The sequence below is a fragment of the Neocloeon triangulifer genome, unplaced genomic scaffold (assembly GCF_031216515.1).
Source record: "Neocloeon triangulifer isolate White Clay Creek 2 clone unplaced genomic scaffold, ASM3121651v1 ptg000014l, whole genome shotgun sequence".
NCBI classification, from domain to species: Eukaryota; Metazoa; Arthropoda; class Insecta; order Ephemeroptera; family Baetidae; genus Neocloeon; species Neocloeon triangulifer.
The window spans coordinates 3,241,589-4,314,230 of NW_026775556.1; the positions used below are offsets into that span (position 1 = coordinate 3,241,589).

At 37.9% G+C, this 1,072,642-nt stretch overlaps 106 protein-coding genes and 2 long non-coding RNA genes across 184 annotated transcripts; 63 read left to right on the forward strand and 45 right to left on the reverse strand.

Annotated features, from left to right (window-relative positions):
* Nucleotides 1–2,408: 2,408 nt before the first annotated feature.
* Nucleotides 2,409–4,980, forward strand: LOC132201686 (tubulin--tyrosine ligase-like protein 12). Its single transcript, XM_059628045.1, has 9 exons — nt 2,409–2,557; nt 2,716–3,016; nt 3,080–3,521; nt 3,570–3,860; nt 3,916–4,303; nt 4,359–4,500; nt 4,554–4,637; nt 4,689–4,898; nt 4,962–4,980. Exons 2-8 carry the CDS (start codon nt 2,720–2,722, stop codon nt 4,881–4,883), a joined length of 1,839 nt encoding a protein of 612 aa, XP_059484028.1. The 5' UTR covers nt 2,409–2,557; nt 2,716–2,719; the 3' UTR covers nt 4,884–4,898; nt 4,962–4,980.
* LOC132201687 (glycerol kinase-like) lies at nt 4,939–10,901 on the reverse strand. Of its 2 annotated transcripts, XM_059628046.1 has the most exons (13): nt 10,753–10,901; nt 10,618–10,689; nt 8,512–8,593; nt 7,921–8,179; nt 7,466–7,683; nt 7,305–7,414; nt 7,139–7,241; nt 6,977–7,087; nt 6,663–6,919; nt 6,118–6,323; nt 5,922–6,065; nt 5,786–5,869; nt 4,939–5,301 (listed from the first exon to the last, which is right to left on the reverse strand). In XM_059628046.1, exons 3-13 carry the CDS (start codon nt 8,587–8,589, stop codon nt 5,201–5,203), a joined length of 1,671 nt encoding a protein of 556 aa, XP_059484029.1. In that variant the 5' UTR covers nt 8,590–8,593; nt 10,618–10,689; nt 10,753–10,901; the 3' UTR covers nt 4,939–5,200. The 2 variants fall into 2 exon arrangements, with proteins under 2 accessions (XP_059484029.1, XP_059484030.1); XM_059628047.1 differs by lacking the exons at nt 10,618–10,689; nt 10,753–10,901 and adding an exon at nt 9,621–9,639.
* A 3-nt stretch (nt 10,902–10,904) lies between these two features.
* On the forward strand, nt 10,905–12,923 carry LOC132201689 (uncharacterized). Its single transcript, XM_059628050.1, has 5 exons — nt 10,905–11,064; nt 11,128–11,446; nt 11,507–11,649; nt 11,712–11,893; nt 11,948–12,923. Exons 2-5 carry the CDS (start codon nt 11,152–11,154, stop codon nt 12,366–12,368), a joined length of 1,041 nt encoding a protein of 346 aa, XP_059484033.1. The 5' UTR covers nt 10,905–11,064; nt 11,128–11,151; the 3' UTR covers nt 12,369–12,923.
* Nucleotides 12,924–12,941: 18 nt separating this feature from the next.
* LOC132201684 (transient receptor potential protein-like) lies at nt 12,942–19,244 on the forward strand. Its single transcript, XM_059628044.1, has 19 exons — nt 12,942–13,051; nt 13,272–13,416; nt 13,472–13,613; nt 13,664–13,759; nt 13,815–13,957; nt 14,014–14,215; nt 14,274–14,441; nt 14,498–14,732; nt 14,786–14,947; nt 15,002–15,147; nt 15,202–15,308; nt 15,366–15,499; nt 15,552–15,678; nt 15,733–15,928; nt 15,978–16,142; nt 16,206–16,425; nt 16,478–16,863; nt 17,231–17,362; nt 18,119–19,244. Exons 1-19 carry the CDS (start codon nt 13,045–13,047, stop codon nt 18,494–18,496), a joined length of 3,291 nt encoding a protein of 1,096 aa, XP_059484027.1. The 5' UTR covers nt 12,942–13,044; the 3' UTR covers nt 18,497–19,244.
* Nucleotides 19,245–19,631: 387 nt separating this feature from the next.
* On the forward strand, nt 19,632–26,762 carry LOC132199349 (transient receptor potential protein-like). The gene is made up of 17 exons (XM_059623993.1): nt 19,632–19,906; nt 19,954–20,095; nt 20,158–20,253; nt 20,307–20,449; nt 21,123–21,324; nt 21,946–22,122; nt 22,173–22,407; nt 22,465–22,629; nt 22,689–22,834; nt 23,272–23,378; nt 23,429–23,562; nt 23,615–23,735; nt 23,797–23,992; nt 24,048–24,203; nt 24,267–24,486; nt 24,703–25,208; nt 25,661–26,762. The coding sequence occupies exons 1-17, from the start codon at nt 19,773–19,775 to the stop codon at nt 26,075–26,077; spliced, it is 3,297 nt and encodes a 1,098-aa protein (XP_059479976.1). The 5' UTR covers nt 19,632–19,772; the 3' UTR covers nt 26,078–26,762.
* A 263-nt stretch (nt 26,763–27,025) lies between these two features.
* LOC132199725 (cadherin EGF LAG seven-pass G-type receptor 2-like) lies at nt 27,026–37,111 on the forward strand. The gene is made up of 10 exons (XM_059624662.1): nt 27,026–27,140; nt 28,465–28,595; nt 29,832–30,045; nt 30,827–30,997; nt 31,388–31,640; nt 32,374–32,586; nt 33,028–33,138; nt 33,706–33,915; nt 34,238–34,488; nt 34,977–37,111. Exons 2-10 carry the CDS (start codon nt 28,487–28,489, stop codon nt 35,128–35,130), a joined length of 1,686 nt encoding a protein of 561 aa, XP_059480645.1. The 5' UTR covers nt 27,026–27,140; nt 28,465–28,486; the 3' UTR covers nt 35,131–37,111.
* Nucleotides 37,112–37,300: 189 nt separating this feature from the next.
* LOC132200363 (farnesol dehydrogenase-like) lies at nt 37,301–39,157 on the forward strand. 2 transcript variants are annotated; one of them, XM_059625774.1, is made up of 5 exons: nt 37,301–37,551; nt 38,064–38,241; nt 38,295–38,433; nt 38,492–38,621; nt 38,675–39,157. In XM_059625774.1, the coding sequence occupies exons 1-5, from the start codon at nt 37,420–37,422 to the stop codon at nt 38,870–38,872; spliced, it is 777 nt and encodes a 258-aa protein (XP_059481757.1). In that variant the 5' UTR covers nt 37,301–37,419; the 3' UTR covers nt 38,873–39,157. The 2 variants fall into 2 exon arrangements, with proteins under 2 accessions (XP_059481757.1, XP_059481758.1); XM_059625775.1 differs by having other exon boundaries at nt 38,064–38,238.
* An 8,693-nt stretch (nt 39,158–47,850) lies between these two features.
* On the forward strand, nt 47,851–115,229 carry LOC132200435 (uncharacterized). Of its 2 annotated transcripts, none has more exons than XM_059625897.1 (16): nt 47,851–47,996; nt 93,310–93,504; nt 94,053–94,189; nt 95,125–95,282; nt 96,175–96,310; nt 96,432–96,740; nt 104,475–104,630; nt 105,302–105,568; nt 106,423–106,520; nt 107,077–107,313; nt 107,366–107,512; nt 107,938–108,252; nt 108,614–108,785; nt 109,194–109,451; nt 109,644–110,012; nt 112,198–115,229. In XM_059625897.1, the coding sequence occupies exons 1-16, from the start codon at nt 47,972–47,974 to the stop codon at nt 112,585–112,587; spliced, it is 3,369 nt and encodes a 1,122-aa protein (XP_059481880.1). In that variant the 5' UTR covers nt 47,851–47,971; the 3' UTR covers nt 112,588–115,229. The 2 variants fall into 2 exon arrangements, with proteins under 2 accessions (XP_059481880.1, XP_059481881.1); XM_059625898.1 differs by lacking the exon at nt 47,851–47,996 and adding an exon at nt 54,052–54,256.
* A 28-nt stretch (nt 115,230–115,257) lies between these two features.
* Nucleotides 115,258–119,354, reverse strand: LOC132200436 (brachyurin-like). The gene is made up of 7 exons (XM_059625899.1): nt 119,269–119,354; nt 118,286–118,358; nt 118,058–118,205; nt 117,119–117,294; nt 116,973–117,065; nt 115,897–116,036; nt 115,258–115,844 (listed from the first exon to the last, which is right to left on the reverse strand). Exons 1-7 carry the CDS (start codon nt 119,314–119,316, stop codon nt 115,683–115,685), a joined length of 840 nt encoding a protein of 279 aa, XP_059481882.1. The 5' UTR covers nt 119,317–119,354; the 3' UTR covers nt 115,258–115,682.
* Nucleotides 119,355–124,060: 4,706 nt separating this feature from the next.
* LOC132200437 (allatostatins-like) lies at nt 124,061–143,001 on the reverse strand. The gene is made up of 3 exons (XM_059625901.1): nt 142,878–143,001; nt 125,392–125,831; nt 124,061–124,874 (listed from the first exon to the last, which is right to left on the reverse strand). Exons 2-3 carry the CDS (start codon nt 125,827–125,829, stop codon nt 124,524–124,526), a joined length of 789 nt encoding a protein of 262 aa, XP_059481884.1. The 5' UTR covers nt 125,830–125,831; nt 142,878–143,001; the 3' UTR covers nt 124,061–124,523.
* A 9,781-nt stretch (nt 143,002–152,782) lies between these two features.
* On the forward strand, nt 152,783–155,194 carry LOC132200838 (keratin, type I cytoskeletal 9-like). Its single transcript, XM_059626581.1, has 4 exons — nt 152,783–153,357; nt 153,424–153,450; nt 154,125–154,232; nt 154,291–155,194. Exons 1-4 carry the CDS (start codon nt 152,784–152,786, stop codon nt 154,998–155,000), a joined length of 1,419 nt encoding a protein of 472 aa, XP_059482564.1. The 5' UTR covers nt 152,783; the 3' UTR covers nt 155,001–155,194.
* A 6,962-nt stretch (nt 155,195–162,156) lies between these two features.
* Nucleotides 162,157–172,854, forward strand: LOC132200627 (uncharacterized). Of its 2 annotated transcripts, none has more exons than XM_059626245.1 (8): nt 162,157–162,427; nt 168,179–168,366; nt 168,534–168,664; nt 170,456–170,753; nt 171,054–171,421; nt 171,545–171,713; nt 172,153–172,307; nt 172,364–172,854. In XM_059626245.1, exons 3-8 carry the CDS (start codon nt 168,542–168,544, stop codon nt 172,481–172,483), a joined length of 1,233 nt encoding a protein of 410 aa, XP_059482228.1. In that variant the 5' UTR covers nt 162,157–162,427; nt 168,179–168,366; nt 168,534–168,541; the 3' UTR covers nt 172,484–172,854. The 2 variants fall into 2 exon arrangements, with proteins under 2 accessions (XP_059482228.1, XP_059482227.1); XM_059626244.1 differs by having other exon boundaries at nt 162,158–162,427; nt 168,179–168,319.
* A 224-nt stretch (nt 172,855–173,078) lies between these two features.
* LOC132200706 (eukaryotic translation initiation factor 3 subunit M) lies at nt 173,079–174,948 on the reverse strand. Its single transcript, XM_059626375.1, has 6 exons — nt 174,791–174,948; nt 174,383–174,660; nt 174,112–174,330; nt 173,780–174,045; nt 173,394–173,537; nt 173,079–173,340 (listed from the first exon to the last, which is right to left on the reverse strand). Exons 1-6 carry the CDS (start codon nt 174,833–174,835, stop codon nt 173,147–173,149), a joined length of 1,146 nt encoding a protein of 381 aa, XP_059482358.1. The 5' UTR covers nt 174,836–174,948; the 3' UTR covers nt 173,079–173,146.
* Nucleotides 174,931–176,059, forward strand: LOC132200707 (succinate dehydrogenase assembly factor 2, mitochondrial-like). Its single transcript, XM_059626376.1, has 4 exons — nt 174,931–175,043; nt 175,453–175,589; nt 175,649–175,812; nt 175,866–176,059. Exons 1-4 carry the CDS (start codon nt 174,987–174,989, stop codon nt 175,973–175,975), a joined length of 468 nt encoding a protein of 155 aa, XP_059482359.1. The 5' UTR covers nt 174,931–174,986; the 3' UTR covers nt 175,976–176,059.
* LOC132200705 (guanine nucleotide-binding protein-like 3 homolog) lies at nt 176,048–178,477 on the reverse strand. Its single transcript, XM_059626374.1, has 10 exons — nt 178,316–178,477; nt 178,151–178,258; nt 177,670–178,095; nt 177,353–177,613; nt 177,214–177,301; nt 176,982–177,162; nt 176,778–176,923; nt 176,665–176,724; nt 176,356–176,611; nt 176,048–176,301 (listed from the first exon to the last, which is right to left on the reverse strand). Exons 1-10 carry the CDS (start codon nt 178,332–178,334, stop codon nt 176,110–176,112), a joined length of 1,737 nt encoding a protein of 578 aa, XP_059482357.1. The 5' UTR covers nt 178,335–178,477; the 3' UTR covers nt 176,048–176,109.
* Nucleotides 178,478–179,193: 716 nt separating this feature from the next.
* LOC132200738 (poly(A) polymerase type 3) lies at nt 179,194–183,959 on the forward strand. Its single transcript, XM_059626413.1, has 14 exons — nt 179,194–179,354; nt 179,638–179,741; nt 179,811–179,984; nt 180,043–180,136; nt 180,192–180,356; nt 180,408–180,512; nt 180,564–180,714; nt 180,799–181,216; nt 181,273–181,443; nt 181,501–181,665; nt 181,720–181,780; nt 182,032–182,175; nt 182,429–182,596; nt 182,704–183,959. Exons 3-14 carry the CDS (start codon nt 179,812–179,814, stop codon nt 182,749–182,751), a joined length of 1,863 nt encoding a protein of 620 aa, XP_059482396.1. The 5' UTR covers nt 179,194–179,354; nt 179,638–179,741; nt 179,811; the 3' UTR covers nt 182,752–183,959.
* A 169-nt stretch (nt 183,960–184,128) lies between these two features.
* Nucleotides 184,129–186,020, forward strand: LOC132200509 (C-type lectin domain family 4 member G-like). 2 transcript variants are annotated; one of them, XM_059626014.1, is made up of 10 exons: nt 184,129–184,243; nt 184,298–184,359; nt 184,428–184,601; nt 184,654–184,780; nt 184,837–184,977; nt 185,043–185,111; nt 185,170–185,206; nt 185,311–185,372; nt 185,426–185,537; nt 185,600–186,020. In XM_059626014.1, exons 1-10 carry the CDS (start codon nt 184,154–184,156, stop codon nt 185,824–185,826), a joined length of 1,101 nt encoding a protein of 366 aa, XP_059481997.1. In that variant the 5' UTR covers nt 184,129–184,153; the 3' UTR covers nt 185,827–186,020. The 2 variants fall into 2 exon arrangements, with proteins under 2 accessions (XP_059481997.1, XP_059481998.1); XM_059626015.1 differs by having other exon boundaries at nt 184,849–184,977.
* Nucleotides 186,021–186,210: 190 nt separating this feature from the next.
* On the forward strand, nt 186,211–187,560 carry LOC132200020 (cytoplasmic 60S subunit biogenesis factor ZNF622). Its single transcript, XM_059625178.1, has 3 exons — nt 186,211–187,141; nt 187,198–187,308; nt 187,366–187,560. The coding sequence occupies exons 1-3, from the start codon at nt 186,300–186,302 to the stop codon at nt 187,475–187,477; spliced, it is 1,065 nt and encodes a 354-aa protein (XP_059481161.1). The 5' UTR covers nt 186,211–186,299; the 3' UTR covers nt 187,478–187,560.
* Nucleotides 187,561–188,010: 450 nt separating this feature from the next.
* On the forward strand, nt 188,011–189,940 carry LOC132201222 (uncharacterized). Its single transcript, XM_059627210.1, has 5 exons — nt 188,011–188,102; nt 188,183–188,780; nt 188,832–189,021; nt 189,076–189,369; nt 189,422–189,940. Exons 2-5 carry the CDS (start codon nt 188,192–188,194, stop codon nt 189,729–189,731), a joined length of 1,383 nt encoding a protein of 460 aa, XP_059483193.1. The 5' UTR covers nt 188,011–188,102; nt 188,183–188,191; the 3' UTR covers nt 189,732–189,940.
* Nucleotides 189,941–189,960: 20 nt separating this feature from the next.
* On the forward strand, nt 189,961–191,549 carry LOC132201228 (box C/D snoRNA protein 1). Its single transcript, XM_059627222.1, has 7 exons — nt 189,961–190,094; nt 190,181–190,362; nt 190,474–190,568; nt 190,630–190,800; nt 190,868–191,025; nt 191,084–191,208; nt 191,265–191,549. The coding sequence occupies exons 1-7, from the start codon at nt 190,084–190,086 to the stop codon at nt 191,492–191,494; spliced, it is 972 nt and encodes a 323-aa protein (XP_059483205.1). The 5' UTR covers nt 189,961–190,083; the 3' UTR covers nt 191,495–191,549.
* On the reverse strand, nt 191,504–192,282 carry LOC132201231 (prefoldin subunit 4). The gene is made up of 2 exons (XM_059627225.1): nt 192,123–192,282; nt 191,504–192,052 (listed from the first exon to the last, which is right to left on the reverse strand). Exon 2 carries the CDS (start codon nt 192,041–192,043, stop codon nt 191,630–191,632), a length of 414 nt encoding a protein of 137 aa, XP_059483208.1. The 5' UTR covers nt 192,044–192,052; nt 192,123–192,282; the 3' UTR covers nt 191,504–191,629.
* A 205-nt stretch (nt 192,283–192,487) lies between these two features.
* On the forward strand, nt 192,488–193,880 carry LOC132201229 (vesicle-trafficking protein SEC22b-B). Its single transcript, XM_059627223.1, has 5 exons — nt 192,488–192,669; nt 192,808–192,917; nt 192,971–193,131; nt 193,185–193,331; nt 193,391–193,880. The coding sequence occupies exons 1-5, from the start codon at nt 192,595–192,597 to the stop codon at nt 193,537–193,539; spliced, it is 642 nt and encodes a 213-aa protein (XP_059483206.1). The 5' UTR covers nt 192,488–192,594; the 3' UTR covers nt 193,540–193,880.
* On the reverse strand, nt 193,841–194,921 carry LOC132201230 (uncharacterized). Its single transcript, XM_059627224.1, has 4 exons — nt 194,602–194,921; nt 194,339–194,538; nt 194,138–194,283; nt 193,841–194,067 (listed from the first exon to the last, which is right to left on the reverse strand). Exons 1-4 carry the CDS (start codon nt 194,729–194,731, stop codon nt 194,019–194,021), a joined length of 525 nt encoding a protein of 174 aa, XP_059483207.1. The 5' UTR covers nt 194,732–194,921; the 3' UTR covers nt 193,841–194,018.
* A 622-nt stretch (nt 194,922–195,543) lies between these two features.
* LOC132201226 (peroxisomal sarcosine oxidase-like) lies at nt 195,544–197,310 on the forward strand. Its single transcript, XM_059627218.1, has 8 exons — nt 195,544–195,684; nt 195,739–195,961; nt 196,022–196,256; nt 196,308–196,491; nt 196,564–196,709; nt 196,764–196,916; nt 196,976–197,051; nt 197,107–197,310. The coding sequence occupies exons 1-8, from the start codon at nt 195,651–195,653 to the stop codon at nt 197,223–197,225; spliced, it is 1,170 nt and encodes a 389-aa protein (XP_059483201.1). The 5' UTR covers nt 195,544–195,650; the 3' UTR covers nt 197,226–197,310.
* Nucleotides 197,311–197,390: 80 nt separating this feature from the next.
* LOC132201225 (peroxisomal sarcosine oxidase-like) lies at nt 197,391–199,557 on the forward strand. The gene is made up of 7 exons (XM_059627217.1): nt 197,391–197,548; nt 198,086–198,308; nt 198,364–198,785; nt 198,843–198,988; nt 199,050–199,202; nt 199,262–199,337; nt 199,394–199,557. Exons 1-7 carry the CDS (start codon nt 197,515–197,517, stop codon nt 199,522–199,524), a joined length of 1,185 nt encoding a protein of 394 aa, XP_059483200.1. The 5' UTR covers nt 197,391–197,514; the 3' UTR covers nt 199,525–199,557.
* A 35-nt stretch (nt 199,558–199,592) lies between these two features.
* On the forward strand, nt 199,593–201,762 carry LOC132201227 (peroxisomal sarcosine oxidase-like). Of its 2 annotated transcripts, XM_059627219.1 has the most exons (9): nt 199,593–199,665; nt 199,717–199,793; nt 199,861–200,086; nt 200,150–200,387; nt 200,432–200,615; nt 200,674–200,819; nt 200,875–201,027; nt 201,093–201,168; nt 201,236–201,762. In XM_059627219.1, the coding sequence occupies exons 2-9, from the start codon at nt 199,757–199,759 to the stop codon at nt 201,343–201,345; spliced, it is 1,170 nt and encodes a 389-aa protein (XP_059483202.1). In that variant the 5' UTR covers nt 199,593–199,665; nt 199,717–199,756; the 3' UTR covers nt 201,346–201,762. The 2 variants fall into 2 exon arrangements, with proteins under 2 accessions (XP_059483202.1, XP_059483204.1); XM_059627221.1 differs by having other exon boundaries at nt 199,663–199,793.
* Nucleotides 201,763–201,818: 56 nt separating this feature from the next.
* Nucleotides 201,819–203,098, forward strand: LOC132201232 (uncharacterized). The gene is made up of 3 exons (XR_009442249.1): nt 201,819–201,967; nt 202,031–202,278; nt 202,339–203,098. It is a non-coding gene; the product is annotated as an uncharacterized LOC132201232 (long non-coding RNA).
* On the reverse strand, nt 202,335–214,115 carry LOC132201223 (dynamin). Of its 6 annotated transcripts, none has more exons than XM_059627215.1 (16): nt 213,855–214,114; nt 212,958–213,031; nt 212,749–212,898; nt 212,497–212,687; nt 211,971–212,176; nt 211,709–211,918; nt 211,448–211,647; nt 211,248–211,393; nt 211,028–211,185; nt 210,839–210,871; nt 209,919–210,210; nt 209,744–209,863; nt 207,272–207,478; nt 206,969–207,216; nt 206,453–206,650; nt 202,335–203,425 (listed from the first exon to the last, which is right to left on the reverse strand). In XM_059627215.1, exons 1-16 carry the CDS (start codon nt 214,016–214,018, stop codon nt 203,386–203,388), a joined length of 2,637 nt encoding a protein of 878 aa, XP_059483198.1. In that variant the 5' UTR covers nt 214,019–214,114; the 3' UTR covers nt 202,335–203,385. The 6 variants fall into 6 exon arrangements, with proteins under 6 accessions (XP_059483198.1, XP_059483196.1, XP_059483194.1 ...); XM_059627213.1 differs by lacking the exon at nt 202,335–203,425 and adding an exon at nt 204,977–205,825 and having other exon boundaries at nt 206,453–206,620; nt 213,855–214,115; XM_059627211.1 differs by lacking the exon at nt 202,335–203,425 and adding an exon at nt 204,977–205,825 and having other exon boundaries at nt 213,855–214,115.
* Nucleotides 214,116–215,091: 976 nt separating this feature from the next.
* On the reverse strand, nt 215,092–222,282 carry LOC132200562 (F-box/LRR-repeat protein 6). 2 transcript variants are annotated; one of them, XM_059626108.1, is made up of 12 exons: nt 222,116–222,282; nt 220,848–221,193; nt 219,949–220,092; nt 219,372–219,669; nt 218,927–219,161; nt 218,697–218,864; nt 218,477–218,645; nt 218,255–218,419; nt 218,050–218,196; nt 217,784–217,994; nt 217,565–217,724; nt 215,092–217,509 (listed from the first exon to the last, which is right to left on the reverse strand). In XM_059626108.1, the coding sequence occupies exons 2-12, from the start codon at nt 221,076–221,078 to the stop codon at nt 217,263–217,265; spliced, it is 2,175 nt and encodes a 724-aa protein (XP_059482091.1). In that variant the 5' UTR covers nt 221,079–221,193; nt 222,116–222,282; the 3' UTR covers nt 215,092–217,262. The 2 variants fall into 2 exon arrangements, with proteins under 2 accessions (XP_059482091.1, XP_059482090.1); XM_059626107.1 differs by having other exon boundaries at nt 219,372–219,672; nt 222,116–222,281.
* A 714-nt stretch (nt 222,283–222,996) lies between these two features.
* Nucleotides 222,997–225,933, reverse strand: LOC132199960 (carboxypeptidase B-like). Its single transcript, XM_059625088.1, has 6 exons — nt 225,639–225,933; nt 225,391–225,585; nt 225,131–225,331; nt 224,207–224,571; nt 223,970–224,156; nt 222,997–223,914 (listed from the first exon to the last, which is right to left on the reverse strand). Exons 1-6 carry the CDS (start codon nt 225,916–225,918, stop codon nt 223,715–223,717), a joined length of 1,428 nt encoding a protein of 475 aa, XP_059481071.1. The 5' UTR covers nt 225,919–225,933; the 3' UTR covers nt 222,997–223,714.
* A 228-nt stretch (nt 225,934–226,161) lies between these two features.
* LOC132201392 (carboxypeptidase B-like) lies at nt 226,162–228,314 on the reverse strand. The gene is made up of 6 exons (XM_059627544.1): nt 227,979–228,314; nt 227,733–227,924; nt 227,489–227,677; nt 227,076–227,437; nt 226,433–226,619; nt 226,162–226,365 (listed from the first exon to the last, which is right to left on the reverse strand). Exons 1-6 carry the CDS (start codon nt 228,283–228,285, stop codon nt 226,193–226,195), a joined length of 1,410 nt encoding a protein of 469 aa, XP_059483527.1. The 5' UTR covers nt 228,286–228,314; the 3' UTR covers nt 226,162–226,192.
* Nucleotides 228,315–233,867: 5,553 nt separating this feature from the next.
* On the forward strand, nt 233,868–256,430 carry LOC132200624 (myogenic-determination protein). The gene is made up of 4 exons (XM_059626240.1): nt 233,868–234,323; nt 235,495–235,689; nt 237,405–237,492; nt 255,877–256,430. Exons 1-4 carry the CDS (start codon nt 234,012–234,014, stop codon nt 256,035–256,037), a joined length of 756 nt encoding a protein of 251 aa, XP_059482223.1. The 5' UTR covers nt 233,868–234,011; the 3' UTR covers nt 256,038–256,430.
* A 3,171-nt stretch (nt 256,431–259,601) lies between these two features.
* LOC132200053 (protein SLC31A2-like) lies at nt 259,602–261,403 on the reverse strand. Its single transcript, XM_059625232.1, has 3 exons — nt 261,216–261,403; nt 260,974–261,142; nt 259,602–260,366 (listed from the first exon to the last, which is right to left on the reverse strand). Exons 1-3 carry the CDS (start codon nt 261,289–261,291, stop codon nt 260,030–260,032), a joined length of 582 nt encoding a protein of 193 aa, XP_059481215.1. The 5' UTR covers nt 261,292–261,403; the 3' UTR covers nt 259,602–260,029.
* Nucleotides 261,404–261,985: 582 nt separating this feature from the next.
* Nucleotides 261,986–268,876, reverse strand: LOC132200371 (glutaminase-like). The gene is made up of 8 exons (XM_059625794.1): nt 268,824–268,876; nt 264,577–264,644; nt 264,243–264,452; nt 264,057–264,169; nt 263,599–263,723; nt 263,156–263,311; nt 262,612–262,917; nt 261,986–262,195 (listed from the first exon to the last, which is right to left on the reverse strand). Exons 1-8 carry the CDS (start codon nt 268,824–268,826, stop codon nt 262,136–262,138), a joined length of 1,041 nt encoding a protein of 346 aa, XP_059481777.1. The 5' UTR covers nt 268,827–268,876; the 3' UTR covers nt 261,986–262,135.
* Nucleotides 268,877–275,429: 6,553 nt separating this feature from the next.
* On the forward strand, nt 275,430–302,979 carry LOC132200553 (b(0,+)-type amino acid transporter 1). Of its 3 annotated transcripts, none has more exons than XM_059626091.1 (12): nt 275,430–275,878; nt 288,837–289,028; nt 289,568–289,669; nt 293,660–293,902; nt 295,161–295,286; nt 298,019–298,178; nt 298,233–298,356; nt 298,950–299,053; nt 299,109–299,205; nt 299,694–299,843; nt 300,570–300,738; nt 301,481–302,979. In XM_059626091.1, the coding sequence occupies exons 1-12, from the start codon at nt 275,857–275,859 to the stop codon at nt 301,555–301,557; spliced, it is 1,566 nt and encodes a 521-aa protein (XP_059482074.1). In that variant the 5' UTR covers nt 275,430–275,856; the 3' UTR covers nt 301,558–302,979. The 3 variants fall into 3 exon arrangements, with proteins under 3 accessions (XP_059482074.1, XP_059482075.1, XP_059482073.1); XM_059626090.1 differs by lacking the exon at nt 275,430–275,878 and adding an exon at nt 287,468–287,693; XM_059626092.1 differs by lacking the exons at nt 275,430–275,878; nt 301,481–302,979 and adding an exon at nt 287,467–287,693 and having other exon boundaries at nt 300,141–300,713.
* A 1,484-nt stretch (nt 302,980–304,463) lies between these two features.
* On the forward strand, nt 304,464–324,545 carry LOC132200892 (uncharacterized). Its single transcript, XM_059626665.1, has 4 exons — nt 304,464–304,759; nt 321,600–321,762; nt 322,349–322,406; nt 323,258–324,545. Exons 1-4 carry the CDS (start codon nt 304,693–304,695, stop codon nt 323,627–323,629), a joined length of 660 nt encoding a protein of 219 aa, XP_059482648.1. The 5' UTR covers nt 304,464–304,692; the 3' UTR covers nt 323,630–324,545.
* LOC132200891 (mediator of RNA polymerase II transcription subunit 18) lies at nt 323,738–325,440 on the reverse strand. The gene is made up of 5 exons (XM_059626664.1): nt 325,326–325,440; nt 324,983–325,189; nt 324,818–324,919; nt 324,597–324,757; nt 323,738–324,543 (listed from the first exon to the last, which is right to left on the reverse strand). The coding sequence occupies exons 2-5, from the start codon at nt 325,185–325,187 to the stop codon at nt 324,349–324,351; spliced, it is 663 nt and encodes a 220-aa protein (XP_059482647.1). The 5' UTR covers nt 325,188–325,189; nt 325,326–325,440; the 3' UTR covers nt 323,738–324,348.
* Nucleotides 325,441–325,453: 13 nt separating this feature from the next.
* LOC132200890 (sodium/bile acid cotransporter 7-like) lies at nt 325,454–327,209 on the forward strand. The gene is made up of 7 exons (XM_059626663.1): nt 325,454–325,791; nt 325,854–326,073; nt 326,138–326,288; nt 326,340–326,589; nt 326,643–326,768; nt 326,828–326,978; nt 327,046–327,209. Exons 1-7 carry the CDS (start codon nt 325,659–325,661, stop codon nt 327,065–327,067), a joined length of 1,053 nt encoding a protein of 350 aa, XP_059482646.1. The 5' UTR covers nt 325,454–325,658; the 3' UTR covers nt 327,068–327,209.
* Nucleotides 327,210–327,424: 215 nt separating this feature from the next.
* LOC132201038 (NADH dehydrogenase [ubiquinone] 1 alpha subcomplex assembly factor 3) lies at nt 327,425–328,645 on the forward strand. Its single transcript, XM_059626902.1, has 4 exons — nt 327,425–327,692; nt 327,749–327,884; nt 327,943–328,087; nt 328,145–328,645. The coding sequence occupies exons 1-4, from the start codon at nt 327,643–327,645 to the stop codon at nt 328,537–328,539; spliced, it is 726 nt and encodes a 241-aa protein (XP_059482885.1). The 5' UTR covers nt 327,425–327,642; the 3' UTR covers nt 328,540–328,645.
* Nucleotides 328,623–332,053, reverse strand: LOC132201036 (dnaJ homolog subfamily C member 10-like). Its single transcript, XM_059626901.1, has 11 exons — nt 331,900–332,053; nt 331,656–331,838; nt 331,379–331,589; nt 331,107–331,318; nt 330,859–331,053; nt 330,414–330,802; nt 329,855–330,285; nt 329,661–329,797; nt 329,467–329,606; nt 329,212–329,413; nt 328,623–329,156 (listed from the first exon to the last, which is right to left on the reverse strand). The coding sequence occupies exons 2-11, from the start codon at nt 331,815–331,817 to the stop codon at nt 328,935–328,937; spliced, it is 2,301 nt and encodes a 766-aa protein (XP_059482884.1). The 5' UTR covers nt 331,818–331,838; nt 331,900–332,053; the 3' UTR covers nt 328,623–328,934.
* Nucleotides 332,054–332,392: 339 nt separating this feature from the next.
* LOC132200246 (glyoxylate reductase/hydroxypyruvate reductase-like) lies at nt 332,393–334,956 on the reverse strand. Of its 2 annotated transcripts, none has more exons than XM_059625571.1 (8): nt 334,826–334,956; nt 333,863–333,955; nt 333,655–333,788; nt 333,401–333,590; nt 333,183–333,349; nt 332,953–333,117; nt 332,770–332,895; nt 332,393–332,698 (listed from the first exon to the last, which is right to left on the reverse strand). In XM_059625571.1, exons 2-8 carry the CDS (start codon nt 333,940–333,942, stop codon nt 332,583–332,585), a joined length of 978 nt encoding a protein of 325 aa, XP_059481554.1. In that variant the 5' UTR covers nt 333,943–333,955; nt 334,826–334,956; the 3' UTR covers nt 332,393–332,582. The 2 variants fall into 2 exon arrangements, with proteins under 2 accessions (XP_059481554.1, XP_059481555.1); XM_059625572.1 differs by lacking the exon at nt 334,826–334,956 and adding an exon at nt 334,017–334,823.
* On the forward strand, nt 334,487–340,359 carry LOC132200244 (rab GTPase-activating protein 1-like). Of its 2 annotated transcripts, none has more exons than XM_059625569.1 (10): nt 334,487–334,938; nt 336,036–336,117; nt 336,301–336,468; nt 336,777–336,970; nt 337,027–337,212; nt 337,622–338,276; nt 338,420–339,156; nt 339,204–339,635; nt 339,691–339,858; nt 339,911–340,359. In XM_059625569.1, the coding sequence occupies exons 1-10, from the start codon at nt 334,756–334,758 to the stop codon at nt 340,076–340,078; spliced, it is 2,973 nt and encodes a 990-aa protein (XP_059481552.1). In that variant the 5' UTR covers nt 334,487–334,755; the 3' UTR covers nt 340,079–340,359. The 2 variants fall into 2 exon arrangements, with proteins under 2 accessions (XP_059481552.1, XP_059481553.1); XM_059625570.1 differs by having other exon boundaries at nt 336,072–336,117.
* A 10-nt stretch (nt 340,360–340,369) lies between these two features.
* Nucleotides 340,370–346,551, reverse strand: LOC132200247 (uncharacterized). 2 transcript variants are annotated; one of them, XM_059625573.1, is made up of 7 exons: nt 346,464–346,527; nt 344,990–345,223; nt 344,803–344,926; nt 343,057–343,259; nt 342,665–343,004; nt 341,475–341,870; nt 340,370–341,416 (listed from the first exon to the last, which is right to left on the reverse strand). In XM_059625573.1, exons 6-7 carry the CDS (start codon nt 341,581–341,583, stop codon nt 340,857–340,859), a joined length of 669 nt encoding a protein of 222 aa, XP_059481556.1. In that variant the 5' UTR covers nt 341,584–341,870; nt 342,665–343,004; nt 343,057–343,259; nt 344,803–344,926; nt 344,990–345,223; nt 346,464–346,527; the 3' UTR covers nt 340,370–340,856. The 2 variants fall into 2 exon arrangements, with proteins under 2 accessions (XP_059481556.1, XP_059481558.1); XM_059625575.1 differs by lacking the exons at nt 344,803–344,926; nt 344,990–345,223 and having other exon boundaries at nt 346,464–346,551.
* A 299-nt stretch (nt 346,552–346,850) lies between these two features.
* Nucleotides 346,851–348,728, reverse strand: LOC132200092 (poly [ADP-ribose] polymerase-like). Its single transcript, XM_059625289.1, has 4 exons — nt 348,395–348,728; nt 348,054–348,213; nt 347,520–347,680; nt 346,851–347,460 (listed from the first exon to the last, which is right to left on the reverse strand). The coding sequence occupies exons 1-4, from the start codon at nt 348,503–348,505 to the stop codon at nt 347,242–347,244; spliced, it is 651 nt and encodes a 216-aa protein (XP_059481272.1). The 5' UTR covers nt 348,506–348,728; the 3' UTR covers nt 346,851–347,241.
* A 127-nt stretch (nt 348,729–348,855) lies between these two features.
* Nucleotides 348,856–357,017, forward strand: LOC132200090 (protein-tyrosine sulfotransferase). Of its 2 annotated transcripts, none has more exons than XM_059625288.1 (7): nt 348,856–349,098; nt 354,856–355,010; nt 355,079–355,209; nt 355,271–355,379; nt 355,441–355,635; nt 355,696–355,949; nt 356,005–357,017. In XM_059625288.1, exons 2-7 carry the CDS (start codon nt 354,885–354,887, stop codon nt 356,291–356,293), a joined length of 1,104 nt encoding a protein of 367 aa, XP_059481271.1. In that variant the 5' UTR covers nt 348,856–349,098; nt 354,856–354,884; the 3' UTR covers nt 356,294–357,017. The 2 variants fall into 2 exon arrangements, with proteins under 2 accessions (XP_059481271.1, XP_059481270.1); XM_059625287.1 differs by lacking the exon at nt 348,856–349,098 and adding an exon at nt 354,719–354,798.
* A 54-nt stretch (nt 357,018–357,071) lies between these two features.
* LOC132200089 (uncharacterized) lies at nt 357,072–360,543 on the reverse strand. Its single transcript, XM_059625286.1, has 9 exons — nt 360,320–360,543; nt 359,940–360,177; nt 359,647–359,877; nt 359,492–359,586; nt 359,364–359,433; nt 359,142–359,297; nt 357,868–359,082; nt 357,589–357,815; nt 357,072–357,534 (listed from the first exon to the last, which is right to left on the reverse strand). Exons 1-9 carry the CDS (start codon nt 360,331–360,333, stop codon nt 357,366–357,368), a joined length of 2,415 nt encoding a protein of 804 aa, XP_059481269.1. The 5' UTR covers nt 360,334–360,543; the 3' UTR covers nt 357,072–357,365.
* A 242-nt stretch (nt 360,544–360,785) lies between these two features.
* LOC132199709 (serine/threonine-protein kinase NLK) lies at nt 360,786–386,645 on the forward strand. The gene is made up of 10 exons (XM_059624645.1): nt 360,786–361,487; nt 373,514–373,643; nt 377,336–377,391; nt 381,028–381,134; nt 382,187–382,272; nt 382,334–382,543; nt 382,742–382,930; nt 383,332–383,533; nt 383,589–383,682; nt 384,180–386,645. Exons 1-10 carry the CDS (start codon nt 361,183–361,185, stop codon nt 384,232–384,234), a joined length of 1,434 nt encoding a protein of 477 aa, XP_059480628.1. The 5' UTR covers nt 360,786–361,182; the 3' UTR covers nt 384,235–386,645.
* A 211-nt stretch (nt 386,646–386,856) lies between these two features.
* LOC132199708 (uncharacterized) lies at nt 386,857–408,434 on the reverse strand. Its single transcript, XM_059624644.1, has 14 exons — nt 405,583–408,434; nt 401,677–401,871; nt 401,479–401,619; nt 400,362–401,236; nt 400,104–400,309; nt 399,831–399,962; nt 398,779–399,774; nt 397,355–398,614; nt 395,161–396,777; nt 394,363–395,094; nt 391,563–394,202; nt 391,005–391,196; nt 390,313–390,954; nt 386,857–389,652 (listed from the first exon to the last, which is right to left on the reverse strand). Exons 1-14 carry the CDS (start codon nt 408,315–408,317, stop codon nt 387,169–387,171), a joined length of 14,847 nt encoding a protein of 4,948 aa, XP_059480627.1. The 5' UTR covers nt 408,318–408,434; the 3' UTR covers nt 386,857–387,168.
* Nucleotides 408,435–414,872: 6,438 nt separating this feature from the next.
* Nucleotides 414,873–463,564, forward strand: LOC132200007 (NAD(+) hydrolase sarm1). Of its 7 annotated transcripts, none has more exons than XM_059625163.1 (13): nt 414,873–414,932; nt 448,528–448,731; nt 450,767–451,453; nt 456,288–456,389; nt 456,733–456,906; nt 457,612–458,145; nt 459,254–459,766; nt 459,904–460,166; nt 460,335–460,487; nt 460,548–460,727; nt 460,824–461,013; nt 461,438–461,844; nt 462,313–463,564. In XM_059625163.1, the coding sequence occupies exons 1-12, from the start codon at nt 414,888–414,890 to the stop codon at nt 461,807–461,809; spliced, it is 3,417 nt and encodes a 1,138-aa protein (XP_059481146.1). In that variant the 5' UTR covers nt 414,873–414,887; the 3' UTR covers nt 461,810–461,844; nt 462,313–463,564. The 7 variants fall into 7 exon arrangements, with proteins under 7 accessions (XP_059481146.1, XP_059481143.1, XP_059481140.1 ...); XM_059625160.1 differs by lacking the exon at nt 414,873–414,932 and adding an exon at nt 415,937–416,083; XM_059625157.1 differs by lacking the exon at nt 414,873–414,932 and adding an exon at nt 418,960–419,266.
* A 2,154-nt stretch (nt 463,565–465,718) lies between these two features.
* Nucleotides 465,719–474,921, forward strand: LOC132201081 (uncharacterized). 3 transcript variants are annotated; one of them, XM_059626978.1, is made up of 5 exons: nt 465,719–466,035; nt 468,966–469,051; nt 470,907–471,046; nt 472,567–473,037; nt 473,753–474,921. In XM_059626978.1, the coding sequence occupies exons 2-5, from the start codon at nt 468,988–468,990 to the stop codon at nt 474,887–474,889; spliced, it is 1,812 nt and encodes a 603-aa protein (XP_059482961.1). In that variant the 5' UTR covers nt 465,719–466,035; nt 468,966–468,987; the 3' UTR covers nt 474,890–474,921. The 3 variants fall into 3 exon arrangements, with proteins under 3 accessions (XP_059482961.1, XP_059482962.1, XP_059482963.1); XM_059626979.1 differs by having other exon boundaries at nt 465,729–466,035; nt 472,579–473,037; XM_059626980.1 differs by lacking the exons at nt 465,719–466,035; nt 468,966–469,051 and adding an exon at nt 470,129–470,797 and having other exon boundaries at nt 472,579–473,037.
* LOC132201082 (THO complex subunit 6 homolog) lies at nt 473,630–476,361 on the reverse strand. Its single transcript, XM_059626981.1, has 5 exons — nt 476,088–476,361; nt 475,787–476,011; nt 475,562–475,729; nt 475,340–475,502; nt 473,630–475,286 (listed from the first exon to the last, which is right to left on the reverse strand). Exons 1-5 carry the CDS (start codon nt 476,189–476,191, stop codon nt 474,954–474,956), a joined length of 993 nt encoding a protein of 330 aa, XP_059482964.1. The 5' UTR covers nt 476,192–476,361; the 3' UTR covers nt 473,630–474,953.
* Nucleotides 476,362–476,527: 166 nt separating this feature from the next.
* Nucleotides 476,528–479,738, forward strand: LOC132200530 (uncharacterized). Its single transcript, XM_059626049.1, has 7 exons — nt 476,528–476,700; nt 477,057–477,258; nt 477,362–477,498; nt 477,562–477,766; nt 477,833–478,008; nt 478,063–478,446; nt 478,689–479,738. Exons 2-7 carry the CDS (start codon nt 477,076–477,078, stop codon nt 479,179–479,181), a joined length of 1,578 nt encoding a protein of 525 aa, XP_059482032.1. The 5' UTR covers nt 476,528–476,700; nt 477,057–477,075; the 3' UTR covers nt 479,182–479,738.
* A 910-nt stretch (nt 479,739–480,648) lies between these two features.
* Nucleotides 480,649–494,375, forward strand: LOC132200606 (helicase domino). 4 transcript variants are annotated; one of them, XM_059626207.1, is made up of 33 exons: nt 480,649–480,894; nt 481,483–481,585; nt 481,651–481,898; nt 482,042–482,180; nt 482,236–482,395; nt 482,448–482,773; nt 482,904–483,464; nt 483,803–483,934; nt 483,988–484,132; nt 484,181–484,305; nt 484,358–485,253; nt 485,688–486,241; nt 486,518–486,957; nt 487,038–487,354; nt 487,472–487,674; nt 487,865–488,034; nt 488,092–488,403; nt 488,454–488,606; nt 488,848–489,075; nt 489,156–489,371; nt 490,318–490,347; nt 490,407–490,648; nt 490,903–491,268; nt 491,329–491,428; nt 491,488–491,757; nt 492,162–492,636; nt 492,756–492,923; nt 492,984–493,108; nt 493,164–493,370; nt 493,424–493,528; nt 493,628–493,843; nt 493,894–494,046; nt 494,099–494,375. In XM_059626207.1, exons 2-33 carry the CDS (start codon nt 481,499–481,501, stop codon nt 494,312–494,314), a joined length of 8,085 nt encoding a protein of 2,694 aa, XP_059482190.1. In that variant the 5' UTR covers nt 480,649–480,894; nt 481,483–481,498; the 3' UTR covers nt 494,315–494,375. The 4 variants fall into 4 exon arrangements, with proteins under 4 accessions (XP_059482190.1, XP_059482189.1, XP_059482188.1 ...); XM_059626206.1 differs by having other exon boundaries at nt 484,184–484,305; nt 493,158–493,370; XM_059626205.1 differs by having other exon boundaries at nt 480,650–480,894; nt 493,158–493,370.
* Nucleotides 494,376–494,390: 15 nt separating this feature from the next.
* Nucleotides 494,391–499,088, reverse strand: LOC132200608 (zinc finger protein 660-like). 3 transcript variants are annotated; one of them, XM_059626209.1, is made up of 7 exons: nt 498,818–499,088; nt 497,435–497,596; nt 497,033–497,329; nt 496,559–496,776; nt 496,171–496,507; nt 495,515–495,931; nt 494,391–495,455 (listed from the first exon to the last, which is right to left on the reverse strand). In XM_059626209.1, exons 1-7 carry the CDS (start codon nt 498,956–498,958, stop codon nt 495,189–495,191), a joined length of 1,839 nt encoding a protein of 612 aa, XP_059482192.1. In that variant the 5' UTR covers nt 498,959–499,088; the 3' UTR covers nt 494,391–495,188. The 3 variants fall into 3 exon arrangements, with proteins under 3 accessions (XP_059482192.1, XP_059482193.1, XP_059482194.1); XM_059626210.1 differs by having other exon boundaries at nt 497,033–497,326; nt 498,818–499,087; XM_059626211.1 differs by lacking the exon at nt 498,818–499,088 and adding an exon at nt 497,996–498,728.
* A 297-nt stretch (nt 499,089–499,385) lies between these two features.
* Nucleotides 499,386–505,189, reverse strand: LOC132200609 (serine/arginine repetitive matrix protein 3-like). 4 transcript variants are annotated; one of them, XM_059626215.1, is made up of 11 exons: nt 504,773–505,189; nt 504,219–504,296; nt 503,831–503,951; nt 503,617–503,727; nt 502,241–502,396; nt 502,132–502,185; nt 501,998–502,073; nt 501,173–501,240; nt 500,477–501,112; nt 500,172–500,351; nt 499,386–499,926 (listed from the first exon to the last, which is right to left on the reverse strand). In XM_059626215.1, exons 2-11 carry the CDS (start codon nt 504,220–504,222, stop codon nt 499,779–499,781), a joined length of 1,554 nt encoding a protein of 517 aa, XP_059482198.1. In that variant the 5' UTR covers nt 504,223–504,296; nt 504,773–505,189; the 3' UTR covers nt 499,386–499,778. The 4 variants fall into 4 exon arrangements, with proteins under 4 accessions (XP_059482198.1, XP_059482195.1, XP_059482196.1 ...); XM_059626216.1 differs by lacking the exons at nt 503,831–503,951; nt 504,219–504,296; nt 504,773–505,189 and adding exons at nt 500,042–500,086; nt 502,654–503,176 and having other exon boundaries at nt 499,785–499,926; XM_059626212.1 differs by lacking the exons at nt 503,831–503,951; nt 504,219–504,296; nt 504,773–505,189 and adding an exon at nt 502,654–503,176.
* Nucleotides 504,966–508,402, forward strand: LOC132200611 (PRL-1 phosphatase). 2 transcript variants are annotated; one of them, XM_059626219.1, is made up of 6 exons: nt 504,966–505,193; nt 505,601–505,938; nt 505,996–506,238; nt 506,292–506,423; nt 506,653–506,819; nt 507,078–508,402. In XM_059626219.1, exons 3-6 carry the CDS (start codon nt 506,116–506,118, stop codon nt 507,187–507,189), a joined length of 534 nt encoding a protein of 177 aa, XP_059482202.1. In that variant the 5' UTR covers nt 504,966–505,193; nt 505,601–505,938; nt 505,996–506,115; the 3' UTR covers nt 507,190–508,402. The 2 variants fall into 2 exon arrangements, with proteins under 2 accessions (XP_059482202.1, XP_059482203.1); XM_059626220.1 differs by lacking the exon at nt 504,966–505,193 and adding an exon at nt 505,364–505,523.
* LOC132200610 (protein FAM210A-like) lies at nt 508,291–510,742 on the reverse strand. 2 transcript variants are annotated; one of them, XM_059626218.1, is made up of 5 exons: nt 510,685–510,742; nt 510,487–510,627; nt 509,869–510,204; nt 508,828–508,981; nt 508,291–508,758 (listed from the first exon to the last, which is right to left on the reverse strand). In XM_059626218.1, the coding sequence occupies exons 2-5, from the start codon at nt 510,608–510,610 to the stop codon at nt 508,566–508,568; spliced, it is 807 nt and encodes a 268-aa protein (XP_059482201.1). In that variant the 5' UTR covers nt 510,611–510,627; nt 510,685–510,742; the 3' UTR covers nt 508,291–508,565. The 2 variants fall into 2 exon arrangements, with proteins under 2 accessions (XP_059482201.1, XP_059482200.1); XM_059626217.1 differs by having other exon boundaries at nt 508,828–508,984.
* Nucleotides 510,743–510,824: 82 nt separating this feature from the next.
* LOC132200061 (vacuolar protein sorting-associated protein 26C) lies at nt 510,825–512,653 on the reverse strand. Its single transcript, XM_059625247.1, has 7 exons — nt 512,509–512,653; nt 512,302–512,445; nt 511,654–511,884; nt 511,438–511,596; nt 511,292–511,388; nt 511,112–511,237; nt 510,825–511,051 (listed from the first exon to the last, which is right to left on the reverse strand). The coding sequence occupies exons 1-7, from the start codon at nt 512,563–512,565 to the stop codon at nt 510,969–510,971; spliced, it is 897 nt and encodes a 298-aa protein (XP_059481230.1). The 5' UTR covers nt 512,566–512,653; the 3' UTR covers nt 510,825–510,968.
* Nucleotides 512,654–513,360: 707 nt separating this feature from the next.
* LOC132200058 (beta-parvin) lies at nt 513,361–517,675 on the forward strand. Its single transcript, XM_059625241.1, has 11 exons — nt 513,361–513,552; nt 513,601–513,779; nt 514,335–514,595; nt 514,714–514,839; nt 515,618–515,707; nt 515,772–515,945; nt 516,335–516,432; nt 516,489–516,794; nt 517,002–517,172; nt 517,228–517,300; nt 517,355–517,675. Exons 1-11 carry the CDS (start codon nt 513,398–513,400, stop codon nt 517,429–517,431), a joined length of 1,710 nt encoding a protein of 569 aa, XP_059481224.1. The 5' UTR covers nt 513,361–513,397; the 3' UTR covers nt 517,432–517,675.
* Nucleotides 517,676–517,820: 145 nt separating this feature from the next.
* Nucleotides 517,821–521,128, forward strand: LOC132200060 (beta-1,4-glucuronyltransferase 1-like). 2 transcript variants are annotated; one of them, XM_059625246.1, is made up of 7 exons: nt 517,841–517,880; nt 517,934–518,100; nt 518,304–518,513; nt 518,591–518,767; nt 518,825–519,118; nt 519,762–520,133; nt 520,351–521,128. In XM_059625246.1, the coding sequence occupies exons 2-7, from the start codon at nt 517,990–517,992 to the stop codon at nt 520,657–520,659; spliced, it is 1,473 nt and encodes a 490-aa protein (XP_059481229.1). In that variant the 5' UTR covers nt 517,841–517,880; nt 517,934–517,989; the 3' UTR covers nt 520,660–521,128. The 2 variants fall into 2 exon arrangements, with proteins under 2 accessions (XP_059481228.1, XP_059481229.1); XM_059625245.1 differs by having other exon boundaries at nt 517,821–518,100.
* A 133-nt stretch (nt 521,129–521,261) lies between these two features.
* Nucleotides 521,262–524,709, forward strand: LOC132200059 (beta-1,4-glucuronyltransferase 1-like). 2 transcript variants are annotated; one of them, XM_059625242.1, is made up of 6 exons: nt 521,262–521,525; nt 521,916–522,107; nt 522,175–522,351; nt 522,744–523,184; nt 523,650–523,850; nt 524,296–524,709. In XM_059625242.1, the coding sequence occupies exons 1-6, from the start codon at nt 521,409–521,411 to the stop codon at nt 524,656–524,658; spliced, it is 1,491 nt and encodes a 496-aa protein (XP_059481225.1). In that variant the 5' UTR covers nt 521,262–521,408; the 3' UTR covers nt 524,659–524,709. The 2 variants fall into 2 exon arrangements, with proteins under 2 accessions (XP_059481225.1, XP_059481227.1); XM_059625244.1 differs by having other exon boundaries at nt 521,919–522,107.
* LOC132200062 (gamma-secretase subunit pen-2) lies at nt 524,696–525,674 on the reverse strand. Its single transcript, XM_059625248.1, has 3 exons — nt 525,493–525,674; nt 525,336–525,440; nt 524,696–525,274 (listed from the first exon to the last, which is right to left on the reverse strand). Exons 1-3 carry the CDS (start codon nt 525,551–525,553, stop codon nt 525,135–525,137), a joined length of 306 nt encoding a protein of 101 aa, XP_059481231.1. The 5' UTR covers nt 525,554–525,674; the 3' UTR covers nt 524,696–525,134.
* Nucleotides 525,675–526,981: 1,307 nt separating this feature from the next.
* LOC132200878 (uncharacterized) lies at nt 526,982–528,884 on the forward strand. The gene is made up of 3 exons (XM_059626642.1): nt 526,982–527,146; nt 527,466–528,026; nt 528,498–528,884. Exons 1-3 carry the CDS (start codon nt 527,006–527,008, stop codon nt 528,807–528,809), a joined length of 1,014 nt encoding a protein of 337 aa, XP_059482625.1. The 5' UTR covers nt 526,982–527,005; the 3' UTR covers nt 528,810–528,884.
* Nucleotides 528,885–529,025: 141 nt separating this feature from the next.
* LOC132200920 (beta-1,4-glucuronyltransferase 1-like) lies at nt 529,026–531,777 on the forward strand. The gene is made up of 5 exons (XM_059626707.1): nt 529,026–529,162; nt 529,499–529,747; nt 529,796–530,143; nt 530,717–531,190; nt 531,427–531,777. Exons 1-5 carry the CDS (start codon nt 529,070–529,072, stop codon nt 531,775–531,777), a joined length of 1,515 nt encoding a protein of 504 aa, XP_059482690.1. The 5' UTR covers nt 529,026–529,069.
* Nucleotides 531,778–532,519: 742 nt separating this feature from the next.
* LOC132201905 (nuclear cap-binding protein subunit 3-like) lies at nt 532,520–535,368 on the forward strand. The gene is made up of 7 exons (XM_059628458.1): nt 532,520–532,758; nt 532,818–532,999; nt 533,054–533,405; nt 533,716–533,899; nt 533,953–534,105; nt 534,326–534,856; nt 535,026–535,368. The coding sequence occupies exons 1-7, from the start codon at nt 532,534–532,536 to the stop codon at nt 535,289–535,291; spliced, it is 1,893 nt and encodes a 630-aa protein (XP_059484441.1). The 5' UTR covers nt 532,520–532,533; the 3' UTR covers nt 535,292–535,368.
* Nucleotides 535,358–537,029, reverse strand: LOC132201906 (glyoxalase domain-containing protein 4). Of its 2 annotated transcripts, none has more exons than XM_059628460.1 (8): nt 536,875–537,029; nt 536,556–536,657; nt 536,451–536,500; nt 536,296–536,402; nt 536,080–536,244; nt 535,871–536,026; nt 535,643–535,818; nt 535,358–535,519 (listed from the first exon to the last, which is right to left on the reverse strand). In XM_059628460.1, exons 2-8 carry the CDS (start codon nt 536,646–536,648, stop codon nt 535,403–535,405), a joined length of 864 nt encoding a protein of 287 aa, XP_059484443.1. In that variant the 5' UTR covers nt 536,649–536,657; nt 536,875–537,029; the 3' UTR covers nt 535,358–535,402. The 2 variants fall into 2 exon arrangements, with proteins under 2 accessions (XP_059484443.1, XP_059484444.1); XM_059628461.1 differs by lacking the exon at nt 536,875–537,029 and adding an exon at nt 536,722–536,847.
* A 154-nt stretch (nt 537,030–537,183) lies between these two features.
* On the forward strand, nt 537,184–538,854 carry LOC132201907 (zinc finger protein 706-like). Of its 2 annotated transcripts, none has more exons than XM_059628462.1 (3): nt 537,184–537,331; nt 537,966–538,120; nt 538,478–538,854. In XM_059628462.1, exons 2-3 carry the CDS (start codon nt 537,977–537,979, stop codon nt 538,565–538,567), a joined length of 234 nt encoding a protein of 77 aa, XP_059484445.1. In that variant the 5' UTR covers nt 537,184–537,331; nt 537,966–537,976; the 3' UTR covers nt 538,568–538,854. The 2 variants fall into 2 exon arrangements, with proteins under 2 accessions (XP_059484445.1, XP_059484446.1); XM_059628463.1 differs by lacking the exon at nt 537,184–537,331 and adding an exon at nt 537,810–537,878.
* A 341-nt stretch (nt 538,855–539,195) lies between these two features.
* Nucleotides 539,196–542,870, forward strand: LOC132201904 (sphingomyelin phosphodiesterase 4). Its single transcript, XM_059628457.1, has 11 exons — nt 539,196–539,356; nt 539,470–539,760; nt 539,814–539,919; nt 540,148–540,367; nt 540,420–540,612; nt 540,820–540,935; nt 540,990–541,142; nt 541,198–541,363; nt 541,500–541,943; nt 542,100–542,327; nt 542,480–542,870. The coding sequence occupies exons 1-11, from the start codon at nt 539,336–539,338 to the stop codon at nt 542,783–542,785; spliced, it is 2,244 nt and encodes a 747-aa protein (XP_059484440.1). The 5' UTR covers nt 539,196–539,335; the 3' UTR covers nt 542,786–542,870.
* Nucleotides 542,849–574,782, reverse strand: LOC132201903 (mucin-2). Of its 5 annotated transcripts, XM_059628452.1 has the most exons (21): nt 574,593–574,782; nt 551,509–551,683; nt 550,824–551,001; nt 550,635–550,766; nt 550,130–550,197; nt 549,380–549,502; nt 547,456–548,946; nt 547,095–547,204; nt 546,794–547,008; nt 546,651–546,736; nt 546,330–546,425; nt 545,989–546,156; nt 545,834–545,881; nt 545,272–545,322; nt 545,132–545,218; nt 544,685–545,017; nt 544,289–544,418; nt 544,076–544,238; nt 543,875–544,019; nt 543,576–543,774; nt 542,849–543,514 (listed from the first exon to the last, which is right to left on the reverse strand). In XM_059628452.1, the coding sequence occupies exons 1-21, from the start codon at nt 574,636–574,638 to the stop codon at nt 543,353–543,355; spliced, it is 4,206 nt and encodes a 1,401-aa protein (XP_059484435.1). In that variant the 5' UTR covers nt 574,639–574,782; the 3' UTR covers nt 542,849–543,352. The 5 variants fall into 5 exon arrangements, with proteins under 5 accessions (XP_059484435.1, XP_059484437.1, XP_059484436.1 ...); XM_059628454.1 differs by lacking the exon at nt 549,380–549,502; XM_059628453.1 differs by lacking the exon at nt 545,834–545,881.
* An 8,225-nt stretch (nt 574,783–583,007) lies between these two features.
* On the forward strand, nt 583,008–584,898 carry LOC132200190 (mitochondrial E3 ubiquitin protein ligase 1-like). Its single transcript, XM_059625453.1, has 6 exons — nt 583,008–583,226; nt 583,304–583,487; nt 583,545–583,738; nt 583,797–584,065; nt 584,358–584,551; nt 584,612–584,898. Exons 2-6 carry the CDS (start codon nt 583,371–583,373, stop codon nt 584,846–584,848), a joined length of 1,011 nt encoding a protein of 336 aa, XP_059481436.1. The 5' UTR covers nt 583,008–583,226; nt 583,304–583,370; the 3' UTR covers nt 584,849–584,898.
* A 679-nt stretch (nt 584,899–585,577) lies between these two features.
* On the forward strand, nt 585,578–591,009 carry LOC132199790 (zinc finger FYVE domain-containing protein 1-like). Of its 4 annotated transcripts, XM_059624780.1 has the most exons (9): nt 585,578–585,994; nt 586,270–586,587; nt 586,867–587,316; nt 587,371–587,531; nt 587,916–588,341; nt 588,498–588,854; nt 588,914–589,137; nt 589,213–589,472; nt 590,034–591,009. In XM_059624780.1, exons 2-8 carry the CDS (start codon nt 586,297–586,299, stop codon nt 589,437–589,439), a joined length of 2,136 nt encoding a protein of 711 aa, XP_059480763.1. In that variant the 5' UTR covers nt 585,578–585,994; nt 586,270–586,296; the 3' UTR covers nt 589,440–589,472; nt 590,034–591,009. The 4 variants fall into 4 exon arrangements, with proteins under 4 accessions (XP_059480763.1, XP_059480765.1, XP_059480762.1 ...); XM_059624782.1 differs by lacking the exon at nt 590,034–591,009 and having other exon boundaries at nt 585,578–586,024; nt 589,213–589,522; XM_059624779.1 differs by lacking the exon at nt 590,034–591,009 and having other exon boundaries at nt 589,213–589,522.
* Nucleotides 589,464–596,238, reverse strand: LOC132199788 (nuclear factor related to kappa-B-binding protein). 5 transcript variants are annotated; one of them, XM_059624774.1, is made up of 17 exons: nt 596,092–596,238; nt 595,543–595,822; nt 595,053–595,488; nt 594,759–594,961; nt 594,538–594,708; nt 594,020–594,480; nt 593,733–593,965; nt 593,049–593,320; nt 592,822–592,996; nt 592,468–592,749; nt 591,840–592,272; nt 591,477–591,645; nt 591,247–591,427; nt 590,619–590,882; nt 590,319–590,569; nt 590,028–590,265; nt 589,464–589,811 (listed from the first exon to the last, which is right to left on the reverse strand). In XM_059624774.1, exons 2-17 carry the CDS (start codon nt 595,819–595,821, stop codon nt 589,693–589,695), a joined length of 4,167 nt encoding a protein of 1,388 aa, XP_059480757.1. In that variant the 5' UTR covers nt 595,822; nt 596,092–596,238; the 3' UTR covers nt 589,464–589,692. The 5 variants fall into 5 exon arrangements, with proteins under 5 accessions (XP_059480757.1, XP_059480758.1, XP_059480759.1 ...); XM_059624775.1 differs by having other exon boundaries at nt 593,739–593,965; nt 594,759–594,964; XM_059624776.1 differs by having other exon boundaries at nt 592,519–592,749; nt 594,759–594,964.
* A 241-nt stretch (nt 596,239–596,479) lies between these two features.
* Nucleotides 596,480–597,777, forward strand: LOC132199796 (eukaryotic translation initiation factor 3 subunit F). Its single transcript, XM_059624793.1, has 6 exons — nt 596,480–596,642; nt 596,762–596,832; nt 596,893–597,110; nt 597,165–597,256; nt 597,320–597,573; nt 597,631–597,777. Exons 1-6 carry the CDS (start codon nt 596,534–596,536, stop codon nt 597,715–597,717), a joined length of 831 nt encoding a protein of 276 aa, XP_059480776.1. The 5' UTR covers nt 596,480–596,533; the 3' UTR covers nt 597,718–597,777.
* LOC132199791 (serine/threonine-protein kinase 26) lies at nt 597,762–602,707 on the reverse strand. Of its 3 annotated transcripts, XM_059624786.1 has the most exons (10): nt 602,483–602,707; nt 601,918–602,421; nt 600,069–600,293; nt 599,850–600,015; nt 599,063–599,406; nt 598,861–599,006; nt 598,731–598,804; nt 598,554–598,675; nt 598,309–598,497; nt 597,762–598,252 (listed from the first exon to the last, which is right to left on the reverse strand). In XM_059624786.1, the coding sequence occupies exons 2-10, from the start codon at nt 601,930–601,932 to the stop codon at nt 598,085–598,087; spliced, it is 1,449 nt and encodes a 482-aa protein (XP_059480769.1). In that variant the 5' UTR covers nt 601,933–602,421; nt 602,483–602,707; the 3' UTR covers nt 597,762–598,084. The 3 variants fall into 3 exon arrangements, with proteins under 3 accessions (XP_059480769.1, XP_059480768.1, XP_059480767.1); XM_059624785.1 differs by lacking the exons at nt 601,918–602,421; nt 602,483–602,707 and adding an exon at nt 600,630–600,790 and having other exon boundaries at nt 598,309–598,485; XM_059624784.1 differs by lacking the exons at nt 601,918–602,421; nt 602,483–602,707 and adding an exon at nt 600,630–600,789.
* On the forward strand, nt 602,519–604,411 carry LOC132199797 (uncharacterized). 3 transcript variants are annotated; one of them, XM_059624796.1, is made up of 3 exons: nt 602,519–602,638; nt 603,219–603,396; nt 603,452–604,411. In XM_059624796.1, the coding sequence occupies exon 3, from the start codon at nt 603,454–603,456 to the stop codon at nt 604,105–604,107; it is 654 nt and encodes a 217-aa protein (XP_059480779.1). In that variant the 5' UTR covers nt 602,519–602,638; nt 603,219–603,396; nt 603,452–603,453; the 3' UTR covers nt 604,108–604,411. The 3 variants fall into 3 exon arrangements, with proteins under 3 accessions (XP_059480779.1, XP_059480778.1, XP_059480780.1); XM_059624795.1 differs by lacking the exon at nt 602,519–602,638 and adding an exon at nt 603,033–603,138; XM_059624797.1 differs by lacking the exon at nt 602,519–602,638 and adding an exon at nt 603,136–603,156.
* A 227-nt stretch (nt 604,412–604,638) lies between these two features.
* LOC132199792 (protein phosphatase 1L) lies at nt 604,639–607,614 on the reverse strand. 2 transcript variants are annotated; one of them, XM_059624787.1, is made up of 6 exons: nt 607,473–607,614; nt 606,754–607,393; nt 606,566–606,701; nt 605,967–606,263; nt 605,783–605,913; nt 604,639–605,491 (listed from the first exon to the last, which is right to left on the reverse strand). In XM_059624787.1, the coding sequence occupies exons 2-6, from the start codon at nt 607,210–607,212 to the stop codon at nt 605,123–605,125; spliced, it is 1,392 nt and encodes a 463-aa protein (XP_059480770.1). In that variant the 5' UTR covers nt 607,213–607,393; nt 607,473–607,614; the 3' UTR covers nt 604,639–605,122. The 2 variants fall into 2 exon arrangements, with proteins under 2 accessions (XP_059480770.1, XP_059480771.1); XM_059624788.1 differs by having other exon boundaries at nt 607,480–607,566.
* LOC132199795 (ubiquitin-like-conjugating enzyme ATG3) lies at nt 607,187–610,107 on the forward strand. The gene is given in 7 exon segments (XM_059624792.1): nt 607,187–607,319; nt 608,266–608,339; nt 608,393–608,581; nt 608,642–608,813; nt 608,816–609,072; nt 609,141–609,268; nt 609,631–610,107. Coding segments are annotated over 6 exon segments (969 nt in total). The 5' UTR covers nt 607,187–607,319; nt 608,266–608,267; the 3' UTR covers nt 609,782–610,107.
* A 229-nt stretch (nt 610,108–610,336) lies between these two features.
* On the forward strand, nt 610,337–614,873 carry LOC132199793 (chondroadherin-like protein). 3 transcript variants are annotated; one of them, XM_059624789.1, is made up of 7 exons: nt 610,337–610,498; nt 612,753–612,920; nt 613,177–613,314; nt 613,370–613,528; nt 613,583–613,970; nt 614,083–614,311; nt 614,363–614,873. In XM_059624789.1, the coding sequence occupies exons 2-7, from the start codon at nt 612,780–612,782 to the stop codon at nt 614,394–614,396; spliced, it is 1,089 nt and encodes a 362-aa protein (XP_059480772.1). In that variant the 5' UTR covers nt 610,337–610,498; nt 612,753–612,779; the 3' UTR covers nt 614,397–614,873. The 3 variants fall into 3 exon arrangements, with proteins under 3 accessions (XP_059480772.1, XP_059480774.1, XP_059480773.1); XM_059624791.1 differs by having other exon boundaries at nt 614,397–614,873; XM_059624790.1 differs by having other exon boundaries at nt 612,756–612,920.
* A 140-nt stretch (nt 614,874–615,013) lies between these two features.
* On the reverse strand, nt 615,014–620,736 carry LOC132199789 (chromatin-remodeling ATPase INO80). The gene is made up of 23 exons (XM_059624778.1): nt 620,481–620,736; nt 620,345–620,427; nt 620,067–620,284; nt 619,887–620,012; nt 619,667–619,825; nt 619,519–619,617; nt 619,133–619,464; nt 618,707–618,905; nt 618,567–618,654; nt 618,398–618,513; nt 618,168–618,343; nt 617,913–618,115; nt 617,723–617,863; nt 617,367–617,666; nt 617,219–617,312; nt 616,957–617,170; nt 616,749–616,904; nt 616,483–616,684; nt 616,135–616,430; nt 615,926–616,084; nt 615,695–615,868; nt 615,516–615,642; nt 615,014–615,426 (listed from the first exon to the last, which is right to left on the reverse strand). The coding sequence occupies exons 1-23, from the start codon at nt 620,546–620,548 to the stop codon at nt 615,062–615,064; spliced, it is 4,095 nt and encodes a 1,364-aa protein (XP_059480761.1). The 5' UTR covers nt 620,549–620,736; the 3' UTR covers nt 615,014–615,061.
* A 128-nt stretch (nt 620,737–620,864) lies between these two features.
* On the forward strand, nt 620,865–622,306 carry LOC132202007 (N-glycosylase/DNA lyase). 2 transcript variants are annotated; one of them, XM_059628614.1, is made up of 5 exons: nt 620,865–621,045; nt 621,139–621,471; nt 621,530–621,812; nt 621,864–622,067; nt 622,119–622,306. In XM_059628614.1, exons 1-5 carry the CDS (start codon nt 620,972–620,974, stop codon nt 622,242–622,244), a joined length of 1,020 nt encoding a protein of 339 aa, XP_059484597.1. In that variant the 5' UTR covers nt 620,865–620,971; the 3' UTR covers nt 622,245–622,306. The 2 variants fall into 2 exon arrangements, with proteins under 2 accessions (XP_059484597.1, XP_059484598.1); XM_059628615.1 differs by having other exon boundaries at nt 620,867–621,045; nt 621,864–622,058.
* On the reverse strand, nt 622,235–628,796 carry LOC132202006 (probable ATP-dependent RNA helicase DDX28). Its single transcript, XM_059628613.1, has 11 exons — nt 628,514–628,796; nt 624,781–624,912; nt 624,574–624,720; nt 624,407–624,517; nt 624,154–624,348; nt 623,365–623,622; nt 623,189–623,302; nt 622,980–623,137; nt 622,746–622,929; nt 622,483–622,635; nt 622,235–622,426 (listed from the first exon to the last, which is right to left on the reverse strand). The coding sequence occupies exons 1-11, from the start codon at nt 628,592–628,594 to the stop codon at nt 622,298–622,300; spliced, it is 1,662 nt and encodes a 553-aa protein (XP_059484596.1). The 5' UTR covers nt 628,595–628,796; the 3' UTR covers nt 622,235–622,297.
* A 79-nt stretch (nt 628,797–628,875) lies between these two features.
* On the forward strand, nt 628,876–632,762 carry LOC132202005 (nuclear pore complex protein Nup107). The gene is made up of 8 exons (XM_059628612.1): nt 628,876–629,040; nt 629,098–629,453; nt 629,550–629,944; nt 630,204–630,522; nt 630,583–630,920; nt 631,176–631,495; nt 631,548–631,828; nt 632,142–632,762. Exons 2-8 carry the CDS (start codon nt 629,106–629,108, stop codon nt 632,664–632,666), a joined length of 2,526 nt encoding a protein of 841 aa, XP_059484595.1. The 5' UTR covers nt 628,876–629,040; nt 629,098–629,105; the 3' UTR covers nt 632,667–632,762.
* Nucleotides 632,763–632,899: 137 nt separating this feature from the next.
* On the forward strand, nt 632,900–634,322 carry LOC132202009 (ubiquitin-like protein 5). Its single transcript, XM_059628619.1, has 3 exons — nt 632,900–633,022; nt 633,202–633,381; nt 633,442–634,322. Exons 2-3 carry the CDS (start codon nt 633,204–633,206, stop codon nt 633,483–633,485), a joined length of 222 nt encoding a protein of 73 aa, XP_059484602.1. The 5' UTR covers nt 632,900–633,022; nt 633,202–633,203; the 3' UTR covers nt 633,486–634,322.
* LOC132202008 (uridine-cytidine kinase-like) lies at nt 633,549–637,625 on the reverse strand. 2 transcript variants are annotated; one of them, XM_059628617.1, is made up of 6 exons: nt 637,157–637,625; nt 636,944–637,103; nt 636,016–636,258; nt 635,872–635,969; nt 635,759–635,807; nt 633,549–634,074 (listed from the first exon to the last, which is right to left on the reverse strand). In XM_059628617.1, exons 1-6 carry the CDS (start codon nt 637,289–637,291, stop codon nt 633,905–633,907), a joined length of 855 nt encoding a protein of 284 aa, XP_059484600.1. In that variant the 5' UTR covers nt 637,292–637,625; the 3' UTR covers nt 633,549–633,904. The 2 variants fall into 2 exon arrangements, with proteins under 2 accessions (XP_059484600.1, XP_059484599.1); XM_059628616.1 differs by lacking the exon at nt 633,549–634,074 and adding an exon at nt 635,258–635,457 and having other exon boundaries at nt 637,157–637,619.
* Nucleotides 637,626–645,890: 8,265 nt separating this feature from the next.
* Nucleotides 645,891–648,125, forward strand: LOC132199429 (uncharacterized). The gene is made up of 3 exons (XM_059624127.1): nt 645,891–646,080; nt 646,990–647,109; nt 647,455–648,125. The coding sequence occupies exons 1-3, from the start codon at nt 646,001–646,003 to the stop codon at nt 647,627–647,629; spliced, it is 375 nt and encodes a 124-aa protein (XP_059480110.1). The 5' UTR covers nt 645,891–646,000; the 3' UTR covers nt 647,630–648,125.
* An 866-nt stretch (nt 648,126–648,991) lies between these two features.
* LOC132199426 (protein son of sevenless) lies at nt 648,992–656,598 on the forward strand. Its single transcript, XM_059624121.1, has 23 exons — nt 648,992–649,398; nt 649,457–649,570; nt 649,638–649,787; nt 649,848–649,931; nt 650,151–650,465; nt 650,524–650,664; nt 650,752–650,961; nt 651,017–651,132; nt 651,190–651,326; nt 651,380–651,574; nt 651,627–651,744; nt 651,796–652,060; nt 652,112–652,240; nt 652,393–652,575; nt 652,746–652,853; nt 653,068–653,406; nt 653,459–653,576; nt 653,627–653,796; nt 653,858–653,974; nt 654,029–654,254; nt 654,472–654,704; nt 654,875–655,166; nt 655,357–656,598. The coding sequence occupies exons 1-23, from the start codon at nt 649,291–649,293 to the stop codon at nt 655,617–655,619; spliced, it is 4,131 nt and encodes a 1,376-aa protein (XP_059480104.1). The 5' UTR covers nt 648,992–649,290; the 3' UTR covers nt 655,620–656,598.
* LOC132199428 (probable cytochrome P450 301a1, mitochondrial) lies at nt 655,884–659,417 on the reverse strand. Of its 3 annotated transcripts, none has more exons than XM_059624124.1 (10): nt 659,177–659,417; nt 658,401–658,647; nt 658,225–658,341; nt 658,099–658,175; nt 657,844–658,045; nt 657,628–657,787; nt 657,405–657,574; nt 657,086–657,164; nt 656,828–657,034; nt 655,884–656,744 (listed from the first exon to the last, which is right to left on the reverse strand). In XM_059624124.1, exons 1-10 carry the CDS (start codon nt 659,346–659,348, stop codon nt 656,637–656,639), a joined length of 1,539 nt encoding a protein of 512 aa, XP_059480107.1. In that variant the 5' UTR covers nt 659,349–659,417; the 3' UTR covers nt 655,884–656,636. The 3 variants fall into 3 exon arrangements, with proteins under 3 accessions (XP_059480107.1, XP_059480109.1, XP_059480108.1); XM_059624126.1 differs by lacking the exon at nt 659,177–659,417 and adding an exon at nt 658,801–658,872; XM_059624125.1 differs by lacking the exon at nt 659,177–659,417 and adding an exon at nt 658,711–658,806.
* A 301-nt stretch (nt 659,418–659,718) lies between these two features.
* LOC132199427 (probable cytochrome P450 301a1, mitochondrial) lies at nt 659,719–662,595 on the reverse strand. Its single transcript, XM_059624123.1, has 10 exons — nt 662,315–662,595; nt 661,627–661,873; nt 661,452–661,568; nt 661,322–661,398; nt 661,057–661,258; nt 660,843–661,002; nt 660,613–660,782; nt 660,349–660,427; nt 660,091–660,297; nt 659,719–660,037 (listed from the first exon to the last, which is right to left on the reverse strand). Exons 1-10 carry the CDS (start codon nt 662,484–662,486, stop codon nt 659,930–659,932), a joined length of 1,539 nt encoding a protein of 512 aa, XP_059480106.1. The 5' UTR covers nt 662,487–662,595; the 3' UTR covers nt 659,719–659,929.
* Nucleotides 662,596–662,893: 298 nt separating this feature from the next.
* On the reverse strand, nt 662,894–665,933 carry LOC132199283 (probable cytochrome P450 301a1, mitochondrial). Its single transcript, XM_059623884.1, has 9 exons — nt 665,718–665,933; nt 665,026–665,272; nt 664,859–664,975; nt 664,728–664,804; nt 664,467–664,671; nt 664,108–664,273; nt 663,806–664,054; nt 663,311–663,517; nt 662,894–663,248 (listed from the first exon to the last, which is right to left on the reverse strand). The coding sequence occupies exons 1-9, from the start codon at nt 665,860–665,862 to the stop codon at nt 663,135–663,137; spliced, it is 1,527 nt and encodes a 508-aa protein (XP_059479867.1). The 5' UTR covers nt 665,863–665,933; the 3' UTR covers nt 662,894–663,134.
* A 323-nt stretch (nt 665,934–666,256) lies between these two features.
* On the reverse strand, nt 666,257–670,068 carry LOC132199285 (probable cytochrome P450 301a1, mitochondrial). The gene is made up of 9 exons (XM_059623885.1): nt 669,416–670,068; nt 668,827–669,073; nt 668,657–668,773; nt 668,525–668,601; nt 668,268–668,469; nt 668,047–668,212; nt 667,747–667,995; nt 667,252–667,458; nt 666,257–667,180 (listed from the first exon to the last, which is right to left on the reverse strand). Exons 1-9 carry the CDS (start codon nt 669,558–669,560, stop codon nt 667,067–667,069), a joined length of 1,524 nt encoding a protein of 507 aa, XP_059479868.1. The 5' UTR covers nt 669,561–670,068; the 3' UTR covers nt 666,257–667,066.
* On the forward strand, nt 669,631–672,391 carry LOC132199282 (probable cytochrome P450 301a1, mitochondrial). The gene is made up of 10 exons (XM_059623883.1): nt 669,631–669,909; nt 670,327–670,573; nt 670,631–670,747; nt 670,798–670,874; nt 671,046–671,253; nt 671,309–671,465; nt 671,520–671,689; nt 671,804–671,882; nt 671,932–672,138; nt 672,194–672,391. The coding sequence occupies exons 1-10, from the start codon at nt 669,720–669,722 to the stop codon at nt 672,299–672,301; spliced, it is 1,560 nt and encodes a 519-aa protein (XP_059479866.1). The 5' UTR covers nt 669,631–669,719; the 3' UTR covers nt 672,302–672,391.
* On the reverse strand, nt 672,376–683,970 carry LOC132199281 (sodium- and chloride-dependent GABA transporter 2-like). 4 transcript variants are annotated; one of them, XM_059623879.1, is made up of 13 exons: nt 683,954–683,970; nt 683,757–683,898; nt 679,715–680,131; nt 678,296–678,430; nt 677,664–677,792; nt 677,510–677,606; nt 677,319–677,451; nt 676,496–676,734; nt 676,129–676,345; nt 675,921–676,073; nt 675,660–675,863; nt 675,439–675,606; nt 672,376–675,060 (listed from the first exon to the last, which is right to left on the reverse strand). In XM_059623879.1, the coding sequence occupies exons 3-13, from the start codon at nt 680,121–680,123 to the stop codon at nt 674,905–674,907; spliced, it is 2,040 nt and encodes a 679-aa protein (XP_059479862.1). In that variant the 5' UTR covers nt 680,124–680,131; nt 683,757–683,898; nt 683,954–683,970; the 3' UTR covers nt 672,376–674,904. The 4 variants fall into 4 exon arrangements, with proteins under 4 accessions (XP_059479862.1, XP_059479863.1, XP_059479864.1 ...); XM_059623880.1 differs by lacking the exon at nt 683,954–683,970 and having other exon boundaries at nt 683,757–683,914; XM_059623881.1 differs by lacking the exons at nt 683,757–683,898; nt 683,954–683,970 and adding an exon at nt 681,867–682,055.
* A 2,178-nt stretch (nt 683,971–686,148) lies between these two features.
* On the forward strand, nt 686,149–689,562 carry LOC132200712 (chromosome-associated kinesin KIF4). The gene is made up of 10 exons (XM_059626383.1): nt 686,149–686,393; nt 686,446–686,640; nt 686,701–686,854; nt 686,905–687,070; nt 687,126–687,337; nt 687,497–687,752; nt 687,852–688,013; nt 688,300–688,482; nt 688,537–689,241; nt 689,297–689,562. Exons 1-10 carry the CDS (start codon nt 686,277–686,279, stop codon nt 689,400–689,402), a joined length of 2,256 nt encoding a protein of 751 aa, XP_059482366.1. The 5' UTR covers nt 686,149–686,276; the 3' UTR covers nt 689,403–689,562.
* Nucleotides 689,536–693,790, reverse strand: LOC132200713 (urocanate hydratase-like). Its single transcript, XM_059626384.1, has 7 exons — nt 693,563–693,790; nt 692,799–692,929; nt 691,586–692,189; nt 690,918–691,166; nt 690,651–690,862; nt 690,308–690,599; nt 689,536–690,014 (listed from the first exon to the last, which is right to left on the reverse strand). The coding sequence occupies exons 1-7, from the start codon at nt 693,686–693,688 to the stop codon at nt 689,595–689,597; spliced, it is 2,034 nt and encodes a 677-aa protein (XP_059482367.1). The 5' UTR covers nt 693,689–693,790; the 3' UTR covers nt 689,536–689,594.
* A 417-nt stretch (nt 693,791–694,207) lies between these two features.
* Nucleotides 694,208–696,240, forward strand: LOC132201220 (mediator of RNA polymerase II transcription subunit 19). The gene is made up of 4 exons (XM_059627208.1): nt 694,208–694,547; nt 694,729–694,885; nt 694,945–695,044; nt 695,827–696,240. The coding sequence occupies exons 1-4, from the start codon at nt 694,367–694,369 to the stop codon at nt 696,103–696,105; spliced, it is 717 nt and encodes a 238-aa protein (XP_059483191.1). The 5' UTR covers nt 694,208–694,366; the 3' UTR covers nt 696,106–696,240.
* A 482-nt stretch (nt 696,241–696,722) lies between these two features.
* Nucleotides 696,723–698,404, forward strand: LOC132201554 (deoxynucleotidyltransferase terminal-interacting protein 1). The gene is made up of 8 exons (XM_059627786.1): nt 696,723–696,884; nt 696,943–697,128; nt 697,181–697,363; nt 697,435–697,598; nt 697,643–697,837; nt 697,889–698,057; nt 698,112–698,223; nt 698,277–698,404. The coding sequence occupies exons 1-8, from the start codon at nt 696,723–696,725 to the stop codon at nt 698,402–698,404; spliced, it is 1,299 nt and encodes a 432-aa protein (XP_059483769.1).
* Nucleotides 698,405–698,415: 11 nt separating this feature from the next.
* Nucleotides 698,416–701,830, reverse strand: LOC132201219 (X-ray repair cross-complementing protein 5-like). The gene is made up of 15 exons (XM_059627206.1): nt 701,645–701,830; nt 701,459–701,575; nt 701,131–701,399; nt 700,947–701,078; nt 700,779–700,896; nt 700,590–700,730; nt 700,372–700,540; nt 700,030–700,169; nt 699,838–699,975; nt 699,565–699,704; nt 699,241–699,510; nt 699,037–699,191; nt 698,782–698,982; nt 698,603–698,727; nt 698,416–698,546 (listed from the first exon to the last, which is right to left on the reverse strand). The coding sequence occupies exons 1-15, from the start codon at nt 701,657–701,659 to the stop codon at nt 698,532–698,534; spliced, it is 2,145 nt and encodes a 714-aa protein (XP_059483189.1). The 5' UTR covers nt 701,660–701,830; the 3' UTR covers nt 698,416–698,531.
* Nucleotides 701,831–703,822: 1,992 nt separating this feature from the next.
* LOC132201308 (RNA-binding protein Musashi homolog Rbp6) lies at nt 703,823–909,176 on the forward strand. 11 transcript variants are annotated; one of them, XM_059627367.1, is made up of 15 exons: nt 703,823–704,334; nt 711,518–711,558; nt 818,785–818,866; nt 834,651–834,735; nt 852,107–852,148; nt 862,259–862,363; nt 880,506–880,554; nt 890,163–890,245; nt 890,929–891,013; nt 894,547–894,577; nt 894,688–894,779; nt 899,453–899,518; nt 900,903–901,102; nt 901,766–901,853; nt 901,931–909,176. In XM_059627367.1, the coding sequence occupies exons 1-14, from the start codon at nt 704,270–704,272 to the stop codon at nt 901,820–901,822; spliced, it is 1,083 nt and encodes a 360-aa protein (XP_059483350.1). In that variant the 5' UTR covers nt 703,823–704,269; the 3' UTR covers nt 901,823–901,853; nt 901,931–909,176. The 11 variants fall into 11 exon arrangements, with proteins under 11 accessions (XP_059483350.1, XP_059483360.1, XP_059483353.1 ...); XM_059627370.1 differs by having other exon boundaries at nt 703,824–704,334; nt 901,781–901,853; XM_059627376.1 differs by having other exon boundaries at nt 703,824–704,334; nt 900,903–901,072; nt 901,781–901,853.
* Nucleotides 765,862–769,864, forward strand: LOC132201310 (uncharacterized). The gene is made up of 3 exons (XR_009442259.1): nt 765,862–766,122; nt 767,904–767,995; nt 768,873–769,864. It is a non-coding gene; the product is annotated as an uncharacterized LOC132201310 (long non-coding RNA).
* A 7,630-nt stretch (nt 909,177–916,806) lies between the features above and the next one.
* LOC132200526 (uncharacterized) lies at nt 916,807–930,441 on the reverse strand. Its single transcript, XM_059626041.1, has 10 exons — nt 930,261–930,441; nt 924,440–924,718; nt 921,884–922,173; nt 920,738–921,133; nt 920,134–920,325; nt 919,593–919,829; nt 919,059–919,298; nt 918,654–918,758; nt 918,363–918,590; nt 916,807–917,943 (listed from the first exon to the last, which is right to left on the reverse strand). The coding sequence occupies exons 2-10, from the start codon at nt 924,705–924,707 to the stop codon at nt 917,773–917,775; spliced, it is 2,127 nt and encodes a 708-aa protein (XP_059482024.1). The 5' UTR covers nt 924,708–924,718; nt 930,261–930,441; the 3' UTR covers nt 916,807–917,772.
* Nucleotides 930,442–932,091: 1,650 nt separating this feature from the next.
* Nucleotides 932,092–934,473, reverse strand: LOC132200527 (nudC domain-containing protein 2-like). Of its 2 annotated transcripts, none has more exons than XM_059626042.1 (4): nt 934,189–934,473; nt 933,431–933,642; nt 933,166–933,369; nt 932,092–932,699 (listed from the first exon to the last, which is right to left on the reverse strand). In XM_059626042.1, exons 1-4 carry the CDS (start codon nt 934,247–934,249, stop codon nt 932,616–932,618), a joined length of 561 nt encoding a protein of 186 aa, XP_059482025.1. In that variant the 5' UTR covers nt 934,250–934,473; the 3' UTR covers nt 932,092–932,615. The 2 variants fall into 2 exon arrangements, with proteins under 2 accessions (XP_059482025.1, XP_059482026.1); XM_059626043.1 differs by lacking the exon at nt 934,189–934,473 and adding an exon at nt 933,777–933,928 and having other exon boundaries at nt 932,104–932,699.
* LOC132200525 (nicastrin) lies at nt 934,291–938,347 on the forward strand. Its single transcript, XM_059626040.1, has 13 exons — nt 934,291–934,371; nt 934,569–934,670; nt 934,739–934,862; nt 934,920–935,181; nt 935,237–935,378; nt 935,670–935,976; nt 936,035–936,191; nt 936,356–936,525; nt 936,579–936,762; nt 936,817–937,041; nt 937,303–937,411; nt 937,467–937,662; nt 937,717–938,347. The coding sequence occupies exons 1-13, from the start codon at nt 934,314–934,316 to the stop codon at nt 937,733–937,735; spliced, it is 2,055 nt and encodes a 684-aa protein (XP_059482023.1). The 5' UTR covers nt 934,291–934,313; the 3' UTR covers nt 937,736–938,347.
* An 11,781-nt stretch (nt 938,348–950,128) lies between these two features.
* On the forward strand, nt 950,129–964,079 carry LOC132199539 (aquaporin AQPAn.G). Its single transcript, XM_059624338.1, has 5 exons — nt 950,129–950,436; nt 960,241–960,384; nt 961,382–961,591; nt 962,440–962,520; nt 963,135–964,079. The coding sequence occupies exons 1-5, from the start codon at nt 950,215–950,217 to the stop codon at nt 963,240–963,242; spliced, it is 765 nt and encodes a 254-aa protein (XP_059480321.1). The 5' UTR covers nt 950,129–950,214; the 3' UTR covers nt 963,243–964,079.
* A 4,399-nt stretch (nt 964,080–968,478) lies between these two features.
* Nucleotides 968,479–977,033, forward strand: LOC132201555 (uncharacterized). The gene is made up of 25 exons (XM_059627787.1): nt 968,479–968,588; nt 968,822–968,895; nt 968,951–969,081; nt 969,140–969,287; nt 969,847–970,068; nt 970,122–970,382; nt 970,440–970,645; nt 970,898–971,053; nt 971,109–971,239; nt 971,301–971,440; nt 971,509–971,799; nt 972,035–972,135; nt 972,184–972,355; nt 972,569–972,802; nt 973,050–973,280; nt 973,332–973,561; nt 973,694–973,721; nt 973,773–973,800; nt 973,883–974,025; nt 974,574–974,768; nt 974,851–975,060; nt 975,402–975,655; nt 975,820–975,934; nt 975,990–976,161; nt 976,946–977,033. The coding sequence occupies exons 2-25, from the start codon at nt 968,823–968,825 to the stop codon at nt 977,031–977,033; spliced, it is 3,960 nt and encodes a 1,319-aa protein (XP_059483770.1). The 5' UTR covers nt 968,479–968,588; nt 968,822.
* A 1,071-nt stretch (nt 977,034–978,104) lies between these two features.
* Nucleotides 978,105–982,332, forward strand: LOC132201556 (dentin sialophosphoprotein-like). Its single transcript, XM_059627788.1, has 9 exons — nt 978,105–978,167; nt 978,288–978,456; nt 978,522–978,784; nt 978,840–979,025; nt 979,086–979,301; nt 979,365–979,538; nt 979,603–979,740; nt 980,424–980,500; nt 982,149–982,332. The coding sequence occupies exons 5-9, from the start codon at nt 979,173–979,175 to the stop codon at nt 982,330–982,332; spliced, it is 702 nt and encodes a 233-aa protein (XP_059483771.1). The 5' UTR covers nt 978,105–978,167; nt 978,288–978,456; nt 978,522–978,784; nt 978,840–979,025; nt 979,086–979,172.
* A 1,256-nt stretch (nt 982,333–983,588) lies between these two features.
* On the reverse strand, nt 983,589–987,856 carry LOC132201557 (NFX1-type zinc finger-containing protein 1-like). The gene is made up of 10 exons (XM_059627789.1): nt 987,623–987,856; nt 986,937–987,008; nt 985,893–986,471; nt 985,236–985,836; nt 985,101–985,181; nt 984,741–985,009; nt 984,534–984,680; nt 984,178–984,479; nt 983,836–984,091; nt 983,589–983,783 (listed from the first exon to the last, which is right to left on the reverse strand). Exons 1-10 carry the CDS (start codon nt 987,647–987,649, stop codon nt 983,589–983,591), a joined length of 2,529 nt encoding a protein of 842 aa, XP_059483772.1. The 5' UTR covers nt 987,650–987,856.
* A 9,865-nt stretch (nt 987,857–997,721) lies between these two features.
* On the forward strand, nt 997,722–1,030,475 carry LOC132201206 (uncharacterized). Its single transcript, XM_059627189.1, has 6 exons — nt 997,722–997,859; nt 1,011,726–1,011,940; nt 1,021,570–1,021,705; nt 1,022,045–1,022,178; nt 1,028,862–1,029,123; nt 1,029,491–1,030,475. The coding sequence occupies exons 1-6, from the start codon at nt 997,820–997,822 to the stop codon at nt 1,029,592–1,029,594; spliced, it is 891 nt and encodes a 296-aa protein (XP_059483172.1). The 5' UTR covers nt 997,722–997,819; the 3' UTR covers nt 1,029,595–1,030,475.
* Nucleotides 1,030,476–1,032,385: 1,910 nt separating this feature from the next.
* LOC132200535 (uncharacterized) lies at nt 1,032,386–1,062,847 on the reverse strand. Its single transcript, XM_059626057.1, has 6 exons — nt 1,062,712–1,062,847; nt 1,042,338–1,042,552; nt 1,040,388–1,040,523; nt 1,039,975–1,040,108; nt 1,034,488–1,034,749; nt 1,032,386–1,033,484 (listed from the first exon to the last, which is right to left on the reverse strand). Exons 1-6 carry the CDS (start codon nt 1,062,749–1,062,751, stop codon nt 1,033,384–1,033,386), a joined length of 888 nt encoding a protein of 295 aa, XP_059482040.1. The 5' UTR covers nt 1,062,752–1,062,847; the 3' UTR covers nt 1,032,386–1,033,383.
* Nucleotides 1,062,848–1,072,642: the final 9,795 nt, after the last annotated feature.

The window sequence follows — 1,072,642 nt, forward strand, 5'->3', positions numbered from 1 at the left end:
GTCAAACTTTTAAGAACTCTAGTTTAATAATTTGTACCCTGGCAAATGCAGAACCAAATTTAAATACAATTACATTTTTTAATTTGAGAATTTAATTTTCCAACTATCAATATCAGCTGCCTTTAATGCAGTTGACATTTTGTTTGAATATGCAGGCTATTTATATTATGAGCTTGAATAGGCCTCACGGCGATAATACTAATTACCTTCTATGTACATTGAACCGCGCTAATTAACTGTTTGCCCCTGCGGCGCAGCGTTACGCGATGCTTTCGCGCGCGCAATGAGTTTTCCAGAGCAGAGCAATGAGGCTTGACACAATCTACCATAACAGAAAGTTTTGTAATGAAAGGGTGTTTTAATTAATAAATTGATTGAAAAGTTTTACATGGAATAAGTTTTATCCAAAACTTTCACTTTTCCTCTGTAAAATCTTGCCGAAATGGAAAGACGAATCCTGTGAAGTTTCAAAACTTTGGCTAACATTTTAACAACTCTGAACTCGTAATTTGAAAGTAAGTCGAGAAATAATTTATACAAAGCAGGACAGAATAAAAATGAATGAAATAAATCTTGAGAAAGTCCAGCAATTTTTGTAATCATGTAACGATTGAATAGATAAAAAAATTAAGATAATCTGTTTTCAAACATGTAAAAATTGCTTCCAAATTCTTTTTTGAGTTCTTTTCTGTCACAAAATCAATTAAAAATTTTACAGGAAGGAGTAATGAGTTTAGATAAAAAAAAATCCACACAGGAAACTGTAAAGTTTTAAGGTTTAAAAAATCGTTATTTTTACTCAGCAACGTTTACAGTGCAAAAATCACAAGTGTAAATATGAGAGAATTAAATTTGTACCCTGTATTAAGATTTCCGCAATTTCTGCACATTCTTAAAGTTTACACCGACAATGAGGGACAGGATTTCCTCTACGAAAATAATGAAGAAGAAATAAAATTCAGCGATCCAAAAGTATAACAATTCATTGCTTTAGTGATGTTGAAAAATTATATTAAGTTTGATCAATGAAATTTTTCTGACGGTGTGTTTGATGCAAGTTTTAGCCCTTTCGAATAAACCTGTCTGTAAACCTAAAAAAATTGTTTAACTTAATCTTTAGTAATAATTTAGTAATCCATACAGATTGTGAGAAATGGAAATGATTTTGAATTTAATTATCATTTACGCACATTTACGTAAATCCTAAATCAACCTTTTTATACCTTTTATAATTCAATTTTGGAAATATTTTGCTTATTGCTTGATTAAAAAAAAACATTTTCCAGTTTGCATGGTAAAATAATTGTGTGATTTATGATTTTAAGCGTGAGAATTTTTAGTCAATGTGCGAATACTGCGAATGCAGGGATGTTGATAAATAAATTTATACTAAAAATGCATTTACAGCAGCAAATCAAGTGAACCACTGCCGTGCAAATATTTCCCTAATGCGCGGAGCTTTAATGCGATTCTAATTAAAATGAGTGCACACGCATCCTGCGGGAGCGCAAATCCAATTACGAATGTGTCGGTCCCAGTGGAAAAAAAACTGAAGAAGGTCAATTTAATTTTTGCGCTTCTACCCCAGCAACTCAATTATTGGCGAAAAATAGGTCACAAGTCACAAAACAAATTAGACATGCGGGATAAAATAATTGGCTCGCGTTGAATACAAATACCTCATGTTTTTCCGCTACATTAATTTATCAGCCAGATGACCTCTCTCTCTAAATTTGTTGCGATTTTATAGCTGAGGAAGTTTCACAATAAAACATATTGTTTGTCTATTGTTTGTTAATATCAGTGAGGACGCAGGACACAGCAAAAATTTTTAATGAGAGAGTTTTATAGTGGGTTTTAAATAAAAACGAATTCCTCTTTGAATTTTTTTTCAAATGAATAAAAATTTATTTTAACAGTATTTTAATCAAATCAAAACCGCGCAAGAGCCTTGATAATAAAAAATATTGAAAAAAAATCGATTATGTATTTTTATTTTCTTGTTTATTTGTCTTGGATTTTCTGCTCAAAATTTCTGAAAATTTCTACAAAGTGAAGTATCATTCATCATGATATTCGAAACTTAAAAAATTGTGAATGTGTTATGTGGAGGATAGGAAAAAAAATAATCAGTTCTTACCATCTGTTGCAGTGGTTGTCCCAGAGCATTGCTGTCCTACAGGAAAGCTGTTTGTTTGACACTTATTTCTTGAATAATTCAGTGATTATAGTCCGAGTTCAGTTGCGTTATTAAACGAAAACGAGATATTTTAAAGTACAAAATTGTGAAGTGAAGCCTGAAAATTGGACGGATCAAACTCCTTGGGATCAAACTTGAGGACTTCTAAAATGGAAAAACAAGTTCATAGAAAACACTGCCCCCTACTTCAACTTTGAGTATTGTTTGAGTACATTACATACCGGGTACGCCCACCTGTCACCGAAACACACCGAAATCAACAAAACAAAACAACACGTGCACACGTTTTTTCGTTCGAAACTGAATTTTTTCTTATTATTTTCCGTAATTTCTCTAGCTAGACTACTCTTAAGTACGGTAAAAGAAAATTGCCTTTTTATTTACTTTTTAGATATGCTTTGATATATTTTAAATATATATATGCATTATATTTTTGCAAAGACATTTAATTCATCGCCATAAAAACTTTACTTTTTAACAAACATTTTATTGGCGAATTTTCGTAATTATTCCAGAAGAATGCACGTCGTCACCCCGGAAATGGAGCAATTCCTCGCCCTTCACAAGTACCAGCTTGAGTCGTCCTGCATTCCCAAAATCTTCTGGGAACCTTTGGAACGCAAACTCCGAGAGCAGACTTTTGATGCCGGCCAGGCGTTTTCGTTGATGAAATTCGACTACGAGGATCGTGGCAGGGGCCCACGAGAGCCTGTTTGGGCCGTCGTGGTCACTGCCGAGGAGGGAGTCTCTGAAAGCGACCCGCAGAATATTTTCCTTGTCGACCACGCCTGGACATTCAGGATCAATACTGCCAAAGTAAATTTAATTTAAATGAAAGAATAACAAAATTAAATATATTTCTACTTCTGAAATTACCAGGAGCAGCTCAAAGCTTGTCCTCCGTTGGTGGAGCGCTTGGCAAACATGATGGACGTTTCTGATGAAGACCCTGACGCTCTGGCCGAGCTGGTTTTGGAGGAAATGTGGCGCTACGCCCAGAGTTATTCGGTGAACGCCTCTGAAGCAGAAGACCGAACTCCGATTTGGTACATTATGGACGAGGTTGGCTCTGGAATCCAACACTCGGACCAGCCAAACGTCCGGGTCGTTCCGTTTGTCCACTTGCCAGACCGGATCACATACTCTCTGCTGTTTCCTTTGGAAGATCTGGAGACTGGAACTGTCATAGGAAGGGACTTTGCCGAAGGTCCAGCAACTGATCCGGAAGTCCGCAAAGCTCTTTTGCTGCCCTGGTCCACCGAGACTTCATTTTTGGATGAACCTTTTGAACAGTCTGAACCTTCACCTTCATTCTTTCAAGGCTAGTTTAAATTTTTTTTTTCAAATTATTTATTTGATTATTATGAAGATGGTCGAGTGGCTGAAGCACTTTCGGACCCAAACATCGAGGTTGATGTGGACAAAATTGCAAGACCAATTCGTGTCTTCTCAGAGTACAGTGAGGTCAACAAAGCTCTGAAACACCCTGATTTCACCTTCGTCGCAACCCCTGAGGAGGCAGATATTTTATGGCTTACATATCACTATAAAGATTTCCAGGGTCTTGGTCCGAATCGCTTCGTCAACCAATTCCCTTACGAAAGTGTCCTGACCGTCAAAGACCTTTTGTGTGTGATTTGCAGAAGAAAGGCAGAGCGAGGTACAATCAATTCAATTTATTTGTAATCTTTTGTAAAATAAAGAATCAAATTTAGGTAGAGAATGTGACTCGCAGACCTTGGAAACTCAGCCAGCTTGGCTGCCCACGACCTACAACCTGAAAACGGAACTACCTCTTTTTGTCAGCTACTTCGAACACCGAGAGGACAGGGGTCTCGACAACCACTGGATCTGCAAGCCATGGAACTTGGCGCGTGGCCTTGACACTCACATATCAAAAAACCTTAACTTCATTCTTCGATTGCCACAGACTGGGCCGAAGATTGCTCAAAAGTATGTTGAGGATCCTGTTCTGTTCACACGAAGTGGAATCGGACAGGTCAAATTTGACATCCGATACGTCATCTTGCTCAAGTCTGTTGAGCCACTGACTGCCTACGTCTACAAGGAGTTCTTTGTTCGATTTGCCAATTTGCCATTCCAGTGAGTTGAAAATTATTTTAAATTAACAGAAATTTAATAATTTATTATTTGTTAGCCTGGCAGATCTTGAGCAGTATGAGAGACACTACACTGTGATGAACTATGAAAATCCTTCCCAGTTGTGCCATATGAAGTGCGCCGAATTCGTAATCGAGTTTGAGCAACAGTACGAAACCTTGAAGTGGGTGGACGTGGAGGTACATTAGATCATAAATAATTGAACTGCCCTTTTAATGTAATTTATTTCTAGGCTGATATTTTGGTTGCCCTGAGAGGTGCCTTGGAGGCTGCAGCTAGCAAACCTCCTCCGCAAGGAATTCCAAACAGCCCTCAGGTATTATAAATTTTCTAAATGTACCTCAGTTTTCTTGATTTTCTTCTTCAGAGTCGGGCTCTCTACGCTGCTGATTTGATGTTGAGTTGGAGTGGCAAGGAGCGGAAAATGCAGCCCAAGCTTTTGGAGATCAACTGGATGCCGGACTGCAAGCGTGCCTGTCAATACTATCCCAGTTTTTATGACGACGTTTTCAGCACTTTGTTCTTAGGTGAAACAAGAGGCAAAAATGTGATCCCTCTGTAATGCAAATTAAATGAGGTGCTTTTTAAAGAAAAAGAAAAAAAAACAGATTTTTATTTTTATAATTTTTTATTTCATTAGAGTCAAGCCACAACTTTTGTGGAGGAACAAGAATTAAAACATGTTTAAAATGCAATCACATAATAAAAGGGCTCGTTTAAAAGAATCGCAGTATAGTTGGACACCTACATGGCAAATCACTTTGGTAACTTCAACCATTTTTTAAGTACTGGCTTATTCATTTTGACTTTTTGTTTTTAAACTGAGCCTATAAAATTCAGACAACTGCTGGGCTGGAAGCGTCAACGAATCCACTAAAACTAACTTGGCTTTGAGAGATACTTTGCTATGACTAATGATAAAAAACTCGCAAAAACAAATAATGATCCAGGAACAGATGCAAGAAGTCTGTAGCGCTCATCTGCAATATGAAAACACCACATAAGGTTGAGAGAAATGAAAAACAGGCAGGCATAGGTTTATTATTGTGTTCATTCTCAAGAAAGTGACTAAACTACTTTCAAATAAATAATAATATATGGCACCAAAGTACAAAAACAAAATGTTTGATGAGCAAAACAATATGTCTTTAGCAAAAAGTTAGTAAAATCAATAACAAATAAAGAAAGATATAACAACAATATGACTTCCGTGAAAAAACGGTTTTGTAAGTACAGGACAAAATTTTGAATTTTTCTTTTTAAAGTACGCATTTCATGCATTCTGAGAAAAAATTCAACTACCTACAACAATGGCGAAGTACAATTGATTAGAACCATTACCAGAGAAAAATGACAGAATCGATTTTTCTTTATTTTGTACTATTTCGATCCTAGTATGCTTTTACATAAATTGTGCGGCCAACAAAATTCTCTGCATGCTGCATTAAAGCTTATTCTCCGTACCTGGCATAGTCTTGGGCTGTTCCTGGTGCCAGCCGAGGCTCCGCTCAATGGCCATTTTCCATTTGGCATAGCGAATGTCACGCTCTAAATTATTAAAAATTCATATTGATGACAATTAATTGAAAAAAAAACTCACCATCCTCAGTAATTGACGGATGGAAGGTGTCACTAATCACAGACTCAGGACACTCCCTCTCCAGGTCCCAAACTCCGATTCCCTCGGCTGCTCCGGCAGCCATGGCTGCACCAAGTGCTGTCGTCTCAGCCATCGATGGACGAACTAATAAAAATAGTTTAATCCTTTTCAAGGACCTAAATTTGACAACACCTACCAACATTGATTCCAACAAGATCTGCCTGGAGCTGCATGAGCAGGTTGTTGGTGGTCATTCCTCCGTCGACTTGGAGTTTTGTCAGCGGAAACCCACTATCTTTGTTCATGGCTTCGAGAATGTCACGGGTCTGGAAGCAAATGGCCTCCAGAGCTGCTCTAACAATGTGACCTTTACGGGTGTAGTGTGTAAGGCCGCACAAGGCTCTACAAAATATTTTAAATAAATACATCGAGAGATTTGAAAGATTAGAAATTGCAATTAATTTAAAATCACCATGCAAATATTTTTATTTTTTTATTTTGAGAAAAAAAGTTTGGTTCTCTTTCTTTATTATTTTGTTTATTAAACAAGGTCCGCTCATCAGCAACAATGAAAAAAGGTTTGATTGTTGTTTGAGCTCTCTGATTGGGTACAAGTAAAGTTGTACCCAATCAGAGAGCTCGACAACAATCGAAATTTTCTGACAAGCGGACCTTGTTATTAAAGAAGAAAGTTTAGTATTTGAATGTAAACCAATAAAAAAAAAAAAAAAACTCAAATACCCTCTTGCATCCTTCCTCCAATAAGGGGCAAAAAGTCCAGAGAAGGCTGGCACGAAATACACATCGGCGGTGTCCTTGACCTCGGACGCCAGTTTCTCAGTTTCAGAGACGTCTGGCAGTATCCCCATGTTGTCCCTGAGCCAAGCTGTACTGGCGCCGGCAACAGCCACTGATCCCTCCAAGGCGTAAATAGCCGGGGCTTTGGGGCCCAACTTGTAGCCGACGGTAGTCAACAAGCCGTGCTGCGACTGCACAATCTGAAGACAAACAGCGGCTGCCTTCATGGGGATCAAACAAGATCAAGACAGACTTACGGTGGTGCCGGTGTTGTAGAGCAAAAAGCAGCCTGTCCCGTAGGTGTTCTTGGCCTGGCCCTGCTTGAAACACAACTGACCCACCAAAGCCGCTTGCTGGTCACCAAGGCACTGTTTGGGAGGAAATTAAAAAAAATCAAATTATTTTAATTTTGAATTTACCCCTGAAATTGGCAGACCCTTCAGAGGGCCGTCTCTTAGAAAGCCGTATATTTCAGAGGAGCTACGGATTTGAGGCAGGATTTCCATGGGAATGTTGAAAAACCTAATTTGAAGAGTAAAATTAAATTTTTTATTTGAAAATCCTTCGAATGGCGTTTAAACATACTTGCAAATGCTAGCATCCCACTGAAGAGTTTGAATGTTCATGAGCATGGTTCTCGAAGCATTGGTCACGTCGGTGATATGAAGTCCACCATCCTTGCCTCCAGTAAGGTTCTTCAAATATAAATTTAGATTCAATCGTTTTTGATTTAAAAAAATAATTACCCAAATAAGCCAACTGTCAACGTTGCCAAAGAGACAGCGTTTTTCGTCGACAGCCTTCCGAACAGAGGTCACATTGTCCAACAACCAACGGAGTTTCAAGGCGCTAAAGTAAGTACTGATAGGCAGTCCACAAAGTGGTTTGAGGTAGTCAGCACTGTGGCCAGGCGCTTTGGCGATCATCTGGTCAACAGTTATGGTAGTGCGAGCATCATTCCAAACTGGAAACATGTTTTTTTTTGTCAATTTGGTAATTTAAAGAGATTTGAAACTATAGTCTTGCAACAAAGTAATATAAAGTTAAACGTCAAATTCATAATACCAAATTTAATTGTATTGTAAAAAAACTTTTTTTAAAGTTTTTAAAGAAATGTGTAATACATATTTTGTGTTGCAGCAACTCATTTTCATACGGAGAAAAGTTGCAAAACAGATGTTTATAAAAATAAATGACCTACCGATGGTGTTGTAAAGCGGCTCTCCGGTGGTGGAATCCCACACAACAGTGGTCTCGCGCTGGTTTGTCACGCCGGTGGCCACGATGTCGGAAATGTTGATCTCCAGTTTGTTCAGGTTGTCGACGGTTTTAGCAATACACTCTTTCACGGCCGAGAGCAGCTCTTTGGGGTCTTGCTCCACCCAACCTTCACGGGGCAGTTTTGGCTTCAGCGGGATTTGGTGGAAGGTGATCAGTTCGCTTGTGCGTGCGGCGAAAACCTGAATATGTGTTGGTCAATTTTTTTTGTTATTTGAGAGAAAGATTAATGAATATTCAGAGCTTATAAACAAATTAAGCCTGTGGAGCAGAAAATTTGAAATAAAAAACTTAATTATGACAAAACTCTAATATTTTCTTTTGAATGAGAAAAACATACTAATTTGTATATATAATTTTGTTTTTATAGCAAAATTGAGCAAAATTTTAAGCAAAAAATCATATATAATTAAAAAAAAATATTTCATTTCTATTAGAAAAATTTGAAAGTTAATTTACAATATTGAAACAGAAATTTGAAATTATTGAAAAAAGTGACATTAATTTATCTTACCATAAAGCGTGTGCTGCTGGTGCCTTGGTCGATGGCGCCGACCAGGGGTCCAAACCGTCCTTTGACCTCGTTCGCCATGTTCCTGCAACACCCCAGGCGATGAATCAGAGAGTGACAAAGTCGACAATTGTGATTGAAGATGGTGCAAGAGCGAGTGCACTTGGCGCTATTGCACTAATTGAATCTATTTTCTGCTCTCGCGCTGTATGAACTTTGCGACTGCACCGCACCGATCCGTTCCACCTCCTTTTATACACGAAGGCAGAACGAGCCCCTGCGTGCAAATTAATTTGCTCAGCTTGCCTCTCAGTCGATCACGACGCGCTGCTTTGGTGTTAATTCAGCTGCTGTTATCGTTTTAATTGCGACTGGTGGCAGCCAATCAACGGCAAACAAGATGACAAGCCTGCTCAACGCCACAGCAGTGGAAAATTTTTTACAAAAAATTATTTATGGCATTGATAATCCGCAACAATACACATTGCAAAACGAAATTAATTAACCAGCAATGAGATCAATAAAATATTAATGCGCATTATAAAAATAATATAATGTTAAATAATAATAAAAAATAAAAAAACTTGAGATGAAGAGTAATAAGCAGGAAATTTTAAATTTTGATGAAAAAGGGAAGTTTTATGCAAAATGTTATGAAATGAACCAAACACTTTTTGTTCAATTTTAAATTAGTTTCCTGAAATAATGTAAATATTTTACATTGTTTTACACGTTTTACATACATCATTTAAAATTAAATATGGTCTTCCTCTCAGAGAATAGAATACAATTACAAAAATAATTAACTCATTATCTCCAATTTAAAAAAGCCAAGCTATTGAAAATAATGATGAATAACGATTCAATAAATTTTGACATTAATTAAATAAATATATTTATGATGCAGCGCAAATTTGATAATTTTCTTTAAAAAAAAAATTAGGATATATATTTAGAAAAAATTAACAAGTATTTAAAAACTTTATTTTTAACTAATTAAATTTTAGCTAAACGTTTCTTTTTACAAATTTTTTAGGCTAGTTAATTTTTTCTTACCAAGTTAAGATTACATGGTTAAATAGTTTGGGTTTAGGACAAATTGGAAAACTTACTCCACAATCAGACTTGCACGTGACCTATATATAATATACCGCTTGAAATTCAATGGAAAACTAACTGACCAGCGATAATGAGGCGGCTTTGTTTAGCCTTTTCTGTCTGCCAGCATACGGATGCAGATAAGAGAGATGACAAAATCTCTATCTTTGAGTGGAGCATTATTTGAATGCCAAAGTACGAGCGGTCGAAACAACAACAAGTGGCCAACAAATAGAGAAAACGTCTTGAATCTTCCAATTCAAAACAATATTGAATTTTTGGACGCAAATACACGTGCAAAACCTTCAAGTTATCTCGTTTTTTTAATTTGTATGCTGCGCCGGCTTTTTACTTAAGTTGAGCCACTGATAGATTGGGAGAGATAAAGGGTTGGCTTTTTCATATTTATTTATCGCAGATTATTCAATTTTCATATGCTTGGGTTTCTTCTGATAAAACAAAGTTGACGAGTTAAAAAATTGTTAAGTATTTTTCCAATCATAAATAAATAAGAGTATTTTTAAAAGGCTTATAACTATGCATTATAACGTTTTCAAAAAAATTGGACGAAAATTTACTGGACGTCTACTTTTATTTATAATATAGGCATACGTTTTAGAGAAAGTCGATTAAAAAATATAATTAATTACCCCTACACGCTGCCAATTATCCGCTCACAGGGAGAAAAAAAATACTAGAACAATAAGTCCTAAATGGTCCTAAATTATAACGACGAGGACATGATTATGTAAAGATGGAAATGGAATGGTATTGATAATCTTCCAGATTTTTCATGAAATTCTTTTTATACATATAATATATAAAACAAACGATAAATTTAAAATATGGCTAACAAAAGGAGGAAAGTTTCATTTGAATACATAATACATTATTTTTATCTCAAAAAACGGTCGAAATTGTGATTATGTCATTTATAAATTTTAAAAGAAACCTAATTCTACGACAAAATTGTATGATGAATCCATTTTAAAATCTCAAAATTAAACTCACGTTGTTATGTAAACAGAGAGGTAAAGAAAATCAGTCCAAGCAGGTCATCTCAAGAGATCGATTTGCTCGCAGCTGTGAATTATAGACGAAATTATTCTCAAAAAGCTCTGAAATATGAAAATTAATTCAACAAACCTGCAAAGAAGTCCTCTGTCAAAACAATACTGCTGTGAAGAGAAATCCGCAATCTCTCGGCAATCAATTAGCTGCCGGCGAAAGATTGCGAAAATCGAGACCGAGAGATGATTTCTCCGCAAAGTGCCGCAAACCACAACACGAGCCACGCCCCCTTTTTCACTAGTCTCGGCAACAAGAGTCTCGGCGCCGGCGCTGCCCTCTCAAGGTTGATAAACAAAGAGGTCAAAGAAAAGGGAAAAGGGAAACGCACGAGGGTGACGAGGGCGGCATGTCTTTTTGCACCGGTAAACAAACGTACTATTTATCCAGGTAAGACAACATCATTTAATAGGTATCAAATTAATTGCAATGATGTACTGTGGTTTTTGGCAGTTAAATTAACCTTCGTTGGTCGAGATGGCAGAGGCCGTGGAAATGCTGAAAGGCGAGATGAGGAGAGCCCATCAGGAGAGACGAGCAGACAGGAAAAACAGGGAAATGATGTCCCGTCGAGGGGTCAAGCTCGACAACGACTCTGACTTTGTCCGGCTCGAAGAAGTCAAGCCTTTGGCCGAGGCAGTTAAGAGAAAGGGGCACATGGACGTTGAAGTTTTGGTCAAACTCCAGAAGGCTCTTCTTCAGGGCAACGAATTTGTCTCGGCCTTTCTGTCTGTGAGCGGTGCTTTTGCCGGCATCGTAAGAGACTTCTCAGGTTGTTAAATTTAAATTTAAAAAACAAATAAATTTTAACTCGTATGTATTTAAATTTAAGGTGTGCGGCCAAATTATGCTCTTCGTGCTGCTTTTTGTCTTTGCAACCTGTCTGTCAACACAAAGTCTCTCAGTTGGAGACAAACTAAAGCCGTAGCCCCCTATCTCATGGTGCATCTTGACGGAATGAATTCACAAATGCTGGTATAAAAATATCTCAAAATATAAAACTATTAAAAAAAATATTATTAACATGTAATTTTTAGGATGCATGTGCGTGGGCGGTTGGCAATCTCTCTCTTGTTGATGAGCAAAGCTGGGAAATTCTGCATGAATTGGGTGCTTTGCAAAAATTAGTCAAACTGCTGAACAATACCAATGAGGCTGTGGTTACTTCCGCAGTCTACTCTTTAACCCACATCACCGAAGCAAGAATTGCAAAATTAAAGTAAAATATTTTAATATTGTTAAATTTGACCAAAGATTATAATTTCAATTTTAGCCAACAGGAATTAAAGGATATTTCCAGTGCGATTTCTCCTCAAACTTTGGCCGCCTGCGATTTGTCAAGACTCATATTCCAGCTTTCGACGACAGGGGTTTGCGATTTGGAACTCTCGTCCCCTGCTGTGGTCAATGCAGCCATCCTGAAGCTGCAGAATCATCTTCAGAGCAGCGACCTTCATGTTGTAGACGTGCTCAGTGAGGTAACTTTTCTCATCCGTTACTTGGCCAATGTGTCTTCGACTTGTCCGTCGAGTGCGCACTCAGTTTTAACTGCTTTGGTCGGAGCGAATATTAATCTGCTCAACTCCAGTTTTCCACATTTGCAAAGTGACTTTAGCTGGCTAATAGCCAATCTGCTCAAACACCCGTGCGAAGAGACCAGAGAAGAGGCCTCAAAATGCTTATTAAAAAATTAAGAATTTTTCAAAATGGTCAATTTTTTTATTCTTTGCAATATCATAAATAATGCGTCTTTATTCAATTTGTGATCGATTGAATGGCAACCAGGATTTGCCGGTGGTTTAAGTGATTCCGCAAAAGTATGCCAGTAATTGAATTACGCTCATCTAGGCTGCATATGCCACCTCATTATAAAGTGAGCGTGCAGCCAGATAGGTTGAGAATAAGTTCAAGCCGCCTTATGCTGCTTTATATGGAATCGCCAAAGAAACCAAAATACACCTCTTTGTCTACAAATAAAATCTAACAAATATTATATGAAATCCAGATGTTTTGTTGAATAGGGCGTTTTGATTTTTGTTGGCACTCTTCTTAAAACATAAGAAATTACAATTTCGTTCATTGGCAGGATTCTTATGACATAATTATGATATTATCAAATTCTGAAGTGTCAAAATATTGTCAATTATTATTAATCCTATTTTGTAATTGGTAAATTTGATTACTTTTTGTAATTAGAAGTCATTTAAATTTGAAATACGTGGAATATGCTTTGTATGCCAAATTTCATATTTTTAATGCATGGAAAGTGCATATTCAGGAGAAGCCTTAGGGTGGTGCATAGAAGCAGAGGTGGGTGACACACAGACTGCACTTACGGCTCAGTCCTCGACGACCAACGGGGCTGTCAACATGGCTAGTAAGTTAAAATTTTAATTTCTTGATTTTTAAAATTTATTAAACGTGATTTAGTTTTAATTGGTCCAAACAAATTATTAAAATACTGACAAATGGTTTCGGCTGAGGAGTGTAGTTTATTAATAATTTTTGTCGTGAGATTTTTTAAAATTTTAGAATTTAGGAGCTGCTTTTTTTGTTGCGATTTCAAATTGAAATATATCAAATCATCTTTTGTGCAGGCACCAGTAGTACGGAGCATCTGGTCAAGCAGCAGCGTCCATCAGTATGGACACTCAACCAAACCGTGGTGGATGTTCCACTCTCCGCTGTGGAGAAAAAATTTTTGCTCCTGGTTGAGCGAGGCGATGTAGCCTCCGCCAAGAGGTACCAAACTGAAATAAAATCGCGTAAAAATGTAATAAAAAATCCATTTCTCCAGGCATATCGAAGAACATACTGGCAAGCCAGATTTCAGCATCGATTGCGTTGACCCCATGGGCAGGTCTGCTCTGTTTTCTGCGGTTGACAACGAAAATTTGGACATGATTCAACTTCTACTCGAGAGTGGGATAAAGATGAAAGTTAGATTTAAAACTTTTCTTTGAAAAAAAATTAATCCTTTTTCTTTAAGGATGCTCTTCTCGAAGCTATCCGTGAACAGTATGTGGAGGGTGTTGAGGCGCTTCTGGAGTGGGAGGAGAGTATCCACAAGCAGGGAGAACTCTATGTAGGAATAAAATTTTTGCAGTAGGAAAAATTGTTTCTCATTGATTTTTATGCAGAGTTGGGAGGCTGTAGATAGGTCTCAAGCCAAATTCACTCCAGATATCACACCACTCATGTTGGCTGCCCACATGGACAACTTTGAAATTATCAGAATGCTGCTTGACCGAGGAGCAACCGTCCCAAGTCCCCACGATATAAAGTAATAAAATTGTATGATAAAATTAATTTCACTCTATATTTTATTTAAATTTTTAGGTGTAGCTGTGAGGAATGTGTGCTTTCGGTTGAAAGCGACTCACTGCGCCATTCCTTGGCTCGAATCAACGCCTACAAAGCACTTTCCAGCCCGTCTCTTATTGTCTTGTCATCGAAAGATCCTCTGCTGACTGCCTTCGAACTGTCACATGAACTCTCAAAATTGAGGAAGCTTGAGAGCGAATTCAGCGAAGAATACAAAGCAAGTCATTTTGTGAATTTGTTTATTAACAATGTACCTAATTATTAAATTATCCCAGGAAATGAGAGTGAAAGTGAACGAATTTACCGGTTGCCTGTTGGATTTCACCAGGGAGCAAAAGGAACTTGAGGTTGTTCTCAACCACTGTCCAGAAACAGGATGGGACCCACGAAATAAGTACTCTTTAGAACGTTTGAAACTCGCTGTCAAGTACAAGCAGAAAGCTGTGAGCTTATATATATCTTTTGCATGTTTTACTTTATTAATGTTAATTTTTTTCAGTTTGTTGGACATCCCCATGTCCAACAGCTGTTGGGTGCAATCTGGTATGACGGACTACCTGGTTTCAAGCGACTGGGCCAACTGCAGCAATTATTTACTGTTTTGAAGATGTTCATTTTGTTCCCGTACTATTGCACGGTGTACATGCTGGCGCCAAACTCAAAGGCAGGACAATTTGTGACCAAACCTTTCGTCAAGTTTGTGTGTCACAAAGCGTCTTACCTTTACTTTCTGAGTATAAAATGAAATACCAAATATTTATTCATCTTTTAACTAAAATTGTTACAGTGATGTTATGTGCTGCTTCTCAAAGGATTGAATACATTGTACTGAAAGTCTTGGGAATGTTCATTGATCCGTACTTCCAAGAGGTCCTTGATGATTGGAATCGTCGAGAGCGTGGAGCTTGGCCAGGTTTGTTCGAGTCTGCGTGCGTTGTGTTTATTTTTGGTAAGACTTGAGTGTAGCTCACTTATCTGTGTAATCATCTAAAATTATTGGCAGGCAACATCTTTGCTGAATTAAGGCAGCTTTGGGAGGATGGACTTTTTGTATATATGGAAGATATGTGGAACATTGCCGACTTGGCCAGCAATACGTTTTATGTTACTTGGATTGCAGTCAGAGCTGATGCCATATTCTGTCGTCTAGTAAGTTGTCTTGTTTAATAATGAGAAAATGAAAAAAATTGTGCTGAATTGTAGCGAGAGCAATGGAATGGATGGGATCCCTACTACCCCCGCGAAAAATGGGACCCTTTTGATCCCGACTTACTTGCTGAAGGCATGTTTGCTGCTGGCATGATTTTCAGGCAAATTTTACATTTTTTTCCTTTAAAAATAAGAAAATGTTGTATTTAAATTTTCAGCGTACTGAAGCTGGTCCACATCTTCAGCATTAACCCACATCTTGGTCCCCTTCAAATTTCTCTCGGTCGAATGATTATTGATATTATCAAATTCTTCTTTATCTACACTTTGGTGCTCTTTGCTTTTGGATGCGGTAAATAATTAAAATAAATCCTGCTTTTCATCTAAAATCGCATGAGTTATAGGTATGAACCAGCTGTTGTGGTATTATTCCGAGTTGGAAATGCACCGGTGTTACAACACAGACGATCCTTTCCATGCAAACTTCCACGACGAAGAAAAAGCTTGCTCCGTTTGGCGACGCTTCTACAAGTACAATTTCACAATACAATTTAATTAAATATCACAGCTTTCTCCATATTTCAGTCTGTTTGAAACGTCACAGTCCATGTTCTGGGCTAGTTTTGGATTGGTTGACCTGATTTCCTTCGACTTGACTGGCATCAAGTCATTCACAAGATTTTGGGCTTTGCTTATGTTTGGATCATACTCAGTGATCAACGTTATTGTGCTGCTCAACATGCTGATTGCCATGATGTCAAACTCTTTCCAACTGATATCTGTAATGTCAAAAAATCCTGATTTCAACCAGCTAAAATAAAAATTTGTAGGAACGGTCTGATCTTGAGTGGAAGTTTGCCCGCAGCAAGCTGTGGATCAGCTACTTTGATATTGAGCAGGACATTCTCCCCCCACCATTCAATATGTGCCCCAGCCCTGGATTATTTAGGGACATCTTTGGTGTTGGCAAGCCACGAACAACCGCATCGTTTAAGGTAAGATGATTTTATTATATAGTTCACACAATATATCTAATTAATCTAATTTATTTATTTCAGTTCAAGACCATTGAAAAAACTCAAGAAAGGCACGACACTGTCATGAAACTTTTGGTCAAGCGCTACATCAGTACCGAACAACAGAGACGAGAGGAGGAGATCGGCATTTCCCAGGATGATGTGGTTGAAGTCAGACAGGACATTTCCTCGCTGCGCTACGAACTTGTTGACATTTTCCGCAACAATGGATACAAGACTCCTCAGATTGATCAGAGTGACAGTAAGATTTAAAAAAAATAAATTAGACAAAATATTGATTATTTTTGTTTTAGTCGGCAGTAAGAAGGCCAAGCAAATTGAGCGTCGCTTGATGAAGGACTTTACTATTGGATGTGTTGAGGGAGCTTTAGACGAAGCTGCCAAGAGTGCAAAGGGTGCAAAGGACATTTTCTCCAAGCTGGCTAAGGCAATTGGTAAGAAGGGCAGCAAAACGAGTTTGGGCAGCAAGACCCAACTGGGCAGCAGGGCTGATGCGTTTGGCCGTAAGAAGAAGCCAACCGATGCAACCGGAAGCTCTGCTGCACTTAGTGAATCAAGGCAGAGCTTGCGGCGCTTGCACTTGGACCCTGAAGAGCTGAAAAAGCAGTTCCCCAAACTTGAGGCTGAAACCAAAACCACCCAGCTGGCCTTTGCCAAGTTCAGCAGAGGAAAAATCAGGGTAAATAATTGTTATTTTAAAATGGGAACTGTTACCGGCGTGAGTGGCATAGTGGTTTGAGTGTTAGGCTACCAATACGAAGGTACAGAGTTCAATGCTTTGACGTTGTTAACGCGTCAAAAAGTGCTCTGTATCGTCACTCATGTTCGGGAGGTGTCCCAAGGCGCCGAACTTGCCTGCTCGTGGTTTGTGCCGTTTCCTTGATTTGTTGGAATTCCTGCACCAAATGGAGGCATTTCATAAAGTCCAGCGGCACCTGGCTAATTCGGTAGACTTCCCAGCCGATAAGCACCGAATGGAGCTTGGCAGGATCATAGTCTGTCCAAATGAATCACAAAAAAAAAATGCTCATTTGTTTGCCCAACAGGCCCGGGATAAGCTGGCTGTTGTGGACGAGACTGCCAAAGAAACTGCTCCAAAGCCTCCTGCTCGGGCTCCACCTAAGCCGAGTGCAGCCCCTGTTGCCTCTGGAGCGTTAGGAATAAAGGAGAGAGTTGCTGTAAGTTTTCTTTTTTTTACATTATTTGTTTAAAATTTTAAAATTAATTTGATTGAGGAGTTCCAAAATTTGAAATAATTGAAATAAAAAGGATAGGTCAAAGTAAATAATGAAAAGATTCACTTAAGGTTGTTTGGAGGCTAATTTTTCTCTTGGCTAGTACAAGAGAGGTGCGCTTTTGTTCCAAATAAAACAATATTTGCTTCAATGTCTTTAGGAAAAGGCGCAAATTTGCATAACTGCCAGTAAATTGAATTTAAAGGCAATATACTTTGAGAAAAAAATTACAAACCACCCACCCCACTACATTCTGGTTAGGTCAACTGTCTGGGACAGTTTTAGTCAATGACAGCCAATGAAGTGCCGTGGAGGGGATGGTAGGCGGTGTCAGTGATTATAAAAGCCCACTGAGTTTCTTCCAAGCAGACATTTGGTCTTAAGCTCACTCGGGAGTTAAACCCAAAGTACTTCAGTTAACTAAAGAGATTGTCAAGCCCAGACTTTACTTATTTGGATTTTGGATTCGGGGAAAACTCAAATGGGCTAAAGCCTTTAATTTAATCTTATACTTTAAGTGAAATTTTGGCTCCAGTCCGGGCTTGGACGTCATCGGACAAAAACACGGGCTGATTGTAAATTTATTTTTACAATTTTTTGATGTTGTTGGTTGTTCTATCTGGTTAAACTAGTATTACTAGCTCCTTTTGTCATTTGTTTTAATTCTGTATCCTTGATACAAAATATTTTTTATTGCAGCGGCAAATTTCTCTCGAAAATAAGAAAGAGGAAGAAGAAAAGTCCAAAATGGAGCCGACCATGGTGAAGCCGTCTGAAATGAAAGGCAAGGACTCCTTGACGTCCCCACCGCCTGCTGCTCCAACACCGGCAGCTCCACCAGCACCTCCAAAAGAAGCACCTGCCCCAGCAAAGGAACCTGAAAAACCAGAAGCTCCTAAAGCGCCAGAGAAACCTGCCGAGAAGCCTGCGGCAACCACCCAGCCTCCGGCGGCCAAGCCTAAACCTGCCGCAGCTGCCCCTGCACCAAAACCTTCCACTGCCTCCCATCTGCACACTCCAGTGCCCACTGGTGGAAAGTCTGTCATTTCTGGAAGACATCTCGACGGATGGCTGTAAAAATGCAAACAAAAATAATTGTGATTTGTTCACCCACAAAATCAGCTCAATGGGGCGTTTACTAACTTGTTTGTGGCCCAGTTTTACTCCGTTTTTATACGAGTTTTAATAACGCGCGCCTCATTTTTTCAGGCAAATGCCAATGTGAAGCCATGTTCAGCCGTGTTGCTTGATATTTATTAAATTTTGGCGTGCCTATTGCAGTTGTTGACACGATCGAATACTACGGCGAGTGCTCTTAACCTTTAAACCGATTTTAAATATGTTATCAATTTTACGTGCGCCTTGGTTTTACCGCTTTTAGTTATTGTACTGTTTATTAAATTGTTTTCACTATTCAGTTTTATACAAAATTCTGTTGAACTTATGTTTAAATTGAATGATACAAATTAAAAAGAGATAAAAGCACCTTTGAAAATTAATAAAGTATGAAGAATAAAAAGGTTTGTTCCCTGTTTAAGCTGATTCCCCACCAATAACAAGAACAGACAGTGTTATGAAAGTATAAGCTAATATTCATGCTTATACAATTCCCACGAAGTAATGTGGAAAATCTTGGACTGGCAAACATGCTATTATTGCTATTCAACGTGATTTTTACAATGCTTAAATAAAAAATAAAAATTTAGCTATGTTGTTGTCGACGTTGAAGCAATGTATTATGTCCAAAGTTCAATCAAAAAGAGAATTGTCAAAAATTGTCATATCTTCTAAAATCTCAAATAAAAAAGACTTATTTACTAACCTTCACAAGAAATCTGTAAAATAAAATTGATAATTCTTTTTCAAAATTCAATCAACTCTTTTGTATTAAAATTCTCCATGAAATATTTTAAAGAGATGGCAGAATAAACCAAATTTAAGAACAAAAATAATAATTAGAATAAAATGTAATTCAAAGTTTTATAAAAAAAAAAATGACTATATTTTTAATATTTTCTGCTCCGTTTTTATTTTTTGCAGAGCTCGATTAACCTAATAAGCAGGACCCACAACAAACAAAAATCCTCCTTTGATGGCTGCCTCTCTTGTCCCACACGTAATGCGTGTGGGGCTTCTTTATCTGCCATATACTAATTGGATTCACGTTCGGCGCAGAGTGCGTGATGAATCTGTCTTTCGGGTCTCACTCAACAGTTACTGTCACTCGGCGTTTGCAGCCGCAGTTGCAAGCATCTCTTTATTGTGTCGGATCAGCGTCAAAATATTAGTACCAGGATTACAAAAAATCGCGCTGAGTGAATTCCATGCTTGAAAGTGTCCACAGGTGAACGAAATGGGCTCGAAACGGCAATTCGCGATCATGCAGGACGAGGCGTCCTTGCAGGCGCCCTCCGAGTACACGCTCACCACCTTGGAGAAGAAGTTCCTTTTGTTTGCCGAAAGAGGTGACTGCGCTTCGGTGAAAAGGTAAAAAAACAGGGAAAAGGGACGAAATTTACAAAATCATTTTTCAGAATAATCAACGAAAATCGGGATAAACCAGACTTTGATCTGAACTGCGTCGACCCTTTAAATCGGTCCGCCCTGATTGCTGCGATCGAAAACGAAAATATTGAGTTAGCTAGAATTCTGCTCGACAATGGAATCAGAGTCAAGGTATTTTGATCATAGTGGATCATGATAATAAATTTCCTAAAACATGTAACTTTGTTGCAAAGGATGCTTTGCTGCACGCAATTAAAGAGGAATATGTTGAGGGTGTGGAGGTTTTGCTAGAGTGGGAGGAAAAAACCCACAAAGCAGGAGAGCCTTACGTAAGTTTGCAGAAAAATTTCCATATTTAGAAATTATTAGAAATAAATTTTAGAGCTGGGAAGCTGTGGACCGTGCTCAGTCGACCTTCACCCCAGACATCACTCCCCTCATCTTGGCAGCTCACATGAATAATTACGAAATCATCAAAATTCTGCTGGACAGAGGCGCTTCCTTGCCAAGCCCGCACGACGTCAGGTGAGTGGCTGAGCACGAGAAAGTGCCCAATAACTCGTTTAGAAAAATAGCATTACTTCGGCTCCAATAAATGGGATTAGCGAGCAAACATTGCGGTCTTCGATTCCTCGCGCATTTCAATGGGAGCGCCTGCAAGTAGTGGAAGTAGGCAATTTGCGCGTCATGAATGACGAGCAGGTTGCATTATTTCACAGCTATCGACGTGCCCTATTAATTAGTTTATATATTTTATTTAAAAAATAATCATTTGATTTTGAAAAATTAAAATTTGAATATTGAAAAAATTCATAAACACGTAGAGTTTAATTAATTAAAAGATTAGTGCGAAAAATTTCATATTTATCTTGCAGGCCACAATCATGAACAGTGAATGAGTTTGCAAAAAATTAGTACACAAATTAATTTCAAAAATAATAAATTGCTATTTTTGCCGATTGCCTGTTAATTAATAAATAAAATGTTTTTTTTTTATTCCATTTTAAAATTGCATCTAATTGTAATTATTTACTCAAAATTTCTGAAGAATGCTATTTGAAACTCCTTTTTTTGTAGAAATTAATAACAAAAAGATTTTTTCAATTGAAATCGTTATAAGCAACCCTCAATCGTGAATTCTGCTTTCACTATTATTCTATTCAACTTATTAATTTAATTTAACTGATTAAATTTTTAGGTGTGGATGTGACGACTGCGTCCTTTCGAGCGAGCAGGACTCGCTGCGACACTCGCAGGCGCGCATCAACGCGTACAAGGCCCTGTCCAGTCCGTCCCTGATTGCGCTCTCCTCGCGTGACCCTTTGCTCACGGCCTTCGAACTGTCGCGTGAACTTGCGAGGCTTCGCAAGATGGAAAACGAATTCCGCGAGGAGTACGAGGTAAGTCGATCGGTCGATCACGTGTCAACTACCCAAAAATCGATGCCATGTGACAATTATGTAAACGTGACCGCGTAACAGTTGGCGGCGCGACGGACAACGCCCGAATACTTTTGCGGTATCTTCTTTCCAATTAGCGACTTTTGGGCACATCAAATCACTGGTTGGATTTACCCTTTAACACTATTAGCTATTGTATATATAAATTACATAATCAAAATTGGATCTCAACAGCTTACAATGAATTAGGTCAAATTAGTAACATTTAAATTAAATAAGTATTAGATAATAAATGAATTTTCATTTTATTCAATTTCAATGTTATATAATTTAGTAATTTTAATTTAATACCTGCAACTGAGATGTTTGATAAGAAATTCGTTTTTTAAAACAAATTTTTTTGAGGAAAATATAAATTTTGTGCATTTAAATGAAATTTTCGCATAGAAATTTAACAGCTGATATTTAAAAATAAAAGGGAAAATCCCCTGATGTCACCTAATTTTCCAAATGGTCGAATAAACTTGGACCCTGCTAGGGTTTTGAAACGTCCTCATTATTATTACAGTACAGTAAAAATAAAACTGTCTGAATTATATTACTAATTTTTTATTATTGAAGAACCTGCGAAAGCAATGCCAAACATTTGCCACCTCTTTGATGGACCACGCACGCACATCTTATGAGCTGGACGTGATGCTGAACTTTGACCCGGACGAAATCGACAATATTTGGGAGCCTGGCAAGCGAGGAACGCTCGAACGCCTTAAGCTCGGCATTAAATACAAGCAGAAAAATGTAATAAAATAAATAAATTTCGATTTCCGCATTTAATATTTTCTTGACAGTTTGTAGCCCATCCGAACGTGCAGCAGCTCTTGGCCGCCATGTGGTATGACGGGTTGCCCGGCTTCAGGCGCAAGGGACCTTTGACTCGCATTTTGGAAGTGTTCAAACTCGCGTGCATGTTCCCCTTCAATAGCCTCATCTACATGGTGGCTCCCAATTCCCGAAAGGGCCAGTTCATGACCAAACCGTTTGTCAAGTTCATCACTCACTCCGCCTCTTACTTCTTGTTCTTAAGTATAGGCCCCTGTAAATTATCCAAAAGTATACTGGAGGAAAATGTTAAAATTTCAGTGCTTCTCGGCGCCGCTTCGCAACGAGTCGAGGTTTTGGTCATCGAATGGCTTGCATATGCTTTTGATAATGATTGGTTGAGGGAGATTTTGGTTGACTGGGCTCGAAGGGAACGTGGCTCCATTCCGGGCGTCGTTGAATTTGGCTGCATCTTTTACGTAGCGAGTCAGTTTTTACGAATTTTTTATATAATGTTTTCTTTAAATTAAATTTCAATCCCTCAGGTTTGGTGGCGTGGGAAATACGATCGCTGTGGGCTGACGGTCTGATGGAGTACATCGGCGACTTGTGGAACATAGTTGACCTTGTGTGCAACATGTTCTATGTGACGTGGATTACACTTCGGTCAATTTCTTATTATATATCATGGGTACGTTAAATTATACATAAAGCTTGAAAAATTCAATTAACATTTAAATTAATTGAATTGATTGTTTATAGGTTAATTTTTATTTCTTTTGTAAATATATCTTTATAATTAAAATATTTTATTTATTCAATAATACTAATTAAATTATTGGGTTGAAAATTTACTGAAAAAATATATTAAAATTTTATTTAAATTAAATTTAATTTAATTTTTTGCAAGACATACATAATATGTATATTCTTGAATGTATTTGTATCACGTATTAAAATTTTTAATAAAAAAAATTAACAAATAAGTAAAATAAATATAATATTAATATAAAAATTAATTTAAAAAAAAAAAATATTTAAAAATTTTAATTGTTTTATTTATAACAATAAAATTAAAAGTTTATTATCATGTTAATATTTTAAATTAAATTCACTCTTGTTTTCTAGCGGGAATATTGGCAAGGTTTAGACCCGTACTATCCGCGAGAAGAATGGGATCCGTTCGACCCATATTTACTAGCGGAAGGAATGTTCTCAGCCGGAATGATCTTCAGGTAAAATAAATTAACCGCCACTTTATTCATTTCTCACGCAAGCTGATCAGTTTCTTGAAGCTGGTGCACATATTCAGCATCAACCCTCATTTGGGACCACTGCAAATCTCATTGGGCCGCATGATCATTGACATCATCAAATTTTTCTTCATTTACACCTTGGTCCTGTTTGCTTTTGGCTGCGGTAAATCTCGCACTAACTGCATTAACATAGCCAAAAATTCTCAAAATTAAAGGCATGAACCAGCTGCTATGGTACTACGCTGATTTGGAGCAGGAGAAATGCTACTTGCCAAATGGAGAGGCCGATTTTGAAAATCAAGACAAAGCTTGCACCATCTGGAGAAGATTTTCAAAGTAATTGAAGAAGAAAATTTATAAACAAATCAAAATAATAAAAAATAAAAATCCATTACAGCATGTTTGAAACATCGCAGTCACTCTTCTGGGCCAGTTTTGGTTTGGTCGATTTAGTTTCTTTTGAGTTGACGGGAATCAAATCCTTCACACGCTTCTGGGCTCTGCTAATGTTCGGATCGTATTCCGTCATCAACGTCATTGTGCTGCTCAACATGCTCATTGCCATGATGTCAAACTCATACCAGATCATTTCAGTTTGTCCAAAATTGTATAAATTTTATTATTTTTAAATGGGAAATAAAATTTTAGGAACGATCCGACATTGAGTGGAAATTTGCCAGGAGCAAACTGTGGATCAGTTACTTTGAAGACGGCGACATTCTGCCTCCACCCTTCAATCTGTTCCCGTCGGTCGGAATGATGAGCGACGCTTTTGCAAAGAAAAAGAAACATACGTCAATTCGGGTATTATACAGATCAATCAATTGGAATAGAATTTAAAATTTATATAAAAAAATTATATTTAAGGCTAATAAAGAAAAAGCAGAGCACAGACATTCGACGGTGATGAAACTCCTAGTTAGGCGATACGTGACGGCAGAACAGCGAAAGAGGGATGAATTTGGAATCACCGAAGATGACGTCATGGAGATCCGACAGGATATTTCCACCCTGAGATTCGAGCTGGTTGATATTCTGAGGAGCAACGGCATGAAAACACCTTTACTTGACCCGAACGAAAACTCATGTAACTTTATTATTTTTAATTTGTCAATTTCTCATGATTATCAAAATGAGCTGAGATATTTGTTTTTCTATTTACAATTTTTTCTTCCTTTCAATTCTCAACTTGAATTTTTTTTAAAATCAATAGGAATAAAAAAAAATATAAATTTTAAATTAAATTTGTTAAAATAATTACAATAAAACTTTATTATTTCAATTTTCACTTTTTATATTACAGTGGCCGGCAAGAAGGGCAAGCAGATGGAACGACGCCTGCTGAAGGACTTCCAGATCGGTTACGTGGAGGGGGTGGTGAACGAGGCCATCATGAACGAAAAGGGCCCGAAGGACGTGTTCTCACGGATCGCACGGGCCATCGGCGGGAAGAGGCCGATGGGTGCGTCCAAGAAGAAGGACTGGAACGCGGCGGCGCAGCGCAAGAACAGCCGCAAGGACCCCATCGGCAGCACTTCTGAGCTGGTGGTGCGCAGGTCGCGCCAGAGCATCCGCAGGCACATCCTTGAGAACAAGGCCAACGTGGACACCAACAGATTGGTCGAGTACAACCCCCGACTGGTGGACGTTTCGCCCGCCGCCCGAGTCGCCTACGCCAAGTTCAAGCTGCAGAAGATCAAGAAAGAGTACGACACCAACGACAAGGAGGCCGATGACGTCTTCACCGCCAACGGAGTCAAGAGTCCGCCGATTGAGCACAGACCTACTAAGATGGTTGGTTTGGTAAAGGTCAGTAATCTATAATCAATAAGAAATTTAAAAACTATAAAATAGTATGATTGAATTTCAAATGAAAATAATAAATCTATTTTGGAAATTCAAGGCATAAAAATATTGTGTGCTAATTTTTAATATTTTTATTACTAGATTAAAAAATTGATGAATTTTTTGTTTGATTATTAATTGATGATGTTCTCAAAGTTGCTTCATATTTATAATGAAATAATTAATTTTATTATTTAATATGCTTTAAATTGAACAGACATTACTAATAATAATTTAAAATAATAAAAATCAAAAATTTTTATGTCAAAAGTTAATAATTAAAAAAAATTTACTGCTTGTGTTCAAAAATCTTTTATTTCATTACTTTTATTGAATTAAATAAAATTAAATAATAACTTCAATAAGTCATCTAATTTTTACCACCGTTTTTCTAATTTAAGTGTCTTTTTTTTCAGAACTCCGTTTCTTCAATGTCCTCAATCACGTCAGACCCTACGTTGAAGGCAAAAAAACCGGAGACGGTTTTGCAAATGGAACCTGACCCTCCCAAGTCGAATGGCCAATCTGCCGTTCAAAGGAAAGATACCAAGAAAGAAGCCCCTGAGCCGCCAAAGGTGCACAGACCGTCCACCAAGGGCACTCCACCGCCGGCGCCCCAGAAATCAAAGGCACCAACTCCAGCCAGCATTCCAACCCCCTCTAATGCCGCGGGACCCTCATCCGGCAGATCCTCAACAGCCGGCTCGGTACCTGCGAAGAATAGGGGCGTTTCGCCCATTCCTGAGGAGCGAGGAGTCTCACCCACCATCAGGACGCCGCAAGCCGGCGGAAAATCCTCAGTTAGTGGCAAGATCGTGGACGGGTGGATTTAGTGAGATTTTGAAATCATTTATGGGATGCAGGGAATTTATACAATTACATTATTCAACAAGAAAACTTTGGGTATCTTCAATATTTGAATTTTAATTCTGATAATTCAGCAAGTTTGAAAATTAATTATATCTTGATGAAAAAAATAGGTTGGTTTTGACGGTTGATCAAAGTTTAAAATTTTCTCAATAATTCAAATGTTTTTATAATGCACGTTTTTTCTTTGATCAAATATGCGATGAGGAATGAATAAGAATTTCAATGTTTCCTTTCAAATTTTTCAAAAATATTGAACAAATTAAAGAAAATATAAAAGTGTTGGAATGGAAAAGCTGCGTTTTCAAAAATATTATTATGAAGTACTTTTGAAATGATAGCTGGAAATTATGCGTTTTTTGCACTTGTTTAATTTTAGTCATTAATTGGTGAAAAATTTAATTTTCATCTAAACTCTAAAGGAAACAATATAGTTTTTGTTAAAAAATTGAGAAAAAGTAATAAAAAATATCCTTCCATTGTAACGAATATCATACAATCTCAAAACGTAGAGATGTGATAAAAAGAATAAATTAAATACAAGTTCGGGCGCTAGAAATAATTCATGTAGAGTAAAAATCTCGCAATAAAAATCGCTTTAAAAACTGTTTTACCATCAAAATAAAGAAAATAAAAATATATCGAAAATTGTTTTTTGTAAAAAATAAAAAAACTTAAAATCCACACATTCAGATCCTGGCAATAAACACGCATACCCTTTTTGTGACGCGGGTTGCATGACTCGCAGGCGCCAGCAGCTTTGCGGGTCTCTCTGTGGCAGCCACGCGGCGGCGGCGGCCCGACATAATAAATGTATTAGATGCGAAATGAATTCGCCGTGTCTGCTCTTGCGGCAAAAGTGGCGAAAAAGGGGTGTTGGGCGCGTGCGTGGCGGGTGGCGCGGGGGTCGAGGGCGCCGGCGTCGTGGAGGCTGCATCTCGGCGAGTGGCCGGGCCAGCATCTGCAGCGGCCACCATGAAGCACCCCTGGACCGACTCGCTCTAACCAGCCGCCGATTTTTCCTCCCAGGTGAGTCTCACGCACCCCCGCTCGCATTTTCCACCCCGAACGGACCCCAAACCGACGCAGGGGTTCAAAAGGGCCTCGCGGGGCCTCGTCGGCTCGCACCCGCCGCCTTCAGTATTGACGTTTCTGGGCCGCGAATGGCGCCAGCCTCTGCATGTAGGCGCCATCAACCAACTTGAAGAATGATTAACACTCGCTGCAGTATTTTCTCAATTGACCCTTGACCTGCAGACACTCGAGTCTCAAGTGCCGCGAACAATCGTAACGCCTGAGGTGGCCACTTTTTCATTTCTTTCCGGCCGCAATTTTTGGGACGGTGGCAAATAAGCTATGATGGTGGATGTGACACTTTCTGGAAACTTCATCTCTTTTATTTTTAGCAGGGTCAAAACTTTCAATTTAATTTTGTTCACACTCACTTCCCGCACAAACCCGGAATTTAATGAAATAAATACAAGGAAATATAATAAAAAAAGTATTAATTGCCATTTTTTTTTTTTATAAATTCAGGATTATGTTTGTGATCAGTTTTAATCTCAAATAGATTTTCCTTGATGAGATTTGATTGTTGTCTGTGGTTTTTGCAGAATAAAATTTTGTGGCCAGCCTGTTTTGGTTTAGGGCTGCGGCCATAATTATCTTAATAGTAAACTGTACATTGATAGGCAAACAGCCTATTTAATGAAATAGAAACAACCTTTTATTTAAGTAGGCAATTTTTCTCAATTTTAACTACTACGACAGTTTTTTCCAGAAGAAAATGAGCGTTTGAAATGTATTATCTTATGTTTTTGGGTTGTAGTTAAAATTTGAAATAACATTTAAAACTGTCCATAGGCTTTAATTTAAATTAACCACAAGTCAAACCTAAAACTAGAATTTATTTTTAGCATTAATTTAAATATTTCATGATAAAAATAATATGTACAATTTTGTATAAAGCCACATGAAATATTTTTAAAAATCTTTAACTTTGTACAGATGTTGATATAAATTTCTCCAACATGATAGGTAGCAATTTAATAATTTTTTTATTAACTTGTGGATTTTCTTAATTGATGACAAGCATACCATAATTAATTTATTTATATATGTACGCAATTAATACACGATTTATTCATCAAATTTTCGAAAGATCTGCGAAAACGAGAAAACACACTGAACTTTTCCACTTTTTTGTGACATGAGTTATTGCCTGCTGCACACTTGATTTCGTTTCTTTCCGTTTTTTATTTTATATAGCCTGAGTGGTAGAGAAAGAGAGAGGACGAGTTAAAAAGGTGTATATTGTGTGGCAAAAGGTCATTAACGACTCGTTCCACTCCAGGTGTTGTGACAGCTCGAGTGACATGGCCCGCACCTGGAAAATTTATGTTTGGACCATCCTGGCATTTATTATTACCTGGCTGGCCTCTCAGTCAATGGCAGCTCTGGCTACTCACGATAACTCTATACCAGGTAGAAATAAAAGGCCGTCCGCAAAAAGCAGCGCAGAACTGGCACTTTTTTATTAAATGGCTTTTGTGTATTGTTCTCGCCTGACGATGAGCGCCGTTTCGTGTGCGCGAATGCCTGCATGATTTCGTGTTTCCTTTTCTTCTATGGCATGTTTTAATTTGACTGTTGCTGAATTTTTTTACACTTTTTTCACAGACGTTGGCGTTGGCGAAAATGGAAATAAGAAATTTCAACTTCTTTTTCATTGATTTTTATAGATATCTTAGCAAATTCAGTTTTCAATTAAAATTATCAATGCAGCGAGAAAATTTATGCTTTAGCTTTATTTTTTTCTCTCTCAGGCATGTTGAGTGCTACATTTTAGAATGCTGGAATTTTATTAAATATATATATTTTTATCTAGTCATTGTATGATGATGGTTGTTAAAAGATATAATTATTTGTATGAAAAATATTTTATTTTAGCTTTTTTTATTATTAATGAATTAATGATACTGCTTATAAATCCACATTTTAAATTTAAATTTATTTTTTGTTTATTACTTGAAATAAATAAATTTAAAGTTAATATATAGAAATTAAGATATTTATTTAATCAATTTGACTACTTTAAAAATTTAACAAAGGTGGCTTCAAAGTGGCCTTACAAGTGGACAAAATTAAAAGTAGTAAAAATAGACAATTGTTTACAAGCAAAAACAAGTTTTATCTTTGAATGAAAATTTTCAATTATTCTTTTCAAATTTTCTATCCTCTAATATTGTTGATTCACCTGATTGAAATTACAATATATAAAATACCTTAATATATAACCTACTTAAAGACTGGACGATCTCGAAAAACTTTAAAGGTGATATTTTTCTTTCACATTAGCCTTATCTTTGCCACAATTTAGACAGACTAATCAATTTAATCATTAAGAAAGATTGTAAGCTTTACTTTATGAAATTACAGAATGAACATTCCTCCGACAAGTTATTGTTAAAAAAGCATGATATGATGATGTAATAGAAATTTTGTATTTGAAACATTAAAATTTTTCCCTCATTTATGCCAGAAAAAAATCAAGCACATCGTATTAATTATTTTTATTCATTCTTAATTATTAATAAATTTTTTGTATCATTTTCAGCAGGGCGTTGCTGTTTATTTAAATTTTTCTATTAAGTCCTCTAACTAGATTTTGAGTATTTTTGGAGCAGACATTTAAGCAATTCTCCTTGTGAACGTTTTCAGTAGTGAAAGGGGTGAAAAACGCGACCAACACCTCTCACCCCAAGGTCCGTCAGCCTTCCACCAAAATCCGAGCGAATCCGATCGCCCGCGGTGGCGTTTTCCCCGTTGGCTCAGCGGTCAAGTCTTCGTCAAGAGCCGCGCAGGAGAACGAGTACTACTCCTACGAATACTCGGACGAGCCGCTCGCCAACGACAACAACAATAGCGGAAAGAGGTTGGCCTAAATTTTAACTAGATATGGAAGCAAAAGTTTTTTATTTAAGGACGACAATTTGGTGCAATCAAATTGACTAGAGGCAAAAATAAGTTGATTATAATTTTTTAGTTTTACGAAGAATATTTCACATTAAAGATTAAATCATTATTGTTATCAAACTGTGATTACGATTTCCAGCGAAATTTGAAATGATCTTTACCATATCTCAATCTGGATTGACAAATTTTCATTCAAACAAAAATGAAAGAGATGTTGAGAGTTTAGGATCAGAGATCTTTTAAGGAAAAAGTCGTTTAGTTAAAAAGATTTGTAAGATTTTAATATTTGAATTATCTGATATCAAATAAAAATTAATTCATGTACTTTAAAATTTTCCTTCTTTAGAACTTATTAAATAAAAAAGCTAAAATTTGATACCAGATGCAAAAAAGGCGTTATTTTGTTAGAATTGTACTATCCTCGCTTATAAAAACTGCCAATTTAGTGAGTCTTTATTAAAATTGCCCAATTTTTTCAGAGCCTCCGAAATTTAACAAACATTTTTGCCAATTTATTTCTATTGCATTCGGATGTTGGGCGACGGCACTAGTTGTTCTCATTAGGGGAAATGCAGGGGCGCGAAAGAAGAAAATCGATTCTCTCATCTGCATGCAAACATGAAAACAGTGCCAGGGTTGATTATTATTAAAAAGCAGAAAGCTGCTTTAGTAGGCCACCGGCTTTTAAGCAGATTAATGTGCGGCATCGATTTAAAACCGATTCTGAACGTCATTTGCAGCGAGGCTGCGATTTGGCTGCAGGGGGTGGTGCCTGACCCTGAGGCTTTAAAGGCCAGCGAAGACCTCGAAGGCCAGGTGTTGAGCGACGAGCCGGAGGAAGAAGTGGAGTTACCGGACAACAGTCTCGCCGACGGCGATCTCCACGACCATGATATGATGGACAGCGTCATGTAAGATTCGAAAAAATTATATTATATTAAAATATATTTTAAAAACAAAAGTTTTGTTTAAAAAAAGTCATTGGTATATAATACAAACAAATTTTCTCCTCCAGAAACATTATTCCAACCTTTAAATATGTCTGCAAAGGATTGTCATTTTAAAATCAATTTTGTTTGTTAATTTTGTTTAAATGTAACTAATACTTGGATTCTGAATCGTGAACATTAGTTTATTTAAATGTAGTTTCTTAATTGGCGGGGGGAAAACCTTTTCAAATTAAAATTTGAGCAAATTTTAGAAAAATCTAACTGTTTAATTAAATAATATATTTCTTTATTTATCAAATGAAAAGGTTGACGAAAAACTGTTTTAACTCTTTTTCACCCATAACTTTTCAGGTTCATTTACTATAGTCCGAATGAGCAAGAAAACGGCGGAACTACCAGTCAGGTATTTCTGGCCGGAATGATCGTGGCGCTGCTCGCTCAGGGTCTGACGGCTTTTGGCGCCCTGAGGAAGGTCGCCAGGTCAAGGTGCAGGTCAACACCATCGGCGGGAATCCCCTCTGGCTCCGTGCATGCAGCCATCGTCCTTCTGCATACCGAATTGGCACTCGCCACCGCGTCCCTCGTTTTCATCTTTGCAGTCCATGTGAGTAGAATTTGATTTTCAAAAAAATAATTTATAAGCAGAATAGCAATCGAAATTAACTTTTTCTTTACTCGTAATATTTTAAATTGATCAATATTTTTGTATTTTTAATTCTTAAGTCTTAAGTAATATAAATTTGTATGTATATTTACACTAATTACCATTATTTTATCTTTTTGGTTATGAATTCCATATTTTCTCTCTCCAAAAAATATTTTAACATTAAAAGAAATACATCAACCACTCTGGTGGATAGCTGAAAGATTGATTTGATAGATCCGTTTTAAAGGAAAAGTAAACTATGACAATATTTAATTTAATTTAACAAAAAAAAATTTAGAAAAATATAAATTTTAAGTATGTATAGTTAAATTTATATGTAAAATAAACATAATATGTGTACAATGCTAGAATTAAATTTAATTAACTAAATAAAAGATAAAATAGATTAAACGTATTAAATATTTAAAAATTAGCTGCCTATGTACATAAATTAAATTTTAATTAATCTTATAATTATAAAAAACTAAATAAGAACTTAAATTCCGCTCACACATTATTCAGTTTATCTTTTCTTTCTATTCATTCTTAGTAATAACGGCTAGACACGGTAGAGCTGTCCCCTTTGCCCTTTTCTCTCCGAGCCGTCCTCTTTAAAGCAAAGACACAAAAGCCGAGTGCGCGCCACAGGCTGATCAAATATCACCCTCAATCGATTTAATTATCCTTCCAGGCCACAATGGACAGCGCGCGCTGCCAGGCCATTTCCCTGTTGCTGCACTACTTGCACCTGAGTGCAGCGTGCTGGTTGACGGCCAACAGCGTCAGGGTGTACCTGTGGCTGGCGAGGGAAACCGCCCTGGCACATGACCGATCCTCGTCTAGGGCGCCGGGACTCCAGAGTTTGGCCGTCATCGCCTGGGCTCTGCCTCTGCTGCTCGTTTTGGTACAACTTTTTTCTCCTAAAAGATTTCACAAAACGAGTCAAAGTCACTCAGAAATAGCCAAAAATTGATCATTGTTTGAAAATTTCCAGATCTAACTGATAAAAAAATCAGTTTATTTACTGCATAACTTTTACTGATATAGAAGATATCTTTAAAAATTTTACCCCCCTTTTTAAATTAATTTTAGTATTAAAATAAGAATTTATAAAAAAAGTTGTTATTGCAATGAAAATAATCAGGCTAATTAATGAGCAGTCTGTTTTTCTTTAAAGAAATTAAAGTTAACTATTAGACCTGAAATAAGAAGTCCCACATTTTTTTAAATGCAATCATTTTTATAGTTATAAAAAGAAAATGGAGTATGAGCCGTGCAGTAATCTAGTCGGGAGGAAAATACTGTATCTGATAATGCAATTAATACATTTACATTTCTTTTTCAGCTGAGCTATTTGATTCATCCCAAAGGCTACGAGTTCGGAAGATACTGCTGGCTTTCAATTCAAAAGGGAATGCTCGTTTCTTATCTAGTTCCTGTCGCCTTCCTCATCACGGTATTTGAGATATATTATATTTATTTATTGGCACTTCACTTTCCTGAAAAAAAGTTTAAAAGCACATTATTTATTGCAATTGATATCATTATCAAATTTTCCTTTAAATGAGTTTAAGGAACATGATTTACTCCAATTGATCTCACATTCCAATAATCTCAGTCATCTCAGATCTCAGATGTTACAATGATATGTGTTGTATTAGTGTGTCTACAAATTAATTATAAAATTAAAAACTATAATATTTTATAAACCCTTTCTTCTCTTGCTCTCTTTTATCCAACTTAAAATTTTTTATGAACAAAAGTGATAAATAATAATAAACTAAATATTATAAAATACATTTTTAAATTAAATCATGAAGTAACTATGGAAAAATTATAAAAAAATGGTAAAAAAATAGTAATTTAATATATTTATTTAAATAAAAAAAATCTTTAGTTTTTCTCTAAAAGTTCACTAACTTTTTTATGCTAGTAAAAAAACTTGAATTTTTGCTTTTAAAATTTTTTTTCAACGTTAATTTATAATAACAAAATGAGAAATTATTTATAATTTTCCTCTCAGGCGACGACTGCCCTGGCAGTTCTGGGCGTTCGAAAGGCACCTCACAAGCTGCACTGTTCTGCTTCTGAGGACGCAGCCCGATTGAGCCTCCGCCTGAGCGCCTGGACGATGCCCCTATTCGCAGTGTCTTGGTTCTTCAGCGTTTTGGCCCTTGAGCAGTCGCAGTCCCTTGCGGCATCTCTTCTTTTTGCCATCACAGTTGCCATCTTTGTACGTACTAATATTCAACATTAATCTTTTTGTTAAAATTTAAAAGAATTTCAATTAAGTCAATTCAGAAATTAAGAATAATGTAAATTGCTCGTCATTTTTGAAAAAAAAAAGAAAAAAAACGTACTTTAATCAGAGACAGGACAATAATTTTATCTTTTAAAGTGAATGCCTTTATTTTGTCTTAAATTAAAAATGTACATCTGCCAAATTGTGTGTTAAAATAATTATCTTAAGAGATTTTATTGCAATTTGAGAATTTAAGTTGAAATTTAATTTCTACCTTTTTCCCCTTTTTTTAATTAATTTTTTCTTTTTGCAGAACTGGTTCGTCTTTGCCTGCTCTTCCACCTTATTTCCCGACTGTCCTTCTGCCTTGGTGAGGAACTTCCATCCCCTGGCATTGCCTGCCGGTCCTCACGGCCCTGGCAACCTTCTCACTTCGCCGCCGTCACCCCTGCAGCATGACGCACAACCCCTGCTGCCCGCCTCCGGCCCTGGAATGAGCAGTCGCGGGTGGAACAACGGTTGGACGCCCAGGACCCACCCTGAACTACCGTCGCCAGCTGACAGGTTTAAATTAATTCTAAAATTCAAATTGCCCATGTGGAATACAAAACACACAGACAAATTTAATTTAATTCTAAACTTCCCGCTGAATTTTTTTTGTGCATTGCACATTTTTTTCATGGTGATTTGAATTTAAAGTCGGCTTTTCCTCGATGTGTTTTGTGAGTTTATGTATTGTTAGATAAAAAACAGTATTTTTTTCTTGCGTATTATAAAAAAACGTGACGTTTCCGCAATCCAGAGCGAATCAAAATCATTCTTAAAACTGAAATCGTTTCTTAACTTTGTGGAGTAGACGGTTGTTAATTACTCTGTAAATCACCATCTAAAAATCCAATTTTTAGAAGTTCCTTTTGTTATAAATGTTATAATTAAAATATTGAGTTATAAAAAGAGTAAAAAAAAACTGCCAGGTGGAAAATAATGTTTAAAAATATGAAAGACAATTAAAATATTCTCCAGAATTTAATGTACTTTTTTTTCAAATTCAGAATTGTGTGGGCTGAAGAAGATTCCTCGGGCTCTGCCGCGGCCGCTGCCACCTCCACCCTGGCGTGCAACCCTGATGACGATTTGATGGAACCAGAGGAGACGAGTGAGCTGCTGGAACTCCGCCTCGAGAACATAAGCACCATCAGCAATTAAGACTTCTAAGAAAGTTGAACAGATCTGGATTTTTATAAAATTTAAAATTTATTTCTGGGCTCAGATCGCAGTTGCTAGAAAATTACTTTTCAACGGGTACGGATGATTTTTGGAGGAAGAAATAATTTAGAGGCCAAATTTAAAAATATAAATAGTAAAAAGTCTTTAAATATTTGAGCGCACGACATAGTTTCTGCCTAGACAGCATGTGAGCGAGATTTCAATTTTTCGAAAGGTTGCCAATTTTAGGCTTTGCATATTTATCTCATTATTTATCCTGTGAAATATATTCACAGACTTGGTTAAATATAGCATGAATTGTGCATACTTATATTTAACTCATCAAGTAGGCCTATATTAGGCATCGTAGGCTACGCGTATTTTTAAATTATTATAAAAAAAACGTGCTTTCCAATAATTCGGATTCCTCCATCATCACCAAGCTTTGTTACATTTGCCCTAAAATAGAAGACATTTGCACGCGAATTTCGCTTTGTATTTGAAAGTATAAATTAGTTTTTAACGATGTGATTTGTAAAACTATAAATAGATGGATAATTCATCGATTTGCTATTTGAAGCCGAGAGCGTATTGCAAACACACGTGAATATATTAATATAATTAAATTGATGGCCTACATTTGAAACAATCTATCGACGGAAATGTATTGTTTTAGAATAGAGGTCGAAATTTGGAAGGTGAATTGTGAATCGAAAAATCCCTGCCATATATAAATTATAAAATGTTAGCAAACAAAAATTATATTAGTCGTGGCAATCAGGACTGTTTTTGAGCGAGACCCAATTTGAAACCTTTGTAATCGATATAGGTGCTTAATGAAAATTACAATTAATTAAAACGGGAGTTGATTAAGTCTTTCAAGATTAACGAGCACTCCAGAAATGCGGCTGCTCTTTTTACTTATAGAAAAGCCGCAGCAGTTTTTTTTTTTGCTAAATTTTAATTTTTGGCCAGAAGAGTGACATAATTAGAATTTTTGCCTTTCTCCCGAGACGAAAACAGCCGTTTTGTGATCTCATACTATATATGATAGCTCACTCGCACACTTTGTAGATGTATAAAACTCTATAAACTCCTCTCTCGTATGGTGCTCAAATAAAGAATTGATTCTTCCCGAATATTCCTCAAGTAAAAATGTGTCAACAATTCCTGGACATTGTAATGGATTTACCATGTAAGACAAACTTGAGACACGATTCTCACTTTGTATTTAAAAGACATGCAAATTATGTAACGATACATAAAGAAAAATCACCAAAAGTTTCCAATCTAAAAGTAGGTTGATCGTCGCTCATCGTGTTACTTTACTTTCTCAAGTACTTCCGTTTCTATAGAAAAAAATTAATAATGTATAAATTTAGAGCTCTACCAAAAAATCTAATTTAATTCATGATTTATGAAACATTTTGTCAAAGTTTAAGAAAAAAAACTACTCAAAATATTAATTGAAAATTAAAAATTGTAAAACCATCATTTTCATGTTCGTCTTCCATATTATCAACTAACCATAGCGTAAGTCACCTTTCAAAATTCATGTGAATATATATTTGAACATGTAAGATCAAAAACTTGCAACAAAAATTTTGGCTGCAAAATTGAATAAGTCTAAATTTGATGAAAAATATCGACATTTTGTCGTTTGAAATAGTTTTCTTGCTGGATTGTTCTTAAAATTTAATAATTAATTTGTAACAATGAGCAGCTAGTTGTGCTGCCTCCAAGTGTATAAAGAACTGGAATCGTGACCCCACGTAATGTGTATAAAAATTTAAGTAAATGAAATCGATTATTACTTAACAAAGAAATACATTAATCACCGCTACATGCACGAATACAATTTACAACTTGTGAGCAAATGTATTGTAAAAAAAATACTGTATTTGGAATGTAAAGAAATTATAGCTATAATAAAAATCTACCTTTGGATTATGTATAAATTTCAAACGATCAATAAAATGCTTCAAATCATCACCGCCTTTAATTAAAAAATAAACAAGTTTAGTACTTTAATCTTTAAAGCGCATCTAATAAAAATTAAAGACTGAGATATCATTGACCCTGGGCTGGCCCTAAAAAACTCCTGCCGAGATAAGATAATAAATGAAACTCTCCCCTCTCCGACGGAAATTAAATTAGCTCCAGGCTTAGAAAGACTGCACTTAAGTCGATCCTCTTATAAGTGTGACGCTTTCTCTGACTGACTGTGAGTGGAACCTCGTTAAAGAGAAGACAGTTTGCGCTGCGATTCGGCTGCTAGCGGAGCCAACAATGGAGCGTTGGGCGGGCAGAGTGGCCGTCGTGACAGGGGCCAGTGCGGGAATCGGTGCTGGAATTGCGAAAGCGTTGGTGCTCAACGGCATGAAGGTGGTTGGAATGGCCAGAAGAGCAGACAAAGTTGAGGTATACCAGTTTTTTTTTTAAATTTATTTATTGACTTTTTTTAATTTTAAAAGTTCAAGTAATTTAATGTCAAAATAAATAAAATAAATAATTTTTATTTTAAGTAATATATTTTTCTTTTGCTAACTCAAATATTTCATTTTTTTATAATCTGTTATTTAAATAATAATAAAAACATCATTTTTTAGTTTTTCACCCTTAAATTATTTAATTGACTGAATAACATTAGTCCTAGATATAAAATTCTCCCTGGAAATTATTTTCGTAGCATTGTGTTTATTATAAATTTTAATTTTAAAAACATCATCTACTAATTCAATAAACAAGTTTTAAGATGTTTAAAACAAATATATAACTATTAAAAAATAAAATACGTAATTGAATCATAAGCAATAAACCTTTATAAAAAAATGTAGTCTACTCGTCCACAGATGATTTGTTATATTATCTTAAAAACAACATTTTGTGCACAAAGTTACAAATGTTTATTCTTACATCACGAAAATAAATAGGATTTAGTAAAAGAGTTACTGGCAGCAAATGCTCCTGGCGAGCTGCACGCGGTCAGGGTTGACCTTTCGAACCACGAAGAACTGCAGGCGGCCGTGCAATGGACCAAAGAAAAGCTCGGCGGCATCGATGTGCTTGTAAATAACGCTGCCGTTCTTCACTCGACCTCTTTAGCCGGTGGTAAGAATAGAAAATTGTAAAATTTAGTTGACCCCATCTTTTTTTTTTTGAAGAGGGGCAAGAAGACCCTTGGCCAAAGTGGCGGGCGATGGCCGACCTGAATTTAATTGCATTGCAGGTCCTCACAAAAGAGGCAGTGAAAGATATGAGGAGTAGAGGTGTTGACGATGGACACATTGTTCACATCGGAAGGTAAAATTACTTCTTGCTTGGGAATTTGAACATAAATTTGGACTTTTTTTAATTTCAGTATTGTTGGGACGAGAATCGTAGACATGCCAGGTGGTTATGCCTTTGCAGGAATCAAACATGCCATCGGGGTGATGACCGAAGGTTTGAGGCGGGAACTGAGAGACCTGGGAACCAAAATCAGGGTCACGGTATTTTATCGTTAACAAAAAAATGAATATTACTTTTACTTTCATTTTCCCAGAATATTAGCCCAGGGTTTGTAAAGACGGATTGGTGGATGGCAAACGGATTGTCTGAGATTGAAAAGGAAAAAATGTACTCTGAAAATCCCAGTTTGGAGGTGGAGGACATTGCCAATGCTGTGATCTACGCACTCGCGTGTCCGCCACATGTGCAGATCCACCAACTCACCATCCAACCTGTGGGAGAATTTTTTTAAACTGCTCAGAAGCTATTTAGCACAGAAATAGATTAATAATTGATCAAATAACAGATGAATAATTTGAACCCAATAAAACAATATTTTTGCAAGTATTTCTAAATTTAATAACTAATTGTAAGAAATAAAGAATGCTGAAATAATTTACTTAATAATACTTACGTAATAATTTAATTATTTCAAGATTAATGGTAGACTTCTTATTGATTTCCCATAACATTCGGGGAACCATAACTATAGTAATGTACCAGAATTACATATTAATAAATTAAATATAGTGCTAAACCTGTTAATTTATATTTAGAGTCTTTGTTTGCCTTATATTTTTGTTAATATGATTTTGCTAGAATGCAAAATTTTTTAATCAAGATTTCGTAATAAGTTTTGAAGCGCAAAACGTGTTTAGAAAAAAATCGCGGCTCTAGGGAGATGAGAAATAGCGTCGGTCGACAAAAATTTTTCGGCCCATTCATTCTGATGTAGCTTTACGGGAACACCAAACAATAAATAAAACCGGAGAAACGCGCACGCCAAAAAAGCAGCACACAAAATGTATGCATCACGGGTTTGTGTAGAAAAGAAAGTGCTCCCCTTATTTATCCTCAAATAGATGCTGAACACCTCAATATTTTAATCTACATTTAAACTTGTTTTAGAATTGACACATCACACATAATACAAGTACGTAAGAATCTATTAATAATAAAATATTATAAATATGGATCGTGCAAATCTGTATCTCATGTCTCATGTCATTCTAAAACATTATATAATATTTTTATTTTTACGAACAACAAAAATGTATTCAAGTAGGATTTTTTTTAGTAAATAACTGAAGCTCAATAACTGAAAAAGAATATTTATTTTTTACAAAATCACGTGTCGTGGTTTTAACAACTTTCGCTGTTCTAAGAAATTTAACAGAAACAAACGTAACCGTAATTAAGATTTAATAAAAAGCAGTTTTTTTAATTTTTATATTTTTACTTTCACTTTGTGAATCTCCCTGTTCTAAAAAGATTGAAATAATATAGTTTCTAAAATAAAATTGAAAATAAATATAAAATATGTAATATAATAAATATGATATAATATTAAACAAATAAAAACATTGGAACTCGCATACATACTCTGTACATAAAATATTTCATGAGAATAACCCATGTATGTTAAAAGGCACAGTCAGAAATTTTTCATTCATTATATTATTGTCTAGACCTGCCAAAACATTTTTTCCCATTTCTCGTGTTATTGCTTGAACGGGGCCAACGAAGGAATAATGAGAGCACTCTACACTTTTGATACAAAAGACGATGTTTTTGTGTCATATGAATTGGTGTGAAAAATTAATGGATTCAAAAGGTTGGCAGACGGGTGTGACTAGAGACCTGTTCATATTTAGCCAGTTTTATTTAAAATGTGATGATCTGGTTTAGATCGATAGATCGTGTTTTTGAATGATTTTGTCCAACTAAAAACCACTATAGGAAATTAAAAATTCTAAATTATTGGTGGAAGGGTTGATAATTATGAAAATACGTGTGACATCACACGTTTCATGTTTTTTTCTCGTCATAATAGTGGATTTTAATTTTCCGAGAGGATGGAAAAGAATGCAATTCAAATGTGTTTTTCATTCTGAACCAAAGTAAGGTGAGGGGAAAATTATCTGCCTCAAAATGTGATACTTTTTTTTAGGAAATGAAAAGCAGTTTTTCTTTCAGATTAGAAGCATTAACTAAAATTGCGGCCACTAGACGAATATGCGTTTGAAATCCAGCAGATTCATTGCAAGAAGTGTAGCCCGGCCACGGAAGCTCTCCTTGTTGGAAAGGAAAAGGCAACAGCAGCAGCAGCGCAGCAGTCTGGCGACAAATCCCTTTGTGAAATCCGAGGAGGCCGTAACAGGAGGCGAGAGTTTGCGGCAGCTGAATGGGGCCGCTTTTTGGCACTGCCGCGTTTTGGCCGTGCCGAGTGCCAAGCAACGTGTGAAAAAGGAAGTCGCCCTGCTACTGCCGGCCGCATTATGCAAATCATTTTATTATTGTTTCATGAGTTACGCACGCAGCCTTGGTAATTACCAGCAACTCCGGCTTCAATTCTGGGCACGACATTCGCCCATAAATTTGTCCTCTATTCTCCCCGGAGAATGAACAATTTTTCTCTCTCTGAGAATCGATTGATTTCGTTTCTGGTCCCTCGAGACCTTTCATCCTATTTTACCTTTTTTCTTTTATTGTAGCCAGAGACAAAGGAAGTTCGACGCCGAACCTTTTATTCTAATCTAAATATAATGGAGTGTTGGGAATTTCGTTCCGATCACAGAGAATAAATCACTTGAAAGCAAAGACCCGTCCGTGTTTCCGTTTTTTTTATCTGCGGAAAAAGGCCGTAAACGCATATCGAGCGATGGAAAAAGTGCCACTTGCATTGCACCCTCAATCAAGGCTAGTCGTAATGTTTGATGTGCTTGACGGTGAACATTAACGATCGGAAGGGGACAGATTTTATGCAACCGTTTGGCCAGGCAAGACTAACTGGTTGCATACTCGGCAATATCAGGCGCTATTATGTGAATGGGTTAAACTGGCGGTGGGAATAAAGCACGCATCCATAGTTTTAAATTTCATTAAAAGCTTTGAAATCGACATGAAATTTGTTAATTTTTTTAATGGATGGTCACCACTTTTAAAAAACCAACATTGGTCTAATAAATTATGTTTAACTTTTATGTTAAATGAATTTAATATTTAATGCATATTTTCCTGGATCGAAAACAGCCAAGCTAAGAAAACATCTTTGATGGAATACATATTCAACTGAAGCTAATATATTACCATGCAAGAAAATTTTTTGGTCATGTTTTTTGTAGGGCTGATTTCGCAAACCGGTGGCCAAGGTCGGAAATTCTTTGATTTTTAGCGTGTCCTAATCTTCTTAAAACTTAGACTCCCCCCCCCCCCCTCCTAATCTAGCCCCGCAAAAAAATCAGCAAAATCCGGTTATTTCCGGCAAAAAACCCAATTGCAGGATACGTACAAATTAAAAAAAAAAAATACTTATGTGTAAATTCTGTTCATAATTATTGATAACAAAATTATTTGTGCCACTTTTGTACTGCGTATTAATTTTTTTGAAATAAAAATTTAATTTACAGAAATTCAAAAATCTAAGTAAAGTAACATAATGTGATCAACAAACTGTACAACTAATATATTAATAATTTTAATTTGAAATTTGTATTCATTCCATTTACAAAGGGGTCAGACAATATTCAAGAATAGGAATAAATAAATTGCAATACAGCATTAATCAATCTCCTGAAACCATAATTAAACATGTGCATCTGTTACAATAATTATTATACCAACTAGAAGTCCAGGGCATAACAAAAGAATGTATTTTTTTTCAACTATACAAAATGCTCTTGGCAGCTAACGGTTTTAATCTGTTAATTTAATGAGCACCTATAACATCAGCCCAGTGGAAAATAAAAATTGCATGCTGCAAGCAATATCATATTGTTTAAAGGACAGCAGAAAGAACAGTGCAAGGGATTTTATGTTGCTCCAACCTTAGGGCACATCTCAAAGGAAACTATCTTGATTATTCAGTCGCTCCTTCTTCCTCATGGCTGTTTGTAGCTAAAGAGCCCTAAAAATAAAAAGGACTCCATATTAACATGAGGTCAAATCAGATATCAGAACCATATAACCATCCATATGGAGACCAATAATCTTAGTTTATTAGAAGAAAAATTGGCATCAGCAGCCATCATTGCTAAGAAAACTTTACTCTACTTAATCAATAAGCTAGTTTTAATAAAACACATGAAACTAAGGTATTTTAAATGATTTAGATAACAAACCTGATTTTCATCAGAATCATAAGTGAAAGATCCATCAATGCCGGCCGACTCCACTTGCTCGCCATCCGCAGAACTGAAACTTCCTATTTCAGCAACAAACTTTGGTTTGCTGCGTTGAGGGTGAGAGTAGACTTCAACATTGCCGTCGTTTCCCTCAGACACCTGAAACAAATATAAAACATCAGGTAAATTCAATACTAAAAGGTTATTTTAAATGATTTGATTACAAACCTGTATTTCATCAGGATCATGAGAGGAAGATCCATCAGTGTTGGACGGCTCCACTTGCTCGCCATCCGCAGAAATGAAACTTCCTTTTCCAGCAACAAACTTTGGATTGCTGCGTTGAAGGTGAGAGGAGGCGACCTCAACAATGCCGTCGTTTCCCTCAGACACCTGAAACTAATATAAAACACCAGTTAAATTCAATGCCTGATGCGACTGACTCGCCTGACGCGACTGACTCGCCTGACGCGACTGACTCGCCTGACGCGACTGACTCGCCTGACGCGACTGACGCGCCTGACGCGACTGACGCGCCTGACGCGACTGACGCGCCTGACGCGACTGACGCGCCTGACGCGACTGACGCGCCTGACGCGACTGACGCGCCTGACGCGACTGACGCGCCTGACGCGACTGACGCGCCTGACGCGACTGACGCGCCTGACGCGACTGACGCGCCTGACGCGACTGACGCGCCTGACGCGACTGACGCGCCTGACGCGACTGACGCGCCTGACGCGACTGACGCGCCTGACGCGACTGACTCGACTGACGCGACTGACTCGCCTGACGCGACTGACTCGCCTGACGCGACTGACTCGCCTGACGCGACTGACTCGCCTGACGCGACTGACTCGCCTGACGCGACTGACTCGCCTGACGCGACTGACTCGCCTGACGCGACTGACTCGCCTGACGCGACTGACTCGCCTGACGCGACTGACTCGCCTGACTCGCCTGACGCGACTGACTCGCCTGACGCGACTGACTCGCCTGACGCGACTGACTCGCCTGACGCCGGACTGTGGTCCACCTGATCATCACGTTGAGTTGCAATTTCTGTGCCACTGTAGTCAGTGAGCGGCTGTCCATTCTTTTCATCATAAATGTTGATGCTAAAACTCAATTTTAATAAAAAACTTTCAATTTAGCGATAAATCATAACTTACATCAAAATGACATAATTGCCATTGTGGTTTCTTATGCAATTCAACACATGCGTTGGCAGGTACGAGGCACGATAATGCTTCTTACAATTTGGGCATCTATGCCTAGGCCGCCAAAATAACATTTTCGGCTGAAACGCACGTCTGGCAGTTTCTTGATGTGTTGTGTTTTAAGCATTCCTCTTTTGCCCTTCTTTTGGTTGTTCTTAAAATGTGGATGACTTCGACGGGCTGCGAAGACTGGCTGCTTGCAAACGCAGTCAAAGGGCAGGATGGAAAATTCGCCTGTTTTCGTAGATGATGCGACCCTACATCTCAGGCGGCCGCGACAGGTCAGTGGTCAAAAAATGCCCTTCACTCAGGACCACCTCAGGTGCGATCTTGAACACCGCACTGGCAATGGGTTTGCCTGTCCAGCGGTCATAGGTCATCTAAAACTAGACAAGGTCTCCGATTTTCAGGTGCTCGATGTTGTTGGCCATCGGCATGGCAACAGCAGTCAAGTCCTACACAAACGCCGTGGGTTTTTTTTTTATCAGTCTTCAACCTGTAATGAACACAGGCAAATTAAATTTTCACAATTTTTAATTCTCGGGCGCGTGAAACGCGACAGTTTCTGCCAATAACTGTTTTTCACTCACTTTTATGGCTTTGCATTTGCACACACGCTATTGTGCAGTGCATCGCACACTGGGCCTCCAGTGGCAAACCTGGCCAATTTAAGCCTGCGCGGCGATGTTGCGGCCACGGACGAGTCTCACCGGCTCGTTGGACACCCATATGAGAGTTTGACGGCGGCCGACGGCCGCACGGTCTGGCCGCAATGGGTAAAACACGGACGATAAGACGCACGATCGCACAACTCGAAACGAAGTTAACTAACACAAAACAAAAGACAATCTGTAAGGTTAGCCAAAGGATTGAAAGGATTTTGCATCTTGCGTTAGCCAGTCATGGGATACAAAAAAAGGCGGAGCCTCCCTATCCCCACAGTGTTAAGCTGGCACAATGTAATCAAATGGGAGCTGGTACTTAAGCCCCGCCCTTATTCAAGACTATCTCTATGCCTGAATTTGAAAGTCGGCGCACGTCGAGGCGCATAATAAATTATGCATTATTTTTCTTCATATAAATAAATATATATACATTTTTCAATTTTGCTTCTAATTTGAAGAATCAACTTCAAAATGTGTTTGACTATTACAATTATACAATAACGCGTACAGCTTTGATTAATTTAAATTTTAATTTCATGAAAATCCCTGATCTAAATTTTTAATTATAATAAACATATGCAATTGGAATAAAAATTATTTTAGTTGAATTGGAAATTGGATTATCTGTTTGCAAAAGCAACTTAAAAAATTTACCATCACTTAGAACAACATCATAATTTATTTTAATTTTCTTCATCCAACACTGATCCTATATAAGGAAGGACGATTATTAAATTTGTGAACAAATTATTTCATTGATGAAAAAGACATTGGAATCTTTTTTTTTTATTACATTACCTTCAAATTTCCAAATAAAATTTCCCACAGTGAGAACCCATTAATTTTGGAAAGATTTAATGACTTTGTAACAATCAAAAAATTTTATTTCTGGGTTAATTAAGACGAGAAAAAAATCTTTTTTTAAATTATAATATTACAACAATTCTAGTATAACAATTGAAATTAGTTTTTAGTTATTATGAGTTGACGATTTCAAAATCCAACTTAAAAAATATTGTTGACGGAATGCTGATAAATTTTTTTTTTCCAAAATGATCACTTACGTATTTGACAAAAATAAAGCCTCTTGTTATTAGGGAATAATAAAACTCGCCAGAATAACAGCTAAACACATTTTGTAATCGATTTTTTAGATATTAAATAAAAAATATTTAAAATTAAAATTTACACGCAAAATCAAATTTGATGGCTGGCAAGAAAGATTTTGTTAGGTGTCCTCGTCGCCAATTTGCTGTAGCTCGTACGGCCTTACGGCCTTTGTAAAAGGACCTCAAATGTTCGAGGGCGGCCAGCGACCGCTCTCCGGAAGGGAGAACGAGAGAGAGACGTGCGTTCAGTTCAAAGGGTAGAAAAGTTCTAATTTTATTTGGTTGGCAGTTGTACCAACTGTATTATATTTACATATGTATGTATTAAGTTACCAACATCACAACAGTTATCTTGATGTAACTTATTTATTCCAAAAATGAAGAATATTTTAATCGAAGTAGAGTTTTAGCATAAACGTGTATGTACAATGAAGCCACAGGCTTGCCGCTCAACCGACTACGATGGGACCCCAGTTATACTCACACCCCAAGTGAATGAGACCACTGGCAACAAGTTTTAAATATTACAAATAAATATTTTAAAAATAATTTAATTACGGACATACATTTAACAAAAATTTTATTTTATTTTAACAATTTTTTAATTTAGTTAGTTTTAGTTTTACTAGTTAATTAATACTTCCAATAATTTTCATTTCCAACAAATATAAATCGGCTAATTTTCCGACTTGATAGATAATTTTAATTAATTAAATATTTTTTTCTTCAATTCAAATTTTACATTTTATGATACAAAACATAAAATCATCCCATTTTTTTTATTTTTGTGTGGTTCCAATAAAAAATAATCAAAAGTAAAATAAAATCAAGATTTTGTAGTAGAAGTTCACGATCGAGGGTTGATTCATGGTGGATTGAATCCACCATTGATTTTATGGTGGATTCAATCCACCATAAAATCAAGATATATACTTAAATTTATTTGTTCCTAAGATTAATAACACAACTAAATTTTGGATGAAGTTGTATGAAAGTAATGAAACATAAATTTTTTTCAATTAATTATATAGTGAGCATCAAAAGATTTGTCATGGCATTGCCAAGCCTTACTTCCCACTCATCGCTTGAAAATTAATTAAGAAAAGGCGAAACGTGAAAGGGTCTAATGTGGGGGCTGGTGTGCAGCCGAGAGTCAAAACACCGTTTGCCAAGAGAGAAAATTGAAATGTCCTTGGTTAGTGCAGCCATTGTTTCGTCGGGTGCGCTGCAAACCCGCTGCTGGTTCTTCGCCGGTCGTCGTTTGAACGAATTCCCTGCACGAGTGTGTTGGGTTAATTACCCTTGACTATTGAGAAGCAGGTCACACGGCTAATGAAACATTCAACTGCCAGCGGCTGCTTGCGCAAATCTAATTCGCGTTTGCATCTGGCGCTCTCTCTTAAAAAGGCTCGATATTTTCCTTAAATAAATCGAGTATGAATTAAAAGTGCTGCAAAGAGGTCAATGAATTAAATCTCAACAAAAGCCATGCAGGCTTATGTTTATTTTCGAGCACTTCATCAACGTAGAATGCTAAATTCTGGAGAGGTGGAAAAAGTATTTTCGTTTTATATTTTAATTTAATTCAGCACACTTCGAAATTCATCATTAAATTTCCAAACGCATGGCGATCTTAAAAAATTTCAAAAAATATTTGATCCATAAAAAAAATCCAAATTTTGACTTTGAGTCCTGTGAAGCCAAATTAAGAAAATTCTAACAAAATGGACTAACTATCTAAAAAAGATGATAATAATTTAATTGGCTTCATTTTGCTATGAAGATTTTTATTTAAAAAATTTTCCACGCTATGAAATAATTATTTGAAAAAATTTCGGCACAATGCTTTATTTTATTTTTGATTTAAAATAAATATTATTCCACTTCATCAACTATATTATTGCTGCATTTATGAATATTGTTTTTGAACGCGTTGTAATGATATTTTTAATCGGCTCCATGTCATTTTTATTTTTCTGTCTGCCACTCGCGACGCATACGTCTCTCATCCCCGTCTTGACTTGTTAGCTCGGTCTTTTAATTTCGAGCAGCAGCAGCCACCGTCAGGCGCCAGCAGGATGGAGAGAGAGTGTGTGTCAGTGGTCAGGTCACTGGTCAGTGTGCTGTGTGCATGTGCAACGATAGCAAAAAGTTGCGTCTCGCCCGTGCGTATCTCGCAGAATTTGAGCCTATGGAGGACTTGAAGGACCTTGCCGACCTGCCGAGGACCCCAAATGGACCAGGGACTATCACTCCAAGGTAGGGAAAACCGCGATTCTAATTTTAATAAACGCGCGCCGGGCTCTTTTCGCATCGGCCCGCCGGCACATGTGGCCCCTGTCGCGCATCCGAGACTGGTTCAGAATTGAGAAGGGCAACATAGCGTAAGCGCTGAGAAATTCCAACGCCGATTTCTCAATTATTGCCGATTGAGCCGATATGTGCGCCGAATTTTCGGTCACCCAGTAAAATGTGACTTTTGGACTGCTTTTAATCAAATGCGTTAAAACAATAATAAATATGATTTTAGGATCCTTTAAAGTGATTCTTAGATAAAAAAAAATCAAGTATTTTTTTCAAAGTTATTGTTTTATAACGACTTTTTGTACTATTTATAGAGTACATTTTAGCCTAAACGTAATATTTTTTTTATTGAAAATGAAGAATTTTCACTATTTGTACTTCCAATCATGATTCGACTAATAATTTCTATTTAGAAAGAATCATTAATAATTACTACAAGTAGGAAATTTATCAGTTGATAAATTTTTCATATCATCAATGTAGGTTCTGCAATTTGTTTTTTGTATACAAGTTGTCGTTTAAATGATTCTTAAATTGATTTTAAATTAACTAATAATTATACAATATTGTCAACACGTTTTTCTCAATTTTCCAATCGGAGAGAAATTACAATCAAGAAAAGAAACGCAATTAGGAAAGTTTCACATATTTTTCAATATTAAATTCTTATATATATTATGCTCTTTATTTTATTATTATTTCTGAAAGGCCGCCCAGTTGGATAAATGGAGAAAACTGCGGACTTTCGGTCTGGGCGGCATGAAGAGGAGTGCATGGAATTGATTGGGCATTGTGAAAAGAGGCAATCTCGAGCAATTTCTGTGCGACCCTTTGCTCAACTAATTGAGTTATTTGTCTGATCAAAGAATGCTTTTTATCAATAGCAAATCTCTTTCGTCGCTGAATTCGTCCGAATTCACAAGTAAGAGGACTCTTTTTTTACAGAAAATGGATGCTCTTCGGCAAATGTAATGCGATTATCATTGTCCCTTTGCAGTGGGCGCAATTCGTGCGTCATTGTGTTCGTTTGCCGCTTTTGGACGCATAATCAGTAGGCAGAGCGTGCATGCGTAAGCAAAAGGCACACATTCGACCGTTTAATTAACTCGGTCCTGTCCTGCCGAGTGGAAGCAGCTCAAAACCAAAACACACACACAGCGGTGCATCCAGTGATGAAAACAACGCACGTTTTTATCATTGACAGGTATTACACGTGTGGTTGCCATAACTAGTTCTGAAGGAATTTGTTTTCATTTCAAATTTAGGATCCATTTTAAATTTAGGTACAAAGATCTCCAAGTAAAGAAATATTATTATATTTATTATTTCCCCAAATTTTATGTCACCAGCCATAAGAAAAGTGGTGGAAATATTTAATTTTTGATAAAATAAATGTATCGCGGGATCCATAGGTCTACAGAAATCATTATGCATTATAAAGTTATATAATAGAAATAGATATACGAGATACACAAAAAATACAAAACTGCGTTTTTTTTTATAAATTTTTTAGCTACATTTTTTTGCATTAAACTATAACATGGGCTTATTTTCTATGTTAAAATTACATTATAAATGTATTATGGTTGCTGCATGGATTATCGTACAGCTCCAGCTATTGTACAAATCGTAAGAAAGCCGCATTTATATCGCTAAGCTATTGAAATTTTTTGAAAAAATATTGACATAAAATGCACCCCACATCTATTTTGAGTCGATAAAAATTGGTTTATAAACGATTTTCTCCTCTAATCAGGAGTGAAGAGGAAAAAACAAAGTCGCAAGTCGCAACCTGTCAACGGCTTCCTGTTGTTATGAAACGGGCATTGAGACCCCTGCTGAAATTAGGCCACTGCATTCAAATACGCTAATATTCTGAACTTTTCTACCAATGGCATAATAGATTGATGCTTCTTGATTAAATTTATCAAAATATTTATTGGAAATTAATCAACTGTAGAGAGATAAATGCATTTTTCCTGGCTGTACAATATTCGGGTCACTTTAACGCAGGGCTCCAAAGATTGTACAACAAGGACGCTGGTTATGTATTTCTCGCTTTAAATGAGTTTTATGTGGTTTTATGCTAAAAAAAAATTGATGATGGACCGGGGTATATAAAAAAAATAAAAATTTTACGTCTGGCGAGACTAAAAACCCGGGTTTAAATTGAAACTAACCTGCTGCTTTCGCTGGGAACTGAACTCGGCCGATGCATGTCACCGGGATGGACCAAATTTACTCTTGTTTTCGCCCAAAAAACCCGCACTTCGCCCGAATTTTGAACAGAAAAGCGACTCTCGACATAACTAGAGACATTGTAAACAAATACTGACTCCGCCCACCTAATTTCCCTCTGATTCGCTGCACAAAAGGGCGCGATTGCATAGTGTACCATAGTACACTGTTTTGCTGCTGGCGGCGCTTCCCAATTCTTAAATTTTTGCAGCAACACTTGCGTTAAGAGTCCCGGGAAAAAAATTATTCGTGGTTTTTTATTAATAGCACAAAAGGAAATTTTATTCTGAATGTAATGATATATTTTAGAACTAAAATGTGTTACTAATTTTATATAATAATTAAGGATTTGCAAATGTTTATTATTTTTAATTAAAAATATTTTTTACAAGCATGGTCAAATGAGATAATTTATAGGCAATCAAATAAACTTTCTTTGCGCAATTGTCATTTTGTTTGTAAAAATTTTTTTTGACACTTAAAATAAAGCTAAAAAATTAAAATTCATATTTTGAAGAAAAAAATTTTTAGGAATTTTTTTAGCATAGCCAATCGATTCAGCGTGCAAAATTTAGTAAAGTATCAAATTTTGGTTGAAAAAGTCACAGTGGTTCAAAAGAAATTAATTAATTGCATATTTTAACGATTCTCGGAAAATAGTATTTTTGTTCGGACAACATAACTTTTTAACTGCTTGGATTTTTTTTCTCAAAACTTCACTACTGCATTAAAATAGTACGCTAGAACGATTGGCTATGCTGAAAAAATTCTAAAATTTTTTTTCTGGTAAAAATTTGATAATTCAATTTTTTAGCCTTTATTACAATGGCAAGAAAAAGTTTTAGGGCAAATTTTACAATTACAAAAAAAGCTCATTTTAGTTTCTTTAACTTATCTCATTTGACTATGTTTCTAAAAAAACTTCTTGATATAGAAAAATAAACATTTGCAAACCCTTAATTATATTATGCTGCAAGCCAAAATTTCAAATTTTTAAAAATATCAAGGAAATGACAAATAAATTTCCTTTCTGGGTATAAAAATTAAAATTATATTTGCTAAAATAATAATGTTTCCCAGACGCTTAAACTTTGGAAAGGATATATTTCTCGTTGCTCTGGAGTGTACAATAATTGGCCCTCCCCTGTACAATAGCCGGCACTGCTGTACAATAATGTGAGCATTTCAATGTTTGACGTTTAAACGCAAGTTCCCGCCACCTGGTGGTCTATGAACAAAATATCAACCGATCAGCTGTTTCTCTAACATGTTTTAAGTCAGAAAATGTAACCATTTCAAAAATATTCCAATATTTGGTGAGCCAGGGTCAGTTTATAGGTGAGCGAAACCTTAACTGTACGATAGCCTACGCAGTAACCATATTAACGCAGCTCTTGCAAAAAAAAATATATTAATGATGCATCTTTAATACTGTCCCTGTACTGCACGATGGCATAAATATAATTTGCTTAACAATGTACCAGACGGAATTTTTTCATTAATATTTTGCATGAATTTCCAACTTGTTTCTTTCGGACAAAAGCTGGCTCGTCGGTTGAAATTTCTCGGCGTGAGATTTGCATTCAGCCAGCTGTCTCTGTGAACGCGTTTCCGAATATCCGAATGCATAACTAGAATTAAAGGGGAAGAAATTTGCAATTCATACGCGCGAGCAGGATGTAAATCAATTATTTGCCTCGTTCCTCGCCGTGTGAAATAAATGACGTGGAAAATCGACGACGCCTTCTTTTTTACCATTTTACGTAGAGCAGGTCGGGATCGATAAGTTGAACCAAAAGTTTAACAAAGCTTTGGAAGCGGTACTTGCAAATTAGTGAATGGATCGGATCCCTCAAGTGGAACTCCATTCTTGCAGAAATTGCCGTTAAAATTGGAAAAGGCTTGGAGAAATTCAATACTGGGCCAATAATGCGTATAAAAATGGATCTAATTCAAATTTTCAAATCTTTGTCAGATTGACTACTTTATTTCATTGAATTACGACGTGTTGATAAAAAAAACAGTGACCTCAAATATTTAATAATAAATAATTAAAACAAAAATAATTATATGTATCAAAAATGAAGGAAATTAAAAATCCAGTGTAAAATTTTTAATTTGCAGTTTCACTGTGTTTGAAATTTACAATAATTTTATAACATAAATATTAATAATATAAAGTTCTCATTATGAACGTCCGGTAGGTAATTTATATTCATAAAAAGTAAAGTAGATTTAAAATATGTTTAATTTTTAATTAATTGAGGATTTACAATCCGAGAAATCAGAGATCTATTGCTAACCATTTTCACACTTCAGCAATAAGATTGAATTAGTTTGTATGTATTATATTTATTTTTTCAACACTTCATTATCAAATAAATATTACTTATATTACATGTGTAAAGTAAAAAGCTAAAAAAAAGTATAAAATACTAAATTAACATTTAAACCTAAATTAAAAAATAATATTATGACAATTGCAGTTTATATTTATAATTTAAAATTAAACATAAAAATGTTAAAAAATATTTTGGAATATTTACATGCTAAGTTAGAACTAGTCAATTTTATCAGCAATTTAGCATTTGAAAATTAGGTAAATATAGATTGTGTTAATCAAATTTTATGTTTTTTTTTAAATTAAATAATTAGTAATTGTAAACAATTGTAAATAAAATAAATAAAAAACAATTTTCTATGTAAAAACTCAAGTTGTAATAATATTCTTGAAAAAATTAGATTGTAATACAATCAGTGTATGTAATTATGTGAATTAAATGTCAGATGGAAAAATCCATTAAATAAAAAAAATGCATAAATTTAGAAACCTCGGTTGAATAATATTTGATTATGCTAAAAGTGTGTTTAATCGCGGCACAATTTCTGGCTGTCGGCGCTGTTTAAATCTCATTACGCTAAAAAGCTTTTTATTCGTCCGGCAGGCGCTGTCTGTGTGTGCCCGTGTTTTTTCCTATTGCGCGCGTCTCGTAATTCCATTCGCATCGGAATTATTCCAGGCTGTGCTAATTCTATTCGGCGAGCGCGCGCATAAAAAAGCCATTGAATTTTAAATTTCCGCCTATCGGCAAATAATAATTCAATAAAAAGCAGCTGGCACGGCCATCTGCTTGGGCACACAGAGACGGCTGGGAAATTTTTCATTTCCTGCAAGTGCGCCTAAGAAAAATACAATTGAATAAAGAAATGGGACTTACAATTAGAGGGAATGATAACTTTTAGAAAATTAAAATTCCAAAATTTTAGGTGGCTGACAATCGATTCAATTAGTTCTTTGGAAAACTATTTTTCATTACAATTAACAAATTAATCTACTTTTAAAGTTACTTGAGTGCAGACATGGCTTCCACTTAAGGAACTTTTGTTAATTTTTTTCGAAAATTTTTTCAATTTTTCAAACTTTTATTTGTTGTGGAAAGATTCATAAGATCTTTCATTAATATATATATTTTCAAGTTTTTGAGAGTTTTCATTTCCTTTAACAGAAAGAGAAAGTGAGACCGCAAAAGTCGAGTCTGCGACGGGCAGATAAATTGTGAGCAAAAAATCCGGTTCATTCAGTGGACAATAATAAAACAGAGCGAGAGAGAGCGAAATTCGCTGCACCTTTTGGGTTCCGTGGTGCTATATCTGATGTTGGTCTCTGGGTTGTGCGCCTTTGCAGTGGGCGAGACATGCGCCGTGCCGCTGTATCGACCGGCGGAAGGAGCCCATTGGGTCCGCCGGGTACTCGTAGCGAGTGATCATCAGAGTCAGCCAGTGTTCCCTGCAGCTGCTGGTGCTCCACTCTTGTGCCCCTCTCTCGTCCACCCCTCTGATACAGTCTCTGTCCCGAAAACCAACTGGACCGACAAGTGAGAACGAAAGTGTGAGCGACCATGTCCATCGTGGTGCCGCATCAGCTGTGAGGCTCACGTGAAAAACCAGCCCCCCAGAAACGACCACCCCGATGCGGAGTGAGTATTTCTTTTTTATTTTCTGCTTTTACACACACACACACACACCGCCACCATTAATTTCAGCTGTTCGATGATTGATGAGTTCTGAGATTATTATTATTTTTATACAAAAATAGGAAAATGGAGATTTGTGAATTGATTTTTTGTTTCCCATTTTTATTCTTTTCCTTGGAAGCCGGAGAAGAAGGGGTGATATTTTTAAGTGGTGTTGAACGGGCCTTGGATTATCTCGCAGGGGTCGGTGGTGCTGAGCTCGGCACTTTTCCGCGCGGCACCCTGCCGGTGTCATCTTTCCGCCGCCGCCTGTCAAACATGTGATCACTGATGAATGGCTGCGGTGCGGTTATTTTCCGCCAAAGACCTTTCTTTTTCGTTCTGCTGACGGCTAATAAATGGGTTCTGACTTTTCACGTGTCCGCCTATTTTATTTCTCGGTCCGAAAATCGAAAATGAATGGTCCGTATATCTGCTTCTTTTTTATTTCTCATTTTTTTCCTGCTTTTGTGGGGGTTGGTTGATTTTTTTATTTGCCTAATGAGGTGAAAGGGAAATAAGAACTCTACATTTAGGTTCAAATGTATGTGGAAGAGGTGCCAAGACAGGCTCTCCCTTTTGTAATTTGGCGAGACGATTGCAAAAAGTTTGGCAATAAAGTGGGAATTTTAGTTGTTTACTAAAGACCAAACTTTTTGGGCTCGTGCAATCAGGAATTTCCTCGCGAGGGCTATTCGCGAAAGGGTGCAAAAGTTTTTGCCCAAGTTTGCTTTGGGAAATTCAGCACCCTTCGTCAGCATTTTGCAATGTATGAAAGTCAGCCAAATGCTGAGCCTGAAAATGCTTCCTTAATCTAAATTAAATTATACCCAGCTCCCCAGCTGTCTTAGTTAAGTTGGTTTTAATTGAATTATAAATACTGAAATTCTTCTTTGACTCTCTTAAGACAAAATAAAAAAAAAAGTTTCATTGAATTAATATAAATCCAAGGAGTATTGTCTTTATTCAATATTAATGAATAAGGACTAATGCAATTTTAAAAACTGATGGTGCTGCATGCTGGGTTCAGAAAAATAAAAATAAAAAATTAATATTGATTTACATGATGATAATATAAAAATCATTTTGATTAATTCGGACAGCAAACATTATACTTAACCAAATATTGGAATGTTTCATTTCAGTAATTATTCATAAAATCTAAAACAGAAACTTCGCGTCCTTTATGATAGTGAATAATAATTAAAACATATTGCAACTCGAGTTGAGGGTGACAAGCGTGAGATTGCGGCGTGTCACTCGTACCGCATGAGTCGCGAATTATAATTTGAATTACTCTCCCCACCCCTGGCAGGCTGTCTCATTATTAATCAAAGAATTCGCAGGCGTTTTGTGCCGAGGCAGTGAGGCGTCGTGCAATCAAAAGCAAGGAACAGCAAAAACGTGCAGCGCAAAATCACAGAGAGACACAATGTAATTAATCCTGCAACACAGAAAGCTTCGGATATCTCTTGCGCCGTCGACACCCGCTCATTAGTTATTTGGGGAATTTCAGTTTTTCTCGCACGCTCCGGCCGACAGGGATGCGATGACAAACGACCACGGAACTTTTTAATTACGGCGCCTTTTAATTGTCGGCCTGCAAGTGGTTCCCACGGGCGGGTTTAGCCTGAGATGGATACATTTTTTCAGTACATTTTTTACACGCCCTTTTTTGGCGAGTTGGACGAGAAAGCGGGTTTTTGGGCGGCGCCGCCGCGTCATCTCTCTGTAAAATGTAATTTATGAAAAGCGGCTTTCATTCATTTTTTTACTGATGCACTACTCTCGGCGAAATCGTATAAAGTCTCGCGACAGCCGCTTCCCGACAAAAACGCGATAAATACGTCTCTGCTCAGTTTTTGGCTCTTGTGACAAATAGTTTTGCCACTTTTTGCTTGACGAGTTCATAGCTGGCTCCAGCACACATTCTTGTTAGTTGTCCGGGGGTTTTAAGACCTCGCGCGCGACGTTATGGACTGCGAGAGAGAGAGAAAGCAAGAGAAATTGTGGAAACTAACGGTTTGTGTGCAGAAAAGACTCAAAAGCAGTGTTTGTAGCACTTTCATAAATTATATTATGTTACACACAACATAAGACATTATTTGAGTTCATACAAATGCGGTAGGAGTAGTAGATGTTTGCTTACAAACTAAGGAGCAAAAAATATTAATAAAAGTTAATGTAAAAATAAAAAATAAATTTAATAATTTACTGCCTAGTTTGCAATTTTTTTTTTATAAATAAGCAATTTTTTTAAATCAATTTTTCAAGTTTTATTTTTATCGTTTTAAACCTATTAAATTTTGAACAAAAACATCATCATAACGTTTGCCTCAGCAGGCGGCAGTTGTTGGTAAAATTGGAAAAAAAATAAAACTGCAATAAGAAACGACGAAATTCAGCTTAAACATGCCAAAGTTAGCAATATTTATAATGGAAATGGAATAATTGTTTTGATAAAATTAAAATGAATATTCCGTAGAAATGAAATTTAAAAAATTATCAAAAATAATTATATACTTCCATGTTTTTTTTTTTTTTTTTTTTTTTAAATCTCTACAACATAATATTCATTACTAATTGGAATTCTGGGGACTTACAATTAGTGCAACTTTATTATCATTATATCAATTTTATTTTCTTAAATACCATGACAAAAATAGGATAAATCGTTAAAACTTTTGACAAAGGTGAAATACATCCATGGCTGACGCTTCAATAAAAATAACAAAATTTCTCAAAATAATCCTATTATAAGCTTATTTATGAAACCTTTCATGCATTTAAAATAACGTTATCCCCCCACACGTAAACATTTTCCAATTCCAACCACCAAAATATTAACAAACTAAAAATCAATAAAAATGTGAATTCCCCTTCCTTTTTGCGGTCTGATAATAAAAAAAGTCAATTCTGATCTTCACCCCAACAATCACGTCTCTTTGCCATGGTTTGTTTGCGTCTGCCCGTTGAAAACGAGACCCGCTGCTTTCTCCATTTTACGCTCTTTTTACTCTCGTCTCGTTGGGCCTGAGCAAATTAGGCTGTGCAAACCCGATGGGCCAGCACAAAAGGTCGCGTCCACCGTTTTATGTGCGCTGCTTTTGTGCGCGCCTTTTTTTAATTAAAATTTACTGCCTCTTGTTTGAAATCCGCCAAAAATGGTGTGTGTTGCTTCACCAGCCGCCACAACGCACACGACAAAATTTATTATTCGAATATGAAATGAAATTCCTCATCCTCTCTGATAAAAATCATGATCAACTCGGATTACTGAATACAAAACAAAAAACTTTTGAACCGGCACAAAGCCAAAAGCTTGGCTGTGTTGTTCATTACAAAAGGGGTTATTGAAGGGTGATGCGCTGTAATTCATATTTTGAATTTGTTTCAACTTTTGATCGTTTATTTTTTGAAAAAAATATCCAAAATTTTATAAAAAATATTTTATAAAATTACAATTACACAATAAAATAAAAGACTCAAGTAAAGGACGCCATCACAATGAAAAAAAGTGTATTTATCCTTGTTCAAAATGATATTATATTAATTGTAGGAAACTAATATTATATTTTAATAGACACAAAGTTGCAATGGACCGAATGCAAATTGAGATTTCGAGAAATCATGTTATTTTAAATTGAAAATTTTTAAATTAAGACATTAAGAGCAAAGAACATATCCATTTAAAAGCGCTAAAAACTTCAGAATAGCAAAGATTGCAGAAGAATTATTAGTTAATGGAATCAACCAAAATAAATTAATTTTAACTACCAAATAAATTTCTTTAAAGAAACAGTATTTTTTTTTTATCAATAACTTTATACTGTTCATTATTTTTGATGAGAGAAAAAAATCACTTCTCCCTTCAACAGTTCAAGAGCGGCCAAAGAAATTAGTCGCCTCTTGAAGGGAAAACTTTGTACGTGTAGTGCTTCATGAAAAAAAAATCTTTCTCGCAGCCTGGCTCCCCTTTAACATTTGAACACACACGCGGTGTTTGATTCCAGTAAACATTTTAATAGGATGTTGTTTAACCTGCCAGTTTTTTGTAGTGATTCAGGCCACGACTGCTGCTTTTTTAACACCCGAGACTCTGTTATCGTACAAGAAACTGCTGGCAAAAAAGAAAATAATTTCCTAGGGTGGCGCTCTCTGATATCGATGGGCGGGCGAACATTGCTTTTTGGCAAAACGCGTGCTGATCGATACGGCTCCTGACACATAATGGGCTGCACACACACACACTTCTCGGTATCACACACAAGCAGTCGCCCTTGTTGCCTGTCACCCGCACCCTGCCTTAATTATAAATCGAAAATCGTGTGCTGCTGGTTGCCAGTTGAGAATTGTGCAGGGGCTGCTGTGTTTGAGTTTATTGTTTGCCTTTTGGCTCCGGCCGTTAATGAGCACCGACTCGCAATACCCTCTAATCAAGAGAATGTTTTATTTCTGGAAGCAGGGTGAAGAAGTTTAATTAATTGTCAATTTAATGAGAAAATAGCACATTGAAATTGAAAGTTTACTATCACTTTTGATGATTTTAAGTTTGAAAAATAACATTTAAAAAAAGATGATGGTAAAAAGTAAAACAAAATCACAGATATTAATTCTTATAGTTGTTTGGGTAGATTCTGAAGGTTTGAATAGTAAATTGGAAGATCCATGCAAAATTGTCTTGAAAATTGAAGCACTTGATAAATCCATTCTTTAATTTTTAATTGGGTCCTTAATTCTTTCATTGATCTAATAACAAGGAAAATCCTTTAATCGAGCTATACCATACTCTGTTAACTTTAATATCAGGTTTTGACCTTGTGTAGGATTTAAAAAACTTTTTTTATTAATTTTTTAATTGCCCATATAATAACTATAATTAGTATTACAAATTTAATGTAATACTATTTTCGCAGAAAAATTTTACCGTTGATATGTGCTTGAGAACTTTATAATCACCCTTAAGCTGATGCTACAAATTATTTTTAAATTTAATGCTTTTTCTTATATTACATCGAAATATTTTATTTCCATTCTGTATAAATCCAGTCATAGAACATTTGATAGACAATTGGCTCCCCAAAATATATTTTAATACTTTATCATTCCATTTCTTCAAACAGCTAAATTAATTCATAAATTATTTCGTTTTTTAAATTTGATTAACAGGATTAAAATTATGATGCATTTAATTAATCAGAAATTAAATTAAAACTAGTAAATATAATATTTACATATATAATAAATAATTTTTAAAATGTTTATTAAAAAATTAAAAATTAAAATATGCAATTTAAAATTTGTAACTTACAATTAGATTTTAATTAACTTTCATAATACAAATACATCTTATGCCCTGAAATAAAAAAAAAGCAAATTAAGTTTTAGTTGAAGGTTTATATTTGGAAATCAATAGTGAAAAAAATCAATGCAAAGTAAAAAAAAACCTTTAAATAAAAAAGATTTAAGTTATTTATTTTTTATTAGTCATCACAAAAGTTTGAATCAATTTCATTATTTATTTCTCAAGGACTTTATCTTGAGATCTAATCCTTACGAAGAAATACAGTTGAGAGATGAGGTGTTGCTACGGCTGTGACAGTTTTTCAGGGCGCCACTCATTAATCAATAAGTTACGTCGTCCTTTCAGCTCGTTACCGGTGAACGGTTGGTCGACCGTCGAACCTCAAAGTCGGCACCACTTGACCTTTCCGTGTGTGCCCCGTCGTCCACTTGGGCATGAGCCGCTTTGATCCGTGTTTTCGACCCTGATTTACACATGATAGCTTTCAAAGTGCCCAGCCGTGCGTGTCATGCAACAAGGTAAGAACTCAAAGATAAATAAATGAGGAGAAAAAAAAACTGCTGGCGTGATAGTCTCACCACTGGGGGACAAATTATCTAATGACTAAACTTTAGTTTTGCTATTCACCACAGTGCACCACTGTTGGCCAAACTCAAATTTTGCTAAATTAAATAAAAATTGAGAAACAAGAAATTTGAAATAAAACTTTTTTATCTTTTACAGAATGAAGTGATTTAATTTAAATGAGTTTTCAATTTTCAATGGAATGATTTTAATGGGACAAAATTATATTTATTTTTGTAAGAAAAATTTTGCACCACAGAAATAAAAATTAAATTAAGTAATTTTGTAGAGCAAAAATAAATCAATTTGAGTACAAAAGCAGAAAATGAAATAAAAGCATTAAAGCAAAATGATAATAATAGTTGCCACTTTGAGATTCGCCGCTTGGAATGATTCAATTAAACCCGTCTTTTGCGCACTAATTAAAGCGGCTGTTTGGAAGTTATGTGACAATTCAATTAGTTGCTGGCAATCAACAAATTCGTGTTTGTTAATTCAGGCGCTCAGCTCGCCCGGGCACAAGACTAATAGATGCGCCCTAAACACATGCTCTGAGACGCAAGTCAGCATTTCCGCGCCAGACATAGACACAGAGACGGTGAGGCACTTTCCGAGTAGTTATACCCGTTCGGGCGCAAAGTTTTGCGGCTGCAATTCACTCACTATCAGTCAGACCCAATGGCTTTCAGCCTTTTGACGAATTGTGGTTTGTCTGCCTGCATGCTAATCACATTGGCTTGGGGATTATTTGTGGCGAACGTTGAAATCCAAAGCCCATTGAAAATTTTTCAACGTTTCATAGAGGATGAAATTTAATTTAAGAGATGGTTGAAATTACAACCATTTTAAAGAATATATCTTAATCTTTCCCACTAAAATGGACTAAATATTAGATTTTTAATTTTATTCCTTAAGGTTGCAGTTTGTACTCTAAATATTTATTTTGATGAACAAAATTGGTGCAAAAACTCTTAGATCAATATAAAATTATGGTTTATGGTCAAACAGCAAGAAGGAAAAAATATCGATAATTTAAAATACCTAAATATGAAATAAAACTTGAAACATCTGAGATTCACTGAGATTAAAAAAATTTAAATTTTTATTTATTTATTAAACCTTTCTGGTTTTAAGTTTTGTTAACTATAACACTTTAAAGGTATTATTTTTATATAATATGTATGGAATCATTTTTTTCCTTTTCGATTATATTTGCATTGATGTTTTTTTTTTTTTTTTTTACAAATAATGCACCATTCTTTATTTATGCGCAGATCCAGCGGCTGTTTTTATGGAAAACAAACAAGAGTGACGTTGAAGCGCGAGCTGGAGATTGAATTAAAAAGCAATCACGCGCGCTCTGCCAGTTATACTTCCCGCTCGGCGCGCGCGATACATCGGCTCGCAATAATTAGACAGCTTTCGAGGCGTCCCTGTTTGGCGCCCATCCGAGCCTAATCCATCTCCCACGGCGCAAAAGGCGCAGAGCTGTCAGATGATGCGCGATCAAATCTTTCCGGCCCGCGCGCGTTCATTAATTCAGAGACACGAACACTTTTTATCCGGCAGCCTATCATTCAGATTACATAGGAGAGATAAAATGCGCCACTATGTATGTTGCTAACGGAGCTCTGTTGCTCTTTTTACCAAAAAGCTCATCAAGTTTGGTAGTTGCGTGTCTGATTGCAGTTTTACCACGAAATGGAGAGCTCAAGGGGATGGAAAAGAGTAAATGATAGAAATTGTCTTACGTGTCTAAATGAAAATAAATTATTTGAAAATTTTAGATTTCCAGACAACAGTTAAAATGTTATTTCAGAAGAAAATCGTAAAATATTTCTGTTAAAATAACGAATGTGTGTGGGTGTGGGTTTTTTTTTAATTTGACAGGATTTTAAAACTGACAACTTTTAGTTAAAACTTGGAGCATTTAAAGCAAACAAACGATTTTAGATTTAAAAACTGGAAAATTGATTATTCATTTCACCATTTGATTAATATGCAAGTTTATTAAGCCAATTACATATTTCGATTTAACTTCAACTAGTGTTGTTTGTGATAGATATTTTCACAAATGAATCCTTGTTTCAAATTTATTATTTTTATTTGGACTGAAATTTAAGAGAAAAAAAATCACATTTTATTTTTACAAATTGGAATACAAAAATTAAGATCCTTGATTTCGGTTTTTATTGGGCGCCTTTGCACTTAATCTGATCTGAGACGCTGCTCACCGATTAAGGTCAGGCTGACGGAATTCCTGGAGGGATAAACGGTAGCACCAGCCTTACAAGTTGCTGTCAGGAGCCAATCCTTCTCGATCTCCCCTTCGGCTGGGTTGCATGACAAAGTGGCCGCTTTTCAACGCCGGCTAGTACATAACCTGCCACTCGGCTGAGGTTCGCATTAATTCTGCCTGACGTGCACCTGATTGTGCGAAATTATTTGATCAGCCAGCGAGGGAATATGAGTGGGAAATTGCAGATGGCCTCACACGTGGGATCGAACAGAATGGATGACGGATGGTGAATTTTCAAATAAGCAGCAAATTGGGAGTGAATTCTGATTGACACTTAATTAATGCGAGTCTGCCTCTTGCTTTCATAATAATTAAATTTACTAACTCCATTAAAAAATCCTGCATGAAATTTAATTTTGATAGAATAAATTTTATTATTCTATTTTAAAATAAAGTTGACAAAATTTGTTGTATTTATATTTATCACAGTTAAAATATTTTTGATGTAATTATCACTTAACCCCCTTATTATTAGGAGGGTTAGATATTTAGCAAAATATTGATCAGCAAAATGAATGAGGTCAAATCTCTCTTTACTTTTATTCATATTTGATCAAAACAAAATTGGTAACTAAAGATTTCAACGTAGCTAATTTTGCTAAATTTTATTCTCGTTTATCTCTACTATTATAAATAATAATCGACTACAAATATGATGCTTAACTAATTAAACCTCTCATGGAGGCTGCCTCTCTTGATTGCTTTTCTTCTCTCATATGTGCAACCTAATCTGCCGCCGAGAGATGATAGATTGGTGTGGGTATAAATTAATTATCACGATTATCACAATATTGTTGATAGTCATAATAGAAAAGCCATCCATTCAGTTTGCCAATTAGCTCGCTAATTAATGCATCGGCGCAGCAAAAATCGATACAAAACAGGGCGCAGCTGCTGCAGAGTTTGCCGGAAAAATAATCTAAAAGAAAAAAGAAATCGACCCGGATCGATTTGGCGCTGGAAAAGCGTTGGAGCACGACCGCACCGTGTGGCTGATTAATGAAAAACACGGCCTGCAAACAAACAGTGTTTGTTGTTGGTTCTGCACTACTATATAATCCACGAGTGCTCGTTAATATCGAATTCACACAATAGCAAACTCTTTGATCTACGCAGCACTCGGCGCAATTTTTAAACCCGCCGCTGATTATAATTTATTCAAAATGCACCGAGCTCGGCAGGGCGAATTATGTACAACACGACGACGAGAGAGCTCTCTCATCTCATCACCAGTCAGCCCGGCCACGCGACCTTTGCCATTTGTTCGTTTTCATCATATCTCTCAGAATCGTAGTATGAGGCAACACATTTCACAAAAAGAGGTTTCAAAATGTAATACCAAGTAATTTTATGCTTTGCCAAATTATTTCTTGTTTAATTATACAGTGCTTATGATCTGACTTTTAAATTAATGTGAATTAAAATGAAAAAAAAAATATAGGAAGCATCTTTCTTGTCTTTAAAATGAAAATTTGAGACAAAGCGGTCATTCAGTAGTATTTTTTTTCTCAATAAAATTATGGTAATCAATCCATAATAATATCTTTTTAACTCTCAATTTTAGATATTAATAAACAATTAGTTGCAAGGGAGTACATCGGAATAAAATGAGACAAAAGTTTCAGATCGGTCAAAGGAAATACCCATTTTCTTCTACATATATTTGCATTATTTTTGACAGTTGTCCAGACAGGCCAACAGTTGTTAGTCGATCTATGCATTCTATTTTGAGCGCCGTTGAAACCGACCCTCTGTAAACGCACCACGTGTGTTATGTATGCCATTTCGGTTCGGTGGAGGATGTTTCGCTCATTACAGCTAACACGGGGTCAGACGGTGTAGGCTGCATGTTCCGTCAGCCGGCGCTGCGATGAATTATTATCATCGTGTGTGTGTGTGTTGTGCCCGATTCGATCAATAATGCGCGGCAAGACGACGGAATTTTTATTTGCATGCAATGTTCCCAGCCGGCACTCTGTTGTTTTCGATGCCGGCCGAAGATTGATCCGTGCAGCCCCAGAGCGGAGAGCAAGGGGTCCTAGTTGAGCCTTTGTTGTTGCAAGTGGGGCGTCTCCCGGCGGCCAATCTTATAGATTTAGGGATTAGTATGCACGGTCGACAGTCTGGCAAAGTTAAAATGACAAAAGAAAAAAAAAATAACAATCTGTTCAAAGCTTAACCGTAAAAGCTATTAACTGTTGGATAGTGAGACGTGGAACGAAAGTAAAGTTAAATCTTTCAAAAATCCATCTATGCTGAAAGTAGTTAATTTTTCATATGTTTAAATTTGCAGCTATAATTAAAATTTAGAAATACTCCAAAGACTTATCCATCTCACAATCAGGGAAATGGTGACTGAAAAATAAATTTACATGCTCTCATATTTCTTTTCAGTTTTGCTGACAAATTATAATTTGCTCAAAACTTTCAATCTTCCTTCATTTTGCTGTTTGAAAATGCAAATTCCAAAGTTTTTTTTCATCATTACCTGGTCCAAGTCGTCCAAGAGAGAAAAATGCAGCCTATTTCATTTTTGCAGTCAAACTTTCCTTTTTGGCAGCAAAGCAAGAAATATGGAGACAGAAATGCTCGGCGTTTTGCAAACTTTTTCACCCAAAGAGTTGCTGCCGTTCCAAATTGCTGACGCCCCCGTGGAGAAGGGGGTGGAAAGTTTTTGCTATTGAGAAACACCGGAAACTTTGGTCGAACGACCCTAGTCAGTCTACGCAAATTCCTACGCGCAGTCCATCAAATGCGCAATTTATGAGACGGCGAAACTTTCCCACAAGTTGAAGTTGCTTAACATGAGACTTGATTAAATTGACTTGGAATGAGACATTGTTCGGCCATAACAGAGGAAGGATGGCGAGCGAATCTGCCTGGCAGTAAAGCCCATTACTTTATCGGTGCATCTTTGCAGACCCAAAAGCGGTCTCTCAGCATCCATTTCATATTTTACGAGCGGCGTAATCGGTAAGCAGCACCCACAGAGCCCGGCGTAAAATAGTAATCAGGCCTCGCTCGCACCCGGGCTATTTAGCGCCGGGCAAACTTTCTCTTTCCCTCTCTCGGCTCAATAGACCGTGAAATCAAAGACGACGTCATTACATTTAGATTTGCGTGCAGCTATATGCATACATAATATATAATTTCGTCTCGGCGTGTGTCTTTATGCAGAAGCACACACCTACCTAGTAATTGAGTCGGCTAAAAGCTTTTCAGAGATGAAGAGCCAAAGTGGTGCTCGCTCGGCTTGCCGAGCAAAAGGATTCAAATTTAATATTGGGGCTAACAGGCGGCGTAAATCGCGTGCTCACTTCAAGTGGAAGGAGAGCAAATGCGTGAGCAAGAATGTCTTCTTTGCTAACTTATTAAAATCCTCAAAAGCCACCTTTGAGAATGGAAAAGGAAATAATTCAATAAAAAATGATTTTTCACTATAATTGGAGAGATTTTTTATTATTAGTCAAAAAACGGACTTTAATAATTCAACTTACAAAATGGCTGATTTTTTTTTATTAACAGTGTTATTCCATATAATACAAAGTTTTATATAAATAAATCGCGGTTAGTTTTTTCAAGACCACTTCCGAATCCTCAATTTACATTAATATTGTTACTTTGCCAATAATAATTAATAAAATAATATGCAAGTTACTTAAGTCATTGTTGAAGTAAACTTAGTAAGTATAAAATAAAATGCGTATTTTATAAATATTATTAATTGACAAAAAGATAAATTATTTGCTTATTATTTTTTATTTTGAATATTTTATTATTTTTAGTATTTTAAAATAAATAAGAGTCACAAACGTTTTACAGAGTCAGCATTACACTTAATTTACAATAAAGATATAAAATAGTTTGAAATTAATAAAGTAGTGATTCTTGTAACTAATCTTGAGAGAATGGTAACATAAGTCTATGATTGCTGCTATTTCTTTTTCATCAAATTAATGATTTTTAATTACATGATATTTAATATGTGAAGTCGCCAAAATTTAAATATGGTACTTGTGGATTGGATTATAACTATAAGATTGATAAATTCATTACTTCAAAAAATTTTACAAAGACGCACACGTGTCTTTGCTAAAACATCAAAAAATTATACGCAATATTTACTGATTTCTATAGAAACCTTTGACTTTACCCCTATAAGTTTCTATTCCAATGGCACGGACTGACAATGATCATAAATTGTGATACCCTAGATAATACAGGCGTTGACCGCTCAGCCCATCCCAATCCATTCAAAGGGTTAACTGCGCCCTTTGTTTTGATGCAAATGAGTCTCCTCGAATGCACATCACAAGTTATAGGTACGGACGTGAGGAGATTTTGGCCGTCTCTGGATTTGAAAGGGATGATATTGCGCCCAACGAGAGAGCAGCTGTGCCAGCAGCTTTTGGGATCGAGTTTTGCACCGAGAGAGAGCTCGGAAAAATGTAGGTCACGAATAGGGAAGGGAAGGCCGGAGCGAGAAAGATTAGATTATGTTTGCCTGGAACAATGGCATCATCCAGATGCGGCTGCAGCTCGCCAGTTGAAAAATGGAAAATAATGCGGCGGAAAGAAAGGACGTGCTGCTGTTTCATGTCTTAATTCAAAAGGGGTATGTCAAAGGCCATTGAATGAGGGGAAAAAAACGCAAAAGAGACTAGGCAGTTTTGAATTTCTAACAAGGAAAAATCTAATTTTCGTTGGGTATTCAGCAAATATTTGTGGTTTTCTAAAAAACTAAAATAATTCTGCTTTACTGTTTAAAAAGTTGGAATTTGATGAAAGGTTTTGAGAAAACCTATTAAAACAGAGCTGGAAAGTACAATAATACAGTCCCCGTGGCCTAGAGTAACTTAGCTGCGTTTCAAGTTGTTTTGAAAAAGGGAATTGCAGTGTTTAATGGTTTATCCATGCAGCAATTCAATTATGGAACTAATTGGTTAAAATATTTGAAAAAAAAAATCTAATTTTTGGCTAATAAAAAAGTTGTAAATTATGTTGACTTTATTTATCCACCATTTTGATTTTGGATTACTGCATTTATTTTTATAACTAAACATTTGAAAAATTATAAAATTTATGTTTATTGCCATTTTAGCCTAAATGCTAAAACTTCCCAATAATTATTCTATGGGTAAATGAGAGTAAGGACATCTACTTGGTTACATGTCTGCGCCACGGACTCCCGCGGTGGAGAGTGATGGAGGCGGTTTATTTGCGCGTATTTATGAACTAAAAAATCATAACGACCTGAGCAAGCGGAAGGCTTGCTTTACCTAAAAGACGTGAGCGCTATTACCTCGCAATTGTGTAAATGTTTATCAAGATCAATGTTTTTTCAACTGTTTCAAAGTAATTATCATACTAAATTTTAATTAAATATTAAGTACAATTTTCCGTACATTTCCTATTTTAAGGAAAGTATGATTCAAATAAAATTATCTGAATGAGCACTTAATCAAAATAGGCTTGAAATTAATTTAAGAAAGTGGATGTTTTAACTTAAACAATAATGTAAAAAGTTAAATTTAGCAAGTAAAATAAAAACAATTTTTCAAATGTTTTTCTTCCCTATTCATTTAATTACAATTGCTTATGATCTGATAAAAAATGTAAAACAGGGAAATACCGGATATTACGGAAACCTGAGCAGCAATTGTAGCTTTCCTTTGAAGCGCAAAACTAGAATCGAAATTTCCAAGAAACGGCTTAAGTTGTAATATCATAATAAGCATCACGCCAAGCTCCTATAATTCGTCAGTTACACGAACGTATTATGGCCTCGAGCACACACAAACAAACACTTCTCACTCGCGTCGAGATGAAATTATTTCATTAGCTGTACGTATATATTCACGTCACATTTGGCGTCGGCTGGAGAGAATATAATCCACTCTGCAAAAAGCGCAAGAGATGGAAAATGGGAGAGAGAGAAAAGGGATTCTGTTGCTTCCCAGAGGCACCAACTCGGCGTCTTGTTCCATTTCGCGCGCAAATCGCCTTACATTACGCGGCTGCGAACATTATTTGTCTTGGTGTGCAATCCCCTGAGAAATAAAACTGTTTTCATCCGAGGCCATTATTATTAAACAGCACAGAGAGTCGCATGTGCAGCTTCTTTGCTATCTCTCTCGCATTCAACAGTGTGTTTCGCTTTCCGGACGAGAGGGAGAAAGAATGGAAATGAAATCATAAGGCTCCATATTTAATGTCCTTATCTTCCACTCGCAGCCAAACATACACAGGAAAACGAAGAGAGCCAGGGGGAAGGCAAAAAATGTGTCCTGTGCTATCTGCCCGTCGAGGCTCACACTGCTCCAGGAGTCGTCATATGTGTGGGGAAGCAAAACTCGCTTTCCATCAGAAGAAATTTTTTATTTTTTGGTTCATGCGTAGTTTATTTCCGCTATTTTATTCAAACCTGTAAAATATCCAAGAATTTAAAAAAGCCTAAACTATACACCCTAAAAATATGATCAAATAATTGAAAAAAAAATCTCTGAATAACAAATTCCGAATAAAAAGAGTAAAAACTGGAGATTTGATTCTTATTTTCATAATACAAGATATAGGAAAAGAATTTCTTTATCAAGATTACTTTTAAATCGAATAACAAGCACTACTTGAAATTAGAATTTAACTCAATTTGATTTTTCTTTTTGATTTGATGAATACACAACATGATGATTTATCAAAACTCTGTATATTTTAATGTAAAATCTAACAGATTAGATACTTTTTTGGCTGAATTCTATGAGGAATTGCATATTTGACAATAACATGTCTATACAGTAATTTTTTTGGTCATTGAATGATAAATAACTACTCTGCCTTTTTGTATATCATATCATTTTGCAACTAAAGACAATTTTCCGGCATTTTACTACTACCAGCAACACCATATCAAAAAATAAATCACAAAAAAGCAGTCTTTATTACAAAGATCAAGATTTTCTTTTATTATATTTTTATTCTTGCAAAAAAAAAAAAACGGAAGTTTCTAAACCCTTCATGTGTGTTTGTCCCTGGGGAGAACCCTGGCACACAAACAAAATATGATCAGAATGCGTTATTTCCTGTCACACAACTTTCGAGCAGTCAGACCCACTTGCTTGTTTTCCTTTATTTCCCTCCTTAGACGCCGAGACGACCAGGGAGACAAATGGGCTCATTTTTTGTGTCCGCGAAAACTAACTCACACGGGAAAGAGAGATCGAAATAAGACGAAACAATCGAGGGAGAAAAAACAAGGCCAAACAGAGTGCTTGAGAGTGATCTGCGGCAAATCTAGAGAGAGGGGCTCACGTTTTGTTTATTCCCTCTCGGATCAGCCCCACAAACATTTTGGAACATAAAATAGAGTGCAGTATAAATAATAATTCAACGGGATTTAAATTTTATTCTACAATCTTATTAAAAGAAATATACAAAAATTCACCACTCTATTTAATATTATTTAATTTTGTTGCAAAAACGGTTGGTAAGTAGCAAAATATTTTAACAGAAATAATTTAAATTATAAAATTTTACAATAGAAATTGATTTTTTACAATTTGATTTTAATTTCACGTAGAAAGCTCAACTTTGGGACGTTTTTAATTAATAAAATGAAATATTAAATTTCAATAAAATGAAAAAAATGCTATAGCAAAACCACTTTTCGTCTGACGTGTAAATCTTTGAAGACTTTAAGGTTGCGTGACCGGCGCGAGAAAGTAACAAAAGCAAGAGGAGAAGAAGTGAACTCTGGATTTCCCAGGGCTCCTCCTGAGCTTTTACGAGTCCCTGCCGACTCAATTTCGCAATTTTGCTTTTTCCAACTTTTCCTCCAGATCCCAAAAATCTATCAAAATGAGGCGGGCCGGGTGCCTGCTCTGGTGGTGAATTTTAAGCAGGGCGTGCGCATTAAATATGTATTTCGCATAATGGAGAGCTGATTTCCTTGCCAATAAAAGCTGCCGCGCCGAATTTTTGATGGCCCCTGTGCTAAAACGGTGCTCGGCGGTCTAATATTCTATTTATGCGCGCCGCGGCCGGGTGCTGCGCGCCGGTTTTATCTTGCGCGATTTTTTAGGGCTCTACTTTGACAGGATGACAGGCGCTTCTGGTGCGTGCAGGGCCAAAATTGAAAAGGGCCACAGAAAAAACTGTTTGCGGTAGGCTCGAATAAAAATTTTGCAGGCCCATATTTTCAATACCATTGAGGTTGTCTTGATCATTATTTCTAATTATTTATTTTGGAGAGTTGAAAGGGATCGAAATTAGAACGAAAGCAGAAAATTAGTATGTTGTCAACCATTTAAAACGTTTTGCTTGAAATTTGTAAATTTTTACCAATTTTACCAATTTCCTAGAAACATTTGAATGATTTTAACCGGATTTTGATTATTCATTTTTCTGGAAATGATTCAAACGATTATTTTACAAGATACCGCAAGGTACTATTGAAATTATTTTCTTGGAAACCGTTTTTCCCAAAACAATTTTTAAAGATCTCCAGTTCATAAAATGTTAAATTATAATGTTTTTCTTTCTGAAGATTTAAGACAAGATGACACTTCTTTTTGTTTTGTTTAACTTAAATAAATAACCATGAAACAATACTTTGGAGTTTAAATGCAAAAATCAAGGTTAAAACTTTGAATTTCATGTTGATGTTAATTACTTTGCTAAATTAATTTTTTTTACATTTTGATTCTGGAATATAAATAAAATATTTTCCTGTACAAAAGAGTTGAATATTCAATCATTTGTCGCGATTTGTCGGATGCAAAATGAATTATAATTCATTATTTTTTTAATGCATGGAAATTCAACGATCAGAGATAACTTTGAAATAATTTAAAAATGAAATGAATGCAGTTTTATAATATAGCTTTGAAGTTTTGGGCGCAGGAACCTTAACATGAGATGGAAAGTATAATTATGAATTCTCTTTTGATTCGGCAAGCCAAATGTATGCGGGCAGTGCAGAAATTACATCGGGCCGTCGTTTTTAATAAAGAGCTGATGGAGAACAAAAGCAGCAGCGCGAGTGAAAAGATTCGCACATTGCTGGGTTTTGGCCAGCGGTGTGTTCATCTGTCGTTTTTCCACGATCGCGCAGCGCACCGACTGAATATATTCGCTCTTGCAAAAGAAGTGCTACTTTTTTTCATCTCCGTCTTTCACAAACCTCTCCATTTTGAAAAGCAACGGACCATTTCTTTTTTCACGAGGGAAAAAAACGGGGTGCGAAGGAAGGCAGAAAAGTGCAACGCGTTGAGGTTTTGGCCTTTCCATGTAAAGAATTCACAACTTTTGCCGGCCAACTTTTCCCTGCAAATTGGGACCTATAAAAATTCGCTCTGACACTTGACGAGTTTCTTGCGTGCCACCGGCGATAAAAATTTATGCACCAGGGGCGTGTGAAATTATTTATGGATTATATTTTTCGCCTGCTGGATTTATGCCCTTCCTTTATACATTTGTTGCTCGCTCATAATAAACGTGCAGCAATTTATTTCCGTCTTTGCCGCGATGAATGGGGGATATTTTGACGACTGCGAACGTGTTCTTTATGCCTCGTCAAGGATTCGCTTGTGTCTCTCTCTGCTCATTCAGAGCAAAAATATGAGAGAAATTCATTTCGCCACGGCTCAAAGAAAGTCACGCAGTGGCACATTTTTAATTTGCGTCGCTCTGCAATCACCCCAACGTTTCCGCAAACAGCTTAAAACGCAATTAAGATATCAGAGACGGGCACTTTCCCCTTACAATGAGAAACGTTTGCAGGTGTTAGTTTTTGGCAACTTGAACCACTAGGCACATTTGAAGAGGCTGGATTATGGAATAATATCATAAAAAAATTAAACAATTTTTGGTAATTCATAATTTATGTACATTAATTTTTGTTTAAAATTATGATCTTCCAAACTAATAAAGCATGGTAATGTAAAAAAATTAATCGAAAAATAAATGCAGCAATATATTAATGTTTATATAAACAATAATTGTGTTATAAAAAATATAAATATTTAACAAATTATTTCTTATTTCACACGTTTTATGTTATTTTATATTTTTATAATTGTATTTTTGTTAATATCTTTCAGTTTTTAAATTTTCCTATAACCGAGAAGATTATTTAATAAAATTGTGTATTCTATATTTTACTCTAAACGCTGTTTTATTAAATATATATAGTTGTGACAATTCTCCTTGAAGGATTGACTAAAGTGAAAATTTTATATGCATTTAACTTTGATGAAATATTGAAATTTGTTAAATCGGTTAAATCCTTTTATTATTAATAATAGCCCTAAAGTTTGATTCTTATTTGTAGAATTTGACTGAACCGAGTCCAAATTTTTTAAATGTGTTTGGATTTGAAGCCAGCAAAGAGCTCAATTCAAGATTGACATCTGAAGTTTTGCAGCAAAACATTGTATGTAATAACTTTTTGAGCTTGAATACGCAAAGTAAAGACTTACTCATCTCCGAAGCTGTACAATTATTTTGCCTATTCGTAAAACGCCCTTTCCTTGGAAGATAATCTGTAGGTCTCTGAAAAGGAACTAAAACCCGAGAGTTAATTCCTAGGCCATCGTCGTGAATGGTGCCCGCGACATAAAAAAGTGCTCAAGGCATTTCGGAGCAGCACAAGTTCATAATCCCTGCATACGCAGCGCGTGCAAATTTCCAAGGAGCAAGAGAGAGAAACGCGTCACAAAGTAACGCCGAGAGAACGAATGGCGAGAATTTCTCATATCTCCGGACTCCAGAGAAACGCGCGAGCTGAGCGCAAAATCGGTTTTTCAGATTTTGAGCTGGGGCTTCGCTCCAGCAGCCATCTTCCTCTGTGTGGCTCACCAGAGAAAAGTTTTTCTTCTTTCGCCTGCGAGAGAAGAGCACAGTAAATATATTTATCTTCGAACTTATTGGGCGAGTCTTGCTTGGAGAGGCGCGCCGAGTGAATTATAAATTAATACCAACTTTTTAACCCGAGGGATCAGGTGCGTCGATGGCAGATAAGATGAACAGTTCGAATTTGCATTCGCCTAGCGCAAAGTTTGTCCAAGCCCAACTTTGGACTCTACCGATTTTAATTAAGTGCGCGTCGTGAACAATGTAATGTTACTTTTGAGGTCCCTTCACTTTTAAGAGCGGTTCCACTTACAGGACATTCATCAGTCGAGTGCATGGATTAAGCTTACATTTTTGTTTTTAAGGTTAATCAAAAAGAATAGACAAACATCTCAAATTGAAATAATTTTTCTCTTTGTTATCTTGATTAAAGGAAAATAAATTAAACACAAACAGAGATAAAAGTTTGCGCGGAACAGTAGAATCTTAATTCAAATCACAATTTATTCAAATTAAGTATTTGGGTGCATGCAGTATGCGATCGAGATGAAAATTCAATATTGAATTTATTAAAGAGAACACCATATCATATATAAATTAGGAGATCATTTCTTGACGAGCTGCTTCACACAAACTTAGAGAATTACGAGTGAAAATTCAATATAGGAGCAATTTATTTAGGATATTATAATGAAATTTTACGCAATAGCACTACTTGTGAATATTGCAAACCTTCCCGATTTAATTTTTTTTAGTCTGAATTTGAAGATTCAGTTTACTAGAGTATAATTTGGAAATTTTGTTTTACAAATTTATGGTTTAACAACTGGCTTTTTAATAAAAATGTGCTAAAATAATATAATAAAAATTGTTTTATGTCATAATATTTTATATTTCATATCATTTATGTATTTTTCCTTTTTAGCTAAAAATTTAAATGAATTGTTTCATATTTGTACTAAATTTTAGGCCTTAAATCATATATTGTGCCTCTATTTTAAATAAAATGTATTAAATAATTCAATTGTTAAATACAATAATTTAATTATTAAATATGTACACGACTGTTCTTTACCCAGTGGGGAAGCAGTAAATCCCGCGTTTTATATGATCTGCAATAATTTTTTGTTGCTGTTTAATCTTAATATATATAATAATGAATTTCACTCATGGATTTTGAGGAAGATTTATAAATGCACACTACTCTATCATATTTTCAAAATCTGACTTAGAAATATCATCTGCACTATCTGCAAAGTGTATAAAATTAAAATATTCGTTTGTTTAATTGATAATATTTTCATATTTGGTTTATTTTTTGATACCCCTGTAAATAATTCTTATCCCGAAAGTAATCGGCCAGTGTTTAAAAAAAGGTTAAACTGAAGGCAACCAGAGAGTGTAATTTACTGTCAGTCGCAAAAGCATTTGTCATTGTGTGCGAGGAATAATTATTCCGCGCCCAATAAGTCACTCAAACGGGAACCATGCATCTCTCTCTCTCACCGCGAACGCAGGTAGCACATATCAAGGGTTGGTCTCTGTGCATCCCTTGGGTGTTATCATTTCATGTTGTGTGGAGAGAGCGAGCGAGCAGAGTCATTCACCCACCCACACACTTAAGGACACACGTAATTGCTCATTCAGTCTTGCAGGATCCGTGCTCTGAATGCCGCAGATCGATAATTGCTCACCTCGTTTCGCAAATAATAATAATAATGAGAAACACTCGGCGGCACAAAACACATGCCCTATTCACAAACAAGCAGCCGTAAAATCCAGGCCGACAGGGAATTGGCTTCCGTTCAGCTTTTTGCAATAAATGGAGTGAGACTGATGCACTTGCCGGATCAACATTATTCTTTTAAAGTAGGACACCGCCCGTGTTGTTGCCTGGATTTTAATCAAATCGTCGTTGCAGTTGTTGCTTGTGAAATATTCTCTCGTGTTTCGCAGTGATTTAAACTTCATAATGCGGATGTTTAATTTTTTTTTTCATACTCCACCTTCCTTTTGTTAATTAAAGCTGCTTTTTCAAACGGAAGTAAGTCAATATTAGACTTTTCTCTTGCCGGGAAATTCTCCAGAGCAAACGAACAAAGGGTTTATTCCACGCAAACACACGGCTCATTTTGCACAGCTGCTGCTATTTCTGCAGGCGGCGAACAGAAAAGAAAAGCAGCTCTATCCAAGTTGCTTCCAAATTAAAAGGAGAGTGAAAAAAGCATTGCTTGACGTTATTTGTAAAGAGCTTAATCAAATTACAAATTTATGTTTTAATACAATTTAACTATCAAATTTTAATATAGGCGGAAAATCGGAATTTTTAATAAAAACAATTAACTACCTGAACTGGGTATTTCCCTTGATTTATCCAAATACGTTAAAGTGGAAAAATATAATTTATCCAAATATATTATTCAGGAAATATCTCTGACTGTGACGATAATTCCATTAATATGTATTATTGGTATTATTGATCTTATTAATCATATTATATATCTATAAAATAATTTTATAAGTGTAAACTTGGCAGCTTTGGTACACCAATTTGTATTTTATATTGGATTTTCGAAAATCCATAGGATCATTTTGTGATGTGTATAATTACAATCTTGAAACAGCTAAATACAAATTAATAGCAAACAATTTTTATTTTTTTTTAGCCCGGTTTTTAAATACTGCGAAATCGCAGCGTTTGCAGTTTGCACATTACTACCATATTGCACCACGTCCAGCATGGTGGCAAAACGGGCCGGTCGTGTCAGCAGCTAGGCGCGCACTTTGCCGTCGTTTAACTGCCCATAATGCGCACGGCAATTACATTAATTCCCGCGCGTCGGCGCGGCCGCGTGCAATATTAATCGGGCGGCAGATGTGCGCGGTAATTCGCCGGCCCTTCCGTCACCATCAAAATATTAAAACTGCTTTGCAGAGCGTGCCTGCCTCGGTTGCCTACGCTGAAATATGTATACATATGTTTTAGGCTCAAGTTCCTATTCGTGTGCGGGCTGAAAGCCTAGCTGGGATTTATGCCAAGGACTGACCCAGCCACTCGAGGGCATTACGGCAAAATTTTGCATCCCCCGCGGCACCCCTTGCAAAAATTGCCTCAAAATCGTTCCTTGTTCCGCGGATTAAAGGCCCATCCACTCTGACAGATTTCAGCAGTCGGTGTATGGCTTAAAAATTAGGAACCATCTTTCATTTGAAAAGAGGGAAATAGAGTTTCGCAGGGGATTTCGAGAGGATTGCGGTTGTCCCCGGACTTTGAGAAGTCGTTTGTTCTGCCGCTCTTGGGCTCGTTAATGCGCTCTCAGCAAAGGCAGCCCGCTTGGAAAGGACATTAAAATGAACTGCTGTTTACAACATGGAAAGAGATGAAAAAACTCTATTTTAAGTCTTTGTGACGCGCTTTCTGTTGAAAGCCAATTTTAGGTCTTAATTCTAAAATACAATCACGTTTTAAATCTTATATTGTAATAATTATAAAACGAGATTAATGGAAACTTTTTAATTTATTATTTTGGTGTGATATTAAATTATAATCATCATTTTGTTCTTTTGTTGTATCCAATTCAAAAGATTTACTTATATAATTAACCCCTAGAAATAATTTAATTTATCAACGAAGTTTAATTAAAATGTATAAATAGACGCGTTTATCAAAATTTTCGCAAGAGTAACTTATAGTAAAGTGAAGGGAAAATTTTAACAAGACAAAAAGGAAAACATCCCTCTCATCTGTTTTTCAATAAATTGGAGCTCCTCCCCGCATAAATTATTTAAAGGACGAAAATGCATCTCCAGGGGCCTGTCAACTTCGATATCAGAAATCCAATTTTCCCATCTCTGTTGCTTTTTTTCTTTGTCTTTTTTGACACGCGAATGGTTGCGCGCTGCCCTACATCCCTCAGCTTTCACTTTCACCCCATAACCGGTCGGAAAAGTTTGGCCGGGGCAGCAGCGAAACTGTTGCAGTTGACGCGCGGGTTGTAAAAAGCGAGCTAGGGCTTCAACAGCTGCATCGCGTTAATTATTAAAAAGGCCGTGGTCTGTGAGGCTCTTTTTCGCCCCGGCGCCTCCGAAGTCATTAAACACCCCGGCCAAGGGACAAAACATGCTTTTATGTGTGCTATAGTATGATGCCATCGTATAGCCGGGGGGTTATGAAGACATATCGAGGCGCACGTATTCAGTTGATAGGGCCAATATATTATGTGAGCAGAGACGTGTATGTGTGATGGATAATATTGCTGCGGCGGCACCGTCAGCGTCAATAATGGGAAACCCTCATTTGTCCGAAAGCTACGAATTCCCAGAGACATAGTTTCATAGCAGTCATTTAAGGTTTTGAGGAGTGTTTTTAAGTCTAGGGAATTGCGTAAATTAATTTAGTATAAAAACTGCAGTTATTGTAAGATGCAGTTAGATGCATTAGAATTTATTATTGAAGAGTGTTGTAAAGGGAAAACTAAAAAAAGTTTTCGGCAATATGATGAAGATAATTTTTGTAATAACTCAGTTGGTTGTTTAAATAACTCTAATTGCAACAAAAATTATTGTAATGATATTTTATGTCTGTCTCAGAACATAGATTTGATTGGGAAAATTACATTTAAAAATTATGAACTTAGATATAAACTTTTGTAATAACTTGATTCATAACAAGTGCATACATACAATTCAAGATGATTCAAGAAAAATGTGCAAATTTTTATGCAAATCCATTTCATGATTAAAATGAAATTTTGGTCATTTAAATTAGTTTTACTTTCTACTGAAGAAATAAAATTTACGTTGATCACTTTATAAAAACTCGTTTTCTGATCAATTACGGCGACCCAAAAATAATTTGCAGCGTCACATCCTTTGATATCTTGGTCACGCCGACGACGCCGCTCCCGGATCGTCATTAAATATTCATCAGTCAGGCTGCGGTTATTCAAGTTGTCCACTCGCAGCTAGACGAGTTGCACATTTTATTTTTACACTTTCTCGCGCTCTTCAAATTGCTTTTACGATATTGTTTATGAGCCATGAAATTGCACCGCGGTTTTTTGCCTCTTACAAGTAAAAGTGGCCGGTTTTTATTGTTATTTTTGCGCAAAATAATGATGACCGCAAGAAGCAGTCTAGCCGCCGTAAAAAGTAAGGGGGCTTGTTTTATGTTACGAGCAAACTACTTTTCACGCTAAATAGTCGGCCGGTTTAAGTGTGAGATAGGACGAGTTTTTGCTCAAGAGGTTTAAAACGGGGAGCTCAAGTGAGAGCAATTGCTGGCTGATTTTAAAGTTTGAACAAAAAAATTACAATAAATATCCTTTGAAGATCAACTTAAAACATGCGTGTAATTATGCTTATAGATTTCAATCTGTCTCTGGAATTTTAAGTTTTATAGAAGTTGAAAATAAAATTAACTTTATATTTTCCGCTATTGCCAACATTGAGACCTATAATTGCGGATATTCACATGCTAAATTAACTTATGGGAATTGCTGGTTAACATAGCATGTGGATTTCCTCCAGTATTTCCAAATAAAACCAGAATTTGAATGTATTTGAAGAGACAATTTCTATGGTTTTATCAAAAATAATAAATTTATTATTCCATTTATGGAAATAAAAAATTAAAAAGATATTTAAAATTTTGAGGATGGTCTATGAATGCATTTCTTTATTTTCAACTCACTTCATATTTTAAAAAAGTCTACGCAAATCATCCTGTTAATTTTAAATTTTTCAAATGATAGAAATTTTTCATACAAATTTCACATTTAAACTCCCTTCAAACTTATGAATTAATAATTGTCAGCCAACAGCATTGTAAATTGCGTTCTTTGAAATATGACAATGCCAGTGAATTCTGAACAAAAGGTCCAAATTGCCAATTGGCACCGAAATTGCTCGCGCGCATTCTCTTTTGCCCATTAACATTCAATTCGGTGCCCATTTGTGTTCGGCACGCACATTTATCCATCAGAATGAATATTTTCGCTGATATGTCACGCCACAGACGTTCGCTGCTTTTTAGCTGACGACGGATGCAAACGGTGTCTGTCACATAATCAAACACACAAGACCATCGCTTCCAAACTGCTGCCGTGCCGCCATTATCATTCCGTCTCGTTATATTATCTCTCTTGGTCCGTTCAACAAGTTGGCACCTGTCACAGAATTTACCTTTCACGGAGCCTGTCCAATTCGGACTGCATGCGAAAATGTAAATAAATTGAGCGAGTTTTTTCCCCAATGCGGTCGATCGGGGCAAATATTTTGACACGATTCCATTTGTTTCAACAAGCGAGCAAACAATCAATTTTGATCGTGGCCAGCGTGGTGAGGGTGGTGAAAAAATAATATGATCGTTGATCAATTTTATCGTCACGCCGCAAACTTTGGTCACTAAAATAAATCTACTTTTCAAATCAGAGTTAACTTGCGCTGTTTCTAAAATTTATATTTCACAGACAAGAAATATTATAATCAAAAAATTAAATCATAAAACGTCATCAAATAAGAAATAAATTAGGTATGTCATTCTAAGATCGCTTTACACTTCAAAGGATTTTTCATCAGGAATATAAATAATCATTTTGATTTCTTTATTCTTTAAACAAATTTTGTCAATATCTTGTACATAATCAAAATAACAAACTGTTAAATTTAATCTATATTTTTTTTCCCAATAATTCATAAAAAATTTTATTTTTATTTCAAACTTATTAAAAAATTTTAACTTTTGAAAAATATTTAAAACAAATACTCAAATTTGTTTGTAAAATACATGTATCAATAAATTTATGTTTTATTTTTGAATAATTAGATAAAATAATAATTTGCAGCAATTTTAATTGACAAGGGCGTTTAAAGTTTCATTTGTTTGAAATATCTTAATTATCTTCTTGTTAATACATTTCCTATTTCCATTATAATTTCAATGAAACATTGAATTGAAATCTGCAAGAGTATAAAAAAGAACATTAATTATCTATGAATAACACAACCAACATGCATATAATCATATTATCTCTTGTCGTTATGCTCTAATTTACTCTTTTGTATAAAACCATCCCACTGTAACTATCACTGTGAGGAGCTTTGAGCATTCCTGAAATTCCAAAACTGCACAACCCTCTCTCATTGTAAAGTTTGCTAAAAGACGCGACAGCTCCTCTTTGAAACGTGAGATCCGAGTGAGTTTATTTGAAAATGGGCTAATTATGCAGCCGGCATTGTACCGGGGTGGTACACACGGCAAACTTTGGCGAAACCAGCGCCTGAGAGTGAGCCTTGCTCATTCATGGTGCGCAGAGAAGAGCTTCGCAGACAGACCCGCCCGGGGCTGCCGAGGCGCAAATGAGCCAAATCTGAGTAAAAAGGTCGCGTTCGCTTACTCTCCATTCTCCTCACAAGATGGAACGTTTTGTGAATCCAGCACTACAAATAACCTAATGAACAAACTGCCGGGCACTGAACTTTTCTAATTGACATAAAAATTAAAGCAAAAAGTAATTTAATTTTAAAATTGTTTACTTTGTTCAGAAAGTGTTTTTGCATTTTAAAACAGGAACATTTAAAAAAATTATTATTTTTGACTGCAGAAAACAAAAGCTATATTGATTATTAAAAATTTAAATTAATTTAGTACATATACATTTTAAAATAAGTACATATTTAGTTATATAAGTATTAATATATTTAATTATAATATTTGATTAAATTACTAAGTAAAATTAATATTTTTATTAAATTAAACCTTTTACTAATTTAATTTAGTATTTTTATTTATTATTATAATTGCATTATTAACTATAAAAATAAATATTTCAATTTTAACGTGTGTCATGCATGCATTAAGGATTAATGTAGTTGACAGAAATTATTAATCAGGTTCTTGACCCTCTTGAGGCCATGGCCAGTGAGGTTGTAGATGTAGATAGATTTGGATATTTGTTAAATATTTATTCTTCTGATTCCCTAATATCAAATGAAATTGGAAAAATGAACAAAAATGTTGGTATGAGGCAGACACGATATAATTTCAATATTTTCATATTTTAACATAATTACAAAATGCAGTATCTTAAGATAGAGCAGAATTTTATTGGAAAGTTATAACAAAAATATTTGCCGGTCGATGATGAGGGCGAATCGGCCGCAGCGGTGGCGCGTTAACCTCCTTTCCTCGCTCTCTCTCGGCTTTTAATTACGCTCCGCCACCAGAGCCGCAGCTGCGAAATTGCATTAAATTTAAATCCATTCCGGTTCGTTAATTGCAGCGGCGTGTGCGTCGGCGCGCTGGCGATACTGAGAGTAACGGCCGGACGGACCTGCCGAGGGGCGATTCGACCCTCTGCTGATAAACCGCTGCAATTTTCTAATTACTCCGTTGTGCCCCGCGTGCGACACAAGGGCTCTTTTGAGGCGCATGACCGAGTTTTTCCCTTGCTGCCAGTGATAAACCCTTTTGCGAATTAGCGCTTTTTTACAAAGTCAAACAAACAACCCTTTGCTTGTGTTGTACAGTGAGGGGAAAAATGCGAGTACGGCACAGGAGCATTACTGCTCTTTGCTAATGAAGCTGCGTTTTAAATTCAAAGAATTTTAAAATTTTACCTTAATGATAAATAAGAATTTATATGAACTTTATATACTTGAATCTAATTTATATTTTAAATTTTAATATTCCGACAATGAAACACAATCGTTCACAAACATTTTTTTTTTATAACTTTCATTCTAAAATTAAAATTAATTTTCCTATTGAGGAGCTCATTTCAATTAAAAGACCTTCACGTTCTTATTTTTTTCTATATTATTAATCCTTTGTTTATTTTTAATGTCTATTTCAATATTAATTTACTCTTTTTCAATTACTGAACTAGATTTCGGTCATAAATATAAATCTTTTTTAAATTTTAAAAATTTGCACATTAAAAATTATTTAAATTTATTTAAATGAAAGCGGGTATTAAAAAAATTGAATTACTTTCGGAAAGCTTCAATTGCCATTTCATAATTTGAATAGAGTTCTGCTTTTATTTGGACGGAATAAATTTTAAGCTTGGGCGAATCAATTTTTATGTTTTTGTGGGAGTTTTCAACTTTTTTAATCTCTTTCGAAGTTCCATTTGAATGTGTATCTTCAAAGCTCGGGGCCATCCGAAAAGTTTACACGTTTCTGTTGAATATGCGCGCAGAATTGAGCCATTTCACTGGAAACTCATTTAAAAATGTTTGCTGTTGTGAAAACATTCTGTAAATTTCCATCTCTCTGCCTCTCGACCAAAGCAAACAAATCTTGGGTGCTTTCGGCGAGAAAACAGAGCGAAGGGAGAAAGCCGCCTCGCCAAAAAGCTCTTTATCATCGCATGCAGGCGGGATTTAAAATATTTAACGAGAGTAGAGCATGTGAGCTTGGCTGCAATTAAGGTTAATGAGGTCACGAGCTATAGGTTTGCACAAACTTTGCAGGTTTTGGAAACATAAGCTGGGAAGTTTTTGACTTGTACAAGATATGTTTTCCAAATAATTTTTGAACAAATTCAAATAAAATCATACCAAAGTTGCGGTGCTCAAAATTATTAATTATCTTTCTTTTCAACAACCTGGGGTTTTTTAGGGTAAAAAAATATCAACCAATTTTGATGAGCTGTACTTTTCCCCCTAAATTAGTGTTTATGAAAAATAAACGCGCCCTTTTTTATTTTGAATATCCTCAAAAGATGCAAACAAACAATTTTCATGCATATCGCAAACTTATAAAATAAATTTAACCAGCAAACCATCGCTACTTTTTTAAGAAAATACTAATTTCTCAGTAAACAGTTCCCTTTTTGTTCTAGTTTTAAGTATTGCCAAAATTTTTGAGTTTGTTTAAAGATTGTCTGTATTTCTCCTTAGCCTTGAAGATAATCTTTTTGTTTACAAACCTGGCGTTGGAGATTGAGTGCGAAATTTTTGCTGGCGCCCGAGTTTGATTCGCCTCTTGTTTCTGCACGATTTTTTTGCACGCACAAAGTGATTTAAGCGCAGGAAAAGAATGTACTTTGTACATTTCACATTCACCACGAGCCCTATCTGGAGCAATAAAGTGCCAAGTTTGTTTGCGTGGAGGTTTTTCCGCTTGCTCGACTTTGCGCAGCCTTGGAAGCGATTTTGTTCGCGGTGTTTTATGCACGGGTGCTAGATAGCAGTTGGGCAAACACCGCTTTATTTTTATTTTGCGGCCAATAAAAGCAACTTGGAGGTGCCGTAAATCGAAAGTGAGTTGGTCAAAACTTGTAGTGCGGAAACGAGTACGTAGTTACCGCAAGGACTTGGAAATTGTGGGGCGAATCTGGACCGAATTGACTTGCAATAAGAACTCGATCCTCGTTACGAATAATGCTTACAAGATTTTACTGCTGAAAATTTGTAAAAAATACCCTAATTTTAAACTCTTCAGGAAGGAGTTATGTTTTAAATGAATTTCTTGATAAATGTATTAATAATTATCAATTAATGACAAAATGGAAACTGTTAAATAACCACGAACTAAGTTTTCATATTTAATATTTATGTTTATTTTAAAAATATGAAATATTTCATTCTGATACGTCAAAATTACAATTAATTAATAAAAAACCCATTAAACATCCAAATCGGGCGTTCTTCGAAGATTCGCTAACTTTTCCTGCCAAAATGAATATCAATCTCATTTTTGTCTGAAAAATCTATAGATACAGCATTTAAGTATTTTATTTAAGGAATTAATTTTAATAGTTTAGTGAAGTGTATATTTATCCACAGTTTAATTGTAATTCCAGAAATGATTAAAATTGTTATGAGATCTTTTGGTCACGCGACATCTCAGAGCGTCTTTAGAACTTTGAGAGCCAAGCGGGAAAGTTTCAAGGAGTCGACAAGAAAGAGATAAGCTCTGACTGAGCCCCATTAAAACTTTTCCATTCGCAATCTGCCGATTTCAATTACACTACACTCGGGCACTAACCGAAATTACGAGTCGTTTATAAAATATGACGGTCGTTTTCCGAGCCGGCGGCGGGCGTCGCGCTTTATTGCGCATCAAGCCGCGTGTGCAGGGACGCATGAAAAGCAGCCGCAATTCAAACTAACGATACGCACCATTACTCATTTGGCCGAAAACGCATCCCCTGCTCTAGCCGTGAATAATGCTTTATTTGGCGCGGCGAACAAAAAGCAGGCCGAGCCGTCAGCACCCGACACGCGACTTTGTTTGCGGCTGATTTTTGCAAAAATGGGATGCCTGCTTTTGATCGAGAGTGGGCGATCAGCGAATCGTTATGGGCCGTTACAGCACAATGGCGGGTCGCTTTTTAACGCGTATTACCGTGGAAAGGGTTGATTTTGTTGCTATGGCCCCATTACCCGCAAAATGAGGTAATTTAGGCAACGAAATTTTCCCTAATGGAATTTTTTGCGGAATTGATTAATGTTATTTAAATTTTAATTTGAACAACCGTTAAAAAAAATAGTATGCTGCTAAAATTTGTTCCACAGAGCCAGATTTTGTTAGATACGCCTTGCATAATTGTGCTAGTCTCCTCTGTCGGAATTTGAGATTCCAAGGGGTCTGGAAAAGATATTGCCAGTAATTCAGCAGCATCATTTTTCCTACTGGGTGAGCGAGTGCGGGCTCACGGAATGTACTGTAATCGTGCAGCGTTTTGAACAGAATTGTTTGCAACCCCAAAACAATTTGCCGAGCAGCCGCTTGTCGTTTTCCTTTACTAGCCCCAGCGCTCTAGAAAATAGGCAACCGGCGTGCCTCACGTGCCGGGCAAATTCCTCCGCGGTACATCTTACAGGCGCTGCCACTTGGCTTTGCCGCGGCTGCAAACAAGAGAAAAGAAAAATGAACACCGATACCAACACACTCCTAGCATGTGTAATGAATTAAAGGCGATACACAAGATACAAGTTTGCCCTAAATTGTTTGAAAGTAACGGAAAGAACGACCTAAATTACTTTTAATTCTAGTTGGAAAGAGCTTTAAAAAAAAATGCTCGAAAAATTGCAATTGAATAGTTATAAAAGACAAAATCGTATCACAAAATTGTGAATTTAGGGGCAAAAATAAAATTTTAACAATCATTAAAATTACAGAAAAAAATAATACTTATTAATTAAAAAAGAGTTGTTTAAAAAAACTCATTTCAACTTTAGGTAATTAAAATATCCTTACTTTACAACATTTTGTCGCACACCACTTTGCAAATTGCTTTGCAAAATTCTCTAAGTTAAGCTGAAATTGTACTCAAATGAGTTTCAAATAAAAGAATATGTACTTTTAAACATATTCCTTTAAATATCGTTTTGCATTTACAGGCATTATTTTATTCTTCATTTTAAATTTCTGTTAAGAGTTTTTAAAACTTAATATAATCTCTGTATTTTTTGTTTAAAGTAAAAATATTGACAGATCTCTTTTGATTCATATCGAGATGCAGAATTTCCAAAATTTGCATAAATTAATTAAATTGAAACATAAATTATGATTTCTGCGTTTTCCATTTGAGAAAATTGTTAATATTATGAAAAAGATTGAATGTTTAAGAAAAAAGAATGTAGTTGAATTTAATCAAAGATTCCGTTGAATTCAAATTTTCATCTTTGAAAAAGTCGCCAATTTTTCCCCATTTGCTGTCCGCAGCAAATCATTCAGCTTAATGAGAGAGTGCGTTAATGGTTTATCTTGTTCTGCAAGATGAAAAACACAGAGATGGGGATCGACAGAACACGCGCTCGCTCGCTCGCGCACCCACCACTCTGCTTTGTCCTTCGGGAAAGGGTTTCTCTCATCATCTGTACGTTTCGCAGTCGTTGTCGCTGAATAATGTGCCCGCCTCCATGAAAGGGCAATTTAGCTGCACCAGATAAGTCGCTCGGGCACATTTCATTTGAAACTCGGTGCTGCTGAACACACGAGTGAGCGCCTCTAAATGCAAAGCAAAATCGATGCAGGTGGGGGCCTTTTGTTTTTGCTCCGTCCGTCCGTTTTCGCCTCGGCACAAAAGTAGAGAGAGTGTTCCAGGTGTTCCTTCCGACTGACACAGAACGAACCGCAGGCACGCACCGAAGCCGCAATTATTGTGCCGCTCTGCCCGCAACCCGGTCCGGAATGAGCTCGAAATAAACGGGCCGCAGAAACGTAAAGGCAAAAAGAAAAACGCCTCGGCTTTCAGCCCTTTTGAATGTAAAGAGAGCAGGATTTATTTTGCTCTTGAGAGTCACTTCAAAAAGGAATAAGAAAAACTTCCATGCAGCTCTTTCCTTTTTGTCGCAAAAACGTCTCAAAGTCCAAGACGTGTTTTTTAAGAGTTGTACTTGGACATCCAACCACTAGAAAGTCAGAAGCATTTAAATGATGAAAATGAATCTACTTTACCTCTATTAACAAATATTAAAAAATTTCCACTTACTCGCTTCAACTAGGAGTGAATTAATTTCAAAATGAATAACTCTGGAGGTAGAAGAAAAAAAATATGATAGATGATAAAAAAAAAAAACAATTTTTCTTATTTCTAGTTTGCAAATATTCTATTTTTTTTTTCAACAGGAAAAACCATTCCAACCAAAACATCTTTTTATTTGACTTATTCGAATTTTACACAAGTTTAGATTACCAAAAGCAGAAATTTAATTGGGGGTTAACGAAATCTTTAAATGTTGAACCTAAAATTTGTTTGTGAAAAATAGCATGCTTGCAATAATTACAACAACACTAATTTTCACCATATTTTTAATACAAGCCAGCATTTTTGTTTTATCCTTTTATATTACATAAAAAAGTTTTATTTTATCATTTTTATAATCCCGAAAGTTATGGAAAAGTAAAAGTCAGTTTCACAAGTCAGTGCGACATAAAATAAAATGTCAAGAGCGTCACTGGTTGGTTTGACCTACTTTTTCGCATTCAACTCACTGCATGCTGACATTTAATGGGGACAAAAATTATGCGCCGCGAGCCACCCCGCCAATGTGTGCTCTCTCGCTTAGCGCCTCATTTACTTGTGCAGCTCGGCACAAATTCGACTCACGGCTGCGAAACCAGGGTGGAAATTTAATTGCGTCAAGCTGCCGAGATATACGCAATCGCTGGCCCCTAATGGAATCGCCTCCAATTATTGATAATTGACTTACAATCCTCGTTAGCGTCGCCGTCGGCGCAAAACTACCTCCAAAGTTTTCCTCTCCACCTCTTGCAGTACAGAAATTTCAATAAAAAAGCAGTTTGCCCCGATTATTTATGGCCATCATTATGCAGCAGGAAAACTTTCGCCCTTTCGCGTTATTAAAAATCTAAAAAGATTCGTATATTCATTGCAAAGAGTGGAGCCGTTCTATCTTGGATGTAATTTATGGCCGAGCCGGAAGAGTTGGCAAACAAATAAAACTCCTGCAGCACACCGGAGCTTGATTTCGAAAGCTGCTTTTATTGACCGGGACTTCTAATACGGACCAAAATTTCGACCGGAAATAAACTAGATCGTGTGCCAATGCATTGTTTCGCCATAAATCTGCTCCTTCAGTGCAGTAAATAAAGACGGGCGTGGGCGGACGCGTGACTCCATTAGGTCTTCCTTTGTATAGGTTTGCACTTTGGATTTGGGCCCGCTCGCCCCGATCGATCGGCACCGAAGTACCGGAGGGAAAGATGCATCTTGCCGCCCGGGACTTGCCAAGGTTCGCTCGGCCGTGCAGAAATAATGCTGCAGGAATGAGAGATAGTGCTTGAAAACGAGTGCATTGTTGGCACCACGTTTCCCTTAAGGATTTTCCTCTCATTGTCAGGTGGAAGTTGATTTGTGTATAGCGAATCATCCGATTGGAATATTTTACAAATTTTATATTGGAAATTAAATATATCATTTATCTAATTTGTTTATTTTGTTTATTTATAATTTCATAATTTATATTGTTGCTCACTATTTTTTATTGATCATAAATCAATTCACAGAAGTTTGATTGAATGCAGAATTTACAAATTAGTCCGGGCTTTAAAAAAAATGGCATCTTGCGATGAAAATAATCATCGTAATTTTAATTCAACTATTCAATTAACCACTTTTCCAGTGAGAATTTATTTGAAAATTCATGAGCATTGAGAAAATGAATTATTAAATAATTATGGTTCAAGAATTAATGAGTAGTGAGTACAACAACACTATCTCATTTGTGTTAATCATTTTATATTTTCCTTGTGCCATCCGAAAACGAGCTGCTTCAAAAAACATCACTCCTCGCAAAATTAAACCGTTTCCATGCCAAGAGTGTCGCGCGCGCGCCTGCCTCCCTCTCGAGACTAAAGGGGTGTTTTACGAGACGACTACGTACGCACACACACACATATATGTATAAGAAGTCTAGTGCGCCACCCCCGCGAGCAGTCGAGAGTGGCGGCGCTTGAATTTCTTCATCTCGAGCAGTACATGTCTGGCGAGGAATTTATAAGAGGGAGCCGAAGAAGCAAACAGCGATCCGAAAGTGAACAGCAACAAAAGCAAGAACAAGAAGAGTTGTCTGCAAAGTTTTTGCAACCCCCCTCTCTTTTATTTCTTCGACAATAATTCCGAGTCGGCGTATTTGCATGGCGAGGAGCAGCAGCTGCCGAAGAGGGGCCTCTCGCTCGTTGGCACAATCCGTCGGCTGCTGGCGCATTCCTCCGCACAATTAAGCCGCTCTCTGGAAAAAGTCTCTTGAGAAATGAAAACTGAATTTGGCGCCGCCCGAGCGTGCAGCGAGAGGGCGAAAAAGAGTCTGTAGTTCGCGCCGCGCTTAAAAATTTATTTATTGCCTCGTAGCGAAGAAGCGAATATGGCCCTAGCTGATATTGAAAGCAGCCGGAATAGAATCCTTAGGATTTTTATCGCCCTCTGTATTACATCGTCGACTATTTTTTAGAAAAGAGCCAGTGGATGGCATGTTTATATAGTAAGTAATTTTTTATACAATATATAAAACACAAAAATAATTTTAGATTTTTTATTTCTAATTAAAGTATAAAATAAAAATTTTATAATATTTTGTTAAATTTTTGTATAAAATTTATTTTGTTAAATTTTTGCAAACATATATTTTTAACTTTTAATAATTAATCTTAAATAAAATTTTTGTACTAATTTACAATGTAATAATTTTATAATACGTATTACGTTCAAAACTTTGCGTCATCATCAAGGTGCAACCACCTCTCTAAATTGAGCTGTTATTAGGCGATATCTGAGAGAATTTGAACGTTGTAAATTAATAAAATGTTGAAATTTATAGGCAAATTACGAATTCAAAAGAAATTAGTAACAAAAACAAAGTAAAGAAATAGGATGAAAAATAGACCTCAAAATTTTAAACAATGAAGAGAAATAGATCAACACCAATAAATTACATGATTTTTAAAATTTTCATCTGAAAATCGCAATCGTCACGCTTCGTTGGTCAACTCTTCCCGAAAAGCAATTACATAAAGCAACATTTCGCGTTGTGACAGATTGAGTCAGTGGAGAGAGAGAAAACTAATATCAGTCGGAGCGACGAGTGTGGCTGAAAGAAATTTAATCTCTCTGGAGAGGCAATATTTTATATGATGCCGTCCGTGCCATCGTTTTATCGAACCCATAAGGGCCGACAATTTCGCGATATGGCCGACTTTCTTTAGTTCTTTTTTACCATCTCTGGCCGGAATGACGTCACCAGCTGGAGAATCGCAAACACATCTTGTGCATATTGCAAGGGGTGACCTCGCATGAATAAGAGGTTGCGAGTTTTGCATATGATGAACAAGTTCTTCTTGACACATTCTGCGAGTAAAAAGATTTATTTTTCTCTCTCGGATAATCTCCGTGCTGCTCGCCAAATTTGTTCATTTCCCCTAGAAAAGGAAACGGCCATTCGGCGAGAGGCGATCAATTTATAGATTCCATTTGCTATTAGCGTAAATTACGAGATTGCCGCGGCGATAAGATCAAGGGAGCTGATTGCTGGGCCCAAGGAGGCGAGGGAAATTGGAGGGTTGCGCTACTTTTGATGGCAAAATCGATGAGTTCGTCAAAGTGGAAAATTTAAATTGCCTATAGGCGAAGAGCACTACTATTTCCGCATAGGAAAAAACCTATTTATCATCATAAATAAACCTAAAAACTATTTCCCGACCCGTGATGTTCTGCATCAAAAAAAGAATGAAAGTTTTACCCCTTAGTTTAAGAAGCTGTAATCAAGATGAAACTAATAATTGAATTAATATTGAGCTTTGCATGCGGTAGTGTGGTCATACTTTCTTTTTGTGAAAGATTGTTTTATCAATAAATTTCCAGGCGTTGAATGTGAATACAAACGCGTTCTGATACACATATAAAAAGAAAATTGTTTCATACCTGATAAAATTTAAATTCTTTTCTCTTGTAGAAAAAGTGGACACTTGAAGAGAATTTTGTTTCAATATTTTTTTTATTATTATTACTAAAAACCATACTTCAAGAGCAAACAATCCTATGTTTTTCTTCTTTTTAATATTCACTGTAAGTTTCCATTCATCCCTATAAAAGTATTTAATTTATTTACGTTTTCTACATTCCACAAAAATCAAGTTCAAAAGTGAACCTTCAATTAAAGGAAGGGATCAATTATCTGAAAGGAATAAATCTCTTCTCTAGCACTTTACTAGCAAAATAACACGGTAAAAAGCATGAATGGCATGAAAGGTGAAATTAATTATTGATAATATTTTAAAATTTATTTTACAGATTTATATCAGAAACGTGCCCTTAATATTGAGGATAAAATGCTTCAATGGCGAACAGAAAAATAATTTGCGCAGCATCTTAGAATGCAGTTATTTTACAATTTGAAAGTTTTATTATTTATTACAATTTAACATGAGCGCCAAGAATGGACCGGAAATCATTATTTGCAACAAAACTGATCCACTCAGAATTGTGTCTTGCTAGTTTTTTTTTTTTTAAATTTTCTGAAAACATTTAAATTTAGAAAAGAATCGCAAGTTTATATTCACGTCATGCAAATTAATTCTAGAGTATAAATTTTCATATAATATTTATTTGAAATTCGCAGGTGTGACAGGTATTAAAACATACTTTTTCTGAGGCCATAAAAGGTGCTCTCTCTATTCGAAAACCATCCATATGATGTAAGAAGGCAATAAAAACGGCCAACTCGTTCTCGCCCGGGGCATCACCGAGCGACCCTCCTTGCAATCGAATCTGCGAACGGTCATTAAACGTAGGGTGGCAAAAAGAGGACGCGTGGGCGGTGGTGGCACGTCTGCCTTTAACATGGCACGCCGCGAATGGGCACCCGTTGTGCGTGCGAATCAATATTTCACAGCGGCGAAAAGGAAAAAAACCGCACATACCGAGCAAGCACGCAAGCTCGAGTGAGTGACACACAGACAGGATTCGCACAATGTAATCGATCCGCGCCACTTTCGCCTCTTTAAAATGCCAATAGTTGCCGAGGCGCTCCCTCCCCAGCCGAGAAATGCAAAATGAAGACGCGTGGATGGAAAGAGAGAGCAGAATGAAAAATTGATTTCCGCAAATTGGCGCCATTATCGGGCCAGCCATCGCTTTGATTCTTTTCCGATAGAGACGGAAAGTGGATGTTTATCTGCGTCACTTGTTTTTCTTGAATCAATTTATTATTCCGCGAGTTGATTTGCGTTTCCCGTTGCCAGAATTGATTTAGAGACCCAGTGAACGGCATTCTCGATCAGGAAAATCACTGCTTCTCCATTTCCACACCAAGAAAGATCGTAATGTAGAAAAAGTAGACTTTTCTCTCAATAGCTTTTCACAAGTTTTGCTTTTTTTTAAGAATGCAGCGATTTTTCGGAGTCGAGAACAGTCAACAAGCTTAAAGCTTTGGATTTTTTTATGTTTTTTAATTTTGTATTTTCAATCTCAGTCATTTAGTTATAGTTGAGAATTAGTTTATATTATAAAAATTTAATAAAACTGATAACATTTTAATTAATTAATAAAAATAAACAAACATTCATTGATATATAAAAAGAGTAAGTTAAAAAAATATTTATCAATTGGTTGTAAAATTATATATATAAAAAAAAATAAATAAAAAAAATAAAAAATAAAATGAAATGACATGAAATAAAATGAAATAAAATAAATTAGGATAATAAATAAAATAATATGAAAAAAATATAAAAAAAAAATAAATAATATATTATAAAATTTATTTTATGTTTTCTAATTATTTCAGCACAAACATTAAAAAAAATTGCATGGCAATTTTAACGCAGAAACGCTTCACGCTAGGGGTCCATTGAGCTTTAACAAGTCAATTCTTTGCTCTGCGGACAAGAGACAATGCGTCGTTTTGTAAACAAAAGTGAAACTCGCTCGTTTGCTCGCTCTGCTCTTTCTCTTGAGCACGCCTCTGCTATATATTGAGAGCAATAATGTACGCGCGCATCATCCCCCGCGGAAACGCTCGCGCGCGCATTGTCGAACAAACAATCACAGTCGATCATTAGGTGTGCGACGGAATTTGCATGTATCGATTATTGATTGCTCCTCGCAACAGAACACGCCATTGAAAGAGCCGCCTAATTTGCATGTACGTCAATCTGCAATTCATGAGATTCGCGTCTGACTGCACTTTCCGCGCGACCAACTATTGAGCTATTTTATTCTAATGGGAACAAGGACTTATGGCTTTGACAGTGACGTGGTCTTCGTGTACAAATATTTTTGGGTCCGTAGAAAAATAGGAAAGAATTTTCTTAAAAATTTACAAGAGAAAAAATATAAAGAAATTTTTTCCACATAGAATGATGAATGATCCACAATATTTCATCATTCAGGCAATATTTTTTCCTGTTTTTTTTTTGTGTTACACTTTTCAACGCCACAGCATCAGGTGTTTGTCGTCAAACGAAATTAATATCCTGAATCGTGACCTGCTCATCAAGCTAACGCTTCCGTGTCCGTTTTGTTTCAGCGCTCCTGCACGCGACGGTGATTCTGGCGGCCGCCACCCACCTGGTGGCCCCCGCGGGCGTCCCATCTGGGCCTTGCCGCCAGTCGGAGCTCACGTGCGGCGCCGCGGCGCGCCACCGCTGCGTCACCGTCACAAAGTTCTGTGACGGCGTCGATGACTGCGGTGACGGCACCGACGAACCTCGCTCCTGCACACGTAAGTCAATAGTCAATCAGTGAATTTTGTAATTCTTTCGTTTTCTTGCACACTTATCATTTATATTAGTTTATTATTTAAATTTAAATATTTATTAAACTCTACATATAATTTTATTATGATTTTGAACAAGGTTAAAAAATTTAATTGTATCTAACACTGCATAAAATTAAAATGATATTTTTATCTTTATAAAATTTCATTTCATTGTATTTTAAAAATCTAAAAAATGTGTTTTAAATTGGAACTCTAAAAACCTCAAAAATTATAATTGCTTGTAAAAAAATTTAATTAATAGCATTTAATAACTTTAAAAAAAAAACGGGTTTAAAGTAGAACAAATTGTAATGGTCTAAAATGACCAAAAGACAAATATGGTTGTTTGAACGCCTGCCAAAATTTTAATACGCAGCCTGCCGGTGCGTACTGCGAAGCCGGTTGCATATATGTCGCATCTCCGCAGGCTTTTTTTATATTGGATCTGAAATGCAAAGTTTGAGGAGGGAGACGTAGACATATTGAAAGGTTTTTCTTCCGTCTGCTTTCAGCGTGCAACCGGACCTACACGGGCGACTTGGGCAAGACTTATCAACTTTCGGTTCATAGGCCCAGAGAGGATAGACTTCCTTTTATATGTGATCTCAATTTTAAGGCGCCTGGCGGCGAGTACGGAGACATAGTTCAGGTATTTTTCCTATATTTTATTAATTTCACGCTATGATGACGTTCACGTACAATCAGAAAAATACTGTTGCATAAATTAATTAAAAATAAAAATATGAATATATAAACTTACGAGAATGATTAAGTTTTAAAATTATCAATAAATCAAAACTTATTTTATTGAAAGAAAACTTCAGTTTCTTTTTTCAAATAATTTTCATTGTTTATTATTCACAAATTAAGTCGTACATAAAATAGAAAATAATGTAAAGAAACGGCAGCTCCATTGGCAAACAAGTCGCTAAAACGCGAAACCTCAAGAGAGGTCCACGCCCGAGTTGGGCCGCAATTAATCAATATTTTGGGCAATCATTGAGAAAGATAATAACTGTTTTTCATGTACACAAAGTATTTGTAATCATTATTAAGGCCTCCTTATTGACATCTACAACTTCTGTTTGCGGAAAATCGGCCCGAAATTTTTGGACCCAGATTTTTTTATAGATTCCTGCCCACCAGTGGAGTTGATTGCTCAAAGAAAAATGGGGGGTCGCGTGGATTAATCTTGAAATATGATTTTTTGAAATTTAACATGGCGTTTTATGGAGATTTTTGTTAATGGCGATTAAAAAAAATCTGCCCAAAATTTTTTGCTCAAAATTGCACAAAATGATAATTGAATGACCCTAAACAGATAAGCAGAAAAAAATTGGGAGTTCATGGGGCAAAAATTTTGCATTGGGCATATGGGAGATCAAAAAAACCTCTTTGGTACTCTTAGCATTGCAATAAGGAGTCCTTAATTATCATTAACTGAATTATTTTAAGAGCGTGTTTCACCAAATTATAGAGGTTCATTTACGACCTGTCCTGCTCTTGCTCCTCTTTTACGGACAATAATCTTTGAATGAAAACTCCATTACCCAGTCGGTCAGTTTAATTTCCGTCTGTTTGTAGCTCACCTTTGACAGCTTCACCCTAGGCCGTTTCACGTCGTGGACGCAGGCGGGATGTCCGGACGGCGATCTTCAGATCTCCGAGTCACCGCTGGAGAGGCCGCTCGTTGGCGGTCGGTGGTGCGGAACCGCCTGGGGTCCTCCTTCGATTTACTACAGGTGAGTCCAATCTTCACTGCGACAAAGCAACGCCTGCAGACGGTAATAAAAAGGATAAAAAGAGTGACAAAGAGCAGTGCTCTTAATCTCGCAGTGGTGGTAAAATAAGGGGTGGTCATGAGGAGATTTATCGTTAAATATTATAATTTTTTGGAAATTTAATAAATAAAGCACTGTTAAAAAAAATTTAATATGAAATTGAGTTTGGAAATTCTATGGCTCATTTAATTGTGCGGTTAATATGACAATAACAAGAATTTGATCTTCAAAATTGAATTAATTGTTTTATTGAATTTAAATATATTTCATTAAATGAAAAAGTTAAACAAATATTTATTATTTAATGCGAATTAGAGATGTTTTGCAAAATTATAATTTTTGTGTCTTTAGAATACGCATGACTTGATCTGATTAATCTGATTAATCACCTAGCGATAGAAAAATAATTAATAATTATTATTTTCCCATAATAGTGAGAAGTGAGAGTACTAATTGTAAGAGTCTTTCATAGATGTTGCAATAATGTATATAATTGATAACATATTATTTTTGTCCTTCCAATTCTAACATAATGAAACTTACTATCAACGAAATATTTATTGTCCAGGAAAGGTCTTCTTTTGATTTACGCTTTTAAACATACGTGTAAGAAAACAGTAAGAAAATTTTCAAATTTTCAAATAACTTTTTATGAAATGAGTTTAATTCATTTTAGCTTTGAAAAAAGTAAAATGCGAATTATTAAATGAAAAACTTAAAAATAAAAAGAATTCGTTATTAAAATTTAAGAAATGTAAATTCCTTTTTTAAATTGAATTAAAATTAAATAATGTTTAATAAATTTTGCAAACAAGTTTGTTAATTTAAATGTCTTTTTTCACTTTGTCCGCAGCGAAACAGGCAGCGTGACTTTGCACCTGCGTCTTCTGCGAGTGCCATCGGCCGGCAACAACATTCCCTTAGGGAGCTCCGGTGCGGGCATGTCCTCGTCGATGGGCTACAACTTCGACTTTAGCGTCGGATTCAAGGTGAGCTTTCTTTTATTTTTCCGCACGCGAAACTCTCGAACTTTCTTTCTTTTGATTTCCTCGGCAAAAAGAGTAGTTTTGTGCGGTGGCGAACTTTTGACTTTTGACTTTGTCCAATTAGGTGCTATCGCGTGACTCGGCGGTGGTGCGCTTCGGGGGTGCCGCCCCCGCGTCGCCTGGGCGCCCCTTTCAGAACGTGACCACGGCGCCGCCGTTGTTCACCAAAGGCGAACGCAAGCGGAAGAAGGAAAAGGATAGGGAGGTGCACAAGGAACAACTGACCTACAACCTCGGGGACCTCATTCCCGGCACCTACTGCTCGCGCATCTACAGCGACTGCGACAAGAAGCTGTGCAGATTACAATCACCCAATTTCCCTGGGCTCTACCCGCGAAACGTCACTTGCTACTACGCTGTGAGGCAACAAAAGGTAAAAATATATCAAATTGTTAACTCTTCCCTTGTAATGTAGGATGTTAAAAGACTCAAAATTTGTGCTCAAAAAACTTTATCATATAAAAATAGAAATATTTCTGTAGAAATGGAACATACCAAAATAAGATGATTGAAAATGTCAAAATATTCAAATCTACGTCTTTAAGGGAGTAATTTGTTTCTGCCCAGGACTAATTTTCTTTCAAACGCCCATGAAAATTAAATGATTTGTGTGTTCAACATAATATTATTTTTCCGTTACATTGCGCGCAATTTAACAACTTTTTTAATCCCGAGTGATCGCAAAAATAAGAGGATTGAATAATTCAAAATATTCAAAATCTACGTCTTTAAGGGACTAATATATTTATGAGAGGACTAATTTTCTTTCAAACGCCCATGAAAATTAAATGATTGGTGTGTTCAACATATTATTATTTTTCCGTTACATTGCGCACAAATTAACAACTTTTTAATCCTGAGTGATCGCAAAAATAAGAGGATTGAATAATTCAAAATTTTCAAAATCTACGTCTTTAAGGGACTAATAAATTTCTGCCAGGACTAATTTTCTTTCAAACACCCATGAAAATTAAATGATTTGTGTGTTCTACATAATATTATTTTTCCGTTACATTGCGCACAAATTAACAACTTTTTAATCCTGAGTGATCGCAAAAATAAGAGGATTGAATAATTCAAAATTTTCAAAATCTACGTCTTTAAGGGACTAATAAATTTCTGCCAGGACTAATTTTCTTTCAAACACCCATGAAAATTAAATGATTTGTGTGTTCTACATAATATTATTTTTCCGTTACATTGCGCACAAATTAACAACTTTTTAATCCTGAGTGATCGCAAAAATAAGAGGATTGAATAATTCAAAATTTTCAAAATCTACGTCTTTAAGGGACTAATAAATTTCTGCCAGGACTAATTTTCTTTCAAACGCCCATGAAAATTAAATGATTGGTGTGTTCAACATATTATTATTTTTCCGTTACATTGCGCACAAATTAACAACTTTTTAATCCTGAGTGATCGCAAAAATAAGAGGATTGAATAATTCAAAATTTTCAAAATCTACGTCTTTAAGGGACTAATAAATTTCTGCCAGGACTAATTTTCTTTCAAACACCCATGAAAATTAAATGATTTGTGTGTTCTACATAATATTATTTTTCCGTTACATTGCGCACAATTTAACAACATTTTAATCCCGAGTGATCGCAAAAATAAGAGGATTGAATAATTCAAAATTTTCAAAATCTACGTCTTTAAGGGACTATTAAATTTCTGCCGAGGACTAATTTTCTTTCAAACACCCATGAAAATTAAATGATTTGTGTGTTCAACATAATATTATTTTTCCGTTACATTGCGCACAATTTAACAACTTTTTAATCCCGAGTGATCGCAAAGATAAGAGGATTGAATAATTCAAAATTTTCAAAATCTACGTCTTTAAGGGACTATTAAATTTCTGCCGAGGACTAATTTTCTTTCAAACACCCATGAAAATTAAATGATTTGTGTGTTCAACATAATATTATTTTTCCGTTACATTGCGCACAATTTAACAACTTTTTAATCCCGAGTGATCGCAAAGATAAGAGGATTGAATAATTCAAAATTTTCAAAATCTACGTCTTTAAGGGACTATTAAATTTCTGCCAAGGACTAATTTTCTTTCAAACGCCCATGAAAATTAAATGATTTGTGTGTTCTACATAATATTATTTTTCCGTTACATTGCGCACAAATTAACAACTTTTTAATCCTGAGTGATCGCAAAAATAAGAGGATTGAATAATTCAAAATTTTCAAAATCTACGTCTTTAAGGGACTATTAAATTTCTGCCAAGGACTAATTTTCTTTCAAACGCCCATGAAAATTAAATGATTTGTGTGTTCTACATAATATTATTTTTCCGTTACATTGCGCACAAATTAACAACTTTTTAATCCTGAGTGATCGCAAAAATAAGAGGATTGAATAATTCAAAATTTTCAAAATCTACGTCTTTAAGGGACTAATAAATTTCTGCCAGGACTAATTTTCTTTCAAACGCCCATGAAAATTAAATGATTGGTGTGTTCAACATATTATTATTTTTCCGTTACATTGCGCACAAATTAACAACTTTTTAATCCTGAGTGATCGCAAAAATAAGAGGATTGAATAATTCAAAATTTTCAAAATCTACGTCTTTAAGGGACTAATAAATTTCTGCCAGGACTAATTTTCTTTCAAACACCCATGAAAATTAAATGATTTGTGTGTTCTACATAATATTATTTTTCCGTTACATTGCGCACAATTTAACAACTTTTTAATCCCGAGTGATCGCAAAAATAAGAGGATTGAATAATTCAAAATTTTCAAAATCTACGTCTTTAAGGGACTATTAAATTTCTGCCGAGGACTAATTTTCTTTCAAACACCCATGAAAATTAAATGATTTGTGTGTTCAACATAATATTATTTTTCCGTTACATTGCGCACAATTTAACAACTTTTTAATCCCGAGTGATCGCAAAGATAAGAGGATTGAATAATTCAAAATTTTCAAAATCTACGTCTTTAAGGGACTATTAAATTTCTGCCGAGGACTAATTTTCTTTCAAACACCCATGAAAATTAAATGATTTGTGTGTTCAACATAATATTATTTTTCCGTTACATTGCGCACAATTTAACAACTTTTTAATCCCGAGTGATCGCAAAGATAAGAGGATTGAATAATTCAAAATTTTCAAAATCTACGTCTTTAAGGGACTATTAAATTTCTGCCAAGGACTAATTTTCTTTCAAACGCCCATGAAAATTAAATGATCTGTGTGTTCAACATGATATTATTTTTCCGTTACATTGCGCACAATTTAACAACTTTTTAATCCCGAGTGATCGCAAAAATAAGAGGATTGAATAATTCAAAATTTTCAAAATCTACGCCTTATGGGTCATAGTCAGTTGTATTTCGTTGCACTTGTACTTTGTATTCACTTGTACTTAAGGCGGGGACGACCATATTTGAGGATGAGTTTTGTGCAGAAGGAAGGGCTTAATTCTTGATTCTGAGCGACTTGGGGAGCTAATGAATATGCAAAAATTGTTGCACTTCTACTTGGTTGCAGTTGTATTTTGGGTATAGCAAAACGTTGCAGTTGTACTTTAAACAAATTAAAGGTGTATTTTTTCTATGGTTGTAGTTGTACACAGGTTGCAGTTGTACTTTTATAATTTTAAGGTGTTGCATTTGTATTTTTGCTATGGTTGCACTTGTACAGGGGTTTTAAAAGGTTGCAGTTGTATTTCAGGGCATTGAAAATGTCCTATTTGACGTCCCACTTGTACTGCCGTCCCATTTGTACGGCATGGCAATGTTGCAACGCAGGGGAGCAAGGATAATATGTAGGAAAGGTGCGCATAGGTGCTTGAGAGTTGCCGCCAAAGGGGAATATGAATTTAGCTGATGCAAAAAGGGGATCACTTTGCATTCATATTATTGAATTTCATTTTTCTGATGGGAATTTGAAATTTACAAAAAAAAAAATAGAGTAATTTTCAATTTAAAATTAGTATCATAATTTGTTTACTGTCAATTTGTGAAAACAGTTTGTTTTTACTTTTAATTAAATTGTTAGTTATCAGCAGTTATCAGTATGTAAGAAATTGTCTTCAAAGGAGCGTCTATTTCACTAGAAAATAAAATATATATACTTTTCGAATATTTTGTCAAAAACAGGAAGAATGGAAATAGGTCTGTAGTTTTCAAACTTGTCGTGGGCAGAGTCTTTGTAAATTGCGCAATGCAGATTAGATGCACAAGTGCACTACCTCCACTCAGAACATCACGGACGGAGATTTTATCAACTCCGGGGCCTTGTGTGAGAAGTTTGTTGAAGTTTATTAAGAATTAAATTAGTATGGTCTGCACTGGCCGAGCGCAGGGCGAGCGCAGGGCGAGCGCAGGGCGGAGTCCCGCAATAGGGCCGAAAAGAACAAGGCCGAAAACGGCTGAGCGGAACAAGGCCGAAAAGGAATAGGGCCGAAAAGGAACAAGGCCGAAAGCTGAAAAATAACCGATAATCGTGAGCGCGTTCAGCTCAGCAAACATTTAAACTGAAGATCCTTTGAGCGCCGATACCAAAATCCTTCATGCGGCCGTTTCGCATTGGAAAATTGACGAAAATTTAAAATTTTTTGTAGAATACTTCAGCAAAATATTCTTCATTTTAGACGAGACACATATCAGAAAATCACAGAAAATTTTATCTTTTTATTTTATTTAAAATTTAACTAAAAATACCCACATCGCAATTTTGACACATTACGTAAATTTTCACGAGGAATTGAATGACGATGTCAAATTTGACTTTTAGCTTGAGGCACATCTTCAAATTTGAGTTTGAATTTGAAATAAATGAACTACGATTTTAAAATTAATTTATTTTTGTAGATATTGATGAGAAAAATCCAACCATATCCAGATTGTCCCTGTGCGATCACGGAGCCGAGATAATTAAGTTTTTTTATTTTTTCAAAATGTCCCGTAAAACCCGCAATTTTGAAAATTTTTTGATAAAAATTTATGGAGTTTGCTTTCAAGTCATGAGGATTAAGCCACGAAAATTTCAGGAAGCCAGCATCAAATTTGGGGGTACCCAATGTGGTTGGCAAAAGAATTGCTCAAATCTAAAATATTCCTTCCAGCCACACATGAATTATTGGAGATATATCTCACAGGTTGACTTATAAGTACGATGATAAAGAAAATTGTGTGTCCTGGTGTTTTCTGAAACGTCCCGTTTCTTGTAGGGATGACGAGTTGACATAGCACGGTAATAGATGCTTTCCTAAAGAAACCGGTTCTTCCTTTTAAGTTTGCACCGGTATTTCGGCCTTGTTCCTTTTCGGCCCTATTCCTTTTCGGCCTTGTTCCGCTCAGCCGTTTTCGGCCTTGTTCTTTTCGGCCCTATTCCGGCACTCCCGCAGGGCGAGCGCAGGGCGAGCGCAGGGCGAGCGCAGGGCGAGCGCAGGGCGAGCGCAGGGCGAGCGCAGGGCGAGCGCAGGGCGAGCGCAGGGCGAGCGCAGGGCGAGCGCAGGGCGAGCGCAGGGCGAGCGCAGGGCGAGCGCAGGGCGAGCGCAGGGCGAGCGCAGGGCGAGCGCAGGGCGAGCGCAGGGCGAGCGCAGGGCGAGCGCAGGGCGAGCGCAGGGCGAGCGCAGGGCGAGCGCAGGCCTTGTGTGAGAAGTTTGCTGAAGTTTATTAAGAATTAAATTAGTATGGTCTGCACTGGCCGAGCGCAGGCCGAGCGCAGGCCGAGCGCAGGCCGAGCGCAGGCGAGATTTTTCGTGGTATAGGAAAAAATGTAGCCCATCAAATTCGCAGGCCTGCGCTCGGCCTGCGCTCGGCCTGCGCTCGGTCAGTGCAGACCATACTAATTTAATTCTTAATAAACTTCAACAAACTTCTCACACAAGGCCCCGGAGTTGATAAAAAATCTCCGTCCGTGATGTTCTGAGTGGAGGTAGTGCACTTGTGCATCTAATCTGCATCGCCCAATTTACAAAGACTCTGCCCACGACAAGTTTGAAAACTACAGACCTATTTCCATTCTTCCTGTTTTTCACAAAATATTCAAAAAGTATATATATTTTATTTTCTAGTGAAATAGACGCTCTTTTGAAGACAATTTCTTACATACTGATAACTGCTGATAACTAACAATTTAATTAAAAGTAAAAACAAACTGTTTTCACAAATTGACAGTAAACAAATTATGATACTAATTTTAAATTGAAAATTACTCTATTTTTTTTTTGTAAATTTCAAATTCCCATCAGAAAAATGAAATTCAATAATATGAATGCAAAGTGATTCCTTTTTTGCATCAGCTAAATTCATATTCTCCTTTGGCGGCAACTCTCAAGCACCTATGCGCACCTTTCCTACATATTATCCTTGCTCCCCTGCGTTGCAACATTGCCATGCCGTACAAATGGGACGGCAGTACAAGTGGGACGTCAAATAGGACATTTTCAATGCCCTGAAATACAACTGCAACCTTTTAAAACCCCTGTACAAGTGCAACCATAGCAAAAATACAAATGCAACACCTTAAAATTATAAAAGTACAACTGCAACCTGTGTACAACTGCAACCATAGAAAAAATACACCTTTAATTTGTTTAAAGTACAACTGCAACGTTTTGCTATACCCAAAATACAACTGCAACCAAGTAGAAGTGCAACAATTTTTGCATATTCATTAGCTCCCCAAGTCGCTCAGAATCAAGAATTAAGCCCTTCCTTCTGCACAAAACTCATCCTCAAATATGGTCGTCCCCGCCTTAAGTACAAGTGAATACAAAGTACAAGTGCAACGAAATACAAGTGAGACTCTCCCTTCGCCTTTAAGGGACTATTAAATTTCTGCCGAGGACTAATTTTCTTTCTAACGCCCATGAAAATTAAATGATCTGTGTGTTCAACATAATTGGGGATAATCAATTGACTTAGCTCTCCTAGGATAAAAAATTAAGAATTCAAAAATTTACTTAAGTTAAGCTCATCACAAAACCGCACTGAAAAATTACTTTGCAATTTATCCCTAATCTTATTTTCATGTTTTTTCAGACTTTTTAGAGTGATATGATTTTTTAGCATTAATTGACTTCAAATAAAGATATTTCTTGCATCAGATCTCAACTTTGACATTGACATTTTGCGTCAGAATTTTATTATCAGGATGTGCTTTTGCTGCCGAATTGCACAGACTTGAATACTAAACACGAGCGAGCGTGATTTGTAGCGATGCTAGTCACGCTCCTTTTTAACAAGAGGCAATCAGTCTGCTGAACTACGCGCGAACAGACAAGATGCTGTTTATTAACTGTTAGGCACAGGAGCAGCGTGTGTTCGCCAAAGTTAATTTATTTTTCGCGGACTCAGCATTTGTTCGGAGCGAAAGCAACCGGACTTTCGTCTCATTCAGCATTGGCCGGGTTTTCGTTGGAAAACTACTCTTTCACCAAAAGAGCTTTTAATAGCTTTCATTGCTGATTAAAAGCCAAGAGAACTAACAAGGTTCTTGATCAAATTTGAGTAAAACTTTGCACTTACAATTTAAATTCATTTATGTTCCACCGATATTCTATTTGAGATTATCAGCAAAATTAAACTAATATTTTGTGTGTTTTCATAAATGTAGGTGATTTATTATACTAAAAATGAACTTCATTGAATTTTCAGGCAGATGGCAAAATTATGCATGCATTCATCCAAAATTTTATTACGATTCAACAAATCTAATGTTTAGTTTGAAAACATTAAGAGTAACAGATAAAAACAAGTTCTTTTTGGCAAATTATGGTGGGGAACTGTTAGCCTAGTTCCATAAATTTAGCTGGGTTTTTTTGTTTCAATTGAAAATAAGGATTTTTGTTTCCAACAAAATTTATATATTATATTTTTGTTCAAAAATAAATATTTGTAAATTACAATTTTAAGCGAGTTTTTGCTCAAAATTGTTTGTTCTGGTTGATTTTAAAATAGATTGAAGGCTTTAAATAAATATTTTGCATATTTGTAGATTTCAGACATCAACTTAAACTTGCCAACTGCATTTTTCATTAAGATTTTTTAATTTTAAAATAATTATATTAGATATAATATTATATATTTAATCAATTGAAATTCAATTTTTACTTTTTTCATTAAAGGACCTTGCCGGGACACACGCCCTTATCTCCATCTCGCAGCCGTCGGGACAACTGGTGGCCATCAGGAGCCAGAGTTCCCTGCCCGGCAGCTCGAGACCGGCCGACACGATGCCCATCACTGCCGAAGCTGGTCGCACCGCTTCGCATAGCCTCAAGGTACGCGCACCCTAAAAAAAGAACTGCCACCGCCAATCCTCATTTTCATGCGCAGCAGCTTCCATTTGCATGCAGATTTTCTCTCACAGGGCCTAAGGCGATCTGAGTTGAATGCGAAAATCGAGAAGCACTTATTCAGCTAGAAGCCTTTTTTTCTTTTCTCCCAAAATTCGGGCAGTTTTTTTTAATTATTATATTTATTCTCATCTTCTTTTACTAACTTGGAAGTCGACCATTTTTCATGATAAATATTATATTTAAAAAAGTCTTTGAAAACTTCTAAATATAGTGCACAAAATTGAAAATAAATGAAATGTTGCTTCAAAAGATTTTGCTATGATATCTTCTGTTATATTTCATGTTTGTAATAAGTTGAACCTTATAAAAAATTAAAAATTAAGTTTTTTTTACTAGAATAAAAATTCAAATTTGAACTAGGCAGTGAATAGAGAATTTCACAATTTTATTGAAAATGGTATTAAAGCTAGATTAAAAATCTTTTGTGGTCCTTTTCAAACAATTCTCGCTTTTTATGTTAATTTAAACAGTAGGTGACTTTAAAATCAACTTTTATTGTCAAACCTTACAATAAAAATTAACCAGTTCCTTGATTTGGAAAATTTAAATGAATCTGTTGAAGACTTTGGATTTGATATTGTTTATTTTCACAGACGTGGAACGAGTGTGATGAAGTGCAGGACTACGTTACAATCTACGATGGTTACACCACCAGAGACCCGATTCTGATGCGTTTCTGCGGCGGCGGACAAGCCGTGCCTCCGGCTGTCTCGTCCGGGCCTGAACTACTCGTTGAGTTCACCAGTTCGCCTTATGGAACGTTTTTGGCTCCTCAAGGTGCGGGTGACCAAATGGCGACCAACTCATTTCCATCAGGTGGCGTCACCAGTGCCCTTCATGGATTTCAATTAGATGTGGAGGTATGTAATTTTATTCCATAATTAGATTACAGAAAACTATTCTTTTACTTGTTTTTAAATTAAAGAATTTGTAAATTTTTTATTATTTCTATAATATTATTTTGTAACTAAAATGTTATTTCTAAGTTTTTACAATATTGGGAATAAAATATAAATTATTTACATTTATAATTTAAATTCATTAAAATGCGTAGTGAGTATTTTTCAAGTTCAATGTGTCTACTTTAAATCAAACATTTTAATAGTATTTTCAATCTTTGTATGTAAAATAAACTTGGCTTTCCCGATTGATGAGTATTGAAAATTTATAAAATTATAACTATTGTGTCTTCTTGCCTAATGTTTGTTTAATAAATACATATTTCTCTTTATTAAGGATCACTTAGTTCAATTATTCAAATTTCGTCTGTTAATGTCTGTGTTTAAAAAAAATGAGTAATTAAGTTACATGGTTGTGCTCAACAGCGCTCAATAATTTTGCGTTTCTGTGCTCCGGCTCCTGGGCAAAAATGCGTACGCGCTTAAATTTTTTAAATGACGCGCCCACGATTTGCGCTCAAGTATTTTATTGTTTGGTAAAAAAAGTGTGACTTATTAAATGATTTTTTTCCATTTAAATATCAATCTACATGATCTGCAAGGTTGAACTGAAATAACCCAGTTTTGAAGTTTTTGGCATAAAAACAGTTTTTTTTTTTTAATTCAAATTTGTCCAAAATTGCTAATTTTTAACTTCCTTTTGAGCGCAAAATTAGCGCTGCGCTCAGCGACCAATGCGCCCATGCTCTGCTCATGTAACTTTAATTATTGTTTGATGAGTTTTTTTTATTGCTGAAAAATAAAAATGATTTAAGGTGAAATTCGTGCCTCTTCACACCCCAACCTATGCGCGCAATAAGAGGTGTGAATTCTGGATACGTCAGTCAACGGAGCTTCTGCCAAATGGAAGAAGGTAAATTAAAGAACCCCTGCCTAAGTGCCTATTCTTGCACAAAACCAACCAAATAAATCTCCATACCAATCCAATATGTCATTAAATATTTTTTTCCAAATACAAAATGTTAATTCCTTTAAATAATAAAAATACAGAATTCAACACATAAGCTATTGAACACAAACTAGAATCCTGAAATACATGTAATAATAAGCGCTTTTTACTGCTTTATACTTTCATTAATAATTAATAATACAATTTAAACTTTTATAACATTGATAAATTATTATTATCCCTTATTTAAATGTTTAGAAAGCCTAATTCAAACTGATTTCTATTATATAATCGAATTTACAAAAAAATAATGTACAATTTTCCTAAAAAGTATAACTTTTTTTTTTTTTTTTTTTACTTAAATTTTCACCTTATTAATTTTGAGCTCCATAAATAAGTTTGAAAAATCACTCTAGACATTTTATTGAACCTAACATTGATTCAAGACAGCCGTGTATCTCCTAACTGACTTTTAAATTTTTAAATGAAGTATATTTAAATCGTCTTTAATTTGGTTTAGTGACACGGGTGGTCGGCTGGAGAACCCAAAGCACTCATTAGCGCCGAACACGACTTGCCTGTACCACATTTCCGCCGCCGAGGTGAGCAGCAAAGTGTGGATTTCGATGCTCAAGTACCACGTAGACTCTTCTTTGGACCCTAAATATCAAGTCGAGAATTGCAGCGCGGAGCTGCGCATTTGGGACGGCGACGTGGCCGTGCCCATAAAACAGCACTGCGACAGTGGACCCTTTTGGTAAAAGAAAGGCAGAAGCACGTGTGGAATTAATTACGTTAAAACTTCGCAGCGAACGCACGCGCTACCCCGGCTCGCTCACCGCCACCGCCAACCCCGGGTCCGGTTTTGGCAAAAACGTGTCCCTCCTCGCCCACTACTGCAAAGACCTTGACGACAAAAGTTGCGAGCACCTGCTTCTAGCAAACGGCACAAGGAGGTAATTTTTTTTTTAATTTCAATATTTTACAAATATTTTAGTATTTAATTAGTTAAGAGTATTGAAAATTTAATCAGCCTTCAGTATGAAAAGAGTTAAATTATACTTATTTCTTCTGAACCAATCACAATTTGTTGTTTTGATGATTAAAAGAAATTGCGATTGATCAAAATGTATTAAAAATAGATTAATTTAAAGCCAAAGTTATTGATTGCATTATTGTAGACTAATAATTAACAATGATGATTTTTCAGAAGGTTGTTAGGGGAACATTAATCGTAATCAGCAGAGGGAAATTAAATAATTTTAAACGAGTAAAGTTGAAATTTATATTTTATTAAATCCACCAAAACAGATCAACCAAAGAAATTATTTTTTAATTTTTTTTACTTTTCTCTGATATATGGAACGAAATAACATTTCAGTCCGAGGCCATGCAGAGTTTCTTCAAGTGAAAGTTTTGTTTCGTCGGGCGCGAGTGTGACAATCGAATTGAGGCTGCAGGAATCGACGACCCTGCGACCTGTCAGGTTCGTCGCCCTGTACGAGTTCGTGGACCCACGACTGGACGGCGAGCCTTTTGGGACAGGTCCCTGCGACCGCCGCTTCGTCAGCAGACACAAAACGGGTCCTGTGCTGCCCTCGAACGTGCTCGTGCCTTTTCGAGATATGCGGGAAAACTCGTTCCGCTCCTCCAAAGACATTTTCCTCTTTGGCCGCGGAGGAGCCAGGCATCTCAAGTAAGTATAATTGGGGAATCCAATTTTAAACCAAAAAACTACTGGCTTGACAAAATTTGAAGATTTGGACCTTTGTTTGCAAAACTGAAGTGTTTTAGAAATAAATATATTACATATTTTTCTTTTGACGATGGGATTAACTTCCAAAATTTCCAGAACAAAAACTATTATATCTGATTTTCTTAAAATTTCCAATCCATAAACGTACACTTTTTGCAGTATTAATCTTTAAAATTAAATTAATCTTTTAAGATCTGAAAAAACCGTTTTTTGTTGGAAAAACGGCAGTGCTAGATGAGGCCGGTATTATGTGACGACCAGCGAATTAGGGCTGGATTTGAGTAATGAGGAAATTGTGCAGGTGCCGCTTCCGGTTTGAGGCAGAACTGGGCGAGCGCGTGAAATTGACCATCACGCGTTTGGCCACTGGACCAGGAAGGTGTCAAACAGTGCTGGATCCAGTTGTTGGCAGGCACAGATGCATTGGCAACAGAACGGCCACGGTCATGATACATGAAGTGCCTTGGAATCAGGTATTAACTTTTGCAAAGTTTTTTTTAATTATTAAATATTAAATTACTTTGTGAAGAATAAACAATTATAATTAACCAAGAAAGATAGTATTGTTGAATTTCTGATTTTAATACGACATGAAATTTATTAAAGGATTTTTTTAGTACAAATAAAAATAATCTTGGTGTATTCCCTTTAACATATGAGTGAATTAAAATTAAATTTCAATCAGACGCTGTCCTGTTGTGTAGAAATCCAATTTAAAAATATCAATTTTTCCCATCTTTTTGCTCTTGTTTTCCATTTTTCAATCATTTTACATTGATCATTGAATGATTTAATAGTCTATACTTTTGATTTTAAATTTGAAAGGAAGCAATATTACAACGATTTTTCTACAGTTTACTTATTTTTAATTCATTTCAAAGCATCAAGAGGATGCGGTTTTGGTGCCAAGAGAGTGCGCCTGTTCCTCCGAGGTGGCCCCTCTGATCTACGTGTCCACTTCGCACTCGGTAGAAATTGTGCTGGAGGCGAACGACATGGGGCCGCACTTGGACTACGATGACGTCATGGTCGAGGGCAGATACGAGTTCATCGCCACCCCTGCGTGCACAAGGAGCAGGAAAGTGACCGGCCCCAGTGGCGACATCACATTCAGGTCACCCAGCATTACAAATGATGAGGTGAATACAATAATTATTAATACTTCATCTATACATAAATCGTTTTTATCAACTTCAATTTGAACAAAATAAGGCAATTCGTGAATTATTTAATTGAGTCCCTAACAATTTTCTTTAATTTACCAACTTTCAAAGCAGATTTTATACAAAAATCAATAAAAATTTCGACTGAATTTTTTTGTGATTTGCCAGATTTACTGTGAAAACTACCCGTGGATGGTGGAGCCGGCCAACGGCAAGTACCTGTACGTGAAAGTGCGAGGTCACTTGATGCCCGACCCACTGCCCACACCTGACGCCAACGACACAAACAACCTGATCTTCCCTCGTCTGCCAGCGCACAACTGCCTCACCAAGAACAGACTGGTCATTTACTCGAGTGGTAAATTACGAGCCCTCGTTTGTCCGATGTCCTTCGACCGAGACTCGATGGTCCAAGTTTTCTCCGAAGGCTGGGAAATGCACGAAAACATCTCCGTGGGGCTCGACGAGACGAAAAGGCGACTGCTCGTCGAATTTGTGGCCAGGGAGCCTGGCTCATATTCTGTCTCTTGGTTGGAGGTGAGATCATTAAAATCTAAATTATACATATCAATTATACACTGTTAAAACAATAAAACTGCACAAAAAATGATATAAAAACATCTTAATGGACAGGTAATTAGGAACAGCTAGCGGTGTAATTTTTTATGTTTGAAAAGAAATAAATTGAAACAAAATAAAGTTAAATTTATTTATAATATTAAAAAAAATGTTAATTTGTTTGAAGAAACTGACACGCGAGGAGATGGTCATGGGAATAAAGAGATCAGGCTTTTCTTGGTCCCAAAAATTGTCTTTATTCAGAAAAATTTTCTTACCAGTTTTGATCATGGTCTGCGAGCCTATTTCATGAGCAAGAAAAGTACCAAAATTAGCAGAATTAAAAAAAAAACTTATAAGTGAACATATTAATTAAAATCTTAAAACTAACAAATTTAAGTACCAACCTATTTTAAAGTAAACTATTTTTATTTTAAAATGTTTTGCAAATTTAGTTATTTTTAATAAATTTGTTCATATTTCAAAATTTTATTTTAGCATTCCTGTTTTTTCTCTGCAATGAACCTTGCACGAACATTTTATTAATTCTGTTCTAATTAATTATAATGATATATAAATTTGTACTGCATATTTTAATCTGAATGAATATAGTAATTTACTTCGCAAATTAATATCTGTTGGATTTTATTCTTTTAGATTGAATGCATAATTATTAAATATTTTAAATTATAAAAATTATTAAAAGTTTTCACTTTAAAAAAAGTCATGACCAAAAAAAAACTAAAATCATTGTTTTTACCTGATTAGACTTTCAAGATAAGGAAGAAAAATATTTTTGCATAAGATTTACAATTAAAACTAATGGAAATGAAGAGTCGGGCTTTTCCTCGTTGTAAAATTGTTTTTTATTCAAAAAACAAATGGCTCTTTTGAATAGAAAACAATTTTACAACGAGGAAAAGCCCGACTCTTCATTTCCATGATCATCTCCTCGAGTGTCAATTTTTTCAAACAAATTAAAATTCAAAAAGGGGTTTTTCAGTTTTTGTGCCTAAATTTGGGTTAACCCTATTTTGAGGTCATATGTCGTGAGGGTCAATAACCTTAAGTGACCAAACCTAGATGACCAAAATGTTTTTCGATAGAAAAAGTAATTTGGATCACTTTTTTCGCATGTAAAACGTTTGTCCTATCTCTCTCATTATCAGATTCTACTTGATAATTAATTTCTATATCTGAATAGCAATTGTCACGTTTTTTAATATTTTTTAGGCTTGGCCTAGAGGTTGAAATCATTTAAAATAAATTTTTTTAATTTGAAATAAAATATTTTCAATTTATTTCGCCACTTTTAAATGTGAAAGAAACCTAAATAGACACACATGCTTTGCCCCCAAAAATTGATTGATTTTTTCCAAGCTTATTTGTTTAACTATAAATCTATTATCTTATTCTTCAAAAAAATCAATCAGTGTTTTAAATTGCGCGGAACTTGATTAAACATAAAAAGAATGTCCTGAATTCTATTACAAACAGTAAATAAAAAAATCACAAAAACTTGTTTATGTATTAAACATACATGGGCAGAGCGCACTTTGCGCTCTGCGATCTGCGCTCATGAGCGCGAGCGCAGAGCGCGATCGCACGATTTTCAAAATCGTGAGCGCGAGCGCATTGGTCGCTGAGCGCAGCGCTCAATTGCGCTCATTTTGCGCTCAAACTAAAAGTAAAAATTCCCGAATTTGATCAAAAATTGTAATGAAAAACAGTGTTTTTACACCAAAAACTTCAAAACTGATCCCAATTTTGGTGATTTAACTTCAACTTTAACATTTCCAATTGCCGATGCATTTTTTTTTATATTAAAAAATTATCTAAAAAGTCGCACTTTTTCTTCGGATAAAAATATTTTTGAGCGCAACGTGTGAGCGCAAGACTTTTAAAAAATTTGAGCGCGAGCGCAGAGCGCGAGCGCAACATTTTCAAAATCTTGAGCGCGAGCGCAGAGCGCGAGCGCACTGTTGCCAGTGATCGCGAGCGCGAGCGCAAAATTGTTGAGCGCACCCATGTATGGTATTAAATACTGATTTTTTTTAAACCTATTAGTTCCTATGTTAATTTATTTATTGCAAAATATTAATTACAAATATCACAGTTGATCTTTGGGTTTTCGTCTGTGATTCTAAAATTTTGGACATTTCAGGTTTCGCCAATTCGGAAACGGCAGGGACCAGCGATCCTGCCTCCGGCGGGCTTCGTGATGGGCAACACGGGTGGCGAGGACCCGTTCAGCCCGAATCACTGCTCGCACCGCTGCCCCGAACTGCAGGCGTGCATCAACTCGAGCCTCTTCTGCGACGGGGTGGTGCACTGCCCTTCGGGCTTCGACGAGGCCAGCGAGTCGTGCGCGCCCTATTTCCTGCGACTGCCGCAGCTGCTCTACCTACTAGTAGTGGTGGCGGCCCTGACCTCGCTGTGCGTCGCCCTCGGCGTCAGCACCTACAAGGCGTGCTACCGCCGACGCAAAAAACAGGCCAGGCTGCGCCTCCTGCTGCCCTCGGGCAGCTCCGGCAAGGACCTCTCCTTCAGCTGACAAACGGACACCGCCAACTCGTCCCTGTGCTACGTCGACCGCGTCACGACGGTCTAGGACGATTGGCGGTGTTGCTTCAAAATTACATAATATGTAAATTATTGTAAAATTTAATAATCCTCTTTTTATCTATTCGAAGTTATGTTTTTTTTGGGGGGACACAACGAATGCGACTGGACTGGTGAGCAAAAGTCACAAAAAGTTGAAATAGATCAAGATCTTTTCCATTTGAGAGAAAAACGAACATAAATTTTCTTATTCAATTTTGCTGTTAAAATTGATCTCTTAAAGTCTTAGAACTTCTTTATAGAAAATGAAAAGTTATTCATCTCATGACATAAATCAGATTAATATGAATAACTAAATTTAGCATTTTATATTTCAATGATTGAAATTCAATAAATTATCTTTTCTGCTTTAACTAATTTGACAATAAAGCACGCTAGAAAAACATTTTTCTGGAATTAAAAATAGCTTGAAAACTTTGCATCAGAGTGATACAATTTTCCTTCATCAGAAATGACTTTTTTCACCAGTCTACAAATAACTCACTTTCTGGCCTGTGGACTGCGGGGTTGAGCGAAACAGAGACTTTCCTGGAGGTTGGCACAAATAAAAGGTACTGCGCTTTCCCAGGGTTATATGTGCCAAATTTTGGCAAGAAAAAATAAAATACCATGACATTAGGAGAGATTTTGCTGAGCAGCATTTTAACAATTCATAAAATAGAGACTCACACAATATTCCAAACGTAAACAGTTTGGCGATGCAAAAAGGCTATTTTTCGTCACTGAGAAGAGAAGAGTAGAGATAATAGAATCACCGTGAAAGTAATTGCAAAATCCCGTGAAATTTTTATCTCTTGTATTAGGTCTCAAATTTCCAATCAAACGTTTAAAATCACGTCTTTTTCATGTGGAACACTTTGATTTTGAAGAAACTTGGTATGCAACTTGCACTACCTTCCTGTGTTGCGGAACAGCTTTAAACACAAATTTATCCCAAATTTGAGAATATTTGTTCATCAAGTTTCATCAAAACTTCAGTTTACCACGTCAAAATCACTAAATTTATAATTTCTATGTTTTCATGTTCCTTAAAATTCCAGGAGTGAAACTGTTCTAAGTTTTATTTGCACAAAAATAGAAAAATCATTCCCCTGCTGTTGCAAGTCTCTGGTATGACTCAAAAGTAACTAGTGCTCAGAATCGAACTAAAAAAGAGGTGATTAAATAACAGTTTTTAACGATTGTCGCCTTCCAGCCGAATAGAGCTGACAATGCAGAGTTGAAAGCAAAACATTCAGCCTCACCAAACACTAGAATTCGTTTTGGACCACATATCCCTTTTACAAAATAAGGCAGACTATAGGAGATTTAAGGTGAGTGGCGCAGGTTACAAAATACATAGTGATTTTTTATGCAAAAGGGTATAATAAATAAGAAGATATACACACTATCTATATTATGTATTAAATTAAAAAACAGCTGAATTGTGAAAAGTGTATGAAAATTGAGAAATTTGAAAGAGAAAATAATAACGAAAAAGGAGAAGTGCCAAATATGTACGTGTAGTTCACTCAAGGGCAGGTTCCACTTTAAAAATTCGTTACAAGAACAAAAATATATAATACGAGAAAAAAATGTGCGTTGTCTGTACTTGTGAAGTTAATGATGTTAGTCAGAGAGCTTCCAGATTGTTTAGCCGAAAAGAAATGTGCGTATCTTGTTCTTTTTTTAACATTATTCCACACAAGGAGATATACGTGTCTGCTTTTTTCACAGTTAATGATGAAAATATTCACTTTTTTTAACTTGTAATGAAATTCTCGTTCAAATGGCCAAGCGCACAATTTTAAATATTTATGATTTCACTCTTGTGTCCACGACGCTCACGCTGTTCAATCAGCCTAGTGGTGAAATGGGATAAAAGAAGCGGGATCTCGATGCATGATGACAATCTTGATCACAAAATATTGAAAACTGCGTTCATCTTCTCATCTGGTCAAAATCTATATGAAAAATGTTGTGTGTAATCTCTGTGTAAATGTCACCGAGGGATTGTTTCGTTGTTTGTTGGGAAGAAAATTACTGGAATTGTCTAATGTACGCAACCCGCTGAACACTAAAATGAATTTTATTCCTATCTTGTGAATCTCACTCCTCGGAAATTATCATGCTAATTTGGACAAAACTTATTTCAGTGTTAAACGGGGATAGCCAATTGATCTAAAAGAGATAGGAACGGTGCATTTTGAATGTTTTATCACATATTATTATGGGGACGATCTCGTATGTGCTTGTTATTCAGAATATTGAATCGTTGCATTATATATTGGTTGTTATTATTAAACAGATAAACTATATAATACTAATAGGGCGAAACGATCGATCTCTTTTTAGAAATCTAGGCGTATTTCTGCGACATTTTAAACGTGAGTGGAGAAAATGAAATGATTATGTATTTCAGCGAAAGCGCGCGTATATTCCAGTTTTATGTAAAACACGTAGAGTGCGATAATTAAGGCAGTTAAGTAATTTTTAAGAAAATTATCCACCTCTGTCAATAGTGGGCTATTCTTAAATACAGATCCTGTCAAAATTGTTATCCATCACGGTGACAATAAAACTCAATTTTTTAATAAAAACCATAAAGTTCGTTTCAATTTTTATATTTAATTAAATATAAGTATTATGAAATGAATCAATTTGAGATATTTTAATGTAATTATTGCTTCTGACTAACAATAAGACAGTAAATCACATTTTTTTAAATAATATATTCTCTCCTAGTTTAAAAAAATTGACAAAATGTTTTCTATGATTAAATTATTTTATAAATTATGATAATTGATTTTAATTATTCCTAATGAAACATTTTCATATGAGATGGTGTACTACAAGGCAATCTCTGCCTATAACGAGATACATCATCCAGATCAATTAATGTTTTTAACTTGAACATAGCTTTACTGATCCAATCAAATTAGCAAAAAGTATCTATTTTACTAAATAAAACCAATTATACTTAATTTAAAAAAAAGCCATTTTACAATATACTGGAGCCTTATTAATTGCAAAAATTATGTAATACTTTTACACAAATTGAGAAATGAAAGTATTTCTGTAGCTGGTGACCCGTGTGAAAACGGCCGGGGCGCCAACTGAGCATCCTCTGCCGCTGCCGAAAGAAGTGATGCCGATGAGGATGTACCTGCCGAGCGCATCCTGAGTCACCAGGGGGCCGCCGCTGTCACCCTAATTTCATTTGAAATTAATCACTTGTCAACAGCCACACTGAACTAATTACATTGCAAGTGCTGATGCCTCCGGTGGTGGCAACGCAGATTTTGTTGTTGTTTATTGCTGGACCGAAAACTCTGGCGCAGGCAGCGTTCGAGATGACCGTGAAATCGGCGTAGTTCAGGGTTGGACTGATGCTGCTGGATGCTATTGAATAGAAATAAGTTATTTATTAGGTAAAAATGAAAACAATCGAATTTACAGAATTTTCAGTCCTTTAAGATGGAACTCTTTATAATAAACAATAATCAATTTCCTTCACTATCTTACTATTTTTTTCTCTTTTCGAAGCAAAAATTTTATGAGCATTATTTAATTCAGTATTAATAAACTAGGTGCCGAAACGGAAAAAATTTTTTATTAAAAAGTTATGATATATGCCACCTTTAGGACTAATATACATATATAAAAGTTAAATTGTTTCCAGCGTTTTTGCAAATAATTGAATACTTAATTGATGATAATTATCTTTAAAAGATTATTTAAAAACCACAAAAAAATTTATTTTATTAAATAATTTTTTTTAGTTATTTGCTTTAAAACTACGACAATATTTTAATTAAAAAATATATATTGTTAAATAATAATGAGAAGCATAAAACTCATAAACTTGTTTGTTCTTACATTTTAAAACAATATTTAAATTAAAAGATGGATTTGTTCATGTATTAAAAACAAAATGTAACATTTTATAATTGAACAAAGGCATAAAGGCATGAATTTAAGAAAACAGAAAAAAATTCTTCTATTTTTCTTATATTTGGTAAGTTTAGCAACTTAAAATAAGTAAAATACAAAAAATTTAATTTTTAAACATAGAAAATGACTACATATATGTACATTAATTTATTGTTTATTGTGTATTGTATGTTTATTAAAATTAAACGTTTTTAAACGGATCAATTAAGCAAAATATTAATAATTACAAATATATTATATAACTTTGCTAAATTTTTGTCTTTCAAAATTAAAATTTTGGAATTGCTTTTATTTCATACGTTAATTTTGATACTGTTGTATTTAATAAAAGGCAATCTGCAAAGAAATTCAAAATAAAAGTGAACATAAAAGTAAATAACTCACCGTCAGAGATTTTGCCCCAACCGCTGCCCTTAGCCTTTGCGTTCTCGTAAGTGTTGGTCAAATCGGCAGGCAAGCGGACCGCAGACACATAGGCTGCAATATATTGAATCAAACAGGCATTCGGGCGCACAAACGAAATTGCTTACAATTGTAAGTAGCTGGCGCTGGAAGGCGAATGACGGCGATGTCGAAATCAATGTTGCGATTCAGGCTGCTGTAGCTCGGGTGGTTTGTGATCGCGCTCGAAAGGAACACCTGCCGCAAGTTGTCATCAAATTGCGAAACGTCCAGCGCTCCCAGGTACACGGTCACTCTGCTTGCCCTTTTGTAATAAAAAAATAACAATTGTTTAAAAATATATTTAAAAAAGTGAATAGGAAATTAAAATAAATCCTATATAAAAAACTAAATATGCTTGTTTTGGAAATGACTTGTTTTCGTGGTCAATTTTTCTTTCCTGTCTCTCGTTTGGAGAGTTGTTTGTCTCGAGTGTGACACTAACACAGATCCCGAAATGACAGTAGCAGGAGAAGAAATTTGATCCTCCGAATGCGTCAGCGCGTCACGTACAGATCGCCAGAGAAAAGTGGACATTCTTCTGTCTCAATCGTGTTTCACGCAGATCTGACTTTCTGACCAATTTCATTGAAATATTGTGAGATAATAATTTATGTTAAGGTTTAGTCTCTAACCAAAATAGAGTCAATTGAACAAATAATCTAACCCATACAAATTACTAATGCGCTGAAAGAAAAAAAAAACGATTAACGGATTTTTAACTTTTAAAGTTTCCTGAGTGGAAGCTGTCATTGGTGATTGTTTCATGGCTGACGCTCAAGGAACTTCTAAATTTAATTATTATTTTTACTTGCATCTCCATAAACAATTTTCTTATGTTAGTCATCTTAAGATCTCAACAATGGAGTTTTGATTTTTTTTCTGAACATTTCCGACTCCTTTACAAGAAGATAAAAGTTGTTATCGGGCAGTAAAACATAGGCCGATGCAAATTTTCGTTTTGGATATTTCGGAACAATTTAACTGATGCATTCTCAACATTTAGTATATATTAAAAATTTGCTTACGCAACGGTGCAATGGGCTGCAGTCAAAATGATGTTGGGCGCAATGAGGGAGCCGCCGCAGAAAGAGCGGCCGTCGATGAAAAGCGCCGCCTGCCAAGGAAACTGACCCCTGCTCGCCGCCTTACCGCCCACAATGCGAGGCGATATACCTGATGTGAACAAACTTTTTACCTCGCTTTCAATTTAATTTACGTGGTTTAAAGTTGTAATGAGAGAGTGAGTTAGTTACCTGTGATTGGCACAATCGGCTCGACCTGCACGTTGGCCGGCTTAAAGTTGGACCATTCAATTACTTCGCAGCTCTGCAGTATTGAATATCATTTACAACAACATAATTAATGGGAATGTCATTTTTTTCCTGATCTTTTGAATCTAATTATATGGTAATGCTACTCTATGATTCATGCTATAATGTATCGTCCTATGAAAAATTTCATTCACTTCCTTGGTGTTTTATCTCATTAATATGCGAAATTTCATGAACATTATATAAATCACTAATCCCTTTTTGGGTCGAAGCTGGAATAACTTTTTAAGTTTAAAATACATATAATATATGGTACCAACTTCATGAATAATATTAAATTGTTCACAGCGTTTTTACAAATAAATGAAAACGTGCATGAGGATAATTTTCCTTTTAAATGATTCTCTAAAAGCCGCATAATTTTATTTATTTAATCCATAAATTATTAAAAATTGCTTAAAAATATTTAAATATTTTAATTAAGAATTAAATGTTATCTTAATATGAAACATAAAACTTTTAAACTTATTCGCTTATAAAATTTTAACAATATTTAAATTAAAGGATTAAATTCTTCTTTTAATTTTGGAATATTGTACTGCATTTTAATTTGTTTATAACTTGCTTAAATTTTTCCCAATGGCTTACCAGTGTTGAAGAAAAAATATTACAGAAAATGCGATAAAAAAGTAATCCAAAGTGACTAATTTTAATTGCTTTTATCACTATAGGACGCAATTGAATTTCAAGTGTTCAAAAACATAATTAAAACTATAATTAGTAATTAAAAAATATATGAAATCATATGAAATGAGAAGCTGAGAATCGAGTTCTGATTGCGAATAAAGTTGCTCTGATTGCGTGGGTGCGCATTTCCGGCAATGGCGTTTTGCAATAGTTGAAGGGCCGCAATCAGTGCACACCTCTTGTTCGACTTGAAAAGCGAGCATTGACTTTGTACTCACGGCAGCCGCTGCAAGGGCCAGCAGGACAAGGAGAGAAGCGTTCTGCATCCTTTCGCTTTGCAGGAACAATTTTACGTTTGCTCGTCTCAAATCCACATTTATACCGTCGGTCGGCTCGGCTTATCTTAATTGCACTTGGTCTTTATATGATGATAAAAAAAAATAAGAAGTTTACAATTTAAGGATCACGCATTATTTGCGGAAACTCGTGCTTTCTCGACGTCGACGCAGCGCACCGGTGACGTACCTGACTGGCTGCGAGAGGTCGTAAAAGTTGAAAAGATAATGTACGCCTTGACACACACACACTTGATTTGCGCACTTTTAAATTCTGGAAAACTCAATTGGTTTACAACTTTATTGTGTGTGACAAAGTAAATTGTCATTTCTCAGAACGGAAAATAATGGAATCAAATTAGACATTCATATTTATTGCCGATTCCGCAATTAATGAAGGAGAATTTATAATTAAATTAATTTTTTCAACATTAATTTTTTTCTGATAAAAATCAAACTTTCCTGGCTATGGGAACAGTGGTCTTGCATTATTATTGGTCACTTGTCGTATGCAGCAGGTAATTATTTTCGTTTGGTGAGTTTTTGAGTCATTTATTGTTTCATAAAAAACAAAGTACAAAATTATGTATAATTTTTAAAGCTTATATGAATAATTTGAAATGCAAAGTTAAATTCGACAAATAAATCAATTATAGAAAAATTCATTTTTTTCTCTTAAAAATAAATTAAATACTCAATCTTGACCTCCGAGTGATGACCCTGTTGTGAAATTGTGATCTTGTATGATTTGTGAACGGTACCGATATTCAGCATTAATTTTTATTATTTTTTAACCTCCCTGATATCACCTGAGATCTAAATTAACCCTTTCCGTCACAGTGACCTTTGTTTTATAAAATAAATATTTTATATATTTTAAATATAAATATGTTAAAGTATATTTTTACAAAAAAATTTGTTTCTTTTAATATTTATTATTAATAATTAAAATGATATTTTTATTTTTTTATATTATTTTAAATTTATTTTTAGGTATTATTTTTAAAGCAGGCAGTGATGTTTGATGTAACAAATTTATACTAATTTAAATTTGCTATTTTTATAATACTTGTTTGAACGTGCATCTTGACACGTAGTCCTCAGCGTTCTAAATTTACCGACCCGCCCAGCGTACGTTCAACAAACTTCTTTGTTATAAATTTGACCTGCTATCGTCGATCACTGGTGTCGCGACTCGCTACAGTAATTATTTCCTTCCAGTTGAAAACAAATCCTCCGATTGTTTGGCATTTCCACCCAGCAAATTGCGCGAAACCTGAGATCACAGGCAGATTGATTGCACGTGGAAATTTCGCCTTCCAACGGTTGCGACATTTTGACTGGTCTCGTTAATTGCGAAGGGGCCCGTCGGTCCAGCTCCTTGTTTTTCAGCCCTGCCGATGGGCGCGAGCAATTAGCTCCTCGCCTCTTCCATAGGCTCGCGCTGCGTAAACAAGCCTAATTAACAGCCGGCAACAATAACACAGACAAATTGCTTTCTCAAATTAAGTGGACGACAAATTCCTTGGCCTTGGTGAAATTTACACCGGCCAGCAACACTCTGATCACAACATAACAAGTTGCATATTTTGTGAAAAAAAACCAGTTTATTCCAGATTAGTCTGTAATGCAATTTCATTAAATTAAATAATAATAATTCTGTAAAATCTGTTTTTAGCAAATGTCAAAAGTGGGGTAACAACTTCCATTGTCTATTATTTGCACGGAAATAACTGAAAATGCTTAATTTATTTTTAAAGTTGGGTTTTGTCACCCATAGGAGGCATCAAATTTAAGTTTGAAATTTTCAAATCTCACAAACAAAACATTATTTTTTTCTTCTAAAATTTGAACTTATATACGTTAAGGTGACGCACAAAAGGGAAATAAGATTATCAAGGAGCCAAAGTGCTGCTGTCATTCTAGTTTATTGTGCGACCGATGCATCACCACACATTGTCAACCTAAAACACTGAAACGCTCTCTCGGCAATGCCAAATTTCCCCAAAATGGGTCGACAGCCAGACTGACCTTTTCAACTTGCCAAAGAGCATCTCTCTTTATTCAAGAACTCTGAAATCCGAGGGCGTGAAGGAAAATATTTTTTTACTGCGTTTTTTTGTTCATCCTGGAATTTTAATTAGTGTACGGCACGATGAGAAAAGCTGCTTTTGTGTTTCGATTTGAAAAGCTGGCATTTCTTTCAAGCATGGACTTCTTTCAGCCCCTATAAATTAAATTACCAAGCGTTTTGTTCCTCCACATCCATCCAGGCATAAACGGTTTATGAGCAGGCGAACAGGAAGCTGATGTTTCTGTAATCAAGTTTCGCAGGTTATGAACCTCTCTATCTCTAAGCGGGTAGTTTTCAAAGTTTTGCAGTGCGTGCCGCCAACCGCAAAATGCCGCAGTGTTGGTGAAGTCACCCCTGTTTTAGGGTTGTACGTGGGCGATCGTCAGTTCTCCAAGCTTCATCCATTGTGACCATTGTTACCTCTATTAAAATTATCACCATTCATAAGCATCATGTATGGCAGTAAATTTGTTTGAGCTTAAAATCATACAGGAAAAAGAATTATACTTTTTATTATTTTGTAAAACGTAAATTTGTATAAATATTTATTTAAAAAATATGTACAGAGACACTTATTTTTTTAAATAATAAAAAAAAAATCAATAAATTTAAAAAATAATTAAATTAAAATATATTATTTATATTATTATATTATTATTAAATATAAAATTTTATTTTTATTTCTTTTAATAAAATTAAAACACAAAATTAAAACGTGAAATAATAATATTTATGTTTAAATTTATTGTACGAATACCTACTTCTTATATAAGCTTAGCAAGATGATGATTTCACGGGATTGAAAAAAATATATTTACTTACTATATGGTTACACTTACAATTAGATATTTTTATGTAATGCCTTGAAACATTTTTTTTTTAAACGTAACGAAGTAATCTACCAAAATTGAGATATATGTTGTGTTTGAAAAAAACAAAAAAAAAATATATAAGCTAGAACTTCCCCTAAATGCGTTCTAGCTGTTAGGTATTAGCATAAATTGTAAGTAAAATTAAGGAAGACCAGAGTGAATTACAATAATTTAATTAGAATTTATTTGAGCCAAGAAACCTATTAAAAAAAAAAAAAACACTGTTGAAACCCTTCAAGAATATGTAATTGATCTTCAATTTTTGTTTTAAATGATAACTCTCCGGAGAAACTTTCGAAAGCTTTATTTACTATTTTCCAATAAAGTAATTAAAAAAAATTGAAATCTTTTTAAGCATATTCCTCAGTATTTAAATATGACATTATTAAAAAATTGGTAAATTTTAATCTTTTTTATACAAACTCGTTCCTTCTTCCACTGATCCTCCATATAATGAAATCCTACCCCATATACAAGCAATCTGGTCAGCATAAAAACTATTAAAGCAAGTCTTAGCTCAACTAAAGCCTTTTGACGCACGGCCAAGTTAAGCAGACGGAATTTTCTCTCGTTAATAAATATCAGAAGCCCGCACACGAATATTAATCTTGGGCTTAAATTGCGGCCCAAGTCTGGAACGAAAAGAAAAATTCATCAAGCCACAAAGTAGCGCCATCAATCTAAAAAGACGCAATTTATCGCAATTAAGCGGCAGTGTGTACTGCGGCCAGTGTCTAATCATTACTAATTAGACTTGATTATGTGCAGCAGGTGAAACGTAAGTGGGATTATATTTGTAGGTGTGTGTGCGCGTGTAATTCCATTTGGCCGGCGAGCATGGAAGCCGCTTGTAGCGCTAATAGCTCGGCCCATTTCATCAATCATGCGCCATTGACAGCACACAATCTCTCACCACCCACTCCTTGACGTCCACATAGACACACGTGTATTTGTAAAGACGGGAAGTCTTCTTTTCCGACTCGACGCTCCCAAGAAGACGAAGAGGAAACTCTTGAAAATTGAGCATGCAGCCTGTCGAGCACCTGAGTCGAGCCGGTTGCCTAACAGGTTGTCGCATATGCACCTCATATATCGACCGCCAATTATCGCCATTCATAATTAACGACTCGTAATGGCTCGTTTATTAATTATGCGTGGGGGGGGGAGGGCGGTAAATCAAAGCGCAGGAATTATTGCGGTCGTTGCAATTTATTCATTTGAGCTTTTTGCTGTCATTTGCACTCGACGTGTGTGTATCGATGGCTTTTTTACACAAGTTAATATTTATTCAAATATTTGGTTACAGTGGTCAGCACGTTTTGTTTACTTCGAACGGTGGTTACACTGATTATAACTTACTCACGAATGTGGACTTTTTGCTCTTTGTATCCAAATTTTGTTTGTGCTTTATAAACGCTGCTCAATTCAATAATTTTTATTGGAAATTCATCTGGATAAATATTAAATCTAACAAATAAGTTCATTGCCAATCGGTATCAACAAGTGTCAGTCAGATTTATTTATTATGTTATAATAAAATCTGAATTTTATTCCTCCATTTTGTAATATTTACAATTCTGAAAAATAATTTTTTTCTTCTATCGAAGGTTGAATTATAAAATTATTCTTCCTTCTATTATTATTTTTCAACAAAAAGCGTTATGAAATGATTTGGAAAATCAAGAAACAATAAAATAAATTTAACAATAAGAGTAATTTTATATTATAGAATAATAAAGCACCTGAAAACGAAAGAAGGGTTGTGAAATGATTGAATAATATGCTGGGGTCAGAAACAATGTTGGTTTATTTGATAAAAATAAGTGGCCACAACGCTGATGGTACAGAAATAATATAAAGAACACGTGCGTTCAGGTAGACTAAAACTCCATTTAATAATTTTAATCAACTCTCTCAATCGTCAGTTTAATATATGGATAGGATTTTTTTTAAAAGCCAACAGACTTTCAGCCGATCAATAAGTAACGCTTGCTCTCTTTCTCTCTGGTGATGATTCAATAATTCAAAGATAATCTTTTTATTAACATTTACTTAGGTCATAATTAAATATTCACGTCTTTCGTCACATCGATTTCTCTTCACCTGCTCTCTGCTGCTGACGATAAGGTTTTTGCTAGAGTTTTCTCAGTGTTAAATGACAGACATTGAGAGGAGAGAGAAAGGAGAAGAACAACAAGAGAGCGCAGGAAAGTGTCTATGAATTGAATGTGTTTGAAAATGTGCGTTTTCTTCTAGTTGGGCTTGGCCAACATTCTTGTTTTCTGCTGCTGCTGCTGGAAGGCCTGCAGCTCCTCCGTCGAGATTTCCCGCTTTCCCAGTCCGAATGAGTATTGCCTGTTCGTCCTTTTGCCCAAACCGAAGCTGTACTGCCGCCCACCGCCGCCCGTCAACCGCTTGCCCAGGCCGAAACTGTATTTGCTCGGCGCTCTTTTGCCCAATCCGAAGCTGTACGGGTTTTTGCCGAAACGTTTGCCCAAACCAAAGGTGTAAGGACCGGCGGCACGTTTGTCCTCGTTCAGCTCGTCACTGTCCTCGTCTTCGTAGGACGCGTCGAATTCCTCCTCTGTCTCGTCGTCGTCAAACTGAAACAGTTCAATCAGAGGACATGGAAGATTTTATGATTTTTGTCACGATTTTCAATGATATTGTTAAGTAAATATGCTTAGAGGGAGTGAAATTGATCGAAGGTTAAAATGATAATCAGAAAATTGAAAAATAGCGAGAGAATAACTTATAAACGCGAAAGTAAAAATAATTTTAAGGATTCAATTTTATGTTGAATATAAATGGCGAATCTGCTGTTATTTTAACTCAGTATTATTTTCATAAATTGAAAAAGTAGTTAATTCTCAAGCATTTCATTAACTCAGTATTTTAGCTTGAGGCTCAATGAGTGCATAAAATTATGGATCCAAAATTACATTAACTAAATTGAACTGAATAAACTTTCTTTCTAACTAAATAATTTTAACTATGCATAGACATCAAGGGGAAAAAGCATTGAATTAAAATTAGAATGAATTTTTTGCTAAAAAAAAATCCCAATAAAAAGAGAAAAATGGATTAAATTAATAAACAGTATGTTCAAAGAAAACTCACCGTGTTGTCAGACGGAGCAAAGTCCATGGACCTTTTGCCGAGGCCGAACGAGTAGAGGTTGTTTGGCCTCTTGCCGAGGCCGAACGAGTACTGGCGGCCGCCGCCGCGCTCGCGTTTGCCGAGGCCAAAGGCGTAGTACTTGTTGTTGGGCGGCGGCGAGCGTTTGCCCAGTCCGAAGTTGTACACGGGCAGTCTCTTGTACTCGGACACGTAGTAGGCGCGCTTATTGACCGCGGGAATCGCGTTGTTGCTCAGGTACTGCCAGTCGAGGTCGTCCTCCTCGCCGGCCGCCGACGCCGCAGCATCGTGCTGGTGCTCGGGGGCGGCCGCCGACGACACCTCGGTGCCTTCGGGGGCGGCCGAAGCGCGGCAGCAGTGCAAGGCGAGCGCGACCAGCAGCAATCGGCGGCAACAAACTCCACCATTTTCGCTGCCCATTCCTGCAAACATCATTTTTGGAGAAGTTAATTTTAACTCTTGATCAAAACGGTGATTGACGCTGATTATCAGTACATTAACAATAATGCAGTGACGAGTGAGAGAGAATAAAATCTAAAGGCTATAGAGAAAACAACTCTTTCACTCTAATTAATTTTGTTGCGTGAATAAAACAGTCTTTACTATCTTGACTTTCAAATTAAAAATAAGATTATTTTAAATTTTAATAGAAAAATGAAAAACTATGTATCTACTTTTAAGAAATGTTTTCAATTAAGTAAAATTTAATATAAAAAAAGGGGGAAATATTATTTATAAATAATATATAATTAATATAATAATATAATGTATAATTATAATAGTAATTTATAAAATATAACTTTTAAATAAAAAAAATTAATCTATTCTTTTCATAAGTTGTGGAACTATTTTGTTGTAGTTGCTCCCTTGCTGTCTTATTTTTAAAATTGAAATAACTAACCAAACGAGTCAGAAGAATTTATAATTCATATTTGAAGAAGTGAAATATAAGTAATGATAGAATGTGAACATTAGTTCCACTTTTATGTTTAAGTTAATAAGAGCGGATAATATAAAACCATAAATAACAAACTGAAAAACTTTAATTTCAATATTTGATTAAAATACTAAGCTGGCGGAGTTAGTTCAACTAGCCCTTTCAGATTTTACAGGTTTTTAAAACAGTTCTGCTATGATAGAGTCATCAATTTTTTTACTCTGTGTAAAAAAGCGATTGATTATTTTTGTACGTAACAAATAGCTCCTGTCCAATTCATTTCTCTTGTCTGAACCGACCGACATATTGTCTGCACGGATTGAACTTTTAATCTGTCAAATGAACGCCAGCGTACAGATCGTCGCCAGGGCTGGAAAGCGAGGCAAAAAAAAGGCGGATCGCAGAGATCGGAGCAGAAAAGCTCTCTGGCTGTTTCGCGTGCCGCTCGCGCCGGCAAAATTGTTATCTTGAGCAAATATTAGCGGCTTGGAAATCAACAAACAGAGCAGACATTCACACGCCTTATATTGTATACCTGCATTTCAAATAGCGCCGCACTTATTTATTTGTTTGTTCGCCCCGTTTGCTCTTCTCTGCGCTCACGGTGTAATTGTGTGTGAAATCCCGGTGTTGGTCTTTGCAAATTTGCCAGCAAGTCCCGAGACGCGCGTAGATCAGGTTTAATGCATGGTTCAGCCTCAACACGAAAAAGGTTGGGAAATTTTCTTTGCAAAATTCTCCAGGGATATGACTAGCTATAGCAACTTTTGTTTAAATTTTTGTAAAGGTGGATTTAGTAGGTTCTGGAATGACTTTTGCGAAATTAAATTTTTGATTATTTATGGGATTATACTGATGAAGACAGTTTTCAATCCTTTTATATACTTTTAATTTCAATTAAAATGGAAAGATTTAAGATATTTAAAATTACTAAACAACTTCATTGGTAATTTCCACAACTCTGTCTGAGATTTTCAACTACTTTAAGTGATTTTAAAAATTTATGTATTTTTATTTTTTGGCTAATTTTTTTAATATAATTCCATCTGCAACAACAAATTCCAATAAATATTTAGCTATAAATTTCCTTTGTAATAAATTTACTGTTAGCTAAAGTTTTGCTACAAATTAATTCGAAAAATTAAAATTTATTATTTTCATTTTCTTTTATTTCTGAGGATTTGATCAACGAGTCAAAGGCGTGAATGTGTATGGAAATTATGTGAAATCCACTTAAGCCGAGCGTGTTTGTTTTTATTCGTCAAAAGCTTGAAGCCGTTTTACGCGAGCAAAATCACACAATGCTGCAAAGCGCAGAGCACTCAATGTTGAGAGTTTAGATTTGCGGTCTCGGCTGTAAATTTAATTACGCGAACGCGAGTGCACTCGTGCGCTGCGAGAGCACGTGTGAAAAGACTGAAAAGGCGCGCGAGAGCAGCAGCGCTTGCCAATGAGTATTTCCCCATGGGTCAATTGTCAAGTAAAAAAAAACCTGCGTTTTTAATCTCCGTAATGTGTCTCGGCTGCCTCTTTATCATTGCACGGCCTTACTGAAAACTTTGAAAAGATGCAAAAGTTAATTTTCACTCATTAGAATTTATTTTCCGCTTTCAAGGGGCAAAACGAATCAAGCAGCAAAATATCAAATGAACAAAATATTTATTTATAAATTTGTTTAGCACTTCTGAATTTGTAGCATGACTTTGTTAATAGAAATTTTTTTCGCAAGATTTATATAAAAATTAAAACTATTTTTCATTTGGTAAGAATACATTTGAAAATATGTAATTTGATATCTTTCAAAGTTGGAAAAAATGACAAGTGCGTTTTAAAAATTCATTTCCCTTTAGTGGAAAACCACGTGCCATGAAATAGAATTTGACGACAAGCCCAGAGGCAATTGCAGTTCTGTGAGCCGACGTGCTGCGAGTAAATGTGCTTCAGCTGCAAATAACATCGCAAATTCGGAAGTTTCGCGTGCACACCGTGACACATCAGCGGTTTGAATACAAAGTAAGTGAAAGAGCTGTCTGTCTGCGCGCTATCTGATTTTGAAAAGGATAACAGCAGCAACGCAGCTTTCAACGTCAGCGCAAACTGTTAATTAATTAGAGAAGAAAATTCTGCTTGTTTTCCTTCAGTCAGGATTTTTCAATGCAGCAGTGTAAGCCAATTATAATTCTAATAAAATTAAAAAATATTAATGTTTTAAATGCTATTGATGAACTTATTCTTGGTAGCCAAATTTAATTTAGACTTCTCTAGAAAATGCAATTAAAAATTTATTTTTTCACAATTTGTATACAATAGTTTGATGTGGTTGTAAATTTTGAAATATTTTAAAATAAACAGAATACAAGGAAGTGGAAAAAGGAAAAAGAAATGTTTTACAGAATACTCTAATTTCTAAATTATGTGAATGAGACTATAACTTTGAATGGAAAGTTTTTAACATTTTATAATCAAGCATTTATTTTTAATAATCCTACTCATAACGCAATTATAGAGCTTTCGCCATACCTATATGCTAAAAATCCAACACTTGATAAATTTGTAGATTATATGGATATATTTGTAATTTAAAAAATTTATTGAAAAACTAATGCCTTTCTTTGCAGCCAATGCTACTTACGTAAAAATAATTGTTTAATTCTAAAAAGCTATAAAAATGATACAAATAAACATTATAAAATATAATATTGTAATAAGTAATAACCATAAAGTAATATTTATTTAAATAATTTTAAATTTAATGTAAACACTGTGATTTTTTTACTTTGTACAACTTTTACTAAATTTAGAAAAGTTTGCAAAGCAATTTGTAATGTGGTGCGTGACAAAATATAATCAAAGTCTTTCACTTCACTTAATTTTCTAATGGTCTAAAAATTGAAATATTTGGATTTCAATAATAATTATTTTGAAAATATTTTCCTTGAATCTTTAGTGCCACACTTTCACAATCCTTATCAATTTGAGGTTAATGATTTTAATTTTTACAATAAGATAAATTGCATATATAACAAAAGAAAATCAGTTACCAAGATTAATGAGACCTAAGGATATTCCATGAAAATGACATTTAAAAATTTAATTCGCTATCAAGGACATTAAATTTTTTATCATTTTTTTTTTCATAATTAGCTTGCGGCCCATCTTGGCGCGGACCTCTCTTGGGGCTTCGTGTTTTAGCGACTTGTTTGCCAGAGGTGCTGCCATTTCTTCACATTATTTTCTTCATTTCATGTATGACTAATTTGTGAAGAATAAACGATAATAATACCAAAATAAGTGGAATGTGGCAAAATGATCTTGCTGTGTAAATTTTTTTTAGGTTGAGATTCTCAATCAACACTTTCCTCGTTTGTCAGTTGTCACATATTAAATAAAAATAGACTTTAGATTCGGCAACAGGTGAAACTTTTGAGGTTTTTGGTGTTGAAAAAGAGCACCGTCGCTGCCAGCAATTAGTCGCCTGACGTGAAACAGACAAAAGGTCCAGGCGATTCCTTCTTTCACTCGCTGCGAATTCTTTGTCTCTCCGAGACTGACACAGGATTCGTCATCACCCGATCCGTCGAGTGGCACTTTTGCTGACGATTCGAATCACGACCGACGCGGCCAATTAGCATGCGGAATAATTAATGAGAGGATCAACTTGCACTGCAAAGGGAAATCGGAACTTGCAAAAGGACGACGCAGCAGGTGTTTGAATTTGTCCGGCAGAACGCGGGTTAATTATTCTCAACCTACACAAACTCCAAATTAGTGGCTTTGGGACATGCTCTGCCGATTTTTTGCATTAATCCCTCAACGTTTGACTCTTTCCGGTGCCATTTATGCCAAATTTAAAAGGCAAAGTATTGAAACAAAAATATAACCAGCAATGAACCTCTGAACATTTCATTTTTTAATCCAGCCATTTGCAAATAAAAGAGAGACAAATTCTTAAAATCGTTTTTAATTAGGAATAACGTGAAATTCCGAGCATGCAAAAACACGACGGTCAAAAATTTGATATCAGAATCCTGCAATAGTTCTCTAAAAAACAATAAATAAATGGAAATTTTAAACCAAAAACCCAAAGGGAAGTAAAAGTTGAGGTCTTGTGATTAGATTAATGCACCGCAGCGTCGCCAGGCATCGTCTGCAGTAATTTATTTGATCAAATATCCACCTGAATTTCTTCGCCCTTTGAAAATCGTAGTGAATTTTCAGCGAGGAATCAATAAAGCTGATTAATCACACCATACTGAAAATACACCATCTTTTTCAAATTAAATAAAGTTAAAATTGACTTTTACAAATTAAAAGGTATTTTTTTTTTATATATATATATAAAAATATTAACTCGTTAACTTGCACTTGAGCGGAAATACTTCAACTCTGATTATTTTCAAAAGCCGAAATTCCCTCGTTCTGCATTTTGAGTAATTAAAGTGGCGCACCAGCATAGTCTCGGGACGACCATTGGCGCGTATCTTCCAGAAAATACGGCTCGACGCGTCGTATTATGTGTGTAAGCGGCTCTATTTCGACGTGACTCGCCATCAGAGAACGACATCAACTTTTCTAATTACGCGCGCACGGTGTCGTGTACCCGACTCTTTTATTTTATCTCTCTTTGGCAGGCCTGTGAGGCTGTGAGACGGCAATCAAGCACTTCTCACCTAGGGATCAAACCTCGGTGGATTTCCTTCCACTAAATCGTGGAGAACATCTTTTAATTGCGATCTACTTGGAAATTCTTGCTTCTAGACGGAAAAGCTAATAATAGAGAGGAAATAAAATGAGTGGCTGAGGAAAAAATTGAAATGTCAAAAATTTCAATAAAATATAATAATAATTATGAGGCATTTGTGAAGAACGCTTTAAAAAAAATATACATAATAATAAAAATCCATGTTCTGAAATTCCATGTAGCTTCACAGATATATTTTTTTAAACTTGCTGAAATATTTCTCATGTGTAAAACAAGTATAACGAGAGTGCTTCTGAGAAACAGAAAAAAAGCTTGTCGGCTTTTAATTTGCTCTGCTTTGACCAGCAGACTGACACGCAAAAAGCACATAATACTTTTTTATCTCTCACAATTGTGTCCATCCATCAGCGTGTGTCATTGTGGTCAGTGTCGCCGGCCGAAGAGAATCGCGTTTTCATGCCATTTTCCTCGTAGCGAATTAAGCAGCCTCCGGTCCACCAATTTACATCCCAACAGGTGGCACGGAGAGCAGGAAAATGCCGCGGGAAAGCAAAAGTGTGTCACTCAGCGTGTATTTGAGGAAATTAATGAATGAGCAGCCATGCGCACTTTTATTTGCATTTGTCATCATCGAACTGAACGCTTCATCAATCGACCCGCGAGCCAAACAAAACAACGAATTGATTTGCATCAGTTTTCATGCTGGTAATTTATATCATGTTTTCCAGCAAATCAGCAATTAATATTTTGAGCAGAAAAAAAATTACAGTGTATTTTTATTTAAATCAATTTAAAAAAAAATACTTTATAAATTTATTGTCTAATTAAAAAGTTAAAAATTTAATATTGTGCTCAAATTCAAAAGAACTGCCTATAAATTTGGATTCAAGATGAAAAATTTCATAGTTCTAGGATAAATTAAAATAAAGCTTTTTCTATAAGAGTAAAGTAAAAATAAAACGTTTAAATTTTTTACGTCAACTTGTTTGTATTTTAGTCAATGCTATTTATAAAAATTAATGTAGATAAATATCATAATGTACTTCAACCAAAATCTTATTCACTTTAGTGAAAAACAATTTTCAATGAAATAACTGTGAGTTTCAGTGTGATCGGATAAATGGTAAAAATCTGCCTGGAAACGACTCTCAAACTTTAAATCGCAAGTCAGTCAACTCTCAGGAATGACGTTCGCCGGTTACGTTTTTGAAAAGCACACGCGTTGCTCTCTGACGTACTTCGTCTTTTTTTCCAAACTGCACATAATTGTACTCGAGTGAAGACTGACGAGTGCGCGGAGTGGCGGATCGGCAGACAAATTTACACATTGTGCGCAAAAACAAGCAAACGGAAATCGTGCGTAGGTGGGTGCTGAAATTCTCTCCCTCCGTGATTTAATGCAAAACAGGCGCAAACAAACCCGACTTTTTTACGAAAAGAAACGCCTGCGTTTGCCGAGCTAATAAAAGAGCAAGCAAACACACACCCCGCTTGTTGGTTTTGCAATTGTGCTGCGGTCGCCGCTTTTTTTATTTGCGCAAAGCATCTCTTGCGGATAATTTGCACAGATGAAATATACAGAGGGTCAGCTCAAATTTGCATACGAATAGCTACCGTGGGCTTTTTATTTCTCTAGCGTGAATTCATTGTTTAAGCCGATTAGCGGACATGGTTTTCATTTTAAATAGCATAAATTCAAGTATACAAAATCTTAGCAATTTGGTATCACAAATCACCTTGCATCAGCTTTTGTGTGTGGACTATTTAAAACTATTTCATACGATTTTAAAATTATTTTGTGTTAATATTTTTTTTAATAATTTATAGATTTTCCATGACATATAAAGATAAAAACAATAATATTAATTACCTAACATAATATCCTGTTATGTGCATCAATTGCTTTTATGATAAATAATCGATAAACATGATTCTCAACTAATATAAGATTTTTGTAAATAAAGTATTCAATTTGCATTCATTTTGATCTGAGGATTTGATTTTAGGTGGATGTTCCAATTCTAAATTTAACAGATTTATTTCAATTTCAAAAATATCGCGGGTTAAATTTATGTTAAATAAATTTATTAACCCTAAAATTCTTTCCATTCTTTCATTCTCATTGTCTGTTTAGAAAAAAAAAATGACTAAAATAATTGATGGATTATTTTTTCTGTACGTCTAATACATACGTCTTTAATTTTTTTGTTCCGGTAAATCAGGAAAATGTAGTTAAAAAGATAGTATGACTTGACTTTATGGTGCCACGGTGTTCAAGCGGAAACTGATTGCGTACAAATTGATTTCAAGGGGCGAGATGCGCTCTATCGTCTAGATTAATCGATCTCGGAGCAATTCTTCCGCTTCATTGGACTCTCTCAAGGAAAGAGAAGGACGTTTATTCAAAGTTAAGTAACGCCTCTTTTCAAAGAAATAATCACGAACTGAATTCCAAGAATTATTTGCTTCTCCCAATATGGAATTGAAATTTTTGCAGAAAAATATAATTACTTTTTCCTTTGTTTGTTTTTACAGACGTCATAGTGCACAGAGATCGTGACCTTTTCATTAAACCGATCGTGCGTTGCGGCAAAATAACTTCGTTGCTCTCCTTAAAAAATTCATCTCTGCCACGGCAGCTTTTGTCTTTTTGCTGATTGTACGACACGACACAGAACGTCTTCTCTGCTTTTTCGTCGGTCTTGATAAGGAAAAGAGCCACAAACATGACGGCGGCGGATTCCGCCGCCTCTGCTTTTTACGGCCAAGAAGCCTCATTATGGCTGCTCGCCAGATTAACTAACGCGCGTCCTGTGTTTATTCCTTTGCCCGGCGCGTACGTTGTCTTGATGATTTCAAATTGCGGGGAAAATTACTTTGGTGCGCTCACGACAAAGGTGGAGCAGAGAGAGAATGTTGTGAATTAAAGACTGCAGAGATTCAGGTTTTTTTTAAATAAATATTTTTAGCTATACATGTGCTCATTGGAGGATTTGAAAGAGCTAGCGTGTGGTTTGAAATTATATTTTATTAATGCTATGAATTAAAACTCGTCACGTTTTTCATTAAAAAGACATTTACGACTAAACATTAATTTTTATCTACAGTCATTTCCATGGACGGGAATTTTAAAGTTTTTAATTATTAACAACCAAATTGAAAAAAACCAACTCTTTTTTTGACAAATTTGGACAACTAAACAAAAATAGCAATGAGTGAGCCAATAAATTTAAAATTAAATCCATTTTAATAAATTTAAATTATAAGAATAAATTAATTATCTACGAGCTATTGAACATTGACCGTTCATCTGGGTTTATGCAATGAATAAAATTGTATAAATTGGTATAAATGGATTCCATTCATGCACTTGTAAAAGATTTTATCACTCTTTAGTAATTCAATTTACTTAATAAAATGAAAATTTATATATGAAAATCTTTCCACTTCAGCTTTAACTGATAAGTAATTCCAGCAGCACTCATAAGTAAGCGTGTTCACTTGATGAATGAGTTTTAACGAACCCTTCTCTACTAGACGAAGTTGCGCACAGATGAAATAAAAGGCAGCTGCGAAGATATCTGATTGAACGGCGCCAAGGATGTACCGGAATATGAAAATCAGAGACCAAGACGAGTTTATCGCGAGAATCGTGAACGGAAAAGAAACCACACTCAATGCGGTTTTAATTAAACTCACTTCCATCTAAAGTGGAACTTTTCTGTACCCATTCTTTGGCGAGGAAAACACTTAAAGAGGTAAGACTTTTGCTTTTTATTGCGGTCCAAATAAAGTGGACGAGAGTATTTTATATATTATTGTCCAAGTTTTATCGTCGGCGTGTGTGCAATTAATGTCTGGCGTTAATGTCAAAGGTAGAGAGAGGCTCACTGCACTTTATGGAGCTCGAGGACAACAGAGACTTCCAACCCGCACGTCCATTATTAAATATTTCATTCATTTTCATAATTCATTTCATTACTGCAGATAAAGGGCTTGTCAAATGGAAATTTCTGCGTCTGTGAGGGTGAAGGGGAAGTTATTTGCTTTAACTTTTAAAGGTGAATAATGCACGAAAGGTTATTTGATATTTAAATAAATCATTTTAAAATTTCTATTACCAGCAGTTTAATTTTTAAATGCAAGATTAATTTTCACCATTTATTTTAGAGCCTACGTAATTTGCCGTAATTTAATTAATAATTATATTTGAGATGCATAAGTATACGAAATATCTTTTGCTAACTACACCCTACACCCAAAGAAATATAGGCCTGAAGCCGCAGCCGCACTAACTTAGAGCGGTGAATGCCCTACAATAGAGCAGCCACCGCTATAACAAATCTCCCATAATGTTACACTAGAGCTGTCACGCAGCTCTTAGCTTTTTTGGAAGTATTCCTGTTAAATTTTTAAATTCTGCAAAGATAAATTTCAAGGGCAGTGCGAGTTGAATACCAACTCATCCAAAAAAACATGTACTTCTATCTCGCTGTCGCCACTTCCAATGCTGCTTATAGTCACTTAATAAAATGTTTTTGGTGTTGTGCAGTGCTTGGCCAAAAAACAAAGGGAGCTTGATGCACCTAATTAACTTAAATCCAAATTAAACGGGTCCGTAAATAATTTTGTCTTTGTATTGTACGCGACCTTAATTCGGTGCGAAGAGAGATCCAAGTTATTAAAAAGCGTTTCCTCTCCAGCTTTGCACGTTTTTCCGAGAGTGCATTCGCGTGCGTCATGTTATTGCACGGATAATCCGCACCACTCCGCGGATTTCTCGATTTAATTAGCCTTTCCGCCGCCCACGCTGATGTGCGGCCATGGACAATAATAATGAGTTCCACCACCGGTGAGAAAATAGACGTCATTATCCAGCAAACCTTTGCCATTATTTTGTGATATTAAACTGCAAAATGTTTGCCATCTAAATTTAAAAAGTAAAATTTTATTTAATAAAAAAAAATTAAAAAAAAAATTTAAATAATATTTTATAACAATTGTTTCATTTTATTTTTTTATGTATTTAATTATTTGTTATATTTATTTATATAATATTTATTTACTTTTGGATGATTTGAATTTAGAATTGGCCTGTCCTCAACGAGTTTCATGAGCTGTTTATTAATTGCTCAAGAAAAAACAATATCCTTTTCAACATGTTTCAACTGCGGGCTGCAATCACAATGAATCAATCCTACCAAAAAAATTATTTATCAATTTATATCTATTTAATTACTTCAATACAATAGTAGTAGTGAAAATTTTATGATTAGTTGTAAAAAATTGACTAACAAAACAAATATTTTGTATTCAGAGTTTTTATTCTTTCTAAATATCATGTTTAAAAATGCAATTTAATTCAAATTTGTGTAAGTGTAAAAAGTCGCTAATATTTTGTTTGTAATATGATGGAAATTAAATTGAAGACTAATTCAAAATCCAATTATGCAAGTCAGTGATAAGAAATGTGAAAAAATGAAATGTTGTATAATTTTGCAAAGCACCAAAGTGACCAAAGCCTTCACTGTTCATTGTCGGCTTCCATACTTCCTGAATAAGACACCGTCATCTTTATTATTGCCGTGCAAAATTAGCAGGCGCCATGTCGTGCGACCGAGATTATGAAAAATTGAAGCTTGGCACTGACAGAATTTGCGGATGCTCTGTTGTTCGTTCCCTCCATTCTTCGCGGGAGATCAAATTTAATTTAGCGCGGCCCACGGCAGGCACAGGTTCTTGATGAAGAAAAACGACTCAAATATTTATAGCCCTTTTTGCGAAAATTCCATTCTTAATTATCTTTCCAAAATTTTCGTCAACCCATAGTGTCGAAAAATTGTATGTGAGAGAAGTGAAATGTCAAAAAGCTAAAAGCTAAAAAATTAACCACTCTCATCCTTCCTCCGACGTTTTCTCATTTTTTTTCTGGCGGCGTCACTTCCTTATTTATGTCTGGTTCATTAGCCTCGCGAGCGTGGGCGATTTGCGTCTTCTTAAAAGATTTATACATCTCACGGATCCGAATTAAGGTGCCGCGGGGGCGAAACTTCAGAAGCAAAAACTTTTCCGTCGTGAAACGAAAACCAAGCGTTTTCCTTTATGCTTTCGTGTTGCAAATTAGATCTGCGTTGAAGATCAAAGTGGTATTGATTTCGCCTACCGCTATAAAAAGCAATTTACAAAAATGAATTGTGGGAAAATATTGCAATACTTTTTTAAGGTAGGAAAATGCAAATGTGTTCAGCACAAAAATGCGCTTTCTAAAAATATTCGTTAAAAAAGATGAAATCTTTGAAGTTGGAGTTGTTTTAATTATGAATACTTTATGGAAAACTAAGCGCTTTGAAATATCAAAAGAACAAATAAATTATGCTAGAGTTATTAGCATCAAAAGTTCATTTTATTAAAAAAGTAATTTTTATTTTTATATTGCTTGAATAAAGTAGCAATTATTATTTTTTTCCAAATTTGTCATTGTAGAGATGTAAAACAACCACATTTTTTTATTGCAGTCCAGTTGTAGTCCTGGCTTTCTCGTCAGGTAATGGGAATTCAGAGTTTATTATATCAAAATTCATCATTTGACTCAAATCAAGTTAATTTTGTAAGTAATTACTTTTGTAAATAAATGCACCGGCCAGGTTATCTAACAGTTGAAATTCACGGATAATTTCAGTCATTTAATTATTGCATCATATTCAAATAAATTCGCTCTCACTCTTATACAGGGAATTTTTTTCCCTTTTTTCTTAATATGAAAATAAATTACTTGTATATATTAAAAATCAATAATTGCTAATTGCATTCATTTTGTGGGAATTTTTAACATATAATCCTTTTAACTAATTAAAACAATGGGAACCAAAAAAATTATAATAAAAATTTTCAAGAATTGTTTTTCAATAGTATTGTAAAATTGTTGTCAAATACAAAATGCATAATTTCCCTTTAAGAGCTTTCAGAGGGGTTGCAGCAAATTCAGATGATTCCTTTATGTTTTCTGTTTTCTCTTTTATAATAATTGTTACGTAACTTTTTATAATTTGATATGGTTTTAAGTTTTCATCAATTTCACTTGTCTTATGAATTATGAATTTATTGGAGGCTTTTCCTGAATTGATTGTGCCCGATCGAGTGTGAAAGAGCTCTCGGCCAAAGTGGCGCTTGAAGAGCAAATAATTAATTTGATGGACAAATATTGACGGCGACCTTTTTCAGCACAAACAAGAAGTAGTGCGTCCGGCACTCTCTTTCCTCCTTCAGCTCGCTTCTTGATTGCCGCTTATGATAATAGATTTGTCGCGCGCGACCATTTTTCTCTTTTTACTTTTTTTCAGTCTTCTCTACGCTTGCAAGACTATTTTACGATAAAAGCTGCAGAGGGAGATAAAATTTTCATTACCCGTTTCCGAGCCATTGTCCAGTTAAGCACACATGACTGCATGTGGGACAACACACTTTGAGCAAGCGCCCTTTATTCCAAGCTGCCTAATACCTTAAGGCCGCTTTTATGAATGCACCAGGAAAACACGCGGCGGCTTAAGAGCAACTTGATACATTTGGAAAACGAAATAATGAGAAGCAAAACTCTTTTGGCTTCTTTTTTTCAATGCAGAGAGCAGCTTTTAAATGCTCGATTGGCCAACGAGTTGCTCCGGATCTGTTGGGTTTTATAATGTCTGCGTTGGCTTTTTAATACGCAACTGAATTTATGATAGAGATTATGGGAGCTGTATGAATCCAAAACAAAAACAAGTTGGCAAAAAATTAAAAGTTTTCATCAGTTTTCATAGAAATTTGCCATTCAGAAGATTAAAATTAAATCGTTGAGTCCGCTTTTGCACCATTCAAATTTTGAAATGGCTATTTGTAGATAGAAAAGTATTAATACTAATTGTATATTGAATTGAACCGAAACAAAAACCTAAAAATAAATTTATAAAATTTGAATACTGAAAAAAAAACTTTAACCCTTTCATTGCTCAAAATAATTTCTCTAACTCATATAAATTGCAATGCAAAAAGTAATATAAAAAAAAAAATCAAAATCAAATCGCATATGTTTCTCACAAAAAATATTGGTAATCAGCCTGTTGTTTTGGAGGCAGCAGCCCAACAATTTATTTTTTAATATTACTGCTTTAATTCAGTACAAAATTTACAAAATATAAATATGTGGAAAAAAGAATTGTATACAAGCAGAGGAATCTGGTAAAATTCCTGACATCAAAAATGAGGTGACCTCGGTGAGCGGAAGAGTTGTTTTTTAATAAAAACAAAATGATATATTTTTTCATCCTAATTGCAAATTCCTCGGTTTAGGAGGGTCAGCAAAGGGAGGGGAATGCTTTTAAACGTGGATTTGAGGTGTCTCATAATCATAACTGAATACTTTCCATAACATAATCTAAAAAACAACTCGACCATGAAATTTTTGAAGTTTCTATTAAAGCTGCTACAAAACTAGATAAGGTACCATCTAATTCTTCGCCATTCCCAGTTTATTATTTAATGAAAACTTTTCAGGACCAGCCACCCCTTTTCTTCTTTTTTTAATTAAAAACTGTAAAAATAAATTATTGATATATTGAAACTATGAATGTATAATAATTATAAAGCAAATCTTTCTTTGATTTATTATTGAATTGATATCCATGTTAATAAATATTAATATCATTTCTGAAAGAAAATGAAAAGTAGGAAGTTGATATATGAACGCATCCCATCTGATGCATCACACCCTCAATTCTCAGCGGCGTTGCCGAGTTAATAAAGATACGACGCACACATAAAAGGGTGTCGCACGCAAGCAGGGTCATTTTTTATTTAATCTTAGCGCCAGCCAATATTCTTGCTCGACCCAACACCTAATAATTCCTACCGACGCGCCCCACACTCGATAACCTACATTTCTGGTAATTACTTTCTCTGTGGGGGAATCCTGCAGCTTCATTAGGCGTTGGGGAAAATAGATAAACGCAGCTGACAACTGACCGCTGACGACTGCACACCACTCTTGTTATTCACCAGTGTGCATGCAGTACACAGAGAGAAAAACGCATAGGGTTGGAGAGCAGCTAGGTTGCCTCCTCCGAGGGCAATAGCAATATTATGGCGTGTCAAACGCTTGTTCTCGCTGCGGCCCCGCAGAGAAATCTTGTTTGTCAACTCAGCTTGCTTGCTTGCTGGCTAGTGTGTTTGTAAATGATGTTGCTCAATCAACTTTTGTGTCGGAATTGAGTGCCATCCACCCCGTTACTGCAGTCTACCACCACTGCATTTCCTTCTCGTTTTACTGTCCTCAGACAAAGTGAAGCACGTGTGACAATATAATTGCGGCCAGTGATTTGCATCATGGAGTCAAGGATCTAATTATTCTGTGGCATTTTCTTAAAAAAAAAAATGATATAATAATTGAAATTATGATTTCATATAATTTGTTTTTTAAGACAATAAATTGATATAAGAATAAAAGATTAATAATTAGTTTGATATCGCAGATGAAAGAATTACCTCTCAACCGTGAGGCACCCATTTGCAAAATTTTCAACTGTGTAACTTATTGATTACATCAAAAGAATAAATTTCTATTTTTTTTTCATTTCAATATTTAAATTTTTTCTAAATATGGATGCAATGAAATTTCAAATGCGTAATTTTTTCCCCTATACTTAAATTCTGCCGAACTTTTATAATTATTTCCAGACACCTCATTTTATTACATTTTTTACTTACATTTTATGGCTTGTTAAGTTGGAAATAATAAAGCAATTGAATTGCATATTTATGTCAAAAAATCGATTGTAATATTAACTTAAGTTTCACGTCTTTCTTTTATTTCCTGTGATATAGTCAATGGACTTATTTGCTAGAAAAGAGTAAAATTACTTATCATCGAATTTCACGGGGCAACTTTCTTGTTAATTTTTAATCTAAAATCTAAAATTTTACTTCAAATGATAATATTCAACGTAAACAACGTCGCTTATATATGCAAACTTTTAACTGCACTTCTTGATACTGTTTTCAACTCAAGTGGTCGTCTTAAGGCAAAGAGTTTGCTCACAGCACTATATAGTGAGACACACTTAGAATTAATTAAAGTATCAGACAATGCTCCGAGTTTGAATTTTGTCCCAGGTGCGAGGGTATTAACCGTCAGACATTGAAAGTGCCTATCCTCTAAGCGTCGAAGAGGAATTTGTTTCAGATCCGTCAACATACGCAAGAAAAAGGTTGAGACTTGCATAAAAAACGAAATTAAACAATCAGTCAGTTGAACGGTGACTTTTCCATCTCTTTTTCTAATGTTGGTGTGCGATCGAGCAGCTTAATTTTGGCTCATCAATCATCAGTGTGAATTATGCGGCACGATAAGGTCTTTTAATAATAACCAGCCCCGCTCGAGATAACGTACGTTCGCCAACATTATAAATGAGTGTCGGCGGAGGCGACCGAGTTTTAATAGTTCTTTGCTTACAAAGGAGCTGAAGACGTACCAAATTTTAATCATCCTCCAACGCACACAACAATGGGGTGTCTTTCGAGACTGATGCATAAGTCGATCGCCGCAGTTTTGCTCATTAGACGCTTTGCGACGAGTTAATTGGCCGTAGCGCGACGCAGTGGGCGAAATGAGCCAACCCTTTGAATCGAAAAGTTTGCCCTTTTTAATACTATGCAAGTCCTACTCTAAAAACTTATTTTCGTAATACACTTTGTTAGATTTGTCAGGACCTGCATGAAAATTTTACAAAGGTTAATTCTTTTTTTTAAAGCGAAACCTCTTCAGTTCAAAAATATTGATTCTGACTGACTGAACTTGTGCTCTGCGTTTTGTAATCTACAGCGATATAAAAATTATTTCGGTATATTATACAAGAAGATTTCTGATCAAATTTTACTTTAAATTTAAAGGAAAGAAAAAAGTTATTAAACATTGAAGTTTTTGAAACTAGAACTTGTTACATAATTATCAAATCATTTTAATTCAAATTTAAAATGTATCAATTTTTTCATCTTTTTTTCCTTGCAACAAATACTTTGAAGCTTATAATTCAATTGTAAGTACAAGAAGTAATTTCAGGTGAGTAAAAATTTTAGTTAAAATTGTGTTTTATTAATGTATCACCGGGCATTCTCTGACCAAAATTTTACTACAAAGCATACTAAATGCTTAAACAGAATTCACCGTATCAATTATTATTCATAGAAAGGTAATCCGCTTTTTAAAGAAAATTTCCGAGACAAAGAGCTCAGCAACATGCGTTTGAAAGTTTGCTGAAAGGAAAACTCGGCGCAAAACGCTTTTAAACTCTCCTCGCGGAACTTCAATATTTGATTTTTCTCTCTTGAATTAATATCCTCTGGATGTACAGAAAATATTTCAAACGAAAAGGAATTTTTGCAACTGGAATAAATTGGACTGACAATGAAAACGTAAATTGGCTTTTAACCCTATAAAATTAATATTTAAAGCTTCATTTTGTAACAGAATAATTGAAGTTTATTAAAAAAAAAGTGAGAGGGGAAATGTTTATTTTGTTATGACCAAAATCAAATTTTATGTGAATTTATAAATGTGAAAATTTTACTCAAACCAGTCTTGCAATACAATCTTTATACATAACATATGGGCAGTAAAATAATTATTCTTTCTCTCATATTTTTGAATCTGCGCACGTAAATTGCCACAAGTTGTAATTTGCTTAAAATACTGTTTAAACCACATTTAAATATTTTAATTCTTTAAAGAAAGAAAACTGAAAATTCTCTCAAATTGATCACTGCAAATAATATTAGAGACAATTAAAGGCAAGTACTCACTCTTTGGCAAAGGATGTGGTCCAGTCAGCAAGTGGCGAAGGAAGTCGGTGCAGCTCCACCTGTTGTGGCGAAGACTGTTGCTGCTTGTGGCATAAACCAAAGTGTTATCGCCTCGCAGGGTGAGTCGTCCCTTTATAAACACGTGCGTTGCGACTGCATGCAGTGTGGGCGGGCGGCCAATCCTCAACCCTTGGCGGCACGCAAGCGCTGCACACCCCCGCCTCCGAGGGGCCAGGCGTGCCCTCGCGCGCATACACACATTACGCAATTAATTAACTCGCATTTATTCACCCCCAAAATTAATTTGAAGAAATATGTGCGCATGATAAGTTGTTCGCCCTGCGGTAATAATTTCCTTTCATCTCACAAGAAAACGAAAGAGTCCCTTGAAATTTGGATTAAATTGGTGGGGGGCGGGGAATTAATGTGATATTTTTTCTAATAATCGTAAATACTCACCTCATAATTTTCTGATTGATATGGTTAAATATTATTAATATTAATATTATTTTCTTAAATTTACATCACTTTATTTAACTTGATCAATATTATCATAAAATTATACTATTTTTGAGTATTTTAAATCTAATTATAGAATATAGATTATTTTATTTTATTTTAAAATTTTAATATTTTGGTGTAATATGTTGCAGGAAGAATTTGTTTTTGTTCAAAAACTTCTTTAATTAACCATGATAAAGAAAATTTAGATAATTTTTAGAATATATATAAAAAGTTTCAATAATTAACTTTTGTTGTACCCTTTTAATTTGCAGGTCATTGTTGTTTCGCGCGTTGCATAATTCATAGCATTAAGTTTAGGGCTTTCAGCATAAAGTCCTCTTTATTCTAATCTATTATACCGAATAGGTTAATTCATGTAAACTTGATTGGTTTCCTTTCTAGAAGTGTCAAGAAGATGGAAGAGGAGCAAAGTGGGTTACCTTTCGGCGAGGGACTCGAAATTGAATTGCCCCGTTTGAACAGCTATTAGCAAACCAAACACAGCTCTTATGCGCTCATCAAAAATACAGCACCTTTGGGTGACGAAAAGACGACCTTTACAGGAGTGCGTGCGTTTTGCTAATAAAAGCAGGACCAAGCGCGTCATCCTTTCCTTATTTCTGCCTTTTATCTTTTAATGGAATCGCGAAAGAGCGAGCAGGAAAACAGCGCTTTTTATCCCTATGTAGGAGAGAGAGACGTCGATATGCCACCAAATAAATCAAATCAATATTTTTTGAGAGAAAGATCTCTCGCTTGTACATGGCCATGTGTCGGCAAAGAGAGCAGACGCCTCATTACCATACTCAGCATGTGAGGCAACAGATAAGTTGCTTTCAGTGTCGGTCGGGCCCTCGCTTTTCTCTCTCATCGTGCGCAAAATGATCACATAGTTTTGCCTTTCGTTATATGCAGCTCTCTCGGAAACATGAAACTTTTCGTTTTCCATCTTTTGTGCAAATTTTCGCCGAGATCAAAGTGCACCTCTTATTATACGCAACGTGGCGCGAAAAGTCTAAAATAAATAGATGAGGCGTGACAGCCCTTCTCCGCTCACAAAGGGTTACTTTTTAACTTTCTATTCTCAAAAGTTGCTCGCGGCCCCTGACAATGAGAGGAATTTTCTCTCTCACCGGCTTTTTAATTTTGAACGAAGGAGAAAACTGAAACTGCAGGCAAACGACTTCTTGAAAGGCTAGCCAATCACGTAGCCCTTTTCAAATTTATTTTTAGATGGAAATTTGCCAAAAGAATCGTAAGGAAGAAGGGACCGATTTAAGAATGCTATGTCTATGAGAGAGAAAGTTAGACGGGGAGTAAATTAATTTTAGTATTGTAACTCACCAATTTTTTCCCTTCTCTGTTGACAGAGAACCATTGGAATGCGCGAGTAGATAAATAAAAAAATATTATAAATACGATTGATATATAAAAATTTCAATTCAAGTCAGTAAATCAAATAATATTTTGCAAGTGATATTAAGGATAATTTGAGCATTTTATCTATACACACTTTAAGTGATTTATTTTATTTATCATAGCGAATCTGGGCGATCGGCTCTGCAAAATGATTATTGCCGCAGAGATGAGGAACGGTCGTTTATTTGAATTTATTGGCGAATTCGGGCCACTTTTATGGCCACGTATGTATGTATTTTCATTCGTCTCGTATTTGCCGACTGTAAATATCGTCACGACGTAAAAACGCAATAAAACGTGTCAGGCCGCGGCACGTTATTTATTACCCTTGGGCGCGAGAGAAGCCCTCCGGAGAGCGTTTGAATGAAAAAGTGCAGAGCGCCAAATAATTTGCAATTAGCACAACAAAGAGAGAAAGAGGCAGTAAAAAGTGTGTGCAGTTCCGATTTATTGCTTTTTTAATTGTAGAACATGGTGATGCGATTTGCGAAGCGTGACGCGCGTTTTGCAACGACCGCAACTACAATTGGCGAACCGCTAATTAGCTCGCGAGACGTATAAATAAGTGCACATTAATTATTCGAAGCGGCGGTGGGCGACGTCTATTGTTCCCGACGTGCGTTTTCCTTGCTTGAAGGAAATAATAATTAACGATTCTGCTATACCGCTGTCACGCGGCTTCTTGTCATCACAATCACTCGGTTCATTCTGTGGTTTCGCAAATTCCAATTCGCTGGAATGAGGATTTTTTTAAATTAAGCTCTTTTTTAAATAAATAACCGAGGTACAAAAATTATTACTTTCATTTTTTATACGTCATAAAATGAGCGCCTTGAATTTTTATTTCAGCTGGGAAAGAATAATTTATTCACGAGATAATTTTGGGAAGTGCGTTCGTCTGCCTGCGAAATTGATGATTGCTGTTTGGGCGCGGAACAGTTCGTCGGCTACGCGGACAGATGGCCAGTCCGTCGCTCCGCTTTTTGACACAAATGGCCACTAGCCATTTGCGCCGTTGGTACAAATGGCCACTCGACAGCTTTTCCAATTTTACAGGAGAAGCAAAAAACTGATTATCTGCGAGAATGTTCAGATTTCAGAATCCACTTTTTAACTCAAGGTTAAGGATGATATTGCAATTAAATTAGTGAAAAAATTATTCCAAAAAACGAAAAATCACCGCTGATATGAATATAAAGGCGAAATCGGAGCCGCTGCTGCGGAGCGGCTGGTTGACACAACAGTGGCGCCCCGTCAGTCGAGGTGTCGCGAAGAATGCTCGTTGTGATAGACGTTTGCGCGAATGCAATATTTTTTTAGAACGCGTTAATTTAAATTATTTAAAATTTCAGCGTTGATTCATAATTAGATAATTAATTTTTTGATTTGCTAGTTTAAAATAAATTCCGTCTGGGAGAGGAGTTATTATTGTTTCCGCGAGAATTTTGTTCCATCAATTTTAAAAATAGAGAAAAGCTTAAAACAATATAAACCTTTATAGAAAAATGTTGCCAATTAAATTTCCTACAATTTCTTCCATTGGCTTAAAGGCGTCAGAAATTTTTTCACTTATGTACGGAAGGCTAAAAGTCAAAATATTATTTTTATTCATAGAATAAAATTTTTAGAATTTTTTTGAGATAGCCAATCGATTGGAAATTTAATTTTAAATCTAGCTTCCAAATTACACCAAAAAATGTTGAGCCGTTTTTAAGTTGCACTTTGCTTTCTCGTGAGCGCTCTGACGGCACCCTCGTCTTCAAAAGCAGTTTGAAGGGTGATCACATTATTATATTCTTATTTTAAAACGGCTCAATATTTTTTGATGAAATTTAATAACGGAGGTGAAAATTTAATTTCCAATCGATTGGCCATCTCGAAAAAATTTTAAAAAAATCTTATGCTATAAAAAAATATTATTTTGACTTTGAGCCTTCCGTATGTAAGTGAAAAAATTTTTGACGTTACTAAGCCAATGAAAAAAATTGTAGAAAATTTAATTGGCAACATTTTTCTGTTTAGGTTATTATTTTTTATAACTTTTCTCTATTTTTAAAATGGACGGAAAAAAATTCTCGCGGAAACATTAATACCTCCGCTCCTAGACGGAATTAATTTTAATCTAGCATTATCAAAAATACATGATTAAATTGAACTTCATCGCTGAAATTTTGAATATTTTAAATTCACGCGTTCTAAAAAAAAAAGATTGCATTCGCGGAAACGTCTATCACAACGAGAGCATCCTTCGCAACACTTCGTTTGATTGAGTCCGTCCATTTGAATTAGTAATTAACTAATAATGAGATTTTACTTCTAGAAAATTGTAAAATATTTTAATATTTATTATACATTTTTTCAAGATTTTTTTTATTTTTATCATTTTTTCCAATTTTAACATTAAACGCATTAAAAGTATTTATTCATATTATCCGGCGATATGGGAAACCACATGAGGGGGCGTGGCTTTCATGGCACTTCTTGCTTGCGGGCTCAACAGAAGAGCCATCTACGGGTAAAGTTGGTACTTTTAGCGTGTGGGCTGGTGCATTTTGACTTTTTGAACATATTCGCGCAGAAAAAAAAATTTTCTCCGGAAATGCGAATTGGCCATTTGTACCAACGGCGCAAATGGCTAGTGGCCATTTGTGTCAAAAAGCGGAGCGACGGACTGGCCATCTGTCCGCGTAGCCGACGAGTTGTTGCATTATGAAAAATTGGCATTTGCAGAAGGGATGCAAGCAAGGCTATTTTTTATGATGTTGTTGCTGTTAAATGGATTGAATGTGCGTCCCTTGCGTTGTGCTCATGTTAATTGGCTGAATCAAATGGTGGAAATATGGTAATCACAGAAGTGCCGATGAAATTATTTAAATTATTTGATAAATACACAAGCTAACATTCTCTAATAAATTTATTATAAATTTTGGGATTTTCCCACAGTTGAATTGAATCAATTTGATAATTTTAACTCTATTTTAACCTATGCATTATACATCCACAATGTTCAAACTAAACTCAAAAAATTTAAGTGATGTGTTTGGGCAGAGAATGCAAAAATGAAGGGAAACAAAATTGAATAAACTTTGTTGATGAACCAAATTTCTTACTGTCTTCCTATACATAATTCTATGTGATGCTCGTTATAGGTTAAATAATAATGATTTTTATTTTCAAAAGCTCTCGAGCAAACGTGCTCTAATGAGCACCAGTCTTCAGGCTTGCCTGGAGTATTTATTTATTTAATTTTTATTTACTTACTTATTTTATTTATTTCTTTATTAATTTTTATTTATTTATTCATTTATTTTCTTAATTATTTTTAATTCTTACATATTAACTAAATTTGCATTTTTAAATCAAATGAAAAATGATTTGAAAAAAAAAGACTCATCATATCTGATGAACAAATATGCAGTTTCTAACAGAATAGATGCTTTTAATTAAAATTCAATTCCAATTTTATTTCAAATGACTTAATTGCTTTAATTGCAATTAATTTTCAAAACATATTGATGAATAGAGAGTGGTCTACCGTGTGTGCGTGTTTTTTGTTTTTTTTTCCAACTAAAAAGAGATAAATCCATTATTTTATAATAAACAAAACTTTTAATAAACATTTAATATTTTTACATTGTCGCAGCATTCAAGATTCTTATCCCTCCTGTTTTAATATCAGAATCTAGCGGACCAATCTCGCAATCGACAGGTAAAACAAAAACCAACAGTTGTTATGAAATGGTATAAAAAAATATAATGATATGATTAAAAATCCTGTTTTTAATTTGTAACAAAATCCAAGGTACTTTGTTATCATCATCACTTTATTTGGAAAATGTACATGTTTCTTGAGATTTTATTGTTCTGTTGCAAATGATAAAAGGAAAATCAATATGATACCAAAGATAAGTATCAATTTTCCTTGTAACCAAAATATTACCCTTTCCTGGAATATAAAACCTTGTGCGCCATCAACAAACAATAAAAACTACCTTCAACACATCTCTGATTGTGAGCAACACTCATAGATACCGAGATATATACCGTTGAGAAAAACAATTTATAATATCCTGTAAAAATATTATCATTTCACAGTTCTTGGTTAGTTGAATTAAAAATAAAGAATAAAATATTTTTAACAATTGACGTCGGATATATTCTGAATGATGAATGACTTTGTTTGAAAAAAACCTTTTTTTTTAAATTATATGAATTATATTCTAAAGTTATAAATTGGTAAGAAAATTGATGATGCTGGGTTGGAGCAAGAATTCTTAAAAACCTTTTTATTTATGATCATGAAGACCAAAATCAAATGTCATAATAAAGTAAAATAAATTTAACATACACAGAGAGTTCAACAACCTCACCTTTCTCCATCACATATATATATATAATTTTTAGTGTGAGTAGCATTTTTATTTTTATGCATTGAAATAAATCTCAAAATCATCAAGCTGCGCGCCTTCAACAAACAATCGGGCAAAGAGCATAATTTCCCAGAGGTGTAGTTCTCTGCAGCTTTTGCCGCGTAGCTTTGGCCTCGCGTGTGCCCTGTTTGAGGCATGAAAGGGCACTGTGGTTGAACCCGGTCGGGTGACGGACCCAAATTTTCACGTATTAAGAAATGACGTGCGTGTCTGTCTACCAATTTTCGCGACTGCGGGGCGCAAATTGGCACTTCATCATTGTCCTAAATGGGCGTTAACTAGTTAATTTGGCCGCAGGGACAAAGGTCTATGAACGCGGAATGAAAAAGAATCATTAATTATTGCTGTTCCCATATCTCATGTCGTACAATTTCTATTTTGTAAGTCATAATTATTTTAAATGAGAACTGCAAATCCGAAAATTAAAAAATCAAACATAAATGAGTCTTAGCGTGACAATATTGTGTGCTAATTAAATTTTAAGTATCTTATTGCATCCATAAATAAATTTTTCACAAATATTAAAAAATAAAATATTTAATTGTACATGTATGTATAATGCACATTCTTAAAATAATTCAAACCTTAACATTTTTATTTAAATTTAATTTAATATAAACATATTTAGTTTTATTAATGATTTAATTATAAAAACCCTAATAAAATTTTGGCTAACTTTAACAATTATTTATATTGACATAAATTTAAAGTATTTATAAAAATTAATTAAAAAAACCTAAATTTTTTCTCTTTTCTCTCCCTCTTTTGCAAGTCAGATTTTTTAAATATTTTGTATCAAGACGTGATATTTATGTCTTTCTTAATGTAAACACCTTCGAAAAAGCGTCATTGTTAAAACCACTTTTGATATTCTTTTGACGCGGCAATCGATGAGAATTATAGATATCAATCAAGCTTCCAGACTGACAACAAAAGCGGAACTGATTGTGAGAGATGAATTGACCCACACCGACAAAACAACAGGAAAAATTATTTTCTCATGTCATTTTTTGTGTCTTAAGGCTGTTCCGTGAATTGGATTTGCGAGGAAAGTGAGGCGAATCATCGCAAGTTATTGGCCACCTGCGTCTCACTCTCTCGCTCATTCATACGCACGGAGCGGAAACAGCTGGATGAATCCCCGCGTTGTGCGAGACTAACCAAGCAGATTATTTAAATAAATTATTACCCAAAATTATTCGCTTCCGTTTGCATAATGTCAACACGCATTTCCTTATTTTATTCAAAACATTGCTTAATCCATAGACTTGCAAATTCCAACTATTGATCAACTTTTTCACTGCACTTATTTGGCGTCGATTGAGAAATTTGTAATCAGAAGAAAGATAAGTAATGTTTTACAATCAAATGAATCGGCTTCTGCCAAAACTATTTTGGCAAAATTATATAGATCAATATAGATTTTAATAAATAAGATTAATTTGAGGTGGTGATTCAGAAGGCTAAAAAATGTCCGAAACTAAATTTATCTTTAAAAAAATTACTTTTTACTCATTTTTGTAACGCATTCTAAATGAAGAGAGTAGCAAAATATCGGCATTTTAAAGTCACCAGGACTGTGTCTAATTTAGCTGCAACTAAATATTTGATACTAAATTCTTATTGATTTGATGGAAGAGATAGAGTTTTCAACTAAATTCAGCTTACGGAAATTTTTGAAAAATATAACTATAACATAAAAACTGGATAGTACAAGTTGCGCAATTAATTATTCAAAGAAAATTCCTGATATCATCCCGCAAAAACTTTGAGCGGGCTTTCCTCTTAAGACCTGTTGCTCTCCCAGATGCATTCCTACTTTCCTAGATAACTGTTCACCCTAAGCAGCTTTTCTCTTTCCTTCGTGATAATAATTTCCATTGCCGAAGACTTTTGTATTCATTTAAAAAGAGGAAAAATCGCTATTTTTCACAGCGAGTTTTTTATAATTGTGGCCGATTAGTTAAACTTGAATTTTTGACGGTGAACCGCGCGCGGTACTGAACTTCACTTTTTCTTTTTCGTGCGATTGTCTGGCGGCGCACAATGCGACGGTGGACAAAAAGTGCACAGATTTGCGCCGCACAGCTCATCCTTTCACGCAACGCCGCGCAACAAAGGTTTGGTTTGTTTTTCGCCGAGAGCAGATTAAGCGACCGATTTAGCCGACTTTTTTTCCTGGAAGACGCGGAAATAGCCGCTAATTAATTAAGTTGCCGTGTAAAAACCAATAAACACAAAAGAGATGTTCTTGTGAGATAGAACAAATAATACAAATGAGTTCTGTGAACTCGTTAGCAAGTTCATCGTGTTTTAATTATCGCGTTCAAATACGTCAGAGGATGGAGTGAAGTTAAATTTAAGTTGTAAACGAAATCAGTTCGAGTAAATCAATTATTTCCAAGAAGAATGTGCGTCCCCGTCTTACATTGCGCATAGAGTGGATTATTTATAAAAAGAAATGCAGAGGCTTACATGAGATTTGTACACAATATGATTTTTACCGTTTCCACCATTATAAAAAAACTTTCTTTCTTTGTATATTCAAAGAGAGTGTAGAATTTCACATTGATACCATACTATGCATATTTATAATCGATAAATCAAAGCAAAGGATGAATTGAAAGAAACCACGCAATGCGATGGAAGAATCGCAGCTCGCTCATTAAAAAAGGGACAAGTGTATCAGGGTTTCGGATTGTGTTGTAAGTTATAACGAGAGATTATGGGTCGCCATCACTTATACACAAACGTGATTTTTCTGAATGAATTATTATGTTTGTTTTATAATACATTATTTGCATTTAAATTATTGTTTCACTATATTTTGCTCAATGCTCTAGTCAAGATTAGATTTCATTTTGTTATATTTTAATTAAATTTTAAAAATTTATACATTGTTTATCAAATTTATTTAATTATAAAATTATTTTATAAAACTTTTTTAATTAACAACAAAATAAAAACACAAATTGATTATTTTATTTAAACTTCAATGATGTGTATAAAAATTAATACATAGCTATCAAATATATTATATAAAATTTAGATCGAACATTTTTGAGAGCAAGACTAAATTCTTCTTTTGGTACCATTTGATGTTTTGATTGACGATTTTTATATTTTGAAGTAAAGTACGGCTATTTATTAATTTAATTCAGTGCAAATATTGATTAATTTGTTGTTTGAAAATTTAATATTTTTTTTAATAAATATGCCATGACTTTAATATTTTCGAAGCAACATTGGATTCCCAAGACATTGATTAAAACACACGGGCCACAAGTGGAACTTCCGAGAGCAGAGGCTCTCTCGCGTACACATAAGTATTTCTGCCGATTTGAAATGACAAGTGATGACACAGATGAACGCCGCTGCCGTTCGATCGAGATGCTTTTGATAGAAAGCGTGCAGCTAAACGCGGTGCCAGGCACGGCGTCCGGCCATCCGAGCAAGTGTCCTCCCGCCTCCCGTCGGCGGACAATGCCCCGTATAAAAGACGGCAGCGTCCGTCCGAGCCGTCAAACGCGTCTTTTTCACCATGTGCTCCGGAATGCGGCGGCCACAGCTGCTGTTGGCGCTGCTTGGCCTCGTCGGCCTCTTCTTCGTGCGTCCCGCTCATTCCATGTGCAAAGTCAAAGTGTCCCCCTCGAACCCGGTGCAGTCGCGAGTTTACACGCCCGTATACCTGCCGTCGGCCACGACCCAGGACACTCCGGGGGTCAACGAACCACCGGCAGCTCTGATTTATCCCGCCCAGTTAAACGTCAGCGACTTGGAGGTCAAGTTGCCCGTCCGAAAGAGGACCAGAGGTGTCCCGCGTCTGGAGCCGGCGGTGCCGAAACCTGCCCCCGTTTACGTCCCCCCGGTTTACGTTCCTCCACCCCCTCCTGTGCACAGTGGCCCCGTTTACGTCCCAGCCCCTGCAAGCGTGGCCGCTTCGGAGAGGGTCAAATCATGGAGGAAAATTCCGAGCAGACAAGTGGTCCCGGTCTCATACTCGACAGACTTGAGCACCGCTTCGGACGACACGGGTTTCAGGGTCGATCTGAAAACGGCGACCTCGTCCGGAATTCCAGCTTCTCAACTCGATTTAACGCACTCGGCTAGTGAAGGACACGATGGAGGTAATTGATCAGTTTTAAAAATATTTGAACAATGAAAGTAAGAATTATTATTATATTAATTCACAGGTGACGAAGGTGGTCACGAAGGTGGAGGTAATTATGTGCAGCGTTTTTAAATATCGTTTGTTCAATATTGTTACATACACGCATCTTAAAATAATGTTTAAAGAGAAAAAAATAATATATTGAGAATAGTCAAAACGGTCCTTTCGTGAAAAGAAGTCATCTTTTTACATCATGGTTTGCCGTATCAGATTTAAAACGTGAGAAAGAAACAATGACCGAGATTTTTCTACTAACTTTATGACAGTAATAATATTAATAATAATCTCAATAATCTTATTCTTAATTAATGTCACTTCTATGACTTACAAGTAGAAAAAAAATGCAAATTTACAGTCTAAAATTCACATGGGTTTAAAAAAAAACACGAACGATTGAATAAAAAATCCTTTTGATTAATATTTATAGTATCTAAAAATTTAACCTTCAATATTAAATCTACTACAAATGATAATTATAACACTTCATCTCTGTAATTAACGTTGTAAAAGAGTACTGTTTTAATGCAATTTAGAGCTGCACAAAACGAATGATGAACTTTTTTAAAGGAATTCGATTTATTCATTAATATATCCTTTTTTTACGAAATGATTAATTAATTTTTATAATTATTTCTTCTGATTATTTTCTAATTTTTTCACCCCATTTCATTATTATCTTATTTTTAACTTTCATTTGTTAAACTCTTGAATTGATTTACACAGGAGATGATGGTGGTCATGGAGGTGGTGGAGGCGACGGTGGCCACGGAGGTGGTGGAGGTGACGGAGGCCACGGAGGCGGTGGAGGTGGTGGAGGCCACGGAGGAGGCGGTAAATTTACAAAAGTTGATAAAATTGTTTAAAAACTCATGAAAGTTTTTTTCTAAAGGTGATGGTGGAGGTGGTGACGGAGGCAAAAAAGAGTTCAAGAAAGGAGGCGGCAAAAAAGGATTTTCATCTCACCACAGCACCGCCGGCAAGAAGGGTCATAAAGGTCACAAAAGTCAGCACTCTTCCGAAAAGGGAGAGAAAGGGAAACACAACAAGGAGGGCAGTTCGGGTGAGCATGGGGAGCATGGCGGCCACAAGAAGGGTCACCACGAAGAGGGAGGTCACGAATCGTCCTACGGTGGAGGGTCCAAAGGTCAAAAGGGCTCCGAATTTGCCGAGGACGGCAAACACAGCAAGGGTCACTCGACCAAGGGTGAGCACAACGTGTATAAGTTGGATGAATACGAGAAGAAACACGAATTCTTCGACGAGAACTACGACGGAGGTCACCACGACAAACACGGGCACCACCACGAACACCACAGCGACAAGAAGGGGGGCCACGAAAAGGGTGGTTTCCACAAGGGAGGCCATCACGACGACAAGTACGGCAAGAAGGGCCACTACGGAAAAGGCCATCACGACGAGCACCACAAAGGTCACAGCCACAAACACGGCGACGAATCGCACCACGACCACCACGAACATTACGGCAAGAAGGGAGGCGAGGAGGGCAAGGAAGAGCACGCACACGCATCCAGCAAGGGTGGAGGAGGCGGTGGAGGACACGGAAAAGAAGGGGGTGGTGGAGGAGGAGGTCACCACTGATTACCATTCAAAGGTTTATACAGAATATCTGGGGATTAGATTTGACTTGGTGAAGTCTTTGTTAAGTTTTGAAAGTGATTTTAAATTATTATTCTTGATGATGTTACTGCTTCATGTTAACTTTTGTACATACTCAAGCAACACTGTCACTTGCGGAAAGAAATAAATACGACAGTCTAAGACTGATGATGTGAAATTAATCGTGAAAGTTTCGATTCATATTAATTCCCTGCTAGCCTTTTTCAATATAGAAATCAACTCATAGTTTTATTGAATTAGAAAAAAGTGAAATTAAATATATCAATTAAAATGATAAAAAAATTAATATGAAATATTTTAGTGTTAATATTAAATAAAAAGGTCATTTAGTACTACAGGTACTACACCCAAAAAATTTATTACAACCAATTAGATGGTAAATAAAGAAAAAATTGTAAGAAATTTAAAAACTACTTTCTATAAGAACAGATTATTCTGTCTCCATTGACCCTCCATCTATTTCATAAGCCTTGATGAATACTGAATGCAAGTTCATTCTGCACGCAAGACGGAACTCAATTTTGAAAATTAATCCCCCAATCTCTCCTCGCAATTAAAATCCTCCCACGCCGGCAAATGAATTCCATCCAATCTGCAGCGATCGTAATGAAAAACGCCTAGGAATTTAATTAGATGGAGCATTTGCTCACATGTGCACTGGCTAGAGAAGCACATGGCCTCCTTATCTCGCAACAGTTATCTTCTCTCCGCGAAAGCAGGCAATGAAGGATCATTTAATTTCTGTTTGCATTTCCCCGCTCACGTACACGTACCGTTTAAAAGGCAATTCCGAGCTACAGTCGCGGAATTTAAAGAGCGGCAAGATTTCCCGGCGCGAATTTGCATACGAATGCAAAAACACGCGCGTGCACAAGCAGCAGGACAAAACTTCGGTTCTGCTCTGTCAGTCAGGCGCGAAAAGGACACAGCGAACCGCAAAACACCCACATCTATTGCAGCCGCATTAATTATGCACGACTTTTCACTTCCCGTTTGAAATTTCCGCGAACTGATGTGCATCGTGCTTAACAATAAAAATTAAATTTGAGAAGGAATAAAAAATAATATTTAATTACTTTTATTGTTTCATTTGTCTTTTATCCTCTTTGAACTTCCTTGACAACCAGCAGGGTTCATTCAGTTCATCTTACCAGTGAATTAAAAAAATCTTAAAAATCCGTTCTGAATTTCCCAGGGTGGACATATTTTTAATATTTTATTATGCAACCTGCAAAACGAGAACTCAATTTTATTTTATTTTACTATAAATTTGAATCAAAACGGTTGGAAAAAACAGCATCTGGAGAGTTTTTCATTTATGAAATATATAAATAATTTAAAATAAATAAACTTTTAACATTCAATACTATTCAGTTTTTTTTTTTTTTTTTTTTTTTTTTTTTTCATATTTGTGCTATTTTTATAATAAAACCGGTACATTTCTCTTCTTTTAATTATAAATCTCTTTGTGTTAAAAAAAACTCAGGAGGCAAAATTTAATTTAAAATCTGCATTCCTGTAGAATTTGAAAACAAACGATTTGGCAGAAAATGATAAGGCAATACACAAACAAAAGCTGGCCTTTGTTACAAATTTTCCACTAAACGCTTCCGCTGTTTTTATCTATGAGAGCACATACACATTTTCAGGTGGTTGTTGGTGCTGCCGTGCGTCATTGCGTCCATCCCGTGTAAGCACAATCTCGCCTTATTTTTATTAAAAGCTGGAAAAAATCTCGACCATGCATGCACAATTTCGCATACACAAAAGACGGACAAGGGCCCTTGGGAGAACCGAGCGCCTGTGTGCAGATTATAAAATTTTTAATAAAGCCCGTGCACTACTCACGTGCAGACGGCGTTCTGGCTGAATTATAGCCTGAGGAGGCCTTTTAATATTTCACCCGGCCACATCGTATACCTGTTGAGCTGCCATTTCACATTCATCTGTCCACCCGTTCGCAAATAGAATAATAAGGCTGGATCGTCATTAGCGATTTTTCCAGTGGTCTCTCACCTGGAAAAAAACGCTTTGGTTCTGAATGGGTGAGCCGCGTTGCGTAACTCGGATGAGCTCAGAGAAAATTTGATTTTCTCACCGCCCACCAGGTAAAATATAAAAATCACTGAAGACGAACGCCGACTGGGAATCTAATTCATTCATGACGTCACCCCCTGCATGTTGGAAGCAATAAAGAATGTCCCGTTGACTCTTTTTTTTATTATTTGATCAGGGTCTTTTGTAAATGCACAACAGCATTTATTTCAGGATTATGATCTGCCGTCTTTTCAATAAAAATAGAAAGAACATTGATTTGTTTGTTTGTGAGCATAATATAAAAAATTCTGGAAATTAAAGCAGAGCTTTTAAGTTTTTCAAGAGAGAAATACTCCGTGCGTGATAAGTTAACAAAATGTACCAAGCAATTCTCAACGCGCTGTGTGGTTTAAAAATATGCGACTGTTTTTTTTCCTCACGTGCAATAATTTCATTCCCGAAAAAAACGATAAATTAGTAAGTGTCAGAAAGGCTGTGGCAAACTTTCAACATGTGATCAAACACGAAATTTTTTTTAATTTATTGTAGAACAGATAAATAACGTAAAGCAAGTATTCTAATGATTATTGTAAATAATTTTTAAATTAAATTTGACTTTATTCTAAAATTTTACATTCCACGTGAACTTGATTTCTTTGCTCAATTTAAATTCACACAACATGCAATTAATTTTCTACTTTTCGCGATCATTAAAAATCTTGTGCATATTTGTTAAATCGGTTGAGATATTTAATGCAACTGAAATCTAATTAAATTTATCATTTCAATATTTATTTAGATTATTACAATTATAAAATTCTTATTATTCCTTAAATTTCTATTCTTAAACTCTGCTAGAATTTGACCTCTTGATTAAAACAAAGTATGATTCGTTTGTTATTAATTAGGCCGTACGCTGGTTAATTTCGGAAAACGCGATCGCCCGGCCATACATCAACTGACTGATGGTCCCTGAGAGACGCACGCATTTTCACACAGAGCACGCGAGCCGCTGTTCGAAATAACAAACTCTAATAAGGTAATTGCTCTCGCGTATAAAATAATTACACGGCTATGCCTCTCTTGTGGCGTCGCCATTTATCATCGTTGGCTCGTCGGGGGTGGACTTCTGCAAAGTTTCAACCGGCCCGCGGTGCACAATTAAACTTGCCCACGCGTTCGCTGCTCGTAAACCGGCCGGCATTCCACAGAGAAGCAGGGGAAAAATCTACGCGGCCGTAAATTTGCACGCAGCAAAAAGGCGCCGACGTTTTCCGCAGTTGCCATTTTCCCAGCCAATAAAACAGATAACCCGCCAGACGCGACTGGCGGCGAAATTTTCATTTGCAGATTGTGAGAAATATGGCGTGAAATCGAATTTCGCAGATGGAAGGGCGCTTGTTGGAATTCAATCAGCCCGATATTCCTCCCTTCCTGCTACCACATTTGCATCTCAACATGGTTTTACCCCTTTTTCTCCAAATGTGCAATTCGTATGCGGGCGTTTTTCGTTTTTTTTCTGACAAGCAGAATGGAATTCGGCCAAAGTGGCTTTTCGCCAACGTAATGATGATTGTGACCTCGTTTCCCCGCCGGATTTTTGCACAGCGCCTGAGAACGTGGTGCCGACGTTAATTGTCTGCAATGCCACAATTGCGGATTATGCAACGCGCTGCGCACGGCTGTGGAGCGGGTTGCGAGACTGTGTTTAGATGGCTTTGGCCAATTTTCAAACTGTTTGCGTCGAGAGCAGGAAAGCCTATAAAACCAAGACGGAAGACGGTAACAGTTTTTAATTTTTTGGCTTATGTACATCTGACTTGATACTTTAAAATCAACACTGAACTGAATTAGCTGTGTTAATTGTTTTTTAAGAAATAAGTGGCTTATATAGCAGCTATTATTTTTAAGCATATTATCATATTAAATTAAAATTAGCAAAATCTAATCGAATTTTCATATGATTCTTTTACAAAAATAGGGAATTGAATGTCAACACATTTAAAATTTTGCGGTGCTATTTCACGATTCAGGGTTGATTCATGGTGATTAGAGTTTAAAGTCGACTTTTCCTCGATGGGCTTAGAGTATTATATTGTTTTTGAAAAACAATATACTTGAGTCTTCTCTCGACCTCCACCGAGAAAGCTCATGAATTATGGCTGCACCCCGCAGCCGAAAAATGTAGAGCAGAATTTTTTTGTTTTTCTTAAACATTAAACAACCACAAAAGCCGACTATATACTTAAAATCATAAACGTTAGGAGTGGAGAATTTTGTTTTTGATTCGCTACCGGTTTCAGTATATTATTGGACCAATTATACAAAAATTGCCAATAATTGTAAGTCTACGATGAAAAATAGGAATTATTTTGGCCTGTGTCGAACAAAATGTTTTATTGTGTGGATTCTTGACACAAAACGCTGGACTTCATGCTTCTGATTAAATAAAATTAAAAGCCATTATTGCTCTTTTTAAGCAACGAGTTCTCACTGTTATTAAAGAAATCATTGCAAAACATTAGTTTTAATGAAACTAAAGCAATCAATTCTGTCATCAGAGAAAATTATAAAATTATAAATTATGATTCAAAACACGTATTAAATTTTTGTCCCCAAATAATGTTAACTACAACAAAAGCCTCATTTAAATATTTTGCAAAAATAATTTGGTAATATAAAAACTTTTTCAAATCTTTATTAATATACACAGATTTGCTGTTAACTGCACATATTTATATACATACTTGAAATCTTTGCCCTTTCTGCCATCTCCGTGCCTTCAGCCCCCTGTTGTTACCTAGCCAACGCGTTGAACGCGCCTAACCGCTTTAATGCCCTCACTAAATTAAATTCCTAAAACTAATAACACGCATTTAGCGAGGCAACCCTCACTGCACTCTCCATCTCTTTGAGCACACCACATCCACAATGCATGTAATGCGCCCAAGGCTTCTCCTCTAAGGACCCCATAACAATTTATCATTCAAATTACAGATGCGAATACAGCCATCGCGAACGTAGCAGAATTCAACCGATAATATTATTTTCCAAACGAGAAGAGGCGGAAACAAAAGAATGAACAGAGAGATCCAGTTTCTGATTTCTCTCTGGTAAATTAATATACAATCGTCAATGATTATTTTCGGCCGGAGTTTGCGATTCCGCTGGCGCGTGTCGAAGGTATCGGTTTCCTTCTTCGCAACTTGCTCTTTAATCGAATTTTTTCACCTTGGTAGATAAAAGACCTATTGGGTTACATACGCCTTTGCGCGCCTTTTCCCCACCACTTGGATTTGGCTCCTGTTGGGCTGAGGAATTTTAATCTGGCATGCTTTACGGAAAATTCTCTCTAATCCACTTTTGTTTGTACTTGGAAAGCACACCGACCGCGCTACTTTGACCCAAAGCCATACTGCAATGAGGATTAAACACTGGCACAATAACTTGCCGGCGCACCCACCTTCAAACGTGGGTTCGCCGCGACCTTCTCACAGTCGTAAAACGTTCCTGACTCACCCTGTGTCGTTTTTATTGAGATGATATATTATCATATATATTGTAACGTTGATTACCATCGTCACCTGGAAACTTGCTCACGGATTTTGATCAAACAACATAAGAAATGTCATGACTGCTTAATAAAATGTTTAAGAATAAAAACATTATCCTAATTTATTTAATTAAATGTCATGTCTGATTAAAATTGTTTTATTTTTTATTTATTATTATAATTACATTTTTTTTTAATTTTAATAATTTTTCAAAATATAATTTTTGCTGTTACTATTTCATTTTAAACAAATTAATGTTTATTCACTGTGCTATGTTTTAATTTTTAATGAACCGAAATATTTTTACTTACAATTCCCAATAATATTTTGCGATTATCAGCTTATAAAATTTTCGTGACACCCTAGCGGATCACATTCCTACGTTTATATATTTTTTTTTGCTCAAATCCTTAAAAGCGATTGCTGAGGATCGCATTTTGCACACCGTCCTCTCCAATCTCACAAATACTGTATGATCTGCGCCCGTAATAAAGTGTCAGAGTACAGCTTGCGGCACTGCTCTCTCAATAAGTGATGACTCGAGAGATTATGCTGCTCCACTTGCACTCTATCCAGCTCTGATCGATCACTTCTCGACCTTGCTATTAGTATCGTGCACTGCAGCATTTTAGCCGCAGTTTTATCCTTCTGCTGCTTTTTGAATGTTTTGCCAAATGATTCAATTTTACTTTTCATTGAAATATCTTAACAATGCAGTTAGCTTAAAAAGAAAAATACTTCTTGGAAATTTTTAGTAGGAATGTAAATAAATTATTTCTAAAATGGAAAAAGATGGGAAGTGCGTTTAATTTTTTTTACCAAAACCAATGTGATTAGGAACTTTTTGATACGTAGTTTTTAAGAAAATTTTTAATATATTATAAATATTTCTTTTAGACAGGTTTTCCAACAAAAATTTGTCGAATATCTGAATGCAGGAGCCAATACGAAGTCAATTAGTTAAATTATTTTGTCTGCTGAAGTTGTATTAATTCATTTAAAATAAGCGATCTCATAGTTTAAATAGGTTTCCAGTCTTTGACTGTAAATTTTTAAATTAAGATGATAAATGAGAAACTGTTTTTGGTGAATTATTTTATGATATTATGAGTTTCTTTGTTTAAAGTTGAGGTCGAGTTTATATTTTAAAACAGGTGAAAAAGGAACAGCCTCTGAAAATCTATTATGAAATTATTTATTTAAATAATCAACAGTAAAAAAAACAGATTGCTTTTTAAGTAATTAAATAAGAAAATGATCTTGGAAATTTTAATTTTTAATCTTTTCTTTGCTTCCAAAACGAACAAATGCATCACTTTTCATTATGTAATTCTAGAATAGTCCTGCGTCCAAGTCTAAAATAAAGCATTTCTTTTGTCGGCTTGTCTGAAAGGGACACAGATTATATAAATTTATTTTCTTCTGTGTGACCTTTTGCTCTGGGTGGTGCGATAAGACAGACTAGATAAGAGAGCACCGTCTGCGTGCGTCAGTGCGGCCAGTAATGTCTGCGTGTCCGAGCGCAAGATAAAAGCCGGCCGGCCCCCGGAAAGAGCGATGCTGCGTCGAGGAGTCGCGGTGAGAATTCGGAACAAAAAGAGTAACGAGTTTGTGACGCTGCACACGGCGCCATGCTAATCAAGGTCGGGTAGGCACTGCGCCAATATTATTGCCGCGCGCGTTTTCTTTTAGCTCAGCCGCGAGAGATGTCACGACCAAAGCGACCCTCTTGAACAGAAAAGACTGCTTGCTCAATTATTAGCGAGCGGGACGTCGGCACGTCGGGAGTCACCAGAGGTACGTTTCACAAATTTTCTTTTTGTCCCAGTGCCGTGGGACTTTTTGGAATTTCGTTCTCCTCGTGTCGGATTATTTAATTTGCTCAGACGACACGCAGTCGCCTTGCGGGAGATAAGCGTCGATAATTCGGTATGGGGTGCACCCACTCCGGCAGCTGCTATTTATGAATTTCGTCAAGTTTCGGTGAAGCGCGACGAGCAAATAATTGAATTTCGATAAATTAATGATGCGAAAAGGCGGCTGATAAAGTTTAATCACCAAAGACGTAGCACCTCCTCCACCATAAAATCGATTTTGCTGATCAATTTTCTACGTTATATTTTGATAAATGAGTTTGTTAAATAATTGTCATTTTAACACAAGAGCAATAACTTTGTTTATAGATAGTGGTATACATATTTAACTGCATTAATAAAAATGCAAAATCATAATATAGCTTCAAATTTTATTATTATAATTTGCATCTGCAGCTTCATTTTGCTAGCTTAAATGTAAAAATTTTAAGATAAATTTATCTTTATAAAATAGAATCAAAATTAAATGCAATATAAATATTTAAATAAAATAAAATTCAAAATTTATTTTACCATTATAATTTACATAATTTTTAAAACATACGTATATTTTATTTAATATTTAGTTTATTTTTAGTATATTTTATGCAAACATAAAAGTGTGCTAAATCATTGAAAAATGGTAAGACACAAAATTAACTAAACTGCGATAGTAACTATCATTAAATATAAGCAGGTATTTGATCATCTTGAACATCATCTATTATTAGGTTTTGGTTTTCTAACATGAAATTCCTCAAGTGCAATGTACAATATATTAAAGTGCTCCGTCAGAGTAATCTACCGTGGAGAGAGAGAGAGAGAGAGAGAGAGAGAGAGAGAGAGAGAGAGAGAGAGAGAGAGAGAGAGAGAGAGAGAGAGAGAGAGAGAGAGAGACTATTATAATGAAAAATAAATATATTTTCAATATTTCAACTTTACAAATAATTAAATATTTACTCATTAAATAAATACTGTACTTTTTTACTTAAATCCAAACAAATCTGTCCTTTAATAAGATCTGTAAGAGTCAGAAACTGATTTGATCAGCAGGATATCTTTTTCTTCTTTTTTTATGTGAAGTCAGTTATCGTTAACCATAAGTCGACCTCAACCTTTGCAAACCTTGAGGAAACAAATTTATCTCTTAAAAATATTTATTGAAAACAACGGCTTTATCAATGTGCGATGCTATTGCATAGGCCAGAGCAAGGGTAATAATTAAATTAAACCGTGAAAGACAATAAAATACAAACTAGAAATGCATGTGCCAAGCTCGTTCATATATTAATATATTGAAATTTGATTTGTAGATAAAAAAAAGTATGTTGATTCCTTTATTAGCAGATTGTTAAAAATTTTAACGGTGAGAAAGAAAAAATCTTTTGTTATTTTTAAATCTTTTAAATCTGATGATGCCTAAAAGTATATTTGATATAAAAAGTTAATTTTAAAAACCTTCTTAAAAAGTTTTAAAAGCATGCATCGACTACAACATGCATTTGAACCTGCAGTGGTGGAATGTTTGTGCAAATATTAACTGTAGACAGTGTAGACGCTGTTAATTGGAGCATAAATATCAAAATTCCTCATAAATTACAATCTTGAAGTGCAAAATAATTACAGCGCAAGTTTGCGAAATCTCCGGCGCCACCTCAAACACAAGCAATAATAATAAGTTGATGAGTATTTATCTTTTGGCGTGCCTCCCACCGCAGTTGACAGGTGCACACGCTACTTATTCATTTTTGTTTTTTCTACTTCCACCTTCATTCGTCCTGCGGTCACGTGTGTCTTGTTTTGCTCAGAAGGAGAAGCAAATTGAAAGCAAAACATGTTTGACTCGCGACGCCACTCGGACGTCCATTTACACTGTAATTGCCTCACGTGCATTACACGAGTGCAAATATACGTATACGTACCCCTTCTCTTAACACGCACAATGGCACCAGACACTCTTTTAATGTGCCACATTATTGTAAACACTGCACCAAAGAGAGATGCACTACTACTAATGCCTGCCCGTGTGTCGAGGATGGCAAAAATAACCAGCTTACTCTGGATACTGTACGAAGTTATTGTCGGAGTGCCGGCAATAACAATAAATAATGTATGACGTAGCAGCCAAGGCGAGCACTTTTGCTGTGGCAAAACAGACTCTGGCAATATCTCGCAATTACTTATTTCATTCTGTTTATTATTTTTTTTTAAACTGCAAATCATTCCTGAACTAAATAGTTTATGATTTTCTGTAGAGTTCCAAGATATAAACGCAAGTTAAATTGCACAGAAAATTTATAGATATAATTATACCTCAAGTGCAAATTATAAAAATATTATCTTTCAGTTTAGTGTCCAGTGTGGTGTAAAAATGGTAAATGACTGTTTAGATGGTCGCATGTGCTTATTATGTAGCCCATTGCCAAAGTTGATTATACAATATTGCTAGTCTGCTGGAACTTAAATGCTATACTTAATTTGTTTCAGGTTTATTTGCACTTTTTTTTACATAATCTATATTTTGCATCAATGTGAGTTAAAGCTTAAAAAATAAAAATTAGAAATTTGTAATTTGTAATAAAATTATGAGAACTTTTCTGACTAACTGAAAGTAATGAATTCCAAATATTAGAATTTCAGTTCTTTTGCTGGCAAAATTTACACCCTTTTAAGGGAAATACTGAAAGGTATAAATCGCATTATATTATGTTGATTTCAAAACAAACTTATCAATTTAGAAGGAAACGTTAATTTAAAAATGATTTAAATCTTTCACTAAATTTTAACAAAAATATCATGATGATGGAATTTATTAAATCAAAATTCTATTTTTGTGTCAATTTTATTCATTTATTTATTTGCTTGTAATTTGTTCAATTTGTTTAAAATATAAAATTAAATAAACTATTCTTAACAAATTCTTATCTAGAAAGTCCATAAAACAAGGCGGAAGTCTTTGTGAGAGGTTAAGGTCAAGTTCTATACTCTTGTCCGTTATGCCAAGGGCGCTGGTTAAACTTTGAAAGCATGAATGTTTTCATCGTTTTTATTCTTTTGGTGAGAATTACTTTCAAACTGGATTCTCGCATATTATTCTCTCATTTAAAAGAATAGCAAACTTAAGTCATTTATTTCAAAAGGTGCACGGCCATGCTGAGAACTCAACTAAAAAGCCAACTTTTGCAGGCGGTGCCGCGAGACGCGCACGGCCAGAGTTATCTGCTAAATTAATTAAAATTCCAGGGGGTGAAACCGCACGCTGGACCAACTCTGTGCGTGCGGTGAAAATTTCTTTCGCAATTGAAGCGCCGTTGCGCGCAAGTTTCTCCTTTGAGAAATAATGAGAATAAATTTAATTGGCGTTTTTGCTCCTTTTTGTGAGCTGCTTTTTCGGAACTTGGGCAAACAGCTGGCGGGCCGAGCAATTTAACGGTGCCCACTGGCGCTCACTGTCCCGGTTGCATTGTTCTGTGTTGCGGGTGGGTTAACCGTAGAGCCGACGCACGGACCCCTACAAAGACTGAATTTCGCCAAAGCAAACAGCCGAAGATGTTTATTGTATAAGTCGAATGTAATTAAAAGCGGATTATGTGCGAATGTTGAGAGACAAGATCCATCACAGCCTATATAGTGAGAATTTCGTACCTCTCTCAAGCGCCTTTCCACGCTTTAAAGAGGCACTCACACTCACGTACATTCAAGCTATGGGTTTGAACGTGGATTAGGAAAATGTTGATTTTCAAATGACATATTTTTGCTCTTAATAAAACAAATTCAATTGGCTATGCTGTGCTGGTTTTACAATGAAATATTTTCGTTTCGCGCAGCTTTGCGTGTGTTTAATTTAAATTTATTGCAGTTCCAAATAATATTTGATATCAGAGCAAATGTAACAAGAGAATTAATCCACACCAACCAAATAAAATGATGTAACTACTTACTTTTGGTTCCTTTTAAATTTTATTTGCTTTTGTTTAATTTTGTTAAATTATGCTTTCTTTAAATAAATTACCGCTTTTAGTAAGACCTAAAATAATGTACAAAATTCCAGCTGCCTAAGATATCCAAAAAAGGGCGAACATTAGCACACACTAAAATTTCCCCACATGCTATACGCCTTGCAGAGTGATTGAAACTGTGCCGCAGCACTGTCCTTCACTGCGAGTGGCAGGTCATTCCACGGTTTGACAATATTGAAACTTTGTTCTCACTGAAACAAAAAGTTTTTTGCTATTTCATTACCAAACTTGCCAAACTAAAGAACGAATTAAAAACTTTAGGAACTTCAGTGAACGAATTTCTCTCATTATATTATTTGCTTTATGGAGAGTGCACGAAAAAAAATTATTTATTATTACAATTAAGCACTAATTGCCCCTATTAGAGGTGATCAAAATTAATGAACGAAAGGATTACAGACCTGTACAGACCCTTTCAGCTGAAAATAGTTGGCCATCCTAAAATAGACCGTGTGTCTTTTGCCATGAATAACAAAAGATGTAATATATAACAAAGTAGGCTGTCTGCAAATTTAAATGTAACTCTCCATTATAGATGCCCCTCTGCCTCTTCTCATTGCTACCTCGCATTATACACGTGTGTGGGCAAACAGAAGTGCGTGGAGGATGAATGATCGGTCGCATGCAGGTGCCCATAAATAGGAGGGCTCGGCGCTCGGCAATCATTGTGCTCGTTTTTCATCCCTTGACGCGCCCACGCACACGCTCGCTGCACAATGACCAAAGACGCACTTTGCGAAACGCAATTCACTTAAACGCCCGCATCCTTATGTTTGCGGAACGAAAACGTGCGAAATAACAATGATAAGGATTATCTCCAGGCTCTTGTTTATCTCTTTCCAATTTATTGTAAATTACTTCCAGAAAACTCCTCCTTTCAAAGTACAAAAAAATGATTTGCAATTCGAAATTTGCTCATAAATGTAATAAAAATATAGTTATATAAAAAAAGTTCTTATAGGATATTATTATTTTTATATAAACAAATTAATTAGAATTAAATATTGTTAAATTTTAATTTGCATTAAATTCAGCTCATTTTACAAGAAATACCCAATTATAAGTTAAAATGGAATTTCTTTGATGAAATTCACTGATACTAAAACTGTTCTTAGAATGGGATGAAAATTTAAATAAAACAATCACTAATGCGAAAAACTAAAAGATTCATAATGAATAATAATTTTTTATTGTGCTTTTGACTTTTCTTATTTTAAATTTTCATGAAATCCGTAATAAAATTAATCAAATAATGCAAATAGTGTTTAAAATTAAAACAAATAAATTTTTTTATAATTTGGTTCAGTAAAATTTTTGAAAACTTTATTTAGTGTTATGAAAATTAACCAAGGGTTTTTAAATTCTTGCAGATATTACGGATCTTTTCGATTCAGCATCATAAAAAAATTCCTATTTCCGGAAATTTCAGCTATTATCACAAAATAAAATAATAATAATAAATTTTTTCCGCGATTTTTTTCAATGAATCGACCTTGTATACCTGCTTTAGTTTGTAACTCCAGAACATGATACATAATTGACATAATTCACTGACGGTAGAGCTAACTATCGTGTCAGCCGCATTACATATTTATTTAGCTTGCGTGACTCTTGTGCCGATTTTCAAATTCGCCGTCCTTGGCCTTTGGTGAGCTTGTAGTTGGCATTGTTCGCAGGGAGATGGCACGTCAGTCCGCCCGCGGTGTTGCACGATAAAATAACACAGCGGCAGCCAATCAGCGTGCGGGACGAGCGAAAAAAAAATACCCACGGTGCACCAGAAGGGGAATCGTCGGCGCCTTCATACATTAATTAAGGTAAATATTCGCCCGATTGCGAGTTCCGGAGGCGCCTAATCATCCAGGTAAGCGGTCGACGCCGATTCGGCGCCAGTTCGCGTTGACTGTGAGGCGCCGCCGGGCGCCACTGTCGGCCTCGGCAGGAGTCAGGGTCGCAGACTCGAGACAGCCCGAATTCCGACGGGCTCTTGACATTGACCACTTCCTACTGATATTGGACTTGTCTCGACAGGTGCGATCATGCTGCTCACGTGCAAGTGTCTCAACGTGTCCATCGCCATCGAGGGCGCCGAAATTGGCGCCGCCGACTTGGCGCTGCTCGGCATCACCGACGTCGAGAGGCAGGACCCCTTTTTCAAATGCGTGAGTTCATTGTTTAATTTTATTGATATTAATTTGCCCTTTGCTTGCACTCAGAATGAAGGCACGGTCGTCACTACATATTTATTTTGATATTCGTCAAAAGGGATTGATTTGCAAATCAGGGAATTTAGTCCGCACTGCCCTGCGGAACTGATTTATCGATTTTATTCCCACTGCGAAATTTCTTATTTTTTTTATTAATTGAGTTAATTTGTTACTACGACTGCAATTTTTTGCGTCTCGGCACAAACAAAGAAAAGGGAAGCCGCAGAAATCAAGCTTTCTGTTGTTTTTGCCGAGGATTTTCATCGTCATAACACCACTTTGTATAATTGATATATTCATACCTTGGTGTTAGTGATTCATCGTTTTAATCAACTGGCACAAAATGCACTCCGTATCACTTGCAAATTTAACAACATTTTGCAATGATTGATTGTCAAGTCCAAACTTCAGAAGCTAATTTTAAAAGTTGCAATTTTTTGGATAGTCCTAATTTGGGACTTTTTGGTCTTTGAATCAATATTATACTTCAATTCATTTAGTCCCTCGTAAACAATCAAATTAACTTGAATTCGATTTTGCCAACCTCGTGTAATCTTAAAAAAAAATTTTAGAATCATAGATAAAAAAATTTATGAAACCACATACAAAAATTATATAAATTCACACAAAATGAAATAGAAATTTTACTTTGCCAAAAAAATGCTATAAGTGATAAGATCTCTTTTTTTACTTCAATTGATTTTTACATTAATAGCATTTTTCTCTGTGGTTTTTTTATGTGGTAATTACTCTGTTATGAATCATATTGACATAAAAATTGTTTACATGTGTGCTGGTGCAGTAAGAGAAAAGTGCTACAAATCAATTACGGATTATTAACATTAATTTTTTTTAGTTTCTTATGTCATAATTTTTCAGAAAATTAAAATAGAAACAAAAAAAATCCATAACTCTTTCTGCAAAATAGAAAGTGCCTAACAATTGCATAAATGTTATTTGACGTTCAAAGAAAGTCTTATTTTAAATGCGTCTATTACTGCAACCATCAAGGAAATTTATTTGTCCCCTCAAGAAGCTGCCAGACGGTAAATTTAATGCCAAGGTTTAAAACCCGAAAGAAAGCGGTCGCGGAAAACAGGTTTTGCTGTTCAAGTTCGTCCACCTTAAATTTTTTGCAGAAAGTATTATAATTCTCCATTCAAAATGTTACATTAAAAAATAATTGTCAAAAATTGATTCAAACGACATTTTTATGCATGCAAATGAGTGTGTGATAATTTTTGTTGGGTTGGTTGAAAGGTCGTCTGCCAGTCTGTCGGACGGCTTCAATAATAATATAATACTAGTCAAGCACTCGAGCCATGGGTGTGCGTGAGAGTACACAAGTAGGCTTTTAGCACCTGGCTGCGAAAACACCATGCGTGTCCTCCGATAAAGAAGACGGTCTGCCCTCGATCCTTAATCACACCCAAACAATGTTTTGTTGTTTTTCGTATGAAACCCTTCCGTTCCTCTTTTCCATTATAAGTAATCAGTTTTTCAAGAATTTATCAGATTAAAAAATCAATGACTCACAAGAAAGACAAATATTTGTTATTCCCAAGGATTATTAATTAATTCTCGTTTGTTCTTTTGAGCAAATAATGAATATTCCCAAGGGCGTTACTTATCTACTAATATTTGCATTAGATTTTGGTGTCGAATGTTTTCCGTATTTCAATCAATTGCAAAACCAGAGTTTTTTCTTCTTCTTTTGATCGGTGTATTTTTTATTATTGATTTCAGTCCATTGGAACAGTGGAGTTGGGTGAGATCAACAAGGAACAGGCTACCCTGGTGTATATCAGACACACCGGCGAGTGGTTGGTGCATCAGTGCCTGAACTGCGAGACACACACGCACGCCATCCACAAGGAGAGGCGCGGCAACTGTGTCATTGTAAACGCAGAACTGCTTTCAGACCCGCAGCAAATCGACTCGCTTAGGAACAACGATGCCTTTTCTCCAGTCTTTAGAATAGTCGTCAACAGAGACGGAGACCTTGTCTCTCCAGAGCCTTCGACCACCATACCCAAAGTTACAGGTTTGACTTGGATTAAATAAAAATTTTAATCTTCCTTTAAAGATAAAAAAATTTAAAGAAGTATTATCGTTGGGTGGCAAGAATTAAATATTTGAAAACACAAAATAGAAACTAAAAATTCAGGTTTTACAATTTTATAATTAATAGATTAAGTCATACAAACAGCTTTAAAATTACTCTAGCTTGCAAATTTCACTTTTTAAGTTACCTTTGATTACATCCATCTTACTTTTAAACCTTGGAAGAAAAACTTCTTCTAAAAGTTAGAATTTTTCAATACTAAAATTTTTTCTCTTATAGCCCTCCACCCTATTGGCCCTCTTCAAGCTGGCCTAATGGCTCTGCAACAGAAGCTTAATGAGGCGATGAGGCAGCAGACTGCCCTCGTCGAAGAGAAAATCCGTCTCTTCTCAGAGCAGCAGTATGCAGAGCTCGAAATCTTCCGCAAAACGGCCCACGAGGATCAGCTGGTGCTGGCCAAGATTCTCAAAGCTTGTCCTGCACTGCAGAAGGAAGAGGAGGCGTTGGCGGCCACCAAGCCACCCCAGAAGCCACAAAAGGCGGCCGGATCGGTCAAGCTGGAAAACTCGATGCTCTCCTCTTTCAAACCTGCAGCTCTCTCAAAAGGAAATCTCCAGAACAAACCTAGGAAATCTATTCCGTCTATGGTGATTTAACATTTTAGTAACAGTTCTTAGTTGAATTAAATCTTTTAAAATAATATATTTTCATACTGAGAAATTGAAGACGATTTTTATATCATTATAAATAATATTTGTTTGTTGAATAAGGTGCCTGCTGGAATGGGTGATGCCAAGTTTGGCGTTCTTCCTGGAATGCGCAGCTCGCGAGTTGGAGTGCAAAATTCTTTGGACACCGAAGGCCTTTTTGACTTGGAAGGAATGGACGAGCCGTCGCAAGAGCCTCTGCATTCGGAGGATGAGACTGATGACACTGATGGTAAGTTTGCTATTTGCTTTCAAAAATATACATTTCTGTAAATTGTGTCGTCCCATTGCTCACTCATTTTAAAATGCTGCTTTTGTATTTTACAGTCGTACGATTGTTAAGAGGTATCTTACTAGGTAGTTGGCATTTTATCATGGTGCACATTTACTATCTCCAGCACAGCTTCGTTGCCTTGCTTTTTACATAAACTTAAACATATGCAATTCTCTGTGCTGTTCAATGTTTGTAGTTGACTCTAACTATGATTCTGTCATTACAGTAAATGTGTACACAAACAACATAACTGCTGTTGCTTAGGGTATTCTTATAGCTGTACTTTGCTTCAATCTGCGGCTTCTTAATATAATTACCAAGAATTCTGTTACTTTGCACACAACTCAAAACTTTTTTAGTTTGCTTGACATGAAGTCTCATATCTAATTTGTTTCAGAATCTGGAAGCCATGACGAAGGCATACACATCCCGAGGCAACGTATTCACACCGTGGCCGCCGGCAACTTGGCCCGGTCGTTGCCGGTCACCGTTCCGATCTATCAGCAGCACATTGCTGGCCAAAATAACTATGATGATGAAGAGAATCCCAGAGTGAGTTTTTATTTTTTAATTTATTTTTCAATTTAATTATAATTTTGGTTTTAAAGGACTTGCCTCAAGACCCGCAGGACATTGCGGCCTCGATCAAAGCTCTGGCCAAGAGTGTGCATGGGGAGCACAACGTGTTCGGCGACCTCCCCAGACCTCGCTTCAGTACCCAACTGTGATTATAATCTCCCTACTGCATAGTATTAGCTCAGACAGATAGTCACCTTGTGTAATTCACAAAAAATGCCGCTTCAACGTGCTATTGTAATTTTTGCTGCTCCAATAAGATACACACATAATCATTTCTTATGTCTGGTTTTCCAACTTGCGGGGTGTGATATGCTCAAACAAGTAATATTACATTTTAGACAGCAGCTGAGTTATTTTGCCATTAATCGTGGAAATCTGCATTTTCTTTAGAGGAGTACAGAAACTATTTTTTGTTATTTTCTGCATAATTTGCAGTTGTTGTTTTTGGGTGTTTGCACAAAGTGTCTCCAAAATTTTTAACATCAAACCAGAGTTACTAATTAGATAAGCAATTTTTCAAGTTAAAAATAAGTTTTCCAACTTGTTTCAAAGTTCCTCAGCCATCAATTTGTAGGCCCCCAATTTGATATTCTCTTATGACGCCCCAGTATAATTTTCATACTGTAATTGGCATGAAATAAAGTGGTATCATTTTTTTTAAATAAAAAATTATATTTCAATTTAAAAGAAAATGCCCTATACTTTAAGAATCATTGGTAGGTGCCTTAGATTAAAAACATAACATTTCCAAGAACTTACAACATAACCAGGCTTTATTAAATCAAGAATCTTAAATACATATTGGAAATCGCTTACTGCTCAGCCTGAGCAACTACCACTTGCTTCATGTTGTCCTGGATCATGTGGAGGTTCGACTTCCATGAAAGCAGTAAATCATTCAGCTGTTGCCACTGCTGTCTTCCAAACGTCCTGTGCATTGTGCTGGACACGTAAACTTTCTTGGCCGACTGGTCCATACGAGCTCGCACCAACTTTGTTTTCAGTACTGAAAAAAAAATACATTAACTAGATTGCCGGAGAAAAATGATACCGAAATACCTTCAATTACAAATGATTCAACTTGTCCATCCTCCAGCTGCAGCTCCTGCTGGATTTTGCTGAAGCTCATTTCGCTGCTGCTCTCAGCCAACTGCATGAAGGTCAGTAGCCGCATTTTCTTCATGTTTTGCTCATGATTCAGCCCTAAAATAAAAATAATTATATAAATTTATCTCAAAGAATATAATATATAAAAAGACAAAAAATAAATTTAAAATGTCGCAATTCTTATGGCCACGTATCTAAAACATAAATACGAGCCAGTACGAACCGCTTTTAATTTTCCAAGATTTACATTTCCTAGCCCAAAATAATAAAGCGAGGAATTGTCAAGATCCTGGTATTACTTTTTAAAGAGTGAAAAAATATTTTCTTTTTCTGTGCACCTTGTGACTGGACAAATTCTTTGTGGTCTTGATAGAACTTCAGATAGCTAGGTAGTTTTTCTGACACAAATATTGAGAGCAAATCATGAATCAGTTGTCCTTCGAGAAATCTCACAGGCTTCAGAGCAAGAAGCGGATCCAAAAGGAAGGTGCTTGGATCGGCCAATGCAGCCAAGATGCACCTCTGAGCATCTTCTCTGGCTTGAGATGCGTTTTCAGATGTGTAAGTGCCCAAAAGCTCCACCATTACTTTTGCAGCTTGTTCACTACAATCGAAATTCAAGAAATTTAACATATAATATTAAAATTTTGATTATATAAGTACTCTATACCTCTGGTTGCACTTAAGAAGAACATCGTGCAGGAGTCGAAGGAGCTTCTGCATTTGATCGTTATTGGGAACACAAGTTCCAAATTGAGTTTTCAGCTGATCAACATTGTGGAATACAGATTTTATATGCTCTGGCTGTTTGGCAGCTTGGATCACATGACAGTAGACGTGATAGCGCATAGGACTACTCTCTTCCAGAGATTGGAACAATAGCCACAGCCTATTAATTATTAAAGTAGTTTTCATGTGCAAAATTGAAATTGAAATTATACGCTCTCAATGTGATGGCGCTCAACTTTCCAGTAGTTGCAGCTTTAGTCAGTTTTTCGCAAAATGCCAAGATGAGATTTTCAGACCGGTCATTGGGAAGCTGAATTAGAATAGAAACGATGCTGTTCAGTGTTTTTTCCACATCCGACTCGGAAGTGTCTTTAAAACACGAGTCGCAAACGCCAATGATCTTATGCAAATCGTCTTCGATGCCCTTCGGAGATTTTTCTTCAGATATTTCCGCACCCAGAGTCTTCATGTAAGAACGAAGCTCTTGCGCCTAAAATTGAAAAAGGAAAAATTGAATAAATCTTTCAAAAATTTGGACGAGACGTGTAAACATAAGGCCAGGTAGTTTTTGCAGGAGTCCTTGCTTTCCTCATCTAAGGGGGGAAGTTGTGGAAATTTACCTGCTCCTCGAGAGATATGTCAATAAAGACTACAGGGACGCTCATTTTGACTGACTTGTGTGCTGAAAAAGGTTAATTTTTAGTAATTTTTGAAAAATGCCGAGGATGCCGAGTGACACGCCATGCGGTGAGGTCGAAAACAGACGACGATCTAAAAGGGGCGTCACCGAAGATTGAAAAAAATAAATATTGAAAAATGGCGCTCAATGGCAGGATTTTGCTAACAGCAGCGAGGAATTTCGCTAAATTGCAGGTAATATTTGGAAATTAGAGGCGTAAACGACTTGTTCCAAGTAAAGAAAATTTTAAGTTTCAAACTTGCACATTTATCTTTCAATCCGAAACTGCATTCTCTATAGGAACATCAAAAAACCTTTGCCTTACGTAACACTTCTTTTTGTATGTAATTTATAAAAATAAAAAATGCATAATTATAATGATTGTGTTACATATTAAATAAAGTTTATAACAACAAAATATATATTTAATTTTTAACAGAAGCTAAAAATTATACATATTTAAAACAAGGCCTTATGTGTGTATCAACATCGAATACATAACTTTTTAATTTTTATTAGTTTAAAATTTTCTATTATTCTTTAATCCTAGACAAGAACACATTGTGTACATGAAAAAGAAATTGTAATTTTGACTCTTTACAGTATCGAGCTCCCATTAGAACTATTGTTTCAACGACTCCCAGACTCACTGATATGAAGGAACCAGACGACATCAGAGAACCCTTCATTCCTCCTTATCAAGAAAAAATTGACGAACCTATCAAGATGAAGAAAGCACGGTATATTAAATTCCGCTTTTATAAATATTGAAAATTTTGAATTATTTCAAACCCAACAGACTCCTATACCAGTCCAGGAAAAGGGGCATGTCTGAGAACGGCCTTCTTCTGAGCACATTCGCAGCAAAATACTTGGAACAGATGGACGAAAAAACTTTGCAGGATTACGATCGTCTAATTAACTTACCATCAAACGATTGGGATATTTTCTACTGGGCCTCTGGTAATATAACTTTAATGCAAAATATTTGCAGCATGCAAATAATTTTTTTCTAGGTGTGAAGCCAACACCTGCCGAGTTTGACAATGAAATCATGAACAGGTTGAAGGAGCATGTCAGCAACAAGGACCGAGAGGCAAGGCTTCACCAGCCTGCTTTATATTAAAAATTAGCTGCGCATTTAAAATCTAATAATGTTGTAAATAGATCGTAGATATAACCTATTAAAATAACTGTGTTATAAAATTAATATATTTGATAAATTTTTATTGATAGGAGGTTTCTCACATTTAAATAAGTTCACTCCATCTTGTTGGACAATCGCGCTTGTCTCTTCTTATCCTTTTTGGCCTTCTTAAACTGCATCTTCTTCAGTTTCCCGACCTTCAGGTTTCCCTCCAATTCCATTGTAGGGTCAGCCTTTTCGCCCTTTGCACCGGCCTTGCCCTTCCTCCTTTTTTTAGTCGCCACGACTCTCACTCTCTTAGCAATCTATATAATTTTTGAATTAGTGTTATTATGAATCTAAATTGTGTTTTTCTTTACAAGTTCCTTTGGCTCATCATTTTCCTCCATGTCCTCAAAATCTTCATCCTCCTCTTCATCAACTTCGGCCATTTGCACCTCCGTTTCCGTAGCGATCTTCGATAGGTCGGGAAAAACTGCAGTGACAGGACCATCCGACGTAACAGGCATGGCACTGTCAGGAGCAAGTTTGCCCAAATTGTTCATGGTTGTTTTCTCAACACTGGCAATCTGATTGATGTCAAACTCTTCGGCCAGTTCTTTCACAATTGCAGAGCTGAAATTCTCATTTCAATAAAAAAAAAAATTTAATTCATTTTTGTTACGAACCTTATGTGTACGTCTTCATCGGTTTCTTCGGGAGGAAGGACGTAGTATTTGATTTTACCCCTAAATATCAAACTTTGGTATTTTTCAAATTTAAAGAATAATTAATTATTTACGTATTCCAATCATGGATGAGTGTCCTGGCAGCTGCCCGTGCGTCGGGAACGCCTCCCTTTTTGTACCGACCCATTGCCTTAGCCATCAGGGCTAAGAAATGGTCCGCAGAAGTGAAGTCGTCGTCAATGTTGTAAATAGATTTCAGCTAAAATATGTTTGACATAAATATTTGAACTTTAACGATTTTGATTAACAAGTTGTACTTGGTCCTTGTTAGCCCTCTGCAGAATTGCTTCGGCAGGTTTGAAGAAGTCCTGCAGATTATCCAGACGAAGAGCATTTTTTAAGGCAATCGAAGCATCAGACATGTCTCCGGTTGCAAAGACAATTCCAGGACTGTCCAACAGCTTGACCCTTGAGTCCAGCTGAACTTGTTGCATGGTCCTTAATAATTTAATTTAATTCACATTCATATCATCTAAAAATAAAACCTACTTCGTAATTCCTGGAAGAGCTCCAACGTTGCAAGCCTTTGCCCTTTTGAGGCTGTTGATTATGCTGCTTTTTCCCACATTAGGCAAACCTAGTGAATAATGGTCTAAATATGCAAATTTTGGAAATCGTAAAAACTGACCAACGATGCCTACAGTAATGGCTGTCTTGATGTCTTTATTCCTGCAGTAATTAGCAAGAAGGCTCATCAAGAGTTCAGCACCAACACAGGGCGAACCTTCCATTTCGGCTTGCGTTAGTGTGGACACCATTTTCCTCTTCCTTCCTCCACCAGTGCTCAGTTTCTGACCTTGCTGCTGAGTACTTGCCTTAAAAGGTACAGTTGGGAAGCTGCGTCGAAGATATTTCAACCACTGGTTCAGAATTTCTCTCGGAACCAAATCTTAAATTTATCATCATATAAATTAATTCTTATTTCATTCTGAATATAAAAATTACCAGCTTTGTTTAAGACAATGACCAATTTCTTGCCGGCGCCTTCGACAACTTCTTTCTCCACAGTTGGGCATCGGGTGCCCAAAGGATCTCGAGCATCAAGAACTTCCAAAATGACATCTGCGTTGTTCAAAACTTTCTTGAACTCTTTGTAGAAAGCTTTGACCGACGTGTCTGTAAAGATTCCGGGGAAGTCTGTGTGCTCGTTGGTTTCCGTTTCGTGTTTGCTGTTTCTTTGTTCAGCGCTGTTCACCAAACCCTCGAGTCCACCCTTGGCCAAAATTTCCTTTTGCTTACTTCTCTCTTCCCTCATTTGCTCTCTTTTAGCTTCCTTTTCCTTTTCTTGGAGCGCCTTCAGCGCCTCAACCTCAGCGATAATTTTTTCCTTGAATGGGCAAATATTGGGAATCTGCACTGGTTTTCTGTTGACTACAATTGAAAAATTAATCTTCCATTAATGAAAATTGCAGACTTTAATAAAAACCTTTATTGTCCCTCTTTTTGGCTTCCTTTTTCAATTTCTTGTTGTGTTCTTTGACCCTTTTCTCAATCTTGTACCTTTTGCTAGCTTGGATCCGTTTGCTTGCTTTCTCTGAAATAAAAAAAGGAAACATGAATATAGTTCGTTCTTGCAGTATTAGAGGCTTACTTAAACACAATTTCGCCATTTCAACGGAAAATGAAATCCAACAAGAGCCAGAAATTAAATAGAACTCTCAAAATCGTCGAATGAACCGGAATAAAAACAAATTGCTTCCTCCACAACCACGTGGTGAATTGTGCTGGTGCTGGTGGTACGATAACGATTGCGCAGCCCCCACAGCGCAGCGTTAACAGCAACTAAAAGTCCTGGCCTTGGCATGCAAGAAAACTTTTCAAAGCCATGCGATTGAGGACTCTTCTATTTTTTTATCGTGGAGTCGTCAAGAGTCGTGGACCGCGAAAAGGTTGCCAACGTAAATATTTTTGATCTTATTTTCTTAAATGTATAGGAATAAAAAGAAGTTCCCGATTTTTATTTATTATAAATCTTAATTGATTTAATAAATCAATTATATTTTTTTCTCTTGTAACGTTCATTACTTTTTAGAAAGTGGTTAATGTTAATTTAAAATTGATTGCATCAAGTTGGCAATGGTGTGCTTTGGTGCGGGCTGGGTTGGGCACGGGCGGGCACGGGCAACAACACGGGCGAAACCTCTTTGGGTGAAACTTGTTGGGTGAAACCGGTGAAACCAACAAAAAGCGAGAAAACCTGTGGTGACGTTTATTAACGGAGTTAAGAAAATAATTAAAAACAGGAAATTTTAAAACAGCGGAAAATAATTATTTAATTTAAATATTTCATTAAATTTTATTGCTTATATTAAATCAATTTGATTGCAATAATTTCCAAAGAGAAGAATATTTAGGTTAGTACAACATTTGCGAGCTATCTCCTTTATCAACAACACTCCAAGTAATGCCCCGCTGGCCCTTGGCTGGCCCCGCCCCTGCAACAATTCACAAAATGTGATTTTTGCTTCCAAAAATGAACGCATGAAGAAGTCTTGTCTTGAAGCGCCATGTTTAGCGTTTAGCTTTTTGGCAGTTGTTTTCCTTCAGTCGGTGTTACGAAATTCTATAAAAATTTTAAGCAACTTTTGGCAATAATTTCCGTAACTGCGGTCCCCCGTTCACCAAACATGGTAAGCAACCTAGATTCACTCAGCGGTAATGCAGATTTCATGCAAATTCCTTCGGAAACTGCGCTGAAAATCCGGATTGAAGTTTGGCGGTTCAAGGCTTCTTGAAAGTTTGTTTGGGAAAACACGCCATCAAAACAAAGCGAAATTTTGCATACGCAGCTAGATTATATTTTTTCTGGACTATTCTTGTTCATCATGTTGTTGTACTCAAAACTTCAATGTTGCTAACGCCGCCCTTTATTTTTATTAAAAAGTAGACGTTATTTACGAATCAAATTTTCAGGAGCCGACCATGTCAATAACGGTATGTAACGATGAGAAAGTGACTCGCTAAACCCGGCAGCCAATAACATGTTCATGAAGTGCAACGGCCACAAAGATTGCCAGGTACATCCATTGTTTGAAGGAGTGCTTGCAGAAATTTTTGATTGATAAAGTCCTTGCCACTCCTGGCAGAATGTCGACAAGCAACTCCCAGAGCCAGTCTGCCTCCCAGCAGAAGACTCTTGGCATGACCTCTGCCATCAGCCAAGCCCTTCCCAAGGCCATCGACCTCCAGAGAACCAAGGAACTGGAGGAAGCCCTCAAGCCCTATGATGTGTTTGAGACGGAGGCGGAACTCGACCATCGGTTTGTGACTGCCAATAACCACCTGGTAGATTCTTATGATTTCACGATTTGCTTTCAGAATGCAAATATTGAGCAAGCTCAATAATCTGGTCAAAGAATGGATAAAGCATGTATCGATACAGAAGAACATGCCCCCAAATGTTGCAGAACAAGTGAGGATTTTATTTCAAAATTGAAAACCTTGAGACTGAAATTGTATTCAAACAGGTTGGTGGGAAAATTTACACATTTGGTTCTTATCGGCTCGGGGTGCACCAGAAGGGTGCTGATATTGACGCCCTTTGCGTGGCTCCTCGTCATGTAGAGCGATCAGATTACTTTTCATCATTCTTTGAACTACTCAAGGCCCAGCCCGAAGTTTCCGATCTCAGAGTAAAAAATCACTCCAACTCGTATTATATCCTTCAAATTAAAACATTTTAGGCGGTTGAGGATGCCTTCGTACCTGTGATCAAGATGGAATTTGATGGAGTTGAAATAGACATGCTGTTTGCTCGGCTGGCTCTCAGGGAAATCCCCGACGACATGGTATGTGAAGTTAATGTTTCAAGTTTGAGTAATTTAATTGGTTCTTTCCAGGATTTGCACGCCGACACTTTGCTGCGGAATTTGGATCAAAAATGCGTGAGAAGCCTTAACGGCTGTCGAGTCACAGATGAAATCCTTAGACTGGTCCCTGACAAAGATTCCTTCAGGTTGACCCTTCGCGCTATAAAACTGTGGGCAAAAAGTGAGACAATAATAGTGTTATATATTTAAATCTTTTTATCAAATAAATGAACATTCTTTTTAACTTCTTGATTTCTTTTTCCAGGACATGGTATTTACAGCAACGCTTTAGGATTTCTAGGTGGTGTTTCGTGGGCCATGTTGGTGGCTCGAACTTGCCAACTCTATCCCAACGCAGCACCGGCCACTCTCGTCAGCAAATTTTTCCTTGTATTCTCACAATGGAAGTGGCCGCAGCCCGTTCTCCTCAAGCAACCCGACTCTGTCAACCTTGGGTTCCCTGTTTGGGATCCTAGAGTCAATGTGGCTGACCGCTTCCACCAAATGCCCATCATCACTCCTGCGTACCCACAACAAAATTCGACATTCAACGTGTCTCTCTCCACGAGGACCATCATGCAAGAAGAGTTCAAAAAGGGTTTGCAAATCACCGACGACATAATGCAGGGAAAGTCCACCTGGGATGCGCTCTTTGAGCCTCCAAAATTCTTCCTCAAATACAAGTAAGAAATCCTGCAGCGTGACGCCATGGAAATTTATGCGGAATTTTAAATTTTAGGCACTTCATTGTTCTGCTTGCCTCTGCGAATAGTGCAGAGGATTTGCTAGAATACACCGGCTTGATTGAGTCAAAAATTAGGCATTTGATAGGCAATCTGGAGCGAAACAAATTCATCACCATTGCTCACATCAACCCAAAAAGCTACTCACCACCCGAAGATACAGTTCCGTAAGTTGCTGAGCAAAAATAATCATGTTTGAAATATACTTATTGCAGTTTTCATAGGGAAAAATTCTGCAACATGTGGTTCATTGGCTTAGAGTTTGCGAAGACCGAAAACCTAAACATAGACTTGACTGTTGATATTAAAGCATTCACTGACATGGTTGATAGGCAAGCTCAGAAAATGGGAAAGGATGGTGTAAAGATAGATGCTAAATACGTAAAGAGGTAAAGTCTAAATTTAAATCCTTATGCATATGTGCTTAAGATGTTTTTACATAGGAAACAACTCAACCAGTATTTGCCTGTCTCAGTGACTGGCGCTTTGAAGCGAGAACGAAAGGTATACGAAGATAGTCTTATCGAAAGATAGTCAAGAATATTACTAGTCTCTTGTTAAGGCCAATAGTATTTCATTAACGTCCCTGTTGACTGATATAATGTTAAATATTCTCAATGAAATACATGAAATTCTATTTTTCGTCTCCTCCTGTGTGCTGATTTTTTTTACCTTTGTTTATTTCATTTTGTGGCCTAAATGAATTAAAAATTGCGTCAGGGGAACCTTTCTCAAATTTGGCTCTCTTTGTTCAGTCAAGCACGAGTTTGGTGAATTCTCACCTCAATGGCAGCACCGACAATGCCAATGCTGCATCGAGTCCGAGCCCAGCGAAACGAAGAAAGTCCGAGGGCAGCATCGACGGTCCGATCACAAACAATCGTACTGGAAACGGAAATGTGAGTTGCATGGGCTGCAGCGCATTAATAAATCATGGTTTGGTGAAAGGTCAAATTAAGAAGGTTGGTGGATGGTTCATTCCCGCTAATTTTATCTCGGTGCAATAGTGAGATGCTTTGCATGTACATAAAAATATAGAGAAATTATAGCAAGAGTTGTTTCAAGCGGTTTAAGCCTTTCCCAGGTAACTTCCTTTTTTAACCTGAACCTTTTGCTTGGTTGCACAAAACTGACCCTTTGTCACACCCTCAGGGCAACGGCGAACTAATGGTTTTACGCGGAGGCGACGACTCCAATTCCATCTTAGACGACTCGTCCAACTTGTCCCTGGTACAGGAGTCGCAGGATTTGAATGGACGTCCCCTGGACTCGAGCATGGAAGCAGCCGCCTTGGCAAGCGTTACTGGCCATGCAGAGCAGGTGTGATGCTGTCGATGGGACGGAATGTTTAAAAAAAATCATTAAGCTCTGACTCCCCGCGGCAAACAGTAACTTGCTCTGAAATTTTCACTAACATATGTTCGCAGCAGGCCAGTGAGCAGCCGGCGGCTAAGGAGGCGAGTGTCTGTTCGTAGTTGGTAAGTTTGGATTTCAGGAGGGTAAAAGACACCTCTGGACCCTCACTTACTAATAATCACAACATTCAAGTGACATCTTGTGTAAATATCACTTAGTTTCGGTGTTCAATGATTTTAATCAATTGCGCCTGGGGATTTTCATCTAGATTTTTTTATCGGAGGAAAGTTGACGTAGGCTGAAGTATTTGCGGCATAGATAGTGCGGCTGATAAATTAAATATTATTTCAATTTTTTTAACAAATGGAAGAATTGTCTTTTGTTTTACTGATAAGGTCAAACTTATACCATTATGATCAACATAGCCTGCGTCTCTGTCATATTTTTTTATGAGACCTGGCACCTTTTAATATGCAAACTCGGCCAAAACGCAATCAAGCTGTTTATTTTTCCACTGCGACTGTTTCTTGTAATTTTTCCAATCGGGTTTTAATTACGTACTGTAGTTTTTTTCTTTTGCAGCGTTGGCCGATGTACTTCTTGTAATTTAGTCGCAATCGGAAATGAATCGACAGACAATTATAAATAATGAAATGTCTGTCTTTGGAACTAGCATTTTCCAATTTTGATTTGGTGACCTATTATAACGTTTGAATTTTTTATCATTAATGTGCAATTTGCCCTGTCAAATAGAAAAGAATAAATTTTTGACCATCATAACAGGTCAGAAGAATGGAAAGTAAATTGTTCGCATTAATTCCTCACTGGACAGGTTCAAGAAAAATAAATCAATGTGCAGACAAAGCATTCATTCGAAATGCCGCGACGGGAATTTAAATAGGGGTGTAAAAGTAATACTTACAATTAATTATCAACCGATCGCAATTATTGCACATAAACACTTGAATAGTTGAAGATTCCGTGACAAAAATTAGCTGACTTTTCGTCGTTTCATTTTTTTTATAAGTGTGGTTGGAGTTGTAGAGATTTGGCCACTCATTTGTAACCATTTTTAAACGACGCATTTTATTACGATAAATGAAGAAAATATGGAAATGTAATAAAAAAAAAATGAAATAAAAAATATATGAGAAATGTGTGCATGTGTCTTGAAGCCACTTAAACTAATCACTGCAAGATGTGCAAATCGACACACGAATATTCATTACTCTAGAAATTGTACGATGTATCATTGGTTGGTTAACTATAGTGTCCTCTATGTAACCATTTTAATTCAATAAAGGTACCAAATTCCACAAACACCAAATCTGCATCTTTCTTCCAATAAAAAAACTCCTTTGAATTATTAAAAAAAAAAGTTGTCAAAAGGCTAGCAAAACTTCTTTAGCCACTCATGACAGTCCCAAGGCAAACAGCATGCCTTCATTATTTATGACTATTGGTTAACATTTTTTTTTATATGAGTATATCTCGTATCCACGCAAAGCATCAGTCGCTAAGATGATGAAGACTGGAATGGTCGAGCTGGGTGAAATTTTGCTTATAGCTGTTATCAAGTTCTGCTTTGTTGGTGCTGACGTCGGGCCATTGGTAAAATCTAATTTTTCAACAGTCGAATGTATAAAGTTGTACATATAATTGCAGGAATATCATCCTGATTTTGATACTGATGTCTGCCAAATCACGGAGCACTTGTTAAGTGCGAGGTTAATATACTGAAACTATTATGTATTTTTTTTATTAATTTTTCAATTTTTTTTATTTCTATGAAAAGGTTAAATGAGCTGGCGCACATTAGTAGAAGGTTTGCAGGCGCCGTCGTTGAATTGCAAACGAGTGAAAAGCTCTCGGCGCTGCTGGAAGATTTTCGGAAAAGTTTGCCGTCGGATATAAAATGCGAACAGCAGCGCCCTGCACCAAACAATGCTGGCTGGTCTTCAGCCCATAAGTAATTAAGATTTTATAGCAGAAACAAAATGCATCAAATTAAATATAATAAGACCAAATATTGCTGGAGTTCCTGAAAAGTGGTCAGCAATGACAGAAACCTGGACAACTCAGAGAGCACCCAATAAAGAGCAGGGTTCGTGGTCAGCACCTGCTGAGATGGGATCTGGAAATTGCGAGGTTTTCTTATTTTTTTACGTCCATGTTTCAAATTGATTTTTTACATTTTTTATAAGAACATGATGCAGTTGATGTTAACTAGAGGAAACGAAATTTTGGAACATGTGCGTTTGCTCAAATCTAACAGCGAGCTGATTCGCTCTGAATTGGAGAATATAAAGTCTAATATAACGGCTGATTTATATACAGAAATAGAGGTAAAAAAAATTGAAGCAAAAATTTTAGCATTTACATAAACTATTTTCAAATAAAATATTTTTAGCTTTCCAGAGGAAAGCAAGACCAGCGACATGCAGCTTTATTGGATAAAATAGAATATCTTACAAAAAAGGTAAAATTTGATAAAAAAAATTTGTCTTGATTTCAATACTCTTAATTTTTCTATAAAGGTGGACCAATTTAAATCCGGTACACAAATATCTCAAGGTAACATATTTAGGAAAGTTTTTAGAGAGAAAAACCGAAACAATTATTTCCAAATAAAAACTTTGAAATTATAATATAATTTAAAAAAAAAACTTTCCAATTAGGGCCTACACAAAATTTAACAAAGACGCTTGAAAATGGCAAATCGTATCTCTTCACTGAAAAGGTATAAAAACTCAAATGATTTATTTTTTCATCTTAACAAATTATATTTCGCAGAAATTTACCTGGGACGAAGCTAATAAATATTGTGGCTGTCAAGGATTGAAACTGGCAATTTTGAACACTATGGATGACATACAAATTGTGTCTGAAGCGGCGCCTCACGCAGGTCAGTGTGCCGCCAGCGTTACAATGATTTATTATATTCAATGCAAATTTTAATTAATCAAGATTGGTACCACACTTCCGGCACTGATATGAATCGCAAGGCAGGTGAATTTTTCTGGCACGACGGAGTAAAAATCAAATGGCATCTCTTCACGAGCGGCGACCCAAATGACTTTAAGGACGGACAGGAAACATGTGTCTTTGTTCGCAGCTCTGTTCTTTGGGACTACGCCTGTTCCTACAGCACTTACGCTGTTTGTGAAAAGCAACAAGAATGTGAAAATAATTAAGAAACAAAACAACGACAGCCAATAAACAGATAATCTTAAAATAATTAATATGATCAGATAATTTTATGAAAATATAAGAAAGAAAAAATTTGTATCACGCACAGTTTTTATATTATATTTTTACATCATTAATTTAAAATTGTTTGGTGGTGCATTTTGAATACATAGAATATTTAGAATAAAATTCGACCTTAAATATTTGGATGATTCTTTTATTATTATGTACTATCGCTATTGTAAATAATAGTATAAAATACAAAAAATAGCAGATTCATAAAATTTCCGCCAATCTTAGGCAAAAAAATCACCTCGTCCCGCTGCTCCAATGAACGCTCTCGTGACGTCACAACGTGTGGCTTCAAAATGTGGGCGTGTCTTTTGCTTGCCATGCTTGCAGCAGTTGCAGCCAATCTTGCAGCTCTTGTTGCTTGCAGCAGCGGAAATATAAAATTAAAAAAATCACATCATCAAGCATGGCGGCCGCCTTTACGTGTATTTCTTGCCGAGTGACCTTTCAAGACTCAGAAATCCAGCGTCTGCACTACAAAACCGACTGGCATCGGTACAATCTGAAGAGGAAGATCGCCGAGCTGCCACCCGTGACGGCCGAAGACTTCCAGCGGCGCGTCCTGCAGCACAGGGAGACCGCCGAGAGCAAACAAGAGGATGTGTCACTCTATTGCGAACCGTGTAGAAAGACCTTCGGCAGCCAGAACGCCTTCGACAACCACCTTCAGAGCAAGAAGCACAAGGAGGCCGAGTACCAATACGTCGCCACTCAGTCCGAAGAGTCTTTGGCGCCCCTGAAGCAATCGGCCAAGGAGGAAGTTGAGGACGTCGAAGAGGTGGACTCGGACGAATGGGAAGACCTGGAGATTGAAGTCAAAGACTGTCTCTTCTGCGAACACCACAGCTCGACCATTTACAAGAACCTGAAGCACATGTCCGAAGCACATTCCTTCTTTGTTCCCGACTTTGAGTTTGTCTCCGACCTTCGGGGTCTGATGGAGTACCTGGGGTCAAAGGTCAAGGAAGGCTTCATGTGTCTGTGGTGCAGTAACAACAACAAGGCCTTCTGGTCCTTGGAGGCCACGCAGCAGCACATGCGGGACAAGGGTCACTGTAAGGTCAAGCACGAGGGAGAGGCCCTAGCCGAGTTCATCGACTTTTACGACTACACAACCAGCTACCCTGACAGACCGGAGGGCGAAGAAGACATGGAGGTGGATTTACCTGAGTTGGATGGCGCTGACTTCCAGTTGACGTTGCCCTCAGGAGCCACTATTGGACATAGATCACTTTTCAAATATTACAGGTTCCTATTGTGCTATGTAGAATTGAATTTAATGAAATCAATTAATTTTCGTGCAGGCAAAGTTTAAATCCCCATGGACCCTTGGCGCTTGTGAAACCAGCGAAGAAGTATTTGGCCAACTACAGAGCCATAGGTTACATGGAATCGTCTAGAGAAGCGATTGCGAAGTATCTTAATTAATGAAATTTAATGCATTTGTTCTAATTTCATTCTATTAATTTTAGGAAAACCAAGGATATTCAGTTCATGAGGAGAGCGCAGGCCAAGCTCAATATGAAAATTGGAGTTAAAGCAAATAAGCTACAGCATCACTTTAGAGCTCAAGTTAATTTCTAAGCCTTCGACGGTGAAATTTTTGCTGTTATTACATTATTTTTAATGAAAGTCAAATAAACTTTGTGACTGAAGGATAATTTTTATATTTTGAATATAATTATTTTGCGTTTTGTTAAGGCAGATATTACATATGCTCACCAACAAGATGTCCATGCAAATCACTGTTCTAGAAATATTCTGTAGACAATTTTATGTAGGTATTTTTATTTGGGCGAACGTTTAACAAATGACGCCTGAATAAATTAATTATCTCTTCATTAAAATTTGGGTAGTTAATACAATAAGTTTCTTTTTAATAGTACATAGATAATTGCTTAATATATTTGAATATTTGGTGAGTTTCATGAGTACATATATAATTATGCTTTCCTTTGCTCAACATATATGTCGACCAACACAGTAATAAGTTGTTTGCTTGGAGCTTGTTTTAGTAACATAATTAATTCTTTTATTTGCGTACGATTCAGGATGCCGAACACTCGAACGGAGAAATTCTCGCGCGCAACGCAAGCGCTAATTTTGTCATGTTGGCTACCCACAAAAAATTTCCACGCCCACTCACTCACACCACCGTTAAAAATAATAACAGAAAACAGATTGAAGATTTTAAAATATCAAAACAAACGTATGTAGAGTCAAGCTTTTTGAATATTCTGTGGAATTTTCAATCAAATTTGTTTATTGTTTCATCATCTGCCTGTTCAGATCTTTGTCATGTCGTCACAACATCGGCCTAGGCAGGCTGAAAATAGCAAAATCTCTTTTCCTATCGCAGTGAAGAATTCAGATGGACGCTATATGCCAAGTGTCGAGGGTCTTGTGTCATTCAACAAGGCCAACGGGAATGACGAAAAAATAGACATGACCCTGCACCTGTTGCTGAAGAACAAGAAGGAGCAACAACGCAGCCGGAGTTTGCCTCGGCAAGCTCCTCCCAGCAAACGGTTAGACAACGACTTGCGTGAGGCGCCCATAAAACTGTCAAGTGACAGAAGGCACAAAAAGGATGTGTCAAGAGAGCAGCCACAAATTTCTCGCAGGACGTGGAGCAAGATCTTGAGCGAAAGTGAGCACCCTGCCTCGTACATCCAAGTGCTGCCTGAGAGAGACAACCATCATCAAAGCCACCGCCAAAATTTAGGACATTTGAACACGGAGAGTGAAAGAAAAAGACACGGGTATGGGGAATCGAACGGTGACAAAACTTCGGAGACCGATGAAGTTACCTCTCTCACAGTGTTGAATCCAGTTCGGACTTTGCAGTTCTTACTCGGGGAACTTCACTCAATAGTAAAACCCAAAGGTTGATAATAAAAAAATCAGAATGTGAGAAAAATTAATTGAAAAATTGTAGGAGAGCGAGAACAAGCTGTTTTTAGGATGATTGAGGATGTCGTAAGTCGTCTGCCAAATGATTCCTCGCCTTTTTATGAAAAGCGCCAGCCTGAATTCTTCCCTAACGAGCAAGCTCTGAAACATCCAAAAGACCAGATAAGCAGGACTGCCTATGAGATATTGAGGAAGGAGCGAGACGGTTTGCACAGGTAATATTCACTAATACTGTCACTATCTCATTGTATTCAATTACAAAAATTTAGCAAACTTGACGAGAAATGCAAAACTCATTTGGCACTGGAGAGGAAACTAGCCACTGCTGAAGCCAAAATTGTCAGACTGAAATCCGAGAGGCAGGAACTGCAAGAAAATTACTCAAAGATGATCGAGGAACAAAAAGCGCTGATTGCCAACTTGCCTACTTTGAATAAACAAAACAGCTTGAGCAAAAATCTTGAAAACCATCTGGAAAATGAACTCAAGAAGGCGCACATCTACATTGCTGGCTTGGAAAAGACAAACAGAAAATTGCAAGACAAATATAAGGCCAAATTTAGGTAGATAAATTTTACCAAATACAATTTTTTATAATAATTACAAAAAATTTAGGATCATACAAGACATATTGAACAACGGTCTTGATTTCCAAGCCAAGGATAATCCTCGTTTGACTGACGTCATTGGTGTTTCTCCCCTGGAAGCTGAATCCCTCGATTACCCTGAGGAAGAAGTAAAAGTGCCAACCAGAGGCATCCAATCGTTTGTCTCAAACGAGATTCAAGCAGATGTTTTGTCGACATCCTCAGTGGGGCTCGATGCCCAAAAGTACATTGACAAGGTCATGATGAACAGTGGGTTGCTAAGATCAGACCAAGAGCATTTATTCCAGTCATTCCACTCAATTGCCGACAGAGAATGAACTCTTAACCAATAAATTAAAATTGTGTTTGTGTACAATAAAATTCGGAAAACTTCTATAATTTATAAATTCGTAGAAAATTAAATTTAAAAAATCTTAATAGCAATCACATTACATATGAATGTTTCCAGTTGTTCAATTTGTAGATGAACATTAATTTACATTTAAGAATAAAATTTTCGTGTGGTTAATCAAATTTTTAATCTCTACATTTTTGTTTTGTTGGCTACACTACCTAAGCTGCCGCGGAGGAGCAAGAGCATCACACGTGTGTTTATTTTATGGAATTATTGAAATTAAACTACTTTTCAAAGAATAAAACGTAGCAGTGAGATATCAGATCAATGTGGAAATGGACAGCAGGTAATTGACTTGCATCATCTGCTTGTTATTTGTTATACGTCATAAATATTTCTTACACTCACTAATGTTGATGTTCATTTCTGCAGGCTCGGTGTTTGTGAAATTTGCAACTCTCTGCCAGCAAAATACACTTGTCCTGGGTGCGAAATCAACTCCTGCTCTGTAGCTTGTGTCAAAGAACACAAAAATTCGTATGGGTGTGATGGATTGAGGAGCAAAACTGCGTACAAACCTCTTTCGAAGATGAATGACATGGATCTCAAGAGTGGTGAGATAAAGTTTAATGTTTAATTTGATGATTTTTGACATTTTTACTTTCCAAATTGCGTATTAGGAATCTTTAATAATTATGCGAATTGTTACTATTTTCATAATGCAGATTATGGACTCTTAGAAGAAATTGCCAGTTCTGCAGACGCCTATAGCAGAGATCCAGCCAAACGAAAAGGAAACAGACCGGGGGATATCCCTAAGGTTTTATTAAAACTTTTTTATAGTCCTTACAATAGTTAATCGGATTATTTTTGTTATGTAGCTCTTGCATTACCTGAGAGAAGCTGCCCATAAAAGGGACATGAAACTTTGGTTCATGCCTTCGCACTTCACTAGAAGGAAAATCAACCGGAGTTATCATAACTTTAAAATAAGGCAAATTGAATGGACAGTCCAGTTTATCTTCCATATTAGCAAAGGAGAAAACAAAGTGGTAATTTCTCACTGCAAGAAAACCTTTTGTAAAATTTTCGAAATAAACAGCTTTGTGTGTTTTTCAGGCGATAGCAAATAAAATAGCTGAATCTACAATGTTGAAAGACTGCGCTCAAAATATTTTAGGTCAGGAAAAAGGAGACTGGGTTGATGGCTTTGGTGCAAAACTGGATTTTTGCGACATGTTGTTGCAAGCAGAAAATATCAAAGATGCTAAAAGCAGGTATTGTTATTGAATTTCTTTCAGAACAATTAATTAAGTTTTTATTTGAATATTTCAGATTTTTTAAAATGGATCCAGAGAAAACATTGCAAGAAAATCTGAGGGGACACACCTTGGTTGAATTTCCCATTTTTACGGCAGTGCCGCAAGAATTTACTAAAAGTTTTAAGCTGGTCACTTTAGGTTTGGTCTTTTTCTTTTCATCAGGATATATAACTGATTTGATCTTAATTTCTTAGAAGAGGCAAATAAAGAAATTATTGGTATGATAGAGGACCAAAAGAAACAGGCTGAGAAAATTACAGATGAGATGGATGTTCTGCCCGCGGCTGACGGACTAGTTGAGGAGAGAGCTGAATCAGAAAGGAAAAGAGCCAGACTGGATATCCCCGAGTACAAAGATATTTGCAGAATTGAAGAAGAAAGTGACGAAGAAATGGACATAGGTGGAAATTTTTTTAATTTGTAAAGCAGTAAATAAATGGTGAATTAAATTTAATTGAACAAATTACATACTTAGTATAGTTTGATAAACATTGAAATTAGAACATTTTTTAAGAGAATTAAGTTGAAACAAAATTTTTAAATTAGAAAAATTGATGAATTAGTCGTCATCGGCCTCCAAATTAATATTGTCACCAAACTTGGCGTACAACTGGGTGCGCAAATCACTCATTAGTTCTTTTGTGCTTTCCATGCCAGCTTTGATTTTCTCGATGTCGTTCTCCAACTTTTCCTTGGCCTCAGCAAGCATGTCCTTTGTGCTCTCCGGACTTTGCAGCAGGAAAATATCACCCATGGAGTAAGCAATCTCCTCAACTTCACCGAGGAGCTCAACCTCGTCTACCGCCTCGACTGCCTCCTCCAGATTCTTCTTATCGTTTTTCGTGGACGAAAGTTCTTCCTTCAGTTCATCGAGGCGTGCATTGAGCCGTGCGAATTTGTTGATTTTCTGCTGCTCCTCGAAAGTGATGTGCACCTCGCTGTCCGCGCGGACAGTCGACTTTGACGACGCCATTATCTACTTCTGAAATATAAATAACAATAAAACATAAAGCAACTCGTAAAAAAGTGGAAATTTATTGGAATTTTCGTACCTGACACGAAACACGTCAAGAACAAGACACACACGTGAAAATTTGTTTTGAATACGGTTTTCAGTCGTCCAGTCTTTCTTGCTTTCTGCCACGCCCACTTCGTCCACATTTTAGCGAATCGGCGATCCTTCAAGAGCCGCCTTGTTCATCATCGGGCCACATCATACTTTGTACGCCAACAGTATAAAGTTATCAAACAGAATAATTATAAACTATTGGTAGCATTCTCCATGTACATATTTTCTATAAAATAAAATTTTTTTATTAAATAAAAAATAAATATTGTAAATAAATTCACAGTAAATTTTGTTCAAAATTTTTTTTAATATTTCTAAAAAATTTTGTTTTGTTGGCATTATTTGCAGCTGTTTTTCGTTTCACGCAAAAATAAAACCGACTGCTCAAAAGTGGTGTCCAGGTCGTAGTTGTGTCACATTTTAATTTAATTTTGCACTGACCAAACGACCCAAAAATGATTCTTCTCACTATGATAGCGAGAGTAAGTGACGGGCTTCCTCTAGCGGCCACAATGCAGGACGACGAGCAGGTAATGTCACATTTCTGCACCGTTCAATGCGACGTTTAATTCGTATGTCGCAGTAAAAAGTCTATTTTGACGTTGTCCACATCACCAATTTATCCATAGTTGCATCATTAATTCTGATAAATATATACATTTTTTCAGTCTGGAAGAAATATTCTGGAATACCAGAACCAGGCGAAGCTGCTTTTTAGAAAGCTGAACCACCAGAGCCCTCCCAGATGCACCATTGAGACTGGACCGTACTTGTTCCAGTAAGATCATCTTAAAATTAATTAAACCATTTTACAATAATTTTTGTCCTCAGTTATCTTATAGAACACGATGTTTGCGTTTTGGTGCTGTGCGACAAAAATTTCTCCAAGAGACTGGCCTACTCATATCTCGAGGACCTGTCTCAGGAGTTCAACTCTCAATATGGACGGAGAGTGAGTTCCGTCACTCGACCATACACCTTCATTGAATTTGGTAAATTTTCAGTTAAACTTTGCAAGAATACCCTTCATCTTAATTTCTTTTAGACACATATATCCAGAAGGCAAAGAAGTCTTTCATGGACTCGAGATCGAGAAGAAATTTGACCGCTTTAAACACAGAGCTTCAGGATGTGCAGAGGATCATGGTGCAGAACATTGACGACGTTCTGCAAAGAGGAACCATGCTCTCAGGTATAGGAATTTATAAAATAGCTATTAGAGTGAAATGTCAAATAAATTAATTATTTCAGAACTCGATTCGAAAGCGCAAAATCTGTCCATGATGTCCCAGCAGTATAAAAAAGATGCGGCCTATTTGAATTCAAAATCGTTTTATGTCAAGGTGGCTGCGGGTGCCATCGTGGTTTTCATATTCATCCTGTACTTTTGGATTCTGTGATTCTGCATGCTTGACAGTTATAGGGTTTTGTACATGGGCTGGACATACAATTATTCTTCTTTTCCGAAGGCCCGGATTGATTACACAATGCATTATAAATGTTTTACAAAGGTGTTCGTTCATCTTCCCAGAGAGGCCAAAGCACGGCTGCTTTATTAATTATTTATTTCAAGTGCAGCCCTTGGTTTCAGCCAAAAAAATTTAAATTCTGCACCTATTATTGTTACTCAACATCCTCTATAATTATTTAAAGTGTGCTCATTCCTTGTCCTTGGTAAATTGTGTTAAAATAAAGATATGATTATATTGTTTGTAAATAAACCAACTTTTATATTTCTAAACAGTACTTTCTATATCTTCTGCACCTTTGAATGATGCAAGTCATCAGATTTTCACTCGGTTAAAAACAGTCGTCATTTTCCACATATCACATTTCAATGGACAGCATTTTAAAAAAAAAGTCGGAAGCCTGATTCGCACTAGTTGACACACGACAAGCACATAGTTCTGTCTTCAATTCCTTGAGAACTGTGTATTTAAAAAAAATGTACATATCTTAATAAATCGATATTTTTTACAAGCAAGACTTTTAACTTACATGGTGAGACAACATTGGGGGCAAAATGATTGCTGGCATCTCTGACAATTTTGAAGACAAATCGGACACGACAGCTGCACTTCACAAAAGCAGCACTTTTGATTTTCGAAAATTGTTGTTTCCATTGGTTCAATTTTGTCGATTTGCTGATCAAAAATGAAATTATTTATGATGCTTTTCATTTAAAATTTGCTATGTTACCATATTTTCTTGTGAGATCGGAACAAGCAGCTTTCCTTGAAAATTTATTTGCATTTGTCTGTATCTTTTGGGGGCCTCATTCTTGTTCAGACTTTGCTGTTGAGGTGGCAGTGAGTGAGGACACTGAAAATAATTGCTGCGTCCACTCATTTCAGGATTTTTCCTATTGGCACCTTGGAACAGTTTTTCCACAGTTTTGTCTAAAATATTATTAAATACACATTAAATAATAATTTTGAAAAAAAAATCATCAGTGATCTAACTTTGTATAGCTTTCACTTGGATCCTGTCTCCAGTCGATCTTGAGTTCATGATTTTTTCAGTGATGAAAATTTTTGTTTGCGGGCTAAAATCGTCGAAAGGGCAAACTCTTTTCAGGGCTACGGAATTCATGGCACTTGTTTGACGAGAAGAAATTGCCACTGTGCCACAACAATCCAATAAATTGAAATACTACGGGAAAAGTTATTAAATCGTAAAAGATGCCCTAATTAAAAATAATAGAAAAGCAAAAACAATCAATAGACACAGACAAACAACAGACTGGACCAGACGTCAAGGGCGGCGGGCGGCGCGGGAAAGTGCAGGAGAAGGGATGAAAAACATCCTCATTGATTGGTTGGATGGAGGGCCTATGAGTTGCTAACCTAAAAGCGCGAAAAACATTTTGCTGCAACTTTGCGCGAAAACAGAAAAATAATGTAATATTAAAATAGAATGCGGTTTGTGCCATTTATTAAATCAATCTAATTCAATGTTTAATTTTTTTCCTTAAACTCCTGAACATGAAAATATACGACGGACTATTTTACATACAAAAAGAATTAATTCATTAATAACATTATAACATAATATAAAACCTTCCTTTGATAAAGTGAGTTTGGTGTGGAACCTGAAGAATTACACTAGGTTATTTACATAGATTCAGATTTAATTAAACATTAATGTTCAAAAAATATTAAGTTTTGTGTTTGATCAATTAATATATTTATCATATTTATTTTGCGTTATTTTGTAAAAAAAAATTAATTATTTATGAAATACTGGCTAGTATTATATGAATTAGAGTTATAGCCATTCAGAGGCCGACAGAGGTCACACCAAAATGCTAATAAACTTGTTTCTTGTCTCTTATTTAATTTTTGTCCTTGACAATTTTTGGAGACGTCACGTGGTGTCGAGATATAAAGTTACGTCATGAAAAGGCTTCACTTTGTTTTCAGCAGCCTGTGATCAGTTGCCAGGCCCCCTTCAAATAAGAAAAAAGGTTTTTTGGTTGACACCGCCAAACTCTTTTGAAATCCAATTTAAAATGGAAAAATTTGACTACATTGTGGTTGGAGCAGGTAAATTAAAATTTATCAGAGTTACACTTCAAACTCTGGCACATTTTGAAACAGGGATCGAGGGTTCGTGGACGGCATATCAACTTATAAGGGACTTGCAAAAGCCTTCGGTATTGCTTCTGGAGAGGTTCCCTCTTCCTCACTCTCGGGGTAGCTCGCACGGGCAGACCAGGATCATCAGGCACGCGTATCCTGAAAGTTTTCACACGGCGCTGATGCCGCGGGCGTTCAGGGAGTGGAGACAACTTGAGAAAGACGCACAAACTGATTTACTTATGCACGAAAATAAATATTTGATATGAAAGTTTGCAAAAATACAGAAGATATTTAATTTTAGATCCAAACCACTTTTGTGCGTGGCCGACGAGAGTGGTTATCAGGGCTTGGACAACACTATTGCTAGACTGAAGGAGGAGCAGGCGAAATCAAACAACACAATTTCATACAGCGAATTGACGCCCAAAGAGTTGACAAAAGAATTTCCGCAGGCTTCATTTTCTAAAACACACCGAGGTTGCATCGAGTACAGCGCTGGAATTTTACTTGCTGATAAGTGCTTAGCCACCGTTCAAGTACGTGTATACATGAATTAAAACAATTAAATTAATTATTTTTAATGTTAGACTCAATTTAAAAAACTGGGCGGAGTTATAAAAGACGGATTTGTGGTGACGTCGATTATTCCCGGTGAACAAGTGCAGGTCAAAGGTCACCATCAGGGCGTGGAAAAGACGGAGATGGGCGGAAAGGTTGCAATTTGCCCAGGACCTTGGGCCAAGAAAATGATTGAGCCTCTTTTGGGAAAAAGTTGGTTATTTTTAAATTTTGAGCATAATTATTATACCAATTGTGTTGTGTTATTAATATTTTAATATATAGAGCTACCCATAAAAACCCTGCGAGTGCCTGTATTTTACTGGAAGGTTAAAAAAGGTGGTCCAGGTGCGATTCCTGCTTCGTTCATTGACCACGGTGCAGGAGAGTTTTGGGGAATACCTGAGGTTGAATACAAAGATATGATAAAGGTAGAGGAAATTTGAAAATTTGGGAAAAATAAAACATTTTAAGAATTTTTAAAGCTTTGCAGCCACAGTACTTCAGACGAGGCTGACCCTGATGACAGGGACAAAAGTTTCGCACATCCAAATCATGACGACCTCACTAATTACGTGAGGAAATTCTTTCCAGGGTTGGAAGATACTCCGTCTATCATTGAAACTTGCATGTACTCGGTAAAATTTAAGTTCCAAATTATTTTTGACAATTTCATTATTACCAATTTTAAATTTAGGTAACGCCTGATAACGTGAGCATTATAGACACCATTCCTGGAGAGCCAAACATTGCCTACGCTTGCGGGTTCTCAGGTTTTTATTATTCAAATTTGTTAAAAAAAAATTATGCATTGCTCTTTATAAATAGGAACTGGATTCAAGAAAGCTCCCTGCGTCGGGCTTATGCTCAAAGGGCTACTCAATCCTGAGGGTCCAAACGACGACTTAATTCCAATGGAGCCTTTTTCATTTCAGAGGTTTGAATAAAGACCCACCTTTACTCTTTGATCAAGCACGTACTTGCATTTATATAAACTAATCTGCCGAATAAAAGATGATAAGAAACTGAACACACACAAAGAAGATGATAATTTATTTTTGACCAAAGCACGGAAAGGTACTTTACTTTTGTTGATAAGAATATAACGATAAAAAAGGAGAACAAGACTAAGAGATTCTACTTAAATATGCGCGTCATTATTTGGGTGCCCACTCATCAGACGAGTTTCACGTCAAATATATAAAAAATTATAAACAGTATTCTCGGTATTTTCCAATGGATCGCTTCGACTATGTAGTAGTTGGCGCAGGTAATTTTTTTACTATTGTTTGGTTTTGTGCTAGGCTAGATTAATAAAATGCTTAATTAAAAAAATTTATTAAGTCGAATTTAAGTATTTAAAAGACAAGAAGATTGAAAAAAATTCATCTTTTAAAAAATAAAAGTGATATTTTTTCAATTGATACCCTTTTTATACTTATGGAAACTTTAAAAATTTAATTTTCACATTATTATACTCCAACGCTGTGTACTTTTGCTTTCAAATTAAGTGAATGAGTTTTAGTAAGTTGTTTACTTGGGCTGGCTGCCAATTCTCTCTTCAATGTAATTTTTTCCCCCAAAATAATATTTGACCTGTTGTAAGAGAATAAACGAATTGAATTTAAGTGATTCAAAGTGGATCGGATAATTAATTTATCTTCTATTTTTCTCAGGCCGCGTCTGATTCACTTCAAATTTCTTCATTTTCAAATTTACTAGAAATGTTACATTTTATATATCATTTTAATATTTTTAACTATTGATTTTTTTATCCTATAATTATGAAAATCTTAATTTATGTTAGGAATTGAGGGCTCGTGGACAGCATACCAATTAATAAGGGCGAAAAGTAAACCTTCAGTTTTGCTGCTTGATCAATTCACTTTGCCTCACAACCGCGGCAGCTCGCACGGGCAGTCGCGAATCATCAGACACGCGTACGCCGAAAGTTTCCACGCGGCTATGATGCCACCCTCTTACGAAGAATGGTTCCAACTTGAAAAAGACTCCGGAGAGCATCTTTTTGTGTAAAATTAAAAAAAAAAAAAATATGTTGCATTCAAATAAAAATTATCTTAATAGGCAGAAGCCATTGCTCTGCGTGGCTGATGAAACGGGATTTGACGTTTTAGGAAAAACAATCGCGTCTCTAAAATTGGAGCAGAAGAAACCGGGGAGCAAAATTTCCTTCAAGGAACTCACCCCTGAAGAATTAGCGAGGGAATTCCCGCAAGCGATCTTCCCCAAAGATCGGCGCGCCTTTGTTGAATACAGCGCTGGGATTTTGTTCGCCGACAAGTGTTTGCTGGCCGTTCAGAGCCAATTCAAAAAGCTCGGCGGCGTTTTGCGGGACGGATTTGCAGTGACAAAAATCGAGCCAGGAAGAATCGTGAAAATCAATGGAAGCTTCAGAGGCAAAGAAGTGACGGTGGCCGCGGATAAAGTGGCGCTTTGCCCTGGGCCGTGGGCCAAGAAAATGATCGAGCCGCTTTTGCGCAACCAAAGTATAAAAGGTTGAAATTTTAAAAGTTTAATAATACTGAAGGGGTTGTGGATTTCAGGCCTCCCTGTTAAAGCTTTCCGCGTTCCGGTGTTTTATTGGAAAATAAAGGAAAACGGCTGCGGCGCGATTGACGTCATTTACAAGGACCGCGGAGTCGGAGACTTTTGGAGCATCCCCGAAATCGAATACAAAAATATGGTGAAAGTAAAGATTTCATTAATTTTGAAATTGAAAAGTTCGTCATGATAAATTTTTGTCCAAACAGTACAGCAGCAATGTCATTTTGTTCGAAATCGACCCAGACGAGCGTGATTTGCGAGCGGATCAATCTGTGCCACCAGAACTCGCCGAACATCTCAGAAATCACTTCCCAGGAATTGAAGAGACGCCCTCCATCACCGAGACGTGCATTTATACGGCAAGAATAATTTTCTGATACAAGAAAATAATTTTTTTTAAAAAAAAATACAAATTCAGATGACACCTGACGAGATCAGCATCATTGACGTGATTCCTGGCAGTGATAATATTGCTTATGCATGCGGATTTTCAGGCAAGAATAAAAACTTTACCACTAATTAAAACAAAAATAATAATCATATTTTGCAGGAAGTGGATTTAAAAAAGCGCCGAGTGTGGGATTGATGCTTCAGCAACTTTTGAATCCTGCTGATAAAAAAATATTTGACATGGCACCGTTTTCCTTGTCTCGGTTTTCAATAAACAAGAATAAACTTTAACCATTCACCTTCAGTTTACAAATAAATAAACGAGTTTTATTAAGATAACAGTTGCTAAAATGGCTAATCAATTTTACAGCGGTTCAACTTGTCTCGCAGAGAGTATAATATAATGGGAATCATTTTTTATCTGTTAAGATGGTACGGCCCCCGTCTGCTCGTTGACCTTGTTAAAAATGGTTTGGCTCACAGATGCTGCGCATCTTATTCTCTTTTGTCATTTTTGGGCAGGATGGCGGAGCATTACGACTACATCGTCATTGGAGCAGGTCGGTTTTTATATCAAATTATCATCTTTTTTTTTTTTAAAGAAAAAATAATTTTTCATCGAGTTAGGAATTGAGGGTTCTTGGACAGCGTATCAATTAATAAAGGGATGGGAAAAGGCACCGTCGGTTTTGCTTCTGGAGCGCTTCCCACTTCCCCACAGCCGCGGCAGTTCCCACGGGCAAACAAGAATAATTCGAAATGCTTATCCCGAGAGTTACCACACTGCGATTATGCCGACGGCGTTCGCAGAGTGGCAGAAATTGGAAAATGAGTCAGGCGCAATACTTTTGGTGTAAGAGTTTTTAAATTTCAAAAAACTTGACTATTAATTAATATATTTAATTTAATTAAATAGTTCCAAACCATTGTTGCTCATCGCAGACGAAAAAGGCTACCAAAAGATGGACACAATAATTGACTGTGTAAACAAAGAAAAGGAAAAACAGCCTGGAGTAAAAATTGATTTAAAAGAGCTTTCCAACGATGAGCTCAAAAGACAGTTTCCCCAAGCGAATATTATGGATTGGCACCGAGGATGCGTTGAATACACAGCAGGAATATTGCGAGCTGACAAATGTCTGGCCACAGTTCAAGTAATTTAAATTAAAAAAAGGCAAAAATTTCAATTTCGTTGTAGAGCAAATTCAAGAAATTGGGAGGCGTAATTAGGGACGGATTTGAAGTGACATCAGTGGTGCCTGGAGAGACGGTTACTGTTAAAGGTCAATTAAACTACCAGGAGGCACAAGTGTCAACTTCTAAATTGGCTATTTGTGCCGGGCCTTGGGCCTCAAAATTGATTGACCCCCTTTTGTTGAAAAGTAAATAACAATAATTTAAACTGAACTCTAAGGAGATAAAATTATTTTTTTTTTGAAGAACTACCCCTGCAGACGTTGCGCATTTTGGTATTTTACTGGAAAATCAAAGAAAACGGCCCAGGGGCCATCCCAACTAGTTTCATCGATTGCGGCGAAGCAGATTTCTGGGGCATTCCCGAGCTAGAGTACCCAGGCTTGTATAAAGTATGTTTTGGTCTTTTAATAAGAAAGAGTGACTTTTTAATGCGTTTTAATCTAGTTATGCAATCCTTCGTACAGCGATTTTGTAGATCCTGATGACCGAGATAAAAATATTGGCCATCCAGACTATGCTTCCATGTCAAATTACATAGAAGATAATTTTCCTGGCTTGGAGAGCAAGCCATCAATTGTTGAAACTTGCATGTACACAGTATGTTTTGGAAAAAAAAAATGTTGATACTTTTTAATTATATATGTAAAACAAAATTGAAACAGGTAACACCAGATTTGACATGCATATTGGACACAATTCCAGGCCACGGAAATATTGCATTTGGATGTGGATTTTCGGGTAAAAATTATTCTTAACATTTTTTTTGCGATGCTACTTTTAATTTTTTTTTTTTTTTTTTTATCAGGAATTGGATTCAAAAAAGCGCCTGCTGTTGGAATTATGTTGAAGCAGCTATTAAATCCAGGCGATAAAAAAATATTGGATCCGTCTGCTTTTGCACTCGGAAGGTTTTAATTATAGCGACACATTAATATAATTATAAAATAAAAAGTAATAAAATATTAAAAATCTTAATTAAAATTGATAAAAAAAAAATGAAACGTTCCATTATGTGAGGAGATGAGAGATCCTATAAATTTAATATTATGCTACTTTTGGTTGAAGTAATAAGGCGCATCTGTGTACCCCCCCCCCCCCCCCCCGCGGCCGGGGGTGGCAATTCAACTGAGACCATGAAAGCAAAACACCTGGCAACGGTAGTGTTATTGGTCACGCGGGTGGCGGCAATCGATTAAAATCAGCATTCCACGTTACTAAAAGCGAGCGTAAAAATGACGACGGTCAACTTTTTTGTTAGAGGCGAAATCGCGACTGTTGAAAATTTCAACGCAGACTCACTTTTCTTGAGTTACTGCATATTGCTCCCTAATGGCAAGTTACATGAAATTTTGATTTTTACTGAAAATATGCTAATATAAATGTTCAGGTTGGACTAGCAGCGAAGAAAATAAACTATGTGGTACAACACACTTTGCCAAGCAAACTAGGAAATTGTGTGGATGGGAAGGAAAACAAATCTTGGTCGCCCATTTCAACCAGTATATTGAATTTAAAATTTCAGCTCCTTTAAATCAAAGTATTTTAATTATTATATAGGTTATATAGTTATCCAAAAATTTCACATGAAATTTCTTTCTAGTTTATGAAATTCCAAAACTAGTGGTGGAAGTTTCTTCCTTGGACTGGTGGCAGCGTTTTTGTACTGAGGGTTACGGAGCCACTGCCGTTCCCACAAACCCTGGTCACCACACCCTGACCATCCCCACCTGGCGCCCTATTCCATCCCCAATGCACAGCCATGCAGCCAGGGTGGTCGAGATGCGACGCTTTTTTATAGGCGGAACGCCTCAACTCAAAGACATGGGCTGTTCGTTAGCCGATACACAAGTATTATATTTTTACAAAAAAAAACTTGATAAACAGAAAAATTTAACAATACAAATTTAGGGGAAGGATGTGATGAGTCGCTTTGGTTTTTGCACCATCAGCTCGGGGACGGTAAACGCAACATTGGACGTTGGTTTGCAAAGACCAGTGGACAGCCGAGTGTTGGCCAAAGCCACTTTGCTGAACAAAAAGTTTGAAGCTGGCAACAGCGAGCAATTGGTTTCTTCAGTTGATCAAGTGATAGCCGCTTACTTGAGAGTGAAGAGCAAAATGGCAAGTGTGCGCGATTCAATGGGGACTGTTTTTAATAATGATGCACAATCCGACTAATTTTTAATTTTGGACCGTTTTGTACAGTATTTAATTAAGACTTCTGCTTCTCCTTTACACAGCTAATTGTAAATATATACCAATATACAATAATCAACAACAGGATGAATGAAATTTAAAAGCATGAATATGCTTGAAATTGAAATGACAACAATTAAAAAGGGATGTGTTCACAAATAAATGCATTTCTAAATGTAGTTTTTCAAATGTTTGCGATAAGTTATGGGTTTTCTTTGGTAAATTTCCGCCCACTTTCACAATATTTATCAATCAAGCACCATGGAGCATGGAGAGGAAAATTATTTACACAAGAATTTAGGGAATGAGCGTGCTTTTTCATAATAGAATGAAAATGAAGTATATTTACACTTGTGTACATAAAGCGAGTCACGCAAATGAGAAAAAGTAAGTACGGCTGGCGTACTCAAGAAGCAATAAACTGGATCACAAAATTTCACATTTCTTTGAAGTCAATTTAGAAAACTTACCAAAGTAACAAAAATCAACAAGAATAATTATTTCAACTGCCGTAATTGTTAAATTTACTGGTGTTGTCTTGCAGCTATTGCTTTTTTTTCAAAATCACATTGCGATAGTTATAAGCTTCTGAAAAATATATACTTATATTCTTTTATCGGCGGCGCAATAAATTAGTCGCTGATTGAATTTCAAGTTCCCTGAGTTCCATTTAACTAGGGATGGATTAAGCGATTTCCCATAATAACGTTTTTAACCTCCGCATAGTTAATTCACTCCTTAAAAAAATTACTTTCTCTTCTACGGCCGTGGTCTTGGTGGAATGTGCGGCACAGGTCGTCTGTAATAAGAATATGAATTTAAGTCGCCGCTTTTTTCAAATCGTTCAAGGATTAAATACGATGTTTCAAATATTACTCACCGGTTTGTTTTCAATTTAAATCCTCCTCCTCAAGCATGCAAGTTTTTAGAGACAAAGCCAGAAGCAAAGTGAGAGGGATAAAAAGCAACATTGCACAGAGGGTGGTTTTGTCGATAAAGAGTAAAAAAAGAGTCAAACACAAAAGACTTGCGTCTTGGCAGACAATTTTATGTTAACAACTGCAATTATACATTTGTCGTATTAGTTTTCATGATTTTGCTGTACATAATGGATAATGAATACTTTAAAAATTCCAAAAAGTCTCGTGAACTTGACATTCAACACAAAGAGGAGCCCAACAGCAAGCACTTTTTGAAATTTTGGCATACCATTATTATAAAGATAATTTTCATTTCTCCAATGAAGGATCTATACTCTCAATTAACGATACTGCAATGCTCAAGTACATAGTGTGTTGCACACAATATATATATTCGGACTTCTCAATTTGAGCAGAAATAAGCAACTAAGATCTCCTTTAAAAATCAAACATCGTCCGCACCCTGAATTTAAGTAAAAAGTAACGCTGTTAACTTAGGGTGAATAATGTATAATGTCATTGAATACCTGACTTCTTTTTGATAATCAAAATCACCATTATATCCGTCAATATCTTGATTACATTTTACTCGTTTCAGTATTTTTTTCATTTATCGCAATACATACGTCTTTTTGGCTAAATATATAGTTGATCTGTTTCTATATTACAGTATTTATACACACTTATGCACATTAATTTGAATGTGATTTAAATTCAGTATCCTATATATAAGTAAACTTCTCTAAGCAATTACTCAACAAACAAACTCTTTTTTGTTCAACTTCTTGGAATGTAGATTTCTGATACACGGGGGGCTCAAAAATCAAACTAGAGCGCCAAAAATCCAAACTGCGCTCACTTACTTCGAATTGTACCATGTGAGAACTCGAAACGATCAAATTACCCCTATTCAACAGTTTCGTCGGAATACTTTTTCAATTCTCACTTAATGAGTGATATCCCAGGGTTCAAAACAACATATATCAACAATGGAGACTCGAAAACTACACATGTTCCGGAAATAATTGACTTGCTTCAACATTTTACTTTGGTGCATGTCCCCCTTTAGCAAAGCAACAAACAGCTTCATTTTTTTCCTCAGTATTCACACATGCATTATGCAGCAAATCATCTGAAATAATTCAGTATAAGGCGGTACACGGATCAAGTTCTACACTTCAATTTATAATGAATTATCTCACTATTTGCGTTTCACCTGCGTAAGTATTACTGCTTGTGAATGTCTACATAACTAGGCCAGTATTATTTTGGAATGCTTTTGTTTCGTAGTTGTTTGCTTGCAGAGTAGTTTCTTTTTTATTCAACGCTAGGGCAGTTTCTACAGCTCTTCCGAAATCGCACATTCATACACTGATATTGCCACAATATGCGGGGGATTCAAAATCTGAGTTTCACGGTTCTTATTATAATTCTTTTTTTTTTTTATCTGTGTGCAACATCAAAAGAGAGTGTTAAAACGTCACATTTAGGCGTGTTACACTGCGTTGCTACAGCTGCTTCAATCATTTTTTTAACGTCTCAGATCTCTGCGTTTTCTTGGACTGCTCATCAAGTGTGTTACTTAAAAATACAATCTTCCTTAATTGTGATTTATTTGTTTAGCAATGCAACGTCCAAATCCGTCAAATTTCTCCTAGTGACTACAATTTTGAGCACTACACATATTTCCTTAGTTAGTTGTTATTATATTTAAATATTTCATGTTTACTGGTATTTGTTTAGTATTCATTCATGGGTTTTGGTTCTTTTATCGTAACATTTTTTGCTTTTTTACATTTATCATTAATAACAATATCTTTCGATCAACAACATTTATAGAGAAAAATCTTGCTTTGAGTGGCCTTTTCCAAATCAAAAAATATTTCTCCTCGTTTGTTATATTGATAGGGCATGGAAGAAAATACAAAATGATATCAGTAGCCTCAAAAAGCGCCAACTTAAAAACACCGTACCGCCCGAATTCATCAATCAACAATGATATTCGAAACAAGTAGCAAAAAATAATATTGCTCAGAAACCGGAAACGACCAAGGCTTGACAGGCCTCCGAGTGAAGCTGCACGGCAATTTGTCTGCTCTTAAGGTAATGGAAGTGTTTATTTTCGCCCAAAGAAGGCCCCTTTGAGTTCATTCATGGCAGCTTGGGTGGCGGCCTGGGCAGCGGCCTGAGTGGCCGCCTGCTGGGCTCTCTGTCCAGCGGCCTGGATTGACTGTGACAGGCCTCCAAAGGCGCCCCCAGCCTGCTGCTGTTGTCCGCGCCTAAGAACCAAGCACCACTTTAGTAACCTTTCAAGCTCACTCACAGAAAGGATGAAAATTGGGCTTTGCTCAGAATAAAAAATAATACAGCAAGTCGCAATTGGCGCAACTGGGCAAGTAGCTTTGGGACAATGCTAAGAGTGAGCCTGAAAAGGGCACTGAGGTGCTCGGTTCCGAGGCGAAATCAGCCTGAACGATTTATGTATTTTAACAGCTAGCACACTTAATTGCAGGTATCAAGAATGACAAACAATCGAGAAATAGCAGTAGTAGCAGAAGTAGAAGTGGTTAGCTTCAAAGTTATTAAGGTTGTGGGGACGACTTGCTTAGTTGCGTCGACTGCAACAATCAGAGACAAATGCAAGGGTTCAAAATTTGTCGAGAGTGAAAACAAAACCAAATTAGAGAATCACGCGTGGCTTTGAGCAGGGCAAAATGTATATTCATGGTGTGCGGATTAGAAAAAAGCCCACTTAATTAGCTTTGTAAAATTTTCAGTGGGCGAAAAGCAAAATTGAATTCGATAGCCACTTTGACTTTGAAAGCCAAGGAAAGGTTAGTCACACTCCCAAAAAAAGCATGCCTGCCCATCACCAAGAAGTAAAATAATGCTAGACGGTCACTTACGATGGGATGAGTGGTGGTGGCAGGGCACCACCTGGTCTTCCTGAAGGTACGGGCGGCATTCCACCACCAGGACGATTAGGAATTGCCGGAGCGGGTCTGCCACCAGAGGGAGGTATGGTCGGAGGAGCTCTGCCAGCGGCTGCGGCTGGTGCTGGTGGAGGCTGCGACCTGTTCATCGCAGGAGAAGGAGGCGAGTATCTGCAAAGTGAAAACCTTTCAGTGTCTTATGGAAACTTTCTGAGGGATAATTTAGATTAGATCTTGACTATGAGCGCGCATTCCATCAATGATAACAATACATACTAATAGAAGTCTTAATTCCATTACTCAATACTTTTCCTATGGTTATTTTTAAAAATATTCAAATCAAACTATTTAGGGTACAATTTTAAGAGGATTTCTGGGGAAAATACAATAATTAAGCCTCTCTATTAAACTGACATAATAATTGCCTGTGGAAAAATCTTAATGTGAATGCATGCAAATGTGAATTATGCTCTCAAAGCAAACACCGACCTGGATGAGTCAAAACCAGCGCTGACTGCACTGCCGCCGATTCCACCCAAGCTGCCGCCCATACTTCCCATGCTTCCGCCACCACCTCCACTACGCCAGTCGTTCTTGACTGGAGGCGGAACGGGTGTCGAGACGGTGGCCATTGACACATCACCAATGATGTGCAAGCTTTCTTTACAAGCGTGATACATTCGCAGCATCTCCTCACGCTTCTGCGCCTCCTCAGGACTCTCCTCCATCATAGAGGCCTGCACAAAAAGATGTTAATTGAAGTTGCTAATTTTTTTCAGGAATTTATCTTACTTGGTCCCCAGTGGCGTAGAGGTGTGCCAGGAGCTCCCCATTGATGAAGTCCTTACAGTTATTGATGATTAGCAGCATAATAGTCTTGGGTACGAGATCTCGGCAAGTCTTGTTAACAATTCCCATATATGACTCGACCAGATTGCGGATCGTCTCAACCTGACGCTCAAGCTGGGGGTCCATTGAAGCTTGGGGTTCTGTGTTGGTCTGTAGCGAATGATGAAAAGCGATCAGAGGATTGATCAACAAGTTTGGCATATTTGCAAGGTACACTATTGGGAAGTTTAAAAGCCAATTAGCCAAAACAGAGGAGCAGTGTGTACCCTGCCAACTAGGGGCTCATGATCTACAATGCACCTGAAGCGGTTCGTTTGGCAATCTAGTTTGCTCACTATCAAACAAGGTGCAGTGTAAATCACTTGGAAAACATGGAGAATTTTAAAAACAGTCCAAATTAACAATTTCAAAAATTTCTAGCTTCACAGCTAAGAGAAACAATTAGATTTCTATCACTAACAAATTTGTTCTAGGACTTTTTCTGTGTGATTTGGAAAATCATGTTATGTTCTTCTTTGGTTTGGAATCGAACGGTTCATTTTGTATTAAATTTAATTTTTTTAAATTAGCAACACATACAAAACAAGTGCTATTCTGTATAGGGTCGTGTATACATTAACATTATTCTAAATCAAGAGTCTGCCGAGCAATACTCTCACTTTTTATGAGTGTTCTATCGCTGGTGCACTCTTGAAAACTATTTAAACAAAAATGCTAGTCAGCATCAATTGGTAAAGAGTTCGAGCAAGTTTGATAAATCAATTGAATGTAAAAATAATCTGCAAGCATTTTGTTTTCTGTGAAAACATGCATGACAAAGGGCCTAGTATAAACAAAGAAACCATGCGTTCTACAGGGTTAGTTAGAGTCGGACCAACAAACAGCGCTGCCTCAAGGGCCTAACATCAGTGAACTACCACTGTCTGTTGGGCCAAACTTTAACGCTTGTGTTTACGGGTGGCTTAAAAACCAACCTCATGACCCTGAGTTCCATTCGGGAGCATTTGGTACAGAAAGGAGGTGGCAGGATCGAGTAGTAGGCAAATAAGAAAGAGAAAAACAATGTATCAATCAAACTGCTCATTTCGATGTCAATTTGAAAAAAACATTGGTCAAATGGTATACACTCTTCACGAGAATAAACAAAAAACTTTTGGTTCTTTGAAAAACTTTTTAGTGCTGAGACTGCCAAGTGGTGCCGATAAAATAAGCCAAAAAACGGATTCATTTCTATAGAAATTATGTTTGCGGAGTTGAATGATTTGAAAATTACGAAAATTAAACGAGAAAATTTAATTTGCATAAAATTTGTACGTTGAAAGTGTGTGTATACTATTTGAAGATAAACATGAAAAAAAAAAATAATATCAATCTTTACTCTTTACATCAAATTTAAGCTGTGATGTAAATCAAGTCGGTTTACAATTCAAAGAAGTGCTCAATTTTCACTTGGTTGAAGAAACGGAGTACTTCGGAAAGGAAATTAAATATCAAAAGTCAAAAGGTTAAGAAAAATTAACCAAAGCCACTGTTAAGAGATTAACTTTTTAAGTCCTGAGGAAGAAGGGTTTGAAGGGTTATTGCTTTTGAACAAGAGACAAAAGAAAACCATGATCATGTTAAACATTCAAAACATTATGGATGGCTTCAAATGGTGGCGACTTATTTGGCCACTTTGAGGGACAGAACAGAATTCTTCAACTAGTGAAAGGTTTGAAAGTCAACCAAAAATAAAAACTGAGGTCATGTTTGATAATCAGTTTCCAAAATCAAACACTCGAGGAACAAAAAGAAAAGTAGCGTAGCATAATAGAAGGAGCAAGATATAGGCAACCTCGGCAAAACTGTTGTGAAACGAATCAGTAATAATATATAAAGAACGGGACCAAGAAAGAGTGAGGAAAATCAAGCAAATAGAAAAAAGTAAAGTTAGTTCAAAAGCGGCCTTGGTCCAAAGTCTGACCTGACCCAACTGAAAGATAGTAATTGGAAAACGGCTCAACTAAATAAAGTTGTAGAACGGACTGCTAAACGCCAAGTGCTAACTACATTAATTTGAATTTAGCTCTATGTATCCTTCTCCAACTAGCAAGCTTCTAACAAAGACTCCTTGCAGTTTTGCCGAGCGGTTCAGTCCAAAGGAAAACAGAAAATGATTGTTGAGAAGTCATATATGGATGAAGAAAATAATATAAAAGGTAGCACCGGTACACTTGAAGATGGAGAACACACTTGAGTCTGCTTACCCTTGCCTATAACACAGGACACACAGGATTGCCAAATATTAAAAAAGATTTATTTGATAAGTTTGAGTGGCCACCACCTCAAAAAGCTTAAAAAATATATTTTTCATTGTGGTCGTCAGATATATCCAGGGAAGTTGATCAATTTTACTATTCTCATTTTAAATCTTACCTCCTCGCCGTTTGCGGCATCTGCAGCTTTCTCCGGGTACACGCCAGCACGCAGGAATGACGCCTTCCAGGAGTCAACATCGTCAGAGCTCTCGCAGCTCAACTCCAGAGTTTTGTTATCCTAAACGAGTTTTTGAATGAAAAGTTTGGTCAAAGTGTGAAAATCTTAAATGTACCTTGTAAACGTTGCGACCGTCTGGCTGGAACAGAGCGAATGTGTGACGCTTGGACATGAATCCCTGCTCTATGTCCCGCAGTTTGAGGCCATCAAGGGGCAGCATGTACTTCTTGTCGCGTTCCTCTTCGTCCTTATACCAGCTGAGACTCTCAGATGTAAGCACAAACCAATAGTCCCGAGAGCCGCCTCGCATGATGCCCAAATTGTGGATGCTCATCCAGCCCTTGCGAATGCCCTGGTTGACCACCTTGCGTCCGGCAGCTGCTTTGTTCTCTGTGCTCTGCTGGGCGCTAGGAGGGGCAGAGGCAAGACTAGAGCAACAGTGAAACTCGGTTGCCGCCCTAGTTGACCCCCAGTATTATTTGGAGCTTTGAAGCCCCTGCTTGGTGAGGGCCAGTGGATCAAAAGCAAAGCTGCAAGTCTGGCCATACCCAAAATACTGGGAGCAAAACTAAGGGCTGCCAAAAATGCGCTAACTTAAATTGAAAATAAATATTGCCGAATATAAACTACATGCAAATTTGCAAAATTTGCACTTTTGTAATGCCAAATGTGGCCAGTGTCCCAAATTGTAGCCAGATTGAGAAAAAGCGTGAAAGCGTATTTGTTTCTTTTTTTGAGAGAAAAATATGCGTACAAGACAAAGAGGAAGAGATTGATTTTGTAATTACAATGGTCAGCAAACAAAAGTTGACTTCCCCTCCCCTCCCCTAGCCAGGTGCGGATTAATACTAAAGGGGATGTATCAAAAAGCGTTCTTTCAAATCCACTCAAGGGATGGCACAAAATTTGTTAGCTTGGTACCGTGTGGCTTAATAGTATTATTGGTCCTTTGTGGGGGGTGTGAGTGGAAACAAACAACACGTAGAAACACAATACGGCACCCAGTGAATGTCTAGGCGGAAATTGTGTCATTACATTTGTTCAAACAATTCAAATGGCTCAAGGGACCTGGAGAAACAAAAGAGAATTAGCTTGATCCCTCAGCTCAGATGAGAGATGACTGGTGATTGAGGTAAATGCAAGAATGATTTGCCAAAAAATTTAAATCGATTAGCCGCCAATAGTAGAACCCAAAGCTCCAAGAACGCAGGACACATCACTTACTTGGCGAATCCTATGAAATCCTCGTGGTTGGTGTTCATGTATGCCAATTCAGATTCCACAATCAATATGATTTGCTCCTTGCAAAGTTGCTCCCTGTTTCGGATGTGAGTAGCAATAATGCGTTCAGTTTCCTCTCGAAGACGCGGATAGCGATTCATCTGTTGTAATGTTAAACAATAAATAAATAACTGGTCATCCCAGTAAATGGCCGTCAGCATACTTTGTCTGCACACATTCGTACGACATTGCACAACTCGGTGACAACCAGATCGACACATTTCAGGCAGGGTTCCTTTAATCGGGCAATTTGTTTCTTGACTATTGCTTCAAAAGCCATGTCAGGTGTGAAGAGACCAACTCTGATACCTGTCGAAGCATAAAATTAGAGGACTAGATACAATATAACAGATCCAGACAAACCATGAATATTTCTGATGGCAAAAGCAATCTCGCGCCTTAACTCTTTCTCATCAATTTCCATTTTGACAATTTCAAAAGGGAACCTTTCGTGGAAGAGGCGGTTGATTTTGGCACCACCGCTCAACTCCATGGTGTTGACAAGTGCCGAGCCCGAGCCCTCTATGGTTCTTTCAAAATCGGACTGCAGCTGCTGGATCATTCTAGAGAAAAAAAAAATTTAATAAAATAATACCAAATGAATAATGAACATTTTCCACGTACTGTAACATGGCCTTGGTTTTGATCGATGGATCGTTTGGCTGGAAATGCTTGTACTGCTCAACATCCTTTTCAAGAGCCAGTAGTTGCTTCTGCAGTTTATCTCTCAAGCCAGGGAGTGTGTCACGGATGTGATTGGTGAGCTGTTGGTTCAGTATTCTCTGCAAAAAGGGAGTGCCCATTCGGTCGGCCATGTGGCGATAAGATGGGTGACTGTAGGATTGGACAGTTAGATAAAAATCAAAAAATGTAAGTATAAATCCACCTTAGGAAAAATTTGCGCTCAGCTGCAAGGGCGGCTTGAATGTCTTTCCGGCCGTCGATGTCTTTCTGAGATCGGTTGATGACACCGATGTAGCCACGCCGCAGAGGTAAAAGTTTGTTTTCCAATATGTCTCGCGCATCTGTACCTTCGTCCATCAAGTCCAGCTTGGTGATGACACCAATGGTTCTCAGACCTCCAGGGTCAACCTGAATTGCATTATAATCTTAAAAATTGAGCTTCTAAAATGTTTTTCTCACTGAACTTTACTCTATTTCCTCTCTTCACGTAACTATGATTTTCTTTAATTAAAAAATTAAGCAAAATGCACTTGATTTTGAGCCATTAGAGAGGCGTTTATGATTTTAAAAAGTAACCAAAATAATAATAAAATAATAACAATAAAATCTTAATTTAAAACACAGATATTATTTCAATTACTGCTACTTTGCGAGGGAACAATTTCAAGATCAGAATGGAATACACAAATGCACACTTCGCATTAATTTTCATCTCAATTTTTAATTACCTCTTTTGCTAATTTTAAGGCATCACTGTTTGCCAAGTCAGTGTTGGCAGGTGTAACAGCCAGGATGAGGGCATTGTCCTTGCGGATAAAGGTGAAGATCATGGCCTTGATTTGAGCCTCAATGTCTGCCGGTTGGTCTCCAATTGGCACTTTGGTAAGACCAGGCAAATCAATCAGTGTGAGGTTCAAGACTGTAAAAAATTAGTTGAACTTCAGTTTATTATGCAGATCAAGCAAGAGCTGTGTGCAAACCATTTGGAGAATATACACGCAAGTTGATCGGCACGTTGGAAATGCCTTTGTTCGATCCAGTAACTCGGTCTGTTTCAGCCTCTATTTCTTTACGGATGTCATCAAAGCTGGCATATTTTTGTCCTTTTTGATGTAAAAATTCTCCATATTCTACAATCATACATAAAAGTTCTATTCTCTGGAAAATAATTTATAACTGAATAACTGACCAACATTAGCTTGTATCAACTGCAGAATTAAGGGCCGTCTGGTGACGATTCCTGAACCTCGCGGTAAGAAGTCTCTGTAAAAAAAATATCGTTTGTGATTTCTAACCACTGAGTCAAAATTTAGCAAAGTGTGAAGTAGCACACTTATTCATTAGATTGCCCAACCGCAAACAAAAGAAATTGCACTCTTTTAACCTAACACGTTTTCTTAACTTGTACGGCTTGGACAAGAGAATAATAAAAGAGACGACGTTGAAAACTTGTTTTGAAATTTGCACTGGTGTTTTTCCAATTGCGAAAATCTCTTGTGCTACTGTCATAAACTTCCACTATCAAGTTCTGTCGGATTCGAGGATTATATTGTTATGACTCACACCCGTACGTTGTTGCAAAAAAGAAAGAAAGAACGGTTAGAAGATGAGTCAGTGGTCAATTAGCGCCGCAAAAGGTCCATATAAATTTCAGAATTTTAATGCAAAAAATTGTAAATTTATCAGTTTTTTTTTCAAAGCACAAAACATTTGTCTGTTTAGTGGGTTTTGTTATCTATTTAAATGTCAGCAGGAAGTCATTGTCTGTTATGGGATGTCTGTGGAACACAAATGACGGGGACTCTGGAGGAAGTCGAAGGCCTTCTCGTTATCACACTGATAGCGCCGAGCCCAGCTGGGCCTCGCGACACCCTTTGACGCCGACTTGACAGGAAACAAAGGCGAAAATCCGCCATAATTACCCCCTTCGTGGGCCAACGGAGTCGCACGTCAAGTGGTGCGCGACCCTTGGATCAACCCCCGGCGGTCACCGATCTGCCCCCACCCAAAAATCAGTCTAAGCGGACGGTTGGGAATTGCAAATCAGCGAAATTCGTAGGACGAACAGTAGAAAAGGGTGGTTTACCTGCCGACGAAATTTTCGAGAACCGAACTCTTGCCAGCACTTTGACCTCCGACCACGGCGATTTGGGGCAGATCCAGCTGCATATGCACCCCGAGCTGGGTGAAGGCATCTTGCAGCTTGTTGACGATGGGGATGAGCTGTTCCATCCCCTGGTTGCCCGACATTTTGGCCGAATTTGCAGTCCAAAATCCTCTTTTTCAAAACGACAACTCCTACCACTCCGCCTTCTTGACTGACTTGTCTTCCTATCGATGTTCCGAGCGGCCCACTTCGAAAAATTCTTTGCCCGAGTGAATCTGCGCAGGGTCCATGGCGCATATGCGCAAAAACGTAAGTTTGCTACTGCGCAGGTTTGCCAATCGCGCGGCTTGTTTTCGAGCAGTGCAAAAGCGGCGCGAAAGGTTCAACGCGAAAAGGCGATATCGATTTTATGGCCAAATTCGACCCACGCAGCCTTTTTGTGTTACATTTTCCCGCACCCTGGCCAACTCCGGGCAGTTAGATTTTGAACATTTGTTTTGGGAAACGCTCGGCCCTAATGTTTAAAACCAAGCTGCTAATTCATGAATGGATAGTGGGTTGCAAAATGCCAAAGGTGCACTCGGGAAAGTCAGGAGTGCGCAAACGCTATGAGCGCAAATGCATGGATCGAACAGATTTTCTTTCTTGGAATGCCCTAATTTTCGCCAAGGCTCTCCAGATGAACCCCTGTTCTCATTACGAACCCATTCAAAAATTGCTCTCTTGTTTAAAAATCTGAGCTTCTGCCTTCTGTTTAGAGGAAAAGTGTCTGAGCCAGAGTAGCCGCAGACTTCTATTTTTTTTTTATTCGCTATAGAAAATAATATACGCGAGGTCGGAAGAGGAGCGTTGAATAGCCCACGGACTTAGGGTTTTGGATCAATACACACACGGAGAGCGGACGATTGATAAAATGTTTTCTATACACCCCCGCGTGAATTTAGGTCAATGGAGGAGAGATGCAGCAAAAGAAAGGCTATGCTATAGAGGCTATAGAGCAGCTAGAATGGCCGCGACGGAAAAGTATAGTATGGTCCCTGATTAGAGGGAAATTTGATTTGTGGGCTGATTTAATTATTTTTTGAGAGGAGAGCGCTTGAAAGCAAAACAGTATTTAAAAGATCCACTTGAACTTTGAACAATACCTAAACAATTTTATCAGGGTTGTTTTAATTAACTTAACAGCTGGGTATATCGGAATAAAATAAAATTACACTTCTTGCGATATATAGCTTTATATTTTCAATATATTAATAAGATCTTTATTATCTATCTTGATAAAATACAAATTTTGCCTTTTCAATGTTTTTCCATCCGATTTTCCAAGTGTTAGTTTCACTGTTTAAAGAACAAAAAAGCAGGCAGGGATTTTCCTGTTCTGGTTAAAATTCATGTGTTTTTTTAAGGAAGGCCGGAAAACAACGATCTTGCGACTGCCTCTCTGGTCATCGGAATTTGCAAAAGTTTTGCAAAAGAATCTCATTTTCGCGAGTCTTGAGGGCAAAACCAGACCTATTAGATAGATCAGTCTGAGGAAAAAGGCCGAGTATTGCTTCTGGGAGAAAATGATTGGTGCGGCAGCAGAAGCACAAAAAACGTCAACGTGCAAGTGATTTTTTTCTCTTTACGTTTTTTTTATCAAGCGGAACGAACATCGGCGCGAAGGGTTAACAAACACTGCAGCTTGCGGTCAAACGGGGAAACCGAAAACACGTCATGATTGTTGCGAATATCGTACATTTACAGAATTATACTTTTTATCATTCAAGGCCTTCCTTAATAAAAGGCGCGCAAGATCAATTAGCTAAAGGCGCGCCTTGTATCCGCTGGTTTTTGTTGTTTGTATTTACACAAGAACTATTCAAAAATTCCCAAGTAACCAAGCACAAAAATATAAAATTAATAGGCAACTACATAACTTCCTTTTAGGCCTATGAGAAACCTTAGGAGACTACAAAACGAATTCGAGCTACCAAGTAACTTGTACTGTCCTGTAAGAAATTTCCGTACAAAGTATAATTATTACGGTCATGATGACATAAATTATTTTGTGCATGTTGAAAAATAAATAACAGTAAAATCAGTCGCGAGTGTTTTGTTTGGATCAGCTAAGATTTCTCTTGATGCTACTTTCAGTGGCAAAGTAAAAAGTTTCATAGGTGTTCGAAAGATTTTTGGTTATAAGGTGATGGTCGAAGCCGATAAATTATTTTCAGTGCTGACTTTGAAATCTTGAACACAATCAATGCTAATCATCTGCTTCCTGAAATAGTTCCATTTCACAAGGTAAGCAGCACTTACGTTCTTAGAGAATTAACCCGATAAAATAAAAAGAAATAAAAAAGACCAGAGGAAAATTCGTTTGAATTCACTAAAAATTCAGGCGTGAGAAAGAATGCAACTGCCGAGTTGATGACAGTCGGTATCAAAGAGGTATCTTAATTGCTGTTGGAAAATGATAAAGAAATTATCTAAAAACAATCAACACTCAATTCTGAGTAACAGCAGCAGACACTTGGTTACTTGGTCAGTGTATAATCATAATTTCAGTATAACAGCATAGAAAACAAATAATTATAATAGCATTGTAATGATCACCCTCACATAACAACATCAACAGGTTCTTTTTCATCTTTAAATATTATCCTCGTTAATTTTTATAGTTATCATTTACGGTTTTAGTGTTACGCCTAGCACAAAACACAAGGTATCTCAAAGGAGGAGCTTATTCTCGAGTGTAAGACTTTCAACCTCCCCAGATGACTCTTTTCTTTAATAATGGAAAAGCTGGCTTTGCTCTTATCAATAAATCCCTTGGTTCTGAGAGTTAATTGCGCTTTCCATCCGCGATAAACTTCAGATTATAATCTAGACATTTTACATGTAATACTTTTGAGCTTACAAAATTATCAACAAAAATGCATTTTCCGCGTTTAAAAATTCCCCCATATCAGCTATGAGTATTAGACAAAACTCTTTGCTCTCTCGAAGCATAGCATTATGGCATTTTTGTACAAATTCCACTCATTCACATGATTGACTTCATAAATATTTTCTCAACATCTTTCACAACACTAGGGAGTAGCACTCGAGTTTGAATGCAGTTACGGATCAAAAACAAAAAGCAGTAGAAAATAGGCAACAAAATTCACGGATCACTCGGAACAGTGTCTCTTGAACAAGCAACGCGATATCAAAGTTTGTTTCGTCATCAGAGAAGAGCACATCTGAATCTAGGAACTGCTGGAGGCTGAAGAGAGAAGTTGGAATTTTGATTCGTTTAGCCGCGATTCCTCAAATCACATTAACTACCGTAGAATCGAAAAGGAGACAAGTTATTGCTTTATAAAACAAAGCAAGGTTCAATCTTCAAGACACCTCACTTTACTATCGGGCTTCGTCTTGCGGGGAGGAGGCGTTTTGATTTGGAGAATCATCTCCAGTAAGTTCATCAAACTTGCCTGCTGCAACGTTCTGTCTGAGAAGGTCCAAATCTCTGCCTTCATAGTTTCTCTTTATGCCTCGGGGCAGCCCTCTACATGACGACAAGTTCAACGAGGACAGTTGGGGACACCTTAGGAGGACTTCTTTGACAGGGCCAAAACTAACTGATGAGCCGAGGAGGTTTAAGCTCCTAAAATTAAATTTAATGAATTATGTTTTATTTAAGATTTTTAATAATAAATTACCTCAACGGGGATTCTTCGCCTTTTTCAGCAAGAGCAGAAACCGCCTGGTCCACTGCTTCTGTGGCGGTGCTCCAAGCAAGATCCAGTACGATTAAGCTATGACTCCACTTTCTTGCAAGTAGCTCCAGTCCACTTCCAGGCGGCCGAGTTACTTCACAGCCTTTAAAAAATTTAAATTAGTTACAAATACAATCTACACAAAACATTTCCCATCCATACCAGAGAGGTAAAGATGCTCAAGGTCCCAGGCAGGGACTCGGACAAGACTTGAATCGGATATTCTAGTGCACCCTCTAACATCCAGCAGCCGTAGCTGTGTCGATGTCTTTAGAATTCTCTCGATGGAGTTGTCACTAACTTGGGGACTTCCACCTCGTTTGTCGACGGCAAGACTCAGCTCCTCTAAGGCAGGAAATCCAGGCGATTGAGCCTAGTTTTGAAAAATATAGAATTAAAAAAATTTAACTGTTGATTAAATTTATCACCTGTTCTTGTAGTGAAGACGGGGCAAGCGAAACATTACTATTGGCAATTCTAAAGACGCGAAGTTTGGAGCAGCCTTCTTGAAGCAGTTCTAGTGGAATTTGGGCCGAAGTTATGGCTGCGGTTCTCAAGTTCGACAAATCCAAAACCTTTGGAGAAAAATGAAATGAAATTTTCAATAATAATATAGGTCCTAAGTGAAATTACCTGAAGCTCGGGGCAGTTTTCAGAGACAGAGTTCAGAATTTGAGTGAGACCTGCCATCGTATTGTTGGCTAGTGACAGTTGGGTGAGGCGCAAACCCATTTGATGGGTAAACGAGCAGAGAGCTGCTGGTGACACAGCTGCCTTGGAGTTGGGATTCACTTCCATCTAATATTGTAATAATTAATCAATCTGAAGTCTAAAATCACTTTTACAAGAACTCACATTTATGCTAGTCAAGTCTATTCTTGATAACTTTGGGCATCTCTGCGCAAGCAATTCCAAGTGGTCGGATTTCAGACCACCCCATCCTGCCAAGCCTAGCCCTTCTAGTTTATCACCGCAGCAACCGACCACAAACTGTAGCATTGCAGTCATATTGGATACTTTCCACCTGTGCCGAAAAAGTTGTTAAGTGATTCCAGATGTAGTTTAAAATGCAAACCAGTTGATATTCAAGTCTGTTGCGCCGGACAGTCTATTTTCACAGAGCCACCGAAGGACGTGGTCGTTTTTGTGAACGGCTTTGATACGTGGTATGCTCAAGTCGACCACGTTCCACAGCGACGGAGTTATGGCTACATTTCGCCACAGCCGGCACACTTGTGACGCCCTAACATAGGTAATTAGCATTAATTAATGGTCCATGATCAAACAAGTGATTGAACCCCTCACCTCACTAAAAACGGCAGCGTTCCCTCGTCCTGAGTGGCCATCTCGAATATTCTGAGCAAGACGACGTCGGGCATTTTGCAGCCCCAGTCTGACTGGGCCTCTCCTTGCTCGGTTGTCTCATCTACATTGAAACTCTGGCTAGGTTTGGGTCCCTCTCTCCTTCCCCAGGCCTGCGACCTGTCTTCTTCAGCCTCAATCATGAATGACTCGTCATCACTGTCAGAGTCTTTGCGCTCTAAAATTTATGAAAAAAAATCAATTAAACTAAGGAATTAACAAGACCACGGTTTGGATTTATATTCTAAAAAATATAATAAACATGCAGTGACCATGACTAGAATTTATTGAAGGGAAATCATTTGAAAGGATTCTGTTTAACTTTTTGTACTTTTATACATGCTTTAGTCAGAATTGTCAAGTTAATTTATTGAAAATGTCAACTTACTTGTTTTGTATTTTTTCTTTTTCCGCTTTGTCAGTTCTCTCGGCATCTTCACAGGCTTCTGAAGAGGCACAGAGTTGAACTTCTTGATCTTCAGCTTGATGCCGTTGTCGCCCGGTGCAATTTGGCTGCAGTAATGCACGTTGGCCATCCTAGCTGCCTTCATGCCAGGCTTGGGACCTCGCTTTTTAGGAGGACCGCGACTGACGGACTCTGCACCGGGCTCTCGTGTCCGTTTTCGTCCTCGACCGCGACCTCTCGGCGCGTCGATCTCGGTGGTCATCATTTGATGCGGGTGCATCTGCTAAGAATTAAAAACAAACGCAAAATTTTAATTTTTTTTTCTAGTAAAAATTAAAAGAAGTTATTATTAGTTAATACAAAAGGCTTCTAAAAAAATATCTGAAACATGTAATAAAAACTGTAGTGAAAAATAAATTGAAATTTTATGTCATGATTACGTCTGTGTTCAAAATTATTAATTCTACTCAACTTTTCAATTTCTTTCCAAAAGTACTTATTCCCAAATAATGTAATTCTTTTTGTAAATGACATTGAAAGTTTTCAGAGTTTTACTTACGTGATTAACATGTGTATAATTAGAAGCTGCATCTTCGGCGGAGGGAGCGTTAGGAGTGTTGGGTGCAACGGCTGGACTGGCGTTGGGTGGAATAAGTGGACTAGTGGTTGGTAACGCCTGGTCCTCAGGTTTCCCTGGACTCACCTATCGCAAACACACAAATTTTGTTCTTCAATAAAAATGAATCTTGGCAGAGGTTTTTTTCATTTTCTCTGAGGGAGGATACACTTATACCACAAATAAGGGGAGTGAAAACAACAACTTTAATTTTTAAGAGGTTTTTACGTGGTTTTACTGACACTGTGCAAGAAAAACTTGGCTTTCAAGAATGGAATACTAATCAAAATTTAAAAAATTAAACCCTGAAACTGCTTTACACTTTACAACACAAACAAAGACACTACTCTAAACTAATTAGAACAGAAAAAAACACGCACACTAACAATTATCTGAGAATTAAAAACTTTAAATTTGTTTAAAACTTTGAAAAACCGTGGTATAAAAATAATTTCTTGGTTAAACCGGGTTAAACTAACTTTATCATTGAATTAAAAGAAATATAAAAAAAAATTGCAGTAACTTAGAATAGAAACTTGATCTTATTTTTAAAGGATTTGTGCAATCAAGCCCAGTGTTACAATTCCGGCTATATTTTAGCAAATGCTGCATGATTAAAAGGTCAAAGTTCAACACTTTCTTCAGCATTGAAATAATCTGTTTTAGTTTGAATGATATCGAGGTAAAGTTAAGTTGGTTAAAGTAGGTTATTTTTAGGAATAATTTTAGGAAATTTATTTTCAATTTGATAATTTTCCTAAAGAAATTTCTGCAACAAGAAAATATTTCTAGAGAAAACTCACTCCTTGTAAATAATGCACAAGTTTTCATGCAATAATTACCCAGTCTCTAGAGAGCGGTTCGTCCAGCATGACTTTGAGCTCGTCGGGGATGTCGTTGATGTCGGAGACTCCGTTGTTCTGCATGCTGAGGGCGTTGTTGACCGTTTCGTTGAGGAGGAACTCTCGCAGGGCCGACTCAGTCGGGTCCGAGAGACTGCACGAGGCGGGATTGTACATGTCCATGTTGGGCGGGCCGCCCAAGTTAAAGCACGAGTTCATCGAAGGGTCCATCTTCACGCACGGGACACTAGGCTCATGTGCGGCAAAAACTCAACTGACACGCAAGAACAGTTCCAAAAACAGGACCAAAGTGTGACAAACTCAGACGAACAAGGCCATCAGCTGCCTGGAAAAAGAGGGAATTCAGACGGTAAGAAATTTGTATAATTTTGTTATTGCAATTTTGCAAATTTTACGGTGAAAGGACAATTGACGAAAAAGATAAAAATTCTACAAATTTCACTGATTTGTAATGTTGACAGCATAATTGAAAATGACAATTATTTCAGTAAATAAATTATCTCAAAAAATTCAAAACTCATTACAGGCCAAATATTTTATTAATGTTTTCTGAAACTAGCTGAGAATATAATATTTTGAAATGCAAATGAGTAAAAATAGATTCTTTTGAGTTTTCAATTTTTTAATTAATAAATACAATCGGTGCAAGAAAAGAGGCGACGGAAATCAATAGCTTGCGTCTTTGTCTTTGAAATCAGCTAGTAATGAAAAAAAAAAGTGAAACACAATTTCGGCTATAACAGGGGTGGGGGTCGTGGTCACCGAACTGCAGGTCGTCGTGGGTGGGCACCTGTTCGACCTACCGAGGTCTAGTGCGTCACCAAAGCTCACAGAGAGACGGCCAGATGCCAAAATCGATTGGTTCATTCAAAGGCCCAAAAAGAAAGAGGGCCAGGGTCCCTTTGGAGGAGCGGAAGGACCCTCAGGGGTGACCCCATTCGCAAGGGCCGCGGCACAAGCGATCCTCAAGGAACGCCCCCTTTTACCTCTCTGTGTGATTGTTTATGTTAGGGGGGTTTGACAGGTGTGGATTGCGACCCTTGGGGGCCTCCCCGGCGCTCTGCAACTCTGCAGCTCGGGGGCGGGCAGACGGCCCCCGGGGGCGGCGAATGGGTGGCAGCGGAGCGTGGCTGGGCACGTTAAGTGGCGAAAATTGGCTGAAATTGAGGCGGCTGTCGCAGTGATTTATTGTGTTTGGAGGACGGGCCGAGAGAGGAGGCGGCCAAACGGGCGGCCGCGGCGCTTACCAGGCGGCCGATCGTGGGGGCGCGTGCGGCCCGACTTCAGCAGCGGGCGACGCAAGTGCGACGCGACGACGGGCAACTCGCTCCGTGGCCTACAAAGAACACAAATATTGCCGTCATCTTGCTTGACTACCGATCCATCTGACCTTCTCTTGACCAACCGGAAGTCGTCTTCCAAGATTTCTGCACGCAGTTCGCGAAGCGCCCACTAGAGGGTTGCCATGACCCACATTCCGAATCGATACCAAAACTCGCTGTACGTGCGTCGCGCCCCACGGAGCCACCTTGCGAACAATGTGCGAAGCGCACGCAACGCACGCTGCATAACCGGCAGGCGCTTTCACTACGACCTTATCTCTGACTACGACTGACGAACCTGTGGAGCGTAGTTTGATTCGGCCGGCAGCCAGCATCATTCGATCGCAGACAATGAGATTAGGCAAATAGGCAAGCAATTAATTAAGTAATTTAAAAAGTTCAGCATCAAGTTGGCCTAGGATAATAATTGCTCGTTGCATAAACGAGAATTTATTTGCACGAGTTATTTAAAATGAAAAAAACGTTTTTTTTTTTTTTTTTTTTTTAATTATATTGACATGACGAGACACGACAATATAAAAAAAATTGTATTAATTTGAGATTAACTGATCAATTGGCGTGTGATTTAATATATTGAAAAATGAGAAAATAACAAATCTGTATAGGAATGTCGTTAAAAAATATAACATTAAGAAGTGAATTCAAAGAGTTAATGCGGACGAAAAAAAACTAGTTAAGATTACAAGCAGTTGTGTGTAAAAATAAATACATTTATCTTTTATTAACATCTGACGCCGACAAATAATACGTGATTTACGTGAATATAAGTGGGTCAAATATTTTTAATCATAAATTAAATTGCAAATTTACACAAATCATTTTTAATATTTTTATTTTTAAACTGGATATAAAATATGGGTTTTATTTTTTAAAGCTCTGTAATTTCAATAAGTAAGATTTAATTTTTTTTTAGGTTTCTATAGTGGGAAAAAAATTAATTTTAAGCAATTCTTGAAAATTGGAAATTGGTAGCAAAGTCATTTTTTTTAATGTGTATAAAATAAATTACGTATTTGATGCCTCTGCCAGAGTGTTTTTTCAAATTTCATAGTTGCACATTAAATTTTACAATGCAATAATTTATTGTTTATTAAAACAATAATAATTATTTGTCGAGATGAAAATGTGAATTAGCTTAAAGTTTTTGCTAATTCACATTCCAATCTCAATTTTCCTCCAAATTGGTAAGCACATTAGACAGAGAATTAAGTAACAGAGAAAAATATTGAAACAACTAACTGATAAATTGAGATTAATGATTAAATAATCATTTAATATCTTTTTTTATATATTTTTTATATATTCACTTATAACATATTTTGTCCATTGAAAATTGTTTATTGACTCGATGAGTTGACATACGTGTAAATTAATGTACAACTAAAAATTTAAATATACAAAAATAAATAATTTGTAATAATTGTAACAGATTTTTCAATAATTAAGTATTTTATGAAATAATATAAATTGTGAATAACCATATAAAATAATTTAATTGACAAGTTAGTCAAAACTTTCCATATTTACGACACTCATAAGAGCGATTTCCTCTGCCATAGCCTTAACCATTTCCATTGCACCTGTTGCAGTTGGTTTAATCAAGCGCGGCGGCAATAAAAATCCGTGAACACCCTTGTCAGGCAGCTCGACCATGTACGAGTATTTAATTTCAGCGACTGCTTTTGCCCAGTCCAAAGACGAACCTGCAATTCAAAATTTTTCTTTTTTCTTTTAAATATATTTTAATTGATTAATTACCCGATAGTGGATAAAGAGTCCTGGCGGCACTTCCAACCGTGTAAAACGTTCGAGTTGAATTCCGAATCGCCACCTGTGCCTTTTTGGCAACTCTTTTCAAATCTTCCACGTCTGTCGGCAAAGCACTAATCGAAAATCCGTATGGGTACAAAATGAACTGACTGTAGCTGTGAAAAGAGAGGTAACCCTATTTCTGAATTATAAAACGTCAAATTAAAAAGAAGAAATATATTTCACCTTAAAATAGCCTTTGGGATAACTCAGGATGTAATCCCTGATGGCTCTGCTCTCGGGCTCGGAAAAAGCCGAAGGGCCTCGATAAAGGGACGAGCATCTTTTGCTGGACGAGCCGATTTGTCCCCATTGGAATCCAAAATTCCGATTCAAATCAACTCCGGTGCACCTTCCTGGCGAGGAGCGACTCTTGCGCCACATTCGGTCTCGACGACTTGTTTGCGTGTACTCGTAGCCGTCCACATTGATTAATGGTGCAATGTGGAAATCAATTTTGTCGGCGAATGAATATTTAGACCTGTTTTCCACCAATTCTTTTGTAATGAACGTAACTGTTGCTGGAGAAATCCATTCCCTGGCGTGGATCCCTTTAAAAAAATTACATATATAGGAATTTAATATAAAACGTTGTTATATTAATTTTTACATCAATTGTTGTTTAGTAGAAATATTAATATTTATTATGATGTTTCATTTTTTTATTTTTGATAATTATAGCAATCACTATTTCTGAATTTCTTCAAGATGCCTGGACTTCTAGACGTAAACGTTTTCCAACAATCAATTGAAAATTATATCTATCAAAGAATTTATAAAAAATACTTTGTAATTTAATTATATGTTACTCAGATTAAATTTATTTAGTTATAGTGTAGCTAAAATTTAAAAAAATTAACTCTAATTAAATATATATATATATATATATATATATATATATATATATATATATATATATATAATCATGATTTACATTAAAAAATTTAATTAATTCTAATGGTTAAATAACAAACAAAATAACTGTTATACTTACATACAACATATTTTATAGCAATTTTATATTTAACTAAATGTTTTTTGTCAGGTTTTAAAATTCAATGTTGGCAAAAGATTTAAGCAAAAAATGAGTAAATAAAAAGATTATTTTACCTCCATCAATAAATATCGCTGGCTTACTAATTAATAGACCAGGACCAGATGTTGAAATTTTAAGCAATTTAATGTCTTTTCCTTGAGCAGTTTTTCCAATTGTGTGGACAGAACATATTTCAGGGTATGTAGCCGCGTAAAAGTCTAAAAAGTCGTGTATCACCATGTACCTGTGATATCCAGTCCAATTAAGCTCGTATGCTATATTTTTTAAATTTTAGAACGTTATTTTAAATACAAGCATTGATTTAAAATCTTACACGCTCTTCCTGTGCCCACGTGCTGCGGGTCGGGTATTTCAGAATCAACAACCAATTTCAACACGTTTGGAATTTTGATGACCGGCTGAATCCCAACTTTGAAAAGTCGGTCCAAAACGTGCTCCTGATTTTCACGGAGAACCATAAATTCGGCCCGATCTCTTTTCCCCGCCTTATAGAGCCACAAATCCACCACTGGAAATTTTTAATATAATTTTGAATGATGAATATTAATTCAAGTCACTCACGATTTTCGTCCTCTAACTGTACAATTAGGGCCTTGTGCTCAGCTTTTCTCAACATCACCTTATAAACCTGAGCTCCATTCAAATCACTTGAATTTTCGGCTCCCGAAATTTCTTCAGTTTTAAAACCAAACTCTTTTCCTGTCACTGCAACCTCCTCTTCATAAGGCAACGTTACTTGTGCAAACGTTGCACAAAATGCTCCAGCCACCAAAACCAACGGCCAAAAACTTACGCTGGAGATCATTTTGCGCTTGGTTCCGTTTGTATAAATCACGGCCATGGAAATAGCACGAGAAAAAACGGTTCCATCCTTTTATGCTCTTGCGTGCCCTTCCAGTTACATTCCCGCTTAATGGTAAAATTATAACCGAAAATGACCTCAGAAAACTGGTTGGTGGCGCCGTGCTTTACGATAATGAAGAGTCTAGCAAGTACTTTTTTTATTCTCATTAACTAGAGTTTTTTTTATTATAAAATCAAAATGGGGAATTTTTATTTCTAATAAAAGTTTCATTGTTAAATTTTTTTTTTTTTTAAATTGAATAAATTTTTATTTAGACTCCTCGAACTTCATCAGCTACAACTTTGACGATTTCAAACGCATCCGCTGCGGTTGATTTGATAAACTTCTCCGGCAACACAAATCCATATTTCCCTTTGTCTGATAGTTCAACCACATAAGAGTATTTTATTTTCGCATCACCCTTTGCCCAGTCATCAGAAGCGCCTAAATGCACCAAAAAATAAATATCAAAATTTTTAAACGAAAACTAGATTAATTAATTATTAATTACCTGATGAACTGTAAAGAACTTGAGCAGCGTTTCCAACAGTGTATTTGGTTCCACTCAGTTTCCTGACGGCACTGGCAGCCGCTTTTCCAACCCTGTCCAAGTCATCAACGTCATCGGGAAGTTCGTTTGAGGCATATCCATAAGGGTATAAAATTAATTGCCCGTAACTGTGGAAGGAGAGATAGGCCTGAAAAGAATTTTCATATTTTAAATTTCATTTAAGAAAATACGTTTTCAATACAAAGTAGAACTCTGCTTTTTTATGTCATATTTTATCAGATTTTACAAATTTTATGAGGCGTTTTTTTATTTGAAATCAGTTTTGGTTGACGATTAAGCATAAGGAGCCAATTCATTAAGATTATAATTTTACAAAAAAATTCAATAGAACCACTTTTAAAAAAATAATATTTAGTTCAAATTATGATTGAAAATACAGATGAAAATGATAAATTCAAAAGTTACTCATTTCCACTAGAGTGTTTGCCTAAATATTGAACTTATGGATGAGTATTTGGGCAGAATATGCCCGGTGATTCATTAATAAACAATATTTGAAACTAAATTGCCAGCAGAAAAAATACCACATTCTTAATCAAATTATTGTAAATAACAAGCTTTCAGAAAATTTAATTTAACAAACCTGAAAATTAACTTGAGATTCCAAAATAAAATCTCTAAGCGCTTTTGTTTCTGGCTCGGAAAATGCACTGGAGCCGCGATAAATATTTGAGCAGCGGAAGAAACTGGAGCCGGACGTTCCCCATTTGTAGCCAAAATTCCTATTCAAATCGACACCGTTGCAAAAGCCGAACAGGTCGGCGCGATTTTTGCGCCACAGTCGGTCGCGGGTGTGCGAATACTCGTAGCCGTCGACGTTGATCAGCGGCACAATGTAGAAATCGACTTTGTCAACGAATGATGAGTACTTTTCTCTATTCTCCACCAATTCCTTAATTATGTATGTAACCGAAGCTGGCGAAATCCACTCTCTTGCGTGTATTCCTAAAATTATTTTTTCTTATTATTAAATTAATTTTTATTGTTGTCCAGCACCTCCATCAATAAACACGGCTGGGTTGCTTTCTGCGCCGGAAGAAATCTTTATCAATTTAATGTCTCTTTCCTCTCTGGTCTTTCCAATAGTTTTAACTGTGCATATGTCCGGATATGCAGTTGCGTAATAATCAAGGAAGGCGTGAATAACTCCAAATTGATGGTACTCATCCCAGTTTAAACTGTAACCTTTTTATAAATAATAATTATTAAAATTGATTTTTTTTATAATAAATTACTTTACCTGATCTGAGAGCAATATTATTTAGATTTACTCTGTCATTTGTTTTAATCAATTTTTGCAAATCGGGAATCATAATTTTTGGCTGAATTTTTGCTTCTTGTAATAACGACTGCACCTTTTCCAAATTTTGAGGCAGAATTAGAAACTCCGCACGACTAGCATTGCCTTTTGTGTGCAGCCAGACATCAATAACTATCAGAATAAATATTTATTATTTTTAGTTTTTCTCTAATTAATTCTACTCACGTTCTTCTTCCACTAATTGTTTAAAAAGTCTGTTCTGCGACGCGTTTTTCAGTTTCACTCTGAAGACTTTTGCACCTCGAAAGTCCACAGTCTGGTTTTGGGGTGATGAACTTCCTTCATCGATTTCCTGAATTTCCTCAAAAAACTCATCACTAGTCGTGGTTGTGTCTGTACTTTCAGTGGTTTCAAAAATTTCCTCGGCACTCGCAAAAAATGCCAGCAGCAAAAAAATCAAAGCCATTTCTCGGGCTAAACGCATGGCACCTGTTGATTCGCGGACCGACCTTTTTTCACCGACTCCGTTCATTCAAATGAGTCAAGTGGAAGAGCGCCAGCCTCCAGTGGTTACTGTTATTCGCTCTGCGATGGGATTCTGTGAAAAAGGCTTGGCTGCTTCTCTTACTATAAGAAATATTGTTATAACAGTTTCCGCGTGGTGACAAAATGACCAGGGGCAAACAGGTTTGCACAGTCAATTATGTCGCTGTCACTTAACAATATAAATTATAAATCATACAAGAAACTGATATGATTTAGAGGCGCTTTTTAATGTCATGAACTCTAAACAAGAAAATAGTTTATAGATTCTATAGACCGACTATTTTCTTGTTTTAGATAAAATTTTACAAGTGTATATTACCAAACAGATTTTAAATATTAATTAATTATTATTTATTCTGCTCAAGTCATACAAAAATAAAAATTGAAATTGGAAGAATGAGCAGAAAGGGTATAACAACTAGCAGAAGTATAGACGTGCATGCAAGTTTCATCCAGTGGAGATGTATTGATGATAAATAAAGTTTTAGATGTCATCATCTTACCTTGATAAACTACTATTTCCAATCTTGATTTTATTGTATTTTTTTTCTATAAAACATATAAAATTATTTCTGAATTTATTTAATAACTCATTGAAACAAGAATATAATTTAAGTTTGGAAATAAGATGACAGAACGTTACTCTATAAACAATGAGAGCGACCATACGTAACGTTTGTTGATTTATGTCAGGATGATCGCTAAAAATCACCCATTGATAAAATTTTAGTTTAATTATTTGTGTCTTTTAATAGGGAAATCGGCCACGCCATAGCCACGCCATGGCCACGCCATGGCCATGTCGCGCGAGTCGAGCGAGATAGCCATGCCATAGCCATGTCGCGACCGCCGCGAATGCCGCGACTCGCTCAACTCGCGCGACATGGCCATGGCATGGCTACAACAACAACAAGCGGCGCGAAAACTGCACACTTATATAGGCATGAATGAGATTTTTTCGGTCCAAGGGAAAAATGGCAAATTAATCAAAATCAAATTTTTAAATTGAAATTATTTCGTCTCTGAATTAAGAGAATTTAAAGCAAAAGTGAGGCAGCATCTCATTTCAACAGAACACAAAAAAAAGTCAAAACATTGCCTCCAATGCTCCGATCTCCTATTGCCTAAGGCCTAAGAAGATGATTAATTATTTTTTATGATTTAACGATTTTTATTTCAAAGCACAAAGAGTGATATTTTCCATTATAAAAATATTATTTAATTTTGTTCACATTGTGACCATGAAAAGATTATTTATTCCTACACAGCAAGTGTAAAGCCTTGCTGGTCTCGCATCACGAACTTTGACAACACAAAAGTGACAAATTTAATTACACATATTATTCCCCGTTGTTCTTTAGAAATAATAATAGAAAGCCTACCTAACAATGAAAGTGCGATAAAACAACGTTTTAATATTTTATGCATACTGAACATGTAAATTAAATAAATATTGAGTTATTTTTTTAAATTACAATTCTATTTAATGTTAAATGCATATTTTTAATGGTTAAATGTGTGTAATAATCCTTCTTAAAATTTTTAATAATTATGTTAAATTTCAGTAGAATATTATTATTCATTATTTAGTAATTATTTTCCTGTAAATTCCTATTTGACGATCATATGATTGTCAAAATAAGTAAGGCAATTTCAATCATTAAACTTTTTTGCAGCTGCCTAAAAAATATTAACGGGTGTGTGCAAAGGCGACAGTGGTGGCGAATCTTATATTCACAATTTTCGGGCACTTCAGGCCTAACTTTTACTGCAATTAGCATGGTTCGGGTCAAGAGATTTGAAATAAACGAAGAAGAAAATGTCACTTGCAATCCAAAATATTACCTGCTTTTCACCAATTCAATAAATTATATTATGCAATGATGCAATGGCTCATAGATATGCCAAAAGAGTCAAGAAACGAATAAACGTCAAAATCCATGGTTTGGTTAAATAAATCGATAATTTTCCAGATATTTTTATACTACTTACAATTAATAGTAAAGTCATTGCAAACTAATGCATGTACTTTTTGTTTATAAATATGTATGAGTGTCCAAATAATAATGACATTATATTTAATTCAAAAATAATATATCTTTTTTTTGTCATTTCATTTATGTCAATTTTTGAATGACACACGGTACTACTCTTTTAAATGGGACATTGGGATCCAATATAATTCGCGGCGTTCGGGCGAGTCGCGCCATAGCCATGCCATGGCCACGCCATAGCCATGCCATGGCCACGCCATAGCCATGCCATGGCCACGCCATAGCCATGCCATGGCCACGGGAAATGAATTAGAAAAAGGTTTATTTATAATACCTTTTCCTTTTAATTTTTGTCAAATGCTCACTGAGGATATTACATATTTCCAAAAGTTTGAGAGAATTCCATTTTTGCATGGGTGTCAACTTTAAGAAGTTGCGTGTGTTAGAATTTCAAAGCTCCTCCTTTGAATCCTTTGAGGATTAAAAAGTGTCGCTCCATTGGTCTCCAAAACGAGCATGCGTTCCCTCCCTCGGTGTATCATCTTTCAACAAACTTTGATTTTTACCACAAATTAGCAAATAAGTTGCGACTTTTGATGAATGAAACCAAAAGAAGCAGATGAAAGCAAAAAGTGGAGGCAGGATTTGCGCTTTTGCACGGTGTGCGCTTTAACCCTGCAAGAAATGAAACCAGTTGACCGAGTTTTTAACAAGTTTTTTTTTCTTTGTAAAAATTGAAGCCATCCAATTTTTATATGATAAATTTACATATGAAAAAGATTTTTGATAGTTTTAAATCATTATTCTTTAAATTACACTTGTAACGAAAACACGTTTTTATCACGAGAAAAACTGGTATTTTTGATACGAGTTATGTAAAATCTGTTCTCGTTAAAGAAATACCAGTTTTAAACAAGTTATAAACTGGTAAATTTTTAACAACACTTAAAAATATTTTTACAAATCAGAAAAAAAATTTATTGTTAAAAAAAAAATTATTGACGTTAAAAAATAAAAAATGAAAAATTGTGAAATACTTTTTCAGTAAAATTTTTATTAAATAACATTTCAATTTAAAAAAAAAATTATTGATGTGATAAAAATCTACTTAAAATTAATATTGAGGGAAAAATGTTTTAAAATTAATCTAAAAAAATTAATTTATAATTTCCTTATTCAACGGAGCAGAGCTTTGTAGGTGAGGTCGAGATGTGACAAACAGGTGGCAAGCTCATTTTAATTAAAAACTAGTTCAACATTATTTGCAAGTCAGCTCTCAGATTAAGAAATATTTTTTTACATATATATATTATAAAAAATTTTCTTATAATATAATTGCAATATTATTTAAGCTTCTGAAAAAAATAATATGGTGCGTGATTTATTTTTCGAACAATTGGACGATAATTTTAGGGAATAATTTAACTAAAAATTAGGTATAAATTAAATTTATAAGTAAGCGTTTTCATCAAATGCTCAATTTTACTCAAAATTCTTTAAAGTAAATTTCTTTATACCAAATATTTTAATTTTTTAATTAGACGATTATTGTTAAGTGGTAAAATTAATTTTTTAAATAAGTGTTTTCATCAAATAAGCAAATTTTTCTCAAAAATTCTTCATAGTTAAATTTCTTTCACTTTTTATAAATATTATTTTTCTTTTTAATTTTGACAATTAGTTTTGGAAATATATTTAAAAATTAATTTTGTAACAATTTAAGTAGGAAAAGTGTCAGAATAGAGAAATGTGTCGTGTGTTTTGAGCGTACCCTTCTCGTTGAAGGTCGTTCGAGAGATATCGAGACACTATAGTTATTTTTCGCTTTATTTTTCACGTAAACGCTCAAAACACTATTCTAACCAAAATAATTTTAAAAAAATTTAATTAGTATAAATATTTTTCACAGAAGTTGTCAAATTTGGAATAAATTTTTTGATGTAAAAATTGTAATTAAAAAATAATTTATGAGAAAAAAATTTATTATTTGCTGATAACACTCTCGTTATGTATTAATTATATTAATTTTAGTAAAAATAGTTTCACAGCGTTATGATTTGTAGCTGCCGACTTTAAATTCAATTCACCCATGTGATCGTGAAATTCTACTACAAATTAAAATAAAAATAATAATTGTACAAAAAAAATAATTAGTAAATTGCATAATAATGCCAATGTATTTGGAAATTTAATCAAAGAGCAAAGAGTGGAGCGTTTCACAAGCGCACGCACCGCGAGATAATTTTTTTTTCAAATTAGAGAACTTTTCCTTAAATAGAAGTTGATTAAGTGGATTAAATCTCTTCTATATATTATTAATTTAGGGCAGGGTATGTGAATTTAGAAAGAATTATGAGCCCCAAAATTTTAATAATCTGTTAAATTAATTTGTAATAATAATTATTTTTTATCAATTGATATATTTCTTTCCATTTTTTAATAACTCATTACTTTTTTTAATTAAATATAAAATTAAATGTATATTTTCTTTTCTCTTAATTTTTTTTTAATATAATTCATTTTATTGAAAAAAGCTGAATTAATAATTTTTTTTTTATAAAATTTATTAGACTAATATTCTTTTAATATATTTTTAGGATCCGGAATTTTTTTTATAATTTGCAATATTATTATTGTGTTAGGAAAAGTAGCTGATAATTTTTTTGGTAAAAATATTCTCCATAATATAATTTTTATTACAAATCTTAAATAAATCCTTAAACGACTAAACGTTCTTATGTATATGCATCTCGAATCATTTTGCGAACCGAAAAAATTTTGGTAATATCTATACGCAACAATTTCAAGGCCTTTGATGTTACATCTCATGGTCTAATGGTTAAAGCTTTGTCACAGATGCAGAAGTATCCAGATTCGATTTTACCCTCAGGCAGACTTTTCACTTGATATACAATGTCTACGTCATTCATGATCAAGTTACAAAGACCGCGACAAATTGAAAATTATTTTTCTTTTGCGTTTTTTAAACATTTTTTGGCTTCTTTTTTTATTGAAAAGCCAACTTGTTAAAAACAGGTAGTTAGGCGAGCCAGTCGCGTCAGTCGCGTCAGTCGCGTCAGTCGCGTCAGTCGCGTCAGTCGCGTCAGGCGCGTCAGTCGCGTCAGGCGAGTCAGTCGCGTCAGGCGCGTCAGTCGCGTCAGGCGAGTCAGTCGCGTCAGGCGCGTCAGTCGCGTCAGGCGCGTCAGTCGCGTCAGGCGAGTCAGTCGCGTCAGGCGAGTCAGTCGCGTCAGGCGAGTCAGTCGCGTCAGGCGAGTCAGTCGCGTCAGGCGAGTCAGTCGCGTCAGGCGAGTCAGTCGCGTCAGGCGAGTCAGTCGCGTCAGGCGAGTCAGTCGCGTCAGGCGAGTCAGTCGCGTCAGGCGAGTCAGTCGCGTCAGGCGAGTCAGTCGCGTCAGGCGAGTCAGTCGCGTCAGGCGAGTCAGTCGCGTCAGGCGAGTCAGTCGCGTCAGGCGAGTCAGTCGCGTCAGGCGAGTCAGTCGCGTCAGGCGAGTCAGTCGCGTCAGGCGAGGGAATTATAAGTCAGAAGATGAGAGACTTTTGACTGTGCACTAGGAAAGAGAGACGCGGCGGTTGCGTCAGCAGGGGTGGGATCAGTGGGATGCTGCGAAGAGGAGCAGCGACGGTGGCGGTCGAGGGGTTTCTTTCACTCAGTTTTGTTGTCACCGTCTCGCGCGACGAGTGGTGAGCAGCGAGTGACAAGATGATGGTGTTGGAGAACGCGTCTGGGGCGAGCTGCAGGTACGAGCACTCGGTGATGGCCGGCTACCCTGGCGCCTACCCTGGCCTCCACCAGGAGCCGTCGTGCGACTCGAGTTCAAGTGTCAGCGAAATGCAGGACGACCTCGACTACGAGAGCGAGGCCGACCACGTCCTCGCGCCCGACAGCATGCAGCACACGCACGATGACTCGCCCAGGTGCCTCACCTGGGCCTGCAAAGCGTGCAAAAAGAAAACCATTGCAAAGGACAGACGTCGCGCCGCCACCCTCAGGGAACGTCGGCGGCTCAGAAAAGTAAGCAACTTTTTTACATAAAATTAATAATTTAATTACATTGTGAAAGAAGAATGATATGTGTGTCTAATACAGTATATAATTATAGGGGAAAAAAATGTATTTTTCTTAATGAAAGGGTGCAATAATTTAAAATCAAAGTAAAATTAAATTGGAAAATTGATAGTCATCCATCAATTACATAAACATATTTCTAGAAAATGGCAATGTAGTGAGAATAATAAAAACATATCAAGTTTTGTAAGTTCTAGTTTTTAATATTTTTTTATGAAACAATTGTATTGTTTTAAAGCAAGAAATTATAGCTGTTTTTTGTGTGTGAAATTCTACTGCGTCTTTCAAAATGTGAGATATGAGCAATAATATGCTAATATCATTTTTAATGTCACCAAACATTTCTGTCAATATTTACTCCGTTCATTACATTTAATTTTTCATATGAAAAACGTATAATATTTTTTACAAAATAAAATGAATAACGAATATAAAATCAATGCAATATCAAGTTAAATGCGCACTAAAATAACATTTGAAATCGGATATTTCTTTTTACAAATCTAACAATTGCACAGCTCCTAAGAAAATGGACCAGAATATTTTATTTCTTTCATTTTCATAGCAAACATATTTTAAAATTATTTTTGGCCCAATTTTCCCTAAAGGTGCGGGGATGTTGGATATTAATCGATAAATAATTTTTCTTTTATCTTTGGGCACTAAAAATTAACTTATATTATTCTGATCTTATTGCTAGTTGACAAATTTATTTAATATTCCATAACGAAATTAAAAGATCTTTTGTATTTTTCATTAACTTTTCATTACTTCAAAAGCATTTTGTTATTAAATTTTTACCATTAAGTCCAGTTTGCTAATATCACAATTTTACTTTTTTTGCAAATTAATTTTAAAATTTTCAAAAATTAAAAAAAAAAAATAATAATTAAATGCTTACGCTCGAGGTGGATTTCATGAAAATTTGAAAACGGGCGAATTTTTTCATTGCCTAGTTTCAATTTTTCATTTTTAAGTGCATTTGATTATTTTTATTGTATATTATGCTGAAAAGAAATAATCAAATTAAATTTGCAAAATTTAAATGCAAAGCGCACCACAAAATTTATTCAATAGCGTCATGCATCATGAACATTATTATTATTTTTTGCTTCAGGTAAACGAAGCATTTGAAATCCTAAAGAGACGGACAAGCAGCAATCCGAACCAGAGACTACCAAAGGTGGAAATTCTGCGGAACGCGATAGACTACATTGAGTCGCTGGAAGAGGTGTTGTCCGGCAGAGACGAAGACTCACCAAACACAATGCAGCTCAATCAGGGAACACCCTGCGCCAGGGACTACCTCCATGTGAGTTTAATTTTAAAATCTTCATCTTTCTCGCGGTAATTAGGCCAAAGGTAGAGTTTGGGTGTGAAATCGATTGAAAAATGCTGTTCGTCGGCGGTCTCCGCGTGCTTCCTTTGTGCGGTAATGAAAAAATTGGCCTCAGTCCAATTAGAGTTGAACACATTCCTCGGCCCGCTCGCACCACAATCGATTAAATTTAAAAAATGCTGGTCGCCGGCTTTAAAAAGAATTTCCAAGCGCGATCCATCAAATCGAAACAAAAACAGCACGAGGACATTTGTTAAAATTAGTCGCGATAGCTTTTTCTCTCCTCTCTGTTCATCTGTTTTATTTACACACAGGATAAATGTTTATGAACGTCTGTCACCACGTGTTGGGCCATCGAAGCCTCATAACGATGCAAATTATCACATTCTGAAGATGTAAACCTTTTTGCTCGGCGCGGCTTGCGTGTTTTACTGCTGCTGGCGAAATTAATTTTTTATATCTTGCTCTATCCTCGTGGATATTAACTAGTAGTGGTCGCAGTTTTTTTTTCAAAGTGCCAAAGTCTAGTTCACGCTTTGAGTGAATTCCAGGGCGTATTATTTTCCAATGCTAATGTTTTGTGACTCATTAGCCTCTCCACTCATTGTAATTGGATCTCTGCTCGAACACACATACAACCGACGAAAGGGTTGCTCCCCATAATTTTCTCGGCCATGTGTGCTCCATCTGAATATTGTCAAGCTACTTTTCTTTCTGCGACTGTGAATATATAAATTCTGGTTCATTTGTAAATAGCGTTTTTGGATCTAACGACAGTCAAGAAGATTTAGTCTTTAATTATAGCAGAATAAACATTAAAATTCTGACGTGCATATTATATTGAAAAACATTGGGAGAGATTCAATAGACTTAGCTCTCCCGGGATAAAAGATATCCTGGGATAAATCCAAAGGGATAACATTTAAATCACTTTCCCAGGTTAAATATTTTTTATCCCGCCTTCAATTTTTTGTCCCCAAATCATTGGGGATAAATTTTCTTAGCCCCCTCAACGGGACAAACATTTGACCCGCGCTAAAATCAAATCAGCTGGTTATTAATAGATCGTCAACATGCTCGCGAAGTTTTTAAATTTTGGCTAATTGCAACGAACGAAAAACTTTTTCAAATCAGAATTTTGTGAGGATCATGGAGATGAGGGCAAAAATGAAATCCAAAGCTAAACAAAATCTGTATCCAACAAATTGCTTATTTGTTTTGCTCAGAAACATTTAAACATGTCTTCTTCAAAGCGAAAATAGTCACGCAGCCCGCACGCAGCACGAATGAATGAACCAAAGTGTGCTGGAGTGCTGCCGTCTCCCATTATATTCCATTTTTCTGTCTGGCGTCTGTTGCAGCAGTCAAAATATGTATTTCATCTTTGGCCGCACATTTGGTGCGTCGGCACTTTCTTTCTTCCCCCCACACCTCATTTTGACACATTTATTTGGCCCTAGTGTTAATTTTTATTAATGTTTCCTTCCAAATCGGGATGCGGGGAATTTTTTTACACGCTTGATCTGATTTTGGTTGAGGAAGATGACACTTGAAATGTAGAAGAAAAAACTCTGAGGCATCCGTTGCTTTTTTGTTTCATCAAGATGTGTTAAAAAAAATCATGATTATCTTGTCGAGCCACTTTAAGAAGAAAAACTAATTGAGTGGATATGATTTCTTTTTTACAGAGCAATGTAATCAACGACCAGACCTACCTATCTGAACGACTTCAAGGCTTCCACTCCAATCTGAGTCATCGATACCCTCCTATAAAAGGTACAGTTTTATTAATTTTATTTTTCATAATTCCTTATTTAATAAATCTCATTTTGGAAAGTTATATCATAAAAGTTTTTTTCAACAAAATTACTTGTATTCACCAAGAATAACAGTAAATAATATTAATAAAAATTTTGTAGACTCAAACCACCCAATTTTATTGTTTATATCTGTAAGCTAATATTATTGAAATTAAAAAATGAGGAAAATTATACCGATTTCCATTTTTTTATTTTATTTTATTAGTTCTTGGGATACTTTATTATGTTGTATAATACAATATGTTGAAAGAAATTTCCATCAACTGAGGTGATTGACGGAATCTAGAAACTTTTTTATTTCTTTTTAATAGAATTCTAATGCCCTCAAATACTCGGAATCTTTTCCCATGACTCCCTTGAGCCCCGTGGTAAAATCCGATCCGAAAATTAGTTTTTTCCACCACACATGTTTTATTAGTAATTCCAGCGGGGCAGAGTGCCCGATCTAATTACTCGCGCTGGTGTCAGAATGTGAAATGATGAGCAAGGACATTAACCATCAAGCTGCATGCTTTTAAATGTACACGCACTGAGGGTAAAAAACAAACGGCGTTTCATTAAAACCAACGCTGGCTCTTCTCCTTCGCTTTTTTTCACACATTTCGGCGACGAGGAAGATGCGGGACACATGTTGCACTCGACGATTCCGCCGCCTCCTCTTGGCTACAGCCCTTAATCGACCCACCTACACCCTCATTACTCTCGGCCTTTCATCTTCTGAAAGTTGACTTATTACGCGGGGAAATACGCCGATGACAATTCCTCCTTGTCGCACTCGAGCCGCAAATGTGAAAAAGACGGGGTTCGGCCTTCATAATGAGCATTTTGAGCAATCCAACAAGCTCGCCCTTAACTTACTTTTAACTTTTGTATTTTTAATTTTTAATTTAAGGGAAAGGAAATTTTAAATCAATTTTGAGGAATTGCTGTAAAACGATAAACGTTTTATAAAAAGGCTAAAAAATATTTGAGCTGTATCAGTGATTTTAATTAAATTGATTTAAATTTTGTTTAAGGAATTTTCCGCAACCAAATTTTAGCTTAATTTTTTCTCACGCTTATTCAGAAGACATTTTTTTGTATTTTCTAACTACAACAAGTAAGAGTAAAATTGATAATTCACAAAGCGATATTAAATATTATGGCCAAAAATATTTAAGTATGTAAAACCAATTAAATTGAGATTTCCAGCTTACATTACATGAGCCCTAAATAAAATGTATATTTTTAAATTTTTTATGCTTAATGCTCTAACATTAAGCTGGCCAAGACTTAATATCAAATTTTTAGAGGGCTGTGTGAGGTCGCGATCATTTCTATCTAAATGGCGCTTGTAAAATAAACACTATTTTTGATGTTCCAAAATTAATGACTTGAATTTATATTCGCGCTATGAGCGCGACCAACATCAATGAAAAAATCAAGAAACAACCCGTCCGTCGCCGCGTCTCTTTTGGCTTTTGCTACTCGCAAACAAACCCCGAAATCCTCTTACACTCTTCAATTCGCGTGCCAAAATCGACGCCATCAAATAAATTTAAAAATAATAGCCTCTCAATTCCAACACTCGGCAGCAGATTGGCGCAGCGTGGCTATTTTTGAAAAATATTTAGCGACTCGTCCTCACCGCACGATGTCGTTTTGAAATATTTTATATGTCACCGCACGGTCGCTATTTTCAGATAAATGCTCGGTCGGTTTAACTCGCCATTGGCCGCGATCCACGCTAAGGATACACCCGAAATTCACAACCTCCATATTACACAAATCAAATCCACCGTGCGTGAAGATTTAGCGCTTTTTACAACCCACTGCGGCGTACAAGCCGCGTCTCGCGCCGACAGAGGTGGGTGAATGGTGTAACATGGTGTTGTTATTGGACCGACATCCTCCTCCTAACATTGTAATAACGTCCGAGTTTGTTGATTTATATTGTTGGCCCTAAATCACTCACATTCGCCAACGCAGATTTCATTTTCCAAGGTCGAAAAGTAAAATGTTATTTTTGCAAGTATCTGAAAGTCAAACACCTTGAGTTTAGCATTCAGACTAATAATAACAATTATTATATAAAACTAAAAAAGACCCGCACTCTTTTAAACTATTTGATTTGCAATAAGCGTTCATTACAGTTTGCAGTGAAAATGTTTGCCAAAAATTGAACGCTTACACAATCTGCTCTATTAGGAGGAATCAGTAAATTATTTTTTCCAAGATAAAATTTTGCAAACGTTTCTGCGCAGGCTTAGTTTGCATTATTAATTTAAATTTGTGAATCTAATTTTAACCTTTTAAGTTGAAAGTTGTACTCAATTGAGTGTTCAATAAAGATGTTGGTTTGGTTAATTAAAATTTCTTGGTAGATCTATAATATGATGTAAGAATTTTTTTTTTGTAAACTCAATGTTATACCTAGTGCTGACCTAGTGGCTTGTAAATTTGCTCTAAGTGTGGCTTATAATAATTTTAGTTATTTGCGGAATGTGTATTATTATATTTATGATGCGTTTTTCCTTTAAAATTATATACTGGTGTAATGGACTGAATATGTGCTAATTTGTAGACGTTACATAATTCTTGAGCCTGATTTAAAAATTTTTAAGCGTAAATTAATTTTTCTTTAAAAAATTTGGTTTGATGCTAATTTTTTCAGATGAAAGAAGACAAACATTAATATTGCTAGATAAATGTGGCCAGGTTAGCTGCTAATTATTTTTAGTGTTAAATAAAACTGAAATAAAGTATTTTTTATCAATTTTTTACTTCTTGATAAAACGTTTTTAATGATACACTGTGATGTGATTGTCATTTTCCATGATTTTTAATTAAATCCTAGTATCGTTTCCAATTTTTAATTCTTTTCCAGCGAATATAAAGAAAATGAAATAGATTGTATGTATAGTATAGCGGTATATTATGATGGCGTCATGATATACACCATTGTATAGTACAATTTGCAGTACAACGACAATAAATTTAGAAATATTTTTGTTAAACATTTAAAAGCAACAATTTAAATAAGTAAAATATTTTACATTCAATGCTTTTTTATTAAATTATAAATTTTGCATATTTATTTGTTAATTTTACTACAAAGCTCGTTTAAAAGCAAAGTTGATATGCATAATTATATTTAGTTGTGATCAGTCGTGATAAAAGCTTAAAATTTGCTTTGTCTTAAATCATCTGGAACAAAATGACTGGCAAAGAAAGAATTATTATTTTATTAAACATAGAATGCCAAATGTCGCAGTGAATTCCCTTTGATAAGCGGCAGGCCTATTTGCGGCATCAAAGCTAATGGGAAATAATTGTACGGAGGTGTTTCTTTCTGCGGCTCGTCGCGCTCTCGGCCGCTAAAAATAATATCCGACTCCGCTCTTCGCGTCTCGGGCCGGGTATTAATTTCCATCACGTATAATGCGCGCGCCCCGCGTGTGTTTTATATTTACGCGTTTGTTAGAGAGAGAGGAGGAGATTGTCACGTAAAACAGATTGGCCCGCTAAAAGGCGGCGCAGGATGGCCAAAAGAGCAACACATTCTCGCAGGGAGGAAGCAGAGCACTTAGGAGAAGAAGTGGTCGCAACCCAAGCGGTTAATTTGCGTCTCGGGTTTCCTCAACGTCACTCTTCTGTCATCCGCCGACATCTCAACTGCCGACACAATTTTCCCTCGCACACACACCGAGAGCAGCCTAAAAATAGGCAAAACACTAATGCACGTGGCTTTCATTTGATTTCGGATTCGATTGCGAAAAACCAGGCTGAAATTTCGGGTGATTCACATTAACGCAACATTTAGTTTTAGTGCCATCGGAAGTGCTCGCCATTCCTGAAACCTAGGGTCATTCATATTCCAAGCTGCTTTTATTTCAAATTAATTAATTCTTTAGTAATTCGTTAATTTAAACAATTGTTTGGGACTTTTCCACAAAATTAAATTTACGCAGAGGATGAATATTTTTCAAATGAAGAAATAAAATATTTAGAAAAATGAATCCAAGAAGTTTAATTGGCTGTTGAATTGAATATTATTTTTGTTTATATTTCAGAAAAATATCTTATACAAAAATCGCAAACAACAATTAAACTTAAAAGTTAATCAATTCTATTAAAGAATTAAAGTGTATCACAGTTGTTAGCATTTCTAAACTAGAGGTTTTATAAACACAAATTTATATAAATGACTCATTTGTGACATTATGCAGTGGGGAATAAATCTCTGTCTGGACTGCAACAAAACGAAGAAACCTCTAAAGCTCTCTGCATTCCACGTGCACCCACGAGCCTCGTTTGTGTCAATCACCCCGTTGTAGCATTTTGATTTAAACCCATCAGGGTCATAAAACACGTTTCAATTTAAATATCTGGCCATTTGCCCAGCCATAAGGGAGATGTGTACCATTTACCCTCGCACCACTAGCTCCGTCGTGGAAGTATTTCTGTGTGTCAAAAAGGGCCCGCGCTAATTAGTCACGCCATTATGCCGCGCGAGTCGCCATTAATTAATCCAGAGCATCTCTTTCACTTCAGATATGTAATCGCACGCGGCGAGTGAGTTTTGGTGACTTCTATTTTAATTAACGGACGTATCTCGCGCACTCGGCTCACGTTAATTAATTCATTCTGATGTTGCCTTCGTAAGTCGACTTCGATTCAAGGTGCTCCTGAATGGCAGTCAAGATTAATTAACAAAACTATTTTCGGCGCGAATAAGGATTAAAAAAAGAGTTGCTTGAGAAAGAAAAAATAATAATAATGTGCAAGAAAAAGGAATCGTATTATTTTTTTAAATTTTAAATGGAATTTAAATAGATAATATTTCTATTTTTTAATGGTCATGAATTCTTTCCAGGAATATTTCAATATATTGAAACATATTGAAAGATGATTTACCATTGGTTATTTTTATTTAAGATTTTACCTCTCTACCTGCTCTTTACCATAAAAGTCGCTATAATTTTAAATTTATAACATATTAATAAAAAAAATAAAGTTTTTCAACTAATTTTTTTCAATTTTACACAAAATTTGCCTCCAGCTAGTGTGTTTCTCTTCTGCTCTTCAGTTTTTATTTTAAATAATGTCGCTATTTATTTTTTTCCTCGTTTTATCCAATTTTTAAAATATTTTATATTAAAAAGTATTTTACTTTAAAGCGTATCCAGTAGTTCTGATAACTTTTAATGACTTGAAATAATAATTTCTGTTACATAATTTTAAATTTATTAATGAAAATAAACAATTAAAGTCCAGGACTTTAAACTTAATTAACATTTATAGCACCATTGGTGTACATTCGCTGTTCATGTGGGTTGAACAAAATTTTATTGTAAACAAATAATATATTTTAAATGAAAAATGAATAATAAAACAAATTTTTTCATGAATAATCCCATTTTAAACTCAATAATATGCACTTTGGAAGAAGCACTGTGTTTACAATGTTTAAAAATACCAAAAATATATTTCTGCTTCTCGTTTCACGTTAGAATGGAATAATGGAGCATTTAAATCACATAGTTAAGTTTGAAAATAGTAGTTGCTAATGGGCTGAGCTACACGCAGCAATTACTTAAATTTTCCCCATTACTCGGCTCACAGTTGCGAAAGGCAGCATGTCTGGAGCATTATTTGGCATGGAAGTTGGTGTCACCTGACCAAGATGTTCCAAGCAACGGGCTGCCTGTTTTATTTTATTGAGCGTGTTCAGTCACGCGGGGCAAAAGTTGACATAAATAACTGACAATTTCGGGCTGCAGCTCAATAAACCGCACAGATCAAGCCAGGAAAATATGTAATTATTCCAAGAGTGTGCCTGTTTTAAGGGTGACATCAAATTTTAGGGGCGCTTTGATGTTGGCACGACGCGAGAAGAGAGGCTTCCGGCGGCCTTTTAGTGTGTAATTCTGTTTTATACCGCGCACCATTGCGGCATATAAAAATAAGTAGTCCGTGTTGACATCTCATTTCAACAAAAAGCGAGTTGTTTTACTTTTTGATGCATAATCATTTTTCTCTGGAAAAAAAATTATCAAGCAAATCTATAAGTAAAAAACAATAATTTTTATATTTTATAATTAAATAAGCATTTATTTTTTAATAATTATATTAAATATTTTATTTACTCATTTACAATAAAAATATTTTTTAATTTAATTTTTTTAATAAAAATAAAAACTTCAAATTTAAACAGTACAATTTTTAAAACACCTAATTAATTTTTGCTTTGTTAGAACTCTCACTTTTAATTAATTAAAAGCTTTGATTGGTACCTATAATTTTATAGTAAATGTTTATTAACAAATTTACTTCTCCTACATTTAGGCACAGTAATTAGAAAAAAGTTATTGTTAAAGTATTAATATGAAAAGAAAATAATATAACAATAATAATAAATAAAATAAAAAGCCTTAAAGCAAACATAAATAATCAAATTACAAAAAATGAACAATGTTTGTGAGATGTGAAATTGCTCACCATGTTAATAAAGATATTGATTTGAATGGGTTGAAACGTTGATACACTCGTCATTGATGAAGTATCCATCAGTTTTCTACTTCCGGTCGTGTGCAGTGCAGTTGGCAAAACAAGTAAATCCTCCCTACTCAACCCATCTGTCGACGTGTCTGCCCAAAATGTGCATGAGACGTTGACAGCACTTAACTTAATGCAATGGAAATTAAAAGGACATAAATTGTGCATTTTCTACTGGGGGGAATTAGTGTGAAAGAAAAGGTGCGGCAGAAAAGGGAGAGACGAGTTTATACTTAAGGCTTTCACCCTTATAAAGTGACAAGCTTTGAAAGTTGAAGTTTGAAAGGGGCATAAAATTTTAAAGTGTCTGCAGATGGAGACACAAGAAATACAACAATTTTAAAGCTCACAATCAAAATCAATAAACGCAACTCCGAAATAGGTTTTTTTTAAAATTATATGCCTAGTTTTTAATGCATGTCTTATTCAGACTTCTTTTAGTGAAAATCTCTTTAAAATATTATATAGGTCATCATAAAACAGTTAATTCTGTTTTGCGTAATCAGTTTTACAAGAGGCATATTAAAAAAATCTAAACTATAAACCAACGATTTTAATTAATTAAATAAATAAATTAATTCATAAATATTTTTAAAGGGCTTTCTAGTTAATTCTAAATTTAATTTTAATTGAATAGAACAAATTCTCGCTCTGAACCAGGTTTATTTTTTCATTACAAGAAGTGCAAATGAATGTGTTACATTTTAAACCGTCGGACTAAACGACGCGTGAATTTGCGCAATTACGCAGCAAGCCCCATTAAAAATTGGCGTTGCTGCCGCGAGACCGCGAATAAGTTACTCTCTCGCGGTGAACAGCCTTCCTCCTAATTATAATACCGGCAAACAAAATCAGGAATGAATGAGTCTCTGTTTCTATTTTTGTCCAATTACTCTCCGATGCCAGATCGGCGGGGGGATGAAATTTGTTGTCGCCCCTCTCCACGCGAATTGAAACATCCTGCCACTGAATTTTGGCACCCGCGTCCCAACAAAAGTTGTTTCTTTTCAAAAGTATGCGCACCGATTTATGACGTTCTAAATTACGGACTGAATTTATTCGAGCATTTGGCTCGGACTTTGAAAGTTCGAAATCAAAGCCGCCTGCATCTCTCTATGCTAATTGCTGGCGAACGCGTCTCTCGATTATTTTGTAAATAAGATCCGCCTTCAAAGAGAGTCTGTTTCTTTTCTGCCACTTGATTTCATCACCCAGTCACAGCAGAACATATTATTATTTTGTTTTTAAAAGTTTCCTCTCAAAGTGTTTTTCTGTTTTAAAGTGTCGCAGTTTCATGAGTGCGGCTTAATTTTCTCGCTCCCACTGCTGTAACTTACTTAGTTAACACACTGGTCTCTTCATTCGAAAACAAGCGCAGGGGTATAATTATAGATCCAATTCGAAAGTGGAGGAAATTTACGGTTTTCTTTTACGGCTCAACTTTCGGTGCTTTTACACGCTTCCGTTCAAACTAAATCCAATTATACGGCTCTTAGGACGCTGCTTTTGTTTTGATTGAGTCGTTCAAATTATAAAAAAGAGACGCAAAATCAACAAAAAGTTCAGAAAGTAAAGAGCAGTCAAAGGGAAATTAGAGCTTTTATGAGCAGCTTTGAATACTTCAGGAATCAGTAAAGCGGTATCTCTTTGGTCAATTGGTCAAGAAAACAAATTTAAATTTAGGTCACAAATCTATATCGCGAACTCCAAAAGAGATTTATTTATTGTATTCAAAAATTTAAGTTTTTTTTTTAAGGTCAGGCCAAGACAAATTCTTGTCGGCCTGTGCCCTTTATTATTATTACTTATTAATAGTTTTATTTAAAATTAATGCATGTTTCAAATATTTTTAAAGTTATTTAAAAAAAAATTGGTTCAAAAGTTATTTTGGCCTCTTAGAGACTAACAGCAGTGGTAGAATCTTGTGAGAATTTTTTTCAGAGGCGGTAATCGCACCAGCAAAATAACTAGGTGGGATTACATAATATCATTAAGGGAATGAGATAGATGGTCGTGGAGAAAAAATAACAGCGATTTGTAAACATCGTGCGGCTTCCTGCCCGCGTCTCTGCGCCATTTACTAAAAGGACCCCCGCGCGAGTGGGAATTAAAACATAAAAACTGACGGATTCATGGCGGTGAAAAATTGAAATATTTCTTGCATGGGTCAAATGGACTGTTTCCAAGATGAGAGCTAAGCTTCTCTTTGCCGTTCAAAATTATTTCAGTGTGTTTGCCTCTGCCAGACATCTCAAGCAAATACGAAAACACCGAAAATTGTTGATTAAGTAAATAATTTAGTCAATTTTGGTCCCCGTCGTGCAAAAATTTGTAATAAAAGAACACTTTCCAAAATGAATCTCTTCACTTTAAAATGAACTAAAACTATTTTGAATAATTGTACATTTCCAAGAACGCATAGTAGCGCCAATTTTCGAAAGATATCAATCTCAAAGTCCAATTAAACGCTACCAGAAGTTGCAACTATCTTAATTGCAGACATTGCACTAACAAAATAACTGCGCTGGTATGCAAACAGAGAGAGACACGCGCGGGAATGAATTAAATTCGGCTTAATTAGCGGCGGGAGAATAAAGTCGTCGGCGATCAAAAGGACGCGAGATTAGGCCTAGCTTCTAATAACTCTCGGGGGATTTACAGGCCGCCTTTTATTTTACTACCCAGAGGCGCGCGTCTTCGGCCTGCCGGTCGGCATTTGGAAAACAGCCACGCTCGCTCTCTCGCAGGAGAAAAAATTAACCGGCGGCGCCATCCATCAGATATTCAAAAAATGGCCCCAAAGTTTAAAATACATTTTTGAATAGCACCGAGTTCTGATCAAAGATTAAACAAGCTCATAATATGCGACTCACATTCCCACTAGGGCCACAGAAGGGGATTTTTTTTTCCAAACTTTTTCCCCATTTTATGAATGTATCAATGTGTAGATTTGCTGATAAAAATCCTTGATGAAAACTTTCTAGAAATATTTAAATTATATTCAATCAAACAATATTAATTGACATAAAATATAATTATAAACAAATGTGAATTAATTTAGGAATTAAGAGTTTCAACAAACTTTGCACTAAGAAAGAGTTTAACTTGTAACGGAATAATATAGTTTTTCAGTCAATTTATAAAACTACTATTTTTTACACTTAAAATTTTTTGTGACTAGCAGAAACAATGGTGTTGCCGGTACATGTAAAAAATATGCCCAAAATAACTGGCCATACTGCAAATACGTATTTGGAGAGGTTTTGTTCTATTTTCCTGCACAAAAAAACGAGTATTCTAATGAGGTTGATTCAATTTGCTCTGACGTAAAGTAATTTAAAAATATTATTTTTTAAATATTTATTTAAAGCTGTTTTTGGTATGTATTAAGATTTTTTAAATTTTATATTGTCACGAGGCCCTCTGTGTAGTCGTGAGTGACACCGTGCTAGTAGTAGAGGACCTCGTAACAGGGTGTAAAGGGTAGAAATAGTAGTACGTGAGTTCTGGATAACACTATGGATGGATTTATTGTGTAGCGCCGGACGGTACAATGGTTAAGGTCGGAATTGCTCGTGTGGGTGACTCGCAGGTGACTGTCCATGTGGGTTCACTGGATGACGGCCATGGTGACGGCGTCTCGTCGGACACTCTCGTCCAACTGCTCAGTGAGGTGCAACTCTACTGGTGCATGGCTGCTCTAGTGCATGGCCCGTGTACGACTCTCTGTACGGTCGGTGTACGACTGCCTGTACGGTCGACGTACGACTGCCCTGGCTGCAAGGCCCGTGTCCGCCAGTACGCTGTACTGCTGACAGTGCGCTAATACCTGACTCAAGCTCATCCGCTATGTCACACCGTGACATGTCCGGGGGTATAAAAGAAAAAAAAACTGAGAAAAAAAAATTACTGAACGCTGTCTCTGAGAAAAAAAAAACCTGAACGTCCTGTGGTAGAGGCAAAACACCACTGAAAAAAAAAACTAAAGGCGGAAACCCTGTGTAAAGAAAAAAAAACCAACTGTTCAATGCAACCTAACAAAAGCAGTTAACGTGAAAACTCAAAGTCAAAAAAGAAAATTCTGCCACAAAAAGAAAAACAAAAACGAAGGTATAGTTAATCGTGTTCTAAAGCAAAAGAAAGGGGGAGGAAAAAAAACATAAAAAAAAGTAATGAGTGGAAAATGATTGAGATGAGGCAGTACCACCCCACCGCGCGGCTCCCTCTAGCTAAGGCCAACCATCGGCAAGTGATGTAGGTGATGCGGAGGTGGAGGTGGCGGTGTTGGAGGTGGTGGCGGTGATAGTAGTGGCGTTATGGCGATATGGTGCGGTGGCGAATGTGGAGATTTGCGAATCGTAGCCTACCTGACGGCCAGCCAAAACCGTCGGGTGCTTTGCGGAAAAGAAAATACTGCAAATCATGTGTGATGTGTGGAGGTAGGATGAGAAAAAAAACAAAAAAGAAAATACACGTTGCAATTATGAGGGAAAAACTAATGTGGCAAGGATGCGCTTAACAGTGTAGGTATGCTAGTCAGGGTTCAGTATAGCAAAAAAAACTAATCCATTATTACTCTGTCGAAATCTAAACGTCGCGCGTGTGTTCAGGATCGATGCAATCATTCACTAATGAAGTAATTAGCTAGCGTTCTCTCAAAAGCTACTAACTCTACTGTCGGGGAATATTCCAATCAAACTACACTGTCTCGAAATCAAAACTGAAAGAATTGGTAAACTGTGGTAAAAAAAAAAAACAAAGCTAAGAAACAATCGCGATCAAAATGCCTCTCTGTCTGTATTACGTATTACGTTAAAAAATGAGCATGTGACAAGGTAAAAAGACACTCTGCAGGGTACAGGTGTAGCATCCGATGTCCCTCGGTGCCATCATAGTGCATCCGGTAGAAAATCCAGCGTCATCTTCTGTCCTGAAAACATTAAAACAATTAAGTCTCTAGCGAACTCATAATAGACGGTAAAAGTGCTGAGTGGGCGTAAAAGCAAATTGCTGAATAAACAATAAAAAATGAGAGTCAATTAGAACTCGGCTGAAGTGATAAAAAAAACTAAAAAAAAAAATTCAAGATTCTCAAAAACAGATCAAAATATTAAAAGACTGAGAACCGTCAGATCTCAAATTGCTCATGAAAAAATTATTGTTGCTCAAGCTGATCATTAATAATTACGTTACGTCATTAAATAAGGAACAACAATCCTCTGTGTAAAAAAAAACTGTAGCTGTTCTTATATATTGATTTGAGCTGAAAAAGAAAAAATTAGTTATCGGCAATCAGGATATTGACAACTGATGTGCATATAAGTGTGCTGAGTGCTGAGTGTGCGTATTTCTATTTCACTTAAAATTACAGGTCGTAGTGTTGCTTAGTACTAAAGGCTAAAAATTGTTGCTGACAATTAAAACTGATCACCTTCTCATTTCTCAAGGTGTGGTTTGTCGGCTAAATAAAAATTCCTCATCCGACGATCTTTGAATACTGTTTCTTTGTGTGCAATATTTAAGAAAGCACTGTTGCAAGATTAATGTTTCTTCTTCATTTCGTTTCATTAATGTGACTCTTAAGGAGCGCAAAATCGGGGATATTTTATTCATTTAACTCATGAGTTTATTTTAATTATTTCGTTTCATTTATTCTGTTTATTTGTCATTAATTTTCTTCGATAGATAAAAGTTGCAACTCGATTAATAAGCATTTTTTTTTTGTGTGTTTCTTTCATTTATTTCTTGTTCGATCATTTCTTTCCTTTTATTTATTTGTTATTTTAATCTCGTATCCCCTCTGACCAAGCTTTATTATTTCATTCTTCTATTACCCTATAAAGGAGGGTGTAATAAGGGTGCGGAGACTTTCTATAAGGCAGAGCGTGTTTGCGCGCGAAGCTCATCCCTGTAGAATTACTCTGATTTTACTGCGCGATTTTGTGTAAAAAGTTACGTGAAAATTTTGCAGTTCCCTTGAGGTTGAGGATCCTCTGTTTGTCCGTCGGTCAGTCGGATTTCTTAAATATTGCAATTTTGTCTCTAACAGTAGAACTTCTAAGAGCAGAATGATAGAGAGTTGTGAAGACAGTAGTTAAAGCGTCGATTAGCATTTACTTAATTCTCATTTTTCAATATTTGATGCGGCTAAGTTTTTTCAAAATCTTTTGGCAATTATTATTTAATTATTTTTTCTGGTTTCTTAGTTATGATGATGCGGTTAATCTTAAAACTTTCTAGTACATGAGAGAGCCAGTTGCTTTTTAGAGTTTATTTCTCGTTTCATTATTCGTTTTACTTGGGGATTATTATTTCATTAATTCGCTTTATTATTTCTCCTAAATCCTGACCAAATCTGCTTGTTGGCCAGTCGGGTCGCTGATGTACTATTTTTTCGTCGTCAAAGGTGTCGCATGCGGAGCATTATTGCTGATGTCGTATACTTACTCTTGTGCCTTTATTTAGTTTCGTTTGCTTTTATTATTATTGTCATTGATTATTTCATTTTCATTTGTATTATATCATTTTCATTTTTCTTGTTATTCATTATTAATGCTCGATGATTTGATTCTCTGTCGTCGTTGTTAATTGATTTGATTAGGTTCTATTTATTAATTGCTTTAGTAGATTACTTTATTCCTCAAAATTGTAGCCGTTGCGTTGCTGGTGATTATTGAGTTTCGTGATTTTATTATAATTTTTTGCTGTTGTTTCGTTGTGTTTTAATAGTTGCGTCTTCAAAAAAACTGTTGGTGGTTGTTAATTAGTCAGCTGTTATTTCATTTTTCAATTTTTTTTGCTTAAGTGACTTTCTGTTTCCGTGTTGTTACTTTTGCAAGAGGTTATTGATACTACTTTTTTTGTCAAGTTTGCTTATCATGAGTCCACAAAATCAATGGTTTACTTGTGTTGAAATTATTTCTGCTTATTGTCTGTTTCAAAATACTGATTTTTTATCCTTCTTGGTCAGCGGTTAGTGCTGTGTTGATAAATAAAAATTCCAACGGATCTGTTGACCCGTGCCAGCTAAGAACTAGCTGACGTTCGCGGGGCACTATTTAGTGCAAAATTGCTATTCTCATTGCTATAATGAAATAAAGAACGAGTTAAGCATCTCGCGATGGGAAAATTTAAATTTATGCCTCAAGATTTTACCTTCAATCAGTTATTTTGCTATTTGCTCTTGAATGAAAAAATAATTGTTGCGGTTATTAAAAAAAATTGCGGGTCTGTGAGTGCTGAAGATTGCAAGTTTGGAGCAAATATATGATTTTAACTTTTTATTGGTTTTCACTCTTTTTTAATTCCAACAAAGGAACATTCATTTTATTTCACATGATTCAGCATTATTTTTAATTAATTTATTATTTGTTTCATGTAAAAGTTTTTAATTATTTTTAATTTTTACATTATTATTTTTTTGATTTTATTAATTTAAATGTCACTTATAATTTTCAGTTTTTCTGATTTTTATTTTTACATTTTTTGCATTTATTTTAATTTTTTATTTGTGATTTTATAATTTTTATTTATTTTTTATATAGGAGAGTCACCAGTTGTTATAGAGAGTCAGTTTGTAGTTGTTGATGCAATTAAAAAAAAATTGTTGCAGTCGGGATTATTGGATTATTTAGTCTCATTCTGATAAAATAAATTAAGGAGTCGTTTGCTTAATTATTTTCCTGTTTTATCTTTATAAAATTATTCGTGGTAGTGATTTTCAAAAATTTAATTTATTTTAGGTTATTTGATTTTTGTTGATTTTGCGATTTAGTGACAAAGGTGTCCAGTTGGAGCGCAGTCGCTATTATTGCTGCGTTAAGACATTTTTGCTCGCGCCTGCCGTGAGGTCGTTGTCGTTGCTTGCGTTGCAAAAATTTTACTTCCTGACGCGTTGGAGGTTTTGTGTTGCTCAAATGATTATGTTATTTTGATTATTAATTAATTAATATATGCTTTTTAGACCAAAATTAAATTATTTAGAGCGTTTCATGATTTTTAAATTAATGCACATAAATAAATTTAAATTTAGAAGATTTTGGTTGCGCATTGTAAATTTAAATTTCTGTACCTCCTTTTTTCGGAATCAAATTTGCATGAAATTAAATGGTTCAAAATTATTTTTAAATTAATTTATGATACTCTGATTTTACCTGAATTTTGTTGTGGATGAACGCCATTAGGGTTGGGGGTTGTTTTTCGTCTCTGGAAGTCTGTCTCAATGTCGCCTGGGTGGGTTGGGACTTCTGGGCTGTTTTCGTCTTCTTGATTTTCGAATGTTCATTGATTTTCGCCAAATTTTAAACTGTGTTGCACTTAAAAAAATTACTGTCCGCGTGTCTTCATTTCGGCTTCTTCTTCTTTGACATGAGGTCATCTCGCCGCCGTTGGCATCTCGCTGTCGAGGAGATCTCGCCGTCGAGGAGATCTCGCCGGTGTGCCTCCACGTTGTCACGAGGCCCTCTGTGTAGTCGTGAGTGACACCGTGCTAGTAGTAGAGGACCTCGCAACAGGGTGTAAAGGGTAGAAATAGTAGTACGTGAGTTCTGGATAACACTATGGATGGATTTATTGTGTAGCGCCGGACGGTACAATGGTTAAGGTCGGAATTGCTCGTGTGGGTGACTCGCAGGTGACTGTCCATGTGGGTTCACTGGATGACGGCCATGGTGACGGCGTCTCGTCGGACACTCTCGTCCAACTGCTCAGTGAGGTGCAACTCTACTGGTGCATGGCTGCTCTAGTGCATGGCCCGTGTACGACTCTCTGTACGGTCGGTGTACGACTGCCTGTACGGTCGACGTACGACTGCCCTGGCTGCAAGGCCCGTGTCCGCCAGTACGCTGTACTGCTGACAGTGCGCTAATACCTGACTCAAGCTCATCCGCTATGTCACACCGTGACAATATCCTTACTTATGTATGATATAAATATTTATTTCAGTCAATTTTCCGTAAACTAAATTCAAATGCATGTTATTTTTTTTAGATTGCAACATGTATTAGGTATTTTATAATTCTAATGAAAAAAAATAAAAATAGTTGTGTGAATTGAATTGTTCTGCTATTTAACATTTAACTTGCACAAAAGACTTATCTGTTTGACTAATGATATTGCAGTTAATATTTTTAATATGTATGAAATATAAAATTAAAAATGCAATAACTAACTTGATAAAGAAAAATGGAATGTTCAGCAAGCTTTCCGTTCTCCGGCCCCTAACTAAGTAAGATGTTAAAAATCAGTGATTACGGATCTAATTCCTTGATCATGGTGTCAAATATTGCACTTTTTTATATTTGAATAGGGATGAATGACGAGAAAGTGCTTTTTCTATTTTGAACAACGCATCAATAACGATTAAGCCATAAATGCTTTTTGTCCCGGCGCGATTAGTAAAAGACGCAATTAAAATTCCTCGTCGGCGTTGTGTTGGACGAGCCATTAAAAAAGTGATTTTATTATTTGGTGTTGGGGCGCGGCTCGCTAATTTATTAGAGTGGCCTTCATGATTCGAATTGAATCATTCCCTTGGGAGTGAGCGAGAGAAGTGACGCCGTGTGTCTTGCTCATTGTCACTATTTGAGAAACAAAAGCTTTATTTCGAGCAAAACAAAAATAGGGGTACTTTTATTTTCTCTCCGCTCCCAGCCTCTATAATAGTTTTATCACCTTCATTTGTTCAACTCAAGCTACGAGAGGAAAAAATTTCGAAAAGATTTTAAAACATTTATTTGTCTTGCTCGGAAGCAATGCATCTCTCCTGCCCGAGTGAAAAAGCTTTTTGATTCATCCATTGTCTTCGGAATCAATGACAAATTCATCACAAACGGAATTAGCCGAAAGGAGTTGAATCGGAGCCAAAATGCTGAAACATTTTTTGCCGATTGCTGTGAATAATCACCGTTTTCCGCACTTCCAATAAAGTCAACACCTCTATTTATTTGGCCGAGCGTTTTGAAACCGAAATGTAAATGGCTCGTGTAACAGTTTTGACAGGAAATAATGTGTCGCGTGAAAAAAGTGAGCGCGCAGTGGAAGGTGAAAAATTGCCGCGCTAATATGCTGGTTAATATGGCCTGTCAAAGTGCTGTGGACTTCACTCACCGCCGGATGCATTATCTTTCCTACAGACTTTGAAAATGATCCCTTCTCCAAATAGTTATAAATTATAAAAGATCACTGGAGGGTTTTTTTTAAAGCTCTTATTCGATTTTTTCTCTATCAATTTAACACTGGATTTTGACGATTTCATCTTCAAAATATTGAAACTTTGGGAGGAGGGGGTCTAAAAGAAGCTAAAAAATTTGTTAAATAAAAAAATCATCGGACTGTGAGACAACCACAACAATATATATTTTCTGAATTTATTTTATTTAGCCATTTTCTACATATATTTTGTGAATTTTTTTAGTTTTTTACAAAAATTTGCGGATGCCACAAAAGTATTTTATTAACATAAAGAAATGTTTAAAAAAAAAAAATGTTTCAACCACTCTTAGGAAACAATCGAAAATATCAATTTATTTTAAATAAAATACTACTTTTATTAAATTTATAATATAATATTATATGAATCTAAATTTTTAATGATCTCTAATCTCTATGACCTTCTGAGCTATATGAACTCGGATTTGAAAAGCTATTCAAATGCAAGTGATTTTATTAAATTTTTAATATAAAATAAAAATATTAACAAAGTTAGACGAATGGGTTTCCCTTCAATAATAAATTTAATTCAATTTAGACTGTATACTTAAAAATGGCAAAGAAAAATGTGCCCTTTCGCTCTGTTGAACAAAAAATGGTCTGCAGGAAGATGAAAGAAATTCGTGTTTAATGTCAAAGGGTTGAGCAGGAGATATTTTCTGTGTGTCTTTGTGCAGCTTGGATGCTCTCTAGCTTGGTGTGTGGGCGCTTAATATAAGGGACGTGGATTAAGTGACGCGTCACTCAGCCACCCAGCAGGGTAAATTTAGAGTCACTCCAAATTATATACACATTCCTTTTTTTCTCGCGTATATATACGAAATAGATGATCTCACCTCTAGAAAGAAAGTACAAGGCAGAGGTGTATAAACCTCGCGTGTAAAATGAGTTACGGGACTTGGAAATAGCCGCGACTCTGCTTTGAATTATACTCGCGTTTATTTGAATATACATCTAGATTTTGCCGAGATAAATACAGCTTGGAAATTGTTCACGTGCGTGCGTGTTAATTAGTGCAGGCTCAAGATTTGTGTTACGCGCTGTGTGTGGCACTAAAAAAAAAATTATAAAATTAAAATAAACGTAACCATTTTTTTTGAATACACGAAGATTCACACTTTTACTAAAACATATTTTTAAAATTTTATAACATTTACTTATTTAATCATAATTGTTGCGCATTATTTTATTATTTCTATTTTATTTAGTCGGTTTATTTACCGATTTTTTATATATAAATAAATTGATTTTGTCGAGTGGTATGGTCATTGTGCACTTGTGAAGGGTAATCTCATGAAATTGGATTGAAGAAATAACATTTTTGAGATTTTTTGGTGATGTAATTCGTGAAACAAAACAAATAATTCAAATATAATATTTTATAAAAATAGTTTATTAAAATTGACGGTAAACTGTTTTTATCATGGATTCTTCAAAATATTTATCAAAAAATTTAATTTTTACTTTCAATTTTTAAGATGGATAATATACTTCCTGATGAAATTTTCCCTAACCAATGTCAAATAAATGAATCAATGTGAAAATGTTTTAATTAATATGCTAATGAATGATTGCTTGTCTTTTTCTGTTGCAGGGCCGAATGAGTTGTGCTCGACCGGAAGCGACAGCAGTGGCACCTCCAGTCTCGACTGCCTCAGTCTCATTGTTGAGCGAATCAGTCCAAGACCTTCCGAGACGACCCTGACAAGCAGAACGGAGGTCGACAATCAACCTGACTACATGATGCAGCACTGACTTATTGGAGATTCAGTGCCTCGAACGAAAACTTTGCCAAAGATCAAAACCAAAAATTATATTCAGCGAGTGCATTTGTTGTACCAGACAGACACATGTGCTCTTGGAAATTAATATTAAGTAAGTGGCCTTATTAGAAATAGTGTTTTTATTTTAATTTATCCAAACTATTAAGCGCACGTGAGAATATGAGATTTACATTGTATAATTTTTAAATATAAATATAATAATTAGAACTGGAATTTTGTTCTGATCATAAATCAGTAAGTGAAATTAAAACTTCACAATTAAATAAAAATCATATTGAGTATAGCATTTTGAGAGGCTTGTAAAAATTTATTATGAAATAAGTGCCTTATTTTTACTGTACTAGATAAAATCTATGCATAAAATAATGCAATTTACAAAACATTTTTGAATTCTGAAGTATTTTCAAGGTATATGAATAAAACAAATTATTTTGAGTTGCAATCTGAAGCAGCCAACGTTTTATTTTTTAACCCTACCAAGAGTGAACAAAACACCTTCTGTTTTCCTAATCATAAATCGGGCGCTAAATGGCGCGAGAGCAGTGAAGTAAAAAAAGGAAGGAACAGAAATTTCTGATTATTTATCTTGTGCACATTTGACTCGGATTCAGTCGCAGGATCCATTTCTATCGTTTCCAGATGCGACAAAGCCGAGTCCCTTCTGTACCGTCGCAATATTTTTTAATCTCCGCCATCTACTTTGCTCTCAGCTGCAGACGCAAATCCCCCAAAGACACCCATGAGAAAAGCAGCCGAGAAGGAATTCGAGACTTTTGTTTTGTTGTGATATTCTCTAGTTTAACAAAAATCAACAGGCCTGAAGTGAAGAACTCGAGTCTCGTCCGTTTCCCTCGCATTTAAATCTTCGACGGCCGCGCTCAGAAATAACAGTGACTTATTGCCTGTCTCCTCATTTCCAACTCAAATTCTTTTCTTTGTCTCAAAGTGTGAGCGTTATTATTTCTTTGTTGTTTTCAAAGAATATTAATTGAATTGCTTCGCTTATGAGATTATGTAGAGTAAAGAGGAAAATGAAATTATAAAACACACTAGAGAGTTGAGGGAAATTTTAAACTTTGGTAATTTTATTGCACACACACACAAAATTATTGATCAAATTGGTTAAACTTAAAAAGAAACGCATTAAAATAGTAAATGTTTGATTGCAAAATAATGAAGTTTATTAATTTACCACAAGGCAATCTGCCCAAATCGAGATTAGTATTTTTTCTTTTAAAATATTTTAATTTATTATAATCTTCCTGGTGATTGTATGATCGTTATGTTATACAAATCAGTCTTTGTCTTAACTTTAATATTAGGTTGGAAAGTATCAAATTCGATATTTTTAAATTTATTAGGATTTCTTTTAAATTTCCTATAAGCTATTTGTATTTCATACAAGGAAAACTTGTGTTTACGCATAACAATCTATATGGGAAAATTAAAAGAATACATAGTTTCTTAACCTCAAATAATATAATATTAATATTCACTAATATTAATACTTAAATCTAATTTATATCTAGGAATTAATAAAACAGTTTATTAGAAATAACACATTAAACATTCATAATTTTTGCTCATCTCAATAATGCACAATAATTATTATCATTGAATTTAACTCGTGAACATTATCCAGAGAAAATAAAGTGAGCCTTTCATATTATAATTTGGCGCAAAACACCCTCTTTTTCTTTTTTTCTCCCCTCGTAGTTTTTAAGCTTTTGAGATTTTCCCACACGAAAGGTGACACACTCGGAAAGTGACAATCCAAATATGCCACAACTCTCGAGGGTTAAGTGGTGTGTTTAGGCTCTTCCTCGGGGGTGGGCCCCTCAGGGAGCGTGCGCCACATTTTCACTTGGAAATGTGTCCAGCACGACCGGAAACAAATAAATTACCAATTCATGTCAACAGTTCATATTTATTTTTAGTTGCATAGTGAGTGGAAAATTTGTAACAAGCACCCCCCCCCCCTTTTTTTAAATTTTCTGCCCACATGCAAATGAAAAATATTATACAAAATAGAAGAAATTTTTTTCAGGAAATTAAGCAATTGAAAAAATTGTTAAAAAAATAAATTAAATAAAAATTTATCAAACCCTCTAATTGTAAGTTAATTAAGGGAGACGTTCAAAAAGCATTGTATGAAAATAGAAATTATTATTTTTGCTTATTTGTCCATTGTTACAATACATTGTTTACATACAATTGTTGAAATCGAGTAATAAAATAATTTGTTCGTAAACTTTTATGAAACTGTCATGGATGCTTATTTTTTTCTTTTTTTGCATTAAATAAGATTAAATTGATTTTCCCCCAAAATTTTTAACTTCCAATCAAAGAGAAGTGAAGGATTTTTAGCGTCTTAGTTTAATTTTGGATGAGCGTCTTGTCTCAGCGATGTTTACAGTTTTTCCTAATTCTGATTTACGACTGCATAATGCGAGTTAATCTCATTTTGGTGAGTTAATCTCCAATACGTGATGCATCCCTGCTCTCGGCGTGGCATATGAGTAATTTGTGGCCGCGCGGCTCTAAATCCTCTTCACTTTTGCGTCTCGTCGCCAAGCTCCGCAGTCTGTGTACTTGCTTTGGGATATACGTGTGTTTTTAACTTCTTTTGCCACGTCTGTATTATTAACTTTATGATCTCGTTTGAGGTTGAGCAGCAGGAGAAATAGGCTCCTCACATTTACACTCGCCAACATCATGTGCATAATTCTTTTTGTGGTTCTCATAATTTTCAGCAGTTGGAAATATATTTACACATTCAATCTGGTATGTACACAAAATTTAGTTATTTGATATATATAATTATAACTTTTCTCGGTTAAATTAATGATATTAGGAGATTATAAGCCACTCAAAGGTTAGAAGAAAAGGAGTTAACAAATATTATAATATAATGAAATCATATAAACTATTTTTTCGATGTGTATGTATTAATACATAATTATAATGCCCATGGCATTATAATTGAATTATTTTTTTAAGTAGAGAATGCAAAAACAAATTTTTAGAAATATTCTTAAAAAATAAAAATTAGTAAATTATTTAAATTATCAATAAAAAACAAATTATAAATAATAAGTGGCATGTAGGAAAATCCATAAGAAATAAAATATTATTATTTATTAAAAAAATATTTTTACTTGCTTTAGATGCCTTCTATAATTCTTTGATTGCGTGAGTACATACAGCTAAAGACATAATGAACTGAAACCTTATACAGCGCCTTCTTTTCTCAAATTCTAAGATGCTGCAGTCTCTAAAAGAATCAAATTAGGGTTTTCACAGTAAAATTGAGCGCCAGAGATTTTAAATATCTCATCCACTTAAAGGAATTTTTTACAAATCAATAAAGTTGAATTATAAAACATTTGAATCTTTCTAAAAATTATTTAAGATTATAATGACAGTTGAATATTCTTTTAACCGGTCCTCAACAAATCAACATAACAATTATTTTACAGTAGCATTATAACAAAGCTAGAACCTAACAATTTTTTTTTCAAATAATATGAAAACATTTAAATTTCAACCATCAAATTCTTTATTTATCTCGTTTCGCACAGCTGTACACATTCTTACAAAACTAAGCACATTTTATATAATTATCTCTTTCTCTTATCATATTGTTTACAAAGGCAGTCTTCTCCTCTTAATCAGCAGGTCAAAACCCTCTTTGGCCTCCACATTTGCATATTTTTGATCGATATTTGTTTTCTTTAAAATTTTAAAACTCTTTTATCCCTAAAACGATGTAAGACCACTCTGGAAAATTGTCTAATTTCTAAAATTTCGTTTGATTTGGCAGGATATTTTGTGCTTCTGTCTGCAGGTCTAAAATTTAAATTTTCCCTATAAAATACTTTTTTTGTTAAATTGTCACAATTTCAGCATCACTTTTTCCCTAAATTGGCGAGTGGTCTTTCTTTTTTGTCTGGAATGTTTAGTTCAAGCGACGTCCTCTGTTCTGTGGACGATGGCCGTCGTGTCCAGAGTGTCCGCACCGGACACCGACGCCTCGCTAAAGGTGCGCTCGGGGTCAATCGAGTCCGTTGGACTTTGAACAGCGGACGTGTCTGCAGACTTGATGATGGGGAAGATTAATTTGGGCCGAGAATCAGGGGTTTGGGAGAAAATCGCGTATCCGGCAGAGGAGCCAAAGATGACGGACAGGAAGAGCCAAACGTTGAAGGACATGACGGCCAGCATCTGCAGATAGGCGGCCACCGAGTACAAAAGGTAGACGGCTGTGTCTGAAGAGTGGCTCATGCAGGATTGGCCATTCCTAAAATATAATAATCAGTTTAATTCACTACATATTTTTATGCTGTTTGATGGCAGATTTTATTGTAAGTAATAAAATAACTATTATTAAACACATGAAAATTGCAAGAACAAAATTACTCTTCAATCAATTACATAGTTAGGAGAATATTTGTTTAGCCAAAATTAAAAACATTTTTATGAAATTAAAACTGCTATATGTTTTTGTTTATGTAAGTAAAATATTAATTATATTATTTAAATATAAAAAAATTAAACATAAATTTAAAAAATTTGTAAAAGTTTTATAATAATATTATAATTAATAGTAAAAATCTTATATTGTTATATAAGTTACCGTTTTAACAATTTTATTTTATATTTTTAAAAAGAGTAACTAAAAATTGAGAATTGAAATTTATCATTGTAATTAATGACTTTAATAGTGCAATAAATTAGCAAATGATATCGAACTTTATTCAACAACAACAAAATCTGCTCTCCAACACGTTGGATAATATTAAAAAATAGTTCATTACCTTTTATAATTTAATATATAAATTAATTATATAAGATATTATTGATTTTTGTATTGGAATAGCATTAAATATTTTAAAATAAAAAGCTACCTTTCTCTCCTGTTTCTTATCCTGACCAAAGGTGTCTCCTCAATGTCACTCCATTCCTGCGGTGGCACCACAAATTGCTCCTTTCGGCGCGCCCTGGCCAAAAGGAACACCTTGACCGCCTCAGTGAGAAACGCCAAAGAACCCGCGGCGACGCACGTGAAGACGAACCCTGCATAATTCCAAAACAAAACAACGCACGAAATGAGGTCAGATATCTGCATAATGGTCGGACGACGACTCACCGGTGAGGGTGGTCACCTTGAAGCCGGGAAAGAGAAACAGCCCGAGCTGGTAGCCTGCCCAGAAGGTGCTCTCCATCGCTATCAACCCTGGACAATTTCAATTATTATGTTTCCATGCCAGAGCTTAGGCGTCAGCTGACTTTGACTGATAAAAGTTGAGGACGAGCAGGGTCGGCCGGCGCGCTCTTTAGTGCTCGGCTGCCGAGAACGGGGGCCGGACATCTCGTAGACGAGCACCGAACTAGCGCTCGGAACGGCGCCAGGCCCCGGTGCTCAAATTTGCCCTCTGAATAACAAGTTCAGAACTAATAAAATATCTTTCTTAAAACTCACTTATTACAATAACATAAAAAAATTCTCATTGACAAAAATGCAGGTTGATAAAATGATTTAAAAAATATAATACAGAGTCAAAAGCAGGTCAAAAGTAAAGCAATTTTTGTTTATAATTTCCATAAAATTTGTACTTTATATTTTGATATATTTACAAAACTGTATGAATTAATATTTTTTTTTATTTTGCAGACGTTATAAGTCAATTTGCTTTTAAAGTCATGCCAGCATGTCGGATAGGCAGCTGTGTAAAACGTGTCAAATCAATATTGAAATTAAAATTAAGATGTGTGTTTCTTTCATTTATATTGGATCAAATATAATACATAAATATAACAATTGAATAATTGTAAAAATTTGTGACATTGAATCACGCTGAACGTATTATCAGTCCATACAAAAATTTTTGAAAATTAGCAAAAATAATAACAAACAAATATTAAAATAGTAAAAAATAATAATAATTGAGCTTTATTATAAAAGAAAAAGCAAAAAACAATTTTATTTGTATTGCATCGCATTTTACCACCTCCTCACTGCATAGTGGTTTCTCATTAAATTTTAGTTTTTCATCTTTTTTTTTTCAATCAAAATTCAAAATTATCTTCTGTCCAATGCTGGATTGCTGGAAAGGCACAACTCAGCTCCTGGAATCAGATAAAACGGAAAAATATATATGGGAGTTCTATTTTAAATCGTTTCATAGATAGAAAATTTTGAAATTGTCATAAGGGTAAGAATTAAAATTTTTCCTAAAGTTATGGGAATTGAAAATAAAAATGGATTTGTCAACTTTCTTTTTAAATTTTACAGCTTAAAAAAATATTGGTAGAGGGATAGAACTTCACGCTTGCCCATATAAGTTTGATGATAGTGACCTGTGACGTCATTTGTAAAAAAAAATCAGGTTTATAATAATTTTATCATCTACATGCATGACGACCCGTACGATGTATTTCTTAAATTATTTTTGCCCAAGAAAGGAAAACACGTGCGTTCCATCTGTTGTGGTAATTGAATAGAATTAATTTTCATGTAAAAGAAAGGCCTGTGTTTTTCGTACTTTGAGAAACTGGAGGGCTCGCGCCGAATTGCCGTAAGCGTTGAGGCGCGGCGAGAAGAGACCGACGGCCAGCTTCTTGTGGGAAACAGCGACGAGCCCTCCGGAGACGCCGCTTTTCGCGATCAGGCCGGTCGAGGCGAACAAATCGCCCGTCTCTTCATAGAGGCCCGCCTGCATCATTTGCGCCAAACAGGCCTGCGCCACGCGAGCCTCCAGAATTCGCACGCCCGACCTGCCGGTGCCGTTTTTCGCCAGCATCAAACCGAGGTGCGCTAATTGCCGCGTGTTCACCAACAATGAACAGCACTGAAAATTAAAAGAAAAATTAAAAATTTCAAAATAAAGTTATTCCCTTTTTTTAAATGTGGTAAAATTTACTATATTTGTAAATAATATAAAGTTATTGTTTAATTATTGGAAAGTTTCTTTCGCCCTGATTTTTTAAAACCACCAGCCTGTATGAAAGTTTTGTATTTGCAGGAAAAATACCGTTAAAACTTAATAGCTGTTCACAAAAATTATATAAATAAAAAATAATGCTTACACTTGTATAGAATTGAAGAATGTCTTCGCAGTCAGTTTGCAGTGGAATGGCGCCGCTTTCTTGGAGTTTTGAGATAATGGTTCTGTTTTTCCCTGCCGTTGCGATTTCAGACAGGTACGTTTCATAGTCACATTTAATAGGACCACCACAGATACGCTAAAAAAATTAATTTATTCAAGTTTTTACTTATTAAATTATAATTTCTGAGAGGATTTCATGTTATTCAGATGCATCAAATCTAGAAGCCAAAAATAATGATGATTTTTTTGTATATAATCTGCAATGAAATAAATTCTCGTTCCATTTTGATTTATTTTGAGTCAAAATTAAACATTTTGAAAAAACAAATGTGTCTGTAGGATATATTTGTATGATGTATTTGGGCAGAGATTACCTTTTGATACAACAATAAACTTCATTTGCCACTATAGGAGAAAACCAACCTTGACAAAAGCCTGGAATTCAAGAAACACTTGGTACCAAGATGTGAGATCAGGGTGGACACGGTTAAGAATCAAAAAACTCGCGGTCAAGGCTCCACTATTTAAACAAGCGTTTGGAGCACAGCCTGTAATAAATTACCAATTAATAAAATGAGTATTGGTTTTTGCACATAACTAATTAATTTTACTTAAAATTGTCCTTAAATCAATAGAAAAAGTGTAAAAAGTTTATAAATTCTGGAATAAAAATATAAAACACATGCTAAAAATTAAAATCGTGGAAATAAAAAAAATATAAAAGGTAGTTAATATTTATTTTTATTAAATAAAAAATAAATATTCCTTTTAAAACATAATAAAAACGCATAAAAGAGCCGTAAATTACACCAATCATTTTAATACATTGAAATGTGTTTAGATTCTTCCTTGTTAATGAAATTTAATATTGATTTTCAAACCTTCTACAATTGCATCTGAGTTGTAGGGAACTGCAAAGCCACGGCACTTGATGTGATCAAAAACCTCCTCCATGCCGAGGTGATTGGCTGCATAAGCATACAGCAGAACTTTGCTTTTTTTTTAGACAGAAAAAAATAATATTAAATTTTAAAACTCGTCATGCGAAAATTACAATAATTGCTTACACAATTGACTGAATGGTGAAGCGCGTGTCGGTAGCAGGTCCAAAGTTCACGACCTGGTTAGTCTCGACCAACATGACGGTGGCGGCCCATAACGACGGGTCCTGCTTTTGCAACTCGGGAATCGACGAGTTCAGTATTCCAGTATCATTCTGCTCGCAGAGTTGAAAGATTTTGCGTAGCTGATTTTTCAGGGCGGCCCAGCCGAAGTTACTAAAAAAGAAATGGAAAATAAAATACGCTTTTCTTTATTGATTTTACAGAATTTTTATTAACTTTAAAAGTAAAATAAATTATATAAGAATTTATTGTAAAATTTAAGGTGAAAAAATCATACTTTGCGGTGATAATCGGCTTAAGGACCAGAGCATCACATTCATCATTTTTTTCACAGTCCAAATTTTGCTGAAAATCATAATCAATTCCAAAATATTAATAATATATTTTACCAGTATTTTGCATTATACTTTATTTGTTTAATTTGTTTTAAGGTAATTTGCTAGTTGATACTCAACGCGCTCAACACAGACAATTGAAATTTTTTTTTTTTTTATTAACTCTTCATATTCATCAGAACTTATCATTCCATTATTTAATAATTAATTATCCCATCCCACTCAGAAAAAAAATTTATTATCAAAAATTAAAACTTCCCTGAGTTAGTCCGCAAAGTTTTATGAATTGCGAAGCATAAAATAAAATATGATGGAAGGGGTAGTTGACCTAGGTGAAACCTTGCCACGTGTAAGAGGAAAATTTATAATTAAATGAAACTTTGGTATATAATTCAATTAAATTTACTTCCTATTAACCTATGCTCAACTCTGGATCAACCCATATAAATTCATCAATAAGTTATAGTTCAAAATTTAGAATTGTGTGTAACGAAATAAGATCGAATTATTAGATTTCTGTGCTTTTTTCCCTTTGCCAATTTTTTTCATTTTATCTTAATTTTCCTTTATATCTGACGTTGCATGAAATTTTGGTTCTAGATTTTTTTCAACCCAAAATCATTGAAATTCGAACAGAGAAAACTTTAATTTTTAGCAGCCAGTCCGAAAATAGCCCAACGAAGGCAGCACGCCGAGTCAGCAGAAAGGGAATAATTAACTGTGCCGGGGTGCGAGGGTGGATTTGGGTTGCGTTGTTTCGGCAAGTTGGGCGCGCGTCGGGATCAAGGTTAAAAGGTCACGCAAGTTTTGCACGGCGTCACGTGACCCGAGGCCAATGAGAGTGGTTGGCGCGGGTCACGTGGAGGGTGCGGAGGCGCAGGCAGACCGGCCATGCCACGCATCGAGGGTTGGGAAAGGCGGGCGGGGTTCGCACCGCCGATCAATGAATGTCGGCCGCCGCCAACTGGCGTCTCCGAAACAACCCTGTTACGTATGCAACCGGCTCGACCGGCACGCACACCACACTGCCTACTCAGTAAAAGTGAATCACGATTGACGGTTCGCGGAACTAGCGTTGCGACTCATTGACAATTATTGACAATTCAAGCAAATGCCCCAAACGATGCTGGTTACCAGTGAATCGGTCGCAGGAAAATATAAAAAAAGATCTAGAATAATATTAATATTATGGAATAAAAAAGAGAGGGTTTGTTTTATATTAATAGTGGCGGCGAGCACCGTTTAATTCTCCCAAAAGTGCGCACAGAGCTCGGTCCGAGTCGCGGATCAGTGCATGGAATTCCCTGCCTTCTGCGTTAAAAAATTGTACGGTTCCTGATTTTAAAATTGCATGCAAAATATATGTAACCCTTTGAAAATTTTTTTTCCCACTTACGGCTCCAGTTCGGCGAGTAGGTTTAAGTTGGAAACACTTTTGCTTCCAAATTGAGCTTATGAGTTTTAGTAAGTTGTTTACTAGAGCTGGCTGCCAATTCTCTCCCAATGTGATTTTCTAATTTTTGTTTGACTTGTTGCGAGAGAATAAATGAATTGAATTAAGTTTAAAAACAATGAAAAGCAATAAAAAAAGTATATGATTATTATTTTCATTGATACAAATATTTTAGGATAATATTTAATTTTGTCTGTTATTTAAATTTAAAAAGTGAGTTTAATATTGATTTTTTTTCTAGAATAATTTTCTTTATTTTCAAGACATTTATATTTCTAAAATTTTTAAATTAAATTTTCTTGTTCTTTTTCTAGACTGAAAATTAAACTTCCTTTGATGAAGGTGAAGGGCAGAGTTGCGATATTTAATTAAGTAATAGAGCTAATAATAATAAGAGCTGATGCGCTAATACTAGATCAAATGCATATTAAAGATGAAGTATATATTGAAGTGCAGAATTATTTCAAATTAAACGGTGCTTGAACAGTTTAGTCAATCATTTTTGAGTTTTGAGAATATTATTATGTTAATTACTTTGAAATATTTCATAAACTAACACATAATAATTATCACTGTTTATTTCTATTTAGATCATTTTTCAATGCTGATTGAGTGGCATTGATTAAGAAATACGTGTGCCAATTAAAAAATTGCAAATTTATATGGAATAAATACAATTTAGTGAATAACAAATAAAAATAATTATATAATCACACAAATTAATGTCTGTGTTGAAATATTTGAGCAAAAGTGGCAACATTGAATTGAATTGAACATAATTAACGGAAAGTGCAACGCAAATAAAAATAGTAAACTAATGAACTTTGCACAGCATTCAATGAGTGCGAGGGATATTATTTTTTTATTCCTTTTTTGTAGACAGAGAAGGAGTCAATTCAATTAGTTCTGTGATGAAGCCACAGCCAGACAGGCAAACTTTGATTAAAACCTTTCTAGCCGCAAATAAAACCAACTGTGTGGGCTGCGCTCGTTAATTCAGTTGCTTAAGGAGGGTGTCGAACTTGTGAGTGTGTTTTGTTGGCGTCCAAACGCGTTCCTCGCCTCCTAGTTCTCTCTCAATTAATTTATAAACAAAAAGAAGCCCAACAAGTTTTATTCTCGCTCCTCCCCGCCGAGTCATTTGCAGAGGAATAAAACCGCGACGCAAAAGAGAGCAGAAAAAAACCAGAAAAATATTATTATTTAAATTTAATTGCGCGGAAAGGATTGTTTCTTCTAGAATATCAAATAACGAAGAGAAATTTTTTGGTCCGAACGTAAATGGCCGTTCCTTAGAGTTCATTTCGCAAAAGTGCGCTCAAAATTCCTCAGCCCGAGTCGATCTGCCAGATATTGGAACGAATCCAAGCAATCTTCGCACAATTGCTATTTCACGACCGGTCGCTGAAGCTGCGAAAAAAAACGTCTGCGGTCCAATAAACCAGGCGGAATTTTCTCTGAATCAGAGACTTTTGCAGAAAATAATTGAAAATGTTCGAGAAAATGAACGCAATTGTAAAATGAGTTTCCCCTAAATGGTCATAAGTGGTAAAATGTTATTAGCGCATCAAATTAGCAAATTGAAACACAAATCCTCGCAACGTCTCCATAAGCTTATATATAATTTCTGTAAATGCAAAAGTTTAGTGTCGGTGCGCACACTTTTGTAATTGCTGCGGCGTGTTTAATTAATTGCGCATTTAACCGTGACATGAATGCAAAACTCCAATTACGCGCGTTTCATAAGCACCTTATATAGCAAAAATCTAATTTGCATATGATTTAAAAAAATTATAGGGGCTTAAGTGAGTGTATTTTAAAAATATTAAAAAGTTAATGTTAGCTGAATTTCTACATGAAGAGCTGCTAAAGGTAAATGAACACAACATTTCTTTTGAAGATCAAATTTCTTTTTAAAACTAATCATGCTGGAAAGTTCTGCTTTTTTAGAGTAAAAAATAAAATTAAAATAATATTAAATCTTACAAATATTTTGAAGCAATTCACTCTGAATTATTCAGGTAAATTCTTTCCCAAAAGATTTATGGTCACCTATATCAAATTTCACATTATTTGAGCTAGCGAAATTAATGTCAGTATAGCTTTCTCTCACGTTTAGAATTTAACTTTCTTCATAACTTCATAATTTTCTGTCAATTTCTTTAAAAGTTTGGAAAAATTTAGCCGTGTTTGGCATTTTATTATCTGAAAGTTTAATAAAATAAAATAAATAGCTATTAAGCAAATCTATTTTTTATACTTTTGGTAAGTCAACTTTTATCAATTCTTGTATAATAAATTATTCTATTTCGGCAGATAATACATATTAATAATACATGTACATTAATAATAAACACGGAAACTATAATAAAAAGAAAATTCCAAAATGTTTAATATTAGAAATAAGAAATATACATGACACAGTTCTACTCCCAGAGTTTGTTAATAGATTTGTGTTCATAATATCCAGAACTTGATAGACTCTATTAATGCACCCTAACAGAAGCGAATTATATTCATCCCTTGCTTGCAAAGATGGAGCTACACCGATTTGGAACTTAATTTTAGAACAGGAAGCGACCAAGGTGATCTCATTAAATTCCACGTCAAAACGCAGAAGCTAATTTGCTATCTCGCGCAGCAGCAGATGAAAGCAACTCATATATTTTATACACAAATTGACCGTTTGAAGCCGTAAATAAATATTTTGCGACGAACTAGAGTATTTTTACTCACCATGGTGCTGAAATTCGGCGGAGTCGATCTGAGTAGATGAGTTGGCTGACAAAGTGCGGGTTGGTTTGTTCTGGCTTTTCGGTATTTATACGCTGGACACAAATTGAAATTTCAAAAGGAGGGGACGTTTTGTAATGGTGTCCCTTTCCAAATATTGCAAAAACCACCTTGTTTTTTGCGTCTTGGCGACATCTCATCATGGTAGACAATTAGCATACGACATAAAATAAAATTCAGTCGCCACAGTATAAAATATTATCAAAAGAAAAAAGTGGAGCCGGCGTTCTACTCGTCAACATCGTTCTACAGACGTCATTCAAGCCTGGAGTGTTTTTATATTCATTTAAATTGTTAGGATTAATTTGAGTTACAAACACAAGTTATATCGAGATGAAACCAGTATTCAAATAAGCAGATTTTAGTGAAATACGCAGATTTAACAAAATAATAGACAAGTAGTAAACTGTACTAAAATTAGCTTTTGAAATAATGATACCCCAAAATTGCCTGGATTAAGAATTAATTATTCATAAACAATTATCATTCCAAAATACTATGATAGTAATAAAGCCTCTATAAAGTTTTTTTGCCTGTTTTTTTTTCAACTGAAAACAAATTCACCGTTTTTAACACGCTTCTGTCTTATTAAAAAGGAGTGGAGTAGCGCAATATATTCCATTTGGGATTTTATAATAAAGAAAAAAAATATTTTAATGTTATTAATTTCTTAACAATATATGAATATTTGGTTCTTAAATATTGTATCCTTCATTTATTTTGTGAAATATAAAATATAAATCAAAAATAAAAATTTTCTTTTCATTTGCATGTTTGTGATTTTTTTTCAAAGTTTCTACTTTGACGCAAGCAAGCAAGCAAAACAAACATACCACCGTCATTTCCGGCTGACAGCGGAAAAGCATAATAATTGAAAATGTGAGCAGAAACAAACTGACTCTATACAGTTGAATAATGTTGAATTTTCAGATGTAAAAGTTGATAAAATATAATGATGCGGAAGAATTTCTTTACATGTACTTGCTTAGTAGCATGGGTATGTCAGTTTATCGATTTAATAATTTTATTTTTATTTTAATATTAACTATTATTTGAAAGTACATACAGGAGATCGGAGCTCAGGGCAGTTGTAGGAATTATCAGAAAATACAAGAGGTATGTTGAATAAATTCTCTTTAATTATAAATCCGAATTAATCAAACTAAATTCAAATAGGATTTTTACGATAACGTGACTCCTGAGGGTATAGAAGCTGCTTTATAGGGGTCAATTTTGGGAAGATAAATAATAATAATTTTTCCCCAGAATATGTGCCGGCATATCAGAGTTGGTGTTTTTATTTCATTATGAATTGATGAATATAATAATATAATATTAAATCACAAATTATTTCGTGAGGTTTACAAACTCAAGTGGCTGAGGAAAGGCGCAATGTGTGGGGAAGAATAGTGCCAGAAAAGAATCGACTCTACTTTGAAAGTCTTTTAAAAGTAAAAGTTTTTATTTATTTGAAGCGTAAGAAAAACGTAAAAAATTGCAATAAATATTTAAAATTTTCATACTTTTTGGGACCCTTTACCAAAATTGAACCTTAAGAGTTTGAACAATCACTCATTTTATCCCTGTATTTTATTAAATACCTTTTTTACTTGAAACTCCATTAATAATATGTATTAATTCACTAATTAGTGTTTATTCTTCACTTTCACATAAAAAAAAAGTGTAAAAGCGTATTTTTTATATATTTCTTTAACAGATGAACTATGAGAAATCTCTGAAAGGCTGTTTGCTTCGCAAAATGGAGCTAATTTTTTTCAAATCTGAAATCAAGTCCTGGTGCTCAGAGACACTCCAACCCGGTGAAACTGGTAAAGAGATTAAAAATTTGAGCTATGCTAGAAGGTTGTGGAATTTGCAGAAGGGCTAAAAAAAGTGCGATACATTTGGACCAGTGGCGTTCCTTGCTCGCGAAATGACCCAGTCACAAACTCCAAGTGCAGCAGTGTAACCTGGTGCTCGAATAACTCCACCTTGCATCTCAATTACACAATCAAAGTGTCCGGAAGAGGACCACATTGCGTTGCACTCGACAAACGCTCTTGCCGCTTTGTGGCCATGAATTGCAGCACAGCGAATTACTTCGTGTGTGCGGTACATTTAATTTCATTTTATACAAATTGCATAGTAAATTTGAACACCTTTTAAAGTACAAATGCCAAACAGCTACTTGTCCAAAAATGGATATGTGCAAGAGAAACGTAAATTTTATTTATATATAAAAAAGCTGCCTTTTTTCTATTATTTTTACACTCTAGGAATCTCTTCTAGTGAACATTAATGGCGAAGTTTTGATCAAAAGTTTTTTTAATAATAATAATAAGAACAGTTTAGCAAATTCAAATTAAAATTCTCGCTTTAGATTATGAGGAATATGGTGCCTGGATAAAATCCTCTGTATCAAATAAAACATACCTGATGGGACGAAAATTAGTAAATTCTCCTGGATTTAATTACAGTGTTTATTTGTTATAATTCGATCACCCAGGTGACTTGGAATGAAAATTGGGAACTTTGTTGCTCTCTTGGAATGAAACCTTTGGCTTTAATTGACGATTTGCCGTATGGTATTCAATTATGACATTTTTTCAACCAGAAAATATTTTTTGGAATTTTAAAAGAAATAATTGAGGACTCTTCTGGCCCATACTGGACAGCTGCGACGAGATCGGGCTGCGCTGGCCACCTGAGAAGTTGCTTCCAAGAAAAAGATTACACCGGTATAGCTTTCAACCTATACCAGCAGCCAACTGAAGGAACATGCGCCTATTTGACCGATATTCAGGATCGAATAGTTTTGCGTGCCCAATGCAATAGTTACCAACATTTAGCCTGCGAAGGAAAATGCGTTCTTCGAGCTAACCTCAGAGACGTAGTTTATTCACTGATTTATTGTGAATGTAAATAAAACCTAACTTTACAGGAATACCCGTTGAAAATGTGTGCAGGGCCCCCGGAGTGCCAAGAAATGAAATGCCCTATTGATCGAATGGCTAGTTTTAAATTAATTTTGAAGAGTAGACATGATATTGTGTAAATTAGGGGTTTCCTGACGACATACCGGACACAATGGATTTGATTTCAAAATTAATAGTTAAAAGTATTTTACATTTTCATGGTAAAAAAGTGAAGGATTAAATTTTCAATGGGAAAAAAATTAAAGAACCAAACTTTGGAGGAAAGTGGCTCGAAAAATGTGGTCTTATATTTTTAGTCTCTTCACTAGAGGTGTTATAAAATTATTAAATTGATTTGATCAAAAAAATTTATTATTTGAATATTAGGTGACTTGGCTAGAGGCTCAAGAAATTTGTTGCAATTTAGGGATGGGACTTCTGACTCTCCAAAATGAACAGAAACAATCATGTCTTGCTGATATAATTGGTTAGTAAATTTTTGTTTGCGCATCGTTCATATGTGTATTATTATGTTAACAAAAAGATGGTTCACAATTTTGGACCGGTGGAAGAAAATCGGAGCACTGCCCAGGAAATTTCCAGTGGTGCACGCCAAATTTGAAAGATTTTTTGAGATCAACCTTAAAGTGGAAAGAAAACAGCCAAGCGTCGGGTGAATGCATTTTCCTAGATGTGAATAGTACAACTCGTTTTGAGGGGCCTAATTTGGCAACAGCACATTGTCTAGAGAAGAAACGCTTCATTTGCGAGGTTTTTATATTTAATAAATTTTTCTCCATCTTATTGATACCTTTTTGCAATAGGGAGTAACTCTGCGTCTGACAGCATTGACGGGATTGGTGACAGAATGCCTCAATCTTCATGATGTGTCTATTCGTAAAATTCACGTTTTGAATTTGAAACGCATATACTTTACTTATCATGTATTTCTTTAAATAGGAGAGCGGAGGAAATTTTCTGCTGATACATACATGTCAGTCAGTTTTGCGATGAAGGTTTAATTCAAAATTTATTTGCAGTAAATAAACCATCAAAGATTAATGTGTAATTCCAGCAAGCGATTCAGTGCATATCTGAAAAAATGGGAATGGTGATCATTTTTCTTATCCACCCAATTTTTCCATTGAAAATTAAGTGCATTTTTTTTAAGGTTTACAATCTCACTAAAATAAGAGAAAAAACTGTGGCGTGTTCTTAGTAAAATTGAGTAAAAAAATTCCCAACCCTTTAAATGCCAACAATAATGATTCATATTTTACAGACCAAAACGATGCATGAACTTGCTATGGGGTTTTGATGAGTTCTCAAGCCAGTATTTTGAAAATCTGTTATGAAATGATAAAAAAAATTTAATTTTATCCTTTTACAAAAGAGAAACTTTGTTTGGTGTTGGAACTTTTGAGGCACAGGCGTTTACGATGCAGTTGATGAAAACCGCGGAGAGGATTGAAAAGATGCATGGCCCGGAGAAAGCAGCCAAGTTTAAATTTGATATGGGTTTTCAGCACGAAGTCACAAAGCTTGATATCAATAACAATGAAATTCGTATCGAGCTCTGGCAGAAGTACAAAAAGTGCTTGAAATCGTCTTTCTCTGGTGAGTAAATAGTACGAACAAATATTAAAATTCATTCTAAATCAAACAGACGAGGAGATGACAAACTTTTATGCTTATGCATTTTTCAAGTGCGTCATGAATGGCTCGGAAATACTTCAAGATTTCTGGAAGAGATACTGCCCTCAAAAAGTAAACTGTATTTGCAATTGAATAATTTATGTAACCAATATATGGAGTTGTTATAATAATGGCTCAGTTTTAAATTAAATTTATTTGATTGCACGCAGATGGAATTTTCAGCACTTGGACCGGCTCGTCGATTTAACTCAGAGTGTCACATCGTTAAAAAACCGATAGGATGTATTTTTTTGAAATAACTATTGAACATAAAATTTATGTAAATTGATTTCATAAATGTCATCAATAGGCCCGACAAAAACAATAATAAGAGGCAACAATAATCTACTTCTGACGATTCAAAACACTACTGGAAAAAAAGGAAATGTAAACGTTTATTAATTTTTTTTTATATAATTTTTTTTCTTTTTAATAAATTTAAGTAAAGCAGACATTTTTACTCGCTCCAGGTTTTTGAAGCAATACATAAGTGCGCGGAATTGAACGCTGACCTCATTTATGCTAAGTCCAAAGAAGAATTGACGCAAATCTTGGAATTGCTGCCAAGTATGTAAAATTTTAATTTCAATTATCCTCAAGACTTTCATGATCAAAAACGCTCGTAGGTATTAAAAAAGAGGTTGTTTTATGGAACTTCGTAGCAGAAACGATCGGAAAAGATTTTTTGTGGTGTTGCCAGGAGTGCCCAGAAGACGGGAATAAGTCATCTGCTTTTCCATTGGTAAAAGAAGATGTCAACAGTCCTTCGTTGATAATAAGCCGTCCAAGTAAAACAGACGGCGAACTGGAGTTCCAGAAACTGGCCCTTATTGAAAGTGTACCCCTGCTAAGAATTTATTGTCGTCTTGATCCACTCTATGAACAGGAGTGCTTTAAAAATGGGTGACGTCTGCAGAAGTTGTCAAGAATACTGTTTGAGCGAATTTCTTATCATTCAAATCAAAAGCCTAATGTCTGAAATTAATTTTTAAAATTTCATTCACTAATTTTGATCAATGAAGTACACATAAGAATCTGGAAAAAAGGGGCAAATTCATTAAAAAAATTTACCGCCAACTTTCATTTAAAAAAGGATCATTTTCGTTCTGTATTTATTTTGCTGTAATTTTTCAATGTTATTGTGCTTTATATAATATTTACAAGTAAGGTTAAAAAGGAAAAACCTTATTTTAACTAATACTTTTTATTAAAATTTTTTAATTAATATTATAGTATTTCATTTTTAATTTTTTATATTTAATTAAATACTATTGGACATTATAATGTTATTGTACAAATTAAAAATGCTATTTCTGCATAGAAATCTGTTTTTTACAAATTTTATTATAAACTTTTTAATTATTAAAAATTGTACATAATAATATTGAGCAAAAATTAAAATTATTCCAGCTGAATTTAAAAAGGACGTCAGTTGTGGATAACTTGATTTAATTTGAGTAGGAAATATAAAAATAAAGGAATTAAAATTAGCCATATAAAATTGTAAACTGATGAAGAGATAAATTTCGACTGCTTTTACTCTAGTCTATTAAGAAAAAATGAGACACTTAAGAGATTTATTATATTATTCCTGCAAAAATACCAAAATAAATTAGAGATGCAATAAAAATTTAATCATGTAATTTAATCAAATTTGGTTCAAAAATAATTATCAAATGAAAGTGCAGAAGTGATAAAAACAAAATTAAGGAAGTTCACATCCTTGTTCCTTGTTGTGGTTTTCACCGAAATAAAATGATGCAATTGCGTCCCAATGTGTCGCGAGCCCCTTCTCGTCACCAATGCATTTTCCCCACGCGCGTGCACCTGCTAAATATGTTAAAAAGCGATCGAGTGTAACCCATTGAGCGACTACGTCATTCGGATGTTGGAGGTCTCGCAGCTCGGGTGGGAGGTGGCACGGGGGACTAAATCAGGGGTCGCTCGTGCGGCGCATGTCTCGCGGAGGCGCCCAGCTCGGCTTGTCTCACCGACTCCGAATTCGCCGGCAGGGTAGTGTGCTCCTTGCGAACGCAACTTAGCACATCGCACCCGACCGACGTCCGAACAACGTGCCGAACTCAACCACCGACCAACACTCTTCTTTCGAGGCCTTCGAGACCTGCACATCAGGAAAAATCTCCTCTAAGTGTTGAATCCGCGTTTTTTTCCGAACAGAGCAGAGCACCACGGCCGAAAAGAGCGAAGGCACTCTGGCGTTTGAGGGGTCTTCTTTCGGCAAGGTCCCTCTAAGACTTTGATTCACTGAGACTGTCTTGTGTCATGATCGGCGCTAAATACAATCAGCCCATCTACAGCAATTTCTTGAGCCTGCTGCACTCTCAAAATTTTGAAACTAGCGAGACATGCCTCGACATGTTCACCAAGGTGAGTCACTTATTTTCAATAATTTTTAAATACAAAAAAAGTTGATAATTCTAAATTAATAACTAAAATAAAATTGCAAGAATGAAAAAATTTAAGAATTTAACTAAATTTATTGAAACGATTCTTTCGTGGAAATATATATTTTTTTTTTAAATTTTCGAAGAAACATTTTTCTAAATTTTTGTACTTAACATGACTAAGCTGCATGATTCAAAATTTTGCAGACAATGAGATGATAAAAACTTTATTTCTGGTGAATATTAATCATTGACCGCGTGTCACGCTGGTTGCCTACCCTTTTTTCATCTCTATAGAAACTTTCCTCATTCATATACAGTATGACGGCTGAACTCTGTCTGGAACCGCAGCAGCCCTTAACAGAGTTTATTGTTTGAGTTTCGCGAATCGTGCGTCCGCATTATTTGAGCAAAGTTTGCAATGATTTCGCGTTGTGGGAGCAAAAGAGAGAGAGAGACCGTGTGCCGCTGGTCCAATAGAGGCTGAGCGCGGCCCAGGATCAATACTCACTGTGCCACGAGGAGTGAGACTCAATCAAGGTGACGACCAACGTCAACTTTGTCTGAAGGAGGCGACGGTGGCTGGAACTGCCGCCAAATTGCTTTCAGAAGGCAGCAAGGCCTTTTGCAAATTACCTGCAGTAGCCAAAATGACAGGAAGAAATGAAATTGACAAAATTTTGCCTCATTCACTTCCAATCATCATAAAATTGAAATAATGTTGCTTTATTATCCTTTTATTTCATAGTTTCCGATTTATTTTGAGTAACGAAATCGTGCTATCGTCAAGCAAGTGAAGGTAGATTTGACGGCAAATTTGAAAAATTTAAGAATAATAATGTGAGGAGAAACCACAGTTATGAATTAACAATCTATTAATTAATAATGAATAACGCATAAGTGCAGAGATATTTTTATATTGTAATTTCTTTCAATACGTTTTCAGAAGAAAAAAAAACAATGTTAAATAATTCTTTTTAGCACACATTTGCGAATTGCGCTAATAGTAAACTCTTCGTAGTTGCTTTTTACAAAGTTTAAATTTATAAATAATTTAAAAAATTTTTATAGTAGTAAAAGCTTTTTAAAGTAATTCAAAATTAATAGATTTTAGAAATCCTAAATTAATATAATTAATTAATAATAATATTGTTAAATTTTGTATTAAAACTTGGTAATATTCCTTATTTATATTTAAAAAATCTTCAACTATTTTTATTTTTAGACTCATTTTTCAATATGAAGTTGTAAATATTAATTAATTTTCATCGATATTTTAAATTAGTTTAAAAAAGTGTTGCACAGCGTCCATCTTCAGAATGCTTGTTGAATTTGCTTAATTTATTACATTATGGTATAATAGATAAGCAAAGTAAAATAAATCTTCGGAAAAAAATGAGTTATAAACTGTTTTCATGATCAAAATTTTCATCCTCAAATGTTGAGATGCACAGCTTAAATCGCGATTTCAAAATTATTCAAATTCTTTTCATTGAACTACAAGAGTAAATTTCCTTACTCACACCTTTTTCTATTGTCACTCTTTTTTTTACATGCCCACTTGTCCGCTTTTCACGCCTCGGGCCTTTCCGCGGAAAAGCAAGTGTGTTTCTTGAAAGGGGTGTGTGCGTGCCTACGTGCAGTCGGAAGCATCGCCCTTTTGCAGCAGTATTTGCACGAGCGCCACCGCGAAATTCGCACACGCGGAAAGCAAACTTCATCAACCATCTCGCCGCCCTGCTAATGGGTTTTCGTTGGTCGAGCCACTTGAGCGGCTTCTGCGACAACGGACTCAACAATTTGCATTGCAGATTTACAGTTGTGTTGTTCACCGTGCCAATGAGTGCGTAAGCGTGCACCGAATCTACAGCGATCTCTGGTTCTGCACGAATAGAGAGGGGCTTGAATTTGTGTTAGTCCTCGAAGCCAAAAGACCGAATTTTATTTACCTGTCGTTAAACTGAAAAATATTAAGGTATTAAAATTATTAATTCAGCCTTTGACCTGTTCAAAATATTATAATTTCAAAGAATAATTCTTTATGTTGTGGTTTGTATAAGAAAAACGTTAACTATTGTTCAAAAACAAAAAAGTCAGTTTTGTTGCATTGAATTGGAATTCATTTCTGTATAATTGAAACTCGGTTTACCTCATTGAATTTCATGAGACTTTCTTGTATTTTTCTTCTGGTGTTTCTGAAAATGATCAGCGATGTTGTTTTTTTAAGTAAAATATTGAAGCGAAACATAAAATTTTAAGTCTCTCATACAATTCATCGAGGGAATTTGAGATTCTGCTAAACACACAAGTCATTGTGTTTGCAATTTTCCACGTGTTTTTCTTTAGGAATGTAACATCAAAATGATTAATGTCCACTGAGGCAAATTTAACAAGTGTCAAGATAAAAATTTTATTAATTTCCTTTCTTTTTATTTCCTAGAAGCACGAATATGTAATTTACCTATCCTTATATTTGTTTCAAAATAGAGTCCAGAAAAAAAGGAAATTATGCATTAATTTTTTTTAACCCGCAAATATTTTGAACTCTTATTATGTGCATTCAGATAAATGAAGTAAAAATCTCTTAATTAATTTTTCTCGGTTCTTTTTATTAAATTGCAATAATTTTCTTATTTTACACACATTCGAGATTGTTCGCTCAGCATTTACGCATTTGTTGGCAATCTCGACAAGAAATGTCATCTGTCAGCAGCCAGTTTGGGTGGTCGTGACACTCCGATTTCACCATTTAATTTTTCCTCGTCCATTATTATTCCAGAGCAAGCGTATACATAAATCTTGTAAAAAGCCGACTTGTCAACGGCTTTTGTATATAATGGACCCGCGTAACGCGTTTCGCCTCCATTATTTTATCACATTGCGGCAGAGTGAAAGAAAAAAAAATATGTTTGGAGTGTCGACGGGATCGATAGATTTCGGGCCGCTTTGGTGCCGCAGTGGAGTGAGCAGCAGTCCCAAAATCCGAGACACCGGCTCAAAATAGCCGCCCAGTTACCTTAGCGTGGGTCGAAAAGCCGATGACAATATTACACGCCCGGCCACTAGCAGCCGCTCTTGTTGTGAACACAAATACTTTTTTCTATAGAGCGTAGAGTAAATAGTTACGTGCTCCTCCTCCTTTCCATTCACTCCTGGCAATTAGCGCGGTGGCTCTTGCTGATAATTAAAAAGCAAATTTGCTTTCCTCGCCGTCACGGCCTTGTTTTAATAAGAGGAGACGCCAAAGGAATTATTAAATTGCAAATACATACGTGACGCAATGATGAGATTCCGTCTCGGCCGAAATGAATGGGTGTCCTGTTTTTTGCTTTTGGAGCGGACTTTCCTGCTTTCCACTTTTTTGCGCAAATGAAAACGGGATGGCATCGAGCGGCTGCCAATTCTTTTAATAAGAGTGTATCTGCGGTTAAGATTAGTGCGGTCTGGCAAACACAAGACATATTTTACCTCAATTCTAACTTCCGTTTGAAAGTTCTAAGCTTATGAAAAGTCAATGACTAATTTTTTAATTAAAAATATTCAGAAAAGTTTAGATTCAATTCAAGCTATGCAACAATGACTCCAAACGAATCAAATCTAAAAAAAATCATCCTAATTACAAAATGCTTTGATTAAGATTCCAACTTTGTATTTTAATCTTCACAAAATTTCATCCAAGGTGATTTACTCAGAAAAAAGTAATTTCCACGATTTTTAAAAGCAATCATGATTATTAATGATGTTTCATTCTTTCCAACTTTCACCTTACAAACGTAGCATTGCAATTTTTTATGCAATATTATTAATTAGCCAAAACTAATTGCATTTTGAAATAATCATTTGATATTGATATCTTTTCCAATTCAAATGTACAGATTTTTATTGGCGTCTTTTATGTTTGAAATTCTGGGCATTAAGTTATTTCAGCCGACGTCTAATTGAAGTTCAATTAATTTAGTGAATTTTAGATCAAACAGCGGTACAAAGCTACTTTTATTATTATTATTTGAAATTTTAACCTGCGGACTATGATAAGACGTGTTTGATTAACTCCAAAATAAAAAATAATTCACTTGAATTAATTTAACAATTTTTGGTGTAAATAAAATGCATGAAAATTTGCACATATTCTGGTAACTTTTGGAAGGCCAGAAATAAACTGCGTGCTGGAATGTCGGTCATCCAGCTGCGAGAGCCAAATGTCAAGAGACGAGTGGAGTGGCCCCTCTTCACTTGCTGATAAATTGTTTTGTAACTAACCTATGACTCGCTATAACAAATGCAGACGGTGTCCGGCCGGCGAGAGTCAAATGGCTCCTTTATTCGCACTCGACGAATATAAATACAATCCTCTGGCGACGCAGAGTTCGATCCAGTTTTGTTGAACAATGGCCGGCCTTTTTCTCTCGTTCGCGCCGATCGTGACCGAAATGCCAAATCCGACGGCGGAAAGAAAGATAAAAAAGCTTTTTGTGCTCAATCAAATTCCCGGCGCCTCTCGCAAATGGAAAAGTGTTTTAGTGGAGCTCTTGCATTTGCAGTTGGAAAGTTATGGGATATTTTCGCGCGCGCGGCACCAATTATTGTGAAACGCGTCACCAATTATTGCTCCGTGGAACAAACAAACCGTAACTCACTGAATTAAGCTGACTAATTAAATGGATGGATGTTTGCTGAAGGAATAAATATCTCTCGTAATTTTCAGCGGTAGCAGGCAAATCGGCTTTGGAAAGAAATGTTGTTGTTGTCAGGAAGAGAGCATTTTTTCGTACTTATTTTAATATTGGTTTAGAAATGTATTAAAACTTTATAAATAATTGATATAATTATTATAAATTAAAATTTTATTTAAAAAAAGCATTTCTGGATTGTTTTTATTATTATATAAATTTAAAATCAATAAAATAAAAGTTCCATTTCTTTTTTAATTATAATGTTAACTTTGTTAAAGACTAAAAAATTAAGCAAAGTATTTAGATTTAAGAATTTAAAAAAAAAACAATATATCAAAAACAAGCTTGTGGAATAAAGCGTGCAATTAAATTTTTACGGGGCTAATCCACGGGTTTTATTCTGTATAAAATATGCCTTGAATCCCATTTATTCAATTGTTTAATCTTTAATTAATTAAAATGAGATAAAAAGAAGGAATTAATTAAATTATAAAACAAGTCGACCAAGATTGCAACTTTACTTGAATTTTGTCTTCGTCTCACTCGGTCTGCGCGAATGTTTTGCATCCGGCGACTGTCACTCTCTCTTGGTCAACGAGAACTTATTGCACTCTCGCGCGACCAGCAATAAGTCCAATTAGGACAACGAGCAAATGAGCGCGACCAATAGGATAAGGTATGTGCTCGGCCTCTGGGGGTGCAAGGGTTAAATGTGGTAGCACTTAGGCTGATTGCGAGCGGAAATTGCGCCGGCGAATCGAGGCGAGTTGTTTCAATAGGCGGCGAGGGTCACTAGGGGAAAACGTGCAAATCAGGCGCGAAGGCTGCGAATGAGAATCTTGAGTGATTAAATTAATTTGATGCTCAAATCCTTATGCACTCAGATGCAGTGTATAAAGCAATTGTGTTAAATTTAATACTTTTTTTAAATTGTTGATAATTTATATTTAGTTTTTCAATTAATTTTGTTTTATTACATTTTTTTTTATTACAATTTTATGCAATTCATTTTTAATTTTCTTACTTTTGCAATTTTTATGAAAATTTTAGAAACCTAAAAATTTTAAAAATAAAAAAACCTTTTCTAATTAAAAAATAAAATTTTTATCCAATGTCAAATGTTTTAATGTATTGTATGATTGTTATAACAACATCCCTCGTGGGAGTTATTGCTAGACATTATATTCTATTTCCTAAAATACACATTAAATTTAAAATAAATTGCATTTTATAAATTCAATAATCTCATATACCAAATAATACTAGGGACGAGAACAAAGTGGATCTGCTATTATACGCTAGCAAGTTAAATTTTACTAAATTATAGTGCATTATTTTTGCTCAAATTCCAGATTGCATTCTTTTGTTAAGAATAAATTTAAAATTCTGTAGCTTCAAAATTATTCAAAATACCGCCATAATACCTAAGTAAATTGGAATAAAACCTTTGATTTTTCATTATTGAACGTCAAATTCAATCAGATGAATTCCCATCTGATATTTTTCAATTAAGCTTATCCTATTAGATTGTGATTGTCAGCGACTTTCAAAAGTTGTCACAAAGAGATTAAATAAGATATCATTTTCAATCAATTTGGTTTTGCATTTAATCCGCTCTGAAAAGTTTGCAGCTCCCACGGCGCAATTCAATCGAGCTCTCCTGCGTCACACACCATCATGGAGGAACGCTTTGCACGCAACTGCTGAGATTATTTGGAATAATTTGAGCACAAAACTCAAAATCAGTGCAAAATAATTTGTGCCTTAATAAGAAATAATTATATTTTGCGCTAATTTTTTTTCCTTTGTCCTTGACGCAGACACCAAGCTTACTGGAGGTTTGTGCAAATTGACTGGAATTTTAATTTTCAATAATAACTTTATGCTTTTTTACCTACTGTAAACGCCAAATTTTCCTTTCCTGGAATTTTCCTTGGAATTAAGCTCATTATAATTTTTTTTCCAAATTTAGTTTGTAAGGATATTTAATTCAATTTTTAGGGGCATTTTTGGAGTTTTAAATCAAAATAATTAATATCAATGCCAAACAATCACACTGATAGTTTTTTTTTAAAGCAGTACCACAGCAGTTAATAAAATAATAATCCAAACAACTGGACTTGAGCAAGATAAATTTGCAACAAGGAAAAAAGAGTAAAATAACAATCCAACTGAGCAGTTTCAATGTACCACTTTTTTGCATCAATGCTGCATAATTGGCAGCCAATTTTGTTAATAATGCAAAAGCGAGAGTTTTAATTTTGTTGCAAGTTTTCCTCCTTTGGCCGGTGCCCTTGTCGAAATACACCTGAGGTTATAAAGTGCCAGCTGAGGAACGTGCAATTAAGTTATGAGTGAGAGGCGCGCCGACCTCAAGGAGGGGATATATATGTGTACAATTTGTATAGAGTTTGCTTGTAGTAAATATGATCGCAACTTATGAATTAGTGACTCACTCGCCCAGTATTCTATTCAAATGTCACAGCACTAGACAGAGTGAAAGATTTATTTTGTCTAGACAATCGTAATTGATGTAAAGGCAGGTCCATTTGGCATTGGAGACAAATAGAAATTAACATAAATTTACACGTTTGTTGAGACAATGTGCTATTTTGCGAAAATGCAAAAGTTATAATTTGTTCTGAGGTGGGACTTAATTATAGAGGAACAAGAAAATACGTCATTGCAAGAATTATCATTGGAAAATGGACGGCATAATAAATAAATCAAGTCACAATTTTAATACATCCTCTGCACAAGCTGACAAATGTTTATATTTCATTAACAGTTTACATTTCGAACAATCTTGAAATAAATATTTTATAAATGAACAAATAATTTTATCTCTAAATATTAATTTCGTTAGATCTGTTTTATTAATTATTCATTTCACATGTGGCCAGGAAATGCCGCAAAACAATTGAAATTTTTGTAGTGAAATTTTGTTGATGAAGGATAAAAAGTTTTATCTGGTCACTCTGAGACGGCGAATATCAAATATATTGCTGTCCGAATAAATATACAGTCTGGCTGTCTAGGGGCCATGCAGAAATACGACCGTCGTCTTCTCTTTTAATATCAAAGGGAATCACGCGTGGTGTTTTTATTACGCAAGAGAGACGCTTATCAAAGTGGAGGAGGGCGCATTGTCTTTATATGGCCGCCGAAGGCCCACATGCCCAAATTATTCCGCAAGCGAAAAACAAACTTCTCTATTCCTAGTCGTCGCAGAATTTATATATATATTTGCGAAAAGCGGTGGCGCCGCAACAAATTCTCTCTCGTCAGAAGGAGCAAAAAGTTTTGCTGCAGAGCTTTTCCCACTGACGTTGACATTTTGCGAGGGAGGAGGAAAATTCCTGCGGGTCTGCTCGCAAAAATCAATTTCGTCTCGCCAGAGCTGAGGAGGAAAGTAACAGTTATTCAGTTTATCCACTTTTCTATAAAATGCTGCTTTTGAGCAAAATATATATAGCCACTCATAGCTCTATTGATGGAGGATAGAATTATGTTGAAATTAGATCATTTCTGATTTAAATTTATTTAAATTCTTATCAATAATTGTATTTGCCTCATTTGGCTTACCTACAAATTCAAACTCAAATATACCTAGGTATAGCATATTTCACAAATATATTCACTGTAGAGCATAATGTGCTCGAAATTTTTTTCAACAAATATACATATCATTTAGCTTTATGTACTTTTAAAGGAATATTTTCAAACAAAATAAATCATAATTATTTCCTTTTTAAAAATAATTTTAAAAATTTCGTAAAACGTTTAAAATGTTTAAAAATGCACATAAATACCACAAGGAAAGTCTAAACAGAAGAAAATAATGGGCTCACCTTATTGAGGACGAGGAGGCTCGCCTGCCATTCATAACTTAATTGCATATCCTCAGGTGGATATTTCATCCATTATGCTGACCAAACAAGGAAAACTGGGCTGAAATATCTGTCTCCTCTTTGCACTAACATAAAATTAGCAGCTGCAAAAAAGCTGTACACTGAAACTACGCAGTATTCTGATTATTGCAAATTAATTTCGCCAAGGAAAGGTTGTATTTTATGTAGTTTTCTTATTGCTAAATGCACATACTGCGTCTTACATTATTAATATTTGTTTTAGTACTAATGATTATTTTTCTGTAAAAATTATGTGTTGATATTATTATTTGTTTGAAGAAGTTGACACTCGAGGAGATGATCATGGAGATGAAGAGATCGGGCTTTTCCTCGTTGCAGAATAATTGTTTTTTATTCAAGTGAGCCATTTGTTTTTGAATAAAAAACAATTTTTCTGCAACGAGGAAAAGCCCGATCTCCTCATTTCCATGGTATTATTATTAATAATTAATTTTTATAATTCGTTAAAATTAAAATTTGTATCTGTTCCATTTACCGACCTACTTGCCTGATCATACACGAATATTTCTTTGAAAACAATACATATAGACGATAAAAAATGTCATAATTTAAAAAAAAATCTGAAATTCTAAACCAAAACCATCATAATTTTTTAATAAAATTCCACTGGTTTCTTTAGTTGATGGTCTTGCTTCATTTTGGCACGTGTTCACCCCTTGTTTTTCATTTGCTACCAGTTTGAATGCTTAAAACTCAAGATGCAACCGTTTTTTACAATGTTCGAGGCTTAGCTAAGCGTCCCTCCTGTCATTGGATGATTTATTCAAAATGACATTTAAATTTTGTCTGAATATATTTTCGTGCTCCTCTTTAACCCTTGGCCGTGAGATGCAAACAACAAATGATGAGTTTTGCCGTGGCTACGTGATGACCACGGCGTTCACAGAAGCTTTCTTTATTTTCTCGCCGCTCTTTCTCACGCGGCAGGTTTGAATCGTCCGTGTTATTTGAACCGGCGGCAGAGAGTCCATTCAGCGTCCATCTGCAATTAAAATAAAAACGTCAACAGCGAGAAAGAGAAAATTTGTTAGTCTGTTTACCAACTGAGGTAATCAAAGAAGTGAATTGAATGATTGCTTATCCAATAAATATGAAATAAATTGTATACATATAAAAAATGGAAAATAGACAAATAAATAATACAGCTTGAACTTTTTATCATTTTATAATTGTAAACATTAGTTAATTATTTATATTTTTCTTGGACTGCTAATTTTATCCTATCATCCAAAAAAGGAAAAATTGCAAATATTTTATGTGGAGTCGTTTGATATTAATAAGTTGTTAATTAAACAAAAATAATAATAAATTATTCAGTAGAAGACGTATTACCAGTAGTCAAATTACGTTTCCATATGATTAATGAATTCAAATTACGGAAATCATACTTGATTCAAAAATTTGAATTTTTTAAAAACAATTCATAAAAAAGATTTTATTTTCTTAATTTCTGATTCATCAGAACAACAAAGAGACTCTAATAAGTTAAAAAATTTATCTGCTAAAAGTAATTAAATTTTAAACACAAAGTACCCGTCGTTGGATGAAAAATCAGCACTGCCAAGCTAATCCACCCGAGGCTATTAACCCATTTCAAAGAGTCCGACCCTATTTCCGCGAATCGACGCAAACAGCACTCATAAAATTAAACATAACTCCGCTTGAGTCGACTTAAACTTGCCGAGCAGTAAAACTCGCGGCGGCGAATAATATAATAGTCCTTTTCGCAAAGTCACGCACTTTCAAGTTGCCAAATAATTTAGTTCTTCTGTCTCTGATCCGCAAAATGAACAAAGAGCGTCGTAAATTATATGGCAGAAATTTTGTTTTGCAAGAAAACCGCGTACGTGCAAACAAACAAATAAAAGGAATTCCTGGCCATTGTCCGAGGCAGGTATTCGCAAATATTGTGTGTACAAATGCATGATAGAGAATATATACTTGTACATTCCATGTTTGAACGTGTGTGTGCAAACAACTTGACGGGGCATCATTATTATTATTATTATTATTGTGCACTCTGGGATGCCACTTGTTCTGCTGCCAACAGATCCATTACGGCTTCCATTTACAACGGACACCGCTCGAATTTTGCGAGGCGCTCGTTTTGTTCCAAATGTTAATGCCAAATTTATATGAAAATCGATCTGTTTTATTATTATTAGAGCGTGCTGGTTAATATTTAAGCAGCTCTTGACAAATGAGAAATATAAACATGGACGAGTCCATTTGCAATCAATTTCATTGCTATTTTATTTTCCCAAAAATAACGAAGTGATAAGTTTGTAATTATTTTTGCAAAGCGAAATTATCATGTCAAATATTAAACAGGAGGAACACCTACTGCATGCTTAGTAAAAATTAAATTGAACAAATTTTGATTAATTTTAAGCTGATTAAATACATTTTTGTTACATAAAATTCTTGAATGTGATATGATCAAAATCTATATTTCAAAACTAACACATCTAAAATTTAATTAACATAATATAATATTATGGTTTAATTTAAAATTCAATCAAACGCATCTCCAATAACTCAATATTCCACTGAGGATGTATGTAAATTACAATTATTAAATTTATACAGTCAGTGTTAAAAGATTTTCTCCGTGGAATACTTATTACATTACTATGATTGAAAAAAATATCTGTCCATTATTAAAAATGAGTACTTTCAGTAAAATTTTTTAACTGTCAGTTGGCAAAAAAAATTTAATAGAAATTTTAATCTTAAAGCATTTGTTAATCACAAAAATATAATTAGATTATACTTTATAAATTGTAAGAATTACAATTCATATCATTTATAAAAATGACGTTGGTTACTGTCAATTAAAACAAAAGCGGGTGAGGAGTCGGTGGCCGCGCGAGGGGAGCTTTTCTGGCCGCCGAAATTAGCCGCGCTGCTATTTGCGTACCAGGCGCCGCGCGAAGTCACAAGACCAGCGCGCTTCTCGCGGCGGCCGACAGTTGGTTTGTCCGGCCGAACACACGTCTTCCGTCAGTCGGTTCGTGAGTGTCGTCGGGGCCCTTGCAAGCTCAAGGGCGGAGAATGAAAGACACGCTTTCCAAGTCCATTCTGCATTGTTGTGGCTCGCAACACTCAATCCAGTTAACCAGCGACGCGCCCCCTTTCGAAAAGTCCAACGGCCTCGACACCCTCGTCTCTCTCGCCTTCAATGAAACCAAAGGTGAAAATCCGGAAAATTCAGACTTTTTTATTCAATTAGTCGATCATAAATTAATATCATTTTGATAATTGTGAATTTTGTAATATTTAGTTTAATATTAAAAAAAAATAGCATCAAACTTTTCAAGAAGGACAAAACTACTCAAAAAAATAGTTAAGGTCACCTTGAAGAGCACATTTTGTCTTCCTCAAGTGCACCAGCAATCAAATAAAAAAATATTTTTATCATTTTCAAAATTAAATTTTCATTTTTATTCTATTCCTGATTTATTAAATTGAAAAATTATAATAATTTATTTTATTAATAATTAAAAATTTGTACTTTAATTTCCTGCTTCCCTTTAGGTAAATAGGAATAGTTGTGAACTGAAAATTACGAAATTTATTTTCCTCGTTCTCTCTTGAGCAAAAGAAAACATGGGTTTAACTTCGTAAGAAGTCTTGAAGAAAAATTCAAGCGCCGCAGCCGATTAGCTCATAGGAACGGCGACACTGACGGAGAGTCTTATTTTAAGCCCCTGCTTCACCTTGCAACCAATTCTCTTTTACAATCGGCTTCACTATTTTTTTCCAAACGTCTCGCTTTAAAACTAACCCAAATACTTCTCGCAACAAGTAACTTGGCGCCGTTCTTTTGAATTGAAAAATATATAATTACGAAATTACTCGTAAGAAATCAACCAAATAATTATTGCAATGATAAAAATGGAAATAAATTAAAAACATGCGCAGAGAAAACGAATATTACTTTCATCATTTAAATTTTTAAATTTACATTGTAGTGTTTTTTTTTTTTAGATACTGATACAATTTTAACTAGGCCTGAAAATTAAGAAATATTAAATTAGTAGAACAAAAAATCACAATTGCATAAGAATCGTGAAGAAACTTCCTTAACGTCCTTAAGTATAAAAATCCACATTTTTTTATTTGGCAATAAAATGTCATAATAAAAAAGAGTAAGTTTATATAAGTTAAAATAGAAAATTATATGAAAACAATAGTAAAAAATAAACGAATAAATATTTGCCTGGAATTCTGATAGACAACCGGCAGCAAAGTCATGTCCAGCAGGTTGCCTAACTTCTCTTTCTAAGGCTAAAAAATCTGACAATCTAATAAATTTTATCTCCACGTGTTCCAGATGCCGCAGCAGGGAATCCAACAGGAACAATTCAATGGAATGGGAACGGAACGACCTACCCGCCGGGGGCGGAGGGCGAGGGGCAGGAACACATGCTGGAGGGGCCGGGGTCAGCTAAGGATGACACTCTTCACCTCAAGAGACGGCTGGGACTCTTCAGTGGGGTGGCTTTAATTGTCGGGACCATGATAGGTGAGTTTGGAAGCGTCAAAATCTCTCAAAATTTCGTCGATATCCGTCATAATGCAATTTCCATAATTTTTTTAAGCATTATATATTTCCTGCATAAATCTGCCAACGTTGAATTTAATTAGATTATTTTTCATCTGAAACTAAAAAAAAAAATGATTAAGAAGTTACAAAACTTAATTGTTATAAATTTTTGTATAGAAATTATTATTTATTTTTTGAATAAATTATTAATATTTTTAAATAAAATTTTATTTCTTTTTTAAATTAATACAGTTTATTATTTAATATTAAAATTTCTGTGTTGACCGGGTTGCGTATTACCAAGATAGACGAGTATGATTTGTTGTTTGTAGCAATATAAGCAAGAGAGTCCCTTTCTGGGTCATTTACAAACACAATATAATAATTCAGAATAAAAATCGGGTCAATTGTCTTGTGCGACGGAATGCAAATCACTGGCACGTTGCATTGACCTTTTGCATTTCTCTCACCGCCAAAACATTTGCAATAAATTTGTCACTTCTTCGTCTGTCTCGCAGGGTCCGGAATTTTCGTGTCGCCGACAGGAGTGTTAGATCGAACTGGTTCTGTCGGCCTTAGTTTCGTTATCTGGATTGCGTGTGGTGTACTCTCGCTGCTAGGTGAGTACAAAAAATATAACAAAAACTTATCACACTTCCGGAACACGATCGAGCTTTTAACCACAGTCATTTAATTTCTAAAAATTATTTTGTTGCGTTTTAAGCTGCAACCTATTTTTATAATTATTAAATTATGAAGCATAGGAAAAATTGTATAATCTTAAATTTAAATTACTTCATGCAATTGTGATCTCAAAACAAAGATATCAACTTTAAAAATGAAATTTCCAGATCCCATATTTTTTACTTTTTAAACTTACTTTTTATTTCCTTACGATTAAATTATTTTAAATGTTTGTGAAAAAATTAAACAAAACCTAACGTCGACAAAAAAGAAAAAAAATAAGAAAAACTCAATTAATTTTGCCTGTCTGTTTTAAATAAATATTTTTTTTAATTGTTGTTTTTAATTATCCCATGTAATATTATAGGCAAAAAAAGATATTAAAATTATGATTTGCTGAACTAAAATACCATTTTCACATATATTGAAATTATTTCTTATTTCTCAAGAAATAAAAAATACCTGTTCTTGGGGTAGGGGTTGGTCGCCGATAACATAAATTTCCTCGTTGGTGTAATAAGTAAATCACCATTAGTTTTAAATGAGTACACCTCTTCAAACTGTTTCTCGAAAAGTATAAAATTACACTTTCGTTGGCCGCAAATGAAGTCGTAAAACTCAAGTCTGGCGGAGCACATTTCGCTCGGTCGTCGCGAGCTGCGCCACTTTAATTATAGCACCCACGTGTGTGTTGGATGGTTTATACCAGCATCTACTTGCATCATCGGATGCGAATAAAAATCTCCGTCTAACCTAGCTGCCTTTGTGACCCACATGCATATTGTGTAGCCCAATTTCAAGGCACCTCGATTAGGCTGAGAACAATAAAGCGGCGGCGGGCAGGGCTGTTCTTCTGTGATCCGATTTCGAAACACCCTGATTCACCTGCTGCGCGTTTCGAAAAACAACAACAACAGTTGTGTTCGACAACTTTGTTGCGCTTTTCAGGAATGTAAACATGTGTTCTTTACATATGTACAGTGGAAAAAGAACACAACTTAACATACTTTTTCATGGCAAAAATGTTATTTTAAAATATTTTGTTTTCGTTTCAGTCAAAATTATAATAAATAATGCATCTGATCCAAATTTAAAATTTTCATATCTCATCTGCGCTCAAGAAGGAGACTGTTGCGCAGATAGTTCAAAAATAGTTTCCAAGATCAAGAGTAGTTTTTGGTGTCGCTTGGGTTCAAACGCCATCCATGCTGCGCTTGATTTTCTTCTCACCCAGAACACGTTCTGTTGGCCCCGCTTTTGTGAAAAGCCAAGTGCCTCACACAGAAAGGCTAAGCACCGTTTATTAATGGGCGCAAATTTTCCTTGTTGTCAAGTTCAAGTGAAGGAATTCGCACTCAAGGTGGAACTTTCGATTGCCTGTTGGCAGCGACTAGGGCGAATTGAGGTGGTTTTGGCTCGGCGGAGGATAAAATTATGCCCGGTTGCATTCTGCTGACCTTCAACTTGATGATTAACATATTGCTATTAATTTTGCTCCTACGTTGTTCTTAAATTGTTACCACCTACTGTGATATTCACTTGTTTAAAATATTCAATGTTATACTTTTTGTTTATTTCCTTTGTGACGCGAGGGATTATTTTTTTTTCTATTTCAATTAGATATACAATTTGATAAATTATTACATTTTTTTAATAATTTTAAAATTGAGCAACACGAATACCATAGAAGTCTTGTTCACAGGAATAAGTAAAAATTGTCATGTTCATTTACTTTATACAATAAGCAAAAAATAATTAAAATGGCTATACTAGTATATTTTTTAAATTTTATATTAATTTTTATTACTTAAAAAAATTATTAAAATAAAATAATAATATATAAATAAAAAATAAAACTTTAGATACCAAAATAATTTTTCTTTACATACATAATTATTAATGCACTTATTAATTTTTATTTAAAAAAAACATCCACTAACTGCACATAATTTAAATTATTTGTCTGTATATCTAATTAAATTTACTTTGACATCGATCAGTATTAAATGAAATTAAATCTTTTTATACGTACATAATCCTTTAATATTTTTTATCCAGAAAAATTATTTTCTTTCATTTTTTATATTTTTGGCACCAATGACGATTCGATTGTTTTGTCCAAATTTTATAAATGAGTCTTCTTTGCCATGGAAAAAACTGAAAAGGACAAACACCATGGATTCTGATGCAGTCATAAAAAGTATGACGTAAATTACACTCTCGCCTTGCAAATAGTTTTACGGCCTTCGTCATAATATAGACCCAATAATAACACTGGCCCGGGGGTGGCGCACGCACGATTTTATTGCTTCGTCGCAAAACGTGGTGAGAAACAAAGATGAGTAGAATTTCGCCGGCGGGATTTCGCGAAAAAATAAATTGCTCCACCGTTGCGGCTTATTTATTGCCTCCCAGTGAGCCAACAAAGCAAACTTCTGGGGACAAATCTCGTGGCGCCACTTGCAGGTGGATTCCTTTTGTCTCTCAGAAATAACATGAAATGCTGCAGGGGTCGAGGACCCCGGTGGGCTTGAGGACGAGCGCGAGCGAGAGTGGCAGTGAAATCTTGACGATCAACGAAAATAGAATTTCTCATCCCACTCATCCGCCTTGAACAGTGCACGCGGACCTTTATTGACATCGAGTTGGGCTTTATTTCGTGTCAAGAATTTTAGTTTTATCATTAAGAAGTGAAAGCTAAATGTTACAACATAAATTGTTATTTATCTTTGCATAATTTTTTGTCTCTTGGACAACTTTGAACTTATACTGACAATTTGTAGGATAAATTTTAAATTAAAAAGTGAATTATGATCTTTCAAAAGTACCTTGATATGTTGTTTGAAATTTTTTTCAGGATAACAAACCTGCGGTAGAAAGATTTAAAAAAAAATACATAATTTGCAAGATTATTTAAAAATTAATCCACAGTGAAAATTTAAATGTTAAACTTTTTCTTAAGAAGTTATGTAAAAAAATTAATCTTAATTGAAATTAATTTATTTGTATCTATAAAAGTTAGCCTCAAATTGGATAAAACAGCCTTTAAAAATGATTGATATATAACAATATATAATAATTATTTCCAATTAAATAAAAAATCTTAAGCCTTTCTAATTGTTAGAGCAGACAAAACTAATCCACAAGGGAGCCATTTGCGTTTTGCGTCACAAAAGCAGACAAATAAATGTGCGTGTTTTCTTTGCTGCCGAGATGATCTACGGCTGGAAATGTTCTCCCTCTTGAATGCAGCTCATAAACTTTCATTAACTTGGTCTTGTGGGCGTTTTGCTTTTCGCCCTCGAGAGGAGCGCGATTGTTTCTGCTAAATTTAGCACAAGAAAGACGAACAAAAACTTGCGAGGGGGATGATAATCGTGACTTGGCTCCTCTGCCGTGTTATTAACGAAAATGGTTATTGTTTTTTAACTGTTTCTGCGCCGCTTTCGTTTCTAGTTTTTATATCTCGCTAAGCTGGAGGTGGTAAATGAAATCCTGCTTAAAAAAAGGAGAGAGGAGGCTCGGAGGCTTAAGATAATTGTGTTCAGACCGGAGATGAGAAAGAAACCTCTCCATTATTTTCAGGGGATTTTTTACATGTTTTTAATTTTTATTCATAATATGCATGAAAATTTTCATATTACTCAATTTTTTATCACAAGAGAAATCAACGTTCAGGAAAGCGTTTTAAATTTACCACTTAAAAAATCAAATTTGTTTTTACATAATTTTCCATTTTTTTTATTTTCCTGAAGATTCCACCTGAAATCATTAAATATACAATAATTGAAAACTGTCATAATTGTAGTAATTAATAGTATTTTATATTAATTTATTCCTATGCTTAAAAAAATAAAACTATTGCAAAAACAAGAAAAAAGTTTGTTTTTCCAATTTAATGTGAAATTTCCATGCGCTTTTGGCAGGTGCCCTCGCTTACGCCGAGTTGGGCACGATGAACACGAGTTCGGGTGCCGAGTACGCCTACTTCATGGACGCATTCGGCCCGCTGCCGGCCTTCCTCTTCTCGTGGGTGTCCACGCTAGTGCTGAAGCCATCACAGATGGCCATCATCAGCCTCAGCTTCGGACAGTACGTCGTCGAGCCGTTCGTCGGCGACTGCGAACCGCCTGGAATGGCCATGAAACTCGTTGCTGTGCTCATCATTCGTGAGTATTCTGGTTATTCTTGAAGTCGATTTGTATCGCAAATGGACACGCTAGAGGTGTAAATTATTGCAGATCTAGATAAAAAATAGAAAAGCTGAAATAGCGTTGATTCAAATTGGATTTAGAATTGTAAGCATTAAAAACATTTTAAATAATAATATGTTTAATATATTTTATAGTTTTATTATAGGGTTTTACCCTATTTTTTTTTAATTTAAAACAAATTTATAATTTTCTTAGCATATACTGATTTTATTAATTTTTTGGTTTAATTTATTAGATTTAATACATTTTATTGCATTTTACACATAAAAAACATATAACACTAAATCTGGATACTAATATTTACTATAAATAGAAAAAGACATTCAAACAATTATATAAATATTATCATAAACATGGACTCTGACTCTTTCTTCTGGGACTTGACATGTACCTGCCATTAATAATGAATATATGAATTAATAATGAATTAGTCAATAAAATAATATGATATCATTTTTGCTAAGAGATTTCAATGAATCAATTTATATTAAGCTGTATTTATTTATAATTTACAATTTTTATTGCTTTACTATTCTATTTATAGTTTCCCAACTTGCGTAGTTTCATCACCCTTATTCATCTCAAAAGAGATTTACGCTGACGTCAAAAGAGATTTTCCTGTAGAGCATAGTGTTGCTCTTTGTCATGCGTAAATCCAGCAGCGGTTTGAGATATTGGGCGGTTAAAAAAACGACGCACACAGTCCACAGCCTTTCCAAATACACAAACACGGTCATGCATAAAATTTTTGAGATCAGGGTCTATTTCCAGTGCTTACTCTTTTGCCTCACAATCTTCAGACTTTAAGTAGATATTTTCTAGAATTTTTCTCAAAAAATTTTTTTAAAAATTGAAAGGTGAAATAAAAAAAGAGCAGGTAAACTGCTAAAAATGGTGTTAAATAATGAATGAATAAAAAAATATGCTCCTTAGCATTAATTTTTATTTTACGATATTTTAGAAAAAAAAATAGCTAATTTAAGAAATGGTGTGGATTGTTCTTTTTCATAGATCTGAATTTTTTAGAAAAAAAGAAAGGGTTATAAAAAATAGAGTAGTAAAGAGGGAGATAAAGAGATATTCAGAAAGGCGTGAATAACAAACTCGGACAACACGTGGGAATAAATTTTTGATTTTATGGCATGCCGTTGTTACCGATTTGGAATACACATGAGTTGATTCATCGCCATTGACTTTATGTTTATTGTTGCAGTTGTGATTCTGGTGATCAACTGCTACAGCGTGAACCTGGCAACGGGCGTGCAGAACGTATTCACGGCTGCGAAAATGGTTGCCATTTTCGTCATCATCTGCGGCGGAATGTATAAATTGATGGAAGGTGAGTGCGAGCGTGAAATCGAGCATTGAACCGAATCGTAATCAACTCGAGCTTCAATCTGCACATTGGTTTAACGACCCGTGCAAAATGCAGATCAGTGAAACGATTTTGCATTTATTACTGCATTGCTCCATCCGGAAGAGATTGTTTCACAATTGTGGCAAATCATTGTTTTGGATGAATTAAAATAATTTATATTAAAATAATAAATATAAATTTATCTGAAAAAAGTTTTATGTATAAAGATGTAAAGTTTGAAGCAACTATGCGAATTTTCGTGCATGTTATTCATTTTTTAAGAATACTCTCAAGTTGAATAATGAAAAATATATTTAATTTTTTCGCGTTAAACTTTAAGTTGAACACTAAAATAATTTTTTTCCTATCTACATTTAAATTTACAGAGGGATACTCAGTTTGAAAATTATATACCACCCAGCATCGACCATTACGTACTTGTTTATCCAATTTAAATCATAATTTAGCAAATTACAAACAGGCCTTCTTAATGGTAATAACTTTCTTTCTTCAATCTTTTTGCTTTTTTATTTTCATATTGTTCTTTTTTAAATGTTTTAATTACAGGTCTTTTTAATACAAATTAAAAAATTTACATTATTAATAAATTTAATTTTTCGACATACAAAATAATGTAGCGTTTTAAGTTTTAGCAGTTATAGAGTGACCCAAAAGCTACGCACACCATTTCGTTGCTTCCCATTGAGCGCAAGAGTGTATTTCGGTAGTGAAAAGCGGTGACATGAGCCAAATGGAAGCCACGTGCTTTGTAGTAAATATGAAAAAGGAAATGAGAAAAGCACACACTTGGCTCGCGGACATGCAAACCTTTTCCATTCACAAAATTTCCCATCCGAAAATTTTTGTCCGGAATGCAGCTCATGAAATTTTCAGGGAGAGTCGATTATCCTCACGCATGAACTTAAAAGTAATTTCGCCTCGAAATAAGTCGCACGAGCCGCGAGCACGTGGGCGATAAAATAAAAATAAACACACATGCTAGGCTGGAGTGAATGAGCTAAGGACGCTGCCGTTGAATTGCATCAGGACGGTGACGTCATTCGGCGGAATCGATTTTTCGCTCCAAAGCCGGGGGTGGAAAAGGCGCCCCCGGTGCACTGCGGATTCGGTTGGCTGGTCCCGGCCGCACATCTGACACACAGACCCACATTTTCGCACCACAAAGTGGCCTGTATTGAACGACGACAAGTTTGCAGCAGCTTTGCAGTTTATTTATAAGCTTTCAGATTCTGTCTGCGGGTTGCGGGGGTGGATTGGATTATTCAACTGTCCCGCGGCTCCGTTGCTTTTCAAAACAAATCGTGAATGATGCTCTAGTTGCTCTGGAAATTATTAGCCTGAAGCATAACATAAAACTTATGGAAATTCATTTGTTGATTTCGTTTATTATTTTCGAAATTATTTTGACAAAAATAGTACAACAATCAATTTTATAAAAATATTTTCTTCCAAATTAACAATTTTTCGTGAAAAATTATTTAGAGCAGGATATTGTTTTTCTGACACAATAAGCAACTCACAAAAACCCATCAAGGAAAAGCCAATTTTAAATTCAAATCACCATGAATCAACCTTCGATCGTGAAATTCTACCACAAAATAGAAGCTAACTGTTTGAGTTTACCTATAGATCTAATTTTCTAGTTAGTTTTTTATTTGCAAGAATTAAAAATTTAACAACATTTTCTTTTAAGTCGACGGGTGCAATAATAAATCGCCAGTTTGCTGATTATTTTTGTGCACATGGCCGATTTTCGCGGCTCGGTCGTTTCACTAAACCGCAACAAATGGCCCGTAAAAGAACAAACAAAGCCGCAGAAGCAAATGATAACAACGCGTGCAAACTGCTCTCTCGGTTTGTCTGAGATATAAAGTGGTAGAGATCGTAATTTCATTAGAGTTGCCTGGAGACGGCCTGCGTCTCGAAATGGGCCAATTCACTTCTCACGGGGAAGCCTAATTTTAGAAATGTGCTGCAGAAATCAATAACCTCATACGCCAGCCGAAGGAGCTGTCTCGCGAAGTGAGAACGGGAGTGCTTTATGAGAGTTGGGCGACAACCCTTTTTCTCATTGACAAAAACCGGCCGCCCCTCTACGCGTCTAATGGATCGCTCTTCGGCAGCCCTTGAGTATTTTCGGCACATTCGAGTGCATCGTTAAATTATTATAGCGATTTATGATTTTGTATCGTACAGAAAAATAACGATTTGTCACAATCACGAAACCCCACGTGCCTTTTTATAGAGTTGTATTGATGTATAAAAATGCGTTAATCTGGTTTGCGTGCTTGTCCGCAACTCATATAAAATTAATGTGAACAGATGTTGCGAGGAATTAATGGATTTTTCTGAGAGCGTCTCTTAATATAAAAGATACATTTATTTCACTCAACAGAATTTTGAATTAATTTATCTCTATTTGATATGTCACAGTTAAAAAAAAATAAATTTTAGATGAATTATCGTTCAATGCACAGTTTATAATAAATATTTGAATATGTACAGGCAAATACTGTGAAAAACACAATATCAATGGAAATGAATGAAAAAGATTTGAGTTGCCCTTCTTTATTCTAAAACATTCAACATTTTAGAATTTACATTAATTGCATTCTTTAATTTCAAAATTCAAAGTTTATTTCTGTTGTAATCGTTTTTATTTTTTTAATAAAACTCCCACCGTATTTTCGCAGGCAATACTCAAAACCTGCGTGATCCATTCAAGCCCATCTCTGAAGAAAGAGTTAGCGCGTCAGTGTCAGACATAGCGACTGCATTTTACACTGGACTATGGGCGTACGATGGTTGGAACAACCTCAACTACGTCACTGAGGAGATCAAAAACCCATCTAGGTATAAAATTATTCTATTCTAAAAAATTCCTTGGCAAACACATTTTTTTTCTAGGAATCTGCCCTTGTCCATAATTATCGCAATTCCAATGGTTACGATATGCTATGTGCTGATCAACGTATCCTACTTGACTGTGATGTCACCAGATGCACTTCTGGAGTCAGAAGCTGTTGCTGTGGTAACTATCGATTTATTACACTTGCTCTTGTGCGCAAAAAGTGCAAAATATTGCTGCCTCACGCTTCTCCTTGAAGACGTTCAATAAGAAGAAACCGGTGGTAAAGAATTTTTATGATGAAAACTTCAAACTTCAAATTTTACAAAAAATTTATATAAATATCTTTTTAATTATCAATAAAAATTAAAAATATAATTCTTTAGTAACTTTAGTTAAATTAAAAGTGATCACAAATCCCTTTAACCTGACTTTTGTCAGATTAGCTCCTCGACTAGTTTAATGCAATGGCCTGGAGTTTATTCAACCAGGAATGTTTTGCTAAAAAAAAGCGGTTTAAATTAAAAATTTATGTTCTTTTATTCAAAAAGATTTGTTTTTTTTCTAAAGGCTAGCAAAAACTGGAAGGTAGAAATATTTTAAAATTTCTCCTTAATGTTTATTTATTTCTTATTTCAGTTGCAAATTTCTTTAGTCCCTGAAAAATTTACAGTATAAATAAATATAAAGTTTTGCGCTTTTAACTTCAATCATTTGAGTCTCTGAATAATTAATTCTTACAATTTGCATAAAATAAAATATTATATTTTTTCCAGACTTTTGGTAATTTAATTTTGGGTGTGATGGCTTGGCTAATCCCACTCTCCGTGGCTATTTCCACATTTGGATCTGCCAACGGAACACTTTTCGCTGCTGGACGGTGAGTAAAAATATTTCTAGTTGAAAAATTTAAAAAAAAAAATCATTAATTACAGGCTGTGTTTTGCTGCTAGTCGCGAAGGGCACCTGATGAACATTCTCTCTTATGTACACATCAGGCGACTCACTCCAGCACCTGGACTCATTTTTCACGTGAGCACGAAAAATTTATAAATCTCTCTAGGTTGGCGGTTTGCCTACTCCCTTGTTATAAATTAACTTTAACTCTTGCCGGCAACGCCCTAAAATTTCGTTCGTCGTTTTTATCATTAATTTCAAAATTTACCTCGTATAGTAGTTCGAAAAATCGTTTTGTAAAAAGATCTAATTTTGCTTCTAACAATCTATGTGATTTTTAAATAATGTGATATCTGACGAGTATATTGAGAGGGTTTATCAAAAATAAAAAATCAGTTTAACTTTCAAAACTTTTTCAGAAACTTTGAGAGAAGCAGAAAATCAAGAAATAAATTTTAAGTGGATTAAAAATCTCCGCGATGACTTTGAGCTTCACAAGTTTTTTTTTGCCTATTAAATCAAATAGGCTATTTTAGTGATAACTTGCATCTCCCATTTCGATAAAACAAGAATTGATTCAAAGATTTTATCAATTTATACTGACAAAAACTAACTTTCTGCAGTCTCTGATTGCGATCATAATGGTTACCTCTGGCTCAATCGGCTCTCTGATCGACTTCTTCTCTTTCACGGCGTGGATTTTCTACGGCGGCGCCATGCTCGCTCTGATTGTGATGAGGAAAACGAAAAAGGACGCGCCGAGACCGTACAAGGTAAGACCGTTTGTTTCTATTATTCCAATACTTTCACATCCTCAACAGAGGTAAAAGTATAATCAACATTTTATTCTCAAGGCATAAAAATTTAAAAACAAAAAATGTTCCTGAAAAAAAAATCCTCTGGCAAATATCAGTTAAAGAGGGTAATTGTCATTGGATTTTGATGCTAAAGTTAAGTGTGTTTGATTGATGTACTTTGCAAGAAGTGAGCACAATTAAATAATGTGTATAGCTGCGGGAGTTTCGGGGGTGGGGGGCCTTGTAATGATGATGTGCTGTTGTGTTTTCTAGTTGCCCTCTGGGTGAGAGCAGGCCAGCCGGTGTGGCTTGAAAAGTAATTAGCGTGGTCCTCGTGGTCACCAAGCAGCGCGACTCGAATTTTTAGCCAAAATCTATCTCAATCTGTAGCGACCCTAAACTTAGCTAGAAATATTCTCAAAAAGAGCTTTACGTAAAAATAAAAAATAAGTAAAAGAAATCTCCTTGGGGAGCGACTGAAACTCAGATGAGGATCTGAACCTCAGTGCGCTTCAAATCCCAGCCAGTTTCAGTGGAGCCCTTTGGCGGAAGAAGTAATTCAAAAGTTAAGACTAAAGCTGTTTTTCTTCCAAGTTAGTTTACTCTGTGTTAGAAAAGTGAATGTAAATATAAAAGAAAAATCTTTCCTGAAATTAGGCACTGTTTGTGCAAGGACGGACTCACAGAATTCGATGTTTTTAGGTTCCGATCGTGGTACCCGTGGTTGTGCTAGTTATTTCGGTCTACTTGGTCATTGCGCCAATCATTGACCAGCCGAGGTTGGAATACCTCTATGCGCTTTTATTCATCATCAGCGGCCTGGTCTTCTATCTGCCATTTGTTCACATTGGCTACACCTCCAAAACAATGGGTAAATATTCTTTATTATTGTATAATGCTTTTTTTTGGTACTTTTTATAAACGTTCACTTTCAATTCTGAGTTTTATAAATTAAATTAATTTTCATTTACATACAAATATCAAAATATTAGTTATGTACTAAATTATTTTAAAGAATTTAATATTATTAACAATAACATTTGTTAATGACTTTAGATATTTTAAATTATATAATATGTTAATTTTTTTAATAAATACCTCTTTTACATAATTTTCTTATGTGTTGCTTACTTTATTTTATACAAAATAATTTTAGTTTTATTTTCAATAAAGCGTGATTATAAATAAATGGGACTAAGTCATTATATCATTGACTAAATATGAATTTAATAGACCTCCAGGTTTATATTTGAAAGCATCTTCTGATAATATGTTATATTAATGTTTCAATCTATGCCCCAAATAACAAAAAGCTGAAAACTAAATGCAGCTAACGACTAAATCAAAATTATGCAGAATAAAGTACATAATTGATTTTCTAAAATTTGAATCAACCTATTTTCAGGACATTTATTTATCAGGAATTTATCACTCTTTTTAATTTGATGTAATTCATTCAGAGAGTTTTTGAAAATTTATTCTTAGTTAAACTTCAAACAGAATAATGGACATTTTTAGTTGCAAATGTTTGTTTATTGGGTTCAGACCGAGGGCTTTTATATCTCATTTGGAGCTCTTTCAAAGCATAAAATTTTTTATTGAAATAATTTCAGAGCGCGTGACAGTATTCCTGCAGCTGCTGATGGAAGTGGCCCCAACGCAGTCAGTTTTCCCGGCTAAGGAGAACTAACTCAGAAAAGACGAACAGAAAAAGGAAGAGCCGAATGAGTGTCAGATTCACCACGCACTGCATTTCTCTGATAAAAAGTACTAAATATTTGCATTAGTTTCCTTTCTTTCATTGTGACACATGAATTACTTGTTTCAATCTGTATTATTTAAAATCCCCAACTGCACTCACACATTTATACAAAATGATTACACAAAAAAATAATCTCTTCTTACAATACGACGAGAGTACAACAGGAACAAAAGAAAAGTTTGGATTTGCACAAATTGACTGTATTTTTGTAAGTTTCGCCCGCTCCATAAACACAGATTACGAGAAGAAGAAAAAGTTTGGTTTTGCATTTGGCTGATTGAAATGTGTATAGTGAGTTACTTATTGTGCGCTATGCAGATAGTTTCTATGTGATGACTCAAAACATATTGATTGGATTTGCAATTGAATTCATTATTCCTGTTACGAGAGAGAAATCCAGAAAACCAACACGCTTCTATTTCACTCCTAGCATGGTCAGTGTTGAGCATTGTCTGTTTAGATAATAAATCACTTTCTTGTGTAGTACCTTTCGTCAAAAGGACAAAGTTGGAATTATGTGTCTCAATGTTTTGTTATTTTTTTCAATACTCCTCAACTGCCACTTTCGGCAGGCAATAATTCCAATAACGTTGTCAATTATCTTCTGGATTGGAATAATCACATTCATTTCCGCCCAGGTTTATGTTTTTTTCCAAATTAATTTGGCTAGTGGCTCTTCCGGAATAAAAATTATTACAACATTAACTTCCCTTCTTTTGAAAAATTTCAGTTTCTCACCTCTTGAGAATGGCCTAATTTTTGTGTTTGTGAAAAAGGCGCACTCCAGCATTTCCATTTCTCATATGTTTAGACTGAATTTTGTTCCCTTGCACTATTTAAATTTTCCTCCCTTCCCTTCTCTGTAATTGTTTGATTTTTTTACAAATTTAGTGCTCAAATGAACAAAGAAAACACGCCACTTGCCTGATCCAAGTACCTCGAGAAATCAAACCTGATTCCAGTTGATAATTTTTAGCAATTTTAAACTCAATAATTAAATAAATTAAATTTCGTGTTAATGTTTAGACCATGAATTGCTGTCTATAGGGAGCTGTGGTAATTAAGGAGATGAAAATTATATTGTATAATCAAAGCTTATTATATATCATTATACTATGCAAAGGTTATATTTTCAATTGCAAATCACGTGAATGTTGACGAATTGGCTGAACCCGAGATAAAACTGTTTAAAATATTAAACAAAACATTATAATTTCTATTGATAATAATATTTAAGGTAATTTAATTTAATTTTAAAGAATAAAATAGGTCATATATTGATTAACAAGGATGGGGCGTCTTCCCTGATTTTGATCTTGAATTTAATAAAAACTATTTTGTTTCAAGGAATTGACGCGTTATTAATTCTTCACAATCCCTAAAAATTTAATAATAAAAAAAATTAAAGAAATGCGTAGCATCATTTCAATTGACTTCTAATGGAAGAAATTATTATTTTTATTTTTTAATTATGAAATATCACATTTTGAATTACATAATGGTAAATTTAATTATTTATTTGATGAGACACTTAAATTGATATTATAAGGTTCTGTATAAAATTAAGACGTTTAAAAGTTTTAGCCCAAAGCATTAATCATGAGCTCACTGAATGCCTGTCTGAAGGGTGTGGGAATCAATTAAGTAAGAGAGCTGCAGAAAAACACGCCGCCTGCTTCAGAGAAAAGCGCTTGATTGCATCAAGAGATTTACGGAGCAAGAAAACGAAGAGTTATTGAGGGAACTCGCTGTAGAGAAAAGAGACGAGCTCAGTGATAAAAATTAGTTGCTGCCAGCAATTAGGCAAGAAAGAGCAGGGGCAGACGTTATTCCCAAGCGACAAACGAAACTTCATTTGTTTTGTGTCTATTTCCGTTGAGAATATAATTATGAGGCAAGAAAAATAATTCTGAAAGAATGGATTACAACTAAAACAATGATTATATAAATTGCCTAAATGGTACCCAATTGGAGCGATCAATAAAAATTAATAATATAGTTAATATTACATGTAATTATATAAAATTTAGTATACCATTTATTTTGGAGAATTAAACAAAATTAAATATGCAGATAGGCAGTTTTTCATATTTATCTCAATATCCTCAATACAAATATTTATTTTTTGAAACAATTTTGTATGCTGTACATAGACGTATGCTTAATTCATAATAAATATTGATTAACATTGTTTCAAGTTCACACCTGCGATTACATTTTTTTTTTATATATATATAATATTCATTTGCCACTATCACGCATTAATAGAGCAATTTTTCAATTGTACTATTAATTACTTTTGCTCACAATTACACATTATTTATTACGTATCTAGCCTCATTATTGATTTTCAATAAGTTATCAAGGATTTATAGTTTGTTTCATATAATTCCTAAAAATTAAAAAAAAAGTAATAAAAAAACTAATAAATTAATTTAAAAAATAAATTAATAATATTTTAATAATTTTAAATGATAAATTATATATATTATACATAAGTTTAAACATCCCCAATAATATATTACAATTTTTTATTTTATTTATTTATTTTCATGAAAAATAACATAACATTTAAGATTTTGTGTAAAAATGTATTCAAGATGCGCCCCTGAATGAATCTTGAGAGATCGAGGGAGCGACGCAGAAGCGAGAAACCGCTGCTGCTAATTCAACTCGGGGACAGAAGCTGCTGCTTCTTCCTATCTTGCCCGCCCGCTTTTCGCTTTTCGCGAAACGCAGGCAGCTAGGGGTGTGTGCGAAATTATTGCGAGAGCGACACAGTAGCGGCGGCGGCGGGACTTGCGCACTCGAATTACTAAAAACCCCAGCTGCGCGGACTTGAGCGAGTAGAAAAGCGGCCGGCACTCAAGACGCGGCAGTCCGACCGCCTCCACCGCCTCCGGTCCCCAAAGTGGTGGCATGACGCGCGCCAAAAGGATTGATTGCCAGCAACTGCTGGTCGTCCGGTGAAATGCTGTCCGTCGGTCAGGACGTGCCATAGTGTCCAGGCTACATTCGCAGGTGTAGTGGCATGAACTTGTTTGTGCTTCCGCTCGGCTAGACATGGGTTGCGGCAGAAGCAGACTGCAGATTTTCCAGTCCACCAGCTCTTCCAAAAAGAAGAAAAAGAGTGAGTTAATTTTGCCTTCAGCTTTTTTTATTGTAATTTTTAACTTTACATATTTACATTTCCTTTTCCAAACGAAAAGGACATAATTATCAATAAACTTTTTTAAACAATTTATAAAAAAAAATGATACGAGCTAAAATTGAGGTTTCAAATTCAATTTATGTAGTTCAGTAGTTTCAAACGAGTCAAATTGATCAGAAAATACAGAAATAATTCTCGTTCTTGAAATGGCCTTTTGTAAAATCGTACATGTGTGGTAAACCCACTGATTTTCACGTCACATCCGCAGCAGTGCAAGAATATTTGTCGGGTTATAATATTATTATAGTCGCAAGCTCACATTGATATTACTCAACATACATTTCTAGGAACACGCGCTTCCCAAAGCACGTGCACTCTTGTCAGTCTGCAAAAGCAGACTGTGAGCACCTTGTGACGTCACTCGTAGCTTCCGCAAATCTTCGATTGTGGTGAGCCCGCAAAATGTGCAATTTTTATGTTGGACTTTCTGAAATGACGCGGTACGGGATTTTTCTTCAAGGGAAATTATTGCAAGAGCCGGAATTATTTTAATATAAATGGTGTATTAAAAATTCAAATAATCTAATTAAATTATTTAAAACGATTAAGTACATTAAATAAAGTATTTAATTATTGTTCTATGATTATAAGAAACGATTATGGAAACTGAGAGTAGAAATAGAAATGTGCTGTAGGGAATTTTCAAATATATTTGCTGACAACATTTTAAGAGTTTTGATTATTTCTTTTGACAAATATTATTTTTTATTTTACATATTTCAATACTTTTTTGACTAGTTCGTAAACAAAATAATTTTCTTTTTTAAAACTTACATGGTTAATTAATCGTTCGCAAAGCTGGTATTTTAATATTTCAATCAATAACGTTATGTTATATATAGCGACCATGAGATTCCACCGTATATGTCTGCAATAAAAAGTTTTTTTCCTTTTCCTCCAAGTTTTATCAGTACAACTTACTCAGGGGAAAATGATAAAAGACTCCACTTATTTTTTTCCCGGCCGCGAATTCAAACTTCGCCTATAAGGCTGTAGATTACGCGATTCAAACAATTAAGTGCCAATCACGCTTCGAGCAGAACACTCTTGGAATAATGAGCGAACTTATAGTTGTTGGTTTGGCCAGCGAGCGACTGAAAGTTGAGGCAAACTTTGTTCCTTTCTTTCTCATTGTGAATGGCGGCGCCGGCAGATGACCCGAAACGCAGCCGCTGGCGTCAAAACAGAGACGCACTAAAGGTTGTTGTATCAAGTTGAGATTATTTAAAATTCGCTGCCCCTTGGCACTCGCCACACATTAAAAGTTAAACACGCATTTCGAAGTCTTTTCACTTAAAACAAAAAAGCATTCTTGACTCGCAAACAGGTCACAGTGACGAACGAATTTCTTACAACTTTTGCGACTTCTCACTAGAAACAGCTAGAAAATAAAAATTATAAAAGCAACAAACAATACTAATATTTATGATATGATTAGAAAGTGTTAAACATTGTCTATTTATAATTTTGTTAAGGCTAAATAGAAAACATTAAAGTGTGATGTGTGACACATTAAAAAACTGTAAATAAATAATTTATTGTTTAAATTTTTCATCTTATTCTTTAATATTTTATAATATATTCGATGTATTCAATCTATTTTACCTTATTATTTTAAATATAATTATAAAATATTTTAAATTATTAAATTTTATTTTGCTACTACAAGTAAGTAAATTAAATTTTTTTAAACAGAACAATTTTTATTGTTAACTTGCACACACACGAAAATAATAAAAACGTCAATTTTACATTTTATTTACCGCCCCAGTTCGGCGAGTAGTTCAAGGTTCCCAATCTTGACCTACGAGCTTTAGTGACTTGTTCACCAGGATTGGCTGCCGATTCTCTACAAATGTAATTTTATGAATTGCCTAAAAATTTTTTTGTATTTTATTTTGACTTGTTATGTAGAGAATAAAACAAATTGAAATTGAAATTGAAATTGCTAAGTTTTAAGCAGACAAGTTATTGATTTGACATTTGTTAATTGTTACAAGAAATTTATTAAAATATGTATAGAACAGATATTAAATTGAAATGAAAACCATATATAGAATTAATGCGGTTTTAAAATGTCAAAATAATTATAATCATAATGCATTAATAAAACCTATTAAAAATTTAATGTAATATTCAAACAAAATGAGTTGATCTTACTATAATTTCATGATTAAACAAAATTTAGTCATATAATTATTCTTCTTGATATATTAGTACAAATTTTTACAATATTTTTGTTATTTAAAATTATATAATTTCTAAAATAAGTAATGAAAAGAACTTATCCGTCTCAGGCGGGAACTTCCCGTCAAGTCGTGCTGATAAGATTAAATCGCATAATAGAGTTTCTCCGCCTCTAAGAACGTCAAATCCGCGCGGCTAAAAAACACTTCGGGTAATCTGAATCGCTTGCAGACGTCACCGCAGCTAAGAAACTTCTTCTGCCTCTTTTATTTAATTTTTCAGATGAGTTGCGAAGTAGCCAAAAAGCTCTGCGTGACGTCAAATCGAACAAGAAGCGTCGCAACCCTTTTAGCCCAGCATCTAATTTGACGCCTCCATCTCGACTAAATGCAATTTAATATTGCTTGATCGGTGCATTCAACGGGTCCCTGTGGACACGCGGATCGTAATTAATGAAATTGCACACAGCGCCGTGCACACACGTTGATATGCCTCCATTATGGCTCCTGTGTGCATACTCTCGAACGGCGCGCTGCTCTATTTATAGGTTTGCCTCCATCGAATGCGATCAGACGAGGTGCTGAAGAACTCGCCGACATGCTCCAAAAAGGCTTAAAAATATTGCTCATTGTCAGTTGACGATTGTGTGCCCCAAATTTAATCTTATGTTACTATTACACAAAAATTGGTTATTTGTTTTACTTTTAACAAGACGAAAGAATTAAGCTATTATTCAACTAGCGTTTATTTTGATTTCCTGCATTACATTTTTTGATTCACTAAAAAATATATTAATTTATGATGATTAGGATGAAGGATTCAAAATTTGAAAATTACAAAATAAACAATTTAATAAAAATTTGATCTAAATATTCTAAATATTACTTTTATGCTAAAACGGCACTTTCTGGCACACTCGCTAAAGCTACTTTTTTTCGTTGTGATGCTTATTGTTAGCTCATGGAAACCCTAAATAAAATATTTCATTTCATTCCTTAAAAAAAATTATAAGGAGTTAAAAAGTAAAAATAGTATTCTGAAATAAATAAAAAATTAATTTTTTAAACTATAAACAACTTTGAAGTTTGGTCAAGAAAATAATTTAACTAAATGAAAACAAAAAATAAAACTACATTATAATATTTTTTATTTTTTAATATTTGTAGGTTAAGATACCGTAAAATACATAATTATTTTTAGCTATGCTTGATAGACTTATCCTGCCAATTAGCTCCGAAAAGAGCATGGCAGGATGTTGACTAACCAGGTGAATAACAGCAATAAATAAAGGTCGATAATTCTGGATAATGAAATTTTAAATTCTCCTTCTGATCATATATATTTCACGATCAAATGATAAAGTGAGTAATGTTCCTTCCATCTTATTATGAGCAGATATAAATCCACTGCGCTTAGCTGTAATGAAATATCGTCTATTCTCACTGCACCGTGCGTACTTTATTGGATTACGCGTCGCAATCTTAATTAACTACCCTCCTTGGATTGAATCATCTCTCGATATGCCGGCGTGGAGCAAATTTGATTTCGCAGCGCGAGTTCAAATGTGCAGAAAGTTCATTAGCAGTAATCAATTCCGCGCACACGTCGGTCATAATTCCGCAATGAAAGCGAGCGACACACCTGTTACATAGTGGAGTAGTGACCCTGCCTGCTGCCACCGCTGCAAAGTAAACAAGCGGCGTAATTTTCTTTGACGAGCGAGAGACAGAGAGAGAATTTTTGTGCCTTTTGCGTAATACGCAACCCGCTTAACATGAAAATTTAATTTTTTTTTTTTTTTTACATCGGTTTCAGTTTGACATCATATAAATACTACTCCTGCATATTTTTAGTACAAATTGAAAATAAAAGTAAGTAAATCTTTCTATAGTTTCAATTAATAAATCCAGAACTTTGAATTCATTAAAATCAGAAACCCTGGCAAATTTAAAGGCAAATCTAAAAGCATTGTGCAAAACGTTTTCAACGTTTTGTGTATTTTGCACATATTTTAGCGATTCAAAATCATTAGTGAGTGGCTATCGACCGGTGGTGTGTGTTTTGTGTGTTGTTGGCAAACGCACTTGGGCTCTCTGCATTGTATATCAAAGGAATATTTTTCAGAGTGGAGGTGATTGTGGTGAAAGCAATTTAAAATTCCTCTGCGTCATCGATTATCGGTCCAAGAGGGTGGAATTGCTGTTACTCCGATTTCAAATCGACCATTGTGCATTTTGTATGGGGACTATATATACATCTAGTACCTCTTTCGGTTTTGCCAGGGGTGAGGAAGGAAACGGTTCCGGGCGAGTGGTAGAGGTGCGGTTCCTTGCTCAGATGTCGGCAAACGCAGATATCCATCTTTCCGAGAGTGAAATGCGTTTCTGCAAGTGAAAGGGAGGAGATTGCTTTTAAAAGTCTGACAGCTATATTTTATTTTTGTTAAAATCTGAAAATGAGTTTGAGAATCAAAATTATTTTATTTCAATATGATGAAAATGAGTAAATTTCATGCAAAACGGTACAAACAAAAAAGTATGTTGTGATCAATTAAGAGTTAAAAAAAAAATACAATGAAGTCTATAATTTACATTATAATCAAAATAATTATACTTAAAAATTGTATTTAAAGCAAGGTTTATCACAAGGCTTGCACTCAGCTGTTTGCTAGGACTGGATCTCTCAATTTACTTTTATACCATATACCTACACCCAAAGAAATATAGGCCTGTAGCCGCCCTAACTTGGAGCGGTGATTGCTCTACAATAGAGCAGCCACCACAATAAAAAATTTCTCATAACGTTACACTAGAGCTGTCACAGCTCTTACCTTTTTTGAGTATATATTCTTCCTATTCTTCCATTTTTACTTTATAGTGATGGTGGCAATGAATTGAAAAAAGCTAAAACTGTACTGCGTAATAAATCGCGAAATTACCCAACAGCCTGGCAGTGCAAACAAAAAGTAATCATGTTTGATAAAAATCTTTTGTGTTTATTCAGCTCTCTCCATTAATGGCAAAAATGCAGGAAAAGGATTTACGGCCTTATCTGTCGGGACGACCGCGACAAAGAGCGCACATGACTCAATTTCACGCGACATTTTATGAAATAAATTGCAATTATGTCAACATCCAATTGATAATATTTCCAATCTGTTCGATATACTTTCAGCCAATCTACAAGTCTAATAAGGGCGAGACAAATTTATGTACCGGCCGGCGCGCGCGCGATAAAAAACGAGCCCTATGTATATTCCAACAGGCGATAGATTTGCATTCGTCCTCTGGCCTTATTTTCCGTGTTAGGCCGACCTTCGCACACATTCATTCCCCTTTTCATATACGCCGTCAGAACGAAGTTGTCCGTTTGCATGCAAATAATGCATGTGCGCTGAATTAATTGCGCCCCTTTCTCTCGTAAAGAAGTGAGCAAGTGTTCTCCACCAGGATCGATGAGGCTGATTTGAAAGTCAATTCGCGGGCATTATGAATTTCAGATCAGGAGGGAACTTCATGCATATAATATTTGTAAAGGGACAGGCCAATCTTGTGGAATTGGCCTCGTTATCATAAGATGAAGCAGCCGATACAAATTTCACAAATACTCTTAAAAATTTCATGCCAGTGCGCAAATTTAAATTTTCTTTGTTTTTATTGGAATTGTTGAAAAAGGTTTTTTTTTCTTTTGAAAAATAATCTTTAAACTGAAACTGAATTCCATAGTGGTAAAATAAGTCAAAGAACCCATATATTAACAATACAAAAATGGCTTCCGCTTAAGAAACTTTCCTAACTAATAATGCCATCAAATTTGTTACTATCAAGAATCGTATGAATCGTGTCATTAAGTTCTACTTTGATTTGAAATTTTTGAATTTATTTTTATAGGGAAACAAAATTAGGAGCCGAAATTTGAATTACAAATTTTTCGTCTCTAAAATGTGTTTTAATAAACAAATTTTAAGTTCGGATCTGATTTTTTAGAAAAAAAATATAGCAAATAAATTAAAATGTTTGCATCAGCTGTCCACACTGGTCTCATTAAAAATTTTGAGATGCAGCCAAAATCTAATTTGAGGTCTTTTATCTTTACTAAGGGCTCTCCCAGAAAAGTTAAAAGTATTATTATTATTATTGTTTCTGAGCTTAAATGTAAACAGGATCAAAGATTTTCTTTTCCAAGAAGAATAGGATAGAAATATTGCCGATTTTGAAGAAGCTAAAAACATTTTTTTTTTTAAATATCCTTAATAGCAATTCTCTTAAATCCACATTTTTATTTTAAATTAATTGTTTTTTTGTGTCACGCAAGGGTCAATGACCAAATAAACACACCAGCTCGATCAATTTTTATTTTTGCATGTCGGTGCGTGCTGTGCGAAAAGCGGCTTGCTCTTGCGCTCCCCTGATAAAATTAGATACTTCGTCTCGCGAGTTCAGTCGGCGTGGCACCAGAATTGGTTTCGCCCGTCGTTTAATCTCGTTCGTTCGGCGGCGCAAAAAAGGCAGAGCTTCAATGCGGACGAGGTGTTAAGTCATTTTCATCCTATTAGCATGGTTGAAATGCGATTGCCGTGTACGCGGGGCGCGCGGCCATGAGGGGTCATAATCGACCTCTTCCACCCAAGTTGTCACTCGGCTGAAAAACACCGACTGCAACCAATTTTAATCTCTCATAGGATGAGCAATTTCCACTTCAATGAATGCGTCCAATTACCAATAAATTTTAATCTATTTGAGCTCTTTGTTCTTTCTTTCAGTTAAAAAAAACTGTTCAATTTAGATAAATTACTAATTAAATGGAGATTTTTTTAATCCATTGAAGTAGATTATTTCCCACCTAGCATTTTAGTCTGAAGAATTTGTTATGATTAACTTCAGAAAAGAATAAATTTGAAATTAATTTAACATTAATCTTAAGTTTAATTTTTTATTCAGATAAAATTCTTTATTTTTGTGTCAAAACTTGAAGAAGTTGAATTTCGCTAATATTTGAAAACTATTTTTTACCTAAATAAATAATTTGGCTTGCCCTGAAATCTCACTCCGGAATTTCTCAACTCGGCAGCTTGTGAATCTGAAAGGCTTCTTGTGTTGCATGCGAATGTATTTATTTTCGAAGCTCTAAAAATAAGACGTCGCAATTTCAAGCGAGTGTATTCGCAATGCACACCATGCAAATTATATATGAAGGAGCACGCTTTGGTGCACAAACAACGTGCTTGATGAGGGCCTGCCTGACAAACGACCACGGCTTCGCACACACGTTAAATTTCTCTCTGCCCCTTATTTTGTGCGAGTAACGTGTTGCCTGCAGTGGCATTAGCAGTTGCCTTTTTACGCCACCGTCAGGTCACTCGGATTAATAATATTTGACAAACTCTGGTCATGCAATGGCTTCGTATTTTGTGTGATAAACCATTTTCCCATTCTTTTTACCCACTCTTCCACTCAAGGTCTGTGGCTCACGTGCCTCCGAAGACACGTTGCTTGTAGTGAAAGTAAGAAATAGAAACAAAAAATAACAGCAATACATGAATAAGACATTCTATTTTTACGTTTTATAAAATAAACTTCTCATTAAAATGGTCTGATTTAAATTGAAATATATAAAAAAAAATGCAGATTCTTCCATTTTGTGAAATAACTTAAATCCGGCCATCCCTAAAACTTTTAGGCTAAAAGTATGGGTCTTTTCTGGAATATTAGGGGGATTGTTTCCCTTACAATCTTACAATTTATACTTTATTTTCAAATTTAATAAAAACGTTCTTTTACCATTTCAAGAATAAAAATTCAGAGTCCACGATAATTTCGTTTTCAATTAATTAAGATTAAGAACATACAATTTTGAAGTTGGGTTCTGCTGAAATTTTGAAACAAATTTTTCTCGAACAAACATATATTTTAGTTTTGTATTTTTTTTTTAAATTTAGCACCACTGTTTTACAATTTATCAGATTGTATAATTATACCAAATAGTACTTGTAAAACAAACTTTTGAGTGCTTGATTTGCACTTCCTTCTCAGCAGCTTCTCAGTAAATTTTTGACATAATAAGAACAAAACTGAATTAATTTGCTTAATTAATTTCCATAAATTTTCGCAATTCCGTTACTCCCTCATCTTCTTCACAACTTTGGCACGATGAGAGCAACCAAAAACTTCTCATCTCTTTGAAAAACTCAAACCTAATTAATTTTGCTTACACACGCCCGGCTCGCAAAGTTTTGAACACACTTTCGAGTCAACGTAGCATATATTTTCGTTTTGGAGAAGAAAAAGGAAGAGAAATATTAATTTGAGATCTTTTGCGTTATTTACCCAACCGAGGAGCGGCAATCTTTTTCCCCCGTTTAATTTAACGCAATCAGGTCGCGTCCTTTCTGTTCCTTTTTCTTTCGCCTTGTTTTCCCAGCGCAAAAAGCTGCACGGCCAACAGAACAAATTAGATAAGAGTCCTTTAAGCCTGCTTTTGTCTCCGACGGCGCAAGGAGAAACACGCGGAATTCAATTATTATTTACGCGAGAGCAGCACAATGGTCGTGAGGGCGGTGACACGGAAAATTGAATGTTATATCAAAGAGAGCTTGTGTTCACGCAACGTTCATTGCTACTGCTCCCTTGTGGCTAAATGGAAAAAACTGGAAATTCCTCAATTTTTAATAGCAGTATAAATTTAAAACTATTTTTTATTCATATGTATAATATGGAAGGCTAAGTTGACCTATTAATTTCAATCTTTCCTAGTGTAATCAAAATAATAATAAAAAGTTCTTTGTGCAAGATTTTTTTCAATAGTGCTTTACACAATTAAATTTGAATAACATTATTTAATTTTAGTTTTTCAGTGAGCGATGCATTGGCAATAAGTTGTTCTAAAGAAAAATATTAATAATTTAAAAATTTTCACAAGTTACGCTTCACTTCTAACTAGAAAACAAAAACTAAATTGTAAAAAAAAAATAGTTATAATCAACGAAGAGAAAATTTTAATTATTAGTTGGGTCTCTTAGCACTTCTACAACTTTTTCTATGCAATGCATAGCAAGGTATCCTGCAGGGTTGTAGGTCAACAGTACCGCGGACCAACAGTACCTGCAGAGTAAGGTGTTTTCTTGGCTTCTTGGAAGAATTCGTTGTGAACAAATAAAAATTAATTAAACCCATTTCGTGTGGCAGAATTTCTTTATAGTTCTGTTTTACTATTATTTAATTGTCTACGTTTATGCGGTTTGCTCTCGTTTATTTCTTTGTTATTAATGTTCATCTTGTTATCAAAAAACTAAACTTTGTCAACCAAACTCATGATAGAAACTTTTGACAATGCTTGAAAGGTGAAAAACATGAAAAATCTCGCAAACTTTTCCATATTATTGCAAAAAGACGTTTCGCAATTGAATGAAAGTGTGCGCTAATTGGCGTGCCTAAGTGGCCCTCTTCGCCACAAACACGCCGCGCTCGGGAGCAGTCAACAGGCTATCAGCGGCCGGAAAAGGGAAAACGGAGGCGGCAAGGTCGAGGATGGGAATACGGTTGGGGTTTCGCGTGCAAATATCGATCTCGAACGACGACGACAACAACGACGACGACCAAACAAGACTGGCAGCCAGAGAGGGTGGTTGACAGGCAATGGTAATTGGGGATGATGGGCTGGTGTCGCGTATGTGCCAAAGCGCGACACACACGCGAGACGCGACAAATAAAAACGGACGAGCGCCGACGCCCGAGCGAAAACCACTGAATAAATTATTAAACGGCCCATTCGCTTTTATTGCCAACGACGTCGGGGGCAGTGGAGAAACCTTTGAGCGGTCTAGGCCACATTTAATCCAAGTCGCAGTTTTGTTTTTACAATCGAGAATGCCGCCTGCAATAAAGCAAATAAAAAAAAAGTATCGCACTGCGATATTTATTTTTATCCAATATTTTTTGCTTGCTAATACAAAGTCTTTTCAGCGTTTTGAACGTGTGGAAGTTTTTTGAAGATTAAATTTTTAATGAAATACCCAAGCCAGCATTGTTATCCTGCCCTTCCTGTACTCGCTTTGATATAAATTGATTAATATTATTAAAATTAAAATGGGTTTCAGACGATATTGTGTAATTTACCATATAGTTGGGGAATTTGTTAAAAGCCAACGAATTTCGAATATTTTCCAGTTTTTAATTGTAAATAATATTATAATTTTTTCTAACATATGATAAAAGATAAGATATTTTTATGATATGATTTCTGTAGGATTCTACGTTCTGAATTTTATGGAAAAAAATTGCAGTCTATAAAAAATTCTGACGGTTTTTTTTTATTAAACCTCTTCATCAAATAATTTTTGACAAAAATTAAAATAAAGTTTAATTTAATATTTAATACTTTGTGTAACGTTGATTTCCTTATAGCTTCCCATCAATTACCCAATCAAAAGCGCGTACGTTTCAAACGAGTACCAAAATAGGAGTAATTAAATTATTCAACACGTCTCAAAGTGTCAAAAGATGCTTATGTGTTTTTGCTAAAATTTGAGTATAGAAAACACACTTGAGTCGCACTGCCCAAAATGGAGACGAGCAGCCTGTTTGACGCACTCAAAGAGAGTGCTTTCGCGTTCCGAGCGTTTTGACGATTCCGTCAACCGTTGTTGCAGAGCCAGATGTTTTGATATGGGCACTTTCTCAGTAAATAAAATGGAACGGAATGTGTGCCACTTTCACAGAATAGGGATTGATTTCCAGGCACTCCAGCAACATCCACAAATGGTCGTAATAAAAATTCTGGAGCATTCATGATTAAATAATATTCAATTTGCAAATGAGAAAATGACGACAAATTTATTAAAAAAGAAAGAAAAAATATCAAGTAGAAATGAAACATTGCAATAATATTAATAATATAACAATTTATTATTTAAATACTTCAGAATTCAATGAAATTTAATCTTAGGCAATTTTTCTATGAAAGGAAGCGGTTTCTTTTTAAATAATATGTTGGTTAGAAATTGCCAGACTTGCGGTTGGAGCGTGTGAGGCTCGGACAAGCCTTGGGCGACTTGGGGCCGGGCGGCATCAGATTTCGGCGAGCCACGACGGTCGATACCCGCGAACAGCCTCCGAGGATGCATTTTGCGCGCCAGAGTTGGCCGGGAACGCGTCCCGTTTTCTCGCATCATCGTGATGCCGCCGCCGGCCATTGATTGTTTGCGTGCGTAATGGCTTTGCAAATTTAATGCGTCGCAATTACGCCGGCTCTCTCGTGAATTATTCAGCGTCAGCGCTTTTCACAAACAAAAAGCAACAAGCTCAAAAACCGCCAACCAACTTTTCTCGCTCGTGGGGAAATATGTGATGGAAAATCATGTTGTTGACTTGATGGCACTACCGAGTTAATCAGAGTAATGGAATTGCTCTCATCAGTTTAAAAATTTCAAAATGTAATTTTATTTCTGTGTAATTTTGACGAACAGACACTGAGGACGTATTCTCTTCTGATTTTCTCTTTGAAGTTTTTCGCGAATAATTTTTATGAACACTCGGGCGTTTGGTGTCAAAGCAAAAGCAACGCTATCAAAGCAAAGGTGAAAGGAAAATATCACAGTTCACTATTCCCCTTTGAGGGAAAAAATTAACCTCTCACGATTTTCTGATCGAGTTTCTGTTCAACTCTGCATACAATTGTCGTTATTATAATTATATTTCTTGAAATTCTTATCCAAACAACAATCTCACGAGATAAGGAAGTTAGAGTTTTGTAGATATGCATTCTGCTTGATAACAATGTGGTTAAAATTGCATAAATGTAAAACAAAATTTCCATTGAAAAGTTTTGGAAAAAACTGATAGTTTTTCTCTTTTTAGTAGCTTTATTTTCCAGCGGCTATTTGCAAAACTTTATGAATTTACCCGTTATTTCCAAAAGAAAAAGGTTTGGCGATTACGATTACTAGTTGGCAAGCAGCATTGTTAAATTTGTTGAAAAAAGAATGTGTTATGCTATCATTATCTCTTTTTATGAGACTAAAAAAATGAGCACAAAAGTTTATAAATGAAAATTTCAAATTAGCCGATTGAAATTTTAAACTGTTTTGTCAGCAAACGCAATGCTAACGACTGATTATAACATTATTACAAGAAATGTTAAAATTGGTTTAAAATTTATTTTTCAGTCAAAACAATAACATTAAACATTAAGAAATGTTATTTTTTCATAAAGAATGCGTCCTTCCCCTCTTCCTGAAAACTTAAAATCCTCAATAAAATCATCTTTGCAACGAACGTCTTTCACAGTTTATGAAGCCTTATTGTTAGATTTCCTGTTAAAATTGTTACACAATATTAAATTTCATTTTGCCACTAACTAACTAGATTATATCATTTACACAGAATGTTTTGTGACATATTTGATTTTACAAGTAAATATTTGTTCAATGCTGCAGTTGACAAACGCCAAGTCATATCAGACTTCCGTCACAAACCTCTTTCGGCTGACAAATATGTATTAATTCATGCAAACAATGGGCGAATCTGCGAGCAACTTCACCGCCTGTCTGTCAGGGTCTCGCTACTATTTATCTGTCTCGTTCGAATGTGTGTGCGCGAATCGATGCAACAAGCAACCCGCGGGATTGCGGTTTTGCCGGGGCCGATTCGCGCACATCACCCGCATTGAAGCTCCTCCGCTGACGAACGATAATGCTCTCGGTGGAAAAGGACGGGCGCAGTGAGAAAACAATGCGGACACCGCACGAGACTTATCTTTTGTCCCGCTGCGATGATTCCGCTCAACTTGCGCCCAAAAGGAGCCACGCTTTTCGTACCTGCGCGTGCTTGCAAAAATATTATTTATTTTACTAAGGAATAAAAGGGCGTGCGTGGAAAACTCGATTTTGGTGAGAGTCGTCTGCCTGTTCCAGGCGAATGCCCCGCGGCCGGAGTGTTTTTGGTGACAGCTATCTCTGCGCCAAAAAGTATCTTGCGAGAGGGAAACATGGTGGAGGAAACTTTAAAGAAGCAGCGAATGTCACCGATCACGAGGCTTTCAGCGTTTCTCACTCTCAGCTCTAGGCGAATTATATCTAAACGCTGCGGAAAACGAGGTTTGCCTCGAAAATAACACGAAAACGATTACGTTATTTTGATACCACTTAAAATGTGTCATTTTAGTTTTAATATTGTTTATCAATGTATCGTCGGGCAATATCGGCCCCTATATATTATCCATAAATTTAATAATATAAAAATTTGATCAGTTTTAATAGTAAAATTTTATATGCTTGGCGATAATGAAATATTAAATTTTGTTTTTAACTTTGTATTTTATACTTTAATGCAACATTAAAGAAAATTGAAGTGAAACTTTTTTATTTTATTTATGTTAAATTTAATTTTAAATTAAATGTAATTATAAAAAAAGTTTAATTTAGAAATTTGAATGCATATTATTTAATGTATTTTTTCTATTTCTTTAATAGTATCATTAATTTTTTATTTATACTTACAAATTTATTACATTTCCATACAGTTCCATTGAACTATACATTGGTAGTTATATCAGATATAATTAAAGATAAATAAATTAGTTGGAAATTTTGTAATTATGGAGGGAATGTGGTGCATTGAGTATAATCTTGTGTTATTTTAATATTATGATTTTTTTTAATTTGACACTGCACTTTTTGCATAAGAATTTTTAAATGTCACTTGGTTGTTTAGTGAAAATGGCCATGATTCTCCTCGTGGAATACTAAAAACTCAATTGCACCAGAAAAAAAATTTTTGGGAAACATTTTGCCAGTTTATTAAGGCTAAGGTTCAAAGCACACGATGAGTGACGGCCGGAGAAGAACAAAAGAGGAATATCCTTGTTTGAACCATTTAGTTTTTCTTATTGTTAGAGCGGAATTAAGCTCTGCTGGCACTGAGAGCAATTACACGCGAGACCAGAGAAGTAAATCTCGTTTTTTAATTGCAGTTCATATCGTATTTCACTCTCTGACTGTGATTTCAATTAGCCACTTATTCTGTGCGTCTGACGTATTTCCATTATCCAACCCCAAAGTTTTCAACCAAAAAGGCAAAAAAACAGAAAGTAGTTTATTCCGGGATATTTTTCTTGAAAGAACTTCTAAAAGTAGGTCCTGGTCTTGCAAAAGTGCTTTTACGTCTCCTTTTCGTGTTCTATATTTGCACCTGGGGAGTTGTTTTGTTGTTGGGACGGAACTACACGGCGAACTTTGTTAATCCTGGTGAAATCCTCGTGAAATGATGTTCGACCAGATTAGCTTCAATTATTTGCTCAGAGAAGCGTTCAGACGCAAGAAGAACCCGATTGAAAACCCTTTGATTTATTTGTGCGCCTGGTTTTGGCTCTACGCGGGAAAATTGGGTGACGAGAGATCGAGCGGAAACGTTTTGAGAGTTTTAATGCATTGTTTGCACCAAAAGTTGCCCCCGACTGAATGGAGAGCATAAGGGTTCTTCTATTTGAAAAGTTTTGGCACACTCCATCAACTGCTATGCGCTTTTATCTGCGAGCGCCGGATGCTTCAATGGAGCACTCGTCTCTCAGCCTCATCCAAATTGCCTCTTTAACGCTTGGGCACGTTTCGTGTCTGGATGTGTGGCAGCAGTCAGAGCGATCGAATTGCCCGGAAAGTTTTTGTTTAATTGTCCTTTGTGAAAAAGGCGACACAGAGGCAAAAACACGAAAAGCTCGAAAGGGGGAATTCGGATGTATTCAACGAACGTTGGTGGTGTTTAAAACGAGAAAGCAGTCGTCATGCCACTTAGTTGCCTTGTGAACCGGCCGAATGGACCATTTGTATTCCTGGAGCGCGGCACGCAACGCTGATAAAAAGGCGAGCCATCTCTGCTCGACCTTCATTTGCCCGAAAAAATAACAGGTGGAGCCAATTTCCAACTCCTGCAGTGTCATTTTCCAAATCGATACAGGTTTTTCCCGAAAGAACAGAAATGTGCTACAGCAAACACTCGTATTTCTAAACAGAAAAAAAAATAACAAAATAGGGTTTGCAGTAAGAACAACAAATCAATTCTAACTATTTATTTTCGACTAATTGGTTGTATGCAGTGTTAAATAATTAAGAAAACTTATTTTTTCTTCATATTTTTTTACTCCGTTAAATTGAAAGAGTATTGAATTAAAATAAGTGCGCATTTTTATCGCAGATTTTTAACATAATTATACTTTCATAATTTTCCTGCATATAAAAGTTAAATGTTTTTCTATAACATTAAATGAAAAATGAGAGGTGAAATTTGAACACATGACATCAGCTTGGTTACAAAATATCATAAAACATTATGAAACAACTAACAAATCGTAACAATTAAATTATGAAAAACAATCTTATTAAAAAAAACCAATTCAATTGTCAAATATTTTACTACTTACTCAATACTTTTAATTTCATTAAAACGATTCAAAATAAACACATTAACATTTCTCGTTGCTTAATCTGAACCACCTACATCTCTTGCCCACCAAAGTACACTTGCTAGCGGCGCTATTCCACAAATCTTTATTTCATTCAATCATGCAAAGGGTAATCTTAACTCTAATAGAGCGAGGAAATATCATTTTGCACGCCTGGTCCTCCCCTGTAATTCCGCGGCCCATTATTGTTCCGCATCATTATTTCACGCGTTCCAGCCTCTTCGCTCTCCCTCTTGCAGTGTGTGTTCTTTCGCTGGCCATATCGATCCCACCCATAACCATATCAGCCCAACCAGCCGTGCTCAGCAGCCCTAATATCAGGCTCTCTTGGTCCCGCGCTGCAGCTCAACCTTTCCAAATCGTCTCATTCACTCGCACCACCAGACTCGAGCTGAAAGATTCTCATTAAGTAGCTACGCGCATTGACAAATTGATATTGGAGAGCGACTCCAACGAGAAAATAAGGTGTAAAATCCAATACTGCTGTCATGGAAAACCAAAACACGCATCTTTCCACTGTGAGAAAGACTCGTTTGACAAAGTGCAGAGGAAAAATGAGAAAAAAATCTGTACAAAACATGCTTTTATTGGTTTATTTATAAAATAAAAATCTTAAAAAGCAATTTATTATAAAATAAAATATCAGTGAAGATTATTTGGAAAATTTGTTTTGAGCAAATGTTGCACCACCTTTTGGCTTTGACAAAAACAATGCTTTATTGCACGGAAATGTTTTTAGCATGTCGACAGGATATTAAAATTCTTCTCCTCCAGCCAGAAGGCAATTGATGGGAAGTCGTACAGAGCAGATCCCTATAAGAAATCAATAAGAACTTAGGCATTTTATCTCTACGTGAGCAAAGTTCTGCGTCCATGTCCAGAGATAACTGAAAATAGAGCAACTGAAGTTCCTGTAAAATTTTGAAAATTACCAACGATTCCCTTAATGTGTGAATTCCTAAATAAATTTATTTTTAATAGAGAGCTTTCAAAGGAGTTAAAATATCTTCACAATATTTATTTTGATTCGTAATCTTTCTACAATTGAATTTGAATGTGTAAAATTTAATTCATCCCATTTAACTTATTTACTATAAATAAATTTAACGTGTGTTTACAGAGAAAGAGCAGCATGATATGGTGGTAGAGAGCGTGGACAACCTGTCCATCGAAGACGCTTCCCTCGACTTCAACTCGGACAGCCCGGAGGCAGCGAGCGCGAGACGAGCGGCGGCTGTGGCCCGCTTTCGGCAGATCTCGCAGGGACCCCTTCTGGCTATGGCGTAAGAAAATGCGCGTGACCCTCGCTGCGTCCGCTCAAACTCAATTAACTCGCGAGCCTTTTCCCGCTGCATTACAAGTGGGTAGGCAATGCGCCCGTCACTGGTGCACGCTCGGTTGCCTAACTCGCTCAATCTGGCTGGAATGGGCGAGAAAGGTTATGGGGGCTCTAGTCAGCGAGAAAAGCGGGACGAAAGAGGCTGGCGTATTTGAGCAACTTAGAGCCGCAGTCAAAGTCCCCAGGGGGGTTTTACATTCACTTGACTTCACAAAATGATGAAAAGAAGTCATTAAATTACTTTTGCACTAAACAAATCAATTCTAAATTGTGTATTGCCAAATTTATTGAGCAAATAAAATTAAAAGTTCCTGAATAAATTTTATTAAAAACTGCTATTATTTAATTTTTTTAACTTCTGAAATTTTTTTACCTGAAATGTTCCAATTTACCATTTCATCTTTTTCTCCCTACGTACAAATGCTCAATATTCCAAAATAAATATTCGTTACATTATATATTTTTATAGGTTGGAGAATAATTAAATTTCCTTAAAAAATTGTTGAAGTCCTTTAATTTTGATGTTACAGGGAAGTTTCTAAAAGCCAAACAGACTTTTTTAGGATGCTGGATGAAAAAATAGAAAGTGTAAGTTTAATATTGCAATTTTCTCCTTCTATAAATAACATATCTTATAGAAGTTAAAATTTCTTCAATATCTCATACTTCAAGTCTTTGTTACTTGAATTAAATGTTTTCATCATAAAAACCGGTCAGAGGTTTCTATGTTCTGTTTTTATTTCTTCACTTCATGGTAAAATGTATCTAGAAAAGTTATTTAAAGGACTCTTTTTGTTGATTTTCCTCAAGAAAGTACTGATATACATTCACTATACAAAGCGGAGCATCTACAGCAAGCGCTTACCATTAGTTTTTATACTTTTAAGTCTATCAACTTCATAGAAAGTTCGTGCTAAGTCGCTATCCTTTTACAGCTATAATGAGGAGATACGATCCTACCCTCCTAGCACACAGCTCTTTTGTTAGCAGAAAAGCTCCCCTTTTGTAAAAAAAGTTTTTCCTGGCTATCTTCTTTCAAGTTGAAAGTTCTTTTTTGAGGTTAAGCCTGCTTTAAATTTTTCTCAATAATTACTTTTATCTGCTATAAGTCCGTTAGCTGGCCTGAAAATTAGTAACTTTTATGGCAAATTATTTTAAAATTTACCATTTTAGTATCAAGCTTTCAAGCATTGTATTTCATCTCAAAAATACAATTTTTAAAATAAATTTTCTTTTGCATCCCGCGTTTTTTTTTAATTTCTTCAAAATTGGCCAAAATAAAATTATTTAAAATTGTCAACAAATCAACCTCATAGCACCCCTAGACCATTGAGCAATATGCATTTGTTGTTGAACAAAATTCAATTGAACTTGAGGTTCTTAGGTATATAAAAGCGGCACCTGAAATCAATAAATTCTAATTTGAATATTGTTTGCAGGGTCCTGATTTTGTAGACTCCTATGAGGACAGACGAACGTCCAACTCATCTTTGGACCCGAACAAGTTGCGGAGACTCTCGCTGATTAGCAACGGTCACAAAACTTCCGTCAGCTCAATCAAATTCCACAGCCAAGGCTTCCTGACCTCCTCCCCTACGAGGGCGCGCACGCCACAGCCCAATGTGTCCCCCAAACACAGGCTACCTCCCCTGCAGGCGTCGCCGCCTCCTCGCGACGGCCGACGCTCCAGCCCGACCCACATCCTCAGCCTGGCACTGTCCAGCCCACTGAAGAACAACCACGGCAGTCCGCGCATGTTCGGCACGAACAAAGTTTTCAAATCCGAAGAACTCGCCAGTCGGTACGACTGACCCCGTAGGACAAAGTTTCTGTGTTGACTGGCGCAGTGATTGTTAAAATTTAAGCTTTATTTAAATTATACATATAAGAATTTTTATTACTTTTTCCAACTTTTTCGTTGATTTGCAACTCAATGTGATCCTTCGAGTGAATTGGTTTCTATTAAAAAAAAGATCGCAAGCTGTTCATGCCGCTTGGTATTAATTTTAGAGAACTTGTTGAAAAATTGTAATTGTGGCCATATCAGTGCATCTTATTGTGCTTTCATTCCAACTCCTTGAAAAATTCTGTGGGTATTAGAAGCTTTCAATTTGCATATCCCAATTTCCCAGTGGAAAATTGTTTTTTTTTATCAGTGTTGTCAAAAATTTGTTAAATATTGCAATTTCCTCATGTATATCCGCATGGACCATTTTTTGTGCTGTATTAGTAAAGGCCTTAATAGTCTTATAAGTGCTTTACAAATAAACATGGGTACATCAACACATGTTCAAACTTAATGTTCAGGAATAAAAATAAATTCGAGTTCAGAAATTGGACCAAGTTTTAACAGACATAACAGCAAGCGATGTGGAAGTTAAAAAATAAAATATTAATTGAGGAGGCCGTTGAAAAAATAAAATATGATCTGCATTAAATCATTGAGACCATTATTCAACATATAAATCCCTTATTTGATACTTATGATATTTCCTTATTATTTAAAATAATTATCTTAGTTAATACAACGTTAAGGTCCATGCGCAAGTCTCTTGTAGTCGATCTTCTCCAACTGGACCAAAGGTCGCAGCTGTTCAGCAAAACATCGCATGTCATCGGCAATGGCGTTCTGCCCACTCGGAGCCAAAACACTGAGCTCCACAAGGTACGATTGCGACATCGGCTCCAACGCTCCAGTCTTGCGCATTTCATCAATCTTGAAAACCTTTAATCAAATTTTCTCAACAAAGACCTCAAAATTAATTAATATGAACACACCTTAAAAACAGTGATTTTCATGCGTCCTTTTCTAAACATGTACCCCTTGGCAATGTATTCAAATTCCTTCCTGCATCCCAATTCTGTCAAAAATTCCACAACTGTGTTCGATGTTCCGATATCAATGCTGCTCCTCAAAACAGTTGGCTGCGACTTATCACCTAAATTTTAAACATCAATATGCAATCATTGAGTTAAATTATTAAAACTCAAATTAGTACCTAACTCAGGTTGGCCAATGTATCTCAGTTGCATCGGCATCATAGGTTGGTCAATAGATCTCCGAACACGTAATTGAATGGGTTGTGTGTTGTTGGGACCACCTGAAGTTAATTTCAAACTTTATTATTCCTGCTTTACTCTCTAAATTTTTTCATTTAACTTACGAATGCTGAAGCACATTTCGTGGTCATGGAAGGTCTCAAGTGCCGCATCGACGTTGTCGCAGAGACCTCGCAGTCTGTGAAGCAAAACTTCCACCGAAGCGTCCAAAATACTACCCTGCAGGATGTACTCTTGGTTGGGGATTATGTTACCCTTGAGGGCGGCCGTCAGACTGTCGATGGCCGTGTTAATTGGCGGCTGTGCCATATCTGTAGATTTTAAAAGTAAGATTCAAAAATAAAATAAAAAATAAATGGAAAAAATAAAAGCCTCTGACTTTTTAATGCATAATAATATGTATTTCATAAAAAAAACATAATTTTTGTAAAAAATTAATATAATTACCTATAATTAAGTCAAAGAGTTGGGCAAAATTAAGCAGTCGGCCTTTTTTACTCGATAACTTAACGCACAAACAACAACCAGATGAAAAAGGGGGCGCGGTCTTATAAAAAAAAAACAAGCCCCGCCCCAATTTCGACCGGCTGCAATTTTATAAAAACAAAGCTCGAGCCTCCAGATGGTCTAGGCTGTTGAAAGTTTTTATTTTAAATTTTTGCGTGTCCACTTCTACCCTCACCCCATTGTTTAAAACATTCAATTTTAAAATGTCTTACCTACGCAATTGTTTGAGCCTCAGCCTTTGATTTTGAGCAAAAGAGGGGCATAAGAAAAAAAATGGGAGTCAAACTTAAAAGCAGGTCAAAAAGGGTTGACCTGAAGGAAAAGCTGAAAGAGAATTGGCTGCTTGTGGGAATTTTATTTGCCATTATTTTTGCACAAATCGATCCTTCAATTGGTTCTAGAGGAGGTCAGTCTTATACATTAAAATTCTGTAAAAGTTGATTTGCTTCAGAAAATTTCTTCCCCCAGGATTACTTCGCCCCGAGATCACTGTCAAGTATTTTTGCGTAGCAGGCATTTTTTTCATCAGCGGCCTTTCGTTAAAAAGTGAGCAGCTTTACTTAGCAATTCGTCAGGTTCGGCTGCACGTCTTCATCCAGTGCTTCACTCTGTTTTTATTTCCACTGCTGGTGCAAGTTTTTGTATTTTTCCTGAGGCCTCTTGGGCTCAATGAATGGATAGTCAAAGGGTATATTTATTTGAAGTAATCAGAAAAGTATTAGTATTAATATTGCCTTTTTGAAAATTAACAGACTGGTCACTGTAAGCTGCATGCCGCCACCCGTGTCTTCTGCAGTCATTCTGACCCGAGCCGTTGGAGGAAACGAAGCTGCGGCAATTTTTAACTCAGCCTTTGGTAGTTTTCTCGGAATCATCGTTACTCCTCTCACTCTATTATATTTTGTAAGCCTGAATTTATTTAACAATTATTGATTTTCTAAAATGATCCTTCAGCTGGGGGTCTCAACTCTGGTGCCTCTGGTCTCGACTGTGATTCAGCTCGGCATGACTGTTCTGCTCCCATTACTGTTTGGCCAAATTTCCAGGAGGGCGGCTGGAAACTGGGCCCAGAAAAACTCGCCTTTGCTTGGCTTTCTCAGTCAGCTGGCTCTGCTGCTGGTTATTTATGCAACCTTCTGTGACACTTTCATCAACGACGCTGGACACATGGACGCGAGTGATATTTTGTTTGCCATTCTATTTGGTATTTTTCATTAAGTAAAATAACATATTTTCTCTAAAAATTTATCTCTGCAGTTGTGCTTCTACAAGTTGGTCTCATGTCTCTGGTTTTCTCGATAACCAGCAGACTTCACCGATGGTTCTCTCCGTCGGACGTTGTTGCAATTTTATTCTGCTCCACACACAAATCTCTAACTTTAGGTTTTCAAAAACACAATTTCATTTTAATTACTTTTACTTGACTATTTATTTTTATTTAGGCATTCCAATGTTGCGCATTTTATTTGGAGGCTACGCGCACTTATCTCAAATATCTCTGCCGTTGCTGGTTTATCATCCCACACAGATCTTGCTTGGCTCTATTGTGGCTGCCCCTCTTCGAGAGTGGCTCCGTGATAGCCACCACAAGAGGTACGTACAGCTTAAAATTTAAGACCAAAATTATAATCAACTAAAAATCTATTTCCTTTCTTTGCAGTCATTACTCACTAGGAATATGAATGGTTTATTAAAAATGCATTTTCAAAGGATATAACTCTTGAAAATAAACCCATCACTAAAGTCTGGAGCTAATTTATCTCTGAAGATATCTTGACTTTTGATCAATTGTATCATAACAATAAAGGCAAATAAACTACACGAGTAAAAAATTATTTAATTCACATAATTATCATTTAGATGATTCCAAATCAATGTATGTATTTGGAGTCTTTTAGTTTATTTTTTTTATATAATTGAAAGAAAAATTTTGCTGAGCGCCTGATTTATTTTTTCAAGCAACCTGCGAAACATCGCTATTGTGCGGGTGGCATAAGTACAGCTCCAGCCGCTATGCGACGTGAAGTGAATGTTATGATGCCACTCCCCCTTGAAAGCGATTTTGCGGCCAACAAGACTTTCGATCTTATGTAATAAACAACAATTTACGACGAGCTGGCCGGAGCTGAGCGGATAATCAGAAATTCTTGTTTCGATCAAGAAATTTGAAATCTTCCTCAAAGTAAAACGGCTTGGAGAAATCCATCTGTTACATACTTTCTTTTTAAAAGCCAGTGATTAAAAAATATTTTGAAAAATGAATATTTGTTCGAGAAGACTTTTCCACAGCATTTCACGCTGCTTAAGGTTTGTTCTTTAAAAATATTCCAGAGTTTTTATTTTACTATATTATGAATTTCTAGAATGCAAAGAAGACAGCAAATTACCAAGGCAGATGAACAACAAAAGCGAACGAATTATGATGGACCTGGAAGAACCACTGTTTCATTTTCAAATGAAGATAGTGACGTAGGATTGCTTGTGGATTCCTACAGCCAAGTCTGCGAAACAAAATTATCTTTCCCCACAATAGACACAAATTTTTTATTTGTTTTAGATTGGCTTTCGACTGAGCAATGGTGTGTTTGTTGTCGGTCCAGTTGCCCTTTTCCCAAGATCTGTTTTGTCGTGGAATGTGGCCGGTATGGACGATATCACCCCTAAGTCACTACAACTGTTCTTCTCCTTAGATCCTAAAATTGGTAAATCATATATTCTACTTTGAAACTGTTCAAAATTGATCAAAAAATGTTTTACAGACATTTTAGTTCTCGGCATGGGAGACGAAAAAATTCTTGACCATAGATTAATGAAGGAAATCAAGAGATTAGGACTAAACGTGGAAGCTCTGCCCACAGATCGAGCTTGTGCCACCTTCAATTTCCTCAACTCGGAGTTTCGTTATGTGGCAGCTGCCCTTATTCCTCCTGAAAATGTGCGCGCATCTTATGAAGACATGTACGAACTTCAAGGCAATGCAGATAAAATCAACGTTGAAACACTTGGTATGAAACAAGAAGCACAAGATAACCTGGGTGGTAGAGATTTACAGATGCAGAAGTTATATGATAAAGTAAATGATGGTCTTTTCCCAAAAAGATTTAAGGGTGAGAGCAAGGAAGAAGATACTTCCAATGGTGATAAGAAAAAGTAACATAAAGAATATTATCCAAAGTCTGAAATTGGATGTGTGTTGAAAATATATAAGTAAATTAAAAAAATCAATATAATTATAATTATTACAAGCATTTAGATTTCAATTTTTTATTTAATAGACTTCAGTTTATTCACAAATGAGAAAATTAAGCTGTGCAACAGCAGGGTGTAGATTAGGAACACAAAATACATTTTTGGCAAGTTACTAGGTATGAAGAGTTAAGGATTATTCTAATATAAAAATTGTAATTTCTAAATTAAATATTTTAGTCTTTACGCCAAATTAAAATTGGCACATAAATACTGCTGCATTTGAATGAGAGGGTCAGATCAATTTGATAATGTGCCGGTCGTTAGAAGATATTAAAGATTCGAAGTCTTGCGAGATTAGCATCACAGCTCGTCATGCTGATTTTGTGTTCCTGAAGTCCACATCGATTTGACAACCTGCACCAAATCATCAGCAGATCTACTTGAAAGTTCAATTCCGTCTCCCCGTTCGTCTGGCAGAAACAGCCTAACTGTTGGATAGGCTCTGACGCCAAGATGCTGACAAAAAGGTTGGTGATCTTGGCAATCCACTTTGCCACTAGAAACTCCCGTTGTCTCCAATTTCTATTCAAAATTTAAGCAAATTAAACAAAGTTATTTGTCAAAATTATTCAATTACCCTGGCAGCGAGGTCAAACTCCGGAGCAAAAACAGTGCAGTGTCCACACCATGGAGCGTAGAAATCAATCACCCAAGGTTTTGAGCTGCCTCGGACAATTTTATTGAAAGACCTTTCATCAAGGTCCTCAACTATGCTTGGAACAAAGTCCATCACCCATTGTCTAAGGGTGTGGGCGTCTCTGTGATAGCCGCTATACAAGCTAAAGTAATTTTATGATTTAAGGAATTAAAAATGTAAATTTTCTTAGCATACGCCACTTGTGAAAGTCCCCTAGATCCAAGGGGATACAGTCTGATGGAAGGATAAGAGCGGATACCATGCTGGGAGCACAGATCTGAATGCTTTTCGCAGTTTACAGAAGCAATTTTAATCATAGTCAAATCAGAAAGCATCTAGAAAATAATTTTCAATACAATGTAAATTAATAAAATATTATTCTTCCCTACTTTTGCTAATTTTCGCCACTGTGGTGCCAGTTGCTGACAGGGACCACACCATGGAGCAAAATAATCAACCAGCCACATCTCTCCCTCATTTTTCTTGCCGAGAGTCTCGTAAAAAGTTTCCGAGTCCAGTTCTTGGACTGAAAAATAAATTAGTAGTAAAAATTTATAGAGTTTAAATAAAATTTCAATCTCACCAACAGGAGACATCAAATCCTGCAGAAACTCAACAATGCTGTTGGCTTTGTGCTCTCCCGAGAAGTGATCAACCCTGGAGCCATTGTACAGCCTCGTAGTTGGATACGAGTTGACCCCCATCTGTCTGCAGAGACCGGCGTGGACTGTGCAGTCGACGGTGCCTACAGGAACGGTGGGACCCAGAATTTGACTTGCCTGTCGAAGTTCAGGCAGTAGGCGCATACAGGGCGGACACCATGGTGCAAAAAAGTCAACTAGCATAGGTGTCGAACTGAGGGGAGCTGATGCCCCAAACTCATCAGGGGTGAGGGTGGTCACATATTGAGCTTTGGAACTTTGACGAGCAAATTGAGCAACGTCAGAGGCAGAGGAGCGACCGTGGTAGAGCTCGTAAGACCCTCCTTGCTTGAAAATGCCATAAACTGGATACCTGAATATTTGGAGCTTTTTTAATTAATCTATTTTTTATTATTATTTGTGTAAAATTAGTAGATAATGAAATGTTTCGATCTTAATTAAAATAGTATAATTTTGTAACAAAGCCAAAATAAAATTTACCTGTGGATGTGCAAATTAGAGCACAAGTGGTGACTCTGCCCACAGTTAACTCTTCCGATTCTCATGCCTGGAAGCTTTGCAGGAAATTTTCTCAGATCAAGCCTGGCACTCTCCATTTCACCAATGTGGAAATAAAGCAACCACGGCTCGGAGGCTCCCTCTTCTAGCCTCCCCCGAAGCTCTTCAAAGTCCTGCAGACTGATGAGTGCAGGCTCAGGCAATTGCGACAGGACTTGGTTTAAAATTTCCTGCGCTTCAAGCCCAGGCAGAAAGACAGGATTTAAGTCGGACTTTGTCGGCCACACAGCTGTCCCAGATGAGGCGCCCATTTTTTCACAGAAGTTCTCAAACTTTTCGCAGTCAACATGGGAAACCATCATCAGGCCATCCTTGATAACAAAATTATTATTAATTAAGAAAGCCTTGAAAAATATCATCAACTTACAAGCATAGCGGCAACTTTTATTCGAGTTTCTTCACTAGGTCCGTCACCTGAGAAATCACTAAAGAATAAGAGCCGTGGCTCATTTTCATAGGATGGCCATGTGCTGGGAGACACTTCTCTGACCTCAACGTCCAAACGACTCAGGACGTACTCGACTAGACCATCCTCGGAGCGATCGCCTCGGAATTTTTCTCCCTAGGAAAATGAAATTGTAAATTTTGTAATTAATCTGAGTTAAGAAATCTTACATTAGGGTAATACACTAGGCTGGGATAGGACTGGATGAACTGGTTGCGGCACAAAACCCAGTCATCCTCACAATTGACAGCTCCGACTCGAATCACTCCTTGCATTCTTTGGGCAAATTTCCTCCACGTCGGTGCAAGCTGATGACAATGACTGCACATTGCAGAGTAAAAATTGATAAACCAAATGTCCTCTCCATTCTCAACACTTTGCTCTTAAAAGGAAAACATTAAATTCCAAGCTATATTCTTAAGGTTTTGATGATCAAATTTACCAAATTCTGCTCTAGTAAGAGTAACGATTTCAGGATCATCGTCATAGATTCCAAAATTGTCTCTGTAGTAACTCCAGGATTGGTAGCTCTGATGATTTTTATTCTGGTTGTCCTCCCCATAGAGATCATAGTGCTTCCTCAGATCAGGGTCCTTGAGGGTTTCGTAAGCCCTGGCAATTTTCACAAACTTGTCGTGGGCATCCTTGTCATCCTACAGGTGGTGAAAGGCGATTTTTTTACTTGAGGAACAATGAAATGAAATTTTAAATAAATCAACCTTATTTTTGTCCGGATGCATGCTGACGGCGAGCTTTTTGAAAGCCTTGCGGATTTCTCGGTTGTCCGCATCTTTGTTGACACCCAAGAGTTCGTAGTAATCCTCGTTGCAGAAGGTCGTGGGCGTCGCGAGCAAAATCAAGAATAGCAAGTACTTCGTCATTGAAATTGCGTCCAAAGTTGACTGGAAACGTTTTGAGAGAAAAAATGTGAGATTTCAATCAGGAAAAGGTGGAAATGCTTGCCTTTAAAAAAACTCAAATTCCCATCAAAAATTTGTCAGGAAAACCCGGTTCCTAAAAATGTAAACACCACTCTCCAGCCTCCACAGCTGCTCCTGATTGTCTCGTTTTTAAAGTGCAGTCGTGCTCTTTCCCAAGTGGTTCATTTTTGTTGATCTTCCCCCACTCTTAAAAATCACGCGAGAGCGCGGCAAAGACAATTACGCACGGCCAGAGCACGGCACACGGCACTCAAATTACATTGAATCACAATTCACATCAAACTAGCAAACAAATAAAGGAAATTAAGTACGCACAACGCATAATAGTAAACTTTTTGCTTTAAAATTAAATACCTTACAAAAATGAAAAGCCATAATTTTTTAAATCCGATGTTTACATAAATTCACAAAAATTGGATTGAATTTAATTTAATATGTAATTTAGTAAAATTTGTACCTTTTGAAGTTTTTAGGGTTTAGATTGAAGTGATTGAACCCATTTATTTTGTTTTAATTTCTGAAATTTATTCAGATGTATGATATATTCATGGCAAATTTTGCTGCACATAAATATTTATATATAGTGATGTAAAGGTAATACAATTAACCGCAATTAACAACAGTTTCAATACCATTGAATGCACTCAGAATTTAATTTGAAAATTATTATGAATTTTTATAAGAAGCAAGCAATTCAAGCTTTAATTAAAGAGGGGCAGGCATTTCTGAACCATCGAGGGCGGCAAGAATGTTGTCTACAGCCAGCATGGCCATTGCAGCGCGTGTTTTCTCAGTGGCACTTCCGAGGTGCGGAGCAAGAACTAAATTTTAATTAAAATTAAACTTCTAATATATGAAGATATATAATATAAAAAAAAATCAATTTACTAACCACAATTCTTCAACTTGGTCAGAGGATGATCCGAGGGCAGTGGCTCAGGGGTCATCACGTCCAAAGCTGCTCCCCAAATTTTTCCAGTTTGGAGTGCAGAAATCAGAGCCTCTTGATCAATGACATCTAAAAATATTTAAAATACATTAATAAAATAATCGTTTATTCAGAAATTAATCTCACCTCCTCTGGCTATGTTGACAAGAATGGCACTCGGTTTCATTTCAGCAAAGGCCTTTGCGTTGAACAAGTGCCTGGTTTCTTCCGTCAAAGGACAGGCAACAACAATGAAATCACTCTGCTTGAGCAATTCATCGAAGATGACAAAAATTCCACCAAGCTTATCACCTTTAATATATATTAAATATCATATTTTTTTTAATAAATTTAAATTCATTCAATTTTGTACACACCTTCCGGCTTCCTCTTATGGCCACTGTAGATGAGCTTTTCAATGCCAAAAGGAAGGAGTCGTTTGGCAATTGCCTGGCCAATATTTCCAAGTCCGACAATTCCAACAGTGGAACCTTGCAAATCTTTGCCCAAAAGCCATTGCGGACGCACTGCCTCCCATTTACCCCTGTGAAATTATTAAGAAAAAAAATAAAATGAGCTGAAATTATAATTTTACTCTAAAATGCAATTTCGGCCCTCGGGAACTCTCCTGGCGACTTCGAGGAGCAAACAGACGGCGATTTCTGCCACAGCAGCATCAAGGACACCAGGCGTGTTTCCCACTTTGATGCCCCTTTTCTTGGCCTCTACCACTTCAATGTTGTCGTAACCGACAGCCACTGTGGCAACAACCTTCAGCTTTGGTCCTTAAGAAATTATTGAGAATTTTTTTTTAAATTACAAAAAAAATTGTTTGCTTTTAAAAATTACCAGCCAGATCCAAAACTTCTTTATCCATTCTGTGCTTGGACAGCCATAGAATTCCATCAAAATCGGTTGAGATTTTGCTCAGAATTTGCTCTCGTGAGGGATACGGCACTTCAGGACAGATAACCAACTCACATCTGTGATTGAGAAACATATTTTTTTTTTTTTAATTATTTTATATTGCTAAAAAAAGTTGTACTTATTTATTTACCTTTCTTCAAGTTTTCTTATAGCAACGGAAGGAATCTCTGGGTGAGTGACAAGAATCTTAAACTGCTTCATGCCTGCCATTTTTCGGTGCTCACTGCAAAAAAAATAGATTATATAAGAAGCACTATATAATACCAGACGAAATGTCTGCCTACTTCAGATAGGGAGGAGAAAACTGTAAGAGAGATAAAAATTAAATCAAATACGAATGAGTAAAATATTATGCCTCTTATTTTCCTCTTGAACGTTAAACTCTTATAGTGTAAGTCTCTAGCAATAAGAGAGGTCACTGAATTTCAGTATTAATTAAATATGACTAATATGATTGCTGCGGACTTCAATCTGTTTTCAATTAACAATTCATTGGTAGTGTAATGAAGTAAAATATATTTTTAAAATAAAATATAAGCTCTTCTTTTAAAGAAATTAAATTAAAGAAGAAAAATTTAAACTCAATGCTAGAGCATTTTACGAAATAAAGAGTCGAAGGATATTAAAATGATTAAAATATTTATATTTATAATTCGCGTAGCAAAATTTCTCTCCCGCCTCCTCCCGCCACTTCTTGGCGAACCAGAATGAGAAGACGTTTTCCGACAATGCCGCTAGACAGCGCTGTCGGCATTCGCAATTCCTTTGACGGCTGAAAACTGAAAACACAAAATCGAGTCGCGAAAGCAAACAGAAAATATTTGACAGCTTTCGCTTCGTAAACTTCCATAATCTCGTGACTGACAAAAGCAGTCGAGCCCGAGGGCGGCCGATTCAGAAGAATTCCGTTCTGCGAATCGGGCGACGAGTTGGACACGCGAGATGGTGAACGCGGGGCGGTGTCCGCAGTCGTCCAGCTTGACGTCGTCGAAACAACCGTGATCGCGGTGACGAAGTGGCAAAATGGACCAAGACAGGTCAAGTGTAAAGTCGAATGACTCAGGGGGCGGATTCGAGTTTGTGCAGAACTCACGTGAGGACCAGCCGGAGCTGAAGATTGCCAACAACGGTGACCTGGAAGAGCTCAAGCTGAGTCTGAGCGAGGTGCTCAAAGAGGAGAAGACCATGGAGGAGCAGGGGAAGCGGGTGAGAACAAAAAATTAGATTGCCTCTTTTTTGTCTTAACTTGCACGCATTTGACATTTGATTTTTTTTTGCAACGAATGATACTGTAAAGAGTATGTACACACCCTAATTGTTTGATATTTGTTGCTTAGTTTTCAAATTAAATAATTCAGAAATATAAATTTATGCACATATATATTTGAAATAAATAAATAATTATAACTTTTTCAATACATACTGAGGAAAAATAAATTTCCCCCTTAGTTCCTAAGCCACATATTATTATAAATACTCATGTTAGTTATGTTGCTTTTATTGCACTTGAAGGACCTCCTTGCCAGCTCGGTGAATGAGATGGGATTGTCAAAAATTTATTTGTATTTTTGATTTAACTTTTTATTTCTTGGGCTTCTCGTCGTTTAGTACATTGAAAGCTAACACTCGAGGTGGATAATGTGTACGTAGTAAAAATCAGTGGTTGTGGGGACACATTTTTAAATTGTTCAAGGATCACAATGACTTTTGTCATTTTAAAATTAAAAAAATAATAATAATAATGTAAAATAAATAAATTATTGCTTTTTCTGCTTTTTTTATTGAAAAATGTTCTGCAAATATTATAAAAAATATTATTCTTAGTTTCCAACATTTAAATATTCCACTAAAAGTTAATATATTTTACTCACTTGTAGTTCTTATTTGTTTTATGTAAATTTAAAAAAAAACTTTTTACATTTAATTTTAAATTTTTAATGAAATTCTAGAAATAAAAAAAAGTAATTTCAGAAATTGTAATTTTACTTTTGAATTTTTTACTACATTATATTACCATTCACCCTTGCACAACCACTTGCACTTTATTTTACTATGTACCATAATTTAATTAATGCACCAGTTATTAAATTTGTTAGTTTTTTGTAAAACTTTTATTTAATAAGAGAAAATAATGAGGACGCAGTTTTAAGGTATTTTCAAATTTTAGCATTGATTCTAAAATAATTTGCAACTTTGTTTTTTGGTTATTTTTGTCTTGTAGTTAGATTTGACAGCTTATCACTATGTTTGGTGCTTGTGGTCTAACCCAGTGTGTCCTTTGCCATTTGCTCAATTTTCACCAGGTGGGCGCTAGTAAATTCTACATTGCCTCTCCACAGGAGGACAAGGAAGCTGACACTTTTTTCGAGGCGCAAGCTTTTGTCGGTGAGTTATTCTGCTTATCTCTGATTGTGAGTGAGAACAAATATAAAGAGACGAGCTCACACGAATGTGACATTTTTTGTAGGTCTGAAATCCTCATTTTAAAGTTTTAACGTTATAAAAGTAAATAATTGTCTCGCTACCCCACATTTCCTATCATTTCAAATATTTATTTCTGCTATCTAGGCCACGACGATGGAGCCGAGTTCAACCAAATTTCGTATCTCGGCGCAGCCAACATCAACGCTCCTAAAAGTGAGGCCGAAATCCACCGAAACATGGCCATCCTCAATAGGGAGCAGGACCAGGATCAGTGCATCCGGGTCAGCATCAGGGTACCAAGTTGCTCTGCGGGTAATTTATCTTACAGTAATACAAAAAATGCATAATTTTTTTTTAATAATAATAATAATAAGTGATTGCAGTTTGGATGTTTCATTTATTTTTTAATCTCGTCAATAACTTTAATTCTTTTAAGGTGTCCTGCCAAAAAATATTTCTTTTTAAAAAACTACTTTAGAGCACTAACTTATTAATATTTCACTCAATTCTTTAAAAATTAAGATTTCTCAATTTCTTGTCCAAGTCTTGAGGGAAAAATATAATCTGCAATAAGTTATCTACATAAATTCTTAAAAACATTTTCTTCCTTTTTTCTGCAGGAAGTGTGGTACTTATTGATGCAGCCACCATGCAGATTATCACGTCGTATGAAGTACAGCGTATTTTGTTTTACGCGCACGGCATTGCCGAGACGGAGGAAGCTGCCTGTTTTGCGTTTACTTGGTCGCACGGACACTCTCAGGAGTCTGCCATTTTTCAGTGCCATGTTTTCAGATGTGACATCCCTGAAGCTGTAAGCCAGAATTTAAAATTCTGAACTTTAAAATTTCATTTAAATTTATTACAAAGGTCCGCCAAGTCTCAACCTGCTTTGCCAAAGCATTTATGCGCTCGCTTCCGAGACCTCCACCGCCCTTGGTGTGCGACGAAAGCCAGGTTGATTTAAAGCCGTCGTCTCTGCAGTCACCCGTATCCACAATGTCTGAACTTTTCACTTTTGAGCTAACCATGGAGATCAAAGAGGAAGACTCGAAGGTTAGTTGAAGAAAAGGCAGTGTAACTCTCTATAGTATATTTTGTTGCAATTATAATTAATTTATTATTTAATAATTTGTTTCTTGAGATTTGACCTACATAAAAATCACTTTTATTCACACATATTATTGTGGTTAATTAAAAGAAAGACAAAAACCCAGCTTGTTAAGTTTAATTACTTTATTTATGACAGATAAAGAAAAATAACCCTATTTCCTCTGATACGGTCTCTGAGGAAGTAAAATAATTTTTACTCTCAGGCAACCAAAAATTTTTTTTTTTTTCAACCAGTTATAAAACACAATTTGAATTTTAAAATTTATTTTTATTCATCAAATGACCTTTATTTTTATATGCTAGAGTTCCAAATTTTTAAGTACAATTTAATCCAATATTTTTCCACTTTTAGGGAGGCTATTATGTTGTGCCTAAAGACCGGTCGCAGTTCAAGTTGCGCGCTAACACCGAGAAGCAACTGTGCTTCACTGTCCACCAAGTATCTTCGGTCCATCAGCGAATTCTACACATAGAGCGTTGCTTTGGTGTCCTCGTCTGTCCTGGACGAAATGTGAGACACGCAGACATGCGCCTTTTGGAAATGGTCTCAATGGGGAGTGACTCGCCATCAAACAAATATGTCATAACAGGGCAATGGGACTCAAATGATACAGCCCTGGAGAAATTGAATGTTGTCGAAGACCCGTCCGCCCCTGTCAAGAGCTATGTGACTGTGGCCATTGACCTCGTTATTAGGGGCATTCAAGAGCCAGTGAGGCTGCTGTTGGAAACCAAAGTCAAGGTTTTCCCAAAGAATGAGCGTTTTTGGAATCTCACCAAAAGACAGCTGGTGCAGCAGTTCTACTTGAATCTGAAGGAGCTGCCTGCCTCGGACACTAATGAACCTCAGTTCGAAGTGATCTCTGTGGACACGTCGGGAGAAATTGATAGGACCAACAAGAGTCTCGGCATTAGTTTGTCAGGACTGATGAGCCTTCAGCTTGTAGACCCACTTTTGTCGCCCAGAGAAGAGAAAGATGAGGATTTCATTGAAGATGAATTGTCAGGTAACAATAAAATTAATAACGTAAAAATCTTAAAGAAGCGTTAATTCTTGAAACTAAAGCGTTCATGTAAAAAAATTTTACTAAAATGAAGTAAATTACACTAAATATATCATTCTTTTAAGACCCTTTGATAATATTTCTAGACAATGACGAGCCTATGCTGAGTGGAACAGGTGATGTTTCAAAAGACTGTAGTGAAGCACTGCTAGAGCAGTGGTCTGACGCTTTGTCCAAGTGGACACAGACTGGAAGCAAGCCTAAGCAATTGAATCATCTGGTGTGCCAAGGCATTCCTCACGCTCTCCGAGCCGAGGTTTGGCAACGGCTAGCTGGGTACAGCGACGAAGTGATGGAGAAGTACAGGCTTCTGATTGCCAAGGAGAGTAGCTGCGAGTCGGTCATTCAGCGGGACATAAATCGCACGTTTCCAGCGCATGACTTTTTCAAGAAGGCCGGCGGTCTTGGCCAGGACTCGCTTTTCCGACTCTCAAAGGCCTATGCTGTATATGACGAGGAGGTTGGCTATTGCCAAGGACTGAGTTTTCTTGCCGCCGCCCTGCTGCTGCACATGCCAGAGGAACAAGCCTTCTGTGTGCTGGTGCAAATTATGTACCGCTACAAATTGCGAGATCTTTTCAAGGACGGATTCGAGAATCTCAACATGCGGCTCTACCAGCTGAGCCGACTTATGGAGGACCAGGTGCAAGACTTGTGGCAGCACTTCCAGGACAAGGGAGTCGAGGAGCACATGTACGGCTCGCAGTGGTTTCTCACCCTCTTCACTGCTAAATTCCCCCTGCACATGGTTTTCCACATTCTGGACGTTTTCCTTCTGCAGGGAATTGATACTCTATTTCTTGTTGCCCTCGCTTTGTTAATGGTAATTTATGTTAAAACCATAAAATAATAAACTAAAAAATTTTTCAGTCCAGCAAAAAGGAATTGCTGCAACTCGACTTTGAGGGGATTTTGAAGTATTTCAGAGTGAATCTGCCTAAAAAGTATAGAACGCCTAAAGCTTCGTCCCAACTGATGAAAAAGGCCTGCAGCCTCAATGTGAAGAAGCTGCATAAATACGAAAAAGAATTCCTCACCTTTAAGAATGCTCAAGACAAGGCTGACCAGTATGGAAATGAATTGGAGCGGCTGAAGAGCGAGCTGCAGATGTCTGAAGAGGACAGACTTCGGCTAGAGTCTGAAGTTACTCAAGTGAAGGACATGATCAAAAGGGAGGTTCAACGGGCAAATGAAGAAAGGGAGAGGAACGAAGCCATCATAGCGGAGTACAAGCAGATTTGCTCGCAGCTGAGTCAACGGCTTGAGGAGCAAGTCGAAGCTGGGAAAGACAAAGAATCTCAAGTACATAGATTAGAAAAACCTCACTTCAAGATTTAAATAATTTCGTTTTTCACAGGGCCAACTCTGCCCCAAGTGCAAGGGAGATTCTGTTGGCACCTGGGTGGACCCCCTGAGTGTAGATGCTGATCCTCGTCTTGTGGTTGCTCTTCAACGAGTGAGAGAGCTGGAGCTTGAATTGGCCCAGACCAAATTAGAACATGTGGAGGCAGCGTGTCGAAATCAGGTAGATCTTATTTATCAACTTTTAAATTTTTCTCAGGTTAAATCTTTCTCAGGATCTGACACATCAGTTAAATGCAGCCAGCTCCGAGCTACAGGCTAGTAAGGGATCTTGGCTGCACAAGACGTTGTCGTCCATCAAAGAGGCGGCAAAGAAAGATGGGAGCACCCTGCTTCCTGCAAGGAGAGAGTCCAAAGATGGGATGGCACGAGATGCTGCTTAGAGGGTAGAAGTTTTCAAGGTCCAATGCAGAAATCCTTGCTGTTTAGTCATATTGCTTTGTGTATCTGTTAATATTCACTTCTCTCAGTCTGTATATTGTTTCTTTGAGATAGTTAATTAACCAGGGACCGAATGTCCCTGCAATGTTTCCCTCCATGTTTACTTGCTAGTCAATGACTGAGGGCTATTCAATCACAAATAATATATTCCATTATACATTTTAGTAGTAGTGCCATGATCATTAACTAATAAAAGCAAATAGATTTACTTTTTCTATTAAAATGAATGTTATTTTATTCATAAGTCATACTTGTAAATTTATTAAATTCAGCATAGGTGCTTTCAGTCTAGTACAATCATAGTGTCCTATTCATGTTGAGAGCAGCTAATTGCTATCAGTCATCTTTAGCAAAATACTTTGATCTTCTTTATCTTAAGGATGGCTGAAGAGCTGGCAGACGATTCTTATAAAACAGTTATAATGCAGCCGCTGTGCTCTCTAGTATTGAAATTTCTCATTTTTTTAGGAGTCCAGCACCAAAGCATTTAAAAAACAGAAATACATGCATAAGATTATTTTAATTCTAGCATAAAATATTTTTTTTAACTTGTTAAAGATATGCTGTAATTAGATATAAATCTAAATCAATAAGGTTTACATTTAAATGACAACATATTTGCAAATCAACTCAAGACTCATTATTATCTAACTGCTGCATACTACTATAGTTTCAAATTGAATTGCAGTTGTTGAAATATAAAGGTTTATTATGGAGCGATCACTCATCACCATCAAGGAGAGGTCGTTTTGTCTTTTCACCCGAGACCAAATTCTTCAGCCATGGCATCGTTGGTGTCAGTCTCATCATCTTCATTATTAGCTTGAACTCCGAAACCGTCTTGGAGACTTGCTCAGCAGTTTCGTCACTGATATCCAGAGAGACAGCAACTCCGACATTGACCTCGGGCTCAGCAACTTCACTTGGCTCTGCATCTATAGGAGGCATGGCAGCAACCACTAAGACAGCCGAGGCGCCATTGATGACCTCACAAGCAGGGTTCCAGACAGAGTTTATGGCCTGCAGTGTTGCTTTTATTGACTCCTTCGGGCGAGAGGAAAACCTGGTTGTTCTGGTAGACAGCAGGCTCTTGAATGACCACTGGTTCGTCCCAGCCACTCCGACAATCTCATTGGATTCGTCACTTATCTCTTCAGCGACCTCATTAGGTTCGTCACCAGCCACCTCATGTTGTTCGTCGCCGCCTACAGCTGCTGCAACAATGTCTGCGTGGGTAGGAATAAAGTTGTCCTCCACGTACTCAACCCAATCCTTTTTCTCTGCAATGATAGAAATTTGATTAAAATTTTGGGGAAAAAATTTAATTGCTCTGCTCACTGTGAGCAACTCCTGCCGCAGGGCGGTACCCATTCATCAGGGCAACAGCAAAAATAATGCACCCTGGTAGTTTCTTGGGGTCGTTTCTTGGCAAGGTCGATTTGATCATCAGTCAATCCTCGAGTAATCATCACTGCCCCGATCACTTGCGTTTCAGGGTCGTCAACGAGGATGAGAACATTATTCGAAAGCAAGAAATAAGCCATTGTTGCCACATCTTGCATCACTGTTTGGATGATCCCGATCGAAATTGGAGCCTCTTTTGCTGGTGCATTTCTGATGTTGGCCACTCTTTCCTTTCCATCTGGTTCAATAAATCGAGGCCACAATACGTTGTTAACGTCAGACATGGCATCTCTAATTTAGCGGTCGTTTTTTTTTTGTCTGCAGAAAAACCTAACAGGATAAATTCTTGTATAAATATTTTTATTATATGTATATACGCTAATTTATAATGCAAATGAATTTAAATAATATTTTGTAAATTAAAAATATTATAAAATAAAATCAACTTAAGCATAATATTAAAATATAAATTAATATCTACTATAAATTAATTTTCTTGCATAAGAAAAAGCTCTTATGAACAAAATAGTATCACCGAAAAAGAATGGTAAAAATTAAAAATACAAAAATTGATGCCTTAAATGACTACACAAAGAAATCATGTCCACGAAGAATTCATTATAATATGTAGTAAATATTTAGAAAAAAAAGAAATACGCTGTCTTCCATGTGTATGCGCTAATGTGCGCTTATAAATCTATGAAATTATCAAATCGATAAAATCGATTGTCATTCATTTTTAACGAAAAAAAAAAGAGAATTCGCCGTGTTGCTCAGCAAGAATTAAAACTTCAAAATTCTGATATAACGCGCAAATATTACATACGTTTATGGAAATACGTTAGGAATTCCGAATTTAAAAATTTGTGCGAATTTTCATATCCGATTCTAAATTGAAACCCCCGATTTCTGGAGCCTATGGTTTTCGCGCATGTATGCGCAAATTCTTGGCCGGGATTTACGGCATTCGTGTACGCTTTTGGATCTCAAAATTCGTAAAACTATAAATTCACCGATCTCCACGCACACCACAGATCGAAGAACGGTCAATTTACAAAAAATATTCATTAAATGTTAGATAATTACTAAATGTTATCCACAAAGATAATAGATTGATTACATACTTAAGTAAATTAAAGTTGGAGCCAAAGATTTTTGAAGAAAATGGAGATGAGATGACGGGAACACAGCAGAGGAGAGAGAAACAACCACTTTCCAACAAAGACGATCGTTGACGACGTTGACTAACAGAATCAACAGAGAAACTGAGAAAGAGAGAAACAGAGAACGAGCAACAAATGAACGTTGAAATGAACCTTGAATGAACCCTTGAAATGAACTTGTTGCAACTCAAATTTGTACGGTTTTTGTGCAGGTTGACCAACTGTTGAGAATTATAGATGAAATATTTCTGTGTAAACTTCAACGATTTGCCACCTTCTCGTTAATTCAGTTTACCCAAACCTGAAAAAATAGTATAAAATGATCTATATTTCATCCCTAAAAAAGATCTCACATTGATTTCCAATAAGATTAATTTTTGTTTCTATCCGACAAACTTTTGAACGTCCAGCAGTTGGTATGAGTTGTGCATATTATCTTCTCCCCCTTCTCTAGAGAGGACACTGTACAGAATTGGTTCGTAGTTCAGAATGTGCAGGAGTGGGAATTTTCGTATGTGTATTGCGCCAAGTGAAATCTACTGCAACGTGATCAAACCTGCAAATACGTGTGTATGATTAAAAAAGACTATTGACAATTTTGAGAAAAGCTGAGCTGAGATGAATTGATGAAAGAAATTTTAAATAATATATGATTGAAATCAATGATAAGCCTCTAGGGCCTAGGCTAGGCATCATAATAAAAATGATAAAAATCTTTCTTTTGAAAACAAATTTCTTGATTCATTGATGAGCTTGACAAGAAACGAATAATTATATTAATCCGAATTAATCCTTTTTTTTGCACACATACAAAAATGTAAATTCACGTCCACGCGATTTGTTGATTTTTTTATTCGGATTTTTGATTCGGGCCTAAGGATAGAATAGAAGAGTATTATTCGGGTTCCTGGGGCGCTTATTTCGCTTATTTCCATTTCCTGGTAATCAGATGGTAATGAGCAACAAGAGTAATGAGTGCTGGTTCGACCATTCTTCCGTTGGGGACGCTGCGGCGAGATGGCACCTCGCTGCAGCAGAGCACTCTTCCCTCGCGACCTTAGTGATATAATTATATTATGAATGATTTTATTCTACTTTTATTACCTTGAACAAATTGAATTGAAAAATACAATTTTATATTTTAATTCTACTAGTATTTGCACCGCAAAAATTAACAAACTAATTTTTATGAAAATGTAGAGTAGAGCGATATTGAAATTATATTTTAGTTTTAAAGAAATTGACCCTTGAGGAGACATTAATGAACTTGTTCTTATTGGAAAAATTGTGTTTTGTTCAAAAATAAAACGGAATCTTTTTCATCTAAACAAACTATAGACAATAAATTCCTTGTAATAAAATTTTTTGAAAACCAACGTCTTTACAACGCTTGATTGAAAAATACAAACTTGGATAAAGTCAGATTTTTCCTTACTTTTTTTTAACCGTAGTGTCCAGGAAAAATAAACGGGTGAGGATTGAAAATAAATTTGAAATAATATTTTAAATTTTAACAAACAAAAAAATTAATTTTAGGGTTATTTTTACGCTATAATACGAAGTGGTAAGAACAAAAGTTCAAGTTTTTTACAAAATTCTTGCTACTCTGGTGGTGCGGTGGTGCCGTTTTGTCCAACAATTATTCCTTTTTCGTAAAACAAATTGTGGTCAAAAATTGAGTGTAAAGTGTGTAAACAACGTATTTTGTAACTGTTTGTAACAATGACGGAAAAATAAACAATAATTAATAATTCATATTATAAATATAACGAAATTCTTACACAAAGTATGAAGTTAATAATTTTCCATATGTCCTATTCCATAATTTGGCCAATAGACTACAGCAAAAAAATTATGGATTTTTTTAAGGAAATTGAAGTCTGGGCCCCGCGCGGCCCCCCGACGTGTTTACTTGAGAGTTTGTTTCCCCGTCTCCTGCTCGAGCGAGAAAAACGGCGTTGCAACCGTTCAATCCGGAATTTAATTTGCTTTTTTGACCCTTCTTTTGTACCTTAAATTCAGGGTTTTTACCGAAAAACGTGATAAAAGTTTTCTGGAAAAAGCGTGCAAACTACAGATTTAAAAAAATCTAGACTCACCGAGATATCCCATGGAAGTTAGCTCCACTGATGCACTACATCTTCCCGGGGTGACTCGGTTTTTAAGACCCGCGCAACATGGTTTGCCAGCACTCCGAAGGGTAAAAAAAGTATTTTTTTTTTTCTGAATACACATTGAAAAAAGTCAAAAATAAAAAAAGGTACAAAACAGCGATTATGCACCTACCGGAGACGCGTCCGGATTACCATAGGACCATGGGTTGCATTTCCATATGGAAGAAGTTCTATTGCTTTTAAAATCGAGCAAAACGACCTTGCAATGCTTTTCTTATGGGAGGATGGGCAAGCACAGGCCGGCGACTCTAACTTGCGTTTACGCGGTCTGATTTCGTTTTTTTTAAATACCAAAATGAAGGTAATTTTCAGCCAGATTTTTCCAGGGGATCCCGCAACCCGCCGCCTAAAATTATGAATGAGCAAATTAGCCAATTTATTCAGGAATAAATATTATAAATAAAGAAAAAAAACATTTGCCTTTTAATAGTTCCCGCTTTTTCTACTAGGCCTGAATTTTGAAAGTGATCACTTAGAGTCCAAAAGTAGCGTTTTTATATCAAAAACAGGTCGCTGATGCAACTTAAGATGGCAAAAAGAAAACGTTTAAGCGACCCGCCTCAAATTGTGAATAAGCAATTAATAAAATTAATTCAGACTGAAAAAAAATTGCCTTTTAATATAGTTCCTGTTTTTTCTACTAGGCCTTAACTTGGAAAATGTTCACTTATAAACCTAAAGAAGCTTTTTAAAACATACAAAGCACGCCGCTGATGGAACATATAATATGGAAAGAAAAAATACGTCAAAAGCAACCCGCGTCACCTTATGAATGGGAACTTTGATCAGAAAGAAATAATGAAAAAAAATTTCCTTTAATATTATTCCTGTTTTTTTCTAATTGGCCTTAATTTTGAAAATGTTCTCATACAGACCTAAAGAAGCTTTTTTAAGCATACAAAGCAGGCCGCTGATGGAAAAGGAAGAAAAAACGTATTAAACAACCCGCCCCAAATTATCAATGGGCAAGTAATAAGTTAATTCAGGAATAAATATTGAAAAAGAAATTGCCTAGTTTTAATATAATTCCTGTTTTTTCTACTCGGCCTGAATTTTGAAAAAGATCACTAACAGTCCTAAAGCAGCTTTTTTTATATATCGAAAGCAGGTCCTGATGGAACATAAGATGCAAAAAGTAAAAAAAAAAAAAAACGTCAAAAAAGCATCCCGCCTGACCTTATGAATGTGCATTTTAATCAGAAAGAAATAATTTAGAAAAATTCCTTTTAACATAATTCCTGCATGTATTTTTAATAGACCTTTATTTTGAAAATATTCACTTACAGACCTCTAATGAAACTTTTTTAAACATAGGCTGCTGATGGAACATTAGATGCAGATTAGATGGAAATAGAAAAAAAACGTATTAAGCGACCCGCCTCAAATTATGAATGAGCAATTAATTCAGGAATAAATATGGAAAAAAATTGCCTTTTAATATAATTTATTTTTATTCTTCTATAGGCTTAATTTTTGAAAATGATCACTTACAGTCCTACAGTAGCTTTTTTTATGTATCAAAAGAAGGTCGCTGATGGAACATAAGATGCAACAAGAAAAAAAGCCTAAAAAGCAACCCGCCTAACCTTATGAATAAGCATTTTCCCTGTAATTTCAACACCACTGCTAGCACTCTGAGGACAGCCTGGCGTGGACGCTGGACAGACGAGACGAAAAGCACGTGGTGACGCGCCGTGATGGATTGCCGGTGCAAGTCTTTCAAGAAGTTCAAGTCGCGGTCGCGCACTGCCAAAGTGCGCCTTTCTTTTTACTAACTGCGCGGTGAGAAGGGAAGAAAACAATTAGCGCTACCTGCTTTAGGTGAGATGAACGACGACGAGAGCGACACGCTTTTTTATAGTGATATCCCTGGTAATCATGCGATAATTGGTTAGTTTCATTAAGAGAAAGCTCTGGTAGCCCAAGTAAGGGCTGAATATTATATTTGGTTTTTTTAGTCAAGTTGAAAGAGCTTATTTCATAATTCATAAGACCATACTTCATTTTATTATTTTTTTTTAACAGAAAATATTTTTGTAAGGAGCTAGAATTTTAAAGTTTAAATTTCAATCCTTAAAACACTGCCGGAATAATAGAAATCCAAATATATTAAAACCCGTAAGCATTCCATATTTTCAGTTAATTTTCTATTCTACCTAAAACTCAAATTCCACTGTATTTTTAGCGCATTATTTATTGAGTACACCATAATCTGTTATTACAGTTTTAAAATATTTCATTGTTTATCAACAATGCATAATACCTATATATACTTGAGTAATCATTCCTTAGAAATTGAGGTTTATGAGCTATGCAAATTTTTAATTTTGTGAAAATTTTACTGTTTTTAAGGTGCCAATTAAGTCACACATTGTTTGGCAGGTGAGACATGACCATGTCTCTGTCTTCCTGGCGCAGTTGAGAGAATCCAGGGATGCTCGAAGCACTTCTTTTGAATTGGAGTTGGTTCCTCATTTGAGCAAAGCACCTGACATGATACCAGCGTGGAATGGGAGCTGGATCTCTGTTGTAAGAAGAGTTGGCCAAGAAATCGTAGTCCATCTTAGCAATCCTCACCTCCCTCTGCAATATAAAATAAATTTAATATTTTCATAGTCCACAGGAACAAAATTATGTTTAACCTTGTCAATGAAATTGCGGCAGTAGCGACAAGCAGAGCGATTGGACGAAGCGTGGCCAACCAAGAATTCATCATTCCTGCTATCTCTGCGCCTGTGTGATGACTGATTGTCCATCCACTCCTCAAATGTTTCGTAATCATCATAAACGTTTTCATACGGATCTTAGGGCAAACAAAAAATTAATATATAATAGTTTTCATTGAAAACAAATTAAACATTGATATGTAAATTGTTTTTGAATACTTAAGTTAAGCAATCTCTTAAAGCAGTCTTAAAGGAAATAAGTTATTTACTTAATTCTTTTACGCACCATCTTACAAAAGGAAAAATTACTTATAAAAAATTTAAGTAAAACAAATGTATAATAATTGAGAAATTATAAAAATCCCGAAAAATCCTAACGACAAAGTGCAATAATATGTACATAAATCTCTGAATACATAACAGAATTAAAATAAATTATATGAGCAAAATGCAGAAAATTTTGAGCCCTCTCTGCATTTTGTTTATGTGTGTGTGTTTATCGATACATACCTTCGTCATCTTCAACTCTCTGACGGTGCTCAGCAAGTTGATCTCCAACAAGGGCTCGAACAGAGACTTGGTCATCAGCACGCAGATCTTCAAAATTGGCAATGTCATCTACATTTTTGGGCTTGTTTGACTTGAAGAAGCAATCTTTGTGGAACCAGATCTGCAGCATAAATTTCATTATATGATTATGTATTTGCATATTTATGCTTCAATTTTTACAAATAATATAACAGAGCATTTTTGCTACAAAAATTAAGTACATATGTACATACATATACACACAAGATTTTCTTTACATTTTATGCATTAAAATTAGATTTTGCAGACATGTTTTTACAAACCTTCCCAATGGAGAATCTCAGGGCTGCTTTCTCGATGGATTCGTTGCATCCACGGCACTTTGACCTTCCGCTTTTGGCGTACTCCACAGAGTAGAGCTTCTGGATGTCCATTGTCCAAGGTTCTGACGACCTTTCGTCCGAGATACGACACTCAAATGTCCCCTAGATCACAAGATGCCCTCCAAATTCCAGAAAATACAGCGAGACTGCTGAGAATACAGCGGGCGGCGGTTCGCACAGCACGACTCGTCACGGTCTTTTCTGTTTCGTTTCGTTTTGATCGTGTTTCGTTTGGTTTGGTTTTCTGTCGAAAATCGCAATCAGTCGCAATCCCCGCTGAACGTTAGATCGGACCGCCCCCATTTCCCCCACTCCTTCACAAGTGAGCGTACACGCGCCTCTGTTTTCGCGGTAGGGAGCGAATTCGTTCCGGGAAGTGGGGGCACGTATTGAATGCAGCCAAGGTGGAGCAGAAAAGAAACACACATCATCTGTTTGGGTCGCGAGAGTTGGCTGCTGCTCTTGACACGCACAAACCCAGACCGAGCCTGGCCCGCAGCTCATCTTCACCGAGACCTACTTAGCAGCGTGACCTCCGCAGGTCAGCTAGCGAAAAGTTATAGGCCATTTTGGTTCGGCCCTGGACCAGGTCACCTGCGACAGGTCGCGGGATCAACAACCGCTGGACGCCTACAATGCCGCTGGTGAGTGTGTCAATATTTGTTTTTCGAGTGATGCGGAACCGATTTTGCGGCCTTTGAGTGATGCTGCGAATTTAATTCGAAGCCACACAAGAGGACAATTGAAGCCTGAATACATAATCGAATTTAGTTTTTCCCTGATATTTTTAAGGATTAAGTAATAAATTTAATTTAAGTTTTCATCATTGCATTTTTAAAATGATGTGAAAACAATGATTGAATTTTTTCCATTTTTAAAATAATAAAATTTTATACATTTGGTCGTTTGACCTTTAACTTTAGTCCAGTCAAATTATGAACTTTGGTAAAAACGCACATTTTTCTTCTCTTTTCCTTCACAATATCAGATCGACCAAAAATATAAAGTTAATCTTTGCCCACAATTATTCGGCATTTTTACGAATAAATTTAAATTAATTTCCTCCTATGCGGTTGTGATAAAAAAGCAGGAGAACAGAGGGCGAAATAAACGCGTGTCTGCGTTTTTGTTAGACAGGCATTAACCTCGTTTGCATGTGTACGAGCCATAATAATAGACTCACACAATGCATCTGATACGGGAAAGCTCTCGAGTCAAATTAAAAGGCTCCGGAATAGCAGTCGAGTTCTAATTTTGACACTCGGGCGTGTTCTCGGAAGGAGTGAGAAAAACACCCTCCAACGTGTCCAGCCAAATCGGTAGAACCAAATGATGGCCAGCAGTAAATCTTTCGACGCCTTCATTGCTCTGCAAAAATTATCTGTACTTCGTCTTCATTTGTATTCATTGCTGAGATCAAAGACGAGATATTTGTTTCTCTTCTTTAATGATGAGCTTGTGGTCTACACTTTGAGAAAAATGTTTACTGAATCGTTTCCCTGCAAATTTGTGGGTCAAGCTTTGTTTTATTGAGTTTGTGAAATTTTTATAAATCTGAATTTAGGCAAACAATAATTTTAGAAAAAAAATTTATAGCTGGACAGCAGTGCTTATTTTCATAAGTTCAATTTTCCCCTTTTATTTCAGCCTTCAATCATTTTATTTTTGTAATTTAAATTTTACGAAACACGATATTAATATTTTGTTATTAAAGTTTTGGAATTTTGGCACCCTTAGTAGCTTTTTCTACTTCCTTTTAAAGAGTTAAATTTTAGATATTCAATAAATATTTTTCCCCCTCAAAAAACAAAATATTCGTTTTCTGTCCATGGGTTTTTTTTTCTCAAATAGCTCGTTTTGCTCAAAGAGTTTCTCATGAAAACAAGGGGGAAATCTATTTAAAGTCAGTGTGCCCTTAATTCTTGTCTTAATAGGCTAAACGTGGCTAATTGACAAGCAAAAGCTGGAAAACGTGATCCGAATGCTTCAACAGACTGGTGCGGTGATAAAGAATTTATTGCCTTCAACACTTCAGTTAAAGCATGAAAAATAAAATTATGCATTAAATTATTTCACCAGGATTGGAATCCAAATTGAATTTGGATTCTAACTGAATTTGGCAAATTCAATTTTTCCTAACGTTGCAGTGAATAAATCTGTGACAAAAAACTTCCAATTTAACTTCACCCGATTTATTTCCATTTTGATTTGATTCAATATGTAAAATTTAAAACTTATTTTATGTCTTACTGTACATATATTTCAATAATATATTATTAAAAATTGTTTTAAAATCAAGATTGTTCTCCAAATTATTTATGTTGTTGGCGGCAGCCAGTTTTTAAATGTTGAAAATGTTAGCTTTTAATTTACTATGATTTAGAAGACAGGGCAATACAATTGAATATATATTAGGATAAAATTATGGGCCAAAAATTTTAGAGAAAAAGAACCCTCTATTTTTTTAATCCCCATCCGATTGAAGCACATTTCATGAAAATTAGTTACCAAAATGTTTCATTTATGGTTTACACTCAATTCAACAAATTAAAGTGGAAACCTTGAAAAGCGCCGCCCGCACCTGCCAAACGGGGCAAGTGGAGCTAAAATCACGCCCCGTAGCTGGTTGTTGCTCATGTGTTTATTTGCAACGGATCGATCGAAAGCACCCCCCTTCTGCACTTTCATCCTTCTCAATTCCTTCTCGGAGGCAAACAAGGGCCGTAAATTGACGTGTTTGTGTTTTCTGGCGACGAGAAGGTGCACAAATAATTCACACGCGCTGACCGTTTATTTCTGCCGACATGGTTCGGGTGCATTTGGCAATGAGTGAAGCGGACACCTGATGAATCGCGACTCGGAAATTTGAAATTAGGTCTCGCTCGTTAGTCCAGCCCCTCTTTTTTAACGTAAATCTTCTTGGCTTTCGACACTTGATTTATGGGAGAAAGATGTAGATGACGGGCGAAATGCCCCAGTTTCTGAATGGACCGCAACCCTCCCCTTGTGGTAATGTAGTATGCGGGGGCGCCCCGCCGGAAAGAGTGCGGCCTAAGTATGCAACCCCTATTCTCCGTTATGCAAAAGTTGTTTGGAAACTTCAGAATTACCATTATGCAAATTTTTATATTCGTTACGGGCAACGTGCGGAGAGAACCAAATTGTTCTTCCTCTTATTTTTCTCTAGAGAAATAAGCAGAAACATGATGTATAATGTTGAAATGCTTTTTTCTTTTGAATAGGAAAATTCCTGTAAAAGAGGTCTTCTTTTGGCTATAAAATTTCCTACCCTGAGATGACAATTTCAAATAAATAAATAAAATAAAAATTAAAGGTGGTTCTTGTAGATAAAAATATTAAGCTTATTTCTACACATTTCTACATATTGATCTCTCTTAAAATGAGTTTTGATTTGTTCAATTTGCATAAAAGTTTGTTCACCTGCATTCATCAGAAATTTCAACTTCTTTTTGGAGTCAGAAGAAATCTATTTTTGGTCAATGTGTAAAGGAGTCACTTCCATTGGCAGAAGTCTAATTAAATTTATGTAATCAATCAAAAAGTAATTTCATTTAATGCTCATGTCTGTGTAAAATGTATGCAAAAATTAATATGTTTTATCTTGTTACTTTTACTGACTTTTCAGCGAAAAATGAAATTAAATTGATTAGGGAATCAAACTGAATTTGAACCGACCTCAATAAAACCTTTTTGTAGAATTCTTGCCCATAATCAACAAACCGGCATGCAGAGCGCGGCGTTCGGGCTCATGTGGGTCAAGCGGAAAATGAAAACGCGGTCGGATTCATCTGCCGTGCGGTAATCTCATTATTTGCCTTGTGTGATGCGCCGCTAATAGGAAACGAAGTCTGCACAATTTTGGGGCCAGCACCACTCCAATCCCCTAAAAGCGGTCTGTCTGGAGCGTGCGCCGTTTTTTTCAGGATCAAAAAGTTGGGCGGCGTGCAAAAAATAAATAAATAAATATATCTCATCGCATTATTGCCGCAGCAGATACAGAGAAAGAAGGAAAACGCTGCAGCTGCTGCTGTTTGTTTTGCGCGGCGATAAAAGGCGCCATTTAATTTGGGCCATTCAGGACCAGATGGAAAAACAATAATTAATTAGATCGTAAAAGTTCAATAAACTTTCGTTTCATTGAGACGGAGGTTATTCTTTTTATATCTTGGCTGAATCAATGGAGCAAGCGAGGAAAAATTGCAAACGTCAAATTATTCAGCTCATCTCTCTCCCTTTCATGGCGCGCCGCGTTATCGACGCGTCAGTGATTTATGAATCGGCTCGCAGTGTTTTGAAAAATGAAAAGCTCAAACACATCAAGCGACCCTGCTGTATTTCATGTATAAAATATACGCGACAGTGACACAAAGTGAGAGACTGTCGTAAATCGTTGTGTTTTCCTTTTATTCCCAACTCTGCTGCAGCAATCCCGGCCGGCGCCCTGCTCTTGCCGCCAAAAATCGATCATACAAATGGCAAATTTATTTATCTGTTTTGTCTTTTCCAGTCTTGAACTTAATTACATTTTACGAGCAAAGTTTACTTATCATTGCGAAATTTATTCAGTAATTATTTGGACGTAAATTGGTGAATTATTTTGAAGCACCGATGATGCTATGGGAACGGTTGTTGCAACACTTAATTGAACTTATTAATTTGCTCTGGGGTCAGTTGGTTGGTGGGAGGATGCGACTGGAAAGTTCCTTCCATTCAATGTAGAGTGAATGAGAAGATTATAAATTGTATGTGACCGGATTCTCACCGCTTTTAATTTTATTCATTCTTCCTTTCTAGGAAGAGGAAATGATCTTTTTGATCGTTAAAAATTAATTCAATTTGTTTTTATAATTTATTCAAAAGACAAATGCAATTGATATATTCTGCAAAATTCAAATAAAAAACTGATGAAAAGCCTGGTTCAAGTGTTTGTTTGCATTCTTTTGTAACTATGACTTGAACTTTTAATTACTTTTTTACACTACACGGCATGGCCTTTGAAGTCATCTTTGTTGCACTTTTGCAGACGTGGGCTTTGATGATCAAAAGTAACTGCTCAGCCAGTTTTAATTGGCTGGCATATAACAGTATAGAAGTCGAGGTAATTCGTTTTACCTCGGGCCATAAATTAACAATTCGTCTCTAATTACGTAATCAATTCACATGAATTTTAACAGCGGCCTTTAGCATTTCTCGTCTCAATGAATAAAAAGGCAAGGGAAAGTTGTAAAAATGAGAATTATATATTATAGGCACGGTCGCTGCGTAGCTGGCCAAAAGTGGAAAGAGTAAAACCGCGAGTCCAGTCATCGCGTGCCAAATTGCCTGTCTATTCCGAGAAATTTACCACTTTTTGCAAATCACCGCGTCGACAGCTGCACTTGAATTTATTTCGCCCTCAAAAAATGTTAAGCATTGTTGGCAGGGAAATATTACGCGGTGGCGCTTTGTTATCTTTGAATGTCCACGCCAACTGAGCAGAGAGAAAATTATATACTGAATTGAGCAAAATTTAAAAAAAAGTGTTTCCGTCGTTCCTGACGTTGCAACTCACGCAAAGTTTTTACAACAGCTGCAATTAAAAAGCCACATCAAATTATTGTTTCATATTTTAAAATCAAAACTAGGTTCAAAATATTAAGGGTTTATTTTTTTACATTTTGCAGTTAACAAAGTTTTATTGAGCTTCTGTTTTTTCCCAAACAACGTTAATTATATACAGAAAATATACCTCAAATCAAATAGTTTGTCACAATCGTTTTTTTTTTAAGTTGCAAAGATCACACAAGTAATCTTCATAATTGTATTTACAGTTTTCGATATTTTAAATAAATATCTTTGCTCTTTGTTTACTTATAAAAAAAGTTAAAAAAAAATTGGCTAAAAAGAGAAAACAAATAAATAAAACTAGCGGCATTGTTAAAAACAGATGGATAAACTTATTCCTTAATTAAAATCAGTCAATTTGTACAGCAACATTTAAATTAAAAAAGTTTCGCGATGAATGAGGCTCAGCAGTAGGGAGAGGAGATTCAAAGTAGGCGGTGGAGACGTCATTGGTGGATTCGCCCACACACTCCTCACCCGCCACCCTAGTAGCTCCCTGATGGTGTCAAGCCCATGCGGAAAATGTATCTCGCTATACTAATAACGCCGGCTGCACCTCGGGGAGTCGCGAGTCTAATCACATTTCCCTCCTCGTGCAGCCTTGATTGCACTTAATCAACGGTGCCTGTCTTATCAACTTGTGCGCATGCAAGTTTAGACAATCGCGCGTTTCACCCTCGGCCAAAAACTTCTGATGCGCAAAATTTTTGGCCGTCCCGGTTAATAAGCAGCCACATCATTTTTTTTTTAATTATATGTAATTTTTGTTGTTGCAGGTTATAATGGTCTAAGAGCAGACGGCAAAATGATGGTGCGCGGAGGGCGCCGAGTGGTCCTCTACCTGTCCCTGATTGCCATCGGCATCCTCGTCATCTACAACCTGGTGCTGCAGACATGCTCCTCCCCCAAGAATGTGATGGTCCCCAAAACTGTAAATTTCATCTTTTTTTTTTAAATAAATTATTTAAGGTTTGACCTCTCGACCTTTTAAATTTTCAGCAATTTGTGGAGGGGCAGGACAAGAAAAAGTACGAGTACCACAGAGGGATGCCTCTGATTTTCATAGGAGGAGTGCCACGCTCAGGGACGACCCTCATGAGGGCCATGCTGGACGCTCACCCTGAAATCAGGTACTTTTCTGTAAAATTTTACTTGTTCTTCCATAATTAGCTATGTGTGCATGATATTCAGATGCGGTCAGGAGACGAGAGTTATACCAAGAATTCTGCAAATGAGAAATCATTGGCTGAGGTCCCAAAAAGAAAGTCTGCGCCTGGAAGAGGCAGGTCTTTCCAAATCGGTTAGATTTTTTCCTTCTTTTTGATTTACCAAACTTATTTATTGCAAATTTTAATTCACAGGTGCTGGATTCGGCCATTGCAGCTTTTAGTCTAGAGATTATTGCCAAGCATGGAGAACCGGCACCACGACTGTGCAACAAAGACCCTTTAACTCTAAAAAGCGCTGTCTACCTTTCCGAGCTGTTTCCCAATGCTAAATTCATCTACATGGTTCGAGACGGAAGAGCCACAGTTAACTCAATTATTAGTAGAAAGGTATAACATTTGAATCGCCCTACTTATCATATTTTTAATTACAATAAAAAATTTCTCCAGGTGACAATCACAGGGTTTGATCTGACCAATCCTCGCCAGTGTTTAGAAAAGTGGAATGCCGCTGCGCAGACTATGCACAACCAATGCAAGGAGGTCGGCTCGGACCGTTGTCTGCCTGTTCCATACGAACAGCTAGTTTTGCACCCCAAAGTGTGGCTGCAGAAAATTTTGAAGTTCTTGGACGCTCCATGGAATGACGCTGTTCTGCACCACGAAGAGGCCATAGACAAACCTGGTGGTGTGCAGTTGTCAAAGTAGGTTTTCTTTTATGGGAATTTTTACACAGTTATTGCAACAATTATTTTGCAGAGTGGAACGTTCATCAGACCAGGTAATCAAACCTGTGAATTTGGAGGCTTTAACCAAGTGGGTTGGCTCGTTTCCGGACGACGTGGTCCGAGACATGCCCAACATTGCTCCGATGCTGGCCGTTTTGGGCTACGATCCAAAGGACAACTCGCCAAAGTACGGCTCACCCGACGCCATTGTTGTGGAAAACACAAATGATATAAAAAAGAACAAAAACGAGTGGAACAAGCGTATTGAAGAGACTCTGGGCAAAACTGCTGAGGGCGCGCCGGCTGAGACAGAGAGCTAAAATTAAAAGGGAATTTATATTTATCATCTCAAGGAGACTCAACATTTATTAAGTGCCACATTGTGATCACAGTTTTACAGACAATTAGGATTTTACAAAAATATACAATGTTTGAAATAATTAAAATTGATAACTGTTGGCCAGTTTTGTTTAAAACTGCTAATGAAAGACACTTTACACAGTACTTATTACTTCGCAAGTTATGTAAAAATCTGAGGCCGTTTTTAATGAGATTCATTCTGAAACATCATTCTAATTTTGATAAATATTATTTAAATTTACGCATTTTATGCTGTTGATGTTGTTAGAAATCGTTTTATTGTGTGTAAGTTTGTTCACGAGTGAAATGCACAACCTGATCTGTATTTTGTAATTTATTTATCTAACTTCTAAAAAAAAAAACGTGCAAATGTATGCATAACCTTTGCTAGTTGCAAATGACATCCTCCAGAGGTTTCAGTTTTAGTGGTATTTGATGTTAAATAGGGTGTCTCTCTTTCTTGGCATCAAAATGCTGACAGCCAAAGAGATATATTTCCACTTCATCAATGGGATCAAAGCACTATTTTACTCACAGAACTTGAATACAGGCGTGTATTTATTCCCCAGGGTATATGTATTTTTTCCACTTACAAGTAGCATTTGGCAGAAAAATTACTACTGATTTGTCACATGTTGTGTGAATGTGAAAATAAAACTTGTCAAGCTGAACTACAAGGACCATTTTAATTCCAATGAATCCTTTGCCATTTTAAATTAATCAATAAAACATAGTAAATACCACATTAGTTTCACAATTTTATTGCCAAATAAAGATAAACTTCAGATTTCATTGAATAACCCATAGTTACATAATATATATCAACAAAAGGTGCACCTTTTAAAAGTGCCAAAATCACATAGATTTAATCAAATATGGAATGGTGCAGTAAATCGTAATAACAAATCGGGAGAGAGAGGTCTTGACTAGTATATAGAAAATACTGCCAAAATAAGCTTAGGAATGTTCATATGGCTAGGTAAAAAAAATCCCATCAAGTCAAAGTAATAAAAGCAAGCCCAAGCCAAAATATTAAAGAAGCACGATTCCGTGGTCCCGCTCTAGACGACGCTTTGCAGTCAGCGGAACAGTTCCCATGAGATCGGCTGGCGTTGGAAGACCCACTTTTGGACCAGCCGGCTGCTGGTAGAAGACTTGTTGCAAGCAGTATTGCGATCCATAAACAATTTGGTCCTCACACCTGAAATACCAACTGGTATTATTTTAAAATGTGTATGTTATTCCAGAAACATACCTGGCAATAATTTCTGTCATGTCAGGGGTTGATTTCAGATCTGTGTGGAGCTTCCGGGCCACAGAGAGTTGGGCCGCACCCCACTTGCCTCCTCGCTGAAGAGCATCCCACTCAGGGTCAAGGTGAAGGTAGCTGTAAGACTCCTTGCTGTCAGCACTGGTTGTTTGCTCAAGAGACTTCTGCAGACGACTCTCCAATTGTGGCGCAGACTCTAGCCACGTCGATTCCTGTGAAATTTGCATATTATTACCATATAAAAGGCAGATTTACTAAATTTACAATATTCATGAGTAAATCGTTGTCCAGCTCAGCCTGGTTCTCGAGGAGCAGCAGCAAAGTCATGCCCTGGTAACCGTAGGTGTAGAGAACGGCCTTGGCCATCTCGTCCGGCTGCACAGCAACACTCTCCTCCATTGACTTGTTCTGACTGGCGGCCAATTCCTTCTTCCTTTTCTCCAGAATAAACGATCTGAACTCTGCAGGGGTTGTGACCCGAGCACCAGGAGTGGCCACGGCTCTAGATAGACCGGAGAAGTCGCAAGGAGTCTCCACTCTGTCAGGCACACTGAACAACTCCAGTTTGGTTGGCACAGGTGCAGATTCGTCTTGATTCAGCACAAAGGACTTCCGTTTGCTTTTCTCCGGCTGGTCAGCGGTGTCCGAAAGATTCAACGACTTCAAAGGAAGACTGAGAGAGCGTTTGTAGACTTCTTTATTGGCTATTACTTCGACGGGCTTTGATTCTGGGGCAGACCTCAACTCTTCGGGCTCTTCGGTTTTTGCCACCAAATCAGGCTTTTGCTTTTTCTTCTCAGGAGTTTTGATCTTCTGGACTTTGCCCTCCTCGTTGAGCTCGCAGTAGTGCTGCTCAAGGTAGGACTGGAACAACGAGTGGGACATAGGCATTCCGTTGGCCTTGAACACAGGGTACGTTGGATCGCAAATTGTGTTGAAGAGTCGCTGCATGGTGCCTGGTTTTGGTTCATCATCCTCTTTTGGACTCTGCTGCAACTTGGGCAGACCAAAGCTGTAGCCCTTGATGGGGATGGCTGCCTTGCTCAGGTCGTCTAAACTCCTGCACCTAACCTTCAGTGGAGAGGTCAACTTCTCCTTCTCAGCAGGAACATTCTTGTCTTCAACAGGCGAGTGCCGAAAAATACTTTTCTCAGGTGTCTCTGGTGTTTCCACCTCTTTATCTTCGTCCTCCTCTCTCTGTGCACAAATTGACATTCTCTTGGCGTGCAGAATTTTGCCCAAGGTCCCAGGCGTGACTGCTCCGACTGGCAGGCTGAGTCGAACTGGTGGAGTGTTAAAGCGGTCGTCCAAAGGAACGCTTGTTTTGCGGAAATTTCCTTTGTTGGTCGGTGGCGTAAATTCATTGTACATTGGACTCATTGGTTGGCCATCCACATCGTCAAATGGCTCGCGTTCTTCTAGGACGGTGAATATGCGGGACACATCCCTTATCATGCTGCTTCCAAAGGTTCTTCCAACCTAAATTTTCAAAATTGAATTAAAAATCTAGATTTAACTTCAGTGGTAAAATTTAGTACTTTTTCAGGACGGGCAAAGTCAATGTTAGTAAAAATTTCTCTCGACAGGTTGGCAGCAAATACCAAAGATTCATGCTCCCTCTGTTCTAAGTAAACTCTCAAGAGTCTCACTCCTAATGGCAACTCAAACTGAGCAGGAACAGTTTCAACCGAATTCTGTGATGCAATAAAATAATGATTGTAAAAATTAATCATATTTTTAATTTTATGTTTAAATTTTACCCTAATGTGGTAAGGGTCTGAGAAAATAAGTTTTCTAGTGAGCTCTGCAGTCAGTAGAGTCGAGACAACTCTGTAATGTAACAAAATAAAAATTATTAGTACAAAAGAATTGTAAATAACAATTTAACCTGTTCTTGTAAAGAATAGTTCCTCCTATCACTCCCTGTAAGTTTTGGAAAAACTCGAGAACTTGTACTGCTTCCAAAAACACATTGCTAGCACTCTGCAATTATTTTAATATTAAATGATAATTGATAATATTATTATAAAAAAAAATACATACTTTGGGCAATAACAGAGTTGGTTCTTGTCCAAACAGATCTCCATAATTCTGAGCCATTGGCACCAGAGTGTCCAGGATGTCTTGCAGCCGAGATACAAGGATGCTCCTGTCAAAAGCGCATCCGTTGCCAATCTCCTCAATTCCTCCATGGAACAATCGTAACATTGCAAAAAGGGCGTCAGCTCGTTTGTGCAGCACCCACGCAGGGTGGCTGTGATCCGTTCCGACAGCCTGAGAAATTCAAGAAATTAAAATGCAATTTTTTTAATTTATATATTATGTAATTATTTTACCAAAATAAATCTACCACACTGCCTGATGGCGAATTGTCCACTTTTGAGGCAAATCAGTTTCGGACAACTGAAGGAGGCGAGGAAAAAGTGCGTGGTACCCATGAGTTGTCCGCACAAGGCCAGTCGCTGCTGTTCGCTGACCCATTGCGGGTGGAAGTAAACAATCGCGTCCTGAGGGTCGTCTGCCTCAGAGACGCAACTTTCGCAATCATACACAAACACAACGCTCAAGTTATCCCTGCAATAAAAGTGGAGAAACCGCTTGAAATTAATATGCATTAGGCAAAGGACACGAGTAGAATTACATCTCGTTTAATGAGCTACAAATAAATAATCACGTGAGCCGATTAATTAACTTTCGAAATTTTAATATGACGAACCTGGTTGCTGTCATGGTTGTGGACGATTATTCCTCCGTTAATCTAAAGTCCTGCTTTGCAGACAAATTTCACGCAGAAAAGTGTAGTTGTTCATCACTTCGTACGATCGCGATCCTCCGAAGGGTTAAATCGGCTTAAAGTAAAATCTAATCAGCAATACGCGCACTTCAAAACACCTTCCTCCTCTTCTTGTACACAAATGATTTTTTCCCATTGATCAATGGTGAATGCTCAGTTACTGGTTGCTACAATCCAGTTGTCGGACTATTGATTTAAAGGGAAAATTCTCTTCTTCTTATAAGTGGACAGAAACCGATCACAAACCAATCTCCTTCACTTTTTCAAGTCCACCTGACGGTGGTTACAGGAAGTAAAGAAGCGCTTCCTCTTGAGCCCGATAGAGGGACGCGAAGGGCTGTCGGCGGAGGGTCGACTGGCTTTCCCGAAACCATTTTGTAGCTTGCAGCTGTTGCCTGGCCTGGCTTGGCTGAGGTAGGGCAGGAGAGGCTGCAGCAGTCGAGAGTGCAATCGGTTCGTACCCAGAGCCGAGATCAGCAGTCCGTCTCGCGAACGTGCACCCCTGTCCGTCGTCCGAGACTGCACCGAGTGTGAATGTGTCCGAGCTGGGCTGCAGGGTGGCGGGCCGGACGCGCGACCTCGATCCGACCTACAACAACCTCCTCCGTCGGACACCCGAAGAAGAGTAACGTGTGAGGTGTGCAGTGTGTCGTATCTTTTGATTGCCTCCTTGGTTCGTTAGTCGGTCGGTCGGTCGGACACACACACTTCTTCTGCCACTGGACGTGTTGATGACGTCGTCGTGCGAATAGCTAATCAACCCGAGCGCCCCTGTGTCCACTCTTATGGCCGTGGTTGGTCCCACCAGACACTCCAGGGTGTCCATGTCCATGCCCCTGATGCAAGGCGCGGCCCCCGGAGGCGGCAGCGCGGCGGCCGCCGCCGCCGCTGCTGCTGCGGCCGCCTCGCAGCACCACCAGGCCATTCTGCACGCGGCGGCCGCCGCCTCACAGACGGCCACTTACTACCACCCGCCCCACGCGGCCCTGCCGCCCACGCACCAGGCCCCGGCGCCCCCCGCTGGACAGCAGCAGCCTCAGGACGTTCAGCCTGACAGGCCCATAGGTTACGGAGCCTTCGGGGTCGTCTGGTGAGTTCATTTCCCAACCCTTGCATACAATTATCTCCCCCTTTATTGTTTTGCATCAGGGTACGCTATCGACCTTTCTTTGTCAAACTTAAAAAAAAAATCCAAGAATTACTACAAAAAAATTGTTTATAGGTTTTTACCAAAAAGATGAATTTTTAATGCCACTTTAAAAGGTCAACTGAGGTTAACCCTATTTAAATCAGGATAATTATAACAATTATATAAAACTTATTTTTTTTTTTAAATCAGTTTTCCAAAATGTAAAAATCTTTCCTTAATTTCAACATATTTTTATCGCTGAGATTATCTGTTTTGATTTCCACTCCAACAGGAAATGAAAAATTAGGAGAAAAAATTTTTGCCATCATATTTCTGTTAAGTGAAAAAAAAATACTTTAACTTGGATTTTCGAGGAGAATGTTATTCTCAGAGAAGAACCTTTTAGCAGGGTTTTATTTCAATTGAAGATTAAAAAGTTCATGCTGGTGCTGGTTTTATCACCCTTTGTAAAATAACCCTTTAATCCATAGTTACAATTTGGGATTGAATTGATAAAAAAATTTATTTCAAATCTAAATATGGGTAAATATAAAATCATTTTAGTAAAAAAAAAAAATGATAAATTATGTTAGGTTCATAGGTTTAAAGATTTGATTCTTTTGTATCTGAACTGTTGAGTCAAAAGGGCGGAAAGGCCCGAGTGATCATGGGCACGGGGTGAGTCAGCCTGCCTGAATGTGTAATAGTGAATCATTTTTGCGTTCAAAGGGAAAAGGATGTCTACTCTACACTCACTTTCGAATTAACTGCATCCCATGCGTCGTCATGATAACCCACAATTGCTGAAACACTTAATATTAACAATCAGATAACTTTTTTGTTTTCTATTGAATGCAAAATTCAATTCGTGTCCGATATTGAGGCGAAGGAAAGGTTAAGGTCTGCTGGCTTGGCCAACAATACAAAACCAGATCGTCCAAGGCCGCCTCTGCGATCCACACGCAGCTCTCTCGGATCACTTTTCGCGACAACCCTCGCCGCCGATATTTATTTCTCTCAGCAGAGAAAAATTAAACACGTTCAATAATTCTGCTCGCGTCCTGCAATTTGTCCGAACGGAAATGTTAATTTTTTTATATAAATTCAGACAGGATGTACAAAAAGTGTTGCTAATGAGCAATTAACTTAATAATTTCCTTTAATTTTATTGAAATTCTGACAATGTTTGTTAAAGTTTTCGTACAAAAAAGATTATATAAGAGCTTAAAATGTTAATAAACAGTATTATTTTTGTCTTATACAAACAAGTAAATTTCATTTATCTTAATGTACAATTAAAAACAATTTGAATACCAGTAGTATTTAATTTCACTTTCAGAAAGCTTTAATTTTTTCTAGATTTTTTTTCTTCAAAAATACTGGATTAATTTATTCTTTAAATTTCTTAATTTATTTATTTATTTATTCTCCATTCATAGTACATACAACGCAAAAAAAAGTACACTGTACAAAAAAAAGCGGAATCATGCATCGACATAAAAAAGTACAAGCATACAAAAAAATGCCGAAAATCAGGAGTCGGAAATTTATGTACAATGCTGGAAATACATTAGAATAATGATTACATACACATAAAAAAAAGAATGTGGGAAAGAATGGAGAAATGGCTTTTCGCTAGCAAACAACTTGCTAAAGCTCAGCACCCTCTCCTTCAAAAGAGAGCGTACCGGCCGCTAGAGCCTTAAAACTTAAAAATTAAGTTTAAACCAATTCAATGAAAAATGTATTTAGTTTGATTTTTGTGTATCCATTACATTAGAACAAATGACAGTTTTACAAGCAATAAACTAAATTTGATCGATCATCTTGAAAATCGACACCGCAACTTTTATTTGTCATAATAATAATACACGGAGCCGGAAACGACGGATCAATTGAGCCGGATCGGTGCTGCAGAAACCGCTCGGAGCTGCAACATTACAATAATTCGTCATTACCCGCTGTTGAATTACAAAGCTAGGGTGTCCCGATTGTGATCTGAGGGCCATCCTGCCTCGATTTCCTCCGCAACCTGCCTGGCCTGCTCGTCGTACCTCCACTTTTTTCCACTCTGCGGTAATTCTAAACTTCCTCCGAACATCATATCGCAGAGGTATTATATTTTCGGCCTGGTTTTTTATATATTAAATAATATTGTTGCGAGCGAGTTGTGTTGGAAACGGAAATGCCTGTGTGCTCCGGAAAACGCGCCTCTTGCTAGCGAGTCAATTAAACCGGCCGAGGTCACCGACTTGATCTTTTTCTTTCCCGCTCGGCCCGAAGTGTAATTTGAATTTAATTCGAGCAAGGAAAGCTGAGGAGGAAATTTGGGACGACAAAGATAAAATGAATCTCTTTTGAATGAGTTTTTCCTTTTCCACGCATAGGAAAAAAATGTTCTACAAAAAATAAGCAGATCTCTGTTCCTCAAAAGATAAAATCGTTTGTCGAAAGCGAATGTGTGCCTCGGGCGAAACGACGCCAAATCCGCTGCAAATAGCAAGGGTCCTTATCAGAAAGCGATTCGGTCGTAAATCGAGCCAGTTCCTAAATTTCCCCAGGGCGGCAAACGAAATTTTCGTCACCGAAAAACAGACCGTTGGTGCAACAAACTCATTTTCCTCCCCCGCCGGGCGCCGTTACGAAGAAAGGGTTGCACAAGTGGAGGACCCACTCACAATTTCCGCCCTTGAACCACGAATGCTCAGCTCCTGATGTGGCTGATTTTCACACCTCCAGAAATCCCAAATGAATTTATTTAAAAAAATGTTCAAGGAAAAATATAAAAAAAAATCCGTGTAAAAATTATTTTTTAACCGTTTTTACTCCAAAAAATATTGCTTTTGTTCCAGTTTTTAACACATTCCATGTTATTATTATTATTTATAAAATATAAAAAGTAGTAAAAAAAAATGGAATAGAGCAAGTTTCCGTTACGGTCAGAACATCTGGTGCTGCACAGCTTGGGAGATGCTTGAGCTGCAGCTTTTCCACCGTTGCTGCCCCCAACTGGTCCGGACCGAGTTGTTTTTTTCCCGGCATTCTTTTTTTCAGTCGCTGCAGCAGCAGCCAGATTTTTGAATATTGATCAGTTGGCTCGTCAGATCTAATTGAATAACTGGAAAATTCATCGCGAGTTTTCATTTAGAAAGAGAGAGCGCGAGAGAAAAGCACAATGGCGAGGGGGATTTCGAGTTTTCCCTGTTCTGAGAGGGTGGAAGATTATAGGGGAGGTATGCAGTAGGCAGCCAGCCGCGCTCTCTCTCCAACCTATTTACTAAATACGAACGAACAAACGCTGCTCGGCGGCGAGGGATGCTTGCGTGTGGGGGATCAAAAAACACACGCACTGACAACGTTGCCAGACGTTCCGTCCAGACGATGCATGCCTTTTTGTCTGACATTTAAAACACACGTGCGGCTCTTTAAACCAGCCCCACAATGTTCCACTAATTCTACTTTGAGTTTGGAGAGGGAGCTTCAAATCAAATAATGCTTACTCAAGGCAATTGTATTTCCCGAAATTTAATCTGTTATAATCAATTTTTTTTAAAATATTTTTCTTTCAGTAATCTCCAAAAACTGAACCTGAAATTGCTTCTTGTGGGGATTTCATATATAAAGAAATTATGTTATACACTTTCTCAAAAAAAGAAAATTGCTTCAAGCTTGAACAAACATTAATTTTTATGTTTATTGCATTAAAAAACAATTTTTATAAAATATTTATTGGTTTTTAAAATATGGTAATGGAAATTAGGTTAGGGTTTGAGGCTTGAGGTTGCCTCATTTTTATCCATAATTTTTATTTCCTTTTTTCATTTATTTTATAATTCAATCAATTCATTTTTAACTTTTGTAATGCCAGTTAATTAATATTAATTATCATTCAATTTGGAATTAAATTCTCTTGAATGTCATTTGATAAATGATGTGAGATTCTAACTTTTCCTTGACGTCTTTTTGGTATTTCTCTGAGAATGCTTTTGCTGTTGGGAGATAGACACGTTTTTGCTATAAAAGTGAGTCCCATGCCACGATTTCCTGGGCACACTACGCTCGCATTGTGGGAGATAAACGCGGTTCTTTGGAGCCAGCGGCTGATGCTCCTGTTTCATTAAAGAAAAGCACGGAATTCCTGCACCACTCGTGTTTTTTTTTTCTGAGAGAGCACAAAGAAGCAAGCTGCTTTTATGGCTGCAAACACACCTGCCCTATTTCACCTGGACGCAGGTAGCACTCGCACAATGGCCACGCTCTGTGCCAGGGATATTGCCCTCGGCAACAGACGCGAGAATTTTGAACAGAAACGTTGAAAAATCTCGCATATCGCACACCAAGAGCAGTTTCTTTTTCCGCGGGCAAAAAGCCTCCGAGCGGACGCATGCAAATTCGGAGCAGTAAAATATTCGTGGAATTGAAGCTGGCAGGGCGTTTTTATAATGTTCGTTTCCACGAGGAAAGATTGAATTCGCCATGGGAAAAAATCATTTTTGATTCGCAGAAGAGACGCGGTAATGAAACGGAGCATAATATTCTCCATATTTGCACGAATTGACTTTTTTACTTTGAACTACCAAGAAGTAAGAGTATGAAGAAGAAGAAGCGCGTTTTTAATGATTCTCTATCTGAAAAATTAAAAAAAAAAAAATCGGCAACATTGAATTTACTTTGGAAAAAGTATTGGTGTTTTTAAACTTTTCTGTACACTAAAAAATTTCCCTTAAAAGACCTTCAACATTTCTCATGAGCTTCAAAAGTATCTTTTATTTAAAAACGATCAAATTAACAACAGTGAAAAATTCAGCAAAATTCTTGTTTTAAAATTTGAAATTGTTACTTCTTTTGAATTATATATCTGATGCGCACCATTCTTTACAGAAACGGTTATTGAATTTTATTTATTTTTATTTTTCAAACCCCAACCCTTTAAATATTTGAAAAATTCGCAGATCGTGGGAACTTTTTCGGAGAGAAATTGCCTCTCACGTCGCGCCGATCGCACTAGGTGATACGGAAAAGTCTCATTTTGCTCTCGACCGTGTCGATTAGATGGATCCCACTTGGCCCGTATTTACAGTTCACAGCCAGGAGTGACGTCATTGTGACGAAGAAAACGTGACTTATCGATAATCAAGTAAGAAAATAAGACGAGAGAATCTCTCTCCGCCGCTGCCAACAGCTCTTTTCCATTTCGGCCGCGCAGAATTATCGCAGCTGCGAAACAACAGCAGAAAATTATCGTTTGGCTGTGACATCTGGCAAGACCAATTTTTTTACTTTTAAACGGGAGTGCAAGACGAAAGAGAGGAAATGCGTCGCTGCGTCTAATCAATAGCAGCTTACTTGAGAGATAAGGAAAAAAATAATGTCACGTGTTATCGCGACCTCGTTAGGGCAACCCACAAATATTTCAATGTCGTTGTGAAACTTTGCGCAGATTGTGTTTCAACGAAAGATTGACATCCCCAAATAAAATCAAACTGAGCGTTGAATTCTAATAAAATAATAGAAGGGGAGTTTTTCAACCACTTCTATTAAGTTTAATTTTAATGTTTACTTGAAAACTTCTGCGATGTCCGATATTTAGAAGCAGCTTAGAAGAATGAAATTTATTTATTAAATTTAATTTTATTTATGAACTAAATTTGCTCAACTGTCATATTTTGTATAGAGTGGAATATGATTGAAATCAAAATGAAAATTATATCTGAATTTGAATTTTGATGACAAATCTCACATCTTCAGGGATCAAACACTAAATTGGGTATCTTTTTTTTTTAATTTACAAAAAAATCTGCTTTCACAATTATTGAGCAAACTTGGGACTCTTTGTAGCAACAAGCGTCCTGCCGATTCCTCAGCTGCAGGAAACTCTCGAGGTCTTTTCTGGCTGACAGACGGCCCCAGTGTAGGCAGGCAGGTGTTTTTTTACAGACGCACACACATGTGCCGCAGCAGCTGTTCCATTCTGCGCTCGCCAACTTGTTCGTGTGTCGTTCAGACCCCTCGCCCCTAGCCGTTGCTCCCCACGAAAAAGGGACACAAAAGATCGCGCACTGCACATTCGTACCTGTTGTCAAGCCCGATTTTTCACAATTCCAAATTTAGAGGCTGCACCACTTGGCACTGCTAGAAAAAAGTATTACTTCCTGTGCAACCAAAACAAAACTGCTGTGAACTGGTTTATTTAATTATCTATTTTGAACGTGTACTCTCTGAAGAGACCTGATAGAAATATTAAAACAGGGGTAGCAGCAAATAGGAATGAACTTTGGTGGAGATTTGTCAGCCAATCCTTTTGAGGGACTAGTTTATAGTCTAAATTTAAGGTATTTAATTGAGATGGTAAAATCAATTTTAGAGCAAGTTGAAATGTCAGGGGGGGGGGCAATCAAAATGGAAGGTTTTTTTAATTGAGGCGTGATATTTGATCCATTGCACACTAAAATCACTTTGTTTTTTCTTTGAAAATCCATTCGTTTTAAACTTCATTTAAATTTCCTCAAAAATCACAATTTTTTTTAAATTTCATTTTTTAGTTTTATTAAAAATTAAATTTTGACCTGTGCAATAAAAAAAACACAATTTAAATAAAATGTTGAACAAACGTGTTGATATTTTGCTTTGACTGGTTCTTCAAAATTGATTGTAGACCAGGGGTCGATCGAAAAATGTGTTGCTTGCGATATTCGGGCGAGACAGACATTAGACGCCGCGCGTTTCGTGCGCGCCTATTCACCAGCTTGCGCCCAGACAGCCGGCTGGCAGGACAGCCTCCAGCAACGGGCGCATCCATATCTTTCTCCTCCACCCAAGCCAACACACGTGCCTCGAAAGTTGCGACGACCCGAGCACCGAGATAACGACGCGTCTAATCTGCCCCGACGAGTTAGCTTTCAATTAAAATTCCGTGTCGTGAGCTTATACAATTTGCTACCTGCCCAGGCCGTGACCCCAACTGTTCCATTAAGTCTAATCATATGAGGGTTATTTGAAAATTCAACCCACTTTTACTGAATTAAGCTTATTTCCTGTTTTTTCCTTTAATTTTTATTTATTTCTGAAGGTGCCCTTTTTATATTCATTATTTAAAGCTAAATTATTCTCAAAAATTAGTAATTTAATAAAAACAAAAAATGTATAAAATATTTAGGAAAATAAAGATTTTTATCAATTATTTTTAATTAGATTTAAAAGAAAAAAACTTGGAAACGAGAATGATAAAACCCACTAAAATTCATGTGTCTTTTTATGTATAAGAAAATTATGAGCTCTTCGGTTAATGTAAATCATGTTGATCACATTTTTTGTTGTGTTTTTATTGCGACTATTGCGAGGTCAGACGCACTCGAACATGTGACTTGTGGATTTGTGCAAAATCCACGTGCTGCTGACACGAGCCTGTGGTAAAATAAATAAATCGGCGGCGTCAGCGTATTTTCGCGGCCCTATTCATAGACAAAAACACGCAATTGTATGTATGTTGGCTTGCGAGCGCGCGCAGGTAATATTAATATCCATGTCCAATTTAGTTTCTACCGCGGCGATCACCGCCGGATTTGCATAAATTCGCGCGGGCCAGCTGGTGTCCTTGAACACATACACAATCTTTTGTTTTCGCTCGCACCGTGAATAATTTCAACCTTGACATTTTTCAATAAATTTACTTTTCACAAGTTTTAAAATGGAGTAAATTTTTCGGCGTGATTTTTTTTAAATATTAGGTTCTTTGGATTGATGTTTTGCAAATTAAAAAAAAAATACCTATATTTTCAATAAATTACTGCTTATTCTTGAAGCTCAGTCTTAAAACTTGGGAAAATTTAAAGGTCGCGTTTCATACGATATGTTAAATACTCTGGAAGATAAGACGAGTCGGAATTTCGAAAATTGCCGGTAGCCTCGGCCCAATTAACCTGTGGCGTGACTGCATGTTGTGCTGCATTATTTTTCATTGTTGACCTTTGTTCTGGATAGTCGCACAATAATTGGAGTAGGCAAGTTATTTACATACCGCGGCGCAGACCTATTTTGCGACGGCGGCGGTGAAATGACACTCGCAGCCTAGCTCCGCCAGTGAGTGCATTTGTATGGCATTTGAAAGTGACACACACACTCGCAATCAGACCCGCTGCTGCTGACCGTTTCGTCTCGTTGCAAGTTCGCCTCAATCGATTCCAAACAGAGACACTCGGTTGAATAAAAAAAAATTGACTCAAGAAATAAAATGGCGGAATTCAAAAGCAGAGAAAGTGGCTATCCGTTTGAATTTTAAGCCTTGTCCAAGTTCATTGCCGGGTTTTTAACTAATTTTTAATTATGCTGAAAACCCTAAGATAAAAAAAATATCTCAGGTTATTATCAGGAAAATTTATTTTTTGTAAAAACCAGTAAAAACTCTGGTCCTTCTTTAGATTGCAGTTAAATTATATTTGAAAAGGCTTTTTATTTGTAACTTGTAACATTTTCTTTCACAAAATTTGTACAAGCTAATCGTTTTATATCATTCCAACTTTCTTTTCCACTCTCCTTGCCAACGAATTTTTTCGCCTTTAAATAAGTGTTTTTTACACTAAAATCACACAACTTTCCATTCGTGCTGGAACATATGAAAAGTGCACCTCAGCGCGTCAGTCAGATTATTATAACAATGAGTCGCGCGTCTTCCAATAGACAAAGAGTAAGTAGAGCACAAAAGTCACCAATTGTATAAGCTACGGTGCTTTCAAACGGTTCTTGTCTAGGCTGCACACAATAAACAATAAAAGCATGCACTCTACATATTTTAATTCTGATGGCCGTTCTCATACAACACGCGTTATTTAATTTTAGTTACAAAAGCTTTCCACAATCAGTTATTTGTTTAAAATAAGTACATTTACACAAAGCAACTTTCCTTCCGGTTTACCCAGTTGCGTCACTTAAGCAATCAATGATTGAGAAAGATGCAATTTTTAGTTAAACCGTTCAAGAAAGATATAAACTTTTCCTATTTTGGAAATTTTTTTATATTAAAAAAAATCTTTTAAACTTAGTCTTCAAGTTTGGAAAATTGTGTAAGATATTTAATTTAATTTCATCTCTTTATTGACAGTAAACAAAGAACCTGTAGTGATGGAAAGCGAAAGGTTGAAAATATTTAAAAGAAATTTCAGGTTAGCCAATTGTCATGATAATTTCAAAATTAATTTTTATTCTCAGCAGACGAAAGCGATTGCCATTCCTCGGCAATGTAATTGCACGTTTGGAAAAGGGACAGGTGCGTTTTCGATCAAGAGAGAGAGACTTTGGTGCAGCAGTTGACCTTGTTCGCCTTTTTTTGCGCCAGGGATGCTCGGCAGCTGCCGCTCGCAGTTTGAATTTAACTGATGCATTTCTCTAGAAAATGCCGCGCGTTAGAGAAATAGAGGAATTTCAGATTCTCGATCCGCCTTGAAAAGTAAAAATAATTATGAAATAAAATAGATGCGGGGACAAACTCGTTTAGTCGTTCGCACGCAACGACACCTGTCCTGCTCTCATTAATTGGGAGCGATTATTGTTTTGTGGAATTGAGCGGTGCGACACCTTCGGGCGTCTTCCTGCTGCCCAACTCCATCATTATAGATCGGCAGTCACGCAATTTTGAACACACATATTTTGCTCGTGTGAAATTAACCGTGCATAAATTTATTATAATTTTTTGATACTCAACAACGAAAAATGAGCTTTTGGTGAAATTCTTTTTAATTTTATTATTTTATCTGGAATTGATAAAAATTTGAAAAGAATAAAAATGATAATAATTAAATTAAATTTAAAGGAATTTGACATATTTATTATTAAATATTTTGTACGTGTTTAATTTTTCTTAGAATTATTAAAAATACTTCGAGGAAATGTTAGATTCTTGCCTATAGAGAGCATAATCCAAAAATTAATATTAATCAAAGGTATAAATTTTTTTTCATTTTCTTTTGAAAATCTAATTTCTTTTATTCGAAGCTTTTTTTTAAATGTTCAATCATAATTATAATTATTCTCGGCGTCAATTTGATTTGAAAATAAATGTGGCGGCGGTGAAGAAGGAAGTCGTCTGAGTGGGACCATAATAAAATAATTGGCTGCTCGAATTGAAGCGAGGGTTGTTGGCACCAGTGTGCCGCCGCGTCCCAGTCGGAATATATTTTTCTCCTGGTTGGAAACAATAAATAGCCAGCAGCGATTCCCATCCTTGACGCCCTTTGTCTCCCCCGCCCCTGCTTTATTATTAAAAGGTGGCGCTGCTCCTTTGCAGCAGGTAAATGAAGCGTGATGTGGAGAGAGACGCAGATGAGATGATGAACCACAAATAAAATCTCCTCTCTCTCTATCTCTCTCATAATATAAAATGGAGTGTTATTCAACATAGAGCACACGCACCAGCGACCAACCAGTTTTCTTTCTCATTATTGCTCGGAACGAAATAAAAACTCGCATTTCTAGTTAAATTCAAATCAAGTTTCTTGAGCCGTCAGACCTGAAGTTCCATTTGTTACAAAATTTGTTTCTTTTCTGCTTGACAGCGAATCAAGGGCTTTTTTATTCGATTTGTATCTGAAATTGGACCATTTGTGAAGGATTTTCTTTATATTTTTTCTAGTCAGAAACATTCGTAGCAGCTGTTCTTTTCCACCATTCTCTATTTTATAATTAATTCTGTAAATTCCGCCACGATATTTCTCTATTTCTAGGTGGCATTATTTCATAAATAAATATAATTAATGGAGGTGCGAAAGAGAGCATGGGAAGCGAAGTGGCGGGAAATCGACCGCTTTATTGAGGAAACAATCACCGGTTTAAGCGCAATACCGCGCGCAATTACCAAGTAAAATATAAAAGAGGGCCGTAAACTTCACCGTGACACCATTGTCTGCAAAAGAGAGACAATAATTTATAATTCGGCGGTCGCGTGCCGAAAAAAATACAATCCAAAGAAGAGTGTGCATTATTTGTGCAGCAAACTTTCACTTTCGTTCGCAGGAGTGCACCATCATGTTGTTGATCATGTTGATGCAGTGCAGATTTCTCTGCTTTTTTATACATACACGGCGAGTGAAACCGAAATCGCAATGCATGCATTGTTGAATCACTGTGCACGAGCAGCGAGCCGGCCGACGAAATAACGTGTTGCGTGCGATTCAGGTCACTGGGTCACCAGTCATAAGGCACACCAGCCGGGAAAACACCTTCACTCGTTTCGCTAATGAGAGAAATCGCAGCGCATATGCAGCTCAAATAGTTTTGCTCGTTGCTTCACAATTCATTGCCAATCAATTTCTCCACCCGAGAGCCAAGCCAGTGGCTTATCTCAAAAATGCTTCCGTTTCCTTTAGAAATTAGGTAATTGCTCAGATAAGATTTTTGTTTGGAGAGGAAAGATAAATTCTGAGAGTGGAAAACGCCTAGACCGGTTGGTAAATCCTTTGTATAGTCGGTTTCAATTTCGTTAAAATAAAAATGAAGAGACCTTTGATATTTGAATTTGTCTAGAAAATATTGTAAACAGATGATCTAAAAATTGTTAAAATATTACATTGTTATGCGTCCAATTATTTTCACCGTGAAATCAAGCAGTAAATGAGTAAATTGATCAATGAAAAACTTTTGAAAAATTTATAGCAATTATATAGAATACAATTTTTCTTTTGTAATTTTACTAGTTTTCAATAAAATGCACTTTTTGATTGTAAATTAAAAAGAAAATTTTTAGATCGATAAATCTTTTACCTTAATTTAAGTTTATCGATTATCTAGTGACGTATTTACAAAAATAGTATTTTGCGTTTATCCTCTACTGATATAACTTTGGCGCTTGTTTGTGAGGCACCAAATGTTGACTCTTGGACTTTCGCCACAAAGGACTAAAAATTCTTCTTTTCACTCCCTGCTATTATCGTCGTTGCCTATTTCCCAACAACTTTTTTACAAGCTTCTCATTCCGCCTCTTTTTTGTATTTTCGCAGGGCTGTGACCGACCCTCGAGATGGCCGCAGAGTCGCTCTCAAGAAACTGCCCAACGTATTCCAGTCACTCGTGTCATCGAAACGTGTCTTCCGAGAGCTGAAAATGTTGTGCTTCTTCAAACACGAAAACGTAAGTACCTCTAGGCTAAAGAAGCTCCAAGTATTATTATGTATGTAATAGAAAATAAGATTATGCAAATAAAAAAAAAAATTAGATAACCGAGAATAAATTGACAGCTCACTCGGGACGAGGTTTATTTATATGTATTGACAAGTTGCAAATTGAATTAGAATGGGAAAAAAACGAGGCAACACTGCCTGTTAGTGGAAATTGGCGGATTTCACGCTCGCGACGTGCCGACGATTTCTAACTGCGAATTTTTTGTCACTGCTGCAGTGACGCGCGTTTGGTTTTTGCTCAACTTGACACGTCAAACAAACCAGATAATTATGTGTGTGACTATTGGTTTCTTTAGGAGGAATACTTTTCTTTTGTGCTCAATAATTATTTTGAAATTCTGCACAACTGATAACTAACAATGGTTATAAAAGACTTAAGGGATTTCCTTTGAGAGAGCTTAAATAAATTTTATCAGTTTGCTATATCATTTGCCTTTGCAACTCTTTCAGCCATTGACCTTTCTTTCTCCGCCCAAATTCGTCCACATTTTGAACAATGGATGTTTTTTTATTATGTTTGCTATCTTTTAGAATAGAAGAATTAGGCAATTTCTCATGTTCGATTTCTAATGAAGCATGAAAAAATATATTTAATTTTTAAAGAAATTTCTTACAATTTTGTCAGAAAAAAAATCATAAATTGCTTTGGTGATTTTTTTTTTTTTTAATTTTCTTCTCCTAATATTTTCAAAGCTCTTTTTATTTATATTTAAATTTATATTAATTAATTTAAGTCTATATTATTTACTCAAAAGCATTAACTTTCATTACAAATCTCACCCTTACTTAGTTCTTATTTTATAGCAAAATTATTACTAAAAAAAACTAATTACTTTGCGCTTTTCCGGTGAAATAACAGCAGAAATTAATTAAGGCTGTTGAAGCGTGTGTGTGTTTGCAGTTGGTTGGAGGAGCGTACGGTAAAGCTGGTGTGTACATTGGTACACCCGCTACTTTTGCCCGTGTAATCCATCATGGCATAACATTATCCGGCGTGTGCGCGCTGCACCAGTTGGCCTAGTTTTTCTTAGAACGCTGCATGAGGAGTCGCTCGTGAACGGACACACCATGCAGTACGGTATATTTTACAAGCTTCCTATATAATGACTCGCAGCACAAAGATAATGGAAATCACGACTTTTCCTGCAGAAAGAAAGAAAGAATCTGGGAGGTGATCCTGTTATGCGCGCCTTTTGTTGCCAACGCGCTCTCTTGGCATCACCCGCGGAAAATCGTCCTACAAATTTTTTAATAAGAAGACCATCATTAAATCCTCCTGAGTTCAGAAATTCTCTTTGTTGCACTGCAGGGTTTCACTCAATATTTACCAATGGTATAGAGTGTAAAAAGAATTCATAAAAATTTGTTTTTAGAACAATTATAAATTTAAAAAAAAAAATGCTAGGAAAGTTTTTTCTCATTTATATCGATTTATTCGATTTATTTATAAATATAAAAACTTGTCGGGACAATGATTTGAAATATTTCGTCTTGAGTAATCTTTAATTTAAAAACCCACTGAGCTGAAATTTGGAAATTTCTTTAATTCTTAGTCCTGGAAACTGTTAATTGTGTTCTCCGTTTAATTTTAAATTTTTAATAAGAAATTTAATCATAAATGATATTTTTTCTTATTCAATGATGTGATTTTGGTCCTGATCAATGTAATGGCCTTGCGTCTTAAACCTTCAGAGACCTCTTAAATTTCGCGTTCCTATAATTATCTCAATGTCAAATCGGCCGTACATCAGATTTAAGCAATTATTGCGTTTTAAAAAGTGCAGACCGTAACGACAGGTACCAGAAATTCTAATTCAGCAGATGCGCTCGCTCGAGTGGAAAGCAGTTAACCCAGCGCTTAGAAAATTATTCACTCGAAAACTCTGCCTTTCTCAAAGTCTCTCCTGCTCGCTTGGCTGCTTCCTCCTTTTTTTTTAAATTCAGGTGAGCAAAATCGAAATGTTTCAAGCAAGAGCGTGAATTTTGGGCCGAGATTAAAATGCGCGGGGATAAGGAAGAAGAATCCAGGCCAGTTTACTTAAAATATTCTTCTTTCGTTAGCTGCGGCAAGGAAATCGGTTGAGCGAAAATAATTTCATCGCACCATTTCTCTTGTGGCGCAGCAGTTAGATTACGGTGCACTCGATTTGCATCCGCTTTAATTCGCTCAAAATCCGCAACACCGCAAACCCAATCAAATTTCACAAAAATAAATGTAATCTGAGACACAAAGAAAATGTGAGTATTGAGATTGGTTTTAAACTTAAGGGTATGGAAGAGTCTGAAAATCTTCATAAAAGTTGATTTATAAATCCACAGGATCTTGGTAACGGTTTAAAAGTTTTTAGTAATTTATTCTTATCATAAAAAGTGTCTGACTCGAAATTCCCAAGCGATTTGTACAAAATCTATGGAAAACTACAGCAGAAAAATTGATTTTGAAAGTGGAATTTTTCTTGCATTAAAATTAAATTTGTTTTATGGTGCTTTAGATTTAGATAAAAAATTCTTAGATCAGCATGAAAATGATAAATAAAATTCCAATTTTCCTGCTGTTGGTGCAGTTTGATTCACGATTTTTTGACCGCAATTCCGTCGCCCCGAGGCGCAAGTTAATTATTCACGCCGGGTGCAGGAATAGATTTTGCAGCGATTCTTGGCGCCCGTTCGGGAGCACTGCTCGTGCAAACTTGTGTATTTTGAGCTGCAGTTGTCTTTTTGCACGCGCGCCCAAAATACCCCGGGGCCTTGACTTGCAGCTCGCAAGAGACATCGCCCTTCAAAGTGATTCATTCGCATGCAAGCTGCGCACCGAGGAAGAAGAAGAAGAAGATGAGTGTGTATAATAAAAACTCAATGTACTCTTAAGAAATGAGTCGCACGGGATATGCGATCATGCTGCCTTGAGTCGCGCGGCCGCAACGGATTCGATTAAAGTCTCCGCATCAATAAAGATCAAAATATTCCGTGGTGATCTCATCTTTCAACGAACGCAGGATTCAAATGAATGGAATTGCTCGCGGTTGACATCCCCGACCACGTGTCAAGTCCATTTCATTAAACTCAGAGTTGAAATATAAATTCAAAAATAAATGGCTAAAATTAATTTTAAAATGCTAACATTTGTCCAGCCGGTTAAATGGTTAAAAACGCTGATGAATTGAAATTAGTTTAAAGTGGATTTTAAACTGATTTTAACTAAAAATTGGTCAAAAAGAAACCAATGAGGCAATTTAAAGGCTTAAAATTTTGTAATTTGCTAGGTGACTCGAGGGTCGCAATTCGATTATTCTGATCCGACCTCACAGTAAACTTTCCAATCGTGCGTTATTCACTTATTTTCTGGCCGAATTTGGAGATTATATGTTTAAAAATTTTCTGAAGGCTCGAATTTTCCGTTTCCAAATTTAAAACCATGCCTGACGTTAATTTTGGTAAAAAAAAAAGCAAAGCTAAAATACCTCGAACACGTTTAGAGGAAATTAATAGACGCGAAGTTGAAGAGATCTGAAGAAAACTAAATTATTAATTTTTTTTTTTCAAAATTCAAATTTTAATAAGGAGTCGATTACGCTGCTGAAATAATGTTTTATTCCTCTATTTGTAAATATAATTTTCTGATTTTTTACTTTTTTGTTTCAGGTTTTGTCGGCGCTGGACATTTTGCAGCCTCCTCATCTCGACTTCTTTCAAGAAATGTATCCTTTCGTGCAAACACGCACGTGTTTGGTGCTTCTTTGTTTAGTTGGTGGAAATGATTCTCGTCCAGGGCACCCACATTGTTTGCTTTTCAAATTGCTCCATTATTGAAATGCTGCCACAGGGCTGGATTGTTTGCTTATGCATGAGATCGCGGGATCCGTCAGTCCGCTTTTGCGTCACAAAACTTCTTCATTCCGAAGTGAAGAGAGTGCAACAACCACTCAACCGCGTTGTGTGCACATCCATCCAACGTGGCGAAACTTGTTGGCGCGCAATTAGAGAACAATGGCGACACGAAATGGCAAAAATTGCCACTTTTAAATAAGGAATAAGGGTTGGGAATTTTAGAATTTCATTTTTCGGGGAGAAAAATAATTTGAGAGACTGGATTTTTTGAAGCACACGTGCTGGTTCAGAATGAAGCGCTGAATTTCCGTTCTGGGAAAAACAAAATGAAAACGGTGTGACCTATTTTCTGTAAATCACAGCCCGCAACTTCCGCAATTTTAAAATTATCATTCGTGAAAATATACATAGTATGAACGAAATTGCTTTCTATAGGAAATTTGGCTGAAATTGAAATGAAAATCGTTGACCTTCTGCAAAATCTCCCATTAATATTTCATAATATTTTGAACTGCTTATTTCATCCTCAATATATTATGGAGTCCATGAAATGGAAATTTATTACTGCAAAGGTTATTTCAGGTTGTTCAGCTTATAAAAATGCAATTTTTGTGTTCCATTCAATGGCCCCCATATGATTCAAATGTTTTTGCTTAAACATTTGCCACAATTTTAAGGTAAATTTTCCAAATGAATTTTAATTTTGGGTTCGTTCATATTTACTTATGCTTATTTTCATTTAGTAAGATTATCTGAATGAGAAATAAACCTTTTTTTAATTCCCATAAGATGCCAAAATTTTTTATTTCAGATAATTAATTTTTTTAATTTGCTGAACTGATTTTAATAAACGCGCTTCTCCATAAAAATTCAATTTCATTAAAATTGCTTTCGCTTTGCTCAGCATTTTCCAGTACTCAAATAATGATGCAATTCCAACGAAACAATCTAACATTAGAATTTCTCTGCATTTTGAAGTTGCTCAATTAATTTTTATACTTTTCCATTTGTGGAAGTGGCGTGTGCCGGTGCACGCAGCATTTGAACTCGGGTTGACCTTGCGACCTTCGCCGTGGCCTTAGGTGCTGGAAAATCGATGCGGCGGCTCCACATTAGATGTGGCGCCAAGCAAAATCCCGGCCGAGAGCTGCCGCTGCTGCACTCGACCAATTCGCACGTGGAGCGCAAGGAATAATTTTTCGCGCCGCTCCTGCCTTCTTGTGTCCCTTTCGACCCGCCGGTCTATATTTGATACAGCGTTGGGTAAACCAGACGCGAGGCCGACGCTATTTTTGGACCGTTTTTGTAAGTGTTTGGCGTAAATCAATACAATTAACTACGGCAGACCTAGATACACGTTGGGCTCAAAAAGTGACACGTCATTTTGTGCGAATTAATTGCTGGTTAAATTTTATTAATTCGTTGTTGAAACTTTGCAAAAAGAAAAGAGGTAAATTGTTGTTTTTGTTTTCAATTTAAAAGCGGGATTGAAATGTTTGATTAAAATTTAATTTCGTCGAGTTTTATTTGTTTCGGAATATATAAGTTTCGGAAATAGGACTTGTGACATTTTCCTTTCCATGAAGGTTTCCCTTTCACAATGCAAAATTAATTAACTTCCTTTTCATGTTGCAACTCTCGCAAGTTTGAACCCCAAAAAGTGCGTCTTTGGCGTAGCTCGTTCGCAACGCACCGACGGATGCAGCAAGAAAGTGCAATTGCAGGGATGCCCATTGCACATTTAAATTTCAACTTCATTGAAACTGCATGGGAGAAAGGGCATATTTATTTATATTTACCATGACCGGCACGAGACCGAAAAGTGAGATAATTATGCATCTCTGGGCAGTCTCGCATGGGGAGAAAATGTATTTTAATTTATGCCGGCATATGGAGACGCACTGGTGAAAATGAGACAATGCGCCACCTCGTAAAACTGAAGAAAAAGTTTTTTTAAATAAGACCATTTACTTTTGATCCAAATAAAAATTTTGATCAGTAGGAAATGAGTTAAACTGTTATGAGTATATGAAGATAGGTTTTTTATGCGAATATGAGAACTTTATTCCAGTAATCACCCTTTTAATGGCGTGACGCAATGTTTTTATTCAGAAATAGATTCCTTTTGATCCTAGCCTTTTTATCAATGCTTAAATTGTGTTTGCGAGTCAGATTTGTTTTAAAAGTAAAAAAAAAAACGCTTGTAAGACCAGCCATTGAAAATTTCAAACAAGAGAAAGAAAATACTAAAATTTTGATTGCAATAATGTCCAATGAAGAATAAAATAACATATTTTGACCCTCTGAATCTATTTAAATGGTATTTTTTTAAGTTTTTAATTAAATTTAAATTATATCTGATAAAATTGTCTGAAAAGAGCGAATTTCAACAAAACGTGCTTTTAAAAACAAAAGTAAACATATTTTTAGCGCAGGCTTTGTGTAGTTTTTTCCCCTTTGTTGATTGTGGCACATTTTGCGAGGGGGTGGCAAACGGTCAAGTTGCGTGCCGCGGATTAAAATACCTGCGCCCAAGCCGGGTGTAATTGGAATTTGGGCTGCTGCATTTTGAGCGGCGCGGCGTCGCCATGGTGACGCCGCTCGGCGGCGCTTCGTGCGCGCAGCCCCGCCGCGGGGGTGGCTTTTGCAAGGGCGCAATCGATGCGATCTCGCGCACGTTATGACAATGCGACGGAGCTCAATGGATTCGGCGCTGGGGCAGGCACGCGGCGCCCTCCCAGCCCAGAAAATCGGCCGGCCGATAGGGTGCACCGCCCTACAAACCGCCCCCAACCACGCGTGCCTGGAACCCTGGGATTTGACCAAAAGCGGAAAAACTGACGCCTTGGAAAAAAATTTTGGGCCGAGAAAAAAATTATAATTTTTTGTGTGTATATTTTTTTAATTATAATCGCTTTATTGCGAGGCACTCTAGAAAATACTTATTTCAATGTTTAAAATTAAAAGAAATCATAATATTTATAAGAATTTTAAATTAGTTGTTTTTCCAACTTTTCTTAACTATGAATTTTTCTCCTCAAATTAGAAATAATGTAATTTCTATTTTAATATTTACTAATGTGCGGCCAACAAATTTTATTTAATTGTCAATAATTGCAGAGAAATATGTAAATTAACTTCACATTTGTCCGATTGTTAAATTACAAAATCGTGTTTAATTTGCGGGTGTGACAGACTTTGAGCGAACAATCACGCACCCCTGGGGCTACGCTGCTGCGAATCATAATGAAAATCGCAATTACCCTAATGACTGGCTCGCAAGCAGACTCTTTCTTTCTTTCTTTCTGTCTGCCTTGATCTCGTCAATTACTACGAGCTAATTTTGGCCGTGCCAAATTAAAAGCAGAGTTTATTCTGTTGAAAAGAAAAATGTCGCCAATTTTTTTAGTTAGGATGTTGCTTTTTTAAACAGGCTTCCCTTGTACATTTTTTATCTAGCCACTTGAGAGACTGTTTGCGATTTTTCCTTAATTGAACTGGCACAGATATGTCATAACGGAGCTGCTGCAGAGCGACCTGCATAAGATCATAGTGTCTCCCCAGCACCTCTCTGCCGATCACATCAAGGTTTTCCTCTACCAGATTCTCAGAGGTGAGTGTTTTTTTATATTTTATTTTCTCTCACATCTTCCATCAATTTCCCCTTTTAATTAGGCTGTGTATAGGATTTAATTTCCGTGCTAATTCTGCAATCACCGCTTTTGATTGGTGGGAATTTTTAATTGCCCAATTGAATCGAGCTGACTAATTGGGAAGAAGTGCGACTCGGGGGAAAAGTTGTGCGCACTTGGCCGCTCGGTTGACACGGTTTTTCTCTGGTTTTAATGCGCACTCAACATTAAATTTAATTCAGCTGAAAGTCCCGTTGCTCAAATCATAAATCTACTCACTCTCTATCCTAGTTGCGCCAGTCGGTACACCAGGCAGGTCTCTGCCTCGCCACCTGTAGCCCCACAGTCACGTTTATTCCACTTCGGTTAACGATTTAAAGCTTATATATATGCTTCTGTGAAATTGAGTTTTTATTGAAAAAAGAATTTAATCTTTAACACATGATGCATTTTTTAATCATTTGAGATTCACAGTTTTGAATATCCAATTTCAATTTAATTTGTTGATTTTTTGTATTACCAAAAATAATGATGGTCACTTTAAATTTTAATCAAGAGCTATAGATTCATTCAACGTTAAAGTAATGAAAAGTCTCTTTATTTATGTAAGATATTGATAAAGTCATTTTTATTTTATCAAATGGTGAAATCCTATCAATTTCCAATTTTTACTTTTTCTGTTGATTGGAAATAATTAATAAGAAATCATGAATGAATAAATAAATTGAACTCTTAACAAAATGTAATATGAAATAACATTATAATTGAGTCAGGATTGTTAAGTATTTTGTTAAATTTTCCTCCTCCATTTTTCATATTAATTACTTTTACCAAACGAATTCCTCTTAAACAATTTTATTTTTTAACTGAATCATTAATAATTTTTTCAATATTTATTGAATCAACTTTAATTCTCTGAACCCATCCTTCATCATTCTCTTTGTTCCATTCTTTTTAAGAACTGTACAGGAAAAAAAATGTTTCCTGATATTATTCCGCGTAATTGCTGACCATCATTCTTATTTTGTTGCAGGCCTCAAGTATCTGCACTCCGCAAGGATTTTACATCGAGACATAAAGCCGGGAAATTTATTAGTCAACAGTAATTGTGTGCTCAAGGTAAGGTGTAATTTGGCCTAATTGCACGTCTGGCTCTAACCCTCGGATTCTTCTTTCGCAGATATGTGATTTCGGTCTGGCGCGAGTGGAGGAGCCGGATCGGTCGCGGCACATGACCCAGGAGGTGGTCACCCAGTACTACAGGGCGCCCGAAATCCTGATGGGCGCCAGGCACTATTCGGCCGCCGTCGACGTCTGGAGTGTCGGCTGCATTTTCGGCGAACTCCTCGGCAGGCGCATCCTCTTTCAGGCGCAGAGTCCCATCCAGCAGGTGAGAAATTTTTCATTTTTTTCTTTCCAAAATAAGATTTACTTAGAATTATGAAACTAATGAAGCATAGTTATAATATTTATTAGTTTATAAAATATTGTATCGGCCAGCAATTCAGCAAATGTTTATTTAAATCATCAGATCTGAAAATTAAAAAAAAAATGTTACCCAGAAAAATAATTTGTATTATTTTTGCAGCTTGAGTTGATTACCGACCTGCTGGGAACGCCCGCCCTGGATGACATGCGCCACGCCTGCGACGGAGCGCGCGCTCACATGCTACGGCGGCCGCAGCGTCCTCCCTCACTCACTGCCCTGTACACCCTGTCTGCACAGGCAACTCACGAAGCAGTCCACCTGCTCTGCCAGATGCTTGTGTTTGATCCGGTAAGTTTAAACGATTAATTAATTTAATTTATATTCAATTTTCTTATATTTTTAAAGTTCTCTAGCATAAATTCTTTTTTAGTTTCTTATGTGCATGGTAAAAATACATCTTAAATTAAAGTAACTAAAACTTTTTTTTAAATATTGATTTTAATAAATTTACTTTAAAAAAAAATTTACAATGTTTTAAGAAAAACATGTAACTATAATTTTTGTATTTAGCCTCTCTTCTGTCCGATTTTAATTCTACTGATATAAATATTTTATTCATTATGAATGACATTGAAGTTTTTTTCATCCAATCTCTTTGAACGCAGATAATAATTTTCTGTTACATATAATGTAATTTAAAATGAATTTATAGTTTCTTCAATTTGATTATGATTATTTTTGTGCCTCAGGACAAGCGGATCTCGGTGGTGGACGCCCTGGCCCACCCGTATTTGGACGAGGGCCGCCTTCGGTACCACTCGTGCATGTGCAAGTGCTGCTACACGACCCCTGCAGGTCTGCGGCAGTACACCTCTGACTTCGAACCGGCTGCTACGATGCCTTTCGACGACCTCTGGGAGAAGAACCTCAAGTCGGTGCAGCAGGTCAAAGGTACAAGCTGAGCAAAATTGTGCAAATCTCTAGATTAACAAATGCGATTTTACAGAGGAAATGCACAAATTCATCAGCGACCAACTGAACACGAGCAGAGTGCCGCTCTGCATCAATCCGCAGTCGGCAGCATTCAAGAGTTTTGCCAGGTAATTTTTGGTCGGCTTCCGCTCTGCTGGTTTGAAATGAAAACGGACGTCAGCAACACATGCACGGAATTCGTTTGAGCCCCTTTTCCTCATTTCGAAGCTTGAGTTTGTTCATTTTTTTAAAACACACACTGGACTTTGCATTCGGCAAAGAAGAATTCGGAGGGTGGCCGCGCGCGCGCAACTCGACCCACCCTCTGTCTGTCAATGAAGCCTGCTGCCTTGATTAAGTTTTATTTCATTCTGTAAATAAATTAGCTTTTAAAAAAAGAGGCCCTTGAAAAAATTACAATTAATTTTAATAAGTCGGATAGGAAGGCAAGCGGGCCGTTGATGAGTTGATTAGCTTTCTTTATTGTGTTTGGCCTGAGTTTTTCTTTCTTGTCTTGTTATTGTGTAGTATTGTGTAAAAGCTGCTTGCCACTGATGATTTAGTGAGAGAGGACTAACTTACTTTTGGCTCGCCTCTAACTGATCGATTGTCTCGTTTGATCTAGCTCGGCTGTTGCCCACCCTTGTGAACTTCCTCCATCACCCAGAAACTGGGAGTAATTCTGCTGAGAAACAAACTAATGCACCAGCGGAGGAAAAGCTAAATTTAGAGAAACAATTAACAACCCCCTCTCAATCGAATCACTCACTATCAGGAATTGTAATAAACTACACTAATTGTTGCCGATTAAACGAATCAATGTTAAACTAGACAAGAAGGCACATTTTCGGTGCTGCTCGGAATCGAAAAACTCAGAAACACTCGGTATATTTTCTCTAGACTACAAAAAAAATCGAAGAAAGAAAGAAAGTTATACATGTTAACCATACAATATCACCTATGTGAAAAGCGAAAAAGGTATTTCCAAGGATCTCAAGACTCTTTATGTTGTAAATAATGCTGATTGTAAAAATCTTGTGAGGAAAATTAATAACTTTGTTCAGCAAAGATGCTTTGAGAAATATCTGACTATTTGTGTGTGCGAGTGAAACAAACAAAAAAAATTGGTGGACACGTTTGTGACTTCGGGCGTGATGGTTTTAATTTATGTGATGATGCTAAAGATTTTATATTAATCTTACTTTCTGAAACGTGGGAGTAGTGGAGTTATGATCTCAAATGACACACGACGGTTTTCACCCCTTGGCAACCGTCTTGATAATAACATTTACCAACTAACTAACTATCTTATGTATAATCCGATAATTTATATATGCGAGAGCAACTCTAACGCCAGCTAACTTGACAAAAAAAAATCATAGAAATAACAACTCCTTAATCGACGCTCACTTCTTTGAAAATTCCAATCAAACAGGTGCCGACATTCGATAAACACAAATTAGATAACTAGCCACGAATTTTTCTCAAATTACCACCGCAACACACACTGCAAACTTCATGTAACCCGCCCATATTGTGGTGTTTATTGCATGTAAAAATATATTAAACTGTACCTTTTGGGGCCTTAAAATACTGAAGATTAATGTTACATGTCCAAACACCCAAATAATCAGGAAACTAGTGGGAAATTCATCTAATTATCTTTCACTTAAAAAAAAATTGAAACAGTCACTCTGCCGAGTTCAGCGGGTTTAGAAGTAAAAACATATCCAGCTAAGGGTAATTGTTCGAAAAAGCGCTGAACCCAATTAAAATTTTCACTTTTGGGGTCCTTTTCTGTCTTAGAACATTCACCAGAGTCACTGCCATTGACTATTCCAGCTTCTCCTTTTGCATGTTCGTAAAAAGTAATTATTCCCAATCGATTCAGAAACTTCAGTGTATAAACAAACCCTTGCACTAACTCAAGCAATTTATATATAAATACACACACACACACATAAATAGCCCTTTTTTGCAACAACTATATATTGTTACATACTAGGCGTCTCTTACTTGTGTGTTAATCATAAAAATATGGAAGCAAATTGAAAATCTTAAAGTGGATGTGCGTGTATAATTAACTTAAATGTGGTGAATGCAAGAAGAGGATGAAACAATTTACGGAGCCTAAAAAATTTTTGGAGAAAACAATGAACGCGCGATTTCCTCTTTCCACCAAGAAACGCCTCCAGAACCCAAAGAGTTTTGAACCAATTAAGAGGATTAATGAGAAAATTATTCTATTCTGCCTGCTGCTTTTTTGATTATGACGATTCTTACCACTCAGGGACATAATCAATTTTCCACTTTCATTGTACACCTTTTGACTTTGGTAAAGCAATAGATCTGTCGCATTATTCAACACACAATCAAACCTCTATCAGGAGTAATTTTTAAAACAAAACCGCTATGATTTTTTCAGCATCATTCGTGGCCTTAAAATTGTTTTACTTCTTGAGTATTTAACAATTATATAATGAAATCACACTCACACACAGCTTGTACAGTAGGATAGCAAACAAACAAGGCTGAATCTTTTCATTTAAAGTTTTGAAGGAAAAAGTAGCTGGTTCGAAATAATTAAATAAACACATTACGTTCACCCTTTGTTTAGGTCAAGTACATACAAATTCCATCCACCTTCAGTAAAAAAAAAAATATTATATAAATTGACAATAGAAGGGGAATCCTGTAAATATTGTACATATTAACGACTAGTAACTTAACCCTTTGAGGAAAAAACTTAACATTCAGAAGAGATTTCTTTGCTGGAAGAACGGTGGCTGCGCGTGGAATTTGGGGTGAATTGTAAAGAGAGCAAAAAAAACTTGATTAGCTTATTATTTTATCTCTTGAGATAAACCAGCACGTTTTCGTAATTCAGCATATCTGTGTTATTTCATCATTTTTAATGTATTCATTGCAATTCTGTCCATTGTAGCGACAAAAATGAAATGTATTTGCGTGTCATGTTAGTGATGATCATATGTTGTGGTGTTGGATTAAAAAAAAAAAGCATTCGGCCGGTTTTCAGGCCTTGATCGAAAACTATGTGAAGAAAAACTTATGAAAAAGTAACATTATATCGCACTCACTTGCGGCGGTGATCTAATTTGCACTTGGAGCAAGGAATGAGTGTTGTGTAATTAACGCCGATTTCATTTCTGTGTAAATACAAATAGTGATTTGCTAAAAAAAAATCTATATAAAATGCGTAATAAAGCTAGATGTGTAATTTTTAATTCTTCTCTTTTATTTCAAGATCCTATGCAGGTTTGGTGAGAAACAAAGTCCATTCATTTGAATTTTTACAAAGCTATTTATTCTTAATTATTCATTTGCGTGTTACAAAATAAATTGTTCGCTGTCATATGCTCAAAATAGTTCTAAATAAGGAAACCATTTTTTCCCATTAATATTATAGCTTAAAGTTATTAGTTTTTTTAAAAAGCATTTTCTTTCTTCATTAGATCAACAGTAAAATAATTGAAAGGGGACGAGTATGCATTGGAAGACGAAAAAAAAATCAGTTAAAACTCTCGAGTTATGAAATTTTGACTAAGTATGTTACAAATTCAGATTGGCACATTTTTTTCCAAAGATCAAAAAAATTATTTAGCGGACTTGGGCGCGTAGAACTTGTGCTCCTTGGTGTCCCGTTTGTGACGATAGGAGGATTTTTCCGTCTCAAGCAGCGCGGCTGGGCAGGGTCCAGAGTGGACGACGACGTACTCCTTGCGGTAGGACGAGTTGGAGTCAAAACCGGTGTTACCAAAGGCAATGTGGGAGGACAGCTGTTTGCCCTTCTGCACTTGGGACACCCTTTGTTGTTGCTGCCCAGAGAAGTTTCCGTAGGACTTTGCCTCGCTCTGTCCGTAAAAAGCGCCGCTGCCGACGCTGAGATTGTCGTGGCGCACCACCCTTTCGGCCCGCTGCCCACCCTGGATGACCCTGGCCTCGTTAGAGTGGCGGTGCAAGGTGGACAGACTGACCCGGTTTGCGTTCTGTTGGTTGTAGGAGGAGGCCGATTCGGACAGGTTGTTGATGCTCTTCCGCTGGCTCAGCGCCGACATTGAGGACACATGAACCGACTCGCTGGCGGCGGCGTTGCTCTTGCGGTGCAAGACCGAGTTGCTCACATCCTCGGACGTCGCCGAGATGACGCTCTTTCGGTGGTGTCCCTCTGAGAGATTCTGCTGGCTGCGCGAGTCGGACAAATGGAGGGCACTTGAAGAGGAGGACTTGCTGATGTTCTGCATTGAGCTGGAAGTTGCCAGATGTGCACTTTGTTGTCGAGTGGAATTCGAGACTTGTCCCGATTCTTGAACAGAGCTGGACGACTTTCGGACATTACTGGAAACTTGTCCCGTTTCTTGAATCAAGCTGGACATTTGTCCTCTCTGCTGCCGCATAGAGTTGGAAACTTTTTCCGATTCGTGAATCGAACTGGAGGACTGAGCTTGGCTGGACGACCTACGGACAGAACTGGACACTTGTCCCGATTGTTGAATCGAACTGGACATTTTTGCCGTCTGTTGCTGGACAGAGGTGGAGGCCTGTGCTGTTTCTTGAACCACCCTAGATGACTGAGCTTGGCTTGTCGATTGCTGGCTAGACTGGCGGACATTCGTGTCTGTTCCCATTGCATTCATGATCTGCGACGAACTTTCAGAAAAGTGCTTGGTGTTTACGGCAGAGGCCTTTCTATGAGAAATTTCGCTCTGCTTCTGTTCGGATGCCACAGTGGTGCTCGTGCGAGTCGATACTTGATCTTCAACCACATGGGCCATTGATCCTGAAACGGTCTTAGAGGGCGAGTTGGTGTCGTAGGTTGATGACCTTTTGGTGGTCGTCACAATACTTCCATCCGGCATAACCCTGGTCTCCGTGTTTGTGTTGGAAGTAACGTTTGAGTGCGCCAGTCCAACTTCGGTAGCCTTTTTGGTCGTTGCGTTATTCCGGGCGACGGTTTGGCGCCGAGTGGTCGAGGCCTCAACCATGCTCTGCATGTCGTTGCCCAACGAGAAGGACGAGGTCATCTGTTTCCTCCTGTCCACGTGGGTCATGTTGTTGTAAGCAGTGCTACTCTTAGTGGTTGCAGTCTTTTCAAAAGCGGATTGATTCACAGATCTGCCTTCAAAGGAGCCTTCCATTTTTATATTGTCCGTCGGCTTTTTAACATCTGCCCTTTCGCCCACAACAATCCTGCTCTTCTCTCGTGTGTCTACGAATTCTCCTTCCATTTTGAGATTGTCTTGGTGTTTTACTGTGGAGAACCTCTCACCCCTAACAGGAGTGGTCTTCTCTCGTTTGGCAAAGTCTCCCTCGGGTTTGAGATTATCTTGCGGTTTTTTCACTTCGGCTCTTTCGCCGCGCTTAGGAACAAAGTCGTCAGAAGGACGACCTTCGAATTGACCTTCAGGTTTCAGGTTGTCCTTGTGCTTGAAGGGGGAGGGTCTCTCGCCAGGTCCGTACTGTTGCTTCTGGGGCCGATCAAAGTCTCCTTCAACCTTCAGATTATCAGGATGTTTGATGGGAGACTGGCGCTCTCCAGGGCCAATAGTGCTCTTGGTGGGTCTGTCAAAGTCACCTTCGGGCCAGAGATTATCTGCATGTTTTATTGGCGCCTGCCTCTCACCAGGGCCGTACTTTGGCTTGTCAGGGCGATCAAAATCACCTTCCACCTTCAGGTTGTCTGGGTGCTTTACAGGAGATTGTCTCTCGCCAGGTTTGAATTTGTCCTTCTCAGGACGATGGAAGTCTCCCTCTACTTTGAGATTGTCAGGTTGTTTGATGGGTGATTGCCTTTCTCCCTGCCCAGGCTTCTCTCGTTCTTTTGAGTAAAACTCGCCTTCTGGCTTCAAATTGTCCTGAGGGCGCTTCACCTCTGCTCTATCTCCAACAAGTGGAGCGTTTTTCTTGGGGCGGTTTTCAAATTCACCCTCAACATGGAGGTTGTCAACTGGCTTTTTCACATCAGCGCGCTCGCCCTTTACAATCTTATAGTCATCGCGTCTCGAATGGTCAACAAATTCTCCTTCTATGTGCAAATTATCCGTCCTTCTCTGAATGACAGCTCGCTCACCTTTTACAATCTGGAATAAAAATATAAAAATTCTTAATCTGTTGTACTTATTATAACATGTTCTATAACTATTATATAACTTTTGTAAAAAATTAACTAAAGAAAAATGTATATTAATTGGATTTCATTTAAAAGAATAAATAAATAAAAAATAATTTTAATATAATCTGTTTTATTAAAATATTTTTTTCTATTAGAAAATTTTTATTTAAAAATTAATCATGTTGTAAAGATGACTAGAGAGAGAATTTGCCTTGTGTATATTGGCTTGCATGTCTCATCAAATATGCGCTCGGCGCCGCATCTGTGTTTCTTTACGAACGCACAAAGGAGTTAATATTTTATCTCTCGTTTTAATTTTTCTTTTATATTCAAGAATAAAAAAAAAATTATTTTCCTATTTAATTAAAGTAAATAAATTCCTTTAAATTATTTGACCACCCATCGTTTTTGCCTCAGCTAGGCGGATGTTTCTTTTGTTCAAGTAGAACAGCTATAAAAGTTGAAGCCTTTGATTAAATTTTAAATTAAATAAAGGGTTCCTTCTACATTTTATAGTGATCCTGACCAATTATAATAAATTTTAAAAATTTTAGCACTGAATATAATAATCAATAAATAACCCCTTAACCCACGCACTTTTATGTTCAGAAATGATGAATAAAATTACCTTGTATTCATTCCTTGAAGAATATGAACGGTCAAATTCACCTTCCAGTCTCAAATGGTCCTCATGGACAACAATTGGCGCCCGTTCTCCTCTTACAGCATTGTTGTCTTTTTTGGGTTTGAAATCAAAATCTCCTTCAGGATGCAAATTGTCTTGGGGCTTTTTCACATTGGCACGCTCGCCTTTGCCCGGAGCCTCTTGCCTTGGCCGACCCTCGAAGTCTCCCTCGACTTTAAGGTTGTCCGGGTGTCTAGTTGGTGAAACTTTTTCCGCAGGACGATATGGTGCCTGGGATGGTCGGTCAAAGTCTCCCTCTGGGTGCAAATTATCCTGGTGCTTGATAGGTGATGGCCGTCCGCCCTTCGGCGCTTGATCCTTAGGGCGTCTTTCAAATTCACCTTCCGGTCGTAGGTTATCTTGGGGTATGCGCACTTCGGCCCGCTCACCGCGAACTGGGCCTTTGTCAGAGGGGCGTCCATGGAACTCTCCTTCAGGTCGGAGGTTGTCCTGAGGCCGTTTAACTTCGGCGCGCTCACCTTGGACGTGGGTAAATTCATTTCTAGCAGTGTGGTCGATGAACTCACCCTCGATGTGCAAGTTGTCTTTTTGAATAACTCGCGTGCTCCTTTCAATTTTCTTCACCTAAAATTAATTATAAAAAAATTGAAAAATCATAGATTTTTTTAATATACCGAATATTCATCTCGAGATCGATAACTGTCATCAAATTTGCCCTCCATGTGCAAGTGATCTTCGTGGACAACCACGTCAGCTCTTTCACCCTTAGTAGGAGCGTAGTCATTTCGTCTTTGCGGTTCATATTCTCCCTCCGGTTTAAGGTTGTCCTTGTGTCGAACTATTTCTACCCGCTCTCCACGGAAAGCCTACCAAGGAAGTAACGCAATTAATTTTTAAGCAGAATGTATGAATCCAATGAATGTTTTAGAATTAATTTCTTATTTTAGAGCCACGATTTGTGATTTGTGTGTTCCAGAAAATTTATTTATACCAAGATTATTATTCTTTGCAAAAAAATCAATGCCTAATTTCTTTTTTAAATTAAATTTTTTTACTAAGTTTGCAAAAAAGTAAGTCTCACTTTGTGATTTTATTACTACATTAAATTTTGATGTAATAAATATGCGTAATATATAAATATTCAACATGTTATAAATATAACATATATTCATTTGTATGTTTTTATCTTTACATAATATATGTATTACTCTTTCAAGTAAATTTTATCGTACCTTGAAGTCATTTCTTGAGCGTGAGCTATCATCAAATTCTCCTTCGACAATTAGATTTGTTTTATGGTGTACAATTTCAGCCCTCTCACCACGAACTGCGTTGTAATCGTCCCTGTGCGTTCTCACAAAGTCGCCCTCCGGTGCCAAATTGTCCTTTGGTTTTTTAATATCAGCTCTTTCACCCTTGAGAGGTGCATTTAGTTTAGGCTGTTTTTCAAAATCTCCTTCCAATTTTAGATTATCTTTTTGTCTGATTGGAGCCGCACGCTCTCCAGGGCCATATATTTGCTTCACTGGTCGATCAAATTCACCCTCCGGTTTCAGGTTATCCCTTTGTTTAATCGGGGACTGTCTCTCGCCAGGGCCAACCTGCTGCTTTGTTGGCCTTTCAAATTCACCTTCTGGTTTCAGGTTGTCAGGGTGCTTCACAGGGCGCTGCCTTTCTCCAGGCCCAAATGATTCCTTCAAAGGTCTTTCGAATTCACCTTCAGGACGAAGATTGTCAGGGTGCTTAATAGGAGTTTGCCTCTCTCCAGGGCCATATATTTGCTTCACTGGTCGATCAAATTCACCCTCCGGTTTCAGGTTATCCCTTTGTTTAATCGGCGACTGTCTCTCGCCAGGGCCAACCTGCTGCTTTGATGGCCTTTCAAATTCACCTTCTGGTTTCAGGTTGTCAGGGTGCTTCACGGGGCGCTGCCTTTCTCCAGGCCCAAATGATTCCTTTAAAGGTCTTTCGAATTCACCTTCAGGACGAAGATTGTCAGGGTGCTTAATAGGAGTTTGCCTCTCTCCAGGGCCATATATTTGCTTCACTGGTCGATCAAATTCACCCTCCGGTTTCAGGTTATCCCTTTGTTTAATCGGCGACTGTCTCTCGCCAGGGCCAACCTGCTGCTTTGATGGCCTTTCAAATTCACCTTCTGGTTTCAGGTTGTCAGGGTGCTTCACAGGGCGCTGCCTTTCTCCAGGCCCAAATGATTCCTTCAAAGGTCTTTCGAATTCACCTTCAGGACGAAGATTGTCAGGGTGCTTAATAGGAGTTTGCCTCTCTCCAGGGCCATATATTTGCTTCACTGGTCGATCAAATTCACCCTCCGGTTTCAGGTTATCCCTTTGTTTAATCGGCGAATGTCTCTCGCCAGGGCCAACCTGCTGCTTTGATGGCCTTTCAAATTCACCTTCTGGTTTCAGGTTGTCAGGGTGCTTCACGGGGCGCTGCCTTTCTCCAGGCCCAAATGATTCCTTCAAAGGTCTTTCGAATTCACCTTCAGGACGAAGATTGTCAGGGTGCTTAATAGGAGTTTGCCTCTCTCCAGGGCCATATATTTGCTTCACTGGTCGATCAAATTCACCCTCCGGTTTCAGGTTATCCCTTTGTTTAATCGGCGACTGTCTCTCGCCAGGGCCAACCTGCTGCTTTGATGGCCTTTCAAATTCACCTTCTGGTTTCAGGTTGTCAGGGTGCTTCACAGGGCGCTGCCTCTCTCCAGGCCCAAATGATTCCTTCAAAGGTCTTTCGAATTCACCTTCAGGACGAAGATTGTCAGGGTGCTTAATAGGAGTTTGCCTCTCTCCAGGGCCATATATTTGCTTCACTGGTCGATCAAATTCACCCTCCGGTTTCAGGTTATCCCTTTGTTTAATCGGCGACTGTCTCTCGCCAGGGCCAACCTGCTGCTTTGATGGCCTTTCAAATTCACCTTCTGGTTTCAGGTTGTCAGGGTGCTTCACAGGGCGCTGCCTTTCTCCAGGCCCAAATGATTCCTTCAAAGGTCTTTCGAATTCACCTTCAGGACGAAGATTGTCAGGGTGCTTAATAGGAGTTTGCCTCTCTCCAGGGCCATATATTTGCTTCACTGGTCGATCAAATTCACCCTCCGGTTTCAGGTTATCCCTTTGTTTAATCGGCGAATGTCTCTCGCCAGGGCCAACCTGCTGCTTTGATGGCCTTTCAAATTCACCTTCTGGTTTCAGGTTGTCAGGGTGCTTCACAGGGCGCTGCCTTTCTCCAGGCCCAAATGATTCCTTCAAAGGTCTTTCGAATTCACCTTCAGGACGAAGATTGTCAGGGTGCTTAATAGGAGTTTGCCTCTCTCCAGGGCCATATATTTGCTTCACTGGTCTGTCAAATTCGCCCTCTGGTTTAAGGTTATCCCTTTGTTTAATCGGGGACTGTCTCTCGCCAGGGCCAACCTGCTGCTTAACTGGCCTCTCAAAGTCACCTTCCGGCTTAAGGTTGTCTGGATGCTTAATGGGACTCTGCCTTTCACCAGGTCTATAACCTTGTTTTTCAGGCATCTCAAAGTTGCCCTCTGTTCTCAAATTATCAATGGGGCGTACAGGCTTCTGCCTTTCCCCGGGATGATAACCAGGTTTGTCAGGTACTTCAAAATCTCCCTCGGGTTTCAAGTTGTCCCCATGCCTAATAGGTTTGCTTCGTTCTCCATTTACGAATGGCACGTCTTTGTGTCTTTCGAATTCTCCCTCTGGTCGAAGGTTATCTTTTGGCTTTTTAATTTCAGCGCGATCTCCAACTGATGGTCTGTAGTCGTCTCGACGTTTGTTGTCCACAAACTCGCCCTCAATGTGAATATTATCAACTTGTTTGATTAGCTGACTTCTTTCAACGCGAACAGCCTAAAAATATATTAATATTTTTTTTAATGGCATCAATTTATTAGACTGTGGCAAATTAACAACAATAAAAATTAATAATTAAAAAATTAAAGAAATCCTATAGTTTCTTAAATCTTTGGGAAAAGAAAATAATATTAATTTAATTTAAAAAAAATACTACCTTATAATCATTTCGCGAGCGAGTAGTGTCATAGAATTCTCCTTCAATCTTCAATTGGTCCTCGTGTCTCACTATTTCAGCACGCTCTCCTTTCACAGCATTGTAGTCATTTCTCGAAACCATTTCATATGTTCCCTCTGGGTGCAAATTGTCTATAGGCTTTTTCATTGGCGCTCTTTCACCCTTTCCTGGAGTTGGTTTCTCTTTCTTGGCAAAATCACCCTCGGGATGCAAGTTGTCTTGAGGAATTGTAATTTCAGCTCTCTCTCCTCTAGTTGGCGCTTTTTCCTTTGGTTTTCTTTCAAATTCACCCTCAGGTCGCAAATTGTCTTCAGGCTTAATTGGTGTTGGACGTTCAGCTGGCTCAAACTTTTTCTTATCAGGTCTTTCAAACTCTCCCTCAGGATGAAGATTGTCTGTAGGTCTCACAGGTTTCATCCTTTCAGCTGGCTTTACAGGCTCTCGTGACCGCTTCTCAAACTCTCCTTCTGGCTTTAAATTGTCCCGAGGGCGCTTAACATCGGCTCTGTCACCCTTATTAGGAGCCGTCTCTTTTGGCTCCCTGTAAAATTCACCCTCTGGATGAAGGTTATCAATAGGCTTTTTCCCATGGACTCTCTCTCCTTTTGCAAGACCGTAGTCTTCTCGTTGCATATTATCAATGAATTCTCCTTCCATGTAAAGATTATCTTCATGTCGAACAATTTGGACTCTCTCAACCTGGCGAATTCTCTGTAATTAGAATTTATAAATTTTAATATACTCTATAAATTAGGTATTTTATTTCCAAATTATTACCTGGAAGTCATTGCGAGTCCTCTGTGTATCATCAAAGGTGCCCTCCATGCGGAGGTGATCTTCATGTTTCACAACGGCAGCCCTGTCACCAATTCCGGGTCGGTAATCATTCCTCGGGCTTGCATCAAACTCTCCCTCAGGTTTAAGATTGTCTTCTGGTCGCTTAATATCTGCTCGCTCACCTCTCTTTGGTGTAAAATCATCTTTGGGTCTACCAGAAAATTCACCTTCTGGACGAAGGTTGTCATGCTGCTTAAAGGGTGCTTGCCTATCCGCAGGTACATATTTTGTTTTTTCTGGTGCTTGGAAGTCCCCTTCCGTGTAAAGATTGTCCACGGGCCTCACAGGTGCAGGTCTGTCACTCTTTTTAGGACCCTCTCGCTCTCTTTGAGCAAACTTTCCTTCAGGTTTAAGATTGTCTTCAGGGCGTTTGACATCAGCCCTTTCTCCTCTTTTTGGGGTAAAGTCATCTTTAGGTCTTCCAGCAAACTCTCCTTCAGGTCGAAGGTTGTCATGCTGCTTGATTGGTGATTGTCTCTCGGCAGGAATATATTTTTGTTTCTCTGGAGATTGGAACTCGCCCTCTGTGTACAAATTGTCAACGGGCCTCACTGGTGTGCGCCTATCAGCCAATTTAGGAACTTCTCGTTCTCGCTTTGCAAATTCTCCCTCAGGGTGCAGATTGTCATGCTGTTTGTATGGTGATTGCCTTTCTGCAGGAACGAATTTCTGTTTTTCTGGCGCCTGGAACTCTCCTTCAGTGTGCAAGTTGTCAACAGGCCTAACAGGAGCTGGCCTGTCAGACCGTTTAGGAGTCTCACGTTCCCTCTTTGCAAATTCACCTTCAGGACGCAAATTGTCATGTTGCTTGATTGGCGACTGTCTTTCTGCAGGGATGTATTTTTGTTTCTCTGGTGCCTGAAATTCTCCCTCAGTGTGTAAATTGTCGGTTGGCTTGACAGGCGCTGGACGATCAGACCTCTTTGGTGCTTCGCGCTCTCTCTTCGCAAAATCACCCTCTGGCCGTAAATTATCTTCTGGGCGTTTGACATCAGCACGCTCACCTCTCTTAGGTGTATAATCGTCCTTAGGTCTTCCAACAAATTCACCTTCTGGCCAGAGATTGTCTTGTTGTCTGTATGGCAATCGACTTTCTGCAGGGATGAATTTAGTTTTTTCTGGAGCTTGGAATTCCCCTTCAGTGTGCAAATTGTCAACAGGCCGGACTGGTGTTCGCCTATCAGCTTTTTTTGGGCCCTCGCGCTCTCTCTGGGTGAATTCACCTTCAGGCCTTAGGTTGTCTTCCGGTCTCTTGACATCAGCCCTTTCACCTCGTTTGGGAGAGAAGTCATCTTTTGGTCGGCCGGTAAATTCTCCTTCAGGCCACAGATTGTCGTGCTGTTTGTACGGAGCTTGTCTTTCAGCAGGGACAAATTTTTTCTTCTCTGGCGCTTCAAACTCTCCTTCAGTGTGCAGGTTATCCACTGGCTTGTGTATGGGCGCCCTTTCACCCTTGGTATTATTATAATCATCCCTGTGCTTAGTTTCACTGAATTCCCCATGAAGGTGCAGGTTGTCTTCGTGGTGAATCATGCTTCTCTTTTCAACACGGACAAACTAAAATCAAGAAATTAAAAGCATTATATCAGACCTCAACCAAGTTTTTAACGAATACAAAAATTTTATTACAATTAAATATTATGCATGGAGGCGCTTTCTGATTACATCAACAGCGCTCAGTAACTTGCTGGCGCTGTACATCAAATATTTTTTAAATCTATTTGCTCGCGTGCAACTATGCAAGATCGCAAGTAAAATTTGAAAATAACTCCTTTAATTGTAAAAGAAAAATTTGAAATAATTGCAAAAATTAACAAAAACAGTTATATTTTGATGATCTAAATTGGCTGCTTACAATTTTTATATTTAATTTTTCCGCCAAAAAACTTATTTACTTCAATTAAAATTGAGGGCATGTATGTGCACTGAACTTGTCCAATCGCGCTTAAAAATCACAATTCCTCAAAGAGCGTGGGCAGTTTCATCTTAATTGAAGTATGATTAACTTGCAAAAAAATTTATAAAAAAAAAATCTTGTTTTTATTTTTGATATTATTAAATAAATTGAACATTTGAATAGTAAAAATTAAATTTAAAAAAATGTCAGCAGCCAAAATATTAATGAAAAACTTACATTGTATTCATCTCTCGAACGGTACGAGTCGTCAAATGCGCCCTCCATTCGTAGGTGATCTTCGTGTTTGACAACTGGCGCTCGTTCTCCTTTACCAGGCACATAATCCACCCTAGGTCGGCCATTGAACTCTCCTTCTGGGTGCAAATTATCTTGCGGCTTTTTAACATCAGCTCGATCACCACGCTTTGGCGTAAAATCATCTTTTGGACGGCCAGCAAATTCACCTTCAGGATGTAGGTTATCTTGCTGTTTATACGGCTTCCGAGCTTCAGCAGGAATGAATTTTACTTTTTCTGGAGTCTGGAATTCTCCTTCAGTGTGCAAGTTATCGACAGGCCTCACTGGTGTTCTTCTGTCAGCTCTCTTTGGGCCTTCACGCTCTCTCTGGGCAAACTCGCCCTCCGGCTTCAAATTATCTTCAGGGCGTTTTACATCAGCTCTTTCCCCTCTCTTCGGAATAAAATCGTCTTTGGGTCTGCCGGAAAACTCGCCCTCGGGACGTAGATTATCGTGCTGTTTGTATGGTGATTGCCTTTCTGCAGGTATATATTTCTGCTTTTCTGGCGCTTCAAAGTCTCCTTCAGTGTGCAAATTATCCACAGGCCTCACAGGCGCCGGTCGGTCTGAGCGTTTTGGAGACTCGCGTTCCCTCTTAGCAAAATCACCTTCAGGACGAAGGTTGTCGTGCTGCTTGTAAGGTGACTGCCTCTCAGCAGGGACGAACTTTTGCTTTTCTGGCGCCTGAAATTCTCCCTCTGTGTATAAATTGTCCACAGGCCGAACAGGTGACGGTCGGTCAATTTTTTTGGGGCCTTCACGTTCTCTCTTCGCAAAATCGCCTTCTGGTCTCAAATTGTCTTCGGGGCGCTTTACTTCAGCTCGTTCACCCCTTTTCGGCGCTTCCTCTTTGGGACGGCCTTCAAATGCACCTTCAGTGCGCAGATTATCGTGGTGTTTTATAATTGGCTGCCTTTCTCCAGGCCTATACTGGTTCTTTTCAGGTCGTTCAAATTCTCCTTCAGGGTGCAGATTATCTGTCGGTCTAACAGGCGTAGATTTTTCTCCACGTTTCGGAGACTCGCGGCTTCTTCTGTAAAATTCCCCTTCAGGTCGGAGGTTGTCCTGAGGCTTGCGAACATCGGCCCTTTCTCCTTTTGTTTGACCGTAGTCTACTCGCTGTTGGTGATCAACAAATTCTCCTTCTAAATGCAAGTTGTCAACTTGGCGGATAAGTTGGCTTCTCTCAATCCTTGTTGCCTGGTAAAAATAAATGAAAAAAAATTAATATTCTTCTCATAACTATTATTTGGATAAATTGCAGAGCAAAATTTTAATAATTCCAAGTAAAATTTAAGCTATAAAATTTTTTTAAACTTCTACTTTTATGAAATTAAATATCTAATTTAGCTAATTGTGCTCACTTTGTATTCATTTCTTGACCTATATGTATCATCGAATTCTCCCTCCATCCGAAGTTGGTCCTCATGAATAACAACTTGCGCCCTTTCTCCCCGAACAGGACTGGGCGATTGCCTTCTAGCGAATTCACCTTCAGGGTGCAAATTATCCTTGGGCCGTTTGACATCAGCCCGTTCGCCTCTCTTCGGAGTGAAATCGTCTTTAGGCTTCCCAGCAAATTCACCTTCTGGTCTTAAATTGTCATTCTGTCTTATAGGTCGCTGCCTCTCTCCAGGCTCATATTTAGACTTGTCAGGGCGCTGGAAGTCTCCTTCAGGTCTTAGATTGTCCACAGGTCGAATTGGCATCGGTTTTTCTCCTTTGAGGGCAGGTTCTTTTTCTTGCCTTATAAACTCACCTTCTGGCCTCAAATTGTCACTGGGCCGTTTGACATCAGCTCTCTCGCCTTGCCTTGGAATAAAATCGTCTTTCGGACGCCCTTCAAAGTCGCCCTCGGGATGCAGGTTGTCGGCGTGCTTGACTGGAGATTGACGCTCTCCCTTTCCTGGAGTTGGCCTTTCTCTTTTGGCAAAATCACCTTCTGGTTTCAAATTGTCTGCCTGTTTAATTGGAGATTGTCTCTGGCCTGGAGCGTATGGGGACTTTTCAGGGCGCTCGAATTCCCCTTCTGGACGTAAGTTGTCAGACGGTCTGATGGGAGTTGTTTTTTCGCCCCTTTTGGGAGATTCACGCCTTCTTTGTGCAAACTCACCCTCGGGGTGCAGATTGTCACTTGGCTTTTTAACGTCCGCGCGCTCACCGCGCTTTGGCGTGAAATCATCCTTAGGCTTTCCTTCAAAAGCGCCTTCAGGTTTTAGGTGATCGACTGGGCGCTTCACATCTGCCCGTTCACCTCGCACTGGTTTGCCGTCGTTCTTGGGGCGGTCATCAATAAAATGCCCTTCTAGCCGCAAATTATCCTCATGTCGAACAATTTCATTTCTTTCAGAACGTGAAACCTAAAATTAATTAAAAAAATTATTTTGTAATTAATATTTCAATTTTTAAATCATACAGATTTAAAAACTGCAGCGTTTGTTGATTCAAAATATTGCTCCCCATCAAGCTTTGTCCATGTTCTCCTTCTCTCTCCCCGTACAAGTCCGGTATTTTTTAAATCAAAGTCTTCCTTTGATTGAGTTGAGTCCTACAAAAACAAATTTTTTTTAGTTGCAGATGACATTTATTGATATATCATAATTTAATGATTAATAAAAATACAAAATTTTTATATTGGCAGTTTCATATATTTGAAAGTTCTCATCTTAATTATATATTTAGTATTTACCTCAAACTTTCCTTCCCCAACAGTCAAATTGTCATGGTGGCGTGTAACCTCAACTCTTTCCACAGATTCATGTGCCTTATATTCGCTTTTGCTTGTTGATTCCTCAAAAGAAAGATCTCCTTCCAATTTTGTGAAGGTGTTGCGGCGAACCATTTTTGGACGATCAGTCAACTCTCCAGTAAAATCAGATTTTGAAGTTGTGAAATCTAAAAAAAAAAATGAATAAAAAATTTAATTCGTAAAATTTAGAAAACTTACCAACAAAGTCACCTTCAGGATGAAGGTTGTCCTGTGGTTTCTTGGTAGGCGCCCTGTCACCTTTTAAAGGTATTTGCTCCTCCTTCTTGCCAGTAAAATCACCCTCAGGACGAAGGTTGTCCTGAGGTTTCTTGACTGGTGCCCTATCTCCTTTTCCTGGTTGTTGGAGGTCTCGTTTTCCTGTAAATTCACCTTCAGGACGCAAATTATCCTCTGGCTTCTTGATGGGAGCTCTTTCCCCCTTCCCAGGGGTGTAATCATCCCTTTTGCCCAAGAACTCGCCCTCGGGACGCAGGTTGTCTGTTGGTTTTTTAATTGTTGCTCGTTCTCCCCTACCGGGTGCGGGCTCTTCTCTTTTTCCAGTAAATTCTCCTTCAGGATGCAAATTATCCACTGGCTTTTTAATTGGTGACCTTTCTCCCTTTCCTGGAACAGGTTGTTCCCTGCGGCCAGTGAACTCTCCTTCAGGACGCAAATTGTCTTCAGGTCTTTTTACCTGCGCCCTGTCACCTTTCTGCGGAACGATGTTTTCTCTCTTGCCCAAAAATTCACCCTCGGGTTGCAAATTGTCGCGGTGCTTTACGATTTCAGATCGTTCTCCCTTGACGGCCGAGTAATCGTCCTTTCGAGAACCTTCGAAAAGGCCCTCCATTCGCAGATGATCCTCATGGCGTTTCACCTCTGCTCTTTCTCCTCTCACAACTTTGTATTCCTCCTTAACGTGACTATGGCCTGAAAAGTCACCTTCCAGTCGAAGGTGGTCCTCATATTTCCGTACCTCTGCCCTTTCTCCGACCTTAGGCTTGTAATCCTCACGTGAATGAGGTTCGCCTTGAAAAGGTCCTTCAAGATGCAAATGGTCTTCATATTTGTATCTAAAAAAAAATTTAAACCTTATAATATAACAATTTAAATTTGATAAACTTGAATAATTATTGGAAAATCAACTTTAATTCAAAATACTTCTTGTGTCAAAATTAGAAAAAATAACTAATTATTTATAAAGAAACAAAAAAATATAAATTTATTTTTATTCCTAAATATAACTTATTATTATATCATTAAAAATTAAAATCAACATGATGATAAAATGAATTTTATTGATATCTAATTGTACCTTTGTGTCCTTTCAGTCTGCTTCTTGTCAAACTCTGAGCGGTATGCAGAGACCGATTCAATTTCACCTTCAGTCAAATGCAGCTCAGATTCACGCTTAATCGGTTTCTGTCTCTCAAACGGCAGTGGCACGAAAGCAGTCCTACAGCAATTAGAGTGAACTTTAATAACCAGCTTTCAAGCTTTGAAAGTTTATTACTTTGAAGTTGTGGCGGTTTCGATATCTCCTTCTTGATGCAGGACTGTGTTCAGTCTCTTGATTTTGGGTCTGTCCACCTCGTCGGGTCGGAACGCCTTATACTCTTGGTGCGAGAGCGAGTCTCCGGGAATGTCAGGGCCCTTGGACGCGTCATAAATCGGCTCACTGGATGGCACGTGTGTGCAATGGTGGCGACTGGAATTAAAAATAGATAATTGATTAAATTTAATGTCAATTTTTGAAGGAAAACAAAATAATGCAATTGAATCTTTAAATATATGTAATAGTAACATGAGAGGACAAAAAGTTGGAAATGCAGATATTTGGACTTTGAGAATATGACAATGATTTAATTTGATGTGGGTAATTAGTTTAATCAATTAAAAAATTTTATTTTTACAAAAAATTCACTACGAAATTAATTATTAAAAACAATTAAAAAAAATTAATTTTTTTTCTAAATATTAATAAAAAAAAACACACACACATTAACTAGAAGTATCATATCAATTTTAATTTCACAAATAATATTACATTTAGCCTAATAATGTTTTTTAATCAATCGATTTTAAGTGTTTCCTGTAACAATTTGACACAAAAAACCAAAAAACGGGGTTGCCTTTTTTATTTGTCTTTGTTTTTTCTCAGAAATTGCATACGTGCAGACGATCTGTGTGTCAAGGTGCACCTATCGTCAAGTGGCTTCTATTTAACATTCAGTTGACTGGTTCGTTTTAATTGACGTTTTGAGTTCTATTTTCCTCACTGCCTGATTAATTTCGTGCCAACGCGTTACAATAATTCTTGTTAGAGCCTCTAGATACTGAGTCACTTCTTCTCTCAAGCAGTCGAGTAAGAGATGCATATAAAATTCTCTCTCCAGGGTCCGCACACCATGTAAGGCGAAACCAGTTTGATTTTATTGTGTGACGTCACCTATTTGGTGCCGGCCGCGAGAGAGCATAAAATTTTTTATGCCCACAAAGTGCGATGGGGTCAGCCGCGAAGAGAAATTTCCTCTGTATATGATTTTCAACAGCTCGTCATTTAATTCTTTTTTGGATTTCGCGTTAGAGGCACAAAGCCCCGTCTTTGTGAAAGGTCATGGTTTCAAGACATTGCGTGGAATATGCCAGCTTCATTACTGAAAATGAATGAAAAGCTTTTAATCCGATTATGGTGTGGTCGTGTAAAATTGGCCAATGTTTTGACAGTTTTAATGTTCGAATTCAATGTTTATTTCAAAATAACTTTTTTTAGGAAATGAAAATCAATTATTTTTCTCAATCTGGCTGAATGCAAATGCATTTTGTAGATGTGACGATTTCAAACAATTGAAACTAACGAGAGAATGCAAATTTGCGATTATTGAATAATTGTGATCCACTTGTGTCCGTCAGGCAGCTGCGAGTCACAAATTGAACTTGAAACCCAACTTATCATATTATTATATATTCAGTGAGGCCCTTTTTATTGCACTGCTTGCCATTGAAAAATTTAAAAAGAAGTCTTAAAAAATCTTTTATTACAAAATAATTTACCATGAAAATTGAAGTCCTATTCCACTTTTTTTTTTTTTTAATTCGAGCTGCTGACAATTTGCCACTGCTCTGAAAACCCGATTGTAGGTTGGCGATTTAAATTCAAGCAAACGGGACTGACTAAAATAAATAATTGAGCATTATTTCAAAGGTAATAAGTGCAGGCAGGACCAGTTTTAAACGCTCAAATTGTCACATGTGCATGCATAAGCAAGCAGAACGTATTCTCACTGCTCTCTCGGCGCCTAATAAGGCGTACAAGTGAGGAGCGCTCTGCTGATTGGAGAACAACTTGCCTTTAACGGCCTACTTAAATCTATTATGACTCGCAGCGAGTGTTTTTCAGACGAACGCGTCTCTCCGAAAGGCTTTAACAGCAATATTTGTATTCAGCAAAGGAAACGCGCGGCCCCACACTCAAATCCTTTCACTTACGTGCGCAACACTCAATTGTTGGCTCAAGCAAAAAGCAAAAATTTTACTTTTTTTTAAAATTATTTCAAATGCTAAAAAAAATGGAATTTTTAGAATTGGCTTAGAAACCTCTGCAGTGCGTGGAATTCGAGGATGAGAACGCTCTCGAATTTGGCACCCTCTCGCCGCAAAGAACCCCCTAGCTAGTGATATAATGCGTATAGATTTCATTTTTTCGCTAGAAAAAGCTGCGTGCAGCCTTGCGATGAATGAGAAGTCCCTCAAGTGATCGAATTTCCTGCTTTATAATGCAATATTTTGTTGTGGAATAACAAAACGGACTTTGGAGCATAGTTTATTATTTAATATTATATGACTGCGCTATTAGAAGAAAATTATCAACTGCTGCTGGTCGGTCGCATCATTATCATAACAACAATGCGAAAGCAAAGTGACCTTGTTGGTTAACTTGTACAGTGATGTCATGATAACGTGTGGGAGATTTAAAAGAAAAAGTTACGTCACAAGGCGGCCCATTTTTGTAAAATCCGCTGCTCCATAATGTTTTGTTAATTCATCAGCTGATGACTTCTTTATTGCTTTGGTAAACGACTTATTGAACTCGTGAATTATAAACGGCATTCTATATTAGGACAGTAAGGTTTTATGCAAAATACATATCAGGAATGATCCCCTGCAGGCAATTTTAATGAATGAATATTGCACGAAACACAAATAATGAAACTTCCCATTTATAGCAGCGGCGCGCGAATAATTTATTCTCTGCATGCTTCGATGCTGGCGAATTAATTATCAGTTAATTGCTTGCCATGTTTGATTCTATGGCCGACAACATTTTTTTTTACTTTAATGTCTAGACAAGATGTTGAAGATATCTGATAAGAAAAATCCACAAGATGTGATTTTAGGAAGGAAAATATATTAATTAATTAATTAATTAATTTAATTTGTTCATATATAATATTTTTATTTTTAAAGGAGTGTTTTAAAATGTCTGAATTAATTGACTGCACCTTGATGTAAGCGGATCAGCTTACTCAAAATATAAGAGAAAAATAAGGTTCATAAAATTTCAAAAATTCTAACAATAGGCTCAATTATTAATTAATGTTATAACCCAATAAAAAAATAAAGCGCTTTTATTTATTTTGATGTAAATTGCGTAAATTGCAATAACCACCATCCTATAGGCATAATAAAAATTCTTATAATCATTCGTCTTTCGCCGAGAGATATTTGACAAGATTAAACAGAAATATTTGGGGACTTTTCAACGCAAGCAAGAAAGATAAAATTATCATTAAACCTAATTCACACACGCCATCAAAACTTTCAAACAAGATTATGCTTCTTATCACAGAGAAAAATGAACGCGTCTGATTAAAATTAATTTTTCAATTCATGAACTTGACAATCAAAATTTTAATTCTTTTCATTTCCACAAAATACACTTTTCAGTTCTGATGTAAGAAAATGAGCTTTTCTTGGAAATATGAAATATATAATAATACGCATTTGCTCAATGACTAAAGCAATCGCATTGAGAAAAGCCAAAGGAAGGCCCGACCGCTGTTTGCAGTGTGCCACGTACGTTTTTCACACGCTTTAGAAGAAATAAATATTTCTTTCTACTCAAAAATCAGCGGTTTTGTCGGTCATTGATTTATATCATGAAAGTATAGCAATCAATCGCCATAGCAGCGTGTTATTATAGTTATCGACTAAACTAAAGCCCAGTGAGTGCTTGTCTCTGGTGCTACAACATGAAAGTAAACGCCGGTTGCGTGGAAATTATAATGAATTGTAAATCGAGAGCAGGTCAAATTGCCGCAAACGTAAACAAAATGTATTTATTTTCCTTTAAAAATCTTATTTTCGTAATAAAAAATATTATTTTTTAGTGAAATTAAGGCCATTGGACGCAACTCACCCGCAGGTGCAGATCTGGCAGACGCACTGCTCCTTTTTTGGTGGCTCATCACTTTTCCTCTTGTCCACTTTCTCCGTCTTCTCGGCCGTCATACTTTTGCTCTGCCGCTGCTCTTCAATGGTGACACTCTGTTCTGCAGCCCCACGTGTTTTGGTAGTCTTATCATCTCGAGATGTTTGCTGTGACGTAATTTTTGAATCCTTTGACTTGTCGCTGCTCTCGCTACCCCTGATTACAATCACCTCGTTAATTACGTTTTGCTGGGCACTATTTTTAATTATGCTGCTGCTTGAAACATCAATATTTGAGCTCTCAGTAGTTTCAGAGGAGGAGAACACGTTTTGCGAACTCTGCCTCTTCTTCAGCTCCTTGAGCACGTCCTGTGGCACGGTGGCCCGGCCGGCCGTGGGCTTGGTCTTTTCGCCAGGTTGTTGTGTCACCGAGGGCTTTCCGGCTGCAGGCATAGGCGTGTAGATTATTTTCTCCACGGTTGTCAAAACTTGGTGGTCGCCGGTGGAGTCTGCGAGGGTTCGAGGAGCAGGTGTTGGTCTTTGAGTTGACGTTTCTCCACTTATCACTTCATATGAGGACTTTGATGTACTCTGATCAAATGAGACCGATTCGCGTTTCTGCTGAGACTCGGACGAGGTGTCCGAGTAATACTGCACTGTTCTGGAAGAAACTGTCGGTTTTCCAGCGGCAGGCATGGGTTGGTACGTCACCTCCTCAATGGTAACCTTCTGCTGACCTTCCTTCAGATCCAAACCTTTTTGCAAAGGTTTTTGACTTTCCTTCTGATCCCTGGTAGACACTGATGGCTTCCCAGCGGTTGGCATCACCTTGTATTCTGTTTCTCCAATTAGGACACTCCTCTCGGTTTTATCCGCTACTTGCGATTGTCCGGAGATTGTGGACGAGAATTGAGATGTTTCGCTTGTAGATGTTTCGTACGTGTTTCCGTGAGAATCACTCTTGATCTGCTGGCTGTTGCTCCAATGCGTTCTGTTGGACACAGAAGGCTTTCCAGCCGTAGGCATCGACTTATAATAAACTGTTTCACCAGAGCTTGATTCTTTATGTGTTTGCAAGTTTGGGTCTCTTTGTTCAACGTTGGATACAGACGCCTTTCCAGCAGCAGGCATAACTTTGTAAGTAGAGTTTGACTGATCAAATGAAACGTTCTGGTTTTCACTCGTCATGTGGGTACTTGACATTCGTTGCTCACTAGTGGAGAGACCATCGACCGTTCGTTGATCTTGAAGAGTTCTCTGAGACATGGATGACTTTCCTGCAGCAGGCATGACTTTGTAGGTGGAATTGGCCTGGTCAATTGACCAATTTTGGTTGTCACCACTCGTCATGTGGGCAGTGAATGTCCTTTGCTCATTTATAGTTTGTCCACGAGCTGATTGTTGATCGCGAATATTTTTCTGGGATACAGAGGGTTTGCCTGCAGCTGGTAGCGGCTGATAAAGGATTTCAGTGATTTTGACGCTCCCGCCGTCGTCCATGTTGATGTAGTGGGTCGTCTGCCCAGGAACCTCTTGATAGGAAACGAGGGCGTCATGAGCAGTGGCGCCACTGTCTGCGTGGGTAGCACTGACCGACGAAGTTACGTCTTGGCTTATTACTCTGGCCTGCCCTTTTTCAACCACGTCCGAACTAGACGAACCAGTTTGGCCCACGTAGGTGGTTCGGTTGACCGACGGCTTGCCGGCTGCCGGACGGCTGTAGGAAAGCATGGTGGCCTCACCCTGTTCAAACACGTTGATGCTTGAGCTGCTTTTCACGACGCTGCTGGACGATTGTTGCACAATTTCCTTCGCTGAGCTGCTTCTGGATATCTCCTGCTGTACGAATGAGGCTTTTCCTGCGGCTGGAACGCTCACATATTCCACAGCCTCAGATTTCTGCGCCTGTTGCGAGGAAGAAAATGATTTATTTTGCGTGCCCTCCGAAAAGGAGAAAGCATGAACTCCGCCCGCGCTCAGGGAAGAAGAGCTCGTCTCGAGCACTTCAGATTTGCTGGAAGACTTTGAAACAGATTGTCGGAGACTAGATTTTGACTCGGACATGCTCATAGATTGCAAGGAAGAGGCTGATTCTAAAATTGTGGCCATCGCGTTTGATTCTATCACATTGGAAGCGGCCTCCATAGCTTCGCTCACTATTGAGGCTGACTCCATTATTTTTGAGCTTGAGCTCGATTTTGATATTTGCTGTTGGGAGCTACTTTGGGAGGCGACCAAACTCGAACTGGAGGCCGATTCCACCATTTTTGAACTGGAAGCTAATTGCTTTGAAATTTGCGAGCTTGATGCCGATTCAGAAATTTGAGAAGAACTTTCGGCCAATTCGGAAATTTGTAATTTTGAAGCCATTTCTGAAATTTTCGAACTTGAGGCCGATTCCGAAATTTGCGAGCTCGAATAGGCCGATTTGCTATTTGAGTTTGCCTCGGTGGAAGAAATGCTGCTGCTCACGGCTCCATTTTTAAAATCCACGGTGCCGTTGCTTTCCGTGACAGTAAATTTTTGGTGCTGTTCATTTTCCGTCTGACTTACTTGCGTAATGTCTTCCACCACGCTTTCGACTACCTCGGTCGTAGAGCTCGACTTCACCACCTGAACGGACGACGAACTCGCGGCTGACGAACTCTGGCCCGCCGAGGTGCTAATCTCTTTAGCACCTTTCTTTTTCGCCGACGTTCCTTCTCCCTTTTTTGTCACTGTCATCGCGGCACATTAACTCACTATGCTAATATTTGATAAAAAATAATATTGAATAAACTTTGCACTGCGCGCGAGTGGAACTGTAGCGACTGAATGCTCAGCCTCTTATGAGGTAGGCCGGCTCGACGCCTAGCATAATACACCGGCCTTCGGCACCGGGTAACAGGCCAATGGGAGAAGTGCGCTTCCACTTCTTATTCCACTAAAGGCTATACGAGAAGAGAGGGCACCTGCATCATGCTTGGTGGGCGAAAGATAATCTCTTCGTCATCGTCTGTTTTTTTTATTCTGTGTAAAAAATATCCCCCGGCCTACACTGCGTTTACACGTCACATATTGTCACGGGCCGCTCGTTTTCTCGAGTGAAATGAGATGCGCGCCGAGGTGGTTAATTAATGGCATTTAATGCGCCTCTAGGGTATTTTCACAACTCGTGCAGAATAATATACTCTGAAGCGCCCACTTTTCAGGTTTATTTAACAGGGGAGAATAATTTCATAAAGCATTAGAGCACGTCACATTTCTTTTTAGTCTCCTCGAATCTGTTCCAAAGAATTTAATCCAGCTTTTTTTGCAATATCCGCCGAGCATTTGAGCAACGGCGCCGGACTCGCGAGCAGAGTTCATGCTCGCAGGCACGAAATAATAATATAACACCACAAAGCAAAAAAGCCAACGCTAATCCATGCATGCCACTCCTGTTGTCGCTTCACGCTTCATAAAACATTTTGAATAGATAAAAGTAGCAGTGGAATTTCGCATGCCTGTCAGTGCATTGAAATGTGCGACAAGTGCATATTCTTGTTAGCCTGCGTTGCAATTTAATAGAAAAAAATAAGCATAAATTAAAGTTGAAAAAACTGACCTTTCGTTTTGAAATCCATAAGGAAATTAGGCAGAAACTCAGAAGGGAGAGAAAAATCCAAATTGGGATCATTTTCAGCCCTTTGTATTTTTAGTGAATAAGATAAATTTTACGGGCCATCTCTGGGCCAAAATCGTGGCCTAGAGATTATTTGAAAGGAATAAAATGGTCCCAAGGCGGGAAGTCTCCACTTGAGGCCGGAGACGGCGGGCGAGGGCTGCCCAGAACAGGCCGAAGAGCAGCAGCATTTTGCAGCAGGTCTTCAGAGAGCGACTACCCTGAATCCCGACTCGCGGCTGCATAATATAAGCTCGCGGCTCTTTGTTCGCGTGCAAAACCATGCAAAAATTGCATTGAGAAGAATAGTCTTAAAATAAATAAATTTCTACAACCGACGCAAATAATATTTGCAATCTTTTTAACAGACACGACGCGACGTATACTATTTAGTATTTATAATGATAAGGCAAAAAAATATCAAGACAAAGTAATTCTTTTTATTAATTTAAATTTGGTGTTTACTTGGAACAAAATCGTGGAATAAATCAGCGTGAACAGTGCGTGATTCGCGAAAGCAATAAATAACAGTAAATCACGTGCGCCCACTGAAACCATGTCTTGGCACCCACCTTATTTAGCCAGCAACAAATGGGTGTCGTCATCAAATCATCTGATCATAATATATATTTTTCACGCCGTTTTTTTTATCTAGAACAGACAGGTGCTGACGGAGCGGCGGCTCGATTCCGAATGCTGGCGATTTTGTACTCAATAAGTGATGTGTGCAGCAAAGTGCCGCCTATATTCACTAATAGTAGCAGAATGCACATTGGATCGCTATGGCAACCTCCCCAAAACACCAAACGCGCGCCGCTGCTTATTTTCTGTGTGTCTCACCAACAACTCTACTGCGCCGCTCGTTCAGAAAAGTCCACCGTGTGCATTTTGCTCCCTATCGAATCTCCAAATCTGATCTCATTAATGAGTATACTGTGGAAATATCCTTTATTTTTCTACTTTTTGATTCTCTTTGATAATGTCAGTTTTTGACAAAATTTTCACGGCCAGTTATTAAATATATTATTGAAAAAAAATTTAAAACAAAATAAAATTCATTGCGAGAAGAGCAATTTTTTAAATTATTCTCTTTGATCAATGGAAAAAGAACAAAGACGATCACTGCGATTAGGTCAAGGACGCGAATCAATGGTGCTTCTGAACTTCTTGCACAACAGGAGTGGAGCAGTTGACCCTATAATCAAATATACTGGGTCAGCAGAAAAAATCAATAAACACGGCCGGTGGTTTCATTTTTTGCGGACTGGTCGCAATTAAAAAGAGATTTTGGCTCACATTTTTCTCGGAACAAATTAAAAGTAAATGGATGAAGAGTAAATTGAGACAAATTTGACATGCAAGGTGGTCACACGCGCGCGACTGAATATTTCGAGCTATTTTCAACGCGCGGTGCTGCAATTGCAAGAAGGTGTGCACGTAATACTCTGCTCAGGGTTAAACGCGAGTAAAATTACTTCTGTTGAAATTTCCACATGGAAATTTCCTGGCAAAACAAGCCGCAGTAAATGTTTCCTAATTAAGCTATATTAAACATTGTCTCCAAAAATCTAGTACTGAATACAAAGTTTTGTTAGAACAGTACTATCTCATTTAAAAAGACAAGAAAAATATTTAAAATATAAATTCTGATTATGCTGAGTTTTAAGTGTGATTCTTTTTCAATGTAAAGTGATGAAAAGGATTCAATTTCACAAACTAAAGAATTTTAATTTATTTCAGAAATAAGGAAATTGTTAATAAGTTTCATTTGTTTTTATTAATATTATTTTAACTTAAAGTCAGAAACTTAGCACTAATTCACAATTTACATCTCACAATGTTTTAAAAAGTAAAAAATGTTCAACCTTTATTTTTTACTAACTGAATATTTGTTTCAAATACAAAATTTTCTTAAAATTTGTCCTTCATTAAAAAAGTTTTTTATTTTTAGTAAATTTAATTATTTTTTTTTATATAAATGGTTTAATTTAGTTTAAATTAATAAATTTAGAATTAATAAATAGCAACTTATGGGCAGGTAAATATTGCAGATATATTTGATATTTTGGATATCTCAAAATCAAAATATAAAATTTCTAGAGCAGATTGAGTTTGTGCTTGAAAGTAACTGTGCGTTGTGCTGGTGGATATTTTAGCGAGCAGTGGATGAGTGGATGAGTGGGTGCTGCGAGAAACACCACATGACCACACTTGATTAATCGTCCTTTTCCTTCTTCGCTGCTGCGGGTCTTTTAAAACCCCACCAACAAAGGTGACATCTCCTTTGTGCGTATTATTATTAATTCGCCAAACCGCAAATGGAATGAATTATTCTGTAGAAAATCTAATAAGTCATCCAGTTGACCTTTGCTTCACAAGAAATCTAACAAAGTAGGGAAAACTCAGCTTTTAAATTAATTCTTGTTAATTTCTTGTTGTCAAGAGGCCTTTTAAGCTCAAAGTTTTGCCCAATGGTGGCACAAGAGGAAAAAATCGTATATGGAAATATAAAATGTGGCGCAAAAGAGACACCGACAAGTGAGCTGCACGGCACGTTTAGTTTTCGAGTCTGTGCCCACACTCGCCAGCACCGAGGATGGATGACCTCATCCTCCGCGGCCGTCTGTTCAACGACGCCTCCTTCTTTTTCACTTCCAGACACGATTACATTTTCCCCAACCAGCGACCTCCTTCTAACTCTCACCTGCTACAATTATCGCAACAAATAGAATATATTTAAAAGATGATAATAACCTTAATTTTACAAATAAAAATAGAACTAGTAAAAAAAATTTAGGCCTATTTTTATAACTTTTGGAGTTATTGTTTATAACTTCTTTTGTTTTGCAGAAGAAAATATTGCACATCAATTTTCGGATCTGGAAAGAGCCGTGGAGATAAATGCTGTTGAGATTCTTGAAAAACAAAGGCGTCTCGGGGCCGAGCTAGGGCGTTGTGCCCGCTCCTAAAAAGCCTCTCGCGTCTGATCAGGTGAGACCATTGTGCGCCTGATTTCCACCCGAGAACCAGTTTTGCTTTTTGTGGGCGATCAAGGCATAAATTGTCGGCGAGCGAGAGAGTTCTTGAAATTTGTGGCACTTTAATGATTCACAGTTACGCGCCGGCCAAATTTATTGCGACCCTTTTAAATTGCCCTGGCCTTTTAAAAGCAACAGGGCAAGCAATGTTTGGCTCGAATGATTTTTGCAAGTATAATTTTCTTGGTTCGCAATTTGTACAATTTTTATTATTGTGCAGAAGAGTAAAAGTGAAATGATGCATTTTGATTTTCAAACCAAATTTCACAAGATTCTAATTTTTGGAAAAAGTTGCAAAGGGTCTTTTAAACATACTGCGACTAGCAGAAATAATTTTGCGTCAGACTGGTGCAAGTGTTGAAAAAGATCCCAAAGTTATGAAACCCGCGCAGGCGATAAGTGAGGCAAGTTGCATAACCTAAGCCACCGTAGAATTGTTTGTCCACTTTTGTCGATAAAGCTACATAACGTTTTTTCTCATTTTTCAGTTTTTGAAAAATACGTTTGAAAGAAAAAATTGAAAATTATGTATTTTTCCTTCTTTTGGTGCATTTTCATAAATTTCATCAAAAACGAAATACTGGAATTATATTAATAAATACTATTAAACTTTCATTTTTTGAATTGTTAAACGGAGGACGCAGATGACTTACTAGAAACAAAATAAACATTTTTTAATTTGAAACATAAATTTAAATTTCACATAACATAATTCAATCGAATATAATAACATAATTATGTGAAGATTATTAAAAAAAAAAAAAAAAAAAAAAAAAACCACATATAAGTCTCTCTGGTGCAGAATTTTTTTCACCGAAAGAATAAAATTTTTTGCCAGTCTTTTTTGCCTTCTTGTTCTGTTTATGCTGTTTAATCCTTAACCAATTAGTTTTCTCTTTTAGTGTTTAAACTATCTAAACGTATTTGTTAATACAACGTTTTCTAGTAAGTATGTAACCATGTAACAACAAAATTTACCAAAATAAAATTTAAAGCCAATATAGCATAAGAGCAAAAAAAAATTGTGAAATTTTTGAAAGATCCGCCAATAATTTACAAAAAATACACATTTTAAGAAAAAAGATCCTGAAAATAAATTTTTTCAAAATGGAAACTTACACGAAAAACAAGAATTGATCCGCAGCTCCCTCTTCTCCAGCAGGCAACAGGTGCAGATGCCGGCAAGTTGGACAAGTGGTCGGCATGCCGGACCCGCCGCCGACCCTCTAGGCCACCATTGAATCATTCCACATCGAAATTCTGCAAAAGACTTGCTTGTAATGCAACAAGTATGTTTTGCAAGCGGCCAGTGAACTGTTTGTTTTGGTTTTTGAGGAATGCCGACAACTGACCCTGCTGCCCCCTACCCTACACCTACACCAACGCGAGGGCGTGTGAGATAGGGGAGGGGCAAAAGGGGGAGATGAAGGCAAGGAAAAAGTAAACAAGGGACTCAAGGGAGTCGGTATAAGTTCGTACGCGTAATTGTGTGCCTTCAGGAGATCAGTTTTCGGTTTTGATCTTTGATCAGAAACTTTGAGACACTTCCTGCGCTTTGACAGTTTTGATCCAGTGCAAGTATGGCCAGTATGGGGCAGCCGTGGAACGAGAACTTCAAATATTTGAGAGGTGAAAATTTTGAATACGATCAAATGATGTTTTTATCGGTATTATTTTGAAAATAGCGCAGATCAGTTAAGCAACAATTTTAAATTGCTAAAAATTGTTGTTTTTATCCCAAGCAAAGACAGAACGAAAATGTAAAACGTATGCTTAAATTAATAAATTCCAAAAAGTGTTCCTTGAAACAACTACATAATTTATCTTCTCCATACTAAATAATATAATTTTTATTTTAAATATTTCTTTACTTCCCTGAATATTTTAATTATTATTTAATTTATACATTATATTTATATCTTTCTTGAATAAAATGTTCCGATTGAAAATTTTGGCACAAAATTTCAGTGAAAAACCAAAATTATTAAATGATTACATTTTGTACTGAAGAGTGAACAGCAATAATTTAATCTTTGAGTAAAAATTTGTTCACTTATGTACCTTCCTGGGTACACAAGATATGCACAGCATAATACAAAAAAAAAAGGAATTTAAATTACGTTGGTTGGTTGTATAAGAATTTTTAATTCATCATTATTTATTAAATACTTTGCTTCTTCACATAAACTGAACAATGTATGTTTATCTTCTTTAATAAGACGCGCAATCACGATAAAAGTGAATAAACTTTTCGTTCTTGACAGTTCTTGGAAGCGCACGTGACACTCTTGTCCTATTTAACATGGGATTCTCAATAAAACGAAACCGAAAGTCGTGCCGGCGCTTGAAAGGTGTTTGTTTTGCTGAGAGAAGATCGCTACTTGAGATGCATCTAAATAAATTCATAGAGTCGTTCGTGATAAAAGAGTGCCCGAGAGACGTTTCTGCCTCATTACGTCACCCCTCGGGCCGGGTAGGGGCGACACGGGGCTCTTGCTGGAGAATTGAAACGATTCCAGCCGGCCGGAACGAAATTTGCTCACTTGGGTTTGCTTTGTTCTACGCTTAACATCTCGCTTAATTCGGTTTTTGCAGGGTGCCCAGTTCCTCCTCATGGGCAATGGATGTTGCGCGATTGCAGACTCACATCAACCAAAGGTAGGCTTCAGAATTGTTTATTACTTTAGTTTCATGAAATTTTTTGGGTTCAAAATGATTTTATAAAATTTAACTATAAAGGTTTATTTAAAACAAGTTCAGTAAATGTAAATATCAATTAAATTAATTTAAAATCTGCCACTTCAATTTGAAATTTTAAGTAAGCAAGACTTAAAAACAACAAATTTTCAAATTTTTAGATTCTGGGTCAAATGATTTCAATGTTGTTTAAAGGCAATTTGATCATTAAATTTTGATTAAAAACAGAATAATTATATTGTATACAACAAATAAAATGAGTTTTCAATTTTTTTATTTTATGAATTCATGGTTTGATTGTTGACCAAAAGACACTTGTTCAAAGTTGAAATTAATTTCAGGATTTACAATAATTAATAAAAAATTAAATTATCCACTGTTTAAAGTTTACTATTTTTAGCAAAATCTTTGATTTTTATGCATTATGTTTTTGCAAATAACATATTTTTTTATTCTTGTTGTTTATTAGTCCCATGGTTAAATCATTATTATAAACTTTTTAGATCAAAAAAATTATTTTAACTAATATTTTACTATTCAAAAATTGAAATTAACCTGGATTTTGGAAAAAAAAAATCAGAAAGTAAAATAATATAATTTTTGAAAAGTAAAATAATGTTTTGCAAAGCTGCACAATGTAATTGAAAATGTTCACATTTGCATTTAAAATTTCCAACCTAACAGAGTTAAAAATATAATAGAAAAATAACATAATTATGATAATTATAATTTCATATCAACATTCATGAACAATTATGACAGCGTAATTTTTACCAACGTGTCTGCAAAAACTGAGCCGAAATAATTTTTGCGGGGCAGAGATGGAAAAGTGCAGCGTTGCACTGCTTGGGCAAAAGCGCATGCACACTCGTTTTCTTCCCTCCACTCTGTTCGCAAATGCACTTTTCCACTCGGCGTTTGGAGAACAAAAGCGATTTGTTCACCATGTGCGCGAGACGCCGCGAGTGATTTGCCACCTCCGTCCGACCTCTGCCGAAATGAAGGGCAGTTTCAACGGCCTGTCCTGCGACACCCTGTTCGTCTTCCTGCTGATGGCCATGCACGCCATCCTGAGCAGGAAAAAGCAGGTCACGTGCAGCCTCTGTCACAGGGTAGGAAGAAAAACGCCTCATTTTATTTTTTTTCTTTTTCCCACCAAGTTAATTTTAAACTGAATGCAAATATTTATTATAAAAGGTATCAAAATTTTGAAATAATAAATTACTAATTTTGTGCTGAAAGAACTATAACTTAAAACGAGGCATTGCAATTCTCTTTGATTATAGTTTACCTGTTTCCTCCCGAGATAGCGTGGCAGTGATCAAAATTTAATTTATTCTGTCTTAGCATTGTTGATCACATGTAATTTTTGATATTAATAACCGATAATAACATCAATTTCTTAGTTTGTATTAATATGCTGAAATTTTTTCATAAAAATATGCGCATCAATTTTTGAAGTTTCAAAACTGTTAAATATAGAATTTCTATTCATGCTCTATCTGAGAAAGTGTTTTGCAATTTGAAATTGCAACCATTATATTTTTTCTCTGCAAATTCTTCTCAAAACAAAGTTGATGCAACACACAAGAGAGCGGCCCTGAGGCATCCATAACAATTTATCTCTCTTACAGAATGTTGCTAAATAAATGCCCGTTAAATTATTTATTTTATATCAACTGCTGCGGTTTAGACTTGCGCGCATCTCCTGCTTTTGTCGGCGGCGGTGGAAATTAATTAGAGAACAGGTGACGCAAAAGATAATTAACGCCTTACTAATAAATTAAGATCGCGCCTGCCCGAGGTTTATACAAAGATGAAAAGCCGTTGTTTAATGGCCAGCCCAGGAATAAAAGTCTGTGCGGTTGATGGTTAAATAAACCTGCGACTAAACATTTATCTCTTCTCAAAAGTTGCGACACTGTTTAATGAGAAGGTCGTGTTGAATTTAGTTCAAATTAATTTACTAAGTAACTCTAAATGTCTTTAATGTATAATTTTTTCCTTACACAACATTTTGAAAAAATTTACTGCGCCTTACTTCTTTGTGCTATAAAAAGACGAGACGGAAAATTAGAAATTAAAAATTTGATATCGTATTTTCTCACATTTCGTCATGGAGCCAACAGGCTTACAGAATTGGAAACCAGGCAGTCGTCAATCCGTCTACGGATGCAAAATTTTATATAATTTCAAGAACTGGATACTTTAAATGATGACACTTGTGGAAAAAATTTAATATTTTATTTAGATCCCCTACCCTAGTATTGAGGATTATATGCAAATATAATTAATTGCTCATTAGAACTTACAATTACTAGACAGCCCTGATCTCAATATAAGGAAAAGTGTAATTATCGAAGTTCATAGAAAAAGTTAATTAAAATCGGTGTTAATTGCTCATTTTATCTTTATTAGTAGAACAGTGGATACAAATAAATCAGTCATTAAAATTTTTAGCATAACCAGTTTATGATAAATTACCAAATATGAATTTTATATTCAACAGCATTTTAAGCTACGAAATAAAAATACAATTGAATTATCTTCATCAAAAGAAACCAAATCAAACGCTTTCAATTGCATCATTATTTATGGTCCCTGACGTTTTATCCCAAGTTGAAAGCGTATAAAAAGAAATCTCTCTTGTTCCATCAGCACGGTGGTGTGCAGCACCAAGCTATATTCAATTAATTGAATGTTAAATTTAATTGCATGGGACATCATTAAATAATTTCAAGATGTCCAAGCAACATAATAAATCTTCAACATTGGACCATGAGTTAATGTTCTTTTAAATGCCAATTGTTGTTAAGATTTATAAAATTGGTCATTATGGAAATTAAACGTTTTACCTGGTAAATGTTTTAAAACATTTAAAAGGAGAAATAAATCCTTATTTTATTCAACGCAATTGACTTCTTGCGAAATATGGCATGAAGTTTCTTCAATAGAGAGTTTATCAGTTGAGGTTGAGGGTTAATGTAAAAAGTTAGCGATTTACCCCCTTCCCCCTCAGAAACCACTCTATATGAACACATTAGAAATTGAGAAGAAGAAAAACGTGCTTTTGCTTTTTAACCTTCAAGGCCTATAAATTTTTAAATATGCCTGACGCCAACACTTTTCTAGAAGATGCAATTCAAAATCTAAAAAATAAATCAAATATTTTTATATTGTGTTTTAACTTTAATAATTAATTTGATTTGATAGACTTCCCAATTTACTGCAATGTTATAGTAAGGAGAAGCAAGAAGGTGATAAGAAACGCGAAATTTGTTAAATTCATTTTCTTAATTTTTGGGGAAAAATTAAATGATACGCATAAACAAAAACAAGTAAATTGAAAATAGAAACTAATTTGAATTAAAGGCATTCAGAATAGGTAAATCAGTCTCAAATAATATACCTTATTTAACATTCTACATCAATTTTAAAAATACGCCGACATTCACTAGATTCATACATATTTTCAGTTTCTTGGTCTCAAGAATTACCAAAATTACAAAATTGATGTTCCTCAAAAAAAAGGCATAAAAATCCATATACATGCAAGTATAATCTGCAAACTAGATTGAACTTTATCTAGTTGAATTATGTTCATTTAAATTAAGTTGTAAAATTATAGATTATTGTCATTGAATGCAAATTCTGTGATTTTCATTTAATTTATAAAAATGTTTTTAAAAAAATCAACTGAAAGAAATTTTGGGTTGTACACTCGAATTTTCAAAATAAAGGTTTGACTTAATCTGGAAATTTCTGGTCCCCCTCGATACAAAAAGTGGTGTTGCCAAAAAGCACGCATCTCTTGACAGCGAGCGGCGTATTTATGCAGATAGAGGCAGCACACGCGGTGAATGAGAATGATGGAGCCGAACGGGGAAGTGGCGGCGAACGCGCATCTTTCTCTCGCTCGCGGTAGGGGAACCGAGAAGAAGCTGCACGGAGGTGGGCATCTCGAAGGCCGAGGAGATGTGAAGCGGCAGACACTCACACTCACTCACGAGGAGCGTTTGTTTGTGTTGTTCGAAGAGAGAGAGAGACGCACAGAGAAGGAATCCGCGCGCGATTCAGTTCTCGGACGCGGCGTGTCCGGCAGGATGAGCAGCACCATGCAGACGTCCCTGCAGCCCGACCCCAGCAAACGGCAGCACCGCCACCTCTTCGACAAAAAACTGTCCGACGACTCGCTCCTCGCCAGTCCCACCAGAGACTCCTCCAACAAATGGCCCTCGTTCGGCGCCCAGTCCAAGTTTCCGCCGATTGCGCCCACCAGAAGAGGCACCGTCCCGGTGAGTGTCCGAAAAATACACACTTTTGTGTTTAAACATTGATAAGGCTTCCGACATGTTTTGAAAATTGTTTACACCAAGAACGACAATTTTATAAACAGATTCCAAATATTTTTATTTTCCTGTAATTTATACTTTTATTTAAACTGATTTTTTTTAAACATTTTACGAGATTGATTTCATTCTATAATGTGACGCAAATTTAATATTAATATTGCCTTCATGCGTGGAAAATTTGATAAATTACACAATATTTGTCATCTTTGATGGTCACATTGGAAGCTGAATTTCCAATTGAATATTGCTCGAAAACATTTTATTCAGTCTAGGTTGTGATTGAGGGAAAGACCTTCGACTTTTTCCATTCAGATTGCAACATTTTAATCATCAATAGTCATTATTTACAAAAATCTAGCAAATGTAAGACTTTTTAATTTTAATCAAAAAAAATATTGTAGACTCAAAAGTATTGAAAAAGTCTAGTACCGGGATCAAGCCTACAAAAATTAAAAGCTCAAAACAAAGCTTTTAATTTAGTACATTTTTAGTGACATAGTTTCTGGAATCACCAGCGCCTTTTTCTATTTACTCTGTAATGGGAAAAAAATCCTTAATTATTAGTTAAGTATTTCAGTTATTTTTACCTGAAAACAGTCTGCAAATATGGAATTAGAAATATGACATTTTTTACATGGATTTCTCTGATCATTTGAATTACTTCTCCTATTTTCAACCTAATTCATAAAAAACTAAAAATTTTCAAATTTTTTTGATTATTTTGATAATTAAAGCCAATATGGAAATGAATACTTTTCAATAATTATTATTATTCAACTCTCGAGAGCGAGACTCTCTTTCTGTCAAGGCCACACGCATCCCAAGCAGCAACAGGAAAATTTCCACGGCTGAATGAAGAGGCTTCGTTATCGCTACTTCCGTGTCTCATATTATTTCATCTTTTTTTCAATGCATCAATTCGGAATGTGAATGAAATCGAATTGGAAGTTCACTCGTCTCTCAAGCAGAGCACGAACTGATACTTTAAAGAGATTGGTGCAGGGTGACACACCGCGGTCGCCGCGCTCATCATGCCTTGTTGCCAGGGTCAAAGGTCGCGCTCCGCCAATAAAAGTAAAACGGTCCAAAGTCATTTCCTCCGCACGGTGGCCCCCGCCCAAATTGACTTTTGATGTTTTCCTCTCGCCGACGGAATATGACAAATTGCGTCTCAAGGTGATTTTTCTCTTGTCTGAGAATTGAATGGACACTTTTTTTTATCTCATTCGGTTCGGCATTTTTAATATTCAGTGCGGCCGATAATTGTGTGAGAGACACGCAGTGACGCGTGGTGAGAGGCTGAATAAATTTTCATTCATGACAACTTCCTCTTTGTTTTATATTAGCACATCTCGACACTACTTTCCTGTTTATCTCTCACAAGGCACTCTTCATTTGCTCGTTGAATGAGAAGCAACGAAATTTGAGCTTTGCCAGCAGCCAATTTTCAAGTCTGCGCGTCCGGTCTCTTTATAAAAGCCCTGTCCGAAACGGAAAACAAAAAAATCAAACTATTTTTATCAAAGTAGCCAAATTATTCAATTTATTACTTTTATTAAATTATCCATGGTTGATGTTTCCCAATATTTAATTATTTTTTTCCCCTCATTTTAAATCGCGTGATTGGCATCGTATCCACCCAAGGACAAGTATGAATTTAAAAATTTATACAAAGATTTATTCCATAATAATTATAATAAATAAGGAAAAAATAATATATCTCCGAGAATTATGAGTTCAAGTGAAAAACTTTTATTTTACTTAAAAATTTATGTTTAAATTTAATTTAAAAATTCTCAAGTAACATCACTTTTATGGTGTTTGATTAATGAAATTGGAGACAATTGTTCTTTAAAATTTATAATGACGCTGATTACTGAAGTTAATAAGGCACTATAATTCAAATATCAAATTGTTTCTTCCAATAAAACTAAGTAAGCTTGAAGCTTTTGTTAAATTTTTAGCAGCTAATTTAATTAAAACTTAATACAGTTGCAATCATGAGTGGAATTCTGCTAAAAGAGTCTCAAAATATTACAAAAAACTCTAAATTTGATATTTTTTTTCTAAGGAAAATTCCAGTTGTTTTTGCACACGTTTTGAATCGGAATGCCGCAATTAGCAAAGTTAAATTTTCAACCGAAATTTTGGGCAAATTAAAAAAGTCGAGAATACTTTTTGCTTTTCCACAAGTCCATATATGAATCAAAAGAGAACTTTTTGTTGCCTCATTATTGTTTGACTTTTTGAAGGTCATTGTGATAAATGAAGAGACCACACTAAAAGGCATCACTTTTTGTTTCTCACCCGGACTTATCGCTCCCCGAATTGGGATTTCCAAATTTCACCCAATCACACGCTCCGTTTTGGTGTTCTTTTTCTCGCCGAAATTAGCCGCAATTATGAGATGTGCAAATAATAACAATAATCTGCGCGCTGCGTTCTCAAATCGTTGCTTGCATCACGCAACGCAAATTCGGGCAGCTCTACCTCCGGGATCCCTCGGCTGGCCGACGTGCCACGTGCAAAATAAATATGTAATAACAACCGTGCTGCTATCATCAAGAAACACACACGGATACATATTATCATCATCACAACAACACTTACGCTTCACACAAAGCACACAGATTATATATCTTTGAGAAGTGAAAACTGTTTCCATCAAAAACAATCTGTCGTTAACAGGCCAACGAGAAAATGTTTTGAAACAATAAATAAGTGACAAAAATCACTGGAAAATGAGTTAAAATTATTTACAAGTAAAAAATTTTAGAAAATAATGTTCATACGCTGTGATTTTTTAAATGGGATTATTTATCTTAAATTTCATTTATAAAAGAAAATTTAGACACCAAAATGATCAATAACTGTAAGATCGTCATGAAATTTACTGAGAAAATTTCATTCTTGATTAGCCTAAACAAACCTTTTATTGACTATTAAATTTTTTATTATTAATTTAAATTTTAAAACCTTATTTTAGATTGATTTAAACCTAAATTATTCTTCTTTGATTGAGTTTGAAGATAGTAAATATGATTCTTGGAATCAGTAAACTTGATGTTATGAGGCGATTTATTACCCACTTTATTTTTAATTTGCTTATCTTTAGTGAATATCACAACTGACAGAGTGTGATCTTTGCAAAGTGCGCTGCTTTTGCGTGTTCAGACACAGTTAGCTCCACTTTCTTGTGGCATATTTATTTTATGCAACTGTTGCTGTCGCGTCCGCGTCTATTCATTTTCCGCACAAACAAGTCTCCTGCATATTATTTTTTAAATTAAAAAGATTCTGAATTTCCAAACGTTTCACCTGGGGATGAAATATATTTCGACACAGATTTACGGCCGCGGTCGTAAATCTGGAATTAAAAATTGTGGCACGTGTGTGTGGAGAGAATCGTTTTTTCTGGATGGATGGGTGCTTGCCAAAGAAATGAGCCGAGCGGCGGAGCCAAAGTGCTTTGCTGATGGCAGACAGATATACGCGAGAAATATAATAAATGTGCTCTCGCACGGCCATATTTACAGCAAGTGTACCATTCGCATAATAATCAACGTGCGCATTTCTTTCTGGCCTATAAAAGGTCGGGCCGCTGCTGCGCTAATGAGCTCCATAACGCTCCCACATTCAATATCATTTGCTCGAGAGAGAGCACAAAAGTTCAATCAGTTTTCCGTGGGCATTCGGCTGGTCCATCAATTGTCATTTAAAAGGCGAGGTTGCGAATTTAAACATCGCACTCGCCATAACCGGGCTCTGGTAATGAGCTTTAAAAGGGGCATCCATGTCTTGCTAAATGTGTGATTCATGCCTCGTTTTTCGCCCAAAGAGTTGAAGAAATTTGCCATTCTTCCATTTGCATCTTTTTTTATCTCGGGCTTATTTTTTTATTGGCAGTTTGAACAACGAGGAAGAAAATGCACAACAGAGGTCGAGCAGAATAATGTCGAAGTATAAAAAAGTGGCGGCACATAAGGTGTCTCGCTGGCCGACGGCCATTCACCTTGCTCTATCAACACGCTGCAAGGGGCAGCACAAAGAGGAAAAAACCAGTGTGTGTGTGCGAGGGACTAATAAAATGAGCCGACCTGTTTCTAGCGCCTCTTTTCAGCAGCCAATTAATATGAATGTTAAATGACTCGGTCAACATGGTGTAATAAAACGACGAGATGCTATCCACTCCAACAGAGAAAACCATGATGCAGCACAATGAACGCGTGTTTTTATTTTTATTTTTAGACCAATGCCTCGATCGAGAAGTGGAAATTAATATCAATTTGAATTTTGCAAAAAGAGTTTAAAGCTTATCGGCGTTTATTTGTCCTGAATTGTATCCTTTTTTGATTCAAATTGAAATTTGAGATTTGTAAACGGAATTCTGGGTTCCAAAATTCAATTAAAATGTTGGCTGCTAATTTAGTTGCAAATTGTGTTTATTGATATATCACAAAGGCAATTGCTGCCCATAACGGGATAATTTAATTGCAATAATTTCTAGCAAGGCTGAAACGGCGCAAAACTAACGACAGTCGATAGCATACACAATTTTAAAACTTGTACATTTTTGTAAAATTAACAAATAAATCAATAGTTTTTTATGGCTAAATTAAAATTTTAATGAATCTAAATTGAAAATTTGAAGCTAAAATTAACGGCGGAGCACTTTGTGTATCTCTAGAAATTCATTTTTTTTATCAGTTATTTTAAATGTCTTAGATTAAAATAATATTTGTTTTATAATTATAAAAAGGAATTTGGTGATTAGAATTCATCAATGGGAAGGGTAAGTCAAGGCTAAGTCAGAGGAAATTTTGCGAACAAAAACCTTGGGTTCACCGTAAAATTAATAGAGAAAATGGCAATGAAATAATTTAAATTATCCAAATGGTCCAGGATGAATGCCCAATTCTATTGACTGCTATATACTTTTTAGATTCAGGATTACCAGTTGAAAACTTTTAATTTCTTTTGTTATGTTCAATTATAGTCAAATAGACATGAAAAATTTATAATTTATTATTTTTTCTTGATTTGAAGACAATTTTACAATTTACACGCTTTTTTAAGAGGGGTTTGTGTTTAAATAACTCAGTGATTTGTCCACAGTTACAGGTTAATAAAGACAAATATAAATGTTAACTGCTAATTTTAGCGGTGCCAACGTGCAAATCTGCAAATCGAGCTGTTCTCGGCACGTGATTTGGTTGTTGAAATTTGTCCAAGAGCTAGCTGGTCTCATTACTAAACCTGCGGCAGTCCCACGCACACATTGCTTCTCTATACACATAATTATGTTAGTCAAGGATAAACACAGAGCTGCGCACAAAAAGTGCTGTATATTTTATCCGACGGGGATCGGCGTTTGTCGCTCGCCTCCCGTCGTCCTATCGCCTCGAATTATCTGCAGCTCTTTCTTTCTCAAAAGATTGGCATCATTAGGTTGGAACACGACAATATTTTTAGCATAATTAGCGCCGCGCCTTTGAATGAAAGAGGGCTGCAGAGACACAAAACGAATTTATACTCTTTCACTGTCAACTTGATTCCAGCCTATAATTAGTGAGATTAACAGCCGCTTTCATTATTTGCAGATTTCGATCGCTAATTCAGTTATAGAGGAGTGCAATTAATTACGGCCCACGCTTAATTAAAATGCAATGATCATTATAAGGTGGGGTGGATTAAAAACAAATATTAGGACGGGCACTTGATTTGTGTTTGTCATTAAATTGTTTTCCAGAAAAAGGGAAACAAATTTAATGTAACTTATAAAAGCTTCAATTCACTTGATATAGAGTGTAGCTTTTTTATAAAAATTTTACTATAAAATACTTTCAAGAGTTTTCATATGAATTAATTTTGACGTTTTAAAAAACCCCGAAAATTGGAGGTTTTCTTGAATTTTTTTGCATAAATTGAAGAAATAAATGTTTTACTTCTTTTTTTTAAATTTATTTTAAGGCACAATTAATTTATTTTCCCCTTCATTTCTGATGAATTATCTGAAATCATATCAGTCATAGTTAGTTTAATCGTCAAATATTGCTTAATTTTAGCTTTATTGGTGAAAAGCCGAAGTAAAACCTCCTAGCGTTTGCTGTGCTCCTGATACGAGGCAGAGCAAGAGATGCTCTTTCTGCCCCTTTCTTGCTTCATCTAGCTTGGCTTGCTTGCTCGTTCTTGCTCTGCCTGCGCTTGCTTCATCGCAGCGGCTTCTTTTGATAAAAGTGACGTATTTTTATTTAGAATTTATACAAAAATTAACTCATTTTCTGAAACGAATATTTCAAAAATATATATGCATGAAATTAAATCTCTTATTAATGGAAAACAATAAATTAGTAAAAATGATTGAATCTCAAAAGTTTTCTAAAATATATTTTTAAAATTTTTATTTTTAAATAAATATTTCCAATTCTTTATTTATTCTTTAATTTCGAATTTTCACAAATTAAAAAATTCTTATTGTTAGTAAAAAAAATTATTCTAGGTTATCAAATGATTTAAGATGTTATTAATTATTTTTGAAAATCTCAAAAATGTTCATTATTCATTTACTAGTTCCCCAGCATAATTGAACGACGCAATAACTTGAAGTCAAAAGATCATTTTGTACTTTTCATGTTATCAAACAGAAAAGTGTCGCCCCACAAAAAGAATTCGTGCCTCCAACAAATATTTGATTCGATTGTATCAAACAAACAGACCACGCTTTTTGCTGGGCTATTAACACAAATAGCTCAGCACGCTGCAAAATTGCCCAAGCAGATGTTGATGTTTCGCGAAATGCAGAGCAGCAATTCTTCCAAATCCACATGCAGGGAAGATGATCACGTGCAGTAAAAGTGTCCAATCGATCGATCGAATTGCACAATTTCGCTAATTGCCACTACGGGAGGGACAAGAGTAAAATTGTTGCTGCGTTTGTGTGTTTTGGCCAAAAATGCCACCGATCAGCGCTATAGTGATTATTTCGGTGTCTATTTTCGTCGCGCACTGCTAATCAAGCACATTTGCTCCACTATTTAATTAGCAATTAATTAATAATCAATACTTCCCATTGCAAGTCACTAAAGTAATCATTTCATTTGGCCTGGCCGTTCAGTCAGAAGTGACAAATTAGGTAGTTTTCTGATTTTAAATTAAATACCTTAAAACTTTGCTAACATTTCATGCTTTTCGTAGTCCTTTTCATTTTTTCTTTAATATGAACCATATAGATTTGATAAGTATAAAGTTCTGTCCTTTTTATTGGACTTATTGAACTTACAAAATAAAAATAAAATAAACGCAAATCAATTTAATATTGAATAAATTTTGTAGATTAACAGGTATAGAAAGGATAATTTTCCAAAAAACATTTTTATTTAGTACAAAATTAATGCATTTTTTTTTTTACTTCAAATTTATTTTCTAGTATTTTCAAGCGAGTGAATATCTGTTGTGGTTACAATAATGAAAGAGAAAATTTTAAGGGTTACACGTCTGCATTTTAAAACGTTAAGCAAGGTGCCTATACATTAACTGACCGCTCTTCTTCCAACAAGAGCACATTCTGCTCGTCCGCATAAAAAATTACATTCTGGAAGCTGCGTGACCGAATTTACATAAGATTATGAGACTCGTGTGGGCGTTCGCAGGTTTTCACGCAAGCGGGGTGAAAGACCTTAATTTTCGCAGGAGAGTCGCTGGAGAAAATTTTCAAAAAGAACAAATAGCGTTTACGTTTTATTAAAAGCCGAGTTCGTTTGGTTGAGAGGAAGGAAACGGCGATAATTGAGCTGGATGGGCGTGTGCGAAATAAATAAAATAGTCTCTCGAGAGACAGATGCCTCCTCGCTCGCCGAGGAAATTCACTCGCTGTCTGTTGCTATCTCGTTTGTGTAAAACGCTCGCCCATCAAACAGATGGTCGCAATTTTGACAGATTCAAACCCTTTCGACTTAAATTAGTAAAAATCAATGGCAAATTTAATCATTTTTCAGAATTGTGACTCTGTTTTGAGTTATTTTTTTAAATTATTTAACATCAGTCGTGAGTTGATTTGAAAACTGACAGTGCTCGATTTCCGCCTGAAAAAAATTAGTGGGCCGTCCATCGTGTTCGATTCGCATCATTATCGACTTTTAGAGGCTGTCAATTGGAAATCTGGAGACGGATAAAAATCGTGTTCCGCTCCGATAAGTAAAATTCATTCAAGCTGTTCGACACCCACACGCAAACGCCGCGAGTTTTATTTACGCACGCCGCGAGATGCCAAGGCCACTTCTTGGGGAGATGAGGAGCTCTGGAAATCCTCTCCAGCCTCTTTTCTCAATTTTCTCGCCAAGCAACGGGGCCGCTTTGTCCTCCCAAGCATAATCGTCTGATTTTATAAGGAATATTTATATTGAAAAGATTCTCATCATGTTAGTAAACTTGGAATATTTTTTATTGCAAAATTTTTGGGAAATTTGTTATATTTCATATATGAAAATTCATATATGATAATTGTTTTTCTTAAATCTAGTTAAGCTAATTTTGAAAATGTACATGCAATATTTAAACCATTTTCAAAATTCCAGATGATTTATTAAAAATAAAATAAGTTTTTCAAAATTCATTTTTGTATAGAAAAAGAATTGGAATAATTTTCAACTTCAAAATTCTATTTATTTCTTCTTTTAATGCGAGGTTCAACCTGGAACCAGATAAAAAAAATAAACACAATAAAATCATCTCATAATTTGTTAAAGAACTAACTACACGAGCAACAACTTTTTCCCAACCAAAATTAAATCCGATTTAAATGAGCAAAAAATTCAGACCGTACGAGTATAAACAATATCCAGAAAATGAATTTAAAAATCAGCTGAAAATTTACAAGCCATCAAGTTTTATGGAAGATGTTTTTGAATAATTCAAACAGCCAGCAACCATGCTAAATTGTTGCAGGAAACTTGATGACATGTCTTCGCATTATGAGAAGTAATTTAACGGAATCCCATTAAAAATTTTGCAAGGGTGAGAGAGTGACAATTTTAATGGCGCCGCCGAAGCAAGAAATTTACGACCTCGTTTTTGTCGTGCACTTAGCGTCCTTCGAATTGAGTCTTTTTATTTAATAATGCATTTCGCTGCAAAGGATGCACTGCTGACCCAGCAACCGACTGCGCTGCACAATACATAATTTCTTTTAACTATTTCCTAAGAAACACCCACTCCTGCGCGCGCTGTTTCTAGTATTCTAATGGCCATTAGAAACATGGTCGGGGATGGCATTAAATTATTATTCAAATCAATTTCTCGGAATGCACGGTAGCATTTTAATTATTGCCATATACGAGATCGCATATCTCTCCTGCATTTGATGTAATATTTAGATCGCCTTGAGCGCCCGCTGAGGATAAATTGTGCATAATGGAGCGTGCGCTGCTGATTGTTGTTCCACTTGTTTAGCCGCGGCGCACCAACAGCTCGAAATTGTAAATCAACACTGCCAAGCAATAAATTTACTTATTTGTTGCAATGCACACTCGATCGCCGCCGCTCTCGGATTTATTAAAACAATGCGCGAGTTGTTTTTGTCCGCGCGCGCGAGAGCTAAAAGAGGATTGGAATCGAACGCCTCCTGATTATCCATTCAGCTCTTTAGTTTGTGTCAAAGAGGTGCAGCCGCGGCACAATGGCACGAAACAATTGCCACGGGAATTACTGACGATTTCAATCCCAGCTGCGTGGAATATTAATTAGTTTAATGATGCATCAATTTGGCTTATCGAGAATTCACTTTTTTATTTATGTATATACGGCTCGGCGTTGAAAGAGAAACTATCTATAAAAGCAACAACTCAAAACACGAACAATTTTCCATCCTTATAAGAAGTAGTGAGTGCATGTGGGACCAGCATGGTCACGTTCCTCAGGAGCACAAGATTTATTATTCGTTTCAATTAAACTCTACACGTGCTTTTCACAAATGATTACATAAAATCTTTTTGATGCGCCTCGATAATGAGATTTAAATGTTGGAAACAAAATTTAAGGAATTTTGTTTTAAAATGGTCACTTCACAGATTTCATTTCTATTAAATTATACGATACCAATTATTAACAAAAAATCTTTGAACGTTTAATTTTCAAAATTTTTATATCTTATTTGAAGTTCCAGTTTTTGGATGTTATTTTAGGTGTAGATAAAAAAAAATTGGTTCTGATATAAGTTCTTATAGATATTTTTTAGTTAATGTTCATATGAATTTTTAGTCTATATAAGATACATAACAATATTTTGAGCCAATACAACGCTAATTTCTTGGTATTTATTCAAATTGAAGTTTGGCACAGCATTTTGTTCACAAAATTAAATTATTCTTACAATTTTTAAATTAGAAACCACAAAGAATTCTTATTATAATTAATTTATTTTTAGCTCTTTGAACTGTCCCTTGGTGGGAAGGGCAACCAACGCTGGTTTTGCACATTCAGAGCAGGAATTGTCAGAATCGGATGCGTGTTTGAAAGCATAGCGTAATTTATTTATTGAATCATTCAAAAGTTGACATTTTTTATAGGCTCGCCCTTTGCATTTCCCGCCACAGAGAATTTCACCAAATTCCCCGCGGACTTTTGCACTCCCACTCACGTGCGGTTTCCTCTTTTTGATAATGAAAGAGAATCAGAGACGAATATAGCTCTGGTAATTGCGGTCAAGATAATTATGAAGTGCTCCCCGCGCAACTCATTCAAATTCCGCTCATTCCAGCATGAGACCGAAATAACCTCGCGCGTCTCGCGGTTTCTAAAAGGCGATAATTGCGTGCAAAACAGCCCGTGTGTTCGTCGCTCTCGTCCGTGCACTTTGACGTCACTTTTCTTATCAGTTTCCTCTCCAGCATGAATGGAACTTAATCATCGCTACGATTCCGTGCGTAGAGAGGGACCAATGCTATATGCTCTGACAAGGTACTTGGTGAATCAAAGGAAAATACAATGCAAAATCAGAGAGTGGTTCGGAGATTTTTCAACGAGCGTTTTGTCAGCGACTGATGTCATTGGATTTTAGCTTTACGCTGATAAAATTACCACCATTTAAGGAATTTTTCTCCATTGATAAAGGCATTATGTGTTTATATCGCTGTGTTTTTTTTTCACAGTCCGCAACGAAAATCATTTAAAAAAATATCTTTCATTTGAATTTGAATTATTGACCACGACAAGATATAAAAATTAATTATTATTCCATTAATATGAGCCTAAGTTTAAGTTTTTTATATTAAGAGAAGGAAGATGTGCAAACAATTTTTATAAATTATTCTTAAGAAAGAAAGAAATTAATTTCAATTGGAGTTCTAAATCAATAAACTTTTGCAACGATATCCTTATTCTACTCGTATAGAAATATCTAAAACGCAAGATAAAATTTTATTACTACATATTTTCGTCTGGGCTTCTTTCTATACAAAAATTCTTAGAAATTTAAAATCTTCTATTCCTTGTTTTCAATTCCTGTTAGGTCAAAGACTTTGTCACTGTTGTTTTGAGTTGGTTAATTCTTCAATAATTTTGGCACCGAGCACGGGCTTTCTGGCTTTCACGCAGCCAGATTCCAGGGAGCAAATGTTTCCTGCTGACATAAACAACTGTGTGTGCGGCCAGACTGCGCAGATTTTGGCACCACCAGAGCAGAGCGCCAAGCAAAAATAAACACTCGTGATTCAACGCGAGAGGAGGGCTGAGAGTTTTGAAGTTAAATACCGGGAATCCTCGCGTCTTCCTCCTTGTCCGTATTATTTTTTTCCGCTGTTCGCGGTGTCTGCGGGGTGTATTTTTACGATTTTGAGAAGCAAAGTGTCGCCATGAGAGAGCGGTCGGTGTGTCTGTCGTTCGGACAGAAGGAGAGATGCGAGAGGGAGGCTTGACCGCGCGAGTGGGGGAATTCGAATCTATAAAAGCGCTCTCGGGTGCGCCCATTAGTTTCAGTTTTAATTTTCAACACAGCCATGCGGCTGGAGTCTCTTGTCGCCGAGCAGCAGCAGTGGCCACCCCCGCCGGGGGTTGCCATCAACGCCACCCAGCACTTTCTGGCACGCAGGGCCGCCTTTTTCGCCCAACACCAGCAACAGGTCGGTGCACTTTTGCAAACTAGGTCTAGCTGAACAAACTTCTGAGAAATGCTCTTTTTCTAAATTGGTGCGTAGCGAAATATGAAATGCATAGCGAGCGCTCGTAAATCCGTCCGACTCGTCTTTGGCGACGCAAAGATGTGTGTAAAATTAAACCTTTTCATTTCTGTCGCAATCTGCAGTTGGCGGCGTAAAACTTGTTATATGTTGAGTCCAAAAGAGATTTCACAAACTTAAAATTATTTGTGTTAGAAAAGTGGATAATAGCATAACTTCCAGGAGTTGGAATTAAAATATTAAATTGATTAAATATTTTGTGACTTTTCCCATTATTAAATCTTTATTTTGCTCAAAATATCAATATTTTTTAAAGATTTTATCTTTTGGAATTCATTTATTACTTTGTTCAATAAAATGCTTCATTTTTATCTCTTTTTAATTAATGTAGAACAATATAATATAAGTACTTTTATAAGACTTTGCCTGAATTTGAGTGGTTGTTGATCAGAAAAACAATTGATCAATAAAAAAACAGCCCTATTTTATCAGAAAAAAATACAGTAAATTTTTTGAAATTTAAATTATTTCACAATTAAATAAATTTTAAATTTTTTTTCTATATTTAAAAAGAAGCTAAGAATGAAAGCTAATATTTCCAATAAAAGCAAAATGTCAAATTCCATTCGTTGAAAACAAAATATTGAAGCCGAATCTTCCCTTTTTCGGTCTGTCTTTGAAGAATGAATCGTCTTTGCCGAGGAGAGAGAAACCTCTGACACTGGAGTTCTTTTCTCGGCAGTGTGGTGTTACATAACAGCAACTTATCAAAGTCAATACTCGAAGAAAAATAGAGCCGGACTTGCTGCTCACAAAGCACAATACAGTGCGTACACAAACCATAAATAACGGGCGCAGCTTCCAATTCGTCGCCCTCTGTGCAAGAGCCGCAAGTCATTGCCAAAGACCTGACTTTTCTTATTTTAGCCCTTCTCTCCTCGGGCAACTTTTTTACGCGCCAATTTCTTCTCCTTGGCACAGTGGCCTATTTTGAAAAATGGAAAGAAACGGGCCTAGGACGCTGCGGCGGCGATTCGCAATTTCGCGCTTTGATGGGGTGGCCAATTACTTTGGCGACTTGGCGGACCCACGCGAATCCTTCAAGCGTCCCCATTAGATTTTTGCTTTCACCTGTTGGCTATTTCGGGTCTGGACTCGCCTCGCCTGTCTTCCGCTTTCTTTAGAGGGGCAAGGTTGACACTGCGCTTGATTGACACGCTCACTCGGGGCGGGTTTTGTAAACATGTCAGGGTTAAGTGCGACACAAATAAAGTAAATCCCGTAAATCTGCTTATGTGGATAAAATTTAATCTGCAAGAGTTCATTTTGAGATTTGTTGCAAGAAGCATTTTTATATATAAATAAAAAAAAATGCAATTTTCAATGTTAGTAGAGGAGATGAATATTAGTAAGGAATGATGATCATTTTTAAATCCAGTCAAATCTACTTATGCAACCAAACTAATTCCAATAAATCAGAATTTAATAAAATCATTTAAATTTATTTACCGTTTCATTTAGAAAACAATGGCATAAAAATTAAAAAAGTAAATAAAATGAAAAATTAATTAAATATTTAAGTACCTTAGATATTTTTATTAAAATTGATTTTTCTTCAAATAAGAAACTGGACAAAAACATTAATTTTAGATCATTTTTGTATAAATTAAAAACTTTTAATATACATAACTTCAGCCACCAATATTGAATTAAATAAAAAATTAAACTATAATCAACAATCAACTAAAAGAAAATTTATCTATGCACCTATACAAATTTAACTGAAATGACGAACACACTTATCACTTCTTAATTTAAAATTTAAAATGTAGTATGTAGTTGACAAAGTTTACTGCGTTTGCCATTTAGGTAGAAACTTTTGTGAGTCACCTGGTGAGCGACGACGCGAGCCCTTGCAATCAATTAACGTCACGTAGTGACTTAATTTTCAAGCAGTCGGTTTTTCCTTTTGGCGGCCGTTCAATTCCATACGACTTGGCCTTAAAATTTCAAGTGTTTCGCTTCAAAAGAAGATCCGACTAAACCTGCGTCAGCGGCAAACTACCTTTCAACGAAAACCAAAGTGTTAAAATTGCAAAGGTGCGAAATCCAGGTCCGTGCGTCTATCTATGCAACAGTGCAGGCACCGCGAACCGCCGAAGGTCACGTTGTTATGTTTTCACGGTAAAAATGGCAACAGAGCGGACACGATCATTACGTCTCGGTGTTGGTGCCTGACGGAGCTCGCGGCCGCTTCTCTCTCAACGCAGTTCGGCCGCCGATTCGGCCGGACAGACAAATGAGTTGCGAAGGCTCTTCTGCCCAAGTCGCGAATTGCTGCTCGCGAATTCGGCGAACACCTGCTGATTGAGGCTCGTCAGGGCTGCGACGAAGGTAAGCCCCGAGCAACCAGGAAAACGCAGTGAAGCGCGCATGTAACTCCTCTCGCGGGTGGGCGTGGATTTTGATTACTTAATTTTAGCGAATTTTCTTCGAGTTTGCCGGAATTTATGGTGGGCTGGTCACTTTGCTGTCAATTCATATTTATTGCGAGAATATTTTGTTAAAATTAAAGCTTGGCTCAACAAATTTGTTTCTCTCTTATGCCCATTGGCAACAAAAAATTTATTTTTTTACAGAAATTACACCATAATAATTTAAATAACTTGAATATTAAAAAAATATTTGATTTTCCAGAATTTTTATGATTTTAATGGATGAAAAATTGATGATTTCAATTAAAATTGCCTTAAGTGGAAACATTTTAGATAATGTAATTTTAAGCTGATAAAATATGAGCGACAAAATAAGTTGTTTCAGGTGAATATAAATAATAATTATTTTAGCTTCCAATCTATAAGTTTTAATTCAACTTCATTAAATATTTTTTTCCTATATTTAGCGATAAAATAACTTTTTAGGTTTGTCTTTCCAAAAGTTTCAGAATTTCTATTTTTTAATTTTCTTTTACTTCATTTCACTGCAACGCAAAAATAAAAAGGCTCAATAAATCAAAGTCTGTGCTGCTTGTTTAAAAAAGGAAACCGAAATTGCAATGCCCAAATTAGTCTGGGTCGATCTTTCTTCTTATTTCACAGAGTCCGTTAATTACATTCGAAAAAGGCGAAAGACAAAAACGAGGAAGCGCCGCGCCGTGCATGTTATCGAGCGGTAAAACCACTTCCAAAAAAGTAAGAATAAACCCAACAACGCAATTATCGGACATGCCCTATCAAATTTGCGCAGTGCGTCCCTTATTCGGTGCGCGCGACCAAGAACAAATTTTCTCAGCGCACAGCACAATTACCGGCGTTTGCCTCCATAAATCTCGCGAGCGCTGTAATTTATGCAAATATTTCGATGGCGGAACGCGAGACGGACGGGGGAAGATGGCTTGCTGTGATTTTTAATTAGCTGCCATAAATCGCTAGAATAATAATAATAATACACCTCGACCTTTCTGCGCACTTCATTATGCGAATTAATGACCTACGCACTGATTGCGAAATTTGCTGGAAGAGATTTATGGCGATTTTCCCACCTTTTACCTTTATTACCAGTGTATCAATTAAATTTTTTTAAATTGGATAAAACTGAACAGTTTTTGTGTTTAAGTTCCAAATACCAAGGAATTTAAAATTTGATGCACTAAAAATAAATAAAACTATTTAATTATTTGTTTGAAAAGAAGATTTAATTGAAAAGAAATATTTAATTTTTTTTTTAAATTGTATTAGAATGCAAATTTTATTAAGTTACATTGAAATAAATTATTTGCCACTTTTAATTAATCGAGGAATAAATTAAACGAAATTAATTATTATTATTTTATATACCAGCAACCGAAAGTGATCGAAACATGTATTACATTTCTACTTTTGACTATTGCGAAGCTCAAGAACAATTTATTCATGAATCGGCTGCACAGGTTGTCTTTTTTTCAATAAGTGCCTTCCTCTCTCTGTCGACTATTTAACCTTTAACACGTGAGATCACCCGACGTCAGACTCTCTCGCGGCAGATTTTGATTATAAATGACGAGCAGCGAGCGGCAGGAAACAAAACTCACAACATTTCGCAGTGAGTCACGCCAAATAGGTGGAGTGCCTTTGCATTCGGAGCGCGTGCGGCTTTTTGTGAGGCCAACGCAAGAGATGCTCCTTGACAATGGGCACTGGCGCCAATGACTGCGGCTAAATTGAAATTAAGTGTCGTGCACCGAGCTAGTGCTGCTTCCATGAGGGCTCAATTGAACTGGCGCGCCATGTGTGTTCCTAGATGAGTGGCTAAAATCGTTAACTTGATCAACTACGAAATTCCGTCAAAAATAAAACAACGAGCATAAGGGCTCTAAAGAAAAATGTGCTGGTGGGACAAACAATAAAACATTTTTTTTTTCATTTAATCTGAAGTTGACCAGAGGCTAATTAATTTTTATCGGTTATTTCTACTTTTGTCATGAATAAATAAGACTTTTTAGTGTTTATGTCAGTAACTCAAATTGCTACACTAACTAAGTTTCATCATGAGATAAATAGATTTTTTTTATCTAAAATTATATGCATGACATCTTCAAGAAGAATTGTCGAGTTTTTTAGATGCTGATATTTATATACGTTCTAATTTTTATTTCAGTACTGTTCCCCTATATCAATAATTACAACCAAAATTTTTATTAAATTAATTTTAGGTAATATTTTCTTAAAAAAATAATTGCTATTAATGAATAAAATATTATTTATCTAGGAAAGCATCAAAATATTTGAATTTGTTAGTTGATGCGACGTTTTCACCATTTCAAAATGATATATTGATATTAAGTAACTGGTATTTGCTAAGATCTCAGCTTAGAATGATATAGGATTTGCGTTGAGTAAAAACACGTGCTGGTGTATTAATTAAACTGCGTGACAAACAAATTTTCAGTTCTAGAGGTCCAAGGGCTTGCAAGTTATTTTCAAGACAAGGTGACTGGTTAATAATTGGCCCTCGTGGAAAACAAGCCGAATTTCGGTTTTATTGACGCGGATCTGCTTTTTAATCTGCCTGACTCATCTGCCCCGAGGGCTGCTCTCGATTTGCATTTCAAACACGCCACTCTGGTGAGCAATTTGAATTCGGTTCGATTCCCTATCTGCAATAAACCCTCCGTGCTTTTTTTACTTTTAATTGATGTTTGGCCGTGGTGATTCACCAACAGGTATGCGATAATACTTTTTCGTGCCGCGATGACTAACGCTGTGTATACTCGCTATCGCGTATATTTATTCGCATTTTTTCTGTTGGCGCGCGCGTGATAAAAGTGGAGTGCCGGAATAGGGCCGAAAAGAACAAGGCCGAAAATGGCTGAGCGGAACAGGGCCGAAAAGGAATAGGGCCGAAAAGGAACAAGGCCGAAATACCGGTGCAAACAAACTAGGAAGAACCGATTTTTTTTGGGAAATCACCGCGATTACCGTGTTATGTCAACCCGCCATCCCAATAAGAAATGGAACGCCTCGGGTCTCAGGACACAAATTTTTTTATCATTGTCCTTATAAATCAAAGTAAGAAATATCTCATGTCAAAGGGCATCGCCGTAGAATTCCGAGAGCGATTTGGCTGCCTGAAATTCCTCCGTGGACAAAACAAAGGGGTCGGTGAGGTGGCCACCCTCGCCCTCCAGGACAAATATGTTTTTTATATTGTAACTAAGCAGTTTTCCAAAGGCAAGAGGCCAACACTTGAGGACTTCCGGACTGCTGTCGTAACACTGGCCGAGCTATGCGCCACGCTTGGGGTGGCTAAGCTAGCTATGCCTCGCATTGGTGCCGGCCTCGACAGGTTGCCGTGGCACCAAGTCAAGCACATCATTGTCGAAGCGTTTGCTGGCTCCAAAACCCAAGTCCTTGTCTACCTTCGTCCGGACGAACGACTTTTGTACTCAACTGTGGCCGCCGCCCCGATCGGACCAAAGATGGATGCGCCCGCCGTGTCCGCTCCTCTCGCCGCTGCACCGGAGCAGTCTGTTTCTACTTTTAGCACCATTTCGAGGGTGAAGCAGACTTCGAAGAAATCGGCGACCGACCGACTGGCGTCTGACCTGGCCAAAAAGCAGAGGCAGGTGGCCTCGAACGTCACTCCCAATTCATCATCCCCCGGGCGAGGCGGTGCCCTTAAAGCCGCCGCCGTTACAGTCCTCCCAGAGAAGGGTGGGCCGACATTTGGGCGCAGTACGGAAGCCTGTGAGGAGACTGGGGCACCCTTTCCTTCTGCGCCCAATCCCACCCCATCACTTCCCTCAGGTGAGAAAATTCAAAATTTCTCTCCTCCGGTGGCCACTCTGGTCAACGGAGAGCAAATTACTGCTCCTGACTGTGGTGGAAGTTTCAGCTCCACATCTGATGTTGTTGCCGAGGCCGGCAAAAATGAACCTCTTACATTCACCACTCCCAACATTACTGCACCTGCTGCCGGGGTTTCTGCAGCAAGCGAAGCTGGTCCAACGCTGCGCTCCGCAACCGCATCTAGACAGACACCCGCCCTGAAGCAACCAGCAACAAAAATTCCCTCCCCAGTAATTCTCCCGGCTGCCACATCAGGACCGAAAAAAAACCTCCCTCGCTCAAATCCTCCCGCCCGACTAAAATAGGAAATTTTAGTGATAAGTCTAACAGCTTCCAAGTTTTATTAATTAATGCACAGGGGATTAATACATCAAAAAAATTATCACTTTTTGAAAATTACATTACTACTTTAGAAAACCAACCAACAATTTTAGGTATATGCGAAACTTGGTTGGATTCCATTGATATAAAATGTTTGAAAATTTCTAACTTCTCATTAATTACTTATTTTGGCAGAAACAAACAGAGCCGGGGGGGTGTTGCTCTATTGATAAATGACAAATGCAAACTTAAAACAAAAATTCATAAATTCAAATCTGTTGAATCAGCTTTTGAGATTTGTTCTCTATCAGTTCAAATTGAAAATAGGGATATCCAACTAATTCTTATTTATCGACCATCCAATAACTTAAATAATAGCTATTTACAATTAACTGAATTTTTTGATAGATTAGAATTAGTATTAGAGCAATGTGTGCAATCGGCGGACAAAGAGATAATAATATTTGGCGATCTTAATATAGACTTACTTAAAGACAATCCCCAAACAGAAAAACTCGTTAATATTTTGGCCTCCTATAATTTTAATTTTTTAAATAATTCAGTGCCAACCAGGATTTTTAATGGTGCAGTTAGTCTGCTTGATCACTTTTTTTCTAATTTTGATTGCCCAAATAACTGTGAAGTTCAAAGAGTAGATTTTTCGGACCATGATGTGGTCTCATGTACATTTCAAATTAAATATAAGACTATAAATGACAAGTGGATTTTTTCCAGAAATTTTTCTGAAGAAAATTGGCAATTATTTTATGACAGTTTGTTACTTCAGGACTGGATAGATGTATATACAAAATCCTCAGTACATGAAAAAAGTGACGCGTTTATGAGTAAATTAATATATCTACATCATGCTGCCTTTCCTATGACGAAAAAATTAATTCGAGGCAACAAAACTGATAAAGTCCATCTCTCTGATCACACTAAGCTCCAGCAACACAGAGTCCGTGAACTAGGTGAACAAATTAGATTATTCAATAAATTTCGCAATCAGCCCAACGTAACTTTTGATATTAACAAATTTACGGACCTAAAACAAGAATACAAATCTTTGAAGCACTATTTAGCATTTTGTATTAAAAATGATGCAAGGACATTGCATGATCGTAAAATTGATAATGCACCAAATAAAGGTAAAGCTGCATGGACTATTGTTAAAAAAATAACTGGTACCTCAAATATAAATAATAATACCAAAATTGCTACTTTGGTGATTAATGATGAAAAAATAAATGACTTGGGGAAAATAGCTAATTTGTTAAATAATAAATTTGTAGAAAAAACTCCTCCCGTGGATGAAAATTCTTTATCGTTGGCCTCCGCTACGATTGAAAATAACCTGGCCAGTTTATTTTGCATCTCTCTGACAAACATAGATGAAATTCTGTTTGTTATTAATCATTTTAAGTCTAAAAACAGCACCAGTTGGGATGAAATTTCTGTTAGTACACTTAAAAATATTGCCCCATTTATTGCTGCTCCACTTTGCCATTTAATAAACGAGTCGTTCATTCAGGGAATTTTCCCTAATAACTTAAAAACAGCGAAAATTACTCCACTTTATAAAAAGGGTGAAAAAACTGATCCTAATAATTATAGACCTATAGCAATTACTTCTTCCATATCTAAAGTATTTGAGAAAATTTTTTTAAACCGCTTAGAACATTATTTTGAAGAAAATAACTTACTATCTAATAAACAGCATGGATTTCGCAAAAGGAAATCTACCTTAACTGCACTATTTGATATGATAACTGAAGTGTATGAATGTGTTGAGAAACGTGAAAAAGTAAATGTAATCCTCTATGATTTTTCAAATGCATTTGGTTGTCTCGTGCCCGAAATTTTGCTTAAAAAATTGGAAATTTATGGTCTTGATAGGGTTGCTTTATCATGGATAAGCAGCTTTTTAATTAACAGAAAGCAATATGTTCAGTTTAAAACATTTGATGTAAATAATGTTGAGAAACTCATACAATCTGATTTGATATCTAGTTCAATGGGAGTCCCGCAGGGTACTACCCTGGGTCCTTTTGGCTGGACCACTTATAGTAACGATTTTCCATTATACATTATTATTGCATGTCTTATTCTGTTTGCCGATGATTCTTCAGTCGTTGTTAGAGCCAAATCAAATGAGGAAGTAAATTCAAAAACAATTGAGGTTAATAACCAAGTAGTAAATTTTGCTAAGAATAATTTCCTAAAATTAAATGCATCCAAAACCAACCTCTTGCAAATTCACACACCCCAAACTAGAAATTTAGTGCAACCGCAAGTTTTTATTTGTGACGAATTAATTAATGTCTGCAATGAGGGTAAAATCCTAGGCGTTTTTTTGTCGGATACTCTGAGCTGGCATAAACAATGTGAAACGGTGGTGAATAAATTACGAAGCACCGCCTTTATGTTTACAATGCTGAGATGCCATTTGTCGAAAGACAGATTGCGAGTGGTTTATTTTGCCTATGTTCAAAGCCATATTTTATATTCAATTGTTATTTGGGGTGGCTCGCCTTACATGGAGCAAGTATTGGTGGCTCAAAAAAGAGTAATTCGATCAATGGCAGGCACAAATTATTTGAGACATGTACTGCCACTTGATTCCTGTAAACCGCTATTTCGTCAATTTGATATTTTACCAGCATACTGCCTGTATATCCTAGAATGTATGAAATTTGTTCAAAAATACCCTGAGAAATTTAGATTAAAAAAAGATGTTCCGGATGCAAAGTCGTATAATACGAGAGGTGCAGTGACCAATGACTGTGACCTTTTTGTTGAAAGCACCTCATTGACTATGACATGTCAAAACCCTCTTGTAATGATTGCAAAAATATTTAATCATTTTCCGAATATAATAAAAGATAGAATTAAATGCAAAGATTTTCAGAAACTTGTTAAAAAGGTGTTGAATGATAATTTGTTTTATGATCGGTTCGAATTTTTCGGACATACTTTTAATTAGCATGTAATGACTTGACGTGTTCTACGGGCAACATTAACTTGTTTTGGAGGTATTTTTTTTGCATGTTGATGACTGTAAATTTGTGCTCAAATGAATAAAACTATTATCTAATCTAATCTAATCTAATCTAAATTATTTAATATGTGGTAGGGAGGAAATTTTCAGTTTCCTGGTTTTATTTATGCTGGAAACACGTGAACCAAAAACTGACCAGCAGACTTGAAAACTCAATATTAAGGAGAGCTTTTGCAAAAAATTGACCCAATTAATTTTGCTCTACATTTTAGCATTGGATTTTTTATGTCAGTTCCAAGGAGACATAGTTAAGACAAAAATGAATTTGTTAGGAGAACCAAATTTTTGAAATTTAAATTTAGCATTGTTATGAGAATTTCCTAGATTTTTTTTTTTTTTCAAAATAAGCTTTTTTTCAAATCAATAGGTCAGTGGACATAAAAAATTTACAATGATCTTATAGGAAAAGGTTGAGAAGTTTATACACATAAGTGATAAGTTTCCTGGACAAATAATTTCTTGAAAGATCTTTTCCGAGTTCCGATGCAGTATGGTTTTTTAAGCTGTGCAAGAGATCAACTTATCTTCATCTTGTTGTCCCCCAAATTTATGTGATTTTGTGATTATGTGTCTCGCCCAAAATGAAGATTTTTTGCGAAATCTTGTGTAAAATCAATTTTCATCTATTTTGCAATGCGAAACGGCCGCATGACGGATTTTGATATTGACGCGCAAAGGATTGAATGTTCGCTGAGCTGAACGCGCTCGCGGTTATCGGTTATTTTTCAGCTTTCGGCCTTGTTCCTTTTCGGCCCTATTCCTTTTCGGCCTTGTTCCGCTCAGCCGTTTTCGGCCTTGTTCTTTTCGGCCCTATTGCGGGACTCCATAAAAGTGTTGTTCCGCAGGAGGAAATATTTCTAGAATAAACAGACGCACAATAATTCTCGTTGCTCGCTCGCGAGACTGTCCTAAGAAGGAAATATGTCTGCGACACTTCATCTTCTTTGTGCTGTAAAAAGTAGAAACAAATAAAGATTGGCGCCGCACGTATAGGAAATAATGTTGGTAAAAAATTACCAACAGATGAACGAGGAAAAGTTTCATTTAATCCGCTTTCGTACTTGTTTCGGTGAGTCAGTGTCAGTCTTGGACGTTTTGGTTTGTTTAAAACGGAACAAAACTTAAATGCCTTTTTTGTTATATGCGGAGAGAAACTTTGATTTTCATCATAAAGATGTTAATTGACTTAAATTTTTAAAAACAATTGGTAACAGAAAACTTGAAAAGTAAGACAAACACTAAATTTTATTGATTTACAGCGATATATTAAAAATTATTATTGAAAATTCAAGTCGCTCATAATCGAACCATATTATTTGGTTTCTTTTATAGTATATATTATATAGGTTTTTCGATTTCAATTGGTTCTTGATGGGAAAAGGAAATTTCATTTTCATTTTATTACTATTGTGCTGCATTATACGTGATTAAAAATGGATTTTTTTTTTAAGGATCCTTAAAAATGTCATGAGCAAATTTTTTATGTAAAAAGTTCCAAAATAAAATTGAAATTTTAAAATACAATCCATAAAAATTTGCGTAATTTGCTATATTAATCTTCAATTATGTCAATTTCAAATTAAAATTATTTCTATAAATAACATTTATTTGGGGATATTGAAATGAATTTTTGATAAAAAAAAAAAAAATACACGTCTATTTATAACTGAATCTTTGTTCTTTGTGATAAAAATTTTCAAATATTTTGAAAGTCCCAGTTTAAAGATTAATATTTAAATAAAACAATCATACAGGTCTGTTGATTAAAATTTTTAACGAATCAAAATCTGTTCGTCCTCCTTTGAAACATTATTTTTTTCCAGAAATTTCCTCTTCACGTCCTGGTTTCAGCGGCGCCTTTCACAGCTCTCGCTTTAATTGTAGGCGTCGCAAGTCACCAGACAAAACGCGTGGCCAATATACACAGTCATACATATAATTTTTCCGATCGCAAAGAAGCGCACGCCGTGTCGCTGACGCAATTTATGCATGGGCACATAACAGTGAATGAACGCTGAGTCACATCGCTCTGTAGGAGAGCAAGAGAGAGAGAGGGGCTTTGCATCTCTAGGGTGGGGTTCCCCGTCCGGCGCGGACAGGACTTTTGATCCGCCGGACCGGAACCAAAGGTCCAGTCTGCCCGGTGCTTTGCTCTCAACCAGGTCTAACGTAAGCCATGGACCGACGCGTTTTTCTGCACTGAAACCGAAAAAAATGCTCTCCACCTCTTTCCAAATGAATTTCCCACCGCACAACCAACTCATCCACCAGGTAGGAAGTTTCTAAAATTAATAAAATATTTATATATTTTATTAAATAACCGATTCAGAAATTTACCAACAAACGCACTGTGGGGTCGAGCGCTCTGGAATATTTTAAATAGTTTGTGGAATTGCTGCGGTTGGCAACAAGCCGGATTTTGAAAACGTGGTCGCGCGCCAATTTGGCCTTTGTGTGATGCAAAACGGCGTGAACGTTTATTATAACGAGAAGTGCCCACGCACACACGCGAGGCTCCCCATGTACAAAAGTAAAGCAGCTTTCACCTTCATCCACACCTCCGTTCGTCCTTGCACTCTGAGAGCCGCCCTGCGCGTTCAATTGATAATCGCTCAGCTCGTCGGCCTTTTTTGAACCAAGTGCGCACATTGGAAAACATCACTCGGTGTGTTATGGATTTCCTATCAAAGGCAGTTTGCATTCCTTTTGTTTGCTGCAAATTTCGCTCCCACGCGAAACGTTTTAAAACATATTTCTGCTTCAATTGGAAGTCATTTCTGCTGAATTTATGATACACTTATTCAATTCAATGCACCGTAAAATTTTATTATCCCCTCACAGCTAAACGATTTTTCTTGTGTTGTCTATCAATTGATGCCAAATCTTTTAGCTGGAAGCGAACAAAAGCTTTTAACCTTAAATTCATACACAATTGGATGGAAAATCTTGAATCATTTTCAATTACAAAACAGATTCAAGTTGTTAGGCGTGGAATAAAAGAAAAACATGAAATCAACCTAATTTTTTTGTAATATTTATCATGTGTTTTTGTTAAATAATATCGACAAAAAAGTGGCAGGTGAAAATAGTTTATCATTTCATAGGCCAGAATCATCATTTTTTTTAAAACGAATTTTTTTTTTAAATAATTGTCCAGAGCCGGCAATTTGTTGGAGAATAAAAAATAGAAACTAAAAATATTTGTATTTATAGTAAATCGTTTCATATCAAAATTTATTTTTCACCTCTGAATAAAATTAAAATTATAAATGCGATAAAAAAAGCTCAAAAATCAATTCATTTTTTAATATGGATTACAACAGATTACAAGAAGGAAAGATTTGCAAAAATAAAATAAAAACATTAGTATTTATGTGCACAAGTCTTGAGGCGTAAAAATCCTCCTTCACCTTCGTCATTTTTAATTTTGAGCATTTTTCAAGTTGGTAGTCGATAATTACCGATCTAGTGCTGTCGACATCCACTTTAAAACGTGAAATTTCCTTGATGGTTGCGCGATTACATTTTCCACGTTGAAAGTTGTAGGAAGCTTCTATCTCATGCGCTGTCAAACGATATCCTTGTGCCGACGTGCTCTCACGTCATTTGATTTTCGACGAGGCGTTTCATTCACCTCTGGATTTCCTCAATCCATTCAACCTCTTGTTAAACACGATTTCAAAATCCCCAAACGAAACTCGAAAAAGCGCCCGCGGCTGCCCATCTGAAAACACAAGCGACTTTTATTAATTTATTGCACTTGCTGTGCAGATGGAATTATACGCCCCTGTGAAGTCTGAATCGATTCAAATTTTGTTTGCTCGGCGCGTCCCACGAGACGAAAAACAAAAAGTGCGAAATGCGTGCGACGCCCTAGAACAAATTTACGGCGACTCTGTTGCTAGCCCAAATGTGCTCGGATACACACAAAACTTTTTATACACACGCGCGCACAGATCGGGCGGCTATTTCGGGGAAGCTGCTTGGTGGGGCTCAAAGCAACGCGCACCGCCTCGTATTTAAACATTTCCGCACTCTATATTCTTCAAAATAAACAGAATGGGAGAAGAATGAAAAATTGTTTTGACAATTGATGTCTTGAAGATCTAAAATTAATATGATTGTTTAGAGGTTTATCTGAGTTTTTTTTAAAATATTAAATTGTTTTTCTATAAAAGACCAAATTAATGTTTCAATTCAACTATAGATTTTGAAACTTCTAAAAATAATTTAAATCACGGTTTCAGCTCGGAGGGTTAAATCAGAGTTTTAACTGGGTCGATTTAAACGCTAAACCCAATTTGTAATAAACTATGAATTTTTTAATTTAAAAGCAGATTAATCTTCTTAAAACTTTTTAAATTTCACTGAAGTCAGAATGGAATTCCAAACTGAGAAGTTAATATCCCCTTGTAATGATGCTAATCTAGCATTCTCCACCCATTTCAAAGATAAGAGCAACAGAGTGTTTCCGCCTTGAAAAAGACGCTTTCTTTCTTTCCAGAGTTTTTTGCCCTGCACACTCTTACAGACTTCACTTTTATTTCTTTCCATGATTAATGGTTCCCCGTTTTGGAATGGAAGAGGAGCCTCTGAAGCAACTCGCCGGCCACCGCCACTTGCACCGAAGAGCAAATTAAAATCCGACCGCTGCTGATTAGCTCGCAGCGGCGAGGTGTCGAAATTCGAACGCACGAAAAATTTTCGATTAGCGTAGGCGTTTTGTTTTCTCCTCTCGAATCTCATTTCCGAAACGTGCCCGGGGTTCATTTAACCCGCGGCGTTTCGCAACTTTGCCATAATGATAATGAGGATTAAAGACAAGGGAATAAAAAAAAATGTGTTTATTTATTACAGACGCATTATTGCCCGTCAAACAAACGCCCATGTCCATTTCGGGCGAACGAGCTGCCGGTGCGAAAAACGCGCGTGGGTCTCTCTCTGCAGAGTTATAATTAATAAGAAAAAGAAGTTCCCGGATCGCTTTCTTGAAAATTAATTCACCCGACTAGATCGGGTGTCAAATTGAGGACAAAGGAGATGCGTGCTGATAAGAGCCACGCCGCGCAAATTGAGTCGCTACCCGAACCTGTTGCGCGCATCAGCATTAATCCGGCCGGCAAGAATGAGCGGCCTTTGTGTGACTATATAGAGGACCGGCCGTTCCACTGCATCATTCATCAATCACCAAATCAGTCTTGACGGAATGGGAGTTTCGAACGTACTTGTCGTGAATCAAAATTCAGTAATTATAGTCCATGCAGTACATTTCTGTCAGTGCATCATTAAAATAAAAAAAAAATGTCTTATTTTATGACAATCTTGGCAAGAGATCGACTGATTTGTTTGGCAGACAATTAGGTGAAGAAAAATATAAACAGCAGAATTTCAAAAGAAGGATTTTGCTAAAATAAATTTATTTATTTCTCTTATCAGCTCCTGGGCTTTTCTGCGCTTCATGCAATCAAAATTTAAGTGGTTTCTGTGCAGATCAAAAGTTTAAATCATTTCTAAAATAGAACATGATAATTTTTAAGTTTTCGAGAGCAAAAGTGTGAGAGAATTTTACAATCTGAAGATGGTGCTAGAATTTAAAATAGGCTTTTCTTTGATGGGCTCGTTGGGTTTTTTTAGTCGTTTATTATTTTCATACAACCTATAAAACATCCATGGAGGAAAAACGCACCGATTTTTTAATACAAACATCAAGAGAAAAAAATTATCGCAAAGTTCCTCTCAGTAAGTTGGACAGAATTGAAAGTATGTGTGTGTGTATTTGCTCTTGCTCGCATACATATACAAAATTTGTTTAACAGCAGAGTGCTTTGATAAGACAAGCCGTGGTCTCGGGTTTGAAATTTTAGCACAAAACGACGGTGCACGCCTGCAGCGCCCTTTGAATGAGCGCGGTTGTTTCAAGTGGAAAAGCAAATAACGAGGCTCTGGCATTACACACAGAGTAATATACGCGAGAGTCGAGCCCCGGCCGGGCCAGAGTCTCGTCGCGCGCGCGTTTTATCTCTGCGCGGCTCAAAACAAACAGCACCCAATCTAATTTTCGTCATCTCGCCGCCATTTATATCAGCGGGCATCAAAATAATCGCGCATTCCCCAAAGTGCTTCCACACACGTTCGATTAGCTCTCGCGCTCATTCACTTGCTGTCAGGGGCCATATGGTCGTCCGTCCCTGACGCCATGAAGCACCACGCCGGCGGCAGCAGCGAGGCGAGGAGGGCCTTTTTGCGACAGGTTCGTTCAATTATGCGTGCGCACTTTCCATCCCTCAAATCGCGGCCGCGCTCTCGCTCGCTCAATCAACCACTTGTTAGTTTCGGTCTCGCTTTGGTCTGCTCCGTTGGTAACAAATTATCTCCTCTATACCGTATTAGGAATTGTGAATTATATCATTTGGCAATTCCGCGAAATTGAACTTGATAACGGAAATTTTTATCGCTTTAAATACCGCACTGAATCATTTTTTAACATTGCTCTTCACACTTATAAAATATGTTGAACTCTAAATATTTCATAATATTGACCAACTTTATGTAATTTTCTAATAGAAATTGTATAAATGTCCATCTTTTTTGTGGACGAAAATTATTTTTTTCTTCTTTAATTTCAAGAAACATTTAAACTTTCTTTATCACTCATCAGTTGTTTCATTTCTAAATTAAGTATATAATTTTAAAGGTCACTTCTATTGAGAAATCTCAAGCATTAATTTTAAGAAATTAAAATTGCTTTTTACCGAAAAAGATGAATAATTTATTGACCTTAAATTATTCGTAGTATTTTCCCCCCATTAAATCAACTTAAATAGCCTCTCATACAATTTCGAATAGTTAAATCATTAGTTAGTTTGACCTTAAACATGAGAAACGTTTAGAAAAATTTAATCCCGGCTGATATCATAAAAAAAAAATAACTATTGATTGAATCAGTTTCCGCAAATATGATGATTCCATTAATTTAGTTGAATTGTGGTAAAAGAAATTATTTTTAATTTTGAGATTTAAAACCTTCAGTTCACCCTGCAATATTTTGAGACATAGGAGAGCATAAAATATTTTAATTTGTTTGTTTTTGAACTTAAAGTTATTTTGCCCAGGCTTTCCAGCCTCTTTCCTTTTTGAAAAATAAGATTGAAATGTGCCTGTGATGGACGGTCGGATTACAAGTTTCTCACATTCTCTGCGTGCCGCCCACGTCGAGCAGAATGTCTCTCTCTACTTAATATGTGTGTCTGCGCGCTTCTGCTCAAACTGCTATCGCGTATCTGGATCTAAAAAACACACTCCATAACTCGACTGCTCTTTCTGTTCCAGATGTCCGACTTCCCCTCGATCGAGGGAAGCAACGAGACCAACGACATCGCCGCCGCTTTTGAGAACATGAAGAAGAAGAACTCGCTCATTAGCGCCACCGGAGGTCCGGGCGGCCTCGTCGGCAGGCCGCCGGTCGCGTCGGCCGTCGGCCTCAACCAGGCCAACCAAACCACCTCCACCTCGGCTCAGTCGGCAGCACAACAGGTACATTTTATTCAAGTCTAACCCTAGCAATTTATACTCTGATTTAAGAAATTAGAATAATTCTAGTAAGTTTTGGTTTTTCAAATTGAAGTGCATTTTCAAAAATATAAATGATTTTTAGTGGAATAAATTAAAAGATTGCAAAAGATTTTATGATGTTCATCATACTTTGGTTAGTTAGGCAACTATCTCAACAGCCGCGACCTTCAGGTTGCATACCACCTTTCTTCAAGAAGGTGTCTTCGCGTCTTAACTCATTTTACCTTCTCATGTGCTAAAAGCTGAGAATATTTAGTCCTGCAAATTCTTGAAGCAACTAGCTTTACATTGTAGGCCCGAGACAGGCATAAAATTACAAGTACAAATTAAAGGCGGAAAGAAACTACAACGACAGATTTAATTGACCTTGGCGGTCTATTTTGGCAAAGAGCCGCTTACAACAAGTGATAAAACAGACAACAAAAGATAATTTCAAAGCGCAAACTTAGACTTTAAAAAAAAGCAAGCAAATTTAAAAGAACTTTAGATTTTCCAGATTATTAGTTAAAAATTTTTGTCAGGTAGAATTTCTGTGATTTTATTGATTAGATACAGAAGAGATTGAGATTTTGAGATATTTTATTTTATTTTTAATATTTTTATTTTTAAAACAAACTAAATATATCCATGTAAATAATAACACGAAGAAAAGTTTTATTTCTTATTCTTCCAATCAGAGATAAACCATTTGTTAACAAGAAAAAATACAAATATTATCTTTCTGTAAAATAGTTTTTGGAAGATCTTCTTTTTACCCCTTTTTTTAATTAGAGATAAACCAGTTTTACTTTGACATTTTGGCACGTGAAATAAACCTACAACACTTACAAAGATCGTGAGCATGTGTCTCGTTAAAAATTAATCGCTCAATTTGTCGCACCGCGCTTTCTCTCTCTTAATCACAATTAAGACATGACCTGTGCGTCCACGCCGGCAGACACCCCTTCCCAAGCTGTAAACGATTGGCCAACACCCGACCCAAAAAACGCACCACGTCACAAAGCGTTAGTCAGGCGCGAAGATATTCGCTCTCGTAAATCGCTGCTGCTTATTTTTAACCCGGTGGCGCACACCAGGCTCATAGTAAGCCTCTTCCTCTTGCGCTCTCATCTCTCGCGAGAAGAATGACAAAACAAACGCCTCACAGTTTTCCACAAGCGCTCCCCGCGAGTGGCCGTGCGCCTTTCCTTGTCCATTCATTCTTCGCTTGGGAATTACCGCAGGATAGTGCTGGAACAATCCCACGCAGAAAGGGTTTGATTCGGTGTGGAGGCGAGTAACTTGTCTGCTTTTTGTGTTTATGAGCGTTATTTGTAACTTGAGAGGTTCTTTTACGACTCGTTTTCGTTTTGTCGGCAGTTTAAAACTTGAATATTCGCACTTGATGTGCCTTTTTGCTTGCATTAATGCCACAGAAATCTTTAAATACGTCTCTAAAATCCATATTTTCTTTTGATATTTAAAGTTTACGTTTGTAATAAAGAGTTATTGCTAAGAGATTAAAAGCTTTGTTCAAGAATGATTATAAAAATAATATATAATAAAAGAAACCACCAATGAAACTCTGTATTGCTCCAGTGCGATTTATTTATGTTTTGTTAGGAAAAATTTATCTACTTACTAGATACATCTTTAAAAAAGTAATCAAATCGGTTCAGGTTAAACGTTTATCAGATTTCCTACTAAAAACCTGAATTGGTGACAAGTAAAAAGTATAATATTATATAAAAATGAAAATAATTAGTTGCAAACCACATAATATTTATTTATTTAAAAAAAAAACTTTCGAAAATTCCCACATTAATCTGATTTTGAGTGATATTAAATCTTTGGTAAAATATTTTTCACCAAAAACTTATCGAAAAATCAAATTATGAAATATTCAAACTAAAACTGATTTTTAATTTAGATAAAAAAAAGTTAATATTTAATTTTTTATTGCATTTTCTTATGAAACGCTTGTTGACCGTGGGTGTTGCTTGTTTCTGTTTGGCAGATCGTGCAGTCGAGCTCCGCTTCTTCGTCGAGTTCGCGAGTGGCCAAACGAGTGCAGCACACGAGCAGCAGCAGCCACCTGAGCCACCAGGTGAGCGAACTGAAGGCATCGTCAGTCAAGTCGGACCTTTCGGAGCTGCAGTCGAGCATCTCAGAGATGAAGAACCTGTCGAGCGTGACGACGCAGCAGAGCAGCAGCAACTTCCGGAGCGCGGCGACGGCGCTTACGTCGGCCGCGGCCGGCGCCCTCAACGGCGTCAGCGACCTCCTGCGCAGCTCAATCGAGCAGCTGGACGTCGAGGGCGACGGCCTGGGCGACGCCGACTGCACCAACGGCGAGCCCATCATCACCTTCCCGGAGCCAGAGACGCCGACGACGCCGCCGGCCATCGGCGCCCTCACCTCGCCCAACCTTGTCGTCAACAGCATGGCGCTGGCCGGCACCAACAACAGCAGCACCACCGCCTCCTCCGAGATGAAGTTCGAGCAGAAGAGGGTCACGTCCGCCACCAAAACCAAGGTGGTCACGGACTCGTTCAGCGCCGAGCAGGCGTCCTCCAACTCGGCCGAGATGCGCCGCCTCCACACCGGAGAGATGTCCTTCCAGCAGCAGACGGCCGCCGCCGCCGTCCGCGCCCGCCTCGAAATGGAAGGGGTCACCGCTGAGAAAAGTGCTGCTATCAAACAGGTAGGAATATTAATAATCATAAATTTTTTTCATTTTTTGGGGTAAAACAAATTTAAAACCAGTTGTGAAGTAAAAAAACGTGCTTGTCTTTGTTTAAGAAATTGTTTTTATTTGCTAAGTAGTTGATTGGAAAAAATATTTATTATAATTTTTGAGATATCACAAATTTGATTGCAAAGACGTATTTGAATTAATTAATCTTGATTTATCTTCAATTTTCCAATATTAAAAAGTTCTTAGCCTTAGACCATGACCAAAACCGGTAGAGAGCCGCATTGCTGCGAACAATTTCTTTGTCAAGAACTGTTCAAGAACTGTTCAAGAACAAGCCCGTTTTTATTTCATGAACTTGGCTTATACCATTAGTGGTCTAGAAAAGGTCTATCAAAAACAATATTTATTTCAGTTTGTTCAAATTTACTTTTTTTAACCGGTCAAGTGAGTATTTCCGTGACGTTAGTTTATCATTCAAACGGGTCCGCGATTTTCTAATAGAGTTTTAATTAACTGTCTCAAAGTAGGCTCAAAGCTCGTTCTAAAATTTGATATCTTTTTATCTCTGAAAATCAGAATGATTTCGAAGTTCTTTAAACGTTAACATAAAGAATTTGATTTGGCAAGAATTTTATTTAATGAATTTTAGTGGCAAATGCGCAAAAAATTAAGTCAGTAGGTCTAAAAAACATACACCCAAATATTTTTACAGCAAAAATTATTGTGTTGGAAACATTTAGTAATGCGTCTATGCAGACCAAACAAGCAAGAGGGTTTTAAAAAACGTCAACACGGAAGAGACTTTCATAATATTATATTCTCGTCGCCTTTTAATGAATATTCGTGCCAAGAGCCAATACACTTATTGCGCATTATAGTGAATATAAAAGAGGCGAGTGAAACGATCCGTAGAAAACATCCTGCATTAATTCAAAACCGAATCGCATCTCCGATTGTGATTCTGCACAGCAAGGAAAGATCGAATCATGCAAATAAATTGAACGCATTACTTGATCTAGTGGGCGCAGTTGCAAGTGTACAGTGGGCTTTGGCGCGGAGCCCACTTTGCAGCTCGTGAGTCACGTATTCGAGAGAAGGAAAACCTGCCGCTCGAAAATATTTGCGAGTTCGCGAGAAAAAACACTTCTCTGGTCGAGAAGAGTTTGTGATTGGACGCTGGCGGGACTTCTAGTCGGGGCATTGCGTCATGGGCGATTATTAGCATGAAGAGGAGCGCGAGTGAGCAAAAGTCATCAGCGCCGCGAGAGAGTCAGTCAGTCGCAGTGTGTGCTTTGCAGCCGACGACGTAAATACGCGCGCTGCCTGATAAAATTTTGATAGAACCGCCGACGCCGCACCTACTGCGAGAAAGATGACGCTCAAGGTAAAGTGGTGACGCCAAACTGCCGTTTTTTGTCATTCTCAACAATATATAATATCCTTATCTAGAAAAGCAGGAGTGCTAATTAGTTATGCTGTTTGCTGGTGCACGCGGTGTGCCGTTTCTCCTCGAAATTAACTCGTTATAATTATGGAGACCTAATTTGCAGCTTATCAGGCAACAGACAAAAGTCTCGTCACAGTGAACAAATATTTCAGATTAAAATTTTTTGAAGAAGATGAGCTTTGATCATAATTAACCTTATAAGTTGCAATTTTTCGATTTGGTGATTCATTCTTGATACACCTTCACATATCCTGTTGTATTAAATTTGATGGAAATCTACTACGTATTATATTTCATCTCTTCAAAGTGAAAACATTTAATCAAATATTCATTAATTTTACAATTAAAATAAATTTAAAATAAAATGATAAATATATTTTAATTTAACTTCAATTTAACGAAATTAAATTCGTATTGGAGTTGAATAAGCGTGAAATTTATTTGAAAATTTTAGTTCTCTGTTCGATACCAATAAAATAAAATGAGTCACTATTAAAAACTTGCGTTTCGATTCGATGCCAAATCAATGAGGAAAGTTCGGCCGAAAAGTCCCAATGCTTTGTTTTAAATTTAGATTCTTAATTGGTGAGTGGTTGGAAAGTTCGCGACATCAGTTGTTAAAAATAGTATCCGAGAGGGAGAAGATCGCGCGACGAAATGCTCTTGCGTTGACATTTAGTCGGTTGATTTAGCATTTGATTAATCAACACGATTAATTAAGATAGACCGGGGTGACAAATAAGATTTAGTGAAGATATGGACTGTGTGGTAGAGCTGTCAATAAAAGGAGAGATAAACTTTGGCGCTCTGTACGAACACGCTAATAATCTTGTAAGAGTACTTACGTAAAAAGTATAAAGAAATATTATTCAACTAGGTATTTGACTGAAAATTTTACGCAAGATTTAAAAATTTAACTATAAAATTAAAAAAAAAATTAAAAAGGGAGATTAAAAAATTATTAAATAATAATTATCTTTTATTTATTAATTTACCTTTTTTTAGATAAATCTTTGATTTGCTTTTATTTTTCTTTTATTTTGCACAACTGACAAATTTTAAGTGATTTGAAGCATAAGCACCCTTATTTGGTGCACACATTGTTTACACTGCAGTTGGCGGTCTGCCCTATCGGACTGTCGGGATGCGTGGTGGTGGTTGCTGCGATCGATTGGGCAGGGGGAGTGGCGTGTCACTTCTTCCGAGGGCGCCTTGAGGGAGGGGTGGTTTCGGGGTCAGACTGCACACCATGCGGCTGGCCGCCTGTGCGCTGCTGACCCTGGGAAACTGCGGCCGCCGCCTCACCTTTCGGCCGCTGGCAGAGCGTCTAGTCGCACCACCCTATCAGAAAGGCAGCCGGACTGCACCGTTCCTCTTTCAAGTACTAAACCCTTTTTGCACCCAGCCCAAAATATTCACCCCAAGGTCTTCTAAATTTAAACTTTTGTTGGCACCTGAAATAGATACCACCATTTACTTTTTTTCCACCGTCCCAAAAACTGCCAAGAATTCTTGTTGTGACCGCAGGTATTTTCTATGCTTGGCAACGAAGAATTTTCTTCACTCTATTGCACTATTTCTTTGTGGTGGATTTTTTACTATTTCGATATGCAACACCACCGCAGAGCTTGCTATTGATTTCTAGCTTGGTGTTTTGTGAATTTGAATACGCTTTTACGTCTTGCCAAAACCCTTTGATACTATTTTAATGAAATTCCAAACGCGTGCCAAATTCAGATCCGAGCGTTTTGGGCCAAAAGAAGCGCGAGTTTCACAATCCTTGTGATCGATAGACGTCGCATGACTCCACCGTTTTTCTCTTTTTCACGCTATCGTCCTTTCTCCGTCTTTCCAAGGCCGACGAACTTAATTAATTACACACTGCAACTCGCTCTAGTTAAAAAAAAAATCGCTATTTTAGCGAAAAGACATTTAAAATTAAAACCTGATAAGACCTTCAGTTTTTCATGCATTTTTTTAATATCACCCCATTTTTACTGACTTCTAAAAATAAAATAATATTAAAAAAGAAACAGTTTAAAACACAAAAATTTCCTCTCCGAGAAAACTATATTGCATAAATACTGATATTTTTATGGAAAAAATGCTTCAAAAATTTATTTTTGTGAAGAAAAAGTTTTTTATTATTATTTTTTCATCATTATTGTTTATTGATTGTTTTGTTAGAGATATTTAAAAAATAAAGAAAACTGCAGTTCTAACTTTTTTCTAATTTTGAACAAAAACTGCAAATTCTGTTTGAAATACAAATGGTATCTAGTTAATTAACGAGTAGTATTTATGTTGATTAAACTGTGGACATTTTGATAGCTCTTCAAAAGAGTTGGCAGATTTTTTTACTTTTGGTCCGGTCGCTCGCACGCACGTCCTCACGAGGCTAATTGGATAGGCTGGCCAAGTGCGCGGATGACGTCGGCCGCGCGCGGCTCAGAGTGCGAAGAGGCGCCCCGGAGTAAATTTAGAAGTCGCGAGTTTCAAAGTGTTGGGTGCATTAGTCGAGATATGAGGCTGGGCCGGTCGTCATGTCCGCTCCCTGGCCCGTGCACAAGGGACTGTACAAGAGAGTGTCGTGGCTCTCCGCAGGGCCGCGACAGACCAAACAAAGGAGCAGTCACGTGACCGTGCGCTTGGTGAGTTCAAAAATAAATGAAAATACGCCACGGAGTTAAAATATAAAACTTAGGTTCAATTAGCTTAATGAAAAGCCAGAGTCATTCAAAAGCTTCATTCACCAAGTTGAGGAAAAAACAAACGTTAGCAAAAATAATAGAGAAAAAGCGCCAAGTTGCAGGTTTTTCCACCCAAAGCTTGTTAGCACCGTTTGCTTAATGGATTACTGCGAACAGCAGAGCGAGGTGTGAATTTTTACAATAAACCTTCACTTTTACATGCAGTCGAGAATTAAACTGAAAATTGCAAAGCGAAAAATTTGCATACTTACGCTTGTTTGGTTTACACAGAGGCTTTCAACAAGAAATGCAACAGTGTTCTAGTTATTGAAACACAAGTGGGAAAAAATTCTAAACAAATTTTCCATTCATTGCCACCGATATAACCTGAAATTTATTTAATAATAAAAAAATCAAGAGTTTTCATCTTTGCATTTAATTGTAAAAGGAAAATTTTTCTAATTTTAACAATATCCGTTCATGAGCTCATCGATTTACCATTAGCAAAGTTAGAGACTAATGAGTTTGTAACGGTGGAAGTTTGGATAATTTCGTGGAATAGTTTGGCGTCTGTGTAACGAACGGCTTTTCCACTTTATCGCGCCCTACCACGTGATATATCCGATAGCACAAATAATTCCAGAGAATTTGGAACTGCAGCACGAACGCTCTTTGTTCAACTTTTGCGTCGTGTGTGTTTCAGGAACAGCGGTCCATCAAATCGAGCGAGGTGACCCAGCAGGAGACGCAGAACATCGCCGCCTCCAGCGTCCGCCTCCAGACCGACACCTTCAGCTCGGAAAAGGTGAGAAATCGCGATTTGGTAAATACCAAAATAAAGAGAGAAAGAAAGAAATCGCGCGGGCTGAGGCCTTGAGGAGTTAAAAATACTTTCTTTCAGCACACGACTACACGACTGATTCATTGTGTAAACATGCTTTTTCGAGCTCGCTGTTTTTTTTCACCGCCGAAACTAGCAGACTCTGGGGCCTTTTTCTTAGAAACACCATTTGTGCGGATTTTCACGTGAATTCGCAATTAAAATTTAAAATAGGCCTTTGTGTATTTCTTTACTAGAAGGAAAAAGTTTATTATCATTGGAATTGTCGAATTTTGGAATAATAAATTATTTGCATTTGTGATTTCAGAAGGCAGTCAGTGCCCAGCAACAAAGACAAACTGTAACATCTTCGGGCAGCATTTTCAGCAGCAATCAGGAGCAACACGTCTCCTCCTCCTCGTCGCAATCAAACTTCACCTCCATCGTCACAAAAGACGTGCACACCAAGTCGTCATCGGCTTCTGTTGTTTCGTCTGCTCAGGTAAGAAATGTTTTGACACATTTTTTAAAGAAAAACACAAACAGCTTTTGCGAATCTAAAAGTTGGCACGTGTCAGCAAATAAACAGCTCTGATATCACTTTGCAGACTTTCTTTTTAAACCAATTAAGGCAGGTTGATTGAAAGTGCCTAAAGGAAAGGGGTTTCAATGCACTTTAAAGAAAGTTAAATCACATATTAAAATTAAAAAAACAGTTCATGAAAAAAATCAAAGACAATGTCTAAAGAAAGATCTGTAGATCAAAATTAATTTTTTTCATAAAAAAATCTAAAATGTTGCATTAATTAGCCTCACTATCTTTTTATGAATATTTAATGAAACAAGATTAAAAAATTATAATTGACTTCAACCAAATAAAGAAGCTTCAACCTTAATTATATTTTTGCGTTGAACTAGGTTCATAACAAAAGTGTCAATTTTGCACTACCTTTATTGCGTCGTTGTCTTTTTCGCAGTTTTTTTAACCATTGAAAGCAAAATTTATTTTGAATACCTGTGGTACTTTTTCACCTCAAACGGCAGTTTTAGCCTGATTTTCAGGCTTATGGAAATGTATAAAAATGGTCAAAAGCAAACATTTTTTAAGAACCATATTTAAATCAAATTTGCAGGTTGTGAATTTTATTTAAAATGAATAAATTTAAAATATCTTCCAGAGTCTTGAAATGAGATTTTGTGTTCGCAGATGAGTTCCCTTGTGAACGGCAGCAGCATGCTGAGCGTGGAGGACGACAATGGGGCGGCGGTGATCGAAGACCTGGAGCGGCTGTCGCTGGTGTCGAGTCAGCAGGACGTGGAGCGCGCCATCCAGAAGTGCACCGCCTACCTGAGCAGCCAGGTGCCCAAACTGACGCAGCCGGCCGAGGCCATCCCCAGTCTGGCGCGCGTCAACGAACTGGTGCGCAAGGCGTGGGCCGTGCCGACGCACGGCCACGAACTCGGCTACTCAATCTGCAACTCGCTGCGCACCAGCGGCGCCCTCAACCAGCTCATCGAGAACTGCATCCAGTCCGAGGCCAACCTGCGCTTCTCCAGCGCCACGCTGCTCGAGCAGATCCTGACCACCGAGAACAGGGCGCACGTGGTCCAGCACGGCCTGCAGAAGGTCGTCAGCGTCGCCTGCAACAGCACCAAAACCTACAACACGGTCGAGCACTCCCGGGTCGGCACCGGCATCCTCGAGCACCTCTTCAAACACAGCGAGAGCACCTGCAGTGAGGTCAGTCTCAGTCAATTGTGAAATTCTGGCCTTTCCATCCCCTTTATCTTTACATTTATGCTTAATTGAACGGGGATGCAAATTTCAAAAGAGGGCTAGATGTGCCAAATCAAGTATTTTAAATTAAAAGTACCCCCCCCCCCTTCTTCAATTAACTGATAATATTGACTGGTGAAAAAGTCATTCACGAAAGGCTTTTTTTAGTCGCAGGCAAATTTTTTTAACAATAAATAATATTTTTAATGAGCCACTATTTTAAAATTAAAAAAAAATGGTTGATATTTATTTTATTTTTGTTGTTAAATTGATAGCAGCACTGATTTTTAAGAAAATAAATACAAGTTTGATATTGAACTTTTTTCTCTTAAAAAAATCTGATGAATTTTGCGAAATATTTTACACTCTTCAACAGAGGCAGGGAAAAATTCTTAAATTTTGGTACATTAATAAACACAATTGTAACTAAACAGTATTAAGTAAGCTTATGAGTTCTAGTGAGTGGCTTTCTAGGGCTGGCTGCCAATCCTCATTTTTTTTTTTTTTTTTTTTTTTTAATTTTTTGTAATTTTTCCCCAAAATAATCTTTGACCTGTTGTGAAAGAATAAACAAATGAAGTTGAAATATATAAATATAAAAATCACTCAAAAATGTTGAAAAATTGTCAAAAAAAAAAATGTAATGAAATCTCTAAATAATTTGAAAATTTAAAGAAATTCTTGAAATATTCACAAATCTGAATAAAGTCTATTTATTCATAAAGAAGTTTAAAATATATTTTTTGGCTCATAATCTCAATCAACATGATAGAATTCGCAAAGATCGAAGGTGTCACCTTAGAGGTGAAAATTAATTTTGGAGCGACTCTAAAACAATAATCAAAATGACTTTTTTGTCACCTTAATTATCTGATATAGTTGATATACCGTATATAAACTGGAGATACTGTAACTTGACTTTACAAGTCTAACACTCAACTTTTAAGACTTTTCCCCCAACCCTATATAAAAACTCACTCATAGATTTGGAACTGTCTGTTTTCAAAATAAACTATGGTACTTTTTTTATAATTTTTCGGAAATTTCTTTAATCTCCTAAATATCTGAACAGGTTGTTCGTCTTGGTGGTTTGGACGCGGTGCTGTTCGAGTGCAGGAAAAACGACGTGGAAACGCTGCGCCACTGTGCCGGTGCGCTGGCCAACCTCTCCCTTTATGGCGGCGCAGACAACCAAGAGGCCATGATCAAGCGAAAAGTGCCCATGTGGCTGTTCCCGCTGGCCTTCCACGACGACGACAACATCAAGTACTACGCGTGTCTGGCCATCGCCGTCCTGGTGGCTAACAAGGAAATCGAGGCGGCCGTCCTCAAGTCGGGCACCCTCGACCTGGTCGAGCCCTTCGTCTGCTCGCACAACCCGTCCGAGTTCGCCAAGTCCAACCTGGCGCACGCCCACGGCCAGAGCAAGAACTGGCTGCAGCGTCTGGTGCCCGTCCTCAGCTCCAAGAGGGAGGAGGCGCGCAATTTGGCCGCCTTCCACTTCTGCATGGAGGCCGGAATCAAAAAGCAGCAGAACAACTCAGAGATCTTCAAGGAAATTGGTGCCATCGAACCTCTCAAAAAGGTAGATTTTAATTATAGTTTTATTTCTTCGACTGTTAAAATTAAAGTGAATCGAGTTACTTTAAAATCAAAAACAATTTTGTAAAAGTGATTTTCTGGAAAAAAATTTAATAAAATTACTAAATTTGATAATTTTAGGTGGCCAGTTGTCCAAATGCAGTGGCCTCAAAGTATGCGGCGCAGGCATTGCGCCTCATGGGTGAAGAAGTTCCCCACAAACTGAGCCAGCAAGTGCCTCTCTGGTCGTCCGAGGACGTCAGGGAATGGGTCAAGCAGACTGGCTTCACGGAATACGCACAAAACTTTGTTGAATCGCGGGTTGACGGAGACTTGTTGCTGCAACTGACTGAAAATAATCTCTGTGATGATATCGGCATCACTAATGGAATCAGAAGAAGGAGGTATGTAAATTTCAACTATCTTGGACTTTTTTGATTAAAAATGACAAATAATTAAAAGTGATAAAATTCAACCCGAACTGTATTTAAAAAAAAAATTGTCTTTTTAAATTATAAAACTAATATTTTCTGTAATTTATTGAGTTTTCTAACCATTTAATTAACTTCCAGATTCACAAGGGAACTGCAAAATCTGAAGAAACTGGCCGATTACAGCAGCAAAGACGTTAGTAATCTGAACTCTTTCCTACAAAATATCGCCGTTGAATTCTCCATTTACACCTATTCCATGCTCAATGCTGGCGTTGATAGAGACTCCATAAGGTCAGCACATAAATTAAATAAATTTTTACAAGTCAGTATTATATTAATCAAATCTTACAGAAACTTGACTGAGGCTCAGCTTTCCAACGAGTGTGGAATTTCAAACAGCATCCACCGGCAGAGGATACTTGAGTCCATCGGTGGCATGGAGAGTGTGGTCAGCTCCTCTCATGAGGATTTGGCCAAACCTCTGGATGTCTTTGTCAGTTACCGCCGATCGAACGGATCTCAACTTGCCAGGTACTACTTGCAAATTTACTAATTGAAGGGCTTAAAACTGGATCTAATTTTAATTAAACGCAAATGCTAAAATTTCTCTGGTTTTGTAATTAACAGTTTGCTGAAAGTCCACTTGCAACTGCGGGGATTCTCAGTTTTCATTGACGTGGAACGGCTGGAGGCTGGAAAGTTTGACAACAACTTGCTACAAAGTATTCGCAACGCCAAGCACTTCCTCTTGGTTTTAACTCCTAACGCTCTGGATCGCTGCATCCAAGACACAGAATGCAAAGACTGGGTTCACAGGGTAAGCATGATTATTTGACACTTTTACTACTTGCTTTAATATAAGTGATTCGTTATCCCAACTGGAACAAATTTAAATTTATTTTTAATTATATTGATAAAAAAAATATGGAAATTGAAACAAAAGTAGTTGAACCCTATAAATAAATATATAAATGATCATTTAAATCAATAAAAGTTATTCAATTAAATTAAATTTAATTTTTGTAACTGTATCATCTATATAATTATTAATGGGAATATTTGTCGTTTTTGAATGAAAAATAATTTTAGTATCAAAAGGGCCTCCACACATAATGAATTTTAGTCAATTTTTAAATTAACTGATCAGATTTTTTCAAGTAATATTTAAGTTTATTCGATTGAATATTAATTTTGACAATTTTGGATCAAAGTTTTGATTGGTGTTAATTTTCCTGTTGCAGGAGATTGTTGCTGCGCTGCAGTCCCAATGCAACATTGTTCCAATAATCGACAACTTTGGGTGGCCCGAGCCGGAGGAGCTTCCGGAGGACATGCGCGCCGTTTGCCACTTCAACGGCGTCCGCTGGATCCACGACTACCAGGACGCCTGCGTGGACAAACTGGAGCGGTTCCTCAAGGGTGAGATGAACCTGCGGGGCGGCGGCGTCCCTGCCAGTCTGAAGGGCGAAAACACCCCCTCGACGCCCAACAGCACCATCGGCAGACACCCTCCCACCTTCCAACGCACCCTGAGCAGCGACTCAGGAAAGGGCAGTGAGAGCAGCAAGGACATCAACGGCAACTCCGGCAATTCGGGACACCGGCGGGACTGACTAGACGGCCACGCCTCGGCAGCTAACCTTTCAAAGTGAGTCGATTTTCCAATTTTTTCTCACATAAATAAAATTTAAATCAAGAATTTTTGCAAGAGACTCAAATTAAATTAATGAACTATTTAAATAACATTCAGAATCGAGATTCATTGAATTTTTATTCTTTTATAAAAATTTGACATTACATTAACCACATTAACAACAATAAAAAAGGAAAAGGACCAAATTTTTTTTATGACCATCTTTTTAATAACAAATTAAAGCAAAAATGAACCCAAAAATATTATTGCTTATTGTTTATCAATTAATTTTTTTATTCAGAAAATAATTTTCTAAATTTGTTTAAATTATGTTATTATAAATATAACATAATATTCTTTTTAACCATAAATCAACATCAAATTTTAATCTTCAAAAGTTTTTGGTATATATTCTAAAAATAATTTTAGGGAAAATTATAAATTTATTGAAATTAAATTAATTTTTCCTTTCATTTTGGCCAGGTTGCGAAACCAGAAAGGTCGTCCGCCCGCCAGTCCATTACTCCGTCCGAGGCGAGTGGCGCAGATCGCGGGGCAGAGCAGCTCGCGGCCGCCCAAGGCGCCCAGCCGGACACACAGCCTGGACATGTTGGACAAGGAGGGCGACGAGGCTGACGTGGTGAGGGCCTGCGAGAAATACCTGAGCGCCACAGAACTGAACCAAACGCCTCGTTGTGTGCCCCTGGCCCGGGGCCTCAGCTGCGACGAGGCGGCCAGCGGCCAAAAACAGGAGCAGGGTGGCCGCTCTGACTCGGTTGTTTCGCTTGACGAACCCAAACGCAAGCGCAACTTCATGGACAAGTGCGTCAACAAGGTGCGCTCCTTCATCAAAAAGTGAAGGAAAGAAAGAAAGAAAAGTGATTCGATTTTCCTACACAGGGACCTTACTTAGTTAGCTATGCCACCACTTTAGTAAGTTTTAGAAGAGTTTAATTTTAAGGATAGACTTATTAATGTTAACAAACAAATTTCAAATTCAAACTTTTGACACCGTAAGCAAAACGGGCTAAATTATCACAAAGTTCTACTTTTTAACGCAGCTTAAATTGCACTGAATGGCCTTATATTATCTCAAAAGTAAGTGTATTTGAAAACCGCAAAGGTTGTAAAGCTATATATTTTGTTATAATCAAAATTTAAATTGAGTATTTTTGTCTCAAACTCATGTGTATTCCAGGAATGGCGAGTTTTACTAATTTCTAGATCTTTACTAGCAGGAGGAATTTTTTTTGTCAGTAGGCGTGCGAAACCACAATTATTGCGAGACAATTGTGTTACTGATTTACAGAAGCTAGTCCAATTATTATTCAATTTCTTATAGACGGAGAAAATGAGTTCTTTTGTCCGAGATGATTGTGTAAGGAATATTTCCTGATAGGTTTTAAAATGACTTTCAAGTACCACAATTTTATGTGTAAGTTTATGTGTTAATTTGTAGAGCAATTTGTAAACTGTCCTCATTTAATGACGGCTTGGATTTGGAGAGCTTCATGATTTTATTGTGTAAATATTTTGTCATTTTTTAGAAGAAGAAAAAAATGTTATGTTATACTTATGGCTGATTAACCAACTAATCGCTACACCTCCGCATTTCTGAGAATTCGCTTTGATCGATGTAAAAAAATCTACTTGATATTATTTATTAACACACAGTTTAATTTGTAAGGGCAACATAGTGCCAGTGAAGGAATAAAAAGCGTTAAATTTCATTTAATTCTGAGTTTTCTTTTACAAATCATATAAATTTTTATCAAAAATTACAACAACATAAACTATATGAATCGATAATATATTATACAAATATAAGATTTTTTTGCAAAAATTCGATGTTTCTGGTGGAAAAAAACGGATCCTGTTGGAAGCATAAAAATTTTAATGCCTCATTTATACCCACTTTTATTACAGGCCGGCAAATGCGATATTCAAATTTTCGCACGCTTTCGATGAGCGGTAATCCTTTAGTGGCATTTATTAGCATTCCTTTTTACACATTTTTACGACTGGCTGCGAGAGTGTAATTAGGAAATATATGCTAAGGTCGTCCATATGCAGAGGCATTTCCACTGCTTTTTATAATTGTGTTGCATGCTGTGAGTTAAAACAACGAGGAGGGTTTGCGTGTCTGCAGCTACTGTGGGAATAATTCTGTGTACAATTTATTTCACTCGTCAGCAGCAGTCCGAGGCGCAAGGCGCATTCGGTGAAAAATAAAACACTAGTAGCCAATCGGCCCCAGGCGACGCGGCTCTTAATTTATTCTTATTAATCGTCGCTCAACGGAATATAATATTATAAAGACCTCGAGAAAATAGAGCCATGTTGGAACAACTAAACTATTTTTCACTATTTGTTTTATTTATTCCAGTAATCAATTTTGTTTTAAACTACATAAATACGACATAATTGAAAGTAATTGTTGTGATAATTGAATATAGAACAAATATAAATAGCAATTAACAATGACATACAGAACTTTATTTTTTTAAAGTTTCTCATTAAATAATATCATTTGTTATCTTTCATTGAAACTGTATTATCCGGACTATCCACAATTTCTTAAAATGAAATTAATTTTACTCTTCATTTTTTTAGTTTTTTAGATCGAAATGATAAAAGTAAAGAAGAAATTAATGTCGCCTTGATTTTGCTGTAAAATAAATTTAATTAATTTTAACAAATCATTCAAAAATATCCGACAAACCTGAAGCTTTCTCAATTGTTAGAAAATTTTAAGCAAATTATAATTTGGCTAATATTTCGGTATTTAATTTTCAAAATTCCGTCCAATTTGACCTGAATCACTCTTCAAACTTATTGAGAAAGAAATCTATCAGGTCAAAACATTTTCAATAAATAAATATACAGAGCTGCCAAAGAGCGCTTGACAGCTGCGGGTTTTATAAAGATTGCGGTCTGACGAGAAGTGTCCGTCCAGTCCATGCACACAACAGATGCATATTTGCATATTTTGTTGCAGGAGCGGGGCAGTAATTATTTCATACACAGCAGAGAGCGCACGTTATAATATTGGCCACTGTTGGCCGACCATGACCCTGCCTGTATAAAATTAATACCGGCTCAGCAGGATCCGAATCAGCTCCTCTCTCTGTCGTCCAACTTTCTTGGTGCGTCGTCGCCAGCGCTTTTAACATCATGATTTCATGCGAATATATTTTCTTCTTCTTTAATTTAGGCCAATTTTTTTTTAATTTATTAAGAGACGGAGAAGAGGAGAAGAAGAATTGCTTTGTTGTGCAGAGCGGCGATTCCTCTCATTTCCGGCGCTGGTCGAACTAATTGCAACTCTTTTTTTTGTGCGCACCACAGTGAAACAAAGCAGGGGTAATCATCACATCGGCAGACGTTTCCTGCGCCCAAGCAATAAACAATAATGCACACGCCGCCGAGCAGCACAAATTTAAATGCATGGTCCTCTGCTTTTAACTCAAGTTATTATGAATCCAACACAAAATGAACTGCTACATTTTTTTTTAAATAATTTAAACTTGTATAGCTTAAAAAAGAAGCGCATATTTTAAAGCTTATCTTTCTGGGATTATATATTTAAATTGTATATTTGAAATTCTACCAATATTCAAGGAATAGTATGTTTATTAAATTAATTTTTTGTGGTTTTCTTTCAACATATTTAATTATAGCTTCAAAAATTTTTTCATTAAAAATATCATTTTAATCTTGTTTACTAAAAGAAATATATGTTGTAAATTTTAAATTAATTGAAAGAAAATTTTAATTTAAATTATTCATTTTTCATTTTCTTTCGTTTTCTTTAATAATAAAGTACCTCTGAAAAATTAAGAATTAAACTGCTTGAAACTCGATAATTTGGGGTTTAGAAAATATTTATTCCTGTTGGAGATTGGGATTGGAGAGGTTGATTTTTATTTGTGACGGACGTGAATACTTTGAACCACTTTTAATATTGAACTATTCCAGTTTTTAAGTGGAGGTGCCGGCCGAGGCGCGACACAAGCGAGGTGGGTGAAGGAAGAGGACTTGGTCGTCCGGCCCAGTTGTTCTGCAAATCCAGTTGGCTTGTGGTCGCGTCTCGGGCTGGCGTGTGTGCAGCCAGTGTGACCGCAGCCTTTCCTCTTCTGCCAGCTGCTTCTCGCGCCCGCAGTCCTCCGCTTCACACACTCGCCTCTGCATGCGACACCTCTCAAGGTAAACATTTTATAAAATTTCAAGATAAATTCTAAAACTTTACAATGTTCTTTAATATAAAATTTAGACAAATTTCAACACTTTTAATTGTCTGAAATAATGGAAATCAATTAACTTTCTTATCTGTACACTGAGAAAAGTTTTTACCGAAACGTTTCCATTTCAATTAATAGGAACAAAAATCACCTTGATGATTTTAATGGCATGATTGTTCTGGGTGAACGAGGTTTTAGTTAAATTTTAGAAATTTTAAGAATTCTTGCTTGGGTTGATTTGGAGGATTTTTTTTCAGATGCAAATATAATTTCTTGAAATTTTTGACACCACCATACAATATCTCGACGGAAATTGTATCTAAAGCATGCTATAGGATTAAAAAAAACACTGTAAATTTGACTTAAAATATTTTTTCAATTATTAATTTCATTACTTCAAATTAAACTGATTGCCATAATGATTAGAGAAATATTAATTTAATTTTGGGTTGAAATAATTTTTGAAATAATAAACAATTAAATGAGCCCTTTACCTAACCACAGAAGCATCAAACTTTCCTTGTGCAAAACATCAAGGAAAACCAACAAACATAATTAACGTGTCTCTGCGTTTGCGTCGCTTGCGCATGTCTCAAGACGCGCGGCGACCTGAAAATTGTGAAAATCTCGGTGTCTGCGCGATGATGATGAAAAGTCATTATCCACCATAAAACAATTCCTGATCTCCGTCTCGCCTGCGAGTGTGCAGCGGCAATTTATTCCGCGTATGCAATTATAAAGTGCAGTTATGGGGCGGAAAACCGAGTGGCCGAGGCGCTTTTTATTTTATTCTCCTCCGCCTCTTGCTTTTGCCGAGGAGAGCGTAATTACTAGACCTTGCCGCGCACACGAAAGACCGAAAATTTCATTTCAAACAAACAATCCTCTCGGACACGGCGAGGCTGTTTTTTTCCACATAACGCGAGAGTTGTTCTCAATTTCATTGAAAGTGGCGTCCCTTTTGTAACAAGAAGTGAGAAGTGTGAAAGTATCGAGTATCAGTTTCGATTTGATCGCTTCATTCTCACTAACGGCAAAAACATTACGCATATTCCAGCCTTCAAATTCAGAAACAATATTAAGAGAGAGTATGTTTAGTTTTTACGTGCGTTTTTTTTGTACTTGAAATCAACAAACAAATCAAAAGCGATTTACTTCAGTCAGTTTGCTCAATAAAATGTAGAATTTTTTTTTTATAAATTTGTATGATTTAGGGAATAAAAATAAAATGATTAACCAGATTTTAGTATTTTTTTTTCAAATTGCAAAATTTATAATCTTACAAGTTTCATTCTTTGGTAAACTATAAAGGAAAATATTAACAAAATGTTTTTATTCTGAAGAAATATTATTTCAAATTTTATGAGGGCAATAATTCTTGGTATTTTTATTTTCCCACAGCATAAAAAATGCAATTTTACAAAAATTATCAGCATGCATTTTCCTTTTTATGGAATGATGTGTTCTAATGAAATTGTAAGCCTGACTTTTAATTTATATAAAATTCTGAATTAGATTTAAGTCAGGCAAACATTTCAAGCAAGAATATCAATTGTTAAATAGAATTTTGCAGATGAATTAGTATTATTTGAAGAGTTTGTGTTTTATTACATAAAGATTAAAGATGATCTCAATTTAATTCGATTTTAATCAATTTAAAATTTAATACTTTTAACTTCATAAATAAGAAGGTAAAAAATTAGCACCTTATTAGTGTACTTATTATTGAAGAATTGATTTCACTAAGCAAATACAGAACTTTCCAGTCCGTTTTACATGCGAGAAAAAATTTGAGTCTCGTTATACAGAAACCGACAGAAATGAAGCACTCGATTTGTCTGCTCATCTCAGATTTCATTCCCGTAAACAGTCAATAAGAAAAAATTATTTTCATTTTTTTATGTTTGTTTTTAATACCTCGGAACCTTAAGTTAATTTTATTGAGTAACAAATCTGAGCAACCTGCTCTCTGCAGCGGCGTGAATTAAAAGAGCTGCGCCGAGTGTTTTACAAGAAAATGCCTCTCTCGCTCATGCAACTCTCTTTCTTTGGAACGGCCAGGTTAAAAACAAGTAGACGCGTATTGCGTGGTCTCTCTTCTCGTGCTGATATATTCTCACAAATTGCCTTCTTGTGTAAAAGTACATGCGAAAAAGTGTTTTGTTGCCGCGCACAGGTGATTAATCATTTTCGTCTCTCCGATTTTCCAACGAGAGTAGCGGCACTCATTTAACCCATCTGACTGCACACATTTGTGTGTGGGAAGAACTGCTTTTTCATAAATTTCGTCCACGTCACACTTCGACTGTCTCGATTCCATTTCGCCTCCATTAAATTTGATTGCGGGCGTGCCGAGTGCATTTCTCGGGTCGTAGTTACAGAAAATAATAAATATACATATATATAAATAATGAAATGAGGTGCACAAAAAAACTTAGTTGTGCAAGATGAGAAAACCTTATTTTGTTTAAAATTAAAATTGACTCTTAATATTTAATGAGGAAACATAAATAGGTTAATTTTTTTTTTAACTTTCAAGAAACTAAATGGAAAAATGGTCCATTGAACTATTCGTATAACTATTGATAAAAGTATCAAATAAATAAATTTGAATAAGACCTGCTTTAAAAATTGGCTTTTATTTTATGCAATGTGCAATTTTATGAATAATATTTTTACCTCGTACTTAAAATAACTTGAGAAATAGCTCTTAATATTAAAATTTTTATTAAATAAATTACACAGTAAAAAGTTTTATTTTTAAATACGTCTGCAATTAAACCTTTTTTGCATCAAAAACTTTTAACCCTCCTTTGTTTTCTACCCAGCAATCTACAGTCAATAAATCTGTTTGTGAGTGGCAGCAGGTCTAATTAGGAGCAAATTTTGTTTCAGATAAACAAACCCCGCCGGGAAGATGTTGGCCCAGCTGTGCAACCCCCTGATGGTGCGGCGCTTCAAGCTGCACCCTTCCGCGCCAGGTTGGTTGCGAGAAATTAGCTCTTTTTTTTAATTTCCTGCCCACTCTCGCATGCGCGCGGCTCCTTTCAGCCTGATTTTTTTTGGCTCTCACGGCGCGCAGCTCTCGGTCGTAAAAAAGAAACAATGCAAACCGCTTTTTATGGCTGATTGACTAGCATGAGAGCATAATTTTGGGCGAGCCTAAATAATATTGCTCTCCGTGAAATAAACTGTGGGTTTTTCTTTCGTTCTCCTCAGCTGCGCGTTTTTTCTCGCAAGACGAGGGGAAATATGATGAAGAAAAAATGTGTAATTTAGAAAATTTTACGATTCTCCAAAATCCCTTTTATCGCACCCAGCATAAGCATAAAAATATAATTTATTACCGATTTCGGTGAGAAATGAAGAGAAGGCGTTCCTGTGATGTCACGAAGTAGCCTCTCAGCCACTAATAATGAGCCGGGGTAGCCGAGGTCACTCGTGACTGACTGCGTGCACTCTTCGCATCCAAACCCAATGCCCACCGCACCAGTCCAGCGGATCCCTGGTATAATTTGTTTTGCAGCGCGTGCACTTGCTTCGAACCAAACTATTGACATCTCAGTCTCTCTTTTTTTATTTCAAAATAAATACAAGATTTCGATTTACCTCAAAAGTGTAAAAGAAAAATCTTGAGCCAGAGCTTACAAAATATTTTTTGTGTTTAATATTTGTAGAAATCCGCTTGGATTTTTAGTAAGTTCTTGAAACTAAAATTTATAGTAGATGTGTAAAAAAAACGAAAACTCTTATGATATTTTTCAATGTCATTAAAGAAAATATTATTAAAATTTTGATGGAAGATCTATAGTAAATTTAGTGTCTGTCTTTGCGACAAATCAAGTTGAAGTTTTTTTTAGCCTTTTTGCTCAAAAATAAACAAAAATATTTAATCAGTTAATTATTTTTTCCAATGATTTAATGATTTAGATTTGGCAGATGCAGTCTTCTCTAATTTTTGTGGTCTTTCAAAACATACACGTACATAATTATTTTGTGCCTTTTTCTTCTGGAATTTGTAATATTGTGGGTGAGTTAGGTGAGTATAAATCTAGCAAGAGAAATGTATGGAAGTTTATATATAATTAAATCGTCCAGCTTTCCCGTTTGGATTTATTTGGTGTCGGGGAGGAATTTTGATCAATCAGTTGTAAACTTTGGATAATTACTGGCGAGCCGCATTAAATATAATCGCTTTTCAAAGAGTCGGCGGCCGAGTGTGAGAACTTCCAAGGGGGAAAGAAGATACAGATGGACGCATATATTGTTTTAGGAAGATGTTGTGTGGGAGGGCCAACGAAATAAACGCACGCGAGCTAGGCAGGGGAAGGGAAAAATTACCGACTTTGAGTTTAAAAGGTCACGGTCCGAGGTTATAAATGTTGGCATCAGCAGAGTCTACACACGGCTCCTCCGCCAATAATTAGAGGTTTATAAAGAGCCGATCCGTACCTTCGGGTCGGCCGGGTAGGCGGAGGAGGAGAAGGCAGGGTTCTTCCACACGTTGGTTCGCACGGTTCAAAAATGATGCTGGAATGTGGAAAAATAATGATCAGAAAGAGAGGAGCTCGCGCAACCCTTCCATTTAATTTCCTCGATTATTATAATGTTGGGTGGTACACGCTGCGAGCTGGTGGGGATGTCTTGTACACAATGTTGAATCAAAAAACAGACAATTCGCTCAGTTTGCTTCGGGTCCGTGTCCTGACCGCATCACCCTTTAACCGGTATACAAATAATTACAACAGCCGAATCATTTTTTTTTTAAAGTTTCATTTTCACTAAAATTTAAAGTTTTCCCAAATCAAATTTTTTAAATATTTGATTCTGCTTCAGAGGGTCGAAATAAAACCCAATGGCGGCATTCGTGGAGCAGTTTGGCTGTGGAAAACAATCATAATGCTGATGGTGGATTACTAGAGAGAAGAAGCCAACAGGATTCGGATTCAGAAAGTGATGAGGAAAACAGACGTCAAGTAAGTAATTGCAATGCCAGTTATTTTGGTTCTTACAATAAGTAGGCAATTTATTGAATTGATTTTTTGTTATAAATAATTTTGTTGAATTTATTACTGATTTCTCAATTTAAATTTTTACTTTCTATAGATTTTGAGAATTGAGAGTTAGATTTTTTAAACTTTTAAAATGCAATTTCAAATAATGTAGCTGGAGAATTTAAAAAAAAAAAATAATAATAATAATAATAATTATTGGTATCTGCACAGAATATTTTGTCAATTTATTGAAGTGGTTAGTTAAATAATGCCTTTTAGTCCTTTTATAACAAAATAAATTTAAGCGACGGTAACCCATAGTTTTGATTACTTTTATCAATCTTTTTTATTCATTTTTTACTGTATTTATGGAGTAAATATTTTCAAATTATTCTCAAAGCATAAAAAATAAAAATAAAGAAAGTATAAATTAAACAAATTTTGTGAATTTGAAGTAGCTCTCCTTGAAACATGTATGTACAATGACTGATTGAATCTTAAAGAAATATAAGTTCATTATGACCGATTATAAAACAAATGTCGCGTGTCGACGAAATTGGAAGAGAATGCAAGCACGCATGGATTTGCGCAGGGCTTGTTATTTCTCTCATAATATGGAACTAATTAAATTGTAAAAAGAGTAATCAATTGTGTCCCCAAGGCAATGCTTTGCGGCTAACATGGCGCAAGAGCGAAAAAAATAATTAAGTTGGAACAAGGCACTGCTTGATGTAGGCCAATCAGTGCCTTTAACAAACACAAATAAAAACAGCACTGCACGCTGTGCTTATTGCCGTAAAATGCTGCAGCTAATTAGCGGTGGCAGTAATATGTGATAGAGAAGAGCGCGTGTCCAGTCATTTATCTGTACTTGTAATTCTGCTGGACGTTGACATCATCTTTAAATCACTATTTATTGCAAGCAAATAAATGAATGAGTTATTTAATTTTTTTTTTTTCAAATATTGCTCTTTAATCACAACCACTAGATTGCCAAAACTTGTAACCGAAATCAAATCTTTTTAATTATATTTCTTAAAAATATTTAAAAAAGTAAATTCCGCATTTTATATTTTGAGCTATTTTCTCCATAAATCAGCACAATAAATTTATAAATTAAGATTAAATTGATCTTAAAACGCAATCAAAATTACAACTAATTTATTTAAAAGATTTGGGTAATTATTTATTTATTAATTATTAAAAATTACGCAAATTAATAAAAATTTACATTCATCTCCACGACAAAGTCTAAACGTAGCGCTTGTCTGTGATCAAAACATTGTTTTAAAGAAAATTAATAAAAAATGTATGATTTCCAATTTACATCCTTTATCAAATTGAAATTTAGTTTAATTGATTTAAAAAATATATATTATAATACTAAAAAAAAAAATTCAAATTAAATAATCTTTTTAATGAATATTACAAAACTTTCGTCCATAGAGTTTACTAATTTATTTTTCATATTTAAAAATTACTCACAAAATTAGTAAATTAAGGTTAATTTTCAGGGTCCAGACCTTCTGCAGGAGTGCTGGAATGTGAGGCGCGAAGACGAGTGCCTGAGCGAGCCTGGCACCAGCGAGCCCTTGTACGACTCAATCGCCAGCCTAGCAATGGGGCAACGAGCCTCTTCCACCTCCTCCCTGCACGCCCCCGCGCACCGCCCCCGGGGACCAGCGCTGCCTCCGAGCAACAAAGTGTCCCTGACGTGGGCCCTTCTGCGCAAACCAAACCACGACCTTTTCGAGAAATCGGCGCCCAAGAAGCAAGTCGTCGAACCGCTGCTTTTGCAGACAGGCCGACACCAAGAACAGCAAAAGCAAACCCAAAAAACCTCAAGAAACTACCAAACTTCGAGTCAGTCGACGAGCAGCAGGTCACAGTCGTCGCGAAATAGCCGCTCCTCCTCGAGCTCCATGAGGAATTTTGGATATGACATTCACGACGTCGATGAGTTTTTATCAAAAGTAAGTTAGTCAGGGCAAATAAATTTTTTTAAATTATAAAATTTAAAAGTAATTTTTGCTTATAAATTTTTAAGAGAAAATTGTTAAAAATAATTTTTTTAGTTAATGAATTATGAGCAAGTTTAAGAAAAACAAATTACATAACAACGAACGATTTTTACCTTCACTTATGAGTATTTAAATATAAATATTGGCTAAATGTTTCAGTACTTTAATAAATTTCGCACTGACACTGACATTTAAAAGGATTTGTTTAAGATATATTTTTTTTAATTTGAATTATGTCGTGGTTTCTAACTAATGTTTGAAATTTCAATCAGAAATATGTTCAATTCTTAATTTATAATTTGACTCTTGTTTTATTTGCACTTGAAAGATTTTCTAAAACGTCAAAACATTCATACAATTTAAGCAATTAAAAAGGCAAAAATAGAGAAAATTAACAAAGCCAACCCTATTTTTCAAATTTCAAATAGATAATTGATTTTACTTAAAATTTACCCGCGGGAAAGTCAATTTTTGGAAATTTATTCTGATTTAAGTCTTATTTATTTATTTAAAAAATTTCAAAGGTCACACGTCACACGTCGCCTTATTTACTTGTGTATATTTAAATTTTTTAAACTAGCAAACGTTTCTCGGTGTCGATTCTAAAAAATATAAATTTATTTGATCTGTTTTAAATGATTAAATACAACTGTAATTATTGTTTTAGGCGTCTCTGCAGAGTCCAGCAAACATACCCGTAGTCTTGGCCACGCCGTGCGTGTTGTACCAATCGGGAACGCGCCGCAGCAAGTCAGGTCGCGGCACGTGGCGCCAGAGCGAAATCTCGTTGCCCCTGGGCATGGTGGTGAACGCAGTTTTCCGCAACCACACGTGGCTCTTCGTGCACACACCCCACGGCGAGGCGGGCTACGTTCGCTACCGTTCCTGCCTGCCCTTGGGAATTCTGCCCAGCCCCGTCAACTCGGTTCCCGGCACGCCCGCCCCCGGGGCTTGGGACACGCACACGGATGCCTTCCTTCCGCCACCCCTTCCTCAAGTAGGGATGTCCGGCAAGGTGCGTCGAGGGGCCGCTAGTGTCTGCGAAAGACTTCCCAAAAACAAGACTGACATGGAAAAGTTGCGGGACACTGTATCTGAGTGCGGAGCCGGACGGTCTAGGCACCGCCACCGCCGGGCCCAGAAACCAGAGGCCGCCGTAGACAGACTCTTTTTGGCGGCCCAACGGTCTGAATCTGAAAGTGCGAAACATCGAAGGCCCCGCAGCAGTGTTGAGACCCTGTTGAAGGACGCCGAGTTGAGTTCTAGACGTTTCCGAGCCGGGTCTGCAAATCTGGACTCGGTCAGCGTTAAGGACTCCGTGTCTCAAGTGGGCGTTCGGTGTCCCAAACCAAAGTATTCAAGCAAGAAGATGGACAAACTGGAGGACTACCAGTTCCGAATCGAGCAGAACCTGAACCAGCTGAAGCCGAACCACCGGACGATCGCCCTGCAGACTGATTTTGAATATGATGACAGTTTGGTCAAGGAAACGGTATCTGAAGTGGGACGGTTCAAGAGAAAGGAGGTTTCCAAGTCGAGGGCGGTTTCTGAGTGTGGGGCCAAGTGCAGACAGTCGAGCCGCGCCCCGTCCAGTGCGGCGCTCAGTGAAGTGCAAATGAAAACGGAGACTTTGCTTTTGATTCGATCCAACTACAACAGCCGAGGAAGGAACACCCTGTCAGTGTCCAAGGGGGACGTGGTGGTGCTCGTGAGCTCGCGCTTGAAGGACTGGTTTTGGGTTAGGCGGACTGATGGCTGTGAAGGGTTCATTCCGGCTGTGGTCGCCGGACACGGATTTTTGTAATTTTTATGTTAAAATAAATTTGATTTTCATGACTTTCCTCTATTTTGAATCAGATTTTTACATTTCACTTCTTGTAATTGAAAGTCAGGATTTGGTCTCTGTAGTTGAAGTTCGTGCAAAAGTCGATTTTGTGGCTCGAGCCGGCCATGCACATCACTTTGTGCGGAGTCTCTTGGTAAGCCAGCGAATAAAGACATGTTGCCGAAAGAGGAACTTCGGCCAAAACGCCGCCAGTCAGACTCAGGTGGGTCATGTGGTTGGAAGCGCCGCCGGCAAAAATTCTATCGCCGTACAAATCGGCAACATAAATACCTTGGTCCTCCATGTTTGTGTATGTTTCAGCCAAGGTCATTGACCTCAGATGCCAAAGAGACAAATGAGGACCTCCTCCGCAAACCTGTTAATAAAAATGGTGTTTAAAAATGTAATTAAACCAAGCATTTTTCATACGAGCCAGTCTTCGTTAAAGGAGGCAGCTCCCAGCCACTTGCCGAGAGATGGTCTGGCCAAAGATTCGTGTTTGTGAGGAGCAATGGTGTGCACCTCCTTTTTTCTCCTAGGGTCCCATATTCTGGCAGTTCCATCTTCGCTGGCCGACAAAATTTTTCCGCCACTACAAAAGAATGAATTAAGCAATTTGATTTAAGAATAAGAAGGCAAAAGTTAAATTACAAGTTGGAAACACTGTGGATGTAGTCTTCGTGGCCATCGAAGGTCTGCACCAGTTTGCCTTCTCCGAGATCGAAGCCGTAAACGTTGTTGTCGCCACAGCCAGCGTAAATTATCTCTCGGTTTTCTCTCAGACTGAGGCTGTTCACATCTGGTTTGTCTACATTATCCCTAAAATGAAATAAATTTAAATGTCGAAAATGATTCAAATTTTTCTCCAAAATATACTTTGAGGGTGGAATATTAAGTGACCAAGAGAGCTCAGGTTTTCTCTGTTTCAAAACCGAGTCCCACTCATAGCCCAGAATCTCTCCAACCGTCCCGATGACGAGGAAATCTTCGGTGGTGGCCAAACTGCTGATCTGACTGTCCGGACAGGGAGTGAAGCCAAAGACAGGCGTGCGGAGATTGCGTTCGTTAGGAACTTCTGCTGGTGCGATGACCTTCGGAATACTTCAATTTTTTTTTACAAATTAATAAAAGTGCTGCATAATAATTATGAAAGAGAAAAAGGCATAGTTATACTCACTTAAAAACAGCGATTTCTCCGTAGGTGTTTGCAGCAATCAGGTAATTTCCGCATGGCGAGAAGGTTTGGGATAAAACCGTCGTGTATATAGATTTGTCAGTCATCTCAACAAGAATTAAGACCAGTTTTCTAAGCCTAAATGTACGCTTTCCTCTTATTTATCGCGAATTTTCTTTAGAATTTGTGCACTTATGCAGTGCACCGAGACTGACTTGATAAATCTGAGAAAAACAATAACAAATCAGCAAACGAAACACTACACACAAAACTGACACAAAACACAAAAACCGGCAGTGCTTTGATTGGTTGATCGGTTGATGATTTCAACCAATGGCAAAGAAGATTTTTTGTGATTTTTTGTAGATTTCGGTCAATTTGAGTCCATCTAGCGTCGGATGTTAGAAGCTGGAAATTGGGTTGGAGTAGCGGTAAACTTGGAATTTTGGCCGGTGTATACTTGAATTCGCATATATGTATATAATTTGCGATAATTTGGTCAGGGAGAAGGATGACGATGAGAGATTTGCGTCGTTGCTAAAAGCTGCTTTTCACATTCTGCTCTCTTCACTGGCGCACTGACTGCCTATAATCACATAATTCGTTTGTATTTTTGGTAAGTATATTTATGGTGATTTGAATTTAAAATCGGCCTTTCCTCGATGGGTTTTTGTGAGTTGTTTATTGTTTCAGAAGGATATTGTTTTTTCTGAAACAATAAACAACTCACAAAAACCCATCGAGGAAAAGCCGATTTTAAATTCAAATCACCATGAATCAACCCTCTATTGTGAAATTCTACCACAAAAGTATATTTCGTTTGATTTTTGTTTGACGGCGCGTCACAATAAATAAGAGCGAGGAACAAAGCGGCCAAGTTATTTATTTTAGTTTGAATTTTGGTCCCTTTACTTGCAAAAAACATAGTTTGTACATTATATTCAGTCATTAATATCATGGAATTGTCGCTAGCCTGCGGAGGTTTTCGAAAATGGAATCTGCAGCGGCCGAAATTGCAACACCAGTTGTGAAAGGTGGTGACAAGCGCAAGAAAAATCTGAAGGACCGGAAGGACGAGGACGAGCAAAGAATCCATCGAAAGCTGGAGGCTCTCGAAAAGGGAGAAGGAACGGACTGTGTCTTCCTTGTGGGAAGCGATGAAAATACAGCGCAGGTGACCAAAATCACTTGTAGAAAATAAATATATATATGATTTGACTTTTATGTTTTGATAAAACGAGAGTATAATTTTCATGAAACAGATTATCTAATTCTAGACTTTCCATGCCTTGAAAATTGATTTGTTTGCTGGTAGCGAGTACTTCAGAAGGCTTCTTGAGAGCCCTCTGACTCCTACTGAAGGACCTATTAGGTTGAAACTCACTGAGCCTCACTTTTTTAAAATGGTCATGGAGTAAGTGAACTTTTAATTAAGACAAAACTTTTAACCACCTAAATGCAAACAATATCCAAATAGGCATGTGCACGTATATCGCCTTCAAACCAAGGTGGTCAACTTGGATGATGCTGTTGGTTTAGCCCTGGTTGCTGACGAATTCATGATTGAGGAGTTGGGTGTGCAAAGCGCTGTCTTTGTTTTCAAGTTTCTCAGTCCACGCACTGTGTGGGAATTGTTTGAGAAATTCGCAATAAATAAATACATTGTATCTGCCTGCAAAAAGGTATATTTGTATGCACTACTATATATTTTGAACATTTTTATATTTATGTTTGTGTTTTTTTTCTAGTTTTTGTGCCTGAGGACACGTGAATGCTTTTATGCCGACCAATTCCTTGAAATTCAACTGGAAACTTTGGTATCGTTCCTAGCCATTGAAGAACAAATGAGTATCAAGTCGGAGGACGAGTTGGTAAATGCCTGTGTTAAACTAGCTCTTTCAAAGAATGGAGAAATCGAAACCAGGTTTTTTTTTTGCTAAAAGAAATTTTAAATAATTTTTATATCCCTAACCTACAGATCCATTATTCGAGCTGTCATTCCGCACTTACGACTGCAGACCTTGGATGAAGATGATCTGGTGCCTCTTTCACAGTGGCTGACACTTGAAGAAAAGATTTTCCTTACCTTAAAAAAGCACAAACTGCCTCTACTCTTTGAAACAAAGCCCTCGAAGCCTCCCACAATTTGCTCCATCAAGGTACCTCGGACGTCAATGAAGACCCTAACCTTAATCCCTGAGAGCGTCTTGCTTAGCAACAGTGCCAAAGATTGTCTTAGGAGTGGCAAGTTTAGACAAATCAAGGCGGGTGAAAAATTCATTCTGTCCTTCGAAGCCAAGCAGACGGTAATCATCCATGGCTTTGATGTCATCACACCTCTGTTCCACTTTTCAAAAGAAAGGCAAGAAAATTAATTAGGATTATTATATTATTATTTATTTTAAGAAACAATATTTGCATTATGTGCATACATATCGCTTGCGTCGCGCGCTTTTGACCGACGTGCCATTAAGGTTAACATAATATGGGAGTGATGGTCAAGCGCGCGCGGCAAGCTATTTATTTAACTAAACGCAGAAAAGATAAATATTGATTTAATATATTATATATAATATCTTTAAAACCTGAAATTTTATATTTTAGATGGGAAGCAGATACATCTTGTATTGGAAATGAGAAAACACCATACAATGACATTTCATGGAGAGCTAAAATCGCAGTATCTAACAAGGAGATGGACTTTGAAGAAACGTTTGAAAATCTTGGACGCGAATACGCATACGAAGGCAAATTTTTCACTAACTCGTGGATGCATTTTGACTACCCTGTTATCGTAGTGAAAGGATCAACGTTCTCTTTGTCAATTTTGCCAACGGAGAGGGAGGGTATCTGCCTTAGGGAAGTCCTGGGCAATTTTGTATTCAATGAAATTCTAGAATGGAATGACTCAACCATCGTAGAACCTTTTCAAAATTTTCACATTTGCCAGCTGAGGAAAGTTTACCAACCTGATCATGCACGTATTAATAATAGTAGCATGCATGAGGTTGAACTTAGTGACATTGAAAATATGCAGGAAGAACCAAGTGCAAATCCAATTTGCATTGTCAAGGACATATTTTACCATGTGGTGTAGTCCAACTCAATCTCGGCAGTAAATTGAAATAGTATGTCAATATTGTCAATATATGCCTACAAAAATTAACCTTTATTGTTATAATTGTTACTTTAAGACCTGCGCTACGTCTTTAGATGATTAAAAACTATGCAACTAACTATAAAGAAATACCTCAGCTGGCTCTGTTTCTTTTGTTTTTGTTTGTCTTAGAATATTTTTGCTTTTGTTTAAATTTGATCACAACGGATGTCTAGAAGCATTATTTTCTTTTAATAAGAAGTTTGTGACAAAAATTCTGAATACACAATTCTTGGCAATCATAACATTTATTTGTTATAAATATACTAATAATAGTTGATAAGTTTTTTGCAGCCTCTTACTCTCTTATTATATTCTAACTAAAATTACAGGATTATTATATGTTGTGAGCATTATCATTTATAGACACAGAATATAATATAAATATGATATATAGTTGAATTAGTGAAAGATATTTTGTTTACACAGATGCATAACGCACAAAGAAAGTGGTGAGCGGCGGGTGAGAAATAAGGGAGGCTGAATGAAAGACAAGTACCGGGTATTGTGCCCTGAGTATTTGAAACTGTTAAACGATATGAGAATAAAAATGTTAAATAAAATGTTGATACTATTTATTTTACCCTTCAATCTATAATATTCTACTTCAAAATAATAATAATAATTAATAACACGAGAAAATGCATTTTCAAACCCACTTCATTTATTTCATTATTTCAATCTACCTACCCCTTGAATATCCAAAGCGGTTTGATTTTTATGTTCGTTGCGAGCAATGCTTTTTATGTTCCATCCGCGTCTTGCTTCGGACACATTAAAATGCAACTATAGGTATAAATGGGAACATTTTCAAAATCAAGGCTTATTTGTAGAACCAAGGAATTATTTTCAAAATATTTTGCTTGAAATTGTTTTTTCATCGTGTGAAGCGTGCGGGTTGGTTTTTATGTTCCAGCTTATGCATCTTTGTGAACTTTAGCAGAGCGCCTGCAAATGACGATGTATGCAACCTGCGTTACGCGATTGCACAGCAAATTGCATAACCTTGCCTTTATTCTTTCACTTTTATTATCATTTATCCTTGATATGTTCATTACAATTGTTGCAAAAATACCAATAAAATGGTACTTATAATTTTAAAATACAAAAATAATTAAATCAATTAATACTCTAAATTCACCAAATTCAATAATAAAAGCCTCTTTTATTATTTACTCAACAAATTTTATTTTCAATATTTTTATACGCATTATTCATTAATTTGTGGGTTAGGGGCAAAATTTTTGTTGAAACAAAAAAGAATCATTTATAAAAAATTAATTTAATTTTTACATGGAAAATATTTTTTGGAGCAACCACGGGCGCGGCTGTGGCGCTGCTGTTTGTGCGGAGTGGTGCGGACTGCGGAGCAGAGTGGCGTCGGTAGCGCCGCCAGACGACGAGCGGCGGCGAATGGCTGAATTAAAAAGAAAAAGATTCTGAGCGAGCGAACGGAAAAGCCAGAAATGGCCACCTAGTCGAGTTGTTTTCGATTTATTAGCGCAAGAGTCGAGTTCGCCGCGCCGGTGAGGCATCGTAAGCGCGCAATTAGATCCTCGGGCCGGCGCCTGTCGCGTTCGGACGTCCCATGGAGCCGTCCGCCAACCGCAGCCGCCGCTCTTTCTTTCCGGACATTCCCTGGCCAACATGGCGGTGAGTCGCGCGACTTGAATGCTCCTCCTCGTGCACTCGCACCCTAACAAAATTGCTATATTAATGATCTTCGTCTTGCCCACTACCGGTCTTCGGCTGAAATTTTTCGTAAATTCGGAGTTTACAATCGGCCTTCGCCGCCCACGGCCCGTTCCAAGTTCGAGACGTGCGTCCTCGACGAACCGGCCGGAGCGCGGCAAAATTTCGCCGGTCAGCTCATACAACCTTCAGCGCGGCCCCTCATTCACTTTCAACCCCTTATCTTTTTGGAAAAATTAGAAATCCAAATTTTTAGCTAAATCAACATTTTTTTTCCTTGAAAAAATTCCCCTACCTGTTATTTTTAACAATAATTTTATTTAAAAAAAAAAATAACTTTAATAATGATTAACTGAATTTTGTCAAATGAATTACAAAATTATGTACTTTGATTTATTTTTAAGAATAAGAACTCCTGAAATTCAAAATCAAATTATTTAAAAGATTAAATCAATGTAAAGTAAATCAAATCGGAGTTTGAATAACTATTATTATGATTATTTCAACAAAATCTGCAATTTTGATATTTATTTGAGGTATCTTTTGCAGATTTTGAGGTGCTGAAATGAGGGCACCAATCAACCAGCAGCCTCGGAGGCCCATTGTGGTCTCTGGCACTGCATCAGCCACCCAAGAACACAGCCCGCAACAGGTACAAATCGTTAACTTCGGTTGGGCTTTTTCACTAATTTTGAATGTGATTGGCTGTTGATGCAGGTTGTCGGTGGTTCGGCAGCTGTTCGACCTGCAGGCCCTGGGATGGCCCAGAACAGCCCCCGCTTGCCCCCTCCCTTGGCAGGGGGCAACTCGGAGCTTTTAGGCCGTCCCGTGGTTTCGAACCTGGTTCCTCAAGGACGACCGTCGCCACTCCCCACCACTTCAGCGGCCGCCAGTCTCCTGAGGCCAACGGCCGCTCTTACACCAGTCAGACCTGCCATTTCCGCACCAGTCTCTGCCCCCGCAAGGTTTGTTTCATAAGATGTATTGATTTTTTTTAACAATTAATAACATCGAAAAGTTTTGATTTTTTAAATTAAAAATGAATTGTAATACAGCATGGAACCAACTACAAATTTTTGAATAATAAGAGTGTACAATATTTTTACAGAAAAAGGCTGTACTCGGGTTCAGGGGAAAACGAAGAGCCTCCGAGTAAGAAAAAACGAATTTTTTCCCATAAAACTACAGCAATACAGTCGGCCAAGGACTCGTACAGCGATTTGGTCACGGAGTATTTTTTCCTAAGCGTCAGTCTGACCTTTGGTAATCCATGTCATGGAACTAATTTTGAATTGCCAACAGACTGGGGGCAACATAATGGACTACCAGTTGTTCTGTAAGCGGCCGTCGCAGCAGTTCTATGACTATTGCAAGGCGCACAAACTGGATGAGACCGACTCAGTGGTTAAGACTGTTGCGGACAACAAACCCTCCACGCCCTCCACCACCCTGATTGAATCCAGTAAGAAATCAATTTTTACCTTTGAATTTGTATTAAACCTTATGCGGAATAGAAGCTGCACTGACAACAGTGCGGATGCCTCCTGCAAAAGTGCAGGTGCTGGCCTCGAAGCAAATGCAGGGTGGGACGACACCGACCTTGAGTGACGCCTCCAGCAGCCAACAGAACAAACTGGTTGAGAAAGCCAAGCAAGAGGCGTACATAGTGCAGCGCATCAGTACATTGCAAAAGGAAGGGCTGTGGTCCGAGAGAAGACTACCCAAGCAGCAGGAGCCGCCGAGGGCCAAGGCCCACTGGGACTACCTGCTGGAGGAGATGGTCTGGCTTGCCGCAGACTTTGCACAGGAGAGGAAGTGGAAGAAAAATGCAGCCAAAAAGGTACACAATTGTTATAGAGAACAAAATATTTTTCTTAAGTTAATTGTTATTTAACCTGAATGGTTAAGCGCATAAAAAAATCTTGCAACATTGTCTTTTTGCTGAAAAATTCTTCCCCTCGTATTTGCAGTGTTCGAAGATGGTGCAAAAGTACTTCCAGGATAAGCAGATCCAGGCGCAGCGGGCAGAAAAGAACGAAGAACAGCGAATGCGAAAAATTGCAGGCTTTATTGCAAAGGAGGTGCGCAACTTCTGGGGCGATGTGCACAAGCTAGTTGAGTTTAAGAACAAGACTCTGCTGGAGGAGAAAAAGCGCAAGGCGCTAGACCAGCACCTCAGCTTTATTGTGGACCAGACTGAGAAGTACTCGTCACAGCTGGCAAAGGAGATGGGCCGCGCAACAGAAGGCAACTCGGCCACCAGTGTAGCGTCCGACGAGCTGCTCAACTCGGAGCTCAACTCTGACATTGAGTTCGAGCCAAATGCTAGCTCTGATGATGATGAGGAAACCATCGCCAGGGCAGAGGGCCAGGTTGAGGAGCGCGAACAAACGGAGGAGGTCAAGTTGCTTGAGCAGGAGGCTAACCTACCGCTCGATGACGTCATCAACTCACTGCCCCCTCAAGTCAGGGAGGCCATTATGCAGGGCAAGATGGCCACCCTCGACTCTGACAAGGAGGACCATGCAGAGGTATTAGCACGTGACTAATTTATTTTTTACTTGCAATTCCAATAGGTTTATGGAAAAATTTTATGCGCATTTAAAATTGATTTTGAGAGATAAATTTTACAATTAAGATAATTTTTAGACTTCTGCTAGTTCTGCTGCCCCCTTGGTTTAAAAATAGGTGCAGATATTACAAAAATCTGTATCTTTGAACATTGGGGAAAGAAAAATCATGCTTGAAAAACGCTGAGTGTGCACCATTGCACTCTTGGTACCAATCCTGCTGACACTCTAACTAAAAATACCCAATTTAAAGATTGAATTGGTTCCCTCTTTAAATTACTTTTATGAATTGCTTTCAGGAAGGGCAAAGGGATGATGATGATGACTTCGAGAGCGCCCAGGAGGATTCCTCAGATGATGAGGAGACCATTCAACAGCAGGAAAAGGATGAGGGTGCAGTTGACTACAAACAAGAGCTCCAAGAACTTGAGGTATTTTGAATCTGACAGTTTCAAGCTCTCAGAATTTAATAATTTTTTTGTAGGACGACAACAATCTGTCAGTAGAACAATTGAGAGCAAAGTATGATGCAACAGGAGACGGCGCTGAGCCAACCGAAGAAATGGACGTGGAAAGAGACAGTGACGACGAATCCGAGGCAGAAGAAGATGAGGCTGAGGAAAAAAATGGTAATTTCTAAAAATAGTGATGTATTTTACTCTAAATTGATTGAACAGAAGGAGATGAAGAGCAATCTGATGCAGAGGAATCTGCAAAGAGTGAGGATGAGGAATCTGACGAGGACGACCAAAACGAGGAGGAAGAGAAGGGTACTGAACTCAGCATGTTGCTTGAGAACTCTGTAAGTACTTATTTCCTAAAAAAATTGCACTGATGATTAATAATTTGCTCAGGAGGAAATGACTGACGTGGACAAGTTGGCGCACTCTGCTGAGGAGTATCAACCAAAGGGTTACACTCTGTCATCAACCAAAGTAGAGACCAAGGTGCCGTTCCTTCTGAAGCATGGCCTTCGGGAGTACCAGCACGTGGGTCTTGAGTGGCTGGCAACCATGTTCAACAAGAACCTGAACGGAATCCTGGCCGATGAAATGGGCCTGGGCAAGACAATCCAGACAATTGCTTTGCTGGCTCACCTGGCGTGTGAAAAGGGGCTTTGGGGGCCGCACCTGATCGTGGTGCCCACTTCGGTGATGCTCAATTGGGAGATGGAATTCAAGAAGTGGTGCCCTGCCTTCAAGATCCTCACCTATTACGGCTCCCAGAAGGAGCGGCGGCTCAAGCGCATTGGCTGGACCAGAGAAAATGCATTCCATGTGTGTATAACCTCGTACAAGCTGGTCATCCAGGACCATCAGAGCTTCCGGCGCAAGAAGTGGGTCTACTTCATCCTGGACGAGGCGCAGAACATCAAGAACTTCAAGTCGCAGCGATGGCAATTGCTGCTCAACTTCCAGTCGCAGCGCCGCCTCCTGCTCACTGGCACACCCCTGCAGAACAACCTGATGGAGTTGTGGTCCCTGATGCATTTCCTGATGCCGCACGTCTTTGAGTCGCACAAGGACTTCCGAGAGTGGTTCTCCAACCCATTGACCGGCATGATCGAGGGCCAAAACGAGTTTAATGAGTCTGTCCTTAAGCGACTGCACAAGGTCCTTAGACCCTTCCTGCTGCGCCGCCTCAAAAGTGAAGTTGAGCGCCAGCTGCCCAAGAAATATGAGCACATCACCATGTGCAGACTTTCCAAGCGCCAGCGCTACCTTTACGATGATTTTATGTCCAGGGCAAAGTGAGTACAAACCTCTTTATCTTACAAGTTATGTGTTCGAGATAAGACATTCCGATTTTGATGAAAGTTTGTGTGCAATTTCTGCTACCCTTAGGTACTTCAGAACGGCTAATAATTTTTGCCCTTGTTTCTTCAATTCTTCCTATGTGAAACCTCTGTAATTTGAATCACATTGGAAATTCAAAGGTAGGCAAAATATATACACTGCGGACGCTTTTGCTGCCTACATATTAATAGTTTTTTTAATCTGTATTAACATTCCAGGGAAAATTGGGCAAAAATTAATTTCCATTCCAGAGTCCCAAGTTGCAAACCAACTTTCATCAAAATCGTCGTGTCTCATCTAAAAAACATACCTAGTTAGAAATACTCAACTAAAATCATTTTCTTCTTTTTTTTCTTTCTTTATTCATTTTATTGCACTGTGATTCCAGAACGAAAGAAACGCTTGAGAGCGGAAACCTGCTGAGTGTGATCAATGTGCTGATGCAGCTGCGCAAAGTGTGCAACCACCCAAACCTTTTTGAAGTTAGGCCCATCATCTCCCCCTTCCAAATGGACGGCATAAGCATGCACATCCCCTCCATTGTGTACCACGCCCTTGATTATGACCATCTGAAGGACATAAACCTGAGTGCAGTGAACCTTTTACGGATAAACTTTGAATATACAACAACTGCCTATGTGGCACACAGGGTCAAAAGGTATGTGACCCCAAAGAAGTTGATTGAGGACATCGATCTGCAGCCAGAACCGCCTCCCCGGACGCCGCAAGGCAAAATCAAGCTGAACGTCAAGGCCAACCCAAGCAGTCAGGCAAGACCTGTAGCGGCTGTAGCAGCGCCTCAGGTTTTGCCTGGTACATCACCCATTGTCAAGCACCTGGCGCTCAAGACAGGCTCTCAGGTGGTGCTCAAGCTCAAAGGCAACGGCACCTCACCTAGTTTCCCTGTTCAGTTCATCCACAATGCTGATGGCGGACCTAAAGGTTTGTTCTTTCTATTGATTTGATCTTTAAAAAATGCTACAGGGACATTTAAACATTTTATAAGCAAATGTTAAGGAAAAATAGACAATTCACATTTTAATAGACTATTTGTCATTGGTCTAATTTCTTTTATTTAAAATTTTTAATTTACTTTTCAAGTAGAACTAACAACAAACAATAATAATGTCAGCCAATTTTAAATCTTTTTATTATACTTTTTGTGTGTATATGATATATTTTCCACTGCCAAAACCTAATAGTTCTGTATTTGCATAGCTGTTTCAGTGGCCCCAATGAATGTGGTGTCCTCATCTGGTACCATTGGTAGTAATCCCATCCTCAAAACAATTCAGAGAAGCACGACCACCTTCCCTCAGCTGGTGACCACGGCAGAGGGCAAGCACATTCTGGTGCCAGCGTCACAAAGCATTTCAAGCATTGCCGGTGGCTCAACGCCTCTTGGCACCCTGACTACCAGTGCAGGGCGCCCTGTTCTCAGAGTGCCGCCTATGCCAGCTAAACCTGCTCTGGCAACAACGCCCCTGGTCGTCAAACCAAATGCAGCTGCCTCCACTAGTGCTGTCCCTGGAGGCCCCCTCATCCGAACGACTATGTCTTCCATCACCCTGCAGCCCTCAAAGAGTCTGATAACCACCATGGCCGAGTCCGTCCGACTTGGTCTTGAAGTCCAAAAGCAGAAGTCACCTTTTCATTTGGTACTTTTTCAAAACTTTTCAGCTTTTTCTTCCTTATTTTTTCAATATCTAGATCGTGTTATGACTATTACATTCTACAGGCGGACGTGGAGGAGGCCAAGAAACAGGCGAGGAAGGACAAATTGAGTTCCTTGCACCGCATTAACGTCCAACACTGCGAGTCATGTCCACTGTTTGGTGCAGACCTGAGAGAGGCATGCAACATGATGCACTCTTTCGCCGCACCAGGCAGCGCCTTCAATCCCTTCAGGTGGAATGAGAGCAGTGGAATGATCAGTTGCCTGAAGGCGCAAGACGAAACCCTGCAGGATGAGTTGTGGGTAGTCACTAACGCCCTTAGAGACGCCATCTTGTCTCGCACGGTTAGACTTGATCAGCTCTCAGAAACAGTCAGCCGGTGAGTGTTTACACAGCAATTTGTTGTGTGATTCATTTGTTCATAAAGATAAACAAACGTAATTTGGATAATTTGGTTGTTTGAATAAGGTATGCTGAATTTAACTTTGAATTGCAGGTTTATGTTGTATGTGCCTGCGGTAAACGCGCCTGTGGCTCGACTGCACGCTTCACACGGCCACCCGTCCAAGTTGAGGCTGGAGGCGCTTCGCGAAGAGGCTCTTTGTCGAGAGCTTGCTCCCCGCGCTAACTTCTTGCATCCCATTGTCAACAGCATGAGCACCCAGTTCCCCGACCCTAGGCTCATTCAGTATGACTGCGGTGAGTGTTGAAAAAATTTAAAAAAAAAAAAAAAAAACAAGGACAAATTATGGTTATTATTGGTACATTATTGAGCTCTGTTGAGTTTTGACCAGCCGTTTTCACTATGAATTAAGTCAGTTTGAAATGTCACAATTTAATTTCACACGTCTCATACCGTGCGATTTTTCTAAATAAATTTTGTTTGCAGGCAAACTTCAGGTAATGGACAAGCTGTTAAGAGAGCTGAAAAGTGGCGGCCACCGGGCGTTGATCTTTACGCAAATGACTCGGATGCTGGACGTCTTGGAGTCATTCCTCAACTACCATGGCTATATCTACCTGAGGCTGGATGGTACCACCAAGGTTGACCAGCGATTGGTGAGTCTCAAATGAAATATTTTAAATGCGTTCCGATGAAAATTTGTGCGATTGAAGGTGTTGATGGAGCGGTTCAACAACGACAAGCGCATTTTTGCATTCATCCTGTCAACGCGGTCAGGAGGCGTGGGTGTTAACTTGACAGGAGCGGACACAGTTATCTTCTACGACAGCGACTGGAACCCAACAATGGACGCGCAGGCGCAGGATCGTTGCCACCGGATCGGCCAAACCAGGGACGTGCACATCTACCGATTGGTTAGTGAGATGACTGTTGAGGAAAATATCCTCAAAAAGGCAAACCAGAAGCGGCTCCTCGGTGACCTCGCCATTGAGGGTGGCAACTTCACCACTGCTTACTTCAAAAACGTAAGTTTGAATTCTAAATAGGAAAAGTGAAAACTGATTTTTACGAACAGTCAACAATCCATGAGCTGTTCAATGTAAATGTGAGCGAGAGCAGCGCCGCTCGACGGATGGCAGAAGTTCTTGAAAACACGCAGCAGCCAGAGGCCCTGCTCAAAGTGTATTCGGCCGATGAGGAGAGGCAGCAAGAAGAGCTAGTTACAGAGGTGCGTTGAATATATAATGCTGTACTTGATTTAATTGAGTGCTAAATTTGCATCTGAAATGTTTCCTCTTGGCCGAGATTTTAAGCTACAAAATCTGCTGGGAAAAATTTACCTGACTGATTTGAACTAAGTCACCCTCATTTAATTCAACTGATAGAATTAACATTTTTAATGCTACATTGAGCGCTTTTACTTAGAAGATAAGTTATTTTTTTTTTTTAAATAATGTTTTTTTCCTCAGGAGGAGGAGGAAGATGCTGTTGTTTCGAAGGACAGGGTGGCAGTTTGCAACCTGGAGAATGTGTTGGCTGCAGCTGAGGATGAGACGGATGTAATTGCCGCAAGAACAGCACGGGCAGAAGTTGCTGCTGACCTTGAGGAGTTTGACGAGAACCTTGTCGTTGAAGAGAACAGGGAGGCAGAAACACTGAGCAAGGCCGAGCAAGACATTCAGTACATGGTGGAGAAGGTAAATTTGTTCATAAATTTTCAGTGAAGAAATTATCTAAAAATATTTAATTGAATTAACTGCAATTTATAATTTTCCAGCTGTCTCCAATCGAGCGGTATGCAATGAAGCTGGTAGAGGAGAGTGAGGCGCCCGTGGCCGCAGAACAGCTGGCGGCTACAGTGGCTGAGATTGAGCAGCAAAAAAAGGAGTGGGAGGTGCAAAGACTGAGGGCCGATGAGGAGGAGCGACAGCAGCAGGCAGACGATACCCCTTCCGACCTGCTCACCTACTCGTCGCGCGACGCCCGATCTCAGGTTAACCCCCCCACTTGCCAACGTCGAGCGAGCGTTGCCTCGAAGCGCGCCGCTTCCCCTCCCCCTTCCCTCTCAGAGGACGTGCCCCGGACTCGGTCCAGGGGCACGGTCAAAATTAACCTGTGGACGCTGGACGAGAGTCCTTCGGGGCCCAAAGTGATCAAGGCCGCTGGGGGAGGCAAGGCCCGGAGCCCCACCACCCCCGAGGTCAATGGCACTGTCAAGCGAAAGGCGCCTAAGACCCCCGGGGGCAAGTCCGCTTGAACGCTTGAGTCGTTGTTTTTATTTTGATCCAAGATTGTGTGCCTCAAATGCAAAGACTTATTGTGGGGTGAAAGACGACCGAACACTGGACGTACGGACCGTTTAGTTCCTACCCGTGTGTAAGCAGGATGCAATAAAAGAGAAATGTTAAAAACGCCGTCTCTGGTCTTTCCTTGCCATTACCGAATTGTCTCTCCAAGTTTGTTGGGTTTGGATGGGAATGGTTTTACGCTCTCAGTTTTGGTGTCTACTTTTGCTCATGTGCTTGGACTGGTATGGTGATTCAGATTCCAGTGGCACCAAAACTTTCTTTACCCAGCCTTACCACGCCAAGCTTGGATATGCATTTTGTATGTAATGAGCAAGGACTGACACAAAAACGAGACGAAAACCCTTTGCACCCAATGCTCACAATCATATTTTTCACTCAATCATTAAGTCAGAATTAATAATTGGTTGTCAATAATGCTATCAAAAAAATCTTCCACTAAGATAGTTTAAATAAGAACAGTCAGTATTTAAAAACTTAGTACAGGTAATATATGTCTAAGTAAATCAATTAAAATTTAGTTCGTGAGGGTCTATAGTTTTAAGAGAAGCTCCAGTAATACAAATCTCGAGTCCCTTACTCATAACAAGAAAAACTTTTGAGCTTTTAGATTACACTAGTAATTTTTTGCAGATCTGGAAGTCTGGCGAGGAGGTCATGCCTGTAAGTATTTTGTAAAAGAAAAGTATCCAAGATTTGCTGAAGTGGTGCTTGTGTGGTAGATGTGGTGTCCGCCGACGCCTCCCCAGGAGACCAATGACGTCTACATTGATCACAACTTGGACCTGCTCTATGAAAACTCGCCTATGGCAGAGGAGCGGCTGCCGGGCGTGCACTCAAAGCGTGACCTCAAAAGGGTGCGAGATTACCTACCGGGGGGTGCCGCCAGTGACAGAGACCGCCGCCCATTCAACAAACTCAGGCGCACCGACGAGGTTGCCACAACAGGCTCACACACTCCAAGGTCTGAATCAAAACACGTTTGGATAAATTATGAATTTTATTTGGGATTGAACAAGAGTGGCATTTGCTGCAAAAAAAAAACTTATATGGGCAGTCCTTACTCAAATTATTTATTTGATGATTCAAAGTCTTCCAATTTTTACCTTAAATTTATTAATGATTGCATCAAATAAAAAATAATATAAATTTCAGTTAAGTCATTGTTTTGCAATTTTGCAATCAGTTTAAAATCAATTTATTTTTCAAATTCTACAGCTCGTTCAGGTCATTGTTTGACCGTCCGTCACCGGCACTGCTTAAGATCCGCAAAGAGTTGAAGAGCCAGAAAATAAGGGGAATTGGCGGAGCACCGCGAATTGCTTCGCTGGTGCCGTTTGCCTCAGGGCTGGTGGCAACGCCAAGGGCTTCGCCCACAGGCGGCGCCACCACCCAGCCTGACAACCAGCCTGCGTGGCTCATCTTTGAGGATTGGGCATTGCTGCAGGCCGTGCAGAGCATGCAGGAGATCAGTCTCAACCTGTTCATCATCAACCCTGGCCACACACCCAACTGGGACCTTGAGGCCGACATGGTGAACTCGGTCTCTCGCAACTACCGATCCCCTAAACAGTGCAGGGCCAGGTGAGGAGCAAAACCCCCAATACTCTAAACTCTGGAGTAAATTTTTCTTTCGTTAATCAGGTATGAGAGCGCCATCATCCCTAGGGAGGAGGGGCGCGTCCAGCACGAGCCTAGTCCCAAAAAGCTCAAAAAACACAAGAGTCTCCACAAGTCTCAACAGGTACCCACTAGCCTCCATTATTATTATTTTTTTATTATTTATAAATCTCCTGTTTGCAGTCTGGACGAGCTCTGAGGACGTCACAGTTGTTCACACAGGACAACGGCGCCTCATACTTAAAAATGATCACCGAGCGGTCAGACGTGATACTGGGCATTGCAGCCAAGCGGACGCCGCCTGTTAAGCCCATGTTCAGCAACACCCTGAGCCGAAACCAGAAAGGCTCAACCCACCTGGCTGACATCAATTATGACACGCCTCTCAACCCCATTGAGGTTGTTGCCCGCAGGAACGAGAGGCTAAACAAAATCAAGAACCAGCAAACCAATGTGAGTAATTTGAATAAATTAACCAAATTGGAAAAGCCTTTTCTCTACTCAGTAATATTAAGGCTTCTAGTCACGTATCATTTCCTGATGACCTCATCTTTCCATTTTTACATTGCTTAGCTATTTTCTAGACATATTAGAGATTCATTATAGATAGTAAAATACATTATATTCATTATATTACCATAATTTATAGGTTGGTTTAGTAAAAATTTAAGAGAGTGACCTATTCTAAGGCATTTTTTAAAAGCTCAGATCTACCCCATTTCAAATATTATATATAACATACACAACTCCTTAGTATTTCTTTGAAAATCTAGTTTCTGTTAAAAATAATAATTAAAAAAATTATTTTCTTCTTGAGCAATATATTTTAAGCGCTAATAAAAATCTCCGTGTTTCAGCTTGCTGAGCAGTACCGTCTGCAAAATCAACAGGGCGGCCATGCCGCCACCACCACCACGCACTTGGTGCCGGCCAAAGTGAGCAAGGTGGCTGCCGTAGCGACTACCTCATCCTCGTCAGCCTCCTCCTCGCCGGCAGCTGTGGCCAAATCTCCACCAGCAACACCTCCTCCATCTGCAGCAACAGCCGTGGCCAGCGGCCAAGTGGCCGGAATGACGCCAGTGGTAGTGAACATATCGCAACATCCAGTGGCAGCATCGACAACTGTGGCAACCGTGGCTTCGAGTTCGCAAACTTCGGGTGGCACCACTACCATCCAGACCATTGGCCAGCAGGTTCGATCACCACGAACCACGGTGGCTCTCACCGTGCAAGCCCCTGGCGGCAACTTACTGCCCGTCACCCAGATTCCTATGCACCAGTCTCAGCGCTTCACCACCGCCAGCCTTGTCGCCACTCCCAACACAACCAAAGGTAAAATCCGCTTCAAATTAGAAAGTCAAAATTTGTTGAGAAGGATTTGTAATTTGGCAAAAATATTTAACTCACTGTGCAAGAGAATGGTTTTATAACTGAATGGTCTGATCCTGAAGTGGGACGTGTTACAGGCACCCTTATACCAGGCAAGAACCTGACACCACAGCAAGTGACTAACTACATTCGGCAGCAGCAGCAGTTCATCCAGCAGCAACAACAGAAGAAGTTGCAGGCGGCGGCCGAGGCAGGAGTCATCACCTCGGCCACAAGCAGGACAATTGCAGGTCAACCATCAACCTTTCCAACTCTTAAATTGCAAATTTACAGCATTCTTTTATTTACAGGAACGGCCACGTCAGGAGGCTCTGCAACTGTTGTAGGCCAGAAGGCGGCCACTATTGGCATTGCTACGCAGGGCGCCTCGGGTACTGCCACCTTGGCCGCTCTGCAGCTGCAGCAGCGAACTCCGGTTAGTTCTTAACCTACTGCTCTATGAAAAGAATTAATAAATTTCGCAGATACAGTACCAGAAACCGACAAGCCTTGTTGCACAGAAGAGGTTTTCAGAGGCCGAGCTTAACGCCCTGCTCAAGCGGCAACAGGTGACCAACCAGAAGGCAGCCACTGCGCAGGCGGCCACCACTTCTGCGGCCGCGGGCAGCAGTTCTCCAGCACAGGTGCAGATCCAGACAGCCACTTCGTCTCCACAAGTCACTCAACAAACAGTTCAGGTTTAACTCTCCAAATCAGCAGTTGCAAGTTAATCGTTTTTCAAAAATTTCAGTTTAAAACTACAGCGGCTACTACATCCAGGGCAGGCACAGGTACTCCTCAACAAGTGCGACAGATGACCATGCAACTCGCTCAGAGGAAACTTGCCTCTGGAAAGGTATCAATTAATTTTATAATGAAAGACAAAATGCAATGCTTTTTATATTTTCTTGTTCATTATGACAGAGTTTGATGTTGGAATTTGCATGTTATGCAGGTGATCCTCCAGGGAAACAAGCAACACATCTCAGCCCTGACAATGCAGCAGCTGCAGATGATCAAACAAGGTCAAATGGCAGCTGCGGCGGCCGGTGGCAACGCCCCCATAGTCACCCATGCCGTCGTAACCAAGAACGTGAGTGGTGGCTCCGTGCAAAGGGTCATCCCTGTCGGAACCGCAGCTGGTAACACGCAGCTGAAGCCCACCTTCCAGGTACTTCAAAAGATTTTCATCTTCTTTTACTCACACTTGATATTGTTCAGGTGGTGGCAGCAACGGCAGGGCAGCAGATTGCAAGTCGAAGTGGCAATCAGGTTCTCACCTTCCAAGACGCCACCAGCAGACAACCAGTGAGTGTGACCCTGTCCAACCGGGCTGGTGTCTCGCCAGCCCAAACGCAGGCCATCATTTCTCAGGTAAAATTCCTTCTATTAGATTCAAGGGTTTTTACTGATTTGGTTTCTTCAGGTGACTGCCGCCCTGAACAGCAACCCGACCATCATCCGCCAGAGTCTGATCCCTACCCAGGGCGCAGTGCGGATCACGTCCCCCAGCCTAGTGCAGCAGCAAAAGCAGACCATCGTTCCTGCGGTGGCCACAGCAGCCACCCAGGAGTCGCCCGCCTCTACCTCCCAGGTGCCACCAACCCCCCAGCAACCACAGAATCCCCCACCCTCAGAGTAGACAGTTTGTGTAAATAACGATTTGATGCTCGGTGTGAATAAATAATTTTTTGCAACCAATTTTTTTTCTCAATGGAATCATGACATTCATTTTTTGCTGTCAATCGGTGTAAACTATTGCTTTATTATTTGCTGCTTCCTACACACAATTCTTCAAGGTAACAAATCTCTCCGACATCAATAAGACAAAATGAATTTACTTTTATGGCGTTCAATCTGCACACTCGTATGTACAGAGGGCTAGGTGTGCTTTTTCCAGTTAATGAATTACAATTAATGTTATTCATCAGTAAGAGTAGAGAGAAAGTTACTCTAAAATTAGCTCACTTGCATGCAAAATACAAATACATTTTCGTCCATATTCCATCAAATTCTATGTACACGACTCTTGAAAATTGCCTTGAGAGTTCGTATGGCAAAGGTACTCGATTCGCCACTCGGCCACGCACTACTTCTTGGAACTCGAGTCAAACCCGAAAGGCACTTACTTAGGCTGTCGGCCCCAACGTATTTTTTTAAAAAATACTATCACACACATCCGAATTTCACTAGAACCGAGTCAATAAAAATAAAACGCCAGAGTGCTTTTCATTCTCCCTGGGTCAAGCAAATAAAAAAGCAAGACTGCTTCAGCTGCTCAAAACAAAGATATTGTCGAATTCAACTTAGGAAATAATTAAAGCTGCGATACAAATCAGTTAATTACTTTGTGACGTCAGATCAATCTTTAAAAAAAGCTTAAAAAAAACTGATTGGCCGACGCCTTTCCCCCACTCCCAATTTGCAGTTGGCTAGGAGAGGCGGTTGGGGCCGCGAGCCAACCTGACGACCGAAAGGTATCACATTTGAGTGGGCGGCGCGCCGAGGGCGTCGGGCTAGGCAGGGTTCATGCGGCGGTAGGTCTCGAGAAGTTCGCTTGGGTTGAGGTAGGCCTGCGCGAGTTGGTGCTGCTGCTGTTGCTGGTGGCTGTCGTGCTGCTGCACCGCGCTGATGATGGAGCCTATCTGCTGCACCACCTGCGTCGCCGTCGCCTGCTGCTCACCCTGCCCCTCGCCTCCCACCACTTGCTGCACCTCGTGCTGCTGCTGCTGCTCTTCCTGCAGTACCAGCAGCGTCTCGCTCGGCTCTGGCTCGTTTTTCACCTGAAAAATGCAAAGTTTGATAAAATTTTCCAAACAAATTAATAAATTCATCAACTGACCTCCGACTTTTGGCCCGCCTGCTGCTGCTTGCGGCTGTGCCGGTGTTGGTGGGTGGTGAGGTACTGTTTCTGCGCAAACTTTTTGCCGCACGTCTCACACACGTACGGCTGCTCCTTGGAGTGGGAAGCGATGTGGATCTGGTAGTAGTGCTTGACTACGAAGCTTTTGCCGCAAGTCTGGCACACAAACGGGCCCGCAATTCCGTGCGTCTTGCGGTGCTTCAGCAAATTGTCCTTGCGCGAGAACGACTTGCCGCACATTTCGCAGGCGTGCAGCTTTTCGCCGGTGTGCGACGACAAGTGCCGCACCAGGTGCTCCTTTCGCGAAAATGACTTGCTGCAGGTCGTGCATCCAAAGGGCCGCTCACCTGTGTGCAGTTTGCTGTGCTGGAAGAGGTGTTCTTTCCGCCTGAATACCTGAAAAATTGATTCAACCTTCACCTCAAGGTACCACAAAATTTGCGTATTGCAACCTGAATTTCTTTTATAAGAGTGCAAACAAATAAATAAAGTTTATGATAAAAAGGTCAATTTGTGACAAGGATTTAATAAAAAATTTACTTTTCTTATAAAGTGTAAAAAGCTTGACAAAGGGTTAGAGGTCACGATGAGGTTGACATCTGTCTTTGAAGAATAATGTTAGCTTTCAAACCAACCTTGCCGCAGGTTTGGCAGGGGAAGGGTCCACCAGGCTGCAGCTCTGAGTTGCCACCCTTGCTGTTGCCGGGGCGCGACTTCTTGCTAGCATTGGGGGTGGCCGTTGCTGATGCTGACAGCGTGACCGTGTTCATGCAGGCGTGGTTGACAAGCTCCTCCTGCGATTCAAAAGTCTTGCAGCAGCGGCCGCAAATCTGCACAACCTCTCGTAGCACCTTGCCATCGTCGTCGTCACCCAGGGCGCTGCTGGCCGCGATTACACTCGTCCCATCGGCCGCCAGCACCGGGATCACCGTCTTCATCTTCAAGAACTCGCCAATTTGTGCAATCGAGGACCTTCAGGAAAAACTTAAAAATTAAAAAATAATAAGGAAATTCAATGTGTACCTGGCAAGGGCATTCTGGTCATCGGCAGTGGTGGTGGTGACGCTGCGCAAAATGCCGTCCTTGTCCTTGATGAAGCCAAACTCCATCAGCATCTCCTGACTGGCGGTGAATGTGATGGGCGTCGACTGCTGGATGGCGATTTGAATGTTTGGGTCCAGGCTCATCACCTCCGACACTGACCGTTTTGAGCCACGCTCGTCCATTTCCTGCACCACCGCCTGCAGCACAAAACAATGCATAAATTAAATTATTTTTAATAATCAAAAATTTTAAAATACCTTTAATTCAGTGTAAATATATATTTATAAAATTTTGCAATTTTTTATAAAGAACATTTACATGAAGAATGTATAAATCAAAATTTCTTTCATTGTATGTCAGGAATGAAGAAAGAATCCTGAAAACTTTTCATCCCCCACCAACTTTAGACCATCATTAAAATATATAAGTTTTTCCATTACAAATAAAACTGACCGCAATAGCCTGTTCGTGTTCCTTGAGGGAGTCACGCGCGTCAGTGGCCTCGGCGACGGCACGGTTGTACTGCAGAGCGGCCGCCGACGCCCTGATGACGTGCTGTTGCTGTTGTTGCTGCTGTTGGTGTTGCTGCGGAGCGGGTGCCTCGTCGATGATGGTTGCGATGCCGGCTGCCTGCACCAGCGAGTTCAAACCGTCATTGAGCGACTTGCCGTTTGTCTCCTGGATCACCTTCAGCTCCTCCTTGGACTGCATCTTCAGACCCCCCGTCGTCTCGTCCTTCACGTACACCTGCTCAAAATTTCCAATCTCATTTTATTATTAACTCCCCTCAAAATTATTCAAATAAAAAATAAAATTGTTTCAAGGTAAATGAAAAAATTATTTTATTTGAAGCACCTTTCCATCCTTGGCAAGGTCCTCCGAGTACTTCATGGAAGTGAAGTAGCTGTCGAGCATGGCCTCTGCATTGATGCATGACTCGCGGAACTCGTAGAACGACTCGATTTTGTCCACGCACGTGCTGCATATTATTTTTGGCAGCGAATCCTCCTCATGGATCTGCACAAAAAAAATGGAATTTATGACAAAAGGCGAATATTTCAGATTTTCAAATAAAGTGAAAATTCCTCATAATTTTTTGAGATGAGTTAATGAACGTTAATAATTGATTGATTCTGAAAAGCGATTGGCAAAATTAACTTTTCTCCGTTCTCCATCAATCAAATGTTTTAAAAAAAAAAAAATTAAAAGACCAGTCTATATATACCATTTATTACAATTTGCTGATATTAATAATGCATTATTTAATTTTAAAAAATCTTGCCTTTTTTAGATTAAAAAAATTAGATATTTTCTAGCTAAGTTGTATACACAGTTTTTGAAGATGTTAACGATTCATTACTATATTGCTGTTAATTTTAAATATATGATTAAATTTTATATTACATAATTTTTTACCGGTTTTACCACTTGATATTTCTGCACTAGCAAAAAAATAGTAATTTATACATAAAATAAATAATTCCTTTCCATAATAGTAATGCAATTAATAATAATTTGTGATTTTATTAGAAAAAAATTCATATAATAATATCTTATCATATATTTCTTAAGTTCGTTTTTGTAGCCGAAATAGAAAACAATTAAAATTATCCAAATTTATTATGTTTGCTTAACAACAAAAATTTAATCTTTATTGATAATTTTCTGCTCCATTTGATGCATAGCCGTCGCGTTTCCATGGAAAAGGGGTGGGGGCATTGTTTTAGTCTCGGCGAAATTGTTTTTTGCAAAATTTCAAGTGCGAATCGCTTCAGCGCTGCGCGCGTATCGATTATGATGATGAGCCAATCAAAAAAATTAATTTACAAATATCAAAATATGTGACTGGCAAAAATTATTGATTAATTGCATCTTCCAATTGAATTGTAATAAGCGATTGAAAATTCAGATCCAAGGTCACGCGGGGGCGGCCACGGAGGCAGGAGGCCACCCCTGCAACTCGGAGCCGGGGGGCCAGGATAGGCGTTGTTGGCCCAGGTCAGGGGTCGCGGTGCCCCTCCGGTGAGAAGTGGCGCCGCAGAGAGAGAGAGGGTCAAGGAGTGTCGACATTTTGAGCGGCGGCGGCGGCCGACGGCCCCTTGATCGCCGCTGAATACAAGCGAGAGTGAGAGAGAGTTGGGAGGGTGGGAGTCGGAGTGGCGGCGGCGGCGGCGGGTCATCCGCCGCCGCCGCTTTGTTGTGAGTGCGGATGGGAGTCGAAGGGAGAAAAGAGCGAACCTGAAGGGGAAGGCAAATCTGGATCTTGGTGGGAAGTTGTCTGCGCCGACCCTCCTCACGGAAGATGTGCACCTTCACGCCCTCGCTTGACGTGCACAGCCGGCACAGCTCGTAGTAGTTGACCCGTCGGTAGCCGGACATGGTGGTCCGCCCTCCGGACACACGATTCACCCCTTCACTTGGCTAGCGCCGCCGACCACGATTTGACTCCGCCAAAGAGTCCAAAGACGACTCCGAGTCGCTCCGATGGCTGCCCGCCCGCCATTGCGCACGCGTCGGCTCGCCACCGGAAGTGACGTCACCCACACGGCGCCACCATTCGCACCCACCGGCGCCAAAACGAATAATTTAATCCTTTCCTTGCTTTTCCACTGCAGTGAACAGGAAGAACTTTCATTTAAATCGAAATGTATACGCTTAGACTGCTGCTGATTTTTTAATGAAATATTTTCAAACACTGCTCAAATCGTTGATTAATTACTTTTTAAATTTATAAAATTAACAAAAGAAACTGAATAAGTGGAAATAAAATTATAAATTTAAGGAGACTTATAATTAAAAAGCACACTTTCAAGTTTCGAATGATAACACACAACAGGAATGTATCTCATTTATTTCCGTCTACTCTGTTGCAATATTGTGGCTACACAACTACAATAAATAAATCAAAAATGCAAAAAATATAACAATATAAGAGATCATACACGAGATAAACAATGGAATATCATTATTATTATTATTATTATTATCGCGTCTTAGTCGACAAGGGGAATATCATAATTGGAGGTCGAAAAAACGAGTACGTAAACTTTGTAAAAAAGTAAATTGGAAATCACAAAATGGAGGAATGTCTCAGCAAAAGAAGCGAGAGTGCGACTAGACTTGATTAATTAATATCAGAGATCAGCAGGGGTCTAAGAGGCCAACAAACAAACAAACAATCCTAGGCAGTCGTTTTTTCTCAGCAGCTGTAGCTCCGGGAGCGGCTGCGCGACCAGCTCCTGGCCGAGTAGCTTGACGAGCCACTCCTGTCGTCCTCACTTGAGCTCAAATCTGAGCTTGAGGACATCGGCGACGAGCGGTGGTACGGGATCGGCCTCTTCCGCGCGCTAAACAATAAATTTTTTTTTAATACCATTGTTCTCATTAGACCAAAAAATTTTGTTTCTAGCTCAATTAATAAAATGAATGGGGAAAAACTCATTCTAAAAATATGCAACTTACCATCAGGACTACGTGCACAACAAATAATAACAACACAGCTTTGCTCTACAGAAAAGAAAACGTCAATTAAAATAAATGAAACTCAAAAGATACTCTTCTAATAAAACAATTTTTGAGGTTGTTTATGCACCTGGTGATACGACGTCGTTCAAGGAAGCTCGGAGAGCCCCTTCTGCGGGGAATCGAAGGCGAGCGGCTGCGGGAGCGGTGTGAACTCGAAGATGAGCGCGACGAGGCCGAGCCAGAGTTGTAGCGCCGCTTCCTGTACCGTGAGCCCTCTGAGCTACAAGTGCTGCACACGCTTCCCGCTCTGCAATTTTAAATTCAAATTTTTAGAAAGATATTCTCTAGTAGAGGGTTTTATTGATATACCGCAAGGGCAATTTTAGTAAAAATATATATATGAAAAAAAAATATAATTGGTCAAGGTCTCACCTTGATGACCTGGAGGAGAAGGAGGAAGCAGACGAGCTCCAGTCATGGTCAATTGCTTTTGATTGCTCTTTGATCGGTTCCTCAACAGGGCACACCTGGATATCCTCCTCCTGCTTTGCAGCATCTTCCACAATGACCCTGATTTCAGGAGCCTTCACCTCTACAATCCTTTCAATGGCCTTGGGCACCAAAGGGATAGGCTTGGCGTCTTCGTTGACGGCCATTCGTTTAAAGGGTGAGGAAAAGGGCCGCGTCAGCCTCTCTAGGGTGCGCTTGCCCTCGATCCGGAAGGGAGCGATTTCGGGCACCTTGCTTGGCCTTACCCTTATCAGATCGCTCAGAAGGACCTCTGGTTTCTCCTCGGTCTCAGACGAGTAGTTCTCCTTAATGCTGTTGAGGGGTGGTACCTGTGCTATATTCAGCCCCATTTCCTCCACCTCCTTTGGAGGAGTCAGGTTACTTAGGTTGTGGTCGCTGGCAGTACTGGAGGAGGGACTGCTGCCCGACGTGGAGGGCTTGGTGCGCCTCTTGCCATGCTTGGACCTCTTCTTCTTGCTCTTCTTTTTCTTGGCTTTGCCCACATCCCCGTTGCCCTTCTCCTCCACAGGACTGCCCTCTCGCCCATCTTCTCCAGACCTGAGGGATTAAAATTAATTAAAGTAAAGCAGAAAAGGATCATGAGGATTGTGCACCCACCTCGGCCGTTTCCTGCCTGAGCGTTTTTTGCTTTTCCGCTTGCGATTGTCCGAGTCCGAGCCCTTTTTCTGCAGACATTGAAACGCCAGGCAAATTAACTTTAAGAAACGGAACGGCGGCCGGCACGACTACAGAAACTCGGAAAAAAAGCTAACTCTCTTGAATGTTAATTAATCTCAGTACTTGGTCTCTAATTCTTTTTACTTTTATTTAACATCCGTCTGGGCTCGAAAGAAAGTCTTTTAAGTTTTGTCCGAGAGAGGTCAAAACTTTTGAGCAGCAAGAAATCATGAGAGATGGACTAAACGTGAGAGACTCAAAGGAAATATGTGCAGCTGCCGCCTTTGCTGGGCAACAACCGCCGGTCAAAAACTGTGAATGTACGAAAGTAAAAACTGAAACGTATGAACCAAACCATCTTTCATACTTACTTCACATTACGAGATATCCTATGAAACATGGTGCATGGTAGTTATAAACAAGAATAAATAATTCGCCTCAAAACATTTCGCAACAGTGGTAGTTTCACAACAGCATATTATTATATAGAAAAGATCAATTATAGAAAATATGTCCAAACAAAAGCTGAATTTGACACAAATTGTAAGAGTCGGTGGTTGATTGGTTAGTAATTGGTTGGGGCCAAAGGAAAAAAAAGAGAAGAAACAAAGAAAGAAATACACAGAGGAGAAATCAATCATGACGAAGTCACACTAGAGATAACGACTCTGCTACTTACTCAAGGCTTTTTAAAATTTATTCCTTCAGAGGGCAAGGCAACACAAGAGTTTAAAGAAAATTGAGCGGCCTTTTGGCTGCATCTACCTGTTTCAACTCCTTCTTCTTCTTCGAGCCGTACTTGTCTCGCTTCGACTTCTTCTTTTCCCGACTCTCGGAACAACTGCAATATTCAGCCAAAATTAATTACAAACGCCAGAAAACGCACCAAACGCTCGCACCTCCTTTTCTTGCTCTTTTTCGAGTACTTTTTCCGCCGCTCAGACGAAACGGAGCTGGGCCGAGGGTCAAAGATTAAGTCAAGGGTAAAAAATGCAAAACTTTTGGTACCTGTCACGATGCTTGCGTTTCCGCTTCTTCGACTTGGAAGGAGTGTTTTCTACAATGACGTTTTGATCTTGGGGACTTTTTTGGGGCACCCTCGCTTCAACAATTGGGTGCACCTCGACTTCATTTTTCTGCACCACTGACACTGTTTCTGAAACACTTTTTAAACCAAAAATAACCATTAATATATTTATTTATCACGATTTTAAACATTGAAATATTACCAAGCTGATTTAAATGATCAAATCAAAGTTAAATTTATTTATTTATTCTATTTTTCGTGCGGACTGTCATCTTTGTAATAAAAAGGAGGCACTTTTACTTTTTATTTGGATTATTTCTAGAGCTGAAGTTGATGTTTGAAGGGAATAGGATTTTGAAAAAGAAAAATTTTTCCAGTGCTTTTCAGATGATACCTGGCTAGTCGAAACGAGGCGCAGGGGTGACTCTGCAGGCCAAAAGGGGCGGCCGAATGGCAGCAACACGCGCAGCACTTGGCCTGGCGAGGGGTCTGGCTCGGGGCAGGGGGCTGCTCGGAGGACAGAATGGCCTGGAAGGTGCCCCTCCAGAGGCGTTCGAACAGCGCTCGATCGCCGCTCGTCCACCCTACCGGACACCCTACTAATCCGCCGCCACCGCCGCCGCGCCGCCGTCGGTTGCGTTTCCGCTTTGGTTTATCCATGGAAGACGTGGATTTGTTTAAATACAAAAATTGGAAGACTGACGAATATCACAGCAGCAAAGTGGAAGACTTGGGGTCCGTCAGGTGCCCATGGTGGGGCCGCGACGGCCAGCAGCTCTGCAGAGTCACTTCTCGACTACCATCTTGCCGCACGCCGAGATCAATACTGACGAGAAACGAGCACCCCTCTTTCCCCTAATCGCACCCCCAGACGACGGCAGAGGGCGCTCGGGGTGCCAATCGATGAACATGAATCACTGCGTGTTTGCGAATCAAAAGACCCAACTTCAACTTCCTAGCATATCTTCCGACATGATGTAAAAAATCTCAAAAGTGTGAAAAATTAAAAATAATCTTAATAATCAATCACCCCAATTTTATGTCAAATTAAAAACATAACTTTTAAAATAAAAATTTGAAAAAAAAAACATAATAAATTGAAATAACAAAAGTTGAGAATATGTCCCTATTATAACAAATAGTGCTGAATGAAGGACCGGGTAAAAATCAATTTGGTTTTGAAATTTATCTGACAGTCCGTTTGCTCCATTGTAAAATTGGTTTCCTTTTATAAATTAAGTTCAATAAAACTTTTAATTTTGATTTGAAAATAATTTTCCGCGCTTCCATCAATTTGCTTGATGAATTTCACAAAACTGTTAAATCCCAAGCTTGTTAAATGAAAAAGATTACTCACATTGGCAGCTTTTCGATGGCGAACTGGCTTGTCGTTTGTCTCGAGAGCTCTCCGTCAGTCAAGTTGGAGCGCAGCTGCTGGACCTTGTGGATGATTTCTTCCTGAGTCAGTCTGCAATGAAGCCGAAGGGAAGTTGGAATTTAATTTTGCAACAAAGGAGGCCAAGGAAAATGCAGTGAGAGCGAAAGTGCAAACGTGATTAGTAATTATTCACCCTTGCTCCTCTAGCATGGCTTCCAGTTCGATGCATTTCAACTCGATTCTGCGCTGCTGCTCGTGGTTCAGACTTTTCTGGGCCGTTTTCGTTATGTTGACCATTGCAGCGCAGCCAACGTCTATTCAACACAAAATTTAAATTCAAATGAGTCTCAATTTGAAATTTTTCAGAAATTATTTTCATGCCATATTTATATAAAATAATATTATAACACAAAATATAAAGCCAACATTTTATTACATAATTTAACTTTATCAAATCTTAAATTTGTGAGATTAATTATTGAGTATTTATTATCGATTATTATATTTATACATGATTTTCTTTTCCCCGTAAATTTTTAGTATTTGAAAAAAATATAAATTTCAATAATTTGCTGGTTTACCCATGACTCGGAAGCATCCCCTTTTCAGACTACCATTTCCATTCCAGAGCAAATGTAGATTTTTGTTGTTATTTTTGGCTGGAAACAGAAAACAGCAAAATTCATTAGATTGGCAAATTTATTTAGATAGATAGCAAAATTTCGAATTTCACTTTTTTTTTTTAGTAAAAAGTGAATGTTACATTAAATAATTTAGAAAGAAAAAAAAAGTTAAAAGTTGATTCAGGCCAAGATTTTGCAGCTGAGCTCGCTAGGCGCCTATAATCAATATGACACCCAGCCAGAGGGGAAGTTTGCCGTCAACTTAGGGGTGGTTTCGGTACTCGAAAGCCCCTTTTAAAAAGTGAAAAATATTTCAAATGACGAAAAAATTACATGGCAAAAGTTTGGCCTTAAAAAATTCACTAACTTTAAATGGATTGAACCAAAAATGGTGAAAATCGAGCCGGAAGGGAGGCCGTACAAAAGCCACCCCTCTAATTTTTTTGCTCTCGGAGAAATAAAATTGGGCCTGTGAGGTTCAAAGGCCTACGTCCTACTGCCGATGGACTCACCGCGGATCAGCGCTGCTCGCGGTCGGCGTCCATGTCCGAGGGCGAGCGAGCGTCCGAAAGCCAAAGTCAGGATAGTCCGTCCGACTTTCTTCCTTCTCTATGCTTCAACCCTTTCTTTGATTTTGACCGACGGGGGCGGGGCGCATGCGCAGGGGTAGCGGCTTGTTAAGTGGGACGGTGGCGCCACGCTACGGCCGTTGTTCGAAACGGTTGGACGAATCGAGGCGAATCGGTCGGCCGTGAGTTGAGGCAAGTCGGACGGACGAGATCGGCCTACGTACTGCCATTTTGTTTTTATCGGTGGTAGTCTGCGCGAATTCGGGAGAGACGAGCGTGCGAATGCAGCGTCAGGTGTTTGTCGCCCTCGCCACACCATAGCCTCGCGTCGGCACAGCTTTGTTCAATGAGTAGAGACCTACTGGTACGTGCGCCAGCCCCCGTCACCAACCGACGCCCCATCACCCGCCCCCGAGCTCGGCCTCCCCGAGTTCAGTCAATTTCGCTCGCGATCTGGCCGCCGTGCTGCTCTCGTTTGGCCGCCGAACGAGGCAACGCACGGCGGGCCGAAGTGAGTGGGAGTCGTCGGCCCATTGCTCGCCAATGGCTCCCACGTCACTCAAACCCGAAAGTCCGACCCTCTGGCACTCGCAATGTTAATTCAGAAAGAAAGTCAAACTCGACTCTCTTCTCTTCCCGTTTGTGGGCTTTGATTCGGATCCCTCGGGATTTGGGTCGCGTGACCTCGAAAACAGTCCGTGATCCACTTAATTACAAATCGATTGGCGCCCCCGTTCTCATAACTCATGACTGTGTTGGTTCCGTTTGCAGATTCTGGGTGAGGCCGATCTCACATGCATGGAGTTCAAATTGGACAGCGGAGAGTATTGCCAAGCGCAGCACAAATAAGATAAACCACCCATACCACCGTGCAGTGTGTGTCACTCGTCAGCAGTCAGCTGAATTCGCGACCAGGAACAATTATTACCAGTGCCATATACCAGAAAAGAGGAGCAGCAGGTGAAAGTGCACAATTGTGTTCTTCAGACTCCAGCTCGAGACCAAACCCAGTCTTCAACCCTCTCCCTTCCTCCTGCCACAATTATTTTCTTATATAAATGGGGTGAATCTATTTTGGTACTCAGCAGCCAAATCGCCTATGCTTACAGGTGCGTAAACCAGGTGGTTTTTATTTAAATGTTTGTCTTATTTACACTCAATTGCAGAGCTGCGTCCTGTGGAAAATAATATGCCCAGGAGATTTGTGTGAGAGGAATTCGCATATCTCTCTGTCCGGCGCCACAACTCGGAAGCGAGTGCCACTTTTCACTACACACAGGGTTGCTATGCAAAATCACAGCAACATGAGACACTCGGTGAAGCCTACTGTCTCCGAGATCGAATACAAGAACATGAGGTTCCTCATCACTGACCGACCCTCGGACCAAAACATCCAATCTTACATTAAGGTTTGTTTCAAGATACTTAAGCAAATTTTGTTTTGATTTATTGAAATCATCAGGAGCTGAAAAATCACAATGTCAAGGACGTTGTTCGGGTCTGCGAGCCAACCTACAAGGTTGAAGAACTGAAGCAGGAGGGAATCAACGTCCTCGACCTTGAATACGAGGACGGAACTCCACCCCCACAAGAAGTGAGTTACAGAATTCCTAAATTTCCTCTCCATAATATTATAGAAATTTTAACATTTATTCCAATCCAATGATATATCTGACATATTTTTTTATTAAAAACAAAATTATTGTAATTGTTCTAAAGTATTGTAGACTATTTTTGTTTAAGTCTATTGTCTTTAGAATCCTCTAGAGAAACGTAAAATTTGAATATTTCTTAATCTAACTTTATATTTTTGCTTGTTCTAGGTCGTGAACGAGTGGTTCAAGCTTCTGAAAACGCGATTCCGTGAGACGCCGGGATCGTGCGTGGCCGTGCATTGTGTGGCCGGTCTGGGAAGGGCGCCCGTGTTGGTGGCCGTGGCCCTCATCGAGCTGGGCCTCGACTACGAAGACGCCGTCGAGCTAATTAGAAAGTAAGTTTTGGGTGTTTGCTCTGATTTGAGAAGGCAAACAGCCGCTTCGATTTGGTCTGTGTTTGTATTGGGGAAGAAGCGAGCATTGTTTGCCCTGATAAGGAGCAATGGTTGCAGCCGCCGGTGAAATGTTTCAAATTGATTCACGCGCTTAGGAAAGAAAAACACTGATTCACTCAATCAGCTCTTATCTATGCACCGCACGCGCTCCAATTGCTTCAGTTGTTGTAATGGTTTTTTCTCTTGTTTGGTTTGCAGGAAGCGTCGTGGTGCCATCAACTCTAGACAGCTAGGCTATCTTGAAAAATACCGTCCTCGATCCAGGCTCCGACTCAAGAATGGTTTCATGAATTCCTGCTGCCTACAATAAGTTGGACCGCCTCCGCCGCGAGTTGCTCCTCTGCTCGCCACTATCACACTCACACACATGTATTCACATGATTGCGTAAGAAACGTTGTTAACCCCCACTCGTAAGTATTGTATTGGACAAAAATTAAGACAGAATTATCAAAACGGACACTACCGATCGGCTTGTTTTCGAAAAGTGCATCTTGTTCAGCCCAAGGGGTCATCGAAACCATTAAAGGGGTGGCCAACCCCGAGGACTTTTTTCACCAGCTGACGATCCTTCCAGAGAGGAGTCCGATGATGTGCTGAAAGTCAAGTTCGGTATGGAAATTTTGGAGATTTCCAGTTTTTCCGATTGGCGCCATCTTTGATGAAATGGCGCACGGCCCGATATTAAAATTCTGCCGAAGCACATCGTCGGACTCGTCTCGAGCAGGACTTTGTTTAACATTAATTTCTGTACGCCGAGTTGCGCAAGCCGCGCTCGTTTCTCAACTCAATTGTTTGCAATCATCCATTCTTCTCTTGTTGATCGTTTTGTAAGCCAATCGAGCGACTGACTTTGAAACACTGCATTGCCAACGCAATTTTGTACTTTTCCCAACTGATCACATGACGGCATTAATTGAAATTGGTCTCTCCCGATGACCTTTGCGGTGGTGGATTTTGGTTTTGAAGCAATATCGATCTAGCCACTCGCGCGCAAGCCAATTAAGTGCTGGAAAATTCTAAAACTGCGTTCATCATGGTCGTATGTAGCTGTAGAAGTGTGGGTTATCACAGTAGAGGTTCATATTTTATTTGTATTCCGCGCAGAGGCACAGAAAGTAAGAAACGAGACCTTGGTTACCCACTTTGATATTGTAATTTTATTATGTGTATGATTACTTTTACCACCTTGTCCTTCAGATACGTCAGTGAGCAGGAGTGCGCTGGCAGATTTATTCCTAGTATTTCAGTTGTTACAGTGCAGGATGTGATTGAGAGAAAAGTGTCCCACACCGATCAGAGCGTTGAAGAAACGGAACTTTTAAGTCCTGTTTGTTATTGTTTGCCTAGTCCGCCACAACACACACAGTTCGACTTCTATTGCCAAAAAGTAAAAAAGAAAACTACACGTCATCTGACAAAATTGTGTTTATTTTATATCCAGGAATCTATGACATAATTATATTGTATAAATAAATGGGAACCAGGCTGGCAAATAAAATGTCTGTTTGACAAATAATATGAATCTTGTGCACGCGTCATTTCTTTGTCCCTTTTCCTCTGTTGTTATTGCGTGAGGCTTTTATTTTTAGAAAATGCGCAGCGCGGCGCCAATGCCAAGTTTTGCCTCAACACACTTGAACGGGCCGAAAATAAATTTCGAATTTCAATTTTTCATTCTGGCGCAATCACTTGCCGGTTCGCTTCTTGACTCTGAAGTACTTGACAAGCAGGGGCACCGCGGCCAAGGTGATGCTGATGCGCACCGGCGCGAACACTTTGTGCACTGCGTACGCCACCACAAACGTGCCAGCGCTCGCCAGCGACGGCGTCGAAATCTCCAAGCCCAGTCGCTGCACCGCGGCCGCCAAGTCCAGCCCGCTGGTTTTTGAAAAAAAAAAAATATATTATTAAACTTAGAAATAATTAAAGGAGGAAATTATGAAAAACCTGGAGACGGCGGTGTAGCAGCCGCCGAGCGAGAGCAACGAAATGCTGACGTGGAAGACAATCAGGGTGGCGCCGTACTCCTTCACCGCCCTCTTGAACCGCTCCTTCCGCGACAACTCCTCCACAACAGGCGCTGCCTCCGCCGCTTCCTCCTCTGCTGCGCAAACCAAACCAAAGGCACCGCGTTTTAAAAGCCAATTATAATAAAATTTTTAAGAATTAATTTAAAAAAGTTAATTTTCACTTTATTGATGTTCCATTTGTTGCGAAACGAGATAATGGTATGGAGGTCATTTTTAATGCTTATTATAATCTAATTAGGTCGTTTATCTTTTGATCGTACGGTATCTTTTAACAATTGTTGCCGTATAAAAGTTTTGGGAAATAAGCTTATAATTTTTTTAAATTTATATAATTATGAAAGAAGCTCTAATTAATTTTTGGAACGGGAAGGTCAGATCATGAGGAATCTATAAAGAGCAAAATTCACTACAGAAATACAAATTACTGACTGCGTTGGTTGATTTGAGTTCCATGTCACATTCCTATTTTGTATTCAACGCATTAATGGAAACTTCTGGTCAAAACAAGAATAATTTACTAGCTCTATATGAAAACAGGTAATTATTGAAAACAAGATTTTAACTTTCACGGATATTACATTATTCAAACAACCCACACCAATTATACTGTTTCTTCTATAAGCTTCTATTGACTTGTTATGTTTCCTGCAAAGATTACTTGAAACAGAAGATTACAAACCACAGCCCAAAATAGGAAAGTGCTGGAGATTTTTTTCGGATGAAAATAAAAAGGATGGTAAAGCCTACGAGGAAATTGAAACAAATTGGTGCGTTTTCCAATTTAATGTCCAGCCCAAGCAAGACAAGAAAGAAAGTAAAGAGATTAAAATCAGGTAAGCACAAAGTCCCTGATATTCGACGAGAAATCATTCAGATATCACACTTAATGGCTCATTGCTTTTGGTACAATTTAAATATATTGCTGGAGAGGTAGAGGCGTAAGAATTTCATTTTCTACTTTTTGAGGCGTGCAAGTTCTGCTGCTCGTGCGCGAGGTACTTGGAGTCCTGGGTGTGTTGGCCGCCAGGCATGTTCAGGTGCGACGGCGCCTTTCCGGACGCAGCGAACGGCTGAGGAACGTTGCTCTGCATCACCGAGTGCAGACTGACCGTCTTGTTGTAGTCGTATGAACTCTGCCCTGAGGAGGGCTCAGCAGGTTGGGGTTGATACGTGGGGTGCACGTCCTGCCCTGTGTGCAGGTGGAACACAGCTCGTTGTGCTGCGTCGCTCTTCTCAATGTTCGTCGGCACCTCCAACGGCTGCTGCTTATTGTCACCGACTTTGGAAGAAAAGCCTGCAAAAGGTCAAAACTAATCAGATAAAAAAACCAAAACAACTGACTGATTAAGTCACAATAGGCAGTACTTGTCATACACCACAAACTTATGAACATCGATCTCTTTTATTGTAATTAATGTTTAGATTTTTTTTTTCAAATAATTAAAAAATTAAATTTTTCAAAATTTAGAAGTTATTTTCTTTTGTTTAGTCGATCAATTTGGATTAATTAAAATAATTTTCTGTAAACTCTTGATGCCAAAGTTGAATTTTATCAAATTAGACTTATGAGACGAACCAGCAGTGAGGATGGAATTTGTGTTGTTAGGCAGGGTCCTTTTTCCGCTAGCGATGGCCCTGGACGGCTGGGCGGACACCCTGAAGGCGTGCCGCAACCCCAAAGAAGCGACTTGTCTAATCATGTTTAAAGTCGTGCCACCTGCGAACGAAATTAAGTGTTAATTACCGGCTAACTTTTCATTATTTCAGCATCAACCTTGATCATGACAGCAAAACTTAGATTTGAATCAGCTGGTAAGAGTGGGGAGGGGAGGGGCAAGAGAGGGGGATCATCTCACAATATACTACTTTTTGTATTGTAAGTTGAATTAATATTAATCATTTTATAAGCTATCGTTCCATTTCATAATTTTTAATACTTTTATTTAAATATAGTAAATAACAGCCTTTTACAAAATACTTCAAAAGTGAGAAAAATGAAGACATTAAATGCGATTCTTATTATCCTAGAAGATATAAATTAACAACAGGGGCACCGTTTTATCCTCTGGTTAGAATTATTGGAAAGTTCTCTGTGATGAGATGGTCGTCTTGGAAAATCACCACTATATTCACTTCAAATTCTGCAATTTAAAAAAAAAAACCAATCAGTTTTTTAATTAAAATTTTAAGGATAAAAATACCAATTTTGAAACTGCTGGTCGTCAGAGTGGGACAAGTGAAGAGCCTCGGGAACACCATGTAGATGGGAATGGCAATACCGCAGGAAACGTCTCCCTCTCCTATTTGGATGTTTTGGATTTCAGTCGCTTTTTGAACATACATTAACATCATAATCAAATAAGAGATAATTTCGGGCACACCATCTCTGGAATAGCCTTCGGCGCAGCCACAAGTTTCGACACGCACCAACTGCAGCTCCACCGACTTAATTGGAATCTCGGAATTTTGCACCACAAGCTGGAAAAATAATATGAACCTCAAAATTCAAATAAAATCATTCTCTCACTTCTCCGGTGAAGGGTTTTGTGAGGCAGCAGACGGTGGAGTCGAGGTGGCCTGTGATTTTGAAACGGGGGATGCGCGCCCTCTCCTTTACGTTCTGCAGCGAGTCGGGCGAAATTACAAACTGCACAGGCTTTGGCTCGGCCTTGCCACATTTATTCAGCTGCATTTTTTGTTTTCAAATAATTTTTCATGGTATTAAAATTTTTTTCTTAATTACATTGTATTCGACGATGAACTCGGCCGTCTTGAGCAGGTCCTTGGCAAGGAAGCTGCGGCGGATTTCGCACTTGAGGGTGTACTGGACACTGACAAAGACGCCGTGGTAAGTTTCATACAGGGGTTTACTGCTCCTCGCCCTCAAAGGGAATTCAAAAGGGATTTCCGTTTTGCCAGCAGGCAGTTTGCCTGCTGATGCTACCTCCAGCACGCACGAAACCAGAGACACTGGCTAAAAAATGGAAAACAATGGTTATGAAAAAATTCCAATTTTTATGTCTTTTGTCACTTATGAAAAAAAAGCTGCAGTGTTATTCAAACTGTTTTATAGGGAAAAATTCTCGACAAGCCCATTCGCAGTTACGAGAATTTGTCCCTCAAGTTATATTTTTAGATAATTTGAAATTTTTATTTTATTTTTGATGATTTTTGATAGAGAATTTTAGAACATTATTAAAAAGTCTGATTACATTATTGTATTTTGCATACAAAAATTGAATCAGTACGTTGAAGGTTTTTACTAGAAAAAATTGTTATTATTATTTAATTTGCCAATTATAAAAATTAACTTCATATAATTTATAAAAGTTTCTTCTGAATTTCTAGCCCGAATTTTATTTCCAAGGCTTACAAAACTTATCAATTATACCTTGACGGAGTTGTAGAAGGCCTCAAAGATTCCGACGTTTTTAGAACTGAGCTGCAGGTTGACGGTGCCGTCGGCGAAAAGGGTGATGCCGTCGTGCCGCACGTCCGACGGCGAAACCACCACAACCACCCCGCTGATGATTTCCTGCAAAAATAAAACATTCCAATTAAAAATACACATTTTGAAGTAACGGAGGCGGCGACCAACCCCTTCGTGGTACACTTTGTTTGCTTTCCGAACCAAAATTTCAATTGCTATGGACATTTTTGGACCACTTTTGACAACTCAAACTTGTGAACAGAGAACACAGAGCTCTGCAATGTTTTCGTTTTGATAGTCACGTGCTTGCAATTCGAAGGCAGATTGGTCGTACTAAGGAGAAAAGGCCGCGAGACTTTTGAAAAGCACTACAAAATAGCACAGAGAAATGAAAAATTTTATATAATGTATGAAAAAGCATAATTACGTCGTCATGGAAAAATGTACGAAATATTTAAATGGTAAGTCGTATTTAATTTTTATGTAGATAATATTTATAAATATTATATTTGATGATACTTATTTTAGGTGGTATTATTTAATATTTAACGCAATAAGGCACAACCATAATTTTAAATATTAAAAAAAAGACATTGAAAAAAATCAAAATTAATTATAACAAATTTGAGATAATTAAAAAACAGATTAAAAAATTAAAAAATAAAATTATAATATAAAAAATCAATAAAAGCCTTCACTTTTCATTTTATTTATAAATGCGAAGTTATTTTTAAATTTTAATAAATTTATTATTCTTATTTTTATCCAGGTTAATTATTATTTTATTTTCAATTTTTGCGCAAAAATTTTAATTATTCGCCTTCATATTTTAGGTTAACAATTTTCAATAAATAAACTGGAATTATTATAGATATATATAAATAATAAAAAAGTCTTATCACAAGAGCCGTTGCCCATAAAATTGATAAGTGCAGAGAGCGGATTTCCTGCCGCGGCGCCTTGTTTCAGTTTTGCCACAAAATGCGTTGCGGTCAGCAGCTTTATTACTTTCCTCGTTACGTGAGTAGTCCATTCTTGGGCACTGGACGACGCAGGGATGGAGGGTTCGAAAGAAGAGGAGGAGATGGAGCGGCCAGTGGTGCGCACCCTCTTCCGCCAGTCGTCCGTCGAGATGCGAGTGTACCCCGTGCAGGACACCAGCGACATATCCTCCGAGGAAGACGAAGACTATACCGAAAAACCCCAAGCAGGGTAAATATAATTTAAAAAAAAGGGAAATTTCTTAGACTTATATTTCAGGCCGGTTTTTATTTACACGCGAGCCGCGAACGCCGAGGAGCCGCAGGAGGAATTTCGGCCGCGGGTGGTGAGCGCCGTCGAGAAGCGGCCACTCGCCAAGGAAACGACGGGCCCAGAACCACCCAGCCGCGTCTCCAGCCTCAACACCACCCAACACCTCCAGCCCATCCAAAACAGATGTAAGGCAAATTTAAATCTAACGTTCATTGAAGTTGGGCTTTTCTTGAATTATAAAAACAACACCCTAATTTTCAAATCATTTAAACTTTTTCATTTTTTTTCTTATTGTACATTCTTTTAATTCAAATGAAAACTTACAGGCCCTTCTCGTTATTTACGTATCAAATACAAAAATTTCCTTAATTTTTATTTTTTTATAAGCGCATTAATAATTATTTTTATAATTGTTTATAAATAATTAAATAAAGAGTGAAACGAAAACCTTTCTACCACAAAAAAGGACAATTTTTAAATCACCAAGTTTTAGAGATAATAAGCATTGAGCCAAAGAAAAGCAATATTTCACTACAATTTTTAATTTTATGACTAGTAGTAAATAAAACAACAGAAAATCTTCATTATTTTTATAGCTTATTATCCACAGATCAGAAAATTTCAATAAATTATCATAAAATAATAAATTTATTCCTCTGCAATATCGAAAACCCTTTAACTTGGATCAATAAATTAAAATAAGTAAAATTGATTTAAAACTGAATTTAAATTTTTCACAGGTGCAGGCGAGTTTGATCTGAGCGTTTCCGAGTTGAAGGAAACGGAAAATGAAGTTAAAGGTCCAATTTCACCTGCAGTTAATATTTCAACCATTTCAACCATGGAGCGGAAAAAGGTGCAGTTTATGACGCCGGATAAGTCGGAGCCGCAGTTCATCGAACTGATCGAGCCCCCCGCCGCCCCGTCGCCGCCCTCGCAGCACCGACACTCCAGCAAGGTTGAGTACGCTGAGGCGACCTACAGCGTCGGCTCCCTCAAAGGTTCGCACCAAGTTTTGAGACCAATTCATTGAGAGACTAAAGTTGTAGCTTTTCCCGCCGCTCACTCACGCACTGCCGCTCCCTCCGCTGTTTGTATTTTTGTGTGACGTGAGTGCAGCGCAAGAAATGGCTTCACCTCGGCCCAAATCGCCGCGGCCTGGCACCAATTCGACCAAGCCCGACAAGGAGGAGAGCTTTTGGGAGAAAATCGGCACCCTGGGCAGGAAGAAGCGCATCAAAGAAGGTAAGGGTCTATCCTAAACGTAGCCCTGACGATAAATTCACGAGAAACTGAGGTCACCAAGTGAGACATGTCCTTATTTGGAACAGTGATCTCACTCGCCACAGTAGGCGGGGGCCCTTTTAATGATAGGCTTTTTTATAATATTGTTTTAAATAATTTTCGTTTCAAATAAATAATTGTTTCGAAAAATTTAAGTTTGCACTTGTCCTTTAAAGTTTTTGGTGCTTTAATCCACTTTAATCCTAGAGACGAGCCATTAATAAATTTGAGCTAAGCAAATTTTTCCCATTATATAAACCAACGTTATAAACTGGGACTGTTTGACAAGGGCCTATTTCTTTAGGAAACGGAATCAATAAAAAAAAGAAGATTTTTTCTTTATTATAGCTGATTATAGCATTACTATAACTAACGCCAAAATGTGCCTGTTTTTCACTTTAAAATAAATGCACAAGCGTAATTTAATTAATTTTGTTCTTAAATTCGCATAATTTATCTTGATAAAAAATTTACCAATTTTGGCTTACCTATTTTTTTGCGTGTGTTAAGTTGAACGTACATTTAAAATATATGTATTTTTAAAATTATTTTCCAAATTTTAAGGGTATCGCAGAAAAATAATTATAGGCTGCTTTATAATCGTTTTATTTTTAATCATAAAATTTTACTCTAATATAAAGAAGAGAATAAATTATCTCTCCTCTTATGAAACCCTTGGAATTCTTATAGAAAATTTTAGTAAAAACTTATTAATACAATTTTCGTTTTTTTTCTGTAGTGCAAGAAGTGCAGGAAGAGGGCAAGTATGCAATTGACTCGCCAGGCAACCCTATTGCAGCAGACCTTCCGCCTGAGGAGTATGCGTTGGGTGAGTGACCTTGTTGCCCTTTTCCATCAGAGTTGTTTAATTGGAATTGATTGAATGAAAACAGATGAGAACGAGGAGCGTTCGATGATCACGCCGCAGTCGCTGGAGGACCGACGGCTGCGCGAACTAATGGAGGTTTTGATCGAGTGGATCAACGACGAACTCGCCAGCCACAGGATCATTGTCAAGAATCTCGAAGAGGACCTGTATGACGGACAGGTGCTGCACAAACTCATTGGTGAGGCCCCTCCGCAATTTTACTTCATCTCTAAACTCTTAAAAGAAAATAGTTTATTTTTTTACAACCAGAAAATTTTATAACTAAAAACGTTTTGAACAGATTTACAACGAATTATCAGGTTTGTTCTTCTTTAAAAAGTTTAAGTTGGGAGCTTTTTAAGATTTAAAATAAAGTAAGCACCTGATTTCGTTGAGTTCTTTAATTTTGTCGTGATCCAATAAGTCCCTGCTTATTTAAAATTAATTGCAAATTATATTGATAACGTCTATAAGTTGCAACTTAAGAAAATAGCTCCTTTTTCTCCTTTCCTTTATAATTTACAAAAAATAACATTTTTTTTTTGTTAATCTAAACGAGTTTAAAAAAAAATTTCTAATGAAAATCAGAATCGCTGACTGGTGAGTACCTGGACGTGCCTGAGGTGACGCAGTCTGAGGAGGGCCAGCGACAGAAACTCAACATCGTTCTCGCCACTGCCAATAAAGTACCGAATATATTTTCATCCAAATGTTTTTTTGTACTTATGAATACAAATCAAAGGTGTTGGGGCTGCCGAGGTGGTCGCAGAACAAGTGGAGCGTGGACAGCATCCACTCGAAGAACCTGGTGGCCATCCTGCACCTGTTGGTCGCCCTGGCTAGACATTTCCGCGCACCAGTGCGTCTGCCTGAGCGCGTCGGCGTGCAGGTGGTGGTGGTGCAGAAGGTGCAGGGCGGCGCCCTGTCCCACCGCACCGTCACTGAGGAGATCACCTCCACCTACGACGACCTTGGCCTGAGGGGTGAGCGCGACGCATTTGACACACTCTTCGACCACGCTCCGGACAAACTCCAGGTTGTCAAGAAGGTCAGTTTTCGAACACCAAAGTTCCGAAAAAAGTAGAATTAAAAAGGGAGAGGGGGAGGGATAAATCGAGTAGGGTACCATTTTTTTTACCAATCATTTATGTAATCATCAGTTTATCTTCAAATTTTGAGGCGTCGTGGTTTTTTTTACCATTTATTGATGAATTTCCAACACGTTTTTTATGACCCTTTGAATTTCGGTTTTCAGTCTCTGGTGACTTTTGTCAACAAGCATCTGAACAAACTGGGCCTGGAGGTGACCGACCTGGACTCGCAGTTCCATGACGGCGTCTACCTGGCTCTGCTGATGGGCCTCCTTGAAGGCTTCTTCGTGCCTCTCTACGCCTTCTACAACACACCGCAGGATTTCGACCAAAAGGTTGGTAGACCTTTTTAAACCAAAGAATACAAATAAAAGTCAATTTTAATTGCAGGTGCACAACGTCAATTTGGCATTTGAACTTATGCAGGAGGTTGGGCTCGGCAGACCCAAAGCCAGACCTGAAGGTAAATTATAAATGATTTTTTGGTACAAATCAATCCTCAACTGGAATTTTGCAGACATCGTGAACCTGGACCTGAAGTCGACCCTGCGCGTCCTCTACAACCTGTTCACCAAGTACAAGAACTTGAGTTAGACGCAAACGAATATTCCAGTCACTAATCAAATTAAAACTCATTTCATTCATTCTGTTAGCAAACTAATTTTTAAGCTTCTTGTAGATATTCTCATTTCGTGATTTAAAACTGCCTTACTGTTGTAAACGTTGTGCCTCAAATTACGCATAATAGTGGATTGAAAATAATGATTGTTGAAATAATTTTGAATAATTTTATTAACAAAGAACTGAGACGTCCAATAAAAATTTCTGATTAACTAATGATTTTGACTTTGGTTTTACAACCTATCTGGCTCTCTGGCTTATCTAAAAGCAATGATTTAGCACAGAAAATGAGAAGGATTTCTGTATCAGCAGCACCACTTAGCACCTTACCCACTCATGAATTAATAGCTGATAAGCGCGGTGGCTCACATGTTGTCAGTCTCTTCTTCAATGCCTGGCGAAAAACATGCATATTGGCAGATGTAAGATTTCATTGCGCCGATAACAATGTGTTTCAAAACGCGTTTCTTGACAGTCTTGACAAGTGCACAGCATTTCCTTCACGGTGCTAAATAAGAATTTGAAATCAACATGGCAATAAGATCGCTAGCGTTTCCTTTTACAATTTTGTTTCTGGTCAACATTTTGTTTTTTCTCGCGGTCATCTTTGAGAGTCCAGGAGAAGAAAATATCAGAGGACAGGTACTAAAACAATAATTTATTTTAATATTTGATTTAATTTTTATGTGAAAATATTTGCATTTATTACTCAACTCCATGTGCTGATTTTTTTTAATCAAGTAGTGATAAAACTAGTCAGATTTAAACAACAATAAATTTTATTTAAAAAATCACCTATTATAAGAGATTTTAATTTTTTTGTTAAATTAATTTTTTTGGCAAAGATTCTGTTGACCGTGTCGTCGCGAGAGTTTGTGGGCGCGCAGTTGTTTGGCTCGGCGGTGGTCGAAGTGGGCCAGACCAACCAGTCCACTGTCAATGACCTCGAGGAACTCTACAGTCACACTCTACAATTTGGCAAACTGGATGACACCGGCACCTACCTCATCCTCTCGCACGTCATCACTGCCCTCGACCAAAAAACGTTTGCCAACGTGAGAATTAAAACTGATATATCAATCAAATAAATGCAAAAAATCTAAAACTTTTAATGAGGAATTTGCACTTTCAGGATGTATTGTGCGTGGGGGTGCAGGCGTCGGTGGACCAACTACACAAACTTCCAGAGTTCGTAGCCACTTGGCCAGGCGCAATTTCGCTCGCGGTGTTCGCGCCGGGCGTCGAATTCTTCCTGGCCATCGCTTACGTCCATCACCTGCGCACCTGCTTTCCCCAAATCAAGTCGCAGGTATATAAACTTTAGTTAAAAAATTTAATTGATTAATTTTTTTGATTGGTTTCAAAGGTGACGTGGCACTTTGCTTTTCCCACGGAGGTGCGAGGAAACGCGAGCGACGCGTCGTTGGCGCGCGAGATTTCCGCGGGCCGTTGCGACGAGTTGGGGCCAAAGGAGGTCCTCGAGCGACTTCTGCAGACACAGGGCACGGAAGAGGCGCAACAAGTGCTGAAGAACAAAAGGAGCAACCACGAGATGCCCTACCCTCAGAACCTGATGCGCAACGTGGCGCGCCAGCACTGCCTCAGCGAGTGGGTCGTCTGCCCTGACATTGACATGCTCTTCCCCAGGCCTAATCCCCAGGTGCCAAATTTATATTAAAATCGTGCAAATTTTTATTCAATTGAAGGGCTTGAGAAAATGTTACTGTGTGATGAAAAAATGTAATTTAAATATTTTTCTTTCACAAAAAGCATTTTACAATATTAAAATTAATTGCATTGTCCCTGTAGTTCAATCAATTTAAATAATCAAAAAACTTATTTTCTTCAAACAAGTCAAAACGATAAAAAAAATCGATGGGAGATAAATAGGCGCATATAAGAGCTTCTAGCTAATTCAGAATCAATTTTTTTTTTTTTTTTTTAATTAAAAACAAAACGGCTTTGCCAGTTCCATTCACGGTTTGCGCCCCTATTTCGTGAGCAAGAAATAATATATAAATAATCAAAATTGTAAAATGGCAGTTTGAAAAACGATCTTTCTATTGCTGATATAACTGAGCCTTTTTTCATCAAATCATCACACGTACGTCTATTAAATTTTTAAAGTAAAGCTAATATTTCATTTCAAATAAACACAAATAAAGAAGAACATTGGAAATTTATTTAAGCACGGGATTTTCAAAAGCTTTCTCAATGTTGTAATTTTTTTCTTGATACATAACTAAAAAAAGTGAAAATTTCATAAATCACCGTTTCATATTTTTTGATGAATTTGATGGCAGATGGAGCCGTCGCTGGCCGCAGGTCTTTCCGAGTTCCTGCGTTCACCAGAAGCGACCGATTGCGGCAAGTGCGCGTTCGTGCTGCCCCTGTACGAATTGGAGCACCCAAATCGGACACTGCCAGGGGATAAGGACGAGTTGCTGGCGTTTGTGGCTCGTGGCTGGGCCCAGCAGTACCACAAAGAGGTGTTTGCCCAGAATCAGGCCGCCTCGCAGCTGCAAAAGTGGCAGAAGCGGGCCGAGAAGCGACGCGTCAGATTAGCCTACAAAGTTAGCTTTCAAATGTGGTACGAGCCTATCTATGTAGCCAGACAAGGCAGTCCTAAGTTTGACGAGCGCTACGTTGGCTACGGCATGACCAGAAACACCCAGGTATGAATTGGTATAAATTTTAAATAAATAAATACTTCTGATAGTCCTGTATATTCAAGAAGAATTCCCAAGATTTAACATAATCTAAATTTGGGCTAAAAATTGATTAACTATCAATAAATTTTTTTCTGGAGTGACCTTCAGATATATCTTGGAATCCTCTTGAAAAATTCAATTGGGGTGATTTTGGAGTCACTGACTTTTAAATATTTCAAAGGCGTACGAGATGTCTTTGGCCGGCTACTCATTCCACCTATTGGATTCGATCTTCCTAAGCCACGTGTGGGGCCTGAAGAGGAAAACGGCGGTCGAAAGCAACACGGAACGCAAAATCGAGACGCAGATGAACACGCGCTTCTTCAGCTCGGTGCACGTGCGCGAGTTGGCCGCCCGGTATGACAGCGACCGGCACAACATCCTACGCTACCAGAAACGCTCCAACAAGAACTACAACATTGTCATGAACACGCGAGCACCTGAGATCAAAAGTATCAAGAGTTCCGGAAAATATACAAACGTTATTTAAAACTCGAGTAAATGGTTTGTAAAAAAAAATAACGTAGGAGTGTTTTCATTTACGTGCAACGCAGTGCGACTTGAAATCATTTTTATAATTTACCCGCATGTGTCTGTGTTTTTATTTTAAGAAGAGGCTGTAATTATTTCTAACTGAACATAGCGATTACCTTAGCAGGAATGTAATTTACATGTTTAATGATGTACTTTGATAGTTCGTTCGCCAAGTCTTATCTTTCAAGGGAAGAGTTAAATGTTTATAGGGAAAAGTGTTGGGTATAGTTCGAAAGGCGTATGGTGTCACATGTGAGTGCGATTTTGAGAGAGAGAATTTATATGTTTCCCGTGAAAGTTCTATAAGGAAGATTTTCCTTTAAATGATTTTAATTTATTAATTAATTGTTATTTTAAATTTTTGAATATTTATTATCCAAGTCTGGTATGTTAATAAAAAATATTTGTCTTTTATTACAATTTTACTAATTTTAGGTCTTTGCCGTCAACAGAAACCTTTGTCATTCTCAACCCATAAGTCAAAATCGTCCAGAAAGAACTTCTCTTTTCAAAGAAAATTACTAAATTGACATTGAGAATGTCTTTGAGTTTTGGTGTTTAATCGGCCGGCGCGTGCTTTTGGTTGTGTGCGAACAAGTATAAACGCGGGATAATGCACTTGGCCCAATTATTTGCACTGGGTGTTTTGCAAACAGAAATTGGTGTCGCTCGTCAGCGTCTTGTAGGTTTGCATGGCACAACAGCATGAGGGCCTCGCAACGCAGCAGGCTGCTCAGGGCCGTCGCCGCCGGCCTGCTGCTCCTCGCCCTCGCCACCCTCCACCATGCGCCCCTCGCCCCCCGCGGACAAACCTTCATCCAGGTCAGTCAGTTTATTCTTCACACCTCACAAGCCTCTTTCTATTCTTATCAAAGAGATGACTCTTGTGGGGTATTTTAAATCCAGCTCCAGACGTCAATAAACTCCATAATCGTTTATAAGGCTACACCATCAAAATTATCTGTCTTATAATTAATTAAAAAAAAACTATATTTCCTAAAACTTGTTCTAAAATTGCTGTTTGGAATTATTTTAAATAATTTTTTTTTCTTTATTTAATCCTTTTCAAATTCTTTGCAAAAATATTTTTATTTTTCTACCGTTCTTAATTATTATTGTTTAAAAATGGAACACCCCCTCTGCTAGCTACTGCTTACTTTGATCAACTTTATTTTATTTATTAATTATTTCTCATAAATTTACTTTGAAAAGAAGGTGATGTTGCCGTACTGGCGGACGCGGCGACAGGCGCCGTTCAGTGCGCTGGTGGATGATGTTAGTTCGCTAAACGACGCAACCCTGAGGGCAGAGTTTGACAAGGTCATTAACCTGGCGCAGTTCGACGACTCTGCCAAGTACAAAATCGTCTCCAATTTTGCCATCGCCAACCAAGACTTCTCGCAAGTACAAAACCCTAAAAAAAGCAATTTTCTTGTGTGCAATTTTGGTATTTTTTGTTGGGGTTGAGCAGGAGCCGGCGTGCGTGGCTGTGCAGATTTCGCTGAACCATGTGTCCAAGCTGCTCGAATTTGTGATGCACTGGCCGGCGGCAATTTCGCTGTCCCTCTTTGCAGCCGGCACTGACTTCTACTTTGCCGTCCTCTACATTCGCTTCCTCCGCAAGTGTTTTCCCCGCATCAGAAATCAGGTTTAAAAAATTTAATTCGCCCAAATTTTTTTTAATCCTCACATATTTAAGACTTGAGAATAATTCGAGTAAAACTTTGATAAAAAAAATTTGCTTCTTCCAAGTCTACTATAAAAAATATTAATTTTTGATCCATATATCCTGTTTTCAATAAGAAAATAATAATAAATTAACACAAAAACATATAATTTTCATAAATTAGTTAGAAATGCAACCAAAAAAATTGTAGAATCCAATTTTCCCCAGATTTCCCTTACAAGAAAGAAATTTTGATCACAAATCCTTCTCATGCCTGAATAACACTACATTTTTTTACATTTTTCATTTATTAAAATGAAATAAAATATATTAGCGCAAAATTTGTTTTGAAATTTGAAAATTGTGGCTTTAAGGTAACGTGGCACTTGGCGTTTCCGACGCGGATGACGCCAAACGTAAGCGACTTGGAACTGCTGCGGGTCGATTTCGAGTGTTCAGCGTCGCTGGACGAGCTGGACAAGTTCATGGCCGGGGTGCCGCGCGATTATCGTGAGGTGGCGCGACGCCGACGCGGCGTCAAGTACCCGCAAAACGTGTTGCGGAACGTGGCGAGGCGCGGCTGCCGCAGCGAGTGGGTCGTGTGTCCTGACGTGGACATGGTCTTCCCCAGGTCGGGCAACACCTACGAATCCCTGGCCGCCTTCCTACGCAAATCGGAGACCAACCGCTGCCAAATGTGCGCCTTCGTCTTCCCTGTCTACGAGATCGAGAACAAGGATCACGTCGTGCCCAAAGACAAACATGATCTGCTCCAGTTTGTGGCCAACAACTCGGCTCGCCAGTACCACATCGAGGCAAGACGCCTTCATTTTGACATTTTTCTAAAAAATATCTTTAAGAATCAAGAATCACATATCTTAAATTTGAATTTTTTTTAAAGAGATTTCATTTAATATAAAATAATATTTATAATAAAATTTCTTTTTGATCATTTAGCTAATATTTATAATATAATAATATTGATTAAAAAGAGAGTAAATAAATAATCAAGGGAAAAAAATTATAAATAATAATTAATAAATAATTAGAAAAAGTAATGGATCCCTAAATTTTTTTCTAAAAAAATAAGCAAAATCTCGGCATAAAAAAAGAGTTTCTAAACAAACCAATAAGGAGTGTGTAATTTTTATCTAAATCCTTCAAGGACTGCACCTTATGATTTGAAGTTTTGATTTCAATCCTGTATTAATTCAATTTTAAATAACCACTACTTTAAAGACTAGTCTAAAATAAAATTAATCAAAACATTGTATTTCAAGGTTTTTGAGCCAAACCAAGCTTGTTCTAAGTTGAAGAATTGGGAGGCAATCGCGAGGAACAACAGTGCCGAGTCGACGGAGGTACGCGTGGCTTATGAGGTTAAATACAAGTTCTGGTACGAGCCCGTCTACGTGACCAAGCAAGGCAGTCCCAAGTTCGACGAGCGCTATGTTGGCTACGGCATGACCAGAAACACCCAGGTGAGACACACAAAAATCTGATAGGTCGTCTCCATTCAAGAAATAAGAAAAAAATTTCAGGAATAAAATTTTGACTGTAATTGCCATGGTTCAAGCTTTGGAAAAGTTTGTCCAAGATAAAATTGCTTGATTTTGTTAGAAATTTTACTATCAAGTTCTATCAAAACTTGAAATCATAATTTCGTTTAAAAAAAATATATTGCCTTTTCAAATTATATTATTAAACTTATAAATTTAAGAAGCATAAAAAAAAGGAAAAAATAAAAAAAAAGCAATTAAATGATTTAATTGCGTGCCATAGCGCATAAATTGGACACAGTCAGCTGATTTTGCTTGGAAATAATTCTTAATTTAATTTTTTTTTCTTTTTGGAAAACGAAGAAAAAATTTTCTGTTTGAACAAACGTTTACCAAAGTGGCCCTTTAACTAATTTTTGGGACGCAGGCGCTGGAGATGGCACTATCAGGGTACCGTTTCTTCCTGCTAGACAACACGTTCCTGAGCCACCTTTGGGGCTTCCAGCACAAGAACCGATCAGACTTGGCTCGGTCGCGGCAGACGAGCCACAACCACAGGCTCTTTTGTTCGCAGCATGTGCGAGAACTCGCCGTCCGCTTCGACTCGGACAAATTCAAGCTGCTAAAGATGCAGCACCGCTACTACACGCAATTCAAAATTGCCGTCCAACAGAGCACCAAGCAAATTAACTTGCGCTTCCACCCTGACTACTTCAACTTCGAAGATCTCAACAACACCATGGACGGTTACGACAATTACGTCCAACCTGCCTTCGACGGCAACAGCTGATTTCTTTTAGTTTTTTTAAATAAAGTTCCGATTTGTATAAAATTAGCATATTTTAATTGAAAATTATAAAACATAGCCTTATTCGGAAAGTCTTTTAGTGATCTTTAAAAAAAATTAATTATAAGCTTTACAAAATTTGTCATTTTAAGGTATGTACAAGATTTTAATTAAGTGGGTATAAACACCAGTAACAGGTCAAAACCAAAGACTATCTTAATGATTCTTGGGTAAATCATTTCATTTTTGATCAGATCATTTTAAAAACAACTAAGAATGATTTTTTTTCTCCGAAAGGTTTGTCCAAATTTAAAAGGAAACCTTTAAAAATTTCAAACCCCGTGATTTACTTCCACTTAAGGATTTCATGACTTTTAGTGAAGTAGACCAATTTTTTTAAAAGAACCAGTCGTCAGTAATGACTCACGTTGATGGCAATGGTGTTGCTGGTTATCCACAAAATAGTACACAGTTGTTAATCACGGAATTCCCTGAGGAATCATGAAGGAGATAGAATCTGCAAAGGCGCCCCACTCGGCGCGTTTGGTCTGGAAGATGACGATCCAGGTGGTGAGGCCCGCGGCCCACACCAACGCCCCAATCGCAGAAAATATCACGTCTGCAATCACAAATGAATTATCAATTTCAATTTTTTTTTTTAATTTAAGTTTAAGACGCACATTTCCTGATCTGCTTCTGCTCATCAAAGGGAGTCCTGCGGAAGGCCTCCCAAAAGAACCAGATGGCGTTGATGGCCCAGAGGAAGGGCAGGAATGCGAAACCGGCTGCAATCAATTCAAAATTATTTTTACGCCCAACAAGGACGAAAAGACGCACCTCTGAAATACCACCTGCAAAGGTCAAGCTTCTGGTCGTCCTTCAATTTGTTCAGGTCCATCTTCAGCAAGGGCAAACACGAGCCTTATGGAACAACGACGTCAAATTCTTGCAGAAAATTCACTTTTTACAGAAGGCTTATCTTTTGACAGGCAGTTTGTATGTTTTGTGTACAATTTAAGAATGAGACACGCCCCCATCGGATGAGAGAAGAGAGAAAGAGGGCGCCGGGGGGACAGCGGGTAAATGCATTGCTGAGATAACAAACCAAGCCATACTTTTAAAAATTTTCCCTTTCAAAATAATTAACAATGATATAATCGGATATAATGATTCAAACTCTAAGTATAACCTATACAAGAGTTTTTCATTTCTACTTATTAAGAAAATTTTTGTATGTATGTATGTGTTTATTGAACGCCAATGGCGTGCGACAGGTTACATAAAATAAATACAGCATAATATAATAAACATTAAGGAGGCAGAAACGTCATTTTTTCCATTTAACTTTTGAAGCTTCAATAAGAGACATATCATTTTTTGCGCATTTGAGGAAGTGATAAGTATCCATCTGCTGGTTACCTTTTTTGCACACACTATTTTCTTGAGCACTCGCGTGGTAATTTTTATTCCGGCATAACACATAGTGAAAACCGTGACATGCATATCGGGTGAAAACGTGTCGATTTTCAAAGCTGTTTTCCAGTTTTGGTCGATCATTGCTGGAGTGTCAAAAAATTTTAAGTTTATTTCGGCTATTTTAAAGGATTGATTATAATATAATTTGTCATAACTTTGGGTAAGAAAATTTTTTAGTTTGTATATCCGGATTCAAGGAAATTTTATCGCGACTCGTCATCAAACAATAATTTTCATAAAAAATTATATCTTCTGCCTTTGACATAAAAATAAAAAAGGTCATTTTTCAGCATTTTCCTCTGTTGGTTGTCAGAGCGTACGTACATTATTCTTATCAATATCAATATCCGGTTTTTTTGTCGTGTCTTTTCCACGTGGACTTTAAAACAGTATGGACGTGAAAAGGTGGCTGCCTCCAATATACTTCCTCTACATTTTGGGCGTCACGTTTTTTGCCCTGCTTTTCACTCGAAAGGACGCCAACTTTGCTATTCACCGGCATGAGGTTCAATATTTTTAGAATTAACTATATATTCAGTATTAAATTTATGTATCTTTTGTAAGGCCAAATTTAAAAACACGAGTGAAAGAGCCGACCTGCCGGACGTCAAGTTTCGAAAGGCCAGTCTTTTTGACGACATCGACCTGGCGAAATTTTCCGAGCTTGAACTTCAAATGCTGCTCAACCAGACCCTGCTGAAGGGTTACTTGGACCAGAGCGCAAAGTTCCACGTTTTACCCGATGCTTTTTTGGCCACAAACCACAAAACCCTCGCTATTGTAAAAAAAGCAGTCAAAGTTGCAAAAGGGAAATTCACATTTTTTAACAAAACAGGAGTCGGTTGGGGTGGCTTTGTCGGCAACATTAGACTCAATGGCGGCAGTCGTTTCTTTTTTGGACAAAAGCAGGGGTGGCGTATCTTTGGCCCTGTTTGTGCCGTCGGCAAAACAATTTGCCTCTGCCATCGCCGCAGTCAAATTTTTACGAATGTGCAACACACATGTTCAAAATCAGGCAAGATATTTTCTCTAAATTCAATAAATTTAACATTTTATAAAAAAAAACGAAAATAATTATTAAAAATGAATAAATAAAATTTTAAAATACCTCATCTTTATAAAATAATTCAATTTAATCTAATATTTTTTGGATATTTCAACTTTGAGTTTAAATGTTAGAAATTAATTGTTATTGTTTCCCAAATCTTAATAATTACACAAAAATATTTTATTTTCATTTTGAATAATAAATTTTTGGTAACCAATTTTTTATCTTTTTAAATTAAATGGCCAAAACAGTTTCACGTTTGAACTGAAGCCCTCTTTTGTAATAGGTAAATTGGCACTTTGTGCTGCCGAAGGGTGTTCACATTCAGGATGAAGACCTGCGTATGCTGCGAATCGTGTCGGATTGCTCGGTGAAGGTAGAAGATTTTGTGCGAACTCATAATCTTGGTTCGAGTTTGCAAAAAAACGGATCCTGGCCAGAGAGTTTGGCGCGAAACGTGGCGCGGCGGCACTGTCAGAACGAGTGGGTCACTGTCCTGGAAGCGGAAACGCCACCTTTCAAGGACCTGCGGTTGCCCCGCTTCTTGGCCCAAGTCCGCTGCAAAAGGTGTGTCTTCCTGCTGCCCCTGTACGAAACTTCTGGGCAAAGAGAAGCACCTAAGGACAAACAGGCTCTTTTGGAGGCTGTTAACCGCGGAGAGGCCACGGCGGCCGTCGAGGGCCTTGATCTGTGGGAGCGTGGGCCGCCCACACAAGAAATCAAAAGCATCGCCTTGACGAAAAACGTACCCCTAGACAAAAATATTTTTTTCGTGGCAACACATGAGATTCCCAAATTTGATGAGAGGTACCTGGCAAAACACTCAACGTGGGCAAAAGCTGCACAGGTTAGTTATCCAAGGATTGATTTAAAAACGTTTTCACCACTTTTTATCAAGATCGATGGTGAAATTCTACTACAAAAAAGTTTTTTTTTTTTTTTTTTTGCAAAAAGATTTTGAATAAAATCCAGACAATCCTGACTCATTCATATATAAAGAAGAATAACTAATAAGTAATGAAGAAAACTAAATTATTTTATTACAAAAATTTAACTCGGCCAATGTAAATAATTAATTTTACACTTGGCTGATATAAATACTCGGCTTAAAAAAGTATAAAATATATTTTGTAAAAATTTTGATATCTATTTTGATTGAAAATTTGAAAGTAAGTTATTTATCAGAATTTTGTAAAATTATTGACGTTCTATCAAATTTGTAAATTAATTCTAGCTGAAAAAATAGTAAAAAAATTTAATTCTTAAAATCAGTGTTCAAACTGTGATTGAAACACCCAATTTTATGTAAAATTTACAGGTGTTAGAGATGCAACTTGCCGGTTTCAAATTATTTGTACTAGACCCGCTGTTTCTGTGGCGCCGCCGCCGCGCCCCGTCTTTCCAAAGGGACGAGGAAGGGCAGCAAATTTTTGCGCACCACCTGCGGGAGCTGTCCCTGGTTTACGACAAGTACCTTCCAAAACTGATGGCCACTTACCCATACCACAACCCTACGGTCGTCCAAGTCTGCAAAGCAAAGCAAAAGACTCAAATCGTTAGCAACCTGAAGGACAACCCTTCCTTCAAATATGGGCTGCCCCCGCCGGGCAAACTCGGATTCCAACTTTGAAAACAAAAAATTTAAAAAAATCTTCGATTGAATTGACTGCAATAAAAAATAATACTTGTAATTTATTAAAATATGTTATTCTCAAATAACTTTTATGATTTTCATTCCCTTTGGACCTTTGGAGCGCCAAGTTGTTGTGTTTTAGGCGGTTATCACGTCAGGGCGCGATAAACACACGCTGCCGCAGGAAACAGCAATAAAGGAGTAACTCGTGGCTTCAAAACATTTATTTCGATTCAGGGAAATGTAAAACAGAGACCATGGCTAGACTGATTTTCAGATATGCGTATTTGCTGGCGGCGACCCTAGTGCTGTGTTACGCGACCATCAATAGACCTGGCCTGCACACCACGGTAAATTACAAAAAGAGCATAGCAATACAAATGAGTAAGGGATTTTCAATTCTTAACCACTATCGGGTTTTGCACCATGAAGCCCACCTTGAACACGATGAAGACAGTTTGAACTTTGGATACTCCTTCTAAATAATTTATTTTAAAACTTTAGGTTGTGGTCATTTTATCATAAAAAAATCAATTTTTTATCTGCATCTTTTTAAAGAACGAATACATTTTTATCTTATCAAAACTTTTTACAAGATTGATTTTTAAATTCAGAGAATACACGCTATAAAATCAACAACAAAATACAAATCCCATTCATTATAAATTAATTTATTGTATTTTTAGAGCCGCAGCAAGCAGCCTGAGAAACAACCTAAATTCAGAAGTACTGTGACGAGCGAAACTTGCATACAGGTGGAGTACGATGGAGACGACATGAACGTTTTTAACGTGCCCAGCAGACCTAAGCAGCAGCAGGATTGGCCAGGACTTTTGGCACAAACTCTGCAGGTCAAAGGCCACTGGGACGACAGGGCCAGGTACAAGCACTTCCCTGACGCCTTCCTTGCCAACCACCTTCTCAGCCTATCGAAGGTCTCAAAACTTTTCTCTTTTATAATAATTTCCTAAATTTTTAATTAGTATGAGACGTGCATGGCGACTCACGGGACGGTGGAGGCGGCCGGACAGGTTGTACGCGCGGCCCGAAACTGGCCGGGGGCCATCTCGCTTGCCGTGTTCGCGCCCGCCTCAGACTTTCTGATGACTGTCGTCTTCATCCGACACCTACGCAAGTGCTTCCCGAGCGTCAGAGACCAGGTCACGTGGCACCTGTCTTACCCCAGGGACATGCCACCCTCGTTGAAGAACGCGCATCTCCTTCAACTTGATTTTCCCTGCTCGATGACTACGACTGAGGTGTTGACTAAACTCAGGGACACGGTCGACGCCAAGGACACAGCAGAAGTCCGCCAAATCGTCTATCCGCAGGTAATTTTTCTACCAATCAAAAGTTATAATCCATAATCGGCCGATTCGCGGTGCCGATTTGCTACGGATTTTGTTAAAATAATTAAATAAATTCAAACAATTTTTATTTAAATTTCTATATTTTTATAACAAATTTAATATTAAAAGCTGAGGAAACAAAATTAAAAATTTAATTATTATCAATATAAAATTAGGTCATTTTTTTACTCAGGTGACCCGATCATTTCAGAATAAGTTTTCTAAATTTATGAAATATAGGTTTTTTAAACTTATACTTTACGAAAAAAATTTTAAAATCTTTTTTTTTTTTTTTAAATAAAGCTCGCGCTCCTGCTGCACCGATGTGCGGGGCCGAATTGCGGCACCAATTTGCGGCACCGATTTGCGGCGCCGATTTGCAGCGCCGATTTGCGGCACCGATTAGCGGCGCCGATTTGATCATGCATAATAATATACTCATTCCCAGCAGGTGTTCACTTTATTTTAATTTTTATAAGAAAAAAAAATGAATTATTTTCCAACTGTTTCCAACTTTTAAACCCTTTCTTCCTGTTTCTTACTTTTAATTATTAGAACTCGATGAGAAACTTGGCGCGTCGGCATTGCCGAAACGAGTGGGTGGTGTGTCCTGACCTGGATATGGTGTTCCCAGACCCTTCCGAGGGTGCTTCACCTTTCGCCCTCCTGAACCGTTTCCTTGGTGGGCCGATGGCTGCCGATTTGTGCAGGGAGAAAAAGTGTGCATTCGTACTGCCTCTTTATGAAGTGGAAAACGTCCGGGGCGAAGGTCGCGTGCCTCCAGATAAGGACACCCTTCTGCAGATGGTCCGCAAGGGACACGCTCAGATCTATCATCTCCAAGTGTTCGATGGTAACCAAGGAAGGTCTAACCTGACGGCCTGGGAGCAACTGCCACCGGTTAGCGAAGTTCAGGTCGCCTTCAGGGTCAATTTCTCCTTCTTATACGAGCCTGTCTATATTGCTAAACATGGCAGCCCTGACTTCGAAGAACGCTTCCTTGGCTACGGAATGACCAGGAACACGCAGGTGCAATTTAATATTTAACTTCAAAACACATTTAAAAAATTTAATCAGTGAAAACAAGAAAATGTACTTTAAAATCTAGCAGAGATTTAAAATACATTTAATAAATTTTTTACTAAAATTATAAAAAAAAAAATATTGAAAATTCTTATAAAATGCCGCAATAAGTTAAGTATAATTTGCTGTTTTCTAAGCAGCACCCTCACAAAAAAATCATAAAATTAATAAAAAATTGATAGGTCTTGGAGATGCATCTGAGCGGCTACGAGTTTTATCTGCTGGACTCAATCTTTTTGAGCCACCTTTGGGGCATCCTGAAGAAAAAAAACTACAACCACGCTCGTTTCCAGCAGATCGTTTTCAATTCGCGGCTCTTTCACACATTCTTTATGAGAGAATTGGCCTTTCGCCACCAGCAGGACCTTAGCACCCTGGTCTCCACTCCCACGGGCCTCAAACCAATGTTCCGCACCAACATCAATGTTGAAACTTGTCTGCACAAGCCCTCCACAAACAATGCTCAAAATAAGTCATATTTTGTAAACAAAAACGCGAAAATTGAATTCCGCTCCACTATCAACAATAAATAATATTCCGTTAAAAAATAATGTGTCTTTGCAGCAGAATACAAATTCAGGCCATTATAAATATAAAATAAATTTGGCTGTACTCACCAGTAGGTTTCAATTTGAAAGGGTAATTCCATAAGAGTAGAGAGCAAAGAGTATAATATGTAATTCTCTCCTGCAATAAGTGAAGTCAACTTGTAGCAGCAAATTTAAGTCTTGAAGAGGGCACAGGACTCTAAAATTTACAAATTACAATATTGTAAATGACGAAATATTATTTTCAAATTTCAACAAATAAAATAGAAAAATATAGACCACAGTAGACCACAGGACAAAATAAAAAGCTAAATTTCACATTGCGAAATCTGATTTATCTGATGTGACATGCAAGGATGTGATGTAATAATTCCATTTTCACATTACAAGCATAAAACATTGAACTATGTATGTTGCATTACATTAATTACATACCTTTTGTCTAGAGTGAATTCCTCTGACCCTCTATCATGCATTATCCCGCGAGATTTTAGTTTTTCACTGATAAAATATGGTTCAGCGGCTTGGATACTCCAAGAGTGGCAGATTATACCAGCAAAGAGCACAGAACACAACAAAAGTAACAAAACTCAGCGACCGATTGAAAATTGAGAGAAAATAAAGTAAACAACCCCCTTCCACCGCCTTCGCCTGTGCTCTGCTCTCCTCCCCGCTTCCACGCTGCTTTGGCACGCTTTTTCAAACCTACAGCGCCGTTGTTTGCAAAACTCGCCACGCTGAATGCTAAAATCGCAAACAACAAGAAACATGGCAGATTTGGTCGTGCCGATTGGCATTTCGGCGGCCGAAAGTGAGTCGGCGGACGACGTGATGGAGGTTGACGACCCGTTGGTGAACGACAAGGAACTTGGTGATCTCGGTGACGCGTCCGATGACCTCGAGGAGGGCGAAATAGACGAGCCGACTGCCATCAACCAAGTCGGAGGAATCCATTCGCAGATCAAAGTCCGTCATTAATTTTTTGCTAGTTTCTGAATGAAATTGTAACTTTACTTTGAGAGCAGGCGGCTGGCCGAATATATGAGAATACATTTGCGACCGGATTGGACTTGGGGACCGCAGAAGGGAAGCTACTGTTGGAGAAAAGGGCTTTACGGTTTGGCACCGCCGAAGAGGGCATCAAGCTGCCTGAGGTTGTCCCGGCCTGTGACGTTGACGAAATTGCCCTGCAGGACTTGTATAAAAGGTTTGCACATCTTTCAATGTTTTCTGGTAATTATAAAAAAAAAATTATGGACAGTCTGGGCATGTCGGAAACGGAGAGTCCTTTCGAGAAGCAGGGCTTCCGGCTGAATGCGGTGCATATCCGGGGGTTGCAGGACATGGACACCAACGACGTGTTCAGCCTCTTCCGCCACTACAACCCGGCCTCCCTTGAGTGGGTCAACGATGTGTCTTGCAACGTCGCCTGGCTAGAGAAGGTAGACGCAGCCAGGGCGCTAATTGGTCTCTCAAAGGTCATTGTCGGCCTCCCCGAGCGTCGCCGCAGTGACAAATATGAGGAGGTGCTTGTCGTTCATGAAGACGACGACGAGGAAGGGACCGTTGTTGAAACCATGGAAGCCCAGGATCAGGAAAACAAAGCCCCGGAGGTGTGATTTTTTTTTTTTAAATTTTGATTGGAAACCTTACCTGAAAAATGAAAATTATGAAAAAATCTAATGTATGTATCCATTGCTTTTTAGTCTCATAATTTTGATTTATATCAATCCACTTGATTTTATATTTCACTTTTCTTTAGTATAAACAAGAATTCCAAATTCAAAAGTCTTATTATTTTTATTTTTATTCAAGTATCGAAAACTAGGTGTGAAAACAAATATCTCTATAAAATTAATTTGTTATAAAATACTTTCTCCTGTACTTGTATATTTCACAGATTAAATTGTTTAAACTTTCCAGTCGGACACGATCCTTGCCTCCGACATCAACGTTCCAATCCCTCCTGGCTTCTGGAGGTACGGAGGGACAAAGCGTAACTCAAAGGGTCTACTCTTAAGATATGCGAGGTACTCTGACAAAAAGGCGGCAAATGCTGAGGGTCTCAGTGAGTACTACCGAAAACACGGAAACCCAAATTATGGAGGTTGATTTATTCTTTCTAGTGATTTCAAATGTATTAAAATTTGGTTGTTGCAGGAATGAAAGGCTTCATCTCGCAGAACAGGAAACGGAAGCATCAGGAGCGGAGAAGCGCTTTGCCAAAGAAAGTGGAAAACACCAGCAAAAATCCATGGGGGAATCTCGCTCAAGACTGGAGCTCAGTCGAGAGAAAGCCTAAAGGCATTAAAGGTGGGAATTTTTTATAAGTTTTTTTGCAACTTGTCCAATAATAATTAAAAAAAAATCTAACAATATTAAAATGGATCATAAGTATTTTTTTTTCAATGTTTTTAAATATTGCCCAAGATTAAATGCGGCGTTATTTTCCACACAATTGTTGACCTGTTTCATTAAAAAAAGAAATTGCATATAATCAGAGTTTACCATTTTCTGTTAAATAAATTTTCAGATCGTTTGAATTTGGATGATCCAGGTCTGCTAGATAAAATCGCTGACGTGCGGACTATTCTAAAGTCAAACAGGAGCAATCCTCCGGCGCCGCCTCCAACGATACACTCGTCGGATAGTGAGTTACAATCGGATGAGTCTTCAGAGGAGGAGGAAATGTCATGGACAAAGAAACTTAAAGGACCACAGATGCGAATGCACGCAGACGTGGAAGAGAAGAAGATCGAGAAACGGCGCAAGATGGCTGCCGTCCGTACACACCATACGCGCACCCTGATTGTGGAGAAGGCGTCGCCGCCCAAGGTGGAGGACCTTCGAAGTCGCATTTCACACGCTGCCGCCCAACAGCCGCACGCCCCCGCCTCGGTGTGGTCCCGCCTCCAGCGTCCGCCCCCGCAGCAACATAAGTCAGAGAGAAAAAGAGACTTTTCCCCAGAGTCTGATGATGAGCCTCCCGTCAGACACGCCGTCCAGTCTACCATCTCGGCCGTCAAGGGCGACCTCAGGGGTGCCATCTCAGTCAGGAAATCCAGTGAGGATCACTTTTTTTAACTACTAAATTTTGTTCTTCAGATCAATTCTCATATTAAATCATAAAAACCAAAAATTTCATAAATGCTGTTTAGATTGAAAGCTTAACATGAATCATTTAATTAAACTTCATTTGGTTGTTTTTAAATTAAATTCTGAACTTTTTGCAGGTGGTCAAGACTTACGGTCAAAAATAGTGCGACCGGAGGCGAAACGTTCAGAGGGCAGACGTAGAAGACGATCTGTCACGCCCCCGTACAAAAAAGAGGAGATCCGTATCGAGATCAAAAATGATAACTACAAAGGCGGTGGCGCCAAAAAGCAGAGCAGCGAATCTGACAGCAGCTCATCCTCCTCTTCGTCATCATCCTCCTCGTCCAGCAGCAGCAGCTCCAGCGGCTCTGAGTCAAGTGGCGACGAAGAAGAGAAGGAGTAGAGTAAGATTGAAGGTATCAATAAGTTCAAATTGAAAAAATTTTAAGGAATAAAAATATGCACAGAATATTTTGGAAAAAAAAATGTATCTTAATTGGTAAATATCAAAAATTCATATTGGTCCCCACTCTTTCGACATAGCCTTTTCAAGCAGTTGGGTGCTGAGGGGGTCATACTCTGAGAGCTGACGGTAGCCCTCGTCCCCTACAAAGCAAATCTCGTGACCGTCCTGCAACATAAAACAAATATATTCAGAGATAAGAGTATGCAGGTGTCATTTGTGTGTTTTACACAAAGTACTTTCATATACAAAGTAATTTTAGATAAGAGATTGTTTAGATAAGCTTCGTACCGGGTCTGCCAGAATTATGACCCTGACGGTCGCTTTGCCAGGGGTGGGCAGGGTGATCAGGGGCGTCAGGATGGTGTTGCCCGTCTCAGAAATCTTCTTGCTGATAACCTCCTGTTGCTCGTATGGACACGAAAAGGCAATCCGACCGTACGCCTTTGCCCTTTCCACCGGACCTCCTGCACGGAAAATTAAACATTTGTTTTCTAACTGTCCAAGTAAATTTAATACCAAGGTCTCTGAGCTCTAGTTTAGCCTGGTCTCCACCAAAAGAGACAACGGCCGACTTTTCATCCTTGTTGAGCAATTTGAGACCAAGGGTACCGTGCCAGAAGTCGAGCGACTTCTGCAGGTTAGAACTGCCCAGGATGACGGACTGCACAGGGTCTGCAATCATTCAAACTATAATTTTAAAATATTTTTGAAGGGTAGTTTTAAACCTGTGTCAACGGGTTGCGGTTCGTCAATGAGCAAAAACTTGTATCCCCCAGGCGCCTCGGTTACCCAAAAGCCAGAGGCCTCGTCCTTGCTGACCGGCCAGTCAAGTGCTTTTGCCCTCTCGATGGCCTCCTTTGACTTAATTGTCATAGCAATGAAGTCATTTCCTATTTAATCGTATTATTAGAAATCTGATTTAAAATGGTATTTGTTTTCACCTTTTTCATATTCGGAGACGCCGTAGTTGAAGGTGAGCTCAGCGACAAAGTGCGTGTCCTCGGAGCCATAGCCAATCATGGTCTTGCTCCATCGGTTCGCGTAAGGTCTAAAAGCAAATTATTTTCTGAGCATGGTTATATAACATTCTTCTTACCCATTGCAAGCTGCTTCACATCCTTCGGTAAATTCCTCATGACGCAGAACCTGCGGAATTTGTTTTGTATTTATTTTAAGAAAAATGAAATGAAGAATTACAAACCTTCATTCCTAAGACTTCGCGGTAGAACTTCATAGTGTTTTTGCGGTCCCCAATTTTGAAAACGAAGTGCAAAGCTCTGCCGTTGATGTTCATGTTTGAATCCTTAAAATAAATTTTTAAAAATAAAATAGAATTGGTGAAATTAAAAAAAAAAATCCAATAATACTTCTTAATTGAATTAATGGTTTTAAAAAAATGTTGGCTGAAGAAAGTTTTGTCAATTAGTTTCGACTTTTTGCTGACTGCGTGCGCTTCGTGCAAGCGGTGATCAAGTTCTAATAATTGATAAAACGCGAATAGAATGGAGTGGTCCACTCACCTAGCTCACACCTGCCGACGCTGGAAGATCTTAAAATCGTACGCCAGCTCGAGTTTGAGTGAATGGGTGGAGCGTGCGAGTGGTGACAAGCACCAATGTTTATTTCGCAAACATACCGCTTGACGGCGCCAATTAATGAGCACCAATACAGTGTTGCGAACCTGAAAAAGATGTCTGCACTTTTGACTTACTTTATTTAAAGTAAATTTACTTTTTTTATTAATGTTTATAAATTACAAATTAATAAAAATATTATAATTTATTTACTTAATCATTTATAATTTGTAAAAAATAAGGTGTAAATATATGCTTCACACAGTTTGGTTGGCTGCAGTGTAAACAACTTTCCACCGAAATCGCACGACAAACACGCTCGACATTGTTTTGCTGCTAAAAGCGCCGCATTTCGCGACATTTCCCTGATTTTTCGGCTGATTGCGAATCGGAGTCCAGTTAGGTACGTTCAGAATACTTTGAATGATTCGATTAAACTCGTCTGGCCGACTTTCGCCGGCGAATTTGGCCCAATTCCGCGCTTACTTGAAAGTAGGTTGTCGGACGCGAAAACGTCACGCCGAATCCGCGTGCCAAAAAACCACTCTCGGGCTCCTTTTTTTCTGCAGGATAATTTTTCTTTTATATACTGCATCTATCAGGAAAAATACTTCCGCCAAATATTTCATTTTCGCCATTTTCAGTGCAAATCCTTGAGGAGGAAAATTTGGTTTCATTTTTTGCTCGCGGATGCTGGATGATGAATTTTGCTGTTCACGGTTTGCCGGATTCGGTGAAAGCTTCTTTCTTGGTCGCAGGCGTGGGAGATAAAAGCGTGCTTTTTCACCAATATCTTCCTCTCGTCGCGATCTAATAATTTCTGATCGGGACAAAGACGATTCTATTTGCGATAAAAGTTATCTTGTCTCCAACAGCGATAAAAAAGTAAAGAATTATCTTTGATTCAGCAGTTTTTCAAAGCTATTTGTCACGTCAGCAGCTTGCTCTGCGTGGGTGTCATTTTTTGCAATTTGTGCAATTTTTGTATTTTAATTCTTGGTTGGAAAAATGTTAAAAATTGATTTGAATGTTGGCAGGTTGAAGCGGAATGGCTCGCGGCCACCAGAAGCTGCAGTCGCAGGCCAAGGCGCAGGAAAAGGCGGCCAAGATGAAGAAACAGCAGGGCCACAGCGCCGCCGACCAGCAGAAGGCTGCCGCCAAAGCCCTCGTCTTTGCCTGCGCTATCTGCAAGGTTGTCAGATGTCTTGATAGAAGACTAACATTTTTTTTCTAATTAATTACAAAAAAAAAAAAACATTGTCTCGTTGTCAGATGTGATCATTTAATTTTTATATTTATGAAAATTTAAATTCACTGAATTGTGATAATGGAATTTTAGTAACATAACAGTTGGAAATTATTTCCACTATGCATTTAATTTTTATTTGGCACTAATTTTATGAGTGTTGCCTTTGCCCGTAGCTGTCCCGTAGAATGAAATTTCTCAAAAAAATAATATCACAGTCATATTTTATAAATATAACTTTTATTTAAATCAGAAAAAATATGCAAAATATAAAAATAATATTTTATAATTTATCTTTTGCAGTCGCAAATGCCGGACCCAAAGACGTACAAGCAGCACTTTGAAAACAAGCACCCGAAGAACGATTTGCCCGAGGAGCTGAAGGGCGTGTAACCCTGGCCGCCACTTCCGAGAGAGACACAGATTGACTCAGGCACCCACTACAAACGACAGGTTCTGGTGTTAAAAACAATACTGATTGTTGGTTTGAAGCCCACAATGAAAATGTAAAAATTCCCCGAATTGTGAACAACGAGTGGTGTTGCTGCGATTTGCCTTCGTCTGGACTTTTGTGGTGAGATCAAACTTGCCCAACACTCATCATGCAATTTTATTTTATTTTTGTTTCCGAATGACACAAAACTTTCAATAAAAATGATTGTACCGAATGTTGACAGAGATTCTATCTTTTCCTTTGATCGAGGCATTCGGTAGTTTAAGCTTTTAATTTTTTAAGTTGTTTAAATAAAAAAAAAATAATAACAATAATATGAGGTCCTTCAAATTGTTCAGTTCATTCTCAATCATTTGTAAAGTCTTGGACTTCAGAATGACTTCAGTTAATTTAAGATCTGCTCTATTTGCAAAAGAGATTTTTAATTATGTTCTCTCAGTGGAATTGTAATTATGTATATTATGTAAAATAAAAAATTAATTTAACTGAAACTTGAAATCTGAGACCAACAATGCAAAATAGCTTGCGATTTTCGCGCGCTTATTTCAAAATTCTCATGCCTTCAACAACGGGATTCGCCACGCCCCCGAAGGAGCCAAATCAAACGGCAAAACAAAACGTCGTGTAGTGTACGTCAATTTTGGACATCGGCAATTATAAGTGACTGAATTTCTGAGCTGCAGGATCATTTAGCGCCGCGGCCAATTATGAGGAACGACGCGATCACGGTAAATTTTATAATGCACCCCCTATAATTTGTTGTCGCACTAAATTCGCGACAAGTTTCAGCTCCAAATATATGAACAAGACCTTTTTGCACCAAAATGAGTTTTTTTTTCAGTTCCGGGTGCAGCAAGTGCTGAGCCAGCCGCTGGTGTTGCGGTGCCAGGAGCTGACGGCCCTCGTTGCCGAGGTGGACAGCAAGCAGCTCAAGGACACTTTCCCGCTCATCCTTGAAAACATTTTTGGCTCGCCCGGCTGGGGCTTGCGGCTGTCGGACAGGAGCGTCCTGTCGCTGCAGAGGGATGCTGTCTGCAAGTTCCTCGACCCCACTGGGCCGCTGTTTGTCCTCGCCTACAAACTCTGTGCAGACTTCTTCCTCAAATATGACCTGCCCCTCAACCTCCTCCCAGTATGTCTTAAATATTTTCTCTTAAAAAACCTTTCTTAAAAGTTTTATTACAGGCCAAACTGCGACGCGACCTGGAAAAGGGCATGTTGATGAATTCATGGTATTGTGAGCGCATTTTTGTCGACCCAAACACTAGAAGGGCCACCATGCTGAAGCTCAGTAAGTTTTTTTATTGTATTTTGCAGCTGGTCTAAAAATAAAATAAGAAAGCTAAAAAACCCGATTTTGTCACATTTTGTACTCAATCAACAGCAAATTTGAAAAATAAATAATTTTATTTTATTTCGAAACTGTAATGTAGACATTTGAATTAATGGAATATGCAAAAGAAGCACATAATAGCGAGTAAATTTCTGAATGTTAATTGTACTACAACTTTGTTTTTAGGTGCTTTTGAGCTTCTAGTGTTCAGATTTGCGCTTCATCTGCTGCCACAAACACAGCCTGAGGTTTGGCTTGAATCAGTGTACCTGCAGCTACTGGAACGCTACCTGTGCCACTTCCTGCCCTGCCAAATGCAGCCAGGGCCTGTCGAGCCCCATGTTCCCTACGTGCCACACCAACCCCTCTCCTCCGCCCCTTTTGCTCACCACTCGCCTCTCTCCAGGTACAAAAAATTTATTTTCAATTTTGGGTTTAAATTTCTTTTTTGTTTGCAGCCAGACGCAGGGAATATCTTTGTTGAAGGTGGCAGGGGCGCAGAACTCGTCAATGCACCATCACGGCCAGCACAACCCCTTGGCCGAAATCTGGCGCACCGTCCACATAGTCAACATCCTCATGGACATATGGCTCAGCTTTGATGATGAAAAGGGCAACATTAGCCCTAGTAACGTCAAAACTAGTCCAGTGGTATGTCTCTTTAAAAAAAATCACTTTAATTAAGACTTATAATTTTGTATACATATAAGTTTTTAAAAAAATATTTAGCCACTAAAATTATGATTTTTACATTAAAATTGGTTTATTTTCACATAGAAAATATACTTCTTCTGTGAAAGTTTTTGAACTTATTTACGTTCGTAGGATAAATTTTAAATTTATTTATTTTCCTTTCAGTCGTCATTACCAAGCTCTGAGCATGCGAGAATGGCCCGGGCCTTGCTAAAGCATCTGCACTACTTTGCCAACAGCGCCTGCTACACCAACCCCAGCGACATGGACGAAATGAAGAGGTTTATTCTTCCTACAATTTCTTTGAATCAAATAATCATTATTAAATTCCACAGGATGGTAATTCCCATGTACAAACAAAAGATCTACCACTTCCTGTCAGGCTGCATCAAGAGCTGGCCCTATGATCAGTCCTTTCGCATCATCCTGGAGGCGTGGCTCAGCTACATTCAGCCCTGGCGCTACACAAATTACGCCAACTACGGAATGTGAGAAAATCTCACATTTTTAAATAAGCTGTAATAATTTTTTTCTTTTTCGAAGGCGGGAGAATGATGAGAGCGGAAAAGCTGTGGACCGAAGGTGGCAATCGTTTGTGGCAGAGAACCTGCCCTTCTATGGCTGCATCTTTCAACAGGTTATGCACAGGCTCTCCCGAATTGATCTGTCCATCCTGAAAAACGCCATCATGTTGCACAGAGTCTGTCGAGTAAGTATAACTTCCACATAAATATAAATTTGAATTATATAAATTGTGTTAATGCCATGATTATACTTAATGTTTGATTTTTTTATTGAAAGCTCTATAAATTTAAATAATGTTGACTATTTTTTCCAACTTGAAGCTGCTTTGCCTGGAGAATATGAAGGCAATGGTGAGTGAAGTGGAAGAGAGTCTGAGACTTAAGGGCAGCGTCCAGCAGGCCACCCTGATGTCATCCAGGTTCCTGGACTCTTCTGCTGACGCCTCGATGGCTGTCAGTTTGAAGAGTCAGGCGGCGGCCCAGGCGGCCATCTCCGAATTAGAAGGCCAGCTTTTTGTCTACAAACCAATGTTTGGTCAAGAGGTCAACATACTGGTTTGGCAACTGCTGAGGGCGCTGATGCTTTCCCGGCAGAAGGCCGAGGGTTTATATGAAGAACAGAAAATGCGACCTAGGTCAAACGGCTTTTGGAACGCTATCCTGTGCTTTGATGATGATCACGCCGAAGAGTACACCGTTGATGATCGCCGCAGGGTTGTCGATATCCTTAAGAACTGCTACACGCAGCTTTGCACCGTCTATGAGGTAAGCAAATTATATTTAAAGGGACTTAGAACGTTTATAGTTTTGCATTTATATGACATGTCAAAAACCAATGTGTTACTAACTTACTATAAATTTTTCAACAAGGAAAACTAGATATGTTTTAAATTTAATGTGTCTAAAATTATAAACTTTCAGATAAATTATATAGAGGATGATAGTGATTCTGAGCGGATGAACCGAACGTTTCTTTCCTCAAGCGACTCGAGTTTTCGTGATCGGATGCTGGACTCTAGCTCATTGTCTCCTTCTAAACCGATGGTGCCGAAACCCTCTGGGGACCCTGACAAGCGTCCCATCTGCAGCTTTGAGGTTGCCTGGCTAGTGCGTATGTTCCATGACATCTCTAGCTACCTCAACAGAGAGGTGAATAAACAAGTCTTTCATTTTCCTCCAATAAGTTGAGTTTGTAATGTTTCAATTAAAAAAAAAAAAATACTTCAAATACATAAAGACTTGAAAAATTGATACTTTTTGTTATTGTAGGAAAAATATAGTTTTGATCGCTTTGATTTCAGCACCACTTTGAGATCCAGGCACTGCACACAAGGGAGGACATGTGGGGACGGCTGGCGCGGCAGGTGCTGCAGCCGCCGACCACCATCAGCGTGTACGAGCGCGGCCCTGAGGGCTACAAAGTGCGCACCGAGAAGACTCTTCCCGCCAGGGTCAGTCTTCGCCGCCTGGCCAACACCAGGCTGCTCTTCTGGCTGGGCGTCGCTTGTCTGCTGGCCAAAATCTGCGGCTTCCACTTCTTCCTTGGACTTGCCCTGCCATTCCTTCTCTTCAGCGGATACATCTTTGTCAACGCCCTCCGAGAGTGAATTCATTCCCATTCATGATAATGATAAGGTATTTATAATTATTTTGGAAATAAGAACAAGATCTTTCGTAAAATACTCTTCGTCGTTTTTATTTAAATAGTACATTCTTTCGAATTCCAAATCGCAAGTCTGCAATAAATAATGGAAGGACCACGAATCAGACACAAAAATATCATATTCCCCAAGCACAATTGGACGACTGTCACATTCTCTCCATCTTGTGGGGCGATGCCCTGCAGGGCGAATCGCGAAATTCGCCTCCGTCGAATCGGACAAATCGACCAGCATCGCCCCACAAGATCTTTTGTCTGCACTCCTGCTCTCGGGCAAGATAACAGAGCTGGTCAATTAATTGCATCTCGCGCTCACAATTAATGGCAAATCAGAGGTACAAAAGCGCTTTCATTACAAAGTTAATAGAAATAGAGAGTGGAGCTGAGTATTAAAGTTTAGCTAAAATTCATCTATCTTTTGAATAAAAAATTCACTCGCGTATAAAAAAAAGTACTAGAAAAAAATTGTAAAATCAGTCCTCTTGTGGCACTCATTCGAATTGGCTCGATTTTTCTATTCTTCGATTTCGTTATTGTCCACTCTGCTGTTTCTCACTCCGGTCTTGCCAGTCCACGGGTAGATGTCGGGACACGGCTGGCAGGTGCGCATGTACCGCACGCCACTCTTGTGCCACAGGTTGCATACCTTCGGGTTGTTGCACCGCTTCGGTCGCGACTGCAGGTTAAAAATTAAGATAATTGTAAAGGATTAACATTCCTATAATTAATCAACTAACCTGGTAATTGCAGCCGAAGGGGGCAAAGTTCTTGACACTGCTGAGGGGTTGGGGGTCGCGCATCCACTGCAGGGCCTGCCAATTGGTGGTCAACCAGACGTCGTCCATGGCCACGATCGTGTCAAGGAAGGCCTCAAAGCCCTCCTTGTGGTGCGGCTGGGTGAACCACGCCGCGTGGTAGTAAAGACCGAAAGGAGCCCTAGAGGGAAAGACGATTAAAAATCAACTGTTAATGTCCATTACATTCAACGTTTTTTAATTTGGAATTTTTGCAGAATAATTAATAATTAAGAAAATACCTGTTGGTGGTGTAATGTCTCTCAAAGTTCTTGATGAGCATTTTGTAGACGCCATCGGCGGTGGGAGGGTTGCTACAGGCGTCGCCCATGGAGCAGCGTCCGCCGTTCAGGTCCTGCCACATCACCATGGGCACTTCCCAAACACCTGCGATTGATTGTTTATCAATTTGCGCTCAGATTCAATGCTTCGTGAAAACTAACCAGGGTATGACTTGGTGGGGCAAGGGGGAATCATGCAGTCGTGGAAGATCTTGTAGTCCAAAGTGTAGGGGAAGCTGGGCGGGCGGTTTTCATAGACGGGCATCGACGAGTCATAGGTGAAGTTGGCGTCGTACAGCATTTTGAACATTTTGTTGCCGCCGATCTTCAATTAAAAGTTTAATAATTTTCAACAAAATATTATTAAAAACTCACTGCAAGGAAGGGGGCGCGCATGCCTCTGATGTCCTCGAGCTTGACGCCTCCGTAGGCAGACAGGATTTCACGTTGTCCCGCGATTTCCCTAGTCCACTTTTTCTGCGAGAACTGCTCACCGAAGCTATGTCTGTTCAAGGATAAACGTTGAAATAAGTATTTTTTGCGATTCATAGGGTCAATACAATTAGACGCTTTGATTAGAACTCTTCTCAATTATCTAGAAAATTTTGTTTTTGGAATAAAATTTACTAAGTTATTAACTCCAAAAGACAGGCATATTTTTTGGCGCAAATCATTAAAAAACAAATAATTTTTGCAATATATTATCCAAAAAACAAAAAGCTATTTTTTTTTTTTTATAAGTTTGAAGGCACTTGGGGCTATTGTACTTACGAGACAGAGTGAGATGCCATTTCGTGACCGTCGGCGTAAAGGTTCTGAACTTGGCCGTAGTCGGTCCATTCGTGCGAGACATAGAAGGTGGCCGAGATGGGGCAGCCGTTGGGGTTGACGCGGCCGCGCTCGAACAGCGACTGGTAGAGACCCTTGTTGAGGTCATTGACCGAGTCGTCGAAGGTCAGCAGCACAATCTGGGGGATCTGCTCAGGCGCGAATCCAGCGGGCACTTCCTTGCCTCCGCAGTAACAGTCGGGCAATTGGCAAACGTCCTTGCGGCACTTGGCCGCAGTCTGGTCCACGCGCGGAGTTGGGTAGATTGGTTCGGGCCTTTGAAAAAATTACTTAAAATCTGATGGACCATGATTATGAAGCAATCGTGACTGACTGTCTTAAAAAAAATCGATTGCTATAACGCTTTAAATTTATTTTCAATTTTTTTACCTGGAGGGAGGGAAGCGGTAGATGTCGATGTACTCGGCGGCATTGGCCACGATCGTTTTGGAGGGCTTCAAAGTCGGCCTTGCGCTTCTGCAAAACAACATTTAGTTTCAAAGTTCAAAATAAAGGTTGGAAAAAATTACCCAGCCTTGACACTTCCGCGACCTCTACTGCTCGTCGAAGCAGTGTTGCTCCTGAAAAATTGCAAAATCAGTATCTCGTAATCAAACTCGTTTGAAAATTAATTTAGCAGTGCTGCGGGCAAAAATGTGTTTATGTGTGATTTTAAAATCCTGTGAAAGTAGTGTTTGACTTTGTGTGAGCATGTGTGGTTTTTAATTTGATTCCACTGGAAGCGCTACACTTATTTATTTCCTCAACCACGCAGAAAACGATGGCAATTTTCCAAAGGTGAGACTCGCCGCTCTCTTATCCACAGTGGCTATAGCTGTGCTGCTGAATTGTTAAACCGTTAAGAGGCAGGCATGCGGTTGTTGCGGAAATTTAAACTCGGTGAGAGACAGAAAGGGAAAGAAGAAAAAATGAAATTAAAGAGCAAAGGGACAGAAGTGGAAGAGGTCGTTTTCTCCTGAAAATCAGTTTGGCGCTAATTCCGGCGGATGCAAAGCACACACATTGCACGGCGCAGAGACCCGCAAATGAATGAATTCGGCTAATCAAAGCGTGATATGCCCCGTCTGTTACCTTTGGGCATTGCCTGTGGACGCAACGGTTGCAATCGTCGGCCTAGCCCTGCCACACACATTCAGAATTTCAATCATTTGATTCCTACCACTACATTTAAGAGCACTCGCATTTTCAATGAATACAAAAATCTTATTTTGATGGTTTTGAAGTACCTGGAGGGGAGGGGGCTTTCAGAAACTCGGTTATCCGAGTCGTAGCCTCCGGAGGGGAGGTCCTCGTCACCGGCGTCGATGGCCTCGTACTCGGAAATACGGGCTTTGGTGGCGCCACGGTTGCTGGCCCTGCCCTGCTGCCTGACCAGTGCGCGCTGTTTCCCGCTCCTGATTGTCGCCAAAATTATTCAAAATTCAACTGTGCTCAAAAACTACGGAAAAACTAAATAGCCCTCATTTTTTTTTTACAAAAACAACATAAAAATAAAAAACTACAGAGAAACTAAGTGAGAGTGCAATTAAGTTCTGCGCGTGCTGACATGAGTGGCTGCTTTTTGTACCTGGAGGGCTGCTCAGGGGCGACGGTGGGTCTGACTGTTGTTGTGGACGTGGTTGTTGTACTTGTTGATGTTGTTAAAGTCTCTTTGGGGGGCTTCCTGTGCACCATTGCCCGTAAATTAACATTTTTTTTACACAATTTACACAAAAGTTTAATAAATTAATAAAATTTTGAATTTGAGAGAGGAAGATTGAGAAAAATTAAATGTATTTACAAAGAGATTTTCAAAAGTTCCTTCACCGAATCATCGGAGAGTTGTTAATATAATAATTATACGCAAAAATTAAAAAATCTACTTGTTTTTAAATATTGCTATACGTACTGCGAGGAAGCGACTCTGTTGGACTGCCTAGTGGGTGGCTGTGGCTGAGGGCTTGGTTGCGGCTCGTAGGCCACCTCGTCGTTGTTCTGCGTCAGAATCAAATCAAAATATGCCCATTATTATTTAATATTTTAAATTTTTACCTGGTAGGTGTCATAGTCGTAAGTGTCAACAGGATATTGAGGCTGGGCAGGTGCCGACTCAACGGGTGCGTAACTCGGAGGGGCAGGGCGGTACTCCTGCTGGGCAACTGGCGCCGCGGTCGGTGCTGTTGGCTGCACCTTGTACGGACTCTGACCTCTGTAAAGGGGTTGCTGCTGTTGCTGCTGACCGCTGGTTGTCTGATACTGGGGATATTCTGTTTGGAAACCACAATTAGTAATGTTTGATCATTACAAGATACTATAATTGATGTTCCTTATAAAAAAAGAATAAGTTATATACCTTCATAGTAGTCTTCATAGTCATAGGTGTAATTGGTGACGGGAATAACAGTTCTTGGGGTAGGGCTGGTGGGCACGTAGGCCTGCACGGTGGACGCAGGAGGGTCGGGCCTGAAATTTTGTTAAAATGGGTAAGGAATCGCAAATGAAACGCACAAAATGGAATAAGCAAGTAGAGAAATCAAAGGCTGCATGGAAGTTTTGTAAAATCTCATGAAACACCAAACACCTCTGGCTGATACAAAAGTATAAAATGTGATTTGCGACCCATAGTCAGTAAATGCGTATTTGAGAGAGAATGAGGCGATGGTTTATTAGAATTTTTCTTTGTAAGGGTGTGCGGGTGGGGGCGGAATGGCTACCTTCTTTTGGCGATTACATTAGATCCTCTAACTCTAGAACTGGCCGGCCGGCGCTTAGAACTCTGTCGGGAATCGTCCTCACCCGCCGAGAAGTCAGCCGGCTTTTGCGGCCGTCTGCTAGTCTGTGCAGGGGTTGGGGTAACAGGACGAGTGGGGCGGGAGGTGCGTGGCCTCGGGGTAGTGGTTGTGGTAGTAGTAGTAGTGGTGGTAGTTGTGGTTGTAGTGGAAGTGGTGCTAGTGGTTGGGCGAGGGCGCGCTTTAGTAGGCGGAGGGGTTATGAGCACCACTTCCTCATTGACAGCGGGACTTTGCGGTCTGCGATTAGTCACGGTGGACAGGCGGAAGGGACGAGGTGTGGTAGGGGAGGCACCGCCAGTGATTCGGTTCAGGTGGGGACGCAGGAATTCGTCCACCTCTTCAGGAAGGTCTTCGACGGAGGGCAACAACCGCGTGCTGGCTTTGAACTTTTTGGTGCTGGGCCTTTGGGTGGTGGTAGTAGGGGTGAAGTACTGCTCGATGGGCAGCCGACTTTGCCTGTTGGCGTCGACAAAACGGGGCGTTGTCTCGGTGGTTGATGGCCCGCGAGTTATATAATCGATGGCTTCAAAAGGCCTTCCTGGCTTCAGGGACACGTTCTTGTCAACGTACGAAGGCTTCTCGGTGGACTTCAGGGTTGACCTGAGGAATTCGTCAAAGAATGAAGTCTTGGGAGTGGTTGGAGGCGGCTTTGAAGGTTGTTGCTGGCGCAGTACCGGCGAAGATGTTGGCCTGGTGGCAGGCGTAAATGAATTGGGGTTCAGAGGGAGCTGGACGACGGGTTGTTGTCGGCGAGGGGGGAAGACGCTGTCCTGCTCGAACTCAAAGTCCCCGAGCTTGGTAGGCTTGGTGGCAACAGTTGAGGGCCTGATGGTTTCGTAGACGACCTCCTGTTCGTACTGGGGCTGCTGCTGCTGTGCGGGCCTTCTCGGGGGTGGTGTCACGTCTTCCTCGTACTCAAAGACGGCGTGTGTCGTCGGCCTGGATGGGGCGGGCGTCGGTCTCGATGGCTTGAAATAGGGGTCGTAGGCGGCAGGGGTGTTAGGCAGAGGAGCTGGTTTGATGCTGGGCAGGTCAAAGAAGTCCTGCACCTGAGTCCTGAACTGCAGGTTGTTGTTGTTATTGGCCCTGGCCGCCTCAATGGCCTTCTGGGCGCGGAAGTTGGCCAGGAAGGTCTCGATGTCGACGGTGGGCTGCGCACGGGAAGAGGTGGTGGGGAAGGGAGTTGGGCTTGGCCGGAAGCTCGCCGTCGTCGGTTGTTGGTGCTGCTGGTGTGGGGGAAGGTTGCGCGTCAACGAGGTGGCGGCGGGATTTTGGAGAAAAGTGTTAGAATAGGAGAAGAAGTCGTCTAGGTTGCGGAAGGGTTGTTGTTGCTGCCGGGGCCACGCGACCGAGGAGGAGGAGGAGGGAAAACCGCCGCCGCTTTGGCTCTGAGGAGAGCGAGCGAATCGGCGTCTGGAGAGGAAAGGTGTAGAGAAGGGGTGGAGAGAACAACAAAATCACGAATCAGTAAAAATTTCGAATTGGAAATTTCAAATTGAGTAAAAAATTAATAAAATGCTTTTGTACAGTTAGCGACTTTTAATGAAGCGGCTGCTGCACATATTAATTATAAACAAATAATTTACAGGAAATTAGGAAATTTGGATTTTTTGCTCAACACATGTATAAAAAATAGAAAGGTGGAAACAATGATACACACAGAGAGAAAGAGAGATAGAGAGACAATTGAGAGGGTTAATGAATTGAATATTAATTGCTTTTAAAATTTAAATTTTTTGAATTTAGTAGGAGAGAGCTCGTCGGAATTTGCGAAAAATGCGCGTCTCTCATCTCATTTGGGGAAGGGGTGCTGGGAGAGGGTGCGAGAGAGGGGTCGGAAGGTTACCTTGTGGAGCGTTTGCGTCGTCGTCGTCGGCGCCGGAACGCCAGCAGCCTACTGGTTGAGTTAGTCTTACCTTCAGTCCGAGTGGTCAGTGCATTGTCCGACTCAAAGTCTGCCTCCAGCAAACTGCAACGTGTCAGTGTCAAGTCAGAGTCAGTCAAAGGGCGGAAAAGGGTCATGAGATGATCAGGTTGAAATGAAATGGAAGCAGGTTTGCCTTTTTGCCACACGAGGAAAAGGTGTGAAAGGTTTATTAATTAACAGGTCGGAATGCAGATTCAGAGAAAGTTGCATGCGAGATGAGCAGCGCCTGACACGGCGTGCGTGTTAAAGGTCGCGCTTATGCAACCACTTATCTCACAGCAGGAGGAAGCACGCATTTTCATTCCTCAGTGATCGTCAAAGTTAAAAAAAGCGGCAGAAAGGCAAAACTTTATTGAAAATTGATTTTGTCACTAAATTTGAAATGTCTGGAGTCAGTTAATGAGCGTGGCGGCCTTTTGTGATTGTGAATATGAGAATAAGTGTTTGTTTTTGTGGTATGTATTTTAATTGTCGCAAACACAATGCCCGCGTTCTGAGAGGATAGTCAATCCGAGCGCCTTTGTAAATGGAAAAATGCAAATCGACCTTGTTAGAGTGAAATGAAAATATGTTTGTGTGGATGCAAATACAGAATCAAGCGGAGAAGGTGTGAAAAAAATTATCAGCGAGGAAAGGTACAATAAAGGGGACGAGAGAAACGAGACCTACCTGGTGAACTGCTGCTGCGAGACATAAGCGTTGTTCTTGTCGCCGACGCTGCGACCACTGTTGCTCAGCTGAAATTAAATAAAAATTAAAAAAATAAAATTTTTAGCTAGTTCTATAGATTATTTACGGTAATGTTTGAAAGATGATAAGATTTGGATCCAGCAAATAATTGCAAAGCTATTCAGCCATGTTAATTAAGATAAGTTATTTTGCAACATTCAAAAGACATTTATTTTGTCATTGATTTTCAATTAATTTAATTAAAAAAATATTGTAGCATAGAATTGTTGAAATTAAATTTTATTGAAAAAAATTGTTGTGACGTAACGAAGGAAAACAAAAGTTGCTGTGATCTGGGTCGATTGACCGCGTTGCAATTAATGATGCATTGTTTTCAAAGAGTTGAAGAAAATTAGTTCACTTGCGTCATTCATAAATCAGATTTAGCAAAATTAGAGTGGGTGGTTGTGGAGCTTGGGGCGTTTATTCTGATATTAAAACTCACGGGAATAGCGTTGGTGACGCTGAGGCGAAGTCCGTCCCTGTCCCTGGCCACTTGGCCGACCGTGTTGGGCTGGCCTCTGTTGACGCGCTGCTGGCGGTCCACCAATTCCTCCTCGGCGGCGATGTCTTCGTACTGCTCATTTCAAACATAAGATTTTTTCGGAAAAATTTTTTATTTTGAGAAACTGACCTGGATTTGTTGGACGGGTCTGGTGGGTGCGGTGGAGGGCGTCGAAAGGCTGCGCCAGGTGCCACTGGTGCGTGCGTCAGTCACGCGCACTGTGCTGACGCCCTGCGACGGCGCCGCCGGCGCCGCGCTCTCGCCGCAACCTACATTACGCGGCCAGTCGCACGTCTGCAGCTCGTGGCTAAACGAAAATCGAGTTTCATTAGAAACCGCAGTCCTTTTTAACTCAATTAGCTATACGGCTGCAATATAAGATTATTTTCCAGAAGGGCAATGAATAAAATGGCGCATTCAATTAGGTCAAATTTTAAATTAATTTTTTTTACATACTTTTTTAAATTTCTTAAAATACATTTTGCCCAGTATTTTTTGTCAGAAATTAATGAAATTGTTATATTTATTTTTGAATGGTCTTTTTGATTGAATAATTCGAATTTTACAGAAAATATTGATATAGATCTTTTTTATAAATAAAAATATTAAAAGATGTTAATTAATTTTATATTTAAGCGCCTGATTATTTTTAGACAAGAAAAATAAAATGGTTCTTGCGAAAATGTGTTCATTTTATTACATTATAAAATGTTTATTCTTTTTTTTTTGCTATAAAATTTCTGATTCGGCATAAATATAGCAAAAATTAAAAAATTGCAAAATAATTTTTTATGTTGGAATATGTTGTAATTACCTGTACATGAGTCCTCCGGTGCAAGACTCGAGAAGGGCGCCGCCGAAGACGCAGACATAGTACTGGGTGCAGTCGGTGGGGTGAGGGTAGTAGCCGAACTCGTCGGGACAGTCGAACTCGGAGGAGCCGTTGGGCCCGCCGGCGACTCTTCTTCTCTGCGCCTCCGCCGAGAATCCTGCGAACAAAATTTAAAAATTAAATTGAGAAAAAAGCAGCAATACTAAGGTGAAAGTGCCGAGAGCAGCAGGTGCGTGGCGCGCGGATCCCATTTCACGCCACCAAGAGCAAATCGCCGCGTTTAATTAATTGCCTCGCGGCCACCACGAGCAATTGTATCACAACAATGCTTTATTACTTCTCATTGTTCTACCTAAAGCTCGTTTACAATTATCTCTACCTGATTTACGATTAATTAGGTAATTTTCAGGAATCGAGCGAGCGAGCGAGAGAGGGACACAATTGGAAATTAGAAAAGCCATAATAAAGTTGTAAATTACACTGGCCTGATTTCATATATCTTTCTCTCTCTCTCTCACTTTGCAGCCGAGGAAACGAATATGTGTGCTTTTATTTTCTCTTCCGTCGCTGCGGATCTGCATCCAATTTCTATAACAGCTTCCTGCAGTCAACAAACTCGATCATACTTTCCATGTCTCGATTGTTATTCCTCCGTCTGCGTGTGTTTCTTTTTTAGTCCCGGGCGGCCTTGCCACGATTTGGTGATGGGGCAGATTGCGCGTTTGGTTAGTGACCGCGATCAAGGTCGTCTCTCTTTACGCACACACGCCCTTCCATTCCTCCCGGGCGCCACTTTTGTTTTTAATATTCGCAGGAAAAGATGCGAGGCCGAATTTCTCACTTTTGCATTAAGCTTCCTCGTTTATTATTTTTATTATGACGTGCCGTGGTGAAAAAGCAATCATGTTTGATTTTCACGCGAGCGCCGACCTGATTTCGAACGCGATGCACGGAGAGCAATAATAAATTAATCAGGTGCAATAACGAGGTCCGATTTTCCTCCTCGAGCACTTTCTTTTCTTCTTTCTCCACCAGCATCTCTCGGGACGAATTCGATAGATAGGGGCCCATTAAAATTTAATCGGTGAGAAGATGCGAAAATGACGCTGGAGGCGACAACGCGTCATTTTCAATTCGTTAGCCTGATTAAAACGTCTACTCGCGTTGAGCAATTCACCAGACTAATTGCGCATGTCAACCTGACAAACAACTTGGCAATCATCAAGTAAGCCACGTAATTAACCCATTTGCAAAACCAATGAGAAAAACAAATATAATTAATAATAACTCTCAATCTTCCAGCCTCAATTCAAAATTAGCATCTGAAATTGTTTTAAGGTGACTGAAAAGTTGTTTTTTCACAAAGTCTAGTTAAGATGGGAAAAATTGAAATTCCACAATTATTTCCAAACTTAAAATTAACTTGGTAGTTTTTATTTTTATTCTCAAATAATGCCATTTACTTTCCATCAAAAATATTTTAACATAAGAAAATTAAGTTGTTCTGGCGTTGAAATCTTCAATGGAAAACTTAATTGGACGCATTTTATTATCAGGCATTGAAAATCGATCGCAACTTTTGCGTCATTGTGTCTCGTTTTCGCGCACCGTGTCCGCCCGCAGCTTTCTCTGCATTCCAGGCGGTCGTAGGCGTTCGTCGCGGTGGAGCAAAAAAATTAATCAAAGTCTGCAACAATCGAGACTTATTACGAATAGCCGGTTGCAAAACGCTTTTGCTAGGAGAGCGCGAGCCGAGGCACCACACCCAAGCCAAGGACACGCCTAGCGACGCCGCGGGCAAGGTCACGCTTGACCCTCGCGCGAATTTGGAAATAAATCGACCAGACGAGCGTCACACACGTCTCTTTCTCAACAATTTATTGCTAGCAAACATAAATTTTTCTATGCCTCAGAAATGAGAATTCCTGCCGCCCTTCCAAGGAAAGCGATTCCACAAATCAACCCAAAGTGCCAATTTGGAGTTTTTATTGCAAACAGGTTTTCTCGTTTTTGTGTCCTCCTCAAAACTAAAAATAGTTAAATAATTTTTCTGTCTCGAGCAAGGGAAAACAAGATTATTTAACCCATGTCATCGAGCGAGTAAAAATAGCATAAAACTCGGAGGTCAACAGAAGAGAATCAGCATTAGATGAAATCGGTCCACCAATATGTTGCCGTTTTAATTAAATATAATTAAATTTGTTTGAATATAAATTTAAAATGTTTGTATTTCAATTCCGATCTTGAAATCGTTCCATTCACTTTGAACAAATTAAATTTATCTTTGTAAAAACTATTAAGATAAAGTTTTTAGACTGCAGTGTCCATAAATATAATTCAATTGTTTTGCGACTCATATGGGTGCGACTATTTGATCACAATTTAAAACAAATTAGCTCCAATAAAAAGCAACAATGTAAAATTTTCTCCTTTCCAATAGTGCCAAGTTGTGCAACTCATTTTTTCGCGCTACAGACTAAAAAATGGAGCAGTCGGTGACATTAGTGGGCAAACATTTGCTCCGTTTTCGCTGATGGCGTTGGTGGGCGTTTTTTATTTGAATCAATTAGTCGCCGCTTTTAATTCGCGGCCGCCTCGGGCGTGAGGCCTTAATTTGCCGTTTTTTTCGCAACTCCCATAAATAAATTTTACGCTTTCCGAACGATAATGTTTAATAGCGGGCGGAGTGTTATTATTGCGAAATTTGCTCTTTTTCTCTGTGGATTAAATCTTAATGACTTTTAAGAACAAAAGTAGTGTTTGTCTCGATCAAAGTGCTCGGCTGATCCCCATATTTGTAACAAAAGCTCGGCGTAAGTGATTCTTTCGCAACTTTTGTTTGGATTATAGAGAGAGAGAGGCAGCGCGTTTGTTTTGCGATTAGTGCCAGAGCAATTTGCTGCCATTACGGATGCAGGCCACGACTTTTGATATATATTATGCAGACACCAAATTGAGGTGCCAGAACCTGTTAAACCCTTGCGTCACCTCTCATATTTGTTATGGAAATGCTTTGAGAGAAGAAAAATGCAAATCGTGGGCAAAAAATTCTGATGATTCACTTCGCGGTGACATTCCTGCGACCACACGCAGACACAGACACACCACAAATTCCACAACATTTTTATTAAGATTGCAAATTCGTGTTACAAATATATTCAGCGCGGCTCTTAACAATTGGAATTTTTGGTGGAATAATATATAGCAGAATATAGGCTTCTATCTTAATTTTTTATTTTATACTTTTTCAGGGAAATTTAATTTTATATTTTACAGCTCAATTAATTTTAAATTTCAAAATAGTTGATATAATAAAGGAGAAAAGTTTTTTAGATATATGATTTTAGACGGAAAAAATTCTTAATAGGTGAAATAACGGTTAAGAAAGTGCAGATTTAAAAGAACTAAATTTTAACATAACAATTTCAACATTGAAAATTATTAAATTCTTTACCTATTTTCATGTTCCTTTTGCCTATTGCAAATTTTGCTATTGGATTAATTTTTTTTATAAAGGAGATTCGACTGTTCAGGTTGGAGTCAGGGTTGATACCCTTTGAAGGTTGGGCAAGGACGTTCGGGAGGGCGTTGTTCGATTGATTGCATTGTGACGCAAGAAATTGGTAGGCAGAAAAAGTTATATGATTGGCCTTGGAAAATCATGTGTGTGCTGCGGGATGGGCGCCGAGAGCAGCATCCCTGTTGCTCTCAATCTCAGGGTCAGCCGGGTGTGGTCGATCGGATTGCCCTCGCGCAGACCCCGGAACCGGAATCGAGCAAAAAAATAAGTCATCTTTCTTCACATACACCCTGGGGTTTTACTCAGACCTTGGAGAGTCATGCTCGCCACACGATTTGCAAAAACAGGAAAAAATAGCTCTTCCTTGGCAGGTGCGGCTCTTTTGAAAGTTTAATTTAATTTGCGAGCCAATTTATCGCTCGACGGTCCGAGTTAATTTGCATCGTTCCCAACGCGAAATCTAATTAGATCGTTTCCCGCGCGTTGATTGAAGAGATCATGACGCGTGCGACAAAGTCTCTATAGCGAAACACAATGAGGTGAAAGGCCCGTGGGTGCTGCATGGCGGAAATCGATACGAATTTCTAATTGCCTGCTATAAAAGCGTCGGCGGATTCAAACGATCAAAGCGAACTTGTGTAAAATTAGAATTGGAGCAATCATTCATTAGTTTTTCTTCATCCTTTCTAGTTAATAAAAAGAAAAGCTGTTTTTTTAAGCGAGTATTATTTTACTTAATTTTTTTAAATGCATTTTATTTTCTATATATAAATTATTCTTTCCACAACACTGACAAATTACATTTAAAGTACGACTGTGATTATAAATATAAAATTAACTCCTTTTGCGGATCTTAAAGAAGAAATTGTGACGAAATTTCACGTTTTATCACTCCCTGCTATTTAAGATAATTATGTAAAATTCTAGACAGCAACGTGTGTTCCTTTGCCGTGTTAGTGATTCCAGTTGCACACATAAAAAGGTAGCATTGGCCAATGCGGAGCTCGGAGGATTTAAGCGCGACGATAAAACGAATTTTCTTGTTAGCGGCGCGTTTTTTTTTTATCGCGCACGACACGACACATGGTGAAAGTGCAGATCAACGTGCTGCACGCCGTAAATTTCGGGCCGAGCGACGCCGCCGCGCGCGATCAATTAACTGCGAAAAGCAGATTTGGGCTGACAAACGAGCGATTTGCGCGGCCGGCGCAATTATCGCAAAAAGTCCGTCGGCAATTTCTCGCTCGGCTCTAAAGTGAAATAATTAACAGTCTCGTACGTGGTTTGTTACAAGTGAAAAATATCTCTGCATAATACAATTAGAGCGGCCTAACTAGAAAAAATCCCTTTGTGGAATAAATTTTGTTTAATTTGTACGAAATAAAAAACTTAATTTTTTTAATTTTTCTAATAAATTAATTCAATGTTTTGAAATAAATTCAAATATTTAAAAAAACAATGTAAACGTGAAAAAATTCAAATTAATTGCTTCTGACAATGAATAATATTAGAGGAAAAACATAAATTCTTAGTTAAGTGTTTAAGTATATTTTGACTCTGATTTAAAATGCAGAGGCCTTACTCGGTGCGCGTCGGAGCGACAAGGTTCGACTTTTTGCATGCATTTTTGATCGCGTTAATTGCAGTGTCGTGGAAGGCGAACAGTAGACGCGCGATTGCATTCTCCAGCTGTCAGCAGCACGAAATCCAAATCCGATGGATTGTGCAACCAAAAGAAGTCGTGCATCGTTAAAATTTCACGACATACAACCGGAACCCGTCGTTATTCACTCCTAAATGGGCAGGTCAAATTTTCGTTTGCTTTTCCGCAACACGCGTAGCTTGACCTTTGCGACGGCTCGGGACGACTTGCAACTTTTTTCAGCGATAAAAAGGTGGATTAGGTGTGCGGAGTGAAAGGTTGGCAGTGAAACCCGCGAATTGTTTGCGGCGGCGGCAGTAAATGTCACGGCTGCTCGGCGTATTTGTATATTATACTTTGGAGCGAAAAATTAGCCGTGCAAATTGCGCCGTTGAAACCGAAAGTGGCAAAAACGGCAACACACAAAGTAAACAAACACAAGTACCGCAACTGCAAAAACTCGCGCCTCGCACACAATGCACCGTCGCACGTTTTTCTGCCAACGCTTTCCTCACAATGGGAGTCTAAAAAAAGATCATGAACATGGAGAAAAGAGTTATGAAAACAGTAAAAAATATTGATCTCCAATATGAAAGGTGGTGGGGAAAATTTTCAGTCAATGTTTGTAAGAATTTGAATCAAATTTTTTTTAAAGGTTTTTGGTTTTATCTTCCAAATCATTCATTGCTTTTTTATTTTCAGGAATAATTTGGAGATTTATCTTCAATTTAAGATCATGAAAAAATGTTTAAAAAATTTGAGATTTCCCCCTAAATTATATGGGGGGGATTTCAGTTTCTCGATAAATTGCTGAAGTTCTATCCTCCCTATTCTACTGCATTTTTTGTTCTCTCGCAACAGCTACCAAAGTAAAACTTGCACAATTTCCAGGTGCCCATAACCATTCGAAACTTAATGAGCAAAAGAATTTTGGCTCAAAATTGACCTTTATTGTTGCATCAAATGAAATAAAAGGAAAAAACTTATATTTCAAATACTTTGATCGTAAACATTTTACGATCTCCTTATTGATGCTGAGCTGCAATTAAATTTCCAATTATTGTCCCTTAGTGAGCGGCGTCGTAAAAATCAAACTCACATTCGTGGGCAATCAGAGTACTTTCGTTTTCCGTAGCAAAATTCAAGGTTTGCAAATGCGCGATGGATGCGCTCGAGCGGATTCAAGTGAGAGCATGTGTGGAAAAATGAAATCGTGCATCTCTAAATACGGTTCTCGACCGACCGGAACTGCACGCACTTTTTTCTCTGCATTCGCGCCGCCGCGAGATCAAGTTCATGTAAGAAAGAAAGTGAAAAGGCGCACGACTCAATTTGCCATCGATATAAATAATGAAACTGCACCCGAGGCCTCCGAAAAGTGAATTATTGTTTAATTAATTCAAACGAAACCCGATCCTTTTCATTAAGTGACGCTAACAAGTCGATTAGAAATCAATCGCTGATCATTTTTTTCCATGGGCCAATTTTCATCTCAATCTGGGTCAAGCCATAAAAACTTTTATAATCGTTTCAAATTTTAAAAGAGCTGATTAAAGTTGCGAACCGACAGCCGTGCAAAATATTATATATAATTTCCTGCTACTGGAGATTATTGTGTTCGAAAAATTGTTACGTTTCTCTTTTTGAGCATAGAAAAGAGTTCCGAAGTTGTCACAATAAAAACAGCGCGCGTCAGAGGAAATTTCCCTTGTCATCGTTTCATTTCCAAATAATACATTTCATTTTAATTACACAAGGTCGGGCGCATGATATTTTTCTCTCAAAGGAATGGAAATATAATTATACGCGGGCACCTGCCTCCTTTCAAAAGCCAAATTATTATGCACCATGATTTATCGAATTTCGTCCATTGCTTTTCACCGCTCGATATAATTAGCCGCAATTTCGTGTGATTGATGCTGCAGCAGAGTCGAAGGAAAATGCGTTTGATCAAATGGAGGAAATTCGAAAAATAATATTGATTTTTTGTTATCAACAACTGTGTGGAAGTAAAAGCGGCCGATGCAGTCTGTTTACTGCTTGGAAATTAATGTATTATACAAGCGGCGCTTAAGTAACTCGGAGTATTTTCATCACGTCTAATTTGGTTCAGTCCACTTCCCATCAACACCACTCGAGCAGAGACAAAAAATTAAGAAAAAGTAAATCGACCCATCAAATACATACATCTTACTTGCACAAACCGTCTTTGTATTTGAATAAATTATTTTATTCAGTCTGATAAATATTTGAAATTAATGGAGAAATTTGAATTAAAATTTTAGTATCTCAAATAAACTTGTTCAATAAAAAAATTGTTGGAATCATTTAGATTGAACGTCCATTAGCGTAAGACAGTTTCTCTTTACAGAAGCAGTTGCATACTTTTGATTTCATCAGCCGGTATAGCTGCGACTTTAGAATCTGGCCGCGTTTTTCAGCCTCAACTCGCCGGCCTTGGATGCAGCGCACCAAGTCACATATTTTCATTCGCCGCCATCAATTGGCTGCGCAAAGCGGAGCATTTTTAAGGGAAATTCGATTGAGGAGAGAAGTGGTCCAAAACCCGCGACCGACCCATTGTTTGTTGGCGGACAAAGGAAAATTAATTGAAGAGAGGTCAAAGACCAAGTTATTCGCTCCAGTTTTCTTTCATTCTCTCTTCTGGCCGCCGAGTTATTTGGGAATCAATTAGGCGTCGTCGTGACAACCCTTTCGCAAGTTCAGTGTATGCGTGCATTGATCTTGATCCGCCGGTAATTGCATGGAAATTCAGTCTTGAAAAGCAGAGCTGCACGACCAAAAACGCCGAGCACGACCTGCACCATGTTAGGGAAAAGAAATCGCTCAACTTTTAACTTTTGCTTTCTCTGCGACTCAATATTATGCGCGCAGACAGACGCACAATTCCAAAAATTATAATCATTTCTGTCAATTGAAACTGATTTTCCAGGTAATTTAAAAATTATCAAGTATTTCACAAATAAAAATTGATTTTTTTTATAAAAAGTTATTAATTTCTGGTTGGGTATTATTTTCATTAGCAATTTGACATAACAGGCTAGTGTTCTCAAGTATATAGAAATGAAATTTTGGAAAATTGGCTCTGCTTTTTTATGATAATTTCCTAATTGATAATATGTTGAAAATCTGCTGGATTGATATTGATGAAAATGTCATAATAAAGTGAACCAATTAAGTTATTAAAATAAAATAATAGGATTGCTTGTCCCTTATAATTACATTGAATTATAACTTCCATATAATGGTAAAAAAAAACTGCAGCACCTGATGAGTCACCTTCAATGACTTAGTACTTCAAATTTTTTTAATCTTTAAGGTTTTTTTCAGTTCTATATATCAATTTGTGTAAGCTGCTGGTATTAATTTTTGTAAACAAGAATTAAATATTAAATAAATATTAAAATTATCTTCAATAATTTTTAAAAATCAAGTTTTGTAGAAAATTGAAATATCCGTCAGTTGGTTATGTATTAAGAAGTTGTTTTGCGCGTAATTGAGTAATGCGAAAAGATGTCTCTTGATGATGTTTTGCAACTCGTGTCTGATGGTGCTGAAAGATGTGCAAGATGGAAAGGGTCACTCTCGCTCGCGTCTGCAATTGAAGCCGAGGTTGTTCAAAGATTGACCACGCCTCGTACTTGGCCACCAACTATATGAAAAACCTCATCCAACAACGTAATAACAAAGCATAATTTGTATGGAGAAATTCGTCAAACATATTGAGTGTGAAATTAGCTTTTTTGCGGTGTGTATCAATACACAATACAGAGAAGGTTAAAAAAGTTGACTACTTCCTCTCTATTTATAGTTATAGGAGAGAGATCGCCGGGTAATCACACATGGTGATAAAAATGCAAATCACTTTCTCCGTTTGTTTGCTGCTCCAAACTAGATCTCGTGCAAATCGATTTGCCGCTTGTAAAAGTAGTTTTTATTGAAATATGCAGAGTCTTTCAATTGAACACTCTACGAGTTTGTTTGCAAACTTTCTTTCTTCAATTTGCATAATTGGCGCATTGTCTCCATTTTGAGTAAAATAATTGGCAATATTTGCACTTGAACACACGACAAGCGACCTCCAATTTCGTGCAGACGAATTTAAAATTTATGGTGGTCTTACTGAGCAATAATATTCCATTGGCCAATCAGATCAATTAATGCAATAAAATTTTCAACATCACGAAAAATCAATAAATTAGTGTTCCTAATTGCTTTCGGTCATGACCAGACAGACCTTGGGCAAATTTATTTAAAAAAATTGAATCATTTGCAAGCAAAATAATACAACTCGTTTTCGTGAAGTGTATTTATTAATTGGGTTGGCCGTCGCGAACGAGAAAGAGACAAATTAATCTTGGATTTTGGCTTTCACTTTTCAACGAGGACCGTCGCGGGCGGGCCGGCGACCGAATTAAAAATGCACACACACAAGACATTTTAATTCCAATGTTTACACACATTTGATACTTTCTAGCAAAGATACGGAAATTGCCACGTGCGTGCACTTCGCAGTAACTTGCTTCCTCAAATAATAACTATCTTTATCGGCTCGTTTGGTGAAAAGTGCTCCATATTTTCTATTCCAGCTCGCGGCACTTTTTCGACTCGCAGATAAATCAGCGCGTAATGTTCAGACAGGCCTGCTGCACCTGGAATTCCCTTTTATGTAATAAAAAAATGAAAAATGATCCCAGATTTTGAACTACATTAATTTGTTTCGTCCAATAAAAGGACTAATTATTTCTCACGAGCAGACGATCAGTTCTAAGAATCGGCCGCCGGGCGCTTTGAAAAATAATATTCACTGTGTCTGATTTGAAAGTTGTTTTGATACACTTGTTTGCTTCATATCAATTAAGAAGACGGATTAGTCGTAGGTGGATTTTTCTTCCTTGTTTCAACGCAACTTTTAGAAATCGTTTCGCACTCGCCACTCGCTCATCATCTTTTGATTTTGTTTTGGAAAGATTTAAAAGGAGTCGCTCCGATTGAAACGACCTTTTGTCTGAGACAAAAAAAATTGGCAGAATTTATGACTAAAGTGGCATTAATTTTCGGTTAACGTTTTGCAAAAATATGCGTGAAAGTGAGCATACTGGTGTATAAAATAAAGACAATAATTCATGACTGCAAGAACCTCTTGATAACCATAAATACGAGGATTTAGCATCATAAACATTTTCAAAACAGGATTCCAAGTATGTGCAGCAATTTTTTAAATATATTATTAAATTGCAGAATTTTAGAAATATCTGGATATATTAAAAAAATCGTCTCTTTGATTGAGGATTTATTTTGTATTTTTACTTTCCACAGAAAAAAAGAATGTTTAGTTTTTTATTGCAGTTTCTACGTCTACGGGCCATTTTTTATTTTGTGATTTGATGAAAAAAATAGAAAAATTAGAAAAAAGCCTGAAGAAAGTTATGGAATTTTTATATTAATAGTTCATTTTCAACAGATTCATTTATATTGAGTCGACACACAAAATTTAAAAATTCGTTAGATTCGGTGTTTTTTTCTGCGGTCGGGGTGAAAATTGCGTAACCGACCTGCTGATCAGATGGTCAAGCTGGATTGAAGTCGATGGCGAGTGAGAGTATTTTTGTATAGGTGCAGGAAGTGGCAATTACGTGTGTGCGAGAATAAAAAGCAGCTCATTGAATAATATGCGAGTGCAGGTGGAAAGGCGGGCAGAAAAAAACTGAGCTTTCTCCGCTCCATTATCGCACCGAGACACAGGGCGTGGTGCGCGAATTTGCTCAACTTGAATTCGATCTCTGCAGGCACAAAAGCGCATCTTGCGATCTCTTATGTATATGTAATTTGAATCCTGAGGAATTCGTGCAAACCTTTCCCATATGCTCGCGTGAAAGGCCAACTTTTTTGCGTCACGACAAATCGGCTCAAATTAAAAATCGATTTTTGCACCAATCATTGCGTGACGCTTTTATTCAAATCATTCTCAAACACGCGAATTTCAATAACGGCGTTGAAAGCTGGACGGTCATTCCTCTAGTTAGGCCTAGACTAATTGAGTTGTGTTTGTGTTTCTCCTAGAGCAACAATAATTGCACGACATTTGATAGCGGCGCAGCAATTTGCGGCGTTTCTCTCCGTAATTATCAGCCAACTTTGCTTCCAATTAATATTATTTGGCTTGCAATTAACGTCTCCAATTTCCCTCAAACGTTGCATCAAAATTTGCAAATCACATAACCATTACATCAATTTTGCGTTTAAAAGGGCTCAATTTATACAAATAATATTAGTGTCAGCATAAATTTCTATCTTTTTTTTAAATTAAATTATTATTTGTGTTGAAAAGTTTTTCTTTATTTGTTTTTTAATTTGCACCAAAATTCATGCTGACCATCAACATTAGCGGATTGTGTTATTATAAATCACAATTACTTAAGATTAAAAGACACTTTTTCATGATAACAAATGATTTTTTCAGACTTTTCATTTTAAATTTATGGAATTTTTAGACTTTTTATAATTTTTCTCAGAAAATTCCTAGAATTTTTAATTTTTATGTAAAATGTTTTGCAAAATTTAATTTTCGGCAATTGTCAGTACAAAATTTGTTAGAAGCTTGAAGAAAATAATTTTTCCTTCAAGCAGAAGTTAATACGTTTGTAACTGATTGCATATTGGCGTGGAGCCAAAATTGAACAAGAGACTTTGATTTTGAATAATGAGGTGAAACCTTATGTCAAGAATCACATTTTTTCTCTGTAGGTGTCTCGTTGGAGTGATGAATAGACTCGGCAACGCCCCGATCAGTGTGCAAGACGATTTTTCACAACTTACTTTGCACCTTTGAACCATTTTTGGATTTTGAATAGCAGCAGGGTCGGCGGATCGGAACGACGTGCGGTGGAGCGGAAATCGATCGGCCGCCAAGCTGCAGTGAAAGGCGCGCGCGCGACGTGCGAAAGAAAGCTTTAATTGTTGGCGCTCGCGTAATTTATTTATACGCGCGCAGAAAAAAAGAGAAACACACTTATGTTTATCAAGTGCAAAATTAAACAAAAGAAAATAGCAAGCAGTGCAGTGTGTGAGAAAGTATTATAAATTTGCGAATTAAAGAAAAATAATCAAGGTTTTTGCATTTTCACACATATACATTTTATATTTATATAACTCGTTCCCACGAAACAACTTTGGCTCTTAAAAGGAAATTCCTTTTATAGGCGAAATTAGTGCGAGCAGGAAGAATTAATTTTTATCTAAAGGGCGCGTTTTTGGTTGAATTAATGTGCGCTCCTTGGAAGGGACCTTGCGCATTTTGCTTAAAAAATGTCGAGGGCAATTAAAACTCGTCTCCTCTCTTGGCCAACTACTTTTTTTCGTTTTGGGATCATCTCCGCGAATGTTTCAAAATTTGATATAAAAGCTTGATAGATTGGTCCTCTTTTTAAATTTCCAAAACCAGTTTCACTAATTTGGTTAAGGCGTGCGTGAGGCTTTTTTTTATCCATTTGATTATGAAACGAAATTTATTGCGCCCACCTTTGATATTTATCGAGAGAGACTTGAACGCACGATCGCGAAAATAATAAATCGACGACGACGGAGCTGGGTGCAATTACTGTAATTTGTATTGATGATGCACGCCTTGAAATCTCTTTTCGCCACACTGGACCCGACCTCCGACCTTTTGACTCGCACCAATTCTAAATAAGACGAATCAAAAACGTGTTATTGAAAAGTGATGAATGTTGTTTTTATTTTCTAAAAATACACTAGTGAAGTTTTGGTTACTATACTGTCGTAACTTTATCTAATGTGAGGCCAGAAAAGGAATGACTAGAATAAACAAAATGATTTTTCAATTAAAAAAAATGTTTATAATCTTATAATTATCAAGTTTCTTTGGTTTTCTTCAACAGAAAATAATTGAAAATAAGCACTTTTTGCAGTTCTTTTGTTACAATGTTGATTCATTTTTGTTTACTTGGCAAAACGTTTCTTATTGAACTCAAGAAATTACTGCCCAAATAAATCATTCATGTCGTATATTAAAAGTTCCTGGAATTAAATTACACAATAAAGGGAAAACAATCTTTCAACATATTAATCATTCTTGTTAACATTAACATTTTCAATTATATTAAAAATATAAAAAAAGGAGTTTTCAGGAAAAGAATTTTGCTTTGTAATTGGAGGGTAAATAACTTAACTGGAATCATAAACTACATTAAAATAAGTAGTGCAGAGATTGAGCAATTAGGGTGGAGAAGTCGGTTGAAAATCGGACAAGTTGAAGTCGGTTTGGCAATGGCGAGTGCAGGTGGCGAGCGAGGCGCGGGAGTTGCGCGTGCCCCGCAGTGGCCAGCGAAAGTTACACCATCGCGTATTTGTACTTAGGCCTCGCTCGCTCGCTCCGCAGCCAGGAAGTGAAAGTAAAAGCAAGTGAATTTAATATATAATAACGCATGGCCACGCGTCTCCTCCTTTGTCCCTCTGTTCGTCATATTTTTTCTCTCCGCACCGCTTTGTTGCGCAATGCGAAAATCTGCACAGAGAGCAGATGAGTCGCCGCTTTTGTCCGCAAAGGTGACATAATCCATACGCACCACTTGTTTACTTACATTCGCCTCGTAATGCTCTTTGCAGCAAAAAGTTCGTTTTTTCACTCAATTGCCCAATTCAAAAATAATTTACAAAGTCATAATTTATTTAACTTTCTTTCAATTTCAATTAAGTATCGAAATTGTCAGGAATTTGCTTTGTTGTTGTGGCAAAAACACCTTTGGGCCAACGTTGTTATTGATGTAGACATGTTATTTTTGTGAAGATTCTCCGCTGCAAACGAATTTATGCGTGACCACAAACAATTAAAATTTCAAAATTTGATGCGTGTGTGTCAGAATTGCGCAAGTAGAGCAGAAGAGCGGAAAGGATCGAATCAATCTCGTGAACTTTTGCAAACAGTCCCGAATTGAAAATTTCACGCTCAACTTCGTGCCGAGCGCTGTTATGCAACAACGTACCGGCGTTAATTGCACGGCAGGCGTTGAGGAGATGAGCGCGCGGGTCGTGCACTCGCTCATAAATAATAAAACCGTGTCGCTCCCTCACCATTTCCCCAATTGGCAACTTTGCGAACAAAGTGATTTTTGTGCACTTACTTTGGCTTTTTTGATGAGGTCAACCTCAACACATTTCCTTTGAAAAATTGAGCAACTTTACTTTTACATGTCAAACAAAATATTTGAGGCTCCGCTTTGTTTTGACGTATACGCTATTCATTATTTTTCTTCTTAAAGTTGTTTATTCAAATTTAATTCATTGCCAACAACTAACGAGAATGACTTATTTTAGTTGCAATTGAGCAATGTGCGCCGGGACTTTTAATTTTTTCTCCTTTGCTGGTGAGCAGTGACCTTTACCTGGCTGAGCGACTCGTCCTCTGCCGCTATTTCAAAAGTCATGCGTGCATCTCTCGCCGTGGCGTGAAAGCAGAAAATTCGCTGGCAACGCGCCCGAAATCTGCATTTCCTTCTCACGACGCTTCGTTTGTCCAACTTTAAATTTGAATTTGCAAAGCAAATCTCATTTTGAGCATGATTAATTATTGGAAAAGTTGCGCAATTATGCACAAAGAATATAGGCGGAAGCACTTTCTGATCATGTGTTAACAAGGAGTTGGTCGCTTTTCTAATATATTCAAATACGCAGTCATGTCGATTTAACAAAAATATATTCATTCGTCTATTTTTGCATAAACATTAATAAAGCTCACAAAATATTTTTATGGAATGAAATGAAGTTTTGCAAATAATGCCATGATTTTTTTCTTTTCTTTTGGTTTTTTTTTTTGAAAATAATGCTTAATTTCTTCAATTTCAAGAAATTTTTTAATTGTAAGTAAATTCAGAAATTTTCGGTGCGACTAATTTTAAGGTTGATTACGTCGTGGGAGTGATGAGCGGCCTTGCGAGTTTTCTTTGGCCCAATTCGAGATGCGTCGTTAGGAGCAATTATATCAATTCTTTCCCCAGCTCACATCTCATCTCACACTCCAAGTTTCACAATTGAAAAATGGGCCAAATTTCCAATCAAGCGCGCAGACAATTGCAATAAAATTCGCAAATCTAATTACAACAAAGTGTACATTTAGTTTTAAATGGAATCAAATGTATCAGGAGAGTTGGGCAATGCGTTCCTTTCTCTTAGTGGGTCGGTCGGTCGCGGCAGAACCAGATTATATGTATGAAAGGTTTGTTGTTGGTACAAAGCAGGCGCGGCCGCCGAGAATCACTATCTGTGCTGACGTAATTAAAACTAGGTCTCTCGCCGCGCAGCACGAATTCCGCGACGGATATTGCACCGACTCTCGATTATTTCGGCCTTTGACTTTTTATTTATTTGCACCGTGAGAAAATCAAACAGAGGAAAAGGAAAAAAAATGGAATGTGCAGTGGTACAATTCAATCAATCGTTAAGATATCCGCCTTTTTTAATAGAAAGGCCGCACTTCCATTTCATGACAACACAAAAACATATACCTATTTTCATTTCAAACACGATTTAGTTTATACAAATTTTGATAAAAATATTTATATGCACATTTTTTCTAGAAAGTTTTTCTAATAAGCTATTAAAAATAAATTGTACTTTAAAACAAATTATTTTCTTTATTTATTTATTGTCTTTGATATGGATTTGAAAATTTCAAATTCCTTATCATCTATCAATTTGGTGTTCGCCTAGTGGTATTATTGTTTCAGCCGGTTTCAGCCATGGTCGCCATTGACGAATGGTTTTAATTTTAAAATTTTCAACTATTCAATTAATTTCAAGCAGAATCAAAAGCTGTTGCAAAAAGGAATGGTATTATCAATTTGCAATTTTTAATTGCCCGCCGCACAATTATGGTCATAAAACTATCAGCACTTGCAATTACGCTATTAAGAGAAGAGAAAAGACTAATGAGACCTCCCGCGCAAACGTGCATGAGAAAATCTCTTACCTGAGAGAGCAGAGAAGAGTGTCCTTCGTCTCAAGAGAGCCGTCTCTCAAAACTCAAAAGATGGGTTAATATAATAAATCTCAATTTGTCTACGAAAAGTCGATATGCGTCAAAAGCGTTCCCACGAGTTGCTTTTGATATAAATTAATAGTGGTTACAGCATCTTCATCGTGCAGCGTAAAACACATGAAATTCGGCACGTTACTCAACCGCCGCGCGAAAGGTCATGTTTGTTGTTGTGCCGCGCGAGATCAAATGAGAAATTGCTATATTGTCAGTCATAGTCTCGCAGTTTGTGCAACTAGATACGGGGCCCTTCTCTTCTTCGCAGCCCAGAGAGATGAAACGAAGGAACTGCAGTGGCGAAACTGGACAGGAAAATTTTGACACCGCGTGCAATTCAATCGGCGGAAATTGAAAGAGGCCGCAAGAGTCGTAAACTGCAGCAAGATTAAATAATGGGATGTCCCGTAACCGTGCACGAGCCATTCTATTTAATATTGATCATCAATCAATCGACGCCAAAGTGCGTGCAGCACAGCGAAAGAGAAAAGTATGCAGTTCTGCAATTTGGTGATGCAATAAGCGAGACGAGACAAATCATCAAAATTTCAAAGCGAAACCTTGAAATTAAATAGGGGCAAGGATGTTTCCTCTTTCTTTCACTGGCTGAGGGGAAAATTTGGAGATTAATTTCCACGTATTAGAATGGAAATTAATTAATTACGCCCCGCAGCTTTTTAATAATTAATTGTGATGACAAAAAATGAATGGAAACAGAGTTGGTCTGGGTGGTCTCTTGGATTGAAATGTGATGGATGAAGCGTGCATATGCGTCTATTAAATTCACAGAGACTGAGACGCGTAATTAAACGTATTCGTGCAACTCTCATGGAGGTGCAGTGCTCCTAATTTGTCAAGGAATAAAAAAGGTGTCGTTCCCACACTGGAGAATTTCATAACGAGAGTCACAATGCTAATTATATGCAAAGGAGCAGAAAGAAAGTGAGCAATTATATAGCCGCCTGCCCATTCAAGTGCACTTTACATCTTACAAGAAAAAGTGCAGCAGAGAAACGGAATTTTTTTATCTTGGGAATTCTGTTTCTATAATCTAGACAGTTGTTTTTTGTACAACTTTCTTTGCTGCCGTGGAAATCAAATCGATTATTCGGAGTGAAAAAAGTAATGTGATTTTCTGACCGCACGCAGTGGCAGAGAATGTGTGATTTACCTTTAGAGGACGCGCCAGAGGTCTTGCAGTAAAGCCAAACAATCAAAATAAAAAGCACGCACGCGTTCGCAGCTACACCTTAATGTCGCTCCAATCATATTTTTGGTCAGGTAACTGGACTTTTGATCAATTCTTAATCCATTTGAAAAGTTATAGCCTTAAAAAATTTTAATGTAAATTAGTTTGTAAAGTTAATATGAGTTGAGAAGAATGACTTTTGAACTTTTCTCAAACTGTTTATTAAGTGAGTTGATCTTTGAAAATTCAATGGGGAAAAAATTCCACAAATTTTTCCTTTTCTACACAAAAATCAAATCAATTTTTTGAGACATTAATGATAAAAAAATAATTCAAGCTCATAAATTTGTGCGTGTCTGAATTCCAGACAGGATTAAACCTTTTGTTGGAGAGGTGGACGCCCGCTTTAGTGCTTTTGTCAAAGCGTATAATCTCCACAAAGATGAATTATCGCCTCCACTCTCGCTTTCGATGAATCACCTTTGCCTTTTTCGATCCGGTTCACCCGGGGTTGCTGAACTTTTCCACACGGGCGCCGACGGCGTGGGCGAATCAGCCGACTGGCATCGCATAAATTCGCACCCCGAGATCCGGCAAATTAGTCTGCGGCAGGCGTGGCCCCCAGGATAAAAAAAGTGCCAACGTGTGGGATCCGAACGAAGCCTTGACAGCCCTGTGGTTATTCAACGACGACAAGCCTCTTGAACTTATTCGATATGGGCAGAGCGCCTTTTGCGGAGGAGTTTTGCTTTAATCGACATGGAGCCGATCAGAAAAATAAAGTCCAAGAGCAATTAGAAGCAGAAAAGGCATTGAAAGTGTAATGAGCACCGCCTCTACCAGGAATACAGAGAGGGGGAATTGGTGTTTCGTTGCAACTAATTACACTTTTAATTAAAATCAGAGGTGCAAATTAACAGGTTCTGCGAATTTTATTCGCTTCTCTTTATCTGCAGATTGGAATGAATAAAACCTGTGACTTTTTAACGAGACTGAACTTGCAAAAGGCAAATAAATTTATTGTGTTTAATTAAGATGAGATGTAAAATTGGAAGAAAAAAATTGGGAAAAAAAATAATTCTAGGAATAATTAACTTATTTATAACCTTCAACCATTTTGGCCATTCTTTCCAATATTCATAAAAGGATTATTTTGCAGAGATAAAATTACCCCGGCTAATTTAATAAGCGGATGCGTCACTTCTGGACCGGCTTTTTCGTTATAATTGATCAGGAAGTTGCTCTCTGCTCTCAGAAGACAAGCAAGGTTTCTTCGGTTGGTCGCGCGAATCGAACTTCCTATTGCACGTTTTGCATTGAATGGGCTTTTTGAATACAAAAAAAAGAGTAATTGCTGTTTGGCTCGATAGCAAGGTCCCTGTCAGGGCGTGGCTCGGCCCAAGAAAAACCGCACCTTCACCTTTGACTTTTGCAGCCAACGTCGATCGCCGGCCGCCCTGTCGAGTGTCCACTCGCTCCATAAAACACGACTCTGCTCTCTTTATGAGCAGGGAGTGGCAAATCCGCAAGCCAAGGTTATTCATTTATGCTCGAATGTTAAAATGGATTTGCGAATGCAGAGCACTTTTTTTATGACATAAAAGAGAAATTATTCGTAATAGGTGTCAATTGTGCGCCGAGCGAGTTAATTCCCACGAGATAAGAGCAGGCGGCGGCAGAGATAAAATTATATGTGGTTTCTCCGCTTTCTTCCAACATTCGATTCCACGCGACACCCACCGCAAAACCTCACTTTTTTCTTATTCTTCCTTTCTTTCTGCATCTATTCTCGCGGACAAGGTCGGAAATCGAACCAAATTTTTAATTTTAGACCTGAAGTTTTAATTTTAAAGAAATGTAGAAAATTAATCTTTAAACTTAAAAAGATTATTAAATTTTGTTGTTACTCTTAAAAGAAGTTCCAAAGAAAGGACTGTTACGTTCGAAAAGAAAGGGTCTCTTCTCACTCATCTCATTGATTGATATGCAAATGAGAGAGTGGATTTTCATCACTCGTCGGTTTTATTACTGAATGGACCCGAGTGCCGGTCATTGTCAGTTTTCTTTCTGATCGCGCGCATTGAACAAGCAACGTGCCCATGACCGGCTTAAAGTTTGTGCAAGCAAAAGTTAAAATGCACTTTGCTAATTGCCGTTATTTTTCGCTCGCTCGCGTGGCGAGCGACAAAGAGGCAAAAAATTAAACGACGCAATTTCACGCAATGACATAAAAAATTTACTTTTACTCTCGGCTCACGTGGGAATTTCGACCCGGTTTGTCTCCTCTTAACCTTTCAACAACAAAAACTTCCTCTTAATTTCCATTTAATCTTCATTCTTGAATAAATAAAAGTTCTTCCGCGACGCGATAGTATATTAATTAAGACGAAAGTTGTCCTTGCAACTTTTACTCTTCGTAAAAAAAAGCAAAAATTCTTTTGTTGTTAGCAATTTCGATTGAAGAAGAAATGGTCGAAGGTCGAGATGTTTTCCGACTTTCACCTGAAAAAAAAGCGAAACAATGGCGAAGCAAGGTCGAGAGCATTCGGCGCCGGACAAAAGACCAAACAATATTTGTTCTGAACATAAAGTGCACTCAGGTTGCGTAACGCATTTCAGATTTTCATCTCTTGGCAGCTCTAAGGAAAATATTTCACAATTCCCTTTTAAAAACAAAACTAGTACCGATTTGAGTTCATTTTGTGACCCAAATTCATCAACAACACCTCGTAAAAAGTTGTGTTAATTAGAAGTAAATTGCCGGCGTTAAAGTGTCCCCTACGCTCAAACGGAAACCGCTACTTTTCGTCGCCATAGGAACTCAGGCGTAAAAATTCAATTAGAAGCCTTTCTTCTTTATCCCGCGGACCAAGACAACTAAAGAACAAAAGCAAATAAAATGGCAAATTTATTTATAGAATTAAATCAGAGACCTTCCTCGTTGACCTTTGGCGAGATTATTTTGGGAGATTCTTACTAAAACAAAAAATTATTCATCTCACGACGTAAACTTCAACCTCGAATTTTCAAAAAGGAAACTGCACAAACTTAGAAAAAAATACGGCCTTTGATCGAAATTAGCCTCACAGAATTTGCAAATTTCAACCTTTGGCGTGTCGGTTTTCAGGAGAGGCCGTGCAAGTGCACAGCTTCCTGCGTGTGCACCGACCTTGCCCCTTTTCAGACGAAATTAACCGCGAGAGATGAGCTACTGCAAGTGAATAACCTCGATTCGCGCGCGGCGCTAGAAACCTCGTTCGTCTCACTTTTGCTCGGCAGCTGGACGAAAGAGAGAGAGAGAGAAAGAACCTTCGAAAGAGGAGGCGGCGTGGTTTCTTCGCATCGTCTCATCTTCGTTTCCAGCAGAGTGAGCATTAGGCAAATTACGATCGAATAAATAAACTCTCGGATTTCACGCGCGTTCAAATCTCCGCGGGGGACTCCAGAAGCACATAAATCACGCGTTTAGAAATTCATGACCCGGTCAACATTTGCATTAATTCCATTTTCTAAATGCTTCTCATTTAAAAACACCAAAAATAAAATAATAATTTTGAAAATAAAATAAAATTTGATGTTTGTTGAAATGTGTATAATTTATAAAAAAAGTTAAAATCTCAAATAAACTATCTCTTAAAATTTTAAAGGTTTTCCCATTCAAGTTAATTTGAAACAACCTTCTCTTTCCTTTTATTTTCTTTTCAAACAATGAAGTGCACGTGTTCCAAATTGTGGTTTTATAGGCGTCAAAGCGACACCTCCCGAGATTTTGTCACCTGACAAGTTTACGTACAAGTAGAAAAGATCGGTTTGAGCGATTCGGGGGTCGAAACAATAGGAAGTGCCGCGCTCTGTTAACCGCCGCGTTAGAGATAAAACACGTTTTTAGTGGCTCGTCATTCATTTAAGTGTTGCCGCGAGCCGGAATCAAATCGTGCAAGTGCGCGTGAAACGGCAGAAAATGGACCTGCAGAGAGAAAGAAAGAAAGAGAGAGAAAGCAAATTCATATGCACTTCTCCGAAGAAAGAGAGAGACCGGCGTATTGATTTTGTGCGATTGTTTCTTTAAAGCGAGTGTCACTCTCGTCAGGAGGGAAATTGAAATTGGCCTGGTTTGAACGAAAACCGCATTTGCATTTTGAACTGCAGACTTTCCCAGCAGCGATTGTTGACGCTGACCTGCCGCTTTGAGTTCCTCTTGTGATAATTTCTCGTTTGTAGACGTGTTATGTAAAAATTGATCTCGGCCCCGCAAGTGAAACGTGGTGAATTGGGGCAGTAAGGCACGTTCGATTTCGCCAAGGGCTGTAGGCCAAAACCAACAACGACCGGCCGGCCACTCGCGCCCGCCAACCTTGTATTCGCAACGCTTTTGCAACAAATTTTTTGGTCAGGGTTGCATTGCGGGAAGGAAAGAGTGGAAAAGTAACGGAAACTCCCGTGACTCAAAGGCAATCGAGATTTGAACTTTCTTTAAAGGAAACTGATGGAGTGCAGAAAACACAAACCGCAAGAGCAGAAAAAAAATATAGCAACCACTGGCATGAGAACTGGAACGAGCCAGAAAGGGAACGTTTTGGATAATTAAATAGATATTGCAGATATTGCTTATACTGATATAAAAATTTATCAGCACGTGTATCCAAGATGCAGATAAGAATTTATAATTTTTTTCCTATTTTGAAAATATTAATCTAAAGAAATTTAGCAAGATTAACGAATTAAAACAAAAAAATAGTACAGGTTATTAAATTTTTTTTTTAAATTTCCAGATTAGATATTTGAATCTTGGAAGCTAAATTTTGTCTATACCGGCTCATAAAAAAACTATGCCATGGTTTTTAGACAATTTGAAACTTTCAGCTCTTATTCTCAATCAAATCACGGGCGGACCGCGTGACAATTATTAGACTCGAATTTGCATTTAGGCCGCGATTAAGTTTTGTGTGTGACTTAATGCGGAGCAAATCAAGCGCGTGCAGAAAAAGCCTTTCACTCTCTTGTATTCTTTGAATTACATTACCAGAGTACAATCTGCATAGAGGCGCGCACGTGTGCAGCAGGTGCCTTTGAATAATATTTGTAATGAGGCGGCAGAGAAAAAAACCCCAAAAGAACTCCATATGGAGAATTACGCAATTTCAAACGCTGGAATTTTTAGAAGGATGTATTAATTAAAAAAGTTTTACTTTCGTCTCTCAATCGAGCAGAGGCGAGGAAACAACTTTTTCTGCGTTCAACTGGAGCGATCGGAGAACTGGGGCAAATAAAAATTGTGCGCCAGCCAACAACTTCAAATCGGCTCTTTCTCTTTCGTTCGAGAGACGTGTAAACGCGTGAGTTACAATTTGCACTTTCCATAATTCTGCAGATCACATAAATATATTAAAGAAGAGGTGTGTTTTGGGCAAACACTCTTGACCAAACTGCACTCATATGTTTGCTCTCTTCAAAGATCGAACAAATTCCTCTCGAGGCAAAAACAAACAAACGACTCTTTGTCAACCTGTCAAATTCGACGCCTTTCAATTGGGACACAATTTTCTGTTTGAATTGTTGGAAAAAAAATGATTGAAAAAGATTCATTAAAAATAAATGAAGAAAACTTTGTTCTTGATATTAAGGTGAATTTTTTTTTACTCACCGGCAGTAGCGAAGATGAGGGCGGCGAAAAGAGCGAATTTAGCCATGGCGGTTGTTGCGGGGGTGGCTGCTAGGTTGGACAGGGGTGCGCGTGGGCACCGGCCGCTGACACTCGCTGCTGTGCTGCTGCACCAAACGAACGCACCAACTGCAGCCGCTCTCCACGGCCAACTGAGTGGTTCGACTCAACTCTTTCCTCTCCTCGGTCTCAGACCTGCCCTTCTCTCGCGGAGTCGCGCGCGCCGAATCCCTCCGCAGCCACTCACTTTCCGACCTTGGCTCCTGCGCTGCCTCATTACATATTACGCCCAATGTTACACACGTTCCAATTCTGCACTTTTTCAACTCTTCCTGCACACTTCACGGAAAAAATTCAAGGCACTTTCCCGGCACTTCTGCCACTTTGTTTCAATTGAAAATAATTCCGGCTAATTCTACATGTTTGAATAATACTGCAAAAAAATTTGCATAAAATATAAAATTCCCATGAAACCTTTCTTAGCATTGAAAATCACTTAAGTGTTTGCGGTGAAAAATGCAGATAATTTTATTCATAAAAATTCTACCTAATAAAATTCAAAATCAAAACCCTCTCACAAAACTTCCTAATCCATTTACATCGTATCTATCTATCTATCTGTCTTATCATAATATTACTCTTTTGTACATTAGCATTCATGCGGATCACCAAAATTATAAATTTAAAATGCCAGCAAATAAATAAGCTATCATTTTCAAATATAGTCCAGCCAATGCTGCGGATGGGGTCTTTTTGATCTCTAAATTTTGGCAAAATCTTTGCTAGTGGATGTTGGTGGTGCCATTTTGTCTAAAAATTTTCCTTTCTTTCCAACAATAAATTATTTTTCAATAATTAAAAAATTGAGTGCATACATTTATGTTACAAATTTAAAAATTATAAAAATAACATTAGAAATTATAAATAAATAGCGTTGATTAGTAATAAAATTTCCCTACCTCTTTAAACAAGAAACAATACATGATGTGGTTCTACTTTTTGAGTATTTTTTTTTTATATACAAAATATCATGATGAAAAAATCTCTTATTTAAATTTTGGGATTTTCAATTGTTGAATAAATTTTCGTCCATTACTTAGAAACACCCTTTCTCTCTTTGAGTAGATGGTCTCACGCGATAATTGGAGGTGTATTTTTATTCCTCATTATTATTGTTTTATCTTCAGCCAAGAATCTGTTTGATTGACCCGGGCACGGCGCGAGCATATTACATTTACACTCTGCTCCATTATCGGCATGCAAATCGCAAACTAATCGCAGCACTCGATCTTGCAGTGAACGTTTCATTTTTTCTTCTCTCCACTTTTGTTCGAGGCTGTGATAATTAAGTATAAACGTTTATTATTTGCTGTGCTCTAGCTGCCTGCAGGGGCACGCCGAGAAGCAATTCGATCCAAATTATTGCACACACACGGTTAATAATGCAATTTTCCTTTCGCGGCTGCACGACCGATAATCGCGAAAAATAAGATTTCATATATGTATTATTGTATTCGCGCGAAAGGAAACGCCCGCATACTGCACATTATTCAACTCGTGGTCGCGGGTGAAATAAAAAAAAACCTTGCAGATTATTGGTTGCAAAATTACTGACCAATTTTATTTACAGTCCAACAGCTGGCATCCCTTTTTTATGGTCTTGATACAGTCATCTAATTAATTAAAAGAATGGACTAATTTTGAACCAGGATGTTGATTTGCTCACTGCCCTTTGATTAAGTGGAAATTGTAATGCTCACTTGAAGTTGAGCAAAAGTTTGTGCGTGTGAAATGCAAAGAGGATGAATGCGTCTGTCTTAGGACGCCTTGATCGTGGCAGCGGCAAATTTATTTTATTGCAGCAACGCACAGACGAAGGCTGCGGGAAGGTGAAATACCAAAGAAAAACTCATCACGGCGCCAAACAGCAAAATTCCCTGCAGCTACTTTTTCTTACTCTGCACCGCGGCTATTCACTCGCTGAAGATTTCAATCTTTGGGAATTTTGCCTCACGTTCCTTTTTACAGTTACAATACTTGTTATTACTTATTCACTTCATGCCGTTATACGATTTGCCAGATTTTATTATTTAAACAAAACTGAAGTGATTTGAAGTAACTAAAATTTGAACCAATTTAATGATTATCATTATTACAAATACGAAGTTCGTTTCAAATGAAGTTTATTAATATACGGAGAGTGACGGAGAGAAAAATTAAAAAAAACATACTGGGATAGAATTTAAAAGTTTGCGACAAAAATAAAATAAATATGAATTTTTATCGGTGATGCTTCTTGATTTAATTAAATTAATTCAGTAGATAAACTTGAAATTTTACAGTAAATAATATTAATAGTCCATTTAATTATATTTAAAACATTTAAAACATCAAAATCATTCAATTTTGGTAAATTTTAATGTAATTTTGTGTACAAGGAACTCAAAATCTTGAATTGTTTGGTCCTGTATTGATGTAATAATGATTCAGTTTCAATTAGAGATTCTAATTAAACTAAATTAATTCAAAGTTGTCAACCTGTTCTAAAAATGTTTGATTACATAAGACAAATTGAATGTGTATTGTATTATGTATTGAATAAATGATTCTTTTCGCCGATAGAGATCAAGCTGAGCGAGCGCGTATTGTACTTTTGTGGAGCAGAAGAAAGCGGCCGGCGAAAAAGGGGCCTGGGGGCGTGGGTGGACCCTTTCGCAGCCCTGACCCCCGACCAGACCTTTGGCAAATCAGAAAGAAAGAAATGCAGCAGCTCTCGTTTCATCACGTTTTTCTCTTAGCCGCGACAGAGCAAGGTCGCTTCGCTTTTCTTGACCAAACAAAAAGATCTGAAAAGTGGTGCAATTCTCTCTCTCTCTCACCTCAACCTTGGGGTGAAAACACGCGGCACGATCGCACACACACTTCATGCAACCCACCCGCACGTCGTCTCGCGGAAAATCAAATGAAAATCTGCGTGAGTCGTCCATATATAGATAGAATGTAATCCTGTATTGGCGTTGAAAGAAAACACTTCAGCACTCGATTGAAATTACAAACCATCAATCAGAATCTTTTAATCATAATTTTATGCATTTTATTGTTAGTTACACTTCACAGTCGATACAAAAATTTTAAAATAGATTTTTTTTAATTTTAATTATTTGATCATATGTATTTAAAGTTGGATATTTAAAAAAAAAATAGCTCTAGAAGTTGGCCAATAATAGTAATTGAAATTTTTACTAGGTCGGAGCTAGATTTATTATTTTGTATGAAGAGCAACAGTCGAAATAGGCGAGATTTCAAAATGCGCGTGAGATCGAGATGAAACCACTTCTGGTTGATACTATCTTTTGTTTATTGCACGTTCAATTAATTGGTAGATCGCGGACAAATGTCACAACTACTAGGCTTTTTATTTATTACCCTGTCCACGCGGGTTATGGAAACGGAGTTTCAGAACAATAAATTTTAATTAAGACGAGTAAATAATTTTAAACTTATTTCATTCCCGCGTGACAGACAATTATTTGGTTCAGAAACTTCGGTATTTGAAAAACTAGCATTCAACCACTTAATCTTTCAGTTTTTTAAGCTTAGTTGAAAAATTTCTTTATAAATAGAATAAATTTCCCATTTATTCTGTAAAAATAAATATATTTAATAATCGCAAGTACAAGGACCAAATACTCTAATATTTTTTATTTTAATATTGGCTAAAAAGATTGGAAACAAGAGGTGTTGCTCCAACTTTCGATTTTTTAAACTTCAATTATAAAAATGAATTCAGAATTTTCTCAACCCAGTAGCTATAAAAATCAATGAACAAAAAAACTTTTATTTCACCCAGCAGCAATTTCAGGTGTGCCCATTACTTCTTTGCCGTTAAATTTAATTCTGTAGCATTCCACGCCATGACATAAGAATTCATTGGTTTGTTCTCCGAGCAAATATCGATTTGCTAAAGTTAATTACGTTACGTGACCCGAACACTCCTGCTTTTTTCGTAACAAGCGGCGGCGGCGAGTGTGTGTTTCGCTGCTGACTTTGTTAAAAACCGCCCACCTACGAGTAAGAGAGAAAGAGACCATTTCACTCTCCACTTATGTATGTAACTCGAAAGCCGCGCCTCGCTCGATAATCGCAAGGAAAAAAGTGTATTGACTATTGAGAGAGAATGTGCCGCCGCCGGGATTCAAATCTGAGCCACTTCCCGTCCTGCCGATTGCATAACTTCCTCCACCGCTGCAAAACGCGAGAAATTTCAAACAACTCAAAACTGATAATTTCGATCACTGCACGAAGGAAATTTTAAGAAACAAATTTTTTAAGCTCCTTTGGTCAATATATGTAATAAAATATGAATTACATCGGACAATTAAATTATAAAATAAAGTATTAACAAACATTTGTCCATATTTCTGATGAAAAAAAATTTGATTTGAAATAAGTTAATATTTACAAAAATTAAGATAAAAGGAAATTTGCGTCTTTTTATTATAAATCTCTTACTAAATTTAAGTATGCAACAAGCCAATAACACAAGTCGATCGTGGTAAAGAAATATTTATTAAGCAATATCTACCAAAATTATTTCCTTCAATTTACATAGTTTTTCTTTCTGTCTCTTATTTTTGTTGAGCTTGTAATTTTTTAACTTGCAAATAATTTGTTTGGGTAGAAGATGCTCTTAATTATGTAAATATTGATAAACATAAATCACGATTTTTCATGAAAGTAAAGTCAATTAAAAAACTCATTTTTGGGGGTCGAGTTCCTTGACCAATGTGGAGATTTGAATTCCTGCAAAAATTAGCCAAATTTTGGCAAGTGTCGATTATTTTATTTTTATTATTCTTCATCCGCTGGTGAAGAATGCTGAGAATTTTGTACATTATAAATATACGCGATCTGATTTGTTCATCTATGCGTGAAATACGCGTGTGTGTATTTGTGTTTGGTGTGTTGGAGAAGGAAAGGGAAGTAAAAGCTGCTGGTCGGAAGAAAGAAAGTGTCACCTTTTGCGAGCGAGCGAGCGAACGCGGCGCCGCATGCATGACAATCAGCAAATCTTTAACGAATCGCGGGCGAAGGTGTGAAAATATTTGACACAAACTTAATTTGCATTGCAAGAAGAAATCCGGCTCAAATCGGCGATTTATGTTGGACGTGACTGGCCAAATGTCGAGGGGTCTTTCAAATTAATTGTTTTCGCAATAGGTGAGATTTAATTTATAATATACTTAATATGCTAGATCCTGTTTGTGACGCAACTTTTAGCCCATAGGTGCATTTCTTGAAGGACTAAAGTAGAATATTATTGGAGTAGTGGGTGTCGGGTGTGCGCACGTGCTTATCAGCTGCAATACGGCGTGTATTGAGTTCACAATCACAAAAAGAACAAGAAGCAATAATTGCTGGAGAACGGCTGGAAAGATCGAGTGAAAAAGAACGGTGTCAAGAACACACACCAATAAAGCTCATGTCAATAGTAGTGTTCTTATTTTGTGCACTGAAATATTTTGTTCAAATTTGTAATACATATGCAGCTTAATTATATCGATTCTTTGCCATATTTTTAAATACTTTATGAATTGTAAATTATATTTTATTTTACCTGAAGAATAAAATGAATCTTACCGGGAATTTAATTGGTTGAGTGAACAAATCTATCCCTTGATTGATTTTTTTTGTCTTTCAATCTCGCGGATCAGCAGATTAATTAATGCGTGATTAATCAAGCGTAAAAGCTCTAAAAACTTTTACTTTATAATCTTTCTTTGCTTGCACACGCGTAAATTCCTATTGAGAAACTTGCGTGAGTGACAATGACTTTTTTTGAATAAAAATCCTATTGCAAAATCAGAGAAGAAATTAATAAAAACACATTATTAGTTTGTTTCTATTATTAATGGGAGAACTTGTTGCTAGAAGACTCTAATTAATTGCATTTCTCATTTCTCGCGTGCCTCTTGGGAAATTGTGACAAATTGCTCAGCGTCGGCGGTGAAGGGCAAATTTTTTCAAGAGAAATGCGGGTGTTCTTAGAGCACATTGTTTCCGCTATTTCTGCAACGGTCGAGAGGAATGCACCAGAGATATTATTTGTTTGATTAAAATTTTAAAGACCTATTAAAAAATTTTAAAACTCTGTCATCAAATTTAATAATTAAATTTTATATTATAAAAATTTGGTGTTCATTTTTACACTGAGATTTATAGCATCTGATAGCTTCATTTCATGAAAAACTCAATCTTGCACTGCTTTTGGCAAGTTGGATTATTTCTAAAACTTCAACTTTTAACAAAAATTTATGAAAACATTTCATTTTAAATTTAAATCGAAGCTCTTGGATATATATTTTTAAACGAAAGGAACAAGAATTTTGTTTGTTGCAAAATTGTCTAAAATTATTGTTTAAAAAACTCATATTTAACACAATCATGGGAATTCTGGTAAATTTGATCCTTTGTTATTAGGATTCACTCTGAAAACAAATCAAGATTGATGTGTTAATTTTGCAAAATCTGCAGATTCCGTGGAGGTGGAAAAAAAATGGATCGTCTCGGATTGCGGCGGTGGTCGCAACGAGATGAAAATTGAGTTGCAAGGCCGAGGTCGGACGCAATTTCGTCAGACCAGAAAAATATATTTTGTTTCGATCTGGGCTCGCGGCCGCAAATAATTTGGAATCGCCACGCCCGGAGCTGAAAATTATGAGACGCCCGTCCGCCCGCTGCCATCAATAAATAAAAATGTTTTTCCCACAATTCGATCCGCAGCAAGTTTGCGAAATTGAATCCGAATAAAAAACAGTTTGCGCGATTTATTGTTATCGCGTCGCCCTAAATTTGAATCAAAAATAAAACCAAAGCCAGCAGCAAATAAAAAATCATCGTTCTTCCTCTAAGCCTGCTCTAAGCTAAACGGGTTATAATTTTTTTTGTCGTTTGCCGCAGTTGCATAACAGCAGGGGAGTTGTATTCGCTTGTGGTATAATATTCTTTGTGAATAATCATTGTTGTTCTCTTTGTGCTTGCAAACGTCAAGATGGGAGATTGGCAGGAAAGTAAACAGGCTCTCGAGTTTTTTCACTTGCTGGGTAAGAAACAAAGGTGGCAAGTTTAATAATAGTAATTTGGCTGGCGTGCGCGGGCAAAGGTGAGCCGAGAGACAAAGCCTGGTACAGAATCAATCAGTCATAACGAGAGCAAGGCTGCGCACGACTCGATCTCTCGCTCCTTTTCGAATCGCGCTACGACAAAAACGCCAACTAAACACATCTCGCAACAAACAAAATATTGTACTTTATTTGTGCACTTGAATTTCAGCCATTTACATTTTTAGTTTTAGAGACTAATTTAGATATTTATAAATTGACTGGAGAAATATTTAATTTAGAAAATATTTATTAGAGATTATTCAAATTCATTTTTAATTTGTTTCCTTTTAATACAAGAAAAATTAGGGCTCATAGAATGGAAAATAAGTCTGCAGTAAGTCTGGAAATAAGTTGCATTGCACGGTCACAGCACAGTCATAATACGGCAAAAGTAAAACTCGCTAGGCAGCACGTGGCGCGCGAGAGTTCCGCGGGTTGCATAATAAAAGTTAACAAGTAATAGATTTGGCGACAAATAAATTGACGCCACCAAACTATGAATGCCAAAAGATTTTTATTATAATCATAAACCTCGAAAATGAACTGAATGCAGTATTTTTTAAATTTCATAAAAGTATCAATCGGTATCAATTAGGACGATCTGCTCCATAATTCTACGCTTTTCTTATTTTATTTTTTTCCCTAAAATTTTGTCATATATATTGAGACGATGGAATGGCTTGGAACAGGGGAAAAAAATCCAAACTTGGCCTACAGCCTAATTTATCTGCTGCTATTTTCTGTTATTCGAGAATATATTAAAATTCTGTATTACTTTCATGGCCAAAAAAACATAATATTATGAGAATGAAATCTAAATTTAAAAAAAATATAGTTATTTTGCAGATTAAATTTAAAAAAAAAATATAGTTATTTTGCAGGGGACTCTGATTGGGCTCCTATTCTAACACAAAATAATGTCACGAACACAAAATAATAGATCCGATAGGCCATAGGGTTTCATGATGATTTAAAACTATTTTGTCACAGCAATATGTAATGTAATAATCTAACACTTTGCTGCTTTGAGTAAATTATACTCTGCATTTTCAAGAGTATTAATAATTTATTATTGTCTTTCTTTGATTAATACTTAGTTTGCGAAAATGTATTATATTCAATTATACATTATTATAAATAATTCTGAAACCCTGTTTGCGTAAAATTGCATTCGGTTTTGCTGTAACGCTAAAAACCCCCACTCTCCCCCGGCGCATGACGTCACACTCTTAACTCCATCATCTGTTTTGAATGATCAAAACCAAAACAATCCCATAATTTTTGGCTTGTTCCGGCTTATTCCTTATTCTTCCAACTTTCTGGGAGTTGGAAGGTATTACCCTTAATTAGAACAGCCATTATCTCATAGTTTAAAAATTCGAGAATTCACATTAATGACCAGTTTATGACCAGCAGAAGGTAAAACGTGGGGTCCCCGCAAATCTCGATTTGCGTAAGTGTAAAATATTTATTCCTCCTCTTTCCTCTTTATTACAATAATTTTATTTCATGTTGCCATTTTCTTGTCAGAATTAAGTCGGATTATGGCTGCGAGCTGCGAATCATCGTGCTGAAGTTTGAGGTCGGACAAGCCAGGATGATCAACTGGTCGGACTATGGCAAGGAGCTGCTGCTGCTCACCGTGGACACGTTCGTCGTGGCGTGTGCATGGAAATGGTACCGCAACAGCAGTAAGGCCGTCGCCGCCCTTGACGTGAGTTTCCTCTTAAATTCATAAACTTATTCTTAATCATTTGTTATCAAAACAAAGGCGCCTGTGATCACAGACCACAAAGGCCTGGAATACTGGCTGAGTGAAGGCGGGGGCAAGTGGGCCGTGGTGCAGGGCTTCGTTGAGCCCATTGGGCCCGTCATCCACAGCTTCAATGACAAGTCTGTCAAGGGCGTCATCCAGAGGCTCAAAGTCAAGGAATATGTCACTTCGAGGAGCACCGCTGGCTTCTGGTTAGCAACTTTTTTTTTACTTTTCTTTTTTATTTAATTCAAATTTGTGAAAATTCAGGCAGGACGGAGAACGGGTAATTGCAGACACGTCAAACGTGGTGCCCTTTGGGGTCAGGGTGGGCAAGAGTCTGGTCGAGATGGAAGAGCCTGTGGAGGCGGCAGCCCTCAGTTTGCGCACGGTCGCCTCTGAGTTCAGCCAGAAGTCTTCAGGCTTCCTAGACCAGCTGTGGAGCTTCCTCGTTGGAACTAGACACCGGGGCATCCAGTCGACTGAGGAAATGCTCCTCGTTGGAACTAAAATCTCTGCCTGTGGTCCCATTGCTAAGGGTAATTTTAAAATAAGATTGGTCTTCATATATTTCATTTAAAATTAGAAAATTGTGCACATTTTAGATTTTTCAAGTTCAAACTTTAAAGTTGATTTTGAATAGTTGAACATACAATTTTTCTCTCTATATACTTTATTAAAAAAAGATTATATTTGAAAAAGTTTTGATTCATTGAAGTTAGTTGAAGAATTTGTATTTATTTTATTCATCTGAAGTTCAAATAATATTTTCCAAATATTTTCTTACTTTATTATTATTATTTTAATTAATTTCTTTTTTTCTGTGTGCAGACAAAACGCTGAGCCCTGTGAATGGCGCCTCGATGCGCCCATACATCTTGACAGAACTGACCGTGTCTGAATTGAGCAAGAAGCTCAAGGTCAGCAAGCGTTGGTCTGTGGTGCTGCTGCTGGTGGCCAGCTTTGCAGGCGCCCTTGTTGTCAGCTACACCCTGCGGAGAGCCTTTGAGAATCACCGAGCCAAGGTTAATATTTTCACCCCTAAATTTTGTCTTCTTAGAGCTACAATGAATAAAATCTCCTAGGCTGCTGAGGACGAGCGAAGACGGCGGCGCTTTGAGACAAAGCGACTGGAGGAGAAGCGGCGAGCAGAGCAATCAGACCAGTCGACCGCCTGCATTATTTGCGACAACCCTCGGGAGGTCATTCTGCTGCCATGTGGCCACATCTGCCTCTGTTTCGACTGCAGCAAAAGTATCAACAACCTCTGCCCTATTTGCCGCGCCCATGTCGAAACTATCACCGAGTACTTTATTTCGTAGCGTGCACTTAATTCAAAACTTGATTTTTTTTTCTTTCGTTCTCTCTCCCTGGTGATTAATTATCCTAAATTAAATGCTGAATTAAAAAAAAAATCAAGTTTATTTAGTGACAAAAAGTGTTGTGTTTTTTCAAATTCTATAAAAATCAAAATGTGATTGTTAAGAAGCAAGGTATACATATAGACAAACTTAGCTAAATTATTTATAAATAATGCTTGATACATGTTTGTATCAAAACGATGTGTACTTTTTGTTAATATTATACAAGTATCTTTTATTTATAAATGAAAGATCCTTGTTTTATTGCATGCATAACATGCAACGTTATTTTTGAAATACACCGCAAATAAAATTAACAAATGGTTTATAAATAAAATATTTGACTATTAAAAAAAAAAATAAGAGTCAAAGAACTGTCAATCAGCGCTTTTACATACACGCATATTGACTCAAATCGCAGTATTTTTTATATTTAATTTTTAGGAATTTTTCGCAATTTTTTATTGCTTGCTTCAATTTCAATGCTGCCAACCATAAGTAGTGTTATATGAAAACAAAAACATCAATCCCGGATTCTTCATTTTTCAAATTATGTTCCATAAAACAAAGAAATTTCTCAAACTAAAAAAAAGTTATATTTTTTCCTGAATTTATTTGTTTTTCTTCGTAGAATTTTTGAGATTATTTCTGCAAGGTTGTTGCAAATGAATAAATAAGGGGGCTCGAGGGGGTGTGGCAGTTCACAGCTCGAGCCTCGAAGTCGGATTTTACTTTCAGCCTCGTTAACTTTGATTATTTAAATTGGGACTTTGGAATCGTATAAAAATTTGTTCGCTCAATGAATGGTCGGATTTAAGCTCAGTGTTCGTCCGGAATTCCACTTTCGAATCATTTCGACCGACCGATTCCGAAAAATTCGACCTTCAAATTCAAAACTACATTTTGCCGTGCTCGTTTCGTGAGTCATTTGGCAAAAGCTTGTAATACATACACACAATAATAGATTGTGTCTACATTGGTGCACTCGTTTGTATCGACCGACTATCAGAGTAGTTGTTATAATAAGAAACACTCTTCGTAATATTACCACTCGATCGTCGCTTCTTTGATAATGATAACAACCATTACCAGCAGTGCCTCCTCAAGGTGAGAGCTTCCACTAAAGACGCAAAAGAGGTGCTTCTTATCTCACCTGCATGATGCAAAATAATAATTTTTTTGGACTTCACAAAATTTTGCTTATTTTACAATCTATGCAAATTATGATAATATGTAACATCGGAGGACGTTCTTTTGCTAAATTTTTCATACAGATTACTAAGTTAAAAATTACCATAATGTGATTAATTTATGCTAAATTTAACAAATTTAATGCAAAATGTAAGACTTTGTTAATTATCCAATTATTGCTAATTTTGCAGATAATCAAACAGGCCTCATTTGCGCCGATGATTCCTGAAGAAGCGCTGGCAGGGTCGTCGGGAGGCTCCAACAAGTTGTCTGTGAGGGACGAAGATTCTTCAGCCATTCTGGCGTCCATCGACACACCTAGTTTGTCCATCTTCAGCAGAATGCCAAACATCTCTCTGGACGACGACCTCATGTCCCTGCCGATCGAGGACTCTGACCAGCACCAGCTGCTCAACAACCTGCCTGATGTCACTTGCAATCTGTCCCTGCAGCCTGAGGTTGATCTTGAGCAGAGTTTTCTCCTCATTGATGGCAAGGAGCACCTTAAGGTATAAATAAGTTTTAATGCATTTTTTAAATGGTGGAAGTTGGAATGGTGCTCTTGATTTTCAATTTTAAGCCTAGACTGAAATTAACAAAGTTGCAATTTTTTTTGTACACTTTTTATAAGAAAGCCTAGTAGGTTTAGAATTTGCCGAAATTGCATTATTACTCTCATGGTCCATAAGGATTCATCTAATGAATTTGGTAATCCCCTTTATATCAAAACCATTCAGTCTGACTTGTTTTCATTTTATTTTTAGTTTTCAAATTTATTTTGATTTCAGGTTAGCACTTCCGACCAGTTCGCAAGTCGCTTAGGCTGCGAACCTTCGACTAGGGTGAAGGTGGTGTCTGTTTTTGGCAACACTGGTGATGGAAAGTCGCACACGCTCAACCGGTTGTTCTTTGAAGGACGCGAGGTGCTGCCTGAGTCGAGTCAGCCGGATCCATGCACCATGGGTGTGCGGGCAGCCTTCTGCCCTGCTGAAAGGGTCATCTGCCTGGACACAGAGGGCCTGCTGGGCGCCACCAACTCTGAGCACCAACGCACCCGCCTCCTGCTCAAGGTGCTGGCTGTTTCTGACCTCGTGCTCTACCGTACCCGCTCCGAGCGCCTCCACAGGGACCTCTTCACCTTCCTGGGCACCGCCTCCAAGGCCTACCTTAAGCACTTTGCCGACGCCCTTAACAAACTAGAAACCGACTTGAACCAATCTTGCTCAACCTCCAGTCAGGTTTTTTTTTAGATAATTGTGTAAATGTGGTTTTTTTATTTTCATTTAAATTAGGACTCTGTGTGCAATTTGGGTCCGGCGGTGCTCATTTTCCATGAGACGAGACACACTGAGCCGCTCAAGGCCACCGATGATGAAAACAACAGTCCCGAGGAGCAGCTGCGAAAACGCTTCAGTCAGCTTGGACTCGACCTCAACGCTTTCAGTTCACTTAGGTCAGTATAGTAATGAGTCACTTTTGCTCCTTTATGTCAATTTATTTTCTAGCTTTCCACCCCATCATTTCAATTTATTCATCATTGCATGCAAATACAGGCATAGACACATCTGTGGATAATTAAATCATCTGCTAAATAAAATCCTTATTTGAATCTAAAATATCCAACCCAAATAAGTAAATCATTTCATATTAAAAAGATAAAAAAAAGTTTACATCTTTTTTACTTTGCAAAAGAAAATGTGGTGGGTTTAAATTTTTTCTGTGCCACAGAATATTTCTTTAATTCATTGTTGTGATTTCCATTTTATTTTAAATTAAGCATTCGCACTTATTTTTTTCTTTTATTCATTCAAACTCGACAACTCGTTGAATTTGTTAGATACGTTGGTGTGCAGTGCGTAGACGGAGTAACAAATTTTGGTCTTGTGAAGACTGCTGTGCAGCAAGAGCTTTCGAGCACTGCTGTGCGTTCGGCCCGAGCTAGCAAATTGGTGTTGGGTGCGCTGAGGGTGTTGAACGACAAGTTCAGTGGGCGGCTGCAGGACGACGGCCGGACGGCGGTGCTGCCGGCCGAGTACTTCAGTTGCGCCGCTTCGTGTGCCTCTTGCGGCGAGCGCTGCGAACTGAGCATGGGCCACCTGAAGGACGGCGACCCACACGCCTGCGTCTCCCTGTGCACCTTTCAGAGCCAGTTCCGCAACTGCGAGTACCTGTGCACTGCCTGCTACAACAACGGACACCGCCAGGTTGTGGTGCCCAAGATGGCCGCTGCCAACGAACAGGCCTCTTGGCTTGGAATTGCTAAGTATGCATTTTTTTAAACTAATTATTTCACATCAATATCCCGGAGTTAATTTATTATCAAAATTTTTGAAGAATCTGAGAGGTCCGCTCAAGTTTTTCTTTAAAATTTAACACAAAAAATGTTCATTGTCTTATTTATTACTGGCTGGTGTTGCAGATACGCGTGGTCAGGGTATGTTTTGGAGTGCAGTAGGTGCGGCGTGATATACCGCAGCCGGCAATACTGGTATGGTAACAAGGAGCCTGAGCAGGGCGTAGTGCGTGGTGAGGTGGTGCACGTTTGGCGCGTCGGCGTCCTTGGCTCCACCGGACACAACACCGCGCGCCGCATCCTTGACGGCGTATCGCAGCTCTCGGACGCGGTAGTCGGCGTGTCCAAGGCGCCGTCTGTCGCCCTCTCAGCCTGGGTGGCAGACCAGATTGCGCCCAAATACTGGAGGCCTAACTCGGAGATCTCCCACTGCCACCAGTGCGGCCTGCACTTTGACCTTGACTCAGCCAAACACCACTGCAGGTCCATAATCCGTAATGCAATCAACTATTTTGTTACTTAAATTGGAATTTTTATGACAGGGCGTGTGGCGAGGGATTCTGTGATGCGTGCTCGGCATACCAAAGGGCAGTACCCGAACGTGGCTGGGGCCAAACGCCGGTGCGTGTGTGCCAGCGGTGCCGTGACTTTCGAACTACCCAACCCTCCCTGGACAACTCGCTGGAGGAGATCAGGGCCAGGAAGTATGGCGAGGTTGTGTTTAACACCCTGACCAACGTCGCGTCCGTTCTTGAATATCCTAAAGGTACAATATTTTTTTCTTTTTAATTTTAAAATATGTAGACGTAATAAAAAAAAAATACCATCCTCTGAATTGCAGAACTTATTAAGTCGTCAGTGCAACCTGAGTACTGGGTGCCTGACTCTGAGGTGAAGGAGTGTTATGTTTGTCGAACACCTTTGCCGACTGCAAAGCAGAAGACGCACCACTGCCGTGAGTGCGGCCAGGGTGTGTGCCAGCCTTGCTCAGGGAACAAGCGGCCAGTGCCCTCACGCGGCTGGGATACACCAGTCCGCGTTTGTGATTCTTGTTTCAAGAGAGACTGACTACTTTTAATTTGAACTAGCCCATTTGTGAGAGTGAGTTGTTTTATTCTTCCATATAAAAGCAAAATATAATAGAGTATACACTTCTGGAGGTTTAATTTTTATGTACACACTTGTTAGCGTCCTTTCAGTTAAAAAAAAACAAAATATAAATGACAATAATTTATCATCGTCAAGAGTCATCGTCGTTGGAAAAATTGAACATTGATCGGCTTTGACTCATAGACATGGCTATAGCATCACACTGCTTCAGTCATTCCCCAGCGCCGTCCACACCCTTGGTCCCCTCTGCACTTTTGTTACTAGCCGCTGTTGCCGCCACTGTTGCTCTTCCACCGGGCGAAATTATTCTAGCGAACACTTGTTGGCGGCCTGCAATTATGAAATTCAATTAGCTGCACATTTTAAAATTTAAGGCAAATTTTAGCAAGAGAAATTTTCTATGAGACCCAATTCTCATTTGATTTTACAAGTTTAACATCTTATGACTGATTTATCTTTGTTTGTTAGTTATAAAAAAATTTTGAAACGCAACAAATCATTTTATCTTTTCTGGCCTGTTAGTCTCTAAAATAAAAATATATCTACCTTTAGGTAAATTGGTATTTGCCCCTGCAGCCTGGGCAATAGGAATGACCCTGATGCCGTGGACGTTCTGCAGCGACTTGAGGTTAATATTGGCACCATGCAGGTTGGCGGGCAGCATGAACTGCTGGCCGCCGCCCTGCTGCAGGACAAGTGCCCCACCCTGCGGCCGCAATGACGTCGGTGATGCCAAAACAACCGTCTGCTGGCCCGAACCGCTGCCACTAGCCAGTATCAAGTTCTGAAAGAAATTTTTATGTAACATAATAGGACAAAGAGCATTTGATAAGGTACCTGGCCAGTGGTGGTCTGCGGTTTACTGGCAAGTAGGACCTGCTGGCCTCCAATTGACGCCAAATTGTAGCCAGGAGGGCCACCCTGAGAGGTTGCAGGACCCAAAAGGCGGATTCCGCCACCTTTCAGCTGCTGGCCAACCTGTGTGGTCATCCGAGGCCTCACCACTCCTCCTGGCGACACTACGGCCAGCTGAGGGACACCTCCCGAGCCACTGGCCATATGCAATATCTGTGCAGATTTGACACCACCTATGGAAACCAAAATTGGAACTGTCGGTCACTATTTGAAAAAATTTACCAGAGGAGGTGACAATTTGTTTCTGCTGTGAAGCGGTGAGTGAGTCGAGGGAGATAAGTTGACCCTGAGCATTGGCCGCTACCAGCTTGGTGACCATCGGTTTTGTAACTGAGGCGTCGCTTGCGGACTTGACCTGGATGGCGCCGCTCTTATTCATGATCAGGGTGGGGATCTGTGAGCCCTGCTGACCGGCCTGGCTTGTTGACTGCTTAATGAACACAGCCTGCGGACGTTGCCCCACCAAAGTTGTGCCTCCTCTGATTGCTGAAACATCAAAATTACACTTAAAATAAATAGAAAATGGTTAAAACTAGTACAAAAAATATTCACTTTTGCAATCATCAAGTACAATCTTTAGATATTAGAGTTATTAACTCATTTTAGGCTCAAAATTGAACACATAAAAATTTCTCTATTGCAAGTTTATATGCTTGGACTAATTGAACGTAATTGTAATATTTGTAATTGTAATTTTTTAAATGAAGTACTGTGTTGTTTTGTTAAATTACTTTATAAATAACTAATTACCAGATATTATTTTGTTTACTTATGTATCATAAAGTATTGAAAATAATAACTACTGATGGTGTATTGTTTGACAACCGTAAAGTTTCAAAAGTTCACTGACCAGTATTAGGAATGACCTTGATACCCTGAGGAATAGTTTTGGCTGAGACAAACTGTTGCTGCAGTTGTGGCCGAGGCAGCTGCTGGCCCTGTGGCTGCACCTTGACTGCCGTGTTCATCACCTTAACCTGCTGCGGAGGTCCGACGGTGCTTTTAACCACTCGCGCCGCTTCCAGCTTAACCTGATAAAATTTTTATTAATTGGTAAAGGAGGCATCAAAGTCAGCTTACTTGGGGAGAAGTAGAGGCAGTTAGGCTTGGTTTGACTGAGCTCATCTGAGTGGCCAAGGTTGTCTTAACCTGTGGCGCTGCTCTGGTTGTAACAATGGTGCTGCTCGTCACAATTGGCACTGCCGTCGAAACTACCGTCCTTTTTGTCAGCAGTGTTTGAGGAGATTTACTGTCAATATAAAGTGCAGGAAAGTTAATGTTATTCTTATATACCTAATATTAAAAAATAAAACAAATCATTGATGCATGATTTTTTTCAACAATCAACATAACTTAAAAAAAATGCCTATCATATTTACACAAATTGAAAAATGAATAGAAAAAAAATATGGAAACTATTGAATGAAATTAAAAAAGGAGCACCTGCTGATGGGTGCCTTTTTGACAGCAGGTTTGGTCTGCTGCTTATTGGCGGGTGAGTTTGCAAGCAGGGATGTGCCGCCCTTGGCAGGCGCTGCAATTTGAATGGTCTGCAGGCCTGTGCTGGTAGCAATCTGCACGTTCTGGAATGTGCCACCGCCTCCTGTAGCCACAGAGGCTGTCGAGGGCCTTGGGGCCGGCGGAGCTTTCAGTCTGTGCTGGGTGGCAGCAGGGGTGGGGCCTGCTTCCGACAAGGAGCCCACAACCTCTGCCAAGATACGCTCCATTTGCTCAGGCTCATCAGGGTTGTGTGCAATGGTGATCCCCCCAGACACCTCCTTGGCCTTTGACACCCTTGGTGAACGTGTCATATTCTTCTTCGGGGAGGCTCGCTTGCTCTTTGCAGGCATTGCCTGGTGTTGCTGGTAAACTTTTTCTATAACACAATAATAATTTGAATTGGATGGTTAAAGAACTGTGGGAAAAATTGTAGAACTTGTGGAAAGTTTAAATTTAACTATTATTTATTAGTAGGTTAAGAAAGGTTAGAAAGAAGGATCATTGTCTATATCAATTATTTTCAATGGTGCGATTTTGAGACAAAACAGAGGGTTTAATGACTTTTGGTTACGTTTATTCAAATGATGTCTGTTCCTTGATGAATAATGAATATTGGCCTCACCGAACTCCTCCTCGGTGCGATGCCTGTGAAGGTATACCCAGGTCTTTCGCTTGGAATCATACTTGACACAGGTGTCAGCCTCATAGTGAAGTCTATCTAGCGCGCCACCCACGACTGACTGAAGGTAATTCTCCTCTGAACCAGGTGACATAAACTGCGAGTCACGCAACAGCATACAAATATCACTTCTTGCTCCCTCTCCATTGGGCAGTCTTGCAACGGCGTCTCGAACTGCAATGTTTCAAATTTATTTAGAGCTCAAAAAAGATCAGCAATTTCTATGATAGGGGTTGTAATTAGTACCTAAAGACAAAATCGTAACACAATTAGGCCTATCAGGAACAAGGAGAGTGTGACCCCTGGGCTTAGAGAGCGACGACCCTGTTGAGTAAGCGCCCTTCAGAGGCCCCACGACTGACTCAAAGCCGTGCATTCGGTATGTGAATGCCTTATTCGGGTTTCCGTAACGCTCTCTTTCCTGAAATTTCATTTTTGACTTATTTTGAGGTGGATGGATAAGGAATGCCTACCTGCAGATGGAAGAGCTCTCTGGCAGGGCCAAGAGCGGGCTGGACCTGCCATGTGGTGGGGAAGCGTGGGGGCGGTGGCTGTAGATGGTTGGGATCGTCGGCACCCTCCTTCAGGGCCACACTCGACGGTAGGTCATGACGCCGCTCAAACCAGTGTGAGCACAAAGCGGCCAGGTTATGGTCAGAGTCACGTCCTGCCCCTATCCATTGGTAAGCCTGCATGTGCGGTTTGTACTCTAAATACGGCACAAACTCTTCCGGCTGCGTCTCAGCTGAAGACAAAAAAGGCGAATTTTATTAATGCCTAATATAAAAATATGGGATAAAAATTTCTGCCAAAACATTCTTCCAAAAAAACTATCATCTCATCTTTCTGATGTTTCGTATTTTGCAAAAATTAGACGAGTATATAAGCGCACAAGGCACCTCTGCACATCTAAATTGCCTTTCCCACATTTTTATGATATATATTATTCTGAATTCGATTGGAATAGTTTAATTTTATGTGTCATTATTTCTCTTTAAAAATTCTATCAACCTAACAATAAGATAAAAAAATTGTGAATTTCTGTGAAGCTTTCAATTGCTTTAATTAATGAAAATTATTATTATTTAAATTTTAGTCTCATTAAACTTTTAAGTTTTAATAAAAATTAAGATTCTGCTAAACACTAAGATTTGAACCTGAACCTGGAAAGTCTCCAGACAGGAAGTTGATGGCTGAGTGAAGGTGGTCAACCCAGTTTTTGGAGAAACCAAACCAGTCGTTCAGGGGCGATATAGGGCTTTCCTGCCAGGTCTGCAGCTTGCTAGTCAAGGCAGGCAGCCCCATGCGCTGGTCTTGCGTTGAGCAGATTATGTCCCTCAGCAGAGTGAAGAAGCACACATGCATCTCTTGGTTCAACTCATATTCGGGTCTAATTAAAAAAAAATCAAATTATTTTATTTTATTGGAAAAAATATTTACTTACTTGACAGAGGCGCTGGGGGCGGGAGGGGTGGTGGACGGAGGGGCGGCGGTGATTTGGGCAACAATCTCTTCAAACTCGGACAAGTTGAGCATCTCAAGAGCCTCCATCTCCTGCGGAGTGAAGGTAATGTTGGGAAGGATCTGACTGGTGTCAATTGCGCCGTGAGCGTCATCGGAGACAACAGGGCCAGGTGGGGCTGCCATCAGAGGTGGCTGAGGAGCCACTTCGGGCACTACTGGAGTTGCAAGGGTCATGGGCGTTACCGGCGCCAGACCGTTGCTCTTAGGCGCCACTTCCAATTCAAGCGGCTCCTTCTTAATTTCCACAAGTGGCGGGGGCGCCACCTGCACCTTAGCGCTACTGCGCCTACGACTTGTAACTTTGGCGTTCTTTGTGGGCGGTGACACCTTTGAAGGACCGTTGCCCTGACTGACCTCAGACTTGACTTTTACCATTGGCTTCTGCAAATTATAAATATTAAAAGATTCCAAAAAAGGTTTAAAAAAATATCAATTTACTGGTGCCTGCAGAGAAGAGGAGCCATTGACCACACTGGCAGCGGAACTGTTGAACAGGGGTGACGGCGCAGCCTCAACTTTGATTTTTCTCCTCTTGACTGGCGGCCTTGAGGGTGGTTTGCTGACAGGCTGCGTTCTCCGTCGACTAAGTCCGTTTGCCTCTATGCAGCTCTGTGAAAATCAAATTTAATTTAAATTTTCAATTTGAGACAATAACCTACAGCTTCTTTTCTCTTGCGCTTCCTATAGTTGGATATCACTTTCTTGTAATACTTTTCATTGAAGTCGAGAGAGTTGCCGACTTGCAGGCAGCCAGAACTGAGATCACTGAGGGAAGACGCAATAACTGGCATTTCCTGCTTCAGACACGTCTGTGCAGCTAGAAGCTGCTTTTTGTGCTTCTTGCTAGGACCAACCGGAGGGCCTTCTGAAATTTTTAAATTTTTTAACCAATTTTCTTTTACAGAAATCCTAGAGGCAAAGATTAGACTTCCAGCTCAGAATATGCAACATACCAGGGAAGATTTCATCCTCACTTTGTCCAAACTCGCCGAGCTGTCTGCGGACCTTTCCGAGCTCATCAAAGTACCTGCGCTTGGTCCTCTGCTCAGCCAGGGTAGGTTTGGCAATGGGGGTAAGTCTGTGGAGGCGGAGGAGCAGATCGCTGGTGGAGATCGAGCCCCCGAGTAAAGGTGTCCGCTTCCTGGCCCTAAGCAGAGCTCTGAGGCTGGCGTGCAAACTGCGCTGCTGCTCGAGGTTACCCTCTTGTGCCTGCAGGCGCCGACGCAAGGCCCTCAGCTTGTCAGTCTTGGGAGTAAAAGCGCCGTCTTTGAGCTGCGCAAAAAACCGATGCAGAGGATTGCCAAAGCTGAAGTTGGCCCCCGTGAACAGGTTTCGCAGGGTTGTCACCTTCTCGGCCTTGTCATTGGCAGCAAACGTCGGCAGATATTTCTACAAATTTTAAAAATTATTGTAATACATTATTTTCATTAAGAAATTTCAAACCATGAGATTGGTGCGGTGCTCGGAGGTAAGGTGGTTGTTCCACATGTCCAGCGAGAAAAACTCATTGAAGATGTGCTGGTCCTGGCACAGACCCTCAGGAAGCAGGACCCTTGCGTCCCCCTGCCGGAACTCGACCGTCGGCTCGGAGGGTAATGGAAACGCGGACTGGCTGTCACTCTCATCGTCTGACTCGAGTGATGATGACGACGAGTCATCTGATGTCCTTTCGTCGTCCTCGTCCTCCTCATCTTCCTCCTCCGAGATGTAGTTTGCGTCCATCCTGCACAAAAACAATATTTTTTTTTCAATCTAGCAGTGGTCTTGAGAGAGCGGTCGGTGTAGCTGATTTTTATTCAGAGGCGATACGGGTCGGGGTCCGAGAGATTCAGACGAGGAAGCAATTTGGGTGCTTGGGAGTGTTGTTTTGAGGGTGAATTTAGTGCGACCGCAGGGTCTGGGGGCATGTTTTGGCGGACATGGGCCGGGTTGGGGGCGCTGCAGCGGGACGCAAGTAAGGCCCAGCGCCGCCCACTTTTGAGTTTTTCGCACCTTTTCAGGACAGAAATTCACGGTTTGCCCAGTCTCAGGCTGTGCCAGCCTTGGTCATGGGAGCCTGCAATGCAGATATTTCGACGGCTGTTAACAAAGACCGACATGGCGGTCCGAACGTCAACCGCGATCGTGAAACACACAAAAACCATCCAATGTTGCATGTTGCATTTTAAAACTCAAAATTTAATGGCCAAGATCACTTCATTATTATATTATCCAATTAAAGATATTTAATTTTGATTAAGAAGAATCTTAGTTGAGTTAAAACGGCTATGAAAAAGTCGAAAAGAGATTAAACATTAAAATTTTGGAGAAGAGCGGCAACACTGTGCATGTGATCTTCGCGTTCCGCATTCCGTTCCGGCGAATTGTGTTTATAAACGGAATCATTAAAAGTTTTTGATGATTTCTCGGCCAAATCAAAATAATCATTTCCACGATGGCGTTCAACGTGACTGTGAAAGTGCACCCCGTTGTTTTGTTTCAAATTGTCGACTCGTACGAGAGGCGAAATGCAGATTCCTTCAGAGTAATCGGAACCTTGCTTGGTCAGTTACCATTCAAAACATTTTTCCCAGCCCTTAAAACGCAGCACGACCCCAAATCGCGCTTTCCAATGTGCCGCATGGAACCGCACTGAAGATAATATTTTTGATTTATTTTTCAGGAACGGTGGAAAAGGGCGTCGTGGAGGTGTCCAACTGCTTCTGCGTGCCACACAGGGAATATGACACCGAGGTTAAATCGAAACTGGATAGAATTTGGACAAAAATAAATTAAAAAGTGGTTAACTTGCAGGTGGAGGCCGAGTTGGTGTATGCGGCCGAGCTGAGGGATCTAAACGCCAGGGTTAACACCCAGGAGACGGTGGTGGGCTGGTGGGCAACTGGAAACGAGGTCACCAGGCACTCTTCGCTTATCCACGATTACTACACCATTGAGTGTCCGAACGCCATCCACCTCACCCTGGACACCACCCTGCAGGGCGCCTCCATGGGCATCAAGGCCTACATCAGGTTTGATCTGCTGAATAAAGTGACAAGAAAATTTCTGTAATGAAAAATCGTCAGGGTGCCTATCGGAGTGCCAGGAGGCAACAATGGGAGCATGTTCACCTCTGTGCCTGTCCAGATCACCTGCTACGAACCAGAGCGAGTCGGATGTAATGAGTCTTCATTTCTTTTTTAAATAAAAATTTCAACAGGTTTATTTTAAAATTTCTCAGTGCAACTGTGCTCAAAGACGATTGGAATAAAAAAGGCTGTAGAGCCGATGCACGAATTGGCGCAGGTGTCCGAGGCAACAGGAAACGTGTTGTCTATGCTGGACACGGTGCTCAGCTACGTCAACGAGATCTTGTCTGGACGAGGAATCTCGCCGCAAGACAATGCTGTTGGCAGGGCCCTGCTGGACATGGTCAGCTCCGTGCCCAAGATGACCCCTGATGAGTTTGAGAACATGCTTAACTCGAATATCAAGGTTTGAAGAGAATTTTTTATATTTCCATTTTATCTTCATTGAATTTATTTCTTCCAGGACCTCTTGATGGTGATCTGCCTATCGCAGCTCACAAAGACCCAGATCCAGCTGAATGAGAAACTCACTCTGCTCACCACCCTCTAAGTATGATTATTTTTTGTGAAAATATTGGAAATAAACTAGAGAACAACTTTAACAAATCAACTCATGCCGGTTTTAATTTTTATCGCCAAAATACAGATTGTAAATGAGATTGGCATTTATCCTTCACAGAATATGATTTTGATGGAGGCAATGAAAGGCGCGGAAATAAAATATCAAAATTATTTTATGTTTTAAAACAATTTAAATTAATACACAATCGTTGGAACAAATTATACACAACTTGCCTTTGTTTAGGAGAAACTATGTTCTGATTTTTTCGTAATATATATATATATAATTATCTGCAGCGTTTTAATATTTAATTACATAGATATATAAATCTGTGTGTTGTTAAGCGAAACGAAGCCTAAATATTCTTGTTGATGGCATTTCGAATCCTCTTTTCCGATATTGATGGCAGCAGCTTTTGTACAATGGCGTGGACGAATATGTCGCTGATACCTGGACTTGTACTCTCTGCCAATTCAAACGCCCCTTTTATCTCTTCAGCAGGAATGCCTTGTTTTTTGTGAAGCTGTAAAATTTCCATAATTATATTTTGCAAAATATGTTTATTGGTTTAGTGCCAACCTCATTGATTATTGGGCAAATAACGTCGGTCAGATATGAAGCTTTGACGGTGAGCCGCGACTCGTTGTCTTTCGTTGGCTCCACTATGTGGTTCCTCGGCTTGCTAGCCGCAGCTGTTGCCGAAGACATGATGCTCTCGGCAACAGGGCTTGGCGCATGCACAGGTGTTGAGGACACCTGCACAGATTTCTGTAAATAATTTAAATTACTATATCTAGGTTAATTTTTCATGGAAAAAACATTACCTGCTTCTCACTACTCCTGTGCTCCCTATTACTACCATTCTGTTGATTGTTGTTTTCGCCGCCCGAGTTGATCAACTGGAACTGCAGCTGCTCCTGGTTCTTGTTTCTGTTCTCTAACGGCACTGCATCAGAAAAAGAGGTCACATTTACAAATTTCACCCAAACAAAGAGCGTCACCTGTGTGCCCAGGAACACCCCTCACAGTCATTATCCAAGGCTCGTCCAAATCACTGCCACCCTTCGACTCCTCCCTGCATCAAAATTCAAAATAAAAAAAGAATCGTCCTAGCCCAAGGTGGACACTCACGAGTCAGAGTTCTCGGACTCGGTCTCACTCTCCTCGCTGCGCTGCGTTCGCCACTTCTTGTACCTGTCTATCAGGTCTACTAAGTAGGAATTCTTCTTGGCTTTCCTTATGAAGGGAAACCGCAACAAATCCTTGGCCGTTGGCCTCTGCCAAATAAAATCCGGATTTTGTTACAATATTAATTTAAAAAGAAAAAACTGACATTGTCTGGGTCCTTGTTGAGACACGCCTCAACAAAGTCTTTGAAGTGCTTGCTGTATGAGCCGGTGAGCTGGGGAGGGTTGTTTTTTGGAATGAGGAACAGCACACGCATGGGGTGCAGCTCCGAATTTGGCGGCTCGCCCTTGGCCAGCTCAATGGCCGTGATGCCCAGCGACCAGATGTCCGCCTTTGAGTCATACGCTGACTGCTTGATCACCTCTGGCGCCATCCAGAATGGCGTACCCACAAACGTATTTCGCTTGCTCGTTGTGTTTGTCAGCTGGCCCGCAACACCAAAGTCTGCCAGCTTCACATCTCCCATTTCTGACAACAGCACGTTGGCAGCTACAAACAAAAACGATTAAATTGTGGGGGGAAAACAATTTAAAAATCTTAAGCTTCTGTAATTCTTGTCACAATAAAAGCCGCTTCTTTAAAGCACCGATACAAAATATTAAATTAGGCCTTTTAAATGATAGTAAAAAACTTAATGCCTAAGTAGACAATATGTGGTTTTTAAAATTTTTACAAAGCCATGGAGCTCGGTTAAATTATTTTCAAAATCATTCTTGAGCCACGGCATTCGGTGCTTGGTTTAATTATTTTCAAGCCCCAATTGCCGTGGCTCAGGAATGATTTTGAAAATAATTTAACCAAGCTTCGTGGCTTTGGGATGAGTTTTTGGAACAAATCTTTCATTATATATAATCCATCATAACTAAGAAGCACATCTCAAATTCTGCACTTCACCAGAAATTTAGAGTTTGAAAAGAAGGAGAAAACTGCACCTTTAATATCTCTGTGGAGTTTCCTTTCACTGTGCAGGTAGTCTAGACCTTTGAGGACCTCCCTCAGAATCACAGCAATGTGCATCTCCTCAAAGCTCCCAGCCTTCATGAGATCGAGCGCCGAGCCGCCGCCCAGGTACTCCATGATGATCCACAGCTTGGTGCCCTGAATATAAATTAATTAAACTTATATTTGATTAAAGAATTCAAATTTGTTGCCTTGAGGTAGGAGCCAAAGTACTTGGTGACGTAGGGCGAGTCGCACTGACTGAGCACCATGATTTCCTGCTGTATGTCCTCGATTTCGTCTTCAGCCTCCTCCAAGTCAATGATCTTGATGGCCACCACCTGCTGGGTCCGCTTGTCCATACCCTTGAACACCTCCCCGAATGACCCCTTGCCAATCCGCTCCTGCTTCGTGAATATCAACTCCGGGTCCACTTTCTGCAGCAAAACACCATAATTGAATTTGTATTCAAAATATTACAACAATATAAATGATAAAAATTGTGAATTTACTTAAATTTCTTTTGCTTTTGAAGATGAAACAAAAATTGTAAAAATTTCTCACGTAGAAACTAGAATTAATTAACACATAATTCATAAATAGTGTTATCACAATAAAACATCGCGCATTTTTATCTTCATTGGTCATGATAATTTGCCTTAACCGAGTTTCAAGTCATATGAAAGTTGTAATTAGATTTTGTGCGTTGTGTGGACATAGAAGGCGCGCGCGCTTTCCAAATTTATCATTGGAGGCGATCAAGATGCGCTTACTTGCGAAAAGTGCGGAGGTTCCATGGAGCGTTCGATCTGCAGCCGCATTGCAACCAATTATTTCCAACTTGAATTTCCACGGAGCGACAATGAGAGATAACAAAGGGAGCAGACAAGTGAGCGCAAGAATTCGATATCACACAACTTGGAGGCGAGAAAGAGAGAGACGAGAGAAGGTGACTCATTTTATCAGAATGCCGCTTTTCGGAGAGCCTTATCAAATAATAATCAGCGTCAAATGCTGCACAACACCAATAGCTGATATTGTTACGTATCTCAATTATTTTTATTCACCTCCCACGCAAAATTTACAATGAAATTTAAAAAAAATTCAATATAGCAACAGGGGGAACTTTCAACAAATTCTTGGTATTTTATGTTATTGTTGATGCTAATTTAGCCCTTTAAATTATGCGACAACATATTTGCTAATAATAGCCTATGGCAATCAAAGGAAAACATAATTTTTAATATTATATTTTATTTCATCAAACAAGGAATACCACGAGTGTAAAAAGGTTCCACAACAACTACAAGAACCTCTTGTAGAATCTATTATAAGAAGGAAATGATATGAAATTAATTGCACAATTTATGAATCATATCAAAATAAATTTTAATGCAATTGTTTGGCTTATTCTGACTTGATCCTGCCATTTTTTTTTTAAATTTTTCCTGAGGTTGAACACCAAGTAGCACAAGGTCTTTTTTACTTTTTATCTCTGGGAAACATAAGTTACAAGTAGTCATAATACTATGACCATCACTAAAGTACTGCGACGCCACCACTGCTTAATAGAAATTAATACTCAGGCAAAATAAATTTAAATAATTTTAAAAACAAAATTTTTTACGTTCATAAAATAATTTCAAAAATAAAATGTTATTGACTTGAGATAATTAATAATGCATATTAATTTTGTGTAATATTTTTTGGAAATCAAGAATTCTCGGCAAAATAAGATTTTAGTGTTGGAGTTTATTTTGTGAGTTTCGAGGTGCAAAAACCGTACCGTTGTTCACTCTCGATATGCAAATTGCAAATCAATATTCCAAGCACAAAACAAGGTTGTTCTGGTGTGTGTATATTTATACAACCCTATTTATATAGGTCAAGAATAGAGTGGAGGGTTGCAGCAGATCGATGCGCCGCACGGACGCTCTTGATTGCCTCGCAGTCCCCGAGCTCGGACGCTAATTCGTCGGATACTTTCAGTCCGGCTGAGTTTATGTGTACATGATAATGTTGATAAATATTAGAGGGGGTGCAAGTGAATAAAAAACAAACCTCGCTAAACGCCATGGTGGAGCGGAGAAGCCTCGGCAGTGCTGCTTCTGAGAATTAGGTGTGGCTGATGCGAGCAGCGGCTCTCGCCACCATCAGACGCGGACAACCCTGGGCGAATTTGCAAAAATTGGCCCAGTGGACGGTCGGACGAGATTGTCAGAGAGGAAGGCGAGCCTCCATTGCTTGTTGTCGTCTTCGATCGGGACAGAAAGAGGAGTGCTGCTGAGTATCCGGGTTTTGCTCACTCGAACCTCAGCAGTTTGGAAACATCGTCTCGGCTCGCTGTTTATATTTACCGCTGGCTCGCGTCCGACCGAGTGTCCGCTGCTCTCAAGTCACTCACTTGGCACCCAGATACGTAACATCCGCCGTTCCGCCACGATAACAACCCACTGCACTTTTCATTCGTACCTTTGGTTCTCCACGATGATTGGTCACTGGATGCGCATCCGATACCAACCAACAAGAACACGGGAAACGAATTTCAAGTGGGGCCTGAAAGCCCTGAAAGACGCGAAGAGAAATATTTTAGAACTTAGCAAGAATGCATTCTATGGGTCCTAACAATATCGGACCTCGCCCCTTCGCTTCTTTCTTCACATCTTCCACGATATCTTTCGTTTCCAGTTTCCACTCGTTCCACCGTTTTTTTCATTGGTTTGTTCTTTGTTCCACCGTTCCATTATTTTAAGTGCGTTAAATGGAAGGAGAGTACGTAAAGGTGAGGTTTCGTTGCTCATGCAAATAGTTACTCCCGCCATTCAGACTCAATTCAATACAATAATAATAGTTATCTGTTACCTCGAATTATAAATACCCCTTCCGCTCATCTACCTCCACTCTGCTTCGACTTAATAAAAAAATCCTAACCTTAAACAAAATTAAACCCACTAAATAATTATGTTGGCCAACATGTTTGGGAAGAAATGAAGTACTCAACCGATATAAAACCGGTTCACCCTTTTTAAAATGGAACTCTTGAAACTTTAAATGAAAAAACATTTCGGTTTCTTATTAATTTTTTTTAGAATCTATATTGCAAAATTTTGAAAATGATATTTTTGAAATTGAAATAATTATGTAATTAAAAGTTAAATAATTCATTTTATTTAAACTGGTTTTAAAAGAACCGGTAATGTTATGGCGAGCACCGCCGACGATAACCGTCAACAACCACAACCCCTATTTTCCTTTCGTACCAACCATCAACCACACAAATAAGTTCGTTTGCATTTTGTGGTGCCCTGTTCATTGGTCCCATTAGTTCGACACTTTTTTTTATTTTGTTTATTTAATTTCAGTTTTTTCACCCTCGAATCGCTGCACGTAAAATTTTTAAGCCCCTCGTCGCATGAAAATCAAGCAGGGGCGTCGTAACTGGCCTGGCATTGAGGTCACACCCGTGACCAAAACCTAAGTGCCTTCAAAACGCTAGTGAAACAACTTATCAACAAAAAAAACTACACACTGTGCAAAGAGGTTTAGAATTTGAAGTTAAAAAATTGTTTATATAAATGACAATTTAATTTTGCAGGCATGGTGCGCAAGAGTCCTCGGAAGGCATCTGCGAAAAAAGAGTCAACGGCTGAGCAGAACGCCAAGGACAAGAGGTTGATGCAGAAGAAGGCAGACGTGATTAAGTCAATGTTGAAGCGGCCCAAGCTGAAGCTGGATCCTGAGGAGGCTCCCGCACCTTCGTCATCCTCACGACGGAAGTCCAAGCTAGAGGTGAAGAAGGAGGTGGCAGGAGGCGATGTGCCACCTTATGTGCCCCCACACATGCTGGGCCGCGACCTGACGGACCCTCTGGCTGACCAGACCGAAGGGTCAAACCGATCCCTACAGAAACCCAGATACGGAGTCAAGGTGCCCAACCGCAACCTGACCTCGCCCATCTTGACACACACAGAGTTAAACAGGGAATTGCTGGCGCGATCTCATCTGCGAAGGCCCATTGTGGGCTCGGATGTGACTCAGCTGTACGGTGCCGCTGGCAGTTACCTCTTCTCCCTGCGAATGGTGTCGCGCCTCTCGAGTAGCATGACTAACCGGACGTACCCCCTCAAGCTTAATCCGCACACTCTCAAGCTGACCCTCAACACAAACCTACAGCTGCGGCCCAAGTTGGACGCTGAGACTGAGCGTGCCCTTGCCCTCAAGCAGCTGCAAGAGATGAAAAGAACCTTCTGAAGAAGCTTGCATTCCACCCTTTTCTCTTTCATATGTGTTTTCTTTCATACCTGTCACACGCTTCCTGTCAATACTAGTTTTGTAAGCCACTTTAATAGTCTTCTACAGGTGTGTTTGCCTTTATTGCACTGTATGTATGGATGGGCATTTTGGAAATTTTATCAAATATTTTTATTTCATGATGTGCAAATGTGTCAGACGGAGACGTCTGTATCTTGCAAATAAATTATATATATGTTGTAGTTGAGTTTAATTGTTTGAAATTAAATTCTGATTATGAAATTATAACTCCTGCTATTCTCATTATATAAATTTCCAATACACCTAAAAATCCATCGCTAGGCAAGGTTGTAACTACAAATTTGGACCTGAACTAGTTATTTAAATAATTGTAAAAACATGCATTTAATGATAAATTCAAAAGATGCCCTTTGACCAAAAGAAGTTAAAGATGATGCCATTCAAACTAATTCCTTGACTTTGACTTACCCTGGTTGAAAAAAAACTACTTTTGTAAAAAAAGAGGTTTGGTTACAAATACAATTTATTGTTTTGTATTCTATTTTTAATGTATCAGCTTTGCATAACATGTTGATTTGTCTGAGCACATTAATGAAAATATTTCAGCAAAACAAACATTTTGGTTGAATAGTAATTAAAGACTATGACTGGTAAAATTGCAACTTGATTATCGCCTATTCCAGAGGCTTGAAACATTAATTACGAACCAACAGGTTTGGCTGCGCCTTAACAACAATAAATATACTTTAGGAACTTCCCAATTAAAATACTTTTGCCAAAAGGCAAAATTAGACGCTATATCTTTGAACACAACAAATTAATCCTATGATTATGTTCCTCCAAATCTTGTCTCATTTGTTTCCGATTTTAAGTCGAAATTAAAATCTTTGATTAAGCTCCTTCTCTCTTCCAGCCACAAAAGCAATCACAATGAATTTAAGCCCAGCACAAACACAAAAAGTGCTGGGGGTCGGATTTTGAAGGCATTAGGCCCTTAGGCCCATAAATGGCCATTGAAGCAGACAACAAGGACGGTGATATTGTCTAGGGAGCCCTTGTGGAAAGCCTGCAGGGTAATGCTCTTGGCTCCGTAGAATGGTTCCGAAATGCGCTCCTTGATAAAGGTCACAGCCTCCTCGTTGCTGAATGTGTCCCACAGACCGTCAGAAGCCAAAATTATGAACTGCGGACGGTGGTCGGAGAGGTCAAAGGTTAGGATGTCTGGCTCAGCCACCACCAGGTTGCGTTCCTTCAGGGGGTAGTCACCTAGCGCCCTTGACGTTGCAAGGATACCAGCTACGCGCCATACTCCGTTGAAGGTCACCAGACCACCAGCCTGCATAATTCTCTGCCGTTCTTTTGTCTGCAAAAAGTTCCGAATCAGATTTTAAATTATTATCTTAAAAAAAAAATATTAATTCAATCAAGCTCCAAATAACTCTAGCTTTAAATCTTTAATTTAAATTTTGCCACCATTAATAGACTACTTAAAAAATAAGAAATACACAAAATCTACATTAAATATTTATTTATAAATTTTAAATTAAAACATGCAAAAATAAAAATTGAGAAAAGTACAATTTCATAGCAAATTCATTCAAAAGATTTTCATATTCAGTCAAATACTTGTAAAAAAATATCAAATACAAATAACCTGCTGCGGCTTATGGTCAAAGGATAGAGGGATGGCATTGCCCTTATGGTCACACATGACCCCTCGGGAATCCCCAACATTAGCCACAATAAGCCTCTTTCCTTCCACAATGGCCATCAAGGCGGTCGAACCTTCAAAGGAATCGAATAAGGTAATGATATAACATCTCCAACCTTTGTCTAACCTGCAATGTCGAAAAGGCTCTTGGCCTTGGCAACCAACTGCTCGTCGGCAAGCAGAATTTCGTCGGTCAGCAGTTTGTCGTAATTAACTTGCCCGTTGCTGATGTAATCTGAAGCCTCCCCTGCCTTTCTTGGCGCCGCCTTCCTCACAGGTGGAATCCCGATTTGTCCATTCCTCTTGTTCACAATTTCTTGCAGCAAAATTGAATTGATCTTTTGCTTGTCACTGCCAAACACCATGTCGTCGTAGACCATCTTATCCTTTGGTTTGGAAGCAGGCGGGGATTCTGGAGGACTCCCTGAAAGATGAAAAGAAACTCAATTTAGGATGTGATACAAGTCAAACAAAATTTGAAAGAGTGCGACCTGGTATTATAGAACTATCTAGCAAATTACAAAAAATATAAGTTTTCACAAAAGTTTAAAAATAGTCATTTCAAAATAAAAAATTTATTTTTAACTTTAGATCCCTAACCACTCCATACGTTATGCTTTTGAAATTACCCTAAAATTAAAGAACAAAATTAAATATTTGAAAAATTTTAAATTTGGCAAACAGCCAATCAGTTAACAACACTCATAATTATATTTTAATTTAGACCTTTTGGTTTTTCATCTTCCGGAGCAGCTTCGTTGGCCTGCTTTTTCTCGATTCCTTTCTTGCCAAACTCCTTAGCCTCTAGAATCTTGGCTTGGATGCTGCTAGACATCCTGTCTGAGGCAAAGTTGGCAGCAAACTATTTTGACCCACTTAGGATAAATTGTTTTTTAAATAAAAAATTTAATTACGTCTCCGCCATGTCCGTCGAACACAGCAAAGAATGAGACACCCGATTCTTCGAAGTTCTCAGCCAGGACAAAGCGGTCCTCCATGTGGGGGCGGCGGCCCTGGATGGCAAACACAGCCGCCTTCTGGCCCTCGGAGCACCACGACGAGTCATTGCCCCTGATCGTCTTGCCTGGACCAAGGCGCGGACACGAGAGGTTGGATTTGGCAAGTCCGTTCTGCAGACGTGCGATGACGGGGCGCGCCCACAGGTTATTGGCCGTCTGCAGGTAGACAATCAGCACCACCGACACCAACGTCACCACGAACACCTCAGGCTTGAGCAAGTAGAGGCGCAGTAGCCGAAGTGCGTAGTTGAGAGTTGGCAGCCGCTGCGGCAGCAACGGCAGCACGAACGCGAACTTGTTCATGTGCACCATGTAAGTCTGGTACAGAATTTCGTCCTCGAGTGAATCCTCCATCGGACACTCAGCCGACAAACGCGCGTCACACTCGCGTCGGTTCAAAGGTCGATTATTTGTGACTGCAAATCGCAGAGACTCGGTCGGTCTGAAAATCGGAGCAGAAGGTCGGTGAATTTGGTTGACACCAAAATTATTTGCATTCCTGGCTCCGGAGTCTGTCCGGTGTGTCTGACGACGACTGAAAGACAAAAATGGGACGGAATACGATCAATTATAAATCTCGCCAAGTGATCATGTGCAGAGAAAAGTGTTTGTACTTTGTACTTATCGCTAGAATTCGGCTCACGGCTGTTTAAGGCGGATAAGGGATAAGATCAGACGCCTTCTTGCATATTATTTATCCATAGTTGCGAGTTGCGATGTTGCGAATAGGAATCATGAAAAATCGTGTCTTCTACGCAGATACAGTTTATTTTTGTTCAAAACCGGTTTATGTAAATTAGCGGTAAATTTTTATTATTTCTTTCAGGCACGCAGTTTTCAACTAAATTAAGCCAGATTTAAAATTTTATCATTATTTTTGGATTTTAAAACTAAAATCCGCTAAAATCTTTTGCTTCATTGCACATACTTCACATTTCAATAAATACCGGTTATTTTAACACGAAAATCGTCATCAATCCATGTTGCTGTTCGCCGTTCTCAAATATTGCACTGCACTGCACTCTGAGCTGCAGATCAAAACAAAAGTAGACAGACACAAACTAACAAGGGATCTTTTATAAAAGATCCTTGACATAGACACACTTGGTCAAGAAGAAACTTCTTATTGTACTTGGTTGAGGTGGGCTGAAATCGTGAGATCAATTAATGTAATTTATTTATAAATTATCTTTTAAATATGTAGTGCGCGCAATAATACATTATTTGTTTTGTTAACAAAAAAAAAATGGGGTATAATGGGATAAAAAAAATTATGTATCAGCTCGGATCACTATGAATAGAAATTTTAATTTCATTTTGACTTAGATGTTTTCCAAGTTATACTTCTAAAAATTTTTTGGTATGTATCATGTATCAAATGTTTTTCAGTTAAATTATGTTTTGCAGAAATGGAGAATTTAATCAACACTGTAAAGGGCTCAGCACTGGGGGTGGCTGAGTATTTTACGCCAATTCTCAAGGTAAGTCAAAATCATCCACAAACAGAAGATTAATTTTGGTAAAAATTACGCAGGAGTCGAAGTTCAAAGAAACAGGGGTGCTGACACCAGAGGAGTTTGTGGCCGCGGGAGACCACCTGGTGCACCATTGTCCAACCTGGCAGTGGGCCTCTGGAGACGAGAGTATGGTCAAGAGCTACCTGCCTAAGGACAAGCAGTTCCTCATCACCAGAAACGTTTCATGCACCAGACGCTGTAAACAGGTCATAGCTAGAGCTTTGCAAATATTAATAAATGATTTCAATAAAACTTAATATTTATAGCTGGACATTTTGGACCCGTCAGAGAAGATCTTGGAGGACGTGGACGGTGAGGAGGGTTGGGTGGACACTCACCACTTCTATGCCAGCAAGGAGAAGGAGGAGAAGGTCACCGAAATGACCACCGAGTCAGCCGAAGTGGTAAGAGGAGATATCAAATCCGGAATTTGGTCTAGTAGGAGTTTCAGGAGACAAATAATGAGAACGATCAGGAGAGCGGGGACGATGAGGCAGCGGACATGGAGAACTTTGAGGAGAGTGGCTTGCTTGACTGCGAGGATGAGGCTGTGGCGCAGGTGGCCAAAAAGCTGCAGGAGGTGGCCACCACCAGCAGTCCCGAAGGTGAAATCCTGCAGACCAGGACCTACGACCTCCACATCACCTATGACAAGTATTACCAAACCCCAAGGCTTTGGCTCTGTGGCTATGATGAGGCAAGAAATTTTCAATTTTGTTTATTTGATTGAATAAATAATCAATATTAAAAATATATATTCTGCAGAACCGCAAGCCATTGACGGTGGAAGAGGTGTACGAGGATGTGAGTCAAGACCACGCAAGAAAGACTGTCACCATGGAGAGCCACCCCCATTTGCCTGGGCCTCTCATGGCCTCTGTTCACCCTTGCAGGTCACTATTTTTCAATAATAAATTAACATTGTTAGAAAACTTTGAAAATCCACAAAATTAATTGAGATTTTGGTGTTTGAAATTTCCTTAATCTTCAGGAATATCTGGTTTTATTTTAACGTTTCAAGTATTAGTTGGTGAAATTTTCTTAAAATTTAGCATTTGCTCATAAATATTAATTTAGAAGGTAATCTCAAAATTGTGTTTTGAAATTTTTTTTCACCAATGTTTAGCTATAATTTTGGAATTAAAAATTTAGTCTCTTGTATCATCTTAGGATGTTAATTTTTTTCAAAGTTAATATTTTTATTTGAAAGTAATATAAATTTATAATGTTGTACTTAAAATAATTGTCATTGCAGACATGCAGAAGTGATGGTGAAAATAATCCAAACAGTAGAAGAGGGAGGAGGAAATCTGGGTGTGCACATGTATCTTATTATCTTCCTCAAGTTTGTTCAAGCTGTAATTCCAACCATCGAATACGATTTTACGCAGACATTCAACATGTAATTGGCAGAAAAGTGATCTTTTTGTCCTGAAACTTTCCAGTAATTCTGAGTAATTCCACACCAAGCTTCAGTTTATTAAAAATAAAAGCTTTCTGACAGGTTTTGTGGCATTGGAATTTTGGAATTTGCGAAATGAAGATTTATCTATAATTATATTGAAAAAATTAATATTTTATGTGCTGCTCATAAGAGAAAATTTAATTTTTATTCTTGTTGTGAGAATTTTTACTGTCATAATTTACAGTGATGAAAACAACTTATTACGCCATGAAAAGCTTATTGAACCTTAATAAATTTTATTTCAGCAAAATAATTGCTCTTGTTTTAAATTCAGAAAATTTGAATAAATAAACGCCTTATTGTACTACCTTAGGAATTTTTTGTCGCAGTACGTTGAAAAGACTCTTTGGCCTAATTGCATAAAAATTTACAACACATGAAAAGTTTAAGACTTATTTTATCAATCAATTCACGCACTGGAGTGGATTGCCCTGCTGCTTTAAGTGAGTTCCCCCCACTCCCGCTGCCTGAGTTGCTGTTGCTGGGAATCGGCAGCAGGGCAATCGCGAGAGAGGCTGCGAGTCGACTGATGACACGGGTGTGGGAAGTTTCGTGTCGTCGTTTGCCGTTCAATGGCCGCAACCTCTAAAGTGGATGGTGCAAACTGTTGATCGACTGGCCGAATCCGACCGCCGATGCCGAAGACCTGCTGAGCGAGGTGAGTTGATGAGACCTTTTGCGCGGCTCCACCTGCAGCCGCCATCGTTTCTCCAAAATAATATTTTTATTTTCCCTTTTATCTCTCGTCAAAGAGACTCTCCCATTTACAGTGTGCGATCAAATTTCCATGTTTGGCGTGTTTGTTTTGGTCTCGCATTCCAAGCTCGACTCGACGTCTCGAGATTGGGAGTAAAAAAAAGACGAATTGGCAATTAGGGGCGAGAATGGAGTCGCACATCCTCTCGACCTCGCAGTAATTGGAGTCGATTAAGCGTGATTTGCTGGCGCTCGCAACATTTGGCCAAACAATTTGCGTGCTCTCGCCACTCAATGCTGCAAACTAATTGCGAAGAGAACCCTCTGCGAAAATTTTGGGCGTTCAACTTCCCCTCGGGCTAACAAGAAAGCCGCTTTTGCAGGCGTTCACGCAGCCCAATAAAAGCAGAAACCTAGAAAACGACGAAAGCGTTGCAGGAAAGACTCGCGAGAAACAGGGGGATTTCCTTAACAATTATATTACCGTTTATCACTTTTTGTAAATAAATTTTTCCTATTTGAGTTTGTTGAGATAAAAACGTCACTACCATCCTTTTGCGTCACAGCTCGAGCCTTTTTTTTCGGAAGGGTTAAAAAATAAATTCCCCGCAAGTGGTTGCAAAATCCCATTGATGAGCATTTTTGCTGTCGAGTCATACTCGCGGCTTTTGCGTGACGTCTTTGATTTCCTGCGATACGCGTTGTAGTTTTAATCCTCAGAATTTTCGTCTCCCACTGTTTTCACAATAATAGTTGACCTTTTTGAAACCCCTGGACGCACTTTTGTCAACCAACCGTGTCTAGGAATTAAAAAAGAAAAGAGGGTCCGGGAAGTCGGGAAAAAATTGAGCAATTAAAATGCTGGGGGTTAAATACAACTAGGGATTCCTATTAGGGCCCTCAGGTCAGCAATACTGGGAAGTGAAATATAAGATTTTTAATTGAGTGGCTCACTGAGCTTGCTCTATTTAATTCCCCTGCCCTTTCCGCAAGATTTCTATTTCAGAAATAATTTTATACTGTAAATTTACATTTTAATCTTTGCACCATATGTGGATTTATTAGTTCTGCCGACCTTTAGTGAAGATATTAAAAAATTCAAAACTCGGAGCTAGTTCACAAAACATCAAATAAAAAAATAAGCAGCAAGTTATTTTGTGAAAAGAAAAATAAACAGAAGTATTATATGAGTGTTGTCATCTTTTTTGTTGAATTGAGAGGTTTTCTGGTGGGAACAACTTTGTTTCAGATAATGGGGCTTTTAATAAAATAAAGAAGAAGAAAGGTGAGGGCGACCCCCGTTGGGTGCGGCGCGGTGTTTAGCGCAGCGATGACAAACATTGCACCGGGGCGAGCTAAACACATTCAAAATTAACTCGCCAGCAGTGCACCACAGGATATCCTGTTTTATAATCCAAACTTTTTGTTCCAAATTCGCACATGGTCAAATTAGTGACGCAGACCTCATCTCTGATAATTTTTCGCCCAAGTTTCCTGTAAAGCAGCAGCACAAAAAAATTTCTTCCTCCAGATCGGTCATTAACTTTTGGTTCACCGTGAAGAATCTTCGATTTTTTTTGGAAAGGTATCAAAAAAGTTGCTCTTAAACTTAATCTGACCATTTTAGAAAAAAAGTTTCTAAAAATAAGTCACTTTTTAACTTTTAATTTTACACTCTCGCAGAGAACCACTCAAGAGCCGTAATGTTTTCTCCTTCCGGCCCAACCCTTTAATGCTTCTTACTTCTTATCAAAAAGAGAAACATTTAAACAGATTCCCCCATGCCAAATATCTCTCTCTCTGAAATCCTTAGAGAGCAACCACTTGAAAAGTATTTATACGCCTTAAGATTTTCTCTCGTGAGCCGGTCTGTTGGCCTCAGGCGCTCCTGTTTAATATCCATCTTGTGGTTCGCCGCATCCACTGCGCTGCTCCTCATTTCATCAACTAAACTAGACACAAAAAATTGGCCACCTTTTTAAATATGAAACTTCTGACTTTGCGGAAATCGAAGTCTTGAAATTTATCTTGTTTCATTTAAAAAAAAATGTGCAAAAATATCGTATTTCCACCGTCATATGTTAATTTTGGTTAGTGACCCAAGCGCAGTTTCCTCGGAAGATCTGTCGATTTATTTTTATTAAGAACCTTTGATCTCCTCTTTTGCTTTAGTTTGGCGCGATTAGTGAGCAACTTCCTGTTTTGATTTGTTTCAGCAGACGCGATGTCGCAACATTAGCAAGATGTTGTCCTGCAACAGCATCCTAGGCGCGGTGGTGCTGCTGTCCTTGGGGCTGCTGGCCTCGGCGCAGTGTCCGCTCCGGTGCCAATGCCGCATCGTCGGAAACAAACACAACGTTGATTGCTACGAGCGCAATCTCGAGGTACCAACAATTTTGTATATATAATTTTTTTTCCATTGCAAATTTCATTGAACATGCCAGGGGGGTCTGTCATGTCAAATCACATCTGCTCAAGATATTATATGGGGTGTCTGTTTTCTATTAATAAATTTTATGTCTGTCACTTGCGTGTCTGGAAAAGGAGATGCCTGGTGAGACTTCTGAAGGAAGCAATAACATTTTTTTCATTATTATCTATATTTTGGAATACTTTCAACAAGTTTGCCTTTTGTGGCAGGTTCCGCCAAATTTTGGAAGTGATATGTACGAAACAATGAACTTTGGCCGAAATAAACTGAAGAAACTTCCCAGTTATGCGTTCGAAAAGTTTCCTGGGCTCACGCACCTCAACTTAAGTTATAATTTTATCGTAGAGGTATGACTTTTTTCAAAATTTTACAAAGCCCTTACTGATTTTTTTGCTCTTGCAGTTGGAAGAAAGTTCTTTTAAAGGTCTTAGTAGTCTGACCGTGCTGGATCTGTCCAACAATTCAATTGTGTACATAAGGCCCTACTTTTTGACGCCATGTCCGGGCATCATGTGGCTCTCCCTGGCCAGGAACGAATACATCGGGAAGGAAATAACTTCGGTAATTTTTAACAACTCATTTTTATGAATAAAAATTAAAAATATGAATTTTAAGTTGGTGGCGCATCAAAAAAACGCAACATGGTTGGTGGCGCCAAGTCTGCGCACCTTGGTGCTCTCTACATGCAACCTGGAATTCTTCCCACCCTGGATGGTGGCTGGTCTGCCGGGCCTGGAGACCCTGGACGTATCCAACAATAGAATCAAGGTCTTGCCGGTGCTCAGCGTTGTCTCCGTGTGTCGTGTTCGAATGATGGACTTGTCCCGAAATCCCTTCAACTGTGAAGGCATCTGCGAAAATGCCGTGACCAAGAAGTACTTGGCCGACAACAAGCAAATCACCTTGGCCGGAAACGCCACCTTCTGCATCAGGGCGCGCAACGGCTGCAACGTCAACATCACAGAGGACGAGGAGGCTGTCAGACAAAATTGTCTTCTTCAAGGTTTGCACAAACATTAATAAATAAACTTTATAGATCTATTGATTTAAACAACCAAAAATAAGAAGTTATTTTTTCAGATAAACAAAATAATAACAATTTTGTGCTGTTGCAGAAATTCCAAAGCCCCTGGAGCGGAGACAGCCACGTTCTGTGTGGCTGTATATTGGTGCGGCGTCGGGTGGGTTGGTGGGGCTGCTTTTCCTTGCCCTGCTTTTCAACGGCATCGTGTCCTCCTTCCGTAGGTCTGAGTCACCACCTCCGACGCCTCACTCATCGCCGCACTCGAGGGCCGTCCAGCAGGAGCTCAAGGAAATCCTCAGCCGACCGGAATCAGTCTACAAGTGAGCCCCGTGTCTAAATGTCCAGCGTCTTCCATTAATTTTTATCTCTAGACACTTGTGTAATGAATCATCTATCTCTGACTAGGGATGACGATTCCGAGAGTGAGCATTGATTTAGGAGAAGGGAAATTCAGAGGGAGAGAGAGACAGTACCTGATTTGACCAAGGTATTTTCTGTGTTTGTGACTGCGCCTTTTGCATTGAGATCAATCGTGTTTGTCTAAACTTCTTGTGCCTTATTTTACGTCTCTCTGTGTAACACTTTTTAATTATTTGGTTGAATCAAAGTATGTTTTAACTTGCTTTAACTAATTCAGACAATGAAACAAAGGAGCCTAATGTTCAATTTCAGAGGACGCCTGGTAAAAGTGTTCATTTTTGTAATCGCCGGACTCGAAGAAAGTGGCAGGGCAGGACCAAATTTTATATTTTTTGAAAACATTTCTTGCCTTGCCCTGTTTTACTTGTGGACTGATTGCACAAAACTGTTGAAATGTTTATTTGTAAATGGACAATAAAGGACCAGTGAATCTTAATTTGTAATTAAAAGAGAACTTTTTAATTGACAAGGTTTTATTCATTTTTCCTGACGCTCCAATCAATACACTAAACATCATTTTGTTCATTTGATTCAGTTACACACTGGTGAGACTAAACATGTGGACACTAGCTTATTGTCGAACAAAAATTTGAGTTTTATGGACAGATTTTGACTTCGGTTCGTCCTTTGTTGAAGAGAATGAGAAAGATTTAGTGCTTTAAAAAACTCCACGAGTTGACGTCGAGCTCCAGATCAATGGTGCTAATGTTTTCTGCTGGCAAGGGGCACCCTATGGAGGGATTGAGCTGATCAATGGTGACCTCGCCTTCAAACGCGTTGTCCGTGGCCTTCTTCCTCTTCCTCGAGCCCATGTTTGCAGGGCCGTACGGCTTCAATCTAGGTCTACCTCTCCCCCTCCTCTCTAGGGCAGACTGATAGCTGCTCGACCCTTCCTGACCTTCGGCGCTTGAAGACATAGCTCTGGTTACACCAGCACTGCGTGGCCGCCCTCGAGACCTTCCGGTGGGCACTCTGGGCTTTGGCGCCAGACCCTTCACAGCTTTTAATATGGAATCTAAAAGAAAAATTCAAATTAATTTTTAATGAAGAACATTTTGAAATTCCCAAGAGGGATTAAAATTTAAAAAAAAAGACAAAACTCACTGCTCCTGGCTTTGGCAGGGAGGTTTTTAGGGCAAGCGTCTAGGTCAATAGTCAGCATCCCTTCGCTGTCGTCGATTGTGGATGAACCCTCTGAAGGCCCACCTTCCTCAATGTCAACTGGCTCTTGCTATTAGAATTTTGAATTTCTAAAGTAATGTACAAAATTTTATAATTTTTACCTTAATAATGAAAGGCAAAGGCTGAACTTTGACCTCCTCCGCTCGCCTCCTCTCGGCCTGCTTCTGCTTGTACTTTTGTTCAATCTCATCATCGTCCAGCAACAGGGACACCACCTCTGTTGGTTTCAGAGAATCGGGCTTGACTCCTCCCCCACTAATCACCATTCGTTGGATCTGAATCAAAAACAAAAGGTTTCATAGGAGCAAAAAACAAAATACAGAAAAACGCACCTCGCTCTTTTCCCTGGCCCTAGTGAGGATTCGTTCCTCTATGGTGCCTTTGCAGATGAGTCTGTAGACAGTGACCTGCTTGGTTTGGCCCAGTCTGTGCGCCCTGTCCATTGCCTGCTGGTCCACAGTTGGGTTCCAATCAGAATCATAGAAAATTACCTAAAAGTAAACATGTAGAAAATCTAATTGCTTTGAAGTAGAAAAATTACAGTGTCTGCTGCGGTGAGGTTTATGCCTAGACCGCCTGCTCTGGTGGAAAGCAGAAAGACAAAAATGTCCTCACGGTTCTGGAAGTCAGCGACCATGTCCCTGCGCTCCGAAATCTTGCTGCTGCCATCAAGGCGCATGTAGGTGTGCTTGCGGTAATACATAAACTCTTCCAGCAGGTCAATCATCTTGGTCATTTGGGAGTAGACTAGCACTCTGTGTCCGTTGGCCTTCAACTTCTGCAGCAGCTCATCCAGCACCGTCAGCTTGCCTGCGTCCGATATCAAACTCTGCTTGTCTGAAATAAGAAATTTTGAGCAAAGGCAAAATAAAAATGATATTTATTCTACTGGGAATTTGGATGTTGAACCAGCCGCCAATAGGTTTTGCTCCAACATAGCCAGTGGGATCAGGTCTGCTTCCCCAGGACACTTGTTTATCATCGTCCGGGACTCCATGTTTGAGCAGCGCGTCTGCAGCTCGCTCAGCTTCAGTCAGCAAATTGACGGAGCGGCGGTGATAACAGTACAGACGCCTTGCAGTTGTGTCAATCTGAATTAAGAGTATTAATATGAAAACCACATTCAAAATAGCTGCAGTTTTGATGAGCTCTAACCTTTCGAACTGTGCAGTTGAGAAACTCCGGCACCTCCAAAGGCTGGCATCGCAAAACCTGTGGCTGTCGATAAATATACTCAAACTCTGGAAGCAACACCCTGGCAGGTTGCTGCTTCTTTGTCGGGGATGAAATTTTTCCAGGCTCGCATTTTACCTGAGAAAATTAAAATGTATAATCCTCATAACTTTTATTCCGGGCGTATTACCTGAATTTTTGAGCTGCGAATTGCTCTATGCTCCAAAGTCTCTCTCATGGTGTGTAGAACAACTTTGCCAAAACTGTGCACTCTGAGACCTGAGCACTTTGTGAACACTAAGTCAGCGAATGTTTCTCCCAAATTTCTTTTGGGCAGCACCAGTTGCACATTTAGGACGTTTTGATGCTTTGGTCGGTTGATTCTTTCTAACTCCAATTCCCATCTAAAATAATCAGATTAATCAAAGCCTCAAATATTTAGGTCCAGTTACATTTTTCTAGGGCCGATTTGGAAGACGTCAGACACATCTTGAGCACTTTGTCCCAAGAATTTTGCAAATGAAAATGTTGAGTGCGTCGGAACACCTGCAGAGTAAGATTTTGAAAATTACAAACAAAAGACTTTGGGAAATTTTAGACCTTGACTGCCGAGATGGATGTTTTCAGGTACGAAAATGTTAAAGAGGTTGCTGATTCGGTCTGGGGTATTGCAGTTGAGCCTTTGAAAAGAGGGCATGCAGTAGAGCAGCTTGGGCACGTCATAGGGCAGTGGGTGCTGCTGCAGGGGCATCTTGGGCTCTTGTCGCTCAAAGAGGTCAGGGTGGTTGCACACCTTGCGGAACTGCATCACCAGGTTCATCAGGTTAGAGGTAATGTTCGATTGTGACGTTGAATTTGAGGTGCACAGAAGGTCTTCGATCCGGATCTTCTTTTTCAGGGCTGCCAAATTTAAATAGTTAAAATTCAAAAGTTGTCTTGTTATTATTTATGCTTGCCTCTGTACAAAAGTTTTTGGCGACTAGTGAGGGGACAGTAGACCATGATCTCTATTTTGTCTGACAACTCGTTCTCCACGTCCTTCTTAACACGGCGCAGCATGAAAGGCTTTAAAATCATGTGGAGGCGAGACAAGTGCTCTGCAAAAAGGAGAGTTAGAAACAAATAATTGAAAAGTGTAATTTTTACTTTCGTCAATGGAGCCCTTGTTCTCGGCAACGTTTTCGATGTCCTTGCTAAACCACTCGGCAAACTCGTCATGGCTGTCGAACAGCATGGGCATGATAAAGTGCAGCAGCGCCCACAATTCGGCCATCGAGTTTTGTACAGGCGTGCCTGAAAGGAGTAGTCTGTTTCTGCACTGGAATCCCAAAAGGCTCTTCCACCGAATGCTGAAAAGCAAAATCATCAAAATTCCAGATAATTAAAAGATTTTGCACAGACCTAGCCGTGCTCTTGATGGCCTGCGCCTCGTCCAGCACCAGGTACTGCCACTTGACCTTGTTAAAGTACTTGATGTCGGACACAACCAGCTGGTAACTGGTGATGACCACATGGAAAGATGCATCCTCGGTGTGTACGTCCTTGTTTGCCCAGAACTGCCTCAAAATCCGCCTCTCCTGAGATTCAAACAAAAGTCAAAAACTGTCAAATTAATGTGATAATTTGCTCACCTGAGGGTTCCCCCAGTAAGGAATGACCTTGAATTTAGGTACAAATCTGGCAAACTCCTGCTGCCAGTTGTGCAGAGTGGACGCGGGCGAAATCACAAGGAATGGTCCCCAAATTGCTGCAAAGTTTCCAATCAGTCTACAAAACATTAATTTGCGGGAAAGGACTCACAATATTTCTCAGCAATATGGCAGAGGAAGGCGATGGCCTGCACCGTCTTGCCAAGACCCATTTCATCAGCCAGAATCCCGTTGATGCCCTACAATTTACAAATTCCAACAACACAAAAAAGAGAAACAAACAATAATTACCTGGTCATAGAGGTTGGCAAGCCATGAGACGCCCTTTAACTGGTAATGCTTAAGGACTCCTCGGAACATATCAGGTTGCTTTCCTTCAGGGTACTCGAGTTTGATGACTGGCGCCACCATGGGGAAAGCTTCGGCGCGCGCCTCGTCTAGCCGCAGCGCCTCAGTCACATTCAGCTTTGCCTTTTCCTTCATCGCCTCACTAAAATAAAAGTCATAAGAGTCTATTTCGCAATAATTTGAATACTAAAAAATGTTTTTTTTTTTAGTAAATCATGCATATAATTTGATCGGAAACTTGGGTAGTCAACTTTTAAATCCATTTCAGAATTAATCCATGTGTTTCAACCTAAATTTACAATAAATTTGATACAGTTTGATTGTCTGCTTATAAATTACTTTTCACAAGGTGTCAAGTAAAATTTGCACCTGTTGTAGTCGTCAAACTTAGGCAGTTTGGCGGTCTCGTCAAGCTGTCGAAGGATCTCGTTCATAGCGCTGGCCTCCACAACCTGCTTGTGGGACAATTTGCGCTGCATGAAGTGAGCGTATAGCTCGGTCTGCGTAATCAGGAAGTTGAGTTTGCGCTGCTGTCTCTTGGCCTCCATCAACTCGATGTCCTGCTTGCGCTGCTCCTCAGCCTCCTTTTCCATCCGCTTGCGCGCTTCCCGCTCCACCTTGTCCGTCTTCTTCCAATACGCCTGCATTTCCCGTGTCAATCGCTTCATCCGCCATACCGTGTCTTTCATGTTCCTCTGCGACTGAATTTCAAAATATAAATAATTTCATTTTTCATAAATAGAAAAGTATCCAACCTGAGTGGCCTTGTTGCGGACAACCCGCATGCAGAGTTGTGCCGCCCTTTTGCAGTTCGTCAGCATCTCCTTGTGAAAGTTGCTTCTCCCTCTCTGGACCTTTTTTCAACATTTTATATTTTTTCCCTCCCGATAGATAAATATTCACCTTTCCAATCTCCTTCTTGCAAAGGGTGACCCAAACTTTGCGCCTCCTAGCCGTCAAGGCTTCAATGTTCAGCTTCTGCTGCTGCAACTTTCTCTTCTTATTAGAGACCCTGGGCCTCACCCCAGCATCGCCCTCTCTTTTCCTTACACCATTGTTCATCTGAATTTTAAAATTTTCAATTAATTGAAATATTGGTTAACAGTTTAAAACAATTCCAAACCTTCTCCATATCTAATGCGGTATCGTTTTTCGTACTAAATTCCGAGCTGAATTTGGTTTTCCCCGCCCTGCTGTAGAAGTCCTCCTTAGTCAACACCCCTGCCCCAAAGTACAGCCATTTGTTGCTCTACAAACAAATTCATTTTAAATATGCTTATTAATCTAGGATTGGAGGACGGACTTCATTTTTAACTTGGTACTTGCGCTGGAAGCGCTTCAGGACGCAGTGCTGCTTGAGTAGCAGACTAATTCTCTTCTCGTCACGAGACGATTGAGACAAATGCTCGTCCTCCTCACTCGAGTCATCCGAGTCGCTCAGCAGGGTGTCCTGCAGCCACTGTCGCTCCTCGTCGACCGCCCCGAAATTGAACATTTGTGTTTTCTCGTCGCCAACCAGGTCTAAACAAAGAGGAAAAAAAATAATGCAAAAACATAACAGTAATAATTTTAAACTAAAACCGTCAAATGGAAGAGGCCCTTCCTGACCAGCATCATCCGACGAATCGTCGCTGTTCAGCTCGTTTCGGTTTTGACTGCCATTTCTGGAAATTTTAATCTGCATATAGATTTTTGGTTCAAATTCATTAACTCTTACTCTATGATTCCGTCTGCATAGCTGAGGAACATCCGCAAGTCCAAATTGCCCTCCACAATCGAATTCATTTTTGATAAGTTGGAAATTGTAAAGCTGAAAATTTTCCTCTGGTTTTCTTATCGAAGCGGAATTATTACATTTTTGTGGTTCCAAGTAAATTCACTTTGATTTCCCAAATTGTGTATTAAGAAATTTTGTCTAAAAAGTTAAAATAATTTAAATTAGCGGCGGATCTGCTTTTTATAATCACGATGTTTTGAATAAAAAGTGATTAATGAGAAAAACAACAACAACATAGAGGACTCTGCCGTCGCCGTTACAAATTCCAAGGAGGTTAGATTAATCCATCCAATTGGAAGGAGCAACGCAGCGAGCAAGAAGTATAAAATAAAATTTTATACTTCTTGGCAGCGGGCAGCGGGAAAAATACATAACAAAAACAGATGTTGCTGTTTTTATTTTAACAATAAATTATACCGAGAAAAATCAGCATGTGGATGAAAACAGTGTGCAGGAAAACGGACTTGAACCTGAAACTTGTTCTAAACGGTGGGCAATGCTTTAGGTATATATATTTTATAATTATGACGAGATCAAATATTTTATGTTACATACATAAATTTTTGTTTTTATTATCTGTGTCTCAATTAATCTCAAGGTGGAAGGAAACAGAGCCAGGTACTTGGACAGGCGTGATAGAGGACCTAGTCTGGCAAATCCGATGGGGCCCATCAGGAGATGATCAGCTGGAATTTAAAGTCCATGGGGTCAAAGGTCCCGAGCTTGATGAATTCCACCTGTCAAAGAGGCTCATCCAGTATCTTCGACTGGACACTCCTCTGCAGCCTCTGTATGAAATGTGGTCCAGGAACGACGAGAATTTTAAGAAGATTGTGGGTGACAAAAATTTTGCTGGTGTACGAATTTTAAAGCAGCACCCCCGAGAGAATGTATTCTCTTTCATTTGCTCATCAAACAACAATATCAGTCGGTATGGGCTATTTATTTAATTGAATCAAAACAAATATTTTTAATTTTTTTCTCTTCAGAATAAGCAGCATGGTTGAGAATCTGTGCAAGCTCTACGGAAATAAAATTTGTCAACTGGACGAAAAAGACTACTTCAGTTTCCCCACTGTCGAGCGTCTTGCTGAGCCTGGTGTTGAAAGCCAACTTCGCGCTAACAGCTTTGGATATAGGGCCCCTTTCATTCAAAAAGCTGCTCGAAAAATTGTGGAGAATGGTGGTGACCAGTGGCTTCATGGCTTGTCAAAAGTAGACTATCCCCAAGCTAAGGAGTCTCTAATAACTTTACCAGGGATTGGTGCTAAGGCAAGAAGTGTTTAATTTTCTTTTACAAAAATTATGAAATTGGTAATGTAGGTTGCGGACTGCATCTGTCTAATGTCCATGGGCCACATGCAAGCAGTTCCTGTTGACACTCATGTGTTCCAAATTGCAGCCAACTGGTATTTACCTCACTTGAAGAAAAATAAAACTGTGACCAATAAAATTTATGAAGAAATATCTGGACACTTCCAAGAACTGTATGGCCCTAAGGCTGGCTGGGCGCACACAGTATGCTTTGTGATAAATTTTAGCTCAATATTATTTTCTATACTTATTTAATATATTCAGGTTTTATTCTGCGCTGACCTGAAGATGTTTCAACACTCAAGTACCTCAATCAAGAAATCTCCCAAAAAGAGGGAAGCTCAGACCCCTAAAAAGATTTCAAAGAGGGCCAAAAGTAAACAAATTTAAGTGTGTGAGCAACATACTGTATATTTTATGGATTGACTATAAAATTTTTTACACTAAACAGATGCCAATTGTTTGATTTCCATGTTAAACTCTCTTTCCGACTGTGACTCTGAATATTCCTGAAGCAGTCTTATTATGTTTCCATTCACGTCAGGTAATGGCTCCTGTGATCTTATTGATTTCTGTAAAGAGGAATCAATGACTTCACCTTTATTAAAAAGAAATAATAGATTCTTACCTCAATAGCTTGAACAAGCTTAATTTCAACTGGCCCATTCACAAAGTTTATCACCCTCGCACTACCTTGACTACCTATCCTGCCAACTCGGCCACATCGATGAAGATAGTCGGCCATGAAGAGAGGAAAGTCGTAGTTCAAAATTACATTAGCCTAAAAACAATATAGAATATAAGATAAAATTAATTTCAGAAATTACACAAAAATTAAAAAAGTTCATAAGTCCGTCTCCATAACCGAAATAAATACAAATGCACGATTACCTTTAATGTGTCAAGTCCTCTAGATGCGATGTCTGTAACTGACAAAAACTGTGTCTCTCCGCTTTGAAACATGCTGAAGGTTTCATATCTCAGTTCAGCAGGCATTTTAGCACAAAAACAAGGTGCTTCTATGTTATGCTCCTTTAGAAATAGCGTAACAAATCGACTTGTAGCAGTTTTATTGCTGCAAAAAATGGTCAGTAATGAAGAATTTAAAATGGTAACCAAAATAACCTAAAAATGAGGGTAGGAGACTTCTGAGCTTTCAAATGTTTAACGTTCTTCAAAAGTTCTTCTGGTTTGTGGATTTTTCCCATTCGTAAGAAAGTTTGTTTAATTTGGGGCATGAGTTTGTGCAGTCCAGGAGTAGTCACTATTTCAAACGAATCCTCCTAAATTAATTATTTAGAACTCATTCCAGTTTGTTCCAAGAGAATAATTACATCAAGAAAATCTGCTAAGATAGGTCCAATGTCTTGGGGCATTGTTGCGCTGACCATGGTCAGTTGAGCTCCCACAGGCGCAGAACCATGTCTCCGTTGACTTTGGAAATGAATCTAAATACATTAAATTTGAATTTCACCTAGAGCAATTATGAGCAGAATCAAAATATACTTACATTAATTTTTCTCAAAAACTTTTTTATGTACCAGTTGAAACTGTCGTCCATTAAAGTGTCAGCTTCGTCCAAAACTACATGGAGAATATTACTGAGATCTAGAACTTTTGTTGCTGCCAATTTGCTGACCACAGAGGGTGTAGCAATTAAAATATCCATTGGTTCAAAATTTGGGTTCATGATCAGCCTTTTTGTTCTTCCACCTGTCAACATAACCGGGGTCAAAGGCAGAGTCTTAGCAAGCTGAGATGCAACGTCCTGGAATATGAAATTGGTCATTTTACAAAATTGAAGGAAAAATGACAAATGAAATTCAATTAGTTGGTTAGTTATTATTTTTTTTCAAAATACATATCAAGGTACGGAAAAGTACGAGAGAGCCAAATATCCCTCTCATTGCCAATCCCAGACTGTGACCAAAATTTCACTTTGGTGCGCCTAGGGCCTAGGTGTAGGAGAGACGGAGAGAGCTCTCTTGGGCCCTTGCCCATAAGCCCAATGTTAAAAACGGCTTTACGGGTTCAGGCCCAATCATCCAGTCTTACCTTAAGCTCTTCTCCCACAAAAACAATATCTCTACCGTTTTGTGTGTTGTAATATTAAAAATGGCTTATAATTATATAATTGTATATTTCCTTTCCCACACATAGTGCAATATTTAAATTAAAAAATTGGCGGCGTCGAAATTTCGACATTTCTCCTCAAATTGTTTGCAATTTATGTAAAAAAAAGTTTGATGGATTTTTATATTGCAAAAGAGAAATTTCAATAAACTGAAGTAATTCTTACATAAATTTGGTGCACCAGCTCTCGGTTTGGCGCCAGGACAAGAACTAAAGGTGTATTCAATTTTTCGGGGTAAAAGGTTTTCCAATCGATTAATTGCTGCATGATGGGTAAGAGATAGGCTAGAGTTTTTCCACAACCAGTTTCTGCTGCAATGACGGTATTTTTTCCTTCCAAAATAGGTATGGCACTTTTCCACTTTTGTAACAGAAGTTTATCAGAGGTTGAAACTTTCAATTTCCAAAAATATTTTCACCTGTATCAATGTGGGGTGATGAAAGCTTAAGTTTTTTACTGCTGATATCAAATCTGAGGAATATTTCATGTCATCAAAAGTTTCACTGACGGTATTCTGAATTTCCACAGGCTTAAAGGAATAACATTAAATAAGTTTTCTGGTGTTTTTAAAACAAAGAGAAGAACCTTTTCGGATGGATGAATTGTGAAGAAATCGCCGTTGGCATGTCTGTTGAACCAGGCATGGCTAGCAAGCTCTGTTCCTCCTCCAACTGTGCCTGGGATATCTTTTGGAAGATTAAACTGTGGCCGTTTGCACTCGATCAGCCAGTTCTAAAGAAAATTTTTTTTCCATGATAAGTCTTTGGGTAAATAAGTTAAGTTGAGGCAAACTTTTGTGTCCCATTTGGGTCTGTTGGCAGAGTTGGCAGAGAGTTTGGGTTTTCGAACTTTTCGCTCTTGTGATTTTGGTGTCGTCTTCGGTGCTATGGTTGAAGTATCACGGAGTTTGTTAAAAATGTACCACTAGAATTGAAGAATGATTAGTACAAATTGATTGATTGAGCAAAATTTTAATGCGTTAAAGCTTATTCTAATAAATATGTATGTAATACAAGTACAAAACTCTGCTTTAAGTTCTGCTGTCCATCAATTCTATGTTATGTTATTATCATGGTGCTCTTATGGTACGTGCCAAATAGGAGCAGCGATGGCGGACCTTCGGTTGGTACCTCTGTAGGACTAAACGCGAAGTTTAACGAAGCGATCCGAACCCTCGCGGTCCGTGAGATAAATGGGAGGAGCCTATTCACCACTTTTCCCAACAATCTTAATTTGGGGGCTGCAAGAAAGAATCAGGGCTTTGGGATGGGTTCAGAATGGGAAAGACGTTATTTTCCGGGAAATTGCATTATGGTACGGGGAAAAATTGCATTATGGTACGCGCAAAAATAACAGTATGGTACGCGCAAAAACAACGTTATTGAACGCACAAAATTTATATTATGGTACGCGCAAAAATAACGTTTAAGTACGCGCAAAAATTATATTATGGTACGCGCAAAAATTATACTAGGGTACGCGCAAAAATAACGTTATGGTACGTGCAAAAATTATGTTATGGTACGCGCAAAAATTATATTATGGTACGTGCAAAAATTATGTTATGGTACGTGCAAAAATTATATTAGGGTACGCGCAAAAATAACGTTATGGTACGCGCAAAAATTATGTTATGATACGCGCAAAAATTATATTATGGTACGTGCAAAAATTATGTTATGGTACGTGCAAAAATTATATTAGGGTACGCGCAAAAATAACGTTATGGTACGCGCAAAAATTATATTATGGTACGTGCAAAAATTATATTATGGTATGCGCAAAAGTAGCGTTATGATACGCGTAAAAAAAAGAAATGGTGAAATGTAAATTTATCATTAAAAAAAAAGAGAAAAAATTGGGATTTGATGAATGGAAGTAATATAAAATAGCACATTTTTTTTATAATTTATATCAAGTCCTAAAAAAATTATGTAATTAACATATTTATATTTCATCTGAAAACCCCTGAAAAAAGTATTTGATGAAAACAAGTAAAATTATTAGTAAAAAATTATTATCGTCTGTTCAAAATTCCCTCTGCAGACAAGTTCTTCTGTAGGCAACTCTCCCATGTGCGTTTGCGAGCTCCGCTCGCACCCCCCTGCAAAAATTAATCTTGGAGGTTGCCCAACTCCGAGTTGCCGGTTCGTGGGGTGCCCCCAGTCCCATGTGCGTTTGCGAGCTCCGCTCGCACCCCCCTGCAAAAATTAATCTTGGAGGTTGCCCAACTCCGAGTTGCCGGTTCGTGGGGTGCCCCCAGTCCCATGTGCGTTTGCGAGCTCCGCTCGCACCCCCCTGCAAAAATTAATCTTGGAGGTTGACCAACTCCGAGTTGCCGGTTCGTGGGGTGGCCCAAGTCCCATGTGCGTTTGCGAGCTTCGCTCGCACCCCCCTGCAAAAATTAATCTTGGAGGTTGCCCAACTCCGAGTTGCCGGTTAGTGGGGTGCCCCAGTCCCATGTGCGTTTGCGAGCTTCGCTCGCACCCCCCTGCAAAAATTAATCTTGGAGGTTGCCCAACTCCGAGTTGCCGGTTCGTGGGGTGCCCCAAATCCCCTCGTGTGCAAAGGGAATGGAAAAGTGTTTATGTGAACAATAAAGAGTTAACAAATATTGAATTTTTTTTTATAAATTTAACTAAAAAATTAGTAATTAAAAATAATTAACCAAAATGTAAAAATTTATTAATATAATTTTATCGAAAAAAATATTTTTCTTACGAAAGTTATATTTAAACAATATTTTCAATATTTGTTTACTCTTTATTGTTCACATTGCAATACGAAAATCATTCTATAATTTTTACAATATCAGATTTTATTTCAATTCCTTGCACGCGAGGAGACTTTGCACACTAGGGGATTGGGGCACCCCACGAACCGGCAACTCGGAGCTGGGCAACCTCCAAGATTAATTTTTGCAGGGGGGTGCGAGCGAAGCTCGCAAACGCACATGGGACTTGGGCCACCCCACGAACCGGCAACTCGGAGTTGGGGCAACCTCCAAGATTAATTTTTGCAGGGAGGTGCGAGCGAAGCTCGCAAACGCACATGGGACTGGGGGCACCCCACGAACCGGCAACTCGGAGTTGGGGCAACCTCCAAGATTAATTTTTGCAGGGAGGTGCGAGCGAAGCTCGCAAACGCACATGGGACTTGGGCCACCCCACGAACCGGCAACTCGGAGTTGGGGCAACCTCCAAGATTAATTTTTGCAGGGGGGTGCGAGCGAAGCTCGCAAACGCACATGGGACTGGGGGCACCCCACGAACCGGCAACTCGGAGTTGGGCAACCTCCAAGATTAATTTTTGCAGGGAGGTGCGAGCGAAGCTCGCAAACGCACATGGGACTGGGGGCACCCCACGAACCGGCAACTCGGAGTTGGGGCAACCTCCAAGATTGATTTTTGCAGGGAGGTGCGAGCGAAGCTCGCAAACGCACATGGGAGAGTTGCCTACAGAAGAACTTGTCTGCAGAGGGAATTTTTGAACAGACGATAATAATTTTTTACTAATAATTTTACTTGTTTTCATCAAATACTAGAGGGGTTTTCAGATTAAATATGTTAATTACATTAATTATGAATTGATATAAATTATAAAAAAAATCCCAATTTTTTCTTTTTTTTTTAATGATAAATTTACATTTGACCATTTCTTTTTTTTACGCGTATCATTTTTTGCACGTACCATAATATAATTTTTGCGCGTATCATAATATAATTTTTGCACGTATCATAATATAATTTTTGCGCGTACCATAACGTTATTTTTGCGCGTACCGTAATATAATTTTTGCACGTACCATAATATAATTTTTGCACGTATCATAATATAATTTTTGCGCGTATCATAACGTTATTTTTGCGCGTACCCTAATATAATTTTTGCACGTACCATAATATAATTTTTGCACGTATCATAATATAATTTTTGCGCGTACCATAACGTTAGTTTTGCGCGTACCCTAGTATAATTTTTGCACGTACCATAATATAATTTTGCGCGTACTTTAACGCTATTTTTGCGCGTACCATAATGTAATTCTTTCGCTTTCCATAACGTTTTGCGCGAACCATAATTTTAATTTTTGCGCGTACCATACTGTTATTTTTGTGCGTACCGTAATGCAATTTTTCCCCGTACCATAATGCAATTTCCCGGAAAATGTCGTCTTTCCCATTCTGAACCCATCCCAAAGCCCTGATTCTTTCTTGCAGCCCCCAAATTAAGATTGTTGGTTAAAGTGGTGAATAGGCTCCTCCCATTTATCTCACGGTCCGCGAGTGCTTTGCGGTTAGTCCTACACAGTGTACCAACCGAAGGTCCGCCATCGCTGCTCCTATTTGGCACGTACCATAAGAGCACCATTATCATAATGTAATTTCTATGTAATTGTGATATTTTTCAATATACGTATTAATGCTGGACCATACTGGACAAATAAATAGTAAAACATAATAATTTCATAATTGATCCACAATAATAAATTGAAATAGAGACAAGAATAAGAATTATATCATACCGACATAGTTCTAGACGAAACTGATGAAGTACAAAAAGGAAGACTTCTTGAAAGAAGAAACAATCGACTCTGGGATAGCATGATGGCTTATGTTACGTATTTAAAAATTTCAAAGTGCTTATAATAAATTAAATTTATGGCTCAGAAAAATGTTCTTAAACTAAACGTCCTCAATTTATAAGCAAACAGCAGTTAAAACCAACTGAAACCAGGAGCCCAAGAAGTAAACATTAAACAACAAGCATGCGTAAATGTGGGTTTGGTCTATTTTTGTTGTTGCACTTTTGTTCTATAGGAAGAAAGATGGGCGGAGTCCATGGAGGTTTTTGCCAAGTTCTACCTTCGGTCGCTTCTCCTCTGGTGGCGTTACTGGCGTTACTGTTAACTGTTACCAAAAGGGTGCGAAAATTAACCGGCATTAATCGAAGTATGTAAACAAACGAGAATAAGTTAATTATCTGATTGTTAAGCCACCCTGAAGCACTTTGCGAAATTTTTGCATTCATCAAAGAAGTAAAAGATTCCAGGTAACTTAAAGATTTGTTGGCTGCATTTCATACAAACTAAAATTTTTGCCTTCAAAGTTTGCAGCATGCTGCGGCGGCTGCCTGTGTCGGGGCCCAGGTCGCTGGACCTGGATGACTCGATGGCCGACGCAGACGACACGATGCAAATGCTGCGGTCGCCTATGCAGCGCTTGCCGTTGCGCTCATCCACTCTTGACACGACGGCCTCCGTTTTTGACAGCACCAACATGGACGTGACCATTCTGCCTGGCGAGATCTCCAAGTTCTACAGCCAGTCGCTGCTGTCCGAGTCAGCCGAGCCGCTCGAAGCACTCGCTCAGGCCTTTTTTGATGTCCTCGACGCCCACTCAGACGCCCAAGAGGCCTTCGACGCCATCAAGGAGTTCCACCACGTTTGCGACTCCTTTGCTCAGGTTCAATTTTTTTCTTGCCAATCTGTCAAATAAAATTTGTATAAATTTAACAAGGGAATAACATTTAATTTGATCGAAAAATTTTGATATGTTCAGAACTTCAGAAATTGCAACTTGCTGGAGAAATGGCTGACAGATGAGAGAAACACCTGGCGCTTAGTGGAGACTCTTTACGCAGACCGACTGAACTTTGATGAGGACAGCAAGGACGTGGGCATGGAGCTGCGGATTAGTGAGAAGGAGGTTATGCTGGACGTTTTCCGGCAGGATAACATAACCAGGCAGTGCCAGCTGGTGGTTGACTGGCTCGAGCAGACCGAGGCATCTCGAAAGGAAAATGCCCAGCTGCTCAGGGCCGAGCACTTCTCAGACAAAACGGTCACCTGGGAGAACACCATCTTCCAGCTCAAGCAGAGGGACAACCTTGCCTACAACTCCAATGTCGCTCTTGTCACTGAAATTGACCCTGACGCACCCGTTAGACAGTCTCGGTATATTTTAGTTTCATAAAAACTTTCCTTTCTAAAAATTGTTCCTATTAACAATTAAAGTATTCAATTCAAATTTTTCTGAAAACCACTGAAAAATCGTCAAATTTAGTTTTTAAAATAAATTTTTTATGGAAACTGGATCCGAAAAAATCTTACATTGGTCAATTTTACTGTACATTTAGGCCCAAATTATATTATAAATTATCAGCACATGCCTAGACGCACCTCTAAACCATTTATTTAACTTCCTGATATTTAGGTACATTCACAAGTTGGATGCTGAGGATGAGGCAATTTTGCTAGGCCAGATTTTGTCGCACGTCCGCTGTGGGCAGCTAGACTTAGCACAGCGCCTCTGCGTCCACTGCGGACAGCCTTGGCGAGCAGCTACCCTGGAGGGCTGGCGGCTTTACCACGATCCCAACTTGAGCAAGGATCAGGATACTGGTGTACTGGAGGCCGTTGAAGGCAACCCGAACCGCGACCTCTGGAAACTTGCCGCCTGGCACATGTCCAAGGACCCCAGACTGCCACAGACGGCCCGCACCACCTACGCTGCGCTCTGCGGACACCTCCAGGTATTGACCTTTATTTTTATCCTATAAGATAATTTTCTTACATAAATATATTTTGAAAAGGCTATGCTGCCCTCAATGGCGACCTGGGCAGACTGGTTGTGGGCTCACCTGAGGGCCATGATTGATGTGCGCATCGAAGAAGAAATCAGGGAGCGCGTGGACAAGCAGTTTGTTGAGATGCCTAACAACTACTGGGCAAACAAGATGAGCCAGGCGCAGATTTTTGCCGCCCTTGCCTCCAGCATTGATCCCAAGGTGAGGGCTGAGCACGCTGATGACTTCCCTACCCTGCAGAGGTTCATCATCCTTGACGATGTTGCCACCCTATACTCCACCCTGGCCGCTTGGACAAGGCAACACGCTAATCTTCCATCACAAAAGTCACCGCTCCTTCTCAGGTAACACTGAGCTGTCAAAATGTCAACAAAAAATTCTGTTTTTCTGGGAATTACAAGCTTGTTAAAATTATTTTATTAATAACAATTTAAAAAAAAAATATGTTCTGTAAGAATTGTCATAAAAATGTATACATTTGGTTGTCATTTGTTTTATGTTATCAATATCTAAATACTCTAAATTGGTATTTTTGTTGGATATCAGAATAAAACAATTTTTAGTGAATATCAGAGGATAAAATAAAAATATGTGTTCAGGTTTGCAGCGCACTTGGTGCTGGTGCTGAAGCAGCTAGGCAAGGAGGAGAATGAGATATGCGCACACTATGCCAGTGAGGTGCTGAAGACGTACACAAAATACGTGATGGGTCTGAAGAGGCCCGAAATAGTTATTGCGTATGTTGCAAAGCTGCCCAAGAAGGAGCAGGTGGACGTGTTGGCCGCTTACCTTGAGGGCATCACTGACCCCGACATCAAGACCCAGTGCGCCATCCTGGCCAACAACGCTGACCTGGACTTTACCAAGGCGGCTAGGAAGGTTGTCGTCGCCATCAGGGAGCGCCAGACGTCTAAACCAGGTACTGATTTGTCCCTTAGTGAAGAGTGACCCTGACATATCACTTGTATCAGGTCTGAACCCTGTAGAGGAGGACGTAGCCAAGATCGATGCGCTCGAGTGGCTGAGTATATGTCCGTCGCAGAGTGTGGAGGCTCTGTGGCACTCCAACGCCCTTGTGCGGCAGTTCGTGTCCAAGGGCAAGCTGGATCTGGCCAGGAATGCCTACGCCAAGATTCCTCCAGACGTCCTGCATACCATTGTCCAACAGGGTCAATTGCTCAGTGAAAACGAGGATTGTTCACCGAGACACAGCGCCGCCATGCGCGAATACCTCTCCTTTCAGCTCTATCTGGTTAGTCCATAAATTTTATCTTGTTCAAAGTAATTCAGTTTTTAAAGTTAAAAACATAGGCATCTCAAAAAACTTTTAAAGTTATTTTTCCTTAAAATAGAATAAAATATTAAATGAATATATTATAGAGGTAGGACATTTAGAGAGCTGAGGTGATAAGTTTATCTAGTTTTCCTATTTGTGATCAAAAACCTATGACAATAGTGTTTGGAACACTTGGTATGCACTAAGAATAGTAACTATTTATTTGGCTTTATATTATCAGTGATGGTCATAATATCCAATTGAATTACCATGTAAATGTGAATTGCAGGACGCACACAAAGATTTTGGAGAGTGGCTGCACTACCTGCACAAGAGGCCAGTGGCGCCAGAAGCAGTGTCGAAGGAAGCCGCCTTCCAGCAGAAGCTGCTTTACGAAGAACAGATCAAGTTTTACAAGTCCTCGCTCGAAAGCTGGAAGAAGAACCTGAACCACATGGCCGAGGTGTGCAAGAAGCGGTTCATGAATATCCTGACCTTCCCTGATGGCGTGTGGCTAAAGGAGCGCGATGAGTTGGAGTTGTCGCCTGAGGTGGTGGCCAGGAATAATGAAATTGACAGCCTGATCCGCATTGTGGTGCCGCAAGCTGCTTTCCTTGTCCACGAAATCAGCCTCAAGTCGGGTGACGCTAAGTTCAGCCTCCACCTAGCCAACATCATCGCTTCCGAGCGCTACGAACTCTACAGACACTTCAGCAAGAAAGACCTCAGGGAATTGCTGCAAAAGATCTCTGAGTCATCTGTTGAACTGCTTAAAATGAAACTAGACCCTTTCGGCCACGAAGTTACAACATAAAAAAATTAAAACATTCGAAATAACTGTTCATTAAGTGGAGACTCTTGTATTCTACATTCATTAAATAAAATCGTTTCTTATTTTGTGTAAGTTAATATTAAATATTGGAGTGTTATTTGGATGATAAATGTTAAAAAAATTAAACACTAAAAGAAACATTATTGCGCTGCTAGAAAGCGCCTATTTGCATAAGTTGCATAATATAAAATTTAAATTTTCGCGCCTAGTTTGACAGGACCTCTTTGGTTTGCAATTTTTTCTAGGATTTGTTATTGTTTTGTTGACGGTGAACAATCGGGAGAATTCTGCCGAAAAGCTTCTTACTTTTGCAAATTTTTGAGAAAGTACACGTCGAAGTAAGTTTTAAGACATTTAATTTTATGGCAAAATTTTCGTTGTTCAATGAAACCAATTTTTTGCCAAAATATTAACAAGACACGGATTTTGGAAGCAACTTTGGTTTCCAGACATTTCGCTATACATACATTGTTTTCCTGCTATTGATTAACTGTGATTTATTTTGAATTTTGTGTAGGCATGATTGAAATCACGTGTAACGACCGTCTGGGCAAAAAGGTGCGTGTCAAATGCAACACGGACGACACAATCGGCGACCTGAAGAAGTTGATCGCCGCTCAGACCGGCACACGCTATGACAAAATTGTCCTCAAAAAGTGGTACACGATCTTCAAGGACCACATCACGCTACAGGACTGTATGTATCTAATTTATAATATTTTTATATTTACCTTACTAAAATAAAATTCTAATTTAGATGAGATCCACGACGGAATGAACCTCGAGTTGTACTACCAGTAAAATTCGGAAGGACAAGGAAAGTGAAATGAATGAATGCGGGTCTGTCAAGTACTTTTTTTTTATTTTCATGATTGGCAGGAAAATGAATGCTTGTACATACAACTGATTCCACAATCAATATAAAATTTTAAGACAATTTTCTTAATTAATAATAAACGTTTGTCACTTAGCAAATGTCAAAAGAAGATTTATGCTTCTTTTTTATTCTATTTCTATAGTAATATTGTAGGAAACACTTGCTATGTTATAATAGAGAGGAAATTAATTTATAACAAAAAAAAGACAAAAAATTGAATCCTGCAATTTTTCAAAAGGACTAGCTTGTGTAAATTTTAAAATTCTAGTTAAAATATTTGGTGTGTGTGATTAGATAAGTGATAATTAAAATGCAGAGCTAAAGCGTGTGGTTTTGACTGAATTCAGTGCGGGGTCTTGAAGTGTCCGTCAGAGAGCACATTCCTGCGCGGAGAGGCAGGGGAGGATTCACCAGAGAAGGAGTTTGAGAATTTGGTGGGGCTGACGGGCAGCGGCACCGCCACCTGGTTGTTCAGCAGGTCCTTGATGTGCTGCACAATTAGCTCGATCGCCACTAGAATTGGATCAAAAATCAGTCGGGCACAAACACAATCAGTGCAGCAGCAGCGGACACAAACAAAACACACACAGACATTGCTGCTCATTAGTGTGCAATTCTTGAACACACCTTTTGTATTAATCTTTGGGGAAAAAAGCAAAAATCAAGCTGGCAGTTTCTTTTTATTGAGTGAAACGACTTTTCAGTTTTCATACATTTTATTCAATTGGCAAAATACATTTCGTTCTCTTTTTTTAGTGAGACTACAACTATTAGTTTTTCTTACACAACTTAAAAAAAGTGTGCCTCTTATCAGATCGGCGGTATTTTGCCGTGTGTGCGGAAATGATAACACAACGCGTCAGTGGTTTTCACAATTAATGTGGTAAAAAAGGACACAAAATCATATGTATATAGTTTTGTAAAGGAACAACAATGCAATGCTGTGGGTCGATAAAAGACTGCTACGATGGGGGTAGTTTTCGGAATGTAGCAGCTAAAAATTAACGGGGAATTTCCAAAAATTAAAAATGCTCTAAGTCTCAGTTCGTGGGTGATCTGCTTCTTGCTGAAAAAGATATGAAATGCACTAGAATTTGGGGACTGTGATCACCGCAAACAAATGCATCATAACTTAGATTACAATTCATTGCGGTACAAAAGAAAATTTATCTATCTAGAAAAAACTGCTGTTAGTAAAAGTTCAGGAATCCGATAGGGTTGCCAAAGTTATTTGGAGATTTACAAAATGTGGCAACGCCGATCGACTCCTTTAAAGGCTAACAGTAAGTTTCAATTATCCTGCGTTCAAAAATTGTTGAGCGTCACTCATTAATCCGAAAAGCTCTCTATCTCATTGGAAGATTCTTCTCACAAAAATTTTTTGATTTGACTCATTCCGAGGGGTGAATTTTCGCAATCGATTACAAGTTTTCTGCGCGTAGATTGAGCGTATTAAGCTAAGCTACACTCGAGCTAATTAACTTGTGCTGTCACTAATCAGGAATCGGGCCACTTAAATTTTCCGCAACCAAATTTTTGTTATTCAAAACTGATAATTTTAAAAGGCGATTTCAACAGTGTCAAAAAAAATATATAATTTGGGCAGAAATCTTTGAAATTATTAGCGCTAGAAGCCAAAATCGTCATTGGAATCGGACGTGATTTTTCAAATCTCTGCGAATTAGAGGATTGCTAAAAAAAAAATGAGTGTAAATTAGCGGATGAGAGATTCAGAGGACGAATTTCGAGTGGGCGGCTGCTTGAGTGAGGCCGTGTTGCGGTGGTTGCCATTACACAGGGGGTGGTGGTCGATGATTGGAGGCGGTCGCGGCGCCTCTACCTCGTCGTCGCCATGCAAAATATTTCGAATATGGTGGACAATCAAGTCAATAGCCACTGCAAATGGAACACAAAAACCAAACAATAAAAAACTATTTAAAGCTCTCGTCTGGTATGCGCGCGCAAATCACACACAAATTATTACTCTGAGAGAAGGTAATTAATCACAACCAACCACCACACCAGAGTTACTAAAGCTGAATTTTAAAAGAATGTGAATTCGGATTAGTCAGAGAGCTCAGCAGCACTTTTTTTTTTTGTTCCACCACCTGCTTTTCTAGTAAAGTGTGTTCAAGAATTTAGCATGCGTTCAAATCAAGAGAAAAGCAGCAAGGGATCGAGTTTGCTAAAGACTTGCCTGTGTTGTCGGCTCCGCGGGGAATGATAACGTCGGCGAATTTCTTGGTCTGCGCAAAAATCATTTTGTGATTAAATGGTTAAGTGGAAATAATTAGGGAGGAGTATAATTACGGGCAGACAAAACTCCTCAAAGGCCGGCTTGACGTACATGGTGTATTGATTCAACACCTGGTCCAGGTCTCGACCCCTCTCCTTGATGTCCCTTAAAACTAGACCCGGGATCACGATTTGAGTGGATAAAAATTTAGTAATGACCTCTGCGAGCAAGTCTAAGGTCTGAGTCGGTGTCGACAAACAGCTTCATGTGGAAAAGGTTCCTTATCTCGGGGATGTAGAAGGCGAGGATGCCCTCGACAAGGACCACGTCTGCAGGGTAGATGGTGGACATTTGTTGACCGCTGCTTGAATGCTTGCGATAATCATATACCGGTATTTCACAGCTCTTGCCGTGCAGAATGTCCGCCAACGTCTGGTGAAGCAGCTCGTTGTCAAAAGCATCTGTAATTCGATTTTCAAAGGAGCCAAATTTTATTATGTAAATTCAGAATATCCTTGGATTGCAACGAATATGTTGGGAGACTAAATTTGGCCAAAATTGGCAAAGTTGTACGCATTTGAAATTTTTAGACTGGCCAGTTTTATTCAAATTGGCTGCCCATAGAGATTATTGAAAGCTTTATTAATCCGCAATTTTTTTTTCAAAAAGTACTGGTCCAGCTTATGTTATAAAAAGACCTAATAATAATTTTGTCTGCAAAACAAATAAAAAAATTTATTTAGCATGTTTTGATTGATTTGCCAAGGAAATACTGATGGTATGTTTAAATTGGAAGGAGTTTGAGCGAGGAGTATTATTTTTAAGCTCTTGTTTTACTGCAACAAACGTGGAATGGCCTTGCGTTGGAAATAAAGTGAGTAGTTGTTAGAATGTGCGCAAAAATAGAGGTTTTTAGCAAGAGCGATAATTCAGCAAGGTTGTCGGCCGGCGTTGCCAAGTGTGTGCCGCGGTCATTGAACCAAACCAAAACTTCCTTAAAATTAATTCAATAAAAAAAGAACAAGGAATTATTTTCGTCTGCAAACCAAATCAAGACCTAAAAACGTAACAAAAAATCAATCTCTTCCGTGACACGCCATAATATATAAGTAAAAAAAAAAAATAAGGAAAAAATTGAGATCAAACCGGGGTGGTCGAAGTTGAAGTTGCCCTTGACGGCCCTGATGCGCTCCTCGTCGTTGAGTTCGCGGTAGAAGCTGTCCTGGCTGATGCACACGACCTGCCGCTGCGTGTAGGCCACGTTGTCGATGCCCAGCTTCTCCATGATCCTCTTGCACACCGTCGACTGCACACATTCTCAGAGTTGGAACAACAAAAAATTAAGAATCTTAGTGGTACCTTTCCCGAGGCCGTTCCTCCGGACACGCCGATGAGGAAGGGCCGCTTGTTGTGGCGGTGCAGGTGCAGGCCGTTGCTAGTTTTGCCGTCGCCGTTGGCCGCCGCCGCATGGCCCTCCGCGGTTGACTCGGACATGTTTTTTTAGCAGTGCAGCCCAAGGTCAACGCAGACCCTTGAAGGTCGGCTCTCGACTCGGCGCTTTGGTGTCACCTGGTTGCAACCTGCTCGTCTCACTTCTGCATTCCTCCTAAGGGTCGCGAAGGCCTCTGTAGTCTCGGCAGCGGTGCACGCGAGACCGAGCGAGCTTTTTGTGCGACAGTCAGCTGGTCGCGGCGGCACTCGCAGCTGCTGCGTCGTTTATCGATCGGCCGCGGGAAAGCACCTCAATGCGGAGTGTGTTGGTGGCGCCTGCACTCCACTGCCTGCAACACGTGCCCGCGGTCCTTTTTGTTTTCGGCTCAGGGTCACCTCTGCTCTGCTGCAACCAAATCGTCAATTTATTATTAGGTTCAGCTTTTATGGTCCCGTTCAGGTTGTCATGTAATACTGGCAATTTTGTATAGTACTTATTTCGTAAGAAAAGAAGTTGAGATTATAATATTAAATTTATATATGATGCAGGTACATTAATTTTAAATTAAATACATACATAATGAAAAAACTACGTTAAGGGAAAATATGTATGACCTTAAATTGTGTTAAAAATATATATTTTTTTAAGAAATTGAGCTCTAGGGAATTGAAAAAACATCACATTTAAACATAAAAATTTTAAGTTAGTTTGAAGATTTTAATTTTTATGTTAAAATATGGTGTTTTTTCTATTTTGCTGATTTATAATTTATTTTTCTTGCTCAAGAAATAGGGTCGCAGACTGTGACCGAAACTGGTAGAGCTATTTTTTTTTTAATAAAACCAATTTTTCGCAATGAGGAAAGGCCTGATCTCTTCATTTCAGAAAAATATTGTATTGGAATTACTGAAACTGTCCAAGTAAAAATGACAAAGGAACGATTAGAATGTTCAAAATAAAATTTAAAAAAGTCTTATCTAACAGTAGGAAAAATTTAAATTTTTTTATCAAAATTTCATTTTTTAATCTTATAACTTCATTCGTTTCCCTTTTATCAGTTTCAGTAGATAAATTATTCATGTTAAATCCTTCTATTAAATATCTTGTCTCAATAATTCTGTAATCGCACAACCCGGAACGAAAGACGAACATCATTTAAGCTGTATAATTGTTTGTTATTAAACGCTTGTTCAAGAAGTTGTTTCAAATTTTGATGAAACGTGTTTTCATAATTACTGCTGAAAGCGGTTTTAGCCTTGCGCGCGGAATACATTCATATTATGACACGCGAGATTCATTTTTTATTTTGCAGAGATTTGCGTCGCCATTTTTAATTTTGACTCTCTCAATCAATCTAGATTAAAGTTTAAGAAATTAATAGATTATACTTCTCAGACCACTTTTTTATCACGGTTCCTCCAATTTACTTATTTATTAAATTGAAGCCATACCAAGATAAAATTGGAATTAAAAAATAAACATTAATTTTCTAAAATAAAATAAATGTTCATCCTCAGTAAAAAATATACTCCTCTTTAATTTCTGTTTAAATCAATTAAAGCAATTTATTTGAGAGCTGCGAGGTTTAGATTTTATAAAATTAAATGATGTTCTCATTTAAATGAAATTTCACAATAAAAAAAAAATGAGATTTCATAGCCTTTGCGTGTAATTTTATTATATTTATGGAAAATATTACGTCATGAATTTCTCATATTATAAATCGATAAATAATGATACGAATTAATTATATCATGCAATGGCTCTAAAATCTTTAAAAAGTAAGTTATTAGAATAATTGTGTTTTTTTCTACACAAATTCAAAGTTTGTAAAACTGAGCTACATTTGTCTTTACAATTGCAGACGTAGACATATAAATTATCTTCCTTAAATTAATTTAAAATCAAAAATTGCTTTTGAGAAGGCAAAAATAGTTTCAAAAAACAAAAAAATTCTCACACTTTGATGATTTGCGGAAATTTTTTTATTCCGTCGAGGGCATGTGTGAAAACTGGATGTTTACGTTGAGTACGTTTTCGTGATTTGCGTGGCGCAGTCAGCGACCGCGCCGAGTAAACAGAGGCTGCAGCACGAGACCGAGATTAGAGGTGTGGACGGAGCGTGACCTTTGCCCTGGTGCCCCTGGTCGGTGTGTGTCAAGGACGTGCGCGCATCGACATAAACCGGATCGTTCCGACTCGCGATCCTCATTCAAACACGCCAGACGGGAAGCGGGGAGTGTTTTTTTCTTATGCTTATATCAGGCGCTCCATTGTTAGGAGAAAATTAACAAAAAATAAGGGCACTCAGACTACAAGAAAAGGGCCTTTGAAGTTGAAGGTTTCAACAAGAAATTGATTTTTAGCACACAGGCCTTCAAATTTTATTTTTTAGGTAAATTAAATTATGTTGAAGACGTGCATGCAAAATATATTTCCTAATAAAATTGAAGAAAAAATATTTTGTCATTAGTTTTGGATGAAATTCTCTTTTAAATTTCTTAAACAGAGCTCAGTTAATGATCGATAGAGGAGATGAAAAATATTAAAAAAAAAAAATAAAAAAAAAAAAATAAAAAATGCCTTACCACGATGGTTGAATGGGGAGCTCGGCAAAAAATTTAATAAAGCGCGTGTTAGCCGATTGGCTTTGAGCTTTGAGTTTTCGCTGGGCTGGACAGGATAAAGAAAGCAATGGGTTGCACTAAAAATCAGAGCCCTAGCTGGCTGAAAAGCTGGGAAAGGATTTTTTTAATTTTGCCGAATAGCGTGGGAGTCTCTTAGCTTTTTGCTCTTGCGTACGTGGTTGCTGGAGCAAATTTCATTTTGCGCTTTGCTCTCTTCTATAGGTGGAACCGAAACAAAATGTATTTCTATAAAGATATTTATTATTTTATTGAGCCATGCTCTTTTATATTTGTGCAGAGAATTCCATCAGTAGAGATATGCTGGTGAAAAGGGTGCTCTTAAGAAGACCCAAGATGCCAAGAAAATGCGATGGAATTTTATTATTGCGCGCCGTGTGTGTTTTGCCCAAAGAGGAGCGCATTTGTCTCCGCCGTAAATCAATTATCTGCCTTTCAGGACACTTTTATTGCGTGCCAATTCTCTCAAAAGGTCACGCAAAACTCAGTTTAGCTTGCAGTTTAGGTTTTTGCGTACAAATCTATGGGATACTCTAAACTAAAAATTATATTTAAAAATTAACAACAAAAGATGCGAACTGCGAAGTATATATACAATTTTTTAATCAAATAATTTTTGTTTCAGAATTTTCTGGAATCTGATGCTGATCAAATTGTTAGATACTTTTAACTTTTCCAGCACTCTGGTTATTTTTAAATGCCGTAAAAAAATCTAAGAAATATTTTCCTTTTTTTAATTTTTTTAATCTTGTTGACTTGTTGCGAGAGAATAAATGAATAATGAATTGAACTTGCGTTTAAATATCTTTATATCTTATGATAAAATTTGGATTCTCCTCTCAAAATTTCTAAAAAATTTTAATGTGTATTTAATAAGTTATTTTTGTGAAAGTGCAGATTTTCTGGCTCTCGTCGTTTTACTGGACCATGAATTTAATTAGCGGCTCTGCTTTCACACACCGAAATTTTTACGTCATATCTCTCTCAACGGTAACTTCTGGGTCTTTCGTGGGATCCGCGTGGGCAAAAATGCAATTCACATCTCGGGGGAGAAGACGTCAGTCGCGAAGCCAAACTGAATGTGTTGTGTGTCTAAGCCAAACAAAAAGTGGTGATTCACTAGTTGGCATGCACCGCGTGCACTTTCCTCTCCTGGAACTATTAGACGCGCGCGCGGGACGTGCCTCTGCAAAAACGCGTCAAAGGCTTTGATCATCTCGTCGCGTCGTAAAGCACAGATTAATTGCAATTCGCGCGCGGGTGGATCATCGATGCGCTAATAATAGGCCGAAAATAAAGTAATGAGATAACATGTGGCGTGCACACTCATCTCCTTACAAAGCTATACGTCAATTCTGAATCACTAGCAGTTACAGCGAACCTGACATCGAAAATTTGAAGATTGGCACACAAAATATTATTAAAGTTACAGAGAAAGAATCGCATTTTTATAATGAATAAATTATGAAATTAATATTCTCAATAAGTCATGCAGAAAAAATAATATAATATTGATAACTACAAGTTTTTATTATTAACAATAAAATGGAAAGTATCATTTCGTATCATTGATATTCTAAAAATAAAAAATTATTGGAAACTCTTTTGAGCATTTCATTCAATTAAATTAAATTAATTCAATTAAATACAATAATACTTAATAGAATAGATTTTATAATAATTTCAGTTACATATTATGGTAAATTTTACCAGATTCGTACGACTTCAATTATTGGGATTAGTTTTTCAGCACGGATATTGATACGCAATGCAACCTGCAGAGCAAAACAAAAATTATAAGTTACAGCTAGATCAAGCTAGATTAAATTGTTTAAATATGAAAAAATTATTATTTTGTATATTCTGCAATGACAAGCGTGCTTAATTTTAAAATAAAAATTTATTTTACAAAGATTTTTTTAAAAATTCAGGCACCCTTGCGCTGATCTCTTTTGAAAACCGTGATCCGAGGGCCAATCAGTTCCAAAACAACCACAGTATTTTATTTTCTCCACTTCCATTATTGCAAAAAAAAAAAAAATATAAATATTGGAATTAGAATGAACATCAATAATGAGAGTAAATTAGAATTCCCTCCAAATTTTAAATGGTAAAAAATTTTACTGAAATTATTTCATTTTGTATTTTTCCCTCCAACAAACAGGCTAATTAGTTGTGGAAATTGAATGTGGGCGCCGACGTGACTGAATGTGTCAGCTCTTATATTGAGCGCGGGGGTGGTTTGAGGCTTTTGAGGGTCTGGGCAAACATTATAGTTTGGCGTGGGTCGCCCTGCTCTGCGTCCAGCCTTTCCAGATAAAGGTGTTCGCGCGCATAATGATGCTTACTTCGCGGAACTGCTGCCAAGGTGCCACTCGATCAACCCTGCTAAGGGTTTATTTGCAAACGTATTTTTATCGCAGCTGCCACCTAACCGTTACGTCACCCTTGCGGAGAATGAAAGACACATTTTGATAAAGAATAGAGAAGATACGGGGATTTTCTGGCCGCGATCACGAGCCCAGGGCCACTTGTTGCGCTATCTGTACCGCCGCATTAACTCTTTTAAGCTTGCCGGCCCAAATCTTGTCACGCCGCCAGCACGGATTTTTTTCCTTTACTTCCTTTTTTCCTTTTTTCTGCACATATATATATATATATATATATATATATATATATATATATATATATATATATATATATATATATATATATATATATATATATATATATATATATATATATATATATATATATATATATATATATATATATATATATATATATATATATATATATATATATATATATATATATATATATATATATATATATATATATATATATATATATATATATATATATATATATATATATATATATATATATATATATATATATATATATATATATATATATATATATATATATATATATATATATATATATATAATAAAAAAAAGAAAATGAAAGTGGGTACGGCGATAAGTGCGGCAGATTGACTCTTACTTTAATTTCGAATAAGAGAATTTTGGCACTTGAAAATATAGAAAAATGCAGGTGCTTAATTGAAAGGGGTTTTCCTGCGGCGCCGTGACTTGGCGATTTTGTGCCGCGACTTTGGACTATAATGAGATCAGTTTGCGACTGATAACGAAATTCGTGCGCGGCTCCACGATTCTGCCCATCTGTGAATGGAATGCTTTGCTTTCACACGCACGCACACGCGTCTCTCATAGAGTAAACAGTTTGATTCTCAGAAGAGCAATGAATGGGTCGCGGGGACCGGATCACAGGAGACGAAATCCTCGTTGCCATGTTTTGCGCAACAAAGACCAATAAGGAGAATAGAGAGATTCGAGATCAAATATTTGATTTTATGATACTTCTCAAATAATTATAGCAGTACCAGTCGGAAAAAAAGAAAGAGGCAGAATTTCGTTGAAAGACATTAAAATATACATCATGCTTTTTAAATTCATATTATTTTAGTGATAATTAACAATTATGCTGCACATTTTATTTTTAATAATTAAATATTACCAAACAATTGAAACTTTTTTTGAGAGGTTTTCACTTAATCCTAATAAAACTGTGAGAGAAAGTTTTAACTTTAAAGAATGGAATACTAGCTCACCAAAAATTTTGCCTTTTAAAGACATTAAAAATGTTTTACTTCCTTTTCTTACAAAAACCTGTGTCTGTGGTAAAAATGTAATTATTTTTTGAAAAGATTAAACGACTGCAAATTTAAGGGAAAAAAATTTGTATGATTAATTGTCAAACCTAGAAATTAAAAAAAAATGACAGTGAAATTGAGAAATGTAGCGCTCTTTAATTTTTTTTCAATTATTGGCTATATAGAAAAGTCTTAACGGAGATTATGTGAAAAAATTTAAAACCAAGCTACTAATTATAGACTAATGACTAATTAAAAAACAGCTTATAAATCAACTAGGTTTTGTCAAAATCAGATTAACAGAAAGCAGGGTGTGAACCAAATTTTTTTTATAAAAAACAAATCTGAAAAATTAGCAAGCAAAACTCATCTCTGCCAGTTAAAACATTTTGTCCAACAATATTATGAATAATCATGTTCTTAAAATTCCTAGAATTTAAAAAGATTTAAATCAGCTTTTGATCACTTATTGTCATTTTGCTAATATAGTTTTTAGAGATACCATGCGAGTATAGTATAGGTTTTAATTTAGTGGTTGTTCTCGGTTCAGCGGCTTTGCTATAATTCTTGCGATCTAGAAATTCGCGAAACCACAAGTTATAAACGGAGATTGAGGATCAATTAAAGCTTGGGAAGGGATGCACGTGCGAACGCACCTGAGTGACAGGCAAGGCCTTAATTAAAGGCACAACGGAGGCGCCTTAAGACGCACTTTGTCGCAAAAAGCACGAAATTGTTTTCTTGCAAATCGGCTCTTCGACCAACTTTTAATTAACTTTAGGCGTTAATTACACGTAGGTGGTCATAAACACGCCCAAATGAATGATAATTCACTCATGCATTGTAAATCAAGCTTTGCGGTCGTTGGAGAGTTGCGTGCCGAGCAAAGCCGCCGCCGCCGCTGCCGCCGGACACGCGGCACCAATTTAGATCCTTAACTGCTCAGTTTATATTATACGAGGTACAATTTTTTAATGACCGGTGTAATTATTGGAGACCGTTTTTCAAAACTTTCTGATGCAACTTCAAGTCGCGTTTGCTGCATTCTTTCTCCTGCAGTCAAAAGTGACAATGGCCTCAATACATCTCCACGGAATGTGCACAGAGCGAAAAAAGTGCCGAGGCTTTTTATATAAAATCAAGTCTGTTTGATACTCGGAATTCGATTCGACGGCCGCGACGACAATTTCTATATATGAACGATTCGCTCTGGTGTGTGACATAATTAACTGAAGCTATATTTGGTCTTGAGCAAGGTGAAAATTTGTGTAACAGCAAAATATACAAATTGTTTGACCAAAAGGGAATTTTCGGTAATAATCTTCAGTCTGGATGGTTAACCACGACGTTATATTGTGTTGGTAATTTCGCTTTGTGCCTTCGACGGGAATTTGCATAGAAGAGGGATTTTCCTCATTAAGCCAGAGCTAAATTATGCGCGAGAGTTGTTTCACATTAAATCACTCCTAGTTAATTAAAAGAGGCGATGACGTTAATAAAGAGTAAATTATTTCCCACCCAGGTAACAACCTCTGTGCACTAATTAGGGAAACACCCACAGGCAGCAGACGACATCTTCCTTGTTTTAATAATGGGCAGTCTGCGGAAAACCCTTCAAAGGTTGCTTTTCCTTATCTCCAGTCCAAGTCCATAATTCATGTAACAATTGGAAGTGACAAGCTAAAGTGGATTCCTGACGATAACGATTTGATTAAAAGATTGATAAGCAAGAAAATACCCATTGCTCTTTTGTATTACTCATTTTTTTTTAAATTCCATTCTTTTGCCTCATCCCAAAAGTTCAGGTATATAAATAACACAGGGTTGCTGTCAGGTCAATGAAAGGTGGGGAGAGAGAGAGAGAGAGAGAGAAGAGGAGAGAGAGAGAGAGAGAGAGAGGAGAGAGAGAGATGAGAGAGAGAGAGAGAGAGAGAGAGAGAGAGAGAGAGAGAGAGAGAGAGAGAGAGAGAGAGAGAGAGAGAGAGAGAGAGAGAGAGAGAGAGAGAGAGAGAGAGAGAGAGAGAGAGAGAGAGAGAGATTAATGGAGAGAAAAGATCTCAATCTTGGCAGCCGCAGGAAAAATTCCATTGATAAAAGCTTGGGGGAAACGTGCGAGCGCGGGAAATGTTGGCTGATGCAAGTGGCTACCTGAGTTGGTCGATGTGCGACCTGACGAAAGGAGAGCACCTTTCCTCTCAGGCAGACGCAACTTGAGCGTAGCTCGCGTATTTCCCCCCATTTGTCCGGAGTCATTGACGTGCGCGCCGCGTCCCCGCCACCTGCCTCCGCCACGATTGGCGCGTATAAGTCGAGCCCTTCTCCTAGGGTATAAAAGCTCGCGGCCCGCCGAGGACCCCATTAACTACGGTGCACACACAACAAGAAACATACACACATTCCGGAATTAATATTTTTTCGTTTCTTCGCATCCGACTAGACACAACAAGATGAACAAGGCAGTGGTTTTAGTTTTGATTGTGGCGCTCGTCGTCGCTTTCGCCACCCACGTCCACAGCATGCCTCGCAGGTAATTTATTTTAATTTAATTTTTTCATTCCAATTTTTCAAAATACGTCAGATCTCTATTGGTAATTTTTTGTATAGGTTTATTGGTTAAATTTGTAATAGGAATTGTTTAACGAATTGATTTTCTTTTTTTTTTTGGTGAAATTTCATATTTTCCAACTTTCTATTTCAATTTGAGCAATGCTATTATGTAATTGTAAGGGATTACTTCTATATTGTAAAATTAAATTCATAGTTCTTCTCTCTAGCGTATCTGAAAATATTTTTTAATATTTTAACCTTTTTTATTCAAAATTAAATTCTTTGATGGTTTTGATCATTTTCAAATTTCCTTCTATCAATTTTTTCCCATTTTTAAACAATTTTGAGACGCAATTCATAGCATCTTTTTGGACACAGATGAAATTGAGCAATCGTCGGATGTGCGAGAGTGGCACGATGGGTCAAAGGGTGGTCGATTGCGTCCAGATAACAATTGAAAAAAGGGACGCGCGGCTCCTTCTACTCCACATGTCTAATTAGGTCCGGCGGCGCGAAAGTTTATTATACTCTCTGGTTTTTGCCATGTGCTGCTGATGCAACACTGGCCGCGAGTTAGACTCTGCTACATGTGACTTTCGCGTGTTTAACTTTGGACCGACGTGACTAATTGAAATCTAATTTTAATCGATAGGCGCGTGGGCAGTGCTTTGGAATGCAGCGCGAGTTTAATTTTACACACACCTGCATTGCGATCAAACTCGCAACTAGCACAGATCGTTTCCTAATATGGGGCAAAGTTTACCCAATTATGATAAGAGAATTAAAATTTACACAACGGTGATTCACTTGTCACCTGTTGCCTCCGAAAGATCAAATTCCAAAATGTTTGATGAAATATCGCTAATCTTTTAATCCTTTCTTGTTGCAGAATTAAGCGAGTGTCCGACCAAAGGTTGGCCGAGTTGGAGACGCTGATCGCCCTGTCCAAAATGAGAGGCAAACTCGTCACGGTCCCCATCGGCTTCGGCAGGATAGACCCAGCCAAAATGTAAGCTAAAGCCTTTTTTAAATTTCAGTCCTTAACTTTTTTCAATTTCACTCAACCTTGAGTTGAGGGATTTAATTTTAATTTTAAAATTTTCATGGATATAAATTAGCCAAGTATGGAAAGATAAAAATTTAATGCACAATTATTTTGGAATATTTGCAATGAAAATTAGTCAAGATTTCCTCATTTGAATTCTCATGGAGCTGATTTTGAAATAAACTGCTCCCATATTCCAAGGTTCAGATTGATCGAAAGGTGTCTTTTTCCCTTTCCTGATTAATTTTAATTGCAAAATGTCAAGTGTTTGTATAATATAAAACTAAGTGTTGGCCTTGTTGGTTGCAGAGGTCGCAGGAGGCGGTCGTTGCGGAAACGGCGGCAGTACCTGGAGGACCTGGAGGTGGAGCGGTTGTTGCTGGAGGAGGAAAGTGCGTCGGCAGAGAAGCGGCCGTCGGCCGCCGACACCCTGCTTTTGCGCGACTACCTGCTCAACTGGTCCAAACACGACTCGGACCAATGAATCAATAATTTATTATATATACCAGAAAGAGACGGACCATTACTTAATGGCTGCAACAACAATGGTATTCGTTGAGAGACAGACCTGCGAAAATGATTTCTGTGATATAGTTTGCCAATTTCCGCCCAGAGTATTATTTGCAAGTCACAGAAAGAATTCTCGTTTATTCCTCATCAGTAGCCGAAGAAGAAAAACGACGACTGCTTTGTGGAGAGCGAGCGAGGAGAATTCAAGAGAGAAGAGTTACACTTATCCTTTAGGAATCACTCGGAGTTCCTAAATTTGTTAACTCAATCGTCCCTGATGCGTTCTAGTCATTTTTGATACACACTTTGTTCTACGCGCTAATTTATGCACAAAAGGGGCTCGGCGTTTACACACGTCAGCCTCACTTTCTGACGCACTCTATTTTTGTGCGTTCACTACTCTTTATATTGATTTAAATTATGTGAAATAAAATGAATGAATGTTCAAAACAAACACGTGGTTTCTATCTTTGTTGTCAAATAAAACCCACATCAGAGTCATTGAGCTCGAAAAATATTTTGTTTCCTGGCCGGACAGATAAATTTCAACTCGTGTTCTTTTAATAAACGCAAATCAGAGAAGGGAGCGCTACTTACGCCTTCCGAGGGTCACTGCTCGGGTCAGCGGTGCCGCGACCCGCCCTCAGCCACCGCCGTTTCAGCGCTTTCAAAACACATCGCGGCTTACAACTTTACGCACGTCTGTAAAAAAAGTCAGCGAGTTACTTATTTTACAATAAAACTAGATAAAATTATCTCCCTTGATTCGCCACCGATACAGTACGTTGCACATATATTACGCAAAGATTGCAGAGAAGCATCTTTATTGCTGCAAAAAATTGGATAAAAATATAAAAGAGAGGTTGTAAATCTTAACCGGGATTATTGACAATTTGTAATCGATTGCGTCTTGTTGGTATAATATTTACTGCGTTTTTTTCTTTTGTAAAAAATTGGTTCCTTTTGTCGATATGGTCTTTCAAATTATGTACTAATAATTGATTTTTAAACCCAATAAAATATCCCATTTTCAAGTGATTTGTGTCAGATTTTTAGATAAATAAAAAAAATAAATTTGATTAGCTAGCTATAAAACATTTTAAAATAATATAAAAGTTCTTTTCTCCAATGATCCACACATTAGATGTGCCAATAAATTATACTTTACCATTTTCTAATTATCATTTAGCGTACAAATACCAAACAAAATACAAGTCATTAAATTACATTGGGATCCGCGGCGTGCAAATAATATTTCGCGGGCGTGCAGAGTCGTGGCGCTCGCAGCCGCGGCGGAGGAAGGACGAATTAGGGCTTTGGCGAGCGCCTCTGGCGTCGGTGCACGGAAGCGGCGCGGGCTGAAAATAAAAGTTTGTTGTTTTTTGATCGGGACGACTGGACGAAAGAGACAAGTTGATCGCGCAAAATGAGAGTTGCGGTGGTGCAGAGGTGCGTTTTCGGGCCAGGGCACTCGGGGCAGCGGCCGACGTGATCAGGTCGGAGGGCAGGAGTGGGGCGAAGCGGCCCTCGAAGCAGTCAACGATGGACAAAACTATACTTAGTTGTCGTCTGTAAACATGGCGGTGTCCCACTGACAGACAGGACTTGTTGGTTTCGCCAAACGAACGACCTGTCATGTTCTCGTCGCCGTCGACGCTTTCCGTCGACCAGGTGCCCTACGACTTCGAGAAGGAGGAGAACTCGCAGAAATGGAACGGCGTCTTCGTTCACTCCTTCCAGAAGGTACTTTCAGAAACAACCCCTCTCATTTGTTCCAAAACTTGACAATTTGCTTTTCAAGGTGCTGGAGCAGGTGCATCCACGGCTCAAGCTGCAGGACGACGCCCTTCGCTACATCGAGAAGCTCATGCTCAGGCTCCTCAGCATGCTCTGCGCCAGGCCACAGCCCCACTCGGTACATCCCAACTTTGGCTCATTCGAATTGATCTTTAATTATTTTCTTTTGTCCTCTGCTAATCCAGGTGCAAGATGTTGAGGAGCGCGTGAAGAAAACATTCCCAAACCCGATTTATGTGTGGGCTGTCAAGGAGGCCAAGGACGCCATTGAGAAGGGCAAGAAGAAGTCGCCCTTGGTCATGCCTGTCGACAAAATCCATTCCCTCTTGCAGAAGGTGCCAATTTTGGCAATTTTTTTAAAAATAATTTGTCAATAACTTATATTTCTATTAAAGGAGGTTCTGCACCACAAAATAGACTCCCAAGTTGCTCTGTTTGTAGTCGCCGTTCTCGAGTACATTTCCGCTGACATTCTATTGGTAAGGAAACCATTTCCATAATAAGATTTGATTTACGATTTCTTACTTATGTTATCTTTAATCTGTTAAAAATGAAAGGTGAATTTAAGTATCAACTTCTTTTATTTGGATAAAAAAAAATAGAAAAATATGATGGAACAATAAAATAAGTGTATGTTGTGTTTGGTAAAGACTTTTTTAAAATTTAATTCAACTGGATGTTTTGCATTAAATTTGCAGTTGACGGGTTCGTATGTGAAAAACATCCACAATGTGTACATATCGAGCCAGGACATCCAGATTGCCATCTGCGCGGACAAGGTGCTGATGGACATGTTCCATCAGGAGGAGGACAAGATCCCGATCACCACCCTGCCGCCTGCAGTAACGAACCACATTGAGGATGAAGACTCGCCTGTGGTCAGGGCCTCAGTGACTTACGAGGAGGTCGTCAAGGACCTGATCCATGATGAGAAGCAGTACCTGCGTGACCTGAACATGATCACCAAAGTCTTCCGAGAGGAGATTGCCAAGTTGGTCCCTCCAGGCAGCAGGGTAAACTAATCTAAGCTCTTCAGGTGTACAGAGTGTTTTCATTTTTAACTAAATTCAGGACCTGGACCTCATCTTCAGTGAGATAATGGATATTTACGAGGTCACGCTGATCCTGCTTGGATCTCTGGAGGACATGGTTGAGATTTCCGAGGAGAACCAGGTTCCTGCTGTGGGCAGTTGCTTCGAGGAACTGGCAGAGGTGGGTTTTAAATCCTCTTTAAAATAATCTTTTATAATGAACTATATTGAAACTCATCAAAATTTGTTCTCATTGAAAATGTTTTAGGCTGCCGAGTTTGACGTTTACCGGCGGTATGCCAAAGACCTGACGCACCCACGGTGCAAAGAGGCACTTGCACATTTACTGGCCAGGCCAGAAGTGAGCGACGCTCTTCAGTCGGCAGGGCACGGCTTTCGAGAGGCTGTCAAGTATTATATGCCGAAACTGCTGTTGGGACCAGTGTGGCACTGCTTTTTGTACTTCGAATACTTCCAAGTACAAGATTTTTATTCGTTTAAGTACAAATTTCTAATTTCCAAAACTTCGGCAGATTTTAAACCAACTGACAAGGCAAAGCGATGATCGGGAGAGCCTGGAACAGGTGCAGGGTCTGCTGACGCCCCTCAAAGTGGTCATCGGTGAGTCAGTCAAGCACCTGCCCAGAGAGTGAGTCAATCTAGGATAAATTTGTTGAATTTGTGATAAAACAAACAAAAATTATAGTCGTGACATATATGGTGTAAGAATGCATGGCCGAGCAAGGCGGCAAGCGGCCATGAAGAAAATCAATGAACTGCAAAAATCGATAGAGGGCTGGGACAGCAAAGACATCGGCCAAAGTTGCAACGAGTTTATCAGAGGTACCTATCAGAATCAAAACAAATTTACTTAATAACTTATTCAAAATTTCCAGAGGACACGCTGATCAAAGTGGGTCCAGGCAAGAAGTTGTCAGAGCGGAAAGTATTTTTGTTTGATGGACTGGTGGTTTTGTGCAAACTGAACAGCAGGAGGTCTTCGGTCACTGGTCCTGTGGCGGGCGAGTACAGAATGAAGGAAAAGTTTCACATACGTAGGGTAGAAATCCACGACAAGGAAGACACAGACGGTAAATTAAATTTTATTTTCTAAACTTAAATTGTCAACCTCTTTCTCTTTAGAATATAAAAGTGCATTTGAAATAGCACCCAGAAGTCAACCTAGTGTAATCCTAATGGCCAAATCTTTAGAAGATAAGAACAATTGGATGGCTGATCTAGTTATGTTAAACACAAAGAGGTGGGTTCCGCAAAATAAGTGACAGTTTAAATCTTATTTTGTCCTTCTTAGTATGCTCGAGCGGACGCTGGACTCGATCTTATTGGATGAGGAGAAAAAGCATCCTTTGCGGCTGCCCTCTCCAAGAATATACAAGTTTGCTGAGGCAGACTGTCCGACCAACATTGTTCTGGAGGAGCGGGAGAGCAATGGGGTGCCCCTGATTAAGGGCGCCACGTTGTATAAACTGGTCGAGCGCCTTACCTACCACATTTATTCTGATCCCATGTTTGTGCGCACCTTCCTCACAACCTTTCGCAGTTTCTGCTCTCCTCAGGTACTATTTTCTTTTCTTTTTCTGTTTAGGAAATAATTATTGTGAATTCAGGAGCTTTTATGTCTTCTGATCGAGAGATTCAACATTCCCGACCCGTCGCAAGTATTTGAAGAGACAACTTGTGACGGGGAGAAAACGCTGAAAAACTCACAGAGGGAAGACTGGAAAAGATACAGAAAGGTGAATCATTCTTTAAAATTTTGTCCGTCATCAAAATAAAACTTTCCAAATAGAAGCCAAAAAATTATTGCTTCCTTTGGGAGTATTTGAAATTAATGTCTGCCAAACATTTGAACAATTTTTAATTTTTTTTCTCGTTTGATTTGCCACAGGAGTTTACCCAGCCTGTGCAATTCAGAGTGTTGAATGTGCTGCGGCATTGGGTGGACCATCACTTTTACGACTTCGAGCGGGACCCCGAGGTCTTAAGGACGCTGCACGAGTTTCTTGACACCGTCACTTCTAAGTCAATGCGCAAGTGGGTCGATTCGGTGCTCAAGATTGTCCAGAGAAAGGTGAGATTCCTCATTTCTTTTTATGTTTAATGATATTGTACTGTAGAACCAGCTGATATAAATGGGTCTGATGATGAATAAAAAAAAGAAAATATCTTTTTAATTGTATATCATGAATTATTCAGTTTTAAATTCTTGTTTATTTACAACATGTTTTTTTTTTCATGAAGAGTGATCCTCAAGATCAGCAGAGAGAAATCACGTTCAACTTCGATCGATCTCCGCCACCTATTGAAACGCACATTCAGTGTGCTGAGCACGAATGGACAGTTCTTACGGTGAGTTTTTGAAGGATTTTAAATTTTCTCAATAGATCCTAGAAGACCAATTTGTCTCAAATCCAATCATGTTTTAAGGAAAAGGAAAATTAGAGGTAGAATTTTAAAAACCTAATTCTTAAAATAAATATTTGAAAATTACATGATTATTAAATACTTTTTCATCATTCTCATTCACATGAAAATTTAAACTTTTTCTTAATTTTTGTGTTAGCTGCACCCAATTGAGATAGCACGGCAGTTGACTCTACTGCACTTCGAGCTGTACAGGGCAGTAAAGCCCTCCGAGCTGGTGGGCGCGGTGTGGACTAAGAAGGACAAGGAGAAGACATCGCCCAACCTTCTCAAGATGATGCGCCACACAACCAATTTCACTTTTTGGCTAGAGAAGTCCATCATAGAGACAGAAAACTTGGAAGAGCGCGTCGCCGTTATGTCCAGAATCATCGACATCATGATGGTCATGCAGGAGCTCAACAACTTCAACGGTGTCCTAGCCGTTGTCTCTGCAATGGGCTCTGCCTCCGTCTTCAGACTCAAGATGACCTACCAGGTCCTTATTCCTTTGAGCTTGATAAATCCAGATTTTCATGATAATTTTTCAGGCCATTCCGACAAACCTGAAGAAGGCCATGGAGGAGGCCAGGGAGCTGAACAACGACCACTTCCGCAAGTACCAGGAGAAACTGCGCTCCATCAACCCTCCATGCGTCCCCTTTCTTGGTAATTTCCCACTAAAATTTAAAATTTTCAACTAAATATCCCTTTATCAGGAATGTACCTCACAAATATCCTGCACATTGAGGAGGGCAACCCTGACTACCTGCCAAACTCACCAGAGCTTATCAACTTCAACAAAAGGAGGAAGGTGGCGGAAATCACTGGAGAAATCCAACAGTACCAAAACCAGCCCTACTGCTTGAAAATCGAGCCTAAAATCAGAGTAAGATAAATTACATAGATTTGTCTGCTTATGAAGTATATGACTAAAATTTTGTAAACAGAACTTTTTGGAAACGTTGGACCCTTTTGGAGACCAGAGAGAACACGACGTCAGTACTTATCTGTACAACAAGTCCCTCGAGTTAGAGCCCCGAGCCTGTAAACAACTCCCTCGATTTGTAATCCTAATATTTATTTCCATTGAACTGAATCTAAAATTATTTCACGTGTAGCCGCGCAAGTGGCCAGAGATGAACTTGAAGTCGCCAGGCATCAAGCCGCGGAATCTGCCTGGGCGGACATACCCAACCCCGCTGCCCCCCGTCCGAAGACTGAACGACAATGGCGAGGACACCCCCCGCACACCCTCCATGTCCACTTGCTCACCCATCACTCCCACAGGGCCCAACAGCTCTTCAGACTTTAGCGTCTTTGCACCCATAATCATTGGACAAACTGGTAAGTTCTCAGTTTTAACATTAGTATATTGAGCTGAAGAAAACAAAAACTGTTTTATTTCAGTTGTGAAAATTTTTTCAATTTTCTTGGTATTTGGAGCTGTCCTGCTCATAATTTAGAGTGTATAACCAACATTAATAATGGCTTTACTAGGATAAAATAAGAAGAAAATTCAATTTTTTTGTACCTCTAAAATTTGGCCTTAATCTGTTAACAGGTGTGACCCTTCCGAGCGGGAACTTGTCTCCGGGGGCAGCGTCGACCGCTTCTAACATTTCGCCGAGCTCAAGCATCGCCACGTCGCCCGCCGCGGTTGACGCGCCGCCCATCCCTCCGCTGCCCTACTCACAGCAGCCCCTAGCCTCTAACAACCCTCCGCCCCCTCTGCCGCCCCGCAGGAGGCGCGAAAATTCCATCAGCGAGTCTCCAAATCCAAATAAGATGGTGCAAGTGAGTGAAAATTGGAATTAATTTAATTTATGAATAATTTTTATTCTTTTTACTAAAAAAAGGAAGATTCTAACAAAGGAAATTAAATACAAGCTTATCTCTTTGTGTCATTTATAACTTATTTTTAACTTGTATTATAAAGCTAAAATTATTTTTATTAAAATTTGTAGTCTCGTCAAGCGCCAGACGCGCCAATTTTGCCTCCGCGCGAGAACTCGTCGCCTCCGCCGCTGCCCCCGCGGCGGGACCTAAGCTTCGGGGGCGGCACCATGCCCAGACAGGCACACCGATCTCCCATGGAATTTGCCCCAACGTCGCCTGGCGAATCTAGTCTTCTGCAGCGGCGCAACTCGACCATGGACATGCTGCCCATTGTGCCCATCCCGCCGCCGCCCATGGCGCAGCCTCGCCGCCGCGTCTCCTCCAACGAAATCGCCATCAACAACCACATCCAAGAGCACAGTGAGTACTTTGAAAAACTTTCTTTAAAAAAAATCAAAATTATATTTTTGCAAAATCACAAGATTGCAAAAAGTGATAAAATTCCTTTCAGTTCAAAGTTTAAATTGAGGTAAACTTTTGCCAAATTTCTTAAGAATTATCCAAGCTGCAATGAAAAACGACAAATACTAAATAATTTCAATCTTCGAAGGTCGGCATTCAATCCACGAGCGGTGGAATAACAGTTACTCGCAACTGGGCCAGCTGGACTCGCCGCCGTACATTCTGGCGCCGCAGCGATCTCCGGACAGCGTGCGTGGCTCGCCGTCGCCGCACCTGCTGCCCTCCCCGAAAAGTGTGTCAGGTCAGAGCATATCAGTGGCGGCGGCAGGCAGAAACTCTGGTCCCCAATTGCCCCCGAAGCCTTGCAAGCCGTCGATGTTTCCCTTCACCGAGCACAACATCCCCAGATAGTAACCTTCCCCTCTGAAAACAAAGAGAGATTCCTTGTGATAAACCGACAAATTGAAAATATAATATTTTGCATCGCGAGTTTGCTGACTAGCTGCGCGGCGAAAAGAAAGAGAAGCTTGCTTGCTTTGCCATCCGATCGCTCGCCCGATTGAAACTTAACAATAATCGGTGTTTCCGAACTAAAAAGTAGCAAAATTCATTAGCCCAGCCCACTTTGACAATTCCAGCGTAGACCCTGAGAGTGTTTTCGACAGGGGAATCAAAACCAAGTATTTAGGCGGAGGATTAAAGAGAAAAAAAATAGTGATGCTTTAATTAACTCAGTGTACATACACGGTGACGATTAAACATTAGTGTGGCAGAAAAAGAGAAATTTAAATGTTCCTATATCCCACGAGATGTATTCCAAGTGAGTCTTTTCCGTTTTCGATTTGCCCCAGCAATGTTGCCGCTAAATGTGATTTAGGTTATTTATTTTCATGTGTAAGATTCGCGCAAATGCCAAATATAAGATAAAAAATCTTATCAACGTCGTGTAAGACTATTTATCCAGAGCAGAGGTGGCGAAAATTTATGCACAAACACTTATAAATATTATATAGAGTTGTTTTCATTGTACAATGCCATAAATTTTATTGCGCTCTCATTTTATTATATATGTACGATTAAAGAAGTTTTTGCAGACAAGATTTAATGAATTGTGAATGTGATAAAATCAAAATGCTGGAAAATTTAATAGGGCTTCGGAAAAGATTTTATTAGGCAGTTTATTTTGCATTTTATTCCTTGACTTTGGAATGACCTTGTTTAAACTTTTACAATAATTCTGACCTCTGACCGAGTTACTTTTACAAACACCCGCGTAATTTTTTTCTTCCTACATATCATGTGCATCATTCTAAGTGTGCATCTTCTTTGTGGATATAATTTATGTATCATGTTGTATATAAATATAGTGAAAATCTTGAGTCAAAAATAATGTGAAACGAATTTCATTTGTTCCAAACAATTTGTACTTCATCGGTCAAGCACGGTGAACCGCAAAGGGTCGATGGGCGCGTCAATCAAGGTGGTTTCGTAACGCATTGGGCCGTATTTGTAGTCCCATTCAAATCTCCGCACCATCTGAATAAGAATTTCAACACATATATTTAAATAAAATATTAAATATTTAAATAAAAATAATAAAAAAAAAAAAAACATTCCACCTTTGCGAGGAGCATCTCAATTTCCATGGAAGCAAATCGCATTCCGACGCACTTCCTCGCGCCGTGGCCGAAAGGGAGGGTGACGAAGGGGTGGGCCTTGTGCGCTTGTTCCCCGCCACGGATCCACCGCTCAGGGATGAATTTCTGGGGCTCGGGGTAGTGCTTTTCCATTGTGGAAAGTAGTCCGTGCGGAAATACCACGTCCACCTACGAAATTTTAGTTTTCATCCAAATTGATTCTGATATGAAGGCACTGACGTTTTTGGGAATTCTGTAGCCGGAGAGAACTAACTCGGAGCGCGTCGTCCTTGCGTTGCCCGGAGCCACAGGTCTGATTCTGCACACAAATGATGACTAATCTGGATAATTCTAGTCAAATCAGTTCTAAAGATATTTTTTCAAAGATACTTTCTCCACAAATTGGCCGTGTTTTTAGAATTTTAAATATTTGATTGCCGCTATTTTTTCAGGACAGCGTCCGTATTTTGTGTTTCTTGGTCAATTTTTATCTAATTAACCTTCTTTAAATATCTTTGGCACCGCGTCTTGTCCAATAAGACTTGAAAAAAACCCAAACCTCATGGACTCCTTGACGCAGGCCTTGAGGTACTTCATTTCTTCAAGTGACTCGTGCGTGAGAGGGGTGTCCACCTTGGGCATGAACTGCTTCAACTCATTAAACAGCAGCGTCTGCTTGTCCTTGTTCTCCGAAAGGTGCAGCAAAACATTTGTCAACGCGTGTGACGTCTATAAAAGAGTCAATTTTAAAAAAACTTTCCAAGAAAATTTAATTCTCATACAGTGTCGACACCAGCAGAGAGCATGTCAAGGGCCATAATGATGGCCCTCTTTGGGTCAGGGTCCCTTTCCAGGAATTTCTCCAACACGCTGCTGGCCTCTTCGCCCGGCTTCTTGTTCTTGCACCGCTCCATGCCCTCCTTGATGTAGTTGTAGCTGATTCTGCGATTAGAGTAAATTTTAATTTTAGCCAAAAGTTCTATAAAAAATATATATACTCCATAAGCAAATCCGAGTTTTTGATGAAGCGCTTGAAAGTTGGTGTAGGGATAAAATACCACATCATACTTTTCATTTCCAAAATATGTATGTCGGTGAAAAGCTGGTGTATGGCCAAGATCATCTTTTGAGGAACAGAATCTGGCTTCATGTTTGGGCCGAGGCAGCCCAAACGCGTATCCAAAGCGATCAGTGCGATTGCTTTTATAAAATTAGACATTCAGTATATTATTTTTTCCTTGAAAGGAAATTACATTCCAGGGCCCATTTGTGCAGTTCATTTTTAAATTCCTCTGGCATTTCATTCTTTGCGTCCCTCCAGCTAGGAATCCTGAGAGTGAAATGTGACGTTTTGTTTGTTATTAATTAATTTGAATCACCTAGCGATGAATTCCTCAGAAACCTGGTTGATTCCATTAGAGTATTGCTTGGCTGTCTTTGGCTGCATCATGACTGGGTTGACTAGGGTGCGGCTCTTGTGCCACGGCTCACCTTGGCTATTGATTAAAAATATATTTTATTTAAAATATTATTAAATATTTTATTTTGGATTTACTCGTTGAGAATTCCTCCAACGCCCTGGAAAAAGTCCTTCCTGGCCGTCTCACGGTAATAATTCACGCATTTAAGGGAAGGTCTCTCAGGCCAAATGCCTTCGTTCCTGAAAGCGGTCTCGATGTCATCCGCGTTGTACACCATAACAAAGTCCCTGCGAGGCTCCAACCCCGTGAACTTGACAATGTCGCCGTATTCATTGTTGATTTTGCGATGTGCCTCCGTCATGTTGCTGAAGTTGTATTTCCCTTTAATTTTTAAATTATTAAAATTTCATTGCATGAGATTTCTTTGTTCAATTGTGAACTTGCATAATATTATTTTATTTTTTTAAGAAGTTTTCATGTGGTTTTACTGAAACTGTGAAAGAAAAACTTGGCTTTAAAGAATGGAATACATACAAAAATTTTGACTCTTAATTAGATATTAATTTTAAACGACTCAAAAATCTCTGTCATTTTATGATATTAATTTAAATTTTATCACTTGATCTTTCCAGCTGTTTTCTATGATCGGTGGTGGGGGTGCGAATATGTACTGAAACCCGCGCAACTTCCCTGCTGAGCAGGTTGCATTGCTTTGGTAAAAGGGGCTGATATTCTATTTTATTCTGGGTAAAACCTGTTATAAAATATTTTCAAACTAATTAAAGGACTAACTTGTCTACAAAACTATGCTCTGAAATCAGTTTAAAATTTCAGATTTTCATTTAAATTGAGTATATTGATAATCACATTTTATGGTTATCAATTTATCATTTGCCTATCAGAGACTCACCGAATATAAAGAGGTGCTTGTTGCCGAGCACCGGGATCGGTTTAGGTCCCGGGATCTCTTCGTAGGGCTTCGCCGATTCCCATTCGGCCGTTCTGCTGTCGACGGCGGCTGCAGTTGTCAAAAATCTGCAGCCGACGGAGCAAACGCGTGGAAAAGCGGCCTGCAGACTCATTTTTTTGACAGAACAAGGCCGCAGCAGAGTGCAGTGCGCCGTAGTACACAAAAAACACAACTGACTTGACCAATGGGGGTCCGACCGCTTCGAGTGACGTAGTTTGGGCCTGGCAGGGGAATGAGCCAGCGGAACTAACCAAACAAACGGAGCTAAATTGGCGCTAAGCACGGCCAGGCTGACGAACATTTTTGTAGCATTTCGTAGAGCAGAGCTACCCAGTTAAAATAACGATAAATCAATGCTATGAAATAATCATAACTATACGAGAATAATTTTTAGTACACATTAGGAAATTTGCATCATCTCTTCATTATTTCTATGTGTATTTATGTTTTTTGGGTTAAAGAATAAAAAAAGCATAGAGTGATAGTGTGAAAAATATTAAATAAATTTATGTTATTGTACGAGGGAAACAGCCAACGTTTTATCACAATATATTTAAAAATGTTATTTTTGCAAAAGTTGCCGTTGATTCATAGTTGGTGCATTTAGAGACCCCACAATATAATTATGTAAAATTATTGTAAAATTATTAGAAATCATAGAAAATTATCATTTGCTTGAAAAAACTTGATCGTTCATCGGTCAAGCACGGTGAACCGCAAAGGGTCAATGGGTGCGTCGATCATGGTGGTTTGGTAACGCATTGGGCCGTACTTGTAGTCCCACTCAAACCTTCGCACCATCTGAAAAGAATTTCAATTTAAACTTTTCAATAACAAAGTATGAAATATTTCACTTTAGCGAGGAGCATCTCGAGTTCCATGGAAGCGAATCGCATTCCGACGCACTTCCTCGCGCCGTGGCCGAAAGGGAGGGTGACGAAGGGGTGGGCCTTGTGCGCTTGTTCCCCGCCACGGATCCACCGCTCAGGGATGAACTTCTGGGGCTCAAGGTAGTGCTTTTCCATTGTGGAGAGCAGCCCGTTCGGAAACAAAACGTCCACCTGGGAAATTTTAGTTTTCATCCAAATTGATTCTGATATGAAGGCACTGACGTTTTTGGGAATTCGGTAGCCGGAGAGAACTAACTCGGAGTGCGTCGTCCTTGCATTGCTCCCAGCAATAGGTCGGATTCTGCACAAATTTTATTTATTACATCAAGATAGACCAAACCAGGAGATTTCCAATGATATTTTACAATGTAGCCTTTGCAATTGTATTTCTCTTTCAATAATGATCAATAATGGCCTTTGTAATATCGTAGAAATCGCCTTGGCACAAATAACCTCCATTTTTTGAAGATGTTTTGAGTTTCTAACCTCATGGACTCCTTGATGCAGGCTTTGAGGTATTTCATTCCTTGGAGTGACTCGTATGTGAGGGGGGTGTCCACTTTGGGCATGAACTGCTTCAGCTCGTTAAACAGCAGCGTCTGCTTGTCCTTGTTTGCCGACAGGTGCAGCAAAACGTTTGTCAACGCGTGCGAAGTCTTCCAGTGTTAAATTTTAAATTAATTAACCATCAAACTATTTTTTCTAATTTATTTTACGGTATCGACGCCGGCAAAGAGCATGTCAAGGGCCATAACGATGGCCCTCTTTGGGTCAGGGTCCCTTTCCAGGAACTTTTCCAACACGCTGCTGCCCTTTTCGTCAGGCTTTTTGTTCTTGTACCGCTCCATACCCTCCTTGATGTAGTTGTAGCTGATTCTGAGGAATTGTAAATTTAAATTTGTGCCAAAAGTTAAAAAAATATATATATACTCCAAAAGCAAATCCGAATTTTTAATGAAGCGCTTGAAAGTTGGGGTTGGGATAAAATGCCAAACCATACTCTTCATTTCCAAAATATGCATATCGGTGAAAAGTTGGTGGATGGCTGTGATCATCTTTTGGGGAACAGAATCTGGCTTCATGTTTGGGTCGAGGCAGCCCAAACGCGTGTCCAAAGCGATCAAAACGATTGCTTTGTAAAGTTAAAAATTTGATATTAATTATAAAAATTAAATATTTGGAGAAATGAGCATACATTCCAGGGCCCATTTGTGCAGTTCATTTTTGAATTCCACTGGCATTTCGTTTTTCGCATCCCTCCAGCCAGGAACCCTTAATCAAATTTACTCATTTTCATTGAACTTCTTTGTTGAAATTTGAATTACTTTGCGATGAATTCCTCGGCAACCTGATTTATTCCGTGCGAGTACTGCTTGGCTGTCTTGGGCTGCATCATGACAGGGTTGACTAGGGTGCGGCTCTTTTGCCACGGCTCACCTTGACTATAATATATTTATTTAAAATGATTTATCTTTTTCATAATTTAAGCGTTCTGGTTACTCGTTCAGAACTCCACCGATGCCCTGGAAAAAGTCCTTCCTGGCCGTCTCGCGGTAGTATTTCATGCACTGGAGGGCGGGTCTCTCGGGCCAAATGCCCTCGTTCCTGAAAATTGTCTCGATGTCGTCCGCGTTGTAAATCACAACCATGTCCCTGCGAGGCTCCATCCCTGAGAACTTGACGATGTCGCCATATTCGGTGTTGATTTTTCTGAACGCCTCAGTCAAGCTACTGAAGTCGTACGTCCCTTCAATTATAAAAGTGAATTGATTTACAAGTAATTTGCGTATAAACTTTCAGATTCTAGTTGGTTTCTCAAACTTATATAAATATTATCTAGATAATTTTTAATTTCCATTGAAATTTGAAATTAATCTGAATCATTTTCATGGAGTATTTGCTTAATCGGGGGGTTGGGGGGACGCAGTACTGCAACCCGCGCCACTTATCTGCCGAGCGGGTTGCATCGCTTTTCAAGTATGGGACTGATTTTTAACTTTTTTCAGAGTAAATGATTTCCAAACAATAGAAAACGCTAACTTTTCAATAAAAACTATGCATTAAATTCATTTTAAATTTTGTAGTTTTTCATTGTATTTGAGTGTTGAGACATTTTTTTTCCCATTAAAATGACCATTAGATTTCATAATAACGCTTTTTTGCTATCACTGGTTTATCGGAGACTTACCGAACATGAAGAGGTGCTTGTTTCCGACCACTGGGATCGGTTTAGGCCCAGGGATTTCTTCATAGGGCCTCGCCAACTCCCATTCGGTCGGCCTAGCGTCGACGGCGGCCACAGTCGCAAAAAACCTACGGCCGACGGAGCGACCGCGTGGAAAAGCGGCCCGCAGACTCATGATTACTTCTGATCGAGGCTAGTAGAGATCAGAGTGAAACGCAAATTAACTAAAAACACACTGACAAAAACGAACTCGGACCGTCTGATATGAGTGATACGAGTGACGTAGTTGGCCTTGACAGTCGGAGAGTCGGATGTACCAGCGCCGCTAACCAAACAACGGAGCTAAATTGGCGCTGATAATGACAGCAGCCAGGCTGCACCAAAGGGCTAACGCGCACAATGTCGCAGCTGCACTATTTTTTTTAGAGACACGAGAGACCAAATTATATTGATAATCAATACAAGAGTGATATTTTTATCCTGTTATTTTATTTGTCCTTAACAAAAAATTTATATTTTTTTCATAAAAATTCTCAATTTTTAGTAAAGCGCTTTAAGTAAATTTAAGTAAAAAAAGTAGAATATTTAATTCTAAAAGGCTTTATTTATCAACAAGTTTGAATTTTCAGTTTCAATAAAAAATAAACTAGAATAGATTTCCATTAGTTACATAGATTTATAATTTTTATAAATTTTCGTTACATCAATCAGATAATAATAAGTTCAAAAAATAATTTTATTTACTTGGGTTGAAAGTAACCATCGCTTTATCACATTTTAACGCAAAATTTTATCTCCGAAAGTTGGCCGCCGCCGTCAATTCTCAATGGGTGCGTTCAGTGACCTTAAACTTGAGCGGATCCATTGGTACGTGCACCAAGAAGGTTTGATAATTCATCTCGCCGTGTTCGTATCGCCAGTTATAGCGCCTTATCATCTGGGTAATTAATTATTGCTGATAAGTAAAATTGGTTTTTCTCCGAGCTAATAAAGGGTCACCTTGGCGAGCACCATTTCCAGCTCAAGGGAGGCGAATCTCATGCCGATGCACTTGCGGGCGCCGTGGCCAAAGGGTAGCGTCACAAAAGGGTTGGCCTTTTCCTCCTGCTCGCCGCCCCTCATCCACCGTTCGGGGATGAACGCGTCAGGCTCAGTGTAGTGTTTGCTCAATCTCGAAATCACCGCGTGAGGCATTATCACGTCCACCTGACATAAAACTCAATTCTATAATTGACTTACTGTTTTTAACAACTACAAATAATTAATAATTTTTCAACAATGATTTAATAAAGAAAAGATATTTTTCATATTATGATTTAAAAAAAATAACAATGCAATATAAATTAATAAACTGATTACATAATTTTTACTTCTGATAAAAAAGTTCAAAATGCAAAAAAAATTTGAAATAAATTTTAACAAAGTATCAAAGTTAAAATTTATAATAACTACTATGGTCTACACCATTTAACAAAAAACTCCATATAAACTTGCCTCTTTGGGAATTCTGAAGTTAGAGAGAACGATTTCTTTTTGGGTGGTCCTGGCGTTGGCCGTGACCACGGGCATCATCCTGGCACTCTCTTTGATGCACGCGCGCATGAACTTCATCTCGTCAAGCATCTCGTTGGTGATGGGGGTGCTTGGGTTAGGAAAAACCCTTTTCAGCTCCTCGAATAACTTCTGCTGCTTATCCTGGTTGGCCGACAGGTGCAGCAACACGTTGGTCAACGCGTGAGACGTCTGGTTTCTTGTCAAATTTTAATTTTTAAAAATAACTTATTGATTTTTTTAACCGTATCAACGCCGGCCATGAGCATGTCAAGAGCCATTACGACGGCTCTTGTGGGGTTCGGGTCCCTCTGCAGGAACCTTTCGAGGACGCTCTGCTTGTCCCCCTCGAGATCACCACTCTTTTTCTTGATACGCTCTATCGCTTCATTCACGTATTTTAGAGCCACTCTGAAAATTTGATTTTAGTATTTTTTTAGTTGCAAATTGTGTTTATTGATATATCACAAAGGCAATTGCTGCCCATAACGGGATACATCATTCATACATTCAAAATTATACAAATTCAATACAATTGAGAGAAAAGATGAGAGTTTTACAAACAAAGTTTTTTACACTTTTATGGCTAATGAAGCTACCTTACCCAGTAAAGTAGTCCATTGTTTTTTCAAACTTTGACCAGGTGGGTGTCGAGACTTTCGTCCAGAGGGTGGAGTTGCCCATCTCGAGGGCGTGCAGACACTGAAGGACCAAGTGGACTGAGTCGATCATTCGCTGCGGCTCCGAGTCGGCCGGCAGATTTTCCTGCAGACACCCCAATCGCGCGTCGAGGGCCACCAGGGCGATCGCTATTTTTTATTTTCATTTTTAAATGAATGCTACAATATTTAAAAAAAAGTTTTACATTCAAGAGCCCATTTATGGATTTCGTTTTTGAAAGTTCCCGACATCTCGTTTTTTGCGTCTCTCCACTTTGGTATTCTATAAATCAACTCCTTATTATACTTTGCAATATAAACACCATTATTTTCATACAAATTGACAAATTCCTCGGCAACGGCGCCGATTTTGTCGGCGTACATATGAACAATCTGCGTCTTCATCATGATTGGGTTGACATGCGAGCGTGCCTCCTGCCACACAGACCCTTGACTTTAAGAAGAAACTATTTCAAATCAGAACAAAGACGAAATTTGTTTTACTCGACAAGGACTCCGCCAAGACCCTGGAAGACGTCCTTCTTGGTGACGTCGCGGTAATACTTGAGGGCCTTGAAAGAAGGTCGCTCCGGCCAGAGTCCCTCGTTCCTGAACACGGTCTCGATGTCCTCAGGCTTGAAAATGAATAGCAGGTCGCGACGCGGCTCCAGGCCGGAAAATCGGACGATGTCACCAAATTCATCGCGCAATTGCTTGTGCAGATTGATCAAATTTGTAAAATCATATTTCTCTGTAAATTTGTTTAAAAGATATAAAAAAGTTTTTAAAAGAAAAAAAATTAAAATCATGACTTAATTTTAATTAGATAAATTTTAATATATATTGTTATTTATTCTACTATATTTATCATTTATTCTAATATAGAATATTTCCATTAAAGTTCTCTCTAGCTCATTCATCTTGCATCTTTTCTTGGAGAAACGGATAATTACTTTTAGCAGTTAAATATTTTATTGCTTTCAAGAGTTAAGGGCTACATTTTTTTTATTGTATCAAAGAATGCGTTACAAATTTGAAGCATTTAAAAAAAATAAAAATAAAATTATAAAAATAATCTTTTATTGAGAAGTGCAGGTACAAGTTAATACAATTTTGAAGTCTTCACATGTAAATCAATTTCATTTTGGCTTTTCTCAAAATTCAAAAGTATACAATATGAAAAAAAAATTACTTACGAAATCCTGGGAAAAATCTGAATTTGTTTCCGAGGAATGGAATAGGCTTAGGCCCTGGCACTTGGTCGTAGGGCAAGGTTTGAGTCGTTGTGGCGAAAGCGCGAGTCGCGATCGTCCTGCTCGGAGCCAAACCACGACGCAGCATTGCTATCTCTGTTTGACGCCCAAAGTTAATGTCCCTACATGCACCCAGTACCCAGTGGTAACCTTCAAAGTGATTTGACGTAATTTGGAGCTAACGACCAGGCGGCGGGACTGCATCTATGTTTTTATCGCCAAACCACGCTGAGAGCTCAAAAATGAGTAGCTATTTTTATTGTGAAAAAATGAGGTGCAGGTGTTTGATGACGGAAAATAAATATATAGTCTACATTACTTTTATATGATTTCAATAGATAAGCGAATGAAAAAATCTATTAAGCTTTGCAAGTTGTTTATTTTGAAATAACTTTGATTTAAAATGATATGCTTTTAAAAGTGTATAACTTGATGAATTTAATAATTCAATTAGTGAAATTTTGAATGAAAATCAAAATGTTTGAGAAAAAATGGGCAAATATATTTTTCTAACAATTAAAGTCTACAAAACAATTCTTATTTTCTGCTCTCTACTATTCTTATCCCTTACAAAAATACAATAAAAATTACTTACTAAATCCCGTAAGGAACCTAAATTTGTTTCCTAGAATTGGAATCGGCTTCGGCCCTGGTACTTTTTCGTAGGGCAATGGTTGGGTTGCTGTGGCAAAAGCGCGAGTCGCGATCGTCCTGTTTGGAGATACAACGCGGCACAGTATAGTTGCAAATTAAGTTTATTGGTGTACCTCAAGGCAATCTCTGCCTCTGGAGATACATCATCCAAATATTCAAAAATTATAAATAGTATAGCTTTATTCCCTTAGACGTCAGTGGTGGAACTGGATGTAATTTGACGTTTCTGACCAGGCAGCACTGCTTCTTTTCTATGTATAAATCCGTTAGACCTCGCCGAGAGCGAGCATCAATAATTACTTTTTTTTAATTGAGGTGCAGGTGCGTGATGCCATAATATTAGTAGGTATGGCAACGGTTTATGTTGATCAAAAGATGAGCGGTGGCAATGATTTCAAACATGACTGTCAAGAAAAACTGCGCTCTTTACTATTTTTTTTTTTTTTTTTTTTTTTTAAATTATTTTGTTAGTAATTTAACATTTATAATATTGATATATTGTTACAAAATTAATTTAATATAAATATAATACTTAATTTTTATAAAATATAACACATCCCATGGGGATAAAAAGCAACACTCGTTTTTTCGTTTTGTATAAAATGCTAAGTTTAATCCTCGCGAGTTGCCGTCGTTTCTTAGTGGGTGCGATCAGTGACCTGGAACTTGAGCGGGTCCATCGGTACTTGCACAAAGAAGGTTTGGTAATTCATCTCGCCATATTCGTACCGCCAGTTGAAGCGCCTTATCATCTGAACAATTAATTATGTATTATTGCTTATAAAAAACATCATTCCCGGCCCCTTGAAAAATTAAAAGTTACCTTGGCGAGCACCATTTCCAGCTCCAGGGAGGCGAATCTCATGCCAACGCACTTGCGGGCGCCGTGGCCAAAGGGCAGCGTCACGAAGGGGTTGGTCTTTTCCTCCTGCTCGCCGCCCCTCATCCACCGTTCAGGGATAAACGCGTCAGGCTCTTTATAATGTTTGCTCGATCTCGAAATCACCGCGTGTGCCATTATCACATCCACCTGATGATATTGAAACAAAATTTAAACTTTTTCGAGTCCCCACATTGTTACTTCAATTTGTAATTCAGTCATTGTAATGATTTCTGTTTAAAAAAATGAATCTTCAATGAGTTTTTAACATTTAAGAAAATGTTTTAAAAACACGCATTATAAAAAAAAATCGTCATGATAAATTTAAATGGATATAATTATGTATCAGATATGTAAGGCTCTCATATTTTTTTTTTAACAGGAAAAAATCGTAAACTTATGATGTTATGATTGGACAGTTTTCTTAAAATAACTAACTCCTTTGGGAATTTTGAAGTTTGAGAGGACGATTTCTTTTTGGGTGGTTCTGGCGTTGCCTGAGAACACAGGCAACAACCTAGCGCTCTCCTTAATGCACGCGCGCATGAACTTCATCTCGTCAAGCATCTCGTTGGTGATGGGGGTGCTTGGGTTAGGAAGAACCCTTTTCAGCTCCTCGAATAACTTCTGCTGCTTATCCTGGTTGGCCGACAGGTGCAGCAACACGTTGGTCAACGCGTGAGACGTCTGGGTTTTTGTCAAATTTTAATTTTAAAAAATGTATTGATTTTTTTTAACCGTATCAACGCCGGCCATGAGCATGTCAAGAGCCATTACGACGGCTCTTGTGGGGTTCGGGTCCCTCTGCAGGAACCTTTCGAGGACGCTCTGCTTGTCCCCCTCGAGATCACCACTCTTTTTCTTAATACGCTCTATCGCTTCATTCACGTATTTCAGGGCCACACTGATTTATTCAAATTCAGTGTTTTTTATAAGCAACAAATAATAATAAAAGTTACCCGGTGAAATAGTCCATGGTTGTTTCAAACTTTGACCAGGTTGGCGTCGGGACCTTCGTCCAGAGAGAGTTGCTAATCTCAAGAGCGTGCACAGACTGAAGGATCAAGTGGACAGAGTCGATCATTCGCTGCGGTTCCGAGTCGGCCAGCAGATTTTCTTGCAGACACCCCAATCGGGTGTCAAGAGCCACCAGCCCAATTGCTTTATAATATTATGTTATTAAAAAATAAAAAATAAATTAAAAACTATGTTTTACATTCGAGGGCCCACTTGTGAATTTCGTTTTTGAAATTGGCCGGCATCTCGTTTTTTGCGTCTCTCCACTTTGGTAATCTATACTTAAACTCTTACTTTGTAATTTTTAAACTGATAAAAGTATTATTTTTACAAATTAACGAATTCCTCCGCAACTGCGCCGATTTTTTCTGCGTACATTTGCACGACCTGAGTCTTCATCAAGACTGGGTTGACCTGAGAGCGCGCCTCCTGCCAACCAGGACCTTGACTTTATTAATAAAATTGTAAGATTTATTTTATTTTAATGAATAACTTTTTTACTCAACAAGGACTCCACTTAGGCCCTGGAAGACTTCCTTCTTGGTGACGTCACGGTAGTACTGGAAGGCCTTGATGGAGGGTCTCTCCGGCCAGGGTCCGTCGTTCCTGAACATTGTCTCCATGTCCTCGGGCTTGAAAATGTACAACAGGTCGCGACGTGGCTCGAGGCCCGAAAATCGCACAATGTCACCAAATTCATTGCGCAGTTGCGTGTGCAATTTGATCCAATTTGTGAAATCGTATTTCTCTAAAAATAATTTTTTTGATAAACAATGGATTTTCTTTCAAGTTATTTATCACTTCTTGCAGATTCTCAATTCTCAATAGAGTTAAAGGTTTACTTTTAAGCTCTGCAGGTTGCCTACTTTGAATAAATTTGATTTATGTTCTACTTATAGAATGAATGAAGTTATAAAATTGAGACAAAATATTATTGAAATAAATTAAGTACTTTTTTAAAATCATATATGATGTATAATTATGTTAATTTAAATACGATTTTCAGATACTAATTTGACAAATGAATGCTGCATTTATGCTATATTTTTTTATCCATTGTTAAAAAATACATGATTTAAAAAGTACTTACTAAATCCAGGAAGAAACCTAAATTTGTTTCCGAGGATTGGAATGGGCTTCGGCCCTGGTACTTTGTCGTAGGGCAATGGTTGGGTTGCTGTGGCGAATGCGCGTTTCGCGATCGTCCTACAGAGAGCCACACCGCGGCGCATCATCGCTGAATCTCGTTTGAGCCCAATATTAAGGTCCTTTAGGCACCGAATGGTGGCCTTGGATGTAATTCCGCGTGTCCGACCAGGCAGCGCTGTTTCTATTTTGTTTTTTATCAGGCCTTGACGAGAGCGACCGTCAATTATTATTATGTTTGTTGTGAAATGAGCTGCAGGTTCACGATGTCGAGAAATAAGTTGCTGGCGAAAAGATTTCTGCACCTCGGCAGAAGACGATTTTCGGTCGTAGTAACCCACGAAGATTTAAAGCAGGAAGTGAGGCCATACGAGGATATTCCAGGCCCCAGACCTATTCCCATTCTGGGAAATAAGTTCCGTTTCATACCTGGATTCCGTAAGCTAATATTATAATGACACAAATTTCGATTTTTTTCTTTACAAGAAATATAATGCGGGAAGCAAATAAAAGTGCCAAGATTTTATCGATTCCACATTTGGGTCACTAGCAAGGAAAATTGGGTGCGCGCGTGTTCCTTACCCTCCCTTACACACAGCCCCTCTCACTCTGGACTTCGTTGCTTGGTTTGAAGAGCAGTGGAGATTAAAATCGATAACGTTTTTTTTTTATCATTCCTCAACCAAAAGTCCGCCTGCTATTACATAGTTTATTTATCTTGAAGTTATCCAATGCAAAATTAAAAAAAAAAAATGTATGGTTATTAACAGAAGAAATTGTATAAAAAAAATTGAAACAATTGAAACGCAAAATTAAAAATTTATTGTTGTTTAAAAGAGGAATTTTTTCTAATAGAAACGTACGACTTCAGCGATTTGCTGAAATTTAACAAGAAGTTGTACGACGAATACGGCCCCATAGTAAAATTCAGCGGTCTGGAGCCCAACAACGACCTAGTGTTTGTCTTCAACCCTCAAGACATTGAGACGGTGTTCAGGAGCGACTCACAGTGGCCCTTCAGACCGCCCCTCAAAAGCCTCGCATACTACCGTAAGCACACGCGCAAGGACTTCTTCAAAGGCGTCGGCGGAGTTCTCATAGAGTATAATAATGTTGTAATTAAAAAAAGTTATATCATTTAACATTGAAATAAATTAAGTCAGGGAAAAGAGTGGCAGGAGGCGCGACACCACGTCAACCCCATATTGATGCAGACCAAGGTGGTGCAGATGTATGCGCCAAAAATCGACCAAGTCGCCGAGGAATTTGTGGCAAAGTGAAATAAAAACAGAGAATTTTTAAAATAAAATTAATACTTTTGTGTAGGATTCCTGGATGGATTGATTCCAAAGACGAAATTCTTGATGACTTCAAAAATGAAATGCACAAATGGGCATTGGAGTGTAAATATTTTAACAAAATTCAGATATTTATGATTGGGCAAACATACAGTAGTTAATTTTTATAAGTTACCAATGATTGCGCCTTTATTGGTGACAATTTTATCTTTGATTTAATTTTTTTTTTTTAATTTTCATGAATTGAGGGGTTAAAAAAAATCTTTTATAAATAAGCTATCGCCGTTGTGGCGTTGGATACGCGCCTGGGCTGCCTGGCCGACAAACTGGACCCTAACTCTGAACCGCAAAGGATGATCGATTCGGTGCACACCCTTTTAGAAGTTCTGCACAACCTGGAGTTCGGCGGCGAAGCTTTTCTCTGGCGTATCTACCCCTCGCCCTCCTGGCGAAAGTTTGTCAAAGTCATGGACTTTTTCACCGAGTAACAATTAATTTGATAATTATTTTGTTTCTAAAATTTAAAAATTTTTATTCAGCGTGAGTTACAAGTACGTGCAACAGGCGATCGAAAGATCAAAGTCGCGACCTGAGGGCACCGAACCGAGCGCCCTAGAGCGACTGCTGGCGCGCGACCCCAACCCCACCAGGGGGGTCATCATGGCCCTGGACATGCTCATGGCCGGAATAGACACCGTAATAAAAGGGCAATAAAAATTTATTAGATAATAATAATTTAAATTTTTAAAGACGTCGCACTCTTTGACGAACGTGATGTTGCATCTGTCTGAAAATCAGGACAAGCAGGAAAAGCTGCATCAGGAGTTGCAGAGGATCTCGCCTGACCCCTACCAACCCATCACCAACGAAATGCTTAACGAGATGAAGTACCTCAAGGCCTGCATCAAGGAGAGCATGAGGTTTAGAAACGCATGTTGTATTCTATATTTTAAAAACATCACTCTGCAATAATTAACCATAAAAACTTTTACACGAATTTTCTACCTGGGATAATTTTAAAATTTTCAAACCAGAATGATGCCCGTCGTGACCAGCAACATTCGAATGACCACGTCCGAGATCGTTTTGTCCAATTACCGAGTTCCTGCTGGAGTACCGAAATCAAATTTGAAAAGAAAAAACTTCTAATTACAAAATCTAGGTTGATGTATTGATGGCGACAGGCGCCATGTCTCGATTTAAAGAGCACTACAACGAGCCGGACAAGTTCTTACCTGAAAGGTGGATCAGGGGCGGCGAGCAGGAGGAAAAGGCTAACCCGTTTGTGACCCTACCTTTTGGCCACGGCGCTCGGAAGTGCATTGGCATGCGGTTTGCTCAGCTCGAGTTGGAAATTGCACTTGCCAAGGTCCATTAAAAATTGGTTGATTGATTGAAAATTGCATTGACCTTTAAATTTTCAGATGATGCGGAGATTTAGGTGGGAGTTCAAATACGGCCCTATGGAATACAAATCGACCTTGGTGCATGCACCAGTCAAACCCCTCAAGTTTACCATCTTTAAACGTTGAGTATGTGGTTGTGATTAATTTTACCCATTATTTTTAAAATGAACGGTATTATTATTTTAATAAAAATCTCAATCTATGCGGAACATTGTAAAATAACGCTTTTTATTTTTCCATTCCATTCGTGTTCAAATTTCAAGTGGACATGCAAGTAAAGTTTTTTCTTTTTTGAAATACATAATGAAAAGGGAAGCAAACCGAAGCAACAGCTAGGAGGCAGTGTAATTTTTATTTAAACAAAATCTGCTTTTTTATATTTGTTATTGAGCATCACTATATGAATTTCCTCGGCAAAGATTCGCACTCTGTGAGTGGTAAAATTGAAAACTTATTTGGCACTTTGTTGCAAGCGAACCGACTCGGCTCTCTCGACACAAATCGAATCAAGTTGTGAACAAAAAATATTCTGATTTCCATGCTATTGTAGGCAAAAAATGATATCCATCATTTCTCTCCACACTTTTGTCTCTCTTTATCACAAAGGCCAACTCTTATTATGCGCCTCTAATCTCACAGATATTCACGATTATATTCCCTAATTGCAAGAATCTTATTTTGAATTACAACAAAAGTCAAACCGCGAATCTCTTGAGTTTCCATGCTTTTCGTTCGTATCAATCGGAATGTCCGAGTGGGGTCGTATTTTACTTAATACATCGAGAACATACTTTATACACAGTGTGTTTTACGTGATTTTTGAATATACAGCCAGTAATTGTGTGTATTTCTACAGTTTCTTGCACAATTAGTACTTTTTTTTTCCAACGGTTAGCAATATAGTGAACTCGCACATCACAGAAGGGAGACACAATTTTGTAACAGGTCTATAATTTCTTGACATTGAAGGGGCCAGAAATTTTCCACAATAATTCTTTTCCGGCGCACACCAAGAGCACATCGATTTTTGAATAGGGGAACAATAAAAATCTCGACAAACACGCTCAACTTTGAAATAAATTTTGGATCAAACAAAGCAGATTTTTGTTACATTGAAGGAGTACAGCGTTTGTTTTTTTATAATTTTGTCCATTTAATACACGAGATAGTATTGTCAATATTTTGCTTGATTTTCCACTTTTATTTTCTTACCACTGCACTCTAAAATAATAAATTACTCTCTCTTGCTATTATTTTAATTTACAAACTTACCTCAATTTGCTCAAAATTTCGCTCTGCGATTTATCACAGTCTATGTCTAGTGATAATTGAGACGAACTCGATCTCTTTCTGTTCTGCGCCCTGCTTTTTTTAATCCCAATACACAACTACAAGTTCCGTACGCTAAAGCAGTTAAGTTTCTCTCGTTGCATTTCCTAAAAGTTTTACTGCTGCTGAATGCACAAGTGTGTCACCTCTTGCGTTCAGAAGGAGAAAAGTAGATGGCACGAAAACAAAAATCAGTGCAGTTATTCAAAACGGCTCACAGTGTATAATTAATAAAAACTCAATGGCTCAGCCATCGTTAAACAGCACCCTTAGTTTGGCGCCAACAGTCTATATTTGAGAAATATTACTTTGGAATAATAAATAATTAACGCACAGCGAGTTGATTCCTGAAACTTTTCCAGTTAATTTGGCCTGAAGTTTTAAGAAAAAGAAAAAAGGTCGAAAATGTATGTATATGAACACCTACATATGTATATACATGCGCGGCAGGGAATCGTCAAAAGAAAAACGCTCTTCCCTGCGAAAATCGGGTTTTGTCACGCGCGCAGTAGTACTTTGTGCGCGCTCTCTTTTCATACACTTGAGCAAGAGTTAAAAGTACACGCGCCTATGTAGCTCCAAACGACATTCAAAACATATAATGTATATAGAGATTCTTCCGTTTCTAATGCGTGAATTATTGCAAAAACACTTTCAAGTTATTGTGTAGATCAGAATATCCAGTCTAAAGCAGCGCCCCCCATTAGAGGAAACGCCGATTGAAAAAAATTAGTCAAAAGATTGAAAGTTTCAACACGTAAATGAGTATATTTGTGCTCACTGAGCCTATTAATTCAAACCACTTAAAAACGGTAAAAAGAGTTTTCCATTTCAATAAAAGTGAATATTACTATTTTTCCACTGTAAGGTAGCCCTCGCTGAGTAAGTCAATAATAATAATAAATATTATATGGCACCTGAATTTCAAAAATTACTTTTAAGAAACAAATTACCCTGAATTGCTCGGATTTTGGAAGAATCGGTATTTTAGCATTCGGTTTTAATTTCCTGATTAGTTCTTCGCCAGAATAAATTAAATTGCCATCCGAAAAATTGCCATTCAGCAGCTGAACGGGTTTATGTCTCGACCGCGCCAACAATTAAAACAATCAACAAACTGCTTATATTTTTGCTCCAAGTCTGAACAGTAAAAATGCAACTCGGTCTAAATCGCTTTTTTGAAATAAATACTACGCCACTACGTAACTAGATTAAGTAACCGCGCGGCGGGAAAAAAAAGAGTCAATCAATCGCGACACGCACCTGTGCATATTGTACTTTTGTCACTTGCTGCTCTAATCTCACTAGGATTAAAGTTGAGTGGCCTGGTTGCCCTTTCGGACGCCTAGCTGATGGGACGACGCGTTGGCAGAGTCCACCCTGCCAACGCTCTGCTCGCACTACTGGTTCAGGAACGAGTTGTTCTTTGAAATGAACGAGCTGTTCTTCGAAATCAGACCGGCGCTGCTTTCCGACATTGGAATCACCGCAGTCTTCTCGCCCTTTGGAATCTTTGCCCGACTCTTGATGTTTGGCTTTATTCCGTTCAAGATATTCTGAAATGCAAAAATTGAATATTTTTAATTAAGTTTTGATAAGCCTTGCAGTAGAGACGAGTCTAACGTTAATGCTACAGGTGGAATTTTTTTTATCAAAATCGACGGAGCTAGTTTGCCAAAATTAGAAATCTGATGTAAAATCTTTATTTCTTAATGAAGAAGGCAGTTATTTTGATTCAAAATTAACATTTTGTGTATCTTTGGAATCATATAAAAGCTACTTTAGCAATAATTTTACTTCAAATAATATTGAAGTGTAAGAAATGAAACATATATTCTTTTCAATTTATTCTCAAATTGATTTTTCTGTTTTAAATTTAATAAATGTATCTTGTAAGAAATCAATCTATATTACATTAAAAAATTGTTACTCACGTCCTTTATAGAACCAGGTGTAGCAAAAATGTAGTAGACGGCGTATGAGGGTATCCAGACCATGGAGGTGAGGCTGATGCCGATACCGATGGCCTCTGCCCATGTCGGATACTGGTAGCTGCCGTACTTAATCGGCTCATACTGGATGATGTAGAAGATGAAGATGGACTGGAATTTTTTGTTTAAGAAACGATCTTACGAAAAACTAAAATAAAAAATACCAGCATGACAAAGGGGGCAAGATAGACCCAGCTGATGTACCAGAACTTGTTGAGCCTGATGCCCATCATTTGGTGGACGCAGTCGCAGAACTTTTCAGCGCCAAAAATCCAGGAGATAGCGATTGTCTGGAAGAAGCAGCACCACAGCAGCGGCAGCCCGCTCGCCGAGTAGAAGTCCATCAGTTGGAAAATATACGCGCCGCCCTGATTCACAGTTTTCGATTATATTTCTGTATAAATTAATTTATTTGTGGTTCTCACGTGCGTGACCATGGTTGATCCAAGGAAAAACATCAAGAAGCAAATGGCCAGCGTAAACTTCTTCCTGTGGGGACGCAGCTTCTCTGGCCAGTTGTCGACCATGCCGGTCACAAAGGACTCGACAATGCAGAACTCACTGTCAATGCCCAAAATCTGCCATATTTCCATCAGTTTAAAAAATTCAAAGACAAATTAATTATTTACGAACCACCAGCATGATGAAGAAAATTGCGGCCCAGACTGGCGCCCCAGGCAGTTTGAGCACCACCTCAGGGTAGGTGAGGAAGACAAGACCAGGGCCGCTTTTGACCACCTTGTCCACCTCCGTGTTTTGCTCCAGGGCGATGTGGCCCAGGATTGAAAAAGTCACGCACCCTGCCAGTAATGAGGTCAGCGTGTTTACAATGCACGTAATTATGGCGTCCCTTGAAAACAAAATTAGAGTGTTAAAAGCATGTCTGTTAAATTGTGTTTTTCTTTTTAATCCAATAAAAAAGCGCGCCACTTTCTTAGGCACAGTTCTGGGAAGTCTGAGAACAAAAATTGGTTGTCTTGGGAGTTTCAATTAGACTCACTTGTAGCAGTTGTGGTAGAACTTGTTGTAGGAGCCAAGGGCTGGAAGGGCGCCGGTGCCGATGCTGTAGGCGAAGAAGATCTGCGTGGCGCCGTCGATCCATGGACTCGCCTCCAGCAGTTTTTCCCAGCGCGGCGTGACGTAATACAAGAGGCCCGTGCCCGCACCGTCCAGGGTCACTGCCCGCACCAGCAGAACCAGCAGCACCGCGTAAGGGAACAGCGCCGTGAACCAAATTATCTAAACAAGCAATCCATGAGAAAATGCGCTTTTAAAAGCTAAATTATCTGAGGTGAGAAATGATAGAAATTTAACCGTTCAAATATGCAGCTAGAGCAAATTAGTTTATTGTTACCAGCGAAGAATAAGTTAACATCTATTTAGATGTTTTTCTTTAATTAATAAAAGTGATTTTTTTAAATAAAAATTAATTTATTATTATTTATTAAAAATATTTATATTTTTTAATTTCATGTAAATTTTTTTGGTAATGTCTTGCTCATTCCAGTTTTGCAATCATATCTTTTTTTCAAAATATAGAGTTATTTCTCAATCTGTTAAAGGATTCCACATTTCACCTTTAAACTTTCAAATTAGATATCAAGGCGAATTTGAACCCGGTTTAAAATTTTCAAACTATTTAATATTTTGTTTGATTTTTTCTTAATATTAGAAGTCTTAATATGCTGGCCAAAATGGTTTTCCCTGGTTTTATCCAACTATCAAATATCAATATAAAACCTTCCAATTTTTAAAATTCTAATAGACTTCAAAATTTAAATTTTTTGAAAGAATTTAGGGAAATATCATAATATATTTTATACCTTTCCACTCTGGTGGATGCCCCTGCAGATGATTCCGTAGACAAGGAACCAGCCAAGCAGGAGGCAGCCGAGTAGCTCCCACTGCATTCCTCCGATTACATCGATGCCGCTGGTGATTTGCAGCACGCGCTTGCTGAAATGTTCGTTTAATTATTAGATATTTTACGCAATTTAAATATTGGCGCACTCACTCCCAGTACTCTTCGACGGGGGTAGTTGTGTGGTTTGGCTTCAGCCCCGTGCCGTTTGTCTCGGGCGTGAAACAAGACTCGGAGTTCCACCAGTTGCCTATTATGAATAATTAACTTTAAATTTCATATTTCTGTTCTCAATTCAAAATCTTACCGCAACTCTGCCAGGGTAGGTCGGGCAGGGAGACAAAAGAGTTGATCAGGTAGAACAATGTCCAAGCGATGATAATGCAATAGTAGATGTCCAGAAAGAAGACCATTGTCATCGTCGCGTACCCAACACCTACAAATTTATATTTTCATTAAAAAATTGGAAATAAACAAGTCTTTTTATTTTTTTAGGTTAAAATTATTATAATGCGTACAGAAAATGAAATTTTAAATTGTCAAGAAAAAAATTTCTGATTATTTTATTTTAAATATCGAGTGATATCGAGCACAATCAATTGATGTTAAACCAGCGGAATAAATCTTCAATTTGATCATAATTTCTCGGTTAGTTGTTTCTAAATAAATAAGGCAATGAATTTTTTATTTTTCACGGATGGTGTTTTTGAGTAACAAAATGAAAAAAAAATTAAATATGATTTTCAGACATCCAATAGTTTAGTATTTTTGGTCTTGCAAGCTAAAAGGTTTAGGCAAATATAGCCAACAGTAATAGCTCCGGCCAGGTTAGGCGCTTTGGAATTACCCTCATTATATTTAAAAAAATAAACAGCATATATATGAATCCATAATTGCAAGGGAACAAATGGCGGCCATAAAGCAAAAAATTAAATTTACCTTTGAGGATGGGGCAGAGCTGGCCGACCAAGGTCATGCCACCTGCGCCCAGGTACTGGCCAATCGCCACCTCCTGGAAGAAGATCGGAATTCCGCACAGCACCATCGCGATACCGTAGGTCACGAGAAACGCTCCTGGCAGATGAAAGCAAAGAAATTTTTGATTTATTAATTCATTAAAAACAAAAGTACTTAATTCTAACATCTCCAGAAAAAAATTAATTTAAGTTGTGACACAATGATGCCAGAAGGCGTTAAATTTTTTGCAACATTATTTCGCGTCGTTAGTCAGCAAGATTTCTCTCTTGTGACCTTTTAAGAGAATTTTTTGTCAAAGGTTAAATTGCAGTTTGTCTCGGTCGTTAGCCCCACGCAGCGAGAGACAAAAAGGCTCTTTTAACTCTGTTGTGTTTTGTGGGAAGTGCGAAAAGGAAGGGGTTGTTGGGGTGCGCCGCGCGGCCGAGTGGAGGGAAGAGAGGCAGTCAATGGGGTGCAGGCAGAGCGCATGAGCCATTGGAAAATTCCACGGCTGCCTATCTGCCGGGGGCAGCCGTGACCATCTAACCCTCATATCGAACCAATCAATTTCCCCGGCTGGCGCAAACACGGCGTGACATATAATAAAAATGAGCTCAAATAGGAACCAAAATAATGAAATGCAAATTCCGGCACGTGAGCCGCAGTTTTATTTTATCAAAAAAACTTTTTGCAAATATACGCAAAATTTGACACGCTGATGCTGGCAGACAAGGATGGAATAAAATGAGAAGAAGTTACGCAGCTTTGCCCACTTGAATTACGTTACCACTTGTTCGTCACGCCACTGCCTTTTTTGTAAAAAAAAGATCAACAATTACACCAAGCTTTATCCTTAAAGAGTAAAATTAAATGAAATTAAAACTAACTAAGTATTGCAAATTTTAAAAGTAAATTAACGCGAAGGAACACATTTTTTGTTCAAAAATTACTCGCAAAATTTTTATTTCAAAAATTGCATAAACAAAATTGCATATTTATCGTTATGATATTTTACATTTTTTTTTTTTTTTTATAAGTTTGCTTTAAAATTTAAATTTTTGTCAGCAAGATTTTATAAATCCTCTCTAGTAAACTTGAACTTTTTTTATCTCGTATTATAAAAATTAAATGCTGATTGGATATTTAATGACGCATAAATTGAAATTTAAAATTTTGAAAATAAATTTTCAAATATTTGATCACCCGTAAATTATTAAGACAAGTTCATATACCTGATATAACCTCACACTTTATTTCAACCCACCCTTTTTAATAAAAATCTTAAAATAGATTTAAAACAAGTGAAATTTAAAAGCTTAAAATACTTCTAAAAAATAAATTTTTTACCAATTTCTAGAATTGTTTTATTATTATTTAATAGAATAACAGTTTGCAACTCACCGCCACCGTTCTTGTAGCAGAGGTAGGGAAAGCGCCAGACGTTTCCGAGTCCAACGGAGACGCTGATGCAAGAGAAGAGGAAGTCGAGTTTGTTTCCCCACCCGCCGCGCTCCTCCTCGTCCTGCTCAGGGATGGGCGCGATTGTGGCAGCAGCACCCTGAGTGTCCGTCGAGATGACCTCGGCAGGCGTGATGTTGATGGGGATGTTGATTGGGGGCCCTGGGGGCTTCTTCAGCACGCCTTTCAAAGGCTCCGGCTTCTTGGAAACTTTTTCCTGAGGCCCGGGTGATCCTTCAGGGGCCGCAGGTTCCTCCTCGGACGCCGACGGTTTGGCCGAGAACTCGATGAACGTCTGCTCAGGGTCGGCCGGCTCCTTGTCCTGGCCCCACATGTACTTGCCCGACGCCATAACTTCGCCTGCGCCAAAACACACCAAAATGTCAAAGGTCAAACATCAAAGAAATGGAAACAAATAGAAAGCGAGGCATTGTTCAAGTTGTTCAAAATTGCACAGAAATACGTCCAAATTTAAGAATAAATTAAAAAAAAATATATCCTATTTTTTTTAATAAAGAAATGCTATAGTTTTCAACCATAATCCTCGTAGGATGCCATACAGATCAAATTTATGACTGTGGTGAATTGCGCTAATTAATTACTATATTTTTTGCTCAAATGAATGAATAAAAAGCTTCATATAATCTCTAATTGAAAAGTTTTTTTGTTGAAGTTACCGAAGAATATTGTCCTAGAGAAAAATCGAGATGCTAGGGTTGTGAAATCGATCAAAATTATCCTTGAAATAATTCATGTCCTACAAAATAGGAACTGGAAATTTTGAGGTCACCAAGTTATTTTTAATGTATCAAATTTCTATAAATTTAATTAAAAAAAAATAGCTCCTGTTTTTTCTTCTTTCTTTGATTAAAGAATGAAAACAAGCAAAATCAACGGATAATTATGAGGGAAAATATAAACATTCAAATAGTTTTGGGCATTCACAATAATAATTAAGAAAAATTAACAGATTTCGCAAGCTTTGCATTTATAATATCTTATTTCCTTGTTTCTCAACTTCAAAAGCAAAGACATTTTGGAATAATATAAATAAAATTCCTGAATGATTTGGCAATCCGTGCGTGTCCGCTGCACCCATTGAGGAAAAAGCGCCCCAGGGGCACGGCTTGACAGACACACATGTGAAAGAGTGCATAAAATAAATTGGAAGTGATAAATCTGTGAGCAGAAGCCAGGTGGCTGCGGCGCGCTTGTAAACAAAGGTGTCTGTTTATCAACCACACATCTATCGCATACCTAGAGTCCTGACTGAGATGAACAAAAAAACATTCAGGACACGCTCCCGCGCGACGCGAATCGATAATTAGAATTGCGCCGCACGTCCACACGCAAATATCCGGCTTGAAGGAATAAACTAAAATCACGTCGAAAAGATAAAAACAAGGAAAATTTTTGAGGAAAAAATTATGTGGCCTTATCAGTGTTGTGGATTTTTCCTGAAAGTGACAGACCGGCTCCAGGGTCAATCGATATTACGATCTCGTCGCGGAGAAAGCGATTAATTAATGTCACCCAGAAGTTTCCTTTCAACAAAAGCTCCTTTGATGTTTTTGATATCATACTATGATTCTTTTATAATTCAAAGGGGACATGTTTGCCAATTTTTTATTATTTGATATTCGTTTCAGAAATAATTATATTTAATCCACTTCATATAAAGCGAGAGGAAAAGGAAAACCGCAGCAGTTAAATTCGGTCCAATTAAAGCACATGGGGGGACTTGTTATCATATTTGACAGCCACGATTCTGTTGCAGGAGTAAAAACGCGAGTTGGAAACGCATTCTGCGGCCAACCCACTCAACCCACCTGCCATCAAAAAAAAAAAACAGCCACTTGACGAAATTTTTGCACAAATAAAAAAAATCGCCAAACTCTAACAATTAAAACCTCATCTTTAAGATAAATATAAAAATCCCCATTTTATTAATTCAAAGTTAAAGTAAATATTTTGACTTATTCAATCCTGGCCTATAAATTTCCCCTGGCGAAATGTCAAAATTCAACTCAAGCTAAAAAGGCTTGGACAATTTGTAAACAAGGGCGCGTGGACGGAAAGGTTCATCCATACTCACAGAGGTTGGGTTTGTCGAGGGGTAGTGTGCGTGACCCGGGTCGGCCCTTAATGTTCGGCAGGGGTGCAACGCAGGTTGGGCCGCCCTAGCTTCGGAGGGCCTCGCGCGCGACTGCTTGGGCCGGCCGGAGAATTCGCTCGCGAGACGCAAAGCGGAGGGGCCGCGCGCCGATCGATGCCCTCTATCGACCCCCCGTTCTCCACCGCCGCCGACACGGTGCTCCGCCCCCACCCCCGAACGAGGGCCTCGTCAACATCCCTTAACTTCGCAACTGCGTCACACTCGCGCTGCTCTGTCGTCAGCACTCAAAAGTCTGCGTTCGATATCAATTTTTTCCGTCACTAGCTCCAATTGCGCGGCAAAAGAGGAAATTTGTTTTCGCTCAAAAGTCTGAATGAAAGAAGCTCAGTTTTTGCCACTTTAGTATTTGCAAGAAATAACAGAAAGTCAACAAAATTATTTATAAAAAAAAACTTGGTAAAAATTGTTTCACTGCAATAATTTATCTGAGAAATATATTGTTTATGCTAAAAACGTTTTGGTATTTTTTAAAATTTATTTATCTATTATATTATAATAATACTTCTTTTTTTATAATTGACTTTTTGGCTTGCAGTGCTTGGACTAAACAAATATTGAGTCAATTACATTTTTTGTGTTAAAGAAGTCAAAGCACCCTCTCATTTTGGCCGAACTAATCAACGCTTCATGAATTATGGCTGAAAAAATTGAAGGTGTATAAGATTTTTTTATGAAATATTTATATTTTTCTATGAAAATAGATCTTAAATTTTTGATAGAAATTCATTCATTCTGAACTCTGGTAGTTTTTATACATTTCTATGAAATATTTAAAAATGTGTTTCAATCTTTCTTCCACAGAGAGGATAGGGCAAGTTATTTGATCAGTTTAATTTGTCACATCTTTCAGACGGACCGATCGATTCTGGCCCCCTCAAAATATCCTCTCTTATAAATATGAGAAGAGCTGAACTTTCGCAACTTTCCTTCCAAGCATCTTCGGGAAATTGCTGACAAATTTAATAAAGAAAAATACCAACTGACTTTTTTTGCTGCACGTGGAAATAGAAATAGAAAAGGAATCAATATTCGGCGTTTGAGAATTTTTTTTTATATAATTGGCTTTTAAATCTTTAAATGCTTCCATAAAAGTGCAAGCCCAAGGGTAATCTCTGCGAGATTCCAGAGCAGAATCTCAGTTTCAGAATCCGCTTACCAGAGCAAAACACGAAGCTCTCTGTGTTGTGAAATTCGCAAAGCGATAAAAGTGAAGAGCGCAACTTCAGCAAAAAGCAGTAAACGCGGAGCTCATTTGCATTTTCGCGTATGGAATGGAGTACAAAAAAAAAGTTTCGTGGACAGGTGTTGGTTAGAATACAATAAACATTTTTCTTTTAAATCAAATGCAAAAATATGAATGCAAGGAAAGTGGAATATGAGGTCGGTTTTCCTCTCCTTTCATGCAAAATAAAATAATGCCCCATAAATCGCAAGCAAATGGGTCACCCACTTTTATTGTGCTGCCTGTCAACAGAGCAAATTGATAGTTGTTGTTACGTTGGATGCAAAAAGTGCATCTCTTGGTGCAACTTTCCTTGAATACACTTTTCGTCGAGTGTTGTAAAAATAATACACATGCATTTGTTCACAACTCTGCCAACCTTCGTTGTCACAAAAGACAAATATTTTATCTCAAAATGATGCGTACTTGCATTTCACTCACAAACAAAGTGTCCTTCCTCGCACCCTCCCCTTTTGGTGTTAACATAAAAAATTGTGAAACTACATCTCTGGACGATTTTCAAAAGGTATGTGGTGAAGTTCAAGTGATTCCGGTGAGCAAAGGCAATTTAAATGCAAAGTACTCACGAGCTAGAGGTTGTATGGAAAGGGACACAGCTGCTGGTTGGATTCACAGGTCGCGCCGCATTTTCACGCCGCAGATGCTGGAGAGGGACTGAGCGGCTATTCGCGGCGTTCGCCGAACCTGCTGTGCAGCCGAGAGGTGCCCCTAGAAAAAAAGTCGTCAGGCCACAATTTGATTGCGAGCGGGGCCGCCTTGCCACCTGAAAACTCGGCCGGCGCACGCACTCCTCGCGACCAGCAACCTTCTTCTGAGATGAAAATCGCACGCCTTGCAAATAAAAAGCCGCGATAATTTTCAGATATTCAACGCATTCCTCTGCAACTCGCGCGCGCCCATTGATTTTTGCTCCTCCACATCACCGATCCATGAATTGCGTCTTTGGCTAAAACGTCGATCGATATCAATTCTTATTCTAACGCAAAGGGGAACAAAACAGTGTGAAAAAATAATGTGCTTAAAATATTTTTTTCCTTTTTAAATGAGGAATCGAAAAATTTTTGAGCACAAGATAAAAAACTGAAAAAAAACTGCTCTCATTAAGTCTCAAAATATTCCTCAGTCAAAATTGTTTAGCAGAAAATAAGTGAAACAGCCAGCAAACATGTCATGCTTTTGCACCTCCTGAACACGTTGAAGGAACTTAAAACACCTGATGTACCGTAAAATTTTCCTCTGAAGATAATATTTTTGACAAAAATCAAGATATTTTTCTGCTTGCTTAAAAAGCATAGCTTTATTTATTGCTCAATATTACTTTTATTTGAATAATTTTACTTTATTTATTAGAATTAAAAAATTTGTTCCACTTAATTAAATAAATTGTTAAACAGGGTAAAAATATTGATTTTGCACAAAAAAATAACATCATTGCCAAATTAATTTGAAGAAATCTGAATTTTAAGATATTTTAAATCCTCTACCTGTTAAGGTGGATCGCAAATATCCAATGTTGATTGCCTATAATATAATTAACACAGTTACTTTAAAGGTTGTGATCAAGAAAGTGCAATTGAGCAATCACAGCGGCGAAGGAAATTTTCCAGCTGCTTTTCAATTCATAAATCAGCCGCTCTATCAACTCTCGTTGCATAATTGAGTTAACGAGACAAGCTCGCGGATATTCGCAATGTGCACTTTTTCTTCACAGAAAGAAAATTGCAATGCGCTGTAATAAAATTAATGAAATACAACGCAATTTAATTAGGCAAAAAAAAGCGAGATTAATTTTAAATTTGGTTTTGGATAGAAGCAAACGTGTATTAAAAAAAATTTCAAACAATTTTTTTTTGTCATCGCACTTAATTGTCCGTCCTTGTCAATAATGCCTTATTTCAAAGGCGGCGTGTTAAATTGAACCTGAAATTAAATTATTCAGGACGTTTTTGGGTGCGGCGTAGTTTCAGCATAATAATTATTTATATTTTTGAGCTCTCTCGTGTTTCTATTTCTGTCCGTCCGTCGATACACTTCTTGTCGGTTTTATCTATGAAAGTAAAAAGGCACGCGCTCTCCTTTTGGCCGCGCGCTGGAAATAATGCCTTTCGATTTTCATCACACCCGGCCTTTCTTTGTTCCGCCTCTCCAGGTCCATCTTGGTCTGCCCGAGGCCTTTGCACGAAACCTGAGAGCGGCGGCCAAGAAGAAGCGCCGCCGGCCCACCACGGATTTCACCGCGCATATAATAAAAAAATTGGACCTAGAATATAACTGGCAGCAGGTAAACAGCCTTTTATATTCACAACAGCATGCGCAGATTTTTTTTTCTGCACTTGATACAAAGGGACAGGTGAAAGTTCGTCCCTCATAATTAAAGTAGATAATACAAAACTTAAAATTTAAATATCTCTAACTTGGCCAAATAGGAAAACAGTGAAAAGCAGGTAAAGGTTCCTTCACATGAACATAATCTTTGTATTTTTAATTTTTAGAGGTTTTTTTTTATGAAAATGAAAACAGGTCGTGACACTTTTACAAATTAGTTTGTGGGGTAGTATGATTTTATCCTATTTTAAAATAATAAAAAAAAAAATGCGTGATGAATAATTATTATTTTTTATTAAATTTAAATTTTGTTTCTATTGCATAGCTTTTCTTGGTATGGTCAGCCCGGTCAGGCACGGTTAAATTAAATTTTTATAACTTTCTTGCTTTTTCATTCATTTTTACTTAGTTCCCTTGCATTCATTCAATGCATTTTAATTGCTCTCGTTAATATATTTTCCAGTCCGCCTTTTCGGCCAAACTGGAAGTATCTGTAAATCTCCATCAGATGGCAGCATCCAAGGCAGCATCTCTGCAACTGTCTGCAACCAACAAGTCTGCAACACTCAACTCGGCCTCAAGTTCCCATGATATGATTGGTCGAGAACGTCCTCTCCCTCCAGCCTCCCCTCCACTGGCGCGTTTTTACAAAACAACAACCCCTTGCAGTTGCAAGGTCGTTAAATTAGTTTTCTGTTTTCTGCCCTGCAATGGAAACATAAACAAAGTTGCAGATTTTGTTTTTCATCATTTCGGACACAATGAACGAATCCCCGGGAGACAGGGCGGTGATCGCCGTCCGGAGCAGGCCGTTGTTCGCAGCCGAGATAGCGCGCCACTGTACTTCGGTCCTACAGTTCCCCGCCGAGGACAGAAATGTAGGTGCCAAAAATTGTGAAAATTTCGTTGACCGGCTCTTAATTTTCGCAGATCGTGATTCTCGGCAAGAATGGATTCGAGTTTGACAAGATCTTGTGCGGGTCGGCGCAGGACGAGGTGTACGAAATGGTTCGGCCGATTCTTCGGCAGGTTTGGGCCGGCTACTCGGCCACCGTCATGGCCTACGGACAGACCGGCGCCGGCAAGACCTACACCATGGGCACGGGTCGCGGGAAGTTCAGCCTTGTAACTAAAATCCAAAAACGTAGCATCAAGCGTGAAAATCTAATTAAATTTTATTTAAAGGAAAGTGAAGGAGTTGTCCCACGAACAGTGCGGGAACTTTTTGAGCTCAACACGGACAACGCTGCTGAGGTTTCTGTCTCCTTCATGGAGGTTTACAACGAGGGCGTGTACGACTTGCTCTCTGCCTTTCCAACCAGAAAAATGCAAGCCAGAGGTAGAATTTTTACATTTTCTAAAGAATTGCAAAACTAAATTTTCATTTAGCCTTCAGAGACCTGGGGCTGCAGGAAATCCCAGTTTTCTCTGTGGAGGACGCCCTTAAAAGGTTGGAGGAGGGCATCGAAGCGCGTAGGGTCAGCGAAACCCTTGGCAACGAAAAGTCCTCCCGCTCTCATGCCATCTTCAGCCTCCACCTTCGTCGTTTCAACAGGTAATGAATTAGAGAATAGTACTGATAATTTACTAATTATTTAATTTTAATGAAGGGAGGAGGAAAGTGAGACAAGGTCGTTGATTCACTTGGTCGACCTGGCAGGATCAGAGGCCGTAGGCAAGGCAGGCAACCAGGGCTCACTGAAACAGGAGGGCATCAGCATCAACCAGGGCTTGCTTGCCCTGAGTAACTGCATTAGGGCTGTCATTCAGAAGAACCAGCATATCCCCGTCAGAAACACTGCCCTCACCAATGTACTCCAAGGTAAATTTTAAAATTTTAAAAACTACTTAAAAAGGTGCAAATATTTCAAGAGAACTATTTCGATGAAATCCTTTTTGGGGATTTTTTTATTTCAAACATTGTTTTCATATTGATATTTTAATTTGTATTCTAATTTGTTTCATAAACTTTCACTTTCAGACACCCTGAAGGGTCAGTGTCTGTTGGCGCTGATTGCCTGTGTGTCTCCATCCAGCAAGGACGAACAAGAAACAGCGCAAACACTCAGGTTTGCGCAGGCCTTCCATAAAATAAAGTCAAGACCCCATATCCAGAAAATAGTGGCCCAGCATGCCAAAAACTTAAACAGGAAGCCCTCAAACCTGGTGACGCCCAGTTTCCAACGCAAACCCTTCTCCTCCATTGGAAACAGCGTCACTTTCCAGCCAAACGTCAGGTTTGTTTCTTATTGTTTAAATAATGGAGTGGTTAATCAAACTTTTACCATAATAATATTCAGATAACTCAGAATTATGACAATTCATTTTTTCTGCAGGGTCTCAAATTACCAGTTTGTCTCACGGAGGACTTTAGGCTCTCCGACTGAATTTTCAGAAAGCTCATTTGCCTCGAGCAAGGCAACAAACATCTCATCTGCCAGCATCTTCTCCCATTTCTCCGAACAAGACTTCAGCGAGCTTGTTTCCAATGCTCTGGGGTAATTATTCATTTATCCCAATAGTATTTAACAGTATCTAAGAAAAGTAAATGATTTTTAGTTATAGTTGAGGATTCGATCCAGATTATTTCATATTTTTATTTGGCCCTTTTGATATAAATTTTCATTACAAATGATTATGAACTAAAGATTGTTTCATATATTTAAAAAATTACAATTCATGATTTAAATGGGATTTTGTGCAGAAACTATTTCTAAATTACAAGACAACACATTTTTTTTATAGTTAAACGTGCTTAATCTAAGTAGCATTTTGATTCAACAGGGAGAGGATGGAGATTTTGAAAAAGGAGACTGAAGCTTTGGTCAACAAGAAGATAGAGGATGCCTTGAAAAACATTGGAGCGCAAGTCCAACCTGCAAATGCAAACCCTGAAGACAACTCGCTTGTATCAGAAAATGAAATTTCTATCGCTGACATTTCCCATTCAACTGCCATTTCTGTCAAGTAAATAATTTTATTCAAAATTTCCCTTTAAAATTAAAATTCTAAACATTGCAGTAAAGAGGATTTTGCTGGCTGTTCAACCCCCAAAAAGACTGAAACTTTGCAGACTTCCCCTCAATGCGACACAAACAAGAGCACTGTTTTTGTAAATGATCTCATCCCCATCACCCCCTACACCACCACCACCACCATCCTTCCTTTGGAACCTTGCAGCCCTGCAGTGCAGCCTCCAGTCAAGCTGAGGCGCTCACTCCGACTCAGCTGCATGGCTGTTCCTGTTTTCCATCCAGAAGTTGGGGAAGAGGAGCGGCTGGAGAAACGGAAGCTGCGACGCTCCATTCGCCTGAGCTGCATGGATCTTCCCGAATTCCTTCGAACCAAAGATGAAGAACCTGAGAGGAAACGCAGGTGCTCTGTTGCCACAATTCCCGTTTCGGACATCAATTCTGAAGCCCACGAGGAACCCTTGAGGAAGGTGAGAAGATCAGCTAGACTTTCTGTCTTGCCCCAAAAGGGATTCTGCTGTACCGAGGAGCAGCAGGGCACCTGTCAGGAAGCACCCAAGCCTAGGAAGCAGCGCAAATCAATTGGCCCGGAAGTGCTTGAGGAAATACTTTTTACTGAAAGCCCCTCGGCAGGGTCTGCCCAGGAGAAGCACCTCCGGCGCATGCTGGGGCTTCTCAACACCGAGAATACAAAGGTCATCCAACAGCTGCCCACCGTCGGCCCAAAAACTGGTTACGTCATCTACAGCTACAGGTTAAAAAAAATATCTTTTATAAAAATTGTTTCCTTATATACATTATTTTTTCAGGCAAATCCACGGCAACTACCAGACTTTTGATGACCTGAAAAAGGTGCCAGGACTCTCAGCTAATTTCTTGAAGCGCTTCTTCAAGGCCAACAACATCAAGGTCTGACATTTAAATAATTATCTTTTATACCAAAGTGTACAAATTTTCCCTCCCGTGAATGATATTCATTCAACTGTACATTTTTTGAACCTAATTTTATTGCAACTGATTGTAAAATAAACAAAGTTCTTGACATTCCTCGTGATGTAAAATAACTTTTATTAAATTTTTTAAAATCCGGTTACAAATTTTTAAAATCTACTGTACGAGTTTGTCAAGAAGGCTGTCATCAAGGACAGTGTGCGGCAGGGTGATTGCGAGTCTGGGGTCAGCGGAAGCGGCCCTGTTGATGGCCAGACGCGCGTTCTCGTTTCCAGCCCAGCACCTTCGAGCGACGCCGTTGTTGACATCAAAAGGCAGCAACGTTCGAGCCCGCTCGAAGGCCTCGTCTGAGCCATCCAGCAAGAGGCCAAAGCCACCATTAATGACCTCGCCCCATCCAACGCCGCCGCCATGATGTAGTGCCACCCATGTGGCGCCGCGGAAGGCGCCGCCAACAAAGTTGTGCACCGCCATGTCCGCACACACGCTCGACCCATCGGTTATATTTGACGTCTCGCGGTATGGACTGTCTGTTCCGCTCACGTCGTGGTGGTCGCGGCTTATCACCACCTCACCCTGTAAATCAAGTTCAAAAACGTCACCGCAAGCAAATATTTTTAATTTTCAGTTTTTCTCCAACATGATTTTTCTCTACAAAACTATATTTTAGGGAAGTTTTAAAAAATTTTGAGGCATTTTTAATATCATTTAATTGAATTTGAATGGGAATAAAATTGCATTTTTTTTTAAATTAAAAATCAATTTTTATTTTTAGATGATCATATTCAATCAGTATAAAGTATTAATTTAGAATTAATTTGAAGAGACCGGAAATTATACGCTTTTTAAAGTATTTATTTTCTTCTCACCTTGATCCGTCCGTCCCTGATAGCCTGGTTGAAGGCGACGGCAGTGTCTGCGCGACCTTTGGCGTCTGCATATAAAATCCTGGCCTGCGAGCCGACAACCAGGGCGTGACCTTCCGCCTCCCTAATCCACATCAGGTTGTCGCGCAATTGCGCGGCCACTGGCTCGTCCTTCTCTTTTTTTAAAGCAGCTTCCATGATTCGAGCTGCGATCAGGTCGGTCTCGCGCAGATCCTCAGGGTCTCCCGAGCAGCACACCCAGCGGAAGGGCCCAAAACCCAACGAAAACACATCCCTGATCAAATAAGTGTTGCTCAGGTCATAGTATAAAAAAAATGTTGCTCACCCCATGATGTGCTGGACGTAGGAGGGGTACCTGAAGGTGCCGTCAGGACCGTCGACAGGCGCGCCTGCCCTGCTGGCCTCCAGCAGAAAGGCGTTGCCGTAGTCCCAGAAGTGAAGGGCAGCGTTTTGGGCCAGGTGGTTGATGGCCGCCACCTGACGCCGCAGCGACTCCTCCACCAGGCCTTTGAAGGCATCAGGGTCCTCCACCAGCAGCTGAAAAAATATGCTGTTATTAAAAAAATATCAGAGTACACTTCAAATATTGAACCTTCTTAGCTTCGGCGTGCGGCAGTTGGACGGGCCAGTACCCACCGCCAAAAGGGTCGTGCAGGGACGTTTGGTCGGAGCCAAGTTCAGCAAGGATCTCTCCGGTCCGGCGGTGCTCGTCAGCCAGGCGCTCCCACAGTGACACCGCGTTGCCTAAGTAGCCAATGCTGACGGCCCTTTTCTCTGCCTTGGCCTTCCTGATTTTCTCAACTAATAGGTCCAGATCCTCCTCCACCTCCGTTAGCCAACCCTGAGCAAACAATTTTTGTATTATTGTGTTTTATTTAAGTAAAAGTGGATAGTTTTGATAGAATATTATAAAACAAAAAAATATAACCCAAAATTTATAAAAATATTTAAATGTAAATTATTAAATATTTTATTTGATTTTATTTTACAAAAAACTATTGACTATTAATTGTTTTTGCTATGAGGTGTAAGGCAAAATCAAAATCATTATTTGAATCAATTTATTAATCAATATTTTTCATGGAAACAATAAGTGAAAAATTATTCAAATTAATTTTTATTGAATTTTATATAATAATATATTATTTAATTTTAAAAACAAACATTAAAAATTTCATTATTAAATTATTTTTATAATTTTTACAGCTAATGTTATTCTGATAAAGAGAAATTTGCACGCATATTATATATTCTGCAAACCTGAGCGTGTCTCTTATTGAGAGCGACAGGGTCGACTTCGGCGACCACCCCGACGCAGCCGGCAATGACTGCAGCCTTGGCCTGTGCACCGCTCATGCCACCAAGGCCTGAGGTGACGTAAACGACACCCTCGAGGGTGTCTCTGTGCAGGTATTTGCGAGCCGCGTTGACCACAGTGATGGTGGTGCCGTGGACGATACCCTGAGGGCCGATGTAGCAGAAGCTGCCAGCGGTCATTTGGCCAAACTGCGTGACCCCCAGGGCAAAAAGGTCATCGTACTGAGCGCGCGAGTGTCCCGCTGATGGCACCACCAGGCCGTTGGTGATGACCGCCCTGGGGCTCAGGGTGGAGCCCGCTGCACTCGGGAATAGACCCATCGGATGGCCTGAGTACAGCGACAGGGTCTGGTCGTCGCCCATCTGACACAGGTAGCCGCAAAGGATGCGGAACTGCGCCCAGTTGGACAGCACTTGGCCGTTGCCGCCGTACGTGACCAGCTCCTCAGGGTACTGCGCCACCTGTGGGTCCAGGTTGTTCATCACCATCAGCAGCAGAGCCGCGCCAGCCTTTGTGCGCGCCGGGTACTCCCAAATTGGGTATGCCCTGCACATTTGGTTTGAAAGGGATGAAAAATAGTGATATACTTGTATTTTAAATTTGTGTATGACAAAAATTTTAAATTTTCAAATGAGTAATAATTCCAAAATTTTTTTTTAGTATTTTGTATTTTTCCAACTTTATTTAATAATAATTTTTATTCAAAACACAAATCATATTTATCAATATTTTAAGTGGCAGATTTTTTTATTAATTAATTTTCGTTAATTTTACAACCATAAAGATTTTTAAATTTGGTAAAAATTAAATTAAATTTTGTGGCAATGAATTTTTAGGAAATTTTGATTTAATACATGTACCATTTTTTAAATGACCGATACAGAGGACTGCAGAGGACGTCACCGATTAGATTTCAAGTAGTCGGTGCTTTCAGTATTATGTCCAACTTGGTTAAAGAGATACATGAGAAGATATTTTATCATTAATAAAAACAAAAATACTTTTCGATGGTAAAAAAATTCAATTAAATTTCTTACTAAAAAAAGGAAATTTTTATTGCAAAAAGAGACTATCATAACTATAGCGCATTTGAAAAATAAAAAATACAAATCATCAGTTTTGGATAAAAATTTTTTTTTAATAAAAAGCTCTGACCTGAGAGGGAGGGTGGGGCGGAAGCGGTACATGTAGATGTGGCCGAACTGCTGTAGCTCATCGTAAAACTCGATGGCTAACTCGGCGTGGAGCCGCGCTGGAAAGTATCGCAGGGCATTCTTCAGCGCCAGCTTGAAATTCAGATACAGCATATTCATATTACTACTTTTTTTGGCATTGAAAGCGACCCGCAGTATTAAAATGCCTCGCAGGTTGCATACTCATCCATTCTTAACTTTAAGGAGGTGCTTTTAAAAATAAAAATTTAAATACGTCTCATCTTCGTCGTTTACATTCTTAATGCGCAGGGGAAAGCAGGTTTTTATTTTTACGATCACCTGAAGTGACCTTCTCAGGTCGCAGTGTGACGCAGTACGAATGACAAGCATACAGCATTTTATATGAGAAGAGGCGAAAATATTTTCTAGAATAATAAAGGGCTCCAAGAATGTATGCGTTTATTCAAGGAATTGAAACATAAGAAAATATTACATTTCAAACTAACTTTTCTGGAGAATGGTATTTTTTTAGATTTATTTCCACATTTGGGCAACTAGTTCTAGGGCAGGTCGACAGTACTGACTTTTGATTTTTCTTTGTTTTATCATGTCCTGAGGATGAATAGAACTTTTCAATATAAACGTTGGGCTTTTCAAATAAAGAATTTAAGCGAATTTATATAATTTTTTCAAAACCCTGTAAAGGTAAGCAATATGAAAATGCAATATACATTTTAAATCACATTTTATTACATAATTATGTACCTTTTTTTGATTTGCATTGAGGGTGTGTTTTCTGTTAGGTGCGTGCGGCAGGTTGGGGTCCCGAGGGCGGAAGGGTGGCAGGGGGTCCAGGGGCAGGCCCCTGCTAAGTTCTTCCAGGGTAGCCATCGTGGTGTTGCAGGTCGCTTGCGTCTCGTCAAAGACACTGACTTGCGGGGGCCCAACCGCGCGCCTTTTATTACTTTCCTCTCTCTGCCCCGGCGAGTAAAGAAAACGGCAGGCAAGAGAAGGCGCCTTGGAGATGCGTTTTGATCGTCAAAACGAGATTTTCATGCATATAAAGCAATCATTTTATTATTGCACCCCCCCCCCCCCTCATAATTTGCACTATCCATTTGCTATATAGTTCCCATAATATAGAAAAAAGTTGTTTATTCACAGCAACAATGGAATTTTTACATATAATGTATTCTGTTTTTATTTTTTATAATTCAACAATCAATTATGGAAATAATGATTTACGTTATACATTACTTTTTAATTTTATTTTATTTTCACAATATATTTATCATACAACACACGATTCATAAATTATATCCACGTACGTTTGCGTACGTTGAAGATTATGTACCTCAGGTTTTGGTTCTAGTACGCCATTTCAACCACCAGTTGGCGCCAGCGACATCGGCCATCAGCCTGAAAACAAGTAAAGCAGCAGTGGGAAGGGGAAACTCGATGGACGAGACGATTGACTTGTCGAGTGTGATTCCGTGTTTGTTTTCGTCCGAGCCCTGCAACTCTTGAGCATTTTCCTCCGGCCGAGCGGGACGTGTCCGGGACGGCAGGATGATGAACGACCAGTTCCGCAAAGTGGAGCCGTACTCGCCCAAGTCGTCGCCGCGGGGCTCGCGGTCACCCGTGGTGTCGCGCCAGGACTCGACGGGAACCCTCAAAACCACCATTTCCCTTGGCAAGAACCCTTCCATCGTCCACAGTGGTCCCTTCTACCTGATGAAGGAGCCCCCGGGTGAGCACCAACCTGAAATAATTCCACCCTGACACCCTTTTGGTTCGCAGGAGAGCCAAAATTCTGGTGGCCTCTTTGTTTTCAATTATAATATGTCACTCCCCTTTCTTTCAAAACTTCCCATTTTCTCACTGATAAATTTAAGATTGTTTATTCAAACGACGAATTTCTCTTTGTGCAGGAGAAAGTGACATTACGGGGGCGACCAACTTGATGGCCCATTACGGACTGGAACATTCGTACAGCAAATTCAGCGGCAAGAAGCTCAAGGAATCTCTTTCGTCATTCCTGCCTGGCCTTCCTGGGATGATTGACACCCCTGGCAGTGCAGACAACAGGTTGGCTATTGAAACTCTAAAAGTTTGTAATCCGAAATTAAAATTTCAAATGTTTGCAGTTCGCTCAGGTCGTTAATAGAAAAGCCTCCGATTGGCGGCAAGGAACTTCTTCCTCTCACAAGTGTGCAACTTGCTGGATTCAGGCTGCATCCTGGACCGGTAATTTTTTTAACCATTATTTTTAGAGCCAGCTCTACAGTTTTCTTCAAAATTGTTATGAAACGAATGTCAAATATTTTCAAAGAATGTTTTTGTGAATTTTTTGGCATTACTTAATATTTATAATGGTTTTTATTGATTGAAGCCTTTAACCAGTAGGTTAAATTTGAAAATAAGTTTGAGAGTTTATTCATAATATATTTATACTATTTCGTTTTCTGAACAGAATGAAGTGAACAGCCATTTTTATTGGATTTAACTGACGCACAATGGAAATTTATGTTTGATACAAAAGAATGAGTGGATTCTCAACATTAAAATTTAATAACCAATTAAATATTTAATTTTCGGACAAGGAAATATCCAATGTAAAATATTTACACATAATTATTGCCTCTAGGGGTTAAATTAGCCAAAGCTTATGTAAATTTACAAAAGTTTTTTTTTTAATTTCTGCACTGAAATTATTGTGATTAAATTATCACTTTCACTTTATCGATGACTGGAATACTTGTATTTTTTGAAAAAACCAACAAACATTCTCTAGAGATTGAAGTTTGCAAGTTTCTTGCTTTATTTTTGTTTTCTTTTAGTTTGTACATAATTTAAGATTTTTTTCTACAAATTTATTCTCCATTAAAATGCATTGAAAATTTTGCTACATCTTAGATCAAATTAATGCATGAAAGTATAAAATTAAAATAAAACTTGAAACATTAGTTGAAAATATTGCAGAGCAATTTCGCAAGTAGAATTTAATGTATAATTTTTAATTTTTTCAGTTGCCAGAGCAGTATCGGTCTATGTACCAGGCTCCAGCAAAGAAGCACAAGTCAAAACACAAGAAGCACAAGCACAAGGCAGGGGATACGCCAAGCCAAGAGCCGAGTCTGACCGAGACAGCGCAGGAGACCCACGAGAAGAAGCACAAGAAGCAGAAGCGCCACGACGAGGACAAGGAGCGCAAGAAGCGGAAAAAGGAAAAGAAACGCAAGAAGCAAAAGCACAGCCCCGAGCATCCCTCCTCCGCCCCCCAGACCCAGATGCACTCCTCTGTCTGAGTCAAAGACTATCAATTAAGTTTAAATCTGTGAAATTGCAAATGGACAGGAAAAACAAATTTTGTGTGTGCAAATTGTTGTTTTAGCCTTATAATATTTATTACTGATATTATATTAAATTCTAATTGAACACAAGTGATGAATTTCAATTTAGATAATTGGATACCCTTTTTTTCTAACATTAAGATTTTTAATTCCTTGTGAAGCAATAATTAAAAAAAAAATATTTCAAAACACTTGTTCATAAATGATTGCATATAAGAAAGCATAAGAAAACGAAGAAAAAAAATACGTTTTTTAAACTTATGATACATGGAAGGGGTGAGCTAGGGGTGGTCATAGCGGCCAGAAACTGGTTTCTTCAGACGTTGGTGAGCCAGTGGTGAATGTGAATACCCCTTATTTGGCAACGACCATCTGCTCATCTGCTGCATTTTGATTTCCCTCTGCAAACAAGCACTACCTACACATTTTAAAAATCATATCTCAACCGTCTCTTCACAATTGGGTTTTGCTTCATTATTTCTAATTTTTTTAAAGTTTACTTAAAGAATTTTCGCATCCTTATCCATCTTGAATAATTAAGAACATTTTTATAAGTAATTTTGAATCTGAAGATGGTAGTTGAGAAACAGACTTTGTCAAGCAGCCAGAATTATTGCCCCCATCAAAGCCAACGAAGTGTCCAGGCCAATTCATCGCAGCAACAGCAACTTCCAAATTACCACAACTCGCAGCAGTTTCGACTCAACCCTCCGCAACCCCAGATTGTTGAATGGGTATTTATTTTTAAAAATATAATTCTTTTCAAAAAACTTAAATTATTGAACATTGAAGAAAAACACATTCAACATGAGGAAGGAGAACCTGAAGAACATGCCGACATGCAAGTTAAACAAAAATATCGCCAGCATAGCGAGCAAAGAATCGGCGCTGGTCGCCAAGTCGCTCAATTTGCTGCGACAAAATTTGCAGCCGGCTATAAATAAAGAGCTGCAATTAGTCATCTCCAGTTACATACAAGTTTGATCTACAATTTACATTTTTATATGAAATTTGAGAACAAAATTTTCAGAAATTTTTTGAACCGGCTGTAGAGAATTTGAAAAACAATTTCGGACCTCAATGTGTTTCTGAAGAGAACGTGAAAAAAGTTTGCCGATCAATTTTGGAGGACGCGAAACAGATGTACCTACCAGCGCAGCAAACGACAGTCTCTACTGGGGCGCCTGGGTATAGCGACTCAGAAAACAGTCAAGTAATATACTTATTGAAAGATTAACTCCAATGAAATCAATTCGCAAATTATATCATTGCATTAAATTTCAGAATCGAGTGAAAAGTGAAAATGAGGATATTCAAAGTGCGTCAAAGAAAAAGGTGAGGAGCGCACCTGTGCCCCGCATTCCCAAGGCAGACAACATTCGGCGGGAGGCGCCAAAATGGGACCCCGAGCGAATCAACAAGGAGACCCTCTTTGTCATGGGCTCCAGGTTAGAATTAAATTGCATGGAAAATTTTAAAACGAAAATTTCAGGGCAAACAAAGCAATGGGTTTTGGTCCAACGCGAGGCCGGCTGTACATAAAGCACCCTGAGCTGTTCAGGTACTCCGGTGACCAGGAGGACAAAGAGTGGCTGGTACGGCACAGCCTGATGCCACCGACCGGACAGAAGGCCTACATTATGATAATTCAGGACATCGTTGAACTTGCAAACTCTGAGGAATACAGGTTTTTAATTTTTTTTATGTTTAGTTGAAAATATTAATTATTTTTAAATAGGGAATCACCGAACTTGATGCTGCAAGAGCTTAAGGGTTTTGAGGCGCCCGATTCCATGCTGCAGAAGGTCAAAAGCTTCATGCAACACATGAGGACTGACCTGCCAGGTGGGCACAGGAGATACAAAAGGCCCACAGTCCAGCATGCACCCTTCCAACAACCACAGCAGGCAAAGAAAATTAAACATGGGTTGAGGCAAATTTAAATCAATTTCATGTTTCAGGTGCCTGAAATGCAAAACTATCTGAACTTCACTGAAGACAACAGAGTGGTTCTCTCAAACCAGCAGGCCTCAACAGTGGACTCGTCCTACTTTTCACAAGCTCAAAGATCAGGTAATTTAAAAGAGAAGTTATTTTTGCCTCTAAAACATTACCAAAATCTTCAGAATGCAACTTGACTGGGCAAATGTATCAAAATGCCCTGTATGTGGTGCCACAAGCCTTGCAGATGCATAGCCAGATGCCTAATTACTCTGTCGTGTGGAGTACTGACCAAGCTAACCAACAAACCTGAACTATATGTTCTAATTTTAATACAAACTGGTTTTTTCAATATAAAATTTTGGTTTAATTTATAATTAAATACTTAATGCATGTATATTTAAACACCTCTAAGGAACTCTGTGGTTTTTCCTGCAAATTCACATATCATCCAACTGAAAATAAAAGAGGAATTGTAAATTTGATTTCAATATATCTTGAGTTTAAATACCAAGCTGTCAATGTCCATTTTCTGCGACTCCTTGTCTGGAGGGGGTTCAGAAAGGAACTTGTTAGCCTCGACTCGGCTCATTTTTGCTTCTGGATTCTCCTCCGTGGTGATTGGTCCAAGGTTATCTGAATTTTCAATCAACAACAAAATTCCAATTTAAAAAGGAAATAAAACAATACCATCCATGATTTTAAGCCAAAGACCCAACTGGCCTCTTTCCGAGAGTTCGTTCCTGAATTCGGCCAGCCAGTCATTGTAGAGGGCAGGGTTGTCCTTTACACAGGTCTGGCGCATGACTCTGATGGCGGTCAAAGGTTTGTGCAGGTCGTGCTGCGAACGCACGGCTAATTGTAGGACAATGATCTGGCACTGACGGCAAACTGCAGAAAATAAATTAGAGTACATTTAGATGATGAAAAATGATCAACTCAAACCTTCATCAAGGGGAACGCCTTGTTGGATGAGGGCATGAAAGTCTTCGGCAGGGGTGATTGAGCCGACCTGAACGATTCGAACAGGTTTCGCCTGAGGAGCAATGGGAACCACAGCATCCAGATCCCCTTGCGAGTCTTCATCCAAAATTTGATCCCTAATTATCAATTGTAAAATTTTTAATCAAAATTTAGTTTGAAACAGACCTTGGCGCAGTAGGCACAGACGGTCTTGGCACCCTGACCTTTGCAAGGCTTTTCCTCACATCTGCAACTTTGAAAACTTGGGCCAATTGGGCGTCCATGTCTTCGGCAGCCTGCAAAATGGACTCGGAGGTCTCAAGAAGGGACACAATCAGTTTCGAAGGCGGCTCCACAGGTTTGTCTGCGTGCCTGGCCCTGTGGATGACCAGTCCATTTGTGTAGATCTTGACAGGATTTGGAATGCTCCTGGGTTGAAACAGTTCACTCTCATCTCTAGAAATTAAAAACCTTATAGCTTTGAGTTGAATAATTGAATAGTGAACTCACGGGCCAGCCTGCATGAGGTCCATTTTGTCTACTAACTCTCTGAGCACTTCGAGTTGCTCCTCTGAAGACTTCTGCTTTGTTCTTGGAAACTTGTAGTCGATGACGTCCTCGGCAAAGGGCAGTTCCACACTGATTAGTCTCTAATGAAGAATTTATTAAAATTAACAACGCAAACACGACAGAACTCTACAACAACAACAAAAAAAATACAAATAAAACTCACTTAAAAAAACAACTTAATAAAGTTTATTAAAGCGATGGCATTTTTCATACCTCATCACCAGGGACAATTCTTGGTGTCAGGGCGGCCAGGGTAAGTTTGCCATTATTCATGACGACCCTCCTAGCAATGGCTACCCTGCCCAGCTGGTGCATCTCATTTACGAGCGCCTTGAAGGCAACTACAGAAGCCTGGAAAATAATGTTGATTTAAAGGGAAAATTATAGAATTTTTAAGGTTCATACTTTGTCCTCCTGGACTGGGAAAATGTTTACAGTGGTTGCACCAACATACATGATAGGGCTGATTGTCTTCTGCTTGCAGAAGCCCAGGATTTTTAGACAGGGCAACCCAGACTTGTATTCCATGGCTGATTTATCCTCCTCTGCAATAGTTTGGTAAAAATTATCAAAATTGATGTAACGTTATTTGATGAAAAATGTGTTGAAACTTTTAGAATACAATAATTTCTTCATTTTACAATTAGATGCATCAGTGATATAATTTTATTTTTTTGCGAAATAATTCAAAATTGGTTCTTCCGTATTTAATTTTTTTTAATCAAATGCACTTGCAATAATTATTACCTGAAAAGGGAATGATGGAGGTGCCAAATTTGAAGCCCTTGATAACCTCCTCTTCTTCGACCATCTTTCTCTTTCCACCCTTGGTTGTGTACACGCGGTCGTACCCCGTTTTCTTGGCAATGTCAGCCGTGTTGCACACTTTGAAGTCCAGCCGACTCTCCTCGCACACCTGTTTGCAAGCGTTAAAACCAAAGCTGACCAAAATTCACTTGTCATACTTCATTGTAGTACTGCACTTTGATTTTGAGATGGGTTCCCAACTCGAGCAGCACTTTGGAATTCCTCGGCACCACTTTCTTGCTAGTGAAACTATTTAAGTTCATCATGGCCTCATCAAAGGTCCAGTAAATTCCAGAATTCTATTATAAATTGAAATTATTATTTAAAGAGATTAATTAATTTGTTACATATTTGAAAAGCAGGCGGAGTGCAGTTTGGGAATCAAATTCATCAGGACAATCCTGGAAATATTCCAAGTTTTCTTCCCTTTCCAGTTCCTCAACCCGCAGACCGATATCATGGCCACTAAATTTTGAATTGCGATTAAAATAAAGCACAATTTAAGCAAAATTTACATGACAAAGAGTGAGCAGTTGATTCCCTTGACTTGCTTTAGGGGCTTGGTGAGCGATCTTGTTTCATCTTTGCTACAGATGCCCTCCAAGTTTGTGACCAAAATGATTTTCACGCTCTCGAAAGCTTTGACCCTAAAATTTAAAACTTATAAGCAAAAGTAAAATAAGACCAGCATCGAATTACGGCTGGGCTTTGGCTTTTTTGCTCTTGGTATCAGGGTGCTGGTCCATTTCTTTCTTAAGGATGGTCAGGGCGACGCAAAGGGCACCGAGAAACTCTTGCTGAAGGTCTGTAGAGGTTGTCGAGTCCACCACATCCATCATTTTCAACTTGTCAAACTCGAAATCGCACTGGTAGTGCATGTTCGGGAAATCGTCCTCGCTAGCAGGGTGGTCAGTCTCCTCTGTGGCGAACTTTAGAAGACCTACTTGGTCTTTGGGCTCAAACAAAACCTATTAAATTGAGAAGTGATAAAACGTACTTTCGAAGAAAAACAAATTAAGCAAAAAACCTTGTTAAAGATGATTTTGTTGATGCACCGTTTTTGCTTCTCGAGGACCATCTCACCATCCGGCAACACATCTTTCGATCCTCTGCCGACGTCCCACAGCACAAAGACAAGATTCGGCTGATGAAATTGGAAAGATAAAGTTTGATATGTAAATTTGGAACACACAAGGGCAGAGATCGGCCTCACCTTTTTCCGGCTCATTTTAAATGAGGTAGTGTAAATTTACGGCAGCATTAATTTACAAAGCGTTCGGTTTTAATTATTTGGGTCTCAACTCCTTGTGACAAGCCTTATGTAAGTGCAAAAATTGCGTAAATTAAATGAAAAATCGAGGGGAAACCGGTGTCACTTACTGTGCAATGCTTGTTTTGATGAGAGTGCGAATTTTGGCCGGCAGGTGGCAAGAGCTGTGAGAAGTTGAATGGGAATGTGCGGGAAGGGAATGTGGCGCGATTTGCATTATGTGGGCCATGCCGGAACATGAATTATTAATTATAAATGAATTATTTATGAGGATAAATCGAATATTAAGCTCTTTATGCTGAAATCAATCAAAGATTTCCAAACAAAGGACTTGAGAATTCTTTAGATTCATACAAAAACTTTCAAAACTTTATTTAATGTAAAATTCTTAAAAAATTATTAATTATTAGAAATTAGAGTTTAAATGTTAAATGTATCTATTTTTAAAATAGTTTTTACTGTTTATAGTTTATAAAAATTTATGCGATACGCAAATGATAATTTGGATAATTTTAATAAAAAAAAAAATTTGCAAAAATTGGGTGCAAAATATAATTTAGCTAATTTAAGTCCTTCTGTGTATAAGAGAATAAAGTTTGAAAAGGGTTTATATGCGTTATAATAAAAGATGAAAAATGGAATGACTTGGAGCGTGTGTGAGAGATACAATTACACATATCTCGCAGAGAGTTAGAGAGGGTGAAGTTAGCAGGGATAATCTGCGCGCTGGTGAAAAAAGGGAAAATCCGGCAGAGCGGCGGCCACTTCCGGGCCCAGACCCACCGCAACGCTCGGCGGTGCGCCACCCCGCTTTCCACCCCCGCCCGCGCTTCTCTCGCTGGCAGCCGGAAAGCGGCAGCCGGCTTCCGCGATTCCTTACCTCTCGCTTATCTGGGGGTGCATCTCCCCTCGCTCCCTCGAAAGCAAGGGATGCTCCGCCACGAGATCGATCAGTGCGCACCGATCGACGTCACGCGTGACGTCAGCGCCCGCTTTGAGGGGAGCGCACGGATTGCGTCCAATCACGGGGGCCGGCGCGCGGACGTCCATCAGGGAAGCGCGCGCAACTTTGAACGCCCCATCGCTCCGCCTCGCCCTGCTAGCACTTGAACGGAGATGCGCCGATGCATTTTCCAAACTTCCGTCTAAGTATTTCAAAATCTGCCCAACAACCGATAGAAATTATTTCACAATTGATTGTCTGACTTGTTTGGAGAAAAATAAATTGAATTGAATAGAAAAAGGAATTTACAACATTAGCACGCTTTCGATCTTTAAACAGAAAATTAATATTTTGCAGAATATCTAACAATGAAAATTGGAATTTTTCAAGTACATAATTAAAATAAAGACAAATTAACATACAAAGGTGAAATTCCAATTTTTTAACACAAATTTTATTTTAATATTGTGTAATATTGAGAGAAAAAAAGTGATTGAAGAAAATAAACCAATATTTCACCTGTATGAAAACTTTCGCTAATGATTATATTATTTAAAAAGTAAAGCAGTAAAAAAATTATCATGTTTTCAAAATATGACACCAACAGTTTTGATCATGAATCGATTGTCATGACCTCGGCTTTCCATTGATGATAATTGACAAATAATTTATTTATAGATGGTCATGGGGTACCGTTTTGGAACAATTTAATGGCTTTATTTCTCTTACCATGATAGCTTTCCAAAATTATTACTTGATGAACTTGATGTTACTACAATATATCACAAACACAAGCTTTCCAATTAGTATACGCTATTTGCTTATTTTGATAGCCTTAAGTCCTAATTTATCCGCAATTTATGAAACCGCAGGATTAAAAATTCAGTTTTCAAAAGCGAATTCCAATGTTACTTGTAAATACATACATATTTTGATAGTTTAAGTGAAGCTCTTTCCAACGGTGCGCCTGCTCTAAAAAAATATATTTTTTTTTTTTTTTGATAAAATTTTTGGAAATCCGGGCTTGTGCGCATCTCCGTGCAAGTGGCGGGTCGGCCCTTGCATGGCCTGCGAGAGTCTGCAACCCGGCGGGCCGACGGAAGAGGGGCACCGCGCGCGCGAGAGAGCGATTCCCTCTCTCTGGTCGCGGGTTTCGGCGTGGAGCCTCCCCTACGCCGGTGAGTGGAAGGCACACCGCGCGCGCCGCCGGTCTTTGTCAGTCCTGTGTTGGTACTGTGCCCAGCAGCAGCCGCCGCACCACTCCGCGAGATCGAGACCAAGAGAGAGAAAGAGAGAGGAAAGAAAAGTAGCCCTTGTCGCTGGCCATATAGTTTGTCTGCAGTCAGCAGGTCGCACCGAGGTCCGCGAGTGCGTGTGTCTATAGTCTCCGTGCAGTGTCCGAGGGACATCACGTGCGTCACGCCGCCACCTTTTTTACTCGTAGTGGGTAGTTGGGTCGCCGGGTGGTCACCCTCAGCAGCCCTCTGAAACGAACGAGACACGCCGAGCACAACAACAACACCCAACGCAGGCAACGCAACTAAGACGCGCCGTCGTTTGTCCGTCGTTTGGCTTCAAACTTTTCCATAATTGCTACACCAGAGGAACTTTTTTACTTGTTAGTGATGGAGGCACAATCTCAAGATAGTGTCGCTGCGGGCTCCCCTGCCGAAGTCCCCAACGACCCAGGGTGAGTTTCAGTCAAAATTTTATTTTATTAAAAAAAAAATGAAAAAAAATTATTCGCAAGAAATTAAAATTTTCTGTTTTTTAGTTTCTTGACAATTATGTTATATTGTTGGTTGTGTGAAATAATTGGGGGTGGGGGCGATAAATCTCATTAAAATTTAACCCCGTGTCCGCTTGGAGATAAGGTTGGCGCGCGCCGATCGAAATGTTTAATGAGTTGTGCACCTGCTCTCTCACGCGCCGCCACCGCGCTACCCGCGCTTTAATGAGAGTGGAAATAGAATGGAGTGTCTAAAATAAAAGCACCAATCGAGTCAGAAATAAAGTGTCTCTCAATGTAAATAGACGCATCGCAGATTTCGTGAATCGCAGCGAAATAATAACACCGGCGCAGCGTGTGAGAAAAAAGCGCCGGTGTGAGAGAGAGAAAAAAAACGTACAGTTACGTCTTGAAGCATTGTCCTCCGCTTTTGCACGCCGAATTCGCGTCGGAATTTTATTTCGGAGCTTGTACGTTTGCGGAAAAGAAGCAGCCGGTGTTGTATTTGTTATTGACTTTGGAAAAATACACAAACGACTGGCTGCTGCGGGTCTGGCAAAATAAAACTTGCGCTGCCGTGCACGGAGAGGGCAAACATAATTTGCATTCAACATTTTTCAAGTTTGCTTGTTGCTGTAGTGAAAAGTCATGAAAATTACTCCCGAGTTTTAAGCAAACAGACAAACATTGCAATTGGGAAGGAAAGAAATTTCCTTAAAACAATGAAAATTTTTAATTAAAAAATTAAATTATTCATTTTCAAAAAGGAGATGTTAATAAATTTCACAAAAAGAAGTATAAACACAGATTCCGTCAGGGCGAATTGACCCATAAATTAGGCGCGGTAATAAATTGGCGGCGCGACAAGCAATACACGAAATAAAGACGGAGGTTGAAGACAAATTACCCGAGACAAGTTAGTCCTCTCTCTATATATTTAATGCATTATAAATTAGTCGTTTCCCAATTTGCTGCTTTTGTGCGGAACAAGGTGCGTGCGAATATTCAGTGTGGGCACATTTGCACATCAAGAGCGGCGCTGAATAATGCATGGAAAATGAATTTCCAGCGTCGGACGCACGCCGAGGGAGAGAAAGAACGAGGAGCCGCGCTCTAAAAATAATAACAAGAGTGATATCACGCGCTCGCTCGCTGTCCGTCCGTGCGCTCCTTGGGTGCACTGCACACACACACATGCTCCTGCTAAAATTACACTTTATTTTGGTTGCTGGAGAGAGAGCGCGAGCGTCTCGCCGAGACTCAAAAATTAGAGAGAAGCCGCACAAGAGGTAACGCGCGCGGCTCAGACTTTTCCTTCAATCGCAGTTTAAGCTGTCTGTCTTCAAACTCGACTTTTTGCTCTCGGTTGACGGCGATTAACACCCGACAGTCGCCACATTCAAAATGTAAAAAAGTTGAAACCTTTGACTGAAGTGCAGCCTCTATGACAGGTAGAATTAAATATATTAAAAGATGGAAAAGAAATTTGAGAAGAAATTAAGTTGTATTAAAGTTTATTGAAAAATTATTTTGGCAGATTTTTCTCAAAACTTTTTGTTGGGAAGGTAAATAATTATACTATAAAACTGCTAAAATTTGCTATCCAGGATTAAATTGTGAAGGAAAATTAATTTTAATATGAAAGTTAAACTTGTTTTTAATAATTAAAAATTGGTTAAGAAATTCTTCTCCCCGTAAAACGTAAACAGAGAAACTGAAATTTTTTACACTTCAAGTGTATTTTATTTTTAATTTTCATCGATACGAGTTTCACTTCTTTTTTCTGGAAGTTATAAAAAATGTCACAAACGAGTTACGTGCTGTTGTTCGTTTTTATAGCCCGGAGCGCACTGAACTGGTCAATCAGAGTCAATTTGGTACACAACAGTCTCTCGCAAATTGCCACGTGTGCATTTGTGTAGGTGGTCGTGCGAAAGGAAAATTGCATTTGCTGAAATAAGGGCAAATTCGTTCTCTCTCCGATTTGAATATCAATCAGAGGTTTATTTATTATATTATGTATGTTTCAAGCCGCGTGCTGAACGACAGAGTGAGAGAGAGAGAGACGTGTGTAATTCAATCAAATCGCGGACCGTTTTCTATGTGAACGCGAATGGGGCGGCCTGTAAACATTTTATTGGCCTGTTAGAAATGATTGGCTGGCTGTTTGCGCCGCCAGACAATTTGCTTCTTGCAACCTCAGCGCTTTTTTTTCACCGTCGCCGCACAAGAAATTGAAACTTTTTGGAACCTAAGATTTCGAATTTTGAGCGTCTCTTAAAATCGAAGCTTGCTGCTCTGTGAAGAAAAGTAAAAAATAAGAACGAGATTTTTTCGTCTTCATTAATGGCACAGTCATGCTTGCAAGTCGTGCTTTCGCATTCTCCACACACCGGCCTTGAACTTGCTTGCTTTTTTCTGCGATACATACAAGAAGAAGAGTTTGGCGAAATATATAGACGCGCACGAAAGAATGGAACGAGGGCTCGGGGAATCGGGAGGAGTAAATGAGAAACGCATCCGCGACTGCAGCCAGCGACTGGATGAAAAGGCAATTCCAGTTGTGCCGGCCGGCTGTGCGGCTATATTTAGGATTTAAGTCAAAGATTTATTCGAGTGTGTTGGTTTATATAATAGGGGCTTATCGCTGTGTGCTGGCCGAATGCCTGCGCGCAACCCCTTTGCCACCCCAGCTGGCACTGGACACGCCACTCGAGTGCGCGGTTCAAACGGATGATCCACGCACTGTCATCATTCCCAAAACCAAGTTAAAAAATACAATATTTGAGAACTGATAAAAAAAAACTGTTTTCATCAATAGGCGTTGGCCAAGAGACTTCATAACCAATTCTAATTATAAAAAAATTAAATTCAGTAATCAAAAAATAATTTATTAAAAACATTCTACATTTTTATATTTTTAACAGACAAGATTCTCAATAATCATAATAAGTACCTTTTTGAGTTTCTTTAGTAAAATTGAATTATGAATTTATATGAAAATATGAAGTTCGCTGGAATCGAGGTCATTATGCTGCTGTGCGTATGGTATATTAATTGGTGATGCGTGGGTGGTGCTACCAAGATTAATGAAATGGGCATCATTTTTCATGTGTTTGCCGGGAATGGGCGGCCCTGTGCGCGTTACAATACATTGACGTGCGGTGGCTGCTGCTGGCGGGCCTTTAAAATTCTATAGCTCAACCCTTTTCAACTACTATTACTAATACATAGGGCCACTCAATATGAAACCCATATTGCAGTGTGCCGCCCCGCTCTCGTCGTGCGGCCAACAGTATTGATTGAGAGAGAGAGAGAGAGAGAGAGAGAGCACGGCTCCATCCACTCTTTTTAATATTCCCCATTCATAGCCAACGATTTTTTTTTGCGCGTGTGTGATTTCTGGGACGTTGCGATCTGCAGATCAAAGCTTGAATTTTATACAGTTTTCGGCTAATACTCAAAGGACGCTATTTCTTGATTAAAAATTCCAGTGATAATTTTTGTGTTTAGTCTCAAAAAAGGCTCTTGAAATCTCATTAGCGTAATTGGATTAAAAAAATTCGTTGCGACTTTTTAATTTGACGCGAGGCCAAAAAAGGGGACGTTTTTCGGCTCAAGTGACGAAAGGCGCTTCGATCCGCGAGTGAAAAACCGGCGTTTGAGACAAATCCCTTCTGCCCGCATCGGATAGGGAGGCTGCACCCCATGCCGAGGGAAGCAAACTGCAGCTCTAGCAAGAGAGAGAAAAATTACAGCGAAATAATATTCCGCCTTGGTCGTCGTCGTGTGTCGGTTGGAAATAATGTTGGGATTCGAAAAGCGGTGCTCGCGCGCGTTATCGATTTTGGCGGCCGCGCGGCACTGCCACACAGAGAGAGCCCTGCTTTTGTTCCGCGTTTCGCCGAGAAAGGATTCTAATTATCTTCGGGGACGAACGTGTCTTTTCATCAACCACCCTTTGTTCCGACCAACAGACTTGAGCAACATTAACATGCGCGCCGTGCATGTTTTTCAAGCAAATTTTTTCTTACTCCCATGTCTTTCATCTTCCAATATGCCTACCAATTCTCAAATATTGAAAATTAATCTCAACAAAAGAAAGTTCTTGTTCTGGTTGACAATATATTTTTTCTTGCGTTTTTCAGTCTAAATTAATAATTAAATGGGATTTTTATAGTTTAAATAAAATTCAAAAATTTATAACAAGTAAATTCATCCAGGATAGGTTGTGCAATAATTTGCTAGTCAAATTTCTACAGGAATAAGATAGTAAGTACAGAAATTGCCTTCAATATTTAATTATGCAAAATTATTTAATTCATATTTAATATTGAAGTTAAATTAATTTAATTGGTGTATCACAAGGAAAATATATCAAGATATCCAAGTATTAAAAAATTATCACATTTTTTACAAGCAAAAACGTTGATTGAAGTTAAAATTTTAAATAAATATTTTGTGATACTTATGAGGTCCAAGCGTGTTTGTTTTGGAATAATTTATTGCTTTCAGAGAATTAGGCTGTGGCGTGCGTGTGATTAATTTTCTACGGGGGCGTCTGTACAGAGCGCAAAATCCGGGAGAGAAACTGAGAAAAAAAAACTATTTTGCGTTAGAAAGAAACACCTCGCGCTGCGTGATAAAATTAAACTGTGCTCCGCAGGATGGAAATAAATGGCTAATTTTTGAAAGGGAAAAAAATAAGCTACGGTTTATTTATTTTATTTGCCCAACAACAACACATCAATATCCAGCCAATTTAACAAATCAAGTGGCCAGTCTGGAAAATAAAAAGTTTAAAATTTGATTCAATTTGATCATTGTATAAAAGTTTAAATTTATTTTTCTTTGATACACCTGTTTTTTTTTTTTTTTTTTGGTGTGTTTTCATAAAAGGATTAAGCCCCCATGGTAATTTCCGTGTGACGCGGCAAGGCGCTTCCGTTTTTGTGCCAGCTTTAGCATAGAGGGAGATGATGAACGCGCCATTTTCTTGCCAAATGTCACAGGCGAAAAGTGCGACCTTTCCGCTGGCCGCAGCCAAGCCTATCCGCTTTAATTTGAATTTGCCAAACAGCAGCACTTTCTCCAGGGAATAATCCTATCCGGCTGAGAAATATCACGAGTAAATTGATTTATTTTTAAATCCAAGAGCACAAGGGGGAGAAGAGAAGAGGGTCTTGTACAAAAGCAGCCGTCCGTCTGTCGGCCCGCATGCATTAAGTAAGAAGCGCTCGTGAGAAATTTAAAATTATTGCAGTGTGTCCGAATTGTGATGTGGGCTCCGTAGCACCACACCTGCCACTCAAGGGAGTCATTTGCGCACTCCTTCGGGCTTTGTAACTTTCTTATGGTGTGCTACAAGAATTTGCATATTGTCTTAACGAAGGGTGCAAATTTGTTTGTTGGGAACTGATGTACAGATTTGAAGGCGAAAATAAAGTTTGCCAATTGCGAGCCCAGAACGAGCTGCGTGCGGTGAGACTCGCGGCCCTGAGAGACAATCGATAAATTTGTCCCAGCATGGTGCGTTTTGCAAACAAAGTGTGCGCCTCTCTCATTTGCATTCCCGCCAATCGCTGCACTTCGCCAAATTTTATTTTTGCCTAACATTGATTGAAAACTTTTATCCATTAAAACTGATAACTATAGTTGCAAAAATAATTAATAACTTGCTTCATATTATAGTGAAAAATAATCAAATTTATAATTTTTGTTGCATTCATGAACGCTAGATTGTTTTGCCATTTTTAATACAATTTATAGAAAGGGGAAAAGTTTTAAATCATTAAGGTGCATAACATTAAATTTTAATAGGGTAAAACGAGTTTATATGGAATATAACTTAAATTTTCAGCTCAATGAGGAATTCTTGTAATGTAACGCAGTGAGCCTCAGTTGAAGTAGTTTTTGTTCTTATCACGTACATAGCACAAATTCTGCCACAGGTAGGCTTGCAGAGGGTGGTAAACTGTTCCTCTTAGGCAGGTTTCCAACGCGTTCGAAAGGTAATTCCAGGGCTCGACGATCCTGTTTGAAAAAGAATCTTTGGCACACTCGCTCCGAACTTAATTATTTCTAAATTGCATCCTGTTTAATTTTTGCTTTGAAATAAAATAAAATCCTGAAAATTGTTGAAGGATGAAAATCGACGTTATTTACTGAAATTCATACTGTGAAGCCTTTTAACGGAATCTGAGAAGATTGTCGTTGGACAAGGAGCTTCATTCAAATCCCTGGAGTGCGCTAAATTTTTGAGCAAACAAGGTGTCGCGCGATGAAATACAGCTGGTTGCCTTGGTGATTAATGAACAATTAGCCACGACGAGCGTGCGTATATTTATTTACATTCTCCAGTGCAGAAGCAATAACGGTCGTGTCTCTCTGGCTGCTCCTCGCGAAATATATTCCATTTAGTGAAATGTATATTACGCGCCGAGAGAGTTGCAGCTCTTAAGACTTTTAAAGCCCATAAAAATGTAAACCCTCTTCTCTCTGCAAAATGTGCCGTGCCTACCTGCGAGAAAGAGAGAGAGAGAGAGAGCCATATTATTTTGACTTGCAAGTTTAGTGCTGCTCTGTTGGAAATAATACGCTGTTCTTCACCGTGTGTGTGTTTTATTAATGCACTTGCCGGCGCGAAAAGGAGAGCAACTAAAATCGTCCATAATTTGAAGTTAAAAGCTGCACATTATGCACAACAGAGTGCAGTTTCTTGAGAGTCAAACAACTTCTTTTAATTCACCCTTAAAAATCCATAAAATCGCGTTGTTAGCTCCGAGTATTCTCCTCTTTCGTTTTACAGCCAGGCGAATTCTCTCTCGTCGCGCACCGCGTTTTATGGCTCCGCGCGCGGCAAACTCACTTAAACACGATTCGTCATTAAATTTTCTTAATGAGAATGCAAGGCTGCACGCGAGAGTAAAAAAGAGCCACTTCTCCCAAACTCGGACCCTCTTTTCCCACCGGCTCTAAAATTTTACGATCATCTGCCGAAAAATTTATACCAAAACTTTTTTCTAATTTCAAGTGGGCGGAAAAAGATTGCATGGTTTAACGCTAGACAATTAAGATATCAATCTGTGCGAGTGATAAAATCTGTCACTGAAACTGACGTGCTGGTTTTTTTCTTGTGTTGCAGGAAGATGTTCATCGGGGGTCTCAGCTGGCAGACTAGTCCAGGTAAGAAAAATATTTTCGATATTGGCACCGCGCGCTCCGCATCGGATGGATTTGCCTGTTTTGGTATTAAAATGAGCTCGACGGCGGTCGGTATTGAAAAGTGAGCGCCCAGATATTGCCTCGAGAGGACCTCTGGCAAATATCACACACTCTCCGCCCGCCCAAGTTTTGGCAAACGCGCTCCAATATCGCACCGCCCGCCCGATTCAATCTCGAACAAACATTCTCCACGCGCGGGAGAAACTGGATTTCTGGCACTGTGCGTCAAATAAAAAGAGAACACGCGAATTCCAATAATCTCATTCGCTCCGCGCGAAATTTCGATTGAAAAGCAAACACCATTTATTTGTAAATTTCCAAAAAAAAAGTGACAGTAATTACATGCAGTCAATATTTTATTTTTATTATTCATAATATAGCTCTCTTTATAGAAGAGCAGTAAGCTGACTAAAAACGTTGAAAAATTCGGTCTTATGTGCGGGAAAATAAAATTTGACCTTTTACCTATATATGAATATTTTAAATTGAAATTTGCTTTAAAATTTGTGAACTAAAAATATTTAAAGTTAAAAAGATAGAGAGAAACCATGCCGATTGTTCTGCTTTTATTAAAATTTTGAATTCCTTTAAATTTTTGTACCAAAAATATAATTAAAATCTAACTTTGTATTTATTTCTTTAAGAGCAATAGATGAATTAATGTATAAGTTACAAATGATTGCCAATTTTCAAAAGTATTTATACACATAGAAAGGTCAGTGATCGTGCGAAAAGGTGCTCTGAAGATCGGTGCATGAAAGACAATCGCGGTGGTATCGAGGAGAAGGTTGTGTGATAAAGTGGGTGGCGCGGTAATTGGATGACGATAATTGCCGGCCTCACATGCAGCCGGCGAGAATTAGGAGCCGCTGCACAAATGGGATTTTGCCGCGCGCACTGATCCCTTTATAAGTTGCCAACCATCAACACTCCATATAACACACCTCATTACAGCTGCAGTCTCACACGCCAGCAGCAAAAACTGTACCTACAGCATCAGCGGAAAAGGAAAACTGGCCGTGGAAATTACAGAGCAAAAGTTTCGTTTGGCAACACAAACATCGCGCATTGAACGCGCGTGTTTTTCACGCTTGTTTGCCACTGCGCCTGAAACATGGCAGCTTGTTTAATTTTGAATTCCTTTCGCCAGCTTTGCGTCAAAAGAGATAACGTGCGCTTGAAAATTCTTATTCTTACGCACATTTGAAACGCTGTGAGACTTTTGTGGAAATAATTTTCTCACCGAGATAGAGACCGGATCGGTTTCAAAGGGACCTTGGAGCCCACAGCCGCAATCACGCCTTTGCGATCCGAAATTGCGATTTCCGTCCGTCCGTTGGGTCGGTGCTGGGGGAACTTGGTTGCATCGCGCGCAGATGGGATTTCTAAGGTTTCGCCGCAAACAAACAACGCACAATTCGCACCGACGAGGCAAATTGCTTTGAGTTGCCAGTGGCCGGCCGCTTCAAAAGTGCGTCTCTTTTGAGCCTCTAATTAGCATCTCGTCGGGGGCGACACTCATTACTCTGGTCCGGTTTTGTAGTTTGACCCGTCATGCGTTGGCAAGCGCTCTCGGTGCATTGGCTCGTGTCAAATCGCATTCTGCCACTTTTCCCTTTTGCCAACAAAAGTGCGAAACTGCCGGATGATTAAAACCTCCTTTCTGCGAAACTAATTTCACTCCACAGAAAGTTGAAAAAAAGAGTTGTATGAAAATAAGTTTCTTTTCTCGGTAATGAGCAAAAGTTTTGTTCTCTCTCTGATTGATAACAAGAAGCTTTCTGTCATTTCTCTTTGACAAAATTTTTAAAAAACCTTCTTTCCTCTTTCGTGCTAGAATGAAATTTTCGTGGCCACTGTGCGTGCTGGAAACAAAACCGGAGATCGAGTTTCGCGTATATGCATATATTCGCTGCTACTTTTCGAGGCTTTTGTTTCGCAGCGGCTACTCGAATTACCGTTTAAGCTCTCCTTCTATACCTGCCCCGCCACACCAACGAAAAATATAATGTTTTCGCCGAGCTGCTCTCTCATGGCACAGTTTGAATAATTCACGTTTTAATCGGCTGCTGCTCCAAGCGAGCGAGCGGTTTGCCTGTCACATTAACTTGCACAATTTGCTTTGACAAAGCAAACAGTAATTATATTCGCCGCTTCTCCTCGTATACATTCGGGAGAATTAAGCCGCCGCAACTTTCGGCCTTTTGGGGCGCGCACCACTTCTTCCCAGCGCGCACGTGTTTGCCGAATGAATTTCTTATTTACGACTGCGGAAGCGATCGATACAAGAGCGCCCGCCCGCCTCCGTCCAAAGGCGAAAAACAAAGTTAGAGTGGGCCCAACTTAAGAACAATTACACGAGATCGCCTCTGAAATTATTTTAAATTCAGCCCTAGCTGCGGTTGAGCAGCGAATCGAAAATACAAAAGGTGTTGGCAAAGCTACCGCAGGGTGAGCTGCAGTGATTCATTGCAGCACCCGAAATAAAACAAGCGCGACATCAGCGATTGCACAACACTCGTAACACTTGCTTTTAATTTCAAATTTATGGAGTCAAGTGCGTTACGAGAGCTCTATTTTGCGCCGCGAGGTTAATTGATGCAGTGAGAGGCGGCCAAGGGGGGCCGAATATCGGCCGCCAATATAAATAACCCCGAGCTGCATTGCGAGTAAAGAAGATATGCCACTGGGGTCGGTCGGTCAGACGAATGCCTGAATCGACACATGACCACGAGCTGTGCCCAGGCAACGGGTTAAAATTAATGGCAAGCCTTCTTGAATCGTTCTGCAAATCGTCCCTACTCAAACGTTGCAAACTAATTTCCTCAAGCATAATATAATATATGCTTCTCCAGAAATTTGCTCTTGACCAGTCTCTGATTAAATAAACTTACAAATTGAATTAATTATATCTATGTATCTAGGAAACTCTAAGGATTGAATCAGCAACACTTATGAATGAAATCCAAGAAAAAAACGTCAGATTTGAATTTCATAAACCATATAGCATTAAAGACAAGAGATTATATTTCAGTTAAAAAAACTCCAATTTAAAGATGAAAATATGATTCAAATAAATTTCTAAGTTTAAAAACTGTAGTTTTAATAAAATTGTGTTCATTTAATAAAATTTAATTTATTGGAGAAACAAAGTCTGAAAATCATTGTGGCTTAAAATTAAATTTAAAAAATTAAAAAAATATTATTTGCAACTAAAAAACGTAGAAAACGACTAAATTTTACCCAAAAAAACCTTTATTTAACTCATTTTTAAGCACTTCATTATACACGCTGAATTTAAATTGATAAAAACCAAGGTTTGATGTCAAAAACGAAAAAAAAATATGCTCAAAAATCTATACTACAATTTGTAAGTCTTCTATATAAAAAGAGTTTGTTTTCCCTTTTTGAGCTGATTTACTCTCATTTTAAAAGAATTGACTTTGGCGCAGTAGCAGCAGTCGTTGCGCGCGGTTTCTAATTCTGCGGATTGTTTGTTTTGCTCTCGGCTTTTTCATCCTAAAACCGGTGGAATTCGTGCGCAGTATACTACCTTTTGCTCCCCGGCAGTCGAGCGAGAGCTCATCATGCCCAAATGAAATATTCATCGGCGCGCGAGTGTGTTGTTGTTTGCACGGTGCGCCGCCGCCGCCGCTCTCCAGCTGAATAGCGGCAGAAAGCCGAGCGAGCCGTCAACGCGGAAGAGCGGCGCCAAAAATTGATACCATCAATCATTCAGCGCCGCTCACAACAGCACTTCCTAACTTTGAATTTTTTAATCAATCCAAAACAAAATCGTTCCACATGTCACTTCCCGCATATATGGAGAAGTTTATTTATAACTTAAATAAATACTTTATTAATTAAAAAAACCAAACAATTTGTCACGAAAGAAGTAAAAAATTAACTGCTTTAGTAAATTATTTTATTTATTTATTTCATTCAGAGATCATTTGAAAAGAAAAAACGGAATTTTCTCGAAACTTTCATGTTGACTCGCATAATATAAAAATATTTGTGGAAAGGTCCTCGAGTTGGAAACAAAAAATGTATATTAACGAATAGAGGTGCTCATTGATGGTCGCGGATGCGCAGAGATGAGATTCGGAGTGTCCTTAACAGACTATAAAATCCGCTGCGAGAAGATTGTGATTTTATTGCCGAGCTGCTTTTTGCACATGATTTGGCAAATTGCATTCGTCCTAATTACGTGCTGTTTGCTCTCTTCTTTGGGCTGGAAAGTCGCAAGAGAGGAAAGAAGGGTAATTTCATTTGGCCAATTGAGAGAAAGAGAATAAATTCGTTCGGTCGAGTGATTTATATTGAAAGACCAGTTTAAGTGGTTGATTGGTGAGGAGCAAAGTGGGTTGCTCTCGTTCATTCCACGGCTAAATATTAAATGCGACGACCCGAGCCAGCGACCGAGCGGCCGTCTGTCCGTCCGGCAGCCGGGGATTACGTCACGTGAGAGTTATTATTGACTCTCGTTTTCTATCAAATTTATTCATTCCCACACAGACCGAGCGACCGCTCTTCCAACTCGCATTGTGTTCTGTAAATTACTTTTTAACACTATATATACTCGCTGCTCCCCATCCACAATCTGCCGATTTGCATTTAGACCAAGTAATATAAAAAAGAGCTGACAATGGTTAAAAATAATAATCAAGTGCAAAGCGGATTCCAATACACTTTTTTTAAAATTTAAATAGCAATCAGGGAGACACTTAAATTTCAAAATAATTTTGAACATAAATTAATTTGAATTATAGCACTCAAAGTGGAAAAATTATACACAATTAATCAATAATATTTAATATAATTATGGAGAAGGAAAATATTTAATTCAAAAATTAATAAAGGGTTTGCTCTGCTTTTTAAAGATATCAAGAAAGTTTTATAAACCAAGACTTATTGTTAAGTTATAGAAATATTTTTAATTAATTTTATTATTATTATTATTATTATTTTTTTGTTAAATGCAGAGCAGAAATAAAAAAGAAAATTCACACCGTTTTTGGTAAAAAGTTAATAAATTTGCACTTTCGTCATCATAAATCTTTTAAATGCACAATGGAAGGCAATTAATTATTGTGCGAAAACGAGGTTGGTGCTCTCGATTCAGGCCTGAGCATTTGGCGTGCTCAGCGAATTTTTCAACTCCCCCGCCATAGTCAAGAGCCATTGCGCGCTTTTTTGTGCTGAATCGCGAAGGTAAAGCCCTCTCGTCCAATTCTCTCGCGACAATGAACTTCATTTATGCACGACAAGCGTGTTCTCCGCGAGCGAGTCTACTTGAAAATTATTGCCAATTAACGAGAGCGAAAGAGACGAAAAAGCCACTTGAGAGGGCGTAATAAAATGTGTACTCCACTTTGATGAACGACCGCAGCACAATATAATTGCTGCAGTTTTAGAATAAATCCCAGAAGGAAATTCTCTCTTCAGTGGATATTGCAAAGTTATTATCTTAAAACAAAAGAAACAAAATAGAATAGACTTATCTCGAGAAATTTGTCGTTAGCAAAAGTAAAAAGCATGTTTTCCAAAATTTCAATTTGTGCTTGGTTTTCGTTACTCCTATTGAACCCACAAGAAAATTCAGGAGACAGAAATATGGAAAATTATGTATTATTAAATATTCATCAAGAATAAATTATTTATTTAAAATAATATGCTTTTTCAAAGATCTTGAATGATGATTGAAAAAATGACATTTTTTACTATTGTTCTTTATTTATTAAAGATTTTATAAAAAATTTGCGTATAAATAAAAATATTGATGGGAGAAAAATTGGGCACCAACACTAGCTTATGTGACTCAAGCTACTTTCTTTGTGTCAAAATTGATCTAATTGCAAAAATTTTATTTGCTTTTTAAAATCTTCTCTTGACTCTATGAACAAGAATGCTCAGCTAATATGTAGTGAAAATAGTTTAATATGTTTCCGATTAAATACCATCAGAAAAACAGCCTTGTAAAAACTCACCAATGAATAGCCAATTGCAATTCAAGAATTTTTGTAAACAAGTAAAAACCATTTCCATTAATTTGAAATTTAACAAATAATATGATATTTTCAGATTACAAATAAAAAGCTTTTTGAGTCATGCCGGATTTGGGTGGCGTTTTGAGTTTTGACGAATTGATGCTGTTGCCTAGGGAGTCCTTTGAGAAGAAAAATAGGTCGGTGCGTCTCGCGCAATTCCTCTGTGATCTTAATTACCGTAGCGCAAATAATAATTTCTTTTCCCTGGCGACGGAGAGACAGAGAGCGACGTTCACGCAGCAGCTGAGCTTGATTTTTTAGTTTATGAATTCGCTCGTCTCTCTCTCAGAGGCTCTTAACGTTTCTCGGGTTGCGCTTTAATTCCGGGGTCTAAAATTAAGCTGTAATGCGCTGGCCGAGAGAGAGAAAGAGAATTCGGGCAGCGCGAGTGGCTAGAGATGCAAATAAAATTCGAGCGGCAGAGCGGCGATAAAAATGCCTGAGTGTCGCGCAACGAGAGCTGAATGATGCGTCCGCGAATCTAAAACAAACTGCTCTCAAGAAAGTGCTTCTCTTTTTTTATTGATAAGCCCGGTCCAATTAATAGCCGCACTGATAAGATAATAAGAGAGCTTTGACTTTGGAGTTTTGCAGCTTTGGGGTGGGGGCAGTATCGAAAATGAATTAGCATTTGGCCATTTTTAGCGTCGAAAGCACATTTGGGGCTGCCAGTTGCACGGCGCTAATCATCCGCTCGGTTCGCCCGCCGCACATGATTGATGACTCTCAATTCATTTTTTATCAGTTGGCAAAATATGCCGCCGCCGTCGGAGAGAGCGAGCATGTGCTGCGTGCACACACACTAGGCGCGTCACTCGGCCAAAGTACAATTAATATCGATCTCGTCAAAAATCGCCTTTCTGCTCCGAAAAACTGCGAACAAAACACAAGCGACGCACCCAGAGGCTTCTTTTGTGGCGCGCGCGCAAAAATATCAAACTTTCAACAATTCATTTCTAAATCATTTTTGGACTGAATACTGTGAAGATTGTTTCTGAACTTATTGCTAGAGTAATTCTTTTTATTTTATTAACCATTGTTATCTAGAGCACAGAATATTTTAAAATTTTGCTGGAAAAATTGGTTAATATGTTAGAGTATTTTTAAAACACTCACTTATTAATAAAAATGAAGAATTTATTGGAAAACATAACATTAAGGTTTAAGATATTTCTTAAACCTAATAAACATAAGATAAACCATGCACGACAAAGTATCCTTCCTTTTCTGAATTAATTCTGCTCTATGATTTTGAGATTTATCTAAATTTGATGCGTAAAAAATTAATAAGTTCTATTTATTCAAATTCAAAACTTTATTGGCAAAACAATCTTCATTTATTTGCTCATTTTAACTTTGAAAACAAGCTTGGTACTGTATTCTGTACAGTTTCGAAATTGTGCTCTAACTTTTTGACTGCAAAGTGAAAGAGCAGAGTGCAGCAGCATTTCCATCACTCTGCGAGCCGCTGGCAGTTGCAATTTGCTCTCTGCAGCCGCTCTAATTAATAATATAAAATTCAATTAGCAGTTTGCAGCACAATCACGAGTTAATGGAAGTGCACCATGTTTCTGTTGCACAAAGGTTTGACGAATGCGGGGAATAAATGCATTTGCATTTTAATTCGCGAGCACGTGCTTGGAGCGAGTCATTTTTTGTGATTCGCGGCGGCGAATTCGGGCTGCGATTTGGAGCAGATCAAATAAAGCTTCCTCTCGTTTGTTTCTATGGCAACTGCGCGCGAAACTTCACGCCTGCACAAAAGCACAATGAACAGAGGAAACCGCACGATTGCACTACTCTCTGTTTTGGGTTGTGGATTTGGATCCAAAACCCTGCATGCCAAAATTAAAAATTACATGTGGCGTTCTATTTTCGGCAAAAGTAACAATTTGAAAAAATTATATTTATTATTAATTGGAATTTTGAACAAAATGAAAACATTTAACTAGAAAAGGATATCTTGTCTATCAAAAAAAACTTTGCCCATACTAAAGTGAACAGGATTTTCTTTCTTTTAATCTTTCATTTTTATATTTAATTTAATAATGAAACCCCTCCATATCAGGAAACTATTTATTTCCCTTGAATAAGTAATTTATTGTTAAAATTTATAAAAAACAATTAATATATTACATCCATCAAATTAAATTATCAAACAATTATTTTTTGTTTGTTTTTATTTTGAATTCAACTTAACATTGATAAAATTAAGACTGAATTTCCGTAAATCGCTTTTCTCTTGTTAGAAGCGAGCACGCGAGCCGAGGGTTGGTGCTCGGGCTGCCCATGTAAAACAATCTTTGGTGCTGCATTAACACGGCCATAAAACGCTCTTGCTTGGAGAACAAAATAATTATTGCACTCTTAGCGCCTGTGTGTGTGTTGCGCGAATTATTTTGCCTCTTCCGCGTCGAGAGAAAAGGGAGTGCGAACTCGGCGCTTTTTTGCTCACGCGCGATTGGCACCACTTTGCCGGTCGCGCTGCGGCCGGGTGTTATTTTTAGTGCTTATTTATGTGGCGTTGCAGATTTGCTCTTTCTCTCTCTTTCGCGACGTGTGCATTTTACGAGAGAGGCGCAATTATAACAACGCGCGTACCGCAAAGCCGCCTGGCAATAAACTCTCTCCACGCGGACAAGCCAGATGTGCTCGAATCTATTTTAAATCTGCATAAAACATTATTATTCACAGTCTGCAGTTGCTGCAAATCTGGAATGACTGCAATAATATGCATGCAAAGGAAGACAAATAAAGTGCTCACCATCAATTCAGTAGTTTCATACAAATTTACAGTGACAATTTAATACATTACCCATTCAAATTAAGCTATATTCCTAGATTTTTTAACTACACAAAATCAAATTGGAAAATTTTAACACCAGAAATGAATAATTTGTTTTTTGAAACAAAAATAAACGAATTCATTTATTTTATTTTCTTTCAGTGACACTAGGATTAATTTTGATTTACCCGATTAATTAATTCAGTTGGAGAGGCTACTTTGGAATTAACTCTATTATTATAGAAGATCAGTTGAATGAATAGAGGTATTTGCAGGACAAGCGCGTTGACGAGGCCTCTTGATTAATCCCGGCGGCCGAATTGCAATTCGATGCGTCAGTTTGGCATATATTGACGCGCCAGGGTGTCAAAGCATTCGTTTGAGGGCGGCATTTTTGACGTGCGCGCAAATTGCAAGTTGGCTTATCCTGCGCGGTCTAAATAGATTAATGCAATACAGGGATCGCGCTGCGCAAACACGCCGGACACAGTTAGTTCGAAGCAAATACGCAAATAGGCTCTGCCATTACACTTTTGCACGTCAGCGTTTTGTTCGCAAATTTGAACAACTTCCCATTCGCCACACAAAATCACGCGGAGGGTCAAATAAAAAATCATAAAATGTTTATTGGCATTAACAATAAAACGAGTTACATTTTATACTCAATTTTGTATATGAAATAAAAATTTTAATGAACAAAAAGGAGTTCTTTTGAATAAAAAATTTGCAAATTTTGAACCAAATTGAGTGCAGAAATTTTTGCGGTGAGAAATCTCAAAAAAATGGTCTTTAATCTTGTGTGGTTGCAAGTTGATGGAGCGCGTCCCTCTCTCTCTCTGTATGTTATGTCGTGAGATGCTCGAGATTGCTGGCAGCCGAAAATCGCCGCTAAAGCACGGAGGACCACTTTTTCCGTGCACGGCTCATGAGTCTGGAAGGCCAAGGTGTATTATGGCGGGCATTAGCGGCGGCGAACGGGTACAGCACCGTGCCGGCGAGTGAGCGGGCGAGGGGGAACGGACGGACGGACGGACGACGGACTCTTCTTCTTTGATATAAAATAATAATAATGCATGTGGAGGAGAGCAGAGAGGAGAAAAAAGCGGCCGGCCAGGCCATGGTTTGGCCTTGCTACGTCACGCTTCATGGAGAACAAGGGGGAGTCGAGTTGGAGAGCTCCAGACAAAAACCTTCTTCTTCTTCTTCTTCTTCTTATTTTCCCATTGTTGACGAGAGAGATAACCCTTTGCCGCGGCAACAAGGACTTCTTCGACGGGACGCTCCAGTTGACGACTTGCGCCGCAAATTAGACCAGCTCGCCCAATTTTGCTTTTGTTCTCTGGAAAACAAAAAAAGGGACCGAAAAGAACCTCTTTGACTGCTCAGCAGTTTTTTTTTTGCATTAATTCCCTAGTGCGTAGTTTGATGACCAAAATGAGCAAATTTTGAAATGATTTGATAAACCAGGATAGAAAGAAAATAAAAACAATATAAAATTGGTAAAATTGTAATTAATCAAATTGGGTGTTGCCTGATTTAGCGAGAAAGAAAGAGTTTTGAACGCAAAGAGATTTTAATCAATCAGTTTTGTGCTAGCGGAGAATTGTTAGTTGTGTGCAGTAATTTGCACTTGTTATTATTATTATTTGCTCGCGCGCACAAGCAGTAATGGTTTTTCATTACACACACAACTCGGTTCTCTCTTGTTTTTCCCTTCCTTTTGCTTCTTTGCAGTGTATATCCCCCTCGAGATACATCCCGGCAAAAGTTCTCTCTCTCTCTCTCTCTCTCTCTCGCTCTCTGCACGCTGAATATGTATGTCTGGCCGAGCTGCTCCAGCGGCTCCTTCCACCCACGATTCTACTCAGACGGACCTTGTAGAGTGTAAGAGAATTGAAAACGCTTGATTTATACCCCGCTCTATCTCTGCACGCATATTGAAAAATTCCGCCGCTGGAATTTTGCTCCATTTTTGCTCTTCTGCAAATCGGCCCAAAAGAAAGCACACACACCTTGCGCCACATTACGAGTTTTTTTTATGTGTGTGAGCACCGAATTTCCTCGCAAGCCAGCGAGGAATTGTAAATCACTTTAAGCACGTCGGTCCCCTTTTGTCATGCGAGAACAGTGGCAAAAAAATATCTCTCTCTGCATATATTTCAAGCGCAGGGGAACATTTTCTGTTTCCTCCCAAAAAGATCTTCCCTATGTTAAACAAAAAAATGTGATCCTTCTTCCACTGCATTACGTTCTTTTTTGCCTCTTTCGGTTTGCAAGTAATTTTGCTAATTTTAAGCCATACCAAATCCTCAATTTCGAACATACTATTCCGAAATCGGTTTATGGTCTTGAAATTTTAATCAAAAAGGGGGTTTTGCTACAAATATGAAGTAAGCAAATTAAGGATTATAAATTATATAACAATTTTATCCACATCTGGATTGCCAAATGTTAATTTCATCTTTCAAAAATTGGGAGTTTTTTTTTACTTGTTTTCGCCCTCTGTCTCTGGAGTCGAGCAAGAGATAAAGAGTGTGCACGAAACGAGCTCAAGGTCGATTGTTCTCTTTTTTTATTTGTGTGTGCTAGCTGGGGACAAGACAGAAAAATGCCGATGGTACTTGCCGAGAGCAGAGCTGCTGAGCAGAAATGCGGTCGTTTCGCGCAAAAAAGCCGCAAGTGAATAAATGGCGCGCGATGACCATCAGCGAGACAATAAACCGCTCCAAGTTTTGATCCTCTTTGTCCGCTTACTCACGACCTTGCATTTCCCTTCGCCAATGCTCCATTAGCAGCCCAAATCGTTTTGCACAAATCATTTTTTCAAGTTTTTCAGAAAAAAAGAAAATAAAATAAATGAAAGCTGTCCTCTTCTCCAAAGTAAACGTGGCAAAAATAAAAAAGATGTCACAAGCAGAAGCAGCAAAAACATGTCACAGCGAAAACTTTTTGGATTTTTTAAAAATTTTTTATCCTTGAGGCTTGAAGGGATCAAACGTTTTTGTAACAAAATATAATTAATCCTGAAATTGCTAATGAGCGTTTTTTTGTTGTTTGCAGGTAAGCTGAACAAACTTTGGTGAATATTTGCAGTTGACAAACTTGGCGCGGTGAGTGTACCTTTGGAAGGCAAATGGCAAGAGGCCGGCGTCAGTTTAATTTGCCCACGTGTCACAAACACACAAATCGGTATCAATTGGCTGTAAAGAGCCTTTCAGATGCTCATTTCCAGCCTCTCCAACTTTCAATAATTATTTGCGAGTTGAAGTAAAACGTGGAAGCGGCAGGTTGCCTAGTTTTCTGTTATTGCAGGCGCATAAAGCACGCAGTCATAACTCGGTGCAACTTTTTGCTCGGTGCATTCTGCTTTTTTAATAAAACTCGTTTCCAGTGTAGAGCGCTTATTCTATTAAACTTTAAGTGGCAATGATATCAAATGAGTAATTCTCACATAGCATTAATTTTAATACGAGACTCCTTCGCTCTGCTCTCTCCGTTTGTGCGAGTATGGCAGAGAGAAGTCGGGCGCTTGCTGTTTATGTCTCATACACTTTAATTCTCCTGGCCGTTAGTTTGCAGTGCGCAGCGCACATAAAATGCACATGATAACAATTTTCATCAGCAATTCTCTGTTTAATCCCTCCTTCCCGCGCCAAAATGGACTTTCAAGCAGCCAAAATAAATCTTTCCATTTGGCAAAGCATTATAGTTTCAAAACACTTAACACAAATTAAACGAAAACCTCAAACAAGAAATTGTTATTATTTTTTATTTTTTTACCTTATCGTGTGACATTTTTTGAAATAGTTGTGCGATTTTGATCAAATTGAAATTATACGTGAAAAAGAGCCGAGGAAACAGCGAAGTTTTTCTACTTTTTGGACACGGGAGTAATGAATGGCTAAGCGGAGCTCGATTTCCCACAGCAGCTTAAAAGTGGAAGCGAATTTTTGCACCGAGCGGCATCTCATTTCGGAGCGCCGCAAGCGCGCGCAGATTACCTAGAATTAGGCGGAAGAGCGCGGCTATCAGCTTGATCCGCGTGCACGTCGAAAAGTTTTGAAAAATTAATCCACGAGTAAAGGAGCCAGCGGAAGAAAAACTTTTCTCTCTTTTCACTCTCACTTTTTGCGCCGCGTATTTCAATCCACCGCCGTTTTCTCGACATGAATAATTCTGCTGCCGCTCTGTCAATGCATTTTTCCACATCTATCTTTAATCCTTAGGCTGATCCGAGTTGCGCTCATCCCTTCCCACGAAGCTCAACAATCAATCAAGCTCCGACTTTTTCTCTCTCTCTCCTGCTCCTCGGCCCCATATTTACACGCCGAACCATTACTCTCCCTGCTCTTCGGTGCGCCGCAGCCACGGTGCGGAGCGCAAATAAATTTACATTATCGGTGGCGCGCTCGCTCGCGTTTTTTCAAGAGATTTCTTCTCTTGCTGCTGGCGGCCTGATTGAAAGAGATTGTTGACGACAGGATTCACGGTGACGCACGGAGGCTTTTTGCGCGGAGGAAACGCCGATCGCTCCCATTCCTCTGCCTCGCCTCGATCACGTTTCACTTCGTTTTTGCATTTACCCACCGGTTTCCCATCCGCTGAATTTTAAATTGCGAGACCAAAAGTCTTTCTGTCTCTCCACTGCATCAGGTTGTTATTTTTTGGGAAAAGAGGAGAAACAAGTTTTGTAATATGGAAAAAAGTGATATGAAGTATATAGCAGAGAGTACAATGCACTGCTGCAGAAAGGAGATATTGATAATTTCGCTCCAGCTTTCACATCCACTCTTTCATACATTTATATTCTCCGCCGGCGAAATATGGCATTACGCATATCACAAGAGAGAGAGAGAGAATAAAAAAACTCTCCGCCGCGCACACAAAAGAAGCGATTTATCAAAAGGAAGTGCCGCCACCGCCACCGTCAAGAAAATGATATTGTTAAAACACATTTTTCACTGCGAAGAAATTTTCAAATCCAAATTGGGCGCACGATGAAGAGTTGCAATGAATGAGGGCGCACGCACGTAATCTGAAAATCTGAAGCAAATGCCAAAATCAATACAGGGAGCAGCGGGCGCAAAAATGAGAGAAAGAAACCGCGCCCTGCTCCAGCCGCTTGAGATTCGGGAAAATGTAAAGTTCGGCGTCGAACAAGCACCACGACAGATTCTTCCTCGTTCGGGCCGAACGTACTAAGCGCGAGGGGCTCGAGTTACGGCCGATTTACGGCGGCGGGCGCCGATCGATTTTCTCAAGCAACCGCAAACCATCAAGGACCACGCCCCCTCCGCCCCAATTCTCTCATTCCGGCCTGCATATTAAAAAACAAGGTAGAAAAGATGCAACCTCCTACAGGGTATGCAATACCACCATACACCGCTTATAAGTGGGTTGCTTTCGATGGTATTTTACTAAAATATTAATTTATTTATTTATTTTATGAGCGTTGCTGTCAAAATAAATTTAACTTACCAAAAAAAAAAAAAATAAAAATAAAAAAAAATCATACTGTTCAAAATTCCGGTAATTTATTTTTTTTATTAAACAAAATATCGTCAATTCGTCAGTATCAGTTGCTATTTTTGTGTTTAGAATTATGTTGACGCTCTGTCTCTATTTCCATTGGCATGGCCTAAAAGTAGATACGTGGGCAGCTGTGGGCTCCTTCAAAAGCACCTTAAACTTAATTCAGTTTCCAACATGTTAGTATCAGTCTTATTGATTGGGAATCCCTTATTTACGAGAATTTTATCTTCGTTTGCCGGAAAATGATAAATCAGAAATTATTTATTAGACCAAAAGAAATAAAATTATGAAAAATAAATTAATAAATTTATCTGAAAACACAACAAGTAAATTTTAAGTACGTGACGAAATAAGTTGAAACAATACAAAGTTTATTTTGACCTTAAAAATTTTAGTTAAATTTATTGCGATAAATGAATATTTTTAATTACTGAATAAGGGAGAAAACATTTCCACAAGAGACACATATTGCTTAAAATTTTGTTTATATAACTTTATAATTTGACGTATACTCGACCTTTACAATAAAAAGAATATTAATACCTTCGATTGTCTAACTTTTGAATTTCTGACAAATGAAAAACACGATCTCTGGACAATGATTTTTTGATAAGAAATTTTCTTATCAATGCCTAAGACTGTTTTCTGAAAAAAAAAGTTTCTGAAAAATAACGGTGACAACTCGTCTCTTTTTCAATCAAAAATCTTTTCACTTGAGTAGATAAATTTCCACAATGTTTATAAACATTATCAAGTTCTGCTGATTCAATTGTTTTCATAAATTCCATCTTTCTTTCTTGTTAAATAATATTATTTATTTTTTTTCTTGATAAATTTTTAAATATTAAATTTTTTCTTCAACGAATGCATGCACTTCCATTCCAACGTCTGAATGCTTGCATTTTTACTATTTAAGCGTTTTAGAATTTATACATTTTTTTCCAACGATTAATAATAATTGGTACATGATTAATAATGTAAGCCTCATTTTATTACGTGTCATGTTTAGTGAAAGGAGAATGAAGAAATAAACAATTCAATATTATATTTTTAAATAAAATACCAGCGAAAGCAGCCCACTTATCATGAGCGGAGGCGACATAATTGCATTGATGGAGGTTGCGTCATTTATGCCTTGTTTTTTTTTTTTTTTTTTTAAATATGCTTCTGGCCTTCCATTTTGGGACCCAGGGGCCCTGGAATCTAAGGAAAAAGGCCCACGGGGGGACGGGGCCGTGGCAAAATCCGGCGGAGCGCGCGGCGAGGGCGAAAATCAATAGCGAGAGGGTGGATAGCGCTGCACAAAACGTGCTATGTACCGTCGCGCGGTGCCAAGTCTATGATGATGATGTTAAGAGGCCGTTCTTAAAAATGAGGCACGCCGCCTGAATGGCAATGGACCCCGGCGCTTTTTGCACCGCCGGCCACACACCGCATGCAAATGCACATGCTGATCGCCGCCTAATGGGTGTGGTTTCGCAAACGCCTCGCCCGAGAGTGATTAAGACTGCGCTCAATCACCCCCTCGGCCCTTCCCCATCTGGGTCACCCAGCCCTGAAAATGATCTTTACAGTTATTCACTTTTCATAAAAATAATCGAATTCGTGTGATTTGGTCTGCCGCTCTTTTCACGATTGGACATGCTAATGGATGATTGATTCGGCGTCACGCACACAAAAGCAGCGAATCGGGTTTGCTGCACCTGCCAATCAACCCGCCCAAATGGGCACATAAATATTTTTCCGAATAAAAGCGATCGCCGCGTTTAAATATTTATCCGTGAGCTGACACTCGGAATTATTCTTTATTGATACTTCATTACGCAAACATTGAATGGTAATATATTTGCAGCCATAGAGAGCAGCGGGTTGTCATAAAATTCGCCCTTGGTCGAAACAAACTCGATTTGACAATGAGACGAGTCTCCGGGGGCTTTTAAAGTGCGATAAAATGCAGAAATATTCCACCCCCTTCCTATATATTTATACCCTGAGGATTCATAAACATGCTCTCACAATGAGAGATGTGTCCCATTTTAATGCAGGGTGCCCACCGAGCGCCAGATCAATAAGGTCAAGGTGCAGCGCGCCGATAAATTATTCAGCCGCTCGCTCACCTGCCTTTGGAGCTGCCACGCGGTTGGCAGCCAACTTTGGTCGACATAGACCCTCCCCCCTCCCACCCTCACCCTTATGTGTAGTCGTGGTGTTCTGCGTGCCGGAATTTGTTTGAGAAAATAATTACACTCGCAGCCAAAGTTTCGATGGATTTCTCAAGAGCGCAAAGCTGGCTCCTTTCTTTCTCATTCTTTCCCTGCCTGCCTATTGATTAGCAAGTTTCTGTTGTTTATTAAAAATTCAACCAACAAGTTCCGGCAGGCACATCGATTTTCATCCCTCAAGACACTCGGGTATGAAATATTTGACAAACTTTTTAAATCTTTTCTAAACTTTGTCTTATTATTTTTTTTCTTTTAAATAAGGAGAGAGATTTTATGAAAATCCTAATGAACTGCCTAACAAAAATATTTACATAGCACACAAATATTTTGATTAAAAAGTATAGGAAATAAAGACCGCCTTTGAAAAAAAATATATTATTTAGATAATAAAACATGTAAGTTGAATACTACGGGAAGTTTTAAAATCCCGGGCTATTTTTTTTTCTTGGATGACTTTTATTTTTTTTCTCTTCAATATTTTTTTTTTTACAAAATTTAAGTTGGATCTGTGGATTTGATGGGCGTATATATATATAATGACTAGAAAAGTTCTTCTCAGTTCTCCTCGCCGTTAAATACGAGTCCCTGGAGGCGGTGGAGGAATTTGGGATAAAATTTAGGAACGAAGTCTCATTTGATCCCTGCGGAGGGCCGAGCCTCTTTGCAGGCCCATTACTTGTTGTTTAACGGCGTCGTGGCTTCTTTCTCTCTATTTGGGCAAATGCTTTACGAGAGGAGCCACGGCAAACATATCCTAGGCAAACAACTCGCGCAGCGTTTTTCCTGCAGGGGTCGGTGGTGCACGCGAATTCATCATCGGCAAGAAAAACACGCGCGCAGGCCAATCATAATTTATAATATTGACATTGTGTAACTCTGGATACGCGTGGCAATCATCAATCAATGGTTCGGCAGTTTTGCTCTCCTATATGTGCTACCACCGCTGCGAAACGAGTCGCAAGTATAAACCCGAGGATTTGGCTGCTCGCGCGCTGTGAAAGATTGCTTTCCATTTCTTTGCGGAAGGCTGCTTTTCCGCCGACGGATCGCGAACCCAATTCGTTCGACGCAAAACACACGTGAAAAATGACTCTCCCCCAGTATTTTTTTTTGCCGGAAAATGACGCAGGGGGACAAACAAACCTACCAGGTCAAAAGAGCATGGTTTTTCTTCGCTTTTATTTTTGATTTGTGGCCTATTAGAGAAATGAAAGGAGTGGTTTTCGTATAGACGTCAAGCAAATGCAATAAAGTGATTTTTGGCTCAAAGGTGAGTTTGTTCGCGGAGGAATTTCGGCCCAAAGTGGAAAAGCGACGCCGGATTATTTGAGCTGCTTTTGACTCGCGCGCTCTGTCAATCTGCCCGCCCGGTCTCTTCTTTTTCCCTGTCAAATCATGCGGGGACGCGGAAAATTGCACTCGAACATATGAAAAAGCGGGGCAGGGAATACACACTTTTGGCAAGAAAGGTCTCAGTGTATCAAGTATGCAGGCAGTCATGCCACTTTTCGGGCAAAATTGCTTCCGTGATAAGAAAAAGATGAGCAAAATCGATCAAATCTGAAAGGAAACAGCGTTCACCTTTTTTGCGCGTTTTTTCAAATCGTTATTGATATGAGGTTTATGAGGGGAAAATGAGTTAATTTTTTTTTTAATAAAAAAAAATAAATTGGTGATTTCGTTACCAAAAATTTCATCCTTAAAATGCGATTTAAATTGAGAATTTTTATCGTTTTCCATATATATTTGCTGATTTATCTCTCTTCTGCACAAACTTATGCAGCGGATCATTATCTCCTCTCTAAACACCCCAAAGGGCCCAAAGGCGGCAAAGGCCATGTGATTTTGCATTGCAATGTTCTTGCGAGCGTGCCGTGCCGACCCATCTGCCGACCTTCTGACCGATTGAGTTTCGACATTAACGAGCAGTCGGCCGTGGTTTTTCGACCCAAGGCACCGTGGCTGAAGTCGTGAATGACAACGCGTCGGCTACTGCATCTGCAGCCGAATTTTCGAGGGAATGATGCTCAAACTTCGTCAATCAAAGGTATACAAATATTGAAAATCAAATCAAAGTAGAAACAATGCAAATGATCAGGCCGGCAGACATCAGGCTGATTAATCATTAAATTATATTATTATATTTGCCATTTATCTGCACGGAAATTTGAATTTTTTGAGTTGTAATTTTCGTTCAAAACTTTTGAAAGTTCAAAACATGAAAAATGAGAACAACTTGTGACCTTGGAAATGCCAAGATGATGGATTAGAGTCTAAAGAAATTTCTTCTGGAAATTGCAATCTCCATAAAAACTTCCTTGCAAAATATGAAAATATATTTTAATTTGAAGTACAGGGAAAGTAGCGAGATTAAATTGAGAGCATAATCAGAACTCATGGAAGCATAATTTTTATTTCTTTATGTGAAAATAATCTGGAAGTGGAAGTTATGTATTCAGTCAAAACAATCCATTATTTTTTCCTCTTAATGAGAGCAGGGCGATATTTTGATCGAACGAAATACAAATCACGACCCTAGCTTTGGTTTTGTGTGCAAAGGGTTGTTTGCAGCGAATTAACATGCTTAGTGCACCTGCTCATGTGCGTTGTTTGAGCAGAAAAAAGATTTTGATCGGCGGGTGGACGGGGAGGGAGATCAAAATCGGCACCGGGTGCTGTGTGCAGTCGCGGGCAGTGATTACAAAATCGATGGCTTTGCGCGACCCGCGAGCGGCCCTACTCGAATTTTTGCCCGGAAATTATCGGAAAGTACGGAGCGTCTTGTTAACACCCCCTGAGCGAGGGAGGGGGTAAGTTAATTATCTTGGTTGATGGCGGTGCGAGAGAGCGCGGCCCTTGGAGAGCAAATTAGGAAAAACGCTTTTCGATCTCAGGCTGAAATTATGTTTCTGATCCCGGGGGACGTTTTGTGTTTACCGGCCTCATTACTTTGATTAAGCAAAGGCGTTCGGAACACTTTCCAAAAACACTCACCTGTCGAGAAACTTTACGAGTTCCTCGAACTTAAAAGATTTTTACTTATTTAAAGATTGACAGTGCAAATTGCCATAAAACAATAATAAGTGATGTCATGAAAAATGAAAAATAAAGACCAAAGCTCAATGCGGAGGATGGGGTCTTTTTGATCTTGGAAGTTTTAGCAGCATTCTTGATGCTAAAGGTGGTGCCGTTTCGTCCAACATTTCCTTTTTTAAATAATTTTTTTTTAAAAAATTGAATGAAAACAATGTATTTGAAACAATGTGGGCAATTAAACAAAAAATATCGAACTATTGATTATTTGATGTTTAAGGATTTTACTTAATTTAGGCCATAATCTTAAAACAAAAAATTTAAAACAAAATCCCTTGAAGCTCATATCTATAAAGGAATGCAAATAATTTTAATTTTCTGGACACTATTTCATTAAAAATTAACGAGAATTTTTAAAAATTAAATGATTAAAAAATTTAAAAAGCGCTCTCTAAAATTTCATAAATAATATTTAGGAGAACATTTTGGGGTAAAATTAATTAAATTACAGAATTAGTGCACTTCTTGCTGAGGGGTATTTATGGTTCAAAATTTTCCTCAAAATCTCCATTTTTTTTCTTTTTGCAACAGATAGTTGTTATTTTTCGATAAATTCATTAAATACCATAAATATGAACCACCTTGATAAATTGTTGTTATAACTAGAAATTCGTCTGTTGCCGTAAAGCGACGGAATTCAAATTCATTGTGATGAAAGCACTCGGCGTGGTGTGCATAAAATTTTGTCTCCGGACGCAATTGTATTAATTCAAAATGAAATTAATTCCAGGTGGCGTGCCGTTTTTACACACACGTACAGCTATTATGCGTGCGTTTGATTCGAAATTCAAATATGATAAAGCGCGCACCGGCGCGTGTTTTCTTTTGCGAGAGTGCTGATGACTAAATACAAACACGTTAATGATTTCGCTCTGCCACGTTCGCATTAATTTTAATTCGATTCAATTAACAACGGAAAAATTCATGAATAATGCGAATTATTGTTTTGGTTTTGTTTAATAATTCATTTTTGTTGCAATAAATTGATTTGGTTGCAAAATTGATAAAATGCTAATTCGGTTCTCGGCTGCTGCTCGGCCTTGTGCAGACTGGTGCAAATCTCTCAGCACTATTCTTTTTTCTGTCCAACGCGTCGAGTGCTGCGAAACAGATTGCTGTTTTTTTTCCCGCCGAGTGTGTTTTGAACCTCGAGCGTTGCGGCCAAATTACACCCTAGCTCGATGCATATGCGTTATTTCCATAAAACTCCTGATTTCGCCCTAATTTAATCAGCCAAGAAACGCGAGCCAGCGATTGGCCGATCAATTATTCTTCTCCTCCAAGCTGCGATTGATTGATTTCTCGGGGGAAATGAATTCGCACTTGCTGCCCAACAAGCTCCAGAATAAATTATTCGCTCCGAGTTCTAGGAAACGCCTCCAGTTTGCTTTGCTCACTTTTTCCTCATTTACACTTTTCCAGTGGATTTGTATAAAATTCAGCAGGCATGTTTGTTCGACTCTTCAAATATTTTCTCTATTTAAATTGCGAGCGTCTGATAAATTTTGATTTAAAAAAAAGAGGGGGATTCTTTTAGAATTTTCTTAAAGTGATAAAAAGAAATATAATTTTTCTGCATAGAGAAATTGTACTTTTTTTATTCTTGCACGATTCAGGTTTTCAAAGGTTTGAATTTTGCAAAATTTTCATTTGCAGAACAAAGGGTGCGGTTTTGGGTTTCAGAGTTGAATTTTGCATTAGAAATTTATCTGGTGCGCGAGTAGCAGGCCGAGTGAGTAACGAGTGTAAGCGCAGAATGATAAACCTCTGGCGCGCAAAAAGTTGAAAATTCGCAAATGGAATGCCAGAGCTCGGCGGAGAGCATTTTATGCGCATTTCAGGAATGTGATGATGGAAATGGCCGCGCGCCACTGCCGCGCAGCGCGCATAAATTCGTGTAAAATATTATAGGGGTGTGTGTGTTTGTGAGCGATTCGGTTAAAAAAGGGCCCAAATGAGAGCGAGAGAGAAAGAGAGAGAGAGAACGCCGGTGCTGAGAGTTTATCTGCGCACGGCTACAGAGGGAGAGAAACAAAGGACAGCCACACACACACAGAGATAGGGCACGTCACTGCACTGCCGCCCGTTTCAATGATTTATCCCTGGCACGCACATTATCACGCCAAAATCGCTTTGTCCCTGTTTCAAAAACTCACCTTGTGGTTTTTTTTACTCAATTCAAAAATGGATCGAAATTATTGCGGCTTTATTTGGCCCTCTCTCAACAAATCGGACTGTCTGATGTGTCGCATTTGCATAAATTGGTCTTTTAAATTTGATTTTTTTTCTCCAGCATTTTACCCGTCGCGTGTTCTCACTTTATTTAAGTATTAGAATTATTGTTCGTAGCAAGACGCAAAAACCTAAGAATAATTATAGATAAACGAACCACAACGATTTTTCACCTTCTAAGTCACTTCAAGCACAACAAACTTTTGAGACGGAGAAACTATTTTTGAATTAATTTGAGAGCAATTAAAAAAATCATCAAAACGTACCTTCTCCTTCATTCTAATTTTGAGCTGTTTATCGTCCAAATCAAAATTTAATCCGACATTATAATTTAAAATAATAAGGAATTTTGTATATTTATTCTTAATAAATTTCTCTTCTCAATTGGAAATATTGAAAGAGAAAATTGGCCTTAAGTCGAATCAAAAGCTGCGGTGGCTATTTTACGAGCAGGAAAACTTGCTGTCATCAGAAAAAGTTATTCCTTTTTGATCCACAATAAAATGTAGAAATAAATTGGGGGTCGGATTTGCGGTAATAAATCTGCGGGATGAATTCGGAACAAAGGGTGCGCGTATTGAAATATAAGAGTGGCGGGTGCAAGTGCAGCAGTTTTAGTATCGCCTCCTCAGCAGCAAACAAAGGGCCCTTTGAGCAATATTAAACGCACTCGCTCTCTCTACACTCCACTCTGGCCAGAGATGGATGCACTTTACGCATTTTTGTGTCAACGCTGCGAATTTCGAGGGCCGCCTGCCGGACTCGGTTTCTCTTTTTCTTTACACGCCGCAAAATCATTTAAGGCTCCCTTTGACAATCCCCCTATAAATTGAAATAAAAAGCGGCAGATCCTCCGCGGAAAATTGAATTGTCTCTCCCAGCGGCGATTTCGGGCCAAGCTCCAAACGCCTTTTGCACGTTGGATAGACACACAAAAATTGGCTCTGCCTCACTACCAACTGAGCCTTTCAATCTCACCGAACCAACAAAAGTTTTATTTTGCTAAACTAAAAAAAAATTTTAGGTTTACAATAATATAATTTTTTTTTAAGGTTACAAAGAAGAAAATTAATTAATTAATCAGTGGGTTTGGCCCCTGCCGAGTTCTGGGGTGATTTACCCCTCCTTTTAGTGAGATACAAAGTTAGAGAGGATGGATTAGGCCGAGGGCTGTTTGCGGTCTTGGCCTTCGCATCAAATCAACTCTTTATTTGCACGCGGGGCTGCAGGCGATCTCGCGATTGATTGCATCCCCGATTCAAGTTCTATATTTATGAACGCAAATCTGATCATGAATTTCTTTTCCAATTTTTTTAATATGAAAATTTAATAATCATTTTCTTTGTGAAACATTTTGATCAAGAAAAGTTGAAATGGAATTGAGGCTTTTTCAGGAGTGACGCGCGATCAAGTTTCTGTTATTCGCCCCGAACTGAAATATTTGTGTATGAGTGAGCGAAAAACAAACAACGCAGAGGTACATTTGTTTGCGGTTTATGTTTGGCGTTCGTCTGCAAAGTGGAAAGTTCAGGAAAAGCAGAAATCTTCAAGCATCAAAATTTAAGAAAAAAGAGCAAACAGAGACTGATATGAAGTAGAAAATTATAAAGAGAAATACTTCCATATTTCATGAAAATTTTCTAATTTTAGAAAAAAAAGAATCCGCAGTCAACTTATGAATATAAATCACAGGAAAGTCTTTAAAAAAATCCAGTTTTGGTGACGTGACACCTTTAATTACAGCAAAACTCGCTTCTCTAGTTTCTTTTGACAAGTCAGCTTGGTGGTTTTATTTTTTTTTAAGCACGTGCGTAATGAAATCAGCTTTGATCCGTTTTGGCTTTCTCGCGTTTCGCCACCAAGTCTCAAATTCTCTCATTGCTACTTTTGGTTTTTCCTTGGTGCTGCTTCCTTTGACAATTTGCGGACGCGTTGCTGCGTAAAATGACTGCGCCGCAAATTGACACGAGAAAAAGTCCAACTCAAACTCAAAACAAACAAACAAACAAACTTGAATCGAAAAAGAACCAAATAAATTTCTATTCCTCAGCTGCGTATAGCGTGAATTATAGATTAGAGGGCAGTACATATAAAAGTGTGATGGCTATGCTGGCGGATAAAATCTCCCACGGATATTCGGTGTGTTATGGGAAAAGAAATTCATGCAACCCTATACACACTCTCACGTGATGTTATATGGCCCCGCTTTATTTTTATACTTTGGCTCCCCGGCGCAGTTTCGCGTGCGTGATGCATTTTGAAATGGTATTTGGATAAATTTTGAATTGAGAATGAAAATCGGCCCCCGAGAGAGCAAGAGCGAGGTGCGAAACAGGGAGTAAAGGGGCGAGACACGTGCGTTTTGCATTTCATAAATATTGATGGGTGCGGGTGTGGTTTATCGGAAAATGCTTTATTATTTGCATTGAATTTTGGCTTCAAAGGGATTACCGCGGAGTGGACTATAAAACATTACCGGGATTAAATGAAAAACATTTTTTATTTATAGCAAGGAATCAAAATTGATTTCTTGCTTAGCCATTATTTCATTAGTTAAAAATCTGCGGTCTTTTGACAAGATTATACATCTTTGTAAATTTGTTGCTTCTCAAACTTTGTAGCAATAATTATTTTCAGGAATTTATTTTACTTCTTGTGCAGATATTCTTCACCAAAGATCATGCGGATGGAAAATAAAAATTTGCACTTAATTTGGGGGTTGAAAATAGTGCGTGTGCTGGAAAGGAAAGTCGAAAATGGTGCATTAGGTTTCGTATTTATGTAATTGGCGACTGCTGGGAGCAGGCTGGGTCGCTTGTGGCTGCCAGAGTGGAAAATAATCGCCGCTGCCAAAAACAGACGGCGGCGCGAAAATTCCCGTCCTGCGCGCGCTGCCCTGCCCGAAATTTAATATGAGCCCTTGGCGAGAAATCCATCATCTTGCTCTCCAGTGTATGTATGTGTGGGACGGAAACGAAATCAGAAGAGCGCGAGTGTTTTTCGGAAAAGCAGCTTTGCTCTCGCTCTCTCCTGTCTGTTTCAATTAAAGTTGACGCGGCGTCGGATTTGCAAACGGCGGCCGGAGGCGCCAAGTTTGAAAACACACGCGTTTGCAGCTTAAGTTGATATTCGTTGAGCGAAAACACGAAATTGCGATGCATTATTCATGTTGCCATTCCAGCACCGAGTACAAAAGGTCCCATTGAAAAACAATCGCCGTGACGACCGAGAGCGAGACGTGCGTTTTATCGATTTTGCTCTCAAGAGAGAGAGAGAAGCAGCACCGCACCACGATAATGATGATGACTTATGATCTCCCTGAATGCACAGACACAGCTCTCGCAAGCAACCGCCCTCGCCCCTCAGTCAGTCTCAGACTCTCATAAAACGCGGCAGACGAAAGCAAAAAATAAAAACTTGACTTGCTTCCGCTGGGATTTGGATTCGGTCGCAACTCTTTGAAACAAAATTCAAAAGTGACTAAGAACAAGGCTAAAACTTGCAATATAAAAATCACAGGAATTTTGCAGGTTTCCAGAGTGCGGTGGAAGAAATATTTTCACTCCTAATTACCCTTAATAAATAGTTTCTGATGCGGCAGTTTTTAATTTAATGGAGTTAGTTCCATTTATTTTATTTCCCTTTAGAAAATGTCAACATGAGGCGAATGCTCTTTTAATAGCACAATTAATTATAAATATTTTTTGACCATAGTACAAAAATTCTTTGAATTTTTTTTTTGCAAATCATTCATTTGAATTTAAGATATTCTTTGAAGTTCAAGCATTTTTTTCTGTCTCCCTAAACCACACTTAAAATTTAATTCGAAGAAATACCAAATTTTTATTTTTAATTTTTTTATATTTTCAAAATCTGATTTTCTCAAATTTTTTAAGTGTATCTTTTCAATTTTGTACACAGGTTCTGTTTTTTTTATTTTATTTTTTTAATAATGTGCAATTCGTACGGATTCACTGGTGTATAGAAAAAAGTTAGAAATAAAAATTCCAAATTTAATGATTTTATGAAATAAATAAATATACTTACAATTTTTAGTTTTGAACTGTACTTGCAAGATTTGGGTCTTGAATTCTTATTTGCGAAAAGTCGGTTCCCACCTTTTTTCTGTAGTCGCTTTTTATAGCCGGAGAATGCGTGTGCGGTTGGTTGTCTTTGCAGGGAGTAGTAAAATAAGAGAGAAAGAGCGGTGGTGGAAAACGGCCTCGGAAAAGCAACGTGCGCGTGTTCTATTGATTTTTGCGGCCTGCCTGCCGGTCGGTCGGTGGGTCGGTGTGAAATGTGGCCCTCCCGAGCTGCCACGGCTTGTCCCCGGGCCACGCTCTTGAATTCCGCCGGTTTTTAAAACTGCAAGCCAGCGGACGAAACGTGCCAAACCCGGGGGTTCTCTTCAATCAGGCCTTTGAAAGTCGCCAGAAAGAAAGAAAGCAAGAAAAGGAGAATGAAGGCTGTGGAAAAACTCCATCGGTTTGTCGGCTTGGTGCTGACTTTAATCCAGTCCATAGGCGAGGACTAAACAAGGAAAACAAAAAATGTTTTCATTCAACGTATTTTTGCAAGAAATTTAATTTCTTTAAATTGTATGTAATAATTTTGGCAAAAAAGTGTGGATAATTTTGAAAAATATAGAAAAAAAATTAATAATTCTTTCTTGAATTTTGGTTTGCGAATTTGCTCCTATGAAGCTGAATTTGATAATAACTTACTCCTATCCCTTGGCAATAAATTTATATCATATAAATACTTATATTTTCACACGTCATTAACTTTTTGAGCTAAAGACGCGACCACAAATTACACGTCCCCCTCCTCTTTTTAACTCTCTGGGGCGCAAGGGGAGTAGAGGCGCACGTGTTCCAAAGTAAAAACTGTGTATAAATGTTACTGTAAAAAGTGACTGGGAAAAAGTTGAGCGATAAAACGCGAGATTTATTTGGTGTGTGAGTGTGCGTCTGTCGAGAGTCGAAACAAACAATTCAAACACATCATTGTCCGTAATGAGTGCGCTCTCTCGGAGCGGAGCGTCGTAGAATCGAAAAAAACGATCACTGACCTCGCGTCGTGATTATTGTTACACGCCGTAATTGATACACAGTCACCTATGCACCGTGCGCGAGGCGAGCGAGAACATGGCGAGAGCGTGTAAATAAACATTGCTTTACTGCAAAAGATCTCGGGTCGATCAGAAATCGAGCAGGGAGTAAAGCACTCACGAAATATTGTACATGTATCATGTTTTGTGCTGGAAACATGTTCCATAAATTTTCCAGTTACAAAATACAATTTTTTGAATATTACCTTAAAAACGTTGTCTCCATAAAGTGTTGTATTTAAGATTTAATAATTTCTGGTACAAATTTGTCAAATACAAACAAACATTTCTGAAAAGCTCTTAAAATTTTCTTAATAATTTTCCTCCTAATTGGCGACTGTCTTATTTTGTGAGAGTAAACTCTGGAAAATGTGGGCCAATTTTCAAAGGCATCAAACTTTTGGGACTGGTCGTGTAAAATTCTGACGGTTTTTCCTGGTTATATAGGTGGAATTTTTTTAAATTTTAAATTTCTATTTTTTGTAGTATAATTTCACGATCAAGGGTTCATTCATTATAGTGATTTGATTTGAATTTAAAGTCAGCTTTTCCTCGATGGGTTTTGTGAGTTGTTTATTGTTGATTTTTGTACTAATTCTTGTCAAAATAATTTCACACCTCATGAATTATGGTTCATCAGCCGAAAACATGTAGAGCAGGATATTGCTTTTTCTTAAACAATAAAAACAACTCACAAAACCCATCGAGGAAAGGCCGACTTCAAATTCAAATCAAAATGATATTTTTGTTTAATTAAAAGTGGAGATGCATTTTCGATAAGTTAAATTGGAATTGTGAGGGTGGAAATCTGGCCGGTGCTGCCAGGGGCAATAAAATCAAAGATAATAAAGGGTGGAGTCGTTGCGGAGCGGCCGTTCGGCGTCACATGTTATCTGTCTGCCCGCCGCCGCGAACAGCACACAGACCTATGTACCCAAAGTACATACATACGTATAAAGCACCTATAGGTATAGGAAAAAGCGAGAGGCCCGCAACTATCGGCTGGTGCGCACAGCTGGCATGGACCCTATTCACTCAAGATTGTGTTCGAAGCTGAACTTTGCGATTTCTCAATTTTGGTTTGAGAAAAGAGCAATAAAGCGAAACGACGATAAGCGGCCCTAATTATTATTTGGTACTCGGTCGGAGAGCGGCTGTTTTTTCGTCTTCCACTTTACGACGGACGAGTGCTTGATAAGGAAATGATATAGACCCTCAAGTCGTTTATTGGAATATAAAGTCTTGTCTTGTTTACTCGCGGCATGTGCTTTTCTCATGGTGGTGGCTGACGTCACACCAGACTTTTACAAATTTCTTTTCAAACATCTCCGCTGCCACTGTATTTTATTTGTCGGGGAAAGGGAGCAGATTTGAGTGCGGCGGCGACAAAAAACGGTCCCCCATAGCCAGAGGCCTGAACGAAACAAATAAAATGCAGCTCTGCTCTTTCCACTCGACTGCACTTGCTTGCTTTGTTTCGCTTCTAATGAAGTGAGGCGATGCAAGATATTAGATTTTCGGCGCGCGGTCCACCTGCCCACCGTCACGACCCGCCGAAAAGTGACACGCCACTTTTCCTCTTTCTCTCTCTCGGCACGGGAAAAAAGTCCGTCTTAAGCTGCTTTCAAGTTGCTCGTGCTCTCGCCGGGGCTGTTAGCGACGATTGTGGTTTTGCCCAAATGCTTTTTGCTCTCTGACTGGCGCTGGACGCCTGAAAAATGCCCCCATGTACTACTATTATTTGCATTCGGTTTGTTTGTTGGCCCCAGCGAGAGCGAGCTAGCGAGCCAAGACTTTTTGCTCTTTTTCTTCCCATCAGCACCAGCGCCGAGGCAAAAAGTTCACGTCTGCTTAGGAATGTAATAAAAGATGATTAGCGGTGCGCGGCGGCGGCAACGGAGGAAATGATAAAAAGAAGAGCCACAATACACGATATTCCCAGGCCGGGGTCAAGGTCGTTGAACCGCCTCGAAACAATCCGCCTCCTCCTCCTTCTCTCCTTTTGCTCTCGCTAGGGAACTTCACTCAACCGTACCATTCAAATGTGCACCAATTGGTAGTGGGTGTTGCCATCCAAACAGGTTCACTTTATAAGCCAAATTTTTTTAATTTTCAGGCTCGCTGCGGTGGAAAAAGTATTTTTGATATTTTAGCAAAATTCTTACTTGTGGCAGTGCAGTTTTGACAAAAGAATCTGATCTATTTTTGCTACTCTTTGTTTTGTCAAAAATTGTTTAAAAATTATTATATAATATTAATAATTGGAAAAACATATAAAAATGATAATAAATCAATATTTAAATTATTAAATAATTTTAGACTCAATTTTTTGTAATATGAATATAGTATTTTATTTATAATCGAAATCTTTTTGTTACAAATTATATTAATTTTGTTGAATGCATATTTATTGGAATTTATTGCTACTGATGCTGTGTAAAAATAAACAGCCATTTTCCCAAAATTTTAAAATTCAATTTACATCAGCATTCCTTGCTGAATAATATAAAAGGTGGTTGATTTTGAATGAAAGTTGGTGCAAAAAGTTATGACAATATGTGTGCCGCTGTTCCCTCGTCGCCACCCATCGGTGCTGTGTGCACCTTGGATGGGCATAAAATTTTGCGGCCGCTTTTTACGTTCGCTTTTATTCTCTTTTTCTGTAGTTGCAAAATATAAATCGGTTAGCAGCTGCTCTCGGAAATAGACTACAGCGCGCGTTTATTTCCATGTTCAAACTTGTCTTGACAAGCAATAAATATGTCACAAAACAACGCGCGACCAAACTTTAAACCGCGGTTGCAGAAATGAAATTTCGCCGACTTTTGCAATTTCGGCGCCACAAACTTGTGCAATCTTGCAAAATTGCCTTGGAGCGAAATGAAATTTTTGAATTTCTAGCTTTCGCTCTTCTCCAGAGCAAAAGTTGAGGGAACACAAAAGCAACCTCTGCTTATTTGGAGTAACGACATGACGAGATTCTCGTTTATTTATTTTCTCGCCGCGCTGCCAGGCCTCCCGCGTGAGAGAATTAAAGGAATCAATTCGTCTCGCGGGTGGAACGCGAGCCGTGCACCAAGGTTGGAATTCTCCTTTTTTCTCTCTCATCCTGCTGCTGTGTCACTGCTTAGTTACAGAGCGAGGGTGCACGTTATCGCCGGATCGATGTCTTATAAGAAATAAAGAGGGAAAGGGCGGGTGCCAATTTGCCAGATTGATCGCTCGCCAGTTAATTACGTGCGTTGACCCCCAGGATTAAATGCCCCCCCCCCCCACCGAGACCAAACTGCACTCGGCACCTCCTAATTCAAATTCTTCTTTATCAATCTCAAAGTTGTTTGACACAAGAGCGAGGGAGAAAACTTTTAATTGAAAAGATGAAGCAAATTATAAAATTTTAACTGTGGCCTGAATAAAATAATAATTTGCAAGATTGAAATTCATTTTGTGCTTGGTGATAATTTTTTTCTTATATAACAGTATTGTATTATGAAAGATCCATCTATATTATTTGTTGATTGATTACAACAACTCTTTGGAATTGCAACGATGCCGACCTTTCGTTTGCCCAAGAGACGATTTTTCGTGGAATCGAATGAGAAAAGAAATTCCCCGAAATCTCAATGGGTGTATTTTTCCCGGGGCTGCTGGATTTTTCGGTTTGTGTTTTCGGGCCGACGCAAGCCTCTCTCTAATCCAATTTGGCCTCTGTGTGAGGCAAAGTTCATCAGGTCGTGCCATTTTGCCTCTGGTTATTCCGATCAATCCTCGTGGGGCCGTCGTCTGCACCGGCGGCGGCCTCCAGGTCCCCGGCGCTGTCTCTGTTTGCCTCTGGCGGTGTGGGTGTCAACGTCACCTGATTGCACGGTCCCTCGTCGGTGCCGCGCTGAGAATTAGAGCCTCGATGCAAAGTTAAACACACACTCCATCAAGGAGACGGCTAGACCTGCTAGCTCGCGTTCCGGGAATTAGCACCAGCCATCTTGAGCACGTGAAACTGACGCAGCCTCCTTTTCCTGCACACAATAAATTTTTGTCTCCAAATATTAATTATTATTATTTTTTTTTCATATATTTACAAAATATAAATTGTTTACATTAAATTGTTGAAAACAATTTATTTAAAAATAGGAATTTTTGGACAAAATGTCATCAACACTAGCGAGAATTTTGCTAAAACTTCCGAGATCAAAAAGACCCCATCCGCCGCAGTGAGCCTCGATTGACTAAGTTTTTGTTCTTATCACTTATAAAATATTTTGCCACTTATATTTGTAATAAAATTTAATTGTGACTACAATTTTGTAAATTTTCTGTTTCAGGTAAGATTCGCAGTTTCCGATTTGCCGTTTTTGTGCTTTTGATGGGTCGTAAGTAGTATATCTTTCTAAGCCTTTCAAAAGAGTGAGTTGTTCACTTGCTGACAAAAGCTGCTCCGCACACAAGAATAAGCGATTGTGCTCTTTTTTTCTCGCGTCAAATCTGTCTCCGGCAGCAGAACTTGCGAAATTCCTGCAAGCCACTTAGCGGTCTGGAGAGCGCAGTGTGTTTAGGAATTAGCCGCGAGTCGGCGTTAATTCGCGCGAAGCCAACCAACGGAAAAACGAACGAACGAGCTGCAACAAAGTGCGCGCGGCCGCTGCAAGGCTTCCCCTCGGACAGGGTTTCCTTAATTCGTCTCCAGACGCAGCGTTTCATTACTTTTGTGTCTCAAATTTTCAGAGAAAAAATAACTGCACGGCCACTGTATATAATTGAATTAGAGACAATTTGGGTATAATTGCCTGATTTTTATTCTCTTGATGTTTTTTTAGTTTGTTTTCAATTGGAAAATAAATTTGCGGACAGGAGTGCACTTGTGTCGCTTTTCGGCTGCGAAATATTTCAATTAGGGCTGTGCCGTGTAATAGAGGCTGAATTATCTGGCGGGGCGCAGCCCTCTCTCTCTCGCGTTGATAATAAGACTGCACTCCGGGCGGTCTTTCTTCTTGAGACTATGGGGCGCGTTATCGTTATGTGCCGGGCAATAAAACCCCCGCACAGCCGCCGAGATGCTAATGCACCTAGCTTCGCAGCGACGAGGTGAGAGGAAGCGATTTCGGATAATTGTTTGCAGCTCTCTTTACAGCGCGAACGGCCTCTTTAGTCTTTAGTCGGCCGTTATTAGCGTCTTCATTGCCCTGCGCTGGTAAACACCCTTGCCAAGAGCGCAGAGATGGAATTCCTTGCACACCGTTTACGGCCACCCTTCCACAGAGATCTTATCCGCACCGAAATGAAACAAAGAAAGGCAAAGATGCAATCTGCATTGTACTCTGGCTCTAAATTTTCAATTCTTCTCTTTGCAGGAACAAAAGTTTTTAAAAGCTGGGCCACCATATAATATATTATATTAATATGCGTTTTATTTTTGCCCTTTGGCCCTGCAAAATTTGTTCAATTTGGCACGACACGCCGAACCCGCAAGTTAGGGCGCGAAAACATAATTTTTTACAATTAAACGCAGCGTGTAATTCGGGCACCCTCCCTCATTTTTCCACTCGCACATTCCGCGAGCAAAAACTAATTTAATGGCTGGTAGCGCGCAGCAGCCATTTGGAGTTTGGAGAGCGAGAGGCGAACAAGCCGAAAAACGCACGCACAGCTTTTTATCTCACCCGTCCGGCCCATGTTGAAAAATTAAGTACAAGCGGAAAATTTGCAACCGCACCACCAGCAATTCATCTCCATTTTTTTTCGCTGCTGCCGCGAACTATGATTAATAGCTTTTTCGTCCACACGTGCGCCAAAGTCAAGAGTTGTGTGTTAATTTTGCATTTCTCTCGCCCTTCCGCTGCAGCCTTATCTTTATGGCTCCCTCTAAGCCGGCCGGCGCCTCAAGATTTAATTTATGGACGCGTAATAACTGCATTTCATCGCTGCAATTCCCTCATGCGCGATAAGCTGCAGTCTGCACCGTAATTGAAATGCTCCACGTCGAAATTTTTATATATTCCTCCTTTCAACCTGGCGCGATTGGATTCTCCGGCTCGGTGGACAAATCAGACGAGTTTTTATGGCGCACAAAAGGAAAGAGGTCGCGCATAAAACGCTGACCGTTGGTGCACGGCGGAAATCTTAATTCCCAGTCTTTCCACACCAACGCACTGAAATTGTATTGAAATTGCAAGAAAACTATTTTTATGAAAACTTTAACCCGGGCTATCCTCGCTGCAAAGAAAAAATGAAAAAATAAAGGACAACTGACCCCCAAAAAATATTAAGAAACTATTTTTAGTTGAAATTAAATAAATTTAAGAAAACAATGGGGCTTTTTTTTACCTGCTTTTGCCAAAACATTGTTTTAGTTGCTTTTTCAAATTAAAATTTTAATCTGCGATAAATTGCATTTGAACATTCTGAACATAATTTGTATCATTTTCATACATTTTTCTCATTTCCATTTTATAAAACACCTGCTTCTGACGCTAAAGCAATATCTCATAATCACCAATTTTTGCTTTGTACGAAAATTTAATTTGTTTATGATAATTAAGATACATTGTCATTTTATGGCGCCTAAAGAAGCAGAAATTTTTTTAAATGGAAGTGAGAAAAATTTTATGAAATTGAAAACATAATGTTCAAATGGATTTTAAAGCGATTCATTTTTGTGCCATTCCAAACGACGTAGAAGAAATTTGATGAATTAAAATTTTTAAAGATAAATTTAAAAAAAAAACGATCAAATTTATATTATTAAGAGTGAAAAATATTTTTAAGCTTGCAAAACAATTGAACAACTGGTTCTTTGGACTCTGTGTGTCGCGTAGTGGAAGTGCGGACTAATGCAAATGTCGGCGGCCCGTGTCCATTAGCATCGCAAATCGAAGCGCGTTTCCCGCCGGTGTGGAGTGATCCGTGGCGTTCGAGGATAAATGTCCCGGCTCGTCACCGCGAGAGATGCTGGAAATGCGAGCTGGTGACCGCCGAAATTGGGCAGCTGATCGCATCTCATCTCTCACGCGCCTTCTTTTGCCGTATTTGCATTCAAGGGGATAAGATTACGCGCTCCGAATTTGCCGGGTTATTTCGCACCAGGGGAGTACGAGCGACGATTGTTAACGCGCGTATCACGGCATTTGCGGCCGAATTGTATGCCGAGGATAAATAACGAGAGAGAGCAGCCGGTGTCGTGTGACTGACGAAATCTTTGCTCGCAATCACTTGGTCGCCATGGCAACCCGCACAACTCCTTCTCCTTCCCGTCTCTCTCTCTCTCTCAGCAGACTTGCTTTTTCCAATAAATTTAAACCTTTTAGCAATTCGCCTTGGTAATAATGCGCTTCCACGCACAATCCAAACGGAAATCTGCCCGTGTACGCACAAGGTGCTCAAATTACCCTTTTAATTAGCGGTGCGCAAAAACTCTTCCTGCTTTTAGCAATCGTCAAGCAGAAACTTTGCAAACGAGATAATACCATTCTTGATAAAGTGAGGAAGATTTGCATCGACTGAGAAGAATAAATAATAATAAGAAAATTCATGGCAATTTATATTAATTTCAAATTATATAATCCAGGGTACAAATTATTCATTATTAATACAAATTTTATAAATAGTAATAACTAGTGTATTAATTAATAATTTGTACACTGGATATAATAGTTAAAAAATAGCTCTTGTTTGAGTTTCATTCTTTACAAAAATTTTAATTAAAATTTCTAATTCTCACTGCTCATGCGTCAAGCATTTTGAGCATGCGTGCTTCGATTGGGCCAAATTGCAGCAGGTTTTTGCAAGTACGCTTTAAATTGCAGACGGAAAGCGCCGCAATTTTCCTGTCTGGCGCGTCCATTAGGCCTCGCGAATCGCACCGATTTGCATAATGAGTCGCCAAAACAAGGGAGAGGTTACAGTGATTTCTGTTTTTAATTATAATTTGGCGCCGAATTTTATTTCTGCTGCGGTTTGCTTTATTGCTCTGCGTTTGACGGTGGTGCGAATATTCGCTGCTCCACATTTCAAGTGGCGTGTCCGCGTGTTGTTCTGCAACATCTGCAGATTATGGCCCGGCCGTAAAAATTATACAGCCACTCGTGCGCAGTGCCCCGTTTGCCTGCCGGGTGCGTCGTGCTCGCGATCGAGTGCATCATTTCTGCATGATTAATCGCTGATGCAGCCAGCAGCCATGCGGAGATGGATGGATTCGAAAAATGCATGCGCTTTTTGTGCCACTCGACCGACTGCTCTCGCCAGTCAAAAAGAAAATAAACGGAAAAAAATCAGCGGTGCGCTCGACGCGAGGACCGACACAAAGTGCTGCATTGCGCTTTTTTGTCAAAGGATTTATTTCGCTGCCGCGCGCGATAAACGATACGGATAATTATGTGTATGTGCGACGAGAGCGAAAAATGCACCCAGCCGCTCGATCGTTCAGTCGCTGCATCGTTTCGTATCTAGGTGCGATTTCACGCCATTATCCAATCCACCTCCGCAAGCACAAACCGGCCTGTTATGCAATGACCTGAGCAATCAATATTTATGCAGTTCAAATACCGGGAAATAGTGTATTTTAAACAAAAAGTAAATTGATTCAAAGAATGACCAGAGACTGGCGTTTGATGAATGAGAAACTTTTTATATTTTAATTCCAATGCACAAGCGTTAAGGAAGAGAAGAGTAGGAAAATTTACTGTTATATTTTTTATAAAATTTAATTCCGGCTCTGAATAAAGAAAATACTTTATTTCCACATCAATTTCCAAATATTGAATTATTTGCGTATCACATGTTGTCCCACATTAATATAATGTTTTTATGTTAAGAATTAAAAAAAAAATATTAATTAATATCCTAAAATATTTGCTGGCTAATATCATTGCATTTTTTCTAAAAGCTGAAACCTTTCAATTGTGCTCAAATATTACATCCATCTCCAGAGATGTTATTACCCAATTTTACTCTACAATATTTTTGCAGCATTAAGGCGATGACAATAAACTCGAGATATTTTCTCCCACTGAAAACAATCAGAGAATTAATCAGAGTTGAGCTGCAAGTGGAGTGAGTGGTCTGGGGCGACTCTCTCATTATTCGTCGCGAAGCAGCGTGGTCTGTTTTTGCTTGTTTGTTTTGGGTATGCAAAAAGGTCGGTCGCTTGCTTTCGAAATTAATGACGTACGACTGGAGTGGCTGGAGCGAGCTCGGTAAGATTTCAGGGGGGCGAATTTGCGGCGCGTTTTCCCAGCGGGCGCCATTAATTACGTGCTCGCTCCATCATCGCGCGCGCAAAAATGCATCTCTCTTTAAAACTCTCACAATATTAAGTGTCCCCAGTCTGACTGCATGGAAACCCAAACCCCCAGACAGACATTCATAATCTCGAGTTACGCGTGTGCGCCGCCGTGAAAAGGAAGTTGTTTTCCCTTTCTCGAGCTCACACATGGATTTTTTCGCCCCTTTTCTACGCAGCAAAATAATTTTCAAACCCGGCAAAACAAATCTTGCATTCAATTAATTGCATCTAATTTTGAAACAATTTTTTTTATCAGAAATATTGTTATTGTTGTTTTTGTAAAAATGTGATATTTTCTCTTGTTGAAATTTTTTGAGGCAAATAATAATAATGATAATAAAGTCAAGTGCAGAATAAAGTAGGATGACTATTTTTTTGTCCAGCAGGAAGAGACAAAGGCCGTTCTGCTGTGAATTCAATTGTGCGGTTTTGTTTGCGAAGAGAGGCCGGTGGAAAATGCTTGCTAGAGAAGGGCCAAATCACCTAGTGGATAATTCAGAGTCTAATGCAATGCACGAGACCGAAATGGGTTTTGTTTTCTTCTTTGATGGGGGCGCGCGCTTTCTTTGTTCTTTATTGCTGCGGCGAGCGGCTGAGGCACGCAAGAAGCGCATTATTGAAATAAAAGGCAATGAGCCCCGGCGACGCAAAACGCGAATTACGCGAGAGCCTGCTTCTTCCAATTGCAGACGCGCTTCACCGAGTCGAAAATTGGGCCTCTGTCAATCGGACCTCCTAAACAAAAGCGATGCAAAACTTCCCTTTGATCGCCGCCGACACTCTAATTTTAGAAAACTGCGCCAAAACTGCCGCGTGCGAGCAACCCTTGTGCCTTTTTTGCCACACATTTTATTATGTACAAAAAGATGGAGTAACGAATACAATTATTTATTTGCTATATATTTTATCAAAAAAAAAAAAAAGATTCAGAATTAATTTGGGGACAATTTAAGAAATTTATGAAAATATTTTTATGTTCTATTGAAAGAGTGTTGGAAAAATTAGAATTTAAGAGTTACAAAATTTTGACTCTTACAAAATTGATTCTGGAATGACCCAAAAATTATTATTATTATTATTATTTTTTTGTAAAATAAAATCAAAACTTAATTGAAACTCAGAAATTAAGACAACAGAGCAGCATGACTAGTCTCCACTGAATTAATAAAATCGCGATTTTTTTACTTCTATCATGAGTTGTAAAAAATAAATTTTTAAGATAAAATTTGTTATATAAAGATTTAAAAAAAAGTAAAACTGAATGTCAATTTTGATTTTAATAAATACAGTTTAAATGTAAATAAAATAAAACTTCCAATAATTGGCGATTTGTTGCTTGATGTCGTTACGAAAGAGACATGCACGTGGAAATAATTTCTGCGTCGTCTCAAGTTAGAATTCTTCTCTGCAGTGCACCTGACGCAGAACAAATGCCTGTTTTGTATGTATGCAGAATGCGTGGCGAACGGCGGGCGGGCGGGCAGGTGCAGCCGCGGTCACAGTGCAATGCAGTCAGGTAGGCAGGTCACGTGGGCCAAATGAACACATCAGTCTCGCTCGCCCGCCCATTCTCTCTCTCTCGCAGGCAGATTTATTTGTATTTTGTCGCTTCACGGCAGTCCGCTCTACTGCAATAATAATAATAATTATCAGCGGCATGCGCGGAATAAAAAATAATTGCTTTGCGAGACCAACAGTGGTGGAACGATTTCGAACCAAAAATTCATTATTCAAACTCAAATGTCTGAATTCGGCGATATGCTTTTTGTGATTAAAATTCATTGAGAAAATATTCCATTTAAAAATTTTGCTTTCATCGAAAAGTTCCGAAAAATTCTTTTCTATTTTACAAATTGTTCTTCCATCTTTGCACACATCTCGGAAGGCTCTATCAGAAAAATATTTTTTTAATTAATTTTTCGTATAAAACTTGAAATTTTGTGATAATTTTGGTGGCCAGCTTGATAATTAAGCTTAATTTATGGCGACGATTGTGAGGCTGGGAAGCCTTGCAGAGTCCGCTCGCATGCCATTATTCAAAGCAAGAGGCTCTCCCGCAGAGGAACAAAAGGAATAAATTTCTCTCGGCGCGCAGAACGAATGCATGTGAGTGTAACGAGCAATTGATGATGTAAGGTGGTGTGTGTCTGCGAGCCAGTGCATTATTCAATATTTGCACTCGCGTGCACGTCGCTCCGTGCTGCCTCGGTTATTTATTGCGCGCACAGCCCTTTATAAACAATCGCACATACCAACGCGCACCATGCGACCAGCCTCAATTTATTACAAGACCAATAAAATAATCGCGCAGCTCTAATTCCCAAGCTCTGCGCTCAAATTAATTCTTGAAACCCTTTTAATTTTAATTTCATTTCTCTGCAAAAAATCTCATTCCTCTCATCTTTTTAATTATCCCAGCAGGGGATTAGTACCCACTTTAGCAGCGGGTTATCCAAAATGAAAAACGGCCTTTTTATGCTAAAATTTGTACAATCGCCATCCTCGGCCAATTAGAAGATAAAATGCAAAATCGACTGTTTTTCGGTTTGCAAATTGAGTTCCAAAACTCTGGTTTGGAGTGGGTACTTTACTTTTTCAACTCGCGCAGGAGAGAGAGGACGCCCTTCACAATTTTTTTTCGCTTCAATGACCATCGACCAAGCGTGCTTTTGGATTTTTTGTCTCTTTGACATTTAAATTTTTAAGCGGTCACTAAAACAGACTGGCAGTTGGCCAACCTGCTCAACCAAAAACGAAAACTGGCAATGGAGCAGCAACCGAAATTAAATAATCTTTTTATGCTTACAAATTACGCAAATTTTTTGCTCTAAAAATTTACAACAAGTTAAAGATCTAATTAATTTAATTTTGAAATCTGGAAAAAAGAAAACTATCTCTTGTCTAATTATTTCTTGATATTTTTAACATTCAAAATTTTTCAAAAATAAATTTACATTATTTCATTTTAATGCTATTTGAACCGGAAATTTAATTAATTTATAAATTACAATAGGAAATATTAAACGTGTTAAAAAAAATTAGTCAAAATAAATTTAGTGCTATTTAAGATGGTGAGACACTTAACGATCAAGACCGTTTTTGGCCATTGACAAATCGGGGCCTTTCTGTCTTCAAAAGCTGCCAATCAAGTGAGAGTGGAATTCCGCGAAATCGAAATTGTTCCGGAGTGGCCGAGGCGCAGGTTCGGCGAAGCGACGAAAGCAAAGTGTCGCGCGCGCCAAGTGGGCGAGCCAGCGTGGATTAGCGCCGGGAATCGGACACATGCGAAGAGAACAAATTGTTTTTAGTGAATAAAGCAAGTGTTTCGCGTCGAGTTGAAAGGGTAAACACCCCATAATGCCGTCGGTCGGTCGTGATCGAGCGGGGCAGCGAAAAAAGGAGAAAAACTGCTCTCGTCAGAATTAGGCACCGTGCCCAGCAGCCGGCCGCACGGACTTCGCCACCCCTCCTCGCGAACCATTATAGACTGGGGCTTTCTCGTGACCGGAGCCACGTGGTTGCCAACTTGGACCTTTTTTTCTTTTTCCGCGGCGTGTTCAAAATTCGAGCAGCTTGGACCCGCTGTTCCTTTTCTAGAAAGAGCCGGCCGATTATTTTTAAAACGGTTTGTTTGAGCCTCAAAAGACAAAGTTGTAAAACGCCTGAAAGCTTCCACTCAAGCCACACTGACTCTTTTATTTAAGTGCTTTACCTAATTGACCTGAAACAAACAGGTCAATTATAAAAGTTTTTCTTTTATAAATTTTAAGTCATTTCGCAAGATTAACTGTAAAAAAAATACCTGAAATATTTCTAAAACTTTAACAAAAAAAAATTAATAAAATCATTGTGCCAGATATTTTTTCGATCAATTTAATTTTGATAATTTATAAACCTAAATAAAACAAAATATTCTATCACCTTGGAAGCCTAACAGCAATTTTGTATGAGATCTCTTTACTTATGATTCGATTTGTACGTTTTAATTTTTAATACAAATTATAAGTGATTTTATCCACAAATCTGTGCCCAAAAATTAAATCCGCGTTGGCCTGTATAAGGAGGAAGAAAGTGTGAGCATTTTGGCGAGCAGTTGAATTAAAGGTCGCTGAGCGGGTTTTGATCTAGGCACTACTAAGAGCGTGCTTTTGGCTTTTCTGAATGAAATTATTTCGTGTTTTGCGCCGCGAGAGAGCCGAGATTTCCCCAGAGAGCCGCTCGCTCGCTGGCTGGCTGGCGTACGTCGGTGCGAAAACAGGTGATTTAGTCTAAAAAGCGTCCAAGCGTGGGCTCTTTATTTGAGTTGTCTCTCGCGTGTGTTTGTGTGACAGCCAGCAGCCGACTGGTATTTAAAGAGCAACTCGCTCGTTTGACACACACAGCGTACAGCAAAAAGCGGCCAAATTACTTTTTATTTGCCACACCAAGAGTAAATATTATTGTTTTCCACTCACGCCGGCAATTAACATTTGAATATTAATTCATCATCAGACCAAATTTATGCCGATTTAAAATTAAATTGACGAGAAACTATTTTGGTCAAAATCAGCTGCGAGTTTTGCTTTTCAAATATGATTTTGAGGTTCAACTACACATGACGTGCTCTTTAACATGAAATTTTCTGAAACTACTTTGGTTGAAAAATTCTCCTCTTCAGATGATCAAGCACCGTTTCCATGATGCGGCTCTCAATTTGGATGATCGATGGTGTGTGCTTTCGCTGACTTTGCAACTCACACTCTTTCCGCGCCTTTTCACATTTGCATAATGCGAGATAAGTGATCTGCTTTTTTAATAAAGCCCGGGTGGCGAGGGAGAGAGGGAGGGAGGGTTATTGCGACTCGGAAACGCTGATCCCGCCACATTTTAATTTTTCGACGCTCGTAAATTATCTGTAAGAGCAGGGAGGGAGGGAGGGGGCAGGCAAACATATTAATCCATCAGGAGGGAACAAGCTTTAATAAATTGCTCTTGAAAAAACTCCAATTCTCCTCGAGCGTGTAAATTTCGCTAACAGATTGAGAGAGAGAGTTTGCGAAGACGCGAATTCCAGCAATATCCACACAGCGCACCTCTCCATACAGAGCAAAAACGGCGGAGAGGAGTTGCGGAGAAGCGATTTGGCGGCGCCAGGAGTAATGTAGTACCTGAGCAAAATGCAGAGAGCGCGAAACCAATATTGGCGCCAATCTCTGACACGCCGCTCTGCACAAAGTGAACATAAAAAACTGAGAGAGCGAGTGCAGCACGACCGCTTTTTGTTTTACGCTCTCGCAGCAGCAAATTTTACGTATTCCGGCGCACAACAGCAGTTGGGGATGAGAGCAGCCCTTTGGCAAATGCTGCACGTATGATACACATCGTGGTGGATGAATACCAAATTCCGCTGCCCGCCGACGCCAAGCTCCGGGTCGTGGATTCAAAGCAAAATGCAAAATTATTCCCAACAAAAACAACTTTATTATTAATATTTGTTATCATATTTTATTGAAAACAAATTACACAAAAAATTAATTTGAAGGATTTAATTTTGTATTATTATTTTTTCAAGAACCGGATTTCAAAATTAAATATTAGTTATAAATAAATATTAAGATAATGTTTTTCATGCAATAATTAGTTTGATTATTTCATTTACCTCTTTTTTTTAAATTTATGATCCTCATTCATTACAGAGCATTAAAAGTTTTCTCAAAGTAAATGCATACAAGAAAAAATATTTAAAACAAAAACTGTATATAAAAAGTTTAAAATATTTCATTATATTTTTGTTGCAAAATTTGTGATGCATGTTAAGAACAAAAACTTGGTAAACTGAGACTCACTGCGGCTTATGTAGTATTTTTGTTCTGGGAAGTTTTGGCAAATTTCTTGCTAGTGGTGGAGCCGTTTTTTACAACAATTCCTTCTTTATTAAATAAATTGTTTTTAACAATTGAATACGTAAAAAATTTAATCAAATAAACAACAATAATAAGAATATAAAAATGTAGTTTAAAACTTTGATAGCTTCTTACTTAAAGCTCAATTAAGTTTTTAATGAAATAATAAAAATAAAAATTGCTATTCTTTTGGATAGAGGCCGAAATTTTTACGTTCATTTGTGTTTGGTGACCCGTGGTTCTCTGTGTGATGTGTTTGCAGCGCAGTAAAGGGTTTTGAGTTGGCTCTTGTGTGGTGCTGCTGGCAAAAGCGGCTGCGATGAATTAGCATTATTGCAAATAAGAAAACAGCGTGTCCGTTCGCGCTCGCAATGAGTGTGTAATTTGGCCAAATGGGCAGCCAATTCCAGTGATTTGCGCCCTCATTATACGCTACAGCAATGTGCAGGCCAACTTTACGGCCGCTTTTCTCTGTCTTGTGCGGAAAAATTAGAGCTTAACAACTCTTGCTTGGGCTTTGGCCCGATTCCTCCTTTCGTCGGGCTTCCTCTCTGCGCTGCACATGCGCGCGGCGGAATGCGCGAAAAAAGGGGCGGCCCCCAGTGCACCGGTGCTGCAGGAATTCCGGACCAAGACGAAGATGCATCGCGTCGCCATCCATCATCATTAATAATTTTTTGCGCAGACTTTTGGCGGCGTGTCTGCTCGTCGTACTAATCAAATTTGCGAGACTTGCTTAAAAACGCTCGGCAGCCCACAGCTGAGAGTTTCCAAGGGACCACGGAGTGAATTAATTAAACTTGATTGACAACCGCAGATCTTCATCAAGTAGCTCTCCGAGGAGGCCGAACCACGTGCTCCTATAAGGAATGAAAAAAAATATAATGTTGGGCTTGACATTTTGCTTCAATTTAAACAATTATAATTAAATGCAATTAAAGAGTAGTTTTGATCAGTTTGTCACCCAATTTATTTGACCCAGTAAAAATGTAAATAAATAGAATTCCAAATTTTTTTTAATAATTGATCAACTTTTGTTATTATTAAGTTGAATCAGAAGCTTCATTTCAAAATCAATTTTATTATTTCTTTACTGCAGCTTTTTCTGGGAACAGCATAACCTTTGTTCATGGTGAAAGATGATTGAATATTTGATAATTAACATTATTATTTCTATTTATTATTGTTGTTATTGTTGTTTGTCCACATTGTTACATTTAATTTAATTGTTCAGAACAATTTATTTTCCATTTAAATGAAATAATTCATTGTATTTTATTTAAGTTTATTTATTTTATTTTTACTTTCCCTTATTTTTGAATTGAGATAAATTTTATATTTTTTCTTGAATTGTCGTTGGTCGTTGATCAAATCATTTTTTTCCTCCATAAAACAAAAATCCATTTTTAATTTAATCAAACTTAAATACCAAATTTTCTCTCTCTCAAACTCGTCCGTAGAAAAATTTTAATTTCTGTTTTAAATAATTTGGAACGATTGATCATTCACAAATAATAAACCCTTTTGCTTTAAATTTTTAAAGCCCCTTCTGTTTTTTCCAGCTCAGCTTAGCTTTCAGAAAGTTAGGGGAAGTTTTTTTTCGATGTAAAGACAAAAGAATGCGAGGACGATCAATCACGCGTTGGCTCCGAAATCTGGGTTGGGTGCTGCGAAAATTGAATCGCAAATCAATTTCGGCGCGGCAGACAGCGCCAGTGGCATTTTGTTGCTGCTGTCTGGCAGTGTGTTTTGTGCGATCCCTCCATTCCGACTCGCGCTCTTTGATGGATGTGTGCGCGGCTTTGATGCTGTGTAACGCACGGCGGCTGCATCAATGATAATCATTCATACGTGCCCCGCCACCAGACTTTGGACGCGAACCACAAAAAATATATTACCAGTGAGAGAGTGAAAAAAAAATAAGCGGCCGGGAGACGAGATTAGGCGATGATCATGCACTTCTCATTCTCATCGCTCAGGAATTTCCATTTAAAAAATAAATTCTTTTATTTCGGAGAAGTTCACTTTTGGAAACTTCAGTAAGTTCAGACTTGGCTGCTTGGCTGGACCTTTATTTTTTCGCTCGAGAGTCAAAGGTTGGCGACGGATGAATCTCTCTCTCTCTTTCTACTTTTTTATTTCTTGTAAATAAAGTCGTGCTTCCGTTCGATTGGCGTCTGGGGCAATCGTCTTTGCTCTTTTATGAATTGGAGCCCCTCTCTCTTTCTCTCTCGCGCGCCAGCAGATAGCTCTTTTCTTTCTCTCGGCTGCTGCTCTCAAGTGCAGCTGGAACATTATTAGAGTTAATTCCCAACGAGCACTCACTCGTCCGTCCATACACGTCTCGCCGGCACTAAAAGGTGAAACAGTGGTGCGATAAGACCCCACTCGAGCCAATATCGCGCGCCAGACGCCATCCTCTCCAACAATCAAACGTGTATTCCTCGTCCCTGATATCTATATATTCCGCTAAAATTGTCCGTAACTCAATTAATTGAAAAAATTGTCTGGAACAAAACTCGCCTCTCTCCTGGTATTAAGTTTTGATTATAATAAAACTTCCCATTTGAGATGAACTTTGATTTTAGCGGTCAGCTTATATGTGAGCTGGTGCTAAATCTGGTAATTGAAACGGAGGCGCCGGGAGAAAGGGTTGTCGAGAGAATTTTCCTTATCTCTCGGTGGCAGGCGTGTGGATTGCAAAAAATTCGATTCGGTTGCGCGTTGCAGTGTGTCGTCGTCTCGCTCCGTCGCACACAGAAAATACCCGTTTTTGCGCCGCGTAAGCCCCTAATGAGCGCCGCACCGTTTTTGCACCTTTTTATGTAGCAAAAGAAACGTTCAATCGTCGCTGCAAAAACTGATATTTTCAAAATTGAATTCACCTTATTGCACATTTGTATGTAATTTATGGAATTTGTTGTTGTTGAAACAAGCGAAGATGCTGCATGGGAGTGGTGAGGATGGAAGATTTGGTGCTGAGAGCAATTTTCATCTCCACTTTGCTAAGCCTTTGCTTTCAACACACACGTACGCTGCTGCCGGCGGATGAAATACAATTTCCATCACAAAAGGCCGCGGATTAATGTCGGCCGTTTGATTCGCTTTGGCCTGCGCCAGACCGACGTACGGAATTCGCCCAAATGATCCTCCCTGCGATGGGAATTGTAATGAAATATTGCTCTGAATTCCAGCTCTCTCCCCATTCCTTTTAATTTCGGACAAAAGAGCAGGGGCCCAAAAAGTGCGCGGTTCGCCAACGGGATTACCAAAGCACTTTTGCCCAACGAAGTTGAAAAAAAAACCTTGAAAATTTATTAAAGATTGCAATCTTACGCCGTTTAAACGGTCGAAGCGATTTGAAAAGAGGAATGGCAATTTCTGGTTGAAATGTAACAAAAATATACTCTCTATCAAAGCGCTTTGTGGGCTTCTGGGCGTTTTGACTCGGCCTTTTGAGTAGCGATTGGATTCATTTGGCGCGCTAATGAAACTTGATGAAAAAGGTTTTGATGAAAAATGAAAGAGAGAGTGAAAGCAAGAGACGCGCATCGACATTTCCTTTGATGTCGAGTCAATTCGCTTTCCGCAAAGTATGGACCAATAATCGCCTCTCAAAGGAAAAATATTGCGTGCACGTTAAACGCGCGGCAATTTTTAATAAGCGACCGTTAATCGTCTCTTTGCTGCGCAACCCACAAAAATTCAAATTATAAAGTTTTTGATATAAAAATTTCGTTCGACGTGACAACATTAAAGATTAGTCGCGGGCAGAAAAACGTAACGCTCTGGATTGTAGCCACTTTTTCTTCGCGCACAGGTCGACTTTAGTGCCGGTCGTGACGTTCCGCCGCCGTGTGCAATTAGACCAGCGCTTCCATCTCGCACTCGAATTGTAAAAAGATAGAGCCGGAACGAAAATTACGAGTCGCTTATTTCGTTTGATGGATTTCTCGTAGCGCAATTTATTTGTTTCGTGTCACGTTGGAGGCAGCCTGCGCTAATGGCCGCCTCGCCGTCCAGAGAACATAAATCTGCTAACTTTTATTACCAGAAGAAATGAAAACAGTTTGCTCATTTTTATATTCGCGAGCTGCACTTTGGCTCGAGAGTGCTTCTAATAAAACGGCTGCTCCATAATCGGAGGCAATTCGACCTTTTTGTGAAAACCAGAATCCAACTTCAAAAGTCCCCCTCTTTGCAAAGTTGTAAAATTCTTGTCTCTGTTTGTTTCAGGTAAGAGATAGCGACGGGCTTTGGCCGTGCATGTGAGTGAGTGAAAAAGCAGCCAGGGTATATCAATATGTGTTTGCCGCCGAAAGAAACGAGAGATAACTGCTAAGGTACACACACGGCACAGCCTAACCAAACGACGCGCACACGCAATTTAATTATCGCCTAGGTGCAAGAAAAATTTCCCGTCACACGAGCCTGAACTTTTAGATTTAAACGAGGACATTGTGCTGCCGGGCGAGAAAAAGTCAAAATCGTGACCTGCCAACTTTCACAGATTCAATTCTATTGTGGCCAATTTTGTTCAGGGAAAATATTTTGAGCCACGTGCCCGGAACAAATCCAAGGTGGAAACTAATTGAAAGGCGTTCGAAATTAAAAATTTTCATTCCAAGGCGTACGTGCGACTTTGTTCTAATTTTAATTTTAACAAGACTCGTCAGTTGCCGCGGCTAATTACCAGAGGCAAAATGAATAAAGAACACACACCTTTAATTAGCGTTTGTCATCAGATTAGAAGCCTTTGATGCTGGGTGCTAATTGCGAGATAAATATTTAAATTTCAGCTTTCAAAGGCTTCTATCGTCTTATAAAATTATCTTTTTCTTTCTCAAGGCAGTTCTAAATCGGGATGAAAAGCTGCTGCGGAGTTTTAGGGGAAAACTTTCTTTAGCAAAGGGTTTTAAACTTTGGCCCAAACATAACTCGGCCTGCCGGACCATGTGCGGCCGAAGATTCGTTTCGTATCGCGCAGGCGGCAGATGGACGAATTTATTGCGCTGGCACCGTGCCACCGGCCTGCTGCAAATTGACAGAACCGAAGCATTGACGTCGTCGACCGGACGACCGGCTGCTGCTGACGCGCCCTCATTAGAATAATCTGCTTCTATTAATTGAGCCGCTCGGCCGTTTGAAGAGACAAAAGTGGATTAACAAACCGTGGCACCCTGCCATGCACTCTTTGCTTTTTCTCTGTACTTCCTTCAAGCGAGTTTTCGAATTCGTCAAATGTGTCTCGGAAATGGAGCCGTCACTCTATGAAAAGGCCTTTCTCAGTCCGTCCGTCGGAAAAACGCTTCATCTTGCCGCAGTGACGGCCAACACGAGTTTCCTCCAAGTTTGTGCAAAGCGGACCCGCCGACCAGAGCAACGAAACTCCTCGTCTTCTGTATGATGTATGCAACATGTAGCAAGGCTCACACACGCGTGTTCTCAAGATTCGGGCAAAGTTTACAGTGAAATGATGCCGCCGCCGAAAGCAGCCCTCCAACTTCAGATCCGCAAAGTTTCGCTCAAAAGCAGCCGAGTTGCTGAAAATTTGCCAAGAAAATCACACTTTTCAAGGAGTACTTAAATTTTATCTATGAATAAAACTGTTGAAAATAGTCTTAAAAATTTGTGGGCCAAAAAAAGTAGTTGTATGTATCTTGTCTTTCAAACTTTTAGAGAAATTAAATCCGAGTAAAATTTGAATTTAATAATAATTAATCCATTCAGGACAGACAATCATTAAACCTTTACATAGAGGGGTCGAAATACGTTGCACAAACTGCGTGGACCTGTTTTGCAGGGATCGTGGTGATGAAATTGTAATTTAAAGAGCTTTTGCCAGTAATTAAACGGACCAATCGAAGTGAGCTTGATAATGTAAACGCTACTGTTAATTCCGATTTCGAGTTTGGAGGGGTGCAAAGTAATAATTCATGCGGCGCAGGGTTTCACTTTGGGACACGGGAGGAGCCGCTCATTTGCATACTGGCAAGTCAATTAATGTGGTGTGTGTGTGTGTGCGGCCGAAACGCTTTTAAGCACTGCAGTGGATATGAAACATTGGACCCTTTCTTGTTGTTCAAGAGCGGCCCCGGTGATAATCCTCTTTCTGCAGGTCCACTGCGAAAGCACATAGAGTGCGAAATATATATATCCGCATGCACTCTTGATAAAATTAGGAAAAAAAATCAGAGGCGAAGGAAATTACCCGTGGGTTCGCAGCTTGATGGATTTCACCCCCGGGGAGAGACCCACGCACTGAAGGTTACCTTAGCATTTGAGCCGAATGGAAAAGGCCAAATCCTATTTTTCCCCAAAGGACCTCTCACCAGATTAACACACGCCCTATGCATAAAATTGCTCCACCGGCCCAACTCAAAATATATGTTTTCAAAATCTCAAAAATTAGGGCACTTCGTCTGGGAAACCAACGGGGAGCAATAATTGCAAACTTTTCTTTTTAATGAAACTTGTTCCTCTCGCGGTGGGTGAAAATAAATGGGATTAAAACCGCGAGTACAGTCGGGGCGTAATTAGACTTTTGCCCCAGTTGCGAAACTACTTTTCGCCCGTCCCGTTCATTGATCCGGACAAATGGAGGCAGTTGGATTTGAAAAATCGTCTCCACTTCGGGGAGAAATATCTCGCGACGGGACACTCTTGCTTGCTCGACGAATTACGTCGGGCTCAATTAGGCAGCTGCTGCTCGGCGGAGGCGGCGGATCGGTTTGTTTTATTGACTGGCCGAGACCAACTGGGAGCAATCAATGTGCACGTTATGGAGAGCGCCGGGCAAAAAGCAGCACAAATACAAGCACACCCGAGATATAAAATGAGCCAGCAAACGGCTGGACCACTGAGAGCTGGAGGGTCGTTCGAGCAGCTCACAAACCCATTTGGACCGTGGGGAGTCGAGAGCGAATTCGTTTTCCACATAAAATGAGGAGTCGAAATTTATCAATTGCAGAGACGAAAAGTCAATATGCATTAGTTATTACTATTTTTTATTTAGCATAAACTGAAGGGAGAAACTTTTTAAATAATCTAAACACTTGACGATATTCTTGCTTATGACAATTAATGACTGAATTGCTTAGAGTAAAATGAAATGGATTTAAATGTTTCAATATATGGTCAGTTCACAAATAAGTATTTTAACTTTACAGGAAAAAATTATTTTGAAAGTTAAATAAATTTACTAAATTTATGTATCAATTCCATTTCATTATTGCGTCAATTCCTTGTTCGCTCAGCAAAGTTTGTTCGCGCGAACTTCATTCGTGGACTACCTAGAAAATTTCATTAATTTCAACCTGATTTTCTTATTTTTAAGTCGCATTATTTGATAAGATATTTTTTTATATAACTAATGTAAAAAAATTGAACAATTAAATGTTGATCAAGTAAATTTTCCTGCAATATTTTCAAGAATCTTCTCTTCATCTTATAGTTTTTATAGTAATGAACGCAGAGCTGAGTGAAAAGTGGAGGGCCTTCGTCTTACTCCCCGGAGGAAGAAACAGCTCTTTAATGAAGCGACGGCCGGGGTTGCAGCAGCGGAGACACAATGCCTCGCTCTCGCGGCTAATTAAAATATGTGCTGGTTGTGTGTTTTATTTTAACTCCGGCATATCTCTCTCGCTCTCCCTCTATTCTGTGTGTAATAGTGTCGCTGCCACTCGTCGTGTGATTAACTCTGAAGAGACTTAGAGACAAGAAGAGCGGGTTGCAGATTCGCTGCATTTATACAAAGACACGCTAATTGAAACAAGGCTGCAGCAGACTCTCTAACAAGCAAAAAGCAGCTGCGGTTTGCTGAATCTTGCCTCGCTAGTCGAACACCTCAGCGAATCTCTCTCTCGAATTAATTAATCAAGGAGGTTTCCAACTGGACTGTATAAATATGTGGCAAAATAAAAATTAATGTGCATCATCAAACTTTGAAAGTGACTTCTTTTTGTCCGTTTTGTAATTGATGTGGGGAAGATTCCGCGGAATGAGATGGCGGAAGCAAAGAGGAGCAAAACAATTCATAAGCCGCAAATTCCTTTCCGTACTTTGAGTTGGTCGGTCTTTTTGCCTCTCGTGTGCTCAACAAAGCGTGTGTTGCAGTTGTGAGGGAGGGATGCACTTTGAATTGGCTCTCTCGTCAAAAGCGCAAAACTTTCCATTGTGACTTTTTACGTGCACAGCCAATTAAGTTTTCTCGCGTTTTTTGCTCTTGGCACAAGTTTTCATTCAAAATAAACGCTTTTTATTCAGCGCGGGCCGCGAATTCTTGAGCGCTCATTCACAAGCGGCGAGGAGAAAAAGTGTGAATCGGCGCCAACAAATTAGTCACTTGTTTTTGCTTCATTGTAGCCATCGATTACTTTCGTCCACCCCCATACATACTCTCTGCATGCCAAAATTAATGTCCTGCCAACAGCGAGGTCTTTTTCTTTTTCTTCAGCGCAGGTGTTTGCACTGACAAATCATTTTCCTTCAGACGAAGAGCAAAAGAAGGGAAGGACCATCCAAATAACAAACAGCATATTTCACTTGCACCAAGTCTGTTTGTTTGTTTGTTTATCCGGCGGCGGGTGCGGCTCTGAATATTTTCAAAGTGACACGCACCCTTGCTTTTCTATTGGGAGCAGGCGGCTATTTCGCTCTATTTATGAGCGTTGGGAGCCGACCAACATTTTGTTGACGGCTCTCAAGCCTCCAAATTATTACGGCTCTGCACACAAAAAGACAACACTGCAGCCCTTCCTTTCATATTCAATCGCCTTTCTTTATAATTCAATTCCCGAACGACGAGGTCTATTTTTTAAAATTAAATTTGGCCTGCGAACTCATCAATTTATGATGATTTTACTTGCTGTGAACATTTCAAACAAAACATGGAGAGCTCGTAAAAAATTATTTAATTCTGCAATTATGAAAAGTAATTTTTTATATTCTTGCTGAATTATTGTTTGCAAAGTTTATAGATTTAATTTTCTTACCTTGTTTCTGGTGAATTTTGTGAGAAACAAGGGGGCCAATTTGCGAACGGCGGACGGGTTTGAAACATGAATCGGTGCAATTAAAAAGGAGCAGTCAAGACGGGCAATTAGGTGGAAAGTGGCGCGACAAACAACCTTCGAGGGAAAGTGTGATGAATTGGCTTCATTAACATTATTCATGACTCGCAGCCAGCGTGTCCCCAGAAAACACAAGGGTGCATTTATTTTTTTTGGTCCCTCGATAAAATCTAGTTCTTTTTGGTGCGCGGGTGTATTAATGAAAAAGAGAATTTGTGGCGAGAATGAATAAGGAGCGACGTGATTTAATATTTTAATTTCACGGTGAGCCCGCGGCAAAAGAAGAAAAGAGAAATGTGTGTGTTCAGTGCAGTGCAGTGCGCCCAGAGCTTTTCCAACAAAGTGCCGCCGCCGTCGCCGCATGAGCTACGACATTATTATTTTTCTCATTATTATCTTGAACCGGCGGGCGGCTGCGGCGACTTGCGAGAGCGGAAAAAGTTGCGTGAATGAATAATAAGTCAAGCGTGCTTTTTGACTCCCAGAATTCCGAATTTTCTTTTCACAGACTCCATTCTTCTCAAATTTCTACAAGAGTATTATATACAACCTCTGACATAAAGTCTTGCCCTCCATTATTCGCCTTGGAAATTAGTGCCAGAAAATTAGAAGCTTTTGGCGCAAATCTATTTATTTTATTACCAGATCGTTTAAATTGGTTGAAATTTTGCTTAATTTGGAAATTTCTGTGTCATTTCACACGAAAATAAAATATATTAGATTAGAATTAAGATTTTTAATTCTTTACCAACGCAAACATAAATAAATTATTTATGCTGAAATGTTTTCAAATGAAGGTGACAAATTAAATATTTGAAAAGCAATTAAACTACAATAAAAAATTTATATTTTATAATCTTGATTGTATCTCCAAATAATCTCCTTGCTTAGAATTGAAGCATTTAAAATTAAATTGTTCTATTATTAGTATTTTTCTCTATTTCTTCATATTGTTTATTAAAAAAACCAACTAATTTGACAAGATATCCGCATTTTATTTTTTATTTTAAAAAAGGTTAAAATGTGCACAAGTTTGGTGATAAATGTCGCAGAACTTTCGGTGAATGGCAGATGCGTCTCTAATTGGAACCCAAGTGGTCTGCGAGTTTATTCCCAAACGCTGCTGCTTTGCCAAAGTTTGCCCAATATACCGCGTTGGGCAAAGTTGTTTGGGGTGCGTACGTCCGTCTCTCCTGGCGAGGTCCGTCCGTCTCTCTGAATATTTCATGGTGAAGCGAAAGAGTTGGCAGTTTGTAAAATTCAAGCAGCGGCAAAGTTATCTCGCGGCCGTTAAAGTATAACCGCAAACATAAACTTGATGGCCCTCAACCGGCCGTTACGTCGCAGGCATTATGAGGTGCATTACGTGCTGTACACACTGCACCCTCTGCAATCCGCAGCAGTTGGGTTAATTGAAATCTAGCTCATTAGGCTAAGCGCACGTGCACACCGCTCTTCTTAATTAATTGAGAAAAATTGCCAGCAGCTTTTTGTACTCAACCGTTTGCTTTTCCTCTCAGCGGCGGCTTCCGACTTCCCTGTTGGAAAAGTCACTCCAAACCTTAAAGGGATGACTAACTTTGAAAATTAAAATATTACGGCAAAAATTAAGATAATTAATTTACCATAAAATTAAAAAAAGTTTATCGCTATTTCAATTTCAAATTTACCAAATTTCAAATTTTTATTTTGGGTGATAAAGTGCTTGAGAATTTTGACAGGATAAATTTGCTAAATTTTGTAAAAACTTGCAAGTTTTCCCTAAAAGATTTTTATGAGTTTATAATGAAATTGAATTTCCAACTGAATGTAAATCTTAACGTTGTGACGTGAAAGACAACAACCTTTGAAGGATTTCCACGTTTAGAAGGTATTGGTGGCAGCGACAATCCGACTTGATGTTTGGCCGTCAAGAGTAATTTGGTGCTTGCGCTGTTGTGGATGGAGGGTGGGTGCTGCGAGGGATGATGGTCGGGCTTTAATTTCCTGCGGGCACACTATAGCTGCACTGACGAGAGAGATAAAGAATCATCCGACGGCGGACAGACAGGGAGAGAGAGAAAGAGAGAAATCCCGGGGCTTGTCTTGCGGGTTGCCTAACAAGGCCAAATGAAATTCCACGCGTCTTCTTATTGATTCCACCGCGCTGATCTAATTACATGCGGCGTCAAAGCGAAATTGTTGCTCTCGCCCGTCATCCATCGTCGCAATTACCTTTGTCGAATTTGTCGCTTTGACACCAGCCACGACGAAACTCACTCGCGAAAGTAGGCCAATTTGCACCGCCAGCCAACTCACACTCGCCCGCTAAAACGTTTCCAAACCAAACCTTCTTCTCTTTTGTCAAATCGCATTATGAAATCATAAATATAATAATACAGGAAAAACTGTTATTCAAAATCATTGTTTGTAAAGACAAGAAGGACTTTTTTCGCTTTAGGATCTGCTTCATATCAATAAATGTATATAATTATTCTCTTCATTAAATTAAAAGACAAATTTTATTAACCTTTCCCTGAAATTTGTTAATTAAACATTAGAATAAAAAAAATCAGATTAATTTGTGATTTCCAATTTTTAACTCACCTAAGCAAATCAATCAGTAAGTTTATGACTTTCTGTGGTTCATTTTTTCTGATTTTTTCCAACATAAGAGTCCACAAAGGCATCATTAGTCGTTGCGGGAAGAAACTCGGTGGCAAGTGAGCACGTACGTACGAATGTACGTTTTTCTCTTGACTTTTGTCAAAATCCTGTGGCCGGTCGCCCTCTCTCGCACAAAAGTGAGAGAGCAAACAAATGCGGGTGCTCCGGTGGCCACTTTGCGACAGAAAGGTCAAATCAGAGCCGCTGGACGTGCGGCGATAAATAAAAAGCAGGCGCCGCGTTAATGATTAAAGCCGGACTCTCCCTCTCGTAAATCAAACGCGTAATTACCCTCGGCCAGGTACGCACTCGATTCAATTAAATTCGGGCCGCGTGTGCACTTAAATTCGCAACACTCGGCACTTTTAATTACTGCGTTGCTAAGGGAATTCAAATGAGAATTTTTGGTTGGCTTCCTTTGTTGACGCAGCCCAGTGACTTCGGCCTCTGCCATTAGTCATGCATACTCCTTTTCTTTTTCGCCCTCTTGCACACGCACCAACTCTGACCAGCGTGCCGAAAGATTTTAATTCGACCCTTTCCCAACACAATTCAATTTTTTTAACGCTCCAAAAAAAATTTATTCCTGACGAGCTTCCCAGAAATTAATAACAATCAAGAGCAGGTCAGTGAACTGTTGTTATAATTTAACATAGACGATATAAAATTCTATTAACGGATCCATCCTAAGGTTGATATTTTTGTAAAAAAATAATGACGCATGTTCATACAAATGAATTCACAGAAATGTCTATTTGTTGTTGAACAGCAAGGCTTTGCAAAAAGTGCACCATGCTGAATGCAGATTTGCTCTACGTGGAAAAAAGTTTTGATGCATAATGCAGATTGCTCTCGCCGCTGTGTTAATATTTTGTATTATACCAGATGGGAGCTGCATTCTTGACCATCAAACAATCCTGTGTTTGCGTTTTGGTGCGCGGATTAATTGATTTGCAGGCTCCGTGCTTGCGAACCGCTTTCAATTAGTCCGTTGTGCATTGGTGCACTCAAATGCACACTCCATAATCATATAGTCTGCGTTCAGATTTTTTCCAACCATCGGATAATTTTTTCCATAAAGGCCGAGTCCTGCCGAAAAAGTTTTAAATTAAAAAAAAAGAACATATGGTGAAGTGTTGGCAATTAGAGCCGTTTTACTTTATATTAGATTTGGAGTTTGGGACCTCTGCCTGTCCAGATTGATTCCAATTTAGAACTTTGTCTCTGGCGGAAAAATGTAATTTCACAGCGTCGCACTTCTCTGCACCACCGGCGCGCAATAATTTCATTTCTGTGCGAAACGTGATTTGCGACAAAACGCTGATTCACCGAAAGGCTTTATCGCAATTTTCAGCGCGTCCCTTGAATTAAATCAAGTGCGTTCAACAAAATTTTGCATTTCACTTTTTTTTCTACGAACATATAGTGAGCAGAGAGAGCTATAGGGTCGTAAGTCCCCACTTTAATCACGCGCGGGCGTTTAATAAAACAAGAACACGCAACGCGATGGGATGATAAGCGCCGGGGTTAAAAGTTGGTGGCGAGATAGTGTCGCATGCATTGTACCTTCGCGGCTAATTAATTTGTACCGCCGCTCTTGAACTTGGAAAAAGATTGAAAGCGAAATCGACTCGGCTATTTGCGGGGGGAAAAGCGTAAATGGCCGGTTCGCTCTCTTGTGAGGGAGGATCCAGTTTCTGGCAAAATATTATAGAAGGAATAAGGGAGGAAGAGGTTGCTTTGATGAAAGAAAATTGTGTATGGGCGAATCCTTTCAAGGCGCTTAATTTCGATTTCGGCGGCCGTTTATTAAAAAACGTTCCTTCATCAAGAGATGCGAGCGCTGTTTGCTTTTCCTTCTGCGTTCATATATTAAAGAACTGGATTTTTTTTCGGTTTCAACAGCGAGACCGGGGGCTGTTTGAAACTGGATATAGCAAGAAAGTCGGTCAGAGAGAGAGTGTGGCGGAAAATCCGTCGGAAGGTCACTCTGTCCAATTAGAAAAAAGCTTCTCCGGTTTCCAAAGTTTGGCCCTGCCAGCGCCGGCAGAGAGAGAAAAAGAACACGGCGGGTGTGCAAATCATCCCTTGTGAAACCTCAGCAGAAAATTGACCGAGAGGGAGAGAGGGAGGACCCTCTGTATAATAATGTTGATGTCATCATTCTTTTATCACTCTTATCTATTTCCATGTTCCGTGACTGCAAACAATGCCTCCGTTTTCGAGTGGATCGATACATATATAAATTCCACTCCCCGTGTTCTAAATTTTCGCTCGAGTGAATTTCCACTTCTCTAAAACGGCATTCACTTGTGTTTTTATTTCTCGCGACTAATTCCGCGGAACTAACAGCCGACTTTTATTGCCCGCTCTGACTAATTGATTTTGTTCCTCTGTGTGTTGCAGGTAAGACCGAAATCCGGCAAACAGAAAAATTTGATGCAGCTGAGAGCGATAAACTTTCTCTGCGTTTCCAAGTGGCGCGCGCCGCTCGATGTGTGAGTATGAGTAGCAATTTAAATTTACGAGCGGCTAAACAAAGCCGACGCGTGTTTTCCTAGTCCACCTCTGACTACTCTATCTCTTTCGCGCGCGGCACTAAATCACTGCACCGCGCAGTAGCACCATTCACTCCTTTCGGATCAACTCCATTGATTTTTGCCGCCGTTAAAAACTTTTTGTACACACACAAAACTCGTAAAAACGAGACAGAGTGCTTTTCAAGAGAATGATATATATGCATTTAGGCTAACCATATTTTAACCCAAACGTAATTATCAGTAATGCGATTGGAGTATTCAATAAATTTTCTATTGTTTAATTACTATGAAGCAGATATGTATAATTTGTAAAAAATAATAAATAGTAATATATACCTGAATCAATAACAAAACAAATTTATACAATAATAATTAACTGAGGATCGATTAATTCCAATTAAAGGCGGCCTTTCCTTGATGGGTTTTAGAGTTGTTTGTTGTTTCATTGAAAAAACAACATTTTAATATCCGTTCATGTTTTGGCCTGATTTTGTCTAAATAATGCTCAGCTCATCAAACAAGCAGAGCAAGATTATTGTTTTTCTCATGAAACATTAAACAACTTCAAACCCATCGAGGAGAATCAAACACCACAAAAAGCTTTAGATAAAACTACTGATTAGCTTTTTGGCAAATTCAAAATTAAATCAGAGAAAGCCAAAACAAATTTAAAATTCGATAAGGGATGAAGTAAATAATATAATATTTTGTCATACATAAATTTTATTTTTTATTTTAATGACCTTTTATTGTCATAATATTTATGAATTCGATTTCTCATCGGTTCATTTTCACACCTTGATTGTATAAAGTTGCCCTTATTTTGTTCTCACAGATTGAATGTTGGCTTTTAATGTGGCGCGGCAGGTCCGGCTGAGAAGTCGTGTGGAATGCCTGCTGGGCTACGAAATAAAGGGGCCCCTACCCTGGCCAATCAAGGCTATCCCACGGATTCACACAGTCCAAATCACGAGCGAGAGCGCATTGTCTCGCGAGAAGGGTCATGCCCGAGTGACCAGCAAGGTCAACAGCCCCCTCTCCTCCGTCGCCGCTACGGCAACCCACCCACGACTTGCCTCTCAAAAGAGCACTCGGCTTGCAATTAAAAGATTTCAAACTTATTCTTCTTCTTTAATTTAAATTTTCCAAAAAAGTTGAAACACCTTTGCCTCTCACGGGTATTATTGCAGTGTGCATAAAATTAAATTTGAGAGCAAAGAGCGGGCGAGAGTCGCAGGATTAGGTGGAAAATAATGCCCTGCGCTTGCTCGCTCCCGTCCACAACGAGCAAGAAAAACCACAGCCGGCCGGGCATGAATATGCAGCACGGTTGTGAGTCTGGCTGGGGCACTACTTATCCTCTCGTTTCGGCCGCACTGGAATCAGATAAAGGGCCTCGTTAAAATTTCACCGCTCCACGCGAATTACCAAAGACGAATTTCAATTCCATCACCGGCGACAACACAAACAAACAGACTTGGTTTTTTTTCGCTCACTCTTGCACCTTTAATCCGAGCCTGGCTAGGAGGTCGCTCGTGAGACTTGAGATGAAAAATAAGAACTCGCTTGCCCGTCCAGCAGCGTGGAATATTTCAAGCTCCCTGGTTCTTTACGAGAGAGCAGTAATGATGAGAGACCAGACCAACTCCGCTTTAATAAGGATGCTGGCAGGAGAAAATGCTTCTTGAGGGTCCATCAAGCCACCGTTTGCCTCGTGTCCTTCAAATACACGCCCTTTAACTTTTTTTCCGAGCAAAAGCTGCATTTTTACTTAGCTTTTTAATGATGAGAATGGAATTCCAGTTGTTCGAGCGCTTTCAGATTTAATTTCACTCGGGGTGCATATTTTTTTTTTTTTTTAAAGTTTTATCTGTCGAATATGACTAAAATAAAAATATATACATAAATAAAATAATCGCTTTTTTCTATAATAACAAAGCCTCTGGAAACATTTTTTAAAACTTATGTGATGGAGCTGTTTCATTCATCTTTATGAAAAAGTTCATTTGATTGGTGTCGAGGTGGGAATAGATTATTTTAAACTTGCTGTTATTAGTTTTCTTTTTGCTGCAACAGAACAATAAATTAAGCGTTAATTGCACACCCGAGGGCCCTCGCGGCAAAGGCAACAATGAGTGACGTGCATGCAATTGCAATAAAAGGAGCAATTACCTACTTAGGCAGGGGCCAATTATCTCGTGAACAATCAGTCAAAGCCAACAATCGATAATCGGCCGAGCCAGACTCTTCAAGACGGCGAGCTGTCAAAGGCAATGTGCAATTACTGCGATTGAAACACGACCTAGCAAAGGGGACAGAACAGAAGATCTGATCTGCAAAGTGAGTCTTCCTTTTTATGCAGAAATCAGTTGTGCTCCGCGAGAGATGACGTGCTTCCTTACCAGAGCGACTGCTGCTTTTTTGCTCTCTCTCTCTCGCAGAGACTGAAACAAATGGAGAATCGTTGATGACGCGCGTCTTCGAGAGAGATTTTCCACCGAGAGAACCACCGCGTTTCTGCAGATTAGAAAAAGGAGGAACTCACAAAAAATCTAAGTCGTTGCATGCAAGTGACGTTGAAAGTAATAATTTAATTCAGTCGCAAATGATTGATGCATTTTATTCAATTCAAGACGCGCAGGATTAATCAAAAAGCATGAAATTTCTGAAACATAAATAATTATTTATTCATACTTGTTTAAGTACTTGAAAGACTTACTAGAATAATTGTAGACATTTTAATGGGCCTAATCTTCTTATAAAATAATGGAAAATAATAGGTATGACTCTTGTAATGTTTTTCATTGAAATCCTGCAGATTATAGGCATTAAAATTTCAAATTGCAAATAAAACATTTCATAATAAATTTCCTCACTTAATTGGAAAATAGTTTCTTTTGAAAATTAAACCGACCGTAACCCTTTGTAAAAAATGAATATTCACATGAATTCCACCCCTCAAATCTTAATCTTTAAATGCAAATTTCCTGTTTTTGTGAAAAATATCTTGTTTTATAAAAATCACTGATTTCTGCGACCAAAAATCAAATTATTGTTTATGACAGAAATTTTTACATTCGGGTGTATGGACATTTTTGTGTTGTTGATATCCACTTTCAGAAATGGTTGCCGCGGTCGTTGCAGAATCGAAATTGTGCAATAAAAATCGCGTTTTCCGCATCTTGCTCGGAGTGACCCCCGCGGGTGCAGCGCAGTTTCAATTTGGTTGGAAAAAGGGCCCGTGCCGGGTCAGCCGATAACACGCGCCCTGGAGGAGTTGTTGTCTTTTATTGGCACTAAAGCGGCTCCAGTTGTACCCACCTCTTGCAAGGATCGGCTTGTGTGCACTTTATTTGGTGCAGCCAGCGGAAAATGCAGCGCATCACGCGCTACACCAGCTTCTGGCATATATAGAAGTGCTTACAGCGGGGTGCATCTTGTTGGGGTGGATTTGCCGAGAAAATTGTCTTGTTTGTCGTCACCGCTTCTATGCAGAAATGGAGAGAAAATTGGTAGAGAAAAAAAAGCCAACTGATGAACTGATCCTAAATTACCTCTTTTAGAGTGAGGGATTTGCGGATTAGCCGCGTGAATTATTAGCGGCCGATTGATAAATAAGCAGAGGTGCTGTAAAGGAATGCGAAGGGCCAATAACTCTGTCGTTCGCAGCCACCGAATAAGGAGGTAATAATAAAACTTGTCCCATGTGCGCCAAACTTTCTTTCTTTCTCTCTCTCGCGCTTCCTTTTCGCGCGAAGGCGAGATTCGGCGCAAACTTTCAAGTTGTCATTAATGAAGACGCATGTTTTCTTTTTTCCGTGGGTGCCGCGCTGTTTTTCCTTTCACTTAAGTTGCGAGACGAAGAAAAAGAAGTTGAGAAACAAACGGTCGTCGGTGCCTTGCATGGGGGTGCACGGGGGAGAGAGCAAGCACACTTTCCATTCTCACGCGCCGAAGCAGCAGCAGCAGCAGCAGGGCTAAGTGCATCCCTCCCAGTCTAATTCTCTGCCAAGATCAAATATTTGCTTTGGCAAATTATTTTTTCTCCTCTCTCTCTTTGGTAAGCCAAACAGAAAACTACTTCTTGTTCTTTCTTTGAAGCAAAGGGAGCTCATTAGCATTAATTAGCCCGCCGAGTTAAACTCACTCACTCAGGTCTGGTGAAAGGTCAATAATCGCTAATGCGTTTTCCTATTTCCCTTTGATTGATGGCCAAGGAGCCGCGCGCTTTGTATTTAAACTTTCTCTCTTTTGGCTCAAATTACCCCCATGCTCGGAAGGAACGACCCCGCAGCAGAAGAGGGCTAATTTCTCTCTCTGTGCTCCGTCGGATCGCGCGCCGGAATTCTTCTTTTGAGGCACGCCAATTATTGCCGGGGCAAAAAGTTTCGCATTCGCCCTCACTCTCTGGAAAGCGAAATATGTGCTTCGCTCTGCGTATAATGGTGTGTACATTCTTTGTTCTGCGAGATAAAGAGCAAGATGTTGGCGGCGAGAGAGGCCGCTTAAATGTTTTATCATTCTGCAAATGGCAGATAACTAAATTACCCTGCTTAAATGTCTCGTCATTGGGCTTCCGACGCAATCTGCGAGTTCGAATCTCTCTCTCCGTCAAAGTGACTGAATTTTCTCCATCACGACTTGAATTCAAATGAGAACCATTGTTGGGAACATTCAGTTCCTTCTTAAAATTAGTTTTATCCATAATTTGAATTGCAAGCTTTTGTCTGAACATCAAGATGAATAAATTTAATAAATACAAATTTAATAGCGGTAAAAATAAAATTACTTTTGATCATGAACCGGTCCAAGACGTAATTTGAAATTAAGCTGCAGCTTCTGATCCAAAATAGTTGCAGCTTTTTTTTATTTAATTTTGAATTTTGAGTCTAGAGGAAAAATATTATGCACTGCCAACCTAGCAGAATCACTCGCAAAGAGCAGTGAAAAATATAGTCCCGGCAAATTTGTAATTGCTTTGTCCTCAACTGAAGCCAGTGACTGTTGTGTGTCACTGCACATAAACATTGACAAAATTAATAAAATTAAAAATTCTAGCATTACATTGTACGAAAAATTATCCAAGCAGAAAATGTACGTTTACAAAAATGCAGGAATACGTCATGATTACAATTTAAATTAGGCGTATTATTCAATGGGGATGCGGATAAACTTCAGTCCTTGTACCGCTGGACTCAGAAATATATGATGTTTCAAGTGCGTAAGCGCTAACCAATGAGTATAATTTCCTGCATAAACAATTACAGAAGTTAAAAATGTGCTACTGAAGCTGAAAAGTTTAATTGAGGAAACAGTTCAAAATTTCCAAATAAACAAGTGTTTATTTATTTGAGAAAATGCCCCCTGTTTTGTGAAAATGGCCTTAAAAAACCCAATTTTAACTTACAAAGCAACAAAATCGAATCAGGCGCATCTCTGCAGCTTTTACTCTTCTCTCACTTTGCAAACTATAGGCTCGCTCCCTCTTGCTCTCTCCGGTTTTGGTTGGGCGCGTTTGCATTAGCAGAGCCTAGGGTGGCCATTAGCGAAGGCTGCTCGCTCCAGCAAGGGATGAATTTTTAATTGGGGAAGCAGGCAGGGTATAGAGAAGAGATATGAATTTATCGGCCGGTTAATTAATAAATCATCGGCAGCAGCGAGTGTGTAATTTTCGGCGGAATTATCATAGATATATCACCGGCCGCCAAAGCACTAAGCCCAAAGAGAGAGAGAGACCTTTTTAATCGCATTACACCGGGCGGGGATGATGTTGGTGCGGTGGCCGAGTCGCGCTTTAAAGAGCGTGCCAAATAAAATTCGTCTTTTCTCTTTAAGCGTATACGTGAAAAGGCAAAGGGGTGTGAAAGGAATTCGTGCCTGCGTGCAGCGAAAATCGATATGGATTTTGGCTTAATTTCAGCCCCTTGGATGCAGGGGGAAGATGCAACCTGCAGTGCGATCGCGCCGCGCCGGCTGTATAACTCGCAGAACTCAAGGGGAAAACAAAAGTTGTGCAGGGGCCCGGGCCGGAAAAACGCCGTAAAACAAACGGCCGCGAATAAAATTCAACCTCCGCTCGCCATATTTTCCCTCCAAACTTTTATTTGTGTGCAAGGGCTACGTTCTGAAGGGGCTCGTCAACCTCCCAACCTAAAAGGGTTTTGCCCAAAAAAGTGGACCCTCTTTTTGCTGCTGTAAATTTTGCAAAAAATATCAAACCAGCTTTTCAAAAATTTCCAAAACTGCACTGGTTTTTTTGTCATTTTGTGAGAAAAATATACTTTGCCTTAACAAATTTTTTATAGAATTTCCACCGAATTTTGGTTTTTCGGTGAAATCAATGACTTTGCAGAATTTATTTTGGAGGAAAGTTGTTTAGTCACGCTCGCTCCGGTTTCCTGATCAAAGCAGCGTCTATAAATAGCAGGAATAATTCGGTGTTTGCGCCGATCCGTCGAGCGAAAGGAACAAAAAACATTTTTCAGCAGAATTAGCCGCGGCTGTTGACAAGAACAATGCGCGTGCAGTTTCTTATTCTTTTTGTTTTTCGCCTCTCAAGAGCGGAGACGCACGTTTTGAAAGCTTTTTGTCTTTCCAGCGCAGAGGCAGCAAAATAAAGGGGTTGGATTTTCCAGCCGAGCGGCACAATCGATCGACGCGTGCTGGGAAATTTATGGCGTTCGTTATTGTCTTTCTGACGATGATAATCAAAATAATTGGGCCTCATAAAAATTGAAAAGCGCTTTTCACGTAGAGGATCTGCTTTTAATGTCGGGCTGCATTATTAATTAACTTCGATTATTCTTATTGTGTCCAGCACGCAAGGCCTATTTACATTGCATGAGATCAAACGGCGGATTGCCTTGATTTCCAATTCAGCTCATTAACCGCCGCGAATTTACATTAAAGTATTACGACTGTGTGCGCGCGCGTGAATAAAAGATGGCCAGCCGGCAGTTGCGAGTCGGGAACAAAGAACGACAGCCCCTTTCTTCAAATAAATCACCAGAGCACGAAATTGCTTTTCGATATCAACGCACACACTCAAATTATGCCGACGCTCCCCTTCTTCAAGCAGGTCAACGAGGAATTCATTTTCAGAAATCCTCCATAATTTCAATAATTGAATTTCTTCTAAAAAGAGAAAATTTTAGTGCTAGTCGGATTTACGTTGAGAAAAAAGGATTACATGCAATTTCGACAGTAACTTTTCCTATGTCTTGCACACAAATGAAACTGATTCCAATCAACAAGAATTTTAAAATGAAATATCTGAAATCCTCACTTATTAGAACTTGTTAATCTTCTATTAATTAATTTTCTTTTAATTAATAAATTAAAAGTTTGAAAATTATGGAAACTATCACTAAAGCTAAAAGAAGAAGTTAAAAAATTTAATAATAAATTATGTTGATTCTTGGGAATTTGAATTCAATTCCAAAATGAATTGAAAATCTAGAAAAATTTGCAATCCTGAAGATACAGTTTTACGCTCAATCTTGACATTTCGCTTTCATCCAGTTATTTGCACTTTGAAGTTGGCATTGGGCCGCGAGGCGCAAATACAAGCAAACACCTACGGCTGCCTCTTGTCTGTATTATGTATTTCGCACACGGCGCCGTGTGCCCTCTGCTGCTCTCCTTGCAAATACCTATAGATGTGGAGCAAGTCTGTTTTTATTATTTGCTCTCGGGCTGGCAATAATAGAAGCGCGGATACGTGTGTGTATTAAATTTATTGGATCGCAGCGCGGCGAAATGTTTATGACTGGAATTGTAAATGGATTAACCCTATCGCGCTACGTCTCAATAAGAAGAACAAGGGTAATTCATCCGGCAGCAAGTTAAGCAGTTTTTGCCGTCGGCGGCAATTGATCCGCAACGCGAGCTGGGAATAGCAAGTAATTTCCATCTCCGGGAGTAAAAAATTCCGCCACGTTATTATCAAAAGGCATAATATTGCATTAGTGCACAATGGCCGTTTTGCACTCTCGGATTGTGAATTTAACGTCCCTCGGAGAGCATCTCTTTGTTTCCGCACTGCAACCATTTCCTCCGTTAAGAAAAGCAAATCAAGAAAAGTCGACTGCTTCTTGTCGGCGGCGCCAGAAAAAGTTTTCCCCCAAAGTTCTTATAATTTTGAAGGGCAATTTAATATTTATCGACGGCAGGCGGGCGTTCCTCTGCTCCATAATTTATCGGTCAAGGGGGAAAAGTTTTGGCCTCAATAAATAGTGGTCGTGAGATTTCGTTAGTTTCGCCGATTCAGCGCCAACTTCTTTCTTTCCCTGCGACGTCGCCCCTAATCAGGCTGGGCCATTTGTCGCCCGAAACGAAAATCGCGGAGATAAAAAGGAAAATAATTCCTTTCGCAGTCACATTAAATTATATAAATTTCACCTTCGTGCGCGGTACTAATCCACTGGCTAATGGCGCACACACGAGGAATTTAATGAGGTGCACTGCTACTTTTTTGGGACTCGTCTTGCAGGCAACACCCGTGGCTTTTCTTATCGCCGCGCTTCCTCGTCGTGGCCCCCCGCCGACAGATAAGAGCTAGCGAGGTGTGCGTCTGTCTAATCTGGTGATAGTGCGCGCCTCCGAACTCGTCCGTCGCTGCGACGAGCTGCTGTATTAAAAATCACTTAGTGTTTGGCAACCAAAGGTTTATTTTCAAAGCAAAGCCGCAGATTACACGCAGGTGCGAATCGCCCCCGTAATTGATGCCGCGAGAAGACCATTAGCTCACCGATAAAAAAAATCACACGGATTTAACCCTGCAGGCGCGACTCCAGATTTCTTTCAAAAGCAGCTTTGCGCAAAACGCTTCAAAGCTTATTTCATTCGAAAATCGCTCTTATTATCCAAAAGCATTTGAAATTCTGCAGAAAACAAATAAGAAAAGTAATGATCTAAGATGTAAAACTAAAATCTTATGATTTCTTGCTGCAATGTAAACAATCAATAGTCAATATTTATCCAAAACCAAATTGGCAAAAAATTGTTGGAATTTTTTTTTACGAAAAAAATTGTATGAAGATATTTATTAGAGTTTCGAAAAAAAAGTTATTTCATTTGTAATTTATATGATTTTAAAGAGCACAAGCCTAAATAACGTAGCATTAAATTTAGAAACAGGTCTTTGAAAATTAAAGTGGATTCCCTTGCTGGCTCTGCAGGCAGCCCGCGCTCGTTGCATGCCTTGGCTGAAAATTTAGCAGTGGCCGAAATTTTATGGGCCTCACTCTATTTTCCGCCGAGTTGGATCCGCCGCAATTACACTTTTGAGTCCTTTCATCAGCGCCTCCGTGTAATTTGCGCGCCAAGGAATTGAGCCAATTAAAGAGCAAAGTGGCACCTCGGGGCGGAAATGCATTTGCTGCACAATGACAGGCCTTCGTCTCGCAACCATTAAATTTCCACCTCTCTCCCTTTTTCCGTTGTGCCGACTGGTGCAGGGAAAACAAGAGTCGCGCAGTTTTTCCGCAATCCAAAACAAATAAGAAGTGGCGGGCGGCGCTGTAATTAAATTTGGGCCGTTGTTTGCCTTCGAGAGGCGATAATTTGATAAGCGCCGCGTCGCAATAACATTTCGCGAACCAAAACTTGCAAAGTGAGTTTGCCGGCGCGCCACCGGGAAAACACTAATTCCTTGGATAAACGCGCCAATTTTTCATCCGATTACTAAAAACGCCCCCAATGAAAGCTCTCTCTTGCTTCCGATCAACAAAAACAAAAGCTTTTCCAATTCTATTATTTCTGTCAGTATTGATTAAATTTCTATGCAAAAATTTTACGGAAATAAAGAAAGAAAAAAACAGCACGTAGGAAAGTTAAAAAGAGTAGGAGCCACAAAGCAGCGTGGAATGGCCTTGTTTTGAAGAAGTTTTGCCCAAAGTTTTTGCCGCGGCGGTGCTATACTAAAACGCCGAAATTTAAAAGGCAGCACTCGTGCTCATTTGCATAGTCGCAAATTTAATCCGGAAGGCGCGCGGGCGGGTGGGAGGGCGACGTTGCCGTGCACGTTCGCTCTCTGCGCCGGGCCCCTTTAAACCGGCCGTAATTTGTCTTCTTTAACCCGCGACTTGTTTCTTAAAACGCAATTACTCAACGGGCGCCGAGCGCAAATATGAAAACGCTTCCGATGCGAAATTTATTTATCGCCTTTTTTACTTTCTTCTTAACTTCCCCAACACTCGACAGAACCTTTTACAAGCACACTTTGGAAAAACATGCAGCGATCATGCACCCCTGCTCGAAAGACAAAATTTATTCTGTCGTAATTAAATTCGGCCTTTGATGATATCTGCGTGGAGAAAACAATCGAGGGTCAAACGAACCAATTTAGACCCAAAATTTCAATCGTTTCGCGTCCCACCAGGGGCTCAAACTCGAATGAGAGTCCGGGTTATTACAATAGTGGTCCTTTGTTATTTAAAACGCAGAGAGAGAACTTATGAGTGGGGACCACAAGGATCACATTGATATGAAACTAAAACCTTTTAGTTTCAAATTAATGTTGATTAAAGTGTCACCAGGAATTCTCTGCCCAAATACATCATTTTAGAAATTCAAGATTACGAATTTGATTAATTACAAGAGGGAGAAAAACACAAAATGTATTTTAATTATTTTGAGAAAATCATCATTGTTATGATGTTATAGTTAGATTTGCTGAAGTAAGTATTATTTAAGTAAGATTTTTTATCAAACGATTTAAATAATTATATTTGTTTGTTGCGTTCTGAAAGAATTAAAAAAAAAATGCTAACTTACTTTGTAACTTTGTTTACTTTTTCATGATATTTGCAATTAAACAAAAGTTTTTCCATTTTCGGATCTTTTTGGTTAATTTTTTTTCAATAGAGCAGGATAATGTAAATATTTTTAATACAGCTCCTATATCCTATACTAAATTAATACGAAACTTTTGGAATAATTAAAAATTTTAACTCCGAATGAATCAATCATCGAGCGAGTTAAGCGGAAACTGAGCGCTTAAGTGATAGATGCTGTAAGCAATGGTACTTCCACTCGAGTGCATTTTCGTGGTGTGTATTTCAATTTGGAATTATAATCGCAACGCGTGTATGATTTAATCAGTAGAAAATAGCTTTAGTCCCTGTAGCTCTCTCAAAAGAAAAAAAATGCAATTTTGTGAGCGTCTATTTTTCTCCGGCTACACACCGAGTCGGCGGGGCTAAAAAGGCTTACCTGCTGCGGTGTGTGTGTGTGCGTCACGGCATACAACTAAAAAACACACACACACACATGCCGAGCCTAACCTGGGGGAATCAGCTAAGCGTGTAGTGGTTGCCGCCAGCGTACCAGCACCACCAGTGAGAGAGAGAATATTATTTTAGAAAAAAGCTTTTTGAATAGGAAATGAGTGTGTGACGCTGCAAAGTTCTAAAGAAAGGATAGTTTTTGCTGGCGCCGCGAGGGGCGGTTTAAAAATTCCATCCGCCCGATTGCAGAAAAATTTAAATTTTATATCGCCGGGTGCGCGCGGCGGCGCGAACCAAATTGCGAGTTAAAAATTCAATAACGTGGCGCGAGCTGTGCTCAAATTGCGCGGCTCTCGCTATACGTGTTTTCGATTCCGAGCCGAAATTTGATATCCCGCTTGAAAAAAGTAAAACTCTCTCTCCTATAAAACGCTTAAGGTGCAAAAGAAGGAAAACAAGAAGACTTCGTGCACCTGAACAACTTCAAAATTAAATTTGCAGCCTGTTAAAGTGGATAGAAACTTCTGTGCCTGGCACAATCCTCTTACGAGAAGAAGTTATTTTTTTTTTAAGTAAAAAATACATTGGTCACTGAGAAAAGCACAAAGTCACGGTCATGATTTTTTTCTATATTTTATTAGAGAATTAAAAAATTCATTTTTTATTTATCTTCCATTCATTACAGAAAATTAACAAGTTACTCAAAATAATAATAATAATTAAGCAGAAGGGAAAATATGAATAAGCACGTCATTGCGGTTAAGAAAGCGCTGAATGAAGAAATGGCTCTTTGCTAACAAACAACTTGCTAAGGCCTGGCCCAGTCTGACGAAGGAGAGCTCACTGATTATTAATTATTGGCTTATGTAAGATTATATTTAAATGACCTGCAAAAAATGATAAACTACCAAATTGTAAACAGAAAACATTCCACTTTTATTTCTAAAAAATCATGTATGTTAAATTTTTTTTCTGAAATTATCTTTAAAAAATCATTTCATTCTAGATTTACTTTTGGTTTTTAAATAACTTTGAACGAATATGTCGCCTTCCGTTTGACAAAACATTTATAGATTATAATTTTACGTCGCAAAGTATTATCTCCCCCTTTTTTGGATGGTCTTGGTTTTGAGGAGGGTGAGACGGTCTTCGGCTGGCCAAGGAGGCGCTCATCGTAGGTGCATTATTAATGAGCTGCAAGGAGGAGTTTCTCGGCGCGCGATCATTACCAATTTATGTGCAATTATAAATCTCATCTCATCTTGAGCGAAACACTGTTAGCGGGGCATAAATTGCCAGCAGCCCTGCGATGGCAGCACCGAGCCGTAAAAACTTTTTTTATTGCCTCCAAGAACCAAATTATAAATGACTCTCGCTTATTATTTCGGGCCGAACTTTGATGAGATTTTTCGCCTCTCTTCCTTTTCCTGCACGCGGTGTTGTTTTAAGACACGAGTTAGTTTTCCTCTCTCAGAGAGTCTTGTGATTGTACTATTTTCTCATAATATTAGTTTAATAATCGTCATCATAACACCGTCTTGTTGTTGCTGAGACTCACTCTGCGCCGCCGAGATGACTTTTGTTTTAATTACATTCAAATTCAATTATGGAAATCTTGAGTCTCTCTCGCTCGCTCACTCGGCGCGCTCGCTGCACATCGCAGGGATTACGGAGAGCAACTTTTCTTATTCCCGCTGCTTTTGTATAAAGAGAGGAATTCTATCGGTATTTGCATTAAAAATCTAAAAGCACGCCAAGAGAATGGAGGTGTTGCCTTATTCGATTTGCAGCAGCAAACTCTCTTCTCTCATCAAACGACTGTTCAATATTTAATTATCCACCAGACGTCTGCAACGAGAATTTCAAGATTTCCCCAAAGATGCAAAATAATTGACCAAATTGAGAGCAACGCGATCAAAGGGAATAAAAAACTTCGGTCGCATATCTTTTAACAGACTCGTTTGTGTTTCCGCATTCGAAACGGTGTGTCCTTTGAAGCCTGAAAATAAAAGCCAAACCCCACCTCAAATTAGCTCGTTTCCTCGAACAGCTCGTTACATCCTCTTTTTCCTATTTTTAGCAGCACCGACTCATTAACGCCCCAAAACTACGGATAAAAAGCCAAATGCTTTTCCCGATTGATGAAATTTTTGGCATTTCAGCAAAAACGAGAGAGCATTTGACATGTTGCTAGGAAGTGGAAAATTAATTAATGGATGCCTGGTTTTTGCTGCGAAACAAAAAGTTGGTTGCTGATGCGTTATTCCCCCGCAAGTATAAACACAAATTTCTTTCACATACTCATTACCTATACACACAAGCAGGGCCGCGCTATCAAAAGGTAAATAAAGAAATATCTCTGAGAGCACAAAGGGGCCCTCTTTCTTACCTCTCTCTGAGTTATGGCGTCCCAATTCATATCTCCCGTTTAATTTACGGCGGAGAGACATTTATTAAAGGGAGGTTGGCCTCATTTCGGGCCGAGATACAAATTGAAAGAAGGCGCTTCTTACAAATCGCTGCCGCACGGGAGGAAACGGCCCAACTTTCGCAATTTATTCCACCAAGCTATTAATTTCCTCCCAATAAAAACACGCCGCTACTCTGATTTCTTATTTATGGGTCAAGCTTACTTTTCTTTCAAAAAGTTTCTCAGTTCAAAAACTTTTAGAAAATTATATAAAATTTAATCAACCTGACTGCAGACGTGAAAGAACCTTTTGACCCAATCTCGGCCGTTGTTCCTGTTTTAATTTCGCGGAAAGCAGCGAAGGTGAGGCGAGAAAGTCCATTTGGTAATTGAGACGTTGGGGAACCGGTTGTTTATTCACGCAGCACCACCGAGAGAGCGAATAAGTAATTACTCTCGCTCGGACCCTCACCTGCATAATGCATGAGAAAAACCCCGTGCGCGATATTTGTTCAAATAATGAAAAAAATTGATTACCTCTCTTCGGAAGAAAACTAATTTCTCTGTTCAAAGGGCTCTCCGATAATGAATCATCAAGTTTTGCAATTACACAGACGCAGTGATTGCGCTTGGTGCGCGCGCTTTTTCAGCCTCTTTTGCTCCCTCTGGCCGACCGGCCGACTGGCAATGGCAAAAAATCCGCAGCTCGCATCTAGAAACACCATCTCGTAGACCGTTTCAGTACCAACAAGTTGAAAATCCTCTTAAAAATTACTAGCAAGAACTGCTACAAATTTTGATTTCTGAGCGTTTCGATACATTTGTGTAAAAATAATTAGTTTGAAAAAAATATGAATTCAATTTAATGAGGAGGGCTTAGAAAAAATTCACTTTTAATAGAAGGAAAATTTTTCTAGCGAATGTTTGATTAAAATCAATTATATAAAGATATTTAATTTTTAATTTAAATTTGAAAAATGGGACATCCGTCTTGGAGGGTGCAATAAAAGCGAATCAAAGTCTCTTGCAATGTGCATCAAGTGCAATTAATGCTTGAGCGTCGCAGGGCTCTTTGCTACTTTTTGTGGTGGTTTGAGGCCGGCGGCGCCGACTCGAGGCGCCAAAGAGTGTGATGCCATAAAATTAGTTGGCCAGGACAGAGTCAATGAGGAAGAAAAAGAACAAGGAGAGCTAGCAAGAAAGGCCCTTTATACGAGATTAAATGAAACAGAGGAGCAGCCGAGCGGCAAGCCAGGTTTTATTTTATTTGCACCGGGGGAGCAAACTTTGTTATTCGGCGGATTAAAGCGCCACCAGCAGCAGCGCAAAATAAAAATCCCCAACTTATTTGCTTGTAAATTTCGCCGCTTCCTAATTGTCGCTACGAGTAGAAGAAAATTTTCTCCTGAAAACGTGGATGCACAGGGGTCGGAGCTAATTTTTGTAAGTAAACACGTCCTGGATTCGGAAAATTTGCATTTTGGGGCATTTCAAGGGATGCGTCGCCCCACTTTCTTCCGTGGCTTCGCCCCCCAGCATTTAAATGTCAAAGCGGCAGGAAAGGAGAGAGGAGGCATAAAATGTTCCCACAACTCGGGAGTGCACCGAAAATATAAACGCAGAGTTTTTTATGAGCACGCGCGTCTAATGGAAGATATCGCCACTTCCGAGAGAGTCTCGAAATAACTTTTTGCCTAATCTGCAGCGCCAGAGACGAGCTCAAATGCACAAGAAGACTCTTTTCTCATTTTTGACGACCTGTCCGACTTTGTTGTGAATTTCATTTGGACGAAAAGTTTTGACAGGTTTTTTATCACTACTTTTTTGACGGAGGTATGCAACCACCGCGACCCTCAGGGCGAGACGGTTGCGTATCTGATGGCGTGCCTATCAGGGCTGCTCATCACGGCCTGAAATTGCCCTCTCCGCAAAATTATTGACATGTTTCCAGGAAAGGGGGCATGGCCAAGATAGAACCGTCTCTCGTTTTCATTTCATTTTATTTTTCCGAGAGTAAAATTGACGATTGATAAGAAAGAGTAACCTTGAGAGCGAATAATAAGCGGACGCGAAAAGCGCCTTTTACATTTACAAGGTTGGCTCATTACAACAACAATTCAATCGCAGCCAGCAAATCCCAAAGTCATCAGCTTTTTGCTCATCGCACGGCGCGTGCAGATTTCCCGCGAGACGCACCTTGTTTGGTAATTATTCGGCGCGGCCTAATTAATTTAGCACCGCGCAATTTTCTTGCTTTGCGTCGGGAGGAAAAAAAATGTGCTGCTCTTTTCTCGTTTGTGTATTTATTCGCCTGCCAGTGCTGCTGCTGCTGCTGAAATCGATCTATCCGCCAACAATGGCCCGGACAGAGAAAGGCAGGATTTTTCATTCCCTCTCTTTCTGCGGTGAAAAGGCAGCCTATTGACGAGACACGTGCACTTTTCGTTTGGCTCTCTCGCCCATTCACAGCCACTCGCGAAAAAACAGACAAAAATTCGCGCTGCTGATTAACGAGAGTGTACAAAAGAGGCAAAAATCTGCTCTCCTATTGGCAACGTGCACATTTAATTACATCGCGCGCGCGTCCGCCATTGAAAAAAAAATGAAAAAAAAATACTCCCCGGCGAATTCCACCCCTTTCAAAGGCAGATAGATTTCATAACGCGCGGTGCATTCACTTTCCCAAATTGGAATATCTTTTTGCCGACCAAAGCGGAAACAAAATTCAATTAGAGAATGTGCGGGAAAAATTTTCAATATAGTTAAAAAGTCCCCAGATGGAATTCACCAAATTAATTAATTTTGATCGAGTAGAGGAAATTATGTAAAATTAAAGTCTCCTTTGTTCAAGTCAAAGGGAAACTAAAGCTGTCTTGGTGCAAAGTTGCAAAGTTTGCTGCACTTTGGGGCGGTTTCCTGTTCGGTTCCGAAGTGGAGAGCTAATGCGCGTTCGTTGCGAGCTGCTTAATGGGTAGGGTTGCTTTGTGCGGTCGCATAGTTCGTGAAGAGCCCTAATTTATTCGCGCCGACAACTGCAATATTGCCACGCGTGCGGACAAAAGCCCTAATTCATAAACAAAGATGCGGTCGCAAATCGAAATTCAACAACCGCACTCTCTCTTGAATTCCTGCGCATCTAATTACACTCGGAGACCGCCCTTATTTTTACGGCCACAGAAAGAGTTTATGGGACTAATAAAAGCAAAAATTTATGCGGTTATAATCTCGCCAGGGATATTTCTGACCCGTAATTTTATGTGTCGCACGCGCAGGTATAAGTTTGCCGTTAAAACCAGCTAATCCATTATCCCGCTAAGTACAAAAACCGATCCTGCTTCTAACTTTCGGTCTTGGGGGACAATGCGGACGCCCTGTTCACCACTCGCAATGCAAACGAACTCTGAAATTAAAACCAATAGTCTCTCTCTAAATTTCTCTCGACTGAAGGGAAAGACGACGGAATTTATCAATCACGATAGTGCGCGCTTGAGAAATGGGGTGTCAAAGTTGAAACTTCAAAGGTCTGGACTTTATTTTTTTTTTTTTATGGAGAGTTGCCAAGGAAGTTTTCGCTAAATCAGGGATTCGAGTTTCACTCGTGATTCGAAGAGGGTCTTGTGCTGACGGGACACGCAGCTCTCTTTATTCATTAGCACGCGAGTGACGCACGAGACCTTTCTGGTATTACTCTATAAATAGGCCGGCAGGACTTTGAAATATCATCGGCGGGCTGCCCTTGTGACGCCAAAACTTGTGTGTGTTAATTTTACAAACCGGCACACGTGTGCTTGTTCTGTTTGCCACTCTATCAGGTGCTAACGTTGCGGCCGACTAATTAAAAGCAAACACAACGAGTGCACCTTCCTATGTACCCGCTCTATGCCTCAAGAAGTCGAAAGGAGCTAGAAAGGCATTTTTAATGAGCTCGTCGTCGCCGCCGCCGCCGTCGCCGCAAATCAATGCACACTTTGCAGAGCCAGGAAAATGGCTGCAATTTTCTAAAACTACGCCAAATGAAAAAGTCATTTTAGTTTTAGAGGGAATTTTTAAATGCGTCATTGCATTTAATTTTTCCTAACTCCTCAGGGAGAAGGACATTTTTACGCAGAATTTTTAAATTCAAAGAAAGCGGCCTCGTTATTTTTTCTCATCCCCTTTCCGTGCTCTCGAATCCCATTTCCCTCAGCAGAAAAATTGAGGGTGCAGCTACCTTGTTAATTTCCTGCTAACGAATGAAAAGTGCCGAGACAAGATTTCATTACGTCTCATTTCCCAGCAAATTTCAAAATGACGAAACGACAATAGAATTTAGTTTAATTGGGGCGAAGCAGCTTATTATTCCAAATTTGTAGAGCAAAAGTGCCGTCAGTCGAAAGATCACGCTCCACCGATTAACTACGGTGGTGAAAAATGAGAGGCCAGAAGAAATGCACATTTTTTTCTCTTCTTTCCATCGATCTGAGGAAATACGGCTCGGTGTGGCTAATTGGGCCTGCGAGAGACACAGGAGCATTTGAATGGTCGGGGCTATTTCGGGGCCCGATTGAGACGTGATTTATGGTGTGAGTGGCCCAAAATAGGCCTGCAGCGAACAATGCAAATGGGAAAGACGCACGAAAGTAAAACAAAGAAGCCGCGGGGAGACACATTTGTGTTTCTTCCTGTCTGCTCCTGTCTCGTCCCGCTCTAAGGGTAGATTAACTTTTACAACAGAGTCACTTTTGAAATGCGCGACAAAGCGTCAAATTTAAAGCACAACCGAGTTTTGATATAATCTCCAAATTTCCAAATATCACAACTGCTTTTATTTGTATTAAAATCTGAATTTTTGCTCTAAAATTTACTTAAATTGAATTACGAATTTGATTTTTATTTTATTTTTGATGATTGATAAAATGATGAATTTTTTATTTTTGTTTTTCGTGATTGGCGTGCAAAAGGCGGATTGCGCATTTAATTAGACGCGGCGGGAGAAGTTTTTGCGCTCTTGATTCTTTTTCTTAGCCGAGCGAGCGTGTAATCTCAATCTCATAACTCTCTCGCAGCCGGAGCGAATAAATCTTGAAAGTGACTGCGAATCGCACAATCTGGCCGTCCGATCGGCGCACACAGATCACCGCGCCAAGATGCTCTGCCGGAGCTAGAAAACCAACTCGTGCTGAATTCAGCGAATTTATCATAAGCGCCGATCGGCAACGAGTAAATCTCAATAAAAGGGATAAATTTCCTTTGCACTCGCCGCATGGTGATAATTGCAACAATAAATAAAGGAAGCGATATTTTCATTTAACTCTCCGAATTTATCGTTCAAAGACTCAATTCAGAGCATGAAATTAGATTGGAAATTAAGCCGTGGGTTGCAAATCCCAGAGGCTCGAGCGTGGACAAAACGCACTCGCCCCCGCGGGCATTGCGTGGACAAACAATAATTTGAATAAATATATCGTATAAATGATACGGAAATCCTTCTTTTCCTGCCCGAGTCCAAATCTGCTTTTATTCCCACGCGATCGATTGCACAACAGGAAAATTTCGTTTTCGGAAAAATACCTTGGGTTACCTTGGCAGCTATCGGGCGATCGATTGGTACGGCCTGAAATATTGAGAACAATCGGCTGTCTGTTGAGAGCATCAATTATTGGATAATTAGGCCTGGCGGCGGGCGTACACGCAGAAATGAAACGAACCGTAGTTTTCAGCTGACGGACGGCAGAAAGAATTGACATCAATCGCACGAATGCGAATCAATGAGATCGTGTTTGGAAAAGGGTGCTCTGCTCGCCATCAACCTGCAAAAGTGAAATGAACACTGCCATAACATTTTGTTTCTGCGGCCAAACCAAATAAAGCCACACAACAACTAAATTACTCTCTATTACCCTGCGTTAAATTTATATATCGATTAAACACACTTTATAGAACTTTCCGTATCAATTAAAATAATGGAATATTTTATAGCTTCTTAAGTTTTGTGCCTTCATTCAAACGGGTTGAGAAACTTTGAATAACTCTGTAAATTTTTATCGTTGGTTTCCTCATAAAGATATTTATCTCAATACTATGGTATTTTGATCTTTTGAAAGTTTCCACCCCTTTTAAGTCAAATGAAACTTGTGTATTCCTGCTTCTCAAATGTTCTCAAAGACTGTTATTTCCCAATTTATTCAGTATTACTGAAATGTGGTTTTCCGAGGAAGAAAACGAGCTTGGGTTGAATTGGAAGGTCTGATTGTGGGTTCTCGACTTGTGTAGGGGAGAGAAAACGAGCCCCCATACATTGCCGGTTCTGAGCAGCTCTCAAGATTTTGGGAAAGCAAATAATCGCGTCGTGCGCATAGTGCTGTTTAATTGCTCGTGCGATCAGCAAAGTGGCTGCAACTAACTAAGTTGGAGCGGCGCAAGTTTTGCGCTCCGTCGCCTGCCTCTGTATCGAGAACAAGAAAGCAGATTTAATTATTAAGTTCACCTAATGGGCCAAACTAACAAATATACACACGCAACAGATGCGCCGACTTGCGTTCAAATTATGTATTTAATATTTCGCGAAATGTGCAGCTCTCGCACTTAATTAAGCGCCTCTCCTCTCCGTCGGTTATGAATTGTGTGTTTCAATTGGAGCTGCTTTGGACCTTCGGCTCCCCCGAGAACCCAAATGAGAGCCTGTTTGTTTGTTTGTTTGTTCTGACGGTGGAGAGAGACGGGTGGGAAAGAGAGAGGCTTGGATTTGCGGCGCAATTTCGACCGTGATTCGCGCGTAAATCACACCGAAATTAGCAGCCCTGCCCTGCCCAGCACGCACGTGATTCCTTTTTCTGCCACACTTCAACAAAAGCAATTTATTTTGCCCGGGCCAAAATCGATTTTTCCGCAAGTCGCAGATAAAACACCTCAAATTTTTCCAACTTCTTCTCCGATTCTGCTCGATGAAAATGAAAAAAAACAAACATAATTTTATTTGACTTTAAAATGATTATATATTTTTAAAATTTTAATTACAATTAAAAAATTAAAACTCTGTTGAAACCAGATGCAAATCTTTATTTTCGTGATGGATAAGAGTCCGGAAATTGCATTTAGTTTTCATGACCTGTACTATACAATTTTTATGACATTCGAACGACCCGCTGACATGCATCGACGGTCTATTTGAAACAAGTGCCGGCGAGGGATAAAAATTAAATAGTGATTTTCATCGTAAAATAAATTTTCACGAGGCAGAAAGATGATCTGATAACGCGTCGCGCATGAAATTGGAAGTAAAAGATCTTGCTCGCGCGCTCAGGGTTGTTTTAATTTATGGTGTTGATACGCCATCAATATTGAAAGTGCCGCCTCCACCAAGATATTCTATAAAAGAAGCAGCTCGCAACGACAAAAGCAATTTATGAAGAAAGCAGTTCGTTTTATTATAAGTTGAGTTGTATCAAACACGATCGATAAATTGTAGAATAAAAGCATTAACAGAGATTCAAAGTCATTTAAAGTGAGATTGGATTATTAAAAAATTGTAAACCTCCAGGCTTTAATTATATGCTTGAAAGGCCACATTACTATAAAAGAAATTTATAAATTGAATCTTTTGATGCAAAAAATTATTGGTTTTTGTTCCAAAAATTTGCATAACACAAACGTTGCTACGTCGCATCTTGTTCTGGCCCGGAGCCACGCAGCCATAAAACTCGCAGAATCGGCCTGGAATTGCGAATTTGAATAATGAAATCGTGTGACGCTTGTGAATTATTAACGCCGTGTTTTATTTGCAAAGCACCCGATCCATTATTTCGCGCATTAATTGCGCATTTTTATCTCAACGCATAATTGATTTGCTCACCGCGTCATTTTAATGAAAAATAAAGCTGGCGATTCCAATTAAATTTTTATTTTGCCCGGAGAGCAAATCTCGTAATTCCACGCAATTAACGGTTATGTGTGCCAAAGTCGTGTCAAATTTTGATCCTCTGAAATGACGCGAAATAGAATATATGCCATCAATATTTAGCAAAGTGCTCAATAAATGCAACTTTATAATTAAATTCTCTGTCAAAAACCGGATGAATTTCTTGTATTTCTACCCTGCGAATTTTGAATTCGTCCCTGACTTTTTGTGCAGGATTCCTCACGTGAGCAGATAAAAGAAAATTATCTCAGTGAAAAGTTCGAGTGCTGACGCTGCAGCACCACCAGTCCATTACATACGCGGCCGAACTTTGCTTTTTTCGCCGCCACTGCACTAACAAATAACGTCTATATCTCCCCTCCGAGGTGATCGCCCTTGACAGTTAAGAGGAAACCTTTTCCAACTCTAGAAAACACGAATTTCATAAATTCCAATGTTGATTTTGTAAAAGAAAAAATATCTGGTTTCTTTTTGCAATCAATCAAAATCAAATCTATGGTTTAGTTCATAGAAAATATTTATATATGTGTGCAGAATTTTCCATAAACCTGACAATTTATTAAATTTAATATAGGAAGGCCAATGTTTTTTGAAAATTTATCTTATGATATTCGATATAATCCCCAAAAATAGTGAGATTAATATGTTCAATTGAATGTATTTTTTTTTTATAAGAAATACATTTCTATGATTTTTTTGTAAACGGGCAAATCATAAATATTGAAAAATAATTAAATCCAGATTAGTTCTCAATAACTTTCCAAGAACGCACATAATTCATGGAAACATCTATTTAAATTTAAATTAAACTTAAAACTACTCCCCCCCCCCCCCTAAAGAGATGGATTTCTTTCTCTTTTAATATTTTGCCGTTCTCATACCTACTTTTCCATAATATGAAAAATATTGTATTTTTCATCAAAATTTGCTTCTGAAGATGTAATTTATTGTATTTAATTTTCTTTATCATTTGCACCAAAATCAAAGTGCGCCTTTAGAACACAATGACCTTTATCGCGGCGTGCAGCGCTCGACGCACGATTCAATTAAGTTGGTGGCCCGGTTTGAAATAATACTCGTGGCGCGAATTCAAAAGCCGCGCATTGAGAGCGTTAGTATTATTACCGGCGGCGGCAGAAGATACCATTCAGGAGCATCTTTCTGCAAATTCTAATCCACCCTCTTGTATCTTTTGTTCATCGCGCGAGAGCGCTCGTAATCTTTAACGATAATGCCCGTGGCTAATTTATAATCGCGTCCCACCTTGCCGGCATTAATTATGTTTGTAGCGCCAAAACTTTGCGGCCAAGATAAATTTCAACCCCCAGTCACTCCTTTTGACCAGGAACATAAATTATAAGTAGATTACATAAGACAAAAAATTAGCTTTGGAGACATTAATTCTAAAGAGAGATGAGAATTTGTGCTGCTGTATAATTTTCTAAATTTAAAATTAAACCGATTCTAGAAATTGATAAATGCAAGATTAGTTAATTAGTTTGGTCAATCGGCGCGGTGTGTTTGCGGACAGATGGATCTTTTTCTCGGGTTGAAAATTATTTTCCTCGGGCAGGAAGTTAACGGAATCAGATTTGGCTTCGTCCACCTTGAGAGCGCGGCTCTGTTTGGATTTTTGGAGATAATCAGCTGCGCGTCTCGCGGCGGCGGCGGCGGAGAGAGATGAGATGGCATGCGGCCAACGCCACACATCTTTCCGAGGGCATATGAGCGGAGCGACAGTTTGTCCGTGTAAATATAAACTGGTCGTCGTCGTCGTCGTGTCGTAAAAAGCAGAGAGTGTTTCTCGAAAAAAGAAGCAAGAGATGATCGCTGTCAAATTGAATGTTTTGATGGCACCGATAAGCTGCGCCTAACTACTTTTTATGTAAATCCCTCTTCGTAACACAGCAGCGCTTTTTCTCTCCGCACTCCATTCACACAATCAGCATAAGCCTCATTTGTCACTCGCTTGTAAACTCGCCGCTCAAAACACACCATTCGATTATTTCGATCTTTTTCCTGCTCACGAATCGCACGTCCACGCCACACCTGCTCCCGATTTGCTTTGCTCGCTGATTCCCACGCTCTTCTATCAATCCTCCAAAATCCGATCCTATTTCTGCTTTTTATTAAACTAGATTTTCAGATACACCTTCAAAATACATCTTTTTGTAAATTGAACTTGATCAGATTTCTGCAATTTCACGATTTATTTCTAATTAAAAAGCTCTCTCTTTTGAAAAATCATGTTTTATAACAATTTTCAAATTAAAAATAGCCTTGTAACAAAATTTATGATTTTCTTCTTCTTGAACTGTTTTCCAAAAAAATCCCTATTAGTTTTTTTTATATATTGAGCTAAGCAACCAAATATCTAATAAATTCAATTGTGGCTTATGGCAAATTTGAAAACTTAAAAGGGCCTCGTAAATTTTACTTTTCTGAAAAATTAACAAACTTTTACAGAGTGTTAGCCATTACCCATTTGAAAAGAGTAGCAAAAATTAAAGACATTTTACTCATTCATTTTTTTTTTTTAGAAATTTATAATTATGAAAATATCTTATTTATCTTATGATATTCGATATAATCCCAAAAAATAGTGAGAGAATGTATATTTTTTTTTTAATAAGAAATACATTTCTATGATATTTTTGTTGGTATCAGAGTTATATTGTTTTGATTTATTTATTGTTTTCTGTTATGTTTTATGAAATGTTACAATGGAACTCCTTTAATAATTGACAATTTGAAAGAAATGAAAGTTTAAAAACATCTTTCAGATTTCTGTTAATCTATCATTTAGAGAACGAAACGTTTAATAAGTTTGCGTTTCTGTCAACTTAAATTATTTTTTGTTCTCATTTTGAAAACAAATTTCAATTTTTACAGAATTTGAGCGTTCTTATTGGCCTTAGTAAGGTGGTCTCCGGGGAGCAATAAAGTTTTGAGCGATGAAATTACGCAACTTGTTCAAATTGAACACATTTTCACGCGGCGGAACCGAATATTTTATTTCGCCAAATTCAAATGGGCAGCAATGTTTTAGGTCGAATGTGTGTGTGTGTGGTACCGAAGCCGGAATTGCGCGCAAGTGGCCCTCTGGGTGACATTTGCAAAGGCAATTCCGAATTTTCGCTGCGACAAAAATAGACAGCGGGACCTTTCGGACGGACGGACGGAAAGACATGCATTGTGCCCGAAAAGCATTTAGCAAAAACAGCGTCAGCAGGAAAGTCGGTCCGTCATACTCGGGGAGCACAAAAATGTCAAATGCCTTTCCCTGGGCGGCGGTGCGACACGAGAGGCCCCATCGAAAACAAGCGGCCGTGGAAAACGATCTTTTCACGCAGGTTCGGTCAGAAAGGCTTTTGCACCGGAAGTGGGAAAATGGCCATTGCGGCCCGAGTGGCGAAAAGGTCTTTCCCAAATGCGTCCGTGATGATGGTCATCGCATCCCCCCGCGTGAAAGCTTATCTCTCTCTCGGCATAAATAAAACATGGCCGAAATTTCTTTTGCTCGCAAACCAAATTTCCTCCTTTGAATTCCGACCGACCATTGTCTGCGCCCTAATGTCGCCGCCTGCTCCGAATTCTTCATTGTGGCTTTTCGCTCACTTACTTGATCCCTCTCAAAAGAAACGTGTCCTATTCACCACAGAGTCATTTTATAAGCAGAGATGAAAACATGCTCAAAAGTTTCATAAAATCAATCCATTTTTTACCAACACAAGTGAAAGAGAAAAGTTTTGTCAATTTAATTTTTTTAAGCTCTTAAAAAAAGTAGAGATTTTGTCTCATTTTGAAGTTTAAAATTACTATGTGAAGGAAATAATTTATACTTTCTGGAAAAATAAATTGATTTGTGATATTGATTGATATGTCGAATAACTTAAATTTTTTACCTATCGTTTATTTCTCTTGAATAAAAACAGCAAATTTCTCAATCTTTTTGACGACTTTATGAGATTTTCTCCTTAACTTGCAAGACGATTAATAAATTTAACTAGAAATTGTATACTGAATAAAGTGCAATCCAATGGCAAAGCGATTTGCAGATAAAATTGAATGTGTGGGACGACGGAGCCCTTTTGATTAGATCGGTGTGCCACAGCAAAAATATTTTAATCAAGAAGTGGAGCAGGTAGTGCGGAGGCGCCGTCAAGAATCCTCGGCAATAAAGATAAGAGGCTTGCATTCGTCCAACGGTGACGTCACGCCAAAATAAAACACACACACGAGTGCTGGCACTAATTTATCGCCGAGCTGGAGCCGCTGAGCTTTGTTCTGGAGTTACGAGAAGCATTCGTTTCGGTTTTGCGCGTTTAAAATCAACATTGGGCACCAACGCCCATCAAGCGCTGTTTGTTGAATGATTTTGCCCAAATTTGCTCCAATAAAATCATTTTGATTCTATTTAAATTGGCTTAAAAACCTCAGAGCGACATTATTGCGCACAATTACTATCAATTTCGATCTAATAATTACATTAGTCTCGAAAAAATCCCTCTTACTGATTTTAACAAAATAAAGAGAAATAATAATAAATAATTGTATAGTTAATCTGATATATGTAAATATAATTATTATAAAAAATTAAAAAAAAAAAAAAAAAAAACACTTCGTTTTACATTAAAATAATGTTTAGATTTAATAAAATATTTCAGATGTCCATAAAATTACAATCTATTTTTGATAAATATCAAATTATTATTAAAAATTTCAATGAATTTTGCAAATTATAGCAGAAATATTGCATTTTGCCTTTCAATAACTTTGAATTGGAAATCGGTTTTTTCATCGAGCGCGCAGTTTGAATGCGGCGAGGTCATTGTCCTGCCTATATGCGAAAAGGGATGGAAGGAATCCGTGGAGATGATTGGAGCGGATTTGCCCGGCCGAGTTGACCCGACGGACGGCATAGTGGCCGGTTCGCAACAAAAGCGCTCACTCAGTAATCCAGTCCGATTTCCATAAGGTCCTCGGCATATTTTATTACATCTGTGCGGGCACATTGAATATGATTAGCTCTCTCGGAAAATCGATTGCTGCCGCTCCAAGAAATGGCGCGCGCGTTTTAAACAAATCAGCCTTAAATTATTCATTTTGCATATTTTTTCACTTATTTTTATTTGATGGTGTGCTGGTGGGGGGACGACCCAGTGACCTCTCTCGTTAAACATGCAAAACTGAATGAAAGAAGAATAAAGAAAGAAATTCGCTGGCGCAAGGAGCAAATTCGAGCAAAGTGATTTTTATTCATGGCGGGCCGCAAATTGAGCCGGTCGATTTGCGGTGCCAATGTGCAGCGAGCAGCAGTTCTTAGTAAAATATCACCTTGCTCTCGACGATCGCAGAGCAGCAGCAGCAGTGTAAGCCAAATAGAGAGAAAATTCATTGTCATGTGAAAGGCAATTCATACGCCACACGTGCGCAGCATCGCGATTTCGAACAGCGCTTCCTTTTTTTTCACATCATTGCAGTTCCACTCGCCAGTTTCATTCTCAAGTCAAAGTTTTTACACTGGTAATTCCGAGTATGTGGTGAATTTTATGTATTTAATTGAGTATCGGAAACTTTTAAATAAAAATATATGATTTCCACTGACTTTTGCAAATTTTTTCATTCATCAATTACAACCAATTCAGCACCGAGTTTAAAAAATTTACAGGATTAATAGGTAAACATTTATAAAATTATCTCAGTTTACACCTATGTTTTAAAATTTTCAGAAAGTTAAAAAAGGAACTAAAAGTAGTAATTATTTTTATGATGTTTAAAACATCATTTTTTTCACTATTTACTATTAAAAAAAATATATATTACCTATCAATTATCTTGATTTTGCACTTTATTTTATTTGAATTTTTTTTAAAAAAAGTTGTGTTTACATTCCATTACAATCTAATTATCTGCAGGATGTTTATTCAGTGGATAATGGAACTCGCAAAAATTATTCTTTGCATTTTCATTTTAATTGTGGCAATTCATTTCAATTTGGCAGTGTTGGAAAAGCAGCTGCTGGCGGGTCTAATTAAATCGTCACGTTTTGAGCGATTCGTTTTTTCGGGCAGAGCAGTTTTGTGATTGAGTGCGGGCGGGCCAATAATGCAAATGAACGCGCGCAACAATAAATAATCCTGTGATTGCGTCGGTTCTACACAGAGAGGGAGGCAATAAATGAGTGTCGCCGCCGCCGGACGATCTGCTAGTGTTTTATTGCCTCGGCACTGAGCAAATAGCGACGCGAAATGAGCGTGTGTTTGTGTGTGTGTGTGTGTGTGCGGGGGGCAAACGGTCAACAAGAGAGCAGAACTGCTCCTTGAATCCAGTTTATATTGGAACGAGGTGCGGTATTAGCAGCAGAGGCTTTTCAATAAAATCCTGTTTGCTCGCAACCTCACCCACTTGCAATTTGAATTCGGGGCGAAAAGAAAAACACCCGCAGCCACCTCGAGTTCGTGACCGAGTTTCGCTTTGCCGCGAAACGCGCCGAGCGGCAAAACAAATATGGAAATTTCGCCTAAGAGAACTCGCGCCGCGAGTTCTGTTTCAAAGTCAAACACAGTCTCCACATCTGCATGCCAAAGTATACAAAATTCGCAGAAACCGAAACCCTTTTCCGCTTCTTACTCTGCAAATGTTATATGAATTTTTCTCTCTCGTTTCGAATCTAATTGCTGAATTTGTGTCTGTTTCAGGTATGTGAAAACAAACAAGAAGTCCCGCGTGGTATTATATATACAAATGACTACGGTAGGACTAAATTAATCCAATAAAAAGAAGCCTGGTGCAGCAAAACAAACTAATTGAGGGCCCCCGCTCTCGCAGAAGTAATCTGGAATTAATCAAAAGAAAAACTCTTCACAATTTAAAACCCCTTTCCGAATGCTGACGAAACAAAAAATTAAGAGAACGGCTGGAGGAGAAGGCTAATTAGTAATCTCGGCCTGATTTGCCAGCAAACAAAGTCGTCGTTTTTTGCCTGCTTTCTTTCTCTTGCTGCGCCGGAGGGACGAAAATTTATCCCGGCGTATATTAAAATCGTTAAGGAGCGCAGAATTTGCATGTCGTTGCGACCGAATTAAAAATGCAAGAGCCGTTGAAGTGCAAGCAGAGTCGACAATGCAAATGCACCTCGAGGACCTTTGCGGCCTCTCGACCCTCCGCCTCTTGACACCACCGTACCTGCTCGACAAGCCACGACCCAACACGTCCTCGCACTCGCAGCCTCGATCATTTCAATTAGGCAACCTGGCTTGCATCCGTGCTTGCCAGGTTGCATCGGTGCAATGCTAAATACTTGGAATGAATTAAATTCCTTAATAAAATAATCAACGATGATTGACGGAAAGATAGATTTTAACTTTCGTTAGCTTTTAAATTTAAATTATTTTAAGAAAATCAGGTATACCCATTCCATCAGAAGTATTTTGAAAGAGGAGAACCTTAGGTTTTGTATTAATATGAAAATATATTAAAATTACTATTTCATTTGGAGGCTTCCTTAAATTTAGAATAAGTATCTTGTTGGTATACATGAAGAAAAAATGTTCAAAAATGAACAAAACAGAGGTCAAAAGGTATGAATTAGTCCCTCGACTTAATCTAAAATCAAGAAAAAAATATAAAGTAATGTAAAATTGTGGAAAAAATTTGAAATATTTTCAGGTTGGTTTGTAACTGTCTTTTTGTTTCAGTCTTGCTCATATCCAATTTAAACATTTTGGTTCTAGTTTCGTAAATAATTTATACGTCCCGGGATAAAAGTGCCTGTGAGCAAAAAGCAGCGTGGCAGAAAGTGGTGCCGCGGAAGATAAATTATGCAGCGTGAGTTGAAACAAGTGAGCAAACACAGCAGAGCGGAGGAAAGAGGAAAAAATTTGCCGCTTGCGTCGCACGATTGAGTTGTATGTGTCTGCGAATCGCATTAAAGTATTAGCAATCAATTTGCGTCTCGCCCTGCCGTTGCCGCTTTAATTGAATGTAGAGTGTAGATGGCGAAAAGTGTCACGCCCGTTCGCAGAGAGAGCGGAGAGGGAGCAATAAACAAATAAAATTACAATTAGCAGTGAATGGCATCGCTCCCTGTCACACCCGCGTCGAGTTCATCCCTTTGCAGCGAGAGAGTGAATTACATAGTCGTGTGTACTTTCGTTCGAGTTCGTTAGCACGCTAATTAATGCTGAAATTTCAGCGCTATCACTCTGACACGCGCGCGCTCCGCCGCGCCGAATTATTCTGAAAATTCGCTTCAAATTTGCCTCCCACCAAACTGCTCCTCTCTTTTTTTATCACTTATAATATTATTAGGAAATAATTTAATTAGTAAGATTCAAATCTTTGTCCTCTTAATTAATCAACATTAACAAACACAATTTTACACCCAACTTTTCTATTGGAACATTAAATTTGCATTGAAACTTTTTCTTCTTATAACGCTTTTCTAAAAAAAAACCCCAAATCAAACCTATCAATGAACATTTTTTTGCCATATTAAAAACAAAATCTTAACCATTTCTATATTTCTAATATAATGGTTGAGATTTTATAAGTTCAATAATTTCATTTAAAATTCTATTTTTTGAATGTTTGAAAAAAATGTCAAAATGCGCCACCTTATAGAGAGGTTCCTCAAAATAACCAAAAACTAACTTTGCTTCGTTTCCCACAATTGAGAAAATTGATTTTGATTCGAGAACTAAATGCTACAAAATTTTCCACTCTAGCTAGGTTTTGTTGTTTTATTAAAGCTGGCGTAATTTGAATTGCATCAATTGGAAGCTGCGAGTGGATGCCAGGGCGGCACTTATGTAAATGGGCCAATCCGCCGCACAGGTGTAATTGAAATTAAGTTCGGTCTGGAGAGGGTCGGTCGGTCGGTGTATAATTTAATAATTCCTTCTTGCTCTCTCTCTCTCTCGGATTTGCGTCTCTGGAGGGTGCATATAGAGCGTTTGCTGGTTGCGGCCAACCCTTCTCGTCCCCCATTAAGACACGCAGGCGCCAAGAAGCATCGGTCGGGGCCTCTAATCTTTCGCCCCGTAATTTCTGCACCTCTGTTTTGTTGTCCCGAGAATTAATTCAAAACACTTTGAAATTACAGTCTCTGAACAATCGAACCCAAAACGCTCTAATCGCATCAATTAGTCTCGCCTCAAACCTAATTAGAGAGACGGCGATTATCATTTGCATGGAAGCGCCAACTGAAGCGTTAAAGTGCGTCATTGGCCCCTCGAGAATAATAAAAAAAATTAATCTAAAAAAAAATAAAAAATAAAATTCTACACGAGTTTTTCATACTTTGATTGGAAGGGTCACGAAGCCCTTTAGTTCTGATTCCATTGCGACTTGAATAATATTATTCAAACGTGAATTAGCTCGGGTTCCTCTCGCTTGACGTATGACCTTTTTGAAATTCAAACTCTGGTCGGACGCCAGGACGAAAATAGTTAGGAAGTGATTGAATCAATTAATAGCTCTCGCGTGACCCGCTGCTTTTCTTGCGCGTCGATTCGAGAATTATGAACTCATTCGTTTATTGCTTTTCCATTGTAAAATTCATGAGCTTCGTGTGCTTGAGCAAGTCGATGGATAGCGAATAGTCTTACAGTTGGAAAAAGAGACAACACCCCTTTCTGCCGCCGGCAGCAATCGCAGGTGCGATGAACTCTCAAATCGATGGATGCATGGTGATGAGGAGCTGCTTTATTATCCAGCGCAAGCGAGGGTGGAGCGCAGTCACGATTATTAACACCGCCATCACCTGATCCTAATAAATAAGCCTGGCGTTTTTGCTCCGCAGCGAGAGCAGAGCGGTGACGCCAAATCCCATCAATCAAACCGCCACTCCGCACACAGGTATTATTATTATCGTCAGCCGGGGCTAAAGAGTCGCCTGCTTTTGTGTGCTTAGAGCAACACGAAAAAACTAACGCGATTATATTATAATTTGAAAGCTCAATAACAGATGCGACGCCATGACGTGATTAAGTGATTTTTTCCTAATGGAGATCAAATTATTCGTGCGTGCACCAGAGGCTCCAATCAAAGCTCACTGATCCACAAGCCCTTCCGTTGGTTTATCTGGAAATAGAAAATTAAATTGTAAAATTCTGTATAGTATTTTTGATTGGAAATAAATGAGTTGAAAACGCAGTCAAAAGTGAAAGCTTATAATTGTTTTTAAAGTGGATGTGAACACCTTGAACATTAAAAAATCGTTAAAAAGAAGAAAAAAAAATGGAAAACTGAGCTTTTGTGATATATTTGAAAAGTCACTTGATATCATCTTGAGAAAATAGAATTTGAAAATCAACAATTTTTTTAAGCATTTCAAACTCAAAATTTGACTTTGATAATAAGCTGAGGCCACTAGCAATTAATTTGGAAACAAAATTTAATTGTTTCGCCTTTTAAAGTTTGAAGAATGTTTGTAAAAAAAATGTGTTAAGCTTTTACGCACCCTCCTCCACCACTCTCTCATTGGTTGCATAATTATAAAAATCTCCAAAAATCACTATTTAAATTTTTTTTATAATTTTTAATATCCTTCATTAGTTTGGAAATCTAATTCGTGGCTGCTCGAATCCACTTTAATATTACACCAAGCTCAATTTCAGAATTGAACAGAGAGGATTGTTTTGATTCCATCATGCTCTGAGGGTTTTTTTTTTGCTGCATCGTTTCTCACGATCGACTGCACGCAGTCGGTATCAAAATTTGACTCATGCCAATTCGTCATTCAACCTGCGGCTAGATTTTTTTATATCATCTCTATACAAACCAGGTCGACGTATTTTAAACTGGCGCGACTTTCAATTAAAAATGCATCGGAAGTTTGACGGAAATAAACAGCACGCGCAATTCCACTGTGATCCAATTTAAAAAAGGAAATTGTTTATACACGTGGAGCGAAAAAAAAACGCGCACTTCCAATCATCGTACATTTATTTTATTGGCGTGCGCGCCGTGAAACATTTATCCGACAGCTGGCAGTTTTTCTCGCCGGCGCCTCTGCACGGAATTCGACTCTGCTCTCATAATCCAATTAAAAAGCCAATTTAACTTGCGCCGGCCATTATTTCCGCGAGTGCAGCACAATCTCTTGTTCGAGTTGAACCCTATTAGAGAAGAGGATCGGTCCAATCGGCCCCAATGACGAGAGGTCAAACGGCCGAATTAATCGGAATTGATGCAGCTTGTTTTTCTCTCGTCTGTTGATCTTGCGGGCTTTTTCATTAGTGCGTCTCATTCCTCGAACAATAAGAGACCCTTCGTGACCGGCCGGCCGGCAGGCACAAAATCGATTCTTATTCGCTGACGACACCGAGTCAAATTTTTGTTCTCAACTTATATTCGTTTGAACTTTTCGCTGGCAAAACGGATCAGGCTTTTCGCGGCGTACACCTGACAGCGGATGGGATTAGTTTTGAATATAAATTGCGCGCGCGAGGCCAAAGTTTAACCAATGTCGCGGAAAATTCGCTTTCATCTTGTTTCTCAATATATGGTAAAAGGGAATATCAATATCAGTCTAGCTCGCTCTCGCGTGCCTGCGATGCCTGCTTTTTTATTCTCATGAAATATTCCTGTTAACATAAAGTTTGTTCGGAAGAGTTTGCGGATCGGCGCTCAATGTCAGTCAATTAATTTCAAAGGACTCGAAAATTAATTCGTGAAAACATAATCAAGCGGCGCAGGAATTCAGTCTTTGTGCATGCGACGGCGGAAAAGAGCAAACTCGATTACGCGCCGTAAACATCGCGACTAATTAGGGTTTCTTCCCTCTTGTACTAGGCGGGAAAGGAATTCCCTTGAGAGCAGAGCCGCAATCCCGCCCTTCTCACAAATATAAAGGCGCCAGATTTAGAACGCGCGCTGCACGAGATTCCATCAGTCATTCTTGGTGACGCAACCGACCGGTGTCACCTCTCGCCGCCACTGTCAAAATATGCTCGCTCGCCAAATGAGCAAGCCTAATTCGAAAACTCGAGTGTCAACTAATGAATTAAACGACGCAACTTCCGCACTGAACTTGCTTTAAAGGGCAAAAAAAAGATACCAAAAAAGGAGACGTTTCAATGTTTTAATAAATTGCATTTTGGATAAAAATTGATTGACTGAGTTTTTTTTTTAACTATAATTCGGTTAAAAATTGTACATGCAAATGGAATTGATTCGCGTGCCGACATTCAAGAAAACTAATGATGATTTTTGAGCGTGTCCGTTTGCCGAAATGGATCGCAACTTTGCTTCCCCGAGAAAGGAGTAATTTGACGTGCGCTTTCTTCGAGAGGAAGCCACGCCCTTGCATTAGCGCCTCTTTCTGCTGCTCTCGCTCGCGAAATGCACGGTGAGGAAGAGCGCATCTTTTTTCCAATCACTCACTTAACCTGGCTTAAAGTCATCCATCAGCAGTCAGACTATTACTTTGGCCGCGCTATCAGCAGCAGCTCGGCTCGTTTCCGACGCCATTTTTTCCCGACCGCGCGCGCGTTTTGTAATCTTCCAATCGTGCCGCCGTAAAGCATCCCATTACACCTAGACACTCATTTTCAGCAGCACCGCCGAATGGAGCCGTTTTTTGCCCGGCCAGAGACTGTTATGTTGCGGTTTTTGCAACGACCGACCCACCGACGCGCTGATTAATTGTGCAATCGTGCTGTTGCGGAAAGGCGAATCTCGCTCAAACGCAGGCGAAAAACGAGAGTGCGGTTCAATGTGAAACACTTCATTTTAGTAGATAAAGGAAATTTTGAGTTCATTTCTCTAATTTATTTAACAAATTTTCTGTTATAAAATTTTCAAATTAATTTATCAAACCAAGTCTTAGGGATTATTTCAGATTAATTTACATTTACCTAAATCCGATAAAAATAAATTTAGGATTTATCACCTTAAGAGCTGAGTTAATATCAGAAATTTTATTGAAAAACAATTTAATTATCACACTGTTTGATCAAAATGAATCAATTTTGGTTTGGATAACAACGAATTTGCACTAAACGAGAGTGCGGAGAGTTTTGCAAACAAATGCGCGAGCAAACTCATTTAATTGTGCGCGGATTAGGGCGGAATTTGAGTGCACGTGCTAATCCGGCGATAGATTTGGGCGGCATTAAAATTCAGTCAATAAGCCGCGCGGCAAAACAGAATTATGGAAATTCGGATGGTCTTGTCTGTGTCCCAGCGGACGCGCGCGCGAAAGTAATAACTCGATCCCGCCGCTGATTATTATTCAATATGAGGAGCGGCGGCAACACCCACCAGCCTTTTCGCCCATATCGCGTTACGTTGTCATCAGAATAATTATAACAGCGCGTATGTGTGTGTGTGTATGTTAATTTGGCCCCGCGTCGCCGGGGGATGATTCCGCAAACACCGCGTTGGCCATCATTATACCTGATTATTATTATTACTATTACGATCGGCAACACGAATTTAATCTAATTATTTATAGAAAAGCCAATTAAAAGTGGCTTACGCTTTTATTCATCGTAATGAGCGGCCGCATGAATAATGAATTGATTGAACGGAACCGCGCCGATTTGCAATTAAGCAGCAGAGCTCACTCATCGCCGGACCACGGGGGGTAGCGGAATTTATTTTCAATTAGCTGCATAAAAATCAACTGACACTTCTAAAGCCTGGTTAACGAGATAATAACGTTTTTCAGCCATTTTTTATTCATAACCAATTTGCTAAACACGTGATTAATCACAAGGATTTGACGAAATTAAAAAAGTCACGTGTGAAATCTGGATCATATACAACGTGACTTTTCATAATTATAGTGTTGAATTTAATCTTTTTTTGTTCATTAAACGTTCATTTGTTGAAAATTATTCCCTTAATTTATGAATCTAATATAATAAAAATTGCTAATATTTCTACACTTTTTATCGCTGAATATGAATTTCAAAGCAAGAATTTTGAATTTTTTGAAGTTAAAACTGCAAGGATTAAATTAAATGTTAAAACTGGTTTAATTTTCAACTATTATCAACAATATTATCATAAATTTGGGGTTAAAGTTTCAAAGTTTGGAAGCAGCAATCAAAGTCACTTCTATAAGTTTGTTTTCCTGCGACAGTAGAGTTGTTTACAGTGTGCAACCCTAACACTGGCAGGGGCCCTTTTTCGACGCACCGTGCAATGCACGGTCTATTGAATTAGCCGGTTGTAATGATCGCCCGAGGGGGGCGCCTAAACAATAAAGCGTGGCGCCGATCACGTTATTTTTTGAGGCAGACGAGAGCAGCAGATAAAAAGTGATAAAATATGCAACCGGCTTGTCAGACGTGTTTATCAAGTAGTATAGCGCGCCTGTCAAGACTGGCTGCCGGTTTGTTCTTTTGCGCGCGCGATGTTTGCATATTTCCCCTCCGCTCTCGCATGATTCATGGAGGAAAACGATCGCAGGCGAAAACACCTCTTTGTCACTCAAAATCCGCTGGCGTCGCCATTAAATCGCTTTCTCTCTTTCACCGCGGGCGGGAGTTCGTTTTTCTCGTCGGTTGCCTCCTTCGGGGGATAAATTCTTGCGACTGAATAATATTTCAGCGAGAGGGAGATAAAAGAAGCGAGGCGCCGCACAATCAGATTCCATTCACCTGACTCTCTTTCTTGCAAATCTGCTTTCGCCGTAAATAAACGGCGAAAGAACCGACCTGATTCTTGTTTATTTTTTTCCTGTTTTGATAAATTATGGCTCTCTCCTCTCAAAAGTAGCAAAACGTTGACTCGCAAAGTTGGTTTTATCTGGCTGACGAGGGGAATTTTGTGTTTGTTTTATATTTCATGCACATGAGCTACTCTGCCTCCGTTTCTTACCCTTGTGAAATTCCCTGGCCCTTTTTGCCTTTTTGATACACACGGCAAATATTTTCATTGCATTTCCGAGACAGATCAAAAGAAAACGTAATAATTGTAATGACCCTTGCCTGGAATCGATTCGGCTGCAGAGGGCGATAAATTTCGCCGCTGGAATTCGTGTGTCCCGCGCAAATTTATTTACGACTAGGTGTGCATGTAATCCATTTTGCAATTACACGGGTGTCTCCTTAATTCTGCTTAAGGTGCGCGCCTCCTTTGTCATCCGCCCCATAACTCGGCTCGTCACGCAGCTGCATGTGCGAGAAAAACAAATCTCGCCCCACTATTTTCTCGTTTCCGCCTAAAATTTATTGCCGAGGGCTGTTTTCTTCTTTTTCCCTCTCGGAATTTAGATCCTGCGCATGCATATTTGATAACATTCTTCTGCAAAGTTGGCAGCGCTGCTCCACATTAACAAGAAGTAAGTTTTCTGCTCGCAGCAGATTATATGCAAGTTTCATGCCGGGGAATGAAAACGTGTGTTATCGCAGCAAAATGCAGATTCAATTAGCTCGTTTTCCGCTGCATCAGCTCGGCACTTACCCGCTTACATAAGGATGTGGATGGAAACATTCCATTCTTCACAGAATTATGCAATTTTCATCTCTCCATTTCTACCGCATAAGTAAATGAAATGAATTGAATTTCCATTACTTTGGAGTGATATGTGAAAATTGTTTTATAACCTTTAACATTACACAAATCATCATTATTATTATTGTTTTTTATCTTTCCACATTGTTACAAATATATTGTTTACATTCATTTGTTGAAAACTATTAATTTAAAAAATGAGTTTCATGGAAAATAGGCGCCATCACTTGCAAGAATTTTTCTAAATCTTCCAAGATCAAAAAGACCCCACCCGCCGCAGGGAGTCTGATAAATGCATAAATTATAATCTTCAAAGTGCCAACAAGAGGACTGGGCAAAAGTTTTTGATTCATCATAAGTAAAAATTATGACTAGATATAATTTTGAGCTTATCAAAGAAATTTGTATGGATTGATCAGTTAACAACTGTAATTATTTTTATAAATCAAATGTTCATAAAATCTCTGTTGAAATTTTGTTAAAATATTTAACTTTCTTAACGCTTTATACTTTTATGTTTATAAATTCATATAAAACTTTATTAAATTGTTAAATTTAACTTTATCTCCACACTGAGGAGCAGTTATTACGGAAAAACGGAATTTAAAATTTGCTTAAAAAATGCTTGCAAAATATGCCAGCTTATTAAATTTATAATCGACTTTGAAAAATTTATTAAACCAAAGTATATATCTTTTGTGGGCCTAAAAAATTTAAAACTTTTTAATTTTGAAACCAGATTATTGTCCACATTTAAGTTTTCAACTTTTAAGTCGGCTGTTTTGCAAGGCCTTTAGTGAATCTATAATAAACGGAGAGCATCTTCCATTGCACTTGAAGCTGCCGTAAAGCCTTCGAAGAAAATCGTCGCACTCTCATTAAAATCGGAGGCGAAATTCGCGCGGTCGTATAAAATTTACGGCTGCGTGGCGAATCGCAGGCGCGCCTCAAACGAACGTCATTCCTGGTGGTTAGAATTTCAATCATCCCGGCGCATAATAACACGAGAGTGCGTTTAGAGAGTGACTCGAAAATTAATACTCTCAAGTCTGTTATTACGGCGCGAGTAATTGGGTCTTATCTCCTCCGAAGCACGATTATTCGCGAGCACGCCACTTTTTTATTTCTCCTTCAGCAGCTCGCTCGCGCGTCCGTAATTGCGTTTCATGTGCACCCCTGTTTAAACGACGACGTGTTTCGTTTCCAACCGCGAGATTCGAAACGAGGAGGAAATCGATCCCTGTCTAGCTTTTCTTGCTCTGGTGCAGCTGTTAAATAATTCGGCGTGTGTTTGTTTTGCCGACGAGCCTGTCACCGGCCCAACTTTGGCTCCCCGGTGGCCCCGAAACTTTTCTTCCAATTTCCTGTGCTGCACTCTTGGTCTGGCCGCGGTCCAGCAGCAGGTGTCGCGGCCGCAGTCAAATGCGCCAAATTAACACACGCGCTTTTTTGTTTGCTTAAAAATAATTCTCCCATTGACGAGAGCCGCTGACGTCACTCTTTGATAGAATGCCGCGAGGCTCCAACGAACAAAACCTGTCGCTAATTTTGGCACACATTTTTCTCTTTCACTTATTTCTGAGCACTTCTCTGAATACACATTGATGATCGATGCTTTAAAGCGGCCAGAAACTGTCAGAAAGTCGTCATTATACAGAATCCTGGAAAAATATTAACAATTTCAATGATATTTTTAAACTTCCTTTTTTGGAAATAATAATAATAATAAATATAAATATCTGAAAACCAAAATTATAATATGGCTGCCCTAAAAAAATTAAACCCATATGTATAACCATCTTATACTTGAAGATGTTTTAAGCATGGATTTCGTTGACGAAAAGCCCAAAGCAAAATAAAATAAAATAGCAACGCAAACAAATTTTTATACAAATTAAAAGAAATGCTTTTCACTACACTTAAATATTTATTTGAAAAATTTGCAATGTGTTGCAATGTAAATTTGAAGACCATTTTTAATGGATTTTTTTTTAAATCTGGAATTGAGAGAAAGGAAAAAGAAAATTTGGATAAGGCAATAACAATTGATTGATTGCGGGGGGGGGGGGGGGAGGTTTTGAATTGAATGGAGAATAAATTTAATATGGAATTTTATGCTTTTTTTTTATAATCTCTGATAATTTCATAGTTGTTACTTTCCACTTTGAACCTGTTTGTAAAGATTTTTGATAAAGTTAGATTAGAGTCAGCATTTTGATTTTGATCAGAGATTCTTTGCGAAATTGACATTTGATCGTGTTCGCTGCATTCCGAGTGGCGAAGGAAAACAAAAGCAAATTAATGGGGCGCGTGCAGAGCGAGTTGTGGGCACTTGGGTTTCTCAAAGGAGTGCACCTGCTCGTCGGCTCTCTCGTCTCTTTCATAATATCGTTTTGCTACTGCGGCGTTCACACTTTTATTTATAGCTGCGAGCCCTTCTCTGGACGTCTGGCCAAGTTGCGAAATCGCGTCTCCCCTCGGGCTCATTTACACGCGCTTTGTGTAATTGCACCGAATAAACGTCTCGCCACCTTTCAACTCGCGCGCATCGCCGTAAATCACTCTATTTACGTATGCAGAGCCTTCTTCTCCACAATAATTTGTTCACCGCACACACCGTCACATATTCGAATTAAAATTCCGTCTCGACGCTGAGTGACTCACGCACAAAAATGAAAATATGCCGCCAACTTGCTTAGCATTCCAATTTTAATTCTAGTTTTAAGTTAAGGTGGAATTTTAACTTAGAGTGAAGGAAGGTTATAATTTTTCAACTGATTAACCCACACTACGATTTACACTTGCGGTTTACCAACTAATGATAATTTGAAATGAGCGAAAAAAAAAATCTAGATTTTATAATTCAATGATTTAATAATCTAAAAATACCTTGATTTTGGATATTGGAAACCAATTTTCATCATTTAATTGCTACTTTCAAACATTTTTGTTTCATCATTTCAGGGCGAAACTGAATTTTTTTCTTCTATTTTTTAGTCTTTTTAGTAAAAACTATAATTGAGGACGTATTTAGCAGCTCAAAAATAATAAAAATAATTTATAACTGTTGAAATGATCTTTGGCGGGTATTTTATGATCAAAAATAAAAAATTTCGGGTTATGTTAACCACTCTACACACAAACTTTCTAAATCAAAATAATTTAAAAGTCTTGTTCGCATGTCATATTTGAAGCTCTAAGCACAGCCTTAAAAAGAAGATTATTTTTTCAATCTGCTTAATTTGCATTAAAAAGAAAATGTTTTTTTGCGATTTTGATTTTCAGACTTTTGATTGATCACCTTGTGCGGATACAAAAGCCGCCTTAATTAAAGAGCCGTCTCGCTTTTTTCGTAGGGGACGTCGGAAAAAAATCTGCGGGGGGGCAAAAAGCGCGCCTAATTTTGCAGAGTGGCTGGTGCCAATAAATTAGGCCGGCGGCGTAATAACGTGTCTAATGGCGAGCACGAGAAATGATAAATTAATCCCGCAGCAGCTTTTCGCGCGGGTTCGATCTTTGTGTTTTCCGTCGAGCAGAAGGAAGGAAAGAAAGAAAGGAAAGCCATCGCCTAATTCGTGCTGGATCGCTTGACGTCCATAAATTTCTCTGCTCCTCCCGGAATTGTACTTTTGCAGCGGTGCGTGCTCTCAGACTTTCTCTCTCAGAGAGCATTTCGTGCTTCTAGCCGCAAAAAGGAAAAGGCGGCTCAAATCGCAATTATCGTCGAAAGAGATGTGATACCAAAAAATTGAACCCAGCCATTACTCTGATTGCAAAGGGGACGACAAAAAACGGAAATGGCCAAAAAACATTATTTCAAAATCAAATTACAATTTGTAGCAACACTTTGTTTTCAACTTTCAAAATACCACAATTAATTAATCAACTAAAAATTACGATCAGAGAAATTAATTGCTATTTTAAGGAAGTATTATGCTAACTATTTCTTTCACTATTTTGGTTACTAACAAAAGTCTACAATAGAAGTAAAAAAATTCCTCTGAAGTTTACATCTACAATAAGAACCTTTAAGGTTTGTTCTTGAAATTTAAAAATTCATTTGTATAGTTTCGGAATATTTAAATGGTTAACAACATTTTTTTTGTATATTTTTTTTAATGGACTTCAATTTTTTATGTAAATATTTAAAAATACCTTTGACTAGTTTAATTTGCTCAATGTACTATTATTTCCATCTTTTTAATTGACAATGAAAAAAATAGCCCCCTATAGAAATTGTAGGTCTTGATTCAAAATGTTGTGGAAACATTTTCGGCGAGTCGTGCGGTTTGTCTGTTTAATATTTGAGGCAGCGCAGAGTAATTATTATCCAACTAGCGGGACGTAATTTACGCCCTTTACGGCCGCGCCCGGCCCCATATTGAGAAAGTGGAAACTTTTGGGTGCAGCAGCAAGGGCGGAATGTTATTGCCCGCCATTATGTCGCGGGCGCACTATTTCACTGCGTCGCAAAACTTCTAATAATGACACTTTCCGCAAGAAATAAATAAAAAAGCTGCCAGGTAGGCGGCCATTTTTTTCGGCCGATCGGCCGGACGTGTCCCTCGCGACAGAGAAACCCTTTCCAACTTCTTTTTCTCTTTTTGTTTTATTCATATGGTGCGCTCTCGCGGGCGGGCGCGCGGCCGGGGAATTATTAGTGATTTATTAGCCGCCCCGTGCAGCTGGAGCGGGCTATCAATAAAAAATAAAATAAAAATACACCGCGCGCACGCACGCAGAGCGGCGGGTCCTTTATTATCGCGAGGGACCTCTCGCCGTGAATTATGCAGCCTGAAAACCAGCGGCTGGCCGGACACACACAAAAAATTCACCCCAGCTAAAAAAAAAACGAATCTGGTGCCATTGATTAGAGGATTCGCTTGATTGATTGACTTTGCAAACTTTTCACTGCGCTTTCAATGGAGCCAATCAGGACTTTTTTATTAATCCGCATGAGTCGAAACGAAAAATTTCAAAAATCTGAAAAGTGAGTTTTTCGTTTCGCGAATTAGGGAAACGCGAGACGCGGTACTCATCAAGAGAGGTGCTCCAATTAAGCGTGTCGGTGAACCAAAGGTGAAATTGGGCGGCTCGGGTTTTAATGAAGTTTTCGTGGAAACTCTGATGGTCCAAGTACAGACGGACGGCTGGTCAAATAAACAATTGGGGTGGAAGGAAAGATCAGATAGGCGCCCGTTGTGCGCGTGAAAAGTGAAGTTTAATTATTTTTAATTACGTTTTTGTGTGCAGCAAAAGAGAGGCGCAGCGTTGAATAGGGGCTACAAGATTACAAGTCGGCCCATTGTGCGCCGCCAACAACAAAGCAGCAGCATAATATCATTATACAACACCCCATTATCGTGAGCACAGTGGCAAAAATATCAAATCGTCATCCACAAAGGTGCTTTTGTCCAAATATGGCGCTCGCAAAAACCTCTATTATTTTGTCAAAAACATTTCTAGTATGTTTTAAAAACTGAACTCTTAGAATTAACACACATTCCACTTTATTTCCTTATTTTAAAATTTAATTGGTTAAATACTTTCAGAGAATATCTTAAAATTTTCATAATACTTACAAAGATTTTGATAATTTCAATGAAAACTGCAGCAGACAAATGCACAAGTTTAAAAATGGTGGGCAACTTAAGAAAGTTTTATTAAATTTTATTTTTCACCCTGAAAAACTCTTAACCTTTTTTAACTGTCGTGATTATAGGATCTTCAGTCAATACTGTGTTATTGGTTTTAAATTTTTTTAAAATAAGGTTTCAATCCCCTTTGACGTTTATTCAGGTTAGACTCAGTCTGGGTTTGAAAAGAAGCTTTAATGGAATTTTTAATGCGATTTAACTGTGTCGGACTGATTGAATAGGAGGCAAACCAAATATGTACACAGCAGAGTGGATATTTTTGTTTCAGTTATTTCCTACGGCTGTTCTCTTTCTGCTTTGTGTGGAGTAATAAGAAAAGAAGAAATTCTGAATTGGAAAGAAGGCAAACAGCACACGCAGAAGCATCGCAATCTGTTTCCTCTGGTCGCGCGTTTTGAATTTGAAATTAGTGGAGAGAGGTTCGCTCCGATGCTTTCTTCTTTTTATCTCGAGAGCAGCACTCGCAGCGGAGAGAACAAGAAAATGTTTACACAAGAATGAGCATAAATTTATTTAAGAGAGCAGCGAAACTCATCAGCTGCTCTCGCGCAGATACCGCCACCATCTCGCTTCTTCTCCACCCAATTACATTTCCTTTCGCGTGTCTCTCTTTCTTATGAAGTAATAAGCAGCACAAAGAGAGCATCGCCCCACATTTCCCTCTTGAAATTAATTTCATCAAATAAGATTTCTGTGTTTGCCGACGCGCGAATTCTCTTTTCTTTGATCGACGAAATTCCATTGACGCGAATTAATTTAATTCCGCCCATCTGGATTAAGGAGGGGGCCTTTTTCGTCGGCCGCCGCGCGTCCATTAGTTGGCGGCATTTGAAAAGGCCACTCACTCAAAGGTCACTCGACTGATCACGTCCCTATTGTGCCAGGGCTATTTGCTTTCAGTAAACAAACATTAATGTCAACACCGTGTTTGTACGGAGCGGAAAAATGTGGGCGCCCTGCAGAATGCTGTTTTGTCAGTCGCCGCGAGAAAAACTTTTCCTTTTCCGATGACGGATGGAAAGGCTGCGCCGGCGAGCGGCAAAGACCATTTTTCAATCTTTTCGCGAGCAGAGAGTTTCTTTTGCCTTTCACGCAGCAAAAAGGATCTCTCGTGAAATGCAGCTTCCACGAATTCCCTTTTTCCAATGATATACGGCAAGTTATAAATGCAGAGAAAATAAATTCTCAATTCTATTCGGGCTTTTCCATTCAAAGTATCGCATTCTTCCCTCTCCCCTCATCGTTTGGCGAGCTAATAATGAAAAAAAAAACGTCACGGAAAATACAAAGTTTATTGTCTAAATTGCCACATATTAAATTATTTGGCTTTCATCGGACAGTTTTCTGGGAATTAAGTTTTTTCAATTTAGCCATGTCAATTTGTTTTAAAGAAAAATAAAAACTTTTTTAGAAAAAATTAACATGAATTTATAAAAAATAGTTCTTCTTGTAAGATTATCCATACACTGCTGATTTTAAGCTCTGTGATTGATAATAATGATACTATATACAACTGATCAAATGAAACTTTCCTGCGTTGTTTATTTTTTCCTCCGAATATTAAAATTTTAGGTTTTCGTTTTCACATTCAAAATTATTATATTATCAAACAACAGACTCTGTGTAAATCACAAATCCTTCTTCTATATTAAAAATTCGAGTATAAAATATATATTACTGATCTGGTTTAATGCTAAGCTTTAAACCATTTATTATTTAGCCAGATTAAGAGGACCAAATGTGATATTTCATACTTTGCGGATTCAGTTGGTTTTATTCAGCTTTCTGAGTAAATAATCGGTTATAGTCAATGTTAAATTAGTTCATCTTGAAATAGCACGATGTGTGCTCATCCTCGATGATTTATAAAAGCATGATTGTATAAAAGTTGATCAACTCAATTATGGAAGCCGAGTTTGTTGAGCATTTTTGTTATAATTTGTAAGGAAAACTAAATTGCAACCCGCTCGCCATGAATGTCACTCTGGTTGCATAGCTCGGTCCAATCAGGCGCTCCCTCGCCGCGAGATGCACTTCTTCTTAGCTCGCTCTCGTCAGTTGGCGGAACGTGATTTGATGTGCGGCGGCGATAACTTTGAGCTTTTCTCATTTCCAATCAACCGCTCCATCGGGCAAATAATCACTCGGTCGAAACGCAGCAGCTCTCATTTCTCCTGCGAAAAACAAACGTTTTAGATTCCGAGAAGCTCCTCCACTCGCGGTCGGCATTGATTGCTCGCTCGACGGCTGCCTGCCTCTATTAATAATGCATGCGGGCGCTTATTCGTGTTTGCCGACGTGCTCGAGCGATAATGATCGCCAGATAATGAATGCCGGCCTGAATAAATTATCAGCCAACCTTAAACGCTGTATATTGATTCTCTATTGTCACAACAGCTGCTCGTCGCGCGTTTGCACTTTTAATTGTGACAAGTGTCCACTCACTAGACCCGCGCATAATTGATGTCGCAATCGATCAAATTATATATACCAAGGTCATTTTTTAGTTTACATAAAAAAAATTATACTTCAGTCTGTTGCTTTTCACTTTTATCTCATTTGTATGAAATAAAGGAGACACATGTGCAAAATAAAGTACCAACTAATTAATTATGCTTTGAGTTTGCGAGTTTGCAGTCATTCAAACAAGCGGCACTTGTTTAAATAATTCTGATTGTCGCGATTAATTAGCTTCAGCATCCTTTATATCTCTCGGTGTGTCACAAAGCACCTCTTGAAATAAAGCAAACGACGCACGTGCTCGGTGCTCGGTGCGTGTCGCTCGATCCCGTGACTCGCGTTCCTTGCTTGCTCGCCCATCAAACGCGACGCACAAACACGAAACGACTGACTCGCCACCGGAAATGTGCAAGCAAAAAATAAAAACACGCTGCCTCGTCCGGCTAATTGCTCAGATTGCGATAAAGGCTACGAACAACACGAGTACACGAGATTTCCATTTTCAAATGTCAACGACTACAACCGCACTTTCATTTTTATTAACTTTGATTTTATTTTAAATTTTAATGAAATAATATAAACAAGTGAGATTACAACGTGAGAATTAAGTACGCAATTCATAATATCGGAATGATTATCCTGTTTTATTGAATAAATTATTGTTATAGCTCCTATTCTTAATGTAATGGATAAAAACTATGATTGTCAAATAATTTTTCTTAGATGACATAAATCAAATAAATTCAAACCTATTGCATAAATTAGTTTTGAATGTAAATGATAAAGCATAAACGAAAGATAACAAATTGTCTCACAAATCACAATTTTTGAAATAAAATAATTCGGTTTGACGAGACGATTTTCGGCCATTTGAATGGTTTATAATTTTTATTGCTGGTGGTCGCTCGCGCGTGTTATCCACCTGATAAGCTTAAGCATTATACTTAAAATAATAATAACGCATAAAATTGAATTGCCTTCTTGCGTGCGCGGACGAACTGCACGCTAATTGGCCACGCCACTTTGCATTGCAAATCTCCACATCACATTCCACTTTGAATCTCAATTCATTGTCTGAGAATAATTTCGTTTAAAATACAAATTTTATTTCAAAATCTACATTATTTGCTAATAAAACAATTTTAATTTAAAAAAAAAATGCTTCAATTTTTATAGGAAGGAAGTCCATAAAAATACGTTTAAAACTAAATTAAAAAAAAAATATTAATCACATTGTTCTTTAATATTTTTTAAAACTTAAATTTGTTCCTTTAAATTATCCAGTCTTGCTAAAAAAAAACTTAAATTGATACATCTCGGAAAAACCCATTTATTTTGCCATATCTTCACTTTTGAGAGTTTTAAGCGATGCTCTTAATGGGTAATTATGCCAGAGATAATTTGAACCGCAAAGTGCAGTGAAATTTGCCAGCTGTGAAGGTTTGAATGCATTTGGTGGCGACCGCCGGAGAAACCGCAGAAGGGAGACTTGAGGTGGGCGTGTTGCCGAGTGCAAAATGCGCGCAATATTCGCAACTAAAAGCCGTCATTAGGTGCTGCGAAACTGCTTTTTATTAATCTAAGAGTGGAGGCGCTCGGTGCACAAATTCATCCGTTTAATAAATGCCTGCACATTACACGAGATTTAATTGTTCCCATGGAGCTTGTTCTCCTCCGCCGCCCGTTAACAGCAGCCAGCGAGTAGCACTCCTCCTTACTTGCCTGCCCGGACACGGAGGCGCCGCAACAACCTTCATTACTTACACCGTGCAGTGTGCACCAAATCCCCAGCTAACCGTTCCGCCGCCGCCGCCACTTAATTGCACGGGCTGCAAAATGAAAACCGACTCGTTTTATTATCCAAAATTTCACACAGTTGCATTTTCAAACTGCACCGCTGCGACATCAACTTCAAAGTTTATCCATTCAACTGTTCGCATTTCACTGGACTGCAGGGAGCGGAAATTTACTCTTGTCTGGGAAATACAATTTTTTGGAAAAGCAATTAATTTCTTTTTTGATGATGTCCAGACTAACAAAAACGTCTTTTATCGTAAAAAGCGTCTTTTTAAGCTTGGATTCCAATTAAAATAGTGCTATTTAGGTAATATTTTTATGAAAAATTTTTCTTTTTTGTGCAAAAAATAAAGGAGAAAACTTTTAGAAGAGACTAATTATTTTCAGCCAGCTCTGTCTTTGTTAGTGATGAAGAAAGCAAAAAACTTTTTCTTATTTCATATAATTTTCATTTGTTTCATCTCACGCTTTCAGCATCAGAATGCAAAGTTTCAAAATTTTACAACTTCAACTAATCAAAATGATCGAGTTAATAAACAACAAATACAAACAATAATGTAATTCAGCACAAAAGCTATAACTTTTACTATAAGCTTCCAACGAGAAATCAATAAAATTACAAGAAAAACTTTAAGAATTTTAATTTTTAACTGTCAGAAATTGTTGAAAAAATCTTTAAAATAATATTGAGGAGTGAAAATACATTTTGTCACATCTTTTATATCGGTGCTATTTTTTATAAGAAAGTTTTATTCTAGAATGAAATCATAGCTAGTCCTAGTTGACATTATTAATTCAATTGTGGAATTTCTGTGTGTGTGCAATCGTCAACCCTCGAGGGATTTCTGTCCTGCTTTGCGTTTAGCGTGGAGCGCACAAGGGAAAGTCCCCTTTGTCCGTGGTTTTGACCAAATGAAAAAGCTGCTCGCTTGCAACGCGCGTGCATTATGCAAAAGTTTTTTGAATTACGGTCTGCTTGTCTCTCGCTCTCTCGTTTGTCCGGCTCGCGGGTAATTTTTCCTCCACGGACCACTTGTGCACCCCTGTCGTAAAGCACCTTGTGTTTTAGTGCGCGCGCATTAACTTTGAGCCGCGCACTTAGTTTCATGTCCGCGCCCTCCAAACGCCAAGTTCTTGTACCTAAAAAATGTGGTTGGCAACAATCAAGAAAGATAAAAACTCACTTCACTATAATAAAAGTTATTAAGTTACAGAGAAATATGGAAACTCTTTTAAAATGGCCAAATATGATTGAATATTATATGAACTTTAAGGGTTAAATAATTTTAAGATCAGAAAATATAAATAATAATTATGTGAAATGTTACTACAATTTCAATGATTGAAAACAATTTTAAACTTTATTTAATTTAAAAGCTTTCTATGATCTGTAAATATTTGCAATATATATTTTGAAAATAGAAAAATCATATAAAGTAATGTGAGATGAAACTATATAAATATTCGAGAAAATCTTTCGTAAATAAATTACATACTAAATTTTATTGTTAAAGCACTATATTTTTTGTTCTTCATGGCTGAACCAGTTGATTATATAAATTAATAGGAAGTTTTTGATTAAAAATTCAATTCCGCGTCATTCCAAGTTGAATCCATTCAGAATTTGCAAAAAAAGAACGTGACGTTTCCGAGCAATTTGCTGACTGACCACCGGTTTGTCCAGCGCGCATAATGGGTGGCTGCTTAAAAAAGGTGAGCAGCAATTTGCGTCTCTATTGTGCGTCGGGCGGTAACGAGCCATTGATTGTTTTCCTCCGCTCTAATTCGAGTTCAGCGATTGCGTCCGCCGCGGTTTGACCTGCGGGCGGTCCCGCTCGAACACGGCAGCGGAACCTCCCGGGGCCACTCGACGCGACAACACACGCGGCTGCATCCGCCAACAAGGCTTTATCATCTCATTGTTGTAAATGGAGCAGCAATAGACAGGGTTGTCGCCCACCGGGCACGCTGCTTTGGTTCTAACGCAATTTGCAGACTTTCAAAAGCTCTTCTTACGAATCTCAAGCGACTTGTTTACTCAAGGTGCGGATCATGTCGAAATTTCAAAACAAGCTTTACCTTGTTGAAAAAAGTTGAGCAACAAAGAAATATTTCAGCTTCTGAAAATCTATTTTGAGCTTGTGTAACTTTTAAAATCCTACGAAATTGGGCTAAAATTATTGACTAACTATTTATATTACAAAACTCTTGGCCACTCACAGTGATTAAATTTTGCAATGTGGGCAAGTGAAGTGTGAGATTTTAAAGTTATCCTTTAATGTTTGTTTTAAATTTTCTTGATCGATATAATTTTGAATGAAAACTTTTCTGCGATATTTTTTTTTCAAAGATTGTCATTTTTGGAGTTTCCAATGAAATTTTTAATAATAGATTGTTGAGAAATTGTTCTTATATTGTTTTGATTTGTTATTCTCTCTCTCTTGTAATATTGAATTTATTTGAATTTTATTTGGGCAGAGAATGCCTGGTGAATTGGTGATTCAAACATCATCTGAAACTAAGCATTAAGAATAATTGGGATAATTAATAATACGTTGAAAAATTTTAAATCCATATTTTTTTCAAAAAATGAAAAAATAAAATATTAGAATATATTTTTATTCTGAATAAAACAATTCCAAAAGATCCAATTCCAGAATTAACTAAATAGAGAACTTAAAAATCGTGAAAAATATGTTTCTTTTATTTATTTTGTCGTCAGTCTACCTATTTTATTTCAAGTTGCGAACGGAACAATCCAATTGGGAATTATTTATATGTCTTGTATCAACGTCGATTCATTTTTCATCAATGATTTGTGGTGTTTTTTTTTTTACTTTTGCAAAAGCCAGAATTTGTTTAGAGTGGGTATAAAGGAATGTTTGAATGTGGGAGTTTGTACTTTCATCCGAGGCTGCTGGGCTGGGCTGCACGACCACGAGCGATTGTGGGATAAGGAAAGGTGGGCTTTGTATAAAACGCGCCATAAATAATGAATGAGCCGGGAATTATATCCGGCGGCTTTTTACTTTTCTGCGGCGTCCGACCGACTTTTTGCATAAAACACGCGCACACATTCCGCCGGCGAGAAGGACCATCCGCACACCACTTGATAAATTCATAAATGTGTGCGAGCGGCTGTAATATTTTATTATGTGTTGCGTCTGACATTTCCCCTCGGCTTTTATATGGCTCCCTGCAGGGCCCGTGTGTGTATGTTTGTACATTCAAGAAGGAAGAAAGAAAGAAAGAAAGAGAGCCACCTAGAGAAAGAACAATATCAGTACTTCTTCTTATTTCTCTTTCGTCGGTGGAGGAATATAAAAATTCCCTCTTCTTCGCAGCAAGATTTGCTCGCAGGAATAATAGAAAATTTTTTATTCATGCACACGGTGGTGGTGCGGAGGAGCGAAAGCCGGTTTACAAATCGCTTAAGTGTGTAGCTTGGCAATAACAATAAAGTTTGCAGCTTCAATTTTCACATAAGCTTGCATGTGAGTGAGCCCGCGAGAGCTCTGTGAAAATATACTACAACGGCAAAATTCGATCGTCCTATTTGTGGCGGCACACCAAACTTTTGCATATGATACTTCTTCCTATTCACTCTGAATAGATCTATTTGTAAAACTTTCTTTCTTTCATAATTTACAAGAAAGCGGTAGAAAGACAATCAATTCAAGAGGCAGACTTTGATTTTCCCTACAATAATTTTTAGTTTGAATTGAGAGGCTGATTTTTCAAAAGTTAAATTAAAAATATTTACTTGTTTTTTTTAATCAAATTTTGTAATACATGTTTAAATAAATAATTTTGTTTTTTGTTCGCAGAGAGCCTGAGAGAATACTTCAGCAAATACGGCGAAATCACCGAAGTGATGGTTATGAAAGACCCCACCACGCGCCGCTCCAGGTGAGTCCTTTATCTTTAGCGACCCTCGCCGTGATTAATCGGGGCAGGGTCGGCAGGGCGCGCTGCTCCTAATGCATTAGACCGCAGGGCGACGTGCGTCTACCCCGGCCAAAAATTACCACGCATTAATTCCGCAAGCACCTTTTTTTTCAAAATTGCAGCCTGCCCCCGGCAACACCTTTCTTGCGCTGCATAAAATATTAAAATTTTCTTTTCGATGGAGAGAGACGACACACGCGCTATTTTTATGTCATTTCCATGGAAATGAGACGCGATAAATTTTCAATTTATTCTCGGCTGCGTGCAACGAGGAAACGAGCTCTCCTACTCGAATACACTTTTTGTCCTTTTTTCGGCGCGCGAACGTTTTCCGATATTGCGACAGTATTTGTCCACAGCCTGAAATGTCCGCAGAACACCGTCCCTCACTCAAAATGCGTCAACATAATTTTTTATTCAGCTAGATTTTGAGTTTAATTTTTGTTTGTTATTTAGCTAATAATATATTGGAAAATATATTTTTTGGAGGGAAAAATTGCATTGTTGGACCAAAAGGAACGATTTTGCTTATTAAGCTTTAGAGAAAAAAAAATCTCGTCAGCCGAATTGAACACCTTGGATGACTGTTACAGATTTTATTAATTTTTTATTATCTCGGCCCGATAACTCGCAAACAGAGCAAACCAGCAACAGAGAGAAAGACGATTGTTTTCCGCTTTTGATAAGAAATTCATATCAAAATCGGATTTCTCTTAAAGTAATTTTTTATGACACCTTCAGACTCCGTATTGTCGTATTTAATTAAGTTCTTATCAACAATAAAATGAAATTTAAACACCATTGTTGTAATCTTTAGACGAGCCCTTGAGTCACTGCTGATATGCCATTTTTTTCATTGCATTGTTGGGCATGCAGTGCTGGCCCGAAGGGTTGGGAGCCCGCATGTGAGATGTCCAGGCCCCATGTGAGCCGGGTTCAAAACCCAGCTGGGCTGGCAAGGCAGGCCTTTTTAAATTTTTTTGTCGTCCATTGCAATTCGAAAACACGTTTGCAATAAAAAATATTGAAAATTAACTTAAAACTCACACTATATTTATTATAAAAAATTACAATTTTAGTGATAAAAAATTAGGGCTCTTAGGAGAGAAACATTGAATTGTTCAAATTATTGTCCAAAAAGCAACTTAACTTTCCGAAATCAAAAGTCCTCATCCGCTGCAGTGAGCCTCCTTATTGAATAAATTGGTATGATTTTGACACATTGATCAATGATAAACTTCCTGTTGATCAGTTTTATTTTAATTTTAACGTTAGCCATGCAAAATGAACTGATGATTTGCAACTCTCTATTTATTTCAGTCCTCAATTCTGCTAATTGCTTTTGATTCCTGGATTAATTTTTATCATTTGAAACGAGCTTTTTGTGTGCTTCACTCTTAGAATTTCATTTTTCATGGGGTTGGTCGTTCTCTCTCTCGCTCACGTAGAAGTTTCTCGCTTCCTCTGGGGAACGAAATCCAGGCTGGGCCGGCTGCCGAATTCCCAGGTAGCTCTCGGCCGCAGAAGGCATGAAATTTTAAAATCCCCCTCTCGCAATTAGGATTGCAGTGGCCGGCGGCGAGTAATTCATCTCGGGTCTCTCTCATCTCTTATGCAGGGCACATTTCCGCCTTCTTTCATTTCTCACTCTTCATTCTGGTACAACTTTCATGATTGTTTTTGTCACGGCCGCCATAAATCTCTGCGCGGCCCGCATCGGCGGCATATCAGTCGGTGAAAAATGCGGCCGATATATCATGCACGCCTGTTCGCTTTCTCTGCCAAGGAAAAAAGTGGCGGCGGCGCCCGGGCGGCGAATCCCGACCGGCGCCCAGGTGCCGCTCGCAGATATGCAACCGGAAACGCACTCCTTCTGCCCAAACACACACAATCAAATATTCCAGGCACACACGCGTACCAACTTTTCCATTCTTTGCCGTATCAAGAGAGAAGGAGATGCAGTTACACGTTTCTCCCTCTTTCTTTCTCTCCATCCAATTTCTACATCTTCAAACACTCGGCGCGAGTCGGAAAAAAGTGCCTTCCGCCGTCAAAGGCTGATCCGATCTGACAGATGGAGTTTTTTCTTTTTGTTTGTTTGCCGTTCTTACTTAGGCAAATCAGTACTTCTCTCGCGATTTATCAGAAATCTCTTTGAGCGAAAAAAAACTTGCTCCTCTCTCTTCAATTTCTTCAAATGGAAGAAACTCTTGATCTCCGCTCGGCTGCCTGGCAGTTTTTTCCCTTTCGTAAATCGTAAATTTAAACTAAGTTTTCGGGGCAACAAAATAAGGCGGAGGGTTTTGCGTGCCTCTCTCTTACTTACTTAGGGAATGCAATAACGTGGAAAGCGGGTCACACACATTCATTCGTTTGAGCTGCTCAAGAATTCTCTCATTTTAATACACCTCTCTCTGGCGGCGCCGTCGCGCAGGTAAAGTACTTTGCCGCACTGACTCTGTCACTCTTCTTGTCGCGCGCGCCACCAGAAAAAGCAAATAATTTCTCTGCAGTTGCAAAGAGCCGCCGCCTGCCATGCACTTCTCCGCACAAACATTAATTTTAATCAAAATTCCCCGTCTCGGTCTCTCGCGTGCAACGTAAAGTCTCATCTTGATTCCCGGCACCTGCTTTTTAATAAAGCTGAAAACACATTAGAATGCACGCGCCGCCGACCTAATGCAGCGCGTAGAGTTGTGTGCCTGTCCAACTTTTAGGAAATTAGTCGCAGAGCAAAAGCAGAAGTAAAAACGGGGGAGAAGAGAAAGAAAACAAAACTTTTCATCCGCACTCTCCAGAGATGAGATGGAGAATTTAGAGTAAAAGGTGTCCCAGTTTGCAGAAAGGTAAATCAAAAAGTTGGTTAACTTTGCTTGAATTAATATTTTCTTATGGAAAATTTTTAGAAATTCTCTGCCACTATTTCTAAATAAGATTGATTGTTTGCAAATAGTAAATTCAAATCTCTGCCTCGTCATTTTGAAGAGAGCGCTTGTAATTTATTCTAAAGTAGGCAACTCTCAAAACAATAATTCAACCAAAATGAGATTGAAAAATTTAAATGAAAAAAGAAAACAATTTTAAAATGTATTCAATTTGCTTTCAAATATAGACAGGAAAAAAATAAAATTATTGTTAATAATTCAGTGTTATAAATTTTGATACCTTTCCATGAAGAAAGTTTGCACGATTTTTGTATCAGGTTTTCTAATTATTTCCCGGCTGAAACAAAAAGCCATTATATGATTCGTTTTCCCCCCAACCGTTGTGTGTGTCGCCATGCAAAATAACGGGGCCATTAGTGGTGCTGCAGCTTTATGGAGTGGGAGTAGCGAAAGATGCGACCGGCGGCGAGTGCACAATGGCAGACTGCACGGCTCATTAGAGCAAAACTGCAGCGTGTATAATTAGCGGGGCTACTCTGCCATTACCCTATCGCAAAAGATATCCACACACACGGCGCGACGCGTGATTGAATCACCAGTGCCGCGCCTAATCGCCACTCTCCGCACAGAGGGCGGAGGGAGGGAGGGGGAGGCCATAATTCATAATAAACAGCTCTCAGCCGCACTTAATCTGCCGGTGCTGCTGCTGCTGCGCTGTGGCGATTATTAATCAACACTCACGGCCGCCTGATTTTGTGTCAATGCCTCTTTGCTTGATGCATGGCCGTTTGATAGAATTACAAACACCCTCGTTCTCTCTCTCTCTCTCTCTGTTTCAAAAGCGGCTAAAAAAATACTCTACAGCACCGGCCGGCGGTGGTAAATGGTAAAGAGCGACCGCTTAATTATTCATGCGTTCGGCAAAACGACGCCCGGCTTTCCAGAATTGGGGCAATTTCCGCTTTTCCACCTGCAAAGCGCATTCCTCCGAAAACTGTTGGCCGTAAAAAGTTCAGGTCTTTATGTAAATTTTTATTGGCTCGGCAGAATTTCAAAATTCACTAAAATTATCATTTTAATACTGAAATAAGTCGATTTTGTTCAATTTTTTAATAATAATAACCAAAGGCAATTTTTACTACGAAAATATTTTCAAGGGGAAAATTAATAAAAGCGAAAAAAGGCGCGCCTCTTGCATCAAGAAGTAATTTGCATACAAATTTCTTCACACGCCGCGGCAACATTGTTTTATTAATAAATCGAGGGAATTTGCTTAATCTAGGCGGGCTTGGGAGGGCTGCTTTTAACTTAATGTTTCTTTTTATTACGGGCTAAACAATGGCTGTGCCGAGGGAAGAAGGGCTGAATGAGTGATGGTGGTTGCGCCGACAAAGGAGCAAGACGTATTTATCCAAAGTGCTAGTGTGATTTATACTCGCCCGCCCGCCCGCCCGCCCGCTCAAGTGTCAGTGCGCGGTTAAACAAATGAAGGGCACAATTTCAAATTTAAAGGCCCTTTTCTCCTTCCAGCTTCCTCTCGAGAAAATCGATCTTTGTTTTACGCGTCGTGCGTTGCAAACCAATTTGCTGCCGTAAAACACGGATCGCACTTTTGCTTCATTCCTCCGGCATCTTTTATGTCTCTTTTGAGCAAAAGCTACACGATATTGACTTGTTTCACAGAGGATGTAAGAAATTGACAAATTGTCACAATTCCAGATCTGTCTTTATTTCATTTCAATTCTTCAATGGAATGAAAAAAAAACATTTGATTTTTTTTCATCTTTCTGTGGCAATTTCAATTGTATCATAAAATTTTTATTGTACTTAATACTCGGTATGATTTCTTTACTTTTAAATTTGTTCGCCTTTTTGCATTTAAATCATGGCTTCCACTTAGTGAACTTAACCAAAAGTTTTTATCTAAGTATTTTCTAAAAAATATCTTATATTATTGCCATTAAGTTTGTACTTATCACGTTTTTCCTCGTCAGAAATCGGTTTTTCTTTGAAATTTGGGTTCAAAAAATCTGTTAAGGAGATTCGTGTCGCACTCGTAAAATATTTGGATCCATATGTGATTCTGGTCGGCAGTTGATTTTTTATTTTTTCATTTCAATTTTCCCATCTCTGGCCGCCTTCGATGTGCGTATTAAAGGCTGCACGGTCTGCTCACAACATAAAGTTTTTACGGTCAAATAATGCTGAATAGGGATAAGTTTTATTTTCGTGTGGCCGCGCACTCACGACAAAATAACAAAATTTATACAGTGCTGAATTAAACGGGTTTTATTTCGTCAACGCACACAGCTGCTGGTGGCAAAAATTCGGGCGCGGCAGCACTTTGGCGTCTCCTCGGAGCAAGACAAGTGGCGCTGAAAGATCCGCCGCTGAGCTTTTTCCGGCCTGATTGATTGATTTATTTTGCTGCTCTGCTCTTTTCTCTCTTTCTGTGTGTGTATGTGAGCGAGAGATGTGTGTGAAGAGAGAGAGGAAAAGGGAGTGAGTGCGGTCGACTCTCTTTTTTCCGTCTTTTCAACGCAAGCCTCGATGGATGGGTGGATGGATGGTCCTCTCAAAAGAACCATTGAAAAACGAACGGGTTTATTACGTTTTGTCTTTGTGTCCGCCAACTCTGATTTTCATTCTTCGCTCCCTCTAATTGAAAGCAGTTTTCCATTTCAAAAGGTTGAAAGATTTAGCGGAAAGCCTAAAAGTCGATAAATCTAAAAATAAAAATCTAGTGAAAAATTTAAATGTTTAAACCAATTTGCATATTTTTTTCCAAGGTATGCCGTCGGAGTTTTCCTTATTATGTTTTTGTCTGGTCTGCTTGTTTTCTTTGCACGTTTTTGTGTTAAGAAAACAATGCGAGTTTTTTTTCGTTCTTGCATGTTCGTTTGCGCCTTGAGCTCATTATCCGGCTCTGCTTTTTGGCGGACGTTTTTTCTGCTGGTTGTTATCCCGCCGAGCCAGCGAAAGCGCATTCTTTAATTACCTCAACTAAAGCGAAAAAAGTTGCCGCGAGTCGGAAAAAAGAAAAGTCGCTGGCAGATGTGACAGCCGCTTGCAATCTTTTAATCTATTCCTTTCGTCCTTTAATTCAATTTAATGCTGCGGGAGAAGGAAAACACCTCCCCTGCTTGCTGGCACGGGATATTAAACGCGTCCTAATTTCGAATTCCCTCTCGCTCACAATTTTTATCTCTTTCTGCTCTCCTTGGGTATCCCTTTGCAAAGGGAAAGCAGCAGCACCCGGCCAATATAAACTTTGCAAACTCTATTCAAAGCGTGATTTATGGATTCCACATGCAGAGCGTGCGGAAAAATTTTTAATCCAATTTCCTCCGCTCTCTCCCTTTGTTACACCTTGAGTTTACGCTTGAATTATTAAAACACCGGTCGGTCTGCCTGCCTGCCTGGCGACAAAAAGCGAGAGAACTTTTCCTCTCCACTTTTCCGCCGCCTTTTGATTCAATTAAACAGCCCGCCCTCTGATTGCGGATTAACCGACTCTCCCCAAATCCGCTTTTTATCAAGAAACAATCCCCCGGCTTCGAATTTCTTAAAAACTTCTCGAGCTCTATTGATTTGTCTCTGCAGAGCAAACTTTGCTTTTTCCACACCTTCCTCAAAGTGTTTCAAATCAAATGAGGCCCTGCGATAATTTTTTTCTAACCTTAAAACTTTGGGTCGAAACGCAAAAGTGTGGGGTAATTTATTTCCCGTTTTTCTGCTGCTGGAAGGGTGAAATTTTGCGATGATTCATTAGGGTGCACGTGTGAATTCGCCTGAGAGAGAACGAGAACTTTGTCGATACTTCATATTAGCGCAGAGCAGAGTGCGAATTGAAAAATTTATGGCTCGAGGCAATTATTGAGCGAGCGAGCGAGCCATTTTTCCTTCTGCCCATTTTTTTTTTACATTTATTTTTCTCGGGCAGGTGCTTTACGGGGTGGTCAAGTATTTGGGAAACAAAACACGTGCCCGCTCGGCGCCATTAATCACCCGGCGCCCTCTGCTTTGTTACCTGCCGCTCTCTCACACGCTTAAGGTAGACACACTCACATACTCCATTTCGGCGCAAATAAATTCGATTGGATTCTTGGCGCGAAATGAGAAAAGGCGGCGAGGAATTTGAAAGGCGCGAAACTGATCTGGAAAATTGGAAAGTTGCACCGAAGGAACACACAAAGGGATCTCTTTTTTTCTTCTTTCTCCGGCCGGTTTTGTGAACAGAGAGAAAAGTTTCCCAACTTTTGTGGCCATTGTTGCTGTGCGGCCGGAAATAATAGCGACTAGCTCTGGCGCGTGTGTCGCTGCCGGGAATCGAGATTGGCTGAAAACTAATTTGCGAACGCGAATTTGAATGATTGGAATCAATTTCGCTACTTTTGCGCCGCCGGCCCGCAAACAATAACTGATGACCGACGAAGGCATTCAATATCCAACGCTCGCTTTTTACGGTCACTCGTCATTTTGTATGGGTGGATCGGGAGGCAACTTGGTTCAACGCGAACAACGTCCCTAACAAAGCGCACGACCCTCCGGTGACTCGTTCAAAACAACATAAGTTAATTAAAAATTTCAATAAAATGCAATGTTTTTGTTATTTAACACGAGGTTTCAAAAATACCATCAGTTTCATGTTGGATATTTTTATTTATTTAAAATAAACGGTGTTAACAATTGAATTAATTTTGCATTAATTGAACTTCCTCTCAGAACCTTGAAGAAAATAATTGCGGCATCAACAATTTTAAATTGCATTTAATTTAATAAAAAAAATAATGAAAATTAAAATGTAGCAAACGTTTATTTTAGTTTCCACCTAAAAAACTGCACTGTAGAAGAGATCTAAAATTGATTGAAAGCAAAAGCTGTCATGGTTGTTATAAACTGGATGGCCATCACGATGACGCAAGCAATTGAGCAAATGTGGATGTTGCTGCCAGTGGCTGTCGGAAGAATTTGTTACAGTTCCAAATATAATCATTGCACAGCAAACTCACTTTGAAAAACGTAGCAATTTGTTGCGGTAGTCATCAGGAAGGGTGCAATTACGATGGCCACTTTTGTCTTTCGGCCCGTCTGCAATTTGAATTAAGATTCTCTTGTCTGTGATATTAAGGAAGAAAAATTTCTTACTGTTCGTGTCCTTCTCTTGTAAAACTGAAAGATCATCGTCTCAAGGACGAGAATGGTCAGGCTTGCCATGATAACCCACGGCAGATCGCAGTCCGCAGCCAACGTCAAAAGGGCAATCATTGGGGCAGTCATGGCCATGGTGATCATTGTCTTAGAGAATGCGGTGATTAATCGGCGCCAGTTCAGCTGCAAATTTCTAGATTATTTATCAAAAACTTGGATAAACAAATAACCAACCTGAGGCATTTTGGCAAAAATTCTTTGCTTTTCTTGACAATGGCAGATCAAATAAATCAACAGTTTATGTCGTAGCAATGAGAATTTGATCTAGAAAAATTCGATTGTTGGGTGCAAGAATGACCTTTTTAAACAGTAATTTCAATATATTTAAATTTTTAGAGTGTTGATTTCTTTTATGCATGTCGGATTATGGCTGGATCTTTGTAAATTTTTTAATTGAGAATAAAAATCAGGGCACTAAATAGACTTTTTACTTCTTTGTGAAAAATGAATTTTTTTAGATTTAAAATACTTTGTGCGTTTTTTCTTCTCTGTCAATTTTGAATCAGTCCCGGCATCAATAAACAAATTAAAACCTTCGTTGATTTGATTTTTCTTGTATCAAATAATTAAAAATTAATTTAATAAAAAAAAATGTCTTGTGCTCAGAAACAACTTTGCCCAAGTAAATTTCAATTCCTAAATCTTAAACATGAGCCATTCTGCATCTTAAAAAATAAGTGTGAAACGTTGATAAGTAGGACCTTGCAATTTTTTGTCCATAAAAACGTAAAATTGCATATATTTTTAGAGGATTTTCACATACTAACAATAAGTTAAAAGTACAGTGTTAAAATGATAATAAAAAAGACAAAAAAGATATGAAATAATTGACGAAAGGGGTGATTTTAAACTGTTTGGTTGTGCATTTTTAAAGTAATGAAGCATTTCCAGCGAGAGTAAATTTGCCTTTTTAGTGGAAAAAGTTGGTGTGTTTTTGGCTGAACGAGTCGCGTTATTTCCGGGCTAATTGCGCAGCGGAAGCGGCTTGTGTCGCTTAGGCCTGCAGGCGGTCGGACCAGGGCTGCACGTTGGGGAACATTTGCTCCCTGCGCGCACAAACCCAGCGAGAGTCCAGGCCGCACACACGTGCATACTTTACAAAGAGAGGGAGAAGAGAAAAAGCTCTTCGTGTTATTAATGCCTTCCTCTTCCTGGCGCCGCAAAACGGCATTATTGTTTTTGATAAACGGCCGCCGAAATTATACCTGCGCGCGAATTCTGTGTCAATAATTCCAGTGAAACTTTGGTGTTTGCCGAGAGCAAAGTGGAAAACGAGTTTGCTCTTCTGCAAAAGCGAGAAAGGTGCCAACCAATTTGGCTAATTTCTCTCAAAACGTTAATTTTCCGACAAACTTCGTGTCAAAAGTTGACGCAAATGTTTGCTGCTTTAAAGTCACACATTTCCGCCTCTACAAGTTGCAAACATAATGTGTTTTGCTAAAATAAAAAACTGGTTTGAATTTACTCGAATTCGTGATCAGAGGAAAATATTATTTGTGGCAAATCCGGGTGGCAGTAAAATGCAGAGGGTGTGCGAAATTGGCGCTCTCTCTCTCTCCGGCGGCGCAAATTGCAAACACGAGTCTGTTTGAGCAAACGGCGCACGTCCGCTCTGAATGACAGGGTAATCATCGGCCGCCCTCTTGTAAACACGCCCTGATATCGTTGCTGCACTGGCAGGTGCGACCTCCAATATATTGAGAACCGAATTCACTGGAAGATTCTTTTTTTGAAAAATTGATCGTTCAATCGGGCTAATGAGACGGCTTTTATTAAGAGGGGGCTTCTGCTCTTCTTCTTAAGGAGAGTTTTCGACCTGCTTTTTGTCACTCGGCCCTGCCAATAACAAAGCTGTCCTGAATGATTGATCACCTTTAGAGACTTGCTCTCTCTTGCTTTTGGGCGCCAAGGAGAAGCTGCGAAAAAACGATGGCGGTAGTGAGTGTCGGGACTATACTTTTCCCTCCCAATTCTCGTAAATCCACATCGAATTTTTATGTAATTGTGCGCCTCGCAGCCCAAAGGAACAGTTGTAAAAAGCTTCGTGTACCGCTCGCAGACGCATAAAATAGCAAAAAGATATCTGGCCGGGCGATCAATTTCTGCCAATAACCGTTTTGGAAGAAATTAAGCCCACTGCCAGCAGCCCCACGTCTCTCTTGCTCCGCTCGGCCCGACGCTCGGTCGGTGTATTGAAATCTTTTTCAATATCTGCAAGCACTTAGCGTAATGAAAACTCTTTCTGATGCCCTTTCGGTTGCTCCTTGCTCTCCTCCGCCCTCGCTCCCAAGCTGCCGCTTTTTGTTCCCTCAATATGGATGCGATCAAAATATTTATGGAAAAACACACACGCGCTAGCTCTCGGCTGGTGGAAACGAATCACCAAATCAGTCCGGAAAAACTTTTTTGTTTTGATTATTTGGCAAATTGCTATTTATTGATCAATTTATTCAATTAAGAAATTGCCATTTCCAGTCAGTCTATTCAGCCAAGAATAAGCGCCTATTTGCATAAGTTTATTTTTAAAATTGGTCAAAATTAAATTTTAACTTGTGAAATATTAGTTAAATTTTGGCCAAAATTTGGGTTCTTCTAAGCTATCGACGATTCTATTAAGGTGTATTATATAATAATTTTATTTGTTTGTTAATTTTTACCTGTTTTTTAAGATAACATAGCATGTCAAACTAAAATTTTAAATGATTTTAAAATTTTTTTCCCTCCAAGTACTAAGCCTGAACACTGAAGGAATTGAAACAAAAAATTATTTATTACATAATAAATATCTACCATTATTTCAACTGTTTTCATTTGACTATTTATGTGCATTGGAGTTGTCAATATTTCCTAGGTTTTGAAAAAACTGAAGATTTGCAACGCGTACAAACAATTTCATAACAATTTCATAATTTTGCCAAATTTGGTCTTGTTTTAGGAAACTGTACAAATATAGAGACATTGTTAATCTTTTTGTAATTCATTTTGATTGTTTACCTTACATTTATTTGTATACATAAATTATATTCACTTTTTAACTGTTTATAATATCTAGAAAATATGCAACATTAACTAAGATAGATTTTACAATTCTGTTGGTTGCATGAAAGTCATTAAACAAATAAGAGATGATTAATATAAATTGTTACAAAATTTATTATGCTGATAAAGCTATAAAAAAATTATTGGAACACGTGCAGCTTTTAATTAAATCAACAAGGAGCTTACCAATAAAGTGATGGGAAAGAAAAGTTGTAGGGTGTGTCAGAATAATAAAATTTATATTCCTCGACCCGACGTCTTGCAGATAAAAGAATCAATCTGGGATCGATTCGTGCCGGCAAATAAAGCAAGCAAGGTATGATCTCGCGTTCTCACAATACGGACGGTTGCAGCAGCGAGAAAAAAGAGCGGAGAGTTATGCTCCCCATCTATCCATCCATCGCACGGCGGGCGGAGAGAGGAGGAGATATAAATATATTTATTAAAGTTGGGGCGTATAAGTAGCGGTGGCACGGCGCGCGCAGTAAACCCTGCGATTGAATGGAAAAGTTGCCCGTGTCAGCTTTTCTTTTGCAACTATTGATATATAGCACCGAGTGTATCTGAAAGGGAGCGCGCGCAAGAATGTTGTTTTATATTTATCCGGCTGGTAATCCGCCAGTGATTCTTCTCTTTCTCCTCTTTCACTATACCTGCACACAAAAAACGTGTTTTCGCTGCACAAATTCGCGAATTCCTCTTTTGGCGGTGCAAACACGACAGAAATTTTTTAATTTGCCTGTCAGCAAAATATTACACACGCGGTGCGACAAAGAATCCTCGTGCATTATTCCTGTGGGCCAAGTGGGAGGAGCGAAATTTCACTCTGACGGTGGCAAAAGAAAATTGCGGAAAATTGCACAAATTTTTGTCGTTGCCCCCGTGAGATGGAAAATTCTTTTGCAACGGAGATAAAGTGAATTCTCTATCTCTCAAATATGCCACGCGCTTTCACTTAAGGTGGATTGAGTGTGATGAAACCTGGCATGTAATAATGTCTTGGAAATTATTTAGATTGTGGAAAGAATTGAAATATAATATTTTGAGCTTCAATATTGTTTATTTTTCCACGTCAAAGCCAAGTTTTAAAGCAAATATAATTTATTGTAACGCTTCAAATATTAATCGCAAATATTTTAATCAAAAATTTTATCTGTTATTTCGTGCAATGTATTCCATGCATTCTATCCGCCTTGATGCAAAACTTTTTAATATTTTTTCCAAACCAAAATTCAAATTCAGACGCTATTTTTGGTTTCGCGGGAGAATTAATCCGTTCCATCCGGCTGCACAATCGCAGTGGCACACAGATTATCTGCTCGTTGTGTGTGTCAGAAGTGAAATTGTTATATTATTAATTAAATTTAAGTTGGGCATTTAATCTCGTCAAGTGCACGGCACAAAGTTTGAAATGTGTTTCATGCCGTGACTGCCGGGCCGGGGATAATGCCTGGAGAGAGAGAGATACAAGGGCTGAATATGTGCAGCGGCCCAGATGAGCAACTGCTGCTGCTACTCAAAGAGAGAACAATGCATAGATCATAATCATCATCAGCTCGCCCGTGCACTGCAGCTTTTGCCTAATGGATGCCAACAATGGATCATACAAAAGACGCGCCTGCTTGAGCATTTATTATCGTGTATTGTGCAGCTGCGCGCCGCCGCCTTTGTTCCCTCATCGCCATCGCGCGCCGATCCGCTGCCTAGATTTAATTAGAAACGCTCCTCGTTCCCCCCGATCTGTGAATTAGGTGCGAATCCCCTCTCCATCAACTATCGAAATGCTTCCGAGATCGAAATATCTCCTCGCTCGACACTTGTGACAACTTGACTTTTGTTTTTCTGCCTGTCAATAAACTCCTGGAATCAATTTTTCATGCCTCCCCACTGCGGGTCCAAAGCCGATTCCACGATTTAGTTTCAAAATAATAACAATTTTACTAAAATGTATCACGAAGCATTCTCTGCAAAATACATCATTCATAATTTCATTATTACAATTTGATCATTTACAAGAGAGTAAACAACAGAACGAAAATAAAATGACGATGACAGAATTGAAAAAAACAAACATTGATTTATGTTTACACTCCAAATAAAAGGGATAGATCAATTTAAAAAATCATGCTAAACAAATATTAACTTAAACATTGCTGTACACTTTTGAGCTGAAATTGGCAGGTTTATTATTGGTTTTGCTGTTAAGTCCTCTGCCCTTTTTCAAATGTCTGCTACTCTTGAATTTTATGAATTTTGAAACTTCCTTAAGTTGATAAAATCTAGAAAATCATCAAAATCTTTTTGAACAAATTTATATCATGATCTAATACAATTTTTATTTTCTGAAAGTCTTTACCCCCTTTAATATTCATTAATATGGTAGCAAAAATTGACCTCAATAAAATATAAAAGAGATTTCAAAGCGGTTTGAGATTAACTTTTCTCTGCGAATCGAGCCAAGTTCCTCGAGGAGACGTTTTAATTTCCCCACTGCAATGAAGAAAAAGTAAGTGCAGACGGCGCAGTATATATTTCCACTTTTTATATCTTGGGATCGGCAGCAATTAGTTCTCCGTTCGTTTCCTATAGAAAAAGAGCAGCTGCGGCACATCGGATTAAGAAAATATTGCTCTTTGATTCAATTATACGGAGAGTTTTAACTGAATTTCGCGATAAAGAATGCACTGTAAGCGGCACAATTTATATTGGCGGTGGCAAAGAGGGAAGAAAGCTGCTCACATTACAAAGTGCGCCGGTCTATTGTTTTAAAATACAGAGAAGCTTTTTGTGTGTAGGGCGCCGACGTCAACCCTATTCGTTATGTTCGCAAGTAGCCTGCAGAAGCAGCTTGTTATGGATAGAAATAGCTCGGGTTCACTTGTCTCGAACGAAATTGGATTTTATGGCCTTTACACCATCCTGCTTTCCAACTCACTCACCCCTTCCTTCCTTGCAACCCCAATCTGCTCCTTAGCCCTAATCTCTTTCTCTCTTGCGCTGACCTTCGCAGGACATGCAGAAACTTTGTTTTCCTGAAACCGAAAATCCTGAACTCGGATTTCAATTTAATTACTAAAAAGTAGAACGGCTTTTGTGGTCAACTCAGTAGTTGCAATTAAGATTTTGGCGAGTGTTGGGATGGTTTTTGGAAAAGCAATAAATCTCGGCCGTTAAGTCTGCCCGGGGCAAAATGAGAAGGTTGTTGGGCAGCACGGGAATGAAATTAAGCCTTTCGGCGCAATCTCCTCCCTCGTTTTTTGCGGTTTTCCGTGATAAATCGGCGCCAAAGGTTTTTGTCTCGTTCCATCATCCAGGGACAAACGCTCGCATTCGTTCGTCAGCAGCCAATTTCCGTCGGTCGGCTTGCATTGCAGCCATCGTTGTTGCAATTTTAATCAACGGCCAATAATCGAGTAGGAAATTAAGCCGAACGAAAAACCGATTTGAGTCGATTAATTGGCAAATAATTTGACACCTGCGTGTGCGAAATTTTCGCCAAACCCCTAGCGAGAGCTAATGGAATGCGCGTGAAACCGCACCAAAGTTGGTTTTTTGAACGAACTGGGGCAAAAAATTTTACTCTCTGCCAAAATTATTTGTGGTTCTGCGAATAACTGCGAATAACCAGAATTGGCTGCATTAAAATTATTTTGCTTTTTTCAACCTCCATTTTTTTTTTAACAAGTTTTTTATACATTAAATACACACAGTGAAGATGAATTTTAAATTATGTAAATCAATAGCAAATAAATTAAATTGAAATTTATTTCTAAAAAAGGAAAACATGAGTTTAATTTAATTTAAAATTAATAACATGGTTTATAAATTACACCATAATTGTTTCTTAAAATGATTTTTTTCTCTCAAATAAATATTAAATGACTTTACTTGTTTAAAAATATTTCAATAAATGGATCAATATAAATTGAAATATTTTTGTTCAGTATGACTGAAGTTGAAAGTTTCCATCCACGCTTATGTACAGAAAAAATGAGCTTTGCAAATCCAACTGCTTATCGTTCAACCGCTTATTGAAAAAAAGAAAAGCTTGTATGAATAAATTGAGGCTGGCGAAAGCGGCGGGATATTTATGCGCGGGGGCGCGACGTGTCAAGATTCGCCGCCGCGAATTAGGCCCGGAGGCGCGTGCCGGCCGAGTGGAGAGCGTTTTATTTATGAGAGGAGCCGCTCGCTCTCTCGTCGGTATTAATGGAAACGTGATTGTTGCCATAAATCACAACTGCAAAGTAGTTTGCCTCCCCCGAGAGCGAGAACATCTTCACAGACGTGGGTCAGCAGCAGGGGTCACGTGCGTTCACCTCCTCCATCCTTTCTTCCAACTCTAATTTTTTAGATTCCCGCTTTTCTTTGATGCGTTGAAAATTGTACAAGATTTTACCTCGTAAACTCGGCTCGCAAAGGGAGGTTGCGCGCAATATCTTAAAATTTGATCAAATTGGTTCTAAACTCGCTCCGCCGTCCCGGCCAGAAATCACTCGGCTGAGCAGTCAAAGCCCGTCTGCTGATGATGAGCAAAGAGAAATTTCCTCCCTTTTCTTCTTGTTTTTATTTTGAACGAAATCTGATCGACTTGTTTTTGTGTGTTGCAGGGGTTTTGGATTTCTAACCTTCGCAGACCCTTCTAGCGTAGACAAGGTCTTAGCTCAAGGCACGCACGAGTTGGACGGAAAGAAGGTAAGTCGCAAAAAGCTAACATATTGAATTTTTTAAATTTTTTATGAGGAAGGATCATTTTGTATTACACTCCAGAAATATATTTGAATGGCATGATTGCAGCTTTAATTTTTGTGAACTTTTTATAATGAATGGTGAATTTTTGAAATTACCCTCACTGATCACTCATATAAACTCAAATATATAAACGCTGATTTTCATTATTAATTGAACTTTTAATCTTTGGATTCTTGGAAATTTAGTGGTGAGAGGCAATTTTAAATTGTTTATAAAGTTCAGCATTAGAATTGTTTTAAAACCGCTGTTCCGTGGCACGCACTATGCATCATTCCGGTTTTTTAATGCGCAAAGAATTTAATATAATCAAGTGGTCGAGGGAATTAAACAAGAGCTGAAATTAAGTGGGTTGTGGTGCAGCAATTTTGCATTATGACGCGCCGGGAGGAGACCACACGGCACTAAATCTGCTTGATGAGATTTACAATTCTCGCCGGAATATCAAAACACACAGCGGCTAATGTAAATTGCAGGTCGGCCGACGGATTGATGGCGAGGGAGCGGAGCAAAAAATCCACGTATATACTCTCGAGAGACTAAGTGCTGCACAAAATGCATCCAGCCTCTTGCCTGCCTGCATTTTTCTCTCTCTCTCTCTCGCCAGTGTAATTTCGCATGTCTCGTCGCACTGCGCGAGTGCTGCCGACCGGAATTAATCGCACGTTTTATCCAACGCGAGCAAGAGAGAAAAGAGTGGTTTAAAAATAAACTCACAGACTGAATTCGAGGAAGAGTTGTTCAAAAATTACAAAAAATGTTTTTTAATAATTTAATTTGTAAAATAATAACTTGCCATTGTTTATCAATTTTAACTTGGTAGTGAAAGCAAAAAAAGTTCTAGCTGCGAGGAATAAATGCCAATTTCCTATTAGACGATTTAAGTCAACATTTGCCGATGGTTTTATTATCAGATCCGATTTTCTGAGGATTCCAGCACGACTTTATTGTAAGCAAACAAAAGTATTGTTGCGGTCACAAGTCAAACAAAAGCAGTCGATCTAATCCCTGACAATCAATTTTTCTGCCGCATCTGAGGTCACGTTCAAGTGGCGGAAAGGATTTGCGAGTCGATCGCTCCGTGAAATAAAACAACAAAATGTTCTGCCCGAAAATAATTGGTGGCGTTTTCGAGCAGAGGGACAGTATCAAAGTGCGCTCTCCGAGAGAGTAAAAGAGTTCATTTGAAAGTCTTTGACGGCGGAGGAAGGAGGAATGAATGCGTGCAACGACGCGAACGGGAAAAGGACTAGCAGTCGAACAAAAGGAAAAGGAAAATAAAAGGGCCCGTTCGCAGGCTGTAATATGAAAATGGTGCCTGCATACTAATACTCGGCGCTGAAAAGAGGGAAAGAAAGAAAGGAGCTCACTTGCTGCTGTCGTCAATATGGAATTTATACAGATTGGCTCTTGGCGGCGGCGGGGGAGAAATGCAAATCGCGAGAATGAATAAGAAATCCCGGCCTGCCTTTCTTCTTGGCCTCGCGCGCGCGGTAATCGCCGAGAATTTTAATGACTCCTTCAAACGCCAGAGCCAGCACCGAGAATCAATATGTGTGAATTAATTAATATCGCTCAGCCCAACGCCGATCAGATCCTTTGTTTGATCTGAACTTTGTAATGGCCGAAATTAATCTTCCAAAAGTCTTACGTAGAAGCTTTCAACGTTAGTCAAAATCTATTTTTTAGCCTTAAAGGGAAAACATCTTTTGATGTATGATAAAGTTTAAAAATAATATCATACTTTTATGGGACTTGCAATTAGTCAGGAAAAAATATAATCACAAGGAAAAAAATAGAATTGATAAAAAATTGAGATGCTGGGAGTGGTAAAAAAACGTGGATTTTCAGCAAACTGATTTTATTAATTTTATTAAAAAAAAAATTAAATTTCCACTACGATTTATAAATTTTTGGTTTATTTGTACTTTGTAGAGCTTTGAATTTTGATCAGAATTTCACTTCCCGTATAAGATTTTGTTTTCTGTTTGTATTCGATTAAAACAAATTTGTTTTATATCTCATGCAATCAAACGAGATTCACTGTTGACAAAGCGGTATGGCATACCCGCGGCGTCATCGTTCTCCCACTTTTTTGCAAAAGCGGATCGTCGTTCTCTCGCGAATTACTTGGGAAGTCGTTTGTTGATTTATTGGCAGCCAATTATCCTGCTGTTGGTCGGTTATTTTCCTTTTGCCCCCGGTCTGACCCGAGCGGGCAAACAGACTGAAAATAAAAGCGGTGGCAGCACACCCATCCATTTTATTGATGTCGTAAAATGACAAGCTATAAGTCAATGATTATCAGCCGACTTAACTGACTCGCCTGCCCGCTATCTGCAGCTTTATAATAATAATGGTAATGGCACGCGGCGGCGTCTCCGTCTTCCTGCCCGCTATCACAAGAGTTTGATGCCTGCGTCATTCGCGCGTGAGTGATGGCCTCGTTTTTCTCACAAATCAATTTTAAAAATATATTTTTATATTTACACCATACGCTTGGGAAAATTGGTGGCTTATTTTGAAATTAGGCAAATTTTTAATGAAGTAGATATAAAAAAATTTTGGATTTTTTATGCAAAAATCACAAAAATGGCAAATGGAACAATTTAAAAAAAAAGGTCTGATTTTAGGCATAATTTGTTTCAATATGTCTTTAAATTTAAAAACTGGATGCTTTTTACCAGCACAACTTTGTATTTTTGAACAATATATGAAACATCAATACCAGTTTATTCAAGGTGGTGAAAAGCAAAAAATTCAAAGAAAAATTAATTGGTGAATTAATTTTGAAAAATATTTTATAAATGATTACTCAAAATTGACTAAAAAAAATATGAAGTACAGCTTTCTAAATATTTAAACAATAGGTGATTGCTTATTTTCCTATTCCTAATTTATATTTAGTAGGAAAGCTATGAAAAAATCCAGTTTCAACTTTTGTAACAATTTGAAAATTTTCCGCCTGGCAGTTTTCAATTAAAATTGCGGAAATTGCGATCGGGAGGTTTTCGAGGTGAATTAATGGCAAAGTTTGAAGCATCATCTGACAGCACGCGAGCCAGCCATGCGCGAAAACTGCGAGTACACATGAAATTCGCTTGCTGGCGGCACGCGAGTGAAAATTGTGCGCGCTCAGCAACGGCTCTTCTGCAGTATAACCGCGCCGTGCTCCGGTTTATTTTGCTGATTGAATTGTCTGGCTCGTCATCTGGCCGTATAAAAATATTCCACCTTTTTAGATATAAAAGTAGTATGTGCACTTTGCTTCTTCACCGAGTGTGCATAAAATTTGATGGTCGCTTCCGACGAGCTGCATTTTCCGCCACATCAAGCACCGCATCAAAGTGCACTGCAGCCAACCTTGTTTTTGTAGCTTAAAAGCCTTCCATCTCCATACTTGTTCGGCCCAAAACTCCACAATTCATCGTAAAGCGCATCACATAGATTGGAAAAGCAGAAACATTGTGATTCGATCTTCAATCCTATAACAAAAAGGAGTTTTATTAAATCCAAATTTACAACTATGACCCAGTGTTATCCGCTGTTAAATCGATAGTACGGACTTCAATTAACACATTTGTTTCTACATATTTCAAATTATCTTTATTATACATGTTTTCACTAACGCCACAAACAGACAATATAAATTTATCAAAATGTGGATTGCTCAAAAATAATTTTCTCATTATCAAAATATAATCATTATAATAGCCTAGAGGGTTGGGCCGTATTCACATGATTTTAGTAAAAAGAGTGTATTATTTCAGATTAATTCTATACCTAGCCCGAATTCAGAATACAATTTATTCAAAGCTTCCTCCACATTTATTAGATTATAAATCTGAATTCGCAAACTCAATTCGACAGATGGGCACAGATCAAAATAAACAATATTTTCCGCTCCAACGGGTTGTGTTTGTTTGGTTTCGCGCGCCGCGGGCTGTTTGATGTAGTTTGATACGTTTAATGTATAAAACGCGCTCTCTATCTCCTCGGCTATAAAACGTGGCTTTAAATTGCAGCGGAAGGGCCGCTTGCGTGGAGCCGCTAGAGTTTCCTCCTCAATTATCTGCCCTTTTCGCGCACTCCGATAAATATATATAAAAAAAAAGGAATGTGTGTGGGCGAAGGACGGTTCGAGAGTTTGCCAAGATTTCTGCTTATTGCTCTCGGACCCACTTGATTTTCCGGCTGAATCGCGCTAATCGATTCGCAACCTTTACGACCCTTTTCAGGCTGAGACACTCACGTTATTTTCCGCAATATTTCCCATAAAAAGTTTCGAACTTGTCCAAAAGTTGCGGCCATTTATTTTGAGCCTTTTGCTAGTTTTTGCCGACATCGGCTCTAATTGAGAATCCCTTTATGGTTTTTGTCAGTGTGCGCAGGATTTGCTGCTGCGAAAACGTCTTCCTTGTTGTCAGAGAAATAAATTCGCTTCGTCTCACACGCAAGATTTTACACTCACGCGGCCGTTGAAATACACTTTTTATTTTTCTAGCGAGTGATCCTGCACACGTCGGGTATGCAACACGCACGTCCGCCGCGCCCGACAAAAAGCCTAACCGCACCACAAGCGTCCCCCTCACCCCTTATTCAAAGCGTCGTCGTTTTGATGAATTTTTATGCTCGGAGAAGAAAAATATCGCATTTTCAATCATAAAAAGCAGTCGGGCCTTAATTTAACGCACCCGAGCACACACACAAGTTTTCGCATTAAAAGTTATGACTTTTTATTATGTTCTTCGGACGGTCGCCGCCGCCACCGCCGCGAGAGAAGAGGAAAGTTTACGAGTTGACGGTGTGTGGCACCAAGTGCAAGCGAGAGCCCCCGCTAATGACAAATCGAGGCGAGTCACACTTCTTGCGCAAGAAGATTCAGAACTCTACAAATTTCCCCTATGATCCTTCAAGATTCTAAAAAATAATCGTATGAAAGGCCTCTTACTTACATAAGTAGAGCTTTATGTGAAAATTCTCAATAGCTTCCTAATGAAACGGAAAATTTAATAAATAACATTTTATTGTTCAAAATAAATTTCAAGTTCTGGAAAAAAAAACAGGACCTCAGTTGTAAATTGTAATTATTTTTTATGAAAAAATTGCCCCTGAATTGGAGGACCTTTTTCACATTTCTTGGAAGGTCAAAGTAATCTACCTTGTCTTTGAAGAAAAAAGAATGAAAAGAAAATTGAGCGCCTCCTTCTCTCTCGTCTCTTCTCTCCAAAACCTAATCCGCAAACACAATATTTCTCTGCCGTGCGAAAACAAAGAAGCTCATTCTGGAAACGCACGCACGCCATCCTTGGTGGAGGAACAAAAAAACAATAAAACGCAAACGAAATAGAAAAGCCCAGAGAAATTGGAGCTAATAGTGGCTAATCTGCACTCTTTTTGTCTTTTGGGGCGTGTTTTCTCTGCCGACCACTCTGGACCATTTTGTTGTTAGTTTTGGACAATCACAAGCGTGCTGCCCGTTCACACGCTTTTGTTTATGGAAAAAGGCAAAAACCTCGCCTTTTCCGGGCGTGTATATAAAAATGGTGTTATTCCGGCCGACCGGGTTATTGGGAACGGGCTGATTGGCGAGTGGACAAAGGCAGGGCGAATTTGAATTGATCCGAGAGTCATCCATCATGATGGCGTGTGAACGCCGCTGGCAACAACAGCAGAGAGCAGTTTGGCCGCCCAAATGCAGCGTGTCCGTTACAATCAATAATGACCCCCGGCGTCGCACCTCGGGCTGCCACCGAGCCGAATTATCGCGAAAACACGGCGGCCCGCGGGACTCGCCGCAAATGGCCCCGAGGAGATATGCGCACCATTTTTGAATTCGTGGTTTCGCAACACCATCAAATTTTACTTTCCTGTCAAATTGCCTCCAACGCTCCCTGCTATTTAATTAAAGGGAGTGTCACGAAATTCATAGAATTACTAAGCTAGCAAAATTAGCCTTAGCTTAATTAACTTGATTTGAATTGTAAATGAGGAAATTGCTAAACTTAATTTTTTCTTTTGCTTAAATAAAGCAAATAAATGACATAAGATTTATGTTTCCTTCAAATGATAATTAATGTTTTTATAAAAAACATTAGATAATTTCTTAATTAATAATGACCTAATTTGAAATTCCAAGCTCGCACTTGGCAAGTGTGTTTGAACAGAGCGGTGGCTGCTCCAATTGCCAGCAGGGCTAATCAATATTGAGCATTCTGCGAATTCCCCGTCGCGCCCGCTGCTCGTCGCAGGTGTTAAATTTCAGCGTCGGAATTTTGTGGCCCAAATAATTTAAATCGGCTCACATTTTGAAATATTCAAAGACGTGAATAATTGAGAGACGTGCTGGCGGCAGGTGCGACGAAGCCCCTCCCTTAATTAATTACGATTCGCTCTCTCGCGCGCGCTCACTCTCGGCAAACAATAGATAAAAGCAAATGCGTGTTAATATCGGGCCCATCCATCCTCGCGTCACTCATCTGCCGTCCGCGTCACTTTGGGGAGGCAAAAATTTGCGCCGTTCCGATGAGAACGGAATCCAAGGTGGGGCTCCAAGGGCAAACCGCCCCGCCGCATAAACAGCCCTGCTGACAATATCATTTACATACAACATGCAGCAATAATAATATGTAAATACATTCATAAAGCGCGACGCCTCCCCGCCATATATTTCGATTTGCATATGTGCGACACTCGCGTAGTCTGTTTTGGCGCACACATCATTATTTTTGCACCTCGTTTTCGCGACGCCCCGCCGCGCATAAACACTCGCACAAACTTCTGCCTGCAATTCGTTTTAAACACACTCACACGTGAGAGAAAGAGAGACCGACCGAATAAATTAGCGGCTTAAGGGCGCGCGCTCTCTACTCGCATTTTCGGATTTACCTGTTTGTTTAGAAACTCGCGCCCGCTTTGTTTCCGCCTCTCATCATTATGCAGTAATTCGAAAGTTCCAAAGTTATTTATGAGCCTTGAAAATATACGCACTTTGCAGAAATTTTCATTATTTTGCTGCAAAAAAATAACAGTTTGTTATTTATGTTCACACATGTCAACAAAACCTATCCGTTTAAAAAATGCAAAGCAATAATATCTAAAATTTATGCAAATGTAAATCACTTAGAATGTAACAGTTTTGCCATTAAAGGTTAATAATAAGTCTTTTATTTTAAATATCATTTAATAAATTATTTATAATCTTTTTTATTTTAACTCTAATATTTTTATGTAACTTTATATAGACTCACAAATTGTGTTTGATAAAATTTGTTATGGTGTTTTTAACGTTCAAAATCATTCGTCCATCACGAATCGTTCATACAAAGTTAGAGAGCGAATGTTGAAACTGTTGAAAGTGATAAATATTTAACTTAATAATTTCAACTTATGGCTTCGCGCATGCACACAAGAATAAGCCAACAAATATTCAAAAACTAACAATTTGAGCTGGAGTGTAAAGACTGTCTTTTTTCAAGTTCATTTTGACGATTTTTTTAGTGGAAATTATTATAAGAACTAAAATATATTCCCTGTATAAAAGGATATTTAGCTACATTTCAAATCGAATCTAAAACATGCGTGAATTTTAAAAGATAAAATATAATATTAGGAAAAAAGAGAAAAGTAGCCGGTTTTTCACAGAAATAATTTACCAAACTACTATTTTTCTTGAATTAATAATTTAAAACAAAAGTATTAAATAATTTGATAGATATTATTGAATCTAAATTTTAGCTTTTATTCTGCTATTTTTAAGGTTCAGAGATTTCAGAAAAATTTCTCTCACCCTCTCTATTTACTGAACTCAACGCCGCATCTCAATTGATTAATCAAAATGTTTTGACAGTGTCGAACAACGTGTATATTTGCCAATACTGAGATTGATACAACTTTGTCAAGAGACTGCCGTTTTCTCTTCTCTCCAATTAGAAAAGTAAATTGTGGCGCTTATTTGCGTGGAAAATTTGATATTTCGCCGTCGGCAATTTATTGCAAAACGGACATGATGGATGGTGGTTGTTTGCTGATAAAGGGATGAGCAGCAAATTCATTTGAGACATTAGCATGAAATAATTCACGTAAATAAAACGAGAGCGCTTGTCAAAACAAAGCTACGGGGATTAAAGTGGGATCGAAATGCAAAATAGAGAGTCGCGGTGTATAAAATTTGGAATTCACGAGTGCGTTGGCGCTGGCGAGCGAGCAGTCGTCAAGTTTGTGACACGATCATGGAGTTGTGATTGTGAGCGCTCGACCCTCGCCATTTAAATTAGCCTTGTAAATGACCATCAGCCATGCAAATCAGCACAAGATCGTGACAGACGGATTCTCTCTCTCATTTGGCTAGAAATGGAAACGAAAGTTTGCAAACTTGCAAAAGTTTTATCGCCGTGCGATTTGATGGGAGGGAGCGTTCCCATGGTGCTCTCCGCGGTTTGACGCGCGTTATTTAACCCACCTTGGCTGTAATAGCTTCCGTCGGTGGGCCCCCCTGCCTAATGCAGTCAGGTGACAAACAAGTGACATTCGAGAGCGTCAAAGCATAAATTTGCATTCAGCGCGCCCGCCGCCGACTTCTGCTTCTTCTTCTTCTTCGCCCGCACATTTATGTCAGTACGGGGAGCGATTTCTCCTCGGAGGATTATTACGAGACGAGCGTCGCAGATTTTTGTCACCGCTCTCAGGGGAGCTGCCGGCGATCCGCCAAATAAGAGACGCCGACCGAATTAAGCTAGACTTTATTGCATTCGGAACGGGACAGGCATTCATAATTGATTTTCAACGTGAAAAGCACCATTTTAGTTGAAACGTTCTGAATTTTCCAAATATTCAGTTAAAAATATGCAAAATTCGGTGAAGGTAAAAAACGAGCTAATTAATTTTTTATTTTTTAATCCATCCAGAGGCTTTCCTAAGATTTTAATCAGTAAAACTGTTGACAATTAAAAAAAATTAAATAAATTGTAAAATTTTACTAGAAATTATTGGCTAAGATTATCATTAAATAATTAAAAAGTTAGTAATTGAGAATTCGCGATCATTTCCAAGTGATGAAGGATTTGAAGACTTTGATTAAAATTGATGTTTAAAGTAATTTAGAGCTCCCGTTGCTTTGAATGAATTTGTTGTAATCGAAAACACTCCGGTTTCGCATCAATCGAATTGGGTTTAGAAGTTGCAAGTGGAGCATTGCAGCTGGAAGTTGCTTTCGTGGGGCGAACGCTTTGTGCAGCCAAGCCGTGGGTTCCATTACACTGCATAAATAAACGCAGCTGCAAATGTATGCGCCAGCCAGCCTATCTGGTTAATTCCACAGTTTGCGGCGGTCTAATGCAGACCTCAAAGGAAAACACTCTTGCAGCTCGGCTCCTCTCTCTCCCCCTAGAACGGACGGACGTACCTAACTAAGCACGCGTTGGTCAAAGGAAGGCGTTCCCGCCGCATACCTTCGCCCCCGCCACTGCATTTTATTTCGCATTACCATTCAACAAACAGACACACAATGTGCTGCTGCTATTAATATTTCGCTGTATAAACGCGGAGGTAAAGCGGCCGCCATTACTCCTGTACTCCGCGGTGTGCAAACGCTTAAAACATGCACACACCAAAACACCAGAGTTCTCCCAGACCCCAGGGATTCCTTCACAGCCACAGTGGCGCTACTCGAATTAAGCTCAGCAAACGGAATTTTAATTTATTTTTTTCATCCTTTCAAGGTAAAACATCATTTCCTGCATTTAAAAAAAAATCTTTTTCATTATTACAATTTTTGTTACTTTATTGAAGAGAACTCCAATTCTTTGTTATAACTATTTACAAAGAAATTATTTATTTTGAAAAGCTCATTCAATTATCTGCTCTCATCTATAAGTAATTCATATAAATATTTAAAGAAAACCCGGCAAAATATATAAGAATTGTTTTTACCTGTATTAATATTTGATAAAGAGAAATCCATCCAACCCTTACAATCAGTCAAAAGTATTTGAAATACATGCAAAATACCTTCAGTGTGGCTTAATTATGTAAGTATTTTTTTTTACCTTCTATATCATTCAAAAAAATTATTTGATTATATTTTGGCGAAAGAAATTATTTAAACTAATTTGATTTATCTCTACGCGCTCTTTGCAACTTTTGAAGTTTGACAAGGAAGGGACGCCCCTGTCCTCTGGCATACATAAGAAGTGGATTTCTGGGGCTGCTTTGTTTCTGCCGTTGTTTTGCCGAGCGGGCTGAGAGACCCCGAGAGCATTATGCTAATCTGCGCAGCCACACCGCACGGACTGTATAGTCGCTGGCTGGCTCTCGCGCAGATAGCATTATTATGACTTGTTTATATGTAATCTCGTATAATAGCAACTTAACTCGGTCCGAATAACTCGTCCGCCGCTTAAAAGCCGTTTTCTGCGCCGCGGCACCGAAGAGTTTAAAATTTAATTTCGCAGAACATCTTTTCACTCTCTAACGCTGCATTCGTTTTAATTGGCTTTTGAATCGAAGAGCCGCGAAATTTAATCTTGTCTCTCGTGTCGTTTTATGGTCAATAAAAGAAGTGTCACTCTGCTTTAATCAAAATAGGTCATTACCGTTCTTTTACTGCTCCCACAGCACACATTCGAAAGAAGTTGAAAACTCACACGAAATTGTTATCTTCACTCCAGACTACACTATTTTCTATTTGCCCGCCAAGATGGCAATGGGCTGCGAGCGACCGGTTTTTGCATTTTTCCTTGCTCGTTTTATTAAAAGATAATGCCGCGGATGAAAGAGCTGGCTGCTGCCGTAATAAGGCCATAAAATTACGGCCGCACCACACACGAGAGTAAAGAGATAATAACACACGGGGCTGGAATGGGAGATCGCGCGGCCAAGTAACGAGAGCGAGTCGTAAAAAGCAGAGCGAGTGGCTGCACCTTTGTGCTTGCAATTAGCTGCTCCTTGCTGCGGAAAACGCCTCACACTCGTCCCCGTCGACACCCTGGCTGCAAAAACCTGCGCAACCATTGTTAATCACCTCTCGACACTCAACACTATAACATGTGCTTCCAGCAAACGAATCACTGGGCCGGATTCTTCATCAATTTTTTATGCTCTTGAAATGTCAGAAAGTAAATAAAAAAGAAAAATAATATCACAAGATAATAAAAGTAAAAATTTAAAATGCTTTTTTCAAATTATAGGAGATATAAATTTTATGTAATACAGTATAAATGTTTTTCAACAATTGTATGTAAACAATGTAATGTAACAATTTGGACAAACCCAATAATAATAATAAAATAGCACGCCGTTGGTTAACTACGGTTGCATGAAATCAATCTGTGGTGTAAAATCGTTAGATTCAGATAAGGTTGATCCGCTTCTTTTGACGATTTGTTTTGCGGAAAAATTTTAATTTTAATGAAATCTTCTCAAGCCACATTAAAATGTTTATTTCAAAGAATTGCCTTATTAAGAAATTTGTATTTATAGAATTTAATCAACTTTATTTTAGGGTAAACTTGAGCTCAAAATACATTTAGCCAATTTTAACTATGGTATTTGTTTCCCATTATAACACGGTGCAAATAATTTGTCCCATTTTCATGTGCTTGCTATGCTGGAAGGTGTGGAATTCGTGCAGCAAAAGTCATCGGGTGACATTTGAATGCAGCTCGCGATCCGCATGTGCAGTGATATTTCGCACCGGCTGCCGTTCGGTGCCATTACTGCAAATTCAGCACTAATGCACACGTCGGTGCACATTGTAATGCACCGTCACTGTTGTGTTCATCGCGGCTCAGGTGGCATTATGCACGGACTCGGCCACAAAGGAAGGCATAATTTTGCCCCGCACACACACACGGGCAATGACTGATAGGAAACATTAATTCGGTGCACGCTGACGGAATCCGAGCCGGAGGAAATTGCCCGGCCTGGCCCAGTAATGGCCGCCTATTAATATGCTTTATGGCCGTCGTTTCCACTTGGATTTTTCCTCTCTCTTCCAGCATTACTCGTTTGCAAAGATCCCGTTTTTCTTATTTGAAAAAAAAAATGAATTAATTCGAGCGGAATTTATGCGCGCCGAGAGTTTGCGGAGCGGCAGCAGCAGTCGCTCTCGCGAGATAATTTTTCAATATCCCGTGTGCACGTCGGAGTGGCTTCGAAATAATGAAGTCGCAAGTCGTGGGATTTTGCAGCAGATGCATCGAAAGGCCCCATCTCTTCTTTCTCTCTTTGTTGTTGTTGCCGTTGCCGCCACCAATGCCGCCGTTCGGTTTTAATTAAAAAGGACGGCTTGCTCGGATTTGCATCCAGTTGCCGCCGAGCAGACACAGCACCAATCAGGCAGCTGGTGAATTTCGCTTTTCCCACAGCAGCTGGAAAACGTCTCAAACTTTTCAAGACAAAAACATTAATTAAAAGAGATGGGTTTTTAAATTCATGAGAAGTGAAGCATCTTAAAAGATCTGAAAGCGTTTAAATCATTGAAACTCCTCATGATTATTGGGAAATAATTAATAGAATTATTTCCCTAAGATCAAATTCATGTTTTAATAAATTGGTTATAAAAATTCCAATTCCAATTACATAGTTTAAAAATTATGGAACAAAATCAGGTAAAATTTATTAAATAAATTTTGTTCACTAGAGAGGCTAGGCACAGAATAATTTCTCTTTCACATTATTCCGTGCGAGCTAAATTTAATGTCCCTTGTGCTGATCCTTCGGAAGATGAATTAGGGTGATTTTGGGCAAAATGGTGGTGGACAACGGACGCAGCAGAATTCTCGCTCGCAGCTAATTCTGCAATTTGCGAAATGAGCGATCGGCTGCGGCGGCGGCGTTTTGGTGTCGCGGAATAATGTGGGCGGGGATTAGGCTGCATGATATTCAGGTCTGATGAACCGCTTCCATAATTCACGCTCCGTGTGTGCCCAACATAATCAACTATTTATCCCATTTAACGGCTCGCTGCAACTGCACTGCACCGAGCAAAACGAAAAGTCGAGAGCAAATTAATAATTTCAGCCGCTGTTGCCACATGCGCTGCAAATTGGAGCGCGTATTTATGTGCTTTCATTAACTGCAGGCCAATTGATCCGACCGTAAATTCGAGCGCACTATAATCTGCGTGCCCGCCCGGTGTTAACTATGATCAATGGGCCCAAATTAAATTACTGCACACACACGCCGTTTCTGCAAGTGCTCGCAACTAATTTCAGTGCACAAACTCGATCGCCCATAGCCGCAGATAAATTGACTCGCTCCAACTAATGGCCGGTGTCGATTGCTCAATTTGCCTACAAAGCTGCCGCACTGAAAATTACCACCGAACCTCCACTCCACACTCCAAAACAAAATTTACAACTTTTTTGTAAGTGAACAAAATAATACCTTTTGGGTTTACAAAAATTTGGAAAAGTTTAACATTTTGATAATTAGAATGAAATGCACGAGATACATACATCAATAGATAGGAAATAAATTGGATTATTTGGATTCGATGCCTGAAATTCTAATAACTCCAAACAAATTGGTAATTATTATTTTATTTTCCACATTTTTTACTATTATTTCGTAATGAGTCAAATAGAGACAATAATAGAAATTTTGGTCTTTGGTTATTATAAAATTATGGTCAAGCAGAATCGTAGAAATTATGATAATTTGTTTTCCGAAATAAGAGAATTTAAAGCGATAAAAAATGAGCATGAAAATTCAATTCAATTCGTTTATTCTCTCACTACAGGTCAGACAGGTTATTTGGAATTCACATCAATGAGAGAATTTGCAGCCAGCGCTGGTAAATAACTTACGGAAACTTAATTTTAAAGTAAAAGCGTTTCCAAACTAACCTACTCGCCAAACTGGAGCCGTAAAATAGATAAAATGTTAAAAATATTAATTTTTAATTGTCAAACTCCTTAAAAAGCTTAGACATTTCTTCATTTTCTGTGCATTATCAAATTGAGAATTTCCACAATCATAATTTTCATTCAAGACATTATTTACAATACATACCAAAACTTTTTATGAAAATCGGAAGTAATTTTTCAGTTGCTGCCAAACTCAAAATTTCCAATTATAGTCTATTTTCTAATCCATTCTACATTACAGGTGTCTGTGCAAATAAAATTAATTTAATTAGTTATTTCAAGTAACTACTAAGATAAAATTTTCCAAAATTTTATTCATTTTCATTTATTTTTTTTATTGCATTTTTTGACTTTATCCAGGTCAAGGTCAACCAAATAAAAATCAACAATACAATAATTGCTCACCAGCCGATTTGTTGGAAGTAAGAAGCATTGTTGGGCAAGCATCGCACTTCGGCACTGTTCATAAGCAGTTTTTTTTTGCTAATTGTTGGCTGGCCCTACGGGGAGAGAGCCTAGCATTGTGGGGCCAAAGCTGAGCCAGAGTGCCCTATATGAGCCGGGTTCAATCCCCAGCTGGGCTGGCCTTTTTAATTTATTTTTTTAGGTTTTTTGCACTTCAAAAGCATGTTTCTATTTAAAAAAATTTGGAAAATAAATAAAAACTTTTTTTATTGATAAAAGAATTAAAATAGAAAATTGGAACGTTTAAATTTAAGGACTAATTAGACCATTCTCATTAAGGCAACAATGGGAGTTGCAGGCAGTTCTGAGGTGCTGAAGCATGGCTTTCCGTACTTCCCGACTTCTTTCTCAGGTCTGGGGTCACCAAATCGCCGTTTTTGGCGTCCTCATGTAACGAGCTTTCCGCCGGTGACCCCTGACCTGAGAAACACTCAAGGTCATGTTTCAACACCTCTGAAAATTGTTAATTTTTTGCATGCAAATTTCATTGTTGCTATAATAAAAATGGTCTGCTCGACCAGTCACCGTTCATAAGCCGGTTTCTAATCATAGCTAGTTAAGCAAATTCATTTCTTAATTTCTTTATTTTCTTTTAAAGGACATTTCTTTTAATTTCTGTGCATTATCCAATTGAGAAATTTCCACAATCTTAATGTTCATTTAAGACATTATTTACAATAACAAGAAGTGCACTTCCTGCCGGGGTCTGTTCAATTTGTTGGCGGGGCGACGTGGCGTGGAAAGAGCAGCGTTTCGCGTTGTTTGCCCCCCGCTGCTCGGAAGCATTGAGCCGTTGCAAATTTTCTGTCAACGGCACCGGGAGTAAGTAGGGTGGCAGTTAATCGCAGCGTCGCGTCGAAGGGCGTGAAATTCGGCGAGATAAGCAAGGGGTGCCGGCAAAGAGTCGAATAAGCGACAAATGAAAAGCGTCCAGCGGCATTATGAATTCCGTCAATTTCCTCGCCGCTTGGTACATTTTTGGTGCCGCCGAGCTTGATTACTTGAAATGTTTAATTTCCTGCCTGCCTGCCTGCCGGCTGCAAGAATTAATGTGTCCGTTAGGTAGGTGTGCGTGCAGCCCTCCGACTGGAACCACTCCTGCGCTACGTGCGTGTGACGCAATCTAGATCCATCTCTCTCTCTCTCTCGCTCGCTCTTCCACTCCTCGCAGTAAAAGCGATGAGAAATATCTGATCCGAGACTAAGACTGCTGGGAAATAAATCGTCGCCGTGGCGCGCAGGAATCAATCAATAGCTCCTCCGTTGGCCTCGTAGCTCTCTAGTTGCGATGAACCCCAGCTGATAATTTGCATGCACACGTCGGAATTGAAAATGAGAAGATTGCAATCAGCCTACAGAGAGGAGCAGGCCGGATCGACTGACTGCTTGACTGATGGTGATCGCTCACCCGGGGCCCGGCGCCTTCTCCCTTCCTCCCAATCGATGCAACTAATTAAGTGACGGTGTAAAAAGGAGAATCCTTTCAACGCACAAAACAAAGAGTCTCTGTTTTCAAAGGGATCTGTCTCTCCCCTCCAAGATAATTAAACGTATCTTGCATTGTTTCCCAGAAACCGTCAAAACAAAATCCAAACGAAACGCGAAATTCATCTTTGTTCTCGTCGACGGCAAAGAGCAGGTTGAGACAAGTAACTGATAAGTTGATTGATTCTATTTATTCTCCTCCATTCATTTCAAACATCTTACATCAAAAAGGTAAACAACTGATAATGATACGAAAACGCCCATCAACTTTTCACCTTCATCAAGTTTTATATTTAAATTAGGAATAAATTATTTTGATTAAAATCTGATCAAAATCTATTTTTTTCAATACCTCAATTTTATTTTATAATTTTTTTAAAATCAAATTTGATCAAACTTTGTTGTCAAATAAATCAACTCTTTTCAACACCTTATTTGAAGAGTTTTAAAAATTGAAAACCTGTTGAACTTGGAGCGTATTGAAATGTACATTATTCAGCAAAAGGTCGGTTTTATTGGATTCGACTTTGAAGTGGAGAGCAAATTTCAAAGCTTTGAGCAAAGCTCGCAAAGTCAACCTCAAGAGCTGCGTGCACAAGAGTGAAAGAGATTATTTATTCAAAAGCGTGCGCGCCGCCGCCGGTATTAAAAGTCAATTTTTAAGCAATCTCAGTCAGTCCGTTGTTTTTCCGCTGCTATCGGCCTGCGTCGCTTTTTTTCCAAATTGAATGAGGGGTTCCATTTTTTACGAGAGAAAGAGTAGTGAGGGCGGAACGACTTGGCCTGGAGCGGCCGCGAGATGATTCCAGAGAAATTGACTCGCGGGCGGCAATTGTGCGCCTCGCTTGCTCATTTATCATCTCGTGTCTTCGGAAAAAAGAGAAAAAGTTCATTCTTTCTTTCTTTCTTTCTTTCTTTCTTCGGTTCTCTCTTTCGCTGACTGAGCAAATAGTGCAGTCTGGCGTGCATTCTGCATGTGCGGCACGTCCCACCCTCCACCCACCCTTCTTTCGGGTGGAGCAGGCCGAACGAATTTGCTTACCTGACTAAACTCGATACGCCACTTGTCACCTCGCTCCTTCTTTTTAATGCCCCTCCCTCGCTGCCTGGCTCGCCGCTTTTGTGCCAAGAGAGAGCGACGAGAGCGGCGGAAGAAAAAGAGATGCAGGTTGAGCACGCGGGGCCATTGTTTGCAGTTTGCAAAGCTGCTTTGTTGCTCTCAGCTACTTATGCTACAAAGCCCCTCGTGCACGTTCCGCCCGCCCGTCGTAATATGCAAAAAATCGCCCGCTCGCCGACGACGGATCAAAAGTGCTGCAGCCCGCGCTGATTACCCAGAAAATGAGCACGAAAAAAAAAGGCAAAACTCTTCCGTTCTGTCTTGGTTTTGCAGGGTAGGCAACCTGCACGCCACTGCCGACGGGCCGGTTGTATATATAAGCATCTGCAGGCGCTTTACCAATATTTGTTTGCTAATCACAATTTCCTTTTGTTCACAGATCGACCCCAAAGTTGCATTTCCCCGAAGAGCGCACCCAAAGGTATGTTTTTTTGTTTTGTTAAAAACTCTAATTATTGCTTGAAGTTGATGGAAACTCTGCTAAAACTTAACTCTTTGCTCAAATCACCCTAAAATTATGGTTAGAAGTAAAAAAATATCCAATATCTTCGGCTTGCAAGTTGTTTTTACCCAAGACAATTTAAACCGATCAACTATTATTTCCTAAAGCTTGATGTTTTTTTTTTATCAAATTTTGTGCCCAATTATTTTTGCTAACCTCTTTTAAATTTAATTTTAACTACAAAATTGTTGGAAGTGTTTTTTTTTTACAACATAGTAGTTTTTTTTGTGACCGAAAGTTTTGTGGAAATGCGAGTGAGAGGATTTAACCAGACTCCAAAGTTCATATTGTACAACTTTTTTTATCTCTTTCAAAGTACGTTTGCCACATTTTTGGAGTTCCTTTAGCCGGAATACTGTTATTTTATCTGGAGCTTTATTTTTGAAACAGAATCTGTGTCCGCTTTATTGGAAAAGAGCGTCTGCGAAAAGTCAATGGCTGTCTCTTGTGTGTATTGGAAGTGGCTGGCGGGATAAGTCTCGGCCTTTGGCGTGTCGACCCCGAGCGAGTCAGATGTTGTGTCGCTGCAAATCGGATAGACAAAGAGTATATCGGATGTGTCAAGTGGCGTGGCCTAGGTCGGCGGCGGCGTCTCAATTCCGTGCGAATATTCACAGCCGGTCCAGCCGAAATAAGTTGCATCTCGGCGCTGTCAGTTTAATTCTGCGCCGCCAGCTGTATCGCGTGTCAGCGCCATATAATAACTGTCCCGCGCGCTTCGCACCTTTGACAGCCGCCTTTTCTTCTTCTTCTCTCTCTTGTGCTCGTCGCCACCGCCCTTTTTCTGCTTCTTTACTTTTCTCGTCGACAGCTAGGCGGCAGGAAATAAAGTTCGCTCACGCACCGGCAACTTTTGTTATTTTCCGTCTTCTTTTTTTTTACTTTTTGCTCGAGCGTGCTCGGCGGTGAAGAATGGAAGAAACACATTCGGCGCGAGAAAAATGTTTTTGCATTATTATTTCAAGCGGCGCTGAAATTCGCAGGTTGCTGCAATGAATTCGGCAAGTGCCAATTTAAATTCCACGCTGCCTCGGAAATTGCCAAAATCCCCTAGCTTGCTTTCCTTACTTACAGGGGCGCCCGTCGCCGCCGCCGCATTGCCAGCGGTAATTGAGAAATTAATAATTCGGCAGACGGGCTGCCGACGAGTGCGCGTGCGTCCGCCACTCGCACATTAAGCTGCACCCAGGCTTTGCAAAACTGATTGAAGCACAATCCGGCACAAATTCAGAGTGATTGCGAAAGAATCTGCGCGTCACATTTGCATTGCAAAGTTTAATTCATTTTAAATTAGTTATGCAAACTTTACTTTTTTATGAGATAAGACTGAATATAAGTTTACTATAAAAAGTAATGCAAGAAAATAGATTGCAATACAAGATTTATTTGAAGAAACTTTTTGCTAGAAATTTAAAATAACTTCTACTTGTTATACAAATATTAATCTCTTTTGTGAGTTATTTTATTATTATTGCTGTTAACGTGTCGATAAATTTAACGGTTTGAAAATATTTGTTTGGGAGGGAAAAATTGATCGTTAGACAAAAAGGTACCACGGCCGCAGTAATTTCTGTCGAACTGTGTTTTCCAACACTCTCGGTCCATTAGCTTTTGATTGGAGCAAAACAGGCAGAAGGGAACGACGTCATTCAAAAAAGGATTGTTTTCCGCGTTTGAAAAATTTTCTTTTTGTGAAATTCATAATGCCAGAGTCATAATTAAGGAATTCTTATTGGCGTATTTAATTAATTTTTTTTGTAACAATTAGAGCCATTTGAAATTTAACTACCATTGTTGTAATCTTTAGACAAGCCCTTGAGTCACTGCTGATATGCCATTTTTTTCATTGCATTGTTGGGCATGCAGTGCTGGCCCAATGGGTTGGGAGCCCGCATGTGAGATGTCCAGGCCCCATGTAAGCCGGGTTCAAAACCCAGCTGGGCTGGCAAGGCAGGCCTTTTATAAAACTTTTTTGACGTCCATTGCAATTCAAAAACCCTGTTTGTTATTAAAAATTTTGCTTATTAAATATAAAAGAAGTAGTTATATCTTGAATAAATCAAAATTGATTCTTATTTAATAAATAAATAAAAATAGAATTGTACCTAATTATTTTATTTAATTTTGTATTGGAATTTTACAAACGAGGTTTGATTAATGGCGTTTTGAATTTAAAGTCGGCTTTTCCTCGTTGGGTTTTGTGAGTTGATTACTGTTTAAGAAAAACAACATGTTTCGGCTGCGGGCTACAGCTAATAATTCATGAGTTTCCTTGGTGCTGGAGGTTGAGAGAACGTCTTTAATTGTTGAGAGGGAAACGTTGAATTATAGAACAAAAAGGCACCAGCACAAGTAGCAAATAATACTTTTCTAATAGAACTAATTGTAAGATAAAAAGTTCTAATCCGCCACACTGAGCCACGGTTGACTGATACACATTTTTATAAAAATTATAAAACTCGTGATACGCTGGCACCTAATTTTAGGAGCAGAATTTCCCATCAGGAGTTGCTAAATTGGCCGCAGAATTTTCTGCAAAATCGCGTTTTCTGATGCTCTTGGCCTGATAACTCGCGACCGAAGTGAAATGGGAACGGTGTGGCATTCAAAAGAGCATTATTTTCCACGTTCGACCAAAACTTTTTATGAAAATCGGAAGTAATTTTTCAGTTGCTGCCAAACTCAAAATTTCCAAATAGTCTGTTTTCCGAGCCCTTCTACATTTCAGGTGTCTGTGCAAATAAAATTAATTAATTTGGATGAGTTCATGTATGGGGCAAAGTTTCCCTCAATCTGAACCCAATAAAAAAACTTCTGAAACTAAAATTAATTGAAATAGTTATTTCAAGTAACTACTTAAATAACATTTTTCGAAAATTTTATTCATTTTCATTTATTTTTTTCATTGCATTTTTTGACTTTATCCAGGTCAAGGTCAACCAAATAAAAATCAACAATACAATAATTGCTCACCAGCCGATTTGTTGGAAGTAAGAAGCATTGTTGGGCAAGCATCGCACTATGGCACTGTTCATAAGCAGTTTTTTTTTGCTAATTGTTGTCTGGCCCTATGGGGAGAGAGCCTAGCATTGTGGGGCCAGAGCTGAGCCAGAGTGCCCTATATGAGCCGGGTTCAATCCCCAGAAGGGCTGGCCTTTTTAATTTATTTTTTTAGGTTTTTTGCACTACAAAAATATGTTTGTATTTAAAAAAAATTTGTAAAATAAATTAAAACTTTTAATTATTGATTTAAGAAATAAAGAAAGAAATTGCAACGATTAAATTCAAGGACTCATTAGACTCATTATTAGTACAGTCGAATAAAATTTTTTTAACAATGGCCATTTTTAGCATTTATTGGGGGAAAAAAAAGAAAAAAATACTTAACGTATACAACGGCGCCATTTAAAATTGTTTTCCGCGTTCAACCAGAAATTCTTAACTATGCACATCGGATCAATCCCGAAACAAATTTAGTCCTTACAGCACTGTTCATAAGCAGTTTTTTTTTGCAAATTGTTGGCTGGCCCTACGGGGAGAGAGCCTAGCATTGTGGGGCCAGAGCTGAGCTCGAGTGCCCTATATGAGCCGGGTTCAATCCCCGGAAGGGCTGGCCTTTTTAATTTATTTTTTTAGGTTTTTTGCACTCCAAAAATATGTTTGTATTTAAAAAAATTTGTAAAATAAATTAAAACTTTTTTGTGTTGATAAAAGAATTAAAATAGAAAATTGCAACGTTTAAATTTAAGGACTAATTAGACCATTCTCATTAAGGCAACAATGGGAGTTGCAGGCATTTCTGAGGTGCTGAAGCATGGCTTTCCGTACTTGCCGACATCTTCCTCAGGTCAGGGGTCACCAAATCGCAAAAACCCGGGCGTTTTTGGCATCCTCATGTAACAAGCTTTCCGCCAGTGACCCCTGACCTGAGAAACACACTGGGGAGCACTCAAGGTCATATTTCAACACATTTGAAAATACTTAATTTTTTTATGCAAATTTCATTGTTGCCATAGTAAAAATGGTCACCATACATAAGCCAACTTTTTCTAACCATTGTTAAGTAAGCAAATCTCAAGTTGGGACGGCCTTTTTGACATTTTTTAGGTCCATGGCAATTAAAAAGCATGTTTCTAATTTAAAGAAAAAAATCAAATTGAATTAAAACTTCAATCAAATTAAAATTTTAAAATTTTCAGTGATTAAAATTAAAAAATAATTTCTTCGGGCGTGCTTTTTGCTGACTTAAATTTATTCATGATTAATTTTACCCACCAGCATGTAGCAGCTCAAAAATTATACCATGATTATTGTTTAATTACATGCAAGAATTAATGCTTGTAAATTTTTCTCCGTGTAAAAATGAAATAAATGAATGTTTTTGTTTTTAAATTGATTTGAAAAAGAGTTGACAGCAACTTCCATAATATTTTCGTCATCTTGTGAGTCTCATCTCATTTCGGAAAGAACATGTTCCATTAGAAATTAAAAGAAATAGAATTCTGGATGCCTGAGAAAATGCGAAGTGGATCTCATGTTGAATTACGGAAGTTGACTAAATATTTTAATGGTGGCGCTTCAGATCCAATCAAGTGATGCGGCCGCAGTGAAAAGTCATTCAGGCAGACGTTGTGCGTTGTCTCAGGAAATCGTCTTGGCGGTGCTCCTCTGCATTTCGCTGGCGGCTGCATTATTAAAAGTGGCTCGGCTCCCCACGCGCCATTAGCGGAAGAGTCACCAGCCATTACCACTGCGCCTTTGTTGTTGCTACCGAAGACGCGCGTCGCTCTTTTATATTCAATTTCGCACTTACGCCTTCGCGTTTCTTGCTAGAATAAATCATTCAACTCCAATTTCCAGGCACTTTTTCTTTGAATCGGTGCTACTTTCAATTTATTTTATTCCTCGCTAATACTTAATCCTCTGTTAAAATATTAGTTGTGGAAAAAATTCCTTCTTCAAAATTTTTGTTTTTACTTATTGTTAGTAAAGTAATATAATTATATTAATAACAAATAAAAATAAAAGCAATTATTATCTCATTAATTTGTCCACATTGCTACAAAAATATTCTTTACATTTAATTGTTGAAAAAAGGAATTATTGTTGGGCGAAACGGCACCAACACTAGCAAGAATTTTGCTAAAACTTCCAAGATCAAAAAGACCGCCCCATTTAACCTCGGATGACTAAGTTTTTGCTCTTTTATCACAAATTTTGCCTCAGGTAGGCCTTGCAGAGGGTGGGAAACTCTTCAACCGGGCAGGTTTTCAGCCCGTCTGCTAGTTTATTCCAGAAACTCAGATATACCTTAAAAATAAAAATTAAAACTTTATAGTAATTATTCGTCAAAATTCTAGTTTTTCTCCCCCTTACCTCTTAAAACGCTGGCTGACCACTACTTTTTAACACTTGGATAAAACTTTACACTCGGGGAACGCAAATATAGGGGCCGACGATTCTGCGAAAATATAAATAAATAATTCACCGGCCAAAACTGTGTTCAATTTTACAATGACAAAACATCTTTTGCTATAAAAATGACGCTTTTGTAGTGCCTGTGGCGTGTTTAATCGAATTTAATCGCGGGAAAGGGACGTAACTCGGTCACGTAAAAGATGGGGCGGCGAGCAAGATGGTCTGTCACATTTAATCAGCGCGGCGGGCGTGCAAAAAAGAGTGAGTGTGTCGTTCCATAAATAAAATGGCTTAAATTGCAAACTTTTGCACTTGATTGTGCACAAGTCTGTGCCACTTACCGCAACTCGGACTCTGTCTCTTCTTGTTGGTGCGCAAACGACAGCCAAGATTACTCTCTGTGTGTCACGTGACACTTAAGCGGCGTCCCGCGGGAGCTCGGCCTGAAATATATATCACAGAGGCTAAACGCTACTTTATTGCGGGAATAATCCACCCAACACCTGCACCATTAAAAAGACTTACACAGATATTTAGTTATATTTATGGCCGGTGATTGATTTTTTCGGCTGCAATTAAACAAAATGGCCGCCCCTGCACTAATTGCGAATTTGTTTCCCATTTGCTTTGCAATTCGGATTTTGTTTGGACCAGCAAGCCGAGAGGGAGAGGCTTTGTCGCCGAAATTTATTGCGTTTAATTGTCGGGCGGGCGAATACCAACGGGGACGATTTTGCCAAGGCCGTTATTGAATTCCATATATCGGCAGGCGCAGGGGTTAGCAGGAGAAATCATTATTTACGGTCGAGGCTTCGCTTGTTAGCAGGCCCGTAATTATCTTAACGTGCAACAAACACACACACGCACTTTGTGCTGCAAAACATTAATACAATAATAATCCACTCGAGCCCGGCAAACTTTCAAGTGCCCTTGTGTGCTCAACCCCTGGCTGATACCAAGAAATCGAACACGCATGTGACCGAAACGTGCAACATTCATACAACATTTCACTGCAACTTTTGTGTCAGTAGATTTTACGAATGAAAAATTTAGAGTCATTCAAAATTAAAAACCTTTTAAAATTTGGCAAATTATCAAGTTTTTGGGCTAAAACTGTGTAATCTCTATAAATAATATCCTTCAAAATTTGTAACTTATGAGAACGGGCGTTTTAGCAGACCTCTGCTAGTTGTGATACCCTTTCTGCTCATTTTTCCAATTTCAATTTTTTTTTATGACTTGAGTAGAATAAATAATAATAATAACAATTAATTGAACATAATAATTAAGATAAAATTTCCGTATCAAGATTCTTGAGATATTCTTAGTTTTGAAACGATATGCTACATCTGAAAAATTTAGAAATAATTGGAAGACAAGCAGTTTGTAGATCTTATATAGCGAAGCCGGAGGCTGCAGAGCGCTTGGCAGATGCCGGTGGTGGTGTAGAGATAAGGCACGTTCAAATTAATATCGCATTAATGACTCTTCATTTTTAATGACTTTTCCCGCTCGCGTTCGCCTGCTCGCTCGCTCGCTCATTAAAAGTTTTAATCGTCGTTATGGTTGATGCACACACACAACTGTTTACCCTTGTGCGGCGATTAATTGATCTTGATATTGCGAGAGACGATTTGTTTGCCCTCGATCGGCACCTTCGGACCTGCAAAAATGCGAATATTAATAGAGTGAATGTTGCATAGGACGTTTGAGTAAATATTCCAAGTTTTCCAATTAAACTTTGGCTGGCTTGATTTAATAGAAAGAAAACAGAAGCAAGTGTCTGGGTTTCAAATGCGAAACTTCATTCATGGCTCGCCGCGTGCAGATTAGCCTAAATTTGCATGGCAAGGTAAACACTTTCCAACTTGCAGAGTTAATTAAGTTCCAGAGCTATCCCTTTGTGTGCGTTTGAGACCGATTGGTTTTTATTACATTTTTGAATTCGGCGTTGGCCAAATAAACCGTGTTGGACTAATGACGGCGGTGTTTGTCTTTGGCCGAAAGTTTCGATCTGGCCGCATCCTATCCGCCGCGTGTGATTTGATTTGGAAAGTGGCTTTCGGGGGCAATTAAAAAGTTTTTGTGTCGACCTTAAGCGCGGTAGCAGGCCTGCTGGTAAGACTTCTCAAGACACACTTTGGTGTTTGCTGTGCTTTGCTAATCTCTGTTATTTCGGCGCGGCAAAGCGCATTTGAATTTTATAAAGTTTGCAACCGGCTTTGCGATTGTTGTTGTTTCGAGTTTGTGTCTCCGAGAGCGGTTGCTGACCGCACGCTTAGTTTGCTCGGGCAAAGACGACGGATTAGATCGGTCGGTTGAATCGACGCATTAGCCATTCGTGGCCTAGCCCGTCGCGATAACTGCGAGAAAAAACTACGCACCCAGATTTACGCAAATCCGTTTGCAAAACCTGAGTTCAAACTTTCAAAATCAAGCTCATTCCAGCAGACTGTTGGCAGGGTTGTCCGATCCTACCTGAAAGACTGTGCGAAGAGTGCCAAAGGTTTTAAAAAAAAGAACATTCAGTACAACCTTTGGATTATTATTTTTTTTTGTGGTTTATCGAGATTTATTTATAAATTTTTCTTTTAATTTTTAAATCAGTTTTAGATTGATGAAAATATTTTTGGAAAGGTTTGGAATTGTCTTTTTGCCCTCCAAATTTATGAAACTAGGCACAAAAACTAGGGTCAATGGTCACAATCATTTTAAGATCTGAGGTTAGTAGGCCTTTAAATTTATAATGCGCTACAAATTTTTTGAATATATAAAATAAGTATTTTATTAAGTGAGAAATTGTTTGCAATAAAAAATTAAATATAAAATGTTTAATACTAAAAAGTTTGATTGGTTGAAAAAAGAAAAAAGAAGGATTTTTTAATGAAAAATAACAAAACATAATTTCACACAATGTCAAGTGACCTAAAAAAAAAATTAAAAAGTTTCTAAACACATACACACGATTACAATAGCAAGTATCGAGATAAACGTTTTGAAATTAGTGTGAAATAAATTATGAACGACACTATTTCAAAAGCAATAAAAAATACTTTGTCGTCGTGAATTGATTAAAGCGGTCAATGTTTTCGTGTGCCGCAATATTATTATTCACCGCTGTTAACGCGGCAGTCCTGAAAATGAGCTTTTCGCAATTATTTTTACTTTGTTGGGCGCGGCGCCGCGGGAATTTATTGCCGACCGCAGTGCACAATTTATGAAATAGCGACTTTTTGATGTGAGAGAGAACAAACCACAGAGCGGCCTCGAAACCGATGGAGTTTTTGGCGAAAAAAGCTCTAGGAATTCCAATTTTGAGGATGATCAAGTGGTTTGCTTTTTCCGTTTATTCTCTCTCACCGGCGAGGGAAAAACGAGAGCGAGCGAGGGCGGCGGAGATGGAATCGCGGGAGTGGGAGCAAAATAAACGCTTCCTTAATCTTATTTTATATTTCTTTTACGGCATGTTTTTATCTTGATTATACAAACACACCATTTTTCTCTTTCGCCTCCGCCTCTATCTTTTTCTCTCCTACGCCAACCTTTCCTTACACATATATATTTATTAATCCGCACCAACTTTACAGTTCACTGGAGAGATTCGCGCCCTTTTTATATTCTCCGCTCCGCCCTTTGTTTTTATTTGTTTCTTTAAATTTGGCCTCGTCGCTCTCTCTCTCTCTCTTTCTCTCTCTGGTGCGCGATATTTCACACTCTCTTTTCGCCCCCCGGATTTATTTTATTTGGCGCCGTTCGCAAGAAAAGAAGTCCTTTCAGCCCTTTCGCACCTTTCGCACGCGGCAATTGATTTTAAATAAGTGCGAACCGGGATCGGGATTTGCCGAGGCAATATTTCAATTTACACCTGCGAGTGAGCGAGCGAGCGAAAGAGGCTTTTCAGAGGCGCGTATTAGCCCAAAGTTCTTTCGCTGAGTGCTCCGATCGGACGAGACGCGAATGCTGATCCACATACAAATCAAACTTTTCTTCAAACTCGGGCGAAAATTGTTTTCGATCGCTACTCCGACCGACCAACCGACGCGTCTCCCACCTTCCTTCCTTCCGCCCGCACCAAACTTTCTTAATTACGATTAATCGCGCTTTCTTGCTCTCCCGCCAACAACCGAAGAGCCAAGTGGAGAAACAAAATTAACACTTTTGTTGCAATGCTCCAGTTTGTGTCTTCACACACGCTAGGTTTCCTAAAACTTTAAAATAAAAATTAGTTTCGGAAAGACTTAATCTTTGCGAAACATTTCTATGTAATTGTGAAAGTGTAATTATTAGTTGTGTGTTATTTTACTCTCGAGTGCTCTTGAAATTCAAATATATCCGTCTGGCTGCGAGAGCAGGATTCATCTCCAGACCGTGCATCCATGCATGCACAGTGTCGGTTGCAAGTTCCAACTTAATAGGGTCGTAGATGGGAAGTGCACGTCGATTACCCCACTTACTTGCTCATCTTACCATAATCGCTAGCAGACGAGGTCTTCAACCGACGCAATAATGCATTCAATTTATTCAAGGCCTCGTGATAAACCTTTGCCGACCTCAACGCTTTCAATAATTGTCCAATTAGATTAATATCTATTCTCTTCTCCTTTGTTTCAGATGGTGACGCGAACCAAGAAAATATTTGTAGGCGGCCTGTCAGCCCCGACGACGTTAGAAGACGTTAAAAATTACTTTGAGCAGTTTGGGCCGGTGAGTACAAATGTATCTATCTTTCGCCGCACAACTCGTATTAATTTTAAACAAAAACGATGACAGCTACTATTTCTTGGCGCCGGCGGAAAATGCTGCTGCAGCGAATGTTACAAATGCAGCCAGCAAAGCGGAAAACGTTGCTCGCTCGGCGCCATATAAGAATACCTACCTACCTACCCTGTCAGTACTCGCAAGACAAATATCTTTCTACCGCAGCTTTCAGCTTCAAACGGACGCCCGAGGCTATCGCCGTTTAATAATTTTTACGTAAGGGCGATTTTTGTGCCGAGTAATCAAACTTTTTGCGATATTCTGAAATTATTAATGGGAAATACCTGAGCTCCAACCTGCCGCGAGCGTTTCAAAGCAAAGTTTCCTGGAATTTTGTTTGATGAGAAAAAAAACGAATCCTTTTATTATGGCGCGTTTCATGAATGAAAATTTATATTCCTTTTTTCATTCTATTAAAACCATATAATATTAAATAATTTAATGGAAAATGTCTAGAATTTATTAACTTTTTATTTATCTTTTTCACTCAAATTATTGTTGTCTATTTTTTACCCGATTCATTTTTTGCTGAGCAAACGCAGAACCTTCCGAAACATTCTCAATATTGCATGGATCACTTGTTTTGCTCATTCCTGTGCAGCCAATCGAGTGGCACGTATAGTCCAGGGATCAAATTTTGGTGCGTGTAGGTTGGATGGATGCTGCAAATCCTAGAAACGCCACAAGGGTGGACTTCGGGCTTTGTCGCTGGCAGTGGAGAGCGATTGCTGCTGCTTTGCCGGCGGGGTCGTGATTTGTGCGCCGCCTCATTAATAATTGGACCACTTAGTGTGGCGAGCGGTCCGAATTAATCATTGATCGGCACCGAGTCTTGCAACTCGAATGGAATATTTGATGGGGCCATTCATTTGGAAGAAAGTCAGTCAGTCACGGGCGACAGCAACAAAAGGCAAAAGACGTCGCCGGCGGCCAAACAAATGGCACAATGTCCCATTTATCGCAGCCCCCTATTCACCCGCGCGATTCATCGAAACCTCTCGGCGTTTGTTTCGGGCAAACACGGCGCGCGCGGTTTCCGAACCGAAAGCGAGACGAGCGCGAATCCACCGCCGCCGACGCACGCAATAAATTCCCTCATCCCTTTGTGCCGAAGCCGCTGTTTGCACTGCCATTATGTTTTGATGTAATCTCTCTCTCTCGCTCTATCCCGACCGCTTTTATTTATATTCATGAGAAACAAATAGACGCGTGGTACGCGGCGCCCTGGTACAAATGCCTACGGCCCCGTCAGCCTAGCTCTGCACGCACCCACATTTTGGCCTTTCCAGGTGTCAGCGTTTGACTCCGATCAAACCAAATTTAATTAGCTTAAAGGAAAGGATTTTAAAATTTTCAAAAATATGTAAATAAAAAAAATTTAGATACTTTTTTGTTGATTAAAATTTGTTTTTGGACAAATATTGAGGAAGTTATTGGTTTCATAAATTTTTTAGCGATAGCCATTATGACTTATAACTTTGGAAGCTAAAAATGCTTTATTAGTTTTTTTTTTTTAGAAAAATTGTCTAATACTGTTGAAAACTATACAAAAATCTCCGCCTGTAAAGGTTTCTGATAAAATAATCAGACCATTTAAATTTTCAGCAGACTCGTCTGAAATAAGAAATTTTCATCTGTTATCCTTCATGATTGAAGCATTTATTTCAAATTAGGTGCCAAAGTAATTACTCAAGATAAACAAGAGGCCTCGTCTCGCTCTTTTACGACTTGGGCAAAGTTCGTCATCTGCATGCAGCTCTGGCAAACTCTGGTGGACCGAAAGGGCGGTGCATCGCTGATTTGCATAAAACGCCCGCAGTCCCTTCAACTTGCTCATAAAAGTGGCGGCGTGACTCGATTGTTTTTGTCGCTGGCAAACTAACTTTGACATCAGTCTAATGAAGGGCGAAGAAAAAGAGAGAGGAAAAAACTGCGGAAAACTAACGCGAGAAGAATTCGTCGACTTGACGGCTTCTCCCCTCCGCCGAAACTTTCAATATCCCCCGCTTTGAATGTGACAATTCAGATCTGCTCATGTGCGAATAATAAATTAAAACTCCCGTCGCTGCTGCTGTGGAAATATAATACGCGCCCGCGGACCCTCTATTCCATCTGAATAATGGAGCCGTGCCGCCATCGATCAAAAAATTATGCCCATTTAAACGTGTCTTTTCCACGAATGAAAAATTCCAGCTGCGGAAAAATGGCCCCACATTTCAACTGTCCAACCAGCAATAAAGGAAAAAAATATGTATATAAATAAACGGGGCCCTTTTTATTAAACGATTTTTACAATAATGTTTGGAAAATAAAATATGAATAGAGAGTTTCGTGTTTCCGGAGTGCATCAATCACGGCGGAAAATAGCGATTTGCATGTGTGGTGTACCGGAGATGACGAGATTGAGCACGTGGGGGTGGTTGTCGGAGGGGGTGGTTGGGGATAAATCTGGGTCGATGCGCGTTCGATAAGGTGCAAAGTGCAGTGCGGCACTGACGAAAACGAATCGGATGATGCGAAGGGGTTGATAGCGTGGTCAGCCGGTGGGGCGGGATAAAAAGAGGGCCATTTTTCAAGCGGTAATTCCAGACCCGGAGGCCTCGACCCACCCTCCACCTCCCACCCACCCACCCACCCGCCGTCTTATCGTCCGAGTGACAAATGATTGGTATGGGTCATTGCGTGCCACGCTGCTCCACCGCCGCGTGCAGTTTGCTCTGACCGCACTCGGCTATTTATAAGAGCCAAGGTGCGCCCTCGCAGACCATCCCTCTCTCCACCCGCAGACGAACCCAACGGCCCACCCGAGGCCCACCGACGTCTCTTTTATTATGAATTAATGCCACACGTTCGCCCACGATTTCATTTTATCGCCGCGCACAAAATGTAAAAATCGTCCCGAATACCCATAAATTTCTCATTAAATGGGGTTTGAACCTGCAGGAACAATTCCATTATATTTTTTCCACTGAGGTTAGTCGTAAAACAGAAGGATTTTCCATCATTAATTCAAGTTAAAGGCCCTAGAAACCTACAGCACTTTGAAATTTAAGGTTTAAGTTTGTGGTAAAACTCTGCTTACGTTAAAGATTTTCCAATCCAAAATAAAATACAGTAATAGAATATATATTTAAAAATTAAAGAGTTCTCCAATTTCCACAAATAAAATGCCAACAACTATTTATAAAATTCGACCTACACGCCATAAATAATTTTAAATAAAATTATATGCTTCATAATTCCTAGAATAAAAACAAACAAACTAGTTTTTCAACAAAAAATATTAAAGGTGGTGCCGTGTTTTCCATTTTTTTTTTTTTATTTTTAATAAATTGCGTTTAACAATTGAATGCAAGTAATGTATTGTAACAATGTGGACAGTTAAATAACAATGATAATTTTCTTGTCGCTTTTTATGATAATTAATTTAAATGTGTCAATTTAATTTTAAAATATTTTTATAGAACTGGTTAAAATCCAAAATCCTTAATCAAATAGCTCTCATGATCGCAAAATATTTTAAATATTACAATTCTGATTTTCCAAATATTGTCAGACTCTTTTTCTCTTTTAATCTTCCACTTTTTTTAATATGTATAAAAAAACTAACTGCATCAAAGCTTTGCAATTAATTAAGCAATACAAAAGCCGTCTGATTGAAACAATAGGTGTCTGTGTGCAGGCAGGACACACTTCTTGCAGTATTACTCCCGTCGAATCGGCGGCGTGTGTGTGTGTGTGTGTCTGTATAATAACACGGGAGAATTCGAGCAGCAGCATTAATGAGAGAGCGCCCGCGGCTCTGGATGAAAGCCAAAAGCGAGGGCGGAAGGAAGGAAGGGATGCACGATATTGCACCTAGCGCACTGAAATTTGGCCGCTGACAAATTTATGTGTGTCACACGGCGTCCTTAGGGTCGCTCGTTCCTTCTCCTTAATTCCTTGCCGAGGGTTGGCAGAGCGGAGGGTGCTGGAATTTCAAAGTGCTGCCGTTTAAGACGGAATTTAGCGCCGCCGCCGCCACGTGCAGCGAAACGAACGTTGGCCCAGGAATTCCACGTCAAAGTGGCTCATCGCGCAGCCCCCGTCAAGTGCGCGCTATTAATTGGATTAATCTTTCCTATGCACCGCCGAAACTAGTTACGCAAGTTGGCAAACACACAAATCCCGCTCTTACCCCAAAATGCAAATCGAAACCAAAATCCCCTGCTAATTATAAATAATAATCAATGCAGATTTAAAAAGGGATTAGAATTTTAATCATTCATTAACATAGTATCTGGATGGATTTATGCAAAATGATTTCATTTTTCAACAGTTAAAAAAATCTGACGGATTAAATATTGAACAGTTTCCTTATTTTATCCCAGCGCTAATCCCTTGCAAATGGAAAGCTTTGAACATTTTTATACTAATTATAAAAAAAAATTTAAAAACAGCTGGAATCGTTACAAAAATAGTTACTTTATAATCTAACCAAAAAAAGTAAATATCTAATCTTTTGATAAGTTTATTCCTGCTGAAAAGAAAAGCGACTTTCAGTCTCTCAAAAAGGAAGTATTTAGAAAAGTATATTATATAAGAAATCGCAATTTGCGGAGTTTGCTGCACTTTGGCGTCTTGGGAAAAAGGAGTGTGTGTTTGAATGGAATGGAGACGACGTGTCCCCGAAGAGTGTAATAATAAAGGATTAGAGGAGCGAGGAGCGACGAGTAGTGAGCAGTGCGACCGACCGACCGACCGGTGTGAGTATTGATCGGCGGAGGCGGCGGCGGGGCGGCCGCGTGCGTGGGAGGAGGGCCGGACGAAATCTCCTTGCACTCGAGGGGCCCGAGCGCGCGCGACACGCACAGGTGCTTTCTTTCTTTGCTTCTTTATTTGCCGGCAGGGAACCGCACCGGCTGCTCCCGCGATTAAAAATTCAACCCCCCAGACCACCCACCTTGCCGACTGTCACTCGACGAGCACTCATTAATTAATCCCGCCGCCGCGCGCCCGTGAGAAAGAACAGAGAGAGAGAGTGAATTAGTTGCGTGCGTGTGTGTTTCTTGTTTACTCTCAAGTGGGTGCGCGATTTGCGAGCCTCCTGCTGTCACTTCAAGCCGCTCCTCTCGAATAATTACACATCTGCCGTCTAATTGAGTTTTCGCGAGGATTCTCTGGAAATATCATCTCGGTCATAAATGCACCACTTTCATGCAAAACATTTTGGATTATGATTATGAATAATTATTACGATTCCTACTAACCTGATAAAGGTTTCTCAGTTTGCTCTCAACAAAGGCGGCCACGTTTGACAAAAACCCAACCTTGTCAAGAATTTCCCTGAAATTGCATTATTTTTGTGTTATTATCCAGGCACTCATGCGCCCTGTTTTTATAACAAATTAAAAATTAAATTAATATCTTCTTACGGTATGAATTATTATTATTTTTGCTTTTGATTTGTTCAATTGTTACATCACATTCTGTAATTTCAATTATTGAAATTTGTCTGAGATAAAAATATTGTTGGCAAAAACGGCACCGCGACTAGCAAGAATTTTACTGAAACCTCCGAGATCAAAAATACCCCATCCTCCACAATGAGCCTCGGTTTACTAAGTTTTTAAGCATTATTATCATTAAGTAATCAGCACCTTTCAGAAATCGCATAAAAGATTTACACTAAAATCATTGTTGAATTCAATTTTTTTTTTAAAAAAAGAACAAAAATTTAACACGCGGTTTTACCTGTGATCTGTGATAAAATTTCAATTGAGCGCCGTCCATAATTCACGTAGCGCCGAGTTCAATATCTTAAGTGGCATTATCCAATTTCCTTCTCGTTTTTCCTCTTTTTCCTGGTGCGATATGTAGTGACAATGAATGGCTCGCGTTATCTGGCCGCCGGTCAAAACACTCACCAGTGAAATACGATCGCCCACTGCACTTCTCTCCCAATCTTTTGTCTTCTTTCGATAAGGAGAAGAAACTCTCTCATTCTATTTTCTTCCCTCCACCTAAAAACATGCAAAGCTTTTCCTTTTGACTCGACAGTCATTAGGACCGTTTCTTCTTATTTACCGCGCTGATTTATTCTCCTCATCTTATGTGAATTTTTTGCCTATTACCTGCGTCGGAGCGAAACGCCGCAATGAAATATTGTATGAAAAGGAAACTCGCGAGTGTAAAAAAAGTCGTGCGTAATGGGCGCCACTTTTTCAAACGCCTCCCTTTCAAAATGAAAATGTGCTCTCGCAGCTGTCAGTGGGCGATAAGCGAATTAAAATCCGCGGACAAGAAAGACGTACGCGTTCTTGAACACCTGCCGTGATTGGATTGGCCTGTACAATGCTCTCTCTATCGCTCCCTCGCTCCGTCGAACGGACCGAACGACCGGAGTGCATTATCTATTATTTACAGCGCGAGGCCCTGTAATTGGCCCGCCATTGTGCAGCTCCTCTTACTCTATCGCCGGCGATAACATTAATTAATTAATTGATCGCCCCCGCCCGCCCAACCACCCACCACTGCCATGGATAAATAATAATCAATAAGGCTCCACCTGAAGGGACACGCCGAACACATCCGTCCCTTCGTCCGCTTGACCAGACCGAATAATTAATCTCAGTGCAAAGTTGTGCCCTTGCAACCGACCGACAACGGTTTTTGCTCTTGATATTGTGCGGCTTCCGAGCATATTGAAATAAGCCTTGCAGATTCTATTCTATGTTTTCTGCAAAGCTAATTTTTTTCCCCTATTTTAGCAAACATTATTCCTGTAAAAATTCAGTAAAAAATTAGTCTGTTGACAGAAAATCAATGTTCCTCTGAAAGTTAATAGCATTTCTGGCAAACATACGAGCATTGAAAAAAAAATATTGTAAATTTGATTACTTTTCCTATTAATTACTTTTTAAAGATTTAGAGCCTGATAGTTGCGACTCATTCTCATGACCTTGAGCATATGAATAACATTACAAGGTCAACTGCAAAGTCGTCGCAACGATCAATTAGTCAATTTTCATTCCCAAATTCGTTCTCGCAAATTAAAATATTTTTCATAATGATTTTCCTATTAATTTAAATTATTTGTAAAGGTATTGCTGGTCAAAATGGCATCACCTTTTTTGATTTCTCTTATTATAAGACTGGTTTTTACCAGTTTTATGACTAATAATTGAATAATAATTACGAATCAGACTAAACATAAGATTAACGTTGAGGGACGGTGCTTTTCAATTCATCTCAGTTTTGAGCTGCACCTGTGCTAATTAGATACATCAAAAATGGCGACGTGTTTTCTGGCTGGCGTTTTTGTGACATTAATCTGAATAACCCGGGACGTTTCATTATAAAAACGGCTTTGCCACTTTTTCGCCATCCGAAACGGCTTATGCATGAAGTCGGCGCGCGGCGGCGGCGGAATAACACAGTTGTCACCTCGCTGCCAGCACACAGTGCGGCGTGTCAGTTAAAGTGCAGGATTAATCTATCTGGTGTCACATTTACGTGTGGATGAGCGGCGGTTATTGCTGCGGCTTTTATCTGCTGACCAACCCCTGTTTTAAATTTTCCGTGCAAAAACTTTGAGTTACGACGAGGTACATCCATATTTTAATGCCCAAAGTTGAGGCGGCAGGTGCGCACGGCCCGAATTATGCAACCCGGCGAACGCGCGCGAGATCCAAATTGCCTACCTGCAAACTTTGCGTTTCTTATCCCCCAAATTGCACTCGCGCCTAAACAGCCAAGCAATTACCCGAAACGGCTTCTTATTTTTCAGCCGAGCTGCTCGATTTGCCGTTGAGAGGAAAATAATCCTGCTGCGATTCATCTCTCCTTAATTCCGCTCTACAGGGCAATAAAGAATTTTGCATTTTTTTTCACCCAGCCTCTTTTGCTTAAATTTAATTTCGTATAAAAAGTTGCAGAGTCACCGGGATGAAAAATCGCCAGATTTCAGCAGATTAAGTGAAAAGTTTGAGGCAATTTTTCATTTTCATAAAACAGAAAACGAGAAACTTTTCCCCCATTGCACTTTTTTATTTTTTCGGTCTGAGTTCATTAATAAAAGCAATTACGATTTTTGGTGCCGTTTGAAGTGTCACGCATCTTGAAGGAGGGGCTGCTCGCTCTCGTTAAAATGATGCCCCCGCCGCCGCTGCTACATTTTGCGGAACAAAGCGCCGGCAGAGCGAAGCAGGAGGGCGAGATTAAGCTGTCGTGGGCACACACACACTGACTGAGAGAGAGACCCTCGACTGCATACTCAACATCTGGGATTACTTCCACTGCGTGACTGCTGTTTCGGCCTCTCTCTCTTTCTCTCTTTCTCGCAGCCAGGATTTTTGCGACTGTGCTCGCGATTAAGTAAAACAAATCCGACTCGTTTGGATTTCGCAGAGCTAATTAAGCCCCAGGGTGAAAAATAAATGATCGCACTCAAGAAAAAAGCAGACACAACAAATAACCTCCGGCGGATGTCGCAACCAGTCTCTCTGGCTCCTTTGATGCTGCTAATTTGATACATTTTTAATTGACGCCGCCACTAATTTCCCCTCGGCCGAGTTTCGCTGACGTTTAATTTCCGATCTTGATCAGCCTTTGATCATCCGAAAATTAGCTTCACAGAAAATGCACCCGACACTTCTTTCGTCCTTTGACAGCAAAAAAGCGCGAGGACAATCTATCTCTCAGTCAGTGAAAGAGAAAAACGGGATCGTTTAGAGAGGGGTTGTAATCGATGCGTCCATTTCGCGGTGATTTACGACGCAGGACGTGTAATTAGCAACACCTTTCCAATTTGCGACGCTAACGAGCGACCCTCTTAAAGTTTTGCCGAAAAAAGGTGCCATAACTGCGGAGAAAAGTGGGCGTGGCATTGATTTTTCCAAAAGTGCTTCTTCCACGTTGCCGGGACGAGAGAGATTTTTTATTGCTCGCGCGGAGGTAAAAAGTAAATTGAGAAGTTTGTCTGCTTCTTTTTAAGCGGCCCGAAGAAAGTTGGGAGCGAGTGATACCGTGCGTCCGGCAGAGCGGCGCCAACCGACCTGCTCCGCCGGCGCCACCCAAAGTCATGCACCCCTGCCGCCCGCGCGCGCGAAAATATCAACAACTTTTGCCTTTTTACGGCCAGGTGATTTACGCGCGCAGGCACCTCGCAAATGGAGCTTGAATAATGGCCCGGCCCCAATGAATTCCACCTCCAATTTGGGTCCTGCTGCTTTATTGCGCCCTCCGCTCGTCCGATCGAATCAAACTTGTCGCCACAAATCTCGGTCCCCTCGCATGAAAAAGCCCGAATTCTGCGTTTTATCACCACGCTCTAATTGGAAAGTTCACTTACTCAGTGATGGGGTATTTGTTGAAAATGATTTACTTTTATGGACGAAGCCAATTCCAGAATGTTGAAATGTATTTTGACGAAGTTTAGAAGCCATGAATAAAGGAATTAGATTTTAATTCAGACTAATTTATTTCACCAGGGCTCCAGTTCAGTGACATGAATTTACTATTCCATATTAGGCCAGCTTACAGAATTAGATACATGAATCCAAATCATTTCATATCAATTTAAAATACAAAAAGAGCTTATTTTCTAAATTTTAGTAGATAATATTTAAAGATCTTATCATGATTCTAGAATTATTTTGAGCCTTTTTTCATTTTTTAGCTTTTTTTAAATTATTTAAATTTATATTGACCATTTTCCTCATATTCCCTGTTTTTAAATTTAAATTTTTCTATTTTATATCTTCACAATTAATATGTATTAAAAATTTATTTTATTGGTAAATGTTTTAAAAGTCACTAAAAATAATAAATTATATAAAAACTCTTGTGACACGTTGTCTTGAAAAATCAATGTTTTCCCATTTTTATTATTATTATAAATGATATTAAAATATATATGAAAATACCAATAATTTTATATGACTTTAATTTTCCACTATAGAATTAACAATTGCATCATTACATACTTTTTAATTGTATTCTCCATATTGTTAAAAATTACACTGTTTACACTGTTAGTTAAACAAGAAATTTTTAGAGAAAAAGGCACGACCGCTAATATTACAAGAAAAAAAACTTCGAAGATATATAATAAAGACCCCATCCGCCGCTGTGTACCTCGGTTGACTAAGATTTTGTTCTTATCACTTATTATAAATTTTGAGCCAGTTTTCATTTTAAAGAACCTTACTGCGGGCTTTTCAAACTAAATTTTGAGCCCAAAAATTCACTTTTTGCAAGAAAATAGCAAATTTTTATCAGTCTTATAAGATTCCTTTAATTTGTTCAAATGGTGCATTTTATTCCGATTATGTTTTATTTACTCGGTATTTTTCTGGTCATTCTAAGGTTTTAATTACACAAATAAAATTTCATTCGAATTATACCGTATTTATGCTGCTTTTTGCCTGTCAAAGTTAGAAATTGTGAGATAATGTAGAATGTTGATTAAAGAGCACAGGTTAGAGTAGAAGTGCTAGGGTTATTTGAGTGCTAAAATTAGCGCAAATAGTGTTGAGAGAGAGCAGAGAGGCGCTGGTGCTGCCTGCGCAAGATTTACGAGCGAGGCGCTTTTTTGAACAACAAATTATGAGAGAATAAGTCTCCGTTTGGAGCCAGAGAGAGAGAGAGAGAGAGAGAGAGAGAGCATGGTGTGGCGGCCAAAGTTTACGACGGCGTTTTAGGTGAAGCAGGCAGAAGTGGTGCATGAATATTTTATCGCACTAAGCACAAACTATTTACTGTGAGAAAACGCGCGCGCTCGCGCCGCCCGTGTGTAAGGTGTAATGAATCTCTTCGCTTCTTGCGCCATAAATCGAGTTCATTGTTATGCAAAAAGCGACGGCCGGGATGAGAAATATTGCGCGCGACTCACAAAAGCTTCTTCTCCGTACCTGCAGCTTTTGCAGAGAGCGCGCGGTGCCGGAAGCGCGTTCGCTTTTAAAGATAGGCGCGCGCCTGCCTAAATTATTGAATTCGTAATCTTCGCCGCGTCGCCACACACAATGACGGCAGTGTGTGTGTGTCGGTTGCCCTCGCGCCCCCCGCACACCTCTCCCGACCGCAGATTTTATCAATTAATTAAAACAACAAGAAAGCAAGCGCACCCCTCGGCTCAATCCATCGACACGCTCTCTAATTGATTTCATCGATTCCCTTTCACGAAATTCAAGTAAAACTTGCAAGAAGCTTCAATACAATACAGTCCGGGAGAATGCCACTTTTTATTTTTAATTAGAAAAAGTTCAAATTTGAGGTGAAACATTTTTCAGATTTCAAACCATTCTGGCGTTTTCCCTTTTGGATTTTTTTAGGAAATATAAGGTTCGTAAAACGATTAAAATGAAATTTCCATTTTTTGTTGTTTGACATGTTTTCCTATTTAGAGAGTGTAAATATTTACAAAAATTAAATCCACCTCAAAAAGTAAATATTTGTCTACCTATTAAATTAATATCTTTTTAAAATATCTTTACAAATTGTGGCTACGAAATTCATCCAGATTGTAAAGTTTTGTTGAGGTTTGATTATATATCAAATTTTTATTGATTAATTCAAATTTTGTACAAAATTCCCAAACAAGCCACATTTTAAATCAACTAAGCTGCAATCGGAAAAAAAAATCCCAAATTTTAGGTACAAAATTTAGCTTACTGTTCTTTGTGAATATTACACTTTTGATTCTTATGGCAAAACCTAAATTTACCCAACAGACGATGTTGGAATTGTGGAGTAAGAATGGATTAAGACAAATTTCTCGTCGTGTAGTGGAGATAAGGGGTGAATCGGCGCGGCAGGTAAACGCTTTAGGTTTATTGTTCCACTTTTGATTTGTTTTCTGTTTAGCGCGTGCTGTGTTGCTCAGGCGCTCTCTCTCGGCGCCAGAAGTGATAAAAGTAAATTCCTATGGGTGCATTTAGCGCCCGCCCGACCACCCTCCACTCGAGCCAAAGTTTTGGCGCCCGAAATTTAGGTGCGAAGTTTACAAAAGGTGCATTAGCACGTCGTACGTATGTACACGCGGGGTTTATCTTAAAATTTAGCGTCAAAATAACATATCGAGATAATCTGCGGCGCTAACAATGCTCGCTGTCTAACCGCAAAACCTTCCCTCCCAGCTACGTAAATTTCCCTTGTGAAATTCATCGCGAGAGCGAGAGAGTAGGAAAAGTCGTTTAACAAAACGTTTTATTTTGTCGGATAGATAGTTTTCGCGTCCATTTGGCCCCTCAAAGTGCATTTCGCTCTCTTTCTCCGCCGCGACTTTTAGAGCGTCCCTTCGCAGCTCACAACAAAAGCAGTGGAGCGTGCATGATTGCTTTCAGCGGCAGCAGCAGGGCCTTGATCCTTTTTACGTCTTTTGCTCCGGTTCTCCTCACATTCAATCTGCCCCATTCCTTGCATACCCTCGTAGCGCCACCAGCGCCGCGAGTAATTAGATTTCGGCCCCGCAACCAAAAAGCGGCCCGTACGAGAGAGCAACAAATTGGCCCGCTCTACTTTCTGATTCGACATGAGTCGCCTTCTGGTTCCCAGTCATTAGCACCCCCTCCTCTCTGTGCAAATCTTTCGTCAGTTTTAATTACTTGATCGTCGCCCGCGTGAATCGCAACGTGTATTTCGCACGAGAATGTTGGTTGGGCCTTTGTTTGTCCCCTGATTATCCAAGAAAATTAATCGCCGAGCGGCTTTGGCACGGCGCCACGCTCCAAATTAATAACCCCATGCAAATTTGATCGTCGTGTGTCGTACTCTGCGGAATTCGTAATTCATGACGGTCTCCAAATTTCTGCTCAATACTGACAGATTGGTCGTTAACCCCGAGCACCCTCTCGTTTATATTAATCGTGTTTGCTATTTCGTCCATTGGAAAGAGACCTGCTTTTGCGACAAGATCCGTTCTGGACGGAGCAGATGGCACCAGAGAATGGCAATAACCGGGTGTCTTCCTCTTGCTCCGACATCCGACCGAGTGCAGCTCTATTAAAATCATTCTGACAAAGTCAGCAGCGCCCGACTGACACTGCAGCGTGTTGCGCTGACTTGGCAATAAACGTGCCGCCGAGACACAGATATCGCGACACGATTTGATACACATGCTTTGGATTGACGTGCAATTATTATTTTGAGCCAATTTCAATTTAACTTATCAGGTGAGTGGAAATGGACTGAAAAGGTTCATTTATTTACCATTTTGGAAGATGGTGGAAAACACACAATTGCATAAGTTACTCAAAAGCCTTCCAGATTTTCTTCCTTAGAGATTTTGACCTTCTGAAAGTTAACACCCTTTGGATTTTAATCTTTAACGCCGCTTTGTTTTGAATCCAAGTGAGTCCTGTCACTAATCCAAATTTGAAATAAAAATTTTTAAGAACTAGAACAGGTTTAAAACTATGGCATTATAAATTAAAAGTATAATGAGAAATAAATATAAAATATAAGGAAATAATACAATTTAATAGCTGCTGTGCGCTCATTTCCCGCCACTATCGTCCGGAAAAACATACCGTTCGCACACTGAATCTTGCGTTATCGAAAAATTGTAAAGGGTTCGGATGTGTGAATCCTATACTGGAGGGATTTCACGGCACGGTGCCGAATTTTACGAGCGGGCATTAAATCGCAGCTCGTTTCGGCGAAAGATGAAAGGGAGGAGGGGCTGGCTTGCAAGTCCAAGAAAGAAAAATTACTTTCGGCAGCACCTGCGCGATAATCTGCATGAAATTAATAGGGGCTGCGAAGAGAAGCAGCGGCAGGAAGTGCCTTAATGACGTGTCGCCGCCGTAAAAAGTCGCTTAAAATAATAAGACGGCGGCGGCGGCGGCAGCGAATTTGGGTTTGGTAATTGAGGAGCTGCAGGGGGCGGTTTGGCGCTGCCTGCTGCACTTGATATCGCCGCTCCCTGGGACAACATTACCAAGTCTAATTTTCCATCAGAGCTCGAGGCCTCGCTCGCTTCCCCCAAGAGGCGGTTTCGTTCGCTCTTTGCACGCCACGCGGCGGCTCCTCAAGCAATCTCCCTCCTTTGCCAACTACCTGCTTCCACCTTATCATGCGTGCCAGATAGAAATCAGCCTTCGGAAATAAAAGCGAAATCGAGAGCTGCGAAATCACGTTTCGATTTCTTTCACGCTCGGCATGTATTTGCAGATGGAAAAGCAGCAAAGCACGCGCCCGCCCGCCGTTCTCAAAGGACGAGAGCGTGTGTGCATAATCTGCAGGGGCGAAAACGTTCCCCAAATGTTGACATTTGCAAACCGAGTCCAACGAATCCACCTTTGTTTCGATTCGCTCACCTATACGAATGAAAAAAAACCAAGCGAGTGCAAATATTCCCAAAGCCAAAACTATTTCATGCTTGGCTCAACTTTCTTTTCGAGAACACAAAGAAAGCTTTACGTTTTTCTTTGAATCTCGAGAAATAACAAGGAAACGTGCAAAACTCTTCATCGATTTGGCCATACGGAGGGAGAAAACTGTAGAATGTATGCAACCTGCGAAGCAAACGTTGAAAGTTGTTTAAATTTTATAGAATATCAAAACATCTATGATACTTTTCGTTTTGATTCTTTTCTTAAGATTGAAAGCCTGCGCACCACTTGGTTCTCGCAAATGGACGATGAAATATTCAAAAAGAGGCTAAAAGCCGCCATCAGCATTTTCTTGGAATTGGTGCCCATTTTTGCGCTGCAGCACTCTCAGCCCTTATCGCGGGGACACAATGAAACCTGGAAATAATGCGCGTTCGTGCCGGTGTTGCCGCGGTTCAATTAGAATAATACCCATAAATAGTGCGTTTTGAACAATGGCGCGGTCGTAAAAATGATTAACGTGGCAAGAGTAAATCTTGCGCGGACGCCCTTTCTTTGCCTCCGCAGCAGGTACACAATATACACGCAAAACACAAACACCTCCAAACACATTTGAAACCGCAGCACACTCCGCCGCCGAGAGAGGTAATGGGCCTGTTTTTTCTCTTTTCCTCTCCCTCGCCTGCCACACGTGCAATCTAAATTACGCTTTTCGCTTGAATATGCATTCACCGAACGAGCTGCTTGGCCTTCGCAAGGGCAGTGACGAAAAAGGAGATTCTGTGGAAGATTTAAATAAATTAGAAAGGATAAGAAACTACATAATATTACTTGTAAGCTAAGTAATATTATTAAAAAGTTATTAATATTATTTTATTGCTATAATAATTCATACTTAATAGGTGCATTTAACCAACCTGAACTTAAATAAAAAATTCTTGATAGTGGCGATTTGTTCAACAATTCCTGTTTATGTCATTAATTTTTTTTTCAGTTGAATTAAAAAAAAAATAATCCCAAATGCAGCTAATATGAAAGTGCTGAATTTTTAATTTTATTCAACTTTTCAAACAAATTATGAGGCAACCCCAGGGATTTTGGTCACAAATCTAGTTTTAGATTTCCTCACAGGGAAGATATACTTAACATAAGATTATTCCAAAACTTCATGTTGTTTTCCTCTTGTATATCTGTAAAAGCATAATTCACTTTTAAAGCAAAATACTGAACTAACGCTGCAAAGTTTATAATTACTTGATATATTTTAAACTTGCCAGTCGTTTTGATTCCATCAAACGGAAACGAACCCCACCGAGAGAGCAGCGAAAGTTTTTGCGTCGATTATTAGAAATTATGCAGGCGCCCCAAAAAACTTTGCAAATTAGAAAATTGTTTGGTACGCAAGGAAGTTGTGTGCGGAATGTGGCTGGCTGCAATTTTGCACTGCCCCGAGGGCTGCCGTGGCACGTTCAACTTTGGCAAGAGCTTTTGCTCGCAGTTAGTATTCACCTAGTCGCTAAATGTCGTTAATAGCCGTCGCATACGTGAGAGGAAGAGAAAGAACGAGAAAGCTCCGTCTGTTTCAAGCTGTTTCTTTTCGCGAGAGTAGCCGAGTCCATAAAAAGCCGATCGAGATTGAAAGAGGGGCGTAATTTTAACGTCCGAATTGAAATATTGCCTTTCTGCACTCGGCAAGGGAGGTCTTCTTTTTATTGCCTTTGAATTTTTACTGTGCTGTTTCAATCATCTCCCAGCTCTTCCATTACAAAGCCGATTTCCAGCGTGCACCTCAAAGCACCTTATGGAGCGGATTTCCAGTTTTCCTTTCGTTTGAACAATTTGGGGAGCAGAAATTGTTTTATTTTCAAAATCAGATCGCAGGAAGGGTTTTCGTTTGAATCATTTGCAAAATGTCGAAGAGAGTGGTGCAGGCGGAAAAGCTTCGATTCCGGTCCCGATTTGCCTTTTTCTTCTGCGAAAGAGGTTGAAGGGAATCGATTTTATTTTTATGCTCTCACTATATAGTATTTACGGCTTGAATATGTAGCAGCGCGGAGCAGAGATAAAAAGGGAAAAGTCTCGGCGGCAGTAGAATTCATCGTAAACTGTTTTGGGGCTTATTTCCCAGCGAGTTTTATCTCCTGCAGCGATGTGTGTGTGTTGCTTGTAGCGCCTCCGTTGCTGTAAAACACTTTGCTAGAGTGAATTTATATAGAACGGTGCCAAACCTCCTCCCCGCCACCCCCTTCATATTTCACGCCCGCACCATTGCGAGCAAGAGCAGCGGCACTTTTGACTGACAATAATGTTCGCTCGCAGCACATACGTTAGGAGCTTTTGTAAATTGTCGCTTTCTCTGTCGAGAGAGTCGCTGAGAGACCTGAGAAATAGTAATAGTTTTTACGACCCACTTTATTCAGTACATAATTTAATTTGACGATTCCCAACGACTCAACAACCTGGCCTTTTCTCTCTCCCAAGCCTTTCGGCAAATTGAAATTTTTAACCTTGACTCTGGGGGCGGCCCCTCGGGCTCCGTTTACGGCTTTGATAACGACGGCGGCGGCGGCGGGCAAAGGAAAAATGCAGCCGTCGTCACTTTGCTATCTGCCAAAAGGAGAAGAAGGGTTGCGCGCATAAGCATTCGCTCAATTTAACAGGGATGCTGCGAGGGCGTTTAATAAAAATTTCAAGATGATGCAAAGGAAGGAAATGTATAAATTTTCAACCCTTTCAGAACAAGGGGGATGAAATTTCAGAGTATCTTTCTAATTTCCGCCCTAACTTGGAAATTCTTTGTGTAAAGTGCCTCGCGCGATTTGTGCAGATCCTTCTTTCCGGCTTTGTGTGAATTGCGAGGGGGCCTTTTTTGGCGGCACGCGCGTCGGCCGGCGGCGGTCAGAGGTCGGTTGGCTCGACGCATGAAATCATCATCTGCTTGTTCTCTTTACGTGCGTGTAATGCATCCCCCCGGGATTTGCCGGCTGACGTGCGGCGCTATTTCATAAAAAGGCCTCGTAAAAGCGATAGCCGCCGCCGTAAAAGTGCCAAAGCCGGCCAGGGAGCACTGGCCCTCCCTCTCATTAGGTCAAACTTCATAATGAAAATTTTATTGCCGGTGGTGGGTCTTGCAACTTTTATTGGCTTCGCACCAAACTTGGACCGCACCGCCATTTTTCTCTATGATTGCTAATCAAAAATGCAATGCGTCTTGCGGAGAAAAGGAAAATATTCTGATTTCTCATGAATCAGTTCTTGAAGATGGTGATTTTAATTTAAAGTCGGCTTTTCCTCGATGGGATTTGTGAGTTGTTTACAGTTAAAGAAAAAACAATCATGTTTCGGCTGCGGGCTGCAGCCATAATTCATGAGCTGTGAAATCATTGTAAAATAGTACAAAAATTACTCTATTATTAAGGAACAATTTTCCGTGAAAAATTATTTAAAGGTACATTTTCCCAAAACAAATTTTTGCACAAAATTTGAAATGGAATTCGAAATTTTTTTTAACAAATTAATTTTTATAATAATTTTGGCCCCCGTCCGGAAGAGTTTTGGAAATTCAAAAATACAAAGAGTTTAGCTCTTGACAGTATTTTTTGTAGCGATTCCAACATGGATTTTTAGAAAATTGTCAAATTCGCTGATGTTTTTTTAAATTTTTTTCCTAAAATCGTAGGAAGTGTCTTGCAAATAGGTATTCATGTGAATTTTCTTGACCCTTTAATTTAAGTTAATTATTTTGCATATATGTTGGATGTTGATCTATTTGCTCCTGTGTGTTTCAGATTGAGGACGCAATGTTGATGTTTGACAAGCAGACCAACAGACATAGAGGTGAGTGCACTGCAAACAGCACCCGATGGAATTTAATTTGCGCGACTTTTCCTCCTAATTAATTATTGAGGCCGAAAGTGGGCTGCACATGACGCGCGGGTAATGTTGCGAAACAAAACGTGTAGGTGGGTCGCTTTTGTTGTTCAAAATCGGCGGCGCAGAGGTTAATTTAAAAAAGCGTCAGCATTTTTCCACTCGATCGGCGAAAAGTGCTTCTTTTTAATGGAAAATAAACGCGAATTTGCATGTGCTGATTTCGGGAAAACGGTGCAGGTGTTTGTTGAATTTACGGTCATTTTCCCGTCCGCTCAAGCGCGCGAGGAGATTTGAAATCGTGACGTGGCCGACGTAATTTGGCATTCGGCACACATGGCACCCACACGCTCTGCGAACACAATTAAGGGGCCGCGCAAAATGAAATTAGTGTTTGAGCTCGCAGTGGTGGCGCGCATCCATTTTTGAAGGAATAATTAAGCAAGCAAGCAGCAAGCAATCTTACGTCTCGAATGATACACTGGCAACAAACTCTAAGCTTCATATCCTGCGGCGACGACTCGAAATATAATCTAGTAAAGCTAACAGGGCCTGCGCTGCAAACACGACGGGTTTGCAGCCGCAGCCGGCACTGCACACGCAAGAGTCAATTACCAGGCCATAATTAAAAGCTAAGCCAGACCAAATATGCCACCGCAACCCTCTAATTTCCTCAAACGAATCCGTTTCCGTCCAGGCACAACTTTTGCTTTTGAAAGTCAAAGAAAAGCCTTCAAATCATGCAACCTGCGATTAAACGAGCTATCAAAGTGATTGAAAGATTTTTTTACTATGAAAAATTTTTCAATTTTTATTTAGTAGAATTAAAATCTTATACTTATTGAAATTTTTTATTTCGATTAATATAATATTTGCAAAACTTTTAATTATAAAAATGTTAAGACTTGACTGAAATTGATCTTCACAAAGAAAAACAAGGAAAAACTTTATTTTCATTCCAAAATAGAAAACAAAAAATATTTAGACAGAAATTTAAACAGAATAAAGAGGCTAAAAATTCAAATTTCATTACAAAAATGGATTTTTTTTACCAAAGGAATTAATATAATATATTATATGTATGAAATTTAACATTTTTCAACTCAGTTGAATTATGATTGGGTTAATTTAAACATATGAATTTCAAAATTATTATTAGCATTAAATACGTATTTTAGTAAATTAAAAAAAGTTATTTCATGCTTCACAAATTCAAAACCAGTAAGAATCGTTGGAAAAAATATATTTAAAATTATGTTAACCAGAAAAGTATATAAAACGTTTAAAAAAATGTGAAATGTTAACGTCATAGAACAAATTGGCGATAAAAAGTTAAATTTTGATAGAAACTTGCAAATGTTGTGCTTGTTAAATTAAGTTTGAAGAGACAGTTTTTAAAATCATTTGAATAACTTTAAATTAAAAAATTCTCCTGACAATTTTATGCATTAAATAATGTGAAAAATCTTTCTATTTAACAAATTTACATCACGAGCTTTTAAATTCAAATGTTTTGACGGAGATAAATTTCTACTGTGAAAGCTGGTGGAAAGTTTTTCGTTTCATTCGCAAAGAGTGGTATATAAAGAGCTACTTGACGTCGGGTTTTAATCAGGGGCTTTAATTTGACCTATTAACAGGGCAATTAGTGTGGTGGATTGCTCCTGAGAGAGATGCTGGATTTTATATTGCAAAGTCAGCTGGGGGTGAGCGCGAGGTGGTTGAACGAGAAGAGCAGAGGAAGAAAAAGGCCGAAGCAGTAAAACACAGCAGTTGCTGCGCTGCGAAATTATGTAATCTCTCGGAGGAGTTTGTCGGTGCGGTGCCGCGCTCCGATGCAAATATTGCCGCTGCTTCTTCGCTCGAAAACATGCAAACATGCAATAAACGTGGCCGTTTGCAGGCGAAACTTTTTAATTTGAATCCGCCAGAGCAGACCAGAGATGCAACGCGGCCCTCGAGAGATCAAATTTACTCACATTTCTCCGTCGGTAATATAAATTTATACAAATCTGGAACAACACACAACATGCATTACATAAACTTTTATAATAAAATAGCTCTGTGAAATATTTTCCAACTGTTATTGCAGCAAAACTAAACGTCAAGCAATACATTTTATGTTATGGATAAAAATCTTTGTACATAGAGAACTGAATTTTAGACATTTAAAATAAAGCAAAATTTTAATTTGTTTAAATTTACTTATTAATTAATTTGTTTCTGATTAAAAGAAAATAATTCAATGTATTTTTAGATATTATTATAATTATTATAATTTTGAATAGAAAAAAATCGATGGAAAAATATTGTAAATTGAAGTCACTAAGTTGTTTATGATGCGCAACATTAAATAAGCTGCATCAATTTTTTTAATGAGTAAATTTAGTAGAAAAATTAATTTTTTATCTCGAAAATTTTATTTTAAATTCTAAAATAGTAAAGAAACTATAAAAAAATGCCCTACAATTATCAAATTTTATTGATGTCGTCTCTTATTTAGCAGGGAAAAAACAGCTAGAATTATAATTCTACTGAATGATTTTAGTTCATGCAATAAACATCTCGTCTTTATAAATTGTGCTCGGCAGTTTGAAGCCAAAGTAGAGGTTGTCAAGAGTGGCGATAGTGGCAAAAAAGAGAAGAGCTCGTCGCGAATGCAATCTTGCAGTTGAGGTGGAAAAACGCTGTGGCCGTCCTCGGTCCTTCGCTGCAAAGGACAAAGTTATTAAAGTGCAGAGACAGGCTGCTTTTTATTTGCACTGCTCGCTGCTGCATTTTAACCTAGGGCAATAATAAGCCGCACATACACGAATGGAGAGATTGATGGTCCACGAGGGATGCAGTTTAAGTGGATGAACGCGCGCGCGTTGTCGCTGCAGCCTCCGCCACTGTCACGCGAAATATAAATCTTTACAAGGATTCGAGCGAGCCGTATTTACAAGACGGGCAGCAGTAAAACGTGTCCCGCCTCGTTTGTCACATTCCGCCTCCCGAGATCAAATTTATTGGCTCGCGTCGATTCACATTCAGATTCCTCTTCAATTCGCTACACTGCTCGTAACATTTGCTTGTCCTTTTCAATTGACACGTCCGTTGTTTCGCAACGAGCAAAAAATCTACTTATCAACTTTAATGTGGAATCAGTGATAAATTTTAAATAAAAGCGAAATTTCTTTTCACTAAAATTATTAGTCCTCATTCTGATAGCGCAAATAACATTTTTTTAACTTAATCAGTAAAATTGATGAATTAAAACAGAACCCGATTTCCATTCATTTCAACTTTTTACATTGTTAGTAATAAATTTGAAAAGTCCTTCCGCTTAAAAAAATCTTTAAAATATTTAGCTTTGATAAATTTATGGGCATTGGAAGGGTAAATGGTCAGAATAAATGTTAATCCACTTTCAGAGCTCGAACCCTCAATAGAGCTATTTTTAAATCCTTTCTATTAAATCACGTCAGGTTCGGTTTTCCACCTTAATATTTAACGAAAATTCAAAACGGTATCCCAGCCCGTTTTTCAAACGGAAGAAGTAAAAACAGAAAAGCAAGATTACTTGGCGGAGTCTTTGAGAGACGAAAAGGGTCTCGTGTTTTAAAGGAAAGGGTATAAAATAATGCGGCAGTGTGTGTGTCCAATGCAATCACATTCGCCTCGGCGGCAGCAGGGCAAAGTTGTTTGAAGTGTTGGTTGCACAAAGCCGGTGCTGCTGCGAAGGAGCAGCCAGGGAAACTTTTGCTTTATTTCATTCGTCTCTTGTGTGTAATGTGAAAGGAAGCGGACTTTTCGCACAAATAATTGAATGGCACAACTTTTGTTAGATTTGTGCCGGAGCTCTTAGTCAAATTTGAATCCCTTCTAGCTTCTATCCCGGGCAAAAATCCTCATTTTTTTCTCTCCACGAAATTAAAAACGTTTCTTATTAAAATTAGACTGGCGGTTGCAAGAACGCACGATTCATCATGCAGCCCCACAGCAGGTGCAGCCAAAGTCTTGCTCGGCAATTTTTCACTTGTACGTTTTGCATGAAACTCGCTCTCTCTCTGCACAAAACACGAAAACTGCTCCTTGGCCCGCGCCGCGTCATTAATCACGCAGCCTTCCTTTGTGCTCGGCAGTATCATTTCCCCCCTCCCTAAACTGGTGCCGAGAAATCCGCCGCGAAGAAACGGCGATGGTCATGAAAATTAAAGCCTATTTTTATTTCTCATTCCGCCGATGAATCATCCACTTCGGACCAATTACGGTAATTGTTGCGCGCAGAGCCGTTAGCGGTAATTCCTTCTTGGCGCAATAAAGCAACACCATTACACGTGCGTTCTCTCTCCGCCGTCGATATTGCTGGTTGATCAATTTTTCAGGCCCACCTAACGACCGACCGGTGCAGTGCATAAAAATTAAGCCCAATTGCCGGTCGTCAAATAAAATTTTAGCACCGCCGTGTACGATCCGATTGCGCCAATAAAATCGATCACCCGCCAACAAAAAAAGAGCATCGATGAAGCCGTGAGATGGCAGAAATTCGCAAAGTTGCACAAGTTTCGTGTTTATTTTCAGCTCTCCGCTTTTAATCCTCTGCTGTCGATGCAGCGAACGCAAGCCGCAAACATGTGAGAAAACTGGCGGCGCGTTATTGAAAAGCGTTTCGGATAAGCCGCTTGCTCTTGCCGAGGCACTTGCAAATTGAATTTTAATATGGGTAGAGCAGAAGGTACATTCCAAATTTAGACGCAGGAGGTAAAGTTCGCGGTTTAAATGTAGCTTCGGCTCTAAATTCTGAGGTAACAATAAAGTTGCACAGGTTAACTTTGCAACTTCTGCTTCATCTTCCCAATTAAAATGAACACAAATTTTAATCAAATTAATTGAAAAACTTTCCAGCAATTATTCGAACAATTCTTTTCTGGTGAAAATTAATTCATGATTCACAATTTTACATATATTTTTTACCACCTTCTGTGAAAATTTTATTGTTGTTTATTTGTCCACATTGTGTACATTCAATTGTTGAAAACAATTTATAAAAAAAGAATTGTTGGACAAAACAAAATAGAATCATCACTAGCGAGAATTTTGCTAGAACTTTCGAAATCAAAAAGCGCCAAGTAAGTCGAAAGTTGTGCTCAAATGAGTTGAAAATAAAATCATATATATTTTAGCACCTCAAAAAAATTATTCTGATTTTCTTACATTATTCTGACCGAGTTGGAGCAAGAAAAATGCGTGCAAGATGTATTCCTGCTTTGCATAAAATGCGTCGAGTGGGTCGAGAGTGTAATTTATTCGCGGCGTTGTGGATGAGGAGGAGAAAAAGCCGTTCTCTCTCTCTCTCTCTCTCTCTCTAGTGTGTCGGTCGGCTCTGGGTCGTGTGTTGACTGCTGCGAGATAAAATGATTAAACAGCACACACAGTTGTTGGCATACGTGTGTGCAGGCAGGCGCAGGCGATGTGATATTTATGCGAGCGGGCGAGAGACGAGCTGCATCGCACAAAGGCAATGATTAGAGGCGAGGCTCCGCAGAGAGCTGCGGATTTACATACACAAGCACAAACACCAGGCCTTGCTTTTGGTCTTGTGACGGCACGTAGAGTGAGAGCTCCTCGGAGACGCGGCGGGCAGCGATCGAGCCGCGCAATCTTGCCAATTAAACCGCCCAACCGCCTTTTCGCCCCAAAAGCAATAAACGCCCCACGCCTTTGCATGCCGAGCAGGTACACAATCACACCTATCTCTTTTTTCTTCCCAAATGGAAGGTGCGGCAAAAATTTTTCGATCATTTTCAAGAGCAAGAAAAAGTAAAATTCGCAAGCAATTCTATATTTTAGTGGAAATTTACGCTGAATAAAAACTTGAATTTTTTTGAATTTCTCATTGTGGAGGATTGTTCTTTTGACAAATCTGTTTGCTCAAAAAGTCGTTATTCCCCTCCCGTCAATTAATTATTTTCAATGGAGAGCAATTAATTAAACAAATCATATAAATAATATTAATAAACAACAACGAGGGTGGGGGAGGGAATAGAGTTATTTAGAAAATTCCAAAAGCTTAAACTTAAACTGAGCAATAATTGTTAGCCAGCTGCAGAAGAAAATTTATGATTGTAGCTTGTAACATTTTTTTTTTAAATAAAGCAAAAACTTCCATTGTTTTAAATTTTGAATTTTAATAATATTTTAAATAAATGTATAAATAAATAAGAATTTAGTTTCAAATTTATGTTTAATAATGTATCTCCGGGCATTTTCTGCCCAAATACATACTCCATAAATGCATTCAATAAATTTAATTTGCTTTGTTAATCTCCATTTTCTTTTTCAATGACAGTAAAATAAATACCACCATGTGAGAGAGTGAGAGATAAAAATTAAATAAAATGAAGTGTCGAAGATTAATTTTAAAAATCAAGTTTCGAACCAACAATTTCTCAGCTTTGTGGCTACGCAAGGCATTAGAATTGCCTTCATTAGTTCTAAAATAATGACGCCATGTTATTTTTAAGTTCCAAGTTAATTAATTTCAACAATTTTTTTCTAAAGAGCATTGAAATCGTCTCAAAAAGTTACAGCTAAGAATCTGAAGTGTGTCATTTTAATTTTGCGACGGTTGTCACCCCCTTTAAGGAAGAAGCTTCTGTGCAGAGAAACGTCAGATTTCTTTCGGTTTTTGTGTGACCGAGTAGGCGGAAGGTAAAGCAGCTCACTCACTCAGTTTCGCCGCGAGAGAATTCCGGTATCTGCCTCTGGTTAATATTAAATAAAACGGCGGCGTCGGAATCCACATAGTATTTGTGTGACGGCGCGTCAACTTCTTTCTGCGCTAAAAATAACTGCTGTCCAAAAGTTCCGTCTTCGCGCATGAGGAGAGTTGAACAAGGCGGTGGCGAAAAGTAGCAAAAGCAGGCCCTTTGTCAACTTTCGAGCGAAATGAATTCCTTCCGAAATCGAACGCAAAAAGTCGCGAATTGTTTTGCGGGCCGACGACATTAACCATTAAGGAATAAAAGCAGGTAATGCATGTGAGGGCAACAAAAAACTGCTGAGGAGTGCAGCTAGGCAGGGGGTGAGTGATGGCAGGGGCCCTTTTTGCCTCGGCGCGCACAAAGCCACTCAAAAAGCACCATTCACTTGTCTGCTGCCACATGTGCGGCTCTGCCTCGCTCCAATGATAAATGAAAACATCAAAAAACGCCGGCCGAATTTCCGCATAAAAAATTAGACACGGGGACGCCGCAGCAGAGAAATGGCCCTTCCTCCTATGTACCCGCCTAATTTCTGCATCTGCAGATTAAATTAAAAATTTCCCATTACTCTTTTGCCTACATTACTCACAACGACAGCATGCAAAATTGTTAACGTAAATTTACGACCAAATTAAAAACTACGCTTGTGGGTTTTATAATTCATTCTTGGTAAAAAATAAAAATAATCAACAATTTAAAAGTTGCTTTCACAAGGCGTGCATTTTGTCAAATTGTGTACGAATCCCCCTTTTTTCAAACAAGATGACGATTTTTTTATTTTTTGCTTTAAAACCATTCCAGTCTTCATTATTTTTTTGCATTTGCTCGTCTCTTTGCCGGCGATAATGGTGTTCGCCCGCAGTGCATTAGAATGAGAACGTCGACGGAGAAAGAGTTGGTTCATTATTCCGCCGGCTGCTTTGACGGTACTGCACTCACTTCCTGCAACTTTTCTTGCAAACATACATGCGAGAGAGCGGAAAAAATGTGCTGCACGTTGTTTGCGGCTTAATGCGAATTTCAAATGGCTGTACGTTGTCTTTCGTTTGACCCAGATCGGTGATCGATTTTCTTGGGCCTTTGCTGAGACGCCGCTTTGAACTCTCTGTCGCCAGTTCTAATTGCATAAATTTGGCCTCCCAAGAGCGAGCAAGGCAGAGATAGACGCGATTGTCACCTCGGTCGGTTTCCAACCCGCTCTCAGTCAGCCTGCCATTCAATTATGCAACGACTCGAGATGGGGATTTAATTGCAGTTTGCTCAGGTGGATTTGCTCAGCCACTCGCACAACCTAACAAGACAGCACACATTATCTCAATTGTCCCAATTATCCATCTTTAAAGAGGATATTCTGTAACGATTAATAAACTAAACAGGCAGTTTGGCAAATTTAATTTATGAATCATGAGATTTGTTTCAAGTTGTGCATAATTGATTAAAAAAATAAAAATTTATTGATTATAAATTAAGAACAGACTGATAAAGAGGGAATCGTATTGCAAATTGTGTAAATTGATCCATCACAAAAATAATTTCCACATCGAGATACATCATTGTGTGCATTCAAAATTATACTGTTTAATATAATTGCGAAGATAAGAATTTTAAAATAAAAATTATTTTCACATACAAACAAAAAAACAACCCGAAAGGAAAATAAAGGAAAATATTTAACATAAAAATATCATAACTTAAAACGGCTTTTAAATCAACCAAATATATATTATTTCCTTTTTAATAATTGCTAGAAAATATTCTTCAAATGAATGATATATTATGCAATGAATAATTTCTTGCAATCCTTCAAATTAAAAAAAAAAATTATATATAAAAAAGTTTATTATTCAATAATTATGATTCTTTTCTTTTAGAAAATATTTCAATTTAAAAATTAGCAGGCAGCTTTACACTTAAATATTGTGTAGAAAATCTCCGGAGCATCTTTGAAAAAAAAAAAATGGCTTCGATGCCCTGAAATCAGCAAATCTTTATTTCATACCCATTTTAATGACGAAAACTAACTGAATGGATTTTATAATTTGGAGCAAAATGCATTGTCAGATTTGAAGTTCTAATTCATAGCCGGCAGCGAATCGAGGGTTATTCGTCAAAGAGACGAATCGCCGACCAAATTAATTGCACGCGGCGTGTCAGGCACAATTGAATTGAAATTCGGGTGAAATATTGAGGCGGGACACGACGAGCGGCCTAATCAGATGGCCTCCTGTTGTGTTTGCCATTCAATTAGAGATCAGCCGCTGCAAATTCGGCGCAGTCACGCGACTCCGCCACCCTCGCTGCTCGCACAAGCAAATCAAGCCGTCGGTTTAATTAAGAATTTACACAGAATCCTCTTTCGTCGCAAGCTCGCAATAACACTAAACCCGTCCTCGCTGCAGTGTTTGTAGAACAATGTTGGCGATGCGAAAAACAAAGTAGCAGCGCCCGCTTTTTGCGTCTGCATATTCCGCGGGCCGAAATTTATCGGGCCCAAAAAGTCGTCTCTCGGTCTCGGATATTACACCCCGAGCAGCAGTTGGCCGCGCCTTCTCCCTGAGTTAAGTCGGCGCTGAATTATACAACACGACGCTGGAACACCTTGCCAGCCAAAAACATGCAAATTGATCTCGCGAGGCCGATTTCCGTCTGAAATTCGCAGCTCTCGCATCATTTTTTTTCCACAGCCGCCGGCACTCGATATTTTTCTCTTTCCCTCCGCAGCCCCGACTCGTTTTTGCTCCCCCTAGTATTTTTTTTCTTTCTTTTTTATATACATTTATGTTTGTTTATTCCAAAACTGACGGCGTTGTTGTTGTTTGTTTGTTGCAGGTTTCGGTTTTGTCACTTTCCAGAACGAAGACGTAGTCGATAAAGTCTGTGAAATTCACTTCCATGAAATCAACAATAAAATGGTAAAGTACAACATCAATAATTTATGAGACACACACACCTTTTTCTAGCAGCCCAAGGAACTCGAGCCCTTTGTCACGTGTGGCGCCACCGCCGCCGCGAAATCCAATACCGAAAGCCTTTTAGCGCACTTTCGGGCTTTATCAATTTGAAATTCTTCCAGCTATTGATCACCCCCGCACTCCTGCTTTCAACTTTTGCTGAGCAAGCACGACACAAAACAGCTTTTTGCCCCAAACCTAAACCCTTTCATCAATTTTAAGATTATTATTATAAAATGAAAAGTAGTGTTTTTATTTTATTATTTCACAGATAAAATTCATCATTTTGATAAAGGCCCCCTCTAGAAATGATTTTTATTATAAAATGTGAAGGCAGAAATATTTCATGACTCATCTGGAAAATGTATTACTTCTCACCAGAAGCATTTGTGTAATAATTGCTTTCAATTTTACTGATTCTCTTATTAGCGAATGAAGTAATAGCAAATATTTATTATTGTATTTTTGCTCTTACAAGTTTGTAGAAAGAGGTGAAAATTTGCTCGGAAACTTCAATTTTAATTGTTATTTAAATTTCAATTTTGAAATTTTTACTGAATCATTTGATAATAAGAAACATTTCCTAACATGAAAAAAAAATTGAAAAGTTGAAATTTGAAAAGCTGATTGTTGTGTTGTGGCAGGTGGAGTGTAAGAAAGCACAACCGAAGGAGGTGATGCTGCCGGCGAACTTGGCCAAGACGAGGGCCGCCGGCCGCGGCGCTTACGGTGAGTTGCTAATGCTGAACCCCTCGGCGGCCTCGGCCGCCTCGTCGCTGCAGGCGGCCGCCGCCGCCTACCGCTACTCCCCCTACACCATCCCGAGCAGCGTGTCCGCCAGTCTGCAGGCTGCAGCCGCCGCAGCCAACAATTCGAACTCGGCAGCCGCGGCCGCAGCGGCCGCCCTGTCGTCGCTGCAGCCCCTGCAAGCGGCCGCCCCTCCCTCGCACTCTGCTGCTGTCAACAACCCCATGTCCCTGGCCTTCCAGCGGCAGTCGGCCGCCTCCCTGTACGGCGTGGACATGGTGCAGGCGGCAGCGGCCGCCGCCGCGGCCGCCGTCTCGCAGGGCCAACAACAGGCGGCCTATGGAAAGCGTGCTCTGGCGGCCGCGGCCGCCGCCCTGGCCGGCGTCAACCACCGTCCCGCCCCTCTCACCTACAACATGTCCGAGTTGATGGGTCTGCAGGGCCTGGACGTGTCGTCGGCCGCCGCTATGTACCACGCCATTCCCACGGCCGTCGGCCTCTGACCCGTCCTCTCCCACCTGCACAGGCCGCACTGATTCGCAACCCCCCTCCCGCCCTACCTCGCCCTCAAATTCTTCCCACGCACCTTTCCAAATTAGTGAAAAAGGCCTCTTTTTTGCAATAAATATTTTCTTCTAATTTTCGTAAATTGAATTTTTTGATAAACTGAAAGTACGAATAAACGTGCTGAAAATCGGGGCGCGATTTAATCAAAGCGCTCAAATATTATTTAAAGTCCATTCTCTAAAGTAGTGGGAGCCGCGACGGAAGTTGTTAGTTTTCTAGCTTGTTGCTTAGCTAAAGGAATTGTTGATTATCTGTGAGTGCCAAATTTTACTGTAGCGTTTGTAGTTTGTTGACACGTGAAAGACCTGATTCAAAGCGCCTTCTCTGATATATTTTAATTAGCGGTCCTTTTGGACGAATCAATAAAATTCTCATTTCAAGAGTAGCAGTTCTGTAGGTTCAGGTTTCAATTGTTAGCTGATTAATACGAAGCGGCCTTGATTAGTCTCCGGAGCGTACTTAAAAAAAAAACTTGATCGAATTTAAATTTAGTTTAGACGCGCGCGTATGTATACTATTTACTTCTCTCCGCGGTAAAACTTAAAAGACTTGTCAAATCAAAAAGTAAAAATGTAGTCAGCCGTAGTGGGTTAAGTCAGCAGGCCTATCGCATATCAAAGTCGAGACTTAGAATTAAAAATCCTTCTTCCCTTCCGACCGACCCTACCTAGACAGCAGCTGTAGTCGCTTAGTGTACCATAATCAATGACTGAATTCGAAAACGTCGACGCGCCACTTTGGACGTTTTACGGTCCATGTGTTATGATTGTTTTGTTGTTGATGATTTTTTGCTCTCTCGCTGTAGATTTAAATATTTATTTATTTCACATTTATCTGTACGTACATATACGCGTACACGCGGTGCATGATACTTGTAAATACATCCATACATTTATTGATTACTGTGAAGCGTATTTGTGTGGTCTGCATTGCTTTATCTCTCCCCAACATTCGCAAAATTTATTTGCCCCTGATAACATTTGAACACTGGCGAATCGCATGTCATTTTGCGAAACAAACACACAGAGTGTTTTATAATTTCCATTACAAATTTAATTGCCTGCTCCCCCACCACCTCTCAGTAAGCTTTTGCAGGGCATGCAAATCCGTTGTTAGTTTATAAGACACACGTCACAATAAAATAAATCAAATATACTCCAATCGCGTTGGCAGCTTATTAGGCAGCCGCGTGCAGTAGCAAAAAAAGTTTGGTGTTTGTTGTAAAGTGATCCGTTTCAACTCGCGCGCGGGTTCTATTAGCTCGCGTGCGTTTGTATCTCTTTCTCTCCATGTGATGTATTCAAAGCTTAATATCATATTATTAGTAGTCAATCGATCAAATCGTGAAAAACTATATATATACACCATTCCAAAGTTTTGAATGTGATGGATCACTCTCTCTGTTGAGAAAATGTATAATCAATCTCTGCTCTCACAACAAATATATAATTCTAACTTTTAAGAAATGATATACACAAACATTCCGAGTCATTGAGTGGGGTTAGGCTAGCCATGTCAAAGCAGAAGCGTTTGTAACTCAGAAACGCATACACGAGAATATTTTTTACTTTAGCAGTCATGATATTATATTCTGCGTAGAGAATTGTTTATTTTTGTATCGCAAAATTGTGTCTCACAAACACACACAGAGTGCAGAAACTAGATGGCAGGCTTAATTAATTATGACTAGATCTCTCCGAATGTAGAAAACGAGAATTATCTACTTAATTAATCCGAATTAGCTTAATTTTGGAGAATTTGTATTTTGGTAAAGAGGTTTTTGTGTTTTGTCTCAAGTATTTAAAATGTGAGAAGAGTCAAACTTCTCATGTATAACAAACATTGACTAGCTATAGTGCTGTAATCTACTGTATTTAACCTTACATAATTATATCTCTTTCTCTAATTAATATACATTATAATCAATTAAAACTAGCTAGAGATTACATAATTACTGTAATTTGCGTGTATTATCTCTCTGAAGAATTGCTAAGCCAGTGTATTCTCGTCACTAATGTATTTAACCACACCTAATGTGCGAACAGAACATAAATATCAGGGCAGGTAACTGTATTCCATTAGTGTTAATTAATTTATGTGCTCTCTCTCTTATTAGCTTCTCTCTATCTGCTTCCATAACGAAAGAGTTGATTGTATTCTCTGGCGCGCACTAGGCGAACTCTAATTTTGTTCAAGCAGTCCTATATCTCGACAACATAATATAATATTGAATGTATTTTGCATTAGACTCGAATAAATTTTGCTCTTACCTCAACTACGTTTTTCTCTTACAAATATATATTTATATTTATCAAAAAAGAAAGAAATGATGTGGACTTAAGGAGGCTAGTTTAGAAAGGCTAGAGCTAGTTTAGTGCGTAGCAAATGTCTAGACTCAGCTGAACTATGTAACTTAATATAGACTGCGATTGTGATGGATTAGTTTAACGAATTATTAACCTCTGGTTTTTGTCACTAGTGTTAGTATGGAAACCCCTCTCAATGAACCTTAATTAGAAGTAGCATTTACTAATTTTACAAATTATTACATTATATACTCTAGATGTAGCTCAATACTTTGACCATATTTCATAAATTATATATTATACATTTTCTAGCAACATCAAATGTGAGAGTGTTCACATGCACTGACACACTTACAGACACACTGCCACTTATTTGGAGTTTTTAAATGGTGGAATTTCTCTGTATGTCCACACGTATATGACACACAAACACACACGTTTTTTGTGATGATTGGTCTCTCTAGCAGACGACGGGAGAAAATTTGTGCGTCTGATGTTTGCGACTCTTGATTTCTGAGTGCATTTTTTGATGTAAGGCATGTCCTGGGTTTGAATTTTCTCCGGAGATTTTTATTTTTTTCAATTATTGGTGCGAGAAATATGCCATCTTTTCTAATCGTTGCCTCTTTTTCTCTCTTGCAGATTTCATGTGGCCAATTGGTGCTCTGCCTGATGGTATGTTGAAACTTTTGATTCTCAAATTCGATTAATAATTTCGAGTAACTTTAGAATTGACCAGCATTAGTTGTACAAATCCATCTTAAAGTTTTTATTTTGCACTTTTGAAACCGCAGGTTTCCCAGCCGCATTTGCAGCCTACTCCGCGGGACGAGGTTACTCTGGATATGCGAGTTTTGGGCTACCCTACCCCACAGGTAATCTGAGCAGCCTCCAACACTTGTTGTTCCCGTACCCGCTTGACCCTTTGGGTTTATACAACATGCATGTGGCAACCTTGCCTCTGTAAAACGCAGTGGCCTATTTTAACAACAAAAGCAGACACACGAACCCAATCTCTCTTTCTCTCTCTCCCCCCGTGTTTTAATTTTTGTTTTGTTTTTTCAAGAAAAATTTATCATGTGTCTCTAACTACTCGCATCAACAACTCAATTACTAATTCATTGAGCCCACTACTAACTTTTCCATGTTTAATAATATTAATTGTGAGCACCCAAACCAAAGATAAACTGCTGCATTTGTGTGTATGTGCCAGAAACCACATGTCACGCGAGCGAAAAGGTTTTTCCAAATTTTCTCTCACACCGAATGTAGCTCTTCCATAATTACAATTGTGTATTGTCGCCCCCCGCGCGAATTTCGAAAAACTGTGTCGTACTTTTAATCTCTCTCATAATGTAATTAAACGCTGCTCTATCGCTGTAGTGCGCAGTGCTAGTTTAAAACTAATTTAATTAATTAACCTGAAGGTCGAATCTAGAAATAATGTCGCGTTTGCCACTATACTCGGCGCCCAAAAGAAATCGAGTTGATCGCGAGCTGAGTATACCGTACGCGGCGTGTAACTTGTAACTTACTTAGTGAATAGCTAATAATATTATTCGAATGTAACTTGGCAATTGTTACCACACTACTTGAGAGTCCTAGCATTAGAAACACACACACTCACGTACGTACTAAGTAAGTTAAGACTCTAGTCGTAAATCGTAGGCCCGATTCCACTTTGTTTTTAAAATAAATCGATGAGCCGCCGGGGCTTGAATTTCGCGCGCAATCACTTCCCTCTATAATTCTCTCATCTTTTCTAAAATTTACACTCACGTTCGCGTCCAATCCACAATGTGGACGTGGCAAATAAAATGAGTTTCTCACCGAGCTTTGAACAAATATATATACGCGCGCGCGGACACGAATCTGTCCTCTAATCAATAATTTTTAACGCAGAGAATAAAACTACGCTTTTATTTATTGAATCGCAACGACAAACACGCAATTTACGAAGAAAAAAAATAAGTGATTTTGCCGTCCTCCGAGCGTGGCTTCCACTCTCCGCTGCAACGAGATTAGTGTCGCTATGTTTGTAACGAAAGAAAGCTCCCTCAAGCCTCGGTTGAGAGTTTAGGCACCTCACGAGAGCGGCTCTTTTGTATGTTCGTTTTGCGTAGATCTCTCTCGTATTCTGTGTGTAACTCTTAATCTCACGTAGACTCCATCCGATTAACACGTAGGCTTCCCCCCCCCCCCCCCACCCAATTTTGGTGTAAATAATCGCGGATATCAGAGATGGGGCCGTTTTTTGCAAAGCACACACACATACGCTCTTTCTCGCTCTCTCTCTCTCTATTTGTTTCTCTCTGCTCCGCCACCACTTATAGTCGCATGCTTTTCCCGCCGCCCGACGTGATCATGTAGCAATCAAGTAGCACCACCCACTCAGTGGAAATCTCAATTAATTAATTTGGCTTCCTGCTTAGTTCATTGATTAACTGTCGCAAACACAGGGGCCCATGCTGCTCGGCTGAGAGACTATAATTTTTATGTGGAGGAAGAGGAGGAGAGTCTTGGCCCCTGTCGATGTTCCTCTCTCTTTTCATAAATGTGACATTAGGAATGTGTGCTTAAGTAGTGAGCAACGTAGTTGAAAAGCAGACCTGAAGATATTTAAACAAAAAACTGACGATTTTATTTTCTGTTTTCTTTTGTTTCTCAGGTGTGGTGGGTTTGGTCCCAGATAACCGAGTCCTCCTTGGCGAATATCTAAATGTCGGGCACACGTGAAACCGAGAAAGAAGCCTCTCTCTTTCAAATCCCCCAATTTTTCAAAACTTCTAAATATATTCACTTACACACAAGATCCGCGCGTTTTTACCAATTAAACGAACTTACAAAAAAAAAACGCCCTCATCGTTGTTCTGAAAATCGAGACGAGATTTTTTACCAAAGCTATTTAGCACGAGACGATTAGCAAAAGAGTTAAATCCAGTTGTGTAGTTTTGTGGCTTTCCACTCTCGATCAGTTTTGCGGGAGCTTTTAATCGCCGGGTTTTGCGAAAGCCGCAATAGCAGACTAATAATTAAAAACGCTGTTTAAATGAATACGTGTACACCACTCTGTGAGCCCTTCCTCAAACATCACAATCAAACCAACAACTGCAAATTCACACAAAATTTGAGCGTTCGTTTGTCTCCACCTCGGAGAAAAGAGCAACGCTTAGTTTTACATTTTGCTCAATTTGTTTGATATAAATAAAAAAAAAAACAAGCAGATTTCCTCATTCCAAAGTTAATATCAGGAGGAAATTAATCATTTTATCCCCTGTAATTTGTTGATAAGGCTCCCGATCTGGTTCATAGAAAGTAACAAGTTGTTTATCTCTCATCTCTGATTATCGGAGATGGAATATTAATTTATTGTGCAAACAAAGTCTGATCGACCGATTTTATTGTTGCCCAAGGAAAAGAAGCACGCTGCTGATTTTGAGCCGATTTCATAATTTTTTGTTACCATTGTTACTTTTTATCTCAAGTTTAACTGATGATAAAGAGAGTCATGGATGTTGTTACCATAATGTTAAAAACTGAATGTGCAATTACACGAATAAATTTATAAATGACACACACGCGACGTGAACGAGCCTTTGATTGACTTGCTTGATTGGGACAAGAGGAAAGCAGGCGCCGACCGACTTGTGCTTCTTGTGCGCGTGACCGGAGCCAAAGAAATTAAAAAGAAAAAACTTTGAGCGCTTTTGTTAGCTCTAATACTGACTGAGGCCGATTCATGCTCATATGTTAATTTTTTCTCGAATTGAATAGGCCTTGGAATATTTCACTCTTGGCAGAAAAAAGTGTGCATGCGTGCGACGCGCTTCTTTTGTGCCGAGTGCTGCTCTTTCACTCTCTCTGTCTGGTTTTGATTTTAATGCATGCGCCTGAATGGAAACCAATTCCGAATTCTGTTCGACGGCACACACACGCCGATTGCACTGCAATTTGTACTCTGCGGGAAAATCCATACGAGGAAGAAGAAGGAAAGAGCAAGTTCTTTTCTCTCTCTCCCCCTCCCCTCGCTCGGAAATAACAAGTCCCTCTACTTTCGGCCCATTCTGTGTTCGCGCCTAATGCATGCAGGTATGTGTGTAGAGTAGCATAATATATATCGGATTTACCCCCCGCTATAGAGACCCATAGATCTCAATGCACTTTGACACGTTTGCAAGTAAAAACGAGTGGGTGTGTGTGTGTGTGTGTGTGTGTGCGAGTCCTGCCCTCTGCATGTTCTGCTTGGTTTGCACGCAAATGGAGCTTGCTAATTGCGCTCGGTGGAACCGCGATTCGAAGTTGGACGACACATACACATAAATAAAAGCAAAGTCGCCACCTGTTTTCCTCTCTTCTTTGGATATATACCGAGAGCTAGTTGTTGAGAACCGAAAGAAAGAAAGAGTTAGGTTGAAATGGTATTTGGCAGTGACGTTGACAGCCTCTAACTCGACCTCAGCCGGTCACCACCACCACCATCACCACCACCACCAACACCAGCAGCAGCCACTGCAACTGGCCGTAAAACAGGGTTAATAACCATTTCTCTTTTCCGTCTGGCTACTCATATATTTAGAACTTAATCGAACTTACTTTCTTACTTTAGCCAGTTTTGTACTTTTTTCTCGAAAATCGATCATAGCTGTTTTCCTTTACACTCTCTGTGTTAGACGCAGCGGTAATTAGTCTCATCATGTCTCCACGTTTCTCGAATTTAGAAAATTAATGTATACGTGGTTTTTTCACTAACATAATATTAGATACGAATTTCCATATGTCGTGTTTTAGTAATTCTAAGTGGGATTATTTGCGTAGTTCCCGAGCTGACCTGTGCAAATCAGCTCCTTTTAGATATCAAACTCATTGTAAGCCAAGATAATAGAATAGTCTCCCATTCGTGGGAAAAAATACTGTGTAACTCTTTTAAATCTTACATTTTACAGCAGTCTAGAGCTTTTAAGCTAGGTGTAGATTATCTCGAATCGTTTGTACTTCAAGAAATCTGTATTACGTTAGGATTGGTGAAGAGAAAAATGTGTGCTAGTCGTAGAATAAAGCAGTCTACAAACAATATTTTCAATGTCAATCACTAGAAAATTATTTTATAATTCTGTAGATGAAATTTATAAAAAAAAAAAAAATAGACTAGTTGATATTAAAAAGAAAAAAAACTTGTGAGTAGTGAGTTCTTGAAATAATTAACCGTTTAGAGCTGAGTATGCAACCCGCCGCGTCGCTTGGTCGCGCGGGTTGCCTGCCTTTTTTAATTCCAACATTTCTCCGTTTTTCCGTTGGGTTTTGGTTTTATGGTAGTTATAGGCCTAGAATTAGCTGGTCGGGCAACAAAGGCGAGCGTGCGAGTGTTTGCCTTGGACTTGGTTTGCAGAGCGAGCCAATAAGCTGCCGTTCGCCGCCGCCTTTATTGCGTTGTGTGAGTGTGTGCGCGATTTGGATGTGTGCATTGGGTGCATCTGTTTGAGCACCTTAATCGCTTTTGTTTGTGCCATGTTACTAATCGTGTGCCGTTCTTGTCTCTCTCTGTGCCCAGTTGATATCACCAACGGCCAGCTCACGCCTAACAACAACACCCCGCTTCTTACGCAGGCGTTATCAGGTACGCAAAGTTCCTTGCTTTTGTCGCGCCAATCCTAAAAATGAAAAATAAATTCTAGTCCGATGTGCGAACGGTGAAACGCAAAAATCCTGTTTAAACACGTAGCGTTTGGGAAAATCGGCTCCTGGTCTCCGGCGGTTTTGCGAATTGCGTCACGCCGTGCGCGTTTGACGTCAGCACGCGCGCGCCTCTCTAATCTTATTTTGCGTCCTATTGTTGTTGCACCGAACGACCGAATTCGCTTCAAGCACGCGGCGATGGTGAAATATTAATTAAGACTTATTTGCATACCATCAAACTTTTTACTACAAGCACCCGAGACTATCTCTCTTCAACTTTTAATTGCTCTTCCGACCAACTTGAAACGATTTTTAATTAAAGACTTCATCTAGATAATCAAAACCATCAAGGATTTTCCGTTTTCGTTTTTTAATGAGTTTTTTCATTACTAGGCAACTTCAGGGTTAAAAAGTTTGATTTCTATTGATCAAGATTTTTATATTGGAATGAACAGAAATCAATTGAAAATTAAATTATGAAATTGGCATAACTTTATGAAAATTATTATATATAATTATAGAAGTATAGAAAATTACTTTTGGTCAAGATTGTTGTTTTAATTATTTAAAAAGAAAAATTGTTTGATTTAAAAATCTAGAGTTAAATGAGAGATTTAAAGAAAACTGATTAAGAATATGATTTGCAATGCTTATTTATTTATTTATTATTATTACAATAACAAACAGATTCAAGGGCTAAAATCTTTTTGGTGAATAAGTCAATTGAAAAAATGTATTTGCGCTTGTGAATCGCCAAAAATGAAATGGATAAATGCTTTCCTTCTGTACATGAAAAAAAATTGCTGTGAAAATTGAAACCACCTAAAAAAATTTGTATTAAATGAATTTAAAATTTAAATTTAAAACAAAAAAATTATTATTATGCTGAAAAGGAGAAATTTTTCATTTCCATTGTTTTTTTTTCTTTTTAATTTTTACTAAAAAAATTTGTGGTTTTTTAATATCTTATAATACTTCTTAAAGATTTGTCATGAAATAATTATATTTATTCTCCAAATTCCTTTTATTTGTGCACCTCACCTCACTTGAGTTGGATTCCCAGCAGAATTTTTGCATTCGTCGTCACTTTTGGCATTCCCTTCTCGCCGGAGAGAAAGTGCGTTTCCTCTTTCGCGCGATTCCTTGGTGGATTTTGTCGCACTTATCGGGAAAGTGGTGCTTTTCCATTTGGGTCCGTTGGCGCGACGAGTGAGTTATTGTTTACCCAATGATGTGGCACCTGCGCGCCCAAAGTCTAACTCGCACATCGGACACGAAACGAAAAGGGACTTACTAATGTTGCTTGGGTGCGGCTGAATTCACAGTGATGAACAACTACCCGCAAGGCTTCGGGCCGCCAGCCTCGCCGGCCAACAGCCGCGGCTTTCCGCCGGCCAACTCGCCAGGGCCCATCGACATGTACAGCGGCAGCACCGACAGCGTGGGCTACGTTCAAGCCGCCAGCCCGCAGCCCAACAGCTTTCAAGCCATCGCGGTGAGTCGCGCGCCCGTCAGCTACAACCCAGTAAGTGAAGCTCCACCTCAACTCTCTCTCATACACGCTCTGTCTTTCTTATTACTTCTCAAAAAAGCATGAAAATTATTTCTAGCAGTAGAATTTGTAATTGGTAGAAAAAGTAGACCTTCAGATTTGTAATGAGGCAAAATTCTTCCTGGTCTAAACAAGAAATTGCAATAATGAAAAAAATCTAAATTTTATAGCAATTTTCTCAAAGTTTTGAGAAAGAAGCTCCCGATCAAAGCCAACTTTTGGATTTGTAATTAAACGGCTGAAAATTAATTTCCCTTGAGAAGAAGTTAAAGCATATCCACTTAATTTTCAAATTTTAAATTTTAAAGCAATTCCATTTTATGTAAAAATATATTTTGTTAACTAGGAACTAGGAAGAATTGTAAATAGACTCTACAAATTTTACTCTTTTCAAAAATTAAAATTAGCCACAAATTAGATTCTTCATTAAAAAAAATTGAGTAATTTTTATAGTTATCTGTTATAATTTGGTGATGGACTTGATTTCTGCTGCTCTCGAAAACCAATAGTTTAAAAAATTGTATCATAAATGGTTACGAGTTGAGTTTGAGTTTTGCTTTTTCTCTGTCTCTCTCTGTGTAATTTAGCGATCTAAATAATTCCATTTCAATGAAATTTACCCAAATGGAAAACTATGTCTTGTCTTTTCAGGGTCCACTGATTCCAGCTGCATTCACGAATGGGTACCATTGAGAAGGGATTTTTGGGATAAATTATTTGTCAGGTATTCATTTCTTTGCTCTATATCTATTTTCGGATCGCGATTTTAATGAGAGAAATCCTTTGCTTCTTTTGTTGCAGATTCGAAATGTCACATAAACAAAAAGATTTGTGTGGACACAAAATCTCAGGTTGCTAATTTCAATGGTAAAATGAGATAAAATAATGACCTACTACTGCTCGTTTGTAATACTTTCAAAACACAACTCACTATTGCAATTTACACATACACTGATACACACTCACTTACCCATAAATTATGACAACACACTGTCGACTTAGCTGGACGGACTCTACAAAAAGTAACCTTGTAAAAGAAAACCACAGAGAGGGTCCTTGCACCGACTCTTTTTCTCTCTCTCATCAGGCAGCAAGGAATTCGAAACATCCCTTTGACAGCTCACGATTCGCTTCTGGACGCAATTTGCAAGAGAACAAGTGACAAGTTTTGTGTTTTTTCCGCAACAAACACACACTTTTTGAATGGAAAAAAATGTCTGTCCGGCAGTCTGACGAGATATTCCTCGGTTTCCTGCTCGAGTTGTGCGAGCGAAATTGTACTATTTTCTGAATTCCAGTGAAATTCATGCCATCAGTGTTCTACGCAATAAGAATCCCCAGAACCTTGTTAGCTGAAAATTTTAGGCAACTGAGAAAACCATCGAGAAGTTATTTTCATATGTGTACACTTTTTTGATTTTACTTTAGAGCAAACGCGTTGTATAAACAAACTTATTTTTTGCTTTTTTTGTTTTGTTTGTCGATCACACACTCATTCTCTCACACTACACACACAGACACACAAATAAACACACACACACACACTATGTACTTGTTAAGTATTAACTATTAAGGTTTGTCTGTTCGCCGGCAGCGTTCCGGATTTCGTTCCAAATTTGATTGGTACTGAGAGATGCTACCAAATAATTGTAGTTGGTTAGGTCTTTGTGCCTAAATTGTGCGACCGAGAGTTATTATTGAAATATTAAACAGAAAGAAACAGAATTAAAAGAAAAAAACAGACACACACACACTGACGAAACGCGGTTAACTTTCAAAAAGTGATCAATAACTTGTAAGTGTAATTATTATTACTACAATTAATGTACTATACATATATGGGGATGAGTATAAGCGGACGATTGCAAAACGCGCTGCGAGAAGCAAGAAGTATAAGTAGTATGTGCAACCCAAGTCACACACACACGCAGCAATTAAATATGTACCAATTAAGCGAGAATTAAAAGAGACGTGCGGCGAAATAATTAAATTGGGTGCCTGCTCTATGATAATTATTGTACGCTAGTGTCTCGAGGTGTTGTTGCTGAAGCGGAATAATATTTCTTTTGTTCTCTTTCGCGCACATGTGGTTGAGCGAGATTCCTTTTTGACTCTTGATCCCCCCGACACATAAAACATACCCCCAGCAGCGCAGTATAGCATAGTAATGTATATCATCTAAGTGTAAATACGACAGGAAAATCTGTGTGTGTTCCGTTGAGCGTTTTGTGCATAGTCCGCGGACGCGTTGGCTAAAAGTAAGCGAGCAATTGTAAGATTAGTGTTAAGTGTTACGAGTAAATAATTATTAAATAGAGTTGAGAGGAAAGAAGAAGAAAAAAACTAATTACTTTGCAAGTTGTTTCCAAAAACCACTTTGCTGAGAAAAAGTTAAGAGATTGAGTTCCTCGTTGTTTCTTTTTTAAAGAGTGCAGTTCAGTCGTGTTTAGTGCACACAGCAACTAATTTTTTTCCCACATTTTTCTCGCCAAAGTTTCGTCCTTTGAGGCCAAAAACGTTGCAGAAAAGGTACCCGCATCATTCACTGACACACATTTGATTTTTTATACAAGAAACGTTTTGCTAAAACACAAATACACACACACACACTGACAATATGTTGTTAAGGTTAAAAAGAAATTTCTAGGACTTCGTGCCGCGAGCAGGAAAATAATTAGAGCAATAGCGAGTTCGGAGTCGCGCGCGATTAGTTAGGCGATCGAATTTCCCGATGTTGGGATCACAGTTGTTGAATTTGCGAGAAGAATTATTAATCAGGGACTAAATACTTTTTCACTGATGTGTACGCGCGCAGTTAGTTGTTTTTAACTCACTCTCACACTCACTGACTCGTTTCGTTGTTTCTGCGTTGAGTTGTTAATTCATTGTTGTATAATGCGAAAAAAAAACTACAATATATAAATTATTATGTACAGTTATACTCGTTCGTACTCTGCTATTGGTTGGAGGAAATTTTCATCTGTAACGACTGATATAAAAGCAATAATAATGTGTGGAGAAAAATCTAAGAGGAAAACAAAACACTATCGTTATTACACTTTTTAAAATAAAATGGAAAGAAAATGACTAAAATTTAAATATTTATAAAAATAGAGAGACGGGCGGAAAATGTTTGCGTGCCGCCGGGAAAGTGAGAATAATCTTTTTCAACGTTCCCCCTCCACTTGTCAAGATGTGTATAATTATAAATATATTCGCCAACCACACACACACAGAAACACGATTACTGTTTTTTGACGACGACAGAGCAAATGGAAATTTATTTCTGCCCGAAAACCAAACGTGAAAGTTAAATATAATTATTACATTAAGCGAGAGGTTTATTAATTAAGTGTGAGTGCGTCTATATATTCATAAGGAAATAACACTTAACGCATTGTTGTGTATTATTGTACATAATTGTAATGAATTAAGACGAGTTGTTGTCAAAGCGAGGATTTATTGCGACAATTCGATTGGCGAGATGAGACGACAAGGCACTTAACTCACCCCCCACACACTCACACACACACGAAACACTTTTTCACACTTTTAATGAATGCAAAAAAAAAGAAAGACAAAAACACGCGCGTTCAATTACAACAATTTCGTAATAGCAGCTAGAGCATCACACGCAAAGCAGCCATACTTAACATAATAAATTTTATTGTAATATTTACCAAGGAGTTTGATGCTGTGTGAACCCAAAGCATTATAGAGCGAGCGGATGTTCTTGTTTTAAGTCGAATTTTCCGATTCGAACTGATCTCGTGAATTTTTTAATTAGAAAAAAAGAGTTATATAAATATTTATTGATCAAGATCCGAGTTAATTATTTTTGCGTCACACCAAGTCAATTTCCATCGTTTACTGATAAAAGTGGAAGAAAAATCAGGCTGATTTGTTTTTTTTGCGTTGTTTCCTATGAGTAAACCAAAAATCTAGGGTACTACTTTTACTGATACTCTCTGTGTATTTTCTTGGAGATTTAACAAAAGATGAGATAGTTTGAAACTAGAGTATTCCAGGTTGTATAATTAATATGCGTAGCAAACGAGAAAATTTTAGGATATTTTAACGAGAGCAGCCTTCAAAGTGAAACTACTGCGGATTTCAATTTAGTTGCAGCGAGCAGATTTTAAGATTTTTTACTCTCACTCACACGCAATCAATCAATAATCGTAATTTAATGCAACATAAATATACTTTCTTTATAATGGACACGAAAGTCTGATATAAAAATGCAAAGACTTGATTCAAACGTGAATTAACGCCCCGATGATTAGTTGCAAAATATGTAATAGTTTGTCCACCATCGCTCATCCTGGTTTCTTAGTTAGCCACTCTAAAAACAAACACATATCGTGAAATGAGTTGAGCTTTCTCCTTCCTCCCTTACATTCAATCTCGACAAAACAAGATCTCGTCTCTCAGCCCTATCTCGTTTCCTTTTGTTAGACCCAAACGCTGAACTCTCGTGTTCTAAATGAAAAACCACAAAAATGCTGGGAATGACGCGAGTTAACCTGCGGCGGAAAATTAACATAAACACACACACACACTCACACCTAACCGATTATAACGTTAAGAAAGGAAAAAAAAATGCACAAATCTCTTGCTGTGTAATCTGTCTGTCTGCTGTCTTAACTAACTTACTCAAAACGCAAAAGTGAACCCGTGTGTAAATACTTAAGACACAAAAAATAAAAACCGCGTACGAAAAGGCTCATCTCTCTCGTGTTTAAAAACGGTCGAAAGATATAATATATATAAAAAATATATATTTTGTGAGACGCGAAGAGAAACAAATAGCAATTACTCCACTTTGATGTAAAAGAAAAATTTTCAGTTGGATAAAAACACTCAAGAGGCTATTTGAGAGAAATGCTCTGCAAAGAATAAAAAAAACTGATTCAGTTTCACGATATTTTTTGGTGCCTTCCCCTTTTTAAATATTGTACTCTGATCTAAATTAACTAACGGGGGAAAAAATAAAACGAAAAAAGAGCGCAGGCCGAGAACTGCAAAGAAAGACTTTTCTCACAACTGATGGAACTTAAATCGACTTTGCTGATTGATGATGGCACAAGGGCAATCAATATATTTCACACTCACTCAAATTCTGCTTTCCCTTCTTTTCTGCTCATCTCGACTCCCTGCAGTTTTAGTAGCCAGGTCACAACAGACACAAAAGCATGGCAGGCTGCTAAATGCCACTATGTGATACACGAGTAGCATTGGGCGTAGGGAACGCGTGTAATTTCGAATCTAGCGTCCGTGGAAGCTGCAGCCGCGTTTGACTGCCAAAGAGCCTCTGATTTGAAACTAAAGAAAAAAAAATTTGTAAGCGAAACACCAAATTCAAACGACATTCGTAGTGAGATTTAAAGGAGGCCTTTGCAGCCGAAGTGGCTCCGGTTTCCTCTGCTAATCGACGACCAACACCTTGGTTTCTTTTTCCTTGGTTCCGAGTGCTGCTATGGAAAGAAAATGTACCAAACGACCGCGCATGAGAATATTGCTCACAGGGTTTCTACAAGGATATATTGAAACACCCTCTCTCTTTCTCACCTTGACATATTTCTACGGATTCAGGAAAATACGAAAATTCCACCACTCTCTTTGTCTCTCTTTCACTTTCTACATAATTAATCTCTAACCACATGGAAAGTAATAACATGATATTTTGCAATATACTTATAACAAAACGAAGAAAAGCACGCATCATGTTATACGTGTGAGCTCCTGGTCTGACTATATTGTTGTAACGAGAGCAATTATACTGCTGCAGAAAATCGACTCTAATTCAAATAAGACGCGACGAGAATAACCAGAAATTTGCTAATTCAAAGCTAACGAGTAAAATTAAACTAAAATCATAACAACATATCACAACGCATCGCGATTTAAGTAAGAAGCGAAAATTTCTCTCTCCTATACTCTCACTTCCTTCTCCTCCTCTCCCACTTTTCCCATTTCTTAATCTTGTGAGTTTGACCTTACATTTAATTTTTTTTCAAGAAGCATCTGGAATTAAAAAGAAAAAAAAAAAATATAAACACTCTCATCAAATAAATTTCCTATTCTGATTACACACAAACACACTGCATTGGACTGACATAGGAGATTTTATGATTACGAGTAAAAAAGAAGTAAAACCATTGATTTGTAAAATGGCACTTTTTAAAAAGACTGTGTAAATAAAATATATAAATTATTTAAATAACATATTGTAATAAGAGACGCAGAGTCTAGCTCCACTGAGATGATGAGTATAAAAATTAGTTGAAAAGAAATCGATCCAAGAAGCAGAATCCGTTATAATTCTCTATTACTCTCACACAATATACGTATTGCAACAACAGACGAAAAATAGCCAATGAATTTATAGAGTGTGTGCATAAATCTGTAAGCTGCAAGGCAGACCGGATATACTTCAGTTCCATATAAAACGACGAGTTCCTTCCACGCCCCCGTTTTCTTCCCCGGGACTCCCTATTCAAATATATACATGTGACATATTGAGTGAAATTTCTTCGCCCAATCAACCGCAACCCTGAGAGTAAAGATGCAGCCTTAAATTTGAGATTAAATTTGACTTTCTCGGTAGAGCTTCGAGTTCGAAAAAGCGCATAGCAAGCCAGTCGAAAAGGAATTTTCGGTTCCACTTCAAATTCTTAATTCATTTAATTCTCCCCGAAATCATTTCGTGAGATCTCTTTTCATAATGAATGTTTAAAACTAAAACTAATTAAACGTCGACGTAAGGGAAGAGTTTAAAAAGTCCCCTCCTCGGGCCATGCAGGTGAAGAAAATTAAGAAGAAAAAAAAGAAAATCAGTTGCAAACGTTTAATTTTGAGGCCCATGCGAGAGTGTTAAAATCTATTTCGCCAACACTCTGTTGAGAGAAAAAGTTGAATTTCGTGAAAACAAAAATAGTGAAAAGGCAGTTTTGAACCCGTGTATATTTATTGTGTACGCAATAATTAAGGCATAGCAATAAGCGATAATAATATGTAAATTAAAAGGGATGCGAAGAGGAAAAACATTATTATTGTACTATGAAATATATTTGTGGCAAAACAACACACATACACAATCTCTCTCACACAATTATTATTACATAAATTATGATTATACTACGCAGATAAATACATTACGATATAATATACAATATTTTCAAAGTTTTCTTACTGAAAATAATACGAAAAAGTGACGGATGAGTAAAAAGCTAGCTCGCTCCCTTTCGTTTGTGAGAGAAACTTACTTCAAATCTATATTCATCGTAAGAGATTTTACATGTTCGCGCATTGTTTGTATACAAACATAAACATTCAACTCTCACGCACACACACACACATACACACACTCGGTTGCATAAGAAAGAAGGCAGTGGCAGAAAACGCTGCCAAGTGAGAGCGAATTTGTAGTGGCTGCGAATTTTCTCAGCACATCTCTCTCGATCCAACCAATAGTTTCTCATTAAAAAGATATATAAATATATATAATAATTGTTCAGTGATTGCGGTCTCGATGAAGCATCTCCATAACAAAGGTCTAAAATCAGTCGGAAAATGTAGTTCTCTTTTTTACTCACACACATTCACACCCTTCTGTACACCCAATTTTGCGCGAATTTGCAATGAAAAAATAAATAAACCGACGTCTCGCCAGCAGATTAATTCATAAGTAAGGAAGGCCTCTAGCGAATTTGACCATCGACCCAGCGCAGTCCTTGTTGATTATTTCTCAAAGCTTTTATCACCCCCCAGCCCCCCGCCCCCGTTACAATTAAGGAAAAAGCTAACTGTTATTGTTGTTGCCGCCCCACGAAGGCGTCTTGGCCCTTTGCGTTTTCCTATCCTCCGAGTCTAGCGTTTAAGGTAGGAAAGGAAAAGACGGCGCGAAGAAGCAGATGACGAAAAGAGAAAGTATTTCTGTGTGCTGTTACGTGTATGTACATAAACTTAATAATTACAAATGACGAACGAGAAGAAAACTAATAAGCGCTCTGCGAAGCAATTATTGTTGTACCAAAAAAAACAAGAGACGACGCTACCACACTTTGTGTAAATGATAATAATAAAAAAATGCGATCTGTAGTTGTTGTTGTTGAATTACGACGACAAACACACGAGAAAAACCCACAAGAAACAACTCGGTTTCAATTATGAAAAAAGAAAGTGATGCTATGTATGAGTGCATGTATGGAATAATAATATAAATAAAATAAATACAACTCTGTGGACATTGTTCGATAAAACGACGCTCGTCTCATTTTTTGACCCCTGATTAATTCTGAGCTCGGCGCGTCTCGCTCCTTAACCATGATTTATTCTGCGTCGAACCGACACCGGAGGGTTGCATGTTTGTCCTCTCGGGGTCGTTTTATTAGGGGCACGTGCTCGCCATCAATCTCTGGCCCGAGCTAGAGATGCAGCTCCAACCCAAATCGCTTTATTATACCTATAGTCGCTTGCATTATTAATTCCGTTTCTTGCTGACGCGGCAAATCCATCTGCTAGAGAGAGAGAGAGATCCTTCCAGTCCGACAAACTCTCATCTCCGCGCAGAGAGATTGAAAAGATAATTTCATTGCACAAAAATTATTTGAAATAAAAACTTGCCTTTTGTTTCTTATCTTCAACAACTTGAATGATGTACGATGGACGTTTATTTGGCTAAAAGAAGTTTGTCGCATTGAGAATGTCACAAGAAAGTTGCAGGTCAAAGAGGTCACCTGTCGATTGTGACCTGGTTATCAGCATGTCTTCAAGAAAAAAATCGGAAAATAGAAATGACGTTTTACGTTTTTAATATTATTTGGCGCTTACTTTAAATTAGAGGCCTGCAATAACTAGATCCTGCTTTTTTACCTTGCTTTTTTATGGCAAATTTTAAGCAAACAAGACGATGCTAAACCTGTTCAATTCTGTACAGTTAACAAAAAGTCAAGATTCAGTCCTGTTAAGATTTATCAGGATCCAAATTTGAATAAAAATATTGAGGTGAAATAAAAATTGAATTTAAGAAAAATTAAAAAATTCCTAGAATCAGAAAATTTCCAAAAATTGTACTTGATTATAATTTTTGTTGGCAGATTTAGCTTTGAAATATATTAAGCATGTGAGAGGCACGCATTGTTGTACCATAATTTGTGGCGAGCAGCTGTTGGTGTCACGCCGCTGCGAGTCTCGCTCTTCTCAGTTTCGGTCTCGCTGCTCATTTCCAATTTGATAAGCCCGTAAGCTGCGGCGCCACCGCGTTCTGTTGCCCAGGATAAATGTGTTTTGTGAGCAGCGCAGTTCAAATCAAAGTTTTGTGGCCCTCTCGCTTCGCCTGCTGATTACAACTCTCGCAAACCGGGATTTGCGGGCCAGCAAGAAACGCGCGAGAATCCTCCTTTTGACGGGGGCCGATTTCCATTTTGCGGCAGGGCTGTCTCTTTCACGCGAAATCTGCCTGCCCGCCTCCCTCTGCCGACGGACACTCTGCTCGCGAGAGAGCGGGGATTAATTGATGGGGTTATGCAGCCTCATTAGTCAAAACCCTCATCAGCAATTTTCGCCCATCACAAGCAGCGCCTTTTCACGACGAGAATCTGTCACCCCTGACAACATTTAGCCGCTCTCTCGCTTTGTTCTTTATTCCCTCTTTCGGCGGAATTTCACTTTTTTTTTGCCAGCTTCCTCTCTCGCCTCGTTGTTGACACAATCACGATAGAGCGACTTGAACAAACAAACACATACTTTGTGATCACAGCGTGCGAATTTTACTGATTGCCGTTCGACTCACTGGTCTCGGCCTAATAGAATTTGCTCCAGCCTGGCTTTGCCTGTTTGCCCGGTGACGCAACACCAAGATTTGAACAGGGCAGGTGCCGCCGCACTTGATTCCAGGGGGAATTTAACTTCATTAAATCCATCAGTGCGGCCCATCGACGACCCCTCTCATTGAAAATTATCCACACACCCAGCACCTGCGCCAACAAGAGGCTCAAGTTGAAATTTTTTATTCTACGTTTGTTTTACACTGTTTTCCCGAATTTAGTAAACAACCTTCACACTTCACTTTAGATCCCATTATACAACGATCTCAACACTTGTTAAATAAATTTTTTGACAAATATGTTCACATATAGAAAAACTGCAGAAATTTTTGGCCACTTGGGGAACCTTTGAATTAAAATTTACTTGGATGTTGATTGCTAAAAGAACTCAAAATCATAATGGAAGCGCACAAGAATTATTCAATCGTGATAAAAAGAATAAGAAACAATAAAATAGCATTTTTTAATATGAAGGGACTACATTAACTATGTCTCAAAAACGGCTTAAAATTGACAATTATTCAATTAATTGCTTAAATTCTTAAGAAAAGAAATATATCTGTGAAAATATGTTTTCTTTTTAAATCAAAATTTTTCCGTTTTTTTTATATTATTATGATATGTGTGGTATGGAATATTTTATTTATTAAAGAAATTTTTGCAACGTTTGCAATAGAAAAATTTGATTTTAGTTCACTTTTAAATTTAACTAAAATCTACCAGTATAGCCATTATGAAAAACACATTGGATCATATTATTCCTTGATTGACTACAATTTTTTTGGAAAATAAATTTTTAAGCAAATAATAATCCTTCAGCAGTATCTCAATTTACGGAATTTAAGTTGTCCAGCAATGCTCATTGTTTGAAGGATGGAAGAAAACAGCAAGTTGAGTATTAGAAAAGCTTTAGTTTGAATAAAATTAATATTTTAATTTTATCACTCAGAATTCTCTGCCCAAAGACACATCATTCAATGTCATGTCAATATATTTTTTTTTTAAATTGGATCATTTAAAATAGATATTTGTTTTCTAGGTTTGGTTGAATTCTTGCTCAATTTTTCCAATTTTTGTGCTTCAAATTTAATGATTCATTTGAAAATTCTTGAGAAGTGATCAGTTTTGACGACTTTTGATGGAGAAATTGAAGAATTGCAAACGTGTTCGTTTGTTGATTGATAAGTTGCGGTTGGGAAAAGTTTTGCGATGGAACAAGCTCTCTTTCTGGAATAATCCGCGCACGCCGGCGGCGGCTTTACAAGTCGCTGATTGGCAAAGAAGAAGAAAGAGGAAAACGCGCGGCGCGCGTATGGAGCAAAAATGCGAATTAGATTTGACGAAGTATTGCGGGCGGGCTGCTTGATGATGGGACGCGGGGGTATCAGTGTAAATCGAGACATGATTCCGCTTCCAGCCCAGTGGAGCGGAATTGCTAAGATAAGAGGTCTCTTCATGAGGGTGAGAGCCAGGCAGCGACGTTCGCTGCAGGCCGAGAAGCAAAGTGTCCATTTCGAATCAATAAAAGTGCCTGCGGCGTGAGAGCACCTCTCGTCGATAGATCCACCCCGTCTGTCCACCCACCCACCCACCCCCTGCGCGACTTCTCGTCACGATTCCTGTCTTCGCCCGTCACGCAGATTGCCGCCGTCCGGTTTCGTGTGCTTCTTTTTTTACACAACGCGCATTTGCATCTCAAAAGAACAAAAAGAAGTCAAGAGAAAATTGCAGGCATACGCAGTTTTGTTCACCACATTCATCAGTCGGGGTTGCTTTCAGGCACAATATCCTTCACAAGGTGAAAAGTACATCAGTTTGAAAGTTGCTCCTGTGTTAAATACGGGCTTGTCACTTTTAATCAATTTGTGTTTTTTATTATTCAATTCAATTCTTTTATTATCTCACAACAAGGTCAAAAAGGATATTTGGAAAATAGCACAACAATGAGAGAATTAGCAAGCAATTTATTTTGTAGTAAAAAACTCACTTAAACTCACGAGCTCATTCTGAAAGAAAAAATGCTTATAATTAAAAGAATATATATCTATAACTTCAATCTTTAAATTTGCAAATCATTATAAATAAATTATTATTATTTTTACTGATCCGCACTGGCCTATGTAGTTTATTAAACACTCTGAATTTCAAAATCTTCAATTATATTTTATAATAATTATAATTAATTAAAAAATAGTGGACATTGTCCTTGCAAAGTATGTTTCCCAGATGAGACACACACCCCGATTTGAATGAAGGTTGGTGCCAAATTCTTGTGTCGCCCTAGAATTCTAACGGATAATAATTTTTCCTTGATTATCCCGGTGATGCTTACTTATTGTTAAATGAAAATTAAAAATTAAATTATGAAAATGGGATACTCAACGTACAGAAAATTTTAATTAAAAATGTATTGTATTCAAAATGGAAAATTGACATTTTATCTGGGGGGGGGGGGGGGGGGAAATTGTAAAAGTACCATTAAATGTAGTTAAAAATATTTTTAACCATCTTTGGTCAAATTGACGAGGTTTTGGCCACCCTCAAAAGTTCCTAAAATAAAAACGAGACACAAAACCTACGAGTATATAACAATTAGGGTTGAAAAATAGACTGAAGACTACGAGTTTTTTTGCGGTGGCACTTTTATTAAACGGTCGTCGCGGGGCCACAGATCTAGACGAATGGGGAACATTTAAGCCGAGAGGGAGCGCCTGCCGGTTTGCGAACGAGTGTGTGTGTTTTTGGCCGCGCACTGAAAGATCTGCAAGTGACACAAGTCAGAGGGATGGTAATTTATGGGCCGCATTTACCAGCACTCTGCTCTGCTACCCGCCGCCGCCATCCAGCCAAACTAAAGCGGAAATATTAATTTAACTGCTGCTCCCACTGTTGTGTGCGCCGCACCGCCGAAACAATGGGACGGAGCAATGCGCACGCCATTATTATTAAACACGGCCGCGCGGCATTAAACGCACAGATTTAAATCATTATACTCGGGCCCTCTGATACTCGAACCACCCAGGCGCACGCCGAAATGTAAAACGCCACTTTTGAACTTCGCTTTACGGAGAAATATTATCACGAATATAATTTTCAATTCATTATTACAAAAAAATGTGTTTTTTTTCCATTCGTTCACATTCGTTCTTAATCTCACAAACAATTCCACCTGCAGAAAATGCGTTCTTCATTCATTGGTTAAAACATTATGATATACCATAAATAAAAAATTTCACAGTTTAGATGAGGCGTTTTATAAAGCTGATAGAGGTGAAAAATACACATTATTTAATTGTTTATTTTATTTTATTTTTAATTTCATCAATCTACAAATTTTTTACTCAAATTTATTACAATAATTTAAAAAAAAATTAAAACGAATAAATCAAATTTTAATTTAGATAAAAAAAAATTAAATATGAAGTGGCATCTTTTCATCTAATTGACAAAAAAAAATATCTCACCCTAATTTTTATAACATTATTATCCATACAATCCTACACATAATAAAAAAAAACTAATTTTGGAATAAGCTTGTTTTTGGCTGTCGTGCTGGAATCAGAATTCTGTCGGAGCGAATAGCATCACATTGCAGCGTGCCAACACCTGCGAATCGATTTGGGGCGACCGCGAAGACGTGAGGTGCGCGCGACACAGAATAAAAGCAGGGGCGATCAAGCAGCTTTTTGTTAAAAAGTCTTCTTGTCGTCGAGTAGAGATATGGAGAGGGCGAATCCGGCTCTTCTCTCCTTTGACTGCTGCTGAATCATCAGTCTGCGGCTCCACCCGAGCATGTAGCGCTATTGAATATTCGCCGGTCGACACAATGGGCCCCGGCGGCCCTTGAACCTCTCGTCCCGACACGGCCCTAGCTCTGCTGCAATTGCGCGCCCCTGTTTGGAAATAAGATTATGCGTGTCGCCATTGTTGCGGTCGGAGGTGTCGCTTGGTGCCGAGCGTGGTCACGCCTAACAAAGCGCAATCAACTTTTACACGCACCCTAATTGTGGCTTGACCGCCGATATCGGCACGCTTTGTTCTCTCTGCTTGCAGACGACGCTTATCAGCTCATCGCGGATTATGGCGTGTGTGTCTTCCAGACCATCATCAATTTCAGATAAACCTCTGTTGACTTTTACCCTCATTAAATTGAGGTGTATTTTAAGCATCTTTAGATAATTATGTTTTAAGGAAAAATTTTAAAAGAAATCAATCCTACAAAAAGAAACTTACTATGAAATAAAAAAAAAAAAATCACATGCTTTGTTAAAAAATTCAAAATGCTTATTTTTAATGATTTTTAATTAATGCAGATTGTTATCTTGGCTTAAGCTTGGATTTTCACAGTTTATAGATTAAAAATTAAAATACAATTATTGAAAAACAAAAATAATTAACAAATAACCTGTTTTATAAAACTCGTGAAGACAAGTTAAAAAAACGATGAAGATATTGAAAAAGTTTCAATTCTAAAATGACGAAACAATATATGTATATTTTTTTTAACATCACGAAAGAAGCAGAATTTCCCAGATTCTGATTTGCATTTACTTTTCCATTTATCTCCAGCCTATGTGCAATTTTAACGTTTATTTATTTTAATTTTTACGTACCAATATTACAAATTAAGGCTAATTTCAACAAATGCTGAAGTAGATTTGGATGCCTTTTTTCCAATTTACAATTGAACTTCACATTCTATTTTGTGTTAAAATTTTAAATTTATCTTCTTTCTTATCAATTAAATGCCTGAAAATCTTAAATAGTTTCAAATTATGTGCTCTTTACATTTAAAAAGGAAAGATGGTTACGATAAATTGTTGAAATTTAAATATAACTCAATTGCAATGACGCGCACAAAATATAATCAAATAATTTAATTAAAAAAATTATCGGTTTCTTTAAATATACAACGCTAATTTTTCTATCTTTAAATTAACTTTTAAATAACATTAACATTAAATCCTCCTTAGATGCTTTCCTAAATACTTGCATTTCTAAAAATATTTCTATTAATATAATATAGCAAAATATTTTATGGTTTATTAATTTCATAACTGATGATGTTTTTTCTGTTTTAATTTACTTTAAATATTTAAATTATTATTTTTATTTTATTATTATCATTTCAAGTAAGTAACACTAACAAAATAAATAAATTTTTTCATTATTTGTTGTGGGTCGCAAGCTGGAAGTGTTGCATCTTAAGTGATAAAAAGAAAAGCTCTCATTCCTGTAATCAGAACTCCCTCTTCCAATAGTATAGAGGGAAGTCGAAATATTGTAAACCAAGTGCTGCCTTGATTTTGTAATTAAGGCGATGATGAATTTGGCCGCGTCAGCAGATCTCGGGTTTTGTGACGCACCGCATGTGAATAAATTGCAAGTATCGCACTTAAGTCGGCGCGTCAGCAGAAAAGCGGCAGCTTGCAGGCCTAGCTGCTCCTTGGTCTCAATTTTACGGCCGAGGGTCCGTTTGTTCACGCAACGGCCGGACACGTGTCTCGTCGTCGCAGTTGAACTTACGGGGCTGACCCTCGGCCGGTCTTCTAATTGCCATGCAAACCGACAGACTGCGCCGCTCGGCACTTTACTTTTGCTCCCGGCCACGAATTATTATTGTTGTCCAGCACAAGCAAAACTTTTCTGCAAACTAATCACGTCCAGCTTCCAAAACAGCACCCTCTCCTGCTACATTTCTGACGCACGACTACACTCTCATAAAAAAATTATTGAAATATTAAAAATACTAACTTTAGGATTTTTATCAATAATTTCATTTTTATTTTTTATTTTAAGGTGGAACTTTAAAAAAAGGTTTGCTTCATTTCATAAACTAAAAGCAATATGCAGTTTTTTATTTAGTTTATGGTTTATTTAATTTTCAATTTTATTTCGATGACGGTGGAGGAAACTCTAAAGGCACTGATACCACAAATAAGACGCAAAGTCATTTATATTGTGAGGAGATACAGAATAATTATTGTATTTGTGCACTAGAATGATTCAAAATTTTAGGTGTTTTTTTTCTCCAAAACCTTCGATTACATTATTGCAAATTTGGATACAAAAATTGGTTCAAAGTGTGTGCTTTTTTGAGATAATAATCATAAAAGACCTTTTTTTTAAATTTTTCCTAAAGTTTGTTAAAAATGCATTGCATTTATTGCTAAAAGTAGAAGGAATGATTCAATTTCAGTAAATTCAATTTTTAAATGAAGGCTTTGAGAAGCAAGGAAACACTACTTCCAAGAGAGAAAATTTAAATTATGCCAAATTAATTGTGCAAATAAAATAGTAACAAGGAATCGTGTTATAAATTTCACTTCAAAGGCTATTTTTTTTACAATGATTACTTTCAATACAAATTTAGAGCAGAAAAATCTTTCTGGTCAAATATTATCAAGAAATTAGATAAGATTTTCTCTTAAGAAGTGTTTCCCCACAATCTATCTTTTGACTAGAAACTTACAAATTTTCAAATACACATAAGAATGTTGAGTGAATTGCGATTAATTTTTTTATGCCAGACAAAAGGGCTTTTTGCTTTATTTGTTTTATATCACAAAATCTATTAGTTAATTAGATCCTTTCCAACCACAACAATATTCACATTTTACCCGCAAAAATGTTTACTCTTGAATCAATTTATAGTCTAAACCTATGGAAAGGTCGTCCAGCGTTTTTCTTTCATACATATATCAAGACTTTTTAAACGGGTATAGCACCTCTCACTCGTTCTCTTAAAAATTATTGTATGCATTGTGTCTCGTTGATTATATAATATCATATAATAAGAGTGGGTCGAAAAGATCACAGAGCTTTCTCCCAGCGCGGTAGTTCTGGGCTGGTGGGGGGACTAGTGTCGGGGCTGGCCGAGGACAAGGGCCTCGAGTTTGGCACGCCGAGCAGGCCAGGGATGCTGCCAAAGGAGATTGCGGAGCGCCGCCGGGGTCTCCACAACTCACCACCCATCTCTTCGTCCTGAAAAACAAACAGAAATGAGAACTCCACTTAATTTATTAATTAAAAGATAATACCAAAATCTTTTATATTATTTTAGTTTATTTGTATCAATTATGCAATTAATTGCTGTAAAATCCCGCAATTAATGTGATTTAATTAATAACAAAAACATCTAAGAAATGACGTGACAAATTGTGGAATTAGTAGAAATTTTGAAGGTCTCCAGAAATCAGAGAACAACATAACCTAAAATAACTTCGATTTTTTCAAATAATTTGACTCCTGAATATTATTATTTTAATTTTTGCTTTCATTGAATTTTTCCTTTACCAAATCAGAAAATCAATTATAATCCCTAATTTTAGTTCACCAAAACTTTTAGTTTTTACGCAACGAATTAGTTTAGACGAATCTCTTCTTATAAGAAAGGGGCAAACCTCGAAAAAAGACGCAGAGCCAGGATCGCCCAAGAGAGACTTCCTGCGCCTCACTTCCTGCAGCAGCTGGGTGAATTCAGACTTGAGCTTGTCCAGTTTGTCAGTCAGTTCCTCTTCCTTCTTGTCCGCCACAGGCGAGTCCTGGTCTTCAGGGTGTTCTGATTTGCTCCTCAGGGTGCTGCTCACCGACGCCACCTCACCCTGCACCTCGTGCAGTCTTGCTTGCAACTATAATTTTAGAAGAAAAAAAATAGGTTTAATATGACGATAAAGTAATCAAAAGTTGCATACCTCTTCCACTGGAGAGGTAGCGTCAGTCATTTTGAACACCACGTTAGCCGGTCGGCCCTCGCCAGGTGCCCTTCGATACATCAGTAGGTTCCACATGCACTCAATCTGAAATGGATCTTCATTGGAATTTGACTTTATTTGTAGGTTGAAAGTCTACATTTTAAATTTAATTTTTCTTGTACAACATATTATTTGCCAACTTCAATATTTTTCATAAATAAATAAAAAATAAGGCAAGAATTCAGGAAAAATCAATAGCAAAGGTTTTATAGAAATAAGAATCTTAAAAGTTTTACAAAAGCAATTAAATATCAAGAGCTAGAATTGTAATAACTAGGTCAATTTCATTCAGAACATAAAAAAAATTAAGAAATAAAAACTGTCAGAGATTATCAAGTCACGCACCTCATGGTTTAGGTACTGGAGCAGCTCCTTAGTCAAAATTTGGCAACTCTTCTCAGAGAGGGCGGTCACGTAGACCTGGTCTGCGTAGGTGAATACGGATATGGCGAGGCCTGAGCAAGAGGGTGCGGGCAGGATGGTGTAGACTGCCTTGAGGGGGTGGCCACCGACCAGTACTGTGGCCGGCGGGCCAGGAAGGGACGAGAACTGGAGCGAAGTGTTGCTTTGCACCTCTTGCAGCAACTAAAGAGAGAAGAAAAAACAAATAATTTTACACTTCACAGAATAAAATATAAATAAAATGTTAAGTTGACAAGAAAATATTGATAAATGGGACATCTATTTAAAATAACATTGAAAGTTAAAAATTAACATTCAAGAGTTGAAAAAACTTAGATTTTTACTTTAAAAAGTAATTCTTAATCAACAATTTAAATTTAATATTAAAACAATGAAAATTGTATCTGTGCATTTTTGCTTTTTTTAATTAAAATATGGTGGTTTAATTGTATTAATGAGATTTTGCAGCCATCACACCTTTCTGGCCCATTGGGAAGGAAGCACTTTCATGAGGGCAGCAGAGCCGAGGTAGCTAATGGCGGGGGCGGCTGAAGTCTTAAGGTCAGCCATGATCTTGCGGGCGGCCCACAATCTTGGGATGGAGCCCTCAACACCTGACGGCAGAGCCATCACCACAGGCGCAACCTTTGAGCCCAGTCGGGGATGCGCCTCAGGACACAGCGCGTCCGAACGCAGGTCAACGGGCACCACAATCTGCAAGTGAAAAAAAAATCATGAGCAATGCCTGTTAAATGAGTTTAATAAAATTTGAAGGAAAAATTGACCTCTTTAAGAAACTGTGATTAATTTTTCAAGTATTAAATAAAATATTTTTATTTTAATTTTTTGCTATCGCTTACAAAAGAGTGGACTTTTTTGGCAAGAAGAACAAAAGCGCAGTTTTCCCATGACCTGCACCAAAATTTGGTCAATTACTACAAATAAAAGGATGAAATTTTTAACTACGCTTGCTTGCATTGCAAGTTAGCGTAGCAAAATGAGAATAGAGTTCAGTGACCTTGAGATCTGGCGGGTGCCTGACGCCGCACCCTTGCAGTAAGGCACGAATCGCCCCAGCCACTCCGGCCAAGAGAACCTCGTTCACCGTCGCCCTGGTCACGTGCTTGATGCGCACCACTTTGTGAAGGGCGATGCCCGCAGACCAGGACAACGAGTACCTCTTCACTTTCAACTGCGTCGTCTGTTCCTCCTGCGCAACAAAGACCAACAAAAATAATCTACTCTGTAATTCATTCAAGCCGCCCAATTTTAAGGGCCGTTCAAGATAGACAATGCCAAAATCCGCGGCACGAATATTATGCCAAAGATTTCCATCATTCTCATTATAATCAGAAAATTGATATCAAAATTCAATAAATAAAATAAAAAAAATATAGAATATTGCTGAAGAAATAATAAAAATAAATTAGAAAATAAATATATTATTAAGTTTCCAATCGATTTCATAATCTTTTTGTTCATAAAAAAGACTACAAGATTGGAAACAAAATTTAAATAAAGTAGAAAAATCAAGATTCTAGGGAACTTGTGAAATAATTAAATTGGAATAATGAAAAGCAGACGTAATTATGAAATATTTCATCACACAAAATTGAATGTACCTGTTGGCTTTCGAGGTCAACATCGGCGCTGATGGTGATGGTGGGCCAGGGTTGGGCGGCCCTGGCGGCGACGGTGGCAACAACGGAGCGTCTGGGCGCATTCCTGGCCAGCAGGAACCAGGCAAGCAGTGTGGCCGGACCAACAAGCAGCGCCCTGACCGCATTCACCGAGAACGTGAGGCCTCCAAAGTGTGGCTTCTGCGGCACGTGCAGCACCCTGGTGTCCGAGAGGGCGTGGCAAAGCACTCTGACCAGTGCCATGCCGTCCGCCAGGCACTGGTGCACGCGCAGCACCACCGCCGTGTCCCCGTGACGACCGTACGCGCTCAAAACGTGCAATTCCCAAGGAGGCTTCTCCGCATCCAGTGGCGTCTCCAACAGTCCCTCCACATACCTCTGTCAGAACAGTTACAATATTAATTGTTTAATTTCAAAATAAATATTATTTTGCTATGAATATTTTCTAAATTTACGAATTTACAAATGAATTTGAAATCAGCTTGTTTAGTTTCTTTATTTTTACGCACAAATTTGAAAAATCAACAATTAATGAAAACCATCAAAACTTTCAGAATATTTTTCCAATTTAAGTTGTAACAAATTAAAATTTTCAACAATTATATAAATAATATATGTTGAAATTTTACATAATTTTGATGGATTTTTTATACTCAAGAATTTGTTAAATAAAAATTTAATAAAAAATTAAATGTTATAAATTAAACTGATGCATAGGAAATTTAAATTTTGCACAATTTTATGAATTAATTCTGAATTAGATGCTTGGAATTATTCCATTCAATTTGCAATAGAGGTTATGAACAAAATCTTCAGTCAGTGTAACTTCTTTAGTTCTTATATCATTATTAATTTTCTCAGAAAAATTTGTATAGTAGGAAAAATAAAATTTAAATTTTGTACAAGTTTTGTTCTAAAACCCATCGAGGAAAAGTCAACTTTAAATTCAAACCACCATGAATCAACCCTCAATCGTGAAATTCTTTAGTTCTGTTGATAAAAGGAATTATAGTACATATCAATTTTCAACTTTCAATTGCTTTGCTTGAAAAGCCTGTTTTGAGGGGCACGGTGTTGCTTGGGGATCTTATTTCCTGTGGTCAGTTTTATGAGAGCAAAAAGAGCTACCTGTAGATTCTCCTCAGAACCGCCGGTCCAGTTGGGCGCCTCAAAGACATGCTGTTCGATGAAGACGGGGTCGACGGAGCGCCAGCAGTGAGAAGCGTTTTTCGGTCCTGGGTTCGGCACAAGGCGGCAGGAGAGGCGAGGGTAGCGGGTCAGCACGCGGGCGGTCACAAGTTCCTGCAGGTGACCGCATGACAGACCCGCGTCGAAAACCAAAACCGTGTGGCTGATGGCGTCCTGCCCGCCCAGCCACCGCTCATCGTTGCCCCGAAGAGGCTCTGGCTCCCCAAAATCTGAAAATTCACTCGCATTATTAGGGTGAAATTAATCAACTTGCAATTAAATTCTGAATTTTTAAAGTACATATCTTAACTCCAATATTTATTTATTCATGCAACGGGACACCAAAGTTTTCCCTATAGTAAATATGTAAATAATAATAAATGAATAAACCATTGTTTATTCTGGCTGTAAGTGATTGTGGTTATATATTAAAAATTCAATTGATTTCGGTAGTTTCAACTCTGTTTCAAATTATTGAAAATATTGTAGAAAATTCAGCGCCACTTCTAGATCTTTTTTTAAAATTTAAATCGTATTGCTATAGTTTTAAATTAAAAATTGTAGTTGCTTGTTTCGTTGTTTTCCTTGTTCTCTGTCATTTGTATTTTTTAATTTAATTCTCTCTCTTAAAACCGATGAAATATTGAATTTATGGATGATGTATTTGGGCAGAGAATGACCGGTGATAATTTAATAAACATGATTTGAAATTAAATTTTAATGAGCCTTATCAAATATTTAGGTTACTAAAATTTGATTTAACAAATAATGTGGAACCATATATTTTATTAGGAGATAGATTTAAATTTAATTTAATTTTTTTTTAATTTTTCCCGCAATTTAGTGGAAAATTTAATTGATTTGATTCCAATTTGGAAAATTTTGGATAAATAATTCGATAGAGGTGATGTTTTATGTCAAATATTTAGTTCTCGAGATTAATAAAAACTTACGATATAATCTCTCAACGGAAATGGCCTCTACAAAATAATGTAAAAAACTAAAAAGTATTCATACACAAATAATTATTTGGTATATAAAAAAATTAATCCTATTGTAACTTTTAAAAACAGAAGTAAAGGAGAGTTGATTTTCTAAATTATCCACTTCAAAGTTATTAGTAGGTTTAAATCAAAGCCTCGACCTTTCCCACCTTTCCAAGCGGACAAACGAGTAACCAACAATAAAGTGCACATTATTTATTTCATTTTTTATGGGCCAGTAACGGAAAAAGCTGGACGCAGCAGCACTTCATTTGGCAATTTCTCTGCTCTCGCCAACAGTCGTTTTCCTCTGGGCCATTTCCATTACTCTCAGCATTCGGGTCTGTTATTTTTTCAACCCTTTCAACTTGATACGCGCCGGGACGAGCAAAACTTTTGATGAGTTTGTCCGCCGTCGTTTCCATTTTTCCGCAAAGTTATGAGCGGTTGGGTGCTCATGCACGGGGTGGTTGACAGCGGCGGGCGCTCCAGTTTGAAATGTCCCCCAAGCAAATAGCAAAGGGAGAGCGAAATTATTTTGTCAAATAAATATAAAGCATCTGGTCCCATTAAGAAAATTACATTCCGGTGCTAAAGAGAGGCTTTGATGCTAATGACCGGCACTCTAGGTATAAATAGCGATAAATAGAGGCGCAGCACACTTGAAAATAATCATAATATTTATACTGAAGTTTGCAAATTTTTAGAAACTGTTTCCAAATCAAAATATTTGGACCGGTCTGCGTTTTGTTTTCACCGCAGCCTCCCTGTGAAAATAGACTTGCCTATTTTTAGAAACACGTTTCGCGCGTGGCCCTTCTTTTCTCTCTCGCTGGAAGCCTCCCAAAGAACTCGCGAGTAATTTTATTGTCGAGCTCCAGCTCGGCGCGAATAAATAATAGATTGGCGCGTGTCTATTTTGCGTCGAGAACAAAGTGCTTTCAAAGTTTGATTACCCAACTCAGTTTGCAGCGCCTTTGTCACTCCAAAGTGCATAATTAATTTTGCCTTTCTACGGCGTCAAACTCCACTTTCTTACATACCCACTTTGCAAATTACTAAACGCTTAATTTTGAAGACTTTCTTAAAGTAGATAGACACTTTTGAGTCTAGCCAAAATCTTCTTTGGACCATGAGGTTATTGGTACGAGTTTTTAAGAAGATAATTAAATGAAATTATAATATAATGTACAATTAAAAAACCTTTATCTTAATATTTAATTAAACAAAAATTACAAACACAAATACTTTAACAAACTATTAACAACTTCAATTGATTTTAATTTATAATGCAATTCAATGCAAAAACAAATCGGAGAACCATATACTTGCCTTAAAACAACTTTTACATAAAACTGGAAAATTCTTAGGCTAAAAAGGTATTTGAACAAAATATAAAAAGCCGAAATGAAAAAATTTCTTTCAGTGGGCTTAAGTCAATTTCAAGAATAACAAGCAATTTTTAATGACATTATTTAAATTGATGCTTTTAACACCGTATCTAAATACATACCTCTGTAGATGTTTTTGTCGTCGTCATCGTGAGGGCTGGAGGGCCAGCAGCGGAGAACAAGAGCCCTGAGGATGAGCGCGACAGGGAGGAGGAGGAGGAAGGCGGCGAGCAGCGGCAGGCTGAGCGCGAGGGCCAGCGAGCCCCCAACCGCGCCGCACGCCAACCCCCACAATGGACTCTCCTCCTGGGGGTGGCGCAGCCGCCGCAGGGGCGCAGACTGCACTACCCCGTGCAACTCCGCCGGCACCGCTGCTCCCTCCGGTGTCATCGCCAACGAGCCTGCAGCAACCCCACAACAAGTATTAATAATTCACGCGCCAAATCCACTTGCATGCACCCTTCCACCACCCCTAATTGCTGCTGCGGTTAACTTATCGACCGCACACATTTACAAATTCGTCCACTTTTGCAAAAATCAAATCCAATTTTAATTTGACAAAATTGGCTGTCATTATTTGTTTTATTATTTATTTTAATTTGGCATTATTTATTGCAACAAATAATGCGGTTATCTTATTTTCAATAGGCAATCAGTAGAAACGCAGTGTCATGCAGTGCAATGAAGCAACTTATTATATTTTTATAGCTGATGATAGGTGCCATTGGAATCAAATTTCCGAGATTTTATAATTAAAAACATTTATATGTGAAAAATCTGGAGCATTTTAATATTTAAAGCAGGTCATTTGAAGTATTTTTATTGGATTTTGAAGGTTGTAAAAATGGGAAATCTTTGGGAAATCTTTCAAAAGCTTAATTTTTCAAAATAAAAGAAGTCGACTGCCAATTTCAAAGGCGAGTTCTAAATTGCTTCTGGTTGTCAAAAAGTTCTTAAAAGCAACATTAATTCAAATTTAAATTTTCTAGTAATTTTACCAAAATCTAAAATCAAACTTGGAAAGTTTTGCAATGAAAACCAAATTGGGTGTGCTAGTAAGTGATTCGGTACGTGGGAGAGAGGGTTGCAGGCTGATAAGCCCAAGTTATCAACTTTGTTGCCCGTGGAGTTTATTTATTTTTTATCTGCTCCCTCGGCAATCAAACGCGCGTGCGGTGCGTGCGCGGACCGCCGTTGAATGCCAAAGAGCAAAACACACGCGCTTGATTTGTGTCCCGCATTTGTATAGTCGGACTGTCAAGAGGGCGGCAGGCGACCTCCTTTTGTCAATTCGCGTGCAATATTCGATGTATGCAAACGAGAGAGATCGGCGGAACAACAAACTTGGTAGCGCGTCTCGTGCTGTGACAACAACGCTTTATTGCCACACGCGCCCTCTCAATGGCCGAGCACATCAAAACCAGTGTTTAACTGACTAATTTTAGAGTCTGAAATTCAAATAGTAATCAAAAGATTCTTTTCTTTTACAGAAGATTGAAATTTAATTTTCAGGATTAACGTATAAAAGCTTTGAATGAAATTTCATGACGTCAAAAAATGGAATTCTTTCATTGCTTCGTGTGAGTTTTGAACGAATTTGAAAGTTTTGATCAGAAGTTAATCAATTTTTGAATTCAAATTCTTTTTTTAAACATTGGTGTTTCATGCTCAGTCTCAGAATTTCATGTTAAATTATATATTAAGAAATCTAATTATTTAGTTCATAAATCAGACACCAAAATTATAATTAGAAATGAATATAATTAATCTAAAAAAATAAAACACATGCAGGGAGTGTTTATTAGCTAAAAAAAGGAAAAATTAATAAAAGGAGAATTATCTTCCTTGGAAAATTTATAGGTAGTAAGTAAACAAAATAAACAAAGAAATGCATTTGTGCAAGACGACATTTTGAGCCGTTGTTTGATATGCCGCCGGCGTTGCAGAATTATGGAAACGAGGCCGCGTATGTGCAGGAAAAGCAAAACACACACGTTGCAATGATTCCCAGAGGAATATGGCACAGCCTTGACCCGCCACCGTTTGTCACACAGAGATGCTGTATGTCTGCGCTCTAATTAACAGTCTTCTCTCATTTCTTTTCTTTCTTTGCTCCTTCTTATATCCGCGGCGCAACGAGAGAGGGGATAAAGTTTTTCACTTGAAAACTCATTCTGTCCGTGTGGCCTCTCGTGTGCAACAAACCCTGACCAGCGAGAATCGGATTCGCGCACCTCGTTAAAATCCGCAGACGAAATAATTGCTCTTTGCTCGTTAGTCCGAATTTTAATGGTCTTCTGTCAAAAATTGCCATTGGTTTTTTAATGAATTTAAAAAAAAAATCCAACAGTGCTTATTTTGCAAGTTAAATCGTTAAAAATTTAAGATATATTGGAGTATAAATGAATAATTTCTGTTTTCAGCCTTGTGTAAAAATATATGTTTAGATTATTTAACTAAATTGTCAAATTTTTTTTAACACTTTTGATTTTATTGATACTATTCTAGAAATTTTTATTTTAAATTGAATGAAACAAGTGACTGGCCAAAAACGGCCATTTTTTTATACTGTTTTGCATTATAAGATAAAAATTCAGCCACCAGTCGCATTATCAAATTTAATTAAACCAGTGCCCCAAATTCATTCCTACAGCGAGGGCTGTTTCGATTTTTTTTTTCATCCAGAAATGAAACTGGAGCGTGAAATTCCTGCAGCAAAAGCCCCCTGGGAAATTAAAGGTTCGAATTTTGCGCCGAGTGAGAATGAAAGGAAAGAAAAGGATGCAGAAATAATGGAGACTCATTCGGGCGGAAGTTTGTTTCCTTTGCGAGGGTTGTTGTTAATAAAGGCACGCGAGGCAGAAACTCATCTGCAGCGCGACTAATTTGCGTGTGCGATTCGTTAATTACCTGCAAGGGTGCGGCGGCGGGCGAAGCTGGCCGGCGCAAAATCAATAACCGAGTGTTTTACACGCGTCAATTGAACAACAGCCTTAATTTGATTTATTGTCCGCGCCGCCTTAATCAACGGCCTCTCAAATTCACTGCCAACACGCACACCTTTTTTTCTTATATACTTGCTGTCGACACTGGAATCAACCGGTGCACAATAATAATACATTCTAAGCTCAAAACGTCAGAGAAAATTATGGTGACGTCTTTTTTTTTATCAAAAACAAAAGTGATTCACGCAACCCTTTCTGTGACCCAATCCTTAATCCACTATGCACCTAAAACTATATAATTTAAGATTTTTTGTAAAGGCTTAAAATAAGGAATAAGGATTAGGAAGTGTCAAATAATTTACTAATCCTGAAAAAAATATTAAAAAAAGCAATTTTTCAGATAAAAAGTTCTGGTTTTCTACAAATTTTAGGCAAGAAATCGATCTTTCTGACTCTTAAGGTATAAAATGATATCTTATGAACCCATAACCGCGTAGCATTTTGATCTTTAAACTTTTCAAATAACCATTTTTTTATATTTTTAACAGCCAAGAAACGTTAATTTCCGAACTTAATGGTTTCCAATGGTTTCTCAAATTTCACACACAGTTTGACTTTTTTTAATAACAAATGTAACTATTGTGGTTCATAACGTCAGTCCCTAAACTTCAAAGTTTATATCTACTTAAAAAACTTTATTCCTGAACTGCAATAAACATTGATTTGTTCTATACCTCAGCACAATTGATTATTACTTTGCCATTGTTTAATGTTTTGCAGACATTGGGTGAAAGGAGAGCGGCTTGCTCCGATTTTCTGTGAATCAATACTTATGCCAATCAGCGAAATACACGCGATATGTGTTTTTTTTTTTTTTGCATCTGCCCGTCATATTTTTGCTTTTCCTCTTTTTTGCGCAGTTCATTTTCATCAAGCTTCACAGTGAAAGAGAAAAGATAATTGCGTTTTCGTAGAAAAAAGAGGTATTTGGTATAATCCTGTTCCAGCAGAGAACCTGGCGTGCATTTAAATTTTCCTGCTGCTGCAGAGCTCTTAGAGCAAAATGCGATTTCGCCGCCGCCAAATTCAACCCCAGCGGGCAAACAGCGCTCGCACACACACATGAGTTTGTTTTTACAAGCTAAAAGGGTGTGTGGTGGTCTCTGGGGTTTTGTACCTAGGCGCCGAATTTCTGTACTCTTGCAGTCACAAACTTGTGACATTATTCCACAAACGAGATTCTTTTTCAAACATTTTTAATCGCTGGTTTAATTAAATTAATGGGATGAAAAAATTTTCACTCTGAGCACTTTGAAGTTTAAAGAGCGGCTCGTTAGCGGGCGGATAATGAGAGGAGGAGGCTCTAGTTTTCAGGTCTCTTTCTCTCTATTACTTTATCGATTTTGGTGTGGCAGGTTGTTGGCGGGAGTCGAGCGGCGGCAAAAAGTACAAGGGCCGTAGGGAGTTTGCAGACTGAGCAGCGCACAAAAGCGGCGAAAACAGATAGAATAATCACGCCGCGGCCGGGGCACATCGCTGGCGAACACGTGCTCTGTGATGCAGATGAGCCATTCACGCCGCTGTTTGCATTCTAATTAACGGCCACCGTCCTAAATAAAACATTACATACTGCTGCGTCCTCTCTTTCACCACTTTGTCCAATTTGAAGGACAACCCTAAACCTTTTCAGAAACAAAAAAAAATCCTTTGATTTTTCAGTTTCACTAACAGGTCCTTTTTGATTGCAACCTTGCGATTCATTTTTAATTAATTTATTTAGAGGAGTATTCAGAATTATCTCAATCTTGATTTTGGCCGGTTGCCCAATTTTTTATAACGCCTTTTCTACAATGTAAATAGTAAATATAAATGTGATTTTATTTGAAAGTTAAATAGATTATTAATAGCATTTTGGTCAGAATAAGTTATTTATTGCTAGACATAGTCGGTTATTCGTAAAATGGTACGGCTAAAATTAGCCCTTACTTAGAAATTACTTGGCAATTGCCAAAGTGTGAAGGGGAAAAGCTGATTAATTTATAATTGCTGTGAAGTGGTTAAAATAATAAAAATAAATAAAATTTAACTATTCAAAAGTATTAAAATTTATAGTACTAAGATTAATTTTCAGAATAAACTTGAATGGATGAAATCACATTTTAAATTTAATTAGCCGGTGAAAATACTCAGGCTATTGATAAGAAAACAGATTTAAACAAGGCACAGAAATTATATATTGTTCAGAAATTTTGTGCCTTTTTCAATCCAATTTTTTGTAACACTCAGCTACTTTCTTTAGTCTTTTGGATCTCTCTCATTATTTTTTTAGTAAAAAGCCTAATTTATTCTAATTAGGTGCAAACAAACTTTCCTTCCGCAAAAAGTTTTGATTTATTTTGGCGGACCGTTTCCGCCTTTGCTAATGCAAAGTAGGGAGGGAACATACTTTCGTGATGAGCTTTGTTTCCGTGAAACGTGAGAGGCGTGTGCAGTAATTCACACGCCACCCTTAAACAAGCGACTTGGCAAGGGGGCGTTGTGCCTACAATTAGTGTGATTACAGTTTCTGGTGCTTTTTACTTTCGGCTAGCAATTACTTTTCTCCAGTTCCTGAAAGTTTTTGTATACGCGGAAAAACAGAGAAAAAAGTTTCATACGAAAAAAGATCGAGAGAAAAAAATAAAAGCTGGAGAGCAAAACAGGAACCGCTGCAGAGTCGTTACGTAAAACGTAGTGTTTTTTTTTCTTTTGCCCCACGCTGCGTTCTCCGAGCAAACAATGCAGATGTACAACACTAGAGTGTAAAAAACAAACAAGCAGCAGGCGCCGGCTGCATTTGTAAACAGCAAGCAAAATTTAAAAATATAAAAATATAATACGCTCTTGGCGCAAAAATATTGCGAGAGCGGAAAATGTATAAATTGCGAAAAAAAACCAGCCCTTTCTTTTCGGTTGGCGCAAATTTTAAATCGATTTGGCAAAGGTAAGTATTATTTACCGGGGCGGAGGGAGGCCTCAGCAGCATGGTCTCTTCGGGCGGGCCAGCTCGAGCGGATTGCAGCTGTGCCGCGGAACTCGCACGGCCTCAGGCGACACCCAGAGAGCGCCGCCGCCGCCGCATGCGCCTCCCCCTCTCCCTTCCAAATCTGCTCGCTCTTTTTCCCGAATCGCAAATTCACTTCCGCGCCTTATCTCTTACAATCAATCTGTCCTTCCTCTTGGCAGAAAAAGGGTCTAACGTCAGTCCAGATGCAATTCAAGATACACTTTGATTTAGTTTCCGTTAGTTTCATTTCGGAACTACAAACAAACTTTGACCTAAAATTTTCAAGGAAGTGTATTCAAACCTTTAAATGGTCATCAAGTTTGATCAAAGTTGCTCAAATTGAACAGTATTAATAATACTTTTAAGTCATAAAGACACTTTGCAACTAAAGATATGAAACAATAATGCAAAAAAAGTTCATAACTGGTTTATAAATGAAAGAACTAGAAAACTCTAATTTGGAATAAGTTAAAATTACAAAAAAGTATGAGGAAATAAAGAATAATTTTTGAAAATTCATCACAAACAGAAATCTTCGTATTATTTAAACTTTGTATATTTTGAAGATCATCAAAGCACGTTTTTTAAGATGTAGTTCCTACAATTAAAAATTTTTAATACTTTTCCGGCGCACCTGTCACCTGTCTTCTGAAATAAAGAAAAAATGTATTTCTAATTAATTTTTTATCGAATGAATTTTTTATCAAATGAATATATAATGGAGGTATAAAATATAATTTCCAAGCTCAAATTTCACCCAACCTAATTTCCTCTTGTTTCCTTGAGTGGGCCAAAGGAAGGACAGCGAAATTCAATTTGCAGTTTCCAATTCTAGGACATATCGGCTGATCGGTTGCAGGAAAGTGCTTTTTTATTTGTTGGCAGTGTGGGAAGTTACACGAAGGAACAAAGCCCATTTTCCATCACAAGACTGCCACACACACGGCAGAGAAAGAAAGAAAGTCGTTCTCATCACGTGCGAACGCAGTGCGATGAGAAAAAGCAGCGCCGTGGGCCTTTAATCAATATTTGGCACCTCGCGGCGCCCGACCGCGGAGAGAAAATAAAATTCGCTCTTTATGCACGCGCCAGATAAGAGACGACGAGTGTGATTTATTCGGGCAATCGTGCCACCCGACATATTGTTGCATTACTCTTTCACGCCAAATGAAATAATCGATACGGCAATAAAAAATTTCTTTGTGCTTAAATATGGCGTAGCAAAAACTGAAACATAATTTAAAGTGTCAGTTTGCAATTTCATAAAAATTTTAATTGATAGCTAGATTGAATCATTAAGAAACTGTAAACTTTTAGCGCCAAAATCCACTCAACTTTTTTGTTAATAAATAATAGACTACATGCATAAAACGTTCTAAAAGAAAAGTATGCAACCCCCCGCAAAACAAAAATGCAAAGTGAATGGCTTGCTAGACTAAAACCACTAAAATGTTTTTTTTTTTTAATTGTATAGACTCCAGGTAAAAACACTTTGTTTATTATAAAATTTGAAAATTATCGGAAGTTTTAATAAAATAATTGCAAATTTATTTTCACAAAATAAAAAAAAAATAAAAAAAATAACTGAATTTGCTAAAAAAAAAAAAAAAAAAAAAACTAGGTAAATAACTACTTTATCAAAATAATCTTGAAATATCTGAGAATTTAATCGTCAATTAGCGGCTTTTTATTGATTCTTACTTCTACAAAATTTTAAATTCAGCTTATAGAAAAAATCGTCATCTTATAATTAGAAGGAATAGGTTTTCACTTCTGACTCAAGCCTGATCAAAAAAATCTCTGATAGCTGGTTTCCTCGCGATTTTCTGAAGTAAACAAACTTTTTTTTGCATTCATGGCATTCATGTTCTTAGGAGGATTGACAGAATGTGTGAGGCAATGTGGAGTCTTGGGAGGGAAGCCACTATATGTGCTCGCACACACTAGTGTGGATTCTTTGCCTATCAATATACTCGCTGTACTGTATTATTTGGTAGAAGCGAGACTGTCTGATCAGGGAGAGCCCTGTTTAAACAAACTCACCTCTGCCAGACACGCACACACAATTTTAATTCGGCCATAAACGAGGGAAAATTTATTGCCCCTGAACGATAACAATTCCGGTTTCGGCTGGTTTTTTGTAAAGCATCTGCTTTTAATGAAAGTTGGATTGACTTTTTGCGTGTGCGAGAAAACTCAAACAAAATCCCAATTTGTTACATTTTAGTGGGTTTTATTTAAATTATTTTAGTGTTACTATTCATATTAGTTATTTAAAAAAATTGAACACACACATGCTGGTACTCATCACTGATCATCTTCAGTAGGAAGCGGCTTGACTGTGTCGTAGCACTTGGCCAGTCTTGCGTTGCTAAAGTTGAAGCCAGGGTTCTGCAACCAACAAAATTGTCTCTAATTTAAAATCAGTCAAGTCAAGTTGCACGTCATTGGAATAAAATTGCTTCAAGTTAAGCAAATTTATGTGTTTTTACCTGAGATCTGCTGAGATCAATGGAAATTGTAAGGTAATATTATTCTGGTCTTTACTTAAACTCAAATAGTTTCGATCGACTCTTTAACTATAGTACTAATGTTTATCAGAACTGACTAATGAATATTAATTCATAGGAATGATTTTTTTTAAATGAAATAAACATTTCAGGGGTTTCATTTAATTTTTATGTTGAATCAGTTTACTTAGATTAAAATCAGAGTGTTAAATAATTTTTTACAAAATCTAAATTTAAGTGAATCGGAAAATATAATTATACAATTCATAAATTTAACCTTTATATATTATATTAATTGTAGGTAATTTTTAAAGATATATATTATCTATTTTTTTAATGTTGTATACCTCAAGTTGGAACCTCTCAAGATCAAGTTTCTTCCTAGTTTCATGGACTGCAACAGCGTCCAGGGCAAAAGATCCATCAGCCAGCAGGGAAGGCCAGATGACCTCCTTGATGGCGTGGTCACTTCTGGCCAGAAGAATGGTCATCACGCCACCCTCGATGGACCAGACAGACTCGTCTGGTCGCACAATCCCAAACAGTTTTCCCTTTAGAAAATTTTAAAGTATTAAAAATTACAGAAATTAATTATATGTTTATAAAAATTACCTTGATTTTCGTTTCTCCTCGCACTAGTACAGAGAGCTGCGTGGTGGTGATCGCCACCTGGCACTCCTTGCCCCTGGTGTTGGGCGGCAGGGTGACCTCAATGTGCACCTCGAGAACCGTCTGCCACCACCGGCCAAAATCGGTCGCCACCCCGTAAAAGCCGCCCTTCATATCGAAGAAACTCAGGTCGCTTGACATCTCGTTTTCGCAGACTGCAAACGTACAATGGTTTAAACAAGAATATAAAACCATATAAAAGCTAAATAGCCAAAATTGTAAGGGTGCAGGGGGAGCCAATGACTCTAAAAAAGAAGGGCTTTCTCATCCTATTTCTAAACATAATTACCTATTAAAATAAGTCAGATTTGAAAACGAATCAAACAAAGACTATTTTAATTCGGATCTTTGTCCGGAATCATTCACTGACTCACTTAATAAGGGAAAAAAGGTAGAAATGAAAAGAAACACCAAAATGAAGGGGGTGAGAAAAACACTTAGACGTCCTGGACCTCTGGCAGTTCAATTTTACACCCCGAGAGTGCGTATATAGAGAAGAGAGGGTACCCGGCGTGTGATTCAAATAAGAAACGAGGGAAAAGCGCGTGGCGACTTATAGGAAAATAATTTTTTAATCCTTTCTGATCCTGTCTTGCTGACTGTCTATCAATCCTTATTCAAAAGATTTGACACCTCTATAAAATATAAATTTTTTCTTTTGTAATATATTTAGGTAATCTGAAAAATTGGAAGTATGCAACCTGCACGGCGATGATGTGCTGAAAAAGCATACGTTGCAGGCACCGTAGTTTTCAGAGACATCTGCCGGAGGCCGGCGCAGCTCGAATCAAAATCACCTGACAGCAGAAAACAACAAGGCGACAAGATGCATCGGCTCGATTTCGTCCTCGTTTTTCTACTTTCCGCCGCGTTTTTGCTCAAAGGTGAGTTTCAGAATCGATATTCGTAATTTAAGATGCAAAGCCTCGAGTCTGAAAAATTCACTTTAGAGGATAATAGGCTGCCGAGAGCCAGTTTGGCGAAATAATCATTTTTTCCCGGTCGCCCATCCCTGTGTGGCGCTTATCTCTCGCAGCTTCTTTTTATTTGTTGATAATAATTGCATGATGATTGGTTAAAGGTGCGGACGCGACGAGGACCAAGGACCGAATTTACGCCAACATCGAGGGCACGTCTGCGTGTTTCCGCCGCATGAACGGCACCCACCAATTCGGCTGCGCCTGTAAATATACAAATTTTTGCCTCTCTAAGTTCATTTTTTCCTTGAACGAGAATTCTTCTTTTTTGCAGCGCAAAGGACGGGCAATGTTGGCGTCCTGCAGGTTCTGAACAACCAGGCAGACGTCGCCTGGCTCGTCAAAGAGGCGCCGGAGGACAAGTACATGGCCGTTGTCTTTTCAGACATGTTCACCAGGTAAATTTTACCTCAAAATACAAATTGCATCGTTTGAATTTTATCTCAACCGAAAAGGCAAACCCTGGACGCCCTGAAGGAGTCGCCAAAGGTCAACGGCGTGGTGCTGCTGCGCTCAGACCTGGAGGAGAGTTCGCTGGCCTCGTACTCGCCCGAGGACCAGTGTCCAAACCGCTACTCGGGGCTGTCCAGCTTCAGCGAGCAGCAGTGCGGCCAGAAAGAGTCTTGGAACCCCAAGGGCAACTCGCTGCTGCTCATCGACTGGGGCTTCCCCATCTTTTTTGTCCACAATGACACCAGCATCAAAAAAATTACAGACGTAATATTTGACGTTGTAATTTGGAAGCTTTATGATTAATTTTTTGATACAATAGTGCTTTACAAAACACAATTCGGTGAGGGAAGGGATGGCTGGCCGCTCCTTGTGCGCCATGGAAATGCAGGCCTTCATGATTGCGGCCAAGGATTCGGAGACTTGTATTCGCAGGAGCAACATGATCAACAACCTCAATCCAAGTGAGTTTGAATTTTTATTATTTAAGTTTCGAAGATAAATATTGTTTTACATTTTCACTAAATAAAATAATTATCTTATACTTTTATAAATTCATTTAAATTTGTCTAAAATAAAATCATATTTATTATTTTGAAAAATCAGATACTCGCTGACTCTAAATAAAAAATTTCTAGCTTTAAAAAATAATAATAATAAAAATTGAAAGAATTTTCTACTATTTCTGTACTCTTTGGTCGGTTAGTTGAAATCATAATAAAGTGTTGTTATTTATTATTATTTTTATTTTGCAGTGCGGTACTGTGACCCAATGGGTGATCGCAACGTGTGGGCAACTTTGTTCCCTCGGGAAGCAAGCGAGCCGGACCGGAGTGTGATAATTTTGGCGGCCAGACTCGACACAACCTCCATGTTTGATGGAGAGTCGCCTGGGGCAGTGAGCACTGTGGCCGGACTGGTGGCCGCCCTGGCCGCTTACGACCTTTTGGCCCACACTGACTTGCAGGAAGCCGACGGCAACGTCATGTTGATGCTGTTCAATGGCGAGGCCTACGACTACATTGGCTCCTCTAGACTCCTGTACGACATAAACAACAAAATGTATATTTTTTTACTCCTGTTGCTTTTAATTAACTATACCATTAATTTTTAAAATCAGGTTCCCCAAGAAAAGTGCAAATGTGCCTTCGATGGGCACTGACAAGATCAGAATGGTCATCGAGTTGAACCAGCTGTCCCAAATCAACAGGACTGCGGGTGGCAAAGTGGCACCCATGTTTTTCCATAAAACCGCTGGCAATGACATCAATAATGATGTAAGAATTTGTCACATAATATTTTTTTTTTAACTTTTGTTCCTGTTGTTAATTGATCAAAGCAATTTAATTTTTGACTTGACATTAAATTGAATTGTGCAAATCAGAGACATTGTGAAATTGACATTTTCAAAATTTCTTTCTTAATTAAATTTTGCTCTTAGGTTGCCACTTTCATCAACGCCATGAAAAAGCTTCAGTCAACAATTCCCGTGTCGTTCCTGGACAGCTCAGCATCTTCTTTACCCCCAGTCTCTCTGCAGTCCTTTGTCAAAGCCGACTCGAAGTTGCCAGGTGTTGCCATCACAGACTACGACCAGTCCTTCACCAACAAGTAATTGATCTTTTCCCTTAATCCTGACCCAAATCAAATTTGTTTCTTTTCAGTTTTTACCACAGCATCTTAGATGACTCAAAGTTGCTCGGGTTTTCGTACTTGAACGGCACCACTGCTGCCCCTGACTCGATTCAGACCTTCCTGGCTGACCTGAGCACCGCCCTCGGATGGTCCATCTACGAGTTGATGGCCAAAAAGCCCTACTCGGGAACAGCCAGGGTCAACTCCTCAATGGTATAATTAAATAGAGATGAGTTTCTCTTTTTATAATTTTAATTGAATTCGAAGGTGGATGAAATGCTGCACTGCTATCTGAATTCGATCAACTGCACCCTGATGAGGCAGGCGACCAATGATGATTACACACTGTTTGAGTACCCCCCAGCTTTGTATGTCGGAGTCACCAATGGTCCAAACGCTGCCACCGGGTTGACAGGCAGACTTGTTGCCCTACTCACTGGCAAGGAGGTCAACGTGACCAAGGACAAGTGCAAAATCAACGAAACTGATCTTGTAAGCCAAAGTCGAATAATATCATAAATTCTTTTTAATATAGATAAAAAAATTTCAAACAAATTGTGAAGAATTTTTTTAGAAGTTTAAGTTTAGCAAATGCTTCCATATTGTTAGCTTATAAAAAATCACTAATTGTTTTGTTCAGAAAAATTACGGCTTCGTTTCTTTTGCAATCTGACTTAACTTGAAAGTTATATTGTAAAATGAACAAGTGAAACGTTAAAAAATAGCTTATAAAATGTACTTGTTTCTTAACAGACACATCAGTACCTGTGGATGAGAGGAAATGATGATTCTAGCAAGGGTGTTTGCGTCCAGACAACCATGAACTACTCAGCTGCCTCCAGTCCTGCCTTTGACATTGAAGGTAAATATCCTACTTGAAAATAAATTAATTCCCCATGTCTGATGTGATCTTGCAGGGTACGACTGGAAGTCTGGACAGTTTTCGACCTGGACCGAGTCGGTTTGGAAGTCATTTGAAGTGCGCATCTTCCTGAAGCCTTCATATGGCCATGAGGCTTTTGTCATCAGCTTCGGATCCGTCTTTCTCCTGCTCTCTTTCATCGTTGTCTACTTCATCTACATCCAGTCTGACGTTTTCTTTGACCCCAACATGTGAGACTTGGATTTTTAATTCGATTATATTTTTTTTATTTATGTTTTCTTTAGAAACAACGGTGGCTGCTAGGAAAGCGACGCAAATCAGATAACGCTGAGGGATCTGCGGCCAGGGGCCAACCTTTGAGAAGGTGCCTTGTAGTGCTGAATTCATTCTTCTGCTGCCATCTCGAAACAAGACAGACCTTTTGCTCTCTGATTTGCTCCTCGGACAACCCATACTTTCCACTATATGAGTGTTTTAAATTGTGCTAATTTTCTTGAGTAACTTATTAATGATCTCTCTACTTAATTCCAAATCAAAGGGGTCGAGGAAAAGAAAGAAAATTTTTGATAAGAAACTTTCCAATGCTGTACGAAACTAAACCATGTCAGATGAACGACACTTTTATCAATTTTATTCTCGACCCTCACAGGCAACACTACTTGCAGTTCATGTCAGCTGTGATAATTGTATGTTAATTGTGTCTGCAGTGTGGGAGGAAAAACAGACAAGTTCTGAGTTGAGACCGGAGAAACTTTATAACTTATTTTGTTAGGAATTTAATTTTAAACTGCTTTCCTAATCCCATTGATTGCTCGGTGGATCGGAAGCTTACAATGTTAATTAGTGCATAATTTTTAAATTTTGTACATTTTGATCACTGCATAATTCTAGAATTAAATAAATAAATCAGGTAAATTTGCAACCGCTTTTATTTCTTATTAGCCAAATGACCAAATTCGTTTGCAAAAGGACTCGATAAAATTATACAGTACTGCACCTCCATGGCCTTGGCCATTTTTATCAACTTACGCATACACAATTACAGGCCGCGCAGCAAAAAGTTGATAGCTAGCTCTGCATATAATTATCCTCTAACAATTATGAATCGCTTCGAACAATTAGTTCTTATCAAAAATTGTGTAGGCGAATGAAGGTCTGCATTAAGTTTCTCAACTGCATCATTTTATTTCAATAATATCAAGGGCTATCAAATAGAATTAGCGTGAGTTTGAGGCGGAGAATGAGTTTGAGCGTAATTTTGAAGCAAATTGGTAGCAGCTGGAAGGGACACTTGTGGCCCGCGGGGGCAAAGCTCAGTGAAGGGTTTTGTTACCTCACTCAAGGAGCAAGCTGTGATTTATTGTGCTGCTGTGCGCGGGAGAGAAATTTGTATTTCCACTGGCGGGCACAACATATGTATATATTGTTGTAAAAAAGCAACAAGTCCCCGCGGCGAAAATGTGTTATGATTGCATGCGAGAATAAAAGTAGTGTAGCGGCGGCAGAAGAAAGGCAAATCTGATTCGTTTACCAGAAGCAGCTCTAATTGTTGCACAAGGCACCTTTTGCGAATTCATCCAGCAGCAAATATAAAAACATGTCTGTCTGACTAAATTTCGCAACAAAAGTTTTTGCTGGTCTCCTCTGGAATTACATATATTATCTGACATTTCCATTTTTCTTTGTCACCCCAAAAAAGACATCTCACCGACTACCTACTCTTCATGTTAATTAACTTTCAAAACTTTTAGACGAGGGAAGTTTTCAGAATTTTTAATATAACTTTTTGAAGCATACAATTATATTTAATAAAAGTGTCAAAGAGACGAATTTAATCTAATGGTAAAATATATTTTCAAACATTGATCCTGGAGATGCAAACCGAAATACTCAACAAAGAGTCTTTTTTCATCTGTACCATATTAAATTTGTACTGACTACATTTTTGTGAATTACTAGATATTTCGAAATATTTTGTAATTTTTTTATACTTTGTTTGGTCAAGTACGCATGCCAAATTTTTCAAGAAATATTAATCAGTTTTAATCCACAAATTTCAATGTAATATATAGCATAATATAGCTTAATTTTTTTAAACATGTAATTTTTTGTTTGTTTTTCCTTTCTGCACTTTTTACCGTGTGAAAAACGTAAGTGAAACCTGATTAAACACCACCGATTTGGAAAGTTGCTAAATCAGGCGGGATAACAAAGAGTTTTCACGCCTGTTTTGGAAGTGAATTACAATTTGGCTAAGTTTATTCGGAAGGGGTCAAAGGCTCGTGTTGGTAATGACGGCGGTAAAGAGCGCAAAATTACAATGCGCGCGCGGCCGTAAATAATGAAATGAAAGAGCTGCGAGCAATGCATTTTGCGACCGCGCGTCTTTCGGCGCTCACTTTCGGCCTCCGCGGGTCAGAGTTCGAGGGATTTGCGGCTCAAGGTGCCACTCGTTCTCGTTTTTGGCCTAATATGATTTTGGCCCTGTCTATTAATAGTGCACCGCCTAATTTTCACGTCATAACAATAACATGTTTTATATGCTTGGGGAAAAAGGTGATTTAAACAAGTGCATATATTTATATAGGTGATTTATTTGCAAGTAAAAAGGTGAAATTTATTTGAGGCCAAATCAGGCATATATGACAAATTTCGCGACACAAACTGGTTTGATTTATTGATGGCAAAATTAAGCAACTGATCGGAATAGTTAATAATAATTGGAGCAGTAAGTTATCAGGCTTAGTTGATTTTAGAAGAAAAAATAAATATAATTATTGATGTTCTTAGAAGTTATTTTAGGTGATAAAAAAATATCAAATTAGGGTATTAAAACCTTAAAAATTATTAGTACCAGCGATGACAGCAATTTATACATTTTTTTATTTATCATTATTGAAGGACTGAAGGTGATTGCTTACTTTTCCTATCCCTAGGTTTTTGCTGTTCTGGTTTCGCACACCGATTTTCTTTTTTAAGGGATTGAAAATTTTTTATGACAAATTATTTTGAAACTAGCCTACGTCAAATTTTCCAGATCATTCATAGAAATTTAGTTTAATTTATTACAAGTTGAATTAGAAGTGCCGCTACTATTGTTGAGAATATTTTCCTTTCATTCTAGATTGTTTGGACGTATGTCTGCACGGTCATTTGCAGGCAATGAACGCGGCGTTGAATTAGCACGCGGCCTGCATCGAAAAGCCCACACGCTACTCTCACGACGTAGAAAACAAAACCCGCTGAGAGTTCTATTCTGCAAATAATTCGCGATGCAATTCGCCCACTCACATCAAATGACAGTTCACTTGTTGCAAACAACACATATATGTGAATATTTTGGCCCCTGGGGTTTTTTGCGGAACAAATCTGTTGGTGGGCGAAGAAAGTGCCGCCGCGCACAATATAATAATATACGCCTATTTTTCACTTCTCTCCGCATATATGACTCATGCACCCACGCCAGAGGTGCCGACGGAATTAAGACGCAGGCACGTTTTCCCACGGCTCTATACATTTTATATAATATGCTCGCTGCAATGAGGAAAACGTGCGCGCCTTTAAAATAGAGATAATTACAGAACACTCGCAAGCAGGCAAAATATATACTTGTTGATGATTTTATTTAGCAATTCTTATATTTCCAACAGAGCTTTTGGAATTAAAGTGAATGCGCATGGTTAATAAATTCTTTATAAAGTCAATTATTTATTTATTTATTGTTGTTTCTTGAATGGCCTGGAATTTTATTACTTTAAACTTTTCAATAATCACATGTATTTCTTCCCAGAAAATCCAATTTATGCATTTTTAAAAATTATTCATTATTCTTTTGTATTGTTGTTTATTATTTATGCACACAATACTGTACATACCTCATATACCGGACGATCCAAATCGCAGATTGATCTTTTCACAATGGAAACAGCATAGAGATGATGAAGCTGATTCCAAACAACATCATCAATCAACTGACTTGTTTTGTATCATAAAAATTGCTCTTATTACACCACACATTTCTCAACTCGCGCTAATTTATTCACTTATTGCGTATAACTATATGACATTGGCGTGACAAGTTCTGGAGTATTTAGTTGAGCGTCATAAGATTTTAACGATTTTCAATCTCTGAAATGATAAAACACGGCGTACAGAACAGAAACAATAGAAATTGTTATACTTGCTTAAAAAAATTAGCATTGCGTGATGTTAAAATGAGAGTCATTTGGAGCTTCTGAGACGCAATATACAAAAACGAGATCAGCGCGCTGATAAATTTTTTTCTTCTTTTTAGTAAGTAACAAGAGTTTTTATTTACATTTCAAGGGCATGGAGGTCTGGGGATTTTGTTACGTAACTCCTTCCTTTTTTTTTTACTTATTTCACTGACAAACGAAGCGAAAAGTGTTGGCACGCGCGTATGTTAACAATCGATTGCTGGGCACGTACTTTTCATTGTGCGAATTGATGGGCGGTAATGACATGTTTCAAAGAGAATTTTTCATTGCCGAGAGGTATTTAATTCAAACTCATGCCGGTTGTTGCTTTTGCGCGTGAAAAATAATAATTAGAAGTGACACAGCGTTGTTACCGCGTGCGCAATTGACCATAATTGAAGTGCAAAATTGTTGTGTTTGTACAGACTTACAAAGTCAGGTGTTCTCTTTAATTTTCGTGACCGGTTTATGAACTTTGGAAAACATTTTCACACAACAAGCAGCAATATAATTTGCACTCTCCCGTTCAACAAAAAATCCTCACAAAGTAAAATCCGTAAAAAAATTTCCTCTCATTTGCCAGACGAGCATTGTCAAGCGGGCGAAAGTGGTTTTAAGGTTAAAATAAAACTGTCTTCTCTGTGTGTGTTTATTTATACTTTCCACTCTCAAACTTCCGCCATTTTTTTGTTTTAAATTGAATTGGTGGAGCAGAAAGTAGCTTCCTTGATTGAAAATGCATGGTGCTAACGGAGCGTGCGACAGCAGCCATGCCGCGCGTACTTGGCCCTGACATTCACCTTTACAACCTCTGAGTGAATCGTCCTGGCAACTAGCCATGCTGGACAACGCAGCTCATGCATTACCTACGCCGACGAGATTGCAAAAACATTTCTCTCTGTAAATAATTCTTTTAATTACGCTTCCTCTTCTTACTTCATCAACTAAAAAAAGCATCTGATGTTAATTCATTAAATGATTAAATTGGTAAAAATTCTGTTCTTAAGAACAGAAAAAGTTGTTTGAAATAAATACACTGATAATACACTGAATAAAAAAAGATTTTAGTATATACATTTTCCAATAAAATATGTGTATATACTAATTTCTTTGAGGTTTTCCTCATCCTCATGGGATTTACACAAATGGTAACAAGGAAGAGGAATAAAATAAAATCGCTCCTCACGTATTTTAAACTTTATCCTTACCATTGTTTTGAATTTGTTATAAGATGAAAATTACAACGTAAGCTATTTATTTCTTTTTCATTGAAAACTTGTGATTTATAACAAAATTTTCAGATATTTCAATTAAAAATAATTAAATGTCATTTGTATCATACTGGTATCATATAATTAAAATAATTGACAGATAAAGCCTGTGAAAATTAAAATTTGTCCCTGAAAGATAAAGAATATGACGTCAAAGAGAGAAAAATAAATTCAACTTAGAGCCTCCCGTGTAACTTTGAGCTAAAAAACAAGTCTCATATTTAATAAATTAATATCCTAATGGACTTCCCAGTTAATTGGATAATTAAATACCTTTTAATTTTTCTCTCCTGCAAGTTGAATTGTAACAAACTACAAGGCAAATAAAATTCTCCTCTCCCTTTGTCTGTTTAACAAGGTCCTTAAAAAATATGCACTTTTGAGACAATCAGAAACTTTGGTAATGGAGGCCAATCCAGTAAAAAAGACCAATGCGCTCTTGGCTACTAAATAATTATGCTTCACAACTGATAAAAACTGAGAGAAAGACGCAAAGGGAAGCTTTGCCGGAAACCTTCACATTTAGATACCCAGGAATTCTGCAGTTTTCTCTTTGCTATGACTTTATAATAAAATCAAAATTCTAAATGAAATTTTCTCAGGAAACATTTTTTTTAATATGTCAATACTCATTTCTCAGAAGAGGAAAATAATCACAACTGGGTACTTTTTAATCTGAGACCAGAGGTCGTTAAGATTACAATTGAAAGGGATTTAAAATAATGAAACAGATTTTTAATTTAATCGCATTGTCTGATTTTTTAGGACTTATTTTTTTTATCAGTTTGTTAATTTTTTCAATTGAAGTTGCACTTTGGTGACAAACAAGAATTATTAGATTTGCACAGGTCGGCGGCAGCACTTTTGAGGCTTAATTTTGGAGAGCGAGTGAACCCTCGACGCTGCACCACTTAATTCTACACAATACCAACTCTGATTCTGTTTTTATCGCGGCGGTGGCGGCGAGAGCGCGTCTAATTGTTTCGTTATCGACGGCCGGGGCTTATCAAGTGTGTGCGGCGCCTGTTCTAACTGAGCGAGATTTACAACCACTGACTTTGCTTATCAGCAATCACGTCGAATACGCACGAGCCACTAATTAATAAGGGTGCACTCTCGGCTGCTGATAAAAATACTCGCATTCTTTACCACACTCCAAAAGTTTCCTACCTGCCGAGATAGTTTTGGAGAGAGGAAAAGTTTCCAAATAGCTGAATCAAATCAAAGCAGCTAGATTAAATAATTTTAGGTGGTTGAAGTAAAAAATGGAAAGTACTTTTTATGTGTGTGTTGATTCGCGATAATTTTTATATTTTTTCCCCAATACACTATGGGCTATTATTCAGATTAATTAATTTCAATGTTCTACATTTGTGTCGGTCGATTACTCATCCAGTTTCATACACTTAACGTTTCTTTTCACAATATTAAAAAAAAATTAGGGTTATTATGGGTTCTTTTATAACCAAAGTATTTTCTATGGTATATAAAATAATAATAATATATAACAATGAATCAAAAGTTTACGAAATACTAGTAGTTCTTTATTTGTATTATATTTTAGTTTCAAAAGTATGTTTATTGGGTTCGAAAATTTTACCCCCCAATTGATACTTAAACAACATTTATTTTTTGCCATCATCTCTGTCCCATTTGGCAGTTTAATGGAATTGAAATCATAGCGTGGCATAAATATGGTACATATATTATATTATGTGATCAGGGCTTTTGCATGACTTTCAAAATATTAATGATCAAGACAGCGAATGAGACTTCCATTCAATCGTGCTTTAATTTATGACCGCAGATGAGTTTTGATTTATTACCATCCCATGTTGCTCTTTGTCAACAAAAACATTACAATTTAATTTCATGGCTAATTTAGTTACCTAATCAACCTTTTAAATGTCTTTGTGTTTATCTTCAATTTAAAAAAAAACATCACCTTCAATTTTGTTGAAATTATGTACATTATTTTTAAAATTGTCGCAGGGCGTGCGCATAAATCGACAGTAGGGTCTTTTTTCACAATGTATATCACGCTGCATATTTTTGTGAAAAGTAAAAGTCACGGCTGAACTCGGGGGTCGCGACTTGATACTGCTCTCGGGTTCACAAGATCACTCGCCAAAAAAATAAACAACGTGCGCCGTTTGAGAAAATATGGAAAGGATCCAGGTTGAATATGTTTTGTTTATGCTCGCAACCTTTCTTCCATTGTTTTGTCATTGACATTAGCGAGAGCGCGGGTCTCGCATTTCAAGGTGCACTTTTTTATTTAAACTTATTACCCTGCCCTGCTATTTCGTCATTTCGGCTCAATTAGTTAATTTTTCATTTCAATCACTTTCGAATTTCTGTCCGTCTAATTAAAATTCCAAATAGAGCTTTATTCTTCAAATTGATATTGCACTTGAATCCGTGGTGATAGGGTGTCAATGCAATCAACATGCGCGACACGGAGGATCAATAAAACAATGAGCAAAGTACACACAAACAAAACAAACAATTCTTCTTGCTGCTTCTGACGTGTACCATTCTTTGTGTTATTATTTATTGTCGTTTGGCGCGCGGAAGGAAGAAGAAGAAGAATATAATCGTAAATTGCATTCATTTGCATTCCGGGTACGCGAGTTGCAGTGGAAAGGAAGGATCCATTCTTTCTTGCATGCAGCCGATAAGTCACATCGCGAACTTGGTCCGTCGCTCAGCAGCACGCAATGCCGTGACCTTTCAACAAACAAACGCCGGCACTGAATCGTAAAGCAAAAATTATGACAATCAGTGCGGCACGTGCATAACTTTTTAAATTTCAAAACATATTTTTATTTTGCAAATTATGAATATTTTGAGTTTTACTAAATTAGATAAAAGCTAATTTTAAATATAGTATGGGAAAAAGAAAACGCTATGATTTTTTTATGTAAAAAATCTTACTGGAGACTGGAGAGTGTGCAGTGGTGAGAACCCTATTAAGAAATGAAATGAGAGTAGGTTTTAAAAACTTAAATCAACATTTTCTCACAAATTTAAATCGTGACAAAAAGATTTATGATAAATTTTCTTGTTGGGTGTGGATGGAAATAAATAAATTAAAATTTCAAAATATATTTTAGCTTTTTCCGTTCTCATTCTGAAAGTTTATCATATCTTCCCCTTTCCAATAGTATTTCACTTCAAATCGATTTCCAGACACTTCCAATTTTTTAACTAACTTTACTGACAATAAAAGCATCTAAAATTTTAGGAATTGCCTTGATTCAACAGAAAGAAAAAAATCAAAGTTTGAACTTGAGAATTTAGGATTTAAATATTTATTTATTGATTACTTTTTTCCTCTTTGCTATACAGATTTCGAGGAAAACCAAGTTTCTCACATGCAAATCTGCTGCAAACGAGAGGAGGAAATTGAGCGGCGGCCAGTGAGTCACACTGGGAAAGCATAATGCATAATTAATTCCGTGGAAAATCATAAGTAAAAGAGGAAAAATACGAATTTGTTTTTCAACAAGAGGCCAATTATCAAGAGCCTCTCAATTGTGTGCTGCTCTCGTCTGAATTAAATTTTCACTGTTCTGTTTCCTTTGCGGACGCTAATGTGTTTTCATTGAAGACCTTGAATGGGTAATTTTTATGTGATGTGCTCGCCCACAACAAACAAATTCAAGCAAATTGATGAGTGAGTGCGTGCGTGCGTGTTTTTCTCAACTGCCCTCTAATGAAAAAGGGAAATGTTGATTTAATTATGGTCCAACTAGCCCTCCTCAAACTTGCGTCATTTTCAAAAAATCGTGAGTACTTTCTGATCTCTGCTCATTTTCTCATTCTCGTCTCTTACGTAACACAACTCGTTTTTGCGGAATGAAAATAAAAGTATACCCTTTGGCTAAATTAAGGAGAGGGGAATTTAGTCGAGCGTCAAAAATACGAACCAAAGAATATGGCAAGACAGAAAACTTATCTTTTTTTTCTTAACAAAATTAACTATAAAAAAGATAAATCGCTAACATAAAAGGTAAAGAACAGTTTTAACCATACCTTTTTTCTAACTAAGAAAAATAAAAGTTAATTTTTTAGATGGCATATGACCATTTCTCATGATGTGAGAGAAGAGTCAGGTTATGCTAATAAAAATGTTTGAAATTTCCCCTAGCCTATATGGAAGTAAAAAAGCGAAGCGACTTCTGGAGATGTTCTTTTGGTGACTTTGAAATAACCTCTGTCACTCGCCAGATATTAATTGCGTATCAAATTGGGCCCTATTGTCAGGAAAGAATGAAATTTGATCGCGACCACTCTGTATAAAATCAAAAGCCTAAAAAAATTAAAATTATTTTTGTGTTATTTGAACTTGATATCAATTTATTCTCGGTTTGGGCTGCAAGTATTTGCACACCTGCGTTGATCTGCTTGGAATCTCTCTCGCAGGAGAGGAAAACCCTGACGGGAGGTTGTTGCTCGGACCGATTTATTTCCCAAGCACACCTGACCGGCACAAACTGGTTCCATCTTTTGTGCAGATGAGTATCGCATTAATTATATCTCCTTAGTGCCAATGTCAAGGTTTGCTTCTCTGTCTCTCGCAGACCATTTTCGGCCGCCACGCAATAACAAATTTCAATCTCTCTCGTAATTGCTTTTTCGCGACCCGTGCAGAAAAGGGTGCAGCCAACACGCACCTTGCCAAACCAAATCTTCCATAATAGGTGAACGCGTTTTCATCTTTTCTAACAATGCTTTAACTATAACTACTTTTAAATTAATGCTTACTGGGCGAGCAGTCAGAAACAATTAAATTAATTTCCATTCGCTTTGTCTTTTCAAAGCAAGTTAGTTCCAAATTTACATTAATTCCGATATTTTGTTGATTTAATCCAGCAGATAAAAAACGTGAAAAAAATTAATGTGAGTCGCACTCCACATTTATTCACTTGAAACTCGGCGATTTCTTCTTTCTAGATTGAACCAACAAAAACCAGCCCAGAACACGAAATTTAATCTCCCATTCATATTTAAATCTATTCTTCTCTCAAACGAGAGAACCCTTATTAATCCTGAATGAATATGATTTATAATTCTTTTAAAGTGAATAAAAAAAAATCAATTAGAATAAGGTCCATTTTTTTAAATTACATGAAATGTTATTTTTCTGTAAAGATTAACACACCAGCAGAAATTAGTCTCACTTAATATTTTTTAAAGAATAGATGAATTTCAATTTTTTAATTTAATACGCATGTGTGGAAGAAATGCCAAATAATTCTTAGTCATTCAATTTCAAATGAAGGAAACAAGAGTGCAATTTTTTTTAGAAATCATTTTCTGGCAATTTTTCACGAGGTAAAGGAGAAATCACCGTGAATTAACAAGCGGCTTCCTTATTGAGAAGGCATACATTGACAACAAGAGGATGATTATTCCTCGAGTGCGTGCCAAGTTTGATGCATTTGATGTTTACGTCCGGGCAGTGACATTGGAAACTCTCGCAGCAGGCGATTTGAATGCCCGCAGCAGCAGGTGCTTGATATGCCACTTTTATCATCTCTGAGTGTAAAATCGAGATTAATATGTTTCTCGGGGGCATCGTGAAATCTCAGAGTCTTTGCACTTTTTCAAGTACGCGTGGAGAAAAAAAATGATTAGTTGAGTGCGGAGAGTCGTGGACTCTTCAGGGGAAGAAATTTTACTGCTCTTAATTTTACAGCGCCTCAGCTACTTTGGCACTTTCCCTTTTCGGGTAAATGACACCTTCTTCACTCCAGAACTGCGTGAGCTTTTGTTTCCACCAACAGACAATTATCCGCTGTTATGAACTTCGAGAAACACAATCCAAGGAGAAATAACAATGCGTGAAATTCCACCTGTTAATAATTGTCCTAATAGTTGAGATATTTATTTTAAGTCATCTCGTAGGAATATTTAATATTATATTATTTGCCGAGTATCTTGGTAATATGAGGTTCTAATCGATTTCAAAAGTGCTGCTGTTTGCAAGCTCGTCTCAATTATTTGAGTAAACATTCAGAGAAAAGCGGCTGAAAAGCACTTTTCTGGTTCTGCAATACAAAAACATCGCATCAGGTGATAATCATTTTGCTCGCCAGACGACGTGCAGATAATCTCTCTTGTTTTCAATTTCGCAAATAACTGTTTTTTATTAATACAGAGAGATTATCACTATTATCCAATATGAAAATTGACACGATTTTACGATTTATTAAATTCTTAATTTAATTGAAGTTCCACGGATTTCTCTAAATTGGTGAAATACAACAAATCATTTATGACAAAAAAAAAAAAATAGTTGCAAACCCAGGCTAAATAATTCCACAAAATGTAAAAACTAAAAAAAAAATTGTTTTTACTATTATTTCAGGCATCAAAAATATATATAAAAATGTTTTATACCGGTTTTTGACAACTTTTGCTAACGCCCTGACAACTTTTCAATAATTGTGAGTTGTTAAGTATAATAAACAAACGCGTATACCTAATTTCATGGCATTTCATTTTGTGTCTTATTTTGATTTTTTGCAATTTGCAATATCTGGACATCTATTTTTTTGATAAAAATGTTGTTCTTAAATTTTAAAAAAGAAATTAATAAATAAACAACGATAGTTCCCTTTCATCAGTTACAATTTCAGAGGAGATTTTTTACTTTACCCAAATAATAATGTAAACGATGTAAACACGGATTTATAATTTTCCATTTTGAAACCCACAAGATTGATTCATAATTAAGTGGGTTAATTCTGTAGTTTTTTCTAAAAACTAAAAAAGAATTAGCATTATAACTATAATTTTCTTAAGAGGTTTTTTCCGTGGATTTACTGAAACTGTGCGAGAAACACTTGGCTTTAAAGAATGGAATACCCTGAAACTGCTTTACACTTTACAACACAAACAAAACACTACTCTACACTAATTTGAACAGAAAAAACACACGCACACTAACAATTATCTGAGAATATAATTTTCTTATCCTAGATCACTACTTTGGTTTTCCCAAGGTCAAGAGGGGCAATCAAAATTTCGTTTGGGAATTTTGCAGAAAACCTGAAATGGAAATGGAAAGCGCGGTTACAAGGGAATTCCTGTGCGTCCGAATTGGCGAAGAGCGTCCAAAAGGAAGACGGCGAGAGTGGGGCCTCAGCAGCACCTGCCGAAGGAGAGGGGGCCGCCGACTCTATAAAAGCAAGTGGCGGCCGCGGTCGCCGTTCACACGAATCGCGAATTCGATTCTTGCACCTTTTGACGTCGCGTGCAAAAGAGGGTAGAAGAAGAAATTAAAATGTCCAAGTCGAACGACAACAAGGCCAAGGCCATCATCGGCTACTCGGACATCACGGACGACGCGACCATCTGGAGGGCATTGGCCGCCGAATTTGTCGGCACCTTCTTCTTGGTCTTCGTCGGCTGTGCCAGTGTCAGTGCGTCATGGAGCGAGGGCTACGCCCCATCCATGTCGCAAATCGCCCTCACCTTTGGCCTCGCCGTCGCCACAATGGTCCAGGTAGGACTTCACTTTTTTCAAATTTCAATCTCAAAAATTTTTATTGTTAAAATAGTGTATCAAAATAAAAAATTTCTAGTCAAAAAAATTTTCTATTCTAAAATAAATTTCTGAAAATATAAAATGGAGAAACAAACTGATAAATTAAATTATATAAAAGTAAAATTGTTTCATTCGTTTTAACGTTTTGTTGGAGTCTATTATATTTATTTTTTCTCATTAAATAGCAACTAATCAAGAAGGAATTGTCTTTAAAAAATGAGGTTAATGCTCATGACTCTCATGAGCCTTGTGTAGCATTTACATTCCACCTCGTTATCCACGCGTTAGATTTTTTCCAATCTATTTTCATGAAATGACACGTCCAAGAACAAACTAGAAAAGCTTTGTTTTGATTGAAAGATCAAGGCGATGTGTTAATAAATTTACGATAAACTTCCTCCTCTTTCACGCCGAGCAAGTGCAAATCGCTCGTAAAAAAAGTAAATATAAATAAAACGCAAGTGTCAAAGGAATTATCGACAAATGCGAATTATCTCCTTACCTAAGGTGCGCGAGATTTTATTTTAATCGAAAGCGTGAGGCTTTTTAATTCTTTGAGCGCATCCATGTGGAATGAAGAAGTTGAAATTGTGTCATTAGCTTTTCTTTGCAAGAATATTTACGCTATATTCATACACGCACGTCTTGTTGGAATGCCTCGTATTGCAGACCGTTATGATTAGAAAATTTCTCCATAACGAGCCAGAAAATAACCAAAAATATTTAACCGCTTCAATTCATTTTTTGAAATGAAATTGCTTCGGGGTATTTGTGTAAACGTTGGTGCAATTAAATCGGCAATTGCTGCGGTTTAGCGTCAAATTAACTCTGAAAGTGCAATCGCGGTTTGGGTCAGTGTCTCTCCAGGACGTTGCATAACACACTCCGCGAATGGGCGCATCTCCCAACACTCTGCGGTGTAAAAATCAGATCCAATCCCGTTGGCTGACCTCTACTTTTTTCTCTCTCAAGCGCCGACGGCATTTATTCAAAGTGTGCGCGAAAGCAAACACCGCTTTAATCTGACACATATTAATCAGCCAGCGACTTTTATCACTAACATTGCAACAAATCAAATTTCTAGTGCGTGAATAACCAATTTAAAGAACATGAATGTTTTGATAAAAAAGACTTATCTTAATTAAAAAAAAATCCTTCAAATTATTATTTTTTTATAATCTTTTAATTCACAGTACTTGTACCCTTCTCTTTATCTAAACATATTCAATTTTCCCAAATGCACCTTCAAATCCTGATGTTTGCACCTCGAAGGTTGCGATTTGTACAATTTTACGTTTTTATTTTAGACATTTACAACTCTGCAGCGTTCAAGAGCGTCTCTCTTTTATGGCGTTTCAGCAAATTGTGTCTGCGGTTCAAGTGCAAATCCAATCGGCCGCGATTTGCATTCTCATTGAGAGCGCGGCCACTTGAATGGAACTAGAAATCAAAGTGCCAAAGCAATTAAGAGATTACGCCTTATCTCCCGTGCAGGACGAGAACCCGCCGCACGCGATTGCCGAGTTCTAATGCGCAGAGTCGTGATCTTTGTCCGCCAGAGACGAATCGTGAAATTTGCATTTTGCACGCCTGCATTCACAGCCAAAGCACCTGCTCGAATTGTAATCTTTTCTCGATTGATAACTTTTCTCGCAGCCTTGCAGCAAATTGAATTAGACAGAAAGTTACGAAATATTCAGCTCAAGATTCGGATCTGATTCGTGTTGCTCTTTAACATTTCAATTTTATGTTGTAGCACAAAATCGTCTAGGTTATTTCAATTAAAAATTGTATATTGGCCTAGGTTGAGAGATTGTTTTGTTTTTTATGTTAATTGATAAAAAAGTTGAAAAATAAAAATCAATGAAAACCTGAATTTAACTTTAATAAGACTTTTTGTCTTTCAGAAGAATAATTGAATTTAAATTAACTTCTTAAGTTAAGAATTAGGAAGATTTCTTCCTCAAATAATTTTCTAATGCTTTTTGTCTTTTATAAACTAATGTGAAACTCCAAATCCGCTTTCATTAATGAATGAGTCTCTCTTGCTCATTGCCCGCTAATTCACTATTGGCTGGGCGCTTTTTACTTTGAAAATGGTCGTGCTGAGCAGTTAAGGATTTTGGAAAGGCCGCGCGCGCAAGGGTCGTTGAGGTCAAGTGCAAATTGAAAGTGCATATAATACTCGTCTCTCAAAAACGTAGCAAACAATTCCATTAACATAAACATTGACACTAATTCCACCGGCCCGGCTACTCATCGTGAGCAATTAGCAAAAATTGGCGGTCAGAAATTCCGATTGCCACAATACCCGCATGCTCAAACTCTGCTCTCCCAATTTCTTTCTTCTTTTATAAACCACTGTCCAAATGAATTAATTATAGGATCTATTCTGTTGATTAGAAAATTATTATTTATGTTTCTCACACTTTCCTAATCCTGAAATTAATTAATTGATTCAAATTCACGCAGCTGTCAACGCCTCCTCGCTCACTTTCGGCCCAAAAATCAAGCGTGGAAGTTGCGCAAATGAAATATGTAAACGTTCTGAATTAATGCTCACAAATTGTTAATAATAATTATGAGGGGCCGAGCGGTTCATTGAACCAGTCAGAGATAAAGAGGCGTGGTCGCCGCGGCAGCTCCTAAACGTTCGAAATTAACTCCACTTTGCTTTAGGCGCAAATGTACGAGCACTTGCATTAAGATATTAATTCTATGATTTATGGCACCAAAGCATGTTTAACAACTGACGGAAACTCCCAAATTTATTTAAAAATTGTTTCCACATATATTAATTTAATTAACATTTTCAATGGAAATATTTATCTCCTCAAAATATTGGTTTGAAAAATAAATATGAATGTAACATTTGGAAGAATATTCATCAAAACTTAATGTGACTTTGCCCACCCTCTAAGAGCTCAGTTTCGAATATTTTTTACTACATTGGTTTCCCAAATTATCAACTTGTTTTTCTAAAAAGTCAATAATTTGTTAATTTTTTAATATGGGCTACGTTCAGATTCAAATTTTTGTCTCAGTTGTGGAGCTTGATTAATTTTAAAAGGAATTTAAAACTCGCTTAAAAAAATAAGCATATAACTCAGGATTAGTGTAAATGGTGTTGATTTTGAGCAAGCAGACGAGCTGGTTGCGAGTTAGTTTGATGGGCTCTAATTAAATGGAGGCGAGTCGATCGTTTTTGGTGAATGTGGGCTCATAATGGGTCAAGAAAGGCTGCGTTGAGATCGTTATGATTCAGCGGAGAGCGCGCGTGTGCACCACATGGGTCACACACACACACACACACACACACACACACACACACACACACACATCCCATTCAAAAGCTGCCAAGACGGGTTTTTTGCCAACTACAGAGAGACTTTGAGGCGCGCTCGCTCACTCGCTCGCTCGCTCGCGTTCTGCAATAATTTACGTGTTACACAAGCGCACATTTTAATTTGCGTGCTTTCTCCGCTAAGGTCGATCAGCCGCCGGCAAAGCAAAAGCCAGTCTGCAGATTCTTTCTTCCATCAAAACTTACTTCGACCACAAGTGCTAAATACCCACAACTATTAATTAAAGTTTACTGTAAAAATAAACGCTACTATTTTGAAAAATTTGGAATGAATTTTGTTGGCTCTTTTTGCAGAATTTTGTCTACAAAAATAGGAGGAAACACTAAATGAAATTATAAATTTAACGACCTTTCAAAAACATGCAACTCCGTTTGTTTGGTCAAATTTGACACTAAAATTTCTTATCGTTTTAACAACGCTCAAAATATTGTTTTGTTTTAATTTTTTTTAGCTCCCTTAATCTTCACTGTTTAGGAGCAGATTTTCAAGACAGTTTTTGAATTTTTAGAGGATATTAAAAATAAAATTGAAAATTTAATTTCCCACAATTTACGACTTTTTTTTAAATGATTAAAGATTACTAGAAAAGTCGTAGGGTAAAATATTGAGATTAAATTTTAAAATAATTATGAACTGACCCCAAAACAATAAAATACAGAAGATGAAATAACTAAAACTGAGATATTTCCTCTGGACCGTTCAAATTGGAGGAGCACCAAACGAAATTTCACATTTGCTACTTGTAAAGTATATAATTTGAACATTTTAAGTATCCTCTTCCTGCCGAAAACCCGAAACGGCGCCGTGGAAAGTTGTCAAAATGATTTTCTGGTTCTCGCCTCGCAAGATCTTTCTCGGCCTCTTGTCGCGTTCCACTTAAAAACATAGCAACCTCGATCTCTTTCCAAACCCGCCGGCCGGCCGCCTTGCGCGCATAATTGAAGGCAGAAATCTCTGCTCTTTTCAATTTAGAACGGAAGCCGCGTGAGCGAGCAAGAATATTATTAACCGACCGGCTTGGAAACGAGAACAATTTAATGGCGATCGACTCATTATCACTCCAAATTGCCCTTTATTAAGCGCTTGCTTAATGGTTCTCGTTCCAAAACAAGTGACCCTTGCAAATGACACTAATTCAATTTCATGAGTGGCTGTCCTAAAAATTATTTCTCATTGAATTGAATTATAAGTAATTTTTTAATTTGACTCATTTTCCTGCTAAAAATATATAATATCGCATGAGTCAACTGAGACTCACTGCATCAAGTGCATCAGTGGATGATGATTCTGGACAATTTCAGCAGTTTTAACAAAATTCTTGCTAAAAGTGGTGCTTTTTTCCCATTTTTCCGACTTTTTATATTTCTTTCAAACAAATTTTAATATTTAAGGGTAAGAAATCTTAAGAGATATGAAAAAAAAAATGAATCAGTATTAATTTGATTTTAAAACATATTGGAATATCTTGATTTGCAAATTGGAAGATTTCTATATGATAAATGGTTTTGGACGAGGAATGCATCAATGATGAAATACAGGAGCGTTGAAATCTCCAAAAATAGAATTTTTCCTTGCGAGTCATTTTTCTCAAATGATCCATCCAATTAACTAAATTACGTAAGCACAAAAGCAAATATTTTGTGCTTCAATTTTTTACTTTTTCGAGCAAATCACTTTTATGGTTGTCTGGTGCAAGATGAGTCGCAGCCAGCGGGCGATCGCGCATCTTGGGTCTCTTAATTCGCGCAGTGTGGATTTCGCTAATGGTGGTCGCCGGCGCAGCAAAAAAGGCCCCGGGGCCCTCCGGGACCGTGTGAATGCTTATAGGAAAGTAGTCGGTCTCTCTCGTTACAAAACTCCCAGAGAGCAGAGGGCGGGCATTGAAAATAAATAGACGCGCGGCGCGATCTGTAATATTGGGGCACACGTGTGCAGAGCAAGGGGACCTTTGCCGCAGGTACTGAAATCGAATCTGCGGTCACACCTTTTTTGATCACAGAAAATAACTTTACATCACATTTACAATTTACATACTACACAAAATAATGTGAAAGATTTTAAAATACACGAAAATTCAATAGTGACCGTCCAAAAATTTCAAACAAAGTAAAATAGAAAGTGGTTAAAATTTTCCAAAAAAAAGGTGAGAATTCAATTCAATTCGTTTTATTTCTCCACAACAAGTCAAAGCATCTGAGTCAAGAATTGCTAACGAAAACAGTATTTCTTTTCACGCAGTAGTTGAAAAAAAATCTGAATATTAATTTCCTTTCTAAAGTTTTATCGCGTCAAATAAAGAAGGTGGAAACATTCTGATGATTGAAGTTCTACGTTTGAGATATATATTGATTGTATGTTCATAAAAATTTATGAGACAAAATTTGCGTTTTTTTTTTTTAAAGATTATTTAGATTCAACGAAGCGTAGGGTGTTTAATTTTAAAATTTATAAACTGCGGGCAACTTGGGAAGCTAAAAACTACCCAATTCAGTCAGAAAATTTGTTTGAAAAAAGCTAGTAAAATAAATCATCTAAATAAGTTATGATAGGATTATGGAATGTGCAATTATTTTGAGAAGGGTTTCACCCCATTTAAGACAATCTGATTTGCTCTGCAGATTATATAACTTTTACATAAAAATAGCTGACGATAGCAGCTTTGAAAAGGAAAAGTTTGTTTGTTGTGTCTGTCTGCGCCGGCGGGATGAAATAATCGCATGGGTGCAGCTCGTCGTCATTTGAATGCAGATTACGTGTATGTTTTTGTGGAGCTGCGTCTCTTTTGTGTCCCGGCCGCCCGGCGAATGAGAATAAAAAAAAGCACTTTCACTGCGCGCTGACAAGTGTGGTGCCGCTGGAACACAATTATTTCTGCAGTGCAGCACACACACACACACACATAGTCAATTCGGCCAGGTTGCAAACGAAAAGAAGGTGCCGCCGCCTGCCTCAGTTATATAAAAATGTGACGTCACGCTCTCGAATTAGGACATCTCCGCGACCAACCCACACTTGTACAATATACAATTCGACCCCGCGGGCCACTCATTACCAGACGTTGCGAAGAAAGAAAAAAGAAATGTGTGCTATTTTTCTTTGTCGTCTGCCCATTCATAATTTTTGCCACACAAACTTCGACGGCCGCCGGCGTCATTAAATTATCAATCGAAAGCGTGAGAAAATTATCTTCACTGACCGGTCTCGGCCCAGCACATAAATCATTTGCTAATCGAATCATACTTTCTTCCAGCTGCTTTTAACATTTTCATTTAAGAGAAAATTAAACTCACCTCTTTAAGCTATTTTTTAACAAAAGATTTAAAGTTAATTTAATCAATGATTATTTAAATGGAGGAAATATTAGAATTGATTTATCTTGAATAAACTAATTAGCAATCGAGAAATAAATCGATAAGCAGTAAATTATTAGATCCCAAAAAATAAAGATTTCATTTTTAATTAGGCGAGAAATCCGACCTGGTTAGCTGGAAAGGCTTTGCCATGCCGCGGCCTATCCTAATTGATAGGATGTGAAGGCTGGCGAGAGTTATGAGGTGTTTATTTTGCCAAAGTCTGCGGACGGACACGCTTGAGTGCGTGCCGTGCTTAAGCTACCGTGAAATGCGCCATCAAGGAGCACCGGCCGCTCTCAACCACCGTCTCACGCACTCGAACACACTGTTTTGCAACTGCGATTCATTCAACAACACATATGAATCGGCTTCCGTATCACTTAAGATTAATTAAACTCATCGGCCAATTAAGCAAATTTATAAAAATAATTTATTTTCGCTCTTCTTTAAATTTTAAAACTAATTGAGGTGGAACACTGGCATACACAATAAGCTGATCGCCAATGAACCTTAGAAAGAAAAATAGGAATCCGTTTAAAAAAAGTAGCCAGTCGACTCTTTTTGACAAATGAAATACTTTTAACTTAAAAATTGTTATATAAAAATTGATTCCTGGTAACCGGATCTTTTAAGTATCATAGTTGTCTCTGCAACTCTGCATGAATCTTGCAGTGGAGAACCTTTTCGGACCAATTTGTGTCACTTAATTTTTATAATTGTTTGTTTTCTTGAAAAACAAAAACTTCTCAAACAAATTCAATCCTTTTATAAGAAATCAACTCCTCGTGACCTCTGCGTTCCATTGGTCTCTGTATTGAGGAAAACTATCCTGAATTAATTAAGCTGATATTATTTATATTTCATTTCATTTCCTTACTTATTCTGAGAGGTTTTCATTCATGCTCATTAAAAGCTTTATTATAATTATTTAATCATCTATAAACTGCATTTTTTCAAAATTTTTTAATGCATTTTAATCGATAGTAATCACAATTATTCAAAAAGTTATTATTCAGCTGGGGGCGGCGCGAAAACCTTGACCGGCTATTAATACAAATCCACCCATCGTCCTTTAATTAAATACCATCAATTCGCTAATAATAGAGACACACCAATAAATAATAACAGAGCTCGGCTGCTGGGAACCGAATTGAACTTTGCTCAGATGTAGGTCAGAATTGTAAAATTGTTATTCAATGAGCTACGATTCCCTTATCTGCTCATTGCTTGCGTCTGTTTGAGCTGCCGAGTTGCTTACTGTGTCACACATTGTAGCGTTTTATTTTGCTCGTGCAGTAGCCTATCAGTTACACACTATCAGTTTGTTCAACATCGCTCCGCAATAAAGTGTTATGTCACTAATTGTAAGCTCCTCCACAGGCCGAAATAAATTTCAACAAACAATGAATAATTACTTTTAAACAGTATATATAAAATAGCTAGTTACGTTTAAATTAATTTGATAAAAAGCGTGACATTTTAAACAATTCATCGAGTTTACTTAATTTATTTATATTTATTTATTTTTTATAATAAAACCAGATTACTATTGCAAAATCGGCCAAAGTGGGTGAGCTTTTCATCTCCATTACCAAAAAGAGGTAAAATTGAAGGTCGTTTTTCGTACGAATCGGGGCCCCCAGGCAACTTTGCATGGAACATTCTATCATTATATATTATTTCGAAAATTTGCGTCAGAAAAAAGCTATCATTCTCGCCTAATGGAACTTAATTTAGTCTATGCAAGAGTGTGATATGATACTACATCCTTTTGAGTGGCCCGGGGCTTTACTTGCAGGCGTGAATTAAATTCGCACGTGTGTCTCTGACTGTAAAGAAACGAGCAAATGTGTAACAATGACCAGCACTCAATTTAATCACTTTCTCTCTCTCGCTTGTTTACGAGAATTTTGCAAATCTGGTTTACAATTCTGCTGACTCTCCGCGTGACTTTTAATTCTTTTGGCCACTTTTAATTGCATTCCCTCGCCAATTTCACAACTGTGAATTTATTCATATCTTTGCAGAACAAAAGTGGCCTTTCATGAAACGAATTAATCGACGCGTTTCTTGTACACAAAATCATTTTGTTTCGCACTCAAAATTGCAAATATATGCCTTTCACAATTTCTGCACTTTCGAAAAAGCGATTTGGCGCGTTGTAAATTTCCTCGCTTTGGTGCAGACAGTTGCGTGGGACTCACTCTCTCAGGGCTTGAATTTTTATCACAGGCAACAGTGATTTATGTGGAACTTCAGAAATCAGAGACAAATTGCTTGTTTAGCCTTCCAAGTCAGCTGCGCCGCTAAAAATTGTAGGATAAAATAGCGTAAATCTAAATGAAACACGCAGAAAATAAAGGTGGGAAAAATGGATTTACTTTAATTCAATTGCACAAAATTTTACAGTTTCTTATACATAGCTAATCTCAATTAAGAAAGATATAAATTAAATTTTGAAATTTATTATATATCAAACCTTGTTGTAGCAAATCTTGTCTTTCTTTGATTATTTTACTTAATATTCATTTTTTTTATCACTTGTAGTGATAATTAAATTTGTTTACTCAGATGATAACGGTTTTCTATTTTTTTACTTATATTTTTTTTAATTAAAAGGAAGATCAGTTTTATTCTACAATACACGGCTTTAAATCTACAGGCACAGGCACCAACAATGAGCTCTGATAATTTTTAGAAGCATTATTATGGATTTTGCACAAATCAATTTTATTATAGTCACTTTATTAATTAATTTTATTGATTTTAAATGTTATAATCAGGTAATTTTTTTTTTAAATAAGCATTTTCCCTTCAATTTAAATCGATATTTTTTAAGTCCTGCTTGCAAATAATGAATGACATTTTTAATTTTTATATTGAGTTTGAATAACTTGGGAGTTGCTGTAAAATTGGACAGCAATTTTATTGTGTGCTAATTTCGAAATTTGCATTTTAAATACATATTCCTGGAAAAAGTCTGTCCTTGGTGTTTTACAATCCAAAAATTTGTTGATTAATTTTGTGCCTGCGTTTTCTTTCAGGCGATCGGTCACGTGAGCGGAGGTCACATCAACCCGGCGGTGACCTGCGGCATGCTGGTCACCGGCGACATCAGCCTTTTGAAAGCCGCCTTCTACATCGTGGTGCAGTGCATCGGCGCCGTCGCCGGCTCGGCTGTCCTCAAGGTCAGTATTTCTTTTTTTCTTCTGCGATTGGCCTCTCGCTCGCTCGCTCGCTCCATTGAGCTAATTTAAGTTAAAAGGCTAATCGTTTTACTGCATAATTCGCGCAGACTTTCCATCGTATTTGCGTGGTGCAACTGAGAACGCGAGTCGTGCTTTTGCGCTCTGCCACAAAAACATTCTGCTTTCGTTGCAAGGCCAATGTCAGCGCAGAAGAAGGAAATTGCAATTTATTATGCGCATCACATTCATTGTGCCGCCAAGCGTAATGATTGTTTGTTTACTTCCCACTACGACCTAGAAATTTTGGTGAAATTATAAAATAACCCACCAAATTCCAGAACCGTGTGAAAATCGTTGAAAGAAAACAAGTTATTTCCTAGTAAAAGGCAGTTAATTAAATTGCAAAAACAAAACAGCGTTTTACATGAAACATAACATAATTAAGCCTTTTCTAGAAATGTATTTCGACAAATAAATTTTTGCGTTATCACTCTACATATTTTTTAAACCTTCTGAGAACTTTTCCATAAATATGAAACTATGATAAGAATCGTTGGAAATTGCAAAATCCTAGTTGATTCTTGTGCATAAAGTTTTTACCCTGCTGCGTCTTATGCATTTATGTATCTTCAAATTTTCCAAATAAGCTATATTTATTAAAAACACTTTTCCACAAATTCATAATTTCATAAGTTGTACAACGCAAATACTGCGAAATAAAGATTGTTTAAAAATATCTAGCAAGTAAAGCTCTAAAACTTAAGCAAACATTGTTGTAATGTATTTCAATCGCAAAACTGAGTTTTCATTGACAAAAAAATTTCGAAGTCGATTTCAAAATCATGCGAAAAATTTCCAAACAAGTTAAGTTTTAAAACTGCAATTTGAAGTTATTTACGTTTTTCTTGGGTTTGACAAATATTGTTAATTTTTTTCTCTAATTTCTCTCGTTTCAAGAGCAATTTCTATAAAACACATTTGTGATTTTTCAATGCAGGTGATCACCCCGGAAGCAACTCAGAATGGACTGGGCATCAACAACATCTCACCCCTGATCACGCCGCTGCAAGGCTTCCTGGCAGAGGCCCTGATCACCTTCACCCTGGTGTTGGTGGTGCACAGTGTTTGTGACCAGCGTCGCGGAGATGTCAAGGGCTCCATTCCCCTCGCCATCGGCCTCACTGTCACCCTTTGCCACTTGCCCTTCGTAAGTAAAAATTTCCAATTTTTCCGAAAATCATAAACCAAAAATTAGAAATTGATTTTACAATGTTTTTTTTTTTTAGACTGGAAACTAATTAAAAAAATAAAAATGGATAAATCAGTCACGAATTTTCTTACTTATTAGGTCTGTACTTATTTAAATGTAACTTAGATGCTTTCATATTATATTCCGCTCATTAAATTCAATTTGTACTTTTTATATTTTAAATTTCACAACTATAATCAAATAGAGATAGAGCACTTATGAAAAATCCTTTTAGTTTTAATGATAATTTCTCTTCTCGTTGTGTAACAGACAACGTTTCAATTTCGTCTCTAGATAAAATTCTCTCTTTTTAAAATCAAATTTCCAAGCTAATCAGGAGCTGATCCACTCACGCAAAATCAAAGGTTGCCGCGCCCTATCTGCCACTCTCGAACAAACAAAAGCCGAGATTTGTCTCTCTTACATAGCGCGGCCCCTTATTTAACTCTTTGCCACCTGCATATCTTATGCATTAGCTACGTTTAGTCAAAGCAAATAAAGAGAATTTGGGGCTAAATGTGGGCAAACATTGCGTCTCTCCCATTATTTATTGTGCAGAGAAAGTATGCATGAGCGCCGATTCATTCTCTGCATGAATGAGAAGCCCATCCAAAAGTTTAACCGAGTCAAGGTCTTCGACGACGAGCACCTTTAATTCCAACATTTTTTTGCCAATCAGCAAAAAATCGCGTGATTAAAAGTAGAACGCGCAGATTTTCTTTTTAAAATATGGCTTGACGTCATCCAATTTTTGCACTTCATCTGTATTATTTACAGAAAATAATCTGCTCAAAATTTTTTTACAGATCAATTACACTGGCTCCAGCATGAACCCCGCCAGAACCTTTGGACCTGCCGTTGTCACTGGTTTCTGGGATAACCACTGGGTAAGTTTGCAGCAATCTTATCAACTCACCTTGAAATTTTAGCACAATTGATTTCGTTTCTTAATAAATTCAAGTACTTCATAAGTAAAACGGACTTTTCAAGTGTCTGTGTATACTTTAAATAAAAGTCAAACTCTTTTTTGTCCTGTCAACTTGCATGAAGACAAGTGATGTTAATTAAAATTTTATCATTCAGTGATAAGTAAAATATCAACATTTTTTTGTAGAAGTTATTTAATTATTTTATCAGTTGAAGACAGTTTAAACTTTTACTATGCCTACCTTTTTTTTAAATTTCAACAAAATACTATTAAATATAAAAGCTCAGGTTTCTTAAAATATTGGTTTTTCAAATATTTAGTTGGTTTCCGTTAAATTTTATGAGCTTGTGAGACTTGAGACGTCAAATATTGAAATGTTTGATTCTCATTTTGTGCAGATTTTGACGATAAAAAATTTTTCAACTGAAAATTTCTCATTATTCCTTATCTTATTTATTTTTAACATCTTTGTGCAACAGAAATCTTTCCCTGTATAAGTATTTCTAAATAAAATTCGAGGAACAACAGCTTTTACTTATGCATAAATTGAGAGAGTTGATGTGCGTGTTGCAGATCTACTGGGCCGGTCCCATCACCGGCGGCGTCGTCGCTGGACTGCTCTACAAGTTGCTGTTCAAGGTGCGAAAAGGCGATGGAGAGGCCAACTCGTACGACTTTTAGACTTTTCGCCCAACCACGCAGGGATAGATCTTTGTAATTTTAATCGGGGCAGCGCTGCGTGCTCAACGCATTTTTAGTTAATTTATTTTTGTCTCCAGTGATTGACAACTTCTATTATATTACACCCATGCAAACATAGTTGTTGGAGGCGCATGTATTTTTTTTATGATTTAAAACTGTATAAAGTGAGGCTACGTTCTTTTATCTAAGCGTTTTAAATATATAATGTATTAATTTCGGACCAAATTTTAATGATTGTGAAGTTTTTAGACACATAATTATGTTAAGATTTAAGCCAGAAAAGCAGGGAAACTTCTTCATTATTTTGTGTGCAAGTGGAACCTAGTGCAAAATCCAGAGTTTCCCATTTTGAGGAAATTAAATGAGAGAGAATTAAGAGGGTGACCTTGGTGCGAGAGGAGTTGATTTTTTACCTGAGCACAAGCAGGCGCGCTACAGTCTGATCTGGAATAGCTATAGAGCCGCGGTCGGTCATTATTACGTCACTTGACCCCCTTTTGCATCGCCACCCCGGGGGCATTTCAGCTCTGAGAGTAAAAGTAAAAGAGACATAATATACATTTTTTCCATTCATTCATATATCTGTCTCTCTGCGCGATTATTTGCTGCAACGCGATATTCGTCGCGAGAAAAGTGAGATGAGTCGATTGCGTGTAGCGCGGCTCCATTTTCCCGATTCCCAACGCGATATCCCGCGATGGATTTTCGAGGAGCCTTGGACTGTCTGCGGGACAACCAAGTGAACTCGTTTGCTGCTGTGACTCAACTGTTAATGAGCCATTAACTACATGCATCAAAAGTCAATGACTGCGCACCGATTGAGTCACACGATTTAATTGAAACTCTGGATTAAGGTGGAATATGAGCTTGGTGCAAAACGTGACATGCAAAGGCTGGCTTTTTTTACAGTCGTCCTGATTTGGAGGGTGCATGTTCTAATCATATATTTTATTCTTTTTCGCCTTTTAAATGCAAACTTAAATTGGTAAAATCACATTCGAAATCTTTAAAACTTATGGATAATTTTAATTTTCTAAGCACCAACCTATTTTAAAACCTTTTTTATTTAAAAAAATCAAATTTTTTAATTTGCTATGCAACTAAATAAGTAAAATAAGCATGATAATCAGTGATTTTTTTTACTTTCCTTCTTTTTGAATTCACATAATAAGTTGGTGCTCCAGAAGTAGAACTGGAGTTGAGGTAAGTCCATCATTTTTACGGGGGTTTTTCTTCACCTTCCGGTGGCATAAAACTTCTCGTGTGAACCATCAAATTGAACCGAACTCATTCCACCTTAATTTGCTACTTTGAGTGAATGTGAATAAAATAATATGTCTAATTATGCCAATAAATGATATTGAGAAAAAAAATGGTCATCATAATGTATTCACATTTCGATGTATGAGAGAAGTTTATATTCACCGCTGAAACGCAAACACCAAATAGTACATTCATCTGATTATGTAATTGTATTATGTATGTAAATATATTGATAGAACTGACTTAATCGCCAAGTAAAGCTCTACTTTTTAGTGATGGAATTGTATTATATAATGTATATTGTGATCCACCCCTTGTCACGTGTGACGCCAAATTTTGTTGTTTATTTTGGATAAATGTCAAGATTTCACTAAAAAGTAGATTATTTTGTGTAAGTGCATCCAATATATCACATTCTAAAATAAAAAAATGACAACTTTTTTTTTATCTTCCTGACCAACACAATTCTTTTTTCATTAGCGAAAGGCGCCTAACAAGCCTGAGGATATATAATCTTTTCTAATTTTTATTAAAAGGAACTTTCTGCAGTGCACTATCATCAATTACAAGGCTCAATGAAAATATGAATCATAACAAAAATTTCGTTTTGGAAAGGTACGTATTGCGCAGGAAATTTCACAATGCGCCTGATGATGATGGGAGATGCATGATGAGGGGCTTTTTTGTGCAGCAACAGATTCTCTCATTACATATTCAAGGCGGCGCGACAGCATTTGGATCAACGATGAATTGGCTAACTGCATTATTTGTTTGCCAAATTTATACATTGTTTTTGTCTACTTCAAAAAAATAATTTAAACTATCCATTGTTGCATAAACTAAGAAAAATATAATAAATAATATTTTTTTTATTTCAATAAACACTAATATTGAACTCTTTGTTACCAAACCAGAACTTCTAATTCGGATCTTTTCTGAGCGATTCATTTATTTGTTGTGAAGGAAAAAGGAAAAGTGAAGAAACTGAAGTATCTCCACTTTTCACAGCGTTCGGTGAAAATGGCCAAGAACTTTTGCCAAAACTCAGATGGAGATGAAAGCAGGGGCCCGTGGTGCTTTGTTCTGTATACTTACTGGTTAGAGAGGAAAGAGGGAATACTCTGTGACGTTCGATTAATCGTGACGTTTCGTTCAGCAACACTAAAGGTTTAATTTGCCAATTGATAAATTCAGAATGATTGTAGGAATGTTGTTCCACCGGGACCTTGATCCATGGGGGGGGGGGGGGGTCCATTGCCCATTGTTCCAGGCGACACTGGGAACACGCGCTCACATGCTCAACATCGTCTGCTGCAGGGTAATTGTTCCTCACTCGTTTTTGAATGGAATTAAAATATGCGGAAATTTGTCACAAAAAATAATAAATTCTGCAAATTAACGGGATTCTCAGCAGCTTTTTTCATAATTCATAAAACTTCCAGATTTTTTTTCCTAAAAATTGTGGTACCACAGTGTGGTAGCAAATTGTGGTACCACATTGAGTTAGAGTTTGCCATTTTAATAGATGATGAAATTATTATCTCAAATTGTGATAACAAATTGTTGTACTACAGTGTGGGGTAGCAAATTGTGCGCCGCCAGATGGAGAAAAAGCGGCGGGAAGCAAAGTGAAAGAAAATTCTAATAAACATAATTTAATAACATAATATTAATTATAATAAAGCATTGTCATGAATTATTTTTTTTAATAAATATTCGGAAAAAAATACCAATTTTTTATATATATATTTTTTTTTAAATTGAGTCACGGATTAGGAAATAACATAAAGGGTTTGCTAATTCTGCTGCCATAAAAAAATTAATTATTTTAGAGAAAATTACTAAATTAAAAGTTGTTGTCAAAGAGCTATTCTTTAAAATAACGTCTAATATAAAATTATGTTATCTTGATTTTTTTCTCTACAAATAAATGCTTACAAATTGAAATTTGAAACTTTCAACTGAAAATAAATTTGGGAATTTGTTTGGGATCGCCTATCGATTTTTCGTCTAATTTTGACTTGAGATAACAATTTTCATTAAAAAAGTCTCATTGTCAGCCGTTTTGAATTGCGCTCTTAAATAATGTATCATGTCAGTCGCCTGATTTGGCGCATCAGCACATTTTGAAAAATCCTATATTTTATTATAATGTGGCTGAGACTTTTCTAATGAAAATTCATATGGTCAAAATTAAACAAAAAATCGATTGGCTATCTCCTATCTCCAATTTTTTTTTTAGTTTAAATTTTCAGATTTAAATTTTAAAGCGTTTATTTGTAGAGAAAAAATCAAGATAAAAATAATTTATATTTGACATTTTGAAAGAATAGCTCTTTGCCTACAACTTTATTAACTTTAAATTTAGTAATTTTCTCAAAAATAATTAATTTTTTAATGGCAGCAGAATTAGCAAACCCTAATGTTATTTCTTTACTCGATTTTAAATAAAAAAAAATTTTAAAAAATGGATTTTTTCCGCATATTTATTTAAAAAAAATATAATTAATTACAGTGCTTTATTATAATTATTAATATTATGTTATGTATTAAATTATGTTAATTAGAATTTTCTTTTCACTTTGCTTCCCGCCGCTTTTTCTCCATCTGGCGGCGCTCGTGTCAATCGCGTTGCAAATCACAAATCACAATCCAAGAAGTTCACAATCCTTGTCACAATCAACACAACACCAACACCAAGGACCAACACAGAAACACAGAACACAGTAACACACTCGCCAAAAAGTGGCCAAGACTATGGATATTAGAAGGTGGATTAGACAACAATCAGTTTTGGGCGTGTCTCAAATTTCTGTGCCGTGACGTCACAGTAAATCAACCAATCAGAGCCCAACAATCGAAAAAAGTGCAAATTGTAGACTGCAATTTGGTTGATCGGGACTTTGGTCACGTTAGATGGGCAAAAGTTAATGAAAAATAATTTTAAAGAAGTAAAAATTTGCAAAATAAAACTTAAAGAGTTGCTTGATACGACCCTTTGATTAAAAATATTTAATTTTCACGGACACCTGAGATATAAAAGGGTTTGCTAGGAGTAGTGCCATTGGAAAAATAATTTTTTTAGAAACAAACCTTATGGGAAAGTTGTAGCCAAAGACATGTTCTTTCTTTTCTCAATGGTAAAAAAGGTGTTGAAAATTTTTTGAAGCACCGAAAAATTGGAACAAAATAAAAAATTGTAATTTTCTACAAGAAAGAATTTTTTTAGATTTTTTCTGAGATAGCCAATCGATTCAGCATGTATTCATTAGTCTATGACTAAAATTTCATACAAATATTCGCAGCCGTTACGAAAAAACAGCTTAAACTCCAATGACACCTCTTTGGCTCTAATCATAAACACGGCCCGTTGAAGTATTTTAATTCTTATTTCGTAACGGATGCGAATTTTTGTATGAAATTTTAGTCATAGACTAATGAATACATGCTGAATCGATTGGCTATCTCAGAAAAAATCTAAAAAAATTCTTTCTTGTAGAAAATTACAATTTTTTATTTTGTTCCAATTTTTCGGTGCTTCAAAAAATTTTCAACACCTTTTTTACCATTGAGAAAAGAAAGAACATGTCTTTGGCTACAACTTTCCCATAAGGTTTGTGTTTCTAAAAAAATTATTTTTCCAATGGCACTACTCCTAGCAAACCCTTTTATATCTCAGGTGTCCGTGAAAATTAAATATTTTTAATCAAAGGGTCGTATCAAGCAACTCTTTAAGTTTTATTTTGCAAATTTTTACTTCTTTAAAATTATTTTTCATTAACTTTTGCCCATCTAACGTGACCAAAGTCCCGATCAACCAAATTGCAGTCTACAATTTGCACTTTTTTCGATTGTTGGGCTCTGATTGGTTGATTTACTGTGACGTCACGGCACAGAAATTTGAGACACGCCCAAAACTGATTGTTGTCTAATCCACCTTCTAATATCCATAGCCAAGACGGTTGGACCCGCCGCCGGAGTCGCCTCGCGTACGCCGCAGAGGAGGACTTTTCAGACCCGGGGATGACCTAGCGACTTTTGAAATTTAACATCCTGGCCCAGGTAAAGTTCAATCGGTTGGATTTAAGTTTTAAGTCTTATTTCGCCCCCACGAGCCACGACCTAATATTATTTTGCTCTACACATTTTACATGTACTTCAATCCTACGCATACACGCAGTAACCAAAATTTCATTGTTGCGCTCATTTCAACGATGAGTTTTTTTAAATCAACCGCTTTAAACCGATTGATGCCGTTGACGATTCACCATATTTATTTTAAATTTAATTCGCAGGATGCTTCCGTTTTTGATGAGATTCTGCGGCTGCCTGCTTATCTTCTTTCCTCCACTCTTTCTATCGGCGTTTGGTAAGGAAAAATTAACTAGAAATTAATTTTTTTTTTTGTAATTTGCGAGTTTCAGGAAGTCATCAAAGTTTGTGGCCGGCCGTTAACTGCAAATTGACAAAGATTGGTAATGATTATTTGGGCAACGTTGACAAGACCCTCTCAGGAAAGATTTGCGAAAACTGGAGCAGGGCCTTTTCTGAGAATGTTAAAAATTACATTTGATTCAACTTGGATCTTTTCTAAAAAAGTCTTTATCGGGAAGGAACTGAAGGATTTCCAGTTCCCAGAGGGTTCAGCCAAAGCGGCGAAGAACTTTTGCCGAAACCCGGACGGGGATGAAAGGGGGCCGTGGTGCTTTGTTCTTGCAGGACAAAGGGAATACTGCAACGTTCCGTTCTGCAACACCGAAGGTTGATTTTCCTATTGCGATAGAATTTACATTTAGTGAATGAATGTCTAACATTATTCTTTGAAAAATTACTTTTTATAACTCAAATTCAAGTTCTAAATTGGTTACGCAGTTAATAAATATGCCCTTATTATGGGCGTGTATTTTCTCAATTTTTTTATAGGTAAATAACAAGCAAAATTTAGGTAATTAATCTAACAATGAGTTAAAAAAATATTTTTTAATTCTGATCGAATTAATCAGTCTTTGACTTTTTGTGTGTTGTTTACTTTATTATACAATCACTCCGGGTTGCTCCGGGTGTTGCCTAAACATTTTGTTAGTAATCAGAACATGCCTGTTTAAAATGATAGTATAATAAAATTAAATAACAAAATTAGGCTTCAAAAATTCAGCATTGCTAAAAATAAGCTATAAATAAAACACAAATTATACAATTATGATTAGAGCGGATTAACGGAAAATAGTTATAAGTATTCTGGAAAAAAAATTGATCAGACTCTTTTACTAGTTTTTATAATTGCATTCACATAGTAAAGAAAATTAAATTCAAAAAATAGAAAACTGCAGGCTGACGGGCGTTGGCCAGGAATATCAAGGCAGCGTTTCAACGTCCGTCTCAGGCAACAAATGTCAGCACTGGAAGTTTGAAGACTTGAGTGACACCAATTCGTGCGCCAACCCAACCGGCTCGTCTTTGGGACCGTGGTGTTTTGTGCAAAACCTGGACACCAACCTGGTCGAGATGGAACCTTGCGACGTCCCAATTTGCGATTTTCCCAGTACAATTAATTGAGCTCTCCGAACATTTAAAAAATTTATCAATTTTACCCAGTGTGCTCATTTGTGATCTCAGCCTCAGAATTTTCGCACTTTGTGGAGCTCGGCGGAAGAAAGCGGCTGCAGTTCAGATTCAAAGCGTGGGACGCGTCTCTTCAGAACATGCAGTCCGCAGTGCGCATTTTGCTCTCGTCGACCCCTCACCTGCAGGGCAACAAAGGTTTCCAACTTGAGATCAAACCTGCGCACCTGGGTGGTGGACTTACCTTGCAGAGGTGGACCCCCACATCGGATGGAAAATCTAAAAATGGTTTGTGTAAATATAATTATTTTTATAAAAAAAAATTGTTAATAAAAAAATAAACAAATTAAGTTGCGCACTGGGGAGGACACCATTTGAAGATGGGCGTCAGTGGGTCTTGGTGGAGCGAAATTTGGATCGAGTGGGACGAAGCTGAAATAAGGGCAGGCCTGAATGCAGATTTTGTCTCCTTGGACATAGGAGAAGAAAAGCTGCGTTTCTATAGTCTCGCAGGCCTCCCCTCCATGTGGCAGAGCACACCTGAGTCATGTTGTGAGGTGGGTTTGCAATTTTGAGAAGAGATTCAATATTGCATAGAAAAAAAAATAAAGTGTATGAGGAGGAAGCTCTGATGCTTCTTTCTCTGTTAAGTAATTTAAATAATTATATTCTTACATTTTTAAGAGGTTTTTACCGTTTTTACGTGGTTTTACTGAAACTGTGCGAAATAAACCCACTAATTATAACGGAAAAACACACGCACACTAACAAATATTTGAGGTATATATTTTTTCAATTAAATTTTTTAGACGCATGCAACTAGTCCTTTGGGCTTCTCACCAATATGGTTCATTTCAAGTGGAACTGAAGGTTTTGAACTGGACATGAGAATTAGAGCTTTCAGTTCTCCTGTGTTGCAACTGCACTCCAGTCCCCAAGCAGACGATTCTCTGGGACATTTAGAGGTAATTGTATTGATCTCATTTTGCAAGGTTTAGTTAAAAAAATGTTTTTTTTAAGATTTTTCTTGAAGATCTCTTGGAGGATAAGGTTTTCTGGGTAAAAAATTCTGTTAGGCGTTTGATAGCAGATAAGAAAAGGGAGTTTCCGCTTTTCACCGAATTCTCAAATTGGCAACACTTCAAATTAAGGTTAATTAGATAGAAATACGTAAAATACAATTATTCATTATAAATTTAATTAATAAATTAGAAGTTTGGGTTCAGAACTGGAATTGTTGAGTTCAGACGAAACCATTTTTAAATTTCGGGACAGCCGCGTTTCCGGACTACGTTGGTTCTCCATCGGTTCGAATGGGACATTTGCACTCTGGAAGATCGGCGCATGCAAAGGTGAGTTATAATGCATGCAACCGGCTCTTCGTCAACGCCGCGCCAGTTGCCTAACCCAAGCATTTCAGTCTCTAACGCAGCAGAAGAGCAACACCGTGAGTGGTGCAAGCAGGACTCGGTAGGCTTCGGTTACGAGGGGACGCAGTCGGCCTCGGCAAGGGGTTTTCCTTGTCTGCCATGGACGCATCCACGAGTGGATGGGGCTCTGCAGGATGCCGCTCTTTTTCCGGACGCCTCGCTTGAAGACGCGTCTAACTTCTGCAGAAACCCGGACAGGCGCTCCAGTGGCCCTTGGTGCTACACCACGGAGAAGTACTTCCCGCCAAAATCCTGCGGCATCCGTGACTGCCAGTTAGACAGTAAGTCCAAAATTATTAAAATTATTTTAATTTAATTTTTATTTTTTGTTTAAGGCATTGATAAAAAAAAATGAGCTCATTTTCTTCTGACCAACAAACTAAATTTATTTGTTTACGCCATACTTTTCAAACATTGTTCAAGTATTTTATTACATCAAATATTTTCTCCCTATTTTTGCAAAATATTATTTTTTTTTTTATTTCTTAATTTTATTTTTATTTATTTTGCAATTAGACTGCAGAAAAGCGGGAACTGGAAATGATTTCATGGGCACATTGAACGTTACCTTTGGGCAAAAGTCTTGCCAGAAATGGAGCACTATGTACCCGCACGTGGTTGGTTGATATTTTTATACTTGCAAAAAGTATAATAAAAACAAACAGATCAACTTTGAGCTGCTGCGGCCAGAGAACTTTCCAGAGGGAAGTGTGGAGGGTGCATCTAACTTCTGTCGCAACCCCTCAAAGGCCATCATCGGCAGCTACTGCTTCACCACTGACCCCACCGTCAGGGTTGATGCCTGTAAGGTCCCCAGCTGCCACAAAGACATCATTGGTTAGTTTCATAGTCTGCACTTTAAAAAAAATGTGGCTAATTAAGTCATCATTTTGAGATTTAATTAAATGCATGTCTCAAAACGCCTTAGTTCAAGCAAATAATTGTGGAAATTTATTACTTTTGATTTCCATTTTGTTTTTATGACTTTATATTAGGTCATTAGAAAAAGACGCGCATGTTTTAAATCATGTTCATTTTCATGGATTTTAGACTCTCAGACGCTGATAGTCAAAGGAAGAGGCGAGCGCGGCCAAAACAGCGTTTTCATGACTCCTGAGTGGCGTGAAAACAAACTGCACTTTCACGTCAAGCAATGGGACCCTCACGTTCCCGACGGTCTCGTCATTTTCCTCAGACCCTTCAAAGGGGAAACTTTGCTGAAGCTGGTGATAGGCGCCGACAAGAATTCCGCTGTCAAGCTTTTCCATTCATCTCCAAAATCAGGTGCAAATTTTCATAAATTTTATTTCAAATGCAAATTCGAAAATCCTTTTGCTCTAATTAATTAACCACGAAGTTGTGAAAATTTAACTACCAAAGTTTGCATTATTTAATGATAGTTAAAAAATCATTGTTTAGCCTTCATTTAAATTTCAATAATACACATTCACTTTTTTCACCGTGAGAGCCCCTTAGAGTCAGCAACCTCTGCTTAAAAGTATTTTGTTTTTTCATCATATGTTAATTCCAGGTGAAGTTTTAGTATACCAGAAGAGGGTGTCACATGTGGTTAGCGTAAGCAACTGGGCCAGTTTCAAACTCCACGTGAACCCTGAAAAACTGCAGTTTGGGTTCCAGAGCCACCCTTTCCCATTTATGGAGTGGAACGGTGACGAGGCAAACCATCCCTTGTTTTCACCGGTCTATTTAAATTTCGCCACTGAGTTTGGCGGCCCCGTAGGACTGAACCTTCCCTCCAAAGGTGGCTCTCATTATTTAGATAAGATAAAAAATAATGAAAAAAATTTATCAGAGTGCTTGACCTTCCACGAAGAGGGGGAGGAGGGGAGCATTTTTCCTTACATGGTCGGCCAGCGTGCCCATCTGTTTTTGCCCACCAACCTGTGGCGTGACGACCTTACGCGGCCCAAGAAACTTGACATTTTCATTAAAGGGCTGCCAAAAAGCAAGTTCTCCGTTGCCTTCTCCACGCTTGGTGACTTTCAAAACGGATACGACTTGATTCACTTCACTACAAACACTGTAATCAAATTATTTATCTAAAAATACAGATTTCTAATTTTTAAATGGCCATTAATTCAGATAAAGTTAAAAGGCTAAATTAAATGTCAATTTATATAAATGGCATAAATTGTTAATGACAAAATATTTCAGATTTCGTTCAGCTACATCACTAATGAAGGTGAGATCGAGACCTATGTGCATCAGAATTTCAATGCCATTGTGATTCCAGAGTTCTTCTTCCGGCATATTACTATCAGGTTTAAATAAATCACTGCTTGATATTCCACGCATTGAATATTTCACATCATTTTTCTATTGTTGATTTGTGTGAAAATAAAGGTACACAGGAGCAGAGTTGTTAATTGAGACTGACGATCCATTGCTAAGTGTAAAGTGGACTCACAACCAAGCGATTATGTGGTACATTTTCAGCACCGCAGCAACAGGCAACGTAGTTTGGTCCGCAAACTGCAGCCCGCAAGGTAAAGATTTTCATATTTTATTTTAAAATTTGCCAAAGAAAACTATATAGTTTCGTCAAGGATAAGTTTTATTTGAAACTATTTAAAATTTTCAGATGTTTAGTCAAAAGTAAATTGAATGAAATTTAGAATTATTAATATTGATTTGCAAATTTCTAAGGTAGTACAGTAATTATATTTTTTGCCTTCCACTATTTTTTACTATATAAAATATTAATTTGCATTGTTTGATAGAAAAGCTTCAAATTTAATTGAATAAATTCATTTTACTAAAAAAATTATTTAAACCTTTTGAAAATTAAAATTAAGTTTAATCGGCTTGATAAAAATTATTTTATTTTACTAATTAATCCTAAAAAAATAATATGCACAATAAGTAAATAAAAGTAAATAATAGAATGAATAAAAGTTCAACAGTGTGTTTTGGTCATCATTTGAGTTTTATGTTCAAGCGTTGCAAATTTGTTCCAAAAATGAAAATTTATATATGTCACCTTAATGTATACACAATATAAAAATTTTAAATCAGACAATGATTTAAATTATAGATGTGGACCGTGTGCGAGATGGTGATTGGTCGCAGTGGGGCGAGTGGAGATGCAGCGCGGCGTGTGGTGGTGGCCACGGGTTGCGTGAAAGGACCTGCTCGGCGCCGCGGCCCTCCGTCCTTGGAAAATTCTGTAAAGGTCATTCAATGCAAAGCGGTGCCTGCAATGAACAGCCCTGTGGAGAAGTCTCCATCTGTAAGCATGAGAAATTATACTTTATAGAGCAGCAAGTATTTAAGTAAAAAAGGAATAATAAACTTAAAGAAAATTTTCACAGCAACTAAAAGAAGGATGAGGGCGTTTTATAACTCAGCGGCACATTCGTTCAAACGCCGCCCTGGCCAGGCGCTCAACTTTTCCTGCAACCCGCCCTTCTTGGGATCTGTTTTCAACGAAATGGCGCTCGGCAAAGAAGCGGCTGCCATGGCTTGGTCCAACAGCGAGGGCATTTTAACCAACAACAAGGAGACCAACATCTCACGATTCTGTAATTTTTATTTCTTGTCTTAATTACTCTGAATCCGCTTGGGATTCCTGAGGCTTGGGCTCCCACTTTTGTCGACGATCTAAAAAATTACACACCTGACAATGAGAATCAAACTTTAAATTTCCTGATCTGATACTTCAAGTGGATTATAGATAAATTAATGGAATTTAATAAAAAAAAAAAAAACGAGAAAAAAAGTGATTACCAATAGAAATCAGATGAAATATTATATCACTCTCAACACTTTCAACACAAATTACGTTAATATTACAGTTATTTGAAAACCAGAAGAGGAATCAGTGTGTTATTTTTGTGTTCTTATGTAACCTTCATTGTTTCAGACATGGAAAATTTGTCTGCAAAGGACACTGGATTGTATAGCTTAGTAGTTTTGCGGCCGTCGGACCCGAATGCCATCTCGACCGCGTGCTTCTTCACCCTGGCCGTATGGCGTGAGGCCAAAGTGCACGCAAACGAGCGGCTGGCCCTCGAGGACAACGTTGGTGACCTGCCGCTGCTGTACCGTGCTCTCACAGTCAAGTGGGTCAAAGGAGATGAGGTCGTCAAGAACTTTGCCCTCAATCCTGATGTACAGGTTTGACAGTGTTAATTCTTCTCCCTAATTCAAATTAATTATTTTTGTATCTTTTTTTAATAATCAAGTGCAGTTCAGTTTATTAGTTCACTTCAACAAACGTTTTGGCTGTTTCAGAACAAACATTTGATTTTTATTCATTTCCTAATTGTTTTTCTTTCCAGGCCCACTCGCTTGTAATTGAGACTGTGCGTCCCGAACACAGTGGCGAGTGGAGCTGCTTTGTCACCCAGCATGACTTGGGTCTCGTTTGGATCACTGCCTGGTACAACATCCACGGTTTGGTGTTTTATCCATTCAAAAATAAAATTTTTATAACTAAATTTCGTTTCAGTTCTCCCGCCAAAGACTTTAGGTCTGTTTTCGGCGCAGCATTCACTTTTGTCTATGGTTTTTGAGCCAATCACCTTTTTGTTCGGAGACATGTTGGCGTTACCTGTGTTCGTTTTGCTCTGCGTCACCACGCCGTTCCTCCTACTACTCACCTTGGTCAGGTTCTGCCTGAGGTAAAACACTTCCAAGGCCAATACAATAAAATTACAGTGCTTTCGTATTGCAATGTGTACAGGCGCCAGGAGGAGCATGTGATGGCAAAAATAATTTAAGTCATTGCTGGAGAATTCTGAGATTTTTTTGGCGTTTTGGAGTTGGAGCAGAGATGCTATTGTGTTATGATGCATGTATGAAGATGAAGAGTGCTCTATATTTACCAAGAGCAAATGAATATTCAGTTGATTGAAAATTACTGGCTTTGGCCCATTGGCCCACGCAAAACTAAATGAACAGACTGTTATGTGGGTATATCATTTTGCTCAAATTTAAAAAAAATACTATTTAAGTTTTAAATGGCACGTACGCCTTTAGCAAAAAAGTCAAGCAAGCTGTGATCTGTCAGATCTGTGATGAACGGAAAAAGATTCAATAATAAACTACTTTTGGTTAGTTCCGTTAGTTTTTATTGTTTTATCATCAAAAAGGAATGGAAAAATTGTAGAAATAACGTGATAAAATTAGAGTTCCAGACTCTATCTGCACGTTACTCAAAATTCAAGTTTGAAAAAAATGACAGTGATTATAATGAACAAAATGATTTAAGTAAAAATTAAATTTCCAATTGGTTTTCCGAATATACAAGATATTGTGCAAAATATATAAGGCTATACATAATATTTTTTCTGAAAGTGTATTGTATGAAAAAAAAATATAAAAATTCAATTACATAGAAAAAAATTAAGTTCCTGAACTTCATTATTGAAAAAATGGAATTAAAAAGAATCAAATTTGATATAGGGAAACGCATTCATACCTGCCTGCATCAGGATCAAGTGCAAAGTTCTTGATGACCTCGGACCTCGTCTCCTTTAACCCACGTGACTGAGAGCGCGGCACAGCAGCGGCAGGTCACCGATGTTGTCCTCAAGAGTCAGCTGCTCGTTTGCGTGCACTTTGGCCTCACGCCAAACGGCCAGGGTGAAGAAACACGCGGTCGAGGTGGCGTTTAGGTGCGATGGCCACACAGCCACTAAGCTATACAATACAGTAGTGTCCTTCGCAGACAAATTTTCCATGTCTGAACAATGAAGGTTAAATAAGGAAAACAAATAACTGATTTGGCTTTTGGTTTTCAAATAACTGAAATATTTACATAATATATGTTGAGAGTGTCGTTTTGTTCTTAATATAGGTAATCAACTTTTTCTCATGTTTTATATTTTTGCATTAATTAATTTTACATTTCTATATTCCATTTTAAAGTATCAGAAATCAGAACACTTAAAGTTTTTGGTTCTCATTGTCTATGGAACAATTTTTTAAATCATCGACAAAAGTGGGAGCCTGATCCTCAGGAATCCCAGGCGGATTCAGAAAAATTAAGACAAGGAATATTACAGAATCAATAGCTGGCGTTCTCCTTGTTGGGTTTAAAATGCCCTTGCTGTTTTTTTGTATTGTGCATTTGAATCGTGGCAGCTAGCTCAGTCTCCCTGGTTCACATTTTAGAGAATACAAATATATTTTAAAGCTTGTTTGAATTAGGCAAAATAGTGTTTAAGTTTTGGTTTTTAATCTATTTTTCCGATGAAATAATCAGTTTTTATACACGTTTGTTTTTCCCCTATCGATGAAGGTTGACACAAATTTATTATAAGTAAATAAGTGAAATCAGAATGGGCTGTCCAAGATTTTTTACTTAGGGCAAATGTTTTTAGGACATTTTCTTTTTAGGGGATTTGGAGTGAAAAATTTGGGACATTTACTTTTAGGGGGATTTGGAGTGAAAAATTTAGGACATTTCATTCTAGGGCATTTGTTTTTAGGGCAAATGAATTTAGGGGCAATAACGGCGACTCCTGAAGTGAACGTTGCAGCTTCCCCTTCTTTCTGCTCCCCCACCAAAGTTCGTTGCAAGTTCGTTGCTCCGGTTGCTCGCCTCAGTCGCCTCCCTTCAGCGAGTCTGAATTTTGGCATTCCATTCCAACTGCGAGCGTCGGATCGGGTGCAGTAGTAGGCCGTGTGTATGACTGTATAAGAATTAAGAATTTTCCTAAGTTTTTGAATATTCTTGCATAATTATCCTCTGCCGACTCCGTCCCGCCGATTTATTCCCGATTTTTGTCTGTTTCCTCCGCAGATTCCGCGGAAACCTCAGCTCGCAATCGATTTTAAGAAATTTGACTTCGCGGCGATTACAAAAGCTGCAACTTTTGAAAATGGATCCCGCTTCAGATCATGATCATGGTTTGCATTTGCATAATGATTCCTCTTCTTCCTCTGCGATGATAACGCAGAGCCGCCATAGTGTAAGAATATTTTAAGGCGCTTGTTTGAAAAGTAAATAATAAAAAAATCGACGTTATTCTTTCAGCCACGACAAAATGTTTTTTGACACTGTATCTGCAAAGTTCCACTGTTCCATGCATACCACGGCGACTTCCATTTCAGAAATTCGAGAGGAAACAGGAAAGGGATGTTGAAAGATCACAAGAACATTCCTGGTATTAAATTCAGTCGTCGCTGGTTCTTGGGGTCCATCTGCCCAAAGTGTGGAGGAACATTCAATGCGACTTTCATCCCTACACACATTGAAAAGTGCATTACAAAACACGATGGCAAGGACATTGTATTAGTGTAAGCAATGAATAACCTCAATTGAGAAAATCTTTTTAACAAATGTATTTTTTAGAGTTAATGTCTACAACAAAGACACAAGCCAAGCCATCACAAATTATGGTGGGAACGACAAATTGAACAAGCAGCGTGATGATGCTCTCAATGTGCCAGTACTTCTGAAGCAGGGCCATCCAATGCAAGCACAAGTGCCAACGTAGACCAGCCCAGCGTCCAGGCAGATGAAACAACATCCGATAATGTAAGCTATTAAAAATTAAACTGATTGAAGGACACAACATAAGTTAAATTTTTGTTTCAGCAAAGCGAGTCGGAAAATGACGCTGATTCGGTCGAGGCGGAGAGTTCAGAAGACGAGTCTGTCCAGAGTCCTCATGCTGAAGAGGACATGAGTGACCGTGATGATCAAGAAGAGGTGGGTGACGATGCAGCTCTTGGGCGGCCATCTAATGGAAGCAAGAGAGCCAACGTAGACCAGCCCAGCGTCCAGACAGATGACAAATCATCCAATGACGATGTAAGCTATTAAAAAATCATACTATGATTGAAGAACACTAAATAAGTTAAATTTATGTTTCAGCAGAGCGAGTCGGAAAATGACGCTGATTCGGTCGAGGCGGAGAGGAGTTCAGAAGACGAGTCTGTCCAGAGTCCTCATGCTGAAGAGGACATGAGTGACCGTGATGGTCAAGAAGGCCTCCAGAATGAGGAGCTAAATCTCCCCGACAATGCCCCGCAGGATAACGAAAGCACCGTAAGTTTTGCATTAATTTGCCTCTCCATAATGAACACCTGTTAAATAATGATTTTTTTATCAGTCCTCAGACAACAATTCCGGAGGTGAAGAGGACACTGCGGATAGCAATGGAAAGAACGCTCAGTTGGAAGAAGGAGATGGCCTCCAGAGTGAGGAGCTAAATCTCCCCGACAATGCCCCGCAGGATAACGAAAGCACCGTAAGTTTTGCATTAATTTGCCTCTCCATAATGACACCTGCACGGTGATTGAGAGTGATAAAATTATATTTTCATAATTTTCAAAATCAAGCTCTTTATTACCTTATCCATCAATTAACCGACTCTCTGAAACAAATCCGTTTTTACCATATTTAAGCTCAAAGTGTCAACAATTTAATTTTCAATTTACATTTATTACTCAATACTGAACATATCCAATCCAGTTCGGTGAGTAAGAGTGATATAATTATATTTTCATAATTTTCAAAATCAAGCTTTTTAGGATCAGAGATATTTGTATTTTTTTGTTTATGGAAAAATATGATTTCCCGGGAATGAACCCTATGTTATTAGCTGAAAATTAGGAGGAACTACCTTTTTCCAACCCCAACAACATAAATGCAAAATGGTAACTTTACATCAACAATCACACCCAAATCATTCCTGGAGCCACCCAGGATAAGGTTTTCTGGGTGAAAAATTCTGTTAGGCGTTTGATAGCAGATAAGAGAAGGGAGTTTCCGCTTTTCACCGAATTCTCAAATTGGCAACACTTCAAATTACGGTTAAAGAGATAAAAATACAATTCATATATTATTAATTTAATTAATAAAATAGAACTTTCGGTTCGGAACTGGAATTGTTGAGTTCAGGCGAAACAATTTTTTTAAATTCCGGGACAGACGCGTTTCTGGACTCCGTTGGTACTCGATCGGTACAAATGGGACGTTTGCACTCTGGAAGATCAGCGAATGCAAAGGTGAGTTATAATTAGGGATGGGCAAAGCGACTAACCAACTTATTCTCTAAAATGCGACTTTTAGTGTTTTAAGCGCGTTTTCAGATGTAAGAAGTCCAAATTGTAAGTTAAAATTCAATTTTGAAATCGACTATTTCGACTATTTGATGGAAAATCGACTATTAAGCGGAAAAGTCGACTTTTTTCCAACTATTTTCCAACTTTTTGGGGAAAAATAAAATTTTGTGCCAATTTCGATTTTATAAAAAAAAATCATGGTTTCTGGCGACCATCTACAAATCTTGGACAGATCATTCTGAGCATTTCTAGCTAGTTTTGGCGAACAGTGATTTTTACCCCCTCACCCCTAGATCCACCCTCGCGACTTGAAAAAAAAAATTTTTCATGCTTTCTGGCGACCATCTACAAATCTTGGACAGATCATTCTGAGCATTTCTAGCTTGTTTTGGCGAACAGTGATTTTTACCCCCTCGCCCCTAGATCCACCCTCGCGACTTGAAAAAAAAAATTTTCATGCTTTCTGGCGACCATCTACAAATCTTGGACAGATCATTCTGAGCATTTCTAGCTAGTTTTGGCGAACAGTGATTTTTACCCCCTCGCCCCTAGATCCACCCTCGGGACTTGGAAAAAAAAATTTCATGCTTTCTGGCGACCATCTACAAATCTTGGACAGATCATTCTGAGCATTTCTAGCTAGTTTTGGCGAACAGTGATTTTTACCCCCTCGCCCCTAGATCCACCCTCGCGACTTGAAAAAAAAAATTTTCATGCTTTCTGGCGACCATCTACAAATCTTGGACAGATCATTCTGAGCATTTCTAGCTAGTTTTGGCGAACAGTGATTTTTACCCCCTTGCCCCTAGATCCACCCTCGGGACTTGAAAAAAAAATTTTCATGCTTTCTGGCGACCTTCTACAAATCTCGGACAGATCATTCTGAGCATTTCTAGCTAGTTTTGGCGAACAGTGATTTTTACCCCTTCGCCCCTAGATCCACCCTCGGGACTTGAAAAAAAAAATTTCATGGTTTCTGGCGACCATCTACATATCTCGGACAGGTCATTCTGAGCATTTCTAGCTAGTTTTGGCGAACAGTGTTTTTTACCCCCTCGCCCCTAGATCCACCCTCGCGACTTGAAAAAAAAAATTTCATGGTTTCTGGCGACCATCTACATATCTCGGACAGGTCATTCTGAGCATTTCTAGCTAGTTTTGGCAAACAGTGATTTTTACCCCCTCGCCCCTAGATCCACCCTCGCGACTTGAAAAAAAAAATTTCATGGTTTCTGGCGACCATCTACAAATCTCGGACAGGTCATTCTGAGCATTTCTAGCTACTTTTGGCGAACAGTGATTTTTACCCCCTCACCCCTAGATCCACCCTCGGGACTTGAAAAAAAAAAAAAATTTGATGGTTTCTGGCGACCATCTACAAATCTCGGACAGATCATTCTGATCATTTCTAGCTACTTTTGGCGAACAGTGATTTTTTTTTCGCCTTCCCCCCAAAGAACAAAAAATTGAAAGTGACTTTACCAACTATTTGGTTGGAAAGTCGACTAAAAGCCGACTATTTCAAATAATAAATCAACTAAAATAGTCGACTATTTTAAGGTTCAAAACCGACTTTTTTGCCCATCCATAGTTATAATGCAACCGGCTCTTCATCCACGCCGCGCCAGTTGCCTAACCCGAGCATTTCAGTCTCCAACGCACTAGAAGAGCGACACCGTGAGTGGTGCAAGCAGGACTCGGTAGGCTTCGGTTACGAGGGGACGCAGTCAGCCTCAGCAAGGGGCTTCCCTTGTCTACCGTGGACGCATCCATGAGTTAAGGGGGCTCTGCAGGACGTTTCTCTTTTTCCGGACGCCTCGCTTGAAGACGCGTCTAACTTCTGCAGAAACCCGGACAGGCGCTCCAGTGGCCCTTGGTGCTACACCACGGAGAAGGACTTCCCGCCAAAATCCTGCGGCATCCGTGACTGCCAGTTAGACAGTCCAAAATTATTACAATTATTTTAGTTTATTTTTTATTTTTTGTTAATCAACATGGTCCAAGTAGCTTTGATAAAAAAAAAAATGAGCTCATTCTTTTCTGACCAACAAACCAAATTTATCTGCTTACGCCATACTTTTCAAACATTGTTCAAATATTTTATTATTTCAAACATTTTCTCCCGTTTTTTTCAAAATATTGTTTTTTTATCTATTAATTTTATTTTATTTTTTGCAATTAGACTGCAGAAAAGCGGGTACTGGAAATGATTTCATGGGCACATGGAACGTTACCTTTGGGCAAAAGTCTTGCCAGAAATGGAGCACTATGTGCCGGCACGTGGTTGGTTGATATTTTTATACTTGCAAAAAGTAATGAAAACAAACTCGGATCGACTTTGAGCTGCTGCGGCCAGAGAACTTTCCAGAGGGAAGTGTGGAGGGTGCATCTAACTTCTGTCGCAACCCCTCAAAGGCCATCATCGGCAGCTACTGCTTCACCCAACAAGGCTTCACCACTGACCCCACAGTCAGGGTTGATGCCTGTCAGGTGTATATATATATATATATATATATTCTGAAAACTAATAGGAAATTTAATTTATTTTTACTTCTATCAATAAGTTCATTATAATCACGGTAATTTTTTTCAAACTCGTATCTCTATAACACGCAGAAAGAGTCTAGAACTCTAATTTTATCACGAATAAATTTGTGATATTTACAATTTTTCCGTGTCTTTTTTACCTTTTTTTGACGATAAATCAATAAAAACAGAATGCATTAGCCAAAAACGATTCATTATTTAATCTTTGTCCTTAACTGATCAATTTTACTCCAAATTAAGTAAGGGCAACAGCATTAGAAAAGCTGAATTGAGCTTGCTCTTTTCAAGACCCATTTTCCATTTATTTTTGTCTGATTAAAAGATTTTTATTTAAAGACAAGAGTACAGGGGAGTTCAAGAACTGTGATGTGAGATATTAAATTTTGATTAGATATTAGCTAAGTAAATAAAACCGCATTGTTCATGTTCATATTTATTTTTTTATTGAAATTTTCTTTGAAAACCGGAATTTTAAACTTTGCAGTTAAATTCCAATACTGTCAAAATTGAGAGAGTCCACGTGGCATAGCTCACATGGAGAGCAGGCTTTGTGGCACATTTTCTTGCAGTTGTGTCCACAGGAAAGTTTTTTGTTACAAACTGCTTTGCACAGACTATCATAAATGCCCCTGTAACACAGCTTCCATAGGGAATGTCCACATGGTCGTGTAGCAATTACCTTAAAAAATCTTTATTCAATAATTTATTGAAAAATCAGCTTGTGTTCTCACCAGACTAGTGCATTGCCGTTCACACATCTCGAAGCACCTCCTACTGCAAATATGATGCTCCCTCCTGCATGTCTTTTTGCATGGCTCTGTGCAAATGTTGTGTTCCGTCGAACTTGTGTGGCACTTTGCCTTGCAAATGTGGCCACAGTCCATCAACACGAAGCAGTTGTTCTCATTGCAGCCTCCAAAAGGTGCCAGCCTCTGGAAATCAGCTGCATTCTGCACCCTGAAGATGCATTGTGGATGGGCCTCGCATCTATTAATTCCAACAAAATTTACGCATTTTTAGACCAAACTTAACAAATCAAAGTCTCAAATTTCACGTTTTTTGAAAAAGTATACCTAAGGGTCAAAGAAGTGTCGAGTGCTCTCTGTTCCTGAAGAGAGTCCTTGATGGACTTCCAGACCTGAGCTTTGCTGGACAGGGTGTCCATGTCACCAACAATCACAATTCCATGCTTTGCCCTGGACAAAGCTACGCACACCCTGTTCTCATTTGCCAAGAAGCCGATGTTTCCATTGTGGTTTCCCCTCACCAAAGACAAGAGGATGATGTTGCATTCTTCCCCTTGGTAATCGTCCACTACTGCAACTCGGACATATGACAAATCCAAGGCTTGCTCCGATTCGTCATTACTGATGATCTGCATTTTTTTACCAATTAACAAAAAATTATGAACTTATAAAAATCAACTCACATCTTTGATATGAAACATTTGGCCTTTGTAGGTGGTGAGGATAGTGACGTCATCAGGTTTGTAGCCATCCTGCTTCAGCAGGTGTTTGCAAAGGGCAACCAAGAAAGTAGCTTCGTGCTCATTCATCTTGCTATGGCCATTTTTGAACTGATGAAAATTTTTTAACTTACAATTTTTTCATACATCAGGATAAAATACAGAATTTACCTGCGATTCAGGAAACTTGTGAGTGACAAATGAAACTCTATTGACCAAACTTTTTGGTTTAGGCTTTCGTAGAACACTTTCATGGTCCTTCAGAGTTTTGTAAATGAGGGGCACAATCAGCTTAGTCATAGCCGGTGCCATTCTGTGCTGCACTTCTAGAGTGGAGCACTTGTCTCGGTTGATCACCATCCTTTCAAACAGGGAGATGTTTAACTTGTAGTTTGTCAGCTTGTGATCAGCAATTTTTGGCTGCAGCTGCTTGTGATCACCTAAAGAAAATACAGCATTATTGTTATATATTAGGCACCCATCTTGGCATATGTGTTGAGCAGGTTGCATAGCTTTGTAAATTCAAGTTACCGATCAAAATCAGGTGCTGGCATTTGTTCAATGAGGCAACAACATGGACTTCCAAAATTTCTGCAGCTTCCTCCACAATGACTACACAAATTTTAATTAATCGCAAATTATTTTTACTTGCTTGTGGCATCTCACCAATTTCACAATTGAGATCTTTCAGCATTGACCGAGCCCTTGCCGCTCCAGTTGTTGTTAGTCCAATCACTTCCCTGCCTCTAGCTTGCATCAAACGGTCATCATAAAAACCTTCCAGCTTTTGGAAATTGTAGGCATCCAGTTCTCTGCACTTTGACTGGCCACCATACCGAAGAATATTTTTGGTGAACTTAAGCACTCCAACTAAGAACTGGTCCAGGGCGTGGTTGGTCATGCACACAACCAGAATGGGTGCTCTTCTATTCATGATAAATTTGTTCTTAATGAGAATTTCTGTAATTTTCATGGCCATGAAGGTTTTGCCAGTTCCTGGAGGACCCTGGATGACTGCCAGCTCCTTTGTCAGGGCAGCCTGCAAGGCTCGGAACTGAGAGTCGTTAATTCCTAGCTGAGCAGCGGAGGGCCAAGCAGAAGTATTCAAAACATCAAACTTGAAATCCTCTTCCAGTCCAGAGACTGAAATGTAAACAGGGCCTCTACTTCGAAGGTAACAAGGCAAAGCATCCTCTTTCTGAACTTTGATGATGTATTGTGGAAAGGGGAAATCCTCCTCTTTCATTTCTTTAAGGGCCGTTAGCACCTGAATAATGTTGGATACAAAATACATAATGTAACTGCCTCAATAAAAATTTTTACCTGGTAGTACGGCTCAAAGAAGGCTTCACTTTCAATCATCATGTAGGAGCTGTTCTTGTCCAGTATTTGACTATGGCAGAATTGGACAACAATTTGAGATTTGGACAGGTGCTCTTTCTCCCTGCACTTGACAGTGGCAAAAGTCAGGGTTCGAAAGTTGTTGCTGGTGAAACAGACCAGTGATCCAACCATGAAAATTTTGGACTGGGCTAAATCATCACCACTCTTTCGGCTGTCAAGTGAGCCAAAACGAACCAAATGATAATCATCTTTGCAAAACTTGCACCGTTCTTCAAAGGGAAGATACTTCTCATGTGCAGAATCCAAATACTTCACATTTTTGTACAACCTGACGTCCGAGGGTGGGAATCTAGCGTTGCTGTTGCGAACCAGGACTTGAATTCCCTTTCGAAAGGGTGAAACAAAATCTTCTCTAAAGAGTCTGAAGTGGATGTCCAAGTACTGCTGAATACTCTTGTAGGGTCCTTGAATGATGTTTGGTTTCAGCTTTACTTCTTTTGATTCCACCAGTTCTCCAAAGGTCGGAAAGACACTAATTTTTTTGTAGTCAGTGTCTTCCTGCAAAAAAAGAAGCCAAATTGTATATTTTTCACAAAGCTAATTTTCAATTGTTGAATAGATAGAAAGCAAATAACCGCAATGAACAAAGCTTTGCAATTGATGAATTATACAATTACAATAATATAGTCATAATAATAAATAATTGTAATCAATAAATTTTATTCAGAAAAAAACTAGTTTTCAATTGGTAGAATGATATTAGTCAAGAAAAACTTTTCAAATCACTTATCAAAATAATAATTGATTTAAATTTTACAACAATATGATATTTATAAAAATATTTTGGAATTGAAATCCTTCCCTTTGAAAGAAATAATTATGGACCAGAACATTATTTATTCATTTATATAGCTCCCAGAAAGTATGAATTGGCATAAAGACCAAACAAAAAAGCACAAGAATATAAGTTGAAAAATTACATTTATGGGATTGCATGCACATCTGTACCAGATTTAGGCTTACCATGATTAAATTTGCGGAACCAGAACGCCCATGGCGCCTGCTGCTTCCAGGAAAATCACTCCTTCTTCTATCCTGCAAATTGCCAACAATGCATATAATTGTTATCTATTAACAGATTACTGCTTTATTTTTTGCAAAAGCGAAATTAAATGACAAAAAGTTTGAAAATAACAATGATTTAGTTTACAGATATGAAGAAATAGAATAAAAAAATTCACCGAAAATGTGACTTTATTACGTTGTTCTGTATGTATTAACATTAATTTATTTTTATTTCAAACATTCAACTCTGCGATTCCAAAAAATGTCAGAAATTTTCGTCAAAACTGTTTATGTGCATTACTAAAAAAAATGCGTTAGTTTTGTGCGAGTTTAAATATAAAAACAAATCAACAGAAGCTTGAAAAAAATTATTAAATGCAAACTATGCTCATAAAAGAATTTAAAAATTTGCTAAACGTTAGTTTATACACACAGAAATTTAAGTTTTAAGTTTTAATGTATTTTGCCAAGTTGACAAATTTTGGGGAATCACCAAATTATGAAACATAATATATTATTTCACTGCAGCTTTTAACCCATCCAAATATTCTGCATTTAAATATTCTTTCCGAAGAGAAAAGAGATCCGGCGTCCGGCGAGGGAAATTATGGGAAAAATAAATATAAAATGCAAAAATATTTTACCTGCGATCGGAATGGAAACTTGAACATCTTGCGATCTCGCCTTGACAGCAGCGCTTGCTTTTGTATTTTCGTCGAAATGAGCAGGAGCGGCACATTAATTTCAACTCCGTCTCCGTGCTCTCCCCTTTCCCAATGCTGAATGCTGAAATATGATGCTGGTGAACGATGAACTGATGACTCCAATCTTGCTCATATCTGCAAAACGAATGATCATAGTCATAGACCATGCATACTCGTCTCACTTTCAGCCAACCAGCACACACTCGCGCTTCCGCAGCTCGCGTGAGCTCGCGCTACATGTATTGCACATAGCATGTACATTATGTAAATACGTACATTATCGCTTCAGTAATACAAGCACAATCCAATCCTCAAATCTTCTCTTGATAAGTAAATGGAAATTCCTGAGAATTTAACTGTATGTAAAATTTTTACTGTGCTTAAATTTATTGAGAAAAGTTTTAAAATTTTATTATGTTATTGGATTTTAGATACCTATATCGGTATTTATTACGCACAAATTTCTGACGTCATTCTATGAAAATGTAAAAAAATAAAAACTAATTTTACTTACTTTTTATATTTTTTTTATATTTGGAGTCAATTTTTTATACTTTTTATCATTGCATATTATACATAATTGAATAAAATAAAACCTGCCAGAGACGCGTAGGTGTATTTATACCCCCCGAAATACCTCCGCATAATATATGATCCGATTTGACATTTTAGCGTAATTCTTGCTAATGGTGGCGCCATTTCGTCTAACGTTCCTTTTTTTCTATAAATTAATGAAACAATGTAGAAAAATCAACAATAATAATATTATACATTTTTGTCCGTTTCTCTAAATATTTTTGAATAAGTTTAACAAAACGTTATTTTGATTAAAACTTTTTTTGCCACTTGATTAATTTAAATCCTCATAAATAACCTATTTTACACTTTTGCATAAATGTTGCAGGAAACATTGGTTAAAAATCCATACAAATAATTTATCCACGCATTTTGTTCTCATGAACTTACGGAAAAGAGAATAAAAGTTTTCTTTTTTTTATATTCCTTTACACATGATATGTCATTGATAGTAGAGACAAAGTTTTCAGGAGCCAACAATAATATAGTGAACGGCCATGAATAATGCAAGCCATATAACGAAAAATCATACTCTAGCCTTTTTCAACAACTTTTGCTTAATTCTTTTGCAATAGAAATCATCAAAAATAGGAAACCACTTGTCGCACTTGTCATTGAAAACTATAGCTACTCCAGAAGTGAATAATTAGGTTTATTAATATATAGAAGTAACAAAGCAATATATGTTCCCAAATGGAGATGCACATCATTATTATTATTGCGGTTGTTTATTTTTCTACGCTGTTTAAATTCAATTTTTGAAAACAATTTATTACAAAATTATGCATATTTAAATAAAAAAATACAAACATTTAAGAGAGAAACAATGGATTGGATAAACATTGTACTGAAAAATATTAAAAGGAAAACTTTTGACAGCACTATTCTTTTTTAGCTTTAATGGAAAAACAGAAGATTTTATATAAATTTGAATCATAATTAAACAGAAATAAAACGATATTGTTTAACATTTATTGGGTTTTTTTAGGAATTCAAGACGATTTGATTCTGAGAAGAAAAAAACTGGAAAATTCAATTTTTTCCTTCCTTCTTGCGTGTGTGTGCCCTTTTATTATTTTTTTTCATCATTCATACCGACATTCTGTAGATAAATTCTCTGTTTGTTATTATCTCTGGGCCAAAAAATTGTGTTGAGATACTCGCTTGAGTGCAGGTAAAAGGGAGAGAAAGAATTTTTTGGCTCTGGCAAATTGATCCACGCCACTTCTTGAAAGTAAATTTACTTTTTAATATGATTTATGAAAGCAGTTGTGATCAATTTTCCCAAAACGCGGTTATCTCCAAATTGAATACAACGCTTTCTCGTGTTTTTCTCTGCGTTATTTTTCTGCGGGCAATAAATTATATCACTCCCCGAGCAAGGTAAACATAAATTTCCCCTTTTTTTGTGCATCAATTTTCTGGGAATGGGGAATAGAGTCGGTCCATTTATTAAAGCACTCTGGTGAAAGGAATTTGGCCGAGAATGTTGTGTGATTAATTCTGTTCATTTCCGCCGCAGCGAGACTGATGGGCAAAAAGTGGCCTTCCCCAGCCAAGATTAAGTGGCCGAGGCGGCGACGGGTTGAATGGCCTCAAGAAACTTGGCAATAAGTTGACTTATGTTAGTTATGGTACTATCAAAAAATCAACCCAGAGGTCTGAACTACATATTTAAAAAGGCAAGACTTGCGTGCGAAAAGATACTCTCAAAAATTTTTTTTAAATTTCCGTGATTTATTGCTTATATTTCTTTAATATGGCGATGAAATTATAACTAAAATTTTCGACTCGAGTATATATGTTTCATTTTTGCCATGTTATATTATATTTTATACTGCGCATTTTCATATCTTTTTTCCTCTTAATATATCTCACTTACTGAACAGTTACAAAATGTCCTACTCATGCAAAGCGCTATTTTGTCAGCGACTCCCAAGTGATATTTTGATAGGCGGCGACAAATGTTTGGATGGAAATGGGTGATATCACAAAGTGCGGCTGCGAGAGGCGCCGAGGGAGAAGGAGGATCTTTGATGGCAAAATTGTGTTTCTCTTGTTCTTCTGAGTGCTTTTGCAAATGTGTCTAACACCAGATAAATAAACAAAGCCAGTTTCTGCTGCATATTTAACGTTGGGTGGATTTATTTATCGCTTGGTATGAAAGGAAATTTTCTGCGGAGCTCGTTTGACTTTCTGGCTAATGGAAAAGGATTGACACAGAAAAAAGCGCTCGTCGCGGAGAGGCCGGGAAAGAAAAGAGTTCGCCCCAGGGACGGACTGGACCGACTTTTTTATTCCTCGCACTGTCAGAACTAGCACAAACTGGCTGAGATTTCTCACGGGGATTTGTTGACAAATGCCACTCGGAAAATGATTTGTCTCGTCCTCTTTTCATTTGGTGCAATGGCACTGCACAGTAGAATTATAAAAACGGCAGCCAAAAGTATTTTGAAAATAATTTTAATAAAATATTAAAAAAAGTGCTTAAATATTTGTGTGCAAAGTTTTTGTTAATACTTAATTTTTATTGCAAAATATATACATTTTTCTAAAACAAATGTTATGTTATTAAAAATAATGAATCATATTACATTACTGGCATTACTATGTATAGATAAAGCAAAAAAATAATTTAACTTTCGTAGCAGAAAATTTATCTTAAATACCGCATAAATTGTTAAGAGAGATTATTGTACTACAATCCGTACCTGCGTCGCGTTTTTGAAAATTACTGATCGGTGTTTTTGCAAAGGGTGTCAAAGATTGACACGATGCGTTCTCAGCTCAGATCGTTTTCCTTTTATTTCACGGTATTATTGCGTCCCATTTGGGCCTTTTGAGAGGAAAAGAAAACTTTTTCTCTCAAGAGGCGAGAGAAGGACGTCAGCCCTCATCTAATTTCAATCAATAAGGAATCACATTTCTGCTGACTCTGCGAAGCGGATCGCTGCCGTTCACCTGGAGTACCGAAATACTTTATCCCGGCTATAAAATGAATGCTTTTTATTCATCAAACAGGATGACAAAAATATGTCAGATTGGTTGTAAAGTGGCTCGAAGAGTTGTAAAAGTAAATACGAAGGCAGTAAATAGTCAGCAAAACTTTTCTGTCAGAAAATATTTGCGAGACCAACATAAACACGTACCACTTTAACGGATAATGTTTCGCTGCGTGAAGAGCCGTAATATAATTTTTGGTGGTCCTCTGTGGACGACACACGAGTGGACCGACTTGGCAAGATAACTTTTTATCAGGAAATATTAGAGAACCAAACGCTATTTCCCAAAGGGGTGTTTTGCCTCTGACACATTGAGAAAATTTCGGAGTATTGATTATCGTGACATGGTTAAAAGTGGGAAGCAAAGTTGCACAAGCTTTAAAATATATTTCTGTTTGTTTTATTTTAAATATAAAATATTTTGATTTCCGCATTGATTCAAAGTTTGTGAGTGGAAAGCGGATGGAAGATCATTATTAAATCTTTCCTTGGCTACTTAAAGCTCGTGGTAAAGATACCAAGCGAATATAACAGTCATGTTGACAACAGGAGATACGCAGCAGTGAGCAAAGTTTTTGCGACATTTACTTAGAGCCAGAGTCACTATCCGCTGCTAGTAGAGAAAAAGGCCCATAGCGCCGATTTATAACCCCAATTCAAGAGGATAACAAGCGCTTTGGTCCAAATGTCTCTCTTACCTTTGAAAGCAAAATTTAAGACAAAAAAAAGATTTTTGTACATTTCTGTGGATATTCGCAATATCCACATTAGGAAATCAGTGTGTAAAATTGAAACAAAAGTCCTGTCTAAAATGAAGAGTCCTTAAAGATGTGTATAGAATTTCCTTTTAGGGTATCATAGAAATATGAAGTTTTAAGCTGCCCACCTTAAATCGGCGTATAAATTTTCCAACTCGACTCTCTGAGAATAAACCATCATGTTTTCATCCGCAAAGATACGCGAAGTATGAAAGTTGGAAAGAAAAACGATAATTCACGTTTCGCATCAACAACACCACATATTTTTTCTGCGCGCATAAACAAGACGCGCGACTTCGGTTCTAGTTTGGCAAGGAAAGGAAGGAAATGGGTTGAGTTCAATGATTTGCGAAACTTGAGCCAAATGTTTATGCCGCAGGCCGCAGTAGTAGTTTGAGAAATAAATACATATCCATTTTCATATCTGAACTTTTTTTGTCAAACAAACATTAAAAATTACAAGCATATTCAATCTGATGATATTGAATTAAATAGTATTTTTTACAAAATATTACTTCTTCTTTTATACCCCCCCCCCAAATTAACCATCCTTGCCATTTACAGAAACCGACAGAAACATACTAATTGCTATTGGATTTGCGTATAAAGCATAAATGAAAGCTAAAATATCATGCTCAGTTTATGTGTTCGTACTTCATCAATCCATTTATCTCATACAACAAAACAGGTACATGCAATTAAACTTTCAGACCGCAAGCAAATATAATTATTTGCGTATTTATTGCAAATTGTGATTGAAACTGTGCTGGATGAAAATTTGCATGTTTACTTTAATTTATTTAACTTGATGATGCATTACTGGAATTAATTATACAAAACCAATATTACGACATTGCTGTTCGCGTCAGTTCAACAAACACAATCAACCTGCAGCAATTTCCAGCTGAAGCGCTTGTTGTTTCTATTTTTACAGCGGCTAAAATAGCAAAACGAATCTGATCGCAACAACCCTTGATTACAGAGAAACCCATCGGCGGCGGGGATAAATTGGATAAATAAAAGAAGAGCTGGCGGAAGGAGGGAAAGAAATTGTTTTCGTCCGGCCAATTTTTCTCCGCTGAGCCAAAGAGCAAGGGTCCTTTTTTTTGTCTGATTCTATTGATCTTTTTTATCTTTCCTAGAATTCCTCTAGGAGTTCATCAAAAGTGCTGTCCCAAAACACCATTCTGCGAATAATTTATTTACTTCATTTTAGGTTTTTACGTATAATAGGGTAAAATTACATTACATTGGATTATTGCTCACAAACAGAGTTGCTGTAAATTAAATTATTTTCTCTTCTTACTGAAACGTGTGGGTGTGTGGATAAAGCATTTCTTTTCAATGGGCGAGACATTTTTTTCCACTTATCAAAGTTTTTGGATGGACTGATGAGTTACTCAGCAGCGGTAACAACAGAAACACTATCTTTTTCAATGACTTGCGCGCCATTCTGCAAAGTAAAATTTCAATGTCATCCTCAGAAATCAATTTTAAGGAATTGAAATAAAATGTACAGAACAACTAAAAATAAATTTATGACTTATGTTTAAAAATACCATTCTTATCTAGTTTTAATAAAAACTTTGGAATTTTTTATTCATTTGAAATTGTATGGGATTGGTTATCTGATCCTCGTTCAACATTAGGATCTGCGTTTAAATCGTATTTTTTTTAAGTTACGTCAAAATTTTGTCTTTTGAATAGAAATCACTAATTGTAGTAACATCCACTTTGAAGACTCAAACTGAATAAACTTTTCCTTCTCTTTGGTTACGCTGGGATGTGAAAAGGTCAGTGAGTTTAAAAATAATAGAAGACCAAAGGGGTCTTTGTCTCGCTTTGTCCTCCTTTTAATCTTGACAAATTATTCAGGACGAGTGGTCGGTTGAGGACACGCTCACCCACTCTTCATCAGCCAAAGGACACATTTTCCGCACCCGCCCAGATAAGATCCAGTGCGGCTAATTTACAAAATCCGCCTCCAAGTCTCGTCTCTCGTTGGACTATAAACCAACCGCATCCCTTCCTCTGTGTCGCAGCAGCTTTTAAATCTGATCCTCTCACCAGGACCCCCCCTACACAATTTCCTCTAACTTCCTCATTTTATAAGGAAATCCAATCCTGGAATTTTAATATTATTATGTGTACGTAGAAAAAAGTTTAAATCTGTTATTTTCCTCTTATTCACAAAAAACCATAAATATTTTTAGAAAACTCTTTCAATTATTATTTCTTCCATATTATAATTTATCAATTAAACAATTAAAAGGATAAAGAATTAAAAAACAACAACAATCAACTTGATTTGAAGTATTAACGTCTAAGAAAAGGAATCAAAGTGAGACAGCAGTCTTGTATATATCAAAGGAATTCGACTTTTCTTTGGGAAACTCTTTTCCCATTGGTATTTTTCCTTTGGAGAATATGCAAAAAGAGATTACGCTATTTATTTGTTTGAGACCACAGGGAAAAAAGAGACTTGTGTCCTGTGGTGTTTTGCTAATAGCAAAAAAGTTATATATCTGCTGCTTTCAACGCTGGCGAGAAAAATATAAGAAGCACTCCACAAGTTTGCGAGTCAAACAACTATCGATATAAAAAAGCAGCGGTGGCCAAACACACTTTCATATTTTATCCCCCCCCCCCCCCCCCGCCCTTCTCTTATGTGTAACAACTATAATCTCATCTTTCCCAACTTTTTCACTACCAAGAGAGCGAGAAAGTGAAGATAAATTTTTATCAGGGTTAAGGAAAGTCCATGAAACAGATTATTTGTTAAATATAAAATTCAATAATTATTAATTCTTCATCTAATTTCATTGCCATAATCAAATCCAGGCTTATAGATATCAATTTTACTTTTCACCTCGGGAAAATTTTCATTTCTGTCATGAATTTAAGAAATATTTATTTTTTATTAAAAGTATTCAGATTAAATTTTTCATTTCAGGGGTGCTTTTTTTCCAGATGACTAAAGTTTAAAAAATACGTCTGGATTAATAAAAATACTTCCCACATTATTTTTCATTTCTTTTAATATTGTTTTTGTATCAGCGGGAAAACTTCATTAGTTTTACAATTAGATAAATATATAAAGATAAAGATTATCTTTGTAATAAATTAATTTATTAATGGCGTTGTGTAAGCTGTTCGCAGCAAGATGATCTATTGTGTTTGTTTTTGAGATGAAGCAAATACTTGAAGATGAGAACGGGCGTAGAATTTTTCCCGCGAACGTTATACTTGGCGAGAGCGAAACAATTAATTTTAACAAATTCCTGACAAACCGCTTAAGGCTTAATTGCCGGCGGAGAGAGTCGACGCGTCTGAATAATTGCATTGTAAAAAATCTTCTTGGTTAACACAACGCGATGCTAATTAAGTTCTCTTCTTTTTGTATTTATATAATTATATTTATATTTTTAGCTTTGATACTTCATTGAATGATTTATATTATTGATTCCTTTAACAGAAAACAATAAGCTATAATTTAGTGATTAACCAATTACAATCTCTTATCCATTGTTGATAAATGAAAATTCCTATATATAGGAATTTATTTAATTATCCATTATTTTAATGCTTCTTTGCCTTCTTTGTAAATTAAAATTAAGATGGACTTGAAATTTTGATTTGATTTTGTCTTGGATTATTCCACGATGTTTGTCAAGCAAAATCGATTGTAAGTAGAGAGGCCGTGTACTTGGGAGCGCACAAGGAATTAGCAGCGGAACGTGTTTGTGACAGCAGCGAGCGAGACTTAAGTGTTATTTACATGGCTCCTCCCACGATAATTGATAATGCTAGTCCCTTTCTCACCCCTCGCTCTTTTGGGTTGAATGTGTAATTATCTAAGGGCTGATTTTCGCAACCGAAAGTCAATTTGCATAATCAAAGTGAGATCAGAAACTTTCCCAAGAGATCGGATTATATTGAAAAGAGTTTTCGCTTCTACTTTTGGTGATAAAGTAGGTTTATTTTTATATTCTATGTCGAGAAGCAATTAATGCTCTTTTAGGTATGTGATAAATCAGCAGTTTTATATCAGATTGTCTTGGAGAAGTGCTTTATTATGTTCATTGTATTTTAATAACTTTCTCCCCCTTTGGCCACTGTCCAAAAGACAATGGTTTCAAATGGTATAAAGCAGGAAAAAATAGTGATCTCATAAATCTTCTTGATTCCACCTAGGAAGAAATAACGATTTGATGATTCCGCGCCACTAAACTCGCAAGAACTTGTCTTTCTCAGTGCAGTTTAAAAACATCTGGAAAAATGTGATTGAATGCATTTCTATGTGGAATAAGAAAAGTTAGCAAATACAGTGTATTAAATTTTAAAGAGAACATTACGAATTTTTAATTTATAAATAAAGCTCGTAAAATTCCTAAAGAATAAGCAAAAAAATTTATAAGAGAAATGTACTTAATTGTGAGCATATAGTTCTTAATTTGCACTTTCTGCACATTTAATAATAAAATTTACTTTTATATTGTTAGTGTTTAATTCAACTTGTGGCAAATTAGAGAATCGAAAAAGCTAACGTGGTTGCTTTTAAGTGCTACTCCCTGATATGCTGCGCCTCAGAACAGCATAATTGAGCTGCAAGACAAAAGCTCCTTCACAACACATCATGGTTAATGAGCGAGGAAAGCTCTTCTGATCAGCAACTCGTCGGATGGAAACGCGCCTCCTTTTCACATCAAAATTGATTTCCATCGTGCTCGGAAGAGCCTATTCCAGTTTCCCCCTTACACACTTGGTAATAATTACGCAAAATTTAATTTTCCATCGCACGACAGTGTGAAACCATCCAACGATTTTTAATATACAATCCGCAGTGATTCTGAATCACTGATTCAATTGGTTTTTGCTTTAAAAGCCAAACAAAACATTTTATAGTTTCTGTTTGCAGAATTATTGAAAGGGGGAGTTAAATTAATAATTTGTATAAATGCTATTTCTTAATAATAACAATAATAACCAAAAAGATATTTTGAAATAAATTCAGGTTGTTAGAAAAGACTGTTTCAATAAATATACCGTCTCTGTGTTATACATTTATTTTTTTTACAATGTCTAATGTCACTTTCAAATAGCGCGGTAAAGAGGGAATGGGACATGAAAAGAATAATAAAAATCCCCTTTATTCGAAATACAAGTGACAGAAGGAAAGAAATAAAAAATAATACTGCTGTATTTTGCTTGGAGGAGCCGCAAAATGTGTCAATAAAAATAAAAAATTCCTGACGCGTGCCGCCGCGGCAAGTGTGAAAGAGAAACGTCAAATTTAACAAACTTCTGCTTGTACCGCCGCCACTTTTGTATTCCACTGACAAAAGGTGCGGTCGGGTGTTCTTTCCTCTGAAGGGAGAAGTGAGCAAAAATGTGTAAGAGGGAGAAACTCAACCACGTAAATACTTTTAACTAACTATCTCCTGTAAAAAGGGAAAAAATTTCCATGTTAATATGAAATTTAATTTTTTTACCTTTATGGAAAGTTTTCTGTTCAGCCAGGCGTATTAAGAAGCCTTTCTCTGCTGAGAAGTACAAATCAAATATCAAATAACCAATTTTCTCGCTTACAAACTGCATTCGATCTTTTCAACTGATAAACGCTTGATCGTGAGGGGGCGCTTGGGTTGGCGGGGGTAGCGGCGGCAGCAGCTTTCAGCTCTCATTGTCAGTCCTGCACCGACCTCGCAGCCAAACGCACCCGGCGCCGCGGATCTGCTCTGCTCGGCTCAACCATGCTCCAAACCCAGTGAAAACAGTTTTTTCTGCCAAAGTTGTCCAAAATGCACGCGACCCTCTTCGTCCTGCTGCTCGCCCTGCAAGGTAAGCATTTTCTGGCCATTGTTCGCTCCGGATGAAATTAGACCCGAGGTTAATTAACACCCTTTAACATTATTTTTTCCAACGGCCCAGGTAATTTTGACGGATGCGCGAGGGTTAAAGCGTCGCTCCGTGATTTACGAGACACAAAAAACCTCTTCCAGCGGATTAAAATATTCACGCGTTTGGTCCGGATTTTGGCACGCTCGTTTTCTCTTATTTTGCAGTTGCCTCTTTAAACACTCTGCTTACTAGGATTATTTAAAATTCTATTTTTCTTTCAATACCATCTGCGCAACAAACTCTACTCTTGAATTGCAAATTTTAATACAAAGAGAAAAGTTAAATAAAGATTTTAATGATGATTTTCCATCAAATTTAAAATTTTCCAAGGAATAAACGGTTTTTGTGTCATGAAAATAAATATATGTTAAATTGTCGGAAAAAAAAATTTAAAATGTATCATTACATTTTTTTTTAAATTGGTCATGTAAAATAAAAACAATGAATCGAGTTTAAACAGAATTTTGAAGCTCAATTTTTAAACATTTTTTTCGTAATAAATCTTGTTGAGGGATTTACTTTTCCATTGATAAAACAGTGTGAAGCACAGTGAAGTAAAATATTGGAGATTTTTCATTGCTTACACTACTTAAGGCTGGCAGGAGCACAAACAGGGAAGTTTAAATGAAGAGCTAAAAGAGTGAGAAATGAAGCATTTTAATTTTTCTTTCTTTTTTCTGGCAACTCTCGTAGAGCCTTGTTTTCCCACTTCCATTCACCCTAAAGGTCTATGAAGCTTTGCACTCTCTAGAATATTTAGATATCAATAAATTTTTGAAGTTCAATGTTACTGAGGAAAGATGCTCATTTTTAATTGCGAGTGAGACTAAAAGGGTTTGTAAAAGAAAGATTTTTTTAGATGAAAGTCCATTAACAGGGCGCGAGTGTCAAGTGTGCTGACAATGAGCATCTGCTGCTGGACCCGATAAAAGATTTTGTGGCTCGATGGCCCCTTTTTAACAAAATAACACTGCTGCAAAAACAACTGTTGGCCGCAGATGGAGCGAGAAAGTCCAATTTCCAAAATGCGAAAAGGATAATTCAATTAAATCACATCTGTCCCGCCTGCCAAATGCAATTATATATTTCTGCCTGGTGCTAAATGTAGTCCATCCTCTAGCTGAGTGCGAACGGGTTGATTAATTTTGATACCGATATTCACGCGGACAAAGACTACTGATTGAATCTTTACGCCATATTTGCTTGAAAAATGAAAATTAAATTTTTACCAAATAATTGCTAAACTTTCATTTAAAAGGAGGAAAAAATATTTATTTTAATCGTGCCTCGGCGTTTTTTTTTCTTACAAACTATATTTATTGGATTAAAAATTTAAAATTCTAAAAAATCGGATTAAATCTCTTAGTGACGTTTCTTTATTAAATAATATATAGAAAAAATATATGATGTTAACTGGCTGAATCTACATTGTTGTAATTATAAGAGTTGCATTTGAAAAGTTTTTAGTTGAATGAAGGTGTAAGTGGCGATCAAGGGCCGGGTGAATTGATTGTCTGCTCTCCATTATCTAATTAAAAGCCTTTTTTCAGCTCTCTGAAAAATAGACAAGACGAGATGAGAGCAAAAGAACTGCCAAGTGTCTGTTCAAGGATCGCTTTTAAATCCTCAGCTGACGTAATCTCGCAGCTAATTAGCAAAAACTCCATTGCAAGTCGCCTCTCACGTTTCAGCGAATCGCCGGGAAAATAATAATTTTAATGGGTGCGCATTAGACGGAGGAAAAAGACTCTCCATTGATCATCCCGCTCGAGACAAAAGACAAAAAAGTCGCTCGCGGAAAAAGGCCCAAGGAATAAAATACCCTAGTCGACGCAGGGTGACACCGACATTAATCTCTTGCCACACACAAAGGCTCTGGGAACAATAATTAGATGCCCTTGCGGAAATTTTTAATCTTTCTCTGGGGCAAATTTAATATCACCGGAATTTGGAAGAATTGTGGTTTCATGCATCTTAAATATCTCAGATGACGTCATAGTTAATGCTGACAATTTATTTTATTACCAGTTTTCTAGTGTGTAAGTAAATTGAACAGATTGGAGAAATCTCTAGACAAAAAAGAGGAGGAAGGAAAAGTGCTGCTCATAGACTTTTGACTTATACGGCACAAAAAGGGTGTTATTTTTCTTGTTAGGGCTGCTCGAGTTATTTCAGTCTCGGTGCAGCATATGGAGACATCAAGAATATGGTGCGGGAGAGTGAAATAATGCTCTTTTTGTTTAGAGGGAAAGTTGCTCTGCATGACTTTTTGCTGAAAGAAATGACTACAGATTCTGCCTTTGTGGATTTATTTCATTTCAAAGTGGTCGAGTTAGGTTTTCCCTTTTTTCTTGCTACAGCAATCAAATGTGGAACGTATTTTCATACTGGTCCTATTAACTTAAACTGAAAGGAGATGTTTTTATTCCCAATTAACGCGAGAGGGAGAGATAATATTTGACGTTCTTTAAAAAACGTTCTATAATAACTTTCACCCATGAGTCTCGGGAGTGTTTTATTGAGTAAATAAACAGCTTTTACGTATTACGCATTTGGCATTTCTAAGCGTAAATAGAAGTTTATTTAATCAATTTAATTAAAATTTCTAATTGGAAAATTAATTTGGTCTTTTTTAACAATGAAACCACTGTTTTCCTCATTCATGATAAATATTTTTCTATCACAAATCCACAGATCTGCAATCTGTATATTGATTTAAATCTAATTTTTGATACTCTGTTCAAACTTTGAATTAATTGAGTGACGTTTGATTATTCTGTGGCTGAAAGAGCTTCCGCATAAAAATAAACATGAATTTTGGAACGCAGAATTTCAATTAGTGAAAAATCGAGGATATAAAATGAAGTAAAGAGTTTGGAAATAATGATGATTGCGGTGACAGAAGTAGTTAAAGAAAGAGCAGCTTGTTCTGATGAGCTCCTTTCTCTTTTTCACTTTGTTGTCAATGCAGCCAAGGTGTGGATTAATTTCTCTCCCGTATGACAGCAGCACAATTCTCTGCTTTGATAAATCGCCTCCGCCCTCCTCCCTCCTATCAGATCAGAAAGATATTATGGCACAGTAATGCTGAACGGATTTTGTTTGAAATTTTTTTTACTCTTAAAGTCACAAACTGACGCTACTTGAAAAGTGGGAGGTCAAAATGACTATTAATGTGCAACAGAGATTCTTCTTACCTTAATTTTATGACGAAAGTTTCACTTGTGTGCTCTCTTTGAATTTATACCTTATACCAATGGCTGATAAAAAAAGTCTCATAAGAGTTGCTGGATTTCCTTTCATTACAATCTGCAATCTTCCTCTAATAAATCTTTCTCTTTTTAGTTTTAAGACGTTTTCCTTTATGTATGTTAGAGGAAAACTAGATCTTGCCAAAAATTTGTAGATGGTGTTTGTTTCAGATACTCCATTCTCCCTTAAACTTAGCATGATTATAAAATGATCATGCATCAACAACCAAATAATTAACAGACGATTGAAAACCAAAGAAAACTTTCAAGTCTAATGGATTGTTTTATTCCTTTTTTTTATATTTAAACTTTGCTCTTTTTGCAGCAAATTCAAATATTATTTGACTCTTTCTCCCTTGCTGGAATTTTAATGAGGAGTGGCGGCGAAAGAAGTGAGCTGTGGTTTTTGCACACGTTTATTATTTATCCTCTCACCATCAACGCCAAATTATTTTGTCTGCTGCTGCCAACAAACAATCCCTTCTTCACCCCCTATCATTATTCATACTGCGAGGGATAAGCCAACCCTATATCATGTTAGGAATTCAGTTCACGTTCATTGAGAGATGCAATCAATCAAAGAGCCCTTGTTGTATTGTTTATTTTTCATTTATATCACAAAAGGAACATTAAAATCTTTGCTTCTATTAAATTGAAATACGAGATCGTCAATCTTACATGAGGATTGAAATTTCAATGTTTTAATGTAGTTAAAGTCTATTTAAATTATACTATACTTATTGATATAAATAAAGATAATTATAAGCAATTATAATTCATATAAATTAAAGAGATATAAAACGTTATAGAGTTACTATTCTCAGAAATCGCATTTTGATTTTTCTTTATTTAAAACTTTTGAGAAATATTTTTACACGAAGAATGTAATATGAAGGCGTAGGAAACGCAGCTTATTATCAAGAAAAGCGAATGTGCGGCACCCACAATTTTTATATTTAAAGAAAGACCGCATTCGGCGAGATACGAACTTTGATGAAACGGAATGAATTAATCAAATTGAACGTATTTGACCTTTATGGTTCAGCTTCAGTGTAGATTCGTTCACTTTGGGTCGCTGCCAGATTTGTTCTGCGCGAATATTTCAAGCAGAAAGGGAAATTATGATCATCCCCTCTTCCGTCCACTCCAACAAAACGACGTCCTGCAAATTTGAAATTATTTTTCGGTACATTTGCCTTGAATGTTTTTGCGCGCAATGTGTTTTTAATGCCTTCCAGTGGCAAGAAATGCCCCCAAAGTTAAATATTCACAAATAAAATAAGTAACATTTAAAAAATATTCGTAAAACATTTAAAGCTGTGAGTAGTTGTGGCTTGTGAGGACGAAAAGCAGGAAGGATATTTTGTAGAATTAAAAACCCTATGTAAAATCATAACTAGCAGAAACGCAAGTCATACACTATAATTATTCATAAATTTTTCATTACTTTTAATCGGGAATTTTATGTTAAGATCGAGGTTGGAAAATTTGCAAGGCAAATTGATTTTGTATGAAAATAAAGGCAATGCGAAAAGAGCACCGTTGATGTAAATTTAATTGATGCTTACAAATGCTATCCTTACACACACCGGTGCGCACTAACTAATTAATTTCCTAATTATTGAATTTAAAATAAATAATTAGTACAAAAATCAAACGTATTACACCTAAATGTCAAAAGGTTGACTTTTTCATAAACGTGGCTATTTTTCTGTGTGCTGAATTTTCTTTTCTTTACTAACGATAATTTATTTCATTCACAACCAGACTTTCCTTATCTCCATGTGAATATGAAAATCGAGCCGAGGGTGAGCAACGCCGGCCGGGAATCACGAATGCCCGTGATAAATATGAATGAGAGGCGACGAGACCAAGAGTGTGTCACTCCAGCGGGTCGGTATTTGGGAGGGTCTTGCGAAGAGATAACCTTATTGCTGGCGGCATGAAAGGGCTAAAACTTGAGCCAGACACAATGAATTCGCTGCACCTTGCAGAAAAAAGTTGGTGCGGTATAAGTCAAAAGTTAATGCCCATCGACAGGCCGCGCCAACCCCCAACGGGATTAGCCTATTGGGATAACTTTCTAACTGGCCGTGCATTTAAATTTAAAATACCCCTCGGACAAAACAAAAAATTCTCAAATGAGCCAAAAACTAGTTTTATTGTCTTTTTATTTTCATGAAAGTTGATTCAAATTGATATTTGTAAGGCGAATTTCCACATAAAAAGCACAACCTGGCTTTAAAGGCTTTTTCTCTAGTGTCAATTTGTGTAAAAATGGAAAGCCAAAGTCATTAGTAATTTAACGTGGAGCTCTGGTTTTTTTCTGGCTGCATGTCAAAAATTCCGAGGCCTGGAAATTTAATTGGAAATAACTGCCCTCCACTTTTTTTTTTAGTCCGGCCACAACACTCGTTTTTTCCAGTTTTTTTCCAACCATGATACCTATTATGAGCAGCCTGTACGTTCAGTTTGCCAATGAAGTTGCCTCCTCTCGACGCCAGATATGAAAAAATTTTGGGCGAGAGAGCAGATTTTTAATGAATGATATAATATTTTTTGCTACATTCAAAATCCCTTTTAATATTTGAGAGTGCATCTCTCTGATTGCAATGGATTTATCATAGAGAAAAGAGAATTGGGTTTCTAGCAACGACAACGCAGACAATTCGCTGACCTTTCTGACGACAAATATGCATGCAAAAAGCGTGCAGATGTTTTTATATCCGCATTCAAACAAACCGTCAATGAAACGCATGATAAGGATATGAAAAATTATGAATTCACAATAAAATTGAATAAATACTGCACAATTTTTTTTGTATCGAAGTAAGAGATTTTCATTTATTTTGTATGTCGACAGCCATTCATTCAATTTTCGTCCTCCTCAGTCATGGCCTCGGTCAGACTTTTGATCTTGGTATCTATATCTCCTGGTTCAGCTTTTCTATCTGCTCGGCCTTCTCGAGGCATTATTCCTCCAGCTGCCTCTGGAGGTCAACTCGGTCTTTTTCTGCAGCTTCTTTCTGCTCTTCGACCCGCATCTTCTGGAGACAAAGCAAGGCTTCCAGTCTTGTTACCTCATCCTGAGCGTCCTGCAGGATTCGGTTACGAGCCTTTGCTCGCTCTTGGCCGAGACTGCAAAAGGTTTCGCTTACGCGACAAACCTTACAGGGCTCCAAGAAGGTGCACTTGCGGTGGTGGGCACGTCTGGGGCAGGCAAGACTTTTCTGCCTTTGGCATTCTTCTGCTCCTTCTCAGCTACAGCTACAGAAAAGAAATTCGAGAATCTGTTGGGATTTCAAATTATGAACGCAACAATAAGGGATAATTGTAATAATAATGTCTTTACCAACAATGCAACAAAAAACCAAACAATTTGAATTCCACGTCAAAAGCATCCAAACTAAATTGCGCCAGCGATCATATTATTTCTGCGGTATTTTTTTCACACGCTGTATTTTGTTTATGGTTATTCACATATGGAACTAAAAATAAATAATTGATATAAAAAACATAAACAAAATATCGCGTGTATCGCAGTTGTCTGTGTGCTCATTTATCCTATCGGATAGAGTCCCTCGATTTGCGTTTCTCAGGTCTGGATTGTCTGGAAATGCACTTTCTACCGTAAAATTTACTGCTCCTTCTCTCTGGGTTTTATTTCGCACACCAAACAACGTTCCTGCTATAGATTAAAGTGATTTTGGGTGAAGAGAATGGATCGCGCATCAAAGTGTTTTTTCGTTTGGGTTAAGATTTTGGTTCGGAGAGCTCAGGATTTACGAAAATAAAATTACGCGAAGTTCCACCTGTCTTATTATTTAACTTTGTTAAAATCAATAGAAAATAGGTCTTGCTTATTTAATATTTATTTAGCAACGCTGAAGTGAAAAGCGTATCGGTTGTTTTATGCAATTTTCTTATGTTTTAATTTGTTTCCATTCACAAATTTAAGTTGTAATCGTTGGAGTACCTCCCCTTGTGGAAAGTTAAAAAACTCACATTGTTTGAATTTTTCCCTCAGAACTTATACAAAAATTTCAATTCTAGATTTTTTACATTTTTGCACGACAACCATATGTATTGCAATGCTCTCCTTAACATAATAGCACCTCTAAATGCACGTGGGTCTTTGAAGCTTTCAGAGGATTTTTAACATCTCACGGAAGATTGCAAAAAACGAAGGGGTTGCATTCAAAAAAGGATTAAATACAAAGTGAGTCGGTGCTTTTACGAAGAGTGCATTTTCAGATTCACATTATTTCCAACTTTCCAAGCGCCGCCCATTTCGGCTGCTGCAGGGGTTGCAGATTTGAAAGCACCTCGTTAGCATGCAAAGTCACATTATATAGTATTTGCTACTTTGCATGTAAAACTTCAATCTTTACAAAGGCCGCTTTTGAAAGCGGCGCTGAAAGAGCAAAACTGCTTTTTGCCTATGAATTTGAAAGAGAATAATAAATAAATAATTGTGTATAAAATCAAGTGAGCATAAAGTTTCGCACGTTGAGTTTCCACAAACACCGTTTTTGCAAAGTTCAATTGCACGGAATGTGTCGCCGCAAAACTTTACCGACCACTTGTTCCCTCGTTAAAGCTTCAATGCACTCCTCACAATTTATATAGAAATTGCTCTGTCGATGAGTTAACATAGGATATTATTATTACTCCATAGAACAAGGAAAACTTTGCAGCTGACGCGCAATCAACTCTGAAATTCTACAAAACGTGAAATCGATCATGGGTGCAAGTAGAATAACTTAAAATAATTACACCGTGATTCGACAGTCTGTCACATAGTCAGTGTAGGATATAACAATCTGGAAAATCAAAATAATCATTCATAATCTCTGAAAGACAACCAAAATTGTGCATAATGATAAGCCACTTCAAAAATTCGAAAATATCTTTATCTGAATGTAATTTAAAAAAATTCACTTATCCTCTAGCCAGAAGTCAAAAAAATAATGAAACATGGGATTCTAAAATAAATAAAAAACATAATTTAAATAATGCATCATAACCCTGAAACCCACGCACGTGCGGATTTATTTTAATTTTCACTACTATCAGCTGCCAAGAAGTCTCTTTCGAATCGTTTTTGTATTCCATTATTGCTAGAAAAGTTTTTCAAAATCTAATCATGATAATTATTTTATTGTAAAGACCAGTGCACCTCTTACTTAAAATAATTCATTTTAATAGTTTATTACATAAAAAAGCAATGGAAATAACATGTTTGTTTAGTAGAGCAGCATGTCTTGTTTCCATTCCATTATTTTTCTTCTGTGTTCAGAGCAGCTTCTCCATCTCTCTGTCACTTTGCCCCAAGCAGCTGCTTTGATCGCTACTGCAAAGGCACAGATCTGCAACCTTGCGCAAGTTTTATATCGTCTATAGCTGGAAAACGAGAAAACTTTTGCGAAAATCCACTGCTCACCTACATTCTCTTTTAAGAAAAAGAGACCATTTCATACAATAGGTGAATTAATATGTTTGTATCAAGTTTTTATGAATAAATTTTCAGATATTTTTAACTTCTTTCCTTCCAGTTCTTTTGGCATCATTTTTTCTGAAATTAAAGGAAGTTGCAGATCTCTAAAGTCTTCCCCATCTTATGTTCTCCGACTGCTGATTGTGGTTCTGTCTCGCGACGGAACACCCTCCCTGCTGCTCAACATCGTCATTTACTCTCGGACGGGGAACGCATACAAAGTGGTCGATATGGCGGTACTGCTGACGTTGGCTCCGATATTTCCGCCGACAAACGGTGCCAATTTCCAACGCCGCCTTTTCCAACTCCCAACCTACAAATAAACGCCTATACTGCTTCTTTCAACTTCCTCCTTTTGTTTTTGCCTATTTTCAGCCAAATTAATGTGTTGAGGTGTAGAGTTCAAGAAACGTGAAAAATAATCTTGGAAAAAGGCTGGAAAAAGTATCACAACTATTATTAATAAGAATACCATTTTCTTTGAATTATCTCAATTTTTCCAAAGGATTAAAAATAATTTATGCAATGAATGAATGCTTCATGGTTAACAAACAATTCATTCTCTTCAAGGAGCCAAGAAAGAGAAGCTGATAGTCGGCTGGCCATTTTTCACAATTAGCGGTGCACAAAAGACAGGAACGGACGCTCTGTCCGCCCAAAAGGCAGGAAATTGCAATGAAATTATCTTCCTTACTTGGCAAAGTGGAATAGAATTAGAGAGAAAAGATAATTGGCTAAAATGGAGCTTTCTACGTTGGGTGCTGATTTTCCCTCAGTTTGAAAATATTTTAGAAAATTCTTAGAATTCCTTTTAGAGGTGTGTTTGCGCAAGGCCTGGAATTTGCAATTTCCGCTAATTGCCTCGCAGTCATGGTAAACAAAATTTTAAATTCATTTTTCAAGCACGCAGATTGCTTTTCTCCAGAGACGCGGGGAAGTTAAAAATATTTACGATTTTGGGTCCCTGAATAAATATTTAACTTCACATAAGAAGATTCACCATTTTGAGCAAGCTTTAAAGTGGCTGTGAATTATTCGCTCCACTTGACGCGTTTCCAAATTGCTTTCCTTTGCAGAATGAAAAATAGCGAAATTATTCGCAGGTGGAGGCGGAAAAACTATAAAAGAGAAATAAAAGGAATTCATTTGGGTGTGCCTGGGTCGATTCAAAATGTAGCGGCTCGTAAATCTTGAAGGCATTTAGCCAAAAGATTTCTCTTGAAAGGCAAAATGTGGTGGATGGAGAGAGATTACATTGTTTGGCCTTTTCTTTTCACGACGAAGGACGAGGCACAACAGAGCCGAGCAGAAACGAAACACAGCACTTTTCTTTTGCTTCTCTTGCGGCTATTTTTGTTTTTACTAATTCAATAGGCCCACGCAGTAAAGGGTACGGAAGTTGAAATGCGATTTTATGTGAGCCTTTTCTTTGCACAAAAAAAAACGCTGGCTTAGATAATAATAAATCACACAAAAATTTCTTTGAAAACACATCTAACTATATACGAAAGCTGACATAAAGACAAATCTTCTTTAAAAATTCTAAAACTACTCATTTGTTAATTTTCAGCACAATTTTTCCACTAAAAAGAAACCCTCATTTTTTTGCAAAGAAACATTTTAAGTTAGAATGAAAAGTGCATTCAGATTATCGAGTTACTTTAATCTTGATGTTTTTTCATGGAGTCATGAGTGCGGTGCTCTCTCTGGTGAAACAACTATTTCGCAAATCGACCGCAGAATAATATGATTTGAGAAAATAGGAAAAGAACAATCTAATATACCCATCTTTGCTTCTTTTAAATCCCTTGCTGCTTTTTCCACACTCTCGACAAAAAGCAGAACAATTTTTATGTATAAATATAAATCAATATCGCTTTTTCACGGAAAAAGTATTAACTCTCTGGTGAAATTTCACTGCAGAACTGTTTGTGGTTAATCTGATTTGGCAAGAAGAGTCGGTCCATTGCGCAAGGTCCATTTTGCAAACCGGGGGATAAACGAGATTTGATTGCGGCTGCTGTCCCTCTTTTTAACATCCAAGGCTCGAAAAGTTAAAATTAAATTCTGCCGCATCGATCGAATAATACTTTGTGCGATGAAATTGTGACATCAAAAATAGACACGCAACTCTCCAAATAATAAAATTATAGAGCTTTCCGAATAATGCAATAATTTTATTAAATAATTGGCAAATGCAGAACAATATTGGCAAACAACCCTTTGACTAGCAATTATCATTTGAAAACAATAATACCACCAAATTTAATAAACAAGCTCTCCGCGGGGGAAATAAACGCATTGATTTAAATCTGCATGTGTGTTAAAATAAATTTAAACCAAACCCAAAGAGAAATCCACGTGCTTTTGTGTAAACATTCAAACCAATTTAATCTGTTGATAAAATACACTTTGCATTGTTATGGCGTTATGGTCAATATACGAGAAATCTAAAGAGATGGAACAAATGAGAGACATGTAATTTTTTATTAAAAAAATATCGCGTTCAAATAATATTTTTTCGTGCTTGTGCCCGGTTTTTCAAAAATATTTCAGTGATCGCGCTTGATGTATGAATTTTACAGTTCAAAACCTACAAATTAATTTTGAGAGTAGAGAATTCATGTGATTCAATTTCATATCGGATATCGGCACCAAGAATCTTCCTTTTTAATGCTATTTTTTATAGTGATAAAAATGCTCTTGCAAGTGGTGGAGTAAAGGAGACTCTTGAAAATTCTGATGCCAAGCTGATGCTTCTGAAGAGATGGAAATGCCTTTTCACAGCGTTTTTGGAGTTGCCGCATCTATTCTGTTGTTTTTTTCTTCATTTTCCGTGCAGAATGAATTAATGTGCGGCTGGGGGATGAGAGACTCATCATTTGCGTCTTAATTTTTTCTTCCAAAGTTTTTTTCACACCAGCAGCTTTTCTTTGGGAGCAGATTAAATTTTAATTGCATCCCAGCCACTCTTTCTGTCATGAAATTTATGCATGCTACAACACAATTTTTTCATCAATATTTCGAGGCAAAAGCGCTTCTATTTAACAATAGATTAATTTTACTCATTATTCCTATTGAAAAAATATAGGAATACCGAATAAGTACTTTGACTCGATTCGAAATCATCCTGTTTAGCTTTTTTTTTTTTACAAAAAACACAATATTCAATCTACCCACAAGCGAGCACCGAGAGATTTTTTGCGCACCAATCCGTATTTGCGTTTCTAAATATTATGCACTGTATGAAATAAAATAGAGGAAAAAATTTGCCGAATGCTTATTCAGTAGATTATTTTTACAACCTGTGTTGGTTCATCTACTTTAATTAAAATTTAGATATAAAAGACAAAATCGTAAAAATTAAAATATGCATTACTTTTTTTTATAACTCAAATCAATAAAAATTTTTTAATTCCAAAACAACTTATTTATAAAGAGAAAAATCGCCCAGTGCAGACCATACTCATTTGGAAATTGTTTTCTTAATAAACTTCAAAGTCAAATAAGCAATTTACGGCAGTCAGGTTTGAATTACTGTTTTCCAATATACTGACATTATTTTTTTTTTCAAATATTTGAGAAGATTGAAAGTTTTTAAATGATTTCATCTGCGCTCGCCCTGCGCTCGCCCTGCGCTCGCCCTGCGCTCGCCCTGCGCTCGCCCTGCGCTCGCCCTGCGCTCGCCCTGCGCTCGCCCTGCGCTCGCCCTGCGCTCGCCCTGCGCTCGCCCTGCGCTCGCCCTGCGCTCGCCCTGCGCTCGCCCTGCGCTCGCCCTGCGCTCGCCCTGCGCTCGCCCTGCGCTCGCCCTGCGCTCGCCCTGCGCTCGCCCTGCGCTCGCCCTGCGCTCGCCCTGCGCTCGCCCTGCGCTCGCCCTGCGCTCGCCCTGCGCTCGCCCTGCGCTCGCCCTGCGCTCGCCCTGCGCTCGCCCTGCGCTCGCCCTGCGCTCGCCCTGCGCTCGCCCTGCGCTCGCCCTGCGCTCGCCCTGCGCTCGCCCTGCGCTCGCCCTGCGCTCGCCCTGCGCTCGCCCTGCGCTCGCCCTGCGCTCGCCCTGCGCTCGCCCTGCGCTCGCCCTGCGCTCGCCCTGCGCTCGCCCTGCGCTCGCCCTGCGCTCGCCCTGCGCTCATTACTTGAAAAAATTTGCAAATTTAGAAATTTCATTTTTTTTATATATATTAATTTAAAAAAAAAATAATAAAACAAATCCCTGGCAGCAGGATTATGCTTTTTACATCACATAGAATTTTTCGATTCAAAAGTTTATGAACAAGTGCAGAAAATAAATCGGCTTTTGGCGCGTCTAAAAGCAGTTATTGCCATTTTTACGCAACATTAAATTATGTTACAATTTTATTTAGTCTTCGCCTCTGGAAAACTTGATGGAGGCAGGAACGTTTTAACTTTCATTTCTTTCTTCAAGGAAAATGGAGAGCCTTTTTCGGACCACCTCGTCGCAGGGCGAAAAAGTTTCTTTGCCGCTTAAACTTCCACTCGCCTTAATAATTTCGTTTTTCTCATTTTCATGAATATCTTGCGGAAATTAAGGTTTTCGCTAGCAAAAAAAACTTGAATTTCTTTAATAAAGTGAAAGTGCTTGTGATTTATAATACGCCTTTAATTTAGGTTTAAAACAACATTATTTGCAGGTAAAGAAAATTCTTCCATGCAATGGCTGGGTTAAATTGATTTTGACTGACACAAAAAACCGGCAATTTAATCTGAAAGTGTTTCCTGATTCGACGAGAGGCCAATATAAGGCTTTAATTGAGTTTTGAATTTGTAAATTTACCTAGGCGCTCTACGTTTCACAAATACAATCATTCATAGGGCCTGATATTATGTTGACTCAAAAAGTAGTGGAGGTTCAGAAATCACTTTAATATTAAGTGAAAATTCTGACTGTTAATTGAGATTCATCAAATGTTAATTAAAACTGAATAAAACATTAATTTTCTGGTACTTTGTTTAAATTGGAATTTTGCTTAAAATTTTATTTTTGTAATTTTCCCAAGACTTGAATATTTTGGTCTAATAATTTGGCAATTTGTTGTGTTGTAGGAGGTTTGGCGGTGAAGGAGGCGCGGCTGGTGACACGCCCGGGCGGCGGCGTGGTGCGTCGCGGCAGCGCCGTCACGCTGGTGTGCGAGTACGACCTGGAGGGCGCGCCGCTCTACTCGGTCAAGTGGTACCGCGGCACCCGCGAGTTTTTCCGCCACACGCCCGTCGACAGCCCCTCCACCAAGCTCTTCCCCTTCCACGGCCTCCACGTTGACGTGAGTACCATGAACTTTGACCTAACAATAAGGGTAAGGCTGCAATCAGCATTATACATGACCTTCCTTATATGTAGTTCTCAATTCAAACTCCATTGGAAACATTTATGTCTAAGCTTATTTTTTTCTAAAACGGTTTTCATCATATAATATTTATAATATTTAATAACACAACATGTGTGACCAACATGCAAAATAATGCAAATAACGTAAAAAAATCACTATTTATAATTAATCCAAGCAATTTCTAACAGATCAAATTTTTTTTGTGTTTTAAAATACAGACAGAAAGGATTTTTACTGTTCTTTCTCAGTTTATTTATTTAAATTTTCACAGATGATCTGCAAACTGTTTTTCGTTTAAGAAAGTTAATTTTTATTTTGTGCGCGCGACTTTTATTTTATTTTACAGCCTCTACATCTTTCTGTATTTCTTGTTTATCTGCGTAATTTTTAAAGCAACCCTTACATCCTCTTACCACTTTCTCTCCGGTATGCCTTTTTGAAATGTGGACGCAGAAGGTCTTAAGCAAAAACAACGAGGTTGACGAATTTGTTTTATATTATGGAACTCAACACGCTAATGAATAAAGTAATCAATCCCCTTACCATCATTTTTGATGGAAGGTTTTGTGCCTTTTAAAATACCATTCTATTACTTAACTTTCTGCTTATGAGGCTCTCAGTGAATAGGATTGCATCAAAAATATTATTTCTGCATTAGAAAAGTGAAAGGATCAGTCAATAGTGACTTGACAAATTATGCGCAAGCAGTTCAAAATGTATTATCATGTAATATGTATTTCTTTCCTCTGTCAATTACAACTGCCACCCCCTTTCAAAAGTTCAAAGGGTTTTTGCCATTAGTAGTGGTATGTGAAGGCTTGAGTCCCCTTTTTAATTGCTTTGACCTTTGACCCCAGCTTGACCTTGACCACCCTGACCTACCCCACCCTGACCTACCCCACCCTGACCCTGACCTACCCCACTATGATCTTGACCTACCATGCCCTGACCTTGATAATTGACCTTGATTGCATAATGATTCACGCATCAAATTTATTATTTCGCAATAACTAATTACCCCCGCCACTTTACTGGCATTGCAAAATTGAAATTAACCCATTTCATGCAATCACCAGTGTCGTGACGTAACTTTCCCTTTGAGAGAGTCAAATGCTGACCTAATTTCGAAAGATGATCATCAAATTTTAGTTTCGCAATAACTAATTACCCCCGCCACTTCAGTGGCATTGCACAATTGAAATTAACCCATATCATGCAGTCACCAGTGACGTCACATCGTGACGTAACTTTCCCTTCGGCGACAGAGTCGACTCCTTCCTGACCTACTTTCGAAATGTGCTCATCAATTTTCTCCGTGAGAGATGGAGCCAAACCGTCCTATAATAAAAATTGAATTAGCTCGTGCGCAGTGAAAGAGAGAACGGTCAGCAGCACACGTGGCCCGCCGCCGCCGCCGCCCGAGCGAGAGCGAAAGAGCGTCAGCTCTTTCGATCATAAGGTTGATATCACATTTGATCATCAAAACTCAATGCACAAAACGAGAATCAATCCACGAAAACGAGGATCAATCCACGAAAACGAGGATCAATCCACGAAAACGAGAATCAATCCACGAAAACGTGAATCAATCCACGAAAACGAGGATCAATCCATGAAAACGAGAATCAATCCACGAAAACGTGAATCAATCCACGAAAACGAGGATCAATCCATGAAAACGAGAATCAATCTACGAAAACGAGAATCAATCCATGAAAACGAGAATCAATCCACTAAAACAAGTATCAATCTAAAAAAAACCTCCACAATCTCCTATATATGGGATACGTCTTTCAGCTAATATTATTGTAAGTTATCCTATTTTCAGGTTTAATTATTATAAATGAAAATCATTGTTTATATTTTATATTTTTGTGTTATTTATTGTGTGATATATCTTTCATTATACACCAATACACAAATTTGCCAGGTGCCGATGGACTTTCACATTCCTCCCACCATTTGGCAAGCCTCACAGGAAACGGCACAAACCTGAGAGAGGAGGTAGGTGGGGATTAAATTCGAAACCCTCTCACCTAACGAGCCTAGAGTCAGTTGAGTCGTTTGACAAATAGGCAGCACTTTGAGGCGCCTCTGACAAGTATCGAATCCGCGATCTTTAGATCACGAGACCGACCAGGCTGATATTTGTATTTTACAAACATGTATATTTTACTTTAATATTAAGAGTACAATTTTTTTTTTTCATCATACGGTATTACATTCATTGATACATTTTTTTCCGAGGGTTAAATAGGTTGATTATAAATATTATTTTCAGAGTACCATATTGCTTTGTATTAGTTTCAAGATTCCATATATAACAATGCCCTTTTGTTCACATCCTATAGGTCCAGACTTTATTAATGCTGGTATTGTGGATGAGGTCATTGTTTTTTTTTTTTTACCTTTTTCAAGATAATATATATTTGTTTTACTTATTTAAATTTTTTTTATTATTGCGTTTCAATGATTTTTATTTGTTTCTAGATTATCAATAGAGCAATAACTTTTTGTTCAAACATCCTATAGTCCAGACTTTATAAATGCTAGTAAGGGATGAAGGTATTGTCTATTGATAATCAGTTTTTGTTTTTAAGATTATATAAATTATATTTTAATTATTCACAACTTCATTTGGTGACAGATTTCTCTGTAATGTTTATTTTGTAAGAGATTTCCAAATTTGTTATTTATAAACTCTAAAACCATTTCATCATTGAAAAATGGAGATTGAGTGAATTTTCTTAAGAAATTTTCATATGATCCTCCAGAATGCATGTAAAATAAAAATAAAGCAGCGTATATTCCGCATAAGTTTGAATAATTAGATTGTATTTTAACATTGTTTTTGGTTAGCCTCGTACTATTATGCTGCATAAATTTATAATGATTTTGTACAATAGGCAAGGATAAGGAATCAAAATAATAACAATGTTTATTTTTTGAAATGAATATTGAAATCCAATGTAAGCCACTCTGGGTGTGATCTTGAGTATTCGAAATTACATAGCATGGGAGTTTATCGCATTTTATTTTATCACTCGGAAATACTTGTCCGCCTATGCAAGAAATTAATTCCGAAAGTTCAATAGAATTCATCGCACTTAAATTGAAATTACAATCAAGACAACTTAGTTAGTATTAGTTATTATTAATATAATATAAACGAGACTCTCAAATATCTTTATAAAATCCATAAGCAATGTTGACTGTTCAAAGACAAATTGAGGACTGGTGGTGGTGTCTTTTATACCTTTAAGTTTCTAGAAAAACTTCACCCGAATGGGTAATATTAACTGTTTGAGGTGTTTCTCCTATTATAATAACTGAAAGAGCATTAGCTAGTGCAGTTTTGAATTTAAAATCTAATGTTAATGTTCCTGTGTTGACTTGCTCAATATTAGTTCCGTTATTATCACCTCCAAATATTTCTGAGAGTATGAAAAATCCGTTATTGAATTTATCAACAGACCAGCCATTAGTTTTACTATCAACCAAACCACAGTTTGCCAATACGTATCTGTACAGTTCATTTGTTTCTTTGCTTGCAAAGTCAAAATTTAATTTTTGTGAAGGATAACTTAAGCCGTTCACAGATATGTTATAGTCAATTAAGGAATGGTGTTTAAATGTATGAGGAGAGGTTGCGAAAGATCCATTTAAACTTGCTTGCTCTATAAAACAAATATAAAGCCTCGTTGGAAGGTGGTTTAAAAATACATTAGGAATACTGATTTGCATTGATTGAGCAGGAATAATTTGTTGTTTAATGGTGGTTTTTACTATGGGAAGTTTATAATTTTTGGTTTTTAAAATTTCCAAGTGTGACAAAATAATTTCACTATCAATTTTTAAATGCTTTACAATTAATGATGCATCTAGGATTTCAAGTTTTACACCGGCAACTTTCGACATTAAAACAAAATCACTTGAGCTGGGAATCAGCTTCAAGGCAAGCGAGCAACCCACGGGAAGAGGTTTATTTTGTTGAAAAAGCTCACTATGGATTTTACCCACAAATGTATGCTCCTTCGACAATGCAATCCAATTATCTCTTAAAAGAAGAGCTGCTCCAATAAAATCATCATGATCTCCAGCATTATCCTCTATATACCCTTCAGTAATTAATGAACTATCTTTCAAATCGAAATCGTAATTTAAAAAATTACTAATGTAGGCTTTAGTGGGATATAGCCCGGCATACTGTGATATCTGTGTATTATTTATAGAAACCAAACAATCGGAAAATAAACTGGAAAGTACATTGTTTACAGGCGAAACCATATTTGAGCTATCAGCGAGAAAGGCTGCCAGTTTTGTGCCATCACTATTTGTGACTTTCACTTTAACCGACAGGTAGCTATCTTTTAAACTGATGTAATTATCGGTTTGGGCGTTAATATAAAAATCAAGTGGACCTGAAAAAGTGGCAGGAGCTAAACTCTTGTACCGAACATAATATCCCTGCTCCAAGGTGTTATTGACAGGCCGATCGTCAAACAAATTAAGATAATCGGGAATTGCGACACGTCTCATTTTGAATTGAAAATATCAAACTTAGTTCTGCGCTCAGGACGAATTTTACCAACTCTTCCCTCTTTAGACTGCTTACGAACTCTAGTCCCAAAATCTCTTGCGCGCATATTTATACTTTCATGCATTGGCTCTCGCTCATACATTGATTCTCGCTCATAGTCCATTTCTTCCATTGGATTTCTTTCGCGCATGTTTTGCATATAGCTAAAGTCGTTTGTCATTTCCCTTTTAAGCATTTTGACACTCGGCGCAAATAGCGGAGTGATCGGGAACAATACCGTCGGAACGTTCGACATAAGACCGTTATTTGTCGCTGGTCCAGCATAATAGTTAGTAAAACCAGCACCTTGCTGAAAGTATCTAACGTAATACTCATTTTTATACATTTTTCTTTAGATGCAAACAAATTACAGTCTCAGAATCGCCTTTAAATTTAATTAATTCCCCAGTATGTGATTTAATACTTATTTTTATTCTACTCAGATAAAAGTTGTTCAATGGTAAATAAATCGGTTGCTCAATACTTTCACTTGTGGAATTAGTTTTGTTCAACTGAGCGGTAACAAGTAGCAACTGTGACTCAAGGTTTGAAACTATTGAATGCGCGATGATATCGCAATATATATAGGCAACTGAAGACGTTTCCTTTTCATCAATGGGTGGTAAAATAACGGAAACTGCTGCAACAGTGTAATTACTTGACAGATCCAAACTTCTTGCTAGGCACGCTGTGAAATCGTTTGCCTTGTTACCGGGAAAAATTTCTTTGCACGTGTTACTTATCAAATAGACGTATTGTGACATTTTTTAATCTTCAAGGACTAAAACCATTTCATTGGGGTACATCAATCCTTCAATTACCACTCCTTTAGAGTCTTTGACTTCATACATGGGAATGTATCGTTTATATACAATTTTATCAACTTGGAAAATCTCATCACTGAAATTACGAGTGTATCCTTTTTCAAATGTCTGTTTAATAATTGAAAGTCTTACGAAATCACCAATTTTAAATTTAGGGGCTTTTCTTTTCATTTCTAACTTGTTTTTATAGAGGTTGATAAAAACCTGCTTTTGATCTGCCTTTGATTTGATTTTAATTGGTGCAAATTTGGTTGCCTTTTGCTCTGTATTATTGTATGCATTAACAATGGAATCAAGCATATCAATATAAGTTTTAGTATCCGCGTGAGCCATGTAACGATAGATTCGTTTTTTCAAATGCAAAATGAAATTTTCCGCCAAAAAACTTTTTTTCTCGCTCCTAGCAAATATTAATTTTACGCCATTTTCTTTCATAAATTTCTGGTAAATCTTTGCAGTAAACTCGCCTCCAGCATCTGTGTACCAATACAATCCGGGTGATTTTGCTCTTTTAAACACTAACTTGGTTGCCCTTATAACTTCCTCTGGTTTTTTCGATTTAATCGGGACAACATATCCCATCCTTGTAAATCCATCAATCACACAAAGTAAAAACTTTGTACCCTGGTTAAACCTAGATATTTTACTCATGTCTGCCAAATCCGCAAAAAGCCAGTAATTCTTTTGAGGAACAAACATGTAATTGGTTTTAAATTTTTTATTTCTCGGATAAAACATTGTGTACGATTTTTGCTTGTGGAGCCATTTTTTAATATCCTCCGGTTTGTAATGATCTTTAAACTTTTTAATCAGTTGGTTTGCTGAGGTAAAAGACGTAGAACTGTGAGGATCAAAATAAGCTCTGGTTAAATCCCTATTCATTTTTAATAGCGATAATTAATCCAGTTATAATCGTTTATGCTTGAGTAATGCGGTTCAAATTCAAAAGTACGTGTAAGTTCTTCTCCGTAACCTTCTTGATCACTGAATGTAGATTGACTCGAATTGTAATGTTCTTTATTGGTTTCTTTTTCCATGGCCTGCTCAAAATTTTTAAAACCAGGCAAGTTCTTGATAGATTTTTTGCTAACATACTCTTTTAAGAATTCAGCAATACTACTTTCCCCTATTTGTCTCCCATTTATGTATACATAATTATCATCATACTTAATTTCATTCGATTGAGCAATCACATCATTAAACAAATTAATTGCTTTATTCCTATAAGACTGAGGAACAATTTCAAAAATATTAGTTCTTGTATCATCCATTGAAATTTGTTGGCTTTCATTAGAATGAGTACTTTGAAAGTCATCATCAGACATATCATCATTATTAGCTTCTCTAGGTTTTTCAACATTGCTAAATTTTGTAATAATTAATGGTCTTCTTCTTCTTTCACTTTCCTCCAAATGGCGTTGGTAAACATTATTGTAATTCTGAAATTTTTCTCTTTTTGACATTGATTTACTTTTTGCAATTTTACCCAATTGAGTTTTGATTTTTTTATCGTCTGACGGTAGAAGTGATTGGAGTTGTTCCCGACTAATCAAATACATGTCTTTACTTTGGTTCATATTTGGCTTTTTAAAACTTCAACAATCAAACGTGTAACAATAGGAAGAAGAAAATGAGTTAAAAATCCAGAACCGTATTTAATTATTGTTTTTTTCTTCCTCTCCCAACAACCTTTAGATGCTAGATCTCTTATTAAGCTTTGGTATTTCCTCAAACACTCCTTTTCACCTGAATCAATTTCAAAGGTTCCTGCTAATAAATTAACAGCAACTTCACAGACGGCGTCGATTTCGCTACGAGAAGCAAGTTCGAAAAATCTAACTTTATCTTTAATATTATCAGAATTCAATAATTCAATGAGGTGCTCAATGCGCGAAGTGCTCATTGTAAGTGTCAAGTGATATCATGTCCCCTGTATTTATATTCTCTTCAACAAAAACACGTGGGTAATCTTCAAAAATATTAGAAACAAGGCGGCATAAAGGATGTGTTTTTTGATGATAATCAATTAATATGAACCCATAAGGACAGCTCATTGCTCGGTTACAGGCACTCATAAAGAATTTGTATTTATCAGGCATCATTTGCAGCCCCAGGGTACGGATTTGTTGCCTGTCACGCACATTGTTCGTTAGAATCATATAGGTTGAATTTAAACTTGTAGTTCTAATATTGCTTCCATTTGCAAAAAGATTTTGCGAAATAAATATTACACTCATATTGTGATGATGGATATACTTGGTAAACAAAAGTGATACAATTTCATTTTTCTGTGCAAAATCAAGCATATCATCAATTATGATAAGTCTTTTACAATTTGGGCTTTCCTCTAAATTATCAATAATTCCTTTGTGAAATTTTATTTTTTTAACTTTTTTAAATTCGTCAAATGCTTTTTGATAAATCGAATAGCAATAAACAACTTCGTCAATTTTTTTATCTGTCATTTCATTTAAATTGCGTAAGATATTCAAAACAATCTGCGATTTTCCCGATTGGGAGGGGCCGCAGATCATTAATCCAAAAGGAACTCTGAATTTAAAAGGCATTGCTATCTGTGAACTGACTCCAAACGGGTTTAAAACAATCCTTTTATACCTTAAATCAACCAAGACCTTATGATCGAAAGAGCTGACGCTCTTTCGCTCTCGCTCGGGCGGCGGCGGCGGCGGGCCACGTGTGCTGCTGACCGTTCTCTCTTTCACTGCGCACGAGCTAATTCAATTTTTATTATAGGACGGTTTGGCTCCATCTCTCACGGAGAAAATTGATGAGCACATTTCGAAAGTAGGTCAGGAAGGAGTCGACTCTGTCGCCGAAGGGAAAGTTACGTCACGATGTGACGTCACTGGTGACTGCATGATATGGGTTAATTTCAATTGTGCAATGCCACTGAAGTGGCGGGGGTAATTAGTTATTGCGAAACTAAAATTTGATGATCATCTTTCGAAATTAGGTCAGCATTTGACTCTCTCAAAGGGAAAGTTACGTCACGACACTGGTGATTGCATGAAATGGGTTAATTTCAATTTTGCAATGCCAGTAAAGTGGCGGGGGTAATTAGTTATTGCGAAATAATAAATTTGATGCGTGAATCATTATGCAATCAAGGTCAATTATCAAGGTCAGGGCATGGTAGGTCAAGATCATAGTGGGGTAGGTCAGGGTCAGGGTGGGGTAGGTCAGGGTGGGGTAGGTCAGGGTGGTCAAGGTCAAGCTGGGGTCAAAGGTCAAAGCAATTAAAAAGGGGACTCAAGCCTTCACATACCACTACTGCCATTTTGATTGTCAGTGTTTATTTATATTGCGTTTGATCCGCGGCAGCAGTTGGGCAATTTCATAGTGTTGCGTTTTAATTGTAAACAGAAGCACAGCATGTGGGTCCAGCTGTCCATTATGCCCTTGGGACTGCGGATTTCTAACATCTCTATGAATGCATTTTCTATCTAGTTGCACGTTTGATATTTGCACAGATTCAAATTGTATTTCGGATTTTTTCAATCGTACTTTTTTCGTAAAAAATGGAATGATTAAAAAAGCGACAAAAATACTTTTGGGTGTGATTTACGAGGGACGCGTCATAAATTTGAGGCCGCAAACAAGAGAGACGCTACTTTTATTTTTGGGGTGCTGATGCGCTTTTTATGAAACCACACCCTGCCATCGGGATAGTAAAACTCGCCACAACTGAGTCGCCGCCGCACACTAAAAACGCAAAATTTATCACAAAGAGGATTTAAGTTCCATGACCCAGACGCACTTGATAAGATTTTTTAAACGCAATTTTATTAGGAAAAATTTTCTTTCTGTTATAATTCTTAACACTGGCAAATGATAAATTCCCTAATCACAATCAACAAATTTGATTTTAACATCGGTTTTTATACCACACATTATCAATATATTATCTAATTCATTTTAATTTCAATAAATTTCAATATCTAAAGTATAGTATGCGAATAAAAAAGATGACATGATAATTATTCCTTAACGAAATGTAAGAAAGTAAATTTGCAATTGGTATTTACAAATATAATTAATTTTTGAACACAATTTATATCAATTGATTTATTTCAATATCCAACAAATTCAAATTTTATTATTGCGATTGCCGCAAAATTCAGTATTTTATTTGTTTGCAGAATGCAGAGTCTGACGGGAACAAAGTGCGACTGGTGGACATAGGATTCAACCTGTCCGGCAACTACAGCTGTGAGGTGTCCGCCGACGCGCCCTCCTTCAGCACGGCCTTTGTCTCGCAATACATCACCGTCGTTGGTGAGTAATAATAAATTTTTGAGCATAATTAAACCATATTTTTTCTCGATTCTATGTTTAGAATTGTCTCATCAATATTTACATTAAAATTTGAAGTTCAATTACAGACAATTTTTTCCTGCGCTTTAAAATTTCACAAGTATTAAATTCAACTTTCTCACTCTTCTATAAATTCAATTTTTCTCAGAAGCACTTAGGAATCAATGACTCGCTCTTTTAAAATTAGATCAGTGTGTGGACACATCCCATTTTCCTTCCTTTAAAATTTCCCAATGCTTTAAATTGTTTTCTCTGCTCTGATTGTGAGTGATTATCAAAACTTCCCTCCTTTGATTTTAGCCCTACCGGAGAAAAGACCTTTGCTGACTGCTGAGCGACCTGACTACGAAGTGGGCGACCTTCTCAGGGCCAACTGCAGCTCAGGCCCTTCCAGACCGCCCGCCAATCTCACTTTCTACATCAATGATATGCCTGTGAGTACCAATTTTTTCCTTTCATAAACTAGTAAAATCTGGTTATTTTTTCTTCCAAAAATTTTAAATTTTAGTTTGAATACTATTCAATCATTCTTAAATAAATGAAAAGGTCTGCTTATTTAAAAAAAATAAATGAATGTATCTACCTAACAAAATTTCTCTAAATTTAAGCTAACAACATCTCTTGAAATTTGGAAAAAAATTCATCAGCTTGACATTATTTTATGATAACTGAGATTTGACACATTCAACAACAATGTAAAAAGAAAATTAAATTTAAAAACACAATATTAGGTGTTAACTGTCCGATTAAAAGTTACACTATGTTCAGAAAAAGTCTTTCTGGATCTATTATCCATAATAGTATTATAGAAAGTGTGTCTTTTTTTACTTTGAAGCGTTTTTACGGGTGAAAGAAATCTAATTGAATAATCCGAGCACGGCAGCATGCAATAAAATTCAAATCCACCTTTTCTTGAACAGAATGCAAATCAGAAATAAGTGCATGCAATGCACTGGATAAAGTGAAAAATGTGACTTTTTTGTGCTTCTCTAGAAAATCCAATTTATTTCATCGTCTTATCCCCATTCCAAGGCACGGCAGTAAAAACTGCAAACTTATTGTTAGTGCAGCTTGAAAATTCCACATGCAACAGATTCCGCATTGATTTGTATTTTGGAATTAATTGGTCTTATAATGATGAGCCAACATTTTTGCCTGTGCTGCAGAATAAAAATTCGTGGTGGAATCATAAAATAATGAATTTCCATGCTGATTTGTTTTTAAATTTTATTATTTTAAGGGTCAAATTCCAAAGAAGTTATTAATATTTATGGATGGTTTTTATTTTCTTAAATGATCTGTGCGCGAATTTTGGAAATTTGTGATAAATGCGTTGGTTTTGGTTGAACAAAAAGGTTTCCACGTGGCCAATTCCTCTTGCGTTGAGAGAGGGGCCTTGTGCGTGCCCTGGGATCAAAGACCTTTTCCAGCAATTAACGCCCACTGAGATCAAAGGGAATTCTTCCTGTGAGAAAAAGCGAACATTTCTCTGTAATTCCGATTGCTCTTCTGGCTGAAAACAGCCTCATAAAATGTGCAATCACAAGTCTGCGAATTTTTAACAAGCAGCTTTAATTAAACTGAATTTTTTATCGGACAACAAGTGTGGCCGGATTGGCGACCTGGGAGTCGTGGAAATTCGAAACGACACCATTTCCATTTTTTGCGTGCAGTCGCCAAACCCATCCTCCATTCTCTTAATTTTTGTCGTGTCTCTCCCGCTTTTCCAGCGGAAAAGGAGAACAGCGGAGTTTTGCACAAAAAAGGGTGCAAAAGATTTTATCGCTCGCAACTTTTGAATTGAAGCGGCCAAAGGAATGGAGAGACCTTTAGTTATAAAACGGCTCTCGCTTGAAAATCCTCTCTTGAATTTGTGAAATTCTAAAGCGTTTGAAAGAGAATATTTATCATGGCCTAAAAATATTTGAATCGCTATTTTTGTTACATGCTGATTATATCTACATTTAGAACATCAGGTTAAATTGATTTCATTATAGATTCCCATACCATATACAATAGATTTTGTTAAAATTGCATTTTATTTGTTGGATTATTCAATTCAATTTGTTGGATTATTTAAATTTTTTCTTGTTATATGCTATTAGCAACCTTTTACAGCTAGAAGTTCATTTATCCGCAGAGTAAATAAATTTATGCTGTCTTTGACTCAATTTTATTTCTGCAATAAGAGTGGTCGATTCCTCTGCTGAGAAAGGCGAGCGGGAAGCGGATTCTGTTTTGCCTCGGAATCAGACACGCATTTTTTTTAATGCTGCACCCTATTTCCCTACGCTGACCACCGACCGGACGGACCTTTTGTTAGAGCCTTTAATGGATGCAGAACGAAATGATGTTTGCATATAAATGCGCCTTGCTAGCTGAAAAATGGAACCTTTAGAGGCGAAATTGCGCTCAAGAGCGGAGTAAATTTCAATTTGCAACTCGGAGCAGAGATGAATGAACGAAATGCATCCGAGGAATTGAATGAGTTATTCATTACTCAAAATTTCAAATTTGCAGTAAGGCCTTGTCTTCATAATTTGATTTTGAAACCTCCAGCCCCCCCCCCCCCAAATACTACGAGGCGCATATCCAAAAAAATTGGAAAAGAGTTTTCGGTTTAAAAAAATAAGAAAACCTTAAAAATTACGCTTTCGGAAGGACTTTTCACGAAATTGAACCAAAACCTATCATATGTCTATTTACAACATGTATCAAATCTTGGAGAAAGGGGACGTGAGTTGATGAAAAAGCAAGTTGAGATTTTCCACGGGTGCTTTTTCCTTGGCAGAATCTCAGACTGCCGAGAAAAGCCATTAGCCAGACGAGGCGTGACAAACAATTAATCAAAAAAGAAATGGGTCCAGTCCATTCACCTTGTTGCAGGCGCGAGCAATTGAGCAAGCGACAGAAATTTGTTCCGCAAAAGAAATTTCGAGGTAGCCTAGTTTAATATTATATTTTCGTATTTCTTATTTCGCAATATTTTTTTTAATTATTTTGGATAATTCTCATCAACCAGCACATAGAACTTTTAGATCGATTGACAATTTTGGTCAAAATAAAATGAAAATTTTAGTCTCTGCTCAATATGGAGAGGTTGCAGATGAAGAGTTAGGTCTAGAAATGCATTCACGGTACGTTGAATACCGTGGAGCGTGATGGATACACTTTTTAATTCTTGCGAGTGGTTTTCCGCCCCCGGCATTTGCGTTAATTTGCATTCAGGCGAAACAAAAGTGAGGTCTGCCGGCCATGCGTCCAACCAGCCAGTTTTGAATTATGAACCGGGCGCTCCAACGCTCCAAAGCCTCTTTAATGTACTTCCACATCAACCACCAAAGTTTTCCTTTCCGTTTACTTTTGCTTTCGTAAATACTTAAATCATCTATCATCTCTGGTTGTTTGCACCGTGTTATTTCTAAATTTTAAATGGCAAATTCTAGAAGATATTTTCTATTATCAAATTTCATTTATTATATTTTTTTTTTATTTTATAAAAGAATATTTAATGTAAATAATTTTTTTCAATTTTTTTCAAAGAGAAATATATATTTGCGCCCTGAAAATTATAATGTTGTGCAGCCAAAGTGAGTGAAGTGAGACTGGCATTAGCTGTTGGCCACCCTTCATGCCACTCGCAAATTTAATCCCAGTGCGTCTCCAAAGCGTTGGCATGTTATGCACAACAGACTGAATAATTTTCACGCTTCAAAACCACTCTACACAAAATTATCATTTCCCTTCTGTTTACACGAATAATAGTAAGCTTGATTTTATTCAAAATTTCCTAAAAGTAAAAGTTCAGAGTGCGAGGTTCAAAATTGCGTTTCAAAATAGCTAACAAAGCAAGTGCAAATGAATAATTCAGAAAGTACTATAGCAGGCGACAATTAAAATAATATGCTGCAAATTGCAAGGAAGTTGGGAAACTCGTTTTTCGTCTCTTCTCCTGAGGTGAGAGTGATTTATTCTCAAGTGGCCAGGGTCAAAGCATACAATCGCTTAAAGCTTGTCAACCGTCGCCAGCCTTTTTTCTTTGTGTGTTAATGTCAACATGCTTCATCATCTCGCGCCTTGGAAATATGACCAAGATAATATATTATCTTTTCCTGGCTAATGGAGCGAAATGAAATGGGGTACCTTTGAGACAGTCCCAAAACTTAAATGATGTTTGAAGGGTGATTATTCTAAGTAAAATACCAAAATTGTGTAATGGAAAAAAATATAATTATGCAAGTCTCACTATCAATAAAAATTATTTGAATGCAAGCTTTGGTATATTCAAAGCTTTTAAAATTATGTAAAAATTAGTTAAAAAAGAAAGAATTATATAATAATTAAAAACAAATAGGGGAGTGGATTTTTGTTGAATATGATTATGATTATGTACTACCTTTTGGTGATGCATATTTAAACCCATTTAAATTTTTTTCACACCCCAGCTCGCGGGCAGCTGGCTTTTTTGGCTCCTCAAATCCTCAATCTCTCGGCTGAGATGGTTTTAGGTATGAATTAAAACCGTAGGATTTGCAAGGGCTATGAGAGCAATAATTCAGCAAGCGAGTCTAAATTAAACCGGGTGGAAAAGCGACACTTTCTCATATCGCGCGCGGCTGACAGGTAAATCACCCTTGAAAGTTTGAATCTGTGCACTGCAAGAAAAATGGTCGCGACTTTTGGGTCTGATCCTTTGCTAAAAGAAAGTGAAGAGGAGTCGTTTCGCACACACGTCGAGACCCCGTTTCTCTGCCGCTGATCTCTAAAATGTGGGCATGGAAGCAAAATGAAGAGCCGCAAACAGGACTACTGGGCAAAAACACAAAAATCGTAAAATCGCATAAATATTTTAACTCATTTAGCGGATTGTCAATCTGCGACAACCTTTAGGGTCCAGCCTAGGGAACTGGACCAGGGTGCGAATTGCACAGCTTATTACCCAGCTATTAACTACTTAATAGCTGGTGCCGGGTCAAGGAACCAACCTCCGTGGTTCGGCACGTTGAGTGCACGGTGACTAAAGCTTATTCGATTATCGCCTTGAATAATTCTATGAATGCATTACTTATTAAATTAGTTTACACTTTATTCTTTATTCTCAATTGACTGACCCTCACCCTCTATGCCTTCGGCTCACCCTGAAGACCTCCTGTCCAAGGACACAGCCCGCCGGGAGTGTTGTGGTTCCCAAAGACTTCTTTAAAATCACTATATTTCTATTCTAGGAATTAACAAATAAAAACCAGACTTTATGCTCTGCGAGCCAAGCAAACACTATTCTTTTTATTGTGCGGCACCGAGGTGTCGCCTGCTCTGATTTGAGGGGAAATACAGGAGGAGTGGGATAACATATATTACATGAATACAAAATAATATTATTCTTTATTTACAGTAATAATATGGTCGTCACAAATCAAAATAAATATTTGCGCACATACATTTTTACCTTTAATATTAAAAAAAAGATATTTATAAACTTTTTTGTAAAAATTATATTAATTTCATATTTTTTATTTAAAATTATAATTTTTATTATTTTCGTTGTTGTTGTTTATTCGCCCATACTGTCGCAAATACACTTTTTATAATTCAATTTTTGAAATCAATAAATTAATTAATATAATATAAAGTTATTTGATTAAATTGAATTTGAGAGAAATTTTCATAGCTCTACGCCCTAATTATATTTCAATCACAATTGGAATTCACAGCTCACATAACGTTTTGTGTTTTATTGATTTCCTTTTTCTTCCCGCGGAGCCAAGTTTCAAATATCCACGACATCAAAAGCTTCTCAATTGAATTTCAAATTGAATTCCGTACGACACGCGGCGGCTCATTTGCAAAGTTTTGCGCCCAAACGCGAGAGTTGAGCAGCGGTACAGGAAACTTATTTTCCAGCAGAAGACAAACCAACAGAGCAGATGGAGCAGTAAAGCCAATGTTTCCTTTTCTGCCGATTTGATAGCGGCGAGGCCAATTTACTTTCACCAAATTGAATAAAAATGCAAATAAGAGCGGAGGCTGTTGCGGGTGATTAGTCGGCGCCGTTTAATTGATTGCGGCCGAATGGGAATTGAATTGCGCGGCCAACCAACCAGAGAGAAAAGCGTGTCGTGCTAACAAGAAATAAAGGTCGGCGGAAAAATGGAATTATTTTGTTCCTCTCCGTTTTGCTGAACGCGCGCTTCTCTAGTTAATCTAATTACGAGAGACCAAATTTACTGCGGCGTCTGCGACGAATCAAACTGCTTTTTGTCATCATCTGTCCTTTTACTTCCTTCTTTGGTCTTCGCTCGTCCGAGATGATTAGCAAAAAGCTTCTTTGAAGAAAAAGGAATGAAAAGATTGTAAGATTTTGCTTTGCAACATTATTTCTGATTGTCATTATAAAAGGACATGAAAATCCACTTGAAGTCAAGGTACAGGCAACATGAAAAATTTCTCTGTACCAAATCTCCAATGTTGTCAAAAGTTGTAAATAGAGGAACAGAAATTTTTTCCTCGTCATGGAAGATTTTCCGCTAAAGTGAGGCTCCTTTTCCAACCTGCTTTATTTTTCAAATTCAATTTGCATTTGGGAGTGTCTTTTAATTATTCACGCTGGAATTTCAAATCCAGAGCAGACAAGAGAGACGTGCTTGGATTTTAATTATTTAACAAGCACAACACAATGATAATAATTCCTCTCGAGGGAGCGAGAGCCGATTTCGATGACGTCACACCAGGCCAAAAATGAGGAACTTTTAATTAATTGGCCGTGTTGAAGCTAACTGGCTTTTGCTCATAACATAAAACTAATCCTTTGAGGAGCACTTTGTGTTGGTTGGCCAAAGAGGATTTAATTAAGCTATAATTTGACTCACTTTGGCGCTCCTCTCTTTTAAATTTATTAATATAATAATATATATATTTTTGCATATTAAATTTCCAAAATTTTATCTCTAATTAGGACCAAACTGTAATTAAATTTATATCTCACACTTTCTTACTTTTCATTATAATTCTCAATTTCTTCCTTGATTCTGTATTAAATGATTTAGGAAAAACAAAAAAATATTAAAATAATTATTTTAAATTCAGTGTATTTATTTTGTGTGCATGTCCTTGATTGCAGGTGGGTGAAGATGGTGTGCGTCGATGGGGGTCGCAGGTGTCACCGGACGGGACGGAGGCGTCGCAGGCGAGCCTCGAGCTCAAGCTGCGGCCGTTCCACTTCACCGCGCTCAGCCGCGTCATCGTCCGCTGCGACGCCACCGTCCTCGGCGTTTACGTGGACACGGCCAAGGTCGTCGTCAGGTCGCGCATCGACGTGCCGCCCTTCGCCAGGGACACGCCGGTCAGCAGCGCCGCCGGCATCGAACCAAAACCTGAAAGAGGTAACAGTAACATTTAATAGAAATGATAAATTAACATTTTTTTTTTTTTTGTTAAGTTTGATTACTGTAGTAATTAATTTTTTTTTTTGACGAAAAAGTTCTTTAAATAATCATTACTTATTTTATCTTTGAAATAATCTTAATTATTATTATTTTTTATGTGTGCAACCATAATTATATAAAATTAAAATTTACATGAAAAACTAGCTGAAAAACCGTCCAGCTATTATAACAAAATACACTACTAGCTTCTCATTAATTAAACATGAGATGCTTTTGCATTATTTTTATCTGTAATTTTGGGGTTAAGATTAATTTTTATTAGTTTTTGTAATTTAGCCTGTGATTTCCATTATTTGTGTTGCAGTAACTTCGCCAAACCGGACAGGGTCTGCTTTGCTGGCGAGCCGGTCTTTGTTGTTGTCAAGTTTGGTGCTGTTAGTGGCATCCCTTCTGGCCGCGTGCAGGTAGTCTGCCCTCTTAAATCACTTAATTAGGTCCTATCACCACATCCGCCAAGTGCATAATGGAAAAGCATGTGCGGAATAATATTGACTCTTTCGCGAGAGTGACTGTTTAAAAGAAATCTCTCAACACTAAACCATTTCAGAAATCCCCCTTCAACTGGAAAAAAATCAACAGAATACTTTTTATCTCAGGCTCAATATTTTCCTCGCATGAAAGCAATTTTAATTAAAAAAGTTTGATGATTATTAAATTATTATTAATTTGGTGACGCTATGTATGTTAATGCAATCTAGTCCTTTTAAATGTTGAGAAAATTTACTTACTAGACAATTTTGAGAATAACAAATGTATTGGAGGCCGTAACAAAAAAATAATTTCTCGGCGTGTTTTTAAACATTGTTTTGACAGAAAAAATATTAAATTAAAATTATATTAGAAAGAAGGAAGTTGTGATCAATGGAATATTGAATATTATGATAAAATGTTTGTCATGTAAAGTATTAGGCGAGCAATGATTGTATTGTTCATTTTCTTTTCTTATTGATATATGCAACTTAATGCAGAGGAATGAAAATGTGATGTGAGGAGTATTTAAAATCAATTTTTCTTTCTTAAGAATATCTTCTTTAGTGTTGTTAATGTCGTCTCAAGTTGTAAAGTATAAGCTTGACCGAAATTATGTTTTAAATGTAAGAAAAAAAAAGTAGGAAAGTGGAAGTAAACTTTTTGTTTGTAAAGAGAAATGTATGAAAGTGACCTCAGGAACATCAGCAAAAAAAATCTAATACAAAAAGAGTGCGAAAGTACTTAAACTTAATTGTGCTTTGTAACCGAAATAAAATACAATACAAATCGACCTGTCATGTCATTGGCAATAAACTGTGTTATGAAATTATAATGAATAGAGTTAATTTTTCTCATTTTCCCTTAAAACAAATGCATACTCAAGTTCTAGCAGTAATTAGTTTATTTGTAAATTAAAGTGAATTATATAAATGCTTGCCCTGTGAATTTAAAACTAAACTATAATAAATACATTTCTATAACTAAGATTTTTAAAGCATCAAATGGTTTAAAATTATTCTTTAATTAATTCAAAGATAGAATTATGTTGCATTAGCATTTCAATAATTTTTTTGAAATGTTTCAGTTTGTATATTTTTTGTTGGTATTAGTAATTTCTCTTGTTAAAATAATTGAAATATATAATTTTTGTTTTAAAAATCTACTTTTAACGATTAACCATTTTCAATAAAGAAGCAGAATAAAAAAATTGAATGCAAAATGGGTTGAATGAGTTGAATAATAACTATAAAAGAAATTCGTCATTTTTTTACTTCCTATAAATTCGCCTGCCGTTTTTCCTTTTTATCTTTCTCTCAACGCTTTAAACAACCCTCCATTCTCAATAGTTTTTTTCTTTTTTACTAGAAATTTTGCTCTCCTCGTTGGCCATGGAGTAATTTGGCTTTTGCACAACTGTCGATGGGTAAAAGGGTTGAAAATAGCTGCGGATTATATTGCGGGTCGATCGCTGGATGGTGACGGCTGCTGTCAACCGCGGCCAAAATTTGACGGCTCGCCGCGCGACATGTGTCACGGCCAATACGTGTCAAAATCATTTTGCTCAGGGAGACATAATTTTCAATATTCGATTATGTCCGCAGTTCACTGACACTAATTTAGAGAAGAGTGTATTAGCCAGCATCGGAAAGTATTGATGTTTTATTTATTTATTGATTTATCATAAATTTACATTATAAAGTGACCCTCAAATGTAAGTATGCGCACTTATGTATAAAATAAAATATATTACCATTATTTTAAATTTCAATCACAAATTTTGAAAAATAAAAAGTTTTAATTTTTTTTTTTAATACTTTTCAATAAGATCTATTACTTTTTTTTACAAGATATGTTTTTTTTTTAAACTTGCAAATTCATTTTTGTTATTACATAATATTTAAGCAGTAAAATATTATTATATTTTGGTGCCTATACTTGTGAAAGAGTGTGTGCAGGTTGGCTGAAGTGAGTATTTCCAGATCGCACAACACTCACTCGACCAGAGAGAGCGAAATTGCGATCGTCAGAAGTTTTGGCACGTCTGGCGGTGAGAGGAAAAATTTCGTTTGGCTCGGAATAAAAATGAAATCCCCTGGTGATTCTTTGGGAGGGACGCACACGTTTCTCTTTTTGCAGCAGGTACAAATCGCATTCGTGTTACAGGACACAGGGTGTGTCTTTGGCATTTTTAATAAAACACGCAGCACAGTTGTGCCGAGCAAGGCGACTATTGAAGACTAATAGGGGCGGAAGCTGTGAACAGAAGGAATTTTATCATTAAATGTTGCGGCAGAATGCTCGCTTGTAGAACTTTGTTGTTTGCTGGCAAGACGCTGCTCAAAGAAGAATGGGTGGTCTGAGCAGAATTCCACAAGAAAGTGTTGCGCGCCAGCCGAGGAATTTCGCTCTGCGAATACATTGCGGCCAACCACCAATCCAAACGCGAATTTATTGCGTTGCGGCCGAATGAATTTGTTACTGCCCCGAAAACACCCAAATTCAGGCGGATCAACTCAAAATATGTTTCTAGTTGTTAATAAAAAAAAATATTTTAGAAATTTTGATAAAAATTGAAAAATAAGCAAATAAGAGGACAAATTAAATGTGTTATCAAACAAATTAAATTGAATTCCTGCTGCCGATTGAGGATTTAATTAATTTTATTATTATTTTTGCGCATCAAGGAAAGAGAGAAATAGAAATAACATTTCAACAATATTTGTTTTTTCTGGTCTTTCATTTATTAAGCCATTTAGGAATAATCTCAAACTTAACGTACACATATAGAAATCAATACAAAAGTAGGGAGCTCATCTTTTAATATTGTCTCTTATTTTATTAAGGAAAAGCAAATTTTGTTCTATCAAAAAGGTTTTAGTTTGTGATTTTTTAACTTTCAATTATTGGAATTGGCTGCTCTTAAAATAATGAAACAACTATTATTAAATCATGTTTCTTATCCAGCTGAAATTTTTTTCCTCTGGGGAGAATTATCAGCAGAAACACACATTTCATATATTCATTTAACACTTATATTAAAAATCATTTCTTGAGAAAATGAGAACATGATTTATTGGAATATTTGTACATCAAATTAGAGACTGAATTATTATGGCGAAGCTGGAGAATTTAATCTTTTCTGGCGAAATTTATTCAAAATTCCAAATTACTACCTTCTGATTTCTGTGAATAATGAAAGTATACAACAAGTTAATTTCAAATACATTTTTCCAGATTATTTTCTTGGCAGATAGTTTTTTTTTTAGGTACTAGCTGAATTTGATGAGATGAATGAGATTTCAGCTCTTTGTTTTCACTCTTCAGATACTACGCAACACACAGTTTGCTAGTTTTTCTCACATTGTCTAACATTTATATTTTAATAAATCATGTGAATCATGTCCATCGACTTTATTAGGCTTAAAAATAATGATGAATATTTTGCGCAGATTTCTCTTAATTTTTCAATGGAGGTGAAAATTTTAGCCACCTAATTTCTCGATTTACACCTTATGATATAACATGGGAAACATCTTAAATCCATATTTTTTTTAAATATTGGCACACACAAGCAAATGCTGCTTTCACTCAAAAAGAGGCATTATTTTTTTTATACAAAAAGAAGGAAATTCTAAAACGGTCACTCTCACAACAGAGTCAATTACACTCGCTTCTTTTTCTTTATCTGCAGTCGGCGAAAGTGATAATTAGTTGGATAGTGACTGACTAGCTGCACATGACCAGAAGGGACGCCACCGACAGGACCAGACATGTCCTCCACGAAGACCCGCTCACCAAGAAAGAGCCTGTCCGGTTTGGCAAAGTCACTGCAACAGAAGCAAAAACGGATATTTGTCAATCTCATGCTATTTTCGGAATGAAAAACCAATAATTCACAAATTTAATAAAGAATATGGAAGCAATGTGAATTTTTTTCTGTAAAATAATAATAATATTAATAAAAATGAACCAGACGACGGAATGGTTGGGAAAAGGAGCAGACGGCGTTGATTGCCAACTGGGCGAGACATGATTTGTCAGCAATCTTTGTGTCTCTGATCCGAAATTGAATTCGTGCTAAGACGTCGTTAAATAAAGGACCGGCGTGTAATTTGATCTGCAGGTCCAATCTAGAGATGAGCGGACGCGTATAATCTGCTTCGCTCTGCACAATTTTCTCCACTACAAGTTGTGTGTGACGAGACCTGATCAGCTCCTTGTAAAAATTGATGGCCTAGGTTTTCTGCGTTTCTGAATTGCTCTTAGGAGGTGAAACATGTCCTGTTTAGAGCGCAGTGCACTTGATGGCGATTTACTTTTACGGTTATGGTTGGAGCAGTCGTCGAGTGTAACAAGACTGCCAAATTTAAAGCCTGCCAACCGACGCCTCTTTTACGAGCGAGAGAAAATTAGAGTGCGAAGTGACCTAAAATTCTTCGCGTGTTGCAAAATGCAAATTGAATTAGAAAAAAAGGAAAAAAATATCAAACTGGAGTATCGTAATAAATATTTACGAATATTCAATTACGCAGATATTTATATAATATAAAACTGGGATTTTTGTTCCGATGTTTGATGGTATAAAAATAAAAGGTATAAAATTGTACCATTTTTAAATCAAAAGGCAAAAGAATCACAAATATCTATGAATCTTTCCTCTTTTATAATGATAAAAACAATGTTCAGAGATTCAAATAATTAAATTATATAATCACAAAATAAAAATTCATGTAAATTCTTGAAAAAAATTGAATTAATTGTCAATATTTAAAGATTAAAATCATTTAAATAAATAATAAATATTATTCTCTGCCCTAAATTGCGACATACCTCTTTCAGGTTTTGGTTCGATGCCAGCGGCGCTGCTGACCGGCGTGTCCCTGGCGAAGGGCGGCACGTCGATGCGCGACCTGACGACGACCTTGGCCGTGTCCGCGTAGACGCCGAGGACGGTGGCGTCGCAGCGGACGACGACGCGGCTGAGCGCGGTGAAGTGGAACGGCCGCAGCTTGAGCTCGAGGCTCGCCTGCGATGCCTCCGTCCCGTCCGTTGACACCCGCGACTCCCACCGACGCACACCCTCTTCACCCACCTGCAATCAAAGACACGCACACAAAATAAATACACTGAATATAATTGAAATGAGGCGAAATGTAGAAATTTTTAATTCTTTTTAATTATTCAGTCCAATGCTGGAATTGAGCAACAGTTTTTAGAGCTTCTCTAATCATCATAAAAGGGCAGTTTTCTTTATGCATATTTTGTCCCTTTCAAGTCGAAAAAATTCTGCAGACGCAACCTTATCATCTTTTTGTTCTTCAAAGAAGCTTTTTGCTAATCATCTCGGACGAGCGAAGACCAAAGAAGGAAGTAAAAGGACAGATGATGACAAAAAGCAGTTTGATTCGTCGCAGACGCCGCAGTAAATTTGGTCTCTCGTAATTAGATTAACTAGAGAAGCGCGCGTTCAGCAAAACGGAGAGGAACAAAATAATTCCATTTTTCCGCCGACCTTTATTTCTTGTTTGCACGACACGCTTTTCTCTCTGGTTGGTTGGCCGCGCAATTCAATTCCCATTCGGCCGCAATCAATTAAACGGCGCCGACTAATCACCCGCAGCAGCCTCCGCTCTTATTTGCATTTTTATTCAATTTGGCGAAAGTAAATTGGCCTCGTCGCAATTAAATCGGTAGAAAAGGAAACTGGCTTTCCTGCTCCTGTTGGTTTATTTTCCGTCTTCTATTTGTCAACATGAAATAAGTTTATGTCAACGCTGCTCAACTCTCGTGTTTGGGCGCGAAACTTTGCAAATGTACGGTATTCAATTTGAAATTCTATCAAGACGCTTTTGATGGGGCGGAAATTTGAGATTGACTTTGTGGGTAGGAGAGGAAATCAATAAAACGGTATGTGAGCTGTGAATTATAATTGTGATTGATATGCGAGGCTATGAAAATATGTCTGAATTTTACAATTTAAAAATACATATTATTATTAAAATAATATATAATATAAAAAATATTAATATATAAAAAAATTTCTTTCCAAGCTTTTGAAATCTAAATATTGAAGATTTATGTGCCGGTTTTAATGTTTATTAAAAATGCGTCTAAAATGTTAAAATATATCTTGGTGATTAACTATTTTAAAATTTTTACGCATATTTTGCGAGTTCTGTTAGCCTATCTTGATTTCGTTTCCAATCCACACATTTTGGAGAGCAGCAGCAGAGAAAAGGGGTCTACTTGTGTGCGAAACGACTCCTCTTCACTTTCTTTAAGCAAAGGATCAGACCCAAAAGTCGCGACCATTTTTCTTGCAGCACAGATTCAAACTTTCAAGAGTGATTTACCTGTCAGCCGCGCGCGATATGAGAAAGTGTCACTTTTCCATCCGGTTTAATTTAGACTCGCTTCTGAATTATTGCTCTCATATCACGTGCAAATCCTACGGTTTTAATTCATACCTAAAACCATCTCAGCCAAGAGATTGCTGATTCGCAAAAAGCCAGCTGTCTTGACAGAGATTGAAGAAAATATATATTTCTTTTTACTATGATTTTATCTAGGTTCCGTAACTTAGCATTTATTACAATTTGTACGGATTTCCAGAGATGTAATCCCGCCAATTTTTAGATGTTAAATTATCCATCAAAATTTTCAAATATTCAAATTATTACATGCAAGTCTCAAAATAGTGCATCTCAAAATGAAATTTAAAAAAAAAATCGGTTGTGACTTTTTACGCTTTCATTTACTTTTACAATTAAAGCCTCAGAGTTCCCTCTACGTCTCTTCCTCTTGAGAAAAACCTCTCACACACCCCAGGAGAGAACAAAAAGAGTTTCACAATTTACATGCAAATTTGGTCTTATTTTTATTGCAGCCTGCGAAAGCACTTTCTTTCTCCTTGTTCATTTGCGGCGAACCACAATTTTTCCTTTCTCTGTTTCTACCTCACGTGTGACGCGATAAATTTCCGCATTTGAACACCCTGTTTACAAATGGGAGTGTTTAGTTTAAAAGCTTCCGCATGTGAAGTACGAACACATACAAAATACACGTTTTTTTCCAGCCGATTTGTTTTGAATTTTTCATAACTGCCAATACGTTGAGAAGAAGCAAAGAAAATGAAAAATATTTTTCTTTGCATACTTAAAGTTTTAATAAATCGCTTGTTTCAATTGCAATTTACACATTTTCATCTTCATTAAATTCAGGTTGCTTTCTAGTCTTTTAAGAAAAGTACTGGGGCACGAAATATGCAAATGACTCAAGTGAAAACAATCTCAGTAATTCATTCAGGAGCAAGAGGCGAAGAAAGTCAAGAGCATAATAACTAAGTGAGGAAAACTTTGGTGGTTGAAGTGGAATACTTTAGAGAGCCTTCGAATCGCGCGTTGGAGCGGACGATTCATAATTCAAAACTGGCCGACGGAACTCAACTCTCATTTCGCCTGAATTCAAATTAATGCTAATGTCGAGGCGGAAAAACCACTCGAAAGAATTAAAAAGTGGATCCATCACGCTCTTTGGTCTTCAATGGACTGTGCACGCATTTCTAGACTTTAACTTTTTCATTTTTGGGCAGGAATATCTCATTTGTTGACGAATGATGACTATGATGAGATGGTAATAGTTGGAATAAAATGTGACGTGGTTGATGAGCAAAATCAAAACATTTTTTTCTTCAAAATCAGGCCAAAATCCATCACTTTAATGGAGGAAATCGCCATTGACGGTCAAGTTTCTTTGTTACAGTTACTGAGGATATTACAGTAAATAATTTCCCACGTTGCTGTTGCAAAAAAATGGTTAAAATTTTTCACTCTCTAGAATTTTCTCAGGCTCTTTGGTCTGTTGCAGCTTAAAAATAAAAATAATGTTACTTAAATGAATCAGAGACGAATAGAGACCATTTGTTTGAATTAAAAAGCAGGTGTGCAAGTTTCTACTGCAGAAAGTAAAGGACGTTATTTTCAATTTTCCCTCTAGGAATTTCTGCTGGTCATTTGATTGTCCTCGCCAGTCACATGATGAATGGCTTGAACTTTCTTTTGATTAATCGTTTGTCGCTTCTCATCCTGCTAATGGCTTTTCTCGGCCGTCTGTGATTTTGCCAAGGGAAAAAACACACGTGTTTAATCCGTCCTCACTTTTATTGAAACCAATAATAAATTATGTACTTAGCTTGTATTGGAAATTACCTTCTGAATATTTAATCCCCTTAAAATTAAAAAAAAAAACTTTTGAAAATGCTTTTTGCTTTATTATTTAGAGGCCTAGAAGGTTGTAAAATTTTTGAAGACTTAGAAATACTGAGAAATGAATAATTCATTCTATATATCTCGGATGCATTTCGTTCGTCCAGCTCTGAGTTGCAAATTGAAATTTACTCCCCTCGCGAGCGCGATTTCGACTCTGAAGGTTCCATTTTTCAGCTGGCGAGGCACATTAACATGCAAACATCATTTCGCGCAGCATCCATTAAAGGATCTCGCAAAATGTCCGGTCGGTGGTGTGCAGGAAAATGGGGCGTAGCATTAAAAATGCGTGTCTAATTCACGGCAACAAAATCCATTTCAAGCTTCTCTCCAACACAAGAACCGACTGCTCTATAGTCGCAGCCACTGAAATCGATTTGAGCATACAAATAGCTCACAACAAAAGTTTTTTCACTCAATTCACTCAAATTAATTGCAGCATGTAAAGATTTACAATTGCATTGATTAAAAGATTTTAATGATTCATTTTTTTTTTTTATCAAACCGGTAAAATTTTCTAAAGCTGCAAATGAGAACAAAAATAAGTTTTTTTCCATATAAACACCAAAAAGAGCATTATCAAATATTTTTCATTTTCAAAAACGCTCCCTTTTTCATTTTAATATTTTCACAAATTCAAGAGAAGATTTTCAAGCGAGCCGTTTCAACTAAAAGTCTCTTCATTCCCTGGCCGCTCAAAAGTTGCGAGCGATAAAATCTGTCGCTTCTCTCTTTTGTGCAAAACTCCGCTGTTCTCCTTTTCCGCTGGAAAAGCGGGAGAGACACGACAAAAATTAAGAGAATGGAGGATGGGTTTGGCGACTGCACGCAAAAAATGGAAATGGTGTCGTTTCGAATTTCCACGACTCCCAGGTCGCCAATCCGGCCACACTTGTTGTCCGATAAAAAATTCAGTTTAATTAAAGCTGCTTGTTAAAAATTCGCAGACTTGTGATTGCACATTTTATGAGGCTGTTTTCAGCCAGAAGAGCAATCGGAATTACAGAGAAATGTTCGCTTTTTCTCACAGGAAGAATTCCCTTTGATCTCAGTGGGCGTTAATTGCTGGAAAAGGTCTTTGATCCCAGGGCACGCACAAGGCCCCACTCTCAACGCAAGAGGAATCGGCCACGCGGAAACCTTTTTGTTCGACCACACTGGCCACCAAAACGTACACAATATTTAAAAAGGCAACGCGTTAATATCAAATTTTTTTAAATTATGAATGGAGGAGATAAAAATCAATAGATAATAGATATAAAACTCATATTTTTGTGAATTTTAAAACATTAAAAAAAGAAAAAAAAACAGATTATAGCATTGCAAGCCGTTAACTTGACTGGAATCAAGGCAAAATATGTTATTAAATCAGCCACAGACGAGTTCTGACTTTATTTCGCTGCAACAAAACAGGCAATCAATAAGGAATGTGTAGCACCTGGAATTTTCAAGCTGCACTATGAATGTAGTATTTTTCTGTGCCATTGAATGGGGATTAACGGAGAAGGAATAAATTGGATTTTCTTGGAAAGCAAAAAAGTTACATTTTCCTCTTTATCCAGTGAGTTGCATGCACTTATTTCTTATTTGCATTCTGTTTAAGAAAAGGTGGATTTGAATTTTATTGCATGCTGGCGTGCGCGGATTATTCAATTAGATTTATTTCCCCTGTAAAAATACATTGGAATAAAAAAACGACATAACAGTTCACTCCAGGTTATATCCCAGAAGTTTTTGCCATGGACGGTGCAAGAGTAGTCAAAAATGATTATTATCCTTGTCATATTGCTAACGTTTCTTTTTCAATTTATTACAAAAACGTTCTTTGCTAAATTTTAGATTCCTTTTGAACAACATTAAATTTGCCTATTGTTTTAAAATTATTAGTACCGCCGTAAATTCAAAATATAATGTCTTCTTTTTTTCAAAATTTTAAGTGATTTTAATTAATAACAAATTATTCAATACTCAAAATTGACATTTAGACTAGAAATAATTTAATTCAAATTTGCAGCGTGTGATCAGAAGGTAAACAATTATTATTGGTACTCACAGGCATATCATTGACATAGAACGTGAGATTGGCGGGCGGTCTGGAAGGGCCCGAGCTGCAGTTAGCCCTGAGGAGGTCACCCACTTCGTAGTCAGGTCGCTCGGCAGTCAGCAAAGGTCTCTTTTCAGGCAGGGCTATAAAATCAAAGGGTTAGCTTATATCTTATAGAGCAAGAAAAACAAACTATGGGTCGTTTTTTGAAGTATTAAAAAGAGAATAATTAATTTTTTAACCGCCTTATACTTTTAAAAAGAAGGAGTCACAATATTTCATTAATCTTGATTTTTTTTTATTAGAAGAGTGAAATAATACAAATTTTTTAAACAGACAATTAAGCTGCAAAACCTATTTTAATTTTAAATAGCATACAAAGAAATATTTGAGTAAAGAGATTATCAAAAAGTGTTTCTCACCGACGACGGTGATGTATTGCGAGACGAAGGCCGTGCTGAAGGAGGGCGCGTCGGCGGACACCTCGCAGCTGTAGTTGCCGGACAGATTGAATCCCACGTCCACCAGTCGCACTTTGTTGCCGTCAGACTCAGCATTCTGCAAACAAATAAAATACATTTTATTTCTGTCACAATATTTTATTTGACTTGATGTAAGATGTTGTGTATGTGATTTCATTGTATCTGAATTGAGAATAAATAAATCAATCAATTTCAAGGAAAAATTTGGATTTCGACGTTTATAAATTTAACGCATTTGAGCTTGAAAATATAAATGTGCCGGAATGTGCAAATTTATTCCATCTGCAGTTATAAAATATTCTTATATTTTGTATACTATCGTCTTTTGTCGTAGAGAAGGATAAAATTTATAACTGTATTGTTATTCTACAACTAAGATTAACGTTTCACGTATGTCACATTATCAAAAGTTTTTTAAATTTGAAAAAAAATCTTACACTTTTCAAGGTTTGTATTTTCAGAATTAATAAAAGAAACGTAAAAATATGTAGTAAAATGCACCTGGCTACTGTAATTTTATTTCGCATGTGATAAATTTCATGTTGTGCTTTTGGCGTGTGGCGACGACATTCTTGTTGCCCCACTGCTGCGAGCGAGTTTTACTATTGGAATTAATTACAGGGCGTGGTTTCATAAAAAGCGCATCAGCACCCTGAAAATAAAAGCAGCGTATCTCATTTTTGCGGCGTCAAATTTATGATGCAACCATTGTAGCCTGCTAAACCATTTTCATCCCTTTCTATTTTATCATTTTCCGCAGAAGAGGACGTCTAAAAAAATTCCGGTGGAAAATAAAACTTGAATTTGTGTAACTAGCAAACAAAACCGTACGAGTCCAGATAAACTGAATTCAGAGGTGTTGCAAATCGGCGGCCCCAAGGGCATAATGGACAGCTGGACACACATGCTGTGGTTCTGTTTAGAACTCAAACGCGATATAAAATGAAATTGCCCAACTGCCACCGCGGATCAAACGCAATATAAACAAACATCGTGCCAGTCAAAAGGAAAAGAAGCCTTTGAAGTTTAAAAATGGGCGACAGTTGTAATAGACAGTGACAAGAAACGCAAATTACAATCTGATCTCCTTTTGCCTGATTTTTAAACTAAAGCCTTTATTTAGTTGAAAAGTGCCTTCATTTATTGTTAAGTTAATTTTAATTTCTACCTATTGTTTGTCTTTTCTTCTTTGAAATATTTAGTTCTAATAAAATTCTGTTCACCACACAAATTCACATTGAGAAAAAAGTGAATAATGCATTAAGCCCAACACCTTACTTCAACGCTGAGATAGAAAGGGGATCGATTACTTCATTAGAGTGTCAAGTACTATTATATTATAAGAATCCATCAACGTCGTTGTTTTTGGTTAAAAGCTTCTGCGTTTCTCATTTTACACAGGCACAGAAGAAAGTGGTGAGTGGATGAAAGGGTTGCTTTGAGACTCGCACAGATCAAAAAACTCAGAGGGTTGTAAAATAAACATCGCGCGCTCAAAGGACCGAGAAAGAGTCAACTTTCAAATGCAAAACAAACTTCCAGTCCAGTTTATCTGCAAAAAAAAATGTTTTTTTTAAGAGTCAGGCTAAGATAAATCAGCATGTGCCCTTAGTTGGAGGTTCAGATGGCACAGCTTGAGCTATTTTTTTTATCATTATTACCTTTATTGGTTCAATAATCATTCATTTTTTTAAAACTGTGGATAAATATAAAACAACAAGTGAATTTTCATTTATAATATCTCGTATCTCGTGCAAATTATGATTTATCTGCCGATGTAATTTTTCTGGATTGATATAAGGCGTCAAATCAAGATGCAGTTTCAATTTTGATTCTGACCCCAGCCAAGGGTGGTTATCGATCATATGTGTCAAAGTTCATGGTACTCACGTCAACGTGGAGGCCGTGGAAGGGGAAGAGCTTGGTGGAGGGGCTGTCGACGGGCGTGTGGCGGAAAAACTCGCGGGTGCCGCGGTACCACTTGACCGAGTAGAGCGGCGCGCCCTCCAGGTCGTACTCGCACACCAGCGTGACGGCGCTGCCGCGACGCACCACGCCGCCGCCCGGGCGTGTCACCAGCCGCGCCTCCTTCACCGCCAAACCTCCTGCAACACAACAAATTGCCAAATTATTAGACCAAAATATTCAAGTCTTGGGAAAATTACAAAAATCAAATTTTAAGCCAAATTCCAATTTAAACATGGTACCAGGAGGTTAATGTTCTATTTAGCGTTTGACGAATCTCCTCAATTAACAGTCAAAATTTTCGCTTATAAATATTAAATTGACGTAATTTCTCAAGCTCCACTACTTTTTGAGTCAACATTATATCAGGCCCTTTGAGTTATTCCTCGTGAAACGTAGAGCGCCAGGTAAATTGATTAAATGAAACATTTCAAACTCGATCAAAACCTAGTCTTGGGTATCCCGTCAGCTTAAAAATCCACTTTCGCATATTCAAAAGCGCTGGCGTGGTTTTTTGTGCCAACCAGAATAAATTTAACAAGGCATGTGATGGAAAAAAATCTAGTGTCTACAGCCGGCTGGTTTTGCTTGAAACATTTCCTTCCACGTTTCAACTGGTGTGAAACAAAAAAGAAATTTGTATTTACTTTACAAGCATATTTATACACCCTAAGTACAATCTTGTTTGTAGGAAAAAGATCGTTAATTTATTCATGAAAGGAGAAAAGCGAAATTATAAAGCAAGCAGAATTACCAAATTGATGCGACAGAAAAACTTCTCCGCTCCTTTCCTCAAACGCAAGCAATGCGAGAGAGTTTGTTTAAAAGTCTCTCTTTCATCATCAGTACACAGAAAAATTGCCCGTTTGTATTTATTCTTGTTTCCATCGATTTTTCTAAGGTAGCGTCAAAACTTTCAGATTTGATGCCATTTTCATCGCCATTATAAAATTAGCAAGCAAAGCAGAGAACCAGAATGTGTGTTAATAAACATAGTTTTGAAACTAAATTTTTATTCAAACACGAAAATAATAAATTCTCACCAGTCGATTCATAGCCACTGGCATAAGAGCTGCTCGCGGAAAAATACTAATGGCCGCTTTTGTGACGCGCAAGCCAAATTGATTTTAGTGCTTTTCACTCTCCCATTATTGCACTCGCTGATAAACTGCCGAGTTTTTAAATTGAAAAATGCACTTGATGTCGCGTGAAAATAATCACGGTCGGCGAATCCTGTTGCTCTGTTGAAAAGTCAACCACCGCTTTATTCAACACTTTTAAATATTTTGACTTCATATAAAATTATATTTTAGTTTCAATATATTATAGCTGGCATTTCATACTGATTTTTTAAAATTTTATTTAACTATGAACTCTTTTTACTGCGTACGGAAAATTGTGCGAATCAAGGGATGGCCGTGTGAATGTGAAAAAAACGTTGAATGGCTGATGAAAAATGCATGCAGTGTGTTCAGCCCAAGTGAGAAGCCCGTCCAACACACATGGTGCAGTCATTGTTGTGGTTCTTTGTGCGAAATGTCGTCTGCCAAAACCCCAATCCTTTCCTCTCTTGCTGGTCTCCTCCCGATTTCAAACCAAAATATAAATTCAGTTTAATTCAACGGACTATAAAGAAGAAACAAAAAGCGAAATATATGTGATATTAAATTTAAATTAGCAGAGAGGTCTGAATTAGGCTGCGGACGTAAAATTAATCTTCTGTTGAATAGAAGAGCTTTTGCTTGGAAATATTGATGGCAAAATGCGTTGAAGCAAAAATATATTTCATGACAGAAAAAAAGTGTGGCTGGGATGCAATTAAAATTTAATCTGCTCTTCCCAAAGAAAAGCTGCTGGTGTGAAAAAAGCTTTGGTGGCGGAAGAAAAAAATTAAGACGCAAATGATGAGTCTCTCGTCCCCCAGCCGCACATTAATTCACCCTGCGTGGAAAATGAGGAAACGCAACAGAATAGAGGCGGCAACACGCAAAACACGCTGTGAAAAGGCATTTCCATCTCTTCAGAAGCAGCAGCTTGGCAACGGAATATTCAAGTGCCTGCTTCTGCTTTTCTCCACCACCAAGCGACTCACAAGAGCTTTTTCTACCACCGAGAAAAAATAACATAAAAAATAATATCCTGCAGTTATTATGTGGAGGAATTTCCATGTTTGGAGATGCTGCGTGTTAAATTCTAATCAAGAGCTTTAATTGCTCCGAAAGATAATATGAAACTCGCAAACGGGATATTATCCTCATCTTGTCCAATTCTTTTAAAAGACATATGCATACATACTGATGATTTTGCTCATCTGTTCGCTAATAGGGGTGATATCAAATTAAAAATCATAATTTAAAGTAGGTTATTTTGCGGGATTTCCATCTCATAGATCAAAGGTTGATGATGTGATGCGGTTTTAAGCTTTGAAGCTCTCAACGGAGCAAAGGCAAAATTAATGTGCTAATTATGGATTATGGGATTCCACATTTATTGTACTCTATGTTGTACAATAATTACTTAAATTACCTGCTTTATGGTGTTCGATAAACCATTATTATAAATTACTATCCGGTAATACATTAAAAATTAGCTGATTTAGAATCAGAAAAACAGTTAAAAAGATTTCATATAACAACAAAAACATTAGAGATTACAGAACACTCTAATCTGCACTAATAAGGTAAAAGGCAAAAAATACACACTCACTGACAATAATTTAACAAAAAACTTCCACAAAACAATAAATTTAGTTGCAAATTTAGACAAAAAGTTTAGTTAAAATAAATAATTTTTGATTTCAAAATCATATCATGAAACTAAAAAATTTTGAGTCAAAATGATTTAAATTTGAAAGGATAAGTCGTCTAAAATTAAATTAAACAATATCTCCGCTACATAGATATTAAAATGAAAATATGTGCACTTAAATTTCTCACGTGCAATAGCAAATTCCATATTTTTTAAATGTTTCAAAATATATTTATAAGCGGGTTTAAATTTTATTATGTAATAGCATTATATTTACACAAGCACTGATTTAAATCAATGCGTTTGTTTCCTTTGCCGAGAGCTACACATTGAATTTTGTGGTATTGTTGTTTTCAAATTATAATTGCCACCCGGGGGGCTGTTTGCCAATATTGAACAGATTTTGGGGAATTATTCAAAATTAATTGCATGATTTGGTATATTCTATAATAAGATTATATTTGAAGCTGCATGTTTATCTAATTTGAATGTCACAGCCTTCAGCATAGGATAATTCAATAACATCAATACATTCGCAGGTTAATTTAATTGTAACTTTTCAAAACCCACACGCAACATTTCACTCATAATTTAATCTGAGCCAGCAGCCGCATCGTTTCATTTACCGCTGGCATTCATCTAATCGGTTCTATATAAAGCTACTATATTTTTAATTTAGAAGTTTCCCGTCTCATGTGAGCGTGCTTTTATCATTGTGAGTGTATATTTGGAAAAAAAAAACTCGATTAAATATTATAAAGTGGTAGAAATTCTCATCCGTGTCAGCGTCTCTCGTCTTTGTGCAAAGAAAAGAATATCACAATAACGCTGTTAAATTTTGGAGCACTTTTCTGCGTTTGCCATATGAATTAGGAAAAACATACATAGCCGCGAGACTAGCGAGAGTAGCGAAAGAAAAGTGCTGTGTTTCGTTTCTGCTCGGCTCTGTTGTGCCTCGTCCTTCGTCGTGAAAAGAAAAGGCCAAACAATGTAATCTCTCTCCATCCACCACATTTTGCCTTTCAAGAGAAATCTTTTGGCTAAATGCCTTCAAGATTTACGAGCCTCTACATTTTGAATCGACCCAGGCACACCCAAATGAATTCCTTTTATTTCTCTTTTATAGTTTTTTCGCCTCCACCTGCGAATAATTTCGCCATTTTTCAGTCTGCAAAGGAACGCAATTTGGAAACGCGTCAAGTGGAGCGAATAATTCACAGCCACTTTATAGCTTTCTCCAAAAAGGCGAATCTTCTCATGCGAAGTTAAATATTTATCCAGGGACCCAAAATTATAAATATTTTTAACTTCCTCGCGTCTCCGGAGAAAAGCAATCTGCGTGCTTCAAAAAGGAATTTAAAATTTTGTTTACCTTGGCTGCGAGGCAATTAGCGGAAATTGCAAATTCCGGGCCTTGCGCAAACACACGTCTTTTATATCTCCACTAAAAGGAATTCTAAGAATTTTCTAAAATATTTTCAAACTGAGGGAAAATTAGCTCCCAACGTAGAGAGCTCCAAAATCACCAATAACCTTCTCGCTAATTTGATTCTTCTTTGTCAAGTGAGGGAGATAATTTCATTGCAATTTCCTGCCTTTGAGGCGGACAAAGGGTCGGTTCCCATCTTTTGTGCACCGCTAATTGGAAAAAATGGCCAATCAAAAACAGCTTTCTCTCGTTTTTTGGTCCCTTGAGGAGAATTAATTATTATTGATTTGTTACCCTTAGAAAATGAAATGTACAAATCAGTTTTAATCCTTTGTGGAAATTAGGGGAATTTTTATTATATTCTTAATAGTTGTTTTGAAACCTTCCGTGAGATTGTTTTGCATCTCACCGTTACTCCAAGTCTACACCGCAACACATCATTATGGTGGGAAAATAGGCAAAAAGGAGGAAGTTGGAAAAAGCAGTAGGCGTTTATTTGTAGACTGGGAGTTGGAAAAGGCGGCGTTGGAAATTGGCACCGTTTGTCGGCGGAAATATCGGAGCCAACGTCAGCAGTACCGCCATATCGACCACTTTGTATGCGTTCCCCGTCCGAGAGTAAATGACGATGTTGAGCAGCAGGGAGGGTGTTCCGTCGCGAGACAGAACCACAATCAGCAGTCGGAGAACATAAGATGCGGAGAATACTAGAGAACAGCAACTTCCTTCATGTCGTTAAAATTAAAATTATTATAGGAAACGTTTATACCATGTTTTATTGAAATGGTAAAAAGTCAATTTCAACAGCCTGGTTGTTTATCACAAACTTAATTAAAACTACTTATCTGTTCTTTTTCGTACGCAAGTATACATTACAAAGAGAAAAAATTTTGCTAACATTTTTAAAACATCAATTTAAAATTTATATTAAGCAGAAGTTATTTCAATTCAGTAAAGATTAACTTCAAAAATCGCTCCTTAGATTCTGAAAAAGAGGAAAGTTTTTCATTTCCAAGCTAGACGAATATAAATGTAAAACTTGCACGCGAGGTAAAAGAGGTTGCAGGTCTATGGAGTGCCTTTACTGCAGCGATCAAAGCGCAGCTGGCGGCAAAATGACAAAGAGAGACTGAAAAGCAGCTCTGGAAACACAGAGGACAATAATGTAATATAGCTCATTGAGATGACAGGCTGAGCTTGCTCAACGTTTATTTTACTATTTTGAAGTTATTATTTTCTTAAATTTTAAACAAATGGTTTCAATAGAGTGTTTCACTTCACTGTGAACCAGAAGAATCATTATCATAACTAGGATTGCGCTATTTTAGAAAAAAATCGTCTTTAACAGTAGACCTGTCGGCGCCTTTAAAGCAAAGAAACCGCAGACAAAATTCGCACGTGCAAGGATTCCGTGACTGATTGTCGCCTTTCCGTGTCCCCCTCAGCAAGTGTACCTTTTCCAATGTTTGTTTGCGGCGAGAGAATTTACACAAAGATCGGATTTATCCAAGCGAAATTCCGCAGTCCCCTTGAAAATTGCGTTTTGTACTTCAGCCAAGGTTTGCTCGGCGAAATTATATTTGCGCAAAACGTGCCAGAGATTAATTCTTTCTTGTGTGCAAAGTTTGCTGCAAAGGGCACGTTTTGTGCGCGTGAGAGAAAAGCACCAAAAGTTATTGCGGGGTAAAACCTCAAATGAGGCCAGGAGGGGTGAATGTATGCAATGTAGCAAAAGCTTCAACGTTTCTCTTAAATTTTTTGTTTAAAAGAAATTGCGTTGAAATTTTCACCATAAAAATTGGTAATAAAATTAAATCAAGTATCAAAATAATTAGTGGCTTATCATGTACAAGTTCAGTCATCAATAATAAAAAAAAAAAATAATGACGGTTTAAATATTAAAGATTTTTATATCTGACTTGGTTACTGAAAGCATTCTAAAGAAGATATTTTTGCACTACTTGCATGTTCAATCGATTTTCACGTCATGTGGAATTTCAGAGTTGAATGCACGTCAGCGACAAGAAGCACTCAATTGCAAAGTTTTCCTTGTTCTCTGGTGTAATAATAATATCCTCTATGTTAACTCGACAGAGCAATTCCTATATTGTGAGGGGTGCATTGTGGCTTTAACGAGAGAACGAGTGGTCGGAGCAGTTTTGCAGCGACAACATTCTGAGCAAATTCCAAGCAATTTCTTTCTGCAAAAACGGATTCTGTGGCAAATCGTTAGGCACACAACTTTTTATGTAACTTCTTATTCACAATCAACTTTTAAATAACTAAAGCTAGAAATTATTTTGCTCCGCTTTTAAAAAATATTTAAATTTCACTACGGTTTGTTTACAGGTCTTTATGAGGTCTTTATTCAAATTTCCCTCTGATAGGAGCTGTGTTGGACGGCGCTTGAAAAGTTAGAAATGTTAAAAATGCAATATTGAAAATGCACTCTCTGCAAAAGCATCAACTCACTTTTGATACATTCCTCTTTAGAATGGAGCCCTTTGTTTTTTCCAACTTTGAGTGAGATGGAAAAAAACCGACTGGAAGCTTTTAGCTCTTTTAAAAAATCTCGTGCATTCATGAGAGGTGCTATTATATGTTGCAAGAGTATGAATGGGTTTGATGTGTAAAATAATTAGAAATTTAAAATAAAATCATTGATTTACAAAGTTCCATTGGAAAGAAGAAAAAGCCTTTTTTTTAATATGACCTTTTAGTTGATTAAAATTTGTCTTTATTATTAGGAATGTGGGAGATATTCAATAATTATTTCATTATATAAATTAAGTGCTTTTGACAACTAAAAATGTGACCTATATCAAGAAAAAAATAACAACGCAAATATTTTTATTTCAATTTAGAGGAAGAACCTTTTACATTTTTCTTATTTGCCTAGCGTGAACACAATGAAAATAATTGAGACTAAATGAAACAAAATTTTTAGTTTTTTTTTTTTGTGAGACTAGATATAGAAAGGCATAAAAAAATCAATCGGTGGTGTCCTGCAAAAGGTGTTTTTTTGTTTTTTCCTTCCCAGGAGGGAAACAATCGAGCCACTCTTGAACGCAAACAACTTGAGACAAATTAAAAGAAGAGAAAAAGCGCGGCAGACGACTCTCCTTTCACTTGAGCTCCTCTCAAAAAGCGAAACAACGCTGCGGCCACTCTCGCACTCTGCGCCCCTCTGTGTCGGTTTCAGTTTCAAAGCAAACACCACTTTGCACGTGTGCTGTTTGCCAACTTTATATCCATTAGGAATTTTCTCACCGTCAGTATAAACTAATGAGGTTCTAAAAAGTGACATATTGAAATTTATTGAGGATTGGTAATGGTTCTTTAGTTTTTCTGTATTTTATGGCAGAAGAGATCGATTTGTTAAAAAATAATTATTTTAAATAAATTCAAATAAGTGTTTAGCGAGAGAAAAAATTCGCTGTGGGAACGCGCTGTGCAGTTTAACTGAACCAAACTGAACCAAAAATCGATAGGCCATATAAAGCAAGAATCAGGAAATCTACTCCAAAATACGTAAAGGGCGTTTGAAGTTTGAATAGCCAACTTGAACCATGCATTCAAACTCAGCACGCACAAATAATTTTTCACATTCAGCAGAGAGATGAGGCAATTATTTCATTACCCTACTGAAAGAACCAGCTGCTGAAAATGGGAATCAACAGTGCAAAAAACCTGAGCTTTGTAGTTGGACTGCGCAGTTATTTCCAATTTAAATCCCAGGCGGCTTGCAACCAGAAAAAAGCCCAGGCGATGTGTTAAATTACTTTGGGTGTCCATTTTCCCACAAATTGGTACTACAGCAAAAATGTTTAAAACCAGGCTTTGGTTTCCAAACATTGTGTTTTACCTTTTTCGTTAAAATATTTCTTATTGTTAATATATAATAAGAATTCCTTGTTTATTCCATATTTTTTATCTATATTTTAATCTTTTCGCGCTGAAAGTTTTTTTTTTTTTTTTTTTTTTTTTTTTTTTTTTTTTTTTTGCTTATGGCACCCGTGAGCTTATTAGGCTATTGGGTCGGTCTCTTGCCGAAGTCGAGCACCCTTAGCACATTTGTGCTTCCCAACCAACCTGACCCTTGTTCGGGGGCTTTCTAGCAGATTTGGTGGTGCTCGCATGGGCCCCCCACCCCCCTTGAGACCTTGCCCCTTGCCCTGGCCTTGCCACGAAGGACTTATAATGAAACGCAGGCATTCGCCACACAAGCTGAGTTCTTCCAGCTTGTGGCTCGGAGGAAACGTGGCAAACCTCCGAGTGCGCTGAAAGTGAAAAATGAAGAATGTTTACAAAAATTTTAAATAAAAAAATATCTGGTGTTTGTTTATTCAATAAAATGTATGAAATTATTTCACAAGAAGATGATTTTCTTATAGATAATTTTAATTTCCTGGTTTGAACACATTTCATGCAGTCATTTCTTAGATCTTAGAGAGACAATGGTTGTGAGAGGGACGCGTGTTAGTGATGAAGTGAATTGAATCTGGGCCGTCCAACTAAATGACTCGCCGCCTGCAAGAAGGGTTGATTAATTAATCGTGCGGTAAAACAACAAAACCGGCCGAAATGAAAACAAAGCCACTTCGCCTAACCAAACCCGACGTGTTTTGTGGTCATGAGCTCCATTTGTCCAGATGCCAAAATGTTGAAAAGCATTTTGTTTAATCAGAATTGAGTGAATTCCATCGTCCGTTATTCCAATTTCCTTTATAATAATTTAGGTTTGCCCTATTACGTTTGAAACATTTAATTTTAATTAGAATTTTGAAATTAGCTCCCAATCCCAATCTAATCTATGGCCATGGCGTTTTTACCAGAGAAAAACATCATCAATTCGGATGCAAAAATTTTGTTTCTCCTACTGACCAACTACGTTTCTTTTGATCAAAAGTGTATGCAATCGGCGGGACAGACGTGCCCAGCGTGTTGCCTAACCCAATAATTTTCCCGCAGCAATAACTTTCTGAGTGAGTGAGACCCAGGTGCTTCGCCTTTTTTTTAATCCACTCACCCTTCCCGTGCAGAACGAGGGGAATTTTTTTTTAAATATATTTTACTTGTAACAGCTTGAAAATATATGGTGATTTGAATTTAAAGTCGGCTTTTGCCGGCTTCTGAGGTTCGTTTAATTGCTGTGCATACGTTTGATTAAACTCCACGCTTCAACTCCAATAATTACTCAAGCTCTGTTCTTTGAATAAATTTGTTCACAAAAGTGCGATAAAGATCGAGGGCACTTTAAACTCTAATCAAGCCGAGTTTTTGTAAGAACGCTTAAGATTAATAAAAAATGTAAATCACACTCTTCTAATTTAATTTTGAAAGTTTGTCCTCCCTTTCCGTATTTCCTTGAACCCTCCCTTATTTGATGAAATTTTCCTTTCTTTCCCCTGGTTATTTAAATTCAAATGCACGTCCAGTTGGAAGTTGTTCCGAAAGGCTAATCCCATCGGGGGTTGGCGTTGACTGTCAATGGGCATTAACTTTTGGCTTATCCCGCACCAACTTTTTTCTGCAAGGTGCAGCGAGTTCATTGTGTCTGGCTCAAGTTTTAGCCCTCTCGTAATCCAGCGTGCCGCCAGCAATAAAGTTATCTCCTCGCAAGACCCTTCCAAATACGGACCCGCTAGAGTGACACACTCTTGGTCTCGTCGCCTCTCATTCATATTTATCACGGGCTTTCGTGATACTCGGCCAGGGATGCTCACCCTCGGCTCGCTTTCAATATTCACATGGAGATAAGGAAAGCCTGGTTGTGGATGAATAGAAATTAGCTCATACATGAGATACCTAAAAAAAAAGAAAAACTAAAAAACTTTTTCTGGACTGTGAGAGGAATTTCTTGTGCTTATTTTTATCAGACGTGTATTTTATGTCTCATCCAATTTTACAAAAATTTAAAACACTTTTTTTAAGAGACAATTTTATATAAATAAATAAATGAGGACCTAATAATAAAAATAATTATTCCAGACGTTTTAATTTTTAAACATTTCCGTTAATGTTAATTTTTTATCCAAAGAAGTGCTCCATGGTTTAAATCGACTCTTGTGTGAAAGTTTTGCGCCACCATTAGGTCGCTATTGTGCACTTCCTCTGCCATCAATAAAAGACCCTTTTTCTGCCCAAAAGATTTTCGCGCTCAAGGATTGGGTTAGGCAACATTGAGATCTAATTAGACCTGCAGTTTGCAACGTGATCCTTTTCCCCACACATTATTTTTACCCACAAAAAGAAGGAGAAAAACATTCGGAGCTGATTCCGAGTCGACGGAATAAAAAAGTAGATGTAGCTTTAGCTTCGCGAGAAATTTCCTATAAAAACCTTAAACAGCGAGCTGTAAAATATAATGTTTGACATGTTTTTTTTACGCTGCGGAACAATCAGTATTTTTTACACCGCAAATTTTTTTATTAAAAAAGTTTATTGTCATTTTTTTTACAAACTTCTTTCTCTAATGGGGTATTATTTTTGTATTACAAATTATTGGTTAAGCTTTTTCTTATTGTGAAAGTTCTAAACTTTTATTCGAGAGTTTTTATAAGACTTTCTTTCGCTTGATGATCGCCGTCTGCCGCACTTTTCACCATTGCCAACAAAATTGGAGCTTAGTGGGTGATAAAATTGCGCAATAGCACATTCGCTGCCTTTTGGTAGACATACTTGTGTCCTCTAGCACTCCAGCGCTAACAGATGTCTACTTATAAAAAAACCAAAACCAAAACGAAACCAAACGCAAAAGAATTTGAGAACTCAAAGTAGCTAAATTTCAGAGAGTGATTGATGATGATTAGTTTCATTAATAATTGTTTTTATTTCCTTTGTTAACGCCCGATAGGTCAACAAAGCACTAATTGTAAGAGAAGAAATATAAAAATAATCATAGATGCAGGAAGCGGTCATTTTCTTATTTTCTCACCTTCATTAGATGCATTTTAATTTATTATTTCATTTTTTCATAATAACATTTAATTTAACATATTACAAACTAACAAGGCCGCAGAAAAAAATTCAAGCATCTTGGTAAACGAAGCTACGAAGCTAGGAATTTTGATGAAGAAAAAGTCATTTTATAATAAAAATATCTCTTCAGGGAAACCATAAATGACTGAATGAAAATGAGTCTCAAATATCTTCTATATAAAATTTAAAAAAAGCGCTTGAATCAATTTTCACTCAACTAAAAACTGTAAAAACTAAATAATCTCTGTAAGAAGTTAAAAATATCAGGTGAGAGGTGGGACGTCTACCAAGGCTATACTTCTCTTTTTTATTCAGATAAATTTGGACTCGGAGAAATTGTACGACCCTCTTTGCTTTCTCATTATCTCGAGCCGGACTATTTGGAGAAAAAGTTGGCCGAGCTTTGGCCGGGGTGTCATTGTAGGGGTTATTGTGTGCACGTGTCTGAATAACAAGTGCTAACAGAAGGGCTGCTTTTCTCGTCATCGTCAGCATTGTGTCGCGAGGAGAACCGCCCCTGGCCATTCTTTCCGCACTTGAGCCCAAGACAGACGACGCCGCGATAATAACAAGGCAAGTTAATTCGCCCCGTGTTTCCACCAACCCTCTCTAGCTTGGTGTCTATCTATGTGTGTTAATTTTCCGATTCAATTTGCAAGTGGGAGAGAACCACATTCTGTTTAATTTGACTTGATCACAAACATCAAGAGCGTTCATATCTAATCAAGTTTAAAGGAAATTAAATTTTGCTGTTGCTTGAAACGGGACAAGATTTGACGGTGCCAAAATGAAAATAGCACACTTAGTTGGCCATGAATTGATTCAGGAGTTGTAAAATTAAATGAAGGCGTCAATCATTAAAATTACAAACAACAAAATGACAAATCGTGGGACCTGCGTCACTATCCTGTTTTACATCTTGAATGAAAAAAGTACTCATTTTCAGTTGAATATAGGCAATTACACATAAATCCAAAATATAACTTACAATTTTTGGCGATAAATAAAATAATTTTAATTCGATAATAAAGGAAGGGAAAAAATGATTTTTATATAATCATTAAGCCTTTTAAGGTATATAAATTTTGCTGATCTGGATTGATTAAAATACTACATTTTTTTTCAAAATAATTTTATTGGATTGCACCCCCGCATTTATTTTGGAGCAATAAATTATGGAATTATATTGGATAAATGTTACTTGAAGCAGCAAAATTTTTTTTAACCAATTTATTTATTTTGTAATGTGAATTGGATTCAAAATTTAAAAGCAAACTTCTGAAAAAAAATCCTTTTTATTTTAAACGGAAGAATAAAGAGAATAAAGAAGCAGGGGCTCTTTGATTGATTGCACCTTCTAGGAAAAAAAATAAGGCAATGCCTCTAGACGGACGTGCTCTGAAATTGAAATTTCCCAATGAGGGGATGGTTTATACCATGCAGTGTGAATAACGATAGGGGATAAAAACCAGGGGTTGTTTGTTGGCAGCGGACGAAATAATTTGGCGTTGATGACAAGAGAATAAATAATAAACGGGCGCAAAAACCGCAGCTCACTTTTGGCGCCGCCACTCCTCATTAAAATTCCGGCGAGGGAGAAAGAGACCCCGAGTCAGGTCACAAGGCACCAATTGAAATTCGTCCCACACGTACCAGGAAACACGACTCGTTAAATTTACAGCAAAACAACGCTTGATTGCCAAAGGAAATCGTCGGAAAATTATACTGTGTGTGAAAAAAAATGCTTTCGTTCTTGCTTTATTCAGGAGCGCAAATTGTGTTTTGATAGAAGCTAAATGCAGATTTCATTTACTGACAAGAATTGAGAAATATGAAATAAAAATCATTTATGTACAGTTATTATAATATAAGTATAAAGCTCCCTGATTTTGTTTTCGTAAAGCAACTCTTATTTTGGTCCACAATGAATTACTTCCAAACTGAATCAGCCAGGCCAAATCACAGCATAAGGTCGGGTAAATTTTGGCTCCTTACTCTCAAAACTATTTATTGCCCTGGTTGATAAACTCACGCAAACACTTGCTGACGCCGAATGGTAGATAAGAACGGCAATCACCGACCCTGTAAAGTTGATGGAAACAAAACCCGAACAATTCGGCAAGCCAATTTCTTAGCTTGTTTTTTGTTATCAAGTGCCAAAGCCAAAGGACTCCATTCATCTGACAAATAAAGAAGGATGCAAGGTAAACAGTTAAAATGTAGAATCAACACTGAAAGTAAAAAACGACTTAATAAAATTTTTAACAAATTTAGTTTTGCAAATTATTTAACTATAAATTTAGTTACTTTAAATTTACCATGAGTTCTATTGAAAAATTGACTAAAAGTAGTTTTAATTTAAAAACAAAATTGATCAAAATTTAATTAATCGGGCTTTTAAACAGAGGGGTGCCTCCCTAAATCCATTTTTAGGATTGAAGCGTGTTGATTGGAGCGTTTTTACTTTCAGTTTTTCTAAATGAATAATATCCCTCCAGTCTGGCTGGTTAAAGAGGCACCAAGGGACCACTCACTGCGCTGCAATTTAATTAGGGTTTATTTATTCTCCTACTGGCAGCGACCACTTTTCATAAAAGACTTTTACTGCCGTCTCGCGGCCCGATGTAAACATTTCACGACCCTCTTGACAGAGACTGTTAAATTTATGAGGGCGGTCGTGAGATTTAAAAGCCAAACCGAGCTGAGTGACAATTGAGGGAGCCCGTGCTAAATTGCGCGGCAAAAATAGCAGGCGACAGATTGAACGCCCGTCACTCTCCAGCGATGCGTCCGATAAACGAAGCACATGTTCGTCATACATGTTCGAGACAAAATTTCCTCTCACATGAGAAATTTGTTTGCTCTGCACAGTTCTGCGTAGGCAGAACAAACTCCATTGAATTTTGGCTAGGCCTCCCGAAAACCTCTTCCTAGGTAAAATATTGCACAATTTTTTTTAAGATATGCCAGTCGAAATTGGTCATTTCTGGCATGTAAAACGGCAGAGAACGAACAATTTTGGCACAATAATCATTTATTTAAAGAAACACTTTTGATATTACTATTTCCTTGAGCATAAATAATAACCATTAAGTTTAATATTAATTAATCTTAAGGTAACAAAACATTTTCCTTTTTTTATATTATTATTTTTATTTTTAGTGGGTTTAGGTATTAACAAAACATTTCTAGTAGCATTTCAATTTTCTTTTTAAAATTTCCACCAAGCGTTGCAATTAATTAATCCTGCCTTTCCTCATCCTCACTTTTGATAAGTTTTTATTTTGCTTTCCACTAATTGGCGCGGTAGTTTTTGCTCCAGAGTTTCTCTCGAGCACTCTTGAGTTTTGCCTGGCAATTTTTTGTAATTACTCTTGTAATGACGACACACGCCGAGGACCATCAAATTTTTTACAGGCGACGTCGAACGAGTAGCGAGATGGAAATGGTTTTATATAAACATGTTGTGAGTAAACATAATTTTGGAGCAGGGGAGGTTCCGGTTCTAATTAAGCGGTATTTTGTTTGCATTGTGTGCCAATCAACGTAATTTACCCACGAGAGAGTGTAAATTGGAAATTCCACTCACATCAGCAGCCAAACTTAAAAACGCAATTCAAAAAAGAAGTCAGGGCGATTCCATCAGATTTTTAATTTAGGACTTCATTTTTTAACAAAATAAATTTGAAAATTTTTCTCTCCTTTTGGAGTTTGAATTTAGAGTACACAAAAAATTAGTGATATTCAAAATATTTTGACGTTGATTTTGTTGAACCAGACTTTTTATCATACTGAATAAGTTTTTTTACATTTAATATCTTTTAACTTTAATTGGTTAATTAATGGTACAGAGATAATATCATAGGAAATATAAAAAAAAAACATGAAAAACGAGGCAAGGAAAAAAATTGTGATCTCTGAAAATTTAACCGGTGAGCGTTTTTATCAGTTTGGGTGGCGTTTTCGGCGGGCGGCTCCAAGGGATGCATTAAATCGCGTCTCTCCCACCACCCCTTCCCTGCCCTGGAGGCCGACGAGAAAAAGGAGAGCAGCTCACTTTCTCATCCGATTCGGGTCTCCAGGAGAAAAACGTGTACAATTGTAGTTAGTGTTAGGCAAAACGCTTTATCTTTTTTTCCGCACGTTCAGTCGCAAGCTGCGTAGGGCGGAGGAGGAAATTGCGTCTCTCAGGGCGCATTACCATATTCTGCTAAAAAGACACGTGGCCCCGGGGAAGGCAGCAAAGTGTCGCTGGTTTACCCTGTAGCAAGGCAAATGATCGAGACAATTTGAGAAATAATCGCCCTTATTATTTCAACGACATCAATGTAATTAACCTCTTCCATTAAAAAATTTGGTATTACAAAATAAGGGAGCGAAATTAGAGTTCTGCATTTCTTCTCCGATGGAGCAGCAAAGAACAATTATCGGTGGGCTGCAGCTGCTACTAAAGGGGTTCACTTTGTTTACTCACTGCGCGTGGCCATGTTATTTTTTTTAAGTATTTTGTTTCTCTTTCTCTTTGATTGCGAGAGGGTTGAGAATTGTTTATGCCCCATTAGCAATACACAAAGCGCTCGCTTAGTTGCTGCTTTGCTAATTGCTACTTGGTCGTTGTAGCTGAGAGAGCGAATTGCAATGCTGCTGCGGACGGGTTAGTTTAATTGCATCTCGCAAGTAAGGCTGGTTCATTTGATCACTGCTCGTTTACATATTATCATCAACGCAATGTAAACATAATTCATCCAAAATCAATTGTTCCTTGAGTTTCTTTCAAATCTTAATAAATAAATTGCATCTTTTTTAAAATTAAATAATAATAATATATTAAAAGGATTAAAAATTAAGATTAGAAAATGTTCTATATTGAGTTTTTATGTCAAATTCTTTGATTTTTAAAAAATATGTGCATATTACTTTTATTTTTAATTGTATGATAGATATTGATATTGTAGGCGTAATTTACTATAAATTAAATATTTTTAGACGCCTTACAATTTTATAAATTATTTAGAAGTTTCTGACGGATTAAATGTAATTAGATTTGCAACATCTTCTACAAGTTTATGAAACCTCATCTACAACTTTTCTTCGAGAACTAGTTTTTCCTCTAAGTCAATAATACAAAACTTCTTGAAACTAAAACAGATGAAGATTTATAAAAGGAAGATTGCAGATTGTAATTAAAGAAAATCCTACAACTTGTGAAAGACTTTTTATCAGGCAGTGGTATAAAATCAAAGAAAGTAGCAGACAAGTAAAACTTTTGCCATAAAATTAAGGTAAGAAGCTTTGTTGCAGATTAAAATTAATTTTGCCTTCTTAACAAGTAGTGTCAGTTTGCAACTTTGAGAGAAAAACTTTCAGCATGACTGCGCTGCTCCTATCAGCCCTCTTAATTTTTTTCTTATGTTAATCAGATATAATAATATTTGCTGTTGTTGCGGTCTCGAACCTTCTAGTTGAAAAGCTACGAAATGCCCAGGTATAGAGTTGTTGCTATTTGTTATAGCATAGTTTGTGGCTCTTGAGTTTGCTCTTTGCTCAAACTTTGATTAAAATTGACTACGCACGCTTCATTCGGTTGCCTGATCAATCTTGAATGTTGGAAATTAGTTTTGCCAAAGTTGTGAACACCCATAAGTTAATAAAATGCGGCCGCACCACAAGACAAGAATGCTTTCATATTAAAACTAATTTAATAACGCAAACTATTAATCTTAATACGCTTCTAATTATTATTTTCAAATCTCTGACTTTTTAACTACCAAGAAATAATAAAATTTCAATAATATTCTTTAACAAGCTATTTCCGTTTTAATCAAAAAGGTCGATTTTTTACAGAGAGTATATTTGGTGCCAAAGTTCTCGTCGATTCAATAGGAGGCGATTTATCAAAGTGAAGGGATTTTTGCAGCTGCCGCTGGCAAGAAATTAATCCACACCTCGGTGGCGTCGGCGACAAACAAAAAGAAAGAGACGCGTCAGAACAAGCTGCTCTAGCCTGGGCTCTTTTCTTTTTTGCTGGCCGCCGCCACCGCAAATTTAAAATAAAAATTTATATTAGATTTTTTTACATCCTACCGCGTGGAAATTGAAATTTTTATTTTCAAAAAGTTTATATTTGTGAGTTATCAATTTCAGAACGATAAGAAGATTTTTAAATATTTCTAGGGGGTGGAATTTGTTTATTAAAAAGCAAATTTCTCACAGTGAAGCTCAATTACTTGCGGCTTTTTTTACTTTTCATAAATTCTCGCTCTGGATGTCGCCGCATGAATGGAGAAAACTGGATTTTTAGTTTCTCCTAGAACAATATATTTTCAAATTCAATAAGGAGTCAAAAATGGTTGTGTTGATTGAGAGAAAATGCTTGAAAGCTGTAGGGTGTATTTTCTCAATAAACATTCCGAAGGCTCCTTGTGGCGCCTGATTTAAGAGCTTGGATTACTTTGTTTTAAAATTGTCCGATTAGTTCCTTTCCCTGCATCGTTAATTGGAAATCAAAACAAACAGTGCATCTGCTTTCAGCTTAACTTAATAGGACTAGTCTGAAAATACGTCCCACATTTAATTGGCTGCTATATATTAACGAGGACCACGCCGCTTTTAAATTATATAAATCAAGTCAGAATGCTGAAAACATCTCGTTCAGCAAAAGTCGGGGCAACTTTATACTCGCACGGCGAAATGCAGTATTTCATTCTTGTTTTTTTCTTTCTCCCGCACCATATTCGTGATGTCTCCGTATGCTGCACCGAGACTGAAATAACTCGAGCAGCCCTAACAAGAAAAATAACACCCTTTTTAGCGCCGTAAGTCAAAACTCTGGCGGCGAGCGGCACTTTTGCCTCCTCCTCTTTTTTGCTCCAATTTCTTCGTGCTACTCGGATCGCACATAAAATTTGTCAAAGTCTCTTTAAGGAAAACCAACGTTGCCAGATCAAAATTCAAATCAAGTGAATTATACTTTATTTAAATTACTTTACCATTACAATTAATTAACAAAACAAATAATGGTGATTTTATTACTTCAAAACTAGGTTCGGCGCCATTCTAAATTTTGAATGCAGGAAGAAAATTATTCTTCCAAATTCTGGTGATATATTTGCCTGCGAGAAAGATTAAAAATTTCCGCAAGGGCATCTAATTATTGTTCCCAGAGCCTTTGTGTGTGGCGAAAGATTAATGTCGGTGTCACCCTGCGTCGACTAGGGTATTTTATTCCTTGGGCCTTTTTCTGCGAGCGACTTTTTTGTCTTTTGTCTCGAGCGGGATGATCAATGGAGAGTCTTTTTCCTCCGTCTAATGCGCACCCATTAAAATTATTATTTTCCCGGCGATTCGCTGAAACGTGAGAGGCGACTTGCAATGGAGTTTTTGCTAATTAGCTGCGAGATTACGTCAGCTGAGGATTTAAAAGCGATCCTTGAACAGACACTTGGCAGTTCTTTTGCTCTCATCTCGTCTTGTCTATTTTTCAGAGAGCTGTGCTGGAAAAAGGTTTTTAATTAGGTAATGGGGAGCAGACAATCAATACACCCGGCCCTTGATCGCCATTACAGCACTTGCACTTCATTAACTAAAAAGTCTAAAAACTATACAAGTGCAGCTTTTTAATTTCACCGATGCTTGTTTAGAATCACCTCATTACCTCTATAACTTTGTCTACAATTTTATAAGCGATAAGAAAATGTATGTGTAACGTTTGATTTTTAACATTTTAAATATTTTTCAAATTATTTTTGCAGAAAATAATCTGCAAATTTCATTCACTTTGGAAATTATTTGATAAATGTGGAAAAAATCCCAAATTTGCTTTCAGTTGAAATGAACGGTGTAGAAAGAGTCAATCAGCAGTCCTTTTCCACGTGAATATCGTTGTTGAAATTAATCAACCCGTTCGCACTCGGCGAGAGGATTGACTTCATTTAGCACCAGGCACAACCATATAATTGCATTTGCAGGCGGGACAGATGTGATTTAATTGAATTATCCTTTTCGCATTTTGGAAATTGGACTTTCTCGCTCCGTCTGCGGCCAGCACAGTTGTTTTCTCAGCAGCCGACTGGAGTGTTATTTTGCTAAAAAAAAAAAGGGTGGCGTCAGCCCACAAAATCTTTTATCAGGTCCAGCAGCAGATGCTAAGAACCCTCGCACCCAGTTAATGGACTCGTTACACAAACTTTTTCAAAAAATAAAATCGCACCTCCAAGAATTCACCAACAATTTGTCTGGCTAATGGACTTTGAAAGTAATTAATATTCAAAAGTGGCTAAAATAAAGAGACTTGGGAAAGGAAGATCCCATGCAAGGTTCCAGAAAAGAAAAAAAAATAAATTGCTCTTATTCTTACTCTTCATTCAAACGCTCTCGGTTTTTATTTCTCCTGCCAACCCAAAAGTGATTCAATTATAAAAGCAATGAAAATTTCTTCCCTACTTTTGTTTTGAATGATTTGCTACAGATCCTTTATATTCCGACGCTTCTAGCTTTTTTGTTGTAAGCGACAGGACAAACCCTAACAAGTAGAACTTCAAAGAAAAAGGAGAAAATAAATATTATTTTTAATATTTATTTACTCCTTAAAATGACGTTAATTTTTATATGAAAGTTCTAACTGGTATTATGTTATTTCTCACCCTCCCTTGTAGTTTAAATGCTGGAATCAGCTGTTGAATTAATTATAAGAACCTTTCAGTTTCTTCACGCGAGATGTTAAGGTTGATAGAATTCTTAATTAATTTCTTTGTGTAACTTGTACATTAGTTTCCAAAACTTGCAGATTTAAATGAAAAGAGTAATTTGCAAAGTTGTGCGAGAACTTTGCACTCAAGAGAAAAGTGGTGAGTTACACACAAACGCAGGAATGAATAGGAAATTTAATTTTCTCGGAAGCTGTGGGCTCGGAGAGGGAACTGCAAAACGCGAGAAAACTAGCGTGCCAAAATCCGGGCATAACACGTGAATATTTTAATCCGCTGGAAGAGGGTTTTTGTGCCTCATAAATCTCGGAGTGACGCATTAACCCTCGCGCATCCGTCAAAACTACCTGGGCCGTTGGAAAAAAAATAATAAAGGGGGTTAATTAACCCCGGCTCTAATTTCATTCGGAGTGAGAAATGGCCAGAAAATGCTTACCTTGCAGGGCGAGCAGCAGGACAAAGAGGGTCGCGTGCATTTTGGACAACTTTGGCGGAAAAAACTGTTCACTGGGTTTGAAGCATGGTCGCGCCGAGCAGAGCAGATCCGCGGCGCCGGGTGCGTTTGGCTGCGAGGTCGGCGCAGGACTGAGAGCTGCCGCCGCCGCCACCCCCGCCAACCCAAGCGCCCCCTCGCGATCAAGCGTTTCCCAGTCGAAAGGATCGACTGCGGCAGTTGGCGTGAATAGGCACTTTTCTACTAACGCAAATTTGATTGTTTTCTCTACGTGTATATTTTTCATATTGTTTGACATGTTGGTTACAGAGCAGATCTGAAAATAAAGACCGAACTTTATTTTTAGCAATGAAGAAAAATTGCACTATGAAGACATCACCTTCATATTTAAAGAAAATATTAATAATAATGTTTTATTTAAATTAGGTCATGAAATTGGAAATTAAATTTAAAAGCCGATTTAATGAAAAGGAAATTAAATTAGAAGAGTTTCACAGACGAGGGGTTGCTTTCATGGTACGGAGGGTCACCCTTTTCTTGATGATAATTATTAGTTAGTTTATTTTTCATAGAAAAACTAACTTCAACTAACAATAAGAAAGCTACGCTCAAACACATACACGTTTCAGGGGAAAAGGCTGCCTAATTGGTTTGTTTGAAACGAGAACGGAGAACATAAAGACCAAGAGGAGAATAGAGCAGCAAGGGAAAAACCACACAAGTCGGCACTCAATTAAATTCCTAGAGCAGTAGTCCAGTCTTATATCAATTCAATTCCGACAAGAGAGCGGATTATATATCATTTTTATTTTAAAAGGAAATATTATCAGAGTAAGATATTAATTAAATAAGCTTTTACATCTCCAATCATTGCAATTTTAATTTCTTCTATATAAAAATATTTTTGCTGATTTTTGTGTGCTCTTAAATTAAAAAGTTTGAAAAAAAAAACAACAACTGAATTGTGCATCTCTCATCGTATTTGTTTGGCCACGCACGTGTTTCACAGAAGATATTTTGCAAGATTGGTGGGCGCAAAAGGCATTGGGTGCAGAAGCCGCGCCTGGTTGCAATAAAATTTTGTTACACACGAGGGTAATAAATATTTACAGCTCGTTTATCACTCGATATTGAATTGGGGGAAGGAATCGCACTTCGCCTACAGGAAACAAAACGCCTGCGAGGGAAATTGAAGATCAATAAGCAGCATTTTAAGTGTCCATAGCAGAGAGCTAGGAAACCCTTTCTTTCCCACGCCCTTCTGAATCAAATGGCCTCCTTTTTGCTCTTGGAGGCAGATGCTGCAGGAAAATTGCCCGCTCCTCTTTTATTTAAATTTTCTTTTCACGAGACGCACAAAGTCAACCCTATGACATGTAATTACGCCGCCTGCGTCAAAATATGCTTCAAATAATTTTAATTCTTAAGAAATGATTAATTAATATTTACGGAGAAATTAAAGTATGGGTTTATATTTTTTTTCACGTGGTTGTTTCCTAAAATCACTAATTCCTCAAATTGTCACAGAACCGGAGGTTAGACCTTTTGACCATGCGCCGCATGGACAATTTGCCCATGGCCATGAGAAATTAACGCTCGGCCGTTCAGGGTGAGAAAATGTGCCTACCTTGAACTGCTGTCCGCTCTTCCTGCAGTCCCGAAGAGGCACCGGTTTTCCTTCACTTTCTCGCCGAGTTTACACATTTTTCACTTGCGAAATTGCGAATGAATAAATAAAGAGGTCCCCACAACTCCACAAAGACATTTTCTGTCAAAATCCACCACCGAAAACTTCTAAAATGAGTCTTTCCTTGCTTAGCCGCACACACCGAACACAACTGCATTTCTTTGTTTACGTCTAATCCTCTAAAAATGATTGATGACTGTGGCTAATTCTACGCAACTGATTGGCCGACCTCCTGACCCGGGTCATTTTTACATATTAACGGCGGGAAGTCATTGAAATAATGGCCGAGCAAATCACAACGTCATATTTTTACCAAAATAGTTGTTTATTTTATTTGAGTCGCAACATTCAGCAATTTTGGGAACATTTTATTTATCATGAAATGAAATCAATCAAGAAAAATAAGCAATAATAAGTATTAATAAAATTAAAAAAAATGATAATTATTTAATTAGTTGCAAATCGATCGTGAAATCCTACCACAAAAAAGGTTCAGTGGCATGCATTTCATCATTTTATTTTATAAGAAAAAAACTTTGGCTCACGATCTCAAATTCCTTTTTTTTTCTTTTTAATAGTTGATAAGATTTTTCTAAATACCCGTTTCCCTGTATTTGTAATTTCACGGAATGTTAAAACATTGATTAAATTTTGCGGTTTGTTTGGTGCGTGCACAACTGCAGATGCGGCACTTTTGGCTGCGGTGCTGCAGAGGCAGTGAAGCTTTGATGCATTGGCTGACGGATGCAAATAAATTCAGCGCACAGAGCACGAGTGATTGCGATTGCCTATTAAGCTGTGCAAACCCTGCGAGTTATAACCGTGCGAGGATGTTTGCAACACCAAAATTACAGATCATCGCTGACTGACATCACTAACTTTCGATAGTTAAGTCAATGATGCATACAACTTATAGTAATGATGTGAATTGATGATAATTAGGTTCAAAGAAATAATAATAATAATAATAAAATACCTCCAAATTAAAACAGATTCAGTAAATTTATAATATTGAATGTATGGATGATGTATTTGGGCAGAGAATGCCCGGTGGTACATTAATAAACACAATTGTAACTAAAGGGTACAGAACATCAGGACACTTTTTCTTGTGCTGACCAAAAATTACGCTGTAAATGAGGAAATTAAAGTTTCGATTCAATTCAATCGCAAGGTTTAAAAAAAATAAATCAGATAATTTCTGAGGAAAATAAAGTTTCATATTTTTAATAGTTTATTTATTATTATTATCATTACTATAATTATATATTATATGCTTTCAATATAGTTTTCTATTTCTTAAACCTTTTCGAGTTTCTTTGCAAGAATAATCACGACCAATATTTTTTTCTTTTCAGATCAATTTCTATAATTTTTTTAGTTTGTAATTATTTTGGATGACTCCTGGTTTTTGCATTGTTTCCACCGGCATGATATTTTCGGCGCGAGGAAAGCGAAGAACAGTTTTCACAAAATCAATCAATCAACCACACATTTATTCCATACTGGTGCATATTTGGTATAGGCACTCGAAAACACCACCGTAGGCACATTTCCCTGGCGGATCCGATTTCAGTAAAAGCGGAGGCAAACAAACGCAGATTTCGGATAAATTATTCACGACCGCGAATATTACAAGCGAAATGCAACCCGCGCAGCACATAAATCCTTTGTGTGTACTTTGTGCTTTTGTTGACAAACACTTGCGCTACCATCCGCGAAATCTGCGTTTCCACCGACAATGCACTCACACTCAATGCCTACAAGCAGCTTTTGAACCACTTTCCAAAAAATCTTTATCACATTTTTCTATTAATTTTATAGTTGAGGGTCTTAAAAAAATCAAGAAATCAAAAAAAATGCTAATCGAGCTTGTCCAATTTTTTAATGAACTTAATATATTAACGAGTTATATACGCTTAAATTTAATTTATTTTTGTACTCATGGGACTCCAATTTATCGCAAACCAGCAGACTGCGCAGCCGACCTGCAAGGCACCAATCCTTGCCGTGTGTTTATTTTATTTCCAGCCGCTGCTTATTACGCTAAAATATTCATAGCCATTAAAAATTTAACCCATCCGCCGCCTCCTGCAGGCATCCTCTTCAAATGGCTGCGCTGATATTCATTAGATGTCTAGTCTGCGAAATTTCTCTCTTGGTTTTCCTCAGCATCACTTTTAAAATAAAACTTCCTTTGCAGTTGATTTATTTAATTTTTCAACATTTTAAATTTTTTGCAAACAATTAGAATGTAAATTCCAGCAAATGGTAAATTCTTTATTATTAAATTTTAATAAATATATACAAACAAGTCTACAACTATCTTCATTAAAACTTTACATACTGCTTGTGGCAAATTTTAGTATTTGTAATATAAATGCAGGGTGGTTTCACGGCAGAGTAGCTTTGAAGTGCCGAAAGCAACTCACTAATATGATATGCTTCACCGCCGAACAGCATAATTGAGCCAAAAGACACACGAAAGCTCTTTCTGATCAACTCAATGGAAACGCTCATCTTTTCCATCTCAAAATCGATTTCTGACAAGGAACAAAATATTCAAGGGGTGTCAGGATAGGATCTATTTTCCTTATCTACAAAATCCTTAATCCATTACTATTCGAAGATGAGCCAGGAATTTTTTTTATTTAAGTGGAAACTAACTGCTCTTTCCGAGAACAGCTCTATTGTTTCAGAAGATGCTGATCTTGCCATGATTATGCAAATTGACTTTCGGCCTGGAGGTTCTAGCAAAAGTCAGCCCCAGATAATTGCACATTCACCCTTAGAGAGCAAGGGATGAGATAGGGACTAGTCAGGACTAGCAATATCAATTATCGTGAGAGCCACCCTGTAAATAAGGCACTTAAGTCTCGCCAGCTGATGTCACGAACACGTTTCGCTACTAATTCCTTGTGCCCTCCCAAGAACCCCCTCCAAACAATTGATTTTGTTCTACAAACTTTCTGGATAGCATCAAATTAAAAATTTCATCCAATTTGTAAACAGATAAAGAGCATATTATCCAAAATTTTATTTTTACAATTAGTGGGCACTTAAGGAGACATTCATGGACAAAACTACCGTCTTTATCCTTGTTGTTAATATATTTTTAAATCTAACGGCTCACTTATTGAATGGTAAACGGTTTTTCAGTGAGAAAAAGCCCTTAATCGCTCACATTTATTTATTAATATATTTTTCTTAGTTGTATAAAAATTGCACCTGTTAATTTCCCACTGAGCATTCACTACGCCTCTCATAAACATTAAGAGAATTTATGCCGAAAGCCACACGCATCCCTATGTACGCAGTTGGTTTTAAAAAAAGTCAAGTGGGCGCTCAAGTTGTGCATAAAAAGTTTCCAACTTGTAAAAACTCTCATTAGCGTCGCTCTGCCCGTTAATTCTGTGTTAACCAAATGCAGATTTTTTTAACGTAATAATTCAGACGCGTCGACTCTCTCCGCCGGCAGTTAAGCCTTAAGCGGCTTGTCGGGAATTTATTAAAATTAATTGCATCCCCTTGCGTGGCAACAAAAATGCTAAGCCTGCTCTCATTTATATCTGCAAGCAAATTGCTGCTGCTTCATTGTCCCGCGCAGAGAAAACTATCAAACGCACATTAAAAGCAAGCAGCGGGGTTTTTTTCCTATGTTAACAATGTTTTTCCAAAAGTTGTAAACAAACCTGCAAATTGTGATAAAAAAACGTAAAAAAAGTTGATAAGATTCTCTACAGAATTTTTCTCATTATTTCAGTGAAAATAAGAAAATACGAAACTACTTAATATGTATTTACTAAAAAAAATTTAATTATTGTTTTACATAACTGTTCATCACAGTTCATCATTTCCAATTATTTAATTTTTTTTTCCAGATTCAGTCTGTATTAAAATTTACAGACTCTGGCGAGAACTGTAGAAATTTATTTTTTGTGCTACACGACCCCGCAATTAATTTGGGGAAAAATATTTTGGCTGACTTCACTTTAAAGTGCATAAGGGAAAGGAGGAAAGTCAGTACATACCAAAATATAAAGATCGGAATTTCTGACTGGCATTAAACGCTGATTCGGTTTTCAAAGTTGATTTACTTCTGGTCTTTCAGGCATTTGCGGTTTAATGAGCGCCAAGGGGAAGGAATCAAAGCGAGCGCCTTTTTAATGAGAAGCTTTGCTCGTTCTCTCGTTGCGAATCTGCATTCAGGGGTGAATTAATGACACAAGATTTCTGCCTCTCGAATTTGAGCCCCACGCATGGCCGTTCAGCCATAAGTATTGAATAAAACTCACACAGATCCTTTGCTCTGCTTTCATTGGAAACTGCTTTTGGCGTGGAAAAACGAGATGACTTTCGTATAACCAAACTCTTTCAAAAAGTAACTTATAAAAGAACAAAAATACACTATATCATATTATTCTGACGTTATAATCTTAACACATTAAATGTGTCACAACTCACAACATATTATTATGATATGATAGGATTCATTTTTATTGATTTTTATTTTATTAAAGACAGTTTATAATTTCATTTTTTGTTTGAAGCAATTAAAGTCTTGTATGCAAGAATTGGCAAATCCAGCATATTATATTGTTGGATTTAAATGAATCAGAGAAAATAATTTTAGTCGGAGGAATATGCAAGAATTTATCTGTTCTCGTGATCTTAAAGCGATAAAAAGAAACTATGGCTTGCACAAGATGTTTGTGAAACATAAGTACGACAAGAAAAAGTAATAATAATATAACTGGCTAGATGTGGAAAGAAAAAAAAGTAAGATATTTAGCCATGTGAATCTGATCAGAGAAATAACCATTGTAAGATATACCTTTACTTTGTTATTTGGATCAGCTGCATTTCTTTGACTTGACTACGTTCTAATTGTTCAATAAAATTCTGCCCTACGTCCTCTTGGCAGAGGCAAAAAGGTTTGGGGAAGATGAGATTATAGTTACACAGAACAGAAGGTAAAAAAAAGGAAAGTTTGTGTGGCCGCCGCTGCTTTTTTCATATCTCACTTTATCGATATAGTTGTTGACTGGCAAAACTTGTGGAGCATTTCTTTCTTTTTCTCACCAGTGGCGAAAACAGCAGGCAATTTTTTCCACTCTTGACATGCCACAGGACAGGACTTTTTTTCCCTGAGGCCTCAAACAAATTGCAGAAATACCAACGATTCTCCAAATAAAATTAAAAGCATTGCAAGGTAAAAATATAGCCGCAGCTATTAAAACCCGAGCCCCACTTTTGGTAAGCATCTGAATTGACCAAAGGTATTATGTTCATGTTCGTATCAAATCAATAAAAGCAGAAAAAAAGAACCCCCTTGCTCTTTGGTTCAGCGGAGAAAAATTGGCCGGACAAGAACAATTTCTTTCCTTTCTTCCGCCAACTACTCTTTTATTTATCCAATTTATCCCCGCCGTTGGTTTGCTCCGTAATCAAGGGTCGCTGCGATCAGATTCGTTTTGCTGTTTTTATCCTTTCTAGATCGTTTTGCAAAAGCAAAAAAGACAATAAAACCAACACCTCAAATCATTCAGCTGTAAATTGCTGCAGATGAGTCTGTTTGTTAATTGAACGCGGATAGTTGATGATAATGGCTTTGTAATTAATTACAGTAATGCATCAATTTGCATCGAGACTTGTGGGCAAAGCAAGCAAATGCAAATTTCCATTCAGGGAAATTTATTGCAACGTGCTGGTGCTGAACGCGAGTTGTATGTTTCCTAATCAATCGCAATTTGCTAGTAGTTCAAGAATCATGGGCTTATTTTTTAGTAAAAAAAGAGGCCACGTTGTGATTTTCAAAGAAGAAGGCGCTACACGCATGGAGATTTATACATAAATTATTATAAGTTACTTATTATTGCAGGGATAAAAAAGTTTGGCTCAAGTTTCGCAAATTATTGATTCTGCCCACTTCCTCCCCGCTATCTTGGACCAAAGTCATCTTGTTTGTGTGCAGAAAAAATATGTGCCGTTGTTGATGCGAAACGTGAATTATCGTTTTTCTTTCCAACTTCTTCATGCTTTGCCGAGGAAAACATAATGGTCCGAATATTCCTTCTGCCAGAAAGTTGTACCTTCATTTGTGTTTTATTATTTACTTTCCAAATAAAAGTGTCTTGGCTTACAAGCCTCTGGTTGCATTTTTTTTTTACTTGAAAATATTAAGCAAATAATTATTGATACATATATTGAGAAAAAATATTTCTATTCAAAATTATATCAATATATAAGTTTCAATTTCATGCAAATTTATTATTACAATTTTTTCTTCATAAATATTTAACATTAATTTTCTCTCAAATTTACATATGAGGTACATCAAAAAATGAAAATTTTAATCCTAAATTAAATTAAATTTTTATTTTCAAGGCAGCATTATCATTATCATATTTTAAAAGGGATCGAAAAAAAATTTAGGCGTTTGCTCGCCTAGAGTCAAAGCGCTTTTTATCCTTGAAGTGGGGGTAATAAATCTGGGCCCTTTTTCCTTTTTATTCCTCTCTACGAGCAGCGGAAAGTGGCTCTGCTACGGCTCTATGCAAATGCCGCAGTAACTTTGCTGATCGTCGCGCACCTCCGGTTGTCAACATGTTTTATGCCCCTGGTTAACGCTCTGAATCTTTACCGCAAGCTAAGTGAAAAGTAGCCAAGAGAGGATTTAATGATTTTCAAACCGCCATCCACTCGCATACTTTGTTTATCTGCGGAATTTCTCGACAATCCATACGCAGAACCCTCTCATGGTAAAAAGCAAACGGCACTTGCAGGACAGTGATTAATGCTTTTAATTTGATGCTAAATTTTTTTAAATACAAAACAATTATTTATATTAAATTTTATTTTAAGTAATTTAAAAAGTCCTATTCATATTTCATTCATCTTTTAGATCATTTAAAGAGAATATAATTTGTTTAAACTTCATCAAATTTATTTGTTATGTTTTTATTATTTATAAATTTCCAATCAAAAACTGTGGCGAGCTGAGATTTTTGCTCATTTGCAACAACAATGCGGAGAATAAAAAGTTCCCAGTTATTCATTCACAATTTAGTCTACAGTTCTGAAACTTCTTCGGTGACTCTCTAGCCTCTATTTATTCACACGACAGCCACAAAGCAAAAGAAAAATCCCTACTTGCAATTTCAAAAAAGACTCCTCTCCTCATTTCGAAAACAGCACAGGAAAAAAAGATTTGTTTCCTCCTGTGAGGCAAAACGATTGTCGCTCAATAAAAGTCCGCACCCACCTCAAGCGGCTGTTTGTCCACATTTGAAAATATATTTCCCTCCCTCGGCAAATAGATAAGAAAGGGTTTGCTGGAGGGAAGAAAAGGGGAGCCCATTCAACGAACATGAGCTTCACATCGATCGGAAAAGGAGCAGCTTGCTTTATTTACCAGCAAGAGAAATCCAAAAGAATTCTCACTGGCGTATCCTCAGATCAAACGTATGGCCCGTTATAAATATACTGCGCGTAAAGATAGTTCTACTCGTGCACAAAAGAAAGAAAAAAATTAGTTAAGTGGGTATGGCGATTGCTGCTTGGCTCTCTATAGTTTGTTTAAAAAAGTCAGTTTATTTGCTTGTGAATCTCTTTTGTACACGTTCAATTAAATTAGATTTAACAATTTTTTTGCAAGAATTAGAAAATAGTCTATATTTCTAACGGTAAAGAGATCAATTTTTGTTATCAAATCCAAATGGCGATTCTTTATTTCTTTCTTTTATAATTTTTAATACTTACAATTTATCTCTTGATTCATATTCTGCGTCTTGAAGAAATAAATGTCGTCTCTAACTGGCATTTTACAAATTGAAATTGAAATTTTTATTACGCACATATTTGAACGCGTCTTTTCTGTGCGGAAACGGCGGCGTGTTAACATGCGTGGGGTGCAAATCCCGTTTCGTTATTGTGTGCCCACGCACGTTGTCGGGCGGGTTGCCTAACCAACGCGTTGGCGACAGTGGATTTCAGGTCACGTCGACGTACACCTACTTTGCTCCATCTGCCTGCAGTCGAAAGGGACGCCAAGCAGATGTTACACTCCCACACTCGTGTCAGACATTCGTCTTCATTACATCTCGGTTTAGTTCTTGGCTCCGAAGAGACCCTTTAGTGTCAGACTGGTCAGAAAATGGAAAGAGAAACATTATGCCGATTTGCAGTGACCTTTTTTGATCATACAAGGCGTGGGAATAATCTCAC

Coding starts and splice junctions, on each gene's coding strand:
- LOC132201686 (XM_059628045.1), top strand. CDS start 2,720: ATGCACGTCGTCACCCCGGAAATGGAGCAATTCCTCGCCCTTCACAAG. Junction 3,522..3,569: donor TTCACCTTCATTCTTTCAAG/GCTAGTTTAAAT, acceptor ATTATTATGAAG/ATGGTCGAGTGGCTGAAGCA. Junction 4,304..4,358: donor TTTGCCAATTTGCCATTCCA/GTGAGTTGAAAA, acceptor ATTATTTGTTAG/CCTGGCAGATCTTGAGCAGT.
- LOC132201687 (XM_059628046.1), bottom strand. CDS start 8,589: ATGGCGAACGAGGTCAAAGGACGGTTTGGACCCCTGGTCGGCGCCATC. Junction 7,684..7,920: donor GCCGCTTTACAACACCATCG/GTAGGTCATTTA, acceptor ACATGTTTCCAG/TTTGGAATGATGCTCGCACT. Junction 7,242..7,304: donor TGGGATGCTAGCATTTGCAA/GTATGTTTAAAC, acceptor TCTTCAAATTAG/GTTTTTCAACATTCCCATGG.
- LOC132201689 (XM_059628050.1), top strand. CDS start 11,152: ATGGCAGAGGCCGTGGAAATGCTGAAAGGCGAGATGAGGAGAGCCCAT. Junction 11,447..11,506: donor CATCGTAAGAGACTTCTCAG/GTTGTTAAATTT, acceptor TTTAAATTTAAG/GTGTGCGGCCAAATTATGCT. Junction 11,894..11,947: donor GCAAGAATTGCAAAATTAAA/GTAAAATATTTT, acceptor TTTCAATTTTAG/CCAACAGGAATTAAAGGATA.
- LOC132201684 (XM_059628044.1), top strand. Junction 15,929..15,977: donor ACTCTTTCCAACTGATATCT/GTAATGTCAAAA, acceptor AAAAATTTGTAG/GAACGGTCTGATCTTGAGTG. Junction 16,864..17,230: donor TCAGCAGAGGAAAAATCAGG/GTAAATAATTGT, acceptor TTTGCCCAACAG/GCCCGGGATAAGCTGGCTGT.
- LOC132199349 (XM_059623993.1), top strand. CDS start 19,773: ATGGGCTCGAAACGGCAATTCGCGATCATGCAGGACGAGGCGTCCTTG. Junction 20,450..21,122: donor CCAAGCCCGCACGACGTCAG/GTGAGTGGCTGA, acceptor TTAAATTTTTAG/GTGTGGATGTGACGACTGCG. Junction 25,209..25,660: donor AGATGGTTGGTTTGGTAAAG/GTCAGTAATCTA, acceptor CTTTTTTTTCAG/AACTCCGTTTCTTCAATGTC.
- LOC132199725 (XM_059624662.1), top strand. CDS start 28,487: ATGGCCCGCACCTGGAAAATTTATGTTTGGACCATCCTGGCATTTATT. Junction 30,046..30,826: donor AACAACAATAGCGGAAAGAG/GTTGGCCTAAAT, acceptor CGTCATTTGCAG/CGAGGCTGCGATTTGGCTGC. Junction 32,587..33,027: donor TGCCTCTGCTGCTCGTTTTG/GTACAACTTTTT, acceptor TTTCTTTTTCAG/CTGAGCTATTTGATTCATCC.
- LOC132200363 (XM_059625774.1), top strand. CDS start 37,420: ATGGAGCGTTGGGCGGGCAGAGTGGCCGTCGTGACAGGGGCCAGTGCG. Junction 38,434..38,491: donor CACATTGTTCACATCGGAAG/GTAAAATTACTT, acceptor TTTTAATTTCAG/TATTGTTGGGACGAGAATCG. Junction 38,622..38,674: donor GAACCAAAATCAGGGTCACG/GTATTTTATCGT, acceptor TCATTTTCCCAG/AATATTAGCCCAGGGTTTGT.
- LOC132200435 (XM_059625897.1), top strand. CDS start 47,972: ATGGACCAGGGACTATCACTCCAAG. Junction 94,190..95,124: donor AGTACGGAGACATAGTTCAG/GTATTTTTCCTA, acceptor GTCTGTTTGTAG/CTCACCTTTGACAGCTTCAC. Junction 96,311..96,431: donor ACTTTAGCGTCGGATTCAAG/GTGAGCTTTCTT, acceptor TTGTCCAATTAG/GTGCTATCGCGTGACTCGGC.
- LOC132200436 (XM_059625899.1), bottom strand. CDS start 119,316: ATGCAGAACGCTTCTCTCCTTGTCCTGCTGGCCCTTGCAGCGGCTGCC. Junction 117,295..118,057: donor GCAGCCCATTGCACCGTTGC/GTAAGCAAATTT, acceptor TTATTACAAAAG/GGCAAGCAGAGTGACCGTGT. Junction 116,037..116,972: donor TTGGGGCAAAATCTCTGACG/GTGAGTTATTTA, acceptor TCTATTCAATAG/CATCCAGCAGCATCAGTCCA.
- LOC132200437 (XM_059625901.1), bottom strand. CDS start 125,829: ATGGGCAGCGAAAATGGTGGAGTTTGTTGCCGCCGATTGCTGCTGGTC. Junction 124,875..125,391: donor TTGCTCCGTCTGACAACACG/GTGAGTTTTCTT, acceptor GAACTGTTTCAG/TTTGACGACGACGAGACAGA.
- LOC132200838 (XM_059626581.1), top strand. CDS start 152,784: ATGCGGCGGCCACAGCTGCTGTTGGCGCTGCTTGGCCTCGTCGGCCTC. Junction 153,358..153,423: donor TAGTGAAGGACACGATGGAG/GTAATTGATCAG, acceptor ATTAATTCACAG/GTGACGAAGGTGGTCACGAA. Junction 154,233..154,290: donor TGGAGGCCACGGAGGAGGCG/GTAAATTTACAA, acceptor TTTTTTCTAAAG/GTGATGGTGGAGGTGGTGAC.
- LOC132200627 (XM_059626245.1), top strand. CDS start 168,542: ATGCTGCTCACGTGCAAGTGTCTCAACGTGTCCATCGCCATCGAGGGC. Junction 168,665..170,455: donor AGGACCCCTTTTTCAAATGC/GTGAGTTCATTG, acceptor TATTGATTTCAG/TCCATTGGAACAGTGGAGTT. Junction 171,422..171,544: donor GGAAATCTATTCCGTCTATG/GTGATTTAACAT, acceptor TTGTTGAATAAG/GTGCCTGCTGGAATGGGTGA.
- LOC132200706 (XM_059626375.1), bottom strand. CDS start 174,835: ATGAGCGTCCCTGTAGTCTTTATTGACATATCTCTCGAGGAGCAG. Junction 174,046..174,111: donor CTTCTTAAGTGCAACCAGAG/GTATAGAGTACT, acceptor TTTCGATTGTAG/TGAACAAGCTGCAAAAGTAA. Junction 173,538..173,779: donor AGAATTTGTCCAGTCACAAG/GTGCACAGAAAA, acceptor TTTTTATTTTAG/GGCTGAATCATGAGCAAAAC.
- LOC132200707 (XM_059626376.1), top strand. CDS start 174,987: ATGGCGCTCAATGGCAGGATTTTGCTAACAGCAGCGAGGAATTTCGCT. Junction 175,044..175,452: donor GGAATTTCGCTAAATTGCAG/GTAATATTTGGA, acceptor GACTCTTTACAG/TATCGAGCTCCCATTAGAAC. Junction 175,590..175,648: donor ATCAAGATGAAGAAAGCACG/GTATATTAAATT, acceptor CAAACCCAACAG/ACTCCTATACCAGTCCAGGA.
- LOC132200705 (XM_059626374.1), bottom strand. Junction 178,096..178,150: donor CAAAAAGAGGGACAATAAAG/GTTTTTATTAAA, acceptor TTTCAATTGTAG/TCAACAGAAAACCAGTGCAG. Junction 176,302..176,355: donor ATGATGAGCCAAAGGAACTT/GTAAAGAAAAAC, acceptor AAAATTATATAG/ATTGCTAAGAGAGTGAGAGT.
- LOC132200738 (XM_059626413.1), top strand. CDS start 179,812: ATGTCGACAAGCAACTCCCAGAGCCAGTCTGCCTCCCAGCAGAAGACT. Junction 180,137..180,191: donor CCCCAAATGTTGCAGAACAA/GTGAGGATTTTA, acceptor GTATTCAAACAG/GTTGGTGGGAAAATTTACAC. Junction 181,444..181,500: donor CCACCCGAAGATACAGTTCC/GTAAGTTGCTGA, acceptor CAGTTTTCATAG/GGAAAAATTCTGCAACATGT.
- LOC132200509 (XM_059626014.1), top strand. CDS start 184,154: ATGATGAAGACTGGAATGGTCGAGCTGGGTGAAATTTTGCTTATAGCT. Junction 184,360..184,427: donor GAGCACTTGTTAAGTGCGAG/GTTAATATACTG, acceptor TTCTATGAAAAG/GTTAAATGAGCTGGCGCACA. Junction 185,112..185,169: donor TAGAATATCTTACAAAAAAG/GTAAAATTTGAT, acceptor TTTTCTATAAAG/GTGGACCAATTTAAATCCGG.
- LOC132200020 (XM_059625178.1), top strand. CDS start 186,300: ATGGCGGCCGCCTTTACGTGTATTTCTTGCCGAGTGACCTTTCAAGAC. Junction 187,142..187,197: donor TCACTTTTCAAATATTACAG/GTTCCTATTGTG, acceptor ATTTTCGTGCAG/GCAAAGTTTAAATCCCCATG. Junction 187,309..187,365: donor TCTAGAGAAGCGATTGCGAA/GTATCTTAATTA, acceptor TATTAATTTTAG/GAAAACCAAGGATATTCAGT.
- LOC132201222 (XM_059627210.1), top strand. CDS start 188,192: ATGTCGTCACAACATCGGCCTAGGCAGGCTGAAAATAGCAAAATCTCT. Junction 188,781..188,831: donor CTCAATAGTAAAACCCAAAG/GTTGATAATAAA, acceptor GAAAAATTGTAG/GAGAGCGAGAACAAGCTGTT. Junction 189,370..189,421: donor AAATATAAGGCCAAATTTAG/GTAGATAAATTT, acceptor CAAAAAATTTAG/GATCATACAAGACATATTGA.
- LOC132201228 (XM_059627222.1), top strand. Junction 190,569..190,629: donor GACCGGGGGATATCCCTAAG/GTTTTATTAAAA, acceptor TTTGTTATGTAG/CTCTTGCATTACCTGAGAGA. Junction 191,026..191,083: donor ATCAAAGATGCTAAAAGCAG/GTATTGTTATTG, acceptor TGAATATTTCAG/ATTTTTTAAAATGGATCCAG.
- LOC132201231 (XM_059627225.1), bottom strand. CDS start 192,043: ATGGCGTCGTCAAAGTCGACTGTCCGCGCGGACAGCGAGGTGCACATC.
- LOC132201229 (XM_059627223.1), top strand. CDS start 192,595: ATGATTCTTCTCACTATGATAGCGAGAGTAAGTGACGGGCTTCCTCTA. Junction 192,670..192,807: donor CAATGCAGGACGACGAGCAG/GTAATGTCACAT, acceptor ACATTTTTTCAG/TCTGGAAGAAATATTCTGGA. Junction 193,132..193,184: donor ATACACCTTCATTGAATTTG/GTAAATTTTCAG, acceptor AATTTCTTTTAG/ACACATATATCCAGAAGGCA.
- LOC132201230 (XM_059627224.1), bottom strand. CDS start 194,731: ATGAATTCCGTAGCCCTGAAAAGAGTTTGCCCTTTCGACGATTTTAGC. Junction 194,284..194,338: donor CGATCTCACAAGAAAATATG/GTAACATAGCAA, acceptor ATTTTTGATCAG/CAAATCGACAAAATTGAACC. Junction 194,068..194,137: donor CCCCAATGTTGTCTCACCAT/GTAAGTTAAAAG, acceptor TTAAATACACAG/TTCTCAAGGAATTGAAGACA.
- LOC132201226 (XM_059627218.1), top strand. CDS start 195,651: ATGGAAAAATTTGACTACATTGTGGTTGGAGCAG. Junction 196,492..196,563: donor TGAGCCTCTTTTGGGAAAAA/GTTGGTTATTTT, acceptor TTTAATATATAG/AGCTACCCATAAAAACCCTG. Junction 196,917..196,975: donor TTGAAACTTGCATGTACTCG/GTAAAATTTAAG, acceptor TTTTAAATTTAG/GTAACGCCTGATAACGTGAG.
- LOC132201225 (XM_059627217.1), top strand. CDS start 197,515: ATGGATCGCTTCGACTATGTAGTAGTTGGCGCAG. Junction 197,549..198,085: donor CTATGTAGTAGTTGGCGCAG/GTAATTTTTTTA, acceptor AATTTATGTTAG/GAATTGAGGGCTCGTGGACA. Junction 199,203..199,261: donor CCGAGACGTGCATTTATACG/GCAAGAATAATT, acceptor ATACAAATTCAG/ATGACACCTGACGAGATCAG.
- LOC132201227 (XM_059627219.1), top strand. CDS start 199,757: ATGGCGGAGCATTACGACTACATCGTCATTGGAGCAG. Junction 201,028..201,092: donor TTGAAACTTGCATGTACACA/GTATGTTTTGGA, acceptor AAATTGAAACAG/GTAACACCAGATTTGACATG. Junction 201,169..201,235: donor ATTTGGATGTGGATTTTCGG/GTAAAAATTATT, acceptor TTTTTTTATCAG/GAATTGGATTCAAAAAAGCG.
- LOC132201223 (XM_059627211.1), bottom strand. CDS start 214,018: ATGTCGGGCAACCAGGGGATGGAACAGCTCATCCCCATCGTCAACAAG. Junction 211,648..211,708: donor AAAACCAAGGCCATGTTACA/GTACGTGGAAAA, acceptor TTTTTTCTCTAG/AATGATCCAGCAGCTGCAGT. Junction 211,186..211,247: donor TACGAATGTGTGCAGACAAA/GTATGCTGACGG, acceptor ACATTACAACAG/ATGAATCGCTATCCGCGTCT.
- LOC132200562 (XM_059626107.1), bottom strand. CDS start 221,078: ATGGACCCTTCGATGAACTCGTGCTTTAACTTGGGCGGCCCGCCCAAC. Junction 219,673..219,948: donor ATTATACACATGTTAATCAC/GTAAGTAAAACT, acceptor TTTAATTCTTAG/CAGATGCACCCGCATCAAAT. Junction 218,865..218,926: donor ACGCTGCCGTTTTTAGTGAG/GTGAGGGGTTCA, acceptor TACCTATGTTAG/GGCGTCACAAGTGTGCCGGC.
- LOC132199960 (XM_059625088.1), bottom strand. CDS start 225,918: ATGGCCGTGATTTATACAAACGGAACCAAGCGCAAAATGATCTCCAGC. Junction 225,586..225,638: donor ACAGTTAGAGGACGAAAATC/GTGAGTGACTTG, acceptor AAAAATTTCCAG/TGGTGGATTTGTGGCTCTAT. Junction 224,157..224,206: donor ATCCCAAAGGCTATTTTAAG/GTGAAATATATT, acceptor ATTCAGAAATAG/GGTTACCTCTCTTTTCACAG.
- LOC132201392 (XM_059627544.1), bottom strand. CDS start 228,285: ATGAACGGAGTCGGTGAAAAAAGGTCGGTCCGCGAATCAACAGGTGCC. Junction 227,438..227,488: donor AGCCGTGTTTATTGATGGAG/GTGCTGGACAAC, acceptor AAATAATTTTAG/GAATACACGCAAGAGAGTGG. Junction 226,620..227,075: donor AATCTCAAGTTAATTTTCAG/GTTTGTTAAATT, acceptor AATTCTTTTCAG/GCCTATCTCTCCTTCCACAG.
- LOC132200624 (XM_059626240.1), top strand. CDS start 234,012: ATGATGGTGTTGGAGAACGCGTCTGGGGCGAGCTGCAGGTACGAGCAC. Junction 234,324..235,494: donor AACGTCGGCGGCTCAGAAAA/GTAAGCAACTTT, acceptor TTTTTGCTTCAG/GTAAACGAAGCATTTGAAAT. Junction 237,493..255,876: donor TCGATACCCTCCTATAAAAG/GTACAGTTTTAT, acceptor TTTCTGTTGCAG/GGCCGAATGAGTTGTGCTCG.
- LOC132200053 (XM_059625232.1), bottom strand. CDS start 261,291: ATGGAGAGCACCTTCTGGGCAGGCTACCAGCTCGGGCTGTTTCTCTTT. Junction 261,143..261,215: donor CAAGGTGACCACCCTCACCG/GTGAGTCGTCGT, acceptor GGAATTATGCAG/GGTTCGTCTTCACGTGCGTC. Junction 260,367..260,973: donor ATAAGAAACAGGAGAGAAAG/GTAGCTTTTTAT, acceptor ATTATATTTTAG/GAATGGCCAATCCTGCATGA.
- LOC132200371 (XM_059625794.1), bottom strand. Junction 263,724..264,056: donor CTCAGATGCAATTGTAGAAG/GTTTGAAAATCA, acceptor AATTTATTACAG/GCTGTGCTCCAAACGCTTGT. Junction 262,196..262,611: donor GAGCCCTCCAGTTTCTCAAA/GTACGAAAAACA, acceptor ATCTGATTCCAG/GAGCTGAGTTGTGCCTTTCC.
- LOC132200553 (XM_059626090.1), top strand. CDS start 287,555: ATGAAAGACACGCTTTCCAAGTCCATTCTGCATTGTTGTGGCTCGCAA. Junction 295,287..298,018: donor AATGTATAAATTGATGGAAG/GTGAGTGCGAGC, acceptor GTATTTTCGCAG/GCAATACTCAAAACCTGCGT. Junction 300,739..301,480: donor CTACACCTCCAAAACAATGG/GTAAATATTCTT, acceptor AAATAATTTCAG/AGCGCGTGACAGTATTCCTG.
- LOC132200892 (XM_059626665.1), top strand. CDS start 304,693: ATGGGTTGCGGCAGAAGCAGACTGCAGATTTTCCAGTCCACCAGCTCT. Junction 304,760..321,599: donor TTCCAAAAAGAAGAAAAAGA/GTGAGTTAATTT, acceptor GTGTGTTTACAG/AGAAAGAGCAGCATGATATG. Junction 321,763..322,348: donor GGACCCCTTCTGGCTATGGC/GTAAGAAAATGC, acceptor TTGATGTTACAG/GGAAGTTTCTAAAAGCCAAA.
- LOC132200891 (XM_059626664.1), bottom strand. CDS start 325,187: ATGGCACAGCCGCCAATTAACACGGCCATCGACAGTCTGACGGCCGCC. Junction 324,758..324,817: donor CATTGGCCAACCTGAGTTAG/GTACTAATTTGA, acceptor TTTAAAATTTAG/GTGATAAGTCGCAGCCAACT. Junction 324,544..324,596: donor TGAAAATCACTGTTTTTAAG/GTGTGTTCATAT, acceptor ATTTGATTAAAG/GTTTTCAAGATTGATGAAAT.
- LOC132200890 (XM_059626663.1), top strand. CDS start 325,659: ATGGGAGTCAAACTTAAAAGCAGGTCAAAAAGGGTTGACCTGAAGGAA. Junction 326,590..326,642: donor TTTGTTTGCCATTCTATTTG/GTATTTTTCATT, acceptor TTATCTCTGCAG/TTGTGCTTCTACAAGTTGGT. Junction 326,979..327,045: donor CGTGATAGCCACCACAAGAG/GTACGTACAGCT, acceptor CTTTCTTTGCAG/TCATTACTCACTAGGAATAT.
- LOC132201038 (XM_059626902.1), top strand. CDS start 327,643: ATGAATATTTGTTCGAGAAGACTTTTCCACAGCATTTCACGCTGCTTA. Junction 327,693..327,748: donor AGCATTTCACGCTGCTTAAG/GTTTGTTCTTTA, acceptor ATGAATTTCTAG/AATGCAAAGAAGACAGCAAA. Junction 327,885..327,942: donor TTGTGGATTCCTACAGCCAA/GTCTGCGAAACA, acceptor TATTTGTTTTAG/ATTGGCTTTCGACTGAGCAA.
- LOC132201036 (XM_059626901.1), bottom strand. CDS start 331,817: ATGACGAAGTACTTGCTATTCTTGATTTTGCTCGCGACGCCCACGACC. Junction 331,590..331,655: donor TGCATCCGGACAAAAATAAG/GTTGATTTATTT, acceptor CACCACCTGTAG/GATGACAAGGATGCCCACGA. Junction 329,798..329,854: donor GGATTTGATGTCTCCTGTTG/GTGAGATTGAAA, acceptor TTTATTTTTCAG/TCCAAGAACTGGACTCGGAA.
- LOC132200246 (XM_059625571.1), bottom strand. CDS start 333,942: ATGGCAGGCATGAAGCAGTTTAAGATTCTTGTCACTCACCCAGAGATT. Junction 333,789..333,862: donor ATAAGAAAACTTGAAGAAAG/GTAAATAAATAA, acceptor TCTCAATCACAG/ATGTGAGTTGGTTATCTGTC. Junction 332,896..332,952: donor TGTCAACATAGCCAGAGGAG/GTGAGATTAATT, acceptor AAATATTTTTAG/ATGTCATTGATCAAGAGGCT.
- LOC132200244 (XM_059625569.1), top strand. CDS start 334,756: ATGGACCAAGACAGGTCAAGTGTAAAGTCGAATGACTCAGGGGGCGGA. Junction 336,118..336,300: donor CGAGGCGCAAGCTTTTGTCG/GTGAGTTATTCT, acceptor TCTGCTATCTAG/GCCACGACGATGGAGCCGAG. Junction 339,636..339,690: donor GGAAAGACAAAGAATCTCAA/GTACATAGATTA, acceptor CGTTTTTCACAG/GGCCAACTCTGCCCCAAGTG.
- LOC132200247 (XM_059625575.1), bottom strand. CDS start 341,583: ATGATCAAATCGACCTTGCCAAGAAACGACCCCAAGAAACTACCAGGG. Junction 341,417..341,474: donor TGCGGCAGGAGTTGCTCACA/GTGAGCAGAGCA, acceptor CTATCATTGCAG/AGAAAAAGGATTGGGTTGAG.
- LOC132200092 (XM_059625289.1), bottom strand. CDS start 348,505: ATGGACATCCAGAAGCTCTACTCTGTGGAGTACGCCAAAAGCGGAAGG. Junction 347,681..348,053: donor GAGAGTTGAAGATGACGAAG/GTATGTATCGAT, acceptor GTTTGCCCTAAG/ATCCGTATGAAAACGTTTAT. Junction 347,461..347,519: donor GCCGCAATTTCATTGACAAG/GTTAAACATAAT, acceptor TTTATATTGCAG/AGGGAGGTGAGGATTGCTAA.
- LOC132200090 (XM_059625287.1), top strand. CDS start 354,774: ATGCGCAAAATTTTTGGCCGTCCCG. Junction 355,210..355,270: donor GACGCTCACCCTGAAATCAG/GTACTTTTCTGT, acceptor CATGATATTCAG/ATGCGGTCAGGAGACGAGAG. Junction 355,636..355,695: donor ACTCAATTATTAGTAGAAAG/GTATAACATTTG, acceptor AAATTTCTCCAG/GTGACAATCACAGGGTTTGA.
- LOC132200089 (XM_059625286.1), bottom strand. Junction 359,878..359,939: donor AGTGTGGTAGATTTATTTTG/GTAAAATAATTA, acceptor TGAATTTCTCAG/GCTGTCGGAACGGATCACAG. Junction 359,298..359,363: donor CAGACCCTTACCACATTAGG/GTAAAATTTAAA, acceptor ATTGCATCACAG/AATTCGGTTGAAACTGTTCC.
- LOC132199709 (XM_059624645.1), top strand. CDS start 361,183: ATGGCCGTGGTTGGTCCCACCAGACACTCCAGGGTGTCCATGTCCATG. Junction 373,644..377,335: donor GCTTCTTCAAACACGAAAAC/GTAAGTACCTCT, acceptor TTTTTGTTTCAG/GTTTTGTCGGCGCTGGACAT. Junction 382,273..382,333: donor ACAGTAATTGTGTGCTCAAG/GTAAGGTGTAAT, acceptor CTTCTTTCGCAG/ATATGTGATTTCGGTCTGGC.
- LOC132199708 (XM_059624644.1), bottom strand. CDS start 408,317: ATGACAGTGACAAAAAAGGGAGAAGGAACGTCGGCGAAAAAGAAAGGT. Junction 399,963..400,103: donor TTGGGGAAGGAAAGTTTGAG/GTAAATACTAAA, acceptor TTGTTTTTGTAG/GACTCAACTCAATCAAAGGA. Junction 391,197..391,562: donor GCTCAAGAAATGACTTCAAG/GTACGATAAAAT, acceptor CTTCCTTGGTAG/GCTTTCCGTGGAGAGCGGGT.
- LOC132200007 (XM_059625157.1), top strand. CDS start 419,075: ATGAGCAGCACCATGCAGACGTCCCTGCAGCCCGACCCCAGCAAACGG. Junction 456,390..456,732: donor ACACCTTCAGCTCGGAAAAG/GTGAGAAATCGC, acceptor TTGTGATTTCAG/AAGGCAGTCAGTGCCCAGCA. Junction 460,728..460,823: donor AACGGATCTCAACTTGCCAG/GTACTACTTGCA, acceptor TGTAATTAACAG/TTTGCTGAAAGTCCACTTGC.
- LOC132201081 (XM_059626978.1), top strand. CDS start 468,988: ATGTTGGCCCAGCTGTGCAACCCCCTGATGGTGCGGCGCTTCAAGCTG. Junction 469,052..470,906: donor GCTGCACCCTTCCGCGCCAG/GTTGGTTGCGAG, acceptor ATTCTGCTTCAG/AGGGTCGAAATAAAACCCAA. Junction 473,038..473,752: donor TCGATGAGTTTTTATCAAAA/GTAAGTTAGTCA, acceptor TTATTGTTTTAG/GCGTCTCTGCAGAGTCCAGC.
- LOC132201082 (XM_059626981.1), bottom strand. CDS start 476,191: ATGACTGACAAATCTATATACACGACGGTTTTATCCCAAACCTTCTCG. Junction 475,503..475,561: donor ATCCACAGTGTTTCCAACTT/GTAATTTAACTT, acceptor ATTCTTTTGTAG/TGGCGGAAAAATTTTGTCGG. Junction 475,287..475,339: donor CCTTTAACGAAGACTGGCTC/GTATGAAAAATG, acceptor TTTTATTAACAG/GTTTGCGGAGGAGGTCCTCA.
- LOC132200530 (XM_059626049.1), top strand. CDS start 477,076: ATGGAATCTGCAGCGGCCGAAATTGCAACACCAGTTGTGAAAGGTGGT. Junction 477,499..477,561: donor TTTTTTAAAATGGTCATGGA/GTAAGTGAACTT, acceptor ATATCCAAATAG/GCATGTGCACGTATATCGCC. Junction 478,447..478,688: donor TTCCACTTTTCAAAAGAAAG/GCAAGAAAATTA, acceptor TTTATATTTTAG/ATGGGAAGCAGATACATCTT.
- LOC132200606 (XM_059626205.1), top strand. CDS start 481,499: ATGAGGGCACCAATCAACCAGCAGCCTCGGAGGCCCATTGTGGTCTCT. Junction 481,586..481,650: donor AAGAACACAGCCCGCAACAG/GTACAAATCGTT, acceptor CTGTTGATGCAG/GTTGTCGGTGGTTCGGCAGC. Junction 491,269..491,328: donor CCTAAACAGTGCAGGGCCAG/GTGAGGAGCAAA, acceptor TTCGTTAATCAG/GTATGAGAGCGCCATCATCC.
- LOC132200608 (XM_059626209.1), bottom strand. CDS start 498,958: ATGTCCGGCTACCGACGGGTCAACTACTACGAGCTGTGCCGGCTGTGC. Junction 497,597..498,817: donor AGATTTGCCTTCCCCTTCAG/GTTCGCTCTTTT, acceptor TTTTTTGTGCAG/ATCCATGAGGAGGATTCGCT. Junction 495,456..495,514: donor AGGCGGGCCAAAAGTCGGAG/GTCAGTTGATGA, acceptor TGCATTTTTCAG/GTGAAAAACGAGCCAGAGCC.
- LOC132200609 (XM_059626212.1), bottom strand. CDS start 502,919: ATGGATAAACCAAAGCGGAAACGCAACCGACGGCGGCGCGGCGGCGGT. Junction 502,074..502,131: donor AAAAAGAGCAAGAAAAGGAG/GTGCGAGCGTTT, acceptor TGAATATTGCAG/TTGTTCCGAGAGTCGGGAAA. Junction 501,113..501,172: donor TCAGGCAGGAAACGGCCGAG/GTGGGTGCACAA, acceptor TTAATCCCTCAG/GTCTGGAGAAGATGGGCGAG.
- LOC132200611 (XM_059626219.1), top strand. CDS start 506,116: ATGCAAAATCACAGCAACATGAGACACTCGGTGAAGCCTACTGTCTCC. Junction 506,424..506,652: donor GAACTCCACCCCCACAAGAA/GTGAGTTACAGA, acceptor TGCTTGTTCTAG/GTCGTGAACGAGTGGTTCAA. Junction 506,820..507,077: donor GCCGTCGAGCTAATTAGAAA/GTAAGTTTTGGG, acceptor TTTGGTTTGCAG/GAAGCGTCGTGGTGCCATCA.
- LOC132200610 (XM_059626217.1), bottom strand. CDS start 510,610: ATGATTAGACAAGTCGCTTCTTTGGGGTTGCGGCACGCCTTCAGGGTG. Junction 510,205..510,486: donor AAATTCCATCCTCACTGCTG/GTTCGTCTCATA, acceptor GACCTTTTGCAG/GCTTTTCTTCCAAAGTCGGT. Junction 508,759..508,827: donor TGCTACACCGCCGTCTCCAG/GTTTTTCATAAT, acceptor TTCAAAAACCAG/CGGGCTGGACTTGGCGGCCG.
- LOC132200061 (XM_059625247.1), bottom strand. CDS start 512,565: ATGTCCATAGCAATTGAAATTTTGGTTCGGAAAGCAAACAAAGTGTAC. Junction 511,389..511,437: donor CAAAACCCTTCACCGGAGAA/GTGAGAGAATGA, acceptor TTATTTTTCCAG/CTTGTGGTGCAAAATTCCGA. Junction 511,052..511,111: donor GACCAGCAGTTTCAAAATTG/GTATTTTTATCC, acceptor TTTAAATTGCAG/AATTTGAAGTGAATATAGTG.
- LOC132200058 (XM_059625241.1), top strand. CDS start 513,398: ATGGAGGGTTCGAAAGAAGAGGAGGAGATGGAGCGGCCAGTGGTGCGC. Junction 514,596..514,713: donor CAGCGTCGGCTCCCTCAAAG/GTTCGCACCAAG, acceptor ACGTGAGTGCAG/CGCAAGAAATGGCTTCACCT. Junction 516,795..517,001: donor AACTCCAGGTTGTCAAGAAG/GTCAGTTTTCGA, acceptor TTCGGTTTTCAG/TCTCTGGTGACTTTTGTCAA.
- LOC132200060 (XM_059625245.1), top strand. CDS start 517,990: ATGGCAATAAGATCGCTAGCGTTTCCTTTTACAATTTTGTTTCTGGTC. Junction 518,101..518,303: donor AAGAAAATATCAGAGGACAG/GTACTAAAACAA, acceptor TTTTTGGCAAAG/ATTCTGTTGACCGTGTCGTC. Junction 518,514..518,590: donor ACCAAAAAACGTTTGCCAAC/GTGAGAATTAAA, acceptor TTGCACTTTCAG/GATGTATTGTGCGTGGGGGT.
- LOC132200059 (XM_059625242.1), top strand. CDS start 521,409: ATGAGGGCCTCGCAACGCAGCAGGCTGCTCAGGGCCGTCGCCGCCGGC. Junction 523,185..523,649: donor CTCGCCAGTACCACATCGAG/GCAAGACGCCTT, acceptor TTGTATTTCAAG/GTTTTTGAGCCAAACCAAGC. Junction 523,851..524,295: donor GCATGACCAGAAACACCCAG/GTGAGACACACA, acceptor TTTGGGACGCAG/GCGCTGGAGATGGCACTATC.
- LOC132200062 (XM_059625248.1), bottom strand. CDS start 525,553: ATGGACCTGAACAAATTGAAGGACGACCAGAAGCTTGACCTTTGCAGG. Junction 525,441..525,492: donor TTGCAGGTGGTATTTCAGAG/GTGCGTCTTTTC, acceptor AATTGATTGCAG/CCGGTTTCGCATTCCTGCCC. Junction 525,275..525,335: donor GCAGAAGCAGATCAGGAAAT/GTGCGTCTTAAA, acceptor TTGTGATTGCAG/ACGTGATATTTTCTGCGATT.
- LOC132200878 (XM_059626642.1), top strand. CDS start 527,006: ATGGCGGCAGTCGTTTCTTTTTTGGACAAAAGCAGGGGTGGCGTATCT. Junction 527,147..527,465: donor ACACACATGTTCAAAATCAG/GCAAGATATTTT, acceptor CTTTTGTAATAG/GTAAATTGGCACTTTGTGCT. Junction 528,027..528,497: donor CGTGGGCAAAAGCTGCACAG/GTTAGTTATCCA, acceptor TAAAATTTACAG/GTGTTAGAGATGCAACTTGC.
- LOC132200920 (XM_059626707.1), top strand. CDS start 529,070: ATGGCTAGACTGATTTTCAGATATGCGTATTTGCTGGCGGCGACCCTA. Junction 529,163..529,498: donor GACCTGGCCTGCACACCACG/GTAAATTACAAA, acceptor TTGTATTTTTAG/AGCCGCAGCAAGCAGCCTGA. Junction 529,748..529,795: donor ACCTTCTCAGCCTATCGAAG/GTCTCAAAACTT, acceptor ATTTTTAATTAG/TATGAGACGTGCATGGCGAC.
- LOC132201905 (XM_059628458.1), top strand. CDS start 532,534: ATGCTAAAATCGCAAACAACAAGAAACATGGCAGATTTGGTCGTGCCG. Junction 533,406..533,715: donor AGGAAAACAAAGCCCCGGAG/GTGTGATTTTTT, acceptor TAAACTTTCCAG/TCGGACACGATCCTTGCCTC. Junction 534,857..535,025: donor CATCTCAGTCAGGAAATCCA/GTGAGGATCACT, acceptor AACTTTTTGCAG/GTGGTCAAGACTTACGGTCA.
- LOC132201906 (XM_059628460.1), bottom strand. CDS start 536,648: ATGAACATCAACGGCAGAGCTTTGCACTTCGTTTTCAAAATTGGGGAC. Junction 536,245..536,295: donor CGTCTCCGAATATGAAAAAG/GTGAAAACAAAT, acceptor ACGATTAAATAG/GAAATGACTTCATTGCTATG. Junction 536,027..536,079: donor ACCGCAACCCGTTGACACAG/GTTTAAAACTAC, acceptor GAATGATTGCAG/ACCCTGTGCAGTCCGTCATC.
- LOC132201907 (XM_059628462.1), top strand. CDS start 537,977: ATGGCTCGCGGCCACCAGAAGCTGCAGTCGCAGGCCAAGGCGCAGGAA. Junction 538,121..538,477: donor TTGCCTGCGCTATCTGCAAG/GTTGTCAGATGT, acceptor TATCTTTTGCAG/TCGCAAATGCCGGACCCAAA.
- LOC132201904 (XM_059628457.1), top strand. CDS start 539,336: ATGAGGAACGACGCGATCACG. Junction 539,761..539,813: donor TGCCCCTCAACCTCCTCCCA/GTATGTCTTAAA, acceptor GTTTTATTACAG/GCCAAACTGCGACGCGACCT. Junction 541,364..541,499: donor TGTTGCACAGAGTCTGTCGA/GTAAGTATAACT, acceptor TCCAACTTGAAG/CTGCTTTGCCTGGAGAATAT.
- LOC132201903 (XM_059628452.1), bottom strand. CDS start 574,638: ATGGCTAAATTCGCTCTTTTCGCCGCCCTCATCTTCGCTACTGCCG. Junction 550,767..550,823: donor GACCCGTCCAACAAATCCAG/GTCAGTTTCTCA, acceptor TGAAATGAGCAG/TACGAAGACATCGCCGCCGA. Junction 548,947..549,379: donor CGACGCAAACGCTCCACAAG/GTAACCTTCCGA, acceptor TTTCCTCTCCAG/ACGCCGATTCGCTCGCTCTC.
- LOC132200190 (XM_059625453.1), top strand. CDS start 583,371: ATGATCAACTGGTCGGACTATGGCAAGGAGCTGCTGCTGCTCACCGTG. Junction 583,488..583,544: donor AGGCCGTCGCCGCCCTTGAC/GTGAGTTTCCTC, acceptor ATCAAAACAAAG/GCGCCTGTGATCACAGACCA. Junction 584,066..584,357: donor CTGTGGTCCCATTGCTAAGG/GTAATTTTAAAA, acceptor TTCTGTGTGCAG/ACAAAACGCTGAGCCCTGTG.
- LOC132199790 (XM_059624780.1), top strand. CDS start 586,297: ATGATTCCTGAAGAAGCGCTGGCAGGGTCGTCGGGAGGCTCCAACAAG. Junction 586,588..586,866: donor ATGGCAAGGAGCACCTTAAG/GTATAAATAAGT, acceptor TTTTGATTTCAG/GTTAGCACTTCCGACCAGTT. Junction 587,532..587,915: donor AACGCTTTCAGTTCACTTAG/GTCAGTATAGTA, acceptor TGAATTTGTTAG/ATACGTTGGTGTGCAGTGCG.
- LOC132199788 (XM_059624773.1), bottom strand. CDS start 595,821: ATGGACGCAAACTACATCTCGGAGGAGGAAGATGAGGAGGACGAGGAC. Junction 594,481..594,537: donor CCTCTTCTCTGCAGGCACCA/GTAAATTGATAT, acceptor TATAATTTGCAG/AAGCCAATGGTAAAAGTCAA. Junction 591,646..591,839: donor AAAAAGGCACCCATCAGCAG/GTGCTCCTTTTT, acceptor TTATATTGACAG/TAAATCTCCTCAAACACTGC.
- LOC132199796 (XM_059624793.1), top strand. CDS start 596,534: ATGGCGTTCAACGTGACTGTGAAAGTGCACCCCGTTGTTTTGTTTCAA. Junction 596,833..596,892: donor ACAGGGAATATGACACCGAG/GTTAAATCGAAA, acceptor GTTAACTTGCAG/GTGGAGGCCGAGTTGGTGTA. Junction 597,257..597,319: donor CGAACCAGAGCGAGTCGGAT/GTAATGAGTCTT, acceptor AAAATTTCTCAG/TGCAACTGTGCTCAAAGACG.
- LOC132199791 (XM_059624784.1), bottom strand. CDS start 600,677: ATGCGGCTGCAGATCGAACGCTCCATGGAACCTCCGCACTTTTCGCAA. Junction 598,805..598,860: donor GAGTCCGAGAACTCTGACTC/GTGAGTGTCCAC, acceptor ATTTTGATGCAG/GGAGGAGTCGAAGGGTGGCA. Junction 598,676..598,730: donor GGGTGTTCCTGGGCACACAG/GTGACGCTCTTT, acceptor TTTCTGATGCAG/TGCCGTTAGAGAACAGAAAC.
- LOC132199797 (XM_059624796.1), top strand. CDS start 603,454: ATGGTGCGCAAGAGTCCTCGGAAGGCATCTGCGAAAAAAGAGTCAACG.
- LOC132199792 (XM_059624787.1), bottom strand. CDS start 607,212: ATGGAGGATTCACTCGAGGACGAAATTCTGTACCAGACTTACATGGTG. Junction 606,264..606,565: donor GGAAGATGAAAAACCAAAAG/GTCTAAATTAAA, acceptor TTCATCTTTCAG/GGAGTCCTCCAGAATCCCCG. Junction 605,914..605,966: donor GAGCCTTTTCGACATTGCAG/GTTAGACAAAGG, acceptor ATTCCTTTGAAG/GTTCGACCGCCTTGATGGCC.
- LOC132199793 (XM_059624789.1), top strand. CDS start 612,780: ATGTTGTCCTGCAACAGCATCCTAGGCGCGGTGGTGCTGCTGTCCTTG. Junction 612,921..613,176: donor GCTACGAGCGCAATCTCGAG/GTACCAACAATT, acceptor CTTTTGTGGCAG/GTTCCGCCAAATTTTGGAAG. Junction 613,315..613,369: donor GTTATAATTTTATCGTAGAG/GTATGACTTTTT, acceptor TTGCTCTTGCAG/TTGGAAGAAAGTTCTTTTAA.
- LOC132199789 (XM_059624778.1), bottom strand. CDS start 620,548: ATGAATTCGATTGTGGAGGGCAATTTGGACTTGCGGATGTTCCTCAGC. Junction 615,643..615,694: donor CTTTGCCTTTCATTATTAAG/GTAAAAATTATA, acceptor AAATTCTAATAG/CAAGAGCCAGTTGACATTGA. Junction 615,427..615,515: donor CCCTGCCAAAGCCAGGAGCA/GTGAGTTTTGTC, acceptor TTTTTCTTTTAG/ATTCCATATTAAAAGCTGTG.
- LOC132202007 (XM_059628614.1), top strand. CDS start 620,972: ATGTGGATGAAAACAGTGTGCAGGAAAACGGACTTGAACCTGAAACTT. Junction 621,046..621,138: donor AACGGTGGGCAATGCTTTAG/GTATATATATTT, acceptor ATTAATCTCAAG/GTGGAAGGAAACAGAGCCAG. Junction 621,813..621,863: donor TACCAGGGATTGGTGCTAAG/GCAAGAAGTGTT, acceptor TTGGTAATGTAG/GTTGCGGACTGCATCTGTCT.
- LOC132202006 (XM_059628613.1), bottom strand. CDS start 628,594: ATGCTATCCCAGAGTCGATTGTTTCTTCTTTCAAGAAGTCTTCCTTTT. Junction 624,349..624,406: donor ATCACCCCACATTGATACAG/GTGAAAATATTT, acceptor CTGTTACAAAAG/TGGAAAAGTGCCATACCTAT. Junction 622,930..622,979: donor TCTCCTACCCTCATTTTTAG/GTTATTTTGGTT, acceptor CATTTTTTGCAG/CAATAAAACTGCTACAAGTC.
- LOC132202005 (XM_059628612.1), top strand. CDS start 629,106: ATGCTGCGGCGGCTGCCTGTGTCGGGGCCCAGGTCGCTGGACCTGGAT. Junction 629,454..629,549: donor TTTGCGACTCCTTTGCTCAG/GTTCAATTTTTT, acceptor TGATATGTTCAG/AACTTCAGAAATTGCAACTT. Junction 631,829..632,141: donor TCTCCTTTCAGCTCTATCTG/GTTAGTCCATAA, acceptor TGTGAATTGCAG/GACGCACACAAAGATTTTGG.
- LOC132202009 (XM_059628619.1), top strand. CDS start 633,204: ATGATTGAAATCACGTGTAACGACCGTCTGGGCAAAAAGGTGCGTGTC. Junction 633,382..633,441: donor CCACATCACGCTACAGGACT/GTATGTATCTAA, acceptor ATTCTAATTTAG/ATGAGATCCACGACGGAATG.
- LOC132202008 (XM_059628616.1), bottom strand. CDS start 637,291: ATGTCCGAGTCAACCGCGGAGGGCCATGCGGCGGCGGCCAACGGCGAC. Junction 637,104..637,156: donor GAGGAACGGCCTCGGGAAAG/GTACCACTAAGA, acceptor GAATGTGTGCAG/TCGACGGTGTGCAAGAGGAT. Junction 635,808..635,871: donor TTGAGGAGTTTTGTCTGCCC/GTAATTATACTC, acceptor ATTTTTGCGCAG/ACCAAGAAATTCGCCGACGT.
- LOC132199429 (XM_059624127.1), top strand. CDS start 646,001: ATGAACAAGGCAGTGGTTTTAGTTTTGATTGTGGCGCTCGTCGTCGCT. Junction 646,081..646,989: donor GTCCACAGCATGCCTCGCAG/GTAATTTATTTT, acceptor TTCTTGTTGCAG/AATTAAGCGAGTGTCCGACC. Junction 647,110..647,454: donor AGGATAGACCCAGCCAAAAT/GTAAGCTAAAGC, acceptor TGTTGGTTGCAG/AGGTCGCAGGAGGCGGTCGT.
- LOC132199426 (XM_059624121.1), top strand. CDS start 649,291: ATGTTCTCGTCGCCGTCGACGCTTTCCGTCGACCAGGTGCCCTACGAC. Junction 649,788..649,847: donor TCCATTCCCTCTTGCAGAAG/GTGCCAATTTTG, acceptor TTTCTATTAAAG/GAGGTTCTGCACCACAAAAT. Junction 652,241..652,392: donor ACTGGAAAAGATACAGAAAG/GTGAATCATTCT, acceptor GATTTGCCACAG/GAGTTTACCCAGCCTGTGCA.
- LOC132199428 (XM_059624124.1), bottom strand. CDS start 659,348: ATGAGTCTGCAGGCCGCTTTTCCACGCGTTTGCTCCGTCGGCTGCAGA. Junction 658,176..658,224: donor TCTGAGGAATTCATCGCTAG/GTGATTCAAATT, acceptor TTTCACTCTCAG/GATTCCTAGCTGGAGGGACG. Junction 657,165..657,404: donor TGCGTCAAGGAGTCCATGAG/GTTTGGGTTTTT, acceptor ATTTGTGTGCAG/AATCAGACCTGTGGCTCCGG.
- LOC132199427 (XM_059624123.1), bottom strand. CDS start 662,486: ATGAGTCTGCGGGCCGCTTTTCCACGCGGTCGCTCCGTCGGCCGTAGG. Junction 661,569..661,626: donor ATCGGTGGAGTTCTGAACGA/GTAACCAGAACG, acceptor AATATATTATAG/TCAAGGTGAGCCGTGGCAAA. Junction 661,399..661,451: donor GCCGAGGAATTCATCGCAAA/GTAATTCAAATT, acceptor AATTTGATTAAG/GGTTCCTGGCTGGAGGGATG.
- LOC132199283 (XM_059623884.1), bottom strand. CDS start 665,862: ATGCTGCGTCGTGGTTTGGCTCCGAGCAGGACGATCGCGACTCGCGCT. Junction 665,273..665,717: donor CAGATTTTTCCCAGGATTTC/GTAAGTAATTTT, acceptor ACAAATTTACAG/AGAAATATGATTTTACAAAT. Junction 664,672..664,727: donor CCATAAATGGGCTCTTGAAT/GTAAAACTTTTT, acceptor AATAAAAAATAG/CGATCGCCCTGGTGGCCCTC.
- LOC132199285 (XM_059623885.1), bottom strand. CDS start 669,560: ATGATGCGCCGCGGTGTGGCTCTCTGTAGGACGATCGCGAAACGCGCA. Junction 668,774..668,826: donor CTAAGTGGAGTCCTTGTTGA/GTAAAAAAGTTA, acceptor TTATTAATAAAG/TCAAGGTCCTGGTTGGCAGG. Junction 667,459..667,746: donor ACTTCAAAATTCCCAAAGGA/GTTAGTTATTTT, acceptor CAATATCATCAG/GTGGATGTGATAATGGCACA.
- LOC132199282 (XM_059623883.1), top strand. CDS start 669,720: ATGAGCTGCAGGTTCACGATGTCGAGAAATAAGTTGCTGGCGAAAAGA. Junction 671,690..671,803: donor TGCATCAAGGAGAGCATGAG/GTTTAGAAACGC, acceptor TTTTCAAACCAG/AATGATGCCCGTCGTGACCA. Junction 671,883..671,931: donor ATTACCGAGTTCCTGCTGGA/GTACCGAAATCA, acceptor TACAAAATCTAG/GTTGATGTATTGATGGCGAC.
- LOC132199281 (XM_059623879.1), bottom strand. CDS start 680,123: ATGGCGTCGGGCAAGTACATGTGGGGCCAGGACAAGGAGCCGGCCGAC. Junction 677,452..677,509: donor CCCGTCGAAGAGTACTGGGA/GTGAGTGCGCCA, acceptor CGAACATTTCAG/CAAGCGCGTGCTGCAAATCA. Junction 675,061..675,438: donor CACCTGGTTCTATAAAGGAC/GTGAGTAACAAT, acceptor TTTGCATTTCAG/AATATCTTGAACGGAATAAA.
- LOC132200712 (XM_059626383.1), top strand. CDS start 686,277: ATGAACGAATCCCCGGGAGACAGGGCGGTGATCGCCGTCCGGAGCAGG. Junction 686,394..686,445: donor TCCCCGCCGAGGACAGAAAT/GTAGGTGCCAAA, acceptor TAATTTTCGCAG/ATCGTGATTCTCGGCAAGAA. Junction 688,483..688,536: donor TCAACTGCCATTTCTGTCAA/GTAAATAATTTT, acceptor TAAACATTGCAG/TAAAGAGGATTTTGCTGGCT.
- LOC132200713 (XM_059626384.1), bottom strand. CDS start 693,688: ATGGCTACCCTGGAAGAACTTAGCAGGGGCCTGCCCCTGGACCCCCTG. Junction 691,167..691,585: donor TCAATAAGAGACACGCTCAG/GTTTGCAGAATA, acceptor TTGTTTGCTCAG/GGTTGGCTAACGGAGGTGGA. Junction 690,015..690,307: donor TCAGGGACGGACGGATCAAG/GTGAGAAGAAAA, acceptor CTTGATTTACAG/GGTGAGGTGGTGATAAGCCG.
- LOC132201220 (XM_059627208.1), top strand. CDS start 694,367: ATGATGAACGACCAGTTCCGCAAAGTGGAGCCGTACTCGCCCAAGTCG. Junction 694,548..694,728: donor CCTGATGAAGGAGCCCCCGG/GTGAGCACCAAC, acceptor CTCTTTGTGCAG/GAGAAAGTGACATTACGGGG. Junction 695,045..695,826: donor TCAGGCTGCATCCTGGACCG/GTAATTTTTTTA, acceptor TAATTTTTTCAG/TTGCCAGAGCAGTATCGGTC.
- LOC132201554 (XM_059627786.1), top strand. CDS start 696,723: ATGGTAGTTGAGAAACAGACTTTGTCAAGCAGCCAGAATTATTGCCCC. Junction 697,838..697,888: donor GCAAACTCTGAGGAATACAG/GTTTTTAATTTT, acceptor ATTTTTAAATAG/GGAATCACCGAACTTGATGC. Junction 698,058..698,111: donor CCTTCCAACAACCACAGCAG/GCAAAGAAAATT, acceptor TTCATGTTTCAG/GTGCCTGAAATGCAAAACTA.
- LOC132201219 (XM_059627206.1), bottom strand. Junction 700,170..700,371: donor CTCCATCATTCCCTTTTCAG/GTAATAATTATT, acceptor AAACTATTGCAG/AGGAGGATAAATCAGCCATG. Junction 698,728..698,781: donor TTGGCTTAAAATCATGGATG/GTATTGTTTTAT, acceptor TTGAAAATTCAG/ATAACCTTGGACCAATCACC.
- LOC132201308 (XM_059627367.1), top strand. CDS start 704,270: ATGGAGGCACAATCTCAAGATAGTGTCGCTGCGGGCTCCCCTGCCGAA. Junction 891,014..894,546: donor CGCCGGCCGCGGCGCTTACG/GTGAGTTGCTAA, acceptor TCTCTCTTGCAG/ATTTCATGTGGCCAATTGGT. Junction 901,103..901,765: donor CGCCCGTCAGCTACAACCCA/GTAAGTGAAGCT, acceptor ATGGAAAACTAT/GTCTTGTCTTTTCAGGGTCC.
- LOC132200526 (XM_059626041.1), bottom strand. CDS start 924,707: ATGACACCGGAGGGAGCAGCGGTGCCGGCGGAGTTGCACGGGGTAGTG. Junction 922,174..924,439: donor CGACAAAAACATCTACAGAG/GTATGTATTTAG, acceptor GTGAATTTTCAG/ATTTTGGGGAGCCAGAGCCT. Junction 921,134..921,883: donor GTTCTGAGGAGAATCTACAG/GTAGCTCTTTTT, acceptor CTGTTCTGACAG/AGGTATGTGGAGGGACTGTT.
- LOC132200527 (XM_059626042.1), bottom strand. CDS start 934,249: ATGTCTCTGAAAACTACGGTGCCTGCAACGTATGCTTTTTCAGCACAT. Junction 933,643..934,188: donor AGCACATCATCGCCGTGCAG/GTTGCATACTTC, acceptor GTACGTTTGCAG/TCTGCGAAAACGAGATGTCA. Junction 932,700..933,165: donor TTGAGAGGTTCCAACTTGAG/GTATACAACATT, acceptor TGTTGGTTGCAG/AACCCTGGCTTCAACTTTAG.
- LOC132200525 (XM_059626040.1), top strand. CDS start 934,314: ATGCATCGGCTCGATTTCGTCCTCGTTTTTCTACTTTCCGCCGCGTTT. Junction 934,372..934,568: donor CGCCGCGTTTTTGCTCAAAG/GTGAGTTTCAGA, acceptor GATTGGTTAAAG/GTGCGGACGCGACGAGGACC. Junction 936,192..936,355: donor GCAATGACATCAATAATGAT/GTAAGAATTTGT, acceptor TTTTGCTCTTAG/GTTGCCACTTTCATCAACGC.
- LOC132199539 (XM_059624338.1), top strand. CDS start 950,215: ATGTCCAAGTCGAACGACAACAAGGCCAAGGCCATCATCGGCTACTCG. Junction 960,385..961,381: donor CCGGCTCGGCTGTCCTCAAG/GTCAGTATTTCT, acceptor TTTTCAATGCAG/GTGATCACCCCGGAAGCAAC. Junction 961,592..962,439: donor CCCTTTGCCACTTGCCCTTC/GTAAGTAAAAAT, acceptor ATTTTTTTACAG/ATCAATTACACTGGCTCCAG.
- LOC132201555 (XM_059627787.1), top strand. CDS start 968,823: ATGCTTCCGTTTTTGATGAGATTCTGCGGCTGCCTGCTTATCTTCTTT. Junction 973,562..973,693: donor TTCACTTCACTACAAACACT/GTAATCAAATTA, acceptor AAAATATTTCAG/ATTTCGTTCAGCTACATCAC. Junction 974,026..974,573: donor CGCAAACTGCAGCCCGCAAG/GTAAAGATTTTC, acceptor TTTAAATTATAG/ATGTGGACCGTGTGCGAGAT.
- LOC132201556 (XM_059627788.1), top strand. CDS start 979,173: ATGAGTGACCGTGATGATCAAGAAGAGGTGGGTGACGATGCAGCTCTT. Junction 979,302..979,364: donor ACAAATCATCCAATGACGAT/GTAAGCTATTAA, acceptor TTTATGTTTCAG/CAGAGCGAGTCGGAAAATGA. Junction 979,741..980,423: donor CGCAGGATAACGAAAGCACC/GTAAGTTTTGCA, acceptor ATTCCGGGACAG/ACGCGTTTCTGGACTCCGTT.
- LOC132201557 (XM_059627789.1), bottom strand. CDS start 987,649: ATGTTCAAGTTTCCATTCCGATCGCAG. Junction 985,837..985,892: donor TCTTTGAGCCGTACTACCAG/GTAAAAATTTTT, acceptor AACATTATTCAG/GTGCTAACGGCCCTTAAAGA. Junction 985,182..985,235: donor AGATCTCAATTGTGAAATTG/GTGAGATGCCAC, acceptor AAATTTGTGTAG/TCATTGTGGAGGAAGCTGCA.
- LOC132201206 (XM_059627189.1), top strand. CDS start 997,820: ATGCACGCGACCCTCTTCGTCCTGCTGCTCGCCCTGCAAG. Junction 1,011,941..1,021,569: donor TCCACGGCCTCCACGTTGAC/GTGAGTACCATG, acceptor ATTTGTTTGCAG/AATGCAGAGTCTGACGGGAA. Junction 1,021,706..1,022,044: donor GCAATACATCACCGTCGTTG/GTGAGTAATAAT, acceptor CTTTGATTTTAG/CCCTACCGGAGAAAAGACCT.
- LOC132200535 (XM_059626057.1), bottom strand. CDS start 1,062,751: ATGCACGCGACCCTCTTTGTCCTGCTGCTCGCCCTGCAAG. Junction 1,042,553..1,062,711: donor CCTGCTGCTCGCCCTGCAAG/GTAAGCATTTTC, acceptor GTTGTGTTGCAG/GAGGTTTGGCGGTGAAGGAG. Junction 1,034,750..1,039,974: donor TCTATGTCAATGATATGCCT/GTGAGTACCAAT, acceptor CTTTGATTGCAG/GTGGGTGAAGAGGGTGTGCG.